This window comes from Aotus nancymaae, unplaced genomic scaffold, assembly GCF_030222135.1.
Source record: "Aotus nancymaae isolate 86718 unplaced genomic scaffold, 86718_ANA_hifiasm-v0.15.2.pri h1tg000030l, whole genome shotgun sequence".
Lineage (NCBI taxonomy): Eukaryota > Metazoa > Chordata > Mammalia > Primates > Aotidae > Aotus > Aotus nancymaae.
In genome coordinates this window covers 25884043-26932082 of record NW_026988443.1, presented here as the reverse complement: position 1 = coordinate 26932082, position 1048040 = coordinate 25884043, and the positions used below count along the sequence as shown (strand labels likewise).

The 1048040-nt window shown below is 41.1% G+C and overlaps 3 protein-coding genes, 2 long non-coding RNA genes, 2 other non-coding genes and 4 pseudogenes across 9 annotated transcripts; 4 read left to right on the top strand and 7 right to left on the bottom strand.

Annotated features, from left to right (window-relative positions):
• Positions 1–6348: 6348 nt before the first annotated feature.
• Positions 6349–67632, bottom strand: PMFBP1 (polyamine modulated factor 1 binding protein 1). Its single transcript, XM_021672528.2, is given in 24 exon segments — positions 6349–6417; positions 6909–7170; positions 7172–7204; positions 10942–11019; positions 11545–11652; positions 12765–12932; positions 13236–13403; positions 13950–14114; positions 18917–19054; positions 20337–20490; positions 20640–20829; positions 22830–23073; positions 26624–26781; positions 26873–26999; positions 29504–29614; positions 30640–30810; positions 36800–37021; positions 40330–40578; positions 50799–50951; positions 56832–56903; positions 59522–59667; positions 60221–60274; positions 67021–67138; positions 67560–67632. Coding segments are annotated over 20 exon segments (2928 nt in total). The 5' UTR covers positions 56844–56903; positions 59522–59667; positions 60221–60274; positions 67021–67138; positions 67560–67632; the 3' UTR covers positions 6349–6400.
• Positions 67633–171230: 103598 nt separating this feature from the next.
• Positions 171231–223888, bottom strand: LOC105706762 (uncharacterized). Its single transcript, XR_001104910.2, has 3 exons — positions 223681–223888; positions 171965–172039; positions 171231–171341 (listed from the first exon to the last, which is right to left on the bottom strand). It is a non-coding gene; the product is annotated as an uncharacterized LOC105706762 (long non-coding RNA).
• Positions 223889–247048: 23160 nt separating this feature from the next.
• LOC135277356 (U6 spliceosomal RNA) lies at positions 247049–247164 on the top strand (annotated as a pseudogene).
• Positions 247165–261095: 13931 nt separating this feature from the next.
• Positions 261096–529785, bottom strand: LOC135277261 (uncharacterized). 2 transcript variants are annotated; one of them, XM_064383249.1, is made up of 6 exons: positions 529699–529785; positions 435851–435884; positions 419367–419450; positions 306559–306626; positions 305304–305433; positions 303455–304150 (listed from the first exon to the last, which is right to left on the bottom strand). In XM_064383249.1, the coding sequence occupies exons 1-5, from the start codon at positions 529735–529737 to the stop codon at positions 305314–305316; spliced, it is 345 nt and encodes a 114-aa protein (XP_064239319.1). In that variant the 5' UTR covers positions 529738–529785; the 3' UTR covers positions 303455–304150; positions 305304–305313. The 2 variants fall into 2 exon arrangements, 1 of the variants encoding a protein (XP_064239319.1); XR_010344879.1 differs by lacking the exons at positions 303455–304150; positions 305304–305433; positions 435851–435884 and adding an exon at positions 261096–261230.
• Positions 529786–529986: 201 nt separating this feature from the next.
• Positions 529987–680376, top strand: LOC110568641 (uncharacterized). The gene is made up of 5 exons (XR_002478881.2): positions 529987–530140; positions 629601–629662; positions 677201–677282; positions 679635–679730; positions 680261–680376. It is a non-coding gene; the product is annotated as an uncharacterized LOC110568641 (long non-coding RNA).
• Positions 537308–537973, bottom strand: LOC105706838 (ubiquitin-conjugating enzyme E2 S-like; annotated as a pseudogene).
• LOC135277304 (U7 small nuclear RNA) lies at positions 543314–543371 on the top strand (annotated as a pseudogene).
• On the bottom strand, positions 670175–947273 carry ZFHX3 (zinc finger homeobox 3). 2 transcript variants are annotated; one of them, XM_021672553.2, is made up of 10 exons: positions 947169–947273; positions 851498–854280; positions 844402–844898; positions 780944–781175; positions 715769–715876; positions 696705–696838; positions 696377–696577; positions 685118–685220; positions 678084–683516; positions 670175–674210 (listed from the first exon to the last, which is right to left on the bottom strand). In XM_021672553.2, exons 2-10 carry the CDS (start codon positions 854229–854231, stop codon positions 672544–672546), a joined length of 11109 nt encoding a protein of 3702 aa, XP_021528228.2. In that variant the 5' UTR covers positions 854232–854280; positions 947169–947273; the 3' UTR covers positions 670175–672543. The 2 variants fall into 2 exon arrangements, with proteins under 2 accessions (XP_021528228.2, XP_012292886.3); XM_012437463.3 differs by lacking the exon at positions 947169–947273 and having other exon boundaries at positions 851498–854302.
• Positions 707237–707296, bottom strand: LOC135277306 (U7 small nuclear RNA). Its single transcript, XR_010344926.1, has one exon. It is a non-coding gene; the product is annotated as a U7 small nuclear RNA (small nuclear RNA).
• Positions 898235–898339, bottom strand: LOC135277350 (U6 spliceosomal RNA). Its single transcript, XR_010344964.1, has one exon. It is a non-coding gene; the product is annotated as a U6 spliceosomal RNA (small nuclear RNA).
• On the top strand, positions 901778–902872 carry LOC105706732 (farnesyl pyrophosphate synthase-like; annotated as a pseudogene).
• Positions 947274–1048040: the final 100767 nt, after the last annotated feature.

The window sequence follows — 1048040 nt, the reverse complement described above, 5'->3', positions numbered from 1 at the left end:
GAGTCTGCCCCAGCCTTCCCTGGGAGGGTTTGGCTGCTTGAAAGAGGTCCATGTGATTGCTTAGGATGGCAGAGGGTAAGAGCTGTCCATTGAGTGAAAAACAGTGTAAAATGTTGCTTATTGATTTTCACGTAAAAGGTGACTCTTATACCAGCATCCACAGTGTTTTCTCTTTTTAAGCAGTCTCTTAAGTCTGCTGAGGTGGCTTTTTAGGTGTTTGGTCCTTTGCACCATGGTCTGTCTGTATCTTGTGATTCCTCTGGGCCGGGCTTCTGCCAGGTGTGCTGGTTGGCAGGTTCTGTGTTGGGGTTGAGTCACAGACAGGATTGGGACTCAGAAGCACCTTGGTGCTAGGCCAGTGCCAGCGTCAGCCCTGTAGTGTGTGCCTGCTGTGCTGTTAGTTCTGATCCCTTTCTCCCTCTGTTCCTGGGATTTGCATTTCCATGTTATAACTCAATAAATGTTAAAATGTAAGTCAATTTTGTGGGTAGTCTTGGAGGCCTAGCTTTGCCAGCCGGCACCAGCTACCACCTCTGCCTGCATTCTCCTTACTTCTACCCTCCTTGGGTCCAACCCAACCTTCTAATTTAATGCAGGTGGAAATGGGCTTTTCAGGGCTCCATAGTGGAGACAGGGCTGACAGCACTTTGTCTAGGAAGCCTTCTACTCTTAGCCCTAGGTTGGAAAACTAGGAGAAGATGGCTGATGTGTGACCTATTTACACTCAGGCAACAGAGTAGGAAACAGATTGAGGTTCCAGTTAACAGTTATTATTATTACTTTTTTTTTCTTCAGATGGAGTCTTGCTCTGTCACCCAGGCTGGAGTGCAGTGGCGAGATCTGGCTCACTGCAACCTCCGCCTCTCGGGTTCAAGTGATTCTCTTGCCTCAGCCTCCCAGGTAGCTGGGACTACAGGCACGTGCCACCATGCCCAGCTAATTTTTTGTATTTTTAGTAGAGACAGGGTTTCACCATGTTGGCCAGGATGATCTTGATCTCCTGATCTTGTGATCTGCCCACCTCGACGTTCGAAAGTGCTGGTATTACAGGCATGAGCCACCGCGCCTGGCCAACAGTTATTATTAATAAGCTGTGACCTTGGTCACAAACTCACTAAGTCCCTTAGATAAAATATAAGATCAGAGAGGCTGTTAATACAATGGGTCCAACCCAACCTTCTTTTAAAACCAAGGAACACGTGGTGAAGGATACTTGGTGCATGTGGGTGCTGCAAGAGGAATGGAGAGATCCCCGCCCGCAGCAGCTCTCCCTGAACCTGCCACGGTACTGTGGCTGCTGCTCAGGTTCTCTCTTCCTGTGTTTCTAGTGTGGTTTTTTAAATGACAGACCCTTTCCATTCGGATCTTCCTTAAAGTTCCTTCCCGCTTTAATATTCTGATTCTGTCTTGTCTTCAGATGGCAATTGATGGTTTTTCTAGAGGTACAAAAGCAGACCTATAACAACACCATGGTCTCTAGCCCCGTGGGCCCGTAGTGGACTCCTGAGTCTGGCTGACACTTGTTATTTCCTGTACTTTTTATTTAGTATGGTCATCCTAATGGCTGGTATCTCAATGCAGTTTTGATTTGCATTTCTCTAATAATTAGTGGTGTTGAGTATCTTTTCATGTGCTTATTATTGGCCATTTGTTTATCTTCTTTGGAGAAATGTCTCAAGTCCTCTTCATGTATATATATATATATATATATATATATATATATATATATATAGCATTGGTAACTTTTTTTTAATTTTAATTTTAAATTTCAACTTTTAGATACAGAGGGTACAAGTGCAGGTTTGTTATATGGGTATACTGTGTGATCCGGAGGTTTGGGGTATGGAGCCCATCACCCAGCTAGTGAGCACGGTACCCAACAGGTATTTTTTCAACCCATTTCCTTTACTCCCCTTGTCCAATAGTCCACAGTATTTACTGTTCCTATATTTATGCTCCTGTGTGCTTGATGTTTCGCTCCCACTTGTAAGTGAGAAGAGGTGGTATTTGATTTTCTGTTCCTGCACAAATTGGCTTAGGATTATGGCCTCCAGCTGCATCCATGTTGTTGCAAGGGACATGATTTCATTCTTTTCTATGGCTGCGTAGTATCCCATGGTGTGCATGTACCACATTTCCTTTATCCAGTCCGCCATTGCCAGGCACCTAGGTTGATTCCATGTCTTCGCTATTGTGAACAGTGTAGCAGTGAACATGCGAGTGCATGCGTCTTCTTGGTAGAATGATTTATTTTTCTTTGGGCATACACCTAGTCATGGGACTGCTGGGTTGAATGGTAGCTGTTTTAAGTTATTTGAGAAAACGTCAAATGTTTTTTCACAGTGGCTAAAATAACTTACATTCTCACAAACAGTAATTGTTGCCTTTTCTCGCCAGCCTTGCCAGCATCTGTTATTTTTTGACTTTTTAGTAATAGCCATTCTGACTGGTGTGAGATAGTTATTTTATTGTGGTTTTGATTTGCGTTTCTCTGATGGTTAGTGATGATGAGCATTTTTTCATATGTTTGTTGGCTGCTTGTATGTTTTTTGCTTAAGTTCCTTATAGATTCTGGATATTAGGCCTTTGCCAGCTGCGTAGTTTGTGACTATTTTCTCCCATTCTGTAGGTTGTATGTTACTCTGCTGACAGTTACTTTTGCTGTGTAGAAGCTCTTTAGTTTATTAGGTCCCTCTTACCAATTTTTGTTTTTGTTGCAATTGTTTTTGATGACTTAACCAAAAATTCTTTGCCAAGGCTGATGTCAAGAATGATTTCTATAGTTTGAGGTCTTGCATTTAAACCTTTAATCCATCTGGAGTTAATTTTTGTATATGGTGAAAGATAGGGGTCCAGTTTCATTCTTCAGCATATGCTCTGCCAATTTTGGAACTGAATTGTTTTCTTGAGTTTTAGGAGTTCTCTATCTATTCTGGATATTAACATCACAGATATGATGGAAATATTTTCTCCTGTGGGTTGCCTTTTTACTCTGATACTGCTTTTGATGCACAAAATTTTAAAATTTTCATGAAGTCTAATTTGTCTGTTATTTCTTTTGGTGCCTGTGCCTTTGGTGTTATACCCAGGAAATCACTGCCAAATCCAATGTCATGAAGGGTTTGTTCTAGGTTTTCTTCTATAAGTTTTGTAGTTTTAGTGGTTACATTTAGGTCTTTGATCCATTTTGAGTTAAATTTTATATACGGTATTAGGTAAGGGCACAGCTTTATTCTTTTGCATGCAAATACCAAGTTTTCCCAACACCATTTGTTGGAGAACAAAAAGAAAAACAAAAACTATCCTTTCCACAAGGATGGCATCCTTGTCAAAATTATTTGACCATATACGTGAGGATTTATTTCTGGGATTCTTTCTATTCTATTCCATTGGTTTGTATGTCTTTTGGTTTCTATGGCAGCATCACACTATTTTGATTACTGTAGGTTTGTAGTAAGTTTTGAAATCAGTAAGTTCTTCAGCTTTGTTCTTTTTTCAGATTATTTTGGTTATTGGGATCCCTTAAGATGCCATGTGGTTAGGTTGCGTTTTCTTATTTCTGCAAAAAAAAAAAAAAAAAAACATAATTGGGATTTTGACAGAGATTACCTTGAATCTGTAGATCATTTTGTGTGTACTGATGTCTTAATATTAAGTCTTTCAATCCATGAACATGGGATGTGTTTCTGTTTATATCTCCTTTAATTTGTCTCAGTAATGTTTTACAGTTTTCATTGTACAAGCCTTTTACTGCCTTGGTTAATTCCCAGATATTTATTTTTGATGCTATTGTAAATGAAATGAAATTATTATTATTATTTTGAGACAAAGTCTCAATCTGTTGCCCAAGCTGGAGTGCAGTGGCACAGTCTTGACTCACTGCAAACTCCAACTCCCAGGTTCAAGTGATTCTCCTACCACAGTCTCCCCAGTAGCTGGGATTACAGGCATGTGCCACCTTGCCCAGCTAATGTTTATATTTTTAGTAGAGATGGGGTTTCACTATGTTGCCCAGGCTGGTCTTGAACTCCTGACCTCATGATCTGCCTGCCTCAGTCTCCCAAACTGCTGGGATTACAGGTGTGAGCTACCATGCCTGGCTGAAATTATTTTTATAATTTCCTTTCAGATTATTAATTGTTGGAATATAAAACTGCAACTCATTTTTGTGTTTTGACTTGTGGAGTCTTTAGGGTTTTTTACATAGAAGATCTGTGAACAGAGATGATTTTACTTCTTCCTTTCCAGTTTGAAGCCTTTTTATTTCTTTTTCTTGCCTAATTGCTCTGGCTAGAACTTCCAGTACAATGCTGAATAGAAGCGGCAAAGTAGATGTTCTTGCCTTATTCCTGATCTCAGAGGAAAAGCTTTTAGTCTTGCATCATTGAATTTGATATTTGTTCTGAGTTTTTCATATGTGGTTTTATTTTGTTGAGGTAGTTTCCTTCTAATCCTCACTTGTTGAGTGCTTTTTAAAAAAATTCATGAAAGAGTATTGTTTTAACTATTTCTTTTTAATAGCTGTTCAAACTACTTTTTAGGAACTCAATTCTTTGGTTATTTCTTAACAAATTAAAGGCAGGCAACACTCAGTTTTCCTGCCTTCCCTCCTGTTTTTAGAGAAACTGCCCTTCTCTAAGTCCATCCCTGTACTTAGCCAGGTCTTTTGTCTGTCTGGTCTGTCAAAGTCAGATGGCTGGGTGATATGTCGACGTTTTTCTGGCTCTGCTACCAATTAGCTTTCCATAACTGACTACCTGCTTTGCTCTGGTGTAATCACTCCACAGGAAGTGAAAGATAACTTTGGAAAAATGTACAACTTTCAAAGAAACCAGAGATTGTCACTTTGGCCAACATATATGAAACATTTTTGTAAATTATAGAGATAAAGATGCCTTTTTAGTAGACTAGCCTGGAGATTTTAATGGCATTGAACTTTTGTTTGAATAAAAGATGCCACAGGCTAGATTAGTACTAGAATTTTTAGTCTTTGTTTTCTCTAGAAAATAAACCCATATTCTAAACCACATGGGGGAACATAGATCAAAGAGCTTAAACAGACAACAATGATCGTAACAAAAACTACCAGAGATGCCTGTCACTCCTAGCTCACACTGCATTTCTGGAACTGCCCTTCCCAAGTTCTGTCAGGGGCATTCTATGTAACATGTCAGTGTTGCTATTAGCAGTGAATTTTCTAGGCCTTTATTAGGCCCAGGAAGAATATTTAAGAATCATTGCTAATCAGTGGGTTTCTTCCTTCGCTTTTACTGCCCCCTCAGAAGTGTAAGATCTTTCATTTCTTTCTCTTATATTAATATTACCCTAGTAGTGAGTTCTCTCCATTTCCTACAGACTAGAAATATAAATGCTAGACATGTACTCGGTGTAACAAAATCCTACCAGAATAAAATAGTTTAGCTGTCCTTGGAGTTTGGCATAATGGAATTTCACTTGTACTGAGGTGGCTGGGGAGGCAAATAAAGTTGTTAGGAGGAAGGGAATGTGGAGACCAGGGGAGGAGGTGGTGTGCTCTTGCTCCCCCATTTGGAAAATACAAGCCCTTATTGCTCTTCCTTTCTTTTTCTTTCTTTCTTTTTTTTGAGACAGAGTTTTGCCCAGGTTGGAGTGCAATAGCACGATCTTGGCTCACCGCAACCTCTGCCTCCCAGGTTCAAGTGATTCTGCTGCCTCAGCCTCCCGAGTAGCTGGGATTACAGGTGTGCACCACCACGCCAGGCTAATTTTTTTCTATTTTCAGTAGAGATGGCGTTTCTCCATGTTGGTCAGGCTGGTTTCAAACTCCCAACCTCAGGTGATCTGCCCGCCTCAGCCTCCCAAAGTAGTAGGATTACCAGCATGAGCCACCGCGCCTGGCCTGCTCTTCCTTTCTTTTGGGTCTCAGGATTACTTCCTTTTTGGACTTTTTAGACTTTCTCTTTTTAAGTTTCAGATAGCGATGGAAATAAAAAAAGAAAAGGAGCTACTTATCACTTTTGTTGGTTTAAAAACAAATCCAGAAGTTTGCATTGGGGATTATGGCTTCCCTGTATATGGAAGAGACCAATACCTCTTAGAATCCAGAGAAAACAGGATGAACAGGTTGCTGGGGGCTTACAGGGCAGAAAGGTCTGCAAGACACCAAGAGCTCACCACAACTGCTGTGCTCATGCTCATGTCTTTATTTCAGAGTTTGGGCCTGGAGATGGTAGTAAGGTTCTAAAGCTCACTCCATTGCAGGAAGCAGGCTAAACTCAACAAAATGTTAGCATCTTACAACACAGGCTGGGACCTTGATATATTCCTGTAAGAGCTGATCCAGGTCAAGAGAGAGGGCTGAGAACTCACTATCCTCTGAAGAAACACGCGTGGAAATGTGGCTCAGGGCTAGACGAGGATTCTAGCAATACGAGGAACCTGAGGGAACAGGGAGGAAATGAGAGTTGTCATTAGAGGAGAAATTAATGAGGTGATTCCTTGAGGACTGGCCGCATGGCCAGGCAGCTCAGCTGCAGGGTGACTTCTTGCCTCTGGGATAACATGGAGTTTATGGGTAGCAGGAAAGGTGTCTGTGGACTCAGGCTGAGTAGGTAGCTGGGGTGCTCTTACGGGGTTTCCAGACACAGAAGGGAGATGCCTCTTCTACCTGTTCCCCAAGATGGGTCTGGGTCGGGGGGGACAGGTCTTGAGATGTGAGGGACTTGGGTATGATCAGATGATCTTAGATCAGAAGGGGTCTTAATTTGCCTCCTCCCTCTACAGACATCAAAACAACCATCTTTGGTCCCAAGTAGCTAAGAAAATGACTTGAGGTCACAAAAGACCTATTTTCTTCTTCCTACTTGAATTCTCCATCCAGTGATTTAAAGAAAAAAATCACACTTATTTTTGACAAATGGCAGACATACCTGGGCAGTGGGGCATCCTGATGTACTTGCTGAGGTCCATTCTTTGACCCACGTCCTGGGACAACCCCTTCCCGCCCGAGGTGCCGCACACCTTCCCCCTCGGTGTGGACTCCGTTCTGCTTGGACTTAGGGCTTTGGTGCATAGCCTCGTGTTCTCAGCTTTTGTCTTCTCTTCTATCTCATTCTTCAGGTTCTTGTTTTCCTGCTGCAGGTGGACCATTACATTGTGGAGGTGGCTGTGGGAAGGAGAGGAAGGACAGATGGGTGTTGGGGCTGCTGGCTCTGCTTGGTTCCCGCTAGAAAGGACAGATAAAGGTGTCACAGGGAAGAGCACAGATACCCAGGTCTGTTCAGAGCTGTGCTCTTACACATACTCTGTAGAAATGGAGGCCTACGTGAGTCCTGTGAAAGAAGCGCAGGCCTGGGGTCTGAGTGGACCAGGAGCTGGTACTCCTGCCTGACTCTGTCAGCTCTGGGCTTGTTTTCTTATCTGTCAGACGGGGACAATCAGGCCTGGCCTGACTGATGGGGTTCATACGAGGATCTGGTTTGATTAAATGATAGAAATTTAACTTGAAGAGCCGGAAGGCTGTTAGGGACAACTGTGACCATGTATCCTCAGGTTCTCGTGGCTGTACCTCAGAAATGCTCTCACCCAGCACCAGTGCCAAAGCCCGCATTCTCTCTGCCTCCCTTTGCTGAAGATTTGGGAGCAAAGGCGATCCCAGCTCTGTCAAGAACTTGGGCAAATTACTTAATCCCCATTATACAGATGAGGAAATGGAGACTGCCATGTAGGTAAGGGGAAAGATAATTTAGTGCATTCCCTGTGGCTCAATAAATGGCAACTTTTATTATCACTGTTGTGTGTCTCCAAACTGATGAGGGCAGGAGGTGAGAGTGAGCTCCAGACTTCCCACGCTGGAACTGTGACTCTGCCACTTACTAGCTGTGAGACCAGGGGCAAGTTACTTAGTTTCCCAGGTCTTCTCTTTCCTCATCCATAAATGGGGATCATGACTCTACTGAGCACAGGTCTTATGAAGATGAAATGAGTTCGTATGTGTGAAGCACTTAGTACCTCACACATAGCAAACAATATGTATTAGTTGAGCTAATATTATCATTAAAAGATGATTTTCTATCAGATAAGATCAAGAAAACTCAAGAGTGAGTTCTCTGTGAAACAGAACTTCCTGGACTTGGCACAATAGAAGAGAAAGACTGGTTATATGTTACCTTTAGAGTCTGACCACGTTTCTTTTAGTTATACCCTAGTGAAAGGTTTCACGGTCTTTTCTAGAGGAAACTGAGTAGAGAATTCATCCTCAACGTCTTCCCTGGGCATATGCTCTATGCTTTTGCTCTCTACAAACCTGGCCAACCTTGAGGATGCCTCTTCCCCTTCTGGTGACTCCTCACCCCCTGTGCCACTGGGTCTGGTGAGGGAGTCCCAGCAGTGCCCTCCTTCCCTGGCTCTCTGGCCCCTCCTGTCAGCCTCCCCAAAGCCTTTAATACCCCATACAGCTCATACAAGTCCTGGCTTCTCAATTCCTTGGTGGGTCTCATCCTTCTATTCAACTCATCCGTGCACCTAAGGTCAAAGCCTAGAATAGGGCTTTCCACCTGGGGTGCCACAAATGGGTTCCAGGTGTGAGGACATGCCCGCAGCCCTTGGGGCAGGGTCTGGGGCAGCCACTGCTTGGTCAGCTTTGCCACAAATATGCAAAACAAATGTGGTTACTTTTATCCTTCTTTTTTAGAGGCAGGGTCTCAGTCTGTCACCCAGGCCAGAATACAGTGGTATGAACATAGGTCACTACAGCCTCAACCTCTTGGGCTCAAGCAGTCCTCTCACCTCGGCCTCCTGATTAGCTGGGACCATAAGTGTGCACCACCATGCCAGGCGAGGCTAATTTTTTAAAATTTACTATACTTTAAGTTCTGGGGTACATGTACAGAACGTGCAGGTTACACAGTTACACACATGCCATGGTGGTTTGCTGCATCAATCACCCATCATCTACGTTAGGTATGTCTCCTAATGCTATCCCTCCCCTACATCCCCACCCCCTAACAGGCCCCAGTGTGTGACATTCCCCTTCCTGTGTCCATGTGTTCTCTTTGTTCAACTCCCACTTATGAGTGAGAAGATGCAGTGTTTGGTTTTCTGTTCTTGTGTTAGTTTGCTGCGGATGATGTCCCTGCAAAGGATGTGAACTCATTTTTTTTTATGGCTGTGTAGTAGCCCATGGTGTGTGTGTGTCACATTTTCTTTTTCAAGTCTATCATTGATGGGCATTTGGGTTGGTTCCAAGTCTTTGCTATTGTGAAGTTTCGCAATAAACATGTGTACATGTGTCTTTATGATAGAATAATTTATAATCCTTTGGGTATATACCCAGTAACGAGATCGCTGGGTCAAATGGTATTTCTAGTTCTAGATCCTTGAGGAATTGCCACACTGTCTTCCACAATGGTTGAACTAACTTACACTCCCACCAGCAGTGTAAAAGTGTTCTTATTTCTCCACATCCTCTCCAGCATCTGTTATCTCCTGACTTTTTAATGATCACTATTCTAACTGGTGTGAGTTGATATCTCATTGGGTTTTGATTTCTGGCTAGGCTAATTTTAAAATGTTTTGTAGAGGTGAGGTCTTGCTATGATGCCAGGCTAGTCTTAAACTCCTGGCCTCGAATGATCCTAAACTGTGGTCATTTTCTTTTTCACTTTTATTTTAGGTTCAAGGGTACAGGTGAAGGTTTGTTACATTGGTAAACTCATGTCACAGGAGTTTACATATTATTTTATCACCCAGGAATTAAGCCCAGTACCCAATAGTTATCTTTTCTGATCCTCTCCCTCCTCCCACCCTCCACCCTCAGATAGGCCCCAGTGTGTGTTATTTCCTTCTTTGTGTTCATAAGTTCTCATCATTTAGCTCCCACTTATAACTGAGAACATGTGGTATTTGGTTTTCTATTCCTGTGTCAGTTTGCTAAGGATAATAGCCTCTAGCTCCATCCATGTTCCCACAGTAGACATGATTTCATTCTTTTTTTTTTTGAGACTGAATCTCCCTCTGCTACCCAGGCTGGAGTGCAATGGGCAATCTTGGCTCACTGCAACCTGCGCCTCCCAGGTTCAAGTGATTCTCCCACCTCAGCTTCCCAAGTAGCTGGGACTATAGGCGTGCACCACCTCCCCATCTAATTTTTGTATTTTTTTAGTAGAGACAAGGTTTTGCCATGTTGGCCAGGCTGGTCTTGAAATCCTGACCTCAGGTGATCTACTGCCTCAGCCTCCCAAAGTGCTGGGATTATAGGCGTGAGCCACCGTGCGGCCAATTTCATTCTTTTTGATGGCTGCGTAGTATCCATGGTGAATATGTAAGGTCTGGTCGTTTTCTAAGTGTTCCCTGAGAAAAGGTTGGGAAGCGCTGTCCTAAGGCTTGTTACTTATTACTTTGCTACCTCTCAAATCTGTTTTAGACCTTCATACCTTCACCTTCATTCTCAAACTGGTAACACTCCTCCCATACCTCCCTCTTAGTGGACCCAGCTTTGGCCATGAGGGGAAGCAAGACCACAGTCCCCCAGATGAGCAGGTGGAACAGAAGGGCTCCTTCAACCTGGCCTGCTCACCTGATTATTTCATGAAGAGACGTTCCTTGTTTGTTCTTTCACTTAGGATCTCTGTTACAGCAACTCAGCCCTTGCCCTAACTAATCCAGTCTGTCTTTCAGTGCCCCTTCCCTGCTTAGCATCCTTGACCTCTGAGAACCATGAGAGCAGGAAGGAGCAAAAAGATGACTAAACCCGCTTTGTATTTTTGGCGAGGGAACTAAGGCCCTGAGAGGTCAAGTGATGTGCCCTAGGTCACACAGATGCAGATTCAGGACTTTGGGGTCTTTCCAAAGCACCCAGGCCTTTCCTGGGCTGATCAGCCTCTCAAGGGCTAAAGCCAGCCCTGGCTCCCTGCTGACCCTTCTCATCAGCTCCAGGAAGCAGCCAGGGTGGTGTAGGATGACTTACTCCTTTTCACCAGTCAGCTTGGCGATGTATTTCACCTGCTCTTGGAGATCGTTTCCTAGTTTCTCATTGGTGACCTTGTAATAAAATCACAGGATAAAAGAGCGGCCAGCCCCCAGCCTCCTGTGAGTAAGGGTACAGCTGGCTGAATGGGACGCTGGTGTTCTCAGCAAGACTGCTGCTGCAGCATCCCGGCCCCCCACATATCACCCTGTGCCCAGAGCTGGGGCCATCCTAGCACCTGGCAATTCAGAAGATTCTCTGAACTCAACTCCTATGCAAAATCCCTGTGACCTCCAGGTGAGTTCAAGGGAATGAGTTCAAGGGGGCCAGGCAGTGAAGCTGGATCCCAGGACCGGAAGAGGACATCTGAACCTCAGCAAGGCACCCCTTCCTTCTTGCCGCCGCTGTTTCCTGGTCAGCAGGGCTTTCCGGACCTGCCTGAGGGGTGAGCCCTCCTCTCCTTATTCCCATCCCTTGGTGGGCTGAGACTGGATCTGTTTTCCAGGAGTGCAGGGGTGTGTGTGACTAATCTTTGGCACTCGTGTGGCTCCTCAGCTCAGTCCAGGCCTCGGACCCTGCCTTCCTTTTTCCTTCCATACTCACTTCTGCTGTTTCGCCCATTGCTCCAGGTTGGTCATAATCTGATCGTTCTCTCTGTGGAGCCTACAGGTGTCTTTGGGCACACACCGCTGGGGCAAGCAGCAGGGCTTGGGTACAAGAAGAAAATGAGACAGTCAGGGGTGGGAGCACAGGCCTGTCACCCGTCCTTCCGAGTCAGGCCTCTTCTGTCTTCCTGGGAAAACAAAACTTGACCCTGCTATCCAACCTGAGGCCAGAGTTGGAGTTGCCACCCAGGGCGTCCTCTGGCTATGTGGGTGGCATGTCACACAAAGGTGACACATCTGAGAAGGTACCATTTGTGGTGGTGACATAGTAGATTTGTACACTTATGGTTTTCAGTCCGAAGGCATTAAAGTGACTTGTCCTTGTGCTAAGCCAATTTTCTAACAGATGGAAGAAAAACATCTGGAGGAAGATATACCTTTTTTTTCTCTCTCTCTCTTTTTTTTTTTTGACAGTCTTGCTCTGTCATTCAGGCTGGAGTGCAGTGGCGTGATCACGGCTCACAGCAGCCTAACCTACCCCTGGCTCAAGCTATCCTCCCACCTCAGCCTGCTGAGTAGCTGGGACCACAGGCATAGGCCACCATGCCCAGCTAACGTTTAAATGTTTTGTAGAGATGAGGTCTTGCTATATTGCCCAGGCTGGTCTCAAACTCCTGTCCTCAAGTGATACTCCTGGACTCAAGTGATCCTCCTGCCTTGGCCTCCCAAAGTGTAGGGATTGCAGTCGTGAGCCATTCTGCCTGGCCCAAGATGCCTCTAGTTTGAGCAAAGGCCCAGTGGTCACCCAAATGTCCTGGGGCCTCCTGCCATAAACTTCACTGCTTAGGGAGCTGGGTCTGGGACATGCCCAGGTCACTGAGCCAATTCCACTGTAGGGTCCAGGGCTGCTGAAAGTGTCAGGAAGTACTCTGGAAGGGCACCCAGTGGACAAGGTCAGGGATAGCTGGTGTACCTGACAGTCTTTTCTCTAGAATGGGGCCTTCATTATGCTCAGTATCTATCAACAAAGCCACAAGAACACAGGTGTGTTGAGCCAGCAACTGTGGCCCTTGCTTTGCGCTAAATGGAGGAGGTGCCCTTTCCTTTGCTCCCAGGTTCCTCCACCCCCACCAAGGGCTGTCTGGCATCTGGGTGGTCATGGGATGTGCCTGAAGGTGCTGAGAGGAGGCGCTCAGAAGCTGAGACATGCCCACCTCCTTTTCGTCTGCAAGGAGGTTCTCTTTCAGGGCAGCCATCTCCTCCTGGAACTCCCTGAGCTGCTCCTCTTTGGCTGCCAGCATCTTGAGGTCATTCTGGTGTTGCTTCTGCCACTGAAGCACCTGGCAGCTCATCTCCTCTAGCTTCTTGTCGAAGGCGTGCACCTGCGCGGGAGAGCAAAGTGAGGAGGAGGACCCCAGCCGGCCTCCCTGACCCCAGGACCCACAAGGAGGCCAGAGGGTACTTCCTGGGCCTTGAGACATGTTGGGGGTATTTTCTTCTCAGCGGCCAGCAGAGGGCACCCATGCTCCGATCTTTGCCGCCTCTGTCTGAAGTTCAGGGAGCCAAGAGAGTGGAGGGAACCTATCAGCCCAAGGAAACGGCTTAGTACTAAATAATTCTGGATGCAAGAGGTGACCTGTGGACCCCTACCAGGAAGGCAGCCCAAGCCCCTGGCTGCTCCTCACCTCTAGCTCACTCTCCTGGTGGAAGCCCTGCAATTTCTTTAATTCCATATTGAGCTTTTTCATCCTTTCCTCATAAGCAATGATTTCCTCCTCCAGCTGGGCTTTCTTTTCTTGGGTCTGTGTCAAGCTTCGCTGCAGGCGCTTTGTCTCTGAGGTCACGTGATTGAGCTTCCAGGAAAGACAAAGGGGATGGATGGCTGTCAGAGCCTTTGGCCCTTTCTGCTGAGTCCTGAATGGAGGAGGGTTCTAGTCCCTTCCTGTTCTCTGCCCTGGGTGACACAGACAGTCACCTTACCTAGTATCCCAGAGAGGGGTGGGAAATGACAGTGGTTGGTTTTCTCTACCCCACTTTCTCCTTCCTACCCACTCCCTCCATTTCTTCTCCTTCCAATACCATGAACTGACAGGCCAGCCACGATCAGCACAGAATGGGGCATGAATTTCCCTGACAATCCAGACTTTGGGAAAACTTGGCTCCTGAGTCACCCATGGGCAGAAAAGCTTGCTAGATTTGGCCTTGATCTTTGTCCTCTTCCTCTGCCCTCCACCCACCTCCAAACCTCACAAAGAGGAAGCAGGCCTTCTCTGGACAGACATCCCAGCCCACACAAGGGTTTGAGATGGCCCCAATGACAGTCAGTAAGCAGGAAATTGGCTTCTGTGCCTCTCCCGCTACCTGAAAACAGCCCTGGCGACTAAAGGGTGTGGCCTCACCTTCTCGAGGGCTCGTGTCAGGTCATCCTGGCAGGCAGCTGACTTCTGGGATAACGCATCATAGGCTTCTTTGGTGACCGTGGTCTGGAGATAGTGCTGCTCCTTCTGCAGAGCTTTGTCCCGCTGGGCCTGCAGGCTCATTAAGGACTCCTTCTGAAGGGCTATCTTTAGGGAGACAGAGCAGAACTGTCAGGGTGGTAGCTCAGGGTCATAGAGGCATTCTCTGTGCCTATAGGAAATAAGCAAGAGCTAGTCTCTCTCCTGTCTGCAACAACCTGCAGAGTCCGTGTTAACACCCACATCTTCACTTCAGCATTGTAAAGGTAGAGCTGTCTTTCCAGGCTCTCTTGCACCCCCAGCCATATTTCCCTTTCTAGTTTGCGTTTCCCTCAATACCAGGAGAACCAGCAGTGCTGGGAGGGCATGATATGCCAAGTACACAGAAAGTCTCTCACATACTCTGCAGCCTTTGATAAAGATCCGGATCCGATTCGGGGTTAGTGGATATGATAACAACGTTTCCTTTGTGTGTGATGCCTCACTTAGTTCCTGATGTGATTCACTAGACTTGATGTGCCAGGAAAGCAGGATTGTGTGTGTGTTTTTCTTCCTGCTGTTTCCCCATTGCTGTAACTCAGGGCTTGGGACGTGATAGGGGCTCAGTAAATGCTCAAAAATGGTTTAATTCTGTCTGTGTGAAATATTGCATTTTTTGGAGTTAGAGATCAATTGATCAACATGTTAAGAAACATGTAGTTCTGATAGAAGCATGTGTAAAAGCTGAAGTCTGTTTTCAACTTGGTAATGAGTATTCATGGTATAGTTAAAAGGAAGTTGAGCTCTGGAGTCAGAAAAATCTGGGTTGAGGTCCAGGTTTTATCATGTACTTATTTCTCTGGCCTCACTTTCTGCTTCCACAAATTGGAATCATTTTAACTGTTTCATGGAATTTTTATGATGATCAAATGAGATGATACATGTAAAAAGGGCTTTGTTTTACTGTACAACTATGAGTTATTGTCATAGACACACAGAGCAACTGGCCTTCCTATATACTTTAAGTATGGGACAGAGATCTGCTTCTGAGTCTGGAAGCCAAAGGGGACCTCAGAAATTCATATGCCTGACTTGTGCTCTTTGGTATTCTAGCACACCTGCATCTGAAAGTGGCTATGCACACAGAAACACATTCTTTTGGATTTTCTTGTTTTATCTCCAGTAACTGCTCAGTGCTTCAAGTTTATTACTTTTTTAGATAAAATTTTGAGTACTTTTGGCCCTGGGAATTAGTGAGATGAAAAGTGGTAGACTGGACTTGTGACACTATATTTTACATGTCCTGGTAGTGAAACTATTCCTAAAGATGAAATAATTTGGTCTTCTGAAAACAGAAGTGCATCTTTTCTGGGGACTTCTGAAAAACATGGAGTCAGCAGGGTCTGCCCAGTAAACTAGAGGAATCATTGGAGAAACTATAATTTACTGTCAGTGCTTGGTAAGTGATGGCTGAACTGAGAAATGTCACTATAGAGGTGAGACACTAAAACAGAGGATAGTGAAAAAAAATCACAGTGAAGCTAGAAGCTAAAATGGAAGATTAAAAAAAAATTTTTGTTAACATGAGTGGTTTAGCTTGGAGAAAGATTCTAAAAATCTACATATAGACATGTAAATTACAGAATCAAGACATTCTAGTCAAAGTTCTAATAAAAGATCTATTCTCTCTGCTGTCAATGGTATCAGGTCTAGATGGTTTTATAGGTGAATTTCATGAAGTCGTCTTTGATTCCTCACTTTCTCTCACATTAATTCCATCAGCTAGACTGGTCAATTCTAGCTAGACCTCCAAAACACATCCTAAATTTGCTCCCTTCCTTCTTCACTGATACCCCTCTAGCCTGGACAGCAATAACTTCCTAAATGGTCTCCTCATTTCCATACTTATCACTCCCTCCAATCCATTTCCATGCAGTAGTCAAAGCTACGTTTTGAAAACTTAGATCAAATCACCTCCCCTGTCCCTTTGAGGAAATCCATCAATGGCTTTCTGATGCTTTTAGAATAAAACCCCAAATTTCTTAACAGAGGCCATAATGTCTGTCCCTGTTTCCTTTCTAATCTCATTCTATACCAATGTCTCCCTTGATCAATGCATTACAATCATACTGACCTTATTTCACTTCTTAGACTGTGCTGAGTGTTATATTAAAAGAGTGAGACATGATGCACAATCAAGACTCATACTAGGAATGCAAGGGTAGGCCAAAATCGGGATCAATTACTTAATTTGTTTTATTCACCACATTATTTAATTCATTTCCCATTTGCCCCCCAAGAATACTGCACTGGCAGTGAGCTGTACTTTTTTTTTTTTTTTCTAAATGGGAAATGGGTTAAGAATAAGGATGATAGAATCATCTTTTATTTTTTTTAAAGCATTTGATAAAATTCAACATTCATATTAATAAAACTCTTAGTAATGTGGAACTGAAAAAGTCTGCTAAAGGACAGCAACAAGAAGGCTACAGGGAACATCATACTAAAACAGAGGCATTCCTTTAAGTTAAATGCCAGAAAACAATGCCTGCTAATACTGCTGCTGTTGAACATCAAACTGTAGGTACTGTCCAATGCAATAGGCAAGAAAAATTATATAAATATAAATATTGCAAGGAAATATTAGAAAACTGTTGTTGCTTGCAAATAATATAATCATATACTTAAAAAATCCATAAGTAACTAAAAAACAATTACGACTTATAAGTGAGTTCAATAAGATGTTCAAATACAAACTGAATATGTAAAAAATAAATGAGCTTTCCTATTATTGAAAGTAATTAATTTATAAAATACTGTGGAAATATTCTTGAAACAAAGAGATGGAAAAGACCTCAAGATATATTGCCTTGGCTTCAGATGGAAAAATCTAAAATTAAAATATGGAATATTAATGAAATGAAGTGCATTCTAGAAAAAAAAAACCAAAGCTTCTTTCTAGTGGCTGTTTCAATTAAGTTTTCCATATGTGGAGTATGCTTTTTTTTTTTTTAGATGGAGTCTCGCTCTGTCACCTAGGCTGGAGTGCAATGGCATGATCTCTCAGCTCACTGCAACTTCTGCCTCCTGAGTTCAAGTGATTCTCCTGCCTTAGCCTCCTGAATAGCTGGGATTACAGGCATCTGCCACCAAGCCCAGCTAACTTTTGTATTTTTAGTAGAGGTGGGGTTTCACCATGTTGGCCAGGCTGGTCTTGAACTCCTGACCTCATGATCTGCCCACCTTGGCCTCCCAAAGTGCTGGGATTACAGGTGTCAGCCACCGTGCCTGGCCAGGGTATGCTTTTTAAAAGCTGAACATGCTTATTCATACACACAAATTACCTAGCATCCTGATTCTCATTAAAGGTATTCTGAAATTAGTGCTTTTACTTTCACATTTGCTTGGTTATCTTTCTTTTGGCAAATATGACAATACGTTCATACTAAATACATAGGAATCTGAATATCACATGTGTTCATGGAGGTTCCTTAGGGATCTGAGTGACTCAGACTTCAACTCTGGATCACACTCAAGAAGAGATTATTATCTCTGGAGGATAACTCCAAGAACATCAGTGCCTCAGGTCTGTGCTGTATAATATAGTAGCTACTAGCCACATGAGGCTATTTACATTTAAATAAATGTAACAATAATTAACATTAATTACAATTACAAATTCAGTTCCTCAGTTATACTAGGCCATATTCTAATCACTCAATGGCCACATGTGGCTAAAGGCTAGCACTGGCAACTCAAACATACAACTTTTCCATCATCACAGAAAGGCAGCAAGTACTACTGGGCAGTGCTAATTTCATACTTAGAAAAGTCAACTACTTTAAGATTCATTTTTATATTATGAAGGAATAAAGGCTGCTTGGCTTTTCATCTGTAGCCCAAGAGACCATCTACCAAGGTGTTAAGTTTTTCTCTTGCCCAGAAAGATGGAATGGATTCAGCTGGAGAAAGTATGGCTGCTTATGATGAGGGAGAAATGGGATAGGCATTAGAGCTGGATAATTCCGGTTCAAATAGTGGTTCATCCCATCACTTGCTGGTGAGTGACTTTGACCCTCCATCTTTATTTTTATTTTTTTTTTTGAGATGGAATCTCGCTCTGTCACCAGGCTGGAGTGCAATGGCGCGATCTCGGCTCACTGCAATGTCCACCTCCCGGGTTCAAGCAATTCTTCTGCCTCAGATTCCCAAGTAGTTGGGACTACAAGCATGCACCCCCACGCCCAGCTAATTTTTTGTATTTTAGTAGAGACAGGGATTCACCATGTTAGCCAGGATGGTCTTGATCTCCTGACCTTGTGATCCACCTGCCTCAGCCTCCCAAAGTGCTGGGATTACAGGCATGAGCCGCTGTGTCGGGCCAGCCCTCCATCTTTCCTTCCTCTATCATGTCTCTCTTGTTGTCAGTAAAGTAGGTGAAAGCCATGTAAAGAGCTTAAGTGGACAATAAATAAACAATGACTAAATTCAAGCATACTGCCTAGTATATGTCAGATGCTATTTACTCCTTTCTGTAATTTTTACTTGTGTAATGAAAAATAACTGTCCCCCTTTGCTTCCCCTTTTTGTGCTTTGTGACAAGTTTTGGAAGTGTTCTCTAGCAAATTGTCCCCCCAAATGGATTCACTCAACTCTGGTCTAAAATGTAATATTGGAAGACTTGATGCCAAAGCCCAGATAGCTTGGGGGCTCCACCAGATATGAGATGAGACCTTCCCCATATTCAAGAAACATTTCTCTGGCTCAGCGACCAGGTGCCGATGGGGAGGGAAGTGGAGCTACAGGTGGCCTGAGATCCACAGTTGGCTGAGCAGTTAGTGGCATTTCTGTGGAGGAGAGGTGGGTACAGGTTTCAAGTCAAGGGTCACAGGGTTCAAGTTCCTCACCCCTTGGGGTTCCTGTGAACTTACCTCTTTATTCAAGTCTTGGATGACTTGCTGGCTGGTGTTGTATTTGTTAAGAGAGGATTCCAGTTGTGTAGAACAACACTGTAGCTCTGCTCGAAGATTCTCATTTTCTTCCTCCAACTTTCTGGAATTCTCTTTCAACTATTCCCTCATTAAAGAACAAAGCACAGCAAAGAGGTGTTAATCTCAGATACCTATAAAAGCCCCACTCCACCCTCCCTCTCCTCCAGCTCTATCTTCACCTGCAGAAACTCAGGCTTTCTCCAACCTCTGTTCTCCACCTGTGGGAGCTCAGGCCTTCCCCGACCTCTATCTCTAAAATAAAACGTTTCCTCTAATATCTGTAACATTTTTCTTTGTTCAGTCAGATATGCCAATTTATTTATTGATCCGATTCCTAAGCATCGGCTTTCTCTCCCACTTTCTTACCAATTCTTGCCAAAGATTTGGAAGATTCCAAATCTTCATCAAAAACTTTTTTGAATAAAGTTTAAAAAATCTTAGAAGAACACAAAAGAGTAATTCAGAGATCAAAGACTTTAAACTGACAATATCTCCTGCTGCTGGGCACTATTTAAAAAATAAATAAATTGACTGATAAAAATAGCCTTTGAATCCTAGAAAGAACAACATTGTTGTTTGATTAATTTTAAGATTAACCCTTGAAAATGCTTCTTGCAATGGGAGCTGGTGCTGAGTGGCTGGCTTAGCATGCTAACACAGTTCTGGACAATTAATTTGCAAGGACTGGTGGTGGTGGTGTTTTCCCAGATAATGACTGATATATTTAATCTTTTTCTTTTTTTCTGAGATGAAGTTTCGCTCTTGTTGCCCAGGCTGGAGTGCAATGGTGAGATCTCCTGCCTCCCAAGTTCAAGAGATTCTCCTGCCTCCACCTCCCGAGTAGCTGGGATTATAGGCACATACCAACACATCTGGCAAATTTTTTTTTTTTTTTTTTAGTAGAGACTGGGTTTCACCATGTTGGCCAGGCTGGTCTCAAACTCCTGACCTCAGGTGATCCACCCACCTCTGCCTCCCAAAGTGCTAGGATTATAGGTGTGAGTCATCATGCCCAGGCTTTTTCTTTGAGACAGGGTCTCACTCTTTCATCTAGGCTGTAGTGCAGTTGTGCAATCATAGCTCACTGAAGCCTCAGTCTCCCAGTCTCAAGGGATCCTCCTACCTCAGCCTTTCAAGTAGCTGGGACTACAGACATGTACCATTATGCCCTGATCATGTTTGTATATTTTTGGTAAGGCAGGGTCTTGCTATGTTGCCCAGGCTGGTATGGAATCCCTGTGATCTGCCTGCCTTGGTCTCCCAAAGAGGTGGGATTACAGGCATGAGCCACTGCTCCTGACCTGTGTTTTATCTTAAGCAGAGCAAGTGCTTGAATGGGCCGTCTACCTGCCCGTCATACCTGGTGCTGAATGAGCTTGATACGATCAAGCATGTCATTCATTTTCACATCCTGCTCATCCACTGTCTTCTGAAGCTGCCTCTTTTCCTTGTCTGAATTTTCGAGCTTCCTCAGGGCTTCAGAGAGTTCTGATGACAACTCCTCCACCCGTTTTCTAAAGCAAAATAACAGCCACAGGAGGACAGACTTCAGTGCCCATGTGGGCAGACCGTGGAGCTGACCCCATGGGAAGTCCTTGGTCTCCAACTCCTGGGCAGCTGCTCAAGAGGGACAGAACCTCTCTCTGGAGGTGAGCCTGGGCACCTGTTGGAGGTTTGTTCCTTCTCAGCCATCGAGGACTCCTTCTGCAGCTTCTGAAGTTCTCGCTGTAGTTTCTGGATGGTGTCTGCCTTCTGCTTGTCCAGGAGGAGGGAGTTCTGCAGTTTCCTCTGGGCGTCCTCCAGGTTACTGCCTGCCAGCGCCACTGCTTCTTTGCACTGGGCTGCTTGCTGAGCTACAGAAGCCGGGAGATGGCCATGTGAGACGGGAGGGTGTATGAAGATCACACTCCTATCAGCCTGGCTGAACAGTTTTTCCTTTCATTTTGTGCCCTACTTCAGTTCCCAGTCTGTCCTCATTTCTCTCCATTTCACAATCAGTCCTAAAGAGCTCTGTTAAATTATCTGTCTTTGTCTACTCCTCAGCTGTGGACACCTTCTGGACTAAAATTAAACAAATTGGTAGAAATTTCTCAGTACCTCCTGTGTGACTCATCCTGCCGTTAGGAACAAATCCTGACTCTCCTGGAGTTTAGAGACTGCCGAGGGAGGCTTGCTGACCCACCGTCCTAGAGAACACTGTCATGTTACACTAGCACCGACTGGCCTCAGAAGAGAGATCAACGTGGCTTAGAACACTTGGAGATGGATGAGCAGAGGAAGAGAAGCTGAGATGTAGAAGGAGGAGGAAGGGAATTCCAGGAGTGGGGACTGTTAGAGCAGATGCCTGGTGGGGGGAATGGGGAAGGTGTGTGGGAGGGTAGAAGACATCAGTTTGACTGGAAAGGGAAGTGGGGAGGAATGGTGCGTGATAGAGTTGAGTAAGTGGATGGATGGCGGGGCTTTGGAGGACTTTGAAAGCCTAAGAAAAATGCTTAGATGTGGTTTAGTGGGTTCTTCAGCAGGAATCTGTCATAAAAAAAAAGTGCTTCAGGAAAATTGGAATGCATTAGAATGGAAAAAAAACTTCGAGCAATATTCTTCAAGTCCACACCTTTACCTCCACTGGGTAAGAGGCGAAGGCAGCTACAAAGTTAGCACTGAGGCTCCAAGTTTTGGAGTTACCTATAGAGAAAGGGAGCTACAGAGGAGGGAGCTCACTGAAGAATGAATAAGAGAGGAAGGAGAGTCTCTGGATGACTACAATCAGAGCAGGAGAGAAAAGAAAACAATGGGGAGGTTTGTGGGAGGGACCGTGATGTCTCCAAAGCTGAGAAACAAGCTTTGAGGTGTGAGTAGCCAACAGCATCAAGGAACACAGCACTAAGGGAAGGTGAGGAAGAAAGCCAGGCTTGGATCTTATCTTATAAACTGATAAATAATTCATATAACATAAATTTAGCCTCCCCCTCTTCTTTTTTATGAGACAGAGTCTCACTGTATTGCCCAGTCTGGAGTGCACTGGCATGATCTCAGCTCACTGTAACCTTGACTTCTTAGGCTCAAGTGATCCTCCCACCTCAGTCTCCCAAGTAGCTGGGACTACAGGTGCACGCCACCATGCCTGGCTAATTTTTGTATGTTTTGTAGAGATGAAGTTTTGCCATGTTGCCCAGGCTGGTCTTGAACTCCTCGGCTCAAGTAATCTGCCCACCTCCGCCTCACAAAGTGCTGAGATTATAGGTATGAGCCACCATGCCTGGCAAATTTATCCTTTTAAAGTGTACAATTTAGTGGGTTTTTTAAATACTCAAAAAGTCATGCAACCATCACCAATATCTAATTCCAGAACATTTTCATTGCCCCCAGAGAAACCCTGTACCCAAAGCAAGAAATGATTGGTGACCTCTGAGAAAGCAGGCTCTGTGGAGGGACAAGGACATCATCCACAGTGCACGCCGCATAGAATGTATTTGGGGGCAAGAAGGAGAAAGGGAATAAAAAGCTAGGGAAGGGAGAAGTGAATTGTGTGATGAGGGCCTGGAGAAGCTGGAGAGGAATGTGGTGTAAAGGACAGAGCCCTGCCTTCCCGTGGCCAGGAAGGCAGGGTCTTCAGGCAGACTGCTGGGAGAATGGTGGGGGAGGTGGGGTGACTCCAGAGAGCAGGCAAGTTTGGGAGTGGGTGACAGAATTCAAGAGGGTGGTGGCCACTGCTGTGAAGTACTGGATGAGGCCCTGAGAAGGTCTGCAGTGAGTCATTGGAGGAGGGGGAGGGGAGGTGGCCACTGGGAGAGAGAAGGTGGCTGTTCTAGCCCCAAGAAAAGTGTGACGGGGACAGCACCTGTGGGGGCCTCACCAGCCAGCCTCTGCTGCTGCTTGGCCTCTTCGAGACTGTTCTTCATCTTCTGGACCTCTGTCTGCAGGGCCTTGCACTGCACCTCCTTGGACTTGTCCTGCTTAGCCTCCTTGACGATCATTTCAAGTTCCGTGGTCATGCACTGCTGCTTCTCCAGCTCCTTTTCCTTTTTCAGGAGGCAGTTCTGAACCTGTGCCAGTTTCTTCTCCAGCTCGCACAGCATTTCATCTTTTTCTTGGAGGAACTGAAGAGAGCAAAGTGCAAATGCTGAGACAGGTCTGAGCGGCGGTGGGTGAAGGCAGTGAGAGGTTGTCTCAAGCCCTCATCCAAGCCAGCGGCACCCCCTGCCTGGACATTGCACGAACCTTTCTGCCTCCCCTCCTGTTCCCCTCAGGCTATTCTCCACGTAGTCGAGAGAGGGAGTCTTTATTATTATTATTTTTGAGATGGAGTCTCTCTTGCTCACCCAGACTGGAGTGCAGTGGCACGATCTTGGCTCACTGCAACCTCCCAGGTTCAAGTGATTCTCTGGCCTCAGCCTCCCAAGTAGTTGGGATGGCAGGTGTCTGCCACCACGCCCAGCTAGTATTTGTATTTTATAGTAGAGATGGGGTCTCACCATGTTGGCCAGGCTGGTCTCAAATTCCCAACTTCAAGTGATCCACCTGCCTCGGCCTCCCAAAGTGTTGGGATTACAGGTGTGAGCCACCGCGCCCAGCCTTTTATTATTTTAGTTGAGTTTAGTTTTAGTTTTTGAGGCAGTGTCTCACTCTGTTGCTCAGGCTGGAGTGCAGTGGTACGATCATAGCTCAATGCAACCATGATCTCCTAGGCTCAAGCGATCCTACCACCTGAGCCTCCCTGTTACAGCAGGTGGCTGGTCAGGTGTGAGCAGGGCAGGAGAGGGCTCCTCTGCCACATACACCAGGGTTGTCGGGCAACCATCAGGTGATGGTCAGGACGTTGTTAATTGTCTCTCTAAAGTAATAATTGGTCACAGCTGGTGCCAGGGAACGGCAGTCTCCGAATAGTTAGAAAACACCTGACACTGGGATCAGCGGATTCCTGGTAAGATCTCAGGAGTTGGGAGAGTGGTGAGAAGTAATGCAGGACCCCAGAAGTAGGCCACGTTATAAAACCCCAAGTCAAGAGGTCAAATGGCACACTTGGTCTCTCAAGCCACCCGCTTCACCCTCTTTCAAGTGTACTTTCCTTCCTTTCATTACCACTCTAAGGCTTTTAAAAAACGTTCACTCCTCCCTGCTCTAAAACGTGCCTCAGTCTCTCCTTCTGCCTAATGCCCCTCAGTCAAATTCTTTCTTCTGAGGAGGCAAGATTTGAGGTTGCTACAGACCATATGGATAACGACCACTGCAACATCCTGAGTAGCTGGGACTACAGGCGTGTGCCACCACACTCAGCTAGTTTAAAAATTTTTTGCAAATAAATAAAAAAAATTTTTTTTTTTGCAGAGATGGGGTCTCACCATGTTGCCCAGGCTGGTCTCAGTCTCCTGAGCTCAAGTGATCCTCCTACCTTGGCTTTGCAAAGTTCTGAGATCACAGGCATGAGCCACTGTGTCCAGCTAGAGAGGGGGGTCTTAAAAGTGCAAGTCAGATCTTTTGCCTCAGCTCAAAATCCTCCACTGGTTTCCATCTCTTAGAAAAAAGAGGAAGTTCTTACAATCACCCCATGGTCTGGTCCTAGGCTACCTGTCTGACTTCACCCCTTGCCACCCCCACCCCTCTCTGCTTCCACTGATCTCCTAGAATACTCCAAGCAGACTCCACCTTAGGACCTTTGCACTTGCTGTTCCCTCTGCTTGGAATATTCTTCCTGAAGACCTCTGCCTGGGTGGCTCCCTCACTTCCTTCAAATCTCTGCCCAAATGTCACCTTATCAGAAAAGACTTCTCTGACCATCCTGTATAAAACAGCCACCAAGCCGTTTGAGGGATTTATCAGTGTCTGACATGGATATGTCAGTATTATGTATTTATTTTGTTTACTGGCTATCTCCCCACACAGGAGTGTAAGCTCCATGAGAGGAGAGATGTTGCAGGTTTTACATATTCTTAGCATCAAGGACAGTGCTTGGCATATCTTAGGGCTCGAAAATATTTGTGGAGTGAATATATGAATGACTCGAGGCTGTTTACCCAGACTCCGTTCCTTGTCATTGTCTCTCCAAATGCCTCTGTTTTGATGGGCATATCTCCTCTGTGCCTTGAAACAGGAGGTTTTCATGACCAGCCAATCTATCAGCTGGATTCTTCTTCTCTTTATTTGAGACTGAGTTTTGTTCTTGTTGTCCAGGCTGGAGGGCAGTGGGGCAATCTCAGCTCACTGCAACCTCTCCTCCTGGCTTCAAGCCATTCTCTTGCCTCAGCCTCCCAAGTAGCTGGGATTACAGGTGTGCACCACCATGCCCGGCTAATTTTGTAATTTTTTTTTTTTAGTAGAGATGGGGTTTCACCATGTTGGTCAGGCTGGTCTGTAACTCCTAACCTCAAGGGATCCACCCACCTCAGCCTCCCAAAATGCTGGGATTAAAAGCGTGAGCCACTGCGCCCAGGCCTCAACTGGATTATTATTATTATTATTTTTTTGAGATGGAGTTTCGCTCTTGTTACCCGGGCTGGAGTGCAATGGTGTGATCTCGGCTCACTGCAACCTCCGCCTCCTGGGTTCAGGCAATTCTCCTGCCTCAGCCTCCTGAGTAGCTGGGATTACAGGCATGCACCACCATGCCCAGCTAATTTTTTGTATTTTTAGTAGAGATGGGGTTTCACCATATCGACCAGGATGGTCTTGATCTCTTGACCTCGTGATCCACCCGCCTCGGCCTCCTAAAGTGCTGGGATTACAGGCGTGAGCCACCACGCCTGGCCCTGGATTATTTTTAATAGCTCTGACGGAAGTTCAGAGTTGGAATAGTACTGATTACAAAAGTTTGCATTGGTTTCACGAGCTTTCTGTTCTTGGTTCCATTTCTAGACTTTTCCAGGAACTTGATTTATGTTGGCAGCAACAGTTCTTTTAGGGCACAGCTCCATTAATATTGTCAAACTGCCTATTTACATATTCATAAGATATTTGTAATTTTTTGTTTTGTGTTTTGTTTTTGTTTTTTGAGACAGGGTCTCATTCTAGTGTCCAGGCTGAAGTGCACAGCATGATCACGACTCACTGCAGCCTCCACCTCCTGGGCTCAAGTGATCCTCTGGCTTCAGCCTCCCAAGTAACTGGGACTACAGGCATATGCCACCACGCCCAGGTACTTTGTATTTTTTGTAGAGTCAGGGTCTCATCATGTTGCCCAGGCTAGTCTCAAACTCCTGGGCTCAAGAGATCTCCCCACGTCGGCCTCCTAAAGTGCTGGAATTACAGGCGTGAGCCACTGGGCCCAGCCAGATGTTTGTAATTTCAAAAGTGAAATTCACTTGAAATTCTCAATAAGGCTACCTGTTATTTTATATCATTTCCTTCCACTATCAAGCATAAAAAGAGTATAAGGGAACAGTGCAAGTAAGTGTGTCCCAAATGCTCTTGCTACCTTGCAGGGCTTGGGAAAAGTCAGTGCCTCTGTTATGGTCCCTGCGTAATCAGATTCATTTATTACGTGTGATGAGAAATACCAAAACAACGCTGAGAATTGCGCCCGGGCCTGAAGAGCCCACAGTCTCATTGTGCTTGTGTTGAGGCTCCCGAAGCAATCACCACGGGTGAAGGCAGAACTGGTTCTTGCCAGGGCATGGCCTCACAGCTGCCTCCAACTAGAGCTCCTCACTTTACCTTGTCTTTCTTCAAAGCGAGCTTTTGGGTCTCCGCGAACTGCAGCTGCAGCTCCTGCAGGCGGCACTGCAGGATGGCGAGGTCCTTATCCTTCCTCTCGATGTGGGCAGATGTCTCCTCTCGTAGCCCATGCAGGTCCAGCTCCAGCTTCATCATGTCTACCACGGGGCGGGAGAGAGTGCTATGCTCAGGGGAGGGCTGGGCTTCCTTATGGCTCCCCTACCACTACAGCCGGCAGCCCCGGTTTACCTTTCATGATGTTTTTCTTCTGTTCCGACACGGCCTCTAGTTCCATGCGCAGGTCCTTCACCAGGTTCTGGTACTCCTCCACGTGCAGGCACTGGCTGTCTTTCTGCTCCTGCAAGTGCTTCAGGATCTAGCAGACCAAAGAACAGGGCAGGATGAGGAGGTGGGGGAGAATGGAGAATGCTTTCTAAAATGCCCAGTGTCCACACGCAACAGTCAGTAGGGCAGAATAGTAATGGTTGCTGGGGGCCAGGGGATGGGTGTGCAGAGTGATTGCTAATGGGCATAGGGCTTCTTCTGGGGTGACACAAATGTTCTGGAATTAGGTAGTGGTGATGATTGCCCAACCTTGTGAATATCCCAATTAAAATTTTTTTTGAAAAAGGGACTAAAACAAAAGGATATTGTAGATTTCTCAGGCTCACATGGAACATGCATAAAAGTACCATCCCTTCCTCCCTGAGATAGACAGTTGTTTATGGAGTATCTACTGTGTGCCCAGCACTGTCCTGGGTGTTAGGCATGGGTCTATTAATATTTTCCAAGCAAATAATGTGGAGCAAAGGACATAGACAAATCCTTGTCCCCACAGAGCTGACCTTGTGGGGTGAGATGAAGAGCATGATAAGTAGGGACTTATAGAAAATATTAACAGTTGTTAAGTACTATGGGGGAAACAGAAGAGCTAAGGGGAATAGAGGGGCATGGGCGGGGGAGGCGCATGTTGGAATTTTAAGTAGGAGCATAAGCTGGCCTCCCTGTGAAGGTGGCCTCTGAGCTAAGACTTGCTGGAGGTGAGCTTTCAGGCAGGGAGACTAGCCAGGGACACGGTCTGTGGAGGGAACATGGAAGAGATAAGCGCAGCTGGCATGGAGCAGGAGATGGGGAGAGCAGGAGGAGATGAGGTGAGGAGCTAGGTGGTCACATCACGTGGGGCTTGGGGTCGTTCTGTAAGACCTTTGGCTTCTACCCTGAAGGAGAGGGCAATGCCTTCCTCACCAAGAGAAGGCAGGAACACGTGACTGAGGAGGAGCAATTCATTGCCTGGGCATCAGGGATGTTGGGGAGAGTTATTTGTGTGATTTCAGAGCTGCCAGGAGGGAGGGCAGCAGCATGACGCCAGGAGGTGACAGCTAGAGAGATTCAACGCAGCCGCTGCAGGACCCAGGAGTGGGCGCTGCAGGACCCAGGAGTGGGCACTGCAGGGACTTGAAGCCCCACACTGTGCCATACTGGCCGAGGGGAGGAGAGGCCTGCTGGAAAAAGCTGACGAGTGGCTCTCGTTCCTGATGGTGCCCCAGGGAGCATGAAGGCTTTGGAAAGGAAATATAACACAGCAGGGGGAGGTGCATTCTGCTTCTTGGGGAAGTTAGTTTCATTAAAAAAAAAAAAATGGAGTCTTATGAAATTTTTTTGCTCTAGGTCAGGATGTGAATAACATGAAACTGATCTTTAAAATAAATATTGACAGATGTCCAAGGAAGAACTACAAAGTTCAATATTGATCCCTTGTTCATCCAACTTCCTGGGATTGAAAAGTCCTGGAAAGAGGAGAGTCTCCTCCTCCCCAACTAGAGAAGCCCTTGGGGAGCTGATGTGTTGTTTACTCCCTCTGCGACCCCGCTTTGCCCCCATGTCGGCATCAGTCTTGGTGCGTGCAGGCATGCCAGCACCTGCCCAGTGTGGCCTCCTGTGGCTGGCTTTGCCAGGTAGCAAGTTCATTCAGGACTGACTTAACAGGATCTCACCTAGGAGGACACCTGGCCGTGTTTTAATCCTGGTTCATCTATTTTTTTTTGAGATGGAGTCTCACTCTGTGGCCCAGGCTGGAGTGCAGTGGCATGATCTCATATCCCTGCAACCTTGACCTCCTGGGTTCAAATGATTCTCCTGCCTCAGCCTCCCTAGTAGCTGGGACTACAGGCATGTGCCACCACACCTGGCTAATTTTTGTATTTTTAGTAGAGATGGGGTTTCTCTATGTTGGCCAGGTGGGTCTCGAACTCCTGACCTCAAGTGATCTGCCAGTCTTGGATTCCCAAAGTGCTAGGGTTACTGGCATGAGCCACCACACCTGGCCGATCAATTCTTGCTATTTGTTTACATGGTTTAACTGCTTATTTCTTACTAGAATCAACTTTTGATACTGCTTTGAATTTTGCAAACAGCGAGTTCTCAAAAAAAAAAAAAAAAAAAGCAGGGGGAATGAATTTGGATTAATAATCTTTTCTAAATTAGCTACTTTTCAACTCTAGCCAGACACTGGCAGGCTGGATGGTCCTTTTGAATCTAGCAAGGCAACAAAAGTATTGTGTTGCTTAAGCACTGTTAGAAGAGATAGGTGCAATTCCAAAATTGAATGCTGCCTGTCTTTGGGGTTTGGCATATATTATACACAGTATAATTTTATATATTTTATTTACAAAATAAAATATATGTTTTATAAAATAAAATATATAATAGTATATATTTTATTTTTAATATGTAACAGTATATATTTTATAACAGTGTATATTTTATTTGTAAAATAAAATATAAACTATCATATAAAAATAAAAAATAAGTAGCAAAGTCCAGAATCAAAACCCAGCTCAGCCTGATCCCAGTAGACACAGATCAGCAAATTTCTCCCACCTTTTTGATGTCTTCACACTCTTCTGAGGAGCTAGGAGGGTATCTGTGGGTGGCTGTATAGGAAGCAAAGTCTGCCAGAAGTTTTATCAAAGCCTCTTCACGCTCCAGAACCTGCAAATAAGCTTAGGTCAGTTATGCTGGATGATCAATGGAACATGCTTGTTACGATGACTATTATTTCAGAGTGTTCCTTTCTGCAGCATAAGTTTGTTGTAGAATTATACAATTCATCAGGCACTCCTTGTGGGATAGGCAGGGAGAAGGAATTAAGCTCCCCATCTTAAATCAAGGTTCTCTAAGGCATATGTGATTTGTCTCAAGTTCATCAATGCCCACATGTGCACTCTCCCCTAAACCTCTATGTGGTCCATTTGATGAGGCAGAAGAAGGTTCTTCAGGGGCTGTGATGGAGAGATGTACCTATCTATCCAGAGGACAGGATACAAAGTTTGAGAATTAAAGAAGAAATAAGAAATAATCTGAATTTTTCCTTATGACGAGTATGTGACTGTGTGTATACTTTTTTTTTTTCAAAAATTAAAAAACATGAAATTTTGGTTTTAATTTTATGCTTTTTTGAATTTGTTGAAAATAATTCAAACAAAACCCAAGCATGGAAAACTGAAACCCCCTCTTCACTTATTCTCCCCTCTCTCACTTCCACTAAGGGAGAGGACAGTATTGAAAATTTAGTTTGTACTTACATATTAGCATTATGATCAGAGATAAAACAAAAGTAGAACTGAACTATATATGGGACTCTGCAACTTAGTCTCGACAATAAGTCACAAACCTACTTCCATGCAGCTCTTACAGATGTGCTTAGTCCTTTTTACTGGCTGCATATTATTCCACAATAGGAATATCTCTTTAATTATTTCTCTTAATCTCGTTAATCATTTCCCCACTGGTGGGCATTTAGGTTGTTGTGTGAGATTTTGATTCTTTATCTCAAACTATGTGGGTGGGGAGATGCATATCATGGAGAATATGGACAAAGGTGGGGTAAGTACATATAACACATTTGAGGATTCTTGGTGAAAAAGATTAATTTAGGTGACTCTTCATCCCTCCTTTCTTTTCCCATGTCTTGACTGTGGGTCTCTCAGAGACATGTTCTAGAAGAAGGCACTTACCAAAGCATTACTGCAGGCCAGCTTATTTCGAAGTTCTTGAATGAGATCATCCTGTTCAGAGACTTTTTGCCAGACTTCAGACAATCGTTTCAGGGTCTCCCGATGCTCTTGAATCATGCAAGGAGAAGTGTATATCCACACCTTTGAATGATCACCTTTGTTCTCAGAGTCCTGGGAGATTTGAAAAATAATGAGTTGGTTTTGTTTATAGTTTGTGAGTTACTTCAGAATTCCATGAGCATGGAAAATCTCTAGACCTATATTGTAAAGGTCTATGTTCATATATGGAAATCATGGTTTCCTTAACAAAAGAAAAAATATTAACTAGTGCATATACACGGTAAAAAGTCCAAATGGTTCACAAGAGTACACCCTGAAAGGTAAGTCTTCCTACATCCTAACTATGACTCAGGTCCCCTTCTCGATGACAATCCATGTTACCAGCTTTTTGGATATCATTCAGAAATATTTTATGCATATTTGTATATGCATATACGGATATGCATATAATTCTCACTTTTTTTCTTACAAATGAGGCTTTTCTTTTCTGAGACAGAGTCTCACTCTGTCGTCCAGGCTGGAGTGCAGTGGTGCTATCTTGGCTCATTGCAATGTCCACCTCCTGGATTCAAGCAATTCCCCTGCCTCAGCCTCCCAAGTAGCTGGAATTACAGGCATGCACCACCATACCTGGCTAATTTTTTGTATTTTTACTAGAGACAGGGTTTCACCATGTTGGCCAGGCTGGTCTTGAACTCCTAAGCTCAGGTGATTCACCCACCTCAGCCTTCCAAAGTGCTGGGATTACAGGCAAGAGCCACCATACTCGGCCAACAAATGAGTCTTTCATATAGTATTTAAACATCATGTTTTCACTTGACAATTTATTTATGATAGTTTTCGTATTGTTACTTGTTGATCTGTCTTACTCCTCTTTTAAAATGAATCTCAAATTACATAAGTAATTATATTTATATTGTATCTCTAAAACATTGTAACACTACAGGTAAATTTGAATTTTTCTTTGACCATCACTTCTAATTTCATTCTCTCTCTACTTTCCAGAGATGATAGTCTGTGCATATTCCTCTAGAACTTTATACTATATTTACATAATATAAATGAATCTGTACAATATAAATTATGTTGGCTTTTTAATACATAAAAAAATTTATTTACTCAGCAAGATGTGTTAGAGATTTGTCAATGGTAGTACATGTGCTTCTATCTTGTTCTTTTAAATTGCTTTTAAATGTGTTGATCTGGTTTCCTACTGATGAGAATATAGGTTGTTTCCACATTTTTTTTTTCTGAAACAAAGCTGAAAGGAATGCTTTTGCATATAAATCTTTGAGTATTTATTCTGGTAATTATGTCCATTAAATTCATAGCAGTAGGACTGCCAGATCATATTTAAACTTGGATATTGTACTATTGTCCTTCAAATAAATTGTACCACTGAACACTGTCATCAACATGAGTATGGCTGTTTTCCTATAACCGTGTTTGTTTGTTTGTTTTAAATGTCTTTCCCTAGATCATTTGAAATCATGCATGAATGTTGCTGCCCTCTTATTGGTTTGCATTCATAAGGGGGTAAATTGATATAAATGGTGAAAAAAAAAAAGAGCAAAGCATTCTAGTTTGGATGGTAGATCCTTTCCCCATTAAACTTGTTTCCCTAACCGGGCTTTTTCAGGCAAAGTTAGGAGTAGTTCATGTTCACTGAGCACGGAAGCCTCCCATGAGCAAGCTGCAGGAAGACCAGGCAGAAATCCAAAACAGACTGTAAATAACGTTCATGTAGATAATGCAAAGTCTGTGGGGGCAAATGACTGGAAAACACAACAGCAAAGCTAACAAGGAAGAAGATATCTACAGGTTTCAATATGCTCTTAATACTATGGGATGAAAAATGGAAATTAATTTAAAAGGAATAGGAGAAAGATTCTCTGAAGTGAAGAAAAATGTAGATCTTCAGACTAAAAGGGTTAGTGAAGTGTTGAGTGGCTTAAGAAATAAACTAAAACACCCTGAGCCTAAAAACCTCCAGTGTTTAAAGAGATAAAACAGGTAATCTACAAAAAATGAGAAATATATTGACATCTAACAATGCATCTTTAATACTGGGTGGTACAAGGAAATGCGGCAGTATCTTCGAAGACTTAAGGGAAGGTGCTATTGAAAGTTTGTATATCCAGCCAAACTAGCATTCAAGGATGATGACAGAAAAAACCTTGTTCAGACACGGAAATATTGAGAAATTCTGCCACCAACAATTGTTTCTGAAAGAATTAAGAAGGAATTATTTACAGCAAAAGGAAAACTCCAAGAATGCAGAAGAGATGAAGGGACTGCCGAGCACAGTAATGAGAAACAGTTGGGTTTATTTGTAATATTAAAGAAATAGATATTTCCTATGTAATATAAACAGTTTCAGAGATTTAAAAGAAGGTAAAAATCTTTCCAACTCATTATATTAGAATGGCATAATCCAGACACCAATATGCGAGGAAAGTACAAAAATTTAAGCCAACAAACTAATCTCGTTTCTGAAAATGGATGCCAAAAATAAACTTTTAACAAATGTAGTAAAACATATTAAAATTATTCATAATATATTATGATCAAGTAGGATCTATTCCAGGAACATAATTGTTCGATATATGAAAATCTATTCACGTAATCTGCTTCATTGAAGGGTAGATGCTAATAAAAACATCTGATAAAATTCAACATTCATTCCTAGTAACAATTCTTGATAAGCTAAATATAAACAGTTATACTTACAATTTGAAAAAGGCTATTAAAAAGAAGCCAAGAACAGGCATTATACTTAATAGTGAAATACTAGAAATACTTCCTTTAAAGTGAGGACCAAAGCAAAGACGCCACAATTCTACATTGCTCTAGAGATGCTGGTCAATGTGATAAGTTGGAAAACAAGTTGTGTAAATTTTGAAAGGGAAAGCAATTTAAGAAAATCCAAGACAGTCAAGTGAAAATCTGGTAAAAGGGCTCGGTAAGGTGGCAGGAGAAGAGAGTTTTCCTATATATCAGTAATAATCAATACAATTAAGCTGGGCATGGTGGCTCACACCTATAATCCCAGCACTTGGGAGGCTGAGGTAGGCAGATCACTTTAGGTTAAGAGTTTAAGCAAAGCCTGGCCAACATGGTGAAACCCTGACTCTGCAAAAATACAAAAATTAGCTGGCTGTGGTAGCACACGCCTATAGTACCAGCTACTGGGAAGGCTGAGGCAGAAGAATCGCTTCAACCCGAAACACGGAGGTTGCAATGAGCAGAGACTGCCTCACTGCACTCCAGACTGGGCGACAGAGTGAGACTCTGTTTCAAAAAAACATTAATAAAATTAAATGTATAAAAGATCCCATTTATAAAACCAATAACACAGAAATATGTTTAGGAATAAACATAGCAAGAAATATGTGAGATATACAGAGAAAAGTACAAAATCTTACTGAAGGACACAAGAAAACTTGCATAAAAGTAGAAATATGTCATGTTCCATAGGGCATGATAATTTTCCCCAAATTAATACATAATTTGAAAGTTAGTCAACATAAATCTAAATTTCATTAAGAGAAGAAATAAAAAAATGGCCAAGAAAAAAATGGAAAGTGTCGAAGAGTAAAGGAGGACCTGTCCTAAAAAGATCTGTTAAAACAAGCTACCAGTTATGGTCACTAGAAAACTCTGACACTGGAGCAGAAACTAGCGGAAAGATAAAAAGAATACAGAGTCCAGAGAAGGTCCTGGGTACAGAAGAATTGGTTTGTGAGCTGGTACCTGAATCAGTGTGGAAGGGTTGGGATGTTCAATAAATGGTTTTGGGACCACTGGAGATCTATTTAAATAATAAAACTAGAGGCTTGTGTCATTATACATTTAATATATACATTCCAGATGGACTAAAGATAAAAACACAAAAGTGCAAATCATAAAAGTGCTAATAGAAAATATACAATAAACTTTTACAATCTTGAGGGTAGTGAAGGCCTTTTTAAGCAAGACATAAAACCTAGAATTTATAAAGAAGGAGTGACGGATTCAACTTCTTCTTTATAAAGAATTAAAATCTTCTGTATAATGAAAAATACCATTAATAAAGTAAAATGAAAAGTTACAGACTGGGAGAAAATATTTGCAACATATGTAATGAAGCATTATTACCTGTAATATATTAAGAAGCTCCTATAAACCAATACAAAAAAGACTAACAACCCAGTAAAAAATGGGTTAACAAGGAATTCATAAAACAGAAATCCATATGACCAATATGCTTTTGAATAGTGCTCAATACTTCATTAGTGTAGTGGAGACTGCTGGGCCTTCCAGATCCCCTTTGGCAATGAAGGACTTACTGCCTTTCTGGGGGATTGTGTGGGCTGAAGAAAACTGCTTTGCCCAAGGCCAGGCACATCCCATAACTGATCAACATAGAGGCTTACAGGCCAGCTCCCTTCCCTTCAGTTTAGCAAGGCTCTGAAGGTTCATCCAGCCCCACTGCTCTGTGGGGTTGGCGGAGGCCTTTGTTGAGATTGCATCCCAGATTCTTCCTTTGCCCAACCTTGGTTTCCTCTCCTTCCTTTTACAGATGTTAATACCAAGAGCTCTTCCAGAAATGTCCTGCACACTACTGTGTCCTAGAGTTGGCTTCTTGGGGAATCCAACCTGCAACTATTAGAACTAAGGATACGAAAATTGTAACCAGTGAACATTTTCCCCCTACCCATCAGGGTTTAGCACAATCTTAAAAGAATGAAAACATACAGTGTGGATGGGTGTGGGAAAAAGCACTCTCTTAATTATTGTTGGTAAAAGTGTAAACTGGTAGAACCTTTTTGGCATATAACTGAGAAGTATCTTTAAACAATAAAAATAAGCATATCCTTTGATCCAGCAATCACATTTCAAGAATTATCCAACAGAAATAGGAAGTTAATTACAGCTTGTTTGTAAAAGAGAAAAACACAGGTCAGTAGGTGGTACATCCATACTACCAAATACAAGGTAGTAAGTAAATTAAATTGCTAAGATGTGCATTTTAGGCTGGGTGCGGTGGCTCATGCCTATAATCCCAGCACTTTGGGAGCCTGAGGTGGGTGGATCACATGAGGTCAGGAGTTCGAGACCAACCTGGCCAACATGGTGAAAACCTGTCTCTACTAAAAATACAAAAATTAGCTTGGCAAGGTGGTGTGCAACTGTAGTCTCAGCTACTCTAGAGGCTGAGCTGGGAGAATCACTTGAACCTGGTAGGAGGAGGCCACAGTGAGCCAAGATCACACCACTGCACTCCAGCCTTGGCAACAGAGCAAGACTCTGTCTCAAAAAAAAAAAAAAAAAAAAAAATGTGCATTTTAAAAGTAAATTGTAAAACCACATTGATAAGTAACCACTTAGGTAAAAAGAACCTCCTGTCCATTTGTATATGTAACTGTATATAGCACAAGCCCCTAGCGGATTCTCAACACATGATTCAAGTGATTAAGAAGAGGAGAATGATGGGGAAGAGGTTTAAGGCAGACTTTCATATTTAATCTCTGTACTTCTGTCTAGAGAGCCTATAATAATTGTATTGCTTGTGTAATTAAAAACAGCAATTAAAAAAGAAACAAATCAGTTCCCATGTTTCATAGCTTTTTCCTTCTATTTGATCCTGAAATTGTGGTTTTCCTGAGTACTGTGGTCTAGTAGAGCCCCCTGCCGGACCCCATGAGAACCAAGAAAAGATTGGACCTTGTTAGGGAGAGCTGCTGGTATTAACATATGCGAAATGAAGAGGAAGGAAGCAGGGTTGAGCAGAGGGAGATGAGCTGTGATGCAATCTCAACAGAGGCTTGGCCAACCCCACTGGGAACTGCGGGCTGGAGCTTATTTGGTAATTCTCTTTAGGCCTTATTTGAAGTGGTGGCTCTTTGTATTAATTAAAGAGCCTCAAAATTGTGAAGAAGCAATCTTTCAGGAGATGTGAAAGCTGGAGTTTCAAAAGCTGAGGTCTACAAAATCAAGGGCAGGAAGTGATATCTGGGTTAAGGTTTGGGTTTCCAGTAGAAGAGGCTGGGACTATCTGAGGGGACCACTTGGGAGCATGTCCACTTGCCTGGACTGAATGGCATGGCTTAAGTCCTACCTGACCGATGATCTCACTGAGCTCCCCCTTCAACATCTTCACTTGGCATTCTAGTAATTCGATGTTGCTTAGGGAAGACTGGTATTTATCCCTGTAGAGGTTTAAGCTCCTTTCTAGGGAGGCGATCTTGTCCCCAGCCAAGGCGAGTTGCTCCTGTGCCAAATGGAGCTTCTCCTCTGTGCTCTTGTGGTGATTTCCCATTTCCTCCTCATAGAGAATCACCTGTAGGTGTAGGAATAAATCCATAATAAGCCCATGGAATCATCTAATGAGGAAAGGATGTGGTTGTAAGACTCCCTGCAGAGAAGTCTTGTATCTAAACCAGAAGACCAGATGAACAGAAGAGAGGCTGCACAGATCTGAAAGCTACAGTATGTATCAAGATGTTAATGATTAGAAATAAAAAAAGATGGTCATAGTTAGAGGTAAGCTCCTTCAAGGCAGGGACCATATTTATTTCCCATTCTGCCCAGCATGTGGTAGGAACTCAATAGATACTTGCTAGTTGATTAATAGTAATGAATTTGTATAGCTCCATTTTTTTAAGGGCTTGAAATGCTAGTATTCTTTCTTTCCTAGGCATTCTCTAGAGGTCAAATTTAGAAAATGTAGACTTCCTCCTGCACACAGGACCAGGTCAGCAAAGTTCCCAAGAGACAGGTGGGGACCCTGACCCAAAGTTCCTCTGGGATTTGCACAGTCCTTATTTAGATTTCGTTTCTTCCTCAGCAAGTAGTCAACCAACTGACATATTTATTGAAAGCTCATGAGCATTGTGTTAAGTGCAGAGGAGATATATATATATTAGACATATGCTCACCCTTCAAAGAATTTAAAACTTTCACAATCTTGGGGAGATAAGATTTAAAATGAGTCAACAGCTGTAGGTAGCTGAGTGTGCTAAATTGTATGACTTGAATTTTACGTGTTGAAGGAGTAAAAAGCAGAAGAGTCATTAAGGAAGGCTTCATATTAGTTCAAATAGTCCAACATAGAATGCTGATAGAACACATTCCATTAGTTGAAGCTAATTATAATTGCTGCTTGTCATTTGAGATTCTTCTTAGGAAAGGATAACTTCGTGTAAGGTGTCCACTATGTAAGAAGAAGAGGAGAGGAATATTTTATATCCAAATATTGTAACTGAAGCTGTCAGTGGCCAGCCCATATCCCCTGGGCACTTGCTATTTCTTTGCAAGCTAACCCCATTCCCACTGCAAGCTTATTCAACTCTGCCCGAGGGCTTCTCTGACCACAGGAGCCCTTACAGTCAGAGAGGCAAGACAGCGTAGATTAGAAGGTCTTGGGAGTTAATGCCCTCAGGAGAAGCCCTCAACCAATGACTGGGGTGTGTTGGTGGGTTCACTCTGAGGCATGTTCCACACTATCTCTAAGCATTCTCCAGAGGGACTGAGCAAGCAGTCTGCTCAATACTGATGTCCTTTATGTGCTTCCTGTTCTTCTTTGACTCACTTGCTCATGTGCTTCCAGGAATCATCTCCAGAATTAGTTACTTGTATTTATATCCTTGTCTTAGAGTCTGCTGCATAGTGAACCCAACCTTAAAGAGAAGTTTGATGAGGCTGTGTGAGACATTGGGGGAACTTGGCAGAATGCTAAAGTGATTTTCTCAATGCTTTCCCAGTTTGGGATCTTAAGTGACTGTTATTTGCCAAGTCCCATATCTACTCTACTACTCTTCCTTAGTAATAGAACTTTGATTCTACTGGGGGCAGCAATGCACCTCCTAAAACACCACATTTCCTAGGCTTCCTAGAAAGTAGCTGTTGCCATGTGACTAATTCTGGTCAGTAATAGTTAAGTAAAGGTGTTGTGGCTTCTGGAAAGTGTCCTTAAAAGGAAGAGAATGTGTCTTTCCCTTCCACCCTTGTCACCTGGTCCCCTGGCCATTTATCTGGATTATTTGGAGCAAGGATGTGGCTGGACATGGTGGCTCACGCCTGTAATCCCAGCACTTTGGGAGGCTGAGATGGGCAGATCACCCGAGGTCAGGAGTTGAAGACCATCCTGGCCAACATGGTAAAACCCCATATCTACTAAAAATACAAAAATTATCCTGGTGTGGTGGCATGTGCCTGTAATCCTAGCCACTCAGGAGGCTGAGACAGGAGAATCACTTGAACTCGGGAGGCGGAGGTTGCAGTGAGCCGAAGTTGCGCCACTACACCCCAGCCTGGGCAACAGAGTGAGACTTTGTCTCAAAAGAAAGGATGTGATGGTTGGAGGTCCAGCAGGCACCTCAGGAGACTTGGAGAATGGAAGCCTTGAGCTGATGATGGTGGAACCCAAGGATAGATCCTTAGGTATCTGATGACACATGCAGTTGCCATGACAGCAACAGACCACCTGTCTCTGACCTTTTTACACATGACAGAGAAATAAAGTATCTTATTTATTTCCTGTTACATGCAGCTAAATAGAATCCCAACTCATTCAAGGTTGCTCTATCCAGACTGGACGTTTTGTTTCAGTTGTCGTGAACCAGTAAGTTTTAACACAGCTCTGTGCTAGCTTTTTAAAAAACTATGTTTGTGCTCACGGGTTTAGTCACAGATTATATTTGTAGGATTAGGACAACCTTTCTCTGTTCCTCCCACTCTCAGTTCTTTTCAGCAAATTTTCACTAGATCATATTTCCTCTTTAAAAAGTCGATGGTCTTTAAGGCCCCTCCTGAAGTCCTTGAAGTTAGTCCTTAAGCAACAGCACCATCCAAAACACTCCTTGAATTTTTTTTTCTTCTCTGTCCTTCCAAGAGAAACTTAACTCTTTGCAATTTTATCTTTAAATCTAAAGAAAAAAAATGCCACGGGAAACCCCAGGATGGAAGAGTGTGCCTGTCCCATCACTTAGAACCCATGGTTTGTTGCACCGCTCAAGTGGTTTTAGTGCTGCAGCTTTGGGTCCTTGGAATTTACTTGGGATTCTACAGGGATGCTACTCTTTGGCTTAGAAAATACCACCCTGGAACATGAAAGGGAATTAATGCCCTAAATATACTTAAGTGAAGTCTATATGATCTAAAACCTCAGTCTGAAAAAATTATCTAGTACTCTCAATGATTGACTTGCATTCAATGTCTGGTTATCTTATCTACTGGGTAGGTGCCAGGAATTTATATGTTATCAAGACCTTATTTTTCTAAAAATGGTGGATTTAATGTACCTTATACCTCTTTTGTAACCCTCAGAGACCTACAGTCTTTTGCATTTAAATTGCAATGGTAATAGGATGGAGAAGATGGACTTACACACACACACACATGCCTGCGTACACACTCCACATATTCCACATGCATGAATACTGTAGCTCTCACCCAGTTATGCCATTCAGTTTAGTTTCCTTCTGCTCAGCTTCAAAAATATCAAGAATTAAAGAAGGAAGGTTTATAAAACCTGCTCGAGAAGTTGCAAAGCTCTCCTAAGTCCAGCGTCTGCTTTCTAGTGGGCTTGGTCTGATTTCTGCGGGTACCTGAGAATGTGGGGTATTTCCATGGTTAATCTGTCTGTACCTCATCTTCTTTCAGTTTGCAGTGATGGTGCAGAAGAACCAGGTCAGAAGTCTGCTTCTCTAGGATGGACTGATACTGCAGGAGAGAACAGTAAGAAGTCTGCAACTCCTCTGTGCGAAACTCCTGTTCTTGTTGAAAGGCCAGCAATTTTTTCTTCAGTTGCTGGAGTTGTCTCAGATGACACTGTTTACTGGACCCAAACTCCATTTCTGACTCCTCGAATGCTAATGCCTGTGCTTGCTTCTTGTTCTACAATAGACCCAGGATATACAGAAAAGGATTTAGATCATCACTAAGGATACATTCATTCCTGGATTTTTTTCATCTGTTCAATCTTTCACATCCATCTTTCCATCTTTTTATCTACAGAGAACTTATTAAACATTTCACTCTATTCACAAGGAAATGTATCACTTAGCATTCCCACTCTGTAAGAATAATTCAATAGAAGAAAAATAATGGTTCTTATCCATCGAAATCTTATTATTTAGGTCAGAAGAAAAAACATACACATAAAGGACCTAGGGAGATATGTGTAATAATATGCTGATGTGTTGCCTTCCCATATAAAAATAACACAAGTGACTTGGGAGGAAATGGACTTCTGGCCACAGTTCTTGGACTAAACTTGGCATTAAAAACACCTGGGTAAAGGAGCATTGCAAGGAGTCAAGAGTGAATTATTGGGGATTCTGAAATGCTGGAAAATGAGAGGCAGAGATATTGTTCAGGTACATCTGGGCACTGACTCTGTCTCCTTCTCCGGAAGGAAGATGTGACTTTGCAGATGCTACTCTCTGTGTGTGTGTGTGTGTGTGTGTGTGTGTGTGTGTGTGTGTGTGTGGTGTGAACTCTTCCTGCTAATCCACAATCTACCTGAAATGCTGCTTGTCTCAGGCTACATTTTCATTCCTTTATTCATTAATTCATTCATTAGACACAGGCTAGGCACCTATGTTGTGCCAAGTATTCTGCTGGTAGGACACATCCCTGAGTTGATGATGCATCTATATGTTCTGTATTTTCCATCATCCCTTATGACAGTGACATGTGAGGGAAAGGTGGATAAAGAGGTAGCCTGTAGGCAGTCCTTAGTGTCCAACCTTGCTTATTCTCTCCTACTCGTTCTTTAAGATTCTGTTTAAATCCTGCTCTCCTTCCTGTTTTTTCCCTTCAAAGCTATCTTTGCTCCAATACCACAGATTTTACTAGCATGTCCTTAATGTGGTATTCTATATTCTGTCTGTAACTATTTCTGTGCATTTTAACTTCTAATTAGATTATAAACTCCTGGAGGGCAGGGTCATGTCTGCTCTTCTGGGGCCTAGATTAGAGATTCATACATACCTATGTATTGAATGAAAGAAATGAAAATAGAGTCCAAGCAATCTCATTGGCTCCCAAGGCTTTGAGCCTGTGGCCTTGGCCTCATTAACAGAGTCCTTCTAATACAATGGCTTTCAAATTTTTAAATTAACTTTTTATAAACAGATTTATTGAGGTATACTTTATATATTATGAAATGCAACCATTGTTAAGTGTGCAATTCAATGACTTGTAATAAACTTATAGAATTGTGTGACCATCATTACTATCCAGTTTTAGAACATTTCTATCATCCCCCAAAATTTCCTCATGCCCATTTTCAGTCACTCCTGCTCTTTCTCCTGGCTCCAGGCAACCACAAATCTGCCTTCTGCCTCTATGGATTTTCTGCCTTTTTTAGATGTTTCACATACGGAATTGTTTAATATATAATTTTTTGGCTTCTTTAACTTAGCTTTTTTTTTTTTTTAATTTGGAGATAGAGTTTCCCTCTGTCACCCAGGCTGGAGTGTACTGGTGCAATCTTGGCTCACTGCAAACTCCACCTCCCTGGTTCAAGTGATTCTCATGCCTTAGCCTCCCTACTAGCTGGGATTACATGTGTGCACCACCACACCCAGCTAATTTTTGTATTTTTAGTAGAGATGGGGTTTTGCCATGCTGACCAGCCTGGTCTCCAGCTCATGGGATCTGCCTGCCTTGACCTCCCAAAGTGCTGGGATTGCAGGTGTGAGCCACTGTGCCCAGCTGCATAATGTTTTAGAGGCTCATCCAGGTTGCAGCAAGAATCAGTATTTGGTTCCTTTTTATTGCTGAACAGTATTCTGTTGTATAAATACACCACATTAGGTTTATCTGTTCACCAGTTGATGGATATTTGGGTTGTTTCAGTTTTTGGCTATGATGAATACTGCTGCTGTGAACATTAACCATACTAGCCTTTGTGTGGGTATGATATTTTCATTTAATTAATGTGCTCAGCAAATATTGTGGTACAACTACTACATCAAGCACTACACTAGCTGATGGGGATATAACAGTGTAAGAAACAGACAAAATCCCCAGCTTTGTGGAGTTCACATCTAATATGGGGAGAGAGAAAACTAAGCAAGTATATATACATAGTGTATTAGGAGGACAAAATGCAATAGGGGACAGTGAAACAGGGGAGGAAGATGAGGAATGCCAGGATGGAGGAGGTTATATTTTTGAATTAAATGTTTGCTTGAAGGACCAAATTGAGAAGCTGACATTTAAACCAAAACTTGGAGGCAAAAGAAGGCATCCGGAATACTCCAGGGAGAGAGAGCCCTGGAGGTGGAAGCATACTTGGTGGTATTTGAGGACCCCAGGGGTTGCAGCCACTTTTTTTTCTGGCTGGAGCAGAGAAAGTAAGGGGGAAAGGTGTGCCTGATGGAGTCAGATAGGAAAAGGAGGTGAGCTCTTTAGGATCATATAGCCATTCTTGAGACTTTAACTTCTTTCGGGGAGATGAAAGACCATTGGAAGGTACTGAGCAGAGGAGCAAATGATCTCCCTGAACTTTTACAAAGGACACGCTCACTGTTTATTGGAAATCAGCTCTAGGCAGGCAAAGACAGAAGCAGGGAGACCAGGTAGGAGACTACTTCAAAAACCCAGACAACAAAGGATGATGGCATGGACTAAGATGGTAGCAATGGAGGGTGAGAGAAGTTGTTGGGTTCTAGATGTATCTTGAAATGACAGGCCACAGGATTTGCTGCTGGGTTACAGGTTGGATGGTGGGACATGATAGTCATCCATAACAGATGATGCCAGGGTTTTGGTTTGAATAACTGGAGAGATGGAATTTTAATAAGATTAATTCAGTAAGAGCTGGGACCTGAAAGACAGAAAATCTCTATTGAGAGTGGTGGTGGCAGCACAGAGAAGGTAAAGGAGGCTCAGCCCGGTGCAGAACCAGAAAGATGATAGCTGATTGTGTCCGTACAATTTGAATGACCCTTTCCAGGCTCTCCTGAAAGTGTCTCATCCTAAGTGCCTCAGAATTGAGAAGACAGACAGAGAAAATGGGCCCACTATGGTCACCAGGCAAAAGAAATTCTAGGCAAAGACACACTGAACTCTTGACCTGAATATCCAGTGTATGTCACTGGAGGAAAGTTGATGAGACTTCTTTTCCAAGCTGAACAAAGCTAAATTTTGTATTTACTTTGTGTAGCTATAATTGCCAGTGTTTATATTCAATGTCGTTGTTAAGTGCTTTCATTTTTTTCAAGATAAGAATGTTGCTATTCTCACAACTCGTCTGTGAATGACGTCTGGAGAGAAGGGAGTTGGGAGTAGTGTGTGTGGTGTGTACATGTATGTGTGTGTACGTGCATATTCACGGATAGAGGGGCTTCTGAAGAGCCTGAGACCTCCTGCTTACGTAGTAAGTTAGGAGCGTGGGGAGCTACTTGGAAAGAAACATGATCACAAATAAGTACTTAACATGGACAGAATTAATGCAAAGGAGTGAACATCCTTTGGGTTCACTCCTAGGGTTAATTCAGAAGGGCTTATTTTAGTATATACCCAATAAAATGCTTATCAGGCCAGGCGTGGTGGCTCATCCCTATAATCCCAGCACTTCAGGAGGCCAAAGTGGGAGGAAGGCTTGAGATGAGGAGTTCAAGACCAGCCTCGGCAACATAGCGAGACCACTATCTCTACAAAAAATAAGAAAATTGGCTGGGCACAGTGGCTCACGCCTGCAATCCCATCACTTTCGGAGGCCAAGGTGGGTGGATCATGAGGTCAAGAGATTGAGACCATCCTGGCCAACGTGGTAAAACACCGTTTCTACTAAAAATACAAAAATCAGCTGGGCTTGGTGGTGTGCACCTGTAGTACGCTACTCGGGAGACTGAGGCAGAAGAATCGCTTGAACCCAGGAGGCAGAGGTTGCAGTGACCTGAGATCGCACCACTGCACTCCAGCCTGGCAAGAGTGACACTCTGTCAAAAAAAAAAAAAGAAAGAAAATTAGTCATCCATGGCGGCACATGCTTGTAGTCCCAGCTACTTGGGAGGCTGAGGTGAGAGTATCACTTGAGCCCTGGAGTTTGAGGATGCAGTGAGCTGTGATCACACCACTGCACTCCATCCTGGGCAACAGAGCAAGACACCGTCTCAAAAAAAAAAAAAAACCTTATCAAATTTTGCCATAATCCTTTTTCTTTGGCTTTGTAAGCACCTGTCCACTGCTGAGTGTGTATGATCCAGCTGAAAACTAACTGTGGTCTCCTGTTGCATATTCATTCTTTGCTTCCCTTTCCTTCCGTGTCCCTATTTTTTCTTCATTGCCCAGAATGAGAGAAGTGCCCTTCTTTTAAAAGAAGTCAAACTTTCTCTCTCTTTAGGGCTTCCCCTCTAGTACCTGGTACCCCCATCTATACTTAGGTATGTTTAGAATTGCTCTTTGGCCTTAAAGCTTCCTGTGGGAAATAAATGCCTTTTCCTAAATGATGTGTATAAAGCTTAGCAGACTGGCAGGGATACTGTTGAAATGTCAATGCTTTATCTTCCCCAGAGGTCATATTGAATCTTCTGGGTTTAATTTTGGTCTGAGGCAACATGATGGGCTAGCCAGATGATGAGAATTTATGCATCTCTTCCAGTACAGGACAAATATAGCACCTGACCTAATTTGCCTGGTTATAAAGATCCAAGGACTGCTTATATCTGCAGAGAAACTAGAATTCTTTGGATAGGAATTTTAAACATTTGTACACTGTAGGTATCAATGGGTTTAGTGGAATCAAATTTCAAAGACTTGGAGAAATGCATAGACTTATTTGAGACCTATTAAGTTTCTATTTATTTATCGTTATGTATTCAAAAGTTTATTTTTCTAAATTCTAAAGGAATAGAAAATCACACACTATGGAGTAAGCCTACACTTCACTTACAAACGTGCTGAAGAGCAGTATCACAAAGGTACCAACTTATTTCTTATTGCTTCTTTGTCTTTTTTTAAAAAATGTTCTTTCTAATGAAGACACGGATACTTTATGAGAGTCTTCTTTGACTTTTAAACTAAGATCTGAAGAAAATAAGCACGTTGGAAATGATTTTACAGAGGTAAGATTAGTTCTTAAAATGACCATCTGGAGAGAGATGTGATTCTGGAGGCCATCTGGTCTACCAGGTTTCTCAGCTGGATTTCTATCCAGGTCTCAGCTGCTTCAAAAGATGGGGACTGCTGGCTGTCCATAGGAACCTGTTCCCATATTTAGTCAACCTTTCAGCCCTACTTGTGGTCAAAGAGATTATAGCTATTGCTCCTTCCTTGCCTATGTGGCCACTTGATCACAGAAGGAAATTAATTGGCCTGGCATGATTTGCCTTTTGAAAAGTCACGTTGGTTTCCACCCAATACTTTGTGCTTTTCAAGTTGATGCTAATTGATTGATGTTAAGTTCTGTATTTTCCTTGTATTGAAGTTAAGCTGACAGGTCTGTAATTACCAGGATTGTCCTTTTTCCCTTTTTAAAAAGATGAGCACTTCATTTACCCTTTTTCAGTCTACAGGGACTTTCTTTATCCTTTTGAGTTCTCAAAAATAATCACTAGCAGCTATGTAATAACACCTGCCAATTCCTTAAGTACTCTTAGAAGTATGTCATCAGGCCCTGCTGATTTGCCTAAAGCTGGATTTTCAAAATACTTTTTAACCATTTTATTCCCTGCTCTAGTTTGCACTGACTAGGTTGGCATTGTTCTGATAACTAAATCCCCAATGATTTTTTTTTTCATTTAAGAACCAAAAAGTCTCACTATCTTTTTTTTAATGGAGATCTTTTTCTTTACTAAGAAATTTAAGAGTTGGACACATCAAATTGAAATAATTTCCTGGGGAGGGGACCAAAACCCACAATAGGAAAAAAAGTTAACATTGTCTGGGCTATAGCAGAACCCAGAGAATATATTTGTATAGTTGAAAAAATCTAAATGCTTTATAATTGACCTTTTCATACAAAATTATCTATTAAATTTGTGATTTTCAGTTCTTGGTATTGAGGTCTATGGGACAATCTAGGAAATCTTCAAACTTGAGCTGAATTGCATGAAGCATTATTGGCTTTGAATCAGTTTCTCCTTGTTCAAGAGGTAGCAGCAGCAACCATTAGCACAGATGAGGACTAAATCACTTTTTCAGTCATTTTCATGAACTTCTTTTCCAATCTGAGATAAATGAGATATTCCCTTGGAACTCTAGTTTAGCCTTATATCACTGGATAGGTTTATCTGTTACTTTTTTTTTGAGATGGAGTCTTGCTCTGTCACCCAGACTGGAGTGAAGTCGCATGATCTCGGCTTGCTACAACCTCAGTCTGCAGGGTTCAAGTGATTCTTCTGCCTCAGCTTCCTGAGTAGCTGGGATTATAGGCGCCCGCCAACACATCTGGCTAATTTTTGTATTTTTAGTAGAGACAGAGTTTCGTCATGTTGGCCAGGTTGGTCTCGAACTCAGGTGATCCATCTGCCTCGCCCTCCCAAAGTGCTGGGATTACAGGTGTGAGCCACCACGCCCAACCTTATCTGTTACTTTTTATGTCTTCTACAAATGGCATTTCTTATACTTCCTTGTACCAGTAGAGCATAGAACTGTGTGTTTAAGTGACATGAATTAATTTTAGATGCATCTTTCTGATTTAGACATTATTCTCACTAGTGACTTCTGTTTGCCTGAAATTCACTTTAAAAATGAACGTATTTTAAAATAATATTTTTTTTTGAGATGGAGTTTCACTCTTGTTGCCCAGGCTGGAGGGCAATGGCCTGATCTCAGCTCATTGCAACCTCTGCCTCCCAGGTTCAAGTGATTCTCTTTCCTCAGCCTCCTGAGTAGCTGGGATTGCAGGCACCCGCCACCATGGCCAGTGGATTTTTGTATTTTTAGTAGAGACTAGCCTGTTGGCCAGGCTAGTCTCAAACTCCTGACCTCATGATCCACCCGCCTCGTCCTCCCAAAGTGCTGGGATTACAAGTGTGAGCCATCGCGCCCAGTGAATAATTTTTGATTTACAGGAAAATTGTAAAAGTAGCACAGAGAGTTCCCATATGTTCTTCACACAGCTTTCCCTAAGGTTAACTTCTTAAATAACTGGGTACATTTGTCTAAACTAAGAAATTAATGTTGGAAGATTACTATGAACTATATTTTATTGGATTTCACCAGTTTTTTCACTAATGTGTTTTTTCTGTTCCAATATCCAATCCAGGATTTCAGACTGCATTCAGGAGATTCAATTAAATATATATATTTTTCATTCCCAATGACTCAGAATGATACTGTGTAATAATGCCCAACAAGATTCTACTAATCTTCACGTATTCAATGAATTACTTTTATCTGCAGGAATCAAACTTGCCTTATATAGATTAATGCTAAAAATAGTGTCCTCTGTACACTTCAAAGATGAGTTTGGCAATCTGAGCTCTACTGAATATCAGGACATGCACCCTATGCTCCCATCAGGGAATGCAGTCTGGGAAAATGGCTCAAAAGGCCCTTTCTTTTCTGGTTTGATTATTTTATTATGATATCTCTGTTGTTCTTTTCTCCTTTCACTTTAATTGAGATGCTCGTTTGATTCCTGGGCAGGGTGAGTTCTACAGTGAGGCAAGTGAGGTGCAAATTTTAAGAAAGCACTCTTCACCCTATTTCCTGCTCTGTTCCTGAGATTGGGAGCATAACGTATTCTTGATTTGCAAAGTCATATCACTTTATTTTCTATCACTCACCCCTTCCCTGCCACTCCTTTTGTTATACATAACATCTAATGTAATATTTTAATCTTCTTACATAATTGTGGTCCTAACTCCTGCTTGTTTCCCCAGCTCCTCATTAGACAGTAGTCAGAATTTCAGAAAGTCTTGGTTTCCCTTTTGTTCCCATATTACATTTCCATGTGGAAGGCAGATCTTAAAGGGATTTTCCAAGCGGATGAGTATAAGTCTACATCTAATTGTGTATTTGTATGCGCAGCCTGCTATTTAAATTCTGCACTAAGTGCTAGGGAAAAAAGAGCCCGCTTTAAAGCTTGTTTCAAGCTGTTAGACCTTCTTCTGGGCAATTAGAATAATAAAATGCAATTTAATACCTTTCTCCTTCCAAGTTGCCAGGTACATTTATAAGCCACATGGCTTTTCCTGACTGGGGGAATAAGAAATCTCATGACAGCAATGGTGAAATATCCTAAAATGTTAATATTTAGAAAGAAGTAAATTATGATAATCTTCTTCCTGAGATCCATTTAGGAAACCAGTGGATTTCTTCTCTATTTGTGACTTCCTGAGGAAAGCAATGCTTATGACATGAAGTAGAAATGCTTTGTTGGTAGTATTTCTAGGGCATTGCAGAGGAACAATTTGTGGTTTCAATAGTGAAGCGGTAAGTCCTGGGAGAACTCTAACAGACGCAGTGAAAAGAGGCCAGATCCTTGACCACAAACAGTGAAGAACACAGTGGTGGCTTCATAGCCTCCCAGAGGATAATTTTGGGTGTCCAGCAACAGGTCTGTGCAGCTAGGACCTGCTTTATGTTTACTGAGAATTCAAGTCACTAAATGGAAATGAAGGCCACAAGTAAAGAATTCTTGGAAACATGAAGTGTTTAGAGAGCTGTGGGAAAATGTCTCCCAGCTGGCTCTCCAGCTTGTGTGGATAAATTTAGAGACTGACTTAAAGACCTCAGGTTTAGAGCTTCCAAAGAAAGAAAACCTCAGACTGAAACGAAATTGCCTTCCTCAGACTGAAATGAAATTGCCTCAGCTGATGAACAGCCTAGACTCTAGATAAGTATTGTCCAAAATTACAGTCTCCAGAAAGATGCTCTTGCCAGGAGGTCTGCGTGTTCACACATACGTAGGATCAGTGTTACTGAGTGTCTTGGCTTGGGCACCCTTTAAAGCAGGCTCTGTGACAAGGAACTGAGGGTCAAGTAGTAGTTGATGTGGGAGGTGGTCTTAGGACTCTGGTTGGGGAGTGGGAGACTGAAACAAGGAAGGGAAGGAAGCTGATAAAAGGTGTGTCCACTCGTTGATCGATGGGCATTTGGCTGGTTCCTTATTTTGGCATGTGGTATATAGATACAATGGAATGCTACTCAGCCATAAAAAGGAATGAATTAATGGCATTTGCAGCAACCTGGGCGGAATTAGAGACTATCATTCTAAGTAAAGTAACTCAGGAATGGGAAACCAAACATTGTATGTTCTTACTCATAAGTGGGAGCTAAGCTATGAGGATGCAAAGGCATAAGAATGATACAATGAACTTTGAGAACTCTGGGGGAAAGGATGGGAGGGGGTGGAGGGTTGAGTGCATACTGCTTGGGTGATGGGTGCACCAAAATCTCACAAATCTCTGATAAAGAACTTATTCATGTAACAACAACAATAACAAAAAGAATTTCGTAGAAAAAAAGGTGTGTCATCAAGCTAGTTACCGATGTGAGCAACTAGGCTCAGCTCTATTGAGGAAGGCTGCGAGAAAGCATGCCTCGAGTTACCTCTGACTAGGGAGAAAGGAAGGTGGGAGATTTAATCTACCATCCCCCATCTGATATTGCTTGAGAGTTGCTTCTAGGGGCATTAACTCTTGAGAACCTGAGCTTGTCCTATGATCAGGTTCCTGTGTCCAGAAGAAAAGCTCGCAAGCAGTGAGACACAGGTGCGGCAATAAAGACCCCCTGCTACCCTGATGAACACTGATACCTTGGAGCAGGTGTGATGGTTTTTATTTTCATGGTCGACTTAGAAGTTTATCTGAGATCCATAGCAGATGCTGCTCTCCTTGAATCACTGTGACCTGATATTTTCAGGGCAATGGGCTGTAAATACAGGTGTGGAAGGCCACATAAGGAAAATATTGTGCCTAGCATGTACATGACCTTGGAGATAGATGGAAAAATCCTGAAGGCAGGAATGACATTTTCTGTATGTATGTGTGTTAGGGTGTGCATGTTTAATTCTCTTAATTCTCTCTCATTGCTTGTTCAATAAGTGCTCTTGAATGAACAGTGAAACAACTTTCTATTGTTCCCCCTCAAGGGAGCAGGGGCAGAAGTCAAGGGAGCAGGGGTGGCCGGCCGGCCGCTGCCAAGTCCCTTACGTGGCTGCTGTTCATTTCCTCCTCCATGCAGAGCTGATTGTCTTGCAAGGTCTTCCTTTGTCTCTTGCAGACATCATGCAGCTTCTTGATGTCAAGCTGCAGGCTTAACAGCTTGCTGTTCAGGCTGCTCACTTCTCCATCTCTCTCCCCTGCCTAGGCAGCCAGAAAAACAAAAGCATCAATTATAAGCTGTCAAGAAAGTGCTTGCTTTCGTTCACTTAACAGGTTGACAGAGACTTTAAATTTGCTGGAAATTTGTCCATCAACCGTTAGCTGTTATTACTTATCCTGTGTAACATTTACACAGTTTCCAATTGCCTGGTGTCTGAGCACTCTGCATTATTCAGACAATTACTGATTTATATTAATTAATCTTCAGCACACTGGGGGGGTGCACCACAGACAATTCCCCTGTTTTTCAAGAGGAAGAAAGTGCCTAGAATAATTCCAGGCACCTAGTGGACTGTCTATAAATATTAATGGCTCTGCCACTGATGAACATATTGAGATGTCAAATGAACTTGTCAAGACAAGTATAGTGAATCCATGATGGGCTTGATGTGGGATTCTGAAGTCTCTTACCTTTCTCTTCCACCCATTAGACCAAAGAATCTCCCTCACCTACAAACCCAGTGCTTTTCTTTAGAGGCATTCACAAGGGAAACAAAAGTGAAATCCCTGGGCTGGTGGCGTAAGATCTCTGTTTTTGATTATGAGTGAAAAGAATTAGCTAACTCTTCTAGATGGGGATGGAAAGTAGTGATTGACATATAAATAGAGTGTATGGGGCAGAGTAACTTGAGTGGGGGTGTGGGTGCAGAGCTGTTGTAGGAGGGTGGGGCTTCATCACACCATGATGCCACCTCCGCTCCCAGTGTTGTGGTTGGCAATGGTGTCAAAGGAATGAGGAAGAAGTCCCATGTGAAGCTGTGTAGTCCTTCATTTCTTTCACTATGCTGGCTTTCTACAACACTCATGAGCACCACTGCTGAGTTTTAAATCTAGGAACTGAGGCTGGTTCCTTTATGGTAAGTACATAGTTTGGCTGTGTCCCCACTCAAATCTCATCTCAAATTGTAATCCCCACATGTTGAGGGAGGAGCCTGGTGGAAGGTGATTGAGTCATGGGGGTGGTTTCCCCCATGCTGTTATTGTAATAGTGAGTTCTCATGAGATCCGATAGTTTAAAAGTGTGGCACTTCCCCTCGCTCTCTCTCTCTCCTGCTGCCATGTAAGATGTGCCTTGCTTCCCCTTTGTCTTCTGCCATGATTGTAAATTTCCTGAGGTCTCACCAGGTATGTGGAACTGAGAGTCAATTAAACTTCTTTTCCTGATAAATTACCCAGTCTCTGGTAGTTCTTTATAGTAGTGTGAACATGGACTAATACAGTACCTATCTCTTAGGTTAGATTACCCAGAAGGTTCTTAAGTGAAGATTCATGTCATCTATTAAAGAAACACTCGCAAGAGAAACCAGCATGGAAGAGGGAGAAGCCAGACAGGGAAGGGGTAAAAACCAAGTACAGGTACATTTTCAGAGAGTCCTGTGGGCAGTAATTTTAGCCTCATCATACAGGAAACTCTAGAATATGAGTTACACCTTAAGAGTCTGTCCTGATTGGTGCCAATGAAAGCTGGGCTGTCAAACTCAGCATCAGTTAGTCAACGGCCAATGGCTGCCCCATGGGTTATAAACGCCTAAGAACTTCCAACTCTCTGCCCCTGTAGACAAAGTGACTTCAGTAGTCTCAAGGTAATTCTTCTAAGAGAATTACAGCTACAAAAGTGCACAGTAGGTAGGGGATAGGTACATGGAAATAGTGAAGGAATCTAAACCACAGTGTCCAAGGTCTCACATCTGGTTAGCAATAAGGCCAGGAGAGCACGTTCATCCTGACCCTGTAGCTAGTGCTCTGCCAACGTATCTGACTGACTTGTCTGTCTTTTGAAATATATGAGCTGCATAACACACATTCCCAGAGGAACTGGAGACCTGATATGGATATTGTAAATCAAGCCTTCTGGACAGGTCAGTTTAAAGAACTCCTGCACAAGGCCGACGGGGTGCAGAGGACAACGGTGAGAATCGGACACTGCAATGTCAGAGTATTCGGAATTCAGAAGGTTTCCCAGAAGTGCTGCTGTCTCTGCTGATTTATTTCTTCATTTCCATTTAGTACCTGGATTTTTTTTTTTACCACTTTACAGTTTAATTAGGTTAACGGCATGGCTCTGTCATTAAAAGGATTTCATTATCTCAAAACTCTCCCTCCTCCTCTCTTGCTCCCATCCTTCGTTTCTCACTTCCAGAAAAATAACAGTGGATGTCAACTGCCCCAAGCATGTAATTACCATTAAGACAATTACCGGACAGTCTCTTAAGAGAATATGTGTAGAGTGGCTTTAAAAAATGATGTACAGACACTGTTTTCTAACTTGGAAACAAAATCCTTAACTCGATAAAGAGCGGTAGTTTGATACTGGTGCTTTGGATCCCCTTCTTGCGGTTACCACACTAGGAACAGGGTATGGAGCCTTTCTGGGAAATGGGAGCCTTTCTGGGAAATGGGACCCTAAGGAGCCTCTCCACTCTGGCCACAGGACTGTCTTTCTTTGGCATCTATGAGCAGGTTAGGTGGCAACAAGATGCCTGCTCCACAGGAGAGCCAAATGCCCTATACTCTTGCCTTGGTGCTGAATATATGTGTTTCAAGGCAGGGACCCTGATACCAGATTGTTCCCTATGGAGACTAGCACACTGAGGGCTCACTAACAAAATACTGATGATACACACTTCAGTCTTTCTAAATTAAAAGTTAAGTGCTCTCTCTCAGGCCAATAAAAATATCCTTTCTCCCCCCAGTTTTGGATGTCCTCTGAGTAGAAGAGGCCTGATAGTCCAATTTTTTGCACCACCAGAACTTCAGAATTGAATCCTTAATGTAGATGATCTCATCTAATTTGTACATTTAGCATTGGCTCAGAGTCTCTCAGAAAATGTCTTCATTCATGAAACAAGAGGTTTGGAATAAATCATCTTTCTTTGAACATTCCTTAAACCAGTTGAATAACGAATATGTTTTGATGTACGTCAAGTGAAATTTACTTTTGAAAACAAAACTTAACCATTCTCTCCTAAAGACCAAATTATAAAGAGGTTGTGATGCATCAGAACAGGGGTAAAGATTCTGGGAGAGTGATCAGGTGATTTCCAGAACCGTGTTCGACTTTTAATTGTAGGAAGTTATTAGAAAAAGCTGTGCTCAACTCAGAACCCCAGAAAAGCAAATGTTTCCAAGGTCTCAGTGAACCTAATTTCTTGCTAGTATCTTGCACAGATATTAACTGTAAACTATTTATAATCGTATCTACTTTACGAAGGCTAAATTCCAGGCAGATGCCTTTTGAGTATCAACATACAATAGGAAAAGATTTAATCTGATGTTTCATCAATCATAGCTCTGTAACCATTACTAGGGCATGAGATGAACTGAGAACATAATGTTGACCCTCAGGCACCATCTGATCTTGTCCTGGATCTGAAGTCATTAACAATGGCTGAAATCACAAGTCTCTGCTGCTAGGTGAGTTTTCATTTACCTAAGTCACGTACTTACATACCTGGTTTGTCTTTTATAAGGATGGAACCTGGTCACTCTGCTTTGAAACATATGACATCAGCAGCAGCTATCAACCCACAGGCAAAATGACTAGTGCTGATACTGTAGTTGTTACCATATTCCTTATAACTATTGGAAAATAGGTCATTTACTGAAGCAAATTTTCTGTATTGATTCAATGGATCTTTTGTCAAAAAGCATGGTATCTCAAACATGTATTTCAAAATAGGAGACGAAATTTTTCTCTAGGTTTCCAAGTATTGACAGTCTCAAGCTTCTTCTTGGGGGAAGCTGATGTTAAATTGAAGCTTGTGATTCAGTAGCACTTTCAGAGCACAAGAACATTGCAAGGATTCAAAACGGCAGCAGTCCCAGGGATTTGGCATTTCAAGAAAACTTGGGTGGCAATTTCCAAAGTGGCTTTGGAGTCAACCAATAACACCATAAAGGTCATCATCTTTGGGATATTATCTTATTTGTCTGAGGATGAGGACAAATCTTCAATCATCAATGGGAAACCACTTTTAACCACCAATAATATCACAACTATTGAATTTATAGTGAGTGTTATGCCTTAAGAAGCATGAAGCCTTAAAAACTAACATTGATTCAGGAATTTTTACATTTCACTTGTGTCATAATAGAGTTTACAGTTATCTACAGTAATTTTAAACACTATTATTGATATTACTAACTTGATTCCCAAGTTTACTTTTCCATTTATAGAAATATTATAGTTTTTGCATTACTTACGGTAGGAATTAATGGATACTTATACAAGGTTTTGCCTGTGAACAAAAATTTAGAACCATTTATGTTCATATACTGAAGAGTGACTATATTTTATGGTATTCTAAATTCTTTTTTTTTTTTTTTGAGACAGAGTTTTGCTCTTGTTACCCAGACTGGAGTGCAATGGCGCGATCTCGGCTTACTGCAAACCTCGGCTTACTGCAACCTCCGCCTCCTGGGTTCAGGCAATTCTCCTGCCTCAGCCTCCTGAGTAGCTGGGACTACAGGCACGCACCACCACGCCCAGCTAATTTTTGTATTTTTAGTAGAGACAGGGTTTCACTTTGTTGACCAGGATGGTCTCGATCTCTTGACCTCGTGACCAACCCCCGTCGGCCTCCCAAAGTGCTGGGATTATAGGCATGAGCCACCGTGCCCGGCCCCTAAATTCTTTAAAACTTGGCACACCCTATAAGTATATGGTCTAGGATACATATGACATATGGTGGAGATCAGCCAGCTAAGGAATGTGGGCTGATTCTGTTGGCACTTGGGCAGTTTTCACAGACTTTTCACTATCATATCATTTGAGAAATTATTCTACTAAGAAGGTAAGCTCCATGAGAGTAGATATTTTTGTCTATTTTGTTCACTGCTTTATTCCCAGCTCCTAGAACAATGAATGCCTGGCACATTGAAGATGCTCCAAAGATATAACTTAAATGAAGAAACAGCCTTCTTGAAAATCCATACCAGATCCTTGTTCCCCACAGAACTGGTAGCAAGTTCTGTATGGCTCCAGTAATGCAACAGGCAAGGAGTGGACTGCCTGTTTCAGAATCTGCTCACCTCTTGGTAGAAGGTCTGTTAAAAAGCACATTGTATGTGGGACAATCCTTTACTTATCAAAACAGTCCCTTTAAATCCTTTCTGGAACAAGGTAGGGCATACATAAACATAGTTTGTTGTTGTTTTTGAGACAGGGTCTTTGTCGCCCAGGCTGGAATGCACTGGTGTGATCATGTCTCACTGTGGTTTCAACCTCCCAGGCTCAAGTGATTCACTTACCTCAGCCTCCTAAGTGGCTGGGACCAAAAGAGCATCCCACCACCCCTGGCTATTTAAAAAAAAATTATTTTTTATACAGATAGGGGTCTTACCATGTTGCCCAGGCTGGTCTCAAACTCTTGGGCTCAAGTGATCCTCCTGCCTTGGCCTCCCAAAGTGCTGGGATTACAGATGTGAGTCACCACACCTGGCCCCATAAACACAGTTTGACCAAAATATTAAACTAATCAGACACTCCATTTTCATATCATTCCAGATAAAGAGAGAATGTTAGCAACAATAGTTAATATTGATTAAGTGCTTTCTATATGCACTATCTTTGCTAATTCTCATGCCAAGTCTTTGTAATAGGTGCTCATCATTCATATTTTCTAGATAAGGCAAAGGAAACTTAGAGTAGGCAACAAACTCAGTATAATCATACTGCTGGTAGATATGAACCCAGACTCACCCAGCTTGAGTCTGGGCTCCTAAACACTATGTTCTGCTGCCCACCTCTGTCCATGATATTTTGTGATGCTTATTACTGGAATTTTGAATCATAAAACATGAAAAAAGGTCACTTGTAATGAAGATTCAACTCCATGTATGTAGAGGAGTTAGGAGCCTTACCTCATCTTTCATTTCCTTGGCAGCTCTCAATTCTCCTTTAACCTTTAGTATTTTCCAAGCTTTGTTATAAACCTGAAAAAGTCCAAATATTTAAGATGGAAAAAGTATAAACGAGCCTGCCCTTTAAAGATTTTCCCAGCTGGATCTATGCCCTCAGCAAGAGGTTTGGAAAATTTTCCTGAACTGTTAGCAATACCTACTTGCCTACCCATCTGTTTGTGTTTTCAAAAGTGTTAAAACCTCCACGTGGCAGGACTGTGGTTTTACATCTTTTCCAGAAAGTCAGTACTTGGTGAACCAAATGCTTTCTGAATTCACCCTTTTTGGAAAGCAAAAAGTCTGAATCGAGTTTACTTTCTGGATGTCTATGTACTCTATGGCTCAGATATAGTTAACATTATGTACTTATTATGAACCAGACACGATGTGCATGACCCAACTTCATTCTCACATGAACCCTGGGAGGCAGGCACTGCTACTATCCTCATTTATAGATGAGAAACTGAGGCCCAGAGATGGTAAGTGACTACCCAAGGTCACAGAGGCTCACTTACTACTCTGTGAGGAGCTTCCATTAATTTTGTAACTATTCATAGGAAATACCTGACGATGTGATGTTTTTGAAGCATCAACTTGCCATAATGTTGGTGCTTGTAAAGTTAGGAAACTTGTGAAGTGCTGAGACTTATCTAGATAGAAAGCCTCCAAGGAAACCAAAGATCTTTGCACATGTATGTGTGTGTAAGCACAGGATGATGCACTTGAGGTCATAATGCACTGAACTTAATAAATTATCTAATTCATTCTGTTTTTAACCCTAAGAATAGAGAATATTTCTACCAGGAACTTACCTGGAGAACAGCTCAAAGAATGAGAAGCTATCAAAATACTCATTCTTTGTAATAAACCACATCCCCTATCCCTAATATAAGCCAAGAGGAAGAAAGAATGCTGGTGATCTGTGGAATTTAGAATGTTTTATGAAGCAGAATTCCGATCTCCTGCATTGTATGCCCTCTGAAGTCTTCATGTACAGAGGTGTGCTGTGGGAATGGAGGTGTGCCTCAGGCTCACCTAGTGGGGACAGGCTAGGTGATGGTGCAGCAACAAACAACACCCAAGTCTCAGTGGCTTACAACCGTAAAGGTTTATTTTTCACTCATGCTACATGTCCTTTATGAGTCAGCTGGGGCTCTGCTGCACATTGTCCTCAGTCTCCTGGTAGTCCTCAGCTGGTGGAAACTTCTATTATCTAGTATGTTGCCTGTTGCCATGGTAGCAGAAAAGGAACTTGGAGAATCACCTACTGGTTCTTAAAGTGGAAGTGAGACACTTTGCTTCGGTTCACATTTCATTAGCCAAAACAAGCATGCCCAACTTCTTCCTTTATCTCCCCAAAGAAATACAGGCATATGTCAGAGAGATTGCAGGTTCAGTGTCTGACCACCAAAATAAAGCAAACATCACAATGAGGCAAGTCACATAAATTTCTTGGTTTCTCAGTGCATAGAAAACTTACACGTTTATACTATATTGTGGTCTACTAAGTGTGTAATGGCATTATGTCTAAAAAATAAGGTGCATAGCAATTAAAATAATTTATTGCTAAAAAAATGCTGATACGAACACAAGAGAGCACATGCTGCTGGAAGAATGGTGCTGATAGACTTGATGCAGGATTGCTACAAATCTTCAATTTGTTAAAAATGCAGTATCTGTGAAGCACAGTAAAATGAAAAGCAATAACACGAGGTATCCCTGTATTGCGGAACATCACAAATGACTTCCATACTAGTCCTGCAAGAAGATTAAAAATAGTGTGGCATAAAGAACACTAAACAGGGTTCTAGGCCATCAAGCTTCTAAACCTCATTCAGCACCTCACTGGAGGAGTGGCCTTTGGAAAGGCCTTCATCTCTCTGAGCCTATGTTTCTGCCTCTGAAGCTGTAATAAATGGCCTTTAAAGGTCTTCCCTAGCTTTAAAGTTTACCGATTCAGTGCTCTACCATGATGGACATTTTTCTTTAGGAGGAACTATGAACTCAGCTCAAGTATCATACAAAAAGTTGTAACAGAATAAATGTATCCTTGAGAACCACACTTCTCTGCAGGAAAGCCCGCTGCATAGTCAGGAGATGATTCTGAAATCTTGTCCAAAAGACAGAAAAATGATTTTCTAGATTGTGATGATTTCATCCACTATGAAGTTATGCAGCTGTAGTTGCAAGAGCCAAGAGCATTTCAAAGGAAAAGTAGAAGGCACAGGTTCTAATAATTGCATGAAAATATATTGAAATGTACTAAGTAAGGTAAATAAGAAGAAAAAAAGAGAGCTGGAGTTTGTCCCATGAAGATGTCAGAATCTTGAGTCATTAACAATAGCAGTGGGCCGTTTGGAAGGGCTTATGATGAAAAAACTGGAAGTGTTATATGATAGGTTTCTGATGCATTTGACAGTAATGTTTGCCAGATGGATAGAGAACAGTGCTTTGAGGGAGCCCCACAGGCTTTATGAAATGCTCATGTGAACCTTCACAGTGCTGTCCAACTGAGGAGTGCGGTTGGACAGACATTTTGTGGAGGAGGGATTCATCCCAAAGGGAGGGGCTATCTACCAGATCCCCAGCTACTGACTCTCTGGAGCCAGGACTTTGTTCATGTCTCTCTCTTCTCAAACCCTCGTTCTTACATATTCTGTTCTGCCTCTGTGTCTCTGTTGAGACCTTCACTTCTTCATGCCTTGTCTGCTCCATCTGCCCAGGGAACTCCTTTCTTGTATTCAAAACTCCTGCCATCTGCTTTTCAAAGTAGGCCTTCTCTTGATGACGGCTGTACCTAAAAAAAAAAAAAAAAAAAAAAAAATGACTGTAGTGAAAACAAAAACTTGATCAGAGCTTCTAGTGATGTTTTGTGCCTCTCTTCAGTCCACTCTCAGAGCACCTTGCAGATTTCCAAGAAATACCAACACCACATCTCAAATGGGTGACTAAGGTAGCAAGTATCAAGCTAGGTGTGCAAAAAGAGAACATAACAATTTCTGTTACTCAGTGTTTTTGCGAGCCCCATTTTCACCAAATGGCAGAAAACATAATCTTGGTAATTTCTGAGAAAATGCCATGACTTTCAGGTTAAAAATGAATCAGTTCATGATTCCCTCGACCTCTTTAAGGCCTCTCCAGAGTCTGTCGAAGTTTTTGAGGTCCCAGTTTGTATTCTGGCACCAGGCGAAGCTTCTGGTCCATGGTCATGGGCATCTCTCCCAGCTAGAGTATGGTGAGGTGTCATTGTCCTGGTCAGTAGGCCACAAGTATTGGTCTGTTCTCACATTGCTATATGGAAATACCCAAAACTGGGTAATTTATAAAGAAAAGAGGTTTAATTGACTCACAGTTCTGCATGGCTGGGGAGGCCTCAGGAACCTTACAATCATGGCAGAAGGCACCTGTTTACAAGGCAGCAAGAGAGAGAATGAGTGCCAGCAGAGGAAATGCCAGATTCTTATAATACCATCAGATCACGTGAGAACTCACTCGCTATCATGAGAACAGCATGGGAGAAAATGCCCCATGATTCAATTATCTCCCACCAGCTCCCTGTTACAACCCATGGGAATTACTGGATTATAATTCAAGATGACACAGCCAAACCATAGCACCATATATCCTGTGTCTTCCTCATTCTAAGGGCTTTGGATCGTCTGGCCCTTCCTCATCCTTTAAAGATGTTCCTCCCTGTTCCCCATGAAGACACAAATACATGCACACACACGAGTGGTCTCAGACCGTCTCTTAGACCTGTCCTATCAACATTCTGTGTTTTGCCTTGAAAAGTATTGAGAGAAAGGGGACAGGATGCTCACTTTCCTGGTTTTGATTAAAAGTCTCTCTTTAGCCCTTGGATCATTAAACCTATCTGAGAATCTGTTGTCTTCCCTGCCTTCTGCCCCATCTCATATATCTCACCAGGGTCTGATTCTCCTGCTTCTGTTCCAATTACCCTATTCCTCCCCTTTTCTAACTCAGAGGGCGTTTGTTTAGTTTTGGAGAGAGGAAGGAAAAGGCGTACAAGTGAACAAGTTCTCTGAAATGCAGTTTGAGCAGGCCAGGATGTGAAACACGTCAGTTAGTACTTCACATACCTTAACCTGACCACATTAGCTTGCACAAATGCCGTAACCACAGATTGCTAATGTTGACTCTCTCCCCCAAGGAACTGTTAACTGTCTGGGTATATAGTTGACTCCTGGCCTTAGAGCAACATTGTTGCCCTAAGGAACACTGACTATTTATTTTCCTTCATGGCCTGGATAGAAGAATATCAAGGGTCTGTTTTTCCTAATCTAAAACATGTTTCTGGGTTTTCAAGGAAAGAGATGCTTTTCTTGTTTAAAACTAAAGCTATCTTTATGGGATAATACAAACTACTTAGGCTTACCTACACTAAGCCATAAGTCTTTCCTTTACTTATGCTGGGCTTTAGAATTTTCTCCAATGTTCTACCTCCTACCAATGAAAAAAGTGGGATGAATCTTAGAGTTCTTAATTATTGAAATGATGAGAGGGTGCTCAACATTGTTTCTATTTTTAAAAATATGTGAGCCCCATGAACAGATAGGGATGCTCATTGTATACTAAATTATTTCTACCCAGAATGTATGATTAAAGCCAATGTGCAGAGACTTGTCAGGAAGAGAGCTCACCTTTTTGAATCCAAATCCAGTTCTAAAGGAGAAAATCCCTGGTTGTGCAGGGCATAACTGGTAGGAGGAGATGGTATGAGGAGATGATGTTAGGGATGGTATTTGCCAGGGTTTGGGGTTCTGCATAGTAACATAGTGAATAGGAACCTGATACCAATGTCACTGACTGAGCCATAGTCCAATCTCAGAAGTGAGGTTCTTCTGGAGAGAAAGTAGGGCTAGTCAGGTCTCCCCAAAAAGAGGCTTTTGAATGACAGAAGAAATGAGGGGCCAGGAGGAGCAGAAGGAATCCAGGATTTATGAGACTCACTGTCCTAGGTGAAAGCCTCTCCCTGTGGCTCTCTCCTTTGCTACCTTTCACAGAGGCTGTTTGTTGTCTGATCCAATATCCATATTCTTTTATTTTCCTTAGTAACAGACACTCATTTTATTAGGATGCACATGCACTCATCTAAAAGACTATATCTCCCAGCCTGTCTTGCAGCTAGTATGACAATGTGTCTAAGTTTTGGTCAATGAGACATAAAAGGAGGAATTGTGGGGACTTCCATGAAATCTTCTTAAAGAGAAGTAGTGCACAGCTCTTTGCTCTTTCCCACTTTTCTAATGGCTTGCAATGGTGATTTAATGCCTGGTGTTCCAGCAGCCATCTGGAACATGAGGCCTTAATGATATGGAACCAAAACTGCTAGCCCTGGATAGAAAGAGCAATTTCTATCTTGGTTAAGTCATGATTTTGTTTTTAATTTTTCTGTTTCATACAGCTGAATCTAATGCAAGCTGACAAAACACCCTTATTAAAGTTATTCTCGGAGAGCTCTCTCTACAATTCACTCACTGTTTCTAGTACCTCCACTAGTTGCTTATTCTGTACATTTTGGAACCCCTGTTTCATTGTGGATCAGATCTTTGGTGGTTCCACAGACATGTTTCTCAAATGCCCTTTCCCTTCCTCGCCTTGCCTTGGTTTTCTCTTGAGATATCAGTTCTTTAATTTCTGATGTCTTTCTCCTTCTCCACTTGCTGTATGGAGTAGAAAGAGCCAGGATCAGGGAGAGAGGAACATCTCAGCCTTCCCGCTGCCACCACCATTACTCCCATGCCATTCTGGAAAATTTCCTGTTTTAAAGTACACAGTCCATCTAATCTTTGTTGCCATTGTCATTGACTGACATGGAGAAAATTCTCCCACTTGATTGCTCTTTCTTTCTTTATGAAATATATTCTTTCTGCCTGTCAAAAGTCACACATCTTCCAGACCCAACCCAATTGCCATTTCTTTCACCTTCCCTACAACTACATGTCATATTAACACTTGTATGGCAGTTACTATATGCTGGGCAGTGTTCTGAACATAAAATAACAGAGCTAATCCTCACAGCAGCCTTGTAGTGTGCACCCTTCCCCCGTTACAGCCCTTTTCCTATACCTCTTTTAACACAATGATCTACCTTTATTATGGTTGTTTTTGATTTGCTTTGTTTCTCCCCAGAGGTAGCAGGGATCTATTCTGGTGAAAGAACAAGAACACACAGACCTTTTTGCAATCATTTTAGATTTCCAGAAAAGTTGCAAAAATAGTACAGAGTTCCTGTATACCCTTTCCCCAGTTTCCCCAATATTGACATCTTAACACGATAATGATACAATAATCACAACTAAGAAATTAACACGGGTCCAAAACTATAAGTAAAATGACATACTTTGTTAGGATGTCACCAGTTTTTTCACTAATGTCCTTTTTCTGTTCTAGGATCTGATCCAGGATTCCACGTTGCATTTAGCTGTCTTACATCTTTAGACTCCACTAATCTATGATAGTTCCTTTGTCTTTCATGACTTGGACACTTTTAAACAGTACTGGAAAGTTATTTCATAGAATGCCCTCAGTTTGAATTTGTCTGTTTTTTTTTTTTTTTTTTTTTTTTGAGACAGGGATTTACTTTGTTGCCCAGGCTGGAGTGCAGTGGTGTGAACATGGCTCACTGCAGCCCTGACTTCCCAGGCTTAAGCAATCCTTCCACCTGAGCCTCCCAAGTAGCTGGGACTATAAGCATGCACCACCACGCCTGGCTAATTTTTATATTTTTTTGTAGACAGGGTTTCACCATGTTGCCCAGGCTGGTCTCAAACTCCTGAGCTCAAGTCATCTGGCTGCTTTAGCCTCCCAAAGTGCCTGATGTTTCTCTGGGCTGAGATTGAGGCTATGCATTTTGAGCAAGTGTATCACACACCTTCTTAGTGTATCATGTCAGGGGTTACATGAGATCAATGCATCTTATCACTGATGTTAACCTTGGTCACTTGGTTATGCTGGTGTCTACTGGGTTTATCTATTATAAAGTTATTATTTTTCTCCATTATAATTAATAAATATCTTGAGGGAGATACTTTGAGAGTATACAAACATCCTGCTTTTCTTCAAACTGTCACCTGCTATCTTTAGCAAGGTGGATCTCACTTGCAATAATTATTATAGTAGTATTCTAATGGGGGTCTTCTTTTTCCTTTATTTCTTCTACATGTATTCACTGGAATTCTTCTGTAAGAAAAAGCTGCTCTTTCTCTCCCATTTAATTAATGTTTTGTTTACATCACTATGAATTCATGTATATCTATTATATGGGTTATAATCTAATACTGTTATTTATTTTGTTGCTCAAATGTTACAGCTTTGGCTAATGGGAGCTCTTTCAGGTTGGCTCCTGGGCCCTTTCAACAATACCCATCGAGATGCTCCAGGTTCATCTTATACTTTTCCCTGCCTCAGACACTTCTTCATGGAGTCAGAGCTCACATTTTGACTCAAGTTAACTTCTCTGAGTCTCAGTTTCCTCACTTGGAAACAACTGGAATAATAATACCTACCTTACAGGGTTGTTATGGGGATTAAATAAATAATGTAATGGGGTAATATTTAGACATTTTTAATGGGCTTTTTTTCTTTGCCCTCTCCAACATAGACTCTGCTTCTTGATTAGCCCTGGACTGGTACTATGCAACAAGACTCCTGTCTTAAGAAAAGATTTTCCAAATTCCTTATCTTCTCTCCCCAACCCAGCCCTCCTCCACTTTCTCCCAGAGTTCAAAGGGATCAAGAAAAAGTCAAGGCCTTTTGGAGGCGATATTATCAACTGGTATTCTCAGAGGTGCCTGCTCTCCAGCAGGAGAAGGGTTAAATGCTTTGTGATAACTTCAGCTCTGAACTGCCAAGTCTCTTAGGTTCAGCTCAGCAATCAAACTGCATAACCTAATAGAGCCCCTGGTGCTATGGGAAACACAAGACACTGATTTATATTTTAATATCAGTAATTTCCACAAGAGCAACATTTCTGAGTGTCATTTTACAATTTCTGTCAAACGCCAGCTCAGTTTTTCTTAATTCTGTTTATTGTGTCTGAATTTGCAACCTCATCCGCAATGCAGATTCTTGGCTCCCAGGAGAGAAGAACATTTCCATCTTTCTCTAGAGTGGGAGAGATGAGGATGAGGGGCAGAAATGGGCTGATAAAATAATTGAAAATGTAAATGAAGTACTGTTTATTAAGAAATGACTGTGAAGTATTTTTGTTAAAAAAAAAAAAAAAAAAAAGGAAAGAGGCAGTCCTGAACAAACTTAGCAAAAAATGACAAACCAAAGGGATGTTTTGGATCCACACTGGAATCTTTCCTTCCAGAAGGAAACACTGTGTGTACGCTGCAGAAGCAAGAGGATGGAACCAGTACGGGAAATATTGGGCCATGTTTACCGTACGATCATTGCTATGGCCATTAGCACTACAGCAGGTTGTAAAGTGCTTCGGGATCCTTAAGGATCAAAGGTGCCTGGCTACATAAACGCCAGATGTTGCCATTAGAAAGAAGGAGCCTGGTTCTCTCCTGTATTCTTTGAACATCTAATAAAAGAACAAAGCTGGTGCTGCTGGCACCACACCACATCTCCTACTTGGTGTGTTTAAGGGGTAGGAGAGCTTCCCAAAGCCATGGCTGCAGATACCCTTGCATGGCCAGTCTGTCTATTAGTTCCCTGCAGGCCTGTAGCTCTGGTTTATACATGGGTCCTTTCCCGCACAGTACATGAGCAACCTCCTTTAAGGGCTCAACATCATGCTCTTCTTTGAGGGCTGAAACACAGCTTTGCTAGAACGTTCTTCTCCCATGGTTGCTGCAGAAAGCCAGCTAAGAGTAAGTAGGAAGCAAGGCACTTAGAGGCCAGGGAAGCTTCTGGTGCATACTCTGGGCCCTTCCTTCGTGGGACTGGTGTTAGTCTCCACAATCCTGCTTTTCTCCAAAGCCATAGCTCTTGTAGATTGTAGCAAGCCCAGAGCCACTTGTTCTGCCTCCATTGGTGTTAAGACCTCACGCTTTTCACAAGCATCCTTCAGTTTCATACACTCTAAATCCAACATCATGTCTCATTGCCAAACCTCTGGCAGAAGCCATGTTGAGTTTCTCAGTGGAGCTATCGACCACATTGACTGAAGCTGCAGCAACGTGTTTCTCCCCGTCCAAAAGGGTAAAAATAACAGGAACAAGTTGTCGGAAATGAAATTTCAATTCATCCACGCCCTTTCTACACTTCTGCTGCGACTCCCAAGCAGGGATCGATAGTGTTTAGACAGCCAAGGAGATTTTTTCCCCTCTTAAAGCACCAGATCAATAGTAAAAAAAAAAAAAAAAACTCCAGCCCTCTGTATGTGTTGTAGTAAATGTGAACAAATCAGAGGCCTTTGGCTAAACAGATTGACTGAAGGCAGCAGCAGTCTGGCGCTTTGTAACTAAGAGCACATCAACTGCACAAGTGGCAACGAGGGAGGAAACTCCGGTGCTCCCATGGTCCCGGTAATCAGGAGCCTTCAAAGGGAATGTCCATCCCCAAAATGAGTGGAAGAAATGAAAAGATTCCTGTGCACTGCAGCATTTGGGCATGACTTTTAAAAAAAATTAAATTCTCCATAAGGATTATGGGCCACCACAGAAACGCATTTTATTGGAAGACAGCTTGGACCTTGGGGTACTGCACACTTCCTTTCCATTTTTGTCTCTTGCTTCTTTTATTTTTACTTTAAAAAAGTTCTTAACTATCTCTGGCTTTTCTCATTGCTTCACAAGTTTTCTCCCTATTTTGCTGTCCCCTTCTCAAACATCTGACAGTCAACTCAAACATTGAGTCCCAACCTGGGGACTCAAAAGACTTTCATGAAGCTGGCCCTTCTTTATGGATGAAAAAATTATTCAGATTGCAAAACCCAAAGGTGAACTACTATGAATGTGTGAACATCGTCCTTCATTATAAAAGACTTGTTATTCTTATCAATGATTCTTTAATGAAATTATATTCATTATAAAACAAAGCATTGACTGAATCTAGCATAGAAGCATATAAGAAGATAGCATGCCAACATGTATTAGTTTAGATAATACAGTATTTTGTAGTAGGTTTAGTTAAATAAATGTTTAGAATCATAGATAAAAGAAATGATTCTTACTGATTGTGCTGTGTTTACACGTCTGTTTACAGGGGTGTCCAATCTTTTGGCTTCCCTGCACCACACTGGAAGAAGAACTGTCTTGGGCACATAAAATATGCTAATGATAGTCGATGAGCTAAAAAAAAAATCGCAAAAAAAAATCACATAATGTTTTAAGAAAGTTTATGAATTTGTGTTGGGCTGCATTCAAAGCTGTCCTGGGCCTGCTTGTGGTCCGTGGACTGTGGCTTAGACAAGCATGGTTTAGAAGCTTCTCATGGAGTCACTTTGCTTCGTATGAGACCATAGTTTAGACCAGACCTATTCTCCTGGTCACTGGCATATCTCACAGGTATTCTAGAAGAGAGGTGGCACCTGTCACTTCAAAAGTCAAGAGGTAGCTGGGCACAGTGGCTCACATCTGTAATCCCAGCAATTTGGGAGGCTGAGGTGGGCCGATGGCTTTGAGGTCACGAGTTCAAAACCAAACTGGCCAACTTGGCAAAATCTCATCTCTACTAAAAATACAAAAATTATCTGGGCCTGGTGGTGCACACCTGTAATTCCAGCTACTTGAGAGGCAACGGCATGAGAATCTCTTGAGCCCGGGAGGCAGAGGTTGCAGTGAGCTGAAATTATGCCACTGCATTCCAGCCCGAGCAACAGAGCAAGAGTCCATCTAAAAACAAAACAAAACAAGAGGTTAGGGGATAGCAGTAAATGTCTCTCTCAATGATTATTTCCAAAGATGAAAGGAGAAACAGAAACTATAAATATGAACTTACTCATTAATTCCAAAGTGCTGAGAACCCAATATGCATCAGGTGAAGCAGAAATGCACGATGAGAAGTCTAACTCTAGAAATACCAGTGCCCTATAATGAGCTACCATGTGCTGTAGCCTTTCCGTCTCCAGTAGTTCTTCTTACTAGCATGTTAACATTTCAACATTTGAATATATATCATAGTCCTGTTGGTTTCAAAAGTGAAAAGGAGTTGGGCTGGGTTTTCATTTGTCCCTCACATACTCTCTGCCTCTCTCCCCTCTGCTCTGTGCCCCATGAGCTGCATCAACCAGCTCTCTTGCCCTCTGCTCTCTGGCACCTGCTTGGTTGGCCAGTGTGGAACATTAGCAGGAAAATCAGTGGGAGAGGGCACTGGGTTCTCAGCTTCTGCCCTGCCAGGTCCCCAGAGGGCCTTGGGGCCTTCTCCACTCCCAGTTTCAGATCTGCTTTCTCCCCTGGTCCCTGAGGCTTGGAGGTGGTCAAGGCCTACCCTTACTACACCTGGGCACTGCATGCCACCTTGTAGCTTCCTTACACCATGGCCACACCTTTGTGCCTAGTCCCTCTATGAAGTAGTCCACAAATTACTCAGCTTGCGCATGCCATCTGCTTCCTGCCAGGACCTTGGTTTATAAGGTAAATAACGGGAAGTTTCATTTGCAGTTGTGTTGGTTTCCTATGGCTACTATAACAAAGTACCACACACTAGGTGGCTCCAGAGGCTGGAAGTCCAAGCTTGAGGTGTTGGTGGGGTTGGTTCCTTCTAAGGGCTATGTCGGAGAATCGGTTCGATGCTTCTCTGCTGGCTTCTCGCAGTTTGCTGGCCATCTGCGGTGCTCCTTGGCTGGTAGACTCATCATCCCAGTCTCTGCCTTCATCATTACATGGTGTTCTCCCTATGTGCATGTCTGTCTCCAGATTTCCCTTTTATAAGGACACCAGTCATATTGGATTAGGGGGCCACCCGATTCCAATTTGACCTCATCTTAACTAATTATTTCTGCAATGATGCTATTTTCAAATAAGGTCACATTCTCAGGTTTGGGGTTAGGACTTTAACATATGAATTTTGGGGAGGGGAGACACAACTAAACCCATAACAGCCATTACCTATGCCCAAGTATCTTCCATTATACCAGGGAAAAAAGTCTTCTTCTGTCTTCCTCCAGCCATCGTATTCTCTCTCCTCTCTGCCCCTCACTTCTCATCTTCGTGGATGAACTGTTCATATTTGCTGCCTCTTGATATGTCCTCTGTCTCCCTTTTCCCACTCCCACCTTGTCACCCCTACCCTGGTGGCAGCAACTCTGAATGGCCAAGGTCAAAGTTTTTTGTCAACTCCAGGGGGCCCTTTTTGGTCCTTATTGTATCTGACAAACTGGACATCAGTGACTACTTCTAGAAACACTTTCTAGAAGCACTTTCTCCTTCTAGAAATGCTTTCTGTCCTTGGTTTCCGGGACTCTCTCCCAGATTTCTTCCTGCTCTTCTGACAGCTCCTTTGCTTCCTTGGCAAGTCCTCTCCCTCTGCCTATTCCTGAAATGGTCCCGGGGTTTTTCTGGTCTTGTCTTCCCCATTCTCACTCTATATCCTCCTCCCTGGTCTTGTTCTCTCTTGTCAGATTTCAGTTACCATCCATATCAGGTTGTTCTACAATAACATCTCCAGCACAGCTCTCCATCTGGAGCTTCAGATCTGGATAGACAACTGTCTTCTACACAGCTGTGCTCCATTGATCCACAGGCCTCTGCAATTCAGCCTCTCCAAGATTAAATCCATAAGCCTCTACTCCAAACCTGCTTCTCCTCTGATATTACCTTTTTAATCTATTTAACAAACTTGCGTAATGTTTATTATATGAGGAGAAGCACAATTTCAAGCACTTCACTATTAACTTATGTAATCTGCATAACAGCCCTATGATGAAGGTACTGTGGTTGTTTTCATTACGAATGAGAAAATAAGGCACAGAGAGGTGAAGGAACTTGCCCAAGATCACAGAGTAATATGTGGTAAAGCAGGGATTCAACCTCAAATAGCCCAACTCTGGAATTTGTTCTTAACCATTGCTATATACTCCATCAGTGAAAGGAACCACCATCCACTTCATTTGTTCCAGCCCAGAAATCTAAGCACCATCTTGATTCTTTTTTGTCTTTCTCTCTCTCACTCACTTCAACTCCCAGACCCTTCATCCCATCACTTCCCATATCCTGCCTATTGTACCTTCCCAATAAATCTTCTATTGGTCCTCTTCTCCTCAACCCCAATACTACTGCCCATTCCTCCAACAACTAGAGATATGATCATGTCATTTGCTTGCCTAAAGCCGTTTAATAATTCTCCATTGCTCTCAAGATAAAGTACAGACTCATAAACAGTTTAGAAGGCCTTCCTTAATCTGTCTTGATTTTCTTTTCTTTTCTTTTTTGACATGGTGTCTTGCTCTGTCACCTGGCTGGAATGCAGTGGTAAGATCTTGGCTCACTGCAACCTCTGCCTCCCAGGTTCAAGTGATTCTTCTGCCTCAGCCTCCCAAGTAGCTGGGACTACTGGCGTGCACCACCACGCCTGGATAATTTTTGTATTTTTAGTAGAGACAGGGAACTCACTATGGAATTCACTATGTTGTCTAGGCTGGTCTTAAACTCCTGACCTCGTGTGATCCACCTGTCTTGGCCTCCCAAAGCGCTGGGATTACAGGCATGAGTCACCACACCCAGCTTTGTGTCCTGTTTTCTGACCCTCCTCCCTGCTCTTCTTTACCTTTCCTGCCAGAGCTCTACTGAAGTATGTTCATTTTTTTGGACACCCCCCCAACCCCTAGTTCTTGGCGTATTCTGCTTGTGCTACATGCATCCTTCCATTTCTCTCCTCCCATCATCTTTGGGTTAACTCCAGCTGATTCTTCAGAACTCAGGGTAAATATCATTTCCTCTACAAAGCCTTCTCTGAATCCCCAAGCCTGGGTTCTTCGTCAAAGCTTGTGCTCCCATCTTGATCTGAATGTCCCCACCAGGGCAGTCCTCACACTATATTAGAAACCGTGGGTATACTTGTCTGTATCTCCCTCTAGACTGCAAACTCCATAGACAAAGGAACTGTATTTTTCTTGTTCACTATCTTATCTCAAGTGAGTAGAGAAATAACTGGCACATAGTTAGATGATCAGTAATATTTATAGAAAGAATGAAGAGCCAAATTAACTAATTTACAGTAAGAAATCACTGTCATGGGAGCTGGAATAGTTTTTAGTCCACATGGCCAGAACACTCTCTTTAGAGGTAGACCAACATGAGAAACCAAGGAGGGTTTTGGGTGACAGAATGAGAAGTAAGGGATACTGAAATAATCTGATGTTGAATTGTAACTGACTAGGGCAGCATCTTGTAATTATCTTAGATAGCAAAGTTCTTGGGGCTGATATAATCAGTCTGTTGGCTAAGGCTCCCTCTCTCCTGGACAGAGCTAGGAGGGGTCCACCCATCATTCCCTCTGGGACTATATTTCTCCCCCTCTCTGCATCATGAGATGGATAAGCTCTTTCCTTTCACAGACTACTCTGGTCCAGTCACGTTTTGCAGATCTGAGATTTATTTTGTCTCTCTAAGATGATGTGGGGTATGGTTCAGCTCTCCCAAAATAACTTTTCTCTCATTTTCAAGTTCTGGAAGAAGCCCCCTTGTAATCTGCTTTGAAGTTGCAGAATGTTCCAAATGGCTTCTGCTATTCAGAGGTGCAGTGGGTCACTTTCTATTCAAATAATCAAGAAAGATTTTATGGAGACAGTTGCATTTGATCCTACTTTTGATTCTGACAAATGAAGATGAGCTATATGCTAAGATGTTGAGGGAAATGAAATTTTCAAGCTGAAGCTGGAAGAGAAGGAGATGCTGGGGTGTGAAGAGCTGTAGATGCTAGAATTCAGAGTCTGACATTTATCTAGAGGCAACAGGGAGCCATGAAGGTTTTCGAGCTGGGGAGAGACACATCAACAATTGCTTCATGTACATTAGCCTGACCTCTGTGCAGAAGACTGAATAGACAGAGGTAGGAAGCAGAGCAGAAGGCCTAGAGAGCTAGACAGGAGTTAGGAGATTACTCCTCTCAAATAAAAATAGCCAGTTGAACAGAGTGATAGGTGAGAAATCTATTTCTTTAATTTGTCACTGTAATAGTATATGATAGCCAAATATATAAACACATCTATAGAAGTTTATTAAGCAGCAATTAAAAGCAAGCAAACAGGCTGGGCTCACGCCTGTAATCCCAGGCTGAGGTGGGCGGATCACCTGAGGTCAGGAGTTCGAGATAAGCCTGGCCAACATGGCAAAACCCCACCTCTACTAAAAATACAAAAATTAGCTGAATGTGGTGGCTTGTGCCTATAATCCCAGCTACTCAGGAGGCTGAGGCAGGAGAACTGCTTGAACCCGGAAAGTGGAGGTTGCAGTGAGCCGAGATCACGTCACTGTACTCCAGCCTGGGCAACAGAGTGAGACTCCATCTCAAAAATAAAAAAAGAAAAATAAATAAAAGCAAGCAAACAAAGAAACTTAATTTCTAAAGAAACATTTATTAAATAAAGACTGATGGTGGATGAGGTTTAAAATATTCATTAGGATAATACTACAATTTTGAATGGTCCAGTATCTTCAATCCTTAGATGAGTCTGTAGATTACAGATTTGGTTACATTGGGCTCCAAGAACTGTCCACATTCAACTTGTGGGGTTAAAGCAGTCTGGGGGTACTAGTCAAGTCATAGGGATGGGGAACCTTTTTGGTCTAGACCATGTCTACATTATATTATCTAATATTATACTGGGATCCATCCTGTACCCTGTAGGGTGATTTGCCAAACATTTCACTTGTAACCCTAAAGAGTAAAGGTGAGATGATGGCAGGGCTGATTTTGGAGAGTGAGTGGGTGAGACTTCTTACATCGAACCCGTTTATAGTGCAAAGTCTTTTTCCTGTAGCGGTTCTTCAGTGATCAAGTCGAGGAAGGGAAAGGAGAGTGAGGTGGTTACATATGGGCACCGCTATTGTTATGTTGGAAAATACTTTTTGATGAACAGTCATTTCCTTCCACTGCCGGAGGGTGTTGATAATGAGCAAATTACCTTTTACTCCCTCTGGTGTGGATGTGAAATTGGCTGTTAATAGAGTTGCTAATGCTACCGGGTTAGCATGTGATTGTTCTATTTTAAGCCAATTTAAGTTATATTTGGGGAGTAGCCAATCAGACACCTTGCTAAGAATATGGGCCCAACTGCAGCATTTAATACTGAGAGACCTGCCTCACCCACAGATGTGGCTGTGAGCGGAAAGTGCTGAACATGCTGTCGTTAACATGAAATGTTTTAATACAATGCCTTTTTTCCTTTGTAGGTACAAGAATGGTCTCATTAGGCAAATACCAAATGTTTTCATCATAGGATAGGACCCATTTCAAACTCCAAGACTATAGAATGCCATCAGCCAATGATGTACTTTGTTTAATATAACAATGGGTTTATATTGGTCATTTCATTACGCTTGTTACACAGTGAACGCTTACTAGAAAATGAAGTGCTCAGAAATTAGTTGAAAGGAGCAAAAGAGGTGAGAGATTTTTCTGTTACATGCTCAATTGGGCTAATTAAAGGTACAGATGCATTAGTGGGTTATGGACACCTTTGATTTCTAAAGATGCTTTCCTAGGAGGGGGATGGGGTGTATTCTAATCATAGATGGCACTGAGAGCTTCCCAAGGCCAGAGGGCACAGTTCTTCTCTCTTACATACTCCCTAACTCTCTCTCTAAGCCTCTCTCTAAGCACCTATTGCCATCCGGCACCTGGTGGATGGATTGAGCACATTACTTGGGAAAGTTTCTTGATTAATTGGATTTTTTTTTAAAGGCAGATTTTGACAACAAAATAGGAATATTCTTGAACAAAGCACTGTTGGGTTTCATGTTTTATTGGATTTTCATGCTTTAAATATAAAGCTCATTACACACAGAGAAGGAAACAGGTATGAAGGATGGAAAATAAAACTCAACTGATGGGATACAGAAAGGTACAGTGTGTGCCATTCTGGTGTGGATTAATTGGGCTTGGCACGATTATGGCTCCTGTCAGCTGATCAGTTTACTGGACTGAAGAAGTTATGGGAATGGAAAGCACTGGCGTCTCACATTACCCCAACCCCACCCCTGCCAAAATACTTCCCAAGGAAATTCTATGCCCATACTCCCTAATTTGCTATTAAGATCAGTGACCATGGAAAACCCATCTGTTATGGCCTTCTGCTCATTTAACAAACATTTGTGGAGACCTGCCTTGTGGCAGGCTAGGATTTAGAGGTGACTAGGACAGGGTCCCTGACCAAGGGAGCGCAGAGTGCACGGGGGAGGCACTTATCTGAAAAGTATAACGTATGGTGACAAACCCACGGTAGGAGATGATTAAAAACTTGGGAATTTGGAAAGTACTTTTAGTGTTGACTTTTTTTTTTTTAAACGAACACATAGATGGTACTTACTTACGATGTGCCAGGCACCACTCAATGGACTTACAAATATTAGCTCATTAATTCTCCCAACAACCTCCAGAGGCAGACACTATTATTATTTTCCTTTTATAGTTGAGGAAACTAAGGCATAGAGAGGTTAAGTAAAGTTCCCAAGGTTATACAGCTCATCAATGCAGACCTAGGATTTGAACTCACACCATCTTGCTTCAGGGTCCATGTCCTCAGCCACTACCTGTTGCCATCCCTTTAATCCAGTCCCTGGAAGATGAATAGGATTTGGACAGATAGAGAAAAGCAGAATGGGTGAGAGGAGCACATCAAGGACAGCATTCCAGGTAAAGGAACAAGCTTGTTCAAGGGCACTGATGTGTGACCACATGTGGCCCACAAGGAGAAATCCAGTGGTCAGAGCAGTGGGATAAGAAGGGATGCTATCTAGGGTGTGAGTGCCAATCTTGGAGGAACAGAAAGGGAGCTGGTAAAGAGGGCCGAGAAGGAGCCCACAGAAGGAAAACCAGAGGAGGGGCCTCTCCAAAGGGGAGAAGGAAGACAAATTATGGCAGAGTCTACAGAGTCAGTTGCTGCAGAAGTTCAAGTAAGTAGAGGAAAACCAAGCCATTCTTTTGAGATTAGGAGCCTCTGCTGTAATTGCCCAAGGGTTCTTCCTGCCTGCTGCACAGATAAGACCAATTCACTGAGATCACAGTATTGCAGTAAAGAAAGAGTTTAATTAACGCTAGGCTAGTCACATGGAAGACAGTTATTACTTAAATCAGTCTCCCTAATAACTCAGAAGGTAGGGTTTTTAATGGATAATTTGGTGGGTAGGAGGCTTAGGGAATGGGTGCTGCTGATTAGTTGAGGATAAAATCATAGGGTTGTGGAAAATGGTCATTGTGTGCTGAGTCTGCCTCTGGGTGAGGGCTATGGGACTGGTTGAGTCATGAGTCATGGGTGTGGGCAGGTGGTCAGTAAATTGCCAGAATGCAAAAGTCTGAAAATCATCTCAAAAAAACAATCTTAGGTTCTACATTAGCCATGTTACGTATAGGAGCAGTTGGGGAAGTTACAGATCTCGTAATCTCTGGCTACGTGACTCCTAAGCAGTAAGGGATTATAGAAACTATGCCTACATTTTTTTTTTTTTTTTTTTTTTTTGAGATAGAGTTTCGCTCTTCTTGCTCAGGCTGGAGTGCAGTGGCGAGATCTCAGATCACTGTAACCTCTGCCTCCTGGGTTCAAGCGATTCTCCTGCCTCAGTCTCCCAAGTAGCTGGGATTACAGGAGTGCGCCACCACGCCCCGTACTTTTAGTAGAGATGGGGTTTCACCATGTTGGTGATGCTGGTCCTGAACTCCTGTCCTCAAATGATCCACCCACCTTGGCCTCCCAAAGTGCTGGGATTAGAGATGTGAGCCACCATGCTCAGCCAAGAAACTATGCCCATATTTTAAGTAGAATTCAGGCCCCTCCCATAAGCCTAATCTTCTGGCCTTTCATTATTTTATTCAGTCCCTGAGCAAGTGGTGGGGAGAGGGGTTAGTTTTAGGGAGAGACTATTATCATCCTTGCTTTAAAGTTAAACCATAAACAAAACAAAATTCCTCCCGTGGTTAGCTTGGCTTACAACCAGGAATGAGTGTGGACAGCCAGCCTGTGAAGCTAGAGGCAAGATGAATTCAGCCATGCTTGATTTCTCTCACTGTCATAATCTTTGCAAAGGCGATTTTGCTGCTGACCTTAGTGAACACAGGGTAGGTAGATCCGAGGACTGCAGTTATACTTACTGATGAAGAATTGATGGGAGGAGAGAGTGGTGTGAATGTCTTTCTAGAAGTTCTATAATAAAGGGAAGAGGGGAGAGAGAGAAAAGAAAGGGAAAGGGAGAGATAGGGAGTGAAATGGGATGGAAGGGAAGAGAGTGAGCCTAGCTTGGGGTCAGAGGTAGGTGGGAGAGCAGACAGTGAGGGCGTGAGAGAGAGGTGGGGTTGAGGGGGCAGACCACATGAAGAAGATTGAGATTCACAATTTCTCCCTGGCACACCTCAACCTGAGCACACACTCTTTGGGGCACAATGTAATTATTATTTCTTTCAGGCAGTGGAGCATAACATGAAAAGGTTCAGTTGCGGATTTAATACAGGCAACTTTATAGGACATCTTAGATTGTGAGGACTTTGAGGGAAGACCTATGCTTCCTTCACAGAGTACCAGGCAAAGAGAAGCTTCTTTGTGTGTTTGTTGAATGAATAAATGGGTCTTATTTACATTTTTATTGTGAGTATTATAAAAAAAGAACATGGCCCTGATTTTAAAACACTTGGGAATACAGTCATAAAAAATGAAAATTTTATGGCCTGCAAGTCATTTCAAGAAATGTTGCAAATACATATATCCCTTCTGCCCAGGGCCTTGAGGTAATAGGGCCATTATAGGATTTCTCATTGGGTCATCAAAAAACTTTCTGCTCCTATATTCCCGCTACTTTACAGACAGGTTCTGTATTTTATTAAAGGTAGGAAAAATAAATTGTTTCTGAAGCATAGGGTATAAAGGTGTTAAGAAAATGTAAAACAATTTTACTTGTGTCTTGCCTACTAATTTGGATAAATGTTTATTCTCAAATGTTCCAACATTATCTTTCTTCTTCCAGAAAGGTCAGGCACATGCCTCTAAAAATACATTTAGTACATTCGAGAATATTTTTCAAGTGATTTATTGGGGTAATGTATGGACTATTTATTTAAATATATCTCTTATTTCCAGTAATGCTACAACCTCATTAGAAGCGACTTGGCTCATTGCTTAAGCAAAATGATTTAGCTATTTAGGAGCTTTCCTTTAAAAATAGGCTATTTTCCTCGAACAGTTTACCAGAATTGGGGATCTATTTTTAGAAAAGTACATGAGAATGGGTAAGGTCATAGCCCCGAACCTTAGGTAATTCCTTGAGAAGTTGTATCTATTGTATGTTCTGGTTCATTTTTCTCCATTCCTGGTTCACCAGCAGGGAGGAATTCTTCACTTGAGATATGAAGGCACACCTACCTCTCTGGGGAATTCTGGGATCCTCTGGAGAGGCTCTGTCCTGGCAGGCACCCAGCTAGTAAGGTATCGGGCCTGGTTTTAGCAGTGGAAAACTGCTTCCACTCTTTGGGGACATAAGAACACGATTTTACATATTAGAAACTAAAATTACTGAGTGTGCAATGCATAATCCCCACTCTGTAGCTAATACATTCAGATGCTTACAGCATATACATAAGTTATGAAGCAGGACAATAAAACGAGTATGTGTGATCCTGAGAGCTGAAACATTACCAACATTGTGGCTTCGAAGTGTTTCTCCTGTGGCCTTCCTCTGATCCCTGCCTCTCCTTACCATCCTGAATTTTGTGTTTATTATTTAATTGTGATTTAAAAATACTTACATCACATATGTATCTTCTAAGAGGAGGGAGGGAAGGAGAGAGAAAGAAAGAGATGGAGGGAGGAAGGGAAAAAGGGACACACACACATATGAGAGGAGAGAGAGAGACAGAGACAGAATTCCCTCGAATAGTTTAATGTCAGTTTAGAAAATACACACATTTCCTCAGATGTTTTGTTCTACCTAATGATCCCAATTCAACTGTTATAGGATGCTAAATATGTTACTGTATTGAAAAATTAAAAAATTTATTAAATCTAGTTGTTGCACATAGAAGGGAACTGGCAGCTTCATGTATTGTTTATAGAACGTTAATTGCCTTTTTTTCTTGAAAGTAATTTAACAATATGGATGGAAAAAAGTCTTAAAAAAACACAATTGGCCAAGCAATTCCCCTTACAGGATTTTATTCTAAAGGAAAAATAGAATAAGTATACAAAGATGTTTGTTTAAAGATGTTAACTGTAGGGCCAGGTGCGGTGGCTCACACCTGTAATCCCAGCACTTTGGGAGGCCAAGCCGGGTGGATCACGAGGTCAGGAGATCAAGATCATCCTGGCCAACATGGTGAAACCATGTCTCCACCAAAATACAAAAAATTAGCTGGGCGTGGTGGTACGCGCCTGTAGTCCCAGCTACTCAGGGGGGCTGAAGCAGGGGAATCACTTGAACCCGGGAGACAGAGGTTGCAGTGAGCCAAGATCGCACCACTGCACTCCAGTCTGGTGACAGAATGAGACTTGTAACTGCAGAGTGACTGATAATAGCAAAAAGAAAAAAGAAGACATAATCTAAATGTCCAAATGATATTGGTTAAATAACTGTGCAGTGATTTAAAATGATGAAAGAATGTTATAGTGAGTGGAAAAAAAAGCTATATAAGACATAACAGTTATATAAAAACAACAGTTATATGGACCATCCTATATGGAAGAAAATCTAATTTTTATAAAAATAACTTCTGGCCAGGCATGGTAGGTTGTGCCCGTAATCCCAGCGCTTTGGGAGGCTGCAGTGAGAGGATCAGTTGAGGCCAGAGGTTCAAGACCAGCCTGGGCAACAGAGTGATTCTCTGTCTCTACAGTAAAATATAATTTAAAAAATTACCTGGGTGTAGTGGTACATGCCTGTAGTCCTAGCTGCTCAAGAGGCTGAGGTGGGAGGATTGCTTGAGCCCGTAAGTTTGAGGCTACAGTGAGCCATGATGGTGCCACTGCACTCCAGCCTGAGTGACAGAGTGAGATTCTGTCTCTAAAAATGAATAAATAAATAAACAAATAAAGTTATATTTATGAAAAAAATTGTAAATGCAAAACCACCAAATTTTATAAACAGGGACAAGATTTTAGGTGATTATCATTGTTGTTTATTTGTATTGTTTGTCTTTCTAGAAGAATAATGTATTATTTTATGAAAATGAAAAATAGCTTGTACTAGTCTATTTATTAAACAGAAAGCTTGGAGATTTTTGATGCTGCCTATCCTCCATTATCCATCTGTGGATGGAAAGTTTAAAATCATAGCTTGATACCTACTATGAAGACCTTTTCTCCCTTGCTGTGCTCTCTGGGGATGGAAACTGACTTTATATCAGTGTGAAAAAAAGGAATACAATTACACAACCCCCAAATGCATTCTATTGAACAAAAATTTGAACATCTGTATTACCCTGATCATATGTCCCTGACTCCAGTCCCTCAGCATGGCACATACATACCACCGCTAGCTAACTACACCTCCTCATGTTTTCCACTGGGTGAGTAATTATTTCTAGTTCCATTTGTCACTACAAGACCCCCATGAGGTGGGAAGAGTCTATAGTGGCAGGTATGGTAATTATCAAGGCTGCATTTTTTTATTTTGGTAAAAGACTGGTCAAATATTTTAATTTTATAGTCCCCTGGTCTCTTGGAGCCTTTGAAAATAATGGTCAGTAGTTCAGCAAGTTCATTACCTAATTCTCTTAGGGTTGGGGAATGTGCATTCTCTGGACCTGCTGATTTACATATTGTACCATGTTTTCAACTATTCCCTTATGTGGTTTATTTCAACTTCTATATTTAAAAGTCGTCATTATTTCCTAATTATCTATGCTTCCTTTCTTTATTTTCTTGTTAAAGACCAATTTAAAAGAGCAGCTTGCTATCTCTGCCACTCAGAGTCATTGTTAATTTCACTCCCCTTCTCATTTATTAGTTCAGCCACTTCATTGCCAGGGTTCCTCCTCCCCAGCCCGGTTTTCGCCTTGAACCCTTTTGGCGGTATTAACGCATTCTGCTTTCTCTGCGGCTGCTCTTATCTTTTCTTTCCTCCACGAGCCTTAGAAAGAGTAAGAGTTGCACATTTTTTTTTTTTTTTTTTTGTGGCTCTTCCTCATCTTTTCTCTATTTCCGCAGTGGGCTTTATTCCACCCTTAGATCTTTTCAGGATTCTTTGTCAAGTGGCTCCTTGCATTTTTTATTCAAGGGATCCCGGCCCTCTGTGGCTTAACTGTCATTTGAAAACTTTGTGCCCTTGCCTGTAGTGCTATCTGTGTTTCTTAATTCAGCCAAATTGGATTTCTGAAAATCTTTGAGCTTGAGCAAGTTCCTTAATGTTTTCAAATACAGAGATCAGGTCATATCACCTGGGCAGGGGTGTCTCGTGGTCAATAGTATCAAAGACCATTCATGGGAGGGAGAGAATCGGTAGAATGTGAGGTCACTGTTCATGCTTTGGGCAGGATATAGACATTTTCAGACCCAAATCCATCCTCGACAAAGGAGCGAAGGTACTGTTGATGCTCCAAGTTGTTGACGTTGAACTTGGTTTCCTGGGCAGAGAATACACCTCAGAAGGCAGGCCACTTGCTGTTTTGAAATCCATGCTTAATAAGGCTACTCAGGAGTTCCTCTTTCTAGTTTACATTAAGTTAATGGTATGAGAACAAGTGCTAGACTCTACACTCATCAATGTAGGTGCATCAATCCACAGTGTTCCTTCATTCTGTTTTTGACAGTTGATGGCCATGGGGATCTGCAGGTAAACATGTGATTTTTGAGACAGCTTCCCTTCAATCTGTAGCAGCCGTGGAGGCTTGCCATTCAGGTTTCCCTCAAGAGAGAACTTGCTCCAGGGAGTGCTCTTAGCTGACAGCCTCCAGCTGTCAAGTGTCTCCAGGGCAGCTTCCGGCCAATGACTGGGTGCAGCAGTGGCACCAGGGCCCGTGTTTTCTGGCTAGTGCAGGACTCCTCCATAGGTGATCTTTGCACCAGATTGTCCTGATGGGCTGGTCAAGTTGTTCTCTGAGCTGCACTGCAGTCTGAGGCTCCTCCTACCTCATCTTCCTTCCTTCCCCCTCTCTGTTTCACAGATGTCAGACCTGCACTGAAGTCTGATGGCTCTCCCTGCCCGCTTCTGCTCCCTCCCCTTTATCTTTCACTAAATCTCTTGCACTTCTAATGCCATCTCAGCATCTGCTTCTTGGAGGACCTGAACTGACACAAGAACCCAGCCCCGCTTTAACCTTGCTAACCCCTCCTGCCTCCACCATCCATCCTGCCTGGCATGAGCTCAACCATATATTCTTTTATGTTACTTCATGGAAAGCTCAAATGCTGCATAGTCACTGAATATATTCCAGGCTAAGTAAAAACGGACCTGGATGTTATTTCCAGTTTGGGATTGCTGTATTTACTACTACTCTCATTCATTAATGAGGATAGTTGTTCTTGTTACAGTTGGATCAAATTGGAGAGTTCTCAGGAAAAAAGCTTGTACTTAAACCTCAGCAGCACTAGGTGATGCTGCTGTCCCACACAAAGGCAGCAGCCTGAGCTAGGCTTGGCCAGAGCCATCCTGGGCTATAGGTCCTGCCTTTCCTCGGCTGAGCAGGGCCTTCAGGTCTGCAATCCACTCCAGAATCTGAAAAAGTCATTTCTGTATCCATTATTCTGGACTCTAGAAAAGTATGTAAGTGTGTTAAATTGCTCTCTCTGAGCTTATAGTGTGTGTGTGTGTGTGTGAGAGAGAGAGAGAGACAGAGAGACAGAGACAGAGAGACAGAGAGAGAGAGGTTTTCAGAAACTCTTGAACTGATTCAGAAACTAACCCTAGTTGCTCTAATTTCTCCAGGTGCCCCTGAGTCCTTTGGATCCACAGAACAACTGAAAGTTCAGCAACGGCACTTCCTGCTTCCAGATACGGGAGAAAGATCAATACGAACGGTATTGACATCAAAGTCTTTATCTAGAATCCCTCCAAAGAACTGTGTGTCCGGGCAACACTCACGTGTGTTAGACAAATAGAATACAGGGTATGGGAGCTTATTCTATGCTTAGTGTCTTCTTGCTTGTCTTCTCTGTAGTACAGAACAGGCACTTTCCTGGCCAGGTTTCTTTCTTTAACACCGCCATCTTTGATACTGCCTCCTGCAACCTCTGACATGTGCAGTTAGCAGTGTGTAAACATAACACCTGTCTTGCAAATCCTCATAGGCAAAGCTGCTGTGTGGGACTAAAAATCTAACCCTGCATTTCATTCATACCCCAAACAGTGGTATCTGTTCCACATGCACAGTACTACTGCTGTGGAGCAGCTGGGTAGGCACATTGGTTAATCTGTGTTTAAGAAGTTATTTTCTGACACGTGGGATGACTATTTGGTTGCATAGAGAATACATTCATATTAACAGGACTGAATTCATCTTTGTCTCCACTGGGGAACGTCCAGGACCACAACCATCAATCCACTCTTTAATATTGCCCAATCTCTTGTCCCATTCTGCACCAATAATGGTTAGGAATTTCCCAGAAGACTCCTGGCCCAATGCCTTACAGAGAGACATTAGGAGTATGTCAGCAAGATAATTTTTGAAAGATGGCCCTAATATTGCTGATAGGCTCCACAATCCAAATGCAGTACGACTTACATCTGCTTGATTATAAGAATACAGATTCCCAGGTCTCTGCCCTGGAGACCCTGACTCAGTAGGTCTGAGGTCCCCTCGGGAATATGCATTTTAAACAGGCAGCCTAGTGACCATTATCATTAAGTAAGTCCAGGAAACACTGCCCCTCTGTACAAAGTAGGTTCCAGCTACAAACCAGTGTGTGAGTCCAATCAGACTCAGCAGAAGCCACAATGCAAAAAAAGATCATGGAGATTTTAATAGCTAGAGAAAGAACCATCTGTGAGTCACGGGATGCCCTCACCAGGTAATTGGGCACCTAGGGTCCCTGCAGCCACGTGGAAACTTCTGATAAAGAAAGCACTGGGAATCTTTTATTAACATATTTAATGTGCTTGACTAAGGGAAAAAAGTATGGGAAGCCAGGAGGCCTCGTTAGCAACCCTGTGTCATGCATGGCCAAGAAGTAACGTTTTCTTTCTCAGAAAAGGTTTAGTTTAACTCTTGGCTATCTTTCTCCAGGGAGAAACCAGCGGGCATACATACACTTAAATAATAGTCTTCCTAAAAGGGCTGGGGGTCCCTAGGGCTCCATGGGCAGGGCCCGGGAGGAGTACAGAGAAAGCCACATGGAATCCTGCCATGGACAAGGTTGTGGCTTCCATGAAAGAGCAGTCTGCCACGTTATGTCCCCGGCTGCCCTCCTCTTCCACTGGGATCAGCCTTGGAATCCCGAGACCCCAGAATATTGACCCACCCAGTGAGAGCTGCCTCCAGCCCTTCCTTGTGGCTGAGGGGAGAGTGCACCTTTTTTGCCACTGAGGATTGACTAAGAAAGATAAAGTGCAGAACCTTAGTGAGAAGCTGAAATTGGAGCCATGTGCCTCAGAGGGTCAAATGGAGACTCTGATCTGCAGGTTTTTCGGGCCACTTCTGTCACTCTGCATCCAGCGCAACATCACACCTGCACACCAAACCACAGCAGCTAAGATTCCAACTTGTCCCCTCCCTAAGTTCGCCACCCCATGGGACATTTTTTGTTTAGTGGCAACAGCTGAGTGAAAACGCAGCATTCCCTTCTTGTCCACAGATAAATATTCTTCGTTGGGGGCACCTTTTTGTTTTCTATTCCTGAAAGAGTCTGGGGGTGGCTTTTCTTTTCTTTTCTTTTTGCCTTTTTCATAAATAAATATTTTAGTTGGAAATTTCCAAGCATATGACAGGCCTAGAATGTGAACTTGAATGTACTGTAATAGAAATCATCAGTTGCCATGACGACGTGTTCCAAGAGCAGATCGCACCAAGTCACGTGAACAGAGAGTGCTCAGTAATACTAACACATCAGAGAGCGAGGCCACTTAACCTCAATCGCTTCCAGCTATTGTGCAGAATGCAATTGAATTTATTCCTAATTTCTGCCCGTGCTAAGGAACAAAATTTCCCTGCAGATTTTAATCTTACTCAGGCAGCCCCAGCCAGTGCTCAGACACTGTTCGGCACCAATATTCAGGAGGGCTACTCACCCACTTTACAGCTCTATTTTCTTATTCTTATTTTTAATAATAGCTTCCCTCTCCCTGCTGGATCCCGCACATCCCCCTGCCCTGGGGAGAGCTGCCCTGCTCCTTTCTGAATGGCTGCACGGTTTCTCTGGCTCTGTCTGCTAATGCAAGAAACATAGCTTTCATAATAATACCAATTTAAAAATGACAGGTCTCCACTTTTAGCAGTAGTTTTTTCTTCCCTCACCCTAAACCTGTGCTGAAATATAATTCCCACTAGCTTTGGGCTGTACCTGGGGATGACACAATTAACAGCCCCATCATAATAAGGCAAACCCATGGATCAGTGAATGATGGAATCAAAGTGTGTATTTTCAGTAGTCCCTGTCACAGTCACATCCCCCAACCTCCACCCACCCCAACCAGGAGAGCAACACAGACTACCAGGAGGTACCGCCGCTGATCACAGAACACTCATTTCGAGAGCTTATCAGCTTCTACGAAGGCTGATAAATCAGAACCTCTCATATGGACAGTCTCAAGTTAGCAGCGTCATCGATCTCCCCTGCCCCTTTTAAGTTATTTGTCTTATTCACTTCCAAAGATGATATCAGAGATGCCAAATGAGGCTTTGTTTTCTGTGCTCTTGCACTGCCTAGGGTGAGTGGCTGTGTTGTTGCAGGGAACCAGGAAGCATGCTTCTGGGGCTTAGCCCTTTGTTTCCAATCCAAGGTCACCTCTCCCTCGTCGGTTCAGGTGTTGACAGCAGTCCGCCTGTGTTCTGAGGCAGGAGGCAGCATCTTCCTTAGCTGACAGCCTTTACACGGCCCTAGCCTTTCAGTGACCCCTCTGCTTTATGAATGTCACTTTTAAGAAGACGTAAGACCTGCTTGAAGAGCTAAATGAAGACAAAGCAGAGCCCAGTCCTCAGAAAGCCCATGTTGAAGGTCAAGCAAAAGGAACATTAAGAAAGTGGCTGGGCGCAGTGGTTCATACTAGTAATCCCAGCACTTTGTGAGGCCAAAGTGGGTGGATAGCCTGAGGTCAGGAGTTCGAGACCAGCCTGGCTAACATGTTGAAACCCTGTCTTTACTAAAAATACAAAAATTAGCCGGGCATGGTGGCGCACGCCTGTAATTCCAGCTACTCGGGAGACTGTGGCAGGGGACTCGTCTGAACCTGGGAGGCAGAGGATGGAGTGAGCTGAAATCACACCACTGCACTCCAGCCTGGGAGACAGAGCAAGACTCAGTCTCAAAAAAAAAAAAAAAAAAATAGTAGCGAGATTATTGGAAAGGCCTTTTCCGAAAAAAAAGGGTAGTTTCTACAGTGACTTCTTTTAGCAGGTCAGTCCCTCTAGTGGGAGTGGGGAATGTAGTTGCAAATCACTTACTCAGCTAGTTCCAACCCAGTGTACTAATGCTGCGCTGGAATGGGAAACGTGGAGAGAACTCAAGAAGAGAGAGAATGGCAGTGTGGAATTAGGATGGGGCTGCTGGTGGTAGAAGCTGACTCTACATAGAGAGCTTGGTAACTATGGAAATCTTCATGGAGCCTGTGAGAGAAAAGTCGCCTGATAGGAAATGAATGGAAGCATTGTGGTGAATTTTATATCAGCAGTGTGAGTGTGACATTTGGATCTGGAGGGAGAAAACTACATGGCAAGCTGTTGGTAGCACACAAGGCTCTGTGCCCACCCTGGTGGGATGGAGCCTCTGAGGGGCATTTGCCAAACAGGCTCACTCCATCCTCACTGTCCACAGAACTGGGGAGCAGGGTAACCTCAAGTAGAGCCAGCCCTCTGGGTCCTATCAGGGACTTCAACCTAGTGCAAGCTCCCTCTGGCTAGGATGGGGGAAGCACTGTCCTTTAACTGGCAGAGTAAACTGTCCAGCTGTTCATGAAACAGAGTGTATTTTCTAATCAAAATTGGTTTGATTTATACTGGAGCAGAATTTCCACACTTACTAGTCTGAAATACTTGCTGATCCTCTTGCCAGAGCTGTTTAGGCAATTAGTGCCCTAGAAGGTTCCAGGAGGACATCTAATCTGCATTGAAGCAATGTCCCGGTAGAGAGTGGCTTTCTGGAACATTCCCCCACACAGAGGTACACTTTTGGAGACCACTGAGTCTCATGGCCTCCTACAGAAGAAAGACGGTGAGAGAAGTCAGGAAAAAGCAGGAGCATTTTATTCCTGATGAATTTCATTAAAGGGAAGGACAATCTGTACTATTATGCTAATATCTGCAATAGCAATTTTATTATGTTCGTTAATCTATAGTCAAGGAATAACATTATTACAATTCTTACAGCTTTTCAAAGTACTTTCATAACTATTAGCTTATTTCAACTGCATGGCAACCCTGTGATGTAGGTGGGTGCATTTTACAAATGAGAAAATTTGGATCTAGAAAGGTTGGGGCGAGAACAAAATCACACTGAGTAAGGACAAGATCTAGATTTTAAGACACCTGGTCCAGTGCTGCCAGGGGAGCAAGGGGTTGCCTGTTCTGTATGCTGCTGGTGACATAGAGACTGGCCATGGGGTTGGGGGGGGGTCCCTGGGTGCTATAGCCTGGGTTATGACTCTCTGCCTGGACAACTGTCCACTTAATGTTTCTTCATTTATTGTTTCACAGCCTGAATAACTCCTTGTCCCCACCCCACCTATGGGACAGATTTGCAAAGCTCTCAAGACTGTGCAGATGTATAATGTGTGACCACACCATCGCTTTCCCAGTTCTTCCCTCCTCCCCTGCAATGCTTTAACACTCATCTGGAGGGGTCTGATGGGAAACTAAAATTTGGTTACATGTCCTTCGTTCTCAGGCTTCCCTTTGAGAGGGCGATGAGACACTAATTTGAGTTCATAATTTTATGCTGAACAATTATCCTCAGAATAATGCATTTTGGATTTAAATTTCAATTGGAGTTTGGGAGGTGCAAAAGTTACAGGAACTATGTCCACATTTTCATTACACATTCTCCTCTTTCCCAACAGTTATTATATCTCCAATACTTCCCACATTATATCTTGTTTTCAATTCAATTAAAATCATGTATGCCTCCTCTGAATATCATAGTTAGAAACAAACAGAGATGCTCAGAGTAATTCTCCAGAATATGATGGGGAACACTTTCCCAGGTTACAGAAGGGCCTGGCTCCAAAACAAATAAGAAAGAACTCCAGCAAAGCTGCCAGTCCCAATCCTTCAACACCGAAGTTGATCAGGTGTTGCAGTGTATTTCCCGCTTAAATTAAACCACAACATTTACCTTTCCCTCTGGGCCCATTTCCATCCCAGAAAAGGGCTAATATTGATTAATTACCCACTGTATGGTTAAGCACCTTCTTTATATACATTATTTTGATTCATTAAAAAAAATACTTTCAAAGCTCATTATTTAAGTCGAGATAAATGAAAAGATTAGATATATTGAAAGACAACAAATTTCATGAGGCAACATATGGTGGGGGCTTGCTGCATGGAGACCAACCAACCAGCTTTTCTGGAGGGACTGAATACCTAAGAATGGGTACTCATGATGAAGGCTTTCACCAAGACCGCTTCCTCCTCCAGGAAGTCCTCCCAGATCCTTCTCATTTTCCTCCATCAAACTGAGTAACCATCCCATCCTGGAATTTTCACATTACTTTATTTCACCTGCTACCTTGTACTAGAGTTACTTATTCACGTCCTATCTCCATATTAGAGAGAAATTACTTTCATTCATCTCTCTGTGGACACCGTGACTAGCATGGTTCATTGTATATGTTATACACAAAAGGTGCTGAGTAGAGACCCTTGAATGAATGAATCAGTGAGTGAATGAGTCCACTTGGGACTGGAGCTGGATCTTAAAGGACGAGTAGGTTTAGACACTCCGCAGTCACAAGAGACTATAGATTAGTCACTATCAACTAGAAATCATTCTGGCTGGCATCCTTTATGGACTCCTCACTGATGCATTTCTTTTTTAAATTTTATTTTATTTTTAGAGATGAGGTCTAGCTATGTTGCCCAGGCTTGTCTTGAACTCCTGGGCTCCAGCCATTCTTCCTCCTTGGCCTCACAAAGTGCTGGGATTACAGGGATTACAGGTGTGAGCCACTGCACCTGGCCCTGATGTTTTTCTCTAACCATAGCAAGAATTGAGCAATTTTCCTCCCTAGGTCCCACCCCGACAAGGTTAGACTCGTTCACCCGTAGTGTGGTCTCTGCTCACATCAACACTTTATTGGGATAGGAAGTTGGCGCTTTATTGCAGAGATCCCATTATTGCCCTGTAGGAGGCTGTCACTTCCCCAAACTGCACTACCTCTGGTGCCAATCTCTCGCTCACGCATCCTCCTCCTGACTGCTGGGAGCACATAGGCATGCTGCATGTCACCTGCTCCTCAGGCTTTTTGACAATCTCCTTCCTTTGTTTCCAAATCCTAAGCAAATTGCTCGGTTGACAATCAAAGCCTACTAACATCAAACAGCTGCTATAGACGGGTGTGTTCTACAGTTACCCGATGTTTGCTTTCCTCAGCAGGGACTGATATGACAAACAAAACCAAGAGCTGGGTGCTGATGTTCAGAGTCACTCCTGAAAGCTCAACCTAGTGTCTGTTTCTTTGGCTTCCCTGGTATTTTTCAGACCTGGAAATTCACCCTACCTGGGGCTTCCCACAGTTCTTGACAGTGTGCAGCTGGTTAGGATGTTGTACAACCCTGCTGATTCATGCAGTTCTTTGCAAAAAGCCTGGAATCACAGTGGCTGTACTGAAGCAAAGCGGTTGCCCAGTTCTGGAACCCTTGGTTTATAAACGGCACCCAATCTCCTTCAAATATTTTCCACACTTTTCTTTCTTGTTAATGCACTTATATCAGTGTTGTCTCCTGATTTCTACCTTTAGCAGAAAAAGTCTCAGGTTCTCACCTTTGAAAGTTGCTCCAGGCCAGGAGCGGTGGCTCACACCTGTAATCCCAGCACTTTGGGAGGCCAAGGCGGGCGAGGCATGAGGTCAGGAGTTCGAGACCAGCTGGCCAATATGGTGAAACCCCGTTTCTACTAAAAATACAAAAAAATTAGGGGGGTGTGGTGGCACGCACCTGTAGTCCCAGCTACTCGGAGAGCTGAGGCAGATGAATCACTTGAACCTGGCAGGCGGAGGTTGCAGTGAGCCGAGATCACACCACTGCACTCCAGCCTGGGTGACAGAGTGAGACTCCATCTAAAAAAAAAAAAAAAAGTTGCTCTAATCACCCTGGAGTATGACTGGTCACTTAATCCCCCATCACTGGTGGGTGGGAGGGTGTGGCAGGGAGGAGGTGAAATGGATTTCTACTTTTCCAATGTTCCTTCCTATACTTTGGAGCCTGGAAAACCAGCAACCATTGTTTTCCACATTGTTTTTAATTTTTCGGATGCATTTGTCCCTGGGGCTCTGGATGTGATTTAAGTTCTGCCAGTCAGATGCGCCCGGATGAAATGTGGAAGGGGAAGTGAATTAGAGCTCATGTTTTCTAGAGCTGCTTTTTCTCTGGCAGCACCATCATGGTTGTGTCAGGGTTTTCTGTGGCAAGTACAAATGGTGGCCACTTTCTAATTATGCCACTTCCTGATCTTGGTGGCTTCCTGATCAACGTGGCAGCGGTTTCCTCGGTGGCCTGGTGTTCCAAGCCACTCCTGAAAGCTCAATCTAGTGTCTGCTTCTTCAGCTTTCCTGGTAATTTTGTAAGTCATTTAATACCCTTCTTTCACTTGCTAGAGTGAATTCCCTACAACTTCCTTATGAATGACCCTTAATCAAAACAGAGGGCAATTGGGCTAGGACATTAATCCTCCTCTGCTGAGCAGGGTGCACTGAGGTCAGCAGGGGTTCTACCTGAGCCTCAGGCTGGATGTTCCCAGGGAGGAGGGCCACTATTCTTCCAGGAAGGACCCTGTCTGCCTCTGTGCCATGCTCATGCCCTTCCCGCTACTTGGTAGAGTTTTTCTTCCACTTCCACATTTCTCCTTTGAAAGCTACTCCTCTTCCCGAGTTGGAAGCAGATTTTTCTTGTCTGAACTCTGTGAGCACTCAGCATATTTCTCTTAAGAAATGATCACTTTCTTCTTGTGTTACTGTTACTTGTGCACAATTTTCTTTTCTTGTTTTTGAGACAGGGTCTTGCTCTGTTGCCCAGGCTGGAGTGCCGTGGCAGGATCTTGGCTCGCTGTGGCCTCAACATCCTGGGCTCAAGTGATTCTCCCGTCTCATCCTTTTGAGTAGCTGGTAATACTTTTATTTTATTTTTAGAGATGGGATGTGTACCACCAAACCTAACTAATTTGTTTTGTATTTTTTGCGGAGATGGGGTTTTACTATGTTGTCCAGGCTGGTCTCAAACTCCTGGGCTCAAACAGTCTGCCTGCGGCAGCCTCCCAAAGTACTGGGATTATAGGCGTGAGTCACCTCACCTGGCCATTGTGTATATTTCCTATCTCCTCAATCAAATGGTCAGTCCTTTAAGAGCAGGAGCAGAGTCTGGATCATTTTGGCAGGTCCCGAGTATGTCAACACTGGTGTGCCTTGTGTACACAGGTACACGATGACATTCCTGAAACGAATGAGCGGAGGAAAGGATGTACAGGTAGCTTTCCCCTACCACGTGGATTTTGGGGGCTTTTCAAAGACCTCATGCTAGTTTAAATGATGGCAGTGGAGTAGCAGCACCACTCAACAAAACTTTCTGTGATGATGTAGACGTTCTATCTGTCCAGTGAGGTAGCTCCTAGCCACAGGTGACAATTGAGCATTTTAAATGCGCCTAGTGTGACAGAGAAATGGAATTTTAAATTTTATTTAATTTTAATTAATTTAAATAGAAGCAGTCACTGTGGTTACTGGCTGCAATATTGGAAAACGTGACATCAAATCACATCCTAGCTTGGCGGGCACACAGGCCCTCTGTTCTAACTACTTATTCTGCCATGGACAGATGACAGGCCAGGATACTCTGGATGCCATCCTTAGTGTGTCTAGGCTGTGACCCTGACTTTCTGGCCCAGGACCAAGACCTTAGAGTACAGGAGAAAGACAGATGTGGAAGCTTCATGGGGAGGCTTTAAAAACAGGTAAGTAGCTCTCAAATACTTTTTCCCTAATTTCTTTTTTTTTCTTTGAGATGGAGTCTTGCTCACAGGTTGAGTGCAATCTTGGCTCATAGCAACCTCCACCTCCTGGTTCAGGTGATTCTCTTGTCTCACCCTCCTGAGTAGCTGGGATTACAGGCGCCTGCCACCACACCCAGCTAATTCTGTACTTTTAGTAGAGTCAGGGTTTCACCATGTTGGCCAGGCTGGTCTCAAACTCCTGACCTCAGGTGATCTGCCCGCCTTGGCCTCCCAAAGTGCTGGGATTACAGGTGTGAGCCACCAAACCTGGCCTCTTTCCCCTAATTTCTAAAAGCGATCTGCCTGCTTTTTGAATGTGAAGTGCTGATGTGTTGGTGCGGTGCTGTGGCAGCACGAGGCAGAAGGTCGCTAGAAGGGTGGTTGGCCTGTGTTGAGCGGCCTGCTGCTACCCATTGGCCCCAAATGGACAGCTCCTTTTGGAGAGCATAATGAGTTTCTCATGAGGACATTTGTCCTGCTCTGTGGCATCTCCTACAGCAACCACAGGTGTGTGTCCAATTGCAGCTGGACTGCAAGAATGTAAACAGCCCCTGTGAGCATCCTGGATTGCTGTGGGTAGGGGGACTCCAACACATCCCAGGCCTGGCCACTTTGCTAGCTCTCCATACACACACAAAAGGGTATGATTCCAGGACAGAACTAGGATAATGATGCAAAGACAGAGTATGGCACACACACTTAGTGCACATATGTGGTCACTGGCTGCAGGGCGGCCTCCTTTCATGAGGTCCCTAGAGCACACATGCTGGGCCCTTTTGTTCATAGTCATCTCTTTCATAGAATTCTTGGAGATCATCAATCACACTTTGGTCCACTCTGCTGCGCACTCATATTCTTATCCACATAATTCAGCCCTGCCCATCACCCTTGATGCCCCTTGGTATAATGTAAGCAGGTATACTCTAGAAGCATCAGGTGCTCTGAGGGACTCTGTCTCTTCCTGTTCTACTGCTCTAGGGTCACTGTCTATGAAAGTGGAAGCCCCAAATACAACAACCAGAGAGCCAGAAAGCAATCTCACTGCTTTGTTTTGCTTCGCTTAGGGCCCGCTGAAAATGAATGGATGTCCTGACTAGATAATTGGATCCTATTGGGAAATGGGCTGAGGGTCTGGGGAAGTGAGTGAGAGTGACTTGGGAAGGTCAGGCAGAGACAGGACAGAAGCAGAGGCATGAGTTAAAACATACAGTTAGATCTGGGCTCACATTCTAGCTGTGAGCCTTGGGCAAATTTCTTGGTCTCTATGTCCCTCTGTTTCATTTTATGAGCTGGTGAGAAGTTGAAATGAGATAATGTATGAGACAGTCCTAGGAGAATGTTTGACAAATAGAATAGGTACCTTCTGGTCAGGAACCTCTGTGACCTGCACCTCTTTACAGCTTTTGCAGGTGAGCCAGGATGTGGAGGAACACTGGGATGCTCACTCATGGCCATGACATCAGCATTCCAGGAGGGCAGCTCCACAGGTAAGTCAACTCTGACACTGCTGGCAGCTCACCATCAGGAACAATGCGATAATAACTGAAATGCATATAGCCTTTGTAATGCGCATTTACATTGATCTAACCACTTTCTGGGAAACTCACAACAGTCCATGGGTGTGATTATTGTTATTTCCATGTTGCAGATGATGGAGCTAAGGCCCCAGGAAGTTAACTGACTCACACAACTGCTATACTGCCTGTATGTGACAGAGCTGGAATTCAAATCCAAGTAGTTTGGTTTGAGCATCCACACTGTTAACCATCGCTTCCCAGAGCACTGCTTTTAGCTGAACTCGACATGGCAATGATGACCATAGCTAAAAGTAACAATAGCAAAGCAGGCTGGGAAATGCTTACCTCCCTAAAAGCTTTTTTCTTTTTTTTTCAGATGGAGTCTCACTCTGTTGACAGGCTGGAGCTCAGTGGCGCAATCTCAGCTCACTTCAGCCTCTGCCTCCTGGGTTTAAGCAATTTTCCTGCCTCATAAAAGTTTTATAGTGAACCTCATGTGAATCATGAGGTTTGCACCCAGAGTGCATGTGATCTCAAAATTTAAAAAATATGGCTGTAGAAAGGGGATTTTAAATTGGAAAAGATGAGTCCTTCCCATTATTATAGGTTTCAGAGTTGGAAGGAATACAAACTTTCAGAGGAAGGCAGTCCTGTGGCTCCAATGGCCTGGAGTTCCATTTTGCCTCGGTAGCCACCCTGGAATAGCAGGTCAGATGGTGGAGAGGCTTAGAGGCTCGGTAAAGAAGTTTGGGCTTGGTCCTGAGTCACTGGAGATTTTCAGGAGGAGACAGATGGGATGAACAAATGTTCTGTTACAGTCAGGCTGACAGTGCAGAGTGCAGGGTGAAGGGAGATGGAAGACAGAGAGGCTGATGAGAAGGCTGCTGCACGTGAGGAGGAGGCTGGGCTAGCGTTGAAGGAGAATTATGAAAAGATGGGGATGTCCTCAGAAATGAAAGGAAAAGCCACAGGACTTGTGATTAATTAGATCCTGGGGTAGGAGAAGCAGACATGGAGGTTTTCAGCTAGAAGCAAGATAATTAAGAAGAAAAAGGGATGGTTTTGAGAGAAACAAGATTCAGACCCACTGAATTTTAAGAGAGACAGGGGAACTAAGTTGCAAGGCTAATGGGTAGTAGGAGATCTTGTGCTGGGACACAGAGAAGAACTCAAGCTTGTGGTTTAGTAGAGAAATGGGAATTGCTGCATTGAGAATTAGAGGAGGTTGTAAGAGGAAGGCTGAGAACTAAGAGATAACTCCAGTATCAACAAGGATGAAGGTGGAGAGCCTTCAGGGCAGGAAAACCACTGGTGACATCTGAGAGTATAGTCAGAGTTCCCCAGAGAACGAGAACCAATAGGGTGGGTGCGTGTGTGTGTTTGCACATCAATATATTCATGCATATACATATGTAAAGAAATTTATCATAAGAAATTGGCTCACATATGAAGGTTAAGTCCTAAGATCTGCAGTCAGCAAGCAGGAGACCCAGGAGAGCCAATGTGCAGTTCCAGTGAGAGTCCAAAGGCCTGAGCATAGTACAAATTTCAGTCCCAAAGCCAGCAGACTTAAAACCCAAGAAGAGCTAATGTTTCAGTTCACATTCGAAAGTCAGAAAAGGCCAGTGTCCCAGCTCAGACAGCAGGCAGGAGAAGCTCCCTCTTAGCCTTTTTGGTCTGAATTTTTGGCCTTCAACTGATGGGGTGAGGCCCACATACATTAGGGAGGACAATCTGCTTTACTCAGTCCACCAATTCAAATGTTAATCTCATCTACAAATACCCTTATACACACACCCAAGATAATGTGTGGCCAAATGTCTGGGCACCTGGTAGCCCAATCAAGTTGATACATACAATTTACCACCACAGTGCCATGAGGTCAGCTTGTTGGAGGCTAATGAAGACATGTGTGGTAGGGAAAAGGATGCAGGAAGACACAGACCACGCAGTTGAGAATGCTGGCAGCCAAAAGAAGCAAAAAAAATCACAGACTAATCTGAATGGGCAGCAAGGTAAACCAACATTTCTTTACATGATTAAAGGGACCTTCTGACTTGATGCTTTTATGCTAATCCATGTAGACATTTGTTCTGTCATTCCTTTCTCCCCAGAAGGTTATTAAATTGAATATATAATTTTCCATTCTAATTATATTTTCCCAAAGGTAACTTTAAAGTAGTTTGCATTTTTGGCAGGCTTGTCAACTATTGGCAGAAGCAGGTGGCTCAGAAGTACTCTGGGGCAAAGGAATAATCTAGTTCATAATCTAAAATGTGCTGTGGATAAAGATGCTTGCTATTTACGAAGATATTATCAAAGTTATTCTTTCTGGGTGATTTGTGGCTTTTTGTCATTGGTGCAGAATGAATGGATGTTTCTTGTCACCATGTTGACCACCTTAGTGTTTACTCAAAAGAAATACAGGGAAGTAGACCTTTCAGGCATTGGTGCCAGATGAGTCAGAAAGGAGCCAAGAGATCTGAAGTTTTGTCAGCTGGAGCAGGTGGTGAGTTGGCTGAGGCACAGTGACACATCCTTGCATTGGTCCCCATCTGATCAGTGCAGTGCTCACAACAGAGGACTTGAGACTCTGCAGAATGTTAGGTGTAAAGAGTGATGAAATCCTTTTTGAGCTTGCAAACTGTTTGCTAGAATCCTCGTTTCATGTTTCACCAGTGCTGCTCCCTTTCCTCCACACACCTCTGCTCTTAAATAGATCCCACATAGCCAGTGGGCCTGGGCACTCAGCCCTGGTGAGGCTTCTTCCTAGAAATGCCATGTCTTCCATCACTTAACCTCTTAAGGAAGGGCACATATATAGCCTTTAAATAGTGCCTGTGTTCAGAAATTCACATACATAGCATGTCTGTATCTCTACTCCAACCATCCCAGGTAGGTTGGCTTTGTGTGATAAGTAAGTTGCTGCCAAACATGCCCATTAGCTGTCATTTCTCAGACTCCAGTGTTTTCTTACTTTTATTTAAAAGAGGTTTATCTCTGTATTTCCAGTTGAGACCCACTTACTAATTTACAATGATACCACACACATATTTTAAGAGTTATTATATATTATTATCATACATACTGCTATCTATATATCATTTTGTATATAGATATGTATATATATTATCTGTATATATGATATGTATTATCTGTATATATGTACATATCTATATATATCTATATATATTATCTGTATATCACATTGCTAACCATACATTATTATCATAATATATGTAAAATACAATATATAGAGACATCTGTCATCTCAAGTTTTTCTACAATATAATAAATTATACTCAAATAATCTAATCAGAGCATTTATTAAGCACCCATGTGCTCAGCATTAGGTTAATCCCCATGGGATACAGAACAAACATGAGACATAATATTGGCCGGGTGCAGTGGCTCATGCCTGTAATCCCAGCACTTTGGGAGGCCGAGGTGGGTGGATCACAAGATCAGGAGTTCGAGACAAGCCTGGCCAAGATGGCGAAACCCTGTCTCTACTAAAAATACAAAAATTAGCTGGGCACAGCAGCAGGCACCTGTAATCCTAGCTACTCAGGAGGCTGAGGCAGGAGAATTGCTTGAACCTGGGAGGCAGAGGTTGCAGTGAGCCGAGATTGCGCCACTGCACTCAAGCCAGGGCGACAGAACGAGACTCCATCTCAAAAAGAAAGGGAAAAAAAAAATATTGACCCTCAGGTTGACCACACACAAGCTGGGAAATAAGACCCATATACGAGAAGTGACAATGAACTCCCCTGGCTGGTTGGCCATGGGAGGCACATGCAGAAGATGGAAAGGCAGCAGGACATGTCTTCCCTGTTCTTCCCTGCTTCAGCCTCTCTGGGAAGGTCATATCCTTCCATTCCCCCAGCTCTCACTGGCTCTGGTCCTTCCATTGTTCCTTTCACCTTATGGGTAGTAACAGCTTCCTGGTGTTGCTAGTCTCTGGGTACCTTTCCTTGCTTGTTCTCATACCCCTGTCTATTCCTCTGTCAGTAGCCCTTTCCTTAAATTTGATTCATCTGTACCGTTAGGAGTGAATTCTGTTTCCTCCTGGGATTCTGATTGATGCAGTAAAACTTACGAAGTTGCAGGTAGGGAGTTGCTTCACTTGTTGGTAAAGATTTGAATGTGTCAACCAGAACAAATACTTGTTTGATAAATGAAAAAGGAGTTGGCCTTCCCCAGCAGGAGAGGAGGAGGAGCTTTGAAAGCAGACAGATGACTTATGGAGAGTAAAAAGCAAGGGCTTGAAGTGAACAAGTTGGCGTTTTGGTGTAGACAAGTCTGATCTGTACAGTTAATTTTTAGACTTTAAAAAGTTAAATGAATCCTTCCTGGAGGCTTGTACTTCCTGTCCTGTCACTTGTTTGAAGAAACAGCTACATCAAAGCCCCAGGCACCAGAATTCCCCGGAACCCAAACTTCACAGCCCTGCTGGGGGACACCTCAGATCCTCAATTAAGAGTATGAGTGGAGGTGAGCAAAGAACCCCCTCCTGCTTTAATTACTCCTGGCATAATATTCTTTTTCAAGCTTTGCTAATTGAAATTAAACAGCTTCCACATTTGGACAGGGACAAAAAACAATGAATTTTTCAGCTTTCTCTGATTTAATAGACTGGCAGGCTGTGAGGAAACCAGGGGCAATTTCACTCCCATGGTTACTGGGTCACCAGTGGTTGACTCAAAGCAAAACAGAGTGTTGAGGAGGTGACGTCTTCCCTAGTACAGTAGGAGTGATGCTAGCCAGGTGTTCTCAGGACAAATGACATGTTAAGTTAGTCTCGTGGCCACCTTTACTAAAATGATCCAGTAGCCGACTCTTGTAGCCCAAGATTACCAAGATCTACTACCATATGCTAGAAGGGGCTAGAAATAATTTCCTGCCAAGTGGATTCTTTGCTAGGTAAGTTCTTTAACATTTGGTGAAGGATGGTAAGGGATGGTTTTATCACCTTAGAGGACAGATTAGTAAAGGGAAGCTGAAGGAAAAGACATTCTACAATGTACTTAGGGTGTGCTAGGTGCTTTCAAGAAGTTGTTTTCTTCAAGCCCTATAGCAACATAGGGACTTAGGTCTTAAGAAACAAACTAGACTTGGAGCTTGGGGGCTTAAGTCTGTGGGTGGTGAGTGTGATATGGTCGAAGGGCTTGGATAAAAATCAGTGACCAGAACAATTGGCCTTCCTCCTACCTCCCAGTCTCAATGCACAGAACACCAGTGGCAAGGCATCTGTCCTCCAGGCCGAAAACCAGAAGTTTCTTCTTTGAGTAAACTATATGGCCCTAGGGACTAAACTTCCCCACAAAAACATTCTCAACCTAATAACCTTAAAGCAAAGCCTGTTAGTTGGCAAGCCCTGCTCCCACTCCTAAAGAAAATGCCCCCTGTTTAGAATCTCACATTTAAATAGAGGGACAGGCAAAGATTTTTGAGGGAAACCTCTGAATGAAAAGAAACAAAAATAGACAAACAGAAATAACATGAAAAAAAAAAAAACAGAAATAATGTAGGGAACAGAAAATAAACTTAAAAAAGAAAAAAATCTTCTAGTTAATATCTTTAGAGAGATTTGAGAAGATGTTATGCAAAGGGAACAATTGGAGAATAAGAAAGAATTCTTAAGAGTTTAAAAATAGAATTTCTAGGGCCCGGTGTAGTGACTTATGCTTGTAATCTCAGCAATTTGGGAGGCTGAGGTGGTTAGATTGCTTGACCTCAGGAGTTCAAGACCAGCATAGGCAACATGGTGAAACTCTGTATCTACAAAAAATAAGCTGGGTATGGTGGTGTGCACCTGCAGTCCCAGCTACTGGGGAGACTGAGGTAGGAGGAGTGCTTGAGCCTGGGAAGCAGAGGTTGCAGTGAGCTGAGATCCTGCCACTGCACTCCAGCCTGGGCAAGATAGTGAGACATTGTCTCAAAAAAAAAATTTTTTTTGTCTAAAATAAAAAATAGTAAAATAGTTGGAAAGCAACATCAAGAAAATCTCCCAGAAATTATAGCAGGATGTAATAGAAAATAGGAAGTAAGCAAGTGAGAGAGCAAGATGGAAGCCAGAGTCTTTGTAAACCCTTATTTTGTAAGGAATGCCCCATCACTTTTATCATAGTTTGTTTATTAGAAGCAAGTCACTAGGTCCAGCTCAAGAGGAGAGGATTACAGAAGAAATGACTACAGGGAGTCTGAGATCACTAGAAGTCTCTTTAGAAGATGCTTACCACACCTTCAAGAAAATCTTCCAGAAATTATAGCAAGATGTAATAGAAAATAGGAGAGAACAGATTAGATATATAGAGGATGAACCTATCTAGAAGAGGTTGGCAATGAATGGTCCATGTGCCAAATCCAGCCTGTGGTCTGTTTTTATATGTTTAAGCTAAGAATGCTTTTTAAATTTGTGAAGGGTTGTATTGAAAAAAAAAAGTAAGAAGATGTGACAGAGACGACATGTGGCCCACCAAGCCTAAAACATTTTCTATCTGGCCCTTTAACAAAAAAATTGCTTACTCCTATTCTAGCAGGTCCAACATCCAATTGATAGGAATTCTGGAAAAAGAGAAGAGATAAAGTGGACACAGGAAATTATCAAGTAAAATATACAAGAACAATTCCCAAAACATAAGGACATGACTCTCAGGCTGAAAAGGTGCATGGGGTATCCAGCACAATAAATGAAGACTGGGCCCTAGCCCAATAATACCACTGTAAAATTTCAGAAAATCTGGGGTTAAAAAAAGATCCCAAAAGTTTCCAGGGGGGATAAAAACCATTCGCTTACAGGGGAATGAAAAATCAGACATCTTAATAGCTATATTTGATGCCAGAAGAAAATGGAGCAACGCCTTACAAATTCTGATGCAAAGTAATTTTTAGCCTTGAATTTTGTATCTGTCCAAATGTTAGGGAATATCAATATAAAGGCATTTCCAACATGAAAAGGCTTAGAACATTCACCTTCACAGTATCTTTAATTGACAGCAGTTGCTACAGATGTGCTTTCCTAAAATGAGAGAGAGAGAGTAAACCAAGAAAGGAGACCATGGGGCCCAGGAAACAGATATCCACTTAAGAAAGGGATGAAGGAAACTCTGAGGATGTCAACTGAGAGCAGGACTAGAGATTAACTGGTCCAGATAAGAGCAAGAGCCCCAGTGGGTGGGGAAAAGGTGTGGTAAGCATCTTCTAAGAGACTTCTAGTGATCTCAGGCTACCTGTAGTCCTTTCTTCTATAATCCCCTCCTCTTGAGCTGGACCTAGTGACTGGCTTCTAATAAATAGACTATGATAAAACTGATGGGGTGTTACTTCCAATATGAAGGTTTAAAAAGACTCTAGCTTCCATCTTGCTCTCTCACTTGCTTGCTCTGATGAAGCCAGCAGCCAGATTGTGAGCTGCCCTGTGTTAAGGCCCATGTGACAAGAAACCAAGGGAGAGCCCTAGCCAAAGCCTATGGGGAACTAATCCTGCTAGCAATCACTGGAGTGGACTTGGAAGTAGATCTTCTCCTGGTTGAACCTTAAGAAGACTGCAGTCCTGGCTGATACCTTAATCGCAGCCTTGTGAGGCATCCTGAGTTAGAGGACCCAGTTAACTCAAGTCTGATTCTTTTCCCACAGAAATTGTGAGATAATAAATGCTCATTGTTTTAAGCTCCAAAGTTTTGGGGGCAATTTGTTACACAGTGATAGATAACTAATACAGAAAAGTTGAGTGAAAACTGATATGGTTGAATATTTTGGGGAAGAGATTAAGGATAAGTAGGTAGCAAATTTTACACATCAACAGCAAATGGAAACTTACGGGAAATTCCAAAGTTGCACTGGAAAGAAAATGCAATCATATTTCACTACTTGGCTCCACAGTGAACAGTATTAACATAATTATCCTGTTGTAAATATTGAACATATAACCAAAACAAGGAGTGATCAGTGGAATGAGATAACTATGTTCTCATTTACTATAATACACAGTCACTGAATAATTTCTAACATTGCCAAAAAATTAGCAGTTTAAATGCATTGTGTTTAAGTGTGGAGGTAACTATCAGAAGAAACAACTAGAAGACTTGAAAGTGTTGCCCTTGCGGAGCAGAATTGGGACAGTACACAGGGTACAGGTAGGAAGAAGTCTCTTGTTTTTCATTATAAGTTTTTGATACTATTTGAGTACCTAATTTTGCATATGTTATTTTGATGTGAACTTGGCCATTTAGACTGATATGAGAACACAAAGCAATGCAAAAATAAATATAAATTTAAATATTGCATACATAGGCAAAATTTAAATCAAGAAAATTAACATTCTAGGTGTCAGAAATAAAGATAATTCATAGCACATGCTGTCAGATGGCTCATGGACATAACCAGAAACCATCTGTGCCTTTAGGCCTGGGATTTAATCCATCTGGGGGTAGATGCTGAGAGAAACCTAGAAGGAGTCCTTCTGCAAACAGTGAAAAGATGGTGCAGTCAGAAGAACTCTGTCAGCTTCAGGATGCAGCACTGATGTGCTGCCTGTTCCAGGCACAGGGTAGAAAGAACCATGAGAAATTAGTATTTCTAATGTATGTGGGGCCAAATTCCATTACTAATCATGCTCTATGGAAACTCAGAGTCTAGAAAGTGTCATAAAATAATTGGTCTGGAATGTAGAGTTCCCAGCCTAATGATGGAAATGCATAATAAAGACACATTCATAATACAGAGCGTGTGTAGGACCCCACAAAAGATAACTTTCAGTGAAAATAGGATAATTGACAATGTGACAAAACACAGGAATAAATCCAACATTATAAGAGATGTCAGCAGGTACATCAAAAGGGAGAAATCATATCAAAGAACTCATGGAAATTAGAGGAATACAAAAGGAACTTTAACAATGTATCTAAAAGGTTCAAAAAGATAATGAAAGGAATGTAAAACTTAAGGTAAGATTAGGGCATCATAAAAAGGGCCAACACACAGTGAAAAAAATATACAAATTCCAGAAATAAAAATCAGTCCTTGAAATACACCTTCAGTGGTGGGTGAAAGAGATTAGACATGGCTGAAGTGAGAATGAGCCAACTGGAATAGAGACCAAAAGAAATAATAAAAACTACTATAAAGTGAGGTAAATGTACAGTTTGAAAGAGAATTAATGAGAAAAATCCAAGAATGAAATCTACCAATGCATGTCTAATAGAAATTCCAGAAAAGGAAAACCAAGAGAATGGAGAAGAACCAATATTTGAGAAAATAGAAGTTCCAATATTGAAGGAGGACATCAGCTCTTAAGTTAAAGAAGCATACAGAGTACCAAACAGGGCAAAACAAAGGAGAAATAAATCCAGACCTAGACACAGTATAGTGAAGCAGAGAAAGGTAAGGTAATAAATGCTTTAAGAGAGAAAGAGAGAAAGAAAATCAAGATTGTCTCCAAAAGAATAGCCATTTGTCTGACAGCTAACTTTTGTCAGGATAATCATATCAGAAGATAGAACAACCTTCAAAATTCTTAGGAAAAATAATTGACAACCTTCAATTTTATACCCAACTAAATTATAATTCAAAAGTGAGGTTATATAAGACATTTCCAGACACATAAAGATGAAGCGTTTACTTGTCTTAGACCCTTGCTGAAAGAAGGAATAGAGGAAATAGTTTCAAGAAGGCAAATTACACCAGAAGAGGAGAGGACACAGGAGGCAACAGTGAACAAAATAGGTGAAACATGTTGGTTAAATAAGTAAGCACTAAATGTAAAAACACACAAAAACCAACCATTCACCCATTCAACAACAACCAAAAAACTCACTTGGCTCATATAAAAGGTTGGTGAAGCTACAATACTAGAAAATCCTAACGGGGAAGAGAGGTAGAAGAAGTTAGGAGGGAAGTTCAGGCATTTTAAGATCTTTGTTTTTGTCAGGAAGAGGATAAATACACTAACTACCTTTACTCCCTTTGGGAGTATATAGATGCTACTGCTTACCAATCTCTCTCTTCTTTCTCTTCTTTTTCCTTTATCTTCTTTCTATACTACCAAAGCACATATGCTATCTTGCATTTAAGTGGGGTCATGTGACTGAGTCCTGGCCAATGACCCATGGGCTGGAAGTGGGATATACCCCTTCCAGGCCCAGCCCCTAAAGTACACCATGTGGGCCTCCTTGCTCTTTCTTTGCTTGTTGGTTAGCTGAGTGTTGAGTACTCTGAGGAAATCCCAGGGAACATGGAACCACTGGGTGGAAGAATCCTCTATTCCAGAATCATTACTTAGAGAAGTTGCCCTACGACAAGAATCTGCATGAACTTAACATTAGGCAGAAATGATTTTATTGTGTTATGCTGCTAGAATTTCTTTGTTATCACAGCTTTGCCTGTCCTATTTGATTAATACAGAAATGGAAGTGAAACAGTGCCCTAATAAAAATAAAAAATATGCGGCATTGGTTTAATGGTCAGGCAGTGAGTGACAAGGACACCATCAGCACCAGCTAGAAAGAAAAGGCCCAGAGTATGCAGTGGTAAAACTGTCACCTGTGGTAACTCACTAGTTATAAGGTCTCCTCTCAAGCTGGCAGCTGTAGAGGAGGAGTCTAGAAAGCAGACTATTAGTAATGTGTGTTAGTTTTTATTGGCAGCCTTTGCTAAGCTATTAAGGAGATAAACTCAGGAGAGAATTAGCAGGTTTGTAAACAGAAATAAATGGGAATACAAAGAGTTCAGACATTTGCAGAGTCAAAGGGTTGAAAAAACTTAACTGCTTCCAGTGGAGCATAAATGACAAAGGCCCAGAGAAACAAGCAGAGATCTGCCCCATAGGATTCCAGCATTTGTTAAGAGTGAGTGGCTGTAATGTAACCCCTTTCATTCCTTTTCTGACAGGGAATTTGTAATTGCAATTATTGCAGGCCACTTGCTTCACTATAGTATAAGTAGCAGGGAAACGAGAAAGGAAGGTAAGATAACTTTTTTTAGTTCATTGGGTGCCGCACCAAGAAGAGTCACATGACAGAGACATCTTTGCATCATCCAGAGATTCTAGACTTTGAATCAGAATGAAGTGGCTCGATAGGACTTTGAGTTGTCTTTCCTGGGGAGAGATGAGTGTGTTCTCTTATACATGGTTCTCTTCTTCTTGGACACACAGCTAATATAACTGCTCTCCAGTCCTTGCATTTAGCTGAAACTACATGATTGAGTTCTGGCCAATGAAGCAAAAGAAGAGGCAATGGTATGCTGCTAAGGGTTTAACAATTGGCCCTCCAGAAAAAAACATATGCATATATATTTGAATTTATGATAAAGTTGCTGATATAAGGGTTGCATAGGAAGTCATTTATAATTAATATTATAATTACATTGTAAAATACACAGTACTCTGTTGTAAATTCCATATAGCTAATTGATTCTCTCAGAATGCTTTTGTTGATTTTTACGTATGTCAGAATTCTTCATCAGTAATGTGGGCAGCTTCTTTGCTGAATCAGTTAATAGTTTTCAAAAACTGTAAGAATATTCTCTCAATATTTTGTGCTATTCATAATGGAATGGCTACAGACACAACATGCTTTTAATCTGAATTAACAATACTTCACAACTTTTAAAAGTCTCCAGTCCAGGTACTGTGGCTCACACCTGTAATCCCAACACTTTGGGCGGCTGAGGTGGGTGGATCACCTGACATCAGCAGTTCGAGACCAGCCTAGCCAACATGGTGAAACCCCATCTCTACTATAAATACAAAAAATCAGCCAGATGTGATGGTGGGTGCCTGTAATCCCAGCTGCTTGAGAGGCTAAGCCAGGAGAATTGCTTGAACCTGGGAGGTGGAGATTGCAGTAAGCCGCGATCATGTCATTGCACTCCAGCCTGTGCAACAAGAGTGAAACTCGGTCTTAAAAAAACAAAACAAAACAAAAAGTCTCTAGAAAATCAACAGGATAATAAGTCAAGCTCTGATTTATAGTGTTTGCCTGTTTCCATGGTATAAATATCCCCATCATGGTCTATTTCAGACTATCAACCTGATGCCTTCAAACATGGGGTCAGGAAGAAATGCACAGTAGCTACTGCTATATAGTATTTCCTGCTTATCCATACAAGTGGCCTAAATAATCTCAAGTGTAGATAATAGTTGAATGTATTAATTATGAAATGATGATATTTGAATAGTCACAGGTTGAGCATCCTTAATTTGAAAATCAGAAATCCAAAATGCTCCGCAATCTGAAACCTTTTGAGCACAGACATGATGCTGTAAGTAGAAAATTCCACACCTGATTTCATTTGATGGGTTGCAGTTAAAACACAGGTGCACAGTATTGAAGACGACATTGTTATGGTCTTTTTTTTGAGATGGAGTCTCACTCTGCCACCCAAGCTGGAGTGCAGTGGCGCAATCTGGGCTGCAACCTCCACTTCCTGGGTTCCAGCAATTCTCCTGCCTTGGCCTCTTGAGTAGCTGGGACTACAGGTGCGCATCCCCACACTTGGATAATTTTTGTATTTTTAGTAGAGATGGGGTTTCACCATGTTGGCCAGGCTGGTCTTGAACTCCTGACCTCAAGTGATCCACCTGCCTTGGCCTCCCAACGTGCTAGGATTACAGGCTTGAGTCACTGTGCCTGGCCAAGATGACATTGTTAACACTGCAGAAAAAGTGCTTAGAGACAACATGGTGAAAACGTGTGATGGGCTTCTGGAAGCACTTAAAGCAGCTTACGTTCATAACAGAACAAGAAATCATGTCAGTTTATAAACTCAAAGAGAGACTTCTAAGACAAAAACCGTTGTTAATGAGGTAGATGACTCTTGAGGAAACATTTAAAAAAGCCAGCAGAATATCTCCTCATCCCTATAGGACACATTTCCTGGTTCTTCAGCTACTTCTGATGTTTCTGCTTACTTAAAGCAACAACAACAACAACAAAACGATGCATGGTAAATCTTGTAATCAAAACACAGCATCATAGGTGGAGGTGGAAAACCTGCTATTGTTGGTTGCTGCTGTTGTTTCACAGCTCATGCAGGTATTCTGGGATGCTACTGTGCTGCTTAGTTACCCAGAACACATGATTTTTTCATGGAATTAACGGTATGTCACATTTTTTACTGTCAAGTGCTTGTGTGTGAATGAGTGTAAGAACAATCGTTTATCAATAGCATACAAAGTCAGAGTCAGGAATGATGATGATGCCAAACAACCGCAGGCTGTCTACATGGGTGGCTGAGATAGCGACATCTTTGCTTTTAGTGTACACTAGCTTTGTTTCATGCACAGAATTACTAAAAATATTATATAAAATTATCTCCAGGCTATGTGTATATGGTATATATGAAACATAAAAGAATAAATTCATGTTTAGACTTGAGGCCACTCCTCAAGATATTTCCTGATGCATATGCAAAAATTCCAAAATCTGAAAAAAATCTGAAATCTGAAATACTTCTGGTCTCAATCATTTCAAATAAAAGATATTCAACCTCTATTGCCTTTGTTTTTCATTTAATTTGTTTTTGCTTAATGGTATATTTATGCAATTTAATTTGTAATAATGCCTGTGTTTCAAAACTAGCTTGCGAAATTTAACAAGTGACTCTTGAGAGTTGTAATGAGTCAGGTCTGGCATACCACTAAGATAAAGTATTCCACTTCCACAGATGCCCTTGAGGTAGGCAGGATGGCCCTTCATAAACTCTCCCTTCACTCACTGGCCAGCCCACCACAGAGGATCCAACGGAAGACACCAAGATTACCCTAAAGGAAAGCAGAGCCTGGATCCCTCGGTCACCAGAGAGAGGCCCAGAAGTGCCATCCTACTAAAATTGTCTACCTTAAACTTGGTGTAAGCAAGAAATAAACTTTCGTCATGTTAAGTCTCTGAAATTTGAGGTTATTTGTTATATATCAAATCCTATTAGGACTTTAATAAGTTATTTGTTACAGCAAAACATATCATTACAATATACTTTGCTAGAAAAATTTCAAAATTAAAAATAAAACAAGGAATTTGTTTAATGACACTATATAAAAAACTGTAAAACATAATGGTCAATACTAGAAATAATAGTAATATTATGTATCATATTCAAAGCCAGTCATTTTCAATCTCATATTTAAAACTACTGATACTATCCTTGCCTTCCCATCTTGCTTTCTTCCACTGATGATCTCTGTGTAAATCTAGGACTTAAAAATATCTCCAAAACAATGCCTCTGATGTCAGAGTTTCACTTGCAGTGTATTAATTTATTTGACGAATGTTTGGGCCAAAGGCCAGAATCACACAGTTGTAGTGGAGTTGTTGCTATTGGTCAGAAGGCTTTAAAAAAATCCTTTAGCTCTAAGATAATGCTTGAAAGATCCTGTTTAAACTCTAAGACTACTAGGTATTTAGGTCTGCATCTGGATACAGAATCTTATTTGAACCAATTAGCACCTAAAGCTAAAATCTGTGTTCTTTTCTTAGGGAACTTTCTGGCAATACCTACCCTAAGCACAAGGAATTAGTGGGAAACACTCAATAGATCCTTTAATGGAAATTAACAAATGCCCAGCAAAAATCAATGGAATATACCAGAAAATAGAAATGCCTTGAGAAATGATTTTTCCCAGATTGAAGGATACTTAATATTTAAATTTTTTGAGACCGAGTCTCACTCTATCATCCAGGCTAGAGTGCAGTGGCATGATCTCTCCAACCTCCACTTCCTAGGTTCAAGTGATTCTCCTATCTCAGCCTCCTGAGTAGCTGGGATTACAGCCACCATGCCAGCTAATTTTTTTTTTTTTTTTTTTTTTTTTTTTTTTTTTTTTTTGAGATGGAGTTTCGCTCTTGTTACCCAGGCAATGGCGTGGTCTTGGCTCACCGCAACCTCTGCCTCCTGTGTTCAAGCAATTCTCCTGCCTCAGCCTCCCAAGTAGCTGGGACTACAGGCATGTGCCACCATGCCCAGCTAACTTTTGTATTTTTAGTAGAGACAGGGTTTCACCATGCTGATGAGGATGGTCTTGATCTCTTGACCTCGTGATCCACCCACCTCGGCCTCCCAAAGTGCTGGGATTACAGGCGTGAGCCACCGCGCCCTGCCTAATTTTTGTATTTTTAGTAGAGATGGGGGTCTCACCATGTTGGCTAAGCTGGCCTTGAACTCGTGACCTCAAATGATCCACCCGCCTCAGCCTCCCAAAGTGGTGGGATTACAGGCATGAGCCACTACGCCTGGCCTAATACTTAAACATTTTAAATATAAACATCTAATTCTCAAGTTGAAAGGCTCTTTAAAATTTCAAATATCAACTTCTAATCTTGTGTGCAAACATTCCAGAAAGTACAGCAGGTAACAGCTTTGAAGGGCACACATTTCTACAGATGCCTTATCCCTACACTCCCTCACCAGAGTTCACTAGGCATCTACCATGTGCAAAGTATATTCCAGGTGTGTTGAAACCACAGTGGTAAATAAACCTTCAGGGAAGAGGTTGCATGCAATTGTTCTATGGGGTGTGGGAAAAAGGGCATTACAGGCTTAGGAAGTAACCCCAACAATTGGCGTGGCATATTTGAAAAATGTGTAATACACTAAAGAGGACAAATGGTTTGAAAGCCCCTCATGACACACTGCAGATATTTTTTTAATTAAGTAATTATTTTAAATTAAGTAAAAACTATTTATGATATATAATATGATGTTTTGATACATGTATACATTGTGGAATGGCAGAATGAAGTTATTTAACATATACATTACCTCGCATACTTATTTTTTTGTGGTGAGAACACTTAAAATTGACTCGCTCAGCAATTTTCAAATATATAACATATTGTTATGAACTGTAGTCACCATGATGTATTACTGAGGATTGTGAACTGTATTCTCTATTCAGGGAGGAGAGAATTGCTGCAGCACTTTTTACTTGTGTTAGAAAGACAGTGCCCTGGCATTGTGAAGGGCTAAGGCACATAAGTGAAGACTGCAGGCAGAAGACAGCAGGGAGACTTCTGCACTAGTCTAGGCAAGAGATGGGTCTGAAGCGGGACTGCAGAGATGGGAGAGAAGAGGCACCCAGGCAGGCATGGGCAGGTATATCCACAGGACTTGCTCACTGACTGAATGTGCATGTACTGGGGCCTATGAGGAAGGACCCTGCAGAAGACTGATGTCTGGTGCCTATGGGAGCTGCTTGATGCTGGGGGGCTTGTTTGCTCCAGATAGAAAACATCAGTGAGGAGATGTGCACTCAGTTTTGGAAATACTGAGTCGGACAGGTCATTGGCAGATCCAGGTGGAGGTGGGACACCCAGATGGTATGAAATTTGAGGCTGGCATTCCAGAAAAAGAAGAAGAGGGATGAGATACAGATTTGGAATCATCAACAGAAAGGCAGTGAAGGCAGAAAACCTTCACAGAGGAAAGCAGGGAAGCCAAAGGAGAGGTATGTCCTCAATTTTCTATTTTGTGGATAAGCCAATATAGCACAGATTTGCTTAGATTCTGCTATGCACCAGAAGAATCTAGGTCTTGGTAATGTTAGGGTTCATGGCCTAGAAAGTTCTTTAGAGAAAGCAGCCTTCAGTTTAACTGGAACATTACCCAAAGAGGGGACTTGTGGAGAAATTAAAGAAATACATTTAAAATGCCAGCTTACCAAATATTTTTTTACAAATGTATAATACTCCATAATATCACAAGACTGAAGAAATAGACACACTCATGTATTACAGTTGGAAATGAACTGGCATAATTCTTTGAACAGTAACTTGGAAATATATATCAAGAGCCTTAAAAAGAATTATACTCTTTAAATCAATAATACCTCAGGCTTTTCCAAAGGAACTAGTGTCTAATTTTTTAAAAAAGCTTTCAGTACAAAGATGTTCATCACCAGGTATTTGCAATAACAGTTTGAGAATTAGCTTAGGTGCCCAGCTGCAGTGGAGTGGTTTAGTAAATATGACAAATCTGCTAGACAGAATATTAAACAGTCATTAAAAATGATACTTGAAGGAAGTATGTTACCTATGTTAAATGGAAAAAACGGTATGCAGTATCATCACAAATGCATAAAATAAAATTAAAAGCCTATAAATAGGAAAAAAATGTCTAGAAGGAAACACACCAGAATTTGAATAGAGGTTGTCTTTAAGCAGTAGGGTTTGGTTTTCTCTTATTTGATAAATTCTTTTGCATTTCCTAGATTTTCTATATAAACATTTAATGACTATTTAATCAGAAAAATGAGCTCCAACTAGCAAATACAGAATGAAGAATGATGAAGACTTAGTGGAGACAGGAGGAATGAGAGAGCTCAGAGACAGTACTCGGGCATTTTTCTCCAGGCCTTGCAGGATGCAAGGTGGACAGTGCTACAGCCCTGTGGATCTGGTGCCCCAGGCTCTGCAGACACATCCAGGCGACCCAGGGCTCTGAACAAATGGCCAGATGGTAAGAACACAATATACCTCAAGTTGTTTCTTCCAGTTGCATTTTTCCCTGTTCACTATCTGCTTTGGGAAGGTCGATTAGCTTCACAAAAGTACTCTCTGGACATCTTCACTAGGGGCCACTGACTGCTCCCCAGAACGCTCAGTTTCCTGGGGATTGTGCCCTTTCCCTCCCTTTCCTGCTGCAGCTCCTCAGCCTAAGCAAGCCTAGAGAGAGCAAGGGTGGGGAAGGAGAGCAGGGAGCATGTGATTGCGCTGAGAACACCAAAAGCCCATAAAGCCTGAAAGGTTAAGCAAAGACTGAGGCATGAAGAGTGAAAATTCTCTGTTCAACAATAATCCTTCCTGCTACATCTCTTCTTAAAATGGAAAGAAAGGGTGCATGATGACATTAGGCACTTTAAAATATGCAAAATTAGGAGCTGGTGCAGACCTCATTAACACCCGCCTCCAACATCATTAAGATGTTTCCAAGAAAATTAATTGAGAGACTCATTAAAAATAAATTAAGAAAAATGTGTTGCAAAGCGCCTGCACTCAGCTCATAAATCACAGCTCAGCGCTCCGGCCCGCTGCTCCGGCAATTAACTCCAACCTATTTGTTTTATCCTGACTGTGAAAATTAGAAAGCAGACGTGGAGATTAGATTAGGGACGTCTGTCAAGCGGAACTTGGAGTGAATATTTTAGGATACAAAATGGAAACTAGGAAAACAAAGACAGCAGAGATTTCATTCTGAGGAGCTTGTCTTTGAAAAGTGACAGGCAGATGAAGGGTGCTGGAGGGAGAGTGTGGGGAAGGAGTACATACTCCTGGGAGGGAGGAAGGGGGAGAGAAAAGAACAGACGTTTAAACTCTTCTGACCAGGAATCGTGCAATACATTTGCATTATAAATATAAACAGTTACACATCTCAGTAAAGCTGGCATTGAGACATAAAATTGATGTTCCTGATGATACTTCATATGTCATACTTTAATGTTTAGACATATAGTCATTTGGTTGGATCACTCGAAACAGTTACTGGTCTCCTGCAATATGTTATATCTCAGCGATGACTACATGTTCCTCTATATGAGGTGAAATATGCCAACCTCTTCCTTGTATCTCCTACTTAACAACGATTATTGAGTAGCAGGCACTTTGCTGGGCTCAGTCATGTGTGTCATCTCATTTAATTTTCATAACTCCAAAAAAGAAAACTATTTTACAAGAGGTAGAAACTGAGGCTCAAAGTAAAGCAATATGCATGCGGGTTGTGTGGCCAGTAAGTGACAGAGTTGGGGCTGGAATCCTGGTGGAGTTTTTTTGTTTCTTTGGTTGGGTTTTTTGAGTCTGGGTTTTGCTATGTTGCCCAGACTGGTCTTGAATTCCTGGTCTCAAGGGACCTTCCTACCTCAGCTTCTCAAGTAGCTGGGTTAAAGGCACTCATCACCATGTCTGGCATCACTCTGGTATGCTAAACCTAAGACCCGGACAGCCCTCAGCTTCTTTTCATTCTGAAGTTCGTTTCAGGTCACTGTATTTTTCAAGCCTCAAACTAGAAAAGCTTTTTGTTCTTCCCTGTTTCCTCCTTCTATCTCTTATTTCCACAAATATTTACTGCAGGCTTGCAGCATGCCAAGCATGGTGCCAGGTCTTAGGGGATATAGCAGTGGCCTTGTTGAGTTTGGGAAGACAGGTACTGGTCAAGTCACTGCAAATGTGAGGGCCATTGCAGAGAAAACAGCGCAAAGGAAAACAATGACTGTGCCCATCCTTGGGTCATTTATTGAATACCTGCTATGAAACAGTGCTGGGGACCCAGATGTTAGATTCCTGACTCTCCCACTTACCAGCTATGAGATGTTGGTAAGTTATTTAACCTCTCAGTTTCCACATCTGTAAAATGGGGATAATACTGATACTTACCTTGGAGGTTTTTGTTTTTGTTTTCTTCTTTTTTGAGGATGAAATGAGAAATCCATGAGAAGCCGTTAGCAAAGTGCCTGGCTCAGAGTAAGCTCTGGGTAAATGTCAGCAGTTATTATTTAAAGGTGACATTTAAGTTGACTCTTAAAGGCGCAGTAGGAATTCAATCAGAACTCCATTTCTGGGGACAGCTGTAGTCTTATGGGTGGTATTTAAAATTTGGCTCTTTCAAATAAAAAGGGGAGTGAATAATCTTGGGTATTCATAAAAGGCTAGCCAGCCTGTCATGACACACAGCCTCACTGGGTCATGAGTATGCTGCCCTGGGCTGTGCGTGGGAGTGGGATGCAGCAGGGAAAGAAATGGGGGGAAGCTTTGATTTCTATTCTCTAGAACATCTCAAAGGCACTGGGGGAAAAAAAAAACCCATGTTGCACAAGGAAGAAAGGTTAAAGTTGAGGGAGTGTGCCATAGCACCGAATTTCCATGGCTCCTTTCTGCCTTGCCTAGGAGACAGTTGTGGGTCAGTATTAGTGGATTAGCATTACTAACCTTTAGAAATTCAGTGACAGTGCAGTGAATGGCATTTTATTTTTCATTTTGTTTTAATCTGGTTTTTAAAAGACTGGGTGTGGTTCCTGATTACAGGTCTGTTGGCTCATCCTTAATTGCAAGGTGGTTGTAACCCAGAAGATGCCAGTGTCCAAGTGGATACTCAGCTGGCTGTTCTGATATGGCCCTAACAGTTGTTTACAGTTGGTGTTCTCAGCGTTCCTTATGACAAGTCAGTGGTTGAGCTGTAAAATTATTCAGTGTTTTGAATATCTGGCTGGACCAAGGCAAAGTTTGAAGTACATGAAGCATGAGAATAAAACACTTCCTAGGTAGCAGGTAACCTGCCCAAATCATAAGGGCCAACAAGCTATAGCTGCTGAGTAGAGTACCCTGAACAGAAAAAGGACAAAAACTCATAGACACACCAAGGGAGGACTGCTGAATGGTCACAGACACCAGGAACCTATCAAAGGATGGGGCCACAGGACTCACCTTCTGAAACTTCAAGCTTATTCTGAAAAGAAGAGAAACACATTGGAAAATGACTAGCTAAGGATAGAAATTTCCTTCTTAAAGGTTCTTATCTATACCTTAAAGCCCAGAGATCTACTGAAAGGCAAATACCTGGGAAGGATAGCACTGTAAATTCTTACCTTCAAGATGAATTTCACACCCTTTCCAGATGACAGATTTGGCAATTGAAAGGAAGTAAACACACATGACCCTGGCCAGCAGAAGAGAGGTAATGCACTGAGCTCCCCGAGGTGACGAAAAATGAAGCCAACCTATTTCAAAAATTTGTCCGGGGCTGGGCTGCTGATGGCAACACTCTAGAAGATTCATCAGCAACTCTGTCCTCTCCTCAGCCTCATGTCCAAATCGGTGTCATGTTCTGTGAATTCTTCCTTCTCCATGTCTTCTATATCCATCTCTCTTTTCCATCCCATTCCACACTAATTTGGCTCTCTCTTGTTTGAGCTCTCGCAAGAGCCTCTTCCTGAGTTTCCTCTCCTCCACTTTCTCCTCCTTTACTTTACTGACTGCCATATTGTCTTACAGCATAGATAAAACCATGTGATTTCTCTGCCCCAGGACTTTGATGTCTACAGAATAAAGTTAAATCTTTTCAACGTTGCCAACTGGAATCTGGCCACAATTGATCTTTTCAGGCGTTTCTCTCCCTATCTCCTCCTTTTCTAATTACACATTTTTTATTCTTGCCCAACCCAACTACTCACTATTTCCCAAGCACACCCTATACTTTCCCAAGCTTTGACTCCCGCATGACCTGTGTCACACCTGCCTCCCTTCTGCTTTGCCTGAAGAATTTTAACCTCTTCTTCAAAGACCAGCCCAAATGCTCAGTTCCATAAAGCTTCTGTGACCTTGCCTCGCCTGCCTCAGAGAGAAGTAATTTACTTTTAGAGTTCACACAATGCCTGTGAATACTTGTTGAGTGACTGAATAAATTTGCTCATAGCAATTCTCATATTGTCTCTTACACCTCAATTGGTTGCAAAATGTGCACTGGTCTGTTGCCTCATGAGAGTCCAGGCTCTCTAAAGATATGAACCAGGCCTTCTTTGTATCTCACACAGAATCTGTACTTTGCACATAGTAAGGGCTTCTTAAATTTAGTTATACTCTACTAATAATAAAATTTATGTGTTTTGACATATTATTTGTTCTGAGTTACTTATATAAACAAACATGTACTTCTGTCTTTAATAATGAAGAATTAATAGTACCTATAGATTAATTTACCTGTGAGACAGTGGTGGAGCTGAGGCCATCTCCCCAGTTTCTGGTCCAGTGTTCTTTGCCCCAGCATACTTTGCCCAGAAGCTCAACCCTGGACAAATGTATCAGGATTCCTCAAAGAATTAGAACACTTCACAATAGTTACTTCTTTAACCACCTGAAAGAAGAGCCTACCAGAGAAGCAATGCCTGAGCAGGATAAGCCCTGTGCTCTCCCCACACCCCAAATGATGCATGGAAGGCACACAAAAGATGCCTTATTTCACTTAGTCTCCGAGGTCAAGCTTACCACCTTAGGTCACTCTTTCATCTCAGGACAGCAGGAAAATTAAGAATTCAATAGCCTCCCACGGGCCTGGCACAGTGGCTTATGCCTATAATCCCAGCACTTAGGGAGGCCAAGGTGGTGGTGGGGCTGGGGCAGGGGGTGGGGGATGTGGAATCACTTAAACCTAGAAATTCAAGACCAGCCTGAGTAACATAGCAAGACCCCACGTGGGGTCTCTACAAAACAAACTAACATCAACAAAAACTAGACAGGTATGGTGGTGCATGCCTATGGTCTCAGCTACTCAGGAGGCTAAGGTGGGAAGATCACTTGAGCCTGGGAGTTCAAGGTTACAGTGAGCTATGATCATGTCACTGCACTCCAGCAGGGATGACAGAGTGAGACTGTCTCTAAAAATAATAATAATATTAAAGCCCCATGAAATACTAGAAGCTCTTATTTGGACATAATCCTCTTCACATAGCCCATAGATGCTAGGTGTGCGGTCAAATTTGAAGAAATCAATCTAGGTTGCAGATGAAAATCAGTTTGTTCTTATACTTGACGCACATACTGAGCAATAGTCTTCAGAAGCCAAAGTGTCTCTAAGCTACCAAACACTACTTTCTGAGATTCCCTAGCCAATTCTTCCTATCAGTGCTTTATTTCCACTGAACATGGTCATCCCCAGCTGGAGACTACACCTTATGTATGCTATGGAATCCATCCTCTCTGTCAAGTTACATATTTGTATGCTTTATTATCTAATCCGACTGGCCCAGGCTTTGTGAGCAGTGTCTGAGTATTCCTCTGGGAATTCTTTGGTTACTAGATTATTCTGGGCTGTGGTTATCTTTCAATACCTCATAAGTATTATCTAGCTTTTCCAGTGATAATAATTAGAGCAATTAGTATGGCCAGTAGCTTTGGAATGATTTATTCTCTTAAGCTCATGTGCAGGTAGGAAAGATTTAACTGCCCTGGTTCTGTCAAGGTCCAAGTGGTGCACAGGCTTCCACTGCTTAGTCAAGCATCTCCGGGGTTAATTTTCATTAAAATGACCCTGACGCTAATGACAAGTGACTGTTTCTGCCCCTATTTGCAATTTTATAATAATGTCCTTTTATTTGCTTCTCACTAAAGGATACAGAGACATTGCCGAAAGCTTCTATTTGTCCCCATTATATATCATTTTACATTTTACATTTTAATTGCAGAATTGTTTCTTTGTAAGAATTTTGTCTCTTTCTTAGAACAAAAACTATTTGAGGGCAGAAACTGTATTTTATTTGGTAACCGGTACATAAGGTGGTTAAAATGATGAAACAAACAAACAACTCCACATCTGAACTAACAACATTCTAGAGATTCACAAAGAAGCATTTGGATTTCAATCTGACCACAACATGTCAGGAGAGATCTTTTGTGAGTTCCTTAACCCCTTGATCTCCATCAGCAAAAATTAGGATAATAATGCTAACCTAAAAAGGTTTCAGTGAAGATGAGAAAAAATTTTATGAACGTACCTAGCATTGCTTGGATGTCAAAGGCATCTGAGCATATTATCATATTACCAAATAGCTGAGACCTAATAAAAAACTGACTCTTCCTAAATGCTCTTGAAAATGTAACTAAACCAAGAAGAATTTAATATATTTCTTTTATGCCCCTCTGCCTGATTTCATTTGCACTAAAAAAAAAAAAAAAAAAAAGGATAAAATTTAGTGTTTTTAGGAATTGTAAAGACTACTTAGCTTAATGTGCTCATTTAATAGGGAAAGAAACTGAGATTCAGAGAGATTAACTTCAAGGTTATATGGCTAATAATTAGCATGATGATTTCCCTTACATTTTGCACATGGGATAGTCTGCACAGTTATTCTGAAAGACATGTTAAAGAACTGATCCTTCCTCTTGAGTGTAGGGTAAGAATGACTGATGACAGCAATTCACCTTGAATCCTTTTCATAACTTTTTGTTATGCTTCTGATGATTAAAGAGACACATGCTTATTCCAGAACATTTGGAAGAAAAGTGTAAGAAAGAAACTTAAAATTACCTATAGTTCATCACCTAGTGATAAATACTTTTAACATTTTAGCACGATTAATAAAATTGGGATTATTCCATATATATTTTTGTACTTGAGTTAAAAATATTGATATTATTCTATTGATATTTCCCCCATATTATTAAATAGTCTTTGAAAATATGATTTCAAAGGGCCATATAACATTATTCCACGTGAATTTATTATTGCTCAGGATGCAGAATGGTATGCCCTTAAGAGTCAGAGAGATTGTGGGATATAATTCCAACCCCACCCCTCTAACAGCTAGGTGATGCAAAACCAGCCACTTATCCTCATTAAGCCTCAGTCTTCACATCTGCAAAATATTGATAATATTCACCGCATGTGGTTTCTATCAAGGGTAAATGATGTGGTGTATATATGTACTTAGCATTGTGCCCCCACAGAATGAGCGCTTGATAAATGGTAGCTATTTATTGTTACTATTTTATCACATTCTTATTACTGGACATTTAGGTTGTTTCCAGTTATAAGTAAACACCTAAACACAAGATGAAATATCTTCTCCATAGCACCAGGGTAACCTTCCTGAAATGTGTATCTATTATGCTTACTCCTGTGCTTGAAATCTTCTGTAGCTCTCCATCAAAGGTTTTCAAACTTTCTTTTCAGAAGTGGAAACCTTTTGTTAAATATCTTAAGGAAAACTTCCCAGGGAACTTGGGTTGTGGCAGGGGTGGGGTTCAGAGCCTGGACCAATTCCCAGCCCTTCTCCCACCATTGTTGACATAGACCCCTAAAGCATTTCTGAGGAAGGCTAAGGCTACTCTGAACACACTGGGAGGAACTTTCACCTACTGGGTAAAAGGAAGGCTCTGAGTATGATGTACAATACCTCCAAACTGCTTGTTCCTGAAAGATCCAGATGCAGTTTATTCTCTTATGATCTTTTTATGTTGTTGCTTTTGTCTGGAATGTCCTTAACTCCTATCTTCCCAAGGCTAACACCTACAACGAACTCCATCTGCCCATCACTTCATCCAGGAAGCCACCCTTGCCCCAGGATGCTGAGACACTCTTATCCCTTGTTTCCAGGATAGCTGGTCAAGTTCTCTATCACTGTGGGGAACACAGAGCCAAACTGTGAGTTCTTACAGGACAGAGACTGTATCTCATTGACAGCTGTAGTCCCAGTCCCCAGCATAGCGTCTGGTACTGCTAAATGCTCACAAAAACTGTTTGCTAAATCTACAAACCTATTAATAGATTTGGGGTGCCTCTTTGATTATTTATTTAGGATAGTTTTGTAGAAGCAGATGACTGGGTCAAAGGGATGACTATTTTTAGGCTTCATTTTTTTTCTTGTATCCTTTTTTTCCTTACTTCTCTACAGATGTGTACAATATTTTTCTTGTATACTTTTTATATATTTCTTTTTTTTTCACTTTCCAACTTTATTTTAGGTTGGGGGGTACATGTGCAGGACTGTTACATGAGTAAACTGGGTGTCACGGGGATTTGGTGTACAGATTATTTCATCACCCAGTAATAAGCATAGTACCTCATAGGTAGTTTTTGATCCCCATTCTCTTCCCACTCTCTACCTTCAAGTAGGCCCCAGCATCTATTGTTCCCTTCTTTATGTCCATGTGTATTCACTGTTTAGCTCTCACTTATAAGTGAGAACATGCAGTATTTGGTTTTCTGTTCTTGTGTTAGTTTGCTTAGGATAATGGCCTCTAGCTTCATCTATGTTGCTGTCAAGTACATGATCTCAGTCTTATTTATGGCTGCATAATATTCCATCGTGTGTATGTACCACACTTTTTAAAATCCAGTCCACTGTTGATGGGCATTTAGGTTGATTCCATGTCTTTGCTATTGTGAATAGTGCTGCGATGAACATATGTATGGATATGTATTTATGGTAGAACAATATATATCCCTTTGGGTATATAACCAGTAATGAGATTGCTGGGTTGAAAGGTAGTTCTGTTTTAAGCTCTTTGAGAAATTGCCAAACTGCTTTCCACAAGGGCTGAACTAATTTACATTCCCACAGCAGGGTATAAGCATTCCTTTTGCTCTACAACCTCATCAGTATCATTTTTTTGTTTTTGACTTTTTTATAACAGGATGCTATCTCACTGTGGTTTTGATTTGTCTTTTTCTAATAATTATTGATATTGAGTATTTTTTTCCATATGATTGTTGGCCATGTGTATGCCTTCTTTTGAGAAGTGTCTGTTCATGTCCTTTGTCTAGGCTTCTTGATGAACTCTTGGTAAGATTTATTGCAAAAAAATTATACGACATTTATTTGAAAGACAACTGTCTCTCCTGTTTCCATTAGTGTTTGCTATTTGTGTTTGGAAATGCAACTAAAGAAGCCAACTTTTGAACCATAAAAATTGGCTATTTTTTTTCAGTGCCTGCTTTGGTTGAGGTAAACAGAGGCACCAGTGCTTGGGGTGACCAGTACAAAGTAGGGCCTAGAAAATTTTGCTGTCCAACAGCACATATTACCAGAGGGCTGGAGGTACACACTGCTGAAGGATGGTGACTTTAGTTACTTTTCATCCATGTAATTTCTCGGAGCCAATTTTCTCATCTGTAAACAGGTTTAACAATACCTCTTGGGGGATCATGTGATGATTGAGTTGAATCAAATGGGCCAACACATGTAGAATCCTAACACATACATCTGTGTGCCTTTACCAACACAACAAGGAGCTAGGCATAGGGGAGCTGGATAATCTAGACTACACTAGGAGAAGAGAGTTCTAAGTTTAGGAAATATTTCAACTGACCTGTCTGATTAGCTTCACTTTTCCTAAGATCCCACAGTGTTCATACACAAACCATCAGGATATAACCAGGTTATCCCATTTTGTCACATGGAAGGTAGAGAACCACAACTATAAAAAACTTACATTTAAAGGGAAATTGAATAGGTTGAGAAGACTCTAACATAGTTTAAAATATTGCACTCAATCCTATTGTTTTAATTACTCATATGTCCATGACTTCAAAAATCCAAATCTCTAGACCATAACTTTCCCTTGAGTTGACTCATCTATCCAATGCCCTAGATGGTCCAGGTATAAAAAACTCAGTGTGCTCAAAGCTGGATCCATCCCCACTTTCCCAACTATTTCTGTCCAAACTTGCTCTTCCTGCTGTGACTTCCCATATCATCATCATCCAGTTTGCTACCCCAAGCTAAAAACTTGGGAGTCATCACCAACACTTCCCTCTTCTCACTCCCACATCTAATTAGTCAGCAAATCCTGATGTTCTAATGCCTAGGTATCATTCACACTCATCCCTTCCCTTCTTCAACTGTCACAACCCTGGATCAGCTCCTCATTATTTCTTTCCTGGGTTACTGCAGTGACCTCCCAACTGGTCTCCCTGATTCTGGTCTTGCTCCCTCCATTCCATTACTCATATCCCTGTCATAAGTATATAATCAATCTGGATGAAAAAGAGCTATAAATGGCAATAGATATCAATGTCTTCAAATCATGTTCTTTAAAAAATATGATGTCATAGGTTAAGACATAATCAGTTAAACATAGTTCTCCTGGAGACAGGTTGACTGCTTGGCTTGAGAATCAAATGAAATATAACAATGAATGATATATCAGTTCACTTTAAATAATACTCGTGGAGAACAGACATTGATTGGATTGTGCAGAGATGATGTGGGGGTAGCTGGAAGGGCACAGAAGATTAAGATGAACTTCTCCAGTGTCTTGAGGGCCACATGGTCTTTGTGAATGTGGCAGGCAGAGGATCATTTACAAAAGCCTATGATAGCTTGATAATTCCAAGAGCCAAAGTCACAACCAACAGGAACAAACTTTTCTCCTCTCAAAATGACAAATACATCACTACAGTCTCTAAAAGGAGGCTTTTTCAGTTTCATGACTACAATGAACCACCAAATATGAGGGGCTTTAGTCGAGGTTACCAGTGTCTCAAACCTTTGATACATCTACTGCCTGCAGGTTAGAGAAGGGAAAACAGTCTAAGTTTTGCATGTTTATAGAAAATGGCAGGGAGTATAAGATGGAATGAAGCCTAAATTTGGAATAAGGCAACTAAGACTAGCAAACAAGTAGAAATGAGCCATAGTGTTTTAGATTAGTGTTTCTCAAAATGTGTGTGCTAAAGAACAGTTTTTAAAAAATATCCAAACATGATGGAGTAATATTTTTGTAAAACATAATAAGGTTAATATTAAAAATGAAATGTCAAAGAAATATAAAATAGAAGGCCTATTTTTTTTCTTTTTTTTTTTAGAGATGGGGTTTCACCATGTGGGCCAGGCTGGTTTCGAACTCCTGACCTCAGGTGATCCGCCCACCTTGGCCTCCCAAAGTGCTGACATTACAGGCAGGAGCCACCGCACCTGGCCAAAGGTCTGTTTTTAATGATGAGATTGCACAGATATATAATTACTCTGTCATGCTGCTGTAAAATTTTCTAAGTATTCATTCTTAACTTTTGAATTTATTTTATCACAAACCAGTAACAAACTGGTCCATGGACCTCACTTTGAATAGCACTGCTTTAAAGCATTTATTGAAGAAGATAGATGGGAAACATTTTCCTCACAAAGATATACTTTTGGAAAGACAACAATTCATTAACTGTTGTTCTTGGCTTTTTCCTTCAAAGATGGAAACATTTTGGCTATTTGGGTCTTGGAGAACTTCTATCTCTGGTCAGGGCAAGTTGACACCATTTCATGAGAAAATACCTATCAAACTGGTGAGCTCCAAGTCAGTCTCTAGAAAAACAATGGTTGTATGGATTAAAAGCCCTCATCAGAGAATATATACGCTGTGACTATAATGTTCACTGTATTGTTTAGTGATGGATTTTTCAATCAACCATAGAGAATGTCTCTCTATACCTTTCAGATCTCAATCAATTATCATGATGTCTGATTTGAGAGGCTGATAGCCATAGTGACAGAAACACTAGTGATAGGGCAGGTTTTGCTAAACAATAAATATCCGTCAAGCACAAGCTATAGGCAGGCTTCTTGCTGTCCTTTTTCTAAATACAAGGGCAGCTGTCTCTCTCTGGAAGAGACACGCATAGTCTGTGCTTGAACATCAGAAGGAAGATCTCAGTTTCTCAGATTCACTGTTGTTTTAGGTTAAAAAGCCTAAGAAAGGTTGGTAAAGCAGAGATAGTCAAAAGAAAGAATGAACAGAGATACTTATTTCTTATCTCTTAAAATCTTGTTTACAGATAAGCTGTCCTCATACTGTGGCTTGAAACCCCATTACAAGACACATTTAACATGACTGTCATGGGCTGTTTCTCATTATAGCCCTTGGTGAAATAATGGTTAGTAGTAACTTTAGAAATAAGAAAATGGACATAGTGCATGAAGAGGATAAGTATTAATTTATAGATCAAACTTTAATTTGAGGGGACTGACGTGGGAGTTTGGAGGAGTGAAGACTTAAGGGAGATGGCCTTCAAGCAACGAAAAACAAATCCTATGGAAGTGGGAGTTCCGGTCAGCAAATGTGCATTGAACATGTTCTAAGTGCTGGGGATGCAAAGTTAATAAAACACTGTCTGTTTTTATGGTCCAGTATCAGAGGAAGACATATACAAATGATTGCAAAATGGTAGGAGATATGCAGAAATAGGAATTTACACAAGGTATCAATGTACAGATGAGACAGTGATTAACTCTGTCAGAATTGTCAGAAAACATAAAAGCTTACAAAGCCATTTATATTGGTAAAGTGACTCTCAAAATGTTAAGGTAAATCATTTCTATAAGTTGCTAAAGGGAAAATTAAGGTCTAATTTACCTGTAGTCCAGTATGCACTTGAACCCCTCAATGGTAAGGGATTAGATTAAAAACTCTTCATTAGGACAATTACCTTCTACCAAAAATTATATGTACACATACCAACACCCCTAGCCCTATTGCAAAGCCACCTAGTAATGCTCTATTCAAGTAAATCAAGTCATTAAGAAATAACCATTTTGAGTGAGTATGGAGGGATCCATAAAAAAGCAAATAATAATGGATGAAAAGAATGAACTGTATTTGGCTTAAATCTTCAGAAGAGAGGGTCATCCTACATCTGTGTTGGGCTTGGACACATTTAGATCCTCTGAACAAATATGCAACAGGTAAATGCTTTGAACAGATTGAATGGAATACAGCATCTTTGTGATAGGTTGGTAACTAGTAAGAATAATTACCAATATTATTGTCCTTCATTATTTCTGTTTTTATAACAACTTTATTGAGATATAATTCAGATGCCACAGAATTCAACCCTTTAAAGTACACAATTTAATGGTTTGTAGTACATGTACACAACATGTACTGAGCTGTGCAACTATCACCACTATCTGACTTCTTTATCATCCCTGAATAAATCTTGTACCTATTGGCAGTCATTCTTCATTCCCTCCTTCCTTCAATCCCTGGCAACCATTAGTTTATTTTCTATCTTCACGGATTTGCCTATGCTAAACATTTCATATAATGCAAATCATACAATACGTGGCCTTTGTGGCTGGCTTATTTTACTTAGCATGATGTTTTCAAGGCTTATCCATGTTGTTACTAGGTATTGGTATTTCATTCTTTTTGGTGGCCGAATAATATTCCATTGTATGGACATACCATCTTTTGTTTGTTCATTAGTTGATTGACATTTGGGTTTTTCCACTTTTGGCTACTATGAATAAGTTTGCTACGAGGTTTCATGTATAAGTTCTTGTGTGGGCATATGTTTTCAATTTTCCTGGTTATAAACCTAGGAGTGGAATTGTTAGTCATTTGGTAACTACATGTTTAACATGTTGAGAAAGTGCTACATTGTTTTCCCAAGTGGCTGTTCCATTTTAGAATCCTACCAGCAATGTATGAAGGTTCCAATCTCTCTACATCTTAACCATCATTTGTTGTTATAGCTTCCCTTAAAGGGGAACAAATTGCCAAATAGATGGAGAGAAAAAATCATCCAACCGTGCACAAACTACCTGGGACTTGTGATTAAAACATCCTGCAGCAAGGAGGGCAATGAGCAGAAGGGAAAATCCCCAAATTCATGCAAGCACAGAAACTCATGATTAGTGTCCCCAAGTTGAACTACGCTCATTACAATAGTAAAAAACACACTCCTGGGTGAATTAAGATGTGAATGAGACATATGATGTATGTATTATGTACAGCAATTGGCATGTGCACTCAGAAGACTACCTGCAACATGCTTAACAGCAACGCCCAACTCCACCCTCTTATGAATAATCATATAAGCTTCCCATAAAGGGAATTTCCCCAGTGTTACATGGGGCTGTCTTATTCTTGAGCAGCCTGCTATCATAGTGTAATCAGAGTGTACTTTTGATTTGCAATAAACTTCTTTGCCTATTTTACTTTGAACTCGCTCTCAAATTCTTTTGTGTCATGAAGTCAAGAACCTGAATTGACCCACTGACAACTTTGTTGTTTTGATTTTTATTTTCCTAATGACTAATGATACTCAGCATGTTTTTACATGCTTATTGACCCTTTGGATATCTTCACTGGATAAATTTTTATTCAAATCCTTTGCCTATTTAAAAATTGAATTATTTGTCTTTTTATTGTTGAGTCATAATACTTCTTCATGTATACTGGATACAAATTATTTATCAGATAGATTATTGCAAATATTTTATTCCATTCTGTGGGTTGTACTTTCATCTTCTTATAGTATACTCTGAAGCAGAAAAGTTTTAAACTTTGAGGTCCAACTTGTCTATCTGTCATTTGTTGCTCATGCTTTTAGTGTCATAACTAAGAAACCATTGCCTAACCCAGCGTCAGGATTTGCTCATTTTTATGCCATTACCACACCATCTTAATTATAATAGCTTTGCAGTAGTTTGGAAATAGGAAAGTGTGAGTTCTCAAACATTCCTATTTTTCATCATTATTTTGGTCATTCTGGTGTGTGTGTGTGTGTGTGTGTGTGTGTGCGCGCGCGCGCGCATTTCTGTATGCATATTAGTATCAGCTTATCAATTTCTGAAATCAAGTATCTGGGATTTTGATAGGGATTCTGTTGAATCTGTAGATCCTTTTGGGGAATACTGCCATCTTGACAGTTGTCTTCCAATCCACGACCATTTATTTAGCTCTTTAATTTCTTTGAAAATGATTTGCAGGTTTCAGTTACAACTCTTGTACTTCTTTTATTAAATTTATTCCCAAGTTTTAAAAAATACTGTTATAAATAGAATTGTTTTCTTAATTTGATTTTTGGATTGTTTATTGCTACTGCATAGAAATACAATTCATTTTTTGCCTATTGATCTTGTATCCTGCAACACTGCTGAACTTGTTCACTAGTTGTAATCGTTCCTTTTTTTTTTTTTTTTTTTTTGAGATGGAGTCTCGCTCTGCTGCCAGGCTGGAGTGCAGTGGTGCGATCTTGGCTCACTGCAACCTCCGACTCCCTGGTTCAAGCAATTCTGCCTCAGCCCCCTGAGTATCTGGGACTGTAGGCAAGCCCCACCATGCCCAGATGATTTTTGTATTTTTAGTAGAGACATGGTTTCACCATGTTGGCCAGAATGGTCTCCATCTCTTGACCTCGTGATCTGCCCACCTCAGCCTCCCAAAGTGCTGAGATTATAGGCATGAGCCACTGCACCTGGCCGAGTGTTGCCTTTTTATGGATTGCTTAGGATTTTCTACATACAAGATCATGCCAACTAAAAACAAAGTGATTCCCTTCCTTCTTTCCAATCTGGATGCTTTCAATTTATTTTATTTTTATTTTTTGCTTCATTGTCATCACTAAATCTCCAATACAAGGTGGAATAGAAATGATGAGAGTGGATGTTTTGTCTTGTTCTTGATCTTAGGGGGAATGCATTTAGTCTTTCATCACTAGGTATGATATTAGTTTTGGGGTTTTTGTAGATGCTGTTTTTACGGTTTGAGGAATTTTTCTACTATTCCTAGTTTGTTGAGTGTTTTTATCATGCAAGGGTATTAGATTTTGTCAAATGCTTGCTATTTCTCTGTTTTTGAATTCAAACATTGCAGTGCTTAAGTATGGTTTTTCCAGGAAGGCAAATCATGTACTTAATGAACCTGTGAACTTAGGTGAAGAGGATAAGAAACAGAACATTACTAGTGTGTCTTAGTTTCTGTTGGCTACATTTAACAAGGTACTACAAGAAAGAGAGAGCTCAACAGAACTTGCTAGTTTGTGAGACTGAAAAATGTAACTATTTTTAATTTCCAGCCAGCAAAAGATAAAATTGAGAAATGCTTTCAGTAATAAGGCTTATTTTTTTAAAAAGCCTCACATCCAAGACATAATCAAGATTAAGGGCATCATTCCTCCTGTTGTAATCCTGAATTGATTTGGCAGTACCCACTAAATGTTTTCAGTTCGACAAAGTGACTGAAACCCCCACTTTGGGGAAAAAAAAGCAATGATCAAACCATAATATGGCTTTGTAAGCTTCTGCTGGGAAGTGGTACACCTCACTTATACCCACATTTCATTGGCAAAAGAAGGTTGATGTCAAAGAGACAGTCATCACATATGGATAGGTGCTGAAAATAAAATGGAAATGAGTGATATGTATAATACTTTCACAGGAAAGGGCAGCAAATAATTGAGAACAGTAATAAAATCTACTGCACTTGGCTCTTTTGGTGATAAATATTTGTACCCCTTTTATATGCAAAATACTTTCACCTTTTCTTTAAGGAAGTCCCAAAGTCTTATTCAATCACATTTCCAACTCAAAACACTGGATCTCACATGACTCCTCTTGATCTAGAGACTTACGAACTCAAAGCCAAGTTACCTGTTCCCACATGCCCAACATATAGTGGGAGAGGGACAGGGTAACTACCATAAACGCTTCCATTTAGAAAGAGAAAGAAGGAAAATCATTGAGCAGTCACAGTTTCACAGCAACTCTAAACTCTTTGTGGGATGACATGGCAGGAGACCCCTACAGGTAGGAGGAACTGTTATTTGGTTAGGCTCTGGTTCTGCTCTCTGGGGGAAGCTTCCTATGTCGTTGTTGTCCATAGCTCAGGGAGGTACTTTTTCTCATTACCCTCGTTGGCCACATGTAAGAAAGGCACTGAAAAAAATGCTTTGCACTGTGGCTTGGCCTGCTTTCCATAGAAGATTAGGAGTTCTGGGCCATCTTTGTCTCAAATAGTCACATTAAAAAAAAAAAAAAATTCTAGGTGGTGGCTCTTTGGAGGAGGGTTGAAATCTTAGCAAGATGAAGTCTTCTAATCCATGACCATGGGATGTCTTTCCATTTATTTAGGTCAATGTCTTCCAAAAAATTTATTTTTTGGCATTAAATCTCTTACAAAAATGTAGTTGGTTTTGCATCTACTTGATCTTGGCCAACTTTGTATGTCTTCTTAAAAGAAATGTTCATTTTAAGTTTAGGGGTACATGTGAAGGTTTGTTGTATAGGTAAACTTGTGTCATGGGGGTTTGTTGTACAGATTATTTTGTCACCCAGGTATTATGCCTAGTATTCATTAGTTATTTTTCCTGATCCTCTTCTTCTTCTCAGCTTCCATCCTCCAGTGGGACCCAGTGTTTATTGTTCCCCTCTATGTGTCCATGTGTTCTCATCATTTAGATCCCACTTATGTGTGAGAACATGCGGTATTTGGTTTTCTGTTCCTGCATTAGTTTGCTAATGGCCTCTAGCTCCATCCATGTCCTGTAAAGGACACAATCTCATTCTTTTTCATGGCTGCATAGTATTCTATGGTATGCATGTATCACATTTTCTTTATCCAGTCTACCATTGATGGGCATTTAGGTTGATTCCATGTCTTTGCTGCTGTGGATAGTGCTGCAATGCATACATGCATGCATGTGTTTTTGTGATAGAATGATTTATATTTCTTTGGGTATACACCCAGTAATGGGATTGCAGGGTTGAATGATAGTTCTGTTTTTAGCTCTTTGAGGAGCTGCCATACTGCTTTCCACAATGGTTGAACTAATTTACACTTCCACCAACAGGGTATAAGTGTTCCTTTTTCTCTACAACCTTGCCAGCATCTGGTATTTTTTGACCTTTTAATAATAGGCATTCTGACTGGTATGAGATGGTATCTCATTGTGGTTTTGATTTGCATTTCTCTAATGATCAGCAATGTTGACTTTTTTCATGTCATTGTTGGCTGCGTGTATTTCTTCTTTTGAAAAGTGTCTGTTCACATCCTTTGCCCACTTTTTAATGGGATTGTATTTTCCTTGTACATTTGTTTAAGTTCTTTATAGTCTATATGTCAGTAACCAATTGCTCAATTCTTTTTGAAATATGCTTCCCTTTAGACTTAATTATATATCTTGAGCTTTCAGAGTTCTGTGGAGGGGTCTATTCCCAGGCAATATCAGGAACCATAAAGTACCTGCTCCATTTTGAGCATATTTTCAGAAACACAGGCTTTGTTGCATAGATAAAAATTGTCTTCAAAACATGGGACAACCAAGCCTATTTTCTTAAATAAGAACCATTCACTCTAGTCTAGTGGTTTTCAACCAGAGGTGATCTTATTCCCCATGGGACATTTAGCAATGTCTAGAGACATTTTAATTGTCACAACTTTGTGGGGTGGGTGTTACTGACATCTAGTGGATAAGAGGCCAGAGATGGTGCTAAACATCCTAAAATGCATAGGACAACCCCTCCTCTGCCTCCCCTTAGCAAATAATTATCCTGCCAATTCTTTGAAGAGGGCGTTGCATAATATATATAAAACTGGAAAAAGGGGATTTTCAAAAAGTAAGGAAAAAATCAAAACAAGAATTATCTAGCCCCAAATATTATTAGTGCTGAGATTGGGAAACCTTTTTCCTAATAGTACCATCGAAACAGAAACCCCATTAAAACTCCTGATGGCTCTCTAGGCAAAAACAAAGATAATATGTTTCCATGTTTACCCCACAGCCATATATATGTTCTTCAGTTTTTTCTTCCTCAGAAGCAAAAAATGGGATCAGGAAGACTAGGAAAGGCCGTTTGTTTTGAGACTTGAAGGAATAGCAGTTTGGTTGTTGTTTTTTTTTTTTTTTTGGTAACCCTTTCATTGTCTGTTGACCACCACATTTCCATCTTTTATTTTGTTAAGACTTTTTACATGATACATAATCTTTTGATCCATTCCTTTATTTACCCCAAAATTCTCTGTGATGCTAAATAAAACACATTCTCAATTTATATTCATTTTACTTTTTACTATTTAATTATTAGTGTGGGTATTTCTTTAAATCTTTTTAAAAGGAAAAGTAGAGCTACTGGAAGGTCCTATTTGGTTTACAACAATGTCTGGTTTATCATTACTATCATCTAGTGCCTCCAAGAATATTCCTGTTGTCACATATGTTTGTGAAGAAAATCCATAAGGTTTAATATTAAAATAGGAGATATCCTCCAGGGTTTATGTGTTTCTTACCCAGAACCTCAGGGTCCTTAAGGACCAGGAAAGTATTTTAATAAAAACGCACAGAACATTTCACCTAGAGATTAATCCAACATAAGGCAGGACATATCAGGAGGTTAATGCAAGTTATTGATGCAAAAATACCTACTAGGTCATATCAGGTAGACTTGCGCAGAGAGCAAGCAGGCTGTACCTACTAAAGACCTAGATCTTAGAAGAATAAAAGGAAATGCTGGTTTCTTTCTAGTTTCAGTTGTGTCCCTAGTTTACAGAGCCTAGGCAGGATCTCAATGACTACATACTTGAATATGACTGAATTATTCTAATATGGCAGATGAAAATATATAAAGAGAAATAAAGCATTGTGATTTTTTTAAAGCAGCATTTGCTTTCATGGCTAATTCTGAATGTCTCTACGAATTTTCTAAAAGTAGGACAATTCTGCCTTCGAATAGAATTCCTGACTAGGCAGATGATTTTGTTAGACAGACATACATTAGGATTTTGCTTTCCTTAATTTCATACCATATTCTATTTTATTCCTTTGTATCATGGTTGGAAGTGCATATGATTCTTATTGCCTCCTTAGGTTTTTATTTTTCCATTGTGACATCTATGTTTCAATCATGGTTTAGCCAAGCTGTAGAGTCTTAATTCTTTTAATGGGAAGATAGCATGCTATAGCAGAAAGCAGGCCAGCCTGGGGCTTGGACACCTGGATGCCAGCCTGGCATCTGCTGTTCTCTGGCTGAATGTCCTAGGACAAGTCTCTTCTCTGTTATCTCAGTACAATTAGGGCTGTACTAAAAGATCTCTAAGGGGTCCCTTCCATTGCAAATATTCTCTATATTTTGAATCTTTATGTATATATAAATATGACAGTAGTAACACCATAACTCTCTGTTATCTTTGCTTATTTTGCAATTGTGTGTTGGGTAGTGTGTGTGTGTGTGTGTGTGAGACAGAGTGAGAGAGAGAGAAAGTGCAAGATACATATATATATAGAGAGAGAGTGTCAAAGGTGAAGATGGAGGGGGTTAAGGAGAGGATGGACTAGTTAACTTGGGTTATGAAGGTTATTTGAAGGAGTATATGAAGGGATAATAATCTGTAAACATAACTTGTGTTGAAGAAGATATGTAGGTATTTAAACACCTCTGTTAGAGGAAATAATGTAAGTATTCATCATAGTTACAAAATAGCACTCTCAGAAATGTCTCTCCTTCTTTCTCCAGGACAGATAAAGCACCTGCAGGCTCTGACAGACCACTGAAACAGCCATGAAAACCCTCGTGCTTTTATAAAGCAGGACAAAGCTTTGAAGCTTTGGCTTTAAATCACTCCAGCATCTCCCAGCTGTAATGAGGACAGCATTTCCCTAGTCAAAACATCCTGGTTCTATTTATAGGTGTTCACTTCTCTGAATAATAAACAAAAGTGGCAGGCTATTCTCATATTATATCATTTCCTTCGGCTACCCTACTATTTAATACAATGCCAATAATTAAAAAAAAATTTCAAAGCCATAATACCTAACAGTGGGTTCAGTTAATTACCTTAGAGAAGACACTGACTGCCACATATTTGAACAGCCAAAGCCTTGAAAGAATATTTGATTGTCCTTTGTTTACCCAGGGTTTCCAGTATCTCCCTCTCTATTTCATGGGCGTGGGGGTTCAGTTCTTTAAATGATTCCAGAAATAACCAGTCTCCCTAGTTGAAGGAAGGCTGTATTCATCTACTAAGTAACATCCCTTTGCTGATGTTGCTTTAAATAAGGATGGCAGACAATACAGCATCCATGGAGACAGCCACAGTTCACTTCTATTCTTTTTCAAATGTAAGTTTGTATTAGGTTATTTAATGGACCACAATATATTCAGTAGGTACAGAATTCATACCCCCAAATGGCTGGTGTTTAATTCCATCCCTCCAGTCTGTTTTAACTAAGACATTTCCTCCTGTGCATATAATCTTCATTATCAGAGAAGTTATTTTAAATTTATAATTAACATAGTCTCCTTCTCATTATGTACGCCTTGATCGACTTGGACCCTCCGGACACATCTTGTCTGGCATGGTGTTGGCTGTGTCCTGCAGTTCTCCCAATGTGCAGTAGGTGTCTATCTTAGCCTTCCCTTCATCCTTCCTTCTCTTCTCCCTGACACCGTGATATAGTGCATAATTCCAAAATGGCAGCTTTTTGAAAATTCACCTTGATTATCAGACATTAAAAGTGACTCATCCCGCAGTGACTGTCTGGCAGAAGGCATGGGATCAGACAGCAAGACAATGAGGGGACTGGGCGCATTAGCGCACTAGATTACAGAGCCCATCAAAAATACCTTTGTTCTGTCAAAGATCCAATCATTTACTAGCTGTGTTCTGCAGAGGAGAAAGAATGAGAGGAAAAAATCCACCAAACAAATAAACAAAAAATACATTTATGAATTTAAAACCCCCATAGTTCTCTTTATTCTAAGAGGAAAGGTAAGTATCTGATTAATCTTCTCAGGAGAAGGAAAGATGGGGATTGTGCTTCTGAGACAAAAATCTATACAACCTTTTGTTTTTCACTGGCTATCAAAATTTCTACATTAGCTTCTGTTCTTTGGGTCTTGGTAAGAGGGAAATTGTCAAGTTATCAGGGTTTGGTCTTGACTACACTACACTCGGCCTGATTTGTGGCAGAATATGTAGAAGACAAACTATTTCACAATTAGAATGTTCATTTTCATTAAATGCAAGGCTTTTGATATGTATCTTGTCACAATTCAATGCTAATCAAGAAATGTGTGATGGGTGAAAGGGGAAAAATGTGTGTAAGGGCTATTATTGAGAAATACTTTAAAAGCATCTATACTGGCCCATATAAAAAGGCAGTAAGAATCTATGAAAAGAGAGAGCACATGAATTCTTGCATCGAGCATGTGTGTGTTTGTGTGCAAAGGGGAGGAGGGAACTGGAAAAGGAGGGAGGAGAGAGATGAGGGCGTTCATATTGAGCCCTGGGTGAGTGTATAACAGGGTGAGATGTGTGCTGAATCGTCAGCATGACTGCAAGCCTGGCGAGCTTGTGATTCTCCAAGGAGACAAAATACCCAAATGGGAGGTTGGTGCCTGACTTTTTTCTTTTTATCATATTCATCATTTGCCTATGAACTCAGAGGAGCATTTTATCAGTCATGGAAAATGCCCCCAAGGGGCCCAGATCAAAGGCAGGCTTTGAATTGTGTACTTGGTAGATCTCCCTGCCAAAGACATTAATGCGATTAAAACACAAATTCCATAAACAATTATTTTCCATCTGTTTAGCAATAATAATAGTGGTGCTATGTGCTGTCGATGGTATCCTTCTCTATAACGAGGCACAAAGTGAATGCAAATACCCTTCTGCACGTGGATGCTGCAGCACTTTGGGAGGATTTGGGAGGTTTCATCTGCCAGCAGGACAGGAGAGTGGCCACTGTCACCAGGGAGGGATTTCTTGAAAGGCATGGCTGTATTTTAACTGTCATTTAGCAAACAGATTCATTAAAACAATTCATTGCATTCCACCAATTGTGCAGTTTACTTGTATACTGGTGTAAAGTGGAGATTTGTCATGTCTTGCCCCCACCTCCAGGTTTGTTTCTACTGTCAGGTACAGAAAATGTAACCCTCTTTTTGCTCATCTTAATTATCCCCAGTACCAATGACTCTGTTCCTTTATTGATGGAGGAAGGGAGATTCAGTAGGACTGCCAGTCCAGGTGGCTCAGTCACAGTTACACATTCAGAGACCTACTCATGTTTGTTTGGATTCACAACACATACTCTGAGTAGGGAGAAAGAGAAATCTATAAGCTTTAAAAATCTCTGCCTAAACCAAACCAAGAGATTAAAGGGGAGGGCAAAGGGGAGGGCCCAGACCGATCTCCACACACCAGCACTCATAACACGGGGATAGATTCCTGAAAGAGAGATGGACCGGCATGAGAGTTTTCATCAGTGGAATTTTAATGAGCCTAAAGGTTAGCCTTTGACTTCGTTAAGAAACAGCTCTAGAGATAATTTCCAATTTTCAGTGTTTATAGAATTGTGGTTCCTTGGTCATAATGAAATTCTGAGACTGTCTAGAGCCTCTTCTTCATGTCCAGCTGAGGTTGAAACACAAACCATCAAAAACTATTAAATGTGTGCTCAAAATCAAATGTAGGAGAAATAAAAAGAGGAAGACATTTTGCAAATTAAACTGATCACATTAACAGCCTTTGATGAAATCGGTTCAGTCAAATGAAAAATACTTATTAAAAAAATAAACCCTGCACAGATATTTTACAATTAAGAGGGTAATGATTATTCTAATATTGAAATGGACACAGACAAGAAAAAAGAGAGGTAATAAACAAAAGAGGAAAGCTTCATTTCAGTAGCTGGAGATCAGAGTCCCTGCTACATGAAAGTGGGTTGTAAATGTGTAGGAAAGAATACAGATGCAAATACTGCCAAAATTGACACTAAAGGATGAAGGATAAGTTAGTTTGTTGGAAATATGTCCCCTCTTCTTCTTCTCCCCTCTTCCTGCTTCCTCAGGCCTTACTGGGCTCTTGAAGAATTGCCATAATTGCACCAGAAAGGAAAGAAGTATGACTGAGATTCCAGTTACACAAAACAAGAGCAAAAGGTGGTTAAGACAAAGGGCCACATCTAAAGATTTCTCTTCCCCCTAAATTGGGTGGAAAATCCCTTCACTTGCCCCAAAAGGATGATCAAATCTCCTACTGGTATGGGGACCAACAGAAGATGCTTTAGCTGTAAATGCTGGGAGAACTATTCTTTAGTTTATTTAAAGTTAGGCTAAATTTTATTTCCTCCAGTGCAACAAATCCCTTTCACTACCCAGGATTGCCACTTCCCTTCTTGATTCACAGAAGAATGGAAGGGGTTAAAAAACAAAACAAAAACCAGAGCCGGTCTGAAGCTCTACCACTCCAAGGGTGCCAGAGGTTAGGGAGCAAGGGGCCCTGCTGGGTTATGTTCTGGTCAATTTGGAGCACTGCCAGAGAGCATGGGGGACATGAGAGTGGACAGCTGACTTGGGTTTCAGTTTCAGTTTTGTATTTACTCCTTACTCCCCATGAAACCCTGGTTGGGGGCAGTCAATCCCTCAGAGTTACAGTTTTCTCCTAGGGTTAAAGGGATTAGTGAATTTAGGTAATGTTTGCGTTGTGGGGGATCTCAGGGATTATTTAGTCAATTCTCCTCATTTTACAGACAGAAAACTAAATAACAATAACATCAGTTATAATAATAAAGATAATTATAACTAATACTTTTGAGCATTTAACATGTGTTGGGCACTATTCTAAGCACTTTACAAGTATTCTATTATCTCAGCTACCCTGCTTGGTAGACAGTATTGTTACTTCCATTAACTGAGGTGCTGTGAGGTTCAATATCCAAGGTAATACAGCTGGTAAATGGTAAAGCTGGCTTCAAACCCAGATGGCCTGGCTACAGAGCCCATGCTCCTAAACTCTAGTTTAGTAAACTATGAATTCCCCATGGTTTGCCCAGGGGTTGCACTCTTTTCAGAAAAGGGTGCACTACCTGAATTCATGCCGCATTTGGTCCTGAAAACACATATCCTACAGAGACATGTCCTCAGTATCATGACAATGCCTGACGATGGCTACTCTTGTTTCTTCCAGGTTCCCCGAGGTCATGGCTTCCCTCCAGCCGAGTTTTCTCCCAGCCTGCTTTCACAGGTGTAGTGCAGTCCTCCCAGGATGCCCTGCTCTGTACGGTGCCCTTCCCAAGTCACACTGCTGCTGCTCTTTAACTGTCTGCTAATGGCTTCTTCCTCTCCCACTCCTTCACTCTCTCTCTCCAACCATCCCCTTGAACTTCACCTGAGCTGCTATTACACTTGCATTTGAACATCCAGCATGGCACTCTATTTTTTTCCAGCACCAGCGTTTGAACATCTTTTGTTAGTCATTATGGATCAAAACTGCTTCACGGAGCAAAAATAAATGGCAGAAAGAGAGAACATGGCAGAATAAACACCACCATTGTGAAAGACAGTCTGCTCAGGATAGTGTAGGAGCATGCTCATTGGGTGAGGCTGGTTGCAGAGTGGTGGGCTATGTGCACTGGTGAGGGAGGAGATTGCAGTTTGCCATATTAGCTCTCGTCAGCTAATAGCACCCAGTGCCTAGGAAAAGTACATTAACAGTATGCAGTAACAGACAGTTGCTGAAAGGACAATAACATTTATATCAAATTATTGTTGCATAGAGAAATGTTAAATAGGTGATATGTGTTCTAAGCTCAAAGAGGCCTGGTGACTTGCTCCAAGTTGACAAGTGGTGGTAGGTGGCAGAACCCTACTACAGCGTAGGTCCTCTATTTCTCAGGACACTGGTTTGCTGGGATAACATCAGACTCCTCAGGCTACTGTGAGGAACAGCTGAAATAAAAGCACCATATGACAAATTCCAGACACCTGGACAACGCACACAGGTCCTTTGTGATCTGGCCTCACCTGCCGTTTCAGCCACATATTTCATGCCTTAATGTCCTCACAACTGCTGTCCCTTCTGCTTGAGGTGACAACTTCCCCAGTCCCCTCTCTTTACTCCTCTTTCTCCAGCTGTAAACAGCTGTTCCTTTCAAGATCTGGCCACAAGCTTACTTTCTCTGTGAGGCTTCCTGTCTTCTCAGCATTTTCTGTAGTACACATGGTTAGAATGCTCACTGTACAGGATAATGATTGACTGGTTATTCTTCCTCTCTCCTTCTTAACCAGGGAGCTTATTGAGGGCAGAGACTATATTTATTTCTCTTTGTATCTTCAGTGCCCAGCAAAGGGCATGGACCATCTTATTTACTCTGAATATACAAGGAAGGAAGAAAGAGAGGGAGAGAGGGAAGGAATATCCTCCTGAAACTATAAAGCACGATAGAAATACAAAGTATTACTAACAAGAGAAAGATGGCCACTGTTTGATGCCCTCCTACTGTGCAGGAATGAGCTTACTGTTTTCACAGGCAAAATACTTAGACACAACATGGAGCAGCTGACAATAGAGCAGGAAGCTGACTTCTTACTCCCCATTTACCTGCCCAATGAGGAGGTACACAATTTCCCCAAGATACAAGGAATGCCCTTCATTAATGCCATTTGCTAGCAGTAATTTGGTTAACTGAATAATCACACAATCTAAAGAAAACAGAGACTTAAGGATCTCTGTCTAATATATGATACTAAGATATTTTATTAGGTGGCATGTGCAATCATAGAGCATTTTGTTTGGTCATCTTCATCTGGAGGTTTTAGAAAAGCCAGGAGAGAAAAGCAGCCTCCTCAGGGTTTTTCCTTAGAATACAATTTTTACAAAAAGCTGAGTGTACAACTTGCAAAATAATAAGCTTCAGTGATAACACAAGCTTCAGCTACAATTATCACAAAGAGCAAGTCTGCTGCCCAGGCTTCTAATGTATCCTTGTGACTACAGAACAGACCAAAATGTCACATTCAAGTTGAAGTGACTGCAGCCAATTAGGTAATTTCCACCAAATTGGGTCCATTAATACTTGGACATTATCTTGAGGGTGAAATAGGATTCAGTGACAAGGTGCAATGTGGCTTGTGAAATATTAGTTTTGGACAATTACAAATCAGGATCCAAGGGTATGTTAAATTATTCAGCATTCTCGACCTCATTATTAAGTGACTTCATGTGGGTTTTTGCTCATATTCATATAATCTCAGGATCCAAAGAGCTTGATTTTTGTTTCCTTTCCCCAGACATTTCCCTTTTTATGTATCAGAAATAGTATGTCTATCTCTTTATTTTTGTCCTGTTTAATTTTATAATTTGAAGGACAATGGCTATGTTTTTGTTTGGGGAACACACAATGAGGACACTTGCTCATATGATGACACATATCAGAAATATGAATATTAGTTAGAAATTTGATTTGCATGCCTTTCTTTGCTAACACACAACTTCAGGTAACAGAACAATTTTTCCAGCCAAACATCTGCCTTGGTCCACCAACTATCAAACAGAAAGCTGTGATTTGTAACAGATGGTCTTATAAATGAGTCAGAACTTCAATGCCAAGTCAGCTTCTGGAAGTGTTCTAAAATGATAGCAACAATATTATTTTCCAAAATAATGGGAGAAAGCCTTAAAAACACTCCAGGAAATTGTGTACCAAAGATGTTTGTTGATTATGTTTTGTTCCAAAGATGTCTGGAACAATGATTAGTTGGTGCTGACAGGATTTCCACAACTAGGAAATGTGTTGGACATTTAAAACTTTAAATCAGTGTTCCAGTAAATTCTAAAGAACTTTAACCAATTGCACAATTATCCTAAGAATATGACTACCAGATATCACTTAAATTTACGAGTTTACTTACGAATTTACAAGTTTACAAAAGTGTTTTACTTTATATCATTGGGGCAAAGCAATGATATGGACATGAAATAGGAAAATTACCAGATAATGTGACTGAATCAGTGAACATCTGCCAAAAAGAAGAAAAAAACCTCTTTGAGATGAACAAAAGAAATTAGATAGCATTAGGCTACTCATAGGACAACTGGCTAGAGCACAGTTTCTTCTTTTAGATGTGTGTGTTTTGTAATTTTGTTCATGATTCAGACCAAAACAAATACTTTGAAAGCAGAAACACAGAATTCCATTTCAACATATCCCCAACCAGATGGGATCAGAATAGGTGTGATCATTTTAGAGTGTTCTTGTCTATAAATCAACTTCTGGTTCATTCCAGAGTGGGGCTGTCAGCTCTTAGGCGCCCAATGAAGTTGAGCATTTTTAGCAAACTAAACACAGGTATTAAAATAAAGTTTGAATTAGTTTTAATCACAGTGACCTAGATTCTCATGCTCCCCAGGACCTCACTGTAACTCTTCCATGTGTGAGATCCATGGGAGGGCTGCACATGGGGAAGACTCACTGAGTGTAGAGCAGGAAGGAGAATTTAGGTCAATTACCTTTTGAAGTGTGATCCCTTTAAACAGCTACTCAAGGTAGTATCTTGCTAACAGAGCTGTATATAATAAAAGTGACCTGTGCTGTTTCTTTAAATACTGCTTTTTGGTTGTAAGCGATCAAAGTTTTAAATTTGTGTAAGAAAAAAAAGATCAAGGGAAGTTTCATAGATGTTCTTTCTGGAATCTATTAGGAAGGCTTAGGTATGTGGTTTACCTCTCTTAAAGTCTGGGCTTGAAAGTAGGTGCCTCCATTTCAGTCTCTTCCAGCTGAGCTTTTGTTTTCTCTGCCAGTAAGCTGAAGAGACAAGTAGTTTAGATGTCACCTCAGGATTTTTGATAATATATTGAAAAATAAAAAAAACATAAAGTAGATGAATGTATGAGAAGGAGTATTTACTATGGATCCATTCTCCAAAGTTTGAAAAAACAGTATTGTATGTGTGAATGTGCGTTTTCTTTCATTAGTTCTCTGGGAAACAAGAATTTTCTTCTCAAATTATATATAAAGAAAAATTTGGTAGTTTTTTTTTAAAACCTTTAAAAAGGAGAAACAATTTTGATATACTTATTCTTTCATTCAAAATTATTTACTGGCACCTACTATATGTCACTTTGCATGTTCTTGGGAAGATAACAGTGACCTTGATCTGATGTCTGAGCTCAGGGGAAAGAGATCGTGCATCAATAGTTGTTGGAATCTTACAAAGGAATGCTTAGAAATATTGAGTAGATGGACATATTTAAAATACATACATCATTTTATTTTATTTTTAACATTTCAAAAATGCAGAATAATTTGAAAATCAACATCTTTGCCAATTCTACTACTAAGCAATAAGTACTATGAGCAATTTGCTATATGTCTTTTTGGATTTCTGTCTGTTTACAAACATATACAAAACAATTTCTTAAGAACATGTGAGCAGACTTAATCCTGATTTGTAACATTTTCTTTTATTTAAGAGTGTTTCAAGCGCAGCTTTCCCAGTCAGTGAGGGTGCTGATTTACCCCATTTTTCCTAATGACTGTAGAGTATTCCATCTTATGGCTCCCCAGTATTATCATCGATGGCAATATGGAATGACACGACAGTATTAACTAAAGGCAAAAGATAATTCTGCATTTAAGTTGTTGGTTTATAAAAATTGTCCTATCTTGTCATAGGGAAGGCTACGAATCTTTCCTGACAAGCCATTGAACAAAGAATTTCATGATTTTTTTAAATGTATTTTTTTAGCATGAAAGTCTTTTAATTAGTAAAACACTTTCATTGCTTTTAGTTTTATGGCAGGGATTCAGAAAAAGCAAACAGACTCAAAGCAACATAATGAACATAGGGGAAACCTTCTGTAGATCTTCAAAGAAAATGATATAAAAATTATAAACATAACTGAGAAAATTAATTGCATGGTTACAGAGTAATACACATTTGCTGTAAAAAATGTGAAAAATATGCAGACATGTCAAGAGAGTATCAGTGTGCAGATGGGTGGGTGAATTTTGGAAACATTTTTAAAAAGAAAATAAAAATACCCTGAATCCTGTGATTCAGAAATAACTTTCTCACCAACTTTTCTTCTAGTATATATGTGCACACATGTACTCATTGAAAAAAGCCTGAAAAGAGATAGATAGCTTGCACATTTATGTATGCATGTTTGTATTGAACACTTTATTGGGTTTGTATCCAGCAGTTTTCCTTTATTATACAGTGAGTCAGCCAAAAATACATATTTTTAAATTTTTTAAAATTATACTTTAAGTTCTGGGGTACATGTGCAGAACATGCAGGTTTGTTACATAAATATACATGTGCCATAGTGGTTGGCTGCATCTATCACCCCATCATCTACATTAGGTATTTCTCCTAATGCTATCCCTCTCCTAGCCCCCCAGCCCCGACAGTCCCCAGTGTGTGATGTTCCCTTCCCTGTGTCCATGTGTTCTCATTGTTCAACTCCCACTTATGAGTGAGAACATGCAATATTTGGTTTTCTGTTCTTGTGTTAGTTTGCTGAGAATGATGGTTTCCAGCTGCATCCATGTCCCTGCAAAGGACATGAGTATTCCAGTATGTATATGTGCCACATTTTCTTTATCCAGTCTATTATTGATGGGCATTTGGGTTGGTTCCAAGTGTTTGCTACTGTGAACAGTGCTGCAATAAACATACCTGTGCATGTGTCTTTATAACAGAACAATTTATAATTCTTTGGGTGTATACCCAGTAATGGAATTGCTGGGTCAAATGGTATTTCTAGTTCTAGATCCTTGAGGAATTGCCACACTTTACACTCCCACCAACAGCGTAAAAGCATTCCTGTTTTTCCACATCCTCTCCAGCATCTGTTGTCTCCTGACTTTTTAATGATCGCCATTCTAAATGGAGTGAGATTGTATCTCAATGTGGTTTTAATCTGCACAAAAATACATATTTTTTAATAAAGTAAAAAAAAATGGTTCTTTTTTTTAAATAAAGTAAAAAAAAAAAGAACAACACTAAGGAAATGATAAGAACCTCTTTTCTTTTGTTTTCTTTCTTTTTTTTTTTTGAAAGAGTCTTGCCCTGTGGCCCTGGCTGGAGTGCAGTGGTGCAGTCTGGGCTCACTGCAACCTCCGCCTCCTGGGTTCAAGAATTTTTCTCCTGCCTCACCTTCCTGAGTAGCTGGGATTACAGGTGCCCGCCACCACACCCAGTTAATTTTTGTATTTTTAGTAGAGGCTAAATTTCACCATGTTGGCCAGGCTAGTCTCAAACTCCTGACCTCATGATTTGCCCGCCTTGGCCTCCCAAAGTGCTGGGATTACAGGTGTGAGCCACAGCACCCAGCCAAGAACCTCTTTTCTATCATCGCCTTTCTTTCAACAGGCTTGTTGGGTTATTAGAAAGTTTAAGATGGCTTTCAAAGATGAATTAGTTCCACAATGAATTTCAACAAATATCCAACAGTGAAAGCAAAGCACAAAATCCAGTAAGCCTTATTACTGTTATGAAATTCTGAATTGTAACCATCTAGAAATATAGTCCAAGTTCAGAGTTAATTTGCATCCTCCCAAACTGCAAATGCCAAGTACAGCACAGACCTTGTCTTCAGACCTATCAGGCTTTAAGAAGACAGGGAAGGAATGAGCTCCTTGTGTTCTCCTGCAGCTCTAGGGTTCATGCTGGCCAGCACCAGGGCTCACTCACCCTGCTTGAGGGTTGGCTAGCAGAGCTGTCACCCCTCATGCTAGGTAACTAGAAGCATGTCACATCTAGCCTCTTATACACACAGAACCCCTCGTCATCTTCTCACAGCCCCACACATCACCTAGACCCTCACGGATATGGGACAAATAATATCCTGCATACTCTGATCCTTAACCATGACCCCCAATCACATAAACACCAGCCAGGTAGTTGAGGGGAGGGTTTCTTTCCACTATTCGGTGAAAGGAGAAAGTCAAGAGAGCAGGAGAGATTCAGATTAATGATGTTTAAAATGAAAATCTCTAGAAGCTCATTACTGGGGATATTGAGGAAAAAGCACAAGCTTTGGAGTCAATTGAGTCTTTCATTTATTCAGTCAACACTTAATGGCCCCATAATATGTGCTAGGCACATTTCTAGTAGCTAAGATACATCAAGAACAAAACAGACAAAATTGATGTCTTAGTGGAGCAAACATTCTAGCGAGAGTAGCAGACAATAAAGATAGCATTAGAAGGTGATAAATGCTTACAGGAAAAGAAAACAAATTGGGGTGAGAATGATTGTGAGTGGGGAGTGGGTTGTAGGTTGTGGTTTTAAATAGGATGATCAGAAGTCTTAGTAAGAAGGTGATATTGGAGCAAAGACCTGAGAAAATGAGGGAATAAGCCATTTAGATGTGGGGGGAAGACGGTTTCAGGCTGTAGGAACAGCCAGTGCAAAGGCCCTGAGGTGGGAGAAGGCTTTCAGGGTTGGAGAAGAGTGAAGGAGAGGAGATAATAGAAACTGAGATCTGAGATGTAAGGTGTAGGGAGGGGGTGTGCATGCAAGACCTTAAAAATTACAAGGACCTTAAACATTATACAGAGCTTAGCTTTCCACTTAGGTTTGAATCCTTGTACCATCATTTGCCAAAGGTCACAGGTTGAGTGACTTTCTGAATTCCTATTTTCTTGTCTGTAATATGGGAATCTTATTGACTGTGCAAAATTATTTTGAGGATTAAAATGGGATCATGTCTGTAAAATACCAAGTACAATGTCTGGCATGTGATATGTTTGCAACAAATGTTGGTTCCCATATTCCTCTGGGTATAGTTTTGTGTATTTTATACCTATTTTATAAATGTACACATAAACATAGAAAGGCGATGTGACTGAGCAGTAGCTACCCAGAGCTAGGAATCCAAGTAGTTTTTAACTCTATAAATAAATAACAATTTTTTTTTCAAAACAATAAATGCTGAACTATCACCAAAAACTAATAGTTGTGGAAGATGGATCATTAGGGATTCAGGTTGACTAAGAAATGAAATCTTGGATATATCAATCATTAGTGAGAACTGATATATTAGTAGAAATGTACAGGCAAATCTCATTATTTCCCATTTCCATTGAGTGTCTATTTCAAGGTTAGAAAAAGAATGTTAACTGTCATTCTGGGGCACATCTGAACATTCAAACAATACCAGATAGAATGGTCAGCTTGCAAACTTTTGAAAACACCATTGCCTGCAGGGTTGAAAAGGCCTCTGTTAGATATCAATCTGCTCTGCGTTAACTTTTTTTTATATGACAGCAGAAGTTTTTCTCTTATGTGGTTGTATCATTAGGGTTTCACTTAAGTTCACAAAAATCATTTCTGGATAAGTTTCCACTCAAATCCAGTTGCTATAGAAGTTGCACATCAGTGGGGGAGGCAATTAGTTAGCTAGTTATTATGACTTTAGTTACTTAGTACATTTTTAGCAGAAGGAAAAATGAGAGAAACCTAAAATAATTCTATTCAAATACATGAGTGCCTCTTTTTACCCATAGCTCATTAGTATTTCAAAGGAGCCACCAATACCTATAACACCCTCTACTGTTGTATGGTTATGCAGTTGTCATCAGTTGATAGGGCTAACAGGAACCATTTTAATAAAAATTATTGGGTACTTACTGTTGGAGGGCTTGAAACTATGGGAAGAACTGAAGATGGGTTCCTCTTTGTAGATAAATAGCAACTGTACATAAGTTCTTGCCAAGACAATTAGTTTTACCACCTTTGGATATTCTGCTGGTCAAATGCCATTTAGAAGCTTTAAAAATATTTGCCAGGGAATTTCTCTAGGGGAACACCTTTATTGACTATCCTACAAAGTTTTCTCCACTCTTAAGCACGAATGAATTATTTGGCCTCTAACTCTGGTCTGGAGTTTACAAAAAATCTGCACTACCTCTGTTTAATTGGATAAGGGGTTTTCCTGACAAATGTGTCTTGTGATTTTGACACCCTTTATTAAATGCCCAATAAACATTCATTGAAAGAGTAGAAAAAAATCTAAACTTCCATTTCTTTCTACTTGTCCTGTTACAAATCAAAGATTGGCCACACACACACACACACACACACACACACCAAATTATATGTGTAAATGTAGATGTATATACCAATTATATGTGTATACCAATGTATACATAGATATATGATGAAGTGTGACTACTTTTTTTAAACACACTAGAATTTTTAGCTCCCAGTGAGAGTTCCCCTTCTGAAATCATGTGAGGAGATGACCCATTTATTTCACAGATACAAATAAAAATTTTGGGAACTCTTCTTTGAGCAGTTCTCTCATCACCTCTTATCTGTATTGTGAATATTATCATTGTTGGCAAATATTTACCACTTCACAGTAGATTTCTACAAATAGCTAAATGTCATTTGGGACCAAACTTCTAAAATAAGTAAGTTAACAAGCTGGATAATATTATAAGTTACTTAAAAATATTGGGTAGGACCATAAAGTAATGAGTTAATACTTTTATAAGTATGGTTTACAACTATTTTTTTTTAAAAAGAGATTTATTGAAAATTAATTCATATACCATATAATCCACCTATTTAAAGTGTAAAATTCAATGATTTTTAGTATAGGCACAGATATGTGCAATCATTATTACAGGCAATTTAAAAATATTTTCATCACCACAGAAACAAACCCTACATCCTTTAGCCATTATGTCCCTACTTTTCACTACACCTTCTTCTCCCCACCCAGCCCTAAGCAGCCACTAATCTACTTTCTACAGACTTACCTATTCCAGATATTTCATATAAACAGAACTATATAATATGTGATACTTTATGACTGACTTCTTAGCAGAATGATTTCAAGGTACATTAATTTTGTAGCATGTAGTAATCCTTTTAAAATCAATATTTCATTGTATGTACGTACCACATTTGTTTATCCATTCATCTGTTGAAGGGCATATGGTTGTGCCAAATGTCTTTTGGTTATTGTGAATAGTTCTGATATGAACATTCATTTACAAGCCCTTTTTTGAGAACCTGTTCTCAATACTTTTGTGCATATACCTAAGAGTAGAATTGCTGGGGCATGTGGTAAGTCTATGTTTACCTTTTTAAAGAACCACCAAATTGTTTTTCACAGAAGCTATACCATTTTATATTCCACCAGCAATGTATGAGAGTTCTAATTTCTCCATATCTTTACAAACACTTGTTATTTTTCATTTAAAAAATTATGGCTTGGGCAAGCACGGTGGCTCATACCTGTAATCCCAGCACTTTGAGAGGCCAAGGTGGGTGGATCACAAGGTCAGGAGTTCGAGAACAGCCTGACCAACATGGTGAAACCTTGTCTCTGCTAAAAATAGAAAAATTAGCTGGGCATGGTGGTGCATGCCTGTAATCCTAGCTACTCAGGAGACTGAGGCAGGAGAATTGTTTTAATGCAGGAGACGGAGGTTGCAGTGAGCCAAGATCATGCCACTGCATATCAGTCTGGGCAACGGAGTGAGACTCTGTCTCAAAAAAAATAAAAAAATATGGCTATCCTACTGAGTGTGAAGTGGTTATTTCGTGGTTTTTGACTTGCGTTTCCCTAATGATTAATGATGTTAATTAAGCATGTTTTCAGGTGCTTGTTGGCTACTTGTGTTTCTTTTTTTATTATTACAAGATTTTATAAAATTTTAATTGAGATGTGTTTTTGCCATGTTGGCCAGGCTGGTATCGAACTCCTGGGCTCAAGTAATCCACCTACCTTGGCCTCCTGAAATGCTGGGATTACAGATGTGAGCCACTGCGCCTGGTTCCATTTGTATATTGCTTTTGGAAAAAATGTCTATTCAAGTTCTTTGCCTACTTTAAAATTTTTAATGGGCATTTTCAAAAGAGGTGAGTCAAATGTTTTTAGCAGTAGTAGCCATATTGGAACAAATGCCTGGCCTCCTGGTATCACTAGGTATTAAAGTGTGATACTTCTTTGACCATGAGAGTAAAGAACAAGCAATCACATTTGTTTAAAGTGATTATTTGTCCTGCACTAAGTAATACCACATCTACGGGTTTTTGCAACAAATATCTACATGTGTATTGCAAACTCATAGGCCATATGTATTTTGTATACTGTAAGACTTACTAAATAACTTTAGTGAATACAGAATTTCCTTGAAGAAGGGACACAGAGGCAGCAATCTACTTGGCAGGAGGAATGGCCTGAAGCTGTATTTGCATAGCACTTACGTATGACTGTGAACACATGATTCATGTACAATAAAAAATAGCAGAAAGCTGATGGAGGTCATGGGGACCTAAAGCCTCCCCTTTTCCCAGCCCCTGGTTTGACACTTCTGCTGCATCTATAACCCACTGAGAATCTGAGAAGATCTAATCAGAGAAGGAAAAATGCATGCTCAGATCTGCCAATGGCCAGTCACGCAAATACAGGTTCTTGACTCCTGCCTGCCTCTGCTCCAAGCTTGGATGTGTACAAGCAAGTTGATGTATAGATATGTGAAAAGATGCATGGATTAGTGGTGGGAGAGGTGAACAGGCAGGGAGGTGGATGGGAGACAGTGGCATCAGGTGGACATCTTGATGGGAGAAAATGGACTGATGATGGGTAAAAGTATGGATGGGTAGCTGACAGGGCTTTTGCTTAGTGCAGCAGTCCAGGCTGCTAGCAAATAGTAATCCAATATAAATCTTGATAGTCAGAGAGATTAGTAAGCTGAGTCCAAAACCAGGTTCTGGCGGAGTCCTTTTAAAACATTCCATTTCATCTACTCTGGTATGTCTAAAAGTTAAGAATTGCCTCACTGGGTCCAAGTAGCTCGTAAGCTGAGTCCAAAACCAGGTTCTGGCGGAGTCCTTTTAAAACATTCCATTTCATCTACTCTGGTACGTCTAAAAGTTAAGAATTGCCTCACTGGGTCCAAGTAGCTCTGACTAATTTTTCCCATCTAGCTCTCTTCAGATATTTGGTGTGGAACAACAGTTCATGAGAAACAAATGAGCGAGGGGATTGGAGGCCTTACTGGTAATCAATTACCCAAAGGCTTTAAGCTGGAGATACAAAATGGTGGCAGCATTTCCCAGGGCTACCCAGTGAGGCAATGACAATTTGTGCGAACAGAATGAAAACACAAATTGAAAGAAGAGGGAGTTTGTGAACAGGCTTAGGGATTTTCCCACCCCTCTCTAGGGTCTGCTGTTAGAAAACAAAATCAAAATTATGCAATACAATTCCTTCCATGCCTTTCTCTTGCTCAGAATTAAAAACCGTCTACTGAAGACTTTCTCACTTCAAAACCCAGTCAGGTGCTTTCTACTATCAAGGAAGGTGCCTGAAGAATAAATTGCTCCTATCAGAAATAAAGCATTTTAGTTCTGCCACAAGCAGTGAGATCTGTGTTTGTAAGTCTCTCCAAAGGCAACTCCATTTTTGCTGCTCTCCTCTCATTTTCTTTTGATGCATAAAACCTGTAGACTGGAGCGCTGTGATTGCATTCTGCTCTGGAGCACTGTAATTGTAAATATTCATTGGAATTCAAGCTAGCTTTCCCAGGTCTCTCCTAGGGCTGTGCAGCTATGCAAACAGCAGCGGTGCCGCATTGGCTCACAGCCTGGAGGCCGCCTATTTCCCCACAGCCCCTAGGACCCTTTCTGTAGAGCGAGCACATGCAGAGAAACTGGCCCTTAAACACCATTTCAGTCTACCATTTCACTTGTTTTTCCTTTTCTCCCCATGACTGCTGATCCTCAGTAATTCTGTCAGTCCCAAATATGCATTAAAAAGAGAATCATGTCCTTGACTAAAAGCCCATAGTCTGAATGCTCTTGCTGTGTATGTGCTCAATCTATTTAGGAGATTAAACAGATTCCAGCCATTCCACGAACACACACACACACACACACACACACACACACACACACACAGAGGAATATACATATGCAGCAACTCTAGATAAAAAACTAGGATAGCTACCTACTCTTGAGCAGTAATGTTGTGAGCTAGCATAGCATTTAGTTAATCTATCTTATTTCCAATTTGAAACCTGCAGGAATAAAAAATAAATTAATATAGGATTGGGAATATCATATTAATTATGATGACCCTACAATAAAGAGTTAACATAGACCTGAAGGAAACTGTGTTTGACATGCTGATTTAATCTCAGGAAACTACCTGTAAGGCTGAAGTTGAAGGTCCAAGCCAGGCTCCCTAGACCACTCTGATATATCTTCTGAATGCTAGATGATTAGATTCCAACAGAATTCAGGGCACCTGCAATATTAACTTCAAAATAATCCAAGGAAGAAATCGATACATAGAAAAATGACCCATACAAACCAATTTACAGAGTTTCAAAAAAAGGGGAAAGAGATATGTTATTAATGTTGAAACATTTCAGTGAAAAGTAAGTCCAGATTGAAATTATTTGGGCCTGGCCAACACAACATTTAGATTTAATGATGAAAGTGAAAAATTACTTTAAGTGACAAAAATATAGGAATGGTCAAAATTTCACATATAAAAGGAAACTTATTTTAATTTGATTTAACCAGGTAAGTTCACAAGTAAAAGGCACTCTGCTACGCATGGAGTTGGGGAGGGAATACAAAGATAAGTGATATACGTGTGCTATGTCTGGAGGGGTTTTGTATTTAGCAGCAGAAAGAAAATAAATAGAAATAGCTATGCTATAAAAGGGGCAAAATACTGTGTTACCAGGGGATTATAAGCAACTTCTTGGCAGAGGTGAAAATCAACCACACTCTGGAACAGTGGAAGGATTTTGACCTGTGGAACTGGGTGGAGGACGAAGTCCATCTCTGGGTAGAGGGAGAAGTGTTATGGGTTGAACTGTGTCCACCAGAAAGATATGCTGAAGTTCTAACCACCAGAATCTGTGTGTCTTAGTCACACTCTATAAGTGCACTTATAAGACAATACCATGGCCGGAGTGGCTCATAAACATTAGAAATTTATTTTTACAATTCTAGAGGCTGGAAGTCCAAGATCAGGGTACCAGCATGGTCGAGTTCTGGTGAGGGCCTTCTTCTGAGTTGCTGACTACCATCTTGGCATATCCTCACAAGTGGAAAGAGGTCAAGGAGCTCTCTGGGGTGTCTTTGATGAGGACACCAATTCCATCATGAGGACTCTACTCTCATGATCTAATTACCTCCCCAAAGCTCCACTTCCTAGTACCATCGCATTGGGGGTTAGAATTTCAACCTAAAAATTTTGATGCGGACACGAACATTCAGTGCATACAGAGTGCGAACTCATTTGCGAATTGCGTTTGCATAAGTAACCAAGTTAAGATGAAGTCATACTGGATTAGAGCTGGTTTCCTTAAAAGAAAAGGGAAATTTAGACACAGATATCCAGGAGAGAAGGCCATGACAAGATGGAGGCAGAGACTGGAGTGATACATCCACAAGACAAGGAGCATCTAGGTCTGCAGCAATGCCAGAAATTAGAAGAGGCAAGAAAGGGTTCTTCCCCTAGGGCCTTCAAAGAGAAGATGGCCCTGCTGACACCTTGATTTTGGACTTCTAGCCTCCAGAACTGGGCAAGGCTACATTTCTGTTGCTTTAAACCATCCAATCTGTGGCGTTTTGTTACGGCAGCCTTAGGAAACTAACGCAAGGGGAAAAAAGATGAGGCTTAGAGGTAGGAAGTATGGGACTTATTCTGAAAGGTGAAGTTTGGATTGGGTGGAGAGCAGTATGTGTAAAGACCAATTATAGAGATTATGTCTGGGAAAAAAAGGGCCCAGGTGGTGACATTTGGGGCTTTTATCTGCAGCATATAAAGCAGTATTAGGAGAGAGAGTAATGGAAGATTCAGGACATGCTGGAAAATAGAGAGAAAGAAATAGGAGCAGGTAGCAGGTTGCTGTGATATTTGAGACAAGAGGTGGCATGCTGGGCAGTGACAGTGCTCATGGAAAGAAAGAAAGTGTATGGGATGGGATAGATTTGACAGGGTGGAGATAAGAGTTGATAGAACCTGAAGACTAGTTAGGTGAAGGCACAAATATAATTTTTACTTTCGAGTCTGGGGGATGGGATGGGAGGATAGAGATGCCATTATCAGAAACAGGAAACCCAGGGGGTAGAATTGGTTTGGGAGAATGTGTTGAGGAAAAAAGTCTAGTTTTTAGAAAATGTTTGTGTCCAGCAGAATGCTGGAAATGTGGACCTGCAGTATTTGTTGGGTTAGAACTATAGATCTGGAGGCCAGGCCATGGTCAAGGACCTGGAAATGGTTGCAATCACCACAAGAGTTGAGTGATCATAAATGGAAGAGTTGAACACTGGGGGAGCACCTCTATTTAGGGGGTGACAGAAGGATGAGGCAAACACAAATTAGAGATGCAAGATGGTAGCCAAGATCAATTCAAGTCAAGGAAGCCAAGGATGTGTTTTATGAAGGAGAGGGTGATCAATGACATAAAATGCTGCAGAGAGATTGGGGAGGACAAGGACTCAGGAGAAGTCATCAGATATAGGGATTAGAATGTCAATAGTAATTTATGAGAGGACAATTTCAAATTAGTGGTATGAGAGGTCACTTTAAAAGGGTTTAGAAATGATTAAGAGTAAGAGAGGCTAATATGCATGGATTATTCTTTTGGCAGGTTTGGTAATGAAAAGAAGGAGAAAGATGAGTTTTTTGTTGTTCATGATGTTTTATGGTAGAAAAATATGCAAGTATACTAATATGTAAAAGAGAAGAAACCAGAAATTTGGGAGACTTGTAAAAAACAAAACAGAATGGGATAACTGATGGAACAGAGCTCTGGAAGGAGCAGAGATAGATTTCGATTAAGGAGCAAATTAGCTTTGGAAAGTAAATGGGGCAATTTCCTTTATGGCACAGGCAAGGAAATAATAGGGGGGTTGTAAATCACTTGGATGTGGAAGGGGGAAGCTGAAGTTCATGTTAGAAAGTTTCATCTCAATAAAGCAGAAAGCAGTTCAACTTGGGAGAGATGTGTATGGGATGGGAAAGATGATATCTTTGGGGAATATGACTGAGACTAAATATAAGGATTGCTAACAGGCCTACTTGAGGTGGTAGCAATAGTGCTAATGGATAAATTTAATTTTAATTGACAAGACATAACTTTCTACAACAAGGTCTACCAGCTTGGGAGAGGCATGCAGGTAGAAAAGCAGATGATGAAGAGAGCCTAATGCTGGTTATAGGCCTAATTTTCTCTTTAATCCAAATCTATCTCTCTTCCTTCCAGAGGAAACTCAAAATACAAGGGACCTCAGGGCATAGTAAAGGCTAGGTTAGAACAGGCATTTGAAAGGCTTATAATATATATATATTTGAGATGGAGTCTTGCTCAGTTGCCCAGGCTGGAGTGCAATGGCATGATCTGGTCTCACTGCAACCACCACTTCCCAGGTTCAAGTGATTCTCCTGCCTCAGCCTCCTGAGTAGCTGGGATTACAGGCATGCACCACCACACTTGGCTAATTTTTTGTATTTTTAATAGAGAAGGGATTTTGCCATGTTGGCCAGGCTGGTCTCGAGCTCCTGACCTCAGGTAATCCACCCTCCTTGGCCTCCCAAAGTGCTGGGATTACAGTGTGAGCCACCGGGCCCAGCCAACGATTACATATTCTAAGATGGTCCAGTTTTTGCCTGTCATCCCAGTAAAAGTATTCATTTTATACTCTTACAGTAAAAAGTTTGTAGGAGAAATTATATCGTTACTTTAGTTATAAGAGAAACTGATCAGCCAAGGGGCTCTTCTTCAAACTCTTCATTGTTGGCTCACGTGATGTATAGAGACTAAGAACTGTAATGCATTTAAGAAAAATAAATGAAATGGCTCTGCCTTTCTATGATATACAGCCTCAAGACCCAGAAGAGCCAGCTTCTTTGATCCCCTTGGTAAGATCACAGCCCCTTCCCCAACCCTGTAGCCTCCATACTACTAAGCACTTCAATCCTACTGGTTTTAATGAAAGGAGAAACACAGAAAGGCACATTCTCTAAGCTGCCACCAAATGAGTTCTGCACACCCATTCTTTAAGCAGTGATGGAAATGAAATGCACAAAACCTTACAGCAAATCTGTCTACCCATCTCTCTCTTCCTCATCTCCTTTCCTTATCTCTACTCTCAGGTCAGCACTCCACTGTTCACACCAAAGCTCAGGCATAATAACTGCATGTCATACAGATGTACAGCATCCACCAAAGCTGGTATCGGACTAACACCAGACTGTTTGCAGCAATTCTGGCTGTTTTGTGGCTGTTGGTAATATCTTCATTTCCTGAACTCTTTCTCCTTATTGTTTTTAGGCTCCAGTGGAAGCAGGGAAATTGGTACTAGTGACGTGGCTCTGGTTCCCTACAAGAAAATGTTGTGCTCTTGTTGCCAAATTAGCCCCCTTGGAAGATTTAAAGATGTACACTCAACTCCCTGCGGATGATTTTAAAAATGTATCACTAATGCTCACAGATGACAGGCACTTATACAACATTGTGATTTGGCTCTTACTCTAATAATACTATTTTAAATGCTGTAATGTGCAAAAATGATGGCAATGCTTAGGCCAGAGTAAGCAGAAAACCAACTCAGCAAACTGAACAGAAGACATTCATCCAGGGTTTTCAATATCCTGCCAAGTGACCTCTATTTTGTATGGCTTTATTATTCTCTGAGGTTTTAATATGCTGGTCCACAGAATTCTCTTATTATTTCCTTCACTGCTTTTCTATTGTCTCCTCTGTCTGTCCTGGATCCTCTGTTTTTCCTTCCTCTGAATTCAGTCTTGCAGTGAGTTTATGCATTCATAGTGATTTCAACTACAATTTATATTACAAACGGTTCCAAATATACATCTGAGCTGCCTGAAGGGCATTTTACTCTTTCTCTCTTCCTTCCTTGGTAAGCTCGTCCTCTAATATGATTTCAATAATGGCTAACATTTATCATGTCTCAGGCATAGAGTTAATGCTTGGAACCCTACAAGCAGGGGTGCTTATTATTATCATCTTTGTCCTCCAGAGAAGGATCTAGTAAGTGGTATAACTGAGATTTGACCCCAGACAGATTTGCTTCACAACCTGTGTTCTGGAGCACCACATTATGATGCCTCCTCACATTCAGACACTTGCTCTGTACCTCCTGACTAGACTATCCCAATAGCTCCTTAGTGCTCTGTCTGGCACCAAGCAGAGCTCAATACCATTTTTCACATGGAAGGTTTGTTTTCCTCCCTACTGATCACATTTAAAGTCCTCTGTTGGATCTCCAAAGTTTCCACTGACTTCTCTGTCACCCAAGCCCATCTAGACTGGGTATTCCTGTTAAGGATATTTGTGTGCCATGCAAAATGTGTTTCACTTATTGTTTCACTTCCTTAGGGTACTTCCTGTACCTAAAACACTCTTCCTATCTCCTTTATGGGAAACCTCTTACCTCTTTTTTTATGATTTATCTGTTTGAGAAAACCTCTAACTAACTATAAGTGTAAGGGTAAATGACATAGAGTCCGTGATGTTGTCTTCTATTTCTTTCTATGTCCTACAGAGTCTAGTAATATTTATCATTCATTGGATATGCAATAAAGATTGTTAATGTGCTGATATAACCATCCTAACCAACACTAGAAAGAAACCCCCACGTGGCTGAGAGACATGACTTAATAATTACTAGAGGCCAAAGTGTATGTTTTCACCTACAGTGGGGTAAGGAGAGGAATAGAGCTTCTGTATTGTTTCTAAGCCAGCTTGCTTTCAAATCCATTCCCCACTTTCCCTTGTTCTGCTCTGTGTGTCTGGGATTTGATCCCCTGAAGGCTGCATTTCTAGGCTCACGAGTCAATTGGCTTCCAGATAGGTTCAGGCAATGGAAGGAGCTGAAGGGAGAATGGAGTGCGGGAGGGAGAAACTAGGTACATCTCTGCCTCTCACTGTTTTGGAATAGGACCCCAGCCCCAGCTGTGTCTCCTCTGTAGCTCCAGCTCTCTCACACAGGCCTTCTTCCATGATTCCAGTTTCTATGAGATGACCCTAGCCTCTGGGCTCTGCCACTTCCTCACTTTGTCTCTGCAGCCTAGGGAGGGTAGTGGCTTCCTGCTGTTGTTAACCTCACCACTCCCACTGGCTTCTCAGCTTCTCCCTGTAATTCCCTGCATTAAATTCCTTCTGTTGTAATTTTGTGAAAACCTGAAAGAACAAGCAACCTTTTATTATTATTAATTATTATTATTATTATTATCCCAATAGAATTATAGACTAACTTCTGCTAAAACAAAATCCCTGTCAAGCTATGATTACTTTCTGTCCTCTGGCTGTCTGAGTAGGAGGTGAGATCCAGCCACATGCAGAAAGTTTACAGATAAAGAGATGAAGGTGACATGGCTATCACAATGGCATTAACCCTCTAAGAGTACTGATGTAGCATGTTTCAAACTCACAAATCTTCAACTCTTGAGGTTCTCCAGTATAAAGATGAATTGAATAATACAAATACAATAGCTTTGTAAGTAGTAAGACTAAAAAAAAAGAAAAAGGAGAAATTATTTTATAATTTCATAGGTAGATGAGACTAAGTCAACCTACAGATTATGAACTTATTATTTTATTGGTTTATTTAAAGGGACTAGTTTAATAGTTAACATCAAGTGGGTAGGTTCACATTACTAAAGGATATGGTGGGAACACTTTTAGCCTCAATCTAAATTCCAAGATAAAGCCCGTTCCTAAAATAAGCCATAAATCCATCATATGCCAACCCAGTAAGAACCATCTGGTGAGCACACAGGATAGGCATCTTCTGTGTTTGAGGGCATCCTAGCTGTGCCATTCACCTAGAGCATCTACCTGCCCTGGCCCAACTCTTTTCAACTGCATTCTCTTGAAAGATCTTTGGAAGTATTTTTAGATAAGGCTTTGCAGTTCCTGTCTGGACATAACTTCTTTGATATGGAATAAAATAAATAATCAACTGAACCACCTGTACATTTGGCCACTTAATAAATATTCATTGATTTTACCCTCTGTGCCTACATACCTAAAATGAGAAAAACTATCTCTGGAAGACACTACTGATTGATTACCCCAAAGCCATTCCTAACCCCTTGACTTTTGCAGCTTTCCCACATAGAGGCTGGAGTGGTAAATACTTGCCTTCCCAGCTGCATGGGCCATGAGGTGGCTTTGGGATTCATCTGGCTGTGAGATGTCAGCAGATGTCTGCTGGAGGAGTGGGGTGGGACTTCTGGGGAAGCTGCTCATTTCTACGTAGAAAGATACAGGCACAGAGGGCATGATTTTTCTCCCTTCGTCATCTTTTTTCCTTCTTTGGGCACACACATTATGGTTGATGCCACAGCACTCATCTTGTAACCAATATGAAGAAAAAGTCAAGAATCTCGGCATCTTTGGCTCTGACATCATAGATAGTAAAGAACTGGTTCTTTGATGACATTTTTTAGTATTGAAGCAATGCCATCTAGACCTGTTTGAGGGAAATAAAGCCTATTTGTTTAGCTTACTTTTTTTTTTCTTTGAGAGACTGGGTCTCACTCTGTCACCCAGGCTGGAGTGGACTGGCACAATCATAGCTCATCGTAACCTTGACTTCCTAGTGATCCTCCTAACTTGCTAGGCTATAGCTGGGTGTGGTGGTGTGTATCTGGAGTCCTAGCTACTTGGGAGGCTGAGGAGGGAAGATCACTAGGTGGTCAAGTACTGATTTCTAGGTAGAAAGATATAGGCACCAAATCACTGATTCAGCTCATTAGCATTTGACCTTCTAGTGATCCTCCTGCCTCAGCCTCCTGAGTAGATAGCACTACAGGTACACACCATCCCCCCAACCAGCAATAGCCTGGTATTGTCGTTTCTATTCCTTGCAGCTGAATGGAATCCTATCTGGTTGAAAAGACAAATTTACACTTATTACAAATGTGTCACATTATATTATAATTGCTGGCTCTAGATGTAGTTTATAATAAACTCTTGATTGTGGTCTATGCTTTTATATAGATTTCTCATCTCTTATCTTTGCTCGAGGTTGATAATCTTAATAGAGGTGAGCAGACTTTTTCTCTACAGGGTCAGATAATTAATATTTTAGATTTCACGGGCCAATCTCTGTTACAATCACTCAACTCTACTATTGTAGTGTGGAAGCAGCCACAGACAATATATAAATGGTGGATGTGGCTGGGTTCCAGGAAAACTTTATGTACAAAGAAAGGCAGTTGGTCCATGTGCCAGAGTTTGTCAACCCTTGATCTTAGTAAAGCCCACCTGAGAAAGTGAAAAGAGCTCCAAATTCCTACAGGTCCTGGGCTTCCACCTAGGTCTGATAGTGTCAGTCAGTTTTCTTTTCCTTCTTGCCTGCTTCAAGACCTGAGGGATCCTTAGGGAAGACTGATTGCAGCCCCTCAGCTAAAACCAAATCAGAAAGAATTTAGAGTTCCCTGGGAGATGTATTTCCCCAGAATATACTGTTTGGAGAGCGGAGAGAATAGCATGAGATTTCCCTCTCAACATACATCTTTTTATAGAATAAAGGAGTCAGGGAAGGAGAACTTCCAGTCTCTCCTTCCATTGGTGATGGTGAGAGACCTGTGATGGTTATTAGTCTTGTGAATATAATTAAATCTTAGTGATTCTTGTTCTATATGAACTGTGGATTTTCTTTTATGTTCCTTCCTATCTTTCCTTCCTTTCTTTCGGCCCTTGCATGTTCAAGTGATGCCATGGAAATCCGAGGAGATGCAGCTCAATCTGCCACCTTTTCTCTCTTTGTTAAGACAGCCCGATAAAAGGAAGGGTGAATAGGGGTTGGAATTATTAGCTAACATTGGATTCAGAGTTATTTGTAGATTTAAGTTGTTGTGTTATCCCTAACTCCTGTTTCTATGGAATACTTTGTAAGTTCCCTGTCAGCAGTGGAAATGTGAATGAATTGTGGTTTGTTTCTTTTTCTGACATGGAACAGAGAAAGACCAAGCCAGTTTCAAAAATCTTAATGTATTGTGAATACAATAAAATATTATTTTTAAGTTGCGGGTATATAGTAAGTGTACATATTCATGGAGTACATGAGATATTACAAACAACCTAATATATATATATATATATATATATATATATATATATATATACATACATTTTTTTTTTTTTTTGAGAGGGAGTCTTACTCTGTCACCCAAGCTGTAGTGTAATGGCATGGTCTCAGCTCACTGCAACCTTTGCCTCCTGGGTTCAAGCAGTTCTCTTGTCTCAGCCTCCCGAGTAGCTGGACTATAGGTGCCTGCCACCACATCCGGCTAATTTTTGTATATTTAGTAGAGACAGGATTTCACTATGTTGGCCAGGCTAGTCTTGAACTCCAGACTATGTGAAACTCAGATAGAATTGCCTGACCATTTCTTTGCTGGAGAGCATATGATATTCAATCTAACTAACTTTTATGGGGTTCCTGCCATTTTCCAACTACAATGCTAGATACAGCGAAGTGCTAAGGTGAATGGGTTCTCATGAAATTCACAATCTATAGGAACAAGAGAACTATGAAAAAATAAATTACAATTTGAGGGATAAATGCAGGTATAGAGGTATGTTCAAAGTTATGGATGTAGTGTGAATAAAGACATGGTTAAATTTATCCGGGGAGGTAAGGGAAGGCTAGTGGAGGATAAGATTGCATTGGAGTGAATGGGTGGGACCTGGGTGTGGGTAAACAAAAGTGAAAAACAGGCCTGGAAATAAGGGTTGCATTCTTTCAAAACTGAGTAGCTCTGGATGGTCATTTTCTGCTCTTTCCTTTGGCATTGTCACTTGGGACTTTTAACAAAGAAAGGAAACTCAACTAGACCACTTCAGATGTCATAGAGAACACTGACTTGGCATCAGAAGATCTGTACTCATGTGCTAATTCTTCAGTTTAACATGTTTTGTGGCCTTGGACAAATTGGCTGACAATTTTGAGCTTCAGTTTTCACGTTTGTAAAATGATGCAGTTGGACCCTTCCTGTGTTTCTCAAATCTTTGTGTCATCCATTCTATCAACGTTTGAACTCTGTCCTTACAAGCCACTTTCTTCCCCACTCTGATCGCTCCCCCCTCCAACCAAAGAATAAAAGGAGCAAGCAAGAAAGCACCTTTTCCAAGAATGACACTTACATGCTTATAGGCTGTCTACGGCCCTTTTCTTAATGTGTGCTTTTTAATTTTTTTTCTGACATTTAAGTTTTGGAGAACAAATTTTATCAGGAATCTGTAATTGTTCTAAAAACCTTGCAGCTTACTTAACGTAGTTTGTTTTCCTGCTGATTGAGAATTCTTCTAGCATCTTGCTCCATGTTCCTCTTGAACACTCAAAATCATGGGCCCTAACTTCATTCATCTACTCCTTTTTCAGTTCAGAAAGCTCAGGCAGGCAAAGTGAAAAAAAGGGAATAACATGCACACTGGAGCTATAAAAAGCAATTGTACAACTGATTGTAAATACCAAGCGCTGAAGACGTAAGTAGTAATCAAACAGCCTTCCCTTTGGGACAGCTGCAGGAAGAAGTAGTCCAGAGGCTTCAAGGCAAAAAACAGTCTGCAAGCCCAAATCATAAACCTTCTGTTTGCACTGAATTGTTAGGAGAAAGATTTCCAGTGCCTGGCATTGCATCTGGCTACAATGGTTGCAGAGCAGCTACTGACTGAGGAATAGACAACTGAAGCAGAAGCCCTGGGTTTGATCCTGAGCTTGGCCACTCCTGAAACTTCTCTGCATCCTGGTGTTTTCAAATGTAAGATCAGAAATAATGTCTCCTGCTTCACAAGGTTGATGTGAAGATTTCATGTAGATATTGTTTGAATCTGAGCTTTGGAAAAATATTCAAGAAATGGTGGAGGCCAGGCGTGGTGGCTCACACCTGTAATCCCAGCACTTTGGGAGGCCGAGGTGGGCGGATCACTTGAGGTCAGGAGTTTGAGACCAGCCTGGCCAACATGGCAAAACCCCGTCTCTACTAAAAATACAAAAATTAGCCAGGCATGGTAAGACATGCTTGTAATCCCAGCTACTGGGGAGGCTGAGACAGGAGAATCACTTGAACCCTGGAGATAGAGGTTGCAGTGAGCTGAGATTACACCACTGCATTCCAGGCTGGGTGACAGAGCGATATTCTATCTCAACAAAACAAAACAAAACACAAAGTGGTAGAGAATTTCTAGTTGGCTCACCATGGCTACTCTGGCAGTTAAGACCAGGTGTTCAGTTGAGACATCCCAGGAATTTATGTATGTATGTATGTATGTATATGAACATGTACACACAAATGTATACCTACATATATATATATATATATATATATGAGAGATCAGAGGCTTGGAAAAAGGGACAAGTAAGGATACACTATCTATTTGAATAAAATTCTCCAGAATCCTTTTAGATCAGCTAAATTAGGAGGCAAGAAGTAATGTTTATTTCTCCTTTTAAGGGAGATAAAAATCCTGATTTAGTTTTCTAAGAGTCGGAGGCCCCTTCCATCAGCTTCCCCACAGCCCCAGCTCTCATTCCCCAAAGCAGTAGGAACAGAGTTCTCAGCCTCTACATTGATGATTTATCCCGGTCACAGAAGGGACACCCGGCTAACTGAGGTTAACAGCTTTCTCGGTTTCATTTCAAAAAGACATTAGCATGGAGGCTCAATGAAATGCTGATATGCCAAATGCTGATTCATTCACCTGCAGAGTTCGCTATAAGGCAGGGGCCTATTTGACAGGCAGGGCTGAGCTCCCAGCCTTTTCCTAAAGGGCAATCCCATAATTCATCTCCCAGTGCTAAATTGCACCTGACACTTCACTGAAGGCTTCAGGTGCACTCACCCAACTGCAATAAGCCTAATGCAGAAGAAGAGGGTTGGAAATGACAAAAGTATTTTTTGAAAATAACATAACTAATTCAATTGTGGGTGGAAATATCTGTTGTGTAAAATATTCCCAGGCAGAATACACACATTTGTTTTTGTGTTACGGGCAGGTCTTTTCTCTGGCAATGAGGGATCTCTATGCTGTGCATCACTACCTGAGCTACATGCCCCATGGCCTGTCTTTTGACTTGGCCTAGTCACTAAAGAAGCTCCTTCTCTACTCTAGTCTCCTTCCAAATTTGCACGGAAGTCTGTTCAAAAGCTGCAAAGTCATGCACTCACTGCTCCTCTACAGAATTCTCTGTGGAGAGATTTGGGAATAGGCATAGGGGAAGCAGAAGATCTGTCGCCTACCTTAAGCAAAGCAGTCAAATGCTTTAGCATGGTGCTTAACTTGTTATCAGTCCCCAGGGATGCTTTGGTGAAAGAGAAGTAAAAACAAAACAAAACAAACAAACAAAAACCTTGACAAGTGAAGCCATCTAACTTCCTAATGACCCCATCCAGGACTTTCTTTCACTTTTTAGTGGGTGCAGGGAGTTGCGCTGGTCATTTATCTGATGCCATGTGAAGTGAGCACATGAGGCTTTAGCCTGGCCAAAGCTCACTAGAACTTTGGAGGGATGAGGTGAGATGCTTTCTCTGTACTCAGGAAGTCTTCATTGAGTATGTGCTAGGTGTCGAGGAGACTGCAGTGAACAGGCAGACACAGGGATCTTCCCTCATGGAGCCTCAGGTCTCACTTGGGAGACCTGAGCTTAAAAAGAGCTAAGATGGGCTGGGTGTGGTGGCTCACACCTGTAATCCTAGAACCTTGGGAGGCCAAGGCAGGCGGATCACATGGTCAGGAGATCGAGACCATCCTGGCCATGGTGACACCCCATCTGTACTAAATTACAAAAAATTAGCTGGCCATGGTGGTACCACCTGTAGTCCCAGCTACTCAGGAGGTTGAGGCAGGGCAATCACTTGAACCAGGAGATGGAAGTTGCAGCGAGCTGAGATCAGGCTACTGCACTCCAGCCTGGTGACAGAGCAAGACTATGTCTCAAAAAAAATTAAAAAAAAGAAAGCTAAGATAATCTACTTGCTGGGCAGTGCCCAGCACCTCTTAGGTGCTTAATAACTGTTGAATGAAGAAATTGTAAATAGGGTAAAAGTAAATGAGCTAAACATTATTAAGTGCCTTCTCTGTCCCAGACTCTATGCTAGGTCTTTTCCATTACGTTATCTAATTCAGCACAAAATGAACAGTTAAAGTCAAGGTCAGACCTTGGTACATGGCTTCTGAGACAGTCTCTTTCATGGCATACACATAAGAAATAGTGTTGTTTAGTGGAAAGACTCCAAGACTAGGTGTCCATAAAATCTGGGGTTAGTAACAACTCTGAAATTACTAAAGGTATAGTCTTGGGTAAGTATTTGTCCCCTCTGAGCCTCAGTTTCCACATCTGTAATTCAGGGATGATGATACCTCCCTCACAAGGTGGCCATGAGGAATGGATGAGATGGTGAATGTGAAATGGCTTTGATTATAAATAAGATCCTGCTCTTTGTAAAAGGAAAAGCATATTTTACCCATATACTTTTTAAGGGTTCATGTTGCTTCTAAACAATTAAATTTTTCATGATTTCAATAATTCTAACAAAAAAATCAGAAACAATATTAAGGTTGACCTGGCAGTTATCAAAATGGTATTTGGAGACATTTTATCAGAAAGATTCCTATAATAAGCCAAGATTCACTTAAGATGATTATTTCCCCTGCCTTCATCACATATTTAGGGGAATTGCTGATACTCCAATAGTTACTCATGTAAGTAGACATTAAATTCTTTCTTTATAAATCAATTATCTTTGCTTCTTCAGCATTTCTATGCGTTTCTCTGGATGGATTAAAATTCTGGAGCAACACAGGAGCACAGCCTCCCAAGCATCTGGGATTACAAGCATCCACCACCATATCTGGCTTATTTCTGTATTTCTAGTAGAGACAGGGTTTCACCATGTTGGTCAGGCTGGCTTCAAACTCCTGACCTCAGGTGATCCACCTGCCTTGGCCTCCCAAAATGCTGGGATTAGAGGTGTGAGCCACCATGCCAGGCTTCTTTTTTTTTAATTAAAAATTTTTTTTTGTAGAGATGAGGGGTCTTCCTATGTTGCCCAGGCTGGTCTCAAACTCCTGGGTTCAAGCAATCCTCTCACCTTGGCCTCCCAAAGTGCTGGGATTACAGGCATGAGCCACTGTGCCCGGCCTCAGATTCTAACTAAATGAAGAACAAACCTATTTAATGACAGCATGAGTAGTAGTTGTTGTTGTTCTGAGACAGAGTCTTACTCTGTCACCCAAGCTGGAGTGCAATGTTATGATCTCGGCTTGCTGCAACTTCTGCCTCCTAGGCTCAAGCCATGCTCTTGCCTCAGCCCCCCCAAGTGGCTGGACGATAGGTGCACATCAGCACTCCTATCTAATTTTTGTATTTTTGTAGAGACAGAGATTTGCCATATTGCCCAGGCTGGTCTTGTACTCCTGGGCTCAAGTGATCCTTCCACCTTGGCCTTCCAAAGTGCTGGGATTACAAGCATGAGCCACTGTGCCCAGCTGACAGCATGATTTTAAGAGCATTTTCCCCAATCAGTGTTTTAATAATTAAAGTGAAAATTATATATAACTTTTTCTAGTAATTATTTGTTCTTCTTTTAGTCATTAAAATAGGTGAAGTATTGCTTATATTTAATTTTATTCTCCACTTTTATTAACTTTTTTTGTGCTCTAACTGTGCCTTGGTTATTTTGTGCTCTAACCGTGCTTTGGGTTTTTTTGTGTGCTCTAACTGTGCCTTGGTTTGTGACACTTCCCATGTCAAGATTTGTGAATTCTGTACTTTCATTTTACTTTCATTTTCCTTCCCCCAGATCATTAGCGAAGTGGTTATGTGATGCCAAAGTGGGCATGAGTCCTCATGAATGCAGTGGACACTGTCTCTTATCTAAATGTGAGGGACCGACATTTGTCACTGCTCTTTGTTTATGGTCCTTCAGCCAATTTTCAATCTATGTGACCATGCACATATTCTACCCAATTTGAATTAATTTTGCAAGTGGAAATTCATGGAGTAGTGTATCAAATGCTTTAGTAAAATCCATATATATTACCTTTAGTGCATTCCCTTCATCCATTAATCTCGTAATGCGATTTAAAAGAGTGATCACATTTGTCTGGAATGATTTGTCCTTTATCCATCCGCAAAGCTGCCTCCTGCTCTTGGCTCCATTATCCTCTCCATTCTTTCAGTTTTTCCCTCTTTACATCTGATTCATTATACTATTAGACATAGGGGTTATATTTTAATAGATCATAATTACTGGTAACACCTTTCTTTCTGTTTAGAAAATATTTAAGGTTTTCAAGTAATCTTTAAAATGTGGGTTATTGAAAATGTCTACTGACTATTAAATTTGCAAGCAAATTGCTTTAATACAATCTCTTTACTTCAAGCAATGATTCTGAAAACATTTTCCTAGGCATTATTTTCTTTTAAAATAAGTTTTGTTATGAACTATGATATAGTGTTTAAGCTATCTTTCCTGTTCTGTTTGTTTGAATTGTTTTTCCAGAGCTTTACTTCCCCTTCTGCCTGGAAAAGATGTGTAGTATATTATGTAAATTAAGGGTGATAATAAGTATGAAATTATTGCTATAATACTAACATCATATCCACTATAAATGACTATTTATTTGCAAAAAATCCTTAGCAGATATTTCTCTATATGTATTAGATGAATTTGCCTGCCCTCTAAGCATATTACTAAACTTTTAGTTTTGGGTAGATTCTTTTTCTGAAGAGCTCAAATGTTATATACCAAATCAGTAAATTTAGGGTAATAGCTAATGCAAAATATAAGATGTTTTCAAAAGAGGAGGGAGAGCAGGAATGAAAGGAATAATATAACATAGGAGAAGAATGATAAAATCAGAGATGCAGGTATGTAACAGGTAACAGAGCATGCAATAAATTGTGGATCTTTAGAAACCTAACTACAGGAATATCAGTTAAGGTGCTGTGGGGCTTTCTTTCAAAAGATGTAGAGGCTCAAATATAGACTAATTCCTTGAGATCAATTCCTTGACTCACAGTTCCAATGCCAGGTGACCTCTCCTCATCTGTCACTGTAATCATTGTCCAGCTTTTCTTCTGTGTTCCACCAACACTTCATTTAGGAAAGTTAGTAGGAAGGAGGACTCAGAATACCGTTTTTCAACTTGCTGCCCAGTAGGTAAAGGGTGGTGAATGCTGAACCAAGGCCCAGAAGGATATTTTAGCATCTGCTCCCTGGATACTTGCCAAGGACCCTGATAAGATATCACTTACAGAATACATGCAGTGAGAATGGGTCAATGCCTTATTAAATGATGGGGTGAAATAAACTTTGTTCAAGTCAAGATCTTAGAACTTTGTATATTAAATCAGATTCAATTTAGTAACTTGAATTTCTGAGGGTGACTAGTATATTTCAAGAGTATAGTCTGTAGGGGCTTACTGAATACCATTGAAATGCTAATCAAAGACTTAGTTCAACCTGTGCTCATACATTAGAACATTGAATAGAAGACAGTTATTTGACAATAAAAATGGCTATAAATTTTTTCCAATTTTATCTCCATTCGGATCTCTACCTTCTTTCTTCTATAATAAACAAGTTCACTGTAGATCAAAAATCAACTTTTACCCAATAAATATGCAGTCTCACATTGATATGTGAATGTCCATTCATTTGGGTAGGAATGGCAAGTATTTATTACTGGGAAGGAAAGATGCATACAAAATTAAGTGAATTTGCATGAATAAGTCCCCATGTTTATGTGACATTAATATGAAGAAGTTGAGTTATGTCTGAAAATATACCTTGCTGCATATAAGCATCAGTGCTTATTCTACATAAAGCATCTGTGCTGAGGACTTAGGAGGTTTTTATTGCTAGTGTTCTATTTTTTAAGGAAATATTAACAATCATTTCAAATACATTGAGTTCTAGAGAGAACATACACATTATGTATGTAATTATGAACTACAGTTTAGCATTTGTAATAGAAGGAAATGCTAAACTGTAAATGCTAAACTGTAGTTCAATATTAATGAAACTAAAGGTGGATTCTTTTTTCAGCTACGCTGTTGCCACTGTCACTAAGGCCCATTACAAAGCTGCTAACTCAAAACGTGAGCAGTTCTGGAGGTACTTGGAGAAGTCAGGGGTGCTAGACATGCTGACCAAGGTGTTGATAGCCTTATATGAAGAACCAGAGAAACCGAACAGTGCTTTGGATTTTTTAAAGCATCACTTAGGAGCTTCTACCCTAGAAAATCCAGAAATAGAGCTGCTTCGCCTAGAACCACTCAAAATGAAACAGAAATATGAAGCTATTGTAGAAGAAAATAAACTGAAAGCAAAGCTTTCTCAGTATGAACCACCTCAGGAGGAGAAGCATGCTGAATAGGATTCTTCTCAGTCGAAAAGACCAAAAAATGGTTTTGTATGACTTGAATACTTTGTATAGTATATAATCTTTCCTGAACAGATGCTATAGAACTCTTTTAATATGTTTAATTCACCTAGCACATTCTATTATAAACATATAGAATCATCAATAAAAACTCAATATAACCTTATTTGGGTCTTAAAGCAGGGGAATCCAAAGTAAATCCTGAAAAAATCCTAAACACAGCTATCTAACTCATTACCTTAAAAGACATTCTGTTTATTAGTCTGATCAGGAATGATGGCACTGGTTGTATTTTAACCAAGGCAGTTTAGCATGGAGCTAGTCCTTAGTGTAGTTCAGGATATGAACACAGGTACAGTCATTCTTTGAAGGTGACACTGTTGTGTATATTCCCTATAGGCAGATGGAGAGATCTGTGTGACAGAAGATGCTTTTGTACGGATTCCCATACATGGAACAAATAACTCTTCTTTGCCACCATTTTGCTTTAGATAACTGTGTGTGTGCCAGTTTGAACTCTGATACCATATTTTCCTTCTATGCAATCATGCCTTGTCTGATAATCTTGCACTGCTTTGCTCTGAGCTTTAGTGGGTCCTAGTTGCACACTGGCCTTTCTATGCTGTTTTTCAATTTGCCTGATAATAGCAGTTACCCTGATTGTAATTTTTTTAACTTTAAACAGGATCACACTGTACCCCCTGCCTGCCTTATTTGCTTATTGAGCACAGAACAGAGGCAATATACCATTCTGGGTTCACACACAAGCTGGGATGCGAAGAGGAATGAGCCATATACTGTGGAAAATCGTAGTTTGTAGGTATAATTATATAGTTCTTTTTTCCCTCAAAGTATTTTTCTAGCTTTGAATTCATTTTATCTTCATTATCCCTGTGAAGTTGGTGGGGCAAGTATGAGGGGAAGTTGGGTGCTGAATTTTTAGGTCAAAGATTGATGTTAATACAAATTACTCACTAATTGGAGAACCTTGGGCATATCAGTGAACTGCTCTGAGATTTACTGTCTTCATCTGTTTCATGAGAAGAATATCCACGATGCTTGCCTCACAGGGTTGTTATGAGGGTCAAATGAGAATGTATGTGAAAGATTTGTAAATGGTAAAGCACTATATTCTTGTTTGTTAGTCCTTTTTCCTTTCTTTGGGTATACCTACAGTCTTCATGTTTTGTTTTACTGATCATTTATTTTTCTTACTGATAGACCATCTTTGTATAGATGTATTCAAATTTCATGTATTCTCTTCCTGTTGTTAGAGAACCTATGTTTGGTCAAAATGCACATAGAAAACAAAATGATCAAATGAAAACTGGTTTAACTAGCAAAAGCCTTGGCACCTGTTGGAAACTATGACCAAGTCAATTATAAGAGCATTTAAATCAGTCATGTTAGTAGGAATGTGGCAATGGCCAGTGCCTCTTCTAGTCACAAGTTTGTTTTCGGAAGGGGGCAAGATACTATTGTAAGAACATTCGCTTGAATACATTTCTCTTTTACCAATTTGAGTGCCTCCTACATAGCCAGCAGTGGACTAAGTGCTGGGTGTGATAAAGAGGCATGACTTAATTATGAGACATGTATATAATCAAATACAGTGTGAGTTAGGACCTGTGACAAACCATTATAATAAAACATGGCCCCATGAGGGTTTTGGAAGAGAGAGAGGGACTTGGCTTCTTTAGTTGGTATGACAGTTTCTTGGTAGATACAGGTCAAATTTTTTTTTGTGGCAGCCAATTCTCATGTGCTTTTAACTCATTGGATTAGTATTAATATTTACATCAGTAAGCCAGGTGATTGTGACTGCCTTTTGTACCATCCTTTTTGAACAGAATGGCAACATGTGGGTTGGATAATCACACTTTTAGGTGAAACTGACTTGCTTAAACTGCTGTATCAGTCAATGCTATTTAAGAATTCAAGATCTGCCTAGCCTCTTGAGGTCCTCTTCAACATTTCTGTCAAGGATTTGGACGAAGATAGTATACATAAAAATGCTCGAAGGAAGAGAAAATGGATCCCATCAGTTAAGCTCCTGCTATGCTTCAGCTGCTTTGTCTATAAAATATCGACTTCACATCTTGCCTACCTCACAAGGTTGTTGTAAGATCAAATCAAATATAATGGATGTAAAAGAAAAAAAAATATGTAGAAAACAAACCACAGTAGTATTAACATACTGGTAACAATGCCACCAATAGAAATCATAGCTATTTTCATATCACATCCATAACGGATATAGTAGCTATTTCAAAATATCCCTTATGCTCATCACTGCCTTAAAATTACAGTAGTAGATCCACCACTGGGCTTTATTAATATATTAATAGAAACTATACATATTATCATACCAAATATTGGTTTTAATATTTAATTGGTTTTAATATTTTGATAGCTGAATTTCAATATAAATTGATTTTCTTTGTAATTCTACATGCTTTATTCTTTACTTTATATATTTAAAAGCATTCTACTAAGAAAGGTCCATAGGCTTTAGGTCTTAGCAGATTGGCAGTGGGGTACATGGCACAGTAAAAGCCAAGAACCCCTGAACAGGGGAAGAGGTTGGAGAAGGGGTGCTAGTTATTCCAGGAAGAGGAAAAGCTTCATCTAGATGTTTCAAATTATACATAATGTTTCTTTAAGGCAAATGTTGGTAGGTATGAAGACAAAACACATACATAACATAACTGTTTTGTGAAACATAGTAAGTAATACATACTCACCATGTTTTTCATAGGAACATGTTTCTGGGGAGCAAACTCATTAAGCATATTCATAGCTCAGCCAGAATTTCTGAAGCTGACAGTAAAGGTCTATCATGACATCAGACTGTGCATGCAGCAGGTTGTGCTGTGATAAAAGCCCAAGAAATATGCCTGAAATACTTATTTGCTACCTTTTCTTGTGTGGTTAGAATGCTAAGCATCATCTAAGAGCAACTAACATTTGCTTTACATGCATTGTAATGGTTATAATAGGTACTGGAAATATAGAGTATGCTAAAAAGTTATCAAACATTAACAGAAGCAGCAGTAGCTGTGGAAAGAGCACTTGACCGGGAGTCGATAGCTTCAGGCCACAGCTTCAAGTCTGACACTAATATCTGTGTTACCATGTGCATGTTTTATTACTGGTAAAATGAAGATAATGACTCCTGCTGTAACTTAGCTCATAAATTTTCTCTAAAGATCAAATGAGTACGTCAATATGCTTACAAAGGTTTGAAACATAATACATATATTATTTATATGGAAATACAAGTGAAATATCAATATTATAACATTTTATGTTTTGAATATAGAAATAAAGTGAAATTTTCTATCCTTGCATTATAAAATATATTGAAGAGGAAACCTTTTAGACAGCTAGAATTTTGAAAATCTGTATATATATAAAATATAAAATACAAATATAGCAAAAGAGTTAAATTCTTACAAGACTGTAGACAATGAAATGTGTTATCTTAAGTCATTAGATAATTCCATAATAAAATCATTTTCTTATGGCTGGCAACAAGCTTTCAAATATGACCTGTAGCATAAGACAGCAATGCATTTATGTATGTGGTGTTTAGATTTAGTGGCACTAAGATCACAAGGACATACACATTTAATTAGTGTACTACATTCAATTCTAAAATTTAGGTCACTTTCTCCAAATAAGCTTGTTCTTCACAGAAACCATGCAAGCAAATGTTGGCAAATATTGCAAACAATGGGAGAAAAGCATGGATCTTAGGATTTTTCTTCCATATATATATATATTCTTAGTAAGATGCTTTTCATTATAAGCTAGCAGAGCAGGATTTAAATACCAACCTGAGTCTTCCATCCTCTAGGTCAATGTTGAAAGTTTATTTCTACAGTAAAATACACCTTTGACATTCTTCGTATCATCATATAAATCAAACAAAGAGAACTGCAATCCAATTCTCTCCATTATTACAGAAGCATACAAGTTACTAACCAGAACATTCTTCCATTTTTAGTTTGAAGTGTTTTTCAACTTTAAGTATGCTTGGAAAATTTTTAAGCCAAGGGTATTGTGATTATACTTGTTAGGCTTTTATTCTATATAAGTTATCTAAGCCAAATGAAGTTCAAAATACTGACCCTTGACTACCAATTAGAATAGTCCCTAATCCTCTATCATGTGCTAAAAGAGACAAATGAGCTAGATTTGAGTTTGAAACTACCACCTCTGAATTAAAAAAAAAAGTGAAGCTTAATATGCATTTGGGAAAGACATGGTTAATGCAAATGGAAGAGAAATGTGGAACACTATTCTAAACTGCTTGTGTTCGTTGATTCCTGAGTACAGACACTTACATCAAGATACAAAGACACATACTTATTAACTCACATGTATGGATCAGAATGACTAAACATTTTAAAATCAGGCGAAGCAAAACCCAGTGGATTCTCCCCCACAGTTTGTACAGTGCAAACATACCCAGTAACACACACCCTTGACCCGTGTAAGACCCAGAAGTGCTTATAATTTTTTAGGCATTAATTACAAATTAGTGAAGCCTGCTGAAGGCAGACACAAAAAGACATACAGATATAAGCATCGAAGCAAGGCAAACACCTGAGAAAAATAGTCAGAAGTTCCCAAACTGAAAAGATTGTATCCTGGACATCCAAGTAGATGAAGGATCCAGGGTGAACAGATTTGTATCCTAGGACCAGAGCAGATGATGGGTTTAGGGACTGCAGTCGTCCCTAAAGATCATTTCCCCCTAGCACCCAAATTTCTAAAAATTAAAGCTTAATGGCTCCAATTCTTTATAAGGTTGTCCTGTCAGTGCGCGAAGCATTGATCAGTGGTCTCAGTCCTGCCAGCTGGCTTCAAGGGCTCTGCCCCCAACAGTTCTTCAGCATCCTTTCTTTTTCCATTCTCTTGAAGAAGGGATGCTCTGTTCACTTAAAGTGAGCTTAGACTTATGAGGTGCTAAGAAACAAGAGTGTGGGTCCCTTCAAGTGGTACTCCCAGATGTAATACTGCAAGTGAGCCAACACAGGATCTTAGCACGGCTAACATGTTTGTGCTACAGAGCCCGTTTGCTACTGGATCCAAATGGATGCCCCAGTCAAAGCAAAAACAAAGCAACAACTAAAAAAGTCTTCCCTCATCGCCCCCCAAATAGCCCATTCCTTTCTAAGTCCAGGCTCCTGAATGCACATGAAACTGTGTAGCCTTGGAGGGTGCGGGGGGATCGGCATCCCTCCTCAGCTGGAGGCTGCATTCAGAAAGAATGGATTTTTTCTGGCTTCTGATAGTCTGAGATATTGTGCCTGTCACTCAGAGGGTGAGGAAAATAGGGTTCAAAACAGAGAACAGAGATGTATAAACAGATGCAAGACAGTGAGAAGACTATACCGAGTTGGGAGACGAAAGAGATTGGTATCAAGCCTTATCCTGGGATGGGCCACTCTTTCTGTTCCTGTAAGAAGCTCCTAGGCTATCTTAATTATAAATATTTATATCTATGGAAGCAATTTCAGAAGGATTTATATCCCAGGGGAGTGCAGATCAATAGATCTAAGCAAACCTCATCTTCAGGCTGACCACTTAACACCGTTATCACCGATTAGGGCTGCTTGGCCCTCTGGGAGGGTGTCAGTTCCCCTCTTGTCCTGCATAGGTCCACCCCATTCTTGGCCCCAAGAGGAAATCAATAACAGGATGTAGGGATCGATACGCAGGACATCTGCTTGGCTGCAGTGGCTCCCCTTAGGATCGGAGTTTGGTTAGCCCTTGTCTATCCCGCAAACCCCTATTCCTTCCCCCAACCCCTCCATCCTTCCAGATCTGCTGGAGCTTTCCAATTTTGATCTTTAGCTTATTCACTGAAATCAGCCCAAATGCTGCTGACTCTTTTGAGGAAGAAAAGAAAGACCTGGTTATCATTTGCCTTACTTTGCAAAAGTAAAAAAACTTACCAGACCTCAAGGATTGAGTCAGAGTCAATTTCCTGCCTCACGGCCCGGGGCATGCTTTCTGCTGCCTGCCGACTGTCTGGCCACCAAGTACTGTCGGAGCAATTGGAGCTGGCTGGGTTACTGTTCCAGGTTTGCCTGCGTCTCCCTACGCTTGATCTGCAGTTGATAGATCCTCTGCTCCTGAAGCATCCAGCTATTGACCCGCCCAGGGAAAGAAAGAAAAAAATGGAAAAAAAATCAATTAATACTAAACGGCTTAACAAAACCCTGCATAGCACAGGCCTGAAGCATATAGGGTAGGAGTTGAGATGGTCTCAGTGGCAACAATGAATGTGGGGACAGGCTCAGCCAGCTAGAAAACCTGATGTTCCAGGGACAGGAAGCCAATATGGTAGGCGTGATCTCTCTCTCTCACACACACGCACACACACACACACACACACACACACTCTCTCTCTCTCTCTCTCTGTCTCTCTCTCTCGGCAGCTTGGTCTGACATGCCCTAGTCTGAGAGCAAAGAGGACAGTGCAGGTACATGTTTGCTGTGAACTAGTGAAGGGTGACACATTCACCAAAACAGAAGAAGGGCTGCAACCAAACTCATAGAACCAGTGGATATTTTTGTTTTCTGGGTTTTTGAAGGGGTCACATGGGTGGAAGAGGAGGAGATATTGTTTTGTTCTGAAAAGATAATACATTTACATGTCACAGGAGAGTTACACGAGGCATTTCTTCGTGTGTCTCCCTGTCACACCACCACATACAGACACACATGAAGCTCTTTTAAGGGGAGCAAGAAAATGAGGAACACCATACCTCAGCTGCCAGGCCCTCTCTCTTCTGCAGGAGCTGGCTTTGAAGGCTCGGGATTTTTGCATCTCGCTGTTCCAGCTGTAAAGAGTTTACATAGGGAGGGAGCAAGGAAGGATCATGAATGTCAACCAATGAGCAATTAGCATGACAAGACTAAAGTATTGATCCACTAAAGCTCCCTGCACTGCTGTAGCCCCAGAGGTAGAGCAGCTCCCCTGTCACTAACTCTGATAGTGCCTTTCGGAAGCCTGTATTGTAGGACTGGCTACTTTTTATATCCCTTATCCCCTTCTCAGGGCAGGGGAGGGTAGCATCTCAATGCTGCCCATCTGCAGCTATCAGAGTAGTCTCCATCCCTGGGCAGAGAGCTGCAGAGAAGAGCATAAAGAATGTAAAGATTTTGGCTGTCCGACTTTATTCATTTTCTAAAAATGCAGCTCCCTTCCGATGGCACCAGGCATTTCTATGTATTGATTGGAAAAGGGCTAGGGCAAAATCCTGGCCTGACAGCTGGGGCTGGAACTAGAGTGGTTTTCCATTCTGCATGGTCAGGGGCAAAGTGACTTTCATAGTACCAACTTCTGGCCAATCCAAATACACACTTCTTGTGCACATAGTACTCATTTTAGTCAGTAAGGGTCAAGAAGGGAGAGGGAAAGATGTTATTTCACTGAAGAGACAACCTTATTCCTAGGTGTAAGTCTATAATACATCGAAAGAGAAAATGATGTAATGGTGTTCAAATGACACTAGCCAGGTGAAATATTACCTCTGTAAGGTTCTTCGTTGTCGTCGTTGATCCCTCCTTTGTTACTCTCAGCTATAGGCATACTAACCTTTCTTCATCATTTTTTCTACTTTTTTCCCTATCCATCCCATGTCTTCACAAATTTATTTCTTAAGTTGCCCTCCTAATTTATTTTCATACTCTTCTTTAAAGACCCCCTAGACCTCCACCTCCTCCATGAAATCTCCCAAGCAGTGGTAATTACTCATTCCTGTGTGGGCTTCTACTCACAGGAAGCCAAAATCTTTACTAGCAGTGGGGAATATCATAATGAACAATATGGTATGGTCAATATACTTAAAGATATGGCTATTACGCTTAAGATACGGTCATTATACTTAAAGATATGGTCATTATATTTAAAGAGCTTACAGACTAAATGAATCAATGATCCATTCATTGACAACAAAACCATCCACCCACCCACCCACCCACCTAACCACCCAGCCAGCTGTCTATTCATTGATACATTCAAATTTTGCTTATCAGGAACTTCCTATTACCAGGAACTACTCTTTGCTAAAAATAGGATGGTGTGGTGGAGACTTGAGTGCTGCTCATAACCATTTTCTCCTCTTGTTCCCAAGCTCACAGATAGTCTACGTTTCCCAGCTTTTTTACAATGGGGCCTTATGACTGAGCTCTGGGCAGTGGAAGAGATACATGCCTAGTATCTGGTGGAAGAGATACATGCCTGGCCTGGCTCATAAAAACCTTCTACATGGCCCTTCCTTCTCCTCCCTTCCAGTGTGACCTTGATGGTGACATGTTGAAGATGGGGGTGCAACCTGGGTGTCTGGGATCCAGTTGGAGAAGAGTACCCTGACCCACTCTGGACTATGATTAAAGGAATCCAATTTTAATGCTGTTAAACAGCTGAGACCTTAGGACTGTTTATGTTAGTGTGAGTGTAGAAGCTAACATTACTTTTACTGACTAACAAAAACACAAAGCAAAAACAGATATGGCCCCTCTTTCACAGAGTCTGGAGCACAGTGGGTGAAAGAGTTATTAATAAAATAACTAAAGAAATAGAAGTAAAAACACAATTGTGATAAGTATAATAAAGGATAGGTACCTGAGGCAACAAACACATGAGCCAGAGGAAACTCACCTAGACAACTGCCATGATGCAATTATGTTGACATATGAAGGGTGAGTACTCAGAGAACATAGGGGTGTTCCATTAAGAAGGAACCGAATGTGGGAAGTTGGTATGGTAAGGAGGAGTAAGGTACAGCCCAGAAACCAAAGGATCAGTGTGAGTAGAACACAGAGAATGAGAAGGAATATGATGCAACGAGACTGGAGAAATAGGTACAGACCCAACCATTCAAGGCCTTATACATTACAGATTTCAGTGTCTAACCTAAGATCACTGGGGACCCATTCAAGTTTTATGCAAGGTTGGTACAAAATCTTCCTTGTATTTTAGAAAGGTCTCTTGGCCTTTCTAAAATACAAGGCTGCAAGCATGAAGAATGAATTGCTAGTTCCATTTCCAGCCATAGGGTGGGTAGGCCAGATAACCCAAATACCGTTCCATCAGAAAGTTAAGATATATTGAATAAAATAGAACATGTATTCTTTTAAATATAGGGCTAAGCTTGTAAGTCAGAAACTCCCAAAATACCAGGTACAAAGAGGGAACTGAAAAAAAAATCAGTAAGCCATGGGATGTGTATCTGCCTTGAGGAGCACTGCCCAGGGATTAGGTTTTAGTACTCACATGGGGACAAGGGTCCATGAAAGTTAGCAAGGGGAAGCTGAGATCTTCACATAAAACTAAGACCCTTAAAAAGATGGCCTCAGGGAAAAAAAATCCATCTATTGTCACAGCAATGCTTGTCTTTTCCTGGCACATAGGAAGGAAACAAGTCTCCTTTGAGAATCTGTGACTATGTTTACAGGGTAAGGGGATTTATAGTTACTATCTACCAAGTTCAGAAACCTCTAAGCTGAAAAATTGAAATCAAACAGTCTCAGGCCAGGAATATTCCTGTGGCATTTGGCAGAAGCAAACCCAAAAATGCTTTAGAGAGCCACACTTTCACACAGGGCACCTAGAATTCCTGTAGATAAGTCCTGCTGAGGATGTACCCACACATTACGAAACTAAAGACCATAAGTGAATGCAGACAAAGCAAATAGTAGATTTATACCTTTGTGAACTTCAGGTGATAGAACAATCTGGTAAAGACTGCAAATAAGTATGCTTAAAATGATTAAAGATGTAAGAGAAGGTGACAAAATCATGCAAAAATAGCAAGGCATTTTGAAGAAAAAAGAGAGACAGAATGAACTGGAGGAGGATTAAAAGTCATGCATTCAGATCAAGAATGTAACTTTAGGCCAGCATAGTGGCTCACACCTGTAACTCCAGGACTTTGGGAGCCCAAGGTGGGAGGATCACTTGAGGCTAGGAGTTTTAGACCAGCCTGGGCAACATAGTGAGACCCTGTCTCTAAAAAAAAAAAATACAAAAATTAGCTGGGTTTGGTGGTGTACCTCTGTAGTCCCAGTTACTCAGGAAGCTGAGAGGGGAGGGGTGCTTGAACCAAGGAGGTTGAGACTGCAGTGAGCTATGATCATGTCACTGCAGTCCAGCCTGGGTGACAGAGTGAGACCCCCATCTCAAAAAGAATGCAACTTCTTCTAAAATGTGCAGGACTCTTGGTATGATATCAGGATTTAGGAAGCAATCATATTTTTTTCTTTTCTTTCTGTTAAATATGTTATTTATATGGGACAAACCTCTCACTTGCTCTGTCAGTGACATCAAATATATAAGGGCATAATGACGGCTCCAAAGCAAGAAACATTTTCCATATTTAAAACTGATGATCAGCTCATAAGACATTCTCTCTGTTATGATTGCTGAATGTCTCATAAAGGAAAATATCATCTCAGTGTGATTTCTTTGCTTCTTTGCACTGTTCAGCTCAATGTTCTCTCTCCAGCTGGGCACAATTTGAGGACACTGGCCTTTTCAATGGTGGACAAAAAGCCATAATGGGAGGGAGGTGGCAAACATCAAAGGAAAGCTCAAAATAAGGAAGGCTCGTTATTTTATCAGAAACTACTTTTTCTTGTTACTGTTTCAAAAATTATTCCCATGCCTCACAAAATAACTGAGAATAAGCAATGTACTGACATCAAGAAGTTACCCAGTCTGCCTAAGCTGGTGCTCTGGATGAACCAAATCCTGGGATATTTCTTTATGGACCCAGGCTTAAACTGTAGTGAGGGTTTTTGGTAGTGAAGAGACTTAGATGGTACTAGATGATTTCAAGTTCAGCTGGAATCAGGTCAGTTTCACTCAATGTCTTATGAGACATTTATCACCATCGCCATCATCATTTTTATTGAAGTTCAACTGTCTGCCAGACCACATGCTATTTCATCTTACTGTCAGAAAACCTCTGCAGAGTGGGCACTAATATCCCCACTTCTTGGATGAAAGATACAGAAAAATGAAATGACCCAAATATTCTCATGTTATATTACAACCAGGGATAGGATAAACACCCTTAGTCCTCCTAAGTAGGTTTAAATAGAGACAAAGTCATTCAGAGCCCTAAGAAGAGCAGGGGCTGATAGGGAACTTCTTTCTCTGTGGCTTCAAAGCAAGTTGTTCTAAGAAGCCAAAACGAGACAATTGAGCTAAACCACATTCATCTGTCTTCCAGCAGGGACCACAGATTTACCAGGTGGAAGAGAGGTACTTTAGACAACAATGATTTACAAAATTTGGTGTCTCCATTGGGGCTGCTTTCAATCAGGGCAGCTGATGAAAACGTCAGGTTATCTGAGCCCCACTTCTTTCTTTCTCACTCTAACATCCCACCTATCCACAAGGCCTGCTTGTTGTTCCTTCAGACATGTCCTGATCTATTCACACCCCACCATCCCAAGACCATCCTGTTCCAAGCCACCATCAACTATAGCATGTCCCAGGAGACTCCTAATGGGCCTTCCTGCCCCCACTTTGCACCTTACAATCAGCCCTCCTGACAGCAGCCAGCTCTATCTTTTACCAATGAAATCAGATAATGCCACTCCCTCACTCAAAACTCTTCAAGGGCTTCCCATTGCACTTCACTAAAATCCCACCTCTTTGTCAAGGTCTGCCCCACCTCTTGTCCTTTAGGTGTCTGCTTAAATATCATCTTCTCAGAGACTACACACCTCAGAGGCAGTTCTCATCACCTTATCCTGTATGTTATCTTGCTTTTGGACAGTAAATCTCAATGATCAAGCACAGTGTCAGGCAAAAGGACACTGAGTATTGTTTACAAGAATGAGTAAGTGAATTCCATATCTTCAATGACATGCATGACTTCTAAGATAGAGGAAATGAGACACCTGAGGACTAAGAAAACTTATTATTAATTGGTCTTCCCTGGAAGGAAAGTATTTGATCTGTTGTCTCAAGAAAGGTAATTTATATAAGAAAATCAGAATAAATATTATTTTTTAATGTGTAACTGGGTGAAACTGGACTGATAAAAATAAAAGTCTGGACTATTAACTATTTGAGCTTACTATTTATGAAGTTACAGTATTTTTAATTACATTTACATCAATATAGTATTTTCTAGTTTCAAAAGCACTTTACTATATATTAACTCATCTTTTTTTCAAAGCACCTTTATGAAGGAGACAGGTATTGTTCTCTGCATTTTACAGATTTTAAAACGTGCTAACGCCACTATAGCCAGTGAGTATCAGGTCACAATATGGCCTGGCAAACCTGAAGGCCCAAAGACTAACCTTACAAGCCTATTTTCATTTATGTCACATTAGGAAAAGGACGGATAGTATACACAGAGGAAAGACTTTTGTTTAGGGTGATATATGATGTTTCCTAGGGTAGGTATAACAAATTACCACAAACTGGATGGCTTAACACAGTTTAGAAGGCTAGATGTCCAAAATCAAGGTGTTGGCAGAGCTGTGCTCTCTCTGAAGGTTTTAGGGGAGGATCCTTCCCTGCCTCTTCCATCTTCTGGTGTCTCCTGGAAATTCTTGCATTCCTTAGCTTGTAGCAATATCACTGCAATCTCTGTATGTCCTTTCTTCTTCTTATAAGGATACCAGTAATCAGATCTAGGATCCATCCAAATCCAGTATGACCTCATCTTAACTAATTATATCCACAAAGACAAAATAAGATCATATTCTGAGATTCTGGGTGGACAAGATTTTGGAGGGGGCATTATTCAACCCACTACAGATGGTCAGTATGAAAGTGTAAACATCGCCTTCCTGTTCATCCTCATTTCTGTGTGGATTTCTTGTTCTTTAAAAGAACAAGGATCCTAAATACTTTCTCCTTGCATTTTGTTCTCTCCCCTGCTTCTGACTCATCCCCACTGGCTCTTATTCCTGTCCCTTCCCCTTCCAGTAATATTTCTGCAACATTCTGTATGTATGAGTCACACATATACAAATGCACATTATGAATCCATTGCAACAGTACAACTTGGTTTTCATTACAAACTTTTCTAGGATATGGATTCCAATGATGTTCCAAAAATCAGATAATTCAATTCTAGCTAGAAGCATACTAGCTCTTAGGCAGAAGAGCAGCCAGTGATTCCAGGCTGTGGGAAAGGAAGGCTGGAGGAACAGTTCATCAATAGCTAAATCATAGGGTTCCTATTAATAGTTATATAACTAGGATTGTTTCAATATAGCATTTAAGGTTTATAGTCTTTATGATGGTCTTTCTCATGCCAAAGGAAAGTATACTTAAAAGATAATGACTTATTTCAGAATCTCTTGGTACTAATCCATTTTGAGCTCCATTTCACAAGCTCTATTTCAAGTGAATATTTACATAGTGTTCATAGCTATGGTCTTTATATTGTAGCATCACATGTTCATAGATATTGTGGTCTTTGATGATCTCTTCTGATATCTGCTTCATTTTCCTTCCCTGGTTACAGAGGAAAACACATACCTATAAAGAATCATTTATGTTTTTTTTTCTCTGCTTGCAGTTTTGACTAGCTCATTGTCTCACTGAATATGGCTGTATTCAGTTCCTACTGATCCCAAGAGACTATTGCTGAAGATTTTTTTTTTTTTAACCTACCAGAGGAAGTTTCTGGATCTCTGGTCTTAAAATCCTGTTTCCATTTATTCTTGAAGAAAAATATTAAAAAGAAAAAATGATGTTATGCCTTGCACATAGTAGGAATTCATCAATATTTATTTCATTTGGAAATTGAAAGCAATATTTTGTTTTAAGTTGTATTAAATTAAAATATGGCTTTTACTTGGTGATGGCAAAATGGTGCTGGAACAACACCCAACAACGCACCAAATGTTCTAAAACAAATTCAGATAAATAAAAATATTACAAATAGGCACATAAAATTACTAGAAGAAATAATGAGAGAATTTTTAAAAAGAATGTTGGAGAGAAGTCTTTTCAAAATATGACACACAACCCAGAAGTCAAAACATAAGGATTTATAAATTCATCATCATAAAAGTAAAACAAATTTCTATGATGAAAAAATCATCATAAGTAAACAGAAAAATGACAAACTGGGAAAAATTTATAATTCACATAACAGACAAAGGGCTAATTTCTATAATATATGTATAAGAAGCTCCTATAAATCAATATATAAAAGTCTAATAACCTAATGGAAAACAGGGAAATAGTTCATAGGAAAAGAAATAAAATTACTTTTAAGCATATTAAGAAAACAGTCTCACTCACAATAAGAGAAACACAAATCATCTCCATACTGAGATACCATTTTATATTTAATATATTTGCAAAACTCCCAAACTATTGATACTACCATGAACTTGTAAAGGTGTGAATAGGTTTAGTTCATACATTGATGGTGGAAGTGGAAAGTGGTACAAACTCTATGGAATGCAATTTTCCAAGGCCCATTAAAATGACATGCAGCTGCCCTTTGACCTAGCAAGTCCAGTTCTATGAATTTATCCTACAGATATGCCTGCACATATGTGAAATAGCACATGTAGAAATCTATTCATTGCAGTTTTATAAAAGATTAGAAAATACCTAAAGGACCATCAGTAGGACGCTGGTTACATAAACAATAGTTTGTCCACAAAATGGGATACTATGAAGCTATGAAAAACATTTAATATTCTCCTAAACAGAAATTCTTTCTTTGCAACCATTGCAGGAAAATAAAATAGATGAGAGGCGGGGTCCAGAAAGGTCATAATATCTATGAACATAATACATTGTAAAGTGAAAAAAAAAACAAAAAAGGTGCAGAACGGGGTGTGTAGTATGCTATTTGTGTAAAATTGGACAGATGGGCATACACATGTATTACTATTTCCTTGTATATGTATGGAATATCTAAAAGGGTACACAAAAACTGATAAAATGCCTTGTCTTTGGGAAAGGGAACAAGGTGGTAGAAACAGAGAGGATTTTCACTGTGATCCTTTTGTACTTTGTTTTGTGAACTCTAAATATATATTCTCTATTTAATAAATAAATATATTTTAAAAATGGTTCTTGCACATAGACATACCCATAACCACACGTACACCCAGATCAGACTTCATTTGCTTAATCAGATCTCAGACTCAGAAAGATGAATAAATACTTGGCATGTGAGGTTCTCGGCAACATTATGAGGCTACTGGACTTTAGGAGTTACTGATATATTGACACCTGTGCTATAGTTAGGGTAAGTGGAACTCACCAGTCAAACATACTTATCTTCTGAATTCCTAGCATATGCCAGGCACATTTGTTGAATTCAAAAACAAAAATATGAAGGATAAAATACAGGTTTCACAGCAAATGGACATTGTGGATAATCCCCAATTATCGGTAAAGTAAAAATAATCATAGTTGTTATGCCCAGTAAGTCTGGAAACTTGACTTCCAATACTGGGCTGTCAGTTCACTGCCAGTTACATTTCTCCGTGAAGTATCCTAACTGCAGCATTTTTTATAAGAGTGAATGACCAATCTCTTCATATAGGGTTATGTCTAGGTCTTCAGCTTTTCAGACCTGGAAAGACCTCAGTGTGTTCCCTAGCATCTCAGTCTGACAGTTTTCCTCTTTGCCTTCAAATACAGACAAGTCTTCCTGTTACCCCAAAAAATATTCTGTTGAGCCAATGGCCCATTTTGCTATCCTTCTATATTGCTCTTCCTTTTCTCTGTCAAATTTCTCAAATATGGGAATTATGCTTGCTTCTCCCATAATTTAAATTGACTGATACTTCTGTCTCTCTCCCTTATTGAGGTAAAATTCACATAAGATACAACTATTTTAATGTGTACAGTTTAGTGGCATTAGTACATTCACAATGTTGCCCAGTTATCACCTCTATCTAGTTCCAAAACATGTCATCATCCTCCAAAGGAGACCCTGCACCTATTAAGGGATCACTCTCTGTTCGCTCCTCCCCACAGACACTGGCAACCACTAATCTGGTTTCTGTCTTTATGGATTTGCCTAGTCTGTATATTTTATATAAATGGAATCAAACATATGTGACCCTTGGTGTCTGGCTTCTCTTGAGGTTCATCCATATTATAACGGGGGTGTCCAATCTTTTGGCTTCCCTGGGCCACATTGGAAGAAGAATTGTCTTGGGCCACACATAAAATACACTAACACTAACGATAGCTGATGAGTTAAAATAAATAAATAAACTCATAATATTGTAAGAAAATTCACAAATTTGTGTTGGACCACATTCAAGGCCATCCTAGGTTGCACGCGGCCTGAAGGCTGCAGATTGGACAAGCTTGTGGGGACTTCTTTCTTTTTCGTGGCTAAATAGTTCATTGTACAGATGTACTACATTTTGTTTACCCATTCACTCCATTGATGGGCATCTGTGTTGTCTCCACTTTTTGGCCATTGCAAATAGTGCTACTATGAACATTTGTGTACACATATTTGGTCAACCAGTTTTCAATTATTTGGGGTATATACCTAAGAAGGGGGATTGCTGGGTCACATGGTAATCCTATGTTTAACTTTTTGGAAACTTTTTGTGTCTCTTTTTGAAGTAGTTTTCTCAGGCACAGGGTGCAGACATTCATGACAGGCTCTTTCATTCAACAAATGCTTATTAAGTGTCTACTAAGGGACATGCCCTTTGCTCAGACATTGGGGGATTCAAAGGTGAGCAAAAGAGTCTCTTCGTTGAAGGGCCCAGGGTCTGGCAAGAAGAAATAGATGGGGAAAAGAAGTAAAACACAGATGGGGTCATATGTTTCCAACAATGAAAACTCTCCAGAGACTTACCATGGCAACTGTAAGAAAACCTAAATGCTTTACTAGAGCCTTCAAGGCTCTGTCTTTGCAGGTGACCTTATGCAATCTCCATGTGGGAAAAATTGTGCTTGCTCATAGCTGTACCTTAGAACCTAGAGGAGTAGGTCCTTCATGAATATTTGTAAAACATAAATCAATGAAGAAATGGGTGAATGTCCCTCTGTTCTTCTCCTTGGCCTCTATGCTCTATGTTCTAGCCTTCGTCCTCTGTGCCTTGAATATGCCAACTCATTTCTTTCTCAGGGGTTTTGCACTTGTTGGTCCTTTTACTTGGAATGCTGGTCCCCAGATCATCACATGACTGCTTCCTTCTCATCATTCAGCACCCCGCCCCCGACTACCCTAGCTCAGAGACACACCCAACTCCATGCACTTACATGTTATCCCATCTTATTTTTTTCATTGAACTTATCCATTTCTGAACATGTTTATTTCTTATACTCTCCCTCTAAATTTAGCTCCTGTTTATATCATTTGCTGCTACATCACCTATACCTGGCTCATGAATAGGTGATCAATAAATATTTGCTGACTGATGAATAACTGCACTACAGTGGTATCAAATGCTTACATCGTCGTATGTACAAAGCCCAGCGTTGACTCCAAGGAGGGGGTGAGCGAGGAGGAGTCCTGGGAGCTGAGCTTCCAGTTTCCTACCTCTGCGTCCACCTTCAAAGCTTCTACAATTATCTCTATGCCCCAAACATACCTCTGTCCCATGCAAATTCCTATATTTCTTACTACGCACTGGACATTTCCAAATTATAATTCCCTAGCCCCAACAAACTGAATTTTTTCCTGCAAACTTAGTACTGCTTTGACTGCTATGTTTTCTTCAGCTGTGACATCAAACCATCAAAACACCAGTTCTAAATAACTTTAAGAGTATAATTGGATTGTTTGTAACACAAAGGATAAATACTTTAGGGGGTGGATACCTAAGTTCCCATGACATGCTTATTTCATATTGCATGCCTGTATCAAGGGAGGTACCCTTGTACCCTTGTACTCATGTACCCCATAAATATATATACCTACTATGTACCCACAAAAATTAAAAAAAATTAAAACTGGAAAAACAACAATACCCCAAAACCATCAGTTCCTTCAATGCTTCTAATCTTATCTTCCATTCCCCAAGAGAAGCAATACAGTTAGCCTGATCCCAAACACACCAGAAATAGCATGTTGTGATTTCCAAGTATGGCCTTTCCTTTGCAATTGCCTATCCAAAGATTTCTAACACCTATATGAGACCTTAACCAACTGTTCCAGTCCACATTTATTTGGCCTTCATCTGACCTCCTAAAGCCCATAATATCTGTGCCTCTCATTTTGGTATTTAATAAACATGACCTTGTTTAAATAGAAATATTTCACTGATTTACTCCAAAGAACTAAAAATTCTTGAAATATAGGCTGTTTAAAATCTCTTAATAATATCCACAACATCTCACACATAGTATATACATAGGCAGTATCTTAGTGAGTAAATAAATGTGAATATTGAGAAACAATGAGAAAATTTATCATGGGCCAGGAAAGGATTTCCAGAGAGGCTAAAGGTAGAGACAACTTGTATCTTTGCTTTCTATAAATTCTTCTTGCAGTAGTTCTCAATCCTGGCTCCATGTTAGAATCACGAGAAATCTTTACCAATGGTAGGGCCCCATTTCTAGAGATTCTGATTTAGTTGGTCTTGTTTGGAACTCTGGAGTTTTTTTCAGAATTCATCATGGTTTATAAAATGTTAATTATATATTTTCATGGATACTTTCTTTTTATTCTTGAGTTTGTGAGTTTTATGTATGACAGACTATACGGATGTCACAGTAAAGCAGGGGTACCACTGCAATGTGAACTTTCAGTTTAGAACAACCTTATGATGAAATGTTTGAAGAAAACAGTGCTATGGTCTGAATATTTGTGTCACTCTAAAATTCATGTGTTAAGTTAGCAGTGTTATGGTGTGGGGAGGTGGGGCCTTTGAGAGGTGATTAGGTCAGGAGGGCAGAATCCTCACAAATGGGATTAATGACCTAATAAAAGAGGCCCCTGAGAGCTGTCTTGCCCCTTCTACTATGTGAAGACACAGTGAGAAGTTACCACCTATGAACCAGGATACTGAACCACCTTCATCAGACACTGAATCTGCTGACATTTTGATTTAGACTTCCCAGCCTCCAGATTTATAAGAAATAAATTTCTGTTGTTTATAAGCTACTCTGTTTATGGTATCTTGTTATAGCAGTCCAAATAGACTAAGACACAGAGTAAAATTTCCATTGATAATATTAAAACTAAACATACAGAAGAGGTGGTAGACACTATTTGTTTGTCATTCAACAAACATTACAACTCTTCTTTGCTAACAAAACTCTGATTTTGTTCAAATGGTAATGTGCCCAGCCTCAGGGGATGGATCACAATTGGCCTGGGACCATTTGGCAATCCTATGCCCCTTTGTTTGATACTTACCTTTCTAGCTCCTTGAAGCTAAGGTGACAGAGTCCCTGCCAAGGATATTTATGGGTAAGTCTATTGAGGGGTTACTGGAAAATAGTTTGCTTTTTTTTTTTTTTTTTTTTGAGACGGAGTTTCGCTCTTGTTACCCAGGCTGGAGTGCAATGGCGCGATCTCGGCTCACCGCAACCTCCGCCTCCTGGGTTCAGGCAATTCTCCTGCCTCAGCCTCCTGAGTAGCTGGGATTACAGGCACACATCACCATGCCCGGCTAATTTTTGTATTTTTAGTAGAGATGGGGTTTCACCATGTTGACCAGGATGGTCTCGATCTCTTGACCTCGTGATTCACCCGCCTCGGCCTCCCAAAGTGCTGGGAATACAGGCGTGAGCCACCGCGCCTGGCAATAGTTTGCTTTCTTACAAAGAGGCTGGACTTGTTTATGTCTTATTTTCCTTCCTGATAAGATACTTCATCAGCATTACCAAAAGTAAAAACACAGGGACAAAAAGCCAACATACCAAACATGATAGGACAGAAGGAGGAAGAGGTTTTGAGTTTCTGATAATATTATTGAGTCTCTGGAACTATCAACCTTCTAACATCTTACCATCTGAGATTAAATGTCTTTATTACATACTCAACTAATAGATGTTGAGTTTTCTGTTGTTTTCTGCCAAAAGCATTCTCAACTGTCTTAGTCTGCTCATACTGCCATAAGGAAAATACCATAAACCAAGTGACTTAAACAACAGAAATTTATTTTCTCACGGTTCTGGAGGCTAGAAGTCCGAGATCAAAATTCAGTAGGTTGGTTCCCGGTGAGGGCATCCTGGCTTGCAGACAGCTGCCTTCTCGATCGTGTCCTCACATGGTCTTTCCTGAGTACATCCATGTACATCAGGAAAGAGCAAGATCTCCAAGGTCTCTTTTTATAAGGACATGAATCCTATCATGAGGGCCCCATCCACATAACCTCATCTGATCCTAATTACTTCCTAATGCCCTATTTTCAAGTACCATTAAATTGGAGCTTAAGGCTTCATCACATGAGTTTTGCAGGGAACACAATCAATCCCCAACACCAACTAATACAAAATTGCCCTTTTCACATATAGGAATATCTTTGAGCCAATGGCTACTATCAAGGCTAAAAGAAAAGCCTTGTCTATGGTTTTAATGGCATTCCTCCGGGGATGATAAAAAATCATGGATGTACCATGAAGAATATTGCAGAACACATAAAAATGTGGCAAAAATTGTTTAAATTCAAAAAATAATGACAAAGTAGAAATCATCTGTCTATTCATTCACTAAATATTCATTGAATGCTATTATATGCACTTCACCTTGTGGGGATTCAAAAGTGAAAGTTGCAGGGTCCCAGACCTCTACAGTCTTTTAGGAAAGATAAGAGATAGAGAAATGGCTGGCGAACAAAGAACACAATTTTCACCCTACGGAGATACAGAGTGCTAGGAAAGTTCAGTGTTAGGTAAGAGAACTTCATGGAAGAGGTGAGAGTTGGCATGTTCCTTACATTAGCATGAGCATCTCTGTAGAAGCAAGATGTAAAGTGCTGCAGGGAGCCATATACATAGCATTGTCCCATCTGCTTTGGGCTGCCTTCTCTCAGAACGGATTCTCCTGCTGAAAATGGACAGCTAATCAACTTAGTCATGAATCTGCAGCAGAGATTCATAGGAGGAATTCATAATTGCCTGGAAGAAATGTTTCACTTTAATCCAGGGTACTAACTTTTTTCGGCCACTTTAATATTATTTAGGAACGTGGCAAGGTAATTAACCAGCAGTTTGTGTTAATACACTTATAAAACATAAAATCATTATTACTTTCTCATCAGATCAATCATTAATACCTTTAACTATCAGAGACATTGGTTCTTAGCCTTCAATAAATTATTGGGGAAACTGCTATAATTATAAAAGCCAATACATTGTTTGACCCCTTAAGGACAGCTAAAGAAAATTCATGTCGTGTCAGTGAAGGTTATCTAATTTCTTCCAAATTTTCATTAGTCCTACCATGTACCTTACTGCCACTTCAACTAGCTTGCTCTTAACATTCACGGAACCTGAGGTGAGAGCTCAAACGGAGGTCTGTATTTGATATATCCAAATATTTAAAGGTTACAAATCAAATTGTTACATAAAAACATAAAACATGTATCTTCTTACTCTGACAAATATATACTTTCATTACACCCTGATAAACCACATTCTAGTTAGGAACCCTTAGACTTTACAGCATGACAATGTGGGTATTTAGTACACAGGTCCCAGACTTCAACCCAGCCCCCTTTTCTTTCTACCTCTGGCTTTGTCTCTCAGTATGAATTACTTCATGCAGACTTGTGTAGACACTCTCCTTACACATTCAAAATTCATTCATTTCCCAGTCCTGCAAACAGTCACCCCTTGGATACCCCTCAGGCCTAGTGTTGTAGACCAAAACGATGGACCCAAGGAAGAGTCCTGTACAGGTCTTACAGGCACGCTTGAATTTCTAGAGTCCTGAGGAATGGACTGTGGTCTAAAGTCAGGGAGTTGGTAAGTGATGAGTGGGCACCATGCCCCCCATACCTCTGATCCCATGGACCCACCTGGGATGAGAAGGGATGAGATGGAGTCAGAGTGGGGCCAGAGCAGAGTCCTCAAATATGAGGCACAGAACTGGGGCCCCTCTTGCTGTACCTTAGACTCTCTGCTCTGCTGCTTGTCTACTAAATGCTGCCTGCTCATAGTATTTAACCTATATGAGCCTCAGTTTCCTGATCTGTATGAGGGGTCTTAAATCAGCTGCTTCTGCTACTACACATGGTTGTTGAGAGAGTCACATAAATTTAACAGTGTATGTGAGCACTTTGTAAAAATTCTGTACACTAGTAATGTATTGTTACTATGCCACTTTTTTTTTTGGTTTGCCATTTTACTGTACACTAATGGAAGGGTAAAGCACCTGTCTGCTGTGCACCTGTTCTGATATTCTCATTAACATTTAACCAAAAATCAAGAATGAAAAGCTGATGACAAGAAGGCAAAGATTATTAAATGAACATCCTTTAGGTTTTATTTTTCCTAAACTTGCTGATTCCTCCAGGTCCAGAAGGATGACTTTAGGACCCTCAGTTTGTGGACATGCGCTGATTTGCATGGGCGTGAGATTTATACTGTGTGAGGAACATTACTCTCCAGCTGTAAGGTAGGGTAACTCCAGCATTAAGCAGGAAGCTGACTGATATCTCATCCTTTCAGCCGGCAGAGAATATGCAGTATACCTTTGTGGCAAAGGCAGGAGACTGAACGAGTGGGGTGTGCCGGGAAATGAATTACACTGTGAGCTTCTGCATCCATAAAAATGAGGCCACTCTTGGGTCAGGCGGGTGGGTGATGTGTCACACAGGCAGGTTAAACTGATTCGACCCTCTGGCTCACTGATTTGAAGCTGACAAAAGGAGCTGTGCTGCGGCTCTGGGCTCAGAATTATCTTACTATTTTCTCTGGCTATTTTGAACCAGGGAAGCCTCTGGATTTTTATTTTTTTTTAGGATTGTATTTTCTTTCTTTTTTCTTCTTCTTTTAAAAAACCTATTTCATTCCTATTTTCACAAAAATCCCAATCAGTCTCATTCTCAGGGTAGGGATTTTGCCATATTTGGGGCAAAATCCCCATATCTTTATCCTCTTTCAGCATCTTGCTAAATAGAACAAATTGTGCTATTTCTGGTTTTTTGCTTTTCAAAAGCAATTACTTCCCTGTCATTTCTAGACATTCAGGCAGAAGAGTCCGCCTTGATTACCCATCCTTCCTCTTCCCTCCCCCTTTCAAGTCTCTGGCTTCTGCACTGTTAGGGAAAGATTCAATTAAATGAGGTGTCAATGGAGCTACAATGGTTTCAGGTCAGAGACGTCAGTAAAAAGCTCCAGAGTTATGCTGGCCCTGTGTATGTAAATGTATATATTTATAGCAGGGATGTCAACCTGCAGGACTCTCCTCCTCTGCTCTTCCCTGATCAAAGATGATTGCTGAGGCAATTACTGCAAAGGAAAAGAAAATCAGGGCCCCCTCTTCATCCCTGTGCTGTTGGAGTTTAATTGCTTGGAATAATGGAGTAGGAGTCCCTTTCCTTTGCACATGGTCACGTTCACACACATACAATCTTTCACAAATGGTTGTACTAGGGCATAAACACACATGATGGCTGTGCAGGAAAATATTCAAGTACCCCTAAGTCCTATGCATGTACATATACATAGAGCTGCCTGTATGATACAAGGAAAAAATACTGTGCTCTCTGACTAATTCAATAAAAGTGATGCATAGCATCTGGCCCACATTAAAAGCTTATTGTTTTCTTCCTTTATAAAAGACTGAAATTTTTTATTCTTATATTAAAAGAGATCAAGTCAAAAAAAAGGAAGAAAATATAGGGAGAAGTAACAGCAACAAAATACACAACTTCTTTAAACTGCTTTTGTTGTTTGTTTAATTCTTCTCTACACATCACAGAAGTCCTAGGTCTCTGCACAAACACTTCACATGTTAAAACCCCTCTCAGATCCTTCTTGCTTTGTGTATGTAGTTACAAGGACAAGTTGAGTATTCCATACTGTTCACTGTGTTCTAGGTGATTCTGTTTTTGTTCTCATATGGCACAGGTCAGGAAGAGGAACTCTAAGGTTCATCAACAAATATAAGGAGTGACATTCAGACACAGAAAATTTGAGCTCTGTCTATAATTAGTTCTGCTGTGTCCAGGCATCGGTAATGCACATGGCATCAAGCTGGGGTGAACTTGTGGTCACACAAGGAACACGGGCTCTAAGCATCCACATGGAAAATTTAGATTTTCAGTTCAGCCTCCTGAAGGCTGTCAGGTTTTAAATATTATTAGTTGGCTTAATTGGTTCGTGTTTTGATGGCAAAAGAGTAAAGATGGGGGGGAAAAAACCTCTCACAAATCCTGTAATTAACACAAAGACACACCACAGACACTTGGCTTTGTGTTAGGACCACTGCAAGTTTTTGTTTTTGTGGATTAAATAGTTAAGGCGGGGAGTGAAGTACATGCCCATCCTTCCTAGGAAAGTTAAGAATAAACACAGATTTTTGGAAAGGAATTTAGACATTTTTTCCCACTGTTGCGATTTTTGAAATTTTGATTTTTTTTTCTAAAAATTTCAGAAAATGGAACCAAGTATAAACCAAAAAGGCAAAATCCCAAAGTTTCACTATCATGAGAACAACACTGTAAAGACCTGCACCCATGATTCAATTACTTCCCACAGGGTCCCTCCCACAATACGTGGGAATTCAAGATGAGATTTGGGTGGGGACACAGCCAAACCATATCAAACATCCTTTTATTTTTGCTTTTCATTCTTTTCTCCTATTTAAAAAGTTTATTTTTAATTGACCAATAATTTCACATATGCCTAGGGTACATAGTAATGTTTTGATGCATATAATGTGTAGTGATCAGATCAGGGTAATTCATGTATGCATTGCTTCAAACATTTATCGTTTCTTTGGGTTGGGAAAGTTCAGTATCCTTCTTCTAGCTATCTGAAACTAAATAACATACTATTGTTAACTATAGTCATCCTACAGTGATAATAGAACACTAGAACTTATCCCTCCTATTTAGTTGTAATTTTGTATCTTTTAATAAATCTGTCCCTATCTCTCCCTTCTTTCTATACTTTCTAGCCTCTAGTATGGTCTGTTCTACTTTTCACTTTTATGGGAGCAACTTTTTTTTAGCTTTAACATATAAATGAGAACATGTGTTCAACTTTCTGTTCCTGGCTTATTGTACTTAACATAATATCTTCCAGTTCCATTTATGTTGCTGCAAATGATGAGATTTCAATTTTTTATGGCAAAATAGTATCCCATTGTGCATATATACTACATTTTCTTTATCCATTTATTTCTTGTTAACTACCTTGGTTGACTCTACAGCTTCGCTATTGTGAATAATGCTGCAATAAACATGAGGGGCAAATATATCTTCAGTATTATGATTTCATTTCCTTTAAATAAATGCCCAGTAGTGGGATTCCATGGGATCATATGGTAGGTCTATTTGTAGTTTCTTAAGGAACCTATATACTGTTTTCCATGGTGGTTGTACACACCAACAGTGTGTAAGGGCTCCTTCTTCTCTGCATCCTTGCCAGCATTTGTTATTTTTTGACTCTTTGATAACAGCCATCCTAATTGGGGTGAGATGATACCTGAATGTAGTTTTGATTTGCAATTCTCTGATGATTAGTGACGCTGAGCATTTTTTCATATATTTTTGGTTATTTTCATGTCTCTTGAGAAATGTTTGTTGAGATCATTTGCCCATTTTTGATTGAATTGTTTGGGTTTTTTTTTCTGTTGAGATGTTTGGGTTTCTTATGTATTCTTGATATTAATCCCCTTTCAGATGAGTAGTCTGCAAATATTTCCTCCTAGTCTGTAATTGTCTTTTTGCTCTATTGATTGTTTCCCTTGCTATGCTTTTTAATTTGACATAATCCCATTTGCTTGTTTTTTCCTTTGATACCTGTGCTTTTGAAATCTTATTCATAAAATCTTTTCCCAGACCAGTGTCCTTAAGCATTTTTCCTATTTTTTTTTTCTAACAGTTTACTGGTTGGGGTCTTACATTTAGGTCTTTTTCTTATTTTGAGTTGACTTTTGTATAGTGTGAGAGGTGGGGTTCTAGTTTCATTCTTCTGCAGCTGATTCTAGGTTTGAGGCAGGAAATACACAAGATGAGTCTGAATTTCTTAACATACAACATGGAAGCTTATCAGAGACTAATAGGGTCAGTTCAAAACACTAAGGAACAAACATGAAGAGATTTTGGCTAGCAGGCAAAGAGGGAGTATTTTGAGTTTCAAGAATTGGAATGATTTGAAATCTATCAACTCTTTAAATCAATGAACTAATAATTCCCTATATTTTAAAAACAACCAACTAGTCACTTTCTGAGGACAACAGGGAACTAATTAACTATCTTGACAACAGAAGAAAAATATAGAAAGCATCAAGCATTTATTTTTCTCTTTTCACATAAATTGTTCTACTAGGTAGCCAAATAATAGACAAGGAGAAGCACCTCTTAATAAAGTTGTTCATTTAAAATATGAAACTGAAATAGATTGATAAGATCACCATTTTGCAATACCCACTGTATTACAGATGTAGCGATTGAGCATTAATAATTGTTAGAACATTTAAGAAGAAAAAAACAGTTATTATATGCCTACCGATGAAAGAACACAATTCACCTACGCACTTGTCAAAGAGTCTGAACCTTCAGTGGTGAAGTTTCTGGATTTAACTGCCAAGTTGAAGAAATACAGAGGAGAGAGGAACATGTTGAACTGCATCATGCATCTGCAATTGTCAGTACTTAAACTATGAGAATCTTACAAGTTGGGCAGTCTGGGTTCTTTAACAGATAAATTATAAGGAAAGAAAAGGAATGGAGCGGAAAACTGTAATGACTTCAATGACATATCAAGTTTAAAAACTGGCGAAGACTAAATTGTAGAATCCAAAGATGTAGTTGGGTGATAAAACATAAAGAAATGTAAATGTCTACTATAAGAGTCAGGAGGGAGGAAAGGGGCTATAATTGTGTTGGGGAACATGGAGGGACATCTAGGTGGCTAGTAGAGTACTACTTTTTGATCTAAGTCGTGACTATAAGGTTGTTTGCCTTACAATAATTCACTAAGTTACACATTTGTTCCCTGTAGTTTTCTGTATGTGTGTTTTGTTAATATTTTATAACAAAAAGTTACAAAACGTTAATAGCTATAGTATATACCTATATATGCAAATATATAGCTAGAGTAAAAAATAGCTAGGTAAGTAGGTAAAGCAGACAGGCAGACAGGCAGGCAAACAGACAGACAGACAGACAGACAATAGGCTCACACTGGCAAAAAAAAACCAAAAAAAAACCCCAGTAAACAATAGGCCCATGGCCTCAGGATCTTTTGAACAATTACAAATATCAGGATTTGAATGATTTATGAAAGAACAGCTTTTGAGTTTGGGGGGACTCTTTCTCTTTTCCCTAAGTAAACCTAGCATTTTTCAGTAGGTGCTTTTGTTTTCTGGTCAAACCTGAGATCTACTCTCTAAAGAAAGTGGTTGGTCTGCTTAGGGATGTCTTCTTGGAAGTTGCTGTGGTCTAAAAGAGAAGAAGAGCAAGACTGACCTTCCTCCATGGAAGACCTCACGGGAAGAAACAAAGAGAAAGGGTAATCCGACCCAAGAATGGTACATGCAAAAGTGTTTTACCTTCAGAAGAAGGCTCCTTAATTTTTATAATCACTGAAGTTCCCAGCCAGCCTGCCTGCTCCATGCTGGTCTGTCAAAATCTATTCAGTCATTTGCCTGGAACTGGAAGTGAGTCCTTCTTTTCATTGATGAGGCCTACCAGGGAAATGAATATATTAACCACAGAGAAAACCATGATCCTGATTTATATGATGCATAGACATTAAAGAAACATTAGGTATTTGAGTTAATCAACAAAGTGAAGGAGAAATCCCCAAATTTACAAACAAAAGACCTCACCATGGGAGCCACAGAGCTATTTGAGAAAACAGGGATGAAATTTACATAAATTCTAAATCATACCTTCATATATAAATCTGAGAAGCTACTGTACTTTTCCAATAAGACAATAAAAGAACAAAAAAGAATTCTAGAAAATGAAAAAAAAATTTCAAAAATGAAGAACTCAGTGGTTGAGTTGACTAATGAAACAGACATAGCTGAATACTGCATTGGTGAACTGGAAGATAAAGTAAAGGAAATCTCCCAGAATGTAAAACAAAAAGACAAAAAGAAAGAAAATTTTAAATAAAAGTCAAAATACATGAAGCATAGAATCAGGAAATCTATCACGTTTAACAGAAGTCTAAGAAGGAGAAAATAAATATGGAGAAAAGTAGATAATCACCAATATAATGGCTATAATAAAACACTTTCCCTGAGTGATTAAAAAGACCTGTATCTTTGGATTGGAAGGGACTGCTGAATACCAAAGAGAAAAAGTGAAAAATGGCTCATACTTAGATGTATCCTTATGAAATTTCAGAACTTTCAGAGTTAACAGAAAATCCTAATGGCTTTCAGTAAAGGAGGAAAGGTTATTAATAACAGAGAAGAAAGCAGACTGGTGTCAAATTTTTCATTGGCAATATTGGATGTTAGTAGACCTTGAAGCAATGCCTTCAAAGTTCTTAGGAAGAAAAGAAAAATCTGTACGTATTTGAAACCAAGGGGTGAATTTGAATAGGTCTGTCCGCCCTGCTTGCTTTTGGTTGTTTGCTTTTTGTCATCTTTTTTCTTGTTTCCATGAACTTGAAGGTGGGAGTGGCTGAAGACCTCACTGGTAAACCCTGAAACTTAGCCTTCACTGACTGCTTTATAGATAACAGTCACAGGTCACCATGGTAATAGTTCCTTCAGTTGTTTTTAAGGAACTTGGCCCTGCTTCTGTCTAGTTCAAACCAGTTGACATCATGAACTCTTCAACTGGGCCTGTGCAAGTACCTGAGAAGTAGCCTTCTGACATCAGAAATTTCACCCTCAGATCATGCTAATGCTGCCATTTTTTGTACATAGGTCCTATAAAATGCTATGAACCCAACTGCACTTGCACAGAATGAACCTGTTACTTTGTTTTCCCCATCACCAATCACCTTTCTCCATACCCTATACTACTTCACCTCCCTAACCCATAAATTTAAGCCTTATCTCCAGAGAGGCAGATCTGAGAGCCATTCTCCTGCCTCCACACTTGGTGGCCTTATGAATAAATCTCTTCTCTTTTGCAAAACCCATGTTACAGTGATTGATATATTGCACTTGGCAAAATGAACCTGGACCTCGCCAGTAGCATATTTAAACTACCAATGGAATATGAGTGGAGAATTAACAAAATTTTGGATGTGTGAGTGCTCAGGAAGTTTATCATCCACATATAAATGTATATGTGGATGATATATCATATATATATAAAATTACTTAAGTAGATTATTTTGAATAAATGACAACCCAAAGAAGATTATATAGAATATAAAAACAGTAGTGACCAAGTAAAAGAAGTAAAGTTACATCTGTTAGTCTATATTTCTGTACATGGTATTGATTATATACACTTCTGTACCATGTATGTTTTATCTCCACAACTAAACTATTAGCACCTTGAGGAAGGGTTTCTTGTCTTTAACAGTTCCTGTATCTCTTACAGCACATAATGCAGTGACTTTTGTGTAGAATGACCTTAGTCAATATCTATTATGTAACTCTGGAATGTATACCAATGAAAAGTAAAGTCTTATTTTTTTAGGTAAGTTAGGTACAATAAAGGAGCAGTATTATAAACTTCTACAAACCTTGAAACACATCAAAATGTCCTTTATACATTTACATCTTTGTCTTTTTCTTCATTTTCCTAATTAAGCCATTTATTTTCTCAGTACTGCAAGCAAACAGGATAACTAAATCAGTATCCAATTATTTTTCCCTATTTAAATTTCTAGTTTTCCTTTAGCATTATTTTCTATTCATTTTCTGTGTATTTGTCTTACCTTTTAGGAATATTATTTGTTAAAAAGAACATTGAGGGCTAGTTTATGATGCTTACCATAATGTGTAACAGCATTTCCAAGGAAAACTGGCTTAAAAAGGAAATTTGGGATATCATGTCTTTGTAAACAACAAGCTTTCCGTACACAATCTGTATTTTGTAGTGCTTAGCCCAATGCAAATGTGAATGCTGGTTAAATCAAATATAAAGTACAGAGTAAATCTTTGTGGACACAGTCATTCTTAGTAAAGGTGTACATGAAACATGTCTATTATAAAATCATTGACATGTTAGGCAGGATGCAAATGCAGTAGTGCTTTATTGTTCCTCTCATTCAACAGTCATCCACACAGCCCACCCTGGTCGTAGGCGCACACACACAGTAATCACACTATTCTGCTAGTGTAGATGGATTTCAGTCTGTGTTTTGTTTCACTATGGCAGCATCTTGTTTCAATAAAGGCTGGCTCTCAGGCTTCTTGCGGTTTTTATTCCAAGCTGAGGACGCATGCTTACCAGCCGCCTGTCTCTTTGCATTTAGCTGCAAGTGTTCACAGCCCCTCCCCCAACCACCCTTTTCACTGTTTCTGCTACTACTTTTATTCAATTCAACACTTGAGGGAACTGCAGATGAAATGCCTCTGAATCTAAATTACCAGCAATGGAAATAACAACCTATTTTCTGACCTCCCCTTCCTCCACCCATACTTTTTGAATCCGAGTCTAGGAGCACAAAGCTGCTCTATCTCTGTCTCTTGGGTTTAGTGGTATAGTGGCTTTTCTGGGCTACAGGGAAAAAGCACAACCTCAAGCAGAAATCCACTAGGAAAAATATTTGGCAAGAGAAAGAAAGAAGTGGGATGCTTATAAGGTATATATAAATATGTTTATGTGCTTATAAGGTATATACAAATGTGGGAAAGATACAATGTAGAATGAGAAATCAGAATTTACACACCACATGGTGAAGTCTCCTCAGGAGATTATACACCAACACCACCAGCACTAATCGCTGCTAAAGCATTTTTGAAATTTCTCTTGTGGAATTGCTCTCAACATCAGTACACAAGATATATGAGAAAACAAGCCTCTTAACACCTCATTTAAAAAAATCCTAGACAGTATTACTCAGTTTAATCACTCACCATGTTACAAGACTTTTCCATGAATGGATTTTATCAATTTAAAAAATATCAAAAATTTCCTCAAAGAAAAAAAATCAATGAGATAGTAAAATGAAATGCAGGCTAATGAGATTTTTAAATGTGATGCAGGCTCTAACGAAAAACCTACTACGTGCCAGTGGACAAAAGCCATGTTAAGTAATACTATTCCCATTGTAGAGTGACAAAAAGTATCTCATGAGAAAGATTAAGGAACTTGTCCAAGGCCATGCAGTCAATAAAAGAATGAGGAGATTTGAACCCAGGACTGACTTTAAAGCCTGCATTCTACTTCTAAGGAATAATTTGTGACAATCTAACATGTTGAACCCAGAGAGACAGTATGGAGCACAAGAAACATGCTGGGCACAGGAATGGATAAAATGTAATATAATTAACCCTTGGCTATTTTGTGCTCTTGTCTATGTTTTAAAGTAAAACCTGAAAGAAGCTGTAGAAGAGGGACATCTACTGACATTCTCCTATGACCCTTAACTATCTGTTGAATATACTTTTTGGATGCACACAGAAAATTATATTTTTCACACTTAATAGCTATAGTGTTGTATTTGAGGTAAGATGGAAATACTAAAAAACTTTAGATTTTGTAAGAAAATTCTGTAGACTTTTGTCATTACTATGATCTCATATTCTTGTTTTGACAGTCTATTAGTGGACAATGAGATGTTATAGTATGGCCTTATCATATGTCTCTCATATAGCTCATGGTTATTTATACATCATTTATAATAATGCACAGAGTACTCTGTATGAAAATTTGGAAACGAAAATTATCTTGAAGTAGTAAGAACAATTATATTTCTTCTGAAAAATTTGCTCCCCTGTGCCCCTACTCTTATCTTTTGGAGACTGTAACTTATGTAATAGATAAGGTTTTTCTTTTCATGTGGACTGCAAGTATCTGTCTTTTACTCAATATTAGGCTCGTGAGATTTATTCATGTTGTTGCATATAGTTGTAGTTAATTTATTCTCATTACTGTGCAATATTTCATTTTGTACAGTACATATATCACATTTTAAAGATTAATTCTATAGTTGTTGGACATTTGTCCTGCTCCCAGATTTCAACTCTTATGAACAGTGATGCTACGATTATTCTTGTGAATGCCGTTGGTATATATTTGTACACTACTCATTTCTGGTAGGTATACGAGTGAAATTACTAGGCTATAGGGTATGCATATATTCAGCATTTGTAAATATTTCCGAACAGTTTTCCAAAGTGGTCAACTAGTTTACACCCTTCCAGCAGTTGCTTGACTGTTGTCAACAATTAGTGTTGTCTTTTTCTTTTTTTGTCATTTTAGTGGGCATGTGATGGTATTTAAAAGTCTTTACTCAACTACATTATTAAGTCAGTAGCATTCAGAATCAATTCGTGTTCTGATTCTATTCTTTTCTTCTTCTTTTCTCTAATTGCACTTTAGGTTCTGGGTACATGTGCAGATCATGCAGGATTGTTGCATAGGTCCACACACGGCAATGTGGTTTATTGCCTCCATCCCCCTGTCACCTATATCTGGCATTTCTCCCCATGTTATCCCTCTCCAACCTCCCCACCCCCTGCTGTCCCTCTCTTGACTGCCCCCAACAGACCCCAGTGTGTGATGCTCCCCTCCCTGTGTCCATGTGTTCTCATTGTTCAACATCTGCTTACGAGCGAGAACACACGGTGTTTGATTTTCTGTTCTTGTGTCAGTTTGCTGAGAATGATGGTTTCCAGATTCATCTATGTCCCTACAAAGGACACAAACTCGTTGTTTTTTATGGCTGCATAGTATTCCATGGTGTATATGTGCCACATTTTCCTTGTCCAGTCTATCATCTATGGGCATTTGGGTTGGTTCCAGGTCTTTGCTATTGTAAACAGTGCCACAATGAACATACGTGTGCATATGTCTTTATAATAGAATGATTTATAATCCTTTGGGTATATACCCAGTAATGGGATTGCTGGGTCAAATGGAATTTCTGTTTCTAGGTCCTTGAGGAATCGCCACACTGTCTTCCACAATGGTTGAACTAATTTACACTACCACCAACAGTGTAAAAGTGCTCCTAATTCTCCACATCCTCTCCAGCATCTGTTGTCTCTAGATATTTTAAATGATTGCCATTCTAACTGCCATGAGGTGGTATCATAACATGGTTTTGATTTGCATTTCTCTAATGACCAGTGATGAACATTTTTTCATATGTTTGTTGGCTTCATGTACGTCTTCTTTTGAAAAGTGTTCATATCCTTTGCCCACTTTTGGATGGGTTTTTTTTTTTTTTTTTTTTTTTTTTTTTTTTTTTGAGACGGAGTTTCGCTCTTGATACCCAGGCTGGAGCGCAATGGCGCGATCTCGGCTCACCGCAATCTCCGCCTCCTGGGTTCAGGCAATTCTCCTGCCTCAGCCTCCTGAGTAGCTGGGATTACAGGCACGCGCCACCGTGCCCAGCTAATTTTTTGTATTAGTAGAGACGGGGTTTCACCATGTTGACCAGGATGGTCTCAATCTCTTGACCTCGTGATCCACCCGCCTCGGCCTCCCAAAGTGCTGGGATTACAGGCTTGAGCCACCGCGCCCGGCCGGGTTTGTTTTTTTTCTTGTAAATTTGTTTTAGTTCTTTGTAGATTCTGGATATTAGCCCTTTGTCAGATGGGTAGATTGCAAAAATTTTTTCCCATTCTCTTGGTTGCCACTTCACTCTAATGATTGTGTCTTTTGCTGTACAGAAGCTGTGGAGTTTAATTAGGTCCTATTTGTCTATTTTGGCTTTTGCTGCCAATGCTTTTAGTGTTTTAGTTATGAAGTTCTTGCCTATGCCTATGTCCTGAATGGTTTTGTCTAGGTTTTCTTCTAGGGTTTTTAGGGTGTTAGGTCTTATGTTTAAGTCTTCAATCCATCTGGAGTTAATTTTAGTGTAAGGTGTCAGGAAGGGGTCCAGTTTCTGCTTTCTGCACATGGCTAGCCAGTTTTCCCAACACTATTTATTAAACAGGGAATCCTTTCCCCATTGCTTGTTTTTGTCAGGTTTGTCAAAGATCAGATGGTTGTAGATGTGTGGCATTGCCTCTGAGGTATCTGTTCTGTTCCATTGGTCTATATCTCTGTTTTGGTACCAGTACCATACTGTTTTGATTACCGTAGCCTTGTAGTACAGTTTGAAGTCAGGTAGTGTGATGCCTCCAGCTTTGTTCTTTTTGCTTAGAATTGACTTGGCTATGTGGGCTATCTTTTGGTTCCATATGAAGTTTAAGGTGGTTTCTTCCTGTTCTGTGAAGAAGGTCATTGGTAGCTTGATGGGGATAGTGTTGAATCTATAAATTACTTCGGGCAGTATGGCCATTTTCACTATATTGATTCTTCCTAACCATGAGCATGGAAGGCTTCTCCATCTGTTTGTGTCTTATTTCTTTGAGCAGTGGTTTGTAGTTCTCCTGGAAGAGGTCCTGTATATCTTTTGTTAGTTGTATCTCTAAGTATTTTATTCTCTTTGTAGCAATTGTGAATGGCAGTTCATTCTTGATTTGGTTCTTTTTAAGTCTGTCACTGGTGTATAGGAATGCTTTTGATTCCTGCACATTGATTTTGTATCCTGAGACTTTGCTGAAGTTGCTTATCAGTTTAAGAAGATTTTGGGCTGAGATGATAGGGTCTTCTAAATATACAATCACGTTGTCTGCAAATAGAGACAATTTGACTTACTCCTTTCCTAATTGAACATGCTTTATATTTTTTTCTTGCCTAATTGCTCTGGCTAGAACTTCCAATACTATATTGAATAGGAGTGGTGACAGAGGGCATCCTTGTCTAGTGCCAGATGTCAAAGGGAATGCTTCCAGTTTTTGCCCATTCACTATGATATTGGGTGTAGATTTGTCATAAATAGCTTTTAATATTTTGAGATATGTTCCTTTGATATCTAGTTTATTATGAGTTTTTAACAGAAAGCGCTGTTGAATTTTGTTGAAGGCCTTCTCTGCATCTATTGAGATAATCATGTGGTCTTTGTCTTTGGTTCTGTTTATGTGGTGAATTATGTTTATAGACTTGCGTATGTTGAACCAGCCTTGCATCCCCGGGATGAAGTGTACTAGATTGTTATGGATAAGCTTTTTGATGTGCTGTTGCAATTGGTTTGCCAGCATTTTATTGAAGATTTTTGCATCTATGTTCATCATGGATATTGGCCTGAAGTTTTCTTTTCTGTTGAGTCTCTGATGGGTTTTGGTATCAGGATGATGTTGGTCTCATAAAATGATTTGGGAAGAATTCCCTCTTTTTGTAATGTTTGGAATAGTTTCAGAAGGAATGGTACCAGCTCCTCTTTGTATCTCTGGTAGAATTTGGCTGTGAACCCATGTGGACCTGGATTTTTTTTGTTGATAGGCTATTAATTGCTGCCTCAACTTCAGCCCGTGTTATTGGTCTGTTCAAGGTTTCAACTTCTTCCTGGTTTAGGCTTGGGAGGTTGCAAGTGTCCAGGAATTTATCCATTTCTTCCAGGTTTACTGGTTTATGTGCATAGAGTTTTCTGTAGTAATCTCTGATGGTACTTTGTATTTCTATGGAATTGGTGATGATGTCCCCTTTATTGTTTTTTATTGCAGCTATTTGATTCTTCTCCCTTTTATTTTTTATTAATCTGTTCAGCGGTCTGTCTATTTTGTTGATCTTTTCAAAAAACCAGCTCCTGGATTTATTGATTTTTTGAAAGGTTTTTTGTGTCTCTATCTCCTTCAGTTCTCCTCTGATCTTAGTTATTTCTTGTCTTCTGCTAGCTTTTTTTAAAATCTTGCTCCTCTAGCTCTTTCAATTTTGATGATAGGGTGTCGATTTTAGATCTTTCCTCACTTCCTAGGTGGGCATTTAGAGCTATAAATTTCCCTCTAGACACTGCTTTAAATGTGTTCCAGAGATTCTGGTACATTGTGTCTTCATTCTCGTTGGTTTCAAAGAACATCTTTATTTCTGCCTTCATTTCATTGTTTACCCAGTCGACATTCAAGAGCCAGTTGTTCAGTTTCCATGAAGTTGTGCGGTTCTGAGTTTGTTTCTTAATCCTAATTTGATTGCCCTGTGGTCTGAGACACTGTTTATTATGATTTCTTCTTTTGCATTTGCTGAAGAGTGATTTACTTCCAATTATGTGGTCAATTTTGCAGTAGGTGCAATGTGGTGCTGAGAAGAATGCATATTCTGTGGATTTGGGGTGGAGAGTTCTGTAGATGTCTATTAGGTCTGCCTGGTCCAGATCTGCATTCAAGTCCTGGATATCCTTGTTGATTTTCTGTCTCGTTGATCTGTCTAATATTGACAGTGGAGTGTTAAAGTCTCCCACTATTACTGTGTGGGAGTCTAGGTCTCTTTGTACATTGTTAAGAACTTGCTTTATGTATCTGGGTGCTCCTGAATTGGGTGTGTATATATTTAGGATCGTTAGTTCTTGTTGCATTGATCCTTTTACCATTATGTAATGCCCTTCTTTGTCTCTTTTGATCTTTGTTGGTTTAAAGTCTATTTTATCAGAGACTAGGATTGCAACTCCTGCTTTTTTTTTGCTCTCCATTTGCTTGATAAATCTTCCTCCATCCCTTTATTTTGAGCCTATGTGTATCCTTGTACATGAGATGGGTTTCCCGAATACAGCACACTGATGGGTTTTGACTTTTTATCCAATTTTCCAGTCTGTGTCTTTTGATTGGGGCATTTAGCCCATTTACATTTAAGGTTAATGTTGTTTTGTGTGAATTTGATCCTGCCATTTTGATGCTAGCTGGTTGTTTTGCCCATTAGTTGATGCATTTTCTTCATTGTGTCAATGGTCTTTACCATTCGGTACGTTTTTGTATTAGCTGGTACTGGTTGTTCCTTTCCTGTTTAGTGCTTCTTTCAGCAGCTCTTGTAAGGCAGGCCTAGTTGTGGTGAAATCTCTCAGCAATTGCTTGTTCGTAAAGGATTTTATTTCTCCTTTGTTTATGAAGCTTAGTTTGGCTGTATATGAAATTCTAGGTTGAAAGTTCTTTTCTTTAAGGATGTTGAATATTGGCCCCCACTCTCTTCTGGCTTGTAGAGTTTCTGCTGAGAGATCTGCTGTGAGTCTGATGGGCTTCCCTTTGTGGGTAACCTGACCTTTCTCTCTGGCTGCCCTTAGCACTTTTTCCTTCATTTCAACCCTGGTGAATCTGACAATCATGTGCCTTGGGGTTGCTCTTCTTGAGGAGTATCTTTGTGATGCTCCTGTATTTCCTGGACTTGAATATTGGCCTGCCTTGCTAAGTTGGGGAAGTTCTCTTGGATAATATCCTGAAGAGTGTTTTCCAGCTTGGATTCATTCTCTCTGTCACATTTAGTTACACCTATCAAATGTAGATTAGGTCTTTTCACATAATCTCATGTTTTTTGGAGACTTTGTTCATTTCTTTTCACTCTTTTTTCTCTAATCTTGACTTCTTGTTTTATTTCATTAAGTTGATCTTCAGTCTCTGATATCCTTTCTTCTGCTTGGTCGATTCAGGTATTGAAACTTGTGCATGCTTCATGAAGTTCTTGTGTGTTGTATTTTTCAGCTTCATCAAGTCATTTATATTCTTCTATAAGCTGTTTATTCTAGTTAGCATTTCATCTAACCTTTTTTCAAGGTTCTTAGTTTCTTTGCATTGGGTTAGCACATGTTCTTTTAGCCCCGAGAAGTTTGTTATTACCCACTTTCTGAAGGCTGTTTCTGTCAATTCGTCAGATTCATTCTCTACCCAGCTTTGTTCCCTAGCTGGTGAGGCATTGTGATCCCTTGGAAGAGGAGAGGCATTCTGGTTTTTAGTGTTTTCATCCTTTTTGTGCTGGTTTCTTCCTATCTTCATGGCTTTATCTACCTGTGGTCTTCATAGTTGGTGACTTTCAGATGGGGTCTCTGAGTGGACGTCCTTTTTGTTGATGTTGAAGCTATTTCTTTCCATTTCTTAGTTTTCCTTCTAACAGTCAGGTCCCTCTGCTGCAGGACTGCTGGAGGTCCACTCCAGAACCTGCTTGCCTGGGGATCACCCACGGGGGCTGCAGAACAGTAAGGGTTGCTCCTGGTTTCTTCTTCTGTTATCTTCATCCCAGAAGGGTACCCAACAGATGTCAGCCTGAGCTCTCCTTTATGAACTGTCTCTGGGTATATCGGGGTTGGGGAGCTGCTTGAGGAGACAGTCTGTCCCTTATAGGAGCTCAAGTGTTGTGCTGGGAGCTCCATTGTTCTGTGCAGAGCTGCTGGGTAGGTATGTTGAAGTCTGCAGCAGCAGAACTCATAACTGCCTCTTTTCCCAGGTGCTCTGTCCTAGGAAGGTTGGGCTTTATTTATAAGTTCATGACATGCTGCCTTTTTTCATAGATGCCCTGCCCTGCACAGAGATAGTCTAGTCACAGTCTGCCAGCAGAGGCATTGCTGAGCTGCTGCGGGCTCTGCTCAGCTGCTGTGAAGTTCCTTGAGGTGTTGTTTTTAGAGGTACAGTTAGAACTGCCTCTGTATTGGCAGACTGCCTTGGTAGTGGAGGATGCCCTTTCCCCCACTGAGCTGGACTGTCCTGGGTCCAGCTGTGCTTGCTGCAAAACTCTCACTCCAGATCATTTCAGATTGCTTGTTTTGTGGGGGTGGTACCTGCCAAGCCAGATCACCTGGCTCCCTGTCTCAGCCCCCTCCCTTTCAGTTGAATGAGTGGCTCTGTCTCCCAGGCATTCCAGGTGCCAGTTGAAACGGCCACCCAGATTTGTGTAAGTTTCTGTGCACCAAGCCGCAGCTCCGGCTGAAGCAGCCATGCTGGAAACTCATGGCGCTTTTCAGTCCAGGAATCTCCTGGTCTGTGGTTAGTGAAAACTCATTTGGAAATGTGGTGATCACTCACCCTCTGCATTGTTCTTTCTGGGAACTGCACTCCAGAGCTGTTCCTATTTGGCCATCTTGGATCCTCTCCCAGATTCTATTCTTATGTATGTTTTTCTTAGCATAGATTTCTGTTACAGAATTTCTGTTTTCATGGTCTTTCGAGGAGGAGATTTAAAAAAAAAAAGTTTATTTCTTGTTTCTTACCTCAGCTTCCTTCCTGTCTGATGGTTTGTAGTTGACTCCAGGCAACCCCTCAGGGATCCAAATCCAAAACCAAGACTTAAATTTGTACCTATACTGGGGACATCACCATATTAGTCACTGAGTCAGTGGGAAGTTTAGTTTACTTTCTGGTACTGAGACTGTCTGCTCTCTCGAAGCTCCAGACAAGAATTAGCAGATCTTCCTACAGCCATATTTTGGGCTGTGAGGAGTCTCCACCGTGTTCTCCAGTTTCAGAAATAGAGTTTGGCTCTTATTTTCCATTCTCATCCTCACAAGAAACAACTATTTTAGTCCCCATCATGCTTATGGGCTTGCCTCCCAATCATCACTCTCTCCATACCTACAGCTCTCTAGATCTGTGGATTCAATTCCTCTCACCAGTCACTGATTTGAGTCTCTCATCAGTCGCTGATTTGAGTTTTTGTTTCATTTTTTGGCCTCTTGGGTACTTATATAATTTATAAATGAAAATGTAGCTCTTACATTTTCTTTTTATATCTAACTGTTGTTTTTTTATGTTTGTGTATATGGGAGGCGGTACTCAAAAGATGAACCTTATAGACAGCCACCTTGACCAGAATTCTCCTCATTGAACTTACCTTCAGAGATTTCCTTCAGACATCTCAAATTGAACATTTCTATGACTAAATTCATTATCTTCTCTCACCAAAAGCAGCTCCTCTGTATTTATTTTATCTTGATGAGTGGCATAAGGGATCTGGCCTCCAAAATTAGAAATATCCACTTCACTCTGGATTCTTCCCTTTCCTTCTCTCATCATTTCAAATATGTCACCAAAGATAGAGTCCTGCAGACTCTATACCACCAGCAACTCCTCAATCTGGCTGCCCTGCTCTCTCCTCTCTCACTCCACTTTTGTCTAAACATTCATCATCTCTTTGGCCTGTGTGCCAGCAACACTCTTCCTGCCACCAGTGTCTTCCCACTTCACCTTTCAGCTGTTTCCAGATTTATTTTCCTAAACAAACAAGCAACAATGCAACCCTAAATGTCTTTCAAGATTTCTACTATCTATTACCTAGAGAATACATTTCAAAATTGTCAGTAGGCGTGATATGGGAAGGGTAGGTTGAGGCCAGAATGTATGATGATGGGATGTACTGTGTAGCTGAAATGTAATGTTTAGAATGAATAAGAAATGGAATTTATTTTTATTATGTTCTTATGTTCTTATATAATATTAGCAATGATCTCTGGTATGAACTGAAATGTGAATGGATGGGTGGACGGAGGTAACTGTCTAAGGATGGTGTGCTCATTATTCTGTTTATTTCCAGGCCAAGTTTTTGTTCTTCTCTAGCTCTATGTCTGGGAGGCTGACCTCTATTGACTGCACAACCTGGACTTCCTTATGCACTGGAGGCACCAGCAAGAGATGGGAGGGTAGGAGGAAATCTGGGTGTTTATTCTTCCTACTTCATCCCTGTTTTGCCCTTTTTCTGCTGCTGTGGCAGAGGCTAGGTTGTCCATGGCTGAAACTCTCATCTAACAGCCTTTCTTCTATGGCTTAGCTTTTAAGGGGCTGTAGTAAACACCATTTCACCCTTTGTCCCTTTAGGCTCAGGCATGGGTGGTGATGACTTCCATGGTAGCTAGTCTCTGGGTACCTCACTATTTCTTCTTGCTTCCTTTAACCCTGCCCACACATCTATATCTAGTCAATTTACTACAGTATTTATAGATAAATCCCTGTTTCTTGCTGTACTCTGATAAAGCTGTTAAGTGTGAAATACATTTAAATGAGAAATGAGTAAATGTGAGTTTAAGTTCATTTAACCGAAAACAAAACAAAACAAAAAACAAAACCCTCAAAACCACAATATTCTATCTTTTCAGGAGTAAAGATTATTATCTATTTTAATGAATTACAGTCTAAAAGGAAGAATATTAATGTATTCCTTTAAATTCAGCTCTGACAAAAAAATTTGTGGATTTATTATTGAAATAATCTGACAGTTTGTATGTTCTTGATGCATTTCCAATTAGTGACTATAAAATTTGGGGAGTTATTTGAAAATAGTCAATTCTAGAAGCAATTTTATTGGACCAGCTTAACTGATCCCATTTCAGCATTTTTAATTGACAAATGCTTATCCATGAGTCATAATTAATAAATCTACAGTGCTGAGAATATGACATAATATGCCAGCCTGCTGGGAAAGAAACCAGTTTATGCTTATTTTTTCATCTAGATGTAGAAGTTGTTCTGACACATGCTCTTTCTTCTCTGACCTCCTTTCCAAAGTCAGAAGCACATTTTGTTTCTCCCATAGTGGTTAAAAATGACACATTAGGATGTGTCTACAGGCTGAAGTATGAGCCAATTTCTAAGAACTAAAAACCAGTGCCAAAAAAAAAAAAAAAAAAAAAAAGAGAGCAGTATCTCTACAAATTCAAATAGTCTCTGGGTACTGTCACTGAAAAATAATGACTTGCATTCTGTGCAGCAACCAGGAAGCAATGTTGTGTGACTCTTCCCTACTCAGCCCCCATCCCTCACAACCTTCCTTCTGCCAGCAACCCAAATTTCCCTCACATTCAATGCTGGAAAATGTATGTGACCAAGAGACAAAGGGCAGTAAGTTTTGGAATCATGTTCTTTGTTGGGGAAAACTGCAAGCTCTGGCTGTTTCCATTTAAATGGCATTTCATTTTGTCCATTCAATGTTTGCTGATTGTTCATGCTGTCTAGAAAAGCTTTGATTAAATCTTCTAATTTCACCTCAGCTTTTTCTTTTCTGCAGGGCAAGCCCTTGTCCTGAAAGTATAGAAATGTGTTCAAAAGGAAAAGAACAAAGTAGGAGAATTGAAGGGAAGGAGTTAGAAAACTTGAAGGAATTACAAGTTCAGTGGGTTTAACCAGGATAGTGTTATTTTAACCAGGCATCTCTTCTCATACCTGTTTTACTAATTCTTATACTTCATATAAGAATTCTCATATATATTAAAAAACAATAGATTCTAATATATATTAAAAAAACTAAAATCTTTAACTATAAAACCCATTTTCCATTTCATTTATATTTTCCAGTGGAAATGATACAAAGTTATTCCTTTTTGGCTCAAAACATGGGTATTTTTTACTTCCAGAATGCTTTTTAAAAATTCTATTGATGTGAGTAGAAAAAACAAAGTTGCTTATTTCTTCATCATGGAATTTCTGACTTTGCTTTAAAAGTGGCACTTCTTCAGCCAGTTGCTTCTACTCCAGAAACTATTACTACTTGATTTTTAAGTAATTGTGAGAAACTATTCTCACAAAAACTCAACTATTTAGAGGTGTGTATTTGCACAAACACATATATCCACAGAATAGTATATATATATATACACACACACATACATAATAGTATACATGTATATAGTAGGTATATATGCATATGGAATTCAATTACCTCCACCTGGTCCCATCCTTTGACATGTGGAGATTATGAGGATTACAATTCAAGGTGAGACTTGGGTATGGACACAGAGCCAAACCACATCATTCTGCCCCCGGCCCCTCCCAAATCTCACATCTTCACATTCAAAAACACAATCATGCCTTTCCAGCAGTCCTCCAAAATCTTAACTCATTCCACCATTTACCCAAAAGTCCAAGTTCAAGTCCAAAGTCTTAGCTGAGACAAGGCAAGTCCCTTCTGCCTACACACCTGTAAAATCAAAAGCAAGTTAGTTACTTCCTAGATACAATGAGGGTACAGGCAAGGCGTAAATATATCTGTTCTAAATGGGAGAAATTGGCCAAAACAAAGGGGCTACAGGCCCTATGCAAGTTCAAAATCCAACAGGGCAGTCATTAAAACTTAAAGTTCCAAAATGATCTCTTTTGACTCTATATGTCATATCCAGATCATATTGATGCAAAAGGTGGGCTCCCATGGCCTTGGGCAACTCCATCCCTGTGGCTTTGCAGGGTACAGTCAACCTCTTGGCTGCTTTCATGGGCTGGCATTGAGTGTCTGTGGCTTTTCCAGGTGCATGGTGCAAGCTGTTGGTGGATTCTGTGGTCTGGAGGATGGTCGCTCTTTTCTCATAGCTCCACTAGGCAGTGCCCCAGTGGGGACTCTGTGAGGGGCTCTGACCCCACATTTCCCTTCCACACAGCCCTAGCAGGGGTTCTCTATGAGGGCTCCACTCCTGCAGCAAAATTATGCCTGGACATCCAGGCATTTCCATACGTCCTCCGAAATCTAGGTAGACGTTCCCAAACCTCCATTCTTGATTTATTTGCACCTGCAGGCTCAACATCACATGGAAGGCTTGGGGTTTGCACCCTCTGAAACAATGGCTGAGCTATATCTTGGCCTCTTTTAGCCACAAACTGGAGCTGAAGCAGCTGGGATACAGGGCACCATGTCCTGAGGCTGCACAGAGCAATAGGGCCATGGGCCCAGCCCATGAAATTATTTGTCCTTCCTAGATCTCAGGCCTGTGATGGGAGGGACTGCCATGAAGGTCTCTGACATGCCCTGGAGACATTTCCCCCATTGTCTTGGTGATTAACACTCAGCTCCTCTTTACTTATGCAAATTTCTGCAGCTGTAGTCAGCTTGAATTTCTCCCCAGAAAATGGGTTTTTCTTTTCTATTGCATTGTCAGTCCACAAATTTTCCAAACTTTTATGCTCTGCTTCATCTTGAATACCTTGCCACTTAGAAATTTTTTCTGCCAGATACCCTAAACAATTTCTCTGAAGTTCAAAGTTCCAGAGATCTCTAGGGCAGGGAAGAAATGCTGCCAGTCTCTTTGTTAAAGCATAGCAAGAATTCCTTTTACTCCAGTTCCCAATAAGTTCCTCATCTCCATCTGAGACCACTGCAGCCTTGACTTCATTGTCCATATCACTATCAGCATTCTGGTCAAAGCCACTCAACAAGTCTCAAGAAGTTCCAAACTTTCCCAAATTTTTCTGTCTTTTGAGGCCTCCAAGTCTCTAGGAAGCTCCAAAATTTCCCACATTTTCCTGTCTTCTTCTGAGCCCTCCAAACTATTCCAACCTTTGCCTATTACCCTGTTCCAAGATCACTTCCACATTTTCATGTATCTTTATAGCAGTTCCCCACTACCTCGGTACCAATTCACTGTATTTGTCCATTCTCACATTGCCAATAAAGAAAAAAATACATGAGACTTGATAATTTATTTTTAGAAAAGTGGTTTGATTGACTTACAGTTCAGCATGGCAGGGTAGCTCTCAAGAAATTTAAAATCATGGCAGAAGGTGAAGGGGAAGCGAGGAACCCTCTTCACAAGGCAGGAGGAAGGAGAAGTGCAAGCAGAGGAAACGCTAGACACTTATAAAACCATGAGATCTTGTGAGACTCACTTATTATCATGAGAACAGCATGGGGTAACCCCCTCATGATTCAGTTACCTCTACCTGGTCCCACCCCTGACACATGGGAATTTTTGGGATTATAATTCAATGTAAGATTTGGGTGGGATCACAGAGCAAAACCGTATCAACCAAAAAAGTCTGTGTTGGAGGATATGGCTTAAGTGTGCATAGCAACACATAGTACGCCTTCCATTCCGAGTTCTAAAAACCAAATAAGGGAGATAAAGACAGACAGATCTAAATAGCTACTTATTTCTGGTAACTGTGGAAAACATGGTTTGGGTGTTGATTAGCAATTGGTTTCATAACCCTTTACCCCAGAATTAAGCAAGCATACCTATCTGGACAGTTTTCCTGGGTTTCCAACACTACACTCACCTTGTAGCCAACAGCAGACCAGAGCACAAGCCATCTGCAGAAGGGAAGACCCCAGGAAGGAGGAAAATAGGGCTAAGATGGGAATGCTAAGTTCCTCTCCAAATGCATTAATCAGGGAACTTTCTCTACTTCAGAGGGATAAAAAAGGAGTGTGGTGAAAAATGAGGCATCCTTATGGAAAAGCACCTCTTCAAGGCAATCAGAGGAGTGGAAGGAAATTGCAGCTCACTCAGGTTTAACAAAATCTTAATGTTTTGGCTTATTTCATTAATTCCTTCATTTTACACATAACAGATTCTGTTAAAGTACCTGTTATGTGCTTCACATAACAAAATAACACATAACAGGTATTGTTGAAGCCCTCTGTGTATCATTCAACGATCCTATTCATCTCTCCCTCCCTCTCCACTGGTGACCACTACTGTCTTTATACTTTTACATATACAGGTTCTATTTTTATACTTTTACATATACATGTATCTCACACATGTACATATACATAAACAATATACAGGGCTGTTATGCATTTCATAAATTTTAAATTAGTTAACAGTGGATACGATAATTATGTGATTGTGCAACTTGCTTTTTCATGCAACATGTTTTTTAAATTTATCCATACAGATACTTGTAGCAACATTTTGATGCTGTTGTTGGGCTGTTATCTTAACTTTTAGGTTCAAGAGTACATGTACGGGTTTTTCATATAGGTAAACTGCATGTCACAGGGGTTTGGTATACAGATTATTTTGCCACCCAGGTAATAAGCATAGTATATGATGGATGGTTTTTTAATCCTTACCCTCCTTCCACTCTCTACTCTCAAGTACACTCCAGTGTATGTTGTTTCCTACTCTGTTTTCATGTGAACTCAATGTTTAGCTTCCACTTATAAGTAAGAACATGCAGTATTTGGTTTTCTGTTCCTGCATTAGTTCACTTAAGATACTGGCCTGTAGCTCTATCCATGTAGCTGCAGACTATGATCTCATTCTATTTTATGGTTGCGTAGTATTCCATGGCATCTATGTACCACATTTTCTTTATCCAGTGTATCACTGATGGGCATCAATGTTGATTCCATGTCTTTGCTATTGATTCCAGCACTGTTTTGCAATTTTCACTGTAGAGATCTTTTACCTCCCTGGTTAGCTGTATTGCTAGGTGTTTTATTCTTTTTGTGACTATTATGAATGGGATTGCATTCCTTGGGATTTGGCTCTCAGCTTGGATTTGTTGGTATATAGAAATGCTACTGATTTCTGTACACTGATTTTGTATCCTAAAACTTTGCTGAAGCTGTTGATCACATCTAGGAGCTTTTCGGCAGAGACTATGAGGTTTTCTAGGTATAGAATTATATTGTCTGCAAATAGAGATAGCTTGACTTCTTCTTTTCCTATTTAGATTCCTTTTACTTCTTTCTCTTTCTTGATTTCTCTGGCTAGGACATCTGGAACTATGTCAAACAGGAATGGTGAGAGTGAGTATCCTTGTGTTGTTCTGGTTCTCAAAGGAAATGCTTTTAGCTTTTGCCCATTCAGCATAATGCTGGCTGTGGGTTTGTCATAGATGGCTCTTATTATTTTGAGGTATGTTGCTTCAATGCCTAGTTTGTTAAAGATTTTTTAAAATGAAGAGATGTTGAATTTTTTAAAAAGGCTTTTCTGTGTCTACTGAGATTATCATGTGGTTTTTGTTTTTAGTTCTGTTTATGTGATAAATTACAGTTCTTGATTTGCATAAATTGAACCAACTTTGTATCCCAGGGATAAAGCCTACTTGATCATGGTGGATTATTGGCTTTTTGATGTGTTACTGAATTCGGTTTGCTAGTATTTTGTTTAGGGTTTTTGGATTTATATTCATCAAGGATATTGGCCTAATCTTTTTTTGTTGTGTCTCTGTCAGTTTTTGGTTTCAGAATGAAGATACCTCATAGAATGAGTCAGGGAGGAGTACCTATCTATTCAGGTACCTCCCAATTGAGTACCTACTCAATGTTTTGGAATAGTTTCAGTAGAACTGGTACCAGCTCTTCTTTAAACATCTGGTAGAATGTAGATGTGAATTCATCTGGTCCTGGGACTTTTCTGATTGGTAAGCATTTTACTACTGATTAAACTTCAAAAACTCATTATTTTCTGTTCAGGGATTCAATTTTTTCCTGGTTCAATCTTGGGAGGTTTTACATTTTATGGAATTTCTTCGATTGAAGAAATGGAATTTATCAATTTCTTCTATGTTTTCTAGTTTGTGTGCATAGGGTATTAATGTCCCTTTTGTCACTTCTGATTGTGTTTATTTGGATTTTATCTCTTTATTAGTCTAGATAGTGGTCTATCAATTGTATTTGATCTTTCAAAAAACAAACTCCAGGATTTACTTATCTTTTGTGTGGTTTTTCACATCTCAGTTTTCCTCTGTTCAGCTCTGATTTTTGTTATTTCTTGTCTTCTGCTAGCTTTCGTGTTGGTTTGCTCTTGTTTTTCTAGTTCATCTAGACATGATGTCTAGGTTTTTATAGACATGATGCTAGATTGTTACTAATTTTCTGATGTGGACATTTAGTGCTATAAGGGATTCTGGTATGTTTTATCTTTGTTCTTATTAGTTTCAAAGAATTTCTTGAATTGTGCCTTAATTTTATTGTTTACCCAAAAGTCACTCAGGAGCAGTTTGTTTAATTTCCATGTAATTGTATGGTTTTGAGTGACTTTTTAATATTGATTTCTATTTTTATTGTGGTGTTGTCTGAAAGTGTGGTTGGTATTTTTTTTTTAGTTTGATAATTTTTTTGAGTTTGCTAAGAATGATTGTGTGGCCAATTTTAGGGTATGTGCCATGTATAGATGAGAAGAATGTATATTCTGTTGTTTTGGGGTGGAGAATTCTGTAGGTGTCTTTTAGTCTATTTGGTTGTCAAGATCAGGTCCCAAATATCTTTGATAGTTTTCTACCTTGATAATCTGTCAGTGGGGTGTTAAAATCTCCCACTGTTATTGTATGGTTATCTAAGTTTCTTCATAGGTCTCTAAGAACTTGATCATGAATCTGGTACTCCTTTGTTGAATGTATGTAGTTAGGATAGTTTGGTCCTCTTGTTGAACTCTTTACCATTATGTAATTTCCTTCTTTGTCTTTTCAGATCATTGCTTTCTTAAATTATATTTTATCTAAAATTAAAAAAGCAATGCTTACTCTTTTTGTTCTCTGTTTGCTAGCTAAATTTTCTCCATCCCTTCATCTTGAGCCTATGGGTGTCACTGTATTTTAGATGGGTCTCTTGAAGACAGCATACAGTTGGGTCTTGTTTCTTTATCCAATTTGCCATTCTGTGCCTTTTAATTGTGGCTTTTAGCTTGTTTACATTCAAGGTTAATATTGATATGTGCAATTTTAATCCTGTCATAATGGTGTTAGCTGGTTATTATGCAGATTTGATTGTGTGGTTATATTATAGTGTCAATGGTCTATGTACTTAAGTGTGTTTTTGTGATGACTGGTAATAGTCTTTCCTTTCCATATTTAGCATTCTCTTAAGGGGCCCTTGCAAGACAGATTTGGTGGCAACAAATTTCTTTAGCATTTGCTTGTCTGAAAAGGATGTTATTTATCTTTTGCTTATGAAGTTTAATTTCACTGGTTATAAAATTCTTGGTTGGAATTTCTGTTTTTAAAGAACACTGAATATAGGCCCCCGATCTCTTCTGGTTTGTAAAGTTTCTGCTGAAAGATCTGTTGTTAGCCTGATGGGGTTCCCTTTCTAGGTGACCTGCCCTTTCTCTCTAGTTGCCTTTAACATTTTTTCTTTCACTTTGACTTTGGAGAATCTGATGACTATGTGTCTTGGGGATGGTTGTCTTGTATAGTATGCAGGGGTTCTCTGCATTTCCTGAATTTGAATGTTGGCCTCTTCAGTGAAGTCAGGGGAAATTTTCATGGATGGTATCCTCAAATATGTTTTCCAAGTTGTTTGCTTTTTCTCCTTCTTTTTCAGGAACACCAGAGTCACATATTTGGTCTCTTTACATAATCCCATATTTCTTGGAGGTTTTGTTCATTCTTCTTTATTCTTTATTTTTGTCTAAGTTATTTCAGAGAACCATTCTTCAAGCTCTGAAATTCCTTCCTCAGCTTTGTTGATCTGGTGTTAATACTTCTGATTGTATTATGAAATTCTTGAAGTGAGTTTTTCAGTTGTATCAGATTAGTTTGGTTCTTTCCTAAAATAGCCATTTTGTCTTTCATCTCCAGTATTGTCTTATTGTATTCCTTAGATTTCTTGGATTGGGTTTCAACTTTCTCCTGAATGTTGATGACCTTTGTTTCTATCTATATTCTGAATTCTGTTTCTGTCATTTCAATCATTTTATCTGGGTTAAGAATCATTACTGGGGAACTAGTGTGTTTATTAGGAGGTAAGAAGATACTCTGGCTTTTTGAGTTACCAGAGTTCTTGCACTGGTTTATTTCTTCTTTGTGGGCTGAAATTCCTCCAATCTTTGAAGTTGCTGTCCTTTGGATTTTTTTTTTTTTTTTTTTTTTTTTTTGCTTTTATCCTCTTTGATGTCCTTGGGGGTTTGACTGTAGTATAGGTTGGGTTTAGTCAACTAGCTTCATTTCCAGAAGATTTCAGGGGACCAAGATTCAGTTCATCACTTGTGGACTGTGTGCTGTAACTCTTGTGGGGCTGGTACCAGGCTCCTGGCTTTGTTCTCTTCAGATTTGAAACCTGCAGTGCTGGAGGGGCTGAGATGTTCCCATTTTGCTGGGTTGTGCTGGCCAAAGCACTTTGTCAAGATGCTGGTAGCAGGATCTGTGCTCATTTGGATGCCAGAAGCCATGGTAACACAATGGGGTGTGTGTGGATCAGCTGGGGTGGGGTACTGGTGAGAGCAGGGCTGCAGCACTCCTGCACATGCTTGTGCCAGCAGTGGTGGCAGAGGCAGGGCACTGGCAGGGGTAGAATTGTTGGTGTTCATGCTTGCACTCACAGTGGCAGTGGCAGCAAAGGGGGCAGGATACTGGTGGGCACAGGATGCTGGAGGATGTGGGATGCTGGCAGGTGCAGGCATGTTGGTGTCTGTGTGAATGTTCACCTGTGTAGTAGTGTCAGGGGGAGGGCGAAGCTTCTGGTGTTCATGAGCACATTCACATTTATGGTGGTGAGGGTGCAGGAGGGGCAGTATTGCCAGCACCTGTGCACATTTTCATGCCGCTGATGGCAGCTAAAGTTTTAAAGTATATAAATAAATCATGCTTTTTATCCATTCTTCTACTGCCATTTAGTTGTTAATTTGTTCCCCAGTTTTTACCATTACAAGCAACGTTGATACAGTTTTGTAAATGTTGCCTTTTGCATATAAACAAGTTTCTATGGAGTAGTGATATTAGACCCTTCCTACACTTGAAAGTGCTTGGAAATGTGTAAAAACAGTCTGGGTTATCAAATTACTGGCAGTAGTACTACCAGCTTTAGTACTGGGAACTATAGATGCTCAATATCCTTCAATGTGTTGGGTGGTAACACATAAAGAACTATCCCACTCCAAATGCAAATAAGTCCACCACTAGAAACACTAGTCTAAATATATCTCTGTATCTAAGAAAACTGTGTCAGAGGATGCAAATCCTCAATTTTATTTGACATTGAAAGATAGCTTTTCCATCTAGTTTTACCAATTTATAACCCCAGCAGTTCTTATTAACACCACATCCTTGCCAACACAGTGGCAGTGGCAGCAAAGGGAGCAGGATGCTGGTGGGCACAGGATGCTGGCGGGTGTGGGATGCTGGCAGGTGCAGGCATGCTGATGTCTGTGTGCATGTTCACCTGAGCAGTGGTGTTGTGGAGGGCAAAACTGCTGGTGTCTATGAGCACATTCACATTGGTGGTGGTGGCGGTGCAGGAGGGACAGTATTGCCAACACCTGTACACATTTTTGTGCTGGTGATGGCAGCTAAAGTTTATAATTTTTTGTACATTTAATAAAAATTAAATGGTGTCTCATTATTTTCTTAATTCACATTTCTAGGGTTACTAGTTGAAGTCAAACATGTTTTCATGTTACCATGAAAGAAGAAGCCTAGACTACCAAGTCTAGTCTTCTATTCAGTCTAGTCTGTGAAATGTCTGTTTATCTTTTGTTTACTTTCTATTGTGTTATCTTTATTTGTTTATAAGAATAGATTGCATCTTGGATATACTGTGGCTACAAATTCTTTGTGTATATTGTAATTATACATCAATAGTATATATTATAGATATCTTGCCTCACCTATCTCTTAACTTTGAATTTCGTCTGTGGTATCTTTTGTAGAATAGAAAATTTTAAAAGTTTTAATGTAGACAAGTGTATTCACATTTTCTTTTCTGGTCTGTGCTTTTGGCATTTTGGTCAATACGTTCCCTCTTGCCACACTCTCCTATATTTTCATTATGAAGTTTAATGCTTTTGCTTACCCTACTCCTCATATCTGGGTCTTTAATCTCTGAATTTTTTTTTTTTTTGGTCATGTAAATTAGGAAACTAATTTTATTTTCATATGGATTACCAATTGGTACATCAAATTAATTTAACTCTCTGTCATTTTCCCACTGATTTCTAATATCCCTTCTTTGAGTTTCAATTGTTCTGCATTCTTGCCAACACTTGGTATGCTCAGTATTTTTAATTTTAAATATTTTAATAGCCATATAGTGGTATTTCATTGTGGTCTTAATTTACACCTCTCTAATAACTAACATTGCTGAGCATGTTTTCATGTACTTATTTACCAAGTATATCTATTTTGGTAAAGTGCCTGTCCAAATCTTGTCCATTTTATGATTTTTTTTTAATTGTTGATTTTTGAAAGTTTTTAAAATGCCGTCTGGATATAAGTCCTTTATCAGAAATACATTTTGCAAATATTTTCTTCCATTCTGTGTCATATCATTTCATTTTTCAACAATATCTCTTAAAGAGCAACATTTCAAGGATTTTTATGAAAGTCAATGTATCAATTTCTTCTTTAATGGTTTGTGCTTTTTGTGTCCTTAAACACTTTTAAAAGATTAGAAAATCTTTTTCTAATCCAAGAAATTTTATATATGAATGCATTAAGGACTGAGATTATTTTTCTTTGCAGAGGTACATATAATTGTTTCAGCTCAATTTGTTGAAAAACTATTCTTTCTCCTTTGGCCTTGGCACCTTTGTCAAAAGTCAAATTAGCCATATATGTGTAGATCTATTTTTGGACTCTCTGTCCTGTACCATTGATCTACAGATCTTTTCTTATACCAGTTTGAATGTCTTGACTACTGTAGCTTTATATAAAATATTGAAATTCGGTGGTATGAGCTCTCTAATTGTGTTCTATTTCTCAAAAGTATTTTCCCTTTGGTCCTTTGCTTTTCTAGAGAAATTTTAGAAATAATCTATCAGTTTATAGTGGGGAAAAAGCTACTGAGATTTAGAATATCAGAGTTGCATTGTGTCTCAAGACCAATTAGAAAATTGATATTTTTTTCCACATTGAGTCTTTCTGTCCAAAAATATGATATTATTTCTCAATTTATCCAAATATATTTAAATTTTTCTTGGCAATGTTTTACATTTTCAGGATAGACATCTTGCACATATTTTGTTAGAACTGCCTCTGAGCATTTCAGGATTTCTGATGCTATTGTTTTTAAATTTCATTTTCTAATTGCTTACTGCTGTGATAAAGAAATGCAAGTGATTTTTATAATATTGACCTTGTATCATAAGACTTGCTAAACTCACATATTAGTTCTAAGAGCCTTTTTAGAATTTCCAATAAACATTATTATGCCATCTGTGAATAAAGACAAATTTTAGTTCATCCTTTCCATTCTGCATGCCTATTATTTCTTATTGTTGCCTTATTGCACTGGTTAGTACCTTCAGTATAATGTTAAAGGGCTGCTTTGTTACTGATATTAAGAAGAAAGTCTTCAATTTCTCACCATTAAGTATGATGTTAGCTGTAGGTTTTAGCTGATATCCTTTATTAATTTCAGGACATTCCCTCCTATTTCTAACTTGCTGAGCATACCTTTTTAAAAAAATCATGAGCAAATGTTGGGTTTGGTTAAACACTTTTTCTGCAACTACTGGGATGAGTATTTTTGAAGGGGAGGAGACTGTTTTCTTTGTCTGTGTATAACCTAGATTTTATTACATCCTTTGAGTTCAAATTTTCCACCTAAAGATATTAAGATACTATTCTAGTTTGAATGCAGAATAGATTTTTAAAACATAATCATCCTAGGGTTACTGTTCTGAATTTGAGAAGTGTGCACTCCAGAATATATGGAAAGAGACAATTTCTTATAATGTGTCAATTATGTTATTTCATTATTAAGTACATATGGCTTATCTTGCATAATAAAATCCACTATTGTTTATTACTATGATACCTTATAAGAATAACGTAGGTATAATGTCAGTAACTTTGGTTATTCTTTTTCTTCAATGGTCTGAGTTTAAAGCTCTTTAAGGAGAGGAGATCTTTTGTGATTGTTTAAAAAGAACAGCAACAAATCAATTGTATTTTCAAAATAATATAGGCAGGGATGTTTGGAGTCCATTTTCTTTTTCTTTTTTCAGGAGTCTTGTTCTGTCACCAGGTTGGAGTGCAGTGGAACAATCTCAGCTCACTGCAACCTCCGCCTCCTAGGTTCAAGCGATTCCCCTGCCTCGGCCTCCCAAGTAGCTGGGACTACAGGCGTGTACTATCACGTCTGGCTATTTTTTTGTATTTTAGTAGAGATGAGTTTCACCATGTTGGTGCTGGAATTACAGGCATGAGCCACCACTACCCAGTTTTCTTAATTCAATACGTTAAGGAAGACTGGATAATGAGTACATTTTAAATATTTCAAATGCAAATAAAAGACAGCTAAATAGGCATTCTGTCGAATTTTTCCCAAATGCTTTCAGAACCTATCCAAAACATGTAATGCTTTTGTCTAAAAAGAATTATGTACAGGAAATGCTAAGAGATTAGAAATAGGAATCTTCAATGGAGAATATCTGGCATTGTAATATAATGGTTGGAATGAAAGTTACAATAGTAAATTTTAAGTAAATTTAATTTTTATTCCACTTTGGGTGATTAAATGAGGGTGGTTTGTAATGAGTTAGTTTATGATTAGCTCATTTTAATGTATTAATTATTGTCATCTGAACTGATTAGCTTATGAAAATGTTTTCATTTCCCCTGGGGAGTATACATCCATTTATTAAAAGGAAACAAAAAGCTAATGCCTAGCAAACCTTCTAATTAATATAGCATTTATATTTTAAAATATAATTTTCCACAATAGCAGTTATAAAATAGGTAACTAGGGGCTGGGCATGGTGGTTCATGCCTATAATCCCAGCACTTTGGGAGCTGAGGTGGGAGGATCACTAGAAGCCAAGAGTTCAAGACCAACCTCGCCAACATAGCAAGACCCCATCTTAAAAAAAAAGAAAGTGGGTAATTAAATACAAATATCCTCTGTATTCTTGCAGACCATTAGAAACTTCCTCAGTCTTGAGTATCAGACATTACTGAGCCGCCATTCCTTTAAATAAAGGTGTCACTTTTTGAATTGTTTCAAAATATTAATCTGTTCTTAGGATTTCAAATTTTGTTTCTGATCATCAAAATCTACTTCTACAACCTTATAGCATTCAAAAATGTCCAATGCATATTTCCAATTGCATAAACAGCCATATTTTGGCTAATCAGTGAGCACCTTCCATATTAATATGCTTAAAGTTTATTCCAAAGGGGTATAAGTGGAAGCCCTAACTATGCCTGAAATACTGTCCTGGGTGCTGGACTTATATAAATCATAAGGTGTAAGGAGCTCAGAATTAATGGCAAAGAGAGATCAACAAATAAATAGTTACAGATATAGTGTGATAAGGGCTGGGAACAGAGAAATGTACAGTGTGCTCCGAGTATCCAGAGACACTGGCTAATCCCCTAAGACCCCCCTCCGTACTTCCTCATTCTACTTATTGGAGTTCAAAACACTACAATTACCTTTGACTCACTCTTCCTATAGTTCATATTATCAGATTAGTTACCAAGTTCCATTTTGATTCTTTCTTCCAAAAAGCTCATAGAAATCCTACCCTCCACTATCCTCCATTCCTCCCTATTTGCATTGCCACTGTTCTTGTTCAGTCTCTCTCAATCTCCTATGGATTGTTTTAATATCCCATTAACCAGACTCCCTGATTAAATTGCTGGGGATCCATTCTTTCAGTACTGTGATGCATTTTCATCATGTCATTGTCTTGCTTATTGAACCCAGGCCTATCATCTAATAGCTGCATATCTTGCCCAAGTTACTTAATTTCTTTGGACCTCTTTTCTTCATCTGTACAATGGATGGTATCTTCAAGTAATTAAAAATATACATGTAGGTATAAAAATTAGTGCTCAGCATATAGCAAGTACATATAGCTCAGTAAATGTAACTGCCATAATAATAATTACTCATTCTCTCTCTCCAACTCCCATGACATAATGTTTCTTATTAAAGCCTATACCATTCTTACTTTATTTTGTGGTTTTCTTTCTCTCTTAAACCTTATGCTCCTCGAAGGCAAGGATTAAATCTTATTTGTCTTCAGATATAACTTATGAACCAATTTTTTCTTGTTCTATGATTTGTTGCCCAATAGGATTTGATAGACTCCTGTTTGATTCACAGTTGATAGGACAAAAGCACCAGAGCTAAATTAAAATGATACTTGAAAGGAACCTGATATCACTAAAATCTATGGAATTATGCATTAAATGATCCCCAAAGAACCAGCTGTTTCAAAATTAAAAATTATTACAAAAAGCTTCATACATCACGTCATATCATATATCATACACTATAAAAATGTCAGAAGTAGCTCAATTTCACATTACTGTATTTCTTGATGGTGATCTATCTGGACAAGTAAGCCTTGCTAAATTTGAACATGGATAATAAAGCTCACACTCTAAGAAAATGTTTAAAATATGACATAGAACTGGGGATGGTGGTGGAGAATTCCTTGGGAGAATGCAGTTAGAGGATCTTTGAGTCTCAACAGTTTGCAATTCCTTTCACAGAACATAAATGATTTAACAGGAACACAGAGCAGCCAGAGTAAATTATTTCCATTTGTATCTCTGCACAACGTATTATAAGTAACCAGATAAGATGCTGAATGATTATATTGTTATGATGTATGCTGATTTGATCTGTGTTTTAATTTTCTTTTTTGTTTTGTTTTGTTTTGATTTTCGATGCCTTGGATCCTTGCCAAATCAATCAGCTAAAGCTGGCTTGAACAATGACAACATAACTTGCAAAAGCCAGTTCATCAAAACCCTCAGGATCATACAAACAAGGGAAAAATACCAAGAGGCTTCTCTTGTTTGTCTTCTTGGCTTTCTGTGTTCCACGGGAAGGATAGAAAATAACATGAACAGGATTTAAATGCTCTGTTTTGACAGGTTATTAAGATTCCAATCACAACCTGCCTACTTTCCCTGATCTAGCTAAGTCCAGAAAGGTGGCAGAATGTCTCTAAAGCAGCTATACACACACATACATACACATAGACACACACACACACACACACACACACACACTCAACCCAAAAAACATCAGAAAAGATGGAAGAGTAAGAAAATCAGGCCAACAGGAATAATTTGGTAGAGTTGCAGTGGGGGTGGTGTGGGGGGGTGCAGGTTTAAAACCAAGACACTTGCTAGCATGGCAGGATATATTGGTGTAGCTGATGGCATAAAATTCCCTGAACACAATTTAGATACTGGTAGCTCAAGTGCTGTCAATCTCATCTTCTTCTACCATATAATCAATAGTTCCAACTGAGACCTCCGTGGGAGGCCAGGTTCTTACCCTCTGAAATTAGAGCCCACCCTCTGTATAAGATTTCCTACCACATGGCTAGCTCTGATGCAGGCAGTGGGGTACTGACTCTAACTTCTCTAAAGTCCTTTGTAAATATTCTTCTCATGACGCAAATTTTACCATGATGGTCACAAGCTCGAGTCCTTGCCTCACATCCTTGTTTCCAAGGCTCTGTTATAATAAAACATGGAGGCTTCTATGGTGAGGGACACTGGGGAATCACTGCAGGATATACAACTAGAGAGTTTCTAGAACTACAGGAGACAGAGCACTCTGAAACTATGTAGACTGAAATATGTCAAAAATGAGTATCTTTGGCACAGCACAAGGATTGGCCAAACTATAGTTCATGGGCCAAATATGGCTACTATATGTTTCTGTAAATAAACTTGTATTGGAACATAGCCTTGCTCACCTATTCAGTTACACATTGTCTATGGCTGTTACAAGTGATTAGTTACAACAGAGACTGTACGATCCCCAAAGCTTAAAATATTGACTATTTATCCCTTCATAGAAAGAGCTGCTGATCCCTGATACAGAATAACTGAGCAAAATCATCTAAGCTCAGTTCTTTTGCTAGGAAATAACATGCATGTAAATGATTGTCTGACAGGCCTAAGAAAATAACTACACAGCCCAGGTACAGAGGCTCACAACTGTAACCCCAGCACTTTGGGAGGCTGAGGCGAGTGGATCATATGAGGTCAGGAGTTCGAGACCAGCCTGGCCAATACAGTGAAACCCTGTCTCTACTAAAAATACCAAAATTAGCCAGGCATGGTGGCATGTGGATATAATTCCAGCTACTTGGGAGGCTGAGGCAGGAGAATTGCTTGAATCAGGTGGAGGTTGCAGTGAGCCGAGATTGTGCCATTGCACTCCAGCCTGGGCAACAGAGTGAGACTGTGTCTCAAAGAAAAAAAAGAAAATAACTACATAGAAGTCATATAGCAACAAAACTCTCCAGGAAGGTACTTATTAGGATTAGGATACCTGTTATAAGAGGCAGTATGTATCATAAAATGGTGCTCATTTTACGATACATAGAAGAAATAAATATAAATAAGAATATAAATAAGAAAATAAAAAATACATCATTTTATGATACATAGATACATACAAAACTTTAAACCTAGATTTGACCCATATTTCTGCTGTTTATTGGGCAGAACAAACCTTGCCTCACAGAGTTATTATCAGGATTAAATGTTATGATCTAACTCAGCAGTCTCTAACCTTTTTGGTACCAGGGGCCAGTTTGGTGGAAGATAATTTTTCCACAGACAACAGGGGTCAGTGGGGATGTGACTTTGGGATGACACTTCTACCTCAGATCATTGGACATTAGATTCTCATAAGGAGTGAATAACCCAGATCCCTGTTATGCGAGGTTTGCAATAGGGTTCATGTTCCTATGAGAATCTAAGGCTGCTGCTGATCTGACAGGACGTGGAGCTCAGGTGATAATGCTCACTTGCTTGCTGCTCACCTCCTGCTGTGTGGCCCAGTTTCTAACTGGCCATGGACCAGTACTAGTCCTTGGCCTGAGAGCTGGGGACTCGTGATCTAACTGACAATACTTAGTACTCACTGAACTGTTGTGTTCTTCCTTCCAGTCTCTCTGTCTTCATGGTTTCCGGCACTGATCTGAACACATCATAAGCACCAGATCTTGACACCTTTAGAATAGAAGTAGCACCTGTCTGGAACTGTATCTTGACTCTCACTGGTGCTTTTCCTTTGGTTGATGCAAAGCTTTCAAATCCTTTAGGGAGATGCCATTGTGAATATCTATGATAGTCTCCTGTGCCTTCAAAATCTTTGCCTTCTCTATAGAACCTGGAAAACACAGAAAAGAGGCCCCATAAATAAAAAGGAAGCAGAAATTATTTGTTCACAATTACATACAGGTTAAAAAATCCATTCAGTACTCATAATGATAGGTTATCATCAGTGCTGGTCACATGATTAGATTAATACTTTACATTGAAACCACATGAAATTACTACTTTGGTATCACCATTATCCGTAATAATTGAATTCTACTAGTCAATATTAGTAACTGCAAATGAATACAATTAATCGCAGACATTGTCCAAAGCAACAGGTTACAAATTCAAAAAATTATTTTTATTTGTTGAAAATATAAAAATATATTTTATATTTAAAATAGTCCGATAACATTATATTATTATTAAACATTAATAATAGCTAATATTCACCAAGCCCTTTTTGTGTGGCAGAGTCAAAGACTGCATAGGTATCATCTTATTATTATTATTTTTTTGAGATGGAGTTTCGCTCTTGTTACCCAGGCTGGAGTGCAATGGTGCGATCTCGGCTCACCGCAACCTCCGCCTCCTGGGTTCAGGCAATTCTCCTGCCTCAGCCTCCTGAGTAGCTGGGATTGCAGGCACGTGCCACCATGCCCAGCTAATTTTTTGTATTTTTAGTAGAGACGGGGTTTCACTGTGTTGACCAGGATGGTCTCGATCTCTTGACCTCGTGATCCACCCGCCTCGGCCTCCCAAAGTGCTGGGATTACAGGCGTGAGCCACCGCGCCCGGCGGTATCATCTTATTTAATCCTCACAACAACCTAGTGAGAAAGGTAAAATCGTTACTTCCACTTTAAAATAAACTAAGACTTAAAGCAGTTAAAATGACAACTGAAACACTATGGCATTTCACCAAAACAAAACAGCATTTCACTGACAAATTATATAAACTATTGGTGAAGAAATAAAATGTTTAAAAAAACACAAAGCTGGCTATTTCATTACTCAGTATCTCCTTGCTACATGTTTGTATGTTGGGTACTTTGCACAACTTAATCTTCAGATAATTTGATTATACATAATTTTCTATAATGATTATGGAACAGTAGTCAATTGCCTTTTCAGTTTCAATGCATTTTTTTTTTGCCCAGGCTGGAGTGTAGTGGATCAATCACAGCTTATGGCAGTCTTAACTTCCTGGGTTAAAGCGATCCTCCCACTTTAGCCTCCTGAGTAGCTAGCACTACAGGCATGTGCCACCACATCCAATTTTTTTTTTCATTTTTTTGTAGAGGCGGGATCTCACTCTGTTGCCCAGAATGGCCTTGAACTCCTGGCCTCAAGCAATCCTCCAGTCTTGGCTTCCCAAAGTGCTTGGATCACAGGTATGAGCCACTGCACCTGGCCTCAATGCAATTTTGATGATTTAATTTTCATTTTTATCAATATTTTTAAGTAGATGTTTTTGAAAGTCATAATATCCTATAAATTATAACAGAAAATAGTAATCCTTTGTTCCATTTCTTCTTATTTCCAATTTCTACTCTCTAAAGTTAACTACTTTCAAATAGTTTAGCTGTTTCTTCTAGTATCTGTCTCTGTATTTCCAAATAACATGCTGGCCTTGCAACGTCTTGATTTTTTTAGTAGAGACAGTGCTTCTCCATGTTGGTCAGGGTGGTCTCAAACTCCAGACCTCAGGTGATCGGCCCGCCTAGGCCTCCCAAAGTGCTGGGATTACAGGTGTGAGCCACCACTCCCGGCCCAAGTTACTTCTTCACAAATTTTAGAGAAAGTCAATTAAGATAAATAAGAAAAAGAAGATGGAAAGTAGGGTAGATTCAAGAATGATCTAAAAAATGGTGAGTAAAATAAAATTATAATCTTATTCGAGTTCTAGACCCATGGGAACACAGTTATCATAAAAATTTCCATCAGACAAGATGGCCACTGTATGCCTTCTGCCACAGTTCTTTTAAAGGAGATCCCAGGAAAACTCACAGAGAAAGGCATATATTACTCCCTGGGCTGAGCCAGAGAATGCCTCTGAAATAAGGAGAGAGGTGGGAATGTTATTTTCACTCAAATATCTTTGATTTCATCATTTGTGATTTTTAAAAGAAACCTGTTGACTGTAAATGGACTCAAATCAGTAAGCACAAATATTTATAATCATTTATAGGTGTTTTTAAAAATAACAAAAAATATCTGAGAAAGACAAATTTGGTGTCCAGCTATCAAAAGTTTATTTAAAAAAACTGTTCAGAGTATTCTCTTCCCAATTCTCAATTTAAGAAAGGAAAAACATGATTTTGTAATCTTGTAATTAGTGAAGAAACATCCAAGGCTGGTAAATCAACATCCTCATGTAGTATAAAATCGACAATACATAGAAACAAAATTAATGAATATATTTTAACGAAGCATATCAAATAATTGAAACTGGGAAATTATTAATAGTGCTTGAATTTTAAATTGTGATTGTCTTTTAAGAAGTCCAAAATATGTTACAACCCTGGAGCTCAGTTCTTTACCATCATGGGACCAGGCATGAACCCTTCCATCTGTACTCTGGATGTTGCCACGGGGTTGGATCTATGTAGTATCTGTTCAGGGATGCCAATCTTCACAATCATCTGGCAATTGTTATTAGGTTTCCCAACTTTAACTTCCTTGTTTCATCTTGTAGTACAATTAGGAATCTCTTTCTTGACAGTAACACCAGGAAGTGCATTGTTGCATGCAAATGGAGACAAGTTACTTTCTCTTTCAGAAAAGTGAGTTCTAAGAGTTTGAAAGGATTTGGATAAATGGTGTATATGGAGAGGAAATTCCTTTTGAAAAGAAAAAGTGATTTTTTTTCTATATTAGCATTGTAGGTTAGAAAGTTCCAATGGAACAAACATATCCTATGTCCTGAATTTTTCTAAATCGCATAGAGCAGAAAATGGATTTCAACCTACTGTTTATATGAAAATTAGTTCATTGTTAGATTTAAGGTTTTTTTTTGTTTTTTTCTTTTGTGAATTGGAAGTTACCAAGACCATGATGCAGGTAAGAGCTAAAATATTTTCCCTCCCTTCCAAGGAATGGAGTGTAGGCAGTTATATTCCTGGAAAGTTCTTTCTTGCCCTGGAGAAACCAGTTTTACTGCTGTTAAGATTTGGTTATCTAAGTCTCTATTTCTGACTATCTTTCTAACCATCCATCAAAGGCTATTGTGAAAGAAGAGAACTTTTGGAGAGAGGAGTAAAAAGGGACATGGTAGGGAGGCAGTGAAGACTAAAAAGGAAGAGAGAAAGAGAGGCCATCCCATAGATCCCAAAATAGCAGAATGGTCTGAGTGTGGACCACTGGCTGGGAGCTGCCAGGGAAAGGCCAAAGAAGGATCCTATCCTGAAGTAGCAAGTGAAAATGTCCAGAACTCCCTTCAATCTTGTCTCCAAATTTTCCAATCTTTAACTTGAACTTGCCAACTGGTCACCTTGCCACCTTGGGAGTGGCCGACCTGCCTGTGCTGCACTTTGCTCTGTCACCATTTGCCTACTCCATGAGGACATCTCCCCACAGTAGCTCCCAGGAGGCTTTGGCTACCCAGAGGGCAGTGGAGGAAAATCTTTGGCTGAGATATTAGAAATGGGTACATTCATTGAACTAGTTTCCTTTTATTAAATATAGCCAATCACTCAAGGAACCAAAAAATATAATGAAGAGTCAGCTGAATCAACAGATTAGTATAAAGAACCCAGAGACAAACCCAAGCATGTGTGAGAATTTGGTAAAAATTTTTGAGCGAAAGAACAGATTATTCAACAAGTGGTTTTGGACAACTGACTTTTCATACAGAAAAAAATAAAAATAGATTTTTTACCTCAATGCCCACATAAAATATTTTTTCAGATATTGGATTGATGACCTAAAGGGAAAAACAAACTCAAACTACTGAAGTTGCTTCAAGGTAAAGAAGGCTTTCTTAAATAAGATCAAAACAAAAATTTGAAAATTAAAACATACAACAACATAATTGTTGACAAAGGAAATGAAGCAGCAGCTCACAGAAAAGTAAATCTGCTTAGCCGATAAGCACACTCCAAAAAATATTTTCACTAAAGAAATAATAATGGGATACCATTTTAAAATCTGGACTGTCAGAAGTTTAAGGGTCAGGCAGTATCAAATGTCCATAAGAAGGCGAGAATTTCATGCACCTCCAAGGGGAGTATAACCACTTTGATATGAATATGGCAGTATCTAATAAAATTTGAAAACACACATCCCTATAATGGGCTATTCCATTTCAGATACATGTCCTAGAGAAAGGGCACGTGAGTGCGGAAGGAGATGTGCACATCTGTGTTTACTGTAGCATTGATTACATCAGACATTTGAAAATAATCCCAAAATTCACAAAAGGGGAAAATTATGAATTTTATACTGCAATGGAAAAGAATAAACTATCAGATGGGTAGGTCCAAAAAATATATTTAACATTAAAAGCAAGAAGCAAAATAATAGAGGATATGTAATATTTTTATACTAAGTAATCTATGTATTGCTTATGGATGTACCTATAGTATATGTTAAGATATGAAAAATGAATTTGAAGCATAGATTAAAACAAATTCTAGAGCCAGCCATCGTGGCTCACACCTGTAATCACAGCACTTTGGGAGGCCAAGGTGGGTGGATCACCTGAGGTCAGGAGTTTGAGACCAGCCTGCCCAACATGGTGAAACCCCATTTCTACTAAAAAAAGTATAAAAATTAGGTGGGCATGGTGGTGAGTACCTGTAATCCCAGCTACTTGGGAGGCTGAGGCAGGAGAATCACTTGAACTCAGGAGACAGAGGTTGCAGTGAGCCGAGATTGTGGCATTACACTCCAGCCTGGATGACAAGAGCAAAATTCAGTCTCAAAAACAAAAAAACACCACCAACAACAACAAAAAACTAATTCTAGCAGTTGCCTTTGGGGAGTGAAAAGAGGAGAACTGGACAGAAGAATGGTGATTATAAGTAAGTACTTTAGCTTTATGTGTAATATTTTATTTTTTAATGTAGAATGTGATTGGTGTATTATTCTTTGTACTTTTCTATGTTTTAACATTTCTTTCCCAAAAGTCTAATATGCTATTTTGAGAGATGTTCCCTTTTGACTTCCCAATGTGTTGATATAAATAGTTCCCATATGGGAAGAAGAAACATCCATTATAAAGTATATTTAAGATTCTCTGCTACTAAAACTGTTCTATGGCAAAAAAAAAAATTAAAGTTTATTTTTGAGAACTATTATACTCTTACATTATTCTATGTGAATAGGATAATAAAATTAAAGAGTCTTTGTTCTGAAAGGGACCTCAGAGATCATTATAGAATAACCCCTTCACTTTACAGACGAGAAAACGAAAGCACAAAGACCCGCTGAAGGTCACGCAGCTCGTTAGTAATCCAGTCAGGATGAAAACTCCGAGACCACACTGGAATGTTATATAAACTATCTTTTCCCAACTGTCATCTTTATTCATCCTTCCTCATCCTCCTTCCTGCACACACCCAGACAGAATTCTACTCCTCTATTCTTATTCATGTTATAGTCAGTTTGAGTGTTATTTACGTGTCTATTATCCTCATAGAACATGAAGTTTTACTCCTGCAAGTCCAAGACCAAGTCTGATTTATCTTTGTAGTTTTGCACATAGTAGGTGATCAATAAATATTTGTTAAATATTCCACCTCAGTTATTATCTTTATGGTATTGCCAGCTTGGTATGAAGGACAATATATTCAAAGGAATTTAGCACTTAGATTTGTTATAACTCTAATAATAGAGTAATAAAACTATTTAATATCTAATCTTCATTTTAGAGATAACTTGATTCAGGGAGCTGAGCCATAACATCTCTGCCATGTTTTTGATATATACATTATAGGAAAGACATGGCTTTAGCGGCTGAGCTTGCCTTATCACCCTAATGGTGTATGACTGAGTAGAGCACAGGCAGGCTTTTCCTAGAGGGGTGAACCTGAGTGCCCCTCAGTTCTCTCCAGTATCATCTTAATCTTGTATTTCTCAACATTCAGCTCCTGCAGCTGATGCATGTTTAAAACATTTTCACTCACACTGTTTTGCCAACGTGATAGATTTTATTCGCCAGCTGGGATTTTCATGTGTTCTGTAGCTTCCTGTGGCTTTTCACTGGGTTTGGGTCTCTCTTTGCTTCCCTCCTATTAGTAATGATTCTGGAATAATGGAAAAGGGCTCAATTCGGGCTTCATAGCAATTTAAATATCACTTTTATAGTTTTCTCCCTCACATTTCTACAGCATCCTGTCTACTAATATTAACATCCCAGCTTGAGGCAGGCACAGACCAATTTGCCTTTATGGATTCTTTGACCCCTAAAAGTCCTTGCTCTGTTTCTGAGTCCTTCCAACATGAGCCTGGAATTAGCCCCGCAAACCTATATCTACTTGTTCCCTACAAAGGCAAGTAAGAACTGAGGCAATCTTTTTCTCTTCTTTCACAGCAAACTGTATAAATTTTAAACATACACAGATCCATGCTTGCTTTTAGCAATTCAAATAGAAAATCTGCTTATTTAGAGAACATGCGAAGTAGATTTGATTTTTTTAATGAGTGATAACATCAAGCTCATGGAATGAAGCTAATATGAACTATTGAAATCACTGTGGTTGACATACATGAAAAAAACTCGGATTCCTAGTGAGGTCTTTATGGAGTCAAAGTTATGTTTTTAACATGTGTAAATATTAATTTTGTTGAAGCGATGTCCAGAAAATAGTATCTTCCTTACTGAATTTGGAAAAAATATTTAGAAGAGCAACTTATATTGAATACCTTCCTCTATCTTCTCAGCACTAAATGAATGACTAATTATACGTGTTATGTAAAAACATCATAGCAGATGGTCCTTCCCATTAACGAGTATATAATGAAACAATAAACATGCTGAAGAGAAAGACATGAGAAATTGCAGATCAGTTGTGGAGTGAGTAATTTATCTCAGGACGCAGGGGTCAGCCAATGGAAAAGCTGCTGTGAGAGTGAACATTCCCCTCTTGTTTCTCCATCCTGCTGGCCACCTATTAATGCTGCAAATAATCTATTCAAATCACTGAGTCGTCAGTGTGAAGTGTCCCAGAAAAATACCCTACAATGCACACAGATGAAGCTAAAAAGGGCAATCTCATTTATGAACACATAAACAAAAGTTATAATGTGTTAACAAATAGAATCTAGCAATATATCACAATGATAATACAGTATGATCAGGAAGGGTTTGTTCCAGGAATGAAAGAGTATTTCAATATTAGAAAATCTATCAACATAATTCATTATATCACCAAAATTATTGCATCTGTAGATGTTGAAAAGGCAATTAATACAATCCCAAAGACATTCCTAGTAAGTAACAAGTAGAAGAAATCTCCTTAGCTATAATAAAGGCAATTTTCCAGAAGCCAACAGAAAATGTCATTCTTAACAAAACCCTAAAACCATTTCAATGAAAATCAGGAGCTAGTTAGGAAGGGCCATTGATACTAATTGTTACTTTAATGTTGTCTTGGAGCTTATAATAATAATAATAAATGTTTATTATTTATTAATAATAGTGTTACTAGTGACTGCAGGAAAGGCATTGGGAAAGAAACTACTGAGACAAGTGTGCTAGATTGTTCTAATGTTAATGAAGTTATAATGGAAACTGTGTTTTTCAGAAATCTTTTCTTTCATGGTTCTGTGCAAGAATTGACAAAAATCAGAAGTCACATGAGACTTGGGAAGCAAAACCAGCCATTATCTTTCAAGATCTTCTAAGTCAGATACAATGAAATATGGATGCAGAAGTGGCCAGTGAATTCATTTGTCATTGTTTTCCCCACTCCATGTCCAGTTCTACTTCCTGACTGCTAGATCTGCTGACCAAAAGTAGCCCCAGGTATTCCACTAGATACTTGACTGATGACTTCACAGTGGGAGCTATGCAGAGGTACCAGCTTTCCAGAAACTTTTCTGCAAAGTCCTCTTCATGTTCTCTGTCTGCCACCTAAGTGCATCGAGCTTTCCAGATTTCTATGAACATATCTTGAAGAGGGCTTGTTAATGACTTTTCTCTAATCCTCCAACTCCCCATTTTGAATCCTTACTTCCGAATATCTCTCACAATTATGTTAAGGACTTTTTTTCTAAAGTTAAACCCTATTTCATGATATTAGTTGTTATGCTTCCCTAACTAAAACTCTTAATATTAGAATCAGTTAAATAATTGGTTAATGGGGCTGGATATAAGATAAATGTTAAAAAATAAATTTTTTTTTGTATTTTAGCAATATGAAACTAGAAACAAAATGAAAATAATATAATTTTTTTCCATGACAGCGATAAAAATAATAAATAATAGGAATAAAGTTACAAAGAAGGGCATATGAAGAAAACAATAAAATCTTACTGAAGGACATAAAATAAGACGTAAGCAATTGAAAAGGCATTTCATGTTCTTGGACAGGGAGATCAAAGATGATAAGATGTTAATTCTCCTAAATTAATATAAAAGAGCATTTCTATTTAGGATCCTGACAGAATTTTTAAAAATAAGTTTTTGTTATCTTAAAATTTATATGTGAGAATAAATGTCCTATAATATAAAAAAGAACAGTGTATGTATGTGAGGATTCTTAATTTACTGTATGTATGAACACATTATACAGTTTTTGTAATTAAATCAATATGGTATCAGCATAAGATAGATTAGTTTACAGGACAGAAAATTCAGAAATAGATTGTAATATATATAAAAATTCAGCATGTAAAAAAAATGGTAGCTCAGCTTTGTGGGGAAAGTAAAGAATAATTGACTTTAGCAATAGTGCTTGCATTCATAGTTAATACATGGATCCATGAGCATAAAGAAAAATTCAGAAGAATGCTTGAGTTTGTTAATGCAAATTGTCTAGAGGGTGGGTGTGGGACATAAGGCAGGAATTGGGGGTAGAAAGGGACAAAAAGAAAAATAATAAACTGTTAAGCAAACTTAGAATGTATGATGTATACTATGAATGCAAATTTATATTTTAGTGTGATGTGTGTAAGCAAATATGGAGAAATGGATGCGGATAAGGAGAGAGATCTATTGATGTCTAAGAATATGCATAATCTATCAGTGAAGAAAACAAGTTGAAGAGTACATGTACAATTTGATTCTTTTTAGATAGAAACATACCAACACACTGTATTGGTCAGGGTTTGATCAGAGAAGTAGGAATTCAAGGAGTCATGTAGAATAAAGAATTTATTATAGAGCCTTGATCTTATGCAATGATGGAAGCTAGTTAAACAGCTCATGTACAGCTGTTGCTTCAGCACTGGGTGTTAGGTCTAAAGTCTCCAGGGCAGGCAGCTGGGAAGGAAAGATGGACAGGAAATGACATGTCATTCCAAGGACATATTGGAACCTATAAGGTCAAGTTGGAACCTAGATAGCTCTTTTACTTCCTTCAAACCTCCGATTTTCTTTTTCTTTTTCTTTTTCTTTTTTGAGATGGAGTCTCACACTGTCGCCCAGGCTGTAGTGCAGTGGCGTGGTCTCGGCTCACTGCAATCTCCACTTCCTGGGTTCAAGCAATTTTCCTGTCTCAGACTCCCAAGTAGCTGGGACTACAGGCATGCACCACCATGCCCAGCTAATTTTTTTGTATTTTTAGTAAAGACAGGTTTTCACCACGTTGGCCAGGATGGTCTTGATCTCCTGAACTCATGATCCACCAGCCTCGGCCTCCCAAAGTGCTGGGATTATAGGCGTGAGCCACCGCACCCGGCCCAAACCTCCAACTTTCAAGATGTGGGTGTCCTGCAGGAGAAGCTGATGCCCTTGGTCATGGAGCACAACCTGAATAAGAGTAGGAGAAGCTAGAAGAGGAAATCCTGTGGCAGCTGGAGAATCTGCAGGCCAAGCTGCTACCTGATGTCAACCAGGTGAGCTGCACAGCACCTGAGCTTATGTTAACCTTCCCAATCTAATCACGCCTGGTGCTTTATTTTACATTTCAAATCTCAGGCAAACTTCTCTTGTGGCCAATCCTAGCCCAGAACCATTTAGGGAAGGAAATTCTGGAGAGAGGAATTCTGGGAAACATAGCCATCACATACACACATACAAATAAATGAGACCCCTATATAAGTGTATGCATACCTTTATGTTGGTATGGATAAAAAGAAATGCACAGAAGGATACACCCCAACTGTTAAGCCTGGTTTCATTAGGAGGAGATGGTAGTGGAGGGTATGACCAGGTTATGAATAAAAAGGTAGATGATCAGTCATACCTGGATACAAGTTTTTATTTTATTGTTTTCACTTGGCATAAGCAGTTATTATTTTAGTAATTTTAAAATATCAAATGAATTAAAAATATCAAAAACCAAAATGAATTCACATAGGCTTTCAATTCTTTGATTTTTTAAATCATATTACAGATGTTCTTGTGCTCAAATCCCATCTCTGCCAGTTACTACTTGTGTGACTTTGAACAAGTTATTATTTTCTTTAAGTCTTACTTTCCTCATTTTAAAAATGGACATAGTAATAATAATGATAGTACCTGGCTTGTACAGTTGTTGTATAAATTAAATTAGATGCACAAAATGCCTAGAATCATGCTTAGCAAACAGTAACATTAGTCATAATTATCATTATTTTTGTTATTTCTATCGTTATTAATACATCTGAGTGGAAATCACTCTCCTCCTTCTCATACCCTATCATCTCAATTCTATCCTGTCAAATCAAGAAGAAAAGGAGGAAAAGAAGGGAATCTAATTTAAATAGAGCTGCCCCAAAAGGTTGTCACTAGCCCATGGGTCAGTGAGTTGTAACCCTAGGTAGTAATTAAAAGGATGTCAATGACAAATAGATGCAAGGCCAAGCAATGATTACCCAGAAAAGGCCTGGGAGTGAGATAGTCAATTTGGCTATGTGACTGTGTGTGTGAAGGTGTCCATGTGTGTTCTCATGTTAGCACAAACATGTCTATGTGTAAACTGCAAGCAAACAATACAACAACTGAGAATAAATGTACATAAAGAAAGGTTTATAAATGCCTGCAAATGTGAAGTCAGTGTACCACATATAATCTTACATTTTCTGACCCACATATACGAGTTAAAAGAAGGGACTGCCAGAATACTCATTTACACACCCTGAGTCCTGCAATTCATTTCACTGTATTTGATGTTGGCAAGGAAGCATTTATTTATTTAAAATTACTCAAATACAGCACAAACAGCTATTCTGTAGGTATGAGCTTTCTGCAGGCATGAAATGCGTCTAAACTGCCAAAAAAAAATCCCCCTCCTGTACTTATGACATATCATGACCACAGTAAAGGCAACATGAGGCTTCTTTTGTTTCTAGATGCTGCAGGAGGAAATGAAACAATGGGGCAGGAACATGGTTTTCAATCTTTTTTTCTATGGGTGCACATGTGGCTGACTAATGTTCCCTATCACAATGCTCTTCTAAACCCAATTCCCAGCACACTGGCCATTACCTTATCTCATTCACTACCACCCAAGAGGGCATTTCAGGATGCAAATGAGTGAGACTGACATTGGAAGAGAATAACCTTGGAGATATTCTATTTTTTAATTAAAAACGTAATACATGAATATATTCTCATTATAAAGGACTGAAAAAGGAAAATACACAGAATATACTCCCTTACCAACTCCTCCACACCCAAAATCCTACTCTCCACAGAGAAGTTAACAAATTATTAACAATTTGGTGTGTATCTTAAATTTGCACTTCCATTTATTTATATGTATGCATGTGTTTATATATCTAAAAACAAATGTGTATAAATATGCATATGCATGTGTATTGTTTTTTCCATAAATAAAATTATATTTTAGATATTTTATGGTGACTTATTTTATTTCCACTTAACATTACAATATAAGGTATCTTTCCATAAAAGTACATACAGCTCATCTTATTTTTATAACATCTGCATAGTATTATATCATATAAATATACCATATTTCAATTTAACCTCTTCCAGATTGATGGATATTTTGCTGTTTTTTTAATTATCAAAATAATGTTGCACACAACATACTAGCTTATCCTTGTACATATCTGTTTGTGTACAAATGTTTTTATTTTTATTTTAATTTTTTTAGAGACAAGGTCTTACTCTGTCACCAGGCTACAGCGCAATGGTGCAATCATAGCTCACCGTAATCTGGAACTCCTGGGCACAAGCAATCCTTCCACCTAGTCTCCTGAGCAGATAGGACTACTAGTTGTTAAACCTGGATTGTATTAAAAGGCCCAGCTATTTAATTAAATCAAAGTATATAAGGTGGACAGAGAAGTAGTGTGTACTAGCAAGGTGGCTAGTGTGCATTAAGAAAGGTTTGTGAGCTAAAGAAAGAAAGTGAGAAATTAAATAAATAAACTAAATTAAATAGTGAGCAAGGGGGAAAGTGGAAGAGACAGGTAATGGGTGTATGAGAGTGTACATGTTTCCTCAGGTTCTTGCTAATACTGAGAAGTCTTTAAAGTACTGGCCAAGCTACTGGCAAATCTCACTCCTGTTTTTCAGTTTGCTTTCTGTCTGATTGCTAATGAGATGAAGAATATTTTCACATGAGTATTGGCCATTTTATTTCTTATTTCATATTACTGTATATTTCTCTCTCTCTATTTTTCTCATTTTTGATTGAATTTTTCCCTACTGATTTTTAGGACCTCTTTACATATTGCAGTTATTAACCCTTTTTCACTTATACATTTGATCTAATTAAATAGCTGGGCCTTTTAATACAATCCAGGTTTAACAACAAGTTGTTAATTGTTTGCCACAGTTGATTCAGAACACTTTGCTATTGTTTTCGTTAGCTTTAAGGAAATAAAATGTTACAAATAAAGCTAGATGCCCCCCACCTCCTGCTGTTCCCTTCCCATTCCCTCTGATATTGGTGTTTCATTCTCATAAACATTTTCTATATTTTTATGTGTACCTTTAAGTCATATTTAGTCATCTGTATGTTTTAAACATCTATACAGTTGGTATTACAATGCCTGTAGCCTTTTGCAACTTAATATTGTGGTCTTTTGAAATTCATCCTTGTTGACAAGGAGAGTCCCTTGAAGTTATTCTTAACTTTGTTTATAGTTAACTTGTCAAACTTAGCCACCCTTGTCACATAACTACACCTAGTGGCCAGGGAAACTGAGAAATATAATTTTTATTCCAGGTAGCCAGGAGCCTGGATTTAAAAACAGGATTCATCATATAACTGAGGAAGAAGAGGGAAACAGATAGTGGAGTACAGCTAGCTATCTCTGCCAAATACCTTTAATTATAATGTTTATTGTAGATTTATAGTATAAACCTTTATTGGATTAAGGTATTTATTTTTTCCTTTTCTCAGTTTACTACAGGATTTTAAAAATTGCATTCAATTAGAAATAAGTGTTATCAAATGGTTCTTTCATGTCTTTTAAGAAGACTGTCTGGGTTTCTCCTTTAATCTGGCAATGTAATGCATTAAATTAATAGATTTCCTAACATTAAACTGTCCTTGCATTCCAGAAATAAATTTTAATCAATCAAGATCTTAAATCTCTTATCAGCTAGAAACACATTCTTTTCTTTCAAAACAGCATTTGATTTGCTAATACCTAGAATTTAAACATGTTTGCAAATTGGCTTATTCTGTTATTACTTATTATTTGTATGAATTTATAAGCAAGATTATGACTACCATATACAGCTAATGGAGAAGGTTTCTATCTCTTTCTATTCTGGAAAATATATATAACCTAGAAATTATCTGTTTAAGTTTTAAAATAGTTTACTCATAATACCATCTAGTTGGAGGCTTTTTAAGGGTTACATCTTTGATTATTTAAAAAATTTCTTCTATGATAGTATTCTGCTTCTTCTTGAGTCAATGTTTCTAATTTACATTTTCTAGAAAAATCAACCTTTTAGTTTAGATTTCCAAAATTGTTGGCATTAATTCATACTTAGCTTTCTTTTACACTTGGAAAAACTCTATGTCCATATTTATGTCTGCTGCCTTAAGTTGTTTATTTGTGACTCTGTTTTCCTTTGTCAGAATTGCCAGAACTTTCACAATTAGGTTGGACTTTTTGTTTACTTCATTTTATGCTACTTTCTAAATTATCTCCACCCAAATTGTGTTTATTTTGTTTTTCTTCTAATTTCTTGCATTATGTGTTTAGGTCATTATTGTAGACATGGTTTATTAGCTACCTATTTCTGACTCCCTTCTCCTTTGCCCACTTCCAACCACAGAGGTAGAAATAGCTAGATACTCAATTTCCCAGATATTCTTGGAGTTAGGTATGGTCATGTGTTCCAGGTATAAGAGGAGGTGTTCTAGAGACATATGAGAAAATATATATATGTATATTTACTGTCACTAATGCAGAGAAACATACAAGAACATGATTTCTCTCTAGCCAGCAGAAGGAATAAGTATGGAGAAGGCACAGCTGATTTCTAAAAAGACCAGCCCAGAAGTGATACATATCCTGCCAACTCATATTGAAGAAAACCTATTCCTGTGGTTGTAACTAACTGGGAAGGAGGCTGGGAAATATAACTAGCCATGTCATTGGCTATAATCCTTTTGTGTGAAAGAAAAGAAAAAGTCTGAAAGTTTTTTAGCATATTACTTACAACTCTTCTCACATTCAATGATACTGCAGTTAAAAACTTAAGTTACTCATGAAAGCACAGGCATGGAAGTTGTTCTATAATCCTTTAGGGGTTTATAGGGAAAAACTGAGTTTTGAAAATATTCATCCAAATATTAGGTGACACCTGCCACCTGCAATCTTCCCTGATAAAATGCTAAAACTTCAGCTACAAAAACTAGTCTTGGGTAAAGAGTGACAGAAAGTCTGAACAATCAACTTGAAGTAATAATGCTATCTATATTTCTGTAAGGGAAGGTAATCATACATACACACACAGGCATATAACTGAGTAGGTTTTCAATTCACTGTGAAACTACATATAACTCAAACCAAATTAATACAGTACTAGCAAAAAAATTAATGTGTATGTATAAAAAGCAATATTCTGCTATGCATTCAGAAATACTAAAATAATGGAAAAGGGAATACTACTTTTTAACTTGAGATGTCAGCATCATTGTCTTCATTAAATATTTTCCAAATCCATCAGGTGCTTTAAAATATGTTATAGAAATAAACAAAAGAAGGCATAGTCTTTTTTCTCAAGGTGCTTTCAGATTAAGACAGAGAATAACATGGACATATTTATAGTAAATAAAATATGGACTGTGATAACCAGTATGTGTTTAAGTATTTTTACCTTCTCTGTTTTATTACTGTCAGCCTGTGAATAGGTTGAGTGGAAGGAGTGGCTGGATTTAGCAGAATGAAAGAAATATAAGAAAATACAGAGGCAACATGAAAAGGAGGACAGAACAGAGATCTAGTAGAGATGGCATTATAAGAAAGATTATAGCAGGGCGTGGTGGCATGCACCTGGAGTCCCAGCTACTTGGGAGACTGAGGCAGGAGAATTGCTTGAACCCAGGAGGCAGAAGTTGCAGTGAGCCGAGATTGCACCACTGCACTCTACCCTGGGTGACAGAGAGAGACTTCATCTCAACAAACAAACAAACAAACAAAACAAAGAAAGATGACTGCCATAACTTGCTTAGATGAAAGCCTTGTATAGTGAAACCCTTCATCTTGTGGAGGAGGAAACAGGCCTAGAGAGGTACAGTGACATGCTCAAGGTTAGCCAGAGAGTTTGCAGCAGAGCCAGGACTAGAACTAGCTCTTCTAATTCTGTTCTGATGTCTGTTTTACTGCCGTACATGGCTATCCTAGCTGCTTCCAAGAAGCAACTGGAAATTCTCCACTTACTCACACTTGCTTTACCAGATCTCTGACACCCTACTCTAGCTTTACAAAAAAAATATATTAGCCATCATCTGGGGACAATACCCAATGCTTTGAGCGTTCTCCCCTCACAGTCTTTCTTACTCAGAGATCCATCTCTGTCTTTCTTTTTTAAAACAGTCTTGGCAGAGTTCAGGCCCTCTTCTTTGCTGGAAGCTTTGAGAATATCTCACAGTAGGGCTGGCTTAAAACCTTGTCTCTCTTGATATAATTCCTTTGGAGGAAAAAAACACATTCCCAGTTTCAAATAATCATATTAACCTTTTAATAAAAAGCCATATGCTGGGGGACTTCCTGTGAATTTATCTCAATATGCATTTTTTACTGTTCTGAAGAGAAATTACATATGCTGCACAAATCTGAAACTATGACCTATTGTATACAGAATCAACTATAATATATACAACTCTCTATAGGTCCTGGTGAAAACTGAACTCTTCCATCAATATAGCAGACTTCATTCATAATTCCACTCCAAATTAAAGAGAATGGAGCAAAATTTCTCATCTGGAAAATGTGCAGAGTACAATATATGAGAAAAGTATGTTTACAGTAAAAGAGGCCCTGGTAACAGTGTCCTTGTGCCATAGTTCTTTGCTGAAATGTAATTTTTTTTTCGGGTGGCTCCTGTAAAAGAAAACAGAGAACTTGGACACCCAGCTTAAGAACACAAAGAAAATTCAAATGAGCCCTATACCAAGTGTAGCAATTTCAAACATCATCTCTGGGCATTTTCACCAGAATGTCCCATGTTCAAAAATATTTTTGAAATGTCTACATGTGTACAACATCATGCTATGATTCATATAAAAAAGTAGAATAATAGCAATATAGGAACAATGGGAGGCACAGGCTGTAAGTATTGTAGGAATTCAGAATTTAAAATAAAGAGACTATAGAATAAGAAAGGCTTCATGAAGGAAGTACAACTTAGGTCAAGGAAGGATAGGTAAGAATTGTGTGTATGGAGAGGAGTAAGAAGCAGAGTTGATACTCAGTTGGATGTTTTGGTACAGTGGCACTGGCTGCTGTGGGCAGCATCTGTTCTGTGCAACTGGTGCATCCCTTCTGAATGGCTGCTGTACCTGTTCTGAAAATCACCATGGGGGCATTCCTGGACACAGGTGTAGAAGTGGCTATTGGGAAGTCAGGGAGCCCTTCAACTCGTGCAGGTCATCAAAAAGTAATAACTAAATTGATCAGAAATATTTACATCTGATTGTTGCACTTCAGATAAGTCACATATTCTGTGCACACATTTCTTCTAAGATTATACAATTCTATCTCAGTCATATTGACATTAGTCTTAAATTCATTATGGCATAGCCATAAGTATCCAACTGAGAAAACCCACTCAATGGCTAGAGATGATGATGATTATTCTTCACCAGAATGAGAATTGTACTGTCACTTATAACACTCTGATCCAATTTTAATCCCTTCTCTTATAAACTTTAAAGCAATCTCATCCAGAAATAGCAGAGCTGGTCAGTCTTCTCTAGCAGATACTTCTACCGTTTCACCTTTTGAGGTAAGTAGCCTCAGGGACATGGAAACAATTTTCAACAGTGATTTGCTACAGTATTGAATACACATCTCAATACCTTCATAGATAGAAGAGGAGGGTCTGATTCATCAACACTTTCCTTTAGGTCAGCAAATACTCAGGGAACAATTAGACTGTTTATAAAGCCTTGGTACCTGGCATAGTGCAAAGTCAATTTTAAAAATACATTGAATATGTGAGCTTTCCCAAATTGTCATCAACTGTTATGACAAGCTTAAAGAAGCTACTGTAGAGGACTGAAGCAGCAGCTGATTTCAAAACAGTAAATCAAGTCTTGGTCAAGAGCACTGATGAAAAGAGAACAGGATTCTTGCTGTGTTTATGAGTGGCTCAAGACAGCTTTAACACACATCAATCACAGGTAGGCAGCGTGCTCTGGTCCGTGCCCCTGACTCTCAGCGTGACCTTTTGTGAGTCACCAGACGGCTTTCAGGCTCGGTTACTCAGCTGAAAACAAAGCTAAGGAGCAGAAACCTCAATGAAAAACAGGCACTGCATCTCTAATAAGATTTCCTGGGGAAATAAATTCCTCACCTCTACAACCCCCTCTCCCTGACAGCCTCCACTCTAGACTGCCGCATCTCACATATTCAAGAGAAGGTGAACAAAGTGAAGTGTTTGAGGCATGTGGTTGTGCTATCCTCCCAGCTTCAGAAGCATTTTTCAGGAAGAATTCACTGTTTCACTGAAAATAGGAAAGTCGTGGAAAAAGAAATGGTAACACTATCTTGCTTTAGAAATTAGAGCACTAGCTTTGGGTTCAAAACCTCTCAATCTGCTATGGTTTGTTTAGAGACTTGGAGAGCTGGCCAATGAATCTCTCCCCCTTTCAACTGGTTCTAAACAGTTTACAGCTGTATAACCAGTACTTTGAAATATTTCTGCTCCCTCTAGGCAAAAGCATTTGTTATTGTGAAACTTTCTGCTAAAATCATAAGATCAGGGTTGCACGAAAGTGTAACAGCTTCTTAGGAGGTGGTAAAACGGCTGGGGGTTGCAGCCTGGATTAGGAAATGCCACCAATTCCTTCAGCTTCCATTGCTTCATGGTGCAGCAGGCTACCTGCGCAAGAAGGAAGAGCTGAAGGACATGGTCAAAAGAAGCTATGACCCTGGAAAATGAGGCAGCAGTTCTTTTTGCTTTTAAAATTGTTGGCCCCTTGGGGGTTGCACTAACCCCCTAGGCCTCTATCTGGCACAGAAGGGTCTCTTTTCTGAGGCTAGGCCCTTGGAAATGTTTCACATGACTGAACCCCACTGAATCAGTCATTTAGTGGCTCGTAAGAAAAGCTGACGATATCATGGCTCCAAGGCAGACTGCCACCTCAGAGCCTCAATCGTAACTAATGGAGGTTTAAAAGGGAGATCAGAAAATATCAAGCAGATAAAATACAGAGATAGAAGGAAAGACCATAACCTCAATCTGCAAAATGTGATAGCTTTGTCAAAATAAAAGCCAAAGCTAAACTCTCCTGCTGCTGCACACCTCCCAGCTCGCGGGAACTGTTCACGCAGAGAGGCATTTTCTATTAGAGCAAACTCAGAAGGCAGCAGGGAGAAACTCAGCCATCATATCTGCACAACAGCCCCTCCATGCAAACACCATTCCAGTAATGGGAAATTTTAATGATGTAAAGCAGCAAGGTCACACGATATGTCCAGGCAGCCCTTGGAAAGACACTGCCTCGGCAGATATTACAGAGGAGAGCTCAGAATTGCTCTTGGTTCATTAGGCTTTGCCTGAAGGTTTTTTTCTTCCACTATTAACTACAAACAAGGCTGAGTTTTACTCAGTTCCTTGTATGCAATGCAAAGAGGTGAAGGGCAAGGTTTGTAAATATGGGAAGGCAGACAGTTTAGATGTGTTTTTACAATACTTGAAATATTCTGAGTCGCTTTAAATATGAAAATTGCAAAAGCCTTATCAATGTTGCAGTATATTTTTTCTAGCACAACTTTTTATCTACTCATGTACAGATAAAGGTACTATATGCACATAAATGTACACACATGGGATGGATTGATTCCCTCCCCTCCATACAGCACCACCACATCTTCTTACATTTTGCCTCCTTCTCCCAGTTTTATGACCCCATTGAGATGGCTCTTACTGTTTTCTTCCTCGTTACATTTTGATATTTCAAAGCATGGCCTGGATCTCACTCCCATCTCCCCACTCCACATTATTAATGAATTGGAAAGCAGACATCATTAGTTTTCGGAGACCATTTCTTTTAAAATTTACAGACCCCTTCATCTGAATCCCCAGAGACAGTCTGCTGTTCTCATCTTAGAATCTTATTAGCATCATATCTTCTGTATCCTGCCATGCAAACTGCATGGCTATGCACTTTCTAGCACTTGACCCTTTTGCGGACAGAATTAATTTACTCTTTGAAGATGCAGCAGCATGCTGTTGTGCCTGTTAAAGAAAGAAAAGCCAAGCAAGGATATGGCAAAGCAAGCAAAGAAATTCTCGATTTAAAAGCAAGCTCTTGTAAGGCAAGTTAGGTGAGGACTGGGCAGCAGAAACAAATAGCCAGTAACTATTGATGGAAACAGGCAAATTAGCTGATTAGCAGGAATTGTTGGGAATTTCTGCATCCAACGATTAATGAGCATTGGGACAAGCTCCTGATATGGACTAGATTGCAGGGCTTACTTTGTACAACAGCCTTTTGTTCTTAGAAGGTTTAGAAGACAATTCAAACAACTAATTCTGATTTCATCAGCTATGTGATCTATTTCCTGAAATCTTTCAGACTCATTTACTCACTACTCACTGTGTGCCAGGTAGTGTTCTACATGAAGGAGACACAGCAGTGAGTAGGACAACGTCCCTTCATTCACAAAGCTTTCTTTCTAGTGAAGAATTAAAAAATTTATAAACAAGTAAACAGTTAATTAAAAACAGAACTTCAGATAGCTATAATAGCTATGAAGGAAAATTAACCGATGTGAAAGAGTAGAGATTATTAAAGGGAATTATTTGAAAGAGGGTAATCTATTACTTAGGAACTGACATTCAAACTGGGGCATTAATGATGTAAAACGGCAAGCCCTGTGAAGATCTCAGGGATGTGTTCCACACAGAAGGTAAACGCTTTGAGACCAGAACAAGTTTAGCATATTTAAAAATTTAAATACAGCCAGTGTGGCTGGAGTAGAGTAACATGGGAGACAGTGCTGGGAGAAATAGGCAGTACCCCAGTAAACAAGAAAAGTAGACACTTAAAGGCCATGACAAGGAGTGTGAATTTTATTCTAGCCAAAAGGTACCTTACAATCATGCCTAGTGTTTTATAAAGACTAAACTGAAGGGTGGGGATGGGGTAGCAGAAAGAAAGCAAGAAAACCACAAAGGAAATTATCAGAAATCTGAGCAAGAGACGATTATGGATTATGGTCCTTTAGACTAAAGTGTTAACAGTGGAGGTGGTAAGAAGTAGTGGGATTGAGGATATATTTTGAAGATAGAGCTTTGGAGCCCATAAAGGAATTGGATGAGAGAATGAATAGTAAGCCTTTAACTGAATGGCAGAAGACAGAACGGGGAGGAAACTGAAGATGAAATAAAAAGCTTCAGTTTGGCTGGATTAAATTTGAGATGACCACTAAACATCCAAGTATAGATAGAGTGAGGCTCACAGGAAGTCTGGAATGAAGATAAATGTAGATTTTGTTATTATAAGCTTATAGATACCATTTCAAGCCATGTAACTGGATGGGATCACTGTAAGAGTGAGTTTACACAGAGAAAAGGCCTAAGGATGGCTTTGGGGCACTCCGACAAGTAGAGATCAGGAAGAGGAAAAGGAGGCATCAAAGGAGACAGAAAAGGAGTGACTGGTGTTTCAGCAGAATAACCAGAAACCACCACAAACAACAGAAATTTGAAAAAGGAGGGAGTGAGTAATCAGCTGTATAAAATGCCACCAAAAGTATTAGTAAAATGAGAACTGAGTATTGGTTACTTGATTTGGCAGGATGAAAGTCACTGGCCACCTTGACCTTAGAGTTCCATTGAAGTAAGAAGAAAAAAAAGCTAGATTGGAGGACAAATTGGGAAATGGTAGTGAAGAAAATGGAGTCAACAAGTATAGGCAACTCTATTGATGAGTTAGAAAGGAGAGCAGAGAAATGGGTGTTAGTTGGATGACTCTATTTACATAAAGGTTTTGTTTATGTTGGGAGCAACCATAGCATGTTTGTATATCATTAAGAACAATTATGATAAAAAAGGTAAAGAATGATGTGTAAGAGAGTGTATAATTGCAGGGACCAAGGCTTTGGGGAAGAGATGGAATCCAATTCCCAAGCCAAAGCACTGGCCTTAGGAATAGGGACATGCCATTCAGTGTAGTTGGAGGGAAGATACAGATGATAGGTGGTAGATTTGGTTGTGGGAGGAATAGGTTCTCTCTCGATAGTTTCTAATTTCTCAGTGAAATAAGCCATGAAGTTATCAACTAAGACTGAGTAATACCAAGAATGATTTAAGATTTGTAGTAAGAAATTTTAAATGAGACCAGTAAGTATGATTGTATGTTTTCCTTAATCACATTTAGCTGTTCAGGTAAGGGTGAGAGTAGGTGAGATGTTGGATTTGTCAGCTTTAGGGTTACCAGCAAGTATAAGGGAAAGAGGGGCAAGGGGATATACAGCAGGTTAATTATAGTGATGGACCATGGAATTTATTATTGGTGACATGAGAAATGATAATATGAGGAAGGAAATATGAGGTTGAATCAATTGATGGGTAGGTACAATGTGGCTGAAGGATTATTGGCAAATGAATTCTGAACTTTGAGTGAGCTAGAAATATTTTTAAATGGAATTCTTAAATCAGGATTTTGGATGTGGTGTGGTGGGTATCTGAGAAGGGATAGAGGAAAAGATGAGTGGAAGTGAGGAGGTAAAACAATCAGGCAGATGCTGAAGTCACCAAGAATGTTAAGAGGCATAGTGGTGGAGAAGAATATGATCAATCAAATGCTGACTACATAAACTGCTTAAGCAGGAGACTGAACAAATGACCACAAAAAAGGAGACATAGCAGACACCACAATCTATTGGCATCTGATTCAAAGGAATGGGTTTTTGAGAGGAGGAGGAGAAAGGGCCTGAACAGAGCAGTGAGGCAAAAGAATGGCATCTATCCCACATCAAGACCCTGAAGATATGTGAGAAGAAGCAGCCACCACTTTTAACAGAGTAGGAGGAGAAGTAGGGTGCTAAGGGATAACCAGGTTAGGGTTAGAACAAAAAGTTGAAAGAAACATTTTTGAGATGAGATTAATAATAGAGGAGTTTTGTTTTTTTTTCCTCCTAATGAAAGACCATGAGTTCCAGAGAATATGGGAAAAGGATTTGGGAGAATAAGAAGAGATGAGAAACTGGGTCAGATTTGGAGATGTACAGAACCACACAGGGATAAGCACACAGGTCTGATGATGACCTTAGAGCTGCACTGTCCAATACAATAGTCTCTAGCAAATATGTGCCTACCAAGCCCTTTAAATGTAGCTGGCCCAAATTAAGATGTACTCTAAGTATAAAATATATATTGGATTTTGAAGACAGTACAAAAAAGAATGTAAAGTTTTTTATTAATAATTTTTCAGTGCTCACTTCTGCAGCACGTATGCTAAAACTGGAATAATACAAAGAAGATTAGCATGATTAGCACGGCCCCTGTGCAAGGATGACACACAAATTTGTGAAGAATTCCATATGTTTTCTGTTATTAAAAAGTCAAAAAATAACAGATGCTGGCAAGGTTGTGGAGAAAAAGGAATGCTTTTACACTGTTGGTGGGAGTATAAATTAGCTCAACCGTTGTGGAAGACAGTATAGCAATTCCTCAAAGACCTAAAGAAAAAACTTCCGTTTTATCCAGCAATCCCATTACTGGGTATATATCCAAAAGATTATAAATTGTTCTGTTATAAAGATGTATGTATGTGGATGTTCACTGCAGCACTATTCACAGGAGCAAAGACATGGAATCAACCCAAATGCCCATCAGTGATAGACTGGATAAAAGAAAAATGTGGTACATAGACAACTGGAATACTCTGTAGCCACAAAAAAGAATGAGACCATGTCCTCTGCAGTGATGTGGATGGAGCTAGAGGCCATTATACTTAGCAAACTAATGCAGGAACAGAAAACCAAATATCACATGTTCTCACTCATAAGTGGATGCTAAATGATGAGAACATACAGACACATAGAGTGGAACAACACACACTGGGACCTATTAGAGGGTAGAGTGTGGGAGGAGGGAGAGAAGCGGGAAAAATAACTAATGGGCAGTAGGTTTAATACTTTGGTGGTGAAATCATTTGTACAACCTACCCCCATGACACAAATTGACCTATGTAACAAACCTGCACATCCTGTACATGTACCCCTGACTTAAAATAGAAGTTAAAAATAAATAATTTTTATATTAAATAAATGTTTAATGTTTTGATATTTTAGTTTTAAAAATGTTATTAAAATTGATCTCACTTTTTAAAAACTGTTTTAAATGTGGCTACTACAAAATTTTAAATTACATACATAGCTTGTATTACATTTCTACTGGATAGTGCTGCCTTAGAAGCTTTTATTTCTGGTGGCGACCTAACAGGGATGTTTGGCATGTTGGGATTAGACCTGATAGATTTTTAGAGGAGGGTAGACCATCAATTCCAGTTATGCTTCTTTGGAGTGGTCTTTTCAATCCTTGCTTCTTCAATGTGGTTCTTAGACTAGTAGCATTGGTACCACCTGGGAGCTTGTTAGGTATGCAAAATCTCAGGTTCTGTCCTTTACCTACAGAACTGGAATCTGCATTTTAACAAGATCCCCAGGTGAGTATTATGCATATTAAACTCTGAGAAGCACTGCTTGGGTAATTTTCAAGTGGTAAGGCTGATGAAGCTGAAGCCAGGGAAAGGAAAGGGTACCAGAAACACTTTGCTAGGTGAGAAGTGGTCTTATTAGTGGGTAATTTGCAGTCTGGAGGAGAAGCATTCAAACCTGGGATAGCAATGATGTATTTAGAGCTGTACTTTCTAATATGGTAGCCACTGGCCACATGTGGTTATTTAACACTTGAAATATGGTTGCTATGACTTGAGATGTGTTGTAAGTGTAAGATGCACATCAGGTTTTAATGACTTAATATGAAAAAAAAAGAAAGTAAAATATCTCATTAATAATTTCTAATGTTAACATGTTGATATGATAATATCTGGAATATATTGAGTTATATAAAATATATTGTTAAAATGAATTTCACCTTTTAAGGTAGCTATTAGAAAATTTAAAATTTGTATGTGCTTCCATTACATTTCTATTCAAGAGCACTTCTCTAGACCATACTGGAAGAGTCAAGTCTCCAAGATACTCCCATACAGATAGACTGTATAGCAGGGGTTGGCAAAAAATGGCCACTACCTATTTGTATAAATAAAGTTATACTGGAACACAGCCAGATTTTTAATTTCACATTGTCTATGACTACTTTCATGCTATAACAACAGAGCTGAGTTGCTGTGAGAGAGAATGTATGGCCCACAAAGCCTAAAATTTTTTTTATCTAGCTTTTTACAGTGAAAGTTTGCTGAACCTTGCCATAGAGGGAAGATGGAGAGGACTCATTGTTTTGTAATTCAGGATGGTTCAGGATTCACTTTCAGATTGCATAAAGCCTTTGTTTACAGAAAAGTGTGACTATATCTAGAAAAATATTCTCATAGTAGTTGAAAAGCAGGATTGGAATCCTTTACCTTTTATAATTGTTTATTTAATTGCAGTATTCTTTTATATTATTGAAACCATAATTCTGTTCTCATTTAAAATACTTTCAATAGGAAATACTCTTCAGAATCTATGAGGCTTCATTTATTAGTTTGGATTCTAATTGCAGTCAGATACTATTAAGTTTTTAATAATTTTAATTGGTTTATTTTTCTTTTATTCTCCTATTGCACACTGAGTAATTACTTAGTAACATGGTACCAAATGCTAAGATGCATAGCAACTCTGAATATGACAAGACAGGTTCAATTAACTTTTTTGACTAGTAATTATGTGCCCCTTTATAATATGGAAAGTAATAAACTTATTAAGATTATTATTGCTTATCATTATCGTTCTTCCATCTCCATTTCTGCTATACTTCTCTAGCTCAGGCCTTTAGTAAGTCCTGTGTTTTATACCAACATACCCCCCAGTTGGGTTTCCCTTTCTTAAATTTATTTTCCTCTGTAATCAATTCTTTTCACCATTTCTAGACTAATATTTTTAAAACACGACTTTAATATTCAAACTTATCTGCTAAAAAATCCTCAATACCTACTGAATTTTAAAAACCTTCTGTCAAGTTCATAAACGGACCTTAGACAATCTTGTAATCTTATTTTCCATTAATAATCTCCATTCTTCTGAATCTCCATACTTCTATAGATACAGATCTTAATTTCTCAAAATGGTTCTCTCTTCTACATTCTTCCAGATTAGATTTGGTTAAAGTTATTGTCTTTAGTCCAGACTATAACAATCGCTTATAAAAAATTTCACAGTTATCTCTATTCACTTATCACTTTAATGCAGAAACCATATAGCTGCTACAGAATTCTCCTAAATCATAAGCCTAGCTAGGTCATTACTCTGCCTAAAGTTCTTCCAGAGTAACTCATTGCCCTACAGTTATGTTTCTTAATTTTTCTCTTATTTTTTGTAGATCTCTTTGAGATTCTGAGGACTGCCATAAAATGCATATAAGAATGAAAGCACAGCCGGGCGCAGTGGCTCACGCCTGTAATCCCAGCACTTTAGGAGGCCGAGGCGGTGAATCACGAGGTCAAGAGATTGAGACCATCCTGGTCAACATGGTGAAACCCCGTCTCTACTAAAAATACAAAAATTAGCTGGGCATGGTGGCGCGTGCCTGTAATCCCAGCTACTCAGGAGGCTGAGGCAGTAGAATTGCCTGAACCCAGGAGGCGGAGGTTGCGGTGAGCCGAGATCGCGCCATTGCACTCCAGCCTGGGTAACAAGAGCGAAACTCCGTCTCAAAAAAAAAAAAAGAATGAAAGCACACAGTTTTACATCTAGCTAGCATGTAAAAAGTCACAGGTGGCCTTTGCCCTGTGGTAACAAGAAAATAAAATAAAAATCATACTAATGTAGGGAACTATTAAAGACTGGTGAGTGCAAGGTAGTTTTGATAAACTCATTTCTAGAAAATGGAACCCTTCAAAGGTAAGCAGAAAAATCCTATAAAAGATGAAAAGATTTTTTGGAGTCAAAATGTAATCAGTCAACCTAGTAGCAATAGCGAGGGCTGATGGGGGCAGATTAAAATCTGGAGGAACCCCATACGTACCAGTAATTTTCATGGCATAATAATCCTTTCTCTACCCCAAATTTTGCTGAGAAAGCAACAGTGAAGGCAGGCTTAAGAGAGTAAAGACTATGAATAATCTTTTAAATCCTTAGGGTGCCTGGAGCCTACCTAGTGTCATAGTGCTCTAGTGAAGCTCAATACAAAGAATGGAAAATAGGTGAAATTACAGGCCAACCTCCTCTAAGCTCAAATACTGATAAAACAAGAGGGATTAGTTTCTCAGTGAAGGCAGTCTGGGAGATTGAGGCCTGCGCTATCAGAGGTGAGATTAATTTCTATTAAGACTGTAGATTAGTCACAGATTAACTTGACCCCTCAAAAAGTTTAAATTATATCACCTCTCATTTTAGATGCCAGACATAAGAAAGAGTGTACCCTCTTGCGAGGAAAACTCAAACAAAACAAGACAAAGCATGTTTAAGTCTCCCACCATTTGTCTATACACGATGTCTGGCATATAAGAAAATACCATGACTCATGCAAAGAAGCAAAAAAATGTGATGCACAACCAAGAGAAAAAAACATTAACAAACAGACTGATGCCTCATCTAGTATAACAAGTGGATCAGGACTTTAAAATCAATATAAATATGTTCAAAAGTTTAGAACACAAAATGGCAGAATTTATGAACAGAAAGGTTATTTCAAAGAGAAACTGAAACTTTAAAAGGTACCAAATGAAAATTCTGAACTAAAAATAAAATATCTGATATGAAAAGCATATTGGATGCATTTAACAGCATACTGGACACTGCAGGAAAAAGGATGAGGGAATTTGAGATAGGCCAAGATAAATTATCCAAACCGAGACAACAACAACAACAACAAAAAAGATAAAGAAAAACATTCTGGGCTGGGCGCAGTGGCTCACGCCTGTATCTCAGCACTTTGGGAGGCCTAGGCAGGTGGATTACAAGGTCAAGAGATCAAGACCGGTCTGGCCAATATGGTGAAACCCCGTCTCTACTAAAAATACAAAAATTAGCTGGGCATGGTGGTGCATGCCTGTAGTCCCAGCTACTCTGGAGGCTGAGGCAGAAGAATCACTTGAACCCAGGAGGCAGAGGTTGCAGTGAGCCAAGGTTGTGCCATTGTATTCCACCCTGGCGACAGAGTCAGATTGTCTCAAAAACAACAACAACAACAACAACAACAACAACAACAACACTGAACTGAGCACAGCAGTTAACATACACGTAACTTATGTCCCATAAAGGAAACAATGATAATATGGTTGATTCCCTGAGAAGCAATGAGAATCAGGAAAAGATGAAACTACATTTTTTAAGTGCTAACAGAAGAAAATTGTTAATTTAGAATTTGATAGCCAGTGAAAACAGCTTTCAAAATGGAAGCAAAATAAAAATATTTTCAGATCAACAAAATATTCTATTAACAGTAAACCTACTGTATAAGCAATGCTAAAGAAAGGTTTTCAAGTTGAAAGAAAATGATACTAAATAGAAACTCCAACCTATAGGAAGGAAGGAATGAAGAGCACTGAAAATGGTAAAAATAAATAAAATAAAAAGCAGGTAAATATAAAAATACTTTTTGTCTACTTCCTTTAATAGACAATTGATGTTTGAAAGCAAAAAGGATAATAATTTCATGAATAGTTTTAAAATACCTAATAGCAAAATATGTAACAGAACAGCACCAAGAAGGGGATAAATGAAATTATAACATTAAAGCTTTTAAATTTACATGTGAATTATTATAATAAGTCAAGATCAACTTTGATAAGTTAATAACACATATTACAGTCCATACATATCCAGAAACTAAGTAACACATATATAAAAAACAACATGTGGATCAATGAAAAAATTCAAAGGGAAATTAGAAATTATTTTGAGCTGGATAAAAAGGAAATATCTAAACTTGTAAAATATCTCTAAAGTAGTACCCAGGAGAAAATTTATAGCATAAAATGCCTATATTAGAAAAAAACTAAAGGTTTTAAACTAAGGACCTCAAACTCCTTAAGAAAAAAGAAAAAGAGTAGCAAATGTGACCCAATATAAATAGAAGAAAAGAGCTGACAACAATCAGAGCAGAATTCAACGAAATGGAAGAAAAGAAAAACAATAGAGAAAATGAAAAGACAAATGCAAATTATTTGAAGAGATCAATAAATTTGATAAATGTATACCTAGACTAACCAGGAAGAAAAGAGAGAAAACACAAACTACCAACATCAGGAATATAAAAGGAGACATCACTACATATTCCACACAAAAAGACTAGTATGGGGATATAATTTTTAAAAACTTTATAGTCATAAATGCAACAACTTAAGTCAAACGTAAAAATTTCATAAAAAACACAAACTAGGGGCCGGGCGCGGTGGCTCACGCCTGAAATCCCAGCACTTTGGGAGGCCGAGGCAGGTGGATCACGAGGTCAAGAGATCGAGACCATCCTGGTCAACATGGTGAAATCCCGTCTCTACTAAAAATACAAAAAACTAGCTGGGCATGGTGGCACGTGCCTGTAATCCCAGCTACTCAGGAGGCTGAGGCAGGAGAATTGCGTGAACCCAGGAGGCGGAGGTTGCGGTGAGCCGAGATTGCGCCATTGCACTGCAGCCTGGGTAACAAGAGCGAAACTCCGTCTCAAAAAAAAAAAAAAAACACAACAAAGACAAAAACAAAAAAAAACACAAACTAGCAAAATTCCCTCAAAAGACATAGAGAACTCAAAAGCCCTATTGAAGAGATTATATTTGATTTGAATGTCTTCCCCAAAGAAAACTCTAGGTTCAAATTACTTCACAGGAGAGTTTTATCAAACATTTAAATAAGCAATACTAATTCTACATAAACTTTTCAGAAAATTGAAGAGGACAGAACACTTCCAAACTCATTCAATGAAACGAGGATTACCTTGGAAATTACAAGGATTAGAAACCTGAGAAGGACATTAGAAATAAAGAAAACTACTAACTAATATGCCTCATGGATGTAGATGCAAACATTCAAAACAAAATTTTATCAAATTGCATCTAATAATAAATAAAAAGATGACACATAATTACCTAGTGGTTCTATACCAGAAATATAAGGTTTGGTGTACCCAGCACTGGAGTATCTAAATACAAATACTTGTCAACTTATGATGGGCTTGTGTCCTGATAAACCCATTATAAGTTGAAAATATGATAAGTTGAAAATGCCTCTAACTAACCAAGCATCATAGCTTAGTCAAGCCTACCTTAAATGTGCTCAGAACATTTAATATTATGCTGTATTAAGCAAAAACATCTAACACAAAGCCTATTTTATAATAAACTATTGAATATCTCATGTAACTTATCAAATACTAAATTTTTGTACAAAGATTAAAAAACAGATGGTTTTTTTTTTTTTTTTGAGACGGAGTTTCGCTCTCGTTACCCAGGCTGGAGTGCAATGGCGCGATCTCGGCTCACCGTAACCTCCGCCTCCTGGGTTCAGGCAATTCTCCTGCCTCAGCCTCCTGAGTAGCTGGGATTACAGGCAAGCGCCACCATGCCCAGCTAATTTTTTGTATTAGTAGAGATGGGGTTTCACCATGTTGACCAGGATGGTCTCGATCTCTTGACCTCGTGATCCGCCCACCTCGGCCTCCCAAAGTGCTGGGATTACAGGCTTCAGATTGGTTTTTACTCAAGCACTCAAAATACAGTTCTACTGTATCACTTTCACCAAATCATAAAGTAGAAAAATGGTAAGTTAAACCATCTTAGATCAAGGACTGTCTATATATAAAGCAAATATATAAAGGGAGAAAGAGACAAGATCACAACAATAGTAGGGGACTTAGACCACTTTGAACAATATATAGAACAGAAAATCAATAAGGCAACATCTGATGTGAATAACACTATAGACCAAAAGGACCTTATATACACATACAGAACATTTCATTGAAGATCAGCAAAATACACATTCTTCTCAAGTGCACATGGAACATTCTCCAAGAAAGACCATGTGTTGGGCCACAAGTCTTAAAAATTTTAAGATTGAAATCACATGAAGTTTCTTTTCCAGCCTCAATGGTATGATTGGAAATCAAAAACAGGAGTAAAATGGAATTTACAAATATATGGAAACTAAACCACACACTCATGATCAAAGGGTCAAAGAAGAAATCAAAAGGGAAATCAAAAAGTATGTTGAGACAAACAAAAATGAAACCCAACTACCAAAACTTGTGGTATGCAGCAAAAACAGTTCTAAGAGGTAAGTTTATTATGATAAATGCCTACATTAAGAAAAATGAAAGATCACAATAAACAACCTAACAAATGTTACACCCAAGAAACTAGAAAACAAATTAGGTCTAAAGTCAGCAGAAGCAAGGAAATAATAAAGATCACAGAAGAAATAAATCAAAGAGACCAGAAAAACAATAGAATAAAAGATCAATAAAACCAAGAGTTGTTTTCTGAAACAATAAATTAAAAAAATACATATATTTTTTACTTATAGCAGCTTTATTCACAATTGTCAAAAACCGGAAGCAACCAAGATGTCTTTTAATGTGTGAATAGACACAGTAACTATGGTACATCTACACTATGGAATATTACTCAGCAACGAAAAGAAATTAGTTATTAAAGCACAAAAAGACATGAAAGAGCCTTAAAAACATATTGCCAAGTGAAAGAAATCAGTCTTAAAAGCCTACATACTGTATGATTCCAATTTACACATAGTAAAATTCACATATCTTAAATGTAGAGTATACATCTATTACTCAACACTGTAATCAAAATTTAGAACATCTCCATTCCCTGCTCCCCTGAAACTTTAACTCCTTTTCAAGCAAGTCTCCCTCAGAGCACCCGTTGTTATATCATCAGATATTAATTTTGCCTGTTCTTGAACTTCATAAATAGAATCATTAGCCATTAATTTTTGTGTATGTTGATTTTGTATACTTTGTTAACATCTCTTATTAGTTCTAATGGTTTAGGAAGTTCAGGAAAACAATGATGCTCCTAAAATGAATACTTTTGCCTTCTCTCATACATTTTAACTCTTATTTTTGGTTTATATCTTATTCCATTGATTTAAATAAAAACTGACAAGCCTTTAGAAGAGTAACTAAAGAAGAGAAAAGACTCAAAATTATGAATGAAAGAAGAGACATTATTACTGATACCACAGAAATATGAAGGATCCAAGAAACTACTATGAACAATTACATAATAAATTAAAATAAAAACTCATGAGATCATTTTGCAGATCTCTATACAAATAAATTTCAAAATTTAGATGTATGAATAATTTAGATACAGACAGTAGAGTTAGCTAAAACAGACCAATATTCACAGAATAAATAGTGTAAGTTTTTAAGGAACTATCCTACAAAAAAAATCACCAAGCCCATATGTTTTTGCATAGGAATTCTATAAATCCTTTAAAGGGCAACAGGTCCCAGTGCTCTGAAAATCATTCCACAGCATTGAAAACTCCTTTCATCTAAGCCAGACAAACACAGACTGAGTATCCCTTATCCAAAATCTGTAGGACTAGAAGTGTTTCAGGTTTGGGAATTTTTTTTCCAGATTTTGCAATACTTGCATATACACATCTTGGGGATGGGACCCAAATCTAAACATAAAATCCATTTATGTTTTATATACACCTTATACACATAGCCTGAAGGTAATTTTATATGATGTTTTAAGTAACTTTATGCATGAAATAAAGTTTTGACGGCATTTTAAATGTAATCTGTCACATGAAGTCAGGTGTGGAGTTTTCCTCTTGTAGCATCATGTTAGCACTCAAAAAAATTTCAGACTTCAGAGCATTTCTGATTTTGGACTTTTGAATTAGGGTTGCTCAACCTGTATGGTACAGAAAGAGAGAAGAATGGTCCAGTGTCCATAGCCAATGAAAACTGATGCAAAAATTTGAAACTATATATTAGCAAACAGAAACCAACACCACATTAACCACATTTAAGAAAAGAATACTCCATGATCAAGTGGGATTTATTACAGAAATGCAAAGACAATTCAATAAAAAGAAATCCATTACTACTATATGCCATATTTACAAGAAAAAGATCATATGATTACCTCGATAGATGCAGAGAAAGCTTTGACAAAATTCAACATCGATTCACTAGAAAAACACTCAAGAATACAAAGACTATATTCTTGAATATAGAATACATTGTTACCATGATAAAATTTATATACCTAATCTTAAAGTCATTATTTTATCATGGGAAAACACTATAGACATTTCCAATAAGATCGGGAACAAATAAGATGGCCACTACCTTTATTATATTAAACATTGTACTCAAGGTACTAGGTAATGCAATTAGGCAAAAAAAGTCAATTATAGGCATAGGAATAAATAAAGAAGAAGTAAAACTATTTCTATTTGCAATTGATATGATAGTATACCTAGGTAATCCCAGAAAAAATGATAACACTAAATCAAATAATAAAAGAATTCAGTGAGGTAGCAAGACTTTAAGTCAACATACAAAATCAATAGCCCTTGTATACACAAATAATAAAAAGAAGACATAATAGAAGAGAAAGCCTCATTTACAGTATCAATAAAGAATGCTAAATGCTTGTAAATAAGTTTAACAATAAATGTGTAAAACTTTATAGAAAAAACGTTAAAAAAAACACCCCTCCAAAGACTCCAAAGGAGACTTTTGGGAAAAAGTAGAACAAAAGGAAATACATCACTTATTCTTGGATAACGCAACTCGGCATTACAGAAATGTCATTTCTCCCTAGGTTGATTTATAAATTAAATATAATTCCAATAAGATATCAGCAAGCAATTTTATGGAATTAGACAAGTTGATACTAAATTTCATATGGAAAACCAAACATACAAGAATGGCCCTGTAAACAATCAAAGTGAAAATCTATGAGACACCACTATTCCTATCAGATATGGTAATCCACTGCAAAGCTGTCTATCGACTTCCATGGGCTTTTATGTGAATTTCATTGAATTTATAGGCTAATTTTGGGAGAAATTAAATCTTTAGAATATTAGGCATTTTCATTTGTGAACATGGTATATGCCACTGCATTGCTAAAGTGTTTTTAAAAATGATTTTTTGTTGGCCAGGCATGGTGGGTCGCTCACGTCTGTAATCCCAGCACTTTGGGAGGCCAAGGAGGGCGGATCACTGGAGGTCAGGAGTTGAGATCAGCCTGGTCGACAGGGTGAAATCTGTCTCTACTAAAAATACAAAAATTAGCCAGGTGTAGTGGTGTGCGTCTGTAATCCTAGCTACTCAGGAGGCTGAGATAGGAGAATCTCTTGAACCCAAGAGGCAGAGGTTGCAGTGAGCTGAGATCACTCCACTGACCTCCAGCCTGGGAGACAGAGCAAGATTCTGCCTTATTATTGTGTCATACAGTTAATAATTATTTAGATTTACCCATATGTTTGTAATTTTATTTGCTCAGCATTGCTCCTTTCCTTATCCACCTTGGTTCTGAGTTCTTTTTCTGAAGAAGATTATTTTTTTCCAGTGAAAGTATGTAAAACTCTCAGTTTTATTTGTCTGGAAATATAATATTTAAAATCCTCCCACTTGAATAATTTAGTGAAGTATAGAATCTCAGGTTGACAGTTTTAATTCTTTTCCTCATTGGAAAACAAATTTTCCTCAATGGAGCTACTACACCATTGCCCTCTCACTTCTGTTGTTGCTATTGAGAAATCTGCTGTAAATCTTATTATTCCCTTTTCACCAATGTCTTTTTAAATTCTCTGGTCACTTAAAAGGTTTTCTTTTTGTCTTTGCTATTCTGAAGTTTCACTATAGGGTATCTTAGAGTAGGTTATTATACTTAGGTTTTGTTATGTTACCTGAATCTGAAGACTCACAGCTTTCATCTGTTCTTGAAAATTGTCATTCTCTTTTTATTACCTCTCTCCATTTGTTCTAATATCTCACTAGATAAATTTTATTGGCTCTTTGAGGAGCTTAATTCTGCTATTATGTTTAATAGTTGCCATTTATTATGGATTTTTTCCTTTAGTGTTATAAAATATTGACTAAAGAGCTAATCCTGAATGGGTTTTACCTGTAAAATGTCCTTCCAAAGAGTTTTGTGTTAGTTCTTTCAAGGGATTTTAATGTTCCAGGACAAATTCTTATGTTATTTTTTCGCCTGCATAATTACCTAAACCATGAAGGTCCTATAAATAATTTGTTCTCCAAACTTATATATAACTGATTATTATTATTCTCAATTTTAAAAACATCTTTTTTAAACACTCAAAGACTGACAAGTTTCCTTGTCATTTCCCTGTGCAGTCAAGGATTTAAAGGTGCTGGCTTTATAAGGAGGGAGTGTAAAGTAAGTGGTAGCTCAGTTCTTGGCCTATGTGGACTCAAGTTCTCATTCTCTGTTCACTCACGGATGTTAACTCAAGCTTCTAGATTTCCAAGACTAATAACCACTATCTCACATCAGGTGCAACTTCTTAGGTGAGCTGCAGCCTTGGTTCACGTGTTTATCACTCTGTAAGTTTCTAGCTAATTTTTGACCCCTGTATATATATATTTCTTTCATTTTTCTAGAAGGTCAGCCATATATTCCAAATAAACTATATTCTATGTTATACGTACCATTTCTAGGTCATTACAGCAGGATGTCTTTTAGGTGAGCCAGCCTATCACACTATCAGAAGTCCCGTCAGCTTGTGCTCGATTTTTTACTACTTCTACTTCCAAACCCATATTCTCTGCTCTGGTCAGGCTTTTCTTCTTTCTAGTCCATTAATATGTCATGCTCTTTAATACTTTTATGCTTTTGCTCATGTTATTTTCTCACTTGTCATACCCACCTTCCCCACTGCCTACCCAATTCTAGCTTTTAGGAGTCAGCTTAACCTGCATTTCCTCCACGGTGTTTGTATCTCTGGTCACCGTCAATTTCCCTCTCCTCCAAATTCCCCTAAAATTACAGTCTGCACTTAATCCTGAGTTACATGTGGTCTTCTATTATTTGCTTTTGTTTCTTGGCTCTTATTTCACACACATAATGTCAGGAAACTGAATCTGAAGAACCCTTGTGCTGCTTAAACCACCAAAGAATCTGATATTTAATGTGTATTATTATTCCTTTAGCATGCTAATTGTAATCAACAGCAATTTAGAAAATTTATAATTTGTGCAGACCTCTACTTTGACAATATATAAAGATTTTCTTTTTCTGTTTTATTCATGAAAGGAAAGTTGTGCTGTCCCCAAGCACCAGAACATTCCCACTTTTGTGTAATCCACTCTGAGATCTGCAGTGGGACTCATTCCCGGGGTATTAATCAGCTTTGGAACAGGCAGTGCTCATGCCAGATACAGACTGGCAGAAAGTTGATGAGGCAGCACAATGAATGATCTACCATAAAGGCCATAGGCAAGAGGCAGCCATTAGTCTAGAGCTCAGTAATGCACTCTTCAAGTATATTACCCACCAATCCATCAGGCAACCTGTTACAGGACAGAGAGATTCCAGCACTGTTAAATGTGTAATGCAATGGCTGCCAGCCTGCTCTACATGCCCTAGGTTACAAGGGCACAGTAGTATGGGAGGAAGGCAATTCATTTGGTGTCATAGCCAGTATTTTTTCTATTCTTTCTTCTGTGTGTACTTAAGAAATGGGCCTTCCATTATCCATAGATTAATAGTGGGGAGAATGCTCTGGTGTCTCTAGTAGGATTAACTACTGACAGATATTTTTCCAGTGTATAATTGGCAGAATTTTCATTAGCTAAAACAAGAAATACTTGTATAGGAAAATAAATCTTATTTTAAAATTCTAAAATATGGCTACATAAATTTCTACTAAAAGAGACTATCAAAATGAACTCAACTTAGTAAATAAAAGTAAAGCCAGAGAAACATAAATATGCCAAAACTTAGTTATAATCAAGAGTGGCACTTTTATTTTTTCTATTCAGGTAGCATTTGGAGGATTTCTGTGTGTGTGCCATAATTATAACTCCAAGTAAAGGTTTAGGCAAAGAAAGTGATTATGTTAACTACAATACATTTTCTCCATCTGTAATTAACAAAGATATGCAATTAAACAAACTATACTCATAGACAAAAAGAGAGGCTGTAGGGTTAACTTAATTATGGTATGCTTATTATTTATTCTGATACTACACTGTTCCCACTTCTTTCATGTGACAATGTCTTTCATGACAATATATTTGAACGTTGTTGCTTGGTAATATGCATTGGCAAATCTGTTGGTATACTCACTTTTCCAAGTAGCTTATAAAATCCAAAGGTGTGAGATACACTGATCCAAAACATTCAGTGAGTTTAGTAAGGAGAAGGAAAGGTATTGTCTCAGCAGCAATTAGTTTTGATGGCCTCTTGAGAACCAAAGCCTGTGTGGGTTCCCTGTGGTGATAAGCAGATGGAGAAGGAGAGAATTAGGAATGAGGAATTTTTGTTCAAGAAAGATATGAGGATCGCCTGCTCCCTGTCCCTCCTGGCAGAGGTGACTGTCATCTCAGCCTATGCATAAAAATCAGCAGCAAATATTGAAATACACACAGGTCATAATAATAGATAATATTAATGTAGCAAGTACTAAGTGGTTCTTAGGCTTTTTACTTATGGTAACTCATTCAATCTTTACAATAGCCCTTCAAGGTTGTTACGCCTTTTTGGAGACGAGAAAGCTCAGAGTATTTAAGCAACTTATAAAATCATGAGTATGAATTTTAAGTCCAGGTAATCTGGCCTCAGAGCATGTACTCTTTCTTAATCACTATTTTATACCGCCTCCCATGACCTTTTCAAAGATCCCATGTCTAGATGGATGTGTTCAGTAGGTCTGGAGTAGGGCTCAGGAATCTGTGATTTTTAAAAGCTCTACAAGTAGCTCTGGTGCACAGCCAGGGTTAAGGACCAAAAGTGTAGTGTTAGTTGCCAAGCCTGTTCTTCCTAAAGCATGGCTCCCTGGAACTGGGCTTATACTTATTTTATACCGCAGGAAATGCCTTAGTGTATCCCACTGTCATGGACAACAAACATTCTGTCAAACTATAACCTAAACTGGATTAAAGGATGATGACAGTCCTGCCCTCCTCTGCTTTGGTATATCCTACACAGCTCAGCTCTGAGTATCACAGCTAAGCAAAAAGAGAATACTACAATAATGGGGGAATATGAATCATGAAAAATAAGGATTAGCTTAAGGAAACAAGGATATCAGTTTTTAGAAGAAATTACTTAGAGGCAGATATGATGGCCCTATTCAAATACCTAGAGGAACAGACTATGCTAAGGTCCTTCAGTATCTAATTAGGCTCTGTGTAAATTAAGAAAGAGCCTGTAATGTCTAATTGAAGAAAGAAATTTTTAGAATGAGATGTGCTCGAAGACAGAACTCGTTATTCTAGAAAATTCTGATTCCCTGTCATTAAAGGTCAAAGTGATATTTGGTGGCACTGTTGCACAGATTTGAAGCATTAAATGTTGGTTAGAACCCCATTTAGGGGTTCACTATAATCCCCAGTCTTTTTTCTGCATGTTTCCTTGGCATAGGCTTTGCTGATACATAGCTGATAGTATGGGCACAGTTTTAGCAGTTGTTTAATGCCAGTATCAGTTTTGACTGATTAATGTCCATGCATTAGATGTCAGAGTTTAATATTTTTTAATATTGCCTGTGGAATATGGGCATTCATTCAATTAAACAAGCATATTTTGAGTATATGTCCAGGCACTAAATTAAAGAAACAAAGAAAGGTAAATGACACATGACTCCCACTCTTACATCTAGTGGGGTATACATATACAAAATAAATACAGGTCAAACCATATGACATTGCTGACATTCAACCATTTTTTTTTGACCTAGAAAAATGGTGATTTCATATAGTTCAGCATAATACAATTAATAAGTGTTACCATAAAATACGTAAAAATGCCAAAGGAACACAGACGAATGAATTTAGTCTATCAGAGAAAGTCTATGTGCAGGATGGAATTCCTGGAAAAATTTTTAAAATTGGACATAATATTTGAGCTGTACTAAAACTATAAGCAAGAAAATTTCAGGTAAACATACAGGGAAGAGTTTTCCAGGGAGATAAAAGAGAGTGAGAAGAAGGATGGAGAAATGGGAAGCATTTATGATTTAGGATTAAAAGGACAGAATTTCTCCCGTGTATTAATAATCCATTACAGAGCTGACATACTTTTTTTTCCCTATCCTTGTGTATCCTTTATATGCTTTACTAAGAAGCTTTTAGATATGCATCAATATTCCAAAATATTAGGAAGGTTCTAGTAGATAGGAACGTAGCAGTACTCTCTCCATGAGCATACATTTTATGTTGATGAGGTAGAAGAATGTATATAATTGTGTAAAGGGGTAGATGAAGTACTTGTTAATAGTATTAGAGAAGAGCTGGGTGTGGGTTCCAATGTTATCACTAATAGTGGGCCATGGGTAAGTTATTTAGCTTTTCTGGCCTCAGTTTCCTCATCTATAAAATGCATATAACCATAGTACTTTTTATCTTCCACGCTAGCACTTGCCTATTTCTTTTATTAGAAAAACAAAACTGATTATATTTTATGCTCTCAGTTCCTTTCTGGAGCATACAAAACATTAAAAAATGTTTTTTTCCTTCAAGTAAATTGTTTACCTCTTTTCAACAAAGTGGGACAAATGAGAGTTTTCAAATAGAAAACCTGCTTTTTGAAGTTTCTGGCCTACTTAACATTAGAAAAATTGGCTCTTTCAATACCAAATGCAGTTAAGCCAGTATTTATGTGCAGTCCAGGAATTTTGGTCTAGGAGGAAAAAAATCTTGCAAACAAACAACTAAATATTCTGGATAAAAGATTTACAACATCCTTTTAAATATATAGCTGAGCCTACAATAAAGAAAGGAAAATCCTTAGAGGCAAAGAACTAAGCAGAAGCATGAATCCAGAGAGGTAAACAAGCTAAAGCCAGAGGCTGCCCTGAGGGCAACTGCCAATTCCCCGGAAACCTAAAGCATCTTATTTGTGAAGCTGGAATGCAAACCCCAACTTAAAATCAGGATTCTGGAAGAGATAACACCTTCAGCGAAAGAGCAAACTACAAATTCTGTCCTGCAAATGGAGAAACAATAAAAATTCTGTTCAGTCTTGGTATGGTTGGAACCGGCAAAAAGTCTCTCTTCTTATTTTTAATAGGGGCACATGTAATTGATAATCCAAACAAGAATTCTCCTGACAGTAGAAGAGGACATTATTAGTAATTATGCAAGGACAAAGGGCATTAACTAGGACTGCCTTGAGCGAAGCAGGATGTATGAACACTCTAATTTATAACCACAGGTTAGCTGTCAGGTTGGCATGGGGATTGAAATCGGCCATCTATGTAGGTTAAAAAATATCCAAGCTTAGAAATTACAGTGATCCTCACAGTTCGTATTTCTTTCTAGGCACTCAGCAGTGAAAAAAAATGCAAGTTCATTCTAGGAAAATGCATCCTCAACCCTGAATTCATACAATTTACTCAGATTTTCGAGTTTACATGATCTTACAATAGAAAAGACAAAGAAAAGTCACCAAAAGCCCACGAGTAAACAAGATTCTATGAGCAAAACCAAATTACAGAGAAAAATTAGAAATTTAAAAACAGAAATTACAGAGAAAAAAAAATCTAATGAAGAAACACAGTATTTCAAATACTCGGATCATATAATTTGGAATATAAAGTATGTTTAACATGTGTAAAGATGGAAGGAGGGAATAGAAATATAAGCCAGAAAAAAGGGCTACAAAATATAACCAGGCAGATTTTTAAATATTCAACTAGCTTGCTTATGAAAAATAATTAACATTTAAATTCAATAGACAGGTAAAACATCAGATTTGACACAGACAAAGAGAGAATTAGTGAACTAGAAGATAAAACTAAAGAAATTAGCCAGAATAAAGCATAGAGAAACACAGAGATGAAAAATACATGAAAGAAATAACAATGCATAGAGGGGACAATGAAAAAATCTAATTTATTCTTAGCTTTAGATGTGATAATACAGAAAATAAGGGACAATATTCAAGGAGATAATTACTATGAATTTTCAAGAAATATTGGAATACATGAGTCACTAGAATCAGAAAGCATAATAATCTCAAGCAAGATAAATATAAAGAAATCCACATATACACCATACCTCATCAGAGTGAATCTTTAAAACATCAAACAATGAGAAAATCCTGAGTGTGATCAGAGAGATTGGCAATTCACCATGTAAAAAACAGCACTGATATCTCACTTCTCAATGGCAACAATGAAAAGTGGAAACCAGCATATAATATATTTAAATTACTGACAGGAAATAGTTTACAAACTATAATTGTATTCCCGGAAAATTATCTGGGAGTCTGAGGTTTTAGAGTGAGGTTAAAATAAACACATTTCAGATAAAAATGGAAAGTTTACAAGCAATAGACCCTCACTGAAGAATTCTTAAGGGCTGTACCTCAGGAAGAAGGTAAATGAACCCAGAAAGAAGGCATGTGCCGCAATAAGAAATGGCAGGCAAAAACACAATCAGAAAAGGAATATATTAGATATGAGTATATCTAAGTAAACATTCCCATGTAAAATGATAAGACATAGGGCTCTACTTCAGTAAAGTAGATTTTATTATCTGGTGAACCATTCTGCAGATAACAATCATAAATTCTGGACAAATATTTTAAAAAGAGCTACTTGAAGGGACTGATTTATAGACAAATCTATAAGCTAAAATTATCAAGTGTCTAGGAAGCAACCACAGGAGAATCTCTTTACAGGTGTGTATGTTGAGGGGTAGCAAGGGCATGTTAATATTTCCTTTCTTTTTTTTAAATATATATATATATATATATTTTATTGCACTTTAGGTTCTGGGGTACATGTGAAGAACATGCAAGATTGTTGCATAGGTACATACATGGCAATGTGGTTTGCTGCCTTCATCCCCATAACCTATATCTCGCATTTCTCCTCATGTTATCCCTCCCCAACTCTCTACCCCCCACAGTCCCTCCCCTAGTCCCCCTCAACAGACCCTAGTCTATGATGCTCCCCTCCCTGTGTCCATGTGTTCTCATTGTTCAACACCTGCCTATGAGTGAGAAGATGTGGTGTTTGATTTTGTTCTTGTGTCAGTTTCCTGAGAACGATGGTTTCCAGGTTTATCCATGTCCCTACAAAGGACAAGAACTCATCATTTTTTATGGCTGTATAGTATTCCACACTGTATATGTGCCACATTTTCCTTGTCCAGTCTATCATTGATGGGCATTTGGGTTGGTTCCAGGTCTTTGCTATTGTAAACAGTGCCACAATGAACATATGTGTGCATGTGTCTTTACAATAGAATGATTTATAATCCTTTGGATATATATCCAGTAATGAGATTGCTGGGTCAAATGGAATTTCTATTTCTAGGTCCTTGAGGAATCACCACACTGTCTTCTACAATGGTTGAACTAATTTACACTCCCACTAACAGTGTAAAAACCTTCCTATTTCTCTACATCCTCTCAAACATTTCTTAGGACATAAAAAGCAACAGTTATAAAAGAAGACCTCAGGCCTGGGCGTGGTGGCTCACGCCTGTAATCCCAATACTTTGGGAGGCCAAGGTGGGTGGATTACATGAGGTCAGGAGTTTGAGACCTGTCTGGCCAATATAATGAAACTTTGTCTCTACTAATAAAAAATAAAATAAAATAAATTTTAAAAAATAGCCAGGTGTGGTACTGTACAACTGTAGTCCCAGCTACTTGGGAGGCTGAGGCAAGAGAATCACTTGAACTCAGGCAGTAGAGGTTGCAGTGAGCTGAGATCATGCCACTTCACTCCAGACTGGGTGACACAAAAGTAGAAGGCAACAAAAAGAAACATTCCAAGGATGACACAGTATATGTGAATTTTTAACCACAAATCTAAACTTCAAATTACATAACTTACTTACTTGTCTGAAAGGCTGTATCAAATCACTTAGACAAATATAATTTCTTTTATAGTTTAGTGGTAATCTCCAAAGCTATAATTTGAAACACCACCATTAATGAATCTATTCCAGTTGAGCTTGACATTAAAAGTCTTAACAATCTTGTCCCATCACACTTTGCCTTATTTTACCAAATCTCCTGTATCTAATGGGATAGAGTTACTTGCTGCTCCTTGAACATATCTTTTGCTTTCTGCCTCTAAGCAATTTTTCAGCTCACAAAATTATTTGCATCTGGAATCCTCTACCTCATTACAAATGACAAAGTATTTTATTGTTACAGATCACAAGAAGAACTACATAACCTTAAGAGGAACACTCCTGCCCAAAATGAATTAAATTTTCTTCAATCTGGGTTTTAGAACTAAAAGAAGGGGTTGGGGGAAGGAAAAATTCAAAATGAATTACAGTAAAGAGAAAGTGACAGGTAGATTAGATAGTAAGTTATCATAATAATCCCAAGCAATAGATGATGAAGACCAACTTACGTTAAAGATGATGACTTGAACATACAAACTTCCCACTTCTCCCTTTGAAACTCTACTAAAATAACAGTAGAAATAACAGAAAATAATAACAGCCAAAGATAACAGAAGATAATAACACAACATTAAAATTTTAGAAACCAGAAAGCAGGTGGATAAGTGGAAATTGACTCAACAAATCTTCGAAAACATAAACTTAAGTCAGCAGGGGAGGAAGCTCAGAAACAAGTCGATCTGTAATTTTATAAAGACACAGAAATTGTAGGTCCTAGGTACTTCTGATTGTGGCAGTATGGCTAAAGCAGAAAACAATGAGTATAAGTCTATGTAAGAAGCAATTAGGTCTACATAAAGCTCTTACCAAATAGAGGTGAGCAAACTGCCCCTCCCTCACCTATGGAAAAGACTAGATATTTATTTGAAAAGGTAGAACCACCAGACTTTGAACTGAGACACCAGATTTGGCTGAAGACTACGTCTTCATTGTGAAAACAGGCAAATTATTCAAACTCCAGATGCCAAATGATTATGTGTATTAGTCCATTCTTACACTGCTAATAAAGACATACCCCAGACTGGGTAATTTATAAAAGAAACAGGTTTAACTGACTCACAGTTCAGCATAGCTGGGAGGCCTCAGGAAAGTTACAATCATGGCAGAACGGAAAGTAAACATATCTTCTTCACATGGTGGTAACAAAGGAAAGAATGAGCCAAAGCAGGAAAAACCCCTTATAAAACCATCAGATCTCATGAGAACTCACTCACTATATCACAAGATCTGCATGAGGTTAACTGCCCCCATCATTCAAATTATCTCCCACCAGGTCCCTCCCATAACACGTGGGGATTACAGAAACTATAATTCAAGATGAGATTTGGGTGGGGACAGAACCAAACCATATCATTCTGCCCCTGGCCCCTCCCAAATCTCATGTCCTCACAATTCAAAACATAATCATGCCATTCCAACACTTCCCCAAAGTTTTAACTCATTCCAGCATTAACCCAAAAGTCCAAGTCCAAAGTCTCATCTGAGACAAGACAAGTCCCTTTCGCTTATGAGCCTAAAAAATCAAAAGCAAGTTGTTACTTTCTAGATAAAATGGGGGTATAGGCATTGGGTAAATACATCCATTCCAAATGGGAGAAATTGGTCAAAACAAAGGGGCTATAGGCCCCATGCAAGTCTGAAATACAGTAGGGCAGTCATTAAACCTTAAAGTTCCAAAATGATCTCCTTTGACTCCATGTCTCACATCCAGGGCATGCTGATTCAACCAGTGAGCTCCTGCAGCCTTGGGCAGCTCTGCCCCTGTGGCTTTGCAGGGTACATCTTCCCTCTGGGTTGCTTTCATGGGCTGGTGTGACTGCCTGCAGCTTTTCCAGGCACATAGCACAAGCTGTTGGTAGATCTACCATTCTGGGGTCTGGAGGGCAGTGGCCCGCTTCTCACAGCTCCATTAGGCAGTGTCCCAGTGGCAATTCTGTGTCGGGGCTTCCATCTCACATTTCCCTTCCACATTACCATAGCAGAGGTTCTCTATGAGGATCTACCCCTGCAGCAAACTTAGGCCTGGACATCCAGGCATTCCATACATCCTCTGAAATCTAGGTGGAGGTTCCCAAACCTCAATTCTTGACTTCTATGCATTGGCAGGCTCAACACCATGTGGAAGCTTACAAGGCTTGAGTCTCACACCCTTTGAAGCCATGGCCTGATCCGTACCTTGGTCCCTTTTAGCCACAGCTGGGATGCAGGGCACCAAGTCCCTGGGCTGCACACAGCAAGGGAGCCCTTGGCCTGGCCCATGAAATGAATTTTACCTCTTAGGCCTCTGGGCCTGTGATAGGAAGGGTTGCTGTGAAGACCTATGACCTGCCCTGGAGACATTTCCCCTATTGTCATGGTGATCACTGTTTGGCTGCTTGTTACTTACAAGCAAATTTCTGCAGTGGGCTTGAATTTCTCCTCAGAAAATGGGTTTTTCTTTTCTACTGCATTGTCAGGCTACAAATTTTCCAAACTTTCATGCTCTGCTTCCTCTTGAACACTTTGCCACTTAGAAATTTCTTCCACCAGAGGCTGGCCATGGTGGTTCATGCCTGTAATCCCAGTACTGTGGGAGGTCAAGGTTGGTGGATCACTTGAGACCAGGAGTTTGAGATCAGCCTGGCCAACATGGTGAAACCCTGTCTCTCCTCTCTCTCCCTGTCTCTCCTCTCTCTCCCTGTCTCTCCTCTTCCTCTCTCTCTCTCTCTCTATATATATATGTATCTATATCTATATCTCTATATATGTGTATCTCTCTCTATATATGTGTGTGTACATATATATATATGTACACACACATACACACACACACACACACAAAAATTAGCCAGGTGTGATGTTGCACCCCTGTAATCCCAGCTACTCAGGAGGCTGAGGTAGGAGAATCACCCAAACCTGGGAGGCAAAGCTTGCAGTGAGCCAAGATCATACCACTGCACTCCAGCCTAGGCAACAGAGAGACTCTGTCTCAAAATAAATAAATAAATAAATAAAGATTAGAAAAGAAATTTCTTTCACCAGATACCCTAAATCAACTCCCTAAAGTTCAGAATTCCACAGATCTCTAAGACAGGGGCAAAATGCTCCCAGTCTCTTTGCTAAAGCATAAAAAGAGTCACTTTTGCTCCAGTTTCACATCTCAATCTGAGACCATCTCAGCCTGGACTTTATTGTCCATATCACTATCAGCATTTTGGTCAAAGCCATTCAACAAGTCTCTAGAAAGTTCCAAACTTTCCCACATTTTCCTATCTCCTGAGCCCTCCAAACTGTTCCAACCTCTCCCTGTTATCCAGTTCCAAAATTGTTTCTTCACTTTGGGGTGTCTTTACAGCAGTGCCCACTACCTGGTACCAATTAACTGTATTAGGCTGTTCTCACTCTGCTAATAAAGACATGCCAGAGACTGGGTAATTTATAAAGAAAAAGAGGTTTAATGGGATCACAGTTCCACGTAACTGGGGAGGCCTCACAATCATGGCGGAAGGCAAAGGTGGAGTGAAGGTGCATCTTATATGGCAGCAGGCAAGAGAGCATGTGCAGGGAAACTTCCTTTTATAAAACCATCAGATCTCACGAGACTTATTAACTATCATGATCACAGTGCAGCAAAAGCCTGACTCCATGATTCAGCTACCTCCCACTAGGCCACTCCCATGACAGTTGGGAATTATAGGAGCTACAATTCAAGATGAGATTTGAGTGGGCACACGGTCAACTGATATCACTATGCCAGCTTCTTCCCCTAGTGTGGCTACAAGAATGCTGATAACCAAACTCATAATCTCAAGACAGGAACTTAGAAAAATCCTCTCTGAAATAATACCATCATAAAATAAGAGATTTAGTAATACTGACACTTGGAGATCTCTAATAAAATGACTAGACATTCTGTCTAACATTGATTTCTAGATTTCAACTGTCTTTTGAATATCTCATACTGAAATATGAATGGAAAGTCAAGGACAAGATATCTAAGCAAAGTTCCTCTCTTCATGCACTAAGAAGCGAATAAGGAAAAAAAATTGAGGAAAAGAGAACAGAAAGCAGAAAATAATCTCATAAGACCTATAATCAATATTCTTAACTAAAAAAACATTTTGATTGCATTAATGAGATAAGAACAAGAGGTCATAAAAAAGGAACAAACATTCTGTGTGCAAAAGTATTATTCAGATTTTAAAATTATGATGCAGTTACACTTTTGGCAATGGTAAATTGACTTGTATTATGTTAACCTTCCAATAGACAGCAATAAATTCTGGGGAAACATATAGAAACAACTATTTGAAGGCACTGAGACAACTTAAAGCAGGTAGAAACTGGAAGGGGAATTGCATTGATTCTGCATCTGGCTTTTCACTTAAAGGCTCTTTCCAGTCAGTGTACACCTCATGGAATAGCTGGAACTCAAGCAGAAAACTATAGTCTTACCTGATTTGAGGATTCAAAGGCAAAAATTTGGGGCTGATGGAATGGCTAGAAAAACATGGGGAAACCTCAGACAGGAGGAAACTTAGGGCCTGGAGGTACAAAATCTTCATATAAATGGCCCGCCCTCAAATCTTTAGTTGTTCTTGATTAATGTATATGCAGAGTACCTGGCAAAAATCAACAGCTAGAAGGCAAAAAAATAATAATAATAATAAATAAGTGAAGAATTTAGCTCAAGGAGGGGTTTCATTTTTGAGCCCAGCAACTTGAATTGCTTGCTAGAACAAAATCAACACTATTTAAAGATATCCATAGTCTCTACAATGGCACAACTAGAAACTATTAAACATATGAAGAAAAACTGGATGGAAACAATACCAGGTTAGAGAAAGCCAAAGAAAGGAAGCAGTGGACTTGAAGACACATCAATAGAAAATACTCAATCTGAAGATGAGAGAGAAACAATATTGAAAAAAAAACCCACAAAGACTCAATATTCTGTGGAACCATATTTAAATGGCTTAAGTTATATTTAAATGTATTCTCTGAGATGAGTAAATGCAGTATAATAAAACACTTGGAGGCGGGGATCTGAGATGGCCGAAAAGGAACAGCTCTGGAGAACAGTTCCAAGTGAGAACAATGCAGAGAGTGAGTGATCACCACATTTCCAAATGAGTTTTTGCTGCCCACAGACCATGAGATCCCCAGGCTGAAAAGTGCCACAAATTCCTAGCATGGCTGTTTCAGAGAGTGCATCAGGTCTCCACAAAAAAAAAAAAAAAAACTCACATAAATCTGGGTGGCCATTTCAACTGCTGCCTGGAACACCTGGGAGACAGAGCTGCCCATTCAACTGAAAAAAAGGTGGCTGCAACAGGGAGCCAGGTGATTGGACTTGGCGGTTCTCAGCCCCACAAAGACCAGCAATCTGAAATGCTCTGGATTGAGAGGTCTGCAGCAGGCATAGCTGGACCTGGGATGGTGCTGCTCTATGGGGGGAAGGGCATCCGCCATTACCGAGGCAGTCCACCACTACCAAGGCAGTCTGCCATTACTGAGGCAGTCTGCCATTTCCTAGGCAATTCGCCATTACTGAGGCAGTCGCCATTACGAAGGCAGTCCACCATTACTGAGGCAGACTGCCACTACCAAGGCAGTTCTAACTATACCTCTGTAAACAAAACTGCAAGGAAGTTCACACAGCAGCCGGGCAGAGCCCATGGCAGCTCAGCAATGACTCTGCTGGCAGACTGTGACTAGGCTACCTTCTAGCTGGGCAGGGCATCTCTGAAACAAGGCAGAAGCATGTCAGGAACTTATAAATAAAGTCCCACCTTCCAAGGACAGAGCATCTGGGAAAAAAGGCAGTTATGAGTTCCGCTGCAACAGACTTAAAAGTACCTGCCCAGCAACTCTGAACAGAAGAGTGGAGCTCCCAGTTCAGCACTTGAGCTCCTATAAGGGACAGACTGTCTCCTCAAGCAGCACCACAACCACCGTATAGCTAAAGAGACATCTCATAAAGGAGATCTCAGGCTGACATCTGGCGGGTATCCTATTGGGATGAAGATGACAGAAGAAACTGGCAGCAATGCTTACTGTTCTGCAGTCCCCACAGGTGATCCAAGGGCAAGCATGGTCTGGAGATCCAGCAGTCCTTGGCAGAATGGCCTGACTGTTAGAAGGAAAACTAAAAAACAGAAAGAAATAACTTCAACATCAACAAAAAGGACATCCACTCAGATACCCCATCCGAAAGTCACCAACTACAAAGACCACAGGTAGATAAATCCACAAAGATGGGAAGAAACCAGCACAAAAAGGATGAAAACACCAAAAACAAGAACTCCTCTCCTTCTCCAAGGGATCACATCTCTTCACCAGCCAGGGAACAAAGCTGGATGGAAAATGAGTCTGATGAATTGATAGAAACAGGCTTCAGAAGGTGAGTAATAACAAACTTCTCTGAGCTAAAAGAACATGTTCTAAACCAATGCAAAGAAACCAAGAACCTTGAAAAAAGGTTAGATGAAATGTTAATGAGAATAAACAGCTTAGAGAAGAATATAAATGACTTGATGGAGCTGAAAAACAAGAGAACTTCACGAAGCATACACAAGTTTCAATAGCTGAATTGACCAAGCAGAAGAAAGGATATCAGAGATTGAAAATCAACTCAACGAAATAAAACAAGAAGGCAAGATTAGAGAAAAAAGAGTGAAAAGAAATGAACAAAGCCTCAAAGATATATGGGATTATGTGAAAAGACCTAATCTACGTTTGATAGGTGTACCTGAATGTGATGGAGAGAATGAATCCAAGCTGGAAAACACTCTTCAGGATATAATGCAAGAGAACTTCCCCAACCTAGCAAGGCAGGTCAACATTCAAGTCCAGGAAATACAGGAACATCACAAAGATATTTCTCTAGAAGAGCAACTCCAAGGCACTCATCAGATTCACCAGGGTTGAAATGAAGGAAAAAATGCTAAGGGCAACCATAAAGAAAGGTCAGGTTACCCACAAAGGGAAGCCCATCAGACTCACAGTGGATCTCTGAGCAGAAACCCTACAAGCCAAAAGAGAGTGGGGGCCAATATTCAACATCCTTAAAGAAAAGAACTTTCAACGTAGAATTTCATATACAGCCAAACTAAGATTCATAAACAAAGGAGAAATAAAATCCTTTATGAACAAGCAATTGCTGAGAGATTTCATCACCACCAGGCCTGCCTTACAAGAGCTCCTGAAAGAAGCACTAAACATAGAAAGGAACAACCAGTACCAGCCACTCCAAAAATGTATCAAATGGTAAAGAGCATCAACACAATGAAGAAACTGCATCAACTAACGGGCAAAACAAAAAGCTAGCATCAAAATGGCAGGATCAATTTCACACATAACAATATTAACCTTAAATGTAAATGGGCTAAATGCCCCAATCAAAAGACACAGACTGGAAAATTGGATAAAAACTCAAAATCCACTGGTGTGCTGTATTCAGGAAACCCATGTCACATGCAAGGACACACATAGGCTCAAAATAAAGGGATGAAGGAAGATTTATCAAGCAAATAGAGAGCAAAAGAAAGCAGGAGTTGCAATCCTAGTATCTGATGAAATGGACTTTAAACCTACAAAGATCAAGGAGACAAAGAAGGGCATTACATAATGGTAAAAGGATCAATGCAACAAGAACTAACAATCCTAAATATGTACACACCCAATTCAGGAGCACCCAGATACATAAAGCAAGTTCTTAGTGACCTACAAAGAGACTTATACTCCCACACAATAATAGTGGGAGACTTTAACACTCCACTGTCAATATTATACAGATCAATGAGACAGAAAATTAACAAGGATATCCATGACTTGAACTCAGATCTGGACCAAACAAACCTAATAGACATCTACAGAACTCCAAATCCACAGAATAGACATCCTTCTCAGCACCATATTGCACTTACTCTAAAATTGACCACAGAATTGGAAGTAAATCACTCCTTAGCATATGCAAAAGAACGGAAATCATAACACTGTCTCAGACCACAGGGCAATCAAATTAGAACTCAGGATTAAGAAACTACTGAGAACTGCACAACTTCATGGAAACTGAACAACTGGCTCTTGCATGTTGACTGGATTAAACAACGAAATGAAGGCAGAAATAAAAATGTTTTTAGAAACCAACGAGAACGAATACACAATGTACTAGAATCTCTGGGACACATTTAAGGCAGCGTCTAGAGGAAAATTTATAGCAATAAATGCCCACATAAGAAGCAAGGAAAGATCTAAAATAGACATCCTATTACCAACCTGAAAGAGCTAGAGGAGCAAGATCGAAGCAACTCAAAATATAGCAGAAGACAAGAAATAACTAAGATCAGAGCGGAACTGAAGGAGATAGAGTCATAAAAAAACCCTTCAAAAAATCAATATATCCAGGAGCTGGTTTTTTTGAAAAGATAAAAAAAATAGAACATTAGCCAGATTAATAAAAAAGAAAAGAGAGAAGAATCAAATAGACATAATAAAAAACGAAAAAGGGGATATCACCACTAATGCCACAGAAATACAAACTGCAATCAGAAATTACTACAAACAACTCTACACACATAAACCAGTAAACCTGGAAGAAACGGATAAATTCCTGGACACTTGCAACCTCCCAAGCCTAAACCAGGAAGAAGTTGAAACTCTAATAGAGCAATAAGAAGGGCTGAGGTTGAGGCAGCAATTAACAGCCTACTAACCAAAAAACAAAAAGCACAGGTCCAGATGGGTTCACAGCTGAATTCTACCAGACATACAAAGAGGAGCTGGTACCACTCCTTCTGAAACTGTTCCAAACAATCCAAAAAGAGGGAATCCTTCCCAAATCATTTTATGAGACCAACATCATCCTGATACCAAAAGCTGGCAGAGACTCAACAAAAAAAGAAAACTTCAGGCCAATATCCATGATGAACACAGATGCAAAAATCTTCAATAAAATACTGGCAAACCGACTGCAACAGCACATCAAAAAGTTTATCCATGATGATCAAGTAGGCTTGATCCAGGGGACACAAGGCTGGTTCAACATATGCAAGTCTATAAACGTAATCCACCACACAAACAGAACCAAAGACAAAACCCCATTATTATCTCAATAGATGCAGAGAAGGCCTTCAACAAAAGTTTTTATGGTAAAAACTCTCAATAAACTAGGTATTGATGGAACGTATCTCAAAATAATAAAAGCTATTTACTACAAACCAACAGCCAATATCATAATGAATGGGCAAAAACTGGAAGCATTCCCTTTGAAATCTGGCATGAGACAAGGATGTCCTCTCTCACCACTCCTATTCAATATAGTACTGGAAGTTCTAGCCAGAGCAATCAGGCAAAAAAAAAAAAAAAAAGAAATAAAGGGTATTCAATTAGGAAAGGAGGAAGTCAAAGTGTCTCTATTTGTAGATGACATGATTGTATATTTGGAAGACCCCATTGTCTCAGCCCAAAATCTCCTTAAACTGATAAACAACTTCAGCAGTCTCAGGATACAAAATCAATGTGCAGAAATCACAAGCATTCCTATACACCAATAACAGACTAAAAGGGAGCCAAATCATTACCAAACTCACATTCACAATTGCTACAAAGAGAATAAAATACCTAGGTATACAACTAACAAAGGATGTAAAGGACCTCTTCAAGGAGAACTACAAAGCACTGCTCAAGGAAATAAGAGAGGACACAAACAGATGGAGAAACATTCCATGCTCATGGTTAGGAAGAATCAATATTGTGAAAATGGCCATATTGCCCAAAGAAATTTATAGATTCAGAGCTATCCCCATCAAGCTACCTATGACCCTCTTCACAAACTGGAAAAAAACACCTTAAACTTCATATGAAACCAAAAGGGAGCCCACATAGCCATACAATCCTAAGCAAAAAAAAACAAAGCCAGAGGCATCACACTACCTGACTTCAAACTATACTACAAGGCTAGAGTAAACAAAACAACAAGGTACTGATAACAAAACAGAGATATAGACTAATGGAACAGAACAGAGGCCTCGGAGGCAATGCCACACATCTACAAACATCTGATCTTTGACAAACTGGACAAAAACAAGCGATGGGGAAAGGATTCCCTATTTAATAAATGGTGATGGGAAAACTGGCTAGCCATGTACAGAAAGCAGAAACTGGACCCCTTCCTGACACCTTACACTAAAATTAACTCCAGATGGATTAAAGACTTAAACATAAGATCTAACACCATAAAAAGTCCAGAAGAAAACCTAGGCAAAACCATTCAGGACATAGGCATAGACAAGGACTTCATACTAAAACACTAAAAGCATTGGCAACAAAAGCCAAAATAGACAAATGGGATCTAATTAAACTCCAGTGCTTCTGTACAGCAAAAGAAACAATCATTAGAATGAACCAGCAACCAACAGAATGGGAAAAATTTTTTGCAATCTACTCATCTGATAAAGGGCTAATATCCAGAATCTACAAAGAACTAAAACAGACTTACAAGTAAAAAACAAACAAACCCATTCAAAAGTGGGTAATGCATATGAACAGACACTTTTCAAAAGAAGACATATATGAGGCCAACAAACATGAAAAAATGCTCATCATCACTGGTCATTAGAGAAATGAAAATCAAAACCACATTGACATAGCATCTCACGCCAGTTAGAATGGCGATCATCAAAAAATCTAGAGACAACAGATGCTAGAGAGGATGTGGAGAAATAGGGACACTTTTACACTGTTAGTGGGAGTGTAAATTAGTTCAACCATTGTGGAAGACAGTGTGGCGATTCCTCAAGGACCTAGAAACAGAAATTCCATTTGACCCAGCAATCCCATTGCTGGGTATATATCCAAAGGATTATAAATTGTTCTTTTATAAAGACACATGCACACGTATGTTCACTGTGGCACTGTTTATAATAGCAAAAACCTGGAACCAACCCAAATGCCCATCAGTGATAGACGGGACAAGGAAAATGTGGCACATATACACCATGGAATACTATGCATCCATAAAAAACGATGAGTTCTTGTCCTTTGTAGGGACATGGATGAATCTGGAAACCATCATTCTCAGCAAACTGACACAAGAACAGAAAATCAAACATCATGTGTTCTCACTCATAGGTGGGTGCTGAACAATGAGAACACATGGACACAGGGAGGGGAGCATCACACACTGGGGTCTGTTGGGGGGGACTATAGGAGCGACAGTGGGGAGTAGGGAGGTTGGGGAGGAATAACATGGGGAGAAATGCCAGATATTGGTGACAGGGGATGGAGGCAGCAAACCACAATGCCATGTATGTACCTATGCAACAATCCTGCGTGATCTGTATATGTATCCCAAAACCTAAAGTGCAATAAAATATATATATTAAAAAAAGATTTGAGGAAATAATGATCAAATTTCTCCCAAATTATGAAAGACAAAAATTTATAGATCCAAGATCAATGAACCCCAATTAAAAGTGATACAAAGAAACCACACTTAAGCACTTTTTCACCAAACAGTTGAAAACATAAATAAAGAGAAAAACAGCCAGAGGAAAAACAGCCCCATTATAAACAGGGGAACAATTATACAAATTACTACTGATACCACATTAGAAACAATAGAAGTGAAGAAATAATGGAACAACATCTTTAAAGTGCTAAGGGGAGCAGGAACTGCCAAACTTACATTCTCTATCTAGGAAAAATTCATCTTAAAAAATGAAAGCAAAATGAATACATCTTCAGAAAAAATTGAGAGAGCCTGTTATCAGCAGAACTGCTCTACAAGAAATACAAATTCTTCAGGCTGAGGAAAATTAGATGAAAAGTAATATAGAAAGAATGAAGAAAATCTGAAATGTAAATACTTGGGCAACTATAAAGAAGTATACTTTTTCTTATCTTTAAAATAATATAACTAATGAAATATAACAACACTCACCTTTTGGGTTAGTGTATATATTACATGTAAAATAATATCAGAAAGGATGAGATGGTAAATAGAAACAGACTGTTACACGGCTCTAATTTTTTATAAAATGGCTTCATTGAGATACAATTCACATACCATACAACTTACACATTTAAAGTATACAATGTAATGGCTTTAATTATATTCACAGTAGGGTTTTTAAAAATGGGAATGGTGGCTGGGTGGGGTGGCTCATGCCTGTAATCCCAACACTTTGGAAGGCTAGGGTGAGTGGACCACTTGAGTTCAGGAGTTTGAGACCAGCCTAGACAACATGGTGAATCTCTGTCTCTACTAAAAATACAAAATAGCCAGGTGTGGTGGCATGCATCTGTAATCCCAGCTAATTGGGAGGCTGAGGTAGGAGAATTGTTTGAACCCAGGAGGAAGAGGTTGCAGTGAGCTGAGATTATGCCACTGCATACCAGCCTGGGTGATAGAGTGAGACTTTGTACCACCCCCCGCCCAAAAAAAAAAAATGAAATGGGAATGGCTAATATTGAATTAAAAATTGTTTTCAATGCCATGATATAAACACATGCTCCAATTCACATCCACAAATCTTCTCCGGAATTGACCTGGGAAACACAGATTAGTCGCTGCATATAAGTTATGGTTACAAAGTTAAGTCTACTTCAATCAAGTCTTTTAATAATCTAGATTCAGAATATATATTGGCTGGAGGAAGCTCCAAGATGGCTGGTTAGGTGCAGCTCAGGATTGTAGCTCCGAGTGAAAGTGCAGAGGGTGAGTGGACGTCACATTTCCAGACGGATTTTTATTGCCCACAGACCAGGAGATTCCCAGGCAGGGGAGCCCCACGGGTCACCAGGGCGGCTGTTTTGGCTGGCGCAGCTGTTTTGCCTGCGCCCCAGTGCAGCGGCTCCCAGTGCAAAGTAAACAGGACTGTGTTCCCATTTAGCCAGCAAGGGGAGCTGAAACAGGGAGCCAGGCCAGGAGATTCCCGGAGAAAAAAAGTGCCACGAATCTCAGAGCTGTGGTTTCAGCCGGTGCAGTGGGTCGCCGCACGGGAAATCACACAGATCCCAGCGCCTATTCAAGAGGCGACCAGGACACCTGGGAGAGAGCCGACCGTTCAACTAAAAAACAAAAGGCTCTGAGGCAGGGAGCCAGGAGATCAGGCTCAGCTGGTCCCACCCCCACAAAATCAAAAACAAAAACAAAAAAACAGCAATTGGAAACGCTCTGGGTTGAGAGATTCACAGCAAGCACAGCTGAACCCGGGATGGTCCAGCTCTGTAGGGGAGGGGCGTCCACCATTACTGAGGCACTCCACCATTATGGAGGCAGTCCGCCATTCCTGAGGCAGCCTGCCGTTGCTGAGGCAACCCGCCATTACAGAGAGAGTCCGTCATTACAGAGGAGGGCCAACATTGCGGAAGTAGTTCTAACTACACCCATATAAACAGGACTGCAGGGAAGTTCACATGGCAGCTGGGTGGAGCCCACAGCAGCTCAGCAAAGCCTCTGCAGGCTGAGAGTGACTAGGCTGCCTCCTTGTGGGCAGGGCAGCCCTGAAGAAAAAAAAAAAGGCAGCAGCACAGCGGAAACTCATAAAGCCCTAACTCCCTGGGACAGAACACCTGGGAATAAAAAAGGGGTTTATGAGTTCTGCTGCTGCATACTTAAATTTACCGGTCCAGCAGCTCTGAATGAACAACGGGGCTCACAGCTCAGCACCTGAGCTAATATAAAGGACAGACTGTTTCCTCAAGCAGCTCCCTGACCCCCGTATATCCAAAGAGTCACCTCATAAAGGAGAGCTCAGACTGACATTTGGCGGGTATCCTTCTGGGACAAAGCAGAAGAAGAAACTGGTAGCAACCTTTACTGTTCGGCAGCTGCTGCAAGTGATCCCCAGGCAAGCAGGGCCTGGAGTAGACCTCAGCAGTCCTACAGCAGAGAGGCCAGACAGTTAAAAGGAAAACTAAGAAACAGAAATAACTTCATCAACAACAAACAGGACATCCACTCAGAGACCCAATCAGAAAGTCAACAACTACAAAGCCGACAGGTGGATAAATCCACAAAGATGGGAAGAAACCAGTGCAAAAAGAATGAAAACACCCGAAACCAGAACACCTCTCCTCCTACAAGGGATCACAACTCCTCACCAGCAAGGGAACAAGACTGGATGGAGAATGAGTGTGATGAAATGACAGAATCGGCCTTCAGAAAGTGGGTAATAAGAAACTTCTGTGGGCTAAAAGAACATGTTCTAACCCGATGCAAAGAAACTAAGAACCTCGAAAAAAGATTTGATGAAATGCTAACGAGAATGGACAACTTAGAGAGGAATATAAGTGAATTGATGGAGCTGAAAAACACAACACGAGTACTTTGCGAAGCATGCACAAGTTTCAACAGCCGAATTGACCAAGCAGAAGAAAGGATATCAGAGATCGAAGATCAACTCAATGAGATAAAACGAGAAGGCAAGATTAGAGAAAACAGGGTAAAAAGGAATGAACAAAGTCAACAAAAAATATGGGACTATGTGAAAAGACCTAATCTACATTTCATAGGTGTACCTGAATGTGACGAAGAGAATGAATCCAAGCTGGAAAATACTCTTCAGGATGTTATCCAGGAAAACTTCCCCAACCTAGCAAGGCAGGCCAATATTCAAGTCCAGGAAATACAGAGAACACCACAAAGATATTCCTCAAGAAGAGCAACCCCAAGGCACATAATCGTCAGATTCACCAGGGTTGAAATGAAGGAGAAAATGCTAAGGGCAGCCAGAGAGAAAGGTCAGGTTACCCACAAAGGGAAGCCCATCAGACTCACAGCAGATCTCTCAGCAGAAACCCTACAAGCCAGAAGAGAGTGGGGGCTGATATTCAACATCCTTAAAGAAAAGAACTTTCAACGTAGAATTTCATATCCAGCCAAACTAAGCTTCATAAGTGAAGGAAAAATAAAATCCTTTGTGAACAAGCAAGTACTCAGAGATTTCATCACCACCAGACCTGCTTTACAAGAGCTCCTGAAAGAGGCATTACACATAGAAAAGAACAATCAGTACCAGCCACTCCAAAAACACACCAAATGGTAAAGAGCATCAACGCAATGAAGAATCTGCATCAACCAATGGGCAAAACAGCCGGCTAGCATCAAAATGGCAGGATCAAATTCACACATAACAATATTAACCCTAAACGTAAGTGGACTAAATGCCTCAATCAAAAGACACAGACTGGCAAATTGGATAAAAAGCCAAAACCCATCAGTGTGCTGTATCCAGGAAACCCATCTCACATGCAAGGATACACAAAGGCTCAAAATAAAGGGACGGAGGAAGATTTACCAAGCAAATGGAGAGCAAAAAAAAGCAGGAGTTGCAATTCTCATCTCTGATAAAATAGACTTTAAAACAACAAAGGTCAAAAGAGACAAAGAAGGACATTACATAATGGTAAAAGGATCAATGCAACAAGAAGAGCTAACAATCCTAAATATATATGCACCTAATACAGGAGCACCCAGATACATAAGGCAAGTTCTTAAAGACTTACAAAGAGACTTAGACTCCCACACAATAATAGTGGGAGACTTCAACACACCATTGTCAATATTAGATCAATGAGACAGAAAATTAACAAGGATATCCAGGACTTGAACTCAGACCTGGACCAAGAAAACCTAATAGACATTTACAGAACTCTCCAGCCCAAATCCACAGAATATACATTCTTCTCAGCACCACATCACACCTACTCTAAAATTGACCACATAATTGGAAGTAAATCACTCCTCAGCAAATGCAAAAGAACGGAAACCATAACAAACAGTCTCTCAGACCACAGTGCAATCAAGTTAGAACTCAGAATTCAGAAACCAACCCAGAACCGCACAGCTTCATGGAAACTGAAAAAATTTCTCTTGAATGTTGACTGGATAAACAATGTAATGAAGGGAGAAATAAAGACGTTCTTCAAAACCAACGAGAACGAAGACACCACATACCAGAATCTCTGGGACACACTGAAAGCAGTCTCTAGAGGAAAATATATAGCAATAAGTGCCCACATGAGAAGCAAGGAGAGATCTAAAACTGACACGCTATCGTCAAAATTGAAAGAGCTAGAGGAGCAAGATCAAAAAAACTCAAAACCTAGCAGAAGACAAGAAATAGCTAAGATCAGAGCAGAACTGAAAGAGATAGAGACACGAAAAACCCTTCAAAAAAATCAATAAATCCAGGAGCTGGTTTCTTCAAAAGATCAACAAAATAGACCACTAGCCAGATTAATAAAAAAGAAAAGAGAGAATAACCAAATAGATGCAATAAAAAACAATAAAGGGGATACCACCACAGATTCCACAGAAATTCAAACCATCATCAGAGATTATTACAAACAACTCTATGCACATAAAATAGAAAACCTGGAAGAAATGGATAAATTCCTGGACACTTGCCTCCTCCCAAGGCTAAAACAGGAAGAAGTCGAAACCCTGAATAGACCAATAAAAAGGGCTGAAGTTGAGGCAGCAATTAATAGCCTACCACCCAAAAAAAGCCCAGGTCCAGATGGGTTCACAGCCGAATTCTACTAGACATACAAAGAGGAACTGGTACCATTCCTTCTGAAACTATTCCAAATAATCCAAAAAGAGGGTATCCTTCCCAAATCATTTTATGAGACCAAAATCATCCTGATACCAAAACCCGGCAGAGACTCAAAAAGAAAAGAAAACTACAGGCCAATATCCATGATGAACATAGATACAAAAATCTTCAATAAAATACCGGCAAGCCGATTGCAACAGCACATCAAAAAGCTTATCAACCATGATCAAGTATGATTCATCCCAGGGATGCAAGGCTGGTTCAACATATGCAGGTCTATAAATGTAATTCACCACATAAACAGAACCAAAGACAAAAACCACATGATTATCCCAATTGATGCAGAGAAGTCCTTTGACAAAATTCAACAGCCCTTTATACTAAAAACCCTCAATAAACTAGGTATTGACAGAACGTATCTCAAAATAATAAAAGCTATTTACGACGAACCAACAGCCAATATCATACTGAATGGGCAAAAACTGGAAGCATTCCCTTTGAAATCTGGCATGAGACAAGGATGTCCTCTCTCACCACTCCTATTCAATATAGTATTGGAAGTTCTAGCCAGAGCAATCAGGCAAGAAAAAGAAATAAAGGGTATTCAATTAAGAAAGGAGGAAGTCAAATTGTCTCTATTTGCAGATGACATGATTGTATATCTAGAAGACCCCATTGTCTCAGCCCAAAATCTCCTTAAACTGATAAGCAACTTCAGCAAAGTCTCAGGATACAAAATCAATGTGCAGAAATCACAAGCATTCCTATACACCAATAACAGACTTAAAGAGAGCCAAATCAAGAATGAACTGGCATTCACAATTGCTACAAAGAGAATAAAATATTTAGAGATACAACTAACAAGGAACGTAAAGGACCTCTTCAAGGAGAACTACAAACCACTGCTCAACAAAATAAGAGAGGACACAAACAGATGGAGAAACATTCCATGTTCATGGTTAGGAAGAATCAATATTGTGAAAATGGCCATACTGCCCAAAGTAATTTACAGATTCAATGCTATCCCCATCAAGCTACCAATGACCTTCTTCACAGAACTGGAAAAAAACACCTTAAACTTCATATGGAACCAAAAGAGAGCCCGCATAGCCAAGTCAATTCTAAGCAAAAAGAACAAAGCAGGAGGCATCACACTACTGGACATCAAACTATACTACAAGGCTACAGTAATCAAAACAGCATGGTACTGGTACCAAAACGGAGATATAGACCAATGGAACAGAACAGAGGCCTCGGAGGCAACACAACATATCTACAACCATCCGATCTTTGACAAAGATAAAAACAAGCAATGGGGAAAGGATTCCCTGTTTAATAAGTGGTGTTTGGAAAACTGGCTAGCCATATGCAGAAAGCAGAAAATGGACCCCTTCTTGACACCTGATACTAAAATTGACTTCAGATGGATTAAAGACTTAAACATAAGACCTAAAACCATAAAAACCCTAGAAGAAAACCTAGGCAAAACCATCCAGGACATAGGCGTAGGCAAGGACTTCATGACCAAAACACCAAAAGCATTGGCAACAAAAGCCAAAATAGACAAATGGGACCTAATCAAACTCCACAGCTTCTGCACAGCAAAAGAAACAATCATTAGAGTGAATCGGCAACCAACAGAATGGGAAAAAACTTTTGCAGTTTACCCATCTGACAAAGGGCTGATATCCAGAATTTACAACGAACTAAAACAGATTTACAAGAAAAAAACAAGCCCATTCAAAAGTGGGCGAAGGATATGAGCAGATACTTTACAAAAGAAGACATACATGAGACCAACAAACATATGAAAAAATGCTCATCATCACTGGTCATTAGAGAAATGCAAATCAAAACTACATTGAGATACCATCTCATGCCAGTTAGAACGGCGATCATTAAAAAATCTGGAGAAAACAGATGCTGGAGAGGATGTGGAGAAATAGGAACACTTTTACACTGTTGGTGGGAGTGTAAATTAGTTCAACCATTGTGGAAGACAGTGTGGCGATTCCTCAAGGACCTAGAAACAGAAATTCCATTTGACCCAGCAATCCCATTACTGGGTATATATCCAAAGGATTATAAATCGTTCTACTATAAGGACACATGCACATGAGTGTTCACTGCAGCACAGTTTACAATAGCAAAGACCTGGAACCAACCCAAATGCCCATTGATGATAGACTGGACAGGGAAAATGTGGCACATATACACCATGGAATATTATGCAGCACTCAAAAACGATGAGTTCGCGTCCTTTGTAGGGACATGGATGAACCTGGAAACCATCATTCTCAGCAAACTGACACAAGAACACAAAATCAAACACCGCATGTTCTCATTCATAGACGGGTGTTGAACAATGGGAACACATGGACACAGGGAGGGGAGCACTATACAATGGGGTCTGTTGGGGGGGATTGCGGGGGGACAGTGGGGGATGGGGAGTTGGGGAGAGAGAGCATGGGGAGAAATGCCACATATAGGTGAAGGGGAGGAAGGCAGCAAATCACACTGCCACGTATGCACCTATGCAACAATCTTGCATGTTTTTCACATGTACTCCAAAACCTAAAATGCAATTAAAAAAATAATTAAAAATAAATAAATAAATAAATAAAAATAATCTAGATTCAAGAATTCAGGAATTTGGAATTGTAAAAATGTTAACATGAAAATAGAGCAAAGGATAGAATGACTGAAGTTTCTGTAATAAGAACCTATATGGGCAAATTAATATGTATAAAAATTTCCCAACTAAAATAAAATTTTTGTAATGACAATATAGTTTCAAGCTCGTCACCAACTTGAATGATGACTACTTGTTAATAGGATCACAAATGAGGACTGGATAGATATAGACTCTATTTCTATAGAATTCATTACCCTACCAAATTGTAACTTGAAAATAAACAAGAAATGTTACAGCTTTACATTGAAGGTACTCAAATAAATTCATTGTTTATCAGATAAATTTCTACTTAGAGGAAGAAATTGCTGCATAGTATTTCTCAAATGTAAGAACTACACAGACCCTTTAAAATAAAATTCTGCAGAATCTTAACATTACATTACTTAAATACATATAAACATAAAATCATAAAGTTAGGTTTAATGCATTTTCTTAAGCTCTTATAAGTATAAAACTAAAATTTTAAAAAATTATAAAACCAACATTTAAATAAAAATAATATAACAAATTATTTTGTTTTACTAAAATTGCTAATGTTAGGTTTAATGTAGGGTGGTATTTCTTCAGGTATGTGTCTATAATTATATTTATTATTTGGTGTTCTGTATTTCTAAAATTTAAAAATTTTCATGTTACTACTGTGGACACTGCCTCTTTACAGAAGTATGTTGTATAAAATGGCACTAATGTTCACTGAGTTGTACACTAAAGATTACTGTACTTTAATAAGTTAAATCTTTATTTAAAAAATAGTTTTCACAATGTAAAGGCTTTGTTTGATAGTACAGTATGATCAGACTTACACTTAACAAAGTCCTGCTCAGAAACAATGAGTGCCTATTTTAATAAGGTGTCTGTATTAGTTCATTTTCATGTTGCTGATAAAGACAGACCCGAGACTGAGCAACTTACAAAAGAAAGAGGATTAACTGTGCTTATAGTTCTAAGTGGCTGGGGGAGCCTCACAATCATGGTGGAAGGCAAGGAGGAGGAAGTCACATCTTATGTGGATGATGGAAGGCAAAAAAATGAGAGAATGAGGAAGATGCAAAAGTGAAAATCCCCCTATAAAACCATCAGATCTCGTGAGACTTATTCACTACCACAAGAACAGTATGGGGGAAATTACCCCATGATTCAATTATCTCCCACTGGATCCCTCCCACAACACCTGGAAATTTAGATAAGATTTGGCTGGTGATACAGGCAAACCGTATCAGTGTCATTGTTAACATTATAGAACTATATTTTATTTAAAGATAAGTTTAAATACTCCTATTATTTAAATTTGCATTAACTAATCTGATTGATGGGAGGTTGAACAGGGTATTGGGCAACATGGAATTATTTCAAAGAGGTACATACAAAAACAAGGTCTCCACAATACAATAACCATTTCAAATTCAAGACAGTACCAATGACAGCAGTGTTCATTTGGGTTCACGTTGCCTTTACTACCATATGTTGTTATAAATCAATCCTCTTTAAACCACTATGGCACCTTCAGTTTTACATCGTATGATGACGTTTTTGCATTCTCTATCTAGCCAAACACAACCAAATAATTGTGTTTCTAGAGAAAACACCAAATAATTGTTCTGGAATGCAGCGCCATCAACACTGCTCACTGTAGCCTTGACCTCCTGCAGCTCAAGCAATCCTTCTAGCTCAGCTTCCTGAGTAGTTGGGACTATAGGCCTGCGCCACCATGCTCAGCTAAGTTTTCAGAGAGACAGAGTCTAACTTTGTTGCCCAGGTTGGAGTATTCTGTTATAAGAGGTTACTAAGCTTATTCACAATATCACTGTTAATTATAACTAAAAAGATGAAGCACAATTCAAAACTGTTGAATTTTTTTTATAACACATCACCTTCTAACATATTATGTATTTTACTTCTTTATTTGTTTGTTGTCTATCTCCCCCATTCCCACAGAATGTAAGCTCATGTAAGCTCAGGGCAGCAGTATTTTTCATTTTTTATAAAGTATCTTAAGTGTCCAGAACAGTGTCTAACACATAATAAGTACTCAGTCAATATTTGTTGAAAGAATAAAAAATTTGTTATAAGATGACATCTGGAGACATCCCAACCTTTCAGGATTCCTAGATTGAGAAATGCTGAAATGAAGGAGAAAGCTTTGGCTTAGAGGCTTATGTCTTAGCTTTCTGTTCTTACTCATCTGCTTAGTACCTACATAACATGGGGCAAGTTATTATACTTAAACTCAGGCAGTCTGGCTTTGCCAGTAAAGTCAGTAAAATGTGAAGTCAGTTTAAAATTGGGATAATGGTTAATACATAAAATATATAAAATACCAGCAGATACGGTAATCATCATTATTATTACTATTAGAGATATCATAGAAAAATATGTAATCAAGTAAAAATAAACTTTTCCATGTTATCACATTTTCCCCTCTCTTATTTCATCTTATTCATAAAAATATAAAATAAGAAACAGGTTCGGGATAAATGAAACAACAAAAAGGAATAGAAACCAAAACTTGCACCAAAACAGCTGGATGAAAACATTGGAAAATGTTTTCGTAACAATTCTTTGTCAGATGTTGAAAGAGCTGTGTTGTAATAGGGTTATAAGATGAGCTGAAAACAGCATCAACAAGAAAACAGAAATGCATAAAATAGTAAAATAGAATAGAGATCACTGTGTGACCTCAGCTGCATGGGAGTGGTTTTTCTCCCCCATCATTCATGTACACTGTATCCACTCACTTTCTTCCCACTTGCAAGCTCTACTTGGCTCATCAGGAACCTTAACCCTCAGGCCAACCCTGAAGGAAGAATTAACCTGCTTATTGAACCCTTAGGCAGTGTGCATGGCCAGGAAGCTAGGTATTTGGAGAACACAGAGAGGTGATCTCAGCATTTTACTGCAATATCCCATAACCACTGAAGGAAGAGGTTAAAAATGATTTATATCAAGAAAAAGCAGTGTAAATGCATTTATTGGTTTAAGTTTTGCTACCAAATGCAATTCTCAAAATACAAGTAGATTTAAGATCTGTTTTAGGTAAGCCTTATTTATTTTAAAAAGGGAGGATAAAATATTACTTACTTATTAACAAGGGACATGTCGTTAGTATTCACAGTCAACTACACACAAAAAAGAAATTTTGGATGGCTAAATTCAGTCTTAATTCAAGCCATGTTCCAGCAGTGTAAACAGGTATTGGTAGATAAAAATGGATTTTCCCTTCAACATCCTAATAACAATAAAAATAGTTAAAAATGAAATACACTTCTCAAAATAACCTAGGTATTAGGAGCCAAGAAAACTACATGACTACTTGTCACCTAGTTCTACCAGTGTGCAGTTTGTTGATCTCCTTTAATTCTAATATATGGTAAAAACGATCTGAAACAGTCTCCACTTAGGTGATTGACTCTATTGCCAGCACTCTTCATTTGATACATTTTTTTTCCTTTTGAGACAGAGTCTCTCTTTGCCACCCAGGCTGGACTACAGTGGCACAATCTTGGCTCACTGCAGCCTCCACCTCCTGGGTTCAAGTGATTCTCTTATCTCATCCTCCAGAGTAGCTGGGACTACAGGTGCCCACCACCATGCCTAGCTAATTTTTGTATTTTTAGTAGAGACAGGGTTTCACCATATTGGTCACAATGGTCTCAAACTCGACCTCAGGTGATATGTCCGCCTTGGCCTTCCAAAGTGCTGGGATTACATGTGTGAGCCACTGTGCCTGGCCCATTTGCTCTTTAAAAACATGACATATCCACCTTGCTGAAGGTTCATGGATAATAATCTATTCTCTAGTATGGCAAGATACTTTGTCCTTCAGTTAAGTAGAAGCTTACTAAAGATCAATTGTGTTTGTTTTCAATACTGTTTATGCTGTTGTATTTGTTACTTTTATTACATAATCTAATTAACTATATATAAACTTATAAACTAAGAGTGCAGCAAAAGAACTAGCCTATAAAAACAGCAACAAACTAAGCTGAATGTTTTAAAAGGACTCAATAAAGAAGTCACTAAAAGTTAACTTGTGGATGAGACAGTGAAAAAGATTCGAGCAACTGTCGGTATCTAAAAGTATTCTATATTCAAATTGTTTCAAAAGGTCTTTAGTTTCTGTCTCTGAAGAAGTCAAAATGGGAAATCATACATCATGCATTAACGGTGTGATTTTTGTGAGAGTGCTGAGAACACCATTCAACAATCTAAACTCAAAGCAAAGATCTTGGCGGCTTTACATTTAAGGACTGGTGAATAAATGTAGTTTTATGTTTTAAAGAAAGTAAAATGCTTAAGTCTTAACATTTTATTAGTCCCAGTTATAACCAACTTTTCAGTTAACTGCCCAATTACAAGTGCCAACTGTATTATTTAAGAGGGTGCTACTCTATTAATCTTAATTATTCCTCTCAGTCTCAGAATGCTGGAAGCGTCAGATACTAGGTTTTCCCACTACCCTCAAATTCTACTGAAAGGCATCTGCTACAAACATTAGCCATTAGTTGGAATCTAAAGATTTGTAGTTAAATTTAATTTAAAATTTCAAAGTGTACCTTACAACAAGAATTACAGTTGAGAATAATAAGCAGGAAGAAAAGCAAGAATAAATGGGTATACCAAAAACACAACTTTGAAAGAGAGGAGAGAAGGAAGGATGAGCATACTAAGAATAGGAAGAGCAAATCAAAAGCAAACAATCTAACACTAAAGGATGGATGACTGACTGAATGAAAGCTGAAGATAATAATTATTGTTATAGTGAAAAGCGTTCAACAAATGTAAAATGGTTAAAGTATAATGCATTCTTTGTGGGGAATTCTATGTATAGTCATGCATTGCTTAATGATGGGGATATGTTCTGAAAAACACATTGTTAGGTGATTTTGTCATTGTGTGAACATCATAGAGCAGGGGTCTCCAACCCCCAGGCCACAGATTAGTAGTGGTCCTATTAGGAACCAGGCTGCACAGCAGGTGAGTGACAGGCAAGGCATTGACGGCCTGAGCTCTGTCGGATCAGCCATAGCATTAGATTCTCATAGAAGAGTGAACCCTATTGTGAACTGCACATGGTAAGGATCTAGGTTATGTGCTCCTTATGAGGAGTTATGATCTGAGGTGGAACAGTTTCATCCTGAAACGCTCCCCTGCAATCTGTGGAAAAACTGTCTTCTGCGAAACTGGTCCCTATTGCCAAAAAGGTTGGGACTGCTGTCATAGAGTGTACTACACAAAACTGAATGGTATAGTCTACCATACACCTAATCTATATGGTACAGCCTATTATTCCTAGGATACAAACCTGTAAAAATGTTACTGTACTGAATACTCTTGGCAACTGTAAGACAATAGTAAGTATTTGTGTATCTAAACATAGAAAAAGTACAGCAAAAAATACACCACAGAAGACAAAAAATGGTACACCTGCATAGGGCACTTACTATGAATGGAGCTTGCAGAACTAGATGGAAGTTACTCTAGGTGTCAATAAGTGAGTGGGAAGTAATTTGAGAAGACCTAGGTTAATAAGTAAACTTTATAAACACACTGTAAACTTAGGCTACACTAAATTTCTAAAACATGTTTTTTTCTTCAATAATAACCTTAGCTTACTGTAAGTTTTCTTTTACTTTACAAGCTTTTTAGTGTTTTCTAAACTTTTTGACTCTTTTGTAATAACACTTAGCTTAAAAGACAAACTGATTGTACATCTATATAAAATAGTTTCTTTCTTTTTTTTTTTTGAGACAGAGTTTTGTTTTAGTTGCTCAGGCTGGAGTGCAATGCCACAATCTCGGCTCACCACAACCTTTGCCTCCCAGGTTCAAGTGATTCTTCTGCCTCAGCCTCCTGAGTAGCTGGGATTACAAGCATGTACCACCACACCAGGCTAATTTTGTATTTTTAGTAGAGATGGGTTTTTCCATGTTGGTCAGGCAGGTCTCAAACTCCTGAGCTGAGGTATCTGCCCACCTGGGCCTCCCGAATTGCTGGGATTACAGGCGTGAGCCACCACGACCAGATTATAAAGAAAATTTAATTTCTTTATATCCTTATACAACAAGTTTTTTCTTCCTTTTTTTTTTTTTACATTTTAAACTTTTTTTGTTAAAAACTAAGAGACACGCACATTAAGCCTAGGACTATGCAGAGCCTGGATCATCAATATCACTGTCTTCCACTTTTATATCTTGTCTCACTGGAACGTCTTGAGAGACAATAACACACATATAGACTTATCTCCTATGATAATTTCTTCTGGATTATCTCCCAAAGAATTTAGTTGAGGCTGTTTACAGTTAACTTTTAAATCTATACATATATACATATACACTCAAGTATGATTAAAAAGTATAATAAATACATAAACAATGGCCGGGTGCAATGACTTGCTTCCCATAATCTCAGCCCTTTGGGAGGCTGAGATGAGCTCATCACTTGAGGCCAGAGGTTCGAGACCAGCCTGGACAACATGGTGAAACCCTGTCTTTACTAAAAATAAAAAAATTAGCTAGGCATGATGGCTTACACCTGTAATCCAAGCTAGTTGGGAGGTTTAGGCATGAGAATCATTTGAACCCAGGAGGCGGTGGTTGCAGTGAGTGGAGATTGTGCCACTACACTGCAGCTCAGGCAATGCACCGAGCCTGTCTCAAAAAAAAAATACATAAACCAGTAACATAGTAATTTACTGTCAAGTATTATGTACTGTACGTAATTGTATGCACTATACTTTTTTACAACTGGCAGCACAGTAGGTTTACACTAGAACTACCCTAAATACTTGAGTAATCATTATACTACGACATTATCACTAAGTGAGAGGAATTTTTCACCTTATTATAATAATATGCATAAAATCACTGTTGTATATGTGGTCTCTCTGTCATTGATTGAAATATCATTATATGGCACATGACTCTGGCTGTTAAAAATGAGACAAAGGCTGGGCACAGTGGCTCACACCTGTAATTCCAGCACTTTGAGGGGCTGAGTTGGGCAGATTGCTTGGGCCCAGGAGTTCCAGACCAACCTCGGCAATATAGTGAAACTCCATTTCTAAAACAAACAAACAAACAAAATCACACACAAAAAAACAAAATACAAAAAAATAGCAGGGCATGATGGCCTGTGCCTCTAGTCCCAGCTACTTGGGAGGCTGAGGTGGGAAGACAGCTTGAGCCCGGGAGGTTGAGTTGGCAGTGAGCTGTTATCATGCCACTGCACTCCAGCCTGGGAAACAGAGTGAAACCCTGTTTCAAACATAAATAAATATATATTAAAAAAACCAAACTAAAACAAAACAAAAAAACCTCAGAAGACAGATATGTAGACAAAAGCATGAAAAGATTCTGATGCTTTGTTATTGAGTAAAAAAACTCAAGATGCTGAAAAATAAATATGATCCCATTTTTGTTCAACATTTTGCATACATAGTTGTCAGTGCATAGAAAAGAATATAGAGAAAGCTGTCGGCAATGGCTACTCTGGAGTCTTGCAATGGGGATGATAGGGAGGGGTACACTTTTTATAGGGCTCATTTCCATACAACATTTTATTTCCTAATAACAGACATTCAGCTTTGGAAAAGGCAATAGTATGAAAATGTAACAACAGAATTGATGGCTACAGAATAACTACTTTACATCTCAGTTTAAATACTTTGGATATTGTTAATGTTTCCAGGTTTATGACTTCTGGGGTGATAATAGAAAAATAGAGCGAAATGCCTTTTCCAAACTGGAATGGCTAAGAAATCCTAAGGGAAAGCTCTAAAATAAAGGAAATAATGAAATATATGTTGGTAACTACACCTCAACTCTTCTTTATTTATATTTCTATATGGTATTTCTAGAGCACTATGTTATAGGGGATTTCTTTTCATATTATTAAGTCACTGATGTGTCATTTTATCAATTCTATTAAATTTTCTGTTTTAACTGCCATGCCTTTTAACCTTTCCTGCTCTGATTTCTGCTTTGCATGGAAATCTGTTATCTTTCTAGTTGTCTTTGGTGGATATCAATCCTCTGGAGTCTCTCTAAGCCTTCAGACTAAAGTTTTTGAAGTTGTCCTTCTGGCCAGGCGCAGTGGCTCATGCCTGTAATTCCAATGCTTTGGGAGGCCAACACAGGTGGATTGCTCGAGGTCAGGAGTTTGAGACTACCCTGGGAAACAGAGCAAAACCCTATCTCTACAAAACACACACACACACAAATCAGTAGGGGTGATGGCAGATGCCTGTAGTCCCAGTTACTCAGGAGGCTGAGGTGGGAGGATTGCTTGAGCCTTGGAGGCAGAGGTTGCAGTGAGTCAATATCACAGCACTACACTCCAGCCTGGGTGAGAGTGAGGCTCCATCTCAAAAAAAAAAAAAAAAAAAAAAAAAAAAAATTGCCGTTTGCTTCTTGCATCATCTACATTTCCTCTGGAGTAAATAATTCATTTTCTAATTTCATTTTCATTTTACTGATCTTCCTCATATATCTGATGATCTTTACGTGTATGTTCATGTTTATAAATGAAGGACTATGTTGTTCACGACAGGTGATCATCATGGATTTCTTGTACCTCTGTTGTAGTCTTGTGTCATTTCTCCAGCAGGATACCCCTCAGTGAGCTGGAGGACTACCACCTTTGATTAAGTGGAAATGGCATACTGACATACTTAAGGTCCATGACAGGCATCAATAAAGAAATCTTTGTCACAGTGTTGAAAGGCACTGGTATATGTGGGAAGCCCTTAGTATATTTATAGAGCATTTCCTACTAGATTTAAAAAACAGTTATCCTAGTCTTAACACAGGGACAAACCTTTTACTGAGTTGCCTGTATAGGACGAAGGGGTGGCCTTCAGTCATCATGTCTCTTTGGTCTCTACCAATCAATGACAGTTTCTCAGTCTCTCCTTATTTTCCTATGACCTTGACATTCCTGAAGAATGCTATCAGTTAATTTGTAGAATCTCCCTCAATTTGGTTTTGAATGAAATTCTCTCATGTTTATACTGAGATTACTCATTTTTGCCAAGGTGATGTTAAGCCCAAGTTATATATATAACATGATGTTAAGTACATAACATTAGGAGGTACCCGATGTCAAGATATTGTTAATATTAACTCTGAATATGTAATTAAGGTGGCATCCACCTGTTTTTCCACAGTAAAGTTATTATTTTTCCCTTTGTAATTAATATATATCTTTCATGGATACATCTGAGGTAAGATTTTTAAAAGGAAATAATTTCTAGTCACAATTTATCAATTTTAGCATCCATAGATAATTATTGCCTGTAAAAATGATTTCTGTATTTACCAAATGGTGGTTTTTTATTTCCATTATTTTTCTACATTTATTTATTAGAATTTTACTATAAGGACAAGCTGTGTCCTTTTGCCTTAATTTGTTTATTCAATTTTTTATATCAGTATAGACTCAGTCTATACTGATATTTAATACTATAGGTTTTAATTCATTACTTGCATTATATAATCTCACATGGGGTTTTAAAATTACTTTTTATACTTGATTTTGAATATAATTGTGTATTATTCAGAAAACACAATCTGAGTGACATCAATTTTTGGACATTTATTGAAATTTCCTTTGTGAAAAGCATGTGGTTAATTTTTGTAAATATTTTTTGTATGCATGACATAATAAGCATTCTTTGTTTTCTTTGTTCTTCATTGTGAAGTATAAACACATAGAAAGTACACCAAATACAATTAAATAGTTAGTGAATTATTATAAAGCAGACCCCTGTGTTACTACCACCTAGGTGAAAAAACAGAACCGAGTGACAGAAAAGGCTCCCAAATACCATGTTCCAACCTTCCTCCTGAAGAAAACCAATGCCTTGATTTTTTTGGTTTGTTTTTAAGAGATAATGTTTTGCTATGCTGCCCAGGCTGGACACCAGTAGCAATCCACAGGTACAATCATAATGTACTATAGCCTCCAACTTCTGGGCTCAAACAATCTTGCTTCAGCTTTCTGAGTAGCAAGGACTACAGGCACACATCACCACATCCAGCCAATGCCTTGATTTTTAGGTTATCTAGTCACCTGCTCTTTTAATAAGTTTACCACTTAAGTATGCATTACTAAAAACTATAGAGGTGGCTGGGCACAGTGGCTCACATGTGTAATCCCAGCGCTTTGGGAAGCTGAGGTGGGTGGATTACCTGAGGTCTGGAGTTCGAGACCAGCCTGGCCAATACGGTGAAACCCTATCTCTACTAAAAATATGAAAATTAGCCTGGTGTGTTAGCGCACGACTGTAGTTCCACCTACTCGGGACGCTGAGGCAGAACTGCTTGAACCTGGGAGGCAGAGGCTGCAGTGAGTGAAGATTGCACCACTGCACTCCAGCCTGGGTGGCAGAGCGAGATTCCACCTCAAAAAAAAAAAGAAAACCACCACCAACAAAAAACTACAGAGGTACAGGATATATTATGGAAACATGATTAATCAATTAATACCAAAGTAAACTTCACAACAAGAAATATTATTGAATCAAAGAAAAAGATTTCATAATGATAAAAGGTTCCATTCACTAAGAATGCATTATATTCCTAAATGTGTTTGCATCTAATAACAGAACCTCAAGTACATGAAGCAAAAATGACAGAAATGAAGACAAAGTACCTGCTCATAACTGAAAATGTTAACAGTCATTTCTCAGTAATTGATAGAATAGACAGCAAATCAGAAAAAATACAGATGTGAACAACCATTACCTAGAATCCTATGCCTAACAATTGCAAAATACACACTTTTTTCAAATGTGTATGGAACAGATGGTATCTCATAAGTTTTAATTTCCAATTTTGTAATGAATGAGCATAAATATATCTTCATATGATTATTAACTACCTGGTTATTGTAGATGCTATTGCTGCTCTGCCCAGATCTTCTTAATCAGGACACTGCAACTATACTTCAACTGCCAGTAATAGCTTACAGTCGCCTCTTACAAGATTGCTGTTGGCTGATGGGAGCACCACCTCACCCTTCAGACACCACTTTGCTTGGAATGGCTAGGATATGCCATCCCACCAGAGGCAGCCCAGAACAATGATTGACTGATGTGGGGGCACAACAGGCCAGCTAGTAAGAGCAAGCTTTGGGATACAATGCATACTCCAGAGCTCCCTATAGGATTAAGCTGACACTAGACTTCTGAAACCCTATCTTTTTCTTAACTTCTTCCCTGTCCTATCCTGTTTCATTTCCTCCCTTACAAGAATCTCCTGACAGAAGACTGATATCTTAATATATCATTCATACAAAAATTGCTGTTTAGGGCTCTGCCTTTAGACAGTCCTACCTAGGATAGTTGCTACCAGTAGTGATAACTGGAAAAATAGTCTGGAAAAGGTGGATTCCCTGGCACGTTGCTGCAGTGTAAATGCTAAGACTTTCACCTATGGTAAATGGGGATGTGGTACAAAGCAGAAAGACAGTATTAGCCTGTAAAAGAGAGTAGATATTAGGATTGTGAAGCTGGGTAGTTATTGCTGAGCACTAATGATTTAATGAAGAAAGAGAATGACAAGTTAGGTCAATTCAGCACCAACTTATAGTAAAGAATAAAAATTAAAAGGCAAACATGGTTTAAGATTAGAAATGTGAGTTATTTTTAAGATAATCCTGCCATATAATGGCAGGATTTAAGAGAAGGCTAATTTCTCATCCCAGCCAACTTTTCTATGCCAAAGTTAAGTTCCTGATAGAAAATACTACCTTGAATCTTCTGGGCCTGTGGAAGGAACCCATTCTTCCTTGTTAGCATATAGGAGCTCCATCCTACTTATGACCACATAAAGACTTCAAGGTATCCTATAGAGTAACGCTTTCCTTTCTTAGAGTCTGACCTCAAAACCTTGGCCACCAGAGGAATAGTTTGTGTCAAATCTCAACATAGCCCCATAGGAAAATCTTGGATCTGCTAATGGTGAAAGGAGATTTAATGCCAATACAGTGGCAGCACCTGGCTAGTAAGTACTGCGGAAACTGGCGGAATATGCCTGTGAGTAAATCCTAATGGTGCTGGATCAGCGGAAGTATAATGTAAAGCTGCTTAATGAAGGAACTTTTCCATAACTCTGACTTTACACTCTGACAAAGGCGCCTAGATCAGTTTATATTTTTTTATTTTTTGAGATGGAGTCTCACTCTGTTCCCAGGCTGGAGTACAGTGGCGCGATCTTGGCTCACTACAACCTTCGCCTCCCAGGTTCAGGTGATTCTCCTGCCTGAGCCTCCCAAGTAGGACTAGGTGCGTGCCACCACGCCCAGCTAATTTTGGTACTTTTAGTAGAAATGGGGTTTCACCATGTTGGCCAGGATGGTCTTGACCTCTTGATCTCGTGATCTGCCCACCTCACCTCCCCTCCCAAGTTCTGGGATTACATATGTGAGCCAAAGCATCTGGCCAGAATCAGTTTTTAATACATGGATGCAATGGTTCTGGGATATCTGAAATGAGTGAAAGCTTGTTTAAATAGAGATGTACTAAGTGATGTTGTAAACTGTTCAGAGCATAATAAAAACCTCAGAAAAGTGGCTATGCAGAAGTGGACATGTTATATGAAGCCAAAACCCAGCTTATGATGTTCTCTGGAAGGAAATGCTTCATTTACCAGCATCAGTGAAGAGCTTAGTAGTGACTCTTCTGTAGATGGGGACTTTGAAGATGATAGTGTTATGGAACTGGAATCTCTTCTATCAATGTGAATGATATGATCCAGGAATAGATCATAGAGATTGGGTGGCATCAGGTGTATGATGGAAATGTATACCACATACATAATTATGTAATATTTTAATATACATAAAACTCATATTCAAAAGAGAGTGAGATTAGATGAGCAGGATGATGAAGTCAGAATGGAAAGTCATAATCCTGTTTCCACACCCTAAGTTAGTTCTAACTCAGAATCCATCACCTAAAAGAGAAACTAGGGTCCCCTTGTTGCCACAAGACAGAAAACAAATACATTAGTGGCTAACTTCATCTTTCTGGGATGTGGTTCTATAAGGTCTGAATAATACTGTCTTATATTAATATATCTACTCTAGATTTCATTTGATTAGTGTTAATATGGTTTATCTATCTCCTGCCTTTGGTTTTTAAACTATTCACATTTAAGGCGGTTTGGTGGTAGGCAGCCTATATTTCAGTCTTGCTCTTTTTTAATGCAGTCTGAGAATATCTGCCATTTAGTAAGAGAATTTAGGCCATTTACATTTAATGTGATTATTGAAGATTAATTTTAAATCTATTATTTTGCTATTTGTTTTGTATTAACGGTACATTTTTGGTAATTTCATTTTCTCTTCTTTGTTAGCTTATTAACCATAGCTGCCATTTAATTTAGTTTTTTAAAAATAAGACTTTAACTTTTTAGTCTACCTTCAAGTGCTATTATTGATATTATGCCACTTCATGTATAGTGTAAGACCTTAAAACAGAATCTTCCATTTGTATCCTTTAATAGCTTTTGTGCTATTGTTGTCATAAGTTTTACTTTTACATGTCATAAAATTAATACATTATTTTTGCTTTAAGCTATCAATTATTTTTAAATGTTTCTACTAATAAAAAAAAGTTTTCTAAATTCACCAACATAATTACCATTTCCAAACCTTTTCATTGATGTGGTATAATTTTGCTTTTGCTTGCAAGGCTTCCTTAACATTTCTTATAGAGCAGGTCTGCTAATGATGCAGTTTTCAGCTTTTGTACCCTTTGAAAAAGTTTGTTTCACCTTTGCTTTTAAAAGATATTTTTGCTGCGTACAAAATTTTAATTGAACTTTTTTCTTTTGATACTTTATAGGTGTTTCTCCACTGTTTTCTAGCTTACATTGATTCCAATGTTTTCTGTGTGTTATGGTAGATCATTTATTTCTATGTCTTCACTAATCTATTCTGAAATATCCAATCTCCTGTCAGTCCCCTACAGTGGTATTCTTAATCTCAGATATGACAGTTTTTACTCTCTACAAGTTAAATCTTTATCTTTCATGTCTCTACTTAACATGTGTCTGCTTTACTCAGTTATGATAGCTGTTTAAATGTCCTGATCCACTAATTCTATCTTCTGTGTCATTTTTAGTCTTGTTTAATTGTCCTCCTTGTTACTGGTAGAAGATACTTTATCTCAGTATGTAGCTTATTTTTTTCATTTACTTCTTGTCATTCAAATAGTAGGAGTTTCAATTTTGCTGAAGCCCAACTTACCTAATTCATTTGTGGTGTAAGTTCTTTCCCTGCTACCTACAGAAAAATCTTTTGCCTAGCCCAAGGTCACAAAACTTATGTTTACTTGAAGAACTATTTTAGTGTTACATTTTTATTTTATTCTCATACCCATTTAAGATTAGTATTTGTATAAAGAGAGGGTCAAGTCTCTCATTCACTCATTCATTTATATGGTTCCAGTACTGTGTATTAAAATGACTATTCTCTCTACATTAAGTTGCCTTTGAACCTTTGCCAATAAATTGCATGTCAATTTCTGGGCTCTCTATTCTTTTCCATGGATCTTTGTCTCTATCTTTATGTAATTATCACACTGATTACCGTGGCTTTATACAACATTAAAAAGCTAATGTGAGTCCTCTAATGTTCTTTGAAAAAAATTATCTTAGCTATTCTATTGCTTTTCTTTATATATTTTAGAATCAGCTTGTCAATTTCTAGAAAAAAACTGTTGGGTTTTTGATGAAGATTAAATTAAATTTCACTATATTTCAATTGGGAGAGAAATTACATTAATAATATTAAGTCCTCCAATCCATGAGCATGGCATTTCTAATTTGTTTCTTCAGTGTATTATAGTTTTCAGTATGTAAACCTTGAACATATTTTCTTAGGCTTATCCCTAAATACTTCATGCTTTTTAATATTATTATGATGGTACTTCTTTAAAAAATGTCTAACTATTCACGGCCAGAGCAGTTTTGAATTTTGATCTTGTATCCCATGACATCGCAAAACACACCTATTAGTTCTAGCATCTTTTTCATAAATTTGGAATTTTGATGCAGACAATATCATCTGAAAATAAAGATAATTTTATCTATTCCTTTATAATCTATAATTCTCCTGTATAGACAACTTTAATTAGGCAAAGCAAGTTACCTCTTATTCCCTGTTAGCAAAGATATTTTATCATGAATGAATGTTAATTTCTATCATTTTTACCCTGTATCCATTGAAATGATTATTAAAATAACAACCTGGTGATATGATGAATCTCATTGATTTTAGTATATTGAACCAACCTTGCATTCTTGGAATAAACCTGGCTTGCTTGTGATTTTTTTTTGACATATTAGATTCAATTTGCTAATATTTTGTGTTTTTTGTGTCTATGTTTATGAGAGTTATTAGTCTGTAGTTCTCTATTCTTATACTGTCTTTGTTTTTTGGCATAGGGCAATGCTGACCTCATCAAATGAGTTGGGGGAGTGTTCTCTGTTCTATTTCCTGAGATTGTTTAGAGTTGGTATGATTTTTTCCTTAAAGGTTGGTAGAATTTGCCAGTGAAGCCACTGGGCATGGTATTTTCTTTACAGGACAGTTTTTAAACCACAAAGTCAATTTACTTAAAGATATAAAACAGGCCAGGCGCGGTGGCTCATGCCTGTAATCCCAGCACTTTGGGAGGCTGAGGTGGGTGGATCACGAGGTCAAGAGATCGAGACCATCCTGGTCAACATGGTGAAACCCCATCTCTACTAAAAATACAAAAAATTAGCTGGGCATGGTGGCACGTGCCTGTAATCCCAGCTACTCAGGAGGCTGAGGCAGGAGAATTGCCTGAACCCAGGAGGTGGAGGTTGCGGTGAGCCGAGATCGCGCCATTGCACTCCAGCCTGGGTAACAAGAGCGAAACTCCGTCTCAAAAAAAAAAAAGATATAAAACAATTCAGGTTTATTCTACTTGAATGAGTTTTGGTAATTTGTGTCTTTCGAGGAATTTATTTCATCTAGGTTATCAAATCTATTAATGAAGTTGTTATTTACTTTTATTATCCATTTAATATATGTTGGCCTTAGTGATTGATGTCCACTCTTTCATTCTTAATCTTGGTAATTTGTATCTTCTCACTTTTTTCTCATTTAGTCTGGCCAGACGTTTATTGATTTTTGTAATCTTTGCAAAGAACCAGCTTTTGAGTATTCTGACTTTCTTTACTGTTTTTCTGTTTTCAACTTCCTTGGTTTATGTTCTTATTTCTTTTCTTCTTGCTTTGAGTTTAATTTGTTTTCTTAAGACATTATTGATTCAAAACTTTCTAAGTTTCTAAAACAAGACACTAAAACTTATTTTCCTCTATGTACATCGTTAGCTGCATCTCAAGAATGTTATTTTCATTCTCATTTAATTAAAAACATTTAAATAATTTCCCTGTGACTGCCTCTTTGACCCATGTCATTTAGAAATATGTTTAATTTCTAAAAATTTGGGATTTTCTAGATATCATTCTGTTATTGATTTCTAGTTCAATCTGTTTGTGATCAAGAGATATTTTGTCTGTCTTGAATACTTTCAAATTTACTGATTTTTTTTTTAAAGGAACACAATGTGGTCTATTTTAGCAAATGTTGTGTGTGCACTTGAAAATAATTTGTATTCTGCTCTCGTCCAATGGGTTGTTTTTCCTGTTTTCTTAAATGACTATTATTTGAAAACAATAATAGCCATTTAAATGAAGGAATATCACATAAGGTTGCATTCAAAAATCTGAAGTAGTTCTCTATATGAACTTAATGAAGTACCTGTACACATAATTAATAACAACATAAGAGACTAGGCACTATCAAATGAAAGCAGATAATGAGTAAGTTACCTCTTCACATGGTTACCTCTCAATCTGTTCCCAATATGATCCAATAACCCATTCTCTATACTGCAGTCACACTGGACTTATTTTAGTTCTTCCAAGTAACCATGTTTTTTTTTTCTGCATCAGGATTTACTGCATATAATCTCTATCTGGACAATATAATCTCTATCTTTCAGTTAAGTTCTTTTCAACTTTCAGACTTGACCTTGTATTCACTTTCTTTAGAAAGTCTTTTTGACATTCCCTCCAAGGATTATGTCCTCTTAAGGATCAGTGGTTTGCACTTTGAGGAACAGAACTGACAATCTGTTCCTCTCTTTCACAGAACGTATGATTATAATGAAAACTATGAGAACAGATTATATTGTATTATCAAAGATGTTATGAATTCTCAAAAGATTCAGAATCCCCTACTCAAGAAAGTCAGCAGAATGAGACATGGATTGGTCAACTAAACTCGCTTACCTAAAATCTGATTTTTTTCTGGATATAATTTCTCCTGTGAAGACTATTCTGAAAGTAGAATTATACCTTCAGAAGAATATTGATTGTATGAGTGTTCTGTATCAATATCTAATACATCCAGGTGACTACTATGTATAAAGTATTCCAGGGCACACATAAAACCAACCAAATTGAGAAAATTCTTATGCCTTCTATAGGTCCAGGCAAATATTAATAGATAAGGTGTCTACTTCTCTAAGACATTCCTTGCTTAAGAAAATAAAAACCATATATAAAGAGTAAGTTAGGCTTGAATAACTTTTCTTTTCCAAATTAAATCCAAAAGTTAAGGCTTTAGAGTCCAAGTTTCTTGTAAATTTTAGGCAAAAAAATCAGTAAGTGAAGGAAGTGAGAGGAAAATCTTTGCCTTTCATGTACATTTGAAACCTTCATTTCATTTAAATAGCACTTGATGATATTAGGAGTGATCACTTACAGAAAAATATACAGAGCTCTCCTGGCAATGGAATCGGAAGAGCTGGCTTCCTCATGCCTCTCAGGCTCACTTTGTAAATTATGTGAAACACTTTTAGACAGACACAGGCACTCATAAATTATACAGTTCATTTGCATATTCCAGTCATGAGACATTATGCAAAGTGACATGATTTGCATAATGGATTCCTCTTGTCGCTTCACTTGCTGCGTGCTTTTAAAAAACAAAATGAAATAAAATGAAAGCATGAAAAGGTGAAAGCATCAAGTCCCCAGCCTTGCCTGTCTTCTTCCCAACTACAGTATCAATTGCTTTCATTTTCTACAGAGGATTAGGGGAAAGGGGCAGAAAGCAAAGATACACAGACATATAAACAAAGAGCCTTCATATGAATTTTGTTCTTAATTACAATGTACCTACTTTCTCATTGAAATCCTTCACCATAAATAACCCTTTTGCGCCAAGAGACATCAAAACAAAACAAAACACTGAGACAGAAAAACTTTATAGAACTTTTCCTTGAAAAACAAACAAACAAACTTCTATGTCTGTAATTTTTAGGGAAAGGTTAAGCCTTTCTGTTTGTAACTAAAAAATAAAAATAAAAAATGTTTTAAGGCACTAGCTATTTCCTTATCATTGGGGGAAAAAAAGAATATTGGTAGAAGGGTTTTTTCCCCCTCTAGGTGATCTTCTGAATGGTTTTCCTATTTTGAAAGAGGGAGAAGAAAAATAGGGTTGTGTTTTTGATTATTTAACAAAATATATAATGGCTACATATATTGTAAAGGATGAGGCAGTGCCACGTCGACTTCTATCGGCTCTACTCCAATAAGCAGGCAACGCTCCCTCAGCAGTTGCTAGCTTTGCTGCGGGCTTTCCCTGCTCCTCCTGCACCAGTGCGAAAAGCAGAGTGTGCCAAGCGGCTGGCGTCTGTACCCTGTGGGAAAAGTTAACTGTAATTCTTCGGCTTTTAAAATCAATTAACCCGTGTGTTAATTAACGTCAAGTCGACGACGGGAGGAGGAGAAGAAGGGGAGGGAGGGAGAAAAGAAAAAAGCTGCAAGGGCGGATGGCAGAAGAGTTGGCACGGTGCCATCCATTCAGGGGCAACGCCACAGTTTCGTGCGATAGCAGCAGCGGGTATATGTTACGGGCCCCTGTATGCGGGGCAGACAGTGCGGTAAAGCCAAGGGAGATTATCCAGACCCCCAGGAGCGAACAGCAAGCAGCAACCGAAGGCGCAAGTGCCAGGATTACAGCCTAGGCTGCTCCAACTATGAGCCCTTCCTCGGACCCTGGGACTCGACTACTTGGGGTTTGGGGGTCTTCCACACCACAGAGGCACAAAGCTGACTTTAATCACTTTTTTTCCTTTAAACTTGATTCTGCCGCAGTGGAGCCAGCACAGCGGATGTTTTCACACCCAGCAAGACAAAGGCCGTCGTCTCCGCCATGACTGTTCCGTTCCAAGCAGAGGCCGGGATTCTGGACTCCTCGAAAAATCAAAAAGAAACAAGGAAAACAAACAACAAATAGAGCAACAAACAGAAAAAACTGAAAACCACCAAAATCGTTTGCCCGTTTGCCCGTGCCAGGGGTGATCTGGGCATCTGTTGCAGCAGAAGGCGCTTGTGTGGGGCTATTTTTTTTCGGGGGGGGCAAGCTGTTGGCATGTTTGCTATTCAACTTCGTTTATCATTAACTTAAAGAAAACCACCATTCAGCCTAGTCAACAACAAACAAAGAAAAAGCAGCCATCGGAAGAGAAATGCCACAGTAAGCGGTGTGAATGCATGCCACAGCCGGTGCCAGTTGCCAGTTGCCACTCGCCACTCGGAAAACCTCAGGGAAAGATGCCAATGCTACAGCTGCGAAGAAGGCAGAGAAGGGAGCATAAAGGTCTACGACTAGAAATCATAAAGAAAGAATACTGCTTGTATAATTCTGGATTGCAATTTAACACAGCCTCTGCTGGGAGAAGACAGGGAATATTTAAATGGAGATATAGATGGGTGTAAATTAAAAGATAGGCACCTATCGATTGCATATAAACACATGTGTAAGATTGTATGTGTATATAAATACACATATTTTCAGACAACGTTTAGATATGTATATATTTTGTACTATAATTATGGGTATGTATATAGGTGTGTATGTTCAGGCATATACACACATATGTAGGATGTATGCATGTGTGAGAAAAAGGAGGAAGACAGAGGAGAGAAAAGGAAATATGTGTATGTGCATGTATGTGTATGCATACATCCCAATTTTTGACCCAGGTATACACAGAAGACAAAATAAAAATCATACTCCAGCAGCAAGCAGGCAGCCAGAGATTTATCTACATTCACTGCTATCACCAGGGAGATGAATGGGGCCGATCTGAAGCCCTTTTACAAGATCCACTATGGGAGTGAAGGAGGAGGAGGGATGCCACACAGACATGCACAAACTTGAAGGCAGAGGGATTTGGAAGGGGCTACTGAGGAAACACTGGTGGCATAACGCAGGGAGAAGAAGGGAAAAGAGGATTGTCTTTCTCTCTCTCTATGTTTTAGATGGTTGTTTTTAAAAAATCTGCAAAAGGGTTTCAGGGAACAGCTGGTACTTACGTTGTCTGCGTTGCTGTGGATCCTGAAAGGTGTTCTGTTGGCACCGGGCGCTGAGCCAGGGGCAGGCGCTGGAAACAAAAGGGAGAGACAAAAAAAAATAAAGTCATTCAATGGGAATATTAATTGCTGCTCTTGTGGATTTTACAAAACACACAAACTGTTTTCTTTTTCTTTCTTTAAAAAAAAAATGTGGATTGGCACGTGTCCCTTTTGCATGGAATATACAAGTAGTGTGGGATTTACAGCCCAGTTACGGGACTCAGGATTAGCTTCGCTGGCATCTTTTGGGCATATTCTTCCTTTTAATGAATGAGCTTTTGCTGTTAATGAGGAATAATCGTTTGGCTAATGAGCTTTGAAACATTAAGAGAAAAGAGGTTTTTTTTCCGTTAATCGCTCTGGTGCGACTGCATGGATGGATTACAAAAGACAGCAATAGGAATGCAGTACAAAGGGGGGGAACCTCTCCTGGAGTGGGAGAAGCACCGAGATGGGTGATGTGTCCCTGCATCTTTCCTTCCTTCTCTCTTTCACTCTCTCTGTCAACTGCTATGGGTTTCCATAACTCCGCAATCAAAGTGGATGGTCGGGAAGGATTATTACAAAGAGAGAAGCCTCCGCTGTTAATGTCTCCAGTGTTTAATCATCATACAGTAGAATGGTTTTATGCATATTTCATTTGCATATCATTAAACTGTGTTAGCGAGGGGCATTCAGAGCCAGGAGAAGTACAAAGTTGGGGAGAGAGGGAAGAAAAAAAGGTCCCTATGATGCTTATCTTCAAACAGGGACTTGTTCCATCATCTGTCTTCTACTTTTGCTAAAATCATTATGACTTGGAAATCTTTGAAGTTGGATACAACCTTGGATTCTTCTAATTCCTGCCGAGCAGTATATTTTAAAAAACAGCAGAAATGTTCCTGCACTAGACAATTAAAGGAATATAAACTCCAGTGGGTTGAAACTAGTAGCTCTTTGGGGAATGCAGTGGCAGAGGCTTCTACAAATATAAACACTTAAAAATATATAATAAAGAGCATCATATTAGAAACAAAGAAAACGAAGACAAGAAATATTAACAAGTGGATTATATTTGTTTCTTTTGGGGGGTAATGAACTAAAGAGAATGAAGAAGCCATCGGTAATTTATCCCTTCATTAATGAACAGTCACCTTTTTGTATGTGTTTGTTTTTTGTCCTTTCTTTTTGAAGAGGGACATCACTTTTGAAGTGATTAGTCAATTATTTTGTAGCTCTGATCTTTTTCCCCTGCACCCGACAGGAAAGAAAGGTGGTGGTTAGGGAATATGTGAGTATGGGGGGGACTTGGGGAGCGGGGAGAGAAAGAATACAGTGAGTTCTTTGTAGATCTTATACATGCACAACATATTAATTGTGGGCTTTTAAAGCTCCCTCAATGGGCTATTTCACTCCTGGTATAACAGCAGCTGGTTAGCCACTGTTGGTGACTCTTCAAATATTACTTTATTTTTATTCTGTCGCTATTGTTGCTGTCTTGTTTAGTTTCTCCTCAGTTAAAAATGAAAATGTAATATCACTCCTTCTTTATTGAGTCTCTTCTCTATCTTCTTCTTCACTCCAATTTCCAAACCGTAAAACAATGTTGGCTTAATATTGAATCCTGGTGCACAGTCTAACTGGCATAACTTGATTTGGAAATGAGATGCTGTTTTATATTTAAATTACCCCTGCTCCCCCCTTATCCTCCAAAGCTTTGTCTCTGCTATGAATATGCAGATGAGGCATGATGTGATTACACTGTACAATTACTCCTATCCATGGTGGTGGCAGGGGCTGCTAGGGAGACAGAGAGTCATTCAGCCTCCAAGCCAATACGGAGTTTTGTTTTCGGTATTTTTCCTATCTTCTTGGCACTGCGGCACATGCAGATGTCGCTGTTGTTCTTTATAAAGCCCTAATGATATGCAAAAGCATAACGATTTGGCTTGGATGCAAAGCATCAACGAAATATTATGGATGTCTTTAAGAAAGGGGGAGAGAAAATCCTGACTGAAGGAATGTCCACATAAATTATTTTTATTTCAATGAATTCAAAGGATGGGGTGAGGGCAAGTCAGAGAGACAGAGTCGCATGGAAAACATGCATAATATTAATATGCACAAAGAATTCTCACCGAGGAGGAGAAGCTCCTCACTACAGCTCTTGGGACAAACAGGTTCGTTAGGAAATAGCTTAGAGCGACTACAGCATTTTGCGATTTCAATTTTTTCCCCTTATTTTAAATGAAGAATCAGACAGATGTGTTTTCTCTGCATGGCAGCATTGAGATGGATCCAATCTGTGAAATTTGCTGCCCAAATAGCATTTCTAATGGAAACTGGAACTAAACAAGGGCACAGATAAGGAAGGGAGGGGAGAAGAGAGAATACATGAAGAGGAGTATATTCAGAGCCACTGCATGGCATTTTTAGTACAGGAGGTTTTCAGAATCCATCTTTGCTTCAGTAGTCTCCCTTGTGGGCTCCTGATGTAGGGAGCTATCAGAGTATACCAAGATGAGCACTGAAACAGGCCTTTCTAGGTCTGAGGCTGAGGAAAGCGGCGGCAACTTGGTGCCTGTCCCCCAGACCTGCCTACAGTTCAGAAGCCAAAAGCACAGCTACTTCTAATTTGGGGATGCAGTAGAGTGCCTACTGATCCAGGTATTTGTGAAAGATGGAATTCTTGGTGCTATCATAGAATACATTGCTAAAGAGCAGATGAAACTGGCTGCTTAAGGAGGCCTGGTAATATTTATGTTGGTTAATTCTCATGATAATGATAACCGCGGTTGTCTAGTATTTTCAGAATGTTAAAATTACCAGTGTGGGTTAACACACGTTTACAATGACTAGAGAGGGACCAATAGTGAATGAACCTATTGGGTGGATTCAAAACTGATAAAATATTTGGACTATTACTCATGGCCTCCAAGGATCAACAAAGAAAGTCAAATAAAGAAGCAGTAGTCAGAAAAAAAAAAAGATTTTGTTACTTCCCTTGGTCAGGTGGACAGAGTTCAAATTACTTTCATAATTCAGCTAAAAGAATTTTATACTTCTGTTTAAATTACATGAAGACATTTTTTATCTGATATGTATATCTGCATAAATTTCTATTTGATATCATACTGTTGACCTGTAACTGGTCTGATTATAAGCATGTTCTAAATTCTGTTGTTCTTCACCTATAACCTCTAAAACTTCCATTTATAAGTCTCTTTTAACACTCTCCCTCCAACTATTTTCAACGGTTAAACGATTCTCAACTGTTGTTACAGTGTACAAAACTGTTACAGAGTACAGTAAATTAATAATTATTTGGAGAATGGCTATTTAATCTGAATTATTCAGATCTTTAACCTCTTCAACTTTCCATCTCTGTTGCCAGAATTATGGCTATTGAATTTTGAAAGAATACATGTAAAAAATTTAGCACAGTATCTGCATATAACAAGCTCTAAATAAGTGTTAGATTTTATGACTGCTATCATTATTATTACTATTTCAGAGTGTTGGTTACCATTTGAGAGAAATAAGGAAAAGAAAAGAACATTCAATCTTTACTTTTACTATTAACTAGCAATGCAGGTAAAAGGCTGAGTGGAAAAGCATTAAATAGATATCCATGGTGAATAGACTGTGAATGATCTGTAATCAGAAGTCAAACTACAGCTTATGTCAATGCATAATAGATCCATGAAAAGGTTCCATTAAAAATGTATGTACAATTCTGAAATTTTCATGTTGCATGACACTGATAGTCTGATAAGAGAGTTCTATCATTGGTTGGTATAGAGGGTTTTGAGAACTGAAAGGTGTTCATTATTTAACTACAATGATGAAGCAATGCCGACTTTCAGTCTTTTTAAAAAAAAATAAGTTGTATTTTGGAATAAGTAATACATTACAATGAAATATCAATAATTTAAATAATGTAGAAAGGAAAAGGTCTCTGTCTTTCCCCTCTTCTACCCACAAGTTCCTCATCCCACCCCCAAATAAGTAATCACTGTTACTGTTTTCTTGTTCATTCTACCAGTTATTAGTAGATTAATAAGATATCAACATAGCTTTTCTCCTATATCATACACAAATGATATTTTTACAGATTTCTTAGAATTTTCTATCAACACAGTAAGTTCATTTGTGACTAGACAGCTTCATTGCTAGTAATCATGCCAATTATTCCTTTTTCCTTATCTCGTTGGTGAGGACATCTAGTACAATGTTGAGTAGTAGTGATTGGTGAGTGTAAACACCTTTACCTTGTTTCCAATCTTAGGGATGTCACAATCTTAGGAGAGGAAGAATTTAGGCTTTCGTCACTAAGAATTATGCCCTTTATCATGTGAAAGAGGTTTCCTTCCATTCTTAGCTGCTAATAATTTTTTTTAATCATGAATGGTTATTAAATTTTGTCAAATCATTTTCAGCCTCTACTGAAACAAATAACAGCTTAAAGCTATGAGCACAGTGAATTACAATGACTGATTTTCATATGTTAAACCAACCTGGCAATCCTGGGACAATCCCCCATTGATCATGATATATTAATCTTTTTATATATTGCAATAATTGACTTGCTAACATTTTGTTAAGAATTTTTTGAATCCATGGGCATGAGAGATATTAGTCTGTAATTTTTGGGGGTATAATAACTTTGACATTGTTATCAGGGTCTCGCTAATATCATAGAATGAGTTGGAGAGTGTCTCTCTCCTCTAGAACTCTGAAAAAGTTTGTATAAGACTATTACTTTGTCATTAAATGTTAAATAGAATTAAACAGTGAAGCTATGAGGCCTGGGGATTTCTTTCTGGACAATTTTAAAATTACAAATTCAATTTTTTTTTTTTTCAGACAGAGTCTTACTCTGTCACCCAGGCTAGAGTGCAGTGGCATGATCACAGCTCACTGCAGCATCAACTTTCTGGGCTCAAGTGATCCTCCCACCTCAGCCTCCTGAGTAGCTGGCAATACAAGTGTATGCCACCACATCTGGCTAATTTGTTTTTATTTATATTTTTTTGTAGAAACAGAGTCTCACTTTGTTGCCCAGACTGGTCTTGAAGTCCTTGCCTCAAGCGATCCTTCTGTGTCAGCCTCCCAAAGTGTGAGAGGTGTTACAGGTGTGAGGCACTGTGCCTGGACTACAAATTCAATTTTAGAAAAATTATCTTGGACTATTCAGATTTGTAATTTCTTGTGTCAATTTTGGTAAGCTGGGGTTTTCAAGGAATTTGGCCATTCATCTTAGTTATCAAATTGACTGGAATAAAGTTGTTAGTAATATCCTATTATCCTTTTCCTTATCTGTCAGAATTTTGGTGATGTCCTTATTTCATTTGTGATATTGGTGATTTGTGTCATTTCTTCTGGATCTTTTAAAAATCAATTTTATTAATCTATTCAGAGAATTAAGCTGATTGTTATTTTTTTATTTCAACTCCCAATTTTATAATTTCCTTTCTTCTATTTACTTTGGGTTTAATTTTCTTCTTTTTGTCTAGATCCATATGGCAGAATCTTAGATACTTTTACACTTTACATCCTATTACAAATGTGTAAAGTAATATATTTTCCTCTAACAAACGCTTTAGTTGCATCACACACGTTTTAATAGAATGTGTATTTGTTCCCATTTAGCTGAGATTAAAAATATTTCCCTTGCCATTTTTTACAAGTGTTATTGTTTAAATAACAAGTGTTATTTAAATGTTATTGTTTAAATAACACTTGTAAATAAAAAAATTGTTTAAATTTTTACAAGTATATTGTTTAAATTTCTAAATATTTGGTAATTTTCTAGGTATTTTATTACTATAAATTTCCAACTTAAAACCACTGTGTTCAGAGAAATTATATGTAATTTCAACTCAAGACTTGTATGCCCCAACATGTAGTGTATCTTTTTGAAATTCCATGTGCATTTGAGAAGAATCCACTGTTGTTTTGCTGTTGTTGATTTTCTCAGTTAAACATTTGATTTCTGTTCAGTTAATTTTTGTTGTTATTATTTTTTGCCTTCTACTTTCTTTGGGCTTCATTTTACATTTTGTTTCTAATTTCTTGATGACATATTTGTATCATAATTTCAGCCTCTTTTTCTTTTTAAACACACATTTAAAGGTTATATATTTTCCTCTAGGAACAGCTTTAGATACAACCTCCAGGTTTTCACATGTCATATTTTCATTATCATTTGTTTCAAAATACTTTTTAATTTATACTATAATTTCCTCTTTCACCTATAGGCCATTTAGAAGTGTATGGCTTAAATGCCAAATCTTTAGTGATTCACAAAAGTTTTAGTTATTTTATTGTTGCTGATTTCTAGTTTATTTGTTACTGCTTTCTTGATCTCTATAGTCACAGTCTACTCTGAATGATTTCAAATCTTTCCACTGTTTTTGACACTTGCTTTATGCTAATTTTCATAAATATCCACTTGAGAACAATGTTATCTTGTCATTGTAAGGTGCAGTGTCCTACTAAGTTATATCTGTGTCCTAAGTTATATCTGATAACTATGTTATTCAGTTTACACATATTCTTAATGATTTTTGTTCTCCTCATGTACTTTTCTTCTAGTTACTAAGTGAGGTGTGTTAAAGTCTTACAGCATATTGTGAATTTGTGTACATTTTTTTTTAATTTTGCTAATTCTGTTTTTATATGTTTTGTGGCTATATTAATTAAACCATACATTAGTATTTATTATATAATTCTATTGAATTAATACTTTAATAATTATGTCTTAAACATCTTTATCTCTTACCTTAAAGTCTACTTTGTTTAATATTAATATACTTGTTCTAATTAGATTTTGGTATAGCTAGATTTTCTATCTTGTTACTTTCAACTTTCCTGTACCCTGTTTTCTAGTTGGATTCTGTCTTTTATCCAGTCTAACAACTTGTCTTTTAACTGCAGAATTGAGTCAATTTATATTTAACATAATTACTGCTATATTTTGAATTATATACATATCACCTTATTGTTTCCTATTTGCTCTACCTGATTTATGTTCTTTAAATTCTTTTTTGTATTCTTTATAATTAATCCAGTACTTTTCTTATTACATTTTTTCTCTTTTAGTTTGATAGTAATACATTATTTTACTATGAAATAGTACTCTAAATACTGTAATATATATCAACGACTCACTATAGTCAAAAAAAATTAGTACTTTTATTACCTCCCAGACAATGCTAGAACTGAAATTGGTATTATTTTGTTTACTCCCTCCCACCTTTTTTTATTATTGACATGCATCTTATCATTCATATGTTTTAAGTCTTGCAAGATATTTTCATTTTCCTATTGTGCAGTCAAGATTCATTTAGACTCACTGACATTTATATCTTGTGCACTGCTCTTTGTTTCTTCTTCCATTTTGACATTTTCTTCTGAGGACACTTTTCTTCCACCTAAATAACTCCCCTTGGTGTTTCTTTTAGGTTGGATATGCTGTTGATAAGTTCTCTCAGTTTTTGTTTTCCTTTAGTTATTTTCATCTTCAATTTTCAAGGATATTTTCACAGAGCACAGAATTCTAGACTGGCAGTTATTTCCTTTCAGTTTTTAAACGATGTCATTCCATTGTCTTTTGAGCTCCATCATTTCCTTGAGAAGTCAGCTGTCGGTCTTATTGCTGCTTCCTTGAAGTAGCCTGTCTTCTTTTTCTGTCTTCACTTAAGATTTTCTCTTTCATCTTCAGAAGCTTTACTGACGTGCCTAGTTGTGATTTTCTTTGTATGTATCCTGCCTGGAATATGTATAGCTTAATATCTTTCCTCTTTTTGGAAACTGTTAGTCCTTACCAGTTTGAAAATCACATACAGCAATCTTGTTTTACATTGTTGGATTTCAATTACACATATATTATTTTCGATATATCTCCTATGGGCTTTATGCTGTTTATTTTCCAGCCTTTTATCCCTTCACGATTCAGCTTTAGCATTTTAAAATTGGTCTGTCATACTCAACAATTCTCTCTTTATTTCCAATCTGCCATTAAACTTATTTATAAATGCCTGAAGTTACTGTATTTTTCAGTTCTTGAATATACATTTAATTCCTCTTTTTATAAGCTGCAGTTCTTTTGTTCTCGAACATATTATCATTTTAGAGCTATTTAGAGAGCCACATCTGATAAGTATATCTGCTTCACTTTATCGTGGATCTGTTTCTGCTGTTTGGTTTTTTCCCTCTTTTGGTCCTGTGTTTTGCTATTCCTAGAAAGTACTGAAAGGATGTCAGATATTGTGTGTTGAAAAATTTTAGAGGTTCTGGATGATATCTTCTTTTGAAGAAAAATTACCATATCACCTGGGAGGCAACAGGGCAGAACAAGGGCAGATTACCTCAATTCAATAAAAGAGTGAAATGACTTGAAGCTAGATTATAGTCCTTTTAAGACACACATTGCATCTGGTTAATCTCATCTCATAGGTCCCATTTCTTTGACAGACCCTGACACTTAATTTTTGTCTTCCCAGCACTGTGAGATTACTGAAAGCTCTACTGGGCTTTCAGTAGATTGCTGCTTAGGATCTTATTCTGGATAAGGCAAAGTGACACTCTGAGTCATACCCTTACTATAAAATCTCTCTGAAATAACACCATCAAAAAGAAAATGATGACATTTGTTCTTTGTGAACCTGTATTTATTCCTAGTAATGAAATTGAGAATAACTTTTCCTCTCATTCAAACTTTGGACATCTCTCCAAAACTGCACATTTAAAAAAAAATCTGCAATTCTTTTTTTTTTTAAATACATTTTATTGCACTTTAGGTTCTGGGGTACATGTGCAGAACATGTAGGACCATTGCATAGGTACATAAATGGCAATGTGGTTTGCTGCCTCCATCCCCATCACCTGTATCTGGCATTTCTCCCCATGCTATCCCTCCCCTATTCCCAGCCCCGACTGCCCTTCCACTAGTTCCCCTCAACAGACCCCCATGTGTGATGCTTCCCTCCCTGTGTCCATGTGTTCTCACTGTTCAACACCTGCCTATGAGTGAGAACATGTGGTGTTTGATTTTCTGTTCTTGTGTCAGTTTGCTGAGAATGATGGTTTCCAGGTTCATCCATGTCCCTACAAAGGATATGAACTCATTGTTTTTTATGGTTGCATAGTATTCCATGGTGTATATGTGCCACATTTTCCCTGTCCATTCTATCATCGATGGGCATTTGGGTTGGTTCCAGGTTTTTGCTACTGCAACCAGTGCCACAATGAACATATGTGTGCATGTCTTTATAAAAGAATTCTTTATAATCATTTGGATGTATACCAGTAATGGGATTGCTGGGTCAAATGGAATTTCTATTTCTCGGTCCTTGAGGAATTGCCACACTGCCTTCCACAATGGTTGAACTAATTTACACTCCCATTAACAGTGTAAAAATGTTCCTATTTCTCCACATCCTCTCCAGAATCTGTTGTCTCCAGATTTTTTAATGACGGCCATTCTAACTAGCGTGAGATGGTATCTCAATGTGGTTTTGATTAGCATTTCTCTAATGACCAGTGATGATGAGCATTTTTTCATATGTTTGTTGGCCTCATATATGTCTTCTTTTGTAAAGTGTCTGTTCATATGTGTTGCCCACTTTTAAATGGGTTTGTTTGTTTCTTGTAAATCTGTTTTAGTTATTTGTAGATTCTGGATATTAGCCCTTTGTCAGATGGGTAGATTGCAAAAAATTTTTTCCCATTCTCTTGGTTGCCGGTTCACTCTAATGATTGTTTCTCTTGCAGTACAGAAGCTCTGGAGTTTAATTAGATCCCATTTGTCTATTTTGGCTTTTGTTGCCAATGCTTTTGGTGTTTTAGTCATGAAGTCCTTGCCTATGCCTGTGTCCTGAATGGTTTTGCATGGGTTTTATTCTAGGGTTTTTATGGTGTTAGGTCTTATGTTTAAGTCTTTAATCCATCTGGAGTCAATTTTAGTGTAAGGTGTCAGGAAGGGGTCCAGTTTCTGTTTTCTGCACATGGCTAGCCAGTTTTCCCAACACCATTTATTAAACAGGGAATCCTTTCCCCATTGCTTGTTTTTGTCAGGTTTGTCAAAGATCTGATGGTTGTAGATGGGTGGCATTGCCTCCGAGGCCTCTGTTCTGTTCCACTGGTCTATCTCTCTCTTTTGGTACCAGTACCATGCTGTTTTGATTACTGTAGCCTTGTTGTATAGTTTGAAGTCAGGTAGTGTGATGCCTCCAGCTTTGTTCTCTTTGTTTGGAATTGGCATGGCTATGTGGGCTCTCTTTTGGTTTCATATGAAGTTTAACATGTTTTTTTCCAGTTCTGTCAAGGAAGTTATTGGTAGCTTGATGGGGATAGTGCTGAATATACAAATTACTTTGGACAGCGTGGCCATTTTCACGATATTGATTCTTCCTAACCATGAGCATGGAATGTTTCTCCATCTGTTTATGTCCTCTTTTATTTCGTTGAGCAATGCTTTGTAGTTCTCCTTGAAGAGGTCCTTTATATCGTTTGTTAGTTGTACTCCTAGGTATTTTATTCTCTTTGCAGCAATTGTGAATGGCAGTTCATTCTTGATTTGGCTCTCTTTAAGTCTGTTGTTGGTTTATAGGAATGCTTGTGATTTTTGCACATTGATTTTGTATCCTGAGACTTTGCTGAAATTGCTTATCAGTATAAAGAGATTTTGGGCTGAGACAATGGGGTCTTCTAAATATACAATCATGTCACCTGCAAATAGAGATAATTAGACTTCCTCCTTTCCTAATTGAATATCCTTTATTTCTTTTTCTTGCCTGATTGCTCTGGGTAGGACTTCCAATACTATATTGAATAGGAGTGGTGAAAGAGGGCATCCTTGTCAAGTGAAGTGGGGTAGAGGGAACATGAGGCTAGAATAGTTTAATTTGTATAAGCATATTAACTCACTTAGACTGATTATACAGATTAAAAGGACAAGGATAAAAGACTGATGTGCAGTTTGGCATAAAAAAACTCTCTGCTCCTAAGCTAAAGATCGTAATGAGTCTCCTCACAAATGTGTGCTGTCAGTTAAAAAGGAGCCTCAACTTAAAAGTGTTTATTGCTTAAAGTAATCCATCAATATTATTATATAAACAACTGAAATTATATGCCCTATTTACATAAAATTATATCATCTTTGCATTAAGAACATTCACTGATTTTGAATTTGTCTTGATGTTCTTCTTTCAGAGTGGAACATTTACTCAGAAAATTAACATTATTTGGGGGCCTACTGCAGGCATATACCTCAGAGATATTGCAGGTTTGGTTCCATACCACCACAATAAAGTTAATATTACAATATAGTGAGTTGCATGAATTTTTTGTTTCCCAGTGCATATAAAAGTTACATTTACACTATACTGTATAGTCTGTTAAGTGTATAATAGTATGTCTAAAAAATGTACATACCTTAATTTAAAAGACCTTATTGCTAAAAATTGCTACCAATTATTGAGACTTCAGTGAGTCATAATCTTTTTGCTAGAGAAGGATCTTGTCATGATGTTGATGGCTGCTGGCTGATCAGGGTGATGGTTGTTGAAGGTTGGGGTGGCTATGGCAGTTCCTTTTCTTTTCTTTCTTTTTGAAAAGACACAGTCTTGCTCTGTCTCCCAGGCTGGAGTGCAGTGGCACAATGTCAGCTCACTGCAACCACTGCACCGAGGGTTCAAGCAATTCTTGTGACTGTGGCAGTTTCCTAAAACGAGACAACAATGAAGTCTGCTGTGTCAATTGATTCTTCTTTTCATGAAAGACTTCTTTGTAGCATGTAATGCTGTTTGACAGCATTTTCCGTACAGTAGGATGTCTTTCAAAATTGGACTCAATCCTCTCAAACCCTGTTGCTGCTTTGTTAACAAAGTTTCCATAATATTCTAAAACCTTTGTTGTCAATGTCAACAATGTTCACAGCAGACTCCATCTCAAGATGGAGTAGATTCCATGTTAAGAAATCACTCTTTGTTTATTGATGAAAAGCAACTCCTTATTCATTCATGTTTTATCATGAGACTGCAAGAACAATTCAGTCACATCATCAAGCTTCACTTCTAATTCTAGTCCTCTTGTAGTTACTTCTTCCATTGAAGTCTTGGACCCCTCACAGTCATCCAAGAAGGTTGGAATCAACTTCTTCCAAACTCCTGTTAATGATGACATGATGACTTTCTCCCATGAACCACAAATGTTCTTAATGGCATCTAGAATGGTAACTCCTTTTCCAAAGGTTTTCAATTTACTTTGCTAAGATCCAGCAGAAGAACAGCTATCTATGGCAGCTATAACCTTATAAATGTATTTCTTAAATAATAAGACTTGAAAGTCAAAATGACTCCATAATCCATAGGCTGCAAAATGTATGCTCTGTTAGCAGGCATGAAAACAACATTAATATCCTTGAATATCTCCATCAGAGCTCCTGGGTGTTGGATGACTAGGTGCACTGTCAAATGCAAGAATATTTTGAAAAGAATCTTTTTTTCTGAGCAGTAGGTCTCAACAGTGGGCTTAAAATATTCAGTAAACCATGCTGAAAACAGATGTGCTGTCATGTAGGTTTTGTTATTCCATTTATAGAGCACAGGCAGAGTAGATTTAGCATAATTCTTTTGAGCCCCAGGATTTTAGGAATGGTAAGGGAGCACTGGCTTAACTTAAAGTTACCAGCTGCCTGTAACAAGACAATCAGCCTGTCCTATGAAGCTGTGAAGCAGAGCATTAACTTCTCCTTTCTACCTATGAAAGTCACAGATGGCATCTTCTTCCAATAGAAGGCTATTTCCTCTACATTGAAAATCTGTTGTTTGGTGTAGTCACTTCATCAATTATCTTATCTAGATATGCTGGGTAACTTGCTGCAGTGTCATCATCAACACTTGCTGGTTCATCTTGCACTTTTCTGTTATGTAGATGGCTTCTTTCCGTAAAACCTCATGAACCAACCTCTGCTAGCTTTAAACTTTTCTTCTGAAGTTTCCTTGCCTCTCCTGGCCTTCACAGAATTGAAGAGTTAGGGCTTTGCCCTGGATTAGGCTTTGGTTTAAGGGAATGTTGTGGCTAATTTGATCTATTCAGACCACCAAAACTGTCTCTATATCAGCAATAAGGCTGTTTCACTTTCACTACTTCACTAGAGTAGCATTTTTAATTTCCTTCAATAATTTTTCCTTTGTACTCACACTTAGCTAAGTGTTCAGTGCAAGAGGTCTAGCTTTTGACCTATCTTCATTTTTTACATGCCTTCCTCACTAAGCTTCATCATTTCTAGTTTTTTACTTACAGTGAGAGATATGTGACTTTTTTTCACTTGAACACTTTTTAGAGGCCACTGTAGGGTTATAAATTGGTCTAACTTCAATATTGCTGTGTCTAATGTCCATATTGTCTTGGGGAATAGGGAAGCCTGAAGAGAGCAACAGATATGGGGGAATGGCCAGTTGGTTGAGCAGTCAGAATATACACAGCATTGAGAATTTAAGTTAGCCATCTTATATGAGCATAGTTCATAACATCCAAAAACAATTACAATAGTAACATCAAAGATCACTGACCACAGAATACCATGAAAGAGTGAAAAAGTTTAAAATATTGAGAGAATTGACAAGATGTGATACAAAGTGAGCATCACAGGCTTGCTCAACCAGGGTTGCAAAAACCTTCCATTTGTTAAAAGAAAAAAAAAACACAATATCTGTGAAGCACAGTAGATGGCAATAAAACAAGGTACGCCTGTATATGTCAGGTATTTATATAAACCACATAATTTTTATGCCCATATTACAGGTAAGACAGGGTAGGTGAAAAGCTTAAAGTAATAGCTAATACATGGTGGAAGTAGCATATAAATCAAGATTTTGAAACTTGGAAACAAATGTTCTATCCCCACTCTCCCCACAATGTTTCCAAGATCAAATGTACCTGATTAATGGTAGCACTGAAGAAATGGTATTTGTTCTGATTTCTCCAATTCTTCCTCCCTGCCTTAGCCCAAGAGAGTTCACAATTTATAGGGTTTTATAAATTATATTGAAATACCACAGAACAATAATAGTAGCTTGCTTGAAAACACTAACAGCTGTGCAGGACACACAACAAGCTCTCAATAAGCATCTGACTTACCCAATTCTAAAAATGAGTCATTAAATATTGAAAAATTATTTCATGGCACAGAAAGCACATCAGCCAACATTAAAAAATAAACTACACAGTTATAAAGATAGGACCACTAAGGTGTTGGTATATTATCCTTGACTATTTTTTATGATTCCCCTAAACAAAGGATGTCAAGCAAAGAAGGAACCATATTTGTTCATTGTAAACATTTAGTCTAGAGATTTAAAGGCTGTTTTGCACACTGAGTCTATAGAGAGACAGGTGATTGCTCTCTGTTACAATTTCGAAGTCCATCTTCTTTACCTCATCAATTTGCAGCTTAGTAGGGGTGAGGATGAGGGAAGAGTTATATTGTACTCCCAGAAGCAAGGGGCTGTTTTCCTGCCTGTCATTCTACCAACCTCCCAGAATAAATTGCTACTTGGAAAAAGGAAAGTCAAACATTTGTGAAACATATTGCTATTTAGAAAAAAAAAGAATGGTTTTGCAAATAGTAGCACTATTAAAAGAGTGGAGAGAGAATAGCATCAGTCATTTTATATTACATATAAGCAGTTTATTAAAGAATTAAATATTTATAGACTATAAAGCAAGGCAGGCGATGAGTCGCAAACAGCTTGCTGAGAAGTACATTATAAAACAATGAGTCTGTCAGTGATTGATAAAGAATGGAGAGTGCAAAGGCTTTATAAATTCCTTAAGTTGGCTATGAATTTCTAGACCAGAAGAATAGGGACACAGTAGCCAGCAGTGTCACACCAACTCAAACTGATGTATATGCCAAAAGCCTTCAGTGAACAAAACATATAGCTCTCTTTGATCCTTCCACCTCAATCTAATGCAGAGGAAAGAGCTGCAAATCACAGAGAACTGCAAGGGCTTTATGGATGCTCACTTTGAAGTTAATAGATGTTAGATTTAGATATCCATATAACTCATTTTATTTTCTTCTGACTTTTTTCTTATTAGATAACAAAATCTATATAAATATAATTTCAAAGAAAGATATCCCCCTTCCTTTCAGAGTCATATACATTAGAGACCAGATCACCTAATCTACTTTTATCAGTTTAGAGTGAAAACAACTAGGAATTAAAAGGTGTAAAGTGTGATCAGAGTTCATACAGCTGGTTAATAACAGAATTAAGATTAAAACTTGGGTCTCCTATCTCCTTGATCAATATTCTTCCTATAGTATTACCTTCTTTCCCCAATCCCTTTTTAAAATGAAAATTCTGAGCCTTTCCTATTCATAACCATTCATCAGTTAGAAATTGTGAACTTTTTCTCTCGTAAAATATTTCAATTCAGTTTAGATAATGGTTTTAAGAGAAAAACAGCTTTAAGGGATAAAACTTTAGTCTATATATCCTCTGAGAGAAACAGAATGTAATCTGCCTATCCATAGTTGCTCTAAAGTGTGAGATAACAGGATGCTACTAAGAAAATGTTGCCTCTTTCTTGAGGAAAGGCTTTCTTTTATACACTAACTACCTGGAAGGATGAATTTTCATTCCTTATGCGAATGACTAGTCAAGACCTAAAGGTGTTCATAATCTTAAATGCCAGAAGAAGTCATCTCTCCTTGACTTTGTGAGTCATAAGCTTCTATGTGTTCTGGATACACTACTTTGGAATTCCTTCCCTTTCTATTCTCTGTCTTCAAAATTAAACAGTCATCTGGTTTCTATATAATTGAGGTTGAAGTTCCACTTGCAAACTGGACAGAGACATATTGTGAGTCAAATAAAATTTTGAATCAAATCCTTTGTACCTTGTACAGATGCTAAAGCACTAAGTAGTTAGTAGAAATTAGGCCACTGCTACCTCTGCCCATAACCCTATCATCTTTTTTTTTTGGTAATACTTGAATTTCTATGAAACTATATCCAATCAGAAAATCCATTTGATAACATTCGATGCTTTTTTTAAACCCCTCTTTAATGAAGTATGGTTGGCATATAAAAAGCTACACATATTTGATGTATACATCTCAATGAGTTTGAGCGTAAGTACATACCTGAGAAACTACTACCACTATCAAGGTCATAAACATATCCATCACTTCCCAAAGTTTTCTCATGCCTGCTTTTTTTTTTTTTTTTTTTTTTTGAGACGGAGTTTCGCTCTTGTTACCCAGGCTGGAGTGCAATGGCGCGATCTCGGCTCACCGCAACCTCCGCCTCCTGGGTTCAGGCAATTCTCCTGCCTCAGCCTCCTGAGTAGCTGGGATTACAGGCACGCGCCACCGTGCCCAGCTAATTTTTTGTATTTTTAGTAGAGACGGGGTTTCACCATGTTGACCAGGATGGTCTCGATCTCTTGATCTCGTGATCCACCCGCCTCAGCCTCCCAAAGTGCTGGGATTACAGGCTTGAGCCACCGCGCCCGGCCATGCCTGCTTTATCATAATTATTGTTGCTGTGTGTATGGTAAGAATGCTTAAGATAAGATCTATTTTCCTAGCAAATTTGCCTATGGGCTTCATGTTATATATGGTAAATCACCAGAACTTACTTATATAAGTGAAACTTTGTACCCATTAACCATAACCTCCCTGTTTTGCCCTCTTCCTAGCCCATAGCAACCACCATTCTACTCTCTGCTTCTGTAACTTCAACTTTATAAGATTCTACATGTAAGAGAGATTATACAGTATTTGTCTTTCTGTGCCTGGCTTACTTTACTTAACATGATGCACTCCAGGGCCACCTATATTGTTATTAATGGCAGGATTTTCTTTTTTTTTTACGGCTGAATAATACTACATTGTATTTATATGTCACAATTTATCTATTCATCTGTTGATAGACATTTAAATCGTTTCCACATTTTGACTACTGTGAATCATGCTGCAATGAAGATGGAAGTGCAAATATCTCTTGGACACTGATTTCATTTCCTTTAGATACATACCCAAAAGTGAGATAGCTGGATCATATGGTACTTCTATTTTTTAAATTTTTGAGAAACTTCTATATTTTCCACAATAGCTGCACCAATATATATTCTCAGCAACAGTATACAAGGATTCCCTTTTCCCCACATCCTTGCCAACACTTGTCGTTTGTTGTCTTTTTCGTAACAGCCATCTTAACAGGTGTTAGTTAGGTGATAGCTCACTAAAGTTTTGATTTGATTCACATTTTGCTTGTAATTAGTGGTGGTGAGCATTTTTTCATATACGTGGAGTCATTTGAATGTTATCTTTGGAGAAATGTTTTTTCAGATCCTTTATTTATTTTAAAATCAGGCTGTTTCATTTTTGCTATCAGTTTTGTGATGTCCTTGTACATTTCAAACATTAGCCCTGCTTTTTTTGAGAAAGGGTTTCACCCTGTTGCCCAGGCTGGAGTGCAGTGGTGTGATCTTGGCTTACTGCAGCCTCTACCTTTCCAGGCTCAGGTGATCCTACCACAGCCTCCCAAGTAGCTGAGATTACAGGCGTGCACCACCATGCTGAGATAATTTTTGTATTTCTTATAGAAACACGGTTTCACCGGGCACGGTGGCTCAAGCCTGTAATCCCAGCACTTTGGGAGGCTGAGGCGGGTGGATCACGAGGTCAAGAGATCGAGACCATTCTGGTCAACTTGGTGAAACTCCGTCTCTATTAAAAATACAAAAAATTAGCTGGGCATAGTGGTGCATGCCTGTAATCCCAGCTACTCAGGAGGCCGAGGCAGGAGAATTGCCTGAACCCAGGAGGCGGAGGTTGCGGTGAGCCGAGATCGCGCCATTGCACTCCAGCCTGGGTAACAAGAGCGAAACTCAGTCTCAAAAAAACAAAAACAAAAAAAAAAACAAAAACACGGTTTCACCACATTGCCCAGGCTGGTCTCAAACTCCTGGGCTTAAGCAATCTGCTTGTCTTGGCCTCCAAAAGTCCTGGAATTACAGGTGAGCTGCTGTGCCCGCTACCCTTTATCAGATATACAGTTTGCAAATATTTTGTCCCAATCCATAGGATGCCTTTTCATTTTGTTGATTGTTTCTTTTGCTGTGCAAATGCTTTTTACTTTGATGTAGTTCTACTTATTTTTGCTTTGTTGCCTGTGCTTTTGGTGTCATATCCAAAAGATAATTGCCAATACCAATGTCAAGGAGATTTCAGCTTATGTTATCTTCTAGGAGTTTTATGGTTTCAGGTGTTATATTTATGTTTTAAATCCATTTTGGGTTGATTTTTGTGTATAGTATAATATAAAGGTCTAATTTCATTCTTTTTCATGTAGATAACCCATTTTCCCAACACCATTTATTGAAGAGACTGTTTTTTCCCTATTGTGTATTCTCAGCAACCTTGCGAAAAGTTAGTAGACTGCATACATGTGGGTTTATTTCTGGGCTCTTGATTCTGTTCCTCTGGTCTATGGGTCTGTTTTTATGCCAGTACTAAATGTTGTTCTGATTACTATAGCTTTGTAACATAATTTGAAATTAGGAAGGGTGATATCTCCAGGTTTGTTCTTGCTCAAGATTGCTTTGACTATTTGGGGCCTTTTGTGCTTCCAAGTGAATTTTGAGATTGTGTTTTTATTTCTGTGAAAAATGTCATTGAAATTCTGATAGGCATCCCAGTGAATTTTAGATAGTTTTGACATTTTAACAATATCAATTCTTCCAAGCCACAAACATGACATATCTTTTCATTCTTTGCACCTACCTCAATTTCTCTCATAAGTATTTTATTATACAATAAAATACAAGTGAACAGATCTTTCACCTCCTTGGTTAAATTTATACCTAAGTATTTTATTCTTGTTTGATGTTACTGAAAATGGAAATGTTTTCTTAATTTCTTTTTTGGATAGTTTGTTGTTAGTGATATAAATACAACTCTATTAATTCTTGCAACTTTATTGAATTTATTAGTTCTAACAACTTTTTGGTGAAATCTTTAGGGGTTTTTTGAAATAAGATAGTTATCTAAACACAGAGACAATTTTACCTTTTTTTCATTCTGATTTGGATGGATTTTTCCCCTAAACTACTTTAGCTAGGACTTCCAGGCACTGTGTTGAAAAGAAGTGGCAAGAGTGGGCATCACTGTCTTGTTCCTGATCTTGCAGGAAACCTTTGTTTTGCATCACCGAGTAGGATGCTAGCTTAGGCTTGTCATACATGGCTTTTATTATGTTACAGTACGTTCATTCTATCCTAATCTATGAGAGGTTTGTTTTATAATCAAAGAATCATGCTGAATGTTGTCAAACGCTTTCTCTGCATCTACTGAGATGATCATATGATTTTTACATTTCATTTTGTTAATATGGTATACTACTTTTATTGATTTGTGTAGACTAAACCATGACTGGATCCCAAGGATAAATCCCACTTGACAATGGCATATAATCCTTTCAATGTGCTGTAAAATTTAGTTTAATAGTTTTTAGTATTTTCACATCTATATTCATTACAAATATTGGCTAGTAATTTTTTTTTCTTGCAGGGTCCTTGTCTGGCTTTGGTATCAGGGTAACGCTGGCCTTGTAGTATGGGTTTGGAAGTGTTCCCTACTCTTCATGTTTTTGGAGAAGTTTGAGAAGGACTGGCATTAATTCTTTTTTATTTTAATTATACTTTAAGTTCTGGGGTACATGGGCAGAACGTGCAGGTTTGTTACACAGGTATACATGTGCCATGGTGGTTTGCTGCATCCATCACCCTGTCATCTACATTAGGTATTTCTCCTAATGCTATCCCTCCCCTATCCCCCCACCCCCTGCTATCCCTCCCCTATCTCCCCACCCCGTGAGAGGCCCCGGTGTGTGATGTTCCCCTCCCTGTGTCCATGTGTTCTCATTGTTCAACACCCACCTATTAGTGAGAACATGCGGTATTTGGTTTTCTGTTTTTGTGTCAGTTTGCTGAGAATGATGGTTTCCAGCTTTATCCATGTCCCCACAAAGGATATAAACTCAACTTTTTTATGGCTGTATAGTATTCCATGGGGTATATGTGCCACCTTTCCTTTATTCAGTCTATCATTGACGGTCATTTTGGTTGGTTCCAGGTCTTTGCTATTGTCACAGTGCCACAATAAACATACGTGTGCATGTATCTTTATAATAGAATGATTTATAATCCTTTGGGTACATACCCAGTAATGGGATTGCTGGGTCAAATGGAATTTCTATTTCTAGATCCTTGAGGAATTGCCACACTGTCTTCCACAATGGTTGAACTAATTTATACTCCCACCAACAGTGTAAAAGCATTCCTATTTCTCCATATCCTCTCCAGTAGCTGTTGTCTCCTGATTTTTTAATGATTGCCATGCTAACTGGCGTGAGATGGTATCTCAATACGGTTTTGATTTGTATTTCCCTAATAACCAGTGATAAATGATTTTTTTCATGTTTGTTGGCTGTATAAATGTCTTCTTTTGAGAAGTGTCTGTTCATTCTTCTTTAAATACTTGGTAGAATTCACCATAAAAACCATCTGGTCTGAGATATTCTTTGTTGGGAGGTTCTGGATTCCTTAGTCAATCTCATTCCTTGTTATTGGTCTATTTGGATTTTTTATCTTGTCAAGCCTCAGTCTTGTTAATTTGGATGCTTCTACAAATTTATCCAAAGTGTTAGCATTTACTTCTTCACAGAAGATTCTTATGATCCTGTGTATTTCTGTGATATCAGCTATAATGTCTCTTATTTACAATTTTACATTCATTTGAATCTTTTCTCATTTTTCCTTAGTCTAGTTAAAGATTTACATTATCATTATCATTTTCATTATCTTTTCAAAAAACAGCTGTTTGTTTTGTTGATTTTTTCTATGATTTTTTCTAGCCTCTGTTTCATTTACTTCTAGATGTTTATTACTTTCTTCCTTCTGCTGACTTTGGGCTTATTTTGCTCTTTTTCTAGTTCCTTGAACTATAAAGTTAGGCTGTTTATTTGTGATCTCTCTTTATTCTTAATGTAGGCATTTAGTGCTATAAACTTCTTTGTTAGAACTTCTGTGGCTGCACTGCATAAGTTTTGGTATGTTGAGTTTCCATTTATGTTTCTCTCAAGATACTTTTTGATTTCCCTTTTGATTTCTTCTTTGTGACTTTTTGGTTGTTAGTTTGCTGTTTACTTTTTTGATTTTTGATTTTAATTTTTGTGGGTACATAGTAGTATATATATTTATAGGGTACAAGAGATGTTTTGACACAGGCATGTAACGTGTAATAATCGTATCATGTAAAATTGGATATCCATAGCCTCAAACATTTACATTTGTATTACAAACAATCCAAGTATACTCTTTTAGTTATGTTTTAGTACAATAACATTAGTATTGACTATAGACACCCTGTTGTGCTATCAAATACTAGGTCTTGTTCACATTCTTTCTTTTCACCCATTAACCATCCTCAACTTCCCCCTATCCCCCAACTACTCTTCCCAGCCTCTAGTAACCATCCATTTACTCTCTATCTCCATTAGTTCTATTGTTTTGACTTTCAGACCCCACAAATAAGAACATGTGATAATTGTTTTTCTGTGCCTGGCTTATTTCACTTAGCATAATGACCTCCAGGTCCATCTATGTTGTTTCAAATGACAGGATCTCAGGCTTTTTATGGCTGAATAGTACTCTGTTGTGTATATGTACCACATTTTTTTATCCATTCATCTGTTGACAAACACTTAACTTGCTTCCAAATTTTAGCTATTGTGAACAATGCAGCAACAAACATGGGAGTGCAGATATCTCTCTGATATACTGATTGTCTTTCTTTTGCATATATACCTAGGAGCAGGATTGCTGGATCATATGGTAGTGCTATTTTTAGCTTTTTTAGGAACCTCCAAACTATTGCCCCCAGTGGTTGCGCTAACTTACAATCTCATCAACAGTGTATGAGGGTACTCTTTTCTCCACATCCTTGCCAGCATTTGTTATTGCCTGTATTTTGGATATAAGCCATTTTAACAGAGGTGAGATGATTATCTCATTGCCATTGTGATTTGCATTTCTCTGATGATCAATGATGTTGAGCACTTTTGTATGTTTTCTTTTACCCATTTAAAAACTAGATTATTAGATATTTTTCTTATAGAGTTGTTTGAGTTCCTTATATATTCTGGCTCTTAATTCCTTGTCTGGTGGGTAGTTTGCTAATATTTTCTCCTGGTCTGTGGGTTATTTCTTCACTTTGTTGATTATTTCCATTACTGTACAGAAGCTTTTTAACTTGATATGATTCCGTTTGGCCATTTTTGCTTTGGTTGTCTGTGCTTGTGGGCTATTAATCAAGAAAGAAATTTTTGCCCAAACTAATGTCCTGAAGATTTTTCCCAATGTTTTCTTGTAGTAGTTTCATATTTGAGGTCTTATATTTAATTCTTTAATCCATTTTGCTTGATTTTTGCATATACATATGGGGGGGCGTCTAGTTTTATTCTGCATATGGATATTGAGTTTTCCCAGTACCTTTTATTGAAGACACTGTCTTTTCCCCAGTGTATGTTCTTGGTACCTTTCTCAAAAATGAGTAGGTGTATGGATTTGATTCTGGGTTCTCTATTCTGTTCCATTGGTCTGTGTGTCTGTTTTTATGCCCGTACCATGTTGTTTTTGTTACCATAGCACTATAGTACAATTTACAGTCAAGTCAAGTAATTCTGTCAGTTCTGTTGTTTTTGCATAAGATAGTTTTGGCTACTCTGGGTCTTTTGTAGTTCCATATAAGTTTTAGGATTGTTTTTTCTATTTCTGTGAAGAACGTCACAGAATGCAGCCTACATATTGCACTGAATCTGTAGATTGCTTTGGGTAGTATGGAAATTCTAACAACATTGATTCTTCCAATTCTTGCACATGAGATATCTTTCCATTTTTTGGTGTATTCTTCAATCTCATTTATTGGTGTTTTCTAATTTTGATTATACAGATCTTTCACATCTTTGATCAAGTTGATTCCTATGTATTTAATTTTATTTGTGGCTGCTGTAAATGGGATTACTTTCTGAATTTCTTTCTCAGATTGTTCAGTCAACATACAGAAATAATACTGACTTTTTTCTTTTCTATTTTTCTTTTCTTTTCTTTTCCTTTTTTTGAGGCAGAGTCTCACTATGTTGCCCAGGCTGTAGTGTAGTGGTACAATCTTAGCTCACTACAACCTCTGTCTTCTGGGTTCAAGTGATTCTCCTGCCTCAGCCTCCTGAGTAGCTGGGATTACAGGCATGTGCCACCATGCCCAGCTAATTTTTTTTTTTTTTAAATATATTTTTAGTAGAGACAGGTTTTCACCCTTTTGGTCAGGCTGGTCTCGAACGCCTGCCTTGGCCTCCCAAAGTGCTGGGATTACACGCCTGGCTGATAATGATTTTTGTATGTTGATTTTGTATCTTGCAACTTTACTAAATTTGTTATCAATTCTAACAGTTTTGATGGCATATTTGGATTTTTTCCAAATATAAGATTGTATCATCTGCAAACAAGGATAATTTGACTTCTTTTCCTGTTTGGATGCCCTTCATTTCTTTCTCTTGTCTGACTGCTCTAGCTAGGACTTCCAGTACTATATTGAATGAAAGTGGTGAAAAAAGAGTATCCTTGTGGTGATCCAAATCTTAGAGGAAAGGCTTTGTTTCTTTCCACTCCATATGATAACTGCCTGAGGTCAGCCATATATGGCTTTCATTCTCTTGAGGCATGTTCTTTCTATACCTAGTTTTTGAGAGTTTTTATCATGAAGGGATGTAGGGTTTTGTCACATGATTTCTTGCATCAATTGAAATGATCCTATGGTTTTGTCCTTCATTATGTTAGTATGATGTATCACATTGATTGATTTGTACATTTTGGGCCATCCTTACATTCCAAGGATAAATTGTGTCTGGTCATGATGAATTATCTTTTTATTGTATTGTTGAATTTGGTTTGCTAGTATTTTGTTGAGGATATTTGTATCAACATTCATCAGAGATATTGTCCTGTATTTTTTTTTTTAATGTGTCTTTAGTTTTGGTATTACAATGCAGGCCATGTAGAATGAGTTTGGAAGTATTCCCTCCTCCTCTATTTTTCAAAATAGTTTGAGCAGGATTGGTATTAGTTTTTCTTTAAATGTTTGGTAGAATTCAGCAGTGAAGCCATAGGTTCCTGGGCTTTTCTTTACTGGGAGACTTTTTATTGAGGTTCCAATATCATTACTTGTTATTGGTCTGTTAAAGCTTTGGATTTCTTCAAGGTTCAATCTTGGCAGGTTTTATGTGTCAGGAAATTTATCAATTTCTTATAAAATTTCCAATTTGTTGGTAAGTAGTTGCTCATAATAGCCACTAATAATCCATTATCCATTTCTTCTAAATTTTCCAATTTATTGGTATACAGTTCCTCATAGCAGCCACTAATGATCCTTTGAATTTCTGTGGTATCAGTTGTAATGTCTCCTTTTTCATCTCTGATTTTATTTGGATCTTCTTTTTTGTTGTTGTTAATCAGGCTGAAGGTTTGTCTATTTTGTTTAACTTCTGAAAAAAACAACTTTTTGTTTCATCGATCTTCTGTATTGTTCTCTTCATTTCAATTTCTGCACTGATCTTTATGATTTATTTTCTTCTATACATTTTGGATTTGGTTTTCTCTTGCTTTTCTAGTTCTTTAAGATGCATTGTTAGGCTGTTCACGTGAAGTTTTTCTTCTTTTTTGATGTAGGTACTTAGAGATATAAACTTCCCTCTTAGTACAGCTTTTGCTGTATACCACAGGTTTTGAAATGTTGTGTTTCCATTATTGTCTGTTGCAATAATTTTTTCAATTTCCTTCCTAATTTCCTCATTGATCCACTGGTCATTCAGGAGCATACTATTTAATTTTCATATGTTTGTATAGTTTCCCAAATTCCTCTTGTTGTTGACCTCTGGTTTTACTCCATTGTGGTCAGAGAAGATGTTTTATATTATTTCAGTATTTTTTTCAATATTGTTTTATGACTTAACATATGGTTTATCCTTGAGAATGATCTATGTGTTGAGAGAAAAAAATGTGTATTCTGCAGCCATTGGATGAGATGTTCTGTAAATATCTATTAGCTCCATTTGGTCTAAGTGCAGATTAAATCTGATATTTCTTTGTTGATGTTATATCTGGAAGATCTGTCCAATGCTGATTGTAGGGTACTGAAGTCTCTAAGTATTACTGCATAGAGACCTAAATCTCTCTTTAGCTCTAACAGTATTTAATTTATATATCTGGGTGCTCTAGTTTTGGGTGCATATATATTAACAATTGTTATATTCTATCGCTGTATTGATCCCTTTATCATTATATAGTGACCTTATTTGTCTTATAGTTTTTGTCTTGAAATCTGTTTGCCTGATATAAATATAGCTACTCTTGCTCTTTTTTTGGTTTCCATTGGCATGGAATATCTATTTTCATTCCTTTATTTTCAGTCTATGTGTGTCTTTACAGGTGAAATGTGTTTCTTGTAGGCAACAGATCACTGTGTCTTTTTATAAAAAAATCCATTCAGTCATTCTATGTCTTATGATTGGTGAGTTTAGTCCATTTACATTCAATGTTATCATTAATAAGTAAAAACTTTTTCCTGCCATTTTGTTATTTTTGTGGTCTTCTCTCTTTCCTTCCTGTTTTCCTTTTAGTGAAGATGATTTTCTTTTATAATATAACTTAGTTTCTTACTCTTTATTTTTTTTGTGTATCTGTTTATGCTGTTTGGTTTGAGGTTACTATGAGACTTGTAAATACTATTTTGCAACCCATTATTTTAAGCTGAACACAACTGAACACTGTTTGCATAAACAACAACAACAAAAATAAGCAAAAAGAAAATAAAGATTTTGCACTTTAATTTAGTCCCCTCACTTTTTAACTTTGTGTTTGTTGTTTCTCTTTATTAATGTATCTTATTATACTGTCTGTTTCTTGAAAAGTTGTAGTTAATATTTTTGATTGGTTCATCATTTAGTCTTTCTGCTTAAGAGTGGTTCACACATCATAATCATAGTTTTATAATATTCTGGGTTTTTCTTTGTACTTACTATTACCAGTGAGTCTGTACCTTTAGATTATTTCTTATTGCTCATTAACATCCTTTTCTTTTTGATTGAAGTACTCCCTTCAGCATTTCTTGCAGGACAGGTCTGGTGTTTATGAAGTCTCTCAACTACTGTTTGCCTGGGAAAGTCTTTATTTCCTTTTTCATGTTTGAAGGATGTTTCACCAGATATACTATTCTACGGTAATTTTTTTTTCCTTCAGCAAATATGTCATACCACTCTCTCCCAACCTCTAAGATTGCCACTGAAAAGTCTGCTGCCAGATGTACTGGAGCTCCATTGTATGTTATTTGTTTCTTCTCTCTTGTTACTTTTAGGATCCTTTTTCCTTGACCTTTGGGAATGTGATTATTAAATGCTTTGAGGGAGTAATCTTTGGATTAAATCTGCTTAATGTTCTATAACCTTCTAGTATTTGGACATTGATATCTTTCTCTAGGTTTGGGAAGTTCTCTATTATTAACCCTTTAAATAAACCTTTTACCCCTATCTCTTTCTCTACCTCCTCTTTAAGGCCAATAACTTACATTTGCACTTTTGAGGATATTTTCAACATCCCGTAGGTGTGCTTCACTGTTTTTTATTATTTTTTCTTTTATGTCCTCTGAGTGTATTTTTAAATAGTATGTCTTCAAGCTCACTCATTCTTTCTTCTGCTTGATCAACTCTGTGATTAAAGGACTCTGATGTATTCTTCAGTATGCGAATTGCATTTTTCAGGTCCAGAATTTCTGCTTCTTTTTATCTCAATCTCTCTGTTAAATTCATGTCATAGAATTCTGAGTTCCTTCTCTGTGTTATATTGAATTTGAGTTTTCTCAAAAGAGCTATTTTGAATTCTCTGTCTAAAAGGTCATATATCTCTGTTTCTCCAAGAATAGTCCATGGTGCCTTATTTAGTTTATTTGGTTAGGTTATGTTTTCCAGATGGTCTTGATACTTACAGATATTCATCTGTATCTGGGTATTGAACACTTAGGTATTTACTACTGTCTTCTCAGTCTGGACACATTTGTACCCATCCATCTTGGGAAGGCTTTCCCAACATTTGAAAGGACTTGGATGTTATGATCAAAGATGCGTCTGCTTTAGAGGGCATTCCAAGTCCAGTAATGCTGTGGTTCTTGGAGACTCATAGAGGTACTGTCTTGATGGCCCTAGACAAGATCAGGAGGAATTGTGTGGATTGCTAGTCAGAGATTCTAGTTCTCTCTTACTTTCTCTTAAACAAATGGAGTCTCTCTCTGTGTCTGTTTTCGGCCACCTAGAGCTGGGGGTGGAGTGACATGAGCACCCCTGTGGCCACCACAACACTGTGACTATGCTGGGTCAGACTTGAAGCCAACACAGCATTGGGTCTCACCCACGGCCTTCTGTAACCACTCCCTGGCTACTCCCTATGTTCACTTATGTTCACTCAAGACTCTGAGTGGCAAAGCAGTCAGGCCTGTGTCCTTCCCTTCAGGGTAGTGAGTTTTCCTAGGCCCCAGGCAGGTCCAGAGTTGCCATCCTGAAACTAAAACTGGAATAAAAAACCTTCAAAGTCTACCTACTGTGCTATTGTATTGTAGGTGAATTGGCACTGAAACCACAAGACACAGTCTTTCCCACTCTTCCTTTCCCTTTCCAAAGGGAGAGGAGCCTCATACCATAGCCACTGCCATCACAGACCCATGGGGTGTATTGCCAGACTATTGCTGATGTTCCCTAAGGCCCAAGGGCTCTTCACCAAGCTTGTAGTGAATGCTGCCTGGTCTGAGAGTGACCTTTAAATGCAGTAGGCTTCTCTCAGGCCCTGGGTAGGTCCAGAAATACCATTCAAGAGCCAAGTCTTAGAATCAGGGACTCCAAGAGTCTGCTTGGTGCTCTACCTACCTGTGGCTGAGCTGGTACCTAAGGTCTAAGACAAAGTCCCCTTTACTTTTCCCTCTGCTTTTCTCAAGCACAGGAGTCTTGTTCCATAGCCACCACAGCTGGAAATGTGCTGAGTCTCAAATGAAGTCAGCAGGTCTCAGAGAGGTGGTCATTGTAGTAGCTGGGTATTCAGGGCCCAAGGGCTCTTCAATTAGCAGGTGAGGAATCCTGCCAGGACTGGATCCTTCACTGCAAGGCATCAGGTTCCCTTCTGATCCAGGGTGTGTCTAGAAATGTAGTACAGGAGCTAGGGACTGGAAAAAAGGGCCTCATAACTCTGACTGGTGCCCCATCCTGTCGTGGCTGAGCTAGTATCCAAGATGCAAGACAAAGTCCTCCCCACTCTTTGCTTTCCTCTCCTGAGGTGGAGGGAAGTAGTCTCTTTAGGAGCTGTAAGCTGTGCAGCCTGGGGTTTGGGGAGGGATGATGTCAGTACTCTCTTAGCTGCTTAAGCTGGTGTCTCAGTAGGCTGTGTGCCCCACTAGTCCACTCGCTCTGGGCCCAGTTCAGCCCTAGGACTTGCCTAGGCATTGCAGACCTCGTGGCCTAGACTGCCTTTCAACTTTATTTAGAGCCCAGAGTGCTTTGGCCCACAGTGGTAAGACTTGCAGGAACTCAAGTTCAGACTGCTGAGATCAGTCATTCCCTCCTGGCTAGGGCTGGTTTAAATGCTCACTCTGTGAGTGAGCATCAGCTGAATTTGGTGGATTTTTTTCCCCCTGCTATAATGGGGCAACACAGAGCTCAATGCCTCACAATTGCTGTGCTCTTCCTCTTCCCAGAGCAAAGAAACACTCTTGGCACCATGCAAACACTGCCGGGAAGGTGGAGGAGTGGCATCTGCAATTCAATCGCCCAGCAATTCAGGGTGATCAGTGTATTGCTCCACCCTCAGTAGTGTGTTATTTAATTTCTACATATTTGTGAATTTTCCTGTTTCTAGTTTCATACCTTTGTGGTCAGAAGATACTTACACAATTTCAATCTTCTTAAATGTGTCGAGACTTGGTTTGTGGCCTACACATAATCTATTTTGGAAAATGGTCCTTGTGCCCTTGAGAAGAATGTATATTCTGCTGCTGTTGGATAGAACATTCTGTATATGTTTGTTAGGTCCATTTGTTCAAGTCTGACATTTCCTTATTGATTTTCTGTCTGGATGATCTATCCATTGTTGAAAGCAGAATATCAAAGTCCCCTACTATTATGTTGTTGTCTATTTCTGCCTTCAATTCTGTTAATATTTGCTTTGTATTTTTCAGTGTTCCAACACTGAGTGCACATAAATTCATAAATATTATTTGATCCCTTTATCATTACACAGAAATATTCTTTATCTCTGTGACAGATAGCCACTCCTCCTCTCTTTTGGTTACTTTTTGCATGGAATATCTTTTTCCATCCCTTCACTTTCAGCCTATGTGTCTCCTTAATTTTAAAGTGAGTTTCTTGCAGGTAGCCTATAGTCAATCGTATTTTTTTAATCCACTGGGTCACTCTGTTTTTTGATTGGGGAATTTAATCCATTTACATTTAAATTGTTATTGATAGGTCAGAACTTACTGTTGCCATTTGAATAAAACTAGTTTTTTTGTTCCTTTCTTCCGCTCTTTCTTTTTTAAGTGGTATACTTTGACTCCTTTTTGTCTTGTTTGTATTTATTATGAGTTTGGCTTTGTGAGTACCATGAAGCTTATATAAAGCATCTTATAGTTATAACAGTCTATTTTAAGCTAATAGCAGCTTAATTTTTGTCACATACAAAAACTCTATATTTTTACTCATGCTACCAACATTTTCTGTTATTGATATCACAATTTACATCTATACTGTATATAAATTAAATTATTGTAGCTGGTTATTTTTATATATTTGTATGTTTAACCTTCATCCTAAAATAAAAGTGATTTACATACCACCATTACAGTATTAAACTATTCTGACTATGCATTTACCTTTATTACTGAGTTTTATACCTTCATATATCCTCCTGATGCTAATAAGCATTCTTTCATTTCAACTCGAAGAACTTCCCTTAGCATTTCTTGTAAGGCAGGTCTGATGGTGATAAACTCCCTCAGCTTTTGTCTGCCTGTGAAAGTCTTTATTTCTCTCTTATTTCCAAAGGACAGCTTTGTATGCTATTCTTGGTTGGCAGCTATTTTCTTTTGTCACTTTGAATATATCATCCCACTCTTTCCTGGCCTGTAAAGTTTCTATTGAGAAATCTGCTGACAGTCTTATAATTGGTCCTTTGTATGTGACAAAAACCCCTTCGGTTTTCAAAATTCTCTTCATCTTTGACTTTTGATAATTTGATTTTAATGTGTCTCAGTGATGACCTCATTATGCTCAACTTATTTGGAGCTTTTTTGGGCTTCATGGAACTGCATGCTGATTTCTATTTCCAGATTTCGGAAGTTATCTTTCATTATATCTTTAAATAAACTTTCTTCCTCTTTCTCTTTCTGAGCTACTTCTGGGAATCTCATAATGCATATATTGGTTCACTTGATGGTGTACCATAGTCCCATATGCTTTCTTTATCTTTTTCATTCTTTTATCTTTTTGTTCCTCTCACTAGATAATTTTAAATGACTGGTAATCCTTTAGCGGTAGCATACTTCCTTGAATCTTCATGTTCCTTGAAGTCTTTGCATTTGAAGAAACAGTCAACTCTTCTAGTCTTTATTGATTACTGTGAAGAGAAAGACCTTCACCAGCGAGCCTGGTTAGAGATGCTGAAGGTTTCTCAAACATTTACTATGAATGCATTTGCTCCACTCCTCCTGTTTCCTCTTATGGAGAAATCTTAATATTGTGTGCCTTCTCTTTATCCTACAAAGCTGAGCCTGATGCCAATAGCCTCTCAGTTATTTTCCCTAGAGCTGTGACCCGGAGTGTTTAAGGTCGTGTGCTTTCTCACAAACCAGTATTTTGGGCTATTAAGATACATATTGGCTACTGAGATCTATGTACTGTCTGAGAGAGCTTGCACAGGTCATGTACCAGGTATGCATGGGGTGCCATCCATAGGGGTGGTGATGAATGGGGTCCTAAGGGTGCACAACAGCTTGTTGGGAGTGTATATGGGTAAGTCATCTTGCAGGATTTGTGGGTGGATCTCTTGATGGAGTCCATGAACCAGTTAATTATATTTGTGGCTGGCTGCTGCAAACTGCATGCCAGTTGTTGTGAGTGCTCACCTCTTCTCCCTACTTCTAGCTAGCAATGGATTATTCAGCCATGCAGATCCCATTAGTGTTCTGGGTGGGGCAAGATGATGTGAGACTCTCAGGCAGCATCCCACAAAACTGGGTAACCCAGGCTCTCACTTTCCCTCATGAGAGAAATTGTGGGTCAAAGGGGCCTCTTTTGGCACAAAGATTGCTACTTTTAAGGAGGGGTGACATGAGTAAAAAATGAAATTGCTCTTCTTACTCTTTTCAATGTGTCCATTGTCAGATTTTTTGCTCCACCAGTGTGCTGGAAACTCTCAGCTAGATTTTGTGGCTCCCACAAAGGTATTCTCATCTGCGGTGGTTACACAAATTGGTGTTTCCTTTAGGGGCATGAGAGCTAGATTCTTGTATTCTGCCATCTTGCTGATGTCACACTCCCTAGATGCCTTCTTTGTAGAGGAAGATTCTGAGGCTTCTTGGTAAGAAAGAATAACTTAACCATTCTTGGTGTTATAAGTTCCCTCATTTCTCCAGTTCTCATTAATACAGAACAATAGCTACATGCATCTCAAAACCAGGCACTGCCAGTATAACAAAAATAAATGATATTGAAAATAAAGCAAACGCTTAGTTCGTATTATAACTGAACATAACTAGAAATGGTGTTTGGTTAATGGTTGAAAATAACTTTATCTTTCAAATAGAAATAAAGGTATCCACATGTTAAGGCAAATAACTCCATACAACAACAAAAGCCACAGTTCTCTGAAATTTTCTCTTCCACACTTTTCCAAAGATAGGAGGTACTGAGGAAATATATTGTGTATGTTAGGTATGAATAAGTGTATATGCAGTTATAATGCTATTTTAAATGCGTTATCTACCAAATTAACTCAATTGATTAGAGAAAGTTAAAATATAAAAATTTGAAGCTAACTTCCATCTGAATTAAAGCTACATGCTCAAAAGACAATGAATATCAGAAACAAAAGTGAGAGAAATATTAACTAATAAAGGCAATTCAACTTTTAGAGGCCAAAAAATAATCCATTATGTTAATGTGTGACTTTCTTAGGGAGCTACTAAGTGTATCCCGAAGAATTTGACTTACTGTGTCAGAGCAGCAAAAGTTATAATTGAAAAACAAAATCCTTGCACCATTGGAAAAATAAACCATATAAGAATGAATTTCCAAAGTAACCATGATTCACTCATGCTTGATATGCTATGTTCGGATCAGAAATTAAATATTAAATAAAGGTCACTACAATCAAAGAGGTCAGGGAATGGGGAGACAAACTTAAAACAATTAAGATGTCTCAGTCTGGAAAACTGAGAATAATGGAGGTTGTTTACAGAATAAAAACTGATTTACCAAATCCTAAAATTAGGATTTTTGTTTTTTGTTTTGTTTTGTTTGTTTGATTTTAGAGACAGGGTCTTGCTCTGTCGCCCAGGCTGGAGTTCAGTGGCACAATCATAGCTCACTGCAGCCTCAAATTCCTGGGCTCAAGCAATCTTCAAACATCAGCATCCTAAGTAGCTAGGAATACAGGCATGCACCACCACATTCAGCTAGTTTGTTTTAATTTGAGGGCTAGTTTGTTTTAATTTTAGGGGACAGACGGTGCATTACCTGGGCTGGTTTGAACTGCTGCCCTCAAGTGAGCTTCCTACCTTGGCTTCCCAAAGCACTGGAATTATAGATATAAACCACCACAGCCAGCCAAGGGCATCTTTTGAAGCTTGAAAGTGGTAAACACAGAACAAATATGATGAAATAAAACGAGATAGAAGATTACTTGACGTAACAAAGTAAAGTTTCAGAAATTGCTATTTCCCAGCCTGAGCAACATAGTGAGACTTTGTCTTTAAAAAAAACCACTAAGTAATGAGATACTAGCTTGAGCACAGTGGCAAACACCTGTATTCCTGCTGAATGAGAGGCTAAGGTATGAGAATCACTTGAATCCAGGGGTTCAAGGCTAGCCTGGGCAACACAGCAAGATCCTGCCAAGAAAGAAAAGAAAAAAAAGAAAAGAAGGAAGGAAAGAAGGAAAGAAAAGAAAAGAAAGAAAGAAAAGAAAAAGAAAGGAAAGGAAAAGAAAAGAAAAGAAACAAAGAGGAAGGAAGGAGAGAAGGAGGGAGGCAGGGAGGGGAGGAGGAAGAAAGGAGGGAGGGAGGAAGGAAAGAAAGGCAGGAAGGAAGAATTGATGCTTCAAGAGAAAAAAATAGGTTTCAAAGTTATCTAAACAAATAAATGTATGCTAAATTCACCATATGTTATTAAAGGGAAACTGGGATGTTTCTTGACTCATAACATTGAGCACCACAATGCATTCTTCAAAACGCCTCTCACTGGGAGTCAGAATACTAGGATATTTTCAGTAGGGCAACTGAATATTGTTATGAATGTTACTTGCCGTCTTCCTTAAGTTTCAGTGGAGAAAAGTAAGTATAATTAAGACAATTTAATTGATGTAAAACTTAACAAGGCTTTAAATCTAACACGTTTAAAGAAAAGACCCAACTCTGATTAGAGGGTATTATTTTGTAACTCAAACAGTAAAAACCATGATGCTAAGGTCTTTACATATAGTCTTATAACTAACAAAACTTGTACAGAAAACAACAGCTGAAAGTTGTTGCTATTTTGCACTATTCTGAAGGAATTTACTAAGACTCAGTTTATGTATTTCTGCACTTCTGAACCACAAGGGCAACTAATAATCATCTGTGTGGAGTCTCAAAAAATAAATCCAAAATGAGTAACAGGATTGAAAACTAGATTTTTTTTTTTTTTTTCATCTTGGCCTAGACATAAAGAGTTATTATGAAAGATGTTAAGTTAATGAAGACAATAAATTAATAAGTTTGAGAACCAATTTCTTGTGTCTTCAGAGTTTTCAATTCAATATGACAAAGATAAATTCACTTCAGTGAAAATAAACAGCACAGACAAACACTGTAATTCTAGGAGCTGTTATTAGGAACCTCAAAGCCACTTGTTAACAACGGGATAAGCCAAATGTCCATAGATAACTGAAGGCCATAGATTTTTTTTTTCTATTTGTTTTCTCCACTTTGCACTTTAAGGTAAGGCTGTACTTGCTTGTTTGTCCCTAGGAAAAAACAGATACCAGAATAAAGCTATTGTTTCTGAAGAATGACCACCAATACCAGGTTTCTCTCTGTAAACTGAAACAGAGGAAGCTATCTTATTCCCAATAGGGTCTCAGAAAAAGATAGAGGTTTAAGGTTGATAATTCCCATGTATACATGGTAAGAAGACACAAGCTGTGCTTTATAGAGTTAATCCTCGGAAAAAGATAGGGATCCTTAGGTACTGTTTGAAAACAATAGGTTGCATGGGGTGAGCACATCAGCCAAAACCACGTATGTGTAAAGGGAGCACCAGCATGTGATAACTGTTTGTGGATGATGGTATAATAAAATTTTTTGTTTGTCTGATCATTTATTTTAAAATATACCAAATCTGTAAATATTAACAAAAAAAGAAATAACATCTGACATAGAGAATTTCAGTGACTATGCTAATTACTGATAGATGATGTGCAATAAGACAAGTTAAGGAAGTTAATACAAATGACAGCAAAAATGTTGCTTTGTAGTCTGTAAAGCAATTATATGTAATTTAATGATTTCTAAGATTTCTTGGCTGTCTAAAGATCCCAGAACATTGCCATTATTTTACCAAGTCAGATGACTTTCACTTTCTCATTGGACAGTATTTACTATGCTCTAGCCAGCTTTGTGAGCATAGGTTATTCAATTGAGAGAAAAACTAGATATAGATCCTATAGTTTATAGACATTAACCAAGTAACTACATATTATCAAAAATTGTTTAAGTGTTTTAAAAACACAGGGAGCTCTAAATGCACAGAAGGGAAATGATTCAGTTTGGTGGGGAAGGAATGAGAGTATAGGAAGATTTCCACGAGGAACTCAATTTTAAGCTGAGAATTGAAGGATGAGTAGGGATTACCTAGGAAAATGAGAAATGGGATGAAAATGATATTTGTAGGTAGAAGGAAAAGCTTGTCCAAATATTTGAGTTAATAGTTATGCAGCTGAAATAGTAGGGCAAAGAATGTGATATAATGAAGTTGGTGCATCAGACAAAGTTCAGATCATGCATAGCTTAGAGTGCCATATTCCAAATGGCAGTCTTCATTTTAGGGAAAATAGGAAGCCTTTGAAAATTTTCAGCAACAGAAGACAAATTATCAGATTTTTAAAAGATCACCTTGGTTGTGATATGGGGAAATAGTTGTCAGAGTTAAGAACGGATGTTGAAAAATCAGGAAGCTTTTGTGGTAGGCCAGTTGAAACGTCACAGTAATTTGGCCTGGGACAGTAGCAGTGGATATTGACATAAGTGACTTAATTAAAAAGGTATTTGTAAGGTAAAACAGACGTTAGTTGATGAAGCAGACATGGGGAGGGAATTATTAAAAATAATTCTAATGTCTCTGCAATTAGTGAAGTCATTTACAAAAAGTAAGGAATAGGGGACAAAGAACAGATTTTTGTCTTTATTTTTTAAGTGGGGGTGGTTTAAAGACAATTTCACTTTTGGACATGTTAATTTTGAGCTACGTTTAGAGGTATCAAATAGAACAGAATAAGAACAAAGAATGGAAATTAAAGAATCAAAGGCACATAATTGAAATATGGTTATAAATGAGATCTCCTAAGGGAGAGAGTATTCTATATCATTAGAAATACAAATGTATAAACACGTGATCTTAAGGCCTTTTTAAAAAAAGAATGTACTTACTGTATCAAATTCTCACAAGTCTTCCAATGTCAAATAATAATCAGCATTTTAATGTATCATCTTAATTGAACATCATAATCATTTTATGACTTGGGTACTATCATTATTTTCATGGTGTGTAGAAAGAGGCTAAAGCTTTGGGAAGTAATTTAACTTATTCAGGAGCCAGAGTTCAAACCTAGGGCTGAGCTCCTAACTATCCTACTGGGCTGCTTTCTTAGTAATTCTTATATTAAACCAGAAACAATAACAACTTTAACAGTCAAAGTCTTGTGAAGACTTGTGTGCAGACTGCAATGTTGCATATTTTAAGTAATAATGTAGGAACAGAGTATGGTAGCTTTAATTTGATAGAACTATAGGAGAATAAAGATTTTAGGAACATAAAATGAGTTTGGTTTACACAAATGACAGAAATCTCCTGCTCAGTTACCTTAAATTGTTTCATATCATAAACCATGAAAAATGTCATCGTCAGGGATATGACATCCAACAGTAATTCTGTTTAGGAACTGGTTTCAGTTTTGACTCACAGAAAGTAGTACTTCCCAGGAAGTAATCAATGTGAAAAGACTTAGTTTTTCTTGGGCTATATGAAAATCTAACTCAGTTTACGATACCCAATAAGGATCACAGCCATAGAAGAAGTTGAAAGTTTACTAAGTGATAAGAATTTGAAAATCAGGAGGATCTAGGAAAGGCTTCTAAGTAGATAGCCTTGGGTATTCAAATCAAGAAATCTTGTTTTATGCTTCTACTTTTTTTAAAAAAATTCTTGTGCCTTTACGTTTCTAATGTATCAATATTGGGGTCCCCAGAAAGTATAAGAATAAAGTCAAATTAGGCAAATACATACGCTTTAACTGAGTTTAAATTTCAAAGTTATTGTCTTAGTCTGCTTAGTGTTGCTATAAATAAATACAATTTACAAAGAGGTTTATTTGGCTCACAGTTCTGCAAGCCTACAAGAGGCTTGGCACCAGCATCTACTTCTGGTAAGGGCTTTGGGCTGCTTCCCTTCATGTCGGAAATCAAAGAGGAACTGGCATGCAAAGAGATTACATGGCAAGAGAGGAAGCAGATAAAACAAAGGGAGTGGGAATTTGTGCTAGGCTATTGTTAACAACCAGCTCTCATGAGCACTAATAGAATGAGAACTCACTTACCCCCTCTCCCCTCAGGAGAGGATTAATCTATTCATGAAGGATATGCCCCCATGACCCAAACAGTTCCCATTAAGCCTCCCCTCCAACATCAGAAATCAAATTTCAACATGAGATTTGAAGGGGTCAAACAAACCAAACTCTAGCAGTAATGAAGAGAGAAAGTGTTGTGCACTATTAGCATAAGGAGTGCTTTGGAACTGAGTGGAATGTGGACACAATGTCTCTTAAAAGCAGGAATGCTGGTTCTCTGATCAGATACAAAATTTTAGTCTGGCATGAACACACAAAAAGGTGATCTTTCTTCCCTTATATATGTATAACTCCTAATGATGACCCAAACAAATACTACCATTGTCACTTCACTAAATTGCAATGTAGGTATTTATAGTCTAAACTTGCATGCAATTTCAGCTTCTGGATATAATATCAGTGATTCTAATTTTATTTTAGTTATTTGCAGCTGAAATGACTTGTGTGCAATACAGTTGATTAGTAACCTTACTAGAATGTCCTAAAACATGCTGTGCCAGATATAAGTTTAATTCCCACAAGAATTTAATGATTGAAGTTGAATTTTTAGGTCATAATATGCCTGAAAAAATGATTGCATCATCTTTAGTATTAAAGATATTTAAGGCATTTTATTATTATAAGCCGAATATCCATCTGAACAACAAAGATACCTTGAGTGTTCAAATCGATCCATAGGTTGGAAGGTCTTGGATAAGGTTCTTTAAGCTTTTCTGTGCCCAGCCCCTGCAGACTGATTAAGCCATATGCAAATTATCTTTTTCCATAAGCATCTATTTCATGAACTTAAGGAAACAGCCAAAGTGAAAATTAAGGTTTATATCAGGGCCAAGACTGGGACAAGGTAAGAGAAATGCCTATGGTTTAAAATTTAAGAAAGCTCTCAATCCCAGGGTCATGTAAGTGCTAGGTTGACACCTGAAAGTGTGTACCTCCTTAAATTTTGCTCTGTAAGCACCTTCCTAGCCTCACCCTAGTCCTGGCCTTGGATTTTATCGTCAAAGGTCTTTCAGAGTCAAGGCAGTGGTATCTCTGATTCACATTGTTTTGTTGTTGTTGCTCAAAAGCTAATAAAAATCAAGTACATAATTTTAAAACTTTATATCAAAAAGGTACTGCAAAAAAATGAAGTACATACGGGGCAATATTAATAGAGATCTCAGCTAAATCTGAATAATAACTAATAGCATACCTGTTTTTGCTATTTGCTGTGTACAATTATATATATAACATATATTTATATATAAAAACACACACACACACACAATCGTCTTCAGTTCTCAATTCTGAGCTAAAGTAAATTAATTATCATTATTAGTCCCATTTTTATAGGTAGGGAAATTAAGGCTTACAGATGTCAAATAAAAAATTGCTCACTGATACATAGTGAGTGGGAACTCAAGTTGATATAACTCAAAAGCCCAATCTCTAACTGCTATGCTTTGCTGCCTTCTAAATATTATCATTCAATACTGGTGATCTGTTGATTGTATCTCTACTATAGGCAGGCATGTAAATGCCAATTGCTTATGTACATTTAGCATTTTTCTTGTATGAAAAACTAGTTAATAAGCTTTAGAGTACTCTCATTTTGCAGCCTTATAGCATGGTATACTAAGAAAGGGAAAATGAAATGTAAGAGAAAGGAAAAAGCAACGGATTGTAAGAGAAAATATATGATTTAGAGATCATATTCCTTTTGTGAACTAGCATAAAATAATAAGCATGAGGATGACATTAGTATATGCAAAGAGCCTTTGGGTACTGTGAGACACACACACACACACATACACACACACACACACACACACACACACACAAAGGGTGCTTCAAAGTAAACTCAAAAGAAAAAGGAGGTCTCATCTATAGAGGAGCAAAAGACAGACAAAAGGTTTATCAGAGAGGACAAAAAATGTTACTTTAGTTTTAATTTCAGCTTTTTGACATTAAAAAAAGAAGAAAAAACTAGGCTTCTTTTTTCAGAAACGAAGTACCAAAACTTGTTACTTTTTCTATCTGCTATAGAAAATACTGATATAAACCAAAACATAGGGGGAACAGCCTTACACTACTTAATTAAAAAAAAAAGATAAAGTAATGTGTTATTAAATTCATATATAGAGAAGAAACACATATAGAAGTAACTAAGATTACTAATCTCTAAGAAATACATGCTTCGCAAACAATTTTAAGAAAATGTTTTAAGAATCATCGTATTATTGGCATTGATTGTGATAGTCCAGTCTTTTGGGAAGAGTAGATATTATAAAAGGTTAAAAGCCATTTTTTCACCCCCACCTACCCGAGCCTCTAAGCTCCTCAAACCCTTACCTCCAACACCAAGCCAAGCTCTGATATCAGTTAAGAAAGTCCCTATTTGCAACCTGCTAAAGAGTGCCCTCTAGTGCTGTCTTGTACATGAAATAACCTTTTTTTTTTTTTTTTTTTTTTTTTTTTTTCATGAAGTACTTGGTTATACTGACTTAGGTTTTCTTTGGCATTGCAGCCAAGAAAGATAAATGATGCTTTAGAACAATTTTCCGGCTTTTAATGCCAGCTAAGTAAAACTATAACACTATATTAAAGAGTTATAGGTTTTCTTTAAAAAAAAACTTTTCTAAAATAAGGTACACTCACTTTAAAAAATAATGTGCCTTTTGTTCAAAGCCTAGTTTTTAACAAAACAGTTTGCATAAAATGTTAGTACATTGCTAATGTTAGAATGTACTAAAAATATTAGTACTTAGAGAAACAAGAGTTTGTTCTATCAGAAAAAAATAGCAGTGACAATAATTTGCTTCTCTCAACCTCTGAAAACTTACCTAATTTCTCAAAAGTGTATTCATGCTGAAATTTTTGTTTCTGGTGACAGTCAAAATTTTGTTCATGCTTAATCAAAATCCAAAAGGGAGAACATAAGAAAAACAAATTACTTGACTATAAAGTGAGCATATGTTTAAATTCTGGGGGGCAGAATGAGATATTTTAAAATGGAGTATTAATAACATCAATATATTCCTCAAAACAGTTTTGATACAAGCATAAAGAAATTTAAAGGAATGAAGGAAATCAGTGTTTTCATTGTCTAACATGCACTGAGAAATTAGAATTATGAGACTGGTAACTCCATAAACTACCACTCTAGCATAGGCATAATTTTTTCTCTTTTAAAAGAGCTTATTTACATAATGAATTACATACACAGCATGAGAAAGACTATGAAAAGCTAAACATTCAAAAAGGACTAAGAATCATGTTAATGAATGCAAGTGTGTGATATGTCTATATATGTATATATGTTTATGTATTTCTATCACTTTAAGAATTAAAGTGAAGATCAGTCAAACACTTGGCTCAGAAACACAGGCAAAAATAAGACCTCTGAAATGTCTTCTGGTAAATAAGGAAGTAAAAACACTGAGGAAAAGATTAGAATTCACAAACCTACTAGATTTGCTTAATATTTTCTTTTTTTAGTTTGTTTTTAAGGTGAGGTTGTATTATTCTGCATTATGCACGCTAAATAAGGTTAAATGTGTACAACACAAGAAAGATTTAAAAAAAATGTTAAAAATACCAATCCAAAATATAAGGAACAAAGAAAAATCTGCATTATACACACTAAATAAGGTTAAATGTGTAATAATGCATAAAATATTAAATGAATACGTTAAAAATATCCAAAATATAAGAGTTACAAAGAAAAAATAGTACATATCCTAATATTTTCAGAGTGGGGCAAAGTTTAGAAATGAAATATTATTGAAACATGGCTTTTCAGGTACTTGTATTATCTAAATCCCTTGAATGGTATCTAAATAGATGAGGGACCAAGACAAAAATAGACAGAGAAATGGGTATAAAAAGGCCACACACTTGGAGTAAAAACAAAAAACTCTAGATTCTGTTTCTATCCCTGACTCACCATTGACCTTGAAAAAGTCAGTGTTCTCCTCTGTGATTCAGCTCCTCTATCAAACAGGAGCAGTAACTCTTGCCAGAAACCACATAAGAGTGTTGATAATGGGAGGATTAGTGTGATAACGCACAGAGCTTATAGAAATTTTACTGTGCTATGTACACTTTTAGGAAAGATCATGTTTTTTTGCTACCCCACAAAAGCTTAAAGAAGATAATGGATGTATAAAACATTAGGTTAAATTCTGCTTAACATCTTCATTTCCATTTATGTTGACAGTTTCTTCAATGTACTGTTTTTTATTATCTATTATGTGTAATAGATTTCCTGGTAAATAAAAATATAGACAGAAAAGACTAAAATTTTCTTAATTTCTTTATCTCATTTTATAGAATAAGATATATTTTATATAACCACAGGGTGAGAAAAACAGAAATGTTTCACATTTCTATTTTCAACTCTATTACTTTTGGGTGGATAACGGTAGAAATCACTTAATATATATGAAATATGGAAACGACTACCTCTCATTGTGCTCTTGGAATGATTAATTGTGCTTTTACATTAGAACAAAGGCTATGTGAATATATGGTATTATTTTACTTTAATACAGGTAATTCGTTGTAGTATGAAACAGCTATATATAGACCAAATAATAATCACTTACATTACATAGGATAAAATAAAACTGCCACTGAAAAAATGGAGAAATGCCTCTTTCTGCCTCTAGTTTTTAATAAGTGATACATAATAAATGGCAACATTCTAACATCAAAATTTAGGCATCATCCTTTAATGGGAGGTGGGAGTGTATGGAAGTACATGAACTCTGGTATCTGTTTGCATTGCCTGTGAAACCTTCTCTGTTAAAGGGCATTCATTGTTCTCAACATCTGAAAAGATGCAAGCTCTTATAAGGTCCTTTCAGGTAGGCATGACTAATGGGAAGTAGTCCTTCTATAGCACAAAGTTCCAACTACAGCTAAAGAGTCTCTCTGTTCTTGGTCCACATCTCTATAAAAATCCATTTCATTTACTGTTGGTTTTAAATCACACACTCTTCTAATGGGATTAATACCTAGAGTATGACACAGCCCTTTTTACTTCACAAATGTGAGAAATACACTTAGATTAATAGTCTTGATTTTTTTTTCAAAGCTGCTTTTTGGTTCCCTGACATTAAATTCTATAAATCAGGCCTCCATATATATTTTTTCATGGTATATTTCAATAGACTAGAAGACCTTGTAGTGTTTGTTTTAAAGGATCCAGATTGGATTTATCTTTCATACATGGTTTCTGCTTACATGCAACATTGTATTTCAATGTTTTTCAGTCTTCCTCAACTAGAAAGGATAAAGGGAAAAATGATCACCACAAGCAGTTAATAAGTATCTAACCATTGTATTCTACTTACTGTAAGGGGAATATTTGTGCTCTTCTTACTCCCATCTAGACTTATCTAAGAAGTGAAGCAGGTGAGAAGGCAGATTTTGTCACTTGATATAACTATCAAAATGGTGTCACATGTTCATTGAATACACTCCTCCCTCCATGCTTGCATTAGCCCTTTCTATTGCTGTAACATTGTACTATCTGCACGTATGTACTTCTGCATGTGAAGACAGGAACTTTTATGCCTAGCATTGTCCTGGATTAAAGAACCTGGAAGGAAAACCATTGTTTCCTTTTAAAGGGGATAGAAAAAACATACTTGGACTATACGTAACTCTTTTCATATGCCTACAGCTAACTCACTTTAAAGAAAATTTTAAGTAGATTTTCTATAGAGAAATCTTTTCCCCCTCCATTGGATTACCCCATGAGTATCTTTGTTCTCAAACAGTATGGTTTTCCTATCTGAAAATTTTGAGTAAATTTCTGCTATGACTAGTTAGATTCAGGAGAGTAAATTTACTTAATCATTAGTAAAAATATATCTCCTTCTTATATGTTCTTTATGAAAATAAACACATGAACAAAAACTGAATTGATCTTCATAAAATGGACACATTCATATAAAGCTAGGTCGCCTTTTATCATATACTGAAGGGAAATGATTCCATACTTGGGAAAATGTAGGTGTATCTTTATGTAGTGTGTATACTTACAGCATTATGCCTTACACTTCTTCACACTGCTCTTCTGCATATACATGTGCAACTCCATTTCTATAAAGTCAAATTCATCTAATGTTACATAGTCTGGTTGATATTTCTATACCTTTTCCTCCTTTAAATGTGACTAGCTATTTACACCATAACAATTCTGGTACAGCGCTGATTTAGCATTTTTATTGGAATGTGAAAGCTCTTAAAAGAAGAAAAAAATCTAATCAGGCACGAGAGATAGAAAACTTGCTGAATTTTCTTTCCCCCTTCCAAGACCCCCCTGAATCCTATCAAAAGCACATCTTCCATTCATTGCTTCCCGGTGTCATTATGACAAGCGGCTACAAATCAATAGCAGAGGGAAAGGCAGGACCAACCCGCACTCACCAAGTGATAAAGATTCACTCTCAGCCCCGATTTGCTAATAGCCCATAATAACAGCCATTGGCGCCCCACATTAAATCATACATTTCACTCTGCGTTTATTACGGGATTTTTAAAACTCCTCACCAAATTGGATTTTCTCGATGGTCTCTAATTTCCACATTTATCATTTAAAATTAAACTCCTCTGTGGAAAGGCGGGATAGAGAAGAAGGAGAAGGTAGAGAGAGGCCAGACAGTACTGTATTTTTCCTTTTGACTCCCCCCTTTATGAAAACCCATAAATAATACCAGGTATCATAGCCATAAGCAGCAGGACTTTTTAAATATTAAAAATTCTAGAAATCAGGATGGAATAGTCTGTATGTGCTGGTCTGTAAATGAAGACGACAATTACAATTCAAGGGGACAAAATATATGTCCATAAAGCAAGTTTTAAATGAAATAAATTTGGTTTAAAAATTCTCAGTAATATGAGGGTGAATGATAAAAGCAATGGAAAATACGCTAATGTTACAATATGCAAATATTCCAAGGAGCTATAGAGTTCAGCAAGTAAAGCATTCTAGCTTTAAAAAACAATATTTTTCGGGGGGTGGGGAGTTGGGGAGAGATAGCATGGGGAGAAATGCCAGATATAGGTGAAGGGGAGGAAGGCAGCAAATCACACTGCCACGTGTGTACCTATGCAACAATCTTGCATGTTCTTCACATGTACCCCAAAACCTGAAATGCAATTTAAAAAAACAATATTTTTCTTATTCCAAAGCTCAGTGACAAACAGATGAAAAGTAATAATTCTCTTACTTCCTTCTCATTATATAATAGCTTGCCTTACCGTCTATACTTTCCTAGTTTAAAAATTAATTGTAAAATTTCATAGAGTCCTGTAGCCATAAGACTCTACTTCTTGGCTGCTGCAGCAAATCCCCAAATAAGTTCCTACATCTCCCATAGATGTCACCAAAACAACGGAATCAACGCATGGAAACATAAATCACTTCAAGTTTAAGTACATATCTTTTTAGATAATTTTTTTGTCCCTTGGGTATAAAAATGAAAACTAAATTTCAGTTCTATAGCATAATATGAAAAGGCTATATTTTCTCAAGGACGCACTGTTGAGACTCTCTATGGCTGACTTAGAACTACAGCACTAGCAGGATCCAAAGACATCACTAGACGTTTAGTGAAATGTCAAATGATCCTCTGATTTCTTCCTTCTGGGAACTTCCTCAGCAATATAGTCTTATCTATATCATTTGCCTTAAGAAATAGAGAAATGATCTTTTCAATCAGAGAGTTTAAAAGAGTTGAAAAGTTCAGCCATTTTATAACAATATTTCATTTCATCTTCATTCTTTTGTTTTGGAATTTTGTTACTGACCTAATTATTTTTAAATGTTTCAGTGATCATTTTTAAAAGTGTGCCATTGATTGCTGTGCCTTTTCTGTCTTTTTTCCCCCCAACAGAAAAGTAAGGTTGTACGTATACCTGTTTTTTCCTCTCTTATTCCATATAATAGCCTCCCATTTTAATGAAGTCTTTATTCAAGTAACATACATACTGAAAATTGCACAAATAAAAAATGTATGCTATGAATTCTCACTAGCTGCACACACTTGTGTAACCAGCATTGAGACCAAGAAGCAGAATGTTTTATTAGTTACCCAGAAGCTCCCCTTTGCTCCTTTTTAGTCACTACCAACTCCCTCAAGGGTAGTCTCTGTCTTGCTTCTAACATCTCAGATAATTCTGCCTACTTTTGAACTTTGTATAAATGGAATGCTCTAGTATGTACTTTTTTGTGTCTAGCTTCTTTCACTTAAAATTATGTGACATCAATTCACAGTGATGTATGTATTTATAGTTTGTCCATTCTCATTGCTGTAGAGCAGGGATTGAAAAACCAAGGCCAGATCTGGTCCACTGACTGTTTTTGTATGGTCTGTGAGCCAGAGATTTTTACATTCTTTAAAAAAATGTAAAAACCAAAAGAAAGATATTTCATTACATGTGAAAATTATATGAAATTCAAACTTCAGTGTCCACATATAAAATGTTTTTTTTTTTTTTTTTTGACAAAACAGACTCTTTTGTTTCAGTATTGTCTATGGCTACTTTCACGCTATCACAATAGAGTTGAGTAGCTGCAACAGACACCCACATGGCACACAAGGTCTAGCATGTTTACTATCTAATCTTTTACAGGAAATGTCTGCTGACCTCTGCTGTAAAGTGCTCCATTGTGTGACTACACCACAATTTATTTATTCATTGTAGTGCTAAAAAACATTTGGATTGTTTCTGATATTGGGCTAATATACATTGTAAACATTCTAGAACATGTATTTAGTGAACATATAATACAGTGTTCCCAGGAGTGGAACACTGCTGGGGACAGGGTATGCATATATTCTGCTTTGCAGTTACACCCACTTTTCCATAGTGGTTTTTGATCAATTTATATTTCCACTAGCAGTGTATGAGAATTCCAATTGCTCTGTTTACTTGCCAACTCCTGGTATATTAATTATTCTGGTTGTTTTAACTTGTACTTCCTTTATGTCTAGTAAGATTGAGCATCTTCTCAAATGTTTATTGCTGCTTAGGATAGTATCCTCTTTGGTGAACCATCTCTTTAACTCTTTTGTCTATTTCTCCTTTTGATTACCTGATTTTTTCTTATAGATTTGTAGGAGTCATTTGTATATTATGGATACAAGTCTTTTGTCAGATCATCTTTTATAAGTATCTTCTAGGTTGTGGTATGCCTTTTTACTCTTTTTAAGGGTGTCTTTTGATGAAAAGAAGTTTTTAGTTTTAATATAGCTCAATGAATCACTTTTTTCTTGACAAAGTACTTTTTTTTCTGTTTAAGAAATATGGCCTACCTCAAAGATATAAAGATTGCAAATTCATTTAGATTTGTAATGTCTACAATAGGTCATTTGTTGAATAGTGGCAATTTTCTTTTTTTCTTCCAATGCTTATGCTTTTGCTTTTGCTTTCTTTTTCTGGCCTTATTAAACTTGCTAGGACCTCCAATGCAATGCTGGGTGGAAGTAGTGATAGTGGGCATTTTATATTGAATTCTGCTGTACGTTTTCGTAGATCCTCTTAACCAGGTTAAGGAAGTTAATATTTCTATTCCTAGGTTTTATTGTAAATTAATATTAAAGATTTTTAAAATCTATCAAAATGATCATGTGATCTCTCTCTCTCCTTTTTCTGTTAATATGGTGAATTACATTGATTTAGAGATGTTAAACCACTTGTATATTTCTGGGATAAATCACAGTTGGTCATAATTTACAATAATTTCTACATATTCTGGATTCAATTTGCTGACATTCTGTTTAGAATTCTTAAATTTATGTTCGTGAGAAAGAGCAGTTTGTAATTTTCTTTTCTTGCATTATCCTTGTTTGGTTTTGATATTACCTTCCTTATATTTTTAAAAAGTCTCTGAGGAAATCACTAGAGCTACTTTAGGCAAATTGCAAAATTTTAGTGGAAATTGAAGCCGCTACACTTTTATAATAATGTATGGAAAGCTCTGATACTTATGGGCTTTTCTTATTCTGCTTTAAGTTCCCTAAGTTTCACAACTCACTATTCCTCAGTACTCACTTCCTCTACACAACCTTCTTGGCACAGTGAATTCAATGGTCCACAGTAATGGCTTCTGTCAGTAATTATAGCTTAGGCTACTACTGTCTGCAGGAATTGGTATTATGAGAAGTTATATAGAAGAAGAAGATATTTGCCTCCGTAGAAGAATTTATAATCTGGTAAGCTAGGTCAGTCCCTTTTAAAAATTATAAATCAATTATGGAATCATCTTTAGTTAAATTTCTTCTTTCAAGTTTATAAACAAAGTAACTTCTAGGATAATGAGGAAAACAAGTTAATGAAGGAAAAACTGGAAAGAAAAGCAGAAAGAAGGTACAAAATAACTCATAGTTCCATCAAAAAACATAACCATTATTAGCACTTACATTTTGTTATAAATTAGATAATTTTCAATGTGTTGCATTCTCCTATTAAGATAGACACCTGTATAGTTAATATTTCCTATTAATTTCAGCTGCAAATAACTTTCCATTTTGGTCTAGGATTTTCCAAAACATTTTAAAAAGATAAATTTAGAAAACAGATTCTATAGTGTGTACCTTAACAAGTATAAAGATTAGGAAAATGTGTTTGAATGTGTGAAATGAAGCTCCATTCTCTTTCTCCACCAATCAGATATGACACTACACCATATCTGGCTCCCAACTCAGAAAGTTGCTATTACATGTCTGATACCAAGATGTCCCACATCTTGATATATCTTTATGTTTAAGATATCTTCCTCTCTGATACACAATATACTAAGACTTGCACAAAAATATTTTCAAATTTGCTGTATGGCATCGAGGTACAGGATTACTAATTTAAAGGTGATTTAGTACAGTAGCTAAGGGCACATACTATGGTGCTAGACTGAGTTTCAAACCTGGCAATACGATTCACAAAGTATTTAACTTTAATCTAATTACATACAGTCCTTGTGGCCTCAGTTACTCATTTGTAAAATAAGGAAAATAATGCTTGAAAATCTCATATAGTTGTGAGGATTAAATAAGTTGATAGAAGCTAAGTGCTTCTGGCTACATAATACGTGCTCAGTAAATATCAGCTTTGTATAGGTAATCTAAAGAGCTGCTAATTTTAAATATATTCAAGAAGCAGCTTTACTTTCTGTTTTTGTATTAAAAGTCCTTTCCAGGCTGGGCGCGGTGGCTCAAGCCTGTAATCCCAGCACTTTGGGAGGCTGAGGCGGGTGGATCACGAGATCAAGAGATCGAGACCATCCTGGTCAACATGGTGAAACCCCGTCTCTACTAATAGAAAAAATTAGCTGGGCATGGTGGCGCGTGCCTGTAATCCCAGCTACTCAGGAGGCTGAGGCAGGAGAATTGCCTGAACCTAGGAGGCGGAGGTTGCGGTGAGCCGAGATCGCGCCATTGCGCTCCAGCCTGGGTAATGAGCGAAACTCCGTCTCAAAAAAAAAAAAAAAAAAAAAGTCCTTTCCAATTTGCCCTATCAACATCTTCCTTCCTTTAACCCTGAAGACGACTGTGGTTTTTAAAACTATTTAGCTCATATTCACCTTTCTGTTCCTTGTCTACTGTGTTATGTTCTGTACCTTATGCCTGAAACAAAACAAGTCTTCTGCTTTTTAAATTTATTTCCAAAGCATACTTCTATTAGAAAATCTGTAGGTAAGCTAACTCCATTAGATTTAAGTAGATAAAAGCTGGAACTGAAAAAATGAAGAAAGGGGATATATTAAAACTGATGCATTGTCAGAATTTTCCCAGTTTTCTCTTTTTGGCTAATTTAGAATTCACAGAGTAACAGCTCATATCTGTTCAATTAAAAGGTCAGTTAAAGAGCTAGCACTCCATAAATGTTTATCAGTCTGTGTTATGCAATGAAATATAGAATATATTAAGATGAACTTTAAAAAATCAGTCCAGGGTAAAAGAAGAATTTTAATAAAAATTTGAAATACAAATCCTAAACAGTTCTTTCTGAGGATGTGATACTTTTTTCTAATCTCTCTGGAGAGATTAGAATGAACTGGTTTAAAGTCTTAAAATCTAAGCCTGGAGGCTTTCTTTAGTCTGCATGCAAGACTGTTTAACACTGTTGCAATTGCAATTAAGTATTAGACTGTTTTTGTTTATTTCTTTACAAAACTGCTTTGTTAGTTTGTAAACTATTCAGACACAGTCAAGGTTATGGGTTCTCTCAGGATGTCTATGTAAAAGGAGTTACAATGGGATAGGGAAGCTTTAATTATGACTGGGTCCTTGCTCTCTGACTGCCAGCTTTAGACAGTCACTCTTTCTGTGGACTCTATGTAGTGGCTTCTTTTTTCTTTTAACTGCTTAAGAATCTGAAGCATCCTGTGGTTTATTGACTATTGTAACCACATACTCTGCCACTAATGTTCATCACTACTGTTTCTCCTGACTACTGCCTCTTGAGGAGAATGAAAGGTGGAAAATATGACACAATAGTCTCAAATTGTATGACTCAGTTTAAATACTGAACAGGAAAAAAAGTGTCTTAAACCACCACTAGAAACATTTTCCTTCCAAATGGAACTGATCTTTAAAACCCAGTTCAATCCAGCAAACAGGCAAAGAATTACTAATGTAGACACTTTCAGAATGTATTGTGGTATATCAGAGGATCCGTTTTCTATAGGAAGATAAAAACACTTCTAGTTCTTTGTGATACTTGCTGATCTTATTCAAATTTAATTTTATCCAGCTGCAGTCAATTCTCACTAAGTTTGCCTTTTAATGAACTATTTTCAGAAATGTTCTTCCTTCAATATAATATTCTCTTCACACATATCTTTCACAAGCAATTTTCATACCTTAAGTCAAAAATCTACCATGAGTTCTATCCTCTACCCTTAAAACTACTTATGGAATTTATTTCTATATTTTTTTCCTTTTTTTAAATTGCATTTTAGGTTTTGGGGTACATGTGAAGAACATGCAAGATTGTTGCATAGGTGCATACGTGGCAATGTGATTTGCTGCCTTCCTCCCCTTCACCTATATGTGGCATTTCTCCCCATGCTATCTCTCCCCTACTCCCTACCCCCCGCTGTCCCTCCCCTATTTCCCCCCAACAGACCCCAGTGTATAGTGCTCCCCTCCCTGTGTCCATGTGTTCTCATTGTTCAACACCCGCCTATGAGTGAGAACATGTGGTGTTTGATTTTGTGTTCTTCTGTCAGTTTGCTGAGAATGATGGTTTCCAGGTTGATCCATGTCCCTACAAAGGATGCAAACTCATCATATTTGATGGCTGCATAATATTCCATGGTGTATATGTGCCACATTTTCCCTGTCCAGTCTATCATTGACGGGCATTTGGGTTGATTCCAGGTCTTTGCTATTGTAAACTGTGCTGCAATGAACATTCGTGTGCATGTGTCCTTATAGTAGAACAATTTATAATCCTTTGGATATATACCCAGTAATGAGATTGCTGGGTCAAATGGAATTTCTATTTCTAGGTCCTTGAGGAATCGCCACACTGTCTTCCACAATGGTTGAACTAATTTAGACTCCCGCCAATGGTGTAAAAGTGTTCCTATTTTTCCATATCCTCTCCAGCATCTGTTGTCTCCAGATTTTTTAATGATCGCCATTCTAACTGGTGTGAGATGGTGTCTCAATGTAGTTTTGATTTGCATTTCTCTAATGACCAGTGATGATGAGCATTTTTTCATATGTTTGTTGGTCTCATGTATGTCTTCTTTTGTAAAGTATCTGTTCATCTCCTTCGCCCACTTTTGAATGGGCTTGTTTTTTTCTTGTAAATCTGTTTTAGCTCGTTGTAAATTCTGGATATCAGCCCTTTGTCAGATGGGTAAACTGCAAAAATTTTTTCCCATTCTGTTGGTTGCTGATTCACTCTGAATTCTATTCTTTCCATTACTTCATTGGTTTAATATACTTGGTGGATTTTAACATTTTAAAGATATACACACTCACACCCACACCCATGCATTCTTCATAATACCACCCTGAAGTAGAAGACACAGTAGTAGAAGAGGCAGTATGGTATTTTCATTAATTAAAAGTTTTAAATATAAGAACTAACACCATAAAAACCCTAGAAGAAAACCTAGGAAAAATCATTCAGGACATAGGCACAGGCAAGGACTTCACGACTAAAGCATCCAAAAGCAATGGCAACAAAAGCCAAAATAGACAAATGGGACCTAATTAAACTTAAAAGCTTCTGCACGCAAAAGAAACAATTATTAGAGTAAACCAGCAACCAACAGGATGGGAAAAAATTTTTGCAATCTACCCATCTGACAAAGGGCTAATATCCAGAATCTACAAAGAACTAAAGCAGATTTACCAGAAAAAAAAAAAACCCATTCAAAAGTGGGCGAAGGATATGAACAGACACTTTTCAAAAGAAGGCAAATATGCAGCCAACAAACATATGAAAAAATGCTCATCATCATTGGTCATTAGAGAAATGCAAATCAAAACCACACTGAGATACCATCTCACACCAGTTAGAATGGCGATCATTAAAAAATCTGGAGACAACAGATGCTGGAGAGGATGTGGAGAAAAAGGAACACTTTTACACTGTTGGTGGGAGTATAAATTAGTTCAACCATTATGGAAGACAGTGTGGCGATTCCTCAAGGATCTAGAAATGGAAATTCCGTTTGACCCAGCAATCTCATTACTGGTTATATACCGAAAGGATTATAAATCGTTCTATCATAAAGACACATGGACACGTATGTTCATTGTGGCGCTGTTTATGATAACAAAGACCTGGAACCAACCCAAATGCCCATCGATAATAGACTGGACAAAAAAAATGTGGCACATACACATCATGGAATACTATGCAGCCATAAAAAACGATGAGTTTGTGTCCTTTGTAGGGACATGGATGAACCTAGAAACCATCATTCTCAGCAAACTGACACAAGAACAGAAAACCAAACACTGCATGTTTTCCCTCATAGATGAGTGATGAACAATGAGAACACTTGGGCACAGGGAAGGGAACAACACTCACAGGGCTAGGTTGGGGGGTGGAGGGGAGGGGAGAGGAGGGGAGGGATAGGGTGGGAAAGATGGGGAGGGATAACACCAGGAGAAATGCCTGCCGTAGGTGAGGTGGGGGGATGGAGACAGCAAACCACCATGGCATGCATGTACCTATGCAACAATCCTGCGCAGGATGTGTACATGTACCCCAGAGCCCAAATACAATAAAAATAAAAAATAAAAAGTGGAAGCTATGAAGTCCGACTGCCTGGGCTTGAATCCAAGCTCTGTCACTTGGTGGCCGTGAGGCCTTAGGCTATTTACTTAACCTCTTTGTGTTTTACTTTCCTCATTAGTAAAATAGGAGATAATTATAATCCTAGTTCATAGTGTTGTGGTAAGAAATGAATACTTGAAAAACATAGTGTGGTTAATATTAGTATAAAAATTTAACTATTACTATTATTATGTCATTAATGTCTCCAGATTATAAAGGTAAAATGGCAACTAGGTATCTTCTCTTCTCTAGAGCCAAAGGGATCCTTTTAAAACAGAAGTTAGGTCAGGTCCATCCTTTAATCAAAATGCTTCAATGGCTTTCTGTCTCATTCAAAATCAAAGCCAATACTAGGCCCTACTTGATCCAAACTCCCTCACCCCCACTCTTCTGCTCATTTCCCGCTATTCCTCCTCTCTCTCACTCTATTCCAGCCTCCATTCATCTCCGTGTTGTTCCTGGAATGTGTTAAACATGCTCTCACTTTCAGGGCCTTATAATTGCTGCTCCCACTAGCTGAAATATTTTTTCCCCAGAGTCAAAAATTTTTCCTGGCCACTTATTATAAAAGAGCAATCACCCTAACCCCTGGCACTCTACACCTGCTTTACTTGATTTATTTGCCTCTATAGAACTTATTACCACCCAACATAAATAACACAAGTTTGCCTCTTGGTGATAACAGAATCTATAGGGCTTAACTAAATATAACAATTGCTAATTGAAAATTTGTCCAATTACTTTATTGGGTTGGCTTAGAAAACAGTGACACACATTAACAAAGTTCTTCAATTTTTAAGATAAATCAGAAAGAATCTTCATAATCAGATGAATCTATGTAATATGTTACATTAAATGGGTTAGATTCTCACAGAAATTAAATAATTTTTAAGTATGTTTAAGGCTTATATATTATCATATTAGTAGCTCTTTCAATAGATAACAAACACTTGACACATACCTGTTCTGGTACTGAACTTCAACAAAGAGAGCTTTCTATGTGAGGAAGGCTAGAGATAAAAGGGAAAAGAGAACTGGCTTCTACAGGAGGATCCTGAAAATGTCACCTCCCACTTTTTGAAAAAATCCTCTGAGGACTTTTATAGGCATAGAGACTTGGTTTAAGTCTCTCATGTGTGTGCCCTTTGACTTAGAAAAGGGACCAACTGAAATAAGGATATGAGTCCTGCTTCTCATCAACAGATAAAAGAACAAAACATTAGACTAGTATCACATCTAGGGAAGAGAGAAGAGAGGAATATCAGAACACAGGCAAAGATAAATAAACAGCAAAGGGGAGAAACAGTTGTCCTGTGAGACTCAGCCTGTGGGCCCCTAGATACCCAGTACTTGAAACATAGAGGTATAAATCGAACACTTATTAGCTAGCCCCACATGAACAAACTGATTAAGTTTACTTACATTGACTATTCTTTCTTTCATAGATCTTTGAGAATGTTTACTACCCCTCTTTCTTTTGGGATTTTTATTGTTAGAATAAACTGTATGTATGGTTTCTGGGTCCATTAGCAAAATATTTTTGTTTTTAATTGTTATTTATTTATTTATTTATTATTTGAGACAGAGTCTCGCTCTGTCGCCCAAGCTGGAGTGCAGTGGTGTGATCTCGGCTCACTGCAACCTCCACCTCCCAGTTCAAGCAATTTTCCCGCCTGAGCCTCCCAAGTAGCTGGGACTACAGGCACCCACCACCATGCCTGGCTAATTTTTAGTAGAGATGGGGTTCCACCATATCGGCCAGCTGGTCCTGAACTCCTGACCTTGTGATCCGCCCACCTTGGCCTCCCAAAGTGCTGGGATTACAGGTGTGCACCACTGCACCTGGCCTATTGTTATTTTATTAAACTATCACATATTTCAAGCATACAAAGAAGTAAAAAGAATAATGCCATTAACACCTATATAGCCATCTAGTTTTATCAAATTTAATGTTTCTATATTTGCTTAACTTTTTTTTTTTTTTTTTGAGACGGAGTTTCGCTCTTGTTACCCAGGCTGGAGTGCAATGGTGTGATCTCAGCTCACCGCAACCTCCACCTCCTGGGTTCAGGCAATTCTCCTGCCTCAGCCTCCTGAGTAGCTGGGATTACAGGCACGCACCACCATGCCCAGCTAATTTTTTGTATTTTTAGTAGAGAAGGGGTTTCACCACGTTGACCAGGATGGTCTCGATCTCTTGACATCGTGATCCACCCGCCTCGGCCTCCCAAAGTGCTGGGATTACAGGCGTGAGCCACGGCGCCCGGCCTGCTTAATTTTTTAAAAAAGGACATTACAGTTGCAGTTTAAGCATTATGGAAAATCCTTAGCTTAAGCATTATGGAAATGAGGGACCTCATTTCTGCAACTTCCTCTCTCTCAGGATGTAAACTGCACCCTGAATTTAATGTTCATCATTCCCACGAATGCTTCACACATTTTAGAAGTTTATATTAATGCTAGCATATTGCAAATAATCTGCAATAATATTTTCATGCTTAATATTATGTTTTAGAGTTTTATTCTTAATGATACATGTAGTTCTAGTTCATTTATCTTAATTGCTATCTGTATTTCACTGAATGAAAATTCCCAAATCTATTCATCCATTCTCTTATAGATGAACAATTATGCTTTCCCAATTTTTCATTATTAAAATACAGTAAGAAACATTAATTTTAACTTTTAGTGTGGATATATATGAGAGTTTCATAAAGACATATAAATGTATGTTCAACTTTTCTAGATATTGTCAAACTGTACCTATATATGTTATTACCTGTAGTTTTTGAGTTTTTTCCCCACATCTCTGCTTATAAATATTTTCAATTATAATTTATTTTTTGTTAATCTGATGAGTATGAAATAGTATCTATAAAAAGTATTTATCATTCTTTCAGGCTGTACAGTACTTGAATCTCATTGCAATGATTAGGACTAATTTGAGGGGAATCATCTTTATAATTTATGAACATAGTTTCTCTGACCATCTATTCAGATTTTTCCATTTTCAGTAAGGTTTATCACTTATTCTTTAAAAATTTTGTATCTTCCGGCCGGGCGCGGTGGCTCAAGCCTGTAATCCCAGCACTTTGGGAGGCCGAGACGGGTGGATCACGAGGTCAAGAGATCGAGACCATCCTGGTCAACATGGTGAAACCCCGTCTCTACTAATACAAAAAATTAGCTGGGCACGGTGGCGCGTGCCTGTAATCCCAGCTACTCAGGAGGCTGAGGCAGGAGAATTGCCTGAACCCAGGAGGCGGAGGTTGCGGTGAGCCGAGATCGCGCCATTGCACTCCAGCCTGGGTATCAAGAGCGAAACTCCGCCTCAAAAAAAAAAAAAAAAAAAAAAAAAATTTTGTATCTTCCATAGATATATTCCTCTATAGTTAGTGTTTTTTATTGTTGTAAATGGCATTTCAAATTACAAAAAATTTTTTTTTGATTTTGGTGGTAGTACATAACATACAGTCAACTTACAGCACTAACCACATACATCAGAAAAGATGAAAAAGTTTCAAATCAATAATCTAAGCTGTAACTTAATAATCTAGAAAGAGAAGAGCAAAATAAACCCAAAACAAGCCAAAGGAAGGAAATAATAAAAGAGCAGAACTCACTAAAATTGAAAACAGGAAAACAATAGAAAAAAATGAGTGAAATGAATAATTCATTTTTATGAAAATATCTATAAAGTTGACAAATCTCTATTGATTATCAACATCAAGAATAAAACAGAACATCACTACACACCCCGAAAAAAATCAAAAAAATAATGAAGAGCTACAGATAACTCTACACATAAATTTGACAACTTAGATGAAATGGACCAATTACTCAAAAACAGATAATCACAACTCATCAATATGAAATAGATAATTTGAACAGCCTACAAGTATTAAAGATGTTGGTAGCTGGGCATGGTAGCACACACCTGTAATCCCAGCTACCTGGGAGGCGGAGGTGGAAGGATCACCTGAGCCCAAGAGCCTGAGGCTGCAGTGAAGCTGGGATTGGGCTACTGTACTCCAGCCGGGGCAACAGACCGAAATTCTGTCTCAAAAAATAATAATAATAATAAATCAAATAAATCATAATTCAAAAATTACCAAGAAAAATCTCCAGGTCCAGATTATTTCACTGAAGAATTCTACAAAATGTTCAGGGAAGACTTAACATCAATTCTACATAATCTATTTCAGAAAACAGAAGAGGAAGGAGAATTTCCCAGTTTATTTTATGAAGCCAGGATTACACTGATACTAAAACTAGATAAAAGCAGGACAAAAAATTTAAAAAGAAAGAAGGGAAAAAAGACAACTACAGACCAATACCCCTTATTCACATGGATGCAAAAATCAATTCAGCAATATGGAAAAACAATTATATATCATGACCAAGTTGGATTTATAACAAGATTTGTTACACACACACACACACACACACACACACACACACACACACATTTTTTTTTTGAGACAAGTGTCTCATTCTTTCGCTCAGGCTGTAGTGCATTGGCACAATCTTGGCTCACTGCAACTTCCGCCTCTTGGATTCAAGCAATTCTTCTGCCTCAGCCCCTCAAATAGATGGGATTACAGGCACTCATCACCACACCCAGCTAATTTTTTGTATTTTTAGTAGAGATGGGGTTTCACCATGTTGACCAGGCTGGTGTACTTCTATATATTATTAATGAACACTGCACAAAATTTTTTAAAACTACAACACCATTAACAATCCTTTAAAAAGTGAAATATTTCACCAGCACTTTGGGAGGCTGAGGCAGGAGGATCACTTGAAGCCAGGAGTTCAAGACCAGGGCAACAAAGAACCTGTCTCTACAAATAAAACAAAATAAATTAGCTGGGTATGGTGGCATGTGCCTGTAGTCCCAGCTACTCAGTAGGCTGAGGCAGGAAGATTGCTTAAGCTCAGAAGTTCAAGGCTGGAGCGAGCTATGATCAAGCCACTGCATTCCAGCCCAGACAACAGAGCAAGACCCTGTCTCTAAAATATGTTTCTGGTAATAAAAAATTTTTACAAGTGAAATACTTAGATGTAAATCTAAGAAAACACATAAAGGACTTGTAGGTTGAAAACTACAAATAAACAGAAAAACATTTTGTGTCCATGGATGGGAAGACTCACCCTAGCAATGGTGTCATTTCTTCCTAAATTAATATACAGGTTTAACTATAAAAATCTCAGAAAGATATTTCTATATACAAAAGATTATTTTAAAATTCATACAAAAAGACAACTAGAATAGTGGTAACAATTTTGCAAAAGAACTATGTGTGAAGAATCAGTTTAAGTGGTTTCAAGACTTACAGAGATAACAATCAAGATAGCATGGTATTCACGGAAGAATAGAAACGTATCAATGGAAAAAATTGGAACCCAGAAATAGATCCACACAAGTATGCCTAAATGATTTTTGACAAAGTTGCAAAAGCAATTCAATAGAGGAAAAAACAGACTTATAACAAATGGTGCTGGAGAAATTGAGAATCTATAAGCAAAATAATAACCTCAACCTAAGCCTCACATTTCATATAAAAATTAATTCATAGTAATTCACAGAATTCAATGTGAAATGTGAAACTATAAAGAAATTTTAGAAAAACATTCGGGGAAAAACTTCCAGATCTACGGCTAGGCAAAGGGTTCTTAGAATCAACACCAGAAACATGATCCATGAAAGGAAAAAGTGCCAAATATCATCTCATGAAAATTAAAAACGTTTGCTCTGTAAAAGACCTTGCTAAGAGGATAAAAAGGCAAACTACAGAGTGGGAGAAAATAGTCTAGTTAGAGAACTCTTAAAACTCAACAGTAAAAAAGCATGTAATCCAATTAGAGCATGGGCAACAGATATGAAGATATTTCACCAAAGATACATAGATGCAAATAAGCACCTGAAAAAATATTAGGCATCATTAGCCACAAGCCACTGCATAAATGCAAATTAGAACCACAATAAGACATTCCTACACATCTATCAGGATAGCTAAAATTAAAAATGGCAACACCATCAAATGCTGCTTGGGATGCAGAGAAACTGGATTACTTATATGTCACTGACAGAATGTAAAATGATATAGCACCTCTGGAAAATAATTTGGCATTTTCTCAAAAACATTAAACATGCAATTACCATACAACCCAGCAATTGCATTCTGGGGAACTTACCTTAATGAAATGAAGATTTATTTTGTCCTAAAACAACAATGGGGTACATGAATGTTTAGAACAGTGTAGTGAGTTGAAGGGTGGGGCTTCCAAAAAGATGTCTACATCCTAATATCTAGAAACTACGAATGTTACTTTAGTTGGAAAAAAGGTCTATGCAGATATAATTAAGAATCATGAGATAAAAAGATTATTCTAGATTATCCAGGTGTGCCCTAAATACAAGTGTCCTTATAGCACACAGGGGACATATGACAGACAGATGACAAGGTGATGTGAAGACAGAGGCAGAATATGGTCTAATTTGCTACACCTGACATTTAAGACCTATCCTAATATTGCCTGTAGCTACCAATATATCTTCATTGTCTACTACTTGCTTCACAAATCGATTGTCCCTCTCAAACTGATTTACTTGCCCTATCTTAAAACATATTCCATACTTTCCCAACCACATCTTTTTGCAGATATGCCGTAAGGATTTCACTAAATGTATAATGAGGGGGAAAGGACAAAATAGAACCCTAAAAACAAGTCTATCAGAATTTTACCCCAACAAAATGCCTACCTCTCCATGAAATTTTTTTTCTTACCCTAACAGAGAAGGCATTGATCCTTTATCTGAAATCTTATAATACGTGTTCTCTTTTCTATTCTTATGGTGATTACATAATACCTTTTATTGTAATGATCTGTTATCATGTATACTTACTGTAATGTAAGCACCTCAAAAATTGATATTGTGCCTTATATAACTTTGTTTAATAAAATAATTAATGCTATTTTAAAAGTTAAGATAAATTTAACTAGTATTCGGCTTAAGAAAGAAAAAATTAAAGGTAAAACTGAACTATCCTGTAACAGTCTTCATCAGTCCAATTCCTTCCCCTACAGAGATAACTATTATTCTAAATTCCCATGGATTTTTTATACTTTTATTAAATATATAACTACCTGTGCATTTTAAAACTTAATTAATGACATCCCAATGTATATATTTTGTTACTGGCTTACTTTGCTCTACGTTGTTTATGATATTTGTTCATGTTGATGCAAACAACTCTAGTTCATTCATTAGTTTGTCTATATAATAATCTTTTACATTAATTCATCACAGGAGATTTATCAATTCTTTTGATGGACAGTTTGTTTCCAATTATTCACTCTTACAATGATGTAACCAATATTCTTATACATGTCTCTGTGCCTAGGTATGAGAGTTTCCTTTGAGTAATACCTAGAAGTAGATTTGCTCTGCTGCAGGGTATGAGCATTTTTGCCTTCAATGCATGTTATCAAAATGCTTTCCCAGTCTCTGGATTGTATTGTTACTTTTTATAATTTATTCCAATGAGCAAAAACTGTTAATTTCATAAAAAGGCATACGTATATTGACTTTTTACGGAGTTATGGTTCTACTTGTGTTTTCTGATTACTCTTGACTTAGTTTGGAAAGGTTTTATTTTTCTGAAAAATTATCCATTTCAGCTAAGTTTTCAAATGTAATGGCATGAAACAATTTATGCCTACTAGTAGAGGTTTTTTGAGCTCACCTAAAAATGAGATTCATATAACTATTATTGGCCATGCTTGACATAAATTCTTTTTTTTTTCAGACAGAGTCTCACTTTGTAGCCCAGGCTGGAGTGCGATGGCACGATCTTGGCTCACTGCAATCTCTACCTCCCAGGTTCAAGTGATTCTCATGCCTCAATCTCCTCCTGAGAAGCTGGGATTACATTTTTTTTTTCTTTTTTTTTTTAGTAGAGATGGGGTTTCACCATGTTGGCCAGGCTTGTCTTAAACTCCTGACCTCCAAGTGATCCACCTGCCCCAGCCTCCCAAAATGCTGGGATTACAGGTCTGAGCCACCAAGCCTGGCCATAAATTCTTTTTTAGCAGAATTCAGGTCAGGATACACAGCATACTGACAAGGCAATATCAGATATTCTTCTTAAGTAGGAGTAGTCATCACAACATGCCACACAGCCACCAAACAGCTTATCTCAGATGTGAGGGAATAAGGTCACATTATGTAGGTGCAGAAGTAACTGATATATCCTGTAATATTCCACAAGCATAGCTTCTAGTCACTACACCAAGATTTACTACCAGGTATTACTAGCTTATTTACAACCCACCCAGGCCAAAGTTATTTACTCATCAAGTGTCATTTTTAACATAAGCAACAGTGCCTGGTAAACATAACTCACATTCCAAAAGTCAGCTGCCATTATTATTTGAAACTCCAGGAGAAAAGAGAAAATAGGTTTCCACAGGAGCAAAGCTAGGTCAATTACATTTCATTATGTTTTTAAATAATTAGTTTATCAATTTTGCTTCCTTTGTCTACTAGTCTTTTTAAAGAACAATTTTTAAATTCTATCTTGTTTTTTAATTCTTCCATTTCTGCTATTTGCCTCTTTTGACATTCTTTAGGCTTACTCTTTCTTGAGTTGAGCATTTAGCTAAACATTTTACTCTAAGTACCTCCTTAGCTTTATCCCATTTTAAAAATAGTACATTTTTAATACTATACCATTCTAAATATTCTCAAAGTTCTATTATAATTTTTATTTTTGATTCATGAGTTTAGAGGTGTGTTTCTAAATTTTTCCAGGCTAAGGGGTGCTTTTGAGCATCTTTTTATTTTTCATTTCTAATTTTGTTGTATTATGTTTAGAGGTATCAAACCTATTTTTAAGCTTTTATTGAGACTTGTTTAGTGTCCTAGTATGTTAAGGTCTTACAAATACTATACATTTATTTGAAAAGTATATTCATTAACTATTGGATTAACTGTACTACATCTAACCTTGAGATCATATTGTTATTTTTTTTTTCAGATCTTCTCTAGCCTTACTAATAATTTGTATGCTTGAGTAGTTAGGGAATGATATTCAATCTCTCATTATGGTTACAGACTTGTCATTTTATTCTTCTAATTCTGTCTATTTTCGGCTTTGTTAAGTCTTTCTTACATATCATCTTTGGAGTTTTTCATTTTTGTAATTTGTGGTAGCATTGTTTTCCTCTAATAAAGCTTTTGCTTCAAAGAATATTGAGTCTAACATAAGTAAATTATATTATTATATTAGCTTTTTTAAAATTAGTGTTTGCCTCTTTTTTTTAACTTTTAATCTCTGTGCCCTAATGTTTCACACATACCTTTTATAAGTAAAATCTAGGTAAATTTTTAAAAATCTGACAATATAAGATTTTGGTTTGGTAAGATTAGTGCATTTTACATTTTTGAAAACTAGTATTTGGGTGTTTTTCTATCATCTTATTTTTGCTTGCTATTTTACTTTTCTCTTTCTTAGAACGTCCTTGTCTTTTTCTGCCTTCTGTTAACTTGAGAAGGTTTTATTCAATTTAAATTTTTTTATACTGAATATTGAGGGAATAAGAAAGAATGTGTACAAAATATATGTGAGCTATTCCTTTCTCTTGATTTTAATAGTGTGATTAATTACAGTAATCAATTTATTAATATTAGATGAATCTTGTAAAAATTGAGAGATATGTTAACCTTTTTCAAATAGGTTGGTGGTAAACTTGACTCTTTTTAGTTCTGTCAATTTTTACTTTATTTTTACACCCTCTTATTATGTGCATTTAGAAATATCTTTACAGTGAAAAACTTTCATACTTAGATGGCTATCTTTAATACTGTTTGCCTCTTCAAGTCTATGTAAAATTTATATAGTTCCTCAAACTTAAAATTATTTGCCTGCCATTACTATTAGTAATTCCATAGAAATTTTTGCATGCATATCTACTTTATCATGGCCCCAAATTAATCAATACTTATATATCAAATCCTACTTGAATATTAGAGAACACTTAACTTTTAATTCCAATCACTCTATACCCTCATTATAGGCTTCTGCTCTTATAAACGTTAGCTCTACTTTTTTTTTTTTTTTTTTTTTGAGACAGAATGTCCTTCTGGAGTGCAGTGGTGCGATCCCAGCTCACCACAATCTCTGCCCCCACCAAATTCAAGTGATTCTCCTGCCTCAGCCCCCCAAGTAGCTGGGACTATAGGTGTGCACCACCACGCCCAGCTAATTTTTGTATTTTTAGTAGAGATGGTGTTTCACCATGTTGGTCAAGCTAGTCTTGAACTCCCGACCTCAAGTGATTTGCCCACCTCAGCCTCCCAAAGTGCTGTGATTACAGGCATGAGCCACCATGCCCAGCCTCTACTTGCTTTTAACCACACAATATTTTACTAGTATCGGTTTACACAATTTTCATGTAGATTTATATACCATTTTATCTGTGTCTCATTCATTCTTAAATTTCAGATCTTCCACTTGAAATTACTCTCTTTTGCCTAAAGTTTATATATTTTAAATTTTCTTTAGCAAAGATTGGCTAGAATCACATTGTCCCCATTTCTAATATCTAAAAATGTCTTTTTTCTCTTCTTGTTTCCATAAAATACTTTTGATGAATTCTGGTTGACAGTTGTTTTTTCTCAGTACATTCAGCATATAATTCTATAGTCTCCTGGCTTCTACTGTTTGTGTCAAGAAATTGGCTGCCAGTCTAACAGCTGGTTTTTTTACATGATAATTTGTTTTTTCCCCTTGGCTGTTTTTAAAATCTTCTCCTTGACTTTATCATTTTATGGTTTCACAGGTATGTTCCTGGCAGTGAATTTCTTTATTTCTCCTTATGATTCAATTGGGATTCCTTAATCTGTAGATTAGTGTCTTTCAGAAAAGTTGTCAGACATTATCCTACCCCATTCTTTGTCTCTTCTCCTAAAGTTTGATTAGTCATAATTTAGATTTTTCATTTCATGTCCCATGCTACTTTGACATTTGTCATGTATTTGTTACAACATTCCATTACATACTTCTTCAGATATATCTTTTAATTCACATAATTTCCCATAGCTGTTTCTTGCCTCATTTAAATCTGCTCTCGGAGCTTTAAGTTTTAGCTATGGCAGTTTAATTACTAGAAACTGGTTTTTCTTCAAATCTATTTGCTACTGTTTTCAAACCTCTCCTTTATTCTTAAAACATTTTAAGTAAATTTACTTTAAACTTCTTGGCTTGAGGATTTTCAGACCACAAGTAGTATGTATAACATGTACAGACCCATGTTATACTTGGTTGTGGCTATGAATTTTCAGGGGCCATATCTGCTCCAGACAGCCTCCCCCACCCACATACTCACAAACTCTCCATAGAACACTATATTTAAACAGCCATTTTCCTTCCAGTCTCTTGAGGACATGGGTATAGGATGGGTTTATTTTTAGTTCACTCTTACATTGATATTCTACCCCTTTGGGTTCTCAGCTTTAAGAAGACATTTACTTGGGAAGTTCCTGAATCTCAACTCTGTTTTCTTATTCCCTGGAAAATCACAAAAACCAAAGTTTACAGTTCAACTCAATTTAGCAAATGTCTTCAAGGTGAAAGCTGACTGCAGTGTTTTGCTTGCCTGACTTAGGTTCTTGCTTTCATTTAGTTTTAGGTTTGAATTTCCTTTATTTTCTAACCAGCTCAGGAATACAATTTTTTTAAAAAACGTCTTATTCATTATTTTTAATATTTTACTGGGAAGTTGGCGTTAGTACTTAGCCACACTGCCAGAAATAAAATTAATCTCCTAAATGTTCTTAATTCTGATATTTTACCTTTATATTGGTTTGAAAATTACACATTGGAATTTTATTTTTTAATAGACGCACTTAAGCTTTTACCATTAAAAACAGATTTAAATTCCAATGTCAATCCTCTATCTTCCTTCCAAATAATACAAAGAATTTCAGACTCTTAAAGCAAAGTCTTCCTCCCTTCTACATGGTATTCTTGTCCAGTATTTTAGCTTCACTCTTATTTGCCCTTTAAATTATTTATTTATTCTTTTTTATTATACTAAGTTCTGGGGTACATGTACAGAACGTGCAGGTTTGTTACATAGGTATACACATAACATGGTGATATGCTACACCCATCAACCCATCATCTACATTAGGTATTTCTCCTAATGATATCCCTCCCCTTGATCCCCACCCCTCAAAAGGCCCCGGTGTGTGATGTTCCCTTCCTGTGTCCATGTGTTCTCATTGTTCAACTCTCACTTATGAGTGAGAACATGCAGTGTTTGGTTTTCTATTCTTCTCTTAGTTTGCTGAGAATGATGGTTTCCAGCTTCATCCATGTTCCTGCAAAGGACACAAACTCATCATTTTTAATGGCTGCACAGTATTCCATGGTGTATATGTGCCACATTTTCTTTATCCGGTCTATCATTGATGGGCATTTGGGTTGGTTCCAAGTATTTGTTATTATGAACAGTGCTGCATTAAACATGTGTGTGCAGATGTCTTTATAGTAGAATGATTTATAATCCTTTGGGTATATACCCAGTAATGGGATTGCTGGGTCAAATGGAATTTCTATTTCTAGACCCTTGAGGAATCGCCACACTGTCTTCCACAATGGTTGAACTAATTTACACACCCACCAACAGTATAAAAGTTTCTATTTCTCCACATCCCCTCCAGCATCTGTTGTCTCCAGATTTTTTAATGATTGCCATTCTAACTGGCATGAGATGGTATCTCAATGTGGTTTTGATTTGCATTTCTCTAATACCAGTGATGATGAGCTCTTTTTCATGTTTCTTGGCCTCATAAATGTCTTCTTTTGACAAGTGTCTGTTCATATCCTTTGTCCACTTTTTGATGAAGTTGTTGGTTTTTTTTTTTCTTGTTAATGTGTTTAAGTTCTTTATAGATTCTAGATATTAGCCCTTTGTCAGATAGAGGGATTGCAAAGATTTTCTCCCATTCTATAGGTTGCCTGTTCACTCTGATGATAGTTTCTTTTGCTGTACAAAAGCTCTTTAGTTGAATTAGATCACATTTGTCTATTTTGGCTTTTGTTGCTGTTGCTTTTGGTGTTTTAGTCATGAAGTCTTTGCCCATGCCTATGTCCTGAAATATATTAATTAGATTCATAGGAAGTTTCAAAATTAACACAGAAAAGTCCAAATAGCCAGTTTCCCCCAATGGTTACTTCTTAAATAGCTATGTAAAATTCCAAAACCAGGAAACTGACATTGGTATGACATTTTTGTGTGGTTCTATGTCACTTTATCACAAGTGTAGATTTATATAACCACCACTGCAATAAAGATACAGAATGTTCTGTTACCACAAAGTTCTTTCGTATACTATTCCTTTATACTCATTCCTGTACTCCTTTCTGCCCCACTTCCACCTACCATCCTTAACATTGGCAACCACTAATGCTGTCTTTCAATTTTGTAATTTTTAGGATGCTATGTAAATGGAATCATACTTTAGCCTCTTGAGATCGGCTTTTTTGGTTTTTTATTTATTTTTTTTTTTGCTCAGTATAATGCTCTTCATTTTTCTAGGCTCATTGTATTACTTTAAGTACATTCTTTAATAATTCTTTCAGAGAATCTGTAAGTAAGTGGACTCTTTCACTTCTTGTTTGTTCTGGAAACATCTTTGTTATGCCCTTATTCTTGAATAATAGCTTAGACAGAATTATATATCAATCAGATATCAATTGGGAAAAGAGAAACAATTCCAGGTATTTAAAATTCAACAGTATCTTGATACAGAAATTTAGGTGCTACAAACTGTTAGAAATACTCTCAAACACTTCCTAATTAAATATTCTCTCTCCTTCATTATTCCATGGTCTTCATCTATAACTCTTGATAGATGTATGTTGAACTCCATATAATATTTTCTATTTCTATAACTCTGTACTGCCTTCAGGATCACTTCCTCAAATCTATCTTATGGTTGTTAATTCTCTCTTCACTGGCCATATTTTTCATTTTTTAGATATTCTTCTTTTATGAATGTTTTGCTTAAATATTCATTTTACTTAAAAGTAGTCTGTATTTTAATATTCATATTATATGCTCAATTATCAGAAGTTAATAAAGGATAATATTGGCATGTATTTGTTCTACTGATTCTTGTTCATACTGGCTCTTCCTTGCATATTTAGTAACTTTTAGAAAGTGATACCATGCTAAGCAGTGGATTTTCTGAGGGAATACAGTGTAGCCTGGGTTGAGAATGCACCCTTCTAAAATGGCTTTTGTCTTAAGTTTCTGTAAGGCACCTCAGAAATATTAACATTCAGTAACTATATGTTGGTTGCTTTCCCAGCATATAGAACTAGGCAGGAGTATAAATGTAAACCTTAAACCTAAAAAGGGTATGCCTATGATTATGATCAGAAATTCATGGGGAAGCTTTTAAAATTGTCCCTACTTAGACACTGAGCCCAGATTGAGAAAAAAAATATTCCTTGTCATCTATGTCTCTGTTTATTTTTTAAACCCTCTATATTTTTAGGTTCTAGAATTTTTCTTACTTTTTTAAAATTGTACTTTAAGTTCTGGGGTACATGTGCAGATCTTGCAGGATTGTTGCATATATACACACATACCATGATGGTATGCTGTCTCCATGCCCCTGTCACCTACATCGTGCATTTCTCCCAGTGTTATCCCTCCCCATCCTCCCCACCCCTGCTGTCCCTCCCCTAGCACTCCACCCCCCAACAGACCCTGGTGTGTTATATTCCCTCCCTATGCCCATGTATCTCATTGTTCAACACCCACCTAGGAGTGAGAATATGCGGTGTTTAGTTTTCTATTCTTGTGTCAGTTTGCGGAGAATGATGGTTTCCAGATTCATCCATGTCCCTGCAAAGAACAAACTGATCCTTTTTAATGGCTGCATAGAATTCCATGGTGTATATGAGCCACATTTTCTTTGTCCAGTCTATCATTGATGGGCATTTGGGTTGGTTCCAGGTCTTTGCTATTGTAAATAGTGCTGAATGAACATACATGTGCATGTGTCTTTATAATAGAACAATTTATAATCCTTTGGGTAAATGCCCAGTAATGGGATTGCTGGGTCAAACGGAATTTCTATTTCTAGATGCTTGAGGAATCACCAGACTGTCTTCCACAATGGTTGAACTAATTTACACTCCCACCAACAGTGTAAGTGTTTCTATTTCTCCACATCCTCTCCAGAATCTGTTGTCTCCAGATTTTTTAATGATCGCCATTCTAATTGGCATGAGATGGTATCTCAATGTGGTTCTGACTTGCATTTCTCTAATGACCAGTGATGATAAGCATTTTTTCATATGTTTGTTGGCCTCATATATGTATTCTTTTGAAAAGTGTCTGTTCATGTCCTTCGCCCACTTTTGAATGAGTTTGTTTGTTTGTTTTCTTGTAAATCTGCTTTAATTCTTTGTAGATTCTGGATATTAGCCCTTCATCAGATGGGTAGATTGCAAAAATTTTTCCTATTCTGTTGGTTGCCGTTTCACTCTCTTTTGCTATGCAGAAACTCTTAAGTTTAATTACTTCCCATTTGTCTATTTGGCTTTTGCTGCCATTGCTTTTAGTGTTTTGGTCATGAAGTCCTTGCCTATGTCTATGTCCTGAATGGTTTTGCCTAGGTTTTTGTCTAGGGTTTTTATGGTATTAAGTCTTATGTGTAAATCTTTAATCAATCTCGAGTTGATTTTAGTGCAAGGTGTAAAGAAGGGGTCCAGTTTCAGCTTTTTGCACATGGCTCGCCAGTTTTCCCAACACCATTTATTAAACAGGGAATCCTTTCCCCATTGCTTGTTTTTGTCTGGTTTGTTGAAGATCAGATGGTTGTAGACGTGTGGCATTACTTCTGAGGCCTTTGTTCTGTTCCATTGGTCTATATCTCCGTTTTGGCTCCAGTACCATGCTGTTTTGATTACTGTAGCCTTGTAGTATAGTTTGAAGTCAGGTAGCGTGATGTCTCCAGATTTGTTCTTTTTGCTTAGGATTGTCTTGGCTATGCGGGCTCTTTTTTGGTTCCATATGAAGTTTAAGGTGGTTTTTTCCAGTTCTGATAAGGTCAATGGTAGCTTAATGGGGATAGCATTGAATCTATAAATTACTTTGGGCAGTATGGCCATTTTAACGATATTGATTCTTCCTAACTATGAGCATGGAATGTTTTTCCATCTGTTTGTGTCCTCTCTTATTTTCTTGAGCAGTGGTTTGTAGTTCTCCTTGAAAAAGTCCTTCACATCCTTTGTTAGTTGTATTCCTAGGTATTTTATTCTCTTTGTAGCAATTGCGAATGGCAGTTTGTTTTTGATTTGGCTCTCTTTAAGTCTGTAATTGGTGTATAGGAATGCTTGTGATTTCTCCACACTGATTTTGTATTCCGAGACTTGGCTGAAGTTGCTTTGTCAGCTTAAGGAGATTTTGAGCTGAGATGATGATGGGGTCTCCTAAATATACAATCATGTGATCTGCAAATAGAGATAATTTAATTTCCTCTTTTCCTAACTGAATACCCTTTATTTATTTTTCTTGCCTAATTGCTCTGGCTAGAACTTCCAATACTGTATTGAATAGGAGTGGTGAGAGAGAGCATCCTTGTCTAGTGCCAGTCTTCAAAGGGAATGCTTCCAGGTTTTGCCTGTTTAGTATGATATTGGCTGCGGGTCTGTTGTAAACAGCTTTTATTATTTTGAGATACATTCCATTGATACTTAGTTGATTGAGAGTTTTTAGCATAAAGGCTGTTGAATTTTGTCGAAGGCCTTCTCTGCATCAATTGAGATGATCATGTGGTTTTTGTCTTTGGTTCTCTTTATGTGATAGATTACATTTATAGATTTGCATATGTTGAATCAGCCTTGCATCCATGGGATGAAGCCTACTTGATCATGATGGATAAGCTTTTTGATGTGTTGTTGCATTTGGTTTGCCAGTATTTTATTGAAGATTTTTGCATTGATGTTCATCATGGCTATTGGCCTGAAGTTTTCCTTTTTCATTGTGTCTCCACCAGATTTTGGTATGGATGATGTTGGTCTCATAAAATGAGTTAGGGAGAATTCTCTCTTTTTGTATTGTTTGGAATAGTTTCAGAAGGAATGGTACCAGCTCCTCTTTGTACATCTGGTAGAATTCGGCTGTAAACCTGTCTGGACCTGGACTTTTTTTGGTTTGCAGGCTATTAATTGCTGCCTCAACTACGGACCTAGAATTTTCCTTACTTTCTTGTAAGCACAGCTATGCAACCAAAATGATATTTGTTGAATTTAATAGCATTTCTAAATATGTAATAGTATGAGAGTTTTCAAGTTAATATTAAGTTGCCTGTCCAGGAATTCGCTACTAAATCTTTTTATTCTTCACATTGCTTGTGGCACAGCATCTAGTAGGCAGCAGTATATCATAAATGTGATGCATGACTGGTTGAATGAATTACTATTCTTTATCAGAATTCATTTCTTTCATTAATTCTTTTCCTCTAACTTTGATTTCCCAAATTCTTCATTATAAATTTGTGAATTACATATTTTATGGATTTCATTGAAGACTAACATAATTTTCTCACATTAACTATTATACTAGTCATGGTAATCCTGCATTCAGTTTCCTTCCTTCTATTTGAACTTCATGGATCTATTGGTCCTCTTTTTACCACGAAACTCTTGCTATGTCATTTTACTTTCAATGCGCTTGCAAAAATCTTATTTTGATCATTTTTATCATCTTAAACTCTTTTCTTCTTTCAATAGTTATATTCAATTGCATTTCCACTAAATAAGGCGGTGTCAGGTGTGAGTAGCACTTAATCATTGACTGCTATTATATTCTGCTTCATTCTTTATAACTTATTACTCTGAGGAAGAGTTACATAAAAATTTGTTTTAGTTTCCAGATGGAAATATTAGAATATCAGAATAATATTTATAAATATCATAAATATTTTAAAAATCAAAATAATAAAACAGAAATTGCTCCTACTTCTTACATGATATTTCTGCCATCTTCACATACATTAGAAATATACCATATATTTACTAAAACATAGACACACCATCTAATTATGCAATACTTTTATTCATACTTATATATGTATAAAATTCACAGAAACCTTCTCTCCTTTACACCTCAACACTATTGTATATCTTCAGTGAAATTGCTGCAAACCCTAGTATGATATCAAGAACACAATGGACATTTAATAAATATTCATTTGTGACAATCATGATAATCTCACACAGGCCTTTTCAAAGTGATTTTCAGAAATCATCAGCTATTCTTTGACATAGATTAAAAAACCTTCCCTCAGAAGAGATGATTGCCTTTCAATCATAGAAGAAAAAAATGCAGCAAAAACAAGTGAGATAGAGTCTTTATTTTTAAGCTAAAGATCCTGTGTATTACAGCATTAGGTACCATAAAGATTTCGGATAAATAAAACTATGTAAACTCAAGTTAGTGACATACAATTATATAGGGTTTAAAATTTTTCCATATACTGTGGTATGCACTAATAAATTCCAACCTGTGGTTTTAAATACAGTAGCATCTAAGCACTCATACAGATCTGCAATTATGTCAATGGACATCCTATGAACATTAGTAGTGAAGATACAAATCCACTGCAGTAAGCTGATTAGCAAAGCTAATGTGTATACTACACAGTCATATAATTAGAAAGAGTTTTACTCACAGTGATGTTGAGGTTATGAGGTTAGGACAGTTTCCATTTCAAAAGATGGAAGAATCTAGGTTACCATGATAGGGAAAAGTAAATCACCTAATTTAAGCTGTTGAAAATATCATGGCTTTTTTTAAAAAAACAAAACAAAACAAAAAAAACTTCTACCGGCCGGGCGCGGTGGCTCAAGCCTGTAATCCCAGTACTTTGGGAGGCCGAGGCGTGTGGATCACGAGGTCAAGAGATCGAGACCATCCTGGTCAACATGGTGAAACCCCGTCTCTACTAAAAATACAAAAAATTAGCTGGGCATGGTGGCGCGTGCCTGTAATCCCAGCTACTCAGGAGGCTGAGGCAGGAGAATTGCCTGAATCCAGGAGGCGGAGGTTGCGGTGAGCCAAGATCGCGCCATTGCACTCCAGCCGGGGTAACAAGAGCGAAACTCTATCTCAAAACAAAAAACAAAAAACAAAAAACAAAAAAAACCTTCTACCTTTCTTTGTGAAAATTAAGGTAAATTATGAATTAATTCTTTCTCTGCTAAAAGAGATTTTTTTTTTAAAAAAAAAGCAGACCCTCAATAGGCAGGATAAAGAATCTCCACCATGTAACACTACATTAGTCCAACTAAGTTGTCACCTCATTGTCCACTTAAGAGAGAATGGAGCTTGATTAAATTTAAAAAAATAAAAATGTTCATGGTTTCCCATGAACTGGAAAGATGTACAGGGAGATGTGGAGGTAGAGAAAAAGAGCAGGGAAGGCAGTCAGTAACAAACACTTGTTTAAAATGATGATAAGAATCCATTTCCTTTATGCGATTTTGTTGGTGTTCCGTTTTTATATCCCTTCTCAGCTATAATAATCTATAAAATATCCTTAGCTTTGGTGGTCTGTAATTAGCTAAAATAAACAGTTATCTTTGCTTTAAATGGAGAACAACCATTAGTCGATCATTTATAATATTTGCAGATAATTCCATTCTGAAAACATAGGCGTAAAAACACTTAAATTTGAGACAAGCTATTTTATTTCCGACAAGATTTATCACAATTGGAACATGTCAACCTCATCATGATACTTTGTGGTGGGATAAAGTAGTGTTGTCATTCTGCTTTAGAGAAAGAAACTGGATCATTTCTTTTAAGTCTTGTGATTACATTTAAATCTTATATACATGCCCTGAAATGAAAAGGTATTCTCATAAGTCCTTGCATTATGCAGGAAAATGTCAACTGCAGCTTTAACTAACATTATGTGAGACAAAAGGAAGCCCAAAGTATCTGCTCTTCATAAAGACTAGATGCTAACACACATGCACATGTGTGTACTCACGCACGCATGCACGCACACTGTGCCTCCTTAGCTATTTCTATTTTCATAATATGGTTAAGTTAGGATTACCCAAGGAAAAAATTTCAAAGGATTTATCATTTAACACTTCAATGGAGTTACTAATAGGAATTATATTGAAGTAGGTCATCCCAAATCCACTCTCAAATGACAAGAGATCACATATAAGTCAGCAAACATTTCAGACACAATAGCCACAAAACCCCCTTAATTATTACCAGGTATATGGTCAAGTATAATAAAGATCAAATAATTCAAATTTCAAGCCAGACTTATAATTACTATCTTGCTACCATCACACACACGCACACCCCTATGGCTAGAAAAATATGAATTCAAGCTAAAGACAGTAAACAAAGGAAGTTTATCTTACCTAAATGAAACACAGAAATAATCTTTGAAGTTGTAAATTTCTAGTTCATGGAACATATTTGTCTTACTCTTTGGAACATGCTTTCTAACTCATTCACACAGAAGTCACTACAAAGTGTTAATTAATACTAATGATGAAATCTGTAAAGGATTATTTCAGGCCTTCCTTACTGACCTGTACATACCTGTCTTAAGTTAATTTGTGTGTGTGGTGGGGGAGTCCTATAAGCCTCTAATTTCCACAATGAGGAAGAACCACTATGAGAGTATACCTTAAGAACAAAAAAAAGTGATGCTTTTGGTAAAATCGTCTGTTTATGAACTAAATATAAAATGTAAAACACCTTGTGTCTGGTGTTCTAAATTTACATCAAAAGTTCTTAGTTTATGATTCTTAAAATATGGGAAATGAGCAAGTACTCATTGTTATCTCTAGTCACTTATTCCTATTTTTGGCTGACCACATTTCTGGTTAGAGCTCTATTTGGAAGCTTTAACATATTTTGGCTGTTACACATTACTCCTGGCTGAAACTATAACCAAGGGAAGTTGCTTGTCAGTTTACTAACAGCAAATTATTCAAATATGTTCTATCATTTGTGATTTAGAGGGCCTGTGGAGAGAGGGGAGAGAGGAAGGGAGGAGCAAACAAAGGTTGGGAGGGATTTCTCAGGGTTAACAATAAAATTCTAAAAATTGTTTCCATTGTTGAATTAAATAATTTAAGTTTTAAGCTTAGCCCAGACTTGCTTTTAAGAGTCTACATATTTTATCTGTGATGAATTACATTATTCTCACTCTTAGTCAGAGATGCAATATCGTCTTTATTTTAACATACTTCTATGGAGGCATGTGGGTTCCATAAAAAATGAGCAACGTGAATGTTGTCTTTTTTTTTTTAAACAGTTTCACTCTATTGTACTACTGAGATAGTAAGCTCTATTATCCAAAAGTCAAAATGATAGCTAAAGTATCTAAATGAAATATTCAGGAAATCTCTTTATAGTTCTTTCAGCATTCTTCTAAATAAGATTATTTCTTGCCTATGTTCCTAGTCTAAAAACTTTAACTCCATTCTCTAGAATGAAAGAAAACTATTGAAATTCTTATTTTCCCCAAAAATCCATGACTTGCCCATAATTGTGGGACCCAATGAATCCTCCTATTGACTGAAAATATATTTATATCTTCTTTCAACAGACAGTTCTCAGCAATGGAAAGGAAAAATCACAACTGGATACTTTTGTGCATTTGAAATCATAGTGAAAAATAATATCATAGTATATTTTCATGTAACAAATAACTATACATATACAATATACAGACTGGATGCTGAGGGATGACTGTATATACATACACATACAGTCATCCCTCAGTATCCTAGAGGGACTGGTTCCAGGACTCCCTACAAATACCAAAGTCCATGGATCTTCAAGTTCCTTCTATAAAATGGTGTAGTATTTGCATATAATCTACACACATCCTCTTATGTACTTTAAATCATCTCTAGATTACTGACAATACTTAACACAATGTAAATACTATGTAAATAATTATTATGCTATATTGTTTCGATAGTAATGACATAAAAAAGATCTGTACATGTTTAATACAGACACAACCATCCATTTTATTCTGAATATATTACAACTATTAAAACTCCAGTTGGTTGAATCCATGAATGTGGAATCCATGAATGTGGAACCCATGATATGGAAGTATGAGTGTATATATCATACATATTTTTCATATATGATCATGGTCATTATGTGAAAATACGTATGTGTACCTATGGAGCTTTATCTATATTAATATACTACTCCTTATCTTGATTTTATCTTCAACTTGCCTTATCTTGATTTTTACAATAATTATCATTTAAGCAGGGGAAGAAATAGTATTACCATTTTATAGGTGAAAAGAAAAAAGACTGAGAAAGTAACTGATCCAAACTCAAACCTATCAAGTCGCACAGCCAAGCTTTGAACTAATCAGTCTTTTCAGTATGTTTCACTGTGATAAAATTATAAGCATTGTTAGAAATGTTCAATATTTAATCAATTTCCTTGTTAACATATTTCAATAACAATTTTTAATAGTATCTGTACCAACTAATTTTTATAGTAAGTTGCAGCTCTGCACATATATGCAGAAAAAGTATAAACTTTAAAGGTAAAAAACACTGACCATTTACATGGATTCCAATATAAATCACTTTGCTAATGATAGGAAAGGTCTCATTCAACTAATGAGAATAAACGGTATAACAGCACTGAGATCAACTATATTTAATAATTTGATTTCTGCCTTTAGCATTTTTTATGATATTAGAAAATATGTTGATTTTTCTGTCTGAATTAAGATACATAATGCTTGTTAAGGTCAAGAGAAAAAGAGCAATTTTTATATAGGGCATTATAGGATTGCCTTGAAGGGCCTGAGACCTAATTTACGAAGGTAGGCATTCACATCATCCTTCCTTTTGTATATGAGCACATTATTGCATCGGCTGGCTGTTTTCTATCATATGATCTCCAAAATAGAGTTCTATTATTACTGCTTTTTCTAACATCTCTCTATTAATATCTCACTCCCTACCCAGGCTTCCCTGTCATTATCTCCTACATTCTGAGAAGTCCCGATGTTATAAAGATATCAAATAAAAGGTGTAAGTATAGCTATAGCCCAAGCCAGCCCACCAAAATTCAGAGGCCAGACTGTCCCAAGGAAACTAACCTGAAAGTAATAATGTTAATATTTGTTTAATGTTTTAGAGATTCTTCTAATATGTTTAAAATTTATTAAAGATTATTTAGACCATTAGCCTTTAGAATACTGCATTAACATACATATCTATTTTTATTATTTAATCCATTATACTGTATTAAGAACTTGATTATATTATTCTAAAAATATTACCATTAACTTGCAGATATCTACTAATGTGTGATCCTGTTTGTAGATTAATCAAGGCCCCTTGATTTTCATACCCCCCACTTGAGCTCTGGACAAAAAAAGAAAGTGGAAAAATAGTAAATCAAGAAAAGCTGTAGAAGGGCTTTTGGAGAAGAGATAAATTCACATAGATAAAACAATCTAACAAAAATCTTCCTGACTACAATTCTTTTTTGCCTGACTTTAGTACCCTCTCACTGAAGTATGAATGGTCAAGTAGAAGGGGTAGAAATACTGATTACAGAGACAGAGATAATACAGTACGGGTCAAAAGAAAAGTGTAATATTATTTCCCAAAATGCAACCCTTCTTTCAAGATCACAATTTCATGCATTTATGTATAAAAAATAATTAAGTTGAATAGAAAAACATTTGGTGTGTAATACTAAACTTTATTGTTGACTTTCAGTATCTCTTTTAATTTATTCTATGGGGCTTCCCATGTCTGTGTATTAAATTTAGGGCAGATTTCATGTTTTCATTCATTTATAGTATCAGAATATTCAAAAATTTAGTCTAGTCTAGTATTAAAAATTTTGAAGTCCTGTTATAGGCACCTGCCATGAGAGAGGGTGGTCAGAATCTCACTTGCAGATCCTTTGATTTAACTGAAACTCTTTCTCAGCTTACTGCTCCTGAGAAGATGGCACTTCAGTGGACTTTTGGGATCATTGGGCCCCTCCAGGCGTCTATGCATCTAAGTCAACCCTGTATCACCTTTTTTGTGGATATGACCTACTTCTGATCCATGACATACACTTCAGCAACATTTGCCTAACAGTTACCTATCACTCCACCTTCAAAGCAGCTGGCCAATCAGTCTTATGCTCTTTAGATTTCTTAGGCATAAGTCAGCTAGCTGGTCTTAAATGGCAGGGGTCACTTATTAAGTTCTACATCTCTTAAAGCCTTTCTCTCTTGGATTCAGATGAAAGGAGACCCTCCTTTCCTTCCCCTTGGAAGTGTGACGGGACACTTAGCACACTAAAAACTCTCTCCAAACATCCTCCTTTCCTTAATTTCCAATCTCCCAATCCTTTTACATCCTTGACATGATTAAGTAGCTTAAGAACCACATAACTGCTTTTCTCCCTCCTGCTCCTGTAAGAACTGGAGGGTATCTTCATATCTTACCTTAAAATCTTTTGTCTTAGGGCCAAAGTTAAAACAAACAAGGAGAGTCCCATTTTAAAATTGTTATACATGGTTACAAACTTGCACCAAACTCAAGAGGTTAGGGGAAATACTTTTTTTTTTAACCAAAAAAGAGCAAATGCTAGCAGATCATTTGAAATTGTTTATTGCTGAAGATCACTAAATGAACAGTACTTACTTACCACCATGTTTACATTTGCCAATCATATGCTATCTTCATAACAATTAAATAAAAATATAAAATTATTGATGATTTTCATGTACCAAGGATGAATACTCAAATGCTAAGAAAACATTCATACTACTCTACACCCAAAACTGTTAACCTTATTTCCATAGAGGAATTTCTATATAGAATCCAGAGGTAAACAAGAGCCCAGGGAGAAGAAAATGTCTGTCCTTTTGGCAACATTATCTTATTATAAGCTTTTAAGAAATAATTAACATCATAGAGGTCAAATAGAGATTTTATACCAAAGATGTTGGCTCCATGAAAGCGTCGAACTGATTCTATGCAGAATGAAAATCGGGAGCTGATTTTAAGTCAACAGTTTTGTAACATGGAGAAATGATTTTAAATGGATTCTGGTGGGTGTAAAAATTTTTCTCCAGAACTTTCAATGGTCCTTGATGAGAATCAACCTTTGACTTCCATAGCCCTTAGGTTTGAAATGCTTCTGGAACATCAGAAATCTTACTATTAATATTTCAATATGATCCTTTTCCATTTTTTGTGAACATCAGATATACACTAGTTATATCACTATGAAACATTTTCCTTATAATTTGCCATTTTAACAAGTCTTTTCTTGGCCTTTTCAAATTTTACTTGCTCTTTTACCATTACCTGTTTTTAAGGCAGCTTTAATTGGTTTGAAGTTTAAGTATTAGTGCAGGATTTATCTGGCAAAAAAAGATTTATAGAAATTTATAGAAAAATTAATTTAATTTTAATTAATAATTTATATTAAAAAATTAATAGCTAATTAAAAACTACACTTTAGTACATTTCATCAAAACTGAGAAGAATATAATTTAGAATGCAATCCATCCAGGAACTGATTTTTGAGCATTTGCTTCTGGTTACTGATTATCCCATAGACTTAGAGAAAGAACTATATAAGGTATACTTGGGTACACAGTGAGCATGTTAAAATTAAGACATAGCATTAATGTAAAATTCTTGGCAGAAGTCAAACCAACCATCATGTGAATACAGATTTTCATATCTAATTCTATGAGGCTTTTTTTTTTTTTTGGCCAGTTCTACAGTTTAATATTATTTGCTTTCTGCATTATCCTTCACAGGCTATGGCCTTTAACAAGACAATGACAGGCAAATACTTATAAGCCATAGATTAGTCATAAATTTGATCAGTAAGCAATCAAATGATCAGTAAGCACATTATTATTGCCAGTTGTTATCTCTTTTGGAAAGGCATTGGAAACTTTCATTTTGTTAATTTCAAATCAGCCAATTCCCAGAACTAATTGAGGTTCCAATGCCCAATGGACAGCTGAAAGAACCTAAATTTGCTTCTTTTCCTTCTTCAGTCCTGTCTTGTGTGTGTATACATATTTGTGTATGTTCATAAGTATAAAGAAATGATTATTTTTGCAGCTTTTGGCCTGAATGCTTGTCACTCCATTTTATATAATTCATTTTATACAATTCAATTTACCCCTTTCCAAAAATAGATGTTTCAGTTGCAATCTTTGTGTCTTTAGAATCTCCATGGAGGCAAGCTTAGCTAATAAATGTTGATTAATATAGCCAAATACTTCAAACTCCCTTCACTTGGAAACCTCCTTTACTTGGAATACTATCATCCTACTTCAAACTCCCTTTATTTGGAATACTATCATCAGATTGGCTTACAGAGAGAAAGAAACAACAATAAGGTCAGGAGGAATGGAGATGGGGTAAAATAGCAATAAAAAGTAATTATATAAAAATGCTAAAGGTATAACATCTGTTTTTTTGCTTAGCTCACTGAGCTTGACAGCTCCAGATTTATGCTACTGTCCATGTTTAAACAGATACAAAAAAGGGAAAGGGGAAGGAATGTTTATGTGAGACTATTAAATAGTGCAGGGAAAATACGACTCATTATTACACTGGTAAAGAAAAGAGAAACTCAGTAAAATTTCTTTCCACAGATTTGCCTTTGTGATCTGCAAGGTGCTGTTCCCCTGCTTACATTCCGTTACCCTGGCAACACACTCCTGTAAAATAAAGATTATTAAAGCGCATATGATTATTTTGCTGCTGAGTGAATAAGACAAGCCGCTTCTGAAATGCCTTATCAGAGAAATTCAATTTTAGGCCAAATTGTGTTTTTGCCTCCTTCTAGCTTTTCTCCTCCCTCCCCCACTTCAAATAAAACCATCATCTCCACATTTACTACATGATATTTTGTTACCCATTCACATTCTTAGTATTTTAAGTCAGTTTTCTTTTAATTTCATGAAAAAGCATTTTCCCCAGTTTTTTATAGCTCTAGTCTATTTTCCAGCTATCTACCATCTGTTTGCAAATCAAAATTACAAAGCAATGTGTTCTTGCTTTTATTTTATTATATAGTAATAGTAGAAATATTGGGTTCTGTACCAAACACAAATGTATATATTATACATTGGCTATGCAATATTTGACCAAAGGATGATGCAAAAAGCTAAGATAAAGCATGTGGTGATTTTAAAGGCTGCATATCCAGCTGTACTGGTCATCCTCACCCTTAAGTTGAATGTCTTGTGCTATTTCGTTTGACGTTGCCCTAAGGTGATGTTATAGAGATGGGTAATTTTACAGCCATGATGACAACCAATCACACCTTTGTTGCTCAGTACCTCTATATTTGGAGAAAAGATTCTTAGGAACCCTGAAATTATTTAATGTATTTTAATATTAGCCAATTTCTTGAAGATACAGTAATGGCAAGTTTGTTAAAACTATCTAATGATTTCATTAGAAAACACAGCTTTTAGCATAATTAGGGTCCAAGCAGAGGTCAACAAAAAAATAAGTAAATTGGTAACAGTAAATGCATATTATGTTTCATGCTATCTGTGTGAAGAAGTTATTGTTTAAAATCTTTTAACTCAAGAAAGAGTTACATCAGCTTCTAAGTAGAGATGGATGGAATGAAGTTTGTTCAGAAAAAGGCAAGGTTCCAACAAAGGCCACAGAGAAGACTCCTTACACGTCTGTTAAAGCTGACATGAGACATGAATGGATAAGAACAGCCCTGGAGAAAGCTTCATCCTGTACTCTCCGATAGTGGATGGTTGAGGGGGATGACATTGTTATTACTGAGATTGTTTATGGGACATTTTCCCACTGCTATAAAACACTGGCATATAACCTAACACTTCTGTGTCATGAAAAAAAAAGCAGAAGTACAGTGCTGATATTCTAATAACATGAAAACATTAATATTTGCTCTGTTAACACTCATTTTCAGGCCTAGCCAAAAACCATACTCTTACACTGATCAAGCATGCAGGCCCACTGGCTTTTTATGTAACTAACTACAAATCACTGTTTATTACTAAGAAATAGCATTGATATTTAACAAGTTGTAGAAACTCTGAGCACATGTAGAATGAAATAGCAATTCTTCTGATGAAACAAACCAAATTCAGTATTGTAAACCCAATCTTTGGTATGTTACCACCACCATGGAACTTATGACTATAATTCACTCCCAGCACTGCCCAGAAGGTGTCACCACAGCCTCATTGGCTTGAAAGACTTGGGGACGTGGGGGAGTAAAAAACAAGGGGAGAAAAACAGACACAAAGAAAAAAAAATGTTCATGTGGACAAAGGAATATAAAACAAGTACTAGCTGTAATATATTGCCAAATACAGAAACCCAAATATTCACCCCATGCTAAAACTACAAAATTACTGTAGGAGAAAAGTGGGCCTCCACCTGTCAGTGAGAGTAGAAAGTGGGAGATTCAAGGAAGGTGTTATTTGAGGTAGTCATTTTGTAGAAAATAAAAAGCAGGTGATAAATAGAAAATATCCATGTACTGAGCCTGGTCCAAGCTTCTCACCTAAACTGGTTTATCTCCTTATCACATCTAGTTGTGTAAGCTGCACTGGATTACACAAAAGGAAAGATAAAAGAACAGCTGGGAAGAGATGCCAGGAAAAATCAAAGAATAGAAAACACAAAGTCTTTTATTGAGAAGCTGCACAAATTAACTCCAAATTACTGCCACAGTCAGACAAGAGGAGGCTTCAAGGCACAAAACTTGTTGCTGCACTCCATCTTGCTTTATTGTGGTGTCTTCACTCATGTAGCTAAAAGCCATCCCCTTTATAGTACTATATCTTTTAATCTCCGCTCTTCCCCCCTGTAGTTTAATTAAAAGACAATGAACCTTTTAAAGTAGTCAAATGGAAAATATAAAATTACACCATTCTATCAAAGCTTAAGATATTCCTGCTCTTAGAGCATGAGAAGAATTCAAAATAACATACTTTGTATTTTATTACACCTCAGTCCCTCTGTGCCATTTCTTCTTCAGGGCTCTTAGTTGGAATAGTTATTTGAACCAGAAAGGCAGCTCACCCTCAGACTGATAAATAGAGGCAAAATTAAAAACAAGCAAACAAACAAACAAACAAAAAAACAGCCAAGTTAATAAATTTGATCTATTCTCTAGATCTTTGTACTTTTTTATTTTTAAATAATATTATTGCAATTTTTCATTCCTTCTATGTTTAACTGACATAGGTCTAAAGATTAGTAGCATTTCTTATTTAAGTATTATTTATTCAAAGTATTGCCAGTTTTAGGGCATGTGGGCTAAAATAAAATAAATATAGCAAAATGTTATTAGATGATTAAGTAGGCCTAAATTCTCAGCTTTCCTCAAACTCCACAGCCTAAATCTATTAGTTTTGGCAAAGGGCACCAAGACAAATCCACACTGTTTGAAATGTTCCATGGGAGTCTTTAAAAATGAAGGTCTTGTCTACTCTTTATGGACATTAAAATGCTTCATCCCAAGGACCCCTTTATAGCAAATTGCAAGCTGTTCTGTTTTATCTGCTTTGACAGGATGAAGGGCTGAGCTGGCCCTAGAGGGATGGGATACAGAGTCTCAGTAGTTCAAACTTGAGATTTCCAATAAAGCATCTCCTACAATTAGAAGAAAGGCACAGAGGAGATTCATTGCAACAGATAGTTCCAACCCATTTAGAATTACTCTATTCTCTCCTACTTATTTCATCACTAAAAATCTAACAAAAATCATGTTCCTCCAATACTCCACTCCAAACTAGCGCCTAAAACTCTAATAATCAGCCTAGTTGAGGATTAGCATATACACATCCTTCTTATTAGTCTCTTGATTCTGACACCTATTATATTAATTCCTGATTTCTTAAAAATTCAAATCCTTTCAACACTATACTTACCCAGTCATTATTCTTTAAGTTCAATTGTCCAGTATAAGTTGAAAACTTCCTGGCTTCTTTTATTCTTACTAGCCTATCAATCTCCATAAAAGAAACACTTGCAGATTTCAGTTAGTTAATTAATGTTGGCAGGGTATCAGATTTAGGTTTAATTCTTCATCTATAGATACCTAATATAGGAACTTTGCTAAAAACTTCCAGACACAGCTCAATTCATTAATGCCAACTCTCTCCCTTTCTTTTACCCTTCTGTAATTAGGATGTCTCTTTTTTGAGTGTCATCACACGTAATAATATATGGAGAGTCTGAACTATTAACATCGAATAAATGATTCTTCCCTTTAGAATGTAAAATAATAATAATCCTATTTTTCAAAGTCCCCAAAGCCACATACTCATAAGTACACCTCTATGTAAGTCAACTTATAAAAGTAATAAAAATGAAAAGATGGGGAAAAGAAGTCTCTCATCAGCACCTCCAAAACTTTAACAATAATAAAAATAATTTATCATGAAAGATCCCACTAGTTCACGGGATATCCCTCAAACATATTCTGAAACCTTATAGTACAGTACACAATAGCTGAAAACGTTGAAATCATCCAATCTGTTCCTGTCTCAGGTTCTTATTTTTCTATACCAAAACGTCTTTAAAATTGTACAAATTTGCCAAAAGGAAGAAGAGAATATAATGCAAACTTCACAACAATTAAAATAGAAAAGCATTAAAAATGACTTAAAGCACAAGCATTCAAATCAGACAGACCTGAATTTGAATACTCGTTGTGTTGACTACTGACAAGTTCTTGAACAGTCTAAAATTCAATTTATTCTTCTATAAAAAAAAAAAATCAACTTTGAAGGGTTATTGTGATTGAATAATATAGGTAGAATGCTCAGCATAGTGCTCGTTATATAGCAAATAAATATTCACATGCTAGCTACTAAGGAAAGGATTTTCCTGGGTGAGGGGGATCTATTGCAAAATGAAAATATTCATTTTATATAACTTGTTTTATAATTTAAAAAATAACATTCAATACGGAAAAACAAATACAAGTTTCACCCTGTTGACAACTTAAAATTAACCTAAAGAATAAATATTGCTGCATGCAGTGGCTCACATCTGTAATCTCAACACTTTGGGGGACCCAGTGGGTAGATGGCTTGAGGCCAGGAGTTCAAGCCCAGCCTAGACAATATGGCAAGACCCCATCTCTACATATTAAAAATAACAACAACAGAATAAACACTATTGGGTTTTCAATAATGAAGGTATAAGGACTTCACTATTTGATATAAAGTTTGACATATGCCCTCTGCTCACAACAGAAAACATGGGAGAAAAAAATATAAAAACTGATAACCAAAACAAAAGACATAAAAAGGCTCACAAACAAGATATGCACCTCCATGAACCAGTATGGAGAGAGAAATGCAAAACAGTGTGCAGGGTTGAGGCTACTGTGTGTTGGACTCTGGAGGGAAACAGTGGTAGCCAGGCTTTGGCTCCAGTATGGTAAGGGGGACTAAATAGATTTCAGAGAAATGGGGAATACAGAGTGTACGGCTTGATATTGGAGGCTGGTGTGGGGCTGCCCCTCACTTGAAAGTTCAGTGGCTGAATCTGTATCACTCTGAGCTGGACTGTTATTATAAGGCATAAGTCTGGACAGAAGTCTTGGGGAGTCAGATGTAGGTAACTGAAAGACCGTCACAGGACGGAATGAACAAAGACAAGAAGAACAAAACACTCATAAAACCTCTTGCTCAAATATAACTGCAAACTAAAATTCACAGAAATCTAATCCTAACAAAGGTATCAAACAAAATCAACAAATCGACAGTCAGAAAATGAATTCACTCTGGCCAGGTACAGTGGTTCACACCTGCAATCTCAGCACATTGGGAGGCTGAGGCAGGAAGATCATTTGAACTCAGGAGTTCAAGACCAGCCTGGGCAACATGGCTAGAGCCCATCTCTACAAAAAATACAAAAAAATTCGTTGGGCGAGGTAGCATGTGCCTGTAGTCCCAGCTACTCATGAGGCTGAGGTGGGAAGATAGCTTCAACCCAGGAGGCGGAAGTTGCAGTGAGCAGAGATCTGTACTCCAGCTCGGGCAACAGAGTGAGACCCTGTCAAAAGAAAAAGAAAGAAAAGAAGAGAAAAGAAAAGAAAAGAAGGAAAGAAAAAATGACTTCACTTCACATAGAATTAGTTTCACTGAAAAAGCCTAATAATGACTTTAACAGAAGTATATTTGGAATATCTGAAGGCATAAATAAAAGAAATACAAAATATTTCAGGCAAAAGGCAATAAATTGTAAAATGAAAGAGGCACATATATAACAACAGGTACATGTGTAAAAAAATTAGAAATGAAAATACAGTCACTGAAATTAAAAACTTAACAACATGAATAAACTCTGGACTGCATCTTGTACTTCAAAACCCTAAAAAAAAAAAAAACAATGAAAAAGGCTATTAGATTTATTAAATGAGCTTAGCAAAGTTGAGGAACATGAGACCAAAATATAAAAATCAATTGTATCTCCATATGCTACCAATGTATATACTATAATTTGAAAATAAAACTTAGTAAACAATTGCATTTACAATAGCATCAACAAGAATAAAATACATAGGAATAAATAAAATAATAGGACAGACATGTACAATAAAATCTATAAAACATAATTGAAAGAAAGTTCAAAATTTTAAAAGATCTAAATTAATAGAAAGACATCCAGTGATCTTCCAATGGACTGAAAGACTTAGTAATATTAAATGCCCATACTCTCCAAATTGTGATCTACAGATTTATTAGGAATTCTATCAAAATACCAGATGTCTTTTGCTAGAAACTAACAAGCTAATCCTAAAATTCATATGAAAATACAGAGGACCCAGAATAGCCAGAATAATCTTGAGGAAAGTGAACAACCTGTAGATTTTATACTTCCCAATTTCAAAACTGCCTACAAAGCTACAGTAATCAAGATTATATGGTATTGACATAAAGATAGAGATATAGATCAATGAGACAGAATTAAGATACCAGAAATACACTCTTATATTTCTGGCCAATTGATTTTCAATAAGGATGTCAAGATAATTTGATGGGGGAACATCAAATTGTGCTGTGATAAAAGGATATCCACATGCGAAAGAATGAAGTAGTCCCCTATCTCACACCCTATATAAAATTAAGTCAAAATGGATCAAATACCTAAATGTAGGAGGTAAAACTATAAAACTCATAGAAAAATAATAGGAGTAAATATTCTTGACCTTGACTTAGGCAGTGATTTCTTAGATATGATACCGATAACACAAGCAGTAAAAGAATTTGATAAAACAGGACTTCATCAGAAATTTGAAAAACAACTTTTGTTCTTCAAAGGACACTATCAAGAAAGTGAAAAGATAACTGACAGGAAAAAAGTATTTGCAAATCATATATCTGATAAGTAACTTGCATTCAAAATATATATAAGACACACATAACTCAATAAAAAGACTGAAACTCCAATTTTAAAAATAGGCAGAGGATTTGAATAGAAATTTCTTCAAAAAAGACATAGAAATGCCAATAAGCATGTAAAAAGATGTTCATTAGTGATTAGTCACTAAGGAGATGCAAATCAAAACCACAATGAGATACCACTTCATACCCACTAGGATATATAATACGATGAAAATAACAAGTATTGGGGAGGATGTGGTGAAACTGGAACTTTCAGACATTACTTGTGGTATTGTCAGATGGTGCAGCCACCTCTGGCAATTGCTCAAAATGTTAAACATAGAGCCATCATATGACCCAGACCAATAATTCTACTCCTAGGAGTCTACTCAAGAGAAAAGGAAACTATTACCCACACAAAAATTTATACATGAATATTTGCAGCAGCATTATTCGCAATTGTAAAAAAAAGTGGAAACAATCCAAGTGTCCATCAAATGATGAACACAGAAATAAAACATGGTAATATGATTAGACAAAATGAAAAAAAGAGAAAGGAATGAAATACTCATACATGCTACAATATGTATGAACCTCAAAAACATTATGGTAAGTGAAAGCAGCCAATTACAAAAGACCACATATCATATATTGTATAGTATCATATATGCAAATGTTCAGAATAGTCTAATCTGTGGAGACAGCAAGTAGGTTAGTGGTGACATAGGGCTGGGGGCATCAGCAAATGGAATAGGGAGTAATAAATAGTGACTACCAATAGGTACAATGTTTATTTTGGGGGTGATGAAATGAAAATGTTCTGAAATTAGATTTTTGTAATACTTGTGTAACTATAAATATACTAAAACACACTGAGTTGTACACTATATACCAGTGATGCATATTTATGACATGTAAATTATATCTCAGAAAGTGTTTTTAAAATGGTTGGGGATGCAGATGTAAATTGCTATAACCACTTAGAAGAACAATTTGCCAACATCTAATATAGTTTATAATACACATATACCCAGCAAATCCATTTTTAGGTACATAATGCGGCAAAAATCTTAAAGCATGAGGAGAAAGGAAAAAAATATTCATTATAACATTGAATAATAGTTGAAAAAATGGAAACTACCCAAATGTTTATTAAGAAGTGAACAGATAGGTTGGGTGCAGTGGCTCATGTCTGTAATCCCAACACTTTGGGAGGCGGATGTGGGTAGATCACTTGAGCCCAGGAGTTTGAGACCAGCCTGGACAACATGGTGAAATTCCATCTCTACAAAAAATACAAAAATTAGCCACATGTGGTGGCACATGGCTGTAGTCCCAGCTACTAGGGGGCTAAGGTGGGAGAATCATATGAGCCCAGGAGGCAGAGGTTACAGTGAGCTGAGATTGTGCCACTGCACTCCAGCCTGGGTAACAGAGCAAGGTGAGGCTCTATCTCAAAAAAAGAAAATGAAGAATAATAAAGTGGTACATATTTTAAAATGAAATACCATAAAGTTTATCAATACAAATGAATTTCAAAAATAGAATGTTGAGAAAAAAAGTTCTTTCCATCTTCTGGCAATGATGACTTAAATTTTGTCATTATGCAAATGACATACATAATGGGATGCCATTGATAGCTCAAAAACTTGCTATACAACAACATATGTAATTTTTTGATACATAAACATATAATAAATTTTCTTAGGAATAAAATCACTATCTTCAAGGTATAGCTTACTTGTGAGAAGAAACATAATGGGATTTGTTAAGAAATGATTTATATCTATAATGTACCATTATTATTATTATTAAAAACTCTATAGCAAGCATGACAAAATGGTAATTTCTTAACTAGTGTAATAGGCCTAAAAGTATTGCTTATATTACTCTCCATCTTTTTTTCAGTATGTTTAAAATATATTTTAACACACACACAAATAGCGTGATCTAACAAATTTAAACTTTCCCCAAACAGCAAAGCTTCTTAAAATGATTTTTCTGTTTTGCAATCAATATACCAAGGGCAAATATTATTCACCTGAGCCAGAATTAGAGTACTACTAAAAGTCAAAGGATTCATTTAGTCAAAATGCTAAAAATTTTTAAGGTGAAATTAGTATGCATGAATTCAAGCATTTTAAAAATCAGATGCTCTCTGACCTTCCCACTAAAATGTCACCTGACAAGGTCACCATTTCAAGAATACAGTAATTATTCAGGAACGAGGGAGAACATTCAATGGGATAGTCTCCCTACTGTTGACAACTGTAATTAAATCTTTTTTAAAAATTACCTATGAGTTTTAAGTCAGGATAAAAATTATTTCTAACCTTATGAACTTTCACACTGCACTGCACTAAAAGAAAATCCTTCCAGTTTTCCTTTATATCAGTAAAGCAAATGACAGCTAAATAAATAGGAAGTCTTTACTTCTGACCTTTCATAGCTACTCAAAAGAAGCAATTCTGTTTGCCAGTATTTCACTTACAAAAGATACAAATGAAACAAGGAGAATAAATAACACTAAGTCATCTCTTATTGAAAAGACCTGAATGCTTTAAGAAAAACATTATTACAGAAGAAGGGATAGGGTACCATTTAGCCCCTAAGCCATGGAAGTTAACAGATTCTTTCCATCTTCTGGTAATGATGACTTAAATTTTGGAATCATTAAAAAAAAAAAAGATTTTTCAGGTTGAAGGGTATTACAGAAATCCAACCATTCACAATTATTATCATTATATAAAAGTCTACCTTTTCAGAAAATTTAAGACCACATTTTTTATAATTGTAACAAACATAGATTAACTTACCTTTCCCATGCAAAATATAACAAGATAAAGGCAGTGAAACATTTTATACCACCAGGTATATATTTATTACACCATTACCTACTTTCCTATTAGGGACAACAGGTCTCATCTTGTGGGCAAACTCTGAATAACTGTAAGTGACTGCTCAGGACTGTGTCAAGACAGGTTCCTAGGCCATCTGAGCTTAAGAGCAGAGTGGTGGATTGATTAGGGAAAAGGAACGATGAAATGTCAGCCAAGTACTTGCCAGCCTGACTTTATAACTATTAATGACAGAAAAGAAGAACTAATTACATTTACTCACTCATAGGTATGTTTGAGTATATGTAATAAAGTGAGTTAATACATAAATGATTTAAATAAAGTTCAAATAATTACTAGCACATGTCATTAGAGAAAAATACAAACTGGGGGAAAAGGAGTTTCTCAATTAGAATGAATATACAGGACTTGATGATAGGCCTGATGGGGACAATGAGAGTCACAGGAGGGAAAACCTCAATTACTCAAAATATTTATTGTTTTTCCTATTTGGGACATTTCCTATAAGTGGAATCATACAATATGTGGCCTTTGTGACTGGCTTCTTTCACTAAGCATAATGCTTTCAAGATTCATCTATGATGTAGTATACATTGCTACTTCATTCCTTTTTATGGTCAAAGAATGCTTATTGTATGAATATATTGCATTTTATTTTTCCATTCTTCAGCTTATGGACCTTTGGGTTATTTTCATTTTTTCTGAATAAAATATTTTATCATATGTGTTAATATAATCTTCAAATATTTGGTGGACAGATCACTAGAGGTCAGCAGTTGAGACTAGCCCAACCAACATGGTGAAACTCCACCTCTACTAAAAAAACAAAAATTAGCTGGGCATGGTGGCAGGCACCTATAAGCCAAGCTACTAGGGAGGCTGAGGCAGGAGAATCGTTTGAACCTGGGAGGTGGAGGTTGCAGTGAGCCAAGATCCTGTCACTATACTCTAGCTGGGTGACGGAGCATGACTCTGTCTCAAAAAAAAGCCAAAAAAAAAAAAAAAGCAACTCCTCATCCATTAAAGTTTGACCGTGAGATTGCAGCAAAGTCACATCTTCAGGATCTGCTTCTAATTCTAGCTCCCTTGCTATTTTCATCACATCTGTAGTTACTCCCTCCATTAAATCTTGAACCCGTTGAAGTCATCCTAGAGGTTTAGAATCAATTTCTTCCAAACTTCTGTTAATATTGACCTCCTTCCATGAATCACAAATGTTCTCAAAGGCATCTAGAATGCTGGTTCCTTTCCAGAAGGTTTTCAATTTACTTTGTCCAGATCCATCAGAGGAATGGCTATTCTTAAATAACAAGGCTAGAAAGTCAAAATGACTCTTTGATACATGGGTTTCAGAATGGTTCCTGGGTTAACAGGCATGAAAACAATATTAATCTCCTTGTACACCTCCAACAGAGCTCTTACATGATGAGGTGCATCATCAAAGAGCAGGAATATTTTGAAAGGAATCTTTACTTTTGAGCAGTAGGTCTTGACAGTGGGCTTAAAATATTCAGTAACTATGCTGTAAACAGTTGTGCTGTCATCCAGGCTTTGCTGTTTCATTTACAGAACACAGGTAGAATTAATTTAGTATAATTCTTTTTAAAATTTTATTTTTAGAGATGGAGTCTCACTATATTGTCCAGGGTGGCCTCAAATTCCTAGGCTCAAGCAATCCTCCAACCTCAGCCTCTTGAGTATCTGGGAGTACAGGCACAAGCCACCTAACCCCCAAAATCAGCATAATTCTTAAAGGCCCTAAGATTTTCAGAATAGTAAATGAACATTAGTTTCCATTTAAAGACTAGCTGCATTAGCCCCTAACAAGAGTCAACCTGTCCTAAAATTCTTTGAAGCCAGGCATTGACTTGTCTCTAGCGATGAAAGTCCTGCATGACATCTCTTCCCAATAGAAGGCTGTTTCCTCTACATTGAAAATCTGTTGTTTAATGTAGCCACATTCATTAGTTATCTTAGCTGGATTTCTGGATAACTTGCTGCAGGCCTCTGCATCAGCACTTGCTGCCTTACCTTGCATTTTTATGTTAGGCGATGGCTTCTTCTTTCATTAAACCTCATCATCTAACCTCTGCTAGCTTTTTTGTCTATAGCTTTCTCGTCTCTCATGGCCTTCCCAGAACTGAAGAGAAGTAAGGCCTTGTATCTGGATCAGGCTTTGGCTTAAGGGAATGTTGTGACTACTTTGATCTTCTGTCCAAACCACTAACGCTTTCTCCACATTGGCAATAAGGCTATTTTGTTTTCTTATCATTTGTACGTTCACTGGAGTAGCACTTTTAATTTCCTTCAAGAATGTTTCCTTTGCACTTACAATTTGGATAATCATTTGGCACAAGAGGCCTAGTTTTTGGTCTGTCTTGGCTTTTGACATGCCTTCCTCATAAAGCTTAATCATTTCTAGCTTTGATTTTAAGTGAGAGATGTGCAGCTCTTCCTTTTAGTTGAACACTAAGAGGCCAATGCAAGGTTATTAATTGGACTAATTTGAATATTGTTGTATCTCAGTGAATAGGGAGGCCTGAGGATAGGGAGAGACAGGGAAATGGCCAGTCAGTGGAGCAGTCAGAACACACATCACATTCATTAGGTTCACCATCTTACATAGACAGTTTGTAGTGTCTCAAAACAATGACAATAGTAACATCAAAGATCACTGATCATAGATCAGCATAACAGATATAAAATGAAAAAGCATGAAATATTGACACAGAGAGACAAAGTGAGTACTTGCTGTTGGAAAAACTGTGCCTATAGACTTGATCAACAGAGGGTTGCCACAAACCACTCATTTGTTTAAAAAAGAAAAAAAGGCAGTATCTGTGAAGCACAGTAAAATGAAGTATGCTTGTACAAGATCATGCCAAGAGAAATCGTTTTAAATTTTTTCTTTCCCAAACTGGATGCCTTTTATTCTTTTCTCTTGTTTAAATGCTCTGGCTAGAACTTCTAGTACAATGTTAAATAGAAGTACTGACAGTGGATGTCATCTTGTTCCTGATCTTCCTGAAAAGCATTTAGTATTTCACCAAGAAGTATGTTAGTTATGTGGTTTTTGGATATATTTTTTTAAATCAGATTGGCAGATTGTCTTTCTATTCCTAGTTGGGTGAATGATTTTATCATGAAAGAATGTTGAATTTTGTCAAAAACTTATTCTGTATCTATTGAAATGATTATGTATTCTTGTCCTTTGCTGTTTTAATTTGATGCATTACATAGATTGATTTTCAGATGTCAAAGCAAACTTTCATTTGTAGGATAAATCCCACTTGGTCATTGTGTGTGTGTGTGTGTGTGTGTGTGTGTGTGTGTGTTTGTGTAATACGGCTGGATTTGATTTGCTAGTATTTTGTTGAAGACTTTCGCATGTATATTTATAAGGGAAATTGATCAACATTATTTTTTCTTGTTTGCTTTGTCTAGTTTTGGTATCGGGGCAATATTGGCTTGAACAAGAATGAATTGGGAAGTGTTTTTGTAAGCACCTGTAAAGGATTGGTGTTAATGTTCTTTAAACATATGTTACAATTTACCAATGGAGGTATTTGGGCCTGGGCTTGTGGGAATTCTAAAAATTACTAATTCATTATCTTTACTTTTTATACAGGTCTATTCAAATTTTTACTTTTTCTTGAGCCAGCTTTGCTAGTTTTTGTCTTCCTAGGAATTTTCCATTTCATTAAGTTGTATAATTTGTTGGTGTACAGTGGTTTACAGTGTTATAAACTTATGGTCTTTTTCATTTCTTTTCTTTTTAAATTTAGTTTTATGTTCTGGGATACATGTGCAGGACGTTCAGGTTTGTTACATAGATAAACGTGTGCCATAATGGCTTGCTGCACCTGTCAACTCATTACCTAGGTATGAAGCCCCACATGCATTAGCTATTTATCCTGATGCTCTCCCTCCCCGCAACCCTGCCCCTTATAGGGACCAGTGTGTTTTGTTCCCCTTCCCATGTCCATGTGTTCTCATCATTCAGCTCCCACTTTTAAGTAAGAACATGTGGTTTATGTTTGTTTTCTCTTTTCTTTCTGATTTTAATAATTAGAATCTTCTCTCTTTTTTTATTGGTCTGCTAAAGTTTCATCCATTTTGTGGATGTTTTTGAAGAACCAAATTTTAGGTTCATTAATTATCTCTATTGCTTTTCTATCCTATATTTACTTTTGCTCAAATTTTTTAGTATTTTCTTCTGCTTCATTGTGTTTAGTTTGTTCTTTTGTTTGCTTCTTAAGATTATTCACTTCAACTCTTTTTTAAAATATAGGCATTATACCCATAAATTTCATGTAAGCACTTCTTTAACTGTATCTCATACATTTTGGTGAGTTTTATTTTTTTTTCATTCATCTCTTAAGTATTTTGTAATTTCATTTGTTAAATTTTTCATTAATTGGTCGTGTGTGTTGTTAACTATTCATATATTTCTGGATTTCCCAAATTTCCTTCACTTCTTTTTAATTTCATTCCAATGTGGTAGGAAAACATGTTTGCATGATTTCAATCATTTATTGAGGCTTATTTTATGGACTATAGCTGGTTTATTTTGGAGACTATTCTATGTATGCTTGAGAAGAATATATACTTTTGTTGTTGCTGTGAGGAGTGTTTTACAGATCCTGTTAGTTCATGTTAGTTGGTGGTATTTGTATGACACTTCCTTGTTGATCTTTTTTCTAGTTGTGCTATCCATTATTGAAAATGGGGTATGAAGTCTCCAACTATTATTATTTTATTATCTATTTCTCTCTTCAATTCTGTTGGTTGTTGCTTTGTATGTTTTAGGGTCTGGTGTTAGTGCATATTTGTTTGTAATTTTTATATCTTCTACATTAAACAATATGTAGAAGATATAATTGACACTTTAATTATTATAAATTGTCCTGTTTTGACTCTAATAATAATTTTTGCCTTAAAGTCTCATATTAGTACACCCACTTAAGCTCTATTTTGGTTATTGTTTCTGTGGTAAATAAATTTTCCTATCCATGAGTTTTAACCTATTTGTGTCTTTGAATCTAAAGTATGTCTCTTATAGAGAGCATATGGTGGGATGTTACTCTTTTATTCATTCTGCAAATCCTTGATGGTTGATTAGAATGTTTAATCTATTTCCTCCTTTTAAAATAATGCAATGTAGGCTTTTATTATCCAAAAACTTATTATTCAGTATAAATTCAGGAATAGGTTTGATTCAGAAAATCAGGAAGTGCAAGGTCCACAGTTGTTGGCAGGTAGTCGGGGAAAACTTTTTAGTAGAGGTGGTATGCAAGTTATCTCAGAATATAAGCAAAAGTTAGTCAACTAAATAAGACATGGATTAGAACAGTGGAGCTTCTGAGAATCAGGTATTTCTGGTAGAGTAAACAATATGAAGAAATAATGGTCTATTTGGATTATTAATTGTTGTTTCAATATTGATGCAGTAGAAAATGGTGGTGTTGAGGTGTGCTTTAAATCACTACATATGTATGTCATGGTTAAAACTATCAGAATGAATGACACTATCTAGGGACAATGTCAGGAGTAATGAATGGTGAAGGTCTATATCTAAACTATTGTTTCAGGTTTTAAGGAATAATTTATAAAGGTTACTCTAGATTCTGAAAGGCAATGGAAAATGAAAGCCTGAACATTCCATGAACACATATTTTTCTACTGAGAATTAATGCAATTTAGTTTATGGTTTTTACATGCCCAATTTGAAATAGTCATTAGCAATCATTGAAAGGTTTAGAGCAATGACACACCCACATCACTCTGCATTGCCTTCTGAGAACAGCTGCACATGTTACCACAAGTTTGTGCCATACTGTAATAACTTTACAGTACCATAACTATTATATAATATATATATTTATTTTTTGAGGTGGAGTCTCACTCTGTCACCCAGGCTGGAGTGCAATGGTACCAACTTGGTTCACTGCAACCTCTACCTTCTGGGTTTAAATGATCCTCCCACCTCAGCCTCCCAAGAGCTGGGACCACAGGTGCACACTACCACACCTGGCAAATTTTTATATTTTTGGTAAAGTCAAGGTTTCACCTTACTGGCCAGGTGGGTCTTGAACTCATGACCTCAAATGATCCATCCACCTTGGCCTCCTGAAGTGCTGAGATTACAGGCGTGGCCCACTGTGCCTGGCTGGATTTCACAATATCTTTTATCTATGAATCTTAAAGATACTATAAAAAGAGTAACTTAATCCTCACCATGTAGTGTGGAATATAAAAAAATCTTAGCTTACTTATGTCATTTAAAAAAATTATCATAAGGTCTGTAATCCAAGATGGCAGAATAGGAACAGCTCCAGAGTACAGTTCCCAGCGAGAACAAGGCAAAGGGTGAGTGATCACTGCATTTCCAAATGAGTTTTTACTGCCGACAGATGAGGAGATTCCTGGGCTGCAAAGCGCCACGAGTTTCCAGCACGGCTGTTTCAGCTGGTGCTGTGGATCTTCGCACAAAAACTCACACAAATCTGGGCAGCCATTTCAACTGGCGACTGGAATGCCTGGGAGACAGAGTTGCCCATTCAACTGAAAAAAAGGGGGCTGAAACAGGGAGCCAGGTGATCTGGCTCAGTGGGTCCCACATCCACAAAGACCAGCAATCTGAAATGCTCTGGATTGAGAGTTTCGCAGCAAGTGCAGCTGGATCCAGGACCGTCCAGCTCAGTGCGGGGAAGGGTGTCAGCCATTACCGAGGCAGTCAACCATTACCACGGCAGTCCGCCATTACTGAGGCAGTCCCCATTACTGAGGCAATCCACCTTTACTGAGGTAGTCCACTATTACTGAGGCAGTTCGCCATTACTAAGGCAGACAGCCATTACCGAGACAGTTCTAACTGTACCTCTGTAAACAAAACTGCAAGGAAGTGCACACAGCAGTAGGGCAGAGCCCACGGCAACACAACGACGCCTCTGCTGGCAGACTGTGACTAGTCTACCTCCTTGCTAGGCAGGGTATCTCTGAAAAAAGGCAGCAGCACATCAGGAATTTATAAATAAAGCCCCACCTTCCCAGGACAGAGCACCTGAGAAAACAGGTGGTTATGAGTTCAGCTACAGCAGACTTAAATGTACCTGCAGCAGCTCTGAACGAAACAATGGCTCTCCCGGCTCAGCACTTGAGCTCCTATAAGGGACAGACTGTCTCCTCAAGCAGCTTGCCAACCCCCATATATCCAAAAAGACACCTCATAAAGGACAGCTCAGGCTGACATCTGGTGGGTACCCTTCTGGGATGAAGATAAAAGAAGAAGAAACTGGCAGCAATGCTTACTGTTCTGCAGCCACCACAGGTGGCCTCCAGGCAAGCAGGGTCTGGAGTGGACCTTCAGCAGTCCTACAGCAGAGTGGCCTGACTGTTAAAAGGAAAACTAAAATACAGAAAGAAGTAACTTCAACGTCAACAAAAAGGACATCTACTCAGAGACCCCATCCAAAAGTCACCAACTACAAACACCACATGTAGATAACTTCACAAAGATGGGAAGAACCCAGCAAAAAAAGGATGAAAACACCAAATACCAGAATGCCTCTCCTCCTCCAAGGAATCAACTCCTCACCAGCAAGAGAACAAAGCTGGATGGAGAATGAATCTGATGAACTGACAGAAACAGGCTTCAGAGGGTGGGTAATAACAAACTTCTCTGAGCTAAAAGAACAAGTTCTAACCCAATGCAAAGAAACTAAGAACCTTGAAAAAAAAGTTAGATGAAATGCTAACAAGAATAAACAGCTTAGAGAAGAATATAAATGACTTGATGGAGCTGAAAAACACAACACGAGAACTTTGTGAAGTATACACAAGTTTCAATAGCTGAATTGACCAAGCAGAAGAAAGGATATCAGAGAATGAAGATCAACTCAATGAAATAAAACAAGAAGGAAAGATTAGGGAAAAAAGAGTAAAAAGAAATGAACGAAGCCTCCAAGAAACATGAGATTATGTGAAAAGATCTAATCTACGTTTGATAGGTGTACCTGAATGTGATGGAGAGAATGAATCCAAGCTGGAAAACACTCTTCAGGATATTATCCAAGAGAATTTCCTCAAGCTAGCAAGGCTGGCCAACATTCAAGTCAAGGAAATACAGAGAACACCACAAAGATATTCCTTAAGAAGAGCAACCCCAAGGCACATAATCAGATTAACCAGGGTTGAAATGAAGGAAAAAATGCTAAGGGCAGCCAGAGAGAAAGGTTGGTTATCCACAAAGGGAAGCCCATAAGACTCACAGCGGATCTCTCGGCAGAAACCCAACAAGCCAGAAGAGAGTGGGGGCTAATATTCAACATCCATAAAGAAAAGAACATTCAATCTAGAATTTCATATATAGCTAAACTAAGTTTCATAAGTGAAGGAGAAGTAAAATCCTTTAAGAACAAGCAATTGCTGAGATATTTCATCACCACCAGGCCTGCCTTATGAGAGCTCCTGAAAGAATCGCTAAACACAGAAAGGAACAACCAGTACCAGCCACTCCAAAAACGTACTAAATGGTAAAGAGCATTGACACAATGAAGAAACTGTGTTAACTAATGGGCAAAACAACCAGTTAGCACCAAAATAGCAGGATCAAATTCACACATAACAATTCACAATAAATGTAAATAGGTTAAATGCCCCAATCAAAAGACACAGACTCGAAAATTGGATAAAAAGTCAAAATCCATTGGTGTGCTGTATTTAGGAAACTTATCTCATGTGCAGGGACACACATAGCACAAAATAAAAGAATGGAGGAAGATTTACCAAGCAAATGGAGAGCAAAACAAAGCAGTAGTTGCAATTCTCGTCTCTGATAAAATAGATTTTAAACTAACAAAGATCAAAAGAGACAAAGAAAGGCATTATATAATGGTTAAAGGATAAATGCAACAAGAAGAGCTAATGATCCTAAATATATACACATCCAATACAGGAGTACCCAGATACATAAAGCATGTCCTTAAAGACCTAGAAAGAGACTTAGACTCCCACACAATAACAGTGGGAGACTTCAACACTCCACTGTTAATATTAGAGAGATCAATGAGACAGAAAGTTAACAAACATATCCAGGACTTGAACTCAGACCTGGACCAAGCAAACCTAATAGACATCTAGAGAACTCTCCACCCCAAATCCACAGAATACACATTGTTCTCAGCACCATATCACACCTACCGTAAAACTGACCACATAATTGGAAGTAAATCACTCCTCAGCAAATGCAGAAGAATGGAAATCATAACAGTCTCTCAGACCACAGTGCAATCAAATTAGAACTCAGGATTAAGGAACTAACTCAGAACCACACAACTTCATGGAAACTGAACAACTGGCTCTTGAATGTTGACTGGATAAACAATGAAATGAAGGCAGAAATAAAGATGTTCTTCAAAACCAACAAGAATGAAGACACAATGTCCCAGAATCTCTGGGACACATTTAGAGCAGTGTCTACAGGAAGATTTATAGAAATAAGTGCCCACATGAGAAGCAATGAAAGATAGAAAATCGACACCATATCATCAAAATTGAAAGAGCTAGAGGAGAGATGAAAACAACTCAAAAGCTAGCAGAAGACAAGAAATAACTAAGATCAGAGCAGAACTGAAGGAGACAGAGACACAAAAAACCTTCAAAAAATCAGTAAATCCAGGAGCTGGATTTTGAAAAGATCAAAAAAATAGACAGACCACTAGCCAGATTAATAGAAGAGAGAGAAGAACCAAATAGATGCAATAAAAAATGATAAAGGGGATATCACCACTGATTTCACAGAAATACAAACTACCATCAGAGATTACTACAAACAACTCTATGCACATAAACCAGTAAACCTGGAAGAAATGCCTAAATCAGGAAGAAGATGAAACCCTAAATAGACCAATAACAAGGGATGAAGTTGAGGTAGCAATTAATAGCCTACCAACTTAAAAAAGCCCAGGTCCAGATGGGTTCATAGCTGAATTCTAACAGATGTTCAAAGAGGAGGTGGTACCACTCCTTCTGAAATTATTCCAAAGAATCCAAAAAGAGGGAATCCTTCCCAAATCATTTTATGAGACCAGTATCATCCTGATACCAAAACCTGGCAGAGACTCAACAAGAAAAGAAAACTTCAACCAATATCCATGGTGAACACTGACGCAAAAATCTTCAATAAAATACTGGCAAACCAATTGCAACAGCACATCAAAAAGTTTATCCATCATGATCAAGTAGGCTTCATCCCAGGGATGCAAGGCTGGTTCAATATACGCAAGTCTATAAATATAATCTACCACATAAACAGAACCAAAGGCAAAAACCACATGATTATCTCAATAGATGCAGAGAAGGCCATCAGGAATATTCAACAGTCCTTTATGCTAAAAACTCTCAATTAACTAGGTATTAACGGAATGTATCTCAAAATAATAAAAGCTGTTTACGACAAACCCACAGCCAATATCATACTGAATGGGCAAAAACTGGAAGCATTCCCTTTGAAATCCAGCACTAGACAAGGATGCCCTCTCTCACCACTCCTATTCAATATAGTATTGGAAGTTCTAGCCAGAGCAATCAGTAAAGAAAAAGAAATAAAGGGTATTCAATTAGGAAGGGAGGAAGTCAAATTGTCTCTATTTGCAGACGACATGATTGTATATTTAGAAGACCCCATCGTCTCAGCCCAAAACCTCCTTAAACTGATAAGCAACTGCAGCAAAGTCTCAGGATACAAAATCAATGTGCAGAAATCACAAGCATTCCTATACACCAGTAACAGACTAAAAGACAGCCACATCAAGAGTGAACTCCCATTCACAATTGCTACAAAGAGAATAAAATACCTAGGAATACAACTAACAAAGGATGTAAAGGACCTCTTCAAGGAGAAATACAAACCACTGTTCAAGAAAATAAGAGAGGACACAAACAGATGGAAAAACATTCCATGCTCATGGTTAGGAAGAATCAACATTGTGAAAATGGCCATACTGCCCAAAGTAATTTATAGATTCGACACTATCCCCATCAAGCTACCTATGACCCTCTTCACAGAACTGGAAAAAACCACCTTAAACTTCATATGAAACCAAATGACAGCCCATATAGGGAAAACAATCCTAAGCAAAAAGAACAAAGATGGAGGCATCACACTACCTGACTTCAAACTATACTACAAGGCTACAATAATCAAAACAGCATGGTACTGGTACCAAAACAGAGATATAGACCAATGGAACAGAACAGAGGCCTCAGAGGCAACGTCACACATCTACAGCCATCTGATCTTTGACAAACCTGACAAAAACAAGCAATGGGGAAAGAATTCCCTGTTTAATAAATGGTGTTGGGAAAACTGGCTAGCCATGTGCAGAAAACAGAAACTGGACCCCTTCCTGACACCTTACACTAAAATTGACTCCAGATGGATTAAAGACTTAAACATAAGACCTAATACCATAAAAACCCTAGATGAAAACCTAGGCAAAACCATTCAGGACACAGGCATAGGCAAGGACTTCAAGACTAAAACAGCAAAAGCATTGGCAGCAAAAGCCAAAATAGACAAATGGGATCTAATTAAACTCCAGAGCTTCTGTACTGCAAAAAAAAAAAAAAAAAAAAAAAAAACAATCATTAGAGTCAACTGGCAACCAACAGAATGGGAAAAAATTTCTACAATCTACCCATCTGATAAAGGGCTAATATCCAGAATCTACAAATAACTAAAACAGATTTACAAGAAAAAAACAAATAAACCCATTCAAAAGTGGTTGAAGGACATGAATAGACACTTTTCAAAAGAAGACATATGTGAGGCCAACAAACATAAGAAAAAATGCTCATCATCACTGGTCATTAGAGAAATGCAAATCAAAACCACATTGAGATGCCATCTCACACCAGTTAGAATGGCAATCATTAAAAAATCTAGTGACAACAGATGCTGGAGGGGATGTGGAGAAATAAGAACACTTTTACACTGCTGGTGGGAGTCCAAATTAGTTCAACAATTGTGGAAGACAGTGTGGCCATTCCTCAAGGACCTAGAAACAGAAATTCCATTTGACCCAGCAATCCCATCACTGGGTATATATCCAAAGGATTATGAATCATTCTATTATAAAGACACATACACACATATGTTCACTGCGGTATTGTTTACAACAGCAAAGAACTGGAACCAACGCCAATGCCTATCGATGACAGACTAGATAAGGAAAATGTAGTACACATACACCATGGAATTCTATGCAGCCACAAAAAAACGATGAGTTTCTGTCCTTTGTAGGGACATGGATGAATCTGGAAACCATCATTCTCAGCAAACTGACACAAGAACAGAAAATCAAACACCACATGCTCTCACTCATAGGCAGGTGTTGAACAATAAGAACTCATGGACACAGGGAGGGGGGCATCACACACTGGAGTCCGTTGAGGAGGACTAGGGGAGGGACAGTGGGGGGTAGGGAGGTTGGGGAGGGATAACATGAGGAGAAATGCCAGATATAAGTGACAGGAGGATGGAGGCAGCAAACTACATTGCCATGTATGTACCTATGCAACAATCTGCATAATCTGCACATGTACCCCAGAAGCTAAAGTACAATTAAAAAAATATAAAATTATATAAAATCCCATTACATAATTATTACATAGTTCTCATATGATAGCTATCGCAGTTCCTTCTTTATCCTTTTGTAGTTCTGCCTACATGTTTGTGATGGTTAATACTGAATGTCAAGTTGATTCAATTGAGGGATACAAAGTATTAATCCTGGGGTGTGTCTGTGTGGGTGTTGCCAAAAGAGATTAACATTTGAGTCAGTGTGCTGGAGAAGGCAGATCCAGTCTTAATCTGGTGGGTACAATCTAATCAGCCTCCAGGGAATATAAAGCAGGCAGACAAACATAAAAAGATGAGATGGACCTAGCCTCCCAGTCTACATCTTTCTTCTCTGCTGGATGCTTCCTGCCCTCCAACATCAGACTCCAAGTTCTTCAGCTTGGAGAGTTGGACTGGCTCTCCTTGCTCCTCACCTTGCAGAGAGCCTATTGTGGGATCTTGTGATCATATACATTAATACTTAATACTTAATAAACTCCCATATACATATGTATATATCATTTATATATGGGAGACACATATATATATTTATATTTATTATATAAACTCCCATGTCTCCCATATATGTACTATATACATACATATGTCCCATATATATACATATATGTGTATATATATGTCCCATATATATACATATATGTGTGTGTGAGACATATATATATATATATATATATATATGTATGTCTCTTAGAAGGACAGAAATAATATATATGTATTAGTTCTGTCCCTCTAAGAGAACCTTCACTGATACAGATTTTGGTACCAGGAATGGTTCTAGAGGAACAGAATATTAAGGATGGCATTCTTTCATTGGTTTTTGGATTTCTGGATTTGGATGCTTAATATGATTAGAACCAAAAATGCTTCTACTCTACTTGAACTCTACTTCTAACAGTATGGGGACCCTTATAGTCCTTGGCATGAACTGTTTTGAGAGTTGTGCAAATAAATGCATTTGATACTCCTGATTCACTGCCTGTGAGAGGCAAGGAGTTTAGTGACTCTATACATAATACCTTTGACCATATATGAAGAACCAAGGAACATAATGAAGCTGGTTGGTTGCTCCTAACTTCAGTGGATGAAGTGATGAAAGAAAATGATGAACTCAGGGATCCTGTCTCCCAGCTTCAGAAGCAGATACTGAGCCTCAAATCTGCTAAGACTGCCCTGAGTGAGTCTTATCTCCTGTAGAGAAAGAGTTGAAATTGTGGAAAAACAGACACAAACTCTTATGTGAGTGGGTCACCTGCAATGAAAGATGCATGCACAGCCTCACCAGGTGTCTGCTGTTAATGTGAGGGCACTGACTGGAAAAGAATGGGGCCCTGAAATTTGGAATGGAGACGTGTGGGAGGACCCTGATGAAGCTGGGGACACTGAATTTGTAAACTCCAATGAACCTTTTTTGCCAGAAGGAACAGCTTCCCCATTCCCAGTAGTGGCAACATCCCCTCCCTGACCAATGCTGTCATCAGCCTTCCCACCTGATGTCTGAGGCACTGCCTGAGGCAAGAGTGAAGGCCTCCCCTGAGTCAGTTGCCAGGCAAGATAACCTTGATTCTCCTCAGAAGCCACCCTCAACAGCTCTGTTTGCTTCTAGACATATAACTAGACTAAAGTCCTGGTGGGCCCCTAGAAGTGAGGTGGGAACAGGCGTGGGAATAGATATTACGGGTATTGGGTAATGGTGGAAGGAACAAAGAGTTGAAACAGGCTGAATTTATATATTTGAGCCCACTAAGTAGGGACTCTGCATTTAATGTTGCAGCTCAGGAAGTTAAAACAGGTTCTAATAGTTTATTTGCTTGGTTAGCTGAAATATGGATTAAAAGATGGCCCACTGTGAATGAGCTGGAAATGCCTGATCTTTGGTTATGTAGAGGAAGAGATTCAAAGGCTTAGGGAGATTGGGATGGTGAAGTGGATTAGTCACTTTAGACCTACTCATCCCAACTGGGAGGATCCAGAAGATATACCCTTGACCAATGCCTTGTGAAACAGATTTGTAAGGGCAGCACCTACATTTTTTGAAGAACCCTGTATTGCTCTTCTCTATGTCAGATCTAACAGTGGGAACCACAGTCACTCAACTACAAAATTTAAATACGATGGGAATAACTGCATCCTGAAATGCCAGGGGCCATGTGGCAGCATTCAACCCTCAAAGGAGAGGTGGACAGCAGAGGCAAAGCAGCAGTCAGAACAATCTGACTTGTGTAGCATTCTGGCATTGGCTAGTCATGGTGTTTCTAGAAGTGAAACTGACAGGAAGCCTAATGCATTCCTACTTAAATTATACAAACAGAAAACTTCTAGGTTGAATGGACAAAAGACTAAATTGAATTCTAAAAATAGAGAATCACAGCCCCTCAATCATTTTCCAGACTTGAGCCAGTTTACAGACCCAGAACTCTTTGAATGAAGGGGAGGCTGGGCCCCCTTGAGGAAGTACCCACGACATTATCAACAATTTATGCAGTGAATCTTTCTCCCATCCTTCCCCAAGGAGACTTCCAGCCTTTTACCAGGGTAACTGAGCACTGGGGAAAGGGAAATGATCAGACATTTTGGGGACTATTGGACACTAGTTCTGAGCTGACTTTGATTGCAGGGGGACCCAAAACATCATTGTGGTCCCCAGTTAAGGTAGGGGCTTATGGAGGTCAGGTAATTAATTGAGTTTTACCTCAGGTCTGACTTACAGTGGGTCCAGTGGGTCCCTGGACTAGTGCTGTGATATGGTCATTTCCCCAGTGCCAGAATGCTAATTGCCATGGACATACTTAGCAGGTGGCAGAACCCCCACATTGGCTCCCTAACTGGGTAGGGTAAGAGCTATTATGGTGGGAAAGGCCAAATGGAAGCCATTAGAGCTGCCCCTACCTAGAAAAATAGTAATTCAAAAGCAGTTGCACTCCTGGAGGGATTAGAGAGATTAGTGCCATCATTAAGGGCTTGAAAGATGCAGGGGTGGTAATTCCCACCATATCCCTGTTCAACTCTGCCATTTAACCTGTGCAGAAGACAGATGAATCTTGGAGAAAGACCATGGATTATCGTAAGCTTAACCAAGTGGTGACTCCTATTGCAGTTGCTTTACTAGATGTTGCTTCATTGCTTGAGCAAATTAACACATCTCCTGGTATTTGGTACGCAGCTATTGACTTGGCAAATGTCTTTTTCTCTATTCCTGTCCATAAGGCCCACAGGAAGCAATCTGCCTTTAGCTGGCAAGGCCAGCAATATACCTTTACTGTCCTACCTCAGGGGTATATCAACTCTTTGTGTCATAATCTTATTTAGAGAGAACTTGATAGCTATTCACTTCTGCAAGATATCACACTGGTCCATTACATTGATGACATTATGCTGATTGGGTCCAGTGAGCAAGAAGTAGCAAACACACTGGACTTATTGGTGAGACATCTGCATGCCAGAGGATGGGAAATAAATCTCACTAAAATTCAGGGAACTTCTCCCTCAGTAAAATTTCTAGGGGTCCAGTGGTATGGGGTCTCTCACAATATTTCTTCTAAAATAAAGCACAAGTTGCTGTATTTGGCCCCTACTTCAACCAAGAAAGAGGCACAACGCCTAGTGGACCTATTTGGATTTTGGAGGCAATACATTCCTCATTTGGGTGTGTTACTCCAGCCTACTTATTGAGTGACCTGAAAAGCTGCCAGTTTTGAGTGGGGTCCAGAACAGGAGAAGGCTCTGCATCAGGTCCTGGCTGCTGTGCAAGCTGCTCTGCCACTCAGTTCATTTGACCCAGCAGATCCAATGGTGCTTGAGGTGCCAGTGGCAGATAGGAATGCTGTTTGGAGCCTTTCACAGGCTCCCATAGGTGAATCACAACAGAGGCCTCTAGGATTTTGAGAGCAAGACCTTGCCATCTTCCGCAGATGTCTCAGAATGTCTCTCCTTTTGAGAGACAGCTCTTAGCCTGTTACTCGGCTTTGGTGGAAATTGAATGTTTGACTATGGGTCATGAAGTCACCATGCAACCTGAACTGCCTATCATGAACTGGGTGCTTTCTGACCCATCTAGCCATAAAGTGGGTCACGCACAGCAGCATTCCAACATCAAATGGAAGTGGTATATACGTGATTGGCCTTGAGCAGGTCCTGAAGGCAAAGTAAGTTACCTGAGGAAGTGGCTCAAATGCCTATGGTCTCCACTCCTGCCGCCCTGCCTTCTCTCCCCTAGCCTGCACTGATGGCCTCGTGGGGAGTTCCCTAAGATCAGCTGACAAAGGAAGAGAGGACTAAAGCCTGGTTCACAGATGGTTCTGCATGATATGCAGGCACAACCCGAAAGTGGACAGCTGCGGCACTACAGCCCCTTTCAAGGACATCCCTCAAGGACAGTGATGAAGGGAAATCTTCTCAGTGGGGAGAACTCTGAGCAGTGTACCTGGTTGTGCACTTTGCATAGAAGGAGAAATGGCCAGATGTGTGATTATATACTGATTCAGGGGCTGTAGCCAATGGTTTAACTGGATGGTCAGGGACTTGGAAGAAGTATGATTGGAAAGTTGGTGACAAAGAAATCTGGGGAAGAGATATGTGGATGGACTTCTCTGAGTGGTCAAAAACTGTGAAGATATTTGTATCCCATGTGAGTGTTTACCAACGGCTTCCCTCAGTGGAGGAGGAGATTAATAATCAAGTGGATAGAATGACCCTTTCTGTGGATACCACTCAGTCTCTTTCCCCAGCCACCCCTGTCATTATCCAATGGGCCCATGAACAAAGTGGTCACGGCGACATGGATGGAGGGTTACGCATGGACTCAGCAACATGGACGTCCACTCACCAAGGCTTACCTGGCTACAACCACTGCTGAGTGCCCAATTTGCAGCAGCAGAAACTAATACTGAGCCCTCAATATGGTACCACTCCTTGGGGTGATCAGCCTTACTGGAACTCTTTCATCATGGAAAGGGCAAAGGTTTGTCCTCACTGGAATAGACACTTACTCCAGATATGGGTTTGCCTACCTTGTATGCAATGCTTCTGCCAACAGTACCACTGTGGACTCACAGAATGCCTTATCCACTGTCAGGCTATTCTACACAGCATTGCCACTAACCAAGGCACTCACTTTATGGCTAAAGAATTGCAGCAGTGGGCTCATGCTCATGGAATTCACTGGTCTGACCATGTTCCCCATCATCCTGAAGCAGCTGGATTGACAGACGGTGGAATAGCCTTTTGAAGTCACAATTACAATGCCAACTGGGTGAAACCACTTTGCAGGGCTGGGGCAAAGTTCTCCAGAAGGCCACGTATGCTATCAATCAGCATCCAAAATATGGTATTGTTTCTCCCATAGCTAGGCTTCACCAGTCCAGGAGTCAAGGGGTGGAAGTGGAAGTGGCACCACTCACCAACATCCCTAGTGAACCACTAGCAAAATTTTTGCTTCCTGTTCCCATGACATTACGTTCTGCTGGCCTAGAGGTCTTAGCTCCAGAGGGAGGAACACTGCAACCAGGAAACACAACGATTTCACTAAACTGGAAATTAAGATTGCCACCTGGACACTTTGGGCTCCTCCTACCTTTAAGTCAATAGGCTAAGAAGGGAGATGCAGGCCGGGCGCGGTGGCTAACACCTGTAATCCCAGCACTTTGGGAGGCCGAGGCGGGTGGATCACGAGGTCAAGAGATCAAGACCATCCTGGTCAACATGGTGAAACCCTGTCTCTACTAAAAATACAAAAAATTAGCTGGGCATGGTGGTGCAATCCTGTAATCCCAGCTACTCAGGAGGCTGAGGCAAGAGAATTGCCTGAACCCAGGAGGTGGAGGTTGCGGCGAGCCAAGATTGCGCCATTGCACTCCAGCCTGGGTAACAAGAGCGAAACTCCATCTCAAAAAAAAAAAAAAAAAGAAGGGAGACACAGTGTTGCCTATGGTGATGGACCCAGACTACCAAGATGAAATCAGGTGACTACTCCATAATGGAGGTTAAGAGACAGTATGCAGGGAATACAGGAGATCAATTAGGGCATCTCTTAGTATTACCAAGCCCTGTGATTTACGTCTATGGGAACCTACAACAGCCCAAGTCAGGAAGGACTACAAATGACTCAGAACCTTCAGGAATGAAGGTTTGGGTCACTCCACCAGGAAAAAAAAAACCATGACCTGCTGAGGTGCTTGCTGAAGGCAAAGGGCATACAGAATGGATAGTAGAAGGTAGTCATCAATACCATCTACGACCACATAACCAGCTGCAAAAACGAGGACTGTAACTGTCATGTAATATTATTTCTTCTTCTCCTTCTTCTTCTTTTTTTTTTTTTTTTTGAGACAGAGTCTTGCTCTAAAACCCAGGTTGGACTTGGCTCATTACATCTTCCGTCTACCAAGTTCAAACGATTCTCCTGCCTCAGCATCCCAAGTAGTTGGGATAATGGGCATACACCACCATGCCCTGCTAATTTTCATATTTTTAGTAGAGATGAGGTTTCATCATGTTGGCCAGGCTGGTACCTCAGGTGATCCGCCCTCCTTGGCCTCCCAAAGTGTTGGGATTATAGGCGTGAACCACCATGCCCGGCTGCCTCCTTTTGATAAAAACATGTTTGTGCATGTATACACTTGTACTAAGAAAATATCTTCATTTTATTTCCTTTTCCTTTATCATGGAACATAAGATTTATTGACTTCATATCAGGATTTAAGTATTGTTAACTTTATGTAATAGTACTTGATTGGGGATTGGTCTGTTTCCCACTGTACGAAAGATAGTTGTATTATGTTAGGCATAATTATGACTTTGTTATTGTTTTTATTTGAAAATTATGTATGTTCTCAGGATATGCGTATGGATTCAGGTTGATAAGGGGTGGACTTGTGATGGTTAATACTGAGTGTCAACTTGATTGGACTGAGGGTTACAAAGTATTAATCCTAGGTGTGTCTGTGTAGGTGTTACCAAAAGAGATAAATTGAGTCAGTGGGTTGGGGAAGGCAGATCCACCCCTCACCTGGTGGGCACAATCTAATCAGCTTCCAGCAAATATAAAGCAGGCAGACAAACATAAAAAGACGAAATGGAGCTAGCCTCCCAGTCTATATCTTTCTCCCATGCTGGATGCTTCCTCCCCTATAACATCAGACTCCAGGTTCTTCAGTTTGGGGCCTTAGACTGGCCCTCCATGCTCCTCAGCCTGCAGACAGCCTATTGCGGAGCCTTGTAATCATGTAAATTAAGTAAGTCTGAAAATATATATATATATATATATCTCCATCCCCTATTAGTTCTGTCTCTCTAAGAGAGCCCTGACTAATACAATGTCTGTAGAAGGTAACCTTTCAACTATCCATCGCAATTTTTACTTACGTTTTTTTTTTTTTGAGACGGAGTTTCGCTCTTGTTACCCAGGCTGGAGTGCAATGGCACGATCTCAGCTCACCGCAACCTCTGCCTCCTGGGTTCAGGCAATTCTCCTGCCTCCGCCTCCTGAGTAGCTGGGATTACAGGCACGCGCCACCGTGCCCAGCTAATTTTTTGTATTTTAGTAGAGACGGGGTTTCACCATGTTGACCAGGATGGTCTCGATCTCTTGACCTCGTGATCCACCCGCCTCGGCCTCCCAAAGTGCTGGGATTACAGGCGTGAGCCACTGCGCCCGGCCCTTACTTATGTTTTCTATAATCCTACAGTATTTCTAAAACATGCACACATACTCCATCTCTCACCATCCACCTCAAGAACATACATTCCTTCAAGGTAATCTATATAAACAGAAGTAGAAGAAACATCTGATTAATGTTGGCAAACATTTTATAAATTAGGATAAGTCACTTTTGCTGGTTCAAGTAATTTTGGGCAAAGGTGATGAAATATAGAAAGTTATGCTGAAGGAAATGGTCCTTCTCCAGCCCTATTTTTTGCTACAGTATAAAATAGCAACAAAAAAAAATCAAAAAAATTAGCCAGGTGTGCTGGTGTACACCTGCAGTCCCAGCTACTTGGGAGGCTGAGGTGGGAAAATCACTTGAACCCAGGAGGTTTAAGCAGCAGTGAGCTGTGATTGCACCACTACACTCCAACCTGGGTGGGAGAGTGAGACTCTGTTAAAAAAAATACATATATACGTATATATGTACATATATGTATACATGTATGTATACATATATGTACACTATATATATGTACATATATACGTATATATATATATAGTGACATTTGGAGGAACACAGGAACCAACTTGAAGAAATTTCTACTGGCTGAATTTGGGGCAACATAAGCATTGAAAAAATGTGAAATCCATGAGTCCATACTGATACTTTTTTTTTTTTTTTTTTTAACTGGAGAGGAATAGAAGCTTTTCTTCATAGCAGAACACCAGTCAATTAATAAGGAAGGACTATTTGAGTAAGAAAATCATGATTTGGTAAATAGTATAATAAAAGCAGATTTAGTCAAGAATCATCAATATATATTACAATGCATAGGTGAAACTTTTAAGAGGAATAACATATTTTCATCATCTCAAATTATTTTTGTAAATTACAAGAGAGGAAAAAGTTCTTATAAATTAAAAAATTTACAAGATTCTTGTAAATTACCAGAGAGAAAATTCTTGTAAATTACAAGAGAGGAAAAGTAACTTCACGACGGAGAAACCTACCAGATGGCACATAAATCAAATGATCCAAGTTAACATAAACATGCAAACAAAAAAATATCAAGTCTCTCCTAATATGATACACTGAAAAAGATACCAAATCACTTTTGTGGTATCTTCGCCAAAAATTCATAACCTAAATCTAACCATGCAGAAAAAAATCAGACAAACCCAAAATGAGTGATATTTTTCAAAATATCTAGCCTGCAGTACTTAAAAAAAAAATTAAAATCATGAAAGACAAACAAGGATGATCCCAGATTAAATGAAACTAAGAGATGTGAAAATAAATGCAACGTGAGATACTGGACTGGAATCTGATCCAGAAAAAAATTTATTTATTTTCTTAGGGGCAAAGAAACACAACGGAAAATAGATGTAATATGAATCAGATTTGTAGATTTCATAATAGTATTATATCATGTTAATTTCCCCTGTGGTTATGTACCAGAATATTCTCAGGAAATACAAACGGAGGTATTTTTGGGGAAAGAGGCATTATGTCTGCAACTTACTCTCAAATGGTTCAGAAAACATAACACTTATATATAATTAAATATATGATATCATATATAAAGATAGACTGTGGGGATGATAAAAAGTAAATATGGTAAAATTTGGTATCTGGTGAAGAGTGTACAGAAATTCTTTGTAATATTCTTGCAGATTTTCTCTGAGAATAAGATTATTTCAAAGTGAAATATATTGATAAATTGTACTAAGAAGACCCACAATAAACTTAGACATTATAAACAGAGAAGCAAACAGGGCAGCTGAAATATAAGGTAATGGCCACAAACATGTAGTCTAACTACATATTATTTAAATTTCCATTAGACATAAAAAATTATAATAATTTTTAGTGTGATAATGATTTTTTAAAAAACAGCCTTTATAGAGATACACAGTGAAATACTTATGGATATATACAGATGAAATAATGTCTGACACTGACTTTAAAATAATTTAGTGAAGGGGAATGGGTGTGGGATTATGGATGAAATAATATAGCTCATGCATTGATAACTGTTGAGGCTAGGTGATGGGTAGCAAGGTTAGTTAACCTATTCTTTCTTCTTTTGTGTAAGGTCTACAACAAAAAGTTTTTAAACAGTCAATGCTATATAAAAAATGCAATAGATGAATCTTTGTGTCCCACTCCTGCCATTTCCACCATATTTCCTGTCAACTCCTTATAGGTGACCATTTTATTAGTTGCTTATTTTTTTTTTTTTGGTTTCTTTACAAAAATACAAGGAAATACAAATATATATTCTTATTTTTCCACTCTTCCTACAAAAAGTAACAAACAATATACACTGCTCTATACATTGTTTCCCTTTCCCCCACCAGCTTCATATATTCTGTGTATCTCTCCATACCCGTATATATAGCTCTATTTTGTGTGTGTGTTGGTGGGGGTGGATGTGTGTTTTTGCATATGTTCCATGGTTTATTTATTTCTAATCCTGTATTCATCCAACAATGCTATAATAAAGAAATGTGTATATTCCTGTCATTTTGTACTAGAGCAGGTTTACCTACAGCAGAGATCCCCAACCTTTTTGACACCAGAGACCGGTTTTGTGGAAGACAATTTTTCTATGGACAGGGGCAGTGGTTTCATGATGAAACTGTTCCACCTCAGATCATCAGGCATTAGATTCTCATAAGTAATACACAACCTAGATTCCTTGTGTTCAGAGTTCACAATAGGGTTTGTTCTCCTACGGGAATCTAATGTCACTGCTGATCTGATAGGAGGCAAAGCTCAGGCAGTAATGCTCATTCATCTGCTACTCACCTCCTGCTACTGGTTCCTAACAGGCCACAGATGGATACTGATCCATGGCCCAGGGGTAGGAGACCCCTGACCTACAGGGTGGATTACCACAGGGGAAGTCCTAGGTCAAGGATATTTTTGGTAGATTTTACTAGATTTGTGTTCCTTCCACTGCTAATATACGAGAGGCTCCACAGGCTTGCCAAAGGATGTATTATCAAACTTTTGGGTTTCTGTCCATCTGACAGGTGAGAAATTATGCCTTGGTATTTTCTCACTTGCATGTTTTTCTTGTCATGGGCAACATAACTGCCATTTCTGCAACCTCTCATGTCAGAGGATAAGAAATCTCTATTGATTATAAGCCTCCACCTATGTCTTTCAATCAGCTTTTTTCCTAATGCATCTAAGAAATTATTTCTTCAAGTATTCCCTATTCCTTCAGTATCTTTCATATCTTTAATATTCTCCTCAGTTTTTTCTTTCCTGCTGTCAAATATTTTCCTTATTATTATTTTTTTGCTGGATACTACATTCAAACAATATGGTATAAAGAATGGAATATTAAAAGTCTCCTTCATATGTTGAACCTGAATACCATCCATCCCCAGAGTGAAACACCATTCTCAGTTTATATATTCCTTCCCTCACATTCTGTATATACTAGAGGCACATGTGTATTACATTTCATAGATACATTCAAAAGTAAAACACACTGCTTAGTTGAGGTAAAGCTAGCTGCTGTAATAACTAAACCCTAAAATCTTATGGTTTAACACAATGAAAGTTTATTTTGCACTCACGTGATAGTCCAATGTTCAGATGGCATATTTCCAGGTGTACTTCAGGCACCCGACTTCTGCCATGGCCTAGGACTTCAGTCTTCACTTTAGCAGCAAATGGAGAGAAAAAAGAGAGAGTTTAAGATATAATTGCTTCTTAATCACCCTGCCCATAAGTCCTATCAGATTACTTTGCACATATTCCCCAATAAGTAACACTCATTTTAAATGCAGGAGAAGCTGAGAAGTTCAGTCCCTGAGTTGGTACTTATTCAACTTTACTCTATGAAAGGGTAACATAAATCTGTGGAGAAAAGAGAGCTGTCTCTTAAACACAGATTCTTCATGCTGCTTTATTCCATATTCTGTGTGTTTGCTTAATTTAACTTAGAGATATTTCCAATAGTTGGAAACATCCAATAGATAATTCCAATACTGGGCTGACCCATTATAAAACTTTTTTTTGGAAAAAGAAAAGGTGAAATGTGATGCCCATTTATCACTTCTATTCAACACAGTATTAAAAGTCTTAGCCAAACCAATTAGGCGAGAGAAAGATTGAAAGGACACGTAAATTGAAAAGAAGTCAAATTATTCTTGTTAGCAGATGATGTGATCTTATATTTAGAACAACTTAAGGATTCCACCAAAAAATTATTAGAACTGATAAACAAATTCAGTACAGTTGCAAAGTACAAAATCAACATGCAAAAATCAGTAGCATTTCTAGACACTAACAATGATCAATCAAAAAAAAAAAAAAGCAATCCCATTTACAATGGCTACAAAAAATAAAATAATACCTAGGAATAAATTGAACCAAAACAGTGGAAGATCTCTACTAGGAAAACTATAAAATGCCTATGAAAGATAGTGAATAGGACACAAAAAATAAAAAGATATCCCAAGCTCATGGATTGGAAGAAAAAATATTGTTAAAATGTCTATACTAATCAAAGTGATCTGCATATTCAATGCAATCTCTATTGAAATACAAAATACTAATGACATTCTTCATAGAAATATTTTTAAAAACTCTAAAATTTCTATGCAACAAAAAGCCTGGAAGAGCTAAAGCAATCCTGAGCAAAAGAACAAAGCTAGAAGCATCACATATACTACAGAGCTATAGTAACCAAAACAGCATGGCACTGGCATAAGAACAGACACATAGAGCAATGGTACAGAATAGAGAAACTAGAAATAAATTCACACAGTTATAACCAACTCATTTTTGACAAAGGCATCAAGAATACACACTAAGGGAAGGAGAGTATCTTTAATAAATGGTGCTGAGAAAATGGATATCAGTATGCACAGGAATGAAACTAGATTCCCCATCTTTCATCATATACAAAAATCAGTTCAAAGCGGATTAAAGACTTAAATGTAAGTTCTGAAACTATGACACTATTAATAGAAAACATTGGGGAATGTTACAAGATATTGGGATGGGCAATTTTTTGGGGGGTAAGACCTCAAAAGCACAGGCAGCATGAGCTAGAGATTCCAAAGGCAGCAAGGAAATATTGGTGGCCAAAGCAAAACTAGATAAATGAGATTACATCAAGCTTCTGCACAGCAAAGAAAACAATCAAAAAAGTATTTACCCAACAAGAAAATATCTACCCAACAAGAGATTAATAACTAGAACACATAAGTAACTCAACTCAATAGCAAAAAAAAGCAAATAATCCAATTTGAAAATGGGCAAAAGATCTGAATAGACATTTATCAAATGAAGACATACAAATGACCAAGAGGCATATGAGAAAATGTTCAACATCACTAATCATTAGGGAAACACAAATCAATACCATAATGAGATACCATCTTACTCTAATAAAAAAACAAAACAAAACAGAGGCTAGCAAGGACGCAGAGAAAGAAGAATGCTAATACACTGTTGGCAAATCAGCATGGAGACAGACTCCTTACAAAACTATAAATAGGACTACCACATGACCCAGCAATCCCACTACTGGATATATATCTAAAAGAAAGGAAACTGGCTGGGCGTGGTGGCTCAAGCCTGTAATCACAGCACTTTGGGAGGCCGAGGCGGGTGGATCATAAGGTCAGGAGTTCAAGACCAGCCTGGCCAAGATGCTGAAACCCCGTCTCTACTAAAAATACAAAAATTAACTGGGCATGGTGGCAGGCACCTGTAATCCCAGCTACTTGGGAGGCTGAGGCAGGGAATTGCTTGAACCTGGAAGGTGGAGGTTGCAGTGAGCCGAAGATTGCATCATTGCACTCCAGCCTGGATGACAGAGAGAGACTCTGTCTCAAAAAAAAAAAAAAAAAAGGGAAGGAAATCTGTACATCGAAGTGTCTGCACTCCCATGTTTACTGCAGCACTATTCACAACAGCCAAGATATGGAATAAACCTTAGTGTCTATCAGTGGATGAACTGATCAAGAAATTGTGATATGTATACAACAAAATCTTATTTGGCCATAAAAAATAACAAAATTCCATTATTTGCTGTAGCATGGATGGAACTGTAGGTTCCATAAGTTCCTGAAATAAGCCAGCACAGAAAGACAAATATTACATGTTCTTACTCATTTGAAGGAGTTGAAAAAGTAGGTTTCATTGGAAGTAAGGAATAGAATGGTAGTTACCAGAGGCTGGGAAGGAAAGTAGGGAGGAGGGACAAAGAGATGTTGGTTAAGGAATACATAAACATAGTTAGGAATATACAAATATAGAACAAACAAATTCTAGCATTCAATAGTACAGTGGGGAAATTATAATTAATAATTTATTATATATTCCAATATAGTTATAAGGGAAGAATTGAAATGTTTCCAACACAAAGAAAAATGTTTGAGTTGATGGATATCCCAATTACCCTGATTTGATCATTACACACTGTATACAGGTATCAAAATACTACATATGCCTCAAAAATATACACAACTATTATGTATCCATTCTTAAAGTAGTTACATCCTTAAAAAAACTTTTTTAACAGTTATATAATACAGGCATTTTTGCCTGACCTAAGGAGTCACTGCAGGAGTCTTGATATTTCTGTTAGGTCAGTTCTGCAGCACCTCGTTGTCTGCAAAACAAGGCTGCTGAGAGGAGTACTGTTGAATTATCCTGAAGAAAGGAGCTGGCGGACTTGGAGATGAAGCCATCTCCTATTCCTCTTGGCCTTGGAGATGCATCTTGCAGCTCATAGTACCAGATTTCATCCCCTCTTGCCGCATATGGAAGTGGACTTTATCCCTATTCTCTCCTCACAAAATTGTCCTCTTCCTTTTACATGTAGTGAAGGGCTTAGCAAAGTTGGAGGCTTTCTCTTAAACCACTCTGCCCATGCTGGAAGCAGGTTGCAAGGGCAAAACTTTGAAACAAAACAAAAGAAATACAGTAAAACTTTCAACCTCTCAACCAATGACCAATGGGAGTCAGTGTGAAACTCTCTTTATCCTTGAGTAGAGTAACTTTTAAGCATCTGTTTTCCAGTGTTTCACAGAACTTCGGCACAAGGGTCCCTAATTTAATATTACATCCTTTATTGACTACTATTTACCTGTTTTTTTGTTTCACTCTTCTGCCAGTGTTTCTTGGGATCACCTCCCAAATAAATGAATTGCACTCAAATCCTTGTCTCAGAGTCTGCTCTGGAGGACCAAAACCTAAGGCTCCCCTCTTCCCAGCTTCCATCCCGTCACCACCAGACAGGGCTGGCTGGAGACCCTCAGGGAGTACTTAAGCTGTCGTCATTTTTAAAGGGCTAAGTAGTATAGTTCAAAAAGCACTTAAAGTCACTTATTTGGTGCAAAACATTTAAATGTTGGAAGAAGTCACGTATTAGAATCACCATGATTTCTGTGTTATGATGACAAGCCTTCTCTACTTATGATTATACTTACAATTATATCAGAATTTCTTTAAATATCCTCTCCTGAAGCACATTTGCCTTGTTTCCACTCCTTTGGAATTTACAATGTTGCCAGGACTCCTGTTGTACATGGAACCTTTCACATGTGGGTATCTCTATCCTTGGAGTAAATTCCTAAAGGTAGAATTACTGGGCCAGAAAGCACAGGTACAATAATTTTGAGAACTACTTACACATTGCTTTCTTAAGGTTTTACCAGTTTTGACTCCCATTTCACAATATATGAGGTTGCTTTTCCTCCACAGAACTGGCAACACTAACAAAATTTTTACCTTTGCCCATCTGATAGATTAAAAAATGTTCTATCAGGGTAGTCTTAACTTACTTTTCTCTTCTAAAAAAATGATAATCTCATCAAGATTTGAGGAGTTACTAGATTTATTACCCTTTTCATTGCTTGTCTGTTTTTTATTTTATGAAATTGCTGGATTTCTCATTGATTTGTAGAGGCTCCTAATACTCTAGGGTATCTTATTTGTAATACAGAATTTTAAATGTTTCCACAGTTTATAGTTGGTCTTTTTGCTCTGCTTATGGTGTTTTTTAACTGTGAATTTTTTACATTTTTATTTAATCAAATTAATTAATGTTTTCCATGTGACTTTTGAGGTTTGTGTCCAACTTAGAAAGGAGTGCTTACCTTTGGAATAAAGAAATAATTCTCCCAGGGCTTAATCTATTACTTTTTTGTTTTTATTTTTTAAGATGAAACCTTTGTTTCATCTGAAATTTTTGTTGTAAGGTGTGAGATAAGAATCCAGCATTCTGTGTGTACAGATGTCTAGTCCACTGTCACGCTATCACTTACTGTTACATAATACACCTTTTCTATGCTGATTCAAAACATCACCTTTAACATGTATTAAATTTCCATGTGTATTTGAGTCTACTTCTGTACTTTCTGTTCAATCAGTTGATCTGCCTATTAATGTATTGTTACACACAACTTAAATCAATATAGCTTTACATTAGTATCTTAGTGGGACAGTCTTTCCTTATCATGTGATTTTTATTTTATTTATTTATTTTTTTTAGATGGAGTTTTACTCTTGTTGCCCAGGCTGGAGTGCAACAGCGTCAACCTCCGCCACCTGGGTTCAAGCAATTCTTCTGCCTCGGTCTCCCAAATAGCTGGTATTACAGGCATGAGCCAACATGCCTGGCTAATTTTGTATTTTTAGTAGACACCGGGTTTCTCCATGTTGGTCAGGCTGCTCTTGAACTCCCGCCCTTGGGTGATCCGCCTGTCTGGGCCTCCCAAAGTGTTGGAATTATAAGCATGAGCCACTGTACCAGATCCTAAATTATGTTACTTTTTCTTTTCTGAGGTAGAGTCTCGCTCTGTCACCCAGGCTGGAGTGCAGTGGTGTGACCTTGGTTCACTGCAACCTCTGCCTCCTGGGTTCCAGCAATTCCCTGCTTCAACCTCCCAAGTAGCTGGGATTACAGGCGCCTGTCACCACATACCTAATTTTTGTATTTTTAGTAGAGCCGGGGTTTCAGCATCTTGGCCAGACTGGTCTTGAACTTCCGACCTCGTGATCCACCCGCCTCAGCCTCCCAAAGTGCTGGGATTACAGGTGTGAGCCATCGCGCCTGGCCCATTATGTTACTTTTTAACAACTTTTCTGGTTATTATTTTTTTTCATGTAAACAATTGAGTTCCTTGACTAATTCCAAACTTCACCCAGAAAACCATCTCTACATGTGTCCTACTATCCTCTTTAGCCTACACTTTCTGTACCATAAGAGTTCTAGTTTCTCCCTTTTCACACTAAAACTTTTATCTCTTAAAAGCTTGATTCCATCAATTTAAACAAAAAAGCAATCATGAATTTTTTTCTTCTTTTTTTTTTTTTTCCGAGACAAAGTCTCACTCTGTTTCCCAGGCTGGAATACAGTGGCCTGATCTTGGGTCACCGTATCCCCTGCCTCTCAGGTTTAAGTGATTCTCATGCCTCAACCTCCCAAGTAGCTGGAACTACAGGCACGTGCCACCACACCTGACTAATTTTTGTATTTCTGTAGAGATGGGGTTTTGCCATGTTGGCCAGGCTAGTCTTTAACTCTTGGCCTCAAGTGATCTGCCCGCCTCAGCCTTCCAAAGTGCTGGGATTACAGGGGTGAGCCACTGTGCCTGGCCAATCAAGAATTTCATAATTGCTAAATCCAGTAGTCTTTCTCGAAACTCCTTGGCTTCTTTGAAGTTCCAGACCCTGTTAATTCTTTGCCTCTCTTAAAATCCTCTTCTTTCTTTGCTTTTATGTCTGCTTCATTTAGATACTTCACATCCCTTTTCTCTAGCTCCTCCCCCTCAGAGAAAGTCACTCAGAAACATCCTGTGTCCAAATATCTGTCTTTGGTACGTGTGTGTGTGTGTGTGTGTGTGTGTGAGAGAGAGAGAGAGAGAGAGAGAGAGAAGTATCTATCTGTATTTCTAAGTACAGCTTATGGTAGATATAAATAGAAATAAATACTGGGGCTGGGCGTGGTGGCTCAGCCTGTAATCCCAGCACTTCGGGAGGCCGACGCGGGTGGATCATAGGTCAAGAGATCGAGACCATCCTGGTCAACATGGTGAAACCCCGCCTCTACTAAAAATACAAAAATTAGCTGGGCGTGGTGGTGTGCACCTATATAGTCCCAGCTACTCGAGAGGCTGAGGCAGGAGAACTGTTTGAACCGGGAGGCGGAGGTTGCAGTGAGCCAAGATCAAGCCACTGCACTCCAGCCTGGGCAACGAGAGCAAAACTCCGTCTCAAAAATAAATAAATAAATAATAAATAAATAATAAATAAATAAATAAATAAATACTGAATGAATGCATGAACATCAGTTCTAAGTTCCCAAATTCCTGCTAAAAATATCCCCAGGATTCCCCTTAGTCATCAGCACATCAACATATAAAATGCCTGTATATTACAGGAAATAGTTTCACTGAATCATAGACTGCTCAAATCATATCTGGAACGGTGACATTCATTCAGCACCACATTTTCAGAGAGGCCATGACAAATCTGAGTCTATCTAAAGAAGGGAAACAGAATGGCAAAGGATACAAAACTCAGTATAGGCCGGGCGAGGTGGCTCAAGCCTGTAATCCCAGCACTTTGGGAGGCCGAGACGGGTGGATCACGAGGTCAAGAGATCGAGACCATCCTGGTCAACATGGTGAAACCCCGTCTCTACTAATACAAAAAATTAGCTGGGCATGGTGGCGCGTGCCTGTAATCCCAGCTACTCAGGAGGCTGAGGCAGGAGAATTGCCTGAACCCAGGAGGCGGAGGTTGCGGTGAGCCGAGATATCGCCATTGCACTCCAGCCTGGGTAACGAGCGAAACTCCGTCTCAAAAAAAAAAAAAAAAAACTCAGTATAAGAGGAAATGAAGTAACTTAGGATGTTGAATCATCAGAATATATGATTAAGAAAAGACCTAGCAGTACTCAAATATATAGAGTACTTTCTGGCAGGGGGCAATATTGGGTGGAAGGAGGAGGTTATGAGGTTATGATACTGTTCAGTTACTTCACAGAACAGACCCCTTACTGATGGTGAAGTTACAGGGAAACAAAGTTGAAGAAAAATTTCTTTACAATTAGAATTGTACCAATAATGAAATAATAGGCAGATTCTTAAAGTAGTGGGTTCCTCTTACTAATGTCTCTGAACTTCAATGTTCTCATCTGTAAATATGGATAAATGTTTTAATACAAATATGTGTGTAAGGTAGGTACACAGTTTCATGCACCTACCTTATGTTCCTGTGACATTATCATAACTTCAGGCTGTTAATGGCCCAACCTGACCTGTAGCAACATCCTGTGAATAAATCTTGTGGCCTCTGATCCATTCTATCCATTCTAACCATTTTGTCAGATCAAACTTCCTGACATAAAATTTCCCTTATCAATAGTTAATGAAAGCAGGGCATGGTGGCTCACATCTGTAATCCCAGCACTTTGGGAGGCTGAGGCAGGAGATTGCTTGAGCCCAAGAATTCAATACCAGCCAGGGCAACGTGAAGACAGTGAGACTTTGCCTTAAAAAAAAAAAAGTTAATAACTAACTTTCACTGTTGACAAAAAAAGAAAACAACAACAAAATCCTCTATAATTCTTTTGTAAGTCCCTAGTTTTGTTTTCACCATGCTGTCCCTTAAATCCTTTTCATTTAAATGCCTTGTACTTTTGGTATTTATATATTGCACCTGATATTCTTAAATGATCCCCTCTCCTTGTAGCGTATTTATTCTTTAAGGTTTAGCTCAAGTAGCATCTCCTCCCTGGGCTTTGATCATTACTGAAGGAAGCCATCTCAGCCCATTCTGAACATATGTGAGGCTAATTAAATCACTATCTTAGAATTCTCATCCTTGTTTGGTAGTCATGTATAGTATACAATACAGCAAATAGAAGTTTCTACAATGATGGAACTGTTCTCTATCTGTGTTGTCCAATACAATAGCCACTAACCACAAGTGACTACTGAGCATCTAAAATGTGACTAGTGCCTATATATTAGAAAGTATGGTCTTGGAGGGCAATACATTAGTTTTCTGATACACAGAATATTTACTGAGAAATAATTACAGAAATACTGAGAAATAATTAGGCCCCGTTTAAACAATTTATACGTATTATTTCACTATCCTCTTCTATTATCATTCTGTTTCTCAGATAAGTAAACTGAGTCCAAGAAAGCTTAAATAACTTGCATCAAGTCCTAATTCTTAGGAATTAATAACAATGATGCCAAACCACAGATTACTGTAGTGAGAATATTAGAAAATATGACAAAGAGCTTAGTAAATCATTAAACAGTATCCTTAAGATAGTTATTTTGCCTTGTTTTGGTGTCTCTTACAATGTTTAGCACATTACTTTGTACATAGTAACTATAACTTAATCGACTGATAATTTTATATGACTTATAAGTAGTCTTCTACACTTCTACATAATGTTTTCTAAAAATCAGAGTATAAACTGAATGTACAAAAATAAAGTCATAAAAATAAAATGTGTTATAGCCACATGATAGAATACTATTCAGCCATAAAAAGGAATGAAATATTGATTCATGCTACAACATGGATGAAACTAAAAAAAATTATGTTAAGTTAAAGAAGTCAGTCACAAAACACTACACATTATAAATCTACTTACATGAAATGTCCAGAATAGACAAATTTATACAGATAGAAAGTAGATTAGAAGTTGTCTAGGATTAGAAGTGTTGGGGTAAAACAGAGAGTGATCACTAGAGGGTAATGAGTGTATTCCTGGGGTCATGAAAATGTTCTAAAATTGACAGTAGTGATGGTTGCAAAACTACATAAAAATAATTTTAAAATTGAATTGTATATTTTAAATGGGTGAATTGTATGGTCTGTGAATTAAATCCCAATAATACTGTGTTTAAAAGGGGGGAATCAAAGTTTTATGTTTATAAAAGGTTCTATTCCTAAGAGCTAAATATAAATTATGCATTACCTAGAATACACCTTTACTTTTAGATATAATATCTGACAAAAATATTTCTAATACAGTTAAAGTGAAATAAAATTGTGATTTTCAAAATTATTTTCTCAGAGGTGGACAAAAGAAATCTTTTTTGGAAACCAACAAAACAAAAATAATCTGGAGCTGTCTTGGTTGAAGCAGTGTGCGGGATTCCAACGCCTCCCACTCAGACCCCTGCCCTTCCTTCAATATTGGCATCTAAAGAATCTCTCCAGTGTTTCGAGGAAATCAAGTTGGAAGTTAAGCAAGAAGCAACACAAAAAACTAAATAACTACAAAGAAGTAAAAAGTAAAAATGCTGCAAGATGAACTGTTTGTTAGCTGGCGGGCTACCATGTAATAATATCTCAGAATTGTCTTGTGTTAGTAAATATACAAACATTTGAATATTTGAATTCTATCTATGAAGTTTGAATTCTGCTTCTGTAATTAGATTTAGGGTTTTTATTCTGAGACAGAGTCTCACTCTGTTGCCCAGGCTGGAGTGCAGTGGAACAATCTTGGCTCACTGAAATCTCCATCTCCCAGGTTCAAACGATTCTCTTGCCTCAGCCTCCCCAGTAGCTGTAGCTGGATTACGGGTGTGCACCACCACGCCCGGCTAAACTTTTGTTTGTATTTTCAGCAGAGGCAGCGTTTTACCGTGTTTGCCAGGTGAGTCTCCAACTCCTAACCTCAAATCACTCACCTGCCTTGGCTTCCCGATGTGCTGGAATTACAGGCATGAGCTTCTGTGCCAGGCCTATATGTTTTGTTTTGTTTTGTTTTGTTTTTAAAGAGAATTGTTCTAAAGTCAAGATCTACCTCTAATTTATGTGTGTTTTTTTTCTTATCTACTTGGATTAGGAATTTTTGTATTTTGGGCCGGGTGCGGTGGCTCACGCCTGTAATCCCAGCACTTTGGGAGGCCGAGGCGGGTTGATCACGAGGTCAAGAGATCTAGACCATCCTGGTCAACATTGTGAAATCTGTCTCTGCTAAAAATACAAAAAATTGGCTGGGCATGGTGGCGCGTGCCTGTAATCCCAGCTACTCAGGAGGCTGAGGCAGGAGAATTGCCTGAACCCAGGAGGCAGAGGTTGCAGTGAGCCGAGATAGTGCCATTGCACTCCAGCCTGGGTAAAAAAAAAAAAAAAAAAAGAAAAGAGGAATTTTTGTATTTTTTGTTTTCACAACAAAAAATATGTAAACATCCCCAAATAAAAAAAATAGGTGCCCTAGTTCTATGATATTGGAAATGCTGCTTTCCTGGCTCAAGACTACTTATTTGGCTGAAAAGAAAAAAAGGGCAGTTTCCAACTCACTTGTACTTACATAACCACAGACCCCTTTACTTGTATGGCTTATTGACACCAAAAATTTATATTCTGTTATTATATGTGATATATTACACTATGCTACATTATAATTATCCCAAAATCAGCTGATCATTTATTTCTCTGAAACATAGTTTTAATATATTTAAGGGTAAAGTAGAATAAAACTGTGGTTTTCAAAATTATTTTTTCAGAGCAGACAAAAGAAATCTTTTTTAGAAATCCAAAAAAGCAAAACCTTCCCACCTTCCCTATTTTAACTTGACTTTGAATCCCCAGGCTGATACCTCTTTAAACTCAAATTAATGAAAGCAGGGCATGGTAACCTCTCTTTATAGTCCTATCTGATAATCAAGGCATAATCTTTTCCCCTTGGACATAATCTTTTCCCCTTGGACATGAATTTTAGATATCTTCCTCCCTGGAAGCTCTTTCCACAGCTACCAACTTTTCTTGAGTCAAGTCTGTTTCTCACACGTTATCTATGTACTGCTATTACAATAGTCCTCAAGTACTCTTTCTATTATGTTATTTCCCCACTCAAAAATTTACAATTGTTCTCAGGAGGCTGAGGCTGGAGAATTGCCTGAACCCAGGAGGCAGAGGTTGCGGTGAGCCGAGATTGCGCCATTGCACTCCAGCCTGGGTAACGAGCAAAACTCCGTCTCAAAAAAAAAAAAAAAAAAAAAAAAAAAAAATTTACAATTGTTCTCTATAGTTCAAATTCCTCTTGGTCTCTGTGTGATCGTTAATTTTGTGTCACTTGACTGGAACACAGGTTGCCCAGATATTTGGTCAAATATTATTCTGTTTTTGTGAAGGTGTTTTTGGATGAGATTAACATTTAAATTGGTAGACTAGACAAAGCAGATAATGTAGGATAGGCCTCATCCAATCCTTTAAAGGCCAGAATAGAACAAAAGGCTGCTTCCTTCCCGGATAATAAGTGAAAATTATCCTGCCTGATGGCCCTCAAACTATGCCATTTGCTTTTCCTGGTTCTACAGCAGCTTCCAGCCTTTGCACTTGAAAGGGGATACCAGATCTATAGATTTTGGACTAGCAAGTGTCCATAATCACATGATAAATATCTCCTATTAGTTCTGTTTTTCTGAAGATCACTGACTAATACACTGTTTATCCCAACTCTGTAGTATCATTTCATAAGGTTTTTTTTTTTTTTTTTGACATTGCCTTGCTCTGTCACCCAGGCTGGTGTGCAATGATGCAAACACAGCTCACTGTACCCTCAACTTCCTGGTCCAAAGTGATCCTTCTGCCTCAGCCTCCTGAGTAGCAGGAACCACAAGCATGTGCTACCATGCCTGGCTAATTTTTTAAATGTTTGTAGAGACAAAGTCTCACCATGTTGCCCAGGATACCAGGTCATTTCTTATTAGACCTCAAAATATTTTCTACCATAATGAAATAAATCTATTTGCCACCTTCTACCCAATTTGTACAATTTCATTGAAATACTTTTATTAAATAACTGATATGCATCTGTACCACCTACATTTGCCTCTCAGGTATTTCTCTCTAGCTGGGATGCTAAGCACTTTGAAAACAGGAGCCCCTATTTTCTTTACTTCTTTCTACAGAAATAACAGGAACTAACAATGTCAAATATAGTTTAAGGACTATTAAATATATATACACATGCATACTTTATACCTAACTATGCATTAAAATATATATATATATAATGTATGTATATTTATATACATAAATGTAAATATATATATATATATATATATATATATAATTTACCTCTTGCTAACAGTCTGTTTCAATGTTAATTTTTATTTAGCTGGTTTTGGTTTTGCTTAAAAGAATAACATTTTGGGTTAAAATTTGTTAGCTATTTTAAAGTATTCTGCTTCTAGATTCATTTTGCTCAGTTAGGACACAGAACAAAGTTATAGACAAACTTTAGCCTAGATAATTTAAAAGTACAATTGACAGAATGTTCTAATGTTGGGATGAAGTGCATACTTTACTGTGTATTTTTCAAACTCAGTTATATTGCTTTGCTAAAAGTAAATAATACCACCAGGACACCATCTGGTAGAAATCTCTCTGTGGATTAACTCAGAAAAGGAAGTGAATAAATTTTTATATATTGCATAGTTGTGGTTGCAAAACTGCAGTAAAATATGTTTTCAATGCACTGGTGTAAGTGAGACTTCAGAGTTCAGCTACCTCATCTGATTCGATCCAAAAGGCTTGGAATATTTAAGACCATATCTCATCAACAGGGAAAAGGAGGGGTGTTTTCTTTTCTAGCATTCCTATGACTTGGAAGAAAAAAATAATAATCTAGGAAATTGAAGTCCATGAACTGGAAGATATGAATTTGGTCTTTTAGAAAGCATTAACTTAAAAAAATAATGGGCAGTTACTTAATGATACAGCATAACATGTCAGAGAAGTCTGAGACCATGTAAGACAGTTGGATATGATTTGACAATGTCATTGTGTGCAGCCCAGCCAATGCAAAATGGTCAAATCAGTTTTTACGTCTGTTTCTTTTCTTTCAAATAATGTGTTATCCAAGTCTTGATCTAGTCCAATGACTAGAGCAATAGAAATTCTCCCCACCTCTCTAGGGATTCCATTCCAGAGACTAATAGATTTCACTGTCAGAAAACATTTCCTGGATTCAGTCTTAAATTTCCGTTACTTAATTTCATCTCACTACTTGACTATAAACTCTCTTATCCTACCTTTAAAAATGTCTTGACTTCCATAATGTTTACATCTTATAAATATTTGTAAAATGTTATCATAACTACAGTCAGAGATGAGCAAACAATATACATTGTGCTATTTTAATATTTTTTTAAGGATTAAAGTCTGAAGGCCATTATACATTTATTTTCTGGTTTGAACACTACTCAATTCGCTTGTTTGAAGCATGTACCTGCCCCAAACTTGTATTCTCTTTGCGATCTCAGTAGTACCATTTAAATAACTTTTATCTTTCAACCACACAATGTAAAGCTTTTGCATATACAGACTAAAATCTCATTGACTGATTTTACTGCCACATCGCATTACAAGACCATATATAATTTGCTACCACTATCATCTCAAAGCCTCTTGGTAATACTGCTTTCCAAGTACTGTATATCCTGCCAACTGAATGGCTGTGTTTCTGATTATTTTTCCCCAGATGTATTAGCTACATTTTTCCAGGTTGAATCACATTTCATTTCCTGCCCACATTTCTAACCACTTTAGGTCCCTTTATTTGCCCTCACTGGTTTTGTCAACACCACCCAATTTAGCATCATCTATAAATTTAATTAACATGATGTGTATCCTCTTTTATAAATCACTAATGAAGTTTATCTACAATGATTTGTTTATTTTTTAAAACTCTAATGGTGCTTAATGTTTATAATCTTGCTTATAATGTTTATAATCTGAAGAATGCACCACTTTTTTGCCACTTAATATTTGTTTTATTATTTTAGGAGTGGTTCATGATAGACTAAAAACAAAATAATGTTCAGGGTCATTGCTATCCTTTTTTGAATATTAGTGCTAAATTACTTTTATGATTGCTTCTGTACATAAGAAAGCTTTTACTGACAATTTTCTACCTATCCTTCTGCATTTTTTCATAAATATGTTCTATTAATAACATCATAGAAGAACAACATTATGATGTTATTCTCACGTCCATGATGTAAAATGGTCAAAGACCCCATATTCCAAATTCTGCTGTGCAGTGAGTTTTTTAAATTTTACATTCCAATTTACTATGACAAGAATTTGTTACATAAAATGAGTAAAGATTAATTTAGAATGTTTCTATTTTAAGTATTTTGGAATTGGTAAGTTGAACCAAGATCAATATGGTTCATAACAAGAGCTATTTTGTTCCTCTTTTATATTTACAACTGTAATTTCTTTAGAATTTATTGGTTATTTAAAATTCTTCTGCTATATTAAAACCTACTTTTAATTTCATTTTTATAAGGCAATACATTAGACTTCCGAAAGTGTGTTTTAAAACATAATACTAGAAATAACATACACGTATCCACCACCTAGGTTAGGAAAACAACAACAACAACAACAGCAACATTATCAGTACCTTAGCAGCTATGGGATTTATTTTTCCAATTGCTTACCTCTTCTCTCCCTTAGGAGCATCTGCTGCTATTAACTTTATAAAAATAATTTGCTTTGTTCTGTTTATTCATTTATATGTGCATTCCTATAATTAAGATGCATTTTTTAAAAATTGAGTATCTCAGACATTTCACTTATCAATTTCCATCTTATACTAATTTATTTTTTGTAAGTATTTATCTTTTCCCACATGAATATCTTGCCATATGTCTTCAATAATTTTGGAGGAAGCTTACATTCTTTTTTCTTCACCTAAATCCCTAGCGTTAGCTTTACATACCACAAACTTTTCTTTTTTCCTATTAAACCATCCTCTTAACTTACATATTTTCGGACAGTTTCTTGTACTCATTTATTGGTGTATACATATTTATAAATTGCTTATTATGGCCCAATTATGGCATACAGATCTGATTTTATATACTTAAGTCAGTAAAAGTAACTTGCTTTTTCAGCCAATTCTTGTATCTCATTATATTTGTTAAGAAATTAGAAAATTGGGTAGGGAGGTTGGGGAGGGATAACATGGGGAGAAATGCCAGATATAGGTGACAGGGGGATGGAGGCAGCAAACCACATTGCCATGTATGTACCTATGCAACAATCCTGCATGATCTGCACATGTACCCCAGAACCTAAAGTACAATAAAAAATATATTTTAAAAAAAAGAAATTGGAAAATTATTCTGGGTACCTATGATATATACATATATATATAATATATATGTCATTGGTACTCACAGTTTTCATCCATGGTTCCTGGCTCATAACTCTCAGAGCCCTTGTTAGTTTTTCATTACAATGTTGGGGCACTTTAGCCCTCAGGAGCAGGTGTCATGAGCAAGCCTCAGGAAACAGAATCTCTCTCTCTAAACTTCTCCTGCCCTCCCTTTACCTGTCCAAGGCAGAACTCTGATCTGATTGTGCATCAAAAGACCCTCATTCCAGAGAAGGTCCTGTCCTGTACTCTGGAGGAAGAAATGTTGCACAGAGAGGCCAAGAAGAATCTAAACAGGCATTGCTGGGTTTCGCCGTTCAGCCTATTAATATGAGATTGTATCCTTTTTGTTCAATCACATTTCTACATGACTGTTAATCATGCCTATGATTCTTCATAAAAATCCAAGAAGTACTATCACATTTGGGATTAAGGAAAACAAAACCAAACCAAAAGGACTGGGTTCAAAGAGCTTCCAGATAACTAAACACATGGAGGTTCCTAAATTATGGCATGCCCAGGGAGCGCATGGAAGTTCAAGCCCTTTCCCCCATATCCTGCCCTATACATCGCTTCATCTGTGTTCTTTGTAATATACTTTATAATAAACAAGTAAAGTAAGGTAAGCATTTCCCTGGGTTCTATGAGCCGCTCCAGCAAATTAATTGAACCCAAAGAGAGGGGCATGAGAACCCCAACTTGAAGCCAGTGGGCCAGAAGCTCCAGAGGCTCAGACTTGCCACTGGTGTGGGGAAGGGGCTCAGTTTTGGGGACTGAACCCTCATTCCATGGGATCTGATGCTAGCTCTAGGTAGACAGTGTTGGAATTTAATTAGCAGACATCCAGCTGGTGTCTGCTGCTTGGTGTGTGGAAAAAAACTCCCACACCATTGGTCACAGAAGGCTTCTGTGTCCATGATTGCTGTAGTGATATGAGAGCAGAGGAAAAACATGCTTAGAGAGTTTTCCCCAAACAGTGCCTAAATATAAGACCTATATTTATTCCCTCATAAATTTAAACTGCTATTTTTAATATCAAATTACTCCTATCATAATTTTTTATTCCATTTTAACTCCCATTTCTCATCTCCATATCCATATAACAACTTTAACATTTTTCCATTTTCTAAACAAAAACTCAACTTTCATCCTTATAGAGTACTGATATCACACAGTAAAAAGGTGATAAGTGGCCGGGCGCGGTGGCTCACGCCTGTAATCCCAGCACTTTGGGAGGCCGAGGCGGGCGGATCACGAGGTCAAGAGATCGAGACCATCCTGGTCAACATGGTGAAACCCCGTCTCTATTAAAAATACAAAAAATTAGCTGGGCATGGTGGCGCGTGCCTGTAATCCCAGCTACTCAGGAGGCTGAGGCAGGAGAATTGCCTGAACCCGGGAGGCGGAGGTTGCAGTGAGCCGAGATCGCGCCATTGCACTCTAGCCTGGGTAACAAGAGCGAAACTCCGTCTCAAAAAAAAAAAAAAAAAAAAAAAAAAAAGGTGATAAGTTTAGGGCTTTTTCATATTTTACCAGTTATCTTGTTCATACTTAAAAAATTGCACTCAATCATTTAGAGACAGATGTTCATCTCCATGTGTTTTATGATAGAAACAAAGGGAAACAATCAAAATGTCTAATAATTAGAGATTTCGCTAAATAAAATATAGTACAATCCTACAATAGAATACTAGAAACCTAATTAAAATTGGCGATTACCAGTTTTAGCCTATCAACGAGAGTCTCTTCACCTAGTAATACCTGAGATATAAAAGCAAACGTCTCAGGGTGGCCCGCAACAGATGAATGAAAAACATGGGGTTACAAAAGCCATGTCATTATATCTCAAGAGGGACAATTCTGTGGAACTATTCACTCCTCAGAGCTCCCTGGGGGGATCAAGCTGAGGTTAAAATTTTGAAATCTCATCTTTGCCTAGCTTCTATCCTTGCTCTTCCTGCTTTTCTCATTTTCTTTTGAGGGCACTCAATAAATCACTGCACAAGAATCTTTCTTGAGTTCTGCTTCTAAGGGGACCCAATGACCCAAAGAACCACTGACAGAAGTGATCCTAGAAAGCAGGCTCTAAGGCTGAGATTCTGGATCATTCACTGACTGGCTGTCAACGAGGACCCCAAAATTAGTGGTGTTTTTTGGCATGCTATAGCAGTAGTGCAACTGCTAAGACTTGAACAGGAATGGAATACATGTATAAAATAATGCATTGGCTTGTGCCATACTTCCAGATTTAAGAGGAATAGGGAAAGCGGTAAGTATGTAAGTATCAATATAAGAGTTAAAAGGAAATTACTTAGACAGATAGCGAGGTTATGTTAGTCCTCAGTAAGGTTTCCCTTTTAATGAAAAGCAGCCCCCAAATCATTTTCTTTTCTAACAAAGAGCAGCCTGTAAAACTGAGCTGCAGACATAAACAAGCAAGCTGAAAGCTTATATGGGTGAATGCCAATAGTTGTGCCCATAGGAATATACAGCCTTGGGACTAGGCCAGCAGTTGTGCCCATAGGAATATACTACCTGGGACTAGACGCATTCAATATGGTGGCTCCATCTTCTCTTTTTGCCAGCCATGTATACATTAAGGAGCACACAAGATGGAGCCACCAAGTTGAAAGCCCATTTGCATCAGATAAGATGGGGCAACCAGCCTTCCTCACCACTATGTAAATATCACACCTGGTCAAACCCATTTGTAAGTCCTACATAAATCAGACGCTGCCTCCTCAAGCCTGCCTATAAAATCTACCACGGTCCTTCACTTTACCTTTTACAGATGTCTCTCCCTTGCAAGACAGAGCGAGCTGCTCTCCTCTCTCCTTTCTTCTGCCTACTAAACTTTCCTCTCCTTAACCCATCCCTGTGTCCGTGTCCTTAATCCTCTCGGCATGAGACAATGAACTCCAGGTATGAACCTCAGGTATTTACCCAATTCAGTATCACAGAATTGAACAGCTGTTACTTAGTATTAGTGGTAGTATGAAGAAAGGAAAGGATGATTAATCACCAATTCAAAACAATGTGTGAAATTCTGAGATCTTTCTCTGAGTTGTTTTGTAGTAAATTAAATAATAAAAATTCATAATAAAATGCCTCAAAAGAGACATAGGAGGATGCAGTAATAGAATCTTAGCCCAAGCCTGACTCATAGCAAATTCACTGTGTTTAGAGACTAATCCAGAGATCATTTTCCCTGTTCTTAAACAAAAATTCAACGTTTCTGTGGAGTATTAAAACAACAAAAACAACAACAACAGAATGGAAGAATGGACATTTTACATATGAGTAGCTGGTAGAACCCTTACCTTGGTGCCCTGACCTGTGGAGTCAAAGCAAATATAATTAGTAAAGTTACTAAAAATTCCCCATCCACTGCCAAGTTAGTAAGTAAAAAATAGCATTGTGGCTAGGCATGGTGGCTTACGCCTGTAATGTAATCCCAGCTTTGGGATGCCAAGGCAGGTGGATCACCTGAGGTCAGGACTTTGAGATCAGCTTGGTCAACATGGTGAAACCTTGTCTCCACTAAAAATACCAAAATTAGCCAGGCGTGGTGGCACACAGCTGTAATCCCACCTACTTGGGAGGGTGAGGCAGGAGAATCGCTTGAACCTAGAAGGCAGAGGTTGCAGTGAGCCGAGATCACCCAATTGTACTCCAGCCTAGGCAACAGAGCAAGACTCCGTATCAAAAAAAAAAAAAAAAAAAATAGCATTGTATCCCTAAAGGATATGCAGAGATCAGACACACCTTCAGAAATGTAAAGGATATACGGTTAATGGTTAATTTCACATGTCAACTTGTCTGGGCCACGATACCTAGATATTTTATCAAACACTATTCAGGATGTTTCTGTGAGAGTTTTTGAATGAGATTTACATTCAAATTTGTGAACTTTGAGTAACGCAGACTGCCCTCCATAATGTGGGTGGGCCTTATCCAATCAAGAGAAGGCCTGAATAGAACAAAAACTTGATTTCCCTGGAGCAAGAGTGAATAGTCTCTCCTACTGCTTTCAGACCTCATCTGCACATCAATTCTTCCTGTATCTACAGCAGACTGCCTTGGCAACTCTTTCCCGTGTCTCCAGCCCCTGGCCTCCCTAACTAGATTTTGGTCTAGCCAAGTCTCCACAATCACAGGAGCTAATTCCTTAAAATAAATTTCCTTATACATGCATATCTTATTGATTTTGCTTCTCTGGAGAACCGTGACTAATATAGGCAGGTTGTCCTCATCTCATCCCCATTTAATTCACAGGTCTTATTCACAGGTCTTATTTCTATAAAAGCTGGATGAATTATGGCAGAAAACAATGAACAATTTTAGCCAAGCAGTAATGCTGAATGTAGCTGTTGTGTCAGATATGGTATTTAGTAAAGATACCATAGTAAGCAAATTAACATGGCCTTTGGTACATGGTATGTATCACTGATCTGGAGATTGCATTATTTTCAATATCTATCCACAAGAAAGGAGAATCAGAGGAAATATGCATTATGTAGGACAATGCATACTTGTGTGTATTGAAAAAATAATATATGTACTATATATAGAAAAAAACAATATATAGCGGGATCGTCAAAGCTTTATCTGTAAAGGCCAGATAGTAAATATTTTAAGCTTAGTGAGCAAAGAGGCAAAATGGAGGATATTATAAAGGCACTTATTTGCATTATCCATAAAATACAAATTTCCCAAACTTTTTACTGATGAAATTCAAAACATAGTAGTAACATTTTAGTATAGTTTTTTGAAAATACAAGTCTCCTAATAAAAATAGAATCCTTTTTTGTGTGGAGATAACATTTTGCTTAAAATGGGGGTACAAAGTTAGTGTTCCCAATTATTAAAATAGATTGTAAGGTACACCTGTTAAAGCTAATCTGTAATGAGATTTTACATATTTAATCTTTGAAAATGTCTTTAACAAAGATGATACATATTACCAAATACTGATATCAGTCATGAGCATATGATATTAATTGAGCATATTCATCAATTGGAAGGCATTCATAGAATTATATTAGATTCTTTTCTTGATAATTGCAGTTTAACATTTCATTACATTGTATATTAATCACTTCCAATTGACGGTTAGATATAAGCTCTTCAATCACAAAGTTAAATGGATTTTAAAACATGAAAATTTCCTTTGCACTTAAATCAAGTTCCAAAAACTGTTGCTGGAACTGTAGGTTGAGCTTGGAAAAAATACTCCAAATTCATATTAGAATATAGATCTCACTCCTTGTTTTGGCTTTTGACATTACAAGGTATGTACAAAACAAGCTGACATTATTCTGATTTAAGCAATGTTAACATTGAAATGACTCTACTGCAGCACATAACTGTGATTTGCTATTGAATCAATTAAAAAAATTACCAAGTCTGCAGCAAAAGATAAATTTCAAAGCCATTCATTTTCTGACATATTGGTTGAGAGAGATTCTTCTCACTTAGAATAAGTTTCAGTCTTGGCCCTGAGCTCAACCTTTCAAAATAAAACTTTACAATTGCAAAGTTGCTGAAATTTTGTGTGGTAAATAAATTAAGGATAGCCAGCTTCTCTTCTGGACAAAAATTCACAGAACAAATATGTTTAAGTTGGCAAAAGCAGTGAAGTTCACTGTTAACACTACTGGTTCAATAACACAAAAAAAGAAATTCAAATATTTTCCACAAAGTACCTGCTGATAAATAATACAATGATTAACTATGGCTTTTGTCCAACTAAGTCTTTTTCTGCTCCACATATATCTTTACCATTAACAGTTATAATACATCTTAGCAGATTCCACTTCAGGTTATACTAAATTAATGTTTTTTAAACATTTTGCCTGTAGTTGTCTCAAAGAAACTATTCAAGAGTCAAGAAAATCATTTGCCTTTTTTTTTTTTTTGCCTTGTTTTATAATTGATCATTGGTGTTATTCCCAGTGTCCCCAATTTTCCTTATGGAAGGGCTAATAATCTTTAAGATGTTAATTTTCTCATGATACATATCGTCAGCTACTACAACAAAACACAATTTAATTAACTCACTATCAGTAATTGATTTTCCTTGCTTGAGTAACAAAAGTACTGCTTAGAAACCTACTTTGGTGCAGCCTCATTTACATTTTTTGTTTTGTTTTCTTGAGAAAGGGTCTCATTCTGTCATCCAGGCTGGAGTCCAGGGGCTTAATCTCACCTTATTGCAACCTCCACCTCCTGGGTTCAAGTGATCCTCCCACCTCAGCCTCTCAAGTAGCTGGGACTATAGGCATGTGTCCCCATGCCCGGCTAACTTATTTTTTTCTATTTTTTGTAGAGATGGAGTTTCGCCATGTTGCCCAGGCTGGTCTCAAACTTTTGGACTCAAGTGATCACTTGTCTCAGCCTTCCAAAGTGCTGGGATTACAGGTGTGAGCCACCAGGACTGGCCCATTTATGTGTGTGTGTATGTGAATAAATTATACTTCATAAGATATCCCATCTGAAATTTTCTACCTTTTCTGATCATTGCTTTCCTATGAGTTGAAAACATTGTGCTGAGAGCTTAGTCTGGTAAAGTTGACATATATTATTTTAGCATAGCTATAATGTCACTGCATAATACAATATTTTGTCATTTAATTCAATAAAAAATTATCCACAGACCATTGTGTCTTAAAAGTTTAACACTCAAATCCACTTTCTCTCTTCTTGATTTGACATAATGCATATTCACTGGTGATTTTTTAAAATGTCACATGAGAATGATACGTGTGACTCTTGATAAGCTATTGAGTTGTGACTACATCACTGAGACTTGTAGTGTGCTGCAGAAGAGTGCAAATTGAGAAGAATGTCAACACAGTCTCCATCACAACTACTTTGCCCACTGCAGCAAAAAACTACCATAGACAATATGTAAACAAATGAGCATGAATGTGTTCCAATAAAATTTTATTTATGGACACTTAAATTTTATATAATTTTTACATACCAGAAAATATTATTCTTCTTTTGATTTTTTTTCAAACATTTAGAATGTTTTTTAAAAAAATTCTTAGTTCATGGGCTGCATAAAAAGAGGTAGCAGGCCAGATTTGGCATGTGAAGCATAGTTTGCCTAATTGACGTATACTGTCATAGTCTTTCCCTCAAGTCTATGTTAATTTTGCTGTCACAATATAGTCAAAAGGGACCTGAACCATCTGAACATTTCAAATAACATGATATTGGTCCACTATGTTGATGGCATCATATTCATCAAACCAGATTCACCAGAAGTACCAAATACATAGGATATCTTAGCAGAAAAGATGTACTCCAAGCAGCAGGAGATCAAACACACAAAGATAGAGAATCCTGTCCCAATCATTAAGGTTTCAGAGGTCCAGTAGTATAGGATATGCTGGATCTCTTCTCCAAATTAAAAATGATTGCACGTTGCACCTCCAATACTAATGCAAAAGTATAAAATACGGTAAACTTCTTCAGAATAGATGCACATTTGAGAATACTGCTCTGACTCACTATCAGTTGATGTGGAAGACTGCCTCTTTTGAGTGAGGCACAGAGCATAAAGAGCTCTACAGGTTGAGGTTATTAGATAACAGTTGTGTTACTTAGACAATATGACTTGGCAGATCACGCACACTGGAGATGCCAAAACCAGTCAAAGGCATTAAAACAAAACTACAGACCAATACCTCTCATAAGCATACACATAAAAATCCTCAACAAAATATTAGCAAATCATATTCAGAAATACATAAAAGGAATAATGAACATGATCAAGTGGGGTGTATTAGGGAATGCAAGGCTCATGTGATATTTAAAAATCAACCAATATAATCATCAATCTACCAACTAAGTCTTTAAAAAAAAAATCCACATGATCATACCAATTGATGCAGAAAAGCATTTGACAAAACACAGCTTATTTCTATAATAAAAATTCAGCAAACTTAGAAGGAACTTACCAAACCTGATAAAAGGAATTCAGAGGTGATCTATAGCTATCCATACCTATAGTTAAGGGCTAATTTTCCTCCTAAAAAGGGAGACTTGGCCTGGTGTGGTAGTTCACACCTGTAATCCCAGCACTTTGGTAGGCAGAAGTGGGCAGATCACACAAGGCCGGGAGTTCAAGACCAGCTGGGCCAACATGTCAAAATGCTGTCTCTACAAAAAATACAAAAACTAGCTGGGCATGGTGGCACATGTCTGTAATCCCAGCTACTCATGTGGCTAGGGTATGAAAATCACTTGAACCTATGAAATAGAGGCTGCAGTGAGCCAAGATTGCACCAATGCATACCAGCCTGGGCGACAGAACAAGACCCTCAAAAAAAAAAAAAAAGTTAATTCGATTAATATGTACAAAAAGTAGCCTGGGCGACAAAGTGAGACGCTGTCTCAACAACAACAACAACAACAAAATTAGGTGGGCATGATGGCTCACATCTGTAGTCCCAGTTAATCAGGTTGGGTGATTGCCTGAGCCCAGGAAGTTGAGGCTGCAGTGACTCAGGACTGTACCACTGCACTCCAGCCTAGGCAACAGACTAAGGACTGAGACCCTGTCTCAAAAAAGAGAAAAGAAAGAAAAAGAAAAAAAATACAAACCAGTTTGAGCTCTTCTTGTTTCTTTAACATTCTTGTAAGTTTTAGAATCAGCTTATCTATATCTACAAGAAAAAAAAAACTGTTGGGATTTCGTTTTCAATCTAGATGCCTTTTATTTCATTTTTTCATGAACACTTTGACCACCAGTCCTAAGCAAGTCTTACCGAAATCGATAAAGAGGAAAAAAAAACCAAAAAATAAAACCATAAGGACTAGCGTAGAATAAATACAACTGTACATTCACAGAGGACATGATTATTAATTAGATTATACGGATGCAACACAGATAAAATAAAATGCGACATAAAATGCGAAGGAATCTATAAAACCAAAGGACAAAAAACAACAAAACACTAGAACTAATATGTGAGCAAACATAATTGTAGGATACAGATCTACACAAAATAAAATTCATTTTATGTCTGTATACTAGCAATGCACATTTGGAAACTGAAATTAACATAATACCATTTAAAGGGTAAGGCAGGAGGATCACCTAGGGCCAAAAGTTTAAGACCAGTCTGGGCAATATAGCAAGATCCCATCTCTACAAAAAATTAAAAAATTAGCCAGGTGCGTTGGCTTGAATCTATAGTCCTAGCTACTTGGAAGGCTGAGGTGGAGAGATCACTTGAACTCAGGAGTTTGAGGCTGCAGTAAGCTATGATCTCACCATGGTATAACAACCTGGGTGACAGAGTAAAAACTTGTCTCTAAAATGATGATGACAATAATAAAAAAAAAGTCATTTAAATAGTTATTTTAAGATATACAGGTATTAGTGTAGCTAAACAAGTACTGAATATGTATGCTGAAAACTAAAAAGTACTGATGAAAAATATCGAAGACCTAAATAGAGACATACCATGCTCATAAAATGGAAGACTCAACTTAGTAAAGATGACAATTCTAAACTGATCTGTAGGTTTAAACAAACAAACAAATGACCACATATTCTATGATCCTCTTTATATAAAATGTCCAAAATAGGCAAATCTATGGAGACAGACAGTAACTTAGTAATTGCCTATGCAAAGGGGGTGGCAGAGGTTGAGGGGAATATGAGTATGGTGCTTCCTTTTGGAGGAAATGAAAATGTTCTAAAATTGATTGCAGTAATGGCTGTACAACTCTGTGAATATACTAAATACCATTACATTTTATACTTTAAATGGGTGAATTGAATGATTTGTGACTTATATCTCAATAAGGTAGTTACAAAAAAAAACCCCATCAACCAACTAACTGCTATGTAGTTTAAAAAAACAGAAAAACACATTTTAAAACTATATAATACCATTTGACTCAATACTATCACTTTGAGAAATTTAATAAAATCAGAGATATGTAAGTAATGCTTATCTATAAAAAATCTTTACTAAATTCAGGAAATATTAGAAATAACCTATAATTCCAATTATATGACTGGTCCAATAAATCGTGATACATTTGCACAACGAGTGTTTTAATTTTTTTTTTTTTTTTTTTTTTTTTTTTTTTTTTTTTTTGAGACGGAGTTTCGCTCTCGATACCCAGGCTGGAGTGCAATGGCGCGATCTCGGCTCACCGCAACCTCCGCCTCCTGGGTTCAGGCAATTCTCCTGCCTCAGCCTCCTGAGTAGCTGGGATTACAGGCACGCGCCACCGTGCCCAGCTAATTTTTTGTATTAGTAGAGACGGGGTTTCACCATGTTGACCAGGATGGTCTCGATCTCTTGACCTCGTGATCCACCCGCCTCGGCCTCCCAAAGTGCTGGGATTACAGGCTTGAGTCACCGCGCCCGGCCGAGTGTTTTAATTTTTTAAGAGCTGTGTAGTTCAGAAAAATCTCATGTGAAATACTTCAGTGAAAAAAAATTCAGTTATGAAAATATAAAATGCATGACTTATTTTTAAATTTTTACTCATTTATTTTTTTACTTAGCCCCATTCTGTTGCCAAGGCTGGAGTGCAATGGTACGATCTTGGCTCACTGCAACCTCTGCCACCCGGGTCCAAATGATTCTCCCACCTCAGCCTCCCAAGTAGCTTGGATTATAGGTGTGCGCCATCACTCCTGGCTAATTTTTGTTATTTTTAGTACAGATGGAGTTTCACCATGTTAGCCAGGCTGGTCTCTCTCCTAACCTCAAGTAATCTGCCTGCTTTGGCATCCCAAAGTGCTGGGATCACAGGCGTGAGCCACTATGCCCAGCCAACATGTATAATTTTATTTTTTTTTTTGAGATGGCGTTTCACTCTTGTTGCCCAGGCTGTAGTGCAATGGTGCAATCTTGGCTCACTGCAACCTTCACCTCCCAGGTTCAAGAGATACTCCTACCTCGGCCTCCCAAGTAGCTGGAATTACAGGGGCCTGTCACCATGCCCAACTAATTTTTGTATTTTTAGTAGAGACGGGGTTTCACCATGTTAGCCAGGCTGGTCTTGAATTCCTGACCTCAATTAGGTGATCCACCGGCCTCGGCCTCCCAAAGTGCTGGGATTATAGGCATGAGTCACTATGCCCCGCCGAAATGCATGATTTTTAAAATGTCTTTATATGAAATACTTAGTAAAACCAATGGCCATTTAGATAGAAGGTTCATAGTCATCATCTCTGAATTGTAGTAATTTTTTTCTTTATTCTTTTATGTTTTCAAGATATGTATTAACAGAAATTAAATTACTTCAATAATATGAGATAAGCAACGTATTATTTGATTTTCTGTTTTAAAATAGAAGATTAAAAACTAAGAAGAACAGCAAGAGGAAGAAATAAAAGCAGCATAATGTGTTGTCAATTTAAAGGTAGGTGGGAATGATTAATATTGTCACATGTACCAGAGAGGTAGACTAGATAAAACTTGAAAAGGTTCATTAGATTTCAAACAAGGAGGTTATCGTTAATGTTCTGGTAGATTTGAGAGTGTCATAAGCCACACTAAAAGAGAGTAGAATACAATGAAAGTTAAGAAAGTAGAGATAATGAGTAAATAAATTGTTCTTTAAAAAAAACACAAAAACCAAACAGCTTTCACTTAGGATGTACAAAGCTAGAGAAAAAAAACCTCTCCCAAACTAACAAGACTCAACAATCTACAAATTATAACTTCCCTTGCACTTACTGCAGCTAAATTCACAGGGAAACAAACCAACCTGTAATCTAAGGAGAAACAAATACCCCTAAGGAACTATGGGATGTGAGAACTGACTTACTTCAGACAGGACACTAAAAGAATATAGAAGAAATGAGTAAGAGGAATCCAGCTAAACTTTTTAATAAACTACTAAAGTCCAAATGTGGGCTACTGTAAAAATACAAAAACCCTGTGAACCACAGATTCATGGGGAATTTATACATATGAACTTTTATTGAGTCCTCACAAGATAGACTGGGGGTAGGGAGGGAGACTGGAGAAAGTTTCCCTCTATGGTACATACAGGCTCAGAAGAGGCAAGTGGTCACTGCTGCAGGAACACCCTGATACTTCTCTGACAGAACAAAAACCTGAGGCCATTCAGAGAAAGGCAACAAACTATCCCGGATCTATAATATTAGAGATCTCCTAAGGGCTAGCAAGCAGCAGAATCACTGAGAAATTCCCACCCCCAAGTCTCAGGTACACAAGGGCCTACCTAAGGCTCATGCCAAACCACGACAATACCATATCTACCTTGGTACCCACTACCAGAGTAGCCAGCATCAAGTAACAAGAAAAAAAGTGTGCTACTGAGAGAGAGATATGAAAGAAACATTCTCTGTGATACAAGCACACAAGGAAGACCTAAACCCAAGGGTTCAGTAGTAGCATTGATAAAAATTACTCTGCCTGGCAGGGCCTTGTGACTCATGCCTGTAATCCCAGCAATCTGGGAGGCTGACGCAGGTAGATCACTTGAGGTCATGAGTTTGAGAGCAACTAACATGATGAGATCCCATTTCTACTAAAAATACAAAAGTTAACTGGGTGTGTGGCACACGCCTGTAATCCCAGCTACTTGGGAGGCTGAGGCATGAGAATCCCTTGAATCTGGAAGGGGGAAGTTGCAGTGAGCTGAGATCCTATCACAGCCTGGGTGAAGGAGACGCAGTCTCCAAAAAAAAAAAAAAAAAAAACCTCTGGCAAAGCAGCCTCAACCAGAAGCACATGGTAATGCTAGAATAATTTAAGGTAGCCAAAACCAAAGCAAAACCAAACCTAATTCACCTTCTGACTAGACTGAGTTGACTCTAACATTATAGCAAAGAGGTCAGCCAATTTCCAAGCATAAATATTATTTACCTCAGTCTCTACAATCCTACACACAATGTCCAGCTTTCGAGCACATGCACACGCACATAAGAAAAGCCATGGAATGGAGAACATATGGCAGTTGAGAAAGTTGATGAAACATACCTGACAGCATCTATTTTGTCTATAAAGTAACAAGCAACCAGTTATCAACTAAGAATATGTGAAGACACAGCAGGGTAGAAAGTCTAAGGAAATAAATAGAAGTTTCAAGTTAATACTCTGAGGCAGTGGTTCTCAAACTTTGTTGTGCATTAATATGACATGGAGGGCTTACAAATTGCTTGGATCCTACAGCTAGAGTTTATGATTCAGTAAGTGTGGATAGGGTCTGAGAATGTGCATTTCTAACAAGTTCCCAAGTAATGGTGATACTTCTGGTCTAGGGACCACACTTCTAAAACCTCTACTCTAGAGAATAGGAGGAATGAATGGGGACACGAGAACTACTCCAGTTGAGGGCCACCAAAACTGATTCGCCTTTGGGGATTTGCTGAATGGGTGTGATAAACGAAAAAATGTCAAAGCACTGAGGGAAATGACAAGAAACTTGCTCAAGTTTTGATTCGTAAGACCTAGGTTGAATAAGGAACAAAGACTGGAGTAATTTTGCTAGATTGTGAGAATTTAAATGTCAAAAATACTGAAGTCTAAATTCCATTAAACAAGTGAAGTGGGAAAAGGAAGTGAGTTGGGTGAATAAGATTATGGATAGAGATGAGGATAATATAAGATTTCAGGAGTACAGACATCTTGGGTAGTAAGACACAAAAGATAACTCAAGTTGAGGATGTCAGGAAACTGTGTGACCATGTTATCAGATAGCCCATCTCCACTAGACCCAGTGATGGCATCTATTATAGAAAAATACCATCTCGATACGAGATTGGGGGAAAGACTACCCAGTATGAGGCTTTATTTAACACAAAGGAGTAACTTGGAGATAGGTATAAGTTGACCCCATGAAAAAATAGCCATATTCTTGAAACATAGTTGTATTTTTGGAGATTATTTTTAGTAGAGAACAGAGGAGCGATGGCTTATAAACAACAGAAAGGAACTTACAGAATCCACTCTTCTCTCAGTATCTGCTGGGTTCCAGGACCATCAAGGATACCCAAAATCCATGGATGCCCAAGTTCCTTATATAAAATGGTTTAGTATTTGCATGTAACTTACCTGCATCCTCCCATACACTTTAAATTATCTCTAAATTTAATATCTAATACAATGTAAATCCTATGTAATTTGTTGTTATGCTATTTTGTTTTTTATTTGTATTATTACAACTAAGCTTTCTAATGTTGTATTTTGTTGTTGTAGTGTTATTTTTTATTGTGTGGGGGGCTTGACCAGCAGATGGGGATATTTGAACAGACTGAACTGATGCCACCAAAGGAACACTAGTGCAGATATACTGGGAAAAGGTAAGTTCATTTCTTGGCCTCTTCAGTCTTGGTGAAAATCATAAGAGCACCCAAGTGGTGGAGAAACATTCTTTATGAAGGAGCATATGGCAAAGACTGGTGGCTTGGACCATTAATCCCAAAGAGAAGTTACAAGTCATTATTTTTCAAGACCCTCATTTACCTTCTAGTGGCATCAACCTAATTCTGAAGATAGAGAAAATATGTGTTTTAACCTTTAGTTAATTTTCATTAATTGAAAAGCTAGAAAGTTAAAATTTCACTTTGTAGATTATCAAGACTAGTTGCTACTGTCTGTTTTAGTGTTTCATTTACACCTCTGTAAGAAGGTGGCAAGGACTTAGAAGAGCAGATAAAAATCAAGTATGTGGCTGGGCATGGTGGCTTATGCCTGTAATCCCAGCACTCTGTGAGGGTGAAGCCAGTGGATCACTTGAGGCCGTAAGTTCTAGACCAGCCAGGCCAACATGGTCAAACCTTGTCTCTACTAAAAATACAAAAAATTAGCCAGATCTGGTGGCGGGTGCCTATAATCCCAGCTACTCAGGAGGCCGAGGCAGAAGAATCACTTGAATCCGGTAAGCAGAGGTTACAGTGGGCTGAGAATGCACCACTGCACTCTGGCATGGGTGAGAAGAGCGAGACTCTGTCTCAAAAAAAACTCAAATTGGTCAGTTTTCCTTCATCTAGCATCTTTGTTTGAAGGAAATGAGACTGGTAGAAATGAGGTCAATTATGTTTAACTGAATAGTCCCTCTCCCATATAAAAAAATCATATATTATTGTACATAATTATGTATACACAAAAACAAAACTCAAAAATACATGTAGTCAAAGTACCATTCAGAGTAAATAATTTCTTCTTAATACCACTGCCTTTTTAAAGAACAAGACAGAGCTGAGAAAAGTATTCTGGGTTCTCTTCATCCGGTCAATGGCAAAAGGGCAAAACCCAGAACACTGTTATGCTGTATTAATTTTTAAAGTCCAATTAAAGGTAACATCTACAACCTTTCTTCTGTTGTGTTTGCCAAAGATTTTTAAACATTAAACACAAAGTGCTGATTGCAAGAGAAGAGGAAAGCTCTTGCTGCTACACTCTGCCAGTGATAAAAGCTTTGTCCCTAGAGACTTCGCTAACATTTAGTCATGTGATACAATGTACGCTACACACAACTTTGTTCTATTCCAAGGGCTTCCTTTCATCTAAATGACCAAATAGAGCCTGACATTATTATCTCTGATTTTATTACCTCCTATAAAAGCTTAGGCACTGTATAGAAATAAGAATATTAAACAACAGAAAAACCTGAAACGTTCTAAGCTTGGAGAAAATGGCTTTAATAAAAATTGTTACATATTCTTAACTAATCATCAGCTTGCATATCTTCATAATTTATTTCGAGAAATAAAAGCTTTTTATATTTGAGCAGGCTCCCAGGTTTGGGCAGCTTAGGATAGTGTATGGATTCTTTACCCACATGTACTTCCTACTACCAACTTTGCCCATAAATAACTACTAGTAAGGACTCTTCTGGTGACTGAAACTATCTTGAACTGGCTTAGCAAAAAGAGAAATTTACTAAAACAACACTGGAGTTCCTTACCGAAAAGAATGATACAAAGACAAGAAGGTGGACAAAGACACAGTTGGAACTGGGGCAGGTTTTATTCTAAAATCGCATCTGTTTCCATGCGCTAGCTTAATCTTTTCTCACTGCAGAATGGCTTTCTCCACAAAAAGAAAAGCGTGGTTGCCTAGAGCTAGAGGGTTGCACATATTATAGCTTTAACCATAATCTTGCAGTTTCAAATGCGAAATTATCAGGGAATGTTCTCACTGGCCCAACTAAATTATATGTCCACCCTTGGACAAATTAACTCTAATTAGGTGGATGGGGAACTTTATCCAGCTTGAGTAGCTATGTAGCTCTGAAGTACACACATGGGACAAAGAGGTATGTTAAACATATGAATGGAGAATGAAAGTTCTAGTAAAAGTGTGCTAAACACACTATAGCACAGAAGTTCAGTACCCTAAAAAGTCAAATTATCTTCAATAACTTTTTGTATCAAAACTTATTAATATCACTATGATTTTTTTCTACTGAATTAAAAATAGTGACTATTGGCCAGGTACAGTGGTTCACAACTATAATCCTAGCACTTTGGGATGCTGAGGTGGGAAGATCCCTTGAGCTCTGGAGTTTGAGACCAGCCTGGGCAAAACAGTGAGACTCTGTCTCAATAAAAATATTTAAAATAAATACATAATATAAAAATAAAAAATTTAACAGTCATAGTAGCCCATGCCTATAGTCTTAGCTATTTGGGTGGCTGAGGCTGGAAGATTCCTCTAGCCCAGGAGGTCGAGGTTGCAGTGAGCTGTGATTACACCACTACACTCCTAGGTGACAAAGTGAGACCTTGCCCCAGCCAACAACAACAAAAAAAACAAAACAAAAAAACAAAACAAAAAAACAAAAAAAAAACTACGGAAAAAAGAACTGATCTTGTTTTGTTTGGCAGTTAAACTTCTGTAGGTAATCCTATAACTTTCGAGTTTACACATTTATATCCTAGGTTGTTTCAGAAAGAATTTAAGACAGCATAAAAAAATATGTTAAATAATAATAGAATATAAATTAAATGTGAAACAAAGGAGGGAAAAACAAAGGTAGAAACAGAATGAAATAATAAATCATGTTTGGTTTTTTTCTGAGACTGAGTCTTGCTTTGTCGCCAGGCTGGAGTGAAGTGGTGCAATCTCGGCTCACTGCAACCTCTGCCTCCCGGGTTCAAGTGATTTTCCTGCCTAAGTCTCCCAAGTAGCTGGGACTACAGGCACGTACCACCACACCTAGCTAGTTTTGTATATTTAGAAGAGACAAGGTCTCACCATGTTGACCAGGCTGGTCTTGAACTCCTGAGCTCATGCTGTACTCTTTGGCCTCCCAAAGTGCTGGGATTATAGGATTATAAGCGTCAGCCACCGCGCCCGGCCAAATAATGTATTCTAATTGCAGGTATACAGATTGTTAAATTAAACTTATAAGCAGCCATTGTTTTAGACAGCTCCTTCACTAGGCCCAATAGACCAAACCAAAATGGATTTACTCATGGTGAAATTCCAAGCCACTAAGCCAAAACTAAGTTGTTTATCGGACCTTCCAAGAAATCAGGAGATAATAGCCAAATCTCCATCAGACTAGTGTTAGCTGGCATGATAAAAAAGTACCCTCTACTTTAACCTTTGCAAACAAAGTAATTTTGAAATGACCAATCCCCCTGCTTTTATTTTTTCAGATGAGGTCTTGCTCTGTCAACCAGGCTTGAGTGCAGTGACATGGTCATAGCTCATTGCAACATCCAATTCCTGAGTTTAAGCAACCCTCCCACCTCACTTTAGCTTCTCAAGTAGCTGGGCCTACAAGTATGCACCAGGGAGCCTGGTTAATTATTTTTCAGTTTTTGTCAGAGACGAGGTCTTGTTGTGTTGGCCAGGCTGGTCTTGAACTCCTGGCCTCAAGCTATCCTCCCACCTTGGCCTCCTCAAAGTGCTGGGATTATAGGAATGAGCCACTGTGCCCAGCCCCAATCTGCTTTTTGTTGTGCTTTCCTCAGTCCTTTTCTGTCTATAAAGTCAACCTACTCTGCTCAGCTCATTGGAACACACAGAATGAGGTGTTGCCTGATTCTACAATTGATAATAAAAGCCAATTAAGATCTTGAAATTGGCTAGGCACAACAGCTCATGCCTGTAATCTCAACATTTTGGGAGGATGGATGCAGAAAGATCACTTGAGGCCAGGAGCTCCAGACCAGCCTGAGCAATACAGAGAGAACTGCCTGGGAAACACAATGAGACCCACCTGGGAAACACAGTGAGCCCTACCTGGGCAACACAGTAAGATCCACCTGGGTAACACAATAAAATCCACGTGGGCAACACAATTAAGACCTACCTGGGCAACACAGTGAGACGCTGTCTCTAAAAAAAAGTTTAAAAATAACAACTCCTCAAAAAAACATACAAATTATTTTTAAAAGAGTTTTAAAATAAAATTGTTGTAATAATTGTCTTTTGACAACATTCGAGGAAGGTTACAAATCTAAGTTTTCCAGTAACTTTGTCCATTACAAACTTCATAATATAGATAGTAAACCAATTGCTTAAAAAGCATAAAATGTAGGCTGGGTGCAGTGGCTCATTCTTGTAATCCCACTCCTTTGAAAGGTTGAGGGGAGAGGATGGCTTAAGACCAACAGTTTGAGACCTCCTAGGTAGTTAGAACTACAAGCATGTATGTACCATTGTGCCTGGGAAACATAGCAAGATCCTGTCTCTACAAAAAATAAAAAATAAAAACATGAACCAGGCATGATGGTATATGCCGATAGTCCTACCTACTCAAGAAGCTGAAGCAGAAGGATTACTTGGGCCAGGAGTTCAAGGTTATAGTAAGCTATGACCCTGCTACTGCACTAGAGCCTGGGGGAGAGTGAGACCTGGTCTCAAAATAAAAAACAACAATACAACCATAAAATGCACATACAAATGTATACACGCACTTCATACACAATCAGAAAGGAAATTCTGTTAGAAACCCCGATTTAGCCTCCATAATATTCTGATATTTCTCTTCATTTATTAGGGATAAAGAAATAGAGAGTGGTGACTATGTTAGCAAGGGGACAAAGTAGGAGAGCTGCTACTTGAAAATGCTCTCTGATACGACTTTGAGGAGAGACTTGAGTAAACAGATGATACGAGCTTTGAGACTATCTAGGAGAACATTCCAGGCAGAGGAAACAATAAGAATAAATCCCAGCAAACAAGCATGCTTAGCATGTTCAAGGAAAAGCAGAATCAGTTTCCAAACTGGTTTCAACTGATAAATGGTTTCAGTCATCTTGTATTTTGGAAATGAAACATTTAACTTCAAGGGAAGTTATGAGAAAAGGGGGTAAAGAAAGCAAGAAACTGGTTATTTTATGTAGAAACATCAATATTACCTAAATTGGTACAGAATAAGGGATAATATGGTAGGTCATTTGAAGGGTATAACCATACCATGTAGGACACTGTAAGCCATGATGAAAACTGGTTGCTATTCTAAACATAAAGGGAAAACATCAAAGGGTTTTCACCAGAAAATTAATATAATACGACTTTGATTATAAAAGGATGACCCTAGCTGCTATGTGAAGAACAGACTTTTAGGAGGTAAAAGTGGAAGCAGGGAGACAGGTTGAGAGGCTTTTAAGAGAAGTCACATAAGAGATCAAGATACCTTAGGACTCTCAGCCTGGCCAACGTAGCAAAATCCTGTCTCTACAAAAAACAAAAAATTACCCAGGGGTGCTAGTACACGCCCATAGTCCCCAGCTACTAGGAAGGCTGAAGCAGGAGGATCACTTAAGTCTAGGAATATGAAAGTACAGTGCGCCAGTGCACTCCAGTCTGGGTGACAGAGCAAGACTTTGACACTAAAATTAATTAATTAAATTGAATTAAAATAAAAAAAAAATAGCGGCTGGGCACAGTGGCTCATGCCTGTAACCCCAGCACTTTGGGAGGCCAAGGTGGATGGATCACCTGAGGTCAGAAATTCGAGACCAGCCTGGCCAACATACCGAAAACCCATCTCTACTAAAAATACAAAAATTACCCAGGTGTCGTGTCAGGCGCCTGTAATCCTAGGTACTTGGGAGGCTGAGGCAGGAGAATTGCTTGAACCCGGGAGGTGGAGATTGCACTCCAGCCTGGGTGACAAGAGTGAGACTCTGTCTCAAAAAAGAAAGAAAAAAATATCCCTTAGGACTAAGTAGAAGCACTGGAGGTGAGGAGAAGTAGTCATGTTTGGGATATATATTGGAGGTAAATCTGAGAGGTTTTCCTGATGTACCTCTCTGTGGAGAGAGAGAAGCCTGGCAATTGATGATATGTATATACTTCTGCTAAAGTTATTTATATTGATACTGAGAGAGAAAAGATCTTAAATTATAAAATAGGAAAATGAATACTGTATCAGTTTAAAACCCCTCACTTCACTTTTCTTTATGGACTCAATTGCTTATGAAAAAAAAAACAAAACCCAAAACTTTTAATCACTGCAGACAATGTTTCAAGGAGTTAAAAAAAAACCTTCTATTACTCTTGCAGAGTGTCTTGTCAACATTCTAGTTTGTTTCTTTTTAAAAGGCCTCTAGTGCAATGAGTTAGCTGAGACTACCATACCAAATCTTCATAGGTAATAAAACTAGAGGCTTTGTAAACAGAAAACCCACATAAAATGTCACACAAACTGGTGTTCTTTAACAACTGGCACAATGAAAAGAGGAGACATGCAGTGAAAGGAAGTAATCTGGAGAGAGTTATTGAAATTCTCAGTTTCCAAACTGGTTTCAACTGATTAATGGTTTCAGTCATCTTGTATTTTGGAAATGAAGCATTTGAGTTCAAGGAAAGTTAGGAGAAAAGGGGATAAAGAAAGCAAGAAACTGGTTATTTTATCTAGAAACATCAATAATGTTACCTAAAATCAGTAGTTTGATCAAGATATTTTTCTAGGAATTTCATATCCCAGAAAAACTAAAGCTCAGAGAATTTGCTGTTAGACCTGAACCACAGGAAATGTTAAAGGAAGTTTCTCTAGCTGAACTAAAATACCAGATGCAAACTCACATCTATAGAAGGAATGAAGAGCATTGGAAGTGAAAAATGTGTGGGTAAATATAGGATATATTTTTTTCATATCTTAATTTTTTTAAACATTGTAAAGTTGATTTACAGTAAAAATGAAAGTAAAATATATGATAACAAAAACACAAAGAATGACAGGAGCATAAAGACATATGTGATGTAGTTTAATTTAATTTGAAGGATACCCACAGAAAATGAAATCACTACCTTACAAAGATATCTGCACTCTTACCTTCATTGCAGCTTTATTCACAACAACCAAGATATGGAAACAGCTGGAGTGCCCACTGATGAATAAATGGATAAAGAAAGTGTGGCTGCCCAGGTGCGGTGGCTCATGCCTGTAATCCCATCACTCTGAGAAGCTGAGGCAGGTGGATCACAAGGCCAGGAGTTCAAGACCAGCCTGGTCAATATGGTGAAACCCCATCTCTACTAAAAATGCAACAATTAGCTGGGCATGGTGGCACTCGTTTATAGTCCCAGCTACCTGGGAGGCTGAGGCAGGAGAATCATTTGAACTCAGGAGGCAGAGGTTTAAGTGAGCTGAGGTTGCGCCAATGCACTCCAGCCTGGGCAACAGAGCAAGACTCCATCTCAAAAAAAAAAAAAAAGAAAGAAATTGTGCTATACATATACACATAGATACATTCAGTCTTAAATAATGAGATCCTGCCATTTACAACAACATGGATGAACCTAGAGGGCATTATATTAAGTGAAATAATCAAGACATAGCAAGAAAAATACTGCATTATCTCATTTATACATAGAATCTGAAAATACATTATATAATACACAGAAACAAAACGTAAATTGGTGATTACCAAGGGAGGGTAGAGCAGGGAAGAGGAAAGAAAAATAAATAAGAATATGTAGGTCAAAGGGTACAAAGTTATAGTTATATATGATGGATAAGTAAAAACAAAAAAAGGAAGGAAGGAAGAAAGGAGGGAGGGAAGGAATGGAAAACTGAACAATTAACTTGACCTAATTAATTTATAGAAGAGTAAATTCAGAAACTGCAGAACATACATTCAAGTGCAGAAAAAACATTCACCAATTCTACCGTATCTCAATAATTTTTTTAAAGTCCCAATAAGCTTTAAAAGGTAAGCTCAAATAGTGTTTGTATTGCGACAAAACAGAATCAAATTAGAAATCAATTACAAAAAGATATCTAGAAAAGCCCCAAGTATTTTTAATTAAAGTAATATGCTTCTAAATAACATATAGGACAAGTAAGAAACCACAGGAAAAGCATAAAATGCTTTGAACTGAATAATAAAAATACAACATATCAAAATTAAGGGTGCCGCTAAAGCAGTGTTTGAAAAACAATCTATAGCTCTTAATGTTTATATTAGGGGAAATGTTTAAAATCAATCATCTAAGTTTTAAACAGTACAAATTTAAATCTAAGAAAACAGAGAAAATAATATGTGAGTAAAAATCATTGAAATAGAAAAAGAGAGATAGAGAAAACCAATAAAATGTAGATACATCTAAACCTGCAGTTCCTAGAAACACTTATACATGTATAAAATCACTATTTGACACCCATTAGATATGAATTTATGACCAAAAAAATGAAAACATAAATGACAAAAATGAAGAAACGTCTTAGACAGAAATCTATACAATAGAATGTAATGCTTAATTTTTTAAAAAATGGCAGCTTTATAGGTACTATTGTGGCATGATCTGTGATCAAGCTACAACAGCAAGATGCAGAACGGTATGTAAAGAATACTACCATACATGCAGGTGTGTGCTTTTATTTATTTATTTTTCTGGTGTGAGTTTTTAAAGAATGCATTTATTTTTATATATTCACATATGCATAAAACACCTCTAGAAATACAGAGCAGAAATGGCTAATAGTGGCTGCTTCTGGAAAGGAGGCCTCTGTATCTTCTATATATGGGTGGTAATATTGTGCACTGGGTACCATTTTGCCCTATAGAATTTCATACTGCATAAACATTCTCTATTTTTAAAAATATTTCAAGTTAGAAAAAGGATGATCAATATCATAAAATAAGAAAAGGGGAGAAATGGGGAAAACAAAAGCAAAAAGGACTGGAGTCAGAAAGCCTAGACAGGTTAAGACAGTTTGGCTTTCTGAATAAGCAGCCTCCTTTGAGGCAGCATTGTTTACCTAGATAAGAGAGCCGAGAAACAAAAAGCTTCTGAGGCCTTTTCCTATTTACCTTTATATATATATAAAGGTTATATATATATATTATTGCACTTTTTGAGGACACATGTGCAGAACATGCAGGATTGTTGCATAGGTACATATATGGCAATGTGGTATGCTGCCTCCATCCCCGTCACCTATATCTGGCATTCCTCCTCCCCATGTTATCACTCCTAAACCTCCCGACCACACGCCATCTATCCCCTATTCCCGCTACAACAGACCCCAGTGTGTGATGCTCCCCTCCCTGTGTCCATGTGTTCTCATTGTTCAACACCCACCTATGAGTGAGAACATACGGTGTTTGATTTTCTGTTCTTGTGTCAGTTTGCTGAGAATGATGGTTTCCAGGTTCATCCATGTCCCTATAAAGCACACAAACTCATCGTTTTTTATGGCTGCATAGTATTCCATGGTATATATGTGCCACATTTTCCTTGTCCAGTTTATCGTCAATGGGCATTTCGGTTCATTCCAGGTCTTTGCTATTGTAAACAGTGCCACAACGAACATATGTGTGCATGTGTCTTTATAAAAGAATGATTTATAATCCTTTGGATATATACCCAGTGATGAGATTGCTGGGTCAAATGGAATTTCTGTTTCTAGATCCTTGAGGAAGCACCACATTAATTTACACTCCCAACAACAATGTAAACATGTTCCTATTTCTCCACATCCTCTCCAGCATCTGTTTTCTCCAGATTTTGTAATGATTGCCATTCTAAGTGGCGTGAGATGGTATCTCAATGTGGTTTTGATCTGCATTTCTCTAATGACCAGTGATGATGAGCATTTTTTCATATGTTTGTTGGCCTCATAAATGTCTTCTTTTGAAAAGTGACTGTTCATATCCTTCGTCCACTTTTGAATGGGTTTTTTTCTTGTAAATCTGTTCTATTTCTTTTTGGATATTAGGCCTTTGTCAGACGGTAGATTGCAAAAATTTTTTCCCATTCTGTTGGTTGCCAGTTTACTCTAATGATTGTTTCTTTTGCTGTGCAGAAGCCCTGGAGTTTAATTAGATCCCATTTGCCTATTTTGGCTTTTGTTGCCAATGCTTTTGGTGTTTTATCATGAAGTCCTTGCCTATGCCTATGTCCTGAATGGTTTTGCCTAGAGTTTAATTAGATCCCATTTGTCTATTTTGGCTTTTGTTGTCAATGCTTTTGGTGTTTTATCATGAAGTCCTTGCCTATGCCTATGTCCTGAATGGTTTTGCCTAGGTTTTCTTTTAGGATTTTTATGGTGTTAGGTCTTATGTTTAAGTCTTTAATCCATCTGGAGTCAGTTTTAGTGTAAGGTGTCAGGAAGGGGTCCAGTTTCAGCTTTCTGCACATGGCTAGCCAGTTTTCCCAACACCATTTATTAAACAGGGAATCCTTTCCCCATTGCTTGTTTTTGTAAGGTTTGTCAAAGATCAGATGCTTGTAGATGTGTGGCATTGCCTCTGAGGCCTCTGTTCTGTTCCATTGGTCTATATCTCTGTTTAGGTACCAGTACCATGCTGTTTTCATTACTGTAGCCTTGTAGTATAGTTTGAAGTCAGGTAGCTTGATGCCTCCATCTTTGTTCTTTTTGCTTAGGATTGTTTTCCCTATGTGGGCTCTCTTTTGGTTTCATATGAATTTTAAGGTGTTTTTTTCCAGTTCTGTGAAGAGGGTCATAGGTAGCTTGATGGGGAAAGCTCTGAATCTATAAATTACTTTGGGCAGTATGTTCTTTCTAACCATGAGCATGGAATGTTTTTCCATCTGTTTGTGTCTTCTCTTATTTCCTTGAGCAGTGGTTTGTAGTTCTCCTTGAAGAAGTCCTTTACATCCTTTGTTAGTTGTATTCCTAGGTATATATAATTCTCTTTGTAGCAATTGTGAATGGTAGTTCACTCTTGCTTTGGCTCTCTTTGGGTCTGTTATTAGTGTACAGGAATGTTTGTGATTTCTGCACATTGATTTTGTATCCTGAGACTTTGTTGAAGTTGCTTATGAGGTTAAGGAGATTTTGGGCTGAGATGATGGGGTCTTCTAAATATACAATCATGTCATCTGCAAATAAAGACAATTTGACTTCCTCCTTTCCTAATTGAATACCCTTTATTTCTTTTTCTTGCCTGATTGCTCTAGCTAGAACTTCCAATACTATATTGAATAGGAGTGGTGAGAGAGGGCATCCTTGTCTAGTGCCAGATTTCAAAGGGAATGCTTTCACTTCTGCTCTGACCTTAGTTACTTCTTGCCTTCTGCTAGCTTTTGAGTTGTTTTGATCTTGCTCCTCTAGCTCTTTCAATTTTGATGATAGGGTGTCAATTTTAGATTTACCCTCCAGATGTCAGCCTGAGCTCTCCTTTATGAGGTGTCTCTGGATATACAGAGGTTGGGGTGCTGCTTGAGGAGACAGTCTGTCCCTTATAGGAGGCTCAAGTGCTCAAATGTGAGCTCCATTGTTCCAGTCAGAGCTGCTGGGCAGGTACGTTTAAGTCTGCTGCAGTGGAACTCATAACTGCCTGTTTCCCAGGTGCTCTGTCCCAGGAAGGTGGAGCTTTATTTATAAGTTCCCGATGTGCTGCTGCCTTTTTTCAGAGATGCCCTGCCCAGCGAGGAGGTAGCCTCATCACAGTCTGCCAGCAGAGGCATTGCTGAGCTGCCATGGGCTCTGCCCAGCTGCTGTGTAAACCTCCTTGCAGCTTTGTTTATAGAGGTATAGTTAGAACTGCCTAAGTAATGGCAGTCTGCCATTAACAGACTGCCTCTGTAATGGCGGACTGCCTCGGCAGTGGCGGACTGCCTCAGTAGCAGTGGCCTGCCTCAGTAGCAGTGGACTGCCTCAGTAATGGTGGACGCCCTTCCTCCCACAGAGCTGGACAGTCCCGGGTCCAGCTGTGCTTGCTGTGGAACTCTCAATCCAGAGCGTTTCAGATTGCTGGTCTCTGTGGGGGTGGGACCGGCCGAGCCAGATCACCTGGCTACCTGTTTCAGCCCCCTTTTTTTCAGTTGAACACACGACTCTGTCTCCCAGGCGTTCCAGTCAGCAGGTGAAACAGCGCCCAGATTTGTGTGAGTTTTTATGCAGACACCCGCTGCATCGGCTGAAACAGCCACGCTGGAGACTCGTGGTGCTTTTTCTCCTGGGAATCTCCTGGTCTGTGGGCAGCAAAAATTAGTTTGGAAATTTGGTGATCACTCACCTTCTGCATTGTTCTTGCTGGGAACTGCACTCCAGAGCTGTTGCTCTTCGACCATCTTGGGTCATCCTTGGAGTTTCACTTTTGTTGCCCAGGCTGGAGTGCAGTGGCGTGATATCGGCTCACTGCCACATCTGCCTCCTGGGTTCAAGTGATTCTCCTGCCTCAGCCTCCTGAGTAGCTGGGAATACAGGTGCCCATCACCACGCCCAACTAATTTTTGCACTTTTAGTAGAGATGAGGTTTCGCCATGTTGGCCAGGCTGGTGCCAAACTCCTGACCTCAGGTGATCTGCCCGCCTCGGCCTCCCAAAGTGCTGGGACTACAGGTGTGAGCCATGGTGCCCAGCCTCTTCTTTTTAACTAATGGTTTATATCACGGAACTCAGAACCAAAACTAATTATCCTTTTATGACATAAAAATCCCCAAAAGAGGATGTGTTTGCTGTTATCTCTGCCTGGAGCACTCTGTCCCAGATATCCAGATGATTCTCTCTTTCACCTCTCGGGTTACTCAAACATTGAGACTGATAATGTAATCCCTGACAGTCTCAATGTTTCACTCCCTTGTAGTAGTATTACGTATCCACATTTCTGGCGTCATGGTAGCCAAATGTATGTCCTAGCCTCTAGACTTTAAGCCTTGACCATACAACTTGTTTGGGCACTGGAAAGCAGACATGATTCAAGTAGCAGACACGATTCAAGTAGAGACTTAAAATGGTTTCCACTGCTAGGCTTGGTCTCTTACACTCCTGCTTTTAGCCACGGAAAATTAACATAATTCAGTATTCTACTGGTGCCAGAAGAATGGGAGACACTTGGACAACAGCTGAACCTGAGCTGTACCCTGGAATCCTATCTAGTCTATGATTATATGAACCCTAGGAGATCCACAGACATACATGTCTGGTGTCGTAAGCCACTGATTTTTAGGCAGTTTGTTATATAGCACTACTGTGAAAACAGCAACTAGAAATTGAAAACCACCAACATCCAGACAGTTCTCACCCCCTTTCCTGGCTTATTTTTCTTCATAGCACTTAAGTTTAAGATATTATATATTTTACAACTTTATTGTCTATCCCTCTACATACAGACATCCACACACAAATAAAAGCTCCATGAAGTAATTTTTGCCTCTTTTGTTTATTATTATCAACCCTGTACCAAGACTATTGTTTAGCACATAACAAGTGTTCAATAGACATTTGTTGAATGATTAAAAAAAAAAAAACAGCCAAAGTCCTCATACTTATGGAACTTATATTTTAGTGGAGAAAGACAGAAATTAACAAGTATACAAATAATCATCTTTAGATAGTTATGAGTGTTATAAGAAAAAAACTGATGAAATAGAAAATGATAAAGTATAAGCAGGAAGGATTGTATAGGTGATTTTTTAAAAAGTTGTCATGAGGGGGTATCAAATAAGCTGAACTTTGAATACAGAGCTTTATATGCATATGGGAGGTCATTCTAGGCAAAGAGAACTGAAAAAGTAATGACACTAGGGCAGGAACAAACTCGCTGTTCAAGGAACAGAAAGAGCGCTTAGAGTAGTAAGAGCTGAAGAAGTAAGCAAACATCTGATTACCAAGGGCCTCATGGGCCACAGTAGGTTCTTTGGATTTTATTCTAATTACAATTGGGAGACTTCTCAGAGTTTTATGTGGGGAAATGATTTCTTTTTAAGGTTATTTTGTTTGTTATATTGACTGTAGGGGGCAAGAAGTGAAGTAGGGAGATGAGTAAGGGAGGTACTGCAAGAGTATAGGAAATGGGTACGACAACCAGGCCCAGGACAGAGGTAGTGGTGGAAGGGGTAAAGTGTTGAGGATATCTTTTGAAAGTAGAGCCAATAGGACTTGCTGATTGAAGAGATGTGTTGTACGAAAGGAGAGGCATTTGGAGGCTGAAGAGATTGGAATCAAGAATAGCCTCTTAATTTCTGTCTGAATAACTTAGCAAACAGTAGTTTCATTAATTGAGTTGCAGATGAGTGGTTAAGGGGGAAGAGACACCATGGGCTCCATTTTATACACTTATTGATCTGCTTCTCTATACAAGGCACTGTGTTACACAGAAGTCACAGGTATCTGTTCTAAAGTACACTTAAGCCTTTGTCAATTGCTAAGTAGAATCAATGGTTTCACTGCTGTTTGGATACTACTGTATTAAAGTCAAAGCAAAACCCATACTCTCCATGACAGATATTATTAGTTTTCTTCTCAATATCCAGTCTAATTTCTCCTTTTTAAAAATCTCTTGCCAGGTGTGCTGGCTCACATCTATAATCCCAGCAGTTTCAGAGGCCAAGGTGGGAGGATCGCTTGAGCCCAGGAGTTCAAGGCAAGCCTGGGCAACACAGTGAGACCTCCTCTCTCCAAAAAGAGTAAAAAACTAGCCGGGTATGGTGGTGCATGCCTGTGGTATCAGCTACTTGGAGGGTTGCTTGAGACCAGGAGGCGGAGGTTGCGGTGAACTGAGATCATGCCACTGCACTCCAGCCTGGGCGACAGAGTGAGACCCTATCTAAAAAGGAAAAAAAACACACACACACAAAAATCAAGCTCTTGTTCTGTTTGTTCTGGTTGGGGCTGCTAAGTGCCCAGTTAAAGATACTCACTGTATATACCATTTATGTAAAAAAAAAATAAAAATAAAAAAGTAGGGGGGAAGAATATGTATTTGATCTGCTTGCATATACATTTTTAAATCTCCTGAAGTATTAAAAAAGAGATTAAAACCAGTGGTAATTTGTTGCAGGAGGGTGGGCAGGGCAAGATACAGAATGAGAGGGATGTAGATACAAAAATGAGATTTTCTTCATAAACTCTTTTACACTCTGATATTTTAAGCTTAAGAATGTATTGGCTACTCAAAAAAAATGAAAAAACTAAAAAAAACCTTTTCTTAAATTTTACCATCTCATATTCCCTCACAAAGGTGACCAGGTAACATTGTATTAGCTAATGAGAAATAAATGAAAGTCCTTTAGGAGGGCTTCTCTTTCCTAGTAAACATATAGCTTAGCAAGAAGACTTCTGCCTTTTGCCTTTGTTATTTTTCCCTTCTTATTACCTGAGATGTGGATGTAATGGCTGCAATTGGAGCAACCATTTTTTGACTAGAAGAACAAAAGCTACAGATTAAAGACAGAAAAACAGGAAGCTACCAGAGAGAAATTGGGTCCTTGATGATTTTCTTAAGTAGCTAATTAGTTCTCAACTACTTCTGAACTACCTGTTTAATTTAATAAGAAAATATTACATTAATCCACATTAGTTAAGATGAAGTTGTAACTTATATAGTCTTAGAACCCACATTAAAGCCTGCACCATAATGCAAAAGAGGCTAATGGGTGGTCATGATGACAGAGAAAGGTGGCATAAGAAACATAATGCACTCAAGGCACTTCTAAGTTAACATGTAAGAACAGATGGTATTAACAAGTAACCATAATTTGAGGTCCCATAATTTACCTATCCTAGTATGTGTTTGGATGGCTGGGTTTCTCATCAATGTGAACATTTCTATTAATCTCTTGTCTTACTCAAGTATAGGAAGATACTGTGAGAAGCATAGGGCAGATTTAAAGAGAATAATTCTAGTTCTTGGTTATGTCTAACCATATGACTTTTAGGTATTAGCTTGTGAGTTGACATAAAATCATTCCTGTTATTGCAATTTCATAATGAGAATTACAGAATAGACTTTTAAAATTAAAGAGCCTTAAATACTGTTATTCTAACTTAAAGGAATATTTTAAGATGACGGTCAAGAATTAAGTTTGCAATAAGAATTGTTCTTTTGCTTTTTGAGACAGAGTCTCACTTTGTTGTTGCCCAGGCTGGAGTGCAGTGGCACCATCACAATTCACTGCAGCCTCAATCTTCCAGGCTCAAACAATCCTCCCACCTCAGCCACATCCAAGTAGCTGAGACTACAGGCATGTGCCACCACATCTAGCTAATTTTTTGTTGTTGTTGTTTTGAGATGGAGTTTCCTCTTGTTGCACAGGCTGGAGTGCAGTGACATGATCTGGGTTCACTGCAACCTCCGCCTCCTGGGTTCAAGCAATTATCCAGCCTCAGCCTCCCAAGTAGCTGGGATTAGAGGCACCCGCCACCAGAGCCAGCTTATTTTTGTATTTTTAGTAGAGAAAGGGTTTTACCATGTTGGCCAGGATGGTCTTGAACTCCTGACCTCAGGTGATCCACCCACCTTGGCCTCCCAAAGTGCTGGGATTACAAGAGTGAGCCACTGTGCCCGGCCAAATTTTAAATTTTTTGTAGAGACGGGGTCTCGCTATGTTGTCAGAGCTGAACTGGAACTCCTATGCTCAAGCTATCCTCCTGCCTCAGCCTAGCAGAATGCTGGATTATAGGCGTGAGCCACCTCGCCTGGCAGAAATTCTTCTTATATTCATGTTTGATTGATTGCTTTTTATTTATTTATTTTTAATTGAATTGCAGTGGCTCAATCGTAGCTCACTCTTAGACACCTAGGCTCAAGTGATCTTTCTGCCTCAGCTTATAGAATAGCCAGGACTACAGAAGCATGACTTGGCAGGGCTAAATTTTTATTTTTCTTTTTTTTTTTTGAGAAATGGGTTTTTGCTATGTTGTCCAGGCTTATTGCTTTTAATTTCTTTCACAGGATGTTATTCTCCTAAAGCACTCATAAGTGAAAAATGTTTGTGTTAGAAGTACCCTTTCAACTCAATCCTGCCCTGACTGTCATTGAGTGTAACACTTATTTTGGTCCTTCTATTTATTATGTCACAGATATTTAAAAAATATATTTTTAGAAACAGAGATAGTTTGGGCCGGACACAGTAGCTCACACCTGTAATCTGAGCACTTTGGGAGGCTAAGGTGGGCTGATCAGTGAAGATCAGGAGCCTGAGATCAGCCTGGGAAACATGGTGAAACCCTGTCTCTACTAAAAATACAAAAATTAGCCAGGCAAAGTGACATGTGCCTATAATCCCAGCTACTCGGGAGGCTGAGGCAGGACAGTTGCTTGAATCCAGGAGGCAGAGGCTGCAGTGAGCTATGATCATGCCACCGCACTCCAGCCTGGGTAACAGAGTGAGACTCCATCTCAAAAAAAAAAGAAAAACAAAGAAAGAAATAGAGACAGAATGAAATCAAATAATACAGTGACAATTGCAGCACATCTCCTAAGTAAATAAATTTTATCTTAAAGATTTTGAGTCATTTTTCTAAAGTAACTATCACATGACCAGGATATTACAGAAACTTAAAAAAAAAAACTAAACTGATATAGAAAAGTCAGTTTAGGTAAGAAAAAAAATTGAAAGCTACTTGCTTTATCCAGAGTATCAGTAATTACTTACAATACATTGATCTTACCAATTAAGACTTGCCTATGGAATTAACTTTCATGAAATTGATCAGATAATAGCAAATAAAAAACAAAAACCTCTTGCTTATTCAGAAGCATATATTATTTCTGTACTTCAAAAAGCCAAATGAGATATTTGCCAAATGACTTAGGCAATTCTGGTGAATATTTTGATGATAGAACTTAGATTAGTATAGGTGTAGAAATTACATATCCTTGGGCTGGGCATAGTGGCTCACTCCTATAATCATAGCAACATGGGAGACTGAGGCAGGAGGACTGCTTGAGCCCAGGAGATTGAGGTTCCAGATGACTGTGCCACTGCACTCCAGCCAGGGCAACAAAGCAAGACTCTGTCTCTTGAAAACAAAAATTACATATCCTTGGAATAAAAATAGGTAGTTAAATCCAGGGAAGACTGTAATCTAAGGACTCATTTCATCAGATTTAGAGATTTTTTTTAAGTCAACTCATCAACACAAATTTAATCAACAACAGGGTAAAAAAAAAAAAAAAAAAGACTAAAATTCAATTTTAAAAACACTTTAGCTGGGTGCAGTGGCTCACATCTGTAATCCCAGCCCTTTGGGAGGCTAAGATGAGTGGATCACGAGGTCAGGAGTTCGAGACCAGTTTGGCCAACATGGTGAAACCCCGTATCTACTAAAGACACAAAAATTAACCAGGTGTGGTGATGCACACCTGTAATGCCAGCTACTTAGGAGGCTGAGGTAGGAGAATCGCTTGAACCTGGGAGGCGGAGGTTGCAGTGAGCCGAGATCACACCATTGCACTCCAGCCTGGGTGACGGGGTGAGATTCCATCTCAAAAACAACAACAACAACAACAAAAACTTTAAAATCTTGATTGAAAATGCCAGAAAGTAGTAAAAGCTTAATATATAAGCAATGAGTGTTCTCTGAAGGTGTTCTTTAAAATCTTGATTGAAAATGCCAGAAAGTTGTAAAAGCTTAATATGTAAGAAATGAGTGTTCTCCAAAGGAAGAAGTAGCTTTTCCTATTCAGTCATTTTGAGAAATGCAGTACAAAATGCTTTAAGACCATTCAGTTGCCATTTTGATGAAGTCCTTATAGAAAATCAAAGTATAAGCTTCAGTTAAGTAAAGTGAATAGCTATTTGAAACACATGAGCATGTCTATAATTATCACATCTATGCTGGTTGACAAATCCTGAAAGCAACTATATAAATGGTAATGCAATGAATATCCTCTATATTCCTAAGGAAATCTTCATGAGTATGAATTCCTGAATTCATTCTCTTAATGAATTAAAGATTCTCAAACCTGATAATCAAAATAAATACGCAAAAATACTGAAGAAAAATAAACAATACCAAAGAATCCTAACAACCCTTTCCTTCTACCCTTCCATAGACGTTCCAGCCCATAACTTTCAAAAGAAAAATTCATATTTACTATCAGACTCAACTTGTAGACTTTAGCATTTTAGCGTTCCATAGTTGAAGTCCAGATAATTATCAATATCCTTGAGATTTGTTGGGGAAAATGCAATCAGATAAGGTACTTTGAATTCCAATTTCAGGCACCTCCATGAGAATACACAGAGATGACACATATTCCTAGTTATTACTGTTTCACTCTCCCTAGTGCTTAAGTCATTTTTGGGTAGTAAGTGAAAGGACACAGAAAGGTGCATTAACTCTCTCAAACCACTTGGCAACTATTTGGTGCACAGGTACTAAAATGTACTAAGTGTGCCTCTAAGTGCATGGCTTAGGATCTCAAAAGTTATTCAAGCATTAGGGAGAAAACACTCCATTGTTGTTTTATGTTGGGATTTTGCTGCTTTATAAACTTAAGCTATGCAAAAGTTTTAGGAGATGATACTCAAATGAAAACATATATCCTTTCCTAAGTCTCAGAAAATAATGAGGTCAAAAAGGCAACTATGAAGCTCAAAATTTTATTACCTTGATAATGTAATTTTTTTAATGTTTATATATGAAATAAGATCATTTATTTTTTATTTTTTTGAGACAGAGTCTCGCTCTGTCACCCAGGGTGGAGTGCAGTGGCACAATCTTGGCTCACTGCAACATCAGCCTCCTGGGTTCAAGCAATTCTCATGTCTCAGCCTCCCTAGTAGCTGGGATTACAGGTACGTGCTACTATGCCTGGCTAATTTTTAGTAGAGATGGTATTTCACTGTGTTGGCCAGGCTGGTCTTGAACTCCTAACCTCAGGTGATATGCTGACCTTGGCCTCCCAAAGTGCTAGGATTACAGGCATGAGCCACTGTACCTGGCCTATTAAGGCCATTTTAAAAATGATTGTGACATTACTTTAGAAACTTGAGTATCTATTTATCCATCCATCCACCCATCCATCCATCCATACATATATATGAATGAGACATTCAGCATAATAGAGGAGAAATGGAATAGGCAAGTATCTCTGGAAACATTGAGTTCAGGTACAAATGTGATTAAAAGACACAGAGTATGAGATGAAATATCCATCTTAAAATTTCAATGCTTAAAACAGTAAGAGAAAAACAACATTGTTTTGCACTAGGAAACCTGTTTCTAATCAACTGAGCTATTCCTATGGGGTCAAATAAAAATGATTAGCTTATTAAAAGCATAGCTTTGCTATTTAATAAGCAAAAATGATTGAAAATTCTGCTCCAGATCCTGATAATTTTAGTGTTTCTAGTTAAGCCTGCAAAATTGCATTCATTATTAGTGTCTAGATTCATTAACAATTCAATTTATAGATATTAATGCTTATAATGCATGCTTCGCTTGCCAAAACTTGAAGAGAAATTGTTTCAATTAGCTTTCATGGATCATGAATCCAACCGGCTGGGTATTTTTAGACAAAAGATACAAACACATCCCCAAGCAATGCTAATGCACAGCTGGGACTCGTGTGTAAGGTCACTTGAGCTAACAGTTTAAAAGGAAAAACAGTAAATGAGTTTTACTCAGATGAGTAAGACAGAAGCAGTCTTCTGTTTCCAACCAAATATTTAAAAGACATTTAAGAAAAATGGCAGTAGAATTATTTGCTTTAGAGATTTCTGGAAGAAAAAAACATTAGGCCAAAATTGGCAATCTAAACTCAAGGAGCAGTATTCAGCATATAAGACAATATGGAGATTAAACTTTCCTTTTGTAAAAAAGGGGATTTCTTAGAAGTCACAAGCTTAACAGAAATGCAAATTCTGTCATTTGCACAAGGGTCTGACCCAGTGGTAGGAGAATAAAAAATACACTGATATCACAAATGATCCAGATGACAATCCAGATTTACAGATAATTTTTAATTCTATGTTTCATGTTAGGTCACACACAACTAGATTAAAGTTGCTATTTCCTGTCAATGGCAAATGGTATTCTTAGGTAGAAGACACATTCTCTGGAGGATGTCCATCTCCTCCAGATACATTTCTTTCACAGAAATCTTCATGTAAATTAAAGACAATAGACCATCTTTGAACTTTTCTCATAGTATAGCACAATGTCTACATCTCCTTGTGGTGTCTGGTTATTTGCAACTTGGAATTTACTGGAATATCAAGAGGATGAGGTGACTTTTTACCTTAAAGACAAGAGATATTTCATTTGTTCTCACTGAAATGCCAGCCCATGTCGCATACTTAAGCATAGACTGAATGTTTCTTGATTTTCCCATGAACCACAGTTTCACCCCCCTGAAGGATCTCATTTAATGAACTTGGGAAAAATCTAAAGCTAACAGTACAGAATCAGAATAAGGTTTAAAAAGACCATGAGATTCTGCAAAAACTAGTCAAACAATACAACTCTAAGGACATTAATGTCATAAAAGTACAGTTGAGAGAAAGAGAACATGAAAAGCATAAAAACTTCAGAAAGTTTGGATAAGGAAGTATGAGAACATTGAAGCTTAGATATTGGTCTAGAGGAGGAACAAATACGTCTGTAAAAATACTCATTACTATGTTTTTAATCTTAATAGTGGTATAACATTCCCCAATGACAACTGGGGAATACAAGGGCATATAAGTCTAAATTTATAATAGGTAGGCATTAAACAAAACTCAAAAATATCAAGATTCAAATCTAATTTCTGAAAAAAAAAGTAGAACTAATATGAAAATAAACTACAAGAGGCTGGAAGAAAAATGAAAAACAAGTTTGGAGAGAAAAGAAAAAAAAATTCAGTGTTTTTAGCCAGGTGCGGCGGTATAAGCCTGTAGTTCCAGCTACTCAGGAGGCTGAGGCAGGAATCTCCTCCTGCGAGCTTCCTCCAGCCGGAGCAACATAAAGAGACTGCCTCTTAGAAACAAAACAAAACAAAAAAGCTTTTTAAAAAAAGTGTGGAATAAAGTAAGCAACTTTTTATAAATACCATTATTAGCATTTTTTAAAAATTTCATTTTTGACATAATAATTTGAGGAATGGTCTAAAAGACTGATAGTCTAAAACAGAGAAATGTCTAAAAGACTAAAAAACTAAGAGTGAATATATATGGGATGACTGCAAAAATCAAAGATGTAGACCGGGCGTGGTGGCTCACACCTGTAATCCCAGCACTTTGGAAGGCCGAGGGAGGCGGATTACCAGGTCAAGGGATTGAGACCATCCTGGCCAATATGATGAAACTCTGTCTCTACTAAAAATACAAAAATTAGCTGGGTGTGGTGGTGCGCACCTTTAGTCTCAGCTACTCGAGGCTGAGGCAGGAGAACTGCTTGAACCTGGGAGGCGGAGGTTGCAGCGAGCCGAGATTGCACCATTGCACTCCGGCCTGGGCAACAAAGCAAGGCTGTCTCTAAAAAAAAAAAAATTAATGATGTAATCTACTTGTTTATTCAGTCACTATGATTGCAGAAATATATATATATAAAATGTGCACTTCTCATACTGCCAAATTCATCATGAGTATTTTTGAAAAAACTATTTTTTAAAACAATAAGTTATTTAATAAATTAGCACCCCCAAACACACACACATCTAAAAAGCAATGACAAGGATTGTGGTCACTGATGAAATCATTAGCCCTACCACATTACTATTCAGGTCTATAATTCATTCTTTAGTATTAGAGTCCATAGAGGACTGGTTCGCTTGCCCACACTGAAAATAGGGAACAGCAGGGATCCCTGGTAGGAGAATCTCACTTCCCCATTCTTTCATAAGCTTCCTCCAGCTTCTAAGTGCTCTGATTATTCTTTTGTTTCTGTGTGGCAAACCTGTCACTTTAAGGTGTTTCTCCCACCCTGCTCCTCCCATACCGCTACAATAGATGCAAAGGTCAGCAACCCCCTCAGGAATAGTAGCATTTTCAGCAAGGGCTGTGGTAAGGTAGTCATGGGACTCCCATTACTGTTAACAGGAGTTACAAGCTATTTCACTGAAAATTCTAACCTAGAGTTTTCTGATGCTAAAAACTATATTTTCATATAACCTATACTATGCACAGAGCCAATATAGCATAGGTTATAAGATTACAAAGGATGTTTAGAGAATGACATATCAACAGCAAAAAATATAACTGGGCATACAGATGATGAGAAATGCAAACTGGCATTATTAACATTACAAAGCATTTTGTACAGGTCGCTAGTGTAGAGATATGGAGTTAACTAGATCTCAAAATTTTGAGGAAGCATGTCTTGTGGGGTGATAGAGAGGACAGGGGATAGTCAATATTACTGTACACATAAGATAAAACATTTCAGCAGTTTTCCTATAATGACTACCTGAGAAACAAAAAGGAAATTAGTTCAATGAAGTATCAAATTATATAAATATTACAACTCCGTGGAGGCAGTGTATTCCCATGGCCACCCTAAAATAATGCCTGCCACATAGTATGCACATTCAACTCAAATATTTGTTGAAAGAACAGATAAATTATTCCTCATAATGTGGCTTAAGTTTCTTCTTATGAAAAACAAGTTCATGACCAGTCTGGGAAACATAGTGAAACCCCATCTATATAAAGTGAGTAGTTCTTTCTTCAAGTGTTGTTTGTGAGGATTAAAAGCAACCAAGCAGCAGTGTATAGTGTAATACTGTACAGTGATAACATGGGGGGGGAAATGAAATGGGGTAAGGGGTACATGAGGACTCTCTAAAGTGTCTTTGCAACTTTTCTGTAACTCTAAACTTAGTCCAAAATTTAAAAGTTTTTTTTTTTTTTTTAATTAAGCCAGCCAGGCATGGTGGTTCATGCCTATAATCTCAGCATTTGGGAGGCTGAAGCAGATGGACTGCTTGAGCTCAGGGGTTTGAGACTGGCCTGGGCAACATGGCAAAACCCCATCTCTACAAAAAATACAAATATTAGCCTGGCGTGGCGGTGCATGCCTGTAGTCCCACCTACTCAGAAGGCTAAGGTCAGGGGATTGCTTGAGCCCAGGAGGTCAAGGCTACAGTGAGCCGAGATTGTGTCACTCCACTCCAGTATGGGTAACAGAGCAAGACCCTGTCTCAAAAACGTTAAGCAAAGCACTCAAACCAGCGTCTGATATGGCTAGTATGATCAACAAATATTTTCTCACTTTCCTCTGAACACTACCCAATAGCAGAAACTGCTTAAGAAACCATTTAATGTTCGTGCTCTTTTAATTTTGCTTTAAAATTCTCATGAACTTAGACCAAGTAAGTACATTTGAGAGTAACATAAAACTAAGTCACAAACACTCTCAAGGGTCATAATTTGAACTCTCTGTCCCATTTATTTAAGGAAAGCAAAGAAACAAATGGAACACTGAATATATCCAACCAAAAACTAAGTAGAAACCTAGAAATATTACTCAGAACCTCTATTCTAGTTTTATTTATAAATGTGACTAGAAAGAAGTCTGGGCTATGAAATTCTTCTAATTACACTTTACTTATCTTTTCCAGTATCCTCTCCTTGCCTAAATTCCCATTTTTAAACAAGAAGGATATAACATTGAGGTTATTTCATAGCTATGGTGTCCATAATTATGATTTATGAATAATAGGGGAAGAAACTAGAAATGAGAAATAGGTTGCCTCAATGAAGAGTTTAGATTGAAAAACACTGGATCTACAAAATCAGACATTGTGCATTTTGTCTTTCTACCAACAAATTCTAGATTGTATTCTGAAGAAAAATAAGTATCTAAACATCCTGTGCCAAAAAATTATTTAGCTTAGAAATAAGTTAAACCCCCTTCAGAAAGAAGCAGGTTTCTTGGCATGACTTGAAGTTAGTGAGAGGAAGCCATTCCCTTATTAATACATATATGACAATAGAAATAATGTGGAGCTCCAAAAATAGTAACTACTATTACCGCTGTGTGGAAATGAATTATGATTTTTTTTTCTCTGTTACTCAATCTGGTTAATTATCTATGCAAAGCAGTTATTCTTGGCAACCCTAAAGCCAAAACTATAACTTAAACATTGCTGAGAATGGAGGAAAGAGATTTCTAGTAACGGAAAAGAGTTTTGCTAAATTCTAATATGTATGCTAGACTTTACTGACTCAAAAGACTAGATCCAACAACCACCAACATTAAACTCTCTGGTTTGAAAGCTAATTAGATAACTTACATTTTTGTTAATCAGTCAACCTACCTAATATGAGGCACACTGGCTTTGATCTACAACAATGATGGCATTCAAACTGAGGAATAGGGACAAGGAAAAGAAATTCAGTAAGTATTCAATATGAAGCTTCTATGAGCATCACTATATTTGGAAGGGTTACTTAAGCAATGAAATGCAACCAACAACTTATAACACAATTGTATTATTATAAACCATGACAATGTAGGGATAGTCAAACTAGATATTTTTAAAGATCCAATAATATGCTCTCTATAGGAGACATACTTTACATAGATTGAAAATAAAAGAATGAAAAATGATATTTTATTCACACAGCTACCAAAAGAAATCTGGAGTGACTATATTAATACCAGACAAAACAGATTTTAAAACAAAAAAATTTTCCTAGAGATGAAGAGGGATATTTTATTATAGTAAAAAAGTAAATATGACCGGGTGCAGTGGCTCATGCCTGCAATCTGAGCACTTTGGGAGGCTGAGGAGGGTGGATTATCTGAGATCGGGAGTTTGAGACCAGCCTGACCAACATGGAGAAACCCCATCTGTCCTAAAAATACAAAATTAGCTGGGCATGGTGTCACATGCCTGTAATCTCAGCTACTTGGAAGGCTAAGACAGGAGAGTCACTTGAATCCCGGAGGTGGAAGTTGCCATGAGCCGTATCACACCATTGCACTCCAGCCTGGGCAACAAGAGTGAAACTCTGTCTCAAAAAAAAAAAAAAGTAAATCCATTAGGAAGATTTAACAATTTAAAACATATATGCTCTTAACAACAGAGCCACAAAATGTGTGACGAAAAAACTGACAAAATGGAAAGGAATCATAGATAATTTAAAAATAACAGTTGGAGAGTTCCATATCCCACTTTCAGTAATGGAAAGAATGGCCAGGAAGAAGATCAACAAGGAAACAGAACACTTGAACAACACTATCAACCAACTGGAACTAAGAGATATCTACACAACACTCTAGCCAACAGCAGCATACACACTCTTCTTAAGTGCACATGAAACATTCTCCAGAATAGGACATATATCAGGATATAAATTAAGTCTCAATATATTTAAAACGACTGAAGTCATACAGAGTACACTGAAATTAGAAACACATAACAGAGGAAATTTGGGAAATCCACAAATATATGCAAAATAGCAACTTACTCTTAGGCAATTAATTAAAGATAAAATAACAAAAGAAATTAGAAAATAAGATAAATGAAAACAGAGCAAAATTTATGGGACATAGCTAAAACAGTACTAAGTATATAGCTATGAAGCCAATATTAAATAAGAAAAAAGATCTCAAATCAACAAGTCAAGCTTCTGCATTAAGACTCTAGAAAAAAGAAGAGGAAACCAAACCTAACACAAGCATTAAAAAGTGAAATAACAAAGATTAAAAATTAATCAAATTAATGGAAATACAAAAAAATCAGAGAAAATTAACAAAATCAAAAGTTGCTTGTTTAAAAGGAGCAACAAAATTGGCAATACTTTAGCTAGACTGACCAGGTTAAAAAAACACCAACAAAATAAAACAGGAGATCAGGATTGGTGGCTCATGTCTGTAATCCCAGCACTTTGGAAGGCTGAGGCAGGTGGATCGCCTGAGCTCCTGAGTTCGAGACCAGTCGGGGCAACATGGTGAAATCCTGTCTCTATAAAAAACACAAAAAATTAGCTGGCATGGTGGCATAAGCCTGTGGTCCCAGTGACTTGGGAGGTTGACATGGGAGGATCGCTTGAGCCTGGGAGGTGGAGGTTGCAATGAGCCATGATTGTGCCACTATACTCCAGCCTGGGCAACAGAGTGAGAGCCCATCTCAAAAACAAAACCCATCACCACTACAACAACAAAAAACAAAAATGATAGGAGACTTAGGTTACTTAAATCAGGAATGAAAGACAAAGCATCACTACTAATCATACAGAATGGATTAGAAGGAAATACTATGAATAATTATATACCAACTAATTAGATAATCTGAATGAAATGAAAAAATCCCTAGAAAGACACTAATTATTTCTTCCTGAAACCGGCTAAAGAAAAAAATAGAACATCAAATAGCTATGTGTAATAAGAAACTTAATTAGTAACTTAAAACCTTCCTACAAGCCCAGGTTCAGATGACTTAACTAGGAAATTCTACCATATATTTGGAAAAAAAAAAAAAAAAAAGTAATAATAAGTCTTTACAAACTCTTCCAAAATTCATGAGCAGAGAATATTTCCCAACTAATTTTAAGAGGCCAGTATTACCATGATAACAAAATCAGACAAAGACAATACAAAAAAGAAAGAATATACAAATATCTCTTATTAATATAGATGCAAAAATCCTTTACAAATACTAGAAAGTCTAATCCAGAAGCACACAAAAAGGATTATACATGATGACCAAGTGAGATAAATCCCAGGAATATAGAAATGGCTCAACATCTGAAAATCAATTCATGTAATATACCATTCTCAATAGAATAAAGGGCAAATGCCACATGATCATCTAAATAGAAACAGAAAAAGCATTTGTCAAAATCCAGCACACTTTCATGATAAAATATATTCCACAAACTAGTAGTAGAGAACTTAATCTGAAAAGGAGACTCAGAAAAATACACAGTTAACATTTTACATACTGGTGAAAGATTGAATGTGTTCCCCCTAAGAAAAATAAAAAAGGCATGGAAGACCACTTTTACCATTCACATTTAATATTGTACCAGAGCTCTAGCCAGGGAAATTGCTCAAGAAAATGAAATAATATACATCTAGGTTGGAGGCAAAAATATGAAACTATCTCTATATGCAGATGATATGATCTTATTGTGTATTAAAAAAATCCTAAAGAACACATTAAAAACCTATTAGATCTAATAAGCCAGATCAGTAAGGTTGCATTATACAAGATCAATATACAAAAATCAATTGTATTTCTATAAACTTGAAATGAACAGTCCAAAAATGAAATTAATTGTATTGTAATTCCATTTACAATATTGTCAAAAAGAATAAAATACTTTGGAATAAATTTAACAAAAAATTTTAAAACCTACACAGTGAAATCTACAGGCCAGGCACAGTGGCTCAGGACTGTAAATCTGAGTGCTTTGGGAGGCCAAGGTGGGAGGATCACTTGAGTCCAGGAGTTTAAGACCAGCCTGGGCAACAAAGTGGGATCCTATCTCTACAATTTTTTTTTTTTAATTAGCTGAGTGTGGTGGCATGGGCCTGTAGTCCCACCTATTTGAGAGGATGAAGTGGGAAAATCACTGGAGCCTAGAAGTTTGAGGCCGCAATGAACTGTGATCGTGTCACTGAATTCCAGTCTAGGTGACAGAGTAAGACCCTATCTGAAAAACAAAAACAAAAGTAAAAACATCAGAAAACTATAAAATACTGTTAAAAAAAAAACAAAGAAAATCTAAATAAATGAAAAGGCATCTCATGTTTGTGGATTAGATCACTTACTGTTAAGATGAAAATGCTCTTCAAATTGATCTATGAGTTTAACTCAATCTGTATCAAAATCCCAGCTGCCTTTTCCCCAGAAATTTAGAAACTTATCCTAAAATTCATATGGAAATGAAAACAACCAAGAAAAGCCAAAACTATCCTGAGAAAGAACAAAATCAAAGGATTCGCACCTTCCAATTTCAAAACTTACTATAAGGATACAGTAATAAAGAAAAAGTGGTATTAGTATAAAGACAGACATATAGATAGAGTGAATAGAACTGAGAGCCTGTATATAATCCTTTATATTTATGGTCAATTGATATATATATATATTTTAAAGAAACTTCCAAGATAATTCAGTGGGGGAGGGGGGAAACAGTCTTCAACAAATAGCACTGGAGCAACTGGATATCTACTTGCAGAAGAATGAAGTTAGACTCCGTCCTCATACCACACACAAAAATTAACTCCAAATAGACTGCAGACCTAAATATAAAGAACTACAACTATAAAACTCTTAGTAGAAAATACAGGTGTAAAATTTGTGACCTTTGGTTGGGCAATGGTTTCTTAGCTGTGAGACCAAAAGCACACAGAATAAAGAAATGAATAGATATTTTGGGATTCGTCAAAATTAAAAACCTTTATGCCTCAAAGAATACTATCCAGAAAAAGAAAAGACGGCCTCACAGATGGAGAAAAAATATTTGCAAATATCTGATAAGAAATTTGTATATAGAATATATAAAGAACTGCTACAACTCAATATCTTTTTTTAAAAACTGAATTTTTGGCCAGGTACAGTGGCTCATACCTGTAATCCCAGCACTTTGGGAGGCTGAAGCTGGTGGATCACTTGGGGCCAGGAGTTCGAGACAAGCCTGGTCAACATGATAAAACCCCATCTCTACTAAAAAATACAAAAATTAGCCTGGCATGGTGGTGGGTGTCTGTAATCCCAGCTACTCGGGAGGCTGAGGCAGGTCATTTGGACCAATGAGATGAAAGTTGTAGTAAGCTGAGAGTGTGCCACTATACTCCAGCCTGGGTGACAGAGCAAAAGTCTGTCTCAAAAAAGAAAAGAAGAAAGAAGAAAGAAGAAGAAAGAAGAAAGAAGAAGAAAAGAAGAAAGAAAAAGAAGAAAAAAAGGAAACAACAACCACCACAAAACCTGAATTTTAAAAAAGTAATTTAAATAGACATTTCTTTAAAGAGGATATATATATGCCCAACACACACATTAAAAAAAAATGTTCAGGCCGGCTGTGGTGGCTCACGCCTGTAATCCCAGCACTTTGGGAGGCCGAGGCGGGAGGATCTTCTGAGGTCAAGCATTCGAGACCAGCCTGGCCAACAAGGCGAAACCCTGTCTCTACTAAAAATACAAAAATTAGCTGGGTGTGGTGGTAGGTACCTGTAATCCCAGCTACTCAGGAGGCTGAAGCAAAAGAATTGCTTGAACCCAGGAGGCAGAGGTTGCAATGAACTGAGATCGCGTCACTGCACTCTAGCTAGGGAAACAGACTGAGATTCCTGGCTGGACTGCAGTTTAAAAAAAAAATAAAGCTCAACATTCTTAGTCATCAGGGAAAATCAAAATCACCATGATATACTACTTCATGCTCATTAGTATGGCCTATAGTTTTTTAAAAAAAGGAAAAACAAGTGTTGTCAAGGACGTAGGATAATTGGAACCCTTATACATTGCTGGTGAGGATGTAAAATGCTAAAGCTGCTTTGGAAAAATGTCTGGCAGTTCTTCAAGAAGTTAAACATAGAGTTACCACATAATCTGGCAATTCCACTCCTATGTCTATACCCAAGAGAAAAAAAAACATACATGTACACAAAAACTTTCCGATGAATTTCACAGTAGTGTTATTCATAACAGCCAAAAGGTAGAAACCATTCAAATGTACTGAATGGATAAATAAAATATAATATATCCATAAAATGAAATATTAGACAGCAATAAAGGAAATACTAACACATGCTGCCACATGGATGAATCTTGAAAACATTATGCTAAGTGAAATGAGCCAGTCACAAAGACCACATGTTATATGATTCTATTTATATGAAATGCCCAGAATAGACAAATCTGTAAAAATAAAAAGATTACTAGTTGCCTAGGGGTGGGGTGGGGTGACAGGGGAGTGACTGCTAATGGGTATGGATGGTGGGGCTTCTTTCTGCGATGATGAAAGTATTCTAAAGTGGATTCTGGTGATGGCTGGACAATTCTGCGAATATATTAAAAACCATTGAATTGTACTTCTTAAAATTTTTTTGAGACAGATTCTTGCTCCATTGCCCAGGCTGAAGTATAGAAGTGTGATCTAGGCTCACTGTAGCCTCAACTACCTTGGCTCAAGAGATCCTCCCACCTCAGCCTCCTAAGTAGCAGAAACTACAGGCGCATACCAACACACCTGGCTAATTTTTGTATTTTTTGTAGAGATGGGGTTTTGCCATGTTGCCCAGGCTGGTCTCAAACTCCTGGGCTCAAGTGATCTGTCCACCACAGCTGCCCAAAGTGCTGGGATTACAGGTTTGGGCCACTGCACCCAGCCATGAGTTGTGCACTTTAAATGAATGAATTGTATGGTATAGGAATTTTATTTCAATAAAGCCCTTAAAACAACAGTAACAACGAGATGAGGCAAGAGTCAGAGCCAGCACCCAAAGGGACCAGTTAGAAATGGTCACTTCAGTTACAAATGTATCTGAAAAGTTATATTTCTAAAACAACGGAAAGCTACCAAAGACTTAACCTGTGAAGGACATGATCAGACAGTTTTGCTTAAAATAAAGACTACTGTAATATCAATGTGGATAATAGATTAGGGGGAAATCATGCGAATGGAGAAAGGAAGGGCATTAGGAAATTGCTGAGGTAATCCCAGGATGCCTGAACTAAAGCAATAACAGATGTTATGGAAAAGATAGGACAAACTTGGAAAACATTAAGAGTCAAGAATTAATAGGATTCAGTAAATAGTGGAGGAAAAAAGAAGGTGAAAGGGAGGAGTCATGGACCCTATTTCTGAGGACTCCACTCAGCGTCACCTTCTCCTAAACTTTTCTTGAATCCATAATTTGAGTTTAATGTCCTTTATTGTGTTACAAATATACACAATCATACCTTTATCATATTTACTACATTCTAATGTAGTGTAATTGTCTGTTTATGTGTCTGTCTCCCCCATCAGTATCTGTGATTGAGGGTAGGAATTTATCTCACAATGTCTTTATAGCTCTGTACCCCTTTGCCTGGCAAAGAAGGTGCCACAAACCAGGATGGAGAATACAGCAAGGGAAACAGGTTAGTTTTGGAAAAGGGACATGCTGAGGAAAGAGAATGATGTCAGTTTTTCATATATGCCTATAATACATCCAAACACAAAATTGTCAGATGAAAAGTTGGTTCTATGAAGTTGTAGATCAAAAGGGAGTTTCAGAATAGAGTTAGTAAGCATCATGATATAGGAGAAACAGGCAGTAACTAAAACCTTGTGTATATGGACCAGATTGCTTACAAGGAGCATAAGATAGAAGTGAAGCCAGATGAAGAAAAAATTCTGGAAAACTCCTACATATAAGAGATGGGCAAAGTAATTGGAACTTATGAAAAGATTTGGAGCATTGCAGAGGAAGAAAGAAAAATCAGAGGAATAACATCAAGGAAGTTAAGAAGGGCAAAAAGGTGTATTCTGGACTTGGCAAAAGTCACGTGATTTTTGCAAAAGCAATTTCAGTGGATAAAGGGGACATGGGAACCCGACCTACAGCTGAGAAGAGCCAACCAGAGATGAGGAAGTAAAAATAGTGAAAGTTATGAGGCTTGTAGTAAGAATTAAGAAGCCCGACTTTGAGGTGAAGAAGAATGCTGGCATCATAACCAGACAGTGGCATAGAGTCAAAGGCAAATTTGCATTATTTTGTTTTTATTTTTTAACTGAGAATTCTCAACCAAGCATATATCCTGGGGAGAATAAGTCAATACAGAGGCTAACGGGGAAAACTGATAAACAGATAATGTCAGTCACTGAGAAGACAGAAGGGAATGAAAGCATAGCTTTAACAGGAGACAAGAAAAGAAGGATAGTTATGGGTACTGTTTCTAAATATTGAGGAGTGACAAGGGTGCCTAGCAGGAGAAAAGGGAGTTGCCTCCAGATTGCCTCTACTTTTGTAAAAGCTAACAGGAAAATAGTAAGAAAGAAGCACTGGAGGCTGGGCGTGGTGGTGCATACCTGTATTCCTGGCATTTTAGGAGGCTGAGGCAGGTGGAATGCTTGAACCCAGGAGTTCGATATCAGTCCAGGCAATATGGTGAAACATTATCTCTTAAAAAAAAAATAGCCAGGTGTTGTGACATATACCTGTAGTCCCAGATACTTGAGAGGCTGAGGGTGGGAAAATTACCTGGGTCAGGAAGGTCGAGGCAGCAGTGAGCCATGATCAAGCCACTGCACTCCAGCCCGGGTGACAAAGTGAGACCTTTTCTCAGGGAAAAAAAAAAAAAAAAAAAGAACGCAAGAAGGAAAGAAGTCCTGGAGATAGTGAAAAAGGTTTAAATAACTGTCACATAGTATTAGGGGTCCAAATGAAGTTGAAATCTAAAAGTATAAACAAAGTAGCAATCTTCAAGATAATATAATTTTTCTCTCCAGCAATGAGGGATAAAAGAGTAAAAGTTAATCAAAATGTCAGTGAAAAAGAAAGAACTAAATTACACATATGCAAAAATTCATTGAGTTATATTCTTGAGATGTTTACCAGTTTGTAAGTTACATCATAATATAAATTTTAATTTTATAAAGAACTTTATTATATGTCTCATTTCCAGTACTCAACCTTACACCTCCCAATTCAAAAGGAAAAAAAAAAACCTCTAGAACAACTTCAATTTAAAAAACAGGTTTTAAAAAAGTCACAAAAAGACTAAAACTGAAGGCAAATAAACAAAAACCTAGGAAAAGACCCTCTCTCCCCACAAATGCATGTTTTTACTCTAGAGTAAATTACAGACCACCAACTATAGCCTGACTTGGATATCAAGCACCAGTTCCCACACGAAAATTGTTATTGTTGGCTTTAGAGCTTTAATCTAAAGAGAACACAAATTCTGCTCATGTTTGAATAACCCTTGCCAACAAATTGATCCCATAGCACCAGGGCTGCAGAAAGTAGTTTTAAAGATTGAAGGGAAACATAAAGGGGAAAAACTCAGTAAATGTATTTCCTCCTACTCAGAACCTAAACTATAGATCCCTTTAAAGAGAAAAAAAAGGTTTTTCTCTTTCCTCTTTTTCCAAAAGCAGTCCAAAAGGGCATTAGAGAACATCTGTAATTTACATAGGTGGGAGGAATGCCAAAGAAACTCAGATTCCACAGCTGTTAACCCAAGGGACAACTCAAACTAGGCAAATCTCTAAATAAGGTCTGAAAGGCAGATGCTCTGCTAGAGGGCAGCTAACTTCCAAAACCAGGAGTTTGAAGTGGGCACTCGAAATACTAATGTGTGCCCTTCTAGAAAGCTGTCTTTTGCCTTTGTATCGGCAAACTGGAACAATTCATAATTATTTTATTAATTAAGATATACTCAAAGAAGACCAGACATTTACCTGGTCACCACCTACTATTAATAAATGAACATAAACAAATTTCCTTGCTATTTTAATACTTATCTTCTTCATCTACCCAATATTAACATGTTGGTTAACAATACCACCAGAAAGTAAAAGCTCCCAACTGTACAGCACCAAAAGTTAATAAACTTTCAGAAATTTTCTAATAGAATCGGTTACAGAACCAGATTCCCTGGATTCAAATCCTGCTTCTCCACTTTCTGAGCTGCCTTGGACAAATTCCTTTACATTTATAGGCCTCAGTTTTCGCCTCTGTAAAATGGAGATAATCTTATCTACTCATAGGGTTGTGAGGATTAGACAATCAATAAATATAGACACTTAGAAACACTCCAAATACATTGTAAATGCCCTTAAGGTCTTAGCATCTATTATTAAGTCTCTACCTTACCAATCTGCAGCAAGCCCATCTCTCTACTATGACTTCTAAAATTTGCATGGCAACCAGTGCTAAATGATGTGGTTTATACACTGTGAATGCCTTATAGTCAATAGTCTCAAACTGGAGCATGTTGAATTTGTTGGCCTATTTACCAACAAAGAGCTAACAAATGTTAACGATTCATTGTAAAAATAGATACACTCAGACTTATGATATGAAGGTTAAAGGCTCAATATACCAACTCCATTTCCCTTGACTAGTAGTCCTCTTCCACATGATATATGAGTTTACTGTAATGACTTGACTAACTGCCTTTGCGGAAACTGTCAATACTCCACATGCACAATATCTGGAAGGATTTAGCAAAACACTAGGGAATTAAAAGACATAATGCAGGGAAAATTAAGAAGGAATGGAGAGAAGGATGTATTCTAAATCCATAGGAAAGAGTCTCAGTAAGCTTTCCTTTTTTCTCTGTTTTTTTGTTAGACTAATATTAGAGAGTTCTGTTAGACTAGTATTAGAGAGTTCTGTCCCTTTAACTGTCAAATGGTTTTCCATCTTAAAAGTAATCTTTCTCCACCAAGGAGTCTTTTAAAAGTTATAAATAAAATACCCTAAATATTTTCTTTTTCCCACAGATGAGAACATTAGAACACTGACATTTTAATCTATTCTTTACAAGAGTGAGTTGTGTCAACACAGTGCTCCCAGCTACAACATTGAAAAAAAAACTTGAATTAAAGACAGAGAAGAAACTGCATGTGGAGCCTAAGCCACTGAGATACAATGAAGAGTTGTCACCTTCAGAGTCAGTTTTCTATGAACAAACCTCTTTGTCAGTGTCAGAAGAAAAAAAGAGACAAAGCAAAGTAAAAGTGTGATGCTATAAAGGAAAAACACGGTCGAGTCAAATGTCAGTGTTCAGACTAACTAAAAAATAGTATTTATGTAGTACTTCCAGAGTCCAAACACTACTCTTAACATCATAAAAGTTCTTTGGCTATAAATAGATGCCTGCTAACCATATATATGTTGTAGAAGATACAGCTGAAGCACAGAGAGAAAGCCATGATCACAAGGTAATGTTTAACAACAATGAACATTGCTTTTGCTGGGTTTATTCCAGAATACTGGCTATGCTCCCTGCTCAAACACTAATTTGAAGGGCAAATTAACATTGTCACAAAACTATTTTCCCAAATTAAGCATATCTCTAATTACATTCTAGCTATAGCTTGCCCTGCCCTTCTGCCAGGACATCCAATTGTAAGAGAGGCAGCACAGCACAATGAATAGAAAACTGGGCAGACATGACCAAGTTCTAATTTCAGCTCTGCCATTTCCTAGCTTAGTAACTCTTGGGCAAGTTACTTAATATATTTGAGATTATTTTTCTTCATGTGTAAAATAGGAGTAACAGGTACTACTCAAGAGTGTTATTGCAAGGCTTCAATGAGGTAATATATGTGAAATATCCAGTTCGCTTCTTGTCTCATACAGTAGATGATCCACAAATAATATTCTTTCTACTTTTTGATTTTTATAATACTCAACATTTATTGATCATGTATCATCATACCCTCTAGATCATATATTCCTTAGGACTACAACTTCTTTCACCCCTATAAAAAGGCCTATCTCAGCTTACAGGGAATGTTTATTAAGTATTAATACCTCCTGGTCTGCTCACTCATATATAAATTATTTTGTCACAGCACAGTATAACAGAATGGTTATCAGCAGGAGCTGACTTGTCAAGATTGCTTGTGCTAACTAATTATATTTCAGTCATGGCATTGATACTTAATAGCTATATAACTTTCGGCAAGTTACATATCTATACCTCAGTTTATAAAATGGAAATATAATAATACTTTATACACACAGGGCTATTATGAAGATTATATATATAAAACACATGTAAAGCTATTAGAATAATACCTGGTCCAAGTATGAGTTCAAAAGACATTTGTTATTACCTGATAATACAGCTGCACAATGAATATTATTTTATATTTATTGTATAAGTATTACATATTTCTCAGAATTTATATGATAAAGTTGTAAGGAGAGGAAGCAGGGTAAATACTTTGGCAAGTAATAATAAACATGATAGGAACAACAGGTACATAAGGGGAAAAAATGATAAATATAAGATAGAAAGTAATGAAATAAGAATATAAAGAAAGAAACAATGCTTTACAGAGTACAACAAACTAAATGAGTTTGTGGTATAATGAAATGGAAAAGAATACCACATAACACTACCATATTTTAACTGTACTAGAAACAGCATCACATAGAGAAGACCATATGAAGATTCACACAGATGATAATGAAGAAAGTGTAGGTTATTCAGAACAATCAAAGACAGGAGCGAAGGTAGCAGAGGAATACAGAAAGCCTATTTGGAGGTCATTATATCTCTGACTGCCTGGAATCAAGGGATCCTATAGAATCTCTTAATTTCTTAGTCCTTTTAATTCCCTTCCCCTAAAACTTAGAAGGCACACAGTAGGTGCTCATTAAATATCTATGTAAAAAAAAAAGGATGAATTCCCATCACAACTAGTTTCAAATGCTAGATTAAACAGATCATCCCAATGGGCATGCCAAGGCATATTATGGTGCCTAAATTGGGTGACAGGAATACTGAGGCAGTGATCTCGTCAGCCCTTGGGGTCCAAACCTCCAGCCATAAGGTGACAGTCCTGCTACCCCACTGTGACACACAAATATCATCATTTTCTAAGTCATAAAAAGTTGCCATAAAAAGTTGGAAAGCAATGGGTTAAACAATAAGGCTATTATGCAATATGCAATGGAACAGATACAAAGAGGAGTAAATAGGAGAGGATACAATGTACAGTAGTCTTTGCCTACGTGGGTGGCACTGTGGAAGATCAATTAAAGAGTGTATTAGTCAGCTGGACTCGGTGGCTCACACCTGTAATCCCAGCACTTTGGGAGGTCGAGGCAGGTGGATCACCTGAGGTCGGGAGTTTGAAACCAGCATGATCAACATGGAGAAACCCAGTCTCTAATAAAAATATAAAATTAGCCAGGTGTGGTGGCATATGCCTGCAATCCTAGCTACTTGGGACATTGACAAAGGAGAATTGCTTGAATCCGGGAGGCAAAGGTTGCCATGAATTGAGATCGCACCACTGCACTCCAGCCTGGACAGCAAGAGCCAAACACCATCTGAGAGAGACAGAGAAAGGGACAGAGAGAGAGAGAGAGAGAAAAGGGAGGGGAGGGGAGGGAGGGAGAAAGGGAGAAAGAGAAAAAGAGAGAAAAAAGAAAGAAAAGAAAAAAAGAAATAAATAGCACAAGAGAGAGAGAATATTAGTCTGTTTGCACACTGCTGATGAAGACATACCCAAGACTGGGCAATTTACAAAAGAAAGAGGTTTAATGGACTTACAGTTCCATGTGGCTGGGGAAGCCTCACAATCATGGTGGAGGGTGAAAGGCACATCTCACATGGTGGCAGACAAGAGAAGAGAGATTATGCAGGGAAACTCTATTTTTTAAAACTATCAGATCTCATGAGACTTACTCACCATCGTAAGAACAGCACAAGAAAGACCCATTCCCCATGATTCAACTGCCTTCCACTGGGTCCCTCCCACAACCCATGGAAATTCAAGATGAGATCTGGGTGGGGGACAGAGCCAAACCGTATCAAAGGGAGAAAGGACAAGGTACTAAAAGAACAGCAGTTAGTAGCAGTTCAAAAGCTGCTGCAATAAGCTAGGCAAGAAAACAAAGGGTAACAAAAGGGATGAATTCAAAACAGGTCGTGAAAGAATAACTGCTTAGAACTTAGTTTAGTTCAGTTCCATAAACATTCATTGTTGCCTATTATGTGTCAGATGTTTGCCAGGCATTAGGGATTTTAAAAATTGAAGAAAAATTCTAGTCATTAGGAATGTTTTTTTTAATTGTAGAAATAAAATTCTAGGTTTTCCTTAATGTTTTCTCTTGCACAAATTAGCTCTTAGAGGAAAGGGAGTATTAAAAGGTGCTACATATTGCACCATAAACCAAAGGTAGTTTTAACCTACCCATTAAACCTTCAAAAATAAGCCTTTGGGTAAGAAGGCTCAGTGTCAGTAGAGTTATCAAGAGAATTCTGTAGAATATTCCCCTAAACACAAAAGCTGTACCAATATGACTCAATATATTTATATCTGATAGAGTTATAATACATGCCATTGGCAAACTCCACTTTTAGCCTTTAAGAGATAATAACAGTTATCATTTATTAGGTACTCAAAATACATAAGGCATTGTGTGCTACTTTACATATATAATCTCACTTATCCTCAAAGCAACCTTGAAATATAGGTATTATTAATCCCATTTTGTTCTTGAAAAAACCAAGGCTGGCTAGGCACGGTGGCTCATGCCTGTAATCCCAGTACTTTGGAGGCTAAGGTGGGTGGATCACCTAAGGTCAGGAGTTCGAGGCTACTCTGGCCATCATGGCAAAACCCTGTCTCTACTAAAAATATAAAAATTGGCTGGGCGTGGTGGTGGGTGCCTGTAATCCCAGCTACCTGGGAGGCCAAGGCAGGAGAACTGTTTGAACCCAGAAGACGGAGGCTGCAGTGAGTCGAGATCATGCCATTGCACTCTAGCCTGAGCAACAAGAGCAAACTCTGTCTCAAAAAAAAATAAATAAATAAATAAATGAAAAATAAACCAAGGCTTAGAATATTCAGTCACCTGTCCAAAGATAAAGCTAGTAAAAAGGCAAAGCCAGAATTCAAACCTAGATCCATCTAACTCTTAAGTCTGTGTTCTTATTAAATGTGTTTTAATAAATAAGTTACTTGCAAAAGGGCTTTGGGAAAGGCACCTGACACAGAGGAAAGACAGCCACAGAAACAAACATAGATAAGGCTCACTCACGCACTGTTCTCAGAGGGTGTGCTTGCCTGAGACTCACCAACTAGATTAATGCAGGAGGAAATCTAGAGGTTTGTCTATCCATTTTCCACTGCTGCTATAACAAATTAACACAAATTTAGTAAATTAAAACAACATACATTTATCATCTTACAGTTTTTTGGCTCAGAAATCTGAAACAAGTTTGTCTCACTGGACTGAGATCAAGGTGTCACAGTGCTGCATTATTTTCTGAAAGGGCTAGAGCAAAATCTACTTCTTGCCCTTTTCCAGCTTCTAGAGGCCACCACCATTCCCTGGCTCATGGCTCCTTCCTGTCTTCAAAGCCAGCAAAAATCAGTTGAGCCCCTAGGCTGATGCTTCTCTGGTTCTTCCATAGTTTCATCTCTCTTTCATCACAAAAAGGTTCTCCAATTATAAGGACCCATGTGATTAGATTAGGCCCACCTAGATAATCCACCAAAGTCTCCCCATCTTAAGGTCCTTGACTTAATCATATCTACAAAGTTCTTCTTGCTATATACAGACCATGGGGATTAGGACACGAAGGCTGTTAGGGGGGCCATTATTCTGCCTATCAAGATCTGACTGTAAGAGAGCTTTTCAATATTTGAACCATATAACTAAATCCCTCTTGTTCTGGTTCCACTTGTACAAGACAATTTACTGTTAATATTCTGGTTTACCCTATGGCTTATAGGAAGAGAATGTGCTTTTTAGAGGATACAGTATTTAATCCCCTGGGCAAATATATTTTATATTATATTGAATAATTTGTTTTCTGAGTTATACATTAGTGTCTTGTGAGTGCTGTCAGAATGAGTCAGAATCTCTTAGTCCAAAAACTGTAAGACTCAGACAAGATCAATATTCTGAATCTTTAACTTAAGGATCAGAGTCAGGGATGAGTGAGGGGACATATTTAACAGGTCTGTATCTATGATAAAAAACCACCTTTTGAAAAGCATATTTAAGAAACTATATATAATTATATATATCCAAGAATGCAGTTATGTGTCACTCCCTTTGATTTACAAGACTTGTTTCAACAAAGAGAGTAGTAGCAGCTTTCTGATTGTACCTGTGTAATCAATCAAATGGTTTGAAGTAGAATGTCCTTGGAAGACAGCAGGGAATTTCAAATCGACAACTTTTAAAACTTGGATCACATAGATTAGTGGTCGCCTAGGGCTGGAGCATTTTGGGGAGAATAAAGAGTGACTACTAATGAGTATGGGGTTTCTTTTTGGGATAATACATTTTTAAAAAAATTGATTGTGGTGATGATTGCATAACTCTGTGAACAGACAAAAAAATCACTGCATTCTATGTTTTAAATGGGTGAATTGTATGCTATGTAAATTATATCTCAACAAAGCTGTTAAAGAAATTGGGTCACAAAGAAGACAATGAGAGGAGTTATCTGATTAAATATCAGGATTAAATAGGAGAAAGACAAGGGGGTTTATGCAATTTATGATCTTAGTGAAGATCCCTTAATGTCTACTACTGTCCTCCTTGTTTTTCTATCTACCTTAGCTTTTTACAGATTCTGTTCTTGGAAAAGTCACAATTTTCTATTTTTTCTTATTTTACTAATCAACTAATATACAACAAACATATTCCAATTATAAATAATATAGAATGTCATCCTGATGTTAACTTCTAAGCTCCTTACTGGAGAAAAATTATGGATAAGGAAAACAGTCCTATCCTGATCCTATTTTAGAGGCTCATTTTTTTCACCCTTGTTCTGCATTGTTTACAGATTCTCTATATGCCCTAAATCAGTCCATGCACCACAACAGCTGTATCAGATTCATGCCTTCTTGAATCTAGATTCTCACATTAAAGTCAAAGAACTGGTATATACTTGCAAATGAGGAAAGTTCACATGTTAGTAGATAGGCTCCATTTGCTCTATTTTATAGCAATAACTATTACGAAACTCAGTAGTCAATCCACTAATCTGTGCAATGCCATTGAACGATTTCTCTCTGTTTGTATTTTTCTTTTTACCTACAACCTTCTTTTTCAAGAGCAATGACAGCCCCCTTTTCTTATAGGAAAGCAAAAACTGGCTGTCAAAGGTAGGCAGGTTTGCTTACAAATGTCAGGAAATGTTTTGCTTGAATCATTCTTATAGTTGATACAAAAATAATCACCGATATAACCCCCAAATGTCTCCCTGAATAATCAAGCCACTTCAAGAGAAAACTTTCTTGAAACTGATACATTGAAACAGTTTAATTAGACTAATAAAATACCATAAACAGGGCTTCCTTAACTTTGAGATGGAACACTTACCTCACATGAACTCAGACAAAATGGTCTAGTTACTTCTCTACATAAGAATTATTAATATAAGAGATCATTCTCCATTATTGGAATAACAGAAATAAGTGAAGTTGCAACCCTGATCCTTGGGTATAACTGTGCTATACACTAGATGGTCTACTGAACCACAAATCTAGTATACTCTGTTATATGCTTTCATGCATTACCATGTATTCCCATTTCATGGTATGCCTAGTTGTATGCACAGAAAGAAGGTGATGGCCCCAGAAAATATTAATATACATAATCCATATTGTAAAGTACAGTTTTACATAATTTGCTTACTCTTAAATATGAATGTACAACTGACTTTGTAAAACACACATATAAATTCAGTGTCTGATGCAAAACTAGTTTTGTCAAATAGTTCATATTATTCATTTTTCCAGGTTTCTGCAAAAACTAATTATTGCAGTTGAAACTAAAAACCTTTAAATGTTAGGTTATAAAATAGCTTACAAAGCAATTTATGATATATTTTTAAGTTTGTGTTGTTGCTGTTGTTGTTTTAACGCATGCAGGCACTAAAGTCCATATTCCAAGGATCCTTTCAGACCATTGAAAGCTGAATTTTCCAAGCAGGCAGATATAGCTCATTAGATCTGCCACAGACCGTGAGAGCCACTTGCCAATAGTGTGGAAAGAGTATTACTCATTTCAATCTTACCAAAGAGGACAGACCTTTCTCTGACAAAACATTAGTGAAAAACACTGAGTTTGGGGCTGTGAATTGAACAGCTCAGCACTCATGGATGAAAACTCAATAGAAAAGCTAATGCCAAGTGGAAGTGTCAGACTGACATTCTAGCTTTACACCTTAAGAGAGCACAGCTTCCACCTGGCTTTCAAGAAGGAGTGAGAAGAAGAAAACCAAACACCTAGCAATAATAATGCTCTTGCAGCATACATAATAATTGCATCATCTGACCTGACAGAACTATCAGTATGAATGGGAAATTAACTGCACATGATTGAGTTTTGTAATCCCAGAAGCTCAAAACAGAGAAACTTAAGGAGCCAGTCAAATCAGCTTTGAATGTCAGTCACTGTCCAAGCAATGCAGTTAATCAGAAAAATCAGGATAGCACTCACAAAACAGTCTAGGTCTTATTTCAGCAATCACAAAGACAATTAATAAAATACTAGCATTTAAAATTACATAGGATTAAATTGAATAGTAGTATGTCACAGTATGTCAAAGAAAAAAATAATATACCTACCCAGATATTTTGCATAAATACTAAGCAGTCTTGTTCACACAGTTTTTAAATCTAAATAATTGCATGATACTCAACTAAAATTTAACTAGGTAGATAGAGTCCAGTGTTTAGATAAAAGCACTAAGAGGAAGAGTACGAGTTATGTTTTGTTTCTTAATCAAGGTGCTAGTCACGTAGGCATCTTTAGGTTATAAAAATTCATCAAACTGTACACTTACAATATGTGAATCTTTGTGATCAAAAAAGGTTTGTGATCAGGAAACATCATATCCTCTAGCCAACTAACTGCCCCAAGAATTTAGTCTCCAAGAAGAGCTATAGTTCAGATTCCCATTTGATCAAGCTTCACACTTGTTTTTCAGCTTTTCAAGCTAAGCTGTTTAAGGAAAGATTCAAGTTAGACATACTAGAGCAATAGAACACTTTTCATTACATTTAGGTCTATCATTTCATAATTGAATTTATAATAATAACTATTTCAATGACTTAGGAGACGTGTGTGTGTGTGTGTGTGTGTGTGTGTGTGTGTTTGAGACAAGGTCTTATTCTGTTGCCCAGGTGGAATGCAATGGTAAAATCACAGCTCATTGCAGCCACAAATTCCCAGACTCAATCCTCCTGCCTCAGTAGCAAGGACTACGGTGTGTGCTAACACGCCTGGCTATTTTTTTGAATATTCTTTGCAGAGACAGTATCTGGCTATATTGCCCGGGCTGGTCTTGAACTTCTGGGCTCAATCAATCTTCCTGCCTTGGCCCCCCAAAGTGCTGCAATTACAGGTGTGAGCCACCAGGCCCAGCCAGGAAAGCATTTTTTAAATAGCCCTGATAATGATTTATTTCTGAAAAGATTTACCAAACCACAACTCATGCATACTACTCTTTAACAATCACAAACTCGCTTGTGAAAAATATATAAGATTGAGTATAATACTTCAATAATAAGGAACACTCAAAATGTTTGATACTGATGACAGAGGCAGAACAAGAGACATATACTTGGCAAACGTATATTAAAAAGATCATGATATTCAACAGACTTAAAGAGAGCCAAATCAAGAACGAACTGCCATTCACAATTGCTACAAAGAGAATAAAATACCTAAGAATACAACTAACAAGGAACGTAAGGGACCTCTTCAAGGAGAACTACAAATCACTGCTCAACGAAATAAGAGAGGACACAAACAGATGGAGAAACATTCCATGTTCATGGTTAGGAAGAATTAATATCGTGAAAATGGCCATACTGCCCAAAGTAATTTACAGATTCAACGCTATCCCCATCAAGCTTCCAATGACCTTCCTCACAGAACTGGAAAAAACCACCTTAAACTTCATATGGAACCAAAAGAGAGCCCGCATAGCCAAGTCAATTCTAAGCAAAAAGAACAAAGCGGGAGGCATCACACTACCGGACATCAAACTCTACTACAAGGCTACAGTAATCAAAACAGCATGGTACTGGTACCAAAACAGAGATATAGACCAATGGAACAGAACAGAGGTGTCGGAGGTGACACAACATATCTACAACCACCCGATCTTTGACAAACCTGAAAAAAACAAGCAATGGGGAAAGGATTCCCTGTTCAATAAGTGGTGTTGGGAAAACTGGCTAGCCATATGCAGAAAGCAGAAACTCGACCCCTTCCTGACACCTTACACTAAAATTGACTCCACATGGATTAAAGACTTAAACATAAGACCTAACACCATAAAAACACTAGAAGGAAACCTAGGCAAAACCATTCAGGACATAGGCGTAGGCAAGGACTTTATGACCAAAACACCAAAAGCATTGGCAACAAAAGCCAAAATAGACAACTGGGACCTAATCAAACTCCACAGCTTCTGCACAGCAAAAGAAACAGTCAATAGAGTGAATCGGCAACCAACAGAATGGGAAAAAATTTTTGCAGCCTACCCGTCTGACAAAGGGCTGATATCCAGAATTTACAAAGAGCTAAAAAAGATTTACAAGAAAAAAACAAACAAGCCCATTCAAAAATGGGCGAAGGATATGAACAGATACTTTACAAAAGAAGACATACATGAGGCCAACAAACATACGAAAAAATGCTCATCATCACTGGTCATTAGAGAAATGCAAATCAAAACTACATTGAGAGACCATCTCACGCCAGTTAGAATGGCGATCATTAAAAAATCTGGAGACAACAGATGCTGGAGAGGATGTGGAGAAATAGGAACACTTTTACACTGTTGGTGGGAGTGTAAATTAGTTCAACCACTGTGGAAAACAGTGTGGCGATTCCTCAAGGACCTAGAAATAGAAATTCCATTTGACCCAGCAATCCCATTACTGGGCATATATCCAAAGGATTATAAATTGTTCTACTATAAGGACACATGCACACGAATGTTCATTGCAGCACAGTTTACAATAGCAAAGACCTGGAACCAACCCAAATGCCCATCGATGATAGACTGGACAGGAAAAATGTGGCACATATACACCATGGAATATTATGCAGCCATTAAAAACGAGGAGTTCACGTCCTTTGTAGGGACATGGATGAACCTGGAAACCATCATTCTCAGCAAACTGACAGAAGAACATAAAATCAAACACCACATGTTCTCACTCATAGGCGGGTGTTGAACAAGGAGAACACATGGACACAGGGAGGGGAGCACTATACATGGGGGTCTGTTGGGGGGGAGGGGGGGGACAGCGGGGAGGTGGGGAGTTGGGCAGGGATAGCATGGGGAGAAATGCCAGATATAGGTGAAGGGGAGGGAGGCAGCAAATCACACTGCCACATATGCACCTATGCAACAATCTTGCATGTTTTTCACATGTACCCCAAAACCTAAAATGCAATAAAAAAAAAAAAAGATCATGATATTAAAAAGAATGAGACCTAGATATGAACTCCAATTTTTCAACACACTGTTAAAAGATACATCTGTCTCCAAGGTTGCTGTTAAAGTTTAAGGGATACAAAAAGCTTAAAGCTACAGTTAATTACCCAAATTCTTTTTGTTGAGGGAAGGAGTGCAGAGTCTCGCTGTGTTGCCCAGGCTGGAGTACGGTGGCATGCAACTTCTGCCTCCCAGGTTCAAGCAATTCTCCTGTCTCAGCTTCCTGAGTAGCTGGGATTATAGGCGTGTGCCACCACATCCAGCCAATTTTGTATTTTTAGTAGAGATGGGGTTTCACATGTTAGCCAAACTGGTCTCGAATTCCTCTTCAAGTGATCTGCCCGCCTCGACCTCCCAAAGTGCTAGGATTACATGCATGAGCCACTACACACAGCAACTCTCCAAAATTCCATGATCATTTACTATTTCTGTAAGGTAGAGTCATTGTATTAAGTCAAAATTCTCAGCATCGGCTTAGTCTACTATATAAACAACTAGGGGCCATAAAGAAATCCTTTCCTTTTTATAGGCCAACTGTTGTACTACATGGAATTAACGGGGCAAGAGACAAAAAAAAAAAGTATTTTTTACCACATAGTCACATGTGCAATTTTTTACATACCACAAGAATCTCAAAATTATGATAGCTATAAGGCTGAAACAAACAGAAAATGGCTACATTTCTTTAAAAAAAAATAGTCACTCCTTGTAGTCACTCATTTAACTCCTTTAGGTTCTAGGAGCCTCAATTATCCAAAAAGACAAACACTGACTCCAATTGAACCATCCAAAAGAAACGAAATTATCATGTTGGTTGGTATTTATTTTGATTTACAGCAAAAATTGTACTTCTGATTCCATGAAAGGAGCATTCAAAAACATGAATCAAAAATGAACATGTACATAACCCATTCTAGCTTAAAATTAACATAGTAGGTCAAAATTCTAAGGAAAATGATTAAATTTAGTCTTAACATTTGAGTAAATTTTAAATGACTAATATTAATGGCTGTGCAATGCTCAGTTTTCCCAGTTATACCTTTTAACAAATATTTTTTAGCAAATAGGTAGCACGGAGTTATCAGCCCAAAACTCATCTTATTTCTCCTCTAACATTAACCAGAGTTTCAATGGAATACTCCATAAATAAATTTAAATTAATAGCCTAATATTTCTAAATAACCAAAAGTAGATTAACTATTAGTTGAATCATACAAAATTCCATTTCTATGGGTCAAAAACAGTCAAATCTTGATAATTTCATGTGGCTTAGCCTAAAAATACTTTTTTAAACAATTCCAACTCTATGATAGAAAGAGGAAAATAGCAAAAAATAAAAAATGTAATAAAAACATGATATGAAAATACATGTGAAAAGATGCTTCCAACTAAATGCTAAGGTATAAAGAGAAATAGAAACAGTGGGCTTCAGAAGAAGTGGGGGAAAATCAAGTAGTTCAACAGGTTTCTAGCAGTGATCAATAAATTGACTTCTGCTTCATCTTTTAGGAAGAGGCTGTACTTAGCAAATCACTGTGTAAGCTACCTTAATAACAGCATTCCTGCTATCAAGTTTACTTGCAATGATTCCAACAAAGAAATTAATTTCTAAGATGACCAGAAAAGGTTATCTGAAATGGGGAAAACACAGGAGACTAAAGCTGTCTGCTAATAAAAGGGACAAGTATCATTCTAAGCACTGAATTCAGAGCAGTTTTACTCTCTGCAAGATCTGACTTCCCATAGCCCAACTACTACACATACACATATACACACAAGTATAAGTGTATGTATACATACATACTTGCCCTGTTTACTCAGAACTTTCCTTGTTTTAGCACTGACAGTTCTAAGATCCAGAAATTCAAACCTGAGAAAACTGAGATATCTACAGCTACCAACTGACGCCTAAGCATGTGTTTACATGTGTGTGTGTGCGCGTACGTGCGCACACATACACACACACTCCCTTACCCAACTACATCCCCAACTCTAAAGAATGTTTTGCTAAAACTTACAATGAATTTATTAACTCTTCAGAAAATATGTGCTGTTATAAAAATTTCCAAAAGCTACTACGTATTTTATGACTATATCAACAATATATGTAACTGACAGTGATCAAATCTGAAAACTTAGAATCTGCCATTTGGGATAAGTCATCAGATGCACTCCTTCCTAAAAAGTCTCATGTTTAAATCATATTCACTAAGTGTTAACAGAGGTAACCTCTGACAATTCCTCCATTTGTAAATATAAGGAAAATCTCTGAGGTACTTTTGGCTTCACCGCTTGCCAAGAATATAATCTTGGGATAAATTACTTCGCCTCATCAATTTTCTATTTACCAGTATGTAAAATGGGGATAATAGTACATACCTCAGTGTTTTCATGAGTATTGAATAATATAATGTACATGAAATGCTTAATAGTATAAAATTAATTCCCAATACAATACCATAAAATTAATTCCCAATAAATAGTATTATTATTGCTAATAGTATTGCTGTACAGATAAAAACTTAAAAGCACTTTGCAGATGGCAGTTGCCTATTCCTGTGTTCTTTGGTGGAATGTTCTCTTTTAAAAATGGTTTTTCTCCTTTTTTAATTTTTAGATTTCCAGAATTATTCTGACTGTAAAAACTATGAGACTTTTAAGTAGTTTAAAAGAAAGAGTGTTGGCTGGGCACAGTGACTCATGCCTGTAATCCTAGCACTTCGGGAGGCTGAGGTGGGAGGATCACTTGAGGCCAAGAGTTAAAGACCAGTATGAACAACATAGCAAGACCACCTCTCTACAAAAAATTTTAAAACTAACCAGGCATGGTGATGCACACCTATAGTCCTAGCTGCTTGAGAGGCTGAGGTAGGAGGATCAAACTGGGCCCATAAGTTCAAGACTATAGTAAGCCATGATCTTGCCACTGCACCCCAGCCTAAGTGACAAGGTGAGACTCTGAGAAAGGAAGGAAGAAGGAAGGAAGGAAAAAAGGAAAGGAGGGATGAAGGAAGAAGGGAAAGAGGAAAGGAGGAAAGGAGGGAAGGTAGGAAGGCGGGAAGGTGGGAAGGAGGGAGAAAGGGAGGGAGCGAGGGGAGGAGACAGGGTGGGGGAGAGGGAGGGAAAGAGCATCCTTGTAATAAAATTACTTTTTGATATGGAATTTCTTCCCATTATTGAATTTCAACATTAGCTGTAATAGTGGAAGTAGAGAGCTTCTTGTCCCCTAACATTAATTTTAAAAAGCATTTAATGGGCTGAATTACAGGTGATAAAATTTTATCCATGCTAAAATAATAGGTGTAAACATTAAATCAAAATACAGTCAAATTGGATTTTAGAGTTTGCAGAAACCTTTAAAATCATCCAGTCCAAAATCCTCATTTTACAAATAAGACCTCACAGAGGTGATTTGTCTAATGTCACATGGTCAGAATCAGGGAGAGTAAAAGTATCCAAGTCTCCTGATACCTAGTCCAATTATCTTTTCAGTATGCTACTATTCAAACCATTAAACAAAAATCATGAAGCAAATTCTTATTCTAATATTTCTAATAAAAGCCATGTTTGAATACAAAAAACTAATTAAGAGAAGGGCGTGTGACAAGAAGGCTGAAGGAAAAATAACAAGTACAACAAGTAGAAAATACACTTTGAAGTCAAACAGCTTGTTTCAAATGCCAGCTCTGCCCCTCCTTCACTGTGTGTCAATTGGCAAAGTATGAACTCTATCCGAGCTTCAGGTCACTTACTTGTTAAAAGGGGGACAATACTACTTTGAACAATCACATAAGATTAAAAAATGAGTTAGAATAGCACAATTGTTGAGAGTCAGACTACTTATGTTTGAATCCAAACTCCAAAACTCACTCATTATTTGACCAAGTTATATGATTCCTCTGAGCCATAGGCAGTATTTTAGCAGAGAATATGGCACATAACTGTAACATGTTTTAGTGTTATCAATATATATAAATCACCTGACACTTAATGGGTACTGAATATAAAAACAAAACCACCATCACCAGCAACACCAAAATCATCTACTTCACAAGTAAAAGTAGGCCAGACTGCCAAAGCCAATGTGCTAAATAAAAGTCAATACAAATCTATCCTAAAATATGTCTAAACCCTGAAATGTGTGAAGTTCATTAGATTGGGATTAAAGTCAGATTCAAAAAATATAATATTATCTATCCAGTAAATAATCACTTTGTAGTGACACATTTAAGAAATGGTTTTCAAGATATTGAATTTTAAAATGCTCGGTTTTACCAAAGACAAAATGTCAGAAGTTAGGTAACAGTAGAAGGCTTAACAAGTATGAAAAAAGCTAAAATAACAGCAGTGATAGATAAGAAAATTTGTAAAAGACCAGCTGTGTACAGAAGAAATGTGAAAGAATGTGTCCATTATGATGTGGTTTTCATCAATTCCTAATCAAAAATATAATAAAAGAAAAAGAAACAGTACCACATCCAACATATCACCATTTAAGACGACAAATTCCCAGATGATTAGAAAAGATCCATCTCTGAACTGGGTGGAAAGGCATAATTCTTTTTTTTTTTTTTTTTTTTGAAACGGAGTTTCGCTCTTGTTACCCAGGCTGGAGTGCAATGGCGCGATCTCGGCTCACCGCAACCTCCGCCTCCTGGGTTCAGGCAATTCTCCTGCCTCAGCCTCCTGAGTAGCTGGGATTACAGGCATGCGCCACCGTGCCCAGCTAATTTTTTGTATTTTTAGTAGAGACGGGGTTTCACCATGTTGACCAGGATGGTCTCGATCTCTTGACCTCGTGATCCACCCGCCTCGGCCTCCCAAAGTGCTGGGATTACAGGCGTGAGCCACCGCGCCCGGCCGAAAGGCATAATTCTTAAATCCAAAGGGAAATTAAACCATAAAGTTTAAACAAAACAGCATGAAAAAAATCAATAACTCACAAAATAAAAAGGAAATTTAGTTTTCAGCTTTCTCTTTTAAAGAAATTCTATTTTTAGATCACCAACAGTGGTTTAAGATGCTACCAAGTCTTTAAGCTCCATTTGGTAGGGAAATACCTGTTCAGCTCTGCTACTTCTAAAGGTAAATAAGGGGTTTTGCATTTAAGTTATAATGTGGATTCCTTCAGAGTAATCTCATGCCAAAATGGCACATTTCTAAGGGATGCAAAGGTATTCAATAAAAAGCTTTTAAAGCCATATTTTTAAACTTGCAGCAGGAAAGCTTTTCTGTGTCAAGACAGTAATTCTTTTAACAGCATTGATCAAAATGTCATTCTTTTATGAGTGTACAATACCTTTTAATGGCATACAACAAGCCATTAGGGTTATACACCTCTGTATAGCAGACGGCTTACTGGAAAAAAGGGAACACTGGCCAAGATAGAGTCAGTAGGTTTTATGCTTCTAATAAGGAACCTTTTTCCCCCTAGCTGATTCATTCTAAAGTCCACAACTGAAATTATCCAAAAATTAAATGTAAGCTTTTTTCACTTCAGTAATTTAGAAGCATTTTCACAGAGGTCTAAACTGCAAGGTCTAAACTCTGCCTTTGTGGATACCATAAGATGGCCTTGAAAACAGCCTCTCACACAGGGCCAGTAAGAAATTATTCATGAAGATCAGAAAAAAAATGACGGTTTTAGTAACTGCTACTTTCTGGGGAAAGAAGAAAGTGAATTTAAAAATATGCTATACGAAGATCACTTTTCACATTCATTTATAAAACCAAATACTAAAGGAACATTAAAGTTGTACATTACTCTTAACATAAAACACCTCTGTCACCTAATATTGATTAGGTAATCTTTCATGAAAGGAAACTATTTTAAAATCATCTCAAAACAAGTCCTTGTCTTCAAGGTATTCACAAAAGGTATAGAGTAAATTCTGAAATTATTTAGAAGAATTAGTCCCATGAGTATACAAACTCACAAAAAAATTCCACCAATTTACCAAATTCTAACCACTCAGGAAATGGGAAACTAAGGAGTGAAACAAAAAATAAAAGGTGAGTAGCCCCGCTTTTCTGGTTACATCTTTACTTTTCACTACTAAAATAAATGTTACTAAAAATACAAATAAATTAATCAAATTATAGAAATATCCCAAATAAATTGATTGTAGCCTAAATCTCTGCCTTCTGAAAACTATTTCAGGGCTTCATAGGGCTGAAGAATGTTACAAATAGTAATTACAATTCTGAACCAAAAGTAAAACTCAACTCTACAGAAAACACTGGATGCATTTCAAAACCTTTTCCCTAAAAGCAAAGTTTAAAAAGTAGAAGAATTTGTCTTCTTTTAAAGGTAGCTGTGTATGTAGTGAAAATAAAATGGTAAGTGAAAAAGAAAGGTGTTATGAATGGCTCTCCAAATTATGTAATACAACAGAAATTTCTGTTTCAGGCGATATAGAAAACCAAAGCATTTGTACCAATTCCATAACCGAAAACAACTAAAAGGCAAAGCAAAATACAAAAACATCTTAACAAAATCCAAGAGTTGAGAAGAAACTACCAATCCAAAATCGAAGTGAAAGTGCAAACTCAGAGATGGTAAGGAATGCTGAATCTATCTTTGCACTGAGGATATCTCATCAGCCATTCTGACAAAATCTTTAGACTTACAGATCTTATTTGAAATGAACAGAAAACAAAAATAGGGCTGAGCAAGGTAGCTCATGCCTGTAATCTCAGCACTTTGGGAGGCAGAATCGGGTGGATCACCTGAGGTCAGGAGTTCAAGATGAGCCTGGCCAACATGGTGGAACCTCGTTGCTACTAAAAATACAAAAATTAGCCAGGTGTGGTGGTGGGCACCTGTAATCCCAGCTGATTGGGAGGCAGAGGCAGGAGAATGGCTTGAACCTGGGAGGCAGAGGTTGCAGTGACCCTAGATGGCGCCACTGCACTCCAGCCTAAGTGATAGAGACTCTGTCTCAAAAAAATTAAATACAAACAAACAAACAAACAAACACCACCTAAAAGTCTAACAGGAGACTCTCCTCCCAAGAAACTGAGACATCAAAGAGTTATCCCCTCAACGTAAAGGTGATGAGAAGTCTGGACCTAGGGAAGTTGCCTTGATAATAAGCAAAGCAGGGGAAAGCACAAAACCACAGGAACTCATAACCACAAATGGGCACCCAAATAGAGATACAATCCAAATTCACATCACAAAAATCAGTCTCCCTTGACAAATAAATAAACATAAAGTGGTGCCCAACTGGTAATGTTCCTGGGTGCCAGACTGCAGCAAACACCAATGTTATCTGTAGAACAAACTATTAAATACAGTACACAAGAAAACACAGCACCATAAAAAAGAACCAGCTAAAACAAACCTGCAAGGATTTTGTTTATTAGGATTACCAAATGTAGATTATAAAATAACCATGCTAATATATTTTAAATAATTTTTTGCAGTGGGAAAATACCTCCACAGAAAGAAAATTAAAAATAAATGACCTAGAAGGTTTGAAAGACATTTGAACAAATTAAATATACACTAATTGAAAATAAAAACTCACTGGAGAGGTTATGGAAGATGAGTTTACAACATACTGACCCTTCCAATAAAAATAAAAATAGAAAGACTAGATAAAACACAGAAAACATCTACATGAATGGACGAGAGAGTTACTAAAGCAGCGGAGATTCAAGGGTCCAAGATCCTGAACAAAAGAGAAGTAAAGAGAAGTAACCTCAACTTTCAGCATGGGTTTACTCAAGTCATTTGCCAATTTTCAAGAGGCTAGGAAGCTAAGCAGAGCTGTTAGCAGTATCACAGACTAGGGAGAAAAAGCTGGAAGTTTGGGAACTGTTAATGATAAACCAGAAATGTATCTGTAGAATGAAACCCAACTATATATCATTGCAATCCCTGACTATACTGTTAAATTGTCTCTATTCTACCTACCTGTCAGAAGCAACAATAAACCCTCTTTCGAAAAAATTAGTACCTGACATTCAACTGACAGTTACTAGGCATACCAGGAAACAAATCTGTAAGAAGAAGGAAAAAATTTAAGAAACAGACCTAAAGGAGACACAGGTGTTAAAATTATCAGATCGTGACTTTAAATATCTTCGACTCATATGTTCAAGAAAACAGAAGAGAACTATAGTTTCCCCTAAAAAAAAAAGAAGGCAACTGCCTAAATGCAAATGTCTCCACATACCCTCCATAAAACTTTAAAAATAATGAAGTGATGAGGCTATATGGGTATTGCTGAAAGAAAAAATAAAAATTAACTGAAAAAAACCTTCATAATCCATGTCTACAGCATAACTAAGAGGCACAGAATAATACAAACTTCAAATGGATCGTCAACTAAAGTAAAAAAATCAGGCTTTTAAAAAAGAAAATTTAGTTTTATTCAGCCTTCCTGAAGACTCTAACCCAGGAGAATCTTTCAAAGAGATTCCAAAGCAGTATTTCAGCCCACAGCTTGTATATCAGGGGGTAGCAGTTCTCCATCCACTCAGAAGTTACATTAAACATGCTCAGAAGTTACATTAGAGCAAAGTGCCACTGAAGTCTGGGTGTGAGAGTACATCTTGTTACTGATTACAGAAGCATAGTCACTAATCCCTCAGAATTTATCTTATATACAGGAAGAGGCAAGGGCTAGGATCATTGACTTTATCTTAAAAATAAAAATGCAATGATTCCATAAAGAGATGTGGGAACCTGTGAATCCTGCTTAGAGTCTCCAGGGCATTCTTCCAGAGGGCTGCCTTCAGTCACTGAGTCAGAGCCTTTGTGAAATTCTTCTGGCAAGCAGAATGAGCAAACATGGTTTCTTACATTTGTTACTGTGTCTCACAACATGTAAGTAGAAAATTGAACACTAAAATCCAGGAGCTGTCTCTAGAGCCCATGCCAGAAAAAAACAAGATAGATGCTATGTGGAAAAAGGGAGAGGGAAGCAGGGAAGCAAAATACAGATAAAATAAGCCCGGAAAGTATAGAAATCCTAAAATTAGGCCTGAGACCTGTTAGGTCAGAGCACTGATTACTATAGCATCAAAAGGAAGGGACTTCGAATTACAAGAAGGGGAAGTAACACTGTTGGGAAAAAAACCACTTCTCCAGGAGAGGACTGTGACTTAGAAGTGGTATTCCTTAGATGTATGATGATAAAGAGAAAGAAGAAATAATCCTAGCACTATGGGAGGCTGAGGCAGGATTGCCTGAGGCCAGGAGTTTGAGACCAGCCTGAGCAACATGGTGAGACCCTGTCTCTACAAAAATTTTTAAAAAGTAGTAGTAATTAGACAAGCACACGGTCATGCACCTTTGGTCGCAGATACTTGGGAGGCTGAGATGGGAAGATCACTTGAGCCCAGGAGGTCGAGGCTGTAGTGAGCCATGTTCACACCACCACACTCCAGCCTGAGTGACAGAGAGACCCTGTCTCAAAAAAAATAATTGAAATAAAACATAATCAGAAAATCAGAGAAACACCAAACCCACATCCTCTTCCAAGAAAACCAAAACCAAGAACCACAAAAAACACACCAGGTAGGTTAAAGAAACTGCACTTAACTTTAGTAAAAGAACAGGATGTTTTTGAACTAAGAAACCTTGTAATCTCTCTCTTTTTTATATAAACTATTATTGCTTAAGAAAAATAAAATTTTCAAACCTGATCAGAAACAACAGGCAACAACTATAAAACAAAGAAAATGAAAACAAGAATGTTTCAGCTGATAAAAACCTCCCTCAAAAAAAAAAAAAAAAAGGCAGAGAAAACTACAAAACATCTCAATCTGAATTTTATGTTGTTAAATGAGTATTTACAGATTTTTTTTTAACCCTCTTAAATCAAACATTCAACAATTCAGTTTAAAAAATGTCAAAAGTCTGGCCAGGTGTGGTGGCTCATGCCTGTAATCCCAGCATTCTGGGGGGCTGAGGCAGATAGATCACTTAAGGTCAGGAGTTCAAGACCAGCCTGGCCAACATGGTAAAACTCCATCTCTACTAAAAATACAAAAATTAGCTGGTGTGGTAGTATGCACTTGGGACCCCAGCTACTCGGGAGGCTGAAGCATGAAAATCACTTAAACCCAGGGGGCGGAGGATGCATTGAGTTGAGATCATGTCATTGCACTCCAGCCTGGGCAACAGAGCAAGACTGTCTCCAAAAAAAAATAATAAGAATAAGAATAAATAATAATAGGCAAAAGTAAGAAAGACTTAAAATGATATGTACCTGGTTTCATATCCAAAAAATTAAGATTAAAAAAGACAAAAATGGCCAAGTACAGTGGCTCATGCTTGTAATCCCAGGACGTTGCAAAGCCAAGGCAGGTAGATCACTTGAACCCAGGAGTTCAAGACTAGCTAGGGCAATATAGTGAGAACCCCTCTCCCCATCAACAAAACAAAATCTTCTTAATTAGCGGGGTGTGATGACATATGCCTTTTGTCCTAGCTACTCAGGAGGTTGAGGAAGGAGGATCACTTGAGCCCAGGATGTCAAAGCTGCAGTGAGCCCTGATCATGCCACTGCACTCCAGCCTGGGTAAAAAAGCAAGACTCTGTATCAAAAAAAAAAAAAAAAAAAAAAAAAAAAAAAGAAAGAAAGAAAAAGAAAAATTAAATTATTTCAGAAATGAAAAATAAATTATAAAGTACCCAAGAGAGGGCAAGACTGAAAATAAGTATCATTGAACAAAGTCATAAAAGCAGCCAAGAGAACAAAACAAAATAAAGGAGAGTAGTAAGAATCAGGAAAATGGCCAGAAATGGTGGTTTAAGCCAGTAATCCCAGGACTTTGGGAGGCTGAGGCAGGAGGATTGCTGGAGACGAGGAGTTTAAGATCAGCCTGAAAAACATAATCGGATCCCATCTCTACTAAAAAAAAGAAAAATAAAAAAAAGAAAAATCAGGGGAAAAGTATTAATATACAAGAAAGAGAAAGAGGGTCTAACATACATAAAACTGTAAAGCCTAAATAAGAAAATAAAATAATGGAGTAAAACTAATATTTAAAGTTATAACACTGGTTAGCTGTAGTGGCTCATGCCTATAATCCCAACAGTTTGGGAAGCTGAGGCAGGAAAATTGCTTGAGCTCAGGCATTCAAGACCAGCCTGGGCAACACAGAAAGACCTTATCTGTATAAAAACATTTTTTTAATTAAAAATACAATTGTAGGCTGAGTGCGGTAGCTTGTGCTTATAATCTTAGCACTTTGAGAGGTTGAGGCAGGAGGACTGTTTGAACCCAGGAATTCAAGACCAGCCTGGGTAACAAAGTGAGACCCCATCCCTACAAGAAATGAAATAAATAGCCAGGCACGGTGGTGTGTGCCTGTAGTCCCTCCTACTCAGGAGGCTGAGGTGGAAGGATCGCTTGAGCCAGAGAGATCAAGGCTACAGTGAGCTATGTTTGTCCCACTACACTCCAGCCTGGGTAAGCGGTTGAAAATTTGTCTCAAAAGTAAATAAATAACATTTTTGATGTGCCGTTGGATTTGGTTTGCCAATATTTTATTGAGGATTTTTGCATCAATGTTCATCATGGATATTGGCCTGCAATTTTTTTTGTGTGTGTGTCTCTGCCAGGTTTTGGCAGCAGGATGATGCTGGTCTCATAAAATAAGTTAGGGAGGATTCCCTCTTTTTCTATTGTTTGGAATAGTTTCAGAAGAAATGGTAGCAGCTCCTGTTTGTAGAATTCGGCTGTGAACCCATCTGGACCTGGACTTTTTTGATTGGTATGCTATTAATTGCTGCTTCAATTTCAGACCTTGAAATTGGTCTTCTCAGGGATTCAACTTCTTCCTGGTTTAGTCTTGGGAGGGTGTCAGTGTCCAGAAATTTATCCATTTCTTCAAAATTTACTGGTTTATTTGCATAGAGGTGTTTGTAGTATTCTCTGATGGTAGTTTATATTTCTGTGGGATTGGTAGTGATATCCCCTTTATCATTTTTTATTGCATCTATTTGATTCTTCTCTCTTTTCTTCTTTATTAATCTGGCTAGTGGTCTATCTATTTTGTTGATCTTTTCAAAAAACCAGCTCCTGGATTCATTGATTTTTTGAAGGGTTTTTTGTGTCTCTATCTCTTTCAGTTCTGCTCTGATCTTAGTTATTTCTTGTCTTCTGCTAGTTTTTGAATTTGTTTGATACTGCTCCTCTACTTCTTTTAATCATGATATTAGGGTGTCAATTTTAGATCTTTCCTCATTTCTCCTGTGAGCATGTACTGCTATAAATTTTCTTCTAGATACAGCGTTAAATATGTCCTAGAGATTCTGGTACATTGTGTCTTCATTCTCATTGGTTTCGAAGAACATCTTTATTTCTGCCTTCATTTCATTATTTATCCAGTAGTCATTCAGGAGCAGGTTGTTCAGTTACCATGCAGTTGTGCGGTTTTGAGTGAGTTTCTTAATTCTGAGTTATAATTTGATTGCACTGTGGTCTGAGAGACTGTTTGTTATAATTTCCATTCTTTTGCATTTGCTGAGAAGTACTTTACTTCCAATTATGTGGTCAACTTTAGAGTAAGTGCGATGTGGTGCTGAGAAGATTGTATATTCTGTGGATTTGGAGTGGAGAGTTCTATAGATATCTATTAGGTCCACTTGGTCCAGATCTCAGTTCAAGTCCTGGATATCCTTGTTAATTTTCTGACTCATTGATGTGTCTAATATTGACAGTGGAGTGTAAAAGTCTCCCAGTATTATTGCGTGGTCTAAGTCTCCTTGTAGTTCATCAAGAACTTGCTTTATGTAACTGGGTGCTCCTGTATTTGGGGTACATATATTTAGGATAGTTAGCTCTTCTTGTTGCATTGATCCCTTTACCATTATGCAATACCTTTCTTTGTCTCTTTTGATCTTTGTTGGTTTAAAGTCTGTTTTATCAGAGACTAGGATCACGATCAAGTCAGCTTCATCCCAGGGATGCAAGGCTAGTTCAACATACACAAATCTAGAAATGTAATCAATCATACAAACAGGACCAAAGACAAAAACCACATGATCATCTCAATTGATGCAGACAAGGCCTTTGACAAAATTCAACAGCCCTTTATGCTAAAAACAATCAATAAACTAGGTATCAATGGAACCTGTCTCAAAATAATAAGAGATATTTATGACAAACCCCAGCCAATATCATACTGAATGGGTAAAAACTGGAAGCATTCCCTTTGAAAACTGGCACAAGACAAGGATGTCCTATCTCACCACCCCTATTCAATATAGTATTGGAAGTTCTGGCCAGGGCAATCAGACAAGAAAAAGAAATAAAGGGTATTCAATTAGGAAAAGAGGAAGTTAAATTGTCTCTATTTGCAGACAACATGATTGTATATTTAGAAGACCCCATCGTCTCAGCCCAAAATCTCCTTAAGATGATAAACAACTTCAGCAAAGTCTCAGGATACAAAATCAATGTGCAGAAATCACAAGCATTCCTACACACCAGTGATAGAGAGTCAAATCATGAGTAAACTCCCATTCACAATTGCTACAAAGAGAATAAAATGCCTAGGAATACAACTAACAAGGGATGTAAGGACCTCTTCAAGGAGAACTACAAACTGCTGCTCAAGGAAATAAAAGAGGACACAAACAGATGGAAAAATATTCCATGCTCATGGTTAGGAAGAATCAGTATCATGAAAATGGCCATACTGCCCAAAGTAATTTATAGATTCAATGCTATCCCTATCAAGCTGCCATTGACTTTCTTCACAGAATTGGGAAAAAACACCTTAAACTTCATATGAAACCAAAAAAGAGCCCACATAGTCAACACAATCCTAAGCAAAAAGAACAAAGCTGGAGGCATCATGCTACCTGACTTCAAACTATACTATAAGGCTACAGTAATCAAAACAGCATGGTACTGGTACTGGTACCAAAAGAAATATATAGACCAATAGAACAGAACAGAGGCCTCAGAAATAACACCACACATCTACTACAACCATCTGATTTTGACAAACCTGACAAAAACAAGCAATGGGGAAAGGATTCCCTATTTAATAATTGGTGTTGGGAAAACTGGCTAGCCACATGCAGAAAGCTAAAACTGGATCTCTTCTTTACACCTTATATAAAAATTAACTCCAGAAGGATTAAATATTTAAACATAAGACCTAACACCATAGAAACCCTAGAAGAAAACCTAATCAATACCATTCAGGACATAGGGATGGGCAAGTCACTTCATGACTAAAACACCAAAAGCAATGGCAATGAAAGCCAAAAATAGACAAATGAGATCTAACTAAACTAAAGAGCTTCTGCACAAGAAAAGAAACTATCATTAGAGTGCACTGGCAATCAACAGAATGGGAATTTTTGCAATCTACACATTTGACAAAGGGCTGATATCCAGAATCTACAGAGAACTAAAACAGATTTACAAGAAATAAAACAACCCCATCAAAAAGTGGGTGAAGGATATGAACAGACACTTCTCAAAAGAAGACATTTATGCAGCCAACAAACATAGGCAGAAAAGCTCATCATCACTGGTCATTAGAGAAATGCAAATCAAAACCACATTGAGATACCATCTGACGCCAGTTAGAACAGCGATCATTAAAAAATCAGAAGACAACAGATGCTGGAGAGGATGTGGAGAAATAGGAACACTTTTACACTGTGGTGGGAGAGTAAATTAGTTCAACCATTATGGAAGACAGTGTGGTGATTCCTCAATGATCTAGAAATATAAAGACCATTTAATCCAGCAAATATATACCAAAATCCTTTGGTATATACCCAAAGGATTATAAATCATTCTATTATAAAGACACATGCACACATATGTTTATTGTAACACTGTTCACAATAGCAAAGACTTGGAACCAACCCTAATGCCCATCAATGATAGACTGGATAAAGAAAATGTGGCACATACACACCATGGAATACTATGCAGCCATTAAAAAGGATGAGTTCATGTCCTTTGCAGGGACATGAGTAAAGCTGGAAACCATCATTCTCAGCAAACTGACACAAGAACAGAAAATCAAATACCTCATGTTCTTACTCATAAGTGGGTGTTGAACAATGAGAACACATGGACACAGGGAGGGGAACATCACACACTGTGGCCTGTCAAGGGGTGGGGAGCTAGGGGAGGGATAGCAGAGAGTGGGGGGATAGGGGAGGGATAACATTAGGAGAAATACCTAATGTAGATGATGGGGTGATGGATACAGCAAACCACCATTGCACGTGTATACCTATGTAACAAACCTGCATATTCTGCACATGTACCCCAGAACTTAAAGTATGTATTAAAAAAAGACCGGCCGTGTGTGGTGGCTCACACCTATAATCCCAGCACTTTGGGAGGCTGAGGTGGGTGGATCATGAGGTCAAGAGATCGAGACCATCCTGGCCAACGTGGTGAAACCCCGTCTCTACAAAAAATAAAAAAATTAGCCAGGCATGGTGGTGCATGCCTGTAGTCCCAGCTACTTGGTAGAGGCTGAGGCAGGAGAATTGCTTGAAACCAGAAAAAAGAAGGTGCAGTGAGCCAGGATTGCGCCACTGCACTCGAGCCTGGTGATAGAGTGAGACAGTCTGAAAAAAAAAAAAAAAAGACCAAAAAAATTAATTAATTAAGTTGTAATATACAAAGAAAAATCAGAAATAAAACAAGATATAAATGTATACATTTAAAAGGTTTACAAAGAACTTGGAAAAACTGATACAAATACTTAAACTGACATATACTGCAACATATAACTAGTCTTTAAAGATTAAAAAAAAAAAATCCATCCAAGTGCAGGGAACATAAGAACAAATCTTCAGAGATTACTTGCAAATGAAGAAAAATCAAACCAGTATCAGACTTCTTAGCAGCAACATAGAAAAGACAATAATGAGTAAGTAGGAATTAAAGCATGTCATTTAAACTGAAAATCCAAACAGTTGAAGCCTAAGTAAGTAAAAGGAGAATGAAGGAAATTAAAAGCATTATAAATAATAATATAAAAGCAACCTCTGAAATGAAAATACAAACCTCCCAAAATATAAAAAAAAAAAAGGAGTGGGGAAAGGAATATATTATTAATAGATTATGAAAGAAACAAAGGAAATATAATACACTCAATAAATATATATAAAATAATGTGTCAGAGACCACATAACCATATCAATGAAAGTAAATAGATTTATTTTTTAAATTGTAAATTTTAAATTTCAAAATAAACTCAAAGTAAAACTCTACACTGTATTTTATAGAAAAACAACTAAAGTGAATCAGAAAGGCTAAAAATACAAGGGATAAAAAAGGTATTCAAGGCAAATGAAAACAATGAGAAAGTAGGTATTATAATACTGATATTAAACATGAGAGAACTGCGACCTAAAAGCATGACATAAAGAACACTTTATGATCTAAAGACTACAATTTCCAATAAAGGAATAGCACAACAACTTCTTCGATAAAACAGAATAAAGATGCAAGAAAGAAAGAAACCAAAGAGAAAATATCAAAATCTCATACTTAGTACAAAACAAGTGTACAGAAAATACAAAAGGATGTGGAAGACACGAACAAAACAAGCTGTATCGGTAACTACATATTTAAACATCCATAACAGAAAAATAATCTCCTTTTCAAGTGCACATGAATATTCACAGCTAGTTTAACCTTGACAGCCAAAAATTGTAAACAATCTCAGAGTCTATGAATAAGAGAATACATGAAGAAATTGTGGCATATTCTGTGAGAGATGCAGGTGCCAAAACGGCGTATTTGACTTATGTCAAACTAACCAAATGAAGTCAGGAAGCCAGGAAGAAGGAGCCCTCACATATGAATGCCAGTACCAAGCTTTATCACAAGAAATTCCTGCATGTCTTACATGTACACTTATTAGACCTTATCACAGGAAATTCCTCAAACCAGATAAGCTACTTGCACAAGGACACTTGCCTTGCAATGGCTGTCTCCACCATGAACTGATACCAGTTTCTGCAACAAGCTCCTGTAGCCAATGGTCTTATACAGCTTATGCGGACTTGTTTTTTGTCTTTAAAAGTTTCCCCTTTTCCCCCAATGCTCTTGGATGTACCTCTAGTCTGCTTATGACATGTGTATCCTGGACTTCAGTCCTCTGCTATTCCTGAATAGACTCTTTCCTTTGGATCACTCATTTTAGGATGATGGTTCATGCAGTGGAATACTGCATAACAATGAAAAAGAGCAAAAGACAGCCATAAACACATAAATGACATCGCATATTATTTTAAGTAAAAGAAACTAGACACAAAGTAGCAAACTTTTTGCTCAGGTTGGAGTGCAGTGGTGCCATCTAGGCTCACTGCAACCTCAGCCTCCCAGGTTCAAGAGATTCTCCTGCCTCAGCCTTCCAAGTAGCTGGGATTACAGGTGCCTGCCACCAAGCCCAGCTAATTTTTTGTATTTTTAGTAGAGATGGGGTTTCACCATGTTGGACAGGCTGGTTTTGAACTCCTGGCCTCAAGCAATCCATCCATCTCAGCTTCCCAAAGTGCTTAGATTACAGGCATGGGCCACTGTGCCCAGCTTCGAACTTTTAAATAAAGTTCAAAATCAAGCAAAACTAATTGATGTTTATAACAATGAGAACTGTGGTTACCTCTGGCAAGACAAAGGTGGTCTGGGAATGAATACAGGGACTTTTATGGGCTGCTGGAAATGTTCTATATCTTAATCTGGATCTATCTACAGACATAAAAATTAATAAAGTTTTTGAACTATACACCTAAAGTCACTACTATTAGTACAGTTTACTGCATGTCAGACAACCAAAACAAAAAACAAGTCATGAACAGACACATCTCTCTCTCACACACACACAGACACAACACATGCACACACACACACACACACACACACACACAAATACAAATGGTCAGAAAACACAAGTAAATATGTTTGACTTCCTTAGACATCAAGGAAATGCTAATTAAAAGACTGCTACAACCCACACAAGACTGACTAAAATTTAAAAGCCTGATACACTGTGAGAGTGTAAATTGGTATAACTATTTTGGAAAACTGTGATGTATCTACTAAACTAAAATATGCATTTCTCTCACAAAGTTAATAAATAGGCTTCTCATCTACTTTATTTTAGTCAAGAGCCTTAATCCAACAGCTATATGCACAGTTCTTTTCTAGACATTCTTAAGTCTGCTATATCTTTTTTTCCCTTTTGCTTCCATCTCTCTTCTTAATTATGGAAATTTTGGGCCCATCAAGGATTTGAGTCAGAACTCTTTTCCATAAAATATTCTGTCCAATTCAAAGAACTTTCAAGCATACCCATAGGTGAAATACATTCTGAGCCGCGATCAATTTTAAGGTTTTATCAATGGATGTGAAGGTCAGGCCCTTAATTTGATCCTTACTAAAAGACTGAGTTTTAATTGGCTGTTGTCACTTAAAGGCTTTATCAATTTTATCTTTATGAAGTTAGGATTAAAAAGCAATTGTGCCTCTCCCAACAGCATAGTTCCTTTTAACTTCTTTTTACTCCTGTTTTCAAAAATGACAATTCTTTTCTGAGCTCTGCTTTCTTGTAATGCCTTCTAAATGCATCTATCAGCAATGAACGCACACAATACTGACACAGAGCATTCTGTTTTCCTATCATTTGTAGTAGAACTACAAATTTACTAAGTACATGATTTGTATCAAAGACATATGGTTAAAAAACAAAGGTAGATCTTCATATAACATTTTATCCTTTGGAAAACTTGAATGGTTTACATTTTATTAAGTACCACCTATTAATACAGTTACTAAAATAACACCAGATGGAAGGAAACTATTCAAATATCAATCTATCACTCATTGTTCCAATTCAGATCAGAAGAAAAATGAGAAGATTACCTAAGTCTACAAGATTTGACTACAATATGAAATAGATTTTAAGTGGGGCGTGGTGGCTCATGCCTATAATCTCAGTACTTTGGGAGGCAGAGGCGGGCAATAGCTTGAGGTGAGGAGTTTGAGACTAGCCTTGGCAACATGGTGAAACCCTGTTTCTACAAAAAATACAAACATAAGCCAGGTGTGGTAGTATGCACCTGTAGTCCTAGCTACTGGAAGGCTGAGGCAGAAAAACTGCTTGACCCTGGGAGGTTGAAGCTTCAATGAGCCGAGATTGAAGTGCAGGTCACTGCACTCTGGCCTGGGTGATGAAGCAAGAGCTTGTATCAGAAAAAATAATAAATAAATAAGCTTAATTTTTTAAAAAAAGAAATATATTTTAAATATCATAACATATCCTCAGGCAACAGTAAATGGGCACCCTAATTTTTAGATCGCAAATATAACTGAACCAGAGTAGGGCAAAATAGATAAGAACTGCAAATAAGATTACTTACATTGCACTTTTGTGTAAAATTCATAGATGATGAAAGACAGATTTAAAACCTCTCTCCCCAATATTTTCAGTGTAGGCACTTAATATAAAAAATGACCATCACATTGAATGGGACACCACAAAACCAACTGCATTTACACCTTCCATTTGCTCTGCATGTATAATTAAACTCAATAAAATGAAAGTACAATAAAATCTCTCCACAATGTTAACAGGTCACCCTCAAACAGCTTGACCTATACATGGCCGGTCTAGCCAGATTAACCTATTATTTACAAATCAATCTCTTTTCTACCTACAATACTCTATACACAGCAATAACTAGAGAGAAAAATAAAATCTAGTAATAAAGATTCTAAAAATCCTTGCTGCACATTCAGGAAATTCAAATCAAAAGCTAACACTAGTCTTAAATATTACACTGCTTATAAAACATTCAAGGAAAACAAATAAACATAGCCATTGCATCAAGAAACACTCCAGATACCAAAATAGTTATAGGTGAAATAATTTATTATTAGATTAACTATTATTTAAATAATTCTTAATTGAAACTTAAAAGACATAAACCATTCTATATTACAGCTAATGAGATCTAATCAGTCATTATTTACAGAGCAAAGTTTGGCTCATCCAGTTCTGGCATCGATACAATTTATAAACTGACATGATATGCTTACGGCATATTACTTTCCTTGATCAAATACCTGAGATCTTGTCCTGTTCCACTGGACAGAAATATCTTTTAGATCTCTAACCACTAGCTTATAAATTCTATGGCTTTATTAACAAAAAAAGATAGTGGACATCACTAAAAAACTCAAAGTAAAGATCTCTGGCTGGGCATGGTGGCTCACATCTGTAATCCCAGTATTTTGGGAGGCCAGGGAGGTGGATCACTTGAGCTGAGGAGCCTGGCCAACATGGCAAAAACCCATCTTTACTAAAAATACAAAAAGTAGCCTGGATAATGTCCTGAAGAGTGTTTTCCAGCTTGGATTCATTCTCTCTGTCACATTGAGACACACCTGTCAAACGCAGAGTAGGTCTTTTCACATAATCCCATATTTCTTGGAGGCTTTGTTTACTTTTTATTTTACTTATTTTAATTTTTTTACTTTTTTTCTCTAACTCTTTTTACTTTTTTTTCTCTAATCTTGCCTTCTCGTTTTATTCATGGAGTTGATCTTCCATCTCTGATATCCTTTCTTCTGCTTGGTCAATTCAGCTCTTTAAACTTCTGTATGCTTCATGAAGTTCTTGTGTTCTGTTTTTCAGCTCCATCAAGTCATTTACATTCTTCTCTAAGCTGTTTATTCTCGTTAGTATTTTGTCTAACCTTTTTTCAAGGTTCTTAGTTTATTTGCATTGGGTTAGAACATGTTCTTTTAGCTCAGAGAAGTTTGTTATTACCCACCCTCTGAAGCCTGTTTCTGTCAATTCATCAGACTCATTCTCCATCCAGCCTTGTTCCCTTGCTGGTGAGGAGTTGTGATCCCTTGGAGGAGGAGAGTATTTCGTTTTTGGTGTTTTCATCCTTTTTGCACTGGTTTCTTCCTATCTTTGTGGATTTATCTACCTGTGGTCTTTGTAGTTGGTAACTTTTGGATGGGGTCTCTGAGTGGACATCCTTTTTGTTGATGATTATTTCCTTCTGTTTTTTAGTTTTCCTTCTAACAGTCAAGCCCCTCTGCTATAGGACTGCTGGAGGTCCACTCCAGACCCTGCTTGCCTGGGGATCACCTGCGGTGGCTGCAAAACAATAAGGGTTTCTGCCAGTTTCTTCTTCTGTTATTTTTGTCCCAGAAGGATACCCGCCAAATGTCAGCCTGAGCTCTCCTTTATGAGGTGACTCTTTGGATATAAAGGGGTCGGTGAGCTGCTTGAGGAGACTGTCTGTCCCTTAGAGGAGCTCAAGTGTTGAGCTGTGAGCTCCATTGTTCCATTCAGAGCTGTTGGGCTGGTACGTTTAAGTCTGCTGCAGTGGAACTCATAACCCCCTTTTTTTCCCAGGTGCTCTGTCCTGGGAACTTGGGGCTTTATTTATAAGTTCCTGACGTGCTTCTGTCTTTTTTCAGAAATGCCATGCCCAAGGAGGAGGCAGCCTAGTCACAGTCTGCCAGCAGAGGCATTGCTGAGCTGCCGTGGGCTCTGCCCAGCTGCTGTGTGAACTTCCTTGCTGTTTCGTTTATAGAGGTACAGTTAGAAATGCCTCAGTAATCGCGGTCTGCCTCAGTAATGGCAGACTGTCTCTGTAATGGCCGACTGCCTTGGTAATGGCAGCCTGCCTCGGTAATAGTAGACTGCCTCAGTAATGGAGGACTGCCTCAGTAGTGCTGGACTGCCTCGGTAATGGTGGACGCCCTTCCCTCCACAGAGCTGGACCGTCCTGGGTCCAGCTGTGCTTGCTGTGATACTCTCAATCCAGAGTGTTTCAGATTGCTGGTCTTTGTGGTGGTGGGACCTGCCAAACCAAATTGCCTGGCTCCCTGTTTCAGCCCCCTTTTTTTCAGTTGTATGGGCAACTCTGTCTCCCAGTCGTTCCAGGCACCAGTTGAAACGGCAGCCCATATTTGTGTGAGTTTTTGTGTGGAGATGTGCTGTGTCAGCCTAAACAGGTGTGCTGGAGACTCGTGGTGCTTTTCAGCCCAGGAATCTCCTGGTCTGTGGGCAGTAAACACTCGTTTAGAAATGCAGTGATCACTCACCATCTGTGTTCTCGCTGGGAACTGCACTCCAGAGCTATTCCTATTCAGCCATATTGGATCGTCTTCGGAAGAATATTTCTTACTGAGAAAAGTAACAATTTATTGGTCTAATATAGATTCAGTATATTCTCAGAGGGTTCCAGCAAGCATTTTGTAAAAATTGACCTCTAATATTAAAAAAGGGCCAAAAACGTCCAAGATGTCTTTTTTTTTTGGATACAGGGTCTCACTCTTTTGCCCAAGCTGGAGTGCAGTGGCACAATCATAGCTCATTGAAGCCTTAACCTCCAAGGCTCAAGCGGTCCTCCTGCCTTAGCCTCCCAAGTAGCTGGGACCACAGGTGCATGCCACTGTGCTCTACTAATTTTTGTATTTTTTGTGGAGACAGGGTTTTGTTGTGTTGCCCAGGCTGGTCTCCAACCCCTGAGCTCAAGAGATCTAACCCTCCTCGGCCTCCTCAAGTGTTAGAATTATAGGTGTGAGCCATCACACCTGGCCAAGATCTTTTAAAAGTAGCAAAAGCTAGAAGTGTGACACTACTAGATCTTAAGATTTATAGACTTACAGAATTATTATACCTAATTTCAAAACAGTATGTTATGAGCATAAAGGACAGACATATAAATCAGTGGAACAGATTAATCAATCCAGAAATAGAACAACATATGTAAGACTGACTGATTTTCAACAAAGGTGTCAAAGTAATTTAGAACCTCCTTTAGCATTATTTAGACCTGTGGGCAGAAAATTCTTAGATTTTATTTATCTAAAACTTTTTATTTGACCTTCATTCTCAAAAGATATTTTTGCTGAATAGAGAATTCAGGTATATTGGGATTTTTTTTAATTCTCAATACTTTGAAGGCTTCATACCACTGGGTTCTGGCATCTCCTTTTTATGATAACAAATAAAAAAGGTCATTCACTTTGTTTTTCTCTGTAAATAACGTCTTTTAACTCAATGCTTTCAAGATTTTCTCTTAATCTTACTTTTCAAACAGATTGACATGTCATTTTCTTTCTGTTTTCCCAGCTTTTCACTGTGCTTCTTAAATCTGTAAATTTATGCCTTTCTCCTAATTTGAAAGGTAAGGTTTCTGTTTTGTTTTGTTTATTTTTAGACAGAGTTTCACTCTTGTTGCCCAAGCTGGAGTGCAATGGTGCAATCTCAGCTCACTGCAACCTCTGCCTCCCTGGTTCAAGCAATTCTCCTGCCTCAGCCTCCTGAGTAGTGGGGATTATAGGCATGTGCCACCATGCTCAGCTAATTTTGTATTTTTAGTAGAGAAGGGGTTTCTCCACGTTGGTCAGGCTGGTCTTGAACTCCCGACCTCAGGTGATCCGCCCACCTTGGCCTCCCAAAGTGCTGGGATTACAGTGAACCACCGTGCCCGGCAATTTGGTAGATTTTCATTCATAGATCTTCCATTTATTTATTTGTTGCTTCCTTTCTCTACCTCTACTTCTGGGACTCCAACTAGATGTATATCAGACATCGTGCTATTGTCCCACATGTAAATGAGTCTCTTTTCATTTTTTATTAATTCTTTTTCTCTCTCTTGTCTTGAGATTGTACAATTTCCACTGGTCAGTCTCCAAGTTCACTAACTCTTCTGTTATTCCAATCTGCTTTTAAGCCCATCTGTTTTTTAATTTATTTGAAGTATCATATTTTTGCTTGTATTATATTTTTCAATTCTAGAATTATTTTAATAGTTTCTACTTCTCTGGTGAGATTCCTCATTTTTTATTACAAAAATATTTCCCCATTACATTGTTGAGCATATTTATGACATTTGCTTTAAATTCTTGTCTACTAAATCAATATCTCTTAGGGCCAGTTTCCATTGATTGCCTTTTCTCTTGTGTATAGATCATATTTTACTGTTTCTTTAGGTGTCTCGTTATTTTTGACAGTATTATAGACATGTTGATATATTGTGGAGATTCTGAATTATGTTGTGCTCCTGTGAAGAATATTGATATTTTTGTTTTAACAAGGAGTTAATTTGACTGAAGGAGAAAACCCAGTTGTCCTTCCTGTGATGGATAGTAGTTGAAAGCTGTGTTCAAATCTTTTAGCTTTAGCTGAATTGCTTGAAAACTGTCTAATGGAAACCTAGTTTAGGGGTCAGGTGAAGAGAAGGGAGAGACTATAAATGGAATTTAGAGCTCCCTCACTCTCTGTGGATCTGTCATTGAACTACTCACGTTCTAGCTGTGGGGGTTAGCCCAAATCTTGTTCTCTGTATGTTCAGGCTAGTAAGTCTGTTAATATTCTATTTATGTTACAGCTGTCTGATGTAGTGTCTACTCGGGTAAAAAAAAGTCACCATAAGAATGGGAAATTCACCCATTTCCAAGCAATATTCCTCCAGTTTCTGCTTGCTTTTGGTTGTTCTCCATTGTACTCAAGTAGTTAAGTTTGTATTTCGTTGACAGATTACAGTTTTAAGCACAGAAGAATTGTTCAAATAGGTGATACTCTCTTGTTACCAGAAGTAATGATAATCTCATAAGGTAAAAATGGTTCTGGGAGACCTAGATATCCACATGGAAACAATTAATCTTGATCCTTCCCACACATGAAACTCAAGAAAAAATGGATCATAAACTAACATAAAAGCTAAATCTACAAAACAGAGGAGGAAAATCTTTGTGACCTCATGGTAGGCAAAGGTTCTTAGATAGGGCACACAACGTATTAAAATGAATAAACAGCACATTATCAAAATTAAAACTTTTGCTCTTGAAAAGATATTGTTGAGAAAATGAAAAGGTAAGCTTCAGATTTGGAGAAGATAATCTAAACCTATGTAATTAGCAAAGCACTTTTATACAGAACATAAAAAGATTTTATACCTCAATAAAAAGACAAACCCATCTAAAAACTGGAAAAAGATGTAAACAGACATATCATGAAACAAAACACCTAAATACACAATAAGCATATAAAAAGATATTCAACATCATTAGCCAGCAGTTAAGTACAAATTAAAATCACAATGAGATACCAACAAATGCCCTTTAGAATGGCTAAAATTAAAACGACTGACAGTTCCAATGATGTGGAGTAACTGCAACTTTCATACATTCCTGAAAACAATATAAAATAATACAACTACTTTGGGAAGCAGTTTGGCAGTTTCTTATAAAGTTGAACATAAAATGATTGTATGATTCAGCAATTACATCTCCTAAGTATTTACCCAAAGATTGTAAAAAATGTTCATAACAGCTTTAGCGATAATTGCTTCAAACTGGAAATGACCCAAATGTCAAATAATAAAATGCATAAACAAACTGTAATCTACAGATAGATCTAGGTATACATAAAGAAATATTATAATACTGATACACACAAAAAATTAAATATCAAAAACATAATAGTATGAAAAAAGCTAGATACAAAATAGTACACGCTGTTTAATTTCATTTACATGACATTAGAGAAAAGTCATAATTAATCTATAAAATCAAAAAGCACACTAGCAATTGCCTAGGGTTGAAGGACAAGGGATAGAAAATGACTGAAGATGGGAAAAGGGAACTTACTAGGGTAAAGAGTGAGAAGAGGAAAAGAAGCTATATCTAAAAAGATAATGACCAATAAGTTTACAAAGCTGGTAAAAGATAAAAAGTCATGGATTCAACTCAGTAGAGAATAAACAATGTATATATAATCAGAAAAAAAAAAATATGTCCAGGCCTATCATTAAAATTACTGAAAAATCAAAGACAAAGGGAAAACTTTCAAAGGAGAAAAGGAGGCAAGTTCTCTTTATCATTTTATCAGACAAAAGTAAGTCTTAGAGCTAACTTCTCAACAGAAATGATAGAAGCCAAATGACAATGGAATTACATCCTTAAAGGGATATGCCAATCCATAAATGGCAAAAATACCCTTCATCAATGACAGTGAAATAGAGAGTTTTCTTCAGATATAAAAAAGTAAGAATTTGTCATCAACAAATCCACATTAAAATAAATATTAAAGAGCATTATTCGGGAAGAAGGGAAATAATCCCACCAAGGGAAGCTAGAAGACACAAGAAGGAATGAAGAGCCACAAAAAGGGTAAATATAAGCAATTATTGACTGTAAAAAACAATATTACTGTCTTAAGGCACTGAAAATAGCCAGAGAATTAAAATGCACAGTAGCAAAAAATGAGTATGAATAAATGAACATAAAATATTTTAAGGTCTGTACATTTTTTTTTTTTGAGCTGGAGTCTTGCTCTGTCACCCAGGATGGAGTGCAGTGGCACAATCTTGGCTCACTGCAACCTCCACTTCCCGGGTTTGAGCAGAGTCCTGTGCCTCTGCCTCCCAAGTAGCTGGGATTGCAGGCTCATGCCACCACGCCTGGCTAATTTTGTATTTTTAGTAGAGATGGGGTTTCACCATGTTGGTCAAGCTGGTCTTGAACTCCTGACCTCAGGTGATCCACCTGCCTTGGCCTCTTAAAGTTCTGGGATTACAGGAGTCAGTCACCACGCCCAGCCAGGTCTGTACATTATTTTTGAAGTGACAGGAATGACAGGAATGTGTAGTAGTATTTGAATTTGATAAATCAGGAATACATGAAGGTGAGAAATGAAACTAATTTTTTTATAATGAGACATGAGACAAATAGTGAGAGGGTAGATATAAATACAAATGTATTAGTAATTCTGTTAAGAGGTCTAACTGCAGGGTGTCATTTCTAACCATTGGACTCTTAATGACCTCAAGACCTCAACTCTTGGAACAAGAAACCTTACCTTTATTTCCTGAAAAAATAAAGCTGTGGGTTTAGGACATTTGAGGATATACTTTTTTTTCTTTTCTTTTTCTTTCTTTTTTTTTTTTGAGAGAGAGTGCAGGCTGGAGTGCAGTGGTGTGACCTCAGCTCACTGCAACCTCCGCCTCTCAGATTCAAGTGATTCTCCTGCCTCGGTGTCTTGAGTAGCTGGGATTATAGGCACCCACCACCATGCCTGGCTAATTTTTTTATTTTTAGTCTAGATGGGGTTTCACAATGTTGGCCCGGCTGGTCCTGAACTCCTGACCTCATGATCTGCCCACCTCGGCCTCTCAAAGTGCTGGAATTACAGGTGTGAGCCACCATGCCCTGCAAGGATATACTTTTGAAGTTAAAAAAATTATCTCTAATCCACTTTTTTTTTTTTTGAGATGGAGTCTTGCTCTGTCTCCCAGGTTGGAGTGCAGTGGAGTGATCTCAGCTCACTGCAATCTCTGCCTCCCAGGTTCAAGCAATTCTCTTGCCTCAGCCTTCTGAGTAGCTGGGAGTACAGGCATACCCTACCATGCCCAGCTAATTTTTGTATTTATGGTAGGGACAGCATTTTACCATGTTGGCCAGGCTGGTCTCTAACTCCTGACCTCAAGTGTTCCCCCTGCCTTGGCCTCCCAAAGTACTGGGATTACAGGTGTGAGCCACCACACCCGGCCTCTAATCCATTTTTCAAGTGAGAACAAAACTAGTAAAATGTAGTAAATGAGTTATTATCTTCATAGAATGATAATTGAGAAATCATATTTTTATTTCTATAGCAGCTACAAGATACTTGTTGCATAAGTTCAACTTCAGAACATGTAATTAAAATATCTACATTGACTTCCATTATCTAACAGGTCTAAGTCCAGAATCTCATATGGTTGTCAATCAGTACTATTTAATGTCTGACCTCTTGTTTTCCTTATTCTCTTGAGACAGGGTGAATTTTTTTTTTTAGGTGTTAAATTTTGAGGTGGGGTCTTGGGGGATAGATAAGTCAAATTTCTAGCAACCTCAGTTCCTCATCTCTAAAAGGGAGACAATAGTACCCAGCACAGAGTATGGAAAAATAATCAAATGAGGTAACAGTAAGTTCCCAATAAATGTTAGCTGTTGCTATTATTCCTATGTATTATCTTTGCCCAGCAATGATCGTTACTTTTGGGAGTATGTTTTAGCATTGGTAACTGCTTTTGAGATTAAGGTCAAATGCTTGGCATGAGCCAGTCTAAGGCATGGGTACTTCAGGATCACACACAGTAACAAAGGAAACTCTTACAGAGTATGTCTGCCATAGGCTGGCTCTACTCTATCAGAGAAACAGGTCTTAGGCAGACAATAACAGATGCTGGCAAGGATGTAGAGAAAGGGGAAACCTCACACACTGTTGGTAGGAACATAAATTAGCATAGTCATTATGGAAAACAGTATGGAGCTTGCTCAAAAAAGTATGGTAGAATTACCATACGATTTAGCAATTTCTCTACTGGGTATACATCCAAAAGAAAGGAAATCAATATATCAGAGATATATGCACTTTCATGTTTACTGCAGGACTATTCACAATAGCCGAGATATGGGATCAACCTAACTGTCCATCAGTGGATGAATGGATAAAGAAAAAGTGATATATATACACAACGCAGTATTATTCAGGCAGCAAAAAGAATGAAATTCTGTCATTTGCAGCAACATGTAACATTATGTTATGTAACATTACGTTATGTGCAATAAGCAAAACATGGAAAGACAAATATATCACATTCTCACTCATATATGGGAACTTGAAAAGTGAATCTCATGAAAATAGAGTAGATTGGTGGTTACCAGAGGCCAGGAAGGGGAGGAGGGAGGGGCAAATGAATAGGAAAAAGAGAATATATATGTATTCATTACCACTGAGGTGGACACTTAAAAATGGTAAAGGTGGTAAATTATGTACGGGTATTTTACTTCAATAAAAAATAATTTTTCAAAAATCATGTTGTACAGCTTTAAAAAAAAAAAAGTCTTAGTCCTTTCTTCCCCAAAGCTGTCACCAACTTCTCTTGGTACTTCTATTTCTTGAGGAATGACTGCAGAATAGGGACACACATCCCCAGAATTGTATTTTGCTCTTGACGCCCCACTAAGCAAGCCTAGTAGTCATTTTCATTTTAAGTGTTTTATTACTAATTGCTATAGGGAACTAGGTAGTGCCTAGTGAAGAAGGTATGTTTCCTGGGGCTGTAGGAACAAATTGCAACAAAATAGGTGGTTTGAAACAGAAACTTATTTTCAGGGTTCTGGAGACTAGAGGTCTGAAACCAAGGTGCAGATTGATTTCAGCAGAAGCCTGAAATCAGGGTCAGATTGATTTCAGCATAGCCATGCTCCCTCTGATGTGTCCGGGGCTCCCACTGATGTGTCTGGGACTCCCACTGATGTGTCTGGGAAAGAGTCTTTCCTACCCTTTTCCTAGCTTCTGGTGGTTGCAGGAAGTTCTTGGTGTTCCTTGGCTTGCAGCTGCATAACTGCCATTTCTCCCTGGGTCATCACAAGAGCTCCTTCCCTCTGTGTGTCTATAGATCTCTGTATGCAAATCTCCCTCTTCTTTGGATTTTCTTTTCTTTCTTTCTTTCTTTCTTTTTTTTTTTTTTTGAGACAGGGTTTTATACTCTGTTGCCCAGGCTGGAGTACAGTGGTGGCACAATCACAACTCACTGCATCCTCAAACTCCTGGGCTCAAGCTACCCTCCCACCTCAGCCTCCAGAGTAGCTGGGACACCTGGCTATTTTTTTGTTAATTTTTTTTAGGAGAGATGACATCCTGCTATGTTGCCCAGGCTGATCTCAAACTCCTGAGCTCAAGCAATCCTCCAGCCTCAACTTCCCAAAGTGCAGGGATTACAAGTGTGAGCCACTGTGACTAGCCTCTTCTCTTATAAAGAAACCAGTCAGTGAATTAGGGTCACATTCACAAATACCAGGGGTTAGGACTTGAATATATCTTTTTGAGGGACACAATTCAACTCAAAAGAAAGAATGTCTTTAAATAAAAAGCTATTGGCTAGTTGCAGTGGCTCACGCCTGTGATCTCAGTACTTTGGGAGGCCAAGGTGGGCGGATCACAATGTCAGTTGTTAGAGACCAGCCTGGACAACATAGTGAAACCCCGTCTCTACTAAAAATACCAAAAATTAGCCCAGCATGGTGGCGGGCGCCTGTAATCCCAGCTATCTGGGAGGCTGAGGCAGGAGAATCATTTGAACCCGAGAGGCAGAGGTTGCCGTTAAGCTGAGACGTGCCATTGCACTCCAGCCCGAGTGACACTGTGAGACTCCATCTCAAAAAAAAAAAAATTGAAGAAGCTATTAAAAGTTCTTATAATCCCTGCCCAAGTTCTGTAGGTCTGGGATTTTGGAAATCCCTGGGTAATGCTTTTTAAATGATCCTAGACTCCTGAACTCGCAGCTCCTATAAAGCCCCCTACACAGAAGTTTGTCTTTCCAGAAAACAGGCTTGATGGTATAGTTAGAATAAATTTCTGTCCTCCTTGAGGACAGGGATCAAAGCTTCATAATTCCTTGATACTGGAATGGAGTCTGATATCAATAACATTTTTTATGAACTAGAAATCATTCAAGTACCTCCTTGTTTCAGCTATGTAATCTGTTTCTCAGGGGACCTTCTGACTAGGTGATTACCTTAAAACTGAGCCATGTCATGTAAGAACGATCTCCTTAAGGTTTTTCCTCACACTCCACATCCTTACTGTTTCCTCCCTTGGAGACTATTTTATATCGTTCAAAAATCTCCTAGAAGTCATTGATTTGACTTCTGAGAGTAATAACACTTTGCAAAATATGCATTAGTGAAATTGCTTCCAGGTCATCATACTTTATATTTTTGCTTGGTGTAATATTCCCAAAGGAAACCACAACTTCTTTAAAAGAAGTTACATGATTATGACTTCATGTATGCAAATCAGTCCTCCCCTAACATCCTTTTCTCAGTTGGTTCTTGTCTGTCCTCAGTTCTACATTTTTTCTTTTTCTTCTTTCTTCTTCTGTTACTGTGGCAGAACAGATTGCGAAAGGGTCTTACTCTGTCGCCCAGGCTGGAGTGCAGTGCGGCCATTATAGCTCACTGCAACTGGGACCACAGACATGAGCCACTGCACCTGGCTGATTTTTAAAATTTTTTGTAGAGACATGGTTCATAGTACATTTCAACTATATTGGTAGTATTTTATGAAACTGTATGATAGGTATATAGAAGTTATTTTTATTTTTGGAATATTTTAAATAACTTTATAAGAATATTTGCAGGACAAAGCAAAATGACAGTAGATGATTTCTCCCACTAAAGGTATAAACCATCAAAGAAAAGGTTTTTCACTTACAAGAGTAGCAACATAAATGTAGAACTGAGGCTGGACATGGTGCCTCATGCCTGTAATCCCAGCAATTTAGAAGGCCAAAGCAGAGGATCCCTGGAGCTAAATATTTACAGCAGCTTTATTCCTAACAGCCAAAACCTGGAAACAACCCAAAGTCCATTAACTGTTGAATGGATAAACAAACTGTGGTAATACATATAATGGAATACTACTCACACATAAAAAGAACAAATTACTGATACATGCAAGAACACGGATGAATCTTGAAAGTATTATATCAAGTGAAAGAAGCCAGACACAACCAGCTCATACTATGTGATTCCACTAACATGAGGCCTCCAAACACAAACCTATAGCAGTAGATATCAGATCAGGGGTTGCTAGGGGCCAATGATGAGGACAGAAAATCAATAATAACGGGGCATGAGAGAACTTTACAGACTTACAGATATACTAAAAATGATTGTCATAGTCGTTCACAATTTATTACATTTGTCAAAACTCATAGAACAATATTCTGTAAAAGGGTCTTTACCATATGTAAATTATGCCTACATACAGCTGATTTTGTTTTTTTAAAAGTGGGGGTAGGGTGGGATGGGGTTGGGGAGAAATTATACACAGAAGAACAAAGGTAAGAATGACACCAAATATCTAACTAAAAACCACAGCCAGAGGACAATAGAATATTAAAGTGCTAAAAAAAAAAAGTCAACCTAGAATTATACATCCAGTTTAAAAATAAATCTTTCAAAATTGAAAGTTAAATAAAAACATTTTCTAAAAAACAAACACTGATACAATCTTTTACCTGCAAGCAATATTAAATACAGGAAGTTATTCAAACTGAAGGAAAATTATGAAAATATAGATCTACAACAAGAAGTAGTGACAGAAATGGTAAAGATGTAGGCAAATAGAATTTACTCTTCTTAATTTCATTAAAACTTCCTACAAAACAAAATATCAGCCCTTGAAGAATGTATTCTATCAAGCAGTTAACAAAGAAATGCCAATATTATACAAACTTTTTCAAGACGTGAAGAATACAACACGTCTCAGACCATTTAAACATGCCAAACACTATTACCCTAATTCTAAAACCAGACAATCACGATAAAGCAAAACTGAAAACTAATCTCCCCAAAATGGCATTCAAACAATGAAAAAAAAATTTAGTTAAAGCCATTCCTCACATCATATACAAAAGTAAATTTCAGGTGAGCTAATATTCTCACGTGAAAATAATGTCTGAGATGGTTAGGAAGAGGATGTATGAGATTATATTCAGGTATATGCTGGTAGAATGTCACCATAAAAATTATTTTAATATAAAACATCCAAAAAACTAAGGCACACAAACTATTTTCACTCTTCATATTGATTTAGTTTTTGGTATGGCCTTGTGCTCTTACACTACCTTACTACCTTTATGTCTTTATCTTTTGTTTGTCTGTTTTGGAGATAGGCACCATCGTTGGTCACTGCAGCCTGGATCTCCCTGGCCCAAGTGATCCTCCCATCTCAGCCTCTTGAGTAGCTGGGACCAAGGCGAGCACCACCACAGTTGGCTGATTTTTAAAAGTTTTGTAGAGATGGGGTTCCACTATGGTCTTGAACTCCTGAGCTGAAGCAATCCTCCTGCCTCAGCCTCCCAAAGTGTTGGGTGAGATTACAGGCAGGGACCACCACACTCAGAAATGACTTTTCTAATATCCTTAAATCAGTGCTCATGTAGAAGTTTCAGCCTTCTCATTCCACGTCCCTCAGAACTACAAATCTTAAAACTCAGAAGTTAGATGACAGTCATTCCATAGAAGTAAAACACTGTTTGCTGCTTATTTCTACTTAAAAAAAATTATATATGTAATATATGTGTAAATATTATACATGTATATATGTAATATATTAACATATATTATATATATAATATACATATTCTGTATTATATATACATATATAAATATGTGTATATATGTATAACATATATATTATTATATAAGAAACGTCTAGAACTGGACTGGGTTCCTACTGATATCCACATTTCAAAATAGAATCTAAAACTCCCTATAACTGGGCTGGGCTCAGCGGCTCACGCTTGTAATCCTAACACTTTGGGAGGCTGAGATGGGAGGATCGTTTGAACCTAGACATTGGAGATCAGTCTGGGCAACAGAGTGAGATCTTCTCTCTACTAAAATAAAATAAAACTCCCTAAAACTAATACAAAATTTTGTATGTAGTGACATATTCTGGAGAAATGCTCCAAGGTTTTCCTCTGATTCTTAAACGGGACTATGATACCCTGTTACCCCGAAAAGAACCTGTTCTAGAGGCTGAGCACACAGAAGCTCATACTGGATTATCAAATTGGAAAGTTAATAATTTTCATGGTCATGTACAGGAGATGTAGGGAAAGCTGTTTATTTAGACTGTAAACTCCTAAAATGTTCATAAATCTCAATGGAAAATAAATCCACTGTGGTGGCAGAAGTATCATTAGACAAAGAAGTTAAAGGTTAATGAAAATAAGGTTTCAATCAGTGGTTACTTTTGTGCTTCGGATCAATCCTGAGTTTGTTCTCCAATGTAACTTTTGGCATTATTCGTTTCAAAGTCCGAACAGTATCCATAAACCCAAAATGAAACGTATGGATCAAGAGAGTCCGACCAAAAATTAAAACAACGTTTCTGATGTGAATGCATCAACAGCTTACTTTTGTAGCGCTATATAAAGCGCTGCAACTTGCTGCTTTCCACGTGACCATCACGATATTCCCGGTCTGAAAGAGTAGGATAACAGCATCTTTTCTAGATAAGGAACGTTTTGGATTCGATTTGTGAGGAGTGGGACGCTCACCAGGTTGCGCGAAAGCCATTTTTCCACATTGTCAAGTGCAAACACACCGTGTCTGATAGTTTTAGTGATGAAGACGAGGATGCAATTACGAAAGCCAACTGTGGGGAGTGAATTATACTCGGGGGAGGTTAAGCACGTCGGAGAGAAAAGGAAGCTGAGAGACAGTTTGTAAAAGACGGAAGGTAGCGTTAAGAGGAGCCTTCTATCAGGGCCAACAGAACGGGGGTGGGCGAGGCGTCTCTGAGACGGTCAGAAAAGGACGTGAGGGGAAAAACCTAGAGGCTACGAGGACGCGAACAGACGCAGAGCCTGCCTCAGGGGAGCGAAGCAGCCCGCATGAAGTCCCCCACCTGGAGGTGGCCTAACTCGGCGCCCCTCCAGCTCCGGACGCCCTTTTTGTCGCTCTCCCCTCGCGGTGGCTCACCCCTGAGATCCCTGGTTCCATTAAGACGCTCAGCTGCATTCGGCAACTCGCGAACACCAAACGCCACAAATTCAAATACGAGCTTCAGAGACTCGCGGACTTGAAAGTCTCCCAGAGTGAAGGACAGAGGAGCCAATCGAAGCCCGGCTGATCTCAGACGTCAAAGGTGATGGGCGTTGCTAAGAAAAGGGGGTGGGACGATTCCGAGTTGCCACGGCGACGGCTTCCGGGCGGGAGGCTTGAGGTGGCTTCCGGCTGGAAGGCGAGACGCCGCGGGAAAACCCTCCCTGCTAGAGGGACTAGGAGATTTGGGGCTGCGGTCGTTTCTTCGGGAGCAGCCACGGGACTGTTCCAGAGTCACTCCACCGGCTGTGTCCTTTATTCTTCTCTCTCACCCAAAGACTTACCTGAACGGTTGTAAAGTGCACGTTATTTCCCTAAGGTAAGCGTGTGGTAGCGCCTCCTCCTCACACAGGGGTAACGGAAACCCTCTGTCAACTTCGTTACACGACATACCTGTACTTAACCAGAAAAAGTTGAAATTTTGGATCTTTAAACATTCAGTAATCTCTTATTGTGTGAGGTTTTTTTTAACTACACTGCACACGTGTTGTAGTCTTTAACCACTGAATGCAATTTGATTTTATAATGAAATTTAACGTCCTGGTTCTTTCTGACCCCCCCAAATTTCCTCTGAACCAGTTAATGCACAAAGACCTTAAATTATTTTATTTTCTGTAACACTCTCATAGGTTCTCCAAGCTAAATTCTTAATCGCCCATAAATCTGAAGGCATGTGGTAAGAATGAGCAGGTGATTTGAGCCCAGTCAATTCCAAGAATCAAACTAATTCAGCTGAGACTCCTTTGGTTGGGAGCATTATTTTAATCTAAAAAATGTTAAACCAAATGGTAAATACGGCTGCTTTGGTTCCAGTTGTTTCTCATTTGGTGATGATAGTCTCACACAAGACGATCTCATTTGTCCAAGAAAGTAAACATTGGTGAAATATAGCTTTCTGCAGATAACTCTTTAAACGAAGATATTTTATCAGACCATAGAAATTATTATTAAATTATTGTCACCAAAATGTAAAAACTAAAACAAAACTTACCTGCTTATCAAGAACAATTTCTTCCTTTATAGTTAAGGCAGGGAAACGTTTATGAAAGCTTAGATCTATATGTGTTTGGGATCCTGCCAACCTCTTTCTTAAAATTCCATCTTCGAAACTCCCTGCTAATGAGCACTTTTCCAGCAGCTTGGATAAAACATTCTGAATAATTCCTCAGCCTGAAGGTTAGAAATTTCATTAAATAAAAAATTAAATACACAGAATACTTAGGTATGAAACATTAATGAACTGAGTAATACATTCTTAAGAAGACCAGGCACTTAAGAAAACACAGGCCACCTGCATTGTGGAGCCATTTAATGTGATGAGATTTGATAAATGGGCAAGAGATCAAAAAATGCCCAGGGTTTCAAAAGAGAATGTTCCATGAGCTGCTTACTGCCTACATAGAGCATTCGAAAATCAAGCCAACTCAGCAGAAGCCCAAGAGGCCTTCAGATGAACCCTAGTATCCTTTGGATGTCAGTATTGTACTGAACAAAGTCAGTCGAACTGTTATTTTTCTGACGAGAAAAAAATAAGTTTTGTAAGGACTTTGGTCATTCATTTAAAAATATATAGTGATCTTAGAGTTTAGAAAGCACAGAAAAGAAACTTCAACGTAAATTAGAGGTACTTAAAAGGAGAAAAAAAAATACTCCAGTAGTAGACACGTATTTGCCACTGTACACTATTCTCTCCTTGAAGTTCTCTCCCGTCAACTTGGCTGAATCCTACTTACGCTTTTAAGACCCAGCTCAAATTGTTAATCTTTTGTGACCTAGTCCATAGTCACCTCACTCCCTCCTGAGTGCCTATAGAATTGTAAATATAGCCTTTATTTGGCATTTTTTGTTGTATTCCTTATGTTTCTTATTTATGAATATATCTTACATATAACTTGATCATTGAGATCCTAAACTACTCAGAATTGTGTTCACCATGTACCTGGGAGACAGACTTGAACAAATAAGTTTTGATGTAAAAACGCCAATATTAATGTTAAATATAGTTGAAAGTATTTTTTGCTAGAGCAAACAAAATATCACAGACTAGGTGGCTTACAGAAAGTTACTTTCTCCCAATTCTGGAGGCTAGAAGTTCAAAATCAAGGTGTCAGCAGGGATGGTTTCTTTCTGAGGTCTCTGTCCTTGGCACATACGTGGCTGTCTCATCTCTTTGTCTTCATGTGGTCTTTTGTCCATGTGTGTGCACATCTGTATCCAAATTTTTTTTTCATGTAAGGACACCAGCCCTACTAGATTCAGGCCCATGTTAAAGACTTCATTTTAGCTTAATTACCTCTTGAAACACCTTATCTCCAAATAAGGTTATTTTCTGCTAGGGATTAAAACTTTAACATAAGAGTTTTAGGGGGACTCAAACCCATAACAGTACCCAAGACTTAAAAAGCAGAAATGAATAGTAGCAGTTATCTGTCACCTTTCAGAACTCCCATCTTATGACTTATAGATAGCATCAATGTGTAAGTCAGATTAGTGTAAGATAATAGGAAGTAGTAGGGCCTGTGGCAAATTAGAGTATATTTGCCCAGAGAAAAGACTTTCAAATTAAAATTGTAAACAACCCTCCATTTCCACCCCAGCCGTCCAAGCAAAACAGTTTGGCTGGTTTTGACTTACAGGTTATCAGTTTGCAAAAACCACCACCATGTTATTTCCTTTGGATTCGTAACCTGTTATGGTCGATATTGGACATGTTTATTTTTATTGCATATCCAAATATATTTTTCCCAGACCTCATTGGTTTACACAAAGTTTTTTTTTATTGAGTACTTGCTGTGTTAAAGGAACTGTACTAAGTGCCATACAGAGATTAAGATCCATAAGTTTGGATAAATATATCCCAGAGTTACCAGGAGCTATTTTTGAGATCATTTATTATATACATATCTATACAAAATGTAATTTTTTGTGTAACTTTAACTTGTAAATAAATTTGAACTCCAAAAATAATTTCTTGTCAGACTATGTGCACTGCAAAGACCAAGACTGTGTCCTCAAGTACAAGGGTAGAGGAAATGAGACAAATAAAAAAATAATTATTGAGCAAGATGAAAGAAGATCATAAGAGGATTACAGATAAAGTGCTATAGAAGATTAGAGTACAAACAGATTTCATCCAGCTGGGTGTGTTGCTGAAGACATTTAATGCAATTGGAATTAATCTTTTCATGGCACTTGGTACCTCTAATATAACATTAATCAGCATATTATATGGTGATTATTTACATATGTTCATATCCCCTTCCAATACATTCTAAAATACACTAGAATGTCTTAATTTTTATTTGTTCCAGTCTAATGTTATTCAAAAGTATCGAGTGTTACCTAAGGAGTCAGTTGGGGAACTTTTAAAAAAGAAATTTGTCTTAATTCTAGCTCTGAAGCTTGTAATTAAGTAGGCCTTGAGAGGTGGTAGATGATCTCTATTTTGAAAAGTTTTCCCTCACTTAATAAATCTGGTGATCACATCATTTAGAACCTACTGCCCTAGAGCACCTAGTATGTAGTATGTTCTCAGTAAATTGTTGTCACATTAAATGAGCAGAGCTGCAATTTAGTAAGATTAATAAGACTCCAGTGTGTAGGATGAATTAAAGTGGGAAATATCCTAGAGGCAGGAAAATCCTATTACAGATGTCCAGCTAAGAGATGAAGCAGCCCTGAACTAGAGTAGAGACAATAGGAGAGAAATGGATGAGAAACACTGAGAAGGTAAAAATTGATATAATGCAGTAGTTCTCAAAATGTAATATGCCTAAGTCTTAACATGGGTTGTTGATTTAAAAAGCAGATTTCTGGGCTCTATCCTTGAAAACCTGTTCAGCTAGTTCAGGGTAAGGCACAATAATCTGCATTTTTAACAACCCTTCTTCATGATTTTGCTTTAGATTATTTAAATTGAAAACCTCAGGTTGACCATGATGAGTAGGAAAGAGGGAATACTGACAAAGAATTCTAAAGATTATATCTTGAGTGACAAAGAATAAGATAAGCCGTCAATTTGGGTTTTTAAAAAGTTTTTTTTATTGCATTTTAGGTTTTGTTGTACATGTGAAGAACATGTAAGATTGTTGCATAGGTACACACATGGCAATGTGGTTTGCTGCCTTCCTCCCCATCACCTATATCTGGCATTTCTCCCCATATTATCCCTCCCCAACTCTCTGCCCCCTGCTGTCCCTCCTCTATTTCCCCTGCACAGACCACAGTGTGTGATGCTCCCCTCCCTGTGTATATGTGTTCTCATTGTTCAACTCTCGCCTATAAGTGAGAACATGCAGTGTTTGATTTTCGGTTCTTGTGTCAGTTTGCTGAGAATGATGATTTCCAAGTTCATCCATGTCCCTACAAAGGACACGAACTCGTCGTTTTTTATGACTACATAGTATTCTGTGGTGTGTATGTGCCACATTTACCCTGTCCAGTCTATCATCAATGGGCATTTGGGTTGGTTCCAAGTCTTTGCTATTGTAAACAGTGCCACAGTGAACATTCGTATGCATGTGTCCTTATAATAGAGCGATTTATAATACTTTGGATATATACCCAGTAATGGGATTGCTGGGTGAAATGGAATTTCTGTTTCTAGGTCCTTGAGGAATCCCCACACTGTCTTCCATAATGGTTAAACTAATTTACACTCTCACCAACAGTGTAAAAGTGTTCCTGTTTCTCCACATCCTCTCCAGCATCCGTTTTCTCCAGATTTTTAATGATCGCCATTCTAACTGGCGTGAGATGGTATCTGAATGTGGTTTTGATTTGCATTTCTCTAATGACCAGTGATGATGAGCATTTTTCATATGTTTGTTGGCCTCATATATATCTTCTTTTGTAAAGTGTTTGTTCATATCCTTTGACCACTTTTGAATGGGCTTGTTTGTTTTTTTCTTGTAAATCTGCATTAGTTCTTTATAGATTCTGGATATTAGCCCTTTGTCAGATGGGTAGATTGCAAAAATTTTTTCCCATTCTGTTGGGTGCCAGTTCACTCTAATGACTGTTTCTTTTGCTGTGCAGAAGCTGTGGAGTTTGATTAGGTCCCATTTGTCTATTTTAGCTTTTGTTGCCAATGCTTTAGGTGTTTTAGTCATGAAGTCCTTGCCTATGCCTATGTCCTGAATGGTTTTGCCTAGGTTTTCTTCTAGGGTTTTTATGGTGTTAGGTCTTATGCTTAGGTGTTTAATCCATCTAAAGTTAATTTTAGTGTAAGTTGTCAGGAAGGGGTCTGGTTTCTGCTTTCTGCATACTGCTAGCCAGTTTTCCCAACACCATTTATTAAACAGGGAATCCTTTCCCCATTGCTTGTTTTTGTGAGGTTTGTCAAAGATCAGATGGTTGTAGATGTGTGGTGTTGCCTCTGAGGCCTCTGTTCTGTTCCATTGGTCTATATCTCTGTTTTGGTACCGGTACCATGCTGTTTTGATTACTGTAGCCTTGTAGTATAGTTTGAAGTCCGGTAGTGTGATGCCTCCCGCTTTGTTCTTTTTGCTTAGAATTGACTTGGCTTTGCATGCTCTCTTTTGGTTCCATGTGAAGTTTAAGGTGGTTTTTTCCAGTTCTGTGAAAAAGGTCATTGGTAGCTTGATGGGGATAGTGTTGAATATGTAAATTACTCTGGGCAGTATGGCCATTTTCACGATATTGATTCTTCCTAACCATGAACATGGAATGTTTCTCCATCTGTTTGTGTCCTCTCTTATTTCATTAAGCAGTGGTTTGTAGTTCTCCTTGAAGAGGTCCTTTACATCCTTTGTTAGTTGTATTCCTAGGTATTTTATTCTCTTTGTAGCAATTGTGAATAGCAGTTAGTTCTTGATTTGGCTCTCTTTAAGTCTGCTATTGATGTATAGGAATGCTTGTCATTTTCACAAATTGATTTTGTATCCTGAGACTTTGCTGAAGTTGCTTATCAGTTTCAGGAGATTTGGGGCTAGAAGATGGGGTCTTCTAGATATACAATCATGTTGTCTGCAAATAGAGACAATTTGACTTCCTCCTTTCCTAATTGAATACACTTTATTTCTTTTTCTTGTCTGATTGCTCTGGCTAGAACTTCCAGTACTATATTGAATAGGAGTGGTGAGAGAGGTCATCCTTGTCTAGTGCCAGACTTCAAAGGGAATGCTTCTAGTTTTTGTCCGTTCAGTATGATATTGGCTGTGGGTTTGTCGTAAATAGCTTTTATTATTTTGAGATATGTTCCATCAGTACCTAATTTATTGAGGGTTTTTAGAGTAAAGGGCTCTTGAATTTTGTCAGAAGCCTTCTCTACATTTATTGAGATAATCATGGGGTTTTTGTCTTTTGTTCTGTTTATGTGGTGAATTACGTTTATAGACTTGCGTATGTTGAACCAGCCTTGCATCCCCAGGATGAAGCCTACTTATCATGATAATTAAGCTTTTTGATGTGCTGTTGCAATCGGTTTGCCAGTATTTTATTGAAGATTTTTACATCTATGTTCATCATGGATATTGGCCTCAAGTTTTCTTTTCTTGTTGAGTCTCTGCCGGGTTTTGGTATCAGGATGATGTTGGTCTCATTAAATGATTTGGGAAGGATTACCTCTTTTTGTGTTGTTTGGAATAGTTTCAGAAGGAATGGTATCAGCTCCTCTTTGTGTGTCTGGAAGAATTCGGCTGTAAACCCATCTGGACCCGGGCTTTTTTTGGTTGGTAGGCTGTTGATTGCTGCCTCAACTTCAGCCCTTGTTATTTGTCTATTCAGGGTTTCGACTTCTTCCTGGTTTAGGCTTGGAAGGATGCAAGTGTCCAGGAATTTATCCATTTCTTCCAGGTTTACTAGTTTATGTGCCTATAGTTGTTTGTAGTAATCTCTGATGATGGTTTGTATTTCTGTGGAATCTGTGGTGATATCGCCTTTATCGTTTTTTATTGCATCTATTTGATTATTCTCTCTCTTCTTTTTTTATTAATCTGTCTAGTGGTCTATTTTGTTGATCTTTTTGAAAAACCCGCTCCTGGATTTATTGATTTTTTGAAGAATTTTAGTGTCTCTATCTCCTTCAGTTCTGCTCTGATCTTAGTTATTTCTTGTCTTCTGCTAGGTTTTGAGTTTTTTTTTTTTTTTTTGATCTTGCTCCTCTAGCTCTTTCCATTTTGATGATAGGGTGTCGATTTTAAATCTTTCCTTCCTTCTCATGTGTGCATTTATTGCTATATATTTTCCTCTAGACCGTGCTTTCAGTGTGTCCCAGAGATTCTGGTATGTTGTGTCTTCGTTCTTGTTGGTTTCGAAGAATATCTTTATTTCTGCCTTCATTTCATTGTTTATCCAGTCAACATTCAAGAGCCAGTTGTTCAGTTTCCATGAAGCTGTGCAGTTCTGAGTTAGTTTCTGAATTCTGAGTTCTAACTTGATTGCACTATGGTGTGAGTGACTGTTCAGAGTTGGAGGGAGGGGGCAGGAGAGGTTGGGGTTGCGGTGGAAGGAGGAGGAGAGCCCATTACAGCCTCTGCAGTGCCCGCTTCTTGTCTGTCTTTTTCTTGGCCGCCAGCTTCTTGTCATGCTCTCCAGCATGCTTATTGGCCATGGGACCCTAATCCCTTCCTGGACCTCCTGGGGCCCCAGGATCGGTGGAGGAGGCTGCAGTGCCACTGGCCAGGGCACGAACAGCTTCGGCCCTGCCACTGGGCCCACCAGCGCCCCGTGGATCTCTGTGAGCAGAGGAGCCGAGCCGCATACTCCTCATAGTTCTCGAGGAGAAGGCGGCCCGCCTCCTCGTTGAGTGCAGACTTGGGGTTAGGGTGGATCAGCAGGCACTTATTGGTCAGCAGCACGTGTCAGATGCCCAGCTCAGCTGTCCAGTCCCTCTTGAGCATGTTGCGCAGATCTCGCCATTGGCGCCCACATTCAGGTGGAAGATCTTGGTCAGGATGTAGCCTTTGGGTGGGGAGGCAGGGAAGTCCTTCCCCAGCAGGAGTTTCATGCGGAACAGACCTCCTGCATATAGGGTCCCTTCAGGGCCCTCGATGGTGACCTGGAGGTCGGTGAGGTCCTCCTCGTTGGGAAAGACCTTGATGCCATCGGGTGGTTCTGTAGTCAGTGTCGTCACCTCCTTGTACACCAGGTGGATAATATGCGGGGGCAGGTTTTCCATGTTGGAGTTCATGGCTTCGGCTGGCTGGGGACACCGGTCCCCCGGCCCCCTTCCTGCATTCTTCAGCCGGCAGGCTGGGGCGGAAGGCCCAACTGCTCTTGCTGCGGCCCTGGCGGGGCCTGGCGGCCCCGCTCCACTCCCCGCTGCCTCTGACACCTGCCGCTCACAGAGTCCAATGATCCGCCGCCCCGGTGCCCGGCCGCACTCCATTAATTTGGTTTTGAGAGAAATAAAGTTGATCTGTGAAGCTATTCAGCAAGTAAGAAATGTCATTTAAGAGCCTGGAAAAGAGGTATGAGTGAAGAAAAAAATTGGAAAATCTTTGTGTAATAAAGATTTCTAAGAGATCAAACCAAAAGAAAATGGATTATAAAGAATATTGAGGGAGTATTTCCCTTTTTAAAGATCTTGAAGGAGGCAGCATATGAAACAAAGTGGAAAGAGAAATAAACTGACAGAAACCAAAAACAAAGTCTCAAGCAAATCATATTTATAGCATGTGAATAAGAAATACAGGGGTCGTGATGTGAATGTAGAGAGGCTTCTGGTATTGACGTCTATCTGTACTGTTGAATAGACGAAGTTCTATCGAATATTCGGGTTTCTATGAGTTGAAAAATAAATTGACAGCAACATCAAACCTAGGGATAATTAAACATAACTTACAATGTGGGAAAAATGTGAGAAACTCTTATAACAAATATGTAATCCCTCAAGTTGCTTCTAATTCATAGAGACATCCTGGGTTTTGTTTTTTGAGGTTTTTTTTTTTTTTTTTTTTTTTTTTGAGTTGGAGTTGCACTCTTGTCTCCCAGGATGGAGTGCAATGGCACAATCTCAGCTCACTGCAACCTCTGCCTCCCTGATTCAAAAGATCCTCCAGCCTCAGCCTCCCAGGTAGCTGGGATTAGAAGGCACCCACCACCACGCCTGGCTAATTTTTGTATTTTATTAGAGATGGCGTTTCGCCATGTTGGCCATGCTGATCTCGAACTCCTGACCTCTGATGATCCACCTGCCTCCATGTCCCAAAGTGCTGGGATTACAGATGTGAGCCACTATGCCCAGCCAAGACTTCTGTTTTTTATAATAAAATAATTTTAAGAGTAGAATCAAAGGAAATAAACAGTGAGAGATAAAATGGCCGTGATAAAATTAGTAGTAAGTATTCATTATTAGCCAAACTTAGATTTTTGTAAGGTCTTTCTTGAATAGTAGGGAAGGTAAAAGAAGTGAATTAATAAAATTGATTAAAAGTCACCTTTTTAAGAAGTAAAAGAAAAAAATTTATGGAAGGAGTTTTTTAAGCTTTAAAGAAGAAAAATAGTTGGAGGGAAAACTAATATTTTTTCTAGATTTAGCAACAAAAGGTTTTATAAACATTGCATGTTACATGCTAGTCTTAAAAGCTGTTCGTAAGTAGATAGTTACTATGGTGGTCAACTATAAAAAAGACCTGGATTCAAAATTCAGACCTGCATCTTACAAGTTTTGTATACAACCTTGGTTAAGTTAGTACTGCTCTATAAAGTGGAAAATAATAACACCTGCTTCATAGCATTAAATAAATGATATAATATTAAGTATGTGCCAAGTACATAGTAAGCATTCAATAAAAGGTAACTATTTTTATTGATTGAATGACCATATGCAATTTACTTAACTGCTCTGAGTTTTTAAGGTTTTGTTTTTTTTTTTCTGTCAAATGGGATTAGTTATATGATGGTCTTATAGGGTTATCAAGAAGATTAAGTTATTAGAAAATTAGTGTTATTAGAACTTGTAATATGAAGAGTACATAAAAACACACAGTAAATATTAAATACTATTATTTCAGGAATCTCAAAATAACACATATAACAATTTTCACGGTGCTTTTTTTTTTTTTTTGAGATGCAGTCTCGCTCTGACACCAGACTGGAGTACAGTGGTGCAATTTCAGCTCAGTGCAACCCCAGGTTCAAGCGATTCTCCTGCCTCAGCCTCCTGAGTAGCTGGGACTGTAAATGTGTACCACCATGCCTGGCTAATTTTTGTATTTTTTAGTAGAGATGGGGTTTCACCATGTTGGTTAGGATGGTCTCCATCTCTTGACCTCACGATCTACCTGCCTTGACCTCCCAAAGTTCTGGGATTGCAGGCATGAGCCACTACGCCTGGCCCTTCAGTGCTTTTAAATATATTCTTCATATAGTCTTTTCAACAATATTGTGAAAGTCCCTGTTACAGATGAAATGCAGAAAGCTTGAGAAACTTAGAGCCAAAACAAGCAGTCCTTTTACTTCCAAGCCAGTTCTCTTGCCCAACATTCATTTAACTCACAAGACTTATTTTTTAACTTTTTATTTTGAAAATGTTTTTCAGTTCTTCAGCTAAGACAGCAGAAGAGATGATTTATTGTATACTGTTACACTCAGCCACAGCTTATTTTGGAAACACTAGATTTAAATGTAGTTGCAGTTAGTAACAGTACAGAAAGATCTCTTGTATCCTTCACCCAGGTTCCCCCCAGTGGTAACTATATCTGGTATAACTATAGTACAGTATCACAACCAAGAAATTGACATCTAGTGACCTTATGCAGAATTCACAGCTTTAACATGCATTTGTGTGTGTGTGTCTGATTTAGTTCAATGCAGGTGTATCGTGTAGATTCATGTTACCTCCAGTACATTCAAGATGCAGAACTTCAGTCACCACGAATATTCCTCATGCCATTTTTTTTTTATAACCACAACCAATCCTCCTATATCCCAGCTGCTAACACCTGCACATCACTAGTCTATTCCCTATATTTACAATTTTGTCATTTTGAGAATATTATATAAATGGATTAACCATTATAACCTTTTGAGATAGACAACTCTTATTTTTAATAAGATTTACATTTAATTTGTATCAAAAATAAACACATCTTAAAATGTAAGCCTTCTCTCTAGTGGAACAATGAATCTCTTTCCAAGTTCTTGGCCTACATCTTGTAAGAGAAGGATTGGTGGGAAGAATCCACATGACAGAAATTAACAATGACAAAAACTCTTAAATTTCAAATCTAGACACACATAGTTCTTGGGTTTTTAGATGACATCACTTTTTTGTTTTAAAAATGGTTCAAAAACACAAAAGATGGTTCAGTGGCCATTGCCTGCCTTTCTTCTGAAAATGCTTTCTTGTGAAAATGCACATACCTGTACATTTTTACTGTCAGATCCGTGACTACGGAAAAATATGTAAAGAAGAGAGTGACATCCTGGAAAAATGTGGAATAGGAAGTTTCACAGCTTGGTCTCTCTAACAAACCATTAAATGTGAAAAAGATATTATAATAAACTATTTTAGAATTCTGGAAACTGAACACTTATAGCAATCTGAGGAGTGCTTGATGAAGAAAAGGACACCTGAATTGCAATAATGGAGTGATATGCATGAACCAGCTATCACTCCTCTTTCTTCAGACCTGCTGCAGCCATGGTAGTTCACATTTCTGGAGTAGCTGGCTATTGCTAGCAGTGGCAGTAAGGAACTTTTCCTTGAGAATTTAAGAGTTGTGCATTTGGACAGTCTGGCAGTTCCCTGAAGAACCAGAAAATACACTTTTTTATTTTTTAGCCTCCCTCATTGCCTTGTAGCAACTTTTTCATGGCAACTAATAGAAAATGTAAAGGAACACACTCTTTTCTTTCTATCTTTTGGATTCATACATTTAATTAAATCTATGTCAGGTCAGTGCCTGACTACAGCAATAAGAGAAGAGAAACTTCTTTGACCACATTAACTACTGCAGCCTTCAGCAAGCAAAAATCAACAATCCCTGAAGCACAATAGAATCTGATTTTGAGAGTTACCACATTATAGTACTCAAGACGTCTAATTATCTTATTCTCAACAAAAAAGTCACAAATTGTATGAAGAAACAGGAAAGTATAGCCCAATCACAGGAATTTTTTTAAAAAAAATTTTTTACAGAAACCATTTCTGAGGAATACTAGACATTGGAGTTACTAGTCAAAGACATTAAACCAACTATCTTAAAACTATCTTAAAAATGCTTAATCAGTTAAAGGGAAACCATGGACAAAGAACTATAGAAAATCAGAAAAACAGTGTATAAGGCTGGGCACAGTGGTGCACACCGGTAATCCTAGTGCTTTGGGAGGCTAGGTGGGAGGATCACTTGGGGCCAGGAACTTGAAACCAGCATGGTCAATATAACAAGACCCCCAATCTGTACAAAAAATTTTTTTTAAAGTTAGCCAGGTCCGGCTGGGTGCAGTGGCTTATGCCTGTAATCCCAGAACTTTGGGAGGCTGAGTGGGTGGATCACCTGAGGTCAGGCATTCAAGACCAGTCTGGCCAATATGGTGAAACCATCTCTACTAAAAATACAAAAATTAGCCAGGCATGGTTGCAGACCCCTGTAATCTCAGCTACTTGGGAGGCTGAGGCAGGAGAATCACTTGAACCCAGGAGGCGGAGGTTGTAGTAGCTGAGATTGCAGTATTACACTCTAGACTGGGCAAAAAGAGGGAAACTGTCTCAAAAAAGATGAAAGAAAAAGCCAGGTCTGGTGGCACACACTTGTAGTCCTAGCCACTCGAGAAGCTGAGGCAGGAGGATCCCTTGAGCCCAGGAGTTCGAGGCTGAAATCACTTATGGTTGTGACACTGTACTCCAGCCTGAGTGACAAGAGCAAGGCCCTGTCTCTTAAAAAAAAGAAAAAAAAAAGGGAATGTACAAACAAATAGGGCATTATCAATGAAAAGATAAAAGTTATAAAAAAGGAACCAAATAGAAATTCTGAAGACAAAATTACAGTAGGTACATGGAAATTCACCAGAGGAGTTCAATGGCAAGTATGAGTAGGCAAAAGACAAAATTAGCAAACTTGAGATAACGACATTAAAATTATCTAGTTTAAAGAGCAGAAAGGAAAAAGAATGAAGAAAAAGGAGCAAAACCTTATAAACTTGTGGGACACCATCAAGCATACCAGCACATGCATCATAGAAGTCTCAGGAGGGATGAAAAAAGAGCAGAAAAAATATTTCCCAAATTTGATTAAAAACATGAATATATACATTCAAAAACTTAAACATTAAGCGGGATGAAGTCAGAGAGATCCACAGCAAGACACATACTCAAATTCTACAAAACAAGAAAATCTAGAAAGCAAAAAGTATTCTCATTGTACTCTTCAAGTACTCTTCATGTACAAGGAATCCTCAGTAAGATAAATAGTTGATTTCTCATCAGAAACTGTAGAGGCCAGAAGGAAGTGGGATAGCACATTTAAAATAGAGAAAATAACTGATAATTCCATATTTGGAAAAACTGTCCTCCAAGAGTGGAGAAAAGTGTTACAGCTCTTTTAGAATTTGTCTAGCTTATTCCAAGTCTTCACTGGAAGCACACCCTACTCTTAAAAAAAAATGGAGAAAAAAATTATGACAGTTTCAGATGAATAGACTCTGGGGGAATTTATTACTAGTACACTTGCTTTACAAGAAATGGTAAAGGGAGTCTATCAGGCTGGAACAAAACCATATGAAGAAATAAAGAACTAGTAATTACACAAGTAAATATAAAAGGTGTATTGTATTTTTGATTTGTGATGTTTATTTTCTTTTTACTATGTAATTTAAAAGGCAAATGCATAAAGCAATAACTTTAGATTTGTGTTAATAGTATATGATGTAAAAATATGTTACCTGTGACAATATAGAGATGGAAATATATAGGAATAGTATGTACATATACTGTTGAAACAACGTTGACATTACTCAAACTAGATTGTTATAACTTTAATATATTAATTGTAATCCCCAAAGTAACCACAAAGAAAATATCATACACACACACACACACACACGATAAAAATGGTACACTACAAAATATGAACTAAACATATATATTTTTAAGTGATGATGGAATTGAGGTTAAAAAAATGTAAGATACATAGAGAACTAATAGCTAAATGGCAGCAATGAGTTCTTATCTGTAATTACTTTGAAAGTAGTTGAATTAAACTCTGCAATTTAAAGGCAAATATTGTCAGAATGGGAAAAACACAATCCATCTATATACTGTCTACAAGAGACTGTCTTTCAGTACAAAGAAAGAAGTTGAAAGTTGAAGAACTGGAAAACATAGTCTATGTAAGTGGTAATCAAAAGAAAGCTGAGGTGGTTATATTAGTGTCAGAAAAATAGACTTTTTTTTTTTTTTTTTTTTTTTTTTAAGATAGAGCCTTGCTCTGTCAACCAGGCTGGAGTGCAGTAGTGTGATCACAGCTCACTGTAGCCTTGACCTCCCACGTTCAAGTGATCCTCCTCCCTCTGCCTCCTGAGTAGTTGGAACTTCAGGCATGTGCCACCACCACACCTTGCTAATTTTAAAAAAAATCTGTAGAGATAAGATTTCACAATGTTGCCAGGCAGGTATCAAACTTCTGGGCTCAAGTGATCCTTCTGACTTGACCTCCTCAAGTGCTGGCATTATAGGCATGAGCCACCATGCTCAGCCAGAAAAATAGACTTTAAGCCAAAAAATTACAGGAAACAAATAACATTATTTCTTTATAAAAGGTTCAATTCATCAATGAATTAATTATAATGGTAATTATAAATGTATATAGCAAAGTTTCAAAATGTATGAAACAAATATTGATAAAATATAAGAAAGAAATAGTTCTATAATTGTACTTGGATTCTTCAATATCCCACTTTCAATAATGGATTGAAACCACAACCATACAGAAGATCAGTAAGGAAATGGAGGCCTTGAACAACAACATAAATCAAGTAGACCTAAGAGACATAAAGAGCAATCTTCCTCACTTCCAACAACAGCAGAATACACATTTTTCTTCAGGTGCACTTGGAACATTCTCCTGGATATCACATGTGGGATATCCAGCCTCAAAGGAAGTCCTAATAAATTTCTCCTTTTTTTTTTTTGAGACGGAGTTTTGCTCTTGTTGCCCAGGCTGGAGTGCAATGGCGCGATCTCAGCTCTGTGCAACCTCTGTCTCCCAGGTTCAAGCGATTTTCCTACCTTAGCCTCTCAAGTAGCTGGTATTACAGGTGCCCGCAACCATACCTGGCTATTTTTTTTTTTTTTTTTGTATTTTTAGTAGAGATGGGATTTCACCATATTGGTCAGGCTGGTCTTGATCCCCTGACCTCAGATGATCCACCCGCCTCAGCCTCCCGAGGTGCTGGGATTACAAGTATGAGCCACTGTGCCCAGCCCCTAATAAATTTTTAAGATTGAAATAATACAAATTATCTTCTCTAGTAACAATGAAATGACATTAGAAATCAATAATAGAGACCATCCACAGTGGCTCATGCCTGTAGTCTCAGTACTTTGGGAGACCAAGGCATGTGGATCACTTGAGGCCAGGAGTTTGAGACCAGCCTGGGCAACATGGTAAAACCCTGTCTCTACTAAAAATACAAAAATTATCCAGGCATGGTGGTGCACACCTGTAATCCCAGTTACTTGGGGAGCTGAGGCACAGGAATCACTTGAAACCAGGAGGCAAAGGTTGCAGTGAGCTGAGATCTAGCCACTGCACTCTAGCCTCAACAGAGTGAGACTCTGTCTCAAAAAAAAAAGAAAAAATCGCTAATTGAAGGCAAACTGGAAAATTCACATCTATGTGACATTCAAAAAACAAACTGCTGTACAACAAATGGGTCATAGAAGACATCAGAAGGGCTTCCCTCTCTTGTTTGAAAAGAGATGAGAAGGAAAAAAATCACAAGGGAAATTAGAAAATCCTTTGAGACAAAAGAAAACTAAAACACAATATGCAAAATATTATGGATGTGGGAGAGCAGTGCTAAGAGGAAATTTTATAGCTATAATGTCTCCATTTAAAAAGAAGAAAGAATTCCAATAACCTAAATGTATACCTTAAGGAATGAGTAAAAGAGGAGCAAACTAAACCCAAAGCTAGAAGGGAGAAAATAATAAATATGAGAGCAGAGACAAATACAGAATAGAAAGAAAAATTAGCAAAGCAAAACCTGGTTCTTTGAAAAGATAAAATTGATAAACCTTTAACTAGATTGGCTAAGAGAAAAAGGACTCATTAAAATCAGAAATGAAAATGGGGACATCACTACTGACTTTACAGAAATAAAAAGGGATTGTGAGAGAATACTAGGAAAAATTTTATACGACAAATATTATGCTAACAAATTGGATAACCTAGGTGAAATTGCCATATTCCTAGAAATATGCAAAATACCAAAACTGGCTGGAGAAGAAATGGAAACTGAATAGTCATATAACAAGAGATTGAATCAAAATGAAAAAAAAAAAAATACAAACTCCCAGCAAAGAGAAGCCTAGAATCATATGACTTTACTGATGAATTCTACCAAATAGTTAAAAAGAGTTAACATAAATCGTTGCAAAAAAAAAATTGAAGAGGTGGGAAACACTTTCTAACTCACGAGGCTAGCATTACCCTGACACTGAAGTCAGACAGAGATATTACAAAAAACTATAGGGCTATATTCATTATGAATATAGATGCCAGAATCCTCGACAAAATACTAACAAACCAAATCCAGCAGCCTATTTAAAAGATTATGCTCTATGACCAAGTAGGATTTATCCCAGAAAAGTTAGGGTGCACCAACATAGGTAATTCCATCATTTTATATACCACATTAATAAAATTGCATGATCTTATGTAGAAAAGTACTTGAAAAATCTGAAAACATCCCACAATGAAAAGCATTGAATAAACTAGGAATAGAAAGGAATGTACTCAGGCCAGGCATAGTGACTCACGTCCGTAACCCCGGCACTTTGGGAGACTGATGTGGGCAGATTGCTTGAGCTCAGGAGTTGGAGACCACCCTGAGCAACATGGGAAAACCTCATCTCTACAAAAAGAAAAAAAAAAAGATTAGCCAGGCATAGTGGCACATGCGTGTAGACTCTAGGGGGCTGAGGTGGGAGAATTGCTTGAACCAAGGAGGTGAAGGCTGCAGTGAGCCAAGATTGTGCCACTGCACTTCAGCCTGGGTGACAAAGTGAGACCCTGTCTCAAAAAAAAAAAAAAAGGTTCTTAGCTTGATAAAGGCCATTGTGGAAAACTTATAGCTAGCATCATACTCAGTGGTGAAAGATTGACAGCTTTTCCCCTGAAATCAGGAAGAAGACAAGGATGCCCACACTCACCACTTGTATTCAACTCAAAAGAATCCACACACACAAAAAAAAAACACTTTGCTAAATGTAATAAACTAATTAGCAAAGTTGTAGGATACAAAACTCATACTCAGAAGTTGGTTATACACTCACGAGTCACTTAGTGTCAGGGATACATTCTGAGAAATGCATTGTTAGGCAATTTTGTCTTTGTGCAAATATCATAGAGTATATTTACACAAACCTAAATGGTACAGCCTGTTGCTCCTAGACTACAAACTTGTACAGCATGTTACAGTACTGAATACTGCAGGCATTTGTAATACAATGGTATTTGTGTATCTAAACTTAAACAGAGAAAGTGCAGTAAAAATAAGGCGCAAAAGATAATGGTACATCATATAGGACACTTAACTTGAAAGGAGCTTGCAGGATTAGAAATTGCTCTGGGTGAGCTAGTGAGTGGTGAGTGAATGTGAAGGCCTTGCACATAACTGTTCACTTTTGTATGACTGGCTGTGCAGATATGTTAATACCACCATTACCACAAATGTGAGTAATACATTGCACTATGACATTACGTCAGCAATAGGAATTTTTAGCTCAGTTGTAATTCTTGTGGGACAGCCATCATGTATGTAGTCCGTTGTTGGCAAAAATGTCATTAGGCAATGCATAACTGTACCTGTGTTCACTAGCAATGAACAACTTGACAAAGAAATTAAGAAAACAGTTCCATTTACAATAGCACCCAGAACATTAACATAAAATATTTAGGAATAAATTTAATCATGGAGGCACAAGATTGTATTATATTGCTGAAAGAAATTAGGCAAATAAATAGACATCTCATGTTCATGGATTGGAAATCTTAATATTGTTAAGTAGCAGTGCTACCGAAAGCAATCTGTAGATTCAGTTTAATCTCTATAAAAACCCAATGGTGTTTCTTTATAGAAATAGAAAAACTCATCCTGAAATTAATATGAAATTTCATGAGACCCTGAATAATCAAAATAATCTTGAAATGAAAAAGTTGAGGGACACACAATGTCTGATTTTAAAACTTAACTGCAAAACTACAGTAACCAAAACAAGTTTGATACTAGCATAAGGATAGACATACAGCCCAATGAAGTAGAAGTGAGAGCACATAAATAAACCCTCACATACATGGTTAAATGATTCTTTTTCAAAGGTGCCAAGACCATTCAATGGGGAAAATAGAGTCTTTTCAACAAATATTATTAGGAAAACTGGATATCACATGCAAAAGCACAAGTTTGGACTCTTACCTTATAGTATATCCAAAATTGAAAATGGATTAAAGACATAAATTTTAGAGCTAAAACTGTAAAGCTTTTAGAAGAAAACATAGAGACAGATTATCATGACCTTGGATTTGGCAATGATTTCTTAAATATGACACCCAAAGCACTCACAACAAAAGTAAAAAATAGGTAAATTGGACTTTATCATAAGTAAAAACTTTTGTGCATCAAAGAACACTATTGAGAGTAAAAACACAAACCACAGAAAAGGAGAAAATATTTGCAAAACATATATCTGATGAAGTGTAACATCCAAAATATATAAAGAATTGCTACAAGTCAACAACAGAAAGGCAAACCCAATTTTCAAATGGGCAAAGGACTTGAATACACATTTCTCCAAAGAAGACATACAAATAGCCAATAAGCATATGAAAAGATGCTAAATTCTGTTTTAGTCATGAGAGAAATGCAAATTGAAAGCAATATGATACTTTTCAAACCCATTAGGGTGGCTTTTACTTTAAAAAAGGGAAAATAACAAGTGTTAGCAATAATACAGAGAATTAGAACCCTCATGCATTGCTGGTAGGGCTGTAAAATGATGCAGATTCTGTGAAAACAGCTTGGCAGTTGCTCAAAATATTAAACATATCATTGCACTCTTAGGTATATATCCAAAGAGATAGTTGTACACCAGTGTTCACAACAGCATTGTTCACAATAATCAAAATGTGAAAACAACCCAATTGTCCGTCAACAACTGAATGGATAAACAAAATGTAATATACCCATAGAATGGAACATTCAGCCACAGAAAGAATAAAGTTTTTGATATATGCTATTACATGAATGGACTTTGACAATAGGCTAGTTTGAAATTCCATAAACAAAAGGACAAATATTGTATGATTCAAAATTTGTATGACTCAAAGACACTAGTAGATTACCAGGGGCTGCAGGGTGACGAGGGGGAAATGCAGAGTTACTACTTTACAGGTACAGAGTTTCTGTTTTGGATAATAATATTCTGAAAATAGATAGTAGTAATGATTGCACAACATTATAAGTATACTTAATGCCACCAAATCATACAATTAAACAGTTATAGTGGTTTATTTTACGTTATAAACTTTTTTCCACATTCAAACTATATTATGTATGTATATGAATAAGAATTCAGCTTAGTTACTGTTTTTGAGAATCACTAATGTAACAGTTAATGAGAAAACTCTCAGATTTTCTTTGTTCAAATTATTTATCTTTTAATCTTATTTGAATTTTCCACATAGATTTTTCGGTGGCTTATACCTGTAATCCCAGCACTTTGGGAGGCCGAGGTGGGCAAATCACGAGGTCAGGGGTTTGAGACCAGCCTGGTCAACATGGAGAAACACCATCTCTACTAAAAACACAAAAAATTAGCTGGGCATGGTGGTGGGCGCCTGTAATTCAACTTCTCGGGAGGCTGAGGCAGGAGAATCGCTTAAACCCAGGAGGCAGAGGTTGCAATGTGCCGAGATCATGCCACTGCACTCCAGCCCCAGTGACAGTGCGAGACTCCATCTCAAAAAAATAAAGAAAGAAATAAAACATACTGGCTAGGCATTAGGAATATTCTAGAATTCTGGTGTTAATTTTATAATTTAATGAGTGCTTTTCGAATACAAGTCATTCTCAGAAGAATTTGGTAACATGGGCTTACCTTTTTTGGGGTTGATTTGACTTGGCTGAGCTGGGGTTCTGACATTGAGAGTCTAGAATATTCACTGTCTAGGTGATAGTAAACCTAGAGGCCCAATAGAAACAAAGTATATGACTCTTGTATTGCATAAACAGAGTGATTCAAATTACCTATACAACATTATGTATTGAAGTAACTCTAAAAACTACCTTTTCATTAGAATAAGATAGGCTATGCTGCAGAGAAAAGAAACCCCTAAATTTGTGTGATGGTACCTTCTCATCAACAACTACCAGAGAGGCTCAAGAGTTCCCCTTGTGTTTACTACAAATCTATAACTACCTCAGAGTGGGAAATGCAGATTTCATGTGATGAGGATCTGTCATTTGTTCTTTCATAGTAATCTACGATTTAAAAATTTCTTCACAGTGAGCTATGTGATAATTAAGTTATGTTTAGATTTGCTAAAATTTATTTCAGACAAAATAAGGAAAAGATTTCTTTAGAGATATTTACAGGTTTTAGAGATTCGTTATTTCATAGCACTGGCAAAATTCAGTAGAACTCTCAACTTTGATACTGGTATCAACTTTGATGCTAGTGTTGAGTACCAACTGTGTAAATTAGTTGTGTGAATTAGTTGTATGTTCTCAAGCAATTCATTTTAACTCAATTTCAGCATCTGGAAATGGGGACAGTAGTACCTACCATATGGAATTCTTGTAAGGATAAAATGAGAATGAGAGAATGTAAAGTGTTTCACAGTGTCTGATACACTTCAGGTTTTCATTAATGGCAGTTGTTATTATTGATTGAATATTACTTCGCTTTTTCTATGTTCATACAGTTTGGGAGACATCAAATGACATAGTATAAGAGCTTTTTGAAAATTGTAAGGAACTTTGCAGATATTCACCTGACAACTGATTATAATCTTTTGTCTGAAGTCATTATTTTCATTGTCATATAATTAAGTGTTTAATTATATACTTCCTTGGATTTTGCTCTCATTATTTTGTGGTTGTTAATTTCATCTCCCAAACCAATATATACACTCCTATACATACTAATATTTTGTAGCTCATGTTTCTTTTGTATATCCCACATGAAGCACTATGTACTTAGTCAAATACTCGGTAAACTTTTGTTTATTTTTAGCAATTGGTGATTTCTAAGTAAGCCGTTAAGCACATCATAATTGCAATTAGAATTAATGTTACTCTGATCATGAGATTGCTGTTACACACTTGAAAATTCCCATCAGTCAAAGGTAACCTTCCTGTATATCCCAACAGATGCAGACCTGACAAGAGTGATTCATACCTCTCTAATCCACAGCACAGATCTTTGCAATCTATGTTGCTTTCCGAGATACCCTAAACCTAAAGCCACTGAAATAAGTAATGCGTATTACTTACTTAGTAAAGATATTCCTTACCAAATAGAAAACACTATTACCCAGCCTATTTGTTGGGTTGGCTTTAATATTTGTTCTCATGTACGGTCTAAGATAAGATACTGCTTTTTATTTAAAAAAAAAAAACTTTAAAAATCTGAAGACAGTTTTCAAGAAATTGACACATTACATAGCTCATTATCTGTTGTTTGTAATTTTTTGTGTGAAATTAATGGTAAAATAACATTGAGCCAGTACCTCAAGAACTACTGTAGCTAATACCCTAACTTTAAAAAAGTGTTAGATTCTCAGTTGTGCCATTTTCTAGCTATGTGTCTGTGGGTTATGTAGTTAAACTGTATGAAACAAAGTTTCCTCATGTGTTAAAATGGCATTATAATAACAATCTCACCTGTTTATTGTATTAAATGACACAGGTAGAACACTTAGCACAGTACTGGATACCTAGTAAGTACACAATATGGGTAACTTCAGCCATAATTAATTTAACTCAAAATTACTTAAATATTTGGAAAATGTATTCTCTAATAAGTTTAAAAGTTGGATAGCTCCAAAGTGGGTTATTTCAACTGCTCAGTGACTTCATCAGACTCCAGGACTCTATTGTTCACTCTGCTATCTCAAAGAGATAGTCCTTGTCCTCAGACGAGGTAACCTTATGGTCACAAGATTATTGCTGCAGTTTCGGTCTTCAAATCCAGTCATAATAGCATCTAGAAAAACAAAGAAAAGTATCTCTTTACATGAGTTTCTTGTTAAGAACAAGGAAATCTTTCCTGGAAGCCTTCTAACATACTTTCCTTCATAACTGATTGACTGGGTCCCATTCCCACCTCCTAAATGATTACTGGTGAAGAGAATGGGGTTATAAATTACCTAGGGGATGGGTGTACCCAAATCAGTTTATCGCCAAGGTTTTTGTTGTATCACTTTTTTAAAGGGTGGATGCCTAAATAGCATTGGTGTTCTGTTAACAAAGAGGGAATGGGTGTCTACTATAGCTATTATTATGCATAATGGAATATTTACCATTCCTTTTTGAAGGAGTATTTGACTGTAAAGGAGATTCAAATATCGCCTGAAACTTTTCAGTTACTTCTCATTGTTATCCATCAGATATATCATTGCAATCATTTATTAGACATACTAATTCCAATTTTATTTTTTGTCAGTCTTTTAAAAACCTGTTTCATTCTGTAATGTTGCTGCTACTGACAAAGTTATTGAAGTGTCACAGCTAAAAATGGCATATGCTAGGCCAGGTGCAAGTGGTTTATACCTGTAACCCCAGCACTTTGGGAGACTGAACCTGTAGGACTGATTGAGGCTTGCAAGAGTTTGAGACAAGCCTGAGCAACATAGCAAGACCCTGTATCTACAAAAATAAACATACAAATTAGCTTGGCGTACTGGCACATGCCTGTAGTCCCAGCTACTCTGGAGGCTGAAGCAGGAGGATTGCCTGAGTCCAGGAGGTTAAGGCTGCAGAGAACCATGATGATGCCACTGCATTCCAGCCTGGGCAACAGTATGAGACCCTGTCTTAAAAAAAAAAAAAATCTCTAGGATTATCAGGATTTCTTGAGATAGATCAAAAATGTAAATGACATCCTAACTGGGTACTTTCTTAAGGTGAATTTTATCTTGGGACCGAAGCATTACTATACCTGACTTATAAAACTTTGCTTTCTAGGCTTAAAAAAATCAGTTAGAAAGTTATTTTCCACTTACATTCTATCTAGGTTAGCTAATCTATTATTTTAGCAGCACCAAGATGAGAACCAATTATAATATGACAAAATATTTGTGAAGGAGTACAAGGAAGGGTCCACAAAATATTATTTTAATGATATATAGGAGTTTATAAAAAAAAAAAGGAGAGTGATTATATAGTAATATATATGGGAAATGCTTTAGTTTTCCCGTTTTCTTCTTTCATATCCCCATTTAAAAAGCTTTTTGCTAACATGAAGTTAGTTCTACAAACTGGCTTGATACTTAAACAGTTTTCATAAGAAGTTTAGATAATCTTTTTATGCTCTGTCTCTATAAAATCCATAGAATTGAAAAGATATAGACTACAGAAACAGTTGGAGAAAAGAGTGAGACACACTTTAGATGAAAAAGTTAACCTTTTTCATCTAAAAGGTTTGGGCTGGATGCAGTAGCTTATGCCTGTAATCCCAGCATTTCAGGAGGCCCAGGTGGGCAGATCGCTTAATTAGGAGTTAGAGACCAGCCTGTGCAACATGGCAAAAGCCCATCCCTGCCAAAAGTACAAAAATTAGCCAGGCAGGGTGGCATGCACCTGCAGTCTCAGGTTTTGTGGAATGGCGGGTTGGAAGGGGCTGAGGTGGAGAATCGCTTGAAGCTGGGAGGTCGGGGCTGCAGAGAGCTGTGATGGTGCCGCTGCACTCCAGCCTCAGTGACAGAGTGATACCCTATCGCAGAAAAAAAAAAAAAAGATTCATTGGTGACAAAAATGCTACCTAAAAACAACCCACTTGATAGAGATATTCGTAGTTTGTACCATCATCTTTTTGCCTTAGAGTAGTGCTATTGATAGTAGGTCTCACTGGAAGCATTTTAAACATCCGTAATGCAAGTAACAATATTAGAATAGATACTTGTGCACATTTCTTTTGTATATAGCTGTGATATATGGGAAGATCAGAACTATCTGAAGAATAGAGGGCATCATTTTTATAATTCAAATTTTTACATTAAAACCCTGTTTTTAGAAAGGGTTTTCAAATGGGGCTGTTAATACTGTCAGTGTATTCTAAAAGCAGCAATTTGGGCCAGGAACAGCCTGACTCATCCCTGTAATCCCAGCACTTTGGGAGGCCAAGTTGAGAGGATTGCTAGAGCTTAGGAGTTCAATACTAGCCTGGAGAACAAAGTGAGATACCCAACTTTACAAAAACATAATAAAAAAAATTAGCTGGGTGTAGGGGTGTGCACCTGTAGCCCCAGCTGCTCTGGAGCCTGAGGAAGGAGGATTGCTTGAGCCTAGGAGTTTCAGGCTGCAGTGAGCTATGATCACACCACTGCACTCCAGCCTGGACATAAAAGCAAGACCTTGTCTATAAAAATAAAAATAAAATAAAAGGCAGCATTTTAAAGTTGATGTGTTCAGACAGTTTGTGTTTAATTACCAATTTGTTTGAATTATATATGTGTATATATATATATTTAATTGTACTTTAGGTTCTTGGGTACATGTGCAGATCATGCTGGATTGTTGCATAGGTACATACATGGCAATGTGGTTTGCTGCCTCCATCCCCTTGTCACATATATCTGGCATTTCTCCCCATGTTATCCCTCCCCAACCTCCCTACTCCCTGCTGTCCCTCCCCTAGGCGCCCCCGCAACAGTCTCCAGTGAGTGATGCTCCCCTCCCTGTGTCCATATATTCTCATTGTTCAGTACCTGCCTATGAGTAAGAACATGTGGTGTTTGATTTTTCTGTTCTTGTGTTAGTTTGCTCAGAATGATGGTTTCCAGATTCTTCCATGTCCCTACAAAGGACACAAACTCATCGTTTTTTATGGCTGCATAGTATTCCATGGTGTATATGTGCCATATTTTCCTTGTCCAGTCTATCATCGATGGGCATTTGGGTTGGTTCCAGGTCTTTGCTATTGTAAAAAGTGCCACAGTGAACATACGTGTGCATGTGTCTTTATTATAAGACAATTTATAATCCGTTGGATATATACCCAGTAATGGGATTGCTGGGTCAAATGGAATTTCTATTTCTAGGTCCTTGAGGAATCCCCACACTGACTTCCACAATGGTTCAACTAATTTATACTCCCACCAATGGTGTAAAAGTGTTCCTTTTTCTCCACATCCTCTCCAGCATCTGTTGTCTCCAGATTTTTTAATGATCACCATTCTAACTGGTGTGAGATGGTATCTCAATGTAGTTTTGATTTGCATTTCTCTAATGTCCAGTGATGATGAGCATTTTTTCATATGTTTGTTGGCGTCATATATGTCTTCTTTTGAAAAGTGTCTGTCCATGTTCTTTGCTCACTTTTGAATGGGTTTGTTTTTTCTTGTAAATCTGTTTTAGTTCTTTGTAGATTCTGGATATTAGACCTTTGTCAGATGGGGTAGATTACAAAAACTTTTTCCCATTCTGTTGGATGCCAGTTCACTCTAATGATTGTTTCTTTTGCTGTACATAAACTTTGGAGTTTAATTAGATCCCATTTGTCTATTTTGGCTTTTGATGCCAAAGCTTTTGGTGTTTTATCATGAAGTCCTTGCCTATGCCTATGTCCTGAATGGTTTTGCCTAGGTTTTCTTTTAGGGTTTTTATGGCATTAGGTTTTATATTGAAGTCTTTAATCAATCTAGAGTTAAGTTTAGTGTAAGGTGTCAGGAAGGGGTCCAGTTTCTGTTTTCTGCACATGGCTACCCAGTTTTCCCAATACCATTTATTAAACAGGGAATTCTTTCCCCATTGCTTGTTTTTGTAAAGTTTGTCAAAGATCAGATAGTTGTAGATATGTGGTGTTGCCTCCAACGCCTCTGTTCTATTCAATTGGTCTATATCTCTGTTTTGGTACCAGTACCACGCTGTTTTGATTACTGTAGCCTTGTAGTATAGTTTGAATGCAGGTAGTGTGATGCTTCCATCTTTGTTCTTTTTGCTTAGGATTGTCTTGGCTATGTGGGCTCTCTTTTGGTTTCATATGAAGTTTAAGGTGGTTTTTTCCAGTTCTATGAAGGGGGTCAGGTAGCTTGATGGGGATAGCATTGAATCTATAAATTACTTTGGGCAGTATGGCCATTTTCACAGTAATGATTCTTCCTAATCATGAGCATGGAATATTTTTCCATGTTTGTGTCCTCTGTTATTTCCTTGAGCAGTGGTTCGTAGTTCTCCTTGAAGAGGTCCTTTACATCCTTTGTTAGTTATATGCCTAGGTATTTTATTCTCTATGTAGCAATTGTGAATGGCAGTTCACTCGTGCTTTGGCTCTCTTTTAGTCTGTTATTGGTGTATAGGAATGCTTGTGATTTCTGCACATTGATTTTGTATCCTGAGACTTTGCTGCAGTTGCTTATGAGTTTAAGGAGATTTGGGGCTGAGATGATGGGATCTTCTAAATATACAATCATGCCATCTGCAAATAGGGACAATTTGACTTCCTCCTTTCCTAATTGAATATCCTTTATTTCTTTTTCTTGCCTGATTGCCCTGGCTAGAACTTCCAATACTATATTGAATAGGAGTGGTGAGAGAGGGCATCCTTGACTAGTGCCAGATTTCAAAGGGAATGCTTCCAGTTTTTGCCCATTCAGTATGATATTGGCTGTGGGTTTGTCACAAATAGTTTTTATTATTTTGAGATATATTCCGTCAATACCTAGTTTATTGAGTTTTTAGCATAAAGGGCTGTTGAATTTTGTCGAAGGCCTTCTCTGCATCTATTGAGATAATCATGTGGTTTTCATCTTTGGTTCTGTTTATTTGGTGGATTACGTTTATAGACTTGTGTATATTGAACCAGCCTTGCATCCTTGGGATGAAGCCTACTTGATTGTGATGGATAAACTTTTTGATGTGCTGTTGCAATCGGTTTACCAGTATTTTATTGAAGATTTTTGCATCTGTGTTCATCATGGATTTTGGCCTGAAGTTTTCTTTTTTTTGTTGAGACTCTGCCGAGTTTTGGTGTCAGGGTGATGTTGGTCTCTTAAAATGATTTGGGAGGGATTCCCTCTTTTTGGATTGTTTGAAATAATTTCAGAAGGAGTGGTACCAGCTCCTCTTTGAACATCTGTTAGAATTCAGCTGTGAACTCATCTGGACCTGGGCTTTTTTTGGTTGGTAGGCTGTTAATTGCTGCCTCAACTTCAGCCCTTGTTATTTGTCTATTTAGGGTTTCCATGTCTTCCCGGTTTAGGTTTGGAAGGGTGCAAGTGTTCAGGAATTTATCCATATCTTCCATGTTTACTGGTTTATGTGCATAGAGTTGTTTGTAGTAATCTCTGATGGTAGTTTATATTTCTGTGGAATCGGTGGTGACATCCCCTTTATCATTTTTTATTGCATCTATTTGATTCTTCTCTGCTTTGTTTTTTATTAATCTGGCTAACAAACTGTCTGTTTTGTTGATCTTTTAAAAAAAACCAACTCCTGGATTTATTGATTTTTTTTTAAGGGTTTTTTGTGTCTCTATCTCCTTCAGTTCTCCTCTGATCTTAGTTATTTCTTGTCTTCTGCTAGCTTTTGAGTTGTTTTGATCGTGCTTCTCTAGCTCTTTCAATTTTGATGATATGGTGTCAATTTTAGATCTTTCCTTGCCTCTCATGTGGGCATTTATTGCTGTAAATTTTCCTCTACTGCTCTAAATGTGGCCCAGAGATTCTGGTACGTTGTATCTTCATTCTCGTTGGTTTCAAATAACATTTTTATTTCTGCCTTTATTTCATTGTTTATCCAGTCAACATTCAAGAGCCAGTTGTTCAGTTTCCATGAAGTTGTGTGGTTCTGATTTAGTTTCTTAATCCTGAATTCTAATTTGATTGCACTGTGGTCTGAGATACTTTTTGTTATGATTGCTGTTCTTTTGCATTTACTGAGGAGTGATTTGCTTCCAATTATGTGGTCAATTTTAGAGTAGGTGCGATGTGGTGCTGAGAAGAATGTATATTCTGTGGATTTCGGGTGGAGAATTCTGTAGATGTCTATTAGGTTTGCGTGGTCCAGATCTGAGTTCAAGTCCTGGATATCCTTGTTAATTTTCTGTCTCTTTGAGCTGTCTAATATTGACAGTGGAGTGTTAAAGTCTCCCACTATTATTGTGTAGGCGTCTAAGTCTCTTTGTAGGTTGTTAAAAACTTGCTTTATGTTTCTGGGTGCTCCTGTATTGGTCGCGTATGTATTTAGGATCATTAGCTCTTCTTGTTGCATTGATCCTTTTACCATTATGTAATGCCCTTATTTGTCTCTTTTGATCTTTGTTGGTTTAAAGTCTATTATATCAGAGACTAGCATTGCAACTCCTGCTTTTTTTTACTCTCCATTTGCTTTGTAAATCTTCCACCATCCCTTTATATTGAGCGTATGTGTGTCCTTGCATGTGAGATGGGTTTCTTGGATACAGCACACTGATGGGTCTTGACTTTTTATCCAATTTGCCAGTCTGTGTCTTTTGATTCGGGCATTTAGCCCATTTACATTTAAGGTTAATATTGTTATGTGTGAATTGGATCCTGACATTTTGATGCTAATGGGTTGTTTTGCCCATTAATTGATGCAGTTTCTTCATTGTCTTGATGGTCTTTACCATTTGGTACAATTTTGGAGTGGCTGGTACTGGTTGTTCCTTTCTATGTTTAGTGCTTCTTTCAGGAGCTCTTGTAAGGCAGGCCTGGTGGTGATGAAATCTCACAGCAATTGCTTGTCCATAAAGGATTTTATTTCTCCTTCACTTATGAAGCTTAGATTGGCTGTATATGAAATTCTGGGTTGAAAGTTCTTTTCTTTAAGGATGTTGAATATTGGTCCCCACTCTCTTCTGACTTGTAGGGTTTCTGCTGAGAGATCTGCTGTGAGTCTGATGGCCTTCCCTTTGTGGGTAACCTGACCTTTCTCTCTGATTGTTCTTAGCATTTTTTCCTTCATTACAACCCTGGTGAATCTGGTGATTATGTGCCTTGGAGTTGCTCTTCTTGAGGAATATCTTTGTGGTGTGCTCTGTATTTCCTGGACTTGAATATTGGCCTGACTTGCTAGATTGGGGAAGTTCTCCTGGATAATATCCTGAAGAGTGCTTTCCAGCTTGGATGCATTCTCTAAGTCACATTCAGGTACACCTATCAAACATAGATTAGGTCTTTTCACATAATCCCATATTTTTTGAAGGCTTTATTTGTTTCATTTCACTCCTTTTTCTCTAATCTTGCCTTCTCATTTTATTTCATTGAGTTGATCTTCAGTCTCTGATATCCTTTCTTCTGCTTGGTCAATTCGGCTGTTGAAACTTGTGTATGCTTCGTGAAGTTCTTGTGTTGTGTTTTTCGGCTCCATCAAGTCATTCATATTCTTCTCTAAGCTGTTTATTCTCTTTGGCATTTTGACTAACCTTTTTTCAGGGTTCTTAGTTTCTTTGCATTGGATTAGAACGTGTTCTTTTAGCTCAGAGAAGTTTGTTATTACACACTTTCTGAAGCCTGTTTCTGTCAATTCGTCAGACTCAATCTCCATCCAACATTGTTCCCTTGCTGGTGAGGAGTGTGATCCCTTCTAGGAGGAGAGGCATTCTTGTTTTTGGTGTTTTCATCCTTTTTTGTGCTGAGTTCTTCCCATCTTCTTGGATTTATATACCTGTGGTCTTTGTAGTTGGTAACTTTCGGATGCGGTCTCTGAGTGAACATCCTTTTTGTTGATGTTGCAGTTATTTCTTTCTGTATTTTAAGTTTTCCTTCTAATAGTCAGGCCCCTCTGTGCTAAGACTGCTGGAGGTCCACTCCAGACCCTACTTGCCTGGAGATCACCTGCAGCAGCTGTAGAACAGTAAGGGTTGCTGCTGGTTTCTTCTTTTGTTATCTTTGTCCCACCCGCCAGATGTCAGCCTGAGCTGTCCTTTATGAGGTGTCTCTTTGGATGTACAGGGGTCGGGGAGCTGCTTGAGGAGACAGTCTGTCCCTTATAGGAGCTCAAGTGCTGAGCTGGGAGCTCTGTTGTTCCATTTAAATCTGTTTAAGTCTACTGCAGCCGTACTCATAACCACCTTGTTTCCTAGGTGCTCTGTCCTGGGAAGTTGAGGCTTTATTTATAAGTTCCTGACATGCTGCTGCCTTTTTTTAGAGATACCTTGCCCAGCAAGGAGGTAGACTAGTCACAGTCTACCAGCAGAGGCATTGCTGAGCTGCCATGGGCTCTGTCCAGCTGTTGTGTGAACTTCCTTGCAGTTTTGTTTACAGAGGTACTGTTAGAACTGCCTCAGTAATGGCAGTCTGCCTTAGTAATGGCGGACTGCCTCAGAAAAGGCGGATTGCCTCAGTAATGGTGGACTACCTCAGTAGTGGTGGACTGCCTCTGTAGTGGCGAACTGCCTCAATAATGGCTGATGCCCTTCCCCCCATCGAGCTGGACCGTTCCGGGTCCAGCTGTGATTGCTGTGAAACTCTCAATCCAGAGAGTTTCAGATTGCTGATCTTTGTGGGAGTGGGACCCACTGAGATATCACATGGCTCCCTGTTTCAACCCCTTTTTTTCAGCTGAGTGAGTGGTTCTGTATCCTAGGCCTTCCAGGCGCCAGTTGAAACAGCCGCCCAGGTTTTTGTGAGTTTTTGTGCAGAGATCCACTGGACGGCTGAACTAGCCATGCTGGAGACTTGTGGCACTTTTCAGCCCAGGAGTCTTCTGGTCTGTATGCAGTAAAAACTCGTTTGGTAATGCAGTGATCACTCACCCTCTGCATTGTTCTCACTGGGAACTGCACTCCAGAGCTGTTCCTATTTGGCCATCTTGGATTGCGGATCCCCCAATTTGTTTGAATTTAAGTCCACCATCTTGATATTTATTTTCTGTATGTTCCATCTGTTTTATATCCCTTTGTTTTGTCTTTCCTATTTTCTTTTAGGTTAATCAAGTATTTTTGGTTTGTTTTTTTTTTTGCTCATAGTTGTTATGTTTTTTATTGTTTTGCCTTAGTGATTATAACATATATACTTATGTTACCACGTTATACCTTGAATTAATGTTATGCTGCCTTACAATGCAAGAACCTTGCAATGGTATAATTCTGTTTACTTCCCTGTCATGCTTTGTACTTTTGTCATATATTTTACATGTATGTATGTTATAAACTCCACAGTGTTATTTTTGCTTAAAATCATCAATTTGACCAGGCATGATGGTTCATACCTGTAATCCCAGCACTTTGGGAGGCCAGGGTGGCTGGATTACCTGAGGTCAGGAGTTTGAGACCAACCTGGCCAACATGGTAAAACCCCATCTCTACTAAAAATAGAAAAATTGGCTTGGTGTGGTAGTGCGCCCCTGTAGTCCCAGCTACTCAGGAGGCTGAGGCAGGAGAATCACTTGAACATGGGAGGCAGAGGTTGAAGTGAGTTCAGATTGTGCCATTGCACTCCAGTCTGGGTGACTAAGTGAGACTCCGTCTCAAAGAAAAAAATCATCAATTGATTTGCATAATATAAAATTTACCACCTTATCCATTTTTAAGCATACAGTTCAATAATGTTAAATAAATTTACATTGTTATGCTACCAGTCTCTAGAACTCTTCGTCCTGCAGAACTGAACTCTATACCGGCAAAACTGAAGCTCCATAGGGAGCTCTAAAGAACAGCTCCCTATTCCCTTTCCTCCAGCACTTGGCAGTCACCATTCTAACTTTATCTCTATGATTTTTCAGTACTGTAAGCACCTAGTATAAATATAATCATAATGTATTTTCCTTTTTTGTTACTGGTTTATTTCACTTAGCTTATTGTCTTCAAGGTTCATTCATGTTACAGCATGTATCATTTTTTTTTTCTTTTTAAGTTTCTTATTTATTTACTATTTTTTGTTATACTAGCTGTTCTAATGGGTGTTGTGGTTTTGATTTGCATTTCCCCAGTTAGTGATTTTGAATATCTTTTCATATGCTTGTTGGCCATTTGCATATCTTCTTTGGAGACATGTCTATTCAAGTAATTTCCTCAATTTAAAATTAGGGTGTTGGTTGTTGTTGTTGAGTTGTTGGAGTTCTTTATTAATTCTGCATATTAATGCTGTATTAGATATTGCAGATATTTTCTTCAATTTTTTATGTTGCCTCTTCACTCTATTGTGTCCTTTTATGCACATACATTTTTAATTTTGATATAGTCCAATTTATCTATTTTTACTTTTGTTACCTATGCTTTTGGTATTGTTTCCAAGAAATTATTGCCAAATATAATGTCAAGAAGTTTTTCCTCTATCTTTTCTTCTAAGCGATTTATAACTTTAGCACTTATAATTAGGTCTTTAATCCATTTTGAGTTACTTTTTGTATATGGTGTCAGGTAAATGTTCAACTTCACTGTTTTCCATGTGGCTATCCAGTTTTCCCAGCATCATTTTTTAAAAAGTCAACTGACTTTTAAAGAATGTAAGAAAAGAAAGAAATAATGTCTTTTTACCATATATTTACTATTTTAATTTTTTGTATTCCTTCCATAGATACAAATTTTTATACAGTATTCCCTTCCAGATAAAAAACTTTACTTAGCAAATTTTGTAGTGTGAGTAGGTTAGTAACACATTCACTCAGCTTTTTTTTTTTTGAGACGGAGTTTCGCTCGTTACCCAGGCTGGAGTGCAATGGCGCGATCTCGGCTCACCGCAACCTCCGCCTCCTGGGTTCAGGCAATTCTCCTGCCTCAGCCTCCTGAGTAGCTGGGATTACAGGCACTCGCCACCATGCCCAGCTAATTTTTTTGTATTAGTAGAGACGGGGTTTCACCATGTTGACCGGGATGGTCTCGATCTCTTGACCTCGTGATCCACCCGCCTCGGCCTCCCAAAGTGCTGGGATTACAGGCTTGAGCCACCGCGCCCGGCCAGCTTTCATTTATCTGAACATGTCTATTTCACCTTCATTTTTGAAGGGTATTTTCACTGACTATAGAATATTAGGGTGACTTTAAAATAAATTAAATATATTGTTGCATTATCTTCTGTTCTTTGTTGTTTCTAATGAGAAGCCAGTCATCATTCTTTTGTTGTTGTTCTGTATAATTTTTGGTTCTCTGGCTGCTTTTAAGATTTCTTTTTTATCTTTGGTTGTCATCCATTTGACTGTAATATACCTAGCTGTGATTTTATTTTTTTCCTCCTGCTTTGGATTTGCTGTGTATCTTGGATGTACGACTGTATGTTTTAAACTGGCTTTGGAAATTTTGCCCAATATTTTATCAAAAACCCTTACCCTATTCTCTTTCTCCTTTCTCTCTAGGACTCCAATTTATAAATATGTTAGATAGCTTCATCTTGAAAATGCATGTCATTGAGCATCTGTTAATTTTTTCTAATCTTTTTTCTCTATGTGCTTTAGTTTAGATAATTTCTATTCGGTTGTGTTCAGGTGCACTGAGCCTTTCTTTTACATTGTCCAATCTGCTGTTAACTTTATAGTGGTTTTCTTTAATCATTTCAGATACGATATTTTTCAGTTCCACGATCTCCATTTGATTTTTATTTTCAGTTTTTAATTGTTACTGAAATTACTTATATTTTCACTCATTATTTTCTTCTTTTCTTATACATCATTTATCATGTATATGTATTATAGCTATATTAAAGTACTCATCTATTAATCCTGACATCGCGAATATCAGTGAGTCTGTTTCTTTTGACTGTTTTCCTTTAATTGTGGGTCATACTTTCTTGCATTTTTTCATATCTTCTACTTTTTTGACTGTGTATTACCATTGTAAATAGTATGTTTATGACAGTCTTGATTTTGTTAACTTTCTCTGAAGAGTGTGTTTAATTTTTTTTTTTTTTTTTTTTTTTTTTGAGACGGAGTTTCGCTCTTGTTACCCAGGCTGGAGTGCAATGGCGCTATCTCGGCTCACCGCAACCTCCGCCTCCTGGGTTCAGGCAATTCTCCTGCCTCAGCCTCCTGAGTAGCTGGGATTACAGGCACGCGCCACCATGCCCAGCTAATTTTTTGTATTAGTAGAGACGAGGTTTCACCATGTTGACCAGGATGGTCTCGATCTCTTGACCTCGTGATCCACCCGCCTCGGCCTCCCAAAGTGCTGGGATTACAGGCTTGAGCCACCGCGCCCGGCCGAGTGTGTTTAATTTTCTTCTAAAAGGTAGTTAATTTACTGGTAGATTTTCTCGATTCTGTGAAGGCTTGGTTTTAGGCTTTGTTCAAATTCATCTACTTCAGTTTTTCCCTTATTCTGAGGCATAAACTATACTCTTACAGTATGCTTCTTCTGGGGTTTCTAGAAAATCTGGTGTTTACCATATCCTTTCAACTTTAAGGGCTTCACCTCTAAACTGATTCATCGGTTGGAAGCTGCTGAAATTTCTCCTTAGCTATTTCATTTTTTTCACTGTTGTTTTCCTCTAGGTTTCTTGGTTCTCATCCTATATATGCATAGTTCAGCAGCTGGAATTTGATGCAACCTCTGGGAATTTGACGCAACCTCTGTTCCCCCTGACTGCATGACTTTCCCTTCCTGAAGATTTTCTCCCTCTTGCTCCAGCTGTATCAGCAGCCTCAGATTCTAACTTCTGACTCCTCAGACAAGAAGCTGCTGCCTTCTGTGTAAGCTTATTCCCTATGCACCATGCAAACTGGGGAATAACCTTACTTGAAAAGTCAAGATAAATGTAGATCTCATCTATTGGCTTCCCAACTTCTTCTTCTTCTTCTTTTTTTTTTTTTGAAAACAGAGTCTCACTCTGTCACCCAGAATGGGGTGCAGTGGTTGCAAACTCTGCTTACTTCAGCCTCCGCCTCCTTGGTTCAAGCGATTCTCCTGCCTCAGTCGTGTGGGTAGCTGGGAATACAGGCATGCTCCATTATGCTTGGCTAATTTGTGTAATTTTACTAGAGAATGGGTTTCGCCATGTTGCCCAGGCTGGTCTAAAACACCTGAGCTCAAGTGAGCCTCCCACCTTGGCCTCCCAAAGTACTGGGATTACAGGCATGAGCCACTGTGCCCATCATGGCTTCCCTTTTTTTAAGGGTCGTATCACCTTTAGTTTCTGTCTGCTTTTAATTGCTCCACAGTACCTTCAAATAGTTGTTTTCTTATATTTTAGGAAGGGTTATAATTGTTATTATCAGAGGGGTTATCTCATTTAAGATCTACAGCTATTTATGAAAGCCAGCAGTTACTAAAGGAGTATTTTTAAATGGAAAAATAAAGTGATGGTTTCTAAGAAATTATTGGTTTTTAAAATTGTACCCAGCTGTTTTGAAAAGTAAAGATACTACCTAGAATGGGAAAAGAATTAGATAATCTTACAAAAAATAATTTCTAGTGTCTTCATAAGACTATAAAATTAGGGACTATGGGCATGAAAATATTCTGCTTAACTCTCCAGCTGCAGGGAGTATAATTGACTTACAGCCACAGATGCTGCCCTTTAGAACGTACCCCTAACTTTGCCAAGACGGTGGTTTTAAGTGATCTTTCTAGGCAGTGACTGTGTATGGGAGAAGTTCTAATGCAGGCTCTTTCTTGTGAAATGCAGGACCCTTTAATGAGATACTTTGGCCTCGGGACTCCCCATCAGCTGGGCCAAAACTTTCGTAGAAATGTGCTGCAGTCTGAGACCCTTCCTACCTAATCCTCCTTCCTTCCTTTTCTTCATCACAAGTAATAGAACTGCATCACAGCCTGAAGGCTCTCTTATCTTCCCTTGCTCCTCCTCCTTCATCTTTTATAGGTAAATCTCCTAATAAATCTTTTGCATGTCTAGTCTCATCTTGGTACTTGCTTCTTGGAAAATCCAGAGTGATAAACACAGACCAAAACTCATGACAGAGAAGGTACCAAAATGACGACTTTTAAAAAAGAATGTTCTTACAGAAAAATCACAAATAATATATGTAACTACTCCCTCCACCAGAAGGGAGAGCATAATTTCCCTCCCCTTGAGCGTGTGGTCTGTGCTTAGTGACTTGCTTCCAGTGAATAAAATCGTATTTTTTTCTATTATTACCTCCTCCTCCTTCCCTAGCACAGACATGCAAGAGCTTCTTTAGAAAATTTTTTCTAACATCCTCCCTGCCCCAGTGAAATATTAATGCTACAAATATACTGTATATGTGTTGATGTGCTATATGAGTATCTGTGCTTTATGCATAAAATAGTAAGTTATTTTGTTCACCAAGAACCAGTTTTTTCCTTTCATGGCATTTTAACAACCCCCACTGAGAATACATGAAATAGAGTGAGAAAAGGGAGAAATTCTAACTTGGAGAAACTTGGCAGACACTGCCTTAATCAAGTGATCAAAGTTAACATCACCAGTGATAAGTCATGTTAATACCGTATGCCCTCATATACAGTGAGGATGGTATTTTGTCTTTGTAGTAGTCTTTTCATAATTTTTGTCTTAGAAGAAAATATCAGGCAAACCCATACTGGCGGACATTCTACTAAATACCCAACCAGTGCTCTTCTGAGGTGTCAAGGTAGTTGTCTTAGTCGATTTTGGCTGCCATAATGAAATACCATAGACTGGGTGACCTATAAACTTCAAACATTTATTTCTTACAGTTTTGGAGGGTGGGAAGTCTAAGATTGAGACATCAGCAGATTTGCTGTCTGTTGAGGGTCTGCTTCCTAGTTCATGTAACTTTTCTTTCTTGCCACAACCTCACTTGGTGAAAGGGATAAGGGAGCTCTCTCGGTTGACTTTTATAGGGTTCCTAATCCTGTTTATGAGGGCACCTCTCTCATGACCTAATCCTCTCCTGAAGGTCTCACCTCCAAGTACCACTGAGGATTGGTTTCAACATCTGAATTTTGAGGTGAGGAACCACAAATATTTAGTCTGTAATAGTAATGGAAAACAAAGGAAGACTGAGAAACTGTCACAGATCCTGGGAGACAAAGGAGTTGTGACCACTAAATGCAGCGTGGGATTCTAGATTGGATCTTGGGGCGGTAAAAGGACTGTAGTGGGAGAACAGGTGTCATGTGAAGGAAGTCTGTAGTTGAGAGTATTATATCAATGTTAATTTCTTAATTTTGATAAATTTACTATAAATTTACTGTGGTTTTTGGAAGATATTAGGGGAAGTTGTGGGGAGGGGCATAAGGGAACTCTGCTATTTTTGTAACTTTTCTATAAGTCTAAAATTATTCCAAAATTATAAAAGTAAAAAAGTGTTCAAAGATAAAGAATATTGTGTCATCTGTATTCATAGGGAAATAGTGGTACAAATATGAGAAGTAAATTTATCACTAGAATTAAAAACATTAAGACTTTTGCAAGTCTTTCCATTCGTAATTGCTGAAGTAGTTTTTAAATATAGTATTAGTAAATGAAAAAAATTTGGTAATGTAGTATTTCTTGAATTTAGTGAAGTATTTGATGTAGTGTCTCATGACATCCGTGTACAATTAATTCAAGTTGTCCTGGATATAAGCAGAGTCATATGGATTAAAAACTGGCTGGAGAACCATAAAAAATATTGATAAACCATAAATGGTAATGTATCAAGTTGGGGAATGTGTCTAGGTGCTGCAAGGATCAGTGTTATGTCCTGTCTTATACAGCTGCTGCATTAATGATGTAGAAAAGGGAGTGAAAAGCATGTTAATGAAATTCACAGATGCTATTAAATTAGGAGGTGATGCAAATAGCAGTGAGGGCAGCAAAAGCCAGGTAAAGGTACTCAGAGAGCTTAGAAATATGGAGTGGAAATAACAAAATGAGATTCTGTTCCTCCAAGATAAAAACTATTACTGCATTAGGAGAAAAACAATAAAGTGAGTATTCAAAGGGAACAAGATCTGAAAGTCATCAAATGGTCAAAAAGACGTAAGGGTGACAATGAATCACAAAGTAAATATAAATTTATGATACAATGATTATGAAGATTATGGCTACATGTACTGCATATCACATAAAGAATACAATAGTCTGTTTTTCATACCTCTGGTAAAAGGATATGTGGAATACAGAACTGATTTTGTCTCAAGTTGGTACCTAACCACTGCCGACAAAATAGAAGTAGTAATAAAAATGATTAAGCTCTATAACACTGCAGACAAGTATATTCATCTTCAGCAAATTACACTGGGCTATTTTACAAGTCTTTCCATTCATAGTTGCTGATTCTACTTCATATCAAATGTAGGTAACTCCCATCCTCAGATATGAAACTTATACTAGGCCTCATTCAGAGCACCTTACCTAACTCTGTTTCATCTCCTTTGTCTCCAGAATTAAACTTACAAATTGATTCTTACTAATGTGTTCTATTTTCATGTATATTAAAGTACACATAGGCTTCCTTGATTAGTTGCTGAAATTACCTTAGGCCCAGGTCATGTCTGTGTCCTATTGCTGCATGCATTATTTGCAAATATAGGTATATGTCCTTATCAGCAACTGTAGAACCAAGATTAGAAGCAAGAGTAACATCTGAGAAGTGTGTTGCAATTGCGACCTAAAAGAATGATAAAGAAATAAACCACACATCTGAATTCATATAGCAATACAGCATTTTAATGACCACAGCATGAATCAGGACCCCAAGATGTTATCACCCATCTAAATGACTATTTATACTTTTTAAATGATATATGATAGATGGTTTTTAACAAATTGAGCACAGAAAAGCCTGTAGCAATCTCCATTTTTTATAGTTTAGGAGTACTTATTTCTTTTTCTTTCTCTTTTTTTTGAGATGAAGTCTCGCTCTATCACTAGGCTGGAGTGCAGTGGTGCGATCTCAGCTCACCTCAACCTCTGACTCCCTGGTTGAAGCCATTCTCCTGCCTCAGCCTCCCGAGTAGCTGGGACTACAGGTGTGCGCCACCACGCCTAGCTAATTTTTGTATTTTTAGTAGAGACGGGGTTTCATCAGTTATGTCCAGGATGGTCTCAATTTCTTGACCTTGTGATCTGCCTGCCTCAGCCTCCCAAAGTGCTAGACAGGTGTAAGCCACCACGCCCAGCCAGGAATGCTTATTTCTTTAACTTTTGCACTGAAAAAAATTAATCTTGAGGCCACATGTAATATTTAGGCCTTTGGTAAGTTCCAACTAGCAACAAATATTTGAGAAGTAGTAAGAAGGAAGTCTCCTTCTTTTACGTATAAAGTCATGGAGGGCACAGGGAGGAAGGACGGAACACTCCTACCTGGTTGGAAAAAGATGTTACTTGTAAATAAGTTGATCTTTATTTTGGAAACTGAGGAGAATCCTACATTGAATAGAGGAGAATCCTATATTGGATAGATGACTGGACCAAATCATTTCTAGGGTTCCTTCATACGCTTTGAAGATATATTGTGTTGATCATTTGACTGATTGAATATCTGCACAATATGAAGACAATTTGGTTGTCTTAAAAGCTTTACAGGAGTAAGTAGAATATTACCCATCTACTTTTTGTAATAAACCTCCTAACTGTGGAGATACAGATTTTCCGTATGAAACATGACAAATTTCATATAATATACAAGAAGAATGACTGTATGAAGTACAACAAGAACTGCTCCCTCAATTTATCTCTAGTTGCCTAAAGTAGTATGCTTGGTTATTACATTATTTGTTACTTGACAACCTGATACTCTGGTAAAATGTAGAACCCTGACGGCCAGAAGATAAAGAGAGGATACAAGGCTCAGAATAAGTGTTATCATCATTAATTTCTTGTAAAATTTTGTGATGAGGAATTAAAAAGGGAATGCTGCTCTTATACCTGAAATAGCTCATACTGTTCAGTATTTCAGACTTTTTAAAAATAGCATACTCCAAGATGCTGCCTTCTTTATATTCCTTGAGGTAACCCTGTCATAATTTTCGTCCTTACCCATCTGTCAGAGGCATAACAGTCATTTCTACAGTCACTTCAACAATAGATAGTAAACTAATCATGTCCACTGACTTAGAGCATAAAAGCCTCCAGTTTACTATTGATATTAAACATCTAATTTTGATTACCAGAACTTAATTTCTTTAGGAATCTTCAATATCCTTATTCTAGATGCCATTTCTAGATTCTAGTTAACCAATTCTTATTCTAGTTAACCATTTCTTGAGTTTTATTTAGGCCTTAACATCTATATCACTTTCTTGAAAATCGGTTAATTTCCTTGACCTTGAACTGTTTGATGCCTGGCATATCTTTTTATTGTTAAATCTCTTACCATGTTATAACCAAAATATTAGGTGCCATTTTGAATATTTGCAGCTAACAGGGGCTCCTGACCATAAGTAGGGTCAATTATCTTTCATTTTCAACATTTCCCAAATATTCTTTATAAAAATAACACCCATAAATTATGGGTCTTATTATCTTCCTGTATTTTCATCAAATAATTTTTATAACATCTCAAAACATAAAAACTGAGCAGCTAATGAAGACATACCCAAGACTGGGTAATTTAGAAAGGAAAGAAAAAAAAAGAAAAACTGAGCAGCAAAATGTTTGTTACAATAACATGCAAACTTGATAAAATGCTGTTGAAATTAAATTGTTTTATGTTGCAGCATTAAAGTTTTATTAATCTATTCATTTCAGTTCTACAAAATTGCAGTCTTCTGTGGACATATGTAACAGGATCTAATCTTTAATGTTTATATCATGGTTAATGGTATATTTCATGTATTGGCTTTGCCACCTGGAAATAGCATCTTTGAATGTAAGTGTCAAATAGACTTTGTGACTCTTCGAGTTCATCCTAAATTCTAATGACTTAGCCTTTAACTCCTGATTCTTTCTATTATAACCAAATCAAGAGCTACATTCTAGGAGGTACCTAGACTTCCCTATGTTTCATTTACTCTGAAGCTTAGTTATCATGGTCCCTCTTCATCATCTTTCTTGCTTTATGCCAGCTGTCATACATTGATGTTTATATAGTCATGATTTGGAATAATCTTATGTAATTCTGGCATCTCTAAATAAACTCTATTGCTAAAGAATTTTATATTTGTAAACTTTAAGTTAGGTTTTGTTTAAATGTAGTATGTATTTATTTGTTTTGTTTTTGTTGTATTTGGGCTCTGGGGTACATGTGAACATTCTGCAATCTGCAGGATTGTTGCATAGGGACCTACATGCCATGGTGGTTGGCTGTCTCCATCCCCCCTCCATCGCCTACGTCAGGCATTTCTCTCGGTGTTATCCCTCCCCATTCTCCCCGCCCTCCTTGCTGTCCCTCCCTTCCCAACCTCTCCACCCCCACCACATAGCCCTGTGAGTGTTGTTCCCTTCCCTGTGCCCAAGTGTTCTCATTGTTCATCATCTGCCTAGGAGTGAAAACATGGTGTTTGGTTTTCCGTTCTTGTGTCAGTTTGCTGAGAATGATGGTTTCTGGATTCATCCATGTCTCTACAAAAGACAAGAATTCATAGTTTTTTATGGCTGCATGGTATTCCATGGTGTATATGTGTCACATTTTTTTTGTCTGATCTGTCATCGATGGGCATTTGGGTTGGTTCCAGGACTTTGCTATTGTAAACAGTGCCACAGTGAACATACATGTGCATGTGTCTTTATAACAGAACAATTTATAATCCTTTGGGTATATACCCAGTAATGGGATTGCTGGGTGAAATGGAATTTCTATTTCTAGATCCTTGGGGAATCGCCACACTGTCTTCCATAATGGTTGAACTAATTTATACTCCCACCAACAATGTAAAAGTGTTCCTTTTTCTCCACATCCTCTCTAGCGTCTGATGTCTCCAGATTTTTTAATGATCGCCATTCTAACTGGTGTGAGATGGTGTCTCAATGTGGTTTTGATTTGCATTTCTCTAATGACCAATGATGATGAGCATCTTTTCATATGTTTGTTGGCTGCATATTTTTGTCATCTTTTGAAAAGTGTCTGTTCATATCCTTTGCCCACTTTTGAATGGGTTTTCTTAAATGTAAATCTGCATTAGTTCTTTGTAGATTCTGGATATTAGACCTTTGTCTGATGGGTAGATTGCAAATATTTTTTCCCATTCTGTTGGTTGCTGGTTTACTCTAATGATTGCTTCTTTTGCTGTGCAGAAACTCTTACCTTTATTTAGATCCTATTTGTCTATTTTGGCTTTTGTTGCCATTGCTTTTGGTATTTTAGTCATGAAGTCCTTTCCTGTGCCTATGTTCTGAATGGTGGTGTCTAGGTTTTCTTCTAGGGTTTTTATGGCATTACATCTCATGTTTAAATCCTTAATCCATCTGGAGTTAATTTTTGTATAAGGTGTAAGGAAGGGATCCAGTTTCAGCTTCCTGCATATGGCTAGCCAGTTTTCCCAACACCATTTATTAAACAGGGAATCCTTTCCCCATTGCTTGTTTTTGTCTGGTTTGCCAAAGATCAGATGGTTGTAGATGTGTGGTGTTGCTTCCGAGGCCTCTGTTCTATTCCATTGGTCTATATCTCTGTTTTGGTACCGGTACCATGCTGTTTTGATTACTGTAGCCTTGTAGTATAGTTTGAAGTCAGGTAGCTAGCGTGATGCCTCCATCTTTGTTCTTTTTGCTTAGGACTGTCTTGGCTATGCGGGCTCTCTTTGGGTTCCATATGAAGTTTAAAGTGTTTTTTTCCAGTTCTGTGAAGAAGGGCAATGGTAGCTTGATCGGATAGCATTGAATATATAAATTGCTTTGGGCAGTCTGGCCATTTTCACAATATTGATTCTTCCTAACCATGAGCATGGAATGTTTTTCCATCTGTTTGTGTCCTCTCTTATTTCCTTGATCAGTGGTTTGTAGTTCTCTTTGCAGAGATATTTTACATCCTTTGTTATTTGTATTCCTAGGTGTTTTACTCCTTTGCAGAAATTGTAAATGGGAGTTTGCCCATAATATGGCTCTCTGTTTGTCTGTTATTGATGTATAGGAATGCTTGTGATTTCTGCACATTGACTTTATATCCTGAGACTTTGCCAAAGTTGCTTATCAGCTTAAGGAGATCTTGGGCTGAGACGATGGGGTCTTCTAAATATACAATCATGTTGTTTGCAAATAGGGACAATTTGACTTATTTTCCTAATTGAATGCCCTTTATTTCTTTTTCTTGCCTAATTGCTCTGGCTAGAACTTCCAATACTGTATTGAATAGGAGTGGTGGGAGAGGGCATCCTTGTCTAGTGCCAGTTTTTAAAGGGAATGCTTCTAGTTTTTGTCCGTTCAGTATGATATTGGCTTTGCATTTCTTGTAAATAACTTTTATTATTTTGAGATACATTCCATCCATACCTAGTTTATTGAGAGTTTTTAGCATAAAGAGCTGTTGTATTTTGTCGAAGGTCTTCTCTGCATCTACTGAGATAATCATGTGGTTTTTGTCTTTGGTTCTGTTTATATGGTGGATTATGTTTATAGATTTGCATATGTTGAACCAGCCTTGCAACCCCGGGATGAAGTCTACTTGATTGTGGTGGATAAGCTTTTTGATATGCTGTTGGATTCTGTTTGCCAGTATTTGATTGAGGATGTTTGCATTAATGTTCATCATGGATATTGGCCTGCAGTTTTCTTTTTTAGTTGTGTGTCTACCAGATTTTGGTATCAGGATGATGTTGGTCTCATAGAAAGAGATAGGGAGAGTCCTTCTTTTTGTATTGTTTGGAATAGTTTCAATAGGAATGATACCAGTTCCTGTTTGTATGTCTGGTATAATTTAGCTGTGAACCCATCTGGACCTGGACTTTTTTTGGTTGGTAAGCTATTAATTGCTGCCTCGACTTCAGACCTTGTTATTGGTCTATTCAGGGTTTCAACTTCTTCTTGGCTTAGTCTTGAGAGTGTGCAGGTGTCCAGGAATTTATCCATTTCTTCAAAATTTACTGGTTTTTGTGCATAGAGGTGTTTGTAGTAATCTCTGATGGTAGTTTGTATTTCCAAGGAATCGGTGGTGATCGCCCCTTTATCGTTTTTTATTACATCTGTTCGATTCTTCTCTCTTTTATTTTTTATTAGTCTAGCTAGCAGTCTGCCTATTTTGCTGATCTTTTCAAAAAACCGGCTCCTGGATTTATTGATTTTTTGAAGGATTTTTTGTGTCTCTATCGCCTTCGGTTCTGTTCTGATCTTAGTTATTTCTTGTCTTCTGCTTGCTTTTGAGGTTTTTTTTTTTTATCTTGCTCCTCTAGCTCTTTCAATTTTGATGATACGGTGTCAATTTTAGATCTTTCCTTGTTTCTCATGTGGGCATTTATTGCTATAAATTTCCCTCTAGACACTGCTTTAAATGTGTCCTATAGGATCTGGTACATTGTGTCTTCATTCTTGTTGGTTTCGAAGAACATTTTTATTTCTGCCTTCATTTCATTGTTTATCCATTCGTCATTCAGGAGCAAGTTGTTCAGTTTCCATGTGATTGTGCGATTTTGAGTGCTCTTCTTAATCCTGAGTTCTAATTTGATGGTGCTGTGGTCTGACAGACTGTTTGTTATGATTTCCATTCTTTTGCATTTGCTGAGGAGTGATTTACTTCCAAGTATGTGGTCAATTTTAGAGTAAGTGTGATGTGGTGCTGAAAAGAATGTGTATTCTGTGTATTTGGGTGGAGTGTCCTGTAAATGTCTACTCAGGTCCGCTTGGTCCAAATCTGCATTCAAGTCCTGAATATGCTTGTTGACTTTCTGTCTCGTTGATCTGTCCATTATTGTCAGTGTAGTGTTAAAGTCTCCCACTGTTATTGTATGGGAGTCTAAGTCTCTTTGTAGGTCATTAAGAACTTGTTTTATGTATCAGGGTGCTCCTGCGTTGGATGCATATATATTTAGGATATTTAGCTCTTCTTGTTTCATTGATCCTTTTACCATTATGTAATGCCCTTCTTTGTCTCTTTTGATCTTTGTTGGTTTAAAGTTCTTTTATCAGAGATTAGGATTGCTACCCCTGCTGTTTTTTGCTCTCCATTTGCTTGGTAAATCTTCTTCCATCCCTTTATTTTGAGTCTATGTGAGTCTTTGCATGTGAGATGGATCTCCTGAATACAGCACACTGATGAGTCCTGACTTTTTATCCAGTTTGCCAGTCTGAGTCTTTTGATTGGGGTGTTTAGACCATTTACATTCAACGTTAATATTGTTTTGTTTGAATTTGATGCTGTCATTCTGTTACTGGCTGGTTGTTTTGCCCATTAGTTGACATGGTTTCTTCACTGTGTCATTGTTCTTTACCTTTTGGTGCATTTTTGCAGTGGCTGGTACTGGTTGTTACATTCCCTATTTAGTACTTCCTTCAGTAGCTCTTGTAAGGCAGGTATTGTAGCGACAAAATCTCAGCAATTGCTTATTGGTAAAGGATTTTATTTCTCCTTCCTTTATGAAGCTAAGTTTGACCAGATATGAAATTCTGGGTTGACAGTTCTTTTCTTTAAGGATGTTGAATATTGGCCCCCACTCCCTTCTAGCTTGTAGGGTTTCTGCTGAGAGATCCGCTGTGAGTCTGATGGTCTTTCCTTTGTGGGTGACTCAACCTTTCTCTCTGGCTGCCCTTAGAATTTTTTCCTTCATTTCAACCCTGGTGAATCTGACAATTATGTGCTTTGGGGTTGCTCTTCTTGAGGAATATCTTTGTGGTCTCTGTATTTCCTGGGTTTGAATGTTGTCCTCCCTTGTTAGGTTGGGAAAGTTCTCTTGGATAATATCTTGAAGAGTGTTTTTCAACTTGGATTCATTCTCTTCATCACATTCAGGTACACCAGTCAAGCATAGATTAAGTCTTTTCACATAATTCCATAGTTCTTGGAGGCTTTGTTCATTTTTTTTTCACTCTTTTTTCTATAATGTTGCCTTCTCATTTTATTTCATGATTTGATCTTCTGTCTGTGATATCCTTTCTTCTGTTTGATCTAGTGGGCTGTTGAAACTTATGTATGCCTCGTGCTGTGTTTTTCAGCTCCATCAAGTCATTTCTGTTCTTCTCTAAGCTGGTTATTCTAGTTAGTATGTCGTCTAACCTTTTTTCAAGGTTCTCGTGCTGTGTTTTCAGCTCCATCAAGTCATTTCTGTTCTTCTCTAAGCTGGTTGTTCTACCTGTTTTCAGGGTTCTTAGTTTCTTTGCATTGGGTTAGCACATGGTCTTTTAACTCAGAGAGGTTTGTTATTACTCACCTTCTGAAGCCTACTTCTGTCAATTCATCAAATTCATTCTCTGTCTTTTTTTGTTCCCTTGATGGTGAGGAGTTATGATCCCTGGGAGGAGAAGAGGTATTCTGTTCTTTGATGGTTTCATCCTTTTCGTGCTGTTTTTTTCCCATCTTCATGAATTTATCTCCCTTTGAACTTTGAAGTTGATGATTTCAGGAGTCTCTGAGTGGATGTCCTTTCTGTTGAGGTTGGAACTATATCGTTTTTGGCCTGTAGAGGGCACTGCTGGGCTCTCTTGTGTTCAGTCAGGTTGTTTTGTGGGTGGTCCTTCCCTGGAGTTTGTTTGCAGGTGAGATTGGCCCTGCCTTCCCAATGGCGTCTCTTCCAGAGCTTGATCTTCCTGGTTGAGGTCAAACTGGTGTATTTGCTGCCAAGCTCTCTTTCGAGGGCTTCAGTTTGAGTTCTGTGGAGGTGGGGTCCGCCAGGCCTTATGGTCTATTTCCTGCTTTCAACTCTGCCTCCCTCTGTCGGACAGTGTGTCCCACTGGCATTAGTCCAAACTTCTACCCAGGTCTCTGTGACAACTTGCCCCACCCGGGAGCCACTGCTCAGATTTGTGTCAACAACCCATGGCGCCCCACAGTCTGGCAGGGCTCTGGTGGACCGTGTGTTGTAGGAGGGAAGCACAGGATCCGAATTGGAGCACCGAGGGGGTGCTTGGCCCTCCAAGCCAGCTGCACGTTTCAGGTGGGGACGTACCGCCCCCCCCGCATCTTGATTTGCCCCCCTGGGCAGCTCTCACGCTGCGACTCCTTCCTTGGGCCTATTTTCAGTGGCCTATCAGTCCCACAGAAATGAACCCAGCACCTCGTTTGGAATCTTGAAGTCATCTAGCCCTCTGCGTCTCATTCACTGGGAGCTGCATTCCGGTGTTGCCTTCTCACAGCCATCTTGTCGCCCTCTGTATATGTTTATTTCTAACATGCTTAGTGCTGCCAAGGTATTAAAATAGCTCTGGATTCTTTATAATATGCACAAGGAAGAGAATACTTTCCTTTTGTTGCTATAGTAATTCTGAAGATGGTGAACAAAGTTGTAAAACTAGTGCATCAGGACTAACAGCAAAGTTGTGAAACTTTAATATGTACCTATAAGTGTGTGTGTATGTATTAGAGAGGGTGGGTGATTTAAAAGTTAAAGCCTAGAAAGAAGTTGGTATGCTTTATCTCAGGAAATTTGCTGATATATTTGGATTTTGGATTCTGGTGTTGATTTTTAATGTAGATTTTGGTAGAATATGTTACTTTGTTTCATTCTGAATATAATCAGTGTAATCATAGTATAAATATTTTTGTGACATAAGCAAAAGAAACATAAGACTTATAGTACTTTGTCATGTCTGTAGGTCAACCAGCATGGCATTTAGCTTCCAAGAGTAATACTGTGTTTTGAGAGAGAGAGTGGTTGTCAACCATGCTCCAAATTTTCAAAAAGTTAGAGATGTCTAATGTCCCTTTTAATTTACTGTGGATCTGTCACTCATATATGTGTAAATTTTTTCTAATTTATCGGGGTCTACTGCTTTGGGGAGGTAATGAATTATAGAAAGTTTATCAGGAGGCCGGGCGCGGTGGCTCAAGCCTGTAATCCCAGCACTTTGGGAGGCCGAGGCGGGTGGATCACGAGGTCAAGAGATCGAGACCATCCTGGTCAACATGGTGAAACCCCGTCTCTACTAATACAAAAAACTAGCTGGGCATGGTGGCGCGTGCCTGTAATCCCAGCTACTCAGGAGGCTGAGGCAGGAGAATTGCCTGAACCCAGGAGGCGGAGGTTGCAGTGAGCCGAGATCGCGCCATTGCACTCCAGCATGGGTAACGAGCGAAACTCCGTCTCAAAAAAAAAAAAAAAAAAAAAAAAAGAAAGTTTATCAGGAACCGAGGGTATTGCTTACATTTATATAATCCTACTATATGTGTTTGCTATGGATTCTGAAAAGTATTATTAGTGACTCCTTGGAAGGAAGATGATGGGGGATATTTTCTTGCTATTTCTTTGAAAGTTAAGGTTAGAATTATAAAATGCCTCTTTTTGTCTAGTTATTTTACGAATTTATGATTTCATTTTGTTTATTTTTTTGAGACAGAGTGTCTTTCTGTCACCCAGGCTACAGTGCAGTGGCATGATCTCAGTTCACTGCAACCTCCAACTCCCAGGGCGATTCTTCTACCTCAGCGTCCCAAGTAGAAGATTCTTCTACCTCAGCCTCCTCAAATCCCAAGGTGGGATTACAGATGCCTGCCACCACGCCCGGCTAATTTTTGTATTTGTAATACAGATGAGGTTTCACCATGTTGGCCAGGCTGGTCTTAAACTCCTGACCTCAAGTGATCTGCCCGCCTCAGCCTCCCGAAGTGCTGGGATTACGGGCATGAGCCACTGTGCAAGACCAGGGATTTATGATTTTAAAGATATCATTACTATTTCTTCTTATCAGATGGAAAATTTATTCTGATTCTGGCTCCTCCATTATTGTCTTCCTTTTAAAAATTACTCAATTGTACTGTCTCTTCAGAGAATTTCCTAGAAGATTTTCCTAATTTCAGATTATTGCCTCTTATTTTTCATACTTTGATTTAAACTAAGCAAATATTAACAGAACTACAGAATTATCTTAATCATGGTATTGAATTTCCATGTTTTCCTGATACATTGTTATGCACATATCCCAACTGTGGAATGAGATCATCTCTATATTCTTTTTTTATTATTGTAATCCACCCCCTACACTGTGTAGACAAAAAGCAAGTATGCAGACTGTGGATATAAAATGTAAGACCCTTTAGATCACTTGGAAAACATCATCTAGTGTTTATTCTCTAATCCTTTCATCATAATTTGAATTCATTGAGGCAATGTTACTTTCTTTCCAGTGATATTGACCTTTATAATGGTATTCATGATAGAATCTGAAGTATCTTTTAAGTCAGTGGTCCCATATGGAGTTTTGAAGCATTCCTGAATTCTACAAATATCTCCAAATGCCAAACTAAAATATTTTTGGTGTTTTTTTTCTTAACTTGTTTTTTCCTATAGCTACTTTATCTTTCCACAGACTTTGGATAAGAAATTTCAAGAGAGTCACATTTTTCCTTGTGCATAAAACCTGGGAGTAGGCTGTGTTGTTGTATTAACTTAAAATAAAAATCTGTTCATATTTTAGATACTGATAAAAAGGAAAGTAATGTGGGGTTTAACTCCATTTCTTACAGTTTTTTAAATTCTTTTTTTTTTTTTTTTTTACCATAGATCACTATTAATTACTAGCTCATTAATCAAATTCTAACATATGGTATAGAGAGCTTTAAGTTCACTTTCTTTTGTACTGAATTTATTGCAACTGCATGTTATCAGGCAATATGTCACCAGAAGGAAATAGTGGGACTTCAGTGTCATCTTTACACCTTCTGTCATGTAAAAACGAGGCTATAATTTTATTTTCTTGGAATCTACTCAGTGTCACAAAATGTTTATTAAATGATAATTAGGCATTACAAAATTTCTGATGATCTCGGGAATATCCAACTTATTCTTGCTCTCTCCCTTCAAAATTGTCATTATTAAGTAAATTCTAACTTTTATGCAAAGCCTATGTGGTTGATTTGACACATACTTATCTAGTAAAAGTTATGGTTGCTAGTAATCAATTTGTTGTCTTTTTCTTAGCTCTTTAGATGTGAATTAGCAGAGAGTTTATAGTTTTCATGGAGCCAATGCCAGAACATACAGCACAGGATTTCAAATTCTGTTATCTTGAGAATGTTGAGGCAGAATCCTTTTGGTTTCTCATTGCTGTTGTCATCATCGTCCTGTGATCATGGATGTAACTGTGGACTCCAAGATGAGTTATAGGTGTTCCACACTATTTTTTAAACATTCTTGGGACTACATCATACAAATCTGTAGATGTAAATATAATTAAATATAATTACCTTTTCAATGTCTTAATTAATCCTTTAGGTTCGTAGTTTTTTTGTTTTTTGTTTTTTTTTGGTGGCTTCAACTGCTGGCTTCTTGTATAATATTCTTGATTTTCTTTTCTTTCTTCTTGGTTTTTAAAAATTTCTTTCTTTCTTTCTTTCTTTCTTTCTTTCTTTCTTTCTTTCTTTCTTTCTTTCCTTCCTTCCTTCCTTCCTTCCTTCCTTCCTTCCTTCCTTCTTTCCTTCTTTCTTTCTTTCTTTCTTTCTTTCTTTCTTTCTTTCTTTCTTTCTTTTTTTTTTTTTTTGAGATAGAGTCCCGTTCGGTAGCCCAGGCTGGAGTACCATTGTGCAATCATAGCTCACTGCAGCCTGAACCTCCCCGGCTCAAGCAGTCCTCCTACCTCAGCCCCTCTAAATACCTGGGACTTTTGGTTCACACCACCACACCTGGCTAAATTTTCTATTTTTTTGTAGAGAGGTGCTCTCACTGTGTTTCCCTGGTTGGTCTGGAATTCCTGAGCTGAAGCAATCCTCCTGCCTTGGTCTCCCAAAGAGCTGGTATTACAGGCATGAGCTACCACACTCAGCCATGTTCTTGATTTGCTTATCATTTTCCTTTTTATAGAAGCTAAGCAAAAGAGCTATTTTTATCATTTATTTATTTATTTTTTGAGACAGGATCTCACTCTCTCACCCAGGCTGAAGTGCACTTGGCATGAATCATAGCTCACTGCAGTCTTGACCTCCTAGGCTCAAGTGATCCTTCCACCCCAGCCTCCCAGGTAGCTGGAACTATAGGCACACACCATTGCACCCAGCTACATTTTGAAATTTCTTGCACAGGTGGGATCTCACTATGTTTCCCAGGCTGGTCTCAAACTCCTGGGCTCAAGTGATCCTCCTCCCTCAATGGCCACAGTACTGAGGTTGCAGACATGAGCTACTATACTGGCTGCATTTTAATATTCCTGCAAAATATTCATTTCTCATGTGTTATGGTAGTCCTGTCCCACTCCCTTTGAATGTATTTTTAATCCTTTCTTATTTCCTTTATTTTCATTATTCAGCATTATTTCATGTTTTTTGTTTCTCTAGTTTTAAGTCTGTCTTGCTTGGCAAATAGTATACTGTATCCTTTCATTCACCCCTCTTCTCTATTTCTAATACGGTTCTTTTTTTTATTCATTTCTTTCACTAACACTCTATCAAAACATTTTTTTTTTTTTTTGCCTTCTGGTATATATAATTTGAGGTGGAATTGTTTGCCCTTTTAAAATCTTTTTTAAACTTTTAATAACTCTCCCATTCTTCTGTCCTATCTTCTCGGTATAAAACATTTTATAGTAGCTCTTATATTCTTAATTTTAACTGTTTGCTTTTAAATAATATATTCCACTGTGTCTAGTTGTAACTGCAACCTTCCTTTATATTATAAATTTGATATTTTGTCTACAAACTCCTAAATTTCCTTCTACCTTTAAATATGATTTTATTTCTTTTTATAGGTTAAAAACTCAAGATGAAAGACAAGCCATGGGCAGTTGATAAAAATAACTTTGTGCTAATTTTGGAGTGGTAGAAATTGGGATATCATTATGGGCTGAGGCTGGAGCTACTCGGAAGACTTGGTTAAACTAGGCAGAGTTATTCAGTGCTCACTTAGGTTGACACTTAGATCTATCATTGCCTTTTAACACAACTCATGCTCTTAAAACTATGTGGCTTTGGCTTGAGGGTCCACCGTACATTTCTCCATAAATATGACTCAGCTCTTAAAGACTGCTTCAAAGGAGAAATGAATGGAGAACACAAGCCATGACAATTAGTTCAGATGCAAGAGATACACACAGTTCAGAATGCCTCACTACCTTTTGAAACATGTCCATAATCTCTTTAGAGGTGGTTTTGTGGAAACAAAAAATGCTTAGGTTTGTATTTCTGTTGTTTAAAGCTAACTCTATAGACTTGATATCACATTATCAGTATTCTGTCCTTGAAGAGTGGATCCTGCTCCAGAGTCATCTGCCAATATGCCCCGCTTCTTAGCTGCTCAAACATCCTCTTCGACAACTTATTATAAATTTAGGCTGTATAATTTAACAGATCTGCTTTGTTTTGTTTTGAAGAGAGGGTCTCTTTGTTGCCCAGGCTGGAGTGCAGCAGTGCAAATGTGACCTTACTGCAGCCTCGATCTCCTGGGCTCAGTGTATTCTCCTGCCTCAGCCACTGAGTAACTGGGACTATAGGTACAAGCCACCACACCCAGCCAATTTTTTTGTCTTTTGTTTTTCGTGTTTTGTAGAGATGGGGTCTCACTATGTTGCCCAGACTGGTTAGCAAGTCTTATTTATTATTCTACAGATTCACTTACAGGCTTTTAATTTTCTAATATAAAATTAAAGTTTCCACTCACTTAAAGGGTAACCCAAGATATTTAAAGCTACATTAATACTTGGGGTTTTAGTTTTCCAAAAAGTAGGGATTCTGGAATAAAATTTGAGATAGAATGGAAACTATGATTTTACAGTTCTATTTTATGTAATACCCCTCTCATGGACAAACAGAAAAAGAGGACAGAGATAGAGGGAAGAACACAAATAGCAACATTTAAAAGAATAAACGATACAAAGTCAAGTCTAAAGTGAAGACAAATCAAGAATGATAATTTTCATCAGAGTTAATCTAAAGCCTTATACATTAAACTGAGGATAATTGATAGACTAGAAGACTAAAGATAAGAAATACAGTATTTTACAGCAGGGTTAGTTCACTTGGAGGGTACCTAGTTCTTGTGGAAAGTGTAAAGGGGGTAGAGAAAGAAAGCTTGGAGAAAACAATTACCTTTCAGGATTTTAAATTATTTCTGCAAATCCTATTAGAGTTGGGGGCTTGAGATGGGCAGGGAGAGTCTGCAGAACAAATCCGAAGAATTCCTGTATCCATCTGTCTACCAGTGACTAAAAAAAAGTGAGAGAGGCCATAAAAGATGCATTTGTGTCCCGTTAATCACAATTTCATCTTCAGATGCAGATATTGTGTCTGCACTGCTGCAGTTAACATTTGTTGCAAAATTACATGCACTCCCTGATTTCATATTTTTTTCTTTCATTAATTCAGAATAACTCAACCTTTTTCCTTTCTGTTTTCCTCAGGACAGTGTCATCTAATTCATTTTATTTTAGATGTTTTTTTTTTTTTTTTTTTGAGACGGAGTTTCGCTCTTGTTACCCAGGCTGGAGTGCAATGGCACGATCTCGGCTCACCACAACCTCTGCCTCCTGGGTTCAGGCAATTCTCCTGCCTCAGCCTCTTGAGTAGCTGGGATTACAGGCACGCGCCACTGTGCCCAGCTAATTTTTTGTATTTTTAGTAGAGACGGGGTTTCACCGTGTTGACCAGGATGGTCTCGATCTCTTGACCTTGTGATCCACCCACCTCGGCCTCCCAAGGTGCTGGGATTACAGGCGTGAGCCACCGCGCCCAGCCTGATGATTTTTTTAATGTATGGGTGATTTTTTTCCTTGCATCAAAGTTAATACTGAATTTATGAGTATAATTTTTGAAAGGTAACTACTCTACTTTATTCTATTGCTTCCTCTATCTTCAAAAGGAAAGTACTGCAGTATCTTAGACATGTTTTTAAACTGGCCTCTTTTATTCTTAATCTCCTTCTTTTTGTTTGTTTGTTTTTTTTGATCTGAGCAGAAAACAATACATTTATAAAATGGCAGAATTGAGTTAAAGTTCCATGGTGACTCACACTTGCAATCCCAGCAATTCGAGAGGCCAAGCTGAGTGGATCACTTGATCCCAGGATTTCAAGACCAGCCTGGGCAACATGGCGAAACCCTGTTTCTACCAAAAAAAAAAAAAAAAAAAAAAAATACAAAAAATTAGTTCTGAGTTGTGGTGTGTACCTGTAATCCCGGGTACCTTGGAGGCTGAGGTCAGAGGATCACCTCAGCCCTGGAGGCCAAAGCTACAGTGAGGTGTGATTACACCACTGCACTCCAGCCTGGGTGGCATAGTTGACAAAGTAAGACCCTGTGTCACACAAAAAAAGAAGGAATGGAAAATAGGAGAAAAGAACAGGCAGTATTCAGGCAGATTTTGGGGGGAAAAAAAGGAAGTGCTAGAAATAAAAAATTAAGTTCATTGAAATTAAAAGATTCATTTTCAAATAAAAAGATTCTGAAATTTTCCAAGAGGCAGGACATACTTCCTTCTAAGTTGAACAGTGAGATTCTTTATGTACATCTTCATTACTCAAGCCACATGGCATATTTTGCCAGTGACTTCTGGATCTTAACATGTGACTCCTATAACCTCTGAGAGCTAACTTATTGAGTTCTAGCAAATCCCAAGCCAGCATGCCATGTGTTAGTTATACCGCATAGCCTCTTAAAAATAAACCACAAAATACTGATGTTGATCCTGTGAGGTTAAGACAAATTAAAAATCTAATACATATTTTTGCTGTCAGGCCCTAAAGGTCAAAGGTGAAAATAGTATACTGCAGTAAGGCTATAGGTTACCCATGCCCCAATCTTTTATCATCATAATCCAAATGGGGATGAAACACCCAGCAGTAGCCCATAAATCTATTAGCAGTGAACTGTCAACGTCCCATATACCAGGGTAATTTGTTAATTCAGACCTGGGTCTTTTTTTTCACTAGACCTTGTAAACTCCTTTTTGAAATATCAATAAACCATCTGCTTTGACTTGTTAATCAAATGACTTCATTCAGTCCAAAGCAATTTTTTCCTAATAAAAACAGAGTATTTATCTCCATGGCTATAAAAGAGGATTGTTTTCAACTGTTCACTTATAGTTAAGAAGCACATTTCGTTTGGATTGATTTCCAATGTGTTGGTCATATCTTGTCACTTTCTATTTCTTACACACAGCATCTCAGTTTAGCCATTTAAGAAGGGCAAGACAATCAAAATCTGGATGAGGTATGAGACCGGCACAAAAAATCTGAGGTAGAAGTTTGAGATAGAAAAGAACTCGCCCAAAATAACTGTAGATCAACATTTTAATACCATGATTTCCCTGTGGAAGTTTTCCTATCACTCCAGATAGAGTGTTCATGCTAGTCACAGTTTATCCCTCAACTGAAGTTCCGGATGTTTGCTTTTTAGTCAGTATTGCTCTGTTCAGAGTCACAGAGCAGATAATGTTTGTCTATAATGGAAACTTTTCGTCCTCTCTTAAGCTTTGTTGTGTTAGTGTAAAATAAAGTCAGCCTTAGTGAGATGGGATCATAGCATGTGAAGCTCTATAAGGCTACCCCAGAAAATTGACCCCCTTTTCTCTAACCCACCAAACTGAGATAAAATGAGTATTTCTGAGGTATCCATGGGGATACTCTCAATGCTCTGTGAATGAGCATCTTGAGGAATCGTCACGCTTCTTGCATCTTCTGTCCTTGGAGCTTACTGCCAGCTGGCAAATGGATCACAGCCTATGACCTCTGACCTTGAATCAGCTCCTCTTGGACGGTAAGAAAAATGATGTCTGAGGAGAGTTCTGGGCATTTGAGTTATTACTAGATTCTGTCCTGTTAAAACACAAAGAAGAAATTTGTAGGTTTCTTAATGAGCAGAACCCTTCAATGCAACACAAATCATAGTGCATTCTGGGAACTGATTCTCGGGCACAGCTTCCTTTCCCACTGCAAATCCTTGAACAAATAAAAATTAAGCAGCAAACAAAAAGTGTAATTTAAATGCCTACAGCATTTTTGTAGACTTTTTTTTTTGAGACATCATTTGGTTTGCCAAATGGGAGTCTAAGGACTGTTTACACTCCCATTCCTCTATGATGCCACCTTCAAAATAAAAAACCTGAAATGGTTTTTATTTTGAAGGTGGCATCATAGAGGAATGAGAGTCTAAGAAGTCCTGTTCCTTTCACCGTTCTTTATCTTCTCACTTTTATAGAGAGGAGAAAGAGAAAACCTAAGCCCGAATTCAAATCTTAGGCTCTTTTCTGAGCCTAAGAAAAAAATTGTGAGAAATAAGAAGTTTTATGGCTATAGCAGTGGATTTCTAATGTGGTAAATTTTTTCCAAAATTTTACTTTTATTTATTCTAACATGGTTCTTGTGTGATTTTTCTTTTCTTTCTTTCTTTTTTTTTTTTTTTTTTGCTGGTGGCATTTCTTTCTTTCTTTTTTTTTTAGAAAGAAAGAAAAAAAAGAATGAAGAAGAAGAAGAAAAAGGAAGAGAAAGAGAGAGAATGGGAGTATTGCTTTCTTGCACAGGCTAGAATGCAATTTAGTAATGGGTATTGAAAACCTCTTTTATACCAATAATTATACTTAATGATGTAGACAGGAAGGAATAAGGGAAGAAAATAACAAACAGCCAACCAATATTTCATTTAAACCTATGAAATGCTATGCGATTACTGAGGAGTGATTTACTTCCAATTATGTAGTCACTTTTGGAATAGGTGTGAGGTGGTAATGTATGTTTTGTGTATTTGAAGTGGAGAGTTCTATAAATGTTTATTAAGTTTACTTGTTCCAGATCTGAGTTCAAGTCCTGGATGTCCTTGTTAATTTTCTGTCTGGTTGATCTATAGAATCGTTAGCTCTTCTTGTTACATTGATCCTTTTGCCATTATGTAATGTCCTTCTTTGCCTCTTTTGATCTTTGTTGCTTTAAAGTCTACTTTATCAGAGGCGAGAATTGCATCTCCTGCTTTTTGTTTATTTGTTTATTTTTACTCTCTGTTTGGTTGGTAAATCTTCCTCCTTTTCTTTGTTTTGAGTCTTTGTATATTGTTGCATGTGAGATGGGTCTGGATGCAGCATACCGATGGGTTTTGGCTTTTTATCCAATTAGAATATATATAGGTTTAATACTGCCATTTGATGCTAGCTGGCTGTTTTACCCATTAGTTGGTGTACATTTTTCATTGTGTTAATGCTCTTTGCTTTTTGATATATTTTTGGAAAGGCTGATATTGGTTGTTCCTTTATATGTATAGTGCTTCTTTCAGAAGCTCTTGTAAAGCCGGCCTGGTGGTGGTGAAGTCTCTAAGTACTTGTTTGTTCGCAAAAGATTTAATTTTTCCTTCGCTCATAAAGCTTAGTTTGACTGGATATGAAATTCTGGGTTGAAAGTTCTTTTCTTTAAGGATGTTAAATATTGGTCCCCACTCTTTTCTGGCTTGCAGGGTTTCTGCTGAGAGATCTGCTGTAAGTCTGATAGGTTTCCCTTTATGGGTAACCTGACCTTTCTCTCTGGCTGCCCTTAGTATTTTCTCCTTCATTTCAACCCTAATAAATCTGGCAATTATGTGCCTTGAGGTTGGTCTTCTTGAAGAATATCTTTGTGGTGTTCTCTGTATTACCTGGAGTTGAATATTACCCTGCCTTGCCAGGTTGGGAAAGTTTTCCTGAATGATATCCTAAAGAGTATTTTCCAACTTGGATTCATTCTCTTTGTCACATTCAGGTACACCTATCAAACGTAAATTAGGTCTTTTCACATAGTCCCATATTTCCTGGAGACTTTGCTCATTCCTTTTCATCCTTTTTTCTCCAATCTTGTCTTCTCATTTCATTTCACTGAGCTGGTCCTTGACTTCTGATATCCTTTCTTCTGCTTGATCAATTCGACTGTTTAAACTTGTGCATACTTCGCAAAGTTCTCCTGTTGTGTTTTTCAGCTCTATCAATTCACTTATATTCCTCTCTAAATTGTCCATTCTCGTTAGCATTTCGTCAAACCTTTTTTCAAGGTTCTTAGTTTCTTTGCATTGGGTTAGAACCAGTTCTTTTAATTCACAGAAGTTTCTTATCACCCACATTTTGGAACCTGCTTCTGTTATTGGAACACACTCGTTCTCCATTAAGCCTTGTTCCGTTACTGATGAGGAATTGTGATCACCTGTAGAGGGAGAGGCATTCTGATTTTGAGTATTCTCTGCCTTTTTAGGCTGGTTTCTTCTCTTCATTATATAGTTATCCCTCTGTCTTCTTTGTAATTACTGACTTTCTAACTAGGTCTCTGGGCGGACGTCCAACTTTTGATTACCAGCACCGAAATCTGAGCAATCCACTGTGCCGGCCAAAACAGCAGTGTTAAGATTGATGGTGCTTTTCTGCCCGGGAATCTCCAGATTCTGCACCAAGAACTGCTGCGCTAAGGCGCCAGTAAAACCTCTGCGCCGGCCACAAGAGTTGCTCTGGCGACCCGTGGGGCTCCTCCGCTGGGAATCTCCTGGTCTGTGAGCAACAAATATTCGTCTGAAAGTGTGGCATCCTCTCGTCCTCTGCGCTTTCACTGGGAGCTACGTGCCCGAGCTGCTAGTGATCAGCCATCTTGGATCTCGGTGACATTTCTTTAAAAAGCGATTTTTCTTTTTTTTTGATATTTTTTATTACGTTTTAGGTTTTGGGGTACATGTGAAGAATATGCAGGATTGTTGCATAGGTATATACATGGCAATGTGGTTTGCTGCCTTCACCTATATCTGGCATTTCTCCCCATGTTATCCCTCCTCAACTCCCCAACTCCCCACCCCCCTACCGCTGTCTATCCCCTAGTTCCCCCCAACAGACCTCAGTGTGTGATGCTCCTCTCCCTGTGTCCATGTGTTTTCATTGTTCAACACCCACCTATGAATGAGAACATGTGGTGTTTGATTTTCTGTTTTTGTGTCAGTTTGCTGAGAATGATGGTTTCCAGGTTCATCCATGTCCCCACAAAGGACACAAACTCATCATTTTTTATGGCTGCATAGTATTCCATGGCGTATATGTGCCACATTTTCCCTGTCCGGTCTATCATCGATGGGCATTTGGGTTGGTTCCAAGTCTTTGCTATTGTAAACAATGCTACAATGAACATTCGTGTGCATGTGACCTTATAATAGAATGATTTATAATCCTTTGGATATATACTCAATAATGGGATTGCTGGGTCAAATGGAATTTCTATTTCTAGATCCTTGAGGAATCGCCACACTGTCTTCCACAATGGTTGAACTAATTTATAGTCTTCCACAATGGTTGAACTAATTTATACTCCCACCAACAGTGTAAAAGTGTTCCTGTTTCTCTACATCCTCTCTGGCATCCGTTGTCTCCGGATTTTGTGATTTTTCTTTTAATATTTCCATAACAAGTATGAACCAAATACATAAAAACTGGCCCTAAAGTATGAAATTTGAGCAAATTCTATTTTTTACTTAATAATATTAATTATTCCATTAATTGAATCTTAACCTTCACCTTGGCATTATGCCTTCTCACTTAGCTCACAACTTAAGAGAGATTATCAATTGTGAACTCTGCTTATGTGTTTAGCATTCTCCACACTTTAAGTTAGTTTTACAAAGACAAGGAGAGCTGATTTGTCTTGTTGGTTTTCTGTTTTCCCCTATGAACATGCAGTTTGGATTTAGTTTTTGTAAAATGTTTCACAAAAAGCTTTACAATGAGGTCAGTTATGGTGCAGGGGAAAAATACATTGGTTATAAGAGACAGATAAAATCAAACAATTCAAAATGCCTTCAATTCAAAATTGATCATCACCTTTTTTTACCAAAGGTGAAGATCCTGAAACGATGAATAGCATTCTGGAAAGCTCTATGATTAGATTGAGTTAAAAGAGCAAAGGCTGCACAGAACATTTATGAAGATGACTAAGCAATAGAGACAAGCAATAGGGAAATAAAAAATTGATTAAAATGTTCCTACCTGGTGAAACAGTAATATGGAAGGAGCATATACAGTAGTTCCCCCTTATTTACAATTTTGCTTTCTGTGATTTCACAGTGGTCAACTGTGATCTGAAAATAAATGAGTACCTTACAATAAGATGTTTTGAGAGAGAGAGAAAGAGCATAGTCATACAACTTTTACTGTATATTGTTATGATTATTCTATTTTATTGTTAATCTCTTACTGTGCTTATTTTACAAACTAAACATTATCATAATTATGTGTATGTAGTGGGGGAAGCATAGTGTATATGTAGGGTTGGGTACTCTCTGCAGTTTTAGGCATCCACTGAGGGTCTTGGAAAGTATCTACTGTGGATGAGGGGAGACTACTGTAACTGAAAGAATACAGTTATGTAATTCTATTTGTTCCAGCAAGACTACACAAGAAAATTGTGTTTCATTTTGAACATTACATTAAAAGGAAATTGGAAGAAACTAACAAGACTTTATTTACAGACATGAATGAGTTAAAGGGAAATAATCTCTCAGTCAGGTTTAATGGAAGTTAATATGTGTGGCTTATCTAAGCAAAAACTAAATAAGGACTGGCAGTGAACACTTAAAATTTTAAGAAGATATAAAAGCTGCCTAACATGCCACTGGAAGTTATGTGTGTAAGAGAACAAATTTATTTCTCAGTTCTTCCTAAACATGAAATTTTAAGTTCACCATTAGGAAGTTTTAATCAAGATTCATTAGGCCAAGTTTTAAATATACTCTATAGTGTTCACCCTTATCATTTTTCTTGATCTTAAAATTCTTTTATCTGACAGGTCACTAAATAAGAATTTTAAATCAGGACAGAAAAGATAAAATGGTTTCTGTTATTGGATAGTTTCCCATTATAACACATCTGGATCTTATTAATGGGAAGAAATTTTCTTCATTTGGCTCTTTCCATTGCATAATTTACATGTATAGATATAGATCTTCTAGCCATTTTTTTTTTTCTGGAGACAGAGTTTCACTCTTGTTGCCCAGGCTGGAGTGCAATGATGTGATCTTGGCTCACTACAACCTCTGCCTTCCAGGTTCAAGCAGTTGTCCTGCCTCAGCCTCCCAAGTAGCTGGGATTATAGGCATGCGCCACCACGCCCGGGTAATTTTGTATTTTTAGTAGAGACGAGTTTCTCCATGTTGATCTGGCTGGTCAAACTCCTGACCTCAGGTGATCCACCTGTCCTGGCCTCCCAGAGTGCTGGGATTACAGGTGTGTCACCACTCTCCACCGTCATGTTTTAAACTCTCAGTTTATATTAAATAAAAATTCGGGAAGATACATGTGAAAAATTTAACAATGTATTTGCTTATCCATTTAAGAATGATTACTTGGAAGCTATAGCAGTTTCTTCATTTTTGTTTTTCTTTTTATCTAATTTCATATTAAAGATGCAGCTTACACTAAGAACTTTAGAAGACATACATTTCCATTAACTCATCTGGAAAGTGGTAGTTAATTTATGACTGATGGTCAAGTACTAGTATAATACAAGATATTGTTTCAGTAATTTATATACATATAGATACTCAGTGAACTGGGATTCTGGTTTAAAATACAATTCTGACTCAGCTAGATTGAACAGAGAATCTAGGAATTTGCATTTTAAGCGGGCATCATAGATGATTCTTATATAAATGATCGGAAGACCATTTTGTGAAAATTTACTTTGACAGTTAAATGTGCTTTTAAAAATTAAGGCATGCAGTTTGGCTTCTAGTAATAATGGTAGACTAAGTAATTTGGACCATTCCAAATGTTGACAACAATTAGAAAGATTGCCAGCCTGGCAAACATGGCAAAACCCCATCTCTACCAAAAAATACAAAAAATTAGTGGACTGTAGTGGTACATGTCTGTGGTCTGAGCTACTCAGGAGGCTGAGGTGGGAGGATCACTTGAGACTGGGAGGTTGAGGCTACAGTGAGCCATGATCTGGCCACTGCACTCTAGTCTGGGTGACAGAGGACACAGTGAGACCCTGTTTCAAAAAGAAAGAAAGAAAGAAAAGCTGGATAAAATAGAAACAAACATCTGAGGCTTCGTAATACTAACAAAATACTGTAAAATTATGAGTCCAACTCAGAGAACATCCAAGAGAGATGTCTGGGACTTAAAAGTGCATTGCCCCTAGGCTGAGCATTGTGGTTCACGCGTACAATCCAAGCTTTTTGGGAGACCAAGGTGGGTAGATCACCTGAGGTCAGGCATTCGAAACCAGCCTGGTCAACATGGTGAAACCTCATCTCTACTAAAAATTCATAAAGTAGCCAGGCATGGTGGCAGGTGCCTGTAGTCCCAGCTACTGGGATGACTGAGACAGGAGAATCTCCTGAACCTGGGAGGTAGAGGTTGCAGTGAGCCAAGATCACACCACTGCACTCCAGCCTGGGTGATGAAGGGAGACTCTGTCTAAAAAAAAAAAAAAAATGCATTGCCTCTAGAGGTGTGTGATACTTCCTATAGATCGAAATATCTGCCATTTCCAATGATGATGGCTAAAAGGCCACAAAGCTGAATAGAGATACCCAGAATCATGAAGCCTAGGGGAAGATTGGAGTTCAAGGCCCACAGAGAGGGAAGTAATGTTTAATTAAATCTTAAGAGGAAGGTTAAACCTGTGATAGACCAGCTCACCCAGGCAAGTGAAAACCAACTTCAAATTATTTGAAATCCTAATCTGAAATAGAGGACTTAAAATTGCTAGTGCCCTTTCCTACCCCAGAAACAAATTTAAATCATTTTTAGAGGAAGATAAAATTATCCTAGGCCATCAGTTGTCTCACTACAATGTTTTTATAAACACTGTTGGTACTCTATCAGAAATAAAAAGCATAAAAAATACTGCATAATAGAAAACCAAGACAAGCAACACTCAGTGTAAACAGTCACACAGATGATTCAGGTAATGTAGTTTGCAGACACGTTTCAAAATGATTGTTCTTAATAAAGGAGTTCTCTTTATATTCCAGATATTAATTTCTTTTGAGACATGTGATTTACAAGTATTTTCTCCTATTCTATGGACTGACTTTTTACTCTGTGGATAGTGTCTTTTGATACCCAAAAGTTTTTAATTTTGATGAGGTCTACTTTACCTATTTTTTATTTTATTGTCTTTCATGTCACTTTTGAGAAATCACTGCCAAATCCAGTGTAGTAAAGCTTTTTTCCTGTGTTCTCTTCTAAGAGTTTTATAGTTTTGGCTCTTATGTGTAGGATTTTTATTTATTTTCAGCTAATTTTTGCATATAGTATTAGGTAAGGGTCCAAGTTCACCCATTTGTGCATATGGATATCCTGTTTTCCCAGCACCATTTTTTGAAAAGACTGTCTTTTCCCCATTTGTCTTTTCCAGTGGTCGTGGCATCATTGAAGAAAATCGTTTGATTATGCATATAAGGGTTTATTTCTGTGCTGTCTATTCTATTATGTTGGTCTATATGTCATCTTCATGCTTGTACCATGATGTTTTGACTACTGTTGCTTTGTAGTAAGTTTTGAAATCAGGAAGAATGAGTACTCCAACTTCATTCTTCTTTTTAAAGGTTGTTTTGGCTATTTATAGTCTTTAAAATTCTGTATGGATTTGAGGATGGATTTTTCTGTTTTTGCAGAATATGTTACTGAGATTTTGATATTCATTGAATCTGTACATCACTTTGGGTAGTAGTGACATCTGAACAATATTAAGTTTTCAAACCCATTAGCCTGTGATATCTTTTATTAATGTTTTGTTGTTTTCATTATATAAGTCTTTCACTTTCCTGGTTAAGTTTGTTCCTAAATATTTTGTTCTTTTGGATGCTATTGTGAATGGCATTGTTTTCTTAATTTTCTTTTAGGGTTGATTATTATTAGTATATAGAAATGCAGCTGCTATTTGAATTTCATTTTGCATCCTGCTACTTTGCAGATTTTGTTTATTCTAACAATCTGTGTGCTTGGCATATTTAGGAATTTTCAATATAAATGGTTATACCATTTGTAAGTAGGGATAATTTTGCCTCTTTATTTGGAATTTGTATGCCTCTTTGTTTTTTCTTCATTTTCTTGACCAATTGCTCTTGCTAGAACTTCCACTACTATGTTGAATATAGTGGCAAAATGGACATCCTTGTCTTGTTCCTGGTCTTATAAAAAAAAAGCTCTCCATCTTTCACCATTGAGTATGATATTAGCTGTGGGTTTTTCATGGATGGCTTTTATTATGTTAAAGTAGTTATTTTCTATTCCTATTGTATTGAGTATTTTTGTTATGAAAGGATGTTGAATTTTGTCAAATGATTTTCTGCATCAGTTGAGATGGTCATCTATTTTTTTTCTTTTTCCCCTATTCTGTTAACTTGGTATCTGTTTATGTGTATCTATACATGTGTAATATCTGCTACATATTAACATGATACATGTTTACATGTACCTATACATGTAAACTATGAAATGGAAAGAGCCAATTGAAGAAAACTGATTGATTTTCATGTGTTGAACCATCCTTGCATTCAAGGAGTAAATCCCAGTTAGTTAAGGGTGGGGTATTAAGTCTTCAAATATTATAGAATTGTTTGTCCTTCTCTGTCAATTTTTGCTTTATATATTCTGATGGTCAGTTATAAGGTATAATGTTTCGGCTCACCGCAACCTCCGCCTCCTGGGTTCAGGCAATTCTCCTGCCTCAGCCTCCTGAGTAGCTGGGATTACAGGCACACGCCACCATGCCCAGCTAATTTTTTTTTTGTATTAGTAGAGACAGGGTTTCACCATGTTGGCCAGGATGGTCTCGATCTCTTGACCTTGTGATCCACCCGCCTCGGCCTCCAAAAGTGCTGGGATTACAGGCTTGAGCCACCGCGCCCGGCCTATATCTTCTTCTTGTATTGAGTCTTTGATTAGTATGTATAATGTCCTTTTTAATCTCTTATAATCTTTTTTTTTGAGACAGAGTTTCACTCTTGTTACCCAGACTGGAGTGCAATGGCGCGATCTTGGCTCACCGCCACCTCCGCCTCCTGGGTTCAGGCAATTCTCCTGCCTCAGCCTCCCGAGTAGCTGGGATTACAGGCACGCGCCACCATGCCCAGCTAATTTTTTTTTGTATTTTTAGCAGAGACGGGGTTTCACCATGTTGGCCAGGATGGTCTCGATCTCCTGACCTAGTGATCCACCCGCCTCAGCCTCCCAAAGTGCTGGGATTACAGGCGTGAGCCACCGCACCCGGCCTTCTTTTTTTTTCCCCCCAGTGTTGTCCAGGCTGGTCTCAAATTCCTAAGCTCAAGTGATCCATCTACCTTGGCCTCCCAAAGTGCTGGGATTATAGGCATAAGCCACCATACTCAGTCTCTTGTAATCTTTTTTGATGTAAAGTCTATGTTGTCTGATATTAGTATAACTGTCCCTGTTCTCTTTTTGTTATTATTTGTATGAAATATCTTTCAGTACTTTTACTTTCAACCTATTTATGTCTTTGGATCTAAAATGAGTCTCTTACAGACAGCATATATTTAAATCATGTTTTAAAATCCATTCTGCCAATCTCTGTGTTTTGATTCAAAAATTGAATTTATGTACATTTAAAGTAATTATTGCTAAAGAGAGAGGGCTTTCATTTGCTGTTTGCTTTCTATATGCCTTATAGCATTTTTTTTGCCCGTCATTTTCTACATTGCTGTCGTATTCAAGGTTTAATTAATTTTACATAGTACAATGTTTTAATTCCCTTCTCATTTCCTTTTGTGTTTATTCCATAGCTGTGTTCTTTGTGGTTACTATAGGAATTACATTTAACTTCCTAAAGTTACAACATTCTGATTTAAACTTTCACAAACTTTACTTCAGCAGCATACAAATACACGATACCCTACAAAATTACTGCTTGTATATAGATACTTGCCCATACATTTCAGTTACTGATATCACAAAATTACATCTTTATACATAAACTAATAATTTTTGTATGTCCAGAAACATAGACTAAAAATTTTTATGCATTAGGCATATATAAACAAAGTAGAGTTATACAGTAAAGTTAAAATATTGCTAGTTTTTACAATTGCCTATGTATTTACTTCTGTGGATATTTTTATTTCTTCATATGGCTTTGTGTTACTTTCTAGTGTCTTTTATTTCAACTTGAAGCACTCCCTTTACCATTTCTTTAAGGGCAGGTCTGGTGATATCTAACTCCCTCAGCGTTTGTTTATCTGTGAATGCCTTAATTTCTCCCTCACCTTTGAAAGATAGTTTTGCTGGATAAAAGTTTTTTGTTGGCAGTTTTTTGTTTTGTTTTTTCAGCACTTGGAGTATATTGGCTTACTGCATTCTGGACTTCAAAATTTCTTATGAGAAATATGCTGATACTTTTGTTGAAGAAATATTGTATGTGATGAGTTGCTTCTCTTTCTGCCTTGAAGATGCTTTGGCTTTGGCTTTTGGTGGTTTGGTTATAGTGTGTTTTGGTGGAATATTTTTTGTTTATCCTACTTGGAGTTAGTTGAGCTTTGTGGATTTTTATATTCATGCATTTCACCAAATTTGGGGAATTGACACATTATCTTCAAATTTTCTCTCTGCCTTCTGTTTCAAATAATCTCTCCTCTTCTTCTGGGACTTTCACAGTGCATATGTTGGTCTACTTGATTCCTTTAGGCTGTGTTCACTTTTCTTTTCTTTTCTTCTTTCTGTTCCTCAGACTTGATAATTGCAGTTGTCTTTAAGTTTACAGATTCTTTCTACTTCCTGCTCAAATCTGCTTTTGAATATGTTTACTAAACTTTTTTATTTCAATTATTGTATTTTTCAGGTCAAGAATTTATTTTAGTTTCTTAGGCTTTCTGTTTGTATTTGTGTTTCTACTTTGTTCATACTGTGTTTTCTTGACTTTTTCTAAATTTTTCCTTGGGACTTTAGCGTCTATAAATAGTTGTTGGAAGATTTTGTCTGGTAAGTCTGCGATCTTGTCTTTGCCAAGGAAATTTTCTGTTTATTAAATTTTTTTTTCAGACGGGCCATACTTTCCTATGACTTTGTAAGCTTTGTGAATTTTTTGTTGATAACTTTACAGAAATTGAATTTTTACTCTGGAAATCATATCCTCCTCTACCCCAGGGTTTGCTTTTTTTAAAAAAAAAAATTGTTTTAGGCTGTCTCTAAGCGGGGATCAGCCTGAGGTTTCAACTTAATATTTTAAAAACTCAGTTTTTTTCCTAAGCCTATGCCTTTCCCTGGGCCTGTGCCATGACTTTCTAAATCCTCTGTATATGTGATTGCATCTGAATCCCCTCGTTCTTAAATACTAAACTCCCAAAAAAAGAAAAAGATAAAACTTGAGGGGCACAAAATATGCTAGTTCTTTAAATCTCCTGGAAGTTGATTCAACTGGAGTGGAAGGGGTTGACATGATGGCTTCCTGCCTCTATGTCTGTCCCTCAATTATCAACAATCAGTGATTACAGCATGGCTCCCCAATATTGTCCAACCTGGCTCCTATAATTGTGTGCAAGCTGCTCCAGGAACACACTTGCATGGCTGCTTGCCTTGGGCCTGGGGAGTGCGGGATACGTAGCTGCCAGCTTGCTATGAGCTACCTGAAAATAATCACTGTTTACTGTCCAAACCTTCCTCTAGAAATTGCAAGCCTTCACGGTAGTTCCCAGAGTTTTAAAATAGTTATCTTAGATTTTGTCAATGAAATTTTTGTCTAGGTGGTGAGATGGATTCTTGGTGTTTCTTACTCCACTAATTTCCCAGAATCCTCTGTCCCACAGGTGTGTTACACCTTAAATAATCACCACTTCTTTTGGACCATGCTGGTTGTGCTTTTACTAATTTGTCCCTCTCAAAAATTGTCTAGGTTTTCATGTTTGATTTCAATTTACCCTCTATGCTAAAAACCACACCCACAATTCTTTTTTAGACATGTTGTTCTCTTTAGACTTATATATTACAGGTACTTCGGGATACATCACACATCTATGGGACTATGCCTTTTATATTTCTAGAAGGCACCCTTTTTTCTCAGGTGGAGATAATCTGTGAGGCACCACCATCTTTCAGAGGTCTTAGCACAGGGTCTAACACCCATATCCTTGATGTGGTCTTTACCTAGTTCCCTGGGTTTGGTCTTCTCTCTAAAGCTGTTTCTTAATGACCATAACTTTTATTTAGTAGCAAACAGTTTTGTACAATTCTAAAATGTCTGGACAATTCATTGTGCTTTTAACTCTACTTCACAATGGACCACTTTTCTGATGTCATTTCTTTCTTGTAGTACCTTACCAAATGCAGCACAAAACAGATAGCTGATGTGTTCATATTTTCCCTCATATTCTGCTGCCTGAACTCTACAAGTTTATTATATAATTTTTCTCTCCGATTATCCCATGAACCATTTTTTACAAAATGTTTTGCCACTATGAGTGATTTTCTAATCTCCTGTAACTGTTTTCTTGCCATTTTCCAACTTCCTATTTTAGTTTCATACTACTTGCTTTCCTATTCCAAACCTACTATCACATTATTTTAGGTTTTTGCTACTGGAGCAGCACCCTACATTTAGGTTGCCGTCTTAGTTTTTGCTATGATAATGTTTCTAATTTACTGACAAAAATAATTTATTTTTTCTCATGAATCTTGGGATGAACAGATCTAAGTTTAGCTTGGCTTCATTTGGAGTTTGGGTCCAGGTCTACTGTTCTTCCTTGGACTATCAAGTCAGGACATAATCTCTTGGTGATGTTGGAAGCATGGGCAAGTTCAGTTGAATAAATGCAATTCAAGGCTCTGATTGCAACATAGTTAGCTAACATCTCAACGTAAAATGAGTAATATGACTGAACCCAAAGTCAAAGGGCAGGGAGGTACCCTGCCTCTAGTTTAAGGAACAGCAGTCATGTGGCAAAGGACATGGATACAGGAAGGGGTGAAGAACTGGAACCAATAATTCAGTGTACCAAATCATTTAAATCTTAACCAAACATATATGAGACAGCTATATTAATATCATATAATGATGTCATTTAAAAACATATTAGAGAAAAGTAGTGATACTCCTTGAGAAAATATTTAATTCACCTGGAAACTAAAATAATTCTGAAAATGTATATATCTCATAACATAGCCGCAAAATATGGACTTACAAGATAAAAAGGAGAAATGGAAATTCGTATTTACAGTAGAAGATTTTAACACACCATTCCCAAAAACTTTTAGAACGAACAGACAAAATGTATAGAGGGAAAATTTGAACAACACATTAACAAATGTGATTTATTTATTTTGTAGGTAAAAACTTCAGAATACCTATTGTAACTACATAATACCCATTATTTTTAAGTGCACACAACACTTAAAAATTGGACCATTGTCCTAGGCAGTTCAGGCTGTTATAAGAAGGTATCATAGACTAGATTGCTTATAAAGAACAGAAATGTATTTCTCACTGTTTCAGAGGTTGGAAGTCTAAGGTCGGGATGCCACCATGGTCGGGTTCTGGTGAAGGTCCTCTTTTTGCCTGTCTTATTCTTTCCTAAGATGGCAGGAGGAGAGGTAGAGAACTCTTTGGGAGCTCTTCAGAAAGGGCACTAATCTCATTCATGAGGGCTGCTCCATTATGATTTTAGTTACCTCCCAAAGGTCCCACCTTCTAATACCATCACATTGGTGATTGGGAGTTCAACATAGGAATATTCAGAGGAGGGAGCACATATATTTGGTCTGTAACAACTATATTTTAGCCACAGAGTACCAACAAATTTCAGAGAATTGAAATCAGATGGTATATAGTCTCAGATCGCTATGGAATTAAACTGGAAAAGAAAAACGTAGAGATAATTAGAAAAGTTCTGTATATTTGGAAATTTCAAAATAGACTATTAAATATCTCATGCCTCAGAGGGAAAAATTGCAATAGAAAATTAGGAAATATTTTAAAATAAATTATAATCAAAATACTTTATGTCAAAATTTGTTGGGGGGTCATAGCTAAGAGATGCTTAGAAGGAAGATCTTAGCTTTAGATGCATATATTAAGAAAAAGGCCAAAAACTCAGTGATCTAAGCATCCAGCTGAAGAAAATAGAAAAAAGAACAAATGAAAACCAAAAAGACCTAGAAGAAATAAAGTAATTTAAAAATAGCAATTAATGAAATAATAAGCATTCAATTTAGGACATTAGCAAAGCCAAAAGTTGGTTCTTCAAAATAATAAAATTGATACTTATTTTAGACTCTACTTAATGCCTCTACTTAATGTTTCCTCCTCATTTAAGGATGAGATAGGTCCTCCCAGTTAACATTTTCATAGAACATTTCACTTTTTCTATCTTTTTTCATGTGTATATGACATATATATGTATTTGTATTTTATATCTTCTGTGCAACTTCCAGTCATAAGATTATTATATTATTTAGGGCAGGGACAGTGCCTGTCTTATTCACATAGAGTCCACAGTATATAAAATCCTAGTAGTCCATTAATGAATATTTAATAACTGAATAAATGAATAAAGTATACAGCAGTCTCATCTCTACTGTACTCATTCATCTGCTTATTTATCCATATTGACTACTGCCCACTCACTACTGGCCATGCAGAGTTAAGGGACTCTCCCTAACCTGTTCATCCCAGTTACTTAAAACTATTGATAAGCATAAGTCTGTCTGCTATTCATAATCCATGAAGCAGAGACATTTTTCCATTCAATAAAAATTTAAATACCGCCTTAAAGTGAGACCCAAAAGAACTGATAAAAAGATAGCCTGGTGACCTCTGTAGCTCAGAACTGAATTACTCTACAGTGACAACCCACTCTTTGTCCCTCATAACCTCTCAGCTTTTATATAAGTCATAAGATTCTACCTTATTTTAAATGAATAGCCCATTTTGACAGAGTAATGATGGTATGTGACAAATGGCACTTGTCTCATGGCATTTCCTTTAGCTAGCTTTACACAATTCAGTTATTGTTAGGTGACTTCGGGATACACTCTTATGTTGGTTTTGTCTTTGAGATTCATTCTCTCCAAGAACCCTCAGTTCTGGCTCCATGCACATGACAGAAAGGCCATCAGTTATTTTAGCCCACAGTAGTACTGCTTTCTCCACTGTATTAGAGAGTTGGAGGATTATTGGAAAATCCTAGTACAATTTCTAAAGTAGAAACTTATCACGGAGATGTTTCCCCACATGAAATGTATAGTGACAGTTGGGGTGGAAATAGGCAGTCAGTGACCTGGGTGTCAGTCCTGACATGCCCAATTCACTGTGTAACCTTTAATAATGTACAGTCTGTTTCAACCTAGATCCTGCAGAGACTCTCTCCTGTTCCTTAGCCCTTTCATTGATAACAGAAGTAGTAAAATGATTCACCTTTGTGAAGCTTACTAAAATTCTTCTATATCTTCAGGTAATTCACAGGGATGAGGAAGATAAAAATAAAAAATAGAAAAAAATTAATAAAATTCTTCTACAAAACAGAAACACTATTCAGAGATTGTTGAGACTGTGTGTGCAGGATTGCTGGTTTTTCAAGCTAGATAGAACAGTAGTACCTATTCAAGTCACAACCACAGGGGACCTCTTAAAAATAGATAGACTTTGCTATGTGATACCTTAGGACGTTTTTATTGATATCATCTCTTGTCCTGCCAAAAGAAAAGTCTTGAGCCTGGAAGGAGGAGTTAGTGTGTATTTTCCTAGGAAACTGGTGCCTCAGTAAACTGTATGTTTGTTTGTTCTTGAAGCCGACGTAGCAATTACCTTGGAATACTAGGGCTTGATATTTTTCCAAATGTTTTTCTCCTTCCACTCGACTCCATCCTTCCTGATGAGAGAAACAAAACAGTATAAAGAAAAGCTACAAGTTACTCTGAATACACACCAAGTTTGGTAGGGGAGTAGTTGTCTTAGGTGGCACTCTGACCACAGCATTGTAAGAGCTACACTGTCTAGTGAGGAAAGCGTGACCCTTTTAAATCATAATGTGCTGTTCATTTCTATTCCCATGCTTCTCCTAGGATTTCTTATCTCCTGCCCTAGCAAATCATAACACTAACACACACACACACACACACACACCCATCCTTGTCCAGTGCACCCAGTAGGGGGGAGGGGGCAGAGAAGACAAAGTCATTTATATAATGTGTCTCCCTGCTGAGCCCCTAATGGCTAAAGCTTTTGTTCTGCATTCAGTGGCTGCATGTGATGGGCAGTAAGCTGCAGTCTCCCTTTGTTCCATGGCCTTATTCAGCAATTTAGATCCATCATAAAAATCAAATATGCATGTTGCAATTGCCTTTTGTACAACAGCTTCAATTTTCACCTTTTTTAAATTTGAACTCCACAGGGGAAGAAAGAGAATGAAGGAAGGAAGGGAAAATGGGGGTAAGGAAAAAAAATTGCTTTGTGTTTTTGCTTAGTGGACTGTGAAAATAGGCAGTCATGAAAAAAAATTTTTTTAATCTCATAGATGCATCCCATTGAAAACAGGACATGCTACCAAATTGGGCCTTCTGGAAATGCCCTTAAACCATCCAAGTTAGCTCAGGCTCCAAAACTTGGATGTGAAATGATGGGAAAGGAGAAAAATAGAACATTATAAAAGGGTAGAAAGAGGAAGATTCTTTAGGGCTTGAAGAATCATCCTGTTCAGAGAGGTACCTCCATACCACTTATAATTATGACCAAAAAGAATGTTTTATGTTCAGCTGATTTCTTTTGTAAAAGAAATGATTTGGGGAAAAGGTTCATAGAGGGAGTGAGAGAGAGAATACTCTTAAAGATATATTTCTTCTCTGAATTAAAATGAACACTTTGACAGAGATGTTTTTGTCCACTTATTGATTTGTACACTTTATTTAAAATTTTCCCAGAACTTCAAAGGATATGTTCCCTGGAGTTCAAATAAATTTGCATCAGCAGCTTTGGTATTGATTATGCAGAAAAATACAGAAACCTTTTACCTACTCCATTATTAAACTTGAGCAATGACTTTGCAGATGGGTTCATGCCCTAATATAAACAATATGGCCAATATTTATTCAATTTATTAAAAAATAAAAGATCTGAAGAAGTGTGCCTCTTTATGCCTGGTTTCACTTACTAATACAGATTTTGAAGGCTAATGCTAAACCTGAAGCCAACCAGTTTGAATATACTTTGCCTATTCTTAGAAATGGAGCATTTACAGGGTAGTACCAGGGAGATTGCTGTAGTCAACATTATACAGACACCGAACGTAATATAGGATGAGTCCAAACTGAAAGAGTGATCTTGAGGCTCATTCAAGGTTGAAAAACCCTTTGATTGTCTGGAGTGGAGCTGCTTCTGGAAGATGTACCAAATGAATCTGGGATCAAAACCAATTTCGCAAGTTTGATTGAGTCATAATATGGAAATCCACCAGATTCTGCTATGACTAATTAGAGATGTGTGAAGAAGGTTCCCTTCCCCAACATTATTGATTTTTCTTTCAAACTCCCCAGTTTCACAGAGAAAATCTCTGGCATTTAAAAGTGTTCAATTTAGTACACTTCACTGATGCATGTAATCTTTGCTAACTGCATCTCATTTTCTCTGAACTGGATTTTTCAGGCCCTCTTATGTCTGGATGTATTTTAGATTTACTCTATATTTGAAGTGAAATCAAAGGTGTACCCAGAACATACAAGTACTGAGAGATACATTTGATATTTGGAATTTTTAGTTGCAAATTTTCCCTTTCCTCCACTGGAAATATGGGCAGTTACAAAAAAGTGTAATTTTAAAAAGTGGATTCCACACAATTTAAGCCTACATGAGTAAAGAGATTTGTATATGTCTTGAATCAATCTATCCTGGAAAAAGCAATAAGGATGGAGAAAAGCACCAGGAAATTTACAACATTGGATTGTGATTGTATACCGTCATAACTGAGGCAAAAGCTATGGCCCTATCTCATGCCATCTTACCTTTTAACACTACTCCATATTTTTCGGATATTGCAGACAGATATCATACTGTAACTTCTCATTAAAGTTAGGGCCACATGCTGGCATTTTATGTTTTCAAATTCCTTCATATGAGGAAAGATGCCGCACAGATGTATTAAATGATAAACATTTCATATTGGAGAGTGAAACATTTATCTTTGAACTTAAGATAATTTAATATCTAAGGGTATATTTTTAATTGGGTATCTTTCCCTTTCTTACGGCAACTTTATCATCAGTTCTTTCTTCCCAAGAAATAGTTGTAGAAGGCCTAGAGGAAAAATTATTTTAGGAGACCTTGTTTGCATTTCAGGTCATTCCAACTGTTATTCTTACCTCTGCTTTAAACAAAAAATACATGCTAAACCAATGGTAGGTCTCACTTACTGAAATCTCTTCCTCTGCAATGACACAGATGTTGAGAGTGAAGCCTCCAGAATTGGACAATCTCAGTTCAAGTTCTGACTCCATCCTTGACTAGCTCTGTGATCTTGGGCAAGTTAAGCTTGAGTGCCTTAATTCGTAAAATGAATATATGAGGATAATAACACTTAATGTATAGGATCATGTGAGTAAAATGAGATTAAGTGTTGTCACAGGTTGGAGTCCTAGAGAAGCAGACCTGAGATTAACATTCATTGTGTTTATTTGGGGGTGTTGTCAATATCTGTGGAAGATAAACTGCAGTGCATTCCAACAAAGACCTCAGCCAACACTCTGGCAGGTGTTTTTCAGCTAGGACCTGGCAACTAAGGAGTGTCAATCTTTTAGCAATCTCTTTAGCTGTGGAAATAAGTCCTTTATTATTGAAGGGGTAGTTGGGTGGCACATTACAATGTCTATTAGAAGAGTTTAGTAAGCACTCAGTAAATATTAGCTATATGATAGTGTCAATGTATATTTACCTGTGAGACCATTCTTAGTATCCCAAACAACTGCTTTCATATGTATTTTAATTACAAGGGGCAATATAATGCTTTGGTAAGAGCATGGCTCTGGAACTAGATTTGAGACCCAATTTCCTATTAGCAGCTGAATAATACTAAGTACATTAGTCTGTGTCTCAGTTTCCTCACCTGTGAAATGGAAATAATAATAGTACCTATTCTCATAGGATTGTTATGAGGATTAAATATGTTAATACTTACACTTTAAACAGTGTCTGGCATATAATACATACTCTGTAACTGCTAGTGCTTCTATCATTATTATTATTTTTCTTCTCTTAATCAAGTTAAGCATGTACAGTAAGTCCTCACTTAACATCATTGAGAGGTTCTTAAAAACTGACTTTAAGTGATTAAACACGTAACAAAACCGATTTTTTATCATCAGTATTATAATGACAGTTATTCTAAGACCTGATGTATCTTCTTTGACTTGAAGTCAGTTTCCAAGAATGTATTGATGATATTGAGGATTTACTATAGTCAAAAAATACTTTGGAATCAGATAAATCTGTCACCAGCTGTTTTGAGCATGAGCACGTTACTTATCTGTGATTCTCAGTATTATCATATGTTAAAAGAAATAATATATCTAACCTTACAGAAAGCATCACATATATGAAGGTATTATGAACTTATGTTTCAGTTTCTTTGCTGAAATATAGTAATGACCTCACCCTTGGGATGTCCTGAAGATTATGTGAGTTCATTCATGAAAAGCACTTAGAATGGTACCTGATACAAAGTCTGTGTTCAGTGAGTGTTCGCTAATATGATGGTGATGATGACAGCTATATAAAGGACTCTGCACAGTGCCTTGCATTTAATAAGCACTCAAATATTATTTTTGAAACTCTCCATGAATGTTTTGTTTATTTCTTCCTTTTAGCCTTTCTTTTCCATTCCAGCTGGCCTGCTGGACCTTTATTCTTGTGTATTCCTTTCCTCTTCCTTCACTTGCTTGTAAGGATTTTGAATGTTATATATGGGTCAACAATAAACCATATCCTCTGATATCCTTAAAAAACAAAAGACAAAACCTACTTTGTTTTTATTCTGGAGACAATAAGGCTGATGAGTGATTAATAAATATTATCTTCAAGTACTCAAAGGTTCTTGCTACAGAAAGGGTGGCTGCCAGTTTTCCATCTTCAGGGCAGAAGAAGAGAAATAGACTTCAGTGGAGCATACAAACACAGCATGGAAGACAAAAGGATGATAGACTCTCTAACTGTGACAGGCTAAAAACAAAGAATATTCTTAATGTATTTAGAATGGCTGTGTGCATGTGTATCCAACCAAAGGAAAGAGAAAATTCTAATGAAATTCCTTTTAGCTCCATATTTCTGATTGTGTTATCCCCAAATATTTTAGCTATAAATATTAACTGCTAATGTGTACCTTCCTTGTGCTATGTTCTTTTGTCGTATTATCATTCCTGGTTTTATAATAGCTGGTGCCCTTTATAAAACGATCAAAAAAGATCTTGGTTTGGGATAGACATTTACTACTCATAAAGGCTAAAAATTGTTTCTCCTTGCAATAATATAATAAAAAATATACATAGCCAGAACTTTCATTTGCATTCCAGAGGAAATAGTCTGAATAAATTTACCCTATTCACACACTGAGTTTTTTTTTTTTCAATATTGTTTTAAACACTGCTAAGTGTTAACGTTTTATACTAAGTCATTACTTTGACAGGGATTTGATAATATAATTATGGCCTTTATAATCATATAGAAAATCATGTTAATTAAATAAACAAAAACTGAAGGAAGATGAACATTTTGATTGGGTTTATTTCATCAGAAGAATCAGACATCTCAAAATAAAAGCAGACATCTGTGGAAAATAGGAAAAATCTATAGTTCTTAAAAACCTAGACTCTCTTCTAAGGATGTTATCATTACAGAGATCTAGGAAATAGCTCAGCTTTAAACATACCCCTTAATAGATACATTAAAGCTGAATTTCCCTCTTCCCCTCTTTTGGTTTAATTTTCTTTTAAAGCTATATTTTTAATGGCAGATGAAGCTATTGTTTTTGTTTATACTTTGAAGAAGTATGGCATCTTTTACCAGGAATCTCAAATTCCCACAAATTTCATACATAGTAGTTATTACATGTGAAATATACAAAACATGAGGCTTCCTGCAAATTCCTGGCAGGGGGTAGAGGTGGAGTGGCAGGTATATGCATTATATCTCATCATTTTTAGGAATTTTTCTTTGGGTTCCTAGTGATGATTGTTCCCACTGAAGGGAGATCTGTGCCCAGTTGGCATGTTTTTTAGAGGCTTTTATACCACAGGAGATTTCACAATGATACTTTATCATTTAGACTTCCTTCCTTAACAATATGAGGGAGCTAGACTGATTTTTTCTATTAAACACTTTAGGACTTTTATTTTTGTATTTTCATATTTGGCATGTAGTAGGTACTCAATAAATTATAGTTGAAGCCATGAAAATCTCTGGTCATTTTCAAAGTGATTATTTTGGAATGCTGTGTATTTATTATATTAGTGTCCAAAACAGTTCTGGAATTGCTCTCAGAGCTTGTGTTAGAGTCTTTTGAATATATGTATCTTTGCAGATCAATTAATATTTATTTAGTGTCTATAGTTTGTGTGTGTGTGTGTGTGTGTGTGTGTGTGCGTGTGTATATATATATATATTTCAATTTTTTTGTAGAGATGGGGCGTTGCCTAGGCTATTTTTGTACTCCTGGCCTCAAGCAATCCTCCTGCCTTGGCATCCCAAAGTGTTGAGATTACATAGATGAGCCACTACACTTGGCCTATATTTTTTAATAACGTGATTTCACCCATTAGTTTATTTACTTGCAGTTGTAGCAATTGCACATCAGTCTCCCTTGTGTCAGGAACAGTTACTAGGTACTGAAGGTGGACAGTGAGAAACAAGACATGGTTCTACTCTTCCAAGAGTTATAACTTGGAAATGTACATTCAAATTAACATAGTAGAAAATACAATGTTATAGCAGATAAATGTATACAGTGGAATTGACAGGGTGTCTGGGTGACCATCATGAAAGAGGTGGCATTTCAGATCTTGTTGGATATAGATAGGAAAATATGGGATAAGGATATAGCAGGAAAAGAGAAAATTGTAAGCAAAGACCCCAAAGCAGAAAAGCATTTGGTTTAGTCAGAGAGTGGTGAGGCAGAAAAAGAAACAGGGAGATAGAACTTTGGAGCTAGAGTCCCGGGGTACTAGCCTCAGTGCTAAAACATACTGTGTCTTTGACAAGTGACTTGAACTGTGTCTTAGTTTTCTCCTCTGTAAAATGGGGATAATATTTGTACCTACATCACAGGGTTGTTAAGAGGAATATAGAATAATACATCTAAAACAGTGCCTGGCACATAACAAGCACCATGTAAGTCTTATGTAAGTGTTAGAAAATGAGACAGTGGAGTATCTTCTCTACTGTACTGAAAGCCACTGAAGGTTTTTTAGCAAGATGATGAAAAGATAGGCACTGTACTTTGAGAGTATGATCCTGGCTCTACTGTGTACATTTGATCATGAGACAGATGCTAGTTAAGAGAGATCCTAGGAAGGGGAAATGCTAGCTTGCACCGGAGCATTAGCTATGGAAATGAAAAGGTGTTGGTGGCTGCAAGAGACACTGGAGGGTCCCCATGACATGCACGTAATCTTTATTTTAAATTCCAGGATACATGTATAGGATGTGCAGGTTTGTTATATAGGTAAATGTTTGCCATGGTGGTTTGCTGTACCTATCAACTTATCCAGGTATTAAGCCCAGCATGCATTAGCTATTTATTCTGATGCACCCCCTTCCCCAAGCCCCCTTCCACCCCAACTCCCTCCAACAGGCCCCAGTGTGTGTTGTTCCCCTCCCTGTTTCCATGTGTTCTCATTATTCAGCTCCCACTTAAAAGAGAGAACATGCAGTATTTGGTTTTCTGTTCTTGTGTTAGTTTGCTGAGAATAACACCTTCTAGCCCCATCCATGATTCTGCAAAGGACATGATCTCATTCCTTTTTATGGCTGCATAGTATTCCATGGTCTATATGTACATTTTCTTTATCCAGTCTTTTATTGCTGGGCATTTGGGTTGATTCCATGTCTTTGCTATTATGAACAGTGCTGCAGTGAACATACACGTGCATGTATGTTTATAATAGAATGATTTGTATTCCTTTGGGTATATACCCATTAATGGGAATTGCTGGATCAAATAGTATTTCTGATTCTAGGTCTTTGAAGAAAAGAATCGCTGCACTTTTTTTCCCACTGTGGTTGAACTAGTTTACATTCCCACCAACAAACAGTGTGAAAGAGTTCTCTCTCTACACAGCCTTGCCAGCATTTGTTTCTTGACTTTTTAATAATCACCATTCTAACTGGTGTGAGATGATACCTCATTGTGGTTTTGATTTGCATTTCTCTATTGATCAGTGATACTGAGCTTTTTTTCTATGTTTGTTGGCTGCATAAATGTCTTCTTTTGCGAAGTGTTTATTCATGTCCTTTATCCACTTTGTGATGGAGTTTTTTTTGTGTTTTTCTTGTAAATTCGTTTAAGTTCCTTGTAGATTCTGGATATTAGACCTTTATCAGAGGAATAGATTGCAAAAAAATTTTCTCCCTGTCTGTAGGTTGCCTGTTCACTGTGATGATAGTTTCCTTTGCTGTGCAGAAGCTCTAGTTTAATTAAATCTCATTTGTCAATTTTTGCTTTTGTTGCAGTTGCTTTTGCCAACTGCAGCATGAACTATTTACCCATGCCTATGTTCTGAATGGTATTGCCTAGATATTCTTCTAGGGCTTCTATAGTTTTGGGTTTTACATTTAAATCTTTATTCCATCTTGAGTTAATTTTTGTTTAAGGTGTAAGGAAGGGGTCCAGCTTCAGTTTTCTGCATATGGCTAGCCAGTGCTCCTAGCACCATTTATTAAATAGGGAATCCTTTTCCCCATTGCTTGTCAGGTTTGTCAAAAATCAGATGGATGTAGATGTGTGGTCTTATTTCTCAGTTCTCTATTGTGTTCCTTTGGTCTATGTGTCTGTTTTCGTACCAGTACCATGCTGTTTTGGTTACTATAGCCTTGTAGTATAGTATGAAGTCAGGTAGTGTGATGCCTCCTGCTTTGTTCTTTTTGCTTAGGATTGTCTTGGCTATATGGGCTCTTTTTTGGTTCCATATGAATCTTAAAGCAGTTTTTTTTTTTCTAATTCTGTGAAGAATGTATGTCAATGGTAGTTTGATGGGAACAGCATTGAATCTATAAATTAACTTGAGCAGTATGGCTATTTGCATGATATTGATTCTTCCTATCCATGAGTATGGAATGTTTTTCCGTTTGTTTGTGTACTCTCTGATTTTCTTGAGCAGTGATTTGTAGTTCTCCTTGAAGAGGTCCTTCACTTTCCCTGTTAGCTGTATTTGTAGGTATTGTATTCCCTTTGTAGCAATTGTGAATGGGAGTTCCTTCATGATTTGGCTCTCTGCTTGTCTATTGTTGGTGTATAGGAATGCTTATGAGTTTTGCACATTGATTTTGTGTCCAGAGACTTTGCCTGAAGTTTCTTGTCAGCTTAAGAAGCTTTTGGGCTGAGACAATGGGGTTTTCTAGATGTAGGATCATGTCATCTGCAAATAGAGACAGTTTGACTTCCTTTTTGATTCCCTTTTTTCCTATTTGAATACCCTTTATTTCTTTCTCTTGCCTGATTGCCCTAGCGGATCTTCCAATACTATGTTGAATAGGGTGAGAGGCCATCCTTATCTTGTGCCGGTTTTCAAGGGGACTGCTTCCAGCTTTTGCCCATTTAGTATAATATTGGCTGTTGGTTTGTCATTAAATAATAATACCTTGTTATTTGGAGGTATATTCTATCGACACCTAGTTTATTGAGAGTTTTTAACATGAAGCGATGTTGAATTTTATTGAAGGCCTTTTCTGTGTCTTTTGAGATAATCGTGGTTTTTGTCTTTAGTTCTGTTTATGTGATAAATTATATTTATTGATTTGCCTATGTGGAACCAGTGTTGCATCCCAGTGATGAAGCCAACTTGACTGTGGTGGATAAGCTTTTTGTTGCACTGCTGGATTCAGTTTGCCAGTATTTTGAGGATATTTGCATCAATGTTTACAAGAGATATTGGCCTGAAGTTTTCTTTTTTCGTTGTTTCTCATCCAGATTTTGGTATCAGGATACTCATAATATGAGTTAGGGAGGATTCCCTCCTTTTCAATTGTTGGTAATAGTTTCAGAAGAAATGGTACCAGCTCCTCTTTGGACTTCTGGTAGAATTCAGCTGTAAATCCATCTGGTCAAAGGCTTTTTTCAGTTGGTAGGCTATTTATTACTGCCTCAATTTCAGGACTCATTAGTGGTCTATTCAGGGATTCAGCTTCTTCCTGGTTGTCTTGGGAGGTTGTATGTATCCAAGAATTTATCCATTTCATCTAGATTTTCTAGTTAATTTGCAAAGAGGTGTTTATAGTATTCTCTGATCATTGTTTATATTTCTGTGGGGTCAGTAGATATTCCCTTTTCATTTTTCATTGTGTCTATTTGATGCTTTTTTCTTTTCTTCTTTATTAGTCCAGTTAGCAGTCTGTTTTATTGTTTTGGTTTTTTTTTAAAAGCTCCTGGATTTGTTGGATTTTTTTGAAGGATTTTCATGTCTCTGTCTCCTTCAGTTCTGCTCTGATCTTGGTTATTTCTTGTCTTCTGCTAGCTTTGGGGTTGGTTTGTTCTTGGTTCTCTAGTTCTTTTAGTTGTAATGTTAGGGTGTCAATTTGAGATCTTTCTAGCTTTTTGATGTGGGCATTTAGTGCTATAAATTTTTCTCTTAACAGTGCTTTAGCTGTATTACAGAGATTCTGGTACATTGTCTCTTTGTTCTCATTGATTTCAAAGAAATTCTTGATTTCTGCCTTAATTTCATTATTTACCAGGAGTCATTCAGGAATAATATGTTCAGTTTCCATGTATTTTTGTGGTTTTGATTGAGTTTCTGAATCTTGAGTTCTAACTTAATTGTCCTGTGGTCTGAGAGACTGTTATGATTTCATTCTTTCACATTTGCTGAGGAGTGTTTTAGTTCCAATTGTGTAATTGGTTTTAGAATAACTGCCATGTGGCACCATGAAGAATGTATATTCTGTTGTTTTAGGTGGAGAGTTCTGTAAATATCTATCAGGTTCACTTAATCCAGAGCTGAGTTCAAGTCCTGAATATCTTTGTTAATTTTCTGTCTCGATCATCTGTCTAATATTAACAGTAAGGTGTTAAAGTCTTCCACTGTTATTTTGTGGGAGTCTAAGTCTCTTTGTTGGTCTCTAAGAACTTGTTTTATTAATCTGGGTGCTACTGTATTGGGTACACACATATTTAGGATAGTTAGGTCTTCTTGTTGAATTGAGCCCTTTACCATTATGTAATGCCTTTTTTTGTCTTTAAGAAAAAAAATATTTGTTGGTTTAAAGTGTGTTTGGTCAGAAACTAGGATTGCAACCCCTGCTTTTTTTCTGCTTTCCATTTGCTTGATAAATTTTCCTTGAGCCTATGCATGCTTTTGCATGTGAGATGGGTCTCTTGAATACAGCACACCAGTGGGTCTTGAGTCTTTATCCAGCTTGCCGTTCTGTGTCTTTTACTTGGAGCATTTAGCCCATTTACATTTAAGGTTAATATTGTTTTATGTGAATTTGATCCTGTCATCATGATGCTAGCTGGTTATTTTGCAGACTTGCTGATGTACTTGCTTCATAGTGTCATTGGTCTTTGTACTTCAGTGTGTTTTTGTCATGTCTGGTAATGGTTTTCCCATCAATATTTAGTACTTCCTTAGGAGCTCTTGCAAGGCAGGCCTAGTGGTGACGAATTCCCTCAGCATTTGCTTGTCTGAAAAGGATTTAATCTCTCCTTTAGTTATAAAGCTTAGTTTGGCTGGACATGAAATTCTGGGTTGGAAATTATTTTCTTTAAGAATGTTGAGGCTGGGCACGGTGACTCATGCCTGTATAATCCCAGCACTTTGGGAGGCCAAGTCAGGTGCACCACCTGAGGTTGGGTGTTTGAGACCAGCCTGACCAACATGGAGATACCCCGTCTCTACTAAAAATACAAAATTAGCCAGATACGGTGGCTCATGCCTGTGATCCCAGCTACTCAGGAGGCTAAGGCAGGAGAATTGCTTGAACCTGGGAGGCAGAGGTTGCAGTGACCTGAAATCACGCCATTGCACTCCAGCCTGGGCAACAAGAGTGAAACTCCATCTTGAAAAAAAAAAGAAAGAAGAATGTTGAATATTGGCCCCCACTCTCTTCTGGCTTATCACGTTTTTGCTGAGAGGTCCACTGTTAGTCTGATGGGCTTTCCCTGGCCTCTCTGGCTGCCCTTAACATTTTTTCCTTCATTATGACCTTGGAGAATCTGATGATTATGTGTCTTGAGGTTGATCTCAGAGTATCTTACTGGGGTTTTCTGGATTTCCTGAATTTGAATGTTGTAGTGTCTTGCTAGCTTGGGGAAGTTTTCCTGGATGATATCCTGAAGTATGTTTTCCAACTTGGTTCCATTCTCCACATCTCTTTCAGGGATTGGGGAGAGCCTGAATCAGTCATAACTTCACTGTTTTTATATAATCCCATAGTTCTTAGAGGTTTTGTACATTCCTTTTCATTTTTTTTTTTTTTTCTACTCTTGTCTGCCTGTCTTACTTATTTCAGCAAGGTAGTCTTCAAGCTCTGAAATTCTTTGCTTCCATTCAGCTTTTGATACTTGTGCTTGCATTGTGAAGTTCTCTTGTGTTTTTCAGCTCCATCATGCCATTTATGTTCCTCTCTAAACTGGCTATTCTTGTTAACAACTCCTGTAATATTTTACCATAATTCTTAGCTTCTTTGCATTGGGTTAGGACATACTCCTTTAGCTCAGCAAAGTTCATTATTACCCAGCTTCTGAAGCCTGCTTCTGTCAGTTCATCCATCTCAGCCTCAGCCCAGTTCTGTGCCCTTACTGGAGAGGTGTTCTGATTATTTGGAGGAGAACAAGAACTCTGGCTTTTGGAGTTTTCAGCATTTTTCCATTGATTCTTTCTCATCTTCATGAATTTATCTAGCTTCTATTTTTGAGGTTGCTGACCTTTTCAGATGAGATTGTTGTGGGGACTTTTTGTTGATGCTGTTGTTGTTGCTTTCTGTGTGTTTCTCTTTCAACAGTCAGGCACCTCTTCCATAGGGCTACTGCCATTTGCCATCCACTCCAGACCCTTTTCACCTGCGTCTCTCCTGTACCTGAAAGTATCACCAGTGGAGGCTGCAGAATAGCAAAGAGGGCTACCTGCTCCTTCCTGTGGAAACTCCATCCCAGAGGGGCACCAACCTGATGCCAGCAGGAATGCTCTTGTGTAAGGTATCCGGTGACTCCTATTTCAGGGTCTAATCCAGTCAGGAGACACAGGATCAGGGACCTGCTTAACAAAGCACTCTGGCTGCCCCTTGCTGGTGGAGTGGCGCTGCACTGGTGGGAATCCCACTTATCTAGACTGCCTGGATTTCTTAGAGCCAGCAGGGAGAAAAGACTAAGTCCACTGATCCCTGGAGATCACGGCCACCACTCCTCCCAGGGGCTTCTCCCAGGGAGATCAGAGTTATCTCCCTAAACCCCTGGCTGGAGTTGCTGAAATTCCTGCAGGGAGATCCTGCCCAATGAGGAGGGATGGGTCAGGGTCCAGCCTAAAGAGACAGTCTGGCCATGATCTTCCACAGCTGCTGTGCTGTGCTATGGGAAATTCTTTCTGAGTCCAAACCATTTAGTCTCCCTGGCACCAGCAGAGAAAAATAGCAGACTAAAGCTGCAGTCATGGCTCTTGCCTCTCCCACCAGGAATTCAGTAGTCTTAGGCAGTCTCCAGCTGAGTGGCCGCTGAGAATCTCCACAGCTCTGTGCTTGGGACCCAAGGCCCTGAGGTCGTGAGGGCATCTCCTGATCCACAGGTTGTATAGATCTGTGGAAAAAGCATGGTTTCCTGGGAGAAAGAGCACAATCATTCACTGCTTCATTTGGCTGGGGTTGGGAGCTCCTCTTGCCATGTGTGGCTCCCAGGTGGGCCGTCACTCCAAAACATCAAGGAAAAGCAAGCTTTCCTTGCTCTTTGTGGGTCATGCTAACCACCTAGTCAGTCCCAGTGAGAGAACCTGGATACTTCAGTTACTGGTGTAAGATTCACTTGTCATTTTCATTCTCAGTGGGAGCCTCTGACTGCAGTTTTTTCTAGTCAGCCATCTTAGCCCCTCCCTGTCATACTTTTCAAGTGTTTGAACTGAAGGTATCTCTGTTTTTGAAAGAATCAAAAGTCATTTGGAAATAAGTATAGTGACCAAGGTGGGGTATTTTTTTTTAAAATAGAGGCTGGGCACAATGGTTCATGCCTATAATTTCTAGCACTTTGGGAGGCTGAGGCAGGTAGATTACATGAGCCCAGGAGTTCAAGACTAGCCTGGGCAACATGGTGAAACTGTACAAAAAATACAAAAGTTAGCCAGTTGTGATGGCACGTACCTGTGGTCTCATGACTCTGGAGGCTGAGGTTGGAGGATCACCTGAGCCCAGGGAGGTTGATGCTGCAGTGAGCCTTGATCGTGCCACTGCACTTCAGCATGAGTGACAAAGTGAGAGACTATCTCAAAACATAAAAAGAAAGAGTTGGATTTTTTAAGTAATGGGACAGATTTTTTTTCTATAGACTTTCAAACTGATACTAAAGGCAATCCAAAGGAGATTTGCCTTAAAAAATGTGTGAAAGACCTAATCTATGCTTGATCGGCATACCTGAAAGTGACGGGGAGAATGAATCCAAGTTGGAAAACACTCTTTAGGATATTATCCAAGCGAACTTCCCCAACCTAACAAGGCAGGCCAACATTCAAATCCAGGAAATACAGAGAACACCACAAAGATACTCCTCAAGAAGAGCAACCCCAAGGCACATAGTTGTCAGATTCACCAAACCAGGGTTGAAATGAAGGAAAAAATCCTAAGGGCAACCAGAGAGAAAGGTCAAGTCACCCACAAAGGAAAGACCATCAGACTCACAGCGAATCTCTCGGCAGAAACCCTGTAAAGTGGGGGCCAATATTCAATCAGCATCCTTAAAGAAAAGAACTTTCAACTCAGAATTTCATATCTGACCAAACTAAGCTTCATAAGTGAAGGAGAAATAAAATCCTTTATGGACAAGCAATTGCTGAGAGAGTTCGTTGCTGTAAGACCTGCCTTACAAGAGCTCCTGAAGGAAGTACTAAACATGGAAAGGAGCAACCGGTACCAGCCGCTGCAAAAATGTACCAAATGGTAAAAAACAACGATGCAATGAAGTAAGCGCGTCAACTAACAGGCAAAACAACCAGCCAGTAACAAAATGGCAGGATCAGATTCAAACATAACAATATTAATGTTGAATGTAAATGGCCTAAATGCCTTAATCAAAAGACACAGACTGGCAAACTGGATAAAACGTCAAGACCCATTGGTGTGCTGTATTCAGGAGACCCATCTCACATGGAAAGACTCACATAGACTCAAAGGGATGGAAGAAGATTTATCAAGCAAATGGAGAGCAAAAAAAGCAAGGGTAGCAATCCTAGTCTCTGATAAAACAGACTTTAGACCAACAAAGATCAAAAGAGACAAAGAAGGGCATTACATAATGGTAAAAGGATCAATGCAACAAGAAGAGCTAACTATCCTAAATATATGTGCACCCAGTGCAGGAGCACCCAGATACATAAAGCAAGTTCTTAATAACCTAAAAAGAGACTTAGAATTGCAAACAGTAATAGTAGGAGACTTTAATACTCCACTGACAATATTGGATGGATCAACGAGACAAAGTCAACAGGAATATCCGGGACTTGAACGCAGATCGGGACCAAGCACACCTAATAGACGTTTACAGAACACTCCACCCCAAATCCACAGAATACACATTCTTTTCAGCACCACATCGCACTTACTCTAAAATTGACCACATAATTGGAAGTAAACCACTCCTCAGCAAATGCAAAAGAACGGAAATCATAACAATCTCTTAGACCACAGTGCCATCAAATTAGAACTCAGGATTAAGAAAAGCACTCAAAACCACACGATCACATGGAAACTGAACAACTTGCTCCTGAATGACAAATGGATAAACTGTGAAATGAAGGCAGAAATAAAAATGTTCTTCAAAACCAACGAGAACGAAGACACAACATACCAGTACCTATGGGATACATTTAAAGCAGTGTCTAGAGGGAAATTTGTAGCAATAAATGCCTACATGAGAAACAAGGAAAGATCTAAAATTGACACCATATCATCAAAAGTGAAAGAGCTGGAGGAACAAGTTCAAAAAAACTCAAAAGCAAGCAGACGACAAGAAATAACTAAGATCAGAGCAGAACTGAAGGAGATAGAGACACAAAAAACCCTTCAAAAAATCAGTAAATCCAGGAGCTGGTTTTTTTTAGAAGATCAACGAAATAGACCACTAGCCAAATTAATAAAAAAGAAAAGAGAGAAGAATCAAATAGATGCAATAAAAAATGATAAAGGGGAGATCACCACCGATTCCTCGGAAATACACACCATCAGAGATCACTACAAACAGTTCTATGCACATAAACCAGTAAATCTGGAAGAAACAGATGAATTCCTGGACACTTGCACACTCTCGAGACTAAGCCAGGAACAAATTGAAACCCTGCATAGACCAATAACAAGATCTGAAGTCGAGGCAGCAATTAAAAGCCTACCAACCAAAAAAAGTCCAGGTCCAGACGGGTTCACAGTCAAATTATACCAGACATACAAAGAGAAGCTGGTACCATTCCTATTGAAACTATTCCAAACAATACAAAAAGAGGGAATCCTCCCTAACTCTTTCTATGAGACCAACATCATCTTGATACCAAAATCTGGTAGATACATAACTAAAAAAGAAAACTACAGGCCAATATCCATGATGAACATTGATGCAAAAATCTTCACTAAAATACTGGCAAACCGAATCCAACAGCACATCAAAAAGCTTATCCACCACGATTAAGTAGGTTTAATCCTGGGGATGTAAGGCTGGTTCAACATACACAAATCTAAAAACGTAATCCACCACATAAACAGAACCAAAGACAAAAACCACATGATTATCTCAATAGATGCAGAGAAGGCCTTCAACAAAATTCAACAGCCCTTTATGCTAAAAACTCTCAATAAACTAGGTATGGATGGAATGTATCTCAAAATAATAAAAGTTATTTACGAGAAACTCACAGCCAATATCATACTGAACGGACAAAAACTAGAAGCATTCCCTTTAAAAACTGGCACTAGACAAGGATGCCCTCTCTTACCACTCCTATTCAATATAGTATTGGAAGTTCTAGCCAGAGCAATTAGGCAAGAAAAAGAAGTAAAGGGCATTCATTTAGGAAAAGAAGTCAAACTGTCCCTGTTTGCAGACAACATGATCGTATATTTAGAAGACCCCATCATCTCAGCTGAAAACCTCCTTAAGCTGATAAGCAACATCCACAAAATCTCAGGATACAAAATCAATGTGCAGAAATCACAAGCATTCCTATACACCAATAACAGACAAACCGCCAATATACAAACTTCCATTTACAATTGCTTCAAAGAGAATAAAATACCTAGGAATACACCTAACAAAGGATGTAAAAGGTATCTTTAAGGAGAACTACAAACCACTGCTTAAGGAAATAAGAGAGGACACAAACAGATGGAAAATCATTCCATGCTCATGGTTAGGAAGAATCAGTATTGTGAAATGGCCATATTGCCCAAATTAATTTATAGATTCAATGCTATCCCCATCAAACTACCATTGACCTTCTTCACAGAACTAGAAAAAAACCACCTTAAACTTTATATGGAACCAAAAGAGAGCCCACATAGCCAAGACAATCCTAAGCAAAAAGAACAAAGCTGGAGGCATCACGCTGCCCGACTTCAAACTACACTACAAGTCTCCAGTAATCAAAACAATATGGTACTGGTACCAAAACAGAAGTATTGACCAATGGAACAGAACAGAGGCCTCAGAAGTAATGCCACACATCTACAACCATCTGATCTTTGACAAACCTGACAAAAGCAAGCAATGCGGAAATGATTCCCTATTTAATAAATGGTGTTGGGAAAACTGGCTAGCCATATGCAGGAAGCTGAAACTGGACCCCTTTCTTATACCTCATACAAAATTAACTCCAGATAGATTAAAGATTTAAACATGAGACCACACCATAAAAACCCTAGGAGAAAACCTAGGAAAAACCCCTCAGGACATAGCCACAGGCAAGGACTTCATACTAAAACACCAAAAGCAATGGCAAGAAAAACCAAAATAAAAAAAAATGGGATCTAATTAAACTCAAGAGCTTCTTCACAGCAAAAGAAACAATCAATAGAGTGAACCGGTAACCAACAGAATGGTCAAAAATTTTTGCCATCTACGCATCTGACAAAGGGCTAATATCCAGAATCTACAAAGAACTAAAGCAGATTAACAAGAAAAAACAAACGCATTCAAAAGTGAGTGAAGGATATGAACAGACTGTTTCCAAAAGAAGACATATATGCAGCCAACAGACATATGAATAAATGCTCATCATCATTGGTCATTAGAGAAATGCAAATCAAAACCACATTGAGATACCATCTCATGCCAGTTAGAATGGCGATCATTTAAAAATCTGGAGACAACAGATGCTAGAGAGGATGTGAAGAGAAAGGAACACTTGGGCTGGGCGTGGTGGCTCACGCCTGTAATCCCAGCACTTTGGGAGGCCGAGGCGGGTGGATCATGAGGTCAAGAGATTGAGACCATCCTGGTCAACATGGTGAAACCCCATCTCTACTAAAAATACAAAAAATTAGCTGGGCATCGTGGTGCATGCCTATAATCCCAGCTACTTGGGAGGCTGAGGCAGGAGAATTGCCTGAACCCAGGAGGCGGAGGTTGCAGTGAGCCGAGATCGCGCCATTGCACTCCAGACTGGGTAACAAGAGCGAAACTCCGTCTCAAAAAAAAAAAAAAAACAGAAAAAGGAACACTTTTACACTGTTGGTGGGAGTATAAATAAATTAGTTCAACCATTATGGAAGACAGTGTGGCACTTCCTCAAGGATCTAGAAATAGAAATTCCATTTGACCCAGCAATGCCATTACTGGGTATATATCCAAAGGATTATAAATCATTCTATTATAAAGACACATGCACACATATGTTGGTTCCGGTGCTGTTTATGATAGCAAAGTCCTGAACCAACCCAAATGCCCATCAATGATAGACTGGACAAAGAATATGTCGCTCATATACATCATGGAATAATATGCAGCCATAAAAAACGATGAGTTTGTGTCCTTTGTAGAGACATGGATGAATCTAGAAACAATTATTCTCAGCAAACTGACACATGAACAGAAAACCAAACACCACATGTTTTTACTCCTAGGTGGGTGATGAACAATGAGAACACTTGGGGACAGGGAAGGGAACAACACTCACTGGCCTAGGTGGGGGATGGAGGGGAGAGAAGAGGAGGGACAGCGGGGGCAGGGGAGGATGGGGAGGGATAACACAGGGAGAAATGCCTGATATAGGTGACAGTGGGGAGAGGAGGTTGGAGACATCAAACCACCATGGCGTGTATGTATCTACGCAATAGTCCTGCAGGATGCAGGATGTGCACATGTCCCCCAGAGCCCAAAGTACAATAAAAAAAAAATGTGTAGTACATTTAGTGGTGGGATAAATGTATAATTTCCCGATTATTACTATGAAGGAAAATATGCACTTGGTTGTATAAAAGTTAGCATGCTTATCTAATCGTCAGTAATATTATATATCCTCCCTTTTTAATGAAATTAAAGTTGAAAAATAAGTTGCTAATTTATTGTGATCATCTCTTTAATACATATTTATAGAATGTAGATAGAAATATATTTAAAGACCAAAATTTGGTCTTTTATTCATTTTACTTAGCATTTACTGATATGTGTACCTCTTGGGTGCTCCCACATCTCGTTGAATTTCCTTCTTTATGTTACTATTTGCTTTTATATTCTGTATTTAAATTGATTGATTGATTGATTGATTGATTGGAGAGGTGAGGGGCCCACTATGTTGCCCAGGCTGATCACAAACTCCTGCCATCAAGCATTCCTCCCATCTTGGCCTCCCAAATGCTGGAATTATAGGCATGAACCACTACACTCAACCACTTTTTTTTAAAACTAGCTCGTTAAAATGAAGAACAGCAGGGGAAGAACAAAAACCAGGATTTGTTAACTTTAGATACTACCAAAGTGAGGAATGGGGCTTCATTTGGGTAATCTCAGAGGCTTTGCATAGCTTTTCAAAGATGCATCCTTGTACTACCATTTTCTGTATTCTGTTGCAATTTCTTAATACCATCATTGAGTTTATTGATTTTTTTGAAACAGTCTCACTCTATTGCCCAGGCTGGAGTGCAGTGGCTCGATCTTGGCTCACTGCAACCTCTGCCTCCTGGGTTCAAGTGATTCTTCTGCCTCAGACTCCCAAGTAGCTGGGATTACAGGCATGCACCACCATGCCTGGCTAATTTTTTGTATTTTTAGTAGAGATGAGGTTTCACCATACTGGCGAGACTGGTCTCGAACTCCTGACCTCATGGTCTGCCCACCTCAGCCTCCCAAAGTGCAGGGATTACAAGCACAAGCCACCATGCTGGGCCCATTATTGCATTTATTAATGGTCTCCTTACCTTATTGTTTACCCATGTGCAGCTCACTAAGTACTGCTCTATGTACTAATTCAATTAGCTTTCTCCCATCACCTTACACCTGCTCTGGCATGGTGCTAAAAAGCCAAAAGCCTTTCATAAAAGAATTTTATATGATGCATTGAACATTGCAGTTTACTTAAAACAGCTTTTTTTTTTTTTTTTTTTTTTTTTTGACAAATGAACCACATTGCAAAATTTTAAGGTGAAATTGCTAGCAGTTTTTCCAAGATAAACATACTGTTTATGGACAAAAATCTTTTAAATTACCAGTTGATGAATATCTAATGGGATGTATATTTGCACAATAATAAAATCACAAAAAGATAATGGTTAGTAATTCTTAATCAGTTAAGAAGGACTCTTGTGACTGGAGTCTACACCAGGAGTGGGACTGTCTTTTCTATTTTCTACCATATAGGTCCTAGGAATTAGACATCTGTTTTCATTTCTTATAGTGAAAAGAGGTCTGAAACAATGTATAATGTCCTAGAAATGAGATAGACTGTTTGATGAGTTAAGAGCAGGTATCTGGATAAATGGAGGTCAGTAAAAACTGTAGTCTCTGCTTCTTATTGAAAAGAAAATACTCTGTAGGAAAAACCTGCAGTCATCAGTTCAGCAAAAATAATTATAGCTCCCACTGGAAATACTGAAAGGACCTGGAATCTCTTTGTCAAGTCCAACATAGAAAGTAGGATTTTCTTTTTATTAATACTTATTTTAAAATTTAAAAACTGAAACATTTTTGTTTAGTTGTTTTTTTTTTCTTTTTGAGGCAGGGTCTTGCTTTGTCACCCTTGCTGGAGTGCAGTGGTACAATCTCAGCTCACTACAACCTCCGCTTTCTGGGTTCAAGTGATTGTCATGCCTCAGCCTCCTAAGGAGCTAGGGCTACATGTGTACACCAGCACACCCAGCTAATTTTTGTATTTTTAGTAGAGACAGGGTTTTGCCATGTTGTCCAGGCTGGTCTTGAACTCCTGGCCACAAGCAACCTTCCTGCCCTGGCCTCCCAAAGTGCTGGGATTACAGGGGTGAGCCACCATACCCAGCCCAACATGGGAATTTTTTTTTTTTTTTTTGAGACAGAGTTTCTCTCTGTGGCCCACCCTGGAGTTTGGTGCCATGATCTCAGCTCACTGCAACCTCTACATTTTGGGTTCAAGCGATTCTTTTGTCTTAGCCTCCCAAGTAGCTGGGATGACAGTCTCAATTTTATATTTTGTATAGAGATGGGGTTTCACTATGTTGACCAGGCTGGTCTTGAACTGCTGACCTCAGGTGATCCACCCACCTCAGCCTCCCAAAGTCCTGGGATTACAGGCATGAACCACCGTGGCTGGCCTCAACATAGGATTTTCTTAATGATATTTTTTACCTAAGCCTCATTCTGCAAATGAAGACAAAAAATAATTTGGTAGAGGGAGCACCAACAATTCAGTGTTTTTGAAATGTCGTTACTTCTCAGAGTTAAGAATTTGCTACCTGTGTCTTCTACCAATTCCAAATATATTGATTCTTGTCTAGCCCCAAGTGGAAGATGGAGGTGCTAATTTTTCAGGATAATACCAGGCCATTGAAACTGGAATGGGATAAAATCCATAAAGAATTTATCCTAATTCCTGGCTAAGTCAGCAAAGACAATGTATGAATGTGAGATTGAATTCTCAACCCTAAATGTCATTCCCTCTTCTAATACCAAGAAAATTTCAAAGTAACTCTGTGTTATGAACAAAAAAGTTACCTGCTTTGACCAGCTGTTTTTCCTGTGTTAACCATGTTCTCTTCTAGCTGTGCAGAGCAGTATGACTTGTGCTAATCTGAAAAGCAGAAATAAAAACCTTAGTGTTTACAGGGACATTTCTGGTGGATGAAAGCAGGAACTTTGTCTGTTGGAAATGGCAATAAAAACTTCAGAACTCATTGATATATTTTGTTGCTTTTCTGGATTCTATTGAAAGTCCTTCTTACCAGTGCTTTGAAAGGAGTTTAGACAGTAACTAGGCACACAACTATGCCAAGAATTTTAATTGAGTTGAGGGACTTCATGCAAATAAGACTAAGACTTGTAATAGCAAATAGAGTTCTTTGATTTGTAGGTGTTTTGATATAACCAGTTGATACTCAGATTAGTCCCCAGTGGGATATTGACTATTGAAATATATGTAAGCACTTTCTAAATTTGAAGCATTACCAAATGTGTCTGTTTTGAGTTTGCCCTATTCCTATTAGCAGGTGTGGTGGTCATTTATTTAACAAGTATTTACTAAGTTCTTACTACGTGCCAACTGCTTTTCTAAGTACTAGAGGTATAGTAATGAATAAAACTTACATTCACAGGAATACATTTTTATATATAAAATAAAACATAAAAAATAGCTCAGGCATGGTTGCTCACACCTATAATTCTAGCACTTTGTGAGGCCAAGGTGGGAAGATGGCTTGAGGTGAGGAGTTTGAGACCAGCCTGGTAAATATAGTGAGACCCTGTTTCTATTAAAAAATAATAAAAATAGAAAATAACTTCAGATAGTGATTCATGGTGTGAAGAGGAAAAAGCAGAATATTTAGATAGTTTATGAGGAAGGGGGTAGGTTTTGAGCAGGAAAAAGGAGAAACCTTTTACCTAGGTTGTTCAGGAAAAGTCAGTCTGAAGAACTAACATCTGAACTGACACGTTTCTTGAGAAGTCAGCTATAATTTCTAAGTGGAGGGAACAAGCAGTGTGAAGATGCTATGATAGGAAGAAGCTTGGTATGTTCCAGAATGACAAGACCAGGTTATGAAGTGAGCAAAGCTCATTGGAATTTATAATCTCATGCCCACAGAATGGCAAGTGAATGAGGGAAGATGAGAAACACTAAATTTTCTTTCTTTGTACATTTTTATTTTTGTTTTTGCGTGAGTCCCTACATAGCTAGATGAACCATGTTAAAGAAGAGAATTATCTTGACTGTTTTACTACTTTTCCCTAGTGTCCTAAGAAGTATTTCTCTATGAGCACTGTCTCCATTCCCCTTCTTTATTTAGAAATATTTTCTTCAATTTGTATTTTCCATCTTAACAAATTTTACAATGGAAATACAGATTTTTTCTTTTATGCCTCTGCATATAACCTTATCAAAGGAAATAGAAGAGAGGATAATGCTGAAGAAATAGATACTATAGTGATTATATATTTTGAAGCAAATACTGCCTTTATTATAATCGAGTCAGTTCATTATGGGCAGCTTGCTTGCTTTAATCTCTCTTGAGCCTCAGTTTTCTCTGCTATAATATATGGAGGTGACTACTATTTATCTTGTAGAATTACATGAGATAAAGCACATGAAGCATTTAGCACAATGCTTGGCACATAGATAATGTTTACGGAGCACTTACTGTTTATCTTTTAGAGGCAGGGTCTTGCTCTGTCACACAGGCTAGAATGCAGTGGTACAACCTTGGCTCATTGCAGCATCAACTTCCTGGGCTCAAACAATTCTCCTACCTCAGCATCCTGACTAGCTGGAACTATAGGCATACACCATGATTTCTGGCTAACTTTTGTATCTTTTGCAGAGATGAGGTCTCACTGTGTTGCTCAGGCTGGTTTCGAACTCCTGGGTTCAAGTAATCCTCCCACTTTCACCTCCCAAAGTGCTGGGATTACAGATGTGAACTGCCGTGCCTGTCCTTACTGTTACGTTATCATGAAGATCTTTATTCTTTCAAATCATCTCCCAGTAAACCTTTTCTGCGGACATTTTAAAATAATTCCAATAAACTTTTATGCTGGCATTCCCCCCAGCTTATGCCACTGTCCAAGTATCTTTTCCTCTGTTGTCCAGCTCAGAGACACTGTATATTTATGAGACCATCTTTTGGTAACAAAAATGCCAGGAATCAGTGGTATATTAAAATTCTAGTATTAATTCAGGCTCCTGTCAAGCTCCTGATAAAGCCTATACATACTGTGTAGCTATACCAAAGATTATATAGCATAGGTGAAAATGTGTGAGTATATAGCCCTTGATCTCCCGAGCTGCATTTGGCCTGTCTCCAGTCATTCCGTTCTATCTAATTAATGACATTCCTGGCATATGGGAATCATACAGCACAGAATGTGTCCACGTTCTGCCTGTGAAAACGCACTTTGTTCTCCACCCGCAAAAAGGCAAATTCTGCTTTTCATTTCTTTATTGTGCCATTTTTTAAATGTCATTGTTCTATCTCCCTCTCCCTTCCTTCCCTCTCTCCCTCTCCTTCTTTTCTTCTTTCCTTTCTTTTCTCTCTCCCTCTTTCCCTCTCTTCCCTTCTCCCACCCCTTCCACCCTTCCTAGTAAAGGGAAGAGGGATGCCCCTTGGGGATTGGTTTTAGAGGAGGAAACTAGCATCATCACCTAAACTGATTCTGGAAGTTTTCTTGAAACTCAAGAATGATTTGCTTCAGTAATGCTAACTTTATCACAATCCCCTGAGAAGACCATCACCATTTTTCTACTGCATTGTAGCTTCTACTGTTTTCCTTGCCTAGCATGCTTTTTCTTCTTTTCTTTAAGACTAATCTCAAATCTTTCTTACTCTGCTAAATCCTACTGACTCTGGACTTGATTAATCCTGTGCCATTCAACACTTATGCTGTTGTATACTTTTTGCTGCTTAATTCATATTACTGAACCTTTACATAAGTTAAAGGCTTATTTCTCCAATTAGATTTCAGGTTTACTCAGAGCAAGGATTTTGTCTTATACATTTATAGTATCTCACTGTTTTTATCTTTCCCTACCCCAACTGTAATCATACTTTTTCTAAACACCTGAACATTCCTTCTTTTGGGGATAAGGGTATGTTAGCAAAGCTCTATAACCTTTTTTGTTTATTCCTCTGACACTCTAGTTCTCAGACGAGAGTTGTATAACTTGAGGAAAACCAAAGACAATGGTATATTTTGTAACATTATAGATACTACACAGGGCAAACCTTAACTGTTACTGCAAGAAGTCTATCTAAAATAATAGATTCAGGCTAATTTGAGTGTCTCAGTCTATACCCTATTTCATCCCAATTTCTTCTTTTTTTTATTATACTTTAAGTTCTGGGGTGCATGTGCGGAACGTGCGGGTTTGTTACATAGGTATACACGTGCCCTGTGTTCTCATTGTTCAACTCCTACTTATGAGTGAGAACATGTGGTGTTTGGTTTTCTGTTCCTATGGTAGTTTGCTGAAAATGATGGTTTCAACTTTTATTTTAGATTCAGGGGGTACATATGCAGGTTTATTGCATGGGTATATTGTGTGATGCTGAGGTTTGGGTACAATTGATCTTGTCACCCAGGTAGTGAGTATACTATCCAATCAGTAGTTTTTCAGCATTCCCCACCCCCCCAACTTTTGGAGTCTCTAGTGTCTGTTGTTGCCATCTTTATATCCGTATGTACCCAGTGTTTAGCTCCCACTTATGAGTGACAATGTGCGGTATTTGGGTTTTGTTCCTGCATTAATTTGCTTAGGATAATGGCCTTCAGCTTCATCCATGTTACTGCATAAGACATGCTTTTGTTCTTTTTTATGGCCGCATAGTATTTCATGGTATATATGTACCACATTTTCTTTATCCATTCCACTGTTGAGGAGCACCTAGGTTGCTTCTTTGTCTTTGCTATTGTGAATAGTGCTGAGGTGAACATATAAGTACATGTATCTTTTTTGTTGAATGATTTATTTTTCCTTGGGTATACACTCAGTAATGGGATTGCTAGGTCAAATAGTAGGTCTGTTTTAAGTTCTTTGAGAAATCTTCAAACTGCTTTCCGCAGTGGCTGAACTAATTTACATTCCCACCAACAATGTATCAGCAACCTCACCTGAGGTTCTCTGCAACCTCACCAGCATCTGTTGTTTTTTACTTTTTAGTAACAGCCATTCTGACTGGCATGAGATGCTATCTCATTGTGGTTTTGATTTGCATTTCTCTGATTAGTGGTGTTGAGCACTTTTTCATGTTTGTTTGACCTCAGATTTCTGAGTGAGTTTAGAATGTCTGAGCATCAAAATCAAATCCTGGAGTAGTTGAGTCAACCCCCAAATAAAATAAAAATACTTAAAGAAAAATTAGGCTTTTTTTCTTTCTCCTCTTAAATGCATTCAGTTCTTTTAGCTTCTCATTTATATTACCACCAGAAGGCAAAGAATAAATGCTGATCGTTCAGGTTTAAAAAAAAAATTTTGTTGATAGCTCTAGCAATTTGGTTGGAGAAATCAGGGAAAATTCAGGACTGAAGAAATTTAGAGGCTGTGATTTTCATTTATCCACTCCATCATTAATTATGACAAACCATAAAAACAGATTAATTCATAAAAGGATGATCACTGTGTATCATTAGAAGAAAATAATAATTTCTAAAAAAAAAATCGAGATTTAAAAACAAAGGGGATGATAATGAGCTCTGTTATTTAAACCAAAGAATATCACTGAAATCTGAAATAAACAAGCCATCCAACAGAAGAAGAGATCTATACTTGGTAACTGCATCCTGCTATGTGTAAGTTTGAAAAGGAAGAAGGGAAGACAGTGCTGGGAGAGGAGCCATGTATACCTGGATGTGCTCTATTAAAAGAGGTGCTTGATTGCTCAGTAATTGCAGAGCTAGGCTCTTGGGGAGGCCTTTGTCATCCCTCCTTGGCTGACACCAGATGATAGTGTGGCTCTGTGATAAGAGAGGACCAGTGTCTCCATGGCAACTAACTGAGCTCTATATATTTTACCTCATTACAAATGAGGATAGATAGTTATATATATATATATATATATACACACACACACACACACACACGCACACGCGCATGCACGCGCACACACACCCCAAGAGTGAATATATATGTGTTTATGTATGTATACATCCTGTCTTCTATCTAGAAAGTGAGTAGAATAAAATTTTTGAAAATGTGATTGATTGAAAGGATAAAGTTGATAGGCCTTTTTTCCCCATTGGTGCAGGTAAATATTTCATTTTTCAGTTCCTCTTATGGTTTTGTTCTGAACCCACCCAGCTGTAGCTTGAAAGATTAATGATGGGCAGCAAAAGAATGTGAGAAGAAGTGGTGAATGAATAGAAACCAGCACCAGAGAAGAAAGTGTACTGCCTGGCCTTTGGGACAAATAAATAAGGATTTACTAAGTCTGTTAGTTTCATCCCCATAACAGGAAAACTGGGAACCCATTAGAATGGAAATGTGGAGACTTTTATAATGTAATGATTCCTAGAGTTCCAAACCTTCACAGACTGGGGACAAGAAAAAAGAGAGAGAGACTAAAAATCAGCAGTTTCCTTTCTAATTTTCTCTTCTGTAGGTATTGATTTTACTTTAAGACAGCTAACTTTACTATGCCTCTCCTCACATAAGACCATTACACCTATGTGTTGATCTTTATAAGGTTAAACACATTTCCTGAAATAGCCTGCCTGTCATTCATTTTAAAGAAAAAGACCAAATTAAAGAAGTCATCAGTGGGTAAACTATTAAGTAGAAATTAAAACTTTTTATTCAAGACACAGGATGCAAATATTTGGTCAGAGAACAAAGACCCCAGGAGACTTTTGCAACCATTATATTAGCTTCAATGTATTAGTCCATCTTCTCATAGATAAATGACTTTAAGCTCTGAAACAAGGACCCTTAGTAGCCTGGCAGGGACTTCTGTTGATGCTGAAGACTGAGTCCTTCCCTCACTGTCTGTTTCTCAATTACTAATTTCTGAACAAGTATTTGGGTCATTGCTAAAAAGGGCATACATGTAGTTTTAAAACAAAAATAGTTTTTTGATACGAGTAACATAATTTTCTACCTTTTAGGACCTACTTACTGATGTCTTGCTCTTCTACGTGGCTTGTGAAAACTGTTAGAGTCTTCCAAGGTAAGTGCATTGCACAGGGGTGAAAAAAAGTAGGCAGGGTGGGGGAGGAGAACATAGGTATATACCCAGGAGGAATGAAAACATGCATTCACATATAACTTGTGCACAAAAGTTCACAGCAACATTATTCTTAATAGCTAAAAAGTAGAAACCATCCAAATGTTCATCAGTTGATGAATAGCTAAATATAATGTGGTATGTCCTATAATGGAACATTATTTGGCACTAAAAAGGAATGAAATAGTGATACACAATACCATAGGGATGAACATTGAAAACATTATGTAAGTGGAAGAAGCCAGTCGTGAAAGACCACTTATTACATGATCCACATATAAGGAGGAAGAGGGGGTGACTATTAAAAGATGCAGGGTTTCTTTTGGCGATGATGAAAATGTTCTCAATTAATTGTGGTGATGGTTGCAAAACTTTGAATATACTAGAAAACATTGAAGTTTGTTGTGAAAGGCTAAAAATGAATTCTGACAAGGATTAAGATAACAATGGGAACAACATAAGAACAGTGATGGTTCTAAGAAATATCCTTCTCTCTTCTAAGATTAAAAAAAACACATCTAACATCTGTTATTTGGTAAGACTGAGTAGGGTTAGTGCCATTAATGGTCTACCTTGTAAGTTTCTTCTCCAAAGTGGCCAAAGGTAGAGGCAAAGTGGGTTCTGGGGTACCCTGATTATTGTCATTCTGCATTAGGTCCTGACATCCACTGCCTTCACTGAAACCCTCTGGCCAGTTCCATCTTACAGATTCTGAGTTCCTGACTCAGAATCCTGGGTGTAAAGTCCTTTACCTAGAAAACACCACAGGTTTTTCTTCTAGAAAATGGTTTTCACTCCTGTTGCTCATCAGGATCCAGTAAATCTGCATCACAAGACTAAAATTTATGATCTTTGTGGTCAAAACTTTTTAAAGCTTTTCCAAATATTCGTCTTTTGGGCAATGCTAAGCTGCTGCTTTCACAGCCAGTCCATGGGTGTCCAATCCTATAGATGCACCAAACTTGGACACCTAAACATTCGTGGAATAAATATTGCCACATTGATCTGCTAAGTTAATAAGTCTTGCTAATATTGTATTGGAGCCTAAAAGTTATGCATTAAATGTTCCATTAAAAAGCGTGAACCTTTACACCCAGGTTTGGAGACAGAAAGGAGCATCCTCAAATGAGGCAGAGCAGTCTCAGAAACATAGTAAAATATAAGAAACTTAAGCCTTGGAACAGTTTTTTTTTTTTTTTTTTAAATGAGAAGAGGAGCAAAGGACATTGAGTCACAGTTTCTTTTTTTTTTTTTTAAATAATGATTTATTTGGGTTTCTGTTTTATATAACTACAAGAGCAGGGATTTCTTTTTCTTTTCTTTTTTTGAAAGAAAGAAAGAAAGAAAAAACGAAAAAAAAATGAAGAGGAAGAAAAAGGAAGAGAAAGAGAGAGAGCGAATGGGAGTATTGCTTTCTTGCACAGGCTAGAATGCAGTTTAGTAATGGGTATTGAAAACTTCTTTTATACCAATAATTATACTTGATGTAGACAGGAAGGAATAAGGGAAGAAAATAACAAACAAGCAGCCAACCAATATTTCATTTAAACCTATGAAATGCTATGCGATTACTGAGGAGTGATTTACTTCCAATTATGTAGTCACTTTTGGAATAGGTGTGAGGTGGTAATGTATGTTCTGTGTATTTGAAGTGGAGAATTCTGTAAATGTTTATTAAGTTTACTTGTTCCGGGTCTGAGTTCAAGTCCTGAATGTCCTTGTTAATTTTCTGTCTCGTTGATCTATAAAATCGTTAGCTCTTCTTGTTACATTGATCCTTTTGCCATTATGTAATGTCCTTCTTTGCCTCTTTTGATCTTTGTTGCTTTAAAGTCTACTTTATCAGAGGCGAGAATTGCATCTCCTGCTTTTTGTTTATTTGTTTATTTTTACTCTCTGATTGGTTGATAAATCTTCCTCCTTCTCTTTGTTTTGAGTCTTTGTGTATCATTGCATGTGAGATGGGTCTGGATGCAGCATACCGATGGGTTTTGGCTTTTTATCCAATTAGAATATATATAGGTTTAATACTCCCATTTGATGCTAGCTGGCTGTTTTGCCCATTAGTTAGTGTAAATTTTTCATTGTGTTAGTGCTCTTTGCTTTTTGATATATTTTTGGAAAGGCTGATATTGGTTGTTCCTTTGTATGTATAGTGCTTCTTTCAGAAGCTCTTGTAAAGCAGGCCTGGTGGTGGTGAAGTCTCTAAGTACTTGTTTGTTCGCAAAAGATTTAATTTTTCCTTCGCTCATAAAGCTTAGTTTGGCTGGATATGAAATTCTGGGTTGAAAGTTCTTTTCTTTAAGGATGTTAAATATTGGTCCCCACTCTTTTCTGGCTTGCAGGGTTTCTGCTGAGAGATCTGCTGTAAGTCTGATAGGTTTCCCTTTATGGGTAACCTGACCTTTCTCTCTGGCTGCCCTTAGTATTTTCTCCTTCATTTCAACCCTAATAAATCTGGCAATTATGTGCCTTGAGGTTGGTCTTCTTGAAGAATATCTTTGTGGTGTTCTCTGTATTACCTGGAGTTGAATATTACCCTGCCTTGCCAGGTTGGGAAAGTTTTCCTGAATGATATCCTAAAGAGTATTTTCCAACTTGGATTCATTCTCTTTGTCACATTCAGGTACACCTATCAAACGTAAATTAGGTCTTTTCACATAGTCCCATATTTCCTGGAGACTTTGCTCATTCCTTTTCATCCTTTTTTTCTCCATTCTTGTCTTCTCGTTTCATTTCACTGAGCTGGTCTTCGACTTCTGATATCCTTTCTTCTGCTTGATCAATTCGACTGTTTAAACTTGTGCACACTTCACGAAGTTCTTGTGTTGTGTTTTTCAGCTCCTTCAATTCACTTATATTCCTCTCTAAATTGTCCATTCTCATTAGCATTTCATCAAACCTTTTTTCAAGGTTCTTAGTTTCTTTGCATTGGGTTAGAACCAGTTCTTTTAATTCACAGAAGTTTCTTTTATTTTTTTTATTTTTTTTTATTTTTTATTGCATTTTAGGTTTTGGGGTACATGTGAAAAACATGCAAGGTTGTTGCATAGGTGCATACGTGGCAGTATGATTTGCGGCCTCCCTCCCCTTCACCTATATCTGGCATTTCTCCCCATGCTATTCCTCCCCAACTCCCCACCCCGCTGCTATCCCCCCATTCTGTTGGTTGCCGATTCACTCTATTGACTGTTTCTTTTGCCGTGCAAAAGCTGTGGAGTTTGATTAGGTCCCATTTGTCTATTTTGGCTTTTGTTGCCAATGCTTTTGGTGTTTTGGTCATAAAGTCCTTGCCTACGCCTATGTCCTGAATGGTTTTGCCTAGGTTTTCTTCTAGGGTTTTTATGGTTTTAGGTCTTATGTTTAAGTCTTTAATCCATGTGGAGTCAATTTTAGTGTAAGGTGTCAGGAAGGGGTCCAGTTTCTGCTTTCTGCATATGGCTAGCCAGTTTTCCCAACACCACTTATTGAACAGGGAATCCTTTCCCCATTGCTTGTTTTTTTCAGGTTTGTCAAAGATCGGGTGGTTGTAGATATGTTGTGTCACCTCCGACGCCTCTGTTCTGTTCCATTGGTCTATATCTCTGTTTTGGTACCAGTACCATGCTGTTTTGATTACTGTAGCCTTGTAGTAGAGTTTGATGTCCGGTAGTGTGATGCCTCCCGCTTTGTTCTTTTTGCTTAGAATTGACTTGGCTATGCGGGCTCTCTTTTGGTTCCATATGAAGTTTAAGGTGGTTTTTTCCAGTTCTGTGAGGAAGGTCATTGGAAGCTTGATGGGGATAGCGTTGAATCTGTAAATTACTTTGGGCAGTATGGCCATTTTCACGATATTAATTCTTCCTAACCATGAACATGGAATGTTTCTCCATCTGTTTGTGTCCTCTCTTATTTCGTTGAGCAGTGATTTGTAGTTCTCCTTGAAGAGGTCCTTTACATTCCTTGTTAGTTGTATTCCTAGGTATTTTATTCTCTTTGTAGCAATTGTGAATGGCAGTTCGTTCTTGATTAATTCACAGAAGTTTCTTATCACCCACGTTTTGAAACCTGCTTCTGTTATTGGAACACACTCATAATCTATTAAGCCTTGTTCCGTTACTGATGAGGAATTGCGATCCCTTGTAGAGGGAGAGGCATTCTGATTTTGAGTATTCTCTGCCTTTTTGCGCTTGTTTCTTCCCTTCATTATATATTTATCCGTCTGTCATCTTTGTAATTACCGACTTTCTAACTAGGTCTCTGACCGGACGTCCAACTTGTTGATTCCCAGTGCCGAAATCTGAGCAATCCACTGCGCCGGCCAAAATAGCAGTATTAAGATTGATGGTGCTTTTCTGCCCGGGAATCTCCGGACTCTGCACCAAGAACTGGCGCACTAAGGCGCCAGCAAAACCGCCACGCTGGCCACAAGAGTCACCCTGGTGACCCGTGGGGCTCCTCTGCTGGGAATCTCCTAGTCCGTGAGCAACAAATATTCATCTGAAAGTGTGGCGTCCTCTCGTTCTCTGCGCTTTCATTGGGAATTACGAGCCCGAGCTGCTAGTGATCAGCCATCTTGGATCTCTCTCTCCACAGTTTCTAAAATAAACATGAACAATAGGGCATATATAATAGCACAATATGAACCAAACTGATCAAAAGCAGTGTCACAATATGCATAGTATACATTTATGGCTTATCTGAATTCAACATTAACTTTAGTTTAAGGATGCTTAGCCTTCATTGTTCATATGGAAGAAGTCTTCACAGTTCCAAGGTCTAAAATGAAAATTGTGCTGGAGAAACCTAGACATTCCCACATAAAATTTCTTGAGGAGGAAAAAGTCATTACTAACCTGTTCTCTCATTTGGCCAGATTGCTTTAATTCATATTCTTTTTTGCTGCTTTAATCAATCAAGAAAATGTTCTCCTGCAGATTCAGGGCTCAGAAGTATATTCTTCCTTGCTCCTGTCCATGCCCAAGCCTCTTGATCTCTGGGGAAAGGTTGATATCTGAGGAGATTTTTTTGTTTCACTTTGTTCAGCAAACTGTTTGAAGCAGTCAGGCTTTTGACTGAAATTTGAGTCTTCTTTCTGTCCTCCAGGTACTGTCTAAAATTTTTCAGTGTTTTAAAAGAGATTTCTAATTAGTTGAGAGACCTCCAGGGTGAATATTGCTATTATTAAATAACTGAATACAAATTAAACTTTTATGGTTTCTAATCTACTGCTTATTTATTTATTTAATTTAATTTTTTTTTTTTTTTGAGCTAGATCTTATAGTGTTGCCCAGCAGGCTGATCTTGAACTCCTGTGTTCAAGCAATCCTACATCAGCCTCCCGAATAGCTTGAGTCTATAGGCATGTGCCACTACACCCTAAGCTGCTGCTTTTTAATGGAACATTTAATGCATAACTTTTAGGCTCCAATACAATATTAGCAAGACTTATTAACTTAGCAGATCAATGTGGCAATATTTATTCCACGAATGTTTAGGTGTCCAAGTTTGGTGCATCTATAGGATTGGACACCCATGGACTGGCTGTGAAAGCAGCAGCTTAGCATTGCCCAAAAGACGAATATTTGGAAAAGCTTTAAAAAGTTTTGACCACAAAGATCATAAATTTTAGTCTTGTGATGCAGATTTACTAGATCCTGATGAGCAATAGGAGTGAAAACCATTTTCTAGAAGAAAAACCTGTGGTGTTTTCTAGGTAAAGGACTTCAGATGAGATCCTGAAGTAATGAAATATGTACAGGTTAAGTAGACACTAACATGAAGTTAGGCAAAGCTCTAAGGTAATAGACAGATGACATCAGAAACAAAATAAATGCTAGGCAATGCCGTGGCCTTGAATTTTTACTATAGTTAGGAGTTGAGGATATTCTGAACCCTGAGGATTTCAACCAAGAAAAACAGTAGCTAGGCAAATCAGTTTAAAAAATAATTCTGAATGTATATTGCGAAGGATTTTATTCAACTTAGAAAAATAACCACTAATAGTTTATGTGATACTTCTTCTAATTCTTATCTGGTATTTTAGTTCTAGATTTCTATTAAGATTCAGTAAACTGCAACAATCAACCAAGGGCTGGGCTATGATAAGGTGTTTTAAACAAACAAATAACATTGAACCAGAAAAAGACATAAAGTCCGTTTAAGGCATTGGTGTGTTTGTAGTGGACATGGGTTAGTAGAGAACAAAGGCTCAGACATCAGATAGACATTTCTTTTACTTTTTATGTGACTTTAAGTGGGTATGTGACTTAATCTATATAACGTTTGCTAGGCCTACAGTTGTCTTCAGTAGATACTGCCAGATTTCTAAGTGGTTTTACCATTTGACACTCCCACCAGCAATTTTTTAGAGTTTTAGTGTCTCCACATCCTCACCAACATTCAGATGAGTGGATGGTGGTTTCTCACTGTGATTTTAGTTTGTATTTCTCTGATGACAAACAATATGTAGCACCTTTTCTTATGTTTATTGGATTCTTAGAGATCATATATTGTGAAGTGCCTGTTTGAATTTCTTGCCTATTTTTTAAAATGAAGTTTTTGAGGGTTGGTCGTTTTTTGTTGTTGTTTTTGTTTTTGTTTTTTTTTGTCTCTCATATTGATCAGTAGTTTAAAAGAAAATATATTCTAGAATATGAATTCTTTACTGGGTATATCTTGCAAATATCTTTTTCCAGTCTGTGGCTTGCTATTTTACTCTCTTAATGGTGTCTTTTGATGAACATAAGTTCTTAATTTTAATATGGCCACACTTATCAGTTTTTCCCTGTATGTTTAGCACTTGTATGTCCTATTTTAAAAACTTTTGTCTACCCTAAGGTCTTTTGTAATATTTCAGTGGCTTTTCAAATTTAAATCTTTAATCCATTGAGAATTTGTTTTAGTAAGAGATAGGAGGTAGGGGTCCAATTTTATTTTTTTCCAAATGCTTTTACACTTCTCTGAAAACATTTCTCAAGTAATATTTTAAATGCCACCTTTAGGATGTTTCCAATCACTATAATCATAAGTTTATGCTACAAAATACTCCAATACTTAGCAATGTTCAATGAAATATTAAAACACCAAAAGACAAGGTCTCAGAAACAGATTAATCTCTCTGTGAACCAAATATAGAACAGAAAAGCAAAACAGTTAGTGGAGCTGAAGTCAATGGGCTTCTGTCTTATGGGTTTCTTGTTATGTTTTTTTAAGGGGCAGTATTTGCTGGAGGTTCTGCTGCTGTGAGGTAAGGAGTTGTACTTAACGTATATGAACAAGGGGCATGAATCCTGGTTTCCATATGAAACCAGGGGCTGGGGTAAAGGATCTTCTCATGAAAAAAGGCAAAAAGGTAGGGGAAAACAAAGTTTCTGGTCCCTACATTGGGCTGTGACCTTCAGAAAACTTCAGGGTACGTTTGAAGTAAGGTACAGCCTTGGAATCAGAACAAAAGTGGATGCCTTCAAGCTTTGTGACAGCATCAGGTTTATCTCCATTGTCACCCTGGAACAAGAATCGTAATATGCCATTATCAGACCTCATTCTGGATTGGGGTAATCATGACTTGGGTAGAAGTAAACACAGGACTACCTGACCACTGTCTGGGTTAAATACTGGAGGATGAGAAAGGAGGAAAAACAGTGAAGCTTACAACGGGCCAAAATTCCATGCCTATGGATCAGGTATTCCTTAAGCCCCTGGTTAGTTTAGTGGTGCTGGCTGAGGCCCTAAGGAAAGGAAAAACAAACCTACATCTGGAATGGATACCAATTTCTGGGAGGAAGAAAGCAAAACAAAACACTGCGGACTCTTCAAGGATAAAAGGAGCCCAACATAATCAACTTTCCATCCAATGGCTGGTTGTCACATTGGAGGCTCAGCACTGATATTGTGTTGCTGGCAGGTGAGACACTCAGAGACAGCTGTAGCTGTATCAGCCTTGGCTGGTGAGAGTCCATGCTGCTGAGCCCATGTATAGCCTCCATTTCTGCCTCTCTGGTCACTTCATTCATAGGCCATTGCGCTGGGGTGGCCCTTTACAAAAACTGGCTAATATTAACTCACCAAATCATTTTGTTTACTTGATTGTTTAATACTCCTTCCATGATAATAATTTCATTTTAATAATGTTTTCAGGGTCCAGGTGCTGTTGCTCAGGTCTGTAATGTCAGTGATTTGAGAGGCCAAGGTAGGAGAATTGTTCAGGACAGGAGTTGAAGACCAACCTGGGCAACATGCCAAGACCCTTGTACCTTCCTAAGGACATCAGTGGGTGATATAATGATCTTTGTGCTTCATTCATGCCCATTCTCATAGGCCTATCTACATGCCTCTACCCCAGAACTCCTTGTCTCTGTGTCTTTCAGTCTTCCATGTTTCTGACCATTAGGCCAAGCCATTTGTCACTGCCCATGAATCAATACACATTCTCAATACAAGCCTACTCCTCCTTTCACACAAGGTGGATGACCATTGCCTGAACTTGGACCATCAGAAAGATTTTCCCTCTCCACTCTCTTTCAAGGCCACCCATCAATGAAGTTTTATGCAGCTGCCATTCATTTTTGGCTTGAGTCTAACCTATTCATTATCTCAAAACCCAGGTTTTCTCTGCCTCCTTCACATGGTTGTACATATGTTTATTGGATATCAGTGTGTGTACATAGGTTATGGTGCATAGGCCATAGTTATCACTTAGGGAAGAATTCTGGGTGAACTGTGGTGGATGATGGGGTGTCCACTCATGCAGCTTACATGTGCCCTGTGGTGTCCTGCTCGTGATTATCCTGTATGTAGTATTTCTATCTTATAATGGATTATTGGTGAGCCATCTTAACTTTATGACTTACTGAGTTCAGCAGTTCTGGACATATGGTTACTAAGTGTCACATAGTCAAATATTCCATCTTTGTCAGGTCCCAGTACCATATAAGAAGCTGTTTTTGTTTTGTTTTGTTTGTTTTGTTTTTGAGATGGAGTTTCACTCTTGTTGCCCAAGCTGGAATACAATGGCACAGTCTTGGCTCACTGCAACCTTCACCCCGGGGTTCAAGCGATTCTCCTGCCTCAGCCTTCCAAGTAGCTGGGATTACAGGCATACACAACCATGCCTACTAATTTTGTATTTTTAGTAGAGATGGGGTTTTACCATGTTGACCATGCTGGTCTCGAACTCCTGACCTCAGGTGATCCACTCATATCAACCTCCCAAAGTATTAGGATGACAAGCGTGAGCCACATCTCCTGGCCGAGAAGCTGTTTTTTAAAAGTCATATAATGCCTCTTAACATTGCCTGATATGTAGGCCAGATCAGTATACCTAGTTGTGGAATGTGTGGCCTCCAGAACGTAAAGAGGCTTAATAGGAACGTATCTCCTACAAATAATGAAAGTATTGCCTCTTCCTTTCCAATTTAAGACCCCATTTTTCTTTCTCTTCCCTAATCGCATTTGCTATTCCTTCTATGACAGTGCTAAACAGTAGTAGTGAAAGTGAACTACTGAAAATTTCTTTGCCTGGTGCAATTCTGATGTGTAGCTTTCTGACAGTCAAAATTTTTTGTCTGTCATAATTTGCCCATTTCGATTTGCTCTCTCCTCTGGAGGTAGATTTTTATGATTTATATTTTCCTCAAAATATATCTATTTTAATAATGTTTTCAGAGGCCAGGAGCTATGGCTTATTCCTGAAATCTCAGTGCTTTGAAAGGCCAAGATGGGATAATCTCTTGAGGCCAAGAGCTGAAGACCAACCTGGGCAACATAGCAAGACTCTGTCTCTACAAAAAAATTAAAAAATTAGCTGGGCGTGATGTTTCATACCTGTAGTCTCAGCTACTTGGGAGGCTGAGGTAAGAGGATCACTTGAGCCCAGGAATTCGAGGCTGCAGTGAGCTATGATTGTGCCACTGCACCCCAGTCTACATGACTGAGAGAGACTCTGTCTCAAAATAAACAGATAAAGAAATAAAGAAATAGTGTTGAGAAAAGCAATCTGTTACAAGTTGTTTTATATTTTCTCTGAATCTGTTCTTTCCACATTCTAATTGTTAAAATTTATGATTATTTTTTCTTGTTTAGACTACTTATTAGCTAAATGGTTTCTTGGTGCCCTCTAATTTCTTGAATTGGAAACTTAAAATTTTATTCCTATGTGAATAACATAAATGAACATAAATATTTAATTAATGTTACATATTTTCCTGTGAGCACTGTGGTTATCTATAAGGTCTGATAAATCCTTTTCTGCTATCATTTTTTTTTTTAAAGAAATTGTGTAATTTTGGTCTTGATTTCCTTTTGTCCCAAGAGTTGTTAAGAAAGTTGTTTCTCCCCATTTGATCAGATAACTTTATCTGTGTTAATTTTATAATACTTTGTGGAATGTATTGATTTTTTGAGGGCTAATATAGAGTTAACTTTTGTAAATGTCCCAAGGTTCTTAAAATATATGTATGTGTAATATAAATATATATATTATATACATATTGAAAATAAATATTACAAATTGTTCAAAATTTTTTAAGTTTCTTAAAACTTAAAAAAGATACTTAAAAAATTTAAAAGCATTTTCATTGTGAACACCAATGGATTGTTAAACCTTCGTTATGGTTGTAGTCTATTTTTGTGTAACAAATTATCCCCAAACTTAGCAACATCAAACAATAAACATTTATTATTTTGGTTTCTTTGGATCAGGAATCCAGGCTCAGCTCTGCAATTAAGGTATCAGCCAGGATTGCAGTCATCTTATGGCTCAACTACAGAAAGATCTGCTTTCAAGCTTACTCTCCTGGCTGTTGGCAGGCCTCAAATCCTTACCCACTGTTCAACAGAGACATAGGTTCCTTTCCAGAGACATGTAGGCCTCTCTACGGGGCAGACTACGGTGTGACAGTTGGTATTCCTTAAAGTGAATGAGGGAAAAAGCAAGAGAGATTGTGAGCAAGATGGAAACCAGAGTCCTTTGTAACTTAACCTGGGAACTGACATCTCATCCTTTTTGCCATATTATTTTGGTTAGAAGAGTCACTAGGTACAGTGTATAATCAAGGGGAAAAGATTGCCTAGGGCAGAAATACGAGAAACCATGGAATACCGGGGACCATTTTAGAGGCTGTCTACGCTAGTCTTCCTTCTGCCCCCAATGATCCTCATATATGCAATACTCTCATCCTCCTTCCCAGTCCCCTAAAGTCTAATTCAGTTATGACATCAGCTTACAGTTCAGAATCTCATCACCGAAATCATGTACAGGTGTAGATGAGGCACCTCAGGTGTAGTTTCTCTCAATCTGTAAAAGTCCTCCCCAACCAAGCCCAACATACAGTAGTGACACAGAGGATAGCCATTTTAGACATTTTTATGTTATAAGAGGGGAAATGGAGGGCACAAAGGTCCAGTGCACTTCTGAAATCCAGTTGTTCCAATGTTTGTTATTTTGTTTTGAGATGGAGTCTCACTTTGTCACCCAGGCTGGAGTACAATGGCACAATCTCAACTCACTGCAATCTCCACCTCCCAGGTTCAAGCAATTCTTCTACCTCAGCCTCCTGAGTAACTGGGAGTACAGGCACCTGCCACCACGCCTGGCTAATTTTTGTATTTTTAGTAGAGATGGGGTTTCACCATGTTGGTCAGGCTGGCCTTGAACTCATGACCTTGTTATTCACACACCTCGGCCTCCTAAAGTGTTGAGATTACAGGCATGAGCCACCATGCTCGGCTGTTTGTTTTTCTGAGAGAAATTCTTACTCTGTTGCCCAGGTGGAAGTGCAGTGGTATGATCATGGCTCACTGTAGCCTTGACCTCCTGGGCTCAGGTGATCATCCTACTTTTAGCCTCTCGAGTAGCTTGAACTACAGACACATGCCACCATGCCTGGCTAATTTTTATATTTTTTGTAAAGACAGGGTTTTGCTGTGTTGCCCAGGCTGGTCTTGAACTCCTGAGCTCAAGCAATCCACCCGCCTCAGCCTCCCAAAGTGCTGAGATTACAGGCATGAACCACCACTCCTGGACTTCCAATGTTAGAAGTTTTTTGATTAGGTCTGAAGACCTAGGAATGATTCTCTATGGGCTTCATCTCTATTCTTTGGTCTCATGTTTCACTCTGAGTCATTTTTCCTTTTGCAAGGAAGGTAGCACATGCTACAGTTAAGAAATCGCCCCAGCCTGCTTTTCTTGCCAGTAGAATTTTGGCAATCTAATAGCCTTTTTTCATTTTGTACTGTACTTTTCATTCTGTCCTTTTCAGTTGAAGCTGGCAGAGTTCTTCCTGATAAAATTCATGCAAAAACCTTGTGGGCTTCCTGTGAATCTTATTAGAGTTTACTCCATTACACAAAAGTCAAACCAGAAATCTTTTCTTGATAAGTCTTTCTTTACCTTACATTCCTGCTTATCAGTTTGAGAGTCAATGTACTTAAGTTTTCTAAAGGCGCTACTGTTTGATTGCGAAGATCTATGAAGCATATCCTTACTCTTTTTCAAAGGCCCTTTGAATAGTACTCTGATGGTACCACTTTTTATCTTTCTTAATATAACAGAAGTTTTTACAGACGCATTCTTAGTGTCACCTTTAGACCAGGGTTCTCCTGGCAGTGCCCACAGTATGAACTTCTGGGGAGCTATTTCTCTTTTTTTTTCTTTTTTTGAGATGTAGTCTTGCCGTCTCCCAGCCTGGAGTGCAGTGATGCAATGGCAGCTCAATGTAGCCTCTGCCTTCCGCGTTCAAGCAATTCTCCTGCCTCAGCCTCCCAAGGAGCTGGGTTTACAGTCATGCGCCACCATGCCTGGCTAATTTTTCTATTTTTAGTAGAGATGGGGTTTCACCATGTTGGCCAGGCTAATCCTGAACTCCTGACCTCAGGTGATCCACCCGTTTTGGCCTTCCAAAGTGCTGGGATTACAGGCATGAGCCACCACGCCCGGCCAGGAGCTATTTCATAATGATAGCCTCTTCTAAATCTGAAGGGTTTGAGAATTTCAAAAACATCAAGTCCTGATTTCTTAAAAAAAATTTTAAATTGTGGTAAGATACACATAGTATTTACCATCTTAACCTTTGTTAGGTGTACAGTTTACTGGTATTAAGTACATTCATATTATGCACATATCATCACCATCCATCTTCACAATACTTGTCATCCTAAAAACTGAAACTATATACCCATTAAATAACAACTTTGCATTCCTTCCTCCACCTCTTGACTACCACCATTCTACTTTTTGTCTCTATGCATTTGACTACTCTAGATACCTGATAAGTCAAATCATACAGTATTTGTCTTTCAGTGACTGGTTTACTTGATTTAGTATAATATTCTCAAAGTTCATTCAAGTAGTAACATGTCAGAATTTCCTTCTTTTTTAAGGCTGAATAATATTCTGTTGTGTATGTATGTATGGGTATGTGTATGTATATATGTGTACATATATGTTTATGTGTGTATGTATATCACATACAACCCCCACATTATTCATTTATCCATGGATACTGGAGTTGCTTTTACCATTTGGCTATTGTGAATAATGCTGCTCTAAACATGGGTGTGCAAATATCTCTTCAAGACTCTGCTTTCAGTTTTGGGGGGTATATACCCTCAAGTAGAATCACTGGTTCATATGGTAATTCTGGTTTTAATTTCTAAGGAACCACCATACTGTTTTCCACAGCAGCTGCAATGTTACATTTCCACCAACAGTGCACAGCTTCCAGTTTCTCCACATCCTTGCCAACATTTGTCTATTTTCATTTTGTTGTTTGTTTTTTATAGTAGCCATCCTAATGGGTGTGAAGATGGTATCTCACTTGGTTTTGATTTCTTGATGACTAATGGAGTTAAACATCTTTTCACTTGCTTACTGGTCATTTGTATATCTTCTTTGGAGAACTGTCTATCCAAGTCCTTTGCCTATTTTCAAATCAGTTTGTTTATTTTTGGTGTGTTGTTGGGTTTTAGAAGTTGTCTCTATATTCTGTATATGAATCCCTTGCCAGATATGTGATTTGCGAATATTTTCTCCCATACTGGAGGTGGTTTTTTTACTCTGTTGACAGTGTCCTTTGAGGCACAAAATTTTTAAATTTTCATGATGACTAACTTGTCTGTTCTTTCTTTTTTTCCTCACCCTGTCACCCAGGCTGCAGTGCAGTAGCATGAACTCGGTTCACTGCAATCTCCACCTCCTGGGTTCAAGCAATTCTTGAGCCTCAGCCTCCTGATTAGTTGAGATTACAGGTGTGAGCCACCACACTGGCTAATTTTTGTATTTTTATTAGAGGCAGGGTTTCACTGTGTTGGCCAGGCTGGTCTCAATCTCCTGACCTCAAGTGATTTACCTGCCTTAGCCTCCCAAAGTGCTGGGATTACAGGCGTGAGCCACCATGCCTGACCCTATTTTTTCTTTTGTTGCCTGTGCCTTTGGTATCATATCTAAGAAATAATTTGGAATAGAATAGCCTACACCACACTGTTTTGATAACTGTAGCTTTTTAGTAAGTTTTGAAATGAAGAAATGTGAGTATTCCAACTTTGCCATTCTTCTTCTAGGCTGTTTTGGCTCAAGATTCCATGTGAATTTGAGGGTGATTTTTCTATTTCTGTAGAAAATGCTACTGGGATTTTTAACAGGGATAAATTGAATCTTTCTATCATTTTGGGTAGTATTGACATTTTTAACAATATTAAGGCCTCCAACTCATAAACATGAAATATCTTTTCATATATTCCTTTTCTTTTTACTTTTTTCTTCGTTGTGAGATGTTTTAATTCCCTTTTTCTTTCCTTTCATGTATCTTCTATAGCTATTTTCTTTGTTGTTGTCATGGGTATAACATTTAACATCCTAAAGTTATAACAGTTTACTAGCTTAACTTTAATAACTACAAAAATTCTACTCATATACAGCTTTGTCCCCAACAATAACTAGGTAGTTTCAGTTATCAATGTCACAGTGTTATATCTGTATGTATCGTGTGTCCAAAAACATAGACTAATAACTGAGTTTTTTTCATTACTCTCTTAAATCACATAGAAAACAAAAAGTGGAGTTACAGATCAAATTACAATGATTCTAACTTTTAGTCTAATAACCTTAAAAATTTGGCCAGGCGCAGTGGCTCACACCTGTAATCCCAGCACTTTGGGAGGTAGAAGTGGGCGGATCGCGAGGTCAGGCATTGAAGACCAGACTGGCCAGCATGGTGAAACCCCATCTCTACTAAAAACTACAAAAATTAGGTGGGCATGGTGGCTCATGCCTGTAATCCCAGCTACTTGGGAGGCTGAGGTAGGAGAATTGCTTGGACCAGGACCCTGGAGGGAAGAGGTTGCAGTGAACCAAGATTGTGTCACTACACTCCAGCCTGGGCTACAGAGTGAGACTCCATCTCAAAAAAAAAAAAAAATTGTCTCATATCATATAGAAAACAAAAAGTGACATTTCAAACCAAAGTTACAATAATATAGTTTTTATCATTGCCTATATTTGCCTTAACTAAGACCTTTATTTCTTCATATGGTTTCATGTTACTTTCTAGCATCTTTTCATTTCAACTTGAAGAAATCCACCATTTCTTGAACAGCAGGTCTAATAATAGTGACCTTCCTCAGCTTTTGTTTACCTGGGAATTTGTTACTTTCTACCTCACATTTGAAGGACAGTTTTGCTGGATGTAGGATGCTAGTTGATAGTTTCATCTTTTCAGTACTTGAAATGTATCAGTCCAGTGCTTTCTAGCCTCCAAAGTTTCTGATGAGAAATCTACTGGTACCCTAATTGAAGAACTCTTGTATATGATTAGTTACATCTGTCTTGATGTTTTGAAGATTCTTTGTCTTTTTACAGTTTGATTATAGTATGTCTTGATGCTGTCCTCTGATTTCATCCTGTTAGCATCAGTTTAGATTCTTGGATGTCTATATTCATGTCTTTCATCAAATTTCAGAAATGTTCCACTGCTATTTTTTCAGATCTCTTCCCTTTCTTTCTCTCTTCTCTTACTGAGATTTTCATAATGTACATGTTGGTCAGCTTAATGGTGTCCCACAGGTCCCCTAGGCTGTATTCACTTTTTTTTTCTGTCTTTTCTTTCTGTTTCTCAGACTTAATAATTTCAATTGTCCTATCTTCACATTTTCTGATTCTTTCTCTGCCTTCTCAAATCTGCTTTTGAATTCCTATAATAAAATTTTCAATTCAGATGTTGCACTTTTTAGCCCAGAACCACTTTTGAGGTTTTTAAAAAATGTTTTATATCTCTTTATTGATATTTCCACTTTGGTCATACACATTTAAAACATTTTTCTCCATGTTTTCCTTTAGTTTTTTTGAACATCTTTAAGACAGTGGTTTTAAAGTCTTTGATAAGACCACCATCTGGTCTTCCTTAGGGACATTTTCTGTTGATTTACTTTTTTCCCTTTGAATGGGCCATACTTTTTTGTTCCTTTTTATGCCTTGTGATTTTTTTGTTGTTGAAAACTGGAGATTTGAATCTTATAATGTGGAAAGTCTGGAAATCAGATTCTCCTTCTTCCTCAGAGTTTACTTTTCTTTCTGTTTAAAATTGGTATTGTTTCTGTGCCTGGGATCAGTAAATTTAAGGCTTCTTACTTCTTTTCTGAGCTGGCACCTTTCTCTAAATGTATATTACTTTCTAAATTGTCTTTTATATGTAGTTGGTTTTGAATGTCCTAGTCCTTAAATGTCTGGCTCCCAAAAGGGGAAAAAGAGAAAACTGAAGAAGGGAAATGTGTTGGTTTTTTAAATCTTCTAGAAATGCTTCAGCCACAGGGAAGGGGCTTACAGCAATGGTGGTAAGGATGGCAACAATGGCTTCCCTCTTCTGTGTCTCCACCTCTGCTCTCAGAAGTAGCGATCAGTCATCAGAGCACAGATCTTCTATATCTGGAGGACAGAGTCCTTATTACCCATATCTCTGCAAGTGGTGTGTAAGCTACTGCTGGAACACATGTGTAACCGCCTGCCCTGAGGCTAGTGGGAGGGAAAGCTAACAAGTTAAGAACTGAAATTGAACAAAATTAATTAACTGTCCAAGCCTTTATCTGGAAGTTTCAAGGCTTTGAATAGGTTCCAGAGTTCCAGAATAGTTACGTCAGCTAGTTTCTTCAGAACAATATTATCTAGGTAGGGAGACTGATTTCTGCTACTTTCTACTCCACCATCTTCCTGCAATTCTTCTCTCCAGTCGTGATTTCTTTTCATTTTACCATTCTTCGTTCAATTTATCTCATATTTTACAATAAACAGCATAACAGCTTAGGTAGTAACTTCAACACTTTGTTCGAGATTCTCACCTAGATCACTCAGTTCATTCAACGCATATCCTGCTTTCCATGTTACTGAAGGCAATAGTGGTGTTAAGCTTTCTACCATGACATAAGAAGTATCCCTCTTTCACCACCTTCCAATAACATGTTCCTTACTTCCTTTTTTGCCTTTATTGGTGGCATCCTCAAAGTCCAGATTTCTATTAATAGTCTTTGAAGGCAACTTAAGTTTTCTTTAACAGAATCCTCAAAATCCTTCTAGCCTCTGCCCACGTTTGGTCCCAAGGCCAAGGTAGCACCCCACTTCCAGGTACCAAAATCTATATTAATTATCTCTTGCTGTGCAACAGATTGTCCCAAAGCTTAGTAACTTCAAACAAAAAGTGCTTATTATCTCACAGTTTCTGTGGACCAGGGATCAGGCATGGCTGAGCTGGGCTCTCAGGCTCAGTGTTATCTTATAAGGCTGTAATCAGAATGTCATTTGGGGCTGCAGTCATCTGAAAGCTCAACTAGGAGAAAATCCACTTCCAAGCTTACTCATGTGACTGTTGGCATTCCTCAGGTCCTCATTGGCTGGTGGCCAGAGACATCTCTTTTTTCCATGTGGCTCTCTCCACAGAGCAGCACCTCACAGTGGGGCAGTTGGTGTTCCTCAGAGTAAGTAAGGAAGAAAGCAAGAGAGTGAGCAAGATGGAAGCCATAATCCCTTTGTAACGTAATCAGAAATGACATCTCATTCCTTTTGCTATGTTCTTTTGGTTACAAGAGAGTCACTAAGTCCAGCCCACACTCAAGAAAAGGGGATTATACAAAGACATGAATACCAGGAAGCAGGGATTGGGCTATTTTAGAGGCTATTTACCATAGTGGGATATATCTTTAAAATGTTTATTATTGAAAAAGCATTCCTTTTATTTTGAGTAACCCTTTTTGCCCTGTGTGCCTGTTCCCTACAATACTTACCAATATGGTATATGAGCAGGCTTTGGATGTAGTGTATCAAGTGTTTATTTTAATTTTTTTAAAGTAAGGTTGAGCTTATTTCCTTTTCTTGAAAGTCAATAGTAAATTATTTTTACTATGAAGGGTCTGTTCATATCTTTTGGGTACTTTTCTCTTGGATTACTGGTCTTCAGATTTTTTGCTTTTGTATTATATGAGGAAATTAGCTTCTTGTTGTTCATATATGTAGATAATATTTTTCACATTTTGTTATTCATGTTTTGATTTTCTTCATAATATTTGTGCCAACAAATTTTTAACAAGTTTTCATGACTGGGCACAGTGGCTCACGCCTATAATCCCAGCACTTTGGGAGACCTAGGTGGGTGGATCACCTGAGGGTGGGACTTTGAGACCAGCCTGACAAACATGGAGAAAACCTCATCTCTACTAATGAAACAAAAAATAATACAAAGTTAGCCAGGCATGGTGGTGCATGCCTGTAATCTCAGCTACTCAGAAGGCTGAGGCAGGAGAATCGCTTGAAAGTTGCGGTGAGCCAAGATTGCACCATTGCACTCCAGCCTGGGCAACAAGAGCAAAACTCTGTCTCAAAAAAAGAAAAAAAAAATTTCTAGTAATCAGATTGATCAAGCATCTCTTCTATAGAGGAATTCTGTCCTTAAAAAAGAAATTTATTCATGTATTTCCTGCTAGTTTATCTTTGGTTTCTTGCTATTGCCTTTTATAAGATAAATTTGAATATCCTTTTCCTGATCTTATCTCATTCTTGCCTAGCTCCCTTTCTTTCACTCTGTAAAAACTCTTGACGAGAGTCCTGCTAACTCACAGTCCCCATCATGCACACCTGTGTTTTTGTCTGGCTCCTTCACATGCCTGTGCGAAGATACATAAAGGTAGGGTCTATGTTGAGGGAGCTTTTATAGGTCCAGAGCTTAGTTTGTTGAAGGAATAAATGAATTGAGATGATCACAGAAGAGTAGTTCAAAAACAAAAGGAAAACATTGCCGTTACACTGTTACCTGTTGTTTTCTTCTAATTCTCACTTTTCCAAGTAGATAACATAACTGTGATAGTTCAGTTTTGTAACTATGTCAGTTTCGCAACCGCCATAGTTGTCTGAGACAAATTCCTAAGTAGGTTTCTGTGGCAAAGAAAGCCAGCAGTTAAAAAATTTATGTCTTGTTCTGCCTGGTAGCTAAATGTACGTGAGTGATTAGGTTTTGAATAATGGGATATGAGAAGTAATAAGTAAAACTTAACACCTTCAAAATGGAAGGAGTGTGCCCTCCTCTTACTTTTCTCCCTACATGGGGATGTGGGCATGGGAACTGGAGAACCAGTTCTAGACTACAAAATGGAAGCTGTGTGTTGAAAATCAGAAAGCAAAAGAAGAGGAGTTCGGCTACCAGAAATGATGGTTTCACCTTTTCAGCCCCATGCTGCTAATGCTCGGGCTGTTATATGAGACAAAAGTCAACCACTGTCTGGTTTAAGCCAGTAACATTTTGGCCTTTTTTACAGAAGTCAAATCTATATCCTAACTATATAGAGCCCTTGGGTATTGCGTCGCACTTTTGGGATCATTACCTGCTAATCCCTTGTGACAAGTTCATATCAGGGGTTTGGATTAAGAAAATGATAAGAATATTATAAAATTGAAGAAAGAGGTGGAGGGTGAGAGAATATGAGATGAATGTCAGCTGAGGTCATCATTACAAAGCCACTTGTGATGAGAATTGAAGCCTCCTCCATGACCATGATGTAAAGTCACTCAGGAACCTTTTCACGATCAGACAGGGAAACATGGAAAATGAACGTCTCAGAAGTAGATAATGAAAGGAGAATGATATAATGTAATACAGGGAAACACACAGTAAAAGAGCAGACTGGGCTCTACTTTGTAGCAGTAATGTGATGAGGCCTAAACCCTGTGATTGTTAAAATTAAATAGTCAAAAAATACCAGGGCAGGGTGGAAAGGGCAGAAGATACAGTCCTGGCAAAATGGACCCTGGGATCCTATTTCAGGCACCTGGTTTCCATTAATCTCTCATCCCTGTAGATTCTTACAGTGCCTGATGCCTCTCCCTAACCTTGTCCTGAGCTGGTATGTAAATTAAACCTGCAGCTTTAATTATTATAATATTATAGGAGAGAGAACAAAGATACTAATAGTTGAAGATGGAGCCAGAGACCACAGGATCCACATACGCAGTAGTAGAGTACCCCCAAAAGGTAATAGGGACAAGAGAAAGAACCACCATAAAACCAGATTTTATTTCCTCCTTTGAACCCCTACCTTCTTTTTCCCCTTTCCAAAATATGCATATACAGGTCATGTTGAGAAAACCGTTTCCATTTGGCCTTTTTCCAAGACAGGGTACAGCTGGGCCGAAGGGCCACATGTTGAAGTTATTAATATGCCTATGCCCTTCTCCCCCACTGAGTTCACTGATCAAAGGCTCTGCCAGAGCAGCAGTGGATAGCCTTGCAAAATGGGAACTGAAATTTTGCTTAAGAAACCAGCTTTGCCAAAACACACTACCTTTTAAAGTGAAACATTCCATGCACATATTAACCTGATTACAGAAAGGAAGGGGGATCTTTTTTCCTTCTGTACCCTGCTAATAATTTTCTGTCAAGTCTGATTTGGCTTTAGCTGCACTCCAAGTTCTTGTGATGTGCCCCGTTCACCAGTAAACTAAAAACAGAAGGTGCTGCATAAACTCTGAGACAGGATACTCTGTCCATGAATACAGACACTGCAGAATTCAGTTCCCTGCCAACAAGGAAGGCCAGTGACTTTTCCCATCTCTGACAACCAGCAGCCTGCTTCTGATTCACAAAGTCGGTGAAGGAAACATATGGAGAAAATGGTGGAAATAATTAAGGGTTCTTGGAGTTAGCAGAAGCATTGACTCATTACACAGGGCCCCTGCCTCAAAAGGGAGTAAACCATTGTGCTTATTAGAGAAAAAAAAGAATGGTAACAAAGCATTTTAAAGTCCCAATCAGTTCCAGCCCCCGGTAAGGTAAGAAAGAATGGAAACATGCCAGATTTAAAGGAAGCAATATCATTTTGCTCTGCTTGATAAATAGAAAAAAGTGGTTTGTGGTTTATTTTACTATATCCCAGGATAATCTGGTTCCTGCACAGTTGACACTATTTTGTCCTCAGATATGATATCAAAGAGCTAGATACTACACAGTTACCCAAATAGAGGGCCAGTCCATGAAGAGTCCGAATAAGATTGTCACTTCTCTTTCAGATGTGTCACAGGGCAGTCCTTGTTAGAGGATAGTGAGATGTGCTGAATGGTGTCTTTGGGAGCCTCAAGCACAGATTCAAACTCTGTTTCAAGTTTTGCAGTGTCTGCAATTCAAATCTTCTTTTGCCTGCAATGATAAACATAGACACGATCTTCTCTGAAAACAAATATATCTCATAAGGATGTACTCCACTTCTCCAGTCCTCATCCTACACAACCTATAAGGTGCTGAACAATTGAGAGATCCTAGAAAAGTCTAGAAATGCTTCAAACAAAATGTAAATAAAAGGCAGCAGCAGTCCAAGATGATCATTTCTAGGCGTTTGCTTGAGGCCAGGAGTCTGAGACTGGCCTGGGCAACATAACAAGACGCTGTCTCCACAATCAGTCAGTCAATGAAAAGCAAGCAAGCAGGGTATGGTGGTGGTGCCTATAGTTTTAGCTGCTCGGAAGGCTGAAATGGGAGGATTGCTAGAGCCCAGGAGATCGAGGTTGCAGTAGGCTGTGATTGTGATACTGTACTCCAACTTGGGTGACAGAGTGAGACCTTCTCTCTAAACACACACACGCACACACACGCGCACACACAGAACTTGAGATTTTTATCTGAAGAAAGGGGACTGTTAGGTAGATAGTGGTAGCAAAACTCTCAACATAATTAGATATGATATTTCATTCTTAAAACATCTGCTGCCCTGGGGTTTTTTTTCTTTAAAAATTTTTTCTCGTATTAGAAGAACTATTAACACAGAGTAACAGAGTAGATGTCCCTTGGTGTTCCTGTTGACATCCCTTTCTTTGGCTGTCTTTCTAGAGTCCTGAAAGACTTGTTGCTTTTCAGATTGAAATATGTTAATGCCAAGATTAACATTCTGTTCTTCTTGGGCAATCAGAAACTGTATTCTAGATTCACACTGTTCATAATTTCTTAAAGTTATGGTAGAGAAGACAAGAACAAGGTGGTTACCTAGAAAAATACACTTGGCCTTTGAATCTTGCTTGTGTCTAAAGGGAGAATGACCACTCACAGAATTCACAACTACATCAGCCAAGAATCTGTGATGATTCACTCTTTCATGGCGTTTAATAAAGAGCATGGCTTTAAAGTGCTGAGTCCAAACCTAAAATTGAATAAACTAATCTGATCTTGACTGATTACCTTTATAAAGTTTAGTTGTGCTGGTTATATTTAGATACCAAAATGTAGGAAATAATATGTAAATTCCTGCTAGGAAATCACCATTTCTTATATGTTAATATAGTCAGTCTTTATACCAAATGGAACTTTAAATTAAATAAAAACAAAACACCAAACTATGACATAGATGATTCTTGAAAAAGAAATTTAAGAAGTGAGGCTTCAGAAAATATTTCATTTCCTTTAGTAAATGTCCTTCATTTCTCTTTATCATACTATGTTATGGTGTGTTTTACCAAAAGAACATTTCAGCAGGTGAAAAAAAAAAAAAAAAGGCTTGAGCAGCGTGACTCCTTGAGCTTTTGACTACAGAAATTCATAGAATAAGAAAAGATGTCCTGTGGTTCCCTCAGTATATTATAAGGAAGAGCATTTATAATCAGTCATTGGAAGTGAGATCTTAACCCACCCCCATTCCCCCCACACACAAGGGAGGGAGGAAAGGAGAAAGGAAAGCAAGCGAACAAGCTGAGGAGTGTGCACATGTAGTCCTCCTCAAAAAAGGATTTGAGACAGCAAGCTGAGGATGAGGCAAGAGAACAGAACAGGATGACCTAGTGGTGGAAACAAAAGCTATACATAATGGGCCTTTAGGAAAGGGGATTAAGTGAAGTATTCTCGGCTGAATCAGTTGTAACTATTGCATAGACTTCTTCTTTCATATTCCTAGCATTAAAGCATTACTAAAATTTTACTACATTACTAAACACATTACTAAATAGGAACTTCTTTCTGATTGTCTCAATTTTTCCTCCTGTGAGTATTGCCATATAGAAAAGCTTTTGTGAGTACTTAAAAAGCCCACAGGAATTCACTTACAGCAATCCAAAACAAGTAATTTTTAGAGAAATCTTAAGACTGTTTTTTTGTTGTTGTTTATTTCTTGAGACAAGGTCTTGCTGCATCACCCATGCTGGAGTGCAGTGGCACATTCATAGCTCACTGCAGCCTCAAACTCCTGACACCAAGCCATCCCCCTCCTGTTCAGCCTCCTGAATAGCTGGACTACTGGCACACACCACCATGCTCAGCTAATTTTTTCATTTTTCTGTACAGATAGGGTCTCACTATATTGTCCAGGCTGCTATCAAACTCCTGTCTCAAGCAATCTTCCTTCCTTGGGCTCCCAAAGCATTGGGATTACAGGCATGAGCCACAGTGTCTGGCCCTTAAGACTGTTTGGACCAACTATCTCATGATTCTGGGCATTTACCTTAGTAGATTTGCTTTGCCATTATATTTAAGTGATATGAGTGGAAGTAAAGAGAGAAATGCCTTTATTTCCAATAAACATCAAGATGAAACCCAAAGTAGATCAGTGGCATACTTTTAAGCCTTGTCAAATCACCTGTTAGGTTTTGTTGTTCCCAAGTAACTTTTCATCTCTAGTGTATAAAACTTTACTATGGCATCACTGTACCAAACCAGTTAAAACCAGGGATGTAACAGGCTACAAAATAGCCCAAGGTGATAAGCTGTGGTGTCAGGAAACCACATTTATATTTAAATCTCTTTTTGACTACAATAAACCTGAGATGGACCAGTTTTCTTGGCCCACTGTAATATTAGTGCTGAGATTACAGGCATGAGCTACCATGCCTGGCCTCATAAATGATTTTTTTTAAAAGAAATCCCCCACACCAAGGTCATGAAAATGTTCTCCTATATTATCTTCTAAAAACTTTATTAGTTTGCTAAAAGGGATTTTGGGCATATAGTCTGCCTTAAAGTTATGCTACATAGGGGTCCAGTTTTATATTTTTTCATACCTGGATAAGGAGGAAAGGTAGGAGAAAATCTTCGTGATCTTAGGTTATCACAGATTCTTAGCTTAGTCACATAAAGTAAATATCACAGAAGGAAAATTGACAAATTGGACTTGAAATTCAAAGCTTCTGCTCTTCAAAGTAAATTGTTAATAAAATAGATGGCAAATAAGCACATGAATAAATACTTAATGTTATTGGTCATGAGAGAAACAAATTCAAATTACAGTGAGTTACCAGTACAGACCTTTTTTAGCATTACTATAATTTATAAAACTGACAGTATCAAACTCTAGTGGTATGCAAAGCAACTGGAACTTTCATGCATTGTTAGTGGGAGTGTAAAATGGTATCATCATTTTAGAAAACGTTTATGTAGTATATTAGTTATCAATTGCTGCATAATAAATTATACGTATTTAGCAGCTTAAAACAACATACATTTATTATCTCACAGTTTCTGTGTGTCAGGAATCTACATGGAGCTTCACTGAGTCCTCTGCCTCAGGGTCTCTATCAAAGCCTCAGTCAAGGTGTCAGTCACACTTGGGGTCTCACCTGAAGCTTAAACTGAGAAGGGTCCTCTTTCAAGGTCATGTGGTTGTTGGTAGGATTCAGTTCCTTGCCTCTGTCAGTGAAAGCCTCAGTTCATTGCTACCTGTTGGTTGACTCATTTTCTTACCACTGGACTATGCCACGTGGCAACTTACTTCATCAGAGCCAAGAAGGATGAGAAGAAAGTCTGCTAGCGAGAGAGAAGTTACAAACTTATGTAATACAATCATGGGAGTGACATCCCATCACTTTGCTGTATTTTTTTGGTTAGAAGCAAGTTACAGGTTCCACCCAGATTCAAGTGGAAGGTATTACAAAAAGGTACACATACCAGAAGGCTGAGATAATTTGGGGCTATTTTAGAATCTGTCCATCACAGGTAGCAATCTTACGATGTTATGTGTTGCATTTACCATGTGATCTAGGGATCCCACATCTAGTATTTATTCATACAAAGATCTATACATGGATGTTTATAACAACTTTATTAAAAATTGTCCCAGACTGGAAACAACCCAAATATTCATAATCTCATAAATAGTTAAATCATAGTATAACCATACAATGAAACACGATTTTGCAATAAAAAGGAGCTACTGATACATGTAACAACACACATGAATCTGCAAAGTCTTATGGTTAGTGAAAAAAGCCAAACACAAAAGGCTGCATATTATATAATTCTGTTTATATTATATTCTATAAAAGGCATAGCTACAGGGAAAGAGCACAGATTAGTAGTTGACTGTGCTAGAGATTGGAAGGGGATTAACAACAAAGGAGGGAACATGATGGTGGTAATGGAAACAATTTATTTTAGTATTTATTTTTACATTTATTTCAGTGGTGATTACACACTAAAATATATTTGTCAAAACTCATAGAACCGTGCACTTGAAAGGATGATTTTTACTGTATGTTGATTATACCTAAATAAATCTGACTTAAGCAAGTAAAAACATTAGTACTCAAGGATTTTTTTTAACAAGGATTGTTGTTGCTAAAGACAATAGAGTTTGAAATTTGGCTAATGGATATATTCTATTTTGCTAATGAATTGTTGAAAATTAAAAACTTAACATATTTATCTTTTTTCTGAATGTCATTTTCCCCTCTATGGCAAGAATGCCTTCTCAATGTATTGACCATGTATTGAACTCATAGAATATTTACCCCTCATTTGCCTTGTAATTTTGAGTACTAAATACAAATTCATAATGTGTAAGACTTACCTAAACTAAAACCATCATTATTAACATATAAAGGCTAATGATAATAATTATCCTTACTTCCTGGATAATACAAGAACTTTAAAAGATTTTTTAACTCCATTTACCCTCTCCCAACCTAAATGCTAATGTTGTGCATTTTAATTCTGTATAGTTTTTTTCAGGCTACACAGTTATTGTTTCATACTATCAGTATTCATTTTGATTTGCCTATGTACATTTTCAATATTTTCTAAATGTTCATGTATTTTTTTTTTTTATATGAGATCTTCTCCTTAGGATAATTTTCCTTCTAAGTGAGTACATTCTTTAATCAGTCTACAGGTAGCAAACTCTGTTTTTGTTCATTTTAAATGTGTTTATTTTGTCTTTATTCTAAAATTATCCTTTTCTGGGTAAAGGATTCTTTGTTGGTAGTTATTTTATTTCAGCAGATTGAAGATATTATTCCGCTGTCCTCTGGCTTCCATTGTTTCTGTTGCATAACCGATTGACTATCTAAAAGCTATTCCTTTGAAGGTAACAAGTCTGCTTTCTATGCCTACTTTGGCCTTAGTTTTCTGCATCTTCACTATGATTTGTGTAATTATTTTCTTTTCTTCTTTTTTTTTTTTTTTGAGACAGAGTCTCGCTCTGTTGCCCAGGCTGGAGTGCATTGGCACAGTTTCAGCTCACTGCAACCTCCGCCCCCTTGGGTTCAAGCAATTCTCTTGCCTCAGCTTCCTTAGTAGCTGGGATTACAGGCATATGCTATCATGCCTGGCTAATTTTTGTATTTTTAGTAGAGACAAGGTTTCACCATGTTGGCCAGGTTGGTCTTGTACTCCTGACCTCAAGTGATCCACCCTCCATCCTCCCAAAGTACTGAGATTACAGGCATGAGCCACCGCGCCTGGCCTCTGTAATTATTTTCTTTACTTTTCTCTTCTTATTCTACTTTGCACTGGACTTTGAATCTCTGGATTTGTGTCTTTCAATATTTCTAGACAATTCTCAGCTGTTACCTCTTCAGATACTGGCTCTTTACCAATATCTTTCTCTTCTCCGTCTGGGACACTGACTAAATATATGTCAGGTCTTCTCACTATATGTTTTATATATCCTACCCTTTCATCTGTATTTTCTATCTTTTTTTCCCCATATTCTGCATTTTAGGTAAATTCTTCTGATCTGTTTTCTGATTCATTAATTTTTTAACTATGCTCAGTCTGATTCATTGAATCCTTAATTTTAGTTATTGTATTTTTGTCATTTGAATGTTACTTTCTTGTCCAGTGACTCCATCCCCAAGCTCTTTTTAACATTTCTTTAAGCATATTCAGCATAGTCATTTCATTCTCTGCATTTGATCATTTCAATATCTAAGTCATTAAAGCTCTATTTCTATTGTCTGCTGTTTCTCACTCATGGAGTCTAATTTCCTTGTTTTATTTATCTTTGTGAGCTGATACTATGTTTGAAAACTATATGTAGAGATAATTTTAGGGAAATAATGAATATACATTTTTCTAGTGAAGCTTTACATTTGCTGTGTCAGGTTAACTGTGGCAACTATCAGTCCAGAAAACCAAGTTTAAATCTTGAGATGCCATGGACTTCCTAGTGAACTTGAACTCAGACTGTCATCTGGATGAGGCCTGTTCTATGTATGGATTACCCCTTGAGGCTACCTCAAGGTTGTAGCCTCTTTTGGTCCTAGTTTATTGTATAGGTTGTCTCCTGTTAGAATCATCTTTTGTAGGGACCCCTGGACTTTAATTTTCATACTCTTTTTTCCTTTAATGATGCTTTCTTAATATTACGAAATTTCTAGTCATGATCAAGTTTCTCATTGTCTTAAATATCATAACTTAAAAAATATATATAGTTTGAATCAGAAGCCAATTACATTTACATTGCCATTGGTTTTTTTTGTTTTGTTTTGTTTTTAAAAATACGGTTTTTAGGTATATTTCAGTGCATAAGCTTTTTCCTTCCAATGCCTTCAGTCTCCTTGCAATTTATTTGAAAAAGAAATCTGTTTGTTTAATCTAGAGAGTTTCCCATAATCTACTTTTTGTTTACTGCATCCCTTTGCTAGAGTTTAATGTGTTCCTCTATATAACTTTTGTGTTAGTTTTCTAGGGCTGCCAGAACAAATACCATAGACTGGAAGAATTAACAGAAGTTTATTTCTTCACAATTCTGGAAGCTAGAAGTCCACAATCAAGATGTTGGCCCTTCTGAAGACCTCTCTTCTTGGCATGTAGATGGCTGTCATCTTGTCATGTCTTAATGTGGTCTTACCCCTGGGCCTGTCTCTGTCTTTATCCCCTCTTCTTATAAGTCATGTTGGATTAGGGCCCACCTGAGTAAGCTCGTTTAACTTTACCTCTTTAAGTACCCTAGCTCCAAATACAGACACATTTCTAGGTACTAGGGGTAAGGACTTCAACATATGAATTTGAGGTGGGGAGTGAGGGGAGACACAATTCAGCCTGTAACACCTTGGGAATTGATAGTTGGATCTAGAGACAGGATCTTGCTCTGTTGCCCAGGCTGGAGTCCAGTGGTCCAATCACAGCTCACTGTAGCCTTGACCCCCAGGCTCAAGTGATCTTCCCACCTTAGCCTCCCAAGTAGCTTGGACTTGAAGTGCATGCCACAATTCCTGGCTAACTTTAAAAAAAAATGGTTGAGACAAGGTCTCACTATGTTGCCCAGACTGGTCTCAAACTCCTGGGCTCAAGTGATCCTCCCACCTTGGCCTCCCAAAGTACTGGGATTACAGGAATGAGCCACTATGCCTGGCTAATGTTATATTTTTCCATAGAGAGTAACGTGATTTTTCGTTGCTGCTTTTTTATAACATTGTGTGTTGAACAGTAGAGAGTAAGGTAAATAGTATTGATGCCCAGATAGGGGCATGCTTTTTGTCTGTTAGGGGATTGAGCCAATAAGTCAAGAAGCAGTAACCTCAGTATACCACAGACTTCAAATCCTCTAATTGTGGGATACTTTTGCCATGTGTTTAGGAAGGGGGCTTGGGTATCATACAGTGGGTTTTTCTCACTGGGTGTTAGGCTCATGGTAGGAGTAGGAAGGGGGTATTCTTGGTGATCCAGGTCCAGCATCCATCTTAGGCAGGCCTTGTGTACCTTCATCTTGGCAAAAGGGCTTTCTCAGTGTTCCTGCTTCTCCTCCCCATAGCAGCAAACTGTACTCTGAGTTGTTGGTGTCGGGCAAGAGTTTTCTGCTTCTCCGTTAGTGGTAGCAGATATCTGCTGGGTATTGGTGTAGGATCTTGTCCCAAGACCTTTTTCTGCTCCTGCCCTTGCCCCAGGGATGTACGGTTTTTTTTCCTTCTATCCTCTTTTGCCACAGAGTATCTTTTGCCTGTGTCCTTGGGGTAGTAGGGTTAGCTATTCCTCCCTCCAATGCTTTTGCTTTGTAAGAGAGAAGGTCCTAAGAAACAGGCTGTGCTTAATGCTTGTTTCCTAACATAAACTGATCACCTCCAGTAGGCCTGTATTAGTCTTCTAGAGCCTCTGGTAGAGGCCCATGGAAAAAGAGTAGCAAGTGAATGCTAAACTTACTCACCTGTGTCTGTCCCCACCCTCATGCCAAGTATTCCATACTGAACTAGCCTTCAGTTGGTCATGAACATTGTGTCACTTTTCTACTTGATTTCTTCTTACAGGCTTTTCAAGTGGCTCTTTCTCCTATGCTCTGCTAAGGTAAGATAGTCGTGAGTCTTCTTTCTTCCTGAAAGGGCTTGCTCCTTTTTTGAATTCGGTTTTCTTCATTGTTATCTAACCTCAGCTCTCCGATGGATTCAGGAGAAATGATAATTTTGTAGATTTTTCTAATTCTGCTATTCTTTTATATCTTTTAAAAACTTTTTCATTGGCTAATTTTGGAATATTTGACTATATAACTTATCTATTTTATGGGCATGTCTTTTCTTTCATTAACTGCAGGAAGGTTGTTCTCTTTTTGCCTTTTTTTCTTATAATAAAATTTTTATGGAATTTAGCTACAGTCTTTTTCTGTTGATCATTTTCATGTGTAACTAGTTTTCTGAATTTTAGGAGGAACAGATAGGTTGGGATAACTTTTTTAGCTTCATGGCTCCAGTGGTTCTCCTAGCTTTATATTGTTTTCATGAAGCATTCAAGAACATGGCTTCTTTCTCTGAGGACTCTTGGTCTCTTCCCCTCCCTTTGTTTTATCTTCAGTCCCTCATGCCCCTGTCTTGCTCAATTTGAATTCTCTTGCCTATAGTTTCTTCTTACTGTGGACTTTTGTCCTAAAAGGGAACTTCAATTTCATCCCTTTCGGATCTTACCAGAGATCCCTTGCCTTACTCTCAGCCCCCATCAGCACAATTGGAGTATTAAAAACTCTTGTAGCTTTTCAGATTATGTGGCTCCACTAAATGGAGCTCTGGAAGCCTGCATCTCTCTTTTTTGTACTCAATTTCTTTCTATTGCATTTAAACATGATGTGGAGATTTTATTGGTGTGAGATTTTACAGATAGGAAAATCATAAAAATTTTTCATGTGGCTGAGTATAGTAACCTCAGCACTTTGGGAGGCCAAGGCAGGAGGGTTTCCTGAGGCCAGGAGTTTGAGACCAGCCTGGGCAACATTGTGACACCATGTCTCTATTAAAAAAAAAAAAAATTCCATGTATCTTTTCTTTCCCGTAACTATCCACCAGCTAGTAAAGACTGAAGGCATATTTCAGCCTTCATAATTATCTAACTCTCTCTTAGGGTTATATTCCAGTATTTTTTCTAGGTTTAGGGTGAGGCCTAGCTTTCAAATATTCTACAAACATTTCCATTTTTATTAGAAAAACATAACCATGTAACTCCTTTCAAATAGTGTTTAACACCACCCTTCATCTTGAGGACAGATATAAAGGATTTTGTCTGGTACTTACAAATACCTAGACTGGTTTTTATTGTAATCATTTTTTCCCTTAAAAATAAAATGTTTACCTAGCATAGTTTTTAATCTGTCCAATGTAATTTTTAAATTGGTTTCTATTCTCCATTACTCCTCTAGCTATTGAAAAATGTCCTTCTCCTTCTACTTTACAGAGGGTTTGGGGACTGAAAATATTTTTAACCATTCCATACTAATTTTGTATAATTTCATATATATCCACTCATTCACTTAAGACTTTTCCCCAGCCGGGTACAGTGGCTCACATCTGTAATCCCAGCACTTTGGGAGGCCGAGGTGGGTGGATCACCTGAGGTCGGGAGTTCGAGACCAGCCTGACCAACATAGAGAAACCCTGTCTCTACTAAAAATACGAAAAATTAGCCAGGCATGGTGGTGCATGCCTGTAATACCAGCTACTTGGGAGGCTGAGGCAGGAGAATCACTTGAACCCAGGAGGCAGAGGTTGCAGTGAGCTGAGATCATGCCATTGCACTCCAGCCTGGACAAGAGAGAAACTCTGTCTCAAAAAAAAAAAAAACTTTTCCCCCCTTAGAAAGCATAAAGATGAGGATGAATACCCGTTTATTTCATTTATTCTTTAAATAATTTACTCAGTCACATGAACATTCAGTATAAACACAGGTTGTCAGGCTACCTCAGTATAAGACACATACGTGAATCACTGCCAAACAAGATATTTCATGTGCTACTGTAAGGGGTCAGAAAAGGGATTGGGCAGATATGATGAGAGTAAATGTCATGGAATAAATGGTATTAGATAACCTTGTAAAGGCAGAGGGAAAAGTACAGGGCGTGTTTGGAAGGTAGGCTGGTTTTGGTGGAACAGATTATCCACAGATAAGTATAGTGAGAAAGGTAGGCTGGAACAAATACTGAGTTATGAAAGCAGGTAATCAGTTAACACTTTAAGAATTTCACTTATCATGGACGTATTATATGCCCAATTTAAGTGAGAACTAAGTTTTTCAAAATAAATAAACATACAGAAGACATTATTTAGGTTTAGCCAAAATGACTAGCGTCTGTCTGCTAGGGTCTAACTTTTCTCATTGCCTTGTATTACTCAGTGCAGTGAATTCACATCCCAGTGAGAGCCATACTTTCATATCAGTGGATTTCTTTGAACCACATTTGCTTAGCCTATAAAATTATCTGTGTGAAGGAAGACACTGAAGTGTTTAAAAAAAAATGGCTAGAATAATGTTGTGAATAGTGATAACCCTTGTAGTTAAGGTGGAAGAGCTAACATATTGTTTTAGGGTCAGTCATACATCTGTTCCCTCATATTTCTGGGCTGGCTTACAACTTCAAAACCTAAGAAATGGTTTACCCACTCTGTGTGGTATTATGGCAAAGCAAAAAAGGTGGCTAGAAGAATTCATGTGTTTGGCTACCTTTCTTCCATCTCTGATCATTGTAAGCAAAAGGATGAATTAGTTAAAACCTTAATCTTAAGAGGTTAGTCAGTACCCTATGTCCAGAGAAATCTGCTGGGGACGTCAGGTTCCTGTGTTAGTTCAAACCTTTTGGAAAATTTCATAAGTGTTGGCAGCACTTTGGAAAGGTATGCAGGACTCTTACCACATATATCTAAAAAATAAATTTGACTTCAGCTTCTAGCAGAGATGGAATAATAGAGACCAGATGTACCCTCCCAGCTGAAACAACAAAAAATACAGGACAAAATATATAAAAGAATGGTTTTCAAGGTACTAGACATCACACAGTGAAAGACAGTGATCTTAGAGGGAAGAGAAACAAAGAAGGTGAGCCCTATCATTATCCCACCTTATTGCCTTGAGAGAGTTTCCAGGCAACAGTACAGGGTGACGAACCTGAGTGAAGCCCAGCATACTCCCTGAGTTGAAGAGATAAAGCTGAGTCTAGGGAGACCAAAGCAGCTAGAATCTTTAGGACAAAGTGCCACAGGAGAGAGAAAAAACTCTGGAGATCATCACGGGGTCCCTCATAAGTACAGAAAAGTGCCGATTACTTTTGGCCCTGGAAAGAACCAGCCGAAAGCATAAAAGAGAACAGTACTTGATACTTATACAAGATGGGGAACAGTTCATGGGACGTTTGAGTAGAGAATCAGCACAGTCATATTCTTCAGTAATGGCAAATAACCTAGACTAAATAGTGCTCTGGTCCTGCCTGAAAGAAAAACAAGACCCGAAGGGATCACACTGTTTCCAAATAACTTAAGTCCATCCCAGAACAAAGTTTAAGGAAATTTACAGGAATACAAAAATATCTAGGACCCAACAAGGTAAAATTTACAATGTTTAGTAGCCAATCAGGGATTGCCAGGCATACAAACAGACAGAAAACAATAGCTTTAATAAAACTAATCAACTGAAACTGATTCAGAACTTACACACAGATGTTAGAATTAGCAGAGGATGATAGTAAACAACTATTGTAACTTTTTCATATGTTCAGAATTTAAGGAGAGACGTGGAAGATATTTAAAAGACCCAAATTAAATTTCTAAAGATAAAAACTTTATTATCTGAGATGAACAGATACACTAGATGCGATTAATGGCAGATTAGAAGAAAATATTAGTGGACTTGAAGACATAGCATTGGAAATGATCCAAAAAGAAACACACAGAGAAAAGTGTAAGCAAACAATAAGCCAAACAAACAAATGAAAAACTCAGAGCATCAGTAAGTGATGGGTTACCTCAAGTCGACTAATAACTATATAATTGGCATCCCTGTGGGGCCAGGGCTAGGGGTGATGGTGGCAGGGGAAGTGAAGGGAGAAGGGGCAGACAAAATGTATTTGAAGAAATAATGGCTGAAAAATTCCCAATTTTGATGAAAAGTAATTCCCCACAGATCCAAGAACCCAACAAACCATAGGCACAAGAAACATGAATTTAAAAAACTACACCAAAACATATCATAATGAAATTGTGATGTGATAAAACTAGTGATAAAGAGAAAAAATACATTAAAAATAAGGATGACAGCAGATTTGTTATTGGAAACCATGCAAATGAGGCACCAGTGGAGCACTACCTTTAAAGTACTCAAAGATAAAAAAATAAGCTGAATACAAATCACACTTTGATAACTGTTCAAGCAGTGTCAACCCTATAACCATGTAATAAATACACTGTATGATGATGTCCTATCTACAGGCAGTATAACAAAGCTAGATTTATGGGTTGTTATCCTCAGATAGAAGGAAAAATCACCCACCAGTCATCCTCAAGTAAAGAGGCCTTTACTAGCCCTCTGATACCAATATCGGCAACTTTATTTCTAAGGCCATCAGTTTCTGATTAAAAATAGACTAAGTTCACACATAGGGCAATAGCCTCCTAAAGCCTGTATCCTAAAGCCTGATGAGCTCTTACATGCAGATGCTACCATAGAAACACTGTAATTAAGTCGTTTCTCTGTGCTGATTTAGTTTTTACCCATTGTTTCCCATGCATCTTTTAAATACTTATTTTGCAGCTTATTCCAGTGATAGTATTTTAAAAACCTCTTCCTGGGTCTAGGGGTGAAGACATCCTCTTGCTGCATTCTTTTGCATATATTCCCCTTTCAGTTTTGTTTCACCTACAATTCTTTCATACGGAGTCTCATTTCAGATGGTACACCTCTCAACTTGTACATCTGAACCACTTCAAATCAGGCAGATGGCAAACTGTCACAACTTACTCTGTTTTCCCTAGTCTGTAACCCCATACATCTAAGTGGCTCATCTTCCAAGGCATGGTGAACCAGACATATATCTAGTCTTGGAAACAAAAGCAAACTACAAGCCATCTTTTCCTCGTGTCCAAATTAATTACTACATGGTGGGCATTGAAATACTATAATCCAAACTCCTATACCATACTCCTGTACAGCTTGTGAGCAGAAACCTCCTAAAGGATCTCTGCACCCTCTGAGATATGTACAGACAGGAAAACATCAGAAAGAACTGTATGGCAGAGGCTTGATGGCACTTACCTTTACAGCTGCAGTTCCCAAACCTCTGTAAAGGCAACCAAAAGTTAGAAAGCAGCAGTTCCAAGGGGCCTACAGAAAGGGGACGTGGAGAGGTCGTAATGACTGATAGTAACAACAGATTTTTAGCAGTTAGTATGAAGCAGGCAGTGTCCTAAGCATTTTACATACATTAATTTATTTAAAAATTCCCAACAACCCTATAAAGCAGGTACTGTTACCCTCATTTCACAGTGAAAGTAAGTAACTAAAGGAAGGTCACCATGATGGAACCAGAATTTGAACCCTATCAGTCTGCCTCTGGAGCCCATACTCTCACTCTTCCGTAGTCTCTCAAGAAATAGTGTGATGAGGAAGGGGACTGGTTAAAGGCCAAATACCTGATTAGTGCCTTCTCCCCTCACTCATTACCTCACTATCCTGGATACTGGGGATAAATGCCACTCACTTTGTCTACCTTACAGATCATCTGAGAAGCAAGAAGTATATAATTTTACAAAATATTTTTACAAATGTTAGGCAAACATAAAGCATACACAGGAATTAAAAGAGCAGCAGTGTGTGAGGGGGCTTACAAGAGTAGTGTATTAAGTAGGAAGACAAGGAAGAATGATGTTTAAAAAAGGCTGTGAACGTTGTAGAGGTAGAGAATAGCTGCCAGTGCCTTTCTCCAAGGTTACTATTAGTTGTTTCTCGGTACTCACTTCTCAGGCCAAGGGATCTTGGCCCAAAAGTAAAACAGTTCATCTGAGAGTTTTCATTCCCATGTTAATAAAGGATTGAAAAGTTGAATTAAATAGTCTTTTTGTTCATCTCTTATACTTAGAATAAGAAGTTAAGCAGTCATAAATAAAGGATCAAAAGCAAATTTATTTATGTTGCTTATAATTTAAAAACTCAAGAAGACAGATTCAGAGAAACCCTAGCTTACTGATTAGGACATCCTAAAAACAGATGCCTTTAGTTTTAAAAAAGAATGAAACAGGAAGGAGGGAAGGAAAATACCCGCCTTCATCATGACGTAAAGAATGGAAAACTGTCTCTACCTTAATGATTCTGAGAGCACTAATTTCTTTGCAAGTTTTTCCAGAGCCTTGGCTGTTTCATCCCCAGTAGTAGTGTACAGAGGCTGAGTGAGCACATCTGTCCTGCTGTAATTAAGGCTGCAGAGCAGAGCAGATCAGCAGGTGCAAAATTCTCATCCTTCAACTTGACTCATAAACTACTTGTGCTCTTGTAACTTCAAGCCTAAACTTGTTAAAAGTAAGATTTGGAAGGTCATTAGTCTATAACAGGGGTTAGGCACTGCAGATGTTTCTTTAAAGCAAAATTAGAAACAGCTACCTAGCACATATTGGCCATTTTAAGATGTTGCTATTTTATTTTCCAAGGGAGAAAAAGCCATTAATTCATCCACATGAGGATGATATTGAAGCCAGACTGGAAGACTTCTTTTCCCTTAAAAAAAAAAAAAAAACAAAAAAACAGCCTTTGAGTAACAGAAAGAGCTTCAGGTCTCTTACCCAGCCCTTCTTTAATGTAATTTAGGTGCTCAGAGATTCTCTGATACAAAGGGCTCAACCATCAATAAAGTTTTGTCTTATTTTCTTGTTAGAAATTTATCTGTAGGAGAATTTGAATTGTAGGCACCTTCCTCCAAAGAGCTGAAGCAGCAAAACCTCTCTACAAAACTAGTTCCATTTAAAATGTTTCAATGCAATCCTGCCAGATCCTAAAATAATTATAGTTTAAAAAGGCAGACGTGGCTTTGGGTCTGAACAAGTTTTATCCTACTATGCCTTTTCACAGGGTGGGAAGACAGATCAGCAACATTAACTGGGTACCAAGAAAACATAGCAAGATAGAGGCCATCCATTTCTGCAGGAACTCCAAAAAGAAAGGTACAATGCCTGGGGAAAGATCCGATTTCATTAGGGACAGTGACACTACCTGTTTGGCATAGAGGTTCCAGCGCTGGCCAGGGAATCAGCTTTCCTCCCTGAGCACTAGTAATGCCTGTTATCAGTTGAATTCTTTGAAATTTTGAGTCAATAGGGTCACTACTTTTTGAATGCCTGTTATAGCAATTAAGAAAAATGGATGGCTGGGGCCAGGCACGATAGCTTATGCCTGCAATCCCAGCACTTTGGGAGGCCAAGGCAGGCGGATCACTTGAGGTCAGGGGATCAAGACCATCCTGGCCAACATAGTGAAACCCAGTCTCTATTAAAAATACAAAAATTAGCCTGGCATGGTGGCACGTGCCTGTAATCTCAGCTACTTAGGGGGCTGAAGCAGGAGAATCACTTGGATCCAGGAGACAGAGGTTGCAGTGAGCCAAGATTGCACCATTGCACTCCAGCCTGAGCTACAGAGCAAGACTCTGTCAAAAGAAAGGGGGAGTGGGTGGAGACAGAGGAGAGAGAGAGGAGAGAGAGGGGAGAGGGACAGGGAGGGGGGAGCGGGGGGGGAGAGAGAGAGAGAGAGAGAGAGGGAGAGGGAGAGGGAGAAAAGATGGATGGCTGTCTGAGCCAACAGAAGAGGATTTTGTAGCTCAACTCCTGAGGAAGAAAATATTCCTACTGACGGAGGGCAGATGTTGTAGACCTTGCAAGTACATAGCCAGTCTACAGTGCCATCCAGACCACCTGCTAAAGTTTTATAAATTATTTATTAGCTGTGGCTATATAAAGTATAGATGAATGGAGTACCTTCAGGCCTGATCTTGGAGATTCTCCTTATTAGTAACGTTCAGGCATTTGCTGTGGTAGGGGAGGGTTTCTGGTAAGAGTACCGAGTTGTCTCTTATATGTAGACATTACTGGTACTGGTGTTATACGGAATGGGCCTCTCTCAAATTCTGCTCTAACAGAAAGTCCTTTGCTAGGACAGGTAAGTGTAGTCAGTAATCCACTTAGTTCAACTTACCATTCATATCCTTCTGTCATAAACACTAGATCCAATTCCCATTTCAAAAAAGTTGAACCTACCTTTCTCCTGGCTATCAGTAAAATTCTTTTACCTGTAATTGTGTCAAGCATCTAAAACTTTCATGTAAACATTTGAATTAAAAATCTAGTTGGTATTAGGGCACTCTGGGGCCAAGTATTGTCCAAGATGTCAGGCTTACCCCTCCCAATAAAGTAGACAGCATCATGGCCCAGACTTCTGACATTCATGAGCCCCAGGAGATGGGATATACAAGTGTCTTTAGAAACACTAAAGAGCTTGTGTACATCGTTGTGTACATTGGGATAAGTACTCCCTGCACACACAACCTCAAGGTATTCATATTTATACTTCGCCAGCCATCAGTCTCTCATGCACACACACATGCATATGCACAAATGTGGTAACAGAGACAGAACTTTTGCTCATATTTTTTTAATGTATCACAATGAGCAGGAAACATACTTGATGAAATATTTTCAAAGGAGTATATTCAATTACCATCTACAATCAACTTAACTATGACAACAAAGTTTTTGTGACAAATTTTTTTTTCAGTTTGAAAGTTCCATGTGGTTCTGTTTGTTAGTCTCCATGTATTTTGGTACAGTTCGAGATCAGCATTGTTACAGTAACAAAAAAGCTAACAAGACTACATTATAGAAAAACACCAAGAACATCATTTTTGGTTTCACTTGCTCTATTTTTTTTGTTTTTTGTTTTTTTTTTTTTCTTTTTGTACATTGCAAAGGCTGTTCATATACCTCTTCACCTCAGGGTCACGTTCATTTATGCTTTCTTTCCTACCCAAACTTGCCCCCCTCCCCCCTGAAGAAAGTAAACAAACAAACAAAAAACTAGTCAAAGCTTTGTTTCACAGTGGGCAGTATCTCAGCGCCAACAAATATCCAACTCAATTTATGCTTCTATTTTAAAATGTTTTAATTTATTATTTAAAAAAAATATATGTCCATGAACATCAAGTGCACTGGCTTGGGTCACTGCCTCTCTCTCCTGCAACTTCCTGCCATGCCTGATAAACTCAGGTTTAAACACATGCCGTCTGTTTTACTTTATTTTCAGTTGTGTAAAACTTTGGCCACATTCATCTCTTTACCTTTTAATTTAAAAAAATTCCTAGATGTATTAAACTTTTCCTTGTGTAGAGGTGTGGTTTTTAGAAGGATGGAGGAAAAATGGGTGATATAACTCCTGTTCTGTGGGTCAGTATGGGGCTATGACAGACTGGTGTCTAGCACCAAACCCACACTATAGGGAGAAAACCAAAAAACAAGTGTCAATGGAGGTGAATAACTAATTTAAAAAGCTAGTGGAAATATATCCTACCCAGCTACCTATGATGCAGCAGACAGGAATAAATTCCCCGAGTGAGATCAATCTAAACAGTTGAGCATTGTAGTGAACTCTTGCTTTGTGAATAGTACTGGTCATAACCACGGTGGCTGTCAGCCCACAAACATCTAACTCATGTTTGACTTCTAATGTTCACCATCACTGACTGCTTTGCTACTTCTGGGTTAGTGCTGAGAATTTTTCTTACTTTTTTGAATGAACATGTATGTGGGCGGTAGAGTTGTAGAGAAAAGCATTAAGGGTGCAACCCACTCCAGGCTGAAACAATCACATAACCCCTCTGAGAACACTGGGTGGGTGGAAGCGTGCTCAGCCAATCTATTCAACCACATTATTGTCGCCAAACACACCCACAGCTCAAGGCATGGTGTAACAAAACACTGACAGTCACTCTGCCTCACAGAGGGAGGATGGCATAGTAGCGCCCCCCCGCCAAAAAAAAAACCCCAAACCATCAGGGAGGGGCAGCAGAATTATAAAGAAAAGAACTTAAAGTTGAGAGGGGAGGTAAAGGGATAGAAATTGCACTATTACCAAGCAATATCAATCATTTTTAAAAACAACGTTTTCAGAAAAGACCTAGCAGAATTTGACAGGTAAAGCTAGTGTTAAATTGTTAACTGATATCACATAGAGAACCAAAAACAAAATTTTTTTTTTCTATATGGTACAGACACAGAGTAACATACAACAGTTAAATGGCAAAAAATATATATATATTTCATAGAGTTACAAACAAGATAAAATAATGGAAAACAAAAAACTGTACAACTTTAAAATTTAAAAATGTTCATCTCAAACACAGGGAGAAATATAAGATTTCTTGTTAAAAGGAAACAGCTTGTTAAAACAGTAAATGTTTTGTGTACTTGCTTTTGACACCGTATGCTACAACTGGATACTGGTATGAATAGTTAGATGGTATTTAGTATTTCTACTTAAAAAAAAAAAAACAATTAAAAAAGGAATTTGCACTGTGCATCAGCCTAGTTAGAAATATGTACAACATTTCAGGATCTATTATTTCATTAAACTAAAAACAAATTCATAAAAATAAAATAGTCCCGGCTAAAAAAGAAAAAAAGAAAAAAATCCATTTTCAGATCTTGGAATGCTCCAGTCTTTTGCAAAGTCGATGAGTGGCTTCAGCACTGGGGAAAGAAGCCCGAAAGGTGACCAATGGAACCTGCATTCACAGTCTTCAAAGTTCCCTTTTGAAACATAAGGAAGAAAATGAAGGGGAGAAGGATTTCACACTTTAGGGGCAAGGGGAGATGGTTTCTCTTGATGTTTGGCTATGAAAGTGAAACAGCAAAGCATCTATTTGTCTCCAAAATCTATTTGTTTTAGCAGCACAAAGTTTTCAAAGTTCAGACCGTTTATTTTTTTTTTTACATGAGAAAGGTTGTGTGTTGCGTTGTGTGTTACAGGAACATGGATATTAACATAAACAAGTGCCTCACATACAATTCCTTTTTTGCTTTCCGTACATTGCTATCTGCTGCTTTGTTGGCTGCGCTCTGGATCACTCGCCGCTCAGACTGCCTAACACAAGGACAAAACTTTGAAGTAAAAAATGTGCCTTTTGGTATATGGAATTGTCATTAACAGTTGCCCCTCTGCGTGCAGAAGAAGCACATAACAACCTGGGAATCTTTTGTTTTTCTCTTTCTTTTATTAAACTAAGTCTTGTTTGTTTAAATCAGAAACAAATTCTCAAGTAACAAGAACCCTTTCCCTTTTTTCTGCACCAGCAGTGAAAGGGTGTGTCTTTGGATTTTATTTAAAGCATGAAATTTCTTTTTCTGAGAGAGGAAAGAAAAAACAAACACAAAACCAAAAACCAAATCCCTAACCAAAAACTTTTTTAGAAAAAAGTACACAGCCAATTACACAAATGGAAACAAATGCTTTAGTATAGGAAAAGAATATTTGAAGCATCTACCAAACAAGGAGGAAAAGAAGGGGTACAAAGAAAAGCCAGAAGAAGGGTAAATAAAAAATAAATGCACAAGGCTAACAGACACAGGTAACTAGGATTATATGCCTTTAAAAAGTTTCAACTCCCCAACCAAAAATAATCTGTGAGGATCCTAATGACCCCTAGAATCCCTTGAAATTCTTTCTTTAGTTTTATAAAATAATTCTGCAGCTCCCTCTAAGAAATGAAGGCAGCTACCTTAAGTAGGAGATTATAGGATATGGGAGGTGGGACAAGGAAAGAGAAAGTGGAATTAAGGGACAAAGGGGAGAAAAGCTTAGGCGAATCAACGGATTGCAATCTATTTGCTAGGAATGAACAAGACAACATCAAATGAGGAGCTGTCAGCTGGACCATACAAAAAGCTAAATGTACACAAAAGGTTTTTTTTTTTTCCTTTTAAATCTACCATACTGCTTCAGTTCATTTCCAATGCAACAATCTACTCAACACCAAAAATGGTCATAGCTATCATAAATACAGAAAGTCAGTTTTTAAAACTTATTTTTTTAAGCTACAAGTCCTCAACACTCTGTGTATGTGGGTTTTTTTTTTTTTTCTGAAAGTGGGAGTGCTTAACTTTTCCCCTTGAAATTGGCTTCAGCAGAAAAGCTATCGTTAAAAATCCCCAGAAAGCTAAAGCAGTTCACATTGTTTTTCTCGAATACTTTCTGCCCGTTTTTAAATTAACAAAACAAAAAATCTTTTCTGGAACCAAAAAAAAAAAAAAACAAAAAATAAAATATATAAAACAATGATTCTGAAAACAGAACAAAGTGTGAGCGATTGACCTGAGAATAAAAAGACATTACATTTCTTTTTTTCTTTTAGCAAGCCATTGGTATCTGAATGCTAAGATAGCAAGAAATTTAAAACTGTAACAAGGTGGACTGCTTTCCCATACAGTGCATGCCGGGCTCCTCTGTGCTATCAGCGTGGGGCGTTTATTGAAAAGGGGCAAATATACAAGGGGTTTAAGCTCCAAAGACATTAGGGAGGCCCTGCGGACTTCTGTTTCCCAGACCAATAGTACCTTCAAAAGGACACAATGTAACAGGGTTAGGGCATTTTTTTTTTTTTAAATATTAAAAGAAAAAAAGACAATGTAAAATCACCGGCATAGATAGGTATATGGGAAAACAACCCACGCTTTTTCTTTTTTTTTCCTTTTTTTTTGTTGTTTTTTGTTTTTTTTTGTTGTTGTTGTTTTTTTTTTTTTTTTTTTTTGGTTAGAAGCTTTGGAATTGCAGTTTAGTCTATTTTTGAAATTGGTTTGTTATTAATTTTTGTATTTAAATTCATTTGTTTGTATTGTTCATCTTCAAAGCTTACAATCTGAAGGTGTCCGTTCCTACACTAGTCAGACCACTGTCCTTGGGGCAGCTGGGGTCTTTGGGACCCTCCACCGGGCTCGCCGGTCCGTCGGACTTTTGGCTGAGATCCGTGTCAGACTCCTCCGAATAGTCGTCTGTTGGCATCGAGGGCTGAACCCCTGAGGTGCTGCATGAACTTGAGGTAACCGTTGAAGATGAGGAGAGAGGAGGAAAAGGAGGCTTCGCTGCCGAAGCCCGGGAGACCACTTGCGGCCAAGACTTCCTGGAGGCGTGGGGGGAAGCGGAGGAGGGGGCGGCGGCCGACGGGGGAGGGGGGCTGTCGTTTGAGTGAGCGGCAGACTGCGAGGTAGATGCGGTGCTAGGATCGGGGAAGCAGGCAGAGTGAGGTAATAAACTAGGGTGCTCTTTGGCGTTTCTTGCTGCTCTCGTGATTGTTCTGTGTTTGTGCAAGGCCGACTCGAGATGTTGACTCAGAGCTTCCTCCCCACAAAGCGCGCTCTCGCACGCCAGGCAGTGGTACGAGCCGCCGCCGCCGCCGCCGCCACCACCACCACCGCCGCCGCCACTGCCGCCGCCGCCGGTGGGGACGTGAAGCACCATCTCTTGCAGGTTCACCACAGACTGGCCGAAGAAGCAGAGGGACTTCAGGTGGCTCCTCGCCGCCTCCTCGTCGCCGAAGCCCGCCTGGCACTTGCGGCAGACCAACTTGTACTGCACCTTTGGAACAATGAAGGGGTCGTAGAGGGAGTCCGCACTTTTGCTTTCTGCTTCTGGCTCTTCAGGGGGTTTCGGCAGGAGGGGGGACACCTCACGGGGGGCGTTTTTCTGTTCTTCTGGTTTGGGGGATTCTTTGGCAGGGTCTTTGTCTGGGGAAGCAGCCCCAGGGGGGACTGGGGTTTGACTTGCTTTGGGCTGCTGCTGCTGCACTTTCTGCTGCTGCTGCTGTAGTTGCCGCTGCTGCTGCTGCTGAATTGCCTCCTGCAGACTCTGCTGGTATTGCTGGTACTGCTGCAGTAGGGAGCCCGGGGACAGCCCCATCAGGGCCTGCGATAGTGCAGGGCTGTAAGGGAACAGGCCTTCCATGCCATACATAGGCTGCAGGTACCCGCTCTGCAGGGCGCCAGGGATCTGGGGAGCATAATAAGGAGAAAAGCCCGGTACAAAGTAAGGAAGGAACTGGCTTGTGAGCAACGCTGTGGGGTCCGAAGTCAAGGCTGCCTGCAGGGCCTGCAGCTGTGCAGGGTCCACCGCATACTCCATGGTGGGCAGAGGGGCTGAGATCGTGGCTGCAGCTGCCGTGGGGGCCTCTCCTTTCTCCTTCTTGGGGACAGGCAGGGGTTCCCCTTTCCCTTTGTGTGCCTTTTCCTTCTCCTTTACTTTCTCACTGTCTTTGTCCTTGCGTTGCTGCTGCTGTTGCTGTGGGAGCTGTGGTGTGGGTGGCGGCTGGGCTGCTGGGGGCAGGGGAGGCTGTTGCACCTGTGGCTGCTGCTGCTGGGGTTGAGGGGGTTGCTGAGGGGCCATCGCCATGGTGGCTTGTGCTGGGGTTGGGGAGCTCAGCGACGCTGAGGACGGTTTATTTGGTAATCCAGATGTGGGGAGGCCAGGGGAAGGAACAGTTGTGCTGGGCAGACCCATCAAGTTCGGCTTAGGAGACGTTAAAGCTGAAAGGAATGGAGATAGAAAGAGAAATCACCAGTCAGTCTGGGCAGCGGTAGGGCTGAAGCTCAAGACATTTTACCAGTGTCACTGGCACACAGTCTTGAGATGTCAAGGCTTGAAGACTTCTTTCAAAACCAACGTTTTCAACAGAAGTATCCCATCAGGCTCAGGGCTGGACAGCCTGTATTCTAATGAGGACTCAGTCCTGGGTCAGCTACCATACTCCCCCTTCCAGCCAATCTACTTCCAGCACCTTCCTGCTCGATGTGCCACACCCACTAGTTCACATTTTCTCTGCCAAGCACTCCCACCTACCATTCACTCTACCCAATTGCAATTAGTCTGGAGGCCCCAAAGCTAGCTGTTTCTAGCTGGGGCCCATTTGCACCAAAGGCCTTTACCAAAGCATCACAGAAAGAGTATGGCCATGAGGCCTGGAGAAGTTACCTGGAGGAGAGAGGCAACGTGAGAAGAGAGAAGAGAACAAAGGCAAGAAAGCTAGCAAGGGCCCAAGGCCACATGAACAAGCAAAACAGGCTTTACATGTTTTCCTCCTCTCTGACCTCTGTTTCGGCAGCTGACTGGATGCTTTGGGAGGGTAGAGAGAAGAGGTGAATGGGAAAGTATGAAGGAAAGGCCTCGAAAGAAGTAAGAGTCCATTCAGGGAAAACTGCTCCAGTGCGTTGGCCCAGCTGATCTGCTTCAACAAGTCTACTGAACAGTGTAACCATCTAGGCATAGGATTCTGGAGACTACTGGAGAAATGACCACCTTCTCTTCCTACCTGTTTGAATGATACACAGGAGGGCCAATAGAACTGTAGATTGTTGAGAAATCACCACAGGAAAAGGAGAAAAGCCATGTCACAAACAGAATAGCCTAAGGTACTGACACCAATTTCCAACACATCACAACCTACTTGAAGCACCACTGTCTATGGATAGCAAAGGTCTCTAACCATGTCACCAGGCCCTCATGGACTAGGCCCCATCCTTTATGATACTTGCCCCTAATCTACCACCACTCCCTGCAACACCTTCACTGACCCTAGAGCCTAATACCCTCCCCTGACCCATAGTTATCTCCTGGTTTAAGTCTTCAGTTCCAAGGTAATGGAAGAGGGTGTTGCTATGGATGGTACTCCAAGCTTCAGGTATGTTGAGACTAGCAAGACAGCAGGGAAAGGCAGCATGAGGAGTGGGGTGCAGAGTGTGCTGGATGATGAAAGCTGAGAAAAAGGATCCCACAGATAACACCTCTGTATTCACCACATCCAAGAAACTAGATGGCATATACATCTCTTCAGAGGACACCAAAATGCAAAATCAAAACAGTCCTAAAGCCCTTCAGTATTTCATCTGGACCACCTTCTGCCAGAAAGCTGGAGAAGGAGTTCCGTAACATAACCCTGAGAAAAAAACGCTCTGAAACCCAGATCTGGGGGAAGACTGCTGATTTCTGGCTATCGAGGCACAGTGTTCACTATTAAAACCCTCATATTTCAGATGAAAAGAACAAGACTGCTTCAAGTTGCCAATCCGACAAATCTCCATTAATACTGGATAGCCAAGGAGGAAGATTCCTTCAGCATCACATCATCCAGTGTCCTCAGTGCACATAAGACACCAGAGAAGATAGGCGTGACTCTACTCCAGAAAGCTTAGTAAAAACTTGATTAAACTGGCACAAACGAGACAGAGTAGATTATGAGTGCTAAACTTGGGACATGGCTCTGTCTCCACTAGGCAGTGGGCCTACTCTTAAGTTTTAGGTTTGAGGCCAGAACGAAAAGATCAGTGGGGCAAGGAAGGAATATCTAGAGATTTCCCCATCCCCATGGCTTCAGGCTTTTAGGAGAAAGATTCAGGTCAGAAAGCCTTAAACTGTGTACCTTCAACTGATGGTCTATATAAGAGGTTCAAATTTTAAGAAATGTTTACGAATCTCTACTATTTGCCAAGCCCTGCCCTAGCCATCCTACAGTAGCTCAACACACTCACAATTCTGTGACCTCCTTGTTCCCCCAAGACTTACTCATACAACTCTGGAGTCACACAGACCCTGTGGGATCATAGTAACACACATCAGATGTGTGACCCTGGGCCCATCAGTTGAACTCTTGGAACCTCAGCTTTCCACAACAGATGGTTACAAGAATTAAATGAAAGACCATATTCATAGAAAAAGCTTACCATTGGGCCTGACCTATAATAGATGCTTAATACATACAAGTTCACTCCTTCCCTCCCATTCCAGATCCAGTGCTCTTGAGAACAATGTTACAGTCAGGTGATAACTGGGGCAGTCTGGCTGCCCTGAATAAATAAGAGCATATCTTTCTAGCTTGAGTCCACTCTAAGTGGTCAGAACCTGAGTAACACTAAACATATACCTGTTGACTGACTGGCTCATATTGGTGTTGTGGAAGGAGGGCATAGCACTGGGAGCCCGGAGGCCTGGGTGGGAGCTCTAGCTCCTACCCTAGCTTGTTGAATGGTCTTGACCTCTCTGGGCCTCAGTTTTCTCATCTGTAAAACAAGGGGAATAAATCAGACATTCTGATTCTACTTTTTTCACATTACTGTGATGTGTCAAACCTTCCCAAGCCCCTCTGCCAAGGTCCTGGGCTAGAGGGATAACTAAGTGCTTCGCTAGTTTCTGTAGTTTTTTTCCTGGCTTATGTCTAGCTGGTTTTCTGTGACTTGTCAACACAGATAAGCAACAACTTTTGTCTTAATTGAGTAAGAAACGGGGACCAGGAATGCAGTAGGCTCATGTTTGGTAAGATACCACCCAAAGTGTAAAATGTGGAACTAATTCAACCAGAAAGTATAACTGCTGTGGGAAACAGTAGAGCTGCTTTAACCCCTGGTAACAGGGACACATTTTGAAGGCAAGGTGGCTTTTGGAGCGGTTCTCCTTTGGTGAACGGGAAGTAATCAATTCAGGCCATTGTGGGGGGAATTTGCTGACTTGTGTCTAATCCTTGCAGGACCTTGGAGGTGAAGGTCCAATTTAGCAAAGATGGCTGGATCCAGAGAAGATGTGAGGACAGAGAAGGAGAAACAAGAGAGGTATGTAGGAAAAACTGCAAAACTCCTTATTAAATGAGGCTATAAGAGCACCAAGTATGTATGATTTTGAATGATCAGGAGCAAGGAAACAGAAATGGGCAAAAGGAAAAAAAAAGAGGTGACTGAGGACCTCTGAAATATGCATCAGTACTTTAACAGAACCACGTTCCCCAATACAAGATTCCTGGTCAATGCATTCAAGTAAAAAGGTTGTCTTGTTAGGAACTAACAGCCACTATTGTTCTGGCTGGAAGAGAAAACTCAACAGTAAGGATCCACCACATGAAAGCTTCTTTCTGATAGCAGTTCTTCAGCCACAGTAGCTCTCTCGAGAAGGCAGGGACCCTAGGTGAGGGCAAAGAGTTGATTTAAATGCTCTTAGACCAGTTTTCTTAGGGCATAATCTAGAATTAGCTACGACTAATTCAGGTGTCTTATATTTACAACAAATATCCAGACAGGATCAGCATTTCCACAAGGACTGAATGAAAGGGTCTATAATGGAAATTTGTTTCTTCAAATATTTCTGAAATAAGTATACCAGGACCTTCAAGCTTTTCCCTATTGTAGGGCGTAAGAGAGGTTTCAAAGGAGATTGTTCCAACCAGGAGGTCCCACCCCTGACACACCAGCAGTAGGGAGACTTAACAGGAGCAAACTCAAGTCTTGTTGCTTTTAGAGAACTAGAAAGAGAAGTTTCCCATCTGCCCAGCACTCAGAGGGTCTGGGTGGTAGCCACATAACAGAATGCTGAATGGGCAGCTATTCAGCCCTGAAACAATCCCCTGGAGCAGAACCCACCTGTGTTGGATGGAGTAAAGCCTGGCAAGGAGGGGCTGTTGAGGCCCGGGAGCAACACGGGAGGAATGCCCTGGAGCGCTGGATATGCAGTAGGAAGGTTAAGGGCCTGAAGAGGGGTGTTGTCAAACATCCCTTGCTGCTGGGCTGCCAGTCCAAGGACCTCATTGGCCTTTTTAATCCGGTCTAACTCTTGTTGAGCCATCAACTGACGTACGGTGGCTGGGTCAAAGTATTCTTTCTCCTTGTCTAACTGGCTTCCAATGGTGTCTTTAACTTTGGAGATATGCTGTTGGGAAAAGATATGGTCACGTACAGACAGCCGAGCGCTGTACTTGATGCCACACAAAGTGCACTCTGTTTTGGGTCCCTCGTAACTCGTTTGGTTTATACCAAAATGCTTGGCCATGCTTAACTTGGACTTCTTTTCTTTTGCCCGGGCATTCTGGAACCAGACCTGAACAACTCTCTTTGGCAGTCCAATGTCATTGCCCAGGACCTCACACTCTAGCATAGTGGGTGTCCTGTAGTCATTAAAGCATGACTTGAGGACCTTCAGCTGCAGATTGGTCATTTGAGTGCGAAAACGTTTCTGCCCAGGCCGATCCCCGCTGTCACCAGATTTGCCTGCAGATCCACTAGCGCCAGGACTTGGGGAGCAGGGGTCTGCAAGGCTTGAGGTTTCACTGTAGTCCACTGTACCTTCATTGTCATATTCCTTGCTATAAAAGCTTGGGGCAGGGCTGACCAGACCAGATGACAACCGATCTTCATACTCAGACATTGCCATCATGGCTGCTTTGGTCAACCCTTCATTGGGTGCAGAAGAAGATTTGGTTTCAGTTACTATTCCCGTTGCACTGTCATTATCTGCATTGCCTTCGTCTCCAGTTGTGGTATCTGTGATTGCTGTGTTGACAGAGGAACAGTCATCGTTGTCCAGCTTAGTTTGGTCAAAGTTTAGATTAACTGAGGACATGGAGGGGCTTTCAAAGTCTTCAATCCCTTCCACCTTAATGGAGGAAGGGCTAAGAAGAGTTCTCGGTGACAACTCCATGGTTTTACTTACGGGTGAGAGGGGGACACCCTGACCATCAGTACTGCTTGGGGGTAGGTGGGAAAAGCTAGTTCCATCAAAAATATCTCCTTTCATCTGGAGTCCCCCATCACAGTCTAAAAGCATCGCAGACAGCGTTAGGTTGTAGCCAGCTCTCTTGGCTTCATGCCAGTGACGGGACCGGATGTGAGCCTCGAGAGCAGTCTTGGCTTTGAAGAGCGCTCTGCAAAAAGGGCATCTCCTGTGGGCCTGAGCTGGGCCCACAGCCCGGAACTGTCCTTTCCTTTCCCGAGCTCTGGTGTTCTGAAACCAGACTTGCACCACACGTTTCTTCAAGCCCACCTCGTGCGCAATATGATCCAACATCTTTCGAGTTGGATTGGAGTCCAGTAGATACTTCTGGTAGAGAATTTCTAGTTGTTCTGGTGTGATGGTTGTTCTCAAACGCTTGTCTCTCTGAGGCTCTTCTCCTCCTGTCCCACTGTCATTTTCTCCAGGGCTTGCACTGGCCTTTTCCTCCAGCTTCCTCTTGAGAGTGTTCATCGTGGAGGTTGGAGTTGAAGGAGAAGTGGCAGAGCTTGCCGGAATCTGAGGTATGGCCCCAGAGAGCAGCTGGCTGGCCAGGAGTGGGTTATTGGGATCAAAAAGCATGAAAGGCATATCCAGTGACCTGTCCAAAAACTGGGGGTGGATGAACTGGTTCTGTGCACTCAGGAAGTGGAGCTGCTGATGCTCCTGCCAGTGCTCAAATGATGGAAATGCCAACTTACACTGGTCACACTGGTAAGGGATTAGCTGAGGAGGTAGGTTTGCCAGCTGCTGAGGAGTTGATGTGTGGAGGGGCTTGAGGGGCAGGTGGGAGAGCTGGGAAGGGCTGGGACTCGACTGGGGTAAGGGGCACTGCGGAGGAGGTGCTTGTGGAGGAGGCTGTGGCAGCGAAGGCAGGGACGCCAGCTGGGCAAGCTTCTGCTGTGGGGTATTGGTCTTCTGCTGCTCGGGCTGCTCTTGCTGCTGCAGCTCTGGCTTTGGTTGTCCTTGCTTTTCTTGGGTTTGGTTTGGCTGGGCACTGGGAGCTTCCACCAGCTTTGGTTTCTCATCGCTTGCCTCTGTTTTTGAATTGAAGGTGGCCAGGTCCTCAGCCTCTACTGTAAGCTGCAAGAAAGCGGAGGAAGCTGTATTATTGGCCGATGGTGCTGGGGCGCTGTAAGCCTGTGAGGGCATCGGGGTGCTGCAGGAGGAGCTGGTAGGTGTCAGGATTTCCATGGCATCCATGGAATCCTCATTTTGGCTGTCATCCTGCCCCTCCTCATCCTCATCCTTGTAACACAGCTTCTTCTGGTGTTTGATGAGATCAAAGATGCGCTGAAACACCAGGCTACATTTTTTGCACTGGTAGTTCAAGTTGCTTGTTCGAATATATCTGTCATTTGTAAGCTCACGCCGCTCTCCATCTTTGCCCTCTCCCTGATTCTCGTAATTCTTCCTGGCCTTCTGTCGGGCATTCTGAAACCACACCACTATGACTCGGGTTGGAAGGTTCAGTAAATTAGAGAGTTGCTCAAATTCATCATCCTTTGGGTAAGCATTGGCGTCAAAGAAGTCCTGTAAGACCCTCAGCTGGTAGTCCGTAAACCTTGTTCTTGAAGACCTCTTGCTTCCCCAGTACTCCTGCTTCGGAGGTTCCGGCGAAGGGGGCCGGGAGTCAATCTTGAGCTCCTCCAGGCTGGTGATAGGAGGATTACTGAAGTTGTAAGGGGAGTCCTTGTTACGCTGCCTCTCTTTGAAGAGAGTGTTCCTGAACCAGTGCTTGATCACTTTCTGGGGCAACCCAGACTTGTCTGCCATCTCTTTGATTTGCTCTTCACTGGGGGAGTTGTTAATGTCAAAATATTGCCGCAAGACTCGGAGCTGATCATCCGTGATCCTGGTGCGAGGCCTCTTGTTCTGCTGCTGTAGCAGGGTTGGATTGAGCTGATGCTGGTACAGCTGGGCCAGGTCCGCAGGCAGAGGCTCCACAGGTCCCAGCTGCGGGGGCAGCTGAGCTGGCAAGGTCTGCAGCGGCATCGTCTGCATCATCAGTGGTGAGAAGATGGGCAGCTCCATGGGCATGGAGAGCTGGGTGAGTGGCACAGATGGCTGGGCCGGTGCAATCGTAGGTGAGGTAATGGGCGGGGCTGATGCAGGGATCGCTGGCGTGGACGCTGGCTGAGGTGGCGCTGCCGGAAGTGGGGGTGGAGGGGGCGGAGGGGGAGGTGGTGGTGGCTCTGGGGTCTGGGGCCTCAGTGGGTACAGTTTATCGTAGTGGTCTCTGTACTGTTTGGCAAACCTCTCGAGCTGTTTGAAGGGAAAGTAATTCTGATGAACGTGCTCTTGATGACTCTTTAAAATCAAGATGTTGGAAAACAACTTGCCACAGGAGTCACACTCGAGCTTTTCCAGGTTCTCTCCCTGCTCAGTCTTCCCGTTCTTTTTCTGCACCTTCTGCTTGTTCTCATTATACTGAATGACCAACTCAAAGCCAAAGTTCTCCAGCAGGGCCTTGGTGGCGTTCCCTCTGGCATCTGAAGCAATGCGTGGAGGGAGCATGGAAGGCTCAGAACTACCCCCTGGTGCCAACTCTTTCTTCTCTTTGGCCTTCAAGGCATCTGGCTGTGTTTCCTTCGGACCGGTGTTGCTCTCCCCCGCCTCGGCACCATCCCTCTCTCTCTGGCTTTCTTTTTCCTTTTCTTTGATGACCAATTTGTTCTTCTTTTCTGGGTGCTGGCTTGGCTGAAGGAGGGTGGAGTGACTCTGGGCTAGAGAGAGTTGGTTCTGCTGCTGCTGTAAGATCTGCTGGTGGCTCTGCTGTGGGACCTGAACCTGAGCCTTCAGATCTTCCAGCAGGCCTGGGCCCGTTCCCGTCAGCGTCAGTGCCCCACTGGTCACTGGCAAGCTCACCTCAGGGTTGAGCTGGAACTCAGCACTGGGGATGTAGAAAGGGAAGAGGAGGTGCTGCTGCTGCTGTAGCTGTAGCAGGGTCTCAGTGGTCATGGGGAAGTGAGGAAGGAGGGTGGGGTTAAACAGCTGAGACTGGATCAGGGCAGCCTGCTGCTGCAGCTCCTGCTGCAAGTGAGCTTGAACTTGGGCCTGGGCCAGGGTTTGTGCTTGTTGCTGCTGCTGCTGCTGCTGCTGTTGCTGCTGCCTGGATGCAATCATGTCTGCCAGTTTCTTCCGATTGGCCTCCTTGGGCTCTGAAGGGGAAGCAATGTTGGCACCGATAGGATTCCCCAGGGGTGGCATCCCTACACTCTCAGTGGGCACTTGGCTCAGTAAGTTGGAGCTTGGAGCGATGCCAGCACTGCTTGGATTGGAGGTGGTAAAGGTGTTACTGCCACTGGTGCTCACAGGACTTGGCGTGGAGGAGCTCAGGGAGATACTGCCACTGTTCCCAGTTCCGTTGCTACTGCCACTTGCAGCCTCCAGCTTGGCTGCCCGGGCCTTGGTTTGATGTAACACAGACCTCATGTGGATCTCCAAAGTGGAACTCTGGCTGTAGGCCACATTGCAAGTGTTACACTTAAAAGGTTTGTTGTCTGGGCTGCTGGTGGGTTCTGGCTGACCAGTTGCTGATTCTTGAAGGGCTCTCTTTAACTTATGCAGGTGGGAGACAGAATTGTAGTGTACTAGCAGGATATTCTTTTGAGTGAAAGATTCCTTGCAGACAGTACACTTGTAAGGGCGAGAAGGGTCTAGGAATTTTTCCATAGTAAAATTGGGACCTTTTCTGAAAGGCAGAGCTCTCTTTGGCTCTGAGCCCGAGTCTTCTTGTACTGACCCAGAGTCACTGCCCGTTGGACTCTGTTTATCTTCCAAGTCACTCTCTTCCTCCTTGTCTTCCTCAACAATTATGGTATGGTCCTCAGCCAGGGTGGGATCTCCCATTGCCAGCAGGTCCCCATTGGCCAGAAGGCCACCATAAAGCTGTTGGATGTCAGCCTCACTCAGCTCCAAGTGGCTTGTCTCGAGGTGCTTCTTCAGAGCCTGGAAAGTTCGGAAACTGCGCTGACAAAGACAGCACATGGTGGCAGCTCTGATCACATGGTACTGAGAATGGAGCTGCAACTTTTCAATGGTCTTGAAGGCCAGACTACACTGATTACAGCGGTACTTGTACACATGGCGATCTGACACTGGCAGCTGAGGCCTCTTGGCATGCACTTCATTGAAATGCGTCTGAAGGGCAGCAGAAGTTTTGAAAACCTGATTGCAACCCTTCTTCCAGCAGAGGAAGCCTGAGTCTTCTCTCACAGAGCCTGGGTCGGCAGGGGAGGGTTTCAGATCTCCACTTTGCTCTGTGCTCGCGGATTGCAAGATGTTCTTTCCCAGATCCTCTGAGGTTTCTGTGAAAAAAAAAAACATCAAACCCACAGATAAAGAAGGCTTTGTTTCAAGGATGGCATCCAGAGCGGTCTACCTAACCAGGCCTCATGAACACAGAATCTGATGATGAGGGAAGTGCCCAACCTGAATGACAGAATCTCCGTGGAGCGCCTCCTGCTTCCTTTTGTTCCCCCAATACAGCACATATTATAAACAGGGTGCACATGAACAGAGATGAATAAAAGGAAATAGAAAAAGTTTCAATGAATAATAGACCCATGTCATATCACAGATCTAACAGTCTTTTAAATAGTATTTAATTGCTTGACTCAATCCTCAATTTCTCAAGAATTGGTTTGAAGGTTACTGATCTTAGACTGGATTTCCCTTTTATGTTCATCTTTTATGTAATAAGAATTTAGCACAGTAGATCTGAAGTGTAGCATATGTGAATTAATGCTGTCCTAAGTTATGGGAAATTTTTTGTAAGAACTTAACGCTGTAATGTAAGAAATTTGGGGGCCAGGTGCAGTGGCTCACACCTGTAATACCAGCACTTTTTGGGAGGCCAAGGCAAGCAGTTATTGAGGTCAGGAGATCAAGATCATCCTGGCCAACATGGTGAACCCCCATCTCTACTAAAAACACACAAAAAAATAGCTGGGCGTGGTGGCGCATGCCTGTAGTCCCAGCTACTCAGGAGGCTGAGGCAGGAGAATTGCTTGAACCCAGGAGGCAGAGATTGCAGTGAGCCGAGATCACACCACTGCGCTACAACCTGGGCAACAGTGTGAGACGACGACAGTCTCAAAAAAAAAAAAAAGAAATTTGGGGATACATATTTTTAGGCATTTAATTTCTTGTGACTTCTGATTGCCATCTCTATTGTATAAACAATGAACAAGTGTTCAATCATTTAAAATATATTAATTTTTTTCCTACAATGAGATAATCATACCCATAAATAACCAGACCATTTATCAGGTCATTTGTCCATTTTTTAAGATGGAAAACTCACAAGAAAGAGAGGAGGCAGAGCAGTAGTGTGCCCAAACTCTTCCCAACTTAGAGGTGAAAGATGGACAGCCTCACAGAGGTCTAAGCATCCATCTAGCTAGGAAACACTATGTGGCACCAACTATGGCAGCATACATGTCTACAACAATGTTCTTTCCAATGGCACTTCTGTGCTTCATCCTAAGGCAAGCCCAGAAAACTCAGAATGAAAGACGACTAATCCAGTGTACCTAAAAATCAACCCACAAGTCCCTACTAATTAAGTCCTCAGAGATACAGTGTTTAATGGCTTAGGATGGTGGGGCCTACTGACTGAGTCTTTTATTCACTCCGTAATTGTATAATCTAAGGGGACGTATGTGAGTCTCTGCCAAAATTCCACTGGTTGTCATACTGATTTTCTCTCACTTTAAACCATGTGAGTAATATATAAATACATGCCAAGAACCAGAGTATAAGGTAGCTGATGACAGTGCCCCTCATCTCCTGATCAGTTACATTCACCTTAAGAGTATTGTAAAGAATTCCTGAAAACCCTTCTCCATGAACATTTTGCCATTCTATCTTGTTTCAGGTTCTTGAGGTCAAGAATAATGGTACTGACCAGGCTGCTTTCCTGCCTCTTCCAAATTGGAATTCCCATCTCGATCTGGAACAGCTGCTGGGAGAAACATGCTGCTGGGCATCACCATCTCGGGAGTGGTCACCTGAGGAGCGAGAGCAAGGAGAGTCAAATGGAGAGGAAAGAGACACAAAATAGGAAATGTTTAAAAATTATTTAATAAGCAAAATTACCCTTCACCAGTATAAAGCTAGAGGTGTCACTTTTCATAGCTCGCTGAAGATTCATGTTTATTAGACAAAGCTCACATCAGTCAAAAGTGTTTCTACGGTTACATTCTGGACATAATTAGCAGTGCACACTTGAAGAATAATCTTATTATTAATATTTTTCCTTTATGCAGAATTTTGACTTTGATCACTGACAATGTTTTGTCATGGGCTGTGAAACTTCTTGTGCAACCAATTAGGTAGATAAGTTGAAAGGCCCACCTTAAGCTGCTGAAAACATAATAAGGGCCCTAATTAAATCATACCTAGTAAAGTACACTGTAATCTTGAAGCAGGGAGCATTGTAGTACTGTTTTCAAAATGTATTCAGGCAAGAAGAGAAGGGGAGTAAGAGTGAAGGAAAGGGTAAGAAGAAAAGAAGAGAACAAAGGGAAGGCTAAGGACACACAGACATGCTGGCAGATTTTCCAGGAAACAACATTTGTAACCCTTTACAAGCTGATATCAAGCACAAACAAGCCTTTTTATGTGACTCACTTAAGCCCACGATTTCTTCTGGACTCTGCCCAAGGTACATGACATCAGAGGGAAGCTCCTCTGGCCAATGTCCCAGCCATAGAGGGTGGCCTGCACAGCATTCTACAACAGGGCAGCCCCACCTTGACCATGGCCATTGTTTCTAAACATAGCAATTCTGGAAATTGCCTGGATGCAAACAGCTGCAATTTTATGGCAGATCCTCAGATATTTCTCTAGGCCTCCCAGCCATACAGCCAGAAGCCTGTCCAGACAAGTTATCATCATTTGCCCTATGTTAATGTGATAAATAGTCCGCCATACCAATGGAAGGATCAAAGGTTCTTCATTCAAACAGAAGCAATATCCCTTTGCCTGATATGGGGTGGGAAGGGTAGGTGGCGATGATATTTCAAATGAATCAGAAACCACCTCCCATTTGATGACAGCCAGAGAAACAGACTGACCTAGAGTTACAGGACCAGAAACTACAATCACCACTAATCTTTCTACATGGCTTCCAGCCCCACTTGGAGACATTATTTTTCCATCAAACACAACCATACTGCACAGCCATCTTCACTATCATCTGTTGCAAAGACTGGAATACTTAGATTTTTCTTCTAAATTAATGTTTTAAATACTATTAATTTTTAATGGTGTGAAAATCCTAGCCTTGCCCAAAATAGCTACTGACATGTCCACTAGAATATCAGCAATAGGCTTGATGACTAGAGGAAACCCAGACAGCCACCCTCATCAACATAAGATAACTCCCCATCACATTTAGGGGTATTAAAATAATTTAGCAACCCAGATGCCAACGGGTGCAAAAAGTAAGCCACAGGCACTATGGAGAACCACTCTGAGAAACACTATGTTTACGAAGAGCAGGTGTGTGGCAGGTGAATGTGTGTGACATCGCATTCTTGCCCCCACAGACATCTGCACCGCACACAAAGCTCATCGGCAGTTGGTTAAGGCTAGCTGTTGATGAATCGTTAGGAATGGAGTGGAGATTGCCAAACTCATTCCATCTATTTTCTTTTTAATAGAAGGTATTTCTGACCAGTGTGGTTGGGGAGTCCAGCGGGAATCCAAGAAGTGAAAGGTCGCCGATTAATTTATAGTCCTCAGCCGAGGGGGAGCACGAGGTTGGGGGTAAGAGGGGGAGAAAGGGAAAGGAAAAAAGACGCCCCCCACCTCCTTTCTCGGTTGTAGCTGCAGGATCAGTCTTTTCCTGGGATCTTTAGGAATTATGAAAAATGAATCATGAGAAATGAAAAAAAAAGCCCTACAGAGTAAAAAAGAATAAAATTATCTAACACCTCAGCTGCACATCATTATAGAAAACTGTGGGCTTTTCATACGCATTACAGTAAGGCAGACATCCCCTCTAACAGACTCAGTACGACGGATCAGTAATTGTTTTCATACACTTTAATTAGAAAAACTCAGATGGCTATGAATAATAATGGAAAAGAGAGACTTTTGCACTTGAAAGGTTGAAGTCAATCAAGTGTGAATGACGGCAAAAAAGAAAAAAAAAAAAAAGACACCAATTCATCAGCCCTCTGTTGTCTCGCTGCGACTTTAATCATAATTCCTGATTGGGATTCAAGAAGGCAGTAAGCAGCGGTTCTTTGTCTGCCTTCACCTTCCATCAATTAACTCTCCCCGAAATATAATCATCAACCTCACATCCTCCTCTGCATCTTAATCTGGGCCTCCAAACCTGTAAGCCTTGCCCCATATGTGTTTAAGTAACTACTTTTATCCACCTGCATCTTCTCATCTATAGTGTACCCAACCTCTCCCTGAAAAAAAAATGCGGGGGGTTGGTATATGAAATTTTCAAGGGCAAGAAATTCCCAGGAGGCAAAGAGGAAGATCCCTAAAGAGAATCCTGAGGATCTAGAAATTCAGGTGGGGTCTATCTGCACATGTGTCTGAACAGAGGTTGAGAATGGAAGCTACTGGAGGGCCTGATGTCAGCAATCAGACACTAATTCCCATGCCTTTGCCCATTCTTCCATCTCCTACCAGCTTCCAAAGCTTTCATGCTTTATCTTAAAGAGCCATAAACATAATCCTGCCAACAGAGTGCACTGAGGAGTCCTTCTGCTCACTGAGGTGATATATCCAAAGGCAGATTTCCTTCAACACTTGCCTTGGCACCCCCTTTGTTTTCCAATCATACCTGGCTACTAAACTGCATGGAATTCAGACTGTCCCAGCCATAGTCTCTGATGGACAGCTGAAAATGGGAAAGTCAGTAACCCAGCTGTCGGCCGGACGTGGTGGCTCATTCCTGTAATCCCAGCACTTTGGGAGGCTGAAGCGGGTGGATCACTTGAGGTCAGGAGTTCAAGACCAGCCTGGCCAACATGGTGAAACCCAACTCTACTAAAAATACAAAAATCAGCCAGGCATGGTCGTGCATGCCTGTAGTCCCAGTTACTCAGGAGGCTGCGACAGAAGAACTGCATGAACCCAGGAGGCAGAGGTTGCAATGAGCCAAGATCGTGTCACTGCACTCCAGTCTGGGTGACAGAGTGAGACTCTTGATAGATAAATAAATAAATCCCAGTTGTGCTGAGCACCGTTCTGTAAAGACTTTCCCTTTTGCCAGGAACACTGAACCATGTAGGTTTCTAAGAAGGCAAAACCTCGTTGTAGCATAACCAGGGTCATGCCAAGTGTGCCAAACTTCAGAGGCCCTCAAATAACTGGTCCTACCACCAGTTTTCCTGCACAACCTACATACATGCTTTCTGTTTCTTCCTTCTCCCCATCTCCATCTCTGGCCACAATCCTACAATGTCCATACTTCCAGCCATGTACTCGACAGTCAAATAAAAAAAGTTTTAAGGTTTGGCCAGATGACAGTATACAATCAGCCCAAACACCTACACTTTCTACATTGACTGTACCATCTACATGGATTATTCCAATAATCCATACATCAGTAAACATTTAATACACTAAATTACATCCCCCACTCTATTTACTAATGAACCTGAGAAGTAACAAGAAAAAGTTTTTCTGGTTAAGAAAATGCAGTTGATTATAGCCATTACAGCATTTGGGTCTCTCAAGACTGGCCTCTGCCATGCAAAAGGCATTACCATGGTGATCTTCTAGACACCATATGTTTTCCTCCCATACTTTTTGAGCCAATTAAGCTACCTTCCTCCCAGAGCACATGTAGAGTTCATGGAAACTTGGGAAGAAACCATCAATTGACTGGGTTGCAGAAGTTTGGAAGCAAACAGTGGCTCTGATATATCCCTAACAAACAGGTTTCATGCATAACAAATGTGGAGTTCTACTCCAAGACTGAATACCTCCCAGTTTAAGCAATTTTCATATACAATAGAAACAGAAGTGTTCCACACTGATGCTAAAAATGCTGGCTTAAGTTAATTCCAAAATACCACAGTTGAGAAGGAGTAGCCTTGAGTGACTCTCCGTTCATTCATTTGATCATCATTTACGAAACACTGTACAGGATCCATGTGCTGCACACTTGTGAGATGCAGAGAGAGCAAGACAAAAGTCCTTGTCCCCAAGAAGCTTATGATCCAGAATAATTAAAACTTTAGAGGTCATAAAAGCCTTAGAAATCTAATAAACGTTGCAGACTCCTAGGAAAATACTTTCACAGAAAGAATATTCCAGATAATTACAGGAAATCACAAGTTCCCCAGAGGGAAATCCATGTACTCAAGTACAGTGCCCTTGATCTACTAGGAGAGGGGACATAGGTTCATAAATATATAGTTCCAAGCTATGTATTAGAACTGCGTATGTATCATAGTTTGGTTCATTATCATTTTGGATTATGTTTTCATGCTTTTCAGGATTCTGTGAGGTGAGCGGAACCTAAGGCCTCAAGGACCACCTTACACAGCCCAGTGTCTGAGGTACTGGTCTGGTCTCCCACTCTGATACTTGGGAGGGGCTGCTGCAATGTATAATTTCTTGGTAGAAGCTGGAGTTACAAGGAACACCATCCTGCCACCTACCCCAACCCCTGTAAGGTCGAAGATGTGGAAGGGCAAACACCCTGTGCAGCCAAGATAACCCTTTGTTAAGTTCTTATAGGACTGTTCATGCCATTCATCTCTCAAGGCTACCCACAGACAGGCTGGCCTAAGTTAGATCAATGTCCCTGACACATTCCATGTGCTGGAAAGCAGAGATATTTTATTTTCTTCTTTTTTGAGATGGAGTTTCGCTCTTGTCACCCAGGCTGGAGTGTAACAGCATGATCTCGGCTTACTGTAACCTCCGCCTCCCAGGTTCAAGCGATTCTCCTGCCACAGCCTCCCGAGTAGCTGGGATTACAGGCATGTGCCATCACACCCAGCTAATTTTTCTGTACTTTTAGTAGAGACAGGGTTTCACCATATTGGCCAGGCTGGTCTCAAACTCCTGACCTCAGGTGATCTGCCTGCCTCACCCTCCCAAAGTGCTGGGATTACAGGTGTGAGCCACCACGCCACGCCCAACCAGCAGAGATATTTTCTTAGTAAAAGTGGTGAACGTAGTTCCTCTGAGACCCTATTCCTACTGCCTTGGCACTGCTCACTTTAGGACTTCTTTCTGAAAAGTCCATTATTCTAGGTGAAAAGTGTAGATCTGCCAACACCTAGGCTCCCAAGGATGCCTCAAATCCTTTACTTTTAATTGAAAGTCAACAGAATGAAGAACTTCAGACAGACAAAAAGGAGACAGGCTTAGGCACAGACCTCCCTGGCACAGACCAAACCAGTCTCTACATCCTGGTAGATGAGGCTGGTTCTGCCCAAAACATTTAAGCATCAAGTTAAAACCCAACTGCTTTTAGGGCTGAGCAGTCTAGCGAGTGGTGTACCTAAAGCCAGCTGCTCCAGTGAGAGGCCAGTTGCTCACTTCCTCCCCTGTATCTAGATAGCCTATTAGCTGGTTTCTGCACACTTAAAGCCAGCAAACCAGGCACCTCTTGCCAGTAGAGTTTCAGAATTGGGTTCGCCTGCCCTTATTGCCTTCTACATGTGTCAGGGAGAGCACTGGACCATGGAGTCTAAGAGGCCCAGCTTCTCCTCTCCTTGTACCATTTCCTTTCCTTTTTTTTTTTTTTAATTGGAGATAGTCTCACTTTGTCACCCAGGCTGGAGTACAGTGGCATGATCATGGCTTGCTGCAGCCTCAAACTGCTGAGTTTGATTCTTCTGCCCTCAGTAGCTACAACTACAGGTACACACCACCATACTTGGCAATGTTTTTTTTTGTTTTTGTTTTTTGTTTTTTTTGGTAGAGACACAGTCTTGCCATGTTGCCCTGGCTGGTCCTGGACTCAAGCCATCCTTTCACCTTGGGCTTCTTGTTTCCTTTCTAAAACTGCTTCTGTATGGTAGTTCATTCAGTTTTTAAATACATAAAGCTCAAAAGAAAATATGTAGGGCTGTGGTAACACTCATGTGGGCTGGAAACCAATGTCGCTCAGAACGAGATTTTTAAAACTGAGGATGAGAAAGATTGAAAAGGTGGGTGGGAGAACAGGAAACACATGAAGAGTTATACACATGTGCACAGAGAGAGAGGTGAGAACGAGAAGGAGAATGAATTGGACAGAAAAGCTTCATTAGACTCCGAAAGGCAAGCAGTGGCAGTATACCAAGGTCACTTCTAATTTAGACCATCTAATTGGCAAACAGGCTCCAAATGGCTATCATCTCACAGGGCTTAGAATTAATGAAGCCCGATTATTTTCATTACCTTCCTCTTAGAGATAAAGTCAAAGGGCTGGTACCCAGGTGAGTGCGACAGCCCCCAGGCCAGTGGCCACCCAAGAGCTCCAGTGTGGACGGGCCGGATGACCAGTCTGGCCCAGAGACTCACAGACACACAGGCACACATGGGGCACAGAGAGTCACAGACACTGATGGAAAAAATCGCAAGGGACAAACTAGTGGTCTCAAAAGGGATATAGAGAAAAGTGCAGGCAATGCAGGGCCAGGAGCATGGAAGGGAAATCTGTGCAGGTGGAAAAATTACAGCATAATTAAGAGCTACCAAAGAGGGCAAAGATAAAGGGCTAGAGAAGGTGTTCCTAAGCTGCCTAGGAGCCAATCCCATCTCCACTGTGAGGTAATATTCTGTTAAATGTTGAAAGAAGAAAGAAAATTTCCCCGTATCAATGCTTCAGGATCCCAGTGGTGTGTCCTGTCACGTAGAAAGATAGTAATCAATTAGAATAATTTAAGAGTATTGAAATGCATGGTAGATGGTCTTTCCTATACTCATTAGGAGCCAGAAACATGGGCCCCATGCCTTCCACCCTCACTTCCTGAAAGATTAGGAAAATAAGGCCACCACGCAGCAGCTCCTACATCTCTTTTCACCAATTTGAAATCTCAAGCTTCTTTGTAAATAGGTGAGAGTTCTTATGTGAAACTGACACTGGGGGCAGACTGCCCAGCCAGTTGTGGAGGAGCCCTTGTCTCTCATCTCTCTTAAGCTTTATAGATTTCCTTCTTTCCATTATGATGTGTGCGGAGACACTCTTTGGAGCTCCGTTTCCAGTAGGCCAAGAAGAATGAAGTGCTGTCGGTGCAGTCTCCACAGTGGAGGGCCAGCCCTGCAGTTGTTCCTAGTGGAGAATATTCCTCAGCCTCCTCATCAGTAAGAAGAAGGGGCCCATGGAAGACACAGATATGAGATGCAGAGCATAAGCAAGCAGGTGTTACCATAGCAACAGACATATTAGACACTGCAGGTTCCTGAAAGCTGTCTGATAAGGTATTATTAAATGAAGCCTCCTCAAAACGCACTCCATTTACAACTGAACAGAAAGATGTTGTGTAGAAAGTAATCTGTTTCCATTTATCAGGGTGGAATTTACTTTTAGTGGGACTGAACCAAACTCAAGCTAAATCCTGAGACTTTGGACCCAGACAGCAAAAAATATTTACCAGAATTTACAGCTGTAAATACCCCTGACACACCCCTTGTCTGCCAGGAATCATCTATTTGGGAGATTTTGCAAGCTTTTCCTATTCTGCAGCCAACGGCAACTAACTCAGTCAACCATTTGGAAAGAAAGAAGATTCCCTCCTCTTGCTGCCATTCATCCTAGCCAGTCAGGGACAAAGCAGACATAACTCTCTTCTCCTGGAGGATGAATGACCATAGAACTGGCCATCCCTTAATGATATGGTTTAGAAAATGGAGCCTTGGTTAGAGGGCCATTTTTCATCCATACTCTTAAGTTTCCTGCTCTTTTTGTCCATGAACAAACAGATATATCGCTAGAAAGCTTAACCAATACTTTCCTGGGGCCAGTTTTCTAATAAAATGACAGTAAAATACCCTTCCATGGCATGATTTTAACCACAGGTTCATCATAATCACTTAGTTGTAAAAAAATTGCAAATTCCATTTTTACACCAAAATTTTCAGAGGAAAGACACTGACATCTGCTTTGATTCATCGGGGCAGAAACCAAGATCAGTATTCCAGTCCTTGAACAGGCTCTCGAGCTCACCTTGTGGTAGGCCCATGAATTCCCTCTAACCCTGGTTGCTCTTTTTTTTTTTTCCCCTGCTGAGCTAAAGGACTGAGATAGAAATGCATAGTTTGGCTCAATGCAAACTATCACCATGACTGGAGAAACCAGTTTAGTACTGACAGCCAGGCCATAACTACATCTTCTCATGCAAAGAGAAAACTCATCCTTGCATATACATCTCTCAGTAAAAAGTAAAATATGTATATGATTACATGTCTCACAACTTTCAACTTTACTCCTGAATTCATTAACTTTCTCATGTTGCTAACAAATTGACTTCCCATTACCAGTACATTTCCCACAATCTGCATGCTTCTCAGAAATGTCTAGAAAACATCTCCAGGGTCTGCTGTGGAAAGATGAAGCACGTAGGGGTTTCTATACAAAATACTAAGCACAGCCCCTTTAGGGAGCAGTGTCTCCTACATAATTATATTGTCAGGGGTTCTACAACAGTTTTTACTGACCAGTCCCATGATGTATCCTTATGCTCCCTGGCAGTGTACACACAATTCTATATTTGCAAAATACTTGATGGCGGGTCAATAACAGTGGTTATCAAACATCAGTGTGCAAAGAATAATCCAGTATGGCTGTATAGCTTTCATCAGAATCTCCATAAAGGTCGAGAATCACTGCTTCCGAAGGTGCTGGTTACTGGGTAACTTCTAGAAATATCTTAGGGATTGGTACCCAAGCAAACACAGCAGTAATATCCTGCCCTTGAAGACTCCGTTGGTAAATGAAGAAGATTCACAATGACCACCACACTTGCCACTTGAAATTTACCTTGCTATTGCTGTTACTAAAATATGACAAACAACGAATATTTGAAATATAAGTTATACTCAAGTCCCTAGGGATAACATAAATGAAATTTTTACTGTCTAATGTAAACTAGTCATGCTGATTACTATAGGCCCAAAGTTCCTAAACTAGATTTATATTAAACAGCAAAAATAATCACCTGAGTAAAAGAAAAATGTAGCTCAGTATTGACAATGCTTCCCTTCCCACATCTCTTTCTGTTCCTTCAGGCTCCCATGGTTCCAGGCCATTAGCTGGGAAGTACAATGAGGCCTGTTACTTCCAAGGCTGATGAGAATGCTGAGGAAACCAGTAACACAGAAACCCACTGGTCCACAGAAGGAGGTTTTCACTTACAGAGAATCTTTACACAATATTCATCAGCCAAATACCTACAGAAAGTTAATTCATACTTGAAAGATCTCAGAAAGGCAACTCATGCTAGGTCACCTTTGAGCTTCCCATGGGCTGCTAAAGTTGTCTTGATGCATCGTCAATTATATGTTCTTCATGACTAAACATCACTTACAGCATTATTCATTAATTTCTGCAGAACCAAATGGAATAGGAAATGCCTAGAGGTGATATGTCTGTGACCTGCACATTATAACGTGGAGTTGTGAACAGACTATACCTCTCTGGGAATTTTCACATGAAAAGGCAATCAGATTAACTTCTTATTAGTCCACTGCTAAAAATAATGCTAAGAAAGAGGTGAGAATAATTCTCTTTGGTGGTTTTTCCTCTAATTATCAGGAAAGGGCTTTTTTTTTTTTTGAGACAGAGTCCCGCTCTATTGCCCAGGCTGCAGTGCAGTGGCATGATCTGGGCTCACTACAACTTCCGCCTCCTGGGTTCAAGTGATTCTCCTGCCTCAGCCTCCTGAGTAGCTGGGATTATAGGCACCTGCCACCACGCCTGGCTAATTTTTGTATTTTTAGTAGAGACGGGGTTTCACCATGTTGTCCAGGCTGGTCTTGAACTCCTGACCTCAGGAGATCCACCTGCCTTGGCCTCCCAAAGTGCTGGGATTACCAGGGTGAGCCACTGCGTCCACCCAGGAAAGGGCTTTCATAGCAGCACCAGCATAGTCAAAACTAGGATATCACCAGCACCGGCAGTATTTTGAAAAGTTTTCATGTTACAGCTAGATTTACATCTTTATACTAATTAGGCCATGTTTACAGTGGTCACTTAGAGTCATGCTTTCAAAATCTGCAGCTGTAGCAATATCATATTCAAATGCAAAACCCACATCCACAAATCAGCATATCCAGCTGAACATTTTCTTGCTTTGAGAATCAAAGTATCTCCTGAGAAACTCCTCCTCCATTACAGGGCTATCCCTAGAGTCGAAAATTGTGGGTTCAGATCTCTACTCTGCTCCTTAACAAATGGCATCAAGTCAGTTAACATCTTTGAGCTCAGTTTCCTTATGTGCTGATGGGAATGTGGCAAAAAAAAATTTTTCTTTTTTTGAAGAGATAGGGTCTCCCTCTGTTACCCAGGCTGCGGTGCAGCGGCCTAATCATAGCTCACTGTAACCTCAAACTCCTGGGCTCAAGTTTAGTTCCTGGCCAACATGGTGAAACCCCACCTCTACTAAAAACACAAAAGATCCTCTCAACTCAGCCTCCCAAGTAGCTAGCGGTACAGGTGCATACACCACCATGCCTGGCTAATTTTAAAATATTTTTTGTAGAGACGGGGTCTCATTATGTTAGCTAGGCTTGTCTCAAACTTCCAGCCTCAAGCGATCCTCCCACCCTGACCTCCCAAAGAACTGGGATTAGAGGTGTGACCTAATGTGCCTGGCTCCCTTCAAAAACAAAAATAGACTTTGTTATGAGGATGAAATGAGACATAATGAAGGTAAGAGCAATCTAGTCCATGACCTGCTCAGTAAAGGTTTGAAGAATTTGAATGATGATTTCTTCACATCAATGGTTAGCTAATCCATGCCTCTGTCCCTGGAGGGGAGAGAGGATGTTAAGGGACACACATTAAGGACTTTGGGCTATGGTCATGCCAAGTCTAAGGCAGGGATGGTAGAACAAAGGTCACAGAATGAGAACCGTTACCTGACGTTTCCAACTCTACACTGGCTTTCTCATCCAGTAACACGGTATCTTGCTACTGTGTCACCTTTGACTCTGGAGAAAGACCACAGGGTGCCGCTCCTGGCTGCCTTACCGTCATAATGAGCTTCTCCACGCAGTCAGGTGCCACACTGTGGAGGTGGGTGAGGTGCAGCTGGAGGTGGATCTTGTTGTTGAGCATGTCCTGGCACAGGGGGCAGCGAAGCATGGGCTGCACCGAGTGCTGCGTCATGGCGTGCACCCGGAGCCGGTTGACATCAGCATTACTGTACTTGCAGTAGGGACACTGGTACATCTGTGGGGAACACACCCACTGCTCTGAGCAACTGTGTGTGCTCCAAGCCCACCCACCCAAAAGTGTGTTCCCCACCAATGTCTACAACATCTCACCCCCCCACCAGCAGAGTCTCTTCCAGCCTCACCTGCTCCGGTTTGATCTCCTCAGATGTTTTTGGTCGCTTTGAAGAGAGGGGAGACTCTGAGCTACCTGGGAAGGAGATGCGTTTGGAGGTTGCAGGAGAATCTGTCAGCTCCTTCTCTGCTTGGCTGGACGATGCTAGAAGAAAAAGTAGAAGATGCAATATAGCAGCCAGGCCAGGCCAGCTCCCAGAGGGTTTGTGTTGGGTGAAAATCAACATTCATTTATAGCACAGGATTTTCTTCAAACACCAAAATTCAAGAAGGATGAACATCCGGACTGATTTATCAAGCATGTTGGAATAGAAGCAAGTGTTTCTTTCTCCCCCATGAATTTCTGTCACTATGTTAACAACTGAACATTAGGAAAAGATGGCAAAGAAATGGAATAAAAGGCTCTGGAGTTGGATTAAGCTAAATTCTGTCTGTTCTAACCTCCCCCAATCTAGACACAATCTGCTGGCTTGTGGGGGGCAGTAGGGCTGAGGGTGGGTGGAAAGTTTTGCTTTGCTACCCTGAGTACCAGACATGCTCTGCTTCAGAGATCTAAGAAGAGATGTGCTCTCAACTTTATTGTCCCTCCTTTTAGAATCACAACATGGCACAGCACCAGCAACATGACGAATGTGACCTGAGAAAGGTTCACATGGTTATCAGCATACCAAAATATGTTGAGGGGTGGAATCAAGTTTGGGTTCTGGAGTTTGCTTTTGAGGAAGAAATAATTGAGGAGTGGAACTAAGCAGGGTGTGAATCCAAGATACAATCTAGTCAACGCTCCAGAACTAAGAGCTTATTCGGAGTGGGTGGGAAGAGTGGAAAGTTTCCTATCTGCTTACCCAAACCATTCCTCCACGCCCCTCTTGCCTCTACCACCAAAAAACCAAATGCTAATTAAAGAGAAGCCACCCATGAGGACTGAGTAGCAGACAGCACGTACAGAAGTGCTGGTGGAAGGAGTTCTCTGAAGCAGGGAAAGGAAACATTACTTTCTCTTGTTTAACCTCAATCAGTAGGCACTAGGTTAGGCTCAGGGTTTATAATTAGAAAAAAAAGCTGCTATTTGTTCCTCCTTCCAGTAGAGGCAAACACTTTCATAAGAAAACAGCCAAGCTAAGGGTTTATCCAGGATAAGCAAGGCTCCTCCTGTTTAAACACAAATTCCAGTGTGGATGGATCTGGTTGTTCCATAACCTGGTCAATTTCTGAGTGTTGGCTCTTTCATTTGTTTTGAATGTGGTACTCCATTTTTCAGAATTTTGCTTAAAGCAATAAGGAAAAAAAAGTCATGAAAGTGGTAGTGAGAAAATATATACCCACCGCCCTCATGAAAAAATAATGTGACTCAGCACTTAGGTCACTGGATTAGAAAGCCTAATTTTTATTCCTTGTTAAACTGCTTTCTGTTTTACCCTGTCTAGTTATCTAGCATGTATTTCCATTTATGCTTGGGTCTGAAATTTGTTCTGATGTGGACACCAAGATGCTGTCATTATAGATGTATACTTTAATAAACAATTTTAGAAAATCAATTTTATTCATTAAAGTCATAAGGCCACAATATAATTTTGAAAAGAAATTTGCCAAATGCAGGAAATATATTCCAGGAAGTTGATGCTGTTCCCAGAATGCACATCTTGTGACCTTTAACCCCAGTATCTCGGTAACCTGGTCTACGTAAGTTTGTAGGACATCTATTATTTAAAAAGTACAAGGACAAGCATATTACACACAGATCCTCCTCCTCCCAACATACACATTCATAACAGTACTTTAATCTGTCTCGAATCGACTTCAAACCCATTTTGCTCTTAATGGGAGTTATTCATTTTCACTTGAAAGGTAATACATGACAGCTGGATGTTTAATGTGATGGACTGGCTGCCGATTAACTAGGTGCTGTAACATTCTAGACCAGTTCCCCCATGGCCCACTTCCCATCTCCTGGCCCCGCTCACACCTGATCCTATGGAACTTTGCTTTGCAGGTTTTAGATCCTGCAGTGTGGTGGGCCACTCCTGAACATGTCTACATTTGGAGTCTTTAATTAATGTTTCAGGTACTTAAGTTCCCTTGCACCCAGAAGCTTCCTTATTTGCCATCATTTTGATTTTTGCTTAGTGGTTCTCTTCTATATACTGACTCTTCAAATGCATTCTCAAGATGCGGTAGGTGAGGGCATCAAATAATACTTCCAATGTTTATTTGTCACAGCCATTTCTTTACCTTCTCTATTGTTAACCCCAATTGGTAGGCACTAGGTTAGGCTCAGGGTTTACAGTTAGGAAAACACTGCTATCTGCTCCTCCTTCCAGTAGAGGCAAACCAAAACACAGATTCTATTCCATACACTCATCCCCATCTTTTTGTTACTCTGCCCGACTAAAAACAACACCTGTTTTTACAGGACTGTGACTGCCTTGTAAATGCCCTCAATCTGCCTGCCACCCCACTATGGAATGAGTCAATTGTGCACTTGCTCAGTAGTGTGGATGAATGGGCACCGAGGCTGAGACCACCCAACTCATCTCACTCTCCCAGAGCTGAAAAGCAAACACAGTAACCCAGTGCAGCATTAGTTTCTCATAGGACCAAAGAGTCCATCCTCTTCCTTGAATGCTGAACACATGATGAATTGTGGTGAGGTTGCAGAGGTGAGAATTCTGGTTTCAGAAGCCACTATTCTTCCCCCCTGCATGGAGAGGCGAACTTTTATTATCTTTTTTTTTTCAAACTCAGACTGCTCTGGAATTCTAAAGCTTCTTTTGTGAGCTTGAGCTAAGGACCCATTATAAAGTATTTTAAAAAATAAAATCACCACTTGCTCACTCATTTCTCTTTCTTCCCAGTAATACAACAGCCCTGCTCTAACATAAAATGCAGCATCCACTGGTGCACAAACTTAAGGTTCATCTCCATTCTATCTAGGACAATCTGCATCTTTATTGGATCAAATCTGTCTAGAAGTGGATATTAGCCACCTGCAGCTCACTGGCCCCTTCTCTAAAGATAAAGCAATGCCATTCTTATAACAGATTCTATAAACACCCAGATCCAACCTCATTGTGTTTCCCTGAGTGATGTGAGGATAGCTCCTAAGAGTTAACTATGGCTGACTCTTCCCTTGCTTGGCCTCGGACATTAAAATGTCGGTCCCTATCAAGACATGATACCAAAGTCTTTACACAGTTTCTATAGATGGGCAAACAGTTGTATAAGTTCTGGCCAAGCACTGTGGCTCATGCCTGTAATTTTAGCACTTTGAGAGGCTGACGTGGGTGGACTGCTTGATCCCAGGAGTTCAAGACCGGCCTGGGCAACATGGTGAAACCCCATCTCTACAAAAATTAGCCAGGTGTGGTGGCAGGTGCCTGCAGTCCTAGCTACTACTCAGGTGGGAGTATCACCTGAGTCTGGGAGGTTAAGGCTGTGGTGAGCCATGATTGTGCCACTGTACTCCAGCCTGGGTGAGACTGTCTCAAAAAGAAGAAAAAAAAAGAGTTGTGCAAGTTCCCCACCGACCTGCTAGATGAGGGTTTATCACAGGCCACAATCGTTCTCTCAAGTTTCTTCTCTGTGAACAACTTCAAAAGGGCCAGAGTCTCAGAATCAATTTCTACTTCAGTTCTGTCACTAGCATACATCATAGGCATAAGTAAATGAAGTTGTGTGAATACCAAGAGAGAAAGTATGAGGTTTTCTACTTTGAAGGCTTTTCTAAACTTAAAACTCTAGAAGACATGTCACAATATATAAACCACTCTTTTAAAAATCAATTACTGGTCACTCTAAGCCTGCTATGATGTCACATAAGTGAAATGGAAATAGATGCACTCCAGAGACAAGACACAGTTTAGACAACTGGTGTCTGGAAACTTTGGTTTATACTGGCAACAAAAAACCAAACAACTTGAAGCATTAGTATCCGTAGTGGTTTGTACAATAATGAAAAAATGATGTGGAAACAATCTAGATCTCTTGCAACAATAGAGCACGGTGTAAGTAAAGAATGGTACAGCCATTCTACTGAGTATTGTAAGACATGAAAAATGATTGCTATGAAGCAGTATGGAAAAATCATTGAGAATACAAATCAGAAAAGAAGAAAAATGTGTATTGTCCCATGTTACAGCTATGTAAAAATTAGGTATTAGAAAAAAGACTAAAAGAAAATGATCATTGTCTTTAGGTGATGACATCATGGACCATTTTATAAGTTTTCCCATAGTCATTTTATTTTTAATATTACAGTTATCATTTAAGTTCAACTGTCCATGAAAAAGTTGGTATTTGAGACTGGGTGTGGCCCAGCAATTTGGGAGGCCAAGGCGGGTGGATCATCTGAGGCCAAGAGGTCAAGACCAGCCTGGCAAACGTGGCGAAACCTCATCTCTAATAAAAATACAAAATATTAGCCAGGTATGGTGGCAGGCGCCTATAATCCCAGCTACTTGGGAGGCTGAGGCCAGAGAATTGCTTGAATCTAGGAGCCAGAGGCTGCAGTGAGCCAGGATCGTGCCATTACACTCCAGCCTGGACAACAAGAGTGAAACTCCATCTCAAAAAAAAAAAAAAAAAGTTGGTATTTGGCTCTATACTGTGCAAAACATCAGAGGGTATTTTTTATTTTGCTAGTTAAAGCAATTTCTCTCGTTTTGGCAGTTATAAAATCCGAAAATATGTGTTAAATCTCAGTGAATCTTTCACAGGCAACATGTTGGGCTCCTGGGATTTCAAAGGGGATAAAAATGTGGGAAGGAATCATGCGACTGAATGCTCCAGATGACAAACCCTATAAAGCTAGGTAAATGGGATATCGTGGCAACGAAATGCTGGCTCAAACTTAACAGGATGCGAGCTGTGGATTCCATGCCACATAGACTTTCTAGAGAGTGAGAAAGCACTTGCTCTGCTTATTAGTGTTAATGGTGGCCCTACCCAACACGTGTTGATGAGGCACAGGAAAGCCTAGCATGTCCCTGTTAGGGAGTTCCAAAAATTCATAAGTCAGCTTTCTGGGCCAACAGCCACCACATCCCCTCATACTGTGATGGGGTGGCCAACTAAAACTCACGAAGACGAATGCTGAGAGAGACAGAACTGATTCATGATCGTCCATTTTATCCTCTTGGGTTCCTCTGCATTCTAGGCAAAAGAACTTCTTTCAAAGGGAAGCACAGTTGTCAATGCATGACTCCCTTAGGGGGAAAGGCACTTACGCATGGAGACACCAACTTCCAGATATCCTTTGATTTTATCATCGTTTGTTTGAAAAGGATTTGACCTCTAAAAATAATTACTTAAAAGTTACCCTTCTACTCTTGCTACTTAGAGGGAACAGGGAAGAGAGCTGATCTGCATTCATGCAACATTTTGTTTGGAATTTACAAGACATGGTTTTATTATATTCTAAGCATATAGAATAATGAAAATATGGCTAGCAAAACTCCATGTAGGTAATGATTTACTTTAAAGAACAGTAACACTTAGAAAGCCTAAAAAGTGGCTAAAGATGGTGGAAGCACAGCCTTTCAACATTCACAGTCCCTTGTAACTTTACCTGATAAAACCATTCTTGCTAGAACAAATTCTCACATAATCCCAATCTTTGCTAACAAATTCTACAGCTGAGTCACTGAAATTCTGGCCACAGAAAACTGAAGAGTTGTACTTGCAATCCCAGTGGACTTAATGCCAACAGAGGCTTCATTTTTTTCATTTAGAAACGGTACAACTCTGAAGCCAGGTAAGGCATGGAATTGCTGCTTCATCCAAGATAAACCTGAAGAAAAATTGGAAATAAAGTAAATATGGAACCTTATGGTCCGCCATTTTCAAGATATCCACTTGCCCTTCAAGAAAACCAACGTACTGGTAGAATGAGTTTCCCTGTTTCCTAAGCAGAATTCATCTTCTCACCACTCAGCGCACCAGTGAGCAGCTGGCATGGTGGGCAGCCTGGGATGCAAACCCGTCTCCCTCTGGACAGACACCTCCCTCCCTTGGGGAAATCCTGGGCAGGCAATGAGCTGCCTGCATTACTGGGAAGCTTCTTCTGCATCTCTTCATGGTAGAGTGACACTTGGAGGTGGTAATCACCAAAGTGCTGATCCTCTTCCTTTCTGACATCCCAGGGTGAGCCCACTGAGGGGCTGGGATGCTGCCTGACATTTGAACCTTGCGGAGAGTCCAAAGGCAGCCACCACCCCCACCTCTCAACCATCAGACTGTTAGCTAAAAAGTACCACTGACAGCCCCTCCATCTAAACTTCCATCTCCTAAACCAGCAACGTAATGGAGGAGCCAATTAAATGATTATTAATTCATGCTACTTTCCGTAAGCCAGAGGTTCTCATCGCCTTGCGTTCCGTAAACCAGCTTGCCACCTGCCCCAGAAATTTACAGCAATCTTTTATCTAGCTCCATTGACTAGGGGAAAAAAAAATTCACACAACTCCATACTCAATGTCTGAGTTGGGATAACTATCCCAACACACGAGACACAGATGTATCACCAGATATGAAAATGGTCATTCAGCTCAAAATTATAATTAAATGGAGGTGCAGTGTGTTTCCCATAACCCCTTCTCTCTCAGCTTCTCATACCTCATACTCCCTCTAGACAGCAGAAATGCAGTATTTCCAGAGGGTCATCTGTGCTTCTGGATTCTGTGATCTTCTTACTTTCATTGAAAGTGGAGTTACTCTTGGCATTTGCTTGCAATTCCTTCCCCAGAGGACAGGCTGGGCTTTCTTACTCGAATCTCCTGTGGAGTTACTGCACTTGATAAGTGGCCAGAGATCTGGCCAAATTTTCTTCCTTCCCCAACAGAGAGAACAACAGTTCCTTTAAAGAATCTGCTTTCCTGCCAGCTTGGTCTTTAAACATGCATGGTCTCATTCTGCCTCCAACCAAGCACTTAAAGATGTTTCAAAGAGGAGTAGGGGTGGCGGGGGAAGAAGATTTGTGTGAAGCAGATGCATGCACGTGTCCACTCAGTAAGGGGTGGTCTTCATGCCACAGCTAAAAAGAAGTTGGGGCTTCTCTATTCCCCATCCAAAGGAACAGAATCTGTCTCAACATCCAGCCTGGTGAAGTTAAGAACCTTCTGTTCAAAACACAGTCCTATTCTCAGGAAATGCAAGCTATCCTGTTCCCATATATCCCCAGAAAACATCTACCCCCAAAAGTAGACTATGCTACATAGGTATGGCAAGACAAAGAGGCCCATCCACTTCACAGACCTTTTGTTTCTAAAAAGGATTTCAAATAAAATTGGATTTATACTACAGATAGGTATAAGAGTTACTCAGGTTTGGAAAGGCTGATTATTTTTCTTCTCCAACTTAAATATGAACGAAATAGGTCAGCACTTTAAAAATCCAGTAGCTCTTAGGTATTATTGTTATGACTTTACTTTTTTTTTTTTGAGACGGAGTTTTGCTCTTGTTACCCAGGCTGGAGTGCAATGGCGCGATCTCGGCTCACTGCAACCTCCGCCTCCTGGGTTCAGGGTTCAGGCAATTCTCCTGCCTCAGCCTCCTGAGTAGCTGGGATTACAGGCACGCACCACCATGCCCAGCTAATTTTTTGTATTTTTAGTAGAGACGGGGTTTCACCATATTGATCAGGTTGGTCTCGATCTGTTGACCTCGTGATCCACCCGCCTCGGCCTCCCAAAGTGATGACTTTACTTTTTATTTGGAAATAATTATCACCTCACAGGAAGTTGCAAGAACAGTAGAGAGAGGGCCCATGTACACTTCACCCAGGTGTTACTTATTAAGCAGTTTAGATAAAGATTTCCAGGTCTTCAATCACTCTTCATTGTGATCCTGCCCCTCCAGCTCCTTCCCTCCCTCTCTCTCCACCACCCGCAGTCTTGCTTACATCTACCAAGACTTAGGGCCCTATGAGTGTCAGACACCTTCCCTGTCTTTTGGGAAAGCTCTGAGCCTCCCTCACCCAGCAAGGGCTCAGGACTTATTATCTAGTTAAAGAAGAAGTAGATTTCAAAACCTCACGCTTGTCAATGAGATCGCAGCCTTGAGGTTCAGCAAACCCCAGAATGTGTCAGACTCTCAGGCAGGGTTCATTAAAACACAGATCACAGCCCCTGTCCGGAGGTTCTGATTCAGTAGGTCTGAGTCAGATAATCTGCATTTCCAGTAAGTCCCCAGGGAATGCTGGTGGTCCAGGGACCACACTTTGAGAACAGCCGTCAGAACCAAAGCTTTGCGTAACTGGTAGGAGTCACATCGTTTTGTGGTCTAACTAGAATTAAATGAGAGGGCCTAGCAAGCATGGGCCAATCTGTCAGTCCACTTTAAATGACTCTGACGACATGATTCTCTCATCTAAACTCAGGGATGACAGCCAGGCCCAGTCTCATAGCCTAGATGTTTTAAAACACCCTCAGGCCATCTGCTTACTCTAAAACAAATGCAGACACCTTTAAAGCCAGAAATTCAGAAGGAATAAGCTCCACGTGTTCTGTTAGCAGCCTAATCCAGAATAAGGACAGACTCCCTTGTTTATGGAAATCTCTTTCTTTCCACACATCCTGTTCTGGAGAACCTCTGTGAAAAGAGGGCGAATATCTGTGGGCTCCTTCCACTTTGCTAAAGAGGAAGCATCTTTTGAGTGCTGGCTTCCTGCAGGACACAGCAGCTGAAGGCCCTCTTTGCTTCAGCCCTGGAAGGATGCACAGATCTATGCTAGTCCTCAGTTGCACAAGTCAGCAATCTGGGAATGGGGGGTCAGGCACCATTCTGTGGGGCTTCTGCTTTTTCTTCAGGAAGCAGCCTCTCTGGCAGGCTCTGGAAGCCTCAAAGTGGGACAGTGGGTGCACGCTGACCAGATGCTCTGCATCTTTGGGGACAATGATAGCACTAGGCCCTTCACCAGAGACATCAATCCACTGGACTGAATCCTTGCTGAAATATGCATAAGGCTAACCACACTGATTTGAGCTCCCAAAGGGCCATTCCACATTTCAGTTTCAAGACACCTTGCTCCCTTTATGTCAGGTTTGCAAATGAACCACCAGTCAAAACAGAGCCACCACCTGGTTTAGACCAACATCAGCTGTTGGTCTATTTAATGAAGTATAGGCATTGGGCTTCCACCATAAGCCTGGCTCATGCCAGGATTTGGAGGCTGGCTAAATATTCCTGACTTTGACCTGATTCCTGAAGTTGAGGTACTGAGTCAACCTGCCTGTCTTTGGCCTCTTGTTGGTTCCCCCAAAATATGCTGCCTTCCCCTGGCAAAGCTTCCTGCAGCTATGGCCATGGTATCTTGTGAGGATGGGTGGCCACAGTCCAGGGACACACTAGGGGGTCTGCACTTATCATGCTTCCCTGTGGCTTTATTACAGGACTGTGAAGACAACTAGAGGGGGAAGGAACCTCAGAGACCCTGGGACCAACAGAGGAAAAAGCCCAGAGGTGCAAGACCTAGATCAAAACCAGTCGCAAGCGAGTCATTCTCGGATTGGGCCAAAGTTAATTAACAGAGGCTCATTCAGTCTCCACAGAGTCAATCAATAATTAGGTTATTAGGGCCTCTGAGCCCCAACACAGTCTAGACTCTGAGAGACTGGAATATAACAGTATTCTTCTAGTTTCTTCTCCATTCCAAATCTATCTTCCTAAAATACTAAATTTTAAGAGTGCAAGTGAGCCTGTGAACACAAACAGATAAAATGTGGCTGTGTGTCCAGAATGGTGACAGACACAGAGAACTGCTGAATATAACTTCTCAGAGCCTTACAGATCGGCCTTCCCCCGAGGTCCGCCTAGGGCTTCTTTTTGCTAGTCCAGGTTCCACGGGAAAGTGTGAGAACCTGTACTTAGGGAAGAAAGACATTACTCAGGTCCCTGCAAGGCTGGAAACTGGGAATGATTCTCCACTTTCCCCACCAGATTTCAGCACTACAAAGACTGTCAACATCTCCTCTTGGTATTTTGTACAGAGAGAAAGACGCCCTACACTGAGTAATGTTTACATTTAGTATCAATGCTGCTTTCTGTCTCCATTGAGTTCCCACATTCAGTTCACTCACAGTACTCCAAAGGCCTGGGATAAGTGACCTGTGTGAAGGTGTGGGGAGGTGGTTCTGGAGCGCCTTCAGGGACTCTCAGGAACTGACATTTTCTCACATGTTGCTTGCCTAAGGTCAAGTTCTCTTTACCCGAAGGCATCAGTCAGTCCCCCTTGCTAAGTAATAAAGCACAGTGCTTGTAGAGCTGGCACAGTTGGTTCAGATCCTGGCTGTATGATTTCAAGCATCCTATCTGACTACACTGAGTTTTCCGTTTCCTCATCTGTCAAAGGGATAACACTGTCTACACACAGGGTTTCTGTGCCTCTAGCCAGAGATCAGCCGTATGACGCCTACCACAGAGTCTGGTACGTGGTGAAAGCGCAGACATTCGTTGCTATGGTTTCATTTTTAGAAGGATTGGGAAATAATACTGATGGGGCTACAATACCATAGAACGAGGGGAGAAACTTACTTATTTTTGCTTTTTTACAGGGTTTCCGACGAAGACCAGAAAGCCTGCTAAACAAATTCTAAAACCTGTAACACTGAAATTTGTTTTTTAGGACCAGCGAAGACACCCTAAATTTGTCTTTTCCATATACTAGGATGAAACAATCCTATTAACCCATGGATTTAATGTCTACAAAGCAGAAAGCAGAATAACTTGAAGGTACTTATGTCATGCTATTTTACCAACTGATTGTTAATGAAACATCTAAACGTATTAAGCACTTGCTAGGTGCTGGGGATTACAAAAATCAATGGTTGCCACATAGCTCCTGACCATAAACAGCTGACAACTGTATCCGACAACAAGAGAAGCACAGAATTTAAGTTCTCCTCCAATCGTCTACAAACCGAGAAAGTGATATGCTACGTGTTCTTTGGCTTTATAATGTAGGAAACTTATCTGACTCAGAAGACAAATTGGGGTTTGACTGCATCTGTGACACCCAAGAGTTCCCAATCTATGAGGCTCAGTTCTCTAGGCTGCAAAATAAAGGTAACATTGGACCCAAGAAGAATATGACAGCCTAATGACCATGCTCTAATATCCCCCATGGAAAGGCACAACGGTATTTGTTTTTTAACAATCATGATCATAACCACAGAGGTGCTTCCTCATTGGCACAAAAGTTAAATCTGGAACAAGGCAGGCAAGATTAACATGGCTACTCTATAAGAACAATATGCAAATCTATAAGGTATTTTCTATAGTGATGAACAATGATTTGCTCCTTAATCTACATTTTCACTGCCCTTTATCTATACCTTGATGATAGTTCTCATTATACTGTGTCATAATTATGTGATTACATACGACAACTCTTCTAGAAAGTGAGTTCCTTTTTCTTTTTCTTTGAATGTCCTGTACCTGCCTTAGATATCTGTGCAGGAAAATATTTGTTCAATTGATATGGTCCCTATCTCTCTTATGACTTACAATATAAATTCTCAAAGCCAAGACCTTTGAATTAACTAGAATTCGGGCAAGTCCAGATATACACCACAGCCTCTATTCTGGCTTCCCAACATTAAAATAGTTCACGGTTTTCAATTGTGAGACAGGATTCCGCCTGCAGTGACTTTAAGCAGCCAAGTATACTGAAGGTGGCCTGGGAAAAAAGGAGTGGAGAGTGAGAGGAGGGGGGACAAGCTGACTCTGGAAAAGTTGACACAGTCCCACAATTCCCTTCTATGTGTGAAAACATAAAACCAGAAACGGTTTCCATTGGCAGGACCGTGAACCACAAAGGGGCCACGCACACTGGGCTCCCAGCATTCCCTCACATGCACTCTGCTGCAAAAACAAATTTTTTACTCTTGGGTGAGGCGGAAAAATGAAACCAAGTACCGAAAAGACACAGAATTAATCCAAAATGATTTCTGAGGAGGTGTGGTGGTGGTGAATAGCCTGGTTTCTAGCCAACACCAGGGCTGAGATATGGGTGACCCCTCAAAGGCACGCATGTAAGTCTCCACGGACTCCTCTGTTGATGTCCTCATCCCACCGGCTCTGACAACACAGTGTGATCTGTCCCAAGAACACAGAACTAGGTAAAGGCATACGATGCTCTGACACCTCATCAAGAAAAGTAAGCTTGACGCTGCCTGACCTCCATGGAGAAAGTCTTGAACCCTTTATCCAGGCTACATTAACTACCCACAGACAAGGGAAATCTTTGAAAGTTATTAGCATTCCAACTTTAGTAATTAACATGCTCTAAGATACTATACTACTCTACAACTGGCCCTTCCCCAGTCATATTTTATGGATCTCCAGAATTGCTAAGAACCCATTTGGTTCAACCTGCCCCTTTGCAGATTAGGAAACTGAGGTCCAGAGACCTCAGGTCACGCAGGTAATCTTAGTGGCAGATTTAGGCCTTGACCCAGGGCTTCTGACTCCTTTGAGTCCTGTGTTTTCCCTAACCCATGTTTCCTCTCAGCACATACCTTCTTTTGTCTTTAGAGACTCAATTTGGGAAAAAAAAAAAGTAGTATTATTTTTTCACCCCCACCTTTCCATTCTTCGTCACAGGTTATATTACAGGCACTACGTTCCCCATACAAAGGCATCTCTATTTATACAAAGCTGTAAACAACAGGGAAAAAGGCGGGAGGGCTGGTAAGAGATTTGCACCAGGATGTGCCTGACCTGCTTATTTTCAACCTCAGTAATTAAAAAGGCAGCAGGTCTGTAGGAATTATTCATATGCGTCAGGAGCCATACACTATACATTTATGTTAAACATGTCAAATCCGATTGAAATCATGCCTGCCAGCCCCATATTCCATAAACATACTTTTCCCTAACAGTCACCCAGACCTTGCCAGCCCATTAATACTTCCTTTAATAGCAATCTTCTGCAGATTCAAATCAGGGACGCTCCACTGCACTAATTGCTGTGTTAGGTGACCATCCTAGATTTAAAAAAGTTAATAAAGTAAAATTGCTTCAGGCCAATCCTCTAGAAGAAAGAAAACATTCCAACTACCATTCTAACTCAAAACTCCACAGAAATACAAACATGAATGTCAGTCAGGGATTTGTGAAGCATTATTGTGGTGTCACTGCATTGAGCCATCTCCCTGCTTCCCCTTCCAACTCTCATTGTTTAAAAGCACCAATACACTCTGGTCATCTTGTCCCAGATTACCTTAACTAGACTCAGCTTGGTGCTCTGTGGCTGGAAACCATGATGACTACAGGAATTAAATAACCATCCTGCTATGATTCTTTGCCAAGAGTTCCATTTTTCCCCTAATTATTGGTGATAAAGCAGTGATTGTATATCACTTAATTTATTGCAATTAATGATTAATTGGATAATCACTGCATTAATCATTGCTCAGTGGCTGACACGGGGGGCTCTTCATTTGAGAATACACACATTCAAATCTATTCTGGCAAAAGAGAACACGGGTCATTTTCATGTTTCAAAAGAGAAAACCACAAAGTTGGACAGTGGCAATGGCTGTGCATGAAGGAAGAGAACAAAGAACCTTCCTATGCCCTTCACTGGCCCAAAGGAGCACATCACACTTTCCCTGACAAGACGTGCCCGGAGGGCCTGTCCATGTACTACCACTCACCATCTTGGAACTCTCAGACGGTTGGGACTAGTGGGTATCCCTTGTCCATGTTTCACAGAGGAGGTACCTGAGGCTTCGAGAGGCCAAGTGCCTCAACCAAGGTCAGCTGCTGGCTGGTGGGCTTCCTGACTCCAAATCTAGAGTCTTTCCACATCACCATCCTGCTTTCAGACTGAGCACAGTGCCAGCTCCTTACAGGATGCATATCCATGGTTGATAATCCAGTTCATTTTGAACGTAATGGTGACTGTCATGTTACTATAATCACTGTACAATGTCAGGAGACTGCTACTCCTTATACTTAGACATAGATGAAAACTAGATCAAATGATCAGACTGAAAATGATCCTTCTCTGAGAGTTGGTATATTGGTAAGAGCTCGGGCTCTGTCCTAAGTTAGAATAAGGGGAAAAGCCAGTGTGTAAATGTGAACCTGTCTGTATACCTTTTCACAAATTGCTAGAGTTCTCCAGCGTTCAGTTTCTTACCTGCCAAATGATGGGGTGGTTATTTATGGTATTCGTGTCATAGAGTGGGGGTGCGAATCAAGTGAGATAAGGTATGTGAAGCAGTGCTTCCTAACTTTTTTTTCACATCATGGCACACACATAAAAAATGATGGCAAATTGGGATAAACAGATGAAGCAGGACCTGTGAGCCACTCATGCCATGCCTGCTGGGAAGGACAGGTGTGAAGCTCCAGAATCGTGCCTGGCACAGGGTTAGAGCTTTATGCAGCCTTGAAAATTACCGGAAAGTTGCTATACCTGTGATGCATTCTCTCAGGGCTGGTTTGCTTTCTTTTGGTTATCTATAACTGCACACGTGGCTATTTAAATTTAAATTCATTAAAATTAAATACAGTTTAAAGTTCAGTTCCTCAGTGGTGCTAGCCACACTTTACATACTCAATAGCCATATGTGGCGAGTGACTATTGTACTGTTCAGTTCAGATGCAGAACATTTCTATCAGTACAGAAAAAGTTCCATTCAACAGCACTTACCTATTGTAATGTCGCTCTTACGATTATGGGCATTCCTGAAATTCCCAGAAGAGTGTGAGATTCCCTGAAGGCAAGCCCTATAATCTCACTGAATTTGTGATCTGGGGAACTCTGCCCAGTGCCCTGCATGGGGCAGGGACTCAGCCATTGATCGTGGAATTGACTCAGCCTTGGTTCAAATCACTCCCTTGCTTGCAGTGCGGAATTATTTTATTCAGATGTCAGGGTGAAAGACCTGACATCTGAATAAAAGAATCCCAAAGAGGGACACCCAAAAAGGAAACCAGGAGGCCCATTCCAAATGTAGAAATAAATAGCTGAAAATTTTCAGTCAAGATTACCCATTCCAGGGCCGGGTGTGGTGGCTCACGCCTGTAATCCCAGCACTTTGGGAGGCCGAGGCGGGTGGATCACGAGGTCAAGAGATCGAGACTATCCTGGTCAACATGGTGAAACCCTGTCTCTACTAAAAATACAAAAAATTAGTTGGGCATGGTGGCTCATGCCTGTAATCCCAGCTACTCAGGAGACTGAGGCAGGAGAATTGCCTGAACTCGGGAGGCGGAAGTTGTGGTGAGCTGAGATCGCGCCATTGCACTCTAGCCTGGGTAACAAGAGCGAAACTCCATCTCAAAAAAAAAAAGATTACCCATTCCTCCACAAACCCCAAAACTACATAATCAATAGCTGAGAAAATGCCAATTATCCGGGCCCATTTGAAATATTATTAATCTGCATCATGAACAGCCACTAATCAACATATAACAAATTGTGAAATCAGTATTTATTTACTTGCCAGGAGGAAGCATTCCCCATCACATGTAATCAGATAGGAACAGCTCAATTTATGGAGAGAATAGAACAAACGTAGATTTTTTTTTTTTTAATATAAAATACTAAAGATCCACAAGAAAGCTCAGAGGAGGCTGCTGGCACCTATATAGATTCCAAGATCAAATCGGCCCAAGTACCTTAATAAAGCCTGTCATTACACACTCAGATGCTATAGACAAAATTATGCTTCGGGTCAAAAGTGGATCATTTGCAGGAGTCAGGAAAGAATTTTCCTTCTCTCTTTACTACTGTGCAACTGGCAAGGTGCACCTCTGAGTTATTCATTCAGTTACTCATTCATTCATTTTCTCTCTGTCTTTTGGAATTAAAGATTAAGTAGGCCTGTTGCTTGAATGAATGGATGAGAACGTGGAATCTTATTAAGGACATTTCTTTTTTTTATTTTTTATTTTTTGAGACAGAGTCTCACTCTGTTGTCCAGGCTGGAGTGCAGTAGCACAATCTCGGCTCACTGTAACCACCTCCTGGATTCAAGCGATTCTCCTCCCTCAGCCTCCAGAGGAGCTGGGACTACAGGTGCCCACCAACCACTCCCAGCTAATTTTTTGTATTTTTAGTAGAGACAGGGTTTCACCATGTTAGCCAGGATGGTCTTGATCTCCTGACCTTGTGATCTGCCCGCCTCAGCCTCCCAAATTGCTGAGATTACAGGCGTGAGCCAGGACATTCATTTTTTTATGGCGTTCATTTTATGTTTTTTTAGTAATCTCCCAATTGCCTAGCACGTCCGCCGGTGCTATGAAGACAAACTCCCACTGAATCAGAAACAGTCTGAGTAAGACTTAACTGACCTGCTCTTAAAGCCTTCCCTAAACTGGCTGCAAGGATTAGAGAAGCACATATAGAGTGGCTATCATAGGGCAGCACATACAGTAGGGGCTGTGCAAACGGCTGCTCCTGTTTATCATGTCTGTAGTGCCCTTAGCACACAAAATGCAGGAAACATATGCACCAAGTATCATTCGCACGATCCCACTAAATCCCTGTATGTTGCTCCTCCCTCAGCTCAAAATTCCCAGGAGCCACATGATGCCTGGCAACAGAGAACCCAAAGAGAAACTGCTACTAGTTTTCCTCATTTTATATATCCCTAAACCATTAAACAAACAACTTACATAGAGTTTACTACATGCCAAGCACTGCTTGGAGTTTACCATAGTCAAATAATCCTCACGGCAATCCTCTAGAAATAGGTAGTATTTTTATTCCCCATCTCATCTGAGGAAACTGAGGCACAGAAAGGTCAAGATACCTTGAGTGGGGTCACACAGCTCATGAGTGGCAGAGCCAGGATTAGAAATCAAGCACCCAAATCATGACAACAAAGGACAGACGACCCAGAAGGTCACCAGTCTTCAAACCGTGTGTGTGAAATCCTTTTCCCCAGCTCACCTGGCAATGTGTTTAATTGCCGTCTGAACCATTTGTTTAGCTCTCATTTAACACTGAGGCAAAACCGGGGTCTTGGTCCAGGCAAAGCCCCACAGGAGGATACGTCTCCCACTACCTTCAGGGCCTTCCTTTAAGCACAGATGTCCATCCTCTATTCCTCGGTCCTACCTTACACATCCTTCTAGGGTGTCTGGCCGTAACTCTCATTGTTTTCTGGAGTTCAGGCTTCTGCACACCACAAAGCTCAGTCTGAAGGGGAACGCTAAGCATGGTGGACAGTGGAGTCCACCCGGCATGCTATCCATGCATTCGGCTGCCGTATGGCCCTGTCTGTGCTCCCAGGAAACACTGCACATCGCCCGCCCTGCGTACCCCTCCCAACATTTGGGAACGACTGCACTACCTCTCTAATTTCTCTTTTCTAGGCAGAATGACCCATTTCTTCAGCCTCTTCTCAAAGGCAGTATTTCTCAGCTCTTCAGTCACTTTCATTGCTCTCTTCTGGCCTCTCTCCAAGATCCTGTATCTTGTTTAAATAGTGAAGGCCAACACTGAGCATGATTTAAGAACAGTCATGCCAGAAAAGTAACAAAGGCCCAACGAATACAGACTCCAGAAAGTAAATATTTTCTCTAAAACAAAAGTATTGTAATAATAATGGTCATAACAATTAGGGTGACCAAACAAAATCCTTTTTGTTGCCTGTCACATCATTTCCTCTTCTTATTTTCTAGAAGACTTAACTGCCCCCTACGTCTTCTCAGAAGTGACTTTGCTGTTCCTCAAAAACCCTAAGCTTTTTTAGTCTCAGCTCTTCTTCCCCTCGACAGAGAAATCTTATCACGTTGAGAAACGGGCGGTCTCCTTCTCTCAACATCAGTTTTTCCAGAAATAGCACTTCCTGCCTTGGCTTCTTCAGTGCCTTTTGCTTTGGGTAAGATGTCTCCCTGCCTAGCTGCACTGCTCATCTACCCTTTGGGTGGATTTTAGCACGTGGGTGCTCACCCTGGGGGAGGGGAGGACAGGAAGAATATGCGGGGCAGGCACCACCCGTGTAAGGCCCTGTCCAGGCCCCCAAATGCAGGACAAAGACCACCCTTCACTGCTGACTCCCCTAGAAAAAAAATTATATATATATTTTCACCCAGGCTGCAGTGCTGTAGCATGATCTTAGCTCACTGCAGCCTCAACCTCCCTGGCTCAAGTGTTCCTCCCACCTCAGCCCCCGAAGTAGCTGGTACTACAAGCGTGCGCCACAATGCCTGGCTAATTTTTTGTATTTTCTGTAGAGACAGTGTAGACCCAGGCTGGTCTCAAACTCCTGAGCTTAAGCAATCTGCCCACTTCAGCCTCCTAAAATGCTGGGATTACAGGTATCAGCCATTATACCTAGCTGAGAATCTTTTTTTTTTTTTCCTGAGGTAGTCTCACTCTGTTGCCCAGGCTGGAGTGCAGTGGCTGGCATGATCAGGGCTCACTGCAGCCTCAACCTCCAGGGCTCAAGTGGTTCTCCTACCCAGCTCCGCTCCCTCACCACCGAGTAACTGGCACTACAGGTGGATGCCACCACACTCAGCTAATTGTTTTATAATTTTAGTAGAGACAGGGACTCGCTATGTTGCCCAGGCTAGTCTCAAATTCCTGGGCTCAAGTGATCCTCCACCTCAGCCTCCCAGAGTATTGAGATTACAGGCATGAACCATCATACCTGACCCTTAGAGAATCTTGAGGCTGAAAATCAGGGGTGACCCTGATCAAGTTCCATGTGACAGAAACCCCCTCTGGCCTTGGGAGCAGGTGGGACCAGTGACTGGGCCTTCAATAGAGGAAGAATGACACTAAGGGCAAAACAGCACTGAAAAGGTACCAAAGAGATGTGACCAAAACCCAGACGCCCTTGCACAGAGCCTGGCACCTACCTCAATGCTCAATAAATAAGTTTGCTTTGGTGCCACTTAAGAAGCTTAACTGTTTAAAAACATAGTAGAATACAGTACAATAAAGGAGAATGAAGGTGACTACTCAAAAAAGTAAAACAAAATCCCCCTCCCACTCACCCAAAGCCAACATCGTTTTCTGGGCAGACTAGGGATGTGTCCACTCCCTGACCTGTTAGCTCCGTTCTTCCAGGGAAGGGAAGATAAGAAGGCTGGCGGCAGCCACGCACACTACCTGTCCACTTGCCCTGGTCTTTCTCGCCTCCGCTCTCTTGGTCCTTAGCAAGCTCCTCTGGATCAGCAGCTGTTTCACTGGGTCCTTCAACATCTTCAACGGTTTCTTCTGAAACAGAAGAAAAACATGTCAAGGGTTAAACATAAAAAGAAGATGAAGGACTCCTGGCCCCTATTGCAAAGCACCGCCAACCACAAAACGGGCACCAATGACTCGTCCCCCTTCTCTTTCCAGTGGCCCCTGGGCGGCTGCCTGTGCGGAGGATGTAGTGAGGTCTGGGTAAGCAGTGGGGACTTTCCTTCTGGGTAAACAGCTGGAATGAGGTTGTGACTTGCTCCAGTTGTGTGGCCATTAGGTATTTCTAGATAGATTCTGAATGCTTCACTTGAGCAGTTCTAACTGCAAAACCAATCCTGGCCGAAGCAGTAACTCCGCCTGAATCCCTGAAGTCGCATGCAAGTCTTTTACACTTGAAAATGCAAGATGTGCCCACCTGTTCACTTCATGCCTAGCTCCATTCCGAGCCTCCTGGCATTGGCCTAGACCATCCCCCATCACTGACCCCTCACAGGGCTCACAGTGCCTATGCATGTGCCAGAGTGTGTGTGAGCTGTTGGAAGTCATTCAGGTTGTGAAGAGTCATAGAGTAGCACTGATACGAGTTCAACGGTTCGAAGAGTTCCAGAAACCAAATGGCATCTGGTGAGCATGCCAGGAGGCAGTGGTGGGAAGTGAGATTTGTAGAGTACACTTTCTTTTTCAAGCAATTCCATCCTTCACTCACGATGGGTTTAATATGAAGGCAGGAAACGTCTCTCCAGTTCAGTACACAGTGCTATAGTGAAGGCAGAATGACTGTTGCCAACTTTAGGTTGCTTATGAAGTGAAATGCCATCCGGCCAAGTGGGGAAGAAGAGAATAAGATACTCTAGATGCTGAGGGAAACAAAGGAAGACACTTTTCTCGTGCTGTTCTGGCCCTCTGGGTCATTATCCAAAGCATGCATTCAGCAAGAATGGGCTAAGGGAATCAATAAAGTGGACGAACCAAGGTGACATAATTTTAATAACAATGTAATTATTAGGTGATTGTGAAGAGCACATTTTCTTGGGTACATAGTCGTGACCAGACCCCAGCAAGGAAGTATGGAGTCTGGCCTAGAACACTGGATCAGGGCTCTGTCCACTACCGCCAGAGGTCTCTCCAACCCCAGTGCTACTTTAATTCAAAATGTCATGCCTTCTGACCCTCTAGAAAACAGCCTCTACCCCAATGCTACTTTTCAATTTGTCAAAGTGTCACGCCTTCTGACTCTCTAGAAAACAGCCTCTGAATGTATCTCACGAAGGACGTAATAGGAGTACAAAGTAAATTGGTTTCAGAGGGATTCTAAAACACCGAGGAAGAAGGTATCTATTTAGAATCAGATTGTCTTGACTCAAGAGATGATGGGGGTCCAAGGTCTGGAAAACTGAACTAGTGTCACGGAACATTCTTTCTTCCTTATTGCCAAGAGGCAGTTTATGAGGCAGTCACTGGGAACACAGGTGAAGTGTGGTACTGCTAATTTTCATCTCCAACTCAGGATTCCACATATAATTTCTATGTCTCCTTTTTTGTCTCGCTGCACAGTAAAGTCAGCATCAAGTCTCCCTACTCTACCCTTAGTTCAAATGGAGAAAAATCAGGCAACCACAGCTTGAAGTCAATCAGATATAGAGCCCACATTAACACCATACATCATTTAGTACAGAAAACGTATATAGGTGTCAGTAGAGCAGTAACAAATTACACAGCATGACACAGAAACTATCTTCATTATGTCCAGATGGGATGTTCCATGCACATTTTTAGGCTTTCAATAAAATTGTTCAACATTATAATGATAAAATTCAGCTTTGAATGGTGATACCATCATTTGGTCAATCAATATTATTTATTACATTGGGTCAGCCCAGATAAGCTAGGTCTCTTAAAGGATCCTTATTTGTCCCAATACATGCTGTGATACAAAATATCTGTAGTGGTGATACATTTATGCCTAGTGTTCCATTATTGGAACACTAAGCTTGTGGGAGTTATTTATGGCCTACTGCTCAAGGTCATCACCAAGGTCTGATTTTTCACACAAAACAATTTTTGCAATCTCCAGCATAAATGGGTTAATCAGATTTGATTAGGCAAAGAGATGGCTCAATGGCCTCTCATCTCTAACGCATACATATTATCACCTCAGATGGGGACAGTCTGACACCTACAAACTAGAGGACACCCTGAGACGGTGATGAGCAGCATCTGCAGGTGCTGCTCAGCAGACCTGGGAAGGGATTTACCCACTGTGGGGTCATATTATACAAGCCAGCACATTATACAGCCTGCAGCTATCAGAGCAGAGAGTTAAAAACTCACGGTCAACCGACATTGACCCCAGTTCTTCGAGCCTTACCAAACAAATGTGTTGAGAGGCTAGAGACTGTAATGTATAAGCAGATCATTGATGCATCAAGCAAGGAAACCGCATGCTGCTTTGCAAATATTTCTGGAGTTCTCATTCCGTGAGCCCACTTGGGCCTTTGCTTTCTTCCCTCCCTGCCTTACCGCAAGCAGCAAATGAAGGCGGCTGAGTTCCAATGAGAGGATCAACGAAAGAGGTTATTTCAAGAACTTACTTTGCTCATCTCTCTTTTTTTTAAAGATTTACAAATCAAGTCCTCTTCTTGAGTTCCTAGGTTTAATGTTATCATTTGTGATTCATTCACTAAAAGGCTGTTCTATGCGTGGTGGAAGAAGAAATGATTAGGAAAATCCTGGATAAGCCAGCTCCCTTGCAAGGGGATCAGTGTCCTAGCCCCCCACCCCCACATAAAAACCAGGTCCCATTCAGCCCATCCGGCTCATCCCTGCAGTTTCAGCCGTGACCTAGAGGTGTCGCCCTTCGCAAGGCAAGGCCCGGAAGGGCAGCTGGCTGCAGGAGGCAGACAAGAGTCTGGGCTGCCTAACCTGAGCATGTGGAAATAATATATGTCTTCAAGTGAACTGTCTGGTCCTGGAGAAATAAAATAGGACTTTCATAAGCAGTTACACCATCTGTCTTTATACCATCATCATCAACAGCAAGAGGAAAAATAGCTCTTTAAAATGGATGAAAGCCCAGGCTGACAGTAACCGGAAAACTGTTGAGCTCTGAATACCAATAAAGGTAGAGGAATGATTAAAAAACAGAGATGCAAACTGAAAATTCGTCTGGACAGCTCAGGCCCACAATACTTTGCAGACCGGGTGTGTTTTATTGGTTCCGAAAGCATAAAGCAAGCGCGTACCAAGAGCCAGGCCTGGGGAAGGGCTTGGTCTCCCTGCCCTGGAAACACGTGGGAACCAGGGGCGAAATGGTATCCCGCTTTGAAACAGATCTGCGTCCACACGCTAAGCTCCTTGGGCTGTTATCTAGTCCTTGTTCTCTTTAGGAATGTAGATTTGATGCACACGTGCTGGAGAATGAAGGGGGTTTTTTGTTTTTTTTTTCCCACAGATCACGGATTTCATTCCCTCCTCTTCTGCAAAGTCAGTGGCAACTGCCTGGCTCATTACTACAGAAGCTGCAGATTTTTCCCCCTATAATATCGGCTACCGACAGATGGTGGGAAAAAGTGAAGACTTGATGGACTGACGATCGGTTTTATCTGGAAAACCCTGTCTTTCCTACAGAAAAAGGGGTTGCTTTCCTTCACCCTATGCCACTTTTAAGGCTGAAACAGACACTTCAAAACCAGCTTCTCCTTCAAGCATTTAACAATATTTCAGATCCCAACCAGGGCACACCAGGAATGCTTTCACAAGGGCGTGGCCAGGACCTGGGAGAGGAGGTGATCCCCACTCCCCTAGTCCAGCTCTGGTTCTTGGCAGGAGGTAGCAGGCCCAATGCATCCCAGACAGGTCTGTGTTTTAGAAGACACCAGAGAAGGTGCCTCTAAAACCCCTGCAGAAGCCCACCTCTATAGTTACACCCCACAGTAGCCTCAAACCGGAGCACCCCCTCCTATATGTATTTTCATGTTAAAGAGGGAAATAAAAACAAATCTTGGAAAACTGCAGCGTCTTCCTAGGGTCCCTTCTGCCCTTCATTTCCATGTTCAACAGTGACTGAAGGCCTTTTAAAAATCTCTTTTTTGGCTGGGCATGGTGGCTCATGCCTGTAAATCCCAGCACTTTGGGAGACTGAGGTGGGTGGATCGCTTGAGCTCAGGAGTTCCAAACCAACCTGGGCAACAGAATGTAAGACTCCATCTCTACCAAAAATGTAGAAATTAGCTGGGTGTGATGGCAGATGCTTGTAGTCCTAGCTAACTTGGGAGGCTGAGGTGGAAGGATTACTTGAGCCTGGGAGATTGAGGCAGTAGGGAGCCGTCACTGCATCACTGCACTCGAGCCTGGGCAAAAGAGTGAGACCCTGTCTCAAAAAAAAAAAGAAACCAAAAAAAAAAAAAAAAAAAAAACCTTTCCATCACCACCTCCTTTTTACAATTGCTTCTCCCAGATAGCACTTATTACTGCTTGGCCAAATCTAGCCTGTTCATCACTCATGCCTTCTGGTTAAGTGCAGAGCCCTCAAGTACAAGAATTCCAGCAGATAAAGACCTAAAAGGGAAAAGTTCCTAGGACAGCTTCAGTTTTTAAGGGGACGATACCCCAGTCCCAGAAAATTTCCCTTCAATCAAAGTGGTTTTGCTAACCACAAATGCAAACTGATCTCTTAATATACCTTATACTTAGCATCTTGATACAGGTGACTGCACAATTCCCCCATCGGTGGTGAAATCCGCTCCTGAAGGAGGCGAGTGTGCCAACTGGCAGCCCCATGGGAATTTGCAATCTTATGAACAACCTGGAAATTTGTTCCTTAAAGAAGCACCAGGCAGAAGCCAAAAACAGAGGTGGCATCTCCACAAAGTCAGCATTCAACCTCGAAACCCCACTGTACCCACTCCCCAAACGTGTCACTCAAGAAAATGGTCCAGTTGTTAAAAAAAAAAAAAAAAAAAAAAAAAGGTACTATTTACCCTAATAATAGGGGCCGAGTGACGCGTCCACCAGCGGGTATTTTCTATGAATCGCTTACAGGCTTGAAGGAAGGGGAGTCAATCAATCAATGATTAAGACTAGTCCCTCTGTTCCTAACTCTTAACAGGATAATGCAAATTAATTCAAACCTTCCCCAAACCTGACAAAGCCCCCATCGCGCCTCGGTGTGATAGAAATTTGGAAATTCTCCTAAGAATCAGGGTATCTGTACCCAAGGCTCTCACATGATCATGTTACTTAAATAATACACCAATTTGTGATCCCCGAAGAATGAAATTGTTCTTTCCTTTCTCTTTGGAGGGAGCGGTGTTTGAGGGTGGGGGTGAAATAAAGTGCCTTTGCCTGTCGGCAGGCTCAAGAGCTGAGAAACATTAGCTGTCATGAACCACAATCAAATCAGGTTTGAAATATTTAGCAGTGGCTTGGAAAATGCGGCGGTGCAGCTCTGACAGGCGAGATGTGCACAGACACCCACTTTCCATTATAATGGAAATATCAGGCCTGTTCTGAATATGTATAACCCAGAAAAATGTATTGATTTTTCATTCGGCATTAAAAAAAATGAAATAGCCTGCAGCTGTCAAAAGCCTTTTGTTAAAAGCTCATCTTTCCTGGAATGAGGTTTACCAGAAACAAGTTTTAATTGTATATAGGACCTCTCCTTTGAAAAACAAAATAACCAATCTGCTTACTTTGAAGATAGGGTTAAAGCTTTTCCCTTCTCCATTTTCAACCTAATTAACCCAAGGACGACCACTGAAGCGGGCAGGAAGGCAGGCACACTCTGACCATCAGGAGTGACATGGAGGGTGGCGGCTACAAGTGGCGTTTGCTGGTGTCCCTGTGGTGGGTGGAAGGAGGGACTCGGGGATTGTGTCTCGCTCTCTTGTTCCTCTAACTCCTGTGTAGGTGCGGCATCCTGAGACTCATTGTGTGCCCTGGCCAATCACCTGTCTTCTTTAAGCCTTGGCTGGCACAACTGGAAAACGAGGGCAGAACACTCTAGCGTGTCCAATCCTCTTGGCATTCTGTTATCAATGGGAAACCTCTACTGGCTGCAAATATTCTACAGAATATGCATCCTTTATTTTGCAAATACAGGTCAAATCTAATCCCACAATATAAAAGATGACTACTAAGGCCTAGACCACTTATTTCAAATAAAATCCAGTGCGTTATAATTCTGCTACAATAGAAACTTATAACAGAATGCAATCTGCAATGCTGATGGACGGGCAATTGTGTTGCTCCCAGCTTGTTACTTCTACTCCGGTTTTTCTCTCTCTAAGCCAGAAAGGAAGAGGCCAGTGGTGGTAACGTTTGTGGCTACACCGACGGACGTGGGCCTCTCCCTACGCCATTCTCCCTCTGTGACTTTTGGGCAAGTGGAATCTCATTGACTAGTTACCAGAGGTCCTGCCAATGACTCTCCAAGTGCTCCTGGCTATATCCTACCTGTACAGTGACAGCCAGATCCAGAATGTAGTAACCTACTCTGCAATATCCCAGACACTTCTTCTCAAATATTTACTCCCTAGTTTTATTTCGTGGTGTTCTTCCAGCCCTGATAACCTGGCTAGAAGATGCCTGAGAGGTAACTTCCAAGTGATTAGGTTTTCTGGGTAACAATGCCCTGCCCCAGAAATTTTCCCTTAAATCAAGGTGGTTTTGCTTACCGTGAATGCAAATTGTTCTCATCGCACACCATATACTCAGCAACTTAGTAAAGGTGACTGCACGTTCTCATGTATGTACATGGAAAAGGGAATTTACAAATCTCTGTGGAAGTCCTCTGTGGATAATCATCCAAATAAAAAAAATTACTGATGAACTTTGCCCATTCCATCTACCACCTCTTAGCAGGCTATACATTTGTCAAGGAACATGCGAGATCACAAGAGGAAGGGCCTGGGATCCAAACCAATGATGAGTGGGACACCTTGAGCTACCCCTAAGGTAGTTCAGGCAGGAAACCTTGAAGGGGCAAAGACTGAGTGCAGATGTGTGCAGGAGGGTGGGGGCAGGGGAGAGCAGGCAGGGGCTCTACAGCTGGAGCATCTATTTACTCATCAAAAGTGTAGTATTTTCCCACCTTCTCAGGATGTCATTTCTTTTCCAATGGACAAACTCCAGTGCATGAATAAAGCTCGAGACACTCACGCCCATTTGCTTGCCGCATGGATAATGAGCAAACGGGCCTCCTGCACGCCTGCAAGACCCAAGTGCACCCAGTCAATGGGAAAGAGTGTGGGAAAAACAGAGGCAGGTCTCCCTCCAGGGGCGCCACTGCCTTCATCCTTTTCCATTTTCTCACCCACTTATGCTCTCTGCCATGCCAAAGACCCTTTCTCCACCTGCTGGAGTAAACTGACAGGGAGGGGCAGCCTAACGCTCCTACAGGTAACTTTCCCACCCTGCTGGCTTACCAAAACAAGTGGCCAAACTGCTAATGAACTGCTAGCTTGTTTTAAACAAAACTGCCTTCTCAAAGATGACAATGACACAAACAGATTTCAGCCCTCTAAAAGTGGAGAGGATGGAGTCAGGAAAGAAAGTGGAGTCATGGAAAAGATCAGACACACACCCTGGCTGCAATGATGATTTCTTCTTCTTCTTTTTTTTTGTGCGGTGCGGGGATGGGGTCTTTCTTGGTCACCCAGGCTGAAGTGCAGTGGTGCAATCATGCCTCACTGTAGCTTCAAACTCCTGGTTTCAAGCGATCCTCCTGCCTTGGCCTCCTGAGCAGCTTGGACTACAGGCACATGCTACCACATCTAGCTAATTTTTGAATTTTTAGTAGGGATGGGATCTCATCATGTTACCCAGGGTGTTGAACCCCTGGCCTCAAGTGATCCTCCTGCCTTGACCTCCTAAGTAGCTACAACTACAGGTGCACTCTACCATGCCCAGCTAATTAAATTTAAAAAATTCTAGAGACAGGGGTCTCACCATGTTGCCTAGGCTGGTCTCAAACTCCCAGGCTCAAGTGACCCTCTTGCCTTGGCCTCTCAAAATGTTGGGATTACAGATGTGATCCACTATGCCTGGCACACAATCTCTTTTTCACATGGATCCTTTAATCATTTTACCACAAGCATTCTTTTTACCACTAGATGCTCATTTACCAAATACACCTGGGGGCCACAGCGCCTGGGGTTTCTGGGCAGAGCTTGAAAGGTGGTAGAGGGCTGTCAGCTTCCAAAGGGGCTGCCAGGGGAGGTCCTACAGGAAAACCCCACACTGAAGGAATTCAGTCTCTTCACCGCCCCCCGCCCAACTCCCATTCCTGTCCCCGCTTCCCAACCACCATCCCTGTTTTTTGGCATCAGGCTGTAAGAATCAACACTCTGAAGGCAACTCTGGGTATTATTAAAAATGACTAATTGGAGAATAGAGACCATTTATGCTTTTGTATATTTGAAGATCTTACCACTGTTTACAGAAACAAGAAAAATGGGGATTGTGTGGCAAGAGGGAAGGGAGGGCCAGGCAGCAGTCTGCATGTCCGGCCCCTGCTGGGCAGAGCGTGGCTGGCTCAACAAGAATGCAAGCCTGGGGGAGCCTCTCCATTTGCCTTTTTACTAAACTTCACCTCCAACTTGAGCACTGAGAGGAGAGAGCCTGTTCCGAGCCCAAAGCAGCCAGGGCCTATTAAGGCCTCCCAGAGAAAATTTCCCCTCTTTGAGCCCCGTCCCTCCTGTGGGAACAGCACAGAACGCCGGAGCATGAAGTGAAAAATGCTGCCGTTGTGTGGTGAGGGATGGGTCCTGCCATTTTTTCCTCTCCCAGGCAAGGCCACTTGGTCATTTGAACAGTTTGTCAAAACCACACTAGAATTACGGGGGTGGGTGGGGGTCAAGAGAGGAGAAAAAGGAAGGAAACGCCTAGAGCCAGTATTGCGACAAGTTCCATTTATCTGTGTTCTCGGCAAAAGCACCTGGGTTGCCCCCTGCAGAAATCCAGAAAGGATCAAAGCAAATGTGCGGCGACAAAGCACAACGGAGCGAAATGTGTCGCTGACTCGCCTGGTGGCTGTTCACGGGAAGATTTTTTTTTTTGAATAACTGAAAGGTGTGAGTTCCAGTTTGTAAAATACAAACCCAACCCTGAAACACTCTCAGAATACACGCTAAGTAAGAAAACTAGCTCTGTCCCAGAACTCTGAAGTCAACGGAATTCAGCAGGGATTAGTTCCCTCGGATTTCTACAGGGCCATGATTGTTGCTGTTACTTTCACACATGAAATGTAAAAAAGGCAAATTCCCCGACCATGTCTGTAGCAGAGCGTGATGTGATTGTGTTGTCATTTATGGGAAATAATCGCGGGCCCATCTCTCCCGTTCCCCCCCACCCATTTTCCAGTCCAAATAACCATGAAAAATTACACTTCAATGTCAGCGCGACGACAAAGGAGGCGCGCTCTCTGGGAGCTCAGCGGATTTGCAGGGGTTTTTCCTTTCTTTGGACAAAAACTACCTTCAATTGTACCTCATTTAAAACGTGATCTAACAAATGCACTTTGACAAGTTCCTTTCTCTTTTTCTCCTTTCTTTCAAACAGTATTTTACACAGTTTAACCTCACACCAAACTGGAATGTTCTAGAAAGAAGGGGCATGCAAAATAGAAGGTCCCTGAGACCAAGAAGGGTGTCCCCCACCTCGTTAAAAACAAAGTAGTCAAGAAAAGTGATTCCAACCCAGTAAGAGTTGAGAGAAAGAGAGGAGGATGGGAGAGAGGAAATAGTCACATCTTAAAGACAGAACATTTGATAAAGGCCAAAAAAAGCTGGAGATGATAGGAGGAGGAAGGTCTTGATGGAATGTTTGCTCATCAGAATTAACCATTTTGTGGATTCAGAGGCATCATCTAAGGTATCTAGATTTATGGTCGGAATTGGGGGTTCATGGCAATGTTGGGGGAGAATGAAGGGGCGCTTCCCTGATGGGGTAACAGCTCCCTCCTGTCCCCTTTCTCTGTAGGAAGGGACATTTTTCAACAGAGCAGATCTGCCTGAAAGCTTTCTAACATTCCAGGTGTGAGGCTGGGCAGTCCTTACAAGCATCTGTCTTTCAATAACACCCTGCTTGAAATAAACACTGCCAGGTTTCCATGCTGGGAGGGGAGAAGACAAGACAGATAAACACACATGAGTGACAGAAAGAGAGTAAATTTAAAAAAATTTAACAGTTTCCATTAAAGAAGACTGGTATCTCCTTCTGAATCAAAACTGACTTGGCTTATCAGAGAGAGATCTTATGCTTAATGCAAAAAAGTAATAATTCTGTGTTTATGTTTAACTGGAAAATGTTGGGAATATATGCATGAAAAACGTCAGGGAGGACCTGTAAGTGTACTTAAGCATCTATATACAAATGAAGGTGTATGGGAAGTGAGCAGGATGTACCAGAAGTGATATTAAATGATGGTGATTAGAACCTAATGGGTGTAAGTGAAACCTTGTGGGACGGCTCTCGTAACGGGAATGTCAGCAGTGATGGATGCAATCTATACAGGAAGGACAGCAAGGGAAGGAGAAACAGAGGGTCGGCCATGCAGGACCGAGGCATTTGCAATGCTGAGGAGACAGAGTTTGACAATACCCATGGGAATGACGGAATATTTGGGGCAAGGAGAAGCAAAAACGCAAACAGAAAAAGAGGTAAACATTTTGTGCCTGACCATCAAAACAAACGGCACACCACAGAGAAAAGCAAGCTGTGACTCCAGAGGCCTGAGTCACATGAGGATACAAATGAAGGGCTTGAATTCCCAGTTTGCCACCTTACTCTGAAGCCCACAGTGTCTAAAGAATCTGTAACCTATTCAGAAAACAGCTTCACCCTTGCGAAGCACAGAACGCAGGCAGAAATGTGAGTTTACTCCCACCAGTGGACAGCAGAATGTGGGACTGACTGTCAATGAGCTTCATTTTGTATGATCATAAGCCACTAATATGCACAGCTGGTAAAACAAGCTGATTCATAAAAACAAAGCACAAACAAAGGCTTTCACTTTCCAAACCAAATCTGGGGTAAAGAAATCAGGCCAACTTCAGGCAATGTTGCCCCCAGAAAAACACCAGCTAAATCTGCTCTCCCTTGGCCAGCCCCAAACGTACACGAAGGTCACTGCACATTTACAGCTTGCACATTCAAGAATGCAATGCTAGAAACACGTATGAACACTGGGAGTCGCCAAGAACAGACCCTTACAATTGCAAGCATCCTGGTGAGCCTTCAGGCGCCTACCACGAATTCCCTGGTGTCAGCAGAAAACAGTCTAACTCTGCCAGAAGCCAGACCCAAGACATTTCAAGGGGGCATCTACACGTGGAAAGTCAAAAACTGGGCCACTCTCCAAAAGCCATCCAGTCCCCAAGCATGCTTCAGTTTCAGACAAACAGGCAGCAGAAGCAACATGTTTCAGCTGATATTTCCTGGGAAACTGCAAAGATAGTGAAGCAGGAAGCTGAGGTACAGAGAAAATCCAAAGGTTTACATTCAGGAGCTTTCCACCATTCATGCGGGTGAAAGCAGATGGAATTCCTAACTTGCTGTCATTTTTAATAGGCACCTTGTACAGCTATTTTGTGTCCAAAGGGAGAAAGAAAATTAATGGATTCTCCCTCCTTCTTTTTAAAAACTTAGAAATTAATGCCAGTAGTTGGATCCAAAGCCTCCATGTTTTTCTAAGTTTGGATCCTGTGCAATGAAATGGTCTTTTGCTAGGATTTAACAAAATGCCACCCCCACATCCCTTTCACAGTGATTTTAGCACCAGCGGCCACTCCTCAAATCTCCCGCAGCTACTAACTGCCCTGTAGACTCAGTCTCAGGACTTGGTGTGTATCTATTTAGCTTTTCCTCCCGAAAGGTGTTTCTCAGACCTAAGAACAGGATAGCATTCCATTCCACAAATTTATACAACAATACCTCTCAAGGCCCCAAAACACACAGTCATAGTCATCAAGACAAACAACTGAATAAAAGTAATTTAAATTCTAGACTCACATCGTAGCCCGTTTAGTGGTGGGAATATTTGAAAACAACAATACATGAAACCGAAGAGAAAGAAAACGTAGCCATGAGATGACAGGTCATCAGGGATCTGGGCAGAAGGTGCAGTTTAGTGACAAAGAGTTGGTACCTGAGAGAGAAATAAGGGATATACAGAAATTTGTAGCACACAATTACATTTTAAGAAAGAATCTGGGATGTTGGGATCCTTCTGTGTGCACACTGCAGCTGAAGGAAGTACTAGAAACCCACTCACAGGAAAGTCCTTAGTTCAGACTTCCCCTAACTTTCCTAAGTGAGCAACTTGGTTTTTTCTTTTTTCTTCTTTTGAGACAGAGTCTTGCTGTGTTGCCCAGGCTGGAGTGCAATGGCACCATCTCAGCTCGGTGCAGCCTCAGCCTCCTGGGCTCAGGTTGATCCTCTGGCCTCAGCCTCCCAAAGTGTTGGGATTAGAAGTGTAAGCCATCATGCCCAGCTAGCAGCATTTTACAAGTGCAATACAGAAACTGCACAGTGAGAGAATAAGGAAAGGAAACTTGAAATAAGTAAAACATTTTGCTTCACTCTGTAAGGCCAATATTTTACCAAGGAAGAGTAAAACAAGCCAAAGGTGTGAAGGTGAACTAACCCAAGGGCAATGCGGCTCTGAAGATGAGACTGCCTACCCTGTGACTGGAAAGAATAAAGTAAGTGACTCTTCACTTACCAAGCAACAGCCTCAAACAGGAAGAGGAGGAGAAGGAGGAAGGGGATTTGGATGGCAACCAATGAAAACTTCCCAAAAACAAACCTAGGTAAGATTGTATCTTAAAATTAAATATATATTAAGGTAGAAAAAAAAAACCAGATCAATTTCTGTTAAGAAGAGTTAGCCTATGAGTTGACTCAAATACTAAAGAACTTTGCTGAAAGATTAAAAAGAATAGGAAACGTTCCAGAAGAATGGAAAATAAGACAGAAAACAGCCTTGAAGACAGGTAACTTCAAGAACTGAGAGATATAAGAAAGACAAAAGGGACCATTGGATTAACAATCTAGCTGTGTAAAATTTAGCTGGATACAATTAAGATGGCAAAAGCAGAAGTTTCTTAGGTGTTTTAGGAAATATGAAAAGGGTAACTAGGCAGAGTAGTCCAAACACAAAGAAAACATAAAGATGAGGACAACAGATTTGGGAAGCAAGAATGAAGGCTGTTTGCAAAAGCCTGGTCACCGGAAGGTTCTACCTCTGTTTTGAGGTATTTGGGGCAGCTGACGACAAGTACCTCAGGGATTAGAGCAGGATAAGGCTCCAAAGCCACACAGTGAGGAAGCATGAAGGAGGGTGTCTAGAGGAGGATGAAGGCCATCAGCTGCTGCGGAACAAGTGCTTAGGGTGACACTTATACAGTCAAACAAGAAAGAAGCCATGGGCAGCGTGCGCGGGCAGTGTGCCTGGGCAGCGTGCGCGGGCAGTGTGCCTGGGCAGCGTGCACGGGCAGTGTGCCTGGGCAGTGTGCCTGGGCAGTGTGCACGGGCAGTGTGCACGGGCAGTGTGCCTGGGCAGTGTGCAGTGTACACGGGCAGTGTGCATGGCCAGTGTGCGCGGTGCAGCTCACACCTGCTCCCTGGGTGCTGGCTTTGCAGAAATCTTTCCTAAGTCAAGGTGGTGATGTTGAGGCAGGTGGATTCTAATAATGGTACCACAGTTGTTCAAAGCAATGCCTAATTTTTCTTTACATTTTAAGACAAATGGCAAGGCAAGGATAAAAAATGAATTCACCAAAACCAAAGCAAATCCCACGATACACAACACAAAACCAGCCATCCTGTTTCCAGGCACCTAGTAGGTACCCTGTTAACTTCCTGCCCAGTGCTAACATGAAATCCCAAATGAAAGCATCACACTTAAAGACAGAACAAGACACAGATCTCTCTCCCCCTCCTGCACCTGCACACACTCACCCGCTCACTCACATACTCCTCCCCTCCATGCTCTTTTCCGGAAGCAGGGGGGAATCCCTGAAGTACTGCTCCCAAATGGCTTGGGGCAGAGCTCATCATTGATATTCTGGATCAGGGTGAGGTCCAAGGCACTGGTGACGGGGTTGCTGTCACAGCCCCGAATCCCAGCCACAGAGAACTAGCAAAAGCCAAGTAATTGCTTTTTCCCCTTCCACTAATAAGCTTTCCAGCAGAGGAAGAATTCAGCTTCCTGTAGTCAACAGACCCTTTTTTCCCTGCCTCTCCTCGCTCCAAATAATCTAAAGTGACTGCAATTTCAGTCCTGGCTCTCCAGCATTCAGTTCCTCTGGCTGAGGTCACAGGGTGTCAAGTGAGGGCTCTCCATTTCTTTTCTAATCTGCCTTCACGCCACCCATGCTTCTTTGTAACTGAGGCAACCTGCCTCCCTCGCCCAACCATCACATGCACCCCCAGCCCACAGACTTCACATTACAGGAAATGTTTTTTAAGGCCCAGGAAACACTGGGGGTCCAGGTTGAGGGGGGAAGGTGGAGGGTGTATCTCTTTGCTGTAAACAACTGATTAATAATAATGACTGACCTCAGATGCTCTGGTGACCTGAGCGGCTGATACCCCAGTTTTTGGAAAACGCGTTGCAGCAAGACATCTGCTTTGTGGTGGTTAAACCATGCGGCTGGCTGTGTGGTTTTTGGTTTAGTTTTATGCAAATGACTCTGGTTCCTAAATTCTTTTCTCGAGGTCTTGCTATGCATGTGTGGCACTGGTATCTTCAGGCCTGGCTCCCTGTCGAATCAGCAGCAAGTAGACTGCCCCGGAAACCCCTGCCCCACCCCCACCCCGCCTCATTTCCCAGATGAATGAAATGCTATTTCAATTAAGACCAGCAGCAACAGTGCTTCCTCTCCCTGCCTTCATGGAGACCTAAGCCGAGAGCACAGACAGAACTGAAGATGAACAAACAAAGGGAAACGGATGAGAGAATGAACAGGTGCATGAGGGCAATGAGGGAAGCTCCAGCAGGTTCCAGCGCCTCTGCATGGCTGAAAAGAGGGCAAGGTGCAGACCTCAGAGGCCTGTCTGGAAAAGCAGCTCCAAGCAGGGGAAACAGAGGCAGGACTGGGGAGACACGGCACTCTCCCTCCCCCTGCGCCCAAGTGCTTGTGAAGGTCTGGAAGGGAAGGAGAGAAGGGGAGAGGCACCTGGGAGAACACTGGAAAACCCTCCCCTACCACACACACGCCTAGAGGACGCGCGCTCCCGGCCGCAGCCCGGCCTGTGATGGGAATTTATTTCCCTCAATTATGTGCTCTTGTCCCCAGTCTCAGTTCATCAACACAGTGCAGCCAAGTCAATGAAAGGCTCCGTAATGAAGTAATCACATGCACAGGGACATCCAGGCACCTGCCCGCTGGGCTGGCAGGGCTGCAGCCACGCCCGGCCCTGAACCAAGCCTGCATGGGCTCTCCAGCCCCAGCCCACAGTTGTCCCCACACCATGTGCTCCCATGCTCTGTGTCACAGCACCCCTATCCTGCCCCAGGAGCCAGTGCTCTGGCTGCCATCTTCTTTGACCCAATCCCAAAAGCTCTGATTACAAAGCATGTGTGACTGAGACCGATCAGTACAAAACACTGATGACCTTCCTCTTCTCCTGTCTGTGTAGACCCCTTCGCTACAAAGAGCCTGATCATGAAAACCAAAGCCATGCGCAGGGAAAGCCTCCATGGCTTAAGTCATTAGCAAGTATCTAACAATAGCAACACAATCATCACTCAACTCAGTAGATAATATTAGGACTCTCATTTCACAGATGAGGCTCAGAGAGGTTAAATTACTGGTGAAGGTCACATAGCTAGGAGTTGACAGCTGATGCCAAAGACCATACACTTGGTGGCTACCTCCAGAGGTGCCATGGTGGCCCTCACAGGAGAATGCGCCCTTCTGCCTCTGCTATCTGTCCATCCATCCACCTAGCCATCACCTACCCATAGGGCGCCTATTTCAGGGACCGACAACACAGCTGCAAACACAACAGGAAAGCCACCCTCCCCGCTCTCAAGGGGCAGGGGCAGGAAGGAGTGGCGAGAGAGTAAAACACAGTAAGTAGCTCTGTAAGTGGGCATATTCTAAGTCGGGGCAGCTAAGCGACAATGATAAAGTAGAAAAAAAGGAATTCAGGAAATTCCTTAACATGGGAAGCTCAGGAAGGGTGGCAATTGCACACAGACTGGAAAGACGTGAGAGTGTGGGCCACAGGAGGCTCACTGGCAGAGGCATGGTGGGTGCAAAGGCCCAGGGCACAGGAGAAGGGCTGGCCTGCCGGAGGAGGGAGAAGGGACAAGGCAGGTGTGAGCTCAGAGAGGTCTTGGGTCAAAGAAGATGGCAGCCAGGGCACAGGCTCCTGGGGCAGGATGGGGTGCTGTGACACAGAGGATGGGAGCACACGGTGTAGGGGAGAACTGCAGACCTTGCTGCCCACTGCAGGGCTGCGGGCACTGTGAACACGAAAGGTCCCTTTATGAAAGTAAGGACGTGGTGCTCCTCCAGCACTTCTTCCTCTGGGCACACATAGTCCTGGGACCCACCATGTGCTCTCTGCTGGGTGAGGTAGCATCTGGGATAGATGGCAGTCCTTACGCGTCCCCTCAGCAGAGAGCGGTTTGTGTGGGGGACAGCCTGCATGGCTGTAGCCAGTGGCCCTGGTAGGGATTTCCAGCAGAAAGACTCCTGTCTTTCACTATACATGCATGTATAATATATAAGTGCAGATACAGATGTGGCTGCAGACACAGAGAAAATCTCCTTGAAGCTTTCCCTTTACTGGGGGATGGCAGGGGTGGGGGCAGAGCTGACCTCTCAAGGTGAAGAAATGCAAAGAGGGGAAGGGGACCAGCGGCTGTCCTTTGCCAAGAGCCGTGGTGTAGCACTTGGACAGTCTGGACAACCAAATACCAGAAGGACCCATCTGACCATCATGCGCCAAAGCCTCTCCTGAGAAGAGGACAGGGCAGCACCCAGACTCGGTGAAGGACTCAAGGCTCAGAATGGCTGTGGCGCAAACCCAGAAATTAGTTACTGACTGTTCTGTGTGCCCCTTCTATGGAAGTGCATTGCCCCTGCACATAAATGTCTTTCAGCAGACTTTGTAAACTTAAAAGTCATAGAAAACTACGTGACCTTGGCAGGGCTATTTTAAGCCAGCTCTTCCTAGTACAAGATGACTGTGGTGCTGAGGATGAAGGGGGGCTTTGTCTCAAATTGGCTGTTGTGGAAGAAAGTCTGCTCAACTAAGCACTCCTAAGAGGTGTCTCCCCCTAGTGACACGCAGACCTCTCTGCTGCTGGTGCCACCACCCTGCGGCACTGTCTCCGGGCTGGAGCAAGGCAGCTAGGTGCAGGCAGGCAGCATTAGTTCCACAGGCTGCATTTGGCCCTGATCCTAGGACCAGCTATCTCTCGGTACCCTGGGAGCTCCAAGAGACTAAGTGCTCAGGCCCTGGAGTGTTCCAGTTTTGTTGTTGAACGTTAAGAAGTGAGCCCGGAGCACCCTCAGGGCGGCTGATCCACACACAGCTTCCACAGCCAAGAGAGAAGAGGGGATGGATGAAGGCCAGGATAGAGAAGGGGAGGGGTGGCAGGTAAAGGGAGCCCCCACCCAGAGGAGCTCCTTTCCAGGCTTGCTGGGGGCCCAAAAGGGGCACCCCAAAAAACAAGGCCTAAAGCCAGAGCAAAAACAAGTAGGCACAAAGCAGGGGAGAGTCAGCGATGGGCGAGGAAGTAAAAGCCAGAAGATGAGAGCTGAATGGAACAGGAAGCGAACCGGGGCCAAACCCATCACAGCTTAAAGCAGACGTTAATGTGGGTTCCACATTGATCAGAAGCCTGAGGGGGAGGAGGCTGGGTGCAGCCAGGCTCCTCCCCTCCTCCATTTCATTCCATTCACATCGTCAGGAGAACTGTGTTTTGGGGAAGGGGCCAGGACAACGATGGGAGCCTGAACTTGGCTGCTGCCTTTTACAGTAGGCTTCCCAGAATAAACTGCCCCAAGACTTCATCCATCACCAAAAAAGGCAACTGGAAAAACACAGGTCGCCAGCCCCTTGCCTCGCACCAGCACAGTGGCCCTCCCTCCGCTCCTGGGGATGGGGTGCCGAGGGGGAATGGAGGGCAGGCGCTCAGGCCTGGCACTAATTGCTCTTGGGGATGCTGTGTGGCGTGGGGGCTGTTCCCTGCGCTAAGCAGTTAGGAACTTCCCGAATCATTAACCTTTCTCGGAGCGCATTGTACTGGGAGGTGCTCCCTCTGCAGCCTATTCAGGAGCCCTATTGATCTGCCGCACACTCGGTGCCTTCAAAGTTGTTTATGATCAATATGCAAATTGCCCATGGCATTGATCTAGTATTAATTTTCAATTAGGGAATCCACAAGGGGTCTCTGAGGGTCAATACCTAACAATGCAAAGGAAACTCCGCTGTGGAGTATCGGGCCTGATGCTGATAAAAGCTTCCTAAGCCTCCTCCTCAACAGTTCCAGGCCCTCTGGGCTGTCACCTTCACTGGGGCTCATCTGGTTCCCTCCTAAGTCAGACCCCTTCAGCGGCCTCCCAGCCTGGGTCTGCGGCCGTTGCCCTGTGCCCCCCCTCCCACCTCCGGGGCCACTGGAACACTTCCTGGTCTGCCAGTGCCTGCCCCTCTTGCCCGCCCTCCTGATCAGATGCCCCCAGACATGCCTCCTCATCTCCCCATGCCACGCCCAGACCCAGGACCACTCTCTCCCCCAGCTCCCCAACCACACATACCTTCTTCCTCCCTCTTTCCCTTTCCCTCGTTTCTGCTTAGTCACGGAACGTCACCTTGGCACGCTGCCACGGCTGGAGCTGGCGAGCTGCATGGTCCCCAGAAATCTCAGGCAGGCAGAGCCGCCAGGCTGCCAGGTTATGCTTGGCAAACAACCCACTGATGTCATTTCAAAAAAAATAGGGGGGGAGGAAAAAGGCACAGCTTCAAATCATCTGTTTCTCCTTCTTTCTTTCGTCTAGCAAAATTTTTCTTCCTAATGAAGCCCGGGGGGTGGGGGATGTTAATTACTTTACCACTTACTCATGGTTCCCAGAAGAGGCCAACACCGCCCTCCAGGACCACAGGACAGTGCGTGTGAGCCACTGACAGGCAGTGTCCCTGGGGAGAGTGTGCCCAGCTGGGACTGGAATGACCCGGGAACTCAGTCATTCCATTTACGCCCCTAACAGCCCCTGAGAGACTTGTGTGGGAAAGCTCTGCAGCCAGAGGAACTGGAAGAGAAAAACGTGGCTTGGTCTCCTCCTAGCAGGTATGGGGACAAAAGCAGGGCTCAGTTAAACGCCAGCCCAGGGCCCAGTGGGCTCAGCCTGCCTTCTCTCTCTGCCAGGGGCTTGGAATATGCTTACATTTAGAATAAACCTGCCTGAAGATGGGGCCCATGGTCCTGCCAAGACAGGGCCCATGATCCTGCCTGAAGACCCAACCTGTGCCCTGCCCACTTCTGGCACTGCCACTCATGGCACCAACCAGCGCATTAGCCAGCCAGTCTAATAGGTTTATGGATAACATTAATTACCACGTTGCTCATTAATGGATGAAATCTTTATTGGTGCCATTGATCAGTGGACTTGTTAGCTGGCCTCCTAACCAATGGTGGATGTAACAAGCGCTCTTATTGGCATATCAATTAATGCAATCAATTCCTGGCCAGCGGCTGCCATTCGCTTCCCTAGCTGTTCAGGGGTAGGAGACAGAGCCATGTCAAGCATGCCCTACTCAGAGCTCTCAGGTGACTTCCAGGTGGGCTCTCTGCCACTTGGAGTTAATCTATCAAAAAAAAAAAAATCACACCTACCCTTCCATTTGAAAAATACCTTTCTGTGTTGCAGTGATGACAAAAGTGCTAAGCTATGTCAGGGGACATAAGCTGAAAGGAAAGGTGGGAGCGGTCTGGGGGCCTGTTAGAGCAAACAAGAGGATTAGAGAAATCAGATGTTTCTAGGTTAGGCACTGATGGAAATGGTTCAGTTCCCAGACTGGACCCCGGACAACACTCCAGGCAATGATGGGACCAGCCTGAAAACACAAGCCACAGCCATCATCAGCCCTCTGCCCATCCTGGGGAAGCCCTCCTGGCCCCCGGCCTCCCCAAGCCACAGTCACACCTGCTGTCACACCTACAAAGTCACACCCACCAGTGTCTACCTCACTTAGCACTTCAGACCATAGATCCCATATGGAAACATCATCTGCCCACCTTTACTCCCATGCTTCAGTATGGAAAAGGACTTATCACAGGAGGAACGACCATCCCACTGTCACTACCAAGAGCTCAGTAAATCTGTGCACACAGTGCCGTTATAATGTGTGTTGAAATGCATACAGTCAATCATTTCAACAGCACTTATATCACTGTAAAATCAAAGTTGGGGAAAAAATGTCTCTGGGCAGCAATGACTTTTTAGGGACATTGTTTTCGAGGAGGCTCAAGGAACTGGGAACGTGGGGTGCATCCACAGAACCATGGACCATGGTAGAGCCGGACTACGGATGGCCAGTCATCACCAGGGCATTAACACCACAGCACAGAGGCCGGGCTCAGCCGGGACTGCAGCTTTCGGAGGGAATGTGGAGGATGCCTCCCGCTAAGACGTGCTTTGGCTAAAAGGATTGACTGGAGCTTGCCCCAGATGGGAGCAACTTGAAATATTATTCCAGATATGTTTCTAAAAGCCTAAAATTAAAAATATAATAAATGTAAAAAGGAAGAAAAATCACTACTCAATGATGGTAGAGCTATTAATAAACTTTGCAAGCAGGAACATTTGACTCAAGGAGAGGGGGTGCAAGCAACGAAAACTGGTGGGAAGCAGATGGGGTGGGGGGAGGAAGCAGCTTGGGGCCAAGCGGTGACAGGGCCCAGGAGCCTGACTGAGGCTGCGGCGCAGGGACATAATTCTCAGCATCTGAAAGCATGGCTTGGGGTTTCTAGGATAAACAGCAGAAATATTTCCTTTCACTTATAAATAGAAAGTGCCTTTTTTTTTCCCACATGGAACGTCATCACTTCCATGTTCACAGTACAGAGGAGAGGAGAGTCCTGAGCAGACAGGGCAGGGACCAAAGAGAGAAGAAGCCCCAGCGAGGTGTACACTCTCAGGGTGGGGACTGACAGACACCAGAAAGAAGAGGGACAAGAGGCCTCCAAGGGGAGGCCAAGACCTCTGCAACCCATGAAGTGACTACATGAAACAGAGGGTTGCACATTATATGCAGAGTCTCCCAGTGTGGGTGACAGGGAGATACCCCGACAGGGGTTCTTCATCAGCCACTCTACACCACAGCGATTCTTCCAGAGAGAGTACTCTTGGGTTCCTTCAAAGGCAAAAATCCCAGTGTACTTCTGAATAGAGATCTATAGTATTAATACAATGGTGTCTGAATTGCTCTCTAGGGAATCCCAAATACCACAAGGGTTCTACACATTTTGATTCCAATTTCAATTCTTTTTTTTGTTAAGATAGTCTCACTCTGTCACCCAGGCTGGACTGCAGAGGCACAAGCTCTGCTTACTACAACCTCTGCCTCCCAGGTTCAGGTGATTCTCCTGCCTCAGCCTCCTGAGTAGCTGGGATTATAGGCACCCACCACCATGTCTAACTTTTGTATTTTTAGTAGAGACAGGGTTTCACCATATTGGCCAGCTGGTCTCAAACTCCTGACCCCAACTGATCCACCTGCCCCGGCCTCCCAAAGTGCTGGGATTATAGGTGTTAGCCACCATGCCCGACCCCAATTTCATTTCAAACGCTGAAATAATAAGGCATACTCAAATGTGGTATATGCCAAAATTTAATACAATGGTGGCTAGGTGAACTAGTTATGTGGCCAAGTTAAACAGTTTTTACATAGACTTTAGCATAAAACTTCTGCCATTTTCACTTAATGGAAGACTCTTCTGGGATTGCAAGGCAGGCTATTAAAATCCAGTCCTGTTTGGAACTGCTTCTGAGTGAGTGAGGTATATATAGAAATGGACTAAAATGAAATATAGAAGCAAAACAGAAGCTTAGTTGATACTACTTCATTACTTTCCACAACTCTTAATTTTTGATCTAAATGTTGGTCAACTCTGCTTTGTTCTAATTTTTAACTTAATAAGTAAATGTTACCAATCTGAACTCCTAAAATAACTACAGTCTCCAAGCCTTTTGAAACATTGTTTATATACTGGGTTCAAACTAGATTTCATTTTTTCTAAAAGAGGGTTCCGCTAATAAAATTTTACAAACCACTGCTCTATCTGATGTATATTTCTAGATTAAAGTGGAATGTACTTCTTCAGACAGCCTCCCTTGAAAAGCAACACGGATAACTTAAACTTTCTAGCAAGAATCTAAGAACTTCACAGCTCTTAAGTAGACCCAACACTCTCACATACATTTGACCGGCTATTAATACTACACAGGCACGAGAAAGACGATGTACCAAACGGAGGCAGCTGTGCCGTGCTGGGTGACTTAAACATATTGCTTATGTTGCATATCTTTTTCTAAGCAAAAAATGAGGGAAGAGAAAGATCTCCTGATGAATCCTCACAGAAGCAAAACCATGTTCCTTTTATAAAACGGGGAGAGGGGCTACTTCTGTTCTCTGCAATGCTGAAGGCTCCGAGTAGCAGTTGTCCTTGCTTTGATCATCTAACCAGACAGAACGCTCCCCATGGCAGTTTTCTCCTCCAAAGACAAGAACTTAGAAGCTCTCTCTTTGGAACAGAAGAGTCTTCTATTCATTTATTTGCTCACTAAGTCATTAGTTAAATCTATCAGTTCATGCCCCCTAGGTTCCAGCCATTGTGTATCCAAATGGACAAGTGAATCACATTCCTGCCCTCATGGAACTTGCCCTCCAGTAGATCCATTTTAGGTAACATAAGATGGCCAGAGTGTTATGTCCAGAACTTTCTCACTGAACCATGACGTCAACATGTACTTGGACAAGCACATCACCTCTCTGACTCTGTTTGCTCACCTGAGGGATGACAAGGTTGACCTTGGGTGGTCTAACAGGGCCTCTATGCTAAGGTCCTAAGTTGGACACCTTCAATACTATGAATAGCTGGAATCATTAAAGAATTAAACTCCACCCACTGTAAAAACACTCTCTGATCCAGCCTTCCCTAAATCTTCACCTGCGTGATTATGATCAAGGTTCTTCCACCACCAAACACAATAAGAAATCAAATCTTATCAGAATTGAGCTATAAATCTGTGAAGACTCCAATAATTTCTAGCCAAGGGAATAACACCACAAAAGTACTTTTTAAACTAATTACTCAGATTCTGAAGTGCTGCCCTAATGAGGCTTCTTTCTGCCCAGAACTTACTAAGAGGAAAAACTACCTTCTGGTGCAGTAATTACTGCTTTCCCCTTCAAACTTCTAACTGGAGATCGATGCTGCATTTTAAGACCCATTGATTTACAATTAGCCTGGCTTTCCTGCTAAAGTGTTTTTTAAGCAGAGTTTACTTTTATTTTATTTTGAAATCTCTGAGATCTGGTTCTTGGATTTTACATTCTCACGAGAGGAGACTGGAAATCTCAAAGAGGAAGGTAGGTATCGGAAGAGAGGGCAGTAGAAGGATGCAAATCAGATTCAGAAGGGTGTGGAAGGGAGAAAGGGAAGTTGGTTTGGTCACGGAATTTTTTTTTAAGCCAAAATTCATGCTGAAAGGGAGAGAACGAAGAAATCCAAAGAGAGGAAGCAGAAGGCCGAGCGGCAGCAAGAGAGGGCTAGGTGCACAGCCTAATCAAGTGTAGCTGCTGTCAAGGCGGCTGGAACAGCTCTTCACTGCCTCTGCTGTTTATTAGCATCCTTGGGAAGGAAAAAAAAGAGAGCGAGAGAAGAAAAAGCTTTGTGCATCTTTGCAAAACAAAGCACTAGTTAAAAATAGTGTATGCAGCAGGGACAGTGTGCTAACATGAGGGTCCTGGCAGCTCCAGCATTTGCACAATCTGTCCCATGAGGAGAGCAGAAGTAAGCGAAGCAATTAAGAATTTCATGCTGATTGCTCTAAGCATGTTTTCTATGCCATAAAGATAATAGCATAAAGGATATGGTCTTGCTTCTCTCCTCCCCTGCCTGATAACTTTTGCCTCCTGGCTTTTGGACTTTTTCTTTTCTTTGCCTCTTATGTTTGAGGACTAGAGATGCTTGTTAGCAGGGCTGGCCCCACTTTATGGAATCTTTCACTTCTATACCGAAAGAAATGGTGGTTGTGCGTAAGTCTCTCCCTGCCCTTGATCAAGAGTACCTCTGGAAGAGGAGACAGAAGCCAAGCTGTATTACTGAAGCCCTAAAGAGGGAAGGCTTAAAGAATGGGGAAACTGCCTCAGAGGCCTGCAAATCCAGGCTCTCCAAGGCCTCTCCTGCCACTCCCATTCTGGCTCTTCCCTATTGCTCGATCCCAAGAATGACTGGCAGAAGATGGTCTTGGAGAAATGACAGCGAAAAGTAAAAATTCCCAAACAATCAGAGGGGAGGGACAAACCACAAACTTTCTGCTTTTTTTAAAAAAAAAAAGTATTTTAAAGCAAGATTGGACAGGCCAATTTCAAAGACTAATACGAAAAAAGTGCAATTAAATCCTTGAAAAACCGACAGATCAGCAAAACAAAACCACCCGGAGGAGAGCCCGATTGAGCCTCATTAAGAGGGAGTTCAGCCTGTTTTTAAAACCCTTCTTAACACTTAGCTGGGTACCTCCCAGAAGCACGAGCTCCCAATGCGGCTGGCATAATTAGTGTCAAAATGGAAAGAAAAAAAATCAACCAGGAAATAGAAATTAAAACACAAATTGGCGGGTGGGGTGGGAGGGGGTCAAATGGAAAAACCATTCCAAATTCAAACAACAAACTCCTATCAGTCCATCTGAGGGCAACAGGGAGAGAGCAAAATACTCTACTGTATGCAGAGATAAATATGTTCCAATTAAACAGAGAGAGGCTGGGGCAGATTGAGAAGATTTATGCTGCAATTCCCCATCTTCAACCTCTCCTTCTTCTCCCAAAATATATCCTACATTGTGGTCACATCAACTCCAGGAGGCTGGGTTAATGGCAGATAGATGGCAAATTGCACCAACCTCATCAATTATAACCATCACGCCTGACAATGGGGAAAATGAGATCTGGTGACAAATTTCCACACCTTCAGCCATCAGGATCCCCCACTGCTGGCGTGTGTGCATGCGTGTGAAACAGTGTGTGCGTGAGAGCGTGAGTGAATGCATTACATGTGAAACCACCAGCCTGTAATAAGGAGATATGGAGCTGAGATCCATTATAGAAGGGCAGGCCACTAAGGAAGAAATACTCTGGAGATGGAAAAGATGGCAGGGAGATGAAGCCATTTTATTAAATCAGGCAAATTCTAATTTATTCTGCAGAGACAGAGGAACGAAAATGGATTCATTCTCAGTATATCCTCTGAGCCAGCTCCTATCACCTCAGCAGAGGGAAAAGGGAAAGAAAGGTTCCAAGATTCATCTGGAAATCAAAAGAAGCCTTCTCCTTTAAAAAGCAAACATTAAAATATATCTATTTCAATATCCTGCACCAGGAATACGGAAAATAATGCTTATGCCAGAGAAACGCAGGGGTTTTTCTCTGGCGTTCTGATTATTCCAGCAGGTGAAGAAGCTTACAAATTTGATTCATTGCAACAGGAAATCAGAAAGGCAACTGCAGCCTAGATAAGTTGCCGACAAGGACCGACAAAAGGAACTGTGGAACATCTCCCCCAATGGCAAGAAACGCCACCTGCCACCTTCCCCGTGGTGGGAACTTAAATGTCGATTTTGAAGTTGAAAACGGTGGAAAAGAAATGCCGTGTAGGAGAACACCAAGCACAGAGGTTGCCTTTCATTAGCAAAAGGCGCTTGTGTTTAGACTGCAATTAGAAAACCAAGGTTTTAATTAAACAATTACATAAAAGTTAGTTTGGCTCCCTGTATAGTCCAACACTTCACCAGTGCCTTGGGGTTAGCTTAGCAATGAGCGTTTAGAGCTCTGGTTGCTATGAAGGGAAATAAACTGATGACACGGCGTGCATGTAACTGTAAAGCTAGGCGCTGTACCTGTCTGTCTGTAGCTCCTCTGCCATGTTCTAGAACAAAGGAAAAGCCAATGAGACTGACAGTGAGCACATACGCGGTCAGACCGCAAGCCATCAGTAACATTGTACTACCCATGGCTGAACAGAAGAGATTATTCAAAGTGTCATGCAAGACCTGGGGGGATCACGGGGCTTCCGGTGCTCCCAAGTGAAGAACTGCGTCTCTATCAAAGCGCAGGCCAGGTGCAGCTAGCTTACTCTGTGCCTCTTTTAACTAAGAGGGATTCGCAGGAGCTTAGATACCTTCAAAATCCCAAACCACCTCTGGGGGGAGAAGAAAGCAATCTACTTTTTCACCTGCTGCTTTCATACCACCTGGGGATGGCTGCCCAGAGCAGAGAGAGGTATGTGTAGGTCCAAGGGCTTAGATTCCTAGGGGAGACTTAGATGTCTAATCTTCCCAGCACATGGAAGACTCCTCTGTGTCTCCCAGCAATCACTACCTCAATGCTGGAGAGGTGCAAAATGATGTGAAATTGGTTCTCTCCTATACACATCAGCTTTGCAGGCAGAAGGTGGCCACCTTCTACTAAACCATGTTGCACGAACAGCCTGGGCCATCCTCCCCCTCGGTGAAATGGATTTTGTCAAGTGCGTGGGGCCCAGCTTATAAATACAGACAGGAAGATTGATCAGTTTTCACTCCACAGCACCGACCAAAAGTACACAGACCCCAAAAAGCAAGGCTATTCTGACCCTGGGGCAGATGGTAAGGAGAACTCCACACTGACGCCCACAGGTGATGCTTCAGATCGCACCTCCACAGGAGCTAAATGCAGCCTTATGTTCCACAATTCCACATTTCCCTGCCCTCCTGCCTGCTTGGAATCCTTCCAACTCTGAAAAGAGCCATGCCAAATGATAAAGAATCCAAGATGGCAGCCAGCTGATACTGATCAATGGCCTCAAACGTGGCCTAGCACTGGGCTATCTTCCTAGGCATTTCTGATCAAGCCACTGAAAGAAAACCTAAACAGAGCTCATTAGTTGGCAAATACTATATTCTCTGTAATACCCAATACTAACCAAATCACAGGGTAATCAGTATGTGTTAGTTTTCATAGAGGACCAGCCCCATTTGGGTTTCACAAGGACAAGAAGTTCCTCCTTCTACATAGATGACAGAAAAATAAAAAATAAAGACTAAGCTAAGTATGGTGGCTCATGCCTGTAATTCCAGTCCGTTGGGAGGCTGAGGCAGGAGAATTGCTTGAGCCCAGGAGTTTGAGACCAGCCCGGGCAACATAGTGAGACTTCACCTCTTCAAAAAGTGCCAGGTATGGTGGCACATGCCTGTAGTCCCAGCTACCCTGAAGGCTGAGACGGGAGGATAGCTTGAGCTTGGGAGTATGAGGCTGTAGTGAGCCATGATCATGCGACTGCACTCCAGCCTTGGTGACAGAGTAAGATCCTGTCTCTATAATTGGGGAAAAAAAATACTAACAAAACAAACTTAATTCCAAGTTAACAAAAGCTGAGGGGTTCTTTTTTCCCCAATTTCAGGCTGCAGCCCTGCTAGGTTTGCAAAGAACTGGGAAATTTAAGGATGACTGAAGGTTGTATAATTCGTTCCACTGGTGCTAAACAGCAAAGTTACCTTCCCCACCAAAATCCTTCACCTTTCAGACAAAGGCAGGGTTTTCTTGCTGTTTCTAACACCTAACAGTGTGAACTGCCCGAATAACAGAGCATGGACCAGGCCACAGTTCCTCAGACTGAAAGGCGGAGCAGCCAATCAGAACTAATCTCTGCGCTGGAGGTAAATTCAGTGTTCTCTTCCCTGATCTCATTGGAGGTAGGGGGCACTCCAGCGGTAGCGGGTGGGCTTGCTCCCCTTGGTGCCCCCTATCCCATGCCCTAAAAACTAACAAGGGCCTTTCTGGTCAACACCTTTCACCACAAGCAGCTGTGGAAGAAATTATTTTAGATGAAGCCCAAAATGAAATCCAAAGCAACCAGGCTGACTTTATGACTTATTTATTTATTTCTTCCTTCACGAACAGAAGGTTAATATAAGAGCAACTCCTTGGCAAACCTTTAAGGGTAATTCAAGCGACACTGATGTGAATCAATGTTCCCTTTGTGAACACATTACTTGGCAGAAACTGGCTTTTTTTAACCCCCTTAAACATAGCCGGCAAAACAAAAAGAGGGGGGAAAAATGTCCTTCAAACAAAAGGATGAGGTGAAAATAAAGAGAGAGTCGACTGCACTTTATTCTCTTTCATAGAAGCAAATGGATCTGGTGCTTTTATACATTAATCAATCAATATCACTGGCTGTACATCAGCAGGGTAGCCAAGTTATGAATGACCTTTCTGGCAAAGAGGACACTTTTAAAGCTCATAAGACTGCTCATAGCTTAGCAACTTTCCGAATTTATGCCTGCATGATTACCCCTTGGAGGCGAGCAGCCGTGAGTGCTGCACTAAATATGGCAAGGTTAGTCGTCTCCAATTTGTGCAGAGGGAGGAAGAGATGTGGACCTGGCTGCCCTATTTATGCACGAGCTGCTGCAACCTGGGTGACACAGGGCAGAGCCCCAGGCCTGCAGCGGGGCGGGGCCGGCCTCCCTTCTGGAAAGCCGGCTGGGCCTCCTGCTCAGCTTCAGGCCAAACCAAACACGGCAGCTTCAGACAGCTCATCTAGAAAGCTGTGCCCAACTCAACTTCGCCTGCTGTCTGCTTCTCACAGTCAGATCCTGACTCCTCCAAGCTGACAGCCGGGCTGGACTGGCCAGCGCAGGGTATTCCCAGGCTCCCTCCACACCCTCTGCCCTCTGGCTTCTGTGCCTCTGAAAGCCCTCCCCACGCTGACTGGACTCCTCCAACCCGGTCACAGGGCTTCAGGCTTCTAAAAACCAATGAGAACTTTCATCTTTAAGTTGTTTTTCTTTTTTTAAAGCAATCCACAGAAGGGCATTTCTACAGAAAAGACGACGCTCTCCAGAATTAGCCAGCCCAGATAAACAAACCGTTGGGCCAGTCCTCTTCATTTCCCCTGTCACCAACTCAGCCATTCTCTTCATGTCCAGAAAGCGAGAAAGTTCTCTGGATTCCATTCTTTGTGGGTGGAAATGGGGCAAAGGGTTGTCTGTGGGTGTGGATTTCCATGACAACCACTATCGTCCCAGAGAGGCCAAAATCCCACCTCGGCCTTCTTCTCCCAACTCCTCTTTTACAGCCGTGGTAAAAAATCTCTGAAGTCTGGAAGAGATTCTGACTTGGACACGTGGAAGTCCACTTACAAGGCCCCACTTTGTTCTGTCTCCCATAGAGGGAAATAAAGGCGTTTAGGGATTTGAAATACAGCTTTAACGTCATATAAATTATAACAGAAGAAACCACAGGCTAAAACTCATCATCCCCGCTGGAGTCCAAGGAAGATTGAGAGCAAAAATGAGCTTTACTGAGAACATCCTTTAGTCTACAAGGAGCAGCCCAGTGAGGGGAGAAGGTGGCAGGACATGGGCTAGGGGCAGTGAACAGCTGGGTTGTGGTCACTTCTGGTAATGGCCTTAAGAATACAATCGGGCCACTCTGTGTTCCTATTTCTGAGGTAGGGAGAGTTTACAGAGACAGGACTCCACTCTAAGGTGTCGCTGACAGAAGCCCCCAGGCCATAAGAGAGGCTAGTTTACAGAAATGGATGATAAATTAACAATGAAAACAAAAAGAGCAGCTTATTTAAACGACACAATGTGGGCATCTCTGGAGGGGCGGCGAGTTCTTACTCCCGTGCCCCTTGACGTGGTGGACGTTTGCAGCTCCAAGCCCAGCTGCGAAGAACAACACTCCCTCAGCGCTCCACACTTAAATAAATACTGGGCTTGCACCTACTATAACAGATTCAGATTCCCATCTTGAAAATCGACTTTCTGTTTAGAGCAAGAAGGAAAACGCAGAGCCCCTCCAGCTGGTCCCCCTGCAGAGGTGGGTCTGGGATGGTGCCACAAACACCCACTTCCTGTTGTATCTGAACAGCTGAGTGGCTCCGTTTCCCTGCAGGAAGCTGCAAGTCCACACACTCAACAACTCTTAAAACCTTGCCCACTTTCCCCCTTTCCTTTCAGTGTGTAGCAAATATCAAACATGTGTCCCTCCGAACCACCTTCTAAATTTCCAAACTTTTTTTTTTTTCCATACAGAGTTTCACTCACTCTGTCCCCCAGGCTGGAGTGCAGTGGCGTGATCTCGGCTCACTGTAACCTCCGCCTCCCATGTTCAAGCAATTCTCCTGCCTCAGCTCCCAGGGACCACAGGCGCCTGCTACCACACTCAGCTAATTTTTGTATTTTTAGTAGAGGCGGGATTTCACCATGTTGGCCAGGCTGGTCTTGAATGCCTGACCATAAGTGATCCACCCGCCTCAGCCTCCCAAAGTGCTGGGATTACAGGCGTGAGCCACCAGGCCCAGCCAAAATTTACAAACTTTTAAGTCGCCTTTGGAGCTGCCACCACGTGTACCGCCCTCACAGAGCAAGTCACCTTGGGGCAGGGGTTGGCTAAATGCTCAATCGGCCTTCCTTTCTCTATCTTTGTGCAAGCCTGGCTATTCCTCTGACAGCTCTCAAAAATTCATCCCTTGTCTGACAGCTAAAAATAATGCATTTATTTTTTGTGTGCACAAGGTTGACTTTACAGCCTCTCAGGGTTTTCCTAAGTTACAGATGCCATTTGCCACCACTTTTCTTCATCTTCTCTTACCTGGCCACCAGCAACGGGTCAGCCGGTGCTTTTCTCACGCACCTTCCCTCTTCCCATCCAAATGACTCCCTAACCCACCATCCACCTGGCAGACACCTGCATCCTCTGTGCTGTGTACGTCTATATCACCCTTCTGGAAGTTCTTGGTACCAACCATCCCCTATACACACTGGGCTATCCTGCTGCACACTGCCATATGGCATCTCCTTGTTTTGCATATTTAAATCTCTATATCAAGAATATTAACAAAGATAAAAGGGTATTAGATCTTCCCTGTAAGCACTGGGTGGAAACTCTCACATTAGTAACAGTGTAATGTGAAGCTAACCCCCAGGACAGAGAAGCCACTCAGAAGCTGGCTGGCCATCCCATTTTGGGGTGCAGAGCCAGACACAAGGACAAGCCCTCCCTGGGAGGCGGGTTACTCCTCAGAGCCTAGAAAAACAGAGTACCTCTCCATTCCCATGCACATTTCATTACACCAGTGAATCCTTATACCTGGGTAATTTCAACCTTTCCTGAGCAAGAGAACAACATACTACCCCCAAGGAAGCCCCAGATGCTTCCCCGAAAACGAGAGTCCAGGAATAGAAAAATACATCAGAGAGAAAAATTCCATCTGAAATTGTGGAATTACCAAGATGCAAAAGATGCAAGAACCAGAAAGCCTAACCAGAAGGTCCACGTATTTTTTACAAATTGCACAAGAATAGAGAGAACCCGCTGGGCGCAGTGGCTCATGCCTGTAATCCCAGCACTTTGGGAGGCCGAGGCGAGTGGATCACTTGAGCTCAGGGGTTCGGGACTGGCCTGGCTGACATGGTAAACCCCATCTCTACTTAAAATACAAAAACTACCGGGGCATGGTGGCAGGTTCTTATAACCTCAACTACTTAGGAGGCTGAGGCAGGAGAATCCCTTGAACCCGGGAGGCAGAGGCTGCAGTAAGCCGCAATTGTACCACTGCACTCCAGCTTGAGCAAAAAAAGATAGAACTGGAATTTCTGTTTCAGTATCTGTGTCCTCTGCTCCCTGAGACCACATGCTCTGTGGGGAGGAAGTGTGTGACAAATTTTATACCATGAAACTTCAAGGGAAATCAATCATGTCAGACCACTGCTGAATACCACCAAGGGTTTCCCATAGCAGTGAAACCCCAAACTCAGGACCCTGCTTACAAAGGTGGGTCTGATGGTAGGGGCCACCCCCCCACACCGCCAGCCCTCCCTAGCACATGCCATTTGCACTGGCCTACCTTCTGCCCCAGGGGTCTTTGCACCAACCAGGCCCTAAGCCTGCCGTGTTCCTGCCTTCTTCAAGGTCAAGTCAGGTCACAGCCTAAATGTCACCACCTTAAAGACCAAGCATTTAACCTGCCTTTGCAGTATTGAAGGTAAAAAATATTTAATGAGGAAAGCTTTCCCTTGATAAGGAGTAGCCCGGATAATAAGTGAAGAAATAATAGAATGAGAATATCACCATTTTGCCAGCTCCAAATAATATACAAGATTTGGGCAATGATCATCAATAAATGCTAACATCACTAAAGAATCAGTGAGACATCATGTATCTCCTGATCAGACACAATGACTAACACATATGAAGAAGCCATGGAGAAAAAGTAAAACTGCTGCTGAATCAGATCAAGTGTCTAGATGTAACTATCAGTTCACAGGAAACACAAGGGGACAGAAGAACATGTTAAACAACACTGTGGGGATACAATCATCAAAACATCAAAATCCAGACTGCAGCAATTCTACAGGATACATGATTCAGTTTCTTCAACAAAAATTGCAAGGAGGGGAAAAAAAAAGGTTAGAAGAAGAACATACAGGTAAGAAGATACTTTAGAGACATATCAATTCATGTAATGTGAACACTATATTAGCATCTGGATTTCAACAAACCAACTATCAAAAAACCCATGTATTAGGCTGGGTATGACGCCTCACACCCATAATCCCAGCACTTTGGAAGGCCAAGGTGGAGGACCACTTGAGCCCAGGAGTTTGAGACCAGCCTGGGCAATAAAGCAAGAACCTGCCTCTACAGAAATTAAAATTAAAATAAATGAAAATAATCCATGTGTTAGGGAATTTTGAATACGAACTCAATATTTGATTGCATGAATTTATAATTTTTAGGGGTCTGATAATGATATTGTAGTCTTGTTAAAAAAGAAAGATACAGCTCATGCATGGTGGCTCACACCTGTAATCCCAGTGCTTTGGGAGCTCGGAGTGGGAGGACTACTTGAGCCCAGGAGTTCAAGACCAACTTGGACAACACAACAAAACCTCATCTCTACTAAAAATTAAAGAAAAAAAATTAGCCAGGCATGGTGGCACGTGCCTGTAGTCCCAGCTACTCAGGAGATGGCAGGAGGATGGCTTGAGCCTGGGAGATCAAGGCTGTAATGAGCCATGATCGCACTACTGCACTCCAGCCTGGGTGACAGAGTGAGACCCTGTCTCAGAAAAGAGAAAGAGAGACGGAGATACAAATATGTATGAAACAATATAACCAGGATTTGTTTCAAAACAGTTCAGTAAAGGGAAGCAGCAGGTGAGGGGTATTGTATAGATGGACCAGGACTGGCTGTGAGTGGGTATCTGCCAAGGATGGCTGACGGGTTCACGGGGTCTGCTAGTTTAGGTAATGCTCTCTACTTATGTATATGTTGGAAATTATCCAACACAGGAACATAGAAGGTTTATTTTTTAAAAACTTCCTTCCTTGACTAGCCCTCTACAACAGGTACCTGGTCAACCTCTAGTCACCCCATCTTATACTTGATTTTAATTCTTTACCTGACCCTTATATATATTTTTTTATTTACTCCTCATAAACCCTTCTTAATGTAAGCTGACAAGAGCTGGGGCCTGGCCACCTGCATTGACCACCATGTCCCTGGGGCTTTGAAGATACCTGGCACATGAGAAGCTTCATTAAATACACATTAGAAAACATAGAAGCACATGTACAAACAAGACCACATCAATCATTCAGCAGCAACTCAGAGCGTTGTGCTCTCTTGTCTTTGCAGAAGTCCTGAGTGGGTGTTCACCCCCTTCTTAGGAAGATGTGAAAGTATTCCTGGGCCACCCAAACAGTTTAAGCATTGTATCTTGGCGACAGATTGTCATGTACCAATAGACACACACGTAAAGCTACAAAATCTTTCTCTAAACTCATGAATGAAGCACCAAACAGCATTGACAGAGCAGCAGCTGACCTCTCAGGTGGCCCAACTCCTGGGCCTCATTGCGTGGCCACCAATGTTATTGATCAATTGATCACGTAGTGGCACATCAGGACCACCAATTCCAATCCCACAGCTATGGCCTGTATCATAACCCAGCCAAGAATGAAAGCCATCGATCATCCACATGGCAGGCTATTTGGAAACATCCAGACATTACAGTTTTGAAGATGATGCCTAGGGCAATCTAATGGAAGCATTGCTCAATTTATGAGTCGTGATGATGCCACCTGAAAAATGACAGACCATCCTGGAATCCTGGAGGATGCAAACAAAGATGTGGACCAGTACATTCCCAGCTAGGAGAACCCGAGCCAGTGTCAGGTGAGGCCAACATTCCTCTACCAATGAGGCTGTTTTAAAGAGTGGGTTTTGCATTCCTGCCTACTCTCAGGATAGTGACAGCTGGCTGAACCACCCTAATGAATTACTGTAAAAAGAAGGTGAAATATTAACTGAAGAACCCGAGACAGAAGCTTTCATTTTCTTAAGATGAACCTGTGACCTGAAGGAGTCTCACCAACGTGTATTTATGGATGACTTCCATGCACCCAGGCAGGGCATAAGACTGAGGACTCAGATGAGAACAGCCAGAAGGAGAAGAGACCAATGGGCAAGAGGCTTGTGGCTGAGATCCCTCCAAGGTGCCATCCACCAGCTCAGCTGAACTCCCACTATACACACAAGCCCATTCAGCCCCAAACTGGGCTCTGGGTGCCATGGATCTGTCTTCGCATTCATGAAGGCCCAGTGCTGGGCCCTATCAGGCACTTGGGCTGTGACAGCCACTTGTTAACAGCAGTGCGTGGCTCACTCTCTGGTGAGCTCTGAGAATGAACTTGGACCTTGTCCTCACCCAATGTGCCAAACCAAGGGCACACAGACAAGGAGTACACTGTTATAGTCTATGGGGGCAGGTATAGGAAACAGAATGAGAAGCTGAGTTTTGGCTACTGAGATGGAAGGCACCTCCCACTACCTGTGACTGGCAAAGGAGGAAGGCTGTGGGTTGGAGGTGGTCAGGGTCATCTCCAACTCATCATGAATGAGGGCTTCCACCATCAGGACTGGATCTTCCCAATTCTGCTGCTGATCAGGCCTCTGTATCCACAGAGGAGCCCTCTGTGGGGCTGTGTGCCCTGCAGGCTGAGGTCATGGTTATGGCACTCATGCTCCTTGGAGGCATGAACTCTGGAGCAGGCCTTGCCTTCCATAGTAGAGGAAATGCCATGCTGAAGATTCCGCATGCCACCGGGGCAGCCGTAAGTGGGAGAGGGAGACCCGGGGCTTCTCTGAGCTCAACATACCCCAGACTCCTCCCACACAAAGGAAATGGGTGTACTGAGGCTGCAGCACAGTAAGATAATGTGATGTGGTTGTGAGATGCCCAAACTGGAAGGAAGAAAAAAAAGGAACAAAGAAATCACTGTGGACAGATGAAATGAAAATCTGGCAGGGCTCTGTCCTAACAAATGATCCTAAAATGAAATAAGACTAACTCTTCTCCCTTGGCAGATGTACAGAGAGGGAGAGTGGGAGCAGGAGCCAGAGAGGGAGGGTCAGAAAGAAAGAAGGTGCACCATGTGCCAGGCTCCACGCTAAGTATGACACTCTATGTACATTCCCTCGCTTCACTGTCAAAGATTCATGAGGCAGACCACGTGAGGGTGCACTTGCATCCCCTTTTATAGGTATTAAAAGAGTTGAGGTTCAAGAGGGGTGTAATTGGGAGACCCTGAAGCAAACATGTAGACGTTTTCTGTGCATGTGCATTCATGTGCATTATTCTGGGGTGAGGGATCATTTCTTTCATCAGATTACCTGAAAAGGTAAGAAATCCTCAGGTTATATAATGTAACCAAGGTCACTAAGCTCAGAAAAGCTGGGATCTAAACTCCTAGGTAACTCATAAAAGCTCTTACAACCTGGTCTAATCTGAAAGCCCCCAGTGTTCACTGAATGAGAAAGAAAAAACAGCATAAGAGAGTCCCTCTGAGTTGAGGAGATGGAAAAGGAAATGAGAGGGGCGCTGACTCTGAGCAGGATGTCCAAGGACATTTATGAGCCCCTTTCACTCTATCCCAGAGGTTCTTCAAAGCAATGTCAACTCTGAACATCTTCAGGGTACAGAAGTGATGTGAGCCAACCCCACCACCACCCCACCCATTCACCATCCACACAGGCACAAACCCACTGACCTGCAGCCCCAGCTTAATCGAAGCCAGAGAATGACCTGGAAACAATGGGATAAGCAGGAAATAGCCAGATTCCCTAAATTATCATCTTTCTGGAAGTTCTGCAAAATATGAACAGTCATCATCTTTCATGTATTGCTTTTCTTATTTTGAAGGGGAACTGTTTGGAAGTAATTAAGAGTGCATTTTGGGCCGGGTGTGGTGGCTCATGCCTGTAATCCCAGCACTTTGGGAGGCTGAGGCAGGCTGATCACGAGGTCAGGGAGTTTGACACTAGCCTGACCAACATGGTGAAACCCCATCTCTACTAAAAATCCAAAAAATTAGCCAGGCATGGTGGCATGCACCTATAATTCTACCTACTCTGGAGGCTGAGGCGGGAGAGGTGCTTGAACCCAGGAGGTGGAGGTTGTAGTGAGCCAAAATCGTGCCACTGCACTCCAGCCTGGGTGACAAAGCAAGACTTTGTACTAAAAAAAAAAAAAAAAAAGTGTGCACTTCGGCCGAGCACAGTGTCTCACACCTGTAAACCCAGCATTTTGGGAAGCCAAGGTGGGCAGATCACAAGGTCAGGAGTTTAAGAAAGTGAAACCACGTCTCTACTAAAAATACAAAAAACAAGCCAGGCGTGGTAGTGCACGCCTGTAATCTCAGCTACTCAGGAGGCTGAGGCATAACAATTGCTCCAACCTGGAAGGCGGAGGTTGCAGTGAACCAAGACTGCGCCACTGCACTCCAGCCTGGGTGACACAGCCAGACTCTGTCTCCAATGAATCTCATTGGCATGACTGTTTCCATCACGGGCTGAAAAAAAAAGATGATCTGGTGGCACCAGTGTCAAGTCTCACTAAGCCAGCCTGAGCCTGTCCAGGTGGCAACCCCAGCCCCACAGGAAGCTGTCATCTGTGACCCTGCTGGGAGAAGTTGAGATTAATTCTACTCCACCAGGTGACAATAATGTCAGCGTAGCATATTATGTGATCACTCTGAGTAGTTACACAAAATTTAGAAGAAAAACCTGCACTATCTAACGGCATCACTCACAGAGCAGAACTCTGGAAATGCGCGCTTTATGCAATAGAGAAGTGCACTCTGTCTAATCCTGAGCAGGAAGGTGAGAACTAATTTTTAAGTGTGTCCCTTTCTGTCTCGAAGATGGCAAGACACATGGAACACCTTTCAGAAGACAAAACATGCCAAAATCTAAGACTGTAAGAAGCAATATCGCAAACCCATGCGTTAGTACCCCCTGGAGTTCTAGTCCCCGTGAGTCGTTAAACTCTTCTTCATTTATTGTTGACACCAGTTTAAACATGCAATCCACAATTATTTTGATTGGATCATCTATTTTTGCTCATGTAGTCATTTCCTGTCAAGTTTCTGGCCAAGGCAAAAAGTAGCGAACCCACAGAAAGCAGACTCTTTGACAGAAATAAAAAAGAAGTAATACTGTGTGTGCCCAGGCACTATTTTCTTAAGGTGACGGCCTTCCTCTTCTAACGATATCTCTGGTCACTGCACCAACCAGTTGAGTCAGTTTTTTTCTGGAAAGTTCTCACCAATCGCTGAAAAGGGTGTTTGCTGAGGCAAAAAATTATGACAACAGCCAGAGCCGCACAGAGTCCACCAAGGAACGCTCACAGGGCTCCAGCAAGATGGCGCCCAAGGAAGCACGGAGCTGACTGAGGCACTGATCCATGGGACAGATTCTGGACAGAAGCAATGTAAGACATGATCCCTGCCCCAAGAGGTTTACAATTTTAGGAATGAATACTAAGCAAATACTAAATAATCAGCCAAATAAGGCTGTCAACTCTTTTTGGAATAACATGAGATACATAAACAATACAAAATTACAATTGTGTGCAAAAGTCAGTGGTACAGATTCACTGCTATATTCATTTAGAAAAGTGGGGAATGAGGGAAGTATGTGTAGTTTCGATGATAACTCCATTTGCACCCTCCCTTCTTTCCTGCCCCTCATCTTGTTCTCCCCCACTTAGAGAATCAGCACCCATCTAAGGCCCAAGCTCACATCCTCAGATCGCCTTTACCTGCTCTTCCCCATCTCTCCCAGGTGGAACAGCACGAAGTGTCTCAATGTAACCTAGACCATCTCGCATCTTTCACCTTACGTGAGCTGTCCCTCAGGTTCTTCCATCGTCCACCAGGGAGCCATTCTTACCCTCTAAAACAAGGAGAGATCAGGTGACTTAGTCAGGTCCCCCAAATCTCAGGGGTCCCCACTCCTAGAGGGAAAATCCTCGGCGCCCATCGGATCTTGCTTCTCCCTCTCCACGTGTTCGCACTCTATCTTTGGCCACAACTACATCCCAAGACTTTTACAAACTGGCAGTTCTGCAGTTTTCAGGGTCCACACCGACAGGCTTTTTAGCAACCTTCTGTTAGACAGTCAGACTACTCAGGCACAGAGCACCTCTTGGGTCACCTTCGGCACCTTCACCTTGATTGCTTCTCCGGCACCCATCTAAGGCCCTTTTCACCCTCGCTTCTTACCCATTCCTGGCCCTCATCTTACTCTCTCCCACTTGGAGAATCAGCGCCCATCTAAGGCCCTCTGTTCACCTCAGGAGTCGTGAGAAACGACCCTACTGTACGTACAGCCTTGGAGATCAGAGTAGGAATAATTACCTCCAGAAGGGAAGAGTGGAGCTTGGCAGGAATTCTAAGAATGGACAGGAGAAAAAGCTGACAATGATTTGACATGAGAGGAAGAAAAATCAGAAGGCTGCTATTTCTAAAATCTAAGTAAGAGAAAAAAAGGTCAAAGGTAAAGATGAGACTGTGCTTTCTGAGCCATCCCAGGGCAAAGACCTGCCTTATCACGCATTTCCCTCAGAAAAAGGAGAGAAGATGGAAAGGAAGGCAGGAAGGACTTCAAGTGTTTATTAGTTTTAGTAGAGAAAATGGAACATTAATCAAATGCTATTACCAGATCTTACATTTTAAAAATACTGGGGAGACTAGAAACACGAAACAGCAAGCCTGGCCCCGGAGCCCTTGCCTTCCCTTCCATGCACTCCTGCTCAGTCACCAACCCCTCTGCCATCCATCAAGGAGCAGCTAGCCAGAGCCCTCGCCAACCAGAGACTCGCTTATAGCACAACACACTGATGAGAGCTCAAATTGTATCTTTTTTCCTTAAATAAAAGAGGAATTAGAAATAAGTTACAATTTATCATAATACCAACTTTCACATTCCTAAGACCCTGTTACTCCGGCTCTGGCCAAGGTAACACGTGATCTTCCTTCTTAAACTATAATAGTTTTTTTGTCATTTCCCAAAGCCACCATTCCTCATTTACACCATCAGCGACCAGTGACATTTTGGAAAATTCATCCTCATCTCTTTGAAGTTCTGGCCTGCTGAATTTCCTAATCATCTAGAAAACTGGGAAGGAATGTACAGGCTAAAAATAGGCCTTAATGATCACCACTTTCATTTGCCAAATATTTCTCCCTATTGATTTTCATTAGCTATTTTTTCAAAATAATCTCATTTTAAAAATTCAATTCCTTATTAAATCATCTCTAAGTATCTCCTCACCAGATTCTCATTAATTACAAAGGGAGAAATGGTAACTTGATAATGGATAACCCTAGAAGGAACCACCATAACTAACTGACCGAAGCTGATGCCCGCAATAAAGAGACCAATCAATATCATGTATCTCCTGAAACAATACACTGGGAAGAGCACACATTACTTTCTTGGCATTACTACCAAAACACACAGCCTGATTTTAATCATAAGGAACCATCAGCAGTTGAAGGATACTTGACAAAATAGCTTGACTTGCACTCTTCAAACATGTCAAGGTCATAAAAGAAAAGGGAAAGATTAAGGAACGATGCTAGATTAAAGAATATGGGCCGAGTGAGATGTAATCCCAGCACTTTGGGAGGCTGAAGCGGGCAGACTGCTTGAGCCAGGAGTTCAAGACCAGCCTGGGCAACATGGTAAGACATCATCTCTATGAAAAATAAAAAAAACGAGCCAGATGTGGTGATGCATGCCAGTACTCCCAGGTAATCAGGAGGCTGAGGTAGGAGGATCACTCCAGCCTGGGAGGTGGCAGTGCCAAGATCTCGCCACTGCACTCTAGCCTGGGTGAAAGAAAAAAAAGAAAGAGTAAAGAATATGAAAGAGAACAGCTGAATATAGCTTGTAATCTAAGATGTTCTTTTCTTTTTTCTTTTTTTTCAACTTTTGATTTTTTATTGGAAACTTTTTTTTATTGCATTTTAGGTTTTGGGGTACATGTGAAGAACATGCAAGATTGTTGCATAGGTGCACACGTGGCAGTGTGATGTAAGATGTTCTTTTCATATAAAAGATATTATTAGAAAAATTGGAGTAAGAACTATAACAACCCAATAGTTTTATAGTGAGGTTAGTTCTCTGATTTTGATCATCATTCTGTGGTTATGTAAAATATCTTTGTTTTTAGGAAATACACAGTAACTTATTTCGATGTCAAGGGGCACCATGTCTGAAATTTACTCTGAAATGGTTCCAAAAAAAAACAGCAACGTGTCTATTTCTATTTATTCTCCACACTTATACGGAGAGTAAGAGTGTGAATGTGAGAGAGAAGTGAAAAAAGGAAATGTGGTAAAATGCTAACATTTGGGGAATACAGGTAAAGATATGAGAGAATTTTCTAACTATGTAAAGTATATTACTTTTCTGTGAGTCTAAAATTATATCAAAGTTTAATTTTTTTTTCACACAGTTTTGCTCGTTAACCAGGCTGGAGTGCAGTGGCACAATCTCGGCTCACCGCAGCCTCTACCTCCCGGGTTCAAGCGATTCTCCTGCCTCAGCCTCCCAAGTAGTTGGGATCACAGGTGCCTGCCACTATGCCCGGCTAATTTTTGTAAATATACTTTTAGTAGAGACGGGGTTTCACCATGTTGGCTAGACTGGTTATGAACTCCTGACCTCAAGTGATCCAGCCTCCCAAAGTGTTGGGATTATAGATGTGAGCCACCGTACCTGGCCAAAATTTTAAAGAGTTGTAAAGGAATTACAAATTGAAATTACAATAAGATTCCTAACACCCCCAGTCCAATTATATAATTTTGTATTCTTAAGTAGTTGCAATTATACATATTATGCATACTTCAGATTGTACGCAACTTTCATTTACTACTTACTGTTTCCATATTAAGGAAAATGTTCAGTGAAAACAGAGCTCCTATCAGCTCTTGCAGTTCCCCTCAACACAAAAGCCCCAAAATCAACATATTATTCTCACCTTTAAAGCTTTCTTTTTAGTCAGAATTCAACATGTAAAAGTATTCTCTAGGTTCTGAATCTGTTTAGGAGATTCTAATCATAAGGAAACATCACACAAACGCAGTTGGAGGATACTTGACAAAATAAGCTTGACTTGCACTCTTCAAATATGTCAAGGTCATAAAAGAAAAGGGAAAGATTGAGGAAAGATGCTAGATTAAAGAATATGGGCCGAGTGAGATGTAATCCCATCACTTTGGGAGGCTGAAGCGGGCAGACTGCTTGAGAAAAATAGTTTTCATGCTTTTTTTTTGAGATGGAGTCTCACTCTTCACCCAGGCTGGAGTGCAGTGGGGTGATCTCAGCTCAATGAACCTCTGCCTCCCAGGTTCAACCAATTCTCGTGCCTCAGCCTCCCAAGCAGCTGAGACTACAGGCATGCGCCAGCCACCATGCCTGGCTAATTTTTTGTGTTTTTAGTAGAGAAGGGGTTTCTCTATGCTGGCCAGGCTCATCTCAAACTCCTGACCTCAAGTGACCCGCCTGTGTTGGCCTCCCAAAGTACTGGGATTACAGGCATGAGCCACCATGTCCAGCCAAGTATTTTTCTTTTTCTTTAATTGTATTTGGGCTCTGGGGTAGATGTACACGTCCTGCATCCTGCAGGATTGCTGCATAGGTACAAACATGCCATGATAGTTTGCTGTCTCCATCTCCCCCCCAACCCCCACCACCATTGTCTACAGCAGGCATTTCTCCCGGTGTTATCCCTCCCCATCCTCCCTGCCCCCACTTGCAGTCCTTCCCCTCCCCTCCCCGCACTAGCCCCATTAGTGTTGTTCCCTTCCCTGTGCCCAAGCGTTCTAATTGTTCATCACCTGCCTAGGAGTGAAACCATGCCGTGTTTGGTTTTCTGTTCTTGTGTCAGTTTGCTGAGAGTAATGGTTTCCAGATTCATCCACATCTCTACAAAGGACACAAACTCATCGTTTTTTATGGCTGCATAGTATTCCATGGTGTATATGTGCCACATCTTTTTTGTTCAGTCTATCATTGATGGGCATTTGGGTTGGTTCCAGGTCTTTGCTATCGTAAACAGTGCCACAATGAACATACGTGTGCATGTGTCTTTATGATAGAACGATCTATAATCCTTTGGGTATATACCCAGTAACAGGATTGCTGGGTCAAATGGACTTTCTATTTCTAGATCCTTGAGCAATCGCCACACTGTCTTCCATAATGGTTGAACTAATTTACACTCCCACCAACAGTGTAAAAGTGTTCCTTTTTCTCCACATCCTCTCCAGCATCTGCTGTCTCCAGATTTTTAAATGATCGCCATTCTAACTGGCATGAGATGGTATCTCAATGTGGTTTTGATTTGCATTTCTCTAATGACCAATGATGATGAGCATTTTTTCATATGTTTCTTGGCCACATAGTTGTCTTCTTTTGAAATGTGTCTGTTCATAACCTTCGCCCATTTTTGAATGGGTTTGTTTTTTTCTGGTAAATCTGCTTTAGTTCTTTGTAGATTCTGGTTATTAGCCCTTTGTCAGATGGGTAGATTGCAAAATTTTTTTCCCATTCTGTTGGTTGCCAGTCTGCCAGTTTACTCTAATGATTGTTTCTTTTGCTGTGCAGAAGCTCTTAAGTTTAACCAGGTACCAATGGTCTATTTTGGCTTTTGTTACCATTGCTTTTGGTGTTTTAGTCATGAAGTCCTTGCCTGTGCCTACGTCCTGAATGGTGTTGCCTAGGTTTTCTTCTAGGGTTTTTATGGTGTTAGGTCTTAAGTCTTTAATCCACCTGGAGTTAATTCTTGTATAAGGTGTCAGGAAGGGGTCCCATTTCAGCTTCCTGCATATAGCTAGCCAGTTTTCCCAACACCATTTATTAAAAAGGGAATCCTTTCTCCATTGCTTCTTTTTGTCTGGTTTGTCAAAGATCAGATGGTTGTAGATGTGTGGTGTTGCTTCCAAGTCCTCTGTTCTGTTCCATTGGTCTATATCTCTGTTTTGGTTCCAGTACCATGCTGTTTTGATTACCATAGCATTGTAGTATAGTTTGATGTCAGGTAGCGTGATGCCTCCAGCTTTGTTCTTTTTGCTTAGGACTGTCTTGGCTTTGCGGGCTCTCTTTTGGTTCCATATGAAGCTTAAAGTATTTTTTTCCAGTTCTGTGAAGAAGGGCAATGGTAGCTTGATTGGGACAGCACTGAATCTATAAATTACTTTGGGCAGTATGGCCATTTTCACAATATTGATTCTTCCTAACCATGAGCATGGAATGTTTTTCCATCTGTTTGTGTCCTCTGTTACTTCCTTGATCAGTGATTTGTAGTTCTCCTTGAAGAGATCTTTTATGTCCTTTGTTATTTGTATTCCTAGTTATTTTACTCTCTTTGTAGCAATTGTAAATGGGAGTTCGCTCATGATTTGGCTCTCTGTTTGTTACTGGTGTATAGGAATGCTTGTGATTTCTGCACATTGATTTTGTATCCTGAGATTTTGCGGACGTTGCTTATCAGCTTAAGGAGGTTTTCAGCTGAAACGATGGGGTCTTCTAAATAGATGATCATGTTGTTTGCAAATAGGGACAATTTGACTTCTTCTTTTCCTAATTGAATGCCCTTTATTTCTTTTTCTTGCCTAATTGCTCTGGCTAGAACTTCCAATACTGTATTGAATAGGAGTGGTGAGAGAGGGCATCCTTGTCTAGTACCAGTTTTTAAAGGGAATGCTTCTAGTTTTTGCCCATTCAGTATGATATTGGCTGTGGGTTTGTTGTAAATAGCTTTTATTGTTTTGAGGTATGTTCCATTGATACCTAGTTTATTGAGAGTTTTTAGCATAAAGGGCTGTTGAATTTTGTCGAAGGCCTTCTCTGCATCTTTTGAGATAATCATGTGGTTTTTGTCTCTGGTTCTGTTTATGTGGTGAATCACGTTTATAGATTTGTGTATGTTGAACCAGCCTTGCATCCCTGGGATGAAGCCTATTTGATCGTGGTGGATAAGCTTTTTGATGTGCTGTTGGATCCAGTTTGCCAGTATTTTAGTGAAGATTTTTGCATCAATGTTCATCATGAATACTGGCCTGTAGTTTTCTTTTTTAGTGGTGTCTCTGCCAGATTTTGGTATCAGGATGATGTTGGTCTCAAAGAAAGAGTTAGGGAGGATTCCCTTTTTTTGTATTGTTTGGAATAGTTTCAACAGGAATGGTACCAGCTCCTGTTTGTATGTCTGATAGAATTCGGCTGTGAACCCGCCTGGACCTGGACTTTTTTTGGTTGGTAGGCTATTAATTGCTGCCTCAACTTCAGACCTTGTTATTGGTCTATTCAGGGTTTCAACTTCTTCTTGGCTTAGTCTTGAGAGTGTGCAGGTGTCCAGGAATTTATCCATTTCTTCCAGATTTACTGGTTTATGTGCACAGAGCTGTTTTTAGTAATCTCTGATGGTAGTTTGTATTTCCGAGGAATTGGTGGTGATCTCCCTTGTATCATTTTTTATTCCATCTATTTGATTCTTCTGTCTTTTCCTTTTTATTAGTGTAGCTAGCGGTCTATTTTGTTCATCTTTTCAAAAAGCAGCTCCTGGATTTACTGATTTTTTGAAGCGTTTTTTTGTGTCTCTATTTCCTTCAGTTCTGCTCTGATCTTAGTTATTTCTTGTCTTCTACTCACTTTTGAGTATTTTTGATCTTGCTCCTCTAGCTCTTTCAACTTTGACAATAGGGTGTTGATTTTAGATCTTTCCTTCTCTTTCTCATGTTGGCATTTGTTGCTATAAATTTCCCTCTAGACACTGCTTTAAATGTGTCCCATAGCATCTGGTATATTGTGTCTTCATTCTTGTTGGTTTCGAAGAACATTTTTATTTCTGCCTTCATTTCATTGTTTATCCATTCGTCATTCAGGAGCAAGTTGTTCTGTTTCCATGTGATTGTGAGGTTTTGACTGCTTTTCTTAATCCTGAGTTCTAATTTGATTGCGTTGTATTCTGAGAGACTGTTTATTATGATTTCTGTTCTTTTGCATTTGCTGAGGAGTGATTTACTTCCAATTATGTGGTCAGTTTTGGAGTATGGGCAATGTGGTGCTGAGAAGAATGTGTATTCTGTGGATTTGGGGTGTTCTGTAAATGTCTATTAGGTCTGCTTGGTCCAGATCTGCATTCAAGTCCTGGATATCCTTGTTGACTTTCTGTCTCATTGATCTGTCCAATATTGTCAGTGGAGTGTTAAAGTCTCCGACTATTATTGTGTGGGAGTCTAAGTCTCTTTGTAGGTCATTAAGGACTTGCTTTATGTATCTGGGTGCTCCTGCAATGGGTTTATATATATTTAGGATAGTTAGCTCTTCTTGTTGCATTGATCCTTTTACCATTATGTAATGCCCTTCTTTGTCTCTTTTGATCTTTGTTGGTTTAAGTCCGTTTTATCAGAGACTAGGATTGCTACCCCTGCCTTTTTTTTTTTTTTTTTTTTTTTTTTTTTTTTTTTTTTTGCTCTCCATTTGCTTGGTAAATGTTCCATCCCTTTGAGTCTAAGTGAGTCTTTGCATGTGAGATGGATCTCCTGAATACAGCACAGTGATGGGTCTTGACTTTTTATCCAGTTTGTCAGTCTGTGTCTTTTGATTGGGGTGTTTAGGCCATTTACATTCAACGTTAATATTGTTATGTTTGAATTTGATCTTGCCATTTTGTTACTGGCTGGTTGTTTTGCCTGTTAGTTGACATGGTTTCTTCATTGTGTCGTTGTTCTTTACCTTTTCGTACATTTTTGCAGTGGCTGGTAGTGGCTGTTCCTTTCCCTGTTTAGTACTTCCTTCAGTAGCTCTTGTAAGGCAGGTCTTGTAGTGATGAAATCTCTCAGCAATTGCTTGCCACTTAAAGGATTTATTTCTCCTTCACTTAAGAAGCTTAGTTTGGTCGGATATGAAATTCTGGGTTGAAAGTTCTTTTCTTCAAGGATGTTGAATATTGACCCCCACTCCCTTCTAGCTTGTAGGGTTTCTGCTGAGAGATCCGCTGTGAGTCTGATGGTCTTTCCTTTGTGGGTGACTCAACTCTCTGGCTGCTCTTAGGATTTTTTCCTTCATTTCAACCCTGGTGAATCTGACAATTATGTGCCTTGGGTTGCTCTTCTTGAGGAGTATCTTTGTGATGTTCTCTGTATTTCCTGGATTTGAATGTTGGCCTGCCTTGTTAGGTTGGGGATGTTCTCTTGGATAATATCTTGAAGAGTATTTTTCAACTTGAATTTCATTCTCCCTGTCACATTCTGATATGCCGATCAAGCGTAGATTAGGATTTTTTCACATAATCCCATATTTCTTGTAGGCTTTGTTCATTTTTTTCACTCTTTTTTCTCTAATCTTGCCTTCTCATTTTATTTCATTGATCTGATCTTCTATCTCTGATATCCTTTCTTCTGCTTGATGGATTCAGCTGTTGAAACTTGTGTATGCCTCAAGAAGTTCTGGTGCTGTGTTTTTCAGCTCCATCACATCATTTATGTTCTTCTCAAAGCTGGTTATTCTAGTTAACATTTCGTCTAACCCTTTTTCAAAGTTCTTAGTTTCTTTGCATTGGGTTAGAACATGGTCTTTTAACTCAGAGAAGTTTGTTATTACGCACCTTCTGAAGCCTGCTTCTGTTAATTAGCCAAATTCGTTCCGTTTTTTTTGTTCTCTTGATGGTGAGTCGTGATCACTGAGAGGAGAAGAGGTGTTCTATTCTTTGATGGTTTCATCCTTTTCACACTGTATTTTTACCCATCTTCGTGGATTTATCTCCCTTTGATCTTCGAAATTGGTGATTTCGGGAGGAGTAGAGTGGACATCCTTTTTGTTGAGGTTGGAGCTGTATGTTTTTTGGCCTGTAGAGGGCGTTGCTGGGCTCTCTCGGGTTCAGTCAAGTTGTTGGGTGGGTGGTCCTTCCCTGGAGTTTTTTTGCAGGTGATTGGCCCCGCCTTCCCAATAGTGTCTCTTCTTCCCTGAGCTGGATCTTCCTGGTTGGGGTCAAACTGGTGTATTTGCTGCCAAGCTCTCTAGCAAGGGCTTCAATTTAAGTTCTGTGGAGTTGGGGCCTTCCAGGCCTTATGGTCTGTTTCCCTGCTTTCAACTCTGCCTCCCTCTGTGGGATGGTCCGTCCTGCTGGCGTTAGTCCAAATTTCCGCCCAGGTTCTTGTGACAACTTGCCACACCTGGCGGGAGCCACTGCTCAGATTTGCATGACTACCCACGGTGCCCCAGAGTCTGGCAGGGCTCTTGTGGACCGTGGGCTGCAGGAGGGATGAGGTAAGCACAGGATCTGAATCGGAGCACCGAGGGGGTGAAGTCCCCCAGCCCTCCGAGCCGGCTGCACATTTCAGGTGGGCACACACACCCCCCAATGCCTCGGTTTGCCCCTCTGGGTGGCTCTTGCCCTGCGGCTCCTTCTCTAAGCCCATTTTCGGTGCCCTATCAGTCCCACCGAAATGAACCTGGCACCTCATTTGGAATCGTGAAGTCCTCTAGCCCTCTGTGTCTCATTCGCTGGGAGCTGCATTCGGGTGCTGGCTTCTCTCGGCCATCTTGGTGCCCCACCCCACTGCCATATTTGCTTTAAATAAATCAATAATATTCACACTTGTAATCCTACCACCTTTCAAAAGATGGTCGGGGGTTGGGGGAGAGATTGTTGAAACTAGGCTTCCCAAAGATGAAAGAAAATGGGATTGCAGTTTTTGGTCATGCCCAGGATCCTCTCTTTTAGGCAAAATGGCCTGCTCATCGGCCCCTGACCAGAGTCCTGAGCTCCCACAAGCGCCCGGGATCCTCTCCCTCTTTCTGTCTCTATCCATCTATCTTTCCAGGTTCAGCCCAACCCTCTCCTTCGAGCTTCCCCATCATTCAGCCCAGGAATTCCTCACCCTTGAAGGCCCAGAGTATTTACTTCCTGTTCCACTCTCTGGTACTCAACACAGATCATCTTGAACCCTGTTAACCTTCAATGGGTGTATTTTTCACATCCAAAAGATCATAGGCTGGGCTCATTTATTCTGTTCTTTTGTATTCCCTCACAGCAACCCGTATTTACAACTAACGTTTAATAAACAGCTGCAAAGCTCAACATGCCCCAATGCTTCCAATGTAAGAATGAAGGGAAAAGAATGCCTCTGAATGACCTCAAAAGCCTGCTTGGAGAAAATGGCGAGTGTTTCTGCTGTATATTTAGAGGCCCTAGAATATCAATTTGTGTTTGTACAACTTCCCTTTTCAATGAGGATTCACGTACGTTCTTTCATTTTGTCTTATTAGTATGATGAGATTTGTTCCTGATGAATCTGTACCACTTCAGCTACTCGTCATCATTCCATTATCCCTACGTGTTTATAGATTTTCTCCTTTATTACTCATTTTATTTTTTCCATCAAGTATAGCTCATAGACGAGGTAGTAATTACCAGGTTCTCTACTCCTTACACTTCAAGTTCACCAATTTTTTTCTGATCATAAAAGCCTAAGTGCCTATTGTCAAAAATCTTGAAAACAGAAGTATGAAGACAATAAAAGTTGTCCATAATCAGAGCTGGCGTCTCAGTCTACGTATAGATATTTTTAAGAAAACTGTGACAATCATATGTGGTTTTGGGCCTTGCTACTCACCCCTCGGTCTAGAGAGCTTGCTTCCATATCCTTCAATATTAATGGAGAACATTATTCTTAATGGCCACACAGACTTCCACCACAAGATCGTAACACAGTTTACTTAATCTTCTTGTTATCTTTTAAAAGACATATGGATGACATTTCTAATTGCCTTCATAGTAAGCATACTTCCTTGCTAACAGAATGCTCACTTTTTTTAAAGCACAATATCCTTGGCCAAAAACTGTTGTCTGCCGTGCCCAAGGGCAGTCATATGACACAGTCCCAGCCAATGAGATATGAGAGAAAGTAAGCGGGCGGGGCTTCAGATGAAACTTTAAAGAGGTAGTCTCCGGTGGTGCATGAGCTCTCACCGACCCACGTCCTCCTGCCTGGAGCTCAGATGGAGAAGCCATCTTGAGATTATGAGCAGGCAACAAGTACTTGGTAAGAATGGCTCCATGGAAGGATAGAAGGGAAGTGGGTGTCTGTTGACTCAGTGGAACCTTCACTTCTGCACCTGACTGCCCTTCTCCCAAGGCTGCTTATAGAAGGAAAAATGAAACCTCTAACTTTTTTATTGAGACAGGGTCTCGCTGTGTTGCCCAGGCTGAACCCAAACTCCTGGGCTCGAGGGCTCCTCCTGCCTCGGCCTCCCAAAGAGCTGACACTGTAGGCATAAGCCACCAGACCACGCCATCCTAACTCATTTAAGCCACTTTTGGAGGGTTTCTGTGATCTATAGCCAAGTTGTGTGAAACAAAAGAATACTTTTTTGTTTCCCCATCTTATGCTATCTTCATAACCTGTGATACAGCTTCAAAAACAGGGACCAAGACATACACGCCACAACTGCTGGGGTTGTGCAGTCCAACGTGGGACCTGGGCAGGAGAGGTGTCAGGTCTCTTTCCCTCTTAAGGGGGCTGCCTAAGCTGTTGATACCGGGCTCCCATCAAGATGCGCACAGAGAATGGTATGGGCCAGTTGTTTGTTTCCTTTTAGTGTTCATACAACTCTAGCTGAGAGTAACCAAGTAAACTGCCCCTCACTGGCTCAGGTAACTCCTGCAGACGAATTCCAAACTAACAGGCCAGTAAGGTGGCCTGGCCACTCTTCCACCTGGAACACAGCTGACTGAACATGGCAGATCCCTGCAGACTGCAGGCAGTCATTCGGCTCTGGGTCCCTTTCTCAGTGGGGAGACCTGGCTTGGTTGTGAACCCAGCCCTGCAGGGAGGCTGCAGATTCGACACAGCTCCTCTTGGAAGCCCTCTGTGCTAGGACACACAGCCCAGATGCCCCAGGAATCCCTAAGGGAAACTTCATGGAACATGTGACTGTCTACACAGTCTGCCAGAGGCCAGGTCATCGCTCACCCAACAAAGGCAAAGCCTCAGTGCAGTTTCTACTTAGTTCAAGGAACTGGAGTTGCAGCTTTCACTAGAAGAGCTGCTTCTCCTTGATGAACAAACCATTCCACCCATAAAAATGGCGTAGAAATTACTGTACGCACTAAAGCAGCCAAAAACTTAAAGAATGGTATAGGGTTAACTGAACTGCCAGGTTACGTCAGTTTTAACGAGATGACAGTGCTTTAATCCTGCTACTTAAAACGATATCTAAAATGTGCAAGTCAAATTTCCAGCCTTTGTAAGAATATAATGGTAAAGATAATTTCATCATTATCAGGTGATGCAACATCCTGCCTGGTCCCAGAGCTGGAATTCCAAACAGTCACGCCTTTGCAGCGTTTCACAGCCCTGGAAGGGAGCGGAGACTGAACTGAACACCTGTGATGATAATTCCAGTCCGCGCCCAGGTGATTTTTGACAATGGAGTTAAAGTTGAAAGGAGCTTATTTTTCTGTCCTAAAGGGAAAAGGAGCCAAAAATCCTGTTAATCTAGCATCCTAGTTACTCAGTTTCACCACAATTTATAGGATAGTTTTTCAATCCAAAAACTGAAGGCTATTTTTATCTCAACTTCGCCGCATCATAAAACACACGTGCACGCATGCAACTTCCGAGGTTCTGGCCTAAAGCAAGTTTTCAAAATATCCGGGTTCAAATATTTCACTCAGATGGTAGGGGTGGAAGAATCTCACAGAAGCAAATTTTATTGTTCTCTGTAAATTCAGACTTCTTCAGCTACAGATGGCTCGGGGATCCAGTCTTGCTTGAGAATCATGATGGAATGAGCCCACAGTCAGGGCTTCTTCTCATTCAGTTTCATGAAAGCTCTGAGCTCCCTCAAGTGTCTGCTGGAACTGGACAGGAAGTTTATAAGATGCTGTCCATGATTCAGTGCACTCACAGCCTCCCCCCGTCGGCCCGCCATCCCCAGCCATCCAACCACTTCCTCCCCACCAGGCATCGCCTGTTGGAAAGTTTTATTAACCAAATGCTTGGGGGTTTCTGTATATTTATATTACCTCCTCTTCTCTCCTTCTGTTCTACCCGGGCATGTTGAAAAAAAAAGTTATGATAAACTTTAATAAAAACAAAATTAAAATGATTAAACCTTTCATATCCTTTAGAGATAATCTCACTTCTGCTGGCTGGTCCAATCTGGAAGAAAACAAATGTGAACCATAGCTTGCCGCTGCTTTTCAATTTTTTTCCCCCCTAAAGAAACAAACAGAAAAGGCCGCCTGTGGCCAGATTTTAAAAATAAATTAAATTTGTCCTCACACACGGCAGCCAGGTGTGGTTGCAGCATTCTTTCCAGATATCTATGATATATGCCAACATCCTTCCCTCTGGGGGTCTTTCAACGTGAGCCTGACAATCTCAAAGGGACAGGGACTTGAGGGGGGAGAAACAGGGGTGATTCCAAAATAGCTATTGAAAAAGAATCACTATTTCCCAGTTAGCCCTGTAATAATGCCTTACAGAAATGACTGGAACCCCTGCTCCTGCACATCATCTACCAAAACAAAAAAAATCAGTCCACATTCCTGAGTAAAGAAGAGCTCAGAGAAAACAGCTCAGTATGGCACAAATCTCCCTGGTCTTATGTGTTCTAAGGAAGTCTTCAGATCTGCCCAGGGTCTGGGCATAGGTCCGCAGAGAATCCAATGGCTGCAGAATTCGATCAGGCCTGTCTGTCAAAGGCCAGTTAGACACGGAAATCAGAAGTAGGTCGTGAGCCCTCAAGAATGGGATAATGACCTCTGGACACGCGTCACTGGGGCCACCAAGAGAACAAAGGTGTTAAGCCATGGTGCAGGTATTCTGTTGCCATTGTTGGTACAATATCTAAGAGTGAGATCAAATTTTTATTGTGGAAATAAACACCATGGTCTTCTATATGAAGATGGTCTGTGGAAAGTAACCACCCATCACAGGGTCCGGCATAGGAGGAGAATCTCAGTTTGCCTTAGTCATCATAGCACACACCCTGACCACAGCTAGTTTCTCTTCTTCGTGTCTGATGTTTATGTTGTAGTAGAGATGACTCGTCCTCAAGTTAAAAGGACAAAAGTCCTTCCTGTGTTTCAAACTCGGGCAATGAGTCACTAGGAAAGGATTGAGTTTTTCGGGGAAAAAAAAAAAAAAAAAACAAAACTTCTGATCCCTGGGCTAAAACAGGGAGCCCCTAGGAGCTATGCTGACCCCAGACAAGCACGTGGATGGTTTCCTCAAAGCTCAGGTCAACTCAAACCCCTCCTCCTTGAAGTGAGCCCTATAGTCAACTTTGCTGGAGACATGGCACCTCTCTTCCCTGCCCGAAGAGGCCCCTATAACTGGGGGCCATGGGTTGAGTGGTGAAAGAGGCAACTCACACCTGAATTATAATGGACTTACAAACCTGAACAGACCAAGTCACAACTTTAGGAGGCTAAGGCAGGAGGATCACTTGAGGCCAGGAGTTCAAGAGCAGCCCTGGCAACATAGTGAGACCCTGTCTCTACAAATAAAAAAAATTAGCCACATGCGGTGGTGCATGCTTACGCTACTTGGAAGACTGAGGCAGGAGGATCGCTTGAGCTCAGGAGATGGAGGCTGCAGTGAGCCATGATTGCGCCACTGCTCTCCAGCCTGTGCAGGGACCCTGTCTCTACCAAAAAAAAAAAAGCACCAACCAAAATTTCAGCTGATACCTACTATAAAATCCCAGTTATTGCCATAAAAACATGGCTTAGTTGGGCGCGGTGACTCACGCCTATAATCCTAGGACTTTGGAAGGCCGAGGTGGGCAGATCATGAGGTCAGGAGTTTGAGACCAGCCTGGCCAACACAGTGAAACCCCATCTCTGCTAAAAATAGAAAAAATTAGCTGGGGGCAGTGGTGGGTGCCTGTAATCCCAGCTACTTGAGAGGCTGAGGCAGAAGAATCGCTTGAACCAGGAGGCAGAGGTTGCAGTGAGCCGAGATCATGCCACTACACTCCAGCCCGGGAGACAGTGCAAGTCTTCATCTAAAAAAAAAAAAAAGTGGGCTCTGTTCAAGGCTGCATAATGGGTGGCGAGGCCATGTCCTCATCACACACGCACTTCACAGGTGCTAGTGCTAGTGACAGGCTGGAAACCACTCCAGCGAGGACCCCGGTCAGGGCTAAGCAGATCAGGGCTGCCCTCTCCATGCCGTGGGGTTTCTCAATGCTTCTGAAACAGACTCACACAAGAAAATCACAAAGGGCTTTGGACGTTAGGAAAACCATGCAAACCGTTTCCACTTCTCAGAGCAACCCGCGGCGTGCACTCTGGAGTATGCAGAGTCACAGATAACTGCTGCCTCCTTCTTCACCTCAGTCTTAGGATTTCTTCATTTTTATTCTGGAGAGAATCCAGCAAGCGATCACATTGTTTTCTAGACACAAAGAATCCCATCCCTGGGGCAAAGTGCTACTTGTCCCGTGGAAGCCTTTGTCAGCCCGCAGCAAGGAGATGAGACGCAGTGGGAAGAGCACAGCCCTGGGCCCTGGGCCTGTGGGCTAAGTCCCTACTCTGCTGCTGTCTACAGCAGCCCTGTCCTCAGGAGCTTTCTGCAGAGAAGGAAATAGCTTCTGTCTGCACATCCAATACAGCAGCCACTAACCACATGGCACAAAGACAGACGGGTTGGTGCAATGGAAACTTAGCAACCTGAGACATCCAGGATTGCCAGGAAAGGCCCGAGTTTGCCTCTGCTTTATGCTGGTGCAGGATGGGAACGGCCCTGTGTAGGCTGCCCTCAGCGCTCGCATCACAGGTTTGATCTGGGAAGGACCAGCCATGGGAAGCAGGATGACTTGCCCTGGAGGTGCAAGTGAAGGACAGGCGCGAATGAAAGCTACACAGGGTAAAAGTGTACACACTGGGATCTTTAGATCATGTCCAGCCTGGAGTACATGATACGGGGTAAGAAAAAACCAAGGAATAAAAAGTCCTCCACGTACTTCCAGCAACTGAAATCCTTTGGATGGAAGTCTAGTCAATCAACTGGCACCATATTGAATTCTGTCCCCTAACGGGTCATAGAAAAGTCTAAGGCTCTAGGAAGCATCTACCCCAACCAGAGCACAAACACCAGGGCCACCACACACCATGCACGAGCCCAGTGAGATCTGCTTAGTCCCTGAAAGCACCAGTGGGCACCAGAGAGGGATTTCTGTTTCTTTTTTTTTTTTTCTTTTGAGAGGAGTCTCGCGCTCTGTTGTCCATGCTGGAGTGCAGTGGCACGATCTATGCTCATTGCCACCTCCACCTGCTGGATTCAAGCGATTCTCCTGCCTCAGCCTCCTGAGTAGCTGGGACTACAGAGGCACGTGCTACCCCACTCAGCTAATTTTTGTATTTTTGGTAGAGACGGGGTTTCACCACGTTGGCCAGGATGGTCTAGATCTCTTGACCTCATAATCCGCCCGCCTCGGCCTCCCAAAGTGCTGGGATTATAGGCGCCCAGCCTGGAGACAGGACTTCTAAGGAGGTGATTAGGTTAATATGAGGCCTTTGGGGTAGACCCTAACCCAATCTATCTGGTATATCCTCATCATAAAGAGAGACACCAGGGGACTTGCACAGAGAGGGTGTACCAGACCAAGGACGCTCTCTGCATGACAGCGAGGCCTCAAGCCAAACCTGCTGGCACCTGGATCTTGAACCTCTAGCCTCCAGATCCGTGAGAAAATACATTTCTTTTGTTTAAGCCAAGCTATGGAAATGGGGGGTGAAAAATACAGATATTCTTTTTTGACTTTATGATATGACAATTTTGGATAAAAGTTTGGGTTGAAACAACAGATGGGTCTGTTCCAAGAAAATCACACACTGTCTGATTTCTGATATTCTAATTAGAGCAGAGGTCAAAGATCTTTTAAAGGCAATAAATGGCTCCTTTTATTAACAAATACGCAAAAGGTCCCAAGACAGTCTTGAGGTATAAAACTATAAAAAGCCATTCAACATCCACTCTGAAAAATACATCTTTACAAAGTCCTTCCAAAGTCCCTCGAAAGCGCTAATGGAATAAGACATAAGTGGCAAAAAGCAAAATAAAATGCTCATCTGAAGACTTTTCTCCCGCACTGAGAAAAACTGTGAAACAGAGAGACAGACAGGCAAGAAAAGCTGTACCCCACCCAGGCTGGCAGGAATCACACTTCTCTAAAATGCAAGCCAAAAAATATTAAGGCAAATGTAGCCCAAACCTAGCCTGGGTCTACCAGAAGGCTGAGGAAACCCAGTGAGGAGCTGAGCATGATCCAACAGAACTTTCTGAACTGCTCTAGAAATCTAGTCTTAAGTTAACCATGAGCCCCATGGCACTATTAAGCACTTTAAATCTGGTTAGTATGATGCAGAAACTGGGTTTAAAATTTTATTTAGCGTTAATAGAGAATTTCGAGAAGCTTCCTTGTGGCCCTCAGGGGATCTGAAAGCCCAGGAACCAGGGAAGTGCTTAGAACTGATTTGCGAGGCCACAAAACTTTCCACTGCTCGTCAATGTTTGAAAAAAATAATTTGGAACCATAATTCTTATAATTGGGTCACAGTTTGAAGGGGGTTCCTTAACATCTGTGACTCTCAGAAAAAGCCTTTGAGCTATTTCTGTACGCAGAGAGATGGATGCATGTTCTATTTCCTCCCCGGCCCCTACCAAGGTCGGGAACAAGTTTCATACAGGATGTCAGTAGCCCTAGAAATGGATTCTTTGGACATTCCTAAAGACGGTACAGGTACAAATCATTATTTCTCTTGAAAACTCCATTCAGGCAAGAGAGAAAGTGTGAACTGGGATAGGGGATCCATGTGGGAGGGGTCTGCACACATGGCAGGAGGCAGCAGAGCACGACGGCCACTTTCTGCTACAGCTGTCGGCTTTACAAGGTCTCTCCCGTCCAGCAAAATCCAAGGACAGAACCCCCAGCTCCCAACCCAGCAAAAACACCCACTCACTGGCTAGCAATCCACATTCATCATAGGGCAGAGTTTCAAATTTTCAACTTTCCTGGATATACCTTTTGAAGGTGACTTGGGATGTTTGGAAATAAAGGTTTCACGAAAATAACACTTGGTATGACATGATGTCCTGTGGCTCCCTTGGAGGTTCCCATGTCACTGGGCTGTGATGAGCCAGTGGGGGTCCCTGGCATGCTCCCATCCCTAGAGAGGAACCCCACCCCCTGCCCCTTCAATGCTCACTCCTCAACCTGCACACAAACGCACCCATACACTGTCCTCATTCCAGGAACCACTAGCAGGGTGATTTTTTTCTTTTTGCTCTGCCAAAAAGAAACCCTCCCTAGCAGTGAGTGGCCACAGTATCACTGCTTCTCCCAGTGGGCGACTCTGGGCACAAACTGCCACCTACCCATGAAGATAGCATGGAAGACAGCCTGGAGCCCTTGACCAAGCACAACACTAACCAGAAGGGCAGTGCACAGCCAGTGCCACAGTGTCATATGCAGAAACAACACACACAAAACCCTGGTAGCTTCATCATCTCAGAAAAATAATGCAACAAATGAATGGTGGATCTAGAACATCAAAGAACAAATGAATACGAATCACTGCACCTCAGGCCACTGCAGCCGGGTCTCGATAACCACTAAAGAGGTCCAAGTCCTAGAACAGACAGACAGGGCTCAGGAGGCTGGGTGGGAAACTGCACGCTCGACCCACTGCCCATGTGACCATCCTGGTGATGCCACACCCTCTCCAGAGGGACCTTCCAGGCCATCGGCATCTGACAGCAGTGAAACAGCATTGCGTATGTCCACCTTCCAGCAGACCAGATCATTAGCATATTTTGCAGAGAGCAAGCAGAAAAGTTTAATTGCCCTTAATTACTCAGTTCAACAAGGCTCCTAGATAATGGCTCTCAGATTTCTTGCCTGGTATCCACGTAATTTCCCCGACTCTGGCTTCATTATATCCCTAGCTTAGAAGCAATGGCCTCTCCAAGATGGCTTTCCAGAACAGACACTGAAGTGAAGTTCCTGCGAGGCTGGGCCGTCACTACCAAGGTTTCTTGTATGAGGAGTCAGATCTTCAGCCTTCACACCCCTCAGAGTGTGGGGTGTGTGTTTGTGTGTGTGTGTGTGTGTGAGGGAGGAGGATACACTACAGTGTACTTAAGAAGGACTAAGACAAGGAATATGTAATCAGAAGCCATCACAATTACAAATGTAAATGAACAGGCAATTGGCACTGACCTTTGTAGATTGTTAGAGGACTAATTAAGGCAAATCAAGAACTCTGTTCCAACAGGAAAACAAGATAGTACACACCCTGACAACTTCTCCTGTCCTCTCTGTGTAAATGCAAAATGCCGGAGAATCACAGAGGAACCAAACGACGAGTATTGGCAAATAAAAAGCATCTCCATGAACAAAAGACAACCAAGACTTACTTCTTAGTAGTTTCTTAGTGATTTTGCTAAAATCTCTACCAACAAGCACCACCACCATCTGAACCCCTGCCACACGTCTGACATTCTGTTAGAGTCCATGCAAATAGATCCCACCCCCAAAACAGCCAGAGATAAGAGTTACTAACTCCTTGCTTCAATGATTATTTTAAAAGCTGTAAGAAAAATACTTAGCCGGGCGCGGTGGCTCATGCCTGTAATCCCAGCACCTTGGGAGGCCAAGGCGGGCAGATCACCTGAGGTCTGGAGTTTGAGACCAGCCTGACCAACACGGAGAAACCCTGTCTCTACTAAAAATACAAAATAAGCTGGGCCTGGTGGGGTATGCCTGTAATCCCAGCTACCTGGGAGTCAGGAGCACTCCCGCCTAAAACCCTGTCTCTACTAAAAATACAAAAATGAGCCGGGCATAGTGGCATGTGCCTGCAGTCCCAGCTACTCGGGAGGCTGAGGCAGGAGAATCACTTGGACCCAGGAGGTGGAGGCTGCAGTGAGCCAAGATTGCAACACTGCACTCTAGCCTGGGCAACAGACTCTGTCTCAAAAAAAAAAAAAAAAAAAAAAAAAGGCTTAAAAAAAGGAATCAACCTTTGTTATCCTGTAAACTCCATTTTTCATTTAACAGCATTATGTTCTCCTTTCATGTTCATACATAATGACCTCTCTTTACCCTTGCATTGTAAAGCATCTTTCTAAAAAGCATGCTAAAATTTACAATCCCTGTCCAAAGAGTCCTTCATTAGGGAATGTCCTTTAGACAGATAAAGTCATATTTTCTCCATGCCTCCATAAACGCTTAAAATTTCAGTCACCCCAATTTGTTTGGATGCACTTTTGCATTTAACTTCTCTAGTTAAAAATACTTCATAAGTTCCTATACATTCCCCAAGCCTGGTCAACAAGACGAACAGTAAGAAAGAAAAAGCAAAGCGCGTGGGTGTGCTGGTTTTATGAAACAATATTTCAGAAATTCAGAGCTGGCCTCAACATATTTCAGTGCCAACAGAAAAATTACACTGAAATTGCATATAATTTAGCTATTTACAGAAAAAAGATGTACTTCATATTTAGAGGACAGCCTTATGTCGACTTTGAAAAATAAAAACAAAACCAAGTGAAAAAGCTGAAGATAGTATACTTTCTCGGTCTCTGAGGCTGTGTAAGCTAAGCAGAGCACTCTGAAACTTGGTTTAAAAAATGATCCATCAAGTGAAGCAGATGAGTGTTTCAGTAAAGACTATCACCACAACCACATTATCACTTGGCAAGCTGTGTGCACCTCTCTGTGCACTGTGAATGCCAAAGATGTATCATTAAAGGGGGTTACTGCTTTTTGCTCCAAACAAAACAAGTCTCTTAAATTCTGAATGATCGTGTGCCCTCTGTAAACTGAGTCCGGGTCCAATTACTTCCAATGGCTGACCTGGTCTATTCATCAGTGTATCCACACTGAGAGCACAGAGGAGACATCAGCTATCACCTGTGTTCTCCAGCTCATAAAAAGTCTTATACGTAATAGGTTGTCAATAAAGAATTGTTGAACTTAATGACATGCATGTGAAATTTGGAGGTCTATGTCTACATGAAAGAAAAAGTAATTAGGGCAAGGCGAGTAAGAGAGAAAACAGGAGGAGGAAGAGAAGGAGAAAGGCCAAAAGCAGAACACAAAGGGCCTGTGTTCTCAAAGCCCAGGGCACTGAGAGAGTAAAATTAACTAAGTTTCACCCAGGAGCCAGAAATGCCTTTTAAATAAGCAAGCAGGGAAGCTGATCCTACACATGATCCACCTCCGAGAACTCTCCATTTTTCGAGAGCTTCTGGTCAACTAGGGAAGCAGATGGCAGATGCCAGCAACTCAGACCTCCAGCCCAGTGCATCGGCCAGTGATGAGGAGTGGCATCTACCTGTGGGTAGGTAAATATGAAACCAGGCCCGGCACGGTGGCTCACTTTGGGAAGCCAAGACGGGCAGATCACCTGAGGTCAGGAGTTCAAGACCAGCCTGACCAACATGGAAAACCCTGTCTCTATTAAAAATACAAAAATTAGTAGGGCATGGTGGTATGCACCTGTAATCCCAGCTACTCAGGAGGTTGAGGCAGGAGAACTGCTGGAACCCAGGTGACAGAGACTGTAGTGAGCTAAGACTGCACCACTGCACTCCAGCCTGGGTGACAGAGCAAGACTCCGTCTCAGAAAAGAAAGGAAAAGAAAAGACAAGAAAGGAAAGAGAGAGAGAGAAAGGAAGGAAGGAAGGAAGGAAGGAAAAAGAAAAAGAAAAGAAAAAAAGAAAAAGAGAAGAGAAGAGAAGAGAAGGAAAGAAGGAAAGAAAGAAATGCTGAGACCAAATCCCAACCAATTCCAGAGACTACCTGGTCTTCAGGAAAAACACTCAAGCCAATAAATTGTGGGGGGTTGGAAGAAGAATCTTACGTGGTTAGTTACCATCTTTGAGAGATATATTTCCAAGCCATTTTTAAAACAGGAAGGCCCACCAGGCATGCGTGCTTGTGTCTATTGTGGGGTAAGGGTGGGAAAGTGTAATGATGAAGACCATCACACTAACCAAAGACAATTTAACACAGGACTTGGCCTGCCCGCTGACCTAAGGGCAGGGTTCCACCATAGCAGGGCCACATGTGCACAGCAGCCTAACTATTAGCACACAGCTGGCAGCCAAGGCTCTGCACTCTGGTGCAGGGCAGGACTTAGATGTATGTATGTCCTTAAAAAACGGACATTTCAACTTTAACCCACGAGGCCTCTCACAGGGTTACATGGCCAGTCATGGCAGATATAGATCCTGACTGCTACCAGAAAATTCTGAAGGGATGGAGGAAACTTTGCAATTTCTTCTACCTTAACTCCTCCTCCAGACCTACAGGTTTTCATGGCTTAGCAGGCTACATGACGAACTGGACTGACTGGCAAGCAACTGACTCCGATAACGGGTGAACTGGGAATAGATAATATTTTTGTGATCCACAGGGCAGAAACTATCGTTGAGTTCACCCCTCCTGCCTTAGCAGCAGATATCCAGATACCCGTAGGAGGTGAGGTCCAGAACTCAGCAAGGACAAGGAGTTGGTTCTGAAGGGTTCTGTGTAATATTCTGTGGCATGTGGATAACAGAGGAGAAGAGGAAAGGAGAAGGAATGTCATCCCTGAACAGGATGATGACAGGAAGCCGGAACTGCCAACTCCAGACAGCACGGCCACGGAGGGGCAGCTTCCGGTCAGAGTGGGTGTGGCTCCTAAAAGGTGCTCCAAGACTTTCTAATGCTCCTGCTGCCACAGGACGACGTTTCTAGCTGAAAAATCGTGTCCCAACCCTTGTGTTAAAGAGGACAGAGTTGAGAATAGTCTATAAAGCTGATGTTTACAAAATTTGAAGCTGACCCTCTTAAACATCTGAATTCTACCAGGTCCATCATGTCCCTTCTCTAGGAGACATCTCTGCAAGTTTTGAAGAGCCAATCCCTGGGGAGAGGGAGGATGTATTTTAAGATGAGTTTTCTTAAAATGGTTCCTAAAACAGAACCAAGTTCTTGTTAACGTCAATATGAATAATACCTAATACTTTGTTCCTCTGTCATCAGTCGAGTATGGATTGAACCGGAGCCTGTGGGGGGGAGGGCAGGGGTGTGGTGTGGGGAGAGAGTAGAGGAGAGACCCAAAACATGACTCCAGGTCAAAGCCAATCCAAAGGACCTTGAAATATGGAAGGGAAGTCTATCGCCTCCACTGAGGCTGCTCATACACTTCTCGGGGGGAAACACCCCTAGCATGCACTAAATGAGAGGAACCTCGAAGGGGCTGGGGCCAGACCGCACCCATGGAAGTACCACATTCCAAAAGAGGGAACTGCCCGTTCGGCCACAGACCCTGGGTGAAATGACAGCTGGAAACTGTTTAGTCTGGGGCACCTCATTCAGAAAAAAACAATTCTAAGCAGAGTGAAGAAAAGAATTGAGGAGTAAAATGGACCAGCTTTTAACAAAAGATTAAAATAAAGATGTATGCAGAGCTGCCTCCCACCCTCCTGCAAAAAAAATACCCCAAACAAAGCACAAACCCTGAACAAGAAACAGGTCTCGGTATGTTGGTAGAAAGAGGAGAATCCGCAGAATGACTTAACAGTGCACTAATGCAGAGCAGCAGATCAAACAGGCCACAATCCCTGGATGGGGCCCGGGCTCCCCAACAGCCCAATGGCCTCAGCCTCTGGCCCGTTCCCATCCCTCACTCCTGAGAGTGCCCCCATGCAGACGGATGGGATCAGAGGCAAAGCAGAAGCTCCACCAATTAAGGCATTTCAACTTTAACCAGAAGAGGCATGTGAAAAACACACGGCAAGGGACAGTCTTGAAGTGACCTTCAAGTGACAGAAAGTACCCAACAGCCCTTTCCTGAACAAACTACTCACACGGACTGTCGAAACCTCAACCACTCTAGCAGGGAGAAAAATTCTTGAGTTGTGGTCTATCCCGTCATTTGGGAATCGCTGTTTCATTTATATGAGGAGGCAGCGAAGGAGCAGCCAGATGATCCGGAGAGGAGCAGGTGGGCAGAGGGCTTTGGAGGGCTTAGGAGGGATGCCTCCAGGAGGAAATGAAGCTGACAGAAGAACTGATAGGGCAGAGCATTTAGAGATTAGGATACGTCTACTTGTGGCAGAGTAAGTTGGCCATGAATTAATCATAGGTACCTACAAAACCAGAGAAGACAATAAGTTGTACAAGAAGGTAAATGAAATCATGAAACTCTACATGGCTCAGCTGAGATTAATATTTATAGTTATAATAATGAAAATACTGAATATTAATATAATCCCAAATTATTATTTAATCATAATGGAAGGTGGAGGGAGGAAGGACTGAGGGTGGAGGGGGCCTGGGGAGTGGGAGCAAGTTCAAGTGGTGCCAGCGGGGGCGGTGCGGGAGTGTGCGGAGCAGTGCCTATCTGTGGGTAGAGTGAGGGTGCGTGTGGGATGTGTGTCAGTGTGTATGGGGTGTGTAGGGGTACTGAGTCTATGTGTCTGTGATGTTTGCATGTGGGGGGTGCAGTATATGTGGGGAAAATCCATGTGGATGGGTGCAGTATGTCTTGTATGGGTGTGTGAATACAATGTATGTGGGTATGGTGTCTTGTCTGTGGGGTGTGTGAGTATGGATGGAATGTGTAGGATGCAGAAAAAGTGTGTATGTGTGTGTGCGCGCACGTGTGTGTGCATGTGCGTGCATATGCGAGAATGTGTGTGTATGGGGCATCGGGCACTGGTGTGCGCCCTCTGTGTGAGTTTGTGGTGGGGTATGGCTGTAAGTGTGTACACGGGTGGGTTTGTGGAACAGCACATGGATGAAATCCTCATCTGCCTGGGTAGAAAGCCAAGAGGTACCATCTAAAACTTTAAAACAAGAAGCAATCATAGAAGCATGAGAAACATGGAAATAAGTAACAAAAGAAACATCTACGAGTTGAAAGCTCTTTCCCTGGGAAAGGGGACGGGAGAGGGCCATGCTATTCTTCATAAGGGTTACATAACTTTTTGCCTTTAAAAATTATAAAAATGTGTAATTTGATTATGTTAAGATTAAAACTGCATACAACCATTATGGCTGGATGGCCAAGAAGGCACTGCGAGAGACAGAGGGACCAGGAGTGGCCTTGAGTCTCTGGCTTGGCCAGGCTGTTAGACAGGCTGCCATTAAACAGATAAAGAAGTGTGGCAGAGACAGCTGTGAGTAAGGTGGCCAAGAGGTGGGATCAATGACAAGTCTGTGAAGCTCAGCATCTGGGAGGTGGGACCAGTGGCGCCCAGGAAGCTGCTGAAGAGCATTTGGCAGCACCAGGAGATCAAAGCTTAAGAGGCTGGGAGCCAAGGACCAGGCCACAGTGCCAGGTGCCGAGGCACATGGGGCAGGCTGAGGACCACCAGCCAGGGACAAGCTTGGAGAACTGTCAAGGGAAGCCAGAGGACAAGATGGAAATGCCTGGAAACCAAGGGAAGGCAAGGGAGCTTCAAGAAGAGGCTGGGCAACAATTTCTAACACCACAGAAAGAAACGGTCAGGACCAGCGGGTCCTGGTCTGTCAATCGAAGGTCAGCAGCGCCCTCCCAAGGGTGGCCTGGACAGGAGGATATGGGTTGCAGAAGGTTGAGATGTGGAATAGAGGTGAGCAGTTCAGAGGGTTCTCTCAAGAATCTGGAAGATTCTGTTGTAGAGGGAGCATGGGACCTAGGATGAAAGGAATGCTTTTCTAGGAAAGCTTTTTTTGTTTCTAAAGAGGCAGGTGACTCTCTTGTGCATCTAAGTTGAGCGCAAGAGACCAAAAGATTGAAAAAATAGAAAAGAGGAGGTGATTCTACCCAGCGAAGTCCCAATATGAAGGGGAGTCATGGGGGTGGGAGGGAGGTGGGGAAAAGGTGGCTGCAGGGAGACAACGGGGGAAGGTAGAAACGAGGTGAGCTCCCACTGGGTCTCGACGCCTTGAGGCAGCAAGCAGCACAAACCCATAGAAGAATTGCTCTCAAATACAACTGAAATGTTTGTAACAAGCACTTGTTTTATTCCTCTCTGAATTTCGTTTTTACAGACCAGACTTTGAGGCCACAAACTGTCTACTCTTAATACTGAGCAGGACACATGATGTAGCATTTGCTATGTCAACCTGAACCAATAAATTGAATCTAGAGTATGTACCGAAGGAATTTCAGAATAGAGTATCTTTTGTTGGCCTGCTCTCTGGGTAGTAGCTTGCGACTTCCCTAAGACTGAGCCTTGCTTCAAGAAAAGTGCTGCCAAGTTCCAAAGGAAGAAAGAAAAGCAACAATCCCTGCGTGTTCCTTCCAAAATACAACGCTCCCCTGTGAGGTTAGTAAGGAACATGAGGACCAGTTGGATCAGAAATGTCTCCCGCAAACAGAAGTCCTCAGGAGGCCTCAAGGATGTGAACAACCAGGCCTAACCTGGGCCTCCCACGCCTGTGAGACCACTCACCTGGGTCTGTGGAGGGGCATCTGCGGATGGTGAAGATCTGCCCCAGGTCCTCGTCCTCCTCCGGAAGGCCCTTCTGCAGCCGCTGCAGCTTTCGCAGGCTCTCACTTCGCTGGTGCTTCATGGAGCGCACGTGCTGGATGAGGTTGAGCTTGGCCTTGGTGGAGTAGTTGCACAGGACGCAGTGGTAATAGCAGCTCTCACCTTCCACACCACTTTCGTGCTGCTGCAGGTGCTGCGAGGGACAAAAGAGAAGAACATGCCTTGGGTAAGCCACTCACAGTCACCAATGGCACCAGTCCACACCATCCTGCTCACAGCCAGAGGCACGCCTCCAGGTTACGCATCTCCACAGCCAAACAGGATGGTCTTTCACATCATTTAGCTGTGTCCCCACCAATCATCTCCCCTCGAATTGTGATCTGAACTGTAATCCCCACGTGTTGGGAGGCAGGACCTCATGGGAGGTGATTAGATCCTGGGGGTGGTTCCCCCATGCTGTTCCTGTGATACTGAGTTCTCATGAGATCTGATAGTTTTATAAGGGGCTTTTCCCCACTTCACTCAGCACTTCTCCTTCCTGCTGCCATGTAAAGAAGGACATGCCTGCTTCCCCTTCCATCATTATTGTAAGTTTCCTGAGGCCTCCCCAGCCCTGAAGAACTGTAAGTCAATTTCTTTCTTTTGTAAATTACCCAGTTCTGGGCAGTTCTTCCTAGCAGCACGGTAATGTACTAAAGCAGTCTTCAGCCCTGAGATTCCTTAGAGGGGTTGTTTTTGTTTTCCCTAGAGTATCCTTCTCTAGCAGTTATTTGAAGAGGCACAGCAAGCTGATTCCCATTCCTGTCTCCCCCAAATGGCCCTGGCCATGTGGCTTTTCAGAATGTTGATAATGCTAATCACAGGGGCCCTCCCAGTGCAACACCAGCTTTCCTGGCATAAAGTTAGAGGTTTCCCCTTTTGTTCTCTAAAGTGTCCTGTTTTAGTTAGATCAGGGGTTGGCACACTATGGCCCACAGGCCAAATTCAACCCACTGCTTGTTTTTGTAAAAAAAGTTTTATTGGATCACAGCCACATCCACTAATTTACATACTGTCTATGGATGCTTTTGAAACATGAGAGTTGAACAGTTGTGACAAAGATACTATAGTCCACAAAGCCTAAATAATTACCATAGAAATGTACTAAATTATGACAGGAAAATTTAAGCCAACCCGGATTCAGGTAATAGCCTCTGGCCATCCTGCCTGTACAGGATCCTAGGTCAGGAACACAAGGCCAGAGCTGGTATCTGGCCTTTTCACAAGATAACTCTAGTTTTTGTATTTAAAACCACAGTCTACTAGGAGAACCCCAAATTAGGTTTTCCCCTAGATTAAAAAATGCCAGAAAAATAAATTTCTCCAGTCTAGTTCCCTGCCAATATCTCAGAGTCACCTGGTCCAAACATAATTTGGAACATCTGACCACCTGATACTCCAAGTGACCAATGATGCTGGTCCTCTGTTGTGTTTAGTAGACACAGTATTGATCCCAGAGCATGGCAGCCTAAGAGCTCCCAGGAGGCAGGCACAGATAGGATTCATGTCTGGGGTGTAAGAACAGAAGAGGTCATGCAGACAGTTGGTGGACCCCAGGCTTCTGTGATTAGGAAGACTTAAAAATGACCCAAGAACAGAACTCACAATGTTTTTGAGTCTCCTGGGGAGGTAATGAAAGCTATGGACCCTTTTTGACTAACAGAGAATGAATGTGCTTATGGTGTAGAAAGGCCATCTCCTTCATTTCCAAAGGTTCATTTTAGGGGAAGAGGGAGAATTCTTCTACTGCATACACAGGAAGCAATGGAAATACTCCCCAAAAGCTTAAATGACTGACTCAAGGTAACCCAGTTTGTTAGGGGAGAGAGAGGTGGAACCTGGGGCTTGTCTCCTCCAGCATGTACCCAGCATCCTTTTGAAGGAGGGAATTCAGATCACGTGAGTGCTTTTGTGTACCTGTGATTACATATCCTTCGTTTTTTCTCCTCACCACCTATCCCCAACCCCAGCCCAGTCAGCCAAGCCTGGCCCATGGAGCCATGGTGGGCACACGACAAATGTCTCAAAACTGCCCATGCTGCTAGTCTCCTTTCTGACCCACACTGCTTGTCTGATGTCTACGCCGGGATAATGGTTTCTAGTCCTGGTTGGGTATCTCGTCCTTGTCCAGCTTAGAATGCAAGGCACTGGCAGGCTACAATGGTTAGAATGCCCTGTACTCCACGCAATCCTACAAATACCAGAGTGGCCCTGTGAGTGCTTCCTATCAAGGGACACTGCCCGGAGGCTCACGTACTGACATGCAAACATCCTGTGTTCGCTGATCACATGTGAAAAATCCAGAAGCATGTTTGTACTTTGTCAGAAGAAGAAACATAAATGCACCAACTGTCACAGAAACTCATGAGAGGGAGGCTGAAGCCCTCAATCACACAAACTGACTACAGTATCCCACAGGAAATCTTGCCAACTTGTACATAAGAATGGGATGAGCTTCACAGGCACCAAGAGAGAACAATCCCTTCTGCCCCTGAAATGGGTGATTCATACGCTCAAATGCAGAGCCTTGGACAAAGTAAAATTTCTACAAGTAAAAACAGCACCAGAAGAATTTCACAACCAGAAAGAGTTGGAAGAACCAGCCAGTCACCTGTTAACTGTTAGAGAAATTATAACTGATGATAAAAAGCTTTTCTGGAGATAAACTTAGCTGCTTTTTATTTATTTTTTATTTTTGTTTTTGTTTTGAGAAAGGGTCTTGCTCTGTTTCCCAGGCTGGAGTACAGTGGCTGGATCTCAGCTCACTGCAACCTCCACCTTCCAGGTTCAAGCCATTCTCCTGCCTCAGCCTCTTGAGCATCTGCGAATACAGGCATGCACAACCACACCCAGCCAATTTTTGTATTTTCAGTAGAAACGGGGTTTCATCATGTTGGCCAGGCTGGTCTCAAACTCCACACAAAAAGCAATCCACCCGCCTCAGCCTCCTCAAGTGCTGGGATTACAGGTGTGAGCCACTGCACCTAGCCTTTGAGCTGCTTTTTAACAATGATTTAACCTCACTGCCTTCTCTGCGATGAGGTTCCTTGCAGAGGATGTCGGAAGGATGGGATGCAGTGAGGCTGTGCTTTCTGGAGGTTAAAACCCTGGGCAGAAGGCAGGTAGAAGATGAGCAAGCCCACAACCTTCCCCCCAAACTACGCCATGAGGCCCCTCAGAACTCAGAAGCCAGAAACAGGACCAGGATATTCCAGGGAGCAAGAGTCTGGCCTGAGACTGAGGAGCTGGAAACCTGTAAGGGAGCGAACTGCTGTCTTAGGTCACCAGGACCAAAAGAATGATATTCATTAAAGCTTCAACAAAAACGGAGTGAATAAAAGATAGCAGAGACAATAACCATGAAATTCAAAGAAATACATTCCATCAAGAGATTTTGGAGGTAGAATAAACTATGAAATCAGATCAAGAATCACTAAAGCCTCCAATCCCCTGCTATCTCCCTATGAAACAGGATTTCCTCACAATAAGGCACTGAATTTCAAACATCAAATTTTAATATGGATGTGTGAGCGTTCTCCATTCCAAATGGCTGGAGTCTTCAATCTCTGAGCCAGAAGAGATGAATAACATAGCCAGAAGAGCTGGACAGAAATGTGATGTCAAATGTCTTTTGTCTTTAAATCCACAGGCTACCGCGTTGAAATAAACATTATACCGGGGACTCACACTTTAAAAAATGGATACGACAAAGATATTCTAAAGCCACCTCACACTCTATCTAGCTCACGTTGGTAAACTACAGTCTCTTACACTGCCATGAATTCCTTCGTCTGCCACTTTGAGAGACATTTTAGCAAGGAACTAGGCATGCACTACAAATCATGGAGAAAAGAATAAAAGGAAAAAAGAAAATGGAGACATGGCTTCTCCCACCTGTGCTGTTACAGTGAATGCCTAGAGTCCTCTCCTAGAAACTTCCATGAAAGATTCATTCAAAAGTCCAAGGTTGCCTTGTCTTCCAACTTTATTCTCCAAGACGCTTTTAAAAAATCCAGAATAGGCCAGGCACAGTGGCTCACACACATAATCCCAACACTTTGGGAGGCCAAGGTGGGTGGATCACCTGAGGTCAGTAGTTCAAGACCAGCCTGGCCAACATGGTGAAACCCTGTCTCTACAAAAACACAAAAATTAGCTGGGCATAATGGTGGATGCCTGTGATCCTAGCTACCTGGGAGGCTGAAGCAGGAGAATCACTTGAATCCAGGAGGTGGCGATTGCAGTGAGCTGAGATTGCACCACTGTAAAACTCTGTCTCCAAAAAAAAAAAAAAAAAACACCCCTCGAGTAAACTGTATCTTGGTTGCCAGGAAACAGCTGCTTATAAAAGGTAACATCCTAACCCAAACTTCTGTTTGCACCCCGGTTCTACTGATGTCTACCTGCATGTGACAAGTCCCGTTCTCCCAAGATTTTCCAACTACCTTGTTATTTCTTAAGTTGTCTATCCGGAAGTAAACAGGGGCCGAAAGCTAGCAGCAGGGTCCTGACCTCTGTGACCTTCTCCACACCATTCAGCCATTTCCTAGGCCCTGAGTGGGTAAACCCCCAACCCTGTTGGTCAGATCCTCTCTCCCTTCCTCCCAAGTGGCACTGGCCTCATCCCCAGAATCCCACCCTTGGAACCGCCTAATAAAAAGCAGCGGGAGGGAGTGTACTAAGAGGCCCATGAGCACTCCACGGGGCAAGCCAGTCAGCCAAGAACATGCCTTCCCTGCAGAAGAGAGTGGATGTTTTCATTTGGAGAAGGAGGGAGAATAATTTGTTCCTGACCCAGCTAATTAGAATACCCTCAATTGGGATCACAATGTATTTAATTAAATTCACTGTAATATATGAAGAATCCACCAAGGCACAAATCCCAGTGGTGCACTCAAGAAAGGAGCTGCCTGCTTTCAGAGTTCTTGCTCTCCTCGCCAGGCAGGAAATTTTTCTCCCACGCAAATCCTGAATTTCCCAACCCCTTCCGCCTCTATCACAGAGCTCACCCGCTGTGGAGGGGGGCAACCAGGTTCTGTTTTTACTTTTTCCATTTTCTTTACTCTGTGCTCACAATTCCTACCTACTCTCGTTGGTAGGGTCAGGAGTGTAATTTTAAAAAGAAAACAAAACAACAGCTCCAAGCTGGGACGCATGCCACCTGGGGACCCAAAGAAAACTACCTGGTGAGCCCATTTGGCGAGGGTTTGTTTTGGTTCGAGTCTAAGTGTCTACAACAGGAGACCCTGTGGGGACGTGTGCGCGCGCGCGCGCACACACACACACACATGTGCACACATATGCACACAGAATAAGTCCAACCCCAGGGACTTAACCTGCAGGTGACGCAAGCAGTGACAGCAGCAACTCCAATAACATAAAGAGTGGTGTAACGAGGGCATCCCGCTTTAGCTTGAATACTGTTTTAGAGAATACACCTCTTGGAATGCTGAAAATCACAGGGGCCTCCTAGCTAACTCAAGAAAATCCAGTATCTTCCCATAAATTCGTAATGAGAAAGCATGATCAACCAGTAACTCGAGGTCAACCTAGCTAACCAAAAAAGGAGCAGGAACTCGTGTCCACCCAAACTCATGTGGTTGGGCCAGTGTCTCCCTATAACCTTGACTCTGACTATACTTCTCCTTGATCAGTCCCACTCCAACTCACTTGCTCGTTTAGAAAGCACCTGCAGGCTGGGTGTGGTGGCTCACGCCTGTGATCCCAACACTGGGAGGCCAAGGAAGGAGGATCACTTGAGCTTAGGAGTTCAAGACCAGCCTGGGCAACATGGTGAGACCCCGTCTCTACAAAAAGAAATAAAAAATTAGCCGAGTGCGGTGGCACACACCTGTAGTCTCAACTACTTAGGAAGCCGAGGCAGGAGGATAACTTGATCCCGGGAGGTGGAGGCTGAAGGGAGGTATGATCACTCCACCCTGGCTGACCAAGTGAGACTGTCGCAATAAACAGATTGGATAGATAGACTAGATAGATAGATAGACAGACAGATAGATAGATAGATAGATAGATAGATAGAGACAGGCAGATAGCACCTGCAAAAGACTATCATAAGAACTCCAAAGGTACAGTAGTGTTCACAGAAATAAATATCTGCTTGACAATTTAATTCACTTTCTGAAATCTCAGAGAAGTATGATGACCTATAAGAAGGACGTAAATATCTAGTTTGAGTTGTAAGTGGTAGCAGAAAAAGACTGCAACCATCTCCAAGTCCTCCAAATCCTGTGCAGTGGGTAACAGCCTATCCTTATCTGGATTAATTAGAAATTTGGCACATGTTAGGTAGTCAATGGCTATGGATGGAAATGAAGCCAGGGTTCACACGAGGGCTTACTCACATGGGTCAAAGAGACCTTTCCTTGCACCTCTTTTTAATCCTATTAGGGCTACTTGTGTTTGAAAATGTTCATCCCGTGTCAGTTTCACTGGAAGATGGCACTCCAATGCTTCTGACATGGAAACACCTCAGGGCCCACATCTGTCTCCGTGCCTTCCCTTCTAGGTCTGGTTCACTGAGAAAGCCCTCCCTGCAACAAGAGGCACCTCGGATAAAGGGGCTGGCATGTAACACGAAGCACAAAAAGCAAACTAGTAATTAAAAAGAAGGGAGAGAACGGAGGCTTGGCTGCATGACTTTGTGGGATTCTGCCCCATTAGTATGATGCGCTCGTTCACCCTAGTCAAACACTGAAAGTCGAAGAGACGAAAAGAGGGCTCTTGTTAGAAAATAATTCATCATGAAAATCAAAAAAATGTGTTCCTGTTACTTGTTTCCCAGGAAAACTAACCAACTTCTGTCAGAGAACATTGATTTCTATAAATCTGGAGGGGCCTGAGCTCCCTCCTCCTCCCCAACAATAGGAAACTTCTAACATCTGGTTCCTCATGCATGGAATGCAAAGTATTGATCAGGTTTTGTCAAAGCCTCCTCTTTAAAGTAGAAATAGACAAAGTACATTCTGACATACACACAAACACACACAATTCACCAACAAAGCTTCCTGGGGGAGTAGCACCTGTTACTCTAAACACACCCACACCTGCCCTCTTGACCACTGTGCTGTGCACACAGGCACACAGGGCAACTCGGTTTCCAGAGCAGCCGCTCTGAGACGGGGCTATTCCAGGAGATGCCAGGTGCTTCCTGCCCAGCACAGGAGAGACTCCATGGTGGAATGTCCCAGAAAGCCTCCGAGACACCTGTCAGGCCAAAGGCAGGCAGGAGAGCCTATCTGTAACTCTTCTCAGTCCGTAGAACTGGAGGTCCCATGATGAAAGAGGCTGCCTGTTACCACACCCCTCTCACGGGAAACACAGCAACCACAGTGTGCCATGGCTTCAGCTTCTCCCTTCAGGGAGAGGACTATGAAATCTCGCTAACGAATCCAGTGAGAGGGATGGGGAGAAGATGGAGATCAGAGTCAAGTCTGCTAATTCCCCAACTGGATAAGACAAAGTAAGGAAGCCATGGCGGGTGTTCATTCACCATCATATGCGTGCAGAGCATTTACTGTGGGTGAAGCATCTACACACACACTTTTTTTTCCTTTGTTGCCTGAGACAGGGTCTCATTCTATCGCCCAGGCTGGAGTGCAGTGGCGCAATCATGGTTCACTGCAGCCTCAACTTCCCCAGGCTCAGGTGATCCTCCCACTTCAGCCTCCTAAGCAGCTGGGACTATAGGCGCATGCCACCATGCCTAGCTATTTTTTTTATTTTTTGTAGAGACACGGTCTCACCAAGTTGTCCAGGCTGTTCTCGAACTCCTGGGCTCAAGCAATCTTCTCACCAGCCTCCCAAAGTGCTAGGATTACAGACATAAGAAACCACACCCAGCCTACACACACTTTAAAATTTTCACATTACAACCCTATGAGGAGGGTCACATTTGCCTTCCATCCTTGGAGGAGCCCAGAGCTCAAAGAAGTCACATGACTCCTGCAAGGTCACCCAGAGCATGGAGGAAACAGGACCATACCCTGAGACTTGAGTTCAAGTTCCAAGTCTACCACTGCCAAGCTACGATGCACAGACTGCAGGGGGTTCTGGAACACGAGACTCCGCCAACCCAGGTGTTCACTGAGAATGCCTAAAATTAAAACGAAAATCCTTCCACAGGTAACACAACCAGCAGTGGGGGAGGTTCTTTTTTTTTTTTTTTTTTCTTTTTGAGATGGAGTCTTGCTCTGTCACCAGGCTGGAGTGCAGTGGCGAAATCTCAGGTCACTGCAACCTCCACCTCCTGGGTTCAAGCGATTCTTCTGCCTCCACCTCCCGAGTAGCTGGGACCACAGGTGCATGCCACCACGCCCAGCTAATTTTTATATTTTTAGTGGAGACGGGGTTTCACCATGTTGACCAGGATGGTCTCGATCTCTTGACCTCGTGATCCACCCACCTTGGCCTCCCAAAGTGCTGGGATTACAGGTGTGAGCCACGGCACCCGGCCGGGAGGTTAATTTTTTAATCAGTGAGAGTGTGTTATAGTTCCAAATTTAATGTCACATTTTTAGGAAGACTCATGGAAGGTCAACCTATATATATATATGTATATTCTGTTTAATGCTGGCTTTTCATCCGCTCAAGCTCTCGTCCTTGACACATGCTAATTTAGTTCTATTTCATTGTAGGATCCCTGCAGATACCATAAGATAGAAGCCCCAACCATGATTTATAAGAAAAAAGTAAAAGGAAGTAAAAATGTTCCCTTAGATCAATCCATTTGGGTTGCTCTGACCTAGTTTCTGGTTTCTAGGCCAGGCTCCTTAGGCCCTAGAACAAGCCATGATTGCTCGCTCTCTGTATCCAAGGCCAGAACACAGACTTCCCATTCCTGTATCTTTTCCCTTGCACACATTACATTTCCTGATTCCAAAATCTCAACATTAGTGGCCCTGAAAAGGACAAAAAGTTCTAGAAGGAAAATAACTATCTAAGTCTATGCCTGTCTGTAAGTTGTATCTGCCTTGGCTTTAGCTTTTCTGGAAAAACACAAACATGGATCCTTGTGCAATGTGGATGCCTCCATATAATAGATTTCACTTCCCTCTATTAGGAGAACTCCAGAAGGGAGTGTGGAGCCACTGTTTATACATGGGGAGGAAATTTATCAGGCATGCATTTTTATCATTATGGGAGCAAATTATTAACCCTGTTCCCCAAAAAAGTGTGTGTAGGCGCTCTGCCCATAGTAAATGCTATGCACGCATATGACAGTGAACGAACACCCGCTACATCTTCCTGAGAAAGGGGCCCACCAGAGCATAACATCACAAGCAAAATGAGGACTGGTTTCCACAACGGTCGAGTGAGTGTGCACAGAGCTTTCTGAGGGGGTATGTGGGTGGATAAAACAACAAAGCGGGTCCCACCAGGCTAACCTCAAGCTGACTACTCTCCAGAAACGACTGACAGCTTCCAGGATCTGACAATCCCCCTTCACTAGGATATTGTACCAGGAGCAGTAACCTTCTTCATTTGTAAGATGTACTTCTTCCCTAGCACTATTTTCCAGCTCTCCCAAATTTAGGTCCCCACATAAAAATAAAAGCCTCCTGATATAGCTTGGCTGTGTTCCCACCCAAATCTCATTTTAGTCCCCATAATCCTCATGTGTCATGGTATGGACCTGGTGGGATGATCGAATCATGGTGGCAGTTTCCCCGATGCTGTTCTTGTGACAGTGAGTACTCATGAGACCTGATGGTTTTATAAGGGGCTTCCCCAACCCTTCACTCTGCCCATCTCTTCCTGCCACCACGTGAAGGACATACTTGCTTCCCTTTCCACCAGGACTGTAAGTTTCCTGAGGCCTCCCAATCCACGCTGAACATGGTGGGTCGATTAAACCTCTTTTTTAAAAAAATTACCCAGTCTTGGGTATGTCCTCATTAACAGCGTGAAAATGAACGAACACACTGCCATATACACACCACTCTAGCTTGTGTGCATCCAACTCCATGTCAAGCTGTTGCCAGTGATGACGGCTTGTGGGGCACTCTGGATTGAGCAGCCCAGTGCAAAACCCTCACTCTGAATCTCACTAGCTGTGCTATGAAGGCAAATCACATACACTGTTGAGACTCAGTTTCCTTGTGTGCAAAACAGAGACAATAACAGAGTCTCACTTCACTGCTGGGAAGATTCAACAGGATAATTCACATAAAATGCTTCATACGATACGTCTGATACATGGTTAGCCTTCATAATAAATGAGGCTATTACTAATGTTATTTTTCATCAGTTGATCTTCAGGATTAGGGACAGAAGCAAACATCTACTGAACATACCCATTTAATATTTCTCTCCTTACAACCAACCCTCACTCTTCCCCAGGCCCCAAAAAGGAATCCCTGGTTGACAACAAACTGATACATAGGAATTATTACATGGACAGGGGATACTGAACACACACAGGGCTGCCTTTTCCCTTACAAGAAGTACGAAATTTATATTTTAAGTAACTTGCCAAAGTCATGCTGTTGGTGTAGGCAGAGCCCAGATCCAAATGCATGCCCTTGCCACAAAATCCCGTATTTGTTTACTGGGTCTCTTTGCCCATCAAGGCACCCATCTAATAAAATTCAAGGACCAAGTTCTTTCTCATGTCTGCCAATATCCCAGGTGAGGAGCAGGGAAGGGAGGAGAGCTCGGCTGAAATGCCTGGAAGACAATTTCCTGATTCTCCAAATCCTCCCTGAAGAATCTGCTTATTTGTATCTCCAATCCCATGACAATCAAGCCAGCAGGACGAGAAAAAAAAAACAAAAACAAAAAACAAAACACTTGTCTACTGGTCAAAACAGGTTACTTCATCTGTAAACTGAAGACATTTTATCTACCCTGTCTTCCTTGAAGTAATTCTTAAATCCACATGAGAAAATTTCCACATATGTGAAAATCCCTCGGAACATGTGAAGAACTACCCAAATGTTAGAGACAGTCATGGTGTTTCTGCTATGAGTCCAGATCTTTCCTCATCACTTCTGATGGACAGGTACAACCAGGTGGGCTGGGTGATGGATGATGCCACTGGTGTTCCAGCTCGGTGGTTCTCTAACTTGAGCGAACATCAAGAGCACCTGGGAGGCATGCTACGCCCTAGATCGCTGGGCGCATGCCAAGGGTTTCTGATTCAGCAGGTCTGGTGTGTGCCCCACGAATCTGCATTTCTAACTGTCTCCCAGGTCATAATGACACCCGTCTGGGACCACAATTTGAGAATCGATTCTCTGGCAAGGACAGCAATGGCCATGGAAAAAGGACCCAAGTCGGAATACATGGAGATGTTCTGTTGCACGGAGAAAAATTTCTGAGACCAAAAATCCCTGCACTTGCATTTTCCCAAAGAGTATCTTAGATTCTAACAAACTGCACTTGATAAATCATACAATGCCTGCACATAAGAATTCACCTTCTTAATGAAAAAGTCACACGGAAGCAGCTGCCCGCTACTGGCCTGCTCCAGATACTTCATAAAAGTCAGAATTGGCTCTATTCATCTTCCTCTCCCCTTTCACACCTGCACTCGAAAATTTCCTGGGGCTGTCGCTGGCAGCGTGGCTCTTGATGGGAAAGCATGAGGCATCATTTTTCCCTCCCTTGCTCTGCAGCCCGCTGAGTGCACCTGCCCAGATGTCTCACTGGAACCGAGCCCAAGGAAGAATTCCAACCAAATGCAAGAAGAAAATGCTCTTTAAAATTCCTCCTACACTCCTGAACTTTCTGGTTGCTGCTGCGGAGCGTGAATTTGGTGCTCAAACCCAGAGGCTCCTCTCAGGTTCCTACTATCTGCTGACAAATAGGCTCATCACCTTCATTATGAGAGAAGACAGGGCGGCCGGTAAGACAGAAGCAGAAGGTAAGCTGCACCCACAGGGCTGCCTTCTGCTATAGGAGGGGCTTGATTTTTTTATTTTATTCTTCCCTTAAAAGATAAAATGAGAAAGTGACAGGGTGGGGCAGAAAAACTCCCTCTAAATAAACACTTTTGGTGCTGATCACTCTGGCCGATGCAGACATTTCACTTTTTCTACTTAAATACCATGGGTTTTGTGGGAGGTTAAAAGAGACAGACTTGTGGGAGGGAAGCAAGGGACCGACAGTGAAATGAGAAAGACGGTTCTTTGAGGAAAGACAGTGGGGTCTGCGTCAAGAGGCCGGGAGACGGCTAAGCGCAGAACAGACGGCCACGTGGCGAGAGGGCCACTGTGGTGCAAACAATGACACTGCTGGTTTCCCAGCTCTGCTTCTGGGTCCCCCTGTAAATAATCCAGAAAAACACCCCATGCACTGGGTTCTGCCCTCCTTCCCCCACTTTTTAGGTCTCATTAAAAGCCGATATTGTTCGGCCTCAAGATGGAGAGCTCAGCATGGATTTTACTGAACGTTAAATCAACCAGCAAGCGCAGCCAGCAAACTCTGTGGCACTTTAACTTTAAATAATGCAATAATTATTGAATTTCCTTTTTATAACTGAAGTGCTGGAATGTAAACAATGGGGCTGTAATTGCAGGAAGGGGGGATCAATAGAGGCAATCGTTTTCAACCATGTTAATTGTAAATACAATTGCTCCAAGATGTCAGCCTTGTTCTTCTTGCTCCCAGAATCATCCTAACGGATGACAGAGTCCAACTTTCCCATTACAGCTGTTCGTTCCTTTAAGAGGTTCTCAATCAGGTCTGATCAATCTGTCAAGATAATGCATGGAGTAAGTAAGACTCTTCCAAACACAGGCTCACAATCAATAGCCCGGACCAGCTTAATGAGGTGGGGCTGAGGCCCAGAGGGAGGCAACAGCCCCCAGCTTGCGCCTGGGTTTGGCAGGCTGGCTTCCTTGCATGGCCCTGATAAACAGATCAGCCCTTAATGAGGACATTAGTTATGCATGCTTCAGCAAGCAGCAAGGCACCCATCCCTGGGGACAGACGGACAGAAAACAAAATAGATTAACAGAAAACAACATGGTGCCAAATTAGGTCTCACTGAAGACTTTTCCCTCCTTTTCCTGCTTTCCTTAATTGTCCAGCAGAGTGGAGGACACCAATTAATCATTCCAATGCGCCTGAGCTCAAAGACCTGGGAGCATCCCTTGGGCTCGAGGATCTCAAGCTGTCCCTGAATATGAGCACCCTCATTTTCAAGACACCATTTTCAGAGCACAAAGGGGCTGATGGGGGCTGAGGGGCCTCTCGTGGAAGGGCCTTAGCACCAAATAGCCAGAGAAACGGAGGACAAGGCTGAGCCTTGAGGTGTGACCGCCGTGCAGGCCAGGCGGGGCCTAAAGTTGGACAGGAACAAGAACCGCCACTCTTAGAGGCTGATGCCCAAGTTTCCAAGGCCAAGTCTTGGTCTTGCGAATGGTTATTCCTTCCAGATGAGGAACTGGGAAGTGCAACTGCACCTTGAAGGCAACTGCACCCGGCCTGGCACTGCAGGAGTGTGGATTCTCACCAGGATAACCGGAGGGCTCCATGGGGAACCTGGGACACCACCTTCCCTCTGGCGGAGGCCACTGTGCATTTGTTCCTGCTGTGAGAGTGCAGGGAGGATGGCCACTGTGGAGGTGGTTGAAAAAGGGCCATGTTCAGGGCAGGTCCCACCAAGAATCCAGCAGTTCCTTTTATGCTCGGCTTAGAGCAGGGAGTTCTCAAAGTGTGGCTCCTCAACCAACATTCTCTGGAAATGTCAGATGTGCAAATTCTCAGACCCTGTCCAGATCGACGGAAACCCTGGGGATGGGGCGAGGAGTCTGGCTTTTAACAAGTCCTCGAGGCAAATCTGAGGTAAGCTTACTTGGTGACCACTGTCTTATACCGGGGGTTAGACAAAGCAAGCTTCTAGTAGGGATGACCTTCTCGTACGTTACACAGAGTTGGACCTTTCTGGATCAGAAATAGTCCAGATGCCCAAGATGTAGCTAGAAAACTATTTTTACTGAGGTTTGGCTCAGAGGAGGAACTATTTATTCTAGCCCACCACCCATCTGCTTCAGAATGCAAGGCCCCTGGGAAAAATAAAACCAAAAGAACACAGAGGCCCTTGTGGCAACTCCATTTTATTAGCTGGAAAAGATCATGGAATGGGTCACACTACTGAATTTCAGAAGTCAACAGTCTCATATTGTATCTGAAGTAGAAATGAGACTAACTGGGTCTTTTGAAAGCTCTAAGAGATCAGCAGACTACGAGAAAATATACAGCTAGAAAGATCAGATCCCTGCACTATGCAGAGACCCAGATCACAGGCCACTCCTCCTCCAAAGCGGTCCCCACGTCCTCTGTCCCCACGTCCCAAGCCCCATCTCTCCCTCCTCTGGGCCCACCAGCCCACTGGAAGCAGCTCCTATGCTGTGTGTGCTGCAAACCACCCTTGCTTCTCTGCCACAGTGTAGACAGCATCTCACAGGCTGGGACCAAGTCAAATCTTTCTATCCTCAGTTCTCAGCACAGCTCTTGATCCATGGCAAGGACTTAAAAATTGTGGTGGCTCATGCCTATAATCCCAGCACTTTGGGACGCCAAGGTAGGTGGATCACTTGAGGCTAGAATTTCAAAACCAGTCTGGTCAACATGGTGAAACCCTCTCTCTGCTAAAAATACAAAACTTAGCTGGGTATGGTGGCGGGCACCTGTAATCCCAGCTACTTGGGAGGCTGAGGCAGGAGAATCGCTTGAACCCAGGAGGTGGAGGTCGCAGTGAGCCGAGATCACACCCACTACACTCCAGCCTGGCAACAGAGTAAGACTCCATCTCAAAAAAAAAAAAAAAAAAAAAATGGGGGCTGAAAGTTTGAGGGAAGAAAATCCTGCTAAGGCTCCATCATTACTCCTGAGGATTTAGCTTACCTTTCAAGACCTATCTAATCCAGACCAAATTCACTTCTCCCATCTCAGATTTCAATGCTCCACTCCATTCCACATTCCATGTGCAATTAGATTCGCAGCAGTTCCCACCAACTCTGATCTTTCTGGTCTCAGTGCCTTTTCCTACCGGGAAACCCTCCCGGGTAACTCTGACCCATGCTGAAATGCCGCACAGCTCCCACAGCAGGCTGGCGGCACCTCTGCCTGGAAGCCTTTCTGCATTGCACCTGAGCTAAAACTGTGGCCCCTTGCCTGAGGGGTCCGAAAGCACCCCATAGTCCCTATCAATGCCCACCACAAACCTTGTGTTTTTTTTGTCGTTGTTGTTTTTTAAGTCTCTTTTTTTTTTCTTTCTGAGACGGAGTCTTATTCTGCCGCTCAGGCTGGAGTACAGTAGCATGATCTTGGCTCACTGCAACCTCCTTCTCCTGGGTTCGAGTGACTCTCCTGACTCAGCCTCCTAAGTAGCTAGGATTGCAGATGCCTGCCACCACGTCTGGCTGATTTTTGTAGTTTTTACATTTTTAGTAGGCATGGGGTTTCACCATCTTGGCCAGGCTGGTCTCCAACTCCTGACCTCAAGTGATCCGCACACGGTGGCCTCCCAAAGTGCTGGGATTACAGGCATGAGCCACCGCGCCTTTTCTTTTGCACAGATGCTTCACTTGATTTCCGCACTGGGCTCTCTGTCCCTTGATGTCTGAGATGGGAGGTTGGGGCTGAAGAGAATAAAAATGTTTGCTAATATTTACTGCTTTTTTAAATAAGATTTAACGACAGGAGATAATTAAACTCAATGCTTTTTTCAGTGACTTGATATTTTTTAGTATGTGGATCACAAAAGGGCTCGCCCCTCCCCACCAGTCAGCCACAATGTCCCACCCACAGGACAACTGCATCGGTCCTCCTCATTCTATTCCTCCATTTCTTCCACATTCCTAGCTATCTTATTTGCATGGGTTTGATATTACTATGCTCTTTTACTATTAAACTGACAAATAATTGCAGGATTTGGATTATCTGAGAAACTTCGAGAACATCAAGATCACAGAAGAGAGGAAAAGGGAGTGCACTCTGCAGATGCCGCCCAGGGGGAGTAATTCAAGCTCAGAATTCTCAATGTGTTAGGACAGTGTTCACCACACACCTTTGCAGATAAAAATAATTTTGGCCGGGTGCAGTGGCTCACGCCTGTGAGCACTTTGGGAGGCCGAGGCGGGGGGATCACAAGGTCAGGAGATCGATACCATCCTGGCCAACATGGTGAAAGCTCGTCTCTACTAAAATAGGAAAAATTAGCTGGGTGTGGTGGCACACACCTATAGTCCCAGCTACTTGGGAGGCTGAGGCAGCGGAATTACTTGAACCCAGGAAGCGGAGGTTGCAGTGAGCTGAGATTATGCCACTGCACTCCAGGCTGGGCAACAGAGCAAGACTCCGTCTCAAAAAATAATAATAATTCAGTACACATTTTAGTTCTAGACATAAAATGTCCACCCAAGCCAATAGAGTAATGTGAAAGTGCTCAGATACCTGGGCGGCGGCCACAAAGGCACTCCTGGAACATACGACAGCGTGACTGTCTACGACCAATGATTAGTCGGAATGAGACGTATATCTCTTTTTATAAAAACACATCACACATATGATTTCATTTTCTTCCTGAATTTCCTGCTCCTAATTAACTGTTGCTGGGAACTGCTGCTGAAAGGATCCCCAAGTCTTACAACCTGCATGGTTAAGTCTCTCACCTTCATCTACTCTCCATTCTAGGGCCTGGGAGGAATGGACCATTCTCTACACGGGGTCAGAGCTGCATGCTCAGATGTGATTCCTTCCCTCTCCAGTGATGCCCAAACTCTGGGCTCCCCACCCTTCTGACGGGCCAACTGCCCCCCCCGGCCCCTGACAAGCCCCCACCCCAAGGACATCCAAGCAACCCAATCCAAAGATGCCACCTCCCGGTTGGTCAGCTCTCCAGGTCCTAGTGGAACAAGACTGGGAGGCCAGTCAGTGGAAACATTTTAAAACTTATTTTTGAGTGGCAAAATACAGGGAGAATTTTCATCGGCCAGTCCACACTGACCAACACATCCCTTGCTTATTCTCAGTAAGTTCGCTGTACTAGCAGGGCCAAGAAACAGTGATGACATAGGAAGGAGCTGTGGTAGATGATCTCGCTGGGGGGAAGGGGCCAGGGTGGGAGCACCATCAGTCTCACTCCAGACAGATGAGCGTATACAAAACCTTCTGCAGAACTGCGAGGAATTTTCTTCAGTGAAAATCAAGTTTTCAGAAAAGCGCACTGAGAAAACTGGCCAGGCGCAATGGCTCACGCCTGTAATCCTAGCACTTTAGGAGGCCGAGGCTGGCGGATCTACTTGAAGTTTGAGACTAGCCTGGCCAACATGGTGAAACTCTGTGTCTACTAAAAATACAAAAATTAGCCAGGCATGGTGGCATGCACCTGCAGTCCCAACAACTCCAGAGACTAAGGCAGAAGAATCACCTGAGAGGTGGAGGTTACAGTGAGCCAAGACGGTGCCACTGTACTCCCGCCTGGGTGACAGAGCAAGACTCCATCTCAAAAAAAAAAAAAGAGACTGGGAAAATTTTCTTTAAGCAAAATGGTAGGGGTTGGGGAGGAGCAGAGGAGGTGGGTGGAAGGGAGAACTAGAGAGAGGACTGCCCAGACCCTGCCAGGTGGAAAGCATCAGGACACATCACACATGCTAGGAGTTCCTCTGTGACATGTGGACACAGACCTGGCCGTGCTTCCTCCCGGGGCTACAATATTAACATACAGTCAATCACTCGCCATCACACCAATGGGCAGGTGACGCCTTTTTGGAATCTCAAAACCAGTAGCCTGCTCTGCAAACCTTAATCTACTCTATGGATGCTTTTTATTAGTAGGTATTTTTTACAGGCTTAAGTCTTAAAACAAATCTTTCGATGACCTTTCCGGATTACTCTGTAATAGCATAAGGCCAGAGGAAACAGCAGCCAGTCTCAGGTTCTGGCAGCACTGGTATTTTTATAGTGGTCGTTCATTCATATAGTGGCTTTCATTTCATGCAGTGGCTTTGATTCATTCATTCCCCATGTGTCTATCTACATGCCTGCTTCCTCCATCTTCACGCTCTAATCTCTCCCTAAAATGAGGGTTCGTCAATCACCTCTAACAATTATCCTCCACATTTTCTGTACGTGAGAAAGGCCTTGCACTATGGGGTCTTTATCACTCACTACTGCCCTGTACCACCCTTGTCTCCAGCCAAGCTCGACTGGGTCTCTGTTTCAGAAGGTCTCCTCTATTTGTGTTATGGTGTGTGTGTATGTGTGTGCGCATGTGTGCTCGCACACACACACAGGTGCCGGCTCAGGCCACTTCCTCCCATGCAAATGTCCATGCCAGCTCCTCCAAACTCTTTTTTGTTTAATGGGGTCTCACTCTTGTCACCCAAGCTGGAGTTCAGGGGCAGGATCTCAGCTCACTGCAACCTCTGAGTCCCAGGCTCAAGTGATCCTCCCACCTCTGCCTCCTGAGGAGCTCAAACCACAGGCATGTGCCAACATGCCTGGCTAATTTTTCTATTTTTAGTAGAGATAGGGTCTCGCCATGTTGGCTAGGCTGGTCTCGAACTCGTGGCCTCAAGTGAGCCACCCGCCTCAGTTTCCCAAGTGCTGGGATTACAGGCATGAGCCACCGCACCTGGCTCCTGCTTCTCCAAATTCTATCCTCCTTCCTGCCCTTTTTCTATCTGCAGCGATCCTTTCTCCTCTGAACTCCAAGGCTTGGGCTCTCAGTGTGGCTATGGGCACTGCCACCCTGAGTGTTGGTAATCGGCTTTATGCATGTGACATACACCCCCCAAAGAGACTGCAAGGTTCCTGAGGGCAAGGATGCTGTGCCCTCCTCCTTGGGGCTTGACACTCAAGAGCCACGTCATTCTGCGGTGGGAATACAGGGATGAGAGTGAGCAGCCACACAGAAGAGGGGAGACTGACACTGAGCTGTCTCTTCCATTGCAAAAAGAGGAATAAGGCCGCCTACCCCACGAGGGGCCATGAGGCTTGAGTGAGAAAATCAGTATGAATGAACTTCCTTAAACCATAAAGCAAAATTAAAAGAAAACAGCTGTCCAGGTGACAACAAGGGGTGGAAAAGGGAGCCTGAAGGTTCAGGAAGCCTCCCCTGCCATCTGATTTCATCGGGGTCCTAGGACTGACTACACAAAGACAAATTAATTACTTGATCGCCCGTTCACTTACCTTGCTAATGAAATCATCGGGTTTTTCTGGGGAAGAACCTGTTAGGAGGACTGGCTTGCCTCTGGGTGTCAGTCCCGCAGGTGCCAGCTGCATCCCCAGCGCCAACATGACTCATGCGATGACACAAATTGCCATTGGGCTTTGTTATTATGTGACCTTCAGCAAGTTGCCCTCCCATCCCTGCTCCAGTGCTAAAATCAGCATGGCGATACGAGAACCTACTTAAAGGCATCATTGTGAGGAATGATGATGAAGCAGCTAATACTGACTGGGAAGCACTTTGTCTTTGCGGAGAGCCATATTACTTAACATTTAGAATAATACCCACTGTTTCAGGTTGAGAAAGCATTCAGATTTTAGCTAAACTGAAGGCTGAGCACATCCACTAATGAGCACTGTCCTTCCCATAGAAACGGTGAAAGCTACTCATTCTGCTGAATAAAATGACTAGCAGTACATTAGTGAGAAGCGGATGCACGTTTAGTTACCATGAAACCATGGCCATTGCATTCAACATCTAATAAGCAAATTCTTACGATCACAGAAATCAGCCAGAGCCCACCGCGCTGGCAACTGCATGAAGAATGGTTTGGGGAGAGTAACGTCTTAGTCCCAGTTTCCCTAGAATTCATAAAAAAAAAACAAAAAAACAAAAAAACAGCCTCTTAGAAGGCACATTTCTAAAATTTAGACAAGGGGTCAGAAAACTTTTTCTGTAAATAATCAGAGGGTAAATGGCTTAGGTTTCGAGGGTCATACCATCTTTATCTCAATTACTCAATTCTGCCGTGGCAGCACATAAAAGAATAGGCATGACTGTGTTCCAATAAAACTTTATTTATGAAGACAAATGGCTGGCTGCATTCCCTCCTCTGGCAGTGATGTGCTGTTCTCTGACCTAAAATTCCAGGACAAATTTACAGAATCATTTAGAAAAATCACATGCCTGCTCTCAATGAACAAGGGAACACATACATTCTCTTTCACACACACACCCACACACACCCACTCACACATATGCTTTGAAAAGCAAAATAAGTTTCTTACAATTTTCGAAACTCAAGAGCCAGGCTAAGGCCAGGTGCAGTGGCTCACGCCTGTAATCCCAGAACTTTGGAAGGCTGAGGTGGGAGGATCATTTGAGCTCAGGAGTTTGAGACCAGCCTGGGCAACATGGTGAAACCCTGTTTATACAAAAAAAAAAAAAAAAATTACAAAAACTAGCTGGGCATGGTGGCGGGCACCTGCAGTCCCAGCTACTTGGGGGGCTGAGGCAGGAGGATCACTTGAACCTCAACTGAGGAGGTTGAGGCCTCAGTGAGCCGAGATCATGCCACTGCACTCTACCCTGGATGATGAAGTGACACCCTGCCTCAAAAAAATTTAAACAGCCAGTCTTGCAAACTTCATATGAAAATAAGCTGTTTCAACCTGAAAGTCAACACCTATTTAAGAAGCTTTTAACTTTGACTTATGAAATGACTTTGGAACAAATAAACTTCACTCCTTGTTTTCAGGCTTTCAAACATAACTTTCTCGTCAGTGTGCCCTCAGTCACAGGCCACTGGTTCTCGAGTTCTGCATCTCACTCTACAACCACGGTAAATAACACCCCATAAATAAGGGTTAAAGTTATACATTTATTCAGAGCTTAACAATACCTGTAACTGACGCCACTTTGAACGAACCTAGTGATGGAATTACCAACAACAAAAATGTAGCCTTCTAGTCTACGCTTTCCAGTAGCTGAAAACAATCCAGTTTTAAACAGCCAGGGAGGAAAAAAGAAGAAGGTGAAAAATCAGGCCACTACCATCCCTGCGTCATGCCACACTCTTGCTTCCTTCCTGAGATGCTCTTAAAAGCAGATGCTAGGACATCCCAGAATCTTGGATCTTGACATCAAAGAACAAGTGGTCAGGAAATCTGGATTGAGAAAAATTAAGTATTTAAGCATTCTCTCAATAACATCATCTTACATGTATATAGTCCTGCACAGATTTCAAAGGGTTTGGCCATTACATAGCTCAACTGATTCTCACAAGCACCTTGAGACGTTAGACAGTGGATGGCGGCGTGGCAGATGGCTTTCACCTCTGTTTAACAGATGCTGGAGAGAGATAATCTAGAGATGGCAAATTGACAGTGGCTGGGAAGCCTGCAGGTGGGAGCTTCATAACCCTCAGGAGTTTTTAAAAATTCTTAATTAATGGTGAACATTTAAAAACCTGCCAATTTCCCATACAATCAAGGTTTTCTGCCTCTTTAGACATTAAAAAAAAAAAAGGATTTCTGGCTGTACTGGCTGCACATTCCTTCATGTCAACAATTATCTAGACAAGATGGTGCAGGTGCCCTCCAGCCCCACACCGGCCATCTATTCACGAAACGTGTGTGGTCCCTGCAGGCATCTGGGTTTGCAATCCCTGGGTCCATACGTGAAAAAGAATGTGGCTCGCGAGTGGGAATCACAGAAGTCAATGCTGGGATCTACCAGTCCTGTGTCAGGGTTTGTCACCCCACACTGTGCTACTCCGTGAATAACTCAGTACAAAGATTTCCCTAAAAAAGCATCACGTTGCTGTTTGGAAAAGAAGCAAAACAGAAGGCGAAAAGCTTTAGCTTCATCAGACTCGAGCGGTAAGGGAGTCAAGAATGAATGTAGCTTCACAAAGGAAGCTAGCTTAATTCTGCCACAGGAGTTAATATTTGTTAATTGGTAGAAAAAGGTAAAATTAATGAGGACATTAACATAGCTATTTAAATGTTTCCCCCATTGTAACACATGGAACGATCAAGAAGTAATTGAGGGAAAAGGACACTGTCAATTCTCAATTATCTGCATGAATGAAGCGCTCAGTGACACGGATAATCCAAGTCATTTACATTTGGATTTAAAAAGTAACATCTTTTTCCTTCGGAAAACTTACCTTCCTAATTACGGCTTGCTGAATGCAGTGGTGAAATCAGTTTACTTTCTCGGTCAAAGTGTTGGGGAAAGTCATGGAAAATGCCCGGCATCTCAGACCTGCCAGAGCTGCCACGGATAGCTCAAGGCAGACCAAAGATCACTCACAGCAGCTGGCCAGAACGGCAGCCATTAGCCACATGTGACTATCTACATTTAAAGTAAGTTAAATAAAATGAAAAGTTGAGTCCCTCAGTGGCACCAGCCACATTTCAAGTGCTTGATGGCCTCGTGTGGCTGGTGGCAGAACATTTGCATCATCACAGAAAGTTATGGTGGACGGTGCTGAATTCTAGACCGACAATCACATCTTGTTACCTGGATTAGGTAGAAAGCCGAGGGCAGGGGGAGAGGAATGCAGGAGATGTCACACGCTGCCACTCTAGAAACAAAAGGGAATTGTAACTCCCGACTCTCTCAGCTAGTTTAATTTCAAGCCCGGTAATGTAGACGCTGTCTAGGGAATAACATAAAAAAATAAGCATTCCATTCTAAGTAAAATGAGGCTTTTTAATTAACAAAGCAGAAAACGAGTGGATAAAAGGAGAGGCAGGACAGGCTGATTTCCAGCAAACGTGCCCTCGCCGCCTGCGCCCAGCGTGGCCATGCAGCCCTGATGCTGGCTGAAGGGTAGACAAAGGCAGGAGCTCAACCCTGCCAGGCTCCGCTGGGGTAGGTGCCTGCTCAGGTGCCACTGGGAGCAATGTCAGGCCCAGTGTCACTTAACATCCTCATTAATTATCTTGAAAGGAGAGGGTTAGTAAACAGCAAGTTAATTAAATTCTCAGATGATGCTAATTTGGGAGGCTTTAGAAAGACTGGCAAGGGCAGTGGCAACATAAATAGGACCTGGATGGGTTCGAGGTATGAGTGGAAATAAAATTAAGCGCTGGCCAAACACTGCTCTTCAGTAAGTCTTAGGGAAGAGCCAAAATACATCTGAAAAGAGACTTATTTGGAAAATGGTTGCAGAAAAGCTGAAAGGCTGGAAAATTCTAACATGTATGATCAGAATGGGAGTCAAAAAGGCTTCTTAAGACTTTTAATAAAAATGTTTACGTGCACTTAGAGGCCTGGGAGAAACAGCAGCTCCTAAGGGTCGCTGTCCTTAGGAGGTGGGATAGAGCAAATGGGGAGCAGGGAAGGGGTTTGCACTTTTACTTCCTTTTCTTCTAAATTAATTAAAGATGTTTAAAACAGACCTGTATTCTGGTTGTGAATTTTTTAGTCTGAAAGAACATTTGATTTAGAGAAGAGTTGTAAAGATACACAGAGTTCCCATGTGCCCTTCACACAGCTGCCTCTAATGTCAACATCTTCCATCTTAACAGCTGGGACATTGTCAAAGCAAATAAATTAGCATTGCTGCAATACTATGACCAAACTACAGACTTTATTCAGATGTCACCAGTTTTTCTTTCTTTTTTTTTTTGAGGCAGAGTCTTGCTCTGTTGCCAGGCTGGAGTGCAGTGGCTCGATCTCTGCTCACTACAACCTCCACCTCCAGGTTCAAGTGAGTCTCCTGCCTCAGCCTCCCAAGTAGCTAGGGCTACAGGCACGCGTCAACATGCTCAGCTAATTTTTGTATTTTTAGTAGAGATAGGATTTCACCATGTTGACCATGATGGTCTGGATCTCTTGACCTCGTGATCCACCCGCCTCAGCCTCCTAAAGTGTTGGGATTACAGGCATGAGCCACTGCCCCTGGCCAGATGTCACCAGTTTTTCTACTCAGGGCCTTTCTCTGGTCCAGGATCCAAACCAGGTCCCTGCATAGCACTGAAATGTCATTCTCCTCCAATCTGTCTTTTCTTGTCCTGAAAGACCTGGGCACTTTGGACGGTGCCAGGCCAGGTATTTGTAGAGGACCCCTCAGTGTGGGTTTGTCTGATGTTTTCTCACAATACAATTGAGATTATGGATTTCCGGAGAAAATGCCACGGAGGGGAAGCCCTTCCCATCCATCGTATCACATCAGGGGCTATGTGAGACATCACCGGTGATGTTGACCTTGATCACTTTGTTACGATGACGTCTGTTGGGTCTCTCCACTGGTAAGTTACAACTTTTCCCTCTCCAGACTTTACTCATTAATAAGTGAGTCACGAAGCCCAGCCCACATTGCAGGGCAGGGGAGTGAAGCTCCACCTTCTGGTTACTATGCTGCTCCTAAAATAAAAACATCTTGTAAAAGAGATAAACTTCTCTTTATGCAAGCAGAGGTGGCTAATGGGAATGTCTACCTAGAAAGTCAGAGTTTGTTGTCTTTGTTTTGCATTCTTGGGCTCTCAACAACGGAAATGAAGCAATGCCAAGAGCTTCAGGACCCTCACAGTGCCAGGCTGGGTTCTGTGCACCTACAGATATTAACTCATTTAAGATTAAATGGGATTACCCACCACAGCCAGGTGAATGTCACGCCACAAGATTACAATAATCCTCTCAAATGACAGGAGGTGAAATGTGGCACCAAGAGGTTACATGACTTGCTTGTGTGAACACTGCTATAATGGGACAGAGGTGGGATTTGAACCCAGGCTACCTGGCTCTAGAGATCATGCTGTCTAGAGACCTCTCTGCTATCCTGCTTCTTGATATACAATTCTGAAATTTCAGGGCAGTTAAAATGAGAAAGCACCATGGCACTCCCGCAGTGGCATTTTGAGTGACAGCACTAAGGAGGCCCAACAAAACTAAGATGGTCTGGGGGGTTTTCAAGAGCAGACAGTCTGCCTTTATCTCTGCATTGTGGCAGAGAATCCAGAACACATGAGCTGGACTAAGGACCTCTCTATGAAGAGGTAAGGAAGATGCTCAGCACCCACAGACCACGATGGTTATTACAATCTCAGCCCACGTCTACCACAGACACAAACTTGGACGTGTCTCCAAAAACATTTACTTTTCCTGCTATTCTGAGGGTTCACTGTGATAAAGCAATAAAGCACAGAGGTCAGGAAAACAGCGATCAGCAGTCAGACTCGCGGGAGAAACTTGGCCCATAACACCCCCAATCTACAGTCTGCAAGTATCTAACTCATGGGCTTGTTTAATCCCAACTGTTAAAAAGCTGATATTCTGACATCTAAAAGAAACAAGGAAACTCTTGCTTCTAGATAAGCAAGAAAGGAACAAGGAATGTTGGAGTAAGAACTGCTACGTTCTTACCCAAAAGATTAACATAGGCTAGGCTGGGCATGGTGGCTCAGGTCTGTAATCCCAGCACTTTGGGAGCTGAGGCAGGCAGATCACTTGAGGTCAGGTGTTTGAGACCAGCTTGGCCAACATGGTGAAACTGCATCTCTACTAAAAATACAAAAATTAGCTGGGTATGTTGGTGGCCTACAGTCCCAGCTACTCGGGAGGCCGAGGCAGGAGACCTGCGTGAACCTGGGAGGCAGAGATTGCAGTGAGCCGAGGTCAAAGTACTGCACTCTAGCCTGCTCAATAGAGTAAGATTCTGTCTCAAAAAAGAAAGAACACAGGCTAACAAGTAGCCTATGTTATTCAAAATTCAAAATTCCAATCAAAATTCCAGTACTTATCTTCACCATCATCCTGTGCACAGAGAAGAGATGATGACGTGTGTAGGAAGCAGCAAATGTCCCCTACCTGCACGCCCACCCCAAACTGGATTCTCCAAATATCTGGCATTTATTTCTCCTCCATTTAAATCTGTCTTTCGTTGTCCAATTTTTCAGTCGCAAAAATTTGCCTTTAAAACAATGGCACTAATAAAGAATCACGCCATACAAATTCTAATACTACACTGATCCCATCAATGACAGGACAGACAGCAGACCCTCCATCAACACCTAGATTCGCAGAACACACGAGACAGAAGGCTCTTGACACCCAGTGTCCAGGATCAGCATGGTGGACCTCTGCTCTAACTTTTCCACCCAACTATATCTCAAGAGGAAAACAGAGCTGCCGCTGCTCAAGACTAAGGCCAGGTACAGTGGCTCACACCTGTAATCCCAGCACTTTGGGATGCCACAGCTCAAGAGGAGACCAGGAATTCTAGACCAGCCTGGGCAACAGAGTAAGATCCAGTCTCTACAAAAAAATTAATAAATGGACCAGGTGTGGTGGTACATGCATGCCTGTGGTTCCAGCTACGTGGGAGGCTGACGCAGGAGGATCACTTGAGCCCAGGAAGTCAGGGATGCAGTGAACCATGTTTGTGTCACTGCACACCAGCCTCTGTGACAGAGCAAGACCCTGTGTCAAGAAAAAAAAAGGCTGAATTTCAATGTGAATTTTAAAAGCACATATAATCTTCTTTTTATAAAATGCAGAGGAATGTGATTAATAAGATACTCTCTGAGTGCTTACTATGTGCCAGGCACAGTTCTAAGGCACAGTCTAAGAATCACCCGCTCTAGAGGTAACTGCTTAACAGTTCAATGTATTCTTTTCCATGCATTTCAATGTCTTACTTCAGCCAGAAAACATAAAACAGCATTGAAGCAAGGCACATTTTCTGATTTTTAATGGCATCAGAAGCTGGAAATGATGGACTAGAAGAGTATATGTGGCAAAAATCTAAAATAGTTAAGGAGATGTTTGTAAGCACTTAGAAAAGAGAGCAGTGGGATGGGCACGGTAGCTCAACCCTGTAATCCCAGCACTTTGGGAGGCCGAGATGGGTGGATCATGAGGTCAGGAGTTTGAGACCAGCCTGATCAACATGGTGAAACCCCGTCTCTACTAAAAATACAAAAATTAGCCAGGTGTGGTGGCACACGCCTGTAATTCCAGCTACTTGGGAGGCTGAGGCAGAAGAATCACTTGAACCTGGGAGGTGGAGGTTGCGGTGAGCTGAGATCATCCACTGCACACCAGCCTGGGAAACAGAGAAAGACTCCATCTCAATTAAAAAAAAAAAGAAAGAAAAACAAGAGAGAGCCGTGAATCACTGGAAGTAAATATAAGTTCACCAAGTACAGAACAAGAGACTAACTACGTTTGTTCCTTAATTCTTCACTTTCCCTGCCTTTTTTTTTTCCTCAAATAAGTGCTGTTATTACTAATACTGAACTGGCAGATCAGAGACTATTAAAGATTAATGACATTTGATTTAGTATCTCATGATATCCTTGTGAACAATCTGCAATGGGGGGATCTGATTATACTGTGGTAAGAGGTCTTTATACTTACAAATGTTGGCCCAGAGAATGCTGATGGTGAATCAAAGTCAACAGCAGGAAAATGCCTGCAGTAAAATACAATTAACCAGGTAGACCTCTCCTGTCCAGCGTTTCTAATAAGACCTGAACAGAGACAGAAGTCATGCCCATCAACCCAACAAAGTTAGTCAAAAAGTCACACAGAGGAAGAAACAGGTGAAATGAAAATCATTTGTATGAGATGACTAACGAGGAGTATTACATTTTAATACCAGGCAGTGCAAAACTAAAAAACTGAGACAGTTCTGTATGGGCCCAAGGCAAATTAATGAAACAAGAGAATGTCTAGAAACAGACCCATATGAGAGCTTCGTGTGTGACATAGTGGCATTTCTAGGCACCACAGCAAAGGATGGGTAGATTGCTTAGTAAACATGGCTGGGACAGATAATTAATTGAGAAAAAAATGGAGGAATCCCTCTCTCATTGTATACACCAAAATAAACTCCAGATACATATCAGAGTTAAGCATCGAAACATGAAACCATGAAAGACTAAAAGGGAATGGAGTGAATGTGATCTTGGCAAGGGACAGTCAGTTCTAAGCTTAACAAAGGAGAAGGAGGCCAGGTGCAGTGGCTCACACCTGTAATCCCAGCACTTTGGGAGGCTGAGGCAGGTGAATTGCTTGAGCCCAGGAGTCAGAGACCAGCCGGAACCACATGGTGAAACCCCATCTCTACAAAAAATACAAAAATTAGCCATGTGTCATAGCACACGCCTATAGTCCCAGCTACTCAGGAGGCTGAGGTGGGAGGATCACTTGATTCCAGAAGGCCGAGGCTACAGTGAGCCATGATCATACCACTGTACTCCAGCCTGGGTGACAGAGTGAGACCCTGTCTCAAGAAATAAATCAATACACAAAGGAGAAGGAAGCAAAAATGAGAAGTTTTTGCCATGTAAAATTTCGAAACTTTGGAATCGCAAAACACCATAAACAGCAAAAGATAAGGATAAACTGGTGGGGCGATAAGACAGTAACACAGAGGAAATACATGTTTACCCTCTTTGATATAGAGCTCTTTTGTTTATATTATGCATCTACGAACGTTTAATTTACAATAGCAAAAAAACTGGAAACAAGCCACCAGTCAAATGCAGCAGTAACTAAATCGCAGCACCTCACACCACTGGGTGTTTGGCACAGCTATCAAAAATCACGTTGGGGAAAACATTTGGTGACATCCAAAAAAGGTCACACACTATAAAGCTTTTTAAAAGCCGGTTACAAGATACATACGGTATCATTTCAACTCTATAAAATAATAATATCACATCTGTACAGAAGAGGCCAAAAAGACATATACCAAAACATTTAAAATGAAAAGCATCTTGGTAGCGAGATGAGGGATGATTTTCTTTTTGTGTGTCTGCATTTCCAAAAGTTTTTTTTTGAACTCAAAGTTAATGAATAAAAATAACTAAATGGAAATATATATACATATATAAAGATGATCACTTCACTGTCACATTTCCAGATATTATAAATTTGAGAGAGCAGCCGGCTAGCCCACTGAGTCAATAGAACAAACAGGATGAAGAAAAACAGCAGTAAACGTCAAGTTCCCTCCCCAGGTTGAGGGGACAAGGAGGCCTGGTTTCATTGTCAGTTCCATGAAAATGAAGACAGTTAACAAAACTCTGAGAGTTTTAGGGGACTCCAAATTCCACAGGAGCCAAGGGTTTGAGATGGCTGCTTAATAAAAAAAGACTAGAACGTTGATCATGTGGTGTTTATATCAAGGAAAGGGACAGCCTCCCTGTGACCAACACCAGTGAGGCCTCGCCAAGAAGACCAGGTCCCATAAAAAGCATCATCATTCAAGGGACATGTCAAACAAACAAGTCAAAGGCACAAGGCAGGGATGGTAAAGGGTTTGGAAATCTAAAGGATAGTCACAAGTGGTCAAGTTTACATTCAGGAGGATGGGGACAGTACATACTCATGAAGACAACAGACAACAAGAGGAGGGGGAAGTTAGCTAAATTGCTTATGACATCTTCATACAATAATACTATACAGCTGTTAAAAATTATGTTGGAAAAAATAGAGACATCCAAAAAAATCAAATATTGCAAAGTTTTAAAAAGTCAATCACAAAAAGCAGCATCCCTTACACACTTACAAAATCATCATACCACAAGACAGATGTCTTCAAGAAGAGGAGCAGGACAAAAGTATCTCTACCCCTGCAGGTAACAAAGCAGCCAGTATCTCAACATAAAGGATGGGCTTTACGGCAACTAAAGGTGCCCCTGGACTCCCTTGTATAAAGAAATGGAAATGTTCAGAGAATCTCTATGACCTTTGTTTAGAGGTATTTCTATAGGATGTTCCTTCACTGGGTTCAGTGTGTTCCCTAAAAGCCCTACAAGGGTAGGTACACCTGGAGGTTGTTAAAAACATAGATTCTATGCATTTTCCTCATCCAGGCCAACCCCATCAATCTCTCAGGCAGGACCTCAGATTCTGTACCTTTTTTTTTTTTTGGACACAGGGTCTCACTCTGTCACCCAGGCTGGAGTGTGCAGAGGCACAATCACAGCTCAATGCAGCCTGGATCTCCCAGGCTCAAGCAATCCTCCCACCTCAGCCTCCCAAGTAGCTAGAACTACAGGCGTGCATTACCACACCTGGCAAATTTTTGTAGAGATAGGGTTTCACCATGCTACCCAGGATGGTCCTGAACTCTTAAGCTCAAGTAATCTATCTGCCTTGGCCTCCCAAAGTGCTGAAATTACTGGTATAAGCCACTGTGCCCAGCAGATTTTGTAGTTTAAAGGGCTCCCTCACTGATTCTGATGCACAGCTAGGTGTGGGAATCCTTGAGCCAAGCGATCTCTTTATTTTTAAGAAAGAGCTGTTTGCATTTTTTGTTTTCTTTTTTAAAAAAATTAAAAAGGCAATACAGAAAGAAATGTAAAAATCATCATATTCTATCACTAATGTGAATTTTTTTTTAACCAATATCCATCTTGGTATCTCCTATCTATCTATCAACCATTCAATCAATCTATCTAAAGTATACCCCCAATCAATCAATCTATCTAAAGTATACCCCCAATCAATTTATCTATCTATCTAAAGTGTACTCCCAATTTTACATAAATGCAATGATCTACATATGTAACATTTTTTATACTACATTGAGGCCATCTTTCCAACTAAAAAATATATATGCACCATAATTTTTAACAGCTGCATTGTAAGCCACAAGAACATGCTGAAATTATTTTAACTAGTTCAATTGAACAATTTGTCAACTTTAAAAAAAAATAACCAAAATAAACAATGCTGTGAAGAAGAGCATCTCATACATTTAAATACCCAGAAGGCATAGGGTCTCAGCACGGAATAAGCCCACTTTACATTGTGATAGCTACCAGCAGAAAAATTAAACTAATCCACGCAGTCACTGACAGGGTACATGAGCCCCTGAATTCCATTATGATTAGGAAGATAATCAACTCAAAGAAACACACCAGCCAGGCCCAGTGGCTCACGCCTATAATCCCAGCACTTTGGGAGGGTGAGGCAGGTGGATCACTTGAGGTCAGGAGTTCAAGAATCAGCCCAGCCAACATGGTGAAACCCCATCTCTAGTAAAAATGCAAAAAAAAAAAAAAAAAATTAACCAGTCTTGGTGGCAAGCACCTATAATCTAAGCTACTCGGAAGACTGAGGCAGTAGAATCACTTGAACCCAGGAAGCAGAGGTTGCAGTGAGCCAAGATTGCACCATTGCACTCCAGCCTGGGTGACAAGCGCGAAACTTCGTCTCAAAACAAAATAAAATTAAACAAAAAAACACCTAGAGGAAACTGCCTGTCTGTGTGACACCTGCAGAGTAGCTTCCTCAAGTGGAGGACGACAGCTTTTTTAGCTTTTAAAGCAAATCCAGGCGGGATGCTCACACCTGTAATCCTAGCACTTTGGGAGGCCAAGGTGGGAGGATCACTTGAAGCCAGTAGTTTGAGACCAGTCTGGACAACAAAGTGAGGCCCCCATGTCTACAAAAAATAAAATAATTAGCCAGGCATGGTGGTGCATCCCTGTATTCCCAGCCACTTGAGAGGCTGAGGCGGGAGGATCACTTTAGCCCAGGAGGTCAAGGCTACAGTGAGCCGTGATCATGTCACTACATTCCAGCCTTGGTAACAGAGCCAGACCTTGTCTTAAAAAGAAAAGAAAAGAAAGAAAGAAAAGAAAAGCTAATCCAATACTCATACTCAAAGTGTCCTCACAGAACATCCAGGCACTCATTCACTTCACTACGGAGCTCACATCTGAATTACAGACCCTGCTCTCCCTCTCCCGCCACACCCTACATCATGCTTAGAGAGCTGGAAGGTAACCAGGTGATGTCATCAACGAAGCTTCTAGGAGATACAGCTTCTAGGAACTGGGACAAGTGCTTCATAGAAATGTGATCGTGGTTACTTCCTTCCTAGACCCCATGGCCAAAAATGCTTGTGGCTTTCCTGTTCTTCAAAGGGCATCAGACATGACTATTACTCAGAAGGCAGGATACATAGGGCTAAGCGGGAAGACAGTGCTATGCAAAAAGGGCAGAGAATTGAATGGGGATTTGGGCTGCTAGGGTGCTAGTCAAGAAAGACCCCAGAAAACAATCAGAGGGAATCTCACTTTCATTTGGCTTTGGGGGTACTCTCATTCCCTGATGAAGGCACTTTAATAGTACCATGAGAAGCACGGCGGTGACAGCTGATGTGGCCTTGCCTCCCCCCAATGCTTCATGCAGCAAATGATCAATGGATGTACAGAAAGGGGTTGAAGGGTCTCCAGGGAAAGGATGGGGCAGAGAGAAAAGGGGGCAGAGCCTGGCTAGGCGCTCAGCATGCTACATGCTGGTTTCAGGCCCCAGGAAGCTGGCGGGGGCCTTGTCCTGAGCCAGGAGGAGACAGGCCGTGGCCGGTTTCCTAGCAACCCTCACCAGCAGCAGGCAGTACCCCAGGCAAGTCTGTCCAGGGAAGAAATGAAAATGGCCACACGCACAGATGCAAAAAGAAAGTAGGCCTGCCTCCCAGCCGGGCACTGAGGCAGCGGAGGCCCCCGCCAGACAGCTCCCAAACCAAGCTGCATGGAGAAGCAGCTGGGGGCACCAGCCATGGAAAGGGTCTCACTTCTCAGCCCCGCAGCACTGGCAGGTACATCTTGAAGCCCACACCTTGCCAATGAGTCACCGAAACAGCAGACCGCACTTCCACACTGCAGGGGCACCAGAACCAGAAATCCCACTCCTGGATTCCTGCAGAGAACTTTAATCACAGGGGTGACACCCAAACTACTGTATCTACTCCTCTCTCTGCACCCAAATCCTTCTTTCTGCAGTTACTGCCACTTACCCTGTCCGGTGTGGTACTGCATTCCACTGAAGGAGCATTCACCCTCCACCCTCTCCCAACCACCCCATGAGGACGGTGGTTCCCCCCTGTCTCAGACAAACGACCTTCCCTTTGGCCACTGTCCCTTGTTCCTTTTCTCGATCAGCCCAAGTTCATCTCATCCTATTCCACCCATTATGCCAATGTCAAGGGGGAGGTGTGGTAATGGGGATGAGGACGAATCCTTACCTCTAGCACAGACAAAAAGGGCCACCGTCAAGGCTGGCCTTAGCGTCACAGAAGGAAATCCACCTGCTTGTCACCCTCAACCCAAGGACTGCGGTGACAGCGAGGGCTACATGAACCTGAGTATGGCCAAACCCACCAACAGCCTTATGGAACGACCGTCACTCCCAGCGCTCTCTTCGTCCCTGGCTTTCTTCCCATGAAAATTGTCTTGTGTGATCAAAAATGAATCACAAAACATTTGTTTCAGATTGTGACATGCTGTACAGTTTTTAGAACAGGATATTCTATTTTAGGATATCCAATCCTAAAACCTCTGGGAGGCAAACACCTTCATTTTACAGCTGACGTTACAGGGTCTGAGTCTGATGCCTGTCAGGGCTGGGGGCAGGGCAGACTCTCACGGCCCGCTTCCTGCTCCGTCCATGCCAGGCTCCTCGGATTACAGCACTAAGTCCATATATGGTAAAGCTGCTAGAAGGACTTGATGAAATGATTATTATCTAAGGCACTATACTATACATGAGAATTACAGCAAGTATATCCACACACACACACATACACACACACACATCAGTGTAGATGTGTATATTTTAGGTATATGTGTATCTATGTATATGGTGTATATAAACAGAATTTGGTATCTATCTGTCTACAACAAGGATAGAAGATACGAATATGGGGCCGAGTGTAGTGTCTCATGCCTATAATCCCAGCACTTTGGGAGACTGAGGTGGGAGGATCGCTTGAGCCCAGGAGTTCAACATCAGCATGGACAACACAAACACAGCAAAACCCCATCTCTACAAAAAGCTATGACAAGTTAGCTGTGCGTGGTGGTGCACACCTGTAGTCCCAGCTACCTGGGAGGCAGAGGTGGGAAGATCTGAGCCCCGGAGGCTGAGGCTACAGTGAGCTGTGATCGCACCAATGCACTCCAGCCTGGGCGACAAAGAGAGACCCTGTCTCAGACCATAGAATAAAAAGAGAAGATATGAATATATATGCCTTCTAGCCTTGATATAGGCAAGCACCTCACATTATTTATAAAATCAAAATTTTATGTTAATGATTTCCAGGGGTCTAATTTCCATGGCCCTGATATAGGTGATCGGTCTCTGAGCCTGTTTTATACACGTCATATACGGACAGCACCAGGAGCACCCAGGAATGAAGACCGCTCCACAGCCTACAGCACTGCTTCCCAGATGTCTGCCATGACCTCATCAATCTCAAGTCTCTCTCCTTGGTAGTAGATGAAGTGGGAGCTAATGAAAAAGCTAAGGAAATCAGCACCACTAAGAAAATGCCAATACTCATTCCCGATCGACATACACAGTTGACTGTTTCTATCCTGCTTTGAATTGCCTCGTCCTACCGCGTTCAAGATGCGGCTGCCAGGCGGGTCCACATCTGTAAGTCCTGTAGAATGCCCGATTCGCAACATGATTACTCATTACATGTCAAAATAATAATTATCACAGATGGCGAATTCACAAGTGGGTGAGCCAACGGCTGTAGCGGGCAAGCTAGCACTTGCCCCGGGCATTCGAGTTCAGCAGTCAAAATGCTATAAAACATACTGTTCTTTCTTCTTGTTATTTAACTATTAACATCAAGGAGAGGCTCCCATTTTCTCTTTCAGAGTTGGTTGCAATAGGTTAGACCTCTTTGAAGCCACATAAAACAATTCACTGTGTACCATGTAACTAAAACTCAAACGACTCTAGCTTCGACCGTGCTATCCCGCTACCAGTCCGTGTTCCCTGCAACCCGGCTCCCTCTGTTAAACAGGGCAGCTCTCTGCCAACACCACAGGCACTCCCTAGGAACGGTTCAAGGAAACAGCCCCTGATTTCCCACAAGGACAGCCCCTGTGGCAAAACTCCAAGAGGAGGTACCCCAAGGGCACCTCAACCCAGGCTCCGGTTATTCCTGCCTCTGTGTCCACAATGAAAACAACATGGTGGGAACTGGTTATGGGTTTTGACATAAGTTGTTTCAAGCCAGCCGATGGGACGAGATGCTGCTTCTGTGACAAACTCACCCTGGGTATTCTCAGGCAGAGAGTGAGGGTGAGCTGGTGTGGCGAGGGGCTGGGGCTGGGTGGGCAGAATGGTGACGCCAGCCCTAAGAAGCCAACAGGCTGTTGAATGCCAAGCCTGTACTATTAATTTGCATATGACATTAATTTTGCTGTCAGCGTGTTAATGTGTGATTAATTCTGTCATGGGTTAGAGCAAGGAGAATTAGTTAATTGTCAGAAACCCTTCTCGTTTGCTCTCTCGTTCAGCCTCCACCTCCGTCTAACTTCCTTTTTTTCTCATATTAAACTAACCTCCTGGGTATTCTTCCTCGGGGCACTTCTCTCCCATGGGACTTCAGTCCCACCTCCTCCTACCCTTTCCAGAAACCTATCTAGAGACCCAGAAACGGAGAGCAAAGACGGGTCTTCCTTGGGCGCCCCGGCTAGCAAGCCTGAACTCTGTCCCGGCAGTCATGGGGGTGGTTTGGGAAGGCCTTACAACAGAGACACACAGGTCCCATTCATATTCATGGTCAATTGCCAATGCTGGTGATACCTGGATACATTGTACAATCTGTGCTTTGTGTGCTATGCAAATAACCTGTGGGGCTGGAGCAAGCCGGAATGCGGAGTTAACACAAAGCCATTGCTGTGCTATCAAAATTGGTCATGTGGCCGCCCACTCCTCCCCGACCTCGCAGAAGCTGGCGGGCATCTTCCTTCCTACCAATCCTTGCCCAACGTCAGTGCAGCTATAGTGGGTCAAGTGCACTTTTCCCCTGTCAATCATTCCATCACTGAGCTAGCTTATGCTTTTTAAATACAAAGCCCAATAAAAAGAACCTTGAGGCCCCTAACTCTGGAAAGGGCAAGAGGATTGTAGAGGCGTCTGGATGCCAGGAAATTTCAGGAGGTACAGGCCTGTCGCAGGTCAGGTTAAACGGTCCCCAACCACTGCAGTAACACTGTATACGCATGCCACCGGGTCAAAGACAGGTGATCCTGATGATCACATTTCCCAGGTTTGCTAACATGTAGCCCACACCTGCGTCCACTTAATCCAGTCCCGTGTCTTTCCCTTGTCTTAAGTTGCCTTTCACTTTGAAGGAATAATGAGGAAGAAGGAATGACTGAAAGCAAACGGCCCTGCACAATCATCTACAGTCATCTGGAATCCATCTAATTTATAGGGCTGGGAAACCAAGTGTCACCTTCGGGCCTACTCCTTCCCTGACCAACTGGCCAGAGGGGCTGGAATGGGCACCAGCCAAGGGTGGGCAGTGACCACGGCTTTTATGTCCTCTGGAAGACAGGAGAGAAATGCGAACAGGCATAGACTGCTACTCCCCTGCCCCCAGCTACTCCCCTGACAAGGGCCACTCCCCTGACCCCAGCTACTCCCCTGACCCTGGCTACTCCCCTGTCCCCCATTACTCATTGTATAACACATGTCAGTTTCTTGAAAATGGTCCTATATTTGTGCATGAAAGCATGTTTCCAAGAATTAACTTATAATAATTACAACAGAGATGACGCAGGTAACTGAGACCTATTTACATGTTGCAATCAAAATTTCAGGATCTATTTAAAAAACACAGGGCTCCCTTTATATCTTGGAAGTCATTGTTTCTTTCAATTTGGAAACACATCTATCAACTGAAACCTTTAAAAAAAAAAAAAAAAAACAAGGAATAATGTTGTTATGGGTCATGATTATTCTAATGTTTTGTTTTGCATATGCCCTTATAGCTAAACTCAAACTAGATGCTGGAATATAATTGCCCATAGCAAACAACTAAACAGTGCCCTTAAGCAATGTGTATTTTTCTGTCTCTGTCTCTCTCATACACTCACTATATCCTGCCCTCCCACTCACTCCCATCCCCAACTAACAAAAGCCAGACAAACCCATGGAAGAGGCAAAGGAGCTACAGCAACTCCACTTTCCAAACACTTGTATTCCAGCTCTTTAAAAATGAATTAAATCATAGAATCCACTTTGCAAAACATATTCGACCCCTTGTGGAAGTTACCAGTGCTTTCTCAAATGAGCTGGAAGTGTCTCCGATCAACATGAATTGGGGTTCCCTCTTCCGTTTCAGATTATGGATACTTCTAATTGTTTTAATATGGGCATTATTCACACATGAAACTGTATTGCTCAGTACATGGGAAATAGGTCCCGACCACCCAAGGGCATCAAAGATCCCATGACATTTCTGTAAATCAGCCAAATTCCAACTCGGATAGCCAGCCCCACAGTTGTTGTATTCAGATGAGAGGTGATTACCTGCTCCTGCCTCTCCTACACAAAGCAGAGACCAGCGTTTCTGCTCCTAGTCCATTCTCTAGGTCTATCCTGGCCAACCTCCTCTGGGCACAGCCCATCAGACCTCAAGATGGCCATCTCTTTTTCTCTCGAGCAGTGACATCCTACACACAAAGGATTACCAAGAAGCCACCTCCCCCAGAATTATGAAATGTACAGGAAAGTCTCCAATCCAGAGGTCAGAAGACAGAAAGCAAGGTGTTAAGAACCATGAGCTGGAGGAGAGTCCTGGCACAGGGGCTTCTCAGCTGTTCTCACTAGAAAACTGCCTCTAAAAATCTATTTCTGCATTTCTTTCCTGGAATTTCACTTTAAGAATCTGAACATGCAGAACCTTCAAGTTTCTGCTCCTCCTTCACTCAGTCAGAGCATTTCACTTGGTCAGTTTCATTTGGTCAGAGATTGGCTAAAATCATTTCACTGTTTTTAAACAGTAGTAAACCATTTTTAAAAACTGTTTAGACCCACACTGATGCGTCTTCTCTCTATGTCACAGCAATCCTTGCTCCTCATCTTCCTTCTCTCTCAATTTCTCTATCCCCATTGATCCTTTCCTTAAGAATCCTCCCCATTCATTCTCCTACTGGGATGCCCCAAGTTCTTCCAAGGGCAACACCTAATCCAGGCCATGCCCCCTTGGCCTCCTGATTTGCCCTGGAATCTGGAATAAGTTAGTTCTTCTCCAGATGCAGGTGATGGAGGAAGTGACATCATATCTCACAAAAGGAGGAGAAGAGCTGCATGCTGACTTTAGGGGAATAGTCAGCCATCGATGCCCCCAGTAAAAATATCCTGTGACTTGGACTCAAAGGCAGTGGCCTTCCCAAGGACCCAGGAAGCGCTCGGAGGTGCCCAGCAAGGCACAGTGGCTGGCAGCAGGCCCTCCGCATAGCCGCCCACCCCTCTGGAGCCGCCCCCAGGGAGCTGCAGCAGGCTCTCCGCACCAGGCACACTCCCAGCATTGTGCTCCCTCCAGCACGCTCTCCCCCACCAAAAAGCCCGAGGCCTCCGGAGTGTACACTAACCACAAGCCTTTGAGTGGCTCATGTATTTACAAACTGAGGCATGTCGAAATCAAAGGGGATACCACATGACATAATTCGCATTAACATGTCAACAGGCTGACAATTTATAGAGTCAATCCACGGAAGGTGGGGAGGACTAAGACTTAGTAATTGTTTAATTCCTGCTGAAACCCACGGCCACTGTGCCTTCGGGAAGCCAGGATGCGCTGGGGGCCTCCAGCCTGCACAGCGCCCTGTGGGGCTGGCACCGCACCAAGGCCAGGGAACAGGTTTAACCATTTAGGGTGCTCAATGATGTGGGGGAGAGGGAGAAAGAGGAAGAGAGAGGAAAATGAAAGGGCTTAAGGGAAAGATAGACAGAGAGGGGTGGGAGGTACGAGAGTGGGTCCTTCCGCAATGTGTGCGCAATTGACAAAATGGCTTGGGTTGGTCCCAAAGAAGGAAAGTTGTTGCTGTACCCCTGATATTCCCTTTGCCATCCATGCATCCAGGGCTGGAGATTTGAATACATGCAAAAGGTCCCTCCCAGTCTTGGTTTCCTGGCTGTTCTCTGGCAGCACCCTACTCAACAAGGCACCCGAAGGAGGGGGCAGCGGTGTTTACAATAAGCCACAAACCTCCAGACCCAAGTTCCACAAATGAGCAAGAACCAAGTCAAAACCAAACGTCTGTTCATGTAAAATTACCCCTGGAAGTCTCTTTTTATCTTTTTTATCTCTCTCACCAGTAGCACTGTTCTGACCCATGGAAGGTAAAATACAAATTCTCAGGCCAGACACAGTGGTTCATGCCTGTAATCCCAGTACTTTAGAAAGCCATGGTGGGAGGACGGCTTGAGGTCAGGAGTTCAAGACCAACCTGGGCAATGTAGCAAGACCCCATCTCTACCATAAAATAAAAAGTTTAGCCAGGCATAATGGTATGTTCCTTCAGTTCCAGCTGCTGAGGAGGCTAAGGCAGGAGGATGGCCTGAGCCCAAGAGGTTGAGGCTGCAGTGAACTGTAATTGCGCCACTGCACTCCAGCCAGGACAACAGAGTGAGGCTCAGCTGGGCGCAGTGGCTCACACCTGTAATCCCAGCACTTTGAGAGGCCAAGGTGGGCAGATCACTTAGAATCAGGAGTTTGAGACCAGCCTGGCCAACATGGAGAAACTCCATCTCTACTAAAACTACAAAAATCAGCCAGGCATGGTGGCGCACACCTGTAATCCCAACTACTTGGGAAGCTGAGGCAAGAGAATTGCTTGAACCTGGGAGGCGAAGGTTGTAGTGAGCCGAGATGGCGCCACTGCACTCCAGTCTGGGCAATGGAGCCACTAGACACTAGACCATATATATATATATATATATACTTATATTTGTATATAAAACAGAGAGAGGCTCTGCCTCTGGAAAAAAAAAATCAAATTCTTACTGCTCAACTCCACTTGTATGTTTGGTATTGGTTCTACCTATTTGTGAAATTAACTGACCCTTGCTTGGGGTGAGGGGCTGCGAGTGAGGGGCTGGTGAAAGGAATGCAAAAGCAAAGTCTGAAAAAGCTCTGGGGCTGAAGTGTTTGATCAGCTCCCTCAACTGCACCCCAAGCTCTAAGCCAAGTTTAATCTTTTTATCATTACACGAGAAAGATATGTCTGGAAAACACAAATGGTAGAAATAAGACTATTTGGCAAAGCTTATAGGTCATCATCAGGATCTGCATTCCTCAGTCAGGAAAAACCGTGTTCTGAAAAGGTGGCCTGGCTCTGTGGCTCCTGCCCCAGAGTATGCCTGGGGCCATGCAGGCTGTGACAGGGCCCTCCACACAAGCTGGCTGTACATAAACAGTAACACCTCATTCTCTCTTCTACCTCATTAACCGAAACACATTAAAACAAGTGTGCACTGGGAGCAGAAAATGAGACTGTTAAACCAAGCTGATATAATCCTCATCAGCTGTGGGAAAGGAGACCGCATCAATTATGCTGAACCAACTGCAGTCACACGGATGTGCCGGGCTCCCAGGCCCCCAACATGAAGAAGGGGACGAGAGAAAAGAAAATAGGCCGGGTGGGGTGGCTCACGCCTGTCATCCTAGCACTTTGGGAGGCCGAGGTGGGCGGATCACTGGAGGTCAGGAGTTCAAGACCAGCCTGGCCAACATGGTAAAACCCCGTCTCTACTGAAATTACAAAAATTACCCAGGCATGGTGGCAGGTGCCTGTAATCCCAGCTACTCAGGAGGCTAAGGCAGGAGAATCGCTTGAACCCAGGAGGTGGAGGTTGCAGTGAGCCAAGATAGTGCCACTGCACTCCAGCCTGAGTGACGAGAGTGAAACTCTGTCTCAAAAAATAAATAAATAAAATCTAATAATAATAATAATAATATACTTCATGGTCTCCTAACAAACACAGCTTCTCACCCATTTTTCTCACCCCAAAGGAAAGGAGCAGCATCTGATCAACACACCCCTTTATGGTTGTTTTGCACCTAAAAATCTTTGCCAAACTATTTGGAATTGGAGGGGAAAAAAGAAAAATAAAAGTAAGCTTAAGAAGGTGGCCGGGGGGGCGATAAGAAGATACTGGATTCTGTGTGATCTCTTGCAGACAGATTTTGTAAGTAAAAAGTATCTTGAGGTCCAAAGTCCTAAGACCCAAAATGATCCAGACACAATCCACATGTGACTTAATGGCAAGGATGCTTCAAAAATTAAAGGGCCATGGAGAAGACGATAACAATTGAAAGCTACGCGGCTACAAAGCACAGCCAGCACTCAGCTCTTTCAGCCACTGCCAACAGCAAGTAACAGATCAGAACTGATACATTTAGAAATACTCGTAAAACCCACTAGGGAAGAAAGCAAAAATAATGCCTCTACATTGCCAAAACAAGGAAGATTATGGCCATAGTGAGAATAAATGACCGAATCATTACCTACACATAAGAAATGCAAAAGACTTGTACACGATAGCCATAAAATGTAAAACGTGGTACAAGGCGCCATCACTGAGCCGCACCCCACAGCCTGGACATTACAATGTCATATTTGATAGTAATAATTAGCTCATGTGAAATGAGTGTTGCTATGCAAAACTTTCTTTTGCATTTCTTCATTTGTGTTCCAATTTGCAACCTTTACATGTTTATTGCCACTTATTTGCATTTCATTTCATAGGTGAAAGCTTCCAAACATAAGCTGTGGACGGGTTCCTTACACACCTCCTGACACCAGCGTGAAACGTATGTTGCCAAAACTCAGTCCTCCTGGTACGCATTCTATTCACCATTCACATTACAAACAGGCGCTCTGTTTTTCAAGTATGCTTTCCAGATCCACTCACGAATCTAATCATCAGGCAGGCCATGAGCTTGGGGAGATTGTTTTTTCTGTTGCACATACTTTGCACACAGTTTCAGATGTTAAAGATTGTTTTGCATTAAATTCTGCTTCTTCCAAATCAAGAAGGGAGGCATCTCCTCCCACTTGTTGACTCAAAGCTGTAATCAGAGATTCCGGGATTAGCCATTTATTTCATTAAAAGAAAAAAAATACACACACACACACACACACACACACACACTCCTCAGCTTTCAAAAGAGGTGGGGGAAAGGGCGAAAACAACCATGGCTTCAGCAGCCAAGGAGATTAACTTCCAATGTACAGACAGGGAAGAGGAGGGATGAACCATTTAAAAAAAAAAGTAAAAGTTGCAGCTGGAGAAAAATTTGGGAACATTTTAAATTAATGGGTAACAAAGGGTTGCCATGGAAAGTTTTGCATACTTGACTGCAGGTGCTCCCTACAGTGAAAGGAGACTGGGATGGTACAGCCACAAGCAAGAGCACATATGTAAACATTAAAGGAAGATTCCTAAAGCAATGTTAAGTCATCCAAGCCACGGACACTGCGGGTTTCCATAAAAATGAACTCGCTTCTGCAAGGAGCACATGGGAGCTTGGCAGCACCAGCTAACACTTGTGTCCAGACGCTGTTCCCCCTTTTACGATATTCTGTGGTATTGCCAAGGTTACAAAATGTAAACAGACACAAACACAAACCCTAACAAGACACCAATGTCAAATACATTCCATTTTTTCCACCTTTGCCCTCTGAGCTGTGTGTTTCTAGACGGTAGCTTTATTTATTTATTTTAGAGTGAATATGCATTAGCTTTAATCAGAAAAATATACATGTAAGGGAATGAAAAACACCAAGGAATACAGTTCCTCCGAGTGTCCCGTGTACTCTATGGCAGTTTCCAAGCCTAAATTCTAACTTGCATCTAATTTTGGTCACATAAGGGAAATATGTGTGTGCTGATACCTGTGGGAAGTCCTATTTAAAAAGAAACAAGGCCGGTCATGGTGGCTCACACCTATAATCCCAGCACTTTGGGAGGCCGAGGTGGGCGGATCACCTGAGGTTGGGAGTTCAAGACCAGCCTGACCAACATAGAGAAACCCCATCTCTACTAAAAACACAAAATTAGCCAGGCATGGTGGCGCATGCCTGTAATCCCAGCTATTCTGGAGGCTAAGGCAGGAGAATCACTTGAATCTGGGAGGCGGAGGTTGCGGTGAGCTGAGATCGTGCCATTGCACTCCAGCCTGGGCAACAAGAGCTAAACTCCATCTCAAAAAAAAAAGAAGGAAAGAAATACTGAAATATTCCAGGTTATACAGGACAATATTATAAAATTATGTCAGTGAAAGTAACATCATCGCTTTCTTCTCACAACGGAAGATGTCTTAGGTACTTCTCAGGGCAGGGGTGGAGCAGGTCATAGCCGCAATGCAGATAGACTTGGATTACTTTCTAATTTTCCTAAGTACTGTACTAGATCACTTTTTGCTCCATTACTTAGGAGAAGAGATGGAGATATCCCTTTGGGAAAATGAACAAACAAAAAAGTCCTGCAAACACACACTTCGTGCTTGAAGGGGACTTAGTGAGGAATCCAAGCTCCTCATGCTTCAGATGGGGCCACTACAGACTGGCCAAGGTCATTTCACTAAGCGTCGGTCATATTTCTCTTTGGGGAAATTCCTTCTCCCTGTTCCACACCAAAAAAACAAAACAAAACAAAAACCCATCTGACCTTTCTATCCTCCAAACCAACAGCGCGTCAAGTTCAAAGCTAATCAAAACCAAATTATAACATAACATCAGTTTATGTGGTGTACAGAAGACGATGGGAAATCTGATGCAGAAAAGTGGAGTCCTTACACGTTTCTGGTGCTATATGCTGACTACAACTAGGCGCATTTCATGTATTATCTCATTTAACTCATTGAAGAGTCCTATCAAGGCAGGTTGTTCTGTTAGCCCATTTTACAGATGATGAATAAACAGGAATTAAGTTACGGAAGTCCCAGGTGCTGGGATTCAAACTCAGGCAGCCTGACACGAGGGATCTTCTCCGTCTTTAAAACCCCAAGAGCTATCTGGATTTCCTTTAAGACGCATGGACACCCTATCTTAAATTTTTCTAGTCTGCAGCACCCACTGAGCCCCCATTCCACCTGCCACACCAACAAGTGCCTGGCATCTCGTGGGCATCTAGGATACCTCCTGAATGGCCAGATCCCATTAGATTCCCACTGCCTCTCCTGCAGTAGCTTGAGAGCTCTTAACCGGGTTTGTTTCTGCCTCTACTGAAATATATGCCCACGTCTACAAAAACAGAAATAACCGATCTGAGCCCTGTTGTCAGAGACACAACAGATCATCAGTATGACTCCCCTGGAGGAGAAGCAAGGTGGACGGCAGGACAGCAGGGGTTGAGAAGAGGCCTCGCATCAAACTTGCAGCTTCTACATGGTAGAGCTCAGGGAAGAGAGAACATTTCTCCATTAGGTTTTAGTATTTTACCCACACGCTGCATTATGAACATTTCCAATCACAGAGATGAGTTGAAAAAAAAATCATATAATATACACTTAAGTATCCACCACCCAGCTGCTGAAATTAATGCTGTCTATTTAGCCATTTCTCTATCCCGCTATCAATGTACCTTCCATCTTTTATTCATTCCAAAGTAAACTGCAGAAGGAGTACATCTACCCCTCCCCCTACTCCAGCACGCACAGCCTCGACTACAGTTTCCTCTTTGTTTATGGGGCATTTTTTCATAGTTTTATTATTTTAATAGATCACACGAGCAGACCTCCTTACTAGCAAAACACTAAAAAGACCCAAACTCCAGTTTGTTGTTATAACAAAATGTTTAGCTCACAACCGATTTTCTTTGAAAAGTTAGAGTAAGCGGGAAGGGAGAGCATTAGGAGAAATACCTAATGTAGATGATGGGGTGGTGGGTGCTGCAAACCACCATGGCACGTGTATGCCTATGCAACAAACCTGCATGTTCTGCATATGTATCTCACAACTTAAAGTATAATGAAAATAAATAAATAAATACTTTTTAAATTTATTTACTTATTTTACTTTAGGTGCATACTATATCTGGCATTTCTCCCCATGTTATCCCTCCCCACCCCCCACTGTCTCTCCTCTACCCCCCGCAACTGTCCCCTTTGTGTGATGCTCCTCTCCGTGAGTCCACGTGTTCTCGTTGTTCAACACCCACCTATGAGTGAGAACATACGGTGCTTGGCTTTCTGTTTTTGGGTCAGTTTGCTGAGAATGATGGTTTCCAGATTCATCCAAGTCCCTACAAAGGACACGAACTCATCGTTTTTTATGGCTGTGTAGTATTCCATGGTGTATATGTACCACATCTTCTTTGTCCAGTCTATCACTGATGGGCATTTGGGTTGCTTCCAGGTCTTTGCTATTGTACACAGGGCTGACTTTAAAAAAAAAAAAAAAAGTTAGAGTAGGCTAGGTGCAGTGGCTCAGCCTGTAATTCCAGCACTTTGGAAGGCAGTAGGATCATTTGAAGTCAGGAGTCTCAGACCAGCCTGGTCAACACGGTGAATCCTGTCTCCATTAAAAACACAAAAAAACTAGCTAGGCATGGTGGCGCTAGCCTGTAATCCCAGTTACTTGGGAGGCTGAGGCAGGAGAACTGCTTGAACTCAGGAGACACAGGTTGCAGTGAGCCGAGATCTCACCACTGCACTCCAGCCTGGGGGACAAGAGTGAGACTCCATCTCAAAAAGTAAAATAGGGAGGCCGAGACGGGTGGATCACGAGGTCAAGAGATCGAGACCATCCTGGTCAACATGGTGAAACCCCGTCTCTACTAATACAAAAAATTAGCTGGGCATGGTGGCGCGTGCCTGTAATCCCAGCTACTCAGGAGGCTGAGGCAGGAGAATTGCCTGAACCCAGGAGGCGGAGGTTGCGGTGAGCCGTGATCGCGCCATTGCACTCCAGCCTGGGTAACGAGCGAAACTCCGCCTCAAAAAAAAAAAAAAAAAAAAAGTAAAATAAAACAGTGTCCACAAGTCTGTGAGAGGAAGTTCTAGTTATTAAAATCATTTTAGTACCAGAGCAACAGGTTTGGTAAGTACAAGAATGAATCTGCTGCCTTTCCCCTCTGCCCTGTTCACCTTTCTGTATGATTATACCCTCCTTCAAATCTTATTTAAACTCCAGCTTGCCCCCTCCCTTCCAGAGGTCTTTTTGGATCTAACCAGTTGGGTGTGACTGCTCCCTCCTCTCGCCTTCCTATCGACTTGGATAACTCTTGTGTCCACATTTGATGGCTCTTACTGAATGATCAATTCCTTTTTGTATTCTGTATCACAACGCTTTTTAAACTGTGGATCGTGACCCATTAGTGCAGTGCTCCTCAAACTGTGGCCGCATATCAGAATCCGACAGTAAATGAAACCACACGTCTGGGGGGTCAAGCCAGGCCTGCATAGGTTTTTAAAGGTTCCTGGGCTGAGAGTCACTGGATCACTAAATCAGGATCATGCCAGCGAATCATCACATCAATGCTGTGAGTACAAACAGCATTTGTAAAACAAAACAGAATTGAATGTAATAGAAAGCATCAGAACGTAGCACCTGTAATAAGGATAAAATCATTCTGTACAACTTCTGTTTTAGTCGAATATACAGAATATCTAGCTATATGTACGTGCTGGGTCACCCATGTAAAATGCATTTCATTTTAGATCATCGTCAACAAAGTTTGAAAGTCACTGCCCTAAAGAAGCGAGGATGTTATCCTGCTCATAGAAGGTGCTCAAGGATGTGTGGCTTATACACGGGGCAGGAGGAGAGGAGCAGGTCAGAGTTTCTCTTACTGGGAATATGTTCTGCCACCAAAAACATGGTTCTCGGGATGGGGGGACAATCAGATATGGGACTAAGGAAGCATCACTCAGACAAAGACACCTGCCCGAGAAGAAGGGAAGGAAAGCAGCAGAGGAGCCTCCAGGGAAACTGATGGAGGAGGCGCCTCGGGGCTGCTCCTAATCTTTAAATTTCTGTTTAAGATTCCACCTTTCGGCCGGGCATGGTGGCTCATGCCTGTAATCCCAGCAGTCTGGGAGGCCGAGGCAGGCGGATCACCTGAGGTCAGGAGTTCGAGACCAGCCTAGGCAACATTGAGAAACCCCATCTCTATTAAAAATACAAAAATTAGCCAGGTGTGGTGGCATGTGCCTGTAATCCTGGCTACTCAGGAGGCTGAAGTAGGAGAATTGTTTGAACCCAGGAGGCGCGGTTGCAGTAAGCTGAGATCGTGCCACTGCACTCTAGCCTAGATGACAGAGCGAGACTCTTGTCTCAAAAAAAAAAAAGATTCCATCTTTCCCTATCAAATCATCAGGTCACACTTGCTAATGGTCTACCTAATATCCCCAAGACCCTGGGAAGGATACAAAGTTGGGTGAGAATAAACAGATCCCGCTGTTAAGGGTCTTACAACCAAGCAGAGGAGAAGGACCACTAAAAATATGGTCTATGGTAAGAAAGGGAAAGGAACAAAGCATCTTGATGAGAGCACTGAGGACAAAGAGCTGAGATTCTGGTCGTCAGAATGTGGGGAGACAGAGCTGAACTTCACGGCTGTCCAGCAGCATGTGGGAATTTTCAAAATACTTTGACGCCAGCTGCCCAACTTTGCCAGGGCTGTGTCTCAAGGGTCAGTACAGGCACAGAGCTCTGTGTGAAGCTGACAGTAAACCACCAGGGCTGCAGACAGCTCTGCAATGACCTGGTCCACACGAGGCATCCCATTTACACCAACGTACGCCTTGGGCCTCTACCTTGTGAAATGCCAAGTGTGCGCATGAGGCTGCTGTACCTGTTCTAGCAGAGGGGAGAAGCCACACACACTCTGCTGGTACCCTGTGGTTCAATAAATATTTATTGGGCTGGTTCACACACCATTCTAAGCACTAGGGACAGAGCTGTTAATGGGGAAACGCGGGCCCTGCTGTCTTGGGAGACAACTAAATTAATGAACAGACAAGAAAAATAAATATAATCACTGTCAATGCAGAGAAGTTATCTTGAGTGAAGTGACAGTGTAGTTCCTTGAGACTGGGTTGTCAGGGAAAGCCTCTTTGAGGACCAGACATTGAATGAGAGCTGAATATCAAGGTCAAGGAGGCACATGCACTCAGTAGAACAGCAAGTGCAAAGGGCCTGTGGCAGGTGCAAGCTTGGCATATTGAATGAACAGTGAAAAGGCTGCTGTGGCTGCGATGTAGGGGGCAGAGGGGAAAGGGTTGTAAAATAAGGTCAGCATGGTGGGGGGAGTTCAGATCATAAAGGTGTTTGTAAGACACAGTACAAAGGTGGGCTTTAATCTTAAGTAAGGTGGAAAGCCTTTGTGGGGTCTTTTCAAGGGAGAGATATGACCTGATTTTCCTCTACATAAAATCGCTGTATGGAGCGAGACCATAAAGGGCAAGAGTAAAGGCAGAGAGAGAGTTGAAATACAGAGACGACGCGGGCTGGCCTGGGAGAAGGGTGATGGAAATGCATTTTTGAAGGTAGCACCCACAGAACTTGCTGATGGTTGGGCTGCAGGGGAGTAAAAGACAAAGGGCCCCACAGACAGTTCCCAGCTTTTTGGTTTAGGTAGCACTAACCAAGATGTGGGAGCCCATCAGCGTTTGGGGGTTCTGGTCACAGAGTCCTCCCTGCACCGTGCTAAGCCTGAAGAGTTCATTCTCAGACATTCGAATGCAAATGCCGGGGAGAGAGCTGGATACAGGAAGAGGTCTGGGGTACAGACAGATTCAGGTGTCATTGGAAAGTAGACGGGGTTGAAAACCACTGGACTGAATAAGACACTTAGGGAGAGTTAGAGACAGAAAAAGGAAGGGGCTCTGGGCCAAGCCTGGGGGTGTAATAACACTGACTGTGAAGTCACAGAAAATAAGCCAGCAGAGATGGACAAGGGGCCAAGGGGGCAAAGGTGACTGAAAGGTCTAGGGGAATGAGAACACAGCCAAAGGTTCAGCAACACAGAAAACACTGGTGACCTGTCCCATCAGTGGTGAAACGTGTCACTTCCGGATTCAGTGACTGGGAGGGGACATGGTGAGTCCACTCCCAGAGTGAGCATGACTCAGAGTGAGGGGTTGCTGGGCAATGCGGCCTTGGGCAGATACCAGCCCCCACGGAGGACCAGGTGACTTCCATGAGTACAGGCTGCCAGCTTCGGGGCCACAGCCACGCTACACCCCGCAGTTGCTCCCAGGCCACCTGCAGAAGGCAGCACCTTTCCATACTCTCTGTCCTGCTCCTACCACTGCAGAGGGAAGGAAGGAAAACACCATCTCCTCTCACTTCCTGACTTTCTTCCTCCGCCTCCAAGAGCCTTTTTATTTTTGTCCCATGCACGACTTGTTCAGTTTCACAACAACCACTGGTGTCCTGCACTTCTTTTTTTCTTTTTTTGAGACGGAAATTTGCTCTTGCTGCCGAGGCTGGAGTGCAGTGGCGCAATCTCGGCTCACCGCAACCTCCACCTCCTGGGTTCAAGCAATTCTCCTGCTTCAACCTCCTCAGTGGCTGAGATTACAGGCATGCACCATGATACCAGCTGATTTCCTATTTTTAGTAGAGATGGGGTTCCTCCATGTTGGTCAGGCTGGTCTCGAACTCCCAACCCTAGGATCTGCTCACCTCGGCCTCCCAAAGTGCTGGGATTACAAGCATGAGCCACCGCACCTGGCCATCCTATGCTTCTTAACCATCTGCTTGCAAACCACCTTTCTGACAGTCCTAAGCTACTTTTCTTGCAAAGAAACTTGCTCTCAGTAAAGACAAGAGGGCAAACGGAGAGAAACAGATAACCATCTGCTGATGTCCACTCGTGCCGCATTCTCCAGAGAAACGCACAAAACCGAAGGCAATCCGCGTCCTCAAGAGGCTTCCAAACGAGCTGGTGAAACCATCTAGCACATGACGCAGAGACCAGCGTGGTGCCAAACGGTGTAACACCCGCGTGGGGTGGGTGTCTGTGGGTGCAGCAGCTGGAGACAGAGTTCTGGAAAAGCAGGGATGTGTCACTAGAGCATAAAAGACGGAAGGAAATATGCTCTTCCTTAAAGTCTGATTAAAAAAAAAAGATACTTTCCAACAGGGCCTAATGCCCATCTCAGCAATGCAGCGCGTGTGTAACCAAATCACACAGAAATGAGCACTTAAAATGACATCTGTTGGATTAATTAGCTGTGTAATTAGTCTCCCCTCAGTGGAGCTGGGCTTTGTGGCTGTTGCCTGAAATCTCCCCAGGTGACTTGATTCCAAATGCCACACTCCAAAAGGCAGAAAGCGCAGGCCAGGAAAAGAAGACAAGCATCCGACTGTGTGTGCAGGAGGGAGCGGGAAGGGAGAGGAAGTTTCTGGAGAATGTGGTGGGTCCTTTGGGAACCCAGCTAGAACATCAGGGTGGAACAGTAATCCACAGAGGGGTCACTCGAGAACTCACCACCTGAGAGCAAATCTGCCCACCCCCAAGGCATGAGTTTTGGATAAACTGAAAGCACTAAAGGCTCAGAGATACGAATTAGGGCAGGAAGACCATGGAAGTGAAGAGAGACGAGTATGGATTCCCAGTTGGACACAAAGACACAGGACAAAGGTCAGAGCTCTGGTCCCTGGAGGAGCTGTTTGGTCTTCCTACGCCAACAGCTGCAGCCACCACTAATGTGAACCCAGTCTGGGCAAAAAAAAAATTAATAATGAAAATGGTCAGAGCCTAAGCTGAGAACCAGAAAGTGAACAAACACGCACAAACAGATGTCTCCAGCCAAATCACTCCCGCAGTGCTTCCTCAACCACAGCTGGCTTCAGAGTCACACTTGCTGACTCATGTCTAGGACAGGGAGGAAATCACAGCCCTGGGACCCGCGCCACTTGGCTTGGCTCACTAGAAGAGCCGAGGAATATTCCCCATGCTTCTCTATCTTTAATTATTTTAGAAAACAAGAGACAGGGCAGTAGCAGGGAAGTACAGAAGACGAAGGCACAGGAGTTATGGGAGGACCACAGTGAAAACCATCTTGGAGCAGAAGACTCCTCACAGCTAGGGAAAGAGCCTGTGGGGTTACCTTTTATCTCCCCCGCCCCCACCTCAAGGCACAGAGTGCCCTGCCCTAGACAGAGGAAAAACATCTAATACTGCTCAGAGAAACTTCCTGGGCCTGTAACAATCAGTAGTTCATAAAGAACCTGGAACACGAAACATTCCATTCAAATGAATCCTGTTGGAAACCAGCAAGACACATTCACAAGCTGGAAAGGGTCACTCTGCTAAGATACTCCCTGCCATAAACACAATCAGAGCTCCTCCCTGATCTTCAGGAGCGCCAACAGGCATCCGCAGGACCAATGCAGTGACAAAGACTGCCTCCCAGAGCAAAAGGGGTCTAAGAGCAAACACCAAACCCCGACATTATCCTTCTCGTTGTCCCAAAGGCCTTTAGATACAGGCCAGGCATAGTGGCTGAGGGCTGTAATCCCAGCAATTTGGGAGGCTGAGGTGGGAGGATCACTTGAGGTCAGGAGTCAAAGACCAGCCTGACCAACATGATGAAACCCGGTCTCTACTAAAAATACAGAAATTAGCTGGGTGTGGTGGTGCACGCCTGTAATCCCAGCTACTTGGGAGCCTGAGGTAGGAGAATCGCTTTAACTCGGCCGGCAGAGGTTGCAATGAGCTGAGATTACCACTCCCCTATGCCTGGGTGACAGTGAGAGACTCCTTATAAAAAAAAAATTTAAATAAAAAAATTTTTTTAAAAAGGCCCTTAGATACATCTATCTAGGTCCAAGTCAAAAGTGAAATGAGTAACATCTGCACATGTGCACCAAGATCATGCTGCTGACCACAGCCTGGTGAAACCTGTGCTCATCTGACAACTGAGGGGTCAGAAGCCTGTTGAAAAAGCCTTGAGGTAATGCAGGATTCTGTCAGCCATCATGGTGAGAGAAGCCCAGGTGTGACAAGGCTGTGGCCAGTTGCATGACCTTTCCAGCTTTTTGGCTGGAAGAAAGTACAAAGGAAGTAAGGGGATACCAGAAAGAAAGTTCTAATCTTACACAGGTGATTAGACCAGATTGCTCCAAGTTTTTAGAAAACTCATCTCCTAATTCAGAACCAGACCTATGGCCGGGCACGGTGGCTCACGCCTGTAATCCCAGCACTTTGGGAGGCCGAGGCGGGCAGAGCACGAGGCCAAGAGATCGAGACCATCCTGACCAACAAGGTGAAACCCCGTCTCTATTAAAAATACAAAAATTAGCCAGGTGTAGTGGTGGCCGCCTATAGTCCCAGCTACTCGGGAGGCTGAGGCAGGAGAATCTCTTGAACCCGGGAGGAGGAGGATGCAGTCAGCTGAGATCACACAATTGCACTCCGGCCTGGAAACAGAGTGAGACTCGGTCTCAAAAAATAAAAAAAAAACCTGATAGCTGCTCATTGCCCGCCACCCTCGCTTGACCAGAGGGCAGTCTTCAATGGAAAGGTTCTGGAGGGAGGGGAGGAGGAAGAGGAACAGAAGATGCACCAGGCTGGGGGTTCCCATTACAGAGCATGGACAATAGAAAAGAACCACACTCCCAGTACACGCTGCTAACAAAGCGTTCCCTAAACCAAATAGGTTTGCATTGTTTCATTTATTTAGTTATTTACTGAGACAAGGTTTTGCTCTGTCACCCAAGCTGGACTACAGTGCTGTGATCATGGCTCACTGCAGCCTCGACCTCCTGGGCTCAAGCAGCCCTCCCACCTCGGCCCCCTCATGTAGTTGGGACTACAGGCACCATCACACCCTGTTAATTTTTTATTTTTCATCAAGATGAGGTCTGGCCATGTTGCCCAGGCTGGTCTTGAACTCTCAGGCTCAAGTGATCCTCCCACCTCAGCCCCCTACACAGCCAGGATCACAGGTATATGCCACCACACCCGGCTAATTTTTTACATTTTTTATAGAGTCAGGGTCTGTTTATGTTGCCCAGGCGGGTCTTGAACTCCTAGGCTCAAGAAGTCCCCCTGCCTCAGTCTCTAGAGTGTTGAGATTACAGGTGGGAGCCACGGCCCCAAACAAGTTTTTTAATAACGCATGACATATTCACGAACCCCAGCCTGTACAAAATCCTACTTCAATGCCCAGCACAGAATCAGCACTCCACAAATGTTGTTGACTCAGGGAAGGAAGTCCCCTGCCCAGTGATTTCAGTCTCTAAGACGCTGCCCAGGGGAATGATCTGGGAAATCCTGTGGTCTGGCCTCTTGGGTCCTGAGGGCTGGAGTCTGAACCCATGGGAGGAGAACAAGTTAGGGTAGCAGATGGAAGGATGCCTTCCACCCAGAACCCAACCTTCTGTCTCATTCTGAGGGGCAGCAGGAAGACGGGGATGCCCCAGTGGGACACATGTCACCAAGGAGGTCCAAAGAGGTCAGCTCAGAAGCAGTTAAAAAGGTTCCACCATCCTCCAGGAAGAGCCTACCGCCATAGACAGAAGACAGGAAGAGAGACTCAAACAGCAGGTGGATGCAAACCCCTTTCAGCAGCTCCAGCGCACAGGCCGGCCCCGCCAAGCAATGTGGGTACCACTGTTGACCTAAGAGACTGAATATGCTTTGGAGGATCTCGTCCTGAGTCTCAGAACATGCCCCACTCATTAACAGGTTATAAACCAAACACTATCAGTAGATAAACATTTCTAACCTTCTAACTAGTTTGCCTTTATGGGATGAGGATGGGGACCCCAGAGAATGTCCCCTAATCATTCTTGATGATTAGTCCCAATTTAAACCTACTTTCTGCATTTCCTATTAGCGACCTAAATTCCATCCACACATGGGGTCTGCCATGTACTGTGAGCAACACTCACGTGCTGTGAATTTTCATGGTCTAGGTACAAGTAACCAGAGCAGGAGGAGACCAAGAAGGCCTGGAGCGGACCAGGGGCAGCTTCAGCATCTGGTCAAGTTGGTGCTGACCAAGCCAGGCCTCCTGATGTCCACTGTATGACGCAAAAGCATTTCAGTAAAAGGAACTCAGGGAAAAAATGACTGAAAAGTAAGCCTGAACAAACAGCTCTGGAGAAAATTTCAGATTTTATTATAACAGGAAAGCATTTTCTTTAACACAGAAAATACGAATATCTAATAGTACACTTTTCTATAAATAACAAAAACTGGATATCATCATTAGAGGCGTTTGTAACTTTGTTCTTTTGTTGGGAACCACTGGAAGAAAAGGGGTTTCACAAACAAGGAAGCCGCACAGCTCTCTTTACGCTTCTGGACAGCCTGTTGGCAGGTCACTATGAACGGATTTCTAGGCTATCCAGAGGCAGAGCTGCCGAACAAAACACAGGATGCTCAGTTAAATGTGAATTTCAGGTAAGCGTAAGCATAATTCACGAGCTGTCCTTACACAAAACATCACTGTTGCTTATCTGAGATTTACATTTGCGGGCCAAGGTAAGAGGACCATTTGAGCCCAGGAGTTTGAGACCAGCCTGGGCAACATAGTGAGACCCTATTTTTTTTAAATGTGATTTAAATTTCTTTTTATAAAAAAGAAAATAATAATAAAATTCACATCACTGGGAATTCCACCTTTTTCTTGGCTGTATTTGCCAACACAATCCCAAGTCACCCCCTTAAATTTGCCAGTTTCTACATTCTCCAGTACTTCTATGAGTGACAGATTTTCTGCCATCAGAAAATTTTAACTTTCATCCTACATCCTGGCTGCTTTAAGTGCTAAAAACCAATTTTTGTTAAGTATTAAATATACATTTATTCAATACTACCAGAATGGTTTTCACAGTTCCAGCCTTTCCCACCCTACACTTAGTAGTATTTGTAGCTTCAAGTTATGTGTAAAATAAAATAAAGAACACGGTTCAGGTGGATCATATAATTATTTACAAACTCTTGCCTTTTCCTGACAGTGTTCCTGACAATGCCTAATTGTTCCCTTACAATTTCCCTTTCAAAACAAAAAAAAACAGAAACACCTGTTGGGACTAGATATATTCAAATTTGGCCTTTTAGTCCAAGTCCTCAGCAAGTTGCAAGAATTCAACACTGAGCTCACACCTCTGCCCCATTATACCTGCCATACTGCCTCTCTTGCCAGAGTGTTTACCTAGAACAACTGTAACATAACGTGTTATTCTGGAATGCAGAAGCAACGGAATATTTTCAACAAAATTGCCCTAAGGGTTACAGACCACCTCTAAGATGGCAGATGTCATTCATGCAAAGAATTCCACGGTATGGCTTCTTCCTCTGGATGGGGATGGGTGAAGAGACTGAAAGATTAAGATTTCTCTCTCATAAGAAGGTCCAGAGCTTTCTAAACAGAAAATCTAGGGTACTTTCCAATATTTTGACAAATATATTTGTCAGCTGTTATTTGTAACTATTAGATTTTGTAGCTATTAGATTTTCTGAAATTAGACCTCCTTGCTGCTCAGCCTAAGTCAGGGCCATGGTATGCCTTTGGAATCCAAAAACAGACTGGTAACCAGTACCTGAAAACAGTTTGTACTGGAAATGTGTAGACACAGTCATAAAATCTACATGCTATTTACATAACAACTTCAGAAAAGGGAACTTCCATGACTTTCAGAATTTGTTCCTGATCGCTTTTTGAAGATAATGGTGAGCTCCACAGTCTCCATTAAAGTGCCCTAAAAATCCAGCTCCTCTTCCAAGACTCTGTTTCTTCTGGAAGTTCCCTCAACCTGGAGAATTCAATGAAGGCAAACTAAGAAATTTTCTTTTGGGGAATACGCCAGAGAGAAACAGCAAAAGGTGAGAGGAAGACGTTTTTGGTCCACAGACAGACACCAAATGCCAGGAAAGAGAACCGGGTCTTTCTGCCCCTTCTTGTTCCCCTCCGTGTCTCCAATGACAGTATTCTGTAAATATGCTCTGATTTATCAAAATCCGTGGATCATTCACAAGAGGCTCTGCAAGACGTAAGAGAATGGGGAAATAGAAACACAGCTTCTCACACCAGCTAGGAAGACTTGTTATGTAAGCAATCATTGTACAGCTAGCCATCTAATTTGAAGGAAAATAGTCTTAAATCACACTGTATACAAAAGCAGAGTCTTACAACTATACACAAAATATATTCCTCAAAAGTCACAAATGGGGCCCGAGTGTGGTGGCTCACGCCTGTAATCCCAGCACTTTGGGAGGCCGAGGCAGGTGGATCACCCAAGGTCAGGAGTTTGAGACCAGCCTGGCCAACATGGCAAACCCCCATATCTCCACTAAAAACATAAAAATTAGCTGGTCGTGGTAGCGAGCACCTGTAATCTCAGCTACTTGGGAGGCTGAGCCATGAGAATCACTTGAATCCAGGAGGCAGAGGTTGCAGTGAGCTGAGATCACAGCACTGCACTCCAGCCTGGGCGACTGAGACCCCGTCTCAAAAAAAAAAAAAAAATGCATGAAAAAAAATGCCTCCTCTACCTACCCACATTGGAACAGTGAAAAGGGACCCACATTAGAAAAATGCTGTCCATCTGACCATGAACACAGAAAACAACAACATGGCATTGGTCACTGCACATGAGTCTGGCCATCACCTAACAGGGAAGGGTGGCATGGCCACCTGCTTTCTGAAAGGCCACTGGGAAGTGTCGCATCTACTGGCATTAGGTCCTGGGACCCAACAACCCCACTTCATGGAACAGCACAAGTATGTAGAGATTTACGTTCCAAACTCATTATCTGCAATATCCAAACCCTGCACATAACCTCAAGGTACATCAAAAAGAGACTGGTCAATAAAGGAAATACTATGTAGCCATTAAAAAGAGTGACTGTATCTACATGTACTGACGTAAAATGATTCTGATGATAAAAAGTATCTGTATGTACTGATCTAAAAGATTCTCATGAATAAAACAAATTGACACTTTGGGAGGCTGAAGCAGGTGGATTGCTTGAGCCCGGCGGTTCAAAACCAGTCTAGGCAAAATGTTGAAATCCTGCCTCTATGAAGAATACAAAAAATGAGCTGGGTGTGGTGGTATGCACCTGTGGTCCCAGCTACTTGGGAGGCTGAGGTGGGAGAATCGCTTGAGCCTAGGAGGCGGAGGTTGCAGCGAGCCGAGATTGTGCCACTGCACTCCCCTGTGAGTGACAGAGTGAAATCCTGTCTCAAAAAAAAAAAAAAAAAAAAATTGAAAGCATAGCATGTGTCTATACTTACAGATTTTTAAAAATGAACAGTATGTACGTGTGTACAGATACATAGGCACACACATTTTCATCTACAGAAGCACTGAAAAGAGCACAAAACAGTATCAAATACATGTAACAGTGGGTTTGCCTCTGGATAGTAAAGTCAGACAGTAGAAAAAAGACATCCACTTTAAAAAGTATTGGAAAATACTCAAAGATATAAACAAAGGTCTCAGGTATCACACTGTGTGTCTATACATTTATATTGGTATCGTGCATATGTGTGTGCGTGTGTACAGATATTGTGCATATATATTGTGTACATATACATACGTACACATATATATGCACAATATCATTCTAATTTTGTAAAAGGCCTATGTTACATGCAAAAAGAAAATAAAAATATGTCACACATTAGGATTAACCAGATATTTACTTTCTTTTAAAGTTTACTACTTTTAAAAATTTCTTTCTTTTAAAGTTCACTAATTTTAAAAATTCCTGGATTTTTCCAATTTTTTTTTTTTACAGTGAACATGCACTACTCATATTACTTTAACTGTAAAAAATAGGGAAGGCACATTTTATTACTAGCTTACACTTGAGGTCAGCATGGAATGCTAAACTTTTAAGAAAGAATTAAGAGGGGGGTGCGGAGTTGGGGAGGGATAGCATGGGGAGAAATGCCAGATATAGGTGAAGGGGAGGAAGGCGGCAAATCACACTGCCACGTATGTACCTATGCAACAACCCTGCATGTTTTTCACATGTACCCCAAAACCTAAAATGCAATAAAAAAAATAAATAAATAAATAAAAAAAGAATACAATACTATTCTAAAAGGGTCTGGTCAGTTCTTTACGATCCACAAAAAGGACTCAGAAAAGAGACAGAGAAAAAAAAATTAAAGCATTTAGAAAAAGGAGAAAATAAAAGTGCTACGGTTAATGGTTGCAAAACTGGTTTTTCAACAGGTGATTTTTAAGTACTGAACTTTTTTTTTCAGTACCCACATCTAATAAGATTTCAGCTCCACTATGTGGCATCTAAAGCTCGGGGTCAAAAGATCACACCGACCTGAGCTTCTTGACATGAGGGTGTATGAAATGCTATAACCAGAGTGACCCACACAAAGCTTGCGCCTAAAGCCATCGGCTGAGAGTGTGAAATACAACCTATTTGAGGGACGTGGGTGAAGACAGGTGAGAAACTTCTGGAAGGAGGAAAGAACAAGGGACCCCCCAGCAAGGTACCCACCTTTCATGCCACACACCACTGGTGAACCATAAGCCACACATTCCCACAGCAGTGATGGATGAACGTGGTCCTGGCATGAGCCCTGCCCCCCTAAAATATTTGCTTTTTCCATCTTCCTGGAGTCCCCTTGAAGTTAACTGGTGGCCACCAGAGCTGCAGAGTCAGCCCTGGCTCTTGAGCGAGGACCCATCAGGCACACGCGTAGCCTCCCAGCTCAGCTATACAGACCAATGACCCACCAGCACCAACCATCAAGTCGGGGAAATGAATCTCAGGCCTCCAGCTGCTCCAGGAGAAGGACGGCAGGAAGGCAAGAGGTGCTAAAATTCACCCAAACATCTGGCCTTTCACACCTTCTAAATCACCTGCAGGAAAACATTCCCTTCCTTTCATTTGTTGGTTGGAGGCACCAAGGTAGGGAGAGAGGTGGCAGAAGTAGGTACTTCAAACGAAACAAAAAGAAATCATCCAATAATGAGAAAACAAGGTTTGAGGAGACTGGCTCCAGGATCCCGATGCAAACCCCACTTTCACTGGAGCTTGAAACACGCGGCCACGCCGGGCAGGCAGGGTGCGGGGGTGGGAGGGGATGCTCCCCAAAGGATTTATGCTTTTTGTTCTCAGCACAAGACAAAGGCCTCCAGGCACCACCTACGGGCATAAAGTGTGCAGCTGTCTTTCTAAGACCCCCACTTCCCTGCAGCGCACCCACAGAGGAGCACCAAGAATGCACATTTCAGTCCAAATCGCTGTCTGATTTCACTTACGTTTTCTGATATGCCTGTCTCCCACATGATGAGTTTACTGCCCTACTGGGAATGTGAGTCCCAGTGAGTTTCTCACACATCAGGGAAAGAACTGAGAGGATGGGTTCTGAAGCAATGCAAAGTTCGATGGAGGTTTTCTTCCATCCTGCCGCACTGCACAATCCTCCTAGGACAGCATGTGCAGACATCCACTATGTGGAGAATCTGGCTGTGTGCAGGAATCAATACCACACTCTGCCTCCTACTGTAGGCCACGCAGAGCTGGTGTGGACACTGGCTTCTCCTCTCCTGTGTGCCTTGTTGCTCCAGGGCAGCTCACATGTGGCCCAGACCCAACACCGTGGTGGACAACCCTCTTTGCACACAACTTAAGATTAATAGGTAACCTTCAGTCTTGGCCCAATCAAAGGAACCCCAGCTGGAAACTGTTTTGAGTAACAGATTCCGGTGGAGTCTGAATCTATCTGCTAAAGCTGACAGATTTCCATTCCAAAGACTCACAGGTGAAGAGAAACATCAAAGCAAAACACAGATGCTGGGGAATGGCAGGAGTGTGCCCTGATTTCCAACTGCCCTTTCTATGCCCCTCCTCCTCCGGGCAGAAAGTTGCACAAATATCAAAGAGCTTGTCATGGACGTCACTTAGCCGGGAATGCAACATCAACACGGAAGAGCTCCGGCCATCTCTGAACTCACACACCTGGGACGCAGGCTCCACACTAGCCGTAGGAGAGGGCAGAGGGCAGGCGTGTATCAGTGGCAGCCACTCTCCTGGTTCTGAGAAGCAAGAGCACCCACATCTCTACGGGTGGAGAGGATTGAGAGTGGGGCCAGGATGTACCTCCTCTGAGAAAGGAGTGATACATTTACATGTGAAAGCAGAAGGATAAGGAATTAAGGACCTGGGAGCTCAGTACCAGTGACAGAAAGTGCCTTTTCCATTCTAGATCAGATGAGTCACTAAGGACGGAAAGAGCCCAGTCTCCAAGCTTCACTTGAGCCTCTGGGATTCCTGCTGTGTCAGCCAGTCACAGGGATCTCACCAGGGTAGGTGTTAGGACGTGGACATGTGAGCACTAGGAGCTGGGCCAGAGCCAGCTGCTGTTTCAGACCAAAAGATCCCAAGGAATTCAATTAGGAGCACTTTGCAGAAGTAACTTGGGACCCAGAGACAACGTAAGGGGGCTTCCATCGGATGCCTCGGGCCCTGCAGCCTTCCCCTAACTCCACTCTACCTCCAGGAGGTGCAGAGGAAAAACAGCTTGAACCTTAATCTTGATTCATAAATGAGTATCACACAAAAATCAGAACTACACCACTCCAGGCAATGAAGACAATACCACCAGGCTTTCTGGATTAGCCCAACCCTCTCTCATTTCTGGATGAGAAATTATCTCAGGCTTTCAGAAAGTTCACTCTTAATACAGCAACCTACGCACTAGCATTCATGACTGCAAGGGCAGCGACTCCGGCCCAGGGTGAGGTCGGACGACAAACCGAAAGCCACACCACTGCTTGCATCTCCTGAGAATGCGGCTCCGTCTCCTCCAACATGAAAAAGGAGCAGGAGGAGAATAAAAGCCTGGGCTGAAAGAGAGGGCTGGGAGGCCCACTGGGAAGCCACACGCATCACCGTCACTTCACTGGGTGCTGCAAAGAGCAACTCTGGAGAGCCGCCCTGGCTGATCGTGAATAATCTTCCAGGGAACTGGGACAGGGTGGGGTGGGGAAGGGGTGAGTAAGGAGGGTTGTGTGTGAGAAGCCCGGGGCCCTCCCCAGGTCAGCTGCATCTGGAGCAGTTTCTCTAGCAGACAGTAAAGAACTCGATTACATCCAGTTAACTGTGCTCTAAACTGATTATGCATGTGCCGGGCTAATGGATTACATTAGCAAGAGGAAAAATAACATGCAATCAATCTCCATTTACTACAGGCCACACCAGGGCCTAGAGAAAAAGTGACTCTCAAACCACCTCCCATCCCCACCCCAAATCAGTGGACTGACGAAATCTTATGAGAGGGAGCCTCTCTTGGTGTCAAGAGAAGTTTTATCTTAGTTGTACTGAGGGACCAAAGGGCTCAGGGCGAGCACGGGAATGATAATCCCAGCGATGTCATCCAGGAGGGAGCGGGAGAGCTCCCCACCCCCTATGGCGGATCCCGGGCAGGCACAGGGCCATTCATTACCCAAGGACTAATGAGACTAGACTAATGACCTTTGGCTCCTGACAAAGGCAATTCTGCCCTGGTCACCCCCAGGGATGTGCCGGCCAGATGCACGATTTTGGAACCTCTCCTTTGGGTGCTGGGTCCACGTCCTACCTGCACCCCAACACTCAGGACGCTTCTCCCCACACCATCTTTTTGAACAAGAGTTTCCTCTACTTTAAAGAAAAGGAATGAAAAAATGAAGGCCCAGGAGGACAGGCCTATAGTGCAGAAACACAAATAAACTGTGTGTCTTCCATCCACACCTCACCCTGACTCTCTGGGTGTGACCCGTGGACAAGGTTTGTGGACCAAAACGGGATGTTCTCAGCAAATCCTTTCCAAGTTCCAGGCCTGTTAGAAGCAAAGCCAAGTGCCTGACAGACTCTTATTCAAGACTCCAGCCGCATGGAGGATGCAGCGTGTGAGTTAATCACCACCGTGTGCGTTTCAGAATCTAAAGGGCAATTTTTTCCTCGGATGGAAGAGGACAGCTTCGTGCCACCTCTAAACAACCTTCATCAAAGTTGCGCGCAACCTTCAATGGCCACGCCGAGTCCTTTGTACAAATTTTACTCAGTCAGGTCCTTTGGAAATTCTTTTTCCCACTGGTTTTTCCGTCAGGTTTTCTTGACCACTTTGGCACCATCCTGTTGCCAGTTCAGACCTCCAATTTAAACTGACTGTAAAGCGCCTTTTTCTTTCAATGGTGGCACAAAACTCAGCCAGTCCAGCAAGGTTCTTGCTCATTTGAGATAAGGGGATTGGCTGCGTGGAGTCCAGACCTTTCTCACTGCACTGCAGCTGAACTGATGGTCAGTTCCAGAACGTACTATCCCCTTTACCTCATTCCTGCCTTCTCCTCCTTTACCTAAAGTGCTTTCTCATCGGCATTACGCAGTCCTCCCCACACCCTGAGAAGGAGCAACTGTAAAATGAAGTACAATTATCAATCCCCGCACAGGCCAACATGGGGAAAGGACTAGACATCTTCCTTATGCGGAATCTCCATTTAAAATCACGCTGAGTAGAGCAGGGCCTCAGCTAGCTCCGGGCCAGCACAGACCAAACACTCATGGGCCCAAAGACGCGAGAAACGGTGTGAAAGGCAAGAGGAGAGGCTGGTAACAGGAGTGAGGAAAATGAAAACAGAGAGTGAGGGAGTGGAAGGTGTGTGGAATGAGGCCGGGGAGATTTATGGCGATTTGTACCTGATTGTTCATACTAAAGCCATTATGGGATGATTAGAGAAAAAGGTGAGGCTTTAAGTCCAGTGAAAATCAATAGAGACGTCTGGAGCAATTCTGCCGTGCAAGTGAAAGGACTATTTACAGTATCCGGAGCACCTCCTCCTAGGTTACCATCTACGGAGTAGAGGGAAGGGCTGGGGCGGATGTGGGGGGTGGGGGGTGGGGGGAGAGAAAGAATAAATGGACAGGAAGGAGGGAAGAGGAGAAGAGATAGAGGGAGCGGGGAGGACGGGAGAAGCCCAGGAAAGGAAGGAAAAAGTGTAAGGAAGAGAAAGAGGACATAGAACACAGGAAGCAACAGAGAAAAAAAAACAAAAACGAAAACAAAGGAGGCCCCTTATGTACCCGGCTTTCCCCACAGCATTTAGCACCTTCTAGCCTGTTTCATAATTTATTCATCGTTTCTCACCCATCTCCTGCTAAAAGAATGGAAGCTGTGTGAGGGCAGGGATTTTTTTTTTTTTTTTTTATTCAATTTCATGCACTGATGTGGACACGTGCCCAGAACAGTACCTGGCGTTCAGAAGGTGTCCAGTGCATATCTGTTGGTGGGATGATGGATGCATGCAAGAAAGAAGGAAGGAACAAACCACCCCAGGAGCATCCAGGAAAGAAGAAATAGAAAAGAAAAAGGAATAAAGAGATGGAAAAGGAAAGCAGAAAAAGTCTAAAAGAAAGGGAAATTACAGGAGCAGAGGATGCAAAAGAGCGCACATAAGTGAGAAAAGAACCAACCATCGAGGCGCCATCAACAAAACCCGCCCCAAAATGGGGCACTGAGAAAGAGAACCTTCAGTCACTAAAGCTACTCACTGAACCTGTCACGTTTCCACCTGGTGACAAAGTGGATGCTGCCGACTTTCCTCTCAACTCCAGGTTCCCAACCAACAGCCACGGGGGCCATGCCCGACACTGTCCGTCTCCTCCCCAATGCTCCCTAAGTCGCCTGTTAGGAAGCAACCCTCTCCTTTCAGAGACAGTGCCTGAGCCCCGAGGAGCTGGGCCTTACCTTGTACAGCTTCAGGCTGGCCTCATGCCTGGAGTTGACCGTGTGCAGCCGCAGCTTCTCCAGGCTGTTGGTATAGTAGTCGCAGGCGTTGCACTTGAGGTGCACCGGGTTGCCAATGGCCACGCACTTGAGCCTCCACTCATTGGCCTTGCCGCCCTCCTTGATGTGGGCCACCAGCTGGTACTTCTGCACGTGCTTGTCTGTCTTGCAATGCAGCTGGAAGTTGGCCTTGAGCTGGGTGTTGTAGCGACAGAGCTTGCACTGGTACGAGTCCCCCATCACCGCCTTCCACTCGTCCTCCGACAGGCTGCGCTCCACGTTCATGTGCAGGCCCAGCATGTCCAGGTTGTCCGTCGTGAACTTGTTGCAGACGGCGCACTGGAAGAGCTTCAGTGATGGGTCATTGGTCTGGATGAAGCTCTCCCCCAGGTTCATCAGCTCCTCTGACACCAGCTGCCCGCCCCCGAGCCGCATGTCTAGGGGGATCTCACCGCCCACTGCGGGGAAGGAGAGAGGGAGAGAGTCAGAGACCAGGCTCACGGTCACGGCCACTGCTGAGGCATCACCCAGACCTCCGCCACCCTCAACTGGGGTCCAAAGGAAAAGATCACATTTCAAGTGTTACAAAGGGCTACTAGCTGGAAAACAAGCAAGCAAACAACAAACATAGTCAACCTGATGTGTTTCAGTCTTTCCTACAGACATTCTGAGATTTGTGGCAGGTTTTATATTTTCTTTCTTTAGGAAAAGAACACTAGAAAAGTTAGAAACTGTAACTTCATATCTATCTATCTATATCTATCTATCTATCTATATCTATCTATCTATACATATATATATAATTTTTTTTCCCCCCGAGATGGAATCTTGCGCTGTCGCCCAGGCTGGAGTGCAGTGACGTCATCTCAGCTCACTGCAACCTCCACCTCCCCAGTTCAAGCGATTCTCCTGCTTCAGCTTCCCAAGTAGCTGCGATTACAGTTACCCACCACCACACCCAACTAATTTTTGTATTTTTTAGTAGAGACGGGGTTTCACCATGTTGGCCAGGCTGGGCTCGAACTCCGACCTCAGCTGATCTGCCCACCTCAGCCTCCCAAAGTGCTGAATGACAGGCATGAGCCACTGCACCTCACTACCTCTTTAATATTCCAATTAACCTCCTCTCTAAGATCCAAGAAAAGACAGAAATATGTATCGTTCACTGGATGTAACAGACTCTCAAACCCCAGACCTCCCAAAATTAGAAATGACTTACAGCTGCAATCTTAGCATACCAAACCTTCATGGCAAACCAGAATCAGGCTCAGAATTCATCTGAAGTGGCAGTGACCAACGTGACTTTCTACCATCGTGGGAACATTCTGTGGCTGTGTTGTCTGATGTAGCAGTCACTGGCTACATGGGACTAATGAATACTGGAAATATGGGTAGTGCAACTAAGGAATTGAATTTTTAATGTTATTTAAATTTTGGAAGCTATATGGTGATAAGTGGCACATGAGTTGGACAGTACATCTCTCAAGCAAAGATTTGGGGAGTAGGGCTGGGCGCGGTGGCTCCCGCCTGTAATCCAAGCACTTTGGGAGGCTAAGGCAGGCAAATCATTTGAGCCTAGGAGAGACCAGCCTCGTCAACATGGTGAAACCCCATCTCTAAGAAAATACAACAGAAACTAGCCAGACATGCTGGTGCACACCTGTAGTTCCAGCTACTCAGGGACTGAGGTGGGAGGATCGCTTGGGCCCAGGAGGCAGAGGCTGCAGTGAGCTGAGATCGTGACACTCAGCTCTAGCCCTGGTGACAGAGCAGGAACCTGTCTCAAAAAACAAAACACAACAGGTTTGGGGAGTAATCCCTCTACTCCTCACCACTCCCCTCTAGTCAATAACCCACCTGTCAGTCAATTGCTGCCAACCCTTCCATGTCTTCCCAGTAGGGCCACCTATTCCCTTTCCTGAGCCTCCGCCCTGTGTGACATTCAGGGCTACCCTAGGACCTATCACATTCCCTTTGTCACTTACAGAGAGGCATTATACATGGGATCCCCATCAGGGCGCCACCTCCCTAGGACAGGGGTCCAGTCTTATCCTTGCTGACCTTCTACAGAGTGCACAGACGCCCAAATGTTTGCTGTGCCAGACAAGAGTAAAAAAAGTGTGGGACTGCTACATGCTCAGGAAGTGGACCGAGACAGTCAGGGAGACACGAGGGTCAGCTCCACGTCTCCACAAGAGGGCCAGATGAAGATCTCCTCCTTCCTCTCCTACCCTGGACTTTTTCAGTCCACCACTGCCCTGCATAAACTGGGGGCGAGCTCACATTTGCTACGGTAAATTAACACTGCAAGTCCTTATTTCTACCATGAGAAAGGCTTGGAAAGAGCAGCCTTCCCTCCTGTTCCTAGAAGTGTACAGTCAAACAGAAAGCTGAGCACTGGAGTCTAGCTTCTCTTTCCTAAACACACGTGTACTTGAACTATTAGTTCTGCCCCCACTCCCGCAACTGATATTTAAACTTGACCTTTTATGTGTGGTTGGGCTGAGGTTATTTTATTTTTTATGACTGATTAGAATCCAAGTCAGTGGCTCATCAGAGAAAATATTTCCTTTTTTTTTTTTTTAAATGATTTTCTTATTTACGCTACACAAGTCACCTCGAGTGAAAAGATCAGTACAGGCTCTGCTAAGCAGACCAGCAGCTGCGTTTGAAGCTCACAGACCGTCTAGAGAGCCATAGAAATCTTTTGCACATGCATTCCAGAAGGCTTAGGAAGCTTTCAGCTTGTTGTCTGTCTTCCCATCTCCCCTGGTGAGAGGAACCATAACTATGACATTCTTTTTAGGACAAGAAAGAAAAACAGAAAAAAGAAAAAAAAAAAGGCCTAAAAGCTCCATTCCTTAACGGGGACGAGGGCCAGGCAACATCCATGAAACATACTCGGTGTTCAGTCAAAGCAGACACTGCCCGGAGGGTAAGACAAGGAGCAAACATATATTTGTTTCTGATGCCAACCACCTGAAGCATCAAATCATCTCCACTTTTTAGATTTAACCTCGGCGCATCAATATTGCTCTAAAGAGAAATTCAGCTGTCACTTGCTGATGTCTGAGTGAAAATGAGAAGTCCTTGGAACAAGCAGAGGAACTAAGTCCCAGTTTCCATTCTAAGCTCTTTTTATTTTTAAGAGACAAGGTCTCACTCTGTTGCCCAGGCCCAGACTGGATGGGTTCACTATAGTCTCAACCACCAAGGCTCAAGTGATCCACCCACCTCAGCCTTCCAAGCAGCTGGGACCACAGGTGCACTCCACCACATCCAGACTATCTTTAAAAAATTTTTTTTCATAAAGATATTGTCCAGCTGGTCTCAAACTTCTGGGTTCAAGTGATCCTTGGACCCCCAAAGTGCTGGGATTATAGGCATGAGCCACCGTGCCTGGCCAGCATTCTAGGCTCTTAAAATGAAATGCAAAGGAAAAAAGCAGCAGAGTGGTGAGACGGGTGAGGATGACAGGCAAGAGAAAACTCCCTTCGAGAACTATGCCTCAGAGAAACAAGCCCAGGGCTTAGAATTCTACAAATCCATAAGACTAAAGGAACTAATTCAGCTGCCACGAAGTGGAGGAATCTCACCCAAGTCGCTAACAGGAGCAGAGCTCCTAAACATAAGAAATTGGGGCTGGGCACAGCGGGTCACACCTATAATCCCAACACTTTCGGAGGCCAACGTGGGCAGATCACCTGAGGTCAGGAGTTCAAGACCAGCCTGGCCAATATGGTGAAACCCCGTCTCTACTGAAAACACAAAAATTAGCCAGGCACGGTGGTGCATGCCTGTAATCCCAGCTACTTGGGAGGCTGAGGCAGAAGAACTGCTTAAACCTGGGAGGCAGAGGTTGCAGTGAGCTGAGATCACGCTACTGCACTCCAGCCTGGGTGACAAGAGTGAAACTGTGACGCAAAAAACAAATTTTAAGTACTTGGCAGGTCTTTAGCCTTGAGCCACGCTGGATACATGGTCTTGGGGCAGGTCCTCATCTCTGGGTATACACTCAACTCTAACACTGGAACTGATACCTTGACACGTGAGCTCGCCCAAAGGCACATCCTTAGGAAGGTACATAGATTAAAAGGCACGCTCTGGAATCAAAGGAAGACGCAAGGGAGCTGTGAAACCTTGTGCAGGTGTCCAGGGGCTGGCTGGCTACTTGGGAAACACACGGCCACCCTGAGCAACCCCTTTCTGGGTGCTGGACTAAACTTCAGAGTTGAAAGGAAGGTTTGGGAGGAAGTTCACAAGGCCTCAAATCTAATATGCAGTCTACAAAGAGCAGCAGATCCGACTGTGCTGGGTCAAGGAGTCCCAACTCTTTCCTCAAAGGCCTCTGAAAAGAAGCGTCCCCAGAATCAGTGTGTTTGATGACACTAAAGAGAAGGTTCTGCCAATGGGAAGCATGAGAACAGTGTCCTTGTAAGGAGAAGTGTATTTCAGAAAAACTTTCTCCCCCTGAGGAACTCAGTCACATCTAATGACACACCTACAGCCATCTTATAAGTGGATTATGGGAAAAAAAATCAGTAGAGCCACAGATAGAACTGAAAGTTATGGCTGTTTTTATTTGCATAAGTTGGTTTCTCCTACTGAGGTCATACGACTCAAATTCCAAGTCTCTGGGACACTTAGTACAGTCCCCAGGCCCACTGGAGCTTCCGGCATAAAGGATCTGTGACTCTCACACCTTCTTAGCAATTCTCATGGCCCAAGGAAAGCACAGGTGTACAGGGACTCCCCTCAGTCAAGAAGTAGTGACACTGAAAATTCAAGGGCCCTTTGTGACTGAGCTGGATAAATCCTTGGGAAAAAGAGCTCTAGTGTCTTTAAGAAATAAGGTGTGGTTCTTCTCAAAGTGGCTGTGAGAAGTTCTTTCTACATAAAAACTCAAAGTTTTCAGCACCCAAATCCTATACTCTTGGTCCTATTCTAGATATGGTAAGCCAACTGGTAAGACTAGGTGCCTGGACAGAGTTCTTCCATGTGTGTCTAGAACACAAGTGCTCATTCTTCAGTTCCTTCTGAACCTGCCGCAATGCCCAGGACAGTGCATAATGCCCCAAAGACTCACAGACACTTGGTGTGAACATGATATATTTCTCTACTTCTCAATCCAAGCCTTAGTTATCTCTTCTCAAAGTAATTAAAAAGCCTCACTTTAGGCTGGCAACGGTGGCTCACACCTGTAATCCCAACACTTTAGGAGGCCAAGGCAGGCAGATCACCTGAGGTCAAGAGTTCAAGACCGCCTTGGCCAACATGGTAAAACCCCATATCTACTGAAAATACAAAAATTAGCCAGGGTGCCTACAATCCCAGGCACTTGGGAGGCTGAGGCAGGAGAAGCACTTGAACCTGGGAGGCAGAGGTTGCAGTGAGCCAAGATCATGCCACTGCACTGCAGCCTGGGCGACAGAGCAAGACTCTGTCTCAAAAAGAAAAAAAAAAAAAAAAAAAAGCCTCGCTTTGACCCGACATGAACCTACCCATGTTCTGTCTTCATTCCACCTCCACTGTGTTTGATCTGCTCCAAGATCGACCTTTCAAGAGTCTACGGCTCCTTTCAATTCCTACGGTTTTTTTTAAAAAACATAGAATACTGATGCCCATCCCCATGCACAGTTCACCCTGGGGACAAGGAAGATGACCGGTGCTTGTGCATCCATGATTCGCCAGTTGGTCAAATACCTTCAAATCATTTGGTAGCAGATGATCAACAGGCAAATGTTTCAAAATGGAAAACAAGATTAAAGTACCAAGGATTCAAAACTGAATACAGAGCAAGAAAAAGAAATGGAATGCTTGGAACTATAACTCATTGGCGACAATTAGCACTAAAACACCATACAAAAAAACACTTGCTAACTGGTAAGGCCTGGCCCCGCAGTCGTCTAATCCATCCCAGAAAAAGGTTCTCACTGACCCTCTGTTGCCAGAACAACTTATCCCCACATCAGTAAAGGTATATTGCTCAATTCAGGCCATTGTCACTGGTCCCATGAGGTCCATTAGCAGGGTCAGGGGATGGGGAGAAGGCAGGACCCTGTTTGAGGCATATGAGGTGGAGGCCTGAGTGGCCCAATTATCGGAAGCTTCTCATGAAACCCATTTGTAGATTTTTTTGGCAGTAGAAGTTATCCTCAACATGGCTGCGGTTCTTTCTACATAAAAACTCAAAATTTTCGGCATCCAAATCCTACACTCTTGGTCCTATTCCAGATATGGTAAGCCAATTGGTAATATTTGGTACCTGGACACAAAGCCAATGCAGCTTCTCTAAAGCATAGGTCATTCTTCCCGGCAACAAAGACTCGCTCTGCTAACCAGGATCTAATTGCTATCAAAAGTTAACTTTCCTTGATGGACAATTTTTACCACTTACTCATTTTTCATCCTCACAACAGTGCCACCAGAACCATTTAATTCCCAATTAATTCCCAACATTCTAATCACCAAGTACTCACTGAAAACAAGTAAGAAAAAAAAAAAATCACCTCTCTTTCATCAAGGTCCTCATAAATACACAGAGAACTTTGAGAAGCCTATCTGGGTGGTTCCCAGCTCAGCAGAGACTCAGCCTTTGGTTATGTGAATAACGTACACTCTGAGATTATTATTATTGAGATAACGGTCCCTATTCCTCTTATTGAGATGACGGCCCCAGCTACTGTTTCCTGTAAGTTTCAGTAAATACTTGATGAAACCCCAAAGTTTTGGGCAATTACAGTGATTTTTCAAATTGAAAAGGAGACCAAGAAAGAGAGAATGGAACAGAAAACTAGAGGAAACACATTTTCATCCCGGCCCTACGTAGCCAGAGTACCATCTTATCTCTTTTGAATGTATAAACGCTTCCATATAGACACACCGAGTTCGAGGGATCCTTGAGAACAAATACTTGACTGTAAGACACTCCAGTTTACACCTAAACCACTCGAGAAGACCAGAGTCAACTGAATCCACAGGACTATGTCAGCCTATTCGCCGCTCTCCCCAGTTAAATGCCTACCACGGAAATAGACAAACACGGAGTCATCCTCACCTAGAGTCGGCGTCATGGCGGCCATGGGCCCGGCGGGATCCAGCTGGAATCCACTCATCATGAACTGGGCGTCCGAGGCCGCATTGTCCATCTTCAGGTTGGGCAGGTTCATGTTCTGGGCCAGGTAGTACTGGTAGAGCTCAGCCTCGGCGGGCGAGGGCAGGCTGCCGAGCCCCAGGTGGCGGTTGTGCTGCATCTGGGTCATGTTCTGCTGCAGTAACATCATGTTGTGCATGTGCTTCTCGCTGGTCATGTGGATGCGGAGGTTCCTGGCCACGTTGGTCTCGTAATCACACACCTCGCACCGCCAGGTGGGTTTGGTTTTTGGTTTGGTGGGCGAGGGGGCCCCGCAGGAGCTACTGATATTGGCCGCTGCCGCTGCCGCAGCCGCCGCCGCCGCCGCCGCCCCAGCGGTGTGGCTGAAGACCTGCTCCCCGCCTCCGTTCTGCAGGTTCTGCATGTTGTTGAGATGCTTGTCGGACTGCATATGAATACTGAGGTTGCCTTTGGTCGTTGTGGAGTAGTTACACACCTCGCAGCGGAAAGGCTTGTAACCACACGTGTAGCTCTCGCCTCGTGCCAACCGGGGGTGGGGTTGCCCGCTTTTGCAGTAGACGCAGGAGCCCCCAGGCTCCGGGTGCTTCTCCTTCATGTGCGCCTCCAGGGTCTGCTGGTACTTATAGTGCCAGTTGCACTTGGGGCACTTGAGTGTCTTGCACGAGTTACGAGAATGCATCATGGTCATGTGGCCGCCCAGCGAGCGGGAGGAGCCCAGGACCGTGTCGCATTTGGGGCACTCCACGCCGCTCCCCGAGGGGCACTCCCCCACCCCAAGCTCGCAGAGGGAGCCAGCATGCTGGTGATGGGGGACGAAGCCCCCATCGTCGCCCTCTGTGCTTTCATTTGGTTCTGGTGCTGTGGCATTGTCTTTATTGGCACTTTCGTCAGCGAAGTCCAGCCTCCTGCCGCCCTCTGCCACATTGGCCCTGACGCCCTCACTGTTAAAGCTTAAACGATTCCTCCTGTTCGCACCATCAAAGACAACAAAGGAAGAAGCAGAATTAGAACTAGTAGAAGCTGTGCCCCTCGACAGGGTCTGGAGCACGTTAGGCATTAAGGGGGAGTTAGGAATGCTTTGGTTTGAGAGAGCAAGGTCCTTTTGGCTGCTACTACCTGCCGCGGCCCCAGCCTCCTCGTGGGGCCTGTCCTCCAGTTCCTCGTCCAACTCGCTGGGAAAGAGTCCTTTGCAACCCTCGTCTTCCTCCTCCTCTTCCTCCTCCTCCTCTTCTTCCTCCTCCTCTTCCGCCTCTTCCTCCTCCTCTTCCTCCTCCGCCTCCTCTTCGCCTGGCTCTACTTTCTCAGAGAAGCAGTCCCCGTCGCCCGCTTCCTGCTTCTCTCCTTCTGCTGCCCCAGAGTCCTTGCCCTCTGAGGATTTGGTAGGACTGGAAGCCAGAGGCCCCAGGGGGACTGAGGTAATGGGGGTCTTCAGGACCGAGCTGGTGAGCCCACCAAGGTTCAACAGGGTGCTGGGGGTCAAGAGACCAGCCTGGGGCTGCTCGGGGCCCGCGGCGGAGCCGGCTGGGAGAGCTTCCTCCCCTTCCATACGAATGCCACTAAATTTACCATAAAAACTGTGTCCGGGGCCTATGAGGTTAGCTGTGGAAACTAAAGGGTGTTGAAAGTTTTTGTTTTTTGGTTCCAGAAAACTTACAAGGGGTTCCTTGTCTTTGCCGATCCCTTGGATGATAGCGGAGATGTTCTTATTGCTAAGAATTTTCCGCTCGTCTTCGCTCAGGGTCATTCGATGGTCATGCACCGCGTGGGTCACAAATGAACGGACGTACCCGAAGGAAAGCTTGCACAGGAAACACATCAGGATGGGCTTCCTCTTGCCGTAGAGCACGAAGCCGTCAAATTTGGACAGGTCCACATTGTTGGGGACATCTTTGGCTACGCAGGAGCTTTTGGCAGAACCGTCGCTGTTCAGGTAATCCTTGTTGCTTTTGTGTCGCACGTCAAACACGCGGAAGCTGTGCAGGACGGGGCTGAGCCCCGCCAGGGCTGAGGTATTCGGGAAAGCCTGGTCTGGGCCCTCAAACCATTTCCCGAAGGATGAGGCTATGTGGAAAGTGTTGATGATCTGCGGGTACACGGGTGCAGCACACGAAGGGTCCCCTTGCTTGCCCCCCGCCCCGGGGAGAGAGTTCAGGAAGAGCGAGGGGAGAGGCCCGCTGCCACTGCTGCCACTGCTGCCATTGCTGCCACTGGCGCCCCCGCCCTGGGTCAGCTGGCTCAGGCTCTCCACAATGTAGGCGGAGCCGTCTGGCTGGTAGACGATCTCCCCGGCCAGGTTCTCCACGTCACTCTCCTCGTCCCCCTCCTCGCCGGTGTCGCTGGCGCTCTCCTCTCTCAGGGGTGGCGGGGGGCGCGCACTGGGGCAGTGGTGCTCCATGTAGGTCTGGAGGCTGGCGAAGGAGACCGAGCACTCGTTGCAGGCGACCTCCTTGCTGGCAGGCTCGGCGGGGGTCCCGGCCGACGCAGCGCTCTCTGCCAGGCGCTCATTGAAGGGGGCCCTCAGGCTGTCCAGGGGCCCGTGGCTCTCGCCTGTGGACTGCTCCATGCTACTGGGTTTGTCAGGGAGGTGGGTGCTGTTGAGTTCAGTCCATTGCTGGTGCTGAGGAATACTGCACCCATTGTCCTTCCCCGAGACGACGGGCGAGTCACAGCCTTCCATGGTAAGGCCTGCGTGGAGCTTTCATTGCACCCAGTACGGAGGATCGGACCTGAAGGGCGGAGGCAAGGGGGGAGGAGGGAGAGGGGGGAAAGAGAGAGAGAAAGGAAAGAGGTTAGGAGGGCCGAGGCTGAGGTCCCACCACACGGAGCGCTCTAAGAGGCTGCTTCTGTCCACAACACCCACAACACGGAGACACGGGGTGGAGGGCGGGCCTGGGGACACTGCCCCGCACCATCTGGCACACAGGCGTGGCGCAGCCAGGTCCACGAATGAGCAGGGGACATGGGGAAAGGACCAGGAGTAGGCCTCTTCGCCTTCGAACTGTCACCGCTCTGCCCCAGGACTAGCAGGAATTTCCGTTCTTTGCCAGCAAAGCTTTGATGGGCCACCGTGGAGAATGGACACATCATCTCTCCAGCCCCCCATGAGGTCAGTCACAGCCCTGCCACTATGGACAGACCACGCGAAGTCAGCCCCGGCTCCCCGCACTGTCTGTGGATCAGGGGAACACAGGGGAGGGCTGAGAAGAGGGGGGTTCAATGTCCCCAGAAAAAGGATGGTCAAGTGGGATACGTTCATGGATTTAGAAAAGTTGCCGCCGTCGTGTTTCTGACCATGGTTCTAGTTTGAGAAGTTCCAAGAAGGTAGATGACGACCCTGAGGTTCACAGAGCAGGCATGCAGGCCTGGAAGCACTCCGCAAAGTCCTCTCGAGGTCTGGGAAGCATCGGTCCCATTTTACAGGCAGTAAAACGGAGGGGCTTGAATCTAAAAACTGGCCCAGTGCTAACCTGACTGCCATGAAACAGAAGAGAAGACGAGTCCCCAGATTCCTGTCTCCTCCACCCCTGCCAGTCACGCTCCCTGGTCTGTGCGACTCAGCTGACTTCACACTAAAACTACATAGGTGCAAAACATGAGCTTGGTATTTCCAGCAGCAGTGGACCAGCCTCTGGATCCACCAACTCTCCACTCCAGCGGCTTCTATGTGGCCCTGGCTGGAGAGAGCGCGTTCCCCACGTGCTTGGTGTTTTTTGCTATCAAAGATCTGAGCAGCAAGCCGAGACAGCAGCTGGGCTCGGAGAGACCCAGCTCCACACCTGCCTCTTAGTTATTAGTCGCTGCCCAACCAGCTGTCCTTCAGCCCTGGGGCTTTTCCATTTCCGACTCCAAAGTGCCACTGAGCTGAATGTGCCCTCTGAGACCTCACATCCCTAGGGAGAGAGGCATCGGATCACGGCCACTCTGCTCCAGCGGTAACATCATCGCAGGGGCGATTATTCCATCTGGCCCTGCTCCTACAGGCAGCTCGGTACCTTACAGCACCCTGATCGTTCACCCATAGGTCCCTGGCTACCCTTCCCTTGCTCCTCCTCCTGGAGAACATGTGGCTGCTTCTCCACCCACCATCTCATTCATACCCAGCCGGTAAAGGTTTCAGCCACGCTTGATCTCACTTCCCTCCCCCATAGTCCCCATCTTCTCAATCTTTTTTTTCCCTTTTCTTGATTCTTGACTGCACAGTGAGCCAACAGCTCCCCCTCGGGAAAAGATGGGGAAGGCAGGTTTACCAGAAGTCTCAGGAGAAATAACTTTTTGGAAGACTGAAGCCATGCTGTGTCTCATACACACATGCAAACACACACTCCTATCTCTCCATTTATAACCTCAGATTTTGCAGCCACAAAGTTCCATGCCCCTTAGAAAGGACATACTGATTGAACCAAACCAAACAGCAAACGCAATGGGACTTCCCCGCAAGGCTGAGCCAGGATACAGGTGAGACTCCAGGGTGGCTCTTCTTAAGGGATGCTTCTGACTGGCTTGATGACATCTGATTGACAGCTTGGGCCAAAAAGGTTGGCAGGCCTGAAGGGGCGGGAGGGTTAACAGCCCGATTGTAAAATCAATGTCATAAATGCTTGGTAAGTTACAGGAACATGCGGGAAGCGGGGGCCGCGATTGATAAAGGAGAACAGCTTTGATGCTGCACCAGGGACTTGTTTATCGACAGCAAAGCCAATCTCCTCTCCAGCCTGGGCTGGGTCAGAGAAACCTGCAAGCGTTTACCAATTAATTGGTGGGATTTTCTTGCTCTGTTCTCTTATTCCTCCTCCTCTTCCACAAACTATCCAGCTAAGGGGCTGGGAGTTTAAGAATCTCCCTTACTTCGTTTTCTACTCCAAAGCAGAAGATGTCAAGAAAGAATGACATCTTACCCACCCATGATGGTGACTGGTGACTCCAAGGTGGTGGCACCAGAGCCCACTCATCCACAGGGAGAGGCAGCCATGAGGACGCAGGTGGGAGAGCAGGAACCCACTTCAGGACTCAAGCTACCTCCTCTGGGCCTCCTTCCCATGCACACTGGCTGCGACCAGCAGGCCAGTCTGCAACCTTGCCAAACGAAGTGTAGTTCACGGACTTGTGGCATTATCCTCTCCAGGGAGCTTGTGAGACATGCATTTTCTCCTGCCCCAAGAAAATCTGCATTTTCGCACCATCCTCAGGGACCGCGCACTCAACTTGAGACACTCTCTGAGCACAGCTCTTCTGTGCTTCGTCCCTGTATTGCTAGGAAACCAGGAAAGGTCGGTCTTAGACTCCCCCTGGTCCCTGGGAGGTGCAGGGATGGAGACAGAGAAGAGGGGACCTGTGCACAGAGATCAAAAAGTCTCTCCAACCCGCCCCATCCTGTGGCTTGAGGGTCTCAAGGCATCTACCACTCTCCCACCCAGCCGGCTGTTTCTCTCTCACTGTTTATCAGCCAGTCAATAAGAAAAAAGGTAGTTCTTACTTAAGAAGGCAGAAGTCAACTCCGCAGGTCGATCAGCACTCTGTCTGTAAACATGGTTTCCCGTAAAATCAATGGTCTTCAGTTACAGAGGGCAGCCTGGGAATCCAGTGGGTCCCCGCACTTTTCCAAGCAGCCCTGCCATCCTGACAAGTGCACCTCTCTTCAGGCTCCCCCAGGCTCTGTGCCGCTTCCCAGTGCTTTCCTAGTGCCAGGGCCAGCTCGCACCGACTCACACCCCTCCAACCTTCCTGCAGCCCCCTTCTCTGCTGGTGATACCCGGAACTCCCTCTAAAAAACGTCCAGGTATTCTACTCACAGCCCCCAGTGTTGTACTTAACACAAGCTTTATTTAAGAATTCAGTTAGTTTTTTTTTTTTTTTTTTGAGACAGAGTCTCACTCCTGTCACCAGGCTGGAGTGCAGTGGTGTGATCTCAGCTCACTGCCACCTCCACCTCCCAGGTTCAAGCGATTCTCCTGCCTCAGCCTCCTGAGTAGCTGGGACTACAGGCACGTACCACCAAGCCTAGCTAATTTTTTGTATTTTAGTAGAGACGGGGTTTCACCATGTTGGCCAGGATGGTCTCGATCTCCTCCTGACCAGGTGATCCACCAGCCTCAGCCTCCCAAAGTGCTGTGATTACAGGCATGAGTCACCACGCCTAGCCTCAGTTAGATTTTAATAGAGCACATCTCTTCAATGAGAAAGTTAAAGGAAAGCTATAGGAATGACCTAGCTTGCTCGCTCTCTCTGCTTTAGCACTTACATCTACCATCTGAAAGGTAATCTAGTACAGAAAAATTCCAACACCTTCATCAAGCACCCCCTCCCAACCCCTGCTCATCTTCCAAGCTCCCTTGGAACCACCTATAAAGCCCACTGCGTCTTTGCCAATATCAATCTTTACTTTTCAAAGATTGTTTAAAAGGATAAAACACTACCCTGTTACCCTGTAACTCCCTATTAATTAAAACATTCACCTCCCTCATTAAAAACGTGCTTATGACAGTTTTATCCTTTTCCTTTAAGGCAGGACTGGGTAAAATGCAACAGTTTCAGGGAAGCTGGGGTGGGAGGGGAGGGGTGCAGTGATGACGAAGGGGAGGGGGTTCCTGCTGTTGCTCCAGCTCCCGGAGATTTAAACATGAACAGTCGCACCATGTAATTTTTAAATTGTTAATTAGCACAGGGTTAATTAGGCGGTCCTTTCACAAGAGGCTGTCTGGTAGGAAACCAAGAAGGGAAACAAAGGGGAAGGGAGGAAAAACAGAGAAGAGAGACAGTTAGAAACTGTTGCCTCCACACATATGCCATGCGGGATCACTGGAGAGACATCAGCCGGTAGGAGAGGATACCTGTTTCCCTGGGTGATCCCCTGCTCTGCAGGAGGGGAGACAGCGAACACCGCCTTCCCACAGGCGACCAGGCAGCATACATCAAAGGCCTCAAAAATGTAGGTGCCTACCCCTTGACTTGGCAATTCCCCGTTTCAGGAGTTCATCCTAAGGAAACAACCCAAGCAATGCATGGAGACATAAGATGATTCATCATAGCATTTATAACAGAAAAAAAAAGGGAAAAATCCGGCGAAAACAGGGACCCTAAATAAATTACAGTGCACAGAGCTCCATATGTTGTTATAAATATGCTTTCTTTAAAAAAACAATTTACAGGCATGGGAAAACGATCATACAGATGCTGAAGGAACAAAGCACAGAGGTATGTAGAGGAGAATATGAGATTTATATCACAATTTTTACAATGGTGAATTCTAGGGAATGAGGTTATGGGTGACTTCATGTCCTCCTTTGTGCCTTTCTTTCCTAAAGCTCTTTAAAATTAAAACCATCACTGAGGCAGGACGATTGCTGGAACCCCAGAGTTCAAGGCTGCAGAGAGCTATGATCAAGCCACTGCACTCCAGCCTGGGTGACAAAACAAGACTTAGTCTCTTAAAAAAAAAATAGAAAAAAATATTGAAAACCATCAAAATGGAAGTCATCGCCTAATGAATTAAGTGTTGTGTTAAGACTCATGGGTACAGCATCACTTTGATCCTTATAACCACACTATGAGATAGATACTATTTTTACTCCCATTTTCGAGATGGGAAAACAGCCCACAGTTATGCAGCCTAGCTGACAAACCAGATGGTATGAGTGGGGAGTCTGTGCTCTCAGGCATTGTTTTCCTTTGTTGCCCAGGCTGGAGAGTAGTGGCGGGATCTCAGCTCACTGCAACCTCCACCTCCTGGGCTCAAGCAATTCTCCTGCCTCAGCCTCTTGAGTAGCTGGGACGACAGGCGACTGCCACCACGTCCGGCTAACTATTTTTGTATTTTTAGTAGAGGCGGGGTTTCACCGTGTCGGCCAGGCTGGTCTCAAACTCCTGAGCTCAGGCAGTCTACCCACCTCGGCCTCCCAAAGTGCTGGAATTACAGGCGTGAGCCACCGTGCCCTGCCTGTTTCCATCAATGCCTAATTTTCAGAGAACACTAGAACATTCCTACATCTCACATTCACATTCGGTCTCTAGGCACCCAGGGACTGTCCTAAGGTGAGGGGATCCCAGGAATGCTCATGTAAAAGAACACTGGCAACTCACCCAAATGCCCTTTTCTTGCTTGAGAGTGAAGTGGGGGGTGAGGGGAACAGTTCAAAGCAGACTGTTTTACGTGGATATCTTTAGACAGAGGATAAAGGAGGTAGGAGAAGCTGCTGCAAAGAACTGAAATGTAGGTCCAATATCCTGATTTTTAAAGAAAAACAAAAGGCAGATTCCAGAACCTACAGACCATGAAACATATTCATTCATTCAGCATTTAGTGAGCAGGTACTATGTGTCAGATGCTAGAACCCATGATAAAAAGGTCTCAGCTTACATTCTTGTGGGGAAGAGAGACCACCAACAAATACACTTAAATAAAAAGCAACGTAAAGTAATATCAAACAAGAAAAGGGAAAGGGCGATGTGAACACATCGTTTTGGAGAAAGTACCAATGTCAGAGTGACTTTATGGATATGGATATACTTCAAGGATATGTTGCAAAGTACATACTGGAAGTTCTTCTTTGTTCTCAAACAGATTCAACAGTTGCTGGAAAATAATTTTAGGGGGTGGGATGACCCTGAGGAATTAGCAATTAGCTGTAGGTCCAGTAAGAAAACCCACATAAAATAAACCCCAAATTAGCCTTACTTAGACTTAATGATCTGAGAAATACAGTAAAGCATACTTTTGTATCTTAACAAGATAGCACTGAATTTATAATTTCTTTATATCCAGGAGGGCAAAACGGCTTTTGGATAATAAACTGTGGCAAATATTATAGCCACCTAATGATGTCATTACTTTAAGCATCAACACAGAGGTCCGTGTGTCTCAGGACATGCCACAAGGCTCTGTCTTGTCCCTACTTGGCTGAGATCACCAGCTTAAGAAACAAGACCCGGCAGACACCCACTTGCAGCGCGTATCAAGCTCAAGGGAATGATTAAAATGCTCAGTGGCGGAATCTAGACTGAGAAAAAGATCTCCACAAGTTGGAACGACAGGCCCAAACTAACAGGACGAAACTTTAGAAGGAAGAACATGAAGCCCTACATTTAACTTCAGGCAATCTGCTCAACCAATAGCAGACAGAAGAGATCTGCAGTCTTAAGAGCTCATGCAAACAACGATAACAAAATATCTAGGGATCTTCCTTGATGACAAACTCAGAGGAGGCCCAAAGCCGGCATGGTGGCCAAAGACGTAATGAGGCCTCTGGCACCAGCACTACTCTGTACCTGTTGGAGCTCAGCAGGTCCACAGCCCATCACTTTCCTCTGTCTGCACGAATAATGTCATGAACCACTCCAGGGAATCTCCTAAGAGAGATGCCAACAAAGATACTGTAGCCTCATCAGAATGGCTGAACACCCACAGCTCAAGGGTGCAGGAAAGAGAAATCCCTCTGCAGGGCAAGACCGCTATCCTCGGCTGTATGAAACCCTGCCTGCCACATCCAAGAGGGTTTGCTTCTATGGTTTCCACCTAGTTCCAGGTTTGAATTAGGTGTAATGAGGGGACTATATAAGAATGAGGCCAAGCACGGTGGCTCACGCCTGTAATCCCAGCACTTTGGGAGGCCAAGGCGGGTGGATCACGAGGTCAGGAGATCGAGACCATCCTGGGCAACATGGTGAAACCCCGTCTCTACTGAAATACAAAAATTAGCTGGGCATGGTGGCGAGCGCGCCTGTAGTCCCAGCTACTCGGGAGGCTGAGACAAGAGAATCACATGAACCAGGGAGTCGGAGGTTGCAGTGAGTGAGATCGCACCACTGCGCTCCAGCCTGGTGACAGAGTGAGACTCTATCTTTAAAAAAAAAAAAAAAAAGAATGAGGTGGGGTCACTATAAATGAGAATCTTTCTCAACATCATCATGGTTCCTAAATGGAATGTTTATGCTGTGAAACACCTGCACTCTGTGGCTTCAGAAATGAAGAAGGGGATTGTGGCTGTGTCCAGGAGGCCTCTGAAAGGTGAAGATTCTTCTCATTCCTGGGTGCTTTCTGTGGGTCTGTCTGTCCCCACCAGGAGGCTGTGAGCGGCATGAGGTCAGGTTCCCCGTGTCCTTCATCTCTGAGTCCTCCACATCTGAGATGTAATAGGTGCTTAATAAAACAATGGGGGAAACAGGAAAAAAGATGCTCCCTGAATCCCTTCCTTTTCTTTTTTCTCTTAGTTTAAGAAAGGTCTGGTGTAACCATTCTCCATGAAATGGAACTGGGGCTTCTTGGAGAAATGGCCAATTCTTGGGCTAGAGCAGGAAAAGTACAAGATGGGTTTGAAGCATCTTCTTGTGCTCAGAGAATGAGGAAGATGTGTCAAAATGACCCAGGAGCAGGTTGGAGGGGCTCCCACTGGCCACATCAGGGACAATTTGAGCAAGAAAATTTGGATCACGAGGTCAGGAGTTCAAGACCAGCCTGACCAACGTGGAGAAACTCTGTCTACTAAAAATACAAAACTAGCCAGGTGTGGTGGCGCATGCCTATAATCCCAGCTACTTGGGAGGCTGAGGTGGGAGAATCATTTGGACCCGGGTGGCAGAGGTTGCAGTGAGCCAAGATCGTACCATTGCACTCCAGCCTGGGTAACAAGAGCGAAACTCCGTCGAAAGAAAGAAAATTAAGTGACAGTAAAGGACTGCAACCCAACGTATAACCTAAGAATCCCTAAGTCCCTACTTTCATAAAGGAAAAAAGTAAGTGTGGGAGAATTCTTCTGCGGGGTAAAAACTCAACTTTAATAAATGTAGAAAAAGATTATGAAGTGAGAAAATCACCATTTGGTAACCATTATCATCATCATCCACTCAAAGAAGAATCAATGGGCACCAAAACTAATGGATGAAAGTTTGAATAATAACAAGTTATTTACAATCTCAAAGTCTCTCCCCACAGGATACTTCTTAATTATAGCAGGAACACACATACACATACACACACACACACACACACACAAAACACTTCACAGTGGAGAACCTGGCAGACATCACCTTCAATGAGTGATCAAAGTTCACATGGCCAGCAATGAGGCAAACAGATGTCATGTGCCTCCTGGTAGGATGCGCCAAGAAGAACACAACATCCCTTCCCGGGTATTCCTGCTAAAAACGCAAAACCGGAATCTAATCATGAGGGAACATCAGGCAAATCCAACTGAGGATAGTCTGCGGAATGCCCTATGCTCTTTAGAAATGTCAGGGCCATGCGACAGAAAGACAGACTGAAGAACTGTTTTAAGACTAAAGAGACATGACTAATGAACGTTACACATAATCTGGGATCTTCTTTTCCCCTAACAGACATAACTGGGACAAGTGACAAAATCTGAATAAGGTTTTGTAGACTGGCTAATAGTGGTATATGAATGTTAATTTCCTTTTTTTTTTTTTTTTTTTGTTGAGACAGAGTCTTGCTCTGTCGCCCAGGCTGGAGTGCAGTGGCACAATCTTGGCTTACTGCAACCTCTGTCTTCCAGGTTCAAGCGATTCTCCTGTCTCAGCCTCCTGAGTAGCTGGGACTACAGGTGCCTACCACCTTGCCCAGCTAATTTTTTTTTATGTTTTTAGTAGAGACAGGGTTTCACCATGTTGGTCAGGCTGGTCTCAAACTCCTGACCTCCAGTGATCTGCCCACCTCAGTCTTCTAAAGTGCTGGGATTACAGGCATAAGCCACCACACCTGGCCTTATTTCATAATTTTGATAATTATAGTGTGGTTATAAAAGAGAATGTCTTTGTTTTTAAAAATACACACTGGTATATTTAGAGGTGAAGGGGCATGATGCCTTCATTTTCAAATGGGTTAGGGAAAAATATATGGGTACGTGTGTGTGTGTGTGTGTGTGTGTGAGTATATTCATAAATACACATACACACATATACACAATATATATGTACCTACATATATACAGCAGAAATATATGAGATAATGTTACCATAGGAGGAGTCTAGAAGGAGGACATGAGAATTCTTTGTTCCACTGTTAAAACTTTCCTGTACACTTGAAATTATGTCAAAAGAAAAAGAAACTGTCCATAGTAAAAATTCGACATAGTAAACCCCCAAAACTACAAATGAAGAGTCAACCCACCCTGACATGCGTATCTTTAATCTTTATGTGAAATTCATTCCCGGCAGAGCTTCATAAAAGGAAGTGGCTGGGAGGCTGGACAGGGAGGGGTAGAGACACAAACACAGAAAACTGGTCTCCCCCTCCTGTGGCCAAGAGGCTTCTAGGTGGAGCCTTCCAGTTGGAGAAGACAAATAAATGACCATTCCAAGTTGGGCAGAACTTCACGTCATACAGCACTGAGCCATTGCCCCGTGACACCCATGATCCTGACCGTGGGCTGATTTCCCTAGCTCGGTGAAAAGTGATTGTAAGGAAAAGGATAAGGGCAGCCCCTGCAGAAAAGGAGGAGTCCAGCAGCCCCCAGAGTGTGAGCATTGTTAAATCCAGACTAAAAAGTATCAGAGAGAAAAACACACTACCACGAAGAAACTATCCCCTCACTAACCCCACCTCCTTAAGAAAACAAAAACAACAAAAAAAGGTAATCCAGATTCCAAGAGAAGGTGAAACCTCCTTCAAGGGTCAAAGAAATAATACCTGCATCTGTTTAGTTTGGAATCCACTGAAGAACCATACTCAATTCCCTTCTGTGCTTTCTACAATAACAGCGTTTGTCTATCGCTGCTGCACAGAAGTCAATACATGTTAGGCCATACATAGGTGATTCCGTCTGCCTGGGAGCGACTTCCCAGCAGCCCTCAGGACTGTTCTGCAAGTGTGGCCAGGTCGGAGAACACACATGTGCTCCAACAGGTGCCTTGTGCTGCCGGAAGTCCAGCGCCTGGAAGGCCCAGAGAATCGCCCAGGCCGTGGGCCTCCATGTTTGCTAATAAGTGCATCTGTGCTATTTCCAGTGTGAACATAAATCAGCCTGGAAGTGAAAACTGCTAGCTCAGCCCATTCTGCAGAGAATCCACAACCACCACGACATTCTGGATACAATGGAGTCATGGAGGGGAACAGGAGGGAGTCATGAGACCAGAAGCAGAGCCAGGTCTAGGAACCCAGTCTGTACGTACTTAGAGAAATATATATATATGATATATATATCTCCCAATTTCCTTGAAGTTCCTCTCAAAGACCCCATTTGTGATCTCTCTCCATTCTTCCTATTGGGCTACAGAGTAAAAGCTAAGAGACAGTGTAAAAACACACCATCTGGCCCATTTCAGTTTCAATCTGGCATCTCATGATGTCAAATTTATTTTACATAACATCTTATGATTAAAGTTGTGGGAGTTCATTATTTTAAAAATTTGGGTATGTACAAAAAGACTCAGCAGCTCAAGTTAAAATCACCACCAATCCCACGAGCTAGAGAACCACTGCTAGGTAGGTAGCTTTTCAGACTTTTTCTCCTCTGCATGTTTACAGAGACAGGTTTTCCTTACCTACCTTAGATCACACTGCTCTTTATGTAGGTTGCCCTTTTAATGTAATTTAGTAAGAAATTTTTCCTATGCCATTCAATATTCTTCATGAGTTAGAACTAATGGCTGTATAGCATCTTATACACATTGCCTAATTTCCACCAAATGCTATTATGAGACATTCAAACAACTCTCAATATTTTGCTGTCCGTTTTGCAGTAAGGGCTCTTAGATCTCTGTACACACAACAACAACAACAAACAACAAACCAAGTAGCAGCTCCATTACTGTCCACCCAGTTGAACCCAGCATGGTTTTGAACACTATATTTTTAAACAGGCTATTTCTTTTTTTTTTTTTTTGAGACGGAGTTTCGCTCTTGTTACCCAGGCTGGAGTGCAATGGCGCGATCTCGGCTCACCGCAACCTCCGCCTCCTGGGTTCAGGCAATTCTCCTGCCTCAGCCTCCTGAGTAGCTGGGATTACAGGCACGTGCCACCATGCCCAGTTAATTTTCCGTCTCTCTACTAATCTTTAGTAGAGACGGGGTTTCACCACGTTGACCAGGATGGTCTCGATTTCTTGACCTCGTGATCCACCCGCCTCGGCCTCCCAAAGTGCTGGGATTACAGGCGTGAGCCACCGCGCCCGGCTTAAACAGGCTATTTCATTTGATCCTTGTGGCAGCCCATTTTACAGATGAGGAAACCGAGGCTTAGAGAGTTGAGTACCTTGACCAAGTTGCATGCTAGTTTAATCAGCCTTTGAAACCAGGTAAGCATCCCTTATGACTCTAAAACCAGGCTCTTACTCATGACGTTCTGTCTCTATTGCCTTAGGATGCATTTCTGGAAGCAGAGTTGCTGACTCAAATGCTAGGAACATTTAAGGCCCTCTGGAACGTGCCAAACTGTCCCCCCAGGTAAGTCCTTCCCAATCCTGCTTGCACTGGTGTGTGAGCATCAGTTTTGCTACACCTTCATCAACAGTGAGTATATTAACTCACATTCGTTACTCGTAAGGCAGAACCTATCTACGGATATTTACTGGCAGTCTACATTTCTTTTGTGATTTGCCTGCTTTTTCTTTCTTTCTTTTTTTTTTGTCAGAGAGTTTCGCCCCATCACCCAGGCTGGAGTGCAATGGCACGATCTCAGCTCACTGCAACCTCCACCTTCTGGGTTCAAGTGATTCTCCTCCCTCAACCTCCCAATTAGCTGGGATTACAGGTGTGCACCATCACACCCGGCTAAATTTTTTTGTTTTTAGTAGAGATAGGGTTTCACCATGTTGGCCAGGCTGGTCTCAAACTCCTGACCTTAGGTGATCCACCCACCTTGGTCTCCTAAAGTGCTGGCATTACAGACATGAGCCGCTGTGCCCAGCCTTGCTTGTTATTTCTATGGCAGATGTGTGTTGTCCTTTTCTGAGTAATGAGAAGGTTTTGCAGGATTTGACTGGCAATCCCTCCCGCTTGAGTTCCTATCAGTCCACCATCCTATGAGCTCCTGGAGAAGACAGAGTCCGACCTACTTACACTGCCAGTTCAGAAGATGTTCTCTGTCTTTCAGATCTCAACTGCTTCCAGCGAGTGGACTCTGTCCACCGCTTCCTGCTTCACTTGCTCCACATCAGTTTTCCTCTGTTCAAGTGAGGTCCCCCTCCTTTATGTGATGAGAAAGGGCCAAATGGCATCAGTACTTTTCAAGCTTGGTTGTGCAGTGGAACCCACTATGGGGCATAGTAAAACTACATACACACGTCAAGCCCCAGCCTAGAGCACAGGAATAGCTCTCTGAAGGGCTGGGTATCTGCTCCAGGAGGGTTACAAGACCCCATGGCTCCAAGATTTCTGTCCTCTGTCCAAAGTCACCAGTGTCCTCCTGGTCTTGGTCAATGGCTGCTCCTCTTCTACTTTAATCTTCAATCTCCCCTGCATTCAAAACTGCTTCCCCCGCAACCTTGAAATCTTCCCCTACTTTGCTTCTGACATATTCTGGCCCTTCTCCCACCTCTGTCATCTCTACCTTGCCTGTCGCTCCCCATTCCTACAGCTCTCCACGGGCACATGTTCCACTTACTGGATGAAATTCTGTTATTTCAAGCCACAGACATCTCTCCTCCCTGTTCTCCTGCAGTATTTAAGCAGCATCGCACTCTTCCCCCTTGGCTCTCTGCTCTTAACTCTGTACATCAGCTACCTTAACTACTTCTGTGGTTTCAATTACTGAAATTATGAGTTGACTCCCAAAACAAAAATTTCCATTCCTGACTTAGCACTTGAATAAGCGTCTCATACTTTCGGAAGACCAGAAGAGGTCTGTACGTGGCCAGCGTTCCATCAGCCAAGGCTCAGCATGGCTCAACATGTCTAAAGGGCACTCCCCTTTATGACGTTAATAAAAGATTTGTATAAAATTAACCTAGGAAAGGAATCAGACAGAAGGAGGAAAATAAAGACATTGTAAGTGGAGTAAAGGTATGGCAGGGGGTGAGGTGGGAACAGAGAACCACTGGGGATGCCTATCTAATGTGTGATTGTGACTGTATGGAGCCCATGGCATGATGACGTGGAACCAGCTCATTGTTGGCCATGGTCTCTCTGGAAGAAATTTTGGCACCACCTTCGCAGACAACAGAAAGATCGGTCTGGGTTTCCCAATGTCATCTTCATCCCCATCCTTCCCCATCCAAGAACCAACTGCCAAAACACATTCAAACTGAAACTCTCCAGAGTGGTTTCAAATCATTCTAAGATCTACCCCCAACACTACCATTCAATCATCTGGGTCGTTTCCCACCAACTAGGACTCCTCCCCATCATCTCCATATTCTCAGGCAGTATCAACTCTGTTCCCACAACCCCAGGCCCTTTGAATAGACTTTCTCTTCCTTAACACTCATCCAAACCTGGGACATCCTTAAAGAAGCACAAGATCAAGTTTTACTTCACCAATACAATCCTTGCCTATCAGCCAGGTGCGGTGGCTCACACTTACAACCCCAGCACTTTGGGAGGCCGAGGCAGGTGAATTATCTGAGGTCAGGAGTTCAAGATCATCCTGGCCAACATGGTGAAACCCACTAAAAATACAAAAATTAGCCAGGCGTGGTGGCAGGTGCCTGTAATCCCAGCTACTCAGGAGGCTGAGGCATGAGAATTGCTTGAACCCGGGAGGCGGAGGTTGCAGTGAGCTGAGATTGAAACCACTGCATTCCAGCCTGGGCGAAGAGTAAGACACTGTCTTCAAAAAAATAATTTTTTTTTTAAAATTCTATTTGGAAGGAGGAAAAATCAGGTATGAACTACATGAAAGTAAACCCCTGAGTTTCCACTTCTCAGGAAGGACTATCAAAGCCAGGTTCACTAGTTCAGTAGACAGATGAGTCTGCTACAGTTCCTGAGTTCTTGTTAGGTAGCTCTTAGTCAGCAGAACATTGATTTGAACAGTAAAAGTAGCTGCTATCGTTCAAGGCTGCATAAACCCAAGAAAATGAACTTGGGCTCACGCCTGTAATCCCAACACTTTGGGAGGCTGAGGTGGGTGGATCACCTGAGATCAGGAGTTCGAAACCAGCCTGGCCAACATGATGAAACCCCGTCTCTACTAAAAACACAAAAAAATAGCCAGGTGTGATGGCGTGTGATCCCAGTTACTTGGGAGGCTGAGGCAGGAGAATTGCTTGAACCCAGGAGGTGGGGGTTGCAGTGAGCTGAGATCATGCCACTGCACTCCAGCCTAGATGACAGGGCAGATTCTTTGCACTTGGCAGTTTGGGGAATGTACGTAAAAGCAGCCATGGGCCTTAAGCTTTCTTTGATTCACTTCGAATCTACATGAGAACAATTGAGTAACACGGTACAGTGGCTTTTCTCTCTCTGGGCCTGTGGACGCTAATTCTAGCATCTGGGAAACCCCATCCAACACTGGTGGACAGAGGTACGTCCTCGAAGTGACTGCCAAATGGTACACATAGGACAATGCAGAAGCCCTGTAAGGGTGAGGTGACAGGTGGCCTTGGGCGAAGGAAAGTTACCCCCAGCAGGCATCTCCAAAATGACTCAGAAACAAGGAGTATGTTTTCCTCTGGGCAGGAAGAAAACCACTCGGTGGGCTCACCATTGGCAGCTCGCTCTGCCACGAGGCTCCGGAACTAGCACTATGACAAAACAAACAAGGGTTGCCCTTTGGAGGCTCATTAATAGGGTAACACACACACACACACACACACACACACACACACACACACACAGCCTCTCACCAGCACAGGCACAGTGAGTTCTTCAGATGTCCCTGACTTGTTATCATAAGTAACTTTGCAAGCAGTGGGGAGTCAAAGGGACACGCAATAAAGCAGAAATGGCCACTGTAAGATGCAGGCATTGGCAAGGGCATGAGGAAGGGATCCCTACTGCAAAGGCAAAACCACATGCAGAGTCTTCCCCTGCATTGACTGGCACCCTCAAGAGATCCCTCCGGGAGGTGTGTACTAAACTTCCTTACAACCTCCTACCTGGTGGAGGCATGCAGTGCACAGAGATCCCATCCCAGAATTCCCTCCTGAATACACACTGCACTAGACAGAAGGCTTGAGAGGTGTATTGCATCATAAGGAGTCCTCAAATCTTACAGGCCCAGAAAGGTGCTCCAATCTCAATTCTCTTTCTTATGGCAAAGTGAACCGGCAGCAGGAACTACCACTGTGGCCCGAGGGCTTTGAGACAGGCTGAAGAGGGCATGGATTCTGCTGGCACTCTGAGTTTGCTTGAAAGACTTCCAAATTCCAAAGCTTAAAACCCTATCAGGGCCAGGCACAGTGGCTCACGCCTGTAATCCCAGCACCTGCCTGTGATCCCGAGGCAGGTGGATCACTAGAGGTCATAAGTACACGAGACCAGCCTGGCCAACATAGTGACACGCCATCTCTACTAAAAATACAAAACTTAGCGGGTATTGTGGCATGTGCCTGTGATCCCAGCTACTCAGGAGGCTGAGGCAGGAGAATCCATTGAACTCAGGAGGCAGAGGCTGCAGTGAGCTGACTGAACCACTGCACTCTAGTATGGACAAGAGAGTGAGACTCTGTCTTAAAAGAAAAAAATAAAATATAATATAATATAATCAGGAGGCAGGGGGTGTGCACAGGGAACGGAGGAGATCATGAAACTTCATCACATGTCCCGTTCTTCACGGCCCCTTCTCCATCCCACATGGTAATTACAAAGTCCATTACTTGCACTGTTACTTTTAATCAAGAAAATCACATTGAGACATATTTACCAATGGCCACTTCAAAGAGCGGCCCTGGTAATTAGCTAAAATAACAAAGGAAAATTTCTTCTTAAAGTGTAAGGATCCAAGAGCTCACACTTCCTTAACCTTCCGGAAGCCACCCAGAGAATCAAGTGACTGTGGGTAATAATTACACCCTCACCAACTCAGCAAAACTGGCACAGATGGTCCTTCTCCTCTTGCTGCTCCCAATGCTGCCTTTGGGTCAAAAGCTGCTAAGAAGAATGACCAAGGCCACGTTAAATAGTACTTGGATTAATTATGCTTGAAAGTCTCTTCTCTGAGCACTGCTAAGACCTAACAATTGAGTTTGGGAATGAGTGTGGTTACATATTTTTCCTTAATGGTTTCCTGAACACCCTGGTTAGGTCTGGTCCCAGGGGGGAAATTGCCAGCTCAAGTCATAAAATGTGATCAATGTATCAAGACCCTGTGCTAAGTGTCTGGGACTCAAGAGGGGAAGCGCATTTGTGCACACACACAAACATATGAAAAATGCATGTTAACATAAACCAGCTCCCTTTCTGAAGATGCACCCTCTCTCCTTTCGTTCCTGGAGCTCTGCTCATCCCACCAAAACTTTCAGCCAGCAGTTCTCATCTTGGACAGCGCCGGAACAAATGTTGGCAACTGTTCCCACAGTTCCAAAAGATTCCCATGTTAAGCCATGGTGAGATTCGGGAAATCAAATCTGGCTGGCGAATGGGGTCAATTTCTTTGACTTCAATAACACAGAGGCTACTGTGGTTCTGGCCCCAGTGGCCATAGTTTTAAGCTCCTCTGTGTAATACTTATCCAAACGCTCACTGGGTGTTCTAAAGATTTTTATTCATTCATACCACAATATTTATTGAGTGCCTACAACATACACAGCATCCCTCCCGTCAATACAGACTCCTACAAGCTTGCTCTCAGTAGCGTCCAGCATGCAAAGGAAGGAACTGGAAGGCAGTGATCAAGGACCCCGGTAGAAATGGACTCAGCACTCCATGTGGCCACTAGGATTCACTACATCCACACAATCATCTGGGTTACTGCTCCCCTCGTTCCAGAGTCTACCTGCTCTAATGCCAGAATCTGTCCTTCTTTTTTCTTTTCTGGTTTTGTTTTTGAGACATAGACTCACTCTGCTGCCAGTCTGTAGCGCAGTGGTGTGATCTTGGCTCACGGTAACCTCCAGATCCCGGGTTCAAGCGATTCTCCTGACTCAGACTCCTGAGTAGCTGGGACAGGCATGCGCCACCATTCCAAGCTAATTTCTGTGTTTTCAGTGGAGATGGGGTTTCACCAACAAGGTGTGGGCACAGTGAAATAACCCAGGTCCACCATGTTCAAAAACACGGTTTGACCATAGCAACATATGGCATGCCAAGTGGGGCCACTGTCCTGAGACCCCACAGTGCTGGGGAACACGGAGCCCCCACGACTTCGGCTCATCTCTGCCAGTCCCCACGGGGTCTCGCCTTCAGTCTCCCTCAGGGGTCTTGCCTTCAGTCCACATGGGAGTGCCCTTCATAGCCATGAAGGGCATTGTAGGGCTGTTGTAGGTTGATCCTTTCCTGACAGCCCAACACGCTTTCCTCTGGGATGAAGGGCATGCCATCCCACAAATGGCTATGGGAAACTGCCAGAACCATTGAACTGGGCTACACAGAAGCATTTCTTCTCCTTTGATGTCCAGTTGACAAGAAAGGATATGATCTCATTCCTTCTGGCTCCTCATAGGTAACCCAACTGGTTTCTCACTTCCCCACCTGCCTTTTGTGTTCCTATCCTCGTTTCTTTGGCCTTGGTTCCTCTTTAAGATGGGACCAGTGACTTGATAAGCTCTACACACGTAAGCAGCAGAATGTTCCGGAGGCAGTGTGTGGCCTCCTCGCAAAGCCTGATGAAGATGTGCTGAGGGTTGGCAGGCCGACACACTCCCTGCACTCCACGAGGAGCTGGCTCGGCACAGCTTTCACGTGACCAAACAATGTCCATTTATAGGCTCGCATGCTCATGACACGTGCTGCATTACAGGAAATGCTGCAGAGCGGGGAGTCTTATTCTTAATGGACTTCTCATTGAAGCATAAAGTCCAGGAACTAACATGAACCACCTCTGAGAAGTCTATGCACAACCTGCACTCAGCTTTGAGTTGCTCTCCAATTATTAGTTCCCCGTTGTGGGTCAGTGGGAAAGAAAAAAAAATCTCTCTCCACATAGCTCCAGAGGAGAGGCTGGGATCTCTACGATTCACTTGGTGTCTATCTGCAGGGGACTTGGGAGAAAAAAAAAGCAAAAGCCACGCCAGCACGTGCAGACCACACAGAAATTTTACTGACTCCAAAAGCAGGGCAACAAAAATCGGTGCACAATTTCAAACCATGCACCCCGGGGTGGAGGGAAGAGACGGGATTTAGGGGAAGTGAGCACAAAAGGGGGAAGAAGAAAAGGACCAGGGATTTTTTTCTTTCGTTCTTTTCTTTTCTTTCTTTTTTTTTTTTTTTTTTAGAGACAGTCTCGCTCTTGTTGCCAGGCTGGAGTACAGTGGCGTGATCTTGGCTCACTGCAACCTCCGCCTGCTTGATTCAAGTAATTCTCCTGCCTTAGCCTCCTGAGTAGCTGGGACCACGGCGCCCACTATCACACCCAGCTAATTTTTGTATTTTCAGGAGAGATGGGCTTTCACCATGTTGGCCAGGATGGTCTCCAACTCCTGACCTCAAGTGATCCACTCACCTCAGCCTCCCCAAGTGCTGGGATTACAGGCATGAGCCACCGCGCCTGGCCTGGGATTGTTTCTTTGTAAGGGACTCTTTCCCGAGCATTCATGACCCAGCCCTTTCTTTCTGCTCTGGGATGGAAAGTGTTACTCAGCTACAAGGCCTCTTGCTAATTGTGGGTTTTTATTTTTATTTCCTATTACCCTCTCGCACGCCTGATGAGATTATTTTACCGGAACTGACACAGCTGGAAGCAGCACGCATACGTGGAGCCTCTGAGGAGGTGATGCAATTTCATTTTCATTGATCAGAAATCAGCAGGGCAGTAAGTGATGGGAAATTCCATTAGAAGAAAACTTGCAGACCATGAGCCTCAACTTCCCAGCCACACCCAGGACCCCCAGAGGTCTTGCCTTCCTCTGGGCTAAGTCCACACTGCCCAGAGGATGGGAAGTGCTCTCCTCCTGGAAGAATAAAAGACCAAGGCCATGCCGCTGGCCTGAGAGAGCACTGGCCAGGGGTGGAGGACATCATTGGACTCCCTGAACCAACAGGACCCCTCAGTGCTTCCCTGTGGATTACAGCGAAGTCTTCCAGGAATGCAGACTAGACATCCTCACAAGCAATCTCCACAGCCCCTTGGGATCCCTTTAAAAATGTCCCCTAGCCACTCACAGAGATGGTCCTGAAGGCACTTACCATTTATTGAGTGCCTACTATGTGCCAGGCACTGTGCTAGGTGCTTAACATGCCCGGACTCTGGTCCTCACCTAACCCTCTAGGACAAATGTTCTTCTCCCTCTCTCTCCTGGAAAGGCAACGAGGCAGAGGTCTAGGAAGGTAAAGGAGAGAGCCAGCTGGTCCCAACGCCTTCCTGAAGGCCAGGCCAAACTCTCCCAAGCAGCAAAGGAAAGCTGAGTGTCAACACTCAGGAGAGCTCACACCTGAGTCCTAAGAGAGCGTGGAGCACATCTGATGGACTAATCTACTCTTTTCCAGATGCAGCAGATGACAGACTGACTAATCCACTTCCATCATCCTCAACACCCAACAACAGCGCTCCTGTGTCCAAGGCTGGAACCACAGGTGGGCTTCTCTTCAGAATGCGTAGAATGGGTACCGTTTTAGCAGTTAAGATCCTTCCAACTGTTTGCCTGGCAAATATTGCTTTGCTTACCAAAGGCCTATGGAAAAAACAGCAAGCAGCTCCTCAAAAAAGGCAAGTTCTATGAAAAACACCACCAGCCAGGCAGCTCTCCAGACCTCCAAGGGCCATTTTACCATAGGAAAAATGGATCAGAGAAGAACCAGGCCACAGCCATGAAATGACTACTGCTCCTAACAACTCCTCACTGTTAAAATGGAAATTTTACATGGATAAGTGATAGCAAAGCATCCAACCAAAATCTATCAGGAAGCTTGTATTGAGCACCTAATCTGTGCCTCAATAAGGCAAAGAATATATATTACACGGACCCTGGACTCAATGAGCTTACAGACTAGGAGATGGCCCCATAAGAATACCTAGCACACAGTTATTTATTGATCCTGTTTACAATATACAATACAACATCATAGCAGAAATGGAGGCCAGGGAAACAGAAGAAATTAAAAACAAAACTGGAGGAAATTTTGAACCAAAAAAAAAAAATCAATCTTAAAATGCACATACAGGAATAACCTACACTTTGAGTCAAATTTGACACTACACTTTCTAAAAGTCAAGAAGATAAAGGCATGCTAGGTATGGCTCTAAAGGTACACTTTACAATGTCCAAGAGAAAAAGAACCAATCCATTGGTCAGGATTATCCAGTTCCAGTAATTTCTCAGCTACTCGGAATGGGATAAGACTAGGGGCAAGAAGGGGTTGCAGCCCTATTTCCCAGATCTCTTTGGGGAAGAAATAATGAGAAGGCTTGAGTGTGAGGCCAGCTAGTCTCACTTTTTCCACTGATAGACAAGAATAATGACCTCACAGGGTGTTGGTGGTTTGCTGAGGTCAGAGAGCCGGTCAGTGGCAGTGCTAGGACAAGGACCTGGTATCTTCACACCACACTAACACTGCCTTCCTGCCTCATGAAGCTGCTCTGCCTCACCCTTTTAAATCCACAGGCTGGCTAGATGGGTAGGGGCTCACATGATTGTTGGGGAAGGAGGAGACCAAGAACCAAACAACGAAATAAGCTATGTAGATTTCATTTGGATGCCAGTTCTGTAAAAAGCCATTTTGGGGACAATCAGGTAAGTCTCAACTGCAATTTGGGATTAAATCATGTTAATCGCGTCAGTTTTGGCCAGGTGCAGTAGCTTACACCTGTGATATCAGCACTTTGGTAGGCTGAGGTGGGCAGATTGCTTGAACCCAGGAGTCCGAGACCAGCCCAGGCAACATAGTGAAACCCTATCACTACCAAAAGTTAAAAAAAAAAAAAAATAGCTGGGTACAGTGGTGTGCACCTGTAGTCCCATCTACTTGGGAGGCTGAGGTGGGTAGACTGCTTGAGCCCGGGGAGGTTAAGGCTACAATAAGCTGTGATTACACCACTGCACTCCAGCCTGGGCTGCAGAGTGAAACCTTGTCTCAAAGTTTTGTTAAGGGATAATATTATGTATACATAAGAAAATGAGGAAGCAGCAGGGCGCGGTGGCTCACACCTATAATTCTAACACTTTGGGAGGCTGAGGTGGGTGGATCCCCTGAAGTCAGGAGTATGAGACCAGCCTAGCCAACATGGTGAAACCCCGACTCTACTAAGCATACAAAAATTAGCCAGGCGTGGTGGCGCACACCTGTAATCCCAGCTACTCAGGAGACTGAGGCAGGAGAATCGCTTAACCTGGGGGGCGGAGGTTGCATTGAGCTGAGATCATGCCATTGCACTCCAGCCTGAGCTAGAGAGCAAGACTCCATCACAAACAAGAAAAAAAAAAAAAAAAAGAAAGAAAGAAAATGATACCGTTTTCTTTCAAAATGAAGCATCATGATATCATTGGCTTCAAAATACTTCAGCAATGAACAAAAAAGATGGAACAAATCTAGCCAAAAGTTCATTGTTAAGTCGAGGTGACACGGCTATGGAAGGGTTCATTATATTATTCTTTCTATTCAGTTTTTGTTTTTTTGTTTACTTAAAAGTTACCATTCACTATTGGAAACATCTTCTAAAACAACAGCATTGAGGAGAACCAAGAGATTCAGTCTTGAGTCGATATCAGGGCCAACCAAGCCTTTTTTCAAAGAAGTGTGGGTTCCTCCTTTCTTTGGAAGGGCTTTCCTCCCAGAGAACTCCCTAGGGTGGCCCTAGCTATCTCTAAAACTCCTTTCAAAAATCACCATCTACTGACCCCCACTCTTACTCCTACTCCTAGAAGGTACCAAGCACCCCTGGGCTTCCAATGTTTAGAAGAACGCAGAAAAAGACAATATGCATCACGCCTGGGCATAGCACCTGAAGCCTTTTTAAGTGGTAACTATCATGATCATTACTGAGCAAAAATGAGTCTGTTTACAAAAGTTAGCAGCCTAAGGTTACATAACAGCTTGATTTCAAGCTTTGAGCCAAAGTCTGATTAAGAAAAATATGCATCCATTACTTAATGGGTTAAGAAAATATTTTTAACACTTTCAGTGAGTTTAAAAAATCAGATGTTTACCAGCCATCGTTTTTGCGTACACTGTCTTTTATCTCAGCATGAATGTTTAATAAGCACCTTAATTGCTTTGCAAAGCCTCAACTGAACTGCTCCCAATTGGGCTGGTTCTCTAGTGTGGCTCTGAAGGTAAACGGCCCAATGTTAAGTAGGCTTCTAGCCATGTCGGGGCCCACACCAGCCCCCATCATCCAGCACACCCTCCAACTTCAATATGCGTCACCACCCTGCAAACTCCCCGGAAGTACTCTGTGCAATGGACTTCTTCACGGGGACCCCAATATGTGACCAAGGACACAGTCACACCCAGCACCAGCCTCCTGAAGGACACACAGCAATGCTTCTTTCATGCACACAGTGTCCTACACATTTTCCTTTTTTTTTAGACAGAGTCTCACTCTGTTGTCTAGGCAGGAGTGCAGTGGTGCAATCTTGGTTCACAGTAACCTCTGCCTCCCATGTTCAAACAATTCTCCCACCTCAGCCTCCCAAGTAGCCAGGATTACAGGTACCCACCATCATGCCCGGCTAATTTCTTTCTGTATTTTTAGTAGAGATGGGGTTTCACCATGTTGGCCAGGCTGGTCTCCAACTTCTGACTTCAGGTGATCTGCCCACCTCGGCCTCCCAAAGTGCTGGGACTGCAGGCGTGAGCCACTCTGCCCAGCCTTTCTACACATTTTCAAACACTCTCATTTGATCTCCAACAATCTTTTTAAATAGAAAGGGAATCATGTTTTCAATTCTACAGGTCTAAAAAATAATTCACTCAAACATCTGGGTGACTCCACTGAGTCCTTCTTTCTCAAGGATCTGCCTCTGGTCACCTGCAGAGCAAAGACCAGGACGCAAGCTCCAGTTTCTACTGCGGTGCTCTTGGCTACAAGAAGGCATCACTTCCTCGAAGAGAATCACCAACTCACAGAGAAACAGGAAGAATAAAGACAGAAACCTATCTGCTGCATGTCCAAGCTGCCAAATCCTTCCAAAACATGTATCATCTAAGCAAGAGAAAAAGATAGGGCGCCAAGACCCAAAGAAGATATTTTCGTTGATCACACCTCAGTGGAGCACAGTTATAACCACCACCAAATATTGAGTTGCTCCACACAGACCAAAACGTTGACAGGAAGACATTAAGTCGTAAATTTTTACATAGACCAGAATGCTGCGGGGAGTGAGGGGAACAAATCCACTAAAGCGCCAAGTGCTGAAGCCATAAAAAAGTGTAAGATCTGAGTATCCTGGGTGCAACTCCTCCTCTTAGACCCTTGCCTGCACAAACAACACTGTCATCCAAAACACACTGACCCCTCAGCAAAAAAAGCTATTTGTAAAATATATGTAATAGGCTGTGCGTGGTGGCTCACGCCTGTAATCCCAGCACTTTGGGAGGCCGAGAGGCAGGTGAATCATGAGGTCAGGAGTTCAAGACCAGCCTGGCCAACTTGGTGAAAACTCATTGCTACTAAAACTACAAAAAAAAAAATTAGCCTGGCACGGTGGCATGCCCCTGTAATCCTAGATACTCAGGAGACTGAGGCAGGAGAACAGTTTGAACTCGGGAGGCAGAGGTTTTAGTGAGCTGAGTTTGTGCCACTGCACTACTCCAGCCTGAGTGAGAGAGCAAGACTTCACCTCCAAAAAAAAAAAAGAAAAATGATGTAATAAGCTGTCAATGTCTAGGAGCTCTTCATGAATGAGGCTGAACTCAGAAGAGCTCATATCAATCCAGAGTTCAGATTAAGACCAGTGCGGGTAACATAAAGGGTGATTTGGGCCCCTGGGTTACTATAGCATGACCCAGACAAAGTGCACACATCTACGTAACACCACAAAGAAGGAAACTGGCTTCCTCCCATCACAAATGTTGCTTATTCTATGGGTGTGAGCAGTTTTATTATTTTTTTTTTTAGATAGTCTCTGTCAACCAGGCTGGAGTGCAGTGGCACCATCTCCCGGGTTCAAACAATTCTCCTGTCTCAATCTCCCGAGTAGCAGGGACTACAGGCGTGTGCTACCATGCCCAGCTTATTTTTATATTTTTTAGTAGAAACAGGGTTTCACCGGATTAGACAGGCTGGTCTCAAACTCCTGACCTCGTGCTCTGCTCGCCTCAGCCTCCCAAAGTGAGCCACTGTGCCCAGGCAGGTGTGAGCAGTTTCTTTAGTCCACTTTCTGCCACCACGGTGGAGCCCTTGGAAGCCCCTGTTGCTACCATGATAGAAAACAATGAAACTTATGAGGCAATTTAATAACCACTGACCCCCTTCTGAGTCCAACTGACTAAGCTGAGTGACATTTTTAGGAAGAGCATTAACGCTGAAAACAAACCTTTCCAATTTATGGGACGAGGCAGTCTGGGCAGAGGAAGGGCAGGGACAGAGTGAGTGGGTCCAGAACACAAAACAATGACCACAGTCCCCAAACATCCCAGCTGGAAGGAGGGCAACCACAGAGGGGTCAAGAGAGAAGGCCTAGGCCCAGTTGTGATAGCTCGTGTCTGTAATCCTAGCACTTTGGGAGACTGAGGCAGGAGGATCACTTGAGCCTGGCAGTTTGAGGCCAGCTGGAGCATCATAGTAAGACCCAATCGCTACAGAAATTAAAAAATTAGGCCGGGTGCAATGGCTCACAACTGTAATCCCAGCACTTTGAGAGGCTGAGGCGTGCATATCACGAGGTCAAGAGATCGAGACCATCCTGGCCAACATGGTGAAACCCCATCTCTACTAAAAAATATAAAAATTAGCTGGTTGTGGTGGTACATGCCTGTAGTCCCGGCTACTAGGGAAACTGAGGCAGGAGAATTGCTTGAACCGGGGAGGCAGAGGTTGTAGTGAGCTGGGATAGTGCCACGGCACTCCAGCCTGGCAACAGAGTGAAACTCCATCTCAAAAAAAAAAAAAAAAATTAGCTGGGCATGGTGGTACACACCTGTAGTCCTAGCTACTCAGGAAGATGAGATGGGAGGATCACGTAAGCCCAGGAGTTCAAGGCTGCAGTGAGCTCTGACCGTGCCACAGCACTCCAGCCTGGGTAACAGAGTAAGATCTTTTCTGAAAAAGAGAGAGAGAGAGAGAGAGAGAGAGAGAAAGAGAGAGAGAGAGAGAGAGAGAGAGAGGGAGGCCTGCCTAAGCCATGGCCCAACGCAACTCTCCAATCACATGTCAAAGGCCATTCCTACTATCCCTCCTGGGGGTCCCTCACCAGCACAGGCCTAACTACCCACTGCCATGTGTGGGTGCAGGGTAAGGCCCTGCTCAGCAAGCCTGTGGTGTGATACTAAAGTCGTATCTTGCCATTACCCTCCTGGCCACACCAGTTGTAGTCCAGAACCTTCCATCTTGCTGTTGGTTCTCTATGGCCTGGCTTCCTGACCCTATTTGGCATGAACCCTTGACCAGTTAGAGCTTTAATCCCGGAATCCCATGCACCTGCAACCTCCTTGCCTGAACCTGCTCACACTCCTTCAAGCACAGGCCTGGGCCCTTATCTCAATAACCTGCCTGCTGGCTTCCTCCCCATCTGATAGTTTCACTTCTGGCTCCTCTCAGGCAGCAAAGAGGAGTAAGAAAGCCACAGGCTGCAGCCTGGCCAGGCAGTCAAGAAGGTAGCAGCTGCCCTGATTCAACCTTCCTCCTAGTTTAACAACTGCCTCTCCCTTCTCCATTCCCCAGTGACTCCACGAAACTTGAGTTCACAAACTTTAAAACTTCACTGGTGAGGCCAGGTGCAGTGGCTCACACCTGGAACCCCAGCACTTTGGGAGGCTGAGGTGGGAGGATCGCTTGAGCCCAGGAGTTTGAGACCAGCACAGTGAGACCTCACCTCTATAAATCTTTAAAAATTAGCCAGACATGATGGTGCATACCTGTGATTCCAGGTACTCGAGAGGCTGAGGTGGGAGGATCACTTGAGCTCAGGAGGTTGAGGCTGCAGTGAGCCATGATCCCACCACAGCACTCCAGGTTGGGCCAAAGAGCAAGACTCCAACTGAAAAAAAAATTCACTGGTGAGATGTGGTAGATGGCTTAGAGGTCAGTGTTATAGGTCAACGTCTCTTAGGTTGAACAGCACCTGTGTTGCTGGGTCTGCCATGATGAGGACCCTGTGATGGTCTTCAGTAAGACTGGGGCGAAGGGGTTAAACCTGACTATAGTGTGCAAGCTCACCCCAGGCCTCAGCAGAATTTATACATATAAAATTTATATTTATATGCATTACACGTTTATATAGGCATGTATACATGCACATGTATATAGTATGTATGTGCATATATTTATATAAATATGCACATATCTATATATATATACACATATTCACACACATCTCTCTCATTTAAAACAAAATAAAGCAATTAAAAGGGAAAAAACAGAGAAAGTCAACACACACCTACCCCTACTACCACTAGCAACACTCACAACCCCACTGCTAAGATCCTGTCCCAGGTTTCTGAGAAACGTCACTGAAAACTACCTAATCTCTAAATGACAGGGTCTGCCTACTGGCTTTGTCTAGGGACTGGACTCCAGCTGCTCTCCTAAACTGTCCTTGTCACCTTCTTCCCATCCGGAGAAAAGGGGAAGCTAAATCTGAACCACTCAGAGATGGGCTATTTTAAGGATTTAAAGAGAGGAGGGCAACACAGGGTCTCACTGTGTTACCCATGCTAGTCTCAAACGCCCGGGATGAAGCGATCCTCCCACCTCACCCTCCAGTGAGGGTGGTAACACCTCAGGCAGCACCAACATCTGTCTCCAGCATTCTGTCATCTTATGATCAACTATGTAACTGCAGACGTCCAGGGGAACTTGAATCCTAGAACTAGATGTCCCCAAATAAATTGTTTCTCTGTAAAAGTCAAATGTGGATCAGAAAACAAATGTGAGAAGAGTCCCAGGAACTCCTGTTGCATAAGGGCGTCCTCCATTCAATTCTACACAAGTCAACTTTTCCCCCAGGGAGGGTGGAGGTCGAGCCGAGAAGAACACTGCACTGGACAGACTCAAGGCAGGGGAGAAATGGTATTTTTACTCTTGAGATTCAAATTCCTGAGTCATAGTTGAAATCCCACTGCTGTAATTGTTTTAATACACTGTCTTCACACACACAAGAATACGCCTTTAAAAAGTTGCACTTCCAGATTCCCTGGTTAAAAACCCATCCTTCTCCTGGGTGCTCTGATATAGAAGCTGTGTTGAACTCACTAGCAGCTGTCACAATCTGGCACTTGCTTGGGCTGTGACCAGAGCAGTCTTCCACCCAACCAGAGAAGGCACAGGCTCTGCCGGCACAGCAGGGGTTAATGGAAGCTGACCGCAGCAGAGTTGTTAAGGTAATCAATACCACTGAGATACTAAAGCAGCATAAGCCACAATATTGATTGCCAAGCAGATGATAAAACTGTTTATTATGATAATTGCAGGGTCCCTGCAAGATGCTCCCAGTGCTTCCTAAAGCTGTTTACAAAACTAATAAAGATTTGCCATTTCAAGGTCTTCCATTTTAACTGTCCCCCTCCCCTCAATCTCCCACCCCCAAAAAGCAGGCCTCACCCCTGGGTGACTAACATGTTCTTTCCAGGGACAGGCACTCCGTGGCCCGTCCTGGGCGGAGCTTCACTCTCACAGCCTCTAAGGAACAGACTGTCCTTCTCCACCCTCACCCTGCCCTCAACTTCAGGAAGGGGAGGACGGAAGCACAGCCGACAGCCACTCAGGGCCTTCAGATTTCCTCCTCAGAACCCGCCATGTGATAATTGTGAGGTTTTATCGATGGAGGGGGGCTGCTCAGGGCTCCTTGGGCTGACATCCATTTGTTCTAACACATTTAAGAAACCACACCACCTTGGTTTGTAATTAAAACTTCTCTGGAGAACTTGGTGGCCATGAAACTAACTGAACATGGTCAAATGCTGACTGTAGAATGCATTTCCACCAACACTACTCAACTGTGACTTGGGCTGCTCAACTGGGCTTGGGTCTCAAGTTCTATCATGCCCAAAGCACCCATTTAGTTTTTATTAGCAGTGGAAATTAACTCCTCCTTGGTCACAGACACCACCGTTTTCCTCGAGACACAAGTTCTTGAATTATCAGCACGATCTCCAATGCTGTGACCTCACGTTCAAGATGAACTACAAAGCAGACATGTTTATCGATGTAAGTAGGCACCTCGCAGGTAGTATAGTCATATTCTTCAGACTGCTCAGGGGAAAGCCACGGGGTCCTGAGATTAAGGATGGCAGCCCCAGGACTTCAGGGCTCTGCAAACACACCAAAGGTATGTTTTCAGAATGTGAAATGGGAAAAAAAAAACAGAACCCAGCCAGGTGCCGTGGCTCACACCTGTAATCCCAAGAACTTGCAGAACCCGAGGCGGACAGACCGCTTGAGCTCAGGAGTTTGCGATCAGCCTGGGCAACACGATGAAAATCCCACCTCTACAAAAAACACAAAAATTAGCTAGATGTGGTGGTGAGCACCTGTAGCCCCAGCTAGTCGGGAGACTGAGGTGGGAGAATCACCAGAGGCCAGGAGACGGAGGCTGTAGTGAGTTGTGGGAGCTGTGATCAGGCCACTATACACTACAGCCTGGGCAACAAAGTGAGATCCTGTCTCAAAACAAAACAAAGAATTCAAGTTGTTTGTTTGTTTGTTTGAGACAGAGTATCGCTCTGTCACCCAGGCTGGTGTGCAGTGGCACAATCTTGGCTCGCTGCAACCTCCGCCTCCCAGGTTCAAGCAATTCTCCAGCCTCAGCCTCCTGAGTAGTTAGTTCTACAGGCAGGTACCATCACGCCTGGCAAATTTTTCATATTTTTAGTAGAGACAGCATTTCACTGTGCTAGCCAGGACGCTCTCAATCTTCTGACCTCATGATCCACCCGCCTTGGCCTCCCAACGTGCTGGGATTACAAGCGTGAGCCACCGTGCACAGCCGGAACCCAAGTTTTAAGAAGAACTCAGTAGTCATTCCAACAGCAACTACAAGGCAGGCAACCATCCTTCACTCAGTGCTCAACAGGTTTGGCTGAACCCACAGCAGCCAAGACTGTTTCACCTTTAATAGACCTCTATAGCACTAAGCCTTCAAAACCACATTTGTAATTGAAGGGACACTACTTTGAGAGCTGACAGGCCAAAGTAAGATGGTGTGGAGGCTGCTTCCAACTCCCACCTCCCCAGTCACAGCATGGAGAAATCATTCACAGTGCTCCTGGTCTCCCTGTTACCACCGCCACCTCAGTTTAAGTAGAGGGACCGCTGCCTGCCCTATTTTCTTCCCATTCAGCTGCGCCCAGCAGCTCTGGGAGGTCACTGTCCAGACAGTGCCTGCGTACACATGTGTGCTTCAATGCTGTGGACCAGCACAGACAAGCAGCTCCTTTGTAGACATCTGGCTCTGCCCCACCTACTCCTAATCAGAAAGAAATCAGAACACTGGAGCCAATTTTATGTAGAGTATCATTCCTTTGCCAAAGACCTTGCCACGAACTCATGGATACTACAGCATGGCTGGAAGGGAGGCACCAGGGATTCCTTTAACCTGGTTACTTGCTCTTGAAGGAACTGTTTGGCAACCAGGAATGGCCGGAGGAAATCTGGGGCTTCCCTAGGACTGCATTTCATGAATCATCTGCTCCTAGGCAAAGTGGCAAAGGACAGACAAATGCCACCTCCCAAACTCCAAGCTGGACGCCCCATTCATTCACATATGCCCACGGGGCCCATGTTAACAAACACCTCCCTGGATTTGGTAAAAAGAAAAAGTTTAATATTAAGTCTGGCTAATTCTGCTGTTACCTTTTAACCTCACTTGCACGTATCTGTCCTCTCAACAATAACTTCAGCAAAAAAATACCCCAAGAACTATATGGTCCACACTTGGAAACTCGCCCAACAGGGCCGGTCCAGCCTGCCTAAGTGCTAAGAACCATTTAGGAGCATTGTAAACCATTAGGGCCATTAGCTCTAATTTGACCTCCACAGAATAAATCAACCCACTAGGAACAAATTTAGAAGCTTTCCAAAGTCAAGTTCTCAAAACCTGCAAGGCTCATGAGCACAGGCTAGGGTGGGGAACAGCCAGCCAGTCCTGGAGCGACTCTTCCTGCTCCCATCTTCCCTGCAGCCGACTGAAGGGTACATGCTTAGCTGGGACATGGACCCACGATCCTTCTCCAGCCACTGGATCAGTGCACTGTGGCCATCGAGGGTCGGCATGCAGGCTGGACCCCACCTAACACTTCTGTTTAAGGGATTCGCTCCAGCCTTCCTCTGAGCTCATACCATATACAATCTTCCCCCTGCACTGCTCTAATTGCTTCTTTTCAAAACACACGGATTTCTGGATTCATTTCCAAGTGATTCTCACTGGACTTCAATCGTGCTAACTGGTTCCCAGCAACGGGTCAGGGTTCACTCAGCCTTTCAATCTATAACGGCGGGTATCATGTACATTAGCCATGATTCCCCACATTAATACATGTGTCAACACAATAAATAATTTCTCCAACAAAACTTATAACCATCAGCAGACACTATAAATTTAAATTGCAAAATCATCTTAATTTTTCATCTTTATTCTTCACTGATAATTACTGACTGCATGTTTTAATACCGATGGCACCGCCTTGATGAAGCAGCAGGCAATGAAATAAACTATGGTACCAGCCAGGCCCAGGGGCTCATGCCTGTAATCCCGGCACTCTCCAAGGCCAAAGTGGGAGGATCACTTGAGTCCCTGAGTTTGAAAACAAGCCTGGACAACATCGGGAAACCCCATCTCTACAAAAAAAAAAAAAAAAAATTAGCCAGAAGTGGTGGGCACACCTGTGGTCTCAGCTAATAGAGAGGCCAAGGCAGGAGGATCATTTGAGCCCAGAAGTCTGAGGCTGCAGTGAGGCAAGATCACACCACTGCACTCCAGCCTGGGCAAGAGAGCAAGATGCTGCCTCAAAAAATAAAAATAAAAAAGAGCCAGGTGTGGCAGTTCACGCCCATAATAACAGCACTTTGGGAGGCCGAGATGGGTAGATCACCTGAGGTCAGGAGTTTGAGATCAGCCTGGCCAACATGGTGAAACCCTGTCTCTACTAAAAACACAGAAATTAGTCAGGTGTGGCGGCACATGCCAGTAATCCCAGATACTCAGGAGGCTGAGGCAGGACAATCACTTGAACCTAGGAGGTGGAAGTTGCAGTGAGCTGAGATTCTGTCACTGCATTCCAGCCTGGGCAACAGAGGAGACACCATCGAAAGACAAGAAAAGAAAGGAAAGAAACAAACAAACAAACAAATGAACCATGGCACCACCAAAGTCCACTAGGCAATGCAAGAACCAGGCTAAGAACAAGCATACTAGCTAAGCAGACGGTGCACAGGGATAAGTCAACAACCCTTTGGTTGTTTCAATGACAGAAACATACCATATAATCATTTCACTCATCTTTACAGGGCAGAAGGAAGAACTAAGTGGGAAGAATATTGGCCAAACGAGTTAGCAGTAACAGGAGAACCAGGACGCAGCACATCCAGTTCTATAACCCAGGAAGAATTGCCAAAAGCTGAGTAATCCATTCCAGCTCCACCCTGCATGAATTTCCAGGTATCAAATTATATGTTAATTATGTGGATGCGAAGTTATATGCGGGGAAATGGTGTTAGTCAGCACCCAGGGGGTGGAAATTCAGTAAAAAGTCAGTTTTGTCAAGCATGTTTCATGCGCAGGCCTGGGGCTCCTCTGGCTCAAGAAAAGAGGAAGTGAGAGTCCAGAGGCCCAAACCTTCCCCTAACCAGACTTCCACAGCCAATTGGCTGGCCCTCTCTAGACCAACTTTCCTGACTTATAAAATGGCACAAGGTCGTTTTTTCTTTTTTTTTCCTTTCTGTTCAAATCAGAAAGTGCTAAGTTCTGGCCCATTTCTGACTCAGCCAGTCAAAAGAGGGGCACGCCTCCCTAACTACAGCAGGGTGGGGAAGGGCAGCTGCACTTAGTGAGACAGAGGGGAGGCCAGTACAGCCATCCCTTGGCACTGTCACTGGGCAATTTCTGAGGTTTAAGACGGCACAGCATTCTCCCAGGTCTTGGCCTGTAAATGCCAGGCAAATGCACTGTACCTGTGAAGAGAGAGAACACAGGGATCTGAAACTGCTCTGAAGCCCATGTCCCAGGCTGCAAGAACGCTATCAGTCTCACACATCGTGCCCCTGCCTCCGAGGCCCCCATCACCACATACTGATCTTGCCCTGATTTGAAGTGGGAGAGAGCGACAGGGAAGTCCAGGCCTGTCCCAGCCAGGGATGGGCCAGACAGACAGGAACTGAGTGCTGAAGACCTTGCTGTAGCTGTTGAAGGATCTTAAAAGGGATCCACCTTGGAGGAGCTGAGCACTCTCTTCTTTCCAGTTCTTCTCACTTTCAATATGATTTTTTTTTTCTAATAATGTACCCAACAGGCAGATATCAGAGAAGCACTAAACTAACACCTTGGAATGGGTCAATAATGGCTGGGCACAGCGGCTCACTCCTGTAATCCCAGCACTCTGGGAGTCTGAGGCAGGCGGATCACTTGAGGCCAGGAGTTCGAGACCAGCCTGAGCAACATGGCAAAACCCTGTCATGACTAAAAATACAAAAATTAGCCAGGTATGGCAACACATGCCTGTAATCCCAGCTACCTGAGAGGCTGAGGCATGAGAATCACTTGAACCCAGGAAGTGGAGTTTGCAGTGAACCGAGATCACACCACTGCACTCCAGCCTGGGCGACAGAGTGAGACACTGTCTCAAAAACTAAAATTAAAAAAAAAAAAAGAGAGACAAATGGGTCAATAACAAAGAAGTCCTATACACAGCACAGTATGTATAGTATAGCATGAGTACCATCGAGTATAGCAGTCCCTGCTTATCCGAGACTGCATTTTCCATGACTTCGGTTACCCACAGTACAGCACAATATGATACTTTGAGAAAGAGGAGACACCATATTCTCATAACTGTCACTATAGTATATTATTATTATTGTTCTATTTTATTATTAGTTATCACTGTTATCTCTTACTGTGCCTAATTTATAAATTAAATTTCATCATAGGTATGTAGGTAGAGAAAAAGACATAGCCTTCCTAGGGTTTGACACTATCCTCCCTTTCAGGCATCCACTAAGCATGTTGGAATGTTCCCCCAAGGATTCGGGGGAATCATATCATGGCTGGGTGTGTATGCTCTGAGGTGGCATCCCAGCACAGAGGCCATTTAACAGCAGCAAATCTGCACCAGACTTTGGGCCTCAAGTTCATCACTCACATGACGGGTACAGGATCATCTGTACCCCATAGGGTTGTAAGGATTAATGAGACAGTGAAGTATTTAGCACAGCAGATACTTAATCAGGGTTAGCTATTACTGCTTATATTAGTATTTTTTAACACACAGACAAAGAACACGTTCTCATGTCTTTTGACAGCAATCCAACAAAGGCCGTATTCTTACTTTTGAGGTTGAGAGAAGCAGAGAGACTTGTCCATGGTCACACAAAAGTACTCAGACTTCCAGGCCAGTGTCTTTTCCATCATGCTTTTCCAGGGTGTTTCACCGCACACCCCTGGCCAGGGCCAGACGGTTCCAGGCGGGAATGGGTGAACACTGTACATTCTAATCATTAGCCAGTCCGTGTTTATCTGAGCCAATCCAACCAGCACAAGTCTGTGATTGCTCAGAGAGAACTGCTTGGCATGATGCTAAGTTGGGTATTTGGCGTTTTAACAGAGGAGCCCATGAAAAGAAAAATGTAAAGCAAATAATACAGTGGAGGCAGTACAAAGATACAACAAAATGATGCCCTTAGTTGGTGGCGGTGGGGGGCTCTCTTCCCCTCTCACAGGCTGTCACTGAACTGATCTTCCTGACACAGTCAACCATTAAAAGTCCCCAACTGGCAGGTCCTGGTTTCCTCTAAGTATCCATCTCCCTCCTTGCTAGAGCAGAGCCTCCAAAATGAAAGGGTTTCTCCGCCTTCCTCCAGGCTTCCTGAGAAAGGTTATGAGATGGGTTATCAGCCTCCCTGACCTCTGCAGTCATCAACCCCATCCCCCCAAGCAAGGATCCTACAGCCCAGAGCCAGCTCCCCGGCCTTCCCCCATTAATGCCTTTCCCCTCCAACAGCTATCACAAGAGGGCTGTTTAGTGCGAGGACCTCCGGCTGACCTTTGCTGACAGGCTCCAAGCTCTCCCTGTAAAGGGATCTAATGTGAGGCCGGGTAATTAGCAACCAAGTAGTAATTGCAGCTTCTAACTATGCTGGGCCAAGATTGCAAAAATTCCCTGGGGGCGGGGGGACTCCTAGGGATCCCAACCCACACAAAGGCATCTACTCATAGCCAAAAGAGGGGACTCAGCAACATTTCTCAGGGAGGCCAGCACTTCTCCAGGTCTTAATTAAAGTGGGACCCACGTAAGGAGACGGACAGCAAAAGGAAATCAGCAAATAAAGGAGACTGATCAAGAAAGAAACGTACGGCTTGCTGGGAAGAGCCCATTCAGAAAGGTGCACGCTCTTAAGGTACGTGGCCGTGCACGAGAAACTCATGCCAGCCATGGAAGGAAGGCAGCAAAGAGCCTTCGAGAGGCATCAAAAACTGTGAAAAGGCCGGGTGTGGTGGCCTATGCCTGTAATCCCAGCACTCTGGGAGGCCAAGGTGGGTGGATCACCTGAGGTCAGGAGTTCAAGACCAGCCTGGCGAACACAGTGAAACCCCGTCACTACTAAAAATACAAAAGTTAGCCAGGTGTGGTGGCAGATGCCTGTAATCCCAGCTACTCGGAGACTGAGGCTGGAGAATCCCTTGAACCAGGGAGACGGAGGCTGCAGTGAGCCGAGATCATACCACTGTACTCCAGAGCTGGTGACAGAGCTAGCCTCCATCTCAAAAAGGAAAAAAAAAAAAAAAGGAACTGCAAAAAGGCAGGACACATGATGATAAGTCCACCTAGCCTGGCTGGCCAACACCCTCCCCCAGCCTGCTCCTATCACCCACTCAACAAAAATCACTCCTTACCCAAGCAGCCTGTATGCCCTGCTGTTCACCTTAGAAGATTCTAGATGCCAGTCCGTGTGGTCTACCCTAAGAGATATGTAGAATCATCTGCTATGATTTGGTGATTCCACCAGACCCATCCACAGGCCTCCCATTAGCTGCCTACATGTATGTAACATGTTTCAGAATAATGTGCCAAATCCCCACTGAGAAAGAGGTGAGCACTTCCGTAGAGAGCAGCTGCCCTCTTCATGACTCTAAAAATACCTGTAACTGCACAAAAAGAACATTGTCAGATGAAAAAGAATCATCCTTCTTCACTCTAACCAGACAATGAGACACCCAACAGCACAGCAGCACCTGTCTTATCCTTCCTAAGCAAACCCCTTATTTTTCAAGCCCACCACCCCTCACTCCAATTTCCTTTATCTGCTTTGTACTACAAAAGTCACTTCACTGAACTGCTGTTTGCTCACAATAACTCCTGAACCTCTGTCCTCAGGAGAGGCAGCAAGTTCAGGGGGCACGGTAGCTTTCCCATATGGACCAGACTTTCTGCCAATCTGAATTACACCCTAGACGTCTTCAAACTCCATTTCCTCTGCCACTGTGCTGCCCGATCCCCCAAAGCATTCGAGGCTGTAGAGACTCTCTGAGTTGAATCCAGTTATAAAAACCAGGGTAGCAGCAGCCAAGTGCACTCATTCACCCTCCATTTCCTTCTCCAAACAATTAATATATTTAATAACTCAAGCCCCGATGACAGACTTCTCAGACACCCCTCTATTAACCTCTCCCCGCTACAAGCAGTGGGTCTCCACCAGAATTCTTCTGTTCCCTATCACTTAATCATTTTTTAATCCACAACAAGGACTCTGTGCCACACTGTGGTTTTGTTCTCTCTTAATCTTTTATGAGGGACCTTATCAAAAGCTTTTAGAAAATACAAGTGAATTTTGCCTACCAGGTCATCTTTATTATTTTAGAATTCTTTATGAAGAAATTACAGACTTTAACATTGTAAATGAATATTTAAGACTCAGCATTCACTTGGACGTGCAAGTCTGATTCAGGTTGTATTTCAGTCGCTGTGTTACTTCCACCTTTAGAAGGATCCTTGTGTGCCTCCTAGGAAGGAATGACTTCCCCTCCCCAAGACCCCAGGTGCAATTTCTGGGATTCCCCCAAGACTTTCTGGACCAGCTGAAATTGAGTCGATATTGAGTACCCATGGGACTTAGAGTGCATTAACAGAACCTCAAACGAAGGAGCAAGTCACTGAGCCAAGGGGGCCAGGATATGGCAGCCTCCCCGATGTCTACCTCCTCCACCTTTCCCCAGGTGGATGGCAGGGAACAGCACGGGCTCCCCTGCCTCACAGCTGGCCCACACATCTGCAGGGAGCCAGTGACAGCTTCTTGATGTTGACACCACTTATGTTGCCTTCTAACACCTGTTTGTTGCAGCTATTATTTCTAATTAGCACTTCTCAACAGAACCAGAGCTGAGCCAAGCGCAAGATTCCCCCTGACGGAACAATTAAAGATGCACAAGGGGCGGAGGTGTTTACTAAAATTATTTTCTTGGCAGGTTTCAAGGTAAACCGTCTAGTCAAAGGCACATCTCTTCAAGAGCTGCCTGTGGACAGGGGTGAAAAGCTGTAGCAATATTCTGGAACCCCTGTTTGAAAGGCTTCCCATCAAGTAAAATAAAGGGTTAAGGTAATCCAGTTACACCAATGTGTTTTCCTGATCACCGGGGGCATCTTCAGCCTTCCCAGTCACCTGCTCCTAATGCCCCATTTAGTTCAATGCTGCGCTCCAATCACCAAAAACGTAGACATGGTTCCCACCCCCACAGCCAGATGAGAGGTGCCTGCCACTTCTCCAAAATGAGAGAGAAATTAACACATTTCAGAAAATATTCCACAGACTGTAGAGTCCAGGGTATGCTGTATCCTTGAGGAAAATCATCAACGTCGAGTCAAAAATGAATGTCAATTAAACGGGTCACCATAAACAATCTGCCCAAACATTCCCCTCCATTCCAGACATGCCTCTCCAATCTGGGTGCCCTGGAGGACAGAACAGGAACTGCAGGTCCAGGCACTCCATTATGGCAACCCAGCAAGCCGTTCAGCACCAACTTAATGAGCTCTTGAAAGGAAACAGGAAGTCTATAAAGTAATTTAAATAACTTCCAGTCCTGAAATAAAGGAAATTAAACCGCTGGCACAAACCTCTCTGATGGACACCTTCTTTGTCCCTCCAATCACAACTACAAATACAGCAGTCATACGCCTCTCCCCAAGGCCAGCCCCCAAATTCCTCTAATAGTAAACACAAATGCTGTCAGTGCTCAGAGCTCTCCAAGCTACTGCAGAGGCTAGAGCCACAGATGTGGCATGGTGTGCAGCAAGAACACAGGAATCCGCCCATAAGCCCGCAAGAGGAGTCCCGCGATTCCCTAGCTCAAGATCCTGGGCCAATCACACAACTCCATGGGGCCCCAGCATTTCACCACCAACAAAGGGAAGCTCCGGGCCTGGCCAAGTGACCTCTGAGATTATTAAGAGGCTCAAATGAGCACATGAGAACAGTACCAACGGAAAACACAAATAAACGTCAGTATTTTCCAGCTGCCCAGGGCCTTAGGCTCCAGAATTTCCCAATACTCTGCTCGAGAGGCACTGTCCTAGCTTGTTAATTTATGAATGCATATTCAAAAGTTCTTTTACGGCCCGGCACGGCGGCTTATGTCTGTAATCCCAACACTTTCAGGCACCGAGGCGAGTGGATCACCTGAGGTCAGGAGTTCCAGACCAGCCTGGCCAACACGGTAAAACCCCGTCTCTACTAAAAAAAGACATAAAAATGAGCCCGGCGTGGTGGCGCGTGCCTGTAACCCCGGCTACTTGGGAGGCTGAGGCAGTAAAATCACTTGAACCTGGGAGGCTGAGGTTGCAGTGAGCCGAGATCATGCCACTGAACTCCAGCCTGGCGACAGGGCAAGACTCCACCTTAAAAGAAATAAACGTTATTTTACTTCTCCTAAGCCCCTCAATGTAGGTACTAATTTGCATAGACAATGATCAGTCCAACTAGATGTGTTTTTTTTTAAGGGCAGAGACTGTGTCTTCTCACCTTCTGTAAACCAATGTGCCCAGAGCACCAAACAGCAAGAAGCAGGTCCTCCACAAAGGGTTGGAATCTATAACCCATCAGTTACCCAGACATTCTTAAGCACCAATATGTTAACAACTATCCACCAACTCTCTACAAAAAGAGACAAACCTCATAACAAGATAAAATCCGTAACTGGTTGTGAGTCTGCAAGGTGGGAAGGGGCTGGGGGCATGGGATTCCCCACTGTGCAGAAATGGCCCCAGCTCCTTACACTATGAGGCCCTGCCTTGAGTGCAACGCAACCACAGAGTTTTGGCAGTTTCACCTGGTAAACCTAAGCTGCCAGATGCTAAGGACTGTTTCTGGCCACAGAGTTAAGTTTACTTTGTTGATAATAATCAGCCAGATATGGACTGGTCTGACCAGTACTCTGGATGCAGGATCACAAAAAAAGACAGAGGAAAGAAGCTTAAGGTCAGCCTTGTTTTGCCAGCCCTCTAGGTATTACTACTGCCAATCGGTATGGTCAACTCTTGACCCCTAGGCTGGTAAAAGCCAAGAGCAAGGCTGGACATTCAGTGTGGCCAAGAAAGCTGCCCAGCCTCTGATCAGGAGCACAAGATCTTCACACTCTGGAAAGAGAACCGCTGGGCCCGGCTCAAAAACAGACCCTCCCAAGCCCACCCTGAGAAAGGAAATCACAAACAGAAATCTAACTTTGCTAACACTGCACAAGCGTTCTTTGCAGCTTCACAAGCAGGTTCTATGGAAATCTGCTCTATCGCTCCCATCTGTCACTGGCCAGGTAAGATGTGTCTTGCATAACATGGCGGTCTTCATCCCACTGAAGAATTCAATGGTGCTGTCTTGCCTATGGGCTGTGAAACTTGAACAACTGGATTCTGAGGGTCCAGAGGTCTGCTTGAGCAACAGCTGTCTTCCTTTAAAGGTCTCACAGTTGAGCAATAGAGTTCTTTAGTCGAGAGAGCTATTCCAACTCTTGAGTAACCACCCTTGCCCTCAAGGGCTCCCCAGGGTTAAGCCCCACTGCCTCTGCCTCACCAAGGATGCAGCGACTCAGTCTTCTCACTACACATCTGTCTCCTCACTTCCCAGTCAGATCACAGTCAGAGGGACACAGTCTGACAAAATTCTGGCTAAGGTGGGGTAATCTGAAAAGCAAATACCAATCATCTTCCCCCGGACTTATTCCCAGCACTCCCAATGGAAAGTTCACCAGCCAGAACCAAAACCTCTACATCTGGCTGAGTGCTGTGGCTCACACCCGTAATCCCAGCACTTTGGGAGGCCGAGGCGGGCGGATCACGAGGTCAGGAGTTTGAGACCAGTCTGGCCAAAATAGTGAAACCCCATCTCTACTAAAAATACAAAAAATTTAGCCGGGCGTGGTGGCAGGCACCTGTAATCCCAGCTGCTTGGGAGGCTGAGGCAGGAGAACTGCTTCGACCTGGGAGGTGGAGGTTGCAGTGAGCCAAGATTACACCATTGTACTCCAGCCTGGCAACCGTGTGAGACTCCGTCTTAAAAAAAAAACACAAAAAAACCCGAGGCGGGTGGATCACGAGGTCAAGAGATCAAGACCATCCTGGTCGACATGGTGAAACCCCGTCTCTACTAATACAAAAAAATTAGCTGGGCACGGTGGCACGTGCCTGTAATCCCAGCTACTCAGGAGGCTGAGGCAGGAGAATTGCCTGAACCCAGGAGGCGGAGATTGCGGTGAGCCGAGATCGCGCCATTGCGCTCCAGCCTGGGTATCAAGAGCGAAACTCCATCTCAAAAAAAAAAAAAAAAAAAAAAAAAAACCCACATTTATGGCTCTCCCATCTTTAACCATTTTTCATGTAAATCCTTCATCCAGAAGGGGAACCACCTATCTATGACATTTTAAATTTCCCAGTAGCCGTGTTAAAAGAGGCTTCGGCCTGGTGCAATGGCTCAGGGCTAGGATCCTGACACTCTGGGAGGCTAAGGCAGCAAGATCACTTGAACCCGAGAGTTCCAAGACCAGCCTGGGCAACACAGGGAAAGCCTGTCTCTACAAAAAAATTAAAAATTTAGATGGGTGTGAGGGTGTGTGCCTGTGGTCCTAGCTGATTGGGAGGCTGGGATAGGAGGATTGCTTGAGTCTGGGAGGTGGAGGCTGCAGTGAGCCGTGACTGCACCACTGCACTCCAGTTATAAAGCAAGATCATGTCCAAACAACAAAAACAAAAACATAAAAACAAGGGCCAGCACGGTGGCTCACACCTGTAATCCCAGAACTTTGGGAGGCCATGGCAGGCAGATCGCGAAGTTAGGAGATCGAGACCATCCTGGCTAACACAGTGAAACCCCATCTCTACTTTAAGAAAAAATGCATATATATATATATATATATATATGTACGTATGTATGTGTGTGCGCGCGTATGTGCATGCACACACACACACACACACAATTAGCTGGGTATGGTGGCACATGCCTATTGTCCCAGCTGTTCTGGAGGCTGAGGCAGAAGAATTGCTTGAACCCGTGAGGCGGAGGTTTCAGTGAGCCAAGATCCTGCCACTGCACTCCAGCCTGGACAACAGAGTGAGACTCCGTCTCAAAAAATAAAATAAAATGATAATTCAAGGCCAGGCATGGTAGCTCATGCCTATAATCTCAGCACTTTGGGAGGCCAAGGCAGGCAGATTACCTGAGATCAGGAGTTCGAGACCAGCCTGGCCAACACGATGAAACCCTGTCTCCAGTAAAAATACAAAAATCAGCCAGGTGTGGTGGTGCATGCCTGTAATCCCAGCTACTCAGGAGGCTGCAGCACAAGAACTGCTTGAACCTGAGAGGTGGAGGTTGTAGTGAGCCAAGATTGTGCCACCACACTCTAGCCTGGGCAACAGAGCAAGACTCTCTCGAAAAATAATAATACAAAGGGAAAAAAAAATAGGTGGAATTCATTGTAATATGTCTTATTTAACCCAATCTGTCTACCCATTATTTCAAAAGTAAGCGATGTAGATTTTATTAGGGTAGTTTCCCCTTGTTTTCACACTAAGCCTGGGAAAACTGGTATGTGTTTCACACTCACAGTATGGCACAATGCAGACCAGCCACGTTTTGGGGGCTTAGGGGTTACATACTGCAGTAATCTAAAACAGTGGCTTCCTCTACTGATGAGAATCTACAACATAACTCTGATCTGGCCCCACTGTAAAAATTCATGCTCACAGTTCTCACTCACAGACTTTACAGAGCTTACCCCTACTCGAGATTCTTTCCCACGGCATTAGCAATTATATTTGGGTGACATGTCAAGAAGTTAAGCTGCCTGGGTCTGGAGTTAACAGATTTTCATGGAATTGTGTACAACTTATCTGGTCCATCAGATCGTCTCTCCGGGGCCTGTCCACCATTAAACTAGACCCCTGGGGTTTCTTAATTTAAAATCCTCATAACCCTTTAACTTGAAAACTCACTGTCTTCGCAATGACATGGAGTTAACCCTGTAGTGGCCACAGAAAGAGCTCCACATTCTTAAATAGGAGACTCCCATTTTGACCTAATTTGAGATTGTTCTAAATTATTTCTGCCCTAGTCACATGTATGCTACAGACATGAAGTTATACAGAACAGTCAGCTAGAGTGGTGCCTGCAAAACCTTTGGTTATTTGTTTTGTTTTGAGACAAAGTCTCACACTGCCGCCCAGGCTGGAGTGCAGTGGTACCACCTCCACTTCCCAGGTTCAAGCAATTTTGCTGCCTCAGCCTCCTGAGTAGCTGGGACTACAGGCACACACCACCATTCTTAGCTATTTTTGTATTTTTAGTAGACGCGGGGTTTCACATGTTGGCCAGGCTGGTCTCAAACTCCTGACCTCAAGCGATCCTCCTGCCTCAGTCTCCCAAAGTGCTGGGATTACAGGGGTGAGCCATCGTGCCTGGATACCTGGAAAATCTTAAGGCACAAACAGACACAGGACAAATCCACAGGTTTGGGAATTACTATAAGCAGAAGAAAAATGTCCATGGGGCATAAACTTTGGAGGCATGCTCGCAGCAACTGCTAACCAGAAAACTTTGCAAGCTCAGTCCAGATCTGGGCAGGATTGGCTCAGGAGTGACCTATCCATCCAGAGCGCTGACAGGACCCCATTCTATCGGGCGCAATACAAGTCAGACGTGGGACGGCCTTCAATGCCAGGGTGGGCAGGGGTCTCACGTGAGCCCACAAGACACACACACTTTGGCAGCAACTCTTGAATCATCCCATTTTCTTCACACCGTCAGTAAGTGCTTCACTCTCTGCTTGGCGCCGTACCCGCCCTATCCAACGGAGTGCAGGACCTAATCTAGAAAGCTGAAGGCTCCAAGAGCAGGGCAACCCGGGGGAAACGGAAACATACAGAAAACAGTTCGCTTCTGGCTCGTTTCTTTGGCTGTAGGCAAGAGAAGGTGTGCACAGAGCTTTGAAGAAGTATTGGAATGGGCTGAGGCTGGGCTTTGTTCCCGGAGCCCCATGGGGACAGGGCTGGCTTCCGAGCCCAGAAGTGCAGAGAGCTGCTCTCCAACAGGTGGAGAGCTCACCCAAGTAAGTATCCCGGGCAGGAGAACAGAGCAGGCACCACTGTCTGTCAACACCGGGCTCAGCATCCTCCCATCCCCCAGGGTCCCTTGACTTGTCCCCAGGGCACTGGGGAGAGGAGGGAGGGAAGCAGAACATGTGGAGAAAGGAAGGAAGGAGGCGCCTCTTCTTGGCGAGCTGATGGGTGTGAGTGGTGAGCATGAATTAAAAAGTCATCCGGGAACAATGGTCTTTTCATATTTGGAGCCTGTTCTGCACAAAGCTCAGCTTGTTCTAGCGGGAGGACTCTGCTTTCCATTTTTTTCCTAACTCATTTCCTAGGGTTGTGGCAATGTCTGGCACCTGGCTCAACCCACTGGAGTATCCTTTAACCGAAGGATGTGCCAGGCAGGCCTCCTCCTTGACTTTGTAAGTGGTGGCATTCAGACACACAAAAAGGGACAACTTGGGGAAGTGTTTCTGTCTCGGCCTGCAGGCTCCCAAAGAGCTCCTGGGTGTTTCTCTGAATTGCTGCCTAACCCACAGACACACACACCCTGGATGTTTTCAGTGGCCGAACACCCATTTCCCTCTCAAATTACGTTAGACACGCCACACCCAGCAGACACTCCAAGGCCTAACTGGAAAAGGACAGTGGATGGGCGTCACATCGTGTGACATGACCCTCCTCCATGTTTGACCCGCTCCTGGAATCTCTGCCGAACCCCACAAACCCCTTAAGCAAAGCAGTTTTTAAACTGGGGGTGGGGATGAGAACAGCAGCCAACACTGAGCATCTAAGCTGACCCTAACACTTTTTTTTTGTTTAATATGGAACGCTTCACGAATTTGTGTGTCATCCTTGTGCACGGGCCATGCTAATCTTCTCTGTATCATTCTAATTTTAGTATATGTGCTGCCGAAGTGAACATCATCCTAACACTTTAACAAACTGTCACCTCACTCAGTCCTTATGATCCCAGTGGGCAGCCTCTAAGCCAGCTCCTCCAATCCCATCCCCTGGTATCCACGCCCTTGTGTAGTCCCCTCCCCTTGGGAATGAGCAATATACAGAGACTGACTTCTAACCCACAGCACGCAAAGGGAATAGGGCAAACGTGATAAGACATCACTTCTGAGATGAGGCTGCAAAGAAACTGTCATTTTGGTCTTCTGTACCCTTCTCCACCTCCTCTCCCTTATGGAACCCAAGTGCTCCATTGTGAGCTGCTCTGCGGAGAGGCTGAAATGGCAAAGAACTGACAGAAGCCTCTAGACAGCAGCTCCTGGGGAAATGAATCCTGTCAACAACCACATGAGTGAGCACAGAATTGGATCTGTCCCCAGTCAAGCCTTCAGATGAGACCACAACCCCAACTAACGCCTTCACAGAATCCTCATGAGACTTTGCAGCAGGGGACCCAGCTAAGCCATAGCCTGATTCCTGACCCACAGAAACTGTTAAGAAAATAAGTGCTTACTGTTTTAAGCTACTGAATTTAAGGCTAATCTGTGATGAAGCAATAGATAACTAATACATATCTCCATTTTGCAAATGAAAAGCTATAATGGAGGCCGGGTGTGGTGGCTCACACCTGTGGTCCCAATACTTTGGGAGGCTGAGGTGGGAGGATCACTTCAGCCCAGGAGTTCAAGAGCAGCCTGGGCAAAATAGCAAGACTCTGTCTCTACAAAAAATTTTAAAAAAAACAGTTAGCTGGGTATGGTGGCACATGACTGTGGTCCCAGCTACTCAGGAGGCTGAGTTGAAAGGATCTCTTGAGCCTGGGAGGTCAAGGCTGCAGTGAGCCCTGACTGTGCCACCTGCACTTCAGCTTGGACAAGAGAGTGAGACCCTGTCTCAAAAAAAAAAAAAAAAGGAAAGAAAATAAAATACATAATTTTGGCCAGTAAATAGCAGTAGCAGAGATGGGATTTTCACTCACTTAGGCCAGACTGACCCTCTTTGTTTTTTTGAGACGGAGTCTTGCTCTGCCACCAGGCTGGAGTACAGTGGTGCAATCTCAGCTCACTGCAATGTCCGCCTCCTGGGTTCAAGCAATTCTTCTGTCTCAGCCTCCTTGAGTAGCTGAGATTACAGGTGCATGCCACCACGTCTGGCTAATTTTTATATTTTTAGCAGAGATGGGATTTCACCATGTTGGTCAGGCTGGTCTCAAACTCCTGACTTCATGATCCAAATGCCTCGGCCTCCCAAAGTGCTGGGATTACAGGCATGAGCCACCGAGCTAGGCACCAGACTGACTGACTCTCTAGCCACCTTCCCCTCAACATGTGACGTTACCTATCAAACCCACATTCTGGCCCACAAAGTAGCAAAAGTCCCTGAGCCTCTCTCCATCCTAACAGATGACACAGACACCTAACATTCATGCCCCCAAATAAAAAGACATCAGATTCCTTCAGAATTTTAGGGCTGAAGAGTGAGGAGAGAATCCAATCTAACCTTCTTTCACAGAAAAAGAATCTGAGACCCACAACCATAAAGTAGCCGACGGGGAACTCGAACCCCAGCCAGGATGGCACGTGACTCTTTACGGATTTCAGGAAACTTCCCCTCAAACATGCTGATCATGTTTCTAATTCGCTGGCTAGAAAAACTCCGTTAGGAACTCCAGTCTTCTCTTTTGGCACACCAAGGTTAATGCTCTATGCTGGCTGGCTTCCCTGGTACTTGGCAGCTTCTCCCATACCTGCCCCCTAAGTCCTTCTACAAAGTGACGAGATACACAAGACAGAGCAGATCGCCTGCCTCTTGGTGACCATCAGAATCGACATGTCACATATCACAACAGCACACTGTCCACCCAGCTTATGCCGAGGTGTGATCTAAGTTTGCTTTGAAATTCAATGACATATCAGAAAGACAGCACAAACATTTCCATCCAGACAGCTAACTTGGGCAAATGTGTTCTCAAGTACCCAGGGCAATTCCACAAGCTTGCACACCACTAAGACTTCCACTATTTTTTATAAATACATACCATAGATGCTTACAGTAAATATCATAAATAATTAAAGCTAAGGAGCCTAAGGACATTTTGTGAAGCATCCTTGCCTTTTTTTTTTTAATTAGGTTCTCGCTAATTCACAAGATTGAATAATCTCCAAAAGGTCTCCAGACGCAGCCACAGACCAGTGCTATTTAAATGATTCTACATTTTTGCAAACTTTTAAGCACATATTTTTTCCCCATGACAAAAAGTAATAGATATTCACTAGGCGGAATTCAAAAAACTAAGTATTACAAGTAGCCTGTACTGCTACCAGCTGGAAATAGGCATCATTCATATGTATTCTTTATCTTCTATGCGTATTTTTAAAATTAAACTAAAGTCCTACAGTCCACAGAGCTCCTTTCATCCCATTTACATCACTGTTTTCCCACATTTATAACCAGGAAGCAGGAGTTTTAAGTAGCCGCATAAGCATCTGCCATATGGATGCACCACAGTTTAAATCAATCCCCAGTAAGATTTCTTACATAGTTTCCATTTTTCACTATTATAAATGTCTGTTATAAGTGTCTGTAATGAAAATCTTTTTATAAATTTCCTTTGCATGCCTCTTACAGTTTCCTTATTACAAATAGAGTTGTCACCAGTCCTGATCTGGGTATTGGAGATAAGTTAAAGAAAAAAGAAAAGAAAAGAAAACAAGAAAACTAAACATCAGACAAAGACCCCGCCCTTGTGAAGCTTAGATTCTAGCAGAGGAAACAATCATGGATAGTATGTTTTTTGTGAGGGTCAATGGCTCACACCTGTAATCCCAGCACTTTTGGAGGCCAAGGCAGGCGGATCACCTAAGGTCAGGAGTTCGAGACCAGCCTGGCCAACATGATGAGACCCCCCCATCTCTTTTTTAAAAAAAAAACTTGCTAGGCATGATGGAGGGCACCTATAGTCCCAGCTACTCAGGAAGCTGAGGCAGAAGAATCACTTGAACCTGGGAGGCAGAGGTTGCAATGAGCTGAGACTGCACTATTGCACTCCAGCCTAGGCAACAGAGTACTCTGTGTCAAATACAAAATACATTTTTTCAATTGTATAGTATTTTACCAGTGGCATATGGTATGGTCAGGAATGCAGGGTGGGATCAGGAATTCATGGGGCCACAAGCTACACATTTAAATAAACCTTATTTTAAAGTTTCTTGACACATACTGCCTAACAACCCTCCAGAAAGGGTATACCAATTTTTATACCCAATCACCAGTACAGGGTATTTGCTTTATTTATTTTTTTTAAAGAAAAACTTTGTTCAAACAAAACAAAACAAACAAAGCTCAACCTTACTAGTAATCAAATATGTTAAAACAATGAGGTCTCCACCGAGCAGGAACCCGCATCCAGGAACAGAGCCCTTTGCTCCTCCCTCAGAATGAATGGAGACCAGAAATCAGATGTTTATGCCCAAGAAAAGCAGGATTTCATTCAGCACTTCTCCTAGATCGTTAGGGTGCTGACTGAGGATGAGATGGGACACCCAGAGACAGGAGATGCTACTGCCCGGCTCAAGGAGGTCCTGGAGTACACCATTGGAGGCAAGTATCACCGGGGTTTGACGGTGCTAGTAGCATTCCGGGAGCTGGTGGAGCCAAGGAAACAGGATGCTGACAGTCTCCAGCGGGCTCTGACTGTGGGCTGGTGTGTGGAACTGCTGCAAGCTTTCTTCCTGGTGGCAGATGACATCATGGATTCACCCCTCACCCGCTGGGGACAGATCTGCTGGTATCAGAAGCCAGGTGTGGGTTTGGATGCCATAAATGATGCTATCCTTCTGGAAGCATGTATCTACCGCCTGCTGAAGCTCTACTGCTGGGAGCAGCCCTATTACCTGAACCTGATCGAGCTCTTCCTGCAGAGTTCTTATCAGACTGAGATTGGGCAGACCCTGGACCTCATCACAGCCCCCCAGGGCAATGTGAATCTTGGCAGATTCACTGAAAAGAGGTACAAATCTATTGTCAAGTACCAGATGGCTTTCTACTACTTCTACCTTCCTGTAGCTGCAGCCATGTACATGGCAGGAATTGATGGCGAGAAGGAGCATGCCAATGCCAAGAAGATCCTGCTGGAGATAGGAGAGTTCTTTCAGATTCAGGATGATTACCTTGACCTCTTTGGGGACCCCAGTGTGACTGGCAAAGTTGGCACTGACACCCAGGACAACAAATGCAGCTGGCTGGTGGTCCAGTGTCTGCAACGGTCCACTCCGGAACAGCGCCAGACCCTGAAGGAAAATTACGGGCAGAAAGAGGCTGAGAAGGTGGCCCGAATGAAGGCATTACATGAGGAGCTGGATCTGCCGGCCGTGTTCTCGCAGTATGAGGAAGACAGTTACAACCACATTATGGGTCTCATTGAACAGTACGCAGCGCCCTTGCCCCCAGCTATCTTTCTGGGGCTTGTGCACAAAATCTACAAGCGGAAAAAGTGACCTAGAGACTGCAAGGGTGGAGAGGAGGCTCTCAATGAATAAATTATTGTGTTAAAAAAAAAAAAAACCCAATGAAGTCTCATTTCACTCTCCAAATGGGCAGCCTAGATTTATTCTTCATGAATTGACCATTCATGTTTTTTACCCATTTTTCTGTATCTTTTTATTTTTGTTTACCACAATAATAACTACATAAAAACACTATTTTTTTAAAAAAATAGAGACAAGTTTCACTATGTTGTACAGGCTGGTCTCAAACTCCTGGGCTCAAGCAATCCTGCCACCTCAGCCTCCCAAAGTGCTGGGATTATAGTCATAAGTCAATGTGCCTGGCCTCCATTTTTTTCTACCTTTATGCATCTTTTTTTTTTTTTTTTTTTGAGATAGAGTTTTATTCTTTCGCCCAGGCTAGAGTACAGTGGCATAATCTCAGCTCACTGCAACCTCTGCCTTCTGGTTTCAAGCCATTCTCCTGCCTCAGCCTCCTGAGTAGCTGGGATTGCAGGTGCACACCACCACAGCCGGCTAGTTTTTGTATTTTCAGTAAAGACAGGGTTTCACCATGTTGGCCAGGCTGGTCTCAAACTCCGGACCTCGTGATTTGCCCTCCTTGGCCTCCCAAAGTGCTAGGACTACAGGCATGAGCCAGTGCGCCCAGATGCATCACTCGTTTTTAAGAGCTCTTTATATGTTACGGATTTAGGACACGCTCTCAATTCCATGTGCTCTAAACACCTTTTCCCAGTTTGCCATTTGCCTTAGAATTTTGTGATTGGTGACCAGCATGCACAATTTTTTTTAAGTAGAGTATATCAACCTTTTCTATTATAATTTTTCCCTACAAGGGTTAGGGAAAAATTGTTCTAACTGTCCTCAACTGTCCTACAACCATTTACTGCATAATTTCATCATATTAGAGGCAGTGACGTGCAGTCATAGAGATTACTGGTTTTGCTGTTGGTTAGATCAGTGTTGAAATCTGGGTGACTTTGAGCCAGTTGCTTAAACTCCAGGAGCTTTGGTTTCCCTCTCCACAAAATGAACTATCAATAGCGTCCACTTCATCTGGTTTCTGTGAGGATTAAATAAGTTCATGTAAAGTCTTGGTCTGGAGCAGTGGCTCACATCTGTAATCCCAACACTTTGAGAGGTCAAGGCGGGCAGATTACGAGGCCAGGAGTTTGAGACCAGCTTGGCCAACATGGTGAAACCCCGTTTTTACTAAAAATATAAAAATTAGCCAGGCATGGTGGCGTGCACACGTATGTAGTCCCAGCTACTTGAGAGACTGAGGCAGGAGAACTGCTTGAGCCTGGCAGGCAAAGGTTACAGTGAGCCAAGATCCTGCCACTGCACTGCACCTAGGTGATAAAGTGACACTCTGTTGCAACAAAAATTAAAAAAAAAAAAAAAGTCTTTGCCATAATGCTTGGCACTTATAAGTTCTGAAGCGTTATGAGCTGTTACTCTGATTCCTCTCGCTTACGTGAAATACAACCTTTACGAGACACACTATTTTATTCCGTCCCATTGAATGATCTGTATTTTCTAACGAGTTTTTCCCAGTATATGAGAGAAAGCTACTTATCTTTTAAATTTTTACGTTGTAACTGAACTCCCTACTTAATTAAATTTAAATATATCTTGGGGCACTAGGAAGACAGTAACATCTGGAAATAATTTTCATTGTTTCTTTTTAACCATTATTTGACTTTGGTTTGTCTATCCTGACCAATTCAATAAGGCAGGAAAAAGAAATTAGTAAATTAGTATATTCCCCAGTCTCTGTTTTGTTCCCAGTTTCAGAATGCTGCCTCTCATGATTCATCACTAAGTCTGAAGATGTTGGCTGCCTGTTTCTTCATCGAGCAATCAATGCAATCTCTTTCCAGCTTGAGCTTTAAAAAGTCTAAGCAAACTAGGAATAAGGGTTGAAAATTACCAAATGCAACCAGATGTGATGGCTAAGCCTGTAATCCCAGATGAAAAAAAAATTAAAAATAAGCCCAGCATGGTGGTGTGTGCCTGTTAATCCCAGCTACTCAGGAGGCTGAGGCAGGAGAATTGCCTGAACCCAGGAGGCGGAGGTTGCGGTGAGCTGAGATCGCGCCATTGCACTCCAGCCTGGGTAACAAGAGCGAAACTCCGTCTCAAAAAAAAAAAAGGAAAGGAAAGAAAATGACCAAATGCATCTCTTTCTCTCACACACATACACACAGCTGTCCCTTGCTGTATCTCCCACAGATCCCAAAAATCTAAAGATAGTCAAGTCCTCCTGTATACTATAAATCATCTTCAGATTACTTATAACACCTAATACAATGTAAATGGTAAACAAATATTTGTTAAATTTAAGGAACAATGACAAGCAAAAAGGCTGTGAGTCAGCAGGTCTTTACATGTTAAGACCCCATTTTTTCCCAAAAATTTTTGATTTGCATTTGGTTGAACCTACAAATGCAGAACTAGCAAATATGAAGGCCAACTGTATTATGTTTTTCTTCTCAGCTCTACATACATGATTATTTCAAGAGAAGACATTCTGATGTTAAGCCTCTTCTTACATTTCCGGGATAAACGCTATGTGATTATAATTCTTTCTAAATGCTGCTAAATTCAATCTGTGACTGTTTTATGTGGAATTTTTGCATCTCGACTCATGTCTGAGCTCAATCTTCAGAATTCTTTCTCTCTTTTTTTTTTGAGATGGAGTCACACTCTGTTGCCCAAGCTGGAGTGCAATGAGCAATCTCGGCTCACTGCAACCTCCTCCTCCTGCATTCAAGTAATTCTTCTATCTCAGCCTCCTGAGTAGCTGGCACTACACGTGTGTGCCACCACATCTGGCTAATTTATGTACTTTTAGTACAGACAGGGTTTCACCATATTGGCCAGGCTGGTCTTGAACTCCTGACCTCGTGATCTGCCCACCTCGGCCTCCCAAAGTGCTGGGATTACAGGCATGAGCTACTGCGCCCGGCCCAATCTTCAGAGAGAGAGAGAGAGAAAGAGAGAGAGAGAAAGAGAGAGAGAGAGAGAAGGAAAAAGAGAGAGGGAGAGAGAGAGAGGGAGAGAGAGTGTGTGTGTGTAATCTTTGTGACGGTGTTGTAGACAGTGTGTGTGTAATCTTCATGACGGTGTTGGAGTGTGTGTGTGTGTGTGTAATCTTCATGATGGTGTTGGAGAGTGTGTGTGTGTGTGTAATCTTCATGACGGTGTTGGGGAGAGAGAGAGAGAGAGTGTGTGTGTGTGTATGTGTGTGTGTGTGTGTGTGTGTGTGTGTGTAATCTTCATGACAGTGTTGGGTCCCAGATTTGTAAAATCAACTGGGATGCTTTATCTCTTTTTCTATGCCCTGAAACAGTTTATTTAGCAAGCAATTACTCCATCCCCCTAAGTTTAAAATAACTTACCCTTTAAACTTCTTGCATCTAGAGTCCTTTTCAGAACTTTTTTTTTAATGTTCAGTTTCTTCCCCAGTTTCTGATTTAAAGATTCAGATATCTGAATCATTTCCCAAAAGCCAGGTCACTGGGATTTTCAAAGGTGTTGCATTTTAAGTTACTGTGTTTTATATTACCAATTATTTCAAATAATATATTTGTAACACTTTTTCTATCATATCAACTCCTTTTTAGTTTTCTATATTTGGGGTTTTCTCTTTTCTTAATTAGACACAATAGTGATTTGGTCTACTTCTTTGACCTTTTTTCCCACATAAATAGCTTTTAGATTTATCAGTTTCATGTTTTTAACCTGTTATCCTAATTCATTAATATCACTTTTATCTTATAATTCTTTTCTCCAGCTGTCTTAGGCTTGTTTTACCCTTTCCAAGTTTGAGTTGGATACTTAATTCATTTATTTTCATTTTCTTTTATTTAATAATGGAATGATTTAAAGCTACAAATCTGCCCCTGAATATAACTCATACATTTAGATATACAGAGTTCTCAGTATTTCCTAATGATTCTGGAACAGTAATTTCATTTCCTCTTTGACCCAAGTGTGATTTAGGAGAATATTTTTAAATTTTCAAGTAACTGGATTTCATTAACATGTTTAGTATTAAGTATTCTATGAAGGATAAAAACATCTCTGAAAAGAGATGAAAGTCTGGCAAAGAAAGAAAAATCTTTTAAATAGAAAACACGACAATGTTAAAAGAGTGAAAAATGACTCATATAATGCTGTGAGGGCCATCTCCACAGACCCACCTTCTGGAAGGGATATAATCACCACTGATCCTGGGGAACTGAGAGATTTGGGTATAAGCAACACAGGGAGAGAGGAAGAGGAGTCTCTGTGCCTTCTGAAAATTTTATATTATGGCATGTACTGCTTGTTTAAAAATTAATTTCAGAAGCAAAGTCATCCCTCAATAAATGGAATAAAACCATCCTAGATACACTATCTAAGTATATAACCAAGTAAACTTCTGTATTTTTTGGATGAAATTTAGAGAAGGTTTCCACCGAATAAGACTTGGCCCCAAGACGATTACATCTGTGACTAAAGGAGGGAGGAGGGGAAAAAATGATCTCTGATTCTGTAATCTCTAAGTTGAGAAGAATGAAGAGGTACAAGAAAAATAAAGTATATACATATATACATACATATATGCAAGTATAAACATGTGTATATATAAATGTATATATATGTATGTGTATGTGTGTATATATGTTATAAAGCTTAATAAGGGGCCAGGAGCATTGGCTCATGCCTGTAATCCTATCACTTTGGGAGGCTGAGGTGGTCGGATCACAAGGTCAGGAGTTCAAGACTAGCCTGGGCAACGTGGTGAAACCCTGTCTCTACTAAAAACACAAAAATTAGTCTGGCGTGGTGGCGGGCACCTGTAGTCCCAGCTACTCAAGAAACTGAGGCAGAGGAATTACTTGAACCCAGGGGCAGAGGTTGCAGTGAGCCAAGATCAAGCCACTGCACTTCAGTCTGGGCAACAGAGCAAGACTCTGTCTCAAAAAAAATAAAATAATTAACTAATTAAAAAAAAAAAAAGCTTTATCAGGTTCCAACCAGGTGATGATTCTGAATCCTGAACATCATGAACATGAAGCTGAGGAGGTATAAAAGTCAGTTCCTCTACCTCCTTATCTAGCCTTTTCCATTTTACAAATACTACGTCTTATAGATCGTGCTTGCTACAGACCTCTCCATTATTACTTAAAATGAATTTCAATCCCAAATTAACTGAATTAACTTGTGATTATAAGCATCATACCATGTCAACTCCCTTCCCACAAACTTTATAGTGCCAAGTTAAAAAGAAAAGAAAAAAAAAAAAAGACTCCATAAATCAATTTTCCAATTTACATTGAAGAAATCTGTTTCCTAATTTCTAATTTCTGCAACTGGGAAATTCTGTGTATTACGTTACCATATAATGAAGGATGCCAGTAAACAGAAATCCACACGCCTGCATACACAACAGATTACACTGTATGTAATTGCAAACACTACCAAGTTATGTACTCTTGGGAACATTATTAGTGAGATGTGGTTATTTAATGCTTCATCTATTAAAAAAAAAAACTCATTCCATATGGATGAAAAATGAGTATACTAGCCTGAATATGGGGAAAAAATAGAAAATGTAATCATATATTACTTAAAATCTATAACGTTTTATGCAAAGATAAGGTGTTAGTACCAAAGCTTAGGCATTAAGAATGGCTCAAAAATACAATGTCATGAGCTAATTGCTGGCTACCAAAATCTCCATCTCCCAGCAGCAGACGGCAGGGCCAGCCATTTGTACTCTATTTGACTATTTAAGAAACTCATAAAGCGGCCCGGCATAGTGGCTCACACCTGTAATCCCAGTGCTTTCAGAGGCTGAGGAAGGCGAACCACTTCAGGTCAGGAGTTTGAGACCAGCCTTGCCAAAATGGCAAAACCCCATCTCTTCCAAAAATACAAAAACTGGCCGGTCACAGTGGCTCACACCTGTAATCCCAGCACTTTGGGAGGCCGAGGCAGGTATACCACAAAGTCAAGAGATCAAGACCTGGCTAACATGATGAAACCCTGTCTCTACTAAAAATACAAAAAAATTATCCAGGCATGGTGGCACAAGCCTTTAGTCCCAGCTACTCGGGAGGCTGAGGCAGGAGAATCACTTGAACCCGGGAGGCAGAGGTTGCAGTGAGCCAAGATCATGCCACTGCACTCCAACCTGGTGAGAGAGCAAGAATCCATCTAAAATATATGTGTGTGTGTGTGTGTGTGTATGTGTGTATATATATATATATATATATATTTTTTTTAGTGGTGGTGTATGCCTGTAATCCCAGCTATTTGGGAAGCTGAGGCAGGAGAATCATTTGAACTTGGGAGGCAGAGGTTGCAGTGAGCCAAAATTGCATCACTGCGCTCCAGCCTAGGCAACAGAGTGAGACTCCATCACAAAAAAAAAAAAAAAAAAGAAAACTAATAAAGGTACACAGCACCTGGCAGGTTCCATCAGCAGCAGAACACACCCACGGAGGCACGCCCCACGGCATGCACTCAGCTCCCATCACAAGGCAAGGCCCTTTGACAGTGAAGATGCCGCAGGGCACTGCCATTCACCATGCTGGAGGCGAGCCACCCAGCAGCCACCCTAGGATCCTGGCACAGAATGCCCAGCTCTGGGGAAGGAAGCTGCGCCACCTGCATCCCCCATGTGCCAAATGGAGTTCACGACTCTGCACCGTTCCCCACGCACCCCTGGGGAGGTACAGCAGCCACTGCCACTAAAACAGAAGACGGATGACAGGAAAACCCACTGGCCTTTGGTCCATTCCCTAGCAAAGGGGAAGTGTAAAAGTGCAAAAGGGAAAGTGGGCCAGCGGCACTAATCCCTTTTTGTCCAGCAGTAATTAACAGTATAATCCACATTTCAGATGCATTAAAGCGAAAATGCTGCAATATCAGAGGGCTTGACACACAGCCCCAGGGCAGAGCCTCCCTCCTGACCTGCAGAACCAGGTTACCTCATCTCAGCCTCCTCCTCTCAGGGGAGCTGACTCTAGACACCTCACAGAAGGACCAAGCTGGCAGCCACGAGTCTCCTGCCCAATATGCTGTGTCTGCCTTCAGAAACCACCCGCTCCAGAGCCAGTCCTCTGGGCACACGGCTTCTACTCCAGCAGACATTTATATCAAGTTCTACTCTCTGACCAACACTGAACATGTTATTTTTAATTATTATTATTATTATTTTTTGCATAGAGACAGAGTCTTTCTCTGTCACCCAGGCTGCAGTGCAGTGGCATGATCACAGTTCACTGCAGCCTCGAACTTCTGGGCTCAAGTGATCCTCCCAAGCCCACCTCTCGAGTAGCTGGTACGACCCCAGCTCACTACAACCCCCACCCCCCGGGTTCAAGCAATTCTTCTGCTTCAGCCTCCCAAGTATCTGGGACTACATGCACACACCACCATGCCCAGCTAATTTTTCTATTTTTAGTAGAGACGGGATTTTACCATGTTGGTCAGGATGGTCTCAATCTCTTGACCTCATAATCCACCCACCTCAGCCTCCCAAAGTGCTGGGATTACAGGTGTGAGCCACCACACCCAACCTTGTTTGTTTTTTGAGACAGGGTCTCACTCTGTCACCCAGGCTGGAGCGCAGTGGCGTGATCTGTGCAACCTCTGCCTCCTGGGTTTAAGTGATTCTCCCCCCTCAGCTTCCCCAGTAGCTGAGAATACAGGTGTGCGCCACCACACCAGGCTAATTTTTGTATTTTTCAGAAGAGACAGGGTTTCCCCACGTTGACCAGGCTGGTCTCAAACTCCTGAGGATTGCAGGCTTGAGCCACCACACCTGGCAACACTGAATATATTAGTATCACCAGTCCCTCTGTGGATTCTTCTGATTTATGCTAACCCTCCTGCCCCAAAAATACTGGGATGATAAATGTAAGCAGAATTAAGATGCCCTTCCTCAACTCAGTTTGGTGGGATGCCCTTTTTTTGGCGTTATTTGGGTGTCTCGCACTAATTCTGGGGCACAAGGTAAGTTTCTATCGAGGAGTAGAAGCTGACTGCTGCCCCCATCCCCCAAGACCAAGGAGGAAGCCTCTTCCACCACCACTGAAATACTGTCTTTAGAGGAAGGCATGCTATTAGCTCATCAAGCACAAAACACATTCGAGCTAAACATTACAGTCAAATGTAACAGCCACTTAAAAATAGAGGCACCCAAAAAGGCAGTCAGTCTTCTCAGCAGGGCTTTGAAGCCACTGCTGACTGAGAACTTGATCTCAAGTCTTCCAACACCAAAGCACCTGGTGGAATAGGTACAACTAACAGGCAGAGAGCCTCAAACTCCCATTTGGCTCCACAATGCCTCTGTGTCACCATCGCAGCTCAGCCTCTGTGCTGGGAAGTGTGAGCACAGGATGGAGCTATGTTTCTAGAACCATCGCAGATACATTTCCTACCACAAGTGATAGTGTAAATGACAATTCATTCCTTGGCTCTCCTCTGACAGTATGCATATGAACCATATGGAATCGCCATGTTTGGATTACAGTGGTTAAATAATAACATCACGAAGGAATGTGTTAGGTTCTAGGCAAGGATACAAGGCACAGTTTTGGAACAATAACAGGGGCCCCAAGCCCACACCTGGTACCCAACAGTAGCAACCAGCCTTTATCCTGCAAGTCCTCCTTGGAATTTGGGTGAAACTACTTATATCTCAATCTAGGCAGCTGGAGATTTAAAAAAACAAAAAGAAAAGAAGAAAGAAGAAGAATTTGATAGAAATACTTTCCATCTCAAATTTTGACAAGTGATGTCATCTAGGTACTCTATATACTTGTTCCAAAATCATGCTGTTAAGATTCCTGCCCAGAACCTAACACATTCCTCCAGGATGTTATTATTCAACAACTCTAATTTAATTCAAAAATGGTGATTCCATATGGTTCAAACACATACCATCAGAGGCCAGCTAAGGAATGAACTGTCGTCTGCAGTATCACTCATAGTAGAAAATGTATCCATGATAGTTCTAGAAACATGGCTCCATCCTATGCACACACTTCCTCCAGGACTCCTGGACCCCCAAAAGGCAGCCTGTAAGCCATCATCTCGCAACTGGACATACCACTGGGCACTCAGAAGGTACAGACCCACAGATCACAGGAGTGAAGCTGCCCAGGCCAAGGGGCTATACAAGAAAGGCAGAGAGGAAGCCGTCATCCTGCACACATCACAGACTGTCCATTTGTCCCCTTCAAGTGTCCCCTAAAGTGCGGTATCAATCTCCACTGAACCTTATTCCCACAACACTTAGATTCTTTCTTTCCAGGGACTCATGTGAAAACGTTTTATTTATTTATTTTTTTTTGAGATGGAGTCTCATTGTGTCACCAGGCTGGAGTGCAGTAGTGAGATCTTGGCTCACTGCAACCTCTGCCTCTCGGATTCAAGCGAACCTCCTGCCTCAGCCTCCCGAATAGCTGGGACTACAGGCGCATGCCACCATGCCCAGCTAATTTTTTGGGGTTTTTTTGTTTTTTTTAGTAGAGACAAGGTTTCACCATGTTGGCCAGGCTGGTCTCAAACTTCCAGGCTCAAGTGATCCACCTGCCTTGGCCTTCCAAAGTGCTGGGATTACAGGCATGAACCACGGTGACCAGCCAAAAACCCTTTACAAACACTGTTTTTTATTTCTCTCTCAAGTATGACTCTTGAGAGAGAAATAAAAAAGGGCCTCACCAAAATACAATTTCACAAAATAATGTCACTTTATTTGGGGGAGTGGGGAGGCTACCAAATTTCACCTTGAAGCCTCTTCCATCATTTCCTAGGAAAGACGCATTGTCTGAACAGGTAAGGCTGCAACATTTCGTTTACCCTCCTGTGCCACCTACCTCCAGAGGCACGTAGGGGTTTCTTTCTTTGCACCAATTCCTCCACAGGACCCTGCAGTAGCTGAATAACAACTCCCCAAGATGCTCATATCCTAATATCCGTAACCTACAAATATGTTACCTTCTACAGCAAATGAGCAACTGAAGCATCTTTAAATAGAGGAGATGATCTTGGATTCTTCAGTGGGGCCTGATGTAGCTGCAGGGGTCCTTACAACAGAGCAAAGGAGAGGGTAGAGACAGACAGAAGGAAACGTGACAGAAGTATGACACAGAGTGATGTGAGGAAGGGGTCATCAACCCAGAAATGTTACCATGCAAGGAAATGGGTTCCTCCTCTAAACCTCTAGAAGAAACCAGCCCTGCCAACACCCTCACTTCAGCCTAGTGAAACTGATTTCAGACATCTGGGCTCCAGATACAAGGCAATCAGTTTGTGTGTGTGTGTGTGGTTTTTTTGTTTGTTTTTTCTTTTATTTTATCATCAACAGTCATTCTTTAGACATGAACATGTGTACGTAATATTCTACACACACATCACAGTTTGTAACATTACTTAATAAAGATTAAACACACAACATACATCCTTACCAAAAAAATCAAAATACTAACTTAAGTTTGTGTTGTTCGACCCCACCAAGTTTGTGGTTCTTTCTTTTTTTTTTTTGAGATGGAGTCTCACTTAGTCGCCAGGCTGGAGTGCAGTGGTGCAATCTTGGCTCACTGCAACCTCCAACTCCTGGTTCAAGCGATTTTCCTGCCTCAGCCTCCCGAGTAGTTGGGACTATAGGCATGTGCCACCACACCCAGCTAATTTTTGTATTTTTAGTAGAGACAGGGTTTCACGATGGTTGCTAGGCTGGTCTCAAACTCCTGACCTCAAGTGATCCACCCACCTCAGCCTCCCAAAGCGCTGGGATTACAGGTGTGATCCACAGTGCTTTGTGGTAATTTCTTATAGCATCAAGAGGAAACTAGCACAGCCTTTTGGAGAAAGGGGAACAGACAGAGCCACTGGACACATAGAAGCAGGGTGTCCCTGAAGGGTTCACCCCACCATTAGAGTTCACACTACCTCCCACTCCAGACTCTAGGGACCAGCTGAAACCTCTCTTTCTCCATCACCAAAACTTTGGACCAAAGGCCTCAGATGCTGTAAAGAAGAGCTAGGCCTGTTTTTCATTTGTTTTCAGACAGGGTCTCACTCTGTCTCCCAAGGTGGAGTGCAGTGGCGCGATCTCAACTCACTGCATCCTCCACCTTCCGGGCTCAAGTGATCCTCCCACCTCGGCCTCCTGAATAGCTGTGATACAGGAGCACATCACCGTGCATGGATAGTTTTTCTATTTCTTGGAGAGACAGGGTTTTGCTGGGTTGTCCAGGTCAAGTGACCCGCCCACCTCAGGATACAAAAGTGCTGGGATTACAGGCATGAGCCACCACGCCAGGCACAAGGGCTATGTCTTAGAACAAGTGTTCAGTGGAGTATCGTAGCATTAGACAGAAAAGAACCCCCATACTGGCTTACTGCATTTGAGATTCGTAAATATCCAGATTCACCAAGGAAACAACAGAAAAACAGCAGTTCAACAAAGAGTGTGTGTGTGCTATATTTTTGTTTTATCTAATAGGAGACACAGAGATAGAAACACCTACATTCAAGAAGAATCCCCGGAGCCACAGCTCCTTTTATCCATGAACAGAAGCCAGGCCGAGACAACCTTACCCAATACATTGCACAGGTGGGCCCGCCTGAAGCCTCACCGTGATGCCAGGCAGCCAGCCTGAAGAACCGGAAAGCCAGGCCACATGCATGCCAGGCTCCTGAAGACAAAGAAAACAGAACAGCGGGGGAAGGCCGTGGCACCCTGCCCGCCTCCATGGTAGCCTGGGGCCACTGGATCTCACCGTCTTTCCAGCACCTGAGAGGTGTGAGCCAGGCAGCCAACCACATCAGAAGCTGGCTGCCGGCGAGCCCCAATTGCCCAACGCCTCCGGAGGAGCCAGCTTTCCAGGACTGGGTTTTACGCACCATGCGGGCACTGGCCATGTTGACGCAATCAAGGCATGGCAACTTGAAGAATGGCCCACACAAAGACTGGACATACAGAGAGAAGGTATCCTGCCACTATGAATCACCTCTATGCAAAGAATAGTCTTCCATTACAGGCTCACTCCTGTAATCCCAGTACTCTGGGAGGCTGAGGCAGGGCAGATCACGAGGTCAGGAGTTCAAGACCAGCCTGGTCAACATAATGAAACCCTGTCTCTACTAAAAATACAAAAATTAACCAGGTGTGGTGTCAGGTGTCTGTAGTCCCAGCTACTCAGGAGGTTGAGGCAGGAGAATTGCTTGAACCCCAGAGTCGGAGGCTGCAGTGAGCCAAGACCTCACCATTGCACTCCAGCCTGGCAACAGAGCAAGACTCCGTCACACACAAAAAAATAGTCTTCTCACTTACACAAAGGAGACCCCACCACCACCATCTCTTTTATTTCCCGGGCTACCCCAGTTCTCTTTCAATCACAAGCCAGACTACCCATCCGCTTCAGTCTTAGACCCAGGTGTAACTTTAATTCCTCCCAATTCTCCCAGTCCTACACATTTGTAGCCACTTTCCCATTTTATGTTAACAATTAACCTCAAGTATTATGCTAACAATGAACATGAATTGTGTTTTGGTTTTTAAGGTCGGAGTAACTAGGATTACTCAATAGAATTTAAACGTTCAATTTTAGTGCACATGTACAAGGCGCTATTTTGTACATGACAAGATGAAGTGGTTTTTTTTTAAAAAAAAAACCTAACCACCTTTCACAAAGGGTTCTCACTCAGCCTCCTGCTTGTGAAAGATATGACTCTGAATACTCAAAGTCCCAAGAACGGTAATTCAAGCCGAACTGGTTTCTAGTTTGCCTTGATTCAAAGTCTTTATGCTACTTGACCCACTTCTCTTCACCTCTTGCTTCTCCTGATGCCCCTCAAAATAATAATAAACCAGCCCCAGAAACAGAATCCTGTCTTCCTTAGATGTCACCGTACGACGAATTTATGGCTTTTGTTTAAAGCCCTTCCACCAGAGTTTACTCCAGTAATTTCCTCTTCTTCTATCTGAATGTCCGTTTACAGCCTCTCTGTAACCTCTGGGTGAACTGAGAATGTTCTCTGCATCTCTCATGATGTGGATTCACACCCTGGCGACAGCAGAGTGGCTCCTGAGTAGAATCTCCCCGCTACAGTCAAAGTTCACTGGGACCCTACCCAAGTTCAGGTGTATATCTCAAGAGAGTTTGCTGAACACTCCTCATGCCTTCATGCACCTTTAAAAAAAGACAAAGGGGGCTGGGCACAGTGGTTCATGCCTGTAATCCCAGCACTTTGATAGGCCAAGGCAGAAGGTTCACTTGAGCCCAAGATTTCAAGACCAGCCTGGGCAACATAGCAAGACCTCAACTCTACAAAAAAATAAAAATAAATTAGCCAGATGTGGTGGCATGTGCCTGTGGTCCCAGCTCCTCTGGGGGCTGAGGAAGGAAGATCACCTCCCTCAGCCTGGGGACAGCAAGGCTGCATGGAGCTGTGACCACACCACTGTACTCCAGCCTGAACAACAGTGTGAGACCCCATCTCAAAAAAAAAAAAAAAAAAAAAGCAAAACCAACCAAAGGCTGAGTGGGTAATTTCCATGTGATCCCAAGACATGATGGGACTTTTCCATGTTTGGATTTGGGGGAGTGGGTGTTATTTCTGCTTTGATTCAGAGAGGTGGGTATGGGAAGATGTCCCAAAAAATATCCCCCGTTAGCCTTAGGAGGAAGAATACTTGAAAGGAATATCTGAAAGTGCTCCACGTTTTTTTCCTGCCAAACTTTCCAATGGTCCCCCTCGCCAAGTCATCAAACCCCTGCCAACGCTGTTCTCTATCTAGCACTCACCTGGGCTCGCCACCAATGTCCTGGCTACCGCCACGACTAAATCATGCCTTCTCTACCCCCACCACCCACGGTTCTCTGGTCTTTAGCACAACCTATCAGCTGACTTCTCCAACTCCAAGGAGCCAGAGCACACTGTCCAATTAGCACCCCACAGATAAAGCCTGCCCAGGGAATTGTCCAACCATGCATTCAAATACCCAGGTAGCCCCGGTGTGCCAGAGACTGCACTCGACCAAACAGGCTAAGACCTCTGCCAACTGCACAGAGCCCACACCTGCCATCTCACCCATCCCTACCTCTGCAGATGCTCCTTTATTCCCCACTTTCACTCTGTCCTTTTCTGAAAAGGATTTCCTACTTTTGGATGAAAAGTTGATTTTTGTGGTGAAGTGGGACCTATGTTTTCACAGATTTTTTTTTTTTTTTTTTTTTTTTTTTAGGCGGAGTTTCGCTCTTGATACCCAGGCTGGAGTGCAATGGCGCGATCTCGGCTCACCGCAACCTCCGCCTCCTGGGTTCAGGCAATTCTCCTGCCTCAGCCTCCTGAGTAGCTGGGATTACAGGCACGCGCCACCGTGCCCAGCTAATTTTTTGTATTAGTAGAGACGGGGTTTCACCATGTTGACCAGGATGGTCTCGATCTCTTGACCTCGTGATCCACCCGTCTCGGCCTCCCAAAGTGCTGGGATTACAGGCTTGAGCCACCGCGACCGGCCTTTTTTTTTTTTTTTTTTTTTTTTTTTTTTTTTTTTTTGATACAGGTCTTGCTCTGTCACCCAGACTGGAGTACACTGGCACAATCATGGCTCACTGCAGCCTCAACTTCCCAGGCTCAAGCAATCCTCCCACCTCAGCCTCCTGAGTAGCTGGAACTATGGGCATGTGCCACCACACCTGGCTAATTTTGCTTAATTTTTTTTTTATAGAGACAGGGTCTCATTATATTGCCCAGGCTGGTCTCAAGTGATCCTCCTGCCTTAGGCTCCCAAAGAGCTGCGAGGACAGGTGTGAGCCATCATGCCCCGCCATGGTTTCTTACAAAATAAATTAAATAGTAAATGGCAAGAATTTTCTTTAATTGACATTTTGGGGGGATTCGCCCCAGGCTTGGCTGTGTGTTGTCAAACACTCTTCACTCTGGGAATCTGAACTCTCCCTGAAGGACTGAAGCCAGCCTCCCTACAGTCTAAATGCGGAAACTGACAGTCAGTCTCCTCAATGCTCGCCAATGTGATTTTATTCTGAAAGCTACAACTCTCCTCACTCAAAGGCTACCGTCCCTCCTAGCCAACCCAGAGAGAACTCACTACCCGGCTCTGCTTGCACCCTAGTGCTAGGGCTCAAGTTTCCGGGTGCCACTAAGACTCTGACCTCACTTCTGAGGACACACACCTCAGAGCCCCAGCGCTCCGTTCTATCACACGAGCATTGTCACATCCTTCGATGCCTCATTCCCAGAGTCCTCAAGGCTGTCACTGGATGAAAGAATAAAACAGCAAAACATCCGGCACCTTTTCATCCTGCTTCGAGTCAAAAGAGTTGGGATTAAAGCCACTTGTGACTTTCAAAAGCGATCGCCACGAGGCAAGGACTGGGTGGCCAGTTCGTTTGAGAAAGTGGTCTAATGCCGTGGAAAATGCCAGCTGCCAGTGCACTTGAGCCTCACTCCCACTTCCTATCCTCGGGAAAGTGGCCCTTAGGCATGACGCCAAGCCCCAGATGGGCCTCCGAAACTTCCTTCAGCAACAGTGTGTGTGTGTGCGCGCGTGTGTGTGTGTGAAGGGCCTCTGAATTTTCCATCAGCATCAGCATGTCTGTGTGTGTGTGTGTGTGTGTGTGTGAAGGGCCTCTGAATTTTCTATCAGCATCAGCATGTCTCTGTGTGTGTGTGTGTGTGTGTGTGTGTGTATGCATGTATGTGTGTGTGAAGGGCCTCTGAATTTTCTATCAGCATCAGCATGTCTGCCTGTGTGTGTGTATGCGTGTATGTATGTGTGTAGGGCCTCAAATCTTCCATCAGCATCTGGGGGGGGTGGGTGTGTGTGTGTGTGGGTGTGTGTGTGTGTGTGTGTGAAGGGCCTCTGAATTTTCCATCAGCATCAGCATGTCTGTGTTTGTGTGTGTGTGTGTGTGTGTGTCTGTGTGTGAGTGCACATGGGCTGTCTGGTTTACAGGCCACTATAACCCTCCCACCAAGTCTGAACACACATACACTTCCTTATCAAGATGCCCACTGGAAACCCTGCCTGGATCCCTGTAGAGCCCCCAGCCACACTGTGGCATCGAGGAAACAGCATTTTGCCTGCCCAAACCTGCCCTGGCTACTGCGTGACCCCGGCTCTACTATCCCCACCTTCACCCTGAGATGAGCATTTTTCCTTGCATAGACCTTCTGCTGTAAAGGGCATGAACCTGGAGACTGAGTCATCACCACTCTCAGGAAGCAACTTCTCAGTCCAAACCCTCAGCCCGTTCCTAGAGAGCCTTCTCTCTGGCCTGTTGTCTCTCTCCCCTCATCCCACCTAAAGCAATCAGGGCTCACCGCCCCCTTCCTTTTCTCTTCGGCCTCTTCAAGATCTCTCCTCGTCCATCGGCCCACAACTGGAACTGCTTATTTGCTTAGCCCACTGGTAAGAAAAATGAGAGCACTGTCTGGCATTCCTGGCCGGGCATAAACACGTTTTTAAAAAAACGTCTGTTTCAACTCTGCCTGGGTCCTGGACTGAGCCCTTTAACCTCCCACAAGGGCCATGTGGACATTCCATGGGAACTGACTATCACCATCTCTTATCACTGCTGAAAGACAAAATCCACTTTACACTGCAACATCTCACACAGATCCTTCACATTCTTGGTTTGAGAGCTGAGCATGGAAGAGAAAGGAAACACCAGGACTGTGGGAAAGGCCACTGTCACCAGTACAATAGGCACCAACAAGAGTCCTGCATCAATTACTCTACCGAGGCACCAAGATGCTTGATTTTACATTTTTTAAAAAACACATTTAATGGGCCAGGCATGGTGGCTAACACCTGTAATCCCAGCACTTTGGGAGACCGAGGCGGGTAGGATCATCTGAGTTCAGGAGTTCCAGACCAGCCTGGCCAAAATGGTGAAACCCCATCCCTACTCAACATACAAAAATTAGCCAGGTGTGGTGGTGGGCGACTGTAATCCCAGCTACTTGGGAGGTGGAGACAAGAGAATTGTTTGAACCCTGGAGGCAGAGGCTGCAGTGAGCCAAGATCATGCCACTGCACTCCAGCCTTGGCAACAACAGTGAGATTCAGTCTCAAAACATACACACACACACACACACACACACACACACACACACATTTAATGAACCACATATGAAAACTTTACATCAGCAGAACACTCCCTTGGTGATCATGACCAAATTTCTAATCAGATCAAATAGAGAACTGCCCACGGAAACCATAAAGAGGACCAACGTTGCTATCACTCTATCAAAAAGTAAAGACATACTTCTGATTTCTTGAAAGAAATTTCCAAACAAAAGATCTCTGTCTTAGATTCCAAAAGAAAAACATCCCCCACACAGAGTATAAGGGCCAAGAATGGTCTCACCATATGGGTCAGCTTCTGAAATACACAGAAAACGGGAAACGCACACGGGGCACATGGGACAAACCACTGTGTAGCCAGCTGCCTCAGCCAGGCCCCTGGTGCTGACTTTGGCAGTGCTTGTCGACCATGACTCAGCAATAAAGTCACCGAAACTTAAATCAAGTGGAACTGATCAGTTCAGATCTCCAATGTTGAGTTTGACTCAACGATTCTTCAATGCCTTGCATCTTCCTGACTTTCTCCATTCAAATATTTACTGGCTTAAGGGTAAGGTCAGGGAGGCAGAGGCACGGTCGTTGGACCTTTTCTGTCTTATCCTATTCAAATCTGGCTAAACAGTTAAACGTGACGCAGCAGGACATCTTCCTGTATAATCCACTTCATCCCACTCCCCCAAACACTCTTCCATATGGGTTCAAATGCAGATCTGAACCAACTGCTCAGTGATTCCCCAAAGACATTTAGGGGATCATGTGAACCTGGGAGATGGAGGACGCAGTGAGCCGAGATCATGCCACTGCACTCCAGCCTGGCTGACGAAGCAAGACTCTGCCTCAAAAAAAAAAAAAAAAAAAAAAAAAATCAATGATATTTAGCCTCTGAGCTTCTCTTATCTAGAAAATGAGACATGTCCCCACCCTGCATACTGTATAGAGCAACTGCAAGGATTAGCTGAAAGGGTATAGGCCCAAGGACTTTGAAAAATGAAGCCCCTTAAATCACTTTCCTGATCCTCAGACAGACTTGGCATCTTACCCTTCTACTCAGAATGAAGTAGTTAAATATTTGAGCAGCTAAGAGGCTTTATTGTGATGCTAGGGAGACATGTAGTAGCTCAATAAAAGCAAAGACTAAAGGGGCTTAGAGCCGCAAAGAAAGACAATTCAGGAAACGTGCTTGAGGTTCTGGGATGAGGGCCTGCTGAGGTAGTCAGCCCAGCCAAGGTCACAGGGATCCCGTCCTTCCAGTCACTCAAGCTAAAAATCTTGCAATCACCCTTGACTCTACTTCCCGTCCTGTCCTATACCTGTCTTCAAAATCTATCCAGAGGATAAGCATTTGGAGCAGATTAAACAGCATCCCTCCTAGAACTCATGTCTACTCAAAACCTCAGAACATGGCCTTATTTGGAAAAATACAGTATGTGGCTGGGTGCGGTGGCTCACACCTGTAATCCCAGCACTTTGGGAGGCCAAGGCAGGTGGATCACTTGAGGTCAGGAGTTTGAGACCAACCTGGCCAACATGGCAAAACTCCATCTCTACTAAAAATACAAAAACTAGCCATGTGTGGCAGCACGTGCCTATGAATCCAGCTACTCAGGGGGCTGAGGCAGGAGAATCGTTTGAACCCAACAACTGAGTTGAGATCGCACCACTGCACTCCAGCCTGGATGACAGAGCAAGGCTCTGTCTCAGAAATAAATAAATTAATTAATTAAAATAAAATATAGTATGCGCTGAACAAAACACATATCTACAGGCTAGGTGTTGCCTACAAGCCAAGACTGTGCAACCTCTGAACAGAGGGTGCCTGGAGGTGGAAGGGGCTGGAAGGGAAACTCCTTAGGAGCCTGCTGTCATCCAGACACAAGGGGCCTGGGGCAGGCCTGTGAGGCTGAGCATGGGGAAAAAAAAAAAGTCTGGATCTCATAAACTCTTAAGGGGAGTTAAGATAAGCACAGCAAGACAAGTCTGCAAATCGTAATTCTAAGCCACAAGGGCCAAAGCAACAGCCAAAGGCCTTGGAGAGTCTCCTTAAGGCCAAAATTAACGCAGGAAGCCACACACTCAACTCTAGAAGGTGCATGAGCCTGCGCCTACATGAGCCTAAGCCTGAAGCCCGTCCTGGACAAAACCAGGCCTCTACATCCCCGCACTGCTCAGGAAGCAGCCCGGCCACCAGGGCAGACTCCCACTCCGCTCCGTTCATTCCACTCAGACCAGCAGCCTGGGAACAACTCCATCGTCAACCTCCCCCAGGAGTCGGGCAATGTCACTGTTCCGAATGAGACAGCCCTTCCTGCTGCCCCAAAAGAGCAGGGCCAATGCCCCGGGCTCCTCCCACGAGGCTCTACAGACAGCATTCTGCTATGCAGATCACACACCCAGGGGCCAGAGGACCCCCAATGCATCCTTCAGGTCAGTCCCCTTGCTCTATGGAAAACCAGTGCCTAGAAAAGGGATAAAGTGAGTATTCTAAAGACTGCTGGAATCAGAGCTCAAATCCACAACCTCAAATGCTTCACGTCATCTTGCCACCACCCACACCAATCCTTGAGCCTAGAGGGACGAAGAGAAAGGCTGCAACAACCGTGCATGCCACAACATCAGCCCAAAGGCCACGTGGGACAGCAACAAAATGCAAGGCAGCTCCGAGGGACACATGCACGTCAGGACAGGCTTACGGGGAGGACACCAGCTCCTCCCGCCCTATCTGTACACGGGGTAGAAGGGCTTCTTCTGAGTGCTCCTATCTTCCCAGAGAAGGACGTCCTGGAAACAAGGCATGTGCAGTACTGTCATTCAACAACATGCATGTCCCAGTGTCACTAAATAAACAGCTGAGGCACAGGCCGCCTCCCCAACTTGCTCCACAATCTGTGTCCAAACAAGGTCACTGGAGACAAGGTAAAGTCCACAGAGTCCCCTAATCTCACATCCACACAGCTTTCCTCTTCCTGAAAGAAATGAAATAGCTGGAGTGTTTTGGCAGAGAAAGGAAGACGCAGGTGAGCAGGGAGAGATGGGGGAAGGGAAAGGTGAAAGAAGAAAAGAGGCAGCCGCCCAATCTCCCAGCTGGGGAGAAACTTCCAGATGGGAGGCAGCGGACGCCACTAAATTGATGGCCAGTCTCCATCAAGCCTCGTGATGCCCCGAAGGCAAAGTCTTCACTCCCCTTCCTTCCCCCAGCCACCAGCAGGAGGCGCCACCCATGGAGACTGAGTTTGAGATCATGCACCATGACTGCCCAAGCCCAATTCTTCCGGCCTCCAATCTCCAAGTGGTAGCTGCAAACAAGCCCACGTAGTTGCACTGAAAGAATCGGGGCACTGGTTCGCAAGGCCTGGGAATGCAACGATAAAACGAAATCTCACCAGCATTCAGTAAGCCAGATCCAATGGCAGCCTTGGGCTGGTCACCCCTAAACTGCCATGTGTTACTCAGGTTCCACCTCCCAGAAGTGGGTTACCCTGATTTGTGAGCAGATTATTCTAGAAGACTCCAGGGTCTGAAAGCATCTCAACAGCTTGGCTATGTAAAAACACAGTCAGTCAAGCAACCAAACACTTTGCAGACAGACTCCACTCCACTAAGAATTATAGGAGGACCAGAGGGTCTGGCTGTGCCAGATCACACAACTCTGGGGCTACGTGTCCCCAGAAGGTGGGCACAGGAAGGCCCTGCATCTTGTATGGGAGGTTCTCTACTCCCCAACACGACACCTCCCCCGGCCTTGACTGGCCCCTGGACACCGCCTGTCTCCTGGAGATGAGACGTTCCTCAGTCCTCTCCCACACATGATCTCCGCATGTATCCACTATAAGGAGATTTTTTTTGGAGAGGACGAAGTTCCCACATGCAGAAAACTCACACCCCAGGGAGGAATGAAGAGAGGGTCATTTAGCACATGTTGAAAGAAGATAAGTACGAAAGCAATCAGGAGGAGAAGAACGTGTCAGCTATGAAAGTTAACCAGAAGCCGGGCGCGGTGGCTCAGTCCTATAATCCCAGCACTATGGGAGGCTGAGGTGGGCAGATCAAGAGGTTAGGAATTTGAGACCAGCCTGGCCAATATGGTGAAACCCTGTCTCTACTAAAAATACAAAAATTAGCTAGCATGGTGCACACCTGTAATCCCAGCTACTGGGGAGGCTGAGGCAGGAGAATAGCCTGAACCCAAGAGGTGGAGGCTGCAGCCGAGATCACACCACTGCACTCCAGCCAGGGTGACAGAGCAAGACTCTGTCTCAAAAAAAAGAGAAAGAAAGTAAGTTAACCAGGAACATTCCCCTCCCTGCAACAACCACCCTGCCCCTAGACCTTCCCAACACGGAGGCAGCCACCAGCCCGTGCAGAACGCACACATGGGCAGACACCCAACGTAAGAGAAGGGACCCGGGAAGGGGAGGGATATCATGGTGGTTTGCAGAGCTCCACCTCTGGGAATGGATTTGATGTCAAGTGTCAGCAAGTAAATTGCTATTGGCTTCTCAATAAGCAGCAGTAGTGAGTTAAGTGTTTCCCCGTATTGTGGAGGCCCTCATGGACTCAATACGGCAGTATTGACAGCACAATCACACAGTAATCCAGGGTCCTCTAATGCCTACACTTCCTCAATGAAAATACACTTTCCACTTGGACATCAGCCCATTACCTTTGGGCTGGAATCTCTGGCCTCCTTACCCCTCCCCCAGACAACCCCAGGCTGCAGACCTGGCATCTGGCCCCTCAACGCTCCAGCCAACATATTGTCAGGGCCCAACCAAAAAAGATAAACAGTCAGAGACCTACAGGAAAAGGCCTGCTCTGCCCATCTATAAATCACTGGTGGGAAGGAAAGAAAAGTGATTCAACTCTTTAAGGATAAAAGTCGCGGCGGTCGAGAAGGAAAATTGATGTTCCCTTGCAAAGTGAAAGATGTTAGCTCCTGGAAGATGCATGCCTTCAGGTTTTCAGACAGACAGAAACTCAAATTTCACCCAACACGACACAACACTGAGACGAGTTATGTGACCTCCACAAAGCTCAACCTCTCATGCCAGATTCGACACTTCCCAAAAGGAACATACCCATACCCATGTCCTGGCAGTTTCTGATAGCAGAGGGTCTGCTGGGTACAGTGGCTAACACTTGTAATCCCAGCACTTTGGGAGGCTAAGGTGGATGGATCACCTGAGGTCAGGAGTTCGAGAACAGCCTGGCCAATATGGCAAAACTCTGTCTCTACAAAAAATAAAAAAATAAAAAAAATTAGCTGGGCGTGGTGGTGGGTGTCAGCAACTTGGGAGGCTGAGGCAGGAGAACTGCTTGAACTCTGCAAGCAGAGGGTGCACTGAGCTGAGATCGCACCCCTGCACTCCAACCAAAAGAAAAGGTTGGGCACAGTGGATCATGCCTGTAATTCAGCACTTTGGGAGGCCAAGGCAGGTGGATCACCTGAGGTCAGGAGTTTCAGAACAGCCTGGCCAACATAGCACAACCCTGTCTCTACAAAAAATACCAAAAAAAAAAAAAAATTAGCGGACATGGTGGCGGGCACCTGTAATCCCAGCAATTTGGGAGACCAAGGCAGGAGAACTGCTTGAACAGAGCCAGAGGATGCAGTGAGCCAAGACTGTGCCAATGCACTCTAGCCTGGGCGACAGAGCAAGACTCTGTCTCAAAAAAAAAAAAAAGGCCAGACATAGTGGCTCACACCTGTAATCCCAGCACTTTGGGAGACCGAAGCAGGCAGATCATCTGAGGTCAGGAGTTCGAAACCAGCCTGACCAACATGGTGAAACCCCATCTCTACTAAATACAAAAAATAGCTGGGCATGGAGATGCATGCCTGTAATCCCAGCTACTTGGAAGGCTGAGGCAGGAGGACTGCTTAAACCTGGGAGGTGGAGGCTGCAGTGAGCCTAGACTGTGCCATGCCTCTGCACTCCAACCTGGGCAAGAAGGGCAAAACTCTGTCTCAAAAAAAAAAAGTAACAGTAATAGTAAACACTTTGCAAATACAAGCTATGTTTCAAAACCATCTCCCATTCATTTTTATTTGACTCCCAGAACACCCTGGAATAGGCAGGGGAGAAGATTTTATTTCAGAGACCACTGAAACAGAGGTAAAGGAGAAGTAAAGTGACTTACCCAAGGTCACACAGCTACTTAGCAGTAGATCTGGGGCTAGAGGCGAGGCTAGTGTCGGCAAACTTTTCCTGTAAAGAGCCAGGTAACTATTTCAGGCTTTGCAGGCCATGTGTTGTCACTGCAACTACTCAACTACGCCACATGACAGCATGAAAGTGGTCACAGACAAAACACAAACAAGTGTGGCTGTTTGCCAATGAACATTTAGGAACACAAATATAAATGTCACCTATCTTCCGATGTCACAAAATCGTATTCATCTTGTGATTCTCCCCCGGACCATTTACAAAGGTAAAAGTCATTCTTGGCTGGCAGGCCACGCCAAATTGTGTTGGGTGGGATCTGGCCTGCAGACTACAATCCCAGATCGCTGGGAGACTTCTCAGTATCTATTAATAGAATACCACCAAGCGAAAAAAAGACAAACTGTGATCATTCCCAGGCTTATTACAATTTTAACTCTCCAGTCTGGTCAAAACTGCTTGCCTAGCAAACACCAAATGTAACCCAGGCTCCAGGTATCTGACAGCAATACAGCTTGTGCGTGCAGGCAGGGTGTTAAAACTTCACTAGAAGCAATGCTTTTTACGGTAATTTCTGCACAAAATTTCAAGTAAAGAAACTTTCCATAAATACACAAGGCATGCCCCCAGCCACGGCTGGTTTCATACGCTAACTGCAGAAGGCATTTCCAAAAGCCGCATGTGAAGAGTGCTCCTTAAATACAGCACTGGGGAGAGTGACACCCTCTCTTCTCCCCACTGCCCCCACCACCAAGAAGGAATTTGGGTCTGTGCTCAGTAAGAAGAAATCTGGCCAGAAAGGGGTTAACGCCCTTCCAGGCTGGGATCTGATAAATGGCTGTGCAGAAAGCAGGTTCCCTCACTTTGAGATATGATGTCACTAACCTTTATTGATCCACTATCAGAGAACTTTGCTTATCTCTCTTCTGTGATATACTGCCCCTCCTGTGCTCAACTAGTGTTTAATACACTGCCGGGTGCCTCACACTCCTCATCGCTCAGCACTGCAGAGTGAGGCTGCCACAAGGACCATATTTTACAGCCAGGCCTTGCCAGCACAGACGACTCCCAGAGTTAAGGGGAGCCAGCAACCACCTCCCGCTTCCTCCCAGGCCACCAGGTCCCAGCTGCACCTAGACAGCAGGTCAGGGCAGGACAGGATGGAACGTGGCCTCTCCGGGACCCTCCGATTCTCCTTTTTTTGGGGGGCGGGGGACAGAGCTTCAGTCTCAAGATTCCCCTTTTCTACCAAGAAAACAACTGTCAGCCAACCACGTTCGCGTGGGAAAACGCAAGCACCGAGGTCCAAGTAAGACATCCTATTCAGAGAAATGAGCTTCCTGTTTTTCCCTTTCCACAGTCTCAAGACCTCAGGAGGTGGAAAACACCATCCATCAAGGTGCCGGACAGTCATTCAGGAGGAGTCCTGCCAGGAAGAAAGGCAGAGAACATGCACAGGTGTGGCCAGGCAGGCTCAGATCCCAAAGGAGAAAAGGGCTCCGGAGCCTGGGGCAGTGTGATGCTGAGGCTGCCACACACAGGGTCTGGCACTGGTCGCTCCTCCTGCCAACCCACAGGCTAAGGAGGCATCAGGCACAGCCTTGGCCACACCCAAGGGTGGGGAGAGCCCCAAAGTGCCAACAGACAGGGGACAATCATTAGAACAAGATGCAGAACTCCATCTTCAATAACCTCAACCACTCGGAGGGATTCTCCAGCTCTGCCAAGCCCCCAGCTGGTGGCTCTCTAAGGTGCCCATGGTATAGGCTTTGCTTCTCCGGGTCCATCCCTGGGAACCGGGGCAGTGGGCTGCCCAGAAAAAGTGAGCAGGCCCTCCCACTGCCCCTGGGCACCCAGAATTTGCCTAATTGAACATTAACGAGTTGCTACAATAAAGTTCCTCTGTTGTGAGCAGGGAAACCTTTTCGGCAACAACAGAAGTCTTGTTACAAACTGCTCTCAAAGCCAGGCTTCAGCCTCGACAGGTGTGAACAAGATTTAAACACCTCCTACAATACAATGCAATGCAAACAAAGGGGAGAGTCAAGCCCCACCTCCTGAGGTTTCTCCCTGTCTAACACCGCCTTCACTCACTCAGCCCAGGGTAGCCAAGTGCACCTTCCACAGGCCCAGCAGCAAAGGAGACCTCGCCAGAGCCAGAACCTCTTCACTGCCTCACCATGGGGTCATCTGGGCTGCCCAGAGGGCAGTTCTGAAAGCCTCTACTAGGAACAGGAGACGTTTCAACGGCTTCTACCTGCTCCCGGGCCCCCGAAGCCCCTTCTATCACCTCCCAAACTCAGCTAGCATAGATGAGCCACAATGGTGTGTTTCCTGCATTTCTTGACCCGGGTTCACCATCACCTTCTGCCCCTTGAGAGGTAAGGAGAGTGACAAACAGGAAAATTAGAAATGTTCCTTGGTCACAGAGTCTGTGCTGCTCCTTCTGCTAAATAGGACACAAGCGCCTCTGAACCCTCCCTTCCCTGCAATGCTGGAGAAGAGCTGGGACCCCAGGACTGGGTATTTTATTTTAAAAATTTTTTTGAGTGATGCCACAGGTAGAAACACATGAGAAGTGTGTGTTGGACAAGGGAAGGAATTATCCCTCCCATTGATTTTTCGCTCTGGAGTATTAGAGAGAAAACAGCATTTATCTGGAGATTTCTTCCCAAAGCCAACCACATAAACGGGACTTGAAAAGAGCTTATCGGACAAACGATTTGCTCACAAGGCCATCACCCAAGTGGGAATCCCGGCAGGGAACTCCATCAGCTCCACTGTTCCTGCGTGGACATCTTTAGGTGGCTGTTGTCATTACTTGACTTCATGCCAGCAACAGAGAGGCCGGCCTGGGAAGCGGCAGGGGGAGACCACGGGCAAAAGTGTCAAGAGACAAAAAAATGAGTTCCTTCGCTGTCATTTCTCTGCTCCAATAAGGAGAAAGCAAAATGTCAACAAGACAAACTCCAAATAAAGCAGCATGCACATAAGCACATTTCAGTCCTTCCTAATTTTGGGGACACCTCTTTGCTCCTCTTCTTTTCCACAAACTCTTAGGCATGTTTTGTTTTGTTTTGTTTTTTGAGACGGAGTTTTGCTCTTGTTGCCCAGGCTGGAGTGCAATGGTGCCATCTCGGCTCACCACAACCTCCACCTCCCGGGTTCAGGCGATTCTCCTGCCTCAGCCTTCTGAGTAGCTGGGATTCAGGCATGTGCCACCATGCCCAGCTAATTTTCGTATTTTCAGTAGAGACAGAGTTTCACAATGTTGGCCGGGCTGGTCTCGAACTCCTGACCTCAGGTGATCCACCCACCTGGGCCTCCCAAAATGCTGGGATTATAGGCGTGAGCCACCTTGCTTGGCTTGCATGTTTTGTTTTAATAAGTGATAAATACTAATAACCGAACATCTAATCCAAACCCCCATTCTCCTCCCAGTGCAAAGGAAAGGTTATTCACCACAAAAAAAAAAAATAAAATTTAAGTAGAAGGCAGCAATAAAATATGGCAGGATAATCCCCAAGATTGGCTAGTCTCAACTTTCTCTACCTCCAATCTTGGAGCCCACCCAAGGGTAAGTAAGAATGGCCCACAGACTTGCTATAAAATGTACATGACCAGCACAACGGAATTAGTTTCCCAGACATTTTTACTAATGAATCTCGTAGCATGAGACAGAGCCCATAGGAGTTAAGTGGGTTCACTTCCCTCCATGCTGCCCCTTCACCTGCCAGATAAGCAAGGCAAGTGCCCCCAGTTCCAAGGAAGGAGAGCAGCCCACCCGCAGCAACCACAAAAAGGTTTGAAGGCTCGAGCCCTCCTTCCAGGTAGCTGGGAGGATGTAATTGATGAGGCAGGAGATTAGAAATATCGGCAGCCTCTAAGTAAGACTTTAATTTACTGGCAGATCAATAGAGCCGGGGTTATATTGGCAAAGTGTCTACAGCTCTATTGACTCACGCAATGCCTCTTATCAATTTATCAGAAATCTGGAAGTCAGAAGATATTGTTTGAAGGGAAAAGAGAAAAAAAAAAAAAAGAAGAAGAAGAAGAAACAGGAAGCATGAGTCCAGAGCCAGAGCAGTTAGAAACTGGGGTCCCCAGTGGCGAACTTGGTGGCAAGAATATTTCACACCAATGTGTCCTGCAAAGAAGGCTAATATGATACATTCGGGAGTGAAACTGCCTCCCTTGCACGCCCGCCTCAGCCTTCTCAGGGATTCCATTTTCCATGAACCTTGTATCCTGGGACGGGGTCAATCCTACTGAAGCTGGTTTGGGGTTTTTGTTTTGTGTTGTGTCTCAGCAAGGAGCAATTCCTTCCTTAGGTTCAGCCATCCCTGTCTAAGTTCCAGAAGGTCCACACTTTTCCAGCCCTGTGTGGCTTCCTGCCGCCTCTCCACTCTACTGCAGCCAGAATTCCCAGGCTTGGCTTCTTTCTCACCAATCTATAAAAAGATTTTTTTTTTAGGCAAATAGGATATTTATCTTAGCATCCTGATGCTCCCAAGAGGTCACAAGGATCTATCACACTAATAATGGCATTCGGTCTCAAGAAGCATAAAGAAAACGAACTCAACTTCTATAAACCATCACAAATGTTTTCACAAATAATTCATCTTCATTTGAAAAGGTTTTGAAATATCCCAGGTAGCCGACCAAAAAAGTCCAGGGGGCAGGGGAAAGTAAATATTCACACTTCACCAAACCCAAATGTTCACGCTGGCGAAGTCAGGAAGCACGCAGGAAGACACGAAGCTCCCGAGTGTTTCTAGCCAACAACTCTAGGGGGCAGGTCGGGGAAGAAAGAGAGGGTCTGGAGCATTCCAGGTACCAGGAGGCCAAAGGGAAAAGTGATTTTCCTTGGTTTGGGGGAACCACAACCTGCTTTTGATGATCCATTTTGGTCCCTGCCTCATACAACAAATTTCTGCTTAATTGCTGTTTTGCATTTCGTGGAGACATGGAGTAAACAGTACTTAAGTGTTTCCAGACAAAAACAATAACTCACTAATGACTAAGGCGCTGCTAATTAAAATGCCCCCATGATGGCGTGACTGGACTCAGAGCCACCACGCAAACAGAACGAGCTGGGCCCTGAATGCAGGAACCAGAACGCAGGCATGCAGGGCGGGAGAGGTTCTGCTCCTTCCTCTGCAGTTCACCAAGGGCCCTTTGGCTGAAAAGAAGGCCCACTGTGACCCTTGCTGGAATGAAAGGGCAGGGGTGTGGAGAGCAGGGGAGGAGCTGGAGTGGGGGAGTGAGGGCACTAAGATTTCAGAGGGAAGGCAGCACCCCAATAGAATGCACATTCTAGAACCTTATGAGGGTAAATGGCCTGGCGTTGCCTCGAAACTTTATGAGCTCCTGAGATCCCCTAAAGAAAAAAAAAAATGTGTCCTATTCTAGTAGGGAGAAAAATAAGAGAATGTGTTAAAACGGGCCAAATAATCTCGGTGCAGTGGCTCACGCCTCTAACTGCAGCACTTTGAGGGGCCAAATGGACAGGGAGATCCTGTGTCTACAAAAAATTAAAAATTTAGCCACACGTGGTGATGCATGCCTGCAGTCCGAGCTACTCGGGTTAGGGGACTGAGGTGGGAGGATCCCTTAAGCCCAGGAGGTGGAGGTTGTAGTGAACCATGACGGTGCCACTGCACGCCAGTCTGGGCGACTGAGCGAGACCCTGTTTCGAAAAACACAAACAAAAGCAAAGCAAAAACAAAAACTGGCTAAGACCCTTTCCTAGTGACCACACTTCATACAAGGAAAAGGCCCCAAAGTATACATTCCTAATTACCCTTTTAAAAAGAAGATTCAGAAAGAACAACAACAAAAACCCAGAGGTAATGCTCAACCACCTGCCCAGTGCTGAAGGATTACTTCAACGCCATAGTCAGACTTCATGAGTGTATGCGACAAAGTAACAAGAACCTTAGAAAACTTCTTTCTCCCCAAAAAGACATCAAAATAACTAGCCTTCCCCTGAGCAGGTAGCTTTCCTCTTCCGAGCTCTTCAACTTTAGTCCTACAGATGGGGGACTCCCAACATCACTTTTTAAAGCTCAGCATTTAAAAAAAGAACAGCAAAAAAAAGGAGGCATCCCAGAGTCCTCAAGCTTGCAAAGGACATTCTCTTCCTCCTCCTCCCCCCTCCCCCGCAGGTTAAAGACCTGCTAGTTAGCAACAAGAGGGGGTGGAGGACAGTCATTGGAACCACAGGGGCCTAATACCCATTTGTATTCACACTCAGATCCTCTAAGGATCTAAAACGTGAGAGGTTGAACTGTTTACATTCACCTAATGCTCGAGTAAACAAATCAGAGCCCCAGTGGAGGGGTTCCGGGCAGGGCTGCAGCCAGACCCCACGGGGCGCCGGGCAGCAGGGGTAGGATGAGGAAGGAAGGAGGTGGACGCTGACATGTCTCAGCATGGAAAACAGAAGCCAGGCCCTCATCCCAAAGCACCTGAGTTTCTCCCCAATCCTGGGCCCTCCTTGACCCGGCACAACAAGGGAGCAGCCCTTCCAGGCCTGAGCGCCACCACCCTCCATAGAGAGAGGACCTCAGCTGCCAGACACAGCCTTACCCCCGACCCCCAGTCCCTTGGAGCCCTGCCAGCACCCCAACATAACCCACCGTGGCCTTGGAGAGGGCAGAAGAGGAAAGGCCTTGCCAAGCGCCTGGAGAAAAAGGGGTTAAATGTCCAGTGTCTGACTGAGGGAGACACTTCCCCACCCTTCCAGGCACCTCCAAGGGTTCGTCCTCAACAACTACTGTTATTTAAGAACCTCATCTTAGCTGAGCATCCCTCGCCACCCCTCCAGCACTGGGTCTTGACAGAAGTGAAGCAGGGGCTGCCTGGTGTCCCAGCACAGGGCCTGATCATATCCTCTAAAAACGTGAACAGTTTCAACTTGACTGGGGCGGGCGGGGGGTCGGGGGTACTGGGGCTCCTTTTAAATGCAGATTTGAACTTTTCACCCGGGGTCAGACAGCTGCGATGCTCTGTCCCCAGCAGAGGCCAGCACCGGGGCCCCTTCCACCTCACACTTTCACAGTTTTTTCCTGCCTGCCAGGAGGTCAGCCTGTTAAAGGAATTTGATACCTCCCTCCCGCCATACCCAAATCCACACCCACTTCTCAGCTTACCAGGGGCACAAATCCCACTGGCATCCTAGAGGAGACCCTCGAATTGTAGGAGGCTGTCTGGGTGCTCTGCAGCAATGGTGAAGGAAAATTGTTCTTGATTGATCAAGGAATGCTAAGACCAACAGAGAGAAGACACCAGGACGTGGCAGCTGCTCTGAAAGCAGCATCTTCTCTAGGGCACACTTCACAGTGGCTCTTTCTGCTAGAAGCCAGTGGACAGTTCTCCTTGCTATTTCACTGAGAAGAGCTGTAATGGGTAGCAAGGCTGAAATCATCTAGCTTTGAAAAGAAGTCACTTCCTGGGTGAACAGGAAAAACTGTTAACAGACTTTTAAAAAAAAAAAAAGTAAGTCTAGGCTGGGACTTCTTGCCTCCATTACGCCCCTGATTCTCATGGGCAAGGCTGTTTCTGATTTTCCATATCACCCTCTGCCCCTCCATTTCTCCTCTTCCAACAAGAGACGCCCACTGGCCCTAGACTAGGGAAGGAGGTTTCCATTCGTGGCATCAAGATAAGGCAAGAAAGCAGAAATCCAAATAAACACTAAGAGAAGAAGAAGAGAGGCATTTCTTGCTGGGATCGGTGACCTTGCCAACTGAGGCAGCTGCTGCAGCTCTCATCGTGGGGAGCATTAGAGTCTCCAAAAGAAAGTCCCCTCCAAGCAAGGCACCTCACAGCCCCTGGACCACCCAACCTGGAAGCCTGGGTGTGTGGTGCTAGAAAAGACTGTGGTCAAGGAAACGCATCAATTACCTACAGGTAGAAGGTTCTATATTCATGTCTCTCTCCTGCCACAAACTAGCAACCCACCCGGTGAAGGTGAAACGAGGGTTTCTAGAGGCTCCCTGTAGCCCTGTCTGTGATTTCAGTAACACACACGAAGCAGTAAGACTGCTGTTAACAAACACACCAGCACTCACAGGAATGAATGAGAACGGGGCTGCCCCTGAGGGGGTGGCCCATGCCTTGCTGCCTCTGCTGGTCTTCCACCTCTGGGAAGGTATTCACAGGCAGGTGAGCACCCCCACCTGCAAGCCAGGAAGCAGTTTACAGAACGCCAGCACCCGGACATCACATTTCTATCTTCTAACAATCTCAGGAGCATGTCAGGGGAGCCAGGCATTTTTGATCAAACCCGCTATGTGCAGACTCAGCCTGCACCCCTGAACCCCAGTAAATGCAAGCAGCTGGTCACAGGGGTGACGCTGACTCGGCTCCATCAACAGAATGTCTCAGAAGAGCCCAAGGCAGCATCCTTTTATTCCAGACCTGCACCATCCATCCACTAGGTAGCCACCGACCCCTTGTTGCTACCAAGCCTCTGTCACGTGGCTTGTTGGGCTAGAGGTGTGTTGAAGGCATAACAACACACAGGAGTCCAAAGACTTGGTACAAAAAAAAAGGATGTAAAATATCTCGTTAATAGTTTTCTGAATATTGATTAGCTGTTAAAATGATAACCTTTTATATACTGGGCTAAATAAAATATATTACGAAAATTAATTCCACCCGTTTCTCATTGTTTAATGTGACTAACAGAAAATGTAAAATTACCTATGTGGCTCACACTGTGTTTCTATTGGATGGTACTGTTTTAGAACAATTTGAGATTTAAGCAGGATTCTAAGTGTTCTCAGATATGACTGAGACAGACTTTTCTTGCCTGTCTTGAACATCTCCCTAAAGCTACAATGTACTGGCTCCCAAGTGATACTTTTAATTGGGCTGAACAGTCTTAGTATCCAATAACTCACTGCCAAACTCAAGTATAAACTAAGATAAAAGGCAGGGTCAGATGCGCATCCAGAAGCTAGACCAGCTCAGAGGGGTGGCACGCCTCTTCCAAAATTTTATCAATCATTTCTGAGACCCAGTGGTGGCTCACACCTGTAATCCCAGCACTTTGGGAGACTGAGGCAGATGGATCACTTGAGCCCAGGAGTTTGAGACCAGCCTGGCCAATATGGCAAAACCCCATCTCAAACAAAAACACACATACAAAAAAATTAGCCAGGCCTGGTGGCCCATGCCAGTAGTGCCAGCTACTGGGGAGGCTGAGGCAGGAGGATCGCTTGAACTGAGGAAGCAGAGGTTGCAGTGAGCCAAGATCGTGCTACTGGACTCCAGCCTGGGAGACAGAGTGAGACCCTGTCTCAAAAACAAAACAATAATGTCATTTATTGTGGTTTAATGCCAGGATTACTCACAAGGCTTGTCTAACAGTAGGCTTGTCTTGATTTCTTGATTATAATCCAGCTTGATTTCTTACTATCAATAGAAGACTTCTCCCTTTTAACTGCCCTTCTGTAAAATACGCCCAGCGAGAGCCTGGTGTCCACCTTCTGCCCAACACCCCCCACACACAGCGCACCCAAACCCAAACACACACACACACACACACACACACACACACACACACACACACTTGCACGCACTGCAAGTGGGGAGGGTTTGGGGAGGAAGGTACAGACGGCACAGATGTGGCCCCTTTCCTATTAAGAAGTCCCTATTCTGCCACTAGGGATCACAAGGCCAGTCTCATTTCTCTATGTAAATGAACTTTTTAGCCACCTCCTCAAAGAAGAAAAGCTGCACAGATGCAGAAGGCCTGTCCAGAGGCACACAATTACAGCCATTTGCATTCCTCCAGCAGCCGGATTAGCACAGGAATGTGCTCTGCAGCTTTGTGGGGGGAAAGGAGTTTAGGAAGAAAGGGACGGGGTGGGGGATATATTTCTCCCTGGTCTGTCCATCCAAAGCTCTATGATACACTTCCACTTCTGTGAGAGTCAGAAAGTGGAAATAACTCCTGCTCAGCTTCTAAAGAAGGGGTGGTTGAAAAGGCCCAGGGAGAGGGAGGGAGGGGGAAGCAGAGGGAGGAGGAAGAGGAGGGGGAGAGGGGCCGGCCGGAGAGAGGGAGGAGGGGGACTTCGTGTATTAGGGGAACTGCCCCTCCTAGCGCTTTGATCCCCTCGGTCGGTCGCTAGGAGAAACCAACTTTTCTCCTTGGGTTAATCAAAACCAAATTACTCAGGAATGTGGCAGGACAGGTCTGAACTTCCAGGTCCCTTTGTCTTTGAGGATTTAAAATGAAAAAATAAAATTTTGAAAGCAGATGGCAGTGGCCTACTGAATAGGTGAAGCGAAGAGTAAGAGAGAAGTCAAACCACATCTCTCACCCTCCAAAAAGGCACCCACAAACTTCCTACGCCAATTTCTCGTGAGAGAAGTTATTTTTGTAGGTAACATCCAAAACTCAGAAGAACTGTCCATTTCATCCTCACTGTAGCCCAAATAAAAGACCCTGGCCCAACCCCCCGTCAACTATAACTTGTCAAAGTACAAACAGGAAAGAATGCTAGATTTAAGATACACCCGAATGTCACAACCCAATTACTAAAAGCAGAGTCTACACTACCTCAAGAACATACATTTTCCAAACACAAAGTTTAGGAGTCTTTTTCAGTGGAAAATTCTTCCTTGGGAATACTGGGGTAAGGAGGTATTCAGATATCCAGTTGCTATTCAAATGCATCCATGAAATTCCATGGTCACTGTCAAATTCTGCATCTCTTAAAGCAGTTTTTAGGGAATGGCTGAGAGGAGAGACGTGAGATCCCACTGCTCATCTATCAATAGAAAAAGCAAGGAACCTGCCACCCAGAGCTGTTCTGTTTACTAGGAAAGTCTGCTGGGTGTGCTGCCCAGCCCGGCGACAGTTTCAGTAAGTCAAGAAGCAACAGGAAAAAGCTGACCTCAGAGATGAAAGAAACCTGGGGCTTGGAGCTATATTAAGGCTTCCACACCTCCTCCTGGGCTGATGGCTCTGGCAGGCTTTTGGCACTGTACAAGGCCGGGGTCTGCACTTCAGGCTCCTAGAAACTCTAGAATGCAACACCCTGGTATGTGTTATCATTAGGGACAGTTAAAAACAACATAGGCCAAGGTACCCAGGAGCAGAAATATGAACAGCCCTTTGTGCATTACATAGTGCTGCCATACTTCACTGCAAAACCTGACCAACCCCTACATCCCCCACCCACCAAAAAACATAAAATAAACAGAGCCCCACCAGTGAAGCTCTAGAGCCAGGATTCAAAAGATGAAGTGAGCCCAACACACAGCCATGACTACCAGCTTGCCATAAATTGTAAATGGCCCCAGGCATATGGTTATCTGGGAAGCTGCACACTAACTTTTAAAATACTCTTCACTTTATCTTCAAGCCCAGTCAAACACACACATACATCACCTGTCTTAGATCTCGGCCATTAGTATTCCATTTAGACTTTCCAAAACAAGGTCATCCCAGAGGATCCTTCCCCTCTTCCCAGTCACAGCTGTGTACTTTCATCCCCTTGTACACAAAATTAAGCTGAAGCATTAGTCTGTGAGGTGTGAGAGTTCACTGAGCCCTCAGAATATTGACCCCCCTTCTCTTCCAGGCTCAGTCCAGGATCCTGTCTAGAGCGCCTCCCCCATGGACACCGGGGGAGCTTCCCTAGAGATTAGACACCCAGCTCCTTGGCCCTCTGATTCTTAGCTGTGCAGCTGTGCAGCCAAGGCCTTACCTTTCACAGAAAAAACACAGAGAAGAAAAAAACTTCCTCCCTGACTCACTAACAGTAGAAAATGACCTGACGTCATGACTGCAAAGGACCAGAATCATCTGAGAACTAAGCCATCCAATATGATGGCTACGACCACACGTGGCTCTGGAGCACTGGATATGAGGCCAGTCCTGAGCGCTGAGACGAGAATGTCGTGGTGAAATCGTGGGTTGCTGAAAATATCTGCTTTACACCTAATTCCACCTGTTTCTTTTGACTTTTTACGAATGGCTACTAGAAAATGTACAATTACATATGAGCTTGTACTCTTTCTCTTGGACAACACTTGAGAAGTGAAAATGTCACCACCTCAGATGCTAGCACAATACCATGCTCTACCAGGAAAGACTCTTCCTTTTTACTATTATCATTATCATTTTGGGTCAGGATGTCACTCTGTCGCCCAGGCTGGAGTGCAATGGTGCAATCACGGCTCGATGCAGCCTCTACTTCCTGCGGTCAAGCAATCCGCCCACCTCAGCCTCCTGATAGCTAGGAGTACAGGCATGCACCATCATGCCCGGCTAATTTTTGTATTTTTTTGTAGAGAAGAGGTCTTGCCATGTTGCTAAGGCTGGCCTTGAACCCCTGGGCTCAGGAGATCCTCCTCCTCAGCCTCTCAAGTAGCTGAGGCTACAGCGGCATGCCACCAAGCCCAACTAATTAAAAAAAAAAAAAAGTTTGTAGAGACAGGGTCTCCCTACGTTGCCCAGGCAGGTCTCAAACCCCTGAGCTCAAGCAATCCACCCGCCTTGGCCTCTCAAAGTGCTGAGATTACAGGCTTGAGCCACCACGCCCAGCCCAGTTTCCTCATTTTTAAATGCCAAAAAGACCAGCATAAAATTAAGCAAATAGCATCATCTGATATTAGGCAGAATCACAAAGGCGGAGGCTGCTCCACTCCTAGGCTGCAGAGAGGGTGTCTAAATAGGGGCAGGGGCAGGAAACCTGCCATTGTTTTAGACCAGGAGAAGTAAATGTAACCTCTATTTCAGGGGTTCTCAACTGGAGGCGATTTTGCCTCCCCAAGAGACAGCGGGCAATTCCTGGAAACATTTTTGATTGTCACCTCAAGGGGAGAAGGTGCTACTGGCATCTAGTGGGGAGATGCCAGGGACACTAAAGGCCTACAATGCACAAGGTGGCCATTCCCCCAACAAAGAATCGTCCCCAAACACCAACAGGGCCAACACCCAACTAGGAACTGACTAGGTCTGAGGCCCACTCAAACATACCTCTTCTCTTATTGTCAAGTTTTTAGTAGAGATGGGGTTTCACCATGTTGCCCAAGCTGGTCTTGAACTCCTGAGCTCAAGCAATCCTCCTGCCTCTGCCTCCCAAAGTACTGAGATTACAGACGTGAGCCACCATGCACAACCGAAGCACATTTTTAATACCCAGATGTCCCCGGGGCAGGGGGCCAGAGGGGACAACCCTTTGCAAAATGGCTTCTCTCCAGAGCTCAGAACTGGTCCTAAGTTTGAGTGGCATAAACAATGTGAGAAAATGAAAAAACTAATAATAATTTTAAAAGTATCATCACTTTGTTGCCAGACTGGGGATTGAGTGTCAAGGGCTGACATGTCTGGTCAGCTGTTTTTCAGAGTAGTAGGTGAAAACGGGGTTTAAAACTCAAAGCAACGTAAGGCAGGCTCTCCCTGCAAGCAATGGTATGCCTCTAATGGAGAGTCTGAACTGGGGGAAGTCACTGGCATGCCCAGTTCACCAAGCCAGACCACACAGACTAGGCCTGGGTTCCCATGACAAGCAACGGAGCAGCAAAGGCACTGTGATGGGGCTTGCAGGTACATTAAGGGGCCAGGGCAATGGACAGGTGAGGCCAAGACAGGAAGAGTGTGGTGCTGAATGAGAACAGCCCAGCCAAGCTGGGAAGCCGAGCAGGAGCGGGTAGGGGGGAGGCACATGATAATTAACTCTGCAAGTTGATAGTATTTGCATATAAATGCCTCCACAAATCACTACAAACAAGCCAGGACAAGTCAGGCCTATTAGCATATACAAGCCAGCCCGGGAAGGCCTCTCTAGGTGGGTCATTGAGTGTGGGCTGCTCACTTAGAGGGCTGCCTGCCAGCCTAGGGAGAAGGGACAGACGGGGAGGGCTGGGGAGGATGTGGGACACTGTATCTATTTCAGACCCTTTCACCTCTGAACACAGTTGCAAAGATGTCCAAAGGAGTTGGCTCTATTTCCAGCCCATGGGGAAGAACAGAAGAATTGCTTTGGACCTTTTAGTTTATTTCTTCCAAGGTGGTGAGAAAGGAAAGGTAGCAGAGGCCAGCAGCAGGAAAGATGAAAAGGGCGTGGGGATGGGAGCTGCTATCTGGAGAGTCTATTCAGTATTCGAAGTGCCGTGAAGGCCTGCTTCCTATTTCATTTACTTCCCACTACAGATGCAAGGTACACATTATGCCCATTTTACAGATGAAAGAAGTGAGGCCCAGAGAGGTTAAATTACTGGTCCAAAGTTGCACAGCGCGGGCCTCCCACCGACAGCCTCAGCAGAGGGTGTAAGGCCCACAGCAAAGAGCAGAGGCCACCTTTCCAAAGAGTGGGCTTTTTTGATTCCCCTTTGCTTCTCCCATTCACTGTGAGTCCCCATTTGAAAAAGATTCACGAGCAGCGCTCTGGTCCTCAGCCAGGCCCTGCCCTGTTTTATTCTGTAATTATTTCCTACCTTCCACCAATGAGGAAGACCACACCTCCTTCCAGTTAGAAATCTGGAAGTCTGCACCAGGATTTCCTCTGTCACCCCATTTTTCCACCGTCTGGACAATTTTTATAGTTTCACCAGCAAGGGCAAAATACATTGATAGTCCTTTCCCAAAAGGCATAAACGTTCTCTGCTTTCCCCCAAATAAACCACAGGATTTTGTATCTGTTGAAGGAAAAACCAGCTTCGACTTCCTCCATTAAAAAAGGGTGTGCAGGGGTGAGGGGACCCTACTGTTGTCATTTCTGCCATTCTTTACTTAAACGACATTTTTAAAGAGGGTAAAATACTATCTTATGAAAAACCAACCAACACGGGCCCAGGTAACACACATTCATAGAGTCAAGTACACAAACTGAAAGTCTTCATCAATGCCCATCTCAATTATATATCAAATAAAATAAGGGGACACTATTCAAGACTCTGTCGGGACACAGATGGCATTTAAAAGCAATCACCTGAGTAGTGACACCAACCTCCTGCCATGCACACTGAAATCCATGGGCCTCTTCTAGCGTCTAGAAGCTGACCTGACACTTTAACCTTGATGCAGATAGGCCACAGAGAAACAGCAGAGCTATCACAAGGGAAGCAGAAACCACTCCCTCAACCAGCCAAATGTACATCAAGAAGCGAGGCCTTGAGCCAAAGAGCATTTTAGGAAGCAGGGCCTGAAATGGTGGAAGAGGCTTGCATTGTTTCTTGAGTAGTTAAGAATAATTGTGTAAAAAAACAGAAAAGTTGGGAGATGGAGAAGGAAGGCACACGTGCGTTCTCCAGCAACTGCCACGGGACAAAGATGCTGGGAAGAGAGAAGTCATCCAAAACAGGCCACTCCAGAACTGGAAGCATCGGTAGCCGCTCGGCTCATGTCTACACATATGTACTTTTTATGGACTTTCAGGAGTTTAAAGTCTTTTGAAAAGCGCTATTTAGGCACTTATATGACTTTTGCAGGGGATGCAGGGCTGAGATCAACTCTCAGATTAAGCCCCTTAGTCTTTCTGCACTCAGCTAATCTGCCTCCTGCCTCTCCACTAAGGAGATTCAAATGAGAAGACAGACAGGCAACAGCCTCTGAACTGGAATTTTAATACTGAGTGCAGAGCCTATGACAGAGATGTACACAGGGGACCTTTATCCAAAACCGAGCCCAACCGATAAACTCAGGAATTTTCTCCAGTCACACTCCTGGATGGAGTCAGGAACAATCAAGAAACAAGCCAAACTGTTCTTTCGCCTCCTCCTTCCTGAAAGAGCCCCCATCAAGAAGCCCACACATGACCTCTCCAGTGTGAAAGCCCCAATCATGCCTAAGCACCCCAAATCGCCCCAAGTCCTCACAGCCCTACTCATTCAGTAACACCCTCTCCCTTATACAGAAAACAGGCAGTCACTGACTCCTGCCCTAGAAGCACGGAGACAGGGGTCTCACTCTCAGATCAAAGGTTTGTGGCCAAGTTAACTTTTGGGACAGAGGGTGAAGTCAGCAGCAGATGAAAATTCCACCGCCTTTTCAGAGTCCAGTGGAGCCAGTTCTCCCAGTTCCAGTCCAGGTCCCCCTGCAGATGACTGAAGGTGCTCCATACATTCCTAACTGCTGTCCCAAAAGACCCACTTGAAATTCAACTCAACGTCACCATTTAAGAAAGCCTTTTAGACCCTTTGTGATCAGCTTCCTCCCAGAAATCAAGCAGAATAGAAAGTGAGAGGCACCCCAGCACCGGCCCCTCTTCTCAAGGTGGGCCAGTTTCCTTGCAGGGGAGTTTCAATAGCTTCATCTCAAACCACCCGCTGCCAAGAGTAGGGGTAGAAGGGCAGCACATGTTTTCCCCACCTCACTGGAAGCTTTAGACCTGACTCCAGGGAGGGAAAAGGATGGAAAAATCTTAGAGGCAGCACATGTGTTAATACCAAAGCTCAAAGAATGCGCAGCAGAACCACCTAAGCCCCATCAAGACACAGACGGCCAGCTAAGGCCCCTCTGGAAAAGCACACATCAAAACCCCCAGGCAGGAATCCTCATGTTGATGAGACTGCTGTGGTGACCCTCTGGTGGACAGGGAGAGGTTGTCACCCAAAAGGCAGATAAAGCCCAGGCATTTTGCTAAGAGCCCCTGTCTGGGGTTAAAACCAACAAAAGAGAAGTCTTGCTCTGAAACAGAGCTGAATTTGCCATCTCGCAAACTTCCTACGTCTCCCTCCCTGTTTTTAGTTGAGCCTTTATTCTTGTAAAAGCAAGAAACTCCATGAATGAAGGGTAAAGAAGGGCAGAAACATCAAAGAAAAGAAAAATCACCTTTAAATGTTAAAAGCCAAGGTAACTTCTTGGGCAAATAACTCTGCAGAGACACACCCGTCACTGCTAGACCAGGGCCTGGTCCTCACCCTCCTGTTCCCTGGCCCAAAGAATGAAAACCAGAAAGAAACATTCCAGTTCTTTCCCTGTTTCTGAAGCTTTAGCACACTGCTACTGCCAGTCAGCACTAAGCCTTGCTCCACACCTCTGTCCCCAGTTTCTGTCCATATAGGAGTCATTTACCCTATTAGCCCCAAGAAGCTAACCTCCAACATCTAACTGCCACTTTGCACATGTTCAAAGAGATCAATCCGGCAGTCAGCTTTAAATCATAGAGAAAAGCCATCTGACAGTTGTTGATTTTGTAGTGCTTCTCTTTAATCTGGATTTTGAAAGTGGCTCGCCAATGAGCCAAGATTTCTGCCTGGGTCTCTCCCTTGGGGCGGTTTGACACAACCGTAGCTTCTGTGTGTTCCTTTCTCAATCTGAGTGGCCTAAGGACACAGGACACCATGCCTTGGAGAGAACAGGCACCCTTTATGATTTAAACTAGCTCCTGCCAAGGAATTCCCTTGCCTGGATTCTATTAAAACTGGGTTCCCATTTCCCCTGACCACAGTTTTTAACTCAGGCACAGGACGGTGGTTCTGAGCTGTGCTGTGATTTCTAATATTAACCATTACCATCAAATTCTCATACCAGAGCATCTGGATACCCCTATGAAGTTCACTATAATGGAATCGGCCTTCCTGTTGTGTTTTTACAGTAACGCCCCCATCCTGGTTAATTGCACCAGCCTTGGGAACCAGAACAGGCCAACAGGCCCAAACATCACAGAAATAGGCCAGGCTAACAGCAAGCAATCGTTTTAATAACAAATGAAAGTATAAACCACAGCACACACTGTACTTCTTCAGGTTACTGACAAGCATCTTCAGTCCATTAGCTCCATAATGTGGGTTGAGTGTGAGACGGAGTTTACACAAGTTTCTTCAGGCCAGAATCATTGCTGCCTACCTGCAAATCAAGGCTAAATCCTCGGAGCTGAGAAGCAGGTGAGTTACTCCTAAAAGGTGAGGTGGTGGGGTGGTGGTGGTGGTAGTTGTTATTGTTGTTTTGAGATGGAGTTTTGCTCTTGTTGCCCAGGCTGGAGTGCAATGATGCGATCTCAGCTCACCGCAACCTCCGCCTTGTGGGTTCAAGCAATTCTCCTGCCTCAGCCTCCCAAGTAGCGTAGCTGAGATTACAGGCATGCGCCACCACACCCAGCTAATTTTGTATTTTTAGTAGAGATGGGGTTTCACCATGTTGGTCAGGCTGATCTCAAACTCCTGATTTCAGGTGATCCGCTTGCCTCAGCCTCCCAAAGTGCTGGAATTACAGGCGTGTGCCATGGTGCCCAGCCAGAAGGAGAGTTTTATAAAGACAATTCACTTTCTTCCCCTTTAAATAAGCCAGTTCCCTACACTTTTATAAAATGTTGCTTAGTCACTTAAATATTTACTTTTTAAGATGACACTCACTGTTACCACTTAGCAATAAAAGTAATTTCTTAAGTAAGGGTCTGCTTTGGGCCCTCAAGTATTTCCAGATTCTTACTGATACTGTGTAGGAGGAAGACAAAAAGCTCCACCCCCTGAAAGATGTGCACACAGTGACAACAAGGACATGTTTCCTGGATGCTGCTTGTGACCAGAAATAAACGAACTAAGCCAAATCACCACTAGCCCCAGATAATACTTTTCCAGCAGTCTGTAATTACAGATGTATTCTAATGAACTAACCACCTTTGAGTCACCCAAGATGAGCCAGGCCAGTCCTGGGAGTGTCTAGCAGTCATCATTTAAAGTCAGAAAAATAAAAACCGAAATCTCACTTATTTTAGCTCCTTGCCACTGGGCTGTCCAGTTGGCACTGAGTTGACACAGCAGTGAAATTCAGCCTCAAAGCTGCAAGAAGGCAGGCACTTCTTTGTCCTGTTGGGAAGAGTCAGGCAGAGGCCTGCATAGAGTGCCGTTTTATTTGGGCCTTTTCTACCCTCCCTTAACATTCATTTGTGCAGATTAAAAAATGGAAGGAAAGGAACCAAAATAAAGTGTCAGGTGGTTAGGGAAGCAGCATGGATTATTATTATCATCATCATCATCATTCTGGAATAGTTAGCAAGTGTTTCTCAATAGTTCCCTGTCCATCAATACTGTTTACAGAAGAAAGGGAAAACAGTAGCTCTATCTCATAGAAAGTGCAGCCATTTCAAACAAACAAACAAAAAAAAAAAGGGTTGAGAGAGGGAAGTGACCCATGTCATAAAGACAGAAGGTCTCCAAGTCACTTAATTCCTTGTGATTCCGAAAGGGCTGTTTTTAAAGTGTAAAAGAGCTCGCTTCTGCATCTGCTCCATGTTGTTAAATAACACTTGTGTAATTAAATAAAAGAGCCAAGTGTGACCCCAGCCCACTCTGAGAGGCACTTTACATGCTTTCTGAAAACTATGCTGGAAACGCCACGCAGACAACTCCTTAGTCCTGTAATTTAGGAAAGGGGGAGAGAAAAAGTTTCTTTTGGCCATCACAGTTACAGACTCTGTGAAAGGGTGCCTTCAGGGTCTCTGCAAAACCGAATGAACACAAATGCAGGTGTGCAAACACCCAGGTATGTACCTCTCTCCAAAGACCCCATTCTTGAAACCCTTCAATTATTTGGAACCGTGGTCTTCTGACTTTCCTCACACCTCACCTTTGCCTTCATTGTTTTCATGCTGAAGTAACTAGATTCAGAATCTCAGGCTCCCAATGGTTGTTCCGATAACAAGGAGCAGACTCACATTCCTTGCTGGGGCCTTTCTCGATCAGGTTACCTTGGAAGGTGTGTATTTCCCTACCCAAAGAAGTCCCCACCACAGCACTCACACGTCCTCCTCCAGCCCAGCCTCCTGGAACTTGTGATTTTCAGGGTTTCCCTTGAAACCTAGCCAGAAACCACAGCCATTAACTGAACATGAAGGTTTGACACCTCCTGAATTTAGGAATGAGGGGACTCGAGGGGCCAACTCTACAAACTCACACCTGCTGCTGATGGCAACGAAACAGGTTCCCCAGCTAGGGTGCGCTTTAAATTATACTCTATTTATTTAGGGACTTGTCTCCAAGGATCTCAAAGCATGGAGACAAATAAGATGACGTGTAACTTTCTCACAATGTACCTTCGAGGCTTTGCCCTGATGCATTCCGACAAGCAGGCCCCAGCCTGAAGGAGAGGCCTTCCCTCTGCGCCCAGGCAGGACCATCTGTCCTCTCTGGGGTTATCTGTCAGTGGCTTTTAGGGAGTCTCCCAGGCATGTTAAATGACACAAGTAGAGGGTGAGGGGAGGGATGACCCTCCTGGTTTCACCTGCTCACGGGCTTCACCTAAGCCGGTTTAGCACACGAGGTACCACTGTGCCAGGCAATTCCCTCTTAGCACAAGCCATGCCTGAGCCGCTGTCTTTACCCTCCAGGCCTTCTCTTAACGTCACACAGGTGTGTCCATCGCAGAAAAGACCATTTTCCAGAAGGTTCGTTTCCCTCCAAGCCTACAATGCTTTTTTGTTATTGTTTTTCTGCTACTGACCTAAACATAGGCATTCCTCCTCCTTTAACAGGATAAAAATCTTGACTCTCTCCTTTGCATCAGCTCCCCACCCCGCCCCCGCCCAAGGAAATAAATGCTCTGTCTTTTCTGAGTGCGAAAAAACTAAAATTAGAGGGTGGACAAGATGATCTCCAAAGGTGCCCTCCAGCTCCAAAACTCTGATTCTCCCTTTAATTACTCCGCAAGGGCATTCTTCACATTGTTTCAAACTGACCAGTGACTTCTCCAGGGCTGACAAGTGTGCATTTTTAGGCGGAGGCACCCAAACTTCTAAATGACACCAGTACCACAAGTATTCAGAAGGCAGGAACTCATCCAAAGCAGATTCAGTTAAGGAGGAAGGAGGGGAGGACAGAGGGAAGGGAAGGGAGGAGGAACAGAGGGCTTTACTGTGCACCCAACAGAATTTAGGCTCTCACACCCTAGGTAGGTTGCAACTGGAGTCTGGGAGTTCAAGTGCATCCAGCCTGCCCTTCCCCCACACGCCCCAAGAGAATGGGAAGTTCGGCCAAGACTCGCAGCACCTGCCCGCGGCTCCAGGCCGGCTTCACGGACCCGGAGGGAGGCTGCACTCACCTGGCACACCAAGCCTCCGCGCACCTCCAGAGGGAGGCGGCACTCGCAGGTCCGGGGGCTGCGCCGCCTTGCGCAACAACGGGAAATTCCAGTGGCACCCGAGCCCCGAGCTTACCCACCCCCGGCGGCATTCTTCCCACCTCCCGCTGGCCCCAGGACTCCGAGATGGCTCTGGTTAGGAGCAGGGGGCCCGGAGACAGGGGAGGGAAGCTCATGGTGGTGGCGGGGCTGGCGGTCGGCCCGTCCCCGCAGGGAGGTCCCCGGGGCGCGGCGGGGATTCACCCACGGGGCGCGGCGCTCGAGTCCGGGTCCCCGGCCTGCCCGCCGCCGCCGCCGCCTCCTCCTCTGCCGCCGCCGCCCGCCCGGAATCGCTTTATGTAAATGAAGCCCAACTCGCAGTTTGCAGCGCGCACCGCCTGGGAAAGGGGGGCGGGCGGGGCGGGGGGCCTTCGGGGATCCACATTACACAGCAACAAAGCGGAAGGTTAATTTGAAACTCACAGCCCCGCTGCCGCTCGGCTCCCCGCGCAAAGCCTGACATCTACAGTCCTGCCGGGCGCAGGCCGGGTTGCTCGGCGGCGACCGCGCCCGCCTGCCCGCTCGCTCGCCCGCCCGCCCGCAGGGACCCGGGGACGCACAGGGACGCGCGGGGCCCGGGCGCTCGGCTGCACTCGCTCTGCTCGGGGCACGGGCCTAGGGGCAGCTCGGGGGGGCCCGCGCCCGCGTAGGGCCAAGAGCCCTCGCCGCTCGGCCTGCGCCGCCCCAGGAACCAGCCCCGGCGGGAACAAAGCCCGGGCCCTCCCGGAGGCGCTGACCCCTCGCTCATCAAAGGTCAGGGGCCGGCCTAGAATCGGGCGAGAAGAAAGGGACGCGCCCTCCGCTACTAAAAGGAGCCTGGGGCCTCCGAACCGGAGCCATCGCTCCCTGGGCCCCGTCCACGTCACTGCCAGGCCACTCCAGTGTGGGGACAGAAGCCAATGTGGACAGGAATTTATTGGAAACACACACCCATCCTATTAACTGCTTTACAGAGCACTTCTGTTTTTCAGTTGCAGAAACTTAAAAAAACATACCCCTGCTCTCCGTTGAGAGTTTAAGGAATAGTTTTTGAGGTCAGAGAAAGAGGACAAGAGACCACTAGATAGAGAGGACGAAAAGAAGTGGGAAGAAAAGGAGCTGCAATTAAAACCTCCAGGCTCCCTAGCCTCACCTTATAAAGCCACATCACTGCAGAGATAGCAAAGATCGCGCCCTTTCCAAGGGAGTAGCTACCGCCAGGGTAAGATTTAAAGCGGCCACTCCAGTTGGTCAAAGCGATTGCTGGGCGCTTTTCTGTCTCCCAAAGTTCACCTTTTCCATTCTGATCTCAAAGGCAACCCTACAGAAATCTCTCTCACCGGAAGTCCTCTGTCCTCCCTGTCAGAATCCCACCCTCAGTCTGAATTTACTCCCGATTCTCACAGCACAGAAAGGCACCTGCTTTTGCCCTTTCTAAAAACCACCCACCCAGGCTGGCCTTACAGCCTGGAGAGTCTTTTCCTCGGGCACAATAATGAACCGTGCAAGTGTTAGAAATATAATCAGCTCATGAGGCGAAGAGCAGTATGCATGGAATTGTATTAGCATGAGGCACACACTGACTCCAGAGAAAGAGGGATGCTTAGCTGGGTGAAAACCATCACCTCCCCCTGTAGAAGGCTTTTTACACAATATAATTTGGGTTCAGATTAACGTAAATATCTAACCTGTTGGGTACAGACAGCCCCTCTCTACATTTTAGTACAGAACAGATTCTAGGGGAAAAAAAATTTTTTTTTTTTTCATTGAGGACCCTGGGAGAAAAGACTGCCTCCAGGGAATCATGTCCGATTAGGGACAAAGGAGGGCACAAGCCCAATTCGGTCACACGTGAGCTCGGGGGCGGGGTGGGGGGAGCGGAGAGCCAGCGGGGATGGTAGAGGATGATTTTGCAAACCGGACTATGGTCACTGCAGAGCTCCTTCCAGACCACCTGACTTCAGGCCCAAGAACAGGTGGTGTTTTCAAAACACACTGTTATTTATATTGGCCACATAAGTTGAGAACACCTTAAAGAAAAACAATAAATAATTTAATTGAAAAAGTGACTATGAATAATACATGAAGATGATGGTGCTAGCAGGACCTCGAGCCGTGTGGCCCACAACTTGGAGATGCCTCTGGAAATCTCTTTAGGAAAACCAAGATTCCTTACCTGGGAGCAACCCTATGGCCTGTTGGGTAAATTAAAAACAATCAGAAAATGTTGATACTCTCAGAAAACCTAATTTTGCTCCTTTGTCTTCACTTTTATTAACAGGGGACAACCTCGTAATCTGGTGACATCATGATCCTGGTAGGCCCACAGACAAATACCTTCAATAAAATAAAAGCTAGACAACCCAAAGAACAAGCTATTAAAGTAACCTGGGAAGATTCAACAGTGCCTGGGCAGAAGGCCCGGAGGGGATCTGCCCTAATTCCGCCACTGTCCCAAGAAGCAGACCCTGTGACCTGCCTCCTGCACTTCAGAGGCCTGACAAGTAGAACTGAGAGTGACCCTGAGCTCCTTTTCTTTATCGGGCACCAGCTACGCACATGATGAGGCCTAGTCAAGCCTGCCTTTGTTCCAGGCAAAAATTTAACAGGTAATCCACAGGCAGGTGATCTATGGCCTCTGTACATTATGGAAATAAGGGACTGCACACAGCTGGGTGTCACCTCTACTAAAACTCATTTTCCTTCTTCATAAAAACAATACCTCTTCAGAGGGAACTGGCAACTTCTGCACTTACAGAGGAAATCAGGAGTTTCTCTGAAATACTACTTGCAAATTCTATCCTCCAGCTCTGGAAGGCCCAGCTCTTCGGAGGGCAGCTGCCTGATGTTAAGCCCACGGCCTACCCAGCAGTGACAGCCTGACATTCTCATGGCTCCATCCTGAACACTGCTGACAAATAAACCCACTCTCAGAAAAGGCAATTCTTCCCTTGCAGTTCTCCATACCCAGTCTCGTCTCATCTGGAAAGCGTAATTGGCAACAGCCGAAAGGATAAATATTTAAAAATAAATCAGGGAGTGCTAACCCCTTCTCTACTCCTCCCCTTACCCACTCTCCAAGCTAGAGGCCTGCCCCCTAACGCTGAGCTGGCTGGTAAATTACAATGATTCCACCGAACCAAACCTGCTTGTCTCTCTCTCTTTCTACACATACACTTACTACTAATGCTGTGTCCTTCCACTTTTGCAAAGGTAAATATGATCTCTAAGATACAGTGGATGTCAGTGTCCTGACTTCTAGCTTAACCTGGACTCTCTTTTCACAGTACAACTGGGTTTAGGCAGATTTGTGCACCCTTCCGGGTTCTTCTATTTTTATTAAATTATAGGTACACATTGATTTTAAAAACTAGTGCTTAAATAACCTGGAGGCTTTAACAAAGAAAAATCCAGAAGAGGGTAAGAAACAAAAACAAACGTTCCTGAAATAAACAAGGAACCATCTGGAGCTGAATTTCGCTCCATGGCCTGAGTTCACCCCATGATTTTGAGGCAGTTATATTTAGGGGCCTGGTACCCGCTGGGTGGCCAGGCCTTCCTGGGTATGGAACAGAATGCAGGCCTTCCTCAGAACAGCTCACATTTGCCTTCATAACCATTGGAAGCTAGTGTGCCAAGGCCTGCACACAGATGGTTTGATTCACATTTCGCTGCTGAAACCTCAAGACCTCCATCCTTCCCTACAGTGCTAATTCCATAGATTAATTTTTACCCCCAAATCATAGGTGGAACATTATCTAATTTCCTTACCCACCCTCCCCAGCTCAGATGCTAAATCTGTCCATGATATCCACAAATGAGTAACTATTTTTTAAGAGCTGTGATTCCGAAGAGTTTTTCTACATTAATTTCAAGTTACAAAGTCCAAGTTTTAAGAAAGCCACAATAAAGAATTTGCCTTAAAACAGCTTTACATGGCAGGTAAAGAGCTCGCTCTCTCTTTCTCGCTCCTTCTTTTTTAAACAAAAATATTATTTCTAAAAGGGCAAAGAGAATTTGCCATGCAAGACTTTTATGCCCAGGGGGACTCTTACATTTGTGTTTCTAAACCTTGAAATTGAGAATTTTAATGGAAAGGCAGACAGACGCTTAAGGACAGCATCGCAATCTGGGTCCATACATTACAGGAGAGAGAGGCGCTTTGTTTGGGGCCCAGGAGAAAGAGGTGGATTCCTATTTTCTTCATAGGCCAACCCCACCATCTGACACATCCCTTTACAGTTCGTCTGATGCTAACCACTGAATTCTTGGAGGGGAAGCAGGTTGGAAGGAGAAGAAAGGAAAAAGGAAACAGAAGAGGAAAAGAAATGGGCAATGGGATACTGCCTGTTTATATAAATTGTAGGTTTAAAAAAAAATTATCACAGTCCCATAGTTATGTACCAAGAGCTCTTTCACACATGAGTTAAAATAATTAAATGCTGTATCAGAGGTATAACAGCCAGGGTTGGATTTTTTTTTTAAATGAAGAATTCATTGGGGTTTGCAATTCTCCCCTACAAGCTTCTAAAGATGAGGCACAAGACAGGAAGAGAGACAAAAGATGACCTTTTCCATGCTTTCCCCCAAATAATTCTAGAATCCTATTTTCTTATCTTTTCATTTTAGGGCATTTGGGTTCAAAAATCTGTGCTAATCTGACTTCAGAGCCCCGAGCTGAAAATTTCACATCTCCTCCAAGTCAGCCAGTGTTTTAGAATTTGGATTTCTATTGAGGCTGTTCCAATCGCCAGTGAGGCCTACGGTAAAAATGTGCTTCATGCTGTTTCGTTTGTCTCTGCAGACAAATAGAAACTGTGAAATTTAAAGAATGGAGGGAAAAAAAGAAGTCTAAAACAAAGAGGTTAAAAAAATAGGACAAATGTTTTTGCTTTTCTGTCTCCCCGGAGCAATTGTTTGGGGAAGTCTGCATTGACAATAACCATGAGAAGGCCATCTAAAGGCGATGCGCTCACAAGGGGACTCCTTGCCTGCTGCCTTTGGTCTGGGAGAAAAAGTACCTTAGCTCCGTTCTCCAGAAACAAAAGGCCAGGGCCACGGAAGGGGGGAGAGGTGACAGGGGCTTTCACATGGAGCCAAGTGTCAATGCGGGTTCATTTTTCACCCGTCTTAGTTGGAAAGCAGCTCAGGGAACTTCCTGATGACTGCTTTTCCCTCTCTCCCTATTATTTCTAAACCTAAAAGAACAAAACAATAATATATATATATATATTTTTTTTTAACCTAAAACCTATCATTCTATTAGAGGAAAGCCTTTGGGGCCTACGCAGTCAGGCTTTCCTCTTTGCTTTCCTCATCCTACTTTTTTTTTTTCTTTTTTGGAGGGGGGTTCCAATTGTAGATCACATGGAAATCAGAGACAGTGGACATTATAGTCATTTTTAGTAACACCAGAACGGCCTCTAGAGCTACGAAAAGGCAGGAAACGGGGAGAAAATACACATGCACAAAAAACCCAACAGGGATAGAAGGCGGTGGCGGGGAGGCTGCGGGGGCAAGGCCTTGAAACACTTTCTTTTTTTCACAGCATGAAGTCCACTAATGCCAGCTTCAGATTTGCAACTGAATCAAAGTCTCAGAGTCGTCGTTACAAGGTTTTTCGGTGAGTGGGGGCATGGAGACGTGGACAATAAGGATGTATTAAAGACAGAGACAAGGTGTGGCAGGGGCAAAGTGGGGGGAGGTGTCACAAAGAAAGGAAGCTGAGATGAATCACCGAGTGCCATGAAAATACCAGGGCAAGTGGATGTCGGAGTGTTTAACCAGATTTGAAGCTGGAAGCATCTTCCCCAGCGGGCAAACCCTAGGACGAGGCACAGCCACGCGACCCTCAGCCTTTGAACCCAGACCTGGCAGCTTAGGAGCACACTCCCCCTTCCCCAGGCAGCCACAGGCTCTGAGCTGAAAGGCAAGGTGGGGGTAGGGATGAGAGGGCCCTGCAAAGAAGCACAATAAACAACTCAAATATGAACGGAAATGACATCAGCAAAGTGAAGGACCTGTTTACTGAAGATCAAAACAAAACAAACTTCCAAACCTTTTGTGTACACAAGATAACTCTATAAAAAGCCTTCCTAAAATGCCACTAGGGTCGACACATCAGCATCCCCACAAGAAAACACATGACAGTTACCATGGCGGGGGTGAGAGAGGGGAGGAGAGGGGCTAAAGGGAAGATGATCTGGGGGCCTGATGGGGGAGGAGGGATAAAACCAGAAGGGGCCAAAAACCCAGTTGCTACTGCCCCCTCTGCTGATCCTTAATATTTATTGGTGTTTATAATCTAAAAGCCAAGCTCCACGTTTCACTTAATACAAGGCCAGACAGTGTTGTCTAATGAGGCAGCATTACAATCAGCTTGTAATACTGAATTTTTAATGCTGCCAAGGATTCTGTTACATAATAATATGACAAACAGAAGCTGAAAGTGGGCTCGCAGGGACAGGACATGCGAGGTTCCAGGCAGGCAAGCGCCACCAGCCCAGCTCCCCTCCCCCCCACCCTCCCCCCTACTTTCTGACGTGAAATCAACCCTCCATCCCGATACACGACATCCGTAAGGAAACCAGGAGGATTTTTTTTATTTTTTAAGGAAATCCATACTTTTCATTATTATTATTGTTATACTCTGATCCGAAGTTATAGCTCAAGAGTTTGAATTCTAGCTTCTCTGGGGCTACAGGTCTAAAATGAAAATTCATACTTTTCGAAGAGGGGGCAAAGAGACAATACAGGGGAGGACAAGGGGTAGCTTATTTTAAGCAAAACAAGAAATTTGGGAGAAAAATCACAGAGGGAGAAAGCACTGGGAGGGGGGAGGGGACAGATGTCTGCCGACCATATTCACAGCTGCCGCACTCAGTTTACATTGGTGTAATTTAAAAGCATATATATAGCCGCCGTTGCTCCTCTCTGTAATACCCCAAGACTGTAAATCTATAACCACTGCAATGATTTAGTGATTAAAAACATGATAACATATTGTGTAACTGCAAACCACAGAACCCCTGCCAACTCTCTCTCTAAGATAAAGGGGAAAAAAATATAGAAAATGTGTTGCTTGAAGCCATCTTCCTAAACCCAAAAGATTTTAATAAAAGAACCTATACAGCAGATGAATTGGAAAGGGGTGAGTGAATTCTGTGTGAAGCCAGCAAAGGGAGAAAAAAAAAAGAAAGGCAGCTTTATGTGGGATTCTTTTCCTTGTACTAACAAATTACGACCTAAACATGCCTTTTCTTTTCTCTCTCTCTCTTTTTTTTTTAATAGTTTGTTGTAACTGGAATAACTGGTCTTGTGCACTGTCTTGCATATTCAAAGCTGCTTTGTAACCGGATCTAGAGACCCAACCTTATTTGCCTGAACTCAATAGGGGATTTTTCTCCCCCTCCTCCCAGGTTTTGTTTTGGATTCGGTAATGTGGGTTTTCTGTTGTTCCCGGGAGCCTAGTCTATGCAGGCAGAGGCTCTGGTGCCTTTAAGTCACAGACCAAACACCTGATAGGGGGAGGCACAATTTGTAGAATGGCAGGAGGAGCCTAAAATATACCCAAAAAATAAAATCAAAGCAGCTGTAGGGGTTTTGGCCTCTGAGCAGCTGACCTGACCCCGTTCTGTATATTCTTTTATTTCCCCATTGCAGGATTCCTGCACCTTGGGTCAGATTCAAACTCAATGTGACCCTGAGGAGAAGGCAGTCACAGAGCCCTGGAAAACTGCTCCATATTTAACAGGGGTGGGGGGAGTAAGTGCATATGCATTCAGACTTCCCCAGTGAAGACATCCACACAGTGTAGACGCACATATGGGCGCACGCGCGCGCGCACACACTCTCTCTCTCTCTCTCTCTCTCTCTCTCTCTCACAGACACACACGTCAGGACTGCCAGGCCATGGGGCCAGCTCCAGACCAGTTTTCTCAGCCCACACCATGGAGAGCCTGAACTCTCCTTGCGGGCCCCCAAAATCCTCATGCCTACAACTCTACCCACAAACACATACATGCACAGAACACCACTCCTCCAGAGACTTTGTATGTTTCAAAAGTCCACAGATCTGAATCGCCTCCTCTCTGGACCAGAGCAGGGCAGTTTATTCAGAGAAATCAATAGGAAAGAGCATTTGCAAATATTTATATAAGCCCTGTGCGTTTCAGCATTAAGTAATTAAAAACTAAAACCCGAGGAGGGGGAAGGGAGACAGAGAGAAAGAGAAAGGCTGCTGGCCTAAAGTGGGTTTCCCTGCCCACACCTCATCTCCCCAAACCGCAAGGCTTTCAAAACTGATTCTGTGTACACTTTTTACAAAATCGTCTTCGTGCACCATTTGCTACACTATTTCAAAATCATCTCCAAATATGGATTCACCTACCACCAAGCTTTCAAGGCTGACTGACTGTATTCTCTCTCTCTCTCCTCATACACACACAGCAACTCATACTTTTGACAATGCTTCAATCTCTAGTATATACTGATTTTCCTATCTCTTACTTGCACTAGTTAAAAAAAAAAAAACTAACATTGTGAGAAGAGGGCCCTCAAAGTGGTCATTCAATAAGCAAACTCCCACCCCCTAGGTCCCCTGAATACTCCCCTACTCCCCTCAACCCACAGGACGTCTACACTTTGGGGGTTCAGCTCCTGAAACCCCCACATGTAAATAGATTAAAAAAAAAAAAACTTCAGCAAAATGGGGTTTTAAAATGAAGCTACTATGGAGTGGACTTCCCTATATTGTTCCGGAGGGCTGGGCAGTAAATTCTGGTTGCTCTGCCTCTAAATCCTCTCTAAGAAGCCAAGCAAGACACTGGAGCACCCACGCTGCAGATATTGTAGAAATTTACAGTAAATGTAGGTACACGATTGCAGCACGCTGCCCTATTGATTATGTAGATTGTGATCAATCTTCTCCCCTGCCTACTGCCCAAGCCTCTTTCTGAGGACCTCCAAATAAGTTGGTCTGCAACTAGCTATTCTTCCAAAGTAGGGAGGAGAAAAAAAGTAATTTTTTAAAAAACATAATAAATCCTCAATTGTCCCCAGTGAAAGGGCTCGAGTCTTCTTTAAATTCCAAAGTGAATTTATGTTCTGTAATTTGCATTACAGCCAAGCGATCACCGTCTGTCATATTCTTCAAAGGTACTTAACAAACTGCTTTTTAAAAGTCACTAGAACTGGAGGCCAGAAAAAGGCAATCAGCATGCTCCTTCCATACAGTGCTTAGATCAAGTTTCAATAATTGAGACCAATAAAAATTGTCATATTTACCCTACTTCAAAGCAACAAGGGGGAAAAGTTAAGACTGGATGCCTTTTGAAAGCACTTGTAATCAAAGAATTTGCCACCGTCGAAAGAATAGCACAACACTGGACAAAAGTCAGATGCTGAGCAACAGCTTAATTCGCAAAGTGAAATATATATATATATATTTTAATTCAATAGTTCTACAAGAAGCCTCCGAATACAGAGTCCATACACAATTTAATTACAAAAATACACTTAGATCTACTCTCCAATAGACATGCAAAAAGATGGACATTAAAATGCATAATGTAACATTCAGGAACAAGGTTTTTGCATCGAGTGGAGCTGGGCGAGGGGTGAGAGTGGGGAACTGAACGTAAACAATCCCAGATTAGCGAGAGCAAAAAAAATAAATAAATAAAATAAAGAGAGGAGAAGAAGAAAGCAAAGGATAAGAAAAAAAAATCCTCGGATGTCTCTGAGCTCAGCTGGCGGAGGAAGGCCGGCCCGGAGAGGTCTGGCCCTGGCCGGCGGCGCAGCCCCGAGCCCCCGGGAGCCCCTAGTGTCCAGGGCAGAGCCCCCTCTGGGCGCTCGCAGCGCTGCCAATGGGGCAGGGCGGAGAGCGCGCAGGTAGAGGATCGCGCGGCCGCCTCGCCCCCTCTGGGACCCCGGGGCTCCGAACGGGCTCCCGCATCCCTGGCAAGTCCAGCCCCGGTGCGGAAAGCGCCCGCCCGGCCGCACGGCCAGCGGCAGCGGTCGCGGCAACAGCAGCAGCAGAGGCTGTGACCGCAGCGACTGCCCCGGGCGGGGTGCGCGCCCCGCGCGGCGGCTCAGCCCGGGGCCCCGGCGCCTCTCGGGGTGGGGCAAAGTTGGGGGCCGAGAGTGGCGGGGGCGGAGGCGCTCGGCATCGCGGACCCCCACCGCCCCCCCCCCGCGCAACACCGCCGGCCGCTGCCTTTGTCTCGGCGCTGGGACCCCGGCCGCCCTCCCGCCCTCTGCCCGCGCCCCGGCCGGCCCTGCCTGGCGGCGCCTCCAAACTCTCCGCGCGGGCCTCGCCCCGGGAGCCTCCACCCTCCCGGGGGTCGCCGGCGGCCGGCGGCCGGCGGCCGGCGGCGGCGGCGCGGGGGCCGGGGAGGAGGGGGCGGCCCAGGCTCGGCGGCGGCGGCGGCGGCGGCGGCGGCGGCGGGAGGAGGAGGAAGAAGAGAAAGAGAAAGTTTGGCGCAGGGGGAAGGCGAGCGGGACGCAGCGAGCGAGCAGGGCGCGGGCGCGGGGAGCGCGGGCGGCGGCGGCCGGGCGCGGGAGCCGGGAGGGGGCAGGACGAGCCCCATGCAAAGCAGCCCGGGCGCCCCGAGGAGCCCCGCGTCCGGGCGGTGGCGGCGGGAGGAGGAGGAGGAGCAGGCGGCGGCGGCGGCGGCGGCGGGAAAAAAAAAAAAAGAGGGAAAAGTTGCCACTTACGCGGTTGCTTCTCCGGCGGCGGCGGCTGCAGCGGCGCTGCTGGCGACGGCGGCGGCGGCGGGAGCTGGCGGCGCTTTTAATCCCGAAAAGAGGCGCTCGGGCCGCGGAGCCCATCAAGGCAGCAGCGGCGGCTGGCGGGGGTCGGCGGCGGCAGAGGACGCGCTGCTGGCGGCGGCGGCGGCGGCGGCGGCGGCGGAGCTGGAGCGCGCTCGGCGGAGCCCGGGGCGGGAGGCGGCCGCAGCCGGGGAGCCGGAGCCGCCGCCGCCGCTGCCGCCGAGCAGCATGGTTGGCGGGGAGTTTACAGCCCCCGGAGCGGGCAGGGGCCACGGAGGAGAAGCGGCGGCGGCGGCGGCGGCGGCTCTAGGCTGTAATTGGGATGCAAAGCAGGCGGCGGCGGCGGCGGCTGCGGCCGGGAGGAGGAGGAGGAGGAGGCGGCGGCGGTGGCGGCTGCAGCGGTCGGAGGGGACGCGCTGGAAGTGGGAGCTGATGAGTGAAAAGAAAAAAAAGTCTTTGGATCTTTATTCTGCTAATTAGTTTCCTGCAAAAAATGGCTGTGATTAATTCAGTGCGCATGTGCTTCATTACCCAGGCACGACGGGAAGGGCTAATTAGCCACCTTCTGGATCAATAAGATTCAGCAAAAAAGAAAAGGGGGAGGTGGAGGGAGGCAGAGGGGAGGAAGGGAGGAAAAAAAAAAACCAGGGGAAAGTGATGAGCAGGGCAAGGAGTGCAGGAAGAGAGGATGGGAGAAGAGCCTAGGAAGAGGGAGAGAGGCACCAAAAGTTTATGCATGTATTAAAAACACACACACGCGCGCGCACACACACACACACACACATACACATACATACAGGCTCGCACATACACCGAGAAGTGGAATGCACAGGAGCAACAATAGGAACCTGGCTAAGATTTTTTTTTTAAGATTTTTTTTTCTTTCCTTTATTCTTCCACCCTCTTCTCTTTTCTTTCTTATTCTTTCTTTTTCTCTTTGTCTCTCTCTCCCTTTAAGCAAATGCAGCAATGTTTAAGTTAACTAGGAAAAGAACATCTCCAAAGAAGGGGGACATTAGTGGGGGGGACAGTTTAGAGCAAAGGTTTAAGTGAAAGAGCAGAGTCTTCAAATAGAGACCACTTTAAATTGCAAATCTGAGATTTTTTAACTGAAGGAAAATTACCTCCCCCCCAAATCCGAGGACGAATGAAGAAAATATGGAGAAAACTTTAACACGTACCATAGATTAGACAAAAAATATATGTTAATTTTGTCTACTGAAATAAGACGCAATCAATCTTCTCTGGTTCTTTAGAGGGAGAGGGGAAGAGAGGAGTGGTGATTAGAAGAAATAAAAGGGGGAAAGTGAATCAGAACTGAAAGGGGATAACTTTAGGGAAGACAAAAAATGGAAAAGTTGTACTTGGAAACAAGTCCAACTTTCTACCTTTCTGGACTTAAAAGTAAAATCAATTTTCTCGTGTGAAACCTGGAAAGCAGATGTTTTCAAAACACAGGAAGCTATTTTGCCATCAAAAGCAGGGATGTAATAAAGGCAGTGAAAAATAATTTCAGACTAAATTCATAAGAGAGAAAGCCAATATATTTAAATATAGAGGAAAGGTCTAGAGTGTAGAAAGGGGAAATTACATACCCCTTCCCTAATGCCAAAAAAAAAAAAAAAAAAAGTCTTACAGCTACCTCCAAGAGTTTGGAGCAGAGTCACGAAGCCAAAGGGCTTGAAATGAGAGGATGGATTTCAGATAAAGACTAGAAGCGGTACATCCCACTAGAGCCCAAAGGAGATCCCTGAAATAAAAGACAGCAGCCAGGGACCCTGCTACTGTACCGATTCCCAGTACATCAAAGCCATCACTTAGGCTGGTGCACGGTACCTCCAAAAAGCAAGCAAACAAACGCAGGAAGAACAAGAGTCTCAGTCTCTCTCTCTCTCTCTCTCTCTCTCTCTCTCTCTCTCTCTCTTTCTCTCTCCCCCCTCTCTCTCTCTTCCCTTCCTTTCAAAATCCTAGCCTCAGCGTCACTGCTACTGCGATATTTTTTTAAATGACAAGTTGTATTTATGTAAGTTCTAAATATGAACTAGTACCATTGAAATTACAGTGTCTGGAATAAAATAAAATGCAATCAGCACTTTAAGTGATCTGCAAACAAATGTAAAAACAACATTTATGTTTTTGAAGGCATTATTAGTAAACCCTGTAACGTCAGAGAGAGAGTTAAACTTATTTTTCTTGGGAAAAAAAATGTTGCCCCAGCCTACCAAGATTATTTATTTTAGAAGGAATTTGGGAATTAATCAGGAAATCTGTTTGATTAGAAAGTAATTCTTCATTTTGAGAGATTTTCCAATGCTCTTAAGAGCATGCAGCTTCTTAGTCAAGACTAGAGAGAAAAAACCGGTTTAGGATTTTGCTGGGTTACCTCATCTAATCCTTCTGAATTCACTCTGGGAATAATGCTATTTTATTTAAGTGGGGGGGAATAAAATACATTTAGAAAAATCAGGGGTTTCCTCTCTGTGAGCCAAATCTGGGTTGCCATTCAAACTTTTCCTGGCTGCTTTTCCATGCAGGACAGCTGATCAATAAAGCCAAGTCCAGCCTGGCTTGCTACAGGTTTCACCAGTCAGTGCTTGCAAAACCTTTGTCATTTTCTAAAAATAAAAAAGCTAAAAGTTATTGTAGAAGAAGGGGCTTTTTTTTGTCCCCTGCACAATGTGTCTTTTGTGAGGTTAATGCCATTCTGGGCTCTCGATAGCCCTGGACAATGGGGAACTCTCTAGGAGCCTGCAAAGACTCTAGCTTTTTTCTTTCTTGCCTTTTTTTTTTTTTTTTTTTTAAGGGAAGGGTGAAACATTCCTACATTCCAAACACAACCTCGACTTTGATTAAATAAATATTTATCTTTATTGTAGCCATTGTATATTTTTACCTTCAGGTTGTCCGGTTTCTGATTATTATTTTAAATTTTTCATTGACAACAGTTAATCTTTTTTTTTTTCCCTTTCAGTCCAAAGTGCAGGTCAGTGTAAAATGTAGCTGACTGAAGGAAGACTGGTAAATTCTGAATTTTTCCATAATACATCAGGTAAGGAAAATTGTTGAGACCTTCAGGAATATATTCGCTTCTTTTTTATCTGTCTTCAGGAATCTTCATAAAGCTGTTTATTTTTTTAAAGATGTAGCAGAATTACATTCCTCCTTGTAGATCTTGAAAAATCACTTAAATACTATATATTTATTTTCCTTTAAAATGTAAATAGTACTAGAAGTGAACTTGCAGCTTGTTTCTTATATAAAACGGTGCGGAGGAAGTCAGTATTTCCTTTGGTCTAAGCTATTTGGAGGAAATTCTGGATATAAATGTATTTCATGTTACAATATAGGAAAATGTCAGCTTAATCTGGTAAATACTTATGCTAATTTTACTGAGTGAATTCGTTATAAGGAGGAGAGGTACCAAGCTCGTATGATTGAATAATGCTTAGACGATAATCCAGCATCTATATGGATTATTTTACGTACAAAATGAAAAAAAAAAAAAAAAGAAACAAGAAATCCCGAATCTAAATCTTTCATTTAGCTGGCAAGAGGGCAGAAAATTTTAGACTAACCTGTTTTTAAGACACTTACATTAGCAAGGAAAGTGGAATGTAGGCTAAATATTGCATTGCTGTGTACATTTCTCTAGCTCTCACTCAAATGAATGGATATAGATATAAAAACACAAAAATATATCCATAAAGGGGTACATAAATATACATTTGAATGACTTCAGATGTCTTTGCATTTGTGTGTGTGTGTGAATATATCTGTGTACACAGATATACAAGGTGTACATAAATTCAGGTACTGGCCAGAGCTGTGTGAGCGCTTGCTCGCTGGGGGCTTGTGTTTCCAGATCTGTTTGAAGCCACTTATTTGCAAATATAACATAAAAAGGTTGATTTAATGATGAAGATGGGAAGGGTGAATTTGAGTAAGAATCTGCTCCCCTGCAATGATCAGGATATAGGGTTGCAATGTGAGCGGTTTTAGTCTAAAGGGTAAAGAGGCAATGGGCCATCTTAAGGGGCAAGGAGGATGAAGGGGTCTTAGGAGATCTCACTTCGAAAAACCCTAGCTCTGGGCCCTGGGTTGTCTTCTGCAGGAGGATGGGGGACACAGAAAAAAAAAAAAAAGGAAAGAAAAAAGAAAACCCCGTGTGGAGGCAGAAGAGGTTGAAAGGACGCCTCTCCGTACAACTCCAGAGCTAGATGTAAGAAAGGGGTTGGAGAGTAAAGAATGCGCGAGTCCCTTTTTGAATGTGTATTGTTATTCTAAGTCTATTGTATGTACGTGTTGCAGTCCTTTCATTTGCCACAACATATGGATTCCATAAATGCAGACATGCCGAAGTGCATCTGTCTGGGTAGTTAACATGATCTAAACATCCCTCCTCGTTCCGCTAACTCCGGCTCTTCTTCGGGCTCCCCGGCAGCGCTCCGGGCCAGCCGGCCCGTGCCCCAGGCTCGCAGCGCCCGGCAGCCTCGTCCTTTTGTGGTCTCTGCACCGGATCCAAGGTGCCGCGCGGAGGAGGCGGGCTGCTCGCAGTGCCGGGGTCAGAGGCGACGCAACCGGCGGCCTCTGCGCGCGCGGGGAGGAAAGGGTTAAGCTGCCCCAGCCCATGGAACGGGCTGCCCTCCTCCTGGAGCGAGGTGCAGCTACCGGCAGCTGTGATTTAGGGGTCAAGTCCGAGATCACCTTTCTCCTGCCTCTGGAAATGGCAGAAGACGAGGTAGGGAGGGAGAAACTAGAGAGTGGCAGCCAGGCGCGGCACGTGGGCTCCATCCATCCGACACCCCAATCGCCCCAGCCCACCCCCGACCCGCAGACTAATCGGACAGTTCCCTTTTCTGGTGGGGATGCGGGGTGCGGTTCTTCTCTGAGCATCCGCAATCGCTCCATCCAAGGCTCTGTCCCAAGGTTAAGCCAACGTGCCCTGAGCCTCAACCACCAAATCTCAAAGTTTTGTTCTCAGTGCACCACGGAGTAAATAGCTGGGTCTGATTAAAAATCACCTCCCACTACCCGTTTATCAAAACCAAGGGTGCCCCTGGCAGGACTAGGGCATTTGAATGTTGATGCTAGACCCTCAGATTCCTGTCACTGTCCCCGCAGTCGTGAGCGGAGGTACCCAGTGGTGCCCACTACACGCAGCTTCTTGCTTTGTGCCCATCTATATTCTTGCTCAAGAGTTTGCTTTCCCCCACCTCAGGCAGCCTGGGACATACTTTTGTCAAAATATTTTTTATACATGAAAGGTAACCAAAACCAAAATTCAGATGTGTTTCGGGACTTTTTCACTGGAAAAGAGCAGAGGGTCTGGGGTCCCCTTTTGTCATGGTTCAGCGTCCAGCCCGGCCAAGTTGAGGGTCCCCACACCCAGGTGACGTTCTGGGGGCTGTAGGAACTCACTCTGTGCCTACAAAAGGCGCTTTAATTGAAAACAAGCTTCCCAAATCCAACTCCATGAGGATGGCATTTAGGACAAGGACAGCTCTTTCGGAAAGTTACTCCAACAAAAAGGAGTTTTTGATGGGAAAAGAAAACTGGCTCGAAATGACAGAGAGAAAGGGGAACTAGATCCCTGGGGGACAGGAGGCAGGTGGGGGTGTGGTAAGAAGATTAGGAGATGAGCAGGTCCACGGACAGGGCGTCTGCGGTGCGGCCAGGGAGGTTCCGCTACGCCCTCTCCTAACTCTCCCTCCAGCTACCAGGTTGAGGGTGAACCACCCCGATTTTAGCTTCTACTTCCAGGGCCAAGAGCAGACCAGCTGATCTAGAAGGCAGCTGAGGTCTGTCTTCTTAGCCCTGCCGCCCCTAACCCTGCCAGAGCCTCCAAACCGCGGAAATCAAACCAAATTGGCCGCTCAAATCTAGAGAGGTTTCATCCCTGGGGCAAGGGGGAGGGAACAAGCCTTTTTTTTTTCTTTTGAACTCCCGATTCAAAAGAGACCACAACCTACTCTTGAGTGTCATCTCCAGTACATGGATTGTGGGTATGTTTCATTCTTTCTTTTTTCCTGTTTCTCAGAAGTAAAACCTTTAAAGAATTAGCCCCAAACTTGGAGCACCCGAGTCCTTGAAAGAGTTCCAAATGATAAAGCCTGCTCTTCATTTCGAATACATGGCGCATTGTGAAAATGCAGGGCAATTAGTCAGTTCCAGGGTTTGGGTCAGATTCCCAGTTTCCTCAGCTCCTTTGCAATGGAAATCTGAAATCCAACCTTGGGGCAGGAGGCACGGAGCCGGTGGCTCTCCCGGGTTCGCACCGCCTGCACCGCCGGCTAGTGCCTGACTTCCCTTTTGGTGACCTGGTACTAGAAGTTTGTACCACATCTAAAGCCTGGGGCGGGTGAAGAAGAGAGAGAACTAACCTCATCACAGCGCAACAAAGTGAACAACTCGAGGGCAAGAGACCCTCGGTTGAACTACGTTCGCTTTAGGGATTTCCAAGGGCATAAACTGGGGAAATGATGGAGACTTGCTTGCCAGCCGGAGCCAGGAAAAAAAAGGAAGCCCTGCGATGCGCGGGCAGCCGGCTTGGGAGCAGGGCTGTGAGTGGGCAACTGAGACCTGGCTCCCATCTGCACATAGCCCGCCTGGGCCGGCGCGGGGAGACGGTGCCCACAGTGGCACGTGCATTGTTGACACGCAGAAACGCAGGCGTGCGCTAATGGAGGGATGCGCGGCTGAACAATCCCCCCTCCCCACCCCATGCTTGCATTTCTTGCAGGCATGGTTTATTTAATGGCCAGGGAATTGAGTGCCTCTTACCCACCACCCCATCCCTTTTTTTGCTGAGAAATGTAAAAAGGAACCTATACCGTGTACATATTCTGAAGAAACATGAGGGTTTTTTTTCCTTCTTGAGAAATACCTAGCGCCATAATATTTCTGATTTAAGGGGCGAGGGAAATCTTTGAAGTGAAGGAAATCAGTGGGGGACGAACTAGCTTTTCCTGATTTTTTTTTTGTGCCTCTCCTCAAAGCTAGTAATGGGATTTAAAATGTGAGATTCCCAGTTCTCGTCCTCCCTCCCATTCCATTTTGCTCTCTTCGCCCCAGAAAACATCTGCGGTAACCGGCACGTCTAAAGGGACGCTTTAAAGAGAAACAGGGTTTGGGGAGTGCATCAACTTTCTCTTTTCCAAATAAAGTTGAAAAAAAATTCCAAGGACAATTTAAGCAACAAACGACATCGAACAGGTATTTTTCCAAGGCAAGAAAATTCCGATTCGTTGGTTTTCCATTCTCAGAAACAGAGAAAAAGGCGAATCCAATCTTCCCGTGCGCTGATGGCACGAAATTTGGAGCCCATACTTGGTTAAGGCTGGTGGGTGTAGGGCAGGGCGCGGCCCCGGGGGCCGGCAGGAGTCCGGTGCGCACTGGGCCTGGAGAGCACCAGCTGGGGCTCCGGCTGGCCCGGCTCCCCGTCGGGTGGCCTAGGGCCCAGTCTGAGTCAAGGCTGCGGGCAGGGCACTGGCCCCCTGTGGACTCGGGGCGAGCCCTCGCAGCCGACTCCTTGTTTAATTCCAGAGATCAGCGGGCTACCGGGACATTCGACGCCAGTTTCCTCTGGCCTGGGCGTGAGACGCACGCTTCTCGCGTCTGCTCTTCCGTCCCTCTGGGCTGGGTGTTGTATAGTCCAGGCCCCTTCCCTCCCTGCTCTCTCGTCCCCAAAACCTTATCATCGAGAATTCGATGGTTTCCTTGAGATGTTGATCCCAGTTCACTGAGCCAGCACGCGCGTCCCTAATGCCCAGCACACCCAGCTGCATTTCGGGACCCTTTTTTTCCTGCGGGCTTGGGACTCCCGGGAGGAAGCCCTGGGCGCTCTGGCCTCCAGAGACTATAGCTAAGGCGCTTAAGCCAGTGCAGTCACTGCATTGGGCCCCGGGCGCCCCTCGCAGGTGCACACAGAGCGTCGCCCAGCGGCCCCTCGGCTGGGCGGGGAAACATGCCCGAGCTGAGCAATTTTATCACCCCATCATGCCCCTTCCGATGCCCAGAAAAGCCACTAGGCCTGGGGTCCTGTGCTAGCAGAGACCTGGGAAGGAGAGGGTGCGGCGGCGGGCTCACCTCGCGCTCGGGGCCCGCGGCCCAGGCCCCGTGTCTGCCTCCCCCGTCATCCTAACTCTGAACCCCGGGCTGCAGGTGGTTCCCCTCTTTTTCCACCGTCCTCAGTGGGCTGTCCAGTCTCTTTGGGGCCACAGATGCGCACCCCTCCCCCGCTCCGCAGGGCACCAAGATGGGGGCCCTGAACTCAACTGGAGGCGGACGCTGGACCTCGATGTTCCCCCAGGAGCCCCTTCCAATCAGGGCCTAGGGAGGGCAGGCTCCTCTGCACCTCTCAGCCCCAGGCGCCAGAGCTGGAAGTGGAGAACCCCCAGGGCCCTGCTTGCCTCCGAGGTCGACCAGAAACCCGGCTTGGCAGGAGTGGGTGTGTAGAGTTAGTGAAGGGCCGACTGGAGGGGTGCCTGTGTCTGGGTGTTTGGTGCTGCACGTCTCCCTCCCTCTCATTCTGTCTGAGAAGAAAGAGGAAAGCGGGCAGATTTGCGCCGACCCCTCTTTCCGCAGCCTGGGAATGCTGCAGCAGGAAGAACTGCTCATAACGACACTTAAGCCCCGACACTTGAATGCTAAAGGTTAAACTTACAGTCTTCAGGGAAGGGCTTCCTGCCAGCTGGAACAGTGCTGCGCGCTGCCACAGGCGCTCCTCCACCCCAGCCCGGCCCCTCCAGGTACAGCTTACATCAGGGGTTCTTGGCATTTGTGCACTTCAGCGACAGGAGCCCCTGAGTGCTGGCTTGTCCCTGCCCCTCACCTTCAGGGAACCTCTCCTTCATGGTCTCCCCCATTATTTTGCCTGTGGCTGGCTGGTACCTCAGTTTGTCCCTGGGTTCCTGCCCCGTGGGTTCTCACTAGTTTCTGCTGTGGAGTTGGAATGAACCCACCTTTGCAACAAAGATGGAGGGTTCACACAGGTGGACACTTTGGGAGAATATGCATTCATCCCTTGTCCGTTTGCACGGAGCACTCGGTGGCCCCTGTAGTTTGGCACAGATAAAACCAAGGCTAATGCTCTGAATTTAGTGCCAGTCTTGGAGGTCCACAGAGAGACCCTGGCTGTAAGGAGGCAGGCGGCGGCCAGATTGTCACATGGAAAGCTTCCCTCAAAGGAATAGCCAAGGGAGTCTCTATTCCAGGGACCAAGGGCCCCTCCCCCAACCACCACCAAATGATGGTGAGATTCAATTTAGCATCCCTAAAAAGGATATTCCAGTAAGAGATAGGTGGTAAAGAGAAGGGAGGTTAGCTCTCAGGAGCCAGGCAAGGGGGCTCTTTTCCTCCCTCCCTAGAGAGCCCACATTTGCTGAGCACCTCCCAGGTCTTAGCTCCCTGCCAGGCACTTTCTAAGTAAGCGCATTTAGTTCTCCCAGCAACCCTGGGAAACTGGTATTTGTTATTAGTGCCATCTTACAGTAGAGGAATACCAGACTCAGAGAGGTTAAGTCACTCACTTAAGGTCACACAGCTATTAAGTGGTTCAGCTTGAATTTGAACCTAGGCCTGTCCGGCTTTAAAGTTATTTCTATTACACCAGCTGCCTCTCAAGATCAGGAGAATCAGGGGACCCAAGGGATGAGAAAAGATAGATGTGTAGGACATATGGGCTGAGGGGCAGGAAAGAAAAATATTCCAGGAAGGGTGCTCCGGTTTTTGTATGGATTCAGGGCTAGATTCAAGAATGACAGACAAGACACTGATGGGCCTGGGGGATGTGATTCACTAAAGGGAAAAAGGCCAAAAGGACAATGCAATAGAACAATATCAGCAAAACCCTAGGATGACAGGGTTTGAACCCGTGTAACAATAGCCCAAGGTACCCCTGGGTTTTCCGGCCTCGGCTGGCCATACCAGGGGAAGTTCATATCAGGCCTTTTTGGTTTTTTTCGTACATTTTCTGACTATGTCTGAAGCTCAGACAAGTTCCTTACTTCTGTGAGTCAGCAGGGCTAACAGGAAGGGATGATCAGATGACCAAATGCTCATGAAAAAATATGAGGAAATCCAGTAGACAGGGAATAAGAGAGGGCAGAGACAGACATCCAAAGGCAGGCCCCTTGGGAACTCCTGGTCACTTGAGTGCTCAATTTGCAGCCTTAAGGTAGGGAAGGGTGTGGGCGGGGCAGCTCCACAGCTCCCTTGAAACAAACATGATGCCTGCTTTGCCGATATTGAGGTTTAGCCATGTGACAGTCGTCCACCAGTTCTGGCCTCCATGTGTACTGCAGGTACTGACCGCTTCTTTGGACGATCCTGCAGCAAGGGGGAAGGGTGGTCAGTCCAGTGGTATAGGCTGATTGCTCCTCACCATGCTTGGCTGGGTTGGTTCTGACTGATGCTGCCCAACTGTGAGTGTGTGTAACTGAGCAGGACTGGCCAGGCCCACATGGAGGGGTTGCTGAAAGCCTTGTTAAGGAAGTACTTCTGACTAGGCAATCCAATTACATAATGCTGCAAAAATAACTCTGGGCTGGGAGTCTTGTCAGAGTGACGTATTTTGTTAACAGAGAGGGGTATCAAATATCTGTCTTTTAACCCAAGAGCTAAAAGTACACTTGTGTGTACTGACTGGGCTCTGACCCTCCCCCGACATAAGGGATGTTAAGGGCGTGGTAGGTGGGGGGCAAAAGAAGCAGCAACAATGCATAGTTAATTTTTCCCCCTCCTTTTTCTCCAGGTGCAACTAAAGCCAACTGTTCAATGTAGCTATATTCTACCAGCTCATGTGTCCGTCTACAGAGTCATGCATACCCAAATTAGCCATGCGATGTTCCCTGCTATAAACTGATCAGGGAAGATTAAGGGAAAGAAATGAGAGGAGAGAATAAGAAATGAGAGAAAAACAAAATGAAAGGTGGTTTTGTTTTATTTTTTGGTGGGTAGAAAGGAGAAGGGGTGAATTGTCTAATTATATTCATGAAGACTAGCCTAGAACTCCTGGCTTCCCACTAAGGTGGCCAACTGGTCCCAGTTTACCTAAGACTGTCCCAGATTTAAAACTGCATCTTATGAACCCACTCATTTCTGAAAAACTGAGACAGCTGGTCACTCCACCTCCCACAGGCTTTGGCCAAATTTCCACCAGGTCAGAAAATAACTGGTCATAATAGTATATCCTGTCAATCCAAAATTATTCAAAGAATGATCTAAATGACATATTTTCATGATGGATGTAAAGGACCTATTTCCAGGCATTTGAAGAAAGATCCATACACTTCTCCCTCCCACTACCATTTTGGACTCTAGAGCTTTCCAGGTGTAAAAATTACCTGCTTCATCCAGTTTGCTTTCAGATAAAGTTTCCAGATGTCCCTTTCCCATTTTAAAATGTCCCGAACTCCTGCCATGTTTTGCTTGGGAACACTTTCATATCTTTTTTTTTTGTCACCCAAGCTGGAGTGCAGTGGCACGATCTTGGCTTACTGCAACCTCCGCCTCCCGGGTTCAAGCGATTCTCCTGCCTGAGCCTCCTGAGTAGCTGGGATTCCAGGTACGCACCACCATGCCCAGCTGATTTTTGTATTTTTGGTAGAGATGGGGTTTCACCATGTTGATCAGACTGGTCTCGAACTCCTGATCTCGTATCCACTTGCCTCACCCTCCCAAAGTGCTGGGATTACAGGCATAAGCTACTGCACCCGGCCCATATCATTTTTAAAGAGCACTGCTTGAAAGTCATGGTAGCTTTTTTTAACCTCTTTTCTGTTGTGAGATCTCCATTCCTTCCTGGGCACCAGAGTCACACATTGAACTGTATCAAACTCTTTTAATGTATTCTCGTTGAATCTGTTAGCATTTTCTGTTTCCTTATGTTGATAATTACAGCATCTGATCCTTTCATTCTAAACTGCAGCCATCCAATCCATCTTTAATCTAGATCCATCTGAGCCTCCTCCAAAGAAGACATAAGGATAAGCTATCCCTGGCCCAAGACACTCAAAGCATCTGAGCTTAAACTCACATTTGTCCCCACCTCTATTATTATTTTTCTTAATCAAAATGTCTCCAAACTCTTTGAGCTAATTATAAAAGCAAATAGGTTTTCCTCTCTGAATCAATCATATTCTTTGGCTTGTAAGAATGCAATTCCACTCTGAGACCACCTTGTCGCACACATGAAAACCTGCTTGCTGAGGACGCAGCAGAGAGGAAAGGGTGAAGCGAGATCGTCTCCCGCCCTCCCCCCGCAGGCACTGCCTTTATGGAGTCTATTTCCAGTCTGTTTACCTGGCAAGAACCACGTGACCAATCCAGAAGGAAATGCTGACATCATTGTCTCTCTCTCTCCCACAAGTGCGCCTCCCTCCCTCCCGGAGCTGCCTGCATTCCGGCATCCATCCTCTCTGTCTCTCTCCAGCGCCCAGCCCCCTCCCCCACCACTCACGCCTTCCACCGCGTATTTCTCGGTCTTTCTCATGTCACACTTTCCTTTGTTTTCTTTTCCCCTTGCGGGCTGGTTCCTAGACTATCTTGCGTGCGTGCGCGCGCACGCGCGCACACACACACACACACACACACACACACATCTGGGTGCCCTTTTCTTTCCTCCACCTTTCAGTTTTTACAGATCTGTGGCCATTGAGCCCTCACTCTTTTAAAAACACACTTCCTCTTTCTCGATTTGAGGTTTCTAAATTATTAAAAAAAAAAAAAAGTCTGGAGGCCTAGAAAGTCTTCCGGGCCAGGAGGAGGGGGAGGAGGGCCAGGCGAGGCTGCGGAGTCCAGCCTTTCAATTTCCTGCTCCACTGGGCTTCGAGATTTCGGTGTTGGGGGTTTGGTCCAACATGCTTTCTTTATTTATGTATGTACAGCTTCTCCCCTTCTAGTTTCTGTTCCACGTTTTCCCACCCTGCTGCTGACCAGGGTCCCCCTCCCTTCCCCACTGCCAGACCACAGGTCCCAGCAGCTCCTGACCTAGAGCGGAGGGAGGGAGGGAGGGAGCACGTGTGACTCGCTCCTGGTCTTTTCTCTGCTGCTGCTGCTGCTGCTGATACAGCTGCTCATTCTGTCGGGGCTGGGGAGGTTGCTCACCATCCTCCCAGCCTGAGACCTGGGGAACTGGGAAAGCCAGGATGCAGAAAGGAGGGGAGGAGTGACAGTTCGTGCAGGGGCCTCCTGGCTGTTCAAAGAGCTATTTATAGAAGAACCAGCAGGCAGGGCTCTGGGGTTCGGCTGCTCCTGGCCAGCTTTCTTGGTGCACGTGGGCGCAGAGCCAGAGCCAGAGCATGCAGTTTAGAGGAAATGTTTAATAAAGACATGGGAGCCTCCGAACTGTTTATTTATTCTCCCAGAAAGGTGGAGATGGGGTGTGCCTGGAAACTGCTTTGAAAGCAGACAGCAAGGTAGTGAGGCCAGAGTGTGACACCACTGGGAATCAAAGGGAACAACTCTCAGGCCAAGGGGCACAAGGCAGACACTGACGGGCCCTATTGCTTAGACTGCCCACCCCACGCTGTTCTGAGTGGGATGATGCCCCTTTTAGTTTGTGAGTGGAACTTGGAAGGAGGTATGAAAGGCCACAGGAGAGTGAGACTATTAAATAATCATTACTTAGGGGTAAACTCGTAATCCCCAGCATTCAGAAAGGTGGGATTCTACCTGGAGGGCATGAGTACTTTGATGGGCATGGGGCATGTTTACCACTGAGTTGGACAGAAAATCAGAAATACAGGCCAGGCACGGTGGCTCATGCCTGTAATCCCAGCACTTTGCGAGGCCAAGGTAGGTGGATCACTTGAGGTCAGGAGTTCAAGACCAGCGTGGCCAAGATGGTGAAACCCCGTCTCCACCAAAAGTACAAAAATTAGCCAGGTGTGGTGGCGGATGCCTGTAATCCCAGCTACTCAGGAGGCTGAGGCAGGAGAATTGCTTAAACCCAGGAGATGGAGGTTGCAGTGAGCGGAGATCATGCCATTCCACTTCAGCCTGGGCAACAAGAACGAAACTCAGTCTCAAAAAAAAAAAAAGAAAAGAAAAGAAAAGAAAAAATCAGAAATACAGTATCCTATTGGAAGACCCAGTAAGACCTAGAGGGGGGACTCTGAATGTGAATATAGTACTGGCCTTCAGTGTTTGGGTTCATTCCTATTTCTTTGTTTGTTTTTAGAGACAGAATCTTGCTCTGTCACCCAGGCTGGAGTACAGTGTCATGATCGTAACTAATTGCAGCCTCCAACACCTGGGCTGAAGCAATCCTCCCACTTCAGCCTCCTGAGTAGCTGGGACTACAGGTACATGCCACAGTGCCAAGCTAATTCTTTTCAGAACTTTTTTTGTAGAGACAGGGTCTTGCTATGTTACCCAGGTTGGTCTCGAACTCCTGGCTTCAAGTGATCCTCCCACCTCAGTCTCCCAAAGTGCTGAGATTACTGGCGTGAGCTACTGTGCCCAGCCCATTCCTATTCCTTAAGACATGTTTCCAGTACTGTGCCCACTGAACTGGCTTTGCCAGCCAGTCAGGAAAGAATCCAGGTATAATGAGGCTACCTTCTGGAGACCTGTTCCTTCAGCAAAGTATAACTATGGTAGGGAGGGGTGTGGTGGAAGAGGCCAGTCACAGATATGTCTGTCCACAATCAACAGAATCTAAATCCTCTTCAGATATGCTGGAAATCTAGAACTTCCTACAGGCTTTAAACATTTTGTACAAGTTCTAATTTTAAACTTCTAAATGTCATAAGCCAAGGACTTGCTGTGTTTGTTTGTTTTGTTTTTTGAGACAGAGTCTCACTCTGTCGCCCAGACTGGAGTGCAGTGGTGTGGTCTCAGCTCATTGCAACCTCCAACTCCGAGGTTCAAGTGATTCTTCTGCCTCAGCTTCCCAAGTAGCTGGGATTATAGGCACCTGCCACCATGCCCAGCTAATTTTTGTATTTTTAGTACAGATGGGGTTTCACCACTTTGACCAGGCTGGTCTCAAACTCCTGACCTCAAGTGATCCACTGCCTCAGCCTCCTGAAGTGCTGGGATCATAGGCGTGAGCCACCAAGCCCGGCCTGGACTTGCTGTTTTGAGACAACAGTTAGGTAAATAACTCTGTTGGTCAATGAAATGATTTTTGTGGCTTTTGATTCCAATTAAAAGTAGTGCTGGAAAGTCTCAATGTCATTCTCATCATCTCCATATCTGATCATTTATGTAGTCACTGCTGAATTATGAGTATGGAAGGATAAGGTGAAGCATATGTTCTCAACTCTCAGCTGTGGGTTTGAGATGCCTCTGTCAGTGAATGTGTGCTCTTCACTTCTTTTTTTTTTTTTGAGACAGAGTCTTGCTCTGTCACCCAGGCTGGAGTGCAGTGGCACAATCTCGGCTCACTGCAACCTTCGCCTTCCAGGTTCAAGTGATTTTCCTGCCTTAGGCTTCTGAGTAGCTGGGATTACAGGCACGCACCACCATGTCTGGCTAATTTTTGTATTTTTAGTAGAGATGGGGTTCCACCATATTGGCCAGGCTGGTCTCGAACTCCTGACCTCATGATCCACCCTCTTTGGCCTCCCTAAGTGCTGGGATTACAGGCATGAGCCATTGCGCCCTGCCTTCACCTATCAGTTTTTGTCAAACCAAACTCCAGGTTGTGGAAAGATATAAGAGAGGGTAGTGAGAATCATACAAACCAACCAACCCAGCAGAATTGCATGACCTTTCCTATGGCATCTTTCAATTTTGGAAGGATCTGGAGAAGAACATGAAAGAAATTCTTTTTCCATCTTTGAATGTAGCTCAAGGCTCAAGCTCACTGCCTTACATGGACCCTGTCCCAGGCCCCGTGCTGGAGGTGCCCTCGCCCAGCTTCTCAAATTCAGCTCTCCGAGCGGGTTTCCTGCATTTGTGTAAAACTATACAAGAACCAAAATAATATCAACAAGATCCATTTGCTTCACTACAGAATACCTGTGATGATGTGGAAATGCATATGCATTCATGAGTAGATTTGTATTCATGTTACGGATGACCCACCTGCTTCCCCAAGGATAGGAACCATATGGAGTGTTCACTGTACACATCTCCATAAATGCCCACCATGCTAATTGGTACTCAGTGCTGTACCCGTGGAGAAGAGAGGATAATGAGAATGATAATGACAATGATGACGACAATGATGGCAATGATGACGACACTCAACTGCAGATACTGATTCCAGGATGAAGACAGTTCTGGGCACACAGACATGCTTAACAAAGACGGGATGAGTGAGTGAATGAATGAAGTTTAGGACTGTCACTGAGTGTTTCAATAAGATTCCTTCCTTCCTTCCTTCCCTCTCTCTCTGTTTCTTTCTTTCTTCTCTTTCTCTTTCTTTCTCTCTCTCTTGCTCTTTCTGAGATAGGGTCAGGTTCTGTCACCCAGCTGGAGTGCAGTGGCACGATCACAGTTCACTGCAGCCTCCACCTCTGGGCTCAAGTGATCCTCCTACTTCAGCCTCCCAAGTAGCTGAGACTATAGGTGCATGCCATCACACCCAGCTAATTTTTGTATTTTTTGTAGAGACGAGATTTCGCCATGTTGCCAAGGCTGGTTTTGAACTCCTGAGCTTAAGTAATCCACCTGCCTTGGTCTCCCAAAGTACTGGGATTATAGGTGTGAGCCACTGCACCCAGCCCGACCCCCACCTTTTTTTTTTAAAGCGTAATTGATCTATTATTACTTACTAAAAGGAACATAGGCCAGGCTTGGTGGCTCATGCCTGTAATCACAGTGCTTAGGGAGGCTGAGGCAGAAGGATCACTGAAGCCCAGGAATTCGAGGCTGCAGTGAGCCATGATCCCACCACTGTGCTACAGCCTGGGTAGCAGAACAAGTTGAGGATGGTCCTCAACTTGAAAGAAAGAACAAGAAAGAAAGAAAGAGAGAGAGGGAGGGAGAGCAAGAGAGAGAAAGGAAGGAAGGAAGGGAGGGAGGGAAAGGAAGGAAGGAAGGAAAAGAAAGAGAAAGGAAGGAAGGAAAAGAAAAAAGGAAAAGAAAAGAAAAAAGAAAGAACATAATCTCAACTGCTGAGCCTGTGGGCTGAGCTAGAATAGCACAACAATAAAACAATCACTTTTCATTGTTGTCATATTTTAAAAAATACAATTTAGTACCTAATACTTCTCTCTCTCTCATGGCAAGTCAGAGAGGCAGTGCTGGCAGCTCAGGACGGATTCACCTTACACTCAAAGCCTAAAAGTCAGAGACATGACCTTGACTTTGCAGTGATATATAATATAAATAAACAAATTAAAAATATATAGAAAAGTAAATACACATAAGAAAGAACTACCTAGAAGAATCAAAGGCTTTTTTTTTTTTTTTTTTTTAGACAGAGTCTCGCTCTTCAGCCCAGGCTGGAGTACAGTGGTGCAGTTTCAGCTCACTGCAACCTCTGGCTCTAAGGTTCAAGTGACTCTCTTGCCTCAGCCTCCAGAGTAGCTGGGACTACTGGTGTGCGGCACCATGCCCAGCTAATGTTTTTATTTTTATTTTTATTTTTTGAGCTGGAGTCTTACTGTGTCGCCAGGCTAGAGTTCAGTGGAGTGATCTCGGCTCACTGCAACCTCTGCCTCCCGGGTTCAAGCGATTCTCATGCCTCAGCCTCCCGATTAGCTGGGATTACAGGCGCATGCCACCATGCCCAGCTAATTTTTGTAGTTTTAGTAGAGATAGGGTTTCACCGTATTGGCCAGTATGGTCTCGATCTCTTGACCTCGTGATCCACCCACCTTGGCCTCCTAAACTGCTGGAATTAGAGGTGTGAGCCACCATGCCCAGCTAATTTTTGCATTTTTAGTGGAGACGGGTTTCACTGTTGGCCAGGCTGGTCTCGAACACCTGACCTCATGATCCGCCCAACTCGGCATCCCAAAGTGCTGGGATTACAGGTATGAGCCACCACACTGGCCAAAGGCTTTTCTTAATAAAAATGAAACAACATTTAGAGAGTAGGAAGATTACCAAAGGCTTGGGTTCTAGTGTTAGTTCTGCCACTAAGAGCTGGATGGCCCCCAGCAAATGACTTAATCCTCACTGTGTAACTTCTCCTTGTAAGATGGAGGTAACAGTACACACCCCACAAGGTTGTTTCAGGATTAAAGGAGATTGCAGATGGAAAGTGTCTAGCACAATCCCTGGCACATGGAGGGGGTTCAATCCATGGTAGAAATGATTAACATTATTCTGATATTTCTTACCTGTCGGCATGGCAGGGTTGGAGCGTGAAGATCGAGTGATTGTGAAAGTATTGCATGAACTAGAGGGACTGAAACACATCTAAGATGTTCTTTTTCAGTGTTATTGGGCTCTAAGTGAAATCTGTTAGTACTGTGAAGTGGAGCAATGAGATAAAGATACATTATCAAGGACGAACTTTTCCTATGCACAGGTATCTGATATACCTAATTCCAGCCATAAAGCTACTGAAATAGGAGGAAGCCAGTGCCTAAGAGACTTCCTTCTGGGGGGCGTTGTGAAGATTAATATTTTTGGATGATGTCACAGTTATGAAGGTGCTTGGATTCCCTCAAGCAGAGGGGATATGTAAATCCAGGGACTCATCATAAAAGTAATACCACCATTTCTCACAGCCGACTGTTTCCTAAGCTGGGTTAAAATTTCCAGAAGTATCTTTCTCTTTTAGCATTACAGAGTATGACAGATTTATTTCCACACATCTCACTTACTTTCAGAGTTATTGTTTCCTCTGATTTCCCCCACCCCTTTGGTGACAGAGAAGCCTGAGAACCGATCCTGTCGGGAAGTTTTTGGGGAATTTTCAGAAGGATGTGAATGCAGGGTATGGGAATGGCTGTGCACAGCTGGAATTAACTTTATTTTATAAAATATGTATATATGTACATTTATATATATACACAAACATGATTGATCTTCCGAGCATATCTGAATAATCAAAACCATGAATGACACACATATCAGAGACATTCATCAGAACTCAGAGAATCTTCTAGGGGAATTCACCAGCATGTCTTCCTCTTAAAATAGGTCAGGTAACTAGCCAGGCACTGTGGCTCATGCCTGTAGTCCCAGCACTTCGGGAGGCTGAGGCAAGTGGATCACAAGGTCAGGAGTTCAAGACCAGCCTGGCCAAAATGGTGAAACCCCCATCTCTACTAAAAATACAAAAATTAGCTGGATGTGGTGGTGGGTGCCTGTAACCCCAGCTACTTGACAGGCTGAGGCAGAGAACTGCTTGAACCCAGGAGGCACAGGTTGCAGTGAGCCGAGATAGTGCCACTCCACTCCAGCCTGGGCGACAGAGTGAGACTCCATCTCAAAAAAAAAAAAAAAAAAAAAAAAAAAAGTTAGGTAACTATTCCCCTTCTTTGGGACTCTCAAAAAGAATTTGCTACTAAATCTAGACCCCAGGATAAGAGCTCAGTTGCCCTCTAGATGTCTAATGCCAATCCCAAATTTTCTGAATTTATTGATCAAGATGTTGGAAGGAGCGGGTTCAAGCATGTTGCTAAATAAAATATAGATTATATCGATCATTTCCCCTCAATCTACTAAAATCTTGTTACTCTTTCACAGAGGGAAATAAATCAGTTTGACAGGACTTGTTCTGTCAAGTAATATAAGTTCCCAACATTGCATTCACTACAGATTATTCTAGAAATAAATTGGTAATCATTTTTTCCAGGTGAAGTTCTAGATTAGGACACTACACACTTCCCTTTTTCTTTTTCAAAGTAGGGGCATTAATCCTGCTCTTTCAGTCTTTCCAAGTTATTAAAAATGAAGTGACTCTCCCCTGATTATAGCCAATAATGACAGCTTCCCTGATAAACAACTTTACCCTGCAAAAAAAATCTGCTTAGAAAAAAAAAAGATAAGGCATTTCTACTAGTGTTTAAGAAATCTTTAAGATTTCATCCTGCAAAAGTAACGAGGAAGCAAATGGTCAAGGTATACGACCTCCACTTTGACAAGCCTATTTCCAGATCTCTCCCACAGGTTTAGGTGTTACATTTAGAAATTATTTCTGAATTAAATGGGGTCAAGGCCAAAGACAGGTAGAGTGAATTTTCAGATTATGTCAATCATGTAGATCTCATGCACGCGAAAGCCATTATTTCTCATAAACACACTGAAAATCCACTAGGCAATAAAGGAGAAAGATGTGAGAAAACACATGAATGACCTCACTGTTTATTTGTCTTAACACAAATTACAGTGGCCACAGGATCCGCTCACCTCCCCACATCTCAGGGCTTCATAAAATCCCAGCATTTTCAGAATACACACTGCACAGAGACAACCTCAAAGTCAAAGCCCCAGCACTGTCAAGACCAAGATGGGAGCACAAAGGCAGCATCCTTGAAATGAGATTCAGGTATCCTGGGTACTTCTGGGTACCTCTAGGGTCTGGAGTTTCTGAGCTTCATTGAGATACTTGCTTGTTTAAAGGCTCTGGAAACAGGAAGCCCACACTGCCCTTGACAGGTCACAGCTTGGTATTTACCAATCTTGTGAGCCTGAAATTTAAATTCCTTCATTCTTTTTCTTTAGTCCACCATGCCAATTCTCCACCCAGATTACCCCCAGGCACCTGGCCTCTGGATGGCTCAACAGTGCTGGGATTATAAAGAATGCAAGTTAATTGCACCCTATACAAAGTCAGCCATGGAAAACTGTTGGCTCCTCAACAGACTCCCCAAACCTGGTACTCCATACCTTGCCCACACTCCTCAATCCCCCACCAGCCCACTCTTTCTTAACTCTAAGCAAACAATTTCAACCCTTTGTTTCTGAAAACCATGACTGGAATGAACTTCAACTTCAACTTGCCTGTCATATTACCTTATGGTGCCTTATACCACACCCTCTTTTTCACCATGAAACATCTTTGTATCCTTAGCTCTTATCTCCTTCCTTCTATTCTGCTGTGATTCCACTACAAATCTTCCCTGGTCTCTAGAGTCCAACCCAACCAGGTCCTTCCAGTCCCCTTCTCCTTCACTTACTTGTCTCTCCCCACTCCTGCCCCCACGGCATGCCTGTCTCCGTCACTTTCATATCTTTCTTCCATTACATTTATTTTTAAGGCTGGGCATGGTGGCTCACATATGTAATCCCAGCACCTCGGGGGGCTGAGGCAGGTGGATCATGTGAGGTCAGGAGTTCAAGACCAGCATGGCCAAAATGGTGAAACCCTGTCTACGAAAACTGTAAAAAATAGCCAGGAGTGGTGGCACAAACCTGTAATCCCAGCTATTTGGGAGGCTGAAGCAGGAGAATCACTTGAACCCAGGAGGTGGAGGTTGCGACAGAGCAAGACTCTGTCTCAAAAAAAAAATGATTTTTAATTTTTTTAAAAACAGAGACGGGGTCTGACTACATGGCCCGGGCTGTTCGTAAACTCCTGGCCTCAACAGATCCTCCTACCTGGCCTCCCAAAGGGCTGGGGTTACAGGTGTGAGCCCCCACACCTGGGCTCCTATCTTTACTCCATTTCTACCTGGAAACCTACACATGCTGTATTCTTTCCGATCAAACAAACAACAAGAACAATAACACTTCCCTTGGTTCTGCCACCTTTTTATGTGCCATCCTTCCATTCATTACCCAACTTCCTAAAGAATCATTTAAATGTGTTCTCCGGCTCTTGCTTGAACACCTCTGGCACTGTGGACAGATGGCTCTGATTGTTAGAGAAGATGGTCATTATTTTGAGCCTTTTAAATAGATCCCCTGTGGTTCCTGCCCACTGGTCTTCGTGTCACCTTGTGAGGTCACACAGAGCAAGTTTAATTCCCTGATGCAGACAACCTTTCCCCTGTCCTGGCCTCTTCTCTCTGTCTGATCTTCCTGAGCTAAGAACTGCCAGCTTCTTCAACTCTTTTTCACAGGATCTTCTTCTCAGTCCCTTTTGCGTTCCTGTTTCCAGTTTGACTTTCTTCTTAAAGTGTCATGGCCCATGATTAAATGTAAATTATCCACATCTGCTCTATGTACGGCAGTAGAGCAGAATTCTCACCTCTTTTATTCTCCTCATTACACCTTTGCCCAATACAATTGTGAAAGCCTCCACCCATTAACTTAAACCTCTAAGACAGTGGTTTGGAAAGTGTGGCTCATGGAGCTCTTACTTCAGAATAACCCAGAGAGCTTTCATGTGATGGACTGAAAGTCTGTGTCCTCCCAAAAGAGTGTGGAACTGAATGTATAGGTACTTTGATTCCAGCCTCCAAAACTGAGAAATAAATGTCTGCTCTTTGGGCCACCTAGTCTGTGATATTCTGTTATAGCAGTCTGAGCTATCTAAGACACTTTAATAAATGGAGATTCTTGGACCACACCTCAAACTTGAATCTGACCATCTGGGGTAGCACCTGGGAACCCACATTTTAAACATTTATGCCAGATGATCATTTTGTTTTTGAGATGAGATCTTGCTGTGTTGCCCAGGCTGGAGTGCAGTGGTATGATCATAGATCACTGCAGCCTCAAACTCCTGGACTCAAATGATCCTCCCATATCAGCCTCCCTAGTAGCTGGGACTATAGGTGCACACCACCATGCCTGGCTAATTTAAAAGAAAAAGATTTGGGGCTAGGTTTGGTGGCTCATGCCTATAATCCCAGCAATTTGGGAGGCCAAGGTGGGTGGATCATCTGAGGTCAGGAGTTTGAGACCAACCTGGACAATATGGTAAAACCTCGTCTCTACTAAAAATACAAAATTAGCTGGGCGTGGTGGCAGGTGCCTGTAATCCCAGCTACTCAGGAAGCTGAGGCAGGAGAACTGCTTCAACCCAGGAGATGGAGGTTGCAGTGAGCCGAGATTGCGCCATTGCACTCCAGCCTGGGCGACAGAGTGAGACTCTGTATCTAAAAAAAAAAAAGTTTTTGTAGGGAAAGGATTGTGCTATTTTGACCAGGCTCTGGTCTCGAACTCCCAGCCACAAGTGATCCTCCCACTTTGGCCTCCCAAAGTGCTGGGATTTATTCTTAAATGTGCACAAAAGTCTGAAAAAAAAAATGTTTTGGGTCTTTTCCAACACTTTTTACCAAGCTTGGCTCCCTCCAACCGAGTTTGTGCAGATGGGTTTTCAGAATCAAGGTCAAGACCTGCCATTTTCCTGTGTTACATTTCACCGTGCTAAATTTGGTACCTTGCCTTGGTTCATCAAAAATCTTTTGAATTCTTTATTGTGCAACATATGATTTCATGATAATCACATATGGATTACAAAAACCTCACTGTCCCAGCACCAGAAATCTCCTCCACATTGATACCAATAACTAACTAACCTATACTTCATCTTCTTTTCCATGAGACAAATGGGCAAATCGGCTTTTACCATATTATCAAATGCCTCACTAAAGCCTGGCTCTTCTCTGTCTTCTATATTTCCTGGTTCCACTGAGATGCCAATTCTGTCAAAGAAGAAAATGAAGTGTTCTCACAGGCCATCTACACATGCATTCTAGAATCTGTGGTGAGGCAATGGACTCTAGTATGCAGAATCCGCTCTCTTTTCCAGTGACCTTGTTCTGGCTGTTTATGGCACTTATGTCATAGGACCCTTGACTTATAATTATAAATGTTCTTATCCATATCTTTTTTTTTTTTTTTTTTGAGATGGAGTCTCCCTTTGTCGCTCAGGCTGGAGTACAGTGGGACGACCTCGGCTCACTGCAACCTCTGCCTCCCGGGTTCATGGGATTCTCCTGCCTCAGCCTCCCAGGTAGCTGAGACTACAGGTGTGCACCACTACACCCAGATAATTTTTGTATTTTTAGTAGAGACATGGTTTCAGCATGTTGGCCAGGCTGGTCTCAAACTCCTGACCTCAGGTGATCCGCCTACCTTGGCCTCTCAAAGTGCTGGGATTATAGGGATGAGTCACCGCGTCCAGCCCTTGTCTACATGTCGATTCAACTATGAGATAAGGAGCTCCTGAACTCTGAGCTTTTGTCTTAGTTGCCTCAAAATATCTCACAGTAACTAGCACAAGATCCTACTTGGTAATTTTTCTCTGAATGAATGAATGTTACATTTTATTCCCACTAACTTACTTATTTTTTATATAAGATGAAAGCAGACCCTGCAGTGACTACTAGAAGATGAAGCTCCCTAGGCATGAGGGAAGGAAGTGTGTGCCTGGGCAGATCTCAGCAGTCCCAACTGTTGCTCTTAGTCACTGCTCATAAAGATCAGCTCCTTGCAATAAAAGCTGTCTTTGAAATGCAGTGTGATGAAATCACTGAAAGGATGGCACAGTTTCTGAAATATCACATTACTGGATTCTGCAATAATGGCCAAATGAGACACAGGAAAGAGTATTTAAACACACACACACACACACACACACACAAAACCCCTGGCTGGGCACAGTGGCTCATTCCTGTAATCCCAGCACTTTGGAAGGCCGAGGTGGATGGATCATTTGAAGTCAGGAGTTCGAGACCAGCCTGACCAACATGGTGAAACCCTGTCTCTACTTCAAAAAATACAAAAATTAGCTGTGCATGGTGGTAGGTGCCTGTAATCCCATCTACTTGGGAGGCTGAGGCAGGAGGATCTATTGAACCCAGGAGGTGGAGATTGCAGTGAGCCAAGACTGCGTCATTACACTCTAGCCCGGGCAACAGGAGCAAAACTCCGTCTCAAAAAAAAAAAAATCCAACACTTTACATTAGAGCCATCTAAGTCAGCATAACACGCAAATGAAACCTGAGTTAAGAGCTTACTGCTAATGAGACCTCTTGTGATGGCACAGACAAAGTGTGTCAGTAGGATGTGACATGGCTGGACAGGGACATCTGGCTTCTTTCTCCATTATGGTTCCCTTCTATATCACAATTGGTAACATATCTGAATAATTATCTGATATATAAGACATAAAGGGTGAAAAACTATAAATGAATGGTGGAAAGTCCTGTGGTTTTCATGGTCAAATGACTTTCTTTGTGGTCATGTCTTTCCTGCTTCTTTTTTTATTCTTTTGAGATAGGGTCTCACTTTGCTGCCCAGGCTAGAGTGTAGTGGTGCAATCTTGGTTCACTGCAGCCTCGACCTCTCAGGATCAAGCCATCCTCCCACCTCAGTCTTCTGAGTAGCTGGGACTACAGGCGCACATCATCACACCTGGCTAATTTTTGTGTTTTTTATACACACAGGGTTTCGCCATGTCGCCCAGGCTGGTCTCAAACTCCTGGGCTCAAGCAATCTGCCTGCCTTGGCCTCCCAAAGTGCTGCAATTACAGGTGTGAGCCACTGCGTCCTGCCTTTCCTGTTTCTCATAGGCCAGAGAAGATTCCACAAATATCCCAGAACATGCCCCCACTGGAAAGGCCACACAGCCCCTGGGTGACACACCTGTTCTACATGGGGTCTAGGGCCGTGGTTCTTAACTGGGGCTAACTTTACCCCCGACATCCCAAGGGACATTTGGAAGTTTCTGAAGACATTTCTAGTAGTGACAACTGACATCTCGTGGGTAGAGGCCAGGGATTCTGATAAATATTTGGCAATGCATAAGACACATTCCCACCACCAACAAGGAATTATCTGACTCAAAATGCCAATAGCAATGACCTCAATAAAAAATTCCATTAATGAAAACTTTTAAGATCTAGAACAAAGCTAGATACAGTGGCTCACACCTGTAATCCCAGCACTTGGGAGGCTGAGTCGGGTGGATCACTTGAGGTCAGGAGTTCAAGACCAGCCTGACCAACATGGAGAAACCCCATCTCTACTAAAAATACAAAATGAGCCAGGCATGGTAGCGCATGCCTGTAATCCCAGCTACTCGGGAGGCTGAGGCGGGAGAATGGCTTGAACCTGGGAGGCAGAGGGTTCAGTGAGCCAAGATCGTGCCATTGCACTCCAGCCTGGGCAACAAGAGCAAAACTCCATCTCAAAAAAAAAAAAAAAAAAAAAAATCTTGAACAAGACAAGAATGCACTTTCACCATTTTTATTCAACGTAGTACTGGAAGTCCTAGCCAGAGAAATTAGGCAAGAGAAAGAAATAAAGTACATCCAAATTGGAAAGGGAGTAGCCAAATTATTCTTGTTTGCAGATGACCTATTTTAGAAAAACTTAGAAATGCCACCAAAATAACCTGTTAGATAGACCTGATAAACAAATTCAGTGAAGTTACAAGATACAAAATCAACATTAAAAAATTAGTAGCATTGCCGGGCGCGGTGGCTCACGCCTGTAATCCCAGCACTTCGGGAGGCCGAGGCGGGTGGATCACGAGGTCAAGAGATCGAGACCATCCTGGTCAACATGGTGAAACCCCGTCTCTACTAAAAATACAAAAAATTAGCTGGGCATGGTGGTGCGTGCCTGTAATCCCAGCTACTCAGGAGGCTGAGGCAGAAGAATTGCCTGAACCCAGGAGGCAGAGGTTGCGGTGAGCCAAGATCGCGCCATTGCACTCCAGCCTGGGTAACAAGAGCAAAACTCCGTCTCAAAAAAAAAAAAAAAAATTAGTAGCATTTATATACACCAACAGCAAACAATCTGAAAAAGAAAATAAGACAGCAATCCCATTTACAACAACTACAAAAATATAAAATACCTAGGAATAAATTTAACCAAAGACTAAAAGATCTCTACAAGGAAAACTATAAAACACTGATGAAAGAAATTAAAGAGGATACAAAAAGATTAAAGATAGCCCGTGCTTAAGGACTGAAAGAATTAATGTTGTTAAAATGTCAAGAATATTACCCAAAGCAATTTACAGACTCAATGAAACCCCTATCAAAATACCAAGGATATTCTTCACAGAAACAGAAGAAGAAAAAAACAGTCCTAGAACCACAAAAGACCCCAAATGGCTAAAGTAAACCTAAACAACAACAACAAATCTGGAGGCATTGCATTACCTGACTTCAAAATATACTACAAAGCCATAGTAACCCAAACAGCATAGTACTAGCATAGAAACAGCCACATAGACCAATGGAACAGAATAGAAAACCAGAAATCAGTCCATACATTTACAGCATTTATAACTCATTTTATTTTTATTTATTTATTTATTTGAGATGGAGTTTTGCTCTTGTTGCCCAGGCTCGCATGATCCTGGCTTACTGCAACCTTCGCCTCCTGGGTTCAAGTGATTTTCCTGTCTCAGCCTCCCAAGTAGCTGGGATTACAGGCATGCACCACCATGCCCAGCTAATTTTGTATTTTTAGTAGAGATGGCATTTCACCATGTTGGTCAGGCTGGTCTTGAATTCCTGACCTCAAGTGATCTGCCTGCCTGGGCCTCCCAAAGTGCTGGTATTACAGGTGTGAGTCACTGTGCCTGGCCTACAACTCATTTTCAACAAAGAACATACAACAGGCAAAGGACAGTCTCTTCAATAAATGTTACTGGGAAAATTAAATAAGCATATGCAGAAGAATAAAGCTAGACCTCTATCTGTCACAATAAATAAAAATCAAAATAGATTGAAGACTAAATCTAAGACCTAAAACTATGAAACTCCTAGAAGAAAACATTAGGGAAACACTGCAGGACATTGGTATGGGCAAAAATTTTGGGAATAAGACTTCAAAAGCACAGGCAACAGAAGCAAAAATAGAAAAATGGGATTACATTATGCAAAAAAGCTCTGTACAGCAAAGGAGACAAATAACAAAGTGAATAGACAACCTACAGAATGGGGGAAAATATTTGCAAACTACGCAGCTAACAAGGGATCAGTAACAGAATATATAAGGAACTCAAACAACTCAATAGCAAAAAAAAAAAAAAAAAAAGAAAAGAAAAAAAACATCAAATTATTAAAAATGGGCAAAAGATCTAGATAGACATTTCTTAAAAGAGGACATACATAAGACAAATGGCCAACAGGATATATTTAAGAAATGCTCCACATCATTAATTGTCAAAGAAATGCAAATCAAAACCACAATGAGCTATCTTACCCCAGTTAGAATGGCTTTTATCAAAAAGACAAAAAATAACAAATGCTGGTAAAGACGCAGTAAAAGGGGAACCCATGTGCACTGCTGGTAGGAATGTAAATTAGTACAGCCTCTGTGGAAAAGTGGAGGTTCCTCAAAAATCTAAAAATAGAACTACCATACGATCTGACAATGCCACTGGTGAGTGTGTGTTGCAAAGAAAGGAAATCAGTATATTGAAGAGAGATCTAAACTTGTACCATGTTTACTGCAGCATTATTCACAATGGCAAAGATATGGAATCCACCTAAGTGCCCATCAGTGGATGGATAAAGAAAATGTGGTAGAGATACATAATGAAGTATTAGTACGCTATAAAAAAAGAATTAAATCCTGTCATTTGAAGCAACATTAATGAAAATGGACTATAGTTAGCAACAATTTATTGTATAGTTCACAGTATCTAGGGCTATGCACGGTGGCTCACGCCGGTAATTCCAGCACTTTGGGAAGCTGAGGCAGGCAGATCGCTTGAGTCCAAGAGTTTAAGACCAGCCTGGGCAACAGGGCAAAACCCCATCTCTACAAAAAATACAAAAATTAGCCAGGTGTGGTGACATGCACCTGTAGTCTCAGCTACTCAGGAGTCTGAAGTGGGAGGATTGCTTGAGTCCAGGAGGTTGAGGCTGCAATGAGTTGTGATGACACCACTGCACTCCATCCTGGGTGAAAGAGCAAGACCCTGTCTCCAAAACAAAACAAAACAACAAAACCACAAAACAACAAAGTAGCCAGAAGAGAAGAACTGGAATGCTCCCAACATAAGAAAAGATAAATGTCTGAGGTGACAGGTATCCCAATTACCCTGATAAGATCATTCATTACCCATTGTTCACATGCATCAAAATATTGCATATACCCTCCCAAATAGGTACAACTATTATGTATCAATTAGAAAAACACTGCAAACTTCAAAAAACTTAATTAAAAAGTATAATGAGTACTGCCATTGAGAATTCCTACACTAGGAACACAGGGCTAGTCCTAAACCCAGACAGCCTGGTCCATCTCGAAGTGTCATGTAACTACGTGTTGTGGGTTTGTGAAGTAAGTCATAGATGGCAAACACCAAAAGATACTTTGCAATTCTATGGCGAGGTGAGGATATCAAGGCCGAAAGCCCCACCCAGTGGACCGCTTTGGACAGCAACCTGAGTAGGTGTAGAGAGGTTCTGGAACATTCATAACATGTGGAAGTTTACTGGGAGCAAAGGTGCTGAGGAACTTTGCTCAGAGGATAGCCTACTTCTCCTCAGATAAAGGGTCGCAGATTCAGGAGGGTCTTGTGAGCCTCCTCAAGGAGCAAGTTGTTGGTCATGAACAGGCCCTGGTTTACAGCTTCTAGAGGTTTAACTGGGGCCTCTGAGGATCCAGGAATGTGACCTGAATATGAAACCAGTGTATCCAGCAGGACAGCAAGAGGTCCTGTATTTCATCCTAACTCTGGGAAAGTCCTTGTCTTAAAGGAGGAAAAGGGAAACGCATTTCATCTAAAGCCCCTAGACTACAGGTATGTTTTCCCCAAATTGCCACTCTTTTTGATATAGCCAAGATTTTAAACATCACTAGTTTTATATATCACAGGGAAACTGCTGAATCTAATGAAACCTTGAGATGTCTCCTGGGAGAAGATTATAACTCTAATAGACCATCCTGGCCAACATGGTGAAACCCTGTCTCTACTAAATATACAAAAATTAGCTGGGCATGGTGGCATGCGCCTGTGGTCCCAGCTACTTGGGAGGCTGAGGAGGAAGAATTGCTTGAACCCAGGAGGCGGAGGTTGCAGTGAGCTGAGATTGCGCCACTGCACTCCAGCCTGGCGACAGAGCAAGACTCCGTCTCAAAAAAAAAAGCGGGGGGGATGATGGACAAGAATCCCATGGGACTGGCATTTGTACATCTTTTTTCATGGAGATGACTTTGTTCATGTCAGTTTGGGCTCCTTCTAGGAGTCAAGGGTAGCGTCCCCAAAGTCTAATACATTATGAGGTTTAATGTGGTTCAAAGATCAGGTGATGTTTTAAATTGTAAGAGACAAAGAAGTCTATAAGCCAAACTTCCTTTTCTTTTCTTTTTTCTTCCTCTCTCTCTTTCTCTTTCATTCCTTTCTTTCTTTCTCCCCTCCCTCCCTCCCTTCCTCCCTTCCTCCCTTCCTTCCGAGTCTCCCTCTGCCCACCAGGCTGGAGTGCAGTATAGCGATCATAGCTGACTACAGCCTCAAAATCCTGGGCTCAAGCGATCCTCTCACCTCAGCCCTCCACATAGTTGGGATCACAGCTATGGGCCACCATGCTCAGCTAATTTTTGTATTTTTCATAAAGATGGGGTCTCATTATGTTGCCCAGGCTGGTCTCAAACTCCTGGGCTCAAGTGATCCACCTGCCTCAGCCTCTCAAAGTGCTGAATTACGGGCCAGGGCCACTGTGCCCAGCCCATTTCTTTTATTTCAAATGCCTGTACTTCCCATCTCCATGATTACATGAAGCCTACAGTATAAGAAACCACCTAAATGAATTCTATCTGAATGTCGAATCTAGGTATGGAGAAGAACAAAGGATGAATGAGAGTGGCAGAATGAGGATTAGCCAGGTGTGGTGGTGGGCGATTGTAATCCCAGCTACTTTCATACTCAGGGAAGTTTTTGGGGACCAGGTAGGTAAGGCAGGACAGAGTAGATAGTGGGGGCCTGGATCCAGGTAACTAAATGAGAGTTACATCATTCTCAGATACTTCCTGAAGTTCAAGGCAGGAGATCAGGGAGATTGAGACACTAGTATCAGAAGGCAGACCACTGACAAGAACTCATCTTATCACAGGAAGGCTGGTCTTCTAACCTCATCATGCTGTCCATGCCTGCTACTCACTGGAGAGTCTTGACCCTACATAAATCCTGAAAGGGAAGTCAGACTGTTTGCTATACATAGTGGGGGTCGGGGCAGGTGGCAGCCAGAGAAAGCATGACGCAGAAAGGCACAGCTCATTGGAGGCCTTAGGATTGGATGGCACCTCTGCATTTGAACTTAACATAGGCCTGGGTGAAGATCTCAGTACCCTGAATAGACAGACACCCACTTCCAAAGGCAAAAGTAATATTACACCTTCATTTTATTTTTTAATTTGTTTGTTTGTTTGTTTGTTGAGTCTTGCTCTTGTCACCCAGGCTGGAGTGCAGTGGCACGATCTTGGCTCCCTGCAACCTCTGCTTCCTGGGTTCAAGCGATTCACTGGCCTCAGACTCCCAAGTAGCTGGAATTACAGGTGCCCGCCACCATACCTGGCTAATTTTTCTGTAATTTTAGTAGAGACCGGGTTTCACCATGTTGGCCAGACTGGTCTCGAACTCTTGACCTCAGGTGATCCACCCACCTCTGCCTCCCAAAGTGCTGGGATTACAGGCGTGAGTCACCTCGCTCGGCCTAATGTTACACCTTTAGATGGTGTCTTTGCATCTCCTTACTCCATGCATATATTTTTACCAAGTGAAAAATCAAACTGCAGAGAGCTGAGCCACCATGAAGCCAACAGTGTCACTGAACAAGGGTCTAATGCAAGCTACATCAGGGATGCCAGTGTGATGAAGTCATGGATGCAGTGACCACACTATCCATTGACCCAGCACTGACTGGCATGAATCAGGGCAGGTCTCTGACAACAGGAATCCTGTGATTCCAGATTCGTCCCTAGATAGGATGAATGTACCAGGCAGGGCTTTCATTCTTGCAGACAGAGTTTAAGGTACCATGTTGCCCTGGGAAACTTTACAGGCTTTACTAATGATCATCGAGCCTTTTGTTAATGACTAGAAAGATTTGAAGATTCTGTTATCAGTGTCCAAGGCTGAGGAACTATCTATAGGATATAAGGATAAAGAAATATTCCTGAACCCAAGCTGTGCTTGCTTTAAGGCCAGTGGTCCCCAATCTCATCTCCAGTCTTGATTCCTTCCCAGATCCTACACACAATGCACAAAATATCTACTTGTGATTCCCAAATAGCCTGTGTGTCCTCTGCAGAGAATGCCTTATCCCCATCAATATCGACCCCTCCAGGCTGAGTCACTTTTTTTTCCTAATCCATGCTCTCCAAGTTCACTGTAATGACTATATTTAAACTATATATGTGAAGCTGGGCTTGTGGCTCATGCCTGTAATTCCAGCACTTCGGGAGGCCAAGGCAGGCAGATCCCTTGAGCTCAGGAGTTTGAGACCAGCCTGGGCAACATAGGGAAACTTTGTCTCTATGAAAAATTCAAAAATTAGCTGGGTGTGGTGGTGTGCTCCTGTAGTCACAGCTACTTAGGAGGCGAGATGGGAGGATGGCTTGAGCCCAGAAGGCAGAGATTGCAGTGGGCTGAGATGGTGCCACTGCACTCCAACCTAGGTGATGGAGACCCTGTCTCAAATTAAGTAAATAAATTAACTACATTTGTCATTGTCTACTTGATTATCTTTTTCTTTTTTTTTTTCTTTTTTTTCAGATAAAGTCTAACTCTGTCACCAGGCGCCAGGCTAGAGTGCAGTGGCACGATCTCGGCTCACTGCAACCTCCACCTCCTGGGTTCAAGTGATTCTCCTGCCTCAGCCTCCCAAGTAGCTGGGACTACAGGCGCATGCCACCACGCCCAGTTAATTTTTGTATTTTTAGTAGAGATCGGGTTTCATCATATTGGTCAGGATGGTCTCGATCTCTTGACCTCATGATTCGCCTGCCTTGGCCTCCCAAAGTGCTGGGATTGCAGGCATGAGCCACAGCGCCCGGCCGATTACCTTTTTCATAAAGCAAAAACTACTCTGAGATCATGGACCATTTTTTTAAGTATATACATGTGATGTGCTTATCACAGTGCCTATTACATAGTATTTGCTCAGTAAATGTCTGTGGAAGGAAGAAAGGGAGGGAAAGTGGGCTGGATATAAAAGAAGCAGTAAAGGACAGGGCGCAGTGGCTCATGCCTGTAATCCTAGCATTGTGTAAGGCCAAGGCAGGCAGATTGCTTGAGCCCAGGAGTTGGAGACCAGCCTGGGCAACATGGCGAAACCTGACCTCTACAAAAAAAAATACCATTAGCCAGGTGTGGTGGTGTGCATCTGTAGTCCCAGTTACTCAGGAGGCTGAGGTGGGAGAATCACTAGAACCCAAGATGTCAAGGCTGCAGTGAACCATGATTGTACCACTGTACTCCAGCCTGGGAGACAGAGTGAGATCCTCTAGCAAAAAAAATAAAAAAGAAGCAGTAAAGACCACTAATCAGGCAGCCAGCAATGTCAGGCTTTTTCAAAAGGGGCATTGGCTAGTGAGCCTAGGAGAGACAACCTCATGGAGATCTACAGAGGAGTTGGCCATTGCTTTCAGCGGCTGCAGGACTGTGATTCCCACTGCGCTTATTGGCGGAACCCCAGGGAATCCCTCTTTCTTGGATCAGCCAGGGACTTACCTTCCTCGAAGGCCAGCACACAGTCCTGTGCTGGCGACATTTCTGCAGAGCTGGCCAGCAGCAGCCTGAGGTTGGCTATGTCAGATGGTTCCTAGTATCCTAGAAGCTGAGCCTTGCTCAATCCTGTCTTTATCCTGTCAGTTTCCTCTGAAGCCCCTGATATTTGATATTATGGTTTTGATCATTTAAATTAATAATGACCCCACATAGTTGACCTTAGTTTTGGTGAACTGCTTTCATGTATTTTTACAATCTTCATGGGATGCAAGAGTTTGTCGAGCTGAGTCTTCATTCAGAAATTCACAAAATACTTTTTGTGAATTTGACAGTTCCACTTAATTTTCACAATACTATCCAATGGCCACAGGCATCACTGTAGGTGAGAACTCTGAGGATACCCATAAGGGTATTTCAAGATGCTAGAATGTGACAACATAGATCTCTTCCATTTTCTCCTCACCTTAGCAAACCAATACATTCAGTATTCAGGATATTCAATAGAACATTCAGCACATATCCTTAACTGCTCTTAGAAATCTGTTCTGTCGATATATCAGCTATTCAAAGAAAGTGCTTTTAAGTTCATTGTTGAACATAGTCATGTCATGTCTTGCAATCACAGAGTCAACGAATGTTTGAACTCGAAGATTTCTTATAGACAGGCTAGTCTGAATTAAGAACACTATCACCCAGCTAAAAAGGGTAAGTAGTCACTTAGTAACTTGCCCAAGGAGCACACAGCTAGTGCGTGGCTGAACCTGACATGGAAGTAAACATCATGATCATAAGCCACCTTTCTACCACTGTGTGTTGTGTTGAAGGTATGAAGATACCATGTATATATTCACACATGCACACACATAAAAGGATAAAGTCTTGCGTCACATAGACCCAGTTGTCTGAAGAAACCATCAGCCCTACTAAAACAATAGCGCATTTAAGTTTAAGACAGCTTGGTCAGGCCCAGAGCCACACCAGCCCCCCTAGAACACAGAGTATTGTTTCCATCCAAACTTTGCACTGAAAGAAAGCCTGTCAGCTGGCAGTGACCTCGTGAGACAACTGTGGAGAGAGCAAAGGGCCGAGAAGAGAAAGGCCTCATTCTCACTGCAAACAGGAAAAGGAAAGAGAAAAAGCAAGCTCTGTCTTCACACCAGATTTGCTGGGTTGCCTATGAACTGTTCCAGTACGTTCCATCAAATAGACGCCTTCATAGAATCAAGCAGAGCGCGAACGCCGTGTTTGGGGCCCCCACTCCCAGGACACACACGTGGGCTGGCTTACACATGCTCATGCTCTCTCGCGCCCTGGGAGAGCACTTATATGGGCTTCATGAGGCTAAGTAATAAACACTTTGTCTTCACCCTGCTATTTATGGGTTGCTTGGGGCATCCTGTTCTCTCCACTGCCCTTACCTGAACAGACGGCTCCCGCAGACCCTCAGTTTAATAGGGACAACAGTAAATCTGAAAGGCTGTGTGCGCCTCACGTGCTCCTGTTTTCCTGGCCACCCATGCTAAGTGCAGAGAAAGGCCAACCTGTATCCCTCCGGTTATTCTCTGTATGCCCTTCCTGAGGTGAAATCCCTTCTCCTTTTTCTTTGGGCCCTTGCTTTCTTCCGTCCTTTTACACATCTCTCTAACATAACCTTTGCTATTTGACTCCTCCCAGAGATCCCTTCATTCTTCAGCAATGGACCAAAGAACTCTGAAAACAAGAACGACCCCGACAGCTGCAAACCACCAGCCCTCGCCTCCAGCAGAGGTTTCCACGAAACTCTGGACGGCCGCGCGCATGCAGAGGTAAGGAGATGATCCGGTCCTACCTGGCGTTGACTTCAGGTTCACTTAAAGGCCGTGTGCCACCCCGTGCACATTGTGTTTGGGTTGCAAAGGGGAAAGATGCATATTGAAAGCCGGAAGTGCGCCCAGGCCAACAGACGTCTACGCCAGGCCGTAGGGGACGACCCTGAAAGAGTCCGGCGGATGCAGAACCACAGCTGATCACTTTGTTCCGCTTGGGAGCCCCTTTCGTTCAGCTCCTTTGGGGGTTCCAGGGATTTCAGAGCTTCCAGGTCCTGTAGGAAGAGATGGAGTCACGGCTGCACCCTGTCCACTCTCGGGCTATTACACCAGCCTGGAGCCCGGCCACTTGTCGGTCTTGTCTTCATCTTGGGCTAACCGGCCGTCTCCTGCAAACAGACAAGACAGAGAAGGATGAGTGAACTCGGCCTCTCCCCACAGAATACAGTTCGCCATTACAGCGCTGATTAAATACAGGACATTATCTCACCATAATGCCCTTCTGGCGGCGTTCCCAGGAAAATTCTAACTAATCATAAAAATAGAAAGAAAAACGCAACCTAAATTCCATTCCTCGTCTTAAATGAGTGATATGTTCACTTTTATTTATTTTTCTGGAAGCGAGGCGGGAAAAGAAAATGAATTTTAGGGCTTAGAAAAACAAGCTACTAATAGTACTAAGTAGAGCTGGGCAGTGGTGCAGACGTCTTAGGTCTAGCAGGGATGTAACCAGCATGGCATGGGTGAGTCCCCACCCTGCCTCTGGCTAAAAACTTTGAGTTTAGAACTGGAGTAACTGGCAGGGCAAAGGCAGGATGGCGTGAAGGAAGGTTGTGGGGTTGAGTGTGGACTCCCTCCACCCTACCCCCAACACATACACACACACAAGCTAGGCACTCAATAACTTTCTTACAGCCCAAGTAGGCAAATCCTCCTCCAATATACCTTTTCAATAATGCCTGCTCTTTCTCCAGCAGCATTCTTTTTTGGAAACGTAGGCATAGTTTAGGTATTTTCTCCTTGGAAGGTTCTTCCTGGAAATTCACACAACTAATTCCTACTCACAGATTTTAGAGATCTGAACAGTTAGAGGCCTTCCCTAAGAACCTCTACCCTGACTCCAGCCCAGGGGTTGGTCCTCTAAACCGTCTCTTCATCACAGCCATGTGACTGTGGTTAATGCAATAATTGCATAGTTGATGGTTTAACACTATTGTCTTTTCCCTCTTTTAGATTAAAAACAGGTTTGTCTTATTCCCGACTTTGTAAGTGCTGGGTACATAGTAGCTGCCCAATACAGGCCTGTGTTGGATGAGTGCTGTTAGGTAATGGTGGGTGCCAAAGTGGATGGTACGTTACGCCACTTTGGTGGGGCTCAGGTGTAGCAGCAACAAACACATGTAGAACCAGATCACGGTGGGTCCACACCACCATGACAAAGGACCAAGCTCCTCCCAAATAATTTCTGCTCTTTCCTCCTGCGAAATTTTTCTTTTTCTTTTTCTTTTGTTTTTTTTTCTGAGTCTAGCTCTTTTGCCCAGGCTGGAGTGCAGAAGCACAGACTTGGACCACTGCAACCCCCACCTCCTGTGTTCAAGTGATTCTCCTGCCTCAGCTTCCCAAGTAGCTGGGACTACAAGGTGTATGCCATCATAGCCCACTAATTTTTGTATTTTTAGTAGAGAAGCGGTTTTCCCCATGTTGGCCAGGCTGATGTCAAACTCCTGACCTCAGGTGGTCTGCCTGCCTCCACCTCCCAAAGTGCTGGGATTGCAGGCATGAGCCACCATGCCCGGCCCCTTCTGTGACGTCTTCATGGATAAACCATGGGAGAGTTCAAAGAAAACCAACTTCTGAGATGCTTCTCTCTTTTTTCACTTTTTGTTTTCTTTTAAACAGAGACAGGGGTGTTGTTATGTTGCCTAGGCTGGTCTCAAACTCCTAAGATCAAGTGATCTTCCACTTTGGCCTCCCAAAGTGCTGGGACTACAGGTGTGAACCACTGCGACTGGCTCTGAGATGCTTCCCCTTTTTTTTTTTTTTTTTTTGAGACAGAGTCTCACTCTGCCTCCAGGCTGGAGTGCAGTGTGGCTCACTGCAACCTCCACCTCCCAGGTTCAAGCAATTCTCCTGCATAAGCCTCCAGAGTAGCTGGGACTACAGGCACGCACTGCCACAACTGGCTAATTTTTGTATTTTTGTAGAGACAAGTTTTCACCATGTGGGTCAGGATGGTCTCGATCTCTTGACCTCGTGATCCACCCGCCTTGGCCTCCCAAAGCGCTGGGACTACGGGTGTGAGCCACCGTGCCCGGCTTGGAGATGCTTCTCTTAATATTACACTGGATGAAAAGAAAATGAAAGACATCCCACACCCATCCTGCCTCCCCGCGTCCCTGCTTTGGCATTAGAATCCCACACTGCCATCCCCCATCTTAGCTACTGCTGAAGTAATGGGCACTGCTACTTGATGGCAAAGTTCTAGCTGGGCTAATTAAGCATACTGAGCTAATAACCTTCCATTTTGGGACCGGTGTTATTCATAATTTAATGTATTGCTGCTGAAACATTAACCTTTCGACAACTGGCATGTTGCCCACAGCCGCCCAAGTGCTGACCATCTTTCAGTAAAATGAGTATTATTGTTAAAACAGGTATAAATCATTCATGGCTGCAGCTTTTGTGTCAGACCCTACGTGAAAATAAGCAGTAAGCTGGGTAATTTATTTACCTTTTGGTGATTATTTTTTATGATTTTATGATCATATTCAGTGATTCATAAACATTGGCCCAGTGCCATTTGGTAATCATTTTACATTGTAAATATTGCGTTGGTGGTGCTGCTTTTCATCTTTAAAAATTTCAGGATTGATACCAGGCAACTTAATTCAGACCCAAATGCAATTTTATTTGAAAGAAGGTGGCGGGTGGAGGGGGAAAAGAATCCCAGCCCCTTCATTTTAATAAACCATTTTCAACAGTGCTGTTAGGAGCCTCCACTTGTTACAACATTGCACTTACTGTAGCAAACTTTCTTTGAAGTTTAACACACAGAGGGTGCCTTGAAATCTGAATAAAAGCACAGGAAAACAGTTAACAAGCTTCTGGTTGGAAAGATGTGATTGAGCCAAGGGTGGAGAGAGGCCTGGAGATGCTGGCCCTGGGCCAAGAAGGTTGGAAGCCACTAACCCTCCTCCCAGCACCTGGTTGGGGAATGTGATTACAGTCCCCCGGGGACCTGGAAACTCTTTACTGCCTGCCTGCCTGCTCCGGCCGCCTGCCCTGAATCGGGCTCCCATAACCGTTCCAGAAAGTAGCTTTTGCTCCTATGACACCAAGTTGGTGCTGGAGGATGGGTGGTGTCTGGGTTTTTCATGGTTTGGGAGCTCAGAGGATCTCCTTCCATCTCGCAGGCTCTCTTATGGCATTCCTGCACATTTCCTAAACCAATGAAAGCTCAGAGGTCTTTGTATATAATAGCTGAAGCCGAACTACTGCTACTGCTACTGCTACTAGTACTTTTTCCTCCTCCTCTTCCTCTTCTTCCTTCTTCCTCCTCCTCCTCGGCTGTGTCCTCCTCCTCCTCCTTCTTTCTTCTTTTTTTTTTTTTTTTTTGAGCCAGAGTCTCACTCTGTCACCCAGGCCAGAGTGCAGTGGTGCCATCTCAGCCCACTGTAACCTCTGCCTCCCGGGTTCAAGCGATTCTTGTACTTCAGCCTCCCAAGTAGCTGGGATTACAGGCATGTGCCACCATGCCTAGCTAATTTTTTAATTTTTAGTAGAGACAGGGTTTCACCATGTTGGCCAGGTTGGTCTCAAACTCCTGACTTCAAGGGATCTGCCCACCTCAGCCTCCCAAAATGCTGGGATGACAGGGGGATGACAGGTGTGAGCCACTGCACCCAACCTTGAAGCCAAACTTCTGATGGTGGGCAGGCAGTGGGACAGGAGAGGGCAGAGAATGGGACACCATGTTAAAACTCTTCCTCAAAGCAGAAGCATGCCCAGGAATAAGCTTTCCTTTAGAAACTCATTTCATGTCAGGTGTGCTGGCACAGAGGGAAACTCTGCCAAGAAGACTGGCACTTTTGCCCAAAACATAAGAGATGAGATCTTAAAAGAGCCATAAATATGCACTGTAAAGAAATGGCCATAGGGAAAGCCAAGGCAAGATGAGAAATATTGTTTTCTTTCCCTCCCTCCTTTCTTTCCTCCATTCCTTCCCTCCCTTTCCTTCCCTTCCTCCTTCCATTCCACCTTCCCTTCCGTTCCCTCGAGGCGGGGCCTGGCTTTGTCACCTAGGCTGGAGTGCAGTGGCACCATCATGACTCACTGCAGCCTCAACCTCCCAGGCTCAAGTAATTCTCCCACCTCAGCCTCCCAAGTAGCTGGGACTACAGGCACTTGCCCCCACTACCACACTCAGCTAATTTAAAATTTTTTTGTAGAGATAGGATCTTGCTATGTTGCCCAGGATGGTCTTGAACTCCTGTTCTCAAGTAGTCCTCCCACCTTGGCCTCCCAAAGTGCAGGGAGTACAGGCATGAGACACTGAGCCTGGCCTAGAAAGATTTCCTTCTGGACAGTTTGAATAGGGTTAGCTCGGAGACAGCCCTTATTCTCTTTTCTAATTTTATGTAATTTCTCATGTATAGCTGTTATGACTCTTCAATTGAAGTATCTGGTTTTAGGTTTTACTTGGATTTATGTATATGTCTCAAATTATTTAATTTTTCATTGTGGTAAAATATAGACAACATAAGATTTGCCATTTTAACCACTGTCCAGTGTACAATTGAGTGCCTAGGGCCACTATCTCTTTGCAAAAATTTTCATCACTCTAAACTCTTTACTCATTAAGCAATAAGTACTGCTCCCGCTTCCCTGCTCCCTGTGGCCCCTCCAGCCCCTGGAAGCCACTCATCTACTTTCTGTCTCTATGAATTTACTATTCTGAACATTTGTTTTTTGTTTTTTTTAAATTTTTTTTTTTGGGGGGGGACAGGGTCTCACTCTCTTGCCCAGGCTAGAGTACAGTGGCGTGACCTTAGCTCACTGCAACTTCTGCCTCTCGGGTTCGAGCAATTCTCTGCCTCAGCCTCCTAAGTAGCTGGGATTATAGGCGCCCGCCACCATGCCCAGCTAATTTTTGTATTTTTAGTAGAGACGGAGTTTCACCATCTTGGCCAGGCTGGTCTTGAACTCCTGACCTTGTGATCCACCCTCCTTGGCCTCCCAAAGTGCTGAGATTACAGGTGTGAGCCACCGCGCCCGGCCCTATTCTGAACATTTCATATAAATGGTACCATACAATATTTGTCCCTTTGTATCTGGCTTCTTTCACTGAACGTAATGTTTTCAAGGTTCATCCATGTCATAAGATGTATTTAACTTTAATTCTCTTTTATACCAAATAATACTCCACTGTATGGATATACCATATTATGTTTATCCACTGCCTTACTGATGGACACTTGTGTGATTACCCCCTTTTGGCTTTTGAAATAATGTTGGTGTCAACATGAGTGTACAAATATCTGAGTCCCTATGTTTTATTTTGTTTTGTTATGTTATGTTTTGTTTTGTTTTTGAGATGGAGTCTTGCTCTGTCACCCAGGCTGGAGTGCAGTGGCATGATCTTGGCTTACTGCAACCTCCACCTCCTGGGTTCGAGCAATTCTCCTGCCTCAGCCTTCAGAGTAGCTGAGATTACAGGGATGTGCCACCACACCCAGCTAATTTTTGTATCTTTAGTAGAGACGGGGTTTCACCATGATGGCCAGGTTGGTCTCGAACTCTTGACCTCAGGTGATCCTCCTTCCCCAGTCTCCCAAAGTGTTGGGATTAGAGGCATGAGCCATATATCTGTTTTGACCATCACATTTTTTTCATCTGATCTACTTTTATCTTGGATGCTCTGATTGCTAGCCTGGCAGAGCTGGCCTGGGCACAAGTGGCAAAGTCATTCATGCCTGGGAATTCCTCTCTGGCTCTGCTGTCAATGCCACCGCTTCAAAGGACTTCTTGCAGTCATCCTCTGGCACTGCCAAGGCTGGTGCCAGTTCTGAATTCTGCACCAGCAGCCTCCACCCTCTACATTGGGCTTGATAAAACAAGCTGCTTCTCAGGTATGCTAAAGAACAAATTAAGAAACAGAATAACCTGGAATGAATGAAATTCACTTTCAATCCTGTCAGCCAGAGCACATGTTGTCATAAGATTTGATGTTAGGGATTTATTTCTTAATATACAGTCTAAAAGAGAAAACAGCTAAGAGCTGAAATGTGAATTGGGCATGTCTATAGAGTGTGAATTGGATTCAAGACAAAATATTGTGAATGGTTAATAGGGTCAGTCTAAGTATACTTGCTGAAATAATCTCTTGGATATGCAAATATTCTGAGAACTACACTGTCAAATAGCTATTGTATCCTCTTATCTATGTGTTCACAGAATGGCTACATATTATAACAAATGAAAAATGTGAATTTAAAAAATAATGTCACCCTAAAATAATACTTTACTTTGAATAGTAATTTTTGTTGTTGGAGTTTTTTATTTTTGTCACACCAGACAGGTTCTTAGCACAGCTTTATTTGGAAATATTAAGAGATGAGCTCTGGCCGGGTGTGATGGCTCACACCTGTAATGCCTGCATTTTGGGAGGCGGAGGCAAGGTGGATCACCTGAGGTCAGGAGTTCGAGACCCGCCTGGTCAACATGGTGAAACCCCATCTCTACTAAAAATACAAAAATTAGCTGGGTGTGGTTGCAGGTGCCTGTAATCCTAGTTACTTGGGAGGCTGAGGCAGCAGAATTGCTTGAACCCTGGAGGTGGAGGTTGCAGTGAGTTGAGATTGCGCCACTGCACTCCAGCCTGGGTGACAGAGTAAGACTCTGTCTCAAAAAAAAAAAAAAAGAAAAAGAAAAGATGAGCTCTGTGTCCTGTTCTCACCAGGAACAGACATGAAGTGGGAAGGGGAGGGAGAAAGCAGGAACAGGCCACATGTTCAGAGTGATCAGGGTCATCCAGTCTGCCATATGCATCAGCCATGCCTTGGATTGTCCCAGTGGAACTTCTGCTACTAGCTACCTGGGGCTGTCTCCATGGAATCCCTTTCCTGGGAACATGGCATTGTCTTGAGGACTTGAGATGCTATTTAAATGTTCACCATCTTATTATGGCTATCAGCCCATTACACATGAGGACAGGGTGGGGTTGGGGGCAAGAGGAATTCAGATGAAAGATACTTGTGGAGAAGCCATAGGTTTTACTGTTGACAGTTCCGTGGCTCCACCATTGAGCCTCTCACTAAAACCATCAGAAAGTAGCCAAACTAATTGGGTTTCATTCCATTTCTTTTTCATTCCTTTTCCTAATTTCTGAGAGTTGAGCTAGTGAGCAGAGAAGGAATAGACAGTGCAGAGAAGGTGGACAGTTGATGGATGACCCTGACATACTATTCACATTCTAGAACAGCCTGAAGCCCACGGTAAGTACTCAACACCTTAATCAGACGAACAAATAAACATCAGCCACTAGGTACTCAAGAGCTGAGACAATCTGACCAATGGCCGTGCCTTTTTCTTCTTTGATCTAGCCCAGGTTTGCTGGGTTTGATTGACTTTGCAAATCTTTGGCAGAATTTGGTTCTCAGAAACATCAGGAAGTGGCAGAGTGCAAGAGAGCCCCTTCACCCTACTGAAATTGAAAATTCTCCCAGTTTTCTGATTTCCAGGTTAGAATTCAATTTCCAGAGTCTTTTTTATTTTGAGACGGAGTCTCACTCTGTCACCCAGGCTGGAGTGCAATGGCGTAATCTCAGCTCACTACAACCTCTGCCTCCTGGAAAACCTCCACCTCCCAGGTTCAAGCGATTCTCCCACCTCAACTGCACAAGTAGCTGGGATTACAGGCACCCATCATCATGCCTAGCTAATTTTTTTATTTTTGTAGAGATGGGGCTTCACCATGTTGGCTAGGCTGATCTTGATCTCCTGACCTCAGGTGATTCACCCATCTCGGCCTTCCAATGTGCTGAGATTACAGGCGTGAGCCACCATGCCCAGCCAATTTCCACGATTTTCTAAGAAAGGATTCTGAGGATTAAACATGGAAAACAAGGGATCTCTGGCACCTTGCTGCTGCTTTCTTCTTTATCCATGTCCTCAGGATCCGCCGTGTCCTTGCTCTGGTGCTTCAGCCCTTCCTCACCCCTCCCTGTTCATTCTCAAACCATCTAAACCCACCTGTTCTGAACCCCATCTGCTGCGAGTCCTGCTTGCCTTCTTCTTGGCCAATCTGATACAGTCTCCTCTGCTTCACTTTAGATTCCTCTCCATCCCATTTGCACCCTTATAGCATTACAGCACCATTATATCTCAATTGTGGTCCATAACCCATCTTTTCAAAAATTCTGGGGGTACTAGTTAAAAATGCAAATTCAAGAGCCCCATTCAAGATCTACTGAATCAGAATTTCTAAGGTGGGCTTAGGACTCCTCAGCATCACCCATAATGTGAGAACATCGTCTTCTGGCACAAGTTACATAATTACTATGTTGAAAGATATTGATCTATTTTTTTGAGATACTCTCGCTCTGTCACCCAGGCTGGAGTGCAGTGGCAAGATCTCAGCTCACTGCGACTTCTGCCTCCCAGGTTCAAGCGATTCTCCTGCTTCAGCCTCCCGAGTAGCTGGGATTACAGTACCCACCACCATGCCCAGCTAATTTTTGTATTTCTGGTAGAGACAGGGTTTCACCATATTGGTCAGGCTGGTCTCAGACTCCTGACCTCAGGTGATCCACGTGCTTCGGCCTCCCAAAGTGCTGGGATTGCAGGCATGAGACACTGCGCCTGGACCATTTACATCGTTGAAAAGGTCTCTACTGGCTCCCAGTTCTACTGGATAAGGCTTAAAATCCCGGGCCATGAGTATCTCAGGTTCCCAGTCTGTCTCCTGCCCTTACTCATGTACCCCAACCTTGGGTACCCCAAACCAGACTCTCCCTCTTCCTTCAACAAGCTCTACACCCTCAAACCTCTAAGCCTGTCCTGCAGCAGTTCCCTCCTCTTGGAGCGTCTCTCCTCCTGTTGGTGGCCCCAAGGAAGATGCTTGCTGAGAACTACTTCCTTATTGGTATTTCCAGAGCTCTCTGAAGCTTCCTCTATGACAGCACTTTCATACTGCAGTACAGTTAATTTGTTTTTGTATCCAAACTCCTCTGTGAGTCCATGAACCCCTCAGGAGTGGGAAGCACAGCTCATGCCTCCTTTTGGGCCACTCACAGTGCATGAACATTCTAAGAGTCTGATGAATGCTTTCTGGGTTTCATAAAATAACAACATCTTTTATCCACAGGCCTCTTTACAGAGGCGTTTCACATAGATCGTCATCTTCCTAGATCTTCAGATCAAACTAGGCTTGTTCTGGCAGATACGGTGAGAAATAGCATGGTAAACCAAGGCAAGGAGTTTAGTGATTCGGCCAAAGTCCCAAACTGACGACACTCTGATTCCACTTGTTTAGCTCCCTGTCTCACACCTTCCCACGGAAGCTGTGTGATGGTGGCCTCCGAGGAAGGACTGGCCAAGCATCTCTAGGACAAAGTAAATCGACAGGTTATGAAATGCACCCATGTCCACCCAGACTATTATAGGAGGTCTCCAGATGGACAGGCATTGAGGCCACTGCCACAATAATTGAGTAACTCAGTGCTTAATCTCCACATTTTGGAATTATGTGCTCCCTGTGGATTGACTGATTGACTGTGACAGAGTCTTGTTCTATAACCCAGGCTGGAGTGCAGTAGCGCGATCTCAGCTCACTGCAACCGCCACCTCCTGGGCTCAAGTGATTGTGGAGCCTCAGCCTCCCCAGTAGTTGGGATTACAGGCGTGTGTCACCACACCTGGATAATTTTTGTATCTTTGGTAGGTAAGTTTTGTATTTTTCTGTCCTCATCTCTTGACCACAAGTGATCCACCTGCCTTAGCCTCCCAAAGTGCTGGGATTACAGACATGGGTCACCATGCCCAGCCTCCTATGGATTTAAATATGACCATCTGGGCAAATCTCTCAGTGAAGGAGTGGGGACATTTTCTTTCTTTTTTTTTTTTTTATTGTACTTTAGGTTCTGGGGTACATGTGCAGATCATGCAAGATTGTTGCATAGGTACACACATGGCAATGTGGTTTGCTGCCTCCATCCCCCCGTCACCTACATCTGGCATTACTCCTCATGTTATCCTTCTGTGACTTCCCCACCCCGGCCGCTTTCCCTCCCTTGGCCCCCCAACAACAGACCCCAGTGTGTGATGCTTTCCTCTCTGTGTCCACATGTTCTCATTGTTCATCACCCACCTGTGAGTGAGAATATGCGGTGTTTGATTTTCTGTTCTTGTGTCAGTTTGCTGAGAATTATGGTTTCCAGATTCATCCATGTCCCTACAAAGGACACAAACTCATCATTTTTTATGGTTGTATAGTATTCCATGGTGTATATGTGCCACATTTTCCTTGTCCAGTCTATTGTTGATTGGGCATTTGGGTTGGTTCCAGGTCTTTGCTATTGTAAACAGTGCTGCTATGAACATGTGTGTGCATGTGTCTTTATAATAGAAAGATTTATAATCCTTTGAGTATATACCCAGTAATGGGATTGCTGGGACAAATGGAATTTCTATTTCTAGGTCCTTGAGGAATCACCACACTGTCTTCCACAATGGTTGAACTAATTTACACTCCCGCCAACAGTGTAAAAGTGCTCCTATTTCTCCACATTCTCTCCAGCATCTGTTGTCTCCATATTTTTTAATGATCGCCATTCTAACTGGCGTGAGATGGTATCTCAATGTGATTTGGATTTGCATTTCTCTAATACCAGTGATGATGAGCATTTTTTCATATGTTTGTTGGCCTCATATATGTCTTCTTTTGAAAAGTGTCTGTTCATATCCATCTCCCACTTTTGGATGAGTTTGTTTGTTTGTTTTCTTGTAAATGTGTTTTAGTTCTTTGCAGATTCTGGATATTAGCCCTTTGTCAGATGGGTAGATTGCAAAATTTTTTCCCCATTCTGTTGGTTGCCAGTTCACTCTGATGATTGTTTCTTTTGCTGTACAGAAGCTCTGGAGTTCAATTAGGTCCCATTTGTCTATTTTGGTTTTTGTTGCCAATGCTTTTGATGTTTTAGTCATGAGGTCCTTGCCTATGCCTATGTCCTGAATGGTTTTGCCTAGGTTTTCTTCTAGGGTTTTTATGGTGTTAGGTCTTATGCTTAGGTCTTTAATCCATCTGGAGTTAATTTTAGTGTAAGGTGTCAGGAAGGGGTCCAGTTTCTGCTTTCTGCACACTGCTAGCCAGTTTTCCCAACACCATTTATTAAACAGGGAATCCTTTCCCCATTGCTTGTTTTTGTCAGGTTTGTCAAAGATCAGATGGTTGTAGATGTGTAGCACTGCCTTCAGGGCCTCTGTTCTCTTCCATTTGTCTATATCTCTGTTTTGGTACCAGTAGCATGCTGTTTTGATTACTGTAGCCTTGTAGTACAGTTTGAAATCAGGTAGCGTGATGTCTCCAGCTTTGTTCTTTTTGCTTAGGATTGTCTTGGCTATCCAGGCTCTCTTTTGGTTCCATATGAAGTTTAAGGTGGTTTTTTCCAGTTCTGTGAAGAGAGTCATTGGTAGCTTATGAGGATAGTGTTAAATCTACAAATTACTTTGGGCAGTATGGCCATTTTCATATTGATTCTTCCTAACCATGAGCATGGAATGTTTCTCCATCTGTTTGTGTCCTCCCTTATTTCCTTGAGCAGTGGTTCATAGTTTTCCTTGAAGAGGTCCTTCACGTCCCTTGTTAGTTGTATTCCTAGGTATTTTATTCTCTTTGTAGCAATTGTGAATGGGAGTTTGCTCATGATTTGGCCCTCTGTTAGTCTGTTATTGGTGTATAGAAATGCTTGTGATTTCTGAACATTGATTTTGTATCCTGAGACTTGGCTGAAGTTGCTTATCAGTTTAAGGAGATTTTGGGCTGAGATGATAAGGTCTTCTAAATAAACAATCATGTCATCTGGAAGCAGAGACATTTTGACTTCCTCTTTTCCTAATTGAACACCCTTTATTTTATTTTCTTGCCTAATTGCTCTGGCTAGAACTTCCAATACTATATTGAATAGGAGTGGTGAGAGAGGGCATCCTTGCCTAGTGTTGGATTTCAAAGGGAATGCTTCCAGTTTTTGCCCATTCAGTATGATATTGGCTGTAGATTTGTCATAAATAGCTTTTATTGTTTTGAAATATGTTCCTTCGATACCTAGCTTATTGAGAGTTTTTAGCATAAAGGGCTGTTGAATTTTGTTGAAGGCCTTCTCTGCATCTATTGAGATAATCATGTGGTTTTTGTCTTTGGTTCCGTTTATATGGTGGATTACATTTACAGACTTGTGTATGCTGAACCAGTCTTGCATCCCTGGAATGAAGCCTACTTGATCATGATGGATAAGCTTTTCGATGTGCTGTTGCGATTGGTTTGCCAGTATTTTATTGAAGATTTTTGCATCTATGTTCATCATGGATATTGGCCTGAAGTTTCCTTGAGTTTCTGCTGGGTTTTGGTATCGGGATGGTATTGGTCTCATAAAATGATTTGGGAAGGATTCCCTCTTTTTGTATTGTTTGGAATAGTTTCAGAAGGAATGGTACCAGCTCCTCTTTGTACATCTGGTAGAATTCAGCTCTGAACCCATCTAGACCTGGACTTTTTTGGTTGTTAGGTTATTAATTCCTGCCTCAACTTCAGCCCTTGTTATTGGTCTATTCAAGTTTTCAACTTCTTCCTGGTTTAGGCTTGGGAGGGTGCAAGCATCCAGGAATTTATCCATTTCTTCCAGGTTTACTAGTTTATGTGCATAGAGTTGTTTGTAGTAATATCTGATTGCAGTTTCTATTTCTGTGGGACCAGTGTGATATCCCCTTTATCGTGTTTTATGGCATCTATTTGATTCTTCTCCCTTTTCTTTTTTATTAATCTGGCTAGTGGTCTGCCTATTTTGTTGATCTTTTCAAAAAATCAGCTCCTGGATTTATTGATTTTTTGAAGGGTGTTTTGTGTCTCTATCTCCTTCAGTTATGCTCTAATCTTAGTTATTTCTTGTCTTTTGCTAGCTTTTGAGTTTTTGTGATATTGCTTCTCTAGCTCTTTCAATTTTGATGATAGGGTATCAATTTTCAACCGTTCCTCATTTCTCATGTGGGCATTTACTCCTATAAATTTCCCTCTAGACACTACTTTAAATGTGTCTCAGAGATTCTGGTATGATGTGTCTTCATTCTCATTAGTTTCAAAGAACATCTTTATTTATGCCTTCATTTCATTGTTTATCCAGTCAACATTCAGGAGCCAGTTGTTCAGTTTCCATGAAGCTGTGCAGTTCTGAGTTAGTTTCTTAATTCTAAGTTCTAATTTGATTGCTCTGTGGTCTGAGAGACTGTTTGTTATGATTTCCATTCTTTTGCATTTGCTGAGGAGTGATTTACTTCCAATTATGTGATCAATTTTAGAGTCGGTGCAATGCGGTACTGAGAAGAATGTATATTCTGTGGATTTGGGGTGGAGATTTCTGTAGATGTCTATTAGGTCTGCTTGGTCCAGATCTGAGTTCAAGTCCTGAATATCCTTGTTAATTTTCTGTTTCATTGTTCTGTCTAATATTGACAGTGGAGTGTTAAAGTCTCCCACTATTATTGTATGGGAGTCTAAGTCTCTTTGTAGATCATTAAGTACTTGCTTTATATACCTGAGTGCTCCTGTATTGGGTGCGTATATATTCAGGATCATTAGCTCTTCTTGATGCATTAATCCTTTTACCATTATGGAATGGCCTTCTTTGTCTTTTTTGATCTTTGTTGGTTTAAAGTGCATTTTATCAGAGACTAGGATTGCAACTCCTGCTTTTTCTTGCTCTCCATTTGCTTGATAACTCTTCCTCCATCCATTTATTTTGAGCCTATGTGTGTCCTTGCACGTGAGATGGGTTTCTTGAATACAGCACACTGATGGGTCTTGACTTTTTATCCAATTTGCTAGTCTGTGTCTTTTGATTCAGGCATTTAGCCCATTTATATTTAAGGTTAATATTGTTATGTGTGAATTTGATCCTTCCATTTTGATGCTAGCTGGACGTTTTGCCTGTTAGTTGATGCATTTTATTCATTGTGTTAATGGTCTTTACCATTTGGTACATTTTTGGAGTGGCTGGTTCTGGTTGTTCCTTTCCTTGCTTAGTGCTTCTTTCAGGAGCTCTTGTAAGGCAGGCCTGGTGGTGATGAAATCTCACAGCAATTGCTTGTCCATAAAGGATTTTATTTTTCCTTCACATATGAAGCTTAGTTTGGCTGAGTATGAAATTCTAGCTTGAAAGTTCTTTTCTTTAAGGATGTTGAATATTGGCCCCCACTCTCTTCTGGCTTGTAGGGTTTCTGCTGAGAGATCCGCTGTAAGTCTGATGGGCTTCCCTTTGTGGGTAACCCGACCTTTTTCTCTGGCTGCCCTTAGCATTTTTTCCTTCATTTCAACCCTGGTGAATCTGACGATTATGTGCCTTGGGGCTGCTCTTCTTGAGGAATATCTTTGTGGTGCTCTCTGTATATCCTGGACTTGAATGGTGGCCTGGCTTGCTAGGTTGGGGAAATTCTCTTGGATAATATCCTGAAGAGTGTTTTCCAGCTTGGATTCATTCTCTCCATCATATTCAGTTACACCTATCAAAAGTAGAATAAGTCTTTTCACAAAATCCCATATTTCTTGGAGGCTTTGTTCATTTCTTTTCACTCTTTTTTCTCTATTCTTGCCTTCTCATTTTATTTCATTGAGTTGATCTTCAATCTCTGATATCCTTTCTTCTGCTTGGTCAATTCGGCTATTGAAACTTGAGTATGCTTTGTGAAGTTCTTGTGCTGTGCCTTTCAGCTCCATCAAGTCATTTATATTCTTCTCTAAGCTGTTTATTCTAATTAGCATTTCATCTAACCTTTTTCCTAGGTTCTTAGTTGCTTTGCATTGGGTTAGAACATGTTATTTTAGCTCTGAGAAGTTTGTTATTACCTACCTTCTGAAGTCCGTTTTTGTCAATTCATCAGATTCATTCTCCATCCATCTTTGATCCCTAGGTGGTGAGGAGTTGTGATCCTTTGTAGGAGGAGAGGTGTTCTGGTTTTTGGTGTTTTCATCCTTTTTGCACTGGCTTCTTCCCATTTTAGTGGCTTTATCTACATGTGGTCTTTGTAGTTGGTGACTTTCGGATCGGGTCTCTGAATGGGCGTCCTTTTTGTTGATGATGAAGTTACTTCTTTCTGTTTCTTAGTTTTCCTTCTAACAGTCAGGCCCCTTTGCTGCAGGACACTGGAGGTCCACTCCAGACCCTGCTTGCCTGGGGATCACCCGTGGGGGCTTGCAGAACAGTAAGGGTTGCTGCCGGTTTCTTCTTCTGTTATCTTCGTCCCAGAAGGGTACCTGCCAGATGTCGGCCTGAGCTCTCCTTTATGAGGTGTCTCTTTGGGTATACAGGGGTCAGGGAGCTGCTTGAGGAGACAGTCTGTCTCTTATAGGAGCTCAGTGGCTGTGCTGGGAGCTCAATTGTTCTGTGCAGAGCTGCTGGGCAGGTACTTTTAAGTCTGCTGCAGCAGAACTCATAACTGCCTCTTTTCCCAAGTGCTCTGTCCTAGGAAAGTTGGCTTTATTTATAAGTTCCTGTTGTGCAGCTGCCTTTTTTCATAGATGCTGTGCCCTGCACAGAGTAGTCTAGTCACAGTCTGCCATCAGAAGCATTGTTGAGCTGCCACAGGCTCCGCCCAGCTGCTGTGTGAACTGCCTCAGTAGTGGTGGTTGCCCTTCCCCCCACTGAGCTGGACCATCCTGAGTCCAGCTGCGCTTGCTGCGAAACTCTCAATCCAGAGTATTTCAGATTGCTTGTTTTGTGGAGGTGGTACCCAGCGAGCCAGATCGCCTGGCTCCTTGTCTCTGCCCCCTCCCTTTCAGTTGAATGGCTGGCTCTGTCTCCCGGGCATTCCAGGCGGCAGTTGAAACGGCCGCCCAGATTTGTGTGAGTTTCTGTGCACCCATCCGGCACCGGCTGCAACTGCTGTGCTGAAACCTCATGGTGATTTTCAGCCTGGGAATCTCCTGGTCTGTGGGCAGTGAAAATTTGCTTGAAAATGCAGTGGGCACTCACCCTCTGCATTGTTCTTGCTGGGAACTGCACTCCGGAGCTGTTCCTATTTGGCCATCTTGGATCCTCTCTTGGGACATTTTCTTTATGAGAGACTTTTGGGGAGTATGTACCAGCTGAGGCTGGCTCATAGTTCACAGGCTTAGTTGTATGAGAGTAGTGGGAACCAGGGTCTCTAGAGAAGAACTTCCTAGGGCCTCAGTTGACCTCAGGTGTAAGCCTGATCCTGTATCCTCTTCACATGGCTAACTTTTAACATGTGGCTACTTCAGGAAGCCTTCCTTGACCACTCCTTCAACCCCACCCTTCTGTCCCACATGCGCTCCTATAGCGTTTTATGTTTGCTTCCATCCTCATATGGTTGAGTGGTCAAACCCAAGTCTGTCCCTCACTTGACTGTAAGATCCCTAAAGGCAGGGACCTGCCAAGTACATCTGTCACCGGGCCATTCTGAGGAGAAGAAGAAGTGATGCAAGGGTCCTGCAGAGGGAGGACAATTATGAGACCGTGGACCATGGCATCAGTCATTCACTGTGCCTGATGATGGGCTCTTGCACACAAGCATCCTTGGCCACTGTTTTCTTTCATAGTTAGTTTCTTGTTGCTGGGCCGGGTGTGGTGGCTTGTAATCCCAGCACTTTGGAAGGCCTAGGCGAGAGGATGGCTTGAGGCCAAGAGTGCAAGACCAGCCTAGGCAACACAGCGAGACTCTGTGTTTAATTTAAAACTGGCCAGGCGTGGTGGCTCGCACCTCTAATTCCAGCACTTCGGGAGGCCGAGGTGGGTGGATCATGTGAGGAGGTCAGGTGTTTCAAGACCAGCCTGGCCAACATGGTGAAACCCCGTCTCTACTAAAAATACAAAAATCAGCCTGGAGGTGGCAGGGGCCTGTAATCCCATCTACTCTAGAGGCTGAGGCAGGAGAATTGCTTGAACCCGGGAGGTGGAGGTTGCAGCGAGCTGAGATCACGCCATTGCACTCCAGCCCAGTTGACAGAGTGAGACTTTTTCTCAAAAAATAAAATAAAATATTTTTGTTAATTAAAAAAAAAAATCATTACACTGCCATGACTTTCCAGGTCAAAAATTCTTTTCATGGCCCTCGTGGTCACCATGAGTGAGATTTCTTTAGATCCAGCTTTTCTTTCACCCCTTCATCTCTCTCCCTCTCTTTATGTATACACGACCGCACCCCCCCGCCACCGCCACCCACATCCCCTACCTCTGTGCTTCTGCTCATGCAATACCCGCTGCCTGGAACACCAGCCTCAGAGCCAGGGACTCCTCTCCATCATGCAAAGCTCCGTTTCAATGTTTCTCTGAAGCCCTCCCAGACCCCTGGTCCCCATGACATGTTATGGGCTTCTCTCAGTTCCCTGAGCTCTGGCTACTGCCTGACTTTTTTTCATTATATTCCAATGATTTCTGCCCATTTCTCTTGATTACAGCATAAGATCCTTAGGGGCAAGGATGTTGTCTTGTTCTTTTGTTTTCCACGCCCACGCTGGGACCTAGGTGGCTGGATGAACTGTGAAATAAGAATCTGTGGAATTTAACATTCCTTTACTAGTTAGTGATGGTGAAGCTCTCTTTCTCAGCTCTGAGAAGACCTTACATGCATGCTGCTTTTCGCATGGTGTCAGTTTTCAGTTTCCAAGACTTTTGTTCTAGCAGGATGAGAACCCAGGATGAAGCAAGATGGAAGTTGTACAAACTCTCCCTCTCCAAGGGTGAGTGCTCATCAAAGGCTACAAAGGGCCGAGCAGTCAGATGGCTGCGTGTCCTGTCTGATGTCATCCCTTTATTGTGCTCTTGGGCCTGGTCAAATCAGTCAACCCAGCTGACTTGACATTTGCAGCTAGTTTTATGCAAGATTTAAAATCTTGCACAGCAACAACCAAAGAGGCTGTTGTAATTCTGTGTGAGTTGGAAAAAGTCAGGAGACAATTTCGCCTGTGTAGATGTGACTTTGTCTCCAAGTTCCCATCATTCATCAAGGAAGCCCTGCCTTAGAAAGTTTAAGTAATTTGGCAGGGCTCGGTGGCTCATCCCTGTAATCCCAGCACTTTGGGAGGCTGAGGTGGGTAGATCACCTGAGGTCGGGAGTTTGAGACCAGCCTGACCAACATGGAGAAATCCCATCTCTACTAAAAATACAAAATTAGCCAGGCGTGGTGGTGCATGCCTGTAATCCCAGCTACTTGGGAGGCTGAGGCAGGAGAATCGCTTGAACCTGGGAGGCAGAGGTTTCAGTGAGCTGAGATCATGCCATTGCACTCCAGCCTGGGCAACAAGAGTGAAACTCCATCTCAAAAAAAAAAAAAAAAAAGTAAGTTTAAGTAATCAAAACCTTCCAATGACAATAACGATGGTGTGCCTGTGTAGAGTTAGTCGGTCCAGTTCCAAAGGTGTTCTCATGTGATAGTTATGAAACAATGCACTTGGTCACCACGTGGGTAATGACAAATGGGTCAAGACACTGCTATCGTATCAGAGATTATTAAGTTTTGCTAACGGATGGAACTAACATTCCATCTAACTGGTTGGCAGTCAGTCACTTGTAATACCAAAAAGCAAGTATTTAAGTATGTATTTTAAAATTGATTCCTCTTTAGACTGGGTACAGGGGATCACGCCTGTAATCCCAGCACTTTGGGAGGCTGAGATGGGCAGATCAATTGAGGCAAAACGCTGTCTATACTAAAAATACAAAAAAATCAGCTGGGTGTGGTGGTGTGCACCTTTAATCTCAGCTACTTGGGAGGCTGAGGTGGGAGAACTGCTTGAATCCAGGAGGTGGAGGTTGCAGTGTTCCAAGATCATGCCACTGCACTCTAGCCTGAGCAACAGAGCAAGACTTCATCTAAAAAAATAACAATAATAAAATAAAATAAAATTGATTCCTCTTCAGTTTTATATATTTCATAGCAAACCTTATTGAAAAAAGAAAGGATATACAGCAGCTTCAAAGACAAAAGGAGATCCATGTTAGAAGTGGGTGTTTAAATATAAGCCCTTTCTGCTCAACTGATAGATACTGTCACATCTGCATATGACAAGATATCACTTTACTGGGACATTTGCTTTCCCTGACTCACCCAATGAGGGTGAGAATTCCCTCCTCTGCATCAGTCCTGTGCCTGGAACAAACCTGTTCTGTAGCATAGCTCCTACAGCATTCCAGGTCTTTATTCCGATGCTGTGGGCATCTTGAGGGCAGTGCCATGCATATTCGATTTGGAACCCCTAGCACAGGTTTTCAATCAAAAATGATGATCGAGGCTGGGCGTGGTTGCTCATGCCTGTAATCCCAGCACTTTGGGAGGCTGAGGCGGGTAGATCATTTGAGGTCAGGAGATTGAAACCAGCCTGGCCAACATAGTGAAATCTCATCTCTTCTAAAAATACAAAAAATTAGCCAGGCATGGTGGTGGATGCCATAATCCCAGCTACTTGGGAGGCTGAGACAGGAGAATCGCTTGAACATGGGAGGTGGAGGTTGCAGTGAGCCGAGATGGCACATTGCACTCCAGCCTGGGTGACAGAGCGAGACCCTGTCTCGAAAAAAAAAAAAAAAAAAGAATGATGATAATGGGCTGGGTGCAGTGGCTCACACTTGTAATCCCACTTTGGGAGGTCAAAGTAGCAGGGTCACTTGAGCCTAGGAGTTTGAGACCAGCCTGAGCAACATAGTGAGACCTTGTCTCTACACAAAATTTAAAAAATTAGCTGGGTATGGTGGTGTGCTCCTGTGGTCCCAGCTGCTCAGGAGGCTGAGAGGGAAAGATTGCTGGAGCCTGGGAGGTTGAGGCTGCAGTGAGCTGTGATCACGCCATTGCACTTCAGCCTGGGTGACAGAGCAAGACCTTGTCTTTAAAAAAGAGAGATTAGTGATGCTGATGAGAAGGAGGATGATGATGAAGAGGAGGAGAATTTCTTTTTGAGGTGGAGTTTTTGCTCTTGTTGCCCAGGCTAGAGTGCAATGGCACGATCTCAGCTCGCTGCAACCTCTGCCTCCCCGGTTCAAATGATTCTTCTGCCTCAGCCTCCTGAGTAGCTGAGATTACAGGTATTTGTTTGTGTGTTTGTTTTGAGGCTATTGCTCTGTCGCTCAGGCTAGAGTGCAGTGGTAGGATGACGGCTCACTGCAGCCTCGGACTCCTCGGCTCAAGTGATCTTCCCACCTTGACCTCACGAAGTGCTGGGGTTATGCACAGTGGAAGCATTATTGCATAAACTAAATTTGGGATCTCTCCTCCTCCCTCTACATCCCCTTCTCTGCCGGTCCTGGAGCACACCCACCAGTACCTCTCCGGCCCCGTCCCTGTCAGGCCCTGCGGCATGTGGGCCACAGTCCTGAAGTGACTTCCGCTTTCTCCGCTGCGGTTCTAACAGGGTTAAACCTGAGGTTTCTAATCGCTCCCAGGAGGTCTTATTACCTGTTGATTAGGTCCTTTTGGGATCAGCATCAAACCGACAACAATAATAAACACTCTCTTCATTGGAACTCAGTAATGACCCTGCTGCCCTGCAGGCCTGGCAGCCTCAATGGGGAGGGGCACTGGTCATTATGGGGCTGGAAACAGCAGCCCGTGGTGACGGCGTTTGCCAGCAATTTGGTGGTGCAGCTAAGAGGTACAGCTAACGAGCCGATAGGCACCGTTTGGGGATTTCTGGCTGGCTGAAGGCACCCCTGTTTTTCCAGCAGAAGGGTTTTCAGAGAGGACCCTCCACAGTCAGCCTGAGGTCCTGAGAGATGGAGCCGGGTGGTCTTTCCACAGGACTAAAGGAATTTCTAGAGAATGATCTGGTAACTTTCACGTGTATTTTTCCAAACTCTTTCCTGTGCACCTACAAATATGAGTGAGTGAATGAGGATGTGAACGCACGCGTGTGCATAGTATTAGTGTCTTTATTACAAAAACGTAATCATAGGAAACAAATTTTGTTTGTAAACTGCTTTTTTTTTTTTTTACCCAACCATCTGTCTTGGACTCCCTTCCATGTCATTCTGTTGAAGAGCCTCATATTAATTCAGAATATGAACAAGGCCGGACACATTTACCCAACATAAATGTGACTGAACACTTCAGCCATCTCCACCAATTTCTTGGTGTTACAGATAAGGCTGCAGGGCTTGCTTGGGCGGTGCACACACTAAAGTCAGAATGATGGAGAAGGCTACATGGCCTCCGTGCAGGAAAGATACACGAATTTGTGAAGCATTTCATATTTTTTTGTTTAAAACTTTTCATATTAGGCCAGGTGTGGTGGCTCATGCCTGTAATTTGGGAGGCCAAGGCTTGTGGCCAGGAGTTCAAGATCAGCCTGGCCAACAATGTGAACCCCATCTCTACAAAAACTACAAAAATTAGCTGAGCATGGTGGTGCACACCTGTACTCCCAGTTACTCGGGAGGCTGAGCCATGAAAGTCACTTGAACCCAAGGGGCAGAGGTTGCAGTGAGCCAAGATCACACCACTGCCCTCCAGCCTGGGTGACAGAGTGAGACTTTATCTAAAAAAACCCCTCAACTTTTCATATTAAAAAGATGTAAAAGTAACAAAATAAATGAAATGACATTGAAGAGTTTCATTTGTTTTGTTTACTTTTAAATCCTAAAAATCCTTATACATTTTCTCATGTACTTGTGCAAAAGTAGGATACATTCAAAAAGGTTGTGTCTATTAGCACAGCGAACGGTAGTATTGAGTATCCCCTTTCCGTGGTCCTTGGATAATATAATTTTGTTTGTGATGATTCAATTGTAATAAAAGATACCTCAGTGATATTTTGATTTGAATTTCCCTGATATGACATTGTATTTACTATATAACTTTAAAAACATATAATTCAAGTTTTAAGAAAAATTACATAAAACACTCCTAAAATTTCCATACACTCTTTACACAGGATCCCTAATTCTTTGTATTTTGCCCCAGCTTTTTTTAAAGACAGGGTCTTCCTCTGTCACCCATGCTGAAATACAGTGGCTCGATCATAGCTCAGCTTCAACCTCCTGGGTCCAAGTGATCCTCCCACCCCAGCCTCCTGAGAAGGTGGGACTACAGGTGTGCATCACCACAATAAGCTAATTTTTAATGTTTTTTGTAGAGATGAGGTCTCACAATGTTGCCCAGGCTGGTCTTGAACTTCTGGGCTCAAATAATCTGCCTGCCTTGGCCTCCCAAATTGCTGGGATTATAGGTGTGAACCATCGTGCCATGCCTAGCATGTTAAACTAATAGAGACAAATGACCAAGCTGCAGAATAATAACAGCAAGGATGCATTTGATGTTTTTAAGAATTTTTTTTTTTCCTGTGGTTTTTTGAGACAGAGTCACATTTTGTTGCCCAGGCTGGAGTGCAGTGGCTTGATCTCAGCTCACTGCAACCTCCTCCTCCTGAGTTCAAATGATTCTCCTGCCTCAGCCTCCTGAGTAGCTGGGATTATAGGCACGCGCCACCACACCTGGCTACACTTTGTATTTTTAGTAGAGATGGGGTTTCACTATGTTGGTCAGGCTGGTCTCGAACTCCTGACCTCGTGATCTGCCCACCTCAGCCTCCCAAAGTGCTGGGATTACAGGTGTGAGCCGCTGCACCCGGCCACATTTTATGTTTGCAATCACAAGATAAACCTGTGCATTTCTGCATGTACATATATGCATATGAATTAAAATGGAAAAAGACACACACCAAGCTGTTGTTACCTCTGCAGACAGAGTTAGGATTTCTGGGGATAGCCCAAGGGGAATTCTTCTTTTCTTTTCTTTTCTGTTTTTTTGAGACAGTCTCGCCCTGTCACCCAGGCTGGAGTGCAGTGGCCCAATCTCAGCTCACTGCAGCCTCCACCTCCTGGGTTCAAGTGATTCTCCTGCCTCAGCCTCCCAAGTAGCTGGGATTACAGGTGCCTGCCACCCCACCTGGTTAATTTTTGTATTTTTAGTAGAGACAGGGTTTCACCATGTTAGCCAGGCTGGTCTCAAACTCCTGGTCTCAAGTGATCTGTCTGCCTTGGCCTTCCAAAGAGCTGGGATTACAGGCGTGAGCCCCTGCGCCCGGCTGGCATTTTTCTATTATCCTATTTGATTTTGTTTTTTTCCCCATAAGAACGCTTTCACACATTGCTAGTGAAATTAAAAATAAATAAACACACTAATGGGAGGTCTAACAATCATGCCAGCTTAGGGGAAGCAGCTACTATTTAAACATTAAAGAATCAAATGCAGTTACACAGCATACGCAGAATAAAAGCTGACCTGGGGGCTCTTGCCATCTACAGGAAATTACACCAATCCATTCAGAAAGGAATAAACAGAACTCTACACTGTCCTATGTTTCAACTGCCCAGCTTTGCTCCTTATCCTAAGTCTGTGCAGAGTCCATATTCTCTGTGAGGGAGGGAGGGAAGAAAGAAAGAAAGAGAAAGAAAAAGAAAGAGACAAAGAGAAGGAGAGAAAGAAAGGAAGAAGGAAAGAAAGAAGGAAAAAAGAAAGAAAAGAGAAAGAGGAAGAAAGAAAAGAAGGAATGAAATGAAAGAAAAGAAGGGAGGGAGGGAGAGAGGAAGGATGGAAGAAAGGAAGGAAAGAAGGGATTCACTGTGTAACTAATACATTCTAAACTCTTGCCGTATATGCTATTTCATTTAGTTTTTGAAACTCCAAGAAGCATTACTTGTCCCCATTTTACAGATGGGAAAACTGAGGTTTAACAAATATGTGCAAGTTCTCAAGGAACCTGGATTCTCTCAAACTTAGTCCTTCCTTACTCCAAAGCCCACTGACGGTCCTCTACCAAGAAGCGCTTTAGAGGGTACTGGAGAACAGGTCTGCAGTTGTAGAATCTCACACTGGTGGGTCTAGGTGGCTCAGAGTCCTTTTCCTCCTTTTCTAGGGGTGCTCTAGAAAACACCTGGGGAGATACCCTGGGCATGGTGGACAAACTTCTCTCCAGAGTTTTCCATTTTTCTCCGTTCCTGTCTGCCCGTGGCACCCTATCTCAAGAGGGATAAGAAGGAGAGAAAGAGGGAAGACAGAGAAGAGAGGGTGGGATAACGAGACAAAGAGAGGTAGAGCCCCAAGCAGGAGCCTACAGAGGAGTCGGCAAAATAGGAAGGCAGAGAAAAATGGAAAGAAGGAGAGAAGGGCAGGCCCTGTGAGGCAAGGAGCTTTCGGAGTCCCAGTCTCATAAATTCAGAGGATGACAACAAAGCCAGGCAGGCAGGATTAAAAAAAAAAAAGGGCTGGACTCAATGGTTCACATCTGTAATCCCAGCACTTTGGGAGGCTGAGGTGGGAAGTTCACCTGAGGTCAGGAGTTCGAGACCAGCCTGGGCAACACAGTGAAACCCCATATCTACTACAAATACAAAAATTAGCCAGGCATGGTGGCAAATGCCTGTAGTCTCAGCTACTCTAGAGGTTAAGGCAGGAGAATCACTTGAACTTGGGAGGCAGAAGTTGCAGTGAGCTGAGATCGCACCATTGCACTCCAGCCTGGGTGACAGTGAGACTCCATCTCAAAAAAAAAGAAAAAAGCAAGTGCTTTCCCCCAATAGACTGAGAAAGGGGGAAGTTAGTGAAGGGTGGAGAGAAGCAGCCCGGATTCCACCCACGTTCCTGTGCATCCAGGGAGAAGGGTCCCAGCTGCTTCCCCTGGGGCCTGGCTGAGTAGGTGGGTGGGTGCGCAGCCCCAGCAGAGCCAGGCACGCCCTTGAGTCAACCTGTACACTTTGGACCCAGCACCCGCAGCAGCCCTGCGCCTTGGCTCTTAGGACAAACTTTGAAAATCGCTAAGACGTTAGGAATTCCCTACGATGTCCTTCCCTAAGATGTTAGGGATTTTCTTTTCTTTTCTTTTTTTTTTTGGTGGTGGGGGGCGGAGTTTTACTTTTGTTGTCCAGGCTGGAGTGCAATGGCCCGATCTTGGCTCACTGCAACCTCCGCCTCTCTGAGTAGCTGGAATTACAGGCATGTGCCACCAAGCCTGGCTAATTTTGTATTTTTAGTAGAGACGGGGTTTCTCTATGTTGGTCAGGCTGGTCTTGAACTCCTCACCTCAGGTGATCCACCTGCCTTGGCCTCCCAAAGTGCCGGATTATAGGTGTGAGTCACCGCACTCAGTGACATTAGGGATTTTTAAAATTTGTCCTTCTCCTGAAAGTCTCTGGGCACAAATTCAAAAGGATAAAACAGATTAGAAAGGGCAGCAGAAAACCAGCTGGATTAGTCTTTGGGAGAAACCTCAAGGGAAGGAGAGAAAGAAGATGAAAAGGAAAGAGAGAATGAGAGGAAGAAGAGAGAAGAGGAGTTAGAGAAGGTCAGAAAGAAGGAGAGGAGGGCAAAAGGCCTGGAGAGAGACGGGGAGACGGAATGAGGTGAGGAGGTGGAGAAGCTGCCAGAGGAAGTGAAGGGGGAAGGAAGGCATTTTATACTCCTAGGAAGGAACAATATAAGATCTTTCACCACATCCTGGAGGTCAATAAACTGGCCTGGGAAATTAAGAACAAGTTGTCGTTGAGGATTAGCAAAAGGCCTGAGGAAGTGCAAAAACTCCTGCCAGCTTTCATGAGGCTGCCTCCAAGAAATTAAAAATCACAGACCACGATAAATACAGCCCACGTCTATCCACACCCATGTCCATATGTCAACCCGGAGAATGAGGCGTGCCCCAAGGCCTTGCTTTAATGGGAGTAATTACAGGTATGCAAGAATCCCATGCATACACCCACTACATGAGCTCCTGGGAAGAGGCAAGGAGGTGAACGCCAGCAACAAGTACGGGAAAGTGGAATTAAACACGGATGGCAGGTCTTGGTTTCTACTAATGGGATACGATGTGTACATTTCTATTTCAAGGGCAGAAGGTTCAAATCAAATAGTTTTTCCCATGACCCAGACTCTTTTTTGGAAACTTTTTTTTTTTTTTTTTTAAGAGATGGGGTCTCACTCTGTTTCCCAGTGTGGTCTTGAACTCCTGAGCTCAAGTGAGTCACTCTCCCACCTCAGCTCCCAGAGTGTTGGGATTCAGGCGTGAGTCACCATGTCTGGCTGGAAACTTTCAAGGGAGTGGATTTTGCATATATATTACTCATTTTCTGAGGCTAGTTGGCATTCGTCTCACACTATGGTTGAAGATAAGGTGGAATTTTCTTTTCTTTTCTTTTTTTCTCTTTTCTGAGATCGAGTCTCGCTCCATCGCCTAGGCTGGAGTTCAGTGGCGCAATCGCGGCTCACTGAAACCTCTGCCTCCTGGGTTCAAGCAATTCTCCTGTCTCATCCTCTCTAGTAGCTGGGACTATTGGTGCCTGCCACCACACCCGGCTTTTTGTATTTTCAGTAGAGATGGGGTTTCACGATATTGGTCAAGCTGGTCTCGAATTCCGGACCTCAGGTGACCCACCTGCCTCGGCCTTCCAAAGAGGTGGTATTACAGGCGTGAGCCACTGTGCCCAGCCATGAATTTTCTTAACTAAAGTTACCTTTTGAATATTCTTTATTAATCATCCCTTAGGTTGTTATTGGAAATTGGGTAAACTGTCAGGCATGGTGGTTCATACCTGTAATGTAAGGCCAGTGTGAGAGGATCACTTGATGCCAGGAGTTTAAGACCAGCCTGGGCAACATAGTAAGACCCTCATCTCTATAAAAAATATATAAAAACTAGCTGGGTATGGTGGCACATGCTTGTAGTCCCAGCTACTCAGGAGGATGAGGTGGGAGGATCCCTTGAACCCAGGAGGTCAAGACTGTAGTGGGCCATGATCTCACCACTGCTCTCCAGCCTAGGCGACACAGTGAGACCCTGTTTCAAAAAACATAAAGTAAAATTTTTTTAAAAATGGGCAAACTGGTGATTTTCTGCAAGGGAGTAAGTTTTGCTACCTCGCGAATGGCCAGCCTGTCTTTGATCACAAGGGCAACTCACAGGCAAAGGATTACTGCTATTTCCTTATTTTTGTTTGTTTTTACTTTTTTTTTTTTTTTTTTTTTTTTTTTGAGACGGAGTTTCGCTCTTGTTACCCAGGCTGGAGTGCAGTGGCGCGATCTTGGCTCACTGCAACCTCCGCCTCCCAGGTCCCGGTTCAAGCAATTCTCCTACCTCAGCCTCCCAAGTAGCTGGGATTACAGGCACGAACCACCATGCCCAGCTAATTGTTGTATTTTTTAGTAGAGACAGGGTTTCACCATGTTGGCCAGTCTGGTCTTGAACTCCTGACCTTGTGATTTGCCTGCCTTGGCCTCCCAAAGTGCTAGGATTACAGGTGTGAGCCACCGTGCCAGGCCTTTTTGTTTGTTTTTAAAGAGATGGGGTCTTGCTATGTTGCTCAGGCTGGTCTTAAGCTCCTGGTCTCAAGAAATCCTCCCACCTCAGCCTCCCACGCAGTAGGGACTACAGGTGCATGCCACCATGCCTAGCTGATCACAGTTTCTACCCTGGGACCCCAGGCCCTGCTGCAGTGCTTCCTCAAGGGTCTACTGTCATAGAAGCAGCTGTCTTCAGCTTCTCTCTCTAGGCCTTCTTTGTTGCCCACCACCACTTCTTGGGGGAGCCAACATCTTGAAGGTCGGGACCAACTGCTGGAGAAACCAGACCCTGATCCTGGCTGCCCTCATCTCCAAGACTCAGCGACACTGCTAAGTTGGTGTCTTGGGGGGGACTATTAAGTCTGACTCCAGGGATCTAAGGTCTACTGCTGCCCCAAGATTATAGGTCCAGGCCAGGCGTGGTGGCTCATGCCTGTAATCCCAGCACTTTGAGAGGCTGAGGCAAGAGGCTCACTTGAGTCTAAGAGTTTGAGACCAGCCTGGGCAACATAATGGGAACCTGTCTCTACAAAAAAAAAAAAAAAAAAAAAAAAAAATTAGCTGGGTGTGGTGGTGTGTGCCCGTAGTCCAGTTATTTGGGAGGCTGAGGTGGGGAGGGTTGCTTGAACCCAGGAGGTGGAGGCTGCAGTGAGCCGGGATCATGCCACTGCACTCCAGCCAGGGTGACAGAGTGAGACCCTTTCTCAAAAAGAAATTATGGGGTCCTGGAATCCAGTATCCATATTTGGCTTCCTTCAGCATCTCCCACCTTCTAGCACCTCCTTGCTTCTAGAACCAGACAGCAGCTTTTTTGGGCAACTCCTCGAGGGCAGGCCTAGGGCTAGATGCCTTACGTCCTAACAATTCTAGGAGGCACTACTATAGACAGTTTCACAGAGGAGGGATCTGAAGCTTAGTGAGATAACCTGTTCAAGTTGACATCATTTGTGATGAACCAGTAATCAAGTGCAGGGTTGCCTGGTTCTAAAAGGTTGCCCTCTGCTTTCACTGCTTCACCCTGCCTTTAGTGCTTATGCCCTTTGGGTCTTGAAAACTCTTCCTACTTTGAGTCTCCCGGCTGAAATCCTAACCCCTAATATGATTACATTTGCAATTGTTTACATCGTGAGGCATACTTTAGATCAATCTCTAGCCCTCTGCTATAGACTGAATGTGTTCCCACCTAAAGTCACATGTCAAAATCCTAACCCCTAATATGATGGTATTTGAAGGTGGGGCCTTTGGGAGGTCATTAGGTCATGAGGGTGGAACCCTCACAAATAGGATTAGTGCCCTTATAAAAGAGGCCTGAGAGAGCTTCCTCGCCCCTTCCACCATCTGAGGACAGAGAAAAGATGACTGTCTATGAACCAGGAAGTGAGCCTTCACCAGATACTCCAGAATGGGGTTGAGTGGGTGGGTGGCAGGGGAGTGTCCCTTGAAAATTCTGACTACCTCATTAATGGGGATTTGCTGACAGTTACTCACTCATAGGCATTTTCCTTAGGACAAGGAAGGCTTGGAGAAGAGACTCTAGTTCTCAAGAGGAGGAATAAGTTTGCCAGAAGTATGTAACAAATACTCCCTATATTATGGAATTGCAAGTGGAGAAGGTCAGGAGTGCGGGGGAGGGTGTCAGACTCCAGGCTGGGAAACTGGAGGCCTCCATTATGCTAAAGATGAAACTGTCACTTTTTGTACCTGGGGATGCAGACTGTGTACCTATCAAAGCTTAGTTTAGTAGGAAAAAATTCAGGATGTTGGAGTGGGTTGGCTTCTTTGAGCAGCCTTCAGTGAAGCACTTTTTGGGGCAGGCTGAAGGTGGTCTGTTTTCCAGCAAGAAGTCAAAGGACTCTGGTTGGCTAAGAGAGTTTCTTTCCACCTGTGGCCTGTAATTCAAGATGACCAAAGTCCTGACCCTGGGGCCTGCAGGGCTGGAAAAGCTACATTTTTCTATCTCAAACCAAGTTATTCATGCAGGAACAGGGAGGGTTCTCAGAAGGTGAAAGGAGAACACAGAAAAAGCCTGGCCTGCCTCCTCCTAGGCAGTCTCCTGGCTTGTCCTGGTGAACGTTGTCTGACTAAGCAAGGAGGATGCATGCGCTTTGTGAAGTGTCTGGGAACAGTCTGAGGGTAAGAAGAAATGAAGTAAGAACTGCCTGCCCCAGGCTATTGTCTTTATTTCCTTCAAAGCAAAGACTAAAATGAAGGAAGAGGCCACACACTAGGACTGAACTAAAGGTAGTGCTTCCAACTCTGGGTGTGACACATTAGTGGATTGTTACTGGCTTGTTTTTTCTTTTTCCTTCTTTCCTTTCTTCCTCTCCTCTTTCCCTCCTCCTTCCCTCCCTTCCTTCCTCCCTTCTTTCTGTCCTTTTTTCAACAGAATAGAAAATATTAGCATGTAGCACATGTAATAATATAAATACTGTTGTGTAAAACTTATGATTTAGTTATACATAAACACATATTAAGACACCCATGCATAACTGTAAACTAGGTCATGAAATAAATTCATTTCTTGTTATGGGTCATGGCCAAAAAAATTGAAAACTAGTAGATAGATGAAGCATAGAGATTTGGGGTCAGAAAGTAGAAATTTCCAGGTTTAAAACATATGATCAAACAAAACCTCTGGCTATGGTTATAATCCAATGGAGTTGTCTAGAGGCAAAAATATGAAAAGCTTATTAGTTTTTTTGGGGGGTGTGTATTGCTAAAGAAATGGCAAGAAAGGGCGACAATAATCTACAAGTGTTTACATCGTGAGGCTTACTTTAGATCAATCTCTAGCTCCCTGCTATAGGCCAAATGTGTCACCACCTAAATTCACATGTTAAAATCCTAACCCCTAATATGATGGCACTTGAAGGTGGGGCCTGTGGGAGGTCATTAGGTCATGAGGGTGGAACCCTTACAAATAGGATTAGTGCCCTTATAAAAGAGGCCTGAGAAAGCTTCCTTATTCCTTCCACCATGTGAGGACACAGAAAAGATGACTGTCTATGAACCAGGAAGTGAGCCCTCACCAGAAACCAAATCTGCTGGTGCCTTGATCTTGGACTTCCCAACCTCCAGAACCATGAGAAATATATTTCTGTTGTTTATAAGCCATCCAGTCTAGAGTTGTTTGTTATGGCAGCCTGAACTAAGACAGCCCCAAACTTGCACCAAAGGTAGTGAACTGCTAAAGCAGTGGAGCCCTCAGAGAACACGTGCTCCCAATGCCTTCCTCAGAGATGCCCATGGAGGACAGATGGACACAGATGACCCTCTGTGGTCTATATTGGATAAGAAGAATTCTTTCTATTGCCAGATATCTTATTTTTTGTTCTTAGTTTTTGTTGTTGTTGAGACAGAGTCTTACTCTGTCACCCAGGCTGGAGTCCAGTGGTGCAATTTTGGCTCACTGCAACCTCTGACTCCTGGGTTCAAGTGATTCTTGTGTCTCAGCCTCCTGAGTAGCTGGGATTACAGACGCACACCACCATGGCTGGCTAATTTTTGTACTTTTAGTAGAGACAAGGTTTCACCTTGTTGGCCAGGCTGGTCTTGAACTCTTGACCTCAGGTGATCCACCCGCCCCTGCCTCCCAAAGTGTTGGGATTACAGGTATAACCATGCCTGGCCTATTTTTTGTGTTAAGATGATATGTGCGATTTCCCATTTTCCCAAAGATTTTATTGTATACCCCCCATTCTTTCTTCACTGTATTGGGTGTATTGGGGGTAGACAACTTATTTAATCACAGGTCACTGGACCACTAGGAGTTACCTGTGAATTTCAAGAAGAGGAATTTCACAGGATGCAGTAATTATGCAAGCTTCTGGGCTCTTGCATTTGAGTGGCATGCATGCATTTTTATGTGGGTCTGGGCATCTGTAAGACTGTTTCTGTGGAAGATAGGTATGAGTACATGTTGAGAAGCCAAAGGTGTACACAGTAGTTGGCATTTGTTGGTTGGCACCCAGCACCCATGTAACCAGCCTCCACCTTAGCAGTATCCAGATTTTCCCTCAGGTAATTGCACTCCCATGCAGCCCATGAACTTTGTTGCTTTTTCCAGCTGAGAGCCCTGAATAACCTGAGCCAGGCAGCATCTTTTTATTTTTATTTTTGAGATGGAGTCTTGCTATGACACCAGGCTGAAGTGCAGTGGCGCAATCTCGGCTCACTGCAACTTCCACCTCCTGGGTTCAAGCGAGTCTCCTGCCTCAGCCTCCTGAGTAGCTGGGACTACAGGCACGTGCCACCATACCAGGCTAATTTTTGTATTTTTAGTAGAGATGGGGTTTCACCATGTTGGCCAGGATGGTCTCCATCTCCTGACCTCGTGATCTGCCCATCTTGGCCTTCCAAAGAGCTGGGATTACAGGCATGAGCCACTGCACCCGGCCTCCAGGCAACACCTTTTATTTCTCAGATTACAGTCACTCCTTTCAGGGTGGGCACTGTGTCCTAGGATGGTCCTATCAGGTAAATTTCAAGAATCCTACTTGAGATGACAGTGCAGAAACACTCTCTTTTTAAAATTATTTTATTTTTTTTTTGCGGTGCAGGCTGCAGTGCAGTGGCGCGGTCATGGCTCACTGCAGCTTCAACCTCCTGTGCTCAAGTGATCCTCCTGCCTCAGCCTCCTGAGTAGCTGGGACCACAGGTGCATTCCACTATGCCCAGCTAATTTTTAAAACAATTTTTGTAGCGATGGGGCTCCACTCTGTGGTCCAGGCTGGTCTCAAACTCCTGGGCTCAGGCGATACTTCCGCCTCAGCCCCTCAAAGTTCTGGGATTACAGAATTGAGCCACTACACCCAACCCAGAAGCACTTTTTACCATGGGGCTCCGCACTAAGCTGGCAGCCACCCTGTGACTCCAAGTGGGGCAGGCCTTAGGATGAGGGCAACATTGTGGATGATGGGGTAGAGAGGAAGAAGGGCTCTGGGCTCCTCATTATACTCCTGAGCGCTTGGATCAACCAGCTGTGTGGCTTGCTTTACCTGGCAATGTCCCATGTGAGCCAATAAGGCCTCCTTACTGAGATCTGTTTGAGTTGATTGCTAACAGTTACATCATAGGAAATATATACTGCATGTATTTTATTTTACATCTTTTAAAAATGGGATCTTGCCTTATCACTCAGGCTGGAATGCAGTAATGTGATCATATTTCTGCAGCCTTGAACTCCTGAGTTCAAGTGGCTGGCCTCAGCCTCCTGAAGAGCTGGGACTATAGGCATGCAACACCTTAAATGGTTTATATTTTTTATTTTTACATTTTTTAAAAGACAGGACCTTACTATGTTTGCCAGGCTATTTATAACAAACAAACAAAAAACCCTTTGTTTTGCTTGAGGCTGAGCTTTCTTATCCCAGATGTGGACTTGGAGAGTCTCTGTCCCGAGTCTCCAGGAGGCTGAATTCATTCACAGTGGGTTTCAGTGGCTCCAGCCAGAGGCCTACTCCTGAGAGTTTCTCTGTGCCCAATTTCCCCCATACTAAGTGAAATACACAGTTCAGGAGTGTTTGTGTGTTTTTCTGTTTTGTTTTGTTTTTTGCACACTCAAGGCTCTTTCTGACTCTTTCTGATCTATCCCTTCACCCTTGGCTCGTTTCCCATCGCTAGTCCTGCCTCTCGAATCACAGTAATATTAAGCTGCTTAGAGTCCCACATTCCATACTATTGGTTTTTGTTGTTGTTACTGCTGTTAGAGACAAGGTCTTGCTCTCTCGCCCAGGCTGGAGTGCGGTGGTGCAATCTTAGCTCATTGCAGCCTCCAACTCCCAGGCTCAAATGATCCTCCTTCAGCCTCCTCAGTATCTGGGACTACAGGCACAGGCCACTATGCTCCACTAATTTATTTTTATTTTTATTTTTTTGTAGAGAGAGGGTCTCACTCTGTTGTCCAGGCTACTCTCAAACTCCTGGGCTCAAGTGATCCTCTCTTCTTGGCCTCTCAAAGTTCTGGGATTACGGGCGTGAGCCACTGTGCCTGGCCAAACCCCATACCCTTTTGTGCCTTTGTTCATATTGTTTTATAAAACATTTTTCTACCCTATCCTCTCTACTTTCTTGGTTTTATACCTATTTATCCATTTAGGCCTCCACTCTCCAACATGGCAGCTGCTAGCCATCCATGTCTGTGGATCACTTGAAATGTGGCTCGTGCCAGGGAGGAACTGAATTTTCCACTTTATTCCATTTCAATTAATTTAAATTACAAATTTTAAGTTGAAGCGATATAATATATGTTTCCGTTAAACACGGCTTTATTGCTTGGATAGGACTACATTTTACTTTGACTGTTGAAAATTTGGCATCCAAATTGAGATGTACTGTAAGTATAAAATACGCACTGGCTTTCAAAGACTTAGTACAATAAAAAGAATGTATAATATCTCATTAATAATTTTTATATTGATTGCACAGTGAAATGGTAATATTTTGGATATCTTGGGTTGCACAAAATATATGATTAAGGTTATTTTCACCTGTTTGTTTTTACTTTTTAAAATAGTACTACTGGAATATTTAAAGTTACACACATGGCTTGTGCTATATTTCTACTGGGCATCTTTGAGCTAGACCATATCAGACAGCACCTCCTTAGGAATATTTTTCTCAATCACTCAGGCTAGGCACAGGGGCCTTCTAACATCTTTCATAATATCCTCTTACATAGGACTTATTAGCTTGGTGTAAAAGTAATTGAGGTTTTCACCATTACTTTTCTATTTTTTATTTCTATCTTTTATTATTTTTTTTGAGATGGAGTCTCGCTCTGTTGCCCAGGCTGGAGTGCAGTGGCATGCTCTCAGCTCACTACAATCTCCACCTCCCGGGTTCAAGTGATTCTCCTGCCTCAGCCTCCTGAGTAGCTGGGACTACAGGCATGTACAACCATGCCTGGCTAATTTTTGTATTTTTAGTAGAGATGGGGTTTCACTATGTTGGCCAGGCTGGTCTTGAACTCCTGACCTTGTGATCTGTCCACTGTGGCCTACGAAAGTGCCGGGATTACAGGTGTAAGCCACCATGCCCAGCCTTGCCATTACTTTTGAAGGTGAAAACCGCAATTAGTTTTGCTAATTCCTAGTCATATTAATTATGTTCTCTTCATGAATATTATTATTCGTGAATATTAATTCATATTCTCTTCGTATGTCTCTCTCCTCACTAAGAGTGTAAGTTTCTCAGGGGCAGGAACCATATTTTATATTTCCAGGGCCTGGCACATGGTAGGTATTCTATCCATACTTGTGAAATTAATTAATGGATTGCCACATCAAGTTCAAAAGTATCTTTAAATATAATTTCACATCACATACAACTACTTTTGTTTTTTTTTTTTTTTTAGGACAGAGTCTGTCTACCCAGGCTGGAGTGCAGTGACACAATCTTGGCGCACTGCAACCTCTGCCTCCCGGGTTCAAGGGATTCTCATGCTTCAGTCTCCTGAGTGGCTGGAACTACAGGTATGTGCCACCACGCCCGGCTAATTTTTTTTTTTTTAGTAGAGACAGAATTTTGTCATATTGGCCAGAGGCTGGTCTCAAACTCCTGACCTCAAGTGATCCACCTGCCTTGGTCTCTCAAAGTGCTGGGATTACAATGCCTGGGACTACCATGCCTGGCCACATACAACTATTTTTAAGATTTGTTTTTTGTCTTGGGGCTTCCTGGAGGTCAAGTCTTCTGGCTGTGTCTCTAGGCCACCATGGGGTGCAATGTCCATGTTGGGGGGCCACTGGGGGATTCCCTACAGACAAACCTTCCAACCCTTCCTAGCATCCTGTTCCTAGGGGGGCAGCGAATGGGTACAAAGCAGGAGTGAGCAGTCAAGGGTGAGCCCCAGAAGGAGCAGAGGAAAGAAAACATGAAGTGAGGAGAGCAGGAAGCAACACTTCTCCCTCGGCCTTTCGTGGCCCTGGGAGCTGAGCACTGCTGCCAAGCAAACAGTGGTGTGGAGGAGGGAGAAGGAGAGGCCAGGCTGGCTGTGGTTGGCCACTGGGTGGAGTTAAAATTTATAACAAGGGAGAGGCAACTGAAGAAAAGAAAAGATTCTTTTAAAAATTCTGCTGAAGCCTAATTAAAAAAAAATTCCACTCCCTCATGCTACGTTTTAAGAGACTTCCCTTTCAGAATTATTTTCAGTCTGGTGGTAACAGGCAGGAAGTGTCAGATGTTCACCAAGCTATAAAGAGGACACTCCCCACACTCTAAAACACAGGGCCAGCCCCGACATTGCTTTTCTGACTTGGGTTATGAGGATACAGGATGTGAAGTTGTCAAGGCATAGATCTTTCCGGAAAGGAGTGACCCATGTGGTAGATTAAAAAAAAAAATGGCTGCAGTATTTTGCAGCTCCTCCCACCAAGAGGTGGAGTCTGTTTCACCAGTCCCCGAATCTGGGTTATACTCATGGGACGTCAGAAAACCCAATGCAAGGAGAAACTTGGTGAGTGCTTGCACACGGGGCTTCCCCTCTTCTGCTATTTTGGAATCCAGCCATTATGTGAAGAAGTCTAGATTGGATTACTAGATCTTGGAGACATATAGCCTGGTCACCCTTGTGAATCCCTCCCAGCTTTCAGGAACATAAGCAACACCATCCAGTACGACCAGGCCTCAACCAGTCCTCGCCTGACCGTAGCCACATACACAGGTTCAGGTGAACTCAGCAGAAGAACTTCCCAGCTAAGCCCAACCCAAACTGCCAGCCCCCAGGATGGTGAGCTCATTATTGATTATGGTTTTAAGCCTCTAAGTTTTGGATATTTTAAAAATATGGTGCCATGGTGTCAACGTTTATGTCTCCTGGAAATAATAAGTTGAAACCTAATCCCCAATTTAGGGATATTCAGAGGTAGGGCCTTTGGGAGGTGACTGGATTATGAGGGGAGAGTCCTCCTGAATGGGTCTCATGCCCTTATAGAAGAGGCCTGGGGGAGCTTGTTTGTTTTTTCTATAATATGAAGACACAGTGAGAAGATGCCATTTATGAGGAATGGGACCTCATGAGATATGAAATTTGCCAATACCTTGATCTTGGACTTCTCAGGCTCCAAAACTGTGAGAAATATACTTCTATTGTTTATAAGTTACCCAGTCTGTGGTGTTTTGTTATAGCAGCACAGATGGACTAAGACAGATGGCAAAACCAACCAACCAACCTACTAATACAGTCTGAGTCACAGGTGGGAAAACCCATGTAGAAATAATCACCTTACAACCTTGTACAGGAGAGCTATTATAATAGAGTGTGTTGGCCTGTTCAGGCTGCCATAACAAAATACCATAAATTGAGTTGCTTTTAAGCAGCAGAAATATATTTATCCCCATTCTGGAGGCTGGGAAGTCCAAGATCAAGGCATTGGGGCCAGCAGATCTGGTGGCTGGTGAGGGCCTGCTTTCTGGTTCATAGATGGTGTCTCCTTGCTGTGTCTTCATGTGGTAGAAAGGGCAAGCTAGCTCTCTGGGTATCTTTTATACGATCGCTAATTCCATTCATTCTTGAGAGCTCCACCCCCATGACCTAATCCCTTCCCACCCACCTCCTGATATCATCACATTTCACACTGAGGGTTAGGTTTCAACATTCAGACCATACCCTAGAGCGATTCAGAGTGTGAGCTTTGGAGCCAGGCAGATGCAGTCTCACCACTTGGATATAATCCTGGGCACCTTTGGTAACAATGTAACAGTGACAGTACATGCTTTGTAGGGTTATAATGAGAACTGTGTCAGCCAGGGTGACACTCTGTATTAGGATAACTTGAGGAGAGTTTATATAGGGACGACTACATCTACAAAGAAGTGCTCAGGGTTCAGGGAAGCACAAAAGAGAGTGTAGTGCTCTGGGACTGTGATACCACCCAGGTGTGAAGCATGGACAGGGCATGGTGACCAGAAGCTGGGGACACAGCAGGTGGGGGTGGGTCAAGAGGGCTGCTTAACAGGACATATAACCTTGCGTTGAGAAATGAGTCTGTTCTGCAGTGACGTGGCTGGGACAGGGGCTGGGAGAATACAAACTCTGATCTAACTTCTTCCTCTCGCCTGTTTCTGCCAGTGATCCTCATGGGCCAAGTCCTATCGGAAGCCGCTGGGCTTCAAATCAGCTTCTTGTGGCAAAAAGCAACGTGGAGAAGGTGGGAGAGTAATCTGGGGCAAATGGAAGGTATCCAGTCCATGGATTTAAAAGCAGTAATGCATAGGAAAGCACTGGGCATGTAACTAGCACCCAGTCACTGTTTACTGCGATATTATAGTATCAGAAGAAACCAAGAGCTGTAGGAAATGAATATATTTATTTATTTTTGCCAGGGTGACCTGCAGAATATTCACGGAGGAGGTCTGCTTTGAGTTGTGGCTTGGAGAGATGAAGAAAATAATAGAGCAAACATTGACATGGCACCTACTATGTGCAGGTACCATTCTGGATGCCGTACATACATTAATTTGTTGAATCCTCATATCCTCTTTATGGGGTAGGTACTGTGATGGTTAATACTGTCAACTTAATTGGATTGAAGGATACAAAGTATCCATCCTGGCTGTGTCTGTGAGGGTGCTGCAGAAGGAGATTAACACTTGAGTCAGTGGGCTGGGAAAGCAGCCTACCTTTAATCTGGGTGGGCACCATCTAATCAGCTGTCAACATGGCTAGAATATAAGCAGGCAGAAAAATGTGAAAAGAGAGACTGGCCAAGCCTCCCAGCCTACATCTTTCTCCTGTGCTGGATGATTCCTGCCTTCGAACATCAGACTCCAGGTTCTTCAGTTTTGGAACTCAGACTGGCTCTCCTTGCTCCTCAGCCTGCAGATGGCCTATTGTAAGATCTCGTGATCATGTGAGTTAACAATAAATTCCCCTTTATATATATATTACATTAGTTCTGTCCCTCTACAGAACCCTAATACAGTACCATTAGTACCCTACTTCACAGATGAGAAATTGAGGCAGAGAAGTTAGATAACTCAGTGAAAGTAGTAGATAACACAGTTATAAGTAGTAGAACCAGGATTTGAACCAGTTTCAAAGAGGGTGTGGGAGACGGCTTTTGTTTCTTAGGCACAGTGTTGAAAAATACACGTAGAGGAGGCAGCGAGTCATCCAGATGGACCAGTATGGGGTTTGTGCTAGAGAATGGGGAAAGATAAAGAGAGAAAGGACCAGAATGATGGGTAAAGGAATTTATCCTCCATTCTGGGAGACTCTGGGAAGCCACTGAGGACTTCCGAGAAGATAAAGGCAATCACAGTGGGCACCAGAAATTTATCTGTGTGCAGGGCAAAACTAACCAAGCAGGGAGCAACTGGAAACCAGGCAGTCAACAAGAGGATACTGCAGAGGTCCAAGCACTAGGTGATGAGGGCTCGAATGAGAGTGACAGCAGCCTAGATGCAGGGAAGAGACAATGGAATTGCGCTGTCAGTGAAGCTCAATAGGACTCAGGGACCAAAGTACTGGATGTGCCAAGGGAGGGCTGAAGAAAGAGAAACAGATGGGAGATTTGGGAGCCAGGTGATAGGTGAACGATAGTATCAGATGAACCATTCAGCCACACTTAGTGTACATGTTGGAAAAGAAGTGTACGTCCAGTCAGTCTTGTGTGTGTTCTTTGGTTACAGCGCAAATGTTAGTAAGTCATACCATTCCCACACACCACAATCAGTTGTGAAATAGCAATCTATTTTGCAATATCAGCTCCTGGTAAATTTCACTTGTGAGCCTGGAACAAGGATGGGGGTGGATTCAAGGACTACCCCCTGAGGTGGTGAGAGGACCAGGGTTGCAGGACATTGTGAGATTCGTTCTGGGGCAGCTGGAAGGATGCTTGGTTGCCCAGCGACAATGCTGCCTCTGCAGCAGCCTTGGTTTCCTGTAGTCCCGGACGCATCTCATTAAAAGGAAAGAGGGATGGATGGCCGACACATTTTCTCAAGTGGCATTTTCAATGTCCCAAGTCCTGGTATCTTGTTTATAAGTGGCACTTACAAAATACAAGGGAAAGAAAAAAAGGGGGAGAGGAAGAAAGGTCTCCTAGGATCTCAAGCATGCAATGCGTGGATCTTGACTCTCCGATTTCAGCTTGTCTAAGAGACGGGGTGCAGAGCCTCCTTGAAATGCACCTGAAATGAATTAGCCTGAAGTAAAAGTAGGTGTTTATCTCAAGTCATTGCCTCAAATAGCTGACTACCTGTTGGAAGAAGGGTCTGATCGATGCAAACCAGAGCAGTCGTGCGTGAGCTGTTACACAGCGGTTAGTATCGATCGGAGCTAAAGGCTGCCGATAGGAATGTGGAGGAAACTGACAGGCAGAGAAGAAGGAAGAAGGAAACAGCCTTTGCTGGTGGCAGCCGTACAGAGGAAAGCCGATAAAAAGTCAATTCCACTTAACTGAATGGCTGCTAACTAAATATTTTTGGGGCCGGAGCCTTCCCAGGTAGCAGCTGGAGCATCTCTGTTCTGGAACTGAGACATCAAGTGAGAGCTGGGCATCCGCAGGCGTGATCACTGGGCCCTGGTGATGGATGAGGGAAGAGGAACGCCCCTGGATGCAGACATGGGAGGTTTTGGACTCAGCCAAGCTGACTGGGGCACTCGAGGACCACCACTGACCACGGAGCACTGCTGACAGGCAAGAAAGGAACAGGGTGCAGGCTGGATGTTATGAACAGCTGCTGAATAATTCGTTCATTTAAAACCCTGATGCTTTTTTCCTGAACTTCAGTAAGGGCTGTTGAAACTAACGGCTGCAGAGAAAGTTGGGCAATGGCAGATCCTATCACAGGGATCAGCAGAACGGTGCCATAGAGTGTAGTTAAGAGAAGGGCTGGTGACTTATTTTCCTGAACTTTTATGTATTCGGAAGGATTGTAATTCTTTTTCTTGAATTGGATGTGAACACATAACTTGTTTGGCCAATGAAATGTGAATAGAAGTGATGCATGTCCCTTCTGGGTAGAAGCATTTAATTACTGGTGTACAACCTTCCTGTTCTTTGCTTGCCACTGTGATCCTGGGTACTAGTGTTGATGTGGATAAGAGTGAAACTGTCTGGAATGTTAAGCAAATGGATGGATAGTTTTCCAAAACTGAAACGGATTTTGTGTGAATAAGGAATAAACTTCTATTGTATCACATCACTTAATTTTTGGGCTTGTTTATTACCTAGCATAACTGAAACTTTTCTGACTGAAATAAGGGGGCTGGGTTTTAGAATCCTGTTTCTACCAGTTAGTATTTGGGTGATTTCACCTATTTCTTAATCCATCCAAATCTTATTTATATAAAGCACATGAAAACAGCAACAACAATACAAATTACCACGTGTTGAATCCTTACAGGTGCAGGCATGGCAAAAGTGATATATACATTAACTTGAGTAATTCTCAAAGTAACCATGTGAAGAATCTATTCTTATTTTCATTTTACAATCACGAAACCTAGTGCTCGGAGAGGTTGAAAGAATTCCCCATGGTCACACCCCTTATAAATGACAGACAGGAATTCAAACCCAGGCAGACCACCTCCAGAGCACTTTTTCTTAACCATTTTCCTATACTGGCTCTCAGCTTGGGTACTTAATAAATAACACCTAGTATAAACCCAGGAATAAATTCACTGACTGACTCGTACTCAAGCACTCTATATGGGAGAAGAAGGAAAAAAGGTAGCATTACTTTTTATCTTTTATCATTTCATACTCCTTATTCTCTTACGAACCTCTGTAGGGTTTGATCCTGTCTGAAATATCCTTCTCCACTTGTTCCCGAAATCCTGGTTATTTCTAAAACTCCAGATCAATTCCCCAATCATTTGTGATACAAACAAGGGAATTCCTTAGCACTGGAAGGGACCATCAGAAAATACCTTTCCGAGGAGTTTCTCATCTATATAACAGGATGACACTAACTTCGTGGGGCTGTTATTTTTCATTTTTCAAGAACATTACTTACTAGGTCCTAGACACCATGCCACATAATTATATATTTATATATATATCTTCATAACAACCTTAGGAAGCTGCTCATCTCTTATCAATTGAACCCCAAAAAGATTCCCTGGGAGAAACGGGTATTACACTGACCAAGTGCCTACCTACTTTGTGCTAAGTCTCTCCTTAAACCTTCCCCACACTTCCAAAGGGGATATTACTGACTCCAGATGACCGGGGGAGAAACTGAGCCTCAAAGAGTTGAAGTGGGCTGGGCGCGGAGGAACACACCTGTAATTTTAGCACTTTGGGAAGCTGAGGCGGGCGGATCACTTGAGGTTGGGAGTTCAAGACTTGCCTGGCCAACACGGAGAAATACCATGTCTACTAAAAATACAAAAATTAGCCAGGCGTGGTAGCCAGTGCCTGTAATCCCAGCTACTCGGGAGGCTGAGGCATGAAAATTGCTTGAACCTGGGAGGAGGAGGTTGCAGTGAGCAGAGATCACACCACTGCACTCCAGCCTGGGTACCAGACTCTGTCACCAAAAAAAAAAAAAAAAAGAAAAAAGAGTTGAAGTGATATCTAGTGTCAGTCTCTACCTCTTCCGAGCCTGTATGAGACCATCTCATAATTTTGAGGAGTAAGAGACTTCTAAGTACCTTAATTAGGGGATCATCTTTGCCCTCTGCTTGTCAAATGCTGGTTACTTGAGAAATGCATTCAGTTTACTGATATATCAATGTGTTGACGTGTACAGTGTGTGCACGTGTGTGGGCGTGTGCATGCAGATGTGTGTGCGTGCGTGCGTGTGCGTGTGTGCCTGTGTGCGTGTGCGCACGTGTGCGCATGGGTGCATGTGGTGTGTGTGTGCCCACTCACCAACGCCTGTGCTTAGGCTCCTTTCAACCGATATTTTGGGTATGGGCTAAGAGTGTGCTCAGGCTATTTAAAGTTTCTGTACTTAATGCTCAGCAATTTTAATAAATTTCATTCCTTTAGGTAGTCGACTTAATATTTTAAATATGGTTTTAATTAACCATCCTCCTCGTGTTTAAGGCAAAAGCAGGAAAATAGGGAAAGCATCTAACCCGAGAGCACTGCCAGAGATTCCACTCTTTGTGACAACGAAGGCCAGAATTCCAGAACGCGGAGGCGAGAGCTCTCCCAAAATGGTTTCTTAGGGCATGGACCTCTAATGCTTAAATCATTTCAAATTTCACTGGGTTCTGTTATCCCAGCACAGACTGTAAACATTTATTTCTGGGCTTTCCCAGAAATGTGTCTTATGGAAGGGATTAGCTGTTTGCACGTGTAAAGTTCCGAAGGTGAGCTCTTCTAACCTAACCCACATAATTAAAGTGGAAAATTTTTGGTGGAGGAAAAAAAAACACATCAGGGAAAATACCATGTTTGGAAACAGAGCTGTACTCCTACAGTTTCAAGAGATGGCTCGGCGTTCTTGGGCACTTAATTATAGCCCATTTTGCTGTGTGTTCTAATTCTTTCATCCTTTCCGTCTTTCCAGATGATCCCAGGATCCCTGGCACCACATACTCTTCTCCGAGAGGGTCTACAACGTCTAGATGTGCCTTGAGACGGCAGGCAACACGAGGGCAAGGAGAGTGACCTTGGTGTGGCGCTAGCAATTGGGTTTACACTATCATTTTAAAACATGATTTCATTAACTTTTTAAGTGTGGAGTATGTAGGAAAGAAAACAACAAAGAACAAAACAAGAGTTTTTTTTTTTTTTAAGGCGGCGTCTCGCTCCATTGCCCAGGCAGGAATGCAGTGGTGCGATCTCAGCTCACTGCAATCTCTGCTGTCCGGGTTCAAGTGATTCTCCTGCCTCAGCCTCCTAAGTAGCTAGGATTACTAGGCATGTACCACCACGCCTGGCTAATTTTTTGTATTTTTAGTAGATATGGGGTTTCACCATGTTGGCCAGGCTGGTCTCGAACTCCTGACCTCAGGTAATCCACCTGCCTCTGCCTCTCAAAGTGCTGGGATTACAGGTGTGAGCCACTGCAACTGGCCCCAAACAATAGTTTTATGGTAATAAATCCTGTTGGCATAAAGCAAACCTCATTTGTGGAGTCAGGTTGGGAAACTCAGAAACAGAAAAGTACAAAACGAAGACGAAAAATCCTGTTATCCTCACCCTAGCCTGGTCCGTTTTTTTACAAAAACTATTACTGTTAACATTTTCTTGTCATTCCTTCCCTCAATTTAAAAAAAAAAAAAAGCACACTCACAGCGTAATGGTAGCTGCGCCAAGAAACCCTGTTTCCTGCATCTAGTCTACGCTGTCTGCTAGATGCTTGATGTTTGACCACTGCAGATTCAGAACTTTCCATGTCAGTAGAGTACACTTCAATTATTTATTTGATTCAAATATATTATTTATTTATATTTTTACTTATTTATTTTTTAAGACAGAGTCTCGCTCTGTTGCACAGGCTGGAGTGCAGTGGCATGATCTTGGCTCACTGCAACCTCCGCCTCCACGATTCAAGTGATTCTCCTGCCTCAGCCTCCTGAGTAGCTGGGACTACAGGTGTGCACCACCACGTCCAGCTAATTTTTGTATTTTTAATAATGACAGGGTTTCGTCGTGTTAGCCAGGCTGGTCTTGAACACCTGACTTTAAGTTATCTGCCTGCCTCGGCCTCCCAAAGTGCTGGGATTACAGGCATGAGCCACTATGCTGGGCGCAGATATTCTTATTTAAAAATGCAGATGGCAAGGGGCACTATTAGACATTTGTCACCCACCCCACCACAACCGCAGCTTTGTGTCTTAGCTGGGGGTGCTGGTTTTGGAGTTAGACACCCTCAGCTCCAATTCAGGTTCTGTTCCTTGCTGGCTCTCATTAACTTCTCTGTGGTCTCAGTTTCTCTATCTGTAAAGTGGGAGTAGTAATAGGATTTGCTTTCTAGGGTCGACCTGAGAATTCAGTGGAAGAATACATGAAAATACCATGAGAACAAGTCAGTGCACAGCATTTTAGCTACTGTGCCTGTTATATATAATGAATGCCTAAGTATAAATCATTTTAAAAAACAACTGCCCTTTTGAAGTGCTTAATAAACACGATTCATGGTCCAGAATGCTTTATGTACATGACTCATACAAGCTTTCATTCAACCCTAAGGAAGTAGGTTCTAGTAAAAAATCCATTTCACAGAGGAGGAAACTCAAAAGCAAAATGTAACTTGCCCAGGGTCATGCAGCCAGGTCAAGCTGGGCTTTGAGGGCACGTCTGATTCTTCCTACTGGGCCAGCGACGACAAGGTAGTTTTAAGAGGGGAACATGGAGAGACTTCAGGACCCAGAGATGCTGGTCAAAGTGTGAGCTGACGCAGTGAGCAGCACATGGTGGGAGGGGTATCCAGAGGAGAGAGCAAACCTGGCTTTGCCTCGGGCCAGTAGAAGCTCTGATTTCCTTTGTGGTCTCCAATGCTGCCTGCAGCAGGGTGTTACTGAAAGCCACAGGATGCGAGTCCTAAAACTAGGTACTGTATTCCAGTTCTACCACACATTCTATGACCTTGGCAACTCACATCCCTTTCCCAGAAAAGTTTCCTTTTCTGGGAAATGGGGATCAGAAATCTTGGCTTACGCACCTCATGGAGCTGTTGTGAGGTTCAAATGTTTGAGGATGTGTAACTGCTCAGTTAACTAGAAAACACTGCACAGAGATGCTAGATGTTATCACTGGCTTGATGCATCCCTGTGACGCAAGAGGGATGCGGGCTCAGTGCAGTGGCTCACACCTGTAATCCCAGTGCTTTAGGAGGTCAAGGTGGTAGGAGGACTGCTTGAGGCCAGGAGTTCAAGACCAGCCTGGGCAGCATAGTAAAACCCCATCTCTACAAAAACTTTAAAAATGAGCCCTATGTGGTAGGCCACAACTGTAGTCCCAGCTACTTGGGAGGCTGAGGTGGGAGGATCACTTGAGCCCAGGCGTATGAGGCTACAGTGAGCTATGATTGCACCACTGTACTCTAGCCTGGGTGACAGAGCAAGACTCTGTCTCAAAAAAATAAAAAAAGAGCGAGGGGATGCACTTGGTCCTTTAAAACTTTGATTTAGGCCAGGCACGGAGGCTCACGCCTATAACCCCAGCACTTTGGGAGGCTGAGGTGGGTGAATCACAAGGTCAGGAGATCGAGACCAACCTGGCTAACATGGTGAAACCCCATCTCTACCAAAAATACAAAAAAAATAGCCAGACATGGTGGCACACACCTGTAATCCCAACTACTTGGGAAGCTGAGGCAGGAGAATCACTTGAACCTGGGAGGTGGAGGTTGCAGTGAGCTGAGATTGCACCACTGTACTCCAGCCTGGGTGACAGAGCGAGACTCCATCTCAAAAAACAAAACAAAACAAAACAAAACTTTGATTTAGAGAGGACCCAAACTTGTGCCTCCCTCGTGAAAATTTTATGGTGCCAGAGATCCTGGTATTGTCTGGAATCAATTCAAGAAGAGGGAAAGAGACTGGGGGCCTGGGGATGAAGGTATTACTATAGCAGTTTTTAGGAACACACCGTAATGAGCTCTCTCTTATCTGTACTTGCACTCCTAGCAATTTGGGGCCAGCTGGGGACTGGATGATGTCCTCTCTGATGCACTGGAATTTGTCCTGCTTTATGGTCTGGTCTGCTATAGGACCACATATCACACAGAGACACAAAGCAATTGACAGCATCCTGGCCATTCCTTACGGATCCAATATCCTGTGTCTAGGCTGTATTTCAGGCCAACTTCTAGTGAAGTGGATCAATGCCTGAAGCACATAATGTAACATGAGTCTTCAAGAGTTTGATTAATTGTGTCACAGTCACAGCCTCAGTTCAGGTTCAACCTTTTAAAAGTTTTATTATTGTATAAAGTGATCAGTCAGGAGGAGAGGGAAGACAAATGCTCGACGTGGGCCATCTCTCCCTCGAGTCTTCGTCAGCGAGCGTTCTTCTCCTGGTCAGTGTGGCTGGACTGTGACAGAGAAATTCATGAAGATGCATGGCGGAGCAAACTACGGACCACCAGAGAGTGCTGAGTGGAAGGCCAGCTGCTCCAGGGCTGACCAACGCTGGCTACATGTGGGAGGCCCCTGGGAGGTTTTCAGAAGTTCAGAGCCCTGTATCTCACCCACAGAAGTTCTGGTGCTTTTGATGTAGGGCATGGTCAAGGGACCTCCTGGGGATTCTAATGCGTACCTGAGTGTTATGGGTGGAATTATGTTCATAACCCCCAGTATCCCAAAATGTGACTGTGTTTGGAGATAAGACCTTTAAAGAGGTAATTAAGGACTGGGTGTGGTGGCTCACACCTGTAATCCCAGCATTTTGGGAGGCTGAGGCAGGTGGATCGTCTGAGGTCAGCAGTTGGAGACCAACCTGAGCAATATGGTGAAACCCTATCTCCACTAAAAATACAAAAATCAGCCAGGCGTGCTGGCGGGCAGCTGTAATCCCAGCTACTTGGGAGGCAGAGGCAGGAGAATTGCTTGAGACTCTGTCTCAAAAAACAAACAAACAAAAGAGGTAATTAGGGCAAGCTGAGGGCATATGGGTGGACCCTAATCCAATAAGACTAGCGTCTTTTTTTTTTTTTGAGATAGAGTTTCCCTCTTGTTGCCCAGGCTGGAGTGCAGTGGCGCGATCTCTGCTCACTGCAAACTCCACCTCCCAGGTTCAAGTGATTCTTTTGCCTCAGCCTCTCAAGTAGCTGGGATCACAGGCATGCACCACCACGCCTGGCTAATTTTGTATTTTTAGTAGAGACAGGGTTTCATCATGTTGGTCAGGCTGGTCTCAAACTCCCGGCCTCAGGTGATTCACCCTCCTCAGCCTCCCAAAGAGCTGGGATTACAGGTGTGAGCCCCTGCAGCCAGCCAGACTAGTGTCCTTTTAAGAAGAGGAGATTAGGACACAGACACACAGAGAAAGACAATGTGAACACCGTGGAGGAAGATGGCCATCTACAAGTCAGAGTGAGAGTCCTCAGAAGAAACCAATCCTGCCAACACCTTGATCTTGCACTTCTGGCCTACAGAATTGTGAGAAAATAAACTTCTGTCATTTAAGCCACCTAGTTTGTGGTACTTCCTTTGTAGTATTTTGGGGGTTCCTGTCTACCAACTTCTGTTTTCTCCATCCCCAGAACCCTCTCTTGGATCATATCCTGTTAGATCCGGCTCTTACAGTAATCCCCAAGAAGGTATTAGCTGAACTTAAGGTTTTAGCTCTCCCATAAGTACCTACATTTTAATATGGGATTCTTTTTTTTTTTGAGATGGAGTCTTGCTCTGTCACCCAGGCTAGAGTGCAGTGGTGTGATCTCGGCTCACTGTAACCTCTGCCTCCCGGGTTTAAGCAATTCTCTGCCTCAGCCTCCCGAGTAGCTGGGATTACAGGCCTGTGCCACCAAGCCAGGCTAATTTGTGTATTTTGTTTTTTAGTAGAGTTGGGGTTTCACCACCTTGGCCAGGCTGATCTCGAACTCCTGATCTCAGGTGATCCGCCTGCCTTGGCCTCCCTAAATGCTGGGATTACAGGCGTGAGCCACTGTGCCTGACATTAATAGAGGATTCTTAAAGGTAGATTACCTGGAGTAATCTAGGTAGCTGAGATGCATCTGGACTGATGGCTTTCCAGTCATCATTGCTGTAGTGAGAGCCAACACTTAAGTGCCAAATCCTGTTCCAAGCGCTCTCTCTCTGTTTCTGTACTATCTATATCTATGCCTGCATCTATATCTAATCTTCAACTGTTGAACCCTCCCAATAGCCCCATGAGGTAGGTGTGCTTAAAAGAGGAAACTGAGGCACAAAAGTGTTCAGTAGTGTATCTAAGGGCTTACAGATAGTAAATGGTACAGCTACGATTTGAACCCAGGAAGTCTGACTTCAGGTACCATGCTTTTGACTATCACCTCTCAAATGACCTCAATGGCCCCTTCCAGGGTCGGAACAGAACTTGAGGACTAGCTTTGTTTTTCTAACAATAGCTGTTAGGGACCTTCCCTGTTATATTTAAGTGAAATGCCAGGACTGTTTGAAGGATAGTATCTTGAATCAATAAGCATATCCTTAAATAACCAATAAACTGTATCATAGCTTATCCGAGAAATCTTGCAAAACAACTTTCTACTTTCTATGAACACTTGCTATGCATCTCTCCATCTCAGAAGGCTAAGAGATCATAAACCCTCGCGTAGCTCAGTACACATGGAGTTCATTCACCAGCTCAATATGTACAAACAGAATTAGAAAGGACAGATGGAGCAGACTAAATGTTATTTTAGGTTCCAGGACATTGGATAGAAGGGAAGAGAAAAAGGATTTATTTTCATTCATAGATGGGAATTAGTACAAAGTCCTGATGGGACTGTCCCTTATCCAAGGACAGAGAATGAAAGAACTCTTCAACGTAAATTATCCATTTCAAGCTTCAGACCCTGCTGTCATTTTTAGTTTCCAGTTGCTCACTTCTCTCTCTTAGAGGCTACAAACTTACGACCCATGAACTGTACGTTGTATGTGGAAGTCTTTTAACACACCAAATAAAGCACTATTCTATGTGCAGATGTTTGAGTCAAATTGATTGCCAACATTCAACATTTGAGATATTTCAGGTTAAAAAAATAGTTCCAGCTTCTCTTAATTGAAAGCTTTGGTTACACTGGGCTTGAGAAACTTCAGCTAGAGTTGAGTAGCAGCTGCCTTTTAGGCTGGGCATGGCTTCCACAGCCCCTACCTCCTCCTACTGCCTTACGCTAGGCTCACTTGACTTATATCTATTCTTTGCTTAATCCATGGTGCCACTTGAGTTGGCCACCTTGGGTATTAATGAACTCCTTTCCCTTCCTTTTTCTTTTCCTTCTTTTATTCTTATGTCTTCCTTGGGAAGGAAGGAGATCTCTGGGACTCCATTTTTGTCACTCTGAGGACATCATTCTTCTGTCTTGCTTTTGAAATTTGGGGTGACCCAAACTTGACAGTCCAGTTCTTTGGTTCCCAAAGAGAGTCATTCTAAACAATGTATTAGGTTGGTGCAAAAGTAATTGCAGTTTTTGCCATTAGTAATGGCCAATGGGCACAGTGGTTCATGCCTGTAATGCCAACACTTTGGAAGGCTGAGGCAGGCAGATCACTTGAGGTCAGGAGTTCGAGACCAGCCTGGCCAACATGGTCAAACCCAGTCTCTACTAAAAATACAAAAATCAGCCGGGCATGGTGGTGCATGCCTGTAGTCCCAGCTACTTGGGAGACTGAGGTGGGAGGATCACATGAACCCAGGAGGCAGAGGTTGCAGTGAGCCGAGACTGCACCACTGCTCTACAGGCTGGGTGACAGAGCGAGACTCCGTCTCAAAAAAAAAAAAAATAAAAAAAGTAATGGTCAAAACTGCAATTACTTTTGCACCAATCAAATAAGACAATTCTGGGGGTGAAGGGAAGAGATGCTTTCCGCTGGAGATCCTGACTGTATTTATCTAATGGCTTCTACAATACTCGTTGATTTGCATATTTGTGTAGCTAGCAGGTCTTGGAGCAGCATAAGCCTCTTGCCCACTAGATAATTCTGTTGCTTAACAAACCATAACGGCTTTGATTACATGGAAAATGCTAGCAGTAAATGATTGGAAAATGATTTCACTGTTTTCTGTTATGGAAACTCACATGTAGGGATATTATGGAACTGTCTTGAAATTTTCTTTTGCCTTCTAAATGTAAAATCACTAGACTTTGATATTTCAGCAATTCTACATTTTAAAATATCAGAGCTGATGAGATCAATACTGCTTTGTAAGTACCTCCACTGCAGAGAGCCAGCCAGTGCTATCTGGATAAAGTAGACAGTGGGTAGGCGTGTGTAAGCCTCTCATCTACCCCTTTCCTTTTCTGCACCAGAATTGTTGCTCTACTGACTTCTCATTGACTAAAACTTTACATCAAAGCTCAGGAACTGTAAACTCACGGCAGCCTGGAGTGTGGAATGTAGATGTTGAGATACACACTTCAGTTCCTGGACGCAGTGATGAAATCGCCCTCGGAGTTCTCATGCCAGCGTTCAGCTAGCTGCAACTTTCTCCCGCTTGCCTTCTAAGGAGATTAAGAACGGACATTTTATTTTGTTTCCGTTTTAGTTTATTTGAAGGTTTTATGATGTCTTGGTTGAGTGGCTCGTGGGACTTGCAAATAAACATGCTGCTTTTAAAAATGGCAAGTTGTTTTTATTTATTTCTTTTAGGTGCCCAGTGACCTCTGGGTATACTGGGCAGCTTTAAATTATAATTACAATAATAACTGTGGTCCTAAAACAATAATAGATGTTGAATGATAAAAACGCCAAATTAGGATGTTTGGAAAATCTGTATGAAGGAAGCCAGAGAAAGCATGGAATTAAAAACAATTATCCTTGTGGCAGTGTGACCAAAGGAAACTTATCTCAAACAGCAGCCTTGTTATAATGTTTCTGTTTGGTTTTGCCTTCCTATAAGGCTACTCAAAAATTTTTTTTTTGTATTTGCTAGATTTGGGGTGCTGGGGGTGGGGAGTATTCAGTTCTTTAGTTGACCTCGTTATGACTTTACGGACAGAAGAAAATAATGAAAGCTGCTTGTCATTGGAGAAAATCCCTGTATTCTAATGATTTCTTGACAATTTCTCAAGTCCACGGGCACAATCAGTAGAAGCCGACATTGTGTTTCGCTGGATGCCAAATCCTCAGAGTGCTTCTGAGTCCCTCTAAGACATACATCTGCATTCCTCCATCTGTCATCTTAGCTCATCTTCCTCTCCCAACTGTTCTTAAATTAAATGACTACATCTAATGGGAGATTTTCTCGTGAAAGCTTATAAGAATTTGTCTGAAGACAAATTAAAACATTGCAATGTAATCACCCAACTCCACTCACTGCTTGGCTGGCCCCAGTGGCTACTTTTACCCAAAGGAGTTAATCAACATTTGGGCCCTGTATAGAGAAAAACAACTAGGAAGAAAACTCATTCAAGAGGAGACGGAATCCATCCGCTGATGGCCAGAGGGGTCAGGGATGAAGACTGGGTCTGCTGGTTTCAGAGAGAGCTGTGAGATGTGCCAGGGTTCCGAAGGCCAGGGCAAGAAAAGTAGGAGGCAGGGAGTGAAAGAAAACAAATGTCTAGTTCTAGAGTATCATGGCACGGCTGGGCGTGGTGGCTCACGCCTGTAATCCCAGCACTTTGGGAGGCCGAGGTAGGTGGATCACGAAGTCAAGAGATCGAGACCATCCTGGCCAACATGGTGAAACCCTGTCTCTACTAAAAATACAAAAATTAGCTGGGCATGGTAGCACGCGTTTGTAGTTCCAGCTACTCAGGAGGCTGAGGCAGAAGAATCACTTGAACCCGGGAGGAGGAGGTTGCAGTGAGCTGAGATCGCGGCATTGCACTCCAGCCTGGCAACAGAGTGAGATTCCATCTCAAAAAAAAAAAAAAAAAAGAATATCATGGCATGATGCTTAACCCCAGGGATATGAAAGTTCCCCTTCTCTTACCTTTCACTCCCCACTGATGAATGAATGTCTTTGCAGTTGTTATAGGTCACCAGGATTGATGGGACTGCTCAGCATGGCTGGTCATTGCCCCCAACCTGTTTGTTTGTTTGTTTGTTTTTCCAGATAGGGTCTCACTCTGTCGCCTGGGCTGCAGTACAGTGGCCTGATCATGCTCACTGCAGCCTGGACTGCCTGGGCTCAAGTGATCCTCTCGCCTCAGCCTCCCAAGTAGCTGGGACCACAGGCGCATACCACTAGGCCTGACTAATTTTTAAAAACTTTTTTGCAGAGACAGAGTCTCACTATGTTGCCCAGGCTGGTCTCAAACTCCTAGGCTCAGGCAATCCTCCTGCCTCGACCTCCCAAAGTGCTGGGATTACAGGCATGAGCCACTGTGCCCAGCCTGGTCATTGCCCTTTTATTCTCTTACTCTACCATGTGAATCCTTTTCAACATTTGTTTGAAGGAGTCAGCATCTCCAGCAATTTCTCGTTATAGGAATTTATCCTGATGAGACGAGACAGATTTACCAAGAACAAAGATGTCCATCGCATTGTTGTTTACAACATCACCGCTCATTAAGAGGGAATTAGCTAAATCAACAGTGGTACATCCAACACTGGAATTCAATGCAGTCATTGCAAATAAACTATGGAAAATCATCAAAAATTATTGAAAATCTATAACCCACTGACATGGTATATTGCTGCAGACAGCATGTATATTATGATGCCACGGATGTGAAATAAAACAGACGTGTTATGTGTATGCATAGGTGACATCTGATAGGATGAAGTCTGGGTTAACTGTGTTTACTTCTGGGTGGTGGAGTTTTTGGTGATTTTAATTTTTATGCTTTGATAAATTGCTTGCATTTCTTAAGACATTGTACATTATCTTTTAATTAGAAAAATAAAGCTTAAAGCTAGGTCTATATTTGAGAGAAAAAAAAAAAAAAAAAAGAAACCAGTCTTGGTTAATGGTATGTGAGTCATTGTGCCCTTCTCCTCAAATCTCCAAACCCAAAAATTTCCCAAGGCATGGAATCCTGGGAAAGAGCTTTGGCTGGGTCATGATGGGAACAGGGAGTTGGCTGCCCTGGTGAGGCTCCAACTTCTATTTCCAGGCTACGACAGTCTAATTTGATAATCATTTCCATTGAAACTTTATGCTCCCTACTAAACATTCAAAGAGCTTCCTTGGATCAATGCTTTCAGTTCACCCTTGTATCATCATTGTAAGGCAGAGGTGGGTAGGGAATATGAAGACAAGTCTCCTAATCTCAGGACCGGAGGCATCAGTGGCTACAGGGCTTGAGGAAGACCGTGGTCCTGCTAAGGCTAGCATACTGGCCCAGTGCTTCTCCCATGAACCCCTAGTGCTTCACTTTCAGAAGTGAGATGGAGCCAGCCATGGTGGCTTGCACCTGTAATTTCAGCACTTTGGGAGGCTACGGTGGGAGAATGGCTTGAGGCCAGGAGCTTGAGACCAGCTTCAACAACATAGTGAGAGCCTATATCTACAAATAATTAAAAAATAAGCTGGGCGTGATGGCACATGCCTATATTCCCAGCTACCTGGGAGGCTGAGGCGGGAGGATTGCTTAAGTTTGAGGCTGCAGTAAGCTATGATCATGTCAGTACACTCCATCCTGGGAGAGAGAGTGAAACCCTGTCTCAAAAAAAAAAAAAGGTTTAAAATAAAATAACCTTTTTAATAACTCAGGAAATGAAATGAAACCATCTGTGTCTTTTTGCGTAGGGATGTTCAAGAGTTGGATTATAACTGGCTGTGATCAAATGCTCATTAAGAGGAATATTTTTGGACCTCCGATGGCCATCACTGGTCCTGATTCATCCTGATCTGCTGAAAGGGTAATCTCAGGGAAGCCTGGAGGTTGGGCTAAAGGTTTCCATTCTACTATTAACTGTGGCAAACAAAGGCAAGGGTTAACCTGACTAGGTCTTAACTTTTTCATACCTAAAATGAATGGGGAGGCTGGGTGTGGTGGCTCATACTTGTAATCCCAGCACTTTGGGAGGCCTCGGTGGATGGATCACTTGAGGTCAGGAGTTTGAGACCAGCCTGGCCAAAATGGTGAAACCCCATTACTATTAAACATACAAAAATTAGCCAGACGTGATGGCATGTGCCTGTAATCCCAACTACTCGGGAGGCTGAGGCATAAGAATCAATGGAACCCGGGAGGCGGAGGTTGCAGTGAGCTGAGATTGTGCCACTGCACTCCAGCCTGGGTGACAAAGCGAGACTCTGTCCCCAAAACAAACAACAAAAAACACAAATGGGGAGAGAAATCTTGACCTTACACTCCCCAAGGCATCATTTAGAGGATCAAGTGATGGAAGAGATAAGAAGCCCCCACTCTTTGACTTCTCCCTAGCCTTCTCACCCCACCCCATAGCATATTCTTGTAATATGCTGCCACTTACACTCTATATCTTGAGATTTCTGCCTCCCCAGTGGGGCCGTGAAATAAAGTCAAGAATATTTCTGATTCAATATAATACCACGCCTATGACCTAATACCATAGCTTTCAATAGATGTTTGCTGACTGGGTGCATGGTTCAGAAATTCAAAGTTCTCCACCAGTGGAAATGCATTAGAGATAGTAACAGTGAAACTCATGGAACTGTCTCACACTGAAATAGACAACGTATTACCCATTTAAAAAAGCTCACACACTTTCTGAGATTGTTAGAGCGCGTGGAATGACAAAAGTAATTGCTGACGTTTGACTGATCGCTTTGTGC

Bases quoted from the DNA above. Each gene is read 5' to 3' on its own strand.
- ZFHX3 (XM_021672553.2), bottom strand. From the start codon at position 854,231: ATGGAAGGCTGTGACTCGCCCGTCGTCTCGGGGAAGGACAATGGGTGC. The intron at 685,221-696,376 runs GTAAGGCAGCCA...CTCGCTCCTCAG, and splicing joins TGGAGAAGCTCATTATGACG to GTGACCACTCCCGAGATGGT. The intron at 674,211-678,083 runs GTGGGTTCTGCT...CATTCCTTTCAG, and splicing joins CTTTACTCCATCCAACACAG to CTTTAACGTCTCCTAAGCCG.
- LOC135277261 (XM_064383249.1), bottom strand. From the start codon at position 529,737: ATGCAGCTGAGCGTCTTAATGGAACCAGGGATCTCAGGG. The intron at 435,885-529,698 runs GTGAGCCACCGC...ATATCACTACAG, and splicing joins TGGAACCAGGGATCTCAGGG to CAATCATGGACACAGAAGCC. The intron at 305,434-306,558 runs GTAAGTACCAGC...TGATTTTTCGAG, and splicing joins TCCACAGCAACGCAGACAAC to GAGTCCAGAATCCCGGCCTC.